Raw genomic sequence first — 1,149,368 nt, 5'->3', positions numbered from 1 at the left:
CTGTGTTTTGGGATTATCTAAGTGTGGCAGAGATAATGCACAGGAATATGCCTTTCAGAGCCTGCCCTGATGGCCTCCCTGGGTTTCTCCAGTCCTGCTCACTCACCAGGAGTTTTCCTCTTCTGCAGAAGTGCTCACACACCCACCACAGCCCCAAAATGCAGCTCCTCGGGGGCTGTGAAATTCCTTCTGGGGTAGCAGAGGGCTCTGCTTGGAGCGGTTTCCAACTGTCCAGGACAGGCCCTGACATGGAGCAGCCCCTCCTCTACCTCCTGGTGGAGCCACCACACTGCCCAGCCATCCCCCGAGCTCCTGTGGCCTCTGGGCAGCAGTGTGCAGCTCTGGGGCCAGAGAGGCCGCCGTGGTGTTGGCATTGCCAGAGCAAACCAAGGCTGATGCTGGTGTAAAATTCAAGGTGGTGAGTTACATCCAAACCATGCCTAGATCAGAGAAGCACAATGTCGAGAAGAGTGTGGGGAGGCCAGCAAACTGAGCAAGGATGAAGAGGACACTCCCCTCAAATGCCCAGCATACCACAGAATGACAAAAAGGATTTGTTATGCGAGGCTTTTTCCTCTTTCACGTCCCTCCTGCTCATTAGGTGTGAGCAGGGAAGGGAAGTCGTCATCTGGCATGCACACATGGAGTGTCCCTCCGTGCTGAGCCATCCATCCCAGTGGGATGCGTTTGTGTGTGGAAGCTGAACTCCAAGTCAGCCAGGCTGTAAGCTGGGGGACAGCACAGTCATCCAGAGCACGGCACTCTGCAGGGAATCGGCAGCTCTGTGGATGCTGGATCCCTCTGCCTGCATCTAAAATAGCCAAAGGAATGGGCGCTGCCACAGGAGTCCTGCACAGGCCAGGGCTTTTTTTACCAGTGACCTTTCAGCTTCCAGGCTGGTGACCAGCATGAGCAAGAAGCAGCCCCTGAAGCGACTCTGCTCCCACCTCCAGCGATGGCAGAAGTGCATCGAGTCTTCAGGCAGCGTCAGGCAGCTGGCCAACACTATTGCACCCGCCGGGTGTCTTTATAGGGATTCTTTCCTTCAGGGAGCTGCCTGCCATCCCAGAACAGGGTGTGGGTTTCTCTGACCTGTTGGTGCAGGCCTGGGACCAGGTAGGTGTTGGCAAAGCTGGTGGCCCACGTGCGATGTGCCTTGCACACTGACACTTCTTCTGCATAAGGTCCTCTTCAACAGGCTCCGTGCTAGTTCAGTGCTGGTCAGGACAGGACAGTAGGCAACAACAGAAAGGAAAAATTATTTCAAAAGTGGAAGAATCCAGGATTCTGTGATGCCTTCCTCTGCCACTTGAATAATAAACCAGCAGACCACAGTGTTTGTAACTAGAGTCTTCACTGTATTTTTAGCAACTGATCTATGAGATCATTTTGCTATTTTGAGTTGTTTGTGACTTGGGACTTTTCTGCTGGGAACATGCTGAGTGAGGAGGAGAGCATACCCTGAGCTCCCAGTGAGGGTCTGAACAGTACCCAAAAGACTGGACTGGTTTTCTGAGCTGTTTACATCTCCAGAGCATCAGCAAGCCAGAACACGAACAATAGTTTTGGAAATGCCCTCAAGGTTGCTCCTCCAAGACACAGGATAATAAGCACACACCCAGGGAAAGTCCAGACAGTCTTCATTAAACTGAACTGATCGCTCCCTCACACAGGCAGAGTCTGTTTGTCCATCTGGATGCCATCTCTTGTGCCCTGTTCGCAAGCAAGCAGCTTCTTGCTTAAAGCAAGGAATGCAGTTCCCACATAGGCTGTCGTTTGGTGATGCATGGGTTTCAGTGTGAAGTGTCCCATGTGCTATATATTTTACATGAATCCGAGTGTTAACAAAATGCTCGATGCAGCACCACACACTCCTGCCTGCTGCTTTAGGCACAGCCTTGGCTGCTTGCTCTGGTGGCTTCCAAAATGCAGAGACCTCCACCTGGGCTCCGGGCACCAGAAAGTGCCAGACCTCTCAGCCTCAACAATTCAGTATTGTCAAAGCTTCAGGATCCCCAGCTCAGCTACCAAAGTTTTAAGCTACTTAATTACTTTTTTCTACAGTATTTCAAATTATAAAGTGCCTATAGAAGGCCAAAATGGCATTTTACTACCGTGAATGTTTATCTGTTTTTATTTCCAGATAGAGGAGAGTAGAAGAAAATAAGAACTTTCTTTCTCCAAGAAAACAAACTGACCTTTTGACTGTTATGAAAGCCTTTATACAATAACTTCAGCAAAGAGAGCTGGAATTCCTTCTGTGAAGCATATTTTTCCTTTAAAAATGCCAGTTTGTTAAAACCAGAACTGTTGGCAGAAAGGCTTGGTTTCAATAACTCTGCCCATTTGATGCATAGCAAAGTTTGGAGACAGCTGCTGAAATGCTGAGTTTGTCAGCAAAACTTTTCAAATATTAAGTTTACCTACAGTTTGAGTTAAATAATAGAATGAGTCAAAGAAATAAATAGAACTGAAATAAAAAATGTTTGCATTGTTTAAAACAAAGATGTTTAAACTGACCTAAGCAAAAAGATGTTGTGATCATCAATTCATAACAGTTTTTTAATTTAAATTTTTGGGGAGCAGGAAAGTCCACCCCCCAAGGAAGAGCTTTGTAACCAGCCCCAGGAGGAAAGTGGCGCCTGTGGGGCTGCGGCTGCACACCTGTGGTCTCCAATAAGCTGCCAAAAGTTACAGCATTACTTTCCGGTACACTGATGCAAAAATAAAAGAAATAGGGCAGCCCCTTCTGCCTCATTTCCCCTGCCCCTGCAGCCAGAAGGTGGGACACAACCACTGGAAGGTTTGTCTGAGCCAATACATGGCACAGGGAGGACAGGTGAGATGTTGGCTTGTCCTTGTTTGTCCATGTTTCACTGATCTGCTATTTGACGGTTTTGTTTTAATTTGTTTCTTCCAAATAGCGCAGCTTCAAAGCAACAGAGGAAGCATTTCTGGCTTTCTCCCTTTTTACCAAAGGAGTCTAATGAAAAAAAAAGAAATAAACTTTAGACTAAAGGCATGTCTTGCTTCTCTAAAATAGCTAGAAGACTTAGTACTGTTTTGCTGCTGATTTTTATCCCAGAAAGGATATATTCTTGGCTCAAATTACTGTGAGGCGTCTTTAGAGAAAGATAAAGGTCCGGTCAAAACCCTGTCCTCTGCTAAAGATATTCTTTTCCAGAAAATACGGCGGGTAGGGGAAACCAAAGGAAATAATTACAGATAGGTAAGTAAATGCCTTTCCATTTTTTGTTTGTTGTTTTTTTTTTTTTTCCCTACTTCGCACACCAGAGAAAGATTTGAGAAAGCACATAAAGCCAATTACGTTCACTCTAATTTTGGAAAAAAAGTGGCTTTTTTTTCAATGGCCAAAAAAAAAAAAGAAAAAAAAAAAGAAAAAAAAAATCTTCATCCTGGAATGACACTCTCCAGATCCTGCACTGGCAAGGTGCTAAATGCACTTCCCAGCTGGATGAAATGACACCGCCTTTGGCCTTACGCCCCATGGCACACCAAAGCCATGAAACAACGGCTCCTTGCGGATACCTTTTATTGTGGCTCAGGGCCAAAAAGTCGATGCTAATGACTTATATTTGCACAGTGCGTTTCATAATCCACCGGGGCTGCAGCAGAGCAGGTTGTGTGCAGCTGTGCCCTTCTTATTCAAATTCCTAACAAATTAACGTGCAGGTTCGTGGTTGTTAGAGAAGACACTAAGTGCCCTATCTTTCCCCCTTGTTGCTTGATAACACATTCTGCTGCAATTCTTCCTGAGAGCTGCTGCCGTTGATTTTTATCCTCCAGGGGCTGAAATGACATTTTAATACCAGTCAGTGTATAATCAGTGCAAGCCTGCCTTTGCTTAGGTCCCCAGCTGGAGCAAGAGATGTATTTATTTGAAACCAAGAAGGACAAAACCATTCGCTCTCTCAGATGATCATTTCCAAAGTGCTCTCCCTGACAGCTGTACATGAGGAACCTTCATCTGGAATTAGTGTCTTCTCTTCAAAAAATCATTCATCATTTATTTTTTGCCCACTTGCAGCTTAGCCAGACACTTTCCTGAATAGCCAGGGATAAAATGGCATCATGGTTGTCTTTAAAGTTCACAGCACTGAATCTGATTAAAAATATCCAAGAATTGAACATATCAGGCTTAAACATATCTAATAAATATAATAAAGAGAGAGATACGGAGACTTTTCTACATCTGAAACAGGTAATTCAAGTGTCATAAAAAATCCCAGCCATAAAGAAAGTCCCCAGAGTTCTTGCAGTAAATCAAGTCTGAACCCCGGAGGCTTGACCTCATCCTGCAGGAGCCACAAAACTCCCAAGGCAGTCGAACTGCTATAAAAACACCTCCACAACTCCAGACCTAACCCAGCAGCTTTGGGACTGATCTGCTTTAGTTTTATCATCTTGGAGTTGCTCAGCTGTGACAGGTGCCATGTCTCACACTTGGCTTTGCCTTGCCATTGCAAAGCCTCCTGAACTATGGTTATGACCCTTTTCTGCTTGTTTTTGTTGTTGTTTTGGTTTGGTTTGTGAGCTTTCTGTTATTTTGTAACCCATAAAAGTCAACCATTCTCCAGATGATATGGTGAAGATAAGGACCACTCGGTGGGTAAGGAATTGGCTGGATGATGTTACTCAAAGGGCTGTGGTCAAAAGCTCGATGTTCAGGTGGAGACCAGTGACAGGTGGCATTCCTCAGGGGTTGGTACTGGGACCAGCACTGTTTAACGCTGACACTCTGGAGGGAAGGGATGGCATCCAGAGGGACCTGGACAGGCCTGAGAGGTGGGGCCTGTGCGAATCTCGTGAGATTCAACAAGGCCAAGGGCAAGGTCCTGCAGCTGGGCCGGGGCAATCCCAAGCACAAACACAGGCTGGGTGGAGAATGGACTGAGAGCAGCCCTGAGGAGAAGGCCCTGGGGGTGTTGGTGGATGAGAAGCTCAACGTGAGCCAGCAATGTGTGCTTGCAGCCCAGAAAGCCAACCGTGTCCTGGGCTGCATCAACAGAAGCGTGGCCAGCAGGGGAGGGAGGGGATTGTGCCCCTCTGCTCTGCTCTCATGAGACCTCACCTGGAGCTCCGGCATTCAGCTCTGGGGCCCCAGCACATGAATGACATGGACGTATTGGAATGAGTACAGAGGATGATCAGAGGGCTGGAGCACCTCTCCTATGAAGACAGGCTGAGGGAGTTGGGGTTGTTCAGCCTGGAGAAGAGAAGGCTCCAGAGAGACCTTACAGGGGCCTTGAAGTACCTAAACGGGGCCTGCAGGAAAGCTGAGGAGGGGCTCTTTGTCAGGGGTGTAGTGATAGGACAAGGGGGAATGGCTTTAGACTAAAAAAGGGGAGATTTAGATTAGATATAAGGAAGAAATTCTTTACTGTGAGGTTGGTGAGGCCCTGGCACAGGCTGCCCAGAGAAGCTGTGGCTGCCCCATCCCTGGAGGTGCTCAAGGCCAGGCTGGATGGGGCTTTGGGCAGCCTGGTCTGGTGGGAGGTGTCCCTGCCCATGGCAGGGGGGTGGAACTGGGTGATCTTTAATGTCCCTTCCAACCTGAACCATTTTGTGATTCTATCTTTCTTCAAGGTAAAGTGGTCCGAAGAGCCCCTGCAGCCGGGCTGACTGAGGTTTGCCACAAGAATAGCAAGAGCTCAGGTGAGAGGAGAGTCCTTGGAGGGTGGGAATGACAGAGCAGCTCTTCAGAAATTGGGATGCTGGTCTGATCAAGATGGGACAGAAGAGAACATGCTGATATCACGGCATGAGGACCTTTGAAGGACCTAGTGGCAAACCAGACTGTTTCTGATACATGCAATAGGGCTGGGCTGTTTTGAAATCATTTCATTTTGAAGAATGCACTTCCCATATGAAAAACCTCCTGCTTTATAGCAAACTGTCTGTCGTTGGCTTGCTGCTCACGCCCATATTGCTAAATAAAAGAGGCCGGGGATGGCTGCCTCGCTTCGAGGTGCTGGCTCTGGCCCCTGTTCAGGGACTTGTGTGTGGTGGAGGCTGCAACACAACAGCCATTGCCACGGGCATCACAGGCTGGCATTTCAGGCTGCTGCATGTATTAGAATAGACAGAGCCTTTCTCCCCCCCTTCCTCTCTCTTTTTATTGCCTTTGGCCCCAAATCTTTCAAATAAATGCTTTGTGAAAACAAGTACATTTAGGCACAAATATTTGGCCCACGTATAGCTATGAAAATTATAACAAACCTTGCCTGATTTCGCATCAGAATCAGAAATTAGATAGAAAGCTACATAGGAACCCCGCAGTTAGGATCTAGACATGCATTTTGCCCTGAGCCAGGGTTGACATCTCCTGGAGCAAAAGACTTGGTTTGTCCTTCTCACAGGACACCACAGTACAAAGATTTGTGCCACCCAGTGCTGCCTTCTGCAGCAAACCCCACGCCAGTGATGGGTTCGTTCAGGCTGGCGTGGACTCTCAGAGGCTGGCATCTGTCGGATTAATCCCATGCACACAACAGCACATCTATGTCTTTCGACACGTAGGCGACAACCAAATGCCTTCACGGCTGGGTTGAGCAGTATGTTGGAGCTAGGTCACTTGTCTGACTCAGCACTGCGGGATGGGATCATGCACTGTGGAAAAGGCTGGTGTCTTGGACAGCACGATCTGAGTGCTGGTAGCTCCAGCCTCAATTACATGAAGGGCCACGTCATTCTGTGAGCACATCCCACGTCCCAGCGTGGCCCAAGCAGGTTCCTCGACTGCCTCCTCACACCCATTCTGCGGGTGTTTGAGGAAGGCAGGGCAGGAAAGGTGTCTCCTTCCCGCTGTGTTCCCAGCACTGGGTACCCCAACCCCAGCTGACAGCCAGCTGGTGGGGACACTGCCACCACCACCTCACCGTGGGGTTTCCGTGTGCGTGGACACAGAAGTGCCTGCACAGCAAGCACACAGTGCAGTCTCCGCGTTGCACAAGTCACCACATCATTCATCCCCGCTGCTGCAGCATGACCGCTGTGCTCTCACTGATCTCATTTCTTTTTAATGAAAGTAGGTGGACTTTAAAGCCCTGGAGGGGTGACTCCAGGCAGGGAAAGGCTGACATCTGGCTCAGTCTAGCTGGGAAACTCCAGACAGCAGCAGCTGAGCTGAATTTGACAGCAGTTAGTCAGAGCTGGGTAGGGACACACCAGGACAGGTCTGAAGGTCATGGCATGCTCCTGGAAAACAACAAAAAAAAACAAACATGATGGCCACTGCCCACAAGATCAACGAGGACACTGTTCCGTGGAGCAGGACAAACAGCAGGTGAGGCTGGGAGGGAACCAAGGAAAGGAGAAGGAGATGCCATGCAGGTAGACAGGCACAAGTAGGTTTCTTTTCAAGGAAAGAGCTAGTACTTAAGCAAGAATAGGGAACCCTAGAGGAGGTGGGGATGCTGCTGATGCTTCATGCTTTGTTTCCATGAGCAAGACAGGGAGGGAACTGCACCGTCCTGGCTCCAGGGCATGAGGCAGGGGAGCCCAAGCATGGGTCCCACACCAGCCCATAATAAATAATAATAATAACAATAATAACAATAATAATAACAATAATAATAACAATAATAATAATAATAATGTTTTGCTTAATCCACATTGATTTTAAATTACACGTGATTTGAGTTGGTACAGCTTCTCAATGGGGAGCCCTACATAAGAGATCACAAAATCACCAAATGGTTGGGGCTGGAAGGCTGAAGCTGAGCTCCTGCTCCAACCAGGGTCCGTGGAGATCAGGGCAGGGTGCCCGGTGCGTTGTCCTCTTGGGCCTTAAAACCTCTGGGGTGGCTGTGCCCAGCCCCAGTCTCCTACAGATCCCTGTACATCAGATACAGGTCCCTTTGAGTCATTAGATGCATGTTGCTGCAGCCTCCTGTACGTCATTTCACAAAATCCCCAGTTCCTTGGTGCAGGTCTCTGTTTCTGCACATTTTAAAGAAGGTGGACTGACCTAAGCCTGCTCATATGCCAACCAAGCTGAAATGTTTGCAGGTGAAACAGAGACTCAGGTTAATGACGACAACTGGAAAAGTTACTAGGGCAAAACATAGCATCTTGGAAACGAAACTGCTGCGGGTGCACACGAGGCTATTGAGCTGTTTTGATGGGGAGCATTGATTTTCCTCTGCAGTCAATTGCTGCCACACAACTCACAAATACTCCCTACTCCAACTTTGTTCAAAAGTTCAAATTTGCCTGTGGTGCTGGGAGAGGGCTGATGAAACAATAGCTCTTTTTGACTTGTCTTTTCTCGGCAACACAGTGAGAACAAATTGCAAGGGAAAAAAGAAACAAGAAGAGGTTGGTCCTTTTTGCTGATGATAGGCTGAGCAGGGAGCATAGCATCTTCTCAGAGGAAGCACAGAGGCTGCAGAAAACCACAGCAGAGCCAGGAAATCCTAGGTTCTCCCTCATGAAGTGACCTGAGAAGGTCTTTTGGTCACTGAAGACTGTTATCCTCTTCCCCAAGGCAGCACAGGAGTTAAGAGTGCAAGCAGCTGCCATTGAGTGACAGGACAATAAATCTCTGTCTCAAGGGCAATGGGAATGAAACTGCCTCAAGTATTATTGGAAAAACCCTCCTCGTTTCTTACTGTGTTCAACCAAACAGAATTAAATCACTATTTGTTCCCTTCTCAGAGCTGTGCATCTTGTAGATAAAGGAAGACAAATGTATAACTGTCCACCTCTGGCAGCTTGCGTGGTTGATGCTCTGTGCACAGGGCCTGTAGAAAATCACCTTTCAGGGAAGGTGACGGCTTGTCCTTACAGGAATCAGGCCCTGTTTTGGTAAACTTGCTTTTTTCTTTTAACTAGGGAAGATCCAATATCAACATTGCTGCCATAGCAGCAGCACAAGGAAATAAGTGATTTCCTGTCTGAGCGTGTTCCACCACTCTGCGTTTTATTTTTGTGCTAAACCACAGCCATGCATATCACCCCACCCTGCACTGGGACACTTCACCCCATTCCCTGCCATGGGGAAAACATCACAGAGGCAAAATATGCCCCAAAATGCTCACTCTGTACTTGCTCCAAATGCCTCCCCCAGAAATTCACTGCCACGGCAGAGTCTTCTGGGGCCTTGGAGTAGCCAAGGGCCCATCTTGCAGTACGTGCCCCTCCATTTTGGAGTGGTCCATGAAAATGGGGCCAAGAAATCCAACCTTTGGCACAATCTTCACCCAGAAATTGCTCCAGAATCCATAAGATAAAGAAACCCTCTATCTGGCTGTGCAAATCATGGAGAAAAACAAAACAAAACAAAACCAAACGCCAGCAATCCTTCTTCTTGCTTTTTCTTTCCTTAATAATAATAACAACAACAACAACAAGACAAAAGAACTAACATATCCCAAGAGAAGTAGGATCTGCTTGGGTATGGTGCTGCTGATATCCATGGCTATTGGCAAGGGTGTTCAGGGGTCTTACCATAACACAGAAATACAGAAAACATACTGCTGGCTGACTGCAAATCTCACAGTCATCACCTGCTCCCTCACAAGCTTTTGCACAAGCTCTGGCTCCAAGCAATGTGCCCTTGCACCGGCTGGAGCAGGAAGCGGCGGCTGGGTGCAATGTGACCGTCTCTGCCCAACGCAGCTCTCACAGCAACAAAGTCATTATCGGCTTTGCCGCAGCGTGGGGCAGCTCTGGGAGCTCTGCTGCTTCCAGCCCTGGCTCCCTGGAGACACCTGGACAATCTTCTCCATTGTCAGAGTGTCGGAGATGAGTCCCAGGCTCAGGATTGATTTTCTTAATAGAGCAGTCGCAATAAAGAACATTTTATTTACACACAGTTGAAATATTGTGCTGGATCCAAAATACTATACTTTGTGTCTGTTTAACTTTTATTCTATTCTCATTATCAAATTGTGAAAGTTTCAGAATAGAGCCTGCCTTCAAAATGAAAAATGACAACATTTTAATTGAAAATGTGTAAAAATGAAATCTTTTTATTTCTATATATGTATGTAACACACATGTAACGCACTAATCAAAACTTTCCATCTCTCATTCCCTCTCTTGTATATGTTGTGCCATTACCTTTGTCCAAAAGTTACTTTCTGAATTAGAAACAACTTTTTGGGCAACACAAGAGAGATTTGGGTGTAATAAGATATCTATCAATCTATATAAGACATCTCTATATATCTATATAAAAGGAGGCCCAAATCCCAAGCCTTTTTCTAGTTCTGAGATTTTGCATCTACTCACTTTTGCAACCACCAGCAGAGCTGTTGGCTCTTCTAAATGCACTTTGAGTGAAATTCAATCCAGTGTTGAGGTCACCATGAAAATCAGCCTAGCCAAGGTGTAGAGGTCCTACTTGAGAGGTACGTGATCTATTGGCTTGTGATGGTTCATCACGCAGGGCTGAATGTGACCTTTAGATCCCTCCTTCTGCTCATCTGCCACCTTGTACATTATCTTTGGGACATTAATCACAGCAGGATGAGCTCTCCAGGGAAATGCTGCAGTGTTGCCAACATGCTGATTGCTGGTCCCATGGTACACAATGTACTTCTTAAGTCCCCAGCTTCTGTAGTCATATGATTAAGTGAGGATCTCAGCTTTCACAATAAAAAGTAAGTTTCTAGCCATTGAGACTGCAGAGAAAAGCTGGAGAATGTCACCTCCTAAAGGTAAAGGATCAGAAGACAAATGGAAAGGAATCTCAGCTGTATTAAGAACCTGAGTTTTAAGTCAACTGCATGGCTTGAAAGCTGCATGGTTTTGAGGGCTAACTAGTGACTATTCAATACTTTGAATAAGAAATGTTATGAAATTCTTGAAGAGACAAAAAATTGCTCGTTACTTTCTCCTCCTTCTCTCCCTGCCTTTCTTCCTTCTTTTCTACGGCTCTAGCCTGTTGCTCACTCTCCTTGATGCTTCTCAGTCTGGGGATACCATTTGAGGAGGATGCTCTTAGCAGTCGGACAGAGTGTGAGTGCTGGGGATTTTCCAGGGTTACAAAATGTTTTCCTTGCATCTGCCAAAGCTAACGGCAGCCGTCGCTGAACACGTGCCACTGGAAAATCACAAGCAGGCTGGCTGCCAACTATGCAGAGCTCTTTGGACGGAGGCATGTCAGGGTCTTGTGAGTGAAAGGACGCTGCTGTGCCTGAGCTGGCCAGGCAGTGCTGCGGGCTGGCCACAGGCACATGACAGCCCACGGCTGCATTTCCAGGCAGCAGGGCTGGGGCTGAGCCAGGCACTGCCTGCAGATCCCTGCTGCCAGCCCTTGGGCTCTGTGCTGAAGCGATCCTGGTGTGATGACGGCCCGCTTGCTGTCAGATGAGCAAGCTCGGTTGTTAATGGAGGGCTCTACGTGGAAGCGAAGTGCTCAGCCTGGGACAAACAAAATGGCAGCTAACGGCTTGCTGACATTCAGTCACAGTTCAGCGGGTACACCTGCAACACGCCTGGAATCCTGTGCCAAGCCATTAAAACCCTCTCGCATGGCAATGGGCATTTGTCAAAAAGAGGTTAAAAGAAAGCTGCTGAGGAATTAGTCTACTGTGAGCATGTGAAGAGAAATGTGGGGAATTTTACATTTACACTTCCCATATAAGACGTGGGCAGAAATCAATCAGACACATCAGAACAATATCCATACTAGATCATTCCTGGGGCCTGTCTGACCCCACAGTCTGTTCTCTTGTACTGGCCAAAACCAGGGGAAAAACATCTAACACTATGGAAGGGTTTCTCCCAACCTCAAATGAGTTGTGACACATGGGATACTGTGCATAGTTTGGGGCACCACAGCATAAAGACATAAAACTATTAGAGAGTGTCCAAAGGAAGACTACAAATATGGTGAAGGGCCTAGAGGGCAAGAATGTGTGGAGCAGCAGAGGTCCCTTGGTTTGTTCAGCCCAGAGCAGAGCAGGCTGAGGGGAGGCCTCATGGCAGCTCCCTCACGAGGGGAGCGGAGGGGCAGGCGCTGAGCTCTGCTCTCTGGGGACAGCGACAGGACCCGAGGGAACGGCATGGAGCTGGGACAGGGGAGGGTCAGGCTGGGGGTTAGGGAAAGGTTCTGCACCCAGAGGGTGGTCGGGCACTGGGACAGGCTCCCCAGGGCAGTGGGCACAGCACCGAGCTGCTGGAGTTCAAGGAGCATTTGGACAACACTCTCAGACACACGGTCTGATTTTTGGGTGGTCCTGTGTGGTGCCAGGAGTTGGACTGAATGATCCTTGTGGGTCTCTTCCAACTCAAGATATCCTGTGATTCTATGACTCTATGAATTTGGTGGGGACCTCCATTTGCTAGGGGTCCTTGCAGCCACTAAACAGGCAAAAAAGAAGCTCTTTTGTACATCCAAATGAATCCATCATTGTCACAATGTATGATCCAGAGAAAAGCTGGCAGGAAAGGTTGAATCCATGTAATTGCAGATCATAATTTTGGGGAGTATAGGTGAGACTCTTGTGTAACACATATAGAAAAGAGCAGGATATTCCCACAGGCACACGCACCTCTGTATACATCCGCATGTTAGGTTGATTCTACATTCATGCTTTTGCATTGAACCCAAATTCTTCAACTAAAGCTCTATATTTCCATGGAAGATGCTCAACAGGACCATTTTTTTTAGAATATGACTTCCAGGGAGTTATTCTTGATTTATACGAGCTTAATGAAATAACAAATGAAGCTCCATTTCGCAGAAAGTTCTGTCAAAACACTCAGGTCCTAAATTCTGTCTTCCCTTAACAATATGCATTTTAATCAGGTACTTGAAATTTACAGCTTAATGTAAATTATGTCTAAACATGTTATGTGCCAAGCCTATATATACCTGTTTGAGGGAGCGCCAAAAAAAATCTCTCTTGGATGTTAACAGGAAAGTGTAGAGAAGGTAAAATTATTAGGTACTATGTATAGCCCAGAATTCGGTGTGTGCTCAGTGCAGAAGGGATGAAGAGAGGAAATAACAGTGGATTTATGCCTTTGCAGCAGCAGCCAAGCTGGGACAGCCTCGCAGTGTGCTGCCTGTGACCCTCTGAGGTTTCTCCAGCTTTATGTTGGAGTAATACACGCTGCTGAAATGCTGCCTGGGGCCAACAGGCCAGCAGCAAGACTGATTAAACCAGCTACTGAAAAACTCCCCAGCAAGCTAGTCAAAACATAGCACTTCCCAGCACTGAAACAGGACTCCTGGGTTTGGTTGTTTAAATTTTATGCACACAAACACATGCCTGTACAGCAGACCATGACGGTGAGGTGACAGCACACCAGGCATTGCCTGCGGCACGTCAGAGCCAGAGGTTTAAAGTGCTGTACACAGGTAAGGCACATGTTACTGTCTGTGCTCTAGTGACATGCAGATATTTGCTGAAAGACATATTGCAGAGACAGTGGCACCAGGACACCCCAGAGCTACCACGTAATTAGGCAACCTAGACTTCCCTTCCAGGCTTTCTATTCTTCTACAAAATATTCTCAGAGCAAAGGGCTCATTTGTGAATATGATGAATGGCTAACTAAAATGCCTTGTACAGCAGGATGCTTACAGTGAAATGGGCTGGGAGCAGGCACAGCAGCATTATTATTGCCCTGCCCACCCGGCTTCTTGCCAGCCTCTTGCTGCCTTCCATCTCCTGTCTCCTGGAAAATTCCCCCAGGACTGATTAGCGTGAGATATCCCAGAAAAAACAGAGGCAGAAAGAAAGGCAGGTGATGGCTGAAGGGAAGAATCAGCCCTATGAGGACCCACACAAGCACCTAAGTGCCTGGCAAGGTGCGAGAGTAATGCAAGTCACAGGAGCAGGGAAGAAGAAGGAAATACCAGGCAACCTCTTGCTCTGTGGCATGCTGGTGCCCCAGCCCTCCCACAAAAATGATGTTCTGTTTGGAAAAATTCAAAAGTTGCAAGGAGAGCTGCCTGCCCTTAAGCACTCTTGCTCATCTTCTGTGATTCTGTGATCCCAGCAAACCAGTGAAGCACTGGAATTTCGATACATGGACTTGCTCCCACATATTTTCCAGGCATATTTCAGGACTGACGGTGGTCAAGGGACAGTTCCCACCAAGTCACACAGCCACCATGGTTTGGCGGCTAAGACTGGAGGGTCCCTGGCCATGCTTAATTTACCATAGCTGAAGCACTTCAGGATGCTAAGGTTTTCTTCCATATTTTATGTTGTGTTTGTACTGCCACTCATCATGATACTGATCAGGCTCCAAAAAGATAAGATTTTTTTTTTTAATTACACTGGAAAGATTGCCAAAGCAAATCTGAGACCTGATTTTTATGACCTTACTCTGAGGGTCAGTTTGTTTTTTTTTTTTCACAGCCCAAGTATTTGAAGGTCTGGACCCTTCAGCTAGCCTATAGGAAGATAGGCTTTTTCTTAAGATTTCTCTGCAATACCGTTCTAGGATAATTTGGCAACATTACAACATCTTTCTCAACTGGTATCCTCATTTGCTCCACTTTCTGCCAAAATTGTGCTTCTGTTTCAGGCGGGCAGGTATTGGCAGTGTCTGAATGCATTCCCTGGCTCTGGAGGCAGCAAGAGAAGGGCAGGGGTCACCATGCGCCTACTCAGTTTGTTTCTGTGGAATGTCAAGTGCTGAAGCAGCCTTGGAGGGAAGATGTTAAAAATGCAGCTACCAAATTGCAGTGCCAAGAGTACAGTTTGCTTTTCTACATGAAGCTGGACTTTGCCAAACTCTTGGCTTGCATGAAAAAGAGAGCTCAGCCCTGCATTTTGCGGGCTGTGAACTTTTGCAGTAAGGATTTATGAACTATTTTCGCTAAGCAGCACTTGCATTAATGACATTGAGAGAGGCTTTTATATTTATACAGGGTTCTTGAGACTTGTTTGTTTTGTGTTTTGGTTTCTAAAAAATTTAATCCAGTCAAATGATAACTGAATTAACTACATAGCAACCCTGTAATTTCATTATGCCTTCTATTTCATTTTTTCCTTTATTTCTCACTGCTGTTTGCATTTTATTTAATCCATATGTATATTTGCAATTTGTGAACTAAAACACACAACCTACCCAGTGCGTTTCATTGCTTCCAAATTCTTAACAGACTCTTTAAGAGTATCTATTGTGTCTCATTTGGCAGACAAATAATACCTGTTGGCCATCTGTATTTGTATACAGTTGTTCCACCCAAGACTTCCTTTCTCACAGTTTAGAATGAGAAATATTTGTACTGTTGAATAGATTAATTTTTATTTTGTGGCCTCACATCCATGACCCGGATTTGAGTTATAAACCTGTCATGTGTCAGGGCTCATTATCCACTGATTTCATAAGCTATTGTTACTAGGATAAATTTAGAATTAATCTGAAATTCACAACTAATAATTTCAGCAGCTCTAAAAATAAGGTCAGCCAACATCTACTGTCTTTAAGTTCACATAAATTTAAGTTTGCTGACAAAATGACTTGAGTTTTATCTGACTTTGTTTTATAATCCAAAATATCTCATTCCAAATTCATATTACTTTCTATAGTTTTCTCACTAACTTGTGTATCAGCATGTCTTTTAAAGACTAGCGTATACTAAATATGTGCACTGACAATAAAATACTAAGATCTGAAATAAATACTCTTTATAACCTTCTGTTGTTTTTTCAAAAAATATTATTTTATACTTAGATATTGTTTCAAGATGATTAAGCTGAGTCCTAAAATGTTTGTCTTAAAATGTTTTTTTTTTTCAAGTTCAATAATGCTTCAGGACTATTTCCATCTGGTAGTAATAGCTCTGTTTACTCTGGAACATCTTGGTTTCTATTATGCCTGTGTGTCACAAAATCTATTGAAATCATGCAAAACACCGATGTCTCTGCCAAAGTCAATAGAATTACTACTTGCTGAAGAAAACAGTAAACAACAGAACTTCATAATGATGACATTAACACATCCTTTGTCAACAGTTGGAAAATCTGGAACCTTAAAAAAAATAAAGCAAAGTAATGTGTTCAGCTTGCTTGTATAATTAATTATACAAAAACTTCTAATGAGATTTGGTTAGAAAGGCAAACAATTTTTGTAACAGCACTAGCTGCACAGCAGCATAGCAGTGCTCATTCAGGATGTAGAGTGGATGATGCATTTTATTCATCCATCAGATAAATGGGAAAGTTCTAAAGCTGCTGCTAAAGCGTCACAGACTCGGTATGCTACAACAGGCCCTTTGAAACTTAAAACTGGTTTATAGATCTGAGCTGACCTTGACACCCATTTGGGACGGTGCAGTACATTTGGGAACTCCCTAGGGAGTTTCTCCTATCCCTGTGTTTTCAGCCGGGAGCCCAATTCTCCTGCTCTTTGTGTTCTGAACACTCCTAGGATACTGTTCTGAAACGGAAATATCTTCTGGTTTTGTTGTTGCAGTGGGACACCTGATGTCTCCTGTGGCAGGCAGGTTGGTTTTTTATCACTTAGTCTTTGGCTAAGGAGAAATTCCCAAAACAAGGTAGCTGAGAAGAAGGTATTTCCTGCCCCCAGCTGCATGTTCCTCCCCAAAAACTGCCCCTTCCTTTGTGCCAGCACAAGCTTTTGTGCATCTGTTTGGCACAAAAATAAATAGGACATTAAAATACAATACAATACAATACAATACAATATTAAATTCATGGGTTTATCTTTTGTCCCGATCAGTTCAAATGTGTGACAGTGCAAACTTCTGCAGACAGCCATGAGTGGAGATTTTTTTTTTCTTTTTTACCAGCACTGCCAAAAGTGAACATACTAGGTTAGTTCTCAGAGACTGGTGTGAGAAAATGAAGGAGGGGAAAGGGAAGGGGTTCTCTGATTTTCAGATTCATCAAAAAGTAAATTATTAGTAGCACTAGAGGGGTGTGCTTTGGCATAAGATACAGATCATATGTATTTGTGGTAGTTTTACTTGGGTGGGCAGCCAAGATCCACCATGGCTGCTCTCTCACTCTCCCTCCTCAAAGGGAAAGGGGGAGAAAATACGATGCAAAGGGCTCAGGGGTTGAGATAAGGATGGGGAGATCGCTCAACAATTATCGTGATGGGCAAAACAGACTCAGAGTAGGGAGACAGTAAGATTTATTTCCTATTACTAACATGCTGGAGAAGTGAGAAACAAAGGAAAGAAACCAAAAACACCTTCCCCCCAACCGCCCTCTTCCCCCTCCTCCTCCCGAGTGGCACAGGGTAACGGGGGAATGGGGTTATGGTCAATCTATAGCGCTGCTTCTCCACCACTCCTTCTCGGTCACTCTCATCCCCTGTGCTGTGGGGTCCCTCCCACAGGATGCAGTCCTTGCCAAACTGATCTGGTGTGGGCTTCCCACAGGCAGCAGCTCTTCAAGAACTGCTCCCACACAGCTCCGTACCACGGGGTCCGTCCCCCAGGAGCAAACTGCTCCAGCACGGGTCCCCCACGGGCGGCAGCTCTCCCCAGACCCCCTGCTCCTGCGTGGGCTCCTCTCCACAGGCTGCAGCTCCGGCCCGGGGCCTGCTCCTGCGGGGGCTCTCCATGGGCCGCAGCCTCCTCCAGGCCACATCCACCTGCTCCACCGGGGGCTCCTCCACGGGCTGCAGCGTGGAGATCTGCTCCGTGTGGGACCCATGGGCTGCAGGGGGACAGCCTGCTCCACCAGGGGCCTCTCCACAGGCCGCAGGGGACTTCTGCTCCTCCGGCGCCTGGAGCACCTCCTGCCCTCCTGCTGCACTGACCTTGGCGCCTGCAAGGCTGTTTTTCACTCCTCTCACTCTCCTTGTTTTTTTTTTTTTTTTCCCCACCTTTCTTAAATCTGCTCTCACAGAGGTGCAAACAACATCACTTATTGGTTTGGCTCTGGTCAGCAGCAGGGCCCTTACCTAACATGGGGCAGCTTCTAGACTCTTCTCACAGAAGCCACCCCTATGGCCCCCTGCTACCAAAACCTTGCCAGGTAAACCCACTACAGTATTGAGTCTTAGGCTTTAGCGAGAGTAATGTATATCAAGCGAAGCTTCTGATGCCCACACCAAGCTTATCTGGCTGACCACACTGGTCTGCATGAAGCAGAATATGTTCTACCTCCTTTTTTCCACGCTTTCTGCTTTAAATCAGCACCTATGGCATTCCTAATATCGTCCCTTCACCCAAGAAATTCACAGTAAACTCCTTTCTATTGGGTTTCACAAGTAATTTTCATAATTAAAAGTTTCAAAAGTTTAATTTTAACAATTAAGAAATTCACAATTTTAATTCTAATCATTAAAAAATAAACATATCAACGATAACTGTTTCATTCAGAGGAAGGGCAATTCAGAGGAAGGGGTTGAGGCTGTTACATTCTGATGTGGTGTTTCCTGTGATATCTGTGGCAGGGTTCAGAAAGGAGCTGTATTGCGTTTCCGTGGCAAGGTTTTGGTAGCAGGGGGCTGCCGGGGTGGCCTCTGTGAGAAGAGTCCAGAAGCTGCCCCATGTTAGATAAGGGCCAGTTCCAGCTGGCTCCAAAGAGACCCGCTGCTGGCCAGAGTCAAGCCATCAGCAATGCTGGTTGGACCTCTGGGAGAGCAGATTGAAGAAAGAAAAAAATAAAATGAAAAAAAATAAAAAAAAATAAAAAAATAAAAAATAAAACATAAAAAATAAAATATAAAACATATAAAAATAAAAATAAAAATAAAAATAAAAAAAATAAAAATAAAAATCCTGCTGGGCAACAGCAGCTGGGAGAGTGAGGAGTGGTAAACTGCCCTGCAGTCACCAAGGTCAGTGAATAAGGAGGGGGAGAATCCATCAATCCATTTCTTGGGGGGCGTGGTCTGCACCAACTTTGTTGGTGGGCGTCTGCCCAAGTCCTGGATGTTGTTCTCCTCAGCCGAGCCCCCGATGGTCTGCTCCCATGTTTTCAGTGGGTTCCCAACCATCGTTTCCCCATCATCCATCTATGGACACCTTCTGGGGGGTTGACCGTTGAGGGCATCTATTTCTTGGGTGGATTTCCTCTTTGTCCCTAGTAGCACAATTTCATCCATCTTCTGACACTTTACAGGGTGATTGGCCACGGAGGTCATCCACTTCTTGGGTGGACTCCCTCTTCCTCCTGAGCCACACCATTTCATCCAGCCTTGGATGCCTACAGGGGGGTTGGCCGTCGAGGTCATCCATTTCTTGTGTGGATTTCCTCTTCTGTCCCAGACGGATCGTTACATCCATCCTTTGGCCTTTGCAGCGCACCACCCAAAGGCTGGCAGTCCCTGCCTGATTTCCCTGCACCCTGTCTACTCCAAGTCTCCTTGAATTCCAGGCACTAGGAACTTGGCAAGAGGTTGCCAGCTACAGGGAAGCCCTTTTTATGGGGCGGGTGCCAGCATACACTGAGGTGGCACGAGAGTAGGTGGCAGCTGACATCACAGGAGGCCCCTTCGTGGCAGAGGAGGCAGATACTGAGTCCACCCAGCATCGTTTTGCTCATCCTTACCACAGATCTTAGAAACAGTCTTCCCCATTCCATCTCTTCCATTTGCTCCTTCTGTTGCTCTTGAAGGAACCGAGCGGATTCTGACAGAGCTGAAATTGGTTGTGCTACTGTTGTATTTGCTCCATTCTGCTCCTGCCTTTCACCTTGCCTGACGGCTGCAGATGGGTCCCTCCTGTTTCAAGGGGGGAAACAGATCCTAGCCCAGGAGCTGGCAGGACTCATTGAGAGGGCTTTAAACTAGGTATGAAGGGGGATGGGGATGAAATGAGGCTCAATAGAGATGATCCTGGAGTACATGGAAAACAGCTTCCTGACTCAGCTGGTTTGCTGAGAAGGACTACCTACCAGAGAAGGACTGGTGGGAGATGTGCTGGTCGGGAGCTACCTTGGTCAGAGTGACCACAAAATGGTGGAGTTCTCTGTTCTTGGTGAAGTCAGGAGGGGCGCGTCAGTTAAACTGCTACCCTGGACTTCCGGAGGGCAGACTTTGAGCTGTGCAGGACACTGGTAGGAAGGGTCCCTTGGGAGTCAGTGCTGAAGGGCAGAGGGGTCCAGGAAGGCTGGATGCTGCTCAGGAAGGAAGTCTTAAAAGCGCAGGAGCAGGCTGTCCCTGTGTGCTGTAAATGAGCTGGCGGGGAAGAAGACCAGCGTGGCTGAACAGGGAAATTTTGCTGAGTGTCCAGGAGAAAAAGAGAGCTTACGTCTGGTGGGAGAAGGGACAGGCAACTCGGGGAGAGTACAAGGGAGTTGCCAGCATACGCAGAGAAAAAAATCAGGAAGGCTAAAGCCGAGCACGAGCTCAGCCTGGCCCATGGCTTGGACAGGTACACTCTTTGCTGGGTTAAAAACTGGCTGGATGGCCGGGCCCAGTGAGTGGTGGTGAACGGAGTGAAATCCAGCTGGCGACCGGTCATGAGTGCTGTTCCCCAGGGGTCGGTGTTGGGGCCCATCCTCTTTAATATCTTTGTTGATGATTTGGATGAGGGAATTGTGTGCACCCTCAGAATGTTTGCAGATGACACCAATTTGGGGGGAAGTATTGATCTGCCGGAAGGGATGAAGGCCCTGCAGAGGGACCTAGACAGGTTGGATCGATGGGCAGAGGCCAGTGGGATGAGGTTCAACATGGCTAAGTGCTGGGTCCTGCGCTTTGGTCACCACAACCCCATGCAATGCTACAGGCTACAAGTAATTTTACGTACAAGTAATTTCAATAATTAAAAGTTTCACAAGTTTAATTTTAACAATTGTGAAATTCACAATTTTAATTCTAATCATTAAAAAATAAACATATCAACAATAAGTGCTTCATTCAGAGGAAGGGCAATTTCCACAGTGTGCGCTATCCCAGCAGGCCACTAGATGGTACGACAGGATTCTGTCTGCACGACGGCAGCCACCCAGCGCTCCCCGGCAAAATCCTCCAGTCAGCAGCTAACATTCTTCTGGCTGAAGATTTGTAACCCTGCAATGAAATTTAGAAATTTTAATACATGTGCATTCATCAACATTTTTGTCGTTTACAGTTAATTGCTATGTTCCAGAGCTCCATCTTCAGCGGTGACTTTCTGAGGTGCGTTCACAGAACGCTTCACATAGCAGCATACTGCACAGACTGTCTCACAGCTGCCTGCCTAACACCTACAAAATGATGAGCTATGAAAACTAAGCTACAGGATTCACGTGTAGATTGTGATCCCACGTGGAAATCGCAGTGCCTGAGAGTCAAGAGCAGCTATGAGAAACTTCTGCTCTGGAGCATCCTCCCGAGAAGCCACCACATCTCTGGGCCTTCCTTGCCCTATGGAAACGTACAGAGAAATGTGGGGGGTAGGTTCTTTTTCTGTAGTGGACTTTTTCATTGCTTTTCAACAGTTTTACGGTTTACCTGCTTAAATTCATCCTTGCAGAGATTTGATTCAGAATTGGTTTCAGCTTATGAAATTAGCCTTATGGAAGCACCACCTATATTTAATATGTTTGATACCACTTTGGAATGCAAACCACTAGCAAAAATGTTCCAAAATACTTTTAACCCCAGTGGAGAGATAAGTTATATGGAGTGAAAAATTAAGAGCCTTTTACAATTTTGAATTAATGAGCCCATAGCTAGAACACTCTATACAGTTCAGAGTACTTCCATAGCTGGTATGTGACACCTGAAAATACTTTGGGAAAAAAATCAGTTAGGAGCTGAGAGCATTTCTGAAGAATGCTTTAAAAAATGCAATACTTTTAACCAACTGACAAGCAGAAAAGGAGAGGAATCAGACAAATGCCTATATGTATTTTTATGGAGATGCATTGCTTGCAGGGATTAAGTAGAAGATGGGGAAGAAAGAAGACAGACACACACAAATTCAAATACTGAGATACATTGGATGTGGATGGGAGGATTGCTTGGTTCATTTAGACTGAAAAAAGGCTTTAAATGCCACTTTACATACGGAACAGTTTTTCTTGAACATGTAGGATGCAGTGGAGAAAATGACCAAATAGATCTTCCATTTTTATCTTGACCTGTCCCTTTTCTTCTATTCTTCGTTAACTAGTTAAAGGAACTGGCTATTCAAGGCAGCAAGGCCTATTAGGGTGGCTTGAACCTTCAGCAATACTTTTTTAGATTTGTTGGGAGGTTTTTGTTGGTATGCTTTGGTGGGATTCACGTACTATAAAGACAGTAGGGATCATAGAGAGTCTCCCATCGGGCATGTTTTCCTGGTTCAGCCGCTACTCATTTAACTCAGGGAAAACAGCACTGAACTGTGACAGATGCTTACAGGATGTGAGGGCATTATGCCGGCTGTGTTAAAAATACCACTGTGAAACACAGAAAAAATAGTGTCAGCTCCACAGAGACTGGCCCACTGGAGTCCAATCCTACCAGACCTTCACAGCCCAAACCAAAGTGCATTTTAGTTGTGCCATTGCAATATCCCTGTGAGAGAGACCCTAGGAGACTTGCACAGCTCTGCTGTGGTCTTGTGCCATAATTTGCACCCACCGTTCAACTCCATTGACTGTAACAGGGATTGATTTCAGCACCAGAACCACAAATTACTGTCATTCCTTTGCAACATCAGTCAATAAAATACCTTATCAAGTCAAGCTGTACATTCTAATTAATTCCGTAATTCTGACTGTAAATTCTAACTAACGAAGTAACAAATTTTATTGTTTTAGACCTTACATTTGAGGTTCTCAGATAGCCTGGGGGCTCAGCGCAGGACAGGAAAGGAGGGCTCAAACAACACTTGAAAGTTCACTGGTCTTGTATGGGTGGCAAGCGAAAGGCAAGCAGGGGCCAGCTGCACTAATGTACCTACACTTCCTACCTGTGGTTAAGTCCACAGTCATTCCCCTCAACTCCAACACGGCTGAACACCATCCTTCTCAGGCTGTCCCTTGATGGTCTGCCCCCATTTTCTTTTATTAGTGGGCGTCTGTTCATGACCTGGACATGAATCATCTTATTTCGCACCTCGATGGTCCTCACTGACGTTGTTGGTGGGCATCTGTCAGTGGCCTGGACATTGCTCTTCTCAGGCTCAACTCTGATGCCTTGCGCCAGCGCCGTTGGTGGGTGTCTGCACCAAATTGCCACCATTTTGTTAACGTCAACCCACGCCCTGATGGTCCGCAAAAACTTTGTCAGTGGGTCCAGATTCATTTGTGCATCATCCACCTTCTGACGCTTATTGGAGGGTTGGCTGTCGAGGTCATCCATTTCTGCTGTGTATTTCCTTTTCCTCCCCAGCCGCACCATTTCTTCCAGCCTTGGACGCTTTCTGGGGGGCTGGCCATCAAGGTCATCCATTTCTTCCGGGTATTTCCTCTTCCTTTTCAGCCGCTCCATCTCATCCAGCCTGGGACGCTTATGAGGGGGTTGGTTGTTGAGGTCTTTCATTTTTTCTGTGTATTTCCTCTTCCGTCCCAGACGGATCATTGGATTCATCCTTTGGGCTCTGCAGCGCACTGCCCAAAGCCACCAAAGGCTGGCAGTCCGTGCCTGATTGCCCTGCATAGGTCACTGTGCAAATGCCCTTCGAGTCTCTCTGTGGCACTCCAGGTGCAGGAAGCTTCTGGACTAGTTGCTGGCACTTTGGCAGCCCCTTTATTAAGGTGGGGGCGAGATGACCTCATAGAGAGGTGACATGACATTTAAAGAGGCTTCCCCTCTTTCCTCACACCTCATTAAAATGGTTGCCCTGGTGCTGGCAATTACTCGCCGAGCTTCTCGCTCCCCGAGTGCCAGGGAGACACTTGAAGGGCCCAGCTTCATGGGAGCCACTGCACAGGGCTGTTGCGTGAGCCCACCACAGGGACGCCAAGGCCAGGGCGGCCTGTGGGACTGGGTCTGCGGTCAGAGGCCAAGATGACTGATGGGCCCTTGCTGTCTTCAGCTCCTCCTGTCTTCAGTGATCGGAGGCACGGCTGAAGGCAGAGGCAGCTCCACCACCACTGCCCCTTTCTGCTGCTCAGAGAAGAATGTGAGGCCCAGGAGAGAAGCGGAGAGAGACCGCTTGGGCTCGGTCCCTCAGTGCTCCCTCAGGAGGCCTCATCAGGCCCATCCTGTTCTGTGCTAATTAGATATCTCCGTTTGGTGATAAAACCAGACCTGGCAGAATTTGGGAACTTAATTAGCTTTTGTCAAACATTTAGGTAATAATAGGCCTATGAACAGTTGGAAACCTGGGCTTACAATGCACAAGTCTTGCGATCTTGTTTACTTTTAAGCGGTTATGCTTAAAATCAGTGGATGTATGAGCAATACACGCAACGTATTTTGATTTCAAGAACTTCACGTAATACGTTCTGGATTTCTGCAACTAAAAAGTAGTTTGAATGATCTTTATTAGGAAGTTCATGGCATAACATGAAAATAAACACATGCCCTAATGAATCAAAATGGATTAAGTTATGGAGAAGTTTGCACAGGATTTTATTAGACCCAGTTTCATTGAATATTTTCAATGAAAATAGAAAAGATTAGAAGTGCAATTCCCCCGCTCTGCTTTTTGATGTGGAGAACCAGGGTTGAGGCTGTTACATTCTGATGTGGTGTTTCCTGTGATATCTGTGGCAGGGTTCAGAAAGGAGCTGTATTGCGTTTCCGTGGCAAGGTTTTGGTAGCAGGGGGCTGCCGGGGTGGCCTCTGTGAGAAGAGTCCAGAAGCTGCCCCATGTTAGATAAGGGCCAGTTCCAGCTGGCTCCAAAGAGACCCGCTGCTGGCCAGAGTCAAGCCATGAGCAATGCTGGTTGGACCTCTGGGAGAGCAGATTGAAGAAAGAAAAAAATAAAATGAAAAATAAAAATAAAAATAAAAAAATAAAAATAAAAATACAATTAAAAATAAAAATAAAAATATAAATAAAAATAAAAATAAAAATAAAAATAAAAATAAAAATAAAAATAAAAATAAAAATAAAAATAAAAATAAAAATAAAAATAAAAATAAAAATAAAAATAAAAATAAAAATAAAAAACCTGCTGGGCAACAGCAGCTGGGAGAGTGAGGAGTGGTAAACTGCCCTGCAGTCACCAAGGTCAGTGAATAAGGAGGGGGAGAATCCATCAATCCATTTCTTGGGGGGCGTGGTCTGCACCAACTTTGTTGGTGGGCGTCTGCCCAAGTCCTGGATGTTGTTCTCCTCAGCCGAGCCTCCGATGGTCTGCTCCCGTGTTTTCAGTGGGTTCCCAACCATCGTTTCCCCATCATCCATCTATGGACACCTTCTGGGGGGTTGACCGTTGAGGGCATCTATTTCTTGGGTGGATTTCCTCTTTGTCCCTAGTAGCACAATTTCATCCATCTTCTGACACTTTACAGGGTGATTGGCCATGGAGGTCATCCACTTCTTGGGTGGACTCCCTCTTCCTCCTGAGCCACACCATTTCATCCAGCCTTGGATGCTTACAGGGGGTTTGGCCGTCGAGGTCATCCATTTCTTGTGTGGATTTCCTCTTCTGTCCCAGACGGATCGTTACATCCATCCTTTGGCCTTTGCAGCGCACCACCCAAAGGCTGGCAGTCCCTGCCTGATTTCCCTGCACCCTGTCTACTCCAAGTCTCCTTGAATTCCAGGCACTAGGACCTTGGCAAGAGGTTGCCAGCTACAGGGCAGCCCTTTTTATGGGGCGGGTGCCAGCATACACTCAGGTGGCACGAGAGTAGGTGGCAGCTGACATCACAGGAGGCCCCTTCGTGGCAGAGGAGGCAGATACTGAGTCCACCCAGCATCGTTTTGCTCATCCTTACCACAGATCTTAGAAACAGTCTTCCCCATTCCATCTCTTCCATTTGCTCCTTCTGTTGCTCTTGAAGGAACCGAGCGGATTCTGACAGAGCTGAAATTGGTTGTGCTACTGTTGTATTTGCTCCATTCTGCTCCTGCCTTTCACCTTGCCTGACGGCTGCAGATGGGTCCCTCCTGTTTCAAGGGGGGAAACAGATCCTAGCCCAGGAGCTGGCAGGACTCACTGAGAGGGCATTAAACTAGGTATGAAGGGGGATGGGGATGAAATGAGGCTCAATAGGGATGATCCTGGAGTACATGGAAAACAGCTTCCTGACTCAGCTGGTTTGCTGAGAAGGACTACCTACCAGAGAAGGACTGGTGGGAGATGTGCTGGTCGGGAGCTACCTTGGTCAGAGTGACCACAAAATGGTGGAGTTCTCTGTTCTTGGTGAAGTCAGGAGGGGCGCGTCAGTTAAACTGCTACCCTGGACTTCCGGAGGGCAGACTTTGAGCTGTGCAGGACACTGGTAGGAAGGGTCCCTTGGGAGTCAGTGCTGAAGGGCAGAGGGGTCCAGGAGGGCTGGATGCTGCTCAGGAAGGAAGTCTTAAAAGCGCAGGAGCAGGCTGTCCCTGTGTGCTGTAAATGAGCTGGCGGGGAAGAAGACCAGCGTGGCTGAACAGGGAAATTTTGCTGAGTGTCCAGGAGAAAAAGAGAGTTTACGTCTGGTGGAAGAAGGGACAGGCAACTCGGGGAGAGTACAAGGGAGTTGCCAGCATACGCAGAGAAAAAAATCAGGAAGGCTAAAGCCGAGCACGAGCTCAGCCTGGCCCACGGCTTGGACAGGTACACTCTTTGCTGGGTTAAAAACTGGCTGGATGGCCGGGCCCAGTGAGTGGTGGTGAACGGAGTGAAATCCAGCTGGCGACCGGTCATGAGTGCTGTTCCCCAGGGGTCGGTGTTGGGGCCCATCCTCTTTAATATCTTTGTTGATGATTTGGATGAGGGAATTGCGTGCACCCTCAGAATGTTTGCAGATGACACCAATTGGGGGGGAAGTATTGATCTGCCGGAAGGGGTGAAGGCCCTGCAGAGGGACCTAGACAGGTTGGATCGATGGGCAGAGGCCAATGGGATGAGGTTCAACATGGCTAAGTGCTGGGTCCTGCGCTTTGGTCACCACAACCCCATGCAACGCTACAGGCTACAAGTAATTTTACGCTACAAGTAATTTTAATAATTAAAAGTTTCACAAGTTTAGTTTTAACAATTAAGAAATTCACAATTTTAATTCTAATCATTAAAAAATAAACATATCAACAGTAACTGCTTCATTCAGATGAAGGGCAATTTCCACAGTGTGCGCTATCCCAGCAGGCCACTAGATGGTACGACAGGATTCTGTCTGCACGACGGCAGCCACCCAGCGCTCCCAGGCAAAATCCTCCAGTCAGCAGCTAACATTCTTCTGGCTGAAGATTTGTAACCCTGCAATGAAATTTAGAAATTTTAATACATGTGCATTCATCAACATTTTTGTCGTTTACAGTTAATTGCTATGTTCCAGAGCTCCATCTTCAGCGGTGACTTTCTGAGGTGCGTTCACAGAACGCTTCACATAGCAGCATACTGCACAGACTGTCTCACAGCTGCCTGCCTAACACCTACAAAATGATGAGCTATGAAAATTAAGCTACAGGATTCACGTGTAGATTGTGATCCCACGTGGAAATCGCAGTGCCTGAGAGTCAAGAGCAGCTATGAGAAACTTCTGCTCTGGAGCATCCTCCCGAGAAGCCACCACATCTCTGGGCCTTCCTTGCCCTATGGAAACGTACAGAGAAATGTGGGGGGTAGGTTCTTTTTCTGTAGTGGACTTTTTCATTGCTTTTCAACAGTTTTACGGTTTACCTGCTTAAATTCATCCTTGCAGAGATTTGATTCAGAATTGGTTTCAGCTTATGAAATTAGCCTTATGGAAGCACCACCTATATTTAATATGTTTGATACCACTTTGGAATGCAAACCACTAGCAAAAATGTTCCAAAATACTTTTAACCCCAGTGGAGAGATAAGTTATATGGAGTGAAAAATTAAGAGCCTTTTACAATTTTGAATTAATGAGCCCATAGCTAGAACACTCTATACAGTTCAGAGTACTTCCATAGCTGGTATGTGACACCTGAAAATACTTTGGGAAAAAAATCAGTTAGGAGCTGAGAGCATTTCTGAAGAATGCTTTAAAAAATGCAATACTTTTAACCAACTGACAAGCAGAAAAGGAGAGGAATCAGACAAATGCCTATATGTATTTTTATGGAGATGCATTGCTTGCAGGGATTAAGTAGAAGATGGGGAAGAAAGAAGACAGACACACAAATTCAAATACTGAGATACATTGGATGTGGATGGGAGGATTTCTTGGTTCATTTAGACTGAAAAAAGGCTTTAAATGCCACTTTACATATGGAACAGTTTTTCTTGAACGTGTAGGATGCAGAGGAGAAAATGACCAAATAGATCTTCCATTTTTATCTTGACCTGTCCCTTTTCTTCTATTCTTTGTTAACTAGTTAAAGGAACTGGCTATTCAAGGCAGCAAAGCCTATTAGGGTGGCTTGAACCCTCAGCAATACTTTTTTAGATTTGTTGGGAGGTTTTTGTTGGTATGCTTTGGTGGGATTCACGTACTATAAAGACAGTAGGGATCATAGAGAGTCTCCCATCGGGTATGTTTTCCTGGTTCAGCCGCTACTCATTTAACTCCGGGAAAACAGCACTGAACTGTGACAGATGCTTACAGGATGTGAGGGCATTACGCCGGCTGTGTTAAAAATACCACTGTGAAACACAGAAAAAATAGTGTCAGCTCCACAGAGACTGGCCCACTGGAGTCCAGTCCTACCAGACCTTCACAGCCCAAACCAAAGTGCATTTTAGTTGTGCCATTGCAATATGCCTGTGAGAGAGACCCTAGGAGACTTGCACAGCTCTGCTGTGGTCTTGTGCCATAATTTGCACCCACCGTTCAACTCCATTGACTTTAACAGGGATTGATTTCAGCACCAGAACCACAAATTACTGTCATTCCTTTGCAACATCAGTCAATAAAATACCTTATCAAGTCAAGCTGTACATTCTAATTAATTCCGTAATTCTAACTGTAAATTCTAACTAACGAAGTAACAAATTTTATTCTTTTAAACCTTACATTTGAGGTTCTCAGATAGCCTGGGGGCTCAGCGCAGGACAGGAAAGGAGGGCTCAAACAACACTTGAAAGTTCACTGGTCTTGTATGGGTGGCAAGCAAAAGGCAAGCAGGGGCCAGCTGCACTAATGTACCTACACTTCCTACCTGTGGTTAAGTCCACAGTCATTCCCCTCAACTCCAACACGGCTGAACACCATCCTTCTCAGGCTGTCCCTTGATGGTCTGCCCCCATTTTCTTTTATTAGTGGGCGTCTGTTCATGACCTGGACATGAATCATCTTATTTCGCACCTCGATGGTCCTCACTGACGTTGTTGGTGGGCATCTGTCAGTGGCCTGGACATTGCTCTTCTCAGGCTCAGCTCTGATGCCTTGCGCCAGCGCCGTTGGTGGGTGTCTGCACCAAATTGCCACCATTTTGTTAACGTCAACCCACGCCCTGATGGTCCGCAAAAACTTTGTCAGTGGGTCCAGATTCATTTGTGCATCATCCACCTTCTGACGCTTATTGCAGGGTTGGCCATCAAGGTCGTCCATTTCTTCTGTGTATTTCCTCTTCCTTTTCAGCCGCTCCATCTCATCCAGCCTTGGACGCTTTTTGGGGGGCTGGTCATCAAGGTCATCCATTTCTTCCGGGTATTTCCTCTTCCTTTTCAGCCGCTCCATCTCATCCAGCCTGGGACGCTTATGAGGGGGTTGGTTGTTGAGGTCTTTCATTTTTTCTGTGTATTTCCTCTTCCGTCCCAGACGGATCATTGGATTCATCCTTTGGGCTCTGCAGCGCACTGCCCAAAGCCACCAAAGGCTGGCAGTCCGTGCCTGATTGCTCTGCATAGGTCACTGTGCAAATGCCCTTCGAGTCTCTCTGTGGCACTCCAGGTGCAGGAAGCTTCTGGACTAGTTGCTGGCACTTTGGCAGCCCCTTTATTAAGGTGGGGGCAAGATGACCTCATAGAGAGGTGACATGACGTTTAAAGAGGCTTCCCCTCTTTCCTCACACCTCATTAAAATGGTTGCCCTGGTGCTGGCAATTACTCGCCGAGCTTCCCGCTCCCCGAGTGCCAGGGAGACACTTGAAGGGCCCAGCTTCATGGGAGCCACTGCACAGGGCTGTTGCGTGAGCCCACCACAGGGACGCCAAGGCCAGGGCGGCCTGTGGGACTGGGTCTGCGGTCAGAGGCCAAGATGACTGATGGGCCCTTGCTGTCTTCAGCTCCTCCTGTCTTCAGTGATCGGAGGCACGGCTGAAGGCAGAGGCAGCTCCACCACCACTGCCCCTTTCTGCTGCTCGGAGAAGAATGTGAGGCCCAGGAGAGAAGCGGAGAGGGACCGCTTGGGCTCGGTCCCGCAGTGCTCCCTCAGGAGGCCTCATCAGGCCCATCCTGTTCTGTGCTAATTAGATATCTCCGTTTGGTGATAAAACCAGACCTGGCAGAATTTGGGAACTTAATTAGCTTTTGTCAAACATTTAGGTAATAATAGGCCTATGAACAGTTGGAAACCTGGGCTTACAATGCACAAGTCTTGCGATCTTGTTTACTTTTAGGTGGTTATGCTTAAAATCAGTGGATGTATGAGCAATACACGCAACGTATTTTGATTTCAAGAACTTCACGCAATACGTTCTGGATTTCTGCAATTAAAAAGTAGTTTGAATGATCTTTATTAGGAAGTTCATGGCATAACATGAAAATAAACACATGCCCTAATGAATCAAAATGGATTAAGTTATGGAGAAGTTTGCACAGGATTTTATTAGACCCAGTTTCATTGAATATTTTCAATGAAAATAGAAAAAGATTAGAAGGGCAATTGCCCCGCTCTGCTTTTTGATGTGGAGAACCAGGGTTGAGGCTGTTACATTCTGATGTGGTGTTTCCTGTGATATCTGTGGCAGGGTTCAGAAAGGAGCTGTATTCGTTTCCGTGGCAAGGTTTTGGTAGCAGGGGGCTGCCGGGGTGGCCTCTGTGAGAAGAGTCCAGAAGCTGCCCCATGTTAGATAAGGGCCAGTTCCAGCTGGCTCCAAAGAGACCCGCTGCTGGCCAGAGTCAAGCCATGAGCAATGCTGGTTGGATCTCTGGGAGAGCAGATTTAAGAAAGAAAAAAATAAAAACAAAAATCAAAAATAAAAAAATAAAAAATAAACAAAAATAAAAACAAAAACAAAAACAAAAACAAAAACAAAAACAAAAACAAAAACAAAAACAAAAACAAAAACAAAAATAAAAATAAAAATAAAAATAAAAATAAAAATAAAAATAAAAATAAAAATAAAAATAAAAATAAAAATAAAAATAAAAATAAAAATAAAAATAAAAATAAAAATAAAAATAAAAATAAAAAACCTGCTGGGCAACAGCAGCTGGGAGAGTAAAGAGTGGTAAACTGCCCTGCAGTCACCAAGGTCAGTGAATAAGGAGGGGGAGAATCCATCAATCCATTTCTTGGGGGGCGTGGTCTGCACCAACTTTGTTGGTGGGCGTCTGCCCAAGTCCTGGATGTTGTTCTCCTCAGCCGAGCCCCCGATGGTCTGCTCCCATGTTTTCAGTGGGTTCCCAACCATCGTTTCCCCATCATCCATCTATGGACACCTTCTGGGGGGTTGACCGTTGAGGGCATCTATTTCTTGGGTGGATTTCCTCTTTGTCCCTAGTAGCACAATTTCATCCATCTTCTGACACTTTACAGGGTGATTGGCCACGGAGGTCATCCACTTCTTGGGTGGACTCCCTCTTCCTCCTGAGCCACACCATTTCATCCAGCCTTGGATGCTTACAGGGGGGTTGGCCGTCGAGGTCATCCATTTCTTGTGTGGATTTCCTCTTCTGTCCCAGACGGATCGTTACATCCATCCTTTGGCCTTTGCAGCGCACCACCCAAAGGCTGGCAGTCCCTGCCTGATTTCCCTGCACCCTGTCTACTCCAAGTCTCCTTGAATTCCAGGCACTAGGAACTTGGCAAGAGGTTGCCAGCTACAGGGCAGCCCTTTTTATGGGGCGGGTGCCAGCATACACTCAGGTGGCACGAGAGTAGGTGGCAGCTGACATCACAGGAGGCCCCTTCGTGGCAGAGGAGGCAGATACTGAGTCCACCCAGCATCGTTTTGCTCATCCTTACCACAGATCTTAGAAACAGTCTTCCCCATTTCATCTCTTCCATTTGCTCCTTCTGTTGCTCTTGAAGGAACCGAGCGGATTCTGACAGAGCTGAAATTGGTTGTGCTACTGTTGTATTTGCTCCATTCTGCTCCTGCCTTTCACCTTGCCTGACGGCTGCAGATGGGTCCCTCCTGTTTCAAGGGGGGAAACAGATCCTAGCCCAGGAGCTGGCAGGACTCACTGAGAGGGCATTAAACTAGGTATGAAGGGGGATGGGGATGAAATGAGGCTCAATAGAGATGATCCTGGAGTACATGGAAAACAGCTTCCTGACTCAGCTGGTTTGCTGAGAAGGACTACCTACCAGAGAAGGACTGGTGGGAGATGTGCTGGTCGGGAGCTACCTTGGTCAGAGTGACCACAAAATGGTGGAGTTCTCTGTTCTTGGTGAAGTCAGGAGGGGCGCGTCAGTTAAACTGCTACCCTGGACTTCCGGAGGGCAGACTTTGAGCTGTGCAGGACACTGGTAGGAAGGGTCCCTTGGGAGTCAGTGCTGAAGGGCAGAGGGGTCCAGGAGGGCTGGATGCTGCTCAGGAAGGAAGTCTTAAAAGCGCAGGAGCAGGCTGTCCCTGTGTGCTGTAAATGAGCTGGCGGGGAAGAAGACCAGCGTGGCTGAAGACGGAAATTTTGCTGAGTGTCCAGGAGAAAAAGAGAGCTTACGTCTGGTGGAAGAAGGGACAGGCAACTCGGGGAGAGTACAAGGGAGTTGCCAGCATACGCAGAGAAAAAAATCAGGAAGGCTAAAGCCGAGCACGAGCTCAGCCTGGCCCACGGCTTGGACAGGTACACTCTTTGCTGGGTTAAAAACTGGCTGGATGGCCGGGCCCAGTGAGTGGTGGTGAACGGAGTGAAATCCAGCTGGCGACCGGTCATGAGTGCTGTTCCCCAGGGGTCGGTGTTGGGGCCCATCCTCTTTAATATCTTTGTTGATGATTTGGATGAGGGAATTGCGTGCACCCTCAGAATGTTTGCAGATGACACCAATTGGGGGGGAAGTATTGATCTGCCGGAAGGGATGAAGGCCCTGCAGAGGGACCTAGACAGGTTGGATCGATGGGCAGATGCCAATGGGATGAGGTTCAACATGGCTAAGTGCTGGGTCCTGCGCTTTGGTCACCACAACCCCATGCAACGCTACAGGCTACAAGTAATTTTACGCTACAAGTAATTTTAATAATTAAAAGTTTCACAAGTTTAGTTTTAACAATTAAGAAATTCACAATTTTAATTCTAATCATTAAAAAATAAACATATCAACAGTAACTGCTTCATTCAGATGAAGGGCAATTTCCACAGTGTGCGCTATCCCAGCAGGCCACTAGATGGTACGACAGGATTCTGTCTGCACGACGGCAGCCACCCAGCGCTCCCAGGCAAAATCCTCCAGTCAGCAGCTAACATTCTTCTGGCTGAAGATTTGTAACCCTGCAATGAAATTTAGAAATTTTAATACATGTGCATTCATCAACATTTTTGTCGTTTACAGTTAATTGCTATGTTCCAGAGCTCCATCTTCAGCGGTGACTTTCTGAGGTGCGTTCACAGAATGCTTCACATAGCAGCATACTGCACAGACTGTCTCACAGCTGCCTGCCTAACACCTACAAAATGATGAGCTATGAAAATTAAGCTACAGGATTCACGTGTAGATTGTGATCCCACGTGGAAATCGCAGTGCCTGAGAGTCAAGAGCAGCTATGAGAAACTTCTGCTCTGGAGCATCCTCCCGAGAAGCCACCACATCTCTGGGCCTTCCTTGCCCTATGGAAACGTACAGAGAAATTTGGGGGCTAGGTTCTTTTTCTGTAGTGGACTTTTTCATTGCTTTTCAACAGTTTTACGGTTTACCTGCTTAAATTCATCCTTGCAGAGATTTGATTCAGAATTGGTTTCAGCTTATGAAATTAGCCTTATGGAAGCACCACCTATATTTAATATGTTTGATACCACTTTGGAATGCAAACCACTAGCAAAAATGTTCCAAAATACTTTTAACCCCAGTGGAGAGCTAAGTTATATGGAGTGAAAAATTAAGAGCCTTTTACAGTTTTGAATTAATGAGCCCATAGCTAGAACACTCTATACAGTTCAGAGTACTTCCATAGCTGGTATGTGACACCTGAAAATACTTTGGGAAAAAAATCAGTTAGGAGCTGAGAGCATTTCTGAAGAATGCTTTAAAAAATGCAATACTTTTAACCAACTGACAAGCAGAAAAGGAGAGGAAGCAGACAAATGCCTATATGTATTTTTATGGAGATGCATTGCTTGCAGGGATTAAGTAGAAGATGGGGAAGAAAGAAGACAGACACACAAATTCAAATACTGAGATACATTGGATGTGGATGGGAGGATTGCTTGGTTCATCTAGACTGAAAAAAGTCTTTAAATGCCACTTTACATATGGAACAGTTTTTCTTGAACGTGTAGGATGCAGAGGAGAAAATGACCAAATAGATCTTCCATTTTTATCTTGACCTGTCCCTTTTCTTCTATTCTTTGTTAACTAGTTAAAGGAACTGGCTATTCAAGGCAGCAAAGCCTATTAGGGTGGCTTGAACCCTCAGCAATACTTTTTTAGATTTGTTGGGAGGTTTTTGTTGGTATGCTTTGGTGGGATTCACGTACTATAAAGACAGTAGGGATCATAGAGAGTCTCCCATCGGGTATGTTTTCCTGGTTCAGCCGCTACTCATTTAACTCCGGGAAAACAGCACTGAACTGTGACAGATGCTTACAGGATGTGAGGGCATTACGCCGGCTGTGTTAAAAATACCACTGTGAAACACAGAAAAAATAGTGTCAGCTCCACAGAGACTGGCCCACTGGAGTCCAGTCCTACCAGACCTTCACAGCCCAAACCAAAGTGCATTTTAGTTGTGCCATTGCAATATGCCTGTGAGAGAGACCCTAGGAGACTTGCACAGCTCTGCTGTGGTCTTGTGCCATAATTTGCACCCACCGTTCAACTCCATTGACTTTAACAGGGATTGATTTCAGCACCAGAACCACAAATTACTGTCATTCCTTTGCAACATCAGTCAATAAAATACCTTATCAAGTCAAGCTGTACACTCTAATTAATTACGTAATTCTGACTGTAAAATCTAACTAACGAAGTAACAAATTTTATTGTCTTAGACCTTACATTTGAGGTTCTCAGATAGCCTGGGGGCTCAGCGCAGGACAGGAAAGGAGGGCTCAAACAACACTTGAAAGTTCACTGGTCTTGTATGGGTGGCAAGCAAAAGGCAAGCAGGGGCCAGCTGCACTAATGTACCTACACTTCCTACCTGTGGTTAAGTCCACAGTCATTCCCCTCAACTCCAACACGGCTGAACACCATCCTTCTCAGGCTGTCCCTTGATGGTCTGCCCCCATTTTCTTTTATTAGTGGGCGTCTGTTCATGACCTGGACATGAATCATCTTATTTCGCACCTCGATGGTCCTCACTGACGTTGTTGGTGGGCATCTGTCAGTGGCCTGGACATTGCTCTTCTCAGGTTCAACTCTGATGCCTTGCGCCAGCGCCGTTGGTGGGTGTCTGCACCAAATTGCCACCATTTTGTTAACGTCAACCCACGCCCTGATGGTCCGCAAAAACTTTGTCAGTGGGTCCAGATTCATTTGTGCATCATCCACCTTCTGACGCTTATTGCAGGGTTGGCCATCAAGGTCGTCCATTTCTTCTGTGTATTTCCTCTTCCTTTTCAGCCGCTCCATCTCATCCAGCCTTGGACGCTTTTTGGGGGGCTGGTCATCAAGGTCATCCATTTCTTCCGGGTATTTCCTCTTCCTTTTCAGCCGCTCCATCTCATCCAGCCTGGGACGCTTATGAGGGGGTTGGTTGTTGAGGTCTTTCATTTTTTCTGTGTATTTCCTCTTCCGTCCCAGACGGATCATTGGATTCATCCTTTGGGCTCTGCAGCGCACTGCCCAAAGCCACCAAAGGCTGGCAGTCCGTGCCTGATTGCTCTGCATAGGTCACTGTGCAAATGCCCTTCGAGTCTCTCTGTGGCACTCCAGGTGCAGGAAGCTTCTGGACTAGTTGCTGGCACTTTGGCAGCCCCTTTATTAAGGTGGGGGCAAGATGACCTCATAGAGAGGTGACATGACGTTTAAAGAGGCTTCCCCTCTTTCCTCACACCTCATTAAAATGGTTGCCCTGGTGCTGGCAATTACTCGCCGAGCTTCCCGCTCCCCGAGTGCCAGGGAGACACTTGAAGGGCCCAGCTTCATGGGAGCCACTGCACAGGGCTGTTGCGTGAGCCCACCACAGGGACGCCAAGGCCAGGGCGGCCTGTGGGACTGGGTCTGCGGTCAGAGGCCAAGATGACTGATGGGCCCTTGCTGTCTTCAGCTCCTCCTGTCTTCAGTGATCGGAGGCACGGCTGAAGGCAGAGGCAGCTCCACCACCACTGCCCCTTTCTGCTGCTCGGAGAAGAATGTGAGGCCCAGGAGAGAAGCGGAGAGAGACCGCTTGGGCTCGGTCCCTCAGTGCTCCCTCAGGAGGCCTCATCAGGCCCATCCTGTTCTGTGCTAATTAGATATCTCCGTTTGGTGATAAAACCAGACCTGGCAGAATTTGGGAACTTAATTAGCTTTTGTCAAACATTTAGGTAATAATAGGCCTATGAACAGTTGGAAACCTGGGCTTACAATGCACAAGTCTTGCGATCTTGTTTACTTTTAGGCGGTTATGCTTAAAATCAGTGGATGTATGAGCAATACTCGCAACGTATTTTGATTTCAAGAACTTCACGCAATACGTTCTGGATTTCTGCAATTAAAAAATAGTTTGAATGATCTTTATTAGGAAGTTCATGGCATAACATGAAAATAAACACATGCCCTAATGAATCAAAATGGATTAAGTTATGGAGAAGTTTGCACAGGATTTTATTAGACCCAGTTTCATTGAATATTTTCAATGAAAATAGAAAAACATTAGAAGGGCAATTCCCCTGCTCTACTTTTTGATGTGGAGAACCAGGGTTGAGGCTGTTACATTCTGATGTGGTGTTTCCTGTGATATCTGTGGCAGGGTTCAGAAAGGAGCTGTAGTGCGTTTCCGTGGCGAGGTTTTGGTAGCGGGGGCTGCCGGGGTGGCCTCTGTGAGAAGAGTCCAGAAGCTGCCCCGTGTTAGATAAGGGCCAGTTCCAGCTGGCTCCAAAGAGACCCGCTGCTGGCCAGAGTCAAGCCATGAGCAATGCTGGTTGGACCTCTGGGAGAGCAGATTGAAGAAAGAAAAAAATAAAAAAATAAAAAATAAAAATAAAACAAAAAAAATAAAAATTAAGAAATAAAAATAAAAATACAATTAAAAATAAAAATAAAAAACCTGCTGGGCAACAGCAGCTGGGAGAGTAAAGGGTGGTAAACTGCCCTGCAGTCACCAAGGTCAGTGAATAAGGAGGGGGAGAATCCATCAATCCATTTCTTGGGGGGCGTGGTCTGCACCAACTTTGTTGGTGGGCGTCTGCCCAAGTCCTGGATGTTGTTCTCCTCAGCCGAGCCCCCGATGGTCTGCTCCCATGTTTTCAGTGGGTTCCCAACCATCGTTTCCCCATCATCCATCTATGGACACCTTCTGGGGGGTTGACCGTTGAGGGCATCTATTTCTTGGGTGGATTTCCTCTTTGTCCCTAGTAGCACAATTTCATCCATCTTCTGACACTTTACAGGGTGATTGGCCACGGAGGTCATCCACTTCTTGGGTGGACTCCCTCTTCCTCCTGAGCCACACCATTTCATCCAGCCTTGGATGCCTACAGGTGGGTTGGCCGTCGAGGTCATCCATTTCTTGTGTGGATTTCCTCTTCTGTCCCAGATGGATCGTTACATCCATCCTTTGGCCTTTGCAGCGCACCACCCAAAGGCTGGCAGTCCCTGCCTGATTTCCCTGCACCCTGTCTACTCCAAGTCTCCTTGAATTCCAGGCACTAGGAACTTGGCAAGAGGTTGCCAGCTACAGGGCAGCCCTATTTATGGGGCGGGTGCCAGCATACACTGAGGTGGCACGAGAGTAGGTGGCAGCTGACATCACAGGAGGCCCCTTCGTGGCAGAGGAGGCAGATACTGAGTCCACCCAGCATCGTTTTGCTCATCCTTACCACAGATCTTAGAAACAGTCTTCCCCATTTCATCTCTTCCATTTGCTCCTTCTGTTGCTCTTGAAGGAACCGAGCGGATTCTGACAGAGCTGAAATTGGTTGTGCTACTGTTGTATTTGCTCCATTCTGCTCCTGCCTTTCACCTTGCCTGACGGCTGCAGATGGGTCCCTCCTGTTTCAAGGGGGGAAACAGATCCTAGCCCAGGAGCTGGCAGGACTCATTGAGAGGGCTTTAAACTAGGTATGAAGGGGGATGGGGATGAAATGAGGCTCAATAGAGATGATCCTGGAGTACATGGAAAACAGCTTCCTGACTCAGCTGGTTTGCTGAGAAGGACTACCTACCAGAGAAGGACTGGTGGGAGATGTGCTGGTCGGGAGCTACCTTGGTCAGAGTGACCACAAAATGGTGGAGTTCTCTGTTCTTGGTGAAGTCAGGAGGGGCGCGTCAGTTAAACTGCTACCCTGGACTTCCGGAGGGCAGACTTTGAGCTGTGCAGGACACTGGTAGGAAGGGTCCCTTGGGAGTCAGTGCTGAAGGGCAGAGGGGTCCAGGAAGGCTGGATGCTGCTCAGGAAGGAAGTCTTAAAAGCGCAGGAGCAGGCTGTCCCTGTGTGCTGTAAATGAGCTGGCGGGGAAGAAGACCAGCGTGGCTGAACAGGGAAATTTTGCTGAGTGTCCAGGAGAGACACAAGAGAGTTTATGTGTGGTGGAAGAAGTGACAGGCAACTCGGGGAGAGTACAAGGGAGTTGCCAGCATACGCAGAGAAAAAAATCAGGAAGGCTAAAGCCGAGCACGAGCTCAGCCTGGCCCATGGCTTGGACAGGTACACTCTTTGCTGGGTTAAAAACTGGCTGGATGGCCGGGCCCAGTGAGTGGTGGTGAACGGAGTGAAATCCAGCTGGCGACCGGTCATGAGTGCTGTTCCCCAGGGGTCGGTGTTGGGGCCCATCCTCTTTAATATCTTTGTTGATGATTTGGATGAGGGAATTGCGTGCACCCTCAGAATGTTTGCAGATGACACCAATTGGGGGGGAAGTATTGATCTGCCGGAAGGGATGAAGGCCCTGCAGAGGGACCTAGACAGGTTGGATCGATGGGCAGAGGCCAATGGGATGAGGTTCAACATGGCTAAGTGCTGGGTCCTGCGCTTTGGTCACCACAACCCCATGCAACGCTACAGGCTACAAGTAATTTTATGCTACAAGTAATTTTAATAATTAAAATTTTCACAAGTTTAGTTTTAACAATTAAGAAATTCACAATTTTAATTCTAATCATTAAAAAATAAACATATCAACAGTAACTGCTTCATTCAGAGGAAGGGCAATTTCCACAGTGTGCGCTATCCCAGCAGGCCACTAGATGGTACGACAGGATTCTGTCTGCACGACTGCAGCCACCCAGCGCTCCCAGGCAAAATCCTCCAGTCAGCAGCTAACATTCTTCTGGCTGAAGATTTGTAACCCTGCAATGAAATTTAGAAATTTTAATACATGTGCAGTCATCAACATTTTTGTCGTTTACAGTTAATTGCTATGTTCCAGAGCTCCATCTTCAGCGGTGACTTTCTGAGGTGCGTTCACAGAACGCTTCACATAGCAGCATACTGCACAGACTGTCTCACAGCTGCCTGCCTAACACCTACAAAATGATGAGCTATGAAAACTAAGCTACAGGATTCACGTGTAGATTGTGATCCCACGTGGAAATCGCAGTGCCTGAGAGTCAAGAGCAGCTATGAGAAACTTCTGCTCTGGAGCATCCTCCAGAGGAGCCACCACATCTCTGGGCCTTCCTTGCCCTTTGCAAACGTACAGAGAAATGTGGGGGGTAGGTTCTTTTTCTGTAGTGGACTTTTTCATTGCTTTTCAACAGTTTTACGGTTTACCTGCTTAAATTCATCCTTGCAGAGATTTGATTCAGAATTGGTTTCAGCTTATGAAATTAGCCTTATGGAAGCACCACCTATATTTAATATGTTTGATACCACTTTGGAATGCAAACCACTAGCAAAAATGTTCCAAAATACTTTTAACCCCAGTGGAGAGATAAGTTATATGGAGTGAAAAATTAAGAGCCTTTTACAGTTTTGAATTAATGAGCCCATAGCTAGAACACTCTATACAGTTCAGAGTACTTCCATAGCTGGTATGTGACACCTGAAAATACTTTGGGAAAAAAATCAGTTAGGAGCTGAGAGCATTTCTGAAGAATGCTTTAAAAAATGCAATACTTTTAACCAACTGACAAGCAGAAAAGGAGAGGAATCAGACAAATGCCTATATGTATTTTTATGGAGATGCATTGCTTGCAGGGATTAAGTAGAAGATGGGGAAGAAAGAAGACAGACACACAAATTCAAATACTGAGATACATTGGATGTGGATGGGAGGATGGCTTGGTTCATTTAGACTGAAAAAAGGCTTTAAATGCCACTTTACATATGGAACAGTTTTTCTTGAACATGTAGGATGCAGTGGAGAAAATGACCAAATAGGTCTTCCATTTTTATCTTGACCTGTCCCTTTTCTTCTATTCTTCGTTAACTAGTTAAAGGAACTGGCTATTCAAGGCAGCAAGGCCTATTAGGGTGGCTTGAACCCTCAGCAATACTTTTTCGGATTTGTTGGGAGGTTTTTGTTGGTATGCTTTGGTGGGATTCACGTACTATAAAGACAGTAGGGATCATAGAGAGTCTCCCATCGGGTATGTTTTCCTGGTTCAGCCGCTACTCATTTAACTCAGGGAAAACAGCACTGAACTGTGACAGATGCTTACAGGATGTGAGGGCATTATGCTGGCTGTGTTAAAAATACCACTGTGAAACACAGAAAAAATCGTGTCAGCTCCACAGAGACTGGCCCACTGGAGTCCAATCCTACCAGACCTTCACAGCCCAAACCAAAGTGCATTTTAGTTGTGCCATTGCAATATCCCTGTGAGAGAGACCCTAGGAGGCTTGCACAGCTCTGCTGTGGTCTTGTGCCATAATTTGCACCCACCGTTCAACTCCATTGACTGTAACAGGGATTGATTTCAGCACCAGAACCACAAGTTACTGTCATTCCTTTGCAACATCAGTCAATAAAATACCTTATCAAGTCAAGCTGTACATTCTAATTAATTCCGTAATTCTAACTGTAAATTCTAACTAACGAAGTAACAAATTTTATTGTCTTAGACCTTACATTTGAGGTTCTCAGATAGCCTGGGGGCTCAGCGCAGGACAGGAAAGGAGGGCTCAAACAACACTTGAAAGTTCACAGGTCTTGTATGGGTGGCAAGCGAAAGGCAAGCAGGGGCCAGCTGCACTAATGTACCTACACTTCCTACCTGTGGTTAAGTCCACAGTCATTCCCCTCAACTCCAACACGGCTGAACACCATCCTTCTCAGGCTGTCCCTTGATGGTCTGCCCCCATTTTCTTTTATTAGTGGGCGTCTGTTCATGACCTGGACATGAATCATCTTATTTCGCACCTCGATGGTCCTCACTGACGTTGTTGGTGGGCATCTGTCAGTGGCCTGGACATTGCTCTTCTCAGGCTCAGCTCTGATGCCTTGCGCCAGCGCCGTTGGTGGCTGTCTGTACCAAATTGCCACCATTTTGTTAACGTCAACCCATGCCCTGATGGTCCGCAAAAACTTTGTCAGTGGGTCCAGTTTCATTTGTGCATCATCCACCTTCTGACGCTTATTGGAGGGTTGGTTGTCGAGGTCATCCATTTCTTCTGTGTATTTCCTTTTCCTCCCCGGCCGCACTGTTTTGTCCAGCCTTGGACGCTTTCTGGGGGGTTGGCCATCAAGGTCATCCATTTCTTCCGGGTATTTCCTCTTCCTTTTCAGCCGCTCCATCTCATCCAGCCTGGGACGCTTACGAGGGGGTTGGTTGTTGAGGTCTTTCATTTTTTCCGTGTATTTCCTCTTCCGTCCCAGACGGATCATTGGATTCATCCTTTGGGCTCTGCAGCGCACTGCCCAAAGCCACCAAAGGCTGGCAGTCCGTGCCTGATTGCTCTGCATAGGTCACTGTGCAAATGCCCTTCGAGTCTCTCCGTGCACTCCAGGTGCAGGAAGCTTCTGGACTAGTTGCTGGCACTTTGGCAGCCCCTTTATTAAGGTGGGGGCGAGATGACCTCATAGAGAGGTGACATGACGTTTAAAGAGGCTTCCCCTCTTTCCTCACACCTCATTAAAATGGTTGCCCTGGTGCTGGCAATTACTCGCCGAGCTTCTCGCTCCCCGAGTGCCAGGGAGACACTTGAAGGGCCCAGCTTCATGGGAGCCACTGCACAGGGCTGTTGCGTGAGCCCACCACAGGGACGCCAAGGCCAGGGCGGCCTGTGGGACTGGGTCTGCGGTCAGAGGCCAAGATGACTGATGGGCCCTTGCTGTCTTCAGCTCCTCCTGTCTTCAGTGATCGGAGGCACGGCTGAAGGCAGAGGCAGCTCCACCACCACTGCCCCTTTCTGCTGCTCAGAGAAGAATGTGAGGCCCAGGAGAGAAGCGGAGAGAGACCGCTTGGGCTCGGTCCCGCAGTGCTCCCTCAGGAGGCCTCATCAGGCCCATCCTGTTCTGTGCTAATTAGATATCTCCGTTTGGTGATAAAACCAGACCTGGCAGAATTTGGGAACTAAATTAGCTTTTGTCAAACATTTAGGTAATAATAGGCCCATGAACAGTCGGAAACCTGGGCTTACAATGCACAAGTCTTGCGATCTTGTTTACTTTTAAGCGGTTATGCTTAAAATCAGTGGATGTATGAGCAATACTCGCAACGTATTTTGATTTCAAGAACTTCATGCAATACGTTCTGGATTTCTGCAATTAAAAAGAAGTTTGAATGATCTTTATTAGGAAGTTCATGGCATAACATGAAAATAAACACATGCCCTAATGAATCAAAATGGATTAAGTTATGGAGAAGTTTGCACAGGATTTTATTAGACCCAGTTTCATTGAATATTTTCAATGAAAATAGAAAAACATTAGAAGGGCAATTTCCCCGCTCTGCTTTTTGATGTGGAGCACCAGGGTTGGGGCTGTTACATTCTGATGTGGTGTTTCCTGTGATATCTGTGGCAGGGTTCAGAAAGGAGCTGTATTGCGTTTCCGTGGCAAGGTTTTGGTAGCAGGGGGCTGCCGGGGTGGCCTCTGTGAGAAGAGTCCAGAAGCTGCCCCATGTTAGATAAGGGCCAGTTCCAGCTGGCTCCAAAGAGACCCGCTGCTGGCCAGAGTCAAGGATGAGCAATGCTGGTTGGACCTCTGGGAGAGCAGATTGAAGAAAGAAAAAAATAAAATGAAAAATAAAATAAAAAATAAAAAATAAAAAAATATAAAATAAAAAATAAAACAAAAAAATAAAAATTAAGAAATAAAAATAAAACTACAATTAAAAATAAAAATAAAAAACCTGCTGGGCAACAGCAGCTGGGAGAGTGAGGAGTGGTAAACTGCCCTGCAGTCACCAAGGTCAGTGAATAAGGAGGGGGAGAATCCATCAATCCATTTCTTGGGGGGCGTGGTCTGCACCAACTTTGTTGGTGGGCGTCTGCCCAAGTCCTGGATGTTGTTCTCCTCAGCCGAGCCTCCGATGGTCTGCTCCCGTGTTTTCAGTGGGTTCCCAACCATCGTTTCCCCATCATCCATCTATGGACACCTTCTGGGGGGTTGACCGTTGAGGGCATCTATTTCTTGGGTGGATTTCCTCTTTGTCCCTAGTAGCACAATTTCATCCATCTTTTGACACTTTACAGGGTGATTGGCCATGGAGGTCATCCACTTCTTGGGTGGACTCCCTCTTCCTCCTGAGCCACACCATTTCATCCAGCCTTGGATGCTTACAGGGGGGTTGGCCGTCGAGGTCATCCATTTCTTGTGTGGATTTCCTCTTCTGTCCCAGACGGATCGTTACATCCATCCTTTGGCCTTTGCAGCGCACCACCCAAAGGCTGGCAGTCCCTGCCTGATTTCCCTGCACCCTGTCTACTCCAAGTCTCCTTGAATTCCAGGCACTAGGAACTTGGCAAGAGGTTGCCAGCTACAGGGCAGCCCTTTTTATGGGGCGGGTGCCAGCATACACTGAGGTGGCACGAGAGTAGGTGGCAGCTGACATCACAGGAGGCCCCTTCGTGGCAGAGGAGGCAGATACTGAGTCCACCCAGCATCGTTTTGCTCATCCTTACCACAGATCTTAGAAACAGTCTTCCCCATTCCATCTCTTCCATTTGCTCCTTCTGTTGCTCTTGAAGGAACCGAGCGGATTCTGACAGAGCTGAAATTGGTTGTGCTACTGTTGTGTTTGCTCCATTCTGCTCCTGCCTTTCACCTTGCCTGACGGCTGCAGATGGGTCCCTCCTGTTTCAAGGGGGGAAACAGATCCTAGCCCAGGAGCTGGCAGGACTCACTGAGAGGGCTTTAAACTAGGTATGAAGGGGGATGGGGATGAAATGAGGCTCAATAGAGATGATCCTGGAGTACATGGAAAACAGCTTCCTGACTCAGCTGGTTTGCTGAGAAGGACTACCTACCAGAGAAGGACTGGTGGGAGATGTGCTGGTCGGGAGCTACCTTGGTCAGAGTGACCACAAAATGGTGGAGTTCTCTGTTCTTGGTGAAGTCAGGAGGGGCGCGTCAGTTAAACTGCTACCCTGGACTTCCAGAGGGCAGACTTTGAGCTGTGCAGGACACTGGTAGGAAGGGTCCCTTGGGAGTCAGTGCTGAAGGGCAGAGGGGTCCAGGAGGGCTGGATGCTGCTCAGGAAGGAAGTCTTAAAAGTGCAGGAGCAGGCTGTCCCTGTGTGCTGTAAATGAGCTGGCGGGGAAGAAGACCAGCGTGGCTGAAGACGGAAATTTTGCTGAGTGTCCAGGAGAAAAAGAGAGTTTACGTCTGGTGGAAGAAGGGACAGGCAGCTCGGGGAGAGTACAAGGGAGTTGCCAGCATACGCAGAGAAAAAAATCAGGAAGGCTAAAGCCGAGCACGAGCTCAGCCTGGCCCATGGCTTGGACAGGTACACTCTTTGCTGGGTTAAAAACTGGCTGGATGGCCGGGCCCAGTGAGTGGTGGTGAACGGAGTGAAATCCAGCTGGCGACCGGTCATGAGTGCTGTTCCCCAGGGGTTGGTGTTGGGGCCCATCCTCTTTAGTCTCTTTGTTGATGATTTGGATGAGGGAATTGCGTGCACCCTCAGAATGTTTGCAGATGACACCAATTTGGGGGGAAGTATTGATCTGCCGGAAGGGATGAAGGCCCTGCAGAGGGACCTAGACAGGTTGGATCGATGGGCAGAGGCCAGTGGGATGAGGTTCAACATGGCTAAGTGCTGGGTCCTGCGCTTTGGTCACCACAACCCCATGCAACGCTACAGGCTACAAGTAATTTTACGTAGAAGTAATTTCAATAATTAAAAGTTTCACAAGTTTAATTTTAACAATTAAGAAATTCACAATTTTAATTCTAATCATTAAAAAATAAACATATCAACAATAACTGCTTCATTCAGAGGAAGGGCAATTTCCACAGTGTGCGCTATCCCAGCAGGCCACTAGATGGTACGACAGGATTCTGTCTGCACGACGGCAGCCACCCAGCGCTCCCAGGCAAAATCCTCCAGTCAGCAGCTAACATTCTTCTGGCTGAAGATTTGTAACCCTGCAATGAAATTTAGAAATTTTAATACATGTGCAGTCATCAACATTTTTGTCGTTTACAGTTAATTGCTATGTTCCAGAGCTCCATCTTCAGCGGTGACTTTCTGAGGTGCGTTCACAGAACGCTTCACATAGCAGCATACTGCACAGACTGTCTCACAGCTGCCTGCCTAACACCTACAAAATGATGAGCTATGAAAATTAAGCTACAGGATTCATGTGTAGATTGTGATCCCACGTGGAAATCGCAGTGCCTGAGAGTCAAGAGCAGCTATGAGAAACTTCTGCTCTGGAGCATCCTCCCGAGAAGCCACCACATCTCTGGGCCTTCCTTGCCCTATGGAAACGTACAGAGAAATGTGGGGGGTAGGTTCTTTTTCTGTAGTGGACTTTTTCATTGCTTTTCAACAGTTTTACGGTTTACCTGCTCAAATTCATCCTTGCAGAGATTTGATTCAGAATTGGTTTCAGCTTATGAAATTAGCCTTATGGAAGCACCACCTATATTTAATATGTTTGATACCACTTTGGAATGCAAACCACTAGCAAAAATGTTCCAAAACACTTTTAACCCCAGTGGAGAGATAAGTTATATGGAGTGAAAAATTAAGAGCCTTTTACAATTTTGAATTAATGAGCCCATAGCTAGAACACTCTATACAGTTCAGAGTACTTCCATAGCTGGTATGTGACACCTGAAAATACTTTGGGAAAAAAATCAGTTAGGAGCTGAGAGCATTTCTGAAGAATGCTTTAAAAAATGCAATACTTTTAACCAACTGACAAGCAGAAAAGGAGAGGAATCAGACAAATGCCTATATGTATTTTTATGGAGATGCATTGCTTGCAGGGATTAAGTAGAAGATGGGGAAGAAAGAAGACAGACACACAAATTCAAATACTGAGATACATTGGATGTGGATGGGAGGATGGCTTGGTTCATTTAGACTGAAAAAAGGCTTTAAATGCCACTTTACATATGGAACAGTTTTTCTTGAACATGTAGGATGCAGTGGAGAAAATGACCAAATAGATCTTCCATTTTTATCTTGACCTGTCCCTTTTCTTCTATTCTTCGTTAACTAGTTAAAGGAACTGGCTATTCAAGGCAGCAAGGCCTATTAGGGTGGCTTGAACCCTCAGCAATACATTTTTAGATTTGTTGGGAGGTTTTTGTTGGTATGTTTTGGTGGGATTCACGTACTATAAAGACAGTAGGGATCATAGAGAGTCTCCCATCGGGTATGTTTTCCTGGTTCAGCCGCTACTCATTTAACTCAGGGAAAACAGCACTGAACTGTGACAGATGCTTACAGGATGTGAGGGCATTACGCTGGCTGTGTTAAAAATACCACTGTGAAACACAGAAAAAATAGTGTCAGCTCCACAGAGACTGGCCCACTGGAGTCCAATCCTACCAGACCTTCACAGCCCAAACCAAAGTGCATTTTAGTTGTGCCATTGCAATATCCCTGTGAGAGAGACCCTAGGAGACTTGCACAGCTCTGCTGTGGTCTTGTGCCATAATTTGCACCCACCGTTCAACTCCATTGACTTTAACAGGGATTGATTTCAGCACCAGAACCACAAATTACTGTCATTCCTTTGCAACATCAGTCAATAAAATACCTTATCAAGTCAAGCTGTACATTCTAATTAATTCCGTAATTCTGACTGTAAATTCTAACTAACGAAGTAACAAATTTTATTCTTTTAATCCTTACATTTGAGGTTCTCAGATAGCCTGGGGGCTCAGCGCAGGACAGGAAAGGAGGGCTCAAACAACACTTGAAAGTTCACTGGTCTTGTATGGGTGGCAAGCAAAAGGCAAGCAGGGGCCAGCTGCACTAATGTACCTACACTTCCTACCTGTGGTTAAGTCCACAATCATTCCTCTCAACTCCAACACGGCTGAACACCATCCTTCTCAGGCTGTCCCTTGATGGTCTGCCCCCATTTTCTTTTATTAGTGGGCGTCTGTTCATGACCTGGACATGAATCATCTTATTTCGCACCTCGATGGTCCTCACTGACGTTGTTGGTGGGCATCTGTCAGTGGCCTGGACATTGCTCTTCTCAGGCTCAACTCTGATGCCTTGCGCCAGTGCCGTTGGTGGGTGTCTGTACCAAACTGCCACCATTTTGTTAACGTCAACCCACGCCCTGATGGTCCGCAAAAACTTTGTCAGTGGGTCCAGATTCATTTGTGCATCATCCACCTTTTGATGCTTATTGGAGGGTTGGTTGTCAAGGTCATCCGTTTCTGCTGTGTATTTCCTTTTCCTTTTCAGCCGCACCATTTCTTCCAGCCTTGGACGCTTTCTGGGGGGTTGGCCATCAAGGTCATCCATTTCTTCCGGGTATTTCCTCTTCCTTTTCAGCCGCTCCATCTCATCCAGCCTGGGACGCTTACGAGGGGGTTGGTTATTGAGGTCTTTCATTTTTTCTGTGTATTTCCTCTTCCGTCCCAGACGGATCATTGGATTCATCCTTTGGGCTCTGCAGCGCACTGCCCAAAGCCACCAAAGGCTGGCAGTCCCTGCCTGATTGCCCTGCATAGGTCACTGTCCAAATGCCCTTCGAGTCTCTCCGTGCACTCCAGGTGCAGGAAGCTTCTGGACTAGTTGCTGGCACTTTGGCAGCCCCTTTATTAAGGTGGGGGCAAGATGACCTCATAGAGAGGTGACATGACGTTTAAAGAGGCTTCCCCTCTTTCCTCACACCTCATTAAAATGGTTGCCCTGGTGCTGGCAATTACTCGCCGAGCTTCTCGCTCCCCGAGTGCCAGGGAGACACTTGAAGGGCCCAGCTTCATGGGAGCCACTGCACAGGGCTGTTGCGTGAGCCCACCACAGGGACGCCAAGGCCAGGGCGGCCTGTGGGACTGGGTCTGCGGTCAGAGGCCAAGATGACTGATGGGCCCTTGCTGTCTTCAGCTCCTCCTGTCTTCAGTGATCGGAGGCACGGCTGAAGGCAGAGGCAGCTCCACCACCACTGCCCCTTTCTGCTGCTCGGAGAAGAATGTGAGGCCCAGGAGAGAAGCGGAGAGAGACCGCTTGGGCTCGGTCCCTCAGTGCTCCCTCAGGAGGCCTCATCAGGCCCATCCTGTTCTGTGCTAATTAGATATCTCCGTTTGGTGATAAAACCAGACCTGGCAGAATTTGGGAACTTAATTAGCTTTTGTCAAACATTTAGGTAATAATAGGCCTATGAACAGTTGGAAACCTGGGCTTACAACGCACGAGTCTTGCGATCTTGTTTACTTTTAAGCGGTTATGCTTAAAATCAGTGGATGTATGAGCAATACTCGCAACGTATTTTGATTTCAAGAACTTCATGCAATACGTTCTGGATTTCTGCAATTAAAAAGTAGTTTGAATGATCTTTATTAGGAAGTTCATGGCATAACATGAAAATAAACACATGCCCTAATGAATCAAAATGGATTAAGTTATGGAGAAGTTTGCACAGGATTTTATTAGACCCAGTTTCATTGAATATTTTCAATGAAAATAGAAAAAGATTAGAAGGGCAATTTCCCCGCTCTACTTTTTGATGTGGAGAACCAGGGTTGGGGCTGTTACATTCTGATGTGGTGTTTCCTGTGATATCTGTGGCAGGGTTCAGAAAGGAGCTGTATTGCGTTTCCGTGGCAAGGTTTTGGTAGCAGGGGGCTGCCGGGGTGGCCTCTGTGAGAAGAGTCCAGAAGCTGCCCCGTGTTAGATAAGGGCCAGTTCCAGCTGGCTCCAAAGAGACCCGCTGCTGGCCAGAGTCAAGCCATGAGCAATGCTGGTTGGACCTCTGGGAGAGCAGATTGAAGAAAGAAAAAAATAAAATGAAAAATAAAAAATAAAAAATAAAAATAAAAAAAATAAAAAATAAAACATAAAAAATAAAAAATAAAACAAAAAAATAAAAATTAAGAAATAAAAATAAAAATACAATTAAAAATAAAAATAAAAATCCTGCTGGGCAACAGCAGCTGGGAGAGTGAAGAGTGGTAAACTGCCCTGCAGTCACCAAGGTCAGTGAATAAGGAGGGGGAGAATCCATCAATCCATTTCTTGGGGGGCATGGTCTGCACCAACTTTGTTGGTGGGCGTCTGCCCAAGTCCTGGATGTTGTTCTCCTCAGCCGAGCCCCCGATGGTCTGCTCCCATGTTTTCAGTGGGTTCCCAACCATCGTTTCCCCATCATCCATCTATGGACACCTTCTGGGGGGTTGACCGTTGAGGGCATCTATTTCTTGGGTGGATTTCCTCTTTGTCCCTAGTAGCACAATTTCATCCATCTTCTGACACTTTAAAGGGTGATTGACCTCGGAGGTCATCCACTTCTTGGGTGGACTCCCTCTTCCTCCTGAGCCACACCATTTCATCCAGCCTTGGATGCTTACAGTGGGGTTGGCCGTCGAGGTCATCCATTTCTTGTGTGGATTTCCTCTTCTGTCCCAGACGGATCGTTACATCCATCCTTTGGCCTTTGCAGCGCACCACCCAAAGGCTGGCAGTCCCTGCCTGATTTCCCTGCACCCTGTCTACTCCAAGTCTCCTTGAATTCCAGGCACTAGGAACTTGGCAAGAGGTTGCCAGCTACAGGGCAGCCCTTTTTATGGGGCGGGTGCCAGCATACACTGAGGTGGCACGAGAGTAGGTGGCAGCTGACATCACAGGAGGCCCCTTCGTGGCAGAGGAGGCAGATACTGAGTCCACCCAGCATCGTTTTGCTCATCCTTACCACAGATCTTAGAAACAGTCTTCCCCATTTCATCTCTTCCATTTGCTCCTTCTGTTGCTCTTGAAGGAACCGAGCGGATTCTGACAGAGCTGAAATTGGTTGTGCTACTGTTGTATTTGCTCCATTCTGCTCCTGCCTTTCACCTTGCCTGACGGCTGCAGATGGGTCCCTCCTGTTTCAAGGGGGGAAACAGATCCTAGCCCAGGAGCTGGCAGGACTCATTGAGAGGGCTTTAAACTAGGTATGAAGGGGGATGGGGATGAAATGAGGCTCAATAGAGATGATCCTGGAGTATATGGAAAACAGCTTCCTGACTCAGCTGGTTTGCTGAGAAGGACTACCTACCAGAGAAGGACTGGTGGGAGATGTGCTGGTCGGGAGCTACCTTGGTCAGAGTGACCACAAAATGGTGGAGTTCTCTGTTCTTGGTGAAGTCAGGAGGGGCGCGTCAGTTAAACTGCTACCCTGGACTTCCGGAGGGCAGACTTTGAGCTGTGCAGGACACTGGTAGGAAGGGTCCCTTGGGAGTCAGTGCTGAAGGGCAGAGGGGTCCAGGAAGGCTGGATGCTGCTCAGGAAGGAAGTCTTAAAAGCGCAGGAGCAGGCTGTCCCTGTGTGCTGTAAATGAGCTGGCGGGGAAGAAGACCAGCGTGGCTGAACAGGGAAATTTTGCTGAGTGTCCAGGAGAAAAAGAGAGCTTACGTCTGGTGGAAGAAGGGACAGGCAACTCGGGGAGAGTACAAGGAAGTTGCCAGCATACGCAGAGAAAAAAATCAGGAAGGCTAAAGCCGAGCACGAGCTCAGCCTGGCCCATGGCTTGGACAGGTACACTCTTTGCTGGGTTAAAAACTGGCTGGATGGCCGGGCCCAGTGAGTGGTGGTGAACGGAGTGAAATCCAGCTGGCGACCGGTCATGAGTGCTGTTCCCCAGGGGTCGGTGTTGGGGCCCATCCTCTTTAATATCTTTGTTGATGATTTGGATGAGGGAATTGCGTGCACCCTCAGAATGTTTGCAGATGACACCAATTTGGGGGGAAGTATTGATCTGCCGGAAGGGATGAAGGCCCTGCAGAGGGACCTAGACAGGTTGGATCGATGGGCAGAGGCCAATGGGATGAGGTTCAACATGGCTAAGTGCTGGGTCCTGCGCTTTGGTCACCACAACCCCATGCAACGCTACAGGCTACAAGTAATTTTATGCTGCAAGTAATTTTAATAATTAAAAGTTTCACAAGTTTAGTTTTAACAATTAAGAAATTCACAATTTTAATTCTAATCATTAAAAAATAAACATATCAACAATAAGTGCTTCATTCAGAGGAAGGGCAATTTGCACCGTGTGCGCTATCCCAGCAGGCCACTAGATGGTACGACAGGATTCTGTCTGCACGACGGCAGCCACCCAGCGCTCCCAGGCAAAATCCTCCAGTCAGCAGCTAACATTCTTCTGGCTGAAGATTTGTAACTCTGCAATGAAATTTAGAAATTTTAATACATGTGCAGTCATCAACATTTTTGTCGTTTACAGTTAATTGCTATGTTCCAGAGCTCCATCTTCAGCGGTGACTTTCTGAGGTGCGTTCACAGAACGCTTCACATAGCAGCATACTGCACAGACTGTCTCACAGCTGCCTGCTTAACACCTACAAAATGATGAGCTATGAAAACTAAGCTACAGGATTCACGTGTAGATTGTGATCCCACGTGGAAATCGCAGTGCCTGAGAGTCAAGAGCAGCTATGAGAAACTTCTGCTCTGGAGCATCCTCCCGAGAAGCCACCACATCTCTGGGCCTTCCTTGCCCTATGGAAACGTACAGAGAAATGTGGGGGGTAGGTTCTTTTTCTGTAGTGGACTTTTTCATTGCTTTTCAACAGTTTTACGGTTTACCTGCTCAAATTCATCCTTGCAGAGATTTGATTCAGAATTGGTTTCAGCTTATGAAATTAGCCTTATGGAAGCACCACCTATATTTAATATGTTTGATACCACTTTGGAATGCAAACCACTAGCAAAAATGTTCCAAAATACTTTTAACCCCAGTGGAGAGATAAGTTATATGGAGTGAAAAATTAAGAGCCTTTTACAATTTTGAATTAATGAGCCCATAGCTAGAACACTCTATACAGTTCAGAGTACTTCCATAGCTGGTATGTGACACCTGAAAATACTTTGGGAAAAAAATCAGTTAGGAGCTGAGAGCATTTCTGAAGAATGCTTTAAAAAATGCAATACTTTTAACCAACTGACAAGCAGAAAAGGAGAGGAATCAGACAAATGCCTATATGTATTTTTATGGAGATGCATTGCTTGCAGGGATTAAGTAGAAGATGGGGAAGAAAGAAGACAGACACACAAATTCAAATACTGAGATACATTGGATGTGGATGGGAGGATTTCTTGGTTCATTTAGACTGAAAAAAGGCTTTAAATGCCACTTTACATATGGAACAGTTTTTCTTGAACATGTAGGATGCAGTGGAGAAAATGACCAAATAGATCTTCCATTTTTATCTTGACCTGTCCCTTTTCTTCTATTCTTCGTTAACTAGTTAAAGGAACTGGCTATTCAAGGCAGCAAGGCCTATTAGGGTGGCTTGAACCCTCAGCAATACATTTTTAGATTTGTTGGGAGGTTTTTGTTGGTATGTTTTGGTGGGATTCACGTACTATAAAGACAGTAGGGATCATAGAGAGTCTCCCATCGGGTATGTTTTCCTGGTTCAGCCGCTACTCATTTAACTCAGGGAAAACAGCACTGAACTGTGACAGATGCTTACAGGATGTGAGGGCATTACGCTGGCTGTGTTAAAAATACCACTGTGAAACACAGAAAAAATAGTGTCAGCTCCACAGAGACTGGCCCACTGGAGTCCAATCCTACCAGACCTTCACAGCCCAAACCAAAGTGCATTTTAGTTGTGCCATTGCAATATCCCTGTGAGAGAGACCCTAGGAGACTTGCACAGCTCTGCTGTGGTCTTGTGCCATAATTTGCACCCACCGTTCAACTCCATTGACTTTAACAGGGATTGATTTCAGCACCAGAACCACAAATTACTGTCATTCCTTTGCAACATCAGTCAATAAAATACCTTATCAAGTCAAGCTGTACATTCTAATTAATTACGTAATTCTAACTGTAAATTCTAACTAACGAAGTAACAAATTTTATTCTTTTAATCCTTACATTTGAGGTTCTCAGATAGCCTGGGGGCTCAGCGCAGGACAGGAAAGGAGGGCTCAAACAACACTTGAAAGTTCACTGGTCTTGTATGGGTGGCAAGCAAAAGGCAAGCAGGGGCCAGCTGCACTAATGTACCTACACTTCCTACCTGTGGTTAAGTCCACAGTCATTCCCCTCAACTCCAACACGGCTGAACACCATCCTTCTCAGGCTGTCCCTTGATGGTCTGCCCCCATTTTCTTTTATTAGTGGGCGTCTGTTCATGACCTGGACATGAATCATCTTATTTCGCACCTCGATGGTCCTCACTGACGTTGTTGGTGGGCATCTGTCAGTGGCCTGGACATTGCTCTTCTCAGGCTCAACTCTGATGCCTTGCGCCAGTGCCGTTGGTGGGTGTCTGTACCAAATTGCCACCATTTTGTTAACGTCAACCCACGCCCTGATGGTCCGCAAAAACTTTGTCAGTGGGTCCAGATTCATTTGTGCATCATCCACCTTTTGATGCTTATTGGAGGGTTGGTTGTCAAGGTCATCCATTTCTGCTGTGTATTTCCTTTTCCTCCCCAGCCGCACCATTTCTTCCAGCCTTGGATGCTTTCTGGGGGGCTGGCCATCAAGGTCATCCATTTCTTCCGGGTATTTCCTCTTCCTTTTCAGCCGCTCCATCTCATCCAGCCTGGGACGCTTACGAGGGGGTTGGTTGTTGAGGTCTTTCATTTTTTCCGTGTATTTCCTCTTCCTTCCCAGACGGATCATTGGATTCATCCTTTGGGCTCTGCAGCGCACTGCCCAAAGCCACCAAAGGCTGGCAGTCCCTGCCTGATTGCCCTGCATAGGTCACTGTCCAAATGCCCTTCGAGTCTCTCTGTGGCACTCCAGGTGCAGGAAGCTTCTGGACTAGTTGCTGGCACTTTGGCAGCCCCTTTATTAAGGTGGGGGCAAGATGACCTCATAGAGAGGTGACATGACGTTTAAAGAGGCTTCCCCTCTTTCCTCACACCTCATTAAAATGGTTGCCCTGGTGCTGGCAATTACTCGCCGAGCTTCCCGCTCCCCGAGTGCCAGGGAGACACTTGAAGGGCCCAGCTTCATGGGAGCCACTGCACAGGGCTGTTGCGTGAGCCCACCACAGGGACGCCAAGGCCAGGGCGGCCTGTGGGACTGGGTCTGCGGTCAGAGGCCAAGATGACTGATGGGCCCTTGCTGTCTTCAGCTCCTCCTGTCTTCAGTGATCGGAGGCACGGCTGAAGGCAGAGGCAGCTCCACCACCACTGCCCCTTTCTGCTGCTCGGAGAAGAATGTGAGGCCCAGGAGAGAAGCGGAGAGGGACCGCTTGGGCTCGGTCCCTCAGTGCTCCCTCAGGAGGCCTCATCAGGCCCATCCTGCTCTGTGCTAATTAGATATCTCCGTTTGGTGATAAAACCAGACCTGGCAGAATTTGGGAACTTAATTAGCTTTTGTCAAACATTTAGGTAATAATAGGCCTATGAACAGTCGGAAACCTGGGCTTACAATGCACAAGTCTTGCGATCTTGTTTACTTTTAAGCGGTTATGCTTAAAATCAGTGGATGTATGAGCAATACTCGCAACGTATTTTGATTTCAAGAACTTCACGCAATACGTTCTGGATTTCTGCAATTAAAAAGTAGTTTGAATGATCTTTATTAGGAAGTTCATGGCATAACATGAAAATAAACACATGCCCTAATGAATCAAAATGGATTAAGTTATGGAGAAGTTTGCACAGGATTTTATTAGACCCAGTTTCATTGAATATTTTCAATGAAAATAGAAAAAGATTAGAAGGGCAATTCCCCCGCTCTGCTTTTTGATGTGGAGAACCAGGGTTGAGGCTGTTACATTCTGATGTGGTGTTTCCTGTGATATCTGTGGCAGGGCTCAGAAAGGAGCTGTATTGCGTTTCCGTGGCAAGGTTTTGGTAGCAGGGGGCTGCCGGGGTGGCCTCTGTGAGAAGAGTCCAGAAGCTGCCCCATGTTAGATAAGGGCCAGTTCCAGCTGGCTCCAAAGAGACCCGCTGCTGGCCAGAGTCAAGCCATGAGCAATGCTGGTTGGACCTCTGGGAGAGCAGATTTAAGAAAGAAAAAAATAAAATGAAAAATAAAAAATAAAAAATAAAAAATAAAAATAAAAAAATAAAAAATAAAACATAAAAAATAAAAAATAAAACATAAATAAAAATAAAAATTAAGAAATAAAAATAAAAATACAATTAAAAATAAAAATAAAAAACCTGCTGGGCAACAGCAGCTGGGAGAGTGAAGAGTGGTAAACTGCCCTGCAGTCACCAAGGTCAGTGAATAAGGAGGGGGAGAATCCATCAATCCATTTCTTGGGGGGCGTGGTCTGCACCAACTTTGTTGGTGGGCGTCTGCCCAAGTCCTGGATGTTGTTCTCCTCAGCCGAGCCCCCGATGGTCTGCTCCCATGTTTTCAGTGGGTTCCCAACCATCGTTTCCCCATCATCCATCTATGGACACCTTCTGGGGGGTTGACCGTTGAGGGCATCTATTTCTTGGGTGGATTTCCTCTTTGTCCCTAGTAGCACAATTTCATCCATCTTCTGACACTTTACAGGGTGATTGGCCACGGAGGTCATCCACTTCTTGGGTGGACTCCCTCTTCCTCCTGAGCCACACCATTTCATCCAGCCTTGGATGCCTACAGGGGGGTTGGCCGTCGAGGTCATCCATTTCTTGTGTGGATTTCCTCTTCTGTCCCAGACGGATCGTTACATCCATCCTTTGGCCTTTGCAGCGCACCACCCAAAGGCTGGCAGTCCCTGCCTGATTTCCCTGCACCCTGTCTACTCCAAGTCTCCTTGAATTCCAGGCACTAGGAACTTGGCAAGAGGTTGCCAGCTACAGGGCAGCCCTTTTTATGGGGCGGGTGCCAGCATACACTGAGGTGGCACGAGAGTAGGTGGCAGCTGACATCACAGGAGGCCCCTTCGTGGCAGAGGAGGCAGATACTGAGTCCACCCAGCATCGTTTTGCTCATCCTTACCACAGATCTTAGAAACAGTCTTCCCCATTTCATCTCTTCCATTTGCTCCTTCTGTTGCTCTTGAAGGAACCGAGCGGATTCTGACAGAGCTGAAATTGGTTGTGCTACTGTTGTATTTGCTCCATTCTGCTCCTGCCTTTCACCTTGCCTGACGGCTGCAGATGGGTCCCTCCTGTTTCAAGGGGGGAAACAGATCCTAGCCCAGGAGCTGGCAGGACTCATTGAGAGGGCTTTAAACTAGGTATGAAGGGGGATGGGGATGAAATGAGGCTCAATAGAGATGATCCTGGAGTATATGGAAAACAGCTTCCTGACTCAGCTGGTTTGCTGAGAAGGACTACCTACCAGAGAAGGACTGGTGGGAGATGTGCTGGTCGGGAGCTACCTTGGTCAGAGTGACCACAAAATGGTGGAGTTCTCTGTTCTTGGTGAAGTCAGGAGGGGCGCGTCAGTTAAACTGCTACCCTGGACTTCCAGAGGGCAGACTTTGAGCTGTGCAGGACACTGGTAGGAAGGGTCCCTTGGGAGTCAGTGCTGAAGGGCAGAGGGGTCCAGGAAGGCTGGATGCTGCTCAGGAAGGAAGTCTTAAAAGCGCAGGAGCAGGCTGTCCCTGTGTGCTGTAAATGAGCTGGCGGGGAAGAATACCAGCCTGGCTGAACAGGGAAATTTTGCTGAGTGTCCAGGAGAAAAAGAGAGCTTACGTCTGGTGGAAGAAGGGACAGGCAACTCGGGGAGAGTACAAGGAAGTTGCCAGCATACGCAGAGAAAAAAATCAGGAAGGCTAAAGCCGAGCACGAGCTCAGCCTGGCCCATGGCTTGGACAGGTACACTCTTTGCTGGGTTAAAAACTGGCTGGATGGCCGGGCCCAGTGAGTGGTGGTGAACGGAGTGAAATCCAGCTGGCGACCGGTCATGAGTGCTGTTCCCCAGGGGTCGGTGTTGGGGCCCATCCTCTTTAATATCTTTGTTGATGATTTGGATGAGGGAATTGCGTGCACCCTCAGAATGTTTGCAGATGACACCAATTTGGGGGGAAGTATTGATCTGCCGGAAGGGATGAAGGCCCTGCAGAGGGACCTAGACAGGTTGGATCGATGGGCAGAGGCCAATGGGATGAGGTTCAACATGGCTAAGTGCTGGGTCCTGCGCTTTGGTCACCACAACCCCATGCAACGCTACAGGCTACAAGTAATTTTATGCTGCAAGTAATTTTAATAATTAAAAGTTTCACAAGTTTAGTTTTAACAATTAAGAAATTCACAATTTTAATTCTAATCATTAAAAAATAAACATATCAACAATAAGTGCTTCATTCAGAGGAAGGGCAATTTGCACAGTGTGCGCTATCCCAGCAGGCCACTAGATGGTACGACAGGATTCTGTCTGCACGACGGCAGCCACCCAGCGCTCCCAGGCAAAATCCTCCAGTCAGCAGCTAACATTCTTCTGGCTGAAGATTTGTAACTCTGCAATGAAATTTAGAAATTTTAATACATGTGCAGTCATCACCATTTTTGTCGTTTACAGTTAATTGCTATGTTCCAGAGCTCCATCTTCAGCGGTGACTTTCTGAGGTGCGTTCACAGAACGCTTCACATAGCAGCATACTGCACAGACTGTCTCACAGCTGCCTGCTTAACACCTACAAAATGATGAGCTATGAAAACTAAGCTACAGGATTCACGTGTAGATTGTGATCCCACGTGGAAATCGCAGTGCCTGAGAGTCAAGAGCAGCTATGAGAAACTTCTGCTCTGGAGCATCCTCCCGAGAAGCCACCACATCTCTGGGCCTTCCTTGCCCTATGGAAACGTACAGAGAAATGTGGGGGGTAGGTTCTTTTTCTGTAGTGGACTTTTTCATTGCTTTTCAACAGTTTTACGGTTTACCTGCTCAAATTCATCCTTGCAGAGATTTGATTCAGAATTGGTTTCAGCTTATGAAATTAGCCTTATGGAAGCACCACCTATATTTAATATGTTTGATACCACTTTGGAATGCAAACCACTAGCAAAAATGTTCCAAAATACTTTTAACCCCAGTGGAGAGATAAGTTATATGGAGTGAAAAATTAAGAGCCTTTTACAATTTTGAATTAATGAGCCCATAGCTAGAACACTCTATACAGTTCAGAGTACTTCCATAGCTGGTATGTGACACCTGAAAATACTTTGGGAAAAAAATCAGTTAGGAGCTGAGAGCATTTCTGAAGAATGCTTTAAAAAATGCAATACTTTTAACCAACTGACAAGCAGAAAAGGAGAGGAATCAGACAAATGCCTATATGTATTTTTATGGAGATGCATTGCTTGCAGGGATTAAGTAGAAGATGGGGAAGAAAGAAGACAGACACACAAATTCAAATACTGAGATACATTGGATGTGGATGGGAGGATTTCTTGGTTCATTTAGACTGAAAAAAGGCTTTAAATGCCACTTTACATATGGAACAGTTTTTCTTGAACATGTAGGATGCAGTGGAGAAAATGACCAAATAGATCTTCCATTTTTATCTTGACCTGTCCCTTTTCTTCTATTCTTCGTTAACTAGTTAAAGGAACTGGCTATTCAAGGCAGCAAGGCCTATTAGGGTGGCTTGAACCCTCAGCAATACATTTTTAGATTTGTTGGGAGGTTTTTGTTGGTATGTTTTGGTGGGATTCACGTACTATAAAGACAGTAGGGATCATAGAGAGTCTCCCATCGGGTATGTTTTCCTGGTTCAGCCGCTACTCATTTAACTCAGGGAAAACAGCACTGAACTGTGACAGATGCTTACAGGATGTGAGGGCATTACGCTGGCTGTGTTAAAAATACCACTGTGAAACACAGAAAAAATAGTGTCAGCTCCACAGAGACTGGCCCACTGGAGTCCAATCCTACCAGACCTTCACAGCCCAAACCAAAGTGCATTTTAGTTGTGCCATTGCAATATCCCTGTGAGAGAGACCCTAGGAGACTTGCACAGCTCTGCTGTGGTCTTGTGCCATAATTTGCACCCACCGTTCAACTCCATTGACTTTAACAGGGATTGATTTCAGCACCAGAACCACAAATTACTGTCATTCCTTTGCAACATCAGTCAATAAAATACCTTATCAAGTCAAGCTGTACATTCTAATTAATTACGTAATTCTGACTGTAAAATCTAACTAACGAAGTAACAAATTTTATTGTCTTAGACCTTACATTTGAGGTTCTCAGATAGCCTGGGGGCTCAGCGCAGGACAGGAAAGGAGGGCTCAAACAACACTTGAAAGTTCACAGGTCTTGTATGGGTGGCAAGCAAAAGGCAAGCAGGGGCCAGCTGCACTAATGTACCTACACTTCCTACCTGTGGTTAAGTCCACAGTCATTCCCCTCAGCTCCAACACGGCTGAACACCATCCTTCTCAGGCTGTCCCTTGATGGTCTGCCCCCATTTTCTTTTATTAGTGGGCGTCTGTTCATGACCTGGACATGAATCATCTTATTTCGCACCTCGATGGTCCTCACTGACGTTGTTGGTGGGCATCTGTCAGTGGCCTGGACATTGCTCTTCTCAGGCTCAACTCTGATGCCTTGCGCCAGTGCCGTTGGTGGGTGTCTGTACCAAATTGCCACCATTTTGTTAACGTCAACCCACGCCCTGATGGTCCGCAAAAACTTTGTCAGTGGGTCCAGATTCATTTGTGCATCATCCACCTTTTGATGCTTATTGGAGGGTTGGTTGTCAAGGTCATCCATTTCTGCTGTGTATTTCCTTTTCCTCCCCAGCCGCACCATTTCTTCCAGCCTTGGATGCTTTCTGGGGGGCTGGCCATCAAGGTCATCCATTTCTTCCGGGTATTTCCTCTTCCTTTTCAGCCGCTCCATCTCATCCAGCCTGGGACGCTTACGAGGGGGTTGGTTGTTGAGGTCTTTCATTTTTTCCGTGTATTTCCTCTTCCGTCCCAGACGGATCATTGGATTCATCCTTTGGGCTCTGCAGCGCACTGCCCAAAGCCACCAAAGGCTGGCAGTCCCTGCCTGATTGCCCTGCATAGGTCACTGTCCAAATGCCCTTCGAGTCTCTCTGTGGCACTCCAGGTGCAGGAAGCTTCTGGACTAGTTGCTGGCACTTTGGCAGCCCCTTTATTAAGGTGGGGGCAAGATGACCTCATAGAGAGGTGACATGACGTTTAAAGAGGCTTCCCCTCTTTCCTCACACCTCATTAAAATGGTTGCCCTGGTGCTGGCAATTACTCGCCGAGCTTCCCGCTCCCCGAGTGCCAGGGAGACACTTGAAGGGCCCAGCTTCATGGGAGCCACTGCACAGGGCTGTTGCGTGAGCCCACCACAGGGACGCCAAGGCCAGGGCGGCCTGTGGGACTGGGTCTGCGGTCAGAGGCCAAGATGACTGATGGGCCCTTGCTGTCTTCAGCTCCTCCTGTCTTCAGTGATCGGAGGCACGGCTGAAGGCAGAGGCAGCTCCACCACCACTGCCCCTTTCTGCTGCTCGGAGAAGAATGTGAGGCCCAGGAGAGAAGCGGAGAGGGACCGCTTGGGCTCGGTCCCTCAGTGCTCCCTCAGGAGGCCTCATCAGGCCCATCCTGCTCTGTGCTAATTAGATATCTCCGTTTGGTGATAAAACCAGACCTGGCAGAATTTGGGAACTTAATTAGCTTTTGTCAAACATTTAGGTAATAATAGGCCTATGAACAGTCGGAAACCTGGGCTTACAATGCACAAGTCTTGCGATCTTGTTTACTTTTAAGCGGTTATGCTTAAAATCAGTGGATGTATGAGCAATACTCGCAACGTATTTTGATTTCAAGAACTTCACGCAATACGTTCTGGATTTCTGCAATTAAAAAGTAGTTTGAATGATTTTTATTAGGAAGTTCATGGCATAACATGAAAATAAACACATGCCCTAATGAATCAAAATGGATTAAGTTATGGAGAAGTTTGCACAGGATTTTATTAGACCCAGTTTCATTGAATATTTTCAATGAAAATAGAAAAAGATTAGAAGGGCAATTCCCCCGCTCTGCTTTTTGATGTGGAGAACCAGGGTTGAGGCTGTTACATTCTGATGTGGTGTTTCCTGTGGTATCTGTGGCAGGGCTCAGAAAGGAGCTGTATTGCGTTTCCGTGGCAAGGTTTTGGTAGCAGGGGGCTGCCGGGGTGGCCTCTGTGAGAAGAGTCCAGAAGCTGCCCCATGTTAGATAAGGGCCAGTTCCAGCTGGCTCCAAAGAGACCCGCTGCTGGCCAGAGTCAAGCCATGAGCAATGCTGGTTGGACCTCTGGGAGAGCAGATTTAAGAAAGAAAAAAATAAAATGAAAAATAAAAAATAAAAAATAAAAATAAAAAAATAAAAAATAAAACATAAAAAATAAAAAATAAAACATAAATAAAAATAAAAATTAAAAAATAAAAATAAAAATACAATTAAAAATAAAAATAAAAAACCTGCTGGGCAACAGCAGCTGGGAGAGTGAAGAGTGGTAAACTGCCCTGCAGTCACCAAGGTCAGTGAATAAGGAGGGGGAGAATCCATCAATCCATTTCTTGGGGGGCGTGGTCTGCACCAACTTTGTTGGTGGGCGTCTGCCCAAGTCCTGGATGTTGTTCTCCTCAGCCGAGCCCCCGATGGTCTGCTCCCATGTTTTCAGTGGGTTCCCAACCATCGTTTCCCCATCATCCATCTATGGACACCTTCTGGGGGGTTGACCGTTGAGGGCATCTATTTCTTGGGTGGATTTCCTCTTTGTCCCTAGTAGCACAATTTCATCCATCTTCTGACACTTTACAGGGTGATTGGCCACGGAGGTCATCCACTTCTTGGGTGGACTCCCTCTTCCTCCTGAGCCACACCATTTCATCCAGCCTTGGATGCCTACAGGGGGGTTGGCCGTCGAGGTCATCCATTTCTTGTGTGGATTTCCTCTTCTGTCCCAGACGGATCGTTACATCCATCCTTTGGCCTTTGCAGCGCACCACCCAAAGGCTGGCAGTCCCTGCCTGATTTCCCTGCACCCTGTCTACTCCAAGTCTCCTTGAATTCCAGGCACTAGGACCTTGGCAAGAGGTTGCCAGCTACAGGGCAGCCCTTTTTATGGGGCGGGTGCCAGCATACACTGAGGTGGCACGAGAGTAGGTGGCAGCTGACATCACAGGAGGCCCCTTCGTGGCAGAGGAGGCAGATACTGAGTCCACCCAGCATCGTTTTGCTCATCCTTACCACAGATCTTAGAAACAGTCTTCCCCATTTCATCTCTTCCATTTGCTCCTTCTGTTGCTCTTGAAGGAACCGAGCGGATTCTGACAGAGCTGAAATTGGTTGTGCTACTGTTGTATTTGCTCCATTCTGCTCCTGCCTTTCACCTTGCCTGACGGCTGCAGATGGGTCCCTCCTGTTTCAAGGGGGGAAACAGATCCTAGCCCAGGAGCTGGCAGGACTCATTGAGAGGGCTTTAAACTAGGTATGAAGGGGGATGGGGATGAAATGAGGCTGTCCCTGTGTGCTGTAAATGAGCTGGCGGGGAAGAAGACCAGCGTGGCTGAACAGGGAAATTTTGCTGAGTGTCCAGGAGAAAAAGAGAGCTTACGTCTGGTGGAAGAAGGGACAGGCAACTCGGGGAGAGTACAAGGGAGTTGCCAGCATACGCAGAGAAAAAAATCAGGAAGGCTAAAGCCGAGCACGAGCTCAGCCTGGCCCATGGCTTGGACAGGTACACTCTTTGCTGGGTTAAAAACTGGCTGGATGGCCGGGCCCAGTGAGTGGTGGTGAACGGAGTGAAATCCAGCTGGCGACCGGTCATGAGTGCTGTTCCCCAGGGGTCGGTGTTGGGGCCCATCCTCTTTAATATCTTTGTTGATGATTTGGATGAGGGAATTGCGTGCACCCTCAGAATGTTTGCAGATGACACCAATTGGGGGGGAAGTATTGATCTGCCGGAAGGGGTGAAGGCCCTGCAGAGGGACCTAGACAGGTTGGATCGATGGGCAGAGGCCAATGGGATGAGGTTCAACATGGCTAAGTGCTGGGTCCTGCGCTTTGGTCACCACAACCCCATGCAACGCTACAGGCTACAAGTAATTTTACGCTACAAGTAATTTTAATAATTAAAAGTTTCACAACTTTAATTTTAACAATTGAGAAAATCACAATTTTAATTCTAATCATTAAAAAATAAACATATCAACAGTAACTGCTTCATTCAGAGGAAGGGCAATTTCCACAGTGTGCGCTATCCCAGCAGGCCACTAGATGGTACGACAGGATTCTGTCTGCACGACGGCAGCCACCCAGCGCTCCCAGGCAAAATCCTCCAGTCAGCAGCTAACATTCTTCTGGCTGAAGATTTGTAACCCTGAAATGAAATTTAGAAATTTTAATACATGTGCATTCATCAACATTTTTGTCGTTTACAGTTAATTGCTATGTTCCAGAGCTCCATCTTCAGCGGTGACTTTCTGAGGTGCGTTCACAGAACGCTTCACATAGCAGCATACTGCACAGACTGTCTCACAGCTGCCTGCTTAACACCTACAAAATGATGAGCTATGAAAACTAAGCTACAGGATTCACGTGTAGATTGTGATCCCACGTGGAAATCGCAGTGCCTGAGAGTCAAGAGCAGCTATGAGAAACTTCTGCTCTGGAGCATCCTCCAGAGGAGCCACCACATCTCTGGGCCTTCCTTGCCCTTTGGAAACGTACAGAGAAATGTGGGGGGTGGGTAGGTTCTTTTTCTGTAGTGGACTTTTTCATTGCTTTTCAACAGTTTTACGGTTTACCTGCTTAAATTCATCCTTGCAGAGATTTGATTCAGAGTTTGTTTCAGCTTATGAAATTAGCCTTATGGAAGCACCACCTATATTTAATATGTTTGATACCACTTTGGAATGCAAACCACTAGCAAAAATGTTCCAAAATACTTTTAACCCCAGTGGAGAGATAAGTTATATGGAGTGAAAAATTAAGAGCCTTTTACAATTTTGAATTAATGAGCCCATAGCTAGAACACTCTATACAGTTCAGAGTACTTCCATAGCTGGTATGTGACACCTGAAAATACTTTGGGAAAAAAATCAGTTAGGAGCTGAGAGCATTTCTGAAGAATGCTTTAAAAAATGCAATACTTTTAACCAACTGACAAGCAGAAAAGGAGAGGAATCAGACAAATGCCTATATGTATTTTTATGGAGATGCATTGCTTGCAGGGATTAAGTAGAAGATGGGGAAGAAAGAAGACAGACACACAAATTCAAATACTGAGATACATAGGATGTGGATGGGAGGATGGCTTGGTTCATTTAGACTGAAAAAAGGCTTTCAATGCCACTTTACATATGGAACAGTTTTTCTTGAACATGTAGGATGCAGTGGAGAAAATGACCAAATAGATCTTCCATTTTTATCTTGACCTGTCCCTTTTCTTCTATTCTTCGTTAACAAGTTAAAGGAACTGGCTATTCAAGGCAGCAAGGCCTATTAGGGTGGCTTGAACCTTCAGCAATACTTTTTTAGATTTGTTGGGAGGTTTTTGTTGGTATGCTTTGGTGGGATTCTTGTACTATAAAGACAGTAGGGATCATAGAGAGTCTCCCATCGGGTATGTTTTCCTGGTTCAGCCGCTACTCATTTAACTCAGGGAAAACAGCACTGAACTGTGACAGATGCTTACAGGATGTGAGGGCATTACGCTGGCTGTGTTAAAAATACCACTGTGAAACACAGAAAAAATAGTGTCAGCTCCACAGAGACTGGCCCACTGGAGTCCAATCCTACCAGACCTTCACAGCCCAAACCAAAGTGCATTTTAGTTGTGCCATTGCAATATCCCTGTGAGAGAGACCCTAGGAGACTTGCACAGCTCTGCTGTGGTCTTGTGCCATAATTTGCACCCACCGTTCAACTCCATTGACTTTAACAGGGATTGATTTCAGCACCAGAACCACAAATTACTGTCATTCCTTTGCAACATCAGTCAATAAAATACCTTATCAAGTCAAGCTGTACATTCTAATTAATTACGTAATTCTGACTGTAAAATCTAACTAACGAAGTAACAAATTTTATTGTCTTAGACCTTACATTTGAGGTTCTCAGATAGCCTGGGGGCTCAGCGCAGGACAGGAAAGGAGGGCTCAAACAACACTTGAAAGTTCACAGGTCTTGTATGGGTGGCAAGCAAAAGGCAAGCAGGGGCCAGCTGCACTAATGTACCTACACTTCCTACCTGTGGTTAAGTCCACAGTCATTCCCCTCAGCTCCAACACGGCTGAACACCATCCTTCTCAGGCTGTCCCTTGATGGTCTGCCCCCATTTTCTTTTATTAGTGGGCGTCTGTTCATGACCTGGACATGAATCATCTTATTTCGCACCTCGATGGTCCTCACTGACGTTGTTGGTGGGCATCTGTCAGTGGCCTGGACATTGCTCTTCTCAGGCTCAACTCTGATGCCTTGCGCCAGTGCCGTTGGTGGGTGTCTGTACCAAATTGCCACCATTTTGTTAACGTCAACCCACGCCCTGATGGTCCGCAAAAACTTTGTCAGTGGGTCCAGATTCATTTGTGCATCATCCACCTTTTGATGCTTATTGGAGGGTTGGTTGTCAAGGTCATCCATTTCTGCTGTGTATTTCCTTTTCCTCCCCAGCCGCACCATTTCTTCCAGCCTTGGATGCTTTCTGGGGGGCTGGCCATCAAGGTCATCCATTTCTTCCGGGTATTTCCTCTTCCTTTTCAGCCGCTCCATCTCATCCAGCCTGGGACGCTTACGAGGGGGTTGGTTGTTGAGGTCTTTCATTTTTTCCGTGTATTTCCTCTTCCGTCCCAGACGGATCATTGGATTCATCCTTTGGGCTCTGCAGCGCACTGCCCAAAGCCACCAAAGGCTGGCAGTCCCTGCCTGATTGCCCTGCATAGGTCACTGTCCAAATGCCCTTCGAGTCTCTCTGTGGCACTCCAGGTGCAGGAAGCTTCTGGACTAGTTGCTGGCACTTTGGCAGCCCCTTTATTAAGGTGGGGGCAAGATGACCTCATAGAGAGGTGACATGACGTTTAAAGAGGCTTCCCCTCTTTCCTCACACCTCATTAAAATGGTTGCCCTGGTGCTGGCAATTACTCGCCGAGCTTCCCGCTCCCCGAGTGCCAGGGAGACACTTGAAGGGCCCAGCTTCATGGGAGCCACTGCACAGGGCTGTTGCGTGAGCCCACCACAGGGACGCCAAGGCCAGGGCGGCCTGTGGGACTGGGTCTGCGGTCAGAGGCCAAGATGACTGATGGGCCCTTGCTGTCTTCAGCTCCTCCTGTCTTCAGTGATCGGAGGCACGGCTGAAGGCAGAGGCAGCTCCACCACCACTGCCCCTTTCTGCTGCTCGGAGAAGAATGTGAGGCCCAGGAGAGAAGCGGAGAGGGACCGCTTGGGCTCGGTCCCTCAGTGCTCCCTCAGGAGGCCTCATCAGGCCCATCCTGCTCTGTGCTAATTAGATATCTCCGTTTGGTGATAAAACCAGACCTGGCAGAATTTGGGAACTTAATTAGCTTTTGTCAAACATTTAGGTAATAATAGGCCTATGAACAGTCGGAAACCTGGGCTTACAATGCACAAGTCTTGCGATCTTGTTTACTTTTAAGCGGTTATGCTTAAAATCAGTGGATGTATGAGCAATACTCGCAACGTATTTTGATTTCAAGAACTTCACGCAATACGTTCTGGATTTCTGCAATTAAAAAGTAGTTTGAATGATCTTTATTAGGAAGTTCATGGCATAACATGAAAATAAACACATGCCCTAATGAATCAAAATGGATTAAGTTATGGAGAAGTTTGCACAGGATTTTATTAGACCCAGTTTCATTGAATATTTTCAATGAAAATAGAAAAAGATTAGAAGGGCAATTCCCCCGCTCTGCTTTTTGATGTGGAGAACCAGGGTTGAGGCTGTTACATTCTGATGTGGTGTTTCCTGTGGTATCTGTGGCAGGGCTCAGAAAGGAGCTGTATTGCGTTTCCGTGGCAAGGTTTTGGTAGCAGGGGGCTGCCGGGGTGGCCTCTGTGAGAAGAGTCCAGAAGCTGCCCCATGTTAGATAAGGGCCAGTTCCAGCTGGCTCCAAAGAGACCCGCTGCTGGCCAGAGTCAAGCCATGAGCAATGCTGGTTGGACCTCTGGGAGAGCAGATTTAAGAAAGAAAAAAATAAAATGAAAAATAAAAAATAAAAAATAAAAAATAAAAATAAAAAAATAAAAAATAAAACATAAAAAATAAAAAATAAAACATAAATAAAAATAAAAATTAAAAAATAAAAATAAAAATACAATTAAAAATAAAAATAAAAAACCTGCTGGGCAACAGCAGCTGGGAGAGTGAAGAGTGGTAAACTGCCCTGCAGTCACCAAGGTCAGTGAATAAGGAGGGGGAGAATCCATCAATCCATTTCTTGGGGGGCGTGGTCTGCACCAACTTTGTTGGTGGGCGTCTGCCCAAGTCCTGGATGTTGTTCTCCTCAGCCGAGCCCCCGATGGTCTGCTCCCATGTTTTCAGTGGGTTCCCAACCATCGTTTCCCCATCATCCATCTATGGACACCTTCTGGGGGGTTGACCGTTGAGGGCATCTATTTCTTGGGTGGATTTCCTCTTTGTCCCTAGTAGCACAATTTCATCCATCTTCTGACACTTTACAGGGTGATTGGCCACGGAGGTCATCCACTTCTTGGGTGGACTCCCTCTTCCTCCTGAGCCACACCATTTCATCCAGCCTTGGATGCCTACAGGGGGGTTGGCCGTCGAGGTCATCCATTTCTTGTGTGGATTTCCTCTTCTGTCCCAGACGGATCGTTACATCCATCCTTTGGCCTTTGCAGCGCACCACCCAAAGGCTGGCAGTCCCTGCCTGATTTCCCTGCACCCTGTCTACTCCAAGTCTCCTTGAATTCCAGGCACTAGGACCTTGGCAAGAGGTTGCCAGCTACAGGGCAGCCCTTTTTATGGGGCGGGTGCCAGCATACACTGAGGTGGCACGAGAGTAGGTGGCAGCTGACATCACAGGAGGCCCCTTCGTGGCAGAGGAGGCAGATACTGAGTCCACCCAGCATCGTTTTGCTCATCCTTACCACAGATCTTAGAAACAGTCTTCCCCATTTCATCTCTTCCATTTGCTCCTTCTGTTGCTCTTGAAGGAACCGAGCGGATTCTGACAGAGCTGAAATTGGTTGTGCTACTGTTGTATTTGCTCCATTCTGCTCCTGCCTTTCACCTTGCCTGACGGCTGCAGATGGGTCCCTCCTGTTTCAAGGGGGGAAACAGATCCTAGCCCAGGAGCTGGCAGGACTCATTGAGAGGGCTTTAAACTAGGTATGAAGGGGGATGGGGATGAAATGAGGCTGTCCCTGTGTGCTGTAAATGAGCTGGCGGGGAAGAAGACCAGCGTGGCTGAACAGGGAAATTTTGCTGAGTGTCCAGGAGAAAAAGAGAGCTTACGTCTGGTGGAAGAAGGGACAGGCAACTCGGGGAGAGTACAAGGGAGTTGCCAGCATACGCAGAGAAAAAAATCAGGAAGGCTAAAGCCGAGCACGAGCTCAGCCTGGCCCATGGCTTGGACAGGTACACTCTTTGCTGGGTTAAAAACTGGCTGGATGGCCGGGCCCAGTGAGTGGTGGTGAACGGAGTGAAATCCAGCTGGCAACCGGTCATGAGTGCTGTTCCCCAGGGGTCGGTGTTGGGGCCCATCCTCTTTAATATCTTTGTTGATGATTTGGATGAGGGAATTGCGTGCACCCTCAGAATGTTTGCAGATGACACCAATTTGGGGGGAAGTATTGATCTGCCGGAAGGGATGAAGGCCCTGCAGAGGGACCTAGACAGGTTGGATCGATGGGCAGAGGCCAATGGGATGAGGTTCAACATGGCTAAGTGCTGGGTCCTGCGCTTTGGTCACCACAACCCCATGCAACGCTACAGGCTACAAGTAATTTTACGCTACAAGTAATTTTAATAATTAAAAGTTTCACAACTTTAATTTTAACAATTGAGAAAATCACAATTTTAATTCTAATCATTAAAAAATAAACATATCAACAGTAACTGCTTCATTCAGAGGAAGGGCAATTTCCACAGTGTGCGCTATCCCAGCAGGCCACTAGATGGTACGACAGGATTCTGTCTGCACGACGGCAGCCACCCAGCGCTCCCAGGCAAAATCCTCCAGTCAGCAGCTAACATTCTTCTGGCTGAAGATTTGTAACCCTGAAATGAAATTTAGAAATTTTAATACATGTGCATTCATCAACATTTTTGTCGTTTACAGTTAATTGCTATGTTCCAGAGCTCCATCTTCAGCGGTGACTTTCTGAGGTGCGTTCACAGAACGCTTCACATAGCAGCATACTGCACAGACTGTCTCACAGCTGCCTGCTTAACACCTACAAAATGATGAGCTATGAAAACTAAGCTACAGGATTCACGTGTAGATTGTGATCCCACGTGGAAATCGCAGTGCCTGAGAGTCAAGAGCAGCTATGAGAAACTTCTGCTCTGGAGCATCCTCCAGAGGAGCCACCACATCTCTGGGCCTTCCTTGCCCTTTGGAAACGTACAGAGAAATGTGGGGGGTGGGTAGGTTCTTTTTCTGTAGTGGACTTTTTCATTGCTTTTCAACAGTTTTACGGTTTACCTGCTTAAATTCATCCTTGCAGAGATTTGATTCAGAGTTTGTTTCAGCTTATGAAATTAGCCTTATGGAAGCACCACCTATATTTAATATGTTTGATACCACTTTGGAATGCAAACCACTAGCAAAAATGTTCCAAAATACTTTTAACCCCAGTGGAGAGATAAGTTATATGGAGTGAAAAATTAAGAGCCTTTTACAATTTTGAATTAATGAGCCCATAGCTAGAACACTCTATACAGTTCAGAGTACTTCCATAGCTGGTATGTGACACCTGAAAATACTTTGGGAAAAAAATCAGTTAAGAGCTGAGAGCATTTTTGAAGAATGCTTTAAAAAATGCAATACTTTTAACCAACTGACAAGCAGAAAAGGAGAGGAATCAGACAAACGCCTATATGTATTTTTATGGAGATGCATTGCTTGCAGGGATTAAGTAGAAGATGGGGAAGAAAGAAGACAGACACACAAATTCAAATACTGAGATACATAGGATGTGGATGGGAGGATGGCTTGGTTCATTTAGACTGAAAAAAGGCTTTAAATGCCACTTTACATATGGAACAGTTTTCCTTTAACATGTAGGATGCAGTGGAGAAAATGACCAAATAGATCTTCCATTTTTATCTTGACCTGTCCCTTTTCTTCTGTTCTTCTTTAACTAGTTAAAGAAACTGGCTATGCAAGGCAGCAAGGCCTATTAGGGTGGCTTGAACCCTCAGCAATACTTTTTTAGATTTGTTGGGAGGTTTTTGTTGGTATGTTTTGGTGGGATTCACATTCTATAAAGACAGTAGGGATCATAGAGAGTCTCCCATCGGGTATGTTTTCCTGGTTCAGCCGCTACTCATTTAACTCAGGGAAAACAGCACTGAACTGTGACAGATGCTTACAGGATGTGAGGGCATTACGCTGGCTGTGTTAAAAATACCACTGTGAAACACAGAAAAAATAGTGTCAGCTCCACAGAGACTGGCCCACTGGAGTCCAATCCTACCAGACCTTCACAGCCCAAACCAAAGTGCATTTTAGTTGTGCCATTGCAATATCCCTGTGAGAGAGACCCTAGGAGACTTGCACAGCTCTGCTGTGGTCTTGTGCCATAATTTGCACCCACCGTTCAACTCCATTGACTTTAACAGGGATTGATTTCAGCACCAGAACCACAAATTACTGTCATTCCTTTGCAACATCAGTCAATAAAATACCTTATCAAGTCAAGCTGTACACTCTAATTAATTCCGTAATTCTAACTGTAAATTCTAACTAACGAAGTAACAAATTTTATTGTCTTAGACCTTACATTTGAGGTTCTCAGATAGCCTCGGGGCTCAGCGCAGGACAGGAAAGGAGGGCTCAAACAACACTTGAAAGTTCACTGGTCTTGTATGGGTGGCAAGCGAAAGGCAAGCAGGGGCCAGCTGCACTAATGTACCTACACTTCCTACCTGTGGTTAAGTCCACAGTCATTCCCCTCAACTCCAACACGGCTGAACACCATCCTTCTCAGGCTGTCCCTTGATGGTCTGCCCCCATTTTCTTTTATTAGTGGGCGTCTGTTCATGACCTGGACATGAATCATCTTATTTCGCACCTCGATGGTCCTCACTGACGTTGTTGGTGGGCATCTGTCAGTGGCCTGGACATTGCTCTTCTCAGGCTCAACTCTGATGCCTTGCGCCAGCGCCGTTGGTGGGTGTCTGCACCAAATTGCCACCATTTTGTTAACGTCAACCCACGCCCTGATGGTCCGCAAAAACTTTGTCAGTGGGTCCAGTTTCATTTGTGCATCATCCACCTTCTGACGCTTATTGCAGGGTTGGTTGTCAAGGTCATCCATTTCTGCTGTGTATTTCCTTTTCCTCCCCAGCCGCACCATTTCTTCCAGCCTTGGACGCTTTCTGGGGGGTTGGCCATCAAGGTCATCCATTTCTTCCGGGTATTTCCTCTTCCTTTTCATCCGCTCCATCTCATCCAGCCTGGGACGCTTATGAGGGGGTTGGTTGTTGAGGTCTTTCATTTTTTCTGTGTATTTCCTCTTCCGTCCCAGACGGATCATTGGATTCATCCTTTGGGCTCTGCAGCGCACTGCCCAAAGCCACCAAAGGCTGGCAGTCCGTGCCTGATTGCTCTGCATAGGTCACTGTGCAAATGCCCTTCGAGTCTCTCCGTGCACTCCAGGTGCAGGAAGCTTCTGGACTAGTTGCTGGCACTTTGGCAGCCCCTTTATTAAGGTGGGGGCAAGATGACCTCATAGAGAGGTGACATGACGTTTAAAGAGGCTTCCCCTCTTTCCTCACACCTCATTAAAATGGTTGCCCTGGTGCTGGCAATTACTCGCCGAGCTTCTCGCTCCCCGAGTGCCAGGGAGACACTTGAAGGGCCCAGCTTCATGGGAGCCACTGCACAGGGCTGTTGCGTGAGCCCACCACAGGGACGCCAAGGCCAGGGCGGCCTGTGGGACTGGGTCTGCGGTCAGAGGCCAAGATGACTGATGGGCCCTTGCTGTCTTCAGCTCCTCCTGTCTTCAGTGATCGGAGGCACGGCTGAAGGCAGAGGCAGCTCCACCACCACTGCCCCTTTCTGCTGCTCGGAGAAGAATGTGAGGCCCAGGAGAGAAGCGGAGAGAGACCGCTTGGGCTCGGTCCCTCAGTGCTCCCTCAGGAGGCCTCATCAGGCCCATCCTGTTCTGTGCTAATTAGATATCTCCGTTTGGTGATAAAACCAGACCTGGCAGAATTTGGGAACTTAATTAATTTTTGTCAAACATTTAGGTAATAATAGGCCCATGAACAGTCGGAAACCTGGGCTTACAATGCACAATTCTTGCGATCTTGTTTACTTTTAAGCGGTTATGCTTAAAATCAGTGGATGTATGAGCAATACTCGCAACGTATTTTGATTTCAAGAACTTCACGCAATACGTTCTGGATTTCTGCAATTAAAAAGTAGTTTGAGTGATCTTTATTAGGAAGTTCATGGCATAACATGAAAATAAACACATGCCCTAATGAATCAAAATGGATTAAGTTATGGAGAAGTTTGCACAGGATTTTATTAGACCCAGTTTCATTGAATATTTTCAATGAAAATAGAAAAAGATTAGAAGGGCAATTCCCCAGCTCTACTTTTTGATGTGGAGAACCAGGGTTGAGGCTGTTACATTCTGATGTGGTGTTTCCTGTGATATCTGTGGCAGGGTTCAGAAAGGAGCTGTATTCGTTTCCGTGGCAAGGTTTTGGTAGCAGGGGGCTGCCGGGGTGGCCTCTGTGAGAAGAGTCCAGAAGCTGTCCCATGTTAGATAAGGGCCAGTTCCAGCTGGCTCCAAAGAGACCCGCTGCTGGCCAGAGTCAAGCCATGAGCAATGCTGGTTGGACCTCTGGGAGAGCAGATTTAAGAAAGAAAAAAATAAAATAAAAAATAAAAAATAAAAAATAAAAAATAAAAAATAAAACAAATAAAAATAAAAATTAAAAAATAAAAATACAATTAAAAATAAAAATAAAAAACCTGCTGGGCAACAGCAGCTGGGAAAGTGAAGAGTGGTAAACTGCCCTGCAGTCACCAAGGTCAGTGAATAAGGAGGGGGAGAATCCATCAATCCATTTCTTGGGGGGGCGTGGTCTGCACCAACTTTGTTGGTGGGCGTCTGCCCAAGTCCTGGATGTTGTTCTCCTCAGCCGAGCCCCCGATGGTCTGCTCCCATGTTTTCAGTGGGTTCCCAACCATCGTTTGGACCCCATCATCCATCTATGGACACTTTCTGGAGGGGGGGACTCCCTCTTCCTTGACCGTTGAGGGCATCTATTTCTTGTGTGGATTTCCTCTTCTGTCCCAGACGGATCGTTACATCCATCCTTTGGCCTTTGCAGCGCACCACCCAAAGGCTGGCAGTCCCTGCCTGATTTCCCTGCACCCTGTCTACTCCAAGTCTCCTTGAATTCCAGGCACTAGGACCTTGGCAAGAGGTTGCCAGCTACAGGGCAGCCCTTTTTATGGGGCGGGTGCCAGCATACACTGAGGTGGCACGAGAGTAGGTGGCAGCTGACATCACAGGAGGCCCCTTCGTGGCAGAGGAGGCAGATACTGAGTCCACCCAGCATCGTTTTGCTCATCCTTACCACAGATCTTAGAAACAGTCTTCCCCATTTCATCTCTTCCATTTGCTCCTTCTGTTGCTCTTGAAGGAACCGAGCGGATTCTGACAGAGCTGAAATTGGTTGTGCTACTGTTGTATTTGCTCCATTCTGCTCCTGCCTTTCACCTTGCCTGACGGCTGCAGATGGGTCCCTCCTGTTTCAAGGGGGGAAACAGATCCTAGCCCAGGAGCTGGCAGGACTCATTGAGAGGGCTTTAAACTAGGTATGAAGGGGGATGGGGATGAAATGAGGCTCAATAGAGATGATCCTGGAGTACATGGAAAACAGCTTCCTGACTCAGCTGGTTTGCTGAGAAGGACTACCTACCAGAGAAGGACTGGTGGGAGATGTGCTGGTCGGGGGCTGCCTTGGTCAGAGTGACCACAAAATGGTGGAGTTCTCTGTTCTTGGTGAAGTCAGGAGGGGCGCGTCAGTTAAACTGCTACCCTGGACCTCCGGAGGGCAGACTTTGAGCTGTGCAGGACACTGGTAGGAAGGGTCCCTTGGGAGTCAGTGCTGAAGGGCAGAGGGGTCCAGGAAGGCTGGATGCTGCTCAGGAAGGAAGTCTTAAAAGCGCAGGAGCAGGCAGTCCCTGTGTGCTGTAAATGAGCTGGCGGGGAAGAAGACCAGCGTGGCTGAAGAGGGAAATTTTGCTGAGTGTCCAGGAGAAAAAGAGAGCTTACGTCTGGTGGAAGAAGGGACAGGCAACTCGGGGAGAGTACAAGGGAGTTGCCAGCATACGCAGAGAAAAAATTCAGGAAGGCTAAAGCCGAGCACGAGCTCAGCCTGGCCCACGGCTTAGACAGGTACACTCTTTGCTGGGTTAAAAACTGGCTGGATGGCCGGGCCCAGTGAGTGGTGGTGAACGGAGTGAAATCCAGCTGGCGACCGGTCATGAGTGCTGTTCCCCAGGGGTCGGTGTTGGGGCCCATCCTCTTTAATATCTTTGTTGATGATTTGGATGAGGGAATTGCGTGCACCCTCAGAATGTTTGCAGATGACACCAATTGGGGGGGAAGTATTGATCTGCCGGAAGGGATGAAGGCCCTGCAGAGGGACCTAGACAGGTTGGATCGATGGGCAGAGGCCAATGGGATGAGGTTCAACATGGCTAAGTGCTGGGTCCTGCGCTTTGGTCACCACAACCCCATGCAACGCTACAGGCTACAAGTAATTTTATGCTACAAGTAATTTTAATAATTAAAAGTTTCACAAGTTTAGTTTTAACAATTAAGAAATTCACAATTTTAATTCTAATCATTAAAAAATAAACATATCAACAGTAACTGCTTCATTCAGAGGAAGGGCAATTTCCACAGTGTGCGCTATCCCAGCAGGCCACTAGATGGTACGACAGGATTCTGTCTGCACGACGGCAGCCACCCAGCGCTCCCAGGCAAAATCCTCCAGTCAGCAGCTAACATTCTTCTGGCTGAAGATTTGTAACTCTGCAATGAAATTTAGAAATTTTAATACATGTGCAGTCATCAACATTTTTGTCGTTTACAGTTAATTGCTATGTTCCAGAGCTCCATCTTCAGCGGTGACTTTCTGAGGTGCGTTCACAGAACGCTTCACATAGCAGCATACTGCACAGACTGTCTCACAGCTGCCTGCCTAACACCTACAAAATGATGAGCTATGAAAACTAAGCTACAGGATTCACGTGTAGATTGTGATCCCACGTGGAAATCGCAGTGCCTGAGAGTCAAGAGCAGCTATGAGAAACTTCTGCTCTGGAGCATCCTCCAGAGGAGCCACCACATCTCTGGGCCTTCCTTGCCCTTTGGAAACGTACAGAGAAATGTGGGGGGTAGGTTCTTTTTCTGTAGTGGACTTTTTCATTGCTTTTCAACAGTTTTACGGTTTACCTGCTTAAATTCATCCTTGCAGAGATTTGATTCAGAATTGGTTTCAGCTTATGAAATTAGCCTTATGGAAGCACCACCTATATTTAATATGTTTGATACCACTTTGGAATGCAAACCACTAGCAAAAATGTTCCAAAATACTTTTAACCCCAGTGGAGAGATAAGTTATATGGAGTGAAAAATTAAGAGCCTTTTACAATTTTGAATTAATGAGCCCATAGCTAGAACACTCTATACAGTTCAGAGTACTTCCATAGCTGGTATGTGACACCTGAAAATACTTTGGGAAAAAAATCAGTTAGGAGCTGAGAGCATTTCTGAAGAATGCTTTAAAAAATGCAATACTTTTAACCAACTGACAAGCAGAAAAGGAGAGGAATCAGACAAATGCCTATATGTATTTTTATGGAGATGCATTGCTTGCAGGGATTAAGTAGAAGATGGGGAAGAAAGAAGACAGACACACAAATTCAAATACTGAGATACATTGGATGTGGATGGGAGGATGGCTTGGTTCATTTAGACTGAAAAAAGGCTTTAAATGCCACTTTACATATGGAACAGTTTTTCTTGAACATGTAGGATGCAGTGGAGAAAATGACCAAATAGATCTTCCATTTTTATCTTGACCTGTCCCTTTTCTTCTATTCTTCGTTAACTAGTTAAAGGAACTGGCTATTCAAGGCAGCAAGGCCTATTAGGGTGGCTTGAACCCTCAGCAATACTTTTTTAGATTTGTTGGGAGGTTTTTGTTGGTATGTTTTGGTGGGATTCACGTACTATAAAGACAGTAGGGATCATAGAGAGTCTCCCATCGGGTATGTTTTCCTGGTTCAGCCGCTACTCATTTAACTCAGGGAAAACAGCACTGAACTGTGACAGATGCTTACAGGATGTGAGGGCATTACGCTGGCTGTGTTAAAAATACCACTGTGAAACACAGAAAAAATAGTGTCAGCTCCACAGAGACTGGCCCACTGGAGTCCAATCCTACCAGACCTTCACAGCCCAAACCAAAGTGCATTTTAGTTGTGCCATTGCAATATCCCTGTGAGAGAGACCCTAGGAGACTTGCACAGCTCTGCTGTGGTCTTGTGCCATAATTTGCACCCACCGTTCAACTCCATTGACTTTAACAGGGATTGATTTCAGCACCAGAACCACAAATTACTGTCATTCCTTTGCAACATCAGTCAATAAAATACCTTATCAAGTCAAGCTGTACATTCTAATTAATTCCGTAATTCTAACTGTAAATTCTAACTAACGAAGTAACAAATTTTATTGTTTTAGACCTTACATTTGAGGTTCTCAGATAGCCTGGGGGCTCAGCGCAGGACAGGAAAGGAGGGCTCAAACAACACTTGAAAGTTCACTGGTCTTGTATGGGTGGCAAGCAAAAGGCAAGCAGGGGCCAGCTGCACTAATGTACCTACACTTCCTACCTGTGGTTAAGTCCACAGTCATTCCCCTCAACTCCAACACGGCTGAACACCATCCTTCTCAGGCTGTCCCTTGATGGTCTGCCCCCATTTTCTTTTATTAGTGGGCGTCTGTTCATGACCTGGACATGAATCATCTTATTTCGCACCTCGATGGTCCTCACTGACGTTGTTGGTGGGCATCTGTCAGTGGCCTGGACATTGCTCTTCTCAGGCTCAACTCTGATGCCTTGCGCCAGTGCCGTTGGTGGGTGTCTGTACCAAACTGCCACCATTTTGTTAACGTCAACCCACGCCCTGATGGTCCGCAAAAACTTTGTCAGTGGGTCCAGATTCATTTGTGCATCATCCACCTTTTGATGCTTATTGGAGGGTTGGTTGTCAAGGTCATCCGTTTCTGCTGTGTATTTCCTTTTCCTTTTCAGCCGCACCATTTCTTCCAGCCTTGGACGCTTTCTGGGGGGTTGGCCATCAAGGTCATCCATTTCTTCCGGGTATTTCCTCTTCCTTTTCAGCCGCTCCATCTCATCCAGCCTGGGACGCTTACGAGGGGGTTGGTTATTGAGGTCTTTCATTTTTTCTGTGTATTTCCTCTTCCGTCCCAGACGGATCATTGGATTCATCCTTTGGGCTCTGCAGCGCACTGCCCAAAGCCACCAAAGGCTGGCAGTCCCTGCCTGATTGCCCTGCATAGGTCACTGTCCAAATGCCCTTCGAGTCTCTCCGTGCACTCCAGGTGCAGGAAGCTTCTGGACTAGTTGCTGGCACTTTGGCAGCCCCTTTATTAAGGTGGGGGCAAGATGACCTCATAGAGAGGTGACATGACGTTTAAAGAGGCTTCCCCTCTTTCCTCACACCTCATTAAAATGGTTGCCCTGGTGCTGGCAATTACTCGCCGAGCTTCTCGCTCCCCGAGTGCCAGGGAGACACTTGAAGGGCCCAGCTTCATGGGAGCCACTGCACAGGGCTGTTGCGTGAGCCCACCACAGGGACGCCAAGGCCAGGGCGGCCTGTGGGACTGGGTCTGCGGTCAGAGGCCAAGATGACTGATGGGCCCTTGCTGTCTTCAGCTCCTCCTGTCTTCAGTGATCGGAGGCACGGCTGAAGGCAGAGGCAGCTCCACCACCACTGCCCCTTTCTGCTGCTCGGAGAAGAATGTGAGGCCCAGGAGAGAAGCGGAGAGAGACCGCTTGGGCTCGGTCCCGCAGTGCTCCCTCAGGAGGCCTCATCAGGCCCATCCTGTTCTGTGCTAATTAGATATCTCCGTTTGGTGATAAAACCAGACCTGGCAGAATTTGGGAACTTAATTAGCTTTTGTCAAACATTTAGGTAATAATAGGCCTATGAACAGTTGGAAACCTGGGCTTACAACGCACGAGTCTTGCGATCTTGTTTACTTTTAAGCGGTTATGCTTAAAATCAGTGGATGTATGAGCAATACTCGCAACGTATTTTGATTTCAAGAACTTCATGCAATACGTTCTGGATTTCTGCAATTAAAAAGTAGTTTGAATGATCTTTATTAGGAAGTTCATGGCATAACATGAAAATAAACACATGCCCTAATGAATCAAAATGGATTAAGTTATGGAGAAGTTTGCACAGGATTTTATTAGACCCAGTTTCATTGAATATTTTCAATGAAAATAGAAAAAGATTAGAAGGGCAATTTCCCCGCTCTGCTTTTTGATGTGGAGAACCAGGGTTGGGGCTGTTACATTCTGATGTGGTGTTTCCTGTGATATCTGTGGCAGGGTTCAGAAAGGAGCTGTATTGCGTTTCCGTGGCAAGGTTTTGGTAGCAGGGGGCTGCCGGGGTGGCCTCTGTGAGAAGAGTCCAGAAGCTGCCCCATGTTAGATAAGGGCCAGTTCCAGCTGGCTCCAAAGAGACCCGCTGCTGGCCAGAGTCAAGCCATGAGCAATGCTGGTTGGACCTCTGGGAGAGCAGATTTAAGAAAGAAAAAAATTAAATGAAAAATAAAAAATAAAAAATAAAAATAAAAAAAATAAAAAATAAAACATAAAAAATAAAAAATAAAACATAAATAAAAATAAAAATTAAGAAATAAAAATAAAAATACAATTAAAAATAAAAATAAAAAACCTGCTGGGCAACAGCAGCTGGGAGAGTGAAGAGTGGTAAACTGCCCTGCAGTCACCAAGGTCAGTGAATAAGGAGGGGGAGAATCCATCAATCCATTTCTTGGGGGGCGTGGTCTGCACCAACTTTGTTGGTGGGCGTCTGCCCAAGTCCTGGATGTTGTTCTCCTCAGCCGAGCCCCCGATGGTCTGCTCCCATGTTTTCAGTGGGTTCCCAACCATCGTTTCCCCATCATCCATCTATGGACACCTTCTGGGGGGTTGACCGTTGAGGGCATCTATTTCTTGGGTGGATTTCCTCTTTGTCCCTAGTAGCACAATTTCATCCATCTTCTGACACTTTACAGGGTGATTGGCCATGGAGGTCATCCACTTCTTGGGTGGACTCCCTCTTCCTCCTGAGCCACACCATTTCATCCAGCCTTGGATGCTTACAGGGGGGTTGGCCGTCGAGGTCATCCATTTCTTGTGTGGATTTCCTCTTCTGTCCCAGACGGATCGTTACATCCATCCTTTGGCCTTTGCAGCGCACCACCCAAAGGCTGGCAGTCCCTGCCTGATTTCCCTGCACCCTGTCTACTCCAAGTCTCCTTGAATTCCAGGCACTAGGAACTTGGCAAGAGGTTGCCAGCTACAGGGCAGCCCTTTTTATGGGGCGGGTGCCAGCATACACTGAGGTGGCACGAGAGTAGGTGGCAGCTGACATCACAGGAGGCCCCTTCGTGGCAGAGGAGGCAGATACTGAGTCCACCCAGCATCGTTTTGCTCATCCTTACCACAGATCTTAGAAACAGTCTTCCCCATTCCATCTCTTCCATTTGCTCCTTCTGTTGCTCTTGAAGGAACCGAGCGGATTCTGACAGAGCTGAAATTGGTTGTGCTACTGTTGTGTTTGCTCCATTCTGCTCCTGCCTTTCACCTTGCCTGACGGCTGCAGATGGGTCCCTCCTGTTTCAAGGGGGGAAACAGATCCTAGCCCAGGAGCTGGCAGGACTCACTGAGAGGGCTTTAAACTAGGTATGAAGGGGGATGGGGATGAAATGAGGCTCAATAGAGATGATCCTGGAGTACATGGAAAACAGCTTCCTGACTCAGCTGGTTTGCTGAGAAGGACTACCTACCAGAGAAGGACTGGTGGGAGATGTGCTGGTCGGGAGCTACCTTGGTCAGAGTGACCACAAAATGGTGGAGTTCTCTGTTCTTGGTGAAGTCAGGAGGGGCGCGTCAGTTAAACTGCTACCCTGGACTTCCGGAGGGCAGACTTTGAGCTGTGCAGGACACTGGTAGGAAGGGTCCCTTGGGAGTCAGTGCTGAAGGGCAGAGGGGTCCAGGAAGGCTGGATGCTGCTCAGGAAGGAAGTCTTAAAAGCGCAGGAGCAGGCTGTCCCTGTGTGCTGTAAATGAGCTGGCGGGGAAGAAGACCAGCGTGGCTGAACAGGGAAATTTTGCTGAGTGTCCAGGAGAAAAAGAGAGCTTACGTCTGGTGGAAGAAGGGACAGGCAACTCGGGGAGAGTACAAGGGAGTTGCCAGCATACGCAGAGAAAAAAATCAGGAAGGCTAAAGCCGAGCACGAGCTCAGCCTGGCCCACGGCTTGGACAGGTACACTCTTTGCTGGGTTAAAAACTGGCTGGATGGCCGGGCCCAGTGAGTGGTGGTGAACGGAGTGAAATCCAGCTGGCGACCGGTCATGAGTGCTGTTCCCCAGGGGTCGGTGTTGGGGCCCATCCTCTTTAATATCTTTGTTGATGATTTGGATGAGGGAATTGCGTGCACCCTCAGAATGTTTGCAGATGACACCAATTTGGGGGGAAGTATTGATCTGCCGGAAGGGATGAAGGCCCTGCAGAGGGACCTAGACAGGTTGGATCGATGGGCAGAGGCCAATGGGATGAGGTTCAACATGGCTAAGTGCTGGGTCCTGCGCTTTGGTCACCACAACCCCATGCAACGCTACAGGCTACAAGTAATTTTATGCTACAAGTAATTTTAATAATTAAAAGTTTCACAAGTTTAGTTTTAACAATTAAGAAATTCACAATTTTAATTCTAATCATTAAAAAATAAACATATCAACAATAACTGCTTCATTCAGAGGAAGGGCAATTTCCACAGTGTGCGCTATCCCAGCAGGCCACTAGATGGTACGACAGGATTCTGTCTGCACGACGGCAGCCACCCAGCGCTCCCAGGCAAAATCCTCCAGTCAGCAGCTAACATTCTTCTGGCTGAAGATTTGTAACTCTGCAATGAAATTTAGAAATTTTAATACATGTGCAGTCATCAACATTTTTGTCGTTTACAGTTAATTGCTATGTTCCAGAGCTCCATCTTCAGCGGTGACTTTCTGAGGTGCGTTCACAGAACGCTTCACATAGCAGCATACTGCACAGACTGTCTCACAGCTGCCTGCCTAACACCTACAAAATGATGAGCTATGAAAACTAAGCTACAGGATTCACGTGTAGATTGTGATCCCACGTGGAAATCGCAGTGCCTGAGAGTCAAGAGCAGCTATGAGAAACTTCTGCTCTGGAGCATCCTCCAGAGAAGCCACCACATCTCTGGGCCTTCCTTGCCCTTTGGAAACGTACAGAGAAATGTGGGGGGTAGGTTCTTTTTCTGTAGTGGACTTTTTCATTGCTTTTCAACAGTTTTACGGTTTACCTGCTTAAATTCATCCTTGCAGAGATTTGATTCAGAATTTGTTTCAGCTTATGAAATTAGCCTTATGGAAGCACCACCTATATTTAATATGTTTGATACCACTTTGGAATGCAAACCACTAGCAAAAATGTTCCAAAACACTTTTAACCCCAGTGGAGAGATAAGTTATATGGAGTGAAAAATTAAGAGCCTTTTACAATTTTGAATTAATGAGCCCATAGCTAGAACACTCTATACAGTTCAGAGTACTTCCATAGCTGGTATGTGACACCTGAAAATACTTTGGGAAAAAAATCAGTTAGGAGCTGAGAGCATTTCTGAAGAATGCTTTAAAAAATGCAATACTTTTAACCAACTGACAAGCAGAAAAGGAGAGGAATCAGACAAATGCCTATATGTATTTTTATGGAGATGCATTGCTTGCAGGGATTAAGTAGAAGATGGGGAAGAAAGAAGACAGACACACAAATTCAAATACTGAGATACATTGGATGTGGATGGGAGGATTGCTTGGTTCATTTAGACTGAAAAAAGGCTTTAAATGCCACTTTACATATGGAACAGTTTTTCTTGAACATGTAGGATGCAGTGGAGAAAATGACCAAATAGATCTTCCATTTTTATCTTGACCTGTCCCTTTTCTTCTATTCTTCGTTAACTAGTTAAAGGAACTGGCTATTCAAGGCAGCAAGGCCTATTAGGGTGGCTTGAACCCTCAGCAATACTTTTTTAGATTTGTTGGGAGGTTTTTGTTGGTATGCTTTGGTGGGATTCACGTACTATAAAGACAGTAGGGATCATAGAGAGTCTCCCATCGGGTATGTTTTCCTGGTTCAGCCGCTACTCATTTAACTCAGGGAAAACAGCACTGAACTGTGACAGATGCTTACAGGATGTGAGGGCATTACGCTGGCTGTGTTAAAAATACCACTGTGAAACACAGAAAAAATAGTGTCAGCTCCACAGAGACTGGCCCACTGGAGTCCAATCCTACCAGACCTTCACAGCCCAAACCAAAGTGCATTTTAGTTGTGCCATTGCAATATCCCTGTGAGAGAGACCCTAGGAGACTTGCACAGCTCTGCTGTGGTCTTGTGCCATAATTTGCACCCACCGTTCAACTCCATTGACTTTAACAGGGATTGATTTCAGCACCAGAACCACAAATTACTGTCATTCCTTTGCAACATCAGTCAATAAAATACCTTATCAAGTCAAGCTGTACATTCTAATTAATTCCGTAATTCTAACTGTAAATTCTAACTAACGAAGTAACAAATTTTATTCTTTTAATCCTTACATTTGAGGTTCTCAGATAGCCTGGGGGCTCAGCGCAGGACAGGAAAGGAGGGCTCAAACAACACTTGAAAGTTCACTGGTCTTGTATGGGTGGCAAGCAAAAGGCAAGCAGGGGCCAGCTGCACTAATGTACCTACACTTCCTACCTGTGGTTAAGTCCACAATCATTCCTCTCAACTCCAACACGGCTGAACACCATCCTTCTCAGGCTGTCCCTTGATGGTCTGCCCCCATTTTCTTTTATTAGTGGGCGTCTGTTCATGACCTGGACATGAATCATCTTATTTCGCACCTCGATGGTCCTCACTGACGTTGTTGGTGGGCATCTGTCAGTGGCCTGGACATTGCTCTTCTCAGGCTCAACTCTGATGCCTTGCGCCAGTGCCGTTGGTGGGTGTCTGTACCAAACTGCCACCATTTTGTTAACGTCAACCCACGCCCTGATGGTCCGCAAAAACTTTGTCAGTGGGTCCAGATTCATTTGTGCATCATCCACCTTTTGATGCTTATTGGAGGGTTGGTTGTCAAGGTCATCCGTTTCTGCTGTGTATTTCCTTTTCCTTTTCAGCCGCACCATTTCTTCCAGCCTTGGACGCTTTCTGGGGGGTTGGCCATCAAGGTCATCCATTTCTTCCGGGTATTTCCTCTTCCTTTTCAGCCGCTCCATCTCATCCAGCCTGGGACGCTTACGAGGGGGTTGGTTATTGAGGTCTTTCATTTTTTCCGTGTATTTCCTCTTCCGTCCCAGACGGATCATTGGATTCATCCTTTGGGCTCTGCAGCGCACTGCCCAAAGCCACCAAAGGCTGGCAGTCCCTGCCTGATTGCCCTGCATAGGTCACTGTCCAAATGCCCTTCGAGTCTCTCCGTGCACTCCAGGTGCAGGAAGCTTCTGGACTAGTTGCTGGCACTTTGGCAGCCCCTTTATTAAGGTGGGGGCAAGATGACCTCATAGAGAGGTGACATGACGTTTAAAGAGGCTTCCCCTCTTTCCTCACACCTCATTAAAATGGTTGCCCTGGTGCTGGCAATTACTCGCCGAGCTTCTCGCTCCCCGAGTGCCAGGGAGACACTTGAAGGGCCCAGCTTCATGGGAGCCACTGCACAGGGCTGTTGCGTGAGCCCACCACAGGGACGCCAAGGCCAGGGCGGCCTGTGGGACTGGGTCTGCGGTCAGAGGCCAAGATGACTGATGGGCCCTTGCTGTCTTCAGCTCCTCCTGTCTTCAGTGATCGGAGGCACGGCTGAAGGCAGAGGCAGCTCCACCACCACTGCCCCTTTCTGCTGCTCGGAGAAGAATGTGAGGCCCAGGAGAGAAGCGGAGAGAGACCGCTTGGGCTCGGTCCCGCAGTGCTCCCTCAGGAGGCCTCATCAGGCCCATCCTGTTCTGTGCTAATTAGATATCTCCGTTTGGTGATAAAACCAGACCTGGCAGAATTTGGGAACTTAATTAGCTTTTGTCAAACATTTAGGTAATAATAGGCCTATGAACAGTTGGAAACCTGGGCTTACAACGCACGAGTCTTGCGATCTTGTTTACTTTTAAGCGGTTATGCTTAAAATCAGTGGATGTATGAGCAATACTCGCAACGTATTTTGATTTCAAGAACTTCACGCAATACGTTCTGGATTTCTGCAATTAAAAAGTAGTTTGAATGATCTTTATTAGGAAGTTCATGGCATAACATGAAAATAAACACATGCCCTAATGAATCAAAATGGATTAAGTTATGGAGAAGTTTGCACAGGATTTTATTAGACCCAGTTTCATTGAATATTTTCAATGAAAATAGAAAAAGATTAGAAGGGCAATTCCCCCGCTCTACTTTTTGATGTGGAGAACCAGGGTTGAGGCTGTTACATTCTGATGTGGTGTTTCCTGTGATATCTGTGGCAGGGTTCAGAAAGGAGCTGTATTGCGTTTCCGTGGCAAGGTTTTGGTAGCAGGGGGCTGCCGGGGTGGCCTCTGTGAGAAGAGTCCAGAAGCTGCCCCATGTTAGATAAGGGCCAGTTCCAGCTGGCTCCAAAGAGACCCGCTGCTGGCCAGAGTCAAGCCATCAGCAATGCTGGTTGGACCTCTGGGAGAGCAGATTAAGAAAGAAAAAAATTAAATGAAAAATAAAAAATAAAAAATAAAAATAAAAAAAATAAAAAATAAAACATAAAAAATAAAAAATAAAACAAAAAAATAAAAATTAAGAAATAAAAATAAAAATACAATTAAAAATAAAAATAAAAAACCTGCTGGGCAACAGCAGCTGGGAGAGTGAAGAGTGGTAAACTGCCCTGCAGTCACCAAGGTCAGTGAATAAGGAGGGGGAGAATCCATCAATCCATTTCTTGGGGGGCGTGGTCTGCACCAACTTTGTTGGTGGGCGTCTGCCCAAGTCCTGGATGTTGTTCTCCTCAGCCGAGCCCCCGATGGTCTGCTCCCATGTTTTCAGTGGGTTCCCAACCATCGTTTCCCCATCATCCATCTATGGACACCTTCTGGGGGGTTGACCGTTGAGGGCATCTATTTCTTGGGTGGATTTCCTCTTTGTCCCTAGTAGCACAATTTCATCCATCTTCTGACACTTTACAGGGTGATTGGCCATGGAGGTCATCCACTTCTTGGGTGGACTCCCTCTTCCTCCTGAGCCACACCATTTCATCCAGCCTTGGATGCTTACAGGGGGGTTGGCCGTCGAGGTCATCCATTTCTTGTGTGGATTTCCTCTTCTGTCCCAGACGGATCGTTACATCCATCCTTTGGCCTTTGCAGCGCACCACCCAAAGGCTGGCAGTCCCTGCCTGATTTCCCTGCACCCTGTCTACTCCAAGTCTCCTTGAATTCCAGGCACTAGGAACTTGGCAAGAGGTTGCCAGCTACAGGGCAGCCCTTTTTATGGGGCGGGTGCCAGCATACACTGAGGTGGCACGAGAGTAGGTGGCAGCTGACATCACAGGAGGCCCCTTCGTGGCAGAGGAGGCAGATACTGAGTCCACCCAGCATCGTTTTGCTCATCCTTACCACAGATCTTAGAAACAGTCTTCCCCATTTCATCTCTTCCATTTGCTCCTTCTGTTGCTCTTGAAGGAACCGAGCGGATTCTGACAGAGCTGAAATTGGTTGTGCTACTGTTGTATTTGCTCCATTCTGCTCCTGCCTTTCACCTTGCCTGACGGCTGCAGATGGGTCCCTCCTGTTTCAAGGGGGGAAACAGATCCTAGCCCAGGAGCTGGCAGGACTCATTGAGAGGGCTTTAAACTAGGTATGAAGGGGGATGGGGATGAAATGAGGCTCAATAGGGATGATCCTGGAGTACATGGAAAACAGCTTCCTGACTCAGCTGGTTTGCTGAGAAGGACTACCTACCAGAGAAGGACTGGTGGGAGATGTGCTGGTCGGGAGCTACCTTGGTCAGAGTGACCACAAAATGGTGGAGTTCTCTGTTCTTGGTGAAGTCAGGAGGGGCGCGTCAGTTAAACTGCTACCCTGGACTTCCGGAGGGCAGACTTTGAGCTGTGCAGGACACTGGTAGGAAGGGTCCCTTGGGAGTCAGTGCTGAAGGGCAGAGGGGTCCAGGAAGGCTGGATGCTGCTCAGGAAGGAAGTCTTAAAAGCGCAGGAGCAGGCTGTCCCTGTGTGCTGTAAATGAGCTGGCGGGGAAGAAGACCAGCGTGGCTGAAGAGGGAAATTTTGCTGAGTGTCCAGGAGAAAAAGAGAGCTTACGTCTGGTGGAAGAAGGGACAGGCAACTCGGGGAGAGTACAAGGAAGTTGCCAGCATACGCAGAGAAAAAAATCAGGAAGGCTAAAGCCGAGCACGAGCTCAGCCTGGCCCATGGCTTGGACAGGTACACTCTTTGCTGGGTTAAAAACTGGCTGGATGGCCGGGCCCAGTGAGTGGTGGTGAACGGAGTGAAATCCAGCTGGCGACCGGTCATGAGTGCTGTTCCCCAGGGGTCGGTGTTGGGGCCCATCCTCTTTAATATCTTTGTTGATGATTTGGATGAGGGAATTGCGTGCACCCTCAGAATGTTTGCAGATGACACCAATTTGGGGGGAAGTATTGATCTGCCGGAAGGGATGAAGGCCCTGCAGAGGGACCTAGACAGGTTGGATCGATGGGCAGAGGCCAGTGGGATGAGGTTCAACATGGCTAAGTGCTGGGTCCTGCGCTTTGGTCACCACAACCCCATGCAACGCTACAGGCTACAAGTAATTTTATGCTACAAGTAATTTTAATAATTAAAAGTTTCACAAGTTTAGTTTTAACAATTAAGAAATTCACAATTTTAATTCTAATCATTAAAAAATAAACATATCAACAATAACTGCTTCATTCAGAGGAAGGGCAATTTCCACAGTGTGCGCTATCCCAGCAGGCCACTAGATGGTACGACAGGATTCTGTCTGCACGACGGCAGCCACCCAGCGCTCCCAGGCAAAATCCTCCAGTCAGCAGCTAACATTCTTCTGGCTGAAGATTTGTAACTCTGCAATGAAATTTAGAAATTTTAATACATGTGCAGTCATCAACATTTTTGTCGTTTACAGTTAATTGCTATGTTCCAGAGCTCCATCTTCAGCGGTGACTTTCTGAGGTGCGTTCACAGAACGCTTCACATAGCAGCATACTGCACAGACTGTCTCACAGCTGCCTGCCTAACACCTACAAAATGATGAGCTATGAAAACTAAGCTACAGGATTCACGTGTAGATTGTGATCCCACGTGGAAATCGCAGTGCCTGAGAGTCAAGAGCAGCTATGAGAAACTTCTGCTCTGGAGCATCCTCCAGAGAAGCCACCACATCTCTGGGCCTTCCTTGCCCTTTGGAAACGTACAGAGAAATGTGGGGGGTAGGTTCTTTTTCTGTAGTGGACTTTTTCATTGCTTTTCAACAGTTTTACGGTTTACCTGCTTAAATTCATCCTTGCAGAGATTTGATTCAGAGTTTGTTTCAGCTTATGAAATTAGCCTTATGGAAGCACCACCTATATTTAATATGTTTGATACCACTTTGGAATGCAAACCACTAGCAAAAATGTTCCAAAACACTTTTAACCCCAGTGGAGAGATAAGTTATATGGAGTGAAAAATTAAGAGCCTTTTACAATTTTGAATTAATGAGCCCATAGCTAGAACACTCTATACAGTTCAGAGTACTTCCATAGCTGGTATGTGACACCTGAAAATACTTTGGGAAAAAAATCAGTTAGGAGCTGAGAGCATTTCTGAAGAATGCTTTAAAAAATGCAATACTTTTAACCAACTGACAAGCAGAAAAGGAGAGGAATCAGACAAATGCCTATATGTATTTTTATGGAGATGCATTGCTTGCAGGGATTAAGTAGAAGATGGGGAAGAAAGAAGACAGACACACAAATTCAAATACTGAGATACATTGGATGTGGATGGGAGGATTGCTTGGTTCATTTAGACTGAAAAAAGGCTTTAAATGCCACTTTACATATGGAACAGTTTTTCTTGAACATGTAGGATGCAGTGGAGAAAATGACCAAATAGGTCTTCCATTTTTATCTTGACCTGTCCCTTTTCTTCTATTCTTCGTTAACTAGTTAAAGGAACTGGCTATTCAAGGCAGCAAGGCCTATTAGGGTGGCTTGAACCTTCAGCAATACTTTTTTAGATTTGTTGGGAGGTTTTTGTTGGTATGCTTTGGTGGGATTCACGTACTATAAAGACAGTAGGGATCATAGAGAGTCTCCCATCGGGTATGTTTTCCTGGTTCAGCCGCTACTCATTTAACTCAGGGAAAACAGCACTGAACTGTGACAGATGCTTACAGGATGTGAGGGCATTATGCTGGCTGTGTTAAAAATACCACTGTGAAACACAGAAAAAATAGTGTCAGCTCCACAGAGACTGGCCCACTGGAGTCCAGTCCTACAAGACCTTCACAGCCCAAACCAAAGTGCATTTTAGTTGTGCCATTGCAATATCCCTGTGAGAGAGACCCTAGGAGACTTGCACAGCTCTGCTGTGGTCTTGTGCCATAATTTGCACCCACCGTTCAACTCCATTGACTGTAACAGGGATTGATTTCAGCACCAGAACCACAAGTTACTGTCATTCCTTTGCAACATCAGTCAATAAAATACCTTATCAAGTCAAGCTGTACATTCTAATTAATTCCGTAATTCTGACTGTAAATTCTAACTAACGAAGTAACAAATTTTATTGTCTTAGACCTTACATTTGAGGTTCTCAGATAGCCTGGGTGCTCAGCGCAGGACAGGAACGGAGGGCTCAAACAACACTTGAAAGTTCACAGGTCTTGTATGGGTGGCAAGCAAAAGGCAAGCAGGGGCCAGCTGCACTAATGTACCTACACTTCCTACCTGTGGTTAAGTCCACAGTCATTCCCCTCAACTCCAACACGGCTGAACACCATCCTTCTCAGGCTGTCCCTTGATGGTCTGCCCCCATTTTCTTTTATTAGTGGGCGTCTGTTCATGACCTGGACATGAATCATCTTATTTCGCACCTCGATGGTCCTCACTGACGTTGTTGGTGGGCATCTGTCAGTGGCCTGGACATTGCTCTTCTCAGGCTCAACTCTGATGCCTTGCGCCAGTGCCATTGGTGGGTGTCTGTACCAAATTGCCACCATTTTGTTAACGTCAACCCACGCCCTGATGGTCCGCAAAAACTTTGTCAGTGGGTCCAGATTCATTTGTGCATCATCCACCTTCTGACGCTTATTGGAGGGTTGGCTGTCGAGGTCATCCATTTCTGCTGTGTATTTCCTTTTCCTCCCCAGCCGCACCATTTCATCCAGTCTTGGACGCTTTCTGGGGGGCTGGCCATCAAGGTCATCCATTTCTTCCGGGTATTTCCTCTTCCTTTTCAGCCGCTCCATCTCATCCAGCCTGGGACGCTTATGAGGGGGTTGGTTCTTGAGGTCTTTCATTTTTTCCGTGTATTTCCTCTTCCGTCCCAGACGGATCATTGGATTCATCCTTTGGGCTCTGCAGCGCACTGCCCAAAGCCACCAAAGGCTGGCAGTCCCTGCCTGATTGCCCTGCATAGGTCACTGTCCAAATGCCCTTCGAGTCTCTCCGTGCACTCCAGGTGCAGGAAGCTTCTGGACTAGTTGCTGGCACTTTGGCAGCCCCTTTATTAAGGTGGGGGCGAGATGACCTCATAGAGAGGTGACATGACGTTTAAAGAGGCTTCCCCTCTTTCCTCACACCTCATTAAAATGGTTGCCCTGGTGCTGGCAATTACTCGCCGAGCTTCTCGCTCCCCGAGTGCCAGGGAGACACTTGAAGGGCCCAGCTTCATGGGAGCCACTGCACAGGGCTGTTGCGTGAGCCCACCACAGGGACGCCAAGGCCAGGGCGGCCTGTGGGACTGGGTCTGCGGTCAGAGGCCAAGATGACTGATGGGCCCTTGCTGTCTTCAGCTCCTCCTGTCTTCAGTGATCGGAGGCACGGCTGAAGGCAGAGGCAGCTCCACCACCACTGCCCCTTTCTGCTGCTCAGAGAAGAATGTGAGGCCCAGGAGAGAAGCGGAGAGAGACCGCTTGGGCTCGGTCCCGCAGTGCTCCCTCAGGAGGCCTCATCAGGCCCATCCTGTTCTGTGCTAATTAGATATCTCCGTTTGGTGATAAAACCAGACCTGGCAGAATTTGGGAACTTAATTAGCTTTTGTCAAACATTTAGGTAATAATAGGCCTATGAACAGTCGGAAACCTGGGCTTACAATGCACAAGTCTTGCGATCTTGTTTACTTTTAAGCGGTTATGCTTAAAATCAGTGGATGTATGAGCAATACACGCAACGTATTTTGATTTCAAGAACTTCACGCAATACGTTCTGGATTTCTGCAATTAAAAAGTAGTTTGAATGATCTTTATTAGGAAGTTCATGGCATAACATGAAAATAAACACATGCCCTAATGAATCAAAATGGATTAAGTTATGGAGAAGTTTGCACAGGATTTTATTAGACCCAGTTTCATTGAATATTTTCAATGAAAATAGAAAAAGATTAGAAGGGCAATTCCCCCGCTCTACTTTTTGATGTGGAGAACCAGGGTTGAGGCTGTTACATTCTGATGTGGTGTTTCCTGTGATATCTGTGGCAGGGTTCAGAAAGGAGCTGTATTGCGTTTCCGTGGCAAGGTTTTGGTAGCAGGGGGCTGCCGGGGTGGCCTCTGTGAGAAGAGTCCAGAAGCTGCCCCATGTTAGATAAGGGCCAGTTCCAGCTGGCTCCAAAGAGACCCGCTGCTGGCCAGAGTCAAGCCATCAGCAATGCTGGTTGGACCTCTGGGAGAGCAGATTGAAGAAAGAAAAAAATAAAATGAAAAATAAAAATAAAAATAAAAATAAAAAAATAAAAATAAAAATACAATTAAAAATAAAAATAAAAAACCTGCTGGGCAACAGCAGCTGGGAGAGTGAGGAGTGGTAAACTGCCCTGCAGTCACCAAGGTCAGTGAATAAGGAGGGGGAGAATCCATCAATCCATTTCTTGGGGGGCATGGTCTGCACCAACTTTGTTGGTGGGCGTCTGCCCAAGTCCTGGATGTTGTTCTCCTCAGCCGAGCCCCCGATGGTCTGCTCCCGTGTTTTCAGTGGGTTCCCAACCATCGTTTCCCCATCATCCATCTATGGACACCTTCTGGGGGGTTGACCGTTGAGGGCATCTATTTCTTGGGTGGATTTCCTCTTTGTCCCTAGTAGCACAATTTCATCCATCTTTTGACACTTTACAGGGTGATTGGCCATGGAGGTCATCCACTTCTTGGGTGGACTCCCTCTTCCTCCTGAGCCACACCATTTCATCCAGCCTTGGATGCTTACAGGGGGGTTGGCCGTCGAGGTCATCCATTTCTTGTGTGGATTTCCTCTTCTGTCCCAGACGGATCGTTACATCCATCCTTTGGCCTTTGCAGCGCACCACCCAAAGGCTGGCAGTCCCTGCCTGATTTCCCTGCACCCTGTCTACTCCAAGTCTCCTTGAATTCCAGGCACTAGGAACTTGGCAAGAGGTTGCCAGCTACAGGGCAGCCCTTTTTATGGGGCGGGTGCCAGCATACACTGAGGTGGCACGAGAGTAGGTGGCAGCTGACATCACAGGAGGCCCCTTCGTGGCAGAGGAGGCAGATACTGAGTCCACCCAGCATCGTTTTGCTCATCCTTACCACAGATCTTAGAAACAGTCTTCCCCATTCCATCTCTTCCATTTGCTCCTTCTGTTGCTCTTGAAGGAACCGAGCGGATTCTGACAGAGCTGAAATTGGTTGTGCTACTGTTGTGTTTGCTCCATTCTGCTCCTGCCTTTCACCTTGCCTGACGGCTGCAGATGGGTCCCTCCTGTTTCAAGGGGGGAAACAGATCCTAGCCCAGGAGCTGGCAGGACTCACTGAGAGGGCTTTAAACTAGGTATGAAGGGGGATGGGGATGAAATGAGGCTCAATAGAGATGATCCTGGAGTACATGGAAAACAGCTTCCTGACTCAGCTGGTTTGCTGAGAAGGACTACCTACCAGAGAAGGACTGGTGGGAGATGTGCTGGTCGGGAGCTACCTTGGTCAGAGTGACCACAAAATGGTGGAGTTCTCTGTTCTTGGTGAAGTCAGGAGGGGCGCGTCAGTTAAACTGCTACCCTGGACTTCCAGAGGGCAGACTTTGAGCTGTGCAGGACACTGGTAGGAAGGGTCCCTTGGGAGTCAGTGCTGAAGGGCAGAGGGGTCCAGGAGGGCTGGATGCTGCTCAGGAAGGAAGTCTTAAAAGCGCAGGAGCAGGCTGTCCCTGTGTGCTGTAAATGAGCTGGCGGGGAAGAAGACCAGCGTGGCTGAAGACGGAAATTTTGCTGAGTGTCCAGGAGAAAAAGAGAGTTTACGTCTGGTGGAAGAAGGGACAGGCAGCTCGGGGAGAGTACAAGGGAGTTGCCAGCATACGCAGAGAAAAAAATCAGGAAGGCTAAAGCCGAGCACGAGCTCAGCCTGGCCCATGGCTTGGACAGGTACACTCTTTGCTGGGTTAAAAACTGGCTGGATGGCCGGGCCCAGTGAGTGGTGGTGAACGGAGTGAAATCCAGCTGGCGACCGGTCATGAGTGGTGTTCCCCAGGGGTTGGTGTTGGGGCCCATCCTCTTTAGTCTCTTTGTTGATGATTTGGATGAGGGAATTGCGTGCACCCTCAGAATGTTTGCAGATGACACCAATTTGGGGGGAAGTATTGATCTGCCGGAAGGGATGAAGGCCCTGCAGAGGGACCTAGACAGGTTGGATCGATGGGCAGAGGCCAGTGGGATGAGGTTCAACATGGCTAAGTGCTGGGTCCTGCGCTTTGGTCACCACAACCCCATGCAACGCTACAGGCTACAAGTAATTTTATGCTACAAGTAATTTTAATAATTAAAAGTTTCACAAGTTTAGTTTTAACAATTAAGAAATTCACAATTTTAATTCTAATCATTAAAAAATAAACATATCAACAATAACTGCTTCATTCAGAGGAAGGGCAATTTCCACAGTGTGCGCTATCCCAGCAGGCCACTAGATGGTACGACAGGATTCTGTCTGCACGACGGCAGCCACCCAGCGCTCCCAGGCAAAATCCTCCAGTCAGCAGCTAACATTCTTCTGGCTGAAGATTTGTAACTCTGCAATGAAATTTAGAAATTTTAATACATGTGCAGTCATCAACATTTTTGTCGTTTACAGTTAATTGCTATGTTCCAGAGCTCCATCTTCAGCGGTGACTTTCTGAGGTGCGTTCACAGAACGCTTCACATAGCAGCATACTGCACAGACTGTCTCACAGCTGCCTGCCTAACACCTACAAAATGATGAGCTATGAAAATTAAGCTACAGGATTCACGTGTAGATTGTGATCCCACGTGGAAATCGCAGTGCCTGAGAGTCAAGAGCAGCTATGAGAAACTTCTGCTCTGGAGCATCCTCCCGAGAAGCCACCACATCTCTGGGCCTTCCTTGCCCTATGGAAACGTACAGAGAAATGTGGGGGGTAGGTTCTTTTTCTGTAGTGGACTTTTTCATTGCTTTTCAACAGTTTTACGGTTTACCTGCTCAAATTCATCCTTGCAGAGATTTGATTCAGAATTGGTTTCAGCTTATGAAATTAGCCTTATGGAAGCACCACCTATATTTAATATGTTTGATACCACTTTGGAATGCAAACCACTAGCAAAAATGTTCCAAAACACTTTTAACCCCAGTGGAGAGATAAGTTATATGGAGTGAAAAATTAAGAGCCTTTTACAATTTTGAATTAATGAGCCCATAGCTAGAACACTCTATACAGTTCAGAGTACTTCCATAGCTGGTATGTGACACCTGAAAATACTTTGGGAAAAAAATCAGTTAGGAGCTGAGAGCATTTCTGAAGAATGCTTTAAAAAATGCAATACTTTTAACCAACTGACAAGCAGAAAAGGAGAGGAATCAGACAAATGCCTATATGTATTTTTATGGAGATGCATTGCTTGCAGGGATTAAGTAGAAGATGGGGAAGAAAGAAGACAGACACACAAATTCAAATACTGAGATACATTGGATGTGGATGGGAGGATTTCTTGGTTCATTTAGACTGAAAAAAGGCTTTAAATGCCACTTTACATATGGAACAGTTTTTCTTGAACATGTAGGATGCAGTGGAGAAAATGACCAAATAGATCTTCCATTTTTATCTTGACCTGTCCCTTTTCTTCTATTCTTCGTTAACTAGTTAAAGGAACTGGCTATTCAAGGCAGCAAGGCCTATTAGGGTGGCTTGAACCCTCAGCAATACATTTTTAGATTTGTTGGGAGGTTTTTGTTGGTATGTTTTGGTGGGATTCACGTACTATAAAGACAGTAGGGATCATAGAGAGTCTCCCATCGGGTATGTTTTCCTGGTTCAGCCGCTACTCATTTAACTCAGGGAAAACAGCACTGAACTGTGACAGATGCTTACAGGATGTGAGGGCATTACGCTGGCTGTGTTAAAAATACCACTGTGAAACACAGAAAAAATAGTGTCAGCTCCACAGAGACTGGCCCACTGGAGTCCAATCCTACCAGACCTTCACAGCCCAAACCAAAGTGCATTTTAGTTGTGCCATTGCAATATCCCTGTGAGAGAGACCCTAGGAGACTTGCACAGCTCTGCTGTGGTCTTGTGCCATAATTTGCACCCACCGTTCAACTCCATTGACTTTAACAGGGATTGATTTCAGCACCAGAACCACAAATTACTGTCATTCCTTTGCAACATCAGTCAATAAAATACCTTATCAAGTCAAGCTGTACATTCTAATTAATTCCGTAATTCTAACTGTAAATTCTAACTAACGAAGTAACAAATTTTATTCTTTTAATCCTTACATTTGAGGTTCTCAGATAGCCTGGGGGCTCAGCGCAGGACAGGAAAGGAGGGCTCAAACAACACTTGAAAGTTCACTGGTCTTGTATGGGTGGCAAGCAAAAGGCAAGCAGGGGCCAGCTGCACTAATGTACCTACACTTCCTACCTGTGGTTAAGTCCACAATCATTCCTCTCAACTCCAACACGGCTGAACACCATCCTTCTCAGGCTGTCCCTTGATGGTCTGCCCCCATTTTCTTTTATTAGTGGGCGTCTGTTCATGACCTGGACATGAATCATCTTATTTCGCACCTCGATGGTCCTCACTGACGTTGTTGGTGGGCATCTGTCAGTGGCCTGGACATTGCTCTTCTCAGGCTCAACTCTGATGCCTTGCGCCAGTGCCGTTGGTGGGTGTCTGTACCAAACTGCCACCATTTTGTTAACGTCAACCCACGCCCTGATGGTCCGCAAAAACTTTGTCAGTGGGTCCAGATTCATTTGTGCATCATCCACCTTTTGATGCTTATTGGAGGGTTGGTTGTCAAGGTCATCCGTTTCTGCTGTGTATTTCCTTTTCCTTTTCAGCCGCACCATTTCTTCCAGCCTTGGACGCTTTCTGGGGGGTTGGCCATCAAGGTCATCCATTTCTTCCGGGTATTTCCTCTTCCTTTTCAGCCGCTCCATCTCATCCAGCCTGGGACGCTTACGAGGGGGTTGGTTATTGAGGTCTTTCATTTTTTCTGTGTATTTCCTCTTCCGTCCCAGACGGATCATTGGATTCATCCTTTGGGCTCTGCAGCGCACTGCCCAAAGCCACCAAAGGCTGGCAGTCCCTGCCTGATTGCCCTGCATAGGTCACTGTCCAAATGCCCTTCGAGTCTCTCCGTGCACTCCAGGTGCAGGAAGCTTCTGGACTAGTTGCTGGCACTTTGGCAGCCCCTTTATTAAGGTGGGGGCAAGATGACCTCATAGAGAGGTGACATGACGTTTAAAGAGGCTTCCCCTCTTTCCTCACACCTCATTAAAATGGTTGCCCTGGTGCTGGCAATTACTCGCCGAGCTTCTCGCTCCCCGAGTGCCAGGGAGACACTTGAAGGGCCCAGCTTCATGGGAGCCACTGCACAGGGCTGTTGCGTGAGCCCACCACAGGGACGCCAAGGCCAGGGCGGCCTGTGGGACTGGGTCTGCGGTCAGAGGCCAAGATGACTGATGGGCCCTTGCTGTCTTCAGCTCCTCCTGTCTTCAGTGATCGGAGGCACGGCTGAAGGCAGAGGCAGCTCCACCACCACTGCCCCTTTCTGCTGCTCGGAGAAGAATGTGAGGCCCAGGAGAGAAGCGGAGAGAGACCGCTTGGGCTCGGTCCCGCAGTGCTCCCTCAGGAGGCCTCATCAGGCCCATCCTGTTCTGTGCTAATTAGATATCTCCGTTTGGTGATAAAACCAGACCTGGCAGAATTTGGGAACTTAATTAGCTTTTGTCAAACATTTAGGTAATAATAGGCCTATGAACAGTTGGAAACCTGGGCTTACAACGCACGAGTCTTGCGATCTTGTTTACTTTTAAGCGGTTATGCTTAAAATCAGTGGATGTATGAGCAATACTCGCAACGTATTTTGATTTCAAGAACTTCATGCAATACGTTCTGGATTTCTGCAATTAAAAAGTAGTTTGAATGATCTTTATTAGGAAGTTCATGGCATAACATGAAAATAAACACATGCCCTAATGAATCAAAATGGATTAAGTTATGGAGAAGTTTGCACAGGATTTTATTAGACCCAGTTTCATTGAATATTTTCAATGAAAATAGAAAAAGATTAGAAGGGCAATTTCCCCGCTCTGCTTTTTGATGTGGAGAACCAGGGTTGGGGCTGTTACATTCTGATGTGGTGTTTCCTGTGATATCTGTGGCAGGGTTCAGAAAGGAGCTGTATTGCGTTTCCGTGGCAAGGTTTTGGTAGCAGGGGGCTGCCGGGGTGGCCTCTGTGAGAAGAGTCCAGAAGCTGCCCCATGTTAGATAAGGGCCAGTTCCAGCTGGCTCCAAAGAGACCCGCTGCTGGCCAGAGTCAAGCCATCAGCAATGCTGGTTGGACCTCTGGGAGAGCAGATTTAAGAAAGAAAAAAATTAAATGAAAAATAAAAAATAAAAAATAAAAATAAAAAAAATAAAAAATAAAACATAAAAAATAAAAAATAAAACAAAAAAATAAAAATTAAGAAATAAAAATAAAAATACAATTAAAAATAAAAATAAAAAACCTGCTGGGCAACAGCAGCTGGGAGAGTGAAGAGTGGTAAACTGCCCTGCAGTCACCAAGGTCAGTGAATAAGGAGGGGGAGAATCCATCAATCCATTTCTTGGGGGGCATGGTCTGCACCAACTTTGTTGGTGGGCGTCTGCCCAAGTCCTGGATGTTGTTCTCCTCAGCCGAGCCCCCGATGGTCTGCTCCCATGTTTTCAGTGGGTTCCCAACCATCGTTTCCCCATCATCCATCTATGGACACCTTCTGGGGGGTTGACCGTTGAGGGCATCTATTTCTTGGGTGGATTTCCTCTTTGTCCCTAGTAGCACAATTTCATCCATCTTCTGACACTTTACAGGGTGATTGGCCATGGAGGTCATCCACTTCTTGGGTGGACTCCCTCTTCCTCCTGAGCCACACCATTTCATCCAGCCTTGGATGCTTACAGGGGGGTTGGCCGTCGAGGTCATCCATTTCTTGTGTGGATTTCCTCTTCTGTCCCAGACGGATCGTTACATCCATCCTTTGGCCTTTGCAGCGCACCACCCAAAGGCTGGCAGTCCCTGCCTGATTTCCCTGCACCCTGTCTACTCCAAGTCTCCTTGAATTCCAGGCACTAGGAACTTGGCAAGAGGTTGCCAGCTACAGGGCAGCCCTTTTTATGGGGCGGGTGCCAGCATACACTGAGGTGGCACGAGAGTAGGTGGCAGCTGACATCACAGGAGGCCCCTTCGTGGCAGAGGAGGCAGATACTGAGTCCACCCAGCATCGTTTTGCTCATCCTTACCACAGATCTTAGAAACAGTCTTCCCCATTTCATCTCTTCCATTTGCTCCTTCTGTTGCTCTTGAAGGAACCGAGCGGATTCTGACAGAGCTGAAATTGGTTGTGCTACTGTTGTATTTGCTCCATTCTGCTCCTGCCTTTCACCTTGCCTGACGGCTGCAGATGGGTCCCTCCTGTTTCAAGGGGGGAAACAGATCCTAGCCCAGGAGCTGGCAGGACTCATTGAGAGGGCTTTAAACTAGGTATGAAGGGGGATGGGGATGAAATGAGGCTCAATAGAGATGATCCTGGAGTACATGGAAAACAGCTTCCTGACTCAGCTGGTTTGCTGAGAAGGACTACCTACCAGAGAAGGACTGGTGGGAGATGTGCTGGTCGGGAGCTACCTTGGTCAGAGTGACCACAAAATGGTGGAGTTCTCTGTTCTTGGTGAAGTCAGGAGGGGCGCGTCAGTTAAACTGCTACCCTGGACTTCCGGAGGGCAGACTTTGAGCTGTGCAGGACACTGGTAGGAAGGGTCCCTTGGGAGTCAGTGCTGAAGGGCAGAGGGGTCCAGGAAGGCTGGATGCTGCTCAGGAAGGAAGTCTTAAAAGCGCAGGAGCAGGCTGTCCCTGTGTGCTGTAAATGAGCTGGCGGGGAAGAAGACCAGCGTGGCTGAAGACGGAAATTTTGCTGAGTGTCCAGGAGAAAAAGAGAGCTTACGTCTGGTGGAAGAAGGGACAGGCAACTCGGGGAGAGTACAAGGGAGTTGCCAGCATACGCAGAGAAAAAAATCAGGAAGGCTAAAGCCGAGCACGAGCTCAGCCTGGCCCATGGCTTGGACAGGTACACTCTTTGCTGGGTTAAAAACTGGCTGGATGGCCGGGCCCAGTGAGTGGTGGTGAACGGAGTGAAATCCAGCTGGCGACCGGTCATGAGTGCTGTTCCCCAGGGGTCGGTGTTGGGGCCCATCCTCTTTAATATCTTTGTTGATGATTTGGATGAGGGAATTGCGTGCACCCTCAGAATGTTTGCAGATGACACCAATTTGGGGGGAAGTATTGATCTGCCGGAAGGGATGAAGGCCCTGCAGAGGGACCTAGACAGGTTGGATCGATGGGCAGAGGCCAGTGGGATGAGGTTCAACATGGCTAAGTGCTGGGTCCTGCGCTTTGGTCACCACAACCCCATGCAACGCTACAGGCTACAAGTAATTTTATGCTACAAGTAATTTTAATAATTAAAAGTTTCACAAGTTTAGTTTTAACAATTAAGAAATTCACAATTTTAATTCTAATCATTAAAAAATAAACATATCAACAATAACTGCTTCATTCAGAGGAAGGGCAATTTCCACAGTGTGCGCTATCCCAGCAGGCCACTAGATGGTACGACAGGATTCTGTCTGCACGACGGCAGCCACCCAGCGCTCCCAGGCAAAATCCTCCAGTCAGCAGCTAACATTCTTCTGGCTGAAGATTTGTAACTCTGCAATGAAATTTAGAAATTTTAATACATGTGCAGTCATCAACATTTTTGTCGTTTACAGTTAATTGCTATGTTCCAGAGCTCCATCTTCAGCGGTGACTTTCTGAGGTGCGTTCACAGAACGCTTCACATAGCAGCATACTGCACAGACTGTCTCACAGCTGCCTGCCTAACACCTACAAAATGATGAGCTATGAAAATTAAGCTACAGGATTCACGTGTAGATTGTGATCCCACGTGGAAATCGCAGTGCCTGAGAGTCAAGAGCAGCTATGAGAAACTTCTGCTCTGGAGCATCCTCCAGAGAAGCCACCACATCTCTGGGCCTTCCTTGCCCTTTGGAAACGTACAGAGAAATGTGGGGGGTAGGTTCTTTTTCTGTAGTGGACTTTTTCATTGCTTTTCAACAGTTTTACGGTTTACCTGCTCAAATTCATCCTTGCAGAGATTTGATTCAGAATTGGTTTCAGCTTATGAAATTAGCCTTATGGAAGCACCACCTATATTTAATATGTTTGATACCACTTTGGAATGCAAACCACTAGCAAAAATGTTCCAAAACACTTTTAACCCCAGTGGAGAGATAAGTTATATGGAGTGAAAAATTAAGAGCCTTTTACAATTTTGAATTAATGAGCCCATAGCTAGAACACTCTATACAGTTCAGAGTACTTCCATAGCTGGTATGTGACACCTGAAAATACTTTGGGAAAAAAATCAGTTAGGAGCTGAGAGCATTTCTGAAGAATGCTTTAAAAAATGCAATACTTTTAACCAACTGACAAGCAGAAAAGGAGAGGAATCAGACAAATGCCTATATGTATTTTTATGGAGATGCATTGCTTGCAGGGATTAAGTAGAAGATGGGGAAGAAAGAAGACAGACACACAAATTCAAATACTGAGATACATTGGATGTGGATGGGAGGATTTCTTGGTTCATTTAGACTGAAAAAAGGCTTTAAATGCCACTTTACATATGGAACAGTTTTTCTTGAACATGTAGGATGCAGTGGAGAAAATGACCAAATAGATCTTCCATTTTTATCTTGACCTGTCCCTTTTCTTCTATTCTTCGTTAACTAGTTAAAGGAACTGGCTATTCAAGGCAGCAAGGCCTATTAGGGTGGCTTGAACCCTCAGCAATACATTTTTAGATTTGTTGGGAGGTTTTTGTTGGTATGTTTTGGTGGGATTCACGTACTATAAAGACAGTAGGGATCATAGAGAGTCTCCCATCGGGTATGTTTTCCTGGTTCAGCCGCTACTCATTTAACTCAGGGAAAACAGCACTGAACTGTGACAGATGCTTACAGGATGTGAGGGCATTACGCTGGCTGTGTTAAAAATACCACTGTGAAACACAGAAAAAATAGTGTCAGCTCCACAGAGACTGGCCCACTGGAGTCCAATCCTACCAGACCTTCACAGCCCAAACCAAAGTGCATTTTAGTTGTGCCATTGCAATATCCCTGTGAGAGAGACCCTAGGAGACTTGCACAGCTCTGCTGTGGTCTTGTGCCATAATTTGCACCCACCGTTCAACTCCATTGACTTTAACAGGGATTGATTTCAGCACCAGAACCACAAATTACTGTCATTCCTTTGCAACATCAGTCAATAAAATACCTTATCAAGTCAAGCTGTACATTCTAATTAATTCCGTAATTCTAACTGTAAATTCTAACTAACGAAGTAACAAATTTTATTCTTTTAATCCTTACATTTGAGGTTCTCAGATAGCCTGGGGGCTCAGCGCAGGACAGGAAAGGAGGGCTCAAACAACACTTGAAAGTTCACTGGTCTTGTATGGGTGGCAAGCAAAAGGCAAGCAGGGGCCAGCTGCACTAATGTACCTACACTTCCTACCTGTGGTTAAGTCCACAATCATTCCTCTCAACTCCAACACGGCTGAACACCATCCTTCTCAGGCTGTCCCTTGATGGTCTGCCCCCATTTTCTTTTATTAGTGGGCGTCTGTTCATGACCTGGACATGAATCATCTTATTTCGCACCTCGATGGTCCTCACTGACGTTGTTGGTGGGCATCTGTCAGTGGCCTGGACATTGCTCTTCTCAGGCTCAACTCTGATGCCTTGCGCCAGTGCCGTTGGTGGGTGTCTGTACCAAACTGCCACCATTTTGTTAACGTCAACCCACGCCCTGATGGTCCGCAAAAACTTTGTCAGTGGGTCCAGATTCATTTGTGCATCATCCACCTTTTGATGCTTATTGGAGGGTTGGTTGTCAAGGTCATCCGTTTCTGCTGTGTATTTCCTTTTCCTTTTCAGCCGCACCATTTCTTCCAGCCTTGGACGCTTTCTGGGGGGTTGGCCATCAAGGTCATCCATTTCTTCCGGGTATTTCCTCTTCCTTTTCAGCCGCTCCATCTCATCCAGCCTGGGACGCTTACGAGGGGGTTGGTTATTGAGGTCTTTCATTTTTTCTGTGTATTTCCTCTTCCGTCCCAGACGGATCATTGGATTCATCCTTTGGGCTCTGCAGCGCACTGCCCAAAGCCACCAAAGGCTGGCAGTCCCTGCCTGATTGCCCTGCATAGGTCACTGTCCAAATGCCCTTCGAGTCTCTCCGTGCACTCCAGGTGCAGGAAGCTTCTGGACTAGTTGCTGGCACTTTGGCAGCCCCTTTATTAAGGTGGGGGCAAGATGACCTCATAGAGAGGTGACATGACGTTTAAAGAGGCTTCCCCTCTTTCCTCACACCTCATTAAAATGGTTGCCCTGGTGCTGGCAATTACTCGCCGAGCTTCTCGCTCCCCGAGTGCCAGGGAGACACTTGAAGGGCCCAGCTTCATGGGAGCCACTGCACAGGGCTGTTGCGTGAGCCCACCACAGGGACGCCAAGGCCAGGGCGGCCTGTGGGACTGGGTCTGCGGTCAGAGGCCAAGATGACTGATGGGCCCTTGCTGTCTTCAGCTCCTCCTGTCTTCAGTGATCGGAGGCACGGCTGAAGGCAGAGGCAGCTCCACCACCACTGCCCCTTTCTGCTGCTCGGAGAAGAATGTGAGGCCCAGGAGAGAAGCGGAGAGAGACCGCTTGGGCTCGGTCCCTCAGTGCTCCCTCAGGAGGCCTCATCAGGCCCATCCTGTTCTGTGCTAATTAGATATCTCCGTTTGGTGATAAAACCAGACCTGGCAGAATTTGGGAACTTAATTAGCTTTTGTCAAACATTTAGGTAATAATAGGCCTATGAACAGTTGGAAACCTGGGCTTACAACGCACGAGTCTTGCGATCTTGTTTACTTTTAAGCGGTTATGCTTAAAATCAGTGGATGTATGAGCAATACTCGCAACGTATTTTGATTTCAAGAACTTCATGCAATACGTTCTGGATTTCTGCAATTAAAAAGTAGTTTGAATGATCTTTATTAGGAAGTTCATGGCATAACATGAAAATAAACACATGCCCTAATGAATCAAAATGGATTAAGTTATGGAGAAGTTTGCACAGGATTTTATTAGACCCAGTTTCATTGAATATTTTCAATGAAAATAGAAAAAGATTAGAAGGGCAATTTCCCCGCTCTGCTTTTTGATGTGGAGAACCAGGGTTGGGGCTGTTACATTCTGATGTGGTGTTTCCTGTGATATCTGTGGCAGGGTTCAGAAAGGAGCTGTATTGCGTTTCCGTGGCAAGGTTTTGGTAGCAGGGGGCTGCCGGGGTGGCCTCTGTGAGAAGAGTCCAGAAGCTGCCCCATGTTAGATAAGGGCCAGTTCCAGCTGGCTCCAAAGAGACCCGCTGCTGGCCAGAGTCAAGCCATCAGCAATGCTGGTTGGACCTCTGGGAGAGCAGATTTAAGAAAGAAAAAAATTAAATGAAAAATAAAAAATAAAAAATAAAAATAAAAAAAATAAAAAATAAAACATAAAAAATAAAAAATAAAACAAAAAAAATAAAAATTAAGAAATAAAAATAAAAATACAATTAAAAATAAAAATAAAAATCCTGCTGGGCAACAGCAGCTGGGAGAGTGAAGAGTGGTAAACTGCCCTGCAGTCACCAAGGTCAGTGAATAAGGAGGGGGAGAATCCATCAATCCATTTCTTGGGGGGCATGGTCTGCACCAACTTTGTTGGTGGGCGTCTGCCCAAGTCCTGGATGTTGTTCTCCTCAGCCGAGCCCCCGATGGTCTGCTCCCATGTTTTCAGTGGGTTCCCAACCATCGTTTCCCCATCATCCATCTATGGACACCTTCTGGGGGGTTGACCGTTGAGGGCATCTATTTCTTGGGTGGATTTCCTCTTTGTCCCTAGTAGCACAATTTCATCCATCTTCTGACACTTTACAGGGTGATTGGCCATGGAGGTCATCCACTTCTTGGGTGGACTCCCTCTTCCTCCTGAGCCACACCATTTCATCCAGCCTTGGATGCTTACAGGGGGGTTGGCCGTCGAGGTCATCCATTTCTTGTGTGGATTTCCTCTTCTGTCCCAGACGGATCGTTACATCCATCCTTTGGCCTTTGCAGCGCACCACCCAAAGGCTGGCAGTCCCTGCCTGATTTCCCTGCACCCTGTCTACTCCAAGTCTCCTTGAATTCCAGGCACTAGGAACTTGGCAAGAGGTTGCCAGCTACAGGGCAGCCCTTTTTATGGGGCGGGTGCCAGCATACACTGAGGTGGCACGAGAGTAGGTGGCAGCTGACATCACAGGAGGCCCCTTCGTGGCAGAGGAGGCAGATACTGAGTCCACCCAGCATCGTTTTGCTCATCCTTACCACAGATCTTAGAAACAGTCTTCCCCATTTCATCTCTTCCATTTGCTCCTTCTGTTGCTCTTGAAGGAACCGAGCGGATTCTGACAGAGCTGAAATTGGTTGTGCTACTGTTGTATTTGCTCCATTCTGCTCCTGCCTTTCACCTTGCCTGACGGCTGCAGATGGGTCCCTCCTGTTTCAAGGGGGGAAACAGATCCTAGCCCAGGAGCTGGCAGGACTCATTGAGAGGGCTTTAAACTAGGTATGAAGGGGGATGGGGATGAAATGAGGCTCAATAGAGATGATCCTGGAGTACATGGAAAACAGCTTCCTGACTCAGCTGGTTTGCTGAGAAGGACTACCTACCAGAGAAGGACTGGTGGGAGATGTGCTGGTCGGGAGCTACCTTGGTCAGAGTGACCACAAAATGGTGGAGTTCTCTGTTCTTGGTGAAGTCAGGAGGGGCGCGTCAGTTAAACTGCTACCCTGGACTTCCGGAGGGCAGACTTTGAGCTGTGCAGGACACTGGTAGGAAGGGTCCCTTGGGAGTCAGTGCTGAAGGGCAGAGGGGTCCAGGAAGGCTGGATGCTGCTCAGGAAGGAAGTCTTAAAAGCGCAGGAGCAGGCTGTCCCTGTGTGCTGTAAATGAGCTGGCGGGGAAGAAGACCAGCGTGGCTGAAGAGGGAAATTTTGCTGAGTGTCCAGGAGAAAAAGAGAGCTTACGTCTGGTGGAAGAAGGGACAGGCAACTCGGGGAGAGTACAAGGGAGTTGCCAGCATACGCAGAGAAAAAAATCAGGAAGGCTAAAGCCGAGCACGAGCTCAGCCTGGCCCACGGCTTGGACAGGTACACTCTTTGCTGGGTTAAAAACTGGCTGGATGGCCGGGCCCAGTGAGTGGTGGTGAACAGAGTGAAATCCAGCTGGCGACCGGTCATGAGTGCTGTTCCCCAGGGGTCGGTGTTGGGGCCCATCCTCTTTAATATCTTTGTTGATGATTTGGATGAGGGAATTGCGTGCACCCTCAGAATGTTTGCAGATGACACCAATTTGGGGGGAAGTATTGATCTGCCGGAAGGGATGAAGGCCCTGCAGAGGGACCTAGACAGGTTGGATCGATGGGCAGAGGCCAATGGGATGAGGTTCAACATGGCTAAGTGCTGGGTCCTGCGCTTTGGTCACCACAACCCCATGCAACGCTACAGGCTACAAGTAATTTTACGCTACAAGTAATTTTAATAATTAAAAGTTTCACAACTTTAATTTTAACAATTGAGAAAATCACAATTTTAATTCTAATCATTAAAAAATAAACATATCAACAGTAACTGCTTCATTCAGAGGAAGGGCAATTTCCACAGTGTGCGCTATCCCAGCAGGCCACTAGATGGTACGACAGGATTCTGTCTGCACGACGGCAGCCACCCAGCGCTCCCAGGCAAAATCCTCCAGTCAGCAGCTAACATTCTTCTGGCTGAAGATTTGTAACCCTGCAATGAAATTTAGAAATTTTAATACATGTGCAGTCATCAACATTTTTGTCGTTTACAGTTAATTGCTATGTTCCAGAGCTCCATCTTCAGCGGTGACTTTCTGAGGTGCGTTCACAGAACGCTTCACATAGCAGCATACTGCACAGACTGTCTCACAGCTGCCTGCTTAACACCTACAAAATGATGAGCTATGAAAACTAAGCTACAGGATTCACGTGTAGATTGTGATCCCACGTGGAAATCGCAGTGCCTGAGAGTCAAGAGCAGCTATGAGAAACTTCTGCTCTGGAGCATCCTCCAGAGGAGCCACCACATCTCTGGGCCTTCCTTGCCCTTTGGAAACGTACAGAGAAATGTGGGGGGTGGGTAGGTTCTTTTTCTGTAGTGGACTTTTTCATTGCTTTTCAACAGTTTTACGGTTTACCTGCTCAAATTCATCCTTGCAGAGATTTGATTCAGAATTGGTTTCAGCTTATGAAATTAGCCTTATGGAAGCACCACCTATATTTAATATGTTTGATACCACTTTGGAATGCAAACCACTAGCAAAAATGTTCCAAAATACTTTTAACCCCAGTGGAGAGATAAGTTATATGGAGTGAAAAATTAAGAGCCTTTTACAATTTTGAATTAATGAGCCCATAGCTAGAACACTCTATACAGTTCAGAGTACTTCCATAGCTGGTATGTGACACCTGAAAATACTTTGGGAAAAAAATCAGTTAGGAGCTGAGAGCATTTCTGAAGAATGCTTTAAAAAATGCAATACTTTTAACCAACTGACAAGCAGAAAAGGAGAGGAATCAGACAAATGCCTATATGTATTTTTATGGAGATGCATTGCTTGCAGGGATTAAGTAGAAGATGGGGAAGAAAGAAGACAGACACACAAATTCAAATACTGAGATACATTGGATGTGGATGGGAGGATGGCTTGGTTCATTTAGACTGAAAAAAGGCTTTAAATGCCACTTTACATACGGAACAGTTTTTCTTGAACATGTAGGATGCAGTGGAGAAAATGACCAAATAGATCTTCCATTTTTATCTTGACCTGTCCCTTTTCTTCTATTCTTCGTTAACTAGTTAAAGGAACTGGCTATTCAAGGCAGCAAGGCCTATTAGGGTGGCTTGAACCTTCAGCAATACTTTTTTAGATTTGTTGGGAGGTTTTTGTTGGTATGCTTTGGTGGGATTCTCGTACTATAAAGACAGTAGGGATCATAGAGAGTCTCCCATCGGGTATGTTTTCCTGGTTCAGCCGCTACTCATTTAACTCAGGGAAAACAGCACTGAACTGTGACAGATGCTTACAGGATGTGAGGGCATTACGCTGGCTGTGTTAAAAATACCACTGTGAAACACAGAAAAAATAGTGTCAGCTCCACAGAGACTGGCCCACTGGAGTCCAGTCCTACAAGACCTTCACAGCCCAAACCAAAGTGCATTTTAGTTGTGCCATTGCAATATCCCTGTGAGAGAGACCCTAGGAGACTTGCACAGCTCTGCTGTGGTCTTGTGCCATAATTTGCACCCACCGTTCAACTCCATTGACTTTAACAGGGATTGATTTCAGCACCAGAACCACAAATTACTGTCATTCCTTTGCAACATCAGTCAATAAAATACCTTATCAAGTCAAGCTGTACATTCTAATTAATTCCGTAATTCTGACTGTAAATTCTAACTAACGAAGTAACAAATTTTATTGTCTTAGACCTTACATTTGAGGTTCTCAGATAGCCTGGGGGCTCAGCGCAGGACAGGAAAGGAGGGCTCAAACAACACTTGAAAGTTCACAGGTCTTGTATGGGTGGCAAGCAAAAGGCAAGCAGGGGCCAGCTGCACTAATGTACCTACACTTCCTACCTGTGGTTAAGTCCACAGTCATTCCCCTCAACTCCAACACGGCTGAACACCATCCTTCTCAGGCTGTCCCTTGATGGTCTGCCCCCATTTTCTTTTATTAGTGGGCGTCTGTTCATGACCTGGACATGAATCATCTTATTTCGCACCTCGATGGTCCTCACTGACGTTGTTGGTGGGCATCTGTCAGTGGCCTGGACATTGCTCTTCTCAGGCTCAACTCTGATGCCTTGCGCCAGTGCCGTTGGTGGGTGTCTGTACCAAATTGCCACCATTTTGTTAACGTCAACCCACGCCCTGATGGTCCGCAAAAACTTTGTCAGTGGGTCCAGTTTCATTTGTGCATCATCCACCTTCTGACGCTTATTGGAGGGTTGGTTGTCAAGGTCATCCATTTCTGCTGTGTATTTCCTTTTCCTCCCCAGCCGCACCATTTCTTCCAGCCTTGGATGCTTTCTGGGGGGCTGGCCATCAAGGTCATCCATTTCTTCCGGGTATTTCCTCTTCCTTTTCAGCCGCTCCATCTCATCCAGCCTGGGACGCTTACGAGGGGGTTGGTTGTTGAGGTCTTTCATTTTTTCCGTGTATTTCCTCTTCCGTCCCAGACGGATCATTGGATTCATCCTTTGGGCTCTGCAGCGCACTGCCCAAAGCCACCAAAGGCTGGCAGTCCCTGCCTGATTGCCCTGCATAGGTCACTGTCCAAATGCCCTTCGAGTCTCTCTGTGGCACTCCAGGTGCAGGAAGCTTCTGGACTAGTTGCTGGCACTTTGGCAGCCCCTTTATTAAGGTGGGGGCAAGATGACCTCATAGAGAGGTGACATGACGTTTAAAGAGGCTCCCCCTCTTTCCTCACACCTCATTAAAATGGTTGCCCTGGTGCTGGCAATTACTCGCCGAGCTTCTCGCTCCCCGAGTGCCAGGGAGACACTTGAAGGGCCCAGCTTCATGGGAGCCACTGCACAGGGCTGTTGCGTGAGCCCACCACAGGGACGCCAAGGCCAGGGCGGCCTGTGGGACTGGGTCTGCGGTCAGAGGCCAAGATGACTGATGGGCCCTTGCTGTCTTCAGCTCCTCCTGTCTTCAGTGATCGGAGGCACGGCTGAAGGCAGAGGCAGCTCCACCACCACTGCCCCTTTCTGCTGCTCAGAGAAGAATGTGAGGCCCAGGAGAGAAGCGGAGAGAGACCGCTTGGGCTCGGTCCCTCAGTGCTCCCTCAGGAGGCCTCATCAGGCCCATCCTGTTCTGTGCTAATTAGATATCTCCGTTTGGTGATAAAACCAGACCTGGCAGAATTTGGGAACTTAATTAGCTTTTGTCAAACATTTAGGTAATAATAGGCCCATGAACAGTCGGAAACCTGGGCTTACAATGCACAAGTCTTGCGATCTTGTTTACTTTTAAGCGGTTATGCTTAAAATCAGTGGATGTATGAGCAATACTCGCAACGTATTTTGATTTCAAGAACTTCATGCAATACGTTCTGGATTTCTGCAATTAAAAAATAGTTTGAATGATCTTTATTAGGAAGTTCATGGCATAACATGAAAATAAACACATGCCCTAATGAATCAAAATGGATTAAGTTATGGAGAAGTTTGCACAGGATTTTATTAGACCCAGTTTCATTGAATATTTTCAATGAAAATAGAAAAAGATTAGAAGGGCAATTCCCCCGCTCTGCTTTTTGATGTGGAGAACCAGGGTTGAGGCTGTTACATTCTGATGTGGTGTTTCCTGTGATATCTGTGGCAGGGTTCAGAAAGGAGCTGTATTGCGTTTCCGTGGCAAGGTTTTGGTAGCAGGGGGCTGCCGGGGTGGCCTCTGTGAGAAGAGTCCAGAAGCTGCCCCATGTTAGATAAGGGCCAGTTCCAGCTGGCTCCAAAGAGACCCGCTGCTGGCCAGAGTCAAGCCATGAGCAATGCTGGTTGGACCTCTGGGAGAGCAGATTTAAGAAAGAAAAAAATAAAATGAAAAATAAAAATAAAAAATAAAAATAAAAAAATAAAAAATAAAACATAAAAAATAAAAAATAAAACATAAATAAAAATAAAAATTAAAAAATAAAAATAAAAATACAATTAAAAATAAAAATAAAAAACCTGCTGGGCAACAGCAGCTGGGAGAGTGAAGAGTGGTAAACTGCCCTGCAGTCACCAAGGTCAGTGAATAAGGAGGGGGAGAATCCATCAATCCATTTCTTGGGGGGCGTGGTCTGCACCAACTTTGTTGGTGGGCGTCTGCCCAAGTCCTGGATGTTGTTCTCCTCAGCCGAGCCCCCGATGGTCTGCTCCCATGTTTTCAGTGGGTTCCCAACCATCGTTTCCCCATCATCCATCTATGGACACCTTCTGGGGGGTTGACCGTTGAGGGCATCTATTTCTTGGGTGGATTTCCTCTTTGTCCCTAGTAGCACAATTTCATCCATCTTCTGACACTTTACAGGGTGATTGGCCACGGAGGTCATCCACTTCTTGGGTGGACTCCCTCTTCCTCCTGAGCCACACCATTTCATCCAGCCTTGGATGCCTACAGGGGGGTTGGCCGTCGAGGTCATCCATTTCTTGTGTGGATTTCCTCTTCTGTCCCAGACGGATCGTTACATCCATCCTTTGGCCTTTGCAGCGCACCACCCAAAGGCTGGCAGTCCCTGCCTGATTTCCCTGCACCCTGTCTACTCCAAGTCTCCTTGAATTCCAGGCACTAGGACCTTGGCAAGAGGTTGCCAGCTACAGGGCAGCCCTTTTTATGGGGCGGGTGCCAGCATACACTGAGGTGGCACGAGAGTAGGTGGCAGCTGACATCACAGGAGGCCCCTTCGTGGCAGAGGAGGCAGATACTGAGTCCACCCAGCATCGTTTTGCTCATCCTTACCACAGATCTTAGAAACAGTCTTCCCCATTTCATCTCTTCCATTTGCTCCTTCTGTTGCTCTTGAAGGAACCGAGCGGATTCTAACAGAGCTGAAATTGGTTGTGCTACTGTTGTATTTGCTCCATTCTGCTCCTGCCTTTCACCTTGCCTGACGGCTGCAGATGGGTCCCTCCTGTTTCAAGGGGGGAAACAGATCCTAGCCCAGGAGCTGGCAGGACTCATTGAGAGGGCTTTAAACTAGGTATGAAGGGGGATGGGGATGAAATGAGGCTGTCCCTGTGTGCTGTAAATGATCTGGCGGGGAAGAAGACCAGCGTGGCTGAACAGGGAAATTTTGCTGAGTGTCCAGGAGAAAAAGAGAGCTTACGTCTGGTGGAAGAAGGGACAGGCAACTCGGGGAGAGTACAAGGGAGTTGCCAGCATACGCAGAGAAAAAAATCAGGAAGGCTAAAGCCGAGCACGAGCTCAGCCTGGCCCACGGCTTGGACAGGTACACTCTTTGCTGGGTTAAAAACTGGCTGGATGGCCGGGCCCAGTGAGTGGTGGTGAACGGAGTGAAATCCAGCTGGCGACCGGTCATGAGTGCTGTTCCCCAGGGGTCGGTGTTGGGGCCCATCCTCTTTAATATCTTTGTTGATGATTTGGATGAGGGAATTGCGTGCACCCTCAGAATGTTTGCAGATGACACCAATTGGGGGGGAAGTATTGATCTGCCGGAAGGGGTGAAGGCCCTGCAGAGGGATCTAGACAGGTTGGATCGATGGGCAGAGGCCAGTGGGATGAGGTTCAACATGGCTAAGTGCTGGGTCCTGCGCTTTGGTCACCACAACCCCATGCAACGCTACAGGCTACAAGTAATTTTACGCTACAAGTAATTTTAATAATTAAAAGTTTCACAAGTTTAGTTTTAACAATTAAGAAATTCACAATTTTAATTCTAATCATTAAAAAATAAACATATCAACAGTAACTGCTTCATTCAGAGGAAGGGCAATTTCCACAGTGTGCGCTATCCCAGCAGGCCACTAGATGGTACGACAGGATTCTGTCTGCACGACGGCAGCCACCCAGCGCTCCCAGGCAAAATCCTCCAGTCAGCAGCTAACATTCTTCTGGCTGAAGATTTGTAACTCTGCAATGAAATTTAGAAATTTTAATACATGTGCAGTCATCAACATTTTTGTCGTTTACAGTTAATTGCTATGTTCCAGAGCTCCATCTTCAGCGGTGACTTTCTGAGGTGCGTTCACAGAACGCTTCACATAGCAGCATACTGCACAGACTGTCTCACAGCTGCCTGCTTAACACCTACAAAATGATGAGCTATGAAAATTAAGCTACAGGATTCACGTGTAGATTGTGATCCCACGTGGAAATCGCAGTGCCTGAGAGTCAAGAGCAGCTATGAGAAACTTCTGCTCTGGAGCATCCTCCAGAGGAGCCACCACATCTCTGGGCCTTCCTTGCCCTATGGAAACGTACAGAGAAATGTGGGGGGTAGGTTCTTTTTCTGTAGTGGACTTTTTCATTGCTTTTCAACAGTTTTACGGTTTACCTGCTCAAATTCATCCTTGCAGAGATTTGATTCAGAATTGGTTTCAGCTTATGAAATTAGCCTTATGGAAGCACCACCTATATTTAATATGTTTGATACCACTTTGGAATGCAAACCACTAGCAAAAATGTTCCAAAATACTTTTAACCCCAGTGGAGAGATAAGTTATATGGAGTGAAAAATTAAGAGCCTTTTACAATTTTGAATTAATGAGCCCATAGCTAGAACACTCTATACAGTTCAGAGTACTTCCATAGCTGGTATGTGACACCTGAAAATACTTTGGGAAAAAAATCAGTTAGGAGCTGAGAGCATTTCTGAAGAATGCTTTAAAAAATGCAATACTTTTAACCAACTGACAAGCAGAAAAGGAGAGGAATCAGACAAATGCCTATATGTATTTTTATGGAGATGCATTGCTTGCAGGGATTAAGTAGAAGATGGGGAAGAAAGAAGACAGACACACAAATTCAAATACTGAGATACATTGGATGTGGATGGGAGGATGGCTTGGTTCATTTAGACTGAAAAAAGGCTTTAAATGCCACTTTACATATGGAACAGTTTTTCTTGAACATGTAGGATGCAGTGGAGAAAATGACCAAATAGATCTTCCATTTTTATCTTGACCTGTCCCTTTTCTTCTATTCTTCGTTAACTAGTTAAAGGAACTGGCTATTCAAGGCAGCAAGGCCTATTAGGGTGGCTTGAACCCTCAGCAATACATTTTTAGATTTGTTGGGAGGTTTTTGTTGGTATGCTTTGGTGGGATTCACGTACTATAAAGACAGTAGGGATCATAGAGAGTCTCCCATCGGGTATGTTTTCCTGGTTCAGCCGCTACTCATTTAACTCAGGGAAAACAGCACTGAACTGTGACAGATGCTTACAGGATGTGAGGGCATTACGCTGGCTGTGTTAAAAATACCACTGTGAAACACAGAAAAAATAGTGTCAGCTCCACAGAGACTGGCCCACTGGAGTCCAATCCTACCAGACCTTCACAGCCCAAACCAAAGTGCATTTTAGTTGTGCCATTGCAATATCCCTGTGAGAGAGACCCTAGGAGACTTGCACAGCTCTGCTGTGGTCTTGTGCCATAATTTGCACCCACCGTTCAACTCCATTGACTTTAACAGGGATTGATTTCAGCACCAGAACCACAAATTACTGTCATTCCTTTGCAACATCAGTCAATAAAATACCTTATCAAGTCAAGCTGTACATTCTAATTAATTCCGTAATTCTGACTGTAAATTCTAACTAACGAAGTAACAAATTTTATTGTCTTAGACCTTACATTTGAGGTTCTCAGATAGCCTGGGGGCTCAGCGCAGGACAGGAAAGGAGGGCTCAAACAACACTTGAAAGTTCACAGGTCTTGTATGGGTGGCAAGCAAAAGGCAAGCAGGGGCCAGCTGCACTAATGTACCTACACTTCCTACCTGTGGTTAAGTCCACAGTCATTCCCCTCAACTCCAACACGGCTGAACACCATCCTTCTCAGGCTGTCCCTTGATGGTCTGCCCCCATTTTCTTTTATTAGTGGGCGTCTGTTCATGACCTGGACATGAATCATCTTATTTCGCACCTCGATGGTCCTCACTGACGTTGTTGGTGGGCATCTGTCAGTGGCCTGGACATTGCTCTTCTCAGGCTCAACTCTGATGCCTTGCGCCAGTGCCATTGGTGGGTGTCTGTACCAAATTGCCACCATTTTGTTAACGTCAACCCACGCCCTGATGGTCCGCAAAAACTTTGTCAGTGGGTCCAGATTCATTTGTGCATCATCCACCTTTTGATGCTTATTGGAGGGTTGGTTGTCAAGGTCATCCATTTCTGCTGTGTATTTCCTTTTCCTCCCCAGCCGCACCATTTCTTCCAGCCTTGGATGCTTTCTGGGGGGCTGGCCATCAAGGTCATCCATTTCTTCCGGGTATTTCCTCTTCCTTTTCAGCCGCTCCATCTCATCCAGCCTGGGACGCTTACGAGGGGGTTGGTTGTTGAGGTCTTTCATTTTTTCCGTGTATTTCCTCTTCCGTCCCAGACGGATCATTGGATTCATCCTTTGGGCTCTGCAGCGCACTGCCCAAAGCCACCAAAGGCTGGCAGTCCCTGCCTGATTGCCCTGCATAGGTCACTGTCCAAATGCCCTTCGAGTCTCTCTGTGGCACTCCAGGTGCAGGAAGCTTCTGGACTAGTTGCTGGCACTTTGGCAGCCCCTTTATTAAGGTGGGGGCAAGATGACCTCATAGAGAGGTGACATGACGTTTAAAGAGGCTTCCCCTCTTTCCTCACACCTCATTAAAATGGTTGCCCTGGTGCTGGCAATTACTCGCCGAGCTTCGCGCTCCCCGAGTGCCAGGGAGACACTTGAAGGGCCCAGCTTCATGGGAGCCACTGCACAGGGCTGTTGCGTGAGCCCACCACAGGGACGCCAAGGCCAGGGCGGCCTGTGGGACTGGGTCTGCGGTCAGAGGCCAAGATGACTGATGGGCCCTTGCTGTCTTCAGCTCCTCCTGTCTTCAGTGATCGGAGGCACGGCTGAAGGCAGAGGCAGCTCCACCACCACTGCCCCTTTCTGCTGCTCAGAGAAGAATGTGAGGCCCAGGAGAGAAGCGGAGAGAGACCGCTTGGGCTCGGTCCCTCAGTGCTCCCTCAGGAGGCCTCATCAGGCCCATCCTGTTCTGTGCTAATTAGATATCTCCGTTTGGTGATAAAACCAGACCTGGCAGAATTTGGGAACTTAATTAGCTTTTGTCAAACATTTAGGTAATAATAGGCCCATGAACAGTTGGAAACCTGGGCTTACAATGCACAAGTCTTGCGATCTTGTTTACTTTTAAGCGGTTATGCTTAAAATCAGTGGATGTATGAGCAATACACGCAACGTATTTTGATTTCAAGAACTTCACGCAATACGTTCTGGATTTCTGCAATTAAAAAGTAGTTTGAATGATCTTTATTAGGAAGTTCATGGCATAACATGAAAATAAACACATGCCCTAATGAATCAAAATGGATTAAGTTATGGAGAAGTTTGCACAGGATTTTATTAGACCCAGTTTCATTGAATATTTTCAATGAAAATAGAAAAAGATTAGAAGGGCAATTCCCCCGCTCTGCTTTTTGATGTGGAGAACCAGGGTTGAGGCTGTTACATTCTGATGTGGTGTTTCCTGTGATATCTGTGGCAGGGTTCAGAAAGGAGCTGTATTCGTTTCCGTGGCAAGGTTTTGGTAGCAGGGGGCTGCCGGGGTGGCCTCTGTGAGAAGAGTCCAGAAGCTGCCCCATGTTAGATAAGGGCCAGTTCCAGCTGGCTCCAAAGAGACCCGCTGCTGGCCAGAGTCAAGCCATGAGCAATGCTGGTTGGACCTCTGGGAGAGCAGATTTAAGAAAGAAAAAAATAAAATGAAAAATAAAAAATAAAAAATAAAAAAAAAAAATAAAAAATAAAAAATAAAAAATAAAAAATAAAAAATAAAACAAATAAAAATAAAAATTAAAAAATAAAAATACAATTAAAAATAAAAATAAAAAACCTGCTGGGCAACAGCAGCTGGGAGAGTGAAGAGTGGTAAACTGCCCTGCAGTCACCAAGGTCAGTGAATAAGGAGGGGGAGAATCCATCAATCCATTTCTTGGGGGGGCGTGGTCTGCACCAACTTTGTTGGTGGGCGTCTGCCCAAGTCCTGGATGTTGTTCTCCTCAGCCGAGCCCCCGATGGTCTGCTCCCATGTTTTCAGTGGGTTCCCAACCATCGTTTCCCCATCATCCATCTATGGACACCTTCTGGGGGGTTGACCGTTGAGGGCATCTATTTCTTGTGTGGATTTCCTCTTCTGTCCCAGACGGATCGTTACATCCATCCTTTGGCCTTTGCAGCGCACCACCCAAAGGCTGGCAGTCCCTGCCTGATTTCCCTGCACCCTGTCTACTCCAAGTCTCCTTGAATTCCAGGCACTAGGAACTTGGCAAGAGGTTGCCAGCTACAGGGCAGCCCTTTTTATGGGGCGGGTGCCAGCATACACTGAGGTGGCACGAGAGTAGGTGGCAGCTGACATCACAGGAGGCCCCTTCGTGGCAGAGGAGGCAGATACTGAGTCCACCCAGCATCGTTTTGCTCATCCTTACCACAGATCTTAGAAACAGTCTTCCCCATTTCATCTCTTCCATTTGCTCCTTCTGTTGCTCTTGAAGGAACCGAGCGGATTCTGACAGAGCTGAAATTGGTTGTGCTACTGTTGTATTTGCTCCATTCTGCTCCTGCCTTTCACCTTGCCTGACGGCTGCAGATGGGTCCCTCCTGTTTCAAGGGGGGAAACAGATCCTAGCCCAGGAGCTGGCAGGACTCATTGAGAGGGCTTTAAACTAGGTATGAAGGGGGATGGGGATGAAATGAGGCTCAATAGAGATGATCCTGGAGTACATGGAAAACAGCTTCCTGACTCAGCTGGTTTGCTGAGAAGGACTACCTACCAGAGAAGGACTGGTGGGAGATGTGCTGGTCGGGAGCTGCCTTGGTCAGAGTGACCACAAAATGGTGGAGTTCTCTGTTCTTGGTGAAGTCAGGAGGGGCGCGTCAGTTAAACTGCTACCCTGGACTTCCGGAGGGCAGACTTTGAGCTGTGCAGGACACTGGTAGGAAGGGTCCCTTGGGAGTCAGTGCTGAAGGGCAGAGGGGTCCAGGAAGGCTGGATGCTGCTCAGGAAGGAAGTCTTAAAAGCGCAGGAGCAGGCAGTCCCTGTGTGCTGTAAATGAGCTGGCGGGGAAGAAGACCAGCGTGGCTGAAGAGGGAAATTTTGCTGAGTGTCCAGGAGAAAAAGAGAGCTTACGTCTGGTGGAAGAAGGGACAGGCAACTCGGGGAGAGTACAAGGGAGTTGCCAGCATACGCAGAGAAAAAAATCAGGAAGGCTAAAGCCGAGCACGAGCTCAGCCTGGCCCACGGCTTGGACAGGTACACTCTTTGCTGGGTTAAAAACTGGCTGGATGGCCGGGCCCAGTGAGTGGTGGTGAACGGAGTGAAATCCAGCTGGCGACCGGTCATGAGTGCTGTTCCCCAGGGGTCGGTGTTGGGGCCCATCCTCTTTAATATCTTTGTTGATGATTTGGATGAGGGAATTGCGTGCACCCTCAGAATGTTTGCAGATGACACCAATTGGGGGGGAAGTATTGATCTGCCGGAAGGGGTGAAGGCCCTGCAGAGGGACCTAGACAGGTTGGATCGATGGGCAGAGGCCAATGGGATGAGGTTCAACATGGCTAAGTGCTGGGTCCTGCGCTTTGGTCACCACAACCCCATGCAACGCTACAGGCTACAAGTTATTTTACGCTACAAGTAATTTTAATAATTAAAAGTTTCACAAGTTTAGTTTTAACAATTAAGAAATTCACAATTTTAATTCTAATCATTAAAAAATAAACATATCAACAGTAACTGCTTCATTCAGAGGAAGGGCAATTTCCACAGTGTGCGCTATCCCAGCAGGCCACTAGATGGTACGACAGGATTCTGTCTGCACGACGGCAGCCACCCAGCGCTCCCAGGCAAAATCCTCCAGTCAGCAGCTAACATTCTTCTGGCTGAAGATTTGTAACTCTGCAATGAAATTTAGAAATTTTAATACATGTGCATTCATCAACATTTTTGTCGTTTACAGTTAATTGCTATGTTCCAGAGCTCCATCTTCAGCGGTGACTTTCTGAGGTGCGTTCACAGAACGCTTCACATAGCAGCATACTGCACAGACTGTCTCACAGCTGCCTGCTTAACACCTACAAAATGATGAGCTATGAAAACTAAGCTACAGGATTCACGTGTAGATTGTGATCCCACGTGGAAATCGCAGTGCCTGAGAGTCAAGAGCAGCTATGAGAAACTTCTGCTCTGGAGCATCCTCCAGAGGAGCCACCACATCTCTGGGCCTTCCTTGCCCTTTGGAAACGTACAGAGAAATGTGGGGGGTAGGTTCTTTTTCTGTAGTGGACTTTTTCATTGCTTTTCAACAGTTTTACGGTTTACCTGCTTAAATTCATCCTTGCAGAGATTTGATTCAGAATTGGTTTCAGCTTATGAAATTAGCCTTATGGAAGCACCACCTATATTTAATATGTTTGATACCACTTTGGAATGCAAACCACTAGCAAAAATGTTCCAAAATACTTTTAACCCCAGTGGAGAGATAAGTTATATGGAGTGAAAAATTAAGAGCCTTTTACAATTTTGAATTAATGAGCCCATAGCTAGAACACTCTATACAGTTCAGAGTACTTCCATAGCTGGTATGTGACACCTGAAAATACTTTGGGAAAAAAATCAGTTAGGAGCTGAGAGCATTTCTGAAGAATGCTTTAAAAAATGCAATACTTTTAACCAACTGACAAGCAGAAAAGGAGAGGAATCAGACAAATGCCTATATGTATTTTTATGGAGATGCATTGCTTGCAGGGATTAAGTAGAAGATGGGGAAGAAAGAAGACAGACACACAAATTCAAATACTGAGATACATTGGATGTGGATGGGAGGATGGCTTGGTTCATATAGACTGAAAAAAGGCTTTCAATGCCACTTTACATATGGAACAGTTTTCCTTTAACATGTAGGATGCAGTGGAGAAAATGACCAAATAGATCTTCCATTTTTATCTTGACCCGTCCCTTTTCTTCTGTTCTTCTTTAACTAGTTAAAGGAACTGGCTATGCAAGGCAGCAAGGCCTATTAGGGTGGCTTGAACCCTCAGCAATACTTTTTCAGATTTGTTGGGAGGTTTTTGTTGGTATGCTTTGGTGGGATTCACGTACTATAAAGACAGTAGGGATCATAGAGAGTCTCCCATCGGGTATGTTTTCCTGGTTCAGCCGCTACTCATTTAACTCAGGGAAAACAGCACTGAACTGTGACAGATGCTTACAGGATGTGAGGGCATTACGCTGGCTGTGTTAAAAATACCACTGTGAAACACAGAAAAAATAGTGTCAGCTCCACAGAGACTGGCCCACTGGAGTCCAATCCTACCAGACCTTCACAGCCCAAACCAAAGTGCATTTTAGTTGTGCCATTGCAATATCCCTGTGAGAGAGACCCTAGGAGACTTGCACAGCTCTGCTGTGGTCTTGTGCCATAATTTGCACCCACCGTTCAACTCCATTGACTTTAACAGGGATTGATTTCAGCACCAGAACCACAAATTACTGTCATTCCTTTGCAACATCAGTCAATAAAATACCTTATCAAGTCAAGCTGTACATTCTAATTAATTCCGTAATTCTAACTGTAAATTCTAACGAACGAAGTAACAAATTTTATTGTCTTAGACCTTACATTTGAGGTTCTCAGATAGCCTGGGGGCTCAGCGCAGGTCAGGAAAGGAGGGCTCAAACAACACTTGAAAGTTCACAGGTCTTGTATGGGTGGCAAGCAAAAGGCAAGCAGGGGCCAGCTGCACTAATGTACCTACACTTCCTACCTGTGGTTAAGTCCACAGTCATTCCCCTCAACTCCAACACGGCTGAACACCATCCTTCTCAGGCTGTCCCTTGATGGTCTGCCCCCATTTTCTTTTATTAGTGGGCGTCTGTTCATGACCTGGACATGAATCATCTTATTTCGCACCTCGATGGTCCTCACTGATGTTGTTGGTGGGCATCTGTCAGTGGCCTGGACATTGCTCTTCTCAGGCTCAACTCTGATGCCTTGCGCCAGTGCTGTTGGTGGGTGTCTGTACCAAATTGCCACCATTTTGTTAACGTCAACCCACGCCCTGATGGTCCGCAAAAACTTTGTCAGTGGGTCCAGATTCATTTGTGCATCATCCACCTTCTGACGCTTATTGGAGGGTTGGTTGTCAAGGTCATCCATTTCTGCTGTGTATTTCCTTTTCCTCCCCAGCCGCACCATTTTATCCAGCCTTGGACGCTTTCTGGGGGGTTGGCCATCAAGGTCATCCATTTCTTCCGGGTATTTCCTCTTCCTTTTCAGCCGCTCCATCTCATCCAGCCTGGGACGCTTATGAGGGGGTTGGTTGTTGAGGTCTTTCATTTTTTCTGTGTATTTCCTCTTCCGTCCCAGACGGATCATTGGATTCATCCTTTGGGCTCTGCAGCGCACTGCCCAAAGCCACCAAAGGCTGGCAGTCCCTGCCTGATTGCCCTGCATAGGTCACTGTGCAAATGCCCTTCGAGTCTCTCCGTGCACTCCAGGTGCAGGAAGCTTCTGGACTGGTTGCTGGCACTTTGGCAGCCCCTTTATTAAGGTGGGGGCAAGATGACCTCATAGAGAGGTGACATGACGTTTAAAGAGGCTTCCCCTCTTTCCTCACACCTCATTAAAATGGTTGCCCTGGTGCTGGCAATTACTCGCCGAGCTTCTCGCTCCCCGAGTGCCAGGGAGACACTTGAAGGGCCCAGCTTCATGGGAGCCACTGCACAGGGCTGTTGCGTGAGCCCACCACAGGGACGCCAAGGCCAGGGCGGCCTGTGGGACTGGGTCTGCGGTCAGAGGCCAAGATGACTGATGGGCCCTTGCTGTCTTCAGCTCCTCCTGTCTTCAGTGATCGGAGGCACGGCTGAAGGCAGAGGCAGCTCCACCACCACTGCCCCTTTCTGCTGCTCGGAGAAGAATGTGAGGCCCAGGAGAGAAGCGGAGAGAGACCGCTTGGGCTCGGTCCCTCAGTGCTCCCTCAGGAGGCCTCATCAGGCCCATCCTGTTCTGTGCTAATTAGATATCTCCGTTTGGTGATAAAACCAGACCTGGCAGAATTTGGGAACTTAATTAGCTTTTGTCAAACATTTAGGTAATAATAGGCCTATGAACAGTCGGAAACCTGGGCTTACAATGCACAAGTCTTGCGATCTTGTTTACTTTTAAGCGGTTATGCTTAAAATCAGTGGAAGTATGAGCAATACTCGCAACGTATTTTGATTTCAAGAACTTCATGCAATACGTTCTGGATTTCTGCAATTAAAAAGTAGTTTGAATGATCTTTATTAGGAAGTTCATGGCATAACATGAAAATAAACACATGCCCTAATGAATCAAAATGGATTAAGTTATGGAGAAGTTTGCACAGGATTTTATTAGACCCAGTTTCATTGAATATTTTCAATGAAAATAGAAAAAGATTAGAAGGGCAATTCCCCCGCTCTACTTTTTGATGTGGAGAACCAGGGTTGAGGCTGTTACATTCTGATGTGGTGTTTCCTGTGATATCTGTGGCAGGGCTCAGAAAGGAGCTGTATTCGTTTCCGTGGCAAGGTTTTGGTAGCAGGGGGCTGCCGGGGTGGCCTCTGTGAGAAGAGTCCAGAAGCTGCCCCATGTTAGATAAGGGCCAGTTCCAGCTGGCTCCAAAGAGACCCGCTGCTGGCCAGAGTCAAGCCATCAGCAATGCTGGTTGGACCTCTGGGAGAGCAGATTGAAGAAAGAAAAAAATATAAAATAAAAAATAAAAAAAAAAATAAACTAAAAATTAAGAAATAAAAATAAAAATACAATTAAAAATAAAAATAAAAAACCTGCTGGGCAACAGCAGCTGGGAGAGTGAAGAGTGGTAAACTGCCCTGCAGTCACCAAGGTCAGTGAATAAGGAGGGGGAGAATCCATCAATCCATTTCTTGGGGGGCGTGGTCTGCACCAACTTTGTTGGTGGGCGTCTGCCCAAGTCCTGGATGTTGTTCTCCTCAGCCGAGCCCCCGATGGTCTGCTCCCATGTTTTCAGTGGGTTCCCAACCATCGTTTCCCCATCATCCATCTATGGACACCTTCTGGGGGGTTGACCGTTGAGGGCATCTATTTCTTGGGTGGATTTCCTCTTTGTCCCTAGTAGCACAATTTCATCCATCTTCTGACACTTTACAGGGTGATTGGCCATGGAGGTCATCCACTTCTTGGGTGGACTCCCTCTTCCTCCTGAGCCACACCATTTCATCCAGCCTTGGATGCTTACAGGGGGGTTGGCCGTCGAGGTCATCCATTTCTTGTGTGGATTTCCTCTTCTGTCCCAGACGGATCGTTACATCCATCCTTTGGCCTTTGCAGCGCACCACCCAAAGGCTGGCAGTCCCTGCCTGATTTCCCTGCACCCTGTCTACTCCAAGTCTCCTTGAATTCCAGGCACTAGGACCTTGGCAAGAGGTTGCCAGCTACAGGGCAGCCCTTTTTATGGGGCGGATGCCAGCATACACTGAGGTGGCACGAGAGTAGGTGGCAGCTGACATCACAGGAGGCCCCTTCGTGGCAGAGGAGGCAGATACTGAGTCCACCCAGCATCGTTTTGCTCATCCTTACCACAGATCTTAGAAACAGTCTTCCCCATTTCATCTCTTCCATTTGCTCCTTCTGTTGCTCTTGAAGGAACCGAGCGGATTCTGACAGAGCTGAAATTGGTTGTGCTACTGTTGTATTTGCTCCATTCTGCTCCTGCCTTTCACCTTGCCTGACGGCTGCAGATGGGTCCCTCCTGTTTCAAGGGGGGAAACAGATCCTAGCCCAGGAGCTGGCAGGACTCATTGAGAGGGCTTTAAACTAGGTATGAAGAGGGATGGGGATGAAATGAGGCTCAATAGAGATGATCCTGGAGTACATGGAAAACAGCTTCCTGACTCAGCTGGTTTGCTGAGAAGGACTACCTACCAGAGAAGGACTGGTGGGAGATGTGCTGGTCGGGAGCTGCCTTGGTCAGAGTGACCACAAAATGGTGGAGTTCTCTGTTCTTGGTGAAGTCAGGAGGGGCGCGTCAGTTAAACTGCTACCCTGGACTTCCGGAGGGCAGACTTTGAGCTGTGCAGGACACTGGTAGGAAGGGTCCCTTGGGAGTCAGTGCTGAAGGGCAGAGGGGTCCAGGAAGGCTGGATGCTGCTCAGGAAGGAAGTCTTAAAAGCGCAGGAGCAGGCTGTCCCTGTGTGCTGTAAATGAGCTGGCGGGGAAGAAGACCAGCGTGGCTGAACAGGGAAATTTTGCTGAGTGTCCAGGAGAAAAAGAGAGCTTACGTCTGGTGGAAGAAGGGACAGGCAACTCGGGGAGAGTACAAGGGAGTTGCCAGCATACGCAGAGAAAAAAATCAGGAAGGCTAAAGCCGAGCACGAGCTCAGCCTGGCCCACGGCTTGGACAGGTACACTCTTTGCTGGGTTAAAAACTGGCTGGATGGCCGGGCCCAGTGAGTGGTGGTGAACGGAGTGAAATCCAGCTGGCGACCGGTCATGAGTGCTGTTCCCCAGGGGTCGGTGTTGGGGCCCATCCTCTTTAATATCTTTGTTGATGATTTGGATGAGGGAATTGCGTGCACCCTCAGAATGTTTGCAGATGACACCAATTGGGGGGGAAGTATTGATCTGCCGGAAGGGATGAAGGCCCTGCAGAGGGACCTAGACAGGTTGGATCGATGGGCAGAGGCCAATGGGATGAGGTTCAACATGGCTAAGTGCTGGGTCCTGCGCTTTGGTCACCACAACCCCATGCAACGCTACAGGCTACAAGTAATTTTACGCTACAAGTGATTTTAATAATTAAAAGTTTCACAAGTTTAGTTTTAACAATTAAGAAATTCACAATTTTAATTCTAATCATTAAAAAATAAACATATCAACAATAAGTGCTTCATTCAGAGGAAGGGCAATTTCCACAGTGTGCGCTATCCCAGCAGGCCACTAGATGGTACGACAGGATTCTGTCTGCACGACGGCAGCCACCCAGCGCTCCCAGGCAAAATCCTCCAGTCAGCAGCTAACATTCTTCTGGCTGAAGATTTGTAACTCTGCAATGAAATTTAGAAATTTTAATACATGTGCAGTCATCAACATTTTTGTCGTTTACAGTTAATTGCTATGTTCCAGAGCTCCATCTTCAGCGGTGACTTTCTGAGGTGCGTTCACAGAACGCTTCACATAGCAGCATACTGCACAGACTGTCTCACAGCTGCCTGCTTAACACCTACAAAATGATGAGCTATGAAAACTAAGCTACAGGATTCACGTGTAGATTGTGATCCCACGTGGAAATCGCAGTGCCTGAGAGTCAAGAGCAGCTATGAGAAACTTCTGCTCTGGAGCATCCTCCAGAGGAGCCACCACATCTCTGGGCCTTCCTTGCCCTTTGGAAACGTACAGAGAAATGTGGGGGGTAGGTTCTTTTTCTGTAGTGGACTTTTTCATTGCTTTTCAACAGTTTTACGGTTTACCTGCTTAAATTCATCCTTGCAGAGATTTGATTCAGAATTGGTTTCAGCTTATGAAATTAGCCTTATGGAAGCACCACCTATATTTAATATGTTTGATACCACTTTGGAATGCAAACCACTAGCAAAAATGTTCCAAAATACTTTTAACCCCAGTGGAGAGATAAGTTATATGGAGTGAAAAATTAAGAGCCTTTTACAATTTTGAATTAATGAGCCCATAGCTAGAACACTCTATACAGTTCAGAGTACTTCCATAGCTGGTATGTGACACCTGAAAATACTTTGGGAAAAAAATCAGTTAGGAGCTGAGAGCATTTCTGAAGAATGCTTTAAAAAATGCAATACTTTTAACCAACTGACAAGCAGAAAAGGAGAGGAATCAGACAAATGCCTATATGTATTTTTATGGAGATGCATTGCTTGCAGGGATTAAGTAGAAGATGGGGAAGAAAGAAGACAGACACACAAATTCAAATACTGAGATACATTGGATGTGGATGGGAGGATGGCTTGGTTCATATAGACTGAAAAAAGGCTTTCAATGCCACTTTACATATGGAACAGTTTTCCTTTAACATGTAGGATGCAGTGGAGAAAATGACCAAATAGATCTTCCACTTTTATCTTGACCCGTCCCTTTTCTTCTGTTCTTCTTTAACTAGTTAAAGGAACTGGCTATGCAAGGCAGCAAGGCCTATTAGGGTGGCTTGAACCCTCAGCAATACTTTTTCAGATTTGTTGGGAGGTTTTTGTTGGTATGCTTTGGTGGGATTCACGTACTATAAAGACAGTAGGGATCATAGAGAGTCTCCCATCGGGTATGTTTTCCTGGTTCAGCCGCTACTCATTTAACTCAGGGAAAACAGCACTGAACTGTGACAGATGCTTACAGGATGTGAGGGCATTACGCTGGCTGTGTTAAAAATACCACTGTGAAACACAGAAAAAATCGTGTCAGCTCCACAGAGACTGGCCCACTGGAGTCCAATCCTACCAGACCTTCACAGCACAAACCAAAGTGCATTTTAGTTGTGCCATTGCAATATCCCTGTGAGAGAGACCCTAGGAGACTTGCACAGCTCTGCTGTGGTCTTGTGCCATAATTTGCACCCACCGTTCAACTCCATTGACTTTAACAGGGATTGATTTCAGCACCAGAACCACAAATTACTGTCATTCCTTTGCAACATCAGTCAATAAAATACCTTATCAAGTCAAGCTGTACATTCTAATTAATTCCGTAATTCTAACTGTAAATTCTGACGAACGAAGTAACAAATTTTATTGTCTTAGACCTTACATTTGAGGTTCTCAGATAGCCTGGGGGCTCAGCGCAGGTCAGGAAAGGAGGGCTCAAACAACACTTGAAAGTTCACTGGTCTTGTATGGGTGGCAAGCAAAAGGCAAGCAGGGGCCAGCTGCACTAATGTACCTACACTTCCTACCTGTGGTTAAGTCCACAGTCATTCCCCTCAACTCCAACACGGCTGAACACCATCCTTCTCAGGCTGTCCCTTGATGGTCTGCCCCCATTTTCTTTTATTAGTGGGCGTCTGTTCATGACCTGGACATGAATCATCTTATTTCGCACCTCGATGGTCCTCACTGATGTTGTTGGTGGGCATCTGTCAGTGGCCTGGACATTGCTCTTCTCAGGCTCAACTCTGATGCCTTGCGCCAGTGCTGTTGGTGGGTGTCTGTACCAAATTGCCACCATTTTGTTAACGTCAACCCACGCCCTGATGGTCCGCAAAAACTTTGTCAGTGGGTCCAGATTCATTTGTGCATCATCCACCTTCTGACGCTTATTGGAGGGTTGGTTGTCAAGGTCATCCATTTCTGCTGTGTATTTCCTTTTCCTCCCCAGCCGCACCGTTTTATCCAGCCTTGGACGCTTTCTGGGGGGTTGGCCATCAAGGTCGTCCATTTCTTCTGTACATTTCCTCTTCCTTTTCAGCCGCTCCATCTCATCCAGCCTGGGACGCTTATGAGGGGGTTGGTTGTTGAGGTCTTTCATTTTTTCTGTGTATTTCCTCTTCCGTCCCAGACGGATCATTGGATTCATCCTTTGGGCTCTGCAGCGCACTGCCCAAAGCCACCAAAGGCTGGCAGTCCCTGCCTGATTGCCCTGCATAGGTCACTGTCCAAATGCCCTTCGAGTCTCTCCGTGCACTCCAGGTGCAGGAAGCTTCTGGACTGGTTGCTGGCACTTTGGCAGCCCCTTTATTAAGGTGGGGGCAAGATGACCTCATAGAGAGGTGACATGACGTTTAAAGAGGCTTCCCCTCTTTCCTCACACCTCATTAAAATGGTTGCCCTGGTGCTGGCAATTACTCGCCGAGCTTCTCGCTCCCCGAGTGCCAGGGAGACACTTGAAGGGCCCAGCTTCATGGGAGCCACTGCACAGGGCTGTTGCGTGAGCCCACCACAGGGACGCCAAGGCCAGGGCGGCCTGTGGGACTGGGTCTGCGGTCAGAGGCCAAGATGACTGATGGGCCCTTGCTGTCTTCAGCTCCTCCTGTCTTCAGTGATCGGAGGCACGGCCGAAGGCAGAGGCAGCTCCACCACCACTGCCCCTTTCTGCTGCTCGGAGAAGAATGTGAGGCCCAGGAGAGAAGCGGAGAGAGACCGCTTGGGCTCGGTCCCTCAGTGCTCCCTCAGGAGGCCTCATCAGGCCCATCCTGTTCTGTGCTAATTAGATATCTCCGTTTGGTGATAAAACCAGACCTGGCAGAATTTGGGAACTTAATTAGCTTTTGTCAAACATTTAGGTAATAATAGGCCTATGAACAGTCGGAAACCTGGGCTTACAATGCACAAGTCTTGCGATCTTGTTTACTTTTAAGCGGTTATGCTTAAAATCAGTGGATGTATGAGCAATACTCGCAACGTATTTTGATTTCAAGAACTTCACGCAATACGTTCTGGATTTCTGCAATTAAAAAATAGTTTGAATGATCTTTATTAGGAAGTTCATGGCATAACATGAAAATAAACACATGCCCTAATGAATCAAAATGGATTAAGTTATGGAGAAGTTTGCACAGGATTTTATTAGACCCAGTTTCATTGAATATTTTCAATGAAAATAGAAAAAGATTAGAAGGGCAATTCCCCCGCTCTACTTTTTGATGTGGAGAACCAGGGTTGAGGCTGTTACATTCTGATGTGGTGTTTCCTGTGATATCTGTGGCAGGGTTCAGAAAGGAGCTGTATTGCGTTTCCGTGGCAAGGTTTTGGTAGCAGGGGGCTGCCGGGGTGGCCTCTGTGAGAAGAGTCCAGAAGCTGCCCCATGTTAGATAAGGGCTAGTTCCAGCTGGCTCCAAAGAGACCCGCTGCTGGCCAGAGTCAAGCCATGAGCAATGCTGGTTGGACCTCTGGGAGAGCAGATTTAAGAAAGAAAAAAATAAAATGAAAAATAAAAAATAAAAAATAAAAAATAAAAATATAAAAAATAAAAAATAAAAAATAAAAAATAAAACATAAATAAAAATAAAAATTAAAAAATAAAAATAAAAATACAATTAAAAATAAAAATAAAAAACCTGCTGGGCAACAGCAGCTGGGAGAGTGATGAGTGGTAAACTGCCCTGCAGTCACCAAGGTCAGTGAATAAGGAGGGGGAGAATCCATCAATCCATTTCTTGGGGGGCGTGGTCTGCACCAACTTTGTTGGTGGGCGTCTGCCCAAGTCCTGGATGTTGTTCTCCTCAGCCGAGCCCCCGATGGTCTGCTCCCATGTTTTCAGTGGGTTCCCAACCATCGTTTCCCCATCATCCATCTATGGACACCTTCTGGGGGGTTGACCGTTGAGGGCATCTATTTCTTGGATGGATTTCCTCTTTGTCCCTAGTAGCACAATTTCATCCATCTTCTGACACTTTACAGGGTGATTGGCCATGGAGGTCATCCACTTCTTGGGTGGACTCCCTCTTCCTCCTGAGCCACACCATTTCATCCAGCCTTGGATGCCTACAGGGGGGTTGGCCGTCGAGGTCATCCATTTCTTGTGTGGATTTCCTCTTCTGTCCCAGACGGATCGTTACATCCATCCTTTGGCCTTTGCAGCGCACCACCCAAAGGCTGGCAGTCCCTGCCTGATTTCCCTGCACCCTGTCTACTCCAAGTCTCCTTGAATTCCAGGCACTAGGAACTTGGCAAGAGGTTGCCAGCTACAGGGCAGCCCTTTTTATGGGGCGGGTGCCAGCATACACTGAGGTGGCACGAGAGTAGGTGGCAGCTGACATCACAGGAGGCCCCTTCGTGGCAGAGGAGGCAGATACTGAGTCCACCCAGCATCGTTTTGCTCATCCTTACCACAGATCTTAGAAACAGTCTTCCCCATTCCATCTCTTCCATTTGCTCCTTCTGTTGCTCTTGAAGGAACCGAGCGGATTCTGACAGAGCTGAAATTGGTTGTGCTACTGTTGTATTTGCTCCATTCTGCTCCTGCCTTTCACCTTGCCTGACGGCTGCAGATGGGTCCCTCCTGTTTCAAGGGGGGAAACAGATCCTAGCCCAGGAGCTGGCAGGACTCATTGAGAGGGCTTTAAACTAGGTATGAAGGGGGATGGGGATGAAATGAGGCTGTCCCTGTGTGCTGTAAATGATCTGGCGGGGAAGAAGACCAGCGTGGCTGAAGAGGGAAATTTTGCTGAGTGTCCAGGAGAAAAAGAGAGCTTACGTCTGGTGGAAGAAGGGACAGGCAACTCGGGGAGAGTACAAGGGAGTTGCCAGCATACGCAGAGAAAAAAATCAGGAAGGCTAAAGCCGAGCACGAGCTCAGCCTGGCCCATGGCTTGGACAGGTACACTCTTTGCTGGGTTAAAAACTGGCTGGATGGCCGGGCCCAGTGAGTGGTGGTGAACGGAGTGAAATCCAGCTGGCGACCGGTCATGAGTGCTGTTCCCCAGGGGTCGGTGTTGGGGCCCATCCTCTTTAATATCTTTGTTGATGATTTGGATGAGGGAATTGCGTGCACCCTCAGAATGTTTGCAGATGACACCAATTGGGGGGGAAGTATTGATCTGCCGGAAGGGGTGAAGGCCCTGCAGAGGGACCTAGACAGGTTGGATCGATGGGCAGAGGCCAGTGGGATGAGGTTCAACATGGCTAAGTGCTGGGTCCTGCGCTTTGGTCACCACAACCCCATGCAACGCTACAGGCTACAAGTAATTTTACGCTACAAGTAATTTTAATAATTAAAAGTTTCACAACTTTAATTTTAACAATTGAGAAAATCACAATTTTAATTCTAATCATTAAAAAATAAACATATCAACAGTAACTGCTTCATTCAGAGGAAGGGCAATTTCCACAGTGTGCGCTATCCCAGCAGGCCACTAGATGGTACGACAGGATTCTGTCTGCACGACGGCAGCCACCCAGCGCTCCCAGGCAAAATCCTCCAGTCAGCAGCTAACATTCTTCTGGCTGAAGATTTGTAACTCTGCAATGAAATTTAGAAATTTTAATACATGTGCATTCATCAACATTTTTGTCGTTTACAGTTAATTGCTATGTTCCAGAGCTCCATCTTCAGCGGTGACTTTCTGAGGTGCGTTCACAGAACGCTTCACATAGCAGCATACTGCACAGACTGTCTCACAGCTGCCTGCTTAACACCTACAAAATGATGAGCTATGAAAACTAAGCTACAGGATTCACGTGTAGATTGTGATCCCACGTGGAAATCGCAGTGCCTGAGAGTCAAGAGCAGCTATGAGAAACTTCTGCTCTGGAGCATCCTCCAGAGGAGCCACCACATCTCTGGGCCTTCCTTGCCCTTTGGAAACGTACAGAGAAATGTGGGGGGGGGTAGGTTCTTTTTCTGTAGTGGACTTTTTCATTGCTTTTCAACAGTTTTACGGTTTACCTGCTTAAATTCATCCTTGCAGAGATTTGATTCAGAATTGGTTTCAGCTTATGAAATTAGCCTTATGGAAGCACCACCTATATTTAATATGTTTGATACCACTTTGGAATGCAAACCACTAGCAAAAATGTTCCAAAATACTTTTAACCCCAGTGGAGAGATAAGTTATATGGAGTGAAAAATTAAGAGCCTTTTACAATTTTGAATTAATGAGCCCATAGCTAGAACACTCTATACAGTTCAGAGTACTTCCATAGCTGGTATGTGACACCTGAAAATACTTTGGGAAAAAAATCAGTTAAGAGCTGAGAGCATTTCTGAAGAATGCTTTAAAAAATGCAATACTTTTAACCAACTGACAAGCAGAAAAGGAGAGGAATCAGACAAACGCCTATATGTATTTTTATGGAGATGCATTGCTTGCAGGGATTAAGTAGAAGATGGGGAAGAAAGAAGACAGACACACAAATTCAAATACTGAGATACATAGGATGTGGATGGGAGGATGGCTTGGTTCATTTAGACTGAAAAAAGGCTTTAAATGCCACTTTACATATGGAACAGTTTTTCTTGAACATGTAGGATGCAGTGGAGAAAATGACCAAATAGATCTTCCATTTTTATCTTGACCTGTCCCTTTTCTTCTGTTCTTCTTTAACTAGTTAAAGGAACTGGCTATTCAAGGCAGCAAGGCCTATTAGGGTGGCTTGAACCCTCAGCAATACTTTTTCAGATTTGTTGGGAGGTTTTTGTTGGTATGCTTTGGTGGGATTCACATTCTATAAAGACAGTAGGGATCATAGAGAGTCTCCCATCGGGTATGTTTTCCTGGTTCAGCCGCTACTCATTTAACTCAGGGAAAACAGCACTGAACTGTGACAGATGCTTACAGGATGTGAGGGCATTATGCTGGCTGTGTTAAAAATACCACTGTGAAACACAGAAAAAATCGTGTCAGCTCCACAGAGACTGGCCCACTGGAGTCCAATCCTACAAGACCTTCACAGCCCAAACCAAAGTGCATTTTAGTTGTGCCATTGCAATATCCCTGTGAGAGAGACCCTAGGAGACTTGCACAGCTCTGCTGTGGTCTTGTGCCATAATTTGCACCCACCGTTCAACTCCATTGACTTTAACAGGGATTGATTTCAGCACCAGAACCACAAATTACTGTCATTCCTTTGCAACATCAGTCAATAAAATACCTTATCAAGTCAAGCTGTACATTCTAATTAATTCCGTAATTCTGACTGTAAATTCTAACTAACGAAGTAACAAATTTTATTGTCTTAGACCTTACATTTGAGGTTCTCAGATAGCCTCGGGGCTCAGCGCAGGACAGGAAAGGAGGGCTCAAACAACACTTGAAAGTTCACAGGTCTTGTATGGGTGGCAAGCAAAAGGCAAGCAGGGGCCAGCTGCACTAATGTACCTACACTTCCTACCTGTGGTTAAGTCCACAGTCATTCCCCTCAACTCCAACACGGCTGAACACCATCCTTCTCAGGCTGTCCCTTGATGGTCTGCCCCCATTTTCTTTTATTAGTGGGCGTCTGTTCATGACCTGGACATGAATCATCTTATTTCGCACCTCGATGGTCCTCACTGATGTTGTTGGTGGGCATCTGTCAGTGGCCTGGACATTGCTCTTCTCAGGCTCAACTCTGATGCCTTGCGCCAGTGCTGTTGGTGGGTGTCTGTACCAAATTGCCACCATTTTGTTAACGTCAACCCACGCCCTGATGGTCCGCAAAAACTTTGTCAGTGGGTCCAGATTCATTTGTGCATCATCCACCTTCTGACGCTTATTGGAGGGTTGGTTGTCAAGGTCATCCATTTCTGCTGTGTATTTCCTTTTCCTCCCCAGCCGCACCGTTTTATCCAGCCTTGGACGCTTTCTGGGGGGTTGGCCATCAAGGTCGTCCATTTCTTCTGTACATTTCCTCTTCCTTTTCAGCCGCTCCATCTCATCCAGCCTGGGACGCTTATGAGGGGGTTGGTTGTTGAGGTCTTTCATTTTTTCTGTGTATTTCCTCTTCCGTCCCAGACGGATCATTGGATTCATCCTTTGGGCTCTGCAGCGCACTGCCCAAAGCCACCAAAGGCTGGCAGTCCCTGCCTGATTGCCCTGCATAGGTCACTGTGCAAATGCCCTTCGAGTCTCTCCGTGCACTCCAGGTGCAGGAAGCTTCTGGACTGGTTGCTGGCACTTTGGCAGCCCCTTTATTAAGGTGGGGGCAAGATGACCTCATAGAGAGGTGACATGACGTTTAAAGAGGCTTCCCCTCTTTCCTCACACCTCATTAAAATGGTTGCCCTGGTGCTGGCAATTACTCGCCGAGCTTCTCGCTCCCCGAGTGCCAGGGAGACACTTGAAGGGCCCAGCTTCATGGGAGCCACTGCACAGGGCTGTTGCGTGAGCCCACCACAGGGACGCCAAGGCCAGGGCGGCCTGTGGGACTGGGTCTGCGGTCAGAGGCCAAGATGACTGATGGGCCCTTGCTGTCTTCAGCTCCTCCTGTCTTCAGTGATCGGAGGCACGGCTGAAGGCAGAGGCAGCTCCACCACCACTGCCCCTTTCTGCTGCTCGGAGAAGAATGTGAGACCCAGGAGAGAAGCGGAGAGAGACCGCTTGGGCTCGGTCCCTCAGTGCTCCCTCAGGAGGCCTCATCAGGCCCATCCTGTTCTGTGCTAATTAGATATCTCCGTTTGGTGATAAAACCAGACCTGGCAGAATTTGGGAACTTAATTAGCTTTTGTCAAACATTTAGGTAATAATAGGCCTATGAACAGTCGGAAACCTGGGCTTACAATGCACAAGTCTTGCGATCTTGTTTACTTTTAAGCGGTTATGCTTAAAATCAGTGGATGTATGAGCAATACTCGCAACGTATTTTGATTTCAAGAACTTCACGCAATACGTTCTGGATTTCTGCAATTAAAAAAGTAGTTTGAATGATCTTTATTAGGAAGTTCATGGCATAACATGAAAATAAACACATGCCCTAATGAATCAAAATGGATTAAGTTATGGAGAAGTTTGCACAGGATTTTATTAGACCCAGTTTCATTGAATATTTTCAATGAAAATAGAAAAAGATTAGAAGGGCAATTGCCCCGCTCTACTTTTTGATGTGGAGAACCAGGGTTGAGGCTGTTACATTCTGATGTGGTGTTTCCTGTGATATCTGTGGCAGGGTTCAGAAAGGAGCTGTATTGCGTTTCCGTGGCAAGGTTTTGGTAGCAGGGGGCTGCCGGGGTGGCCTCTGTGAGAAGAGTCCAGAAGCTGCCCCATGTTAGATAAGGGCTAGTTCCAGCTGGCTCCAAAGAGACCCGCTGCTGGCCAGAGTCAAGCCATGAGCAATGCTGGTTGGACCTCTGGGAGAGCAGATTTAAGAAAGAAAAAAATAAAATGAAAAATAAAAAATAAAAAAAAAAATAAAAATAAAAAAATAAAAAATAAAAAATAAAAAATAAAACAAAATAAAAAAAAAATTAAAAAATAAAAATAAAAATACAATTAAAAATAAAAATAAAAAACCTGCTGGGCAACAGCAGCTGGGAGAGTGAAGAGTGGTAAACTGCCCTGCAGTCACCAAGGTCAGTGAATAAGGAGGGGGAGAATCCATCAATCCATTTCTTGGGGGGCGTGGTCTGCACCAACTTTGTTGGTGGGCGTCTGCCCAAGTCCTGGATGTTGTTCTCCTCAGCCGAGCCCCCGATGGTCTGCTCCCATGTTTTCAGTGGGTTCCCAACCATCGTTTCCCCATCATCCATCTATGGACACCTTCTGGGGGGTTGACCGTTGAGGGCATCTATTTCTTGGATGGATTTCCTCTTTGTCCCTAGTAGCACAATTTCATCCATCTTCTGACACTTTACAGGGTGATTGGCCATGGAGGTCATCCACTTCTTGGGTGGACTCCCTCTTCCTCCTGAGCCACACCATTTCATCCAGCCTTGGATGCTTACAGGGGGGTTGGCCGTCGAGGTCATCCATTTCTTGTGTGGATTTCCTCTTCTGTCCCAGACGGATCGTTACATCCATCCTTTGGCCTTTGCAGCGCACCACCCAAAGGCTGGCAGTCCCTGCCTGATTTCCCTGCACCCTGTCTACTCCAAGTCTCCTTGAATTCCAGGCACTAGGAACTTGGCAAGAGGTTGCCAGCTACAGGGCAGCCCTTTTTATGGGGCGGATGCCAGCATACACTGAGGTGGCACGAGAGTAGGTGGCAGCTGACATCACAGGAGGCCCCTTCGTGGCAGAGGAGGCAGATACTGAGTCCACCCAGCATCGTTTTGCTCATCCTTACCACAGATCTTAGAAACAGTCTTCCCCATTTCATCTCTTCCATTTGCTCCTTCTGTTGCTCTTGAAGGAACCGAGCGGATTCTGACAGAGCTGAAATTGGTTGTGCTACTGTTGTATTTGCTCCATTCTGCTCCTGCCTTTCACCTTGCCTGACGGCTGCAGATGGGTCCCTCCTGTTTCAAGGGGGGAAACAGATCCTAGCCCAGGAGCTGGCAGGACTCATTGAGAGGGCTTTAAACTAGGTATGAAGGGGGATGGGGATGAAATGAGGCTCAATAGAGATGATCCTGGAGTACATGGAAAACAGCTTCCTGACTCAGCTGGTTTGCTGAGAAGGACTACCTACCAGAGAAGGACTGGTGGGAGATGTGCTGGTCGGGAGCTACCTTGGTCAGAGTGACCACAAAATGGTGGAGTTCTCTGTTCTTGGTGAAGTCAGGAGGGGCGCGTCAGTTAAACTGCTACCCTGGACTTCCGGAGGGCAGACTTTGAGCTGTGCAGGACACTGGTAGGAAGGGTCCCTTGGGAGTCAGTGCTGAAGGGCAGAGGGGTCCAGGAGGGCTGGATGCTGCTCAGGAAGGAAGTCTTAAAAGCGCAGGAGCAGGCTGTCCCTGTGTGCTGTAAATGATCTGGCGGGGAAGAAGACCAGCGTGGCTGAACAGGGAAATTTTGCTGAGTGTCCAGGAGAAAAAGAGAGCTTACGTCTGGTGGAAGAAGGGACAGGCAACTCGGGGAGAGTACAAGGGAGTTGCCAGCATACGCAGAGAAAAAAATCAGGAAGGCTAAAGCCGAGCACGAGCTCAGCCTGGCCCATGGCTTGGACAGGTACACTCTTTGCTGGGTTAAAAACTGGCTGGATGGCCGGGCCCAGTGAGTGGTGGTGAACGGAGTGAAATCCAGCTGGCGACCGGTCATGAGTGCTGTTCCCTAGGGGTCGGTGTTGGGGCCCATCCTCTTTAATATCTTTGTTGATGATTTGGATGAGGGAATTGCGTGCACCCTCAGAATGTTTGCAGATGACACCAATTGGGGGGGAAGTATTGATCTGCCGGAAGGGATGAAGGCCCTGCAGAGGGACCTAGACAGGTTGGATCGATGGGCAGAGGCCAGCGGGATGAGGTTCAACATGGCTAAGTGCTGGGTCCTGCGCTTTGGTCACCACAACCCCATGCAACGCTACAGGCTACAAGTAATTTTACGCTACAAGTAATTTTAATAATTAAAAGTTTCACAACTTTAATTTTAACAATTGAGAAAATCACAATTTTAATTCTAATCATTAAAAAATAAACATAACAACAGTAACTGCTTCATTCAGAGGAAGGGCAATTTCCACAGTGTGCGCTATCCCAGCAGGCCACTAGATGGTACGACAGGATTCTGTCTGCACGACGGCAGCCACCCAGCGCTCCCAGGCAAAATCCTCCAGTCAGCAGCTAACATTCTTCTGGCTGAAGATTTGTAACCCTGCAATGAAATTTAGAAATTTTAATACATGTGCATTCATCAACTTTTTTGTCGTTTACAGTTAATTGCTATGTTCCAGAGCTCCATCTTCAGCGGTGACTTTCTGAGGTGCGTTCACAGAACGCTTCACATAGCAGCATACTGCACAGACTGTCTCACAGCTGCCTGCCTAACACCTACAAAATGATGAGCTATGAAAACTAAGCTACAGGATTCACGTGTAGATTGTGATCCCACGTGGAAATCGCAGTGCCTGAGAGTCAAGAGCAGCTATGAGAAACTTCTGCTCTGGAGCATCCTCCAGAGGAGCCACCACATCTCTGGGCCTTCCTTGCCCTTTGGAAACGTACAGAGAAATGTGGGGGGTAGGTTCTTTTTCTGTAGTGGACTTTTTCATTGCTTTTCAACAGTTTTACGGTTTACCTGCTTAAATTCATCCTTGCAGAGATTTGATTCAGAATTGGTTTCAGCTTATGAAATTAGCCTTATGGAAGCACCACCTATATTTAATATGTTTGATACCACTTTGGAATGCAAACCACTAGCAAAAATGTTCCAAAATACTTTTAACCCCAGTGGAGAGATAAGTTATATGGAGTGAAAAATTAAGAGCCTTTTACAATTTTGAATTAATGAGCCCATAGCTAGAACACTCTATACAGTTCAGAGTACTTCCATAGTTGGTATGTGACACCTGAAAATACTTTGGGAAAAAAATCAGTTAAGAGCTGAGAGCATTTTTGAAGAATGCTTTAAAAAATGCAATACTTTTAACCAACTGACAAGCAGAAAAGGAGAGGAATCAGACAAACGCCTATATGTATTTTTATGGAGATGCATTGCTTGCAGGGATTAAGTAGAAGATGGGGAAGAAAGAAGACAGACACACAAATTCAAATACTGAGATACATAGGATGTGGATGGGAGGATTGCTTGGTTCATTTAGACTGAAAAAAGGCTTTAAATGCCACTTTACATATGGAACAGTTTTTCTTGAACATGTAGGATGCAGTGGAGAAAATGACCAAATAGATCTTCCATTTTTATCTTGACCTGTCCCTTTTCTTCTATTCTTCGTTAACTAGTTAAAGGAACTGGTTATTCAAGGCAGCAAGGCCTATTAGGGTGGCTTGAACCCTCAGCAATACTTTTTTAGATTTGTTGGGAGGTTTTTGTTGGTATGCTTTGGTGGGATTCACATTCTATAAAGACAGTAGGGATCATAGAGAGTCTCCCATCGGGTATGTTTTCCTGGTTCAGCCGCTACTCATTTAACTCAGGGAAAACAGCACTGAACTGTGACAGATGCTTACAGGATGTGAGGGCATTACGCTGGCTGTGTTAAAAATACCACTGTGAAACACAGAAAAAATCGTGTCAGCTCCACAGAGACTGGCCCACTGGAGTCCAATCCTACCAGACCTTCACAGCCCAAACCAAAGTGCATTTTAGTTGTGCCATTGCAATATCCCTGTGAGAGAGACCCTAGGAGACTTGCACAGCTCTGCTGTGGTCTTGTGCCATAATTTGCACCCACCGTTCAACTCCATTGACTTTAACAGGGATTGATTTCAGCACCAGAACCACAAATTACTGTCATTCCTTTGCAACATCAGTCAATAAAATACCTTATCAAGTCAAGCTGTACATTCTAATTAATTCCGTAATTCTGACTGTAAAATCTAACTAACGAAGTAACAAATTTTATTGTCTTAGACCTTACATTTGAGGTTCTCAGATAGCCTAGGGGCTCAGCGCAGGACAGGAAAGGAGGGCTCAAACAACACTTGAAAGTTCACAGGTCTTGTATGGGTGGCAAGCAAAAGGCAAGCAGGGGCCAGCTGCACTAATGTACCTACACTTCCTACCTGTGGTTAAGTCCACAGTCATTCCCCTCAACTCCAACACGGCTGAACACCATCCTTCTCAGGCTGTCCCTTGATGGTCTGCCCCCATTTTCTTTTATTAGTGGGCGTCTGTTCATGACCTGGACATGAATCATCTTATTTCGCACCTCGATGGTCCTCACTGACGTTGTTGGTGGGCATCTGTCAGTGGCCTGGACATTGCTCTTCTCAGGCTCAACTCTGATGCCTTGCGCCAGTGCCATTGGTGGGTGTCTGTACCAAATTGCCACCATTTTGTTAACGTCAACCCACGCCCTGATGGTCCGCAAAAACTTTGTCAGTGGGTCCAGATTCATTTGTGCATCATCCACCTTTTGATGCTTATTGGAGGGTTGGTTGTCAAGGTCATCCATTTCTGCTGTGTATTTCCTTTTCCTCCCCAGCCGCACCATTTCTTCCAGCCTTGGATGCTTTCTGGGGGGCTGGCCATCAAGGTCATCCATTTCTTCCGGGTATTTCCTCTTCCTTTTCAGCCGCTCCATCTCATCCAGCCTGGGACGCTTACGAGGGGGTTGGTTGTTGAGGTCTTTCATTTTTTCCGTGTATTTCCTCTTCCGTCCCAGACGGATCATTGGATTCATCCTTTGGGCTCTGCAGCGCACTGCCCAAAGCCACCAAAGGCTGGCAGTCCCTGCCTGATTGCCCTGCATAGGTCACTGTCCAAATGCCCTTCGAGTCTCTCTGTGGCACTCCAGGTGCAGGAAGCTTCTGGACTAGTTGCTGGCACTTTGGCAGCCCCTTTATTAAGGTGGGGGCAAGATGACCTCATAGAGAGGTGACATGACGTTTAAAGAGGCTTCCCCTCTTTCCTCACACCTCATTAAAATGGTTGCCCTGGTGCTGGCAATTACTCGCCGAGCTTCGCGCTCCCCGAGTGCCAGGGAGACACTTGAAGGGCCCAGCTTCATGGGAGCCACTGCACAGGGCTGTTGCGTGAGCCCACCACAGGGACGCCAAGGCCAGGGCGGCCTGTGGGACTGGGTCTGCGGTCAGAGGCCAAGATGACTGATGGGCCCTTGCTGTCTTCAGCTCCTCCTGTCTTCAGTGATCGGAGGCACGGCTGAAGGCAGAGGCAGCTCCACCACCACTGCCCCTTTCTGCTGCTCAGAGAAGAATGTGAGGCCCAGGAGAGAAGCGGAGAGAGACCGCTTGGGCTCGGTCCCTCAGTGCTCCCTCAGGAGGCCTCATCAGGCCCATCCTGTTCTGTGCTAATTAGATATCTCCGTTTGGTGATAAAACCAGACCTGGCAGAATTTGGGAACTTAATTAGCTTTTGTCAAACATTTAGGTAATAATAGGCCTATGAACAGTCGGAAACCTGGGCTTACAATGCACAAGTCTTGCGATCTTGTTTACTTTTAAGCGGTTATGCTTAAAATCAGTGGATGTATGAGCAATACTCGCAACGTATTTTGATTTCAAGAACTTCACGCAATACGTTCTGGATTTCTGCAATTAAAAAATAGTTTGAATGATCTTTATTAGGAAGTTCATGGCATAACATGAAAATAAACACATGCCCTAATGAATCAAAATGGATTAAGTTATGGAGAAGTTTGCACAGGATTTTATTAGACCCAGTTTCATTGAATATTTTCAATGAAAATAGAAAAAGATTAGAAGGGCAATTGCCCCGCTCTACTTTTTGATGTGGAGAACCAGGGTTGAGGCTGTTACATTCTGATGTGGTGTTTCCTGTGATATCTGTGGCAGGGTTCAGAAAGGAGCTGTATTGCGTTTCCGTGGCAAGGTTTTGGTAGCAGGGGGCTGCCGGGGTGGCCTCTGTGAGAAGAGTCCAGAAGCTGCCCCATGTTAGATAAGGGCTAGTTCCAGCTGGCTCCAAAGAGACCCGCTGCTGGCCAGAGTCAAGCCATGAGCAATGCTGGTTGGACCTCTGGGAGAGCAGATTTAAGAAAGAAAAAAATAAAATGAAAAATAAAAAATAAAAAATAAAAAATAAAAATAAAAAAATAAAAAATAAAAAATAAAAAATAAAACATAAATAAAAATAAAAATTAAAAAATAAAAATAAAAATACAATTGAAAATAAAAATAAAAAACCTGCTGGGCAACAGCAGCTGGGAGAGTGAAGAGTGGTAAACTGCCCTGCAGTCACCAAGGTCAGTGAATAAGGAGGGGGAGAATCCATCAATCCATTTCTTGGGGGGCGTGGTCTGCACCAACTTTGTTGGTGGGCGTCTGCCCAAGTCCTGGATGTTGTTCTCCTCAGCCGAGCCCCCGATGGTCTGCTCCCATGTTTTCAGTGGGTTCCCAACCATCGTTTCCCCATCATCCATCTATGGACACCTTCTGGGGGGTTGACCGTTGAGGGCATCTATTTCTTGGATGGATTTCCTCTTTGTCCCTAGTAGCACAATTTCATCCATCTTCTGACACTTTACAGGGTGATTGGCCATGGAGGTCATCCACTTCTTGGGTGGACTCCCTCTTCCTCCTGAGCCACACCATTTCATCCAGCCTTGGATGCCTACAGGGGGGTTGGCCGTCGAGGTCATCCATTTCTTGTGTGGATTTCCTCTTCTGTCCCAGACGGATCGTTACATCCATCCTTTGGCCTTTGCAGCGCACCACCCAAAGGCTGGCAGTCCCTGCCTGATTTCCCTGCACCCTGTCTACTCCAAGTCTCCTTGAATTCCAGGCACTAGGACCTTGGCAAGAGGTTGCCAGCTACAGGGCAGCCCTTTTTATGGGGCGGGTGCCAGCATACACTGAGGTGGCACGAGAGTAGGTGGCAGCTGACATCACAGGAGGCCCCTTCGTGGCAGAGGAGGCAGATACTGAGTCCACCCAGCATCGTTTTGCTCATCCTTACCACAGATCTTAGAAACAGTCTTCCCCATTTCATCTCTTCCATTTGCTCCTTCTGTTGCTCTTGAAGGAACCGAGCGGATTCTAACAGAGCTGAAATTGGTTGTGCTACTGTTGTATTTGCTCCATTCTGCTCCTGCCTTTCACCTTGCCTGACGGCTGCAGATGGGTCCCTCCTGTTTCAAGGGGGGAAACAGATCCTAGCCCAGGAGCTGGCAGGACTCATTGAGAGGGCTTTAAACTAGGTATGAAGGGGGATGGGGATGAAATGAGGCTGTCCCTGTGTGCTGTAAATGATCTGGCGGGGAAGAAGACCAGCGTGGCTGAACAGGGAAATTTTGCTGAGTGTCCAGGAGAAAAAGAGAGCTTACGTCTGGTGGAAGAAGGGACAGGCAACTCGGGGAGAGTACAAGGGAGTTGCCAGCATACGCAGAGAAAAAAATCAGGAAGGCTAAAGCCGAGCACGAGCTCAGCCTGGCCCATGGCTTGGACAGGTACACTCTTTGCTGGGTTAAAAACTGGCTGGATGGCCGGGCCCAGTGAGTGGTGGTGAACGGAGTGAAATCCAGCTGGCGACCGGTCATGAGTGCTGTTCCCCAGGGGTCGGTGTTGGGGCCCATCCTCTTTAATATCTTTGTTGATGATTTGGATGAGGGAATTGCGTGCACCCTCAGAATGTTTGCAGATGACACCAATTGGGGGGGAAGTATTGATCTGCCGGAAGGGGTGAAGGCCCTGCAGAGGGACCTAGACAGGTTGGATCGATGGGCAGAGGCCAGTGGGATGAGGTTCAACATGGCTAAGTGCTGGGTCCTGCGCTTTGGTCACCACAACCCCATGCAACGCTACAGGCTACAAGTAATTTTACGCTACAAGTAATTTTAATAATTAAAAGTTTCACAACTTTAATTTTAACAATTGAGAAAATCACAATTTTAATTCTAATCATTAAAAAATAAACATATCAACAGTAACTGCTTCATTCAGAGGAAGGGCAATTTCCACAGTGTGCGCTATCCCAGCAGGCCACTAGATGGTACGACAGGATTCTGTCTGCACGACGGCAGCCACCCAGCGCTCCCAGGCAAAATCCTCCAGTCAGCAGCTAACATTCTTCTGGCTGAAGATTTGTAACCCTGCAATGAAATTTAGAAATTTTAATACATGTGCATTCATCAACATTTTTGTCGTTTACAGTTAATTGCTATGTTCCAGAGCTCCATCTTCAGCGGTGAATTTCTGAGGTGCGTTCACAGAACGCTTCACATAGCAGCATACTGCACAGACTGTCTCACAGCTGCCTGCTTAACACCTACAAAATGATGAGCTATGAAAACTAAGCTACAGGATTCACGTGTAGATTGTGATCCCACGTGGAAATCGCAGTGCCTGAGAGTCAAGAGCAGCTATGAGAAACTTCTGCTCTGGAGCATCCTCCAGAGGAGCCACCACATCTCTGGGCCTTCCTTGCCCTTTGGAAACGTACAGAGAAATGTGGGGGGTAGGTTCTTTTTCTGTAGTGGACTTTTTCATTGCTTTTCAACAGTTTTACGGTTTACCTGCTTAAATTCATCCTTGCAGAGATTTGATTCAGAATTGGTTTCAGCTTATGAAATTAGCCTTATGGAAGCACCACCTATATTTAATATGTTTGATACCACTTTGGAATGCAAACCACTAGCAAAAATGTTCCAAAATACTTTTAACCCCAGTGGAGAGATAAGTTATATGGAGTGAAAAATTAAGAGCCTTTTACAATTTTGAATTAATGAGCCCATAGCTAGAACACTCTATACAGTTCAGAGTACTTCCATAGCTGGTATGTGACACCTGAAAATACTTTGGGAAAAAAATCAGTTAAGAGCTGAGAGCATTTTTGAAGAATGCTTTAAAAAATGCAATACTTTTAACCAACTGACAAGCAGAAAAGGAGAGGAATCAGACAAACGCCTATATGTATTTTTATGGAGATGCATTGCTTGCAGGGATTAAGTAGAAGATGGGGAAGAAAGAAGACAGACACACAAATTCAAATACTGAGATACATAGGATGTGGATGGGAGGATGGCTTGGTTCATTTAGACTGAAAAAAGGCTTTAAATGCCACTTTACATATGGAACAGTTTTTCTTGAACATGTAGGATGCAGTGGAGAAAATGACCAAATAGATCTTCCATTTTTATCTTGACCTGTCCCTTTTCTTCTATTCTTCGTTAACTAGTTAAAGGAACTGGCTATTCAAGGCAGCAAGGCCTATTAGGGTGGCTTGAACCCTCAGCAATACTTTTTTAGATTTGTTGGGAGGTTTTTGTTGGTATGCTTTGGTGGGATTCACATTCTATAAAGACAGTAGGGATCATAGAGAGTCTCCCATCGGGTATGTTTTCCTGGTTCAGCCGCTACTCATTTAACTCAGGGAAAACAGCACTGAACTGTGACAGATGCTTACAGGATGTGAGGGCATTACGCTGGCTGTGTTAAAAATACCACTGTGAAACACAGAAAAAATAGTGTCAGCTCCACAGAGACTGGCCCACTGGAGTCCAATCCTACCAGACCTTCACAGCCCAAACCAAAGTGCATTTTAGTTGTGCCATTGCAATATCCCTGTGAGAGAGACCCTAGGAGACTTGCACAGCTCTGCTGTGGTCTTGTGCCATAATTTGCACCCACCGTTCAACTCCATTGACTTTAACAGGGATTGATTTCAGCACCAGAACCACAAATTACTGTCATTCCTTTGCAACATCAGTCAATAAAATACCTTATCAAGTCAAGCTGTACATTCTAATTAATTCCGTAATTCTGACTGTAAAATCTAACTAACGAAGTAACAAATTTTATTGTCTTAGACCTTACATTTGAGGTTCTCAGATAGCCTGGGGGCTCAGCGCAGGACAGGAAAGGAGGGCTCAAACAACACTTGAAAGTTCACAGGCCTTGTATGGGTGGCAAGCAAAAGGCAAGCAGGGGCCAGCTGCACTAATGTACCTACACTTCCTACCTGTGGTTAAGTCCACAGTCATTCCCCTCAACTCCAACACGGCTGAACACCATCCTTCTCAGGCTGTCCCTTGATGGTCTGCCCCCATTTTCTTTTATTAGTGGGCGTCTGTTCATGACCTGGACATGAATCATCTTATTTCGCACCTCGATGGTCCTCACTGACGTTGTTGGTGGGCATCTGTCAGTGGCCTGGACATTGCTCTTCTCAGGCTCAACTCTGATGCCTTGCGCCAGTGCCGTTGGTGGGTGTCTGTACCAAATTGCCACCATTTTGTTAACGTCAACCCACGCCCTGATGGTCCGCAAAAACTTTGTCAGTGGGTCCAGATTCATTTGTGCATCATCCACCTTTTGATGCTTATTGGAGGGTTGGTTGTCAAGGTCATCCATTTCTGCTGTGTATTTCCTTTTCCTCCCCAGCCGCACCATTTCTTCCAGCCTTGGATGCTTTCTGGGGGGCTGGCCATCAAGGTCATCCATTTCTTCCGGGTATTTCCTCTTCCTTTTCAGCCGCTCCATCTCATCCAGCCTGGGACGCTTACGAGGGGGTTGGTTGTTGAGGTCTTTCATTTTTTCCGTGTATTTCCTCTTCCGTCCCAGACGGATCATTGGATTCATCCTTTGGGCTCTGCAGCGCACTGCCCAAAGCCACCAAAGGCTGGCAGTCCCTGCCTGATTGCCCTGCATAGGTCACTGTCCAAATGCCCTTCGAGTCTCTCCGTGCACTCCAGGTGCAGGAAGCTTCTGGACTAGTTGCTGGCACTTTGGCAGCCCCTTTATTAAGGTGGGGGCAAGATGACCTCATAGAGAGGTGACATGACGTTTAAAGAGGCTTCCCCTCTTTCCTCACACCTCATTAAAATGGTTGCCCTGGTGCTGGCAATTACTCGCCGAGCTTCGCGCTCCCCGAGTGCCAGGGAGACACTTGAAGGGCCCAGCTTCATGGGAGCCACTGCACAGGGCTGTTGCGTGAGCCCACCACAGGGACGCCAAGGCCAGGGCGGCCTGTGGGACTGGGTCTGCGGTCAGAGGCCAAGATGACTGATGGGCCCTTGCTGTCTTCAGCTCCTCCTGTCTTCAGTGATCGGAGGCACGGCTGAAGGCAGAGGCAGCTCCACCACCACTGCCCCTTTCTGCTGCTCGGAGAAGAATGTGAGGCCCAGGAGAGAAGCGGAGAGAGACCGCTTGGGCTCGGTCCCGCAGTGCTCCCTCAGGAGGCCTCATCAGGCCCATCCTGTTCTGTGCTAATTAGATATCTCCGTTTGGTGATAAAACCAGACCTGGCAGAATTTGGGAACTTAATTAGCTTTTGTCAAACATTTAGGTAATAATAGGCCCATGAACAGTCGGAAACCTGGGCTTACAATGCACAAGTCTTGCGATCTTGTTTACTTTTAAGCGGTTATGCTTAAAATCAGTGGATGTATGAGCAATACACGCAACGTATTTTGATTTCAAGAACTTCATGCAATACGTTCTGGATTTCTGCAATTAAAAAGTAGTTTGAATGATCTTTATTAGGAAGTTCATGGCATAACATGAAAATAAACACATGCCCTAATGAATCAAAATGGATTAAGTTATGGAGAAGTTTGCACAGGATTTTATTAGACCCAGTTTCATTGAATATTTTCAATGAAAATAGAAAAAGATTAGAAGGGCAATTGCCCCGCTCTACTTTTTGATGTGGAGAACCAGGGTTGAGGCTGTTACATTCTGATGTGGTGTTTCCTGTGATATCTGTGGCAGGGTTCAGAAAGGAGCTGTATTGCGTTTCCGTGGCAAGGTTTTGGTAGCAGGGGGCTGCCAGGGTGGCCTCTGTGAGAAGAGTCCAGAAGCTGCCCCATGTTAGATAAGGGCCAGTTCCAGCTGGCTCCAAAGAGACCCGCTGCTGGCCAGAGTCAAGCCATCAGCAATGCTGGTTGGACCTCTGGGAGAGCAGATTGAAGAAAGAAAAAAATAAAATGAAAAATAAAAATAAAAATAAAAATAAAAAAATAAAAATAAAAATACAATTAAAAATAAAAATAAAAAACCTGCTGGGCAACAGCAGCTGGGAGAGTGAGGAGTGGTAAACTGCCCTGCAGTCACCAAGGTCAGTGAATAAGGAGGGGGAGAATCCATCAATCCATTTCTTGGGGGGCGTGGTCTGCACCAACTTTGTTGGTGGGCGTCTGCCCAAGTCCTGGATGTTGTTCTCCTCAGCCGAGCCCCCGATGGTCTGCTCCCATGTTTTCAGTGGGTTCCCAACCATCGTTTCCCCATCATCCATCTATGGACACCTTCTGGGGGGTTGACCGTTGAGGGCATCTATTTCTTGGGTGGATTTCCTCTTTGTCCCTAGTAGCACAATTTCATCCATCTTCTGACACTTTACAGGGTGATTGGCCATGGAGGTCATCCACTTCTTGGGTGGACTCCCTCTTCCTCCTGAGCCACACCATTTCATCCAGCCTTGGATGCTTACAGGGGGGTTGGCCGTCGAGGTCATCCATTTCTTGTGTGGATTTCCTCTTCTGTCCCAGACGGATCGTTACATCCATCCTTTGGCCTTTGCAGCGCACCACCCAAAGGCTGGCAGTCCCTGCCTGATTTCCCTGCACCCTGTCTACTCCAAGTCTCCTTGAATTCCAGGCACTAGGAACTTGGCAAGAGGTTGCCAGCTACAGGGCAGCCCTTTTTATGGGGCGGGTGCCAGCATACACTGAGGTGGCACGAGAGTAGGTGGCAGCTGACATCACAGGAGGCCCCTTCGTGGCAGAGGAGGCAGATACTGAGTCCACCCAGCATCGTTTTGCTCATCCTTACCACAGATCTTAGAAACAGTCTTCCCCATTTCATCTCTTCCATTTGCTCCTTCTGTTGCTCTTGAAGGAACCGAGCGGATTCTGACAGAGCTGAAATTGGTTGTGCTACTGTTGTATTTGCTCCATTCTGCTCCTGCCTTTCACCTTGCCTGACGGCTGCAGATGGGTCCCTCCTGTTTCAAGGGGGGAAACAGATCCTAGCCCAGGAGCTGGCAGGACTCACTGACAGGGCTTTAAACTAGGTATGAAGGGGGATGGGGATGAAATGAGGCTCAATAGAGATGATCCTGGAGTACATGGAAAACAGCTTCCTGACTCAGCTGGTTTGCTGAGAAGGACTACCTACCAGAGAAGGACTGGTGGGAGATGTGCTGGTCGGGAGCTACCTTGGTCAGAGTGACCACAAAATGGTGGAGTTCTCTGTTCTTGGTGAAGTCAGGAGGGGCGCGTCAGTTAAACTGCTACCCTGGACTTCCGGAGGGCAGACTTTGAGCTGTGCAGGACACTGGTAGGAAGGGTCCCTTGGGAGTCAGTGCTGAAGGGCAGAGGGGTCCAGGAGGGCTGGATGCTGCTCAGGAAGGAAGTCTTAAAAGCGCAGGAGCAGGCTGTCCCTGTGTGCTGTAAATGAGCTGGCGGGGAAGAAGACCAGCGTGGCTGAAGACGGAAATTTTGCTGAGTGTCCAGGAGAAAAAGAGAGCTTACGTCTGGTGGAAGAAGGGACAGGCAACTCGGGGAGAGTACAAGGGAGTTGCCAGCATACGCAGAGAAAAAAATCAGGAAGGCTAAAGCCGAGCACGAGCTCAGCCTGGCCCACGGCTTGGACAGGTACACTCCTTGCTGGGTTAAAAACTGGCTGGATGGCCGGGCCCAGTGAGTGGTGGTGAACGGAGTGAAATCCAGCTGGCGACCGGTCATGAGTGGTGTTCCCTAGGGTCGGTGATGGGGCCCATCCTCTTTAGTATCTTTGTTGATAATTTGGATGAGGGTATTGCGTGCACCCTCAGAATGTTTGCAGATGACACCAATTTGGGGGGAAGTATTGATCTGCCGGAAGGGATGAAGGCCCTGCAGAGGGACCTAGACAGGTTGGATCGATGGGCAGAGGCCAATGAGATGAGGTTCAACATGGCTAAGTGCTGGGTCCTGCGCTTTGGTCACCACAACCCCATGCAACGCTACAGGCTACAAGTAATTTTATGCTACAAGTAATTTTAATAATTAAAAGTTTCACAAGTTTAGTTTTAACAATTAAGAAATTCACAATTTTAATTCTAATCATTAAAAAATAAACATAACAACAGTAACTGCTTCATTCAGAGGAAGGGCAATTTCCACAGTGTGCGCTATCCCAGCAGGCCACTAGATGGTACGACAGGATTCTGTCTGCACGACGGCAGCCACCCAGCGCTCCCAGGCAAAATCCTCCAGTCAGCAGCTAACATTCTTCTGGCTGAAGATTTGTAACTCTGCAATGAAATTTAGAAATTTTAATACATGTGCAGTCATCAACATTTTTGTCGTTTACAGTTAATTGCTATGTTCCAGAGCTCCATCTTCAGCGGTGACTTTCTGAGGTGCGTTCACAGAACGCTTCACATAGCAGCATACTGCACAGACTGTCTCACAGCTGCCTGCCTAACACCTACAAAATGATGAGCTATGAAAACTAAGCTACAGGATTCACGTGTAGATTGTGATCCCACGTGGAAATCGCAGTGCCTGAGAGTCAAGAGCAGCTATGAGAAACTTCTGCTCTGGAGCATCCTCCAGAGGAGCCACCACATCTCTGGGCCTTCCTTGCCCTTTGGAAACGTACAGAGAAATGTGGGGGGTAGGTTCTTTTTCTGTAGTGGACTTTTTCATTGCTTTTCAACAGTTTTACGGTTTACCTGCTTAAATTCATCCTTGCAGAGATTTGATTCAGAGTTTGTTTCAGCTTATGAAATTAGCCTTATGGAAGCACCACCTATATTTAATATGTTTGATACCACTTTGGAATGCAAACCACTAGCAAAAATGTTCCAAAATACTTTTAACCCCAGTGGAGAGATAAGTTATATGGAGTGAAAAATTAAGAGCCTTTTACAATTTTGAATTACTGAGCCCACAGCTAGAACACACTATACAGTTCAGAGTACTTCCATAGCTGGTATGTGACACCTGAAAATACTTTGGGAAAAAAATCAGTTAGGAGCTGAGAGCATTTCTGAAGAATGCTTTAAAAAATGCAATACTTTTAACCAACTGACAAGCAGAAAAGGAGAGGAATCAGACAAATGCCTATATGTATTTTTATGGAGATGCATTGCTTGCAGGGATTAAGTAGAAGATGGGGAAGAAAGAAGACAGACACACAAATTCAAATACTGAGATACATTGGATGTGGATGGGAGGATGGCTTGGTTCATTTAGACTGAAAAAAGGCTTTAAATGCCACTTTACATATGGAACAGTTTTTCTTGAACATGTAGGATGCAGTGGAGAAAATGACCAAATAGGTCTTCCATTTTTATCTTGACCTGTCCCTTTTCTTCTATTCTTCGTTAACTAGTTAAAGGAACTGGCTATTCAAGGCAGCAAGGCCTATTAGGGTGGCTTGAACCTTCAGCAATACTTTTTTAGATTTGTTGGGAGGTTTTTGTTGGTATGCTTTGGTGGGATTCACGTACTATAAAGACAGTAGGGATCATAGAGAGTCTCCCATCGGGTATGTTTTCCTGGTTCAGCCGCTACTCATTTAACTCAGGGAAAACAGCACTGAACTGTGACAGATGCTTACAGGATGTGAGGGCATTATGCTGGCTGTGTTAAAAATACCACTGTGAAACACAGAAAAAATAGTGTCAGCTCCACAGAGACTGGCCCACTGGAGTCCAGTCCTACCAGACCTTCACAGCACAAACCAAAGTGCATTTTAGTTGTGCCATTGCAATATCCCTGTGAGAGAGACCCTAGGAGACTTGCACAGCTCTGCTGTGGTCTTGTGCCATAATTTGCACCCACCGTTCAACTCCATTGACTGTAACAGGGATTGATTTCAGCACCAGAACCACAAGTTACTGTCATTCCTTTGCAACATCAGTCAATAAAATACCTTATCAAGTCAAGCTGTACATTCTAATTAATTCCGTAATTCTAACTGTAAATTCTAACTAACGAAGTAACAAATTTTATTGTCTTAGACCTTACATTTGAGGTTCTCAGATAGCCTGGGGGCTCAGCGCAGGACAGGAAAGGAGGGCTCAAACAACACTTGAAAGTTCACAGGTCTTGTATGGGTGGCAAGCAAAAGGCAAGCAGGGGCCAGCTGCACTAATGTACCTACACTTCCTACCTGTGGTTAAGTCCACAGTCATTCCCCTCAACTCCAACACGGCTGAACACCATCCTTCTCAGGCTGTCCCTTGATGGTCTGCCCCCATTTTCTTTTATTAGTGGGCGTCTGTTCATGACCTGGACATGAATCATCTTATTTCGCACCTCGATGGTCCTCACTGACGTTGTTGGTGGGCATCTGTCAGTGGCCTGGACATTGCTCTTCTCAGGCTCAACTCTGATGCCTTGCGCCAGTGCCGTTGGTGGGTGTCTGTACCAAACTGCCACCATTTTGTTAACGTCAACCCACGCCCTGATGGTCCGCAAAAACTTTGTCAGTGGGTCCAGATTCATTTGTGCATCATCCACCTTTTGATGCTTATTGGAGGGTTGGCTGTCGAGGTCATCCATTTCTGCTGTGTATTTCCTTTTCCTCCCCAGCCGCACCATTTCTTCCAGCCTTGGACGCTTTCTGGGGGGCTGGCCATCAAGGTCATCCATTTCTTCCGGGTATTTCCTCTTCCTTTTCAGCCGCTCCATCTCATCCAGCCTGGGACGCTTACGAGGGGGTTGGTTGTTGAGGTCTTTCATTTTTTCCGTGTATTTCCTCTTCCGTCCCAGACGGATCATTGGATTCATCCTTTGGGCTCTGCAGCGCACTGCCCAAAGCCACCAAAGGCTGGCAGTCCCTGCCTGATTGCCCTGCATAGGTCACTGTCCAAATGCCCTTCGAGTCTCTCTGTGGCACTCCAGGTGCAGGAAGCTTCTGGACTAGTTGCTGGCACTTTGGCAGCCCCTTTATTAAGGTGGGGGCAAGATGACCGCATAGAGAGGTGACATGACGTTTAAAGAGGCTTCCCCTCTTTCCTCACACCTCATTAAAATGGTTGCCCTGGTGCTGGCAATTACTCGCCGAGCTTCGCGCTCCCCGAGTGCCAGGGAGACACTTGAAGGGCCCAGCTTCATGGGAGCCACTGCACAGGGCTGTTGCGTGAGCCCACCACAGGGACGCCAAGGCCAGGGCGGCCTGTGGGACTGGGTCTGCGGTCAGAGGCCAAGATGACTGATGGGCCCTTGCTGTCTTCAGCTCCTCCTGTCTTCAGTGATCGGAGGCACGGCTGAAGGCAGAGGCAGCTCCACCACCACTGCCCCTTTCTGCTGCTCAGAGAAGAATGTGAGGCCCAGGAGAGAAGCGGAGAGAGACCGCTTGGGCTCGGTCCCTCAGTGCTCCCTCAGGAGGCCTCATCAGGCCCATCCTGTTCTGTGCTAATTAGATATCTCCGTTTGGTGATAAAACCAGACCTGGCAGAATTTGGGAACTTAATTAGCTTTTGTCAAACATTTAGGTAATAATAGGCCCATGAACAGTCGGAAACCTGGGCTTACAATGCACAAGTCTTGCGATCTTGTTTACTTTTAAGCGGTTATGCTTAAAATCAGTGGATGTATGAGCAATACACGCAACGTATTTTGATTTCAAGAACTTCATGCAATACGTTCTGGATTTCTGCAATTAAAAAGTAGTTTGAATGATCTTTATTAGGAAGTTCATGGCATAACATGAAAATAAACACATGCCCTAATGAATCAAAATGGATTAAGTTATGGAGAAGTTTGCACAGGATTTTATTAGACCCAGTTTCATTGAATATTTTCAATGAAAATAGAAAAAGATTAGAAGGGCAATTGCCCCGCTCTACTTTTTGATGTGGAGAACCAGGGTTGAGGCTGTTACATTCTGATGTGGTGTTTCCTGTGATATCTGTGGCAGGGTTCAGAAAGGAGCTGTATTGCGTTTCCGTGGCAAGGTTTTGGTAGCAGGGGGCTGCCAGGGTGGCCTCTGTGAGAAGAGTCCAGAAGCTGCCCCATGTTAGATAAGGGCCAGTTCCAGCTGGCTCCAAAGAGACCCGCTGCTGGCCAGAGTCAAGCCATGAGCAATGCTGGTTGGACCTCTGGGAGAGCAGATTGAAGAAAGAAAAAAATAAAAGGAAAATTAAAAAATAAAAAAATAAAAATAAACAAATAAAAAATAAAACATAAAAAATAAAACATAAAACATAAATAAAAATAAAAATTAAAAAATAAAAATAAAAATACAATTAAAAATAAAAATAAAAAACCTGCTGGGCAACAGCAGCTGGGAGAGTGAAGAGTGGTAAACTGCCCTGCAGTCACCAAGGTCAGTGAATAAGGAGGGGGAGAATCCATCAATCCATTTCTTGGGGGGCGTGGTCTGCACCAACTTTGTTGGTGGGCGTCTGCCCAAGTCCTGGATGTTGTTCTCCTCAGCCGAGCCCCCGATGGTCTGCTCCCATGTTTTCAGTGGGTTCCCAACCATCGTTTCCCCATCATCCATCTATGGACACCTTCTGGGGGGTTGACCGTTGAGGGCATCTATTTCTTGGGTGGATTTCCTCTTTGTCCCTAGTAGCACAATTTCATCCATCTTTTGACACTTTACAGGGTGATTGGCCATGGAGGTCATCCACTTCTTGGGTGGACTCCCTCTTCCTCCTGAGCCACACCATTTCATCCAGCCTTGGATGCTTACAGGGGGGTTGGCCGTCGAGGTCATCCATTTCTTGTGTGGATTTCCTCTTCTGTCCCAGACGGATCGTTACATCCATCCTTTGGCCTTTGCAGCGCACCACCCAAAGGCTGGCAGTCCCTGCCTGATTTCCCTGCACCCTGTCTACTCCAAGTCTCCTTGAATTCCAGGCACTAGGAACTTGGCAAGAGGTTGCCAGCTACAGGGCAGCCCTTTTTATGGGGCGGGTGCCAGCATACACTGAGGTGGCACGAGAGTAGGTGGCAGCTGACATCACAGGAGGCCCCTTCGTGGCAGAGGAGGCAGATACTGAGTCCACCCAGCATCGTTTTGCTCATCCTTACCACAGATCTTAGAAACAGTCTTCCCCATTCCATCTCTTCCATTTGCTCCTTCTGTTGCTCTTGAAGGAACCGAGCGGATTCTGACAGAGCTGAAATTGGTTGTGCTACTGTTGTATTTGCTCCATTCTGCTCCTGCCTTTCACCTTGCCTGACGGCTGCAGATGGGTCCCTCCTGTTTCAAGGGGGGAAACAGATCCTAGCCCAGGAGCTGGCAGGACTCACTGACAGGGCTTTAAACTAGGTATGAAGGGGGATGGGGATGAAATGAGGCTCAATAGAGATGATCCTGGAGTACATGGAAAACAGCTTCCTGACTCAGCTGGTTTGCTGAGAAGGACTACCTACCAGAGAAGGACTGGTGGGAGATGTGCTGGTCGGGAGCTACCTTGGTCAGAGTGACCACAAAATGGTGGAGTTCTCTGTTCTTGGTGAAGTCAGGAGGGGCGCGTCAGTTAAACTGCTACCCTGGACTTCCGGAGGGCAGACTTTGAGCTGTGCAGGACACTGGTAGGAAGGGTCCCTTGGGAGTCAGTGCTGAAGGGCAGAGGGGTCCAGGAAGGCTGGATGCTGCTCAGGAAGGAAGTCTTAAAAGCGCAGGAGCAGGCTGTCCCTGTGTGCTGTAAATGAGCTGGCGGGGAAGAAGGCCAGCGTGGCTGAAGAGGGAAATTTTGCTGAGTGTCCAGGAGAAAAAGAGAGCTTACGTCTGGTGGAAGAAGGGACAGGCAACTCGGGGAGAGTACAAGGGAGTTGCCAGCATACGCAGAGAAAAAAATCAGGAAGGCTAAAGCCGAGCACGAGCTCAGCCTGGCCCACGGCTTGGACAGGTACACTCTTTGCTGGGTTAAAAACTGGCTGGATGGCCGGGCCCAGTGAGTGGTGGTGAACGGAGTGAAATCCAGCTGGCGACCGGTCATGAGTGCTGTTCCCCAGGGGTCGGTGTTGGGGCCCATCCTCTTTAATATCTTTGTTGATGATTTGGATGAGGGAATTGCGTGCACCCTCAGAATGTTTGCAGATGACACCAATTTGGGGGGAAGTATTGATCTGCCGGAAGGGATGAAGGCCCTGCAGAGGGACCTAGACAGGTTGGATCGATGGGCAGAGGCCAGTGGGATGAGGTTCAACATGGCTAAGTGCTGGGTCCTGCGCTTTGGTCACCACAACCCCATGCAACGCTACAGGCTACAAGTAATTTTACGCTACAAGTATTTTTAATAATTAAAAGTTTCACAACTTTAATTTTAACAATTGAGAAAATCACAATTTTAATTCTAATCATTAAAAAATAAACATATCAACAATAACTGCTTCATTCAGAGGAAGGGCAATTTCCACAGTGTGCGCTATCCCAGCAGGCCACTAGATGGTACGACAGGATTCTGTCTGCACGACGGCAGCCACCCAGCGCTCCCAGGCAAAATCCTCCAGTCAGCAGCTAACATTCTTCTGGCTGAAGATTTGTAACTCTGCAATGAAATTTAGAAATTTTAATACATGTGCATTCATCAACATTTTTGTCGTTTACAGTTAATTGCTATGTTCCAGAGCTCCATCTTCAGCGGTGACTTTCTGAGGTGCGTTCACAGAACGCTTCACATAGCAGCATACTGCACAGACTGTCTCACAGCTGCCTGCCTAACACCTACAAAATGATGAGCTATGAAAACTAAGCTACAGGATTCACGTGTAGATTGTGATCCCACGTGGAAATCGCAGTGCCTGAGAGTCAAGAGCAGCTATGAGAAACTTCTGCTCTGGAGCATCCTCCCGAGAAGCCACCACATCTCTGGGCCTTCCTTGCCCTTTGGAAACGTACAGAGAAATGTGGGGGGTAGGTTCTTTTTCTGTAGTGGACTTTTTCATTGCTTTTCAACAGTTTTACGGTTTACCTGCTTAAATTCATCCTTGCAGAGATTTGATTCAGAGTTTGTTTCAGCTTATGAAATTAGCCTTATGGAAGCACCACCTATATTTAATATGTTTGATACCACTTTGGAATGCAAACCACTAGCAAAAATGTTCCAAAACACTTTTAACCCCAGTGGAGAGATAAGTTATATGGAGTGAAAAATTAAGAGCCTTTTACAATTTTGAATTATTGAGCCCATAGCTAGAACACTCTATACAGTTCAGAGTACTTCCATAGCTGGTATGTGACACCTGAAAATACTTTGGGAAAAAAATCAGTTAGGAGCTGAGAGCATTTCTGAAGAATGCTTTAAAAAATGCAATACTTTTAACCAACTGACAAGCAGAAAAGGAGAGGAATCAGACAAATGCCTATATGTATTTTTATGGAGATGCATTGCTTGCAGGGATTAAGTAGAAGATGGGGAAGAAAGAAGACAGACACACAAATTCAAATACTGAGATACATTGGATGTGGATGGGAGGATTGCTTGGTTCATTTAGACTGAAAAAAGGCTTTAAATGCCACTTTACATATGGAACAGTTTTTCTTGAACATGTAGGATGCAGTGGAGAAAATGACCAAATAGGTCTTCCATTTTTATCTTGACCTGTCCCTTTTCTTCTATTCTTCGTTAACTAGTTAAAGGAACTGGCTATTCAAGGCAGCAAGGCCTATTAGGGTGGCTTGAACCTTCAGCAATACTTTTTTAGATTTGTTGGGAGGTTTTTGTTGGTATGCTTTGGTGGGATTCACGTACTATAAAGACAGTAGGGATCATAGAGAGTCTCCCATCGGGTATGTTTTCCTGGTTCAGCCGCTACTCATTTAACTCAGGGAAAACAGCACTGAACTGTGACAGATGCTTACAGGATGTGAGGGCATTATGCTGGCTGTGTTAAAAATACCACTGTGAAACACAGAAAAAATAGTGTCAGCTCCACAGAGACTGGCCCACTGGAGTCCAGTCCTACAAGACCTTCACAGCCCAAACCAAAGTGCATTTTAGTTGTGCCATTGCAATATCCCTGTGAGAGAGACCCTAGGAGACTTGCACAGCTCTGCTGTGGTCTTGTGCCATAATTTGCACCCACCGTTCAACTCCATTGACTGTAACAGGGATTGATTTCAGCACCAGAACCACAAGTTACTGTCATTCCTTTGCAACATCAGTCAATAAAATACCTTATCAAGTCAAGCTGTACATTCTAATTAATTCCGTAATTCTGACTGTAAATTCTAACTAACGAAGTAACAAATTTTATTGTCTTAGACCTTACATTTGAGGTTCTCAGATAGCCTGGGTGCTCAGCGCAGGACAGGAAAGGAGGGCTCAAACAACACTTGAAAGTTCACTGGTCTTGTATGGGTGGCAAGCAAAAGGCAAGCAGGGGCCAGCTGCACTAATGTACCTACACTTCCTACCTGTGGTTAAGTCCACAATCATTCCTCTCAACTCCAACACGGCTGAACACCATCCTTCTCAGGCTGTCCCTTGATGGTCTGCCCCCATTTTCTTTTATTAGTGGGCGTCTGTTCATGACCTGGACATGAATCATCTTATTTCGCACCTCGATGGTCCTCACTGACGTTGTTGGTGGGCATCTGTCAGTGGCCTGGACATTGCTCTTCTCAGGCTCAACTCTGATGCCTTGCGCCAGTGCCATTGGTGGGTGTCTGTACCAAATTGCCACCATTTTGTTAACGTCAACCCACGCCCTGATGGTCCGCAAAAACTTTGTCAGTGGGTCCAGATTCATTTGTGCATCATCCACCTTCTGACGCTTATTGGAGGGTTGGCTGTCGAGGTCATCCATTTCTGCTGTGTATTTCCTTTTCCTCCCCAGCCGCACCATTTCATCCAGTCTTGGACGCTTTCTGGGGGGCTGGCCATCAAGGTCATCCATTTCTTCCAGGTATTTCCTCTTCCTTTTCAGCCGCTCCATCTCATCCAGCCTGGGACGCTTATGAGGGGGTTGGTTCTTGAGGTCTTTCATTTTTTCCGTGTATTTCCTCTTCCGTCCCAGACGGATCATTGGATTCATCCTTTGGGCTCTGCAGCGCACTGCCCAAAGCCACCAAAGGCTGGCAGTCCCTGCCTGATTGCCCTGCATAGGTCACTGTCCAAATGCCCTTCGAGTCTCTCCGTGCACTCCAGGTGCAGGAAGCTTCTGGACTAGCTGCTGGCACTTTGGCAGCCCCTTTATTAAGGTGGGGGCGAGATGACCTCATAGAGAGGTGACATGACGTTTAAAGAGGCTTCCCCTCTTTCCTCACACCTCATTAAAATGGTTGCCTTGGTGCTGGCAATTACTCGCCGAGCTTCTCGCTCCCCGAGTGCCAGGGAGAAACCTGAAGGGCCCAGCTTCATGGGAGCCACTGCACAGGGCTGTTGCGTGAGCCCACCACAGGGACGCCAAGGCCAGGGCGGCCTGTGGGACTGGGTCTGCGGTCAGAGGCCAAGATGACTGATGGGCCCTTGCTGTCTTCAGCTCCTCCTGTCTTCAGTGATCGGAGGCACGGCCGAAGGCAGAGGCAGCTCCACCACCACTGCCCCTTTCTGCTGCTCAGAGAAGAATGTGAGGCCCAGGAGAGAAGCGGAGAGAGACCGCTTGGGCTCGGTCCCGCAGTGCTCCCTCAGGAGGCCTCATCAGGCCCATCCTGTTCTGTGCTAATTAGATATCTCCGTTTGGTGATAAAACCAGACCTGGCAGAATTTGGGAACTTAATTAGCTTTTGTCAAACATTTAGGTAATAATAGGCCTATGAACAGTCGGAAACCTGGGCTTACAATGCACAAGTCTTGCGATCTTGTTTACTTTTAAGCGGTTATGCTTAAAATCAGTGGATGTATGAGCAATACTCGCAACGTATTTTGATTTCAAGAACTTCACGCAATACGTTCTGGATTTCTGCAATTAAAAAGTAGTTTGAATGATCTTTATTAGGAAGTTCATGGCATAACATGAAAATAAACACATGCCCTAATGAATCAAAATGGATTAAGTTATGGAGAAGTTTGCACAGGATTTTATTAGACCCAGTTTCATTGAATATTTTCAATGAAAATAGAAAAAGATTAGAAGGGCAATTCCCCCGCTCTGCTTTTTGATGTGGAGAACCAGGGTTGAGGCTGTTACATTCTGATGTGGTGTTTCCTGTGATATCTGTGGCAGGGTTCAGAAAGGAGCTGTATTGCGTTTCCGTGGCAAGGTTTTGGTAGCAGGGGGCTGCCGGGGTGGCCTCTGTGAGAAGAGTCCAGAAGCTGCCCCATGTTAGATAAGGGCCAGTTCCAGCTGGCTCCAAAGAGACCCGCTGCTGGCCAGAGTCAAGCCATCAGCAATGCTGGTTGGACCTCTGGGAGAGCAGATTGAAGAAAGAAAAAAATAAAATGAAAAATAAAAAATAAAAAATAAAAATAAAAAAAATAAAAAATAAAACATAAAAAATAAAAAATAAAACAAAAAAATAAAAATTAAGAAATAAAAATAAAAATACAATTAAAAATAAAAATAAAAATCCTGCTGGGCAACAGCAGCTGGGAGAGTGAAGAGTGGTAAACTGCCCTGCAGTCACCAAGGTCAGTGAATAAGGAGGGGGAGAATCCATCAATCCATTTCTTGGGGGGCATGGTCTGCACCAACTTTGTTGGTGGGCGTCTGCCCAAGTCCTGGATGTTGTTCTCCTCAGCCGAGCCCCCGATGGTCTGCTCCCATGTTTTCAGTGGGTTCCCAACCATCGTTTCCCCATCATCCATCTATGGACACCTTCTGGGGGGTTGACCGTTGAGGGCATCTATTTCTTGGGTGGATTTCCTCTTTGTCCCTAGTAGCACAATTTCATCCATCTTCTGACACTTTACAGGGTGATTGGCCATGGAGGTCATCCACTTCTTGGGTGGACTCCCTCTTCCTCCTGAGCCACACCATTTCATCCAGCCTTGGATGCTTACAGGGGGGTTGGCCGTCGAGGTCATCCATTTCTTGTGTGGATTTCCTCTTCTGTCCCAGACGGATCGTTACATCCATCCTTTGGCCTTTGCAGCGCACCACCCAAAGGCTGGCAGTCCCTGCCTGATTTCCCTGCACCCTGTCTACTCCAAGTCTCCTTGAATTCCAGGCACTAGGAACTTGGCAAGAGGTTGCCAGCTACAGGGCAGCCCTTTTTATGGGGCGGGTGCCAGCATACACTGAGGTGGCACGAGAGTAGGTGGCAGCTGACATCACAGGAGGCCCCTTCGTGGCAGAGGAGGCAGATACTGAGTCCACCCAGCATCGTTTTGCTCATCCTTACCACAGATCTTAGAAACAGTCTTCCCCATTCCATCTCTTCCATTTGCTCCTTCTGTTGCTCTTGAAGGAACCGAGCGGATTCTGACAGAGCTGAAATTGGTTGTGCTACTGTTGTGTTTGCTCCATTCTGCTCCTGCCTTTCACCTTGCCTGACGGCTGCAGATGGGTCCCTCCTGTTTCAAGGGGGGAAACAGATCCTAGCCCAGGAGCTGGCAGGACTCATTGAGAGGGCTTTAAACTAGGTATGAAGGGGGATGGGGATGAAATGAGGCTCAATAGAGATGATCCTGGAGTACATGGAAAACAGCTTCCTGACTCAGCTGGTTTGCTGAGAAGGACTACCTACCAGAGAAGGACTGGTGGGAGATGTGCTGGTCGGGAGCTACCTTGGTCAGAGTGACCACAAAATGGTGGAGTTCTCTGTTCTTGGTGAAGTCAGGAGGGGCGCGTCAGTTAAACTGCTACCCTGGACTTCCAGAGGGCAGACTTTGAGCTGTGCAGGACACTGGTAGGAAGGGTCCCTTGGGAGTCAGTGCTGAAGGGCAGAGGGGTCCAGGAGGGCTGGATGCTGCTCAGGAAGGAAGTCTTAAAAGCGCAGGAGCAGGCTGTCCCTGTGTGCTGTAAATGAGCTGGCGGGGAAGAAGACCAGCGTGGCTGAAGACGGAAATTTTGCTGAGTGTCCAGGAGAAAAAGAGAGTTTACGTCTGGTGGAAGAAGGGACAGGCAGCTCGGGGAGAGTACAAGGGAGTTGCCAGCATACGCAGAGAAAAAAATCAGGAAGGCTAAAGCCGAGCACGAGCTCAGCCTGGCCCATGGCTTGGACAGGTACACTCTTTGCTGGGTTAAAAACTGGCTGGATGGCCGGGCCCAGTGAGTGGTGGTGAACGGAGTGAAATCCAGCTGGCGACCGGTCATGAGTGGTGTTCCCCAGGGGTTGGTGTTGGGGCCCATCCTCTTTAGTCTCTTTGTTGATGATTTGGATGAGGGAATTGCGTGCACCCTCAGAATGTTTGCAGATGACACCAATTTGGGGGGAAGTATTGATCTGCCGGAAGGGATGAAGGCCCTGCAGAGGGACCTAGACAGGTTGGATCGATGGGCAGAGGCCAATGGGATGAGGTTCAACATGGCTAAGTGCTGGGTCCTGCGCTTTGGTCACCACAACCCCATGCAACGCTACAGGCTACAAGTAATTTTATGCTACAAGTAATTTTAATAATTAAAAGTTTCACAAGTTTAGTTTTAACAATTAAGAAATTCACAATTTTAATTCTAATCATTAAAAAATAAACATATCAACAATAAGTGCTTCATTCAGAGGAAGGGCAATTTCCACAGTGTGCGCTATCCCAGCAGGCCACTAGATGGTACGACAGGATTCTGTCTGCACGACGGCAGCCACCCAGCGCTCCCAGGCAAAATCCTCCAGTCAGCAGCTAACATTCTTCTGGCTGAAGATTTGTAACCCTGCAATGAAATTTAGAAATTTTAATACATGTGCAGTCATCAACATTTTTGTCGTTTACAGTTAATTGCTATGTTCCAGAGCTCCATCTTCAGCGGTGACTTTCTGAGGTGCGTTCACAGAACGCTTCACATAGCAGCATACTGCACAGACTGTCTCACAGCTGCCTGCCTAACACCTACAAAATGATGAGCTATGAAAATTAAGCTACAGGATTCACGTGTAGATTGTGATCCCACGTGGAAATCGCAGTGCCTGAGAGTCAAGAGCAGCTATGAGAAACTTCTGCTCTGGAGCATCCTCCCGAGAAGCCACCACATCTCTGGGCCTTCCTTGCCCTATGGAAACGTACAGAGAAATGTGGGGGGTAGGTTCTTTTTCTGTAGTGGACTTTTTCATTGCTTTTCAACAGTTTTACGGTTTACCTGCTCAAATTCATCCTTGCAGAGATTTGATTCAGAATTGGTTTCAGCTTATGAAATTAGCCTTATGGAAGCACCACCTATATTTAATATGTTTGATACCACTTTGGAATGCAAACCACTAGCAAAAATGTTCCAAAACACTTTTAACCCCAGTGGAGAGATAAGTTATATGGAGTGAAAAATTAAGAGCCTTTTACAATTTTGAATTAATGAGCCCATAGCTAGAACACTCTATACAGTTCAGAGTACTTCCATAGCTGGTATGTGACACCTGAAAATACTTTGGGAAAAAAATCAGTTAGGAGCTGAGAGCATTTCTGAAGAATGCTTTAAAAAATGCAATACTTTTAACCAACTGACAAGCAGAAAAGGAGAGGAATCAGACAAATGCCTATATGTATTTTTATGGAGATGCATTGCTTGCAGGGATTAAGTAGAAGATGGGGAAGAAAGAAGACAGACACACAAATTCAAATACTGAGATACATTGGATGTGGATGGGAGGATTTCTTGGTTCATTTAGACTGAAAAAAGGCTTTAAATGCCACTTTACATATGGAACAGTTTTTCTTGAACATGTAGGATGCAGTGGAGAAAATGACCAAATAGATCTTCCATTTTTATCTTGACCTGTCCCTTTTCTTCTATTCTTCGTTAACTAGTTAAAGGAACTGGCTATTCAAGGCAGCAAGGCCTATTAGGGTGGCTTGAACCCTCAGCAATACATTTTTAGATTTGTTGGGAGGTTTTTGTTGGTATGTTTTGGTGGGATTCACATTCTATAAAGACAGTAGGGATCATAGAGAGTCTCCCATCGGGTATGTTTTCCTGGTTCAGCCGCTACTCATTTAACTCAGGGAAAACAGCACTGAACTGTGACAGATGCTTACAGGATGTGAGGGCATTACGCTGGCTGTGTTAAAAATACCACTGTGAAACACAGAAAAAATAGTGTCAGCTCCACAGAGACTGGCCCACTGGAGTCCAATCCTACCAGACCTTCACAGCCCAAACCAAAGTGCATTTTAGTTGTGCCATTGCAATATCCCTGTGAGAGAGACCCTAGGAGACTTGCACAGCTCTGCTGTGGTCTTGTGCCATAATTTGCACCCACCGTTCAACTCCATTGACTTTAACAGGGATTGATTTCAGCACCAGAACCACAAATTACTGTCATTCCTTTGCAACATCAGTCAATAAAATACCTTATCAAGTCAAGCTGTACATTCTAATTAATTCCGTAATTCTAACTGTAAATTCTAACTAACGAAGTAACAAATTTTATTCTTTTAATCCTTACATTTGAGGTTCTCAGATAGCCTGGGGGCTCAGCGCAGGACAGGAAAGGAGGGCTCAAACAACACTTGAAAGTTCACTGGTCTTGTATGGGTGGCAAGCAAAAGGCAAGCAGGGGCCAGCTGCACTAATGTACCTACACTTCCTACCTGTGGTTAAGTCCACAATCATTCCTCTCAACTCCAACACGGCTGAACACCATCCTTCTCAGGCTGTCCCTTGATGGTCTGCCCCCATTTTCTTTTATTAGTGGGCGTCTGTTCATGACCTGGACATGAATCATCTTATTTCGCACCTCGATGGTCCTCACTGACGTTGTTGGTGGGCATCTGTCAGTGGCCTGGACATTGCTCTTCTCAGGCTCAACTCTGATGCCTTGCGCCAGTGCCGTTGGTGGGTGTCTGTACCAAACTGCCACCATTTTGTTAACGTCAACCCACGCCCTGATGGTCCGCAAAAACTTTGTCAGTGGGTCCAGATTCATTTGTGCATCATCCACCTTTTGATGCTTATTGGAGGGTTGGTTGTCAAGGTCATCCGTTTCTGCTGTGTATTTCCTTTTCCTCCCCAGCCGCACCATTTCTTCCAGCCTTGGACGCTTTCTGGGGGGTTGGCCATCAAGGTCATCCATTTCTTCCGGGTATTTCCTCTTCCTTTTCAGCCGCTCCATCTCATCCAGCCTGGGACGCTTACGAGGGGGTTGGTTATTGAGGTCTTTCATTTTTTCTGTGTATTTCCTCTTCCGTCCCAGACGGATCATTGGATTCATCCTTTGGGCTCTGCAGCGCACTGCCCAAAGCCACCAAAGGCTGGCAGTCCCTGCCTGATTGCCCTGCATAGGTCACTGTCCAAATGCCCTTCGAGTCTCTCCGTGCACTCCAGGTGCAGGAAGCTTCTGGACTAGTTGCTGGCACTTTGGCAGCCCCTTTATTAAGGTGGGGGCAAGATGACCTCATAGAGAGGTGACATGACGTTTAAAGAGGCTTCCCTTCTTTCCTCACACCTCATTAAAATGGTTGCCCTGGTGCTGGCAATTACTCGCCGAGCTTCTCGCTCCCCGAGTGCCAGGGAGACACTTGAAGGGCCCAGCTTCATGGGAGCCACTGCACAGGGCTGTTGCGTGAGCCCACCACAGGGACGCCAAGGCCAGGGCGGCCTGTGGGACTGGGTCTGCGGTCAGAGGCCAAGATGACTGATGGGCCCTTGCTGTCTTCAGCTCCTCCTGTCTTCAGTGATCGGAGGCACGGCTGAAGGCAGAGGCAGCTCCACCACCACTGCCCCTTTCTGCTGCTCGGAGAAGAATGTGAGGCCCAGGAGAGAAGCGGAGAGAGACCGCTTGGGCTCGGTCCCGCAGTGCTCCCTCAGGAGGCCTCATCAGGCCCATCCTGTTCTGTGCTAATTAGATATCTCCGTTTGGTGATAAAACCAGACCTGGCAGAATTTGGGAACTTAATTAGCTTTTGTCAAACATTTAGGTAATAATAGGCCTATGAACAGTCGGAAACCTGGGCTTACAACGCACGAGTCTTGCGATCTTGTTTACTTTTAAGCGGTTATGCTTAAAATCAGTGGATGTATGAGCAATACTCGCAACGTATTTTGATTTCAAGAACTTCATGCAATACGTTCTGGATTTCTGCAATTAAAAAGTAGTTTGAATGATCTTTATTAGGAAGTTCATGGCATAACATGAAAATAAACACATGCCCTAATGAATCAAAATGGATTAAGTTATGGAGAAGTTTGCACAGGATTTTATTAGACCCAGTTTCATTGAATATTTTCAATGAAAATAGAAAAAGATTAGAAGGGCAATTTCCCCGCTCTGCTTGTTGATGTGGAGAACCAGGGTTGAGGCTGTTACATTCTGATGTGGTGTTTCCTGTGATATCTGTGGCAGGGTTCAGAAAGGAGCTGTATTGCGTTTCCGTGGCAAGGTTTTGGTAGCAGGGGGCTGCCGGGGTGGCCTCTGTGAGAAGAGTCCAGAAGCTGCCCCATGTTAGATAAGGGCCAGTTCCAGCTGGCTCCAAAGAGACCCGCTGCTGGCCAGAGTCAAGCCATCAGCAATGCTGGTTGGACCTCTGGGAGAGCAGATTTAAGAAAGAAAAAAATTAAATGAAAAATAAAAAATAAAAAATAAAAATAAAAAAAAATAAAAAATAAAACATAAAAAATAAAAAATAAAACAAAAAAATAAAAATTAAGAAATAAAAATAAAAATACAATTAAAAATAAAAATAAAAATCCTGCTGGGCAACAGCAGCTGGGAGAGTGAAGAGTGGTAAACTGCCCTGCAGTCACCAAGGTCAGTGAATAAGGAGGGGGAGAATCCATCAATCCATTTCTTGGGGGGCATGGTCTGCACCAACTTTGTTGGTGGGCGTCTGCCCAAGTCCTGGATGTTGTTCTCCTCAGCCGAGCCCCCGATGGTCTGCTCCCATGTTTTCAGTGGGTTCCCAACCATCGTTTCCCCATCATCCATCTATGGACACCTTCTGGGGGGTTGACCGTTGAGGGCATCTATTTCTTGGGTGGATTTCCTCTTTGTCCCTAGTAGCACAATTTCATCCATCTTCTGACACTTTACAGGGTGATTGGCCATGGAGGTCATCCACTTCTTGGGTGGACTCCCTCTTCCTCCTGAGCCACACCATTTCATCCAGCCTTGGATGCTTACAGGGGGGTTGGCCGTCGAGGTCATCCATTTCTTGTGTGGATTTCCTCTTCTGTCCCAGACGGATCGTTACATCCATCCTTTGGCCTTTGCAGCGCACCACCCAAAGGCTGGCAGTCCCTGCCTGATTTCCCTGCACCCTGTCTACTCCAAGTCTCCTTGAATTCCAGGCACTAGGAACTTGGCAAGAGGTTGCCAGCTACAGGGCAGCCCTTTTTATGGGGCGGGTGCCAGCATACACTGAGGTGGCACGAGAGTAGGTGGCAGCTGACATCACAGGAGGCCCCTTCGTGGCAGAGGAGGCAGATACTGAGTCCACCCAGCATCGTTTTGCTCATCCTTACCACAGATCTTAGAAACAGTCTTCCCCATTTCATCTCTTCCATTTGCTCCTTCTGTTGCTCTTGAAGGAACCGAGCGGATTCTGACAGAGCTGAAATTGGTTGTGCTACTGTTGCATTTGCTCCATTCTGCTCCTGCCTTTCACCTTGCCTGACGGCTGCAGATGGGTCCCTCCTGTTTCAAGGGGGGAAACAGATCCTAGCCCAGGAGCTGGCAGGACTCATTGAGAGGGCTTTAAACTAGGTATGAAGGGGGATGGGGATGAAATGAGGCTCAATAGGGATGATCCTGGAGTACATGGAAAACAGCTTCCTGACTCAGCTGGTTTGCTGAGAAGGACTACCTACCAGAGAAGGACTGGTGGGAGATGTGCTGGTCGGGAGCTACCTTGGTCAGAGTGACCACAAAATGGTGGAGTTCTCTGTTCTTGGTGAAGTCAGGAGGGGCGCGTCAGTTAAACTGCTACCCTGGACTTCCGGAGGGCAGACTTTGAGCTGTGCAGGACACTGGTAGGAAGGGTCCCTTGGGAGTCAGTGCTGAAGGGCAGAGGGGTCCAGGAAGGCTGGATGCTGCTCAGGAAGGAAGTCTTAAAAGCGCAGGAGCAGGCTGTCCCTGTGTGCTGTAAATGAGCTGGCGGGGAAGAAGACCAGCGTGGCTGAAGAGGGAAATTTTGCTGAGTGTCCAGGAGAAAAAGAGAGCTTACGTCTGGTGGAAGAAGGGACAGGCAACTCGGGGAGAGTACAAGGATGTTGCCAGCATACGCAGAGAAAAAAATCAGGAAGGCTAAAGCCGAGCACGAGCTCAGCCTGGCCCATGGCTTGCACAGGTACACTCTTTGCTGGGTTAAAAACTGGCTGGATGGCCGGGCCCAGTGAGTGGTGGTGAACGGAGTGAAATCCAGCTGGCGACCGGTCATGAGTGCTGTTCCCCAGGGGTCGGTGTTGGGGCCCATCCTCTTTAATATCTTTGTTGATGATTTGGATGAGGGAATTGCGTGCACCCTCAGAATGTTTGCAGATGACACCAATTTGGGGGGAAGTATTGATCTGCCGGAAGGGATGAAGGCCCTGCAGAGGGACCTAGACAGGTTGGATCGATGGGCAGAGGCCAATGGGATGAGGTTCAACATGGCTAAGTGCTGGGTCCTGCGCTTTGGTCACCACAACCCCATGCAACGCTACAGGCTACAAGTAATTTTATGCTGCAAGTAATTTTAATAATTAAAAGTTTCACAAGTTTAGTTTTAACAATTAAGAAATTCACAATTTTAATTCTAATCATTAAAAAATAAACATATCAACAATAAGTGCTTCATTCAGAGGAAGGGCAATTTGCACAGTGTGCGCTATCCCAGCAGGCCACTAGATGGTACGACAGGATTCTGTCTGCACGACGGCAGCCACCCAGCGCTCCCAGGCAAAATCCTCCAGTCAGCAGCTAACATTCTTCTGGCTGAAGATTTGTAACTCTGCAATGAAATTTAGAAATTTTAATACATGTGCAGTCATCAACATTTTTGTCGTTTACAGTTAATTGCTATGTTCCAGAGCTCCATCTTCAGCGGTGACTTTCTGAGGTGCGTTCACAGAACGCTTCACATAGCAGCATACTGCACAGACTGTCTCACAGCTGCCTGCCTAACACCTACAAAATGATGAGCTATGAAAATTAAGCTACAGGATTCACGTGTAGATTGTGATCCCACGTGGAAATCGCAGTGCCTGAGAGTCAAGAGCAGCTATGAGAAACTTCTGCTCTGGAGCATCCTCCCGAGAAGCCACCACATCTCTGGGCCTTCCTTGCCCTATGGAAACGTACAGAGAAATGTGGGGGGTAGGTTCTTTTTCTGTAGTGGACTTTTTCATTGCTTTTCAACAGTTTTACGGTTTACCTGCTCAAATTCATCCTTGCAGAGATTTGATTCAGAATTGGTTTCAGCTTATGAAATTAGCCTTATGGAAGCACCACCTATATTTAATATGTTTGATACCACTTTGGAATGCAAACCACTAGCAAAAATGTTCCAAAATACTTTTAACCCCAGTGGAGAGATAAGTTATATGGAGTGAAAAATTAAGAGCCTTTTACAATTTTGAATTAATGAGCCCATAGCTAGAACACTCTATACAGTTCAGAGTACTTCCATAGTTGGTATGTGACACCTGAAAATACTTTGGGAAAAAAATCAGTTAGGAGCTGAGAGCATTTCTGAAGAATGCTTTAAAAAATGCAATACTTTTAACCAACTGACAAGCAGAAAAGGAGAGGAATCAGACAAATGCCTATATGTATTTTTATGGAGATGCATTGCTTGCAGGGATTAAGTAGAAGATGGGGAAGAAAGAAGACAGACACACAAATTCAAATACTGAGATACATTGGATGTGGATGGGAGGATTTCTTGGTTCATTTAGACTGAAAAAAGGCTTTAAATGCCACTTTACATATGGAACAGTTTTTCTTGAACATGTAGGATGCAGTGGAGAAAATGACCAAATAGATCTTCCATTTTTATCTTGACCTGTCCCTTTTCTTCTATTCTTCGTTAACTAGTTAAAGGAACTGGTTATTCAAGGCAGCAAGGCCTATTAGGGTGGCTTGAACCCTCAGCAATACATTTTTAGATTTGTTGGGAGGTTTTTGTTGGTATGTTTTGGTGGGATTCACGTACTATAAAGACAGTAGGGATCATAGAGAGTCTCCCATCGGGTATGTTTTCCTGGTTCAGCCGCTACTCATTTAACTCAGGGAAAACAGCACTGAACTGTGACAGATGCTTACAGGATGTGAGGGCATTACGCTGGCTGTGTTAAAAATACCACTGTGAAACACAGAAAAAATCGTGTCAGCTCCACAGAGACTGGCCCACTGGAGTCCAATCCTACCAGACCTTCACAGCCCAAACCAAAGTGCATTTTAGTTGTGCCATTGCAATATCCCTGTGAGAGAGACCCTAGGAGACTTGCACAGCTCTGCTGTGGTCTTGTGCCATAATTTGCACCCACCGTTCAACTCCATTGACTTTAACAGGGATTGATTTCAGCACCAGAACCACAAATTACTGTCATTCCTTTGCAACATCAGTCAATAAAATACCTTATCAAGTCAAGCTGTACATTCTAATTAATTCCGTAATTCTAACTGTAAATTCTAACTAACGAAGTAACAAATTTTATTCTTTTAATCCTTACATTTGAGGTTCTCAGATAGCCTGGGGGCTCAGCGCAGGACAGGAAAGGAGGGCTCAAACAACACTTGAAAGTTCACTGGTCTTGTATGGGTGGCAAGCAAAAGGCAAGCAGGGGCCAGCTGCACTAATGTACCTACACTTCCTACCTGTGGTTAAGTCCACAATCATTCCTCTCAACTCCAACACGGCTGAACACCATCCTTCTCAGGCTGTCCCTTGATGGTCTGCCCCCATTTTCTTTTATTAGTGGGCGTCTGTTCATGACCTGGACATGAATCATCTTATTTCGCACCTCGATGGTCCTCACTGACGTTGTTGGTGGGCATCTGTCAGTGGCCTGGACATTGCTCTTCTCAGGCTCAACTCTGATGCCTTGCGCCAGTGCCGTTGGTGGGTGTCTGTACCAAACTGCCACCATTTTGTTAACGTCAACCCACGCCCTGATGGTCCGCAAAAACTTTGTCAGTGGGTCCAGATTCATTTGTGCATCATCCACCTTTTGATGCTTATTGGAGGGTTGGTTGTCAAGGTCATCCGTTTCTGCTGTGTATTTCCTTTTCCTCCCCAGCCGCACCATTTCTTCCAGCCTTGGATGCTTTCTGGGGGGCTGGCCATCAAGGTCATCCATTTCTTCCGGGTATTTCCTCTTCCTTTTCAGCCGCTCCATCTCATCCAGCCTGGGACGCTTACGAGGGGGTTGGTAGTTGAGGTCTTTCATTTTTTCCGTGTATTTCCTCTTCCGTCCCAGACGGATCATTGGATTCATCCTTTGGGCTCTGCAGCGCACTGCCCAAAGCCACCAAAGGCTGGCAGTCCCTGCCTGATTGCCCTGCATAGGTCACTGTCCAAATGCCCTTCGAGTCTCTCTGTGGCACTCCAGGTGCAGGAAGCTTCTGGACTGGTTGCTGGCACTTTGGCAGCCCCTTTATTAAGGTGGGGGCAAGATGACCTCATAGAGAGGTGACATGACGTTTAAAGAGGCTTCCCCTCTTTCCTCACACCTCATTAAAATGGTTGCCCTGGTGCTGGCAATTACTCGCCGAGCTTCTCGCTCCCCGAGTGCCAGGGAGACACTTGAAGGGCCCAGCTTCATGGGAGCCACTGCACAGGGCTGTTGCGTGAGCCCACCACAGGGACGCCAAGGCCAGGGCGGCCTGTGGGACTGGGTCTGCGGTCAGAGGCCAAGATGACTGATGGGCCCTTGCTGTCTTCAGCTCCTCCTGTCTTCAGTGATCGGAGGCACGGCTGAAGGCAGAGGCAGCTCCACCACCACTGCCCCTTTCTGCTGCTCGGAGAAGAATGTGAGGCCCAGGAGAGAAGCGGAGAGAGACCGCTTGGGCTCGGTCCCTCAGTGCTCCCTCAGGAGGCCTCATCAGGCCCATCCTGTTCTGTGCTAATTAGATATCTCCGTTTGGTGATAAAACCAGACCTGGCAGAATTTGGGAACTTAATTAGCTTTTGTCAAACATTTAGGTAATAATAGGCCCATGAACAGTCGGAAACCTGGGCTTACAATGCACAAGTCTTGCGATCTTGTTTACTTTTAAGCGGTTATGCTTAAAATCAGTGGATGTATGAGCAATACTCGCAACGTATTTTGATTTCAAGAACTTCACGCAATACGTTCTGGATTTCTGCAATTAAAAAATAGTTTGAATGATCTTTATTAGGAAGTTCATGGCATAACATGAAAATAAACACATGCCCTAATGAATCAAAATGGATTAAGTTATGGAGAAGTTTGCACAGGATTTTATTAGACCCAGTTTCATTGAATATTTTCAATGAAAATAGAAAAAGATTAGAAGGGCAATTCCCCCGCTCTGCTTTTTGATGTGGAGAACCAGGGTTGAGGCTGTTACATTCTGATGTGGTGTTTCCTGTGATATCTGTGGCAGGGTTCAGAAAGGAGCTGTATTGCGTTTCCGTGGCAAGGTTTTGGTAGCAGGGGGCTGCCGGGGTGGCCTCTGTGAGAAGAGTCCAGAAGCTGCCCCATGTTAGATAAGGGCTAGTTCCAGCTGGCTCCAAAGAGACCCGCTGCTGGCCAGAGTCAAGCCATGAGCAATGCTGGTTGGACCTCTGGGAGAGCAGATTTAAGAAAGAAAAAAATAAAATGAAAAATAAAAATAAAAAATAAAAATAAAAAAATAAAAAATAAAACATAAAAAATAAAAAATAAAACATAAATAAAAATAAAAATTAAAAAATAAAAATAAAAATACAATTAAAAATAAAAATAAAAAACCTGCTGGGCAACAGCAGCTGGGAGAGTGAAGAGTGGTAAACTGCCCTGCAGTCACCAAGGTCAGTGAATAAGGAGGGGGAGAATCCATCAATCCATTTCTTGGGGGGCGTGGTCTGCACCAACTTTGTTGGTGGGCGTCTGCCCAAGTCCTGGATGTTGTTCTCCTCAGCCGAGCCCCCGATGGTCTGCTCCCATGTTTTCAGTGGGTTCCCAACCATCGTTTCCCCATCATCCATCTATGGACACCTTCTGGGGGGTTGACCGTTGAGGGCATCTATTTCTTGGGTGGATTTCCTCTTTGTCCCTAGTAGCACAATTTCATCCATCTTCTGACACTTTACAGGGTGATTGGCCACGGAGGTCATCCACTTCTTGGGTGGACTCCCTCTTCCTCCTGAGCCACACCATTTCATCCAGCCTTGGATGCCTACAGGGGGGTTGGCCGTCGAGGTCATCCATTTCTTGTGTGGATTTCCTCTTCTGTCCCAGACGGATCGTTACATCCATCCTTTGGCCTTTGCAGCGCACCACCCAAAGGCTGGCAGTCCCTGCCTGATTTCCCTGCACCCTGTCTACTCCAAGTCTCCTTGAATTCCAGGCACTAGGAACTTGGCAAGAGGTTGCCAGCTACAGGGCAGCCCTTTTTATGGGGCGGGTGCCAGCATACACTGAGGTGGCACGAGAGTAGGTGGCAGCTGACATCACAGGAGGCCCCTTCGTGGCAGAGGAGGCAGATACTGAGTCCACCCAGCATCGTTTTGCTCATCCTTACCACAGATCTTAGAAACAGTCTTCCCCATTTCATCTCTTCCATTTGCTCCTTCTGTTGCTCTTGAAGGAACCGAGCGGATTCTGACAGAGCTGAAATTGGTTGTGCTACTGTTGCATTTGCTCCATTCTGCTCCTGCCTTTCACCTTGCCTGACGGCTGCAGATGGGTCCCTCCTGTTTCAATGGGGGAAACAGATCCTAGCCCAGGAGCTGGCAGGACTCATTGAGAGGGCTTTAAACTAGGTATGAAGGGGGATGGGGATGAAATGAGGCTGTCCCTGTGTGCTGTAAATGATCTGGCGGGGAAGAAGACCAGCGTGGCTGAAGAGGGAAATTTTGCTGAGTGTCCAGGAGAAAAAGAGAGCTTACGTCTGGTGGAAGAAGGGACAGGCAACTCGGGGAGAGTACAAGGGAGTTGCCAGCATACGCAGAGAAAAAAATCAGGAAGGCTAAAGCCGAGCACGAGCTCAGCCTGGCCCACGGCTTGGACAGGTACACTCTTTGCTGGGTTAAAAACTGGCTGGATGGCCGGGCCCAGTGAGTGGTGGTGAACGGAGTGAAATCCAGCTGGCGACCGGTCATGAGTGCTGTTCCCCAGGGGTCGGTGTTGGGGCCCATCCTCTTTAATATCTTTGTTGATGATTTGGATGAGGGAATTGCGTGCACCCTCAGAATGTTTGCAGATGACACCAATTTGGGGGGAAGTATTGATCTGCCAGAAGGGGTGAAGGCCCTGCAGAGGGACCTAGACAGGTTGGATCGATGGGCAGAGGCCAATGGGATGAGGTTCAACATGGCTAAGTGCTGGGTCCTGCGCTTTGGTCACCACAACCCCATGCAACGCTACAGGCTACAAGTAATTTTACGCTACAAGTAATTTTAATAATTAAAAGTTTCACAACTTTAATTTTAACAATTGAGAAAATCACAATTTTAATTCTAATCATTAAAAAATAAACATATCAACAGTAACTGCTTCATTCAGAGGAAGGGCAATTTCCACAGTGTGCGCTATCCCAGCAGGCCACTAGATGGTACGACAGGATTCTGTCTGCACGACGGCAGCCACCCAGCGCTCCCAGGCAAAATCCTCCAGTCAGCAGCTAACATTCTTCTGGCTGAAGATTTGTAACCCTGCAATGAAATTTAGAAATTTTAATACATGTGCATTCATCAACATTTTTGTCGTTTACAGTTAATTGCTATGTTCCAGAGCTCCATCTTCAGCGGTGACTTTCTGAGGTGCGTTCACAGAACGCTTCACATAGCAGCATACTGCACAGACTGTCTCACAGCTGCCTGCTTAACACCTACAAAATGATGAGCTATGAAAACTAAGCTACAGGATTCACGTGTAGATTGTGATCCCACGTGGAAATCGCAGTGCCTGACAGTCAAGAGCAGCTATGAGAAACTTCTGCTCTGGAGCATCCTCCAGAGGAGCCACCACATCTCTGGGCCTTCCTTGCCCTTTGGAAACGTACAGAGAAATGTGGGGGGTGGGTAGGTTCTTTTTCTGTAGTGGACTTTTTCATTGCTTTTCAACAGTTTTACGGTTTACCTGCTTAAATTCATCCTTGCAGAGATTTGATTCAGAATTGGTTTCAGCTTATGAAATTAGCCTTATGGAAGCACCACCTATATTTAATATGTTTGATACCACTTTGGAATGCAAACCACTAGCAAAAATGTTCCAAAATACTTTTAACCCCAGTGGAGAGATAAGTTATATGGAGTGAAAAATTAAGAGCCTTTTACAATTTTGAATTAATGAGCCCATAGCTAGAACACTCTATACAGTTCAGAGTACTTCCATAGCTGGTATGTGACACCTGAAAATACTTTGGGAAAAAAATCAGTTAGGAGCTGAGAGCATTTCTGAAGAATGCTTTAAAAAATGCAATACTTTTAACCAACTGACAAGCAGAAAAGGAGAGGAATCAGACAAATGCCTATATGTATTTTTATGGAGATGCATTGCTTGCAGGGATTAAGTAGAAGATGGGGAAGAAAGAAGACAGACACACAAATTCAAATACTGAGATACATTGGATGTGGATGGGAGGATTTCTTGGTTCATTTAGACTGAAAAAAGGCTTTAAATGCCACTTTACATACGGAACAGTTTTTCTTGAACATGTAGGATGCAGTGGAGAAAATGACCAAATAGATCTTCCATTTTTATCTTGACCTGTCCCTTTTCTTCTATTCTTCGTTAACTAGTTAAAGGAACTGGCTATTCAAGGCAGCAAGGCCTATTAGGGTGGCTTGAACCTTCAGCAATACTTTTTTAGATTTGTTGGGAGGTTTTTGTTGGTATGCTTTGGTGGGATTCTCGTACTATAAAGACAGTAGGGATCATAGAGAGTCTCCCATCGGGTATGTTTTCCTGGTTCAGCCGCTACTCATTTAACTCAGGGAAAACAGCACTGAACTGTGACAGATGCTTACAGGATGTGAGGGCATTACGCTGGCTGTGTTAAAAATACCACTGTGAAACACAGAAAAAATAGTGTCAGCTCCACAGAGACTGGCCCACTGGAGTCCAGTCCTACAAGACCTTCACAGCCCAAACCAAAGTGCATTTTAGTTGTGCCATTGCAATATCCCTGTGAGAGAGACCCTAGGAGACTTGCACAGCTCTGCTGTGGTCTTGTGCCATAATTTGCACCCACCGTTCAACTCCATTGACTTTAACAGGGATTGATTTCAGCACCAGAACCACAAATTACTGTCATTCCTTTGCAACATCAGTCAATAAAATACCTTATCAAGTCAAGCTGTACATTCTAATTAATTCCGTAATTCTGACTGTAAATTCTAACTAACGAAGTAACAAATTTTATTGTCTTAGACCTTACATTTGAGGTTCTCAGATAGCCTGGGGGCTCAGCGCAGGACAGGAAAGGAGGGCTCAAACAACACTTGAAAGTTCACAGGTCTTGTATGGGTGGCAAGCAAAAGGCAAGCAGGGGCCAGCTGCACTAATGTACCTACACTTCCTACCTGTGGTTAAGTCCACAGTCATTCCCCTCAACTCCAACACGGCTGAACACCATCCTTCTCAGGCTGTCCCTTGATGGTCTGCCCCCATTTTCTTTTATTAGTGGGCGTCTGTTCATGACCTGGACATGAATCATCTTATTTCGCACCTCGATGGTCCTCACTGACGTTGTTGGTGGGCATCTGTCAGTGGCCTGGACATTGCTCTTCTCAGGCTCAACTCTGATGCCTTGCGCCAGTGCCGTTGGTGGGTGTCTGTACCAAATTGCCACCATTTTGTTAACGTCAACCCACGCCCTGATGGTCCGCAAAAACTTTGTCAGTGGGTCCAGTTTCATTTGTGCATCATCCACCTTCTGACGCTTATTGGAGGGTTGGTTGTCAAGGTCATCCATTTCTGCTGTGTATTTCCTTTTCCTCCCCAGCCGCACCATTTCTTCCAGCCTTGGATGCTTTCTGGGGGGCTGGCCATCAAGGTCATCCATTTCTTCCGGGTATTTCCTCTTCCTTTTCAGCCGCTCCATCTCATCCAGCCTGGGACGCTTACGAGGGGGTTGGTTGTTGAGGTCTTTCATTTTTTCCGTGTATTTCCTCTTCCGTCCCAGACGGATCATTGGATTCATCCTTTGGGCTCTGCAGCGCACTGCCCAAAGCCACCAAAGGCTGGCAGTCCCTGCCTGATTGCCCTGCATAGGTCACTGTCCAAATGCCCTTCGAGTCTCTCTGTGGCACTCCAGGTGCAGGAAGCTTCTGGACTGGTTGCTGGCACTTTGGCAGCCCCTTTATTAAGGTGGGGGCAAGATGACCTCATAGAGAGGTGACATGACGTTTAAAGAGGCTTCCCCTCTTTCCTCACACCTCATTAAAATGGTTGCCCTGGTGCTGGCAATTACTCGCCGAGCTTCTCGCTCCCCGAGTGCCAGGGAGACACTTGAAGGGCCCAGCTTCATGGGAGCCACTGCACAGGGCTGTTGCGTGAGCCCACCACAGGGACGCCAAGGCCAGGGCGGCCTGTGGGACTGGGTCTGCGGTCAGAGGCCAAGATGACTGATGGGCCCTTGCTGTCTTCAGCTCCTCCTGTCTTCAGTGATCGGAGGCACGGCTGAAGGCAGAGGCAGCTCCACCACCACTGCCCCTTTCTGCTGCTCGGAGAAGAATGTGAGGCCCAGGAGAGAAGCGGAGAGAGACCGCTTGGGCTCGGTCCCGCAGTGCTCCCTCAGGAGGCCTCATCAGGCCCATCCTGTTCTGTGCTAATTAGATATCTCCGTTTGGTGATAAAACCAGACCTGGCAGAATTTGGGAACTTAATTAGCTTTTGTCAAACATTTAGGTAATAATAGGCCTATGAACAGTCGGAAACCTGGGCTTACAATGCACAAGTCTTGCGATCTTGTTTACTTTTAAGCGGTTATGCTTAAAATCAGTGGATGTATGAGCAATACTCGCAACGTATTTTGATTTCAAGAACTTCACGCAATACGTTCTGGATTTCTGCAATTAAAAAATAGTTTGAATGATCTTTATTAGGAAGTTCATGGCATAACATGAAAATAAACACATGCCCTAATGAATCAAAATGGATTAAGTTATGGAGAAGTTTGCACAGGATTTTATTAGACCCAGTTTCATTGAATATTTTCAATGAAAATAGAAAAAGATTAGAAGGGCAATTCCCCCGCTCTGCTTTTTGATGTGGAGAACCAGGGTTGAGGCTGTTACATTCTGATGTGGTGTTTCCTGTGATATCTGTGGCAGGGTTCAGAAAGGAGCTGTATTGCGTTTCCGTGGCAAGGTTTTGGTAGCAGGGGGCTGCCGGGGTGGCCTCTGTGAGAAGAGTCCAGAAGCTGCCCCATGTTAGATAAGGGCTAGTTCCAGCTGGCTCCAAAGAGACCCGCTGCTGGCCAGAGTCAAGCCATGAGCAATGCTGGTTGGACCTCTGGGAGAGCAGATTTAAGAAAGAAAAAAATAAAATGAAAAATAAAAATAAAAAATAAAAATAAAAAAATAAAAAATAAAACATAAAAAATAAAAAATAAAACATAAATAAAAATAAAAATTAAGAAATAAAAATAAAAATACAATTAAAAATAAAAATAAAAAACCTGCTGGGCAACAGCAGCTGGGAGAGTGAAGAGTGGTAAACTGCCCTGCAGTCACCAAGGTCAGTGAATAAGGAGGGGGAGAATCCATCAATCCATTTCTTGGGGGGCGTGGTCTGCACCAACTTTGTTGGTGGGCGTCTGCCCAAGTCCTGGATGTTGTTCTCCTCAGCCGAGCCCCCGATGGTCTGCTCCCATGTTTTCAGTGGGTTCCCAACCATCGTTTCCCCATCATCCATCTATGGACACCTTCTGGGGGGTTGACCGTTGAGGGCATCTATTTCTTGGGTGGATTTCCTCTTTGTCCCTAGTAGCACAATTTCATCCATCTTCTGACACTTTACAGGGTGATTGGCCATGGAGGTCATCCACTTCTTGGGTGGACTCCCTCTTCCTCCTGAGCCACACCATTTCATCCAGCCTTGGATGCCTACAGGGGGGTTGGCCGTCGAGGTCATCCATTTCTTGTGTGGATTTCCTCTTCTGTCCCAGACGGATCGTTACATCCATCCTTTGGCCTTTGCAGCGCACCACCCAAAGGCTGGCAGTCCCTGCCTGATTTCCCTGCACCCTGTCTACTCCAAGTCTCCTTGAATTCCAGGCACTAGGACCTTGGCAAGAGGTTGCCAGCTACAGGGCAGCCCTTTTTATGGGGCGGGTGCCAGCATACACTGAGGTGGCACGAGAGTAGGTGGCAGCTGACATCACAGGAGGCCCCTTCGTGGCAGAGGAGGCAGATACTGAGTCCACCCAGCATCGTTTTGCTCATCCTTACCACAGATCTTAGAAACAGTCTTCCCCATTTCATCTCTTCCATTTGCTCCTTCTGTTGCTCTTGAAGGAACCGAGCGGATTCTGACAGAGCTGAAATTGGTTGTGCTACTGTTGCATTTGCTCCATTCTGCTCCTGCCTTTCACCTTGCCTGACGGCTGCAGATGGGTCCCTCCTGTTTCAATGGGGGAAAGAGATCCTAGCCCAGGAGCTGGCAGGACTCATTGAGAGGGCTTTAAACTAGGTATGAAGGGGGATGGGGATGAAATGAGGCTGTCCCTGTGTGCTGTAAATGATCTGGCGGGGAAGAAGACCAGCGTGGCTGAAGAGGGAAATTTTGCTGAGTGTCCAGGAGAAAAAGAGAGCTTACGTCTGGTGGAAGAAGGGACAGGCAACTCGGGGAGAGTACAAGGGAGTTGCCAGCATACGCAGAGAAAAAAATCAGGAAGGCTAAAGCCGAGCACGAGCTCAGCCTGGCCCACGGCTTGGACAGGTACACTCTTTGCTGGGTTAAAAACTGGCTGGATGGCCGGGCCCAGTGAGTGGTGGTGAACGGAGTGAAATCCAGCTGGCGACCGGTCATGAGTGCTGTTCCCCAGGGGTCGGTGTTGGGGCCCATCCTCTTTAATATCTTTGTTGATGATTTGGATGAGGGAATTGCGTGCACCCTCAGAATGTTTGCAGATGACACCAATTTGGGGGGAAGTATTGATCTGCCGGAAGGGATGAAGGCCCTGCAGAGGGACCTAGACAGGTTGGATCGATGGGCAGAGGCCAATGGGATGAGGTTCAACATGGCTAAGTGCTGGGTCCTGCGCTTTGGTCACCACAACCCCATGCAACGCTACAGGCTACAAGTTATTTTACGCTACAAGTAATTTTAATAATTAAAAGTTTCACAAGTTTAGTTTTAACAATTAAGAAATTCACAATTTTAATTCTAATCATTAAAAAATAAACATATCAACAGTAACTGCTTCATTCAGAGGAAGGGCAATTTCCACAGTGTGCGCTATCCCAGCAGGCCACTAGATGGTACGACAGGATTCTGTCTGCACGACGGCAGCCACCCAGCGCTCCCAGGCAAAATCCTCCAGTCAGCAGCTAACATTCTTCTGGCTGAAGATTTGTAACTCTGCAATGAAATTTAGAAATTTTAATACATGTGCATTCATCAACATTTTTGTCGTTTACAGTTAATTGCTATGTTCCAGAGCTCCATCTTCAGCGGTGACTTTCTGAGGTGCGTTCACAGAACGCTTCACATAGCAGCATACTGCACAGACTGTCTCACAGCTGCCTGCTTAACACCTACAAAATGATGAGCTATGAAAACTAAGCTACAGGATTCACGTGTAGATTGTGATCCCACGTGGAAATCGCAGTGCCTGAGAGTCAAGAGCAGCTATGAGAAACTTCTGCTCTGGAGCATCCTCCAGAGGAGCCACCACATCTCTGGGCCTTCCTTGCCCTTTGGAAACGTACAGAGAAATGTGGGGGGTAGGTTCTTTTTCTGTAGTGGACTTTTTCATTGCTTTTCAACAGTTTTACGGTTTACCTGCTTAAATTCATCCTTGCAGAGATTTGATTCAGAATTGGTTTCAGCTTATGAAATTAGCCTTATGGAAGCACCACCTATATTTAATATGTTTGATACCACTTTGGAATGCAAACCACTAGCAAAAATGTTCCAAAATACTTTTAACCCCAGTGGAGAGATAAGTTATATGGAGTGAAAAATTAAGAGCCTTTTACAATTTTGAATTAATGAGCCCATAGCTAGAACACTCTATACAGTTCAGAGTACTTCCATAGCTGGTATGTGACACCTGAAAATACTTTGGGAAAAAAATCAGTTAGGAGCTGAGAGCATTTCTGAAGAATGCTTTAAAAAATGCAATACTTTTAACCAACTGACAAGCAGAAAAGGAGAGGAATCAGACAAATGCCTATATGTATTTTTATGGAGATGCATTGCTTGCAGGGATTAAGTAGAAGATGGGGAAGAAAGAAGACAGACACACAAATTCAAATACTGAGATACATTGGATGTGGATGGGAGGATGGCTTGGTTCATATAGACTGAAAAAAGGCTTTCAATGCCACTTTACATATGGAACAGTTTTCCTTTAACATGTAGGATGCAGTGGAGAAAATGACCAAATAGATCTTCCATTTTTATCTTGACCCGTCCCTTTTCTTCTGTTCTTCTTTAACTAGTTAAAGAAACTGGCTATGCAAGGCAGCAAGGCCTATTAGGGTGGCTTGAACCCTCAGCAATACTTTTTCAGATTTGTTGGGAGGTTTTTGTTGGTATGCTTTGGTGGGATTCACGTACTATAAAGACAGTAGGGATCATAGAGAGTCTCCCATCGGGTATGTTTTCCTGGTTCAGCCGCTACTCATTTAACTCAGGGAAAACAGCACTGAACTGTGACAGATGCTTACAGGATGTGAGGGCATTACGCTGGCTGTGTTAAAAATACCACTGTGAAACACAGAAAAAATCGTGTCAGGTCCACAGAGACTGGCCCACTGGAGTCCAATCCTACCAGACCTTCACAGCCCAAACCAAAGTGCATTTTAGTTGTGCCATTGCAATATCCCTGTGAGAGAGACCCTAGGAGACTTGCACAGCTCTGCTGTGGTCTTGTGCCATAATTTGCACCCACCGTTCAACTCCATTGACTTTAACAGGGATTGATTTCAGCACCAGAACCACAAATTACTGTCATTCCTTTGCAACATCAGTCAATAAAATACCTTATCAAGTCAAGCTGTACATTCTAATTAATTCCGTAATTCTAACTGTAAATTCTGACGAACGAAGTAACAAATTTTATTGTCTTAGACCTTACATTTGAGGTTCTCAGATAGCCTCGGGGCTCAGCGCAGGTCAGGAAAGGAGGGCTCAAACAACACTTGAAAGTTCACTGGTCTTGTATGGGTGGCAAGCAAAAGGCAAGCAGGGGCCAGCTGCACTAATATACCTACACTTCCTACCTGTGGTTAAGTCCACAGTCATTCCCCTCAACTCCAACACGGCTGAACACCATCCTTCTCAGGCTGTCCCTTGATGGTCTGCCCCCATTTTCTTTTATTAGTGGGCGTCTGTTCATGACCTGGACATGAATCATCTTATTTCGCACCTTGATGGTCCTCACTGATGTTGTTGGTGGGCATCTGTCAGTGGCCTGGACATTGCTCTTCTCAGGCTCAACTCTGATGCCTTGCGCCAGTGCTGTTGGTGGGTGTCTGTACCAAATTGCCACCATTTTGTTAACGTCAACCCACGCCCTGATGGTCCGCAAAAACTTTGTCAGTGGGTCCAGATTCATTTGTGCATCATCCACCTTCTGACGCTTATTGGAGGGTTGGTTGTCAAGGTCATCCATTTCTTCTGTGTATTTCCTTTTCCTCCCCAGCCGCACCGTTTTGTCCAGCCTTGGACGCTTTCTGGGGGGTTGGCCATCAAGGTCGTCCATTTCTTCTGTACATTTCCTCTTCCTTTTCAGCCGCTCCATCTCATCCAGCCTGGGACGCTTATGAGGGGGTTGGTTCTTGAGGTCTTTCATTTTTTCCGTGTATTTCCTCTTCCGTCCCAGACGGATCATTGGATTCATCCTTTGGGCTCTGCAGCGCACTGCCCAAAGCCACCAAAGGCTGGCAGTCCCTGCCTGATTGCCCTGCATAGGTCACTGTGCAAATGCCCTTCGAGTCTCTCCGTGCACTCCAGGTGCAGGAAGCTTCTGGACTGGTTGCTGGCACTTTGGCAGCCCCTTTATTAAGGTGGGGGCAAGATGACCTCATAGAGAGGTGACATGACGTTTAAAGAGGCTTCCCCTCTTTCCTCACACCTCATTAAAATGGTTGCCCTGGTGCTGGCAATTACTCGCCGAGCTTCTCGCTCCCCGAGTGCCAGGGAGACACTTGAAGGGCCCAGCTTCATGGGAGCCACTGCACAGGGCTGTTGCGTGAGCCCACCACAGGGACGCCAAGGCCAGGGCGGCCTGTGGGACTGGGTCTGCGGTCAGAGGCCAAGATGACTGATGGGCCCTTGCTGTCTTCAGCTCCTCCTGTCTTCAGTGATCGGAGGCACGGCTGAAGGCAGAGGCAGCTCCACCACCACTGCCCCTTTCTGCTGCTCGGAGAAGAATGTGAGGCCCAGGAGAGAAGCGGAGAGAGACCGCTTGGGCTCGGTCCCTCAGTGCTCCCTCAGGAGGCCTCATCAGGCCCATCCTGTTCTGTGCTAATTAGATATCTCCGTTTGGTGATAAAACCAGACCTGGCAGAATTTGGGAACTTAATTAGCTTTTGTCAAACATTTAGGTAATAATAGGCCTATGAACAGTCGGAAACCTGGGCTTACAATGCACAAGTCTTGCGATCTTGTTTACTTTTAAGCGGTTATGCTTAAAATCAGTGGATGTATGAGCAATACTCGCAACGTATTTTGATTTCAAGAACTTCACGCAATACGTTCTGGATTTCTGCAATTAAAAAATAGTTTGAATGATCTTTATTAGGAAGTTCATGGCATAACATGAAAATAAACACATGCCCTAATGAATCAAAATGGATTAAGTTATGGAGAAGTTTGCACAGGATTTTATTAGACCCAGTTTCATTGAATATTTTCAATGAAAATAGAAAAAGATTAGAAGGGCAATTGCCCCGCTCTACTTTTTGATGTGGAGAACCAGGGTTGAGGCTGTTACATTCTGATGTGGTGTTTCCTGTGATATCTGTGGCAGGGTTCAGAAAGGAGCTGTATTGCGTTTCCGTGGCAAGGTTTTGGTAGCAGGGGGCTGCCGGGGTGGCCTCTGTGAGAAGAGTCCAGAAGCTGCCCCATGTTAGATAAGGGCCAGTTCCAGCTGGCTCCAAAGAGACCCGCTGCTGGCCAGAGTCAAGCCATGAGCAATGCTGGTTGGACCTCTGGGAGAGCAGATTTAAGAAAGAAAAAAATAAAATGAAAAATAAAAAATAAAAAATAAAAAATAAAAATAAAAAAATAAAAAATAAAACATAAATAAAAATAAAAATTAAAAAATAAAAATAAAAATACAATTAAAAATAAAAATAAAAAACCTGCTGGGCAACAGCAGCTGGGAGAGTGAAGAGTGGTAAACTGCCCTGCAGTCACCAAGGTCAGTGAATAAGGAGGGGGAGAATCCATCAATCCATTTCTTGGGGGGCGTGGTCTGCACCAACTTTGTTGGTGGGCGTCTGCCCAAGTCCTGGATGTTGTTCTCCTCAGCCGAGCCCCCGATGGTCTGCTCCCATGTTTTCAGTGGGTTCCCAACCATCGTTTCCCCATCATCCATCTATGGACACCTTCTGGGGGGTTGACCGTTGAGGGCATCTATTTCTTGGATGGATTTCCTCTTTGTCCCTAGTAGCACAATTTCATCCATCTTCTGACACTTTACAGGGTGATTGGCCATGGAGGTCATCCACTTCTTGGGTGGACTCCCTCTTCCTCCTGAGCCACACCATTTCATCCAGCCTTGGATGCCTACAGGGGGGTTGGCCGTCGAGGTCATCCATTTCTTGTGTGGATTTCCTCTTCTGTCCCAGACGGATCGTTACATCCATCCTTTGGCCTTTGCAGCGCACCACCCAAAGGCTGGCAGTCCCTGCCTGATTTCCCTGCACCCTGTCTACTCCAAGTCTCCTTGAATTCCAGGCACTAGGACCTTGGCAAGAGGTTGCCAGCTACAGGGCAGCCCTTTTTATGGGGCGGGTGCCAGCATACACTGAGGTGGCACGAGAGTAGGTGGCAGCTGACATCACAGGAGGCCCCTTCGTGGCAGAGGAGGCAGATACTGAGTCCACCCAGCATCGTTTTGCTCATCCTTACCACAGATCTTAGAAACAGTCTTCCCCATTTCATCTCTTCCATTTGCTCCTTCTGTTGCTCTTGAAGGAACCGAGCGGATTCTAACAGAGCTGAAATTGGTTGTGCTACTGTTGTATTTGCTCCATTCTGCTCCTGCCTTTCACCTTGCCTGACGGCTGCAGATGGGTCCCTCCTGTTTCAAGGGGGGAAACAGATCCTAGCCCAGGAGCTGGCAGGACTCATTGAGAGGGCTTTAAACTAGGTATGAAGGGGGATGGGGATGAAATGAGGCTGTCCCTGTGTGCTGTAAATGATCTGGCGGGGAAGAAGACCAGCGTGGCTGAAGAGGGAAATTTTGCTGAGTGTCCAGGAGAAAAAGAGAGCTTACGTCTGGTGGAAGAAGGGACAGGCAACTCGGGGAGAGTACAAGGGAGTTGCCAGCATACGCAGAGAAAAAAATCAGGAAGGCTAAAGCCGAGCACGAGCTCAGCCTGGCCCATGGCTTGGACAGGTACACTCTTTGCTGGGTTAAAAACTGGCTGGATGGCCGGGCCCAGTGAGTGGTGGTGAACGGAGTGAAATCCAGCTGGCGACCGGTCATGAGTGGTGTTCCCCAGGGGTCGGTGTTGGGGCCCATCCTCTTTAATATCTTTGTTGATGATTTGGATGAGGGAATTGCGTGCACCCTCAGAATGTTTGCAGATGGCACCAATTTGGGGGGAAGTATTGATCTGCCGGAAGGGGTGAAGGCCCTGCAGAGGGACCTAGACAGGTTGGATCGATGGGCAGAGGCCAGTGGGATGAGGTTCAACATGGCTAAGTGCTGGGTCCTGCGCTTTGGTCACCACAACCCCATGCAACGCTACAGGCTACAAGTAATTTTACGCTACAAGTAATTTTAATAATTAAAAGTTTCACAACTTTAATTTTAACAATTGAGAAAATCACAATTTTAATTCTAATCATTAAAAAATAAACATATCAACAGTAACTGCTTCATTCAGAGGAAGGGCAATTTCCACAGTGTGCGCTATCCCAGCAGGCCACTAGATGGTACGACAGGATTCTGTCTGCACGACGGCAGCCACCCAGCGCTCCCAGGCAAAATCCTCCAGTCAGCAGCTAACATTCTTCTGGCTGAAGATTTGTAACCCTGCAATGAAATTTAGAAATTTTAATACATGTGCATTCATCAACATTTTTGTCGTTTACAGTTAATTGCTATGTTCCAGAGCTCCATCTTCAGCGGTGACTTTCTGAGGTGCGTTCACAGAACGCTTCACATAGCAGCATACTGCACAGACTGTCTCACAGCTGCCTGCTTAACACCTACAAAATGATGAGCTATGAAAACTAAGCTACAGGATTCACGTGTAGATTGTGATCCCACGTGGAAATCGCAGTGCCTGAGAGTCAAGAGCAGCTATGAGAAACTTCTGCTCTGGAGCACCCTCCAGAGGAGCCACCACATCTCTGGGCCTTCCTTGCCCTTTGGAAACGTACAGAGAAATGTGGGGGGTAGGTTCTTTTTCTGTAGTGGACTTTTTCATTGCTTTTCAACAGTTTTACGGTTTACCTGCTTAAATTCATCCTTGCAGAGATTTGATTCAGAATTGGTTTCAGCTTATGAAATTAGCCTTATGGAAGCACCACCTATATTTAATATGTTTGATACCACTTTGGAATGCAAACCACTAGCAAAAATGTTCCAAAATACTTTTAACCCCAGTGGAGAGATAAGTTATATGGAGTGAAAAATTAAGAGCCTTTTACAATTTTGAATTAATGAGCCCATAGCTAGAACACTCTATACAGTTCAGAGTACTTCCATAGCTGGTATGTGACACCTGAAAATACTTTGGGAAAAAAATCAGTTAAGAGCTGAGAGCATTTTTGAAGAATGCTTTAAAAAATGCAATACTTTTAACCAACTGACAAGCAGAAAAGGAGAGGAATCAGACAAACGCCTATATGTATTTTTATGGAGATGCATTGCTTGCAGGGATTAAGTAGAAGATGGGGAAGAAAGAAGACAGACACACAAATTCAAATACTGAGATACATAGGATGTGGATGGGAGGATGGCTTGGTTCATTTAGACTGAAAAAAGGCTTTAAATGCCACTTTACATATGGAACAGTTTTCCTTTAACATGTAGGATGCAGTGGAGAAAATGACCAAATAGATCTTCCATTTTTATCTTGACCTGTCCCTTTTCTTCTATTCTTCGTTAACTAGTTAAAGGAACTGGCTATTCAAGGCAGCAAGGCCTATTAGGGTGGCTTGAACCCTCAGCAATACTTTTTTAGATTTGTTGGGAGGTTTTTGTTGGTATGCTTTGGTGGGATTCACATTCTATAAAGACAGTAGGGATCATAGAGAGTCTCCCATCGGGTATGTTTTCCTGGTTCAGCCGCTACTCATTTAACTCAGGGAAAACAGCACTGAACTGTGACAGATGCTTACAGGATGTGAGGGCATTACGCTGGCTGTGTTAAAAATACCACTGTGAAACACAGAAAAAATAGTGTCAGCTCCACAGAGACTGGCCCACTGGAGTCCAATCCTACCAGACCTTCACAGCCCAAACCAAAGTGCATTTTAGTTGTGCCATTGCAATATCCCTGTGAGAGAGACCCTAGGAGACTTGCACAGCTCTGCTGTGGTCTTGTGCCATAATTTGCACCCACCGTTCAACTCCATTGACTTTAACAGGGATTGATTTCAGCACCAGAACCACAAATTACTGTCATTCCTTTGCAACATCAGTCAATAAAATACCTTATCAAGTCAAGCTGTACATTCTAATTAATTCCGTAATTCTGACTGTAAAATCTAACTAACGAAGTAACAAATTTTATTGTCTTAGACCTTACATTTGAGGTTCTCAGATAGCCTCGGGGCTCAGCGCAGGACAGGAAAGGAGGGCTCAAACAACACTTGAAAGTTCACAGGTCTTGTATGGGTGGCAAGCAAAAGGCAAGCAGGGGCCAGCTGCACTAATGTACCTACACTTCCTACCTGTGGTTAAGTCCACAGTCATTCCCCTCAACTCCAACACGGCTGAACACCATCCTTCTCAGGCTGTCCCTTGATGGTCTGCCCCCATTTTCTTTTATTAGTGGGCGTCTGTTCATGACCTGGACATGAATCATCTTATTTCGCACCTCGATGGTCCTCACTGACGTTGTTGGTGGGCATCTGTCAGTGGCCTGGACATTGCTCTTCTCAGGCTCAACTCTGATGCCTTGCGCCAGTGCCATTGGTGGGTGTCTGTACCAAATTGCCACCATTTTGTTAACGTCAACCCACGCCCTGATGGTCCGCAAAAACTTTGTCAGTGGGTCCAGATTCATTTGTGCATCATCCACCTTTTGATGCTTATTGGAGGGTTGGTTGTCAAGGTCATCCATTTCTGCTGTGTATTTCCTTTTCCTCCCCAGCCGCACCATTTCTTCCAGCCTTGGATGCTTTCTGGGGGGCTGGCCATCAAGGTCATCCATTTCTTCCGGGTATTTCCTCTTCCTTTTCAGCCGCTCCATCTCATCCAGCCTGGGACGCTTACGAGGGGGTTGGTTGTTGAGGTCTTTCATTTTTTCCGTGTATTTCCTCTTCCGTCCCAGACGGATCATTGGATTCATCCTTTGGGCTCTGCAGCGCACTGCCCAAAGCCACCAAAGGCTGGCAGTCCCTGCCTGATTGCCCTGCATAGGTCACTGTGCAAATGCCCTTCGAGTCTCTCTGTGGCACTCCAGGTGCAGGAAGCTTCTGGACTAGTTGCTGGCACTTTGGCAGCCCCTTTATTAAGGTGGGGGCAAGATGACCTCATAGAGAGGTGACATGACGTTTAAAGAGGCTTCCCCTCTTTCCTCACACCTCATTAAAATGGTTGCCCTGGTGCTGGCAATTACTCGCCGAGCTTCCCGCTCCCCGAGTGCCAGGGAGACACTTGAAGGGCCCAGCTTCATGGGAGCCACTGCACAGGGCTGTTGCGTGAGCCCACCACAGGGACGCCAAGGCCAGGGCGGCCTGTGGGACTGGGTCTGCGGTCAGAGGCCAAGATGACTGATGGGCCCTTGCTGTCTTCAGCTCCTCCTGTCTTCAGTGATCGGAGGCACGGCTGAAGGCAGAGGCAGCTCCACCACCACTGCCCCTTTCTGCTGCTCGGAGAAGAATGTGAGGCCCAGGAGAGAAGCGGAGAGAGACCGCTTGGGCTCGGTCCCTCAGTGCTCCCTCAGGAGGCCTCATCAGGCCCATCCTGTTCTGTGCTAATTAGATATCTCCGTTTGGTGATAAAACCAGACCTGGCAGAATTTGGGAACTTAATTAGCTTTTGTCAAACATTTAGGTAATAATAGGCCTATGAACAGTCGGAAACCTGGGCTTACAATGCACAAGTCTTGCGATCTTGTTTACTTTTAAGCGGTTATGCTTAAAATCAGTGGATGTATGAGCAATACTCGCAACGTATTTTGATTTCAAGAACTTCACGCAATACGTTCTGGATTTCTGCAATTAAAAAATAGTTTGAATGATCTTTATTAGGAAGTTCATGGCATAACATGAAAATAAACACATGCCCTAATGAATCAAAATGGATTAAGTTATGGAGAAGTTTGCACAGGATTTTATTAGACCCAGTTTCATTGAATATTTTCAATGAAAATAGAAAAAGATTAGAAGGGCAATTGCCCCGCTCTACTTTTTGATGTGGAGAACCAGGGTTGAGGCTGTTACATTCTGATGTGGTGTTTCCTGTGATATCTGTGGCAGGGTTCAGAAAGGAGCTGTATTGCGTTTCCGTGGCAAGGTTTTGGTAGCAGGGGGCTGCCGGGGTGGCCTCTGTGAGAAGAGTCCAGAAGCTGCCCCATGTTAGATAAGGGCCAGTTCCAGCTGGCTCCAAAGAGACCCGCTGCTGGCCAGAGTCAAGCCATGAGCAATGCTGGTTGGACCTCTGGGAGAGCAGATTTAAGAAAGAAAAAAATAAAATGAAAAATAAAAAATAAAAAATAAAAAATAAAAATAAAAAAATAAAAAATAAAACATAAATAAAAATAAAAATTAAAAAATAAAAATAAAAATACAATTAAAAATAAAAATAAAAAACCTGCTGGGCAACAGCAGCTGGGAGAGTGAAGAGTGGTAAACTGCCCTGCAGTCACCAAGGTCAGTGAATAAGGAGGGGGAGAATCCATCAATCCATTTCTTGGGGGGCGTGGTCTGCACCAACTTTGTTGGTGGGCGTCTGCCCAAGTCCTGGATGTTGTTCTCCTCAGCCGAGCCCCCGATGGTCTGCTCCCATGTTTTCAGTGGGTTCCCAACCATCGTTTCCCCATCATCCATCTATGGACACCTTCTGGGGGGTTGACCGTTGAGGGCATCTATTTCTTGGATGGATTTCCTCTTTGTCCCTAGTAGCACAATTTCATCCATCTTCTGACACTTTACAGGGTGATTGGCCATGGAGGTCATCCACTTCTTGGGTGGACTCCCTCTTCCTCCTGAGCCACACCATTTCATCCAGCCTTGGATGCCTACAGGGGGGTTGGCCGTCGAGGTCATCCATTTCTTGTGTGGATTTCCTCTTCTGTCCCAGACGGATCGTTACATCCATCCTTTGGCCTTTGCAGCGCACCACCCAAAGGCTGGCAGTCCCTGCCTGATTTCCCTGCACCCTGTCTACTCCAAGTCTCCTTGAATTCCAGGCACTAGGACCTTGGCAAGAGGTTGCCAGCTACAGGGCAGCCCTTTTTATGGGGCGGGTGCCAGCATACACTGAGGTGGCACGAGAGTAGGTGGCAGCTGACATCACAGGAGGCCCCTTCGTGGCAGAGGAGGCAGATACTGAGTCCACCCAGCATCGTTTTGCTCATCCTTACCACAGATCTTAGAAACAGTCTTCCCCATTTCATCTCTTCCATTTGCTCCTTCTGTTGCTCTTGAAGGAACCGAGCGGATTCTAACAGAGCTGAAATTGGTTGTGCTACTGTTGTATTTGCTCCATTCTGCTCCTGCCTTTCACCTTGCCTGACGGCTGCAGATGGGTCCCTCCTGTTTCAAGGGGGGAAACAGATCCTAGTCCAGGAGCTGGCAGGACTCATTGAGAGGGCTTTAAACTAGGTATGAAGGGGGATGGGGATGAAATGAGGCTGTCCCTGTGTGCTGTAAATGATCTGGCGGGGAAGAAGACCAGCGTGGCTGAAGAGGGAAATTTTGCTGAGTGTCCAGGAGAAAAAGAGAGCTTACGTCTGGTGGAAGAAGGGACAGGCAACTCGGGGAGAGTACAAGGGAGTTGCCAGCATACGCAGAGAAAAAAATCAGGAAGGCTAAAGCCGAGCACGAGCTCAGCCTGGCCCATGGCTTGGACAGGTACACTCTTTGCTGGGTTAAAAACTGGCTGGATGGCCGGGCCCAGTGAGTGGTGGTGAACGGAGTGAAATCCAGCTGGCGACCGGTCATGAGTGCTGTTCCCCAGGGGTCGGTGTTGGGGCCCATCCTCTTTAATATCTTTGTTGATGATTTGGATGAGGGAATTGCGTGCACCCTCAGAATGTTTGCAGATGGCACCAATTTGGGGGGAAGTATTGATCTGCCGGAAGGGGTGAAGGCCCTGCAGAGGGACCTAGACAGGTTGGATCGATGGGCAGAGGCCAGTGGGATGAGGTTCAACATGGCTAAGTGCTGGGTCCTGCGCTTTGGTCACCACAACCCCATGCAACGCTACAGGCTACAAGTAATTTTACGCTACAAGTAATTTTAATAATTAAAAGTTTCACAACTTTAATTTTAACAATTGAGAAAATCACAATTTTAATTCTAATCATTAAAAAATAAACATATCAACAGTAACTGCTTCATTCAGAGGAAGGGCAATTTCCACAGTGTGCGCTATCCCAGCAGGCCACTAGATGGTACGACAGGATTCTGTCTGCACGACGGCAGCCACCCAGCGCTCCCAGGCAAAATCCTCCAGTCAGCAGCTAACATTCTTCTGGCTGAAGATTTGTAACCCTGCAATGAAATTTAGAAATTTTAATACATGTGCATTCATCAACATTTTTGTCGTTTACAGTTAATTGCTATGTTCCAGAGCTCCATCTTCAGCGGTGACTTTCTGAGGTGCGTTCACAGAACGCTTCACATAGCAGCATACTGCACAGACTGTCTCACAGCTGCCTGCTTAACACCTACAAAATGATGAGCTATGAAAACTAAGCTACAGGATTCACGTGTAGATTGTGATCCCACGTGGAAATCGCAGTGCCTGAGAGTCAAGAGCAGCTATGAGAAACTTCTGCTCTGGAGCACCCTCCAGAGGAGCCACCACATCTCTGGGCCTTCCTTGCCCTTTGGAAACGTACAGAGAAATGTGGGGGGTAGGTTCTTTTTCTGTAGTGGACTTTTTCATTGCTTTTCAACAGTTTTACGGTTTACCTGCTTAAATTCATCCTTGCAGAGATTTGATTCAGAATTGGTTTCAGCTTATGAAATTAGCCTTATGGAAGCACCACCTATATTTAATATGTTTGATACCACTTTGGAATGCAAACCACTAGCAAAAATGTTCCAAAATACTTTTAACCCCAGTGGAGAGATAAGTTATATGGAGTGAAAAATTAAGAGCCTTTTACAATTTTGAATTAATGAGCCCATAGCTAGAACACTCTATACAGTTCAGAGTACTTCCATAGCTGGTATGTGACACCTGAAAATACTTTGGGAAAAAAATCAGTTAAGAGCTGAGAGCATTTTTGAAGAATGCTTTAAAAAATGCAATACTTTTAACCAACTGACAAGCAGAAAAGGAGAGGAATCAGACAAACGCCTATATGTATTTTTATGGAGATGCATTGCTTGCAGGGATTAAGTAGAAGATGGGGAAGAAAGAAGACAGACACACAAATTCAAATACTGAGATACATTGGATGTGGATGGGAGGATTGCTTGGTTCATTTAGACTGAAAAAAGGCTTTAAATGCCACTTTACATATGGAACAGTTTTTCTTGAACATGTAGGATGCAGTGGAGAAAATGACCAAATAGATCTTCCATTTTTATCTTGACCTGTCCCTTTTCTTCTATTCTTCGTTAACTAGTTAAAGGAACTGGCTATTCAAGGCAGCAAGGCCTATTAGGGTGGCTTGAACCCTCAGCAATACTTTTTTAGATTTGTTGGGAGGTTTTTGTTGGTATGCTTTGGTGGGATTCACATTCTATAAAGACAGTAGGGATCATAGAGAGTCTCCCATCGGGTATGTTTTCCTGGTTCAGCCGCTACTCATTTAACTCAGGGAAAACAGCACTGAACTGTGACAGATGCTTACAGGATGTGAGGGCATTACGCTGGCTGTGTTAAAAATACCACTGTGAAACACAGAAAAAATAGTGTCAGCTCCACAGAGACTGGCCCACTGGAGTCCAATCCTACCAGACCTTCACAGCCCAAACCAAAGTGCATTTTAGTTGTGCCATTGCAATATCCCTGTGAGAGAGACCCTAGGAGACTTGCACAGCTCTGCTGTGGTCTTGTGCCATAATTTGCACCCACCGTTCAACTCCATTGACTTTAACAGGGATTGATTTCAGCACCAGAACCACAAATTACTGTCATTCCTTTGCAACATCAGTCAATAAAATACCTTATCAAGTCAAGCTGTACATTCTAATTAATTCCGTAATTCTGACTGTAAAATCTAACTAACGAAGTAACAAATTTTATTGTCTTAGACCTTACATTTGAGGTTCTCAGATAGCCTCGGGGCTCAGCGCAGGACAGGAAAGGAGGGCTCAAACAACACTTGAAAGTTCACAGGTCTTGTATGGGTGGCAAGCAAAAGGCAAGCAGGGGCCAGCTGCACTAATGTACCTACACTTCCTACCTGTGGTTAAGTCCACAGTCATTCCCCTCAACTCCAACACGGCTGAACACCATCCTTCTCAGGCTGTCCCTTGATGGTCTGCCCCCATTTTCTTTTATTAGTGGGCGTCTGTTCATGACCTGGACATGAATCATCTTATTTCGCACCTCGATGGTCCTCACTGACGTTGTTGGTGGGCATCTGTCAGTGGCCTGGACATTGCTCTTCTCAGGCTCAACTCTGATGCCTTGCGCCAGTGCCGTTGGTGGGTGTCTGTACCAAATTGCCACCATTTTGTTAACGTCAACCCACGCCCTGATGGTCCGCAAAAACTTTGTCAGTGGGTCCAGATTCATTTGTGCATCATCCACCTTTTGATGCTTATTGGAGGGTTGGTTGTCAAGGTCATCCATTTCTGCTGTGTATTTCCTTTTCTTCCCCAGCCGCACCATTTCTTCCAGCCTTGGATGCTTTCTGGGGGGCTGGCCATCAAAGTCATCCATTTCTTCCGGGTATTTCCTCTTCCTTTTCAGCCGCTCCATCTCATCCAGCCTGGGACGCTTACGAGGGGGTTGGTTGTTGAGGTCTTTCATTTTTTCCGTGTATTTCCTCTTCCGTCCCAGACGGATCATTGGATTCATCCTTTGGGCTCTGCAGCGCACTGCCCAAAGCCACCAAAGGCTGGCAGTCCCTGCCTGATTGCCCTGCATAGGTCACTGTGCAAATGCCCTTCGAGTCTCTCCGTGCACTCCAGGTGCAGGAAGCTTCTGGACTAGTTGCTGGCACTTTGGCAGCCCCTTTATTAAGGTGGGGGCAAGATGACCTCATAGAGAGGTGACATGACGTTTAAAGAGGCTTCCCCTCTTTCCTCACACCTCATTAAAATGGTTGCCCTGGTGCTGGCAATTACTCGCCGAGCTTCCCGCTCCCCGAGTGCCAGGGAGACACTTGAAGGGCCCAGCTTCATGGGAGCCACTGCACAGGGCTGTTGCGTGAGCCCACCACAGGGACGCCAAGGCCAGGGCGGCCTGTGGGACTGGGTCTGCGGTCAGAGGCCAAGATGACTGATGGGCCCTTGCTGTCTTCAGCTCCTCCTGTCTTCAGTGATCGGAGGCACGGCTGAAGGCAGAGGCAGCTCCACCACCACTGCCCCTTTCTGCTGCTCGGAGAAGAATGTGAGGCCCAGGAGAGAAGCGGAGAGAGACCGCTTGGGCTCGGTCCCTCAGTGCTCCCTCAGGAGGCCTCATCAGGCCCATCCTGTTCTGTGCTAATTAGATATCTCCGTTTGGTGATAAAACCAGACCTGGCAGAATTTGGGAACTTAATTAGCTTTTGTCAAACATTTAGGTAATAATAGGCCTATGAACAGTCGGAAACCTGGGCTTACAATGCACAAGTCTTGCGATCTTGTTTACTTTTAAGCGGTTATGCTTAAAATCAGTGGATGTATGAGCAATACACGCAACGTATTTTGATTTCAAGAACTTCACGCAATACGTTCTGGATTTCTGCAATTAAAAAATAGTTTGAATGATCTTTATTAGGAAGTTCATGGCATAACATGAAAATAAACACATGCCCTAATGAATCAAAATGGATTAAGTTATGGAGAAGTTTGCACAGGATTTTATTAGACCCAGTTTCATTGAATATTTTCAATGAAAATAGAAAAAGATTAGAAGGGCAATTGCCCCGCTCTACTTTTTGATGTGGAGAACCAGGGTTGAGGCTGTTACATTCTGATGTGGTGTTTCCTGTGATATCTGTGGCAGGGTTCAGAAAGGAGCTGTATTGCGTTTCCGTGGCAAGGTTTTGGTAGCAGGGGGCTGCCGGGGTGGCCTCTGTGAGAAGAGTCCAGAAGCTGCCCCATGTTAGATAAGGGCTAGTTCCAGCTGGCTCCAAAGAGACCCGCTGCTGGCCAGAGTCAAGCCATGAGCAATGCTGGTTGGACCTCTGGGAGAGCAGATTTAAGAAAGAAAAAAATAAAATGAAAAATAAAAAATAAAAAATAAAAAATAAAAATAAAAAAATAAAAAATAAAACATAAAAAATAAAACATAAATAAAAATAAAATTAAAAAATAAAAATAAAAATACAATTAAAAATAAAAATAAAAAACCTGCTGGGCAACAGCAGCTGGGAGAGTGAAGAGTGGTAAACTGCCCTGCAGTCACCAAGGTCAGTGAATAAGGAGGGGGAGAATCCATCAATCCATTTCTTGGGGGGCGTGGTCTGCACCAACTTTGTTGGTGGGCGTCTGCCCAAGTCCTGGATGTTGTTCTCCTCAGCCGAGCCCCCGATGGTCTGCTCCCATGTTTTCAGTGGGTTCCCAACCATCGTTTCCCCATCATCCATCTATGGACACCTTCTGGGGGGTTGACCGTTGAGGGCATCTATTTCTTGGATGGATTTCCTCTTTGTCCCTAGTAGCACAATTTCATCCATCTTCTGACACTTTACAGGGTGATTGGCCATGGAGGTCATCCACTTCTTGGGTGGACTCCCTCTTCCTCCTGAGCCACACCATTTCATCCAGCCTTGGATGCCTACAGGGGGGTTGGCCGTCGAGGTCATCCATTTCTTGTGTGGATTTCCTCTTCTGTCCCAGACGGATCGTTACATCCATCCTTTGGCCTTTGCAGCGCACCACCCAAAGGCTGGCAGTCCCTGCCGGATTTCCCTGCACCCTGTCTACTCCAAGTCTCCTTGAATTCCAGGCACTAGGAACTTGGCAAGAGGTTGCCAGCTACAGGGCAGCCCTTTTTATGGGGCGGGTGCCAGCATACTCTGAGGTGGCACGAGAGTAGGTGGCAGCTGACATCACAGGAGGCCCCTTCGTGGCAGAGGAGGCAGATACTGAGTCCACCCAGCATCGTTTTGCTCATCCTTACAACAGATCTTAGAAACAGTCTTCCCCATTTCATCTCTTCCATTTGCTCCTTCTGTTGCTCTTGAAGGAACCGAGCGGATTCTAACAGAGCTGAAATTGGTTGTGCTACTGTTGTATTTGCTCCATTCTGCTCCTGCCTTTCACCTTGCCTGACGGCTGCAGATGGGTCCCTCCTGTTTCAAGGGGGGAAACAGATCCTAGCCCAGGAGCTGGCAGGACTCATTGAGAGGGCTTTAAACTAGGTATGAAGGGGGATGGGGATGAAATGAGGCTGTCCCTGTGTGCTGTAAATGATCTGGCGGGGAAGAAGACCAGCGTGGCTGAACAGGGAAATTTTGCTGAGTGTCCAGGAGAAAAAGAGAGCTTACGTCTGGTGGAAGAAGGGACAGGCAACTCGGGGAGAGTACAAGGGAGTTGCCAGCATACGCAGAGAAAAAAATCAGGAAGGCTAAAGCCGAGCACGAGCTCAGCCTGGCTCACGGCTTGGACAGGTACACTCTTTGCTGGGTTAAAAACTGGCTGGATGGCCGGGCCCAGTGAGTGGTGGTGAACGGAGTGAAATCCAGCTGGCGACCGGTCATGAGTGCTGTTCCCCAGGGGTCGGTGTTGGGGCCCATCCTCTTTAATATCTTTGTTGATGATTTGGATGAGGGAATTGCGTGCACCCTCAGAATGTTTGCAGATGGCACCAATTTGGGGGGAAGTATTGATCTGCCGGAAGGGGTGAAGGCCCTGCAGAGGGACCTAGACAGGTTGGATCGATGGGCAGAGGCCAGTGGGATGAGGTTCAACATGGCTAAGTGCTGGGTCCTGCGCTTTGGTCACCACAACCCCATGCAACGCTACAGGCTACAAGTAATTTTACGCTACAAGTAATTTTAATAATTAAAAGTTTCACAACTTTAATTTTAACAATTGAGAAAATCACAATTTTAATTCTAATCATTAAAAAATAAACATATCAACAGTAACTGCTTCATTCAGAGGAAGGGCAATTTCCACAGTGTGCGCTATCCCAGCAGGCCACTAGATGGTACGACAGGATTCTGTCTGCACGACGGCAGCCACCCAGCGCTCCCAGGCAAAATCCTCCAGTTAACATTCTTCTGGCTGAAGATTTGTAACCCTGAAATGAAATTTAGAAATTTTAATACATGTGCATTCATCAACATTTTTGTCGTTTACAGTTAATTGCTATGTTCCAGAGCTCCATCTTCAGCGGTGACTTTCTGAGGTGCGTTCACAGAACGCTTCACATAGCAGCATACTGCACAGACTGTCTCACAGCTGCCTGCTTAACACCTACAAAATGATGAGCTATGAAAATTAAGCTACAGGATTCACGTGTAGATTGTGATCCCACGTGGAAATCGCAGTGCCTGAGAGTCAAGAGCAGCTATGAGAAACTTCTGCTCTGGAGCATCCTCCAGAGGAGCCACCACAACTCTGGGCCTTCCTTGCCCTTTGGAAACGTACAGAGAAATGTGGGGGGTAGGTTCTTTTTCTGTAGTGGACTTTTTCATTGCTTTTCAACAGTTTTACGGTTTACCTGCTTAAATTCATCCTTGCAGAGATTTGATTCAGAATTGGTTTCAGCTTATGAAATTAGCCTTATGGAAGCACCACCTATATTTAATATGTTTGATACCACTTTGGAATGCAAACCACTAGCAAAAATGTTCCAAAATACTTTTAACCCCAGTGGAGAGATAAGTTATATGGAGTGAAAAATTAAGAGCCTTTTACAGTTTTGAATTAATGAGCCCATAGCTAGAACACTCTATACAGTTCAGAGTACTTCCATAGCTGGTATGTGACACCTGAAAATACTTTGGGAAAAAAATCAGTTAAGAGCTGAGAGCATTTTTGAAGAATGCTTTAAAAAATGCAATACTTTTAACCAACTGACAAGCAGAAAAGGAGAGGAATCAGACAAACGCCTATATGTATTTTTATGGAGATGCATTGCTTGCAGGGATTAAGTAGAAGATGGGGAAGAAAGAAGACAGACACACAAATTCAAATACTGAGATACATTGGATGTGGATGGGAGGATGGCTTGGTTCATTTAGACTGAAAAAAGGCTTTCAATGCCACTTTACATATGGAACAGTTTTTCTTGAACATGTAGGATGCAGTGGAGAAAATGACCAAATAGATCTTCCATTTTTATCTTGACCTGTCCCTTTTCTTCTATTCTTCGTTAACAAGTTAAAGGAACTGGCTATTCAAGGCAGCAAGGCCTATTAGGGTGGCTTGAACCTTCAGCAATACTTTTTTAGATTTGTTGGGAGGTTTTTGTTGGTATGCTTTGGTGGGATTCTCGTACTATAAAGACAGTAGGGATCATAGAGAGTCTCCCATCGGGTATGTTTTCCTGGTTCAGCCGCTACTCATTTAACTCAGGGAAAACAGCACTGAACTGTGACAGATGCTTACAGGATGTGAGGGCATTACGCCGGCTGTGTTAAAAATACCACTGTGAAACACAGAAAAAATCGTGTCAGCTCCACAGAGACTGGCCCACTGGAGTCCAATCCTACCAGACCTTCACAGCCCAAACCAAAGTGCATTTTAGTTGTGCCATTGCAATATCCCTGTGAGAGAGACCCTAGGAGACTTGCACAGCTCTGCTGTGGTCTTGTGCCATAATTTGCACCCACCGTTCAACTCCATTGACTTTAACAGGGATTGATTTCAGCACCAGAACCACAAATTACTGTCATTCCTTTGCAACATCAGTCAATAAAATACCTTATCAAGTCAAGCTGTACACTCTAATTAATTCCGTAATTCTAACTGTAAATTCTAACTAACGAAGTAACAAATTTTATTGTCTTAGACCTTACATTTGAGGTTCTCAGATAGCCTCGGGGCTCAGCGCAGGACAGGAAAGGAGGGCTCAAACAACACTTGAAAGTTCACTGGTCTTGTATGGGTGGCAAGCGAAAGGCAAGCAGGGGCCAGCTGCACTAATGTACCTACACTTCCTACCTGTGGTTAAGTCCACAGTCATTCCCCTCAACTCCAACACGGCTGAACACCATCCTTCTCAGGCTGTCCCTTGATGGTCTGCCCCCATTTTCTTTTATTAGTGGGCGTCTGTTCATGACCTGGACATGAATCATCTTATTTCGCACCTCGATGGTCCTCACTGACGTTGTTGGTGGGCATCTGTCAGTGGCCTGGACATTGCTCTTCTCAGGCTCAACTCTGATGCCTTGCGCCAGCGCCGTTGGTGGGTGTCTGCACCAAATTGCCACCATTTTGTTAACGTCAACCCACGCCCTGATGGTCCGCAAAAACTTTGTCAGTGGGTCCAGATTCATTTGTGCATCATCCACCTTCTGACGCTTATTGCAGGGTTGGTTGTCAAGGTCATCCATTTCTGCTGTGTATTTCCTTTTCCTCCCCAGCCGCACCATTTCTTCCAGCCTTGGACGCTTTCTGGGGGGTTGGCCATCAAGGTCATCCATTTCTTCCGGGTATTTCCTCTTCCTTTTCATCCGCTCCATCTCATCCAGCCTGGGACGCTTATGAGGGGGTTGGTTGTTGAGGTCTTTCATTTTTTCTGTGTATTTCCTCTTCCGTCCCAGACGGATCATTGGATTCATCCTTTGGGCTCTGCAGCGCACTGCCCAAAGCTACCAAAGGCTGGCAGTCCGTGCCTGATTGCTCTGCATAGGTCACTGTGCAAATGCCCTTCGAGTCTCTCCGTGCACTCCAGGTGCAGGAAGCTTCTGGACTAGTTGCTGGCACTTTGGCAGCCCCTTTATTAAGGTGGGGGCAAGATGACCTCATAGAGAGGTGACATGACGTTTAAAGAGGCTTCCCCTCTTTCCTCACACCTCATTAAAATGGTTGCCCTGGTGCTGGCAATTACTCGCCGAGCTTCTCGCTCCCCGAGTGCCAGGGAGACACTTGAAGGGCCCAGCTTCATGGGAGCCACTGCACAGGGCTGTTGCGTGAGCCCACCACAGGGACGCCAAGGCCAGGGCGGCCTGTGGGACTGGGTCTGCGGTCAGAGGCCAAGATGACTGATGGGCCCTTGCTGTCTTCAGCTCCTCCTGTCTTCAGTGATCGGAGGCACGGCTGAAGGCAGAGGCAGCTCCACCACCACTGCCCCTTTCTGCTGCTCGGAGAAGAATGTGAGGCCCAGGAGAGAAGCGGAGAGAGACCGCTTGGGCTCGGTCCCTCAGTGCTCCCTCAGGAGGCCTCATCAGGCCCATCCTGTTCTGTGCTAATTAGATATCTCCGTTTGGTGATAAAACCAGACCTGGCAGAATTTGGGAACTTAATTAATTTTTGTCAAACATTTAGGTAATAATAGGCCTATGAACAGTCGGAAACCTGGGCTTACAATGCACAATTCTTGCGATCTTGTTTACTTTTAAGCGGTTATGCTTAAAATCAGTGGATGTATGAGCAATACTCGCAACGTATTTTGATTTCAAGAACTTCACGCAATACGTTCTGGATTTCTGCAATTAAAAAGTAGTTTGAATGATCTTTATTAGGAAGTTCATGGCATAACATGAAAATAAACACATGCCCTAATGAATCAAAATGGATTAAGTTATGGAGAAGTTTGCACAGGATTTTATTAGACCCAGTTTCATTGAATATTTTCAATGAAAATAGAAAAAGATTAGAAGGGCAATTCCCCAGCTCTACTTTTTGATGTGGAGAACCAGGGTTGAGGCTGTTACATTCTGATGTGGTGTTTCCTGTGATATCTGTGGCAGGGTTCAGAAAGGAGCTGTATTGCGTTTCCGTGGCAAGGTTTTGGTAGCAGGGGGCTGCCGGGGTGGCCTCTGTGAGAAGAGTCCAGAAGCTGCCCCATGTTAGATAAGGGCCAGTTCCAGCTGGCTCCAAAGAGACCCGCTGCTGGCCAGAGTCAAGCCATGAGCAATGCTGGTTGGACCTCTGGGAGAGCAGATTTAAGAAAGAAAAAAATAAAATGAAAAATAAAAAATAAAAATAAAAAATAAAAAATAAAAAATAAAACATAAAAAATAAAAAATAAAAATAAAAATAAAAATTAAGAAATAAAAATAAAAATACAATTAAAAATAAAAATAAAAAACCTGCTGGGCAACAGCAGCTGGGAGAGTGAAGAGTGGTAAACTGCCCTGCAGTCACCAAGGTCAGTGAATAAGGAGGGGGAGAATCCATCAATCCATTTCTTGGGGGGCGTGGTCTGCACCAACTTTGTTGGTGGGCGTCTGCCCAAGTCCTGGATGTTGTTCTCCTCAGCCGAGCCCCCGATGGTCTGCTCCCATGTTTTCAGTGGGTTCCCAACCATCGTTTCCCCATCATCCATCTATGGACACCTTCTGGGGGGTTGACCGTTGAGGGCATCTATTTCTTGGGTGGATTTCCTCTTTGTCCCTAGTAGCACAATTTCATCCATCTTCTGACACTTTAAAGGGTGATTGACCTCGGAGGTCATCCACTTCTTGGGTGGACTCCCTCTTCCTCCTGAGCCACACCATTTCATCCAGCCTTGGATGCTTACAGGGGGGTTGGCCGTCGAGGTCATCCATTTCTTGTGTGGATTTCCTCTTCTGTCCCAGACGGATCGTTACATCCATCCTTTGGCCTTTGCAGCGCACCACCCAAAGGCTGGCAGTCCCTGCCTGATTTCCCTGCACCCTGTCTACTCCAAGTCTCCTTGAATTCCAGGCACTAGGACCTTGGCAAGAGGTTGCCAGCTACAGGGCAGCCCTTTTTATGGGGCGGGTGCCAGCATACACTGAGGTGGCACGAGAGTAGGTGGCAGCTGACATCACAGGAGGCCCCTTCGTGGCAGAGGAGGCAGATACTGAGTCCACCCAGCATCGTTTTGCTCATCCTTACCACAGATCTTAGAAACAGTCTTCCCCATTTCATCTCTTCCATTTGCTCCTTCTGTTGCTCTTGAAGGAACCGAGCGGATTCTGACAGAGCTGAAATTGGTTGTGCTACTGTTGCATTTGCTCCATTCTGCTCCTGCCTTTCACCTTGCCTGACGGCTGCAGATGGGTCCCTCCTGTTTCAAGGGGGGAAACAGATCCTAGCCCAGGAGCTGGCAGGACTCATTGAGAGGGCTTTAAACTAGGTATGAAGGGGGATGGGGATGAAATGAGGCTGTCCCTGTGTGCTGTAAATGAGCTGGCGGGGAAGAAGACCAGCGTGGCTGAAGAGGGAAATTTTGCTGAGTGTCCAGGAGAAAAAGAGAGCTTACGTCTGGTGGAAGAAGGGACAGGCAACTCGGGGAGAGTACAAGGGAGTTGCCAGCATACGCAGAGAAAAAAATCAGGAAGGCTAAAGCCGAGCACGAGCTCAGCCTGGCCCACGGCTTGGACAGGTACACTCTTTGCTGGGTTAAAAACTGGCTGGATGGCCGGGCCCAGTGAGTGGTGGTGAACGGAGTGAAATCCAGCTGGCGACCGGTCATGAGTGCTGTTCCCCAGGGGTCGGTGTTGGGGCCCATCCTCTTTAATATCTTTGTTGATGATTTGGATGAGGGAATTGCGTGCACCCTCAGAATGTTTGCAGATGACACCAATTTGGGGGGAAGTATTGATCTGCCGGAAGGGATGAAGGCCCTGCAGAGGGACCTAGACAGGTTGGATCGATGGGCAGAGGCCAATGGGATGAGGTTCAACATGGCTAAGTGCTGGGTCCTGCGCTTTGGTCACCACAACCCCATGCAACGCTACAGGCTACAAGTTATTTTACGCTACAAGTAATTTTAATAATTAAAAGTTTCACAAGTTTAGTTTTAACAATTAAGAAATTCACAATTTTAATTCTAATCATTAAAAAATAAACATATCAACAGTAACTGCTTCATTCAGAGGAAGGGCAATTTCCACAGTGTGCGCTATCCCAGCAGGCCACTAGATGGTACGACAGGATTCTGTCTGCACGACGGCAGCCACCCAGCGCTCCCAGGCAAAATCCTCCAGTCAGCAGCTAACATTCTTCTGGCTGAAGATTTGTAACTCTGCAATGAAATTTAGAAATTTTAATACATGTGCATTCATCAACATTTTTGTCGTTTACAGTTAATTGCTATGTTCCAGAGCTCCATCTTCAGCGGTGACTTTCTGAGGTGCGTTCACAGAACGCTTCACATAGCAGCATACTGCACAGACTGTCTCACAGCTGCCTGCTTAACACCTACAAAATGATGAGCTATGAAAACTAAGCTACAGGATTCACGTGTAGATTGTGATCCCACGTGGAAATCGCAGTGCCTGAGAGTCAAGAGCAGCTATGAGAAACTTCTGCTCTGGAGCATCCTCCAGAGGAGCCACCACATCTCTGGGCCTTCCTTGCCCTTTGGAAACGTACAGAGAAATGTGGGGGGTAGGTTCTTTTTCTGTAGTGGACTTTTTCATTGCTTTTCAACAGTTTTACGGTTTACCTGCTTAAATTCATCCTTGCAGAGATTTGATTCAGAATTGGTTTCAGCTTATGAAATTAGCCTTATGGAAGCACCACCTATATTTAATATGTTTGATACCACTTTGGAATGCAAACCACTAGCAAAAATGTTCCAAAATACTTTTAACCCCAGTGGAGAGATAAGTTATATGGAGTGAAAAATTAAGAGCCTTTTACAATTTTGAATTAATGAGCCCATAGCTAGAACACTCTATACAGTTCAGAGTACTTCCATAGCTGGTATGTGACACCTGAAAATACTTTGGGAAAAAAATCAGTTAGGAGCTGAGAGCATTTCTGAAGAATGCTTTAAAAAATGCAATACTTTTAACCAACTGACAAGCAGAAAAGGAGAGGAATCAGACAAATGCCTATATGTATTTTTATGGAGATGCATTGCTTGCAGGGATTAAGTAGAAGATGGGGAAGAAAGAAGACAGACACACAAATTCAAATACTGAGATACATTGGATGTGGATGGGAGGATGGCTTGGTTCATATAGACTGAAAAAAGGCTTTCAATGCCACTTTACATATGGAACAGTTTTCCTTTAACATGTAGGATGCAGTGGAGAAAATGACCAAATAGATCTTCCATTTTTATCTTGACCCGTCCCTTTTCTTCTGTTCTTCTTTAACTAGTTAAAGAAACTGGCTATGCAAGGCAGCAAGGCCTATTAGGGTGGCTTGAACCCTCAGCAATACTTTTTCAGATTTGTTGGGAGGTTTTTGTTGGTATGCTTTGGTGGGATTCACGTACTATAAAGACAGTAGGGATCATAGAGAGTCTCCCATCGGGTATGTTTTCCTGGTTCAGCCGCTACTCATTTAACTCAGGGAAAACAGCACTGAACTGTGACAGATGCTTACAGGATGTGAGGGCATTACGCTGGCTGTGTTAAAAATACCACTGTGAAACACAGAAAAAATCGTGTCAGCTCCACAGAGACTGGCCCACTGGAGTCCAATCCTACCAGACCTTCACAGCCCAAACCAAAGTGCATTTTAGTTGTGCCATTGCAATATCCCTGTGAGAGAGACCCTAGGAGACTTGCACAGCTCTGCTGTGGTCTTGTGCCATAATTTGCACCCACCGTTCAACTCCATTGACTTTAACAGGGATTGATTTCAGCACCAGAACCACAAATTACTGTCATTCCTTTGCAACATCAGTCAATAAAATACCTTATCAAGTCAAGCTGTACATTCTAATTAATTCCGTAATTCTAACTGTAAATTCTGACGAACGAAGTAACAAATTTTATTGTCTTAGACCTTACATTTGAGGTTCTCAGATAGCCTCGGGGCTCAGCGCAGGTCAGGAAAGGAGGGCTCAAACAACACTTGAAAGTTCACTGGTCTTGTATGGGTGGCAAGCAAAAGGCAAGCAGGGGCCAGCTGCACTAATGTACCTACACTTCCTACCTGTGGTTAAGTCCACAGTCATTCCCCTCAACTCCAACACGGCTGAACACCATCCTTCTCAGGCTGTCCCTTGATGGTCTGCCCCCATTTTCTTTTATTAGTGGGCGTCTGTTCATGACCTGGACATGAATCATCTTATTTCGCACCTCGATGGTCCTCACTGATGTTGTTGGTGGGCATCTGTCAGTGGCCTGGACATTGCTCTTCTCAGGCTCAACTCTGATGCCTTGCGCCAGTGCTGTTGGTGGGTGTCTGTACCAAATTGCCACCATTTTGTTAACGTCAACCCACGCCCTGATGGTCCGCAAAAACTTTGTCAGTGGGTCCAGATTCATTTGTGCATCATCCACCTTCTGACGCTTATTGGAGGGTTGGTTGTCAAGGTCATCCATTTCTTCTGTGTATTTCCTTTTCCTCCCCAGCCGCACCGTTTTGTCCAGCCTTGGACGCTTTCTGGGGGGTTGGCCATCAAGGTCGTCCATTTCTTCTGTACATTTCCTCTTCCTTTTCAGCCGCTCCATCTCATCCAGCCTGGGACGCTTATGAGGGGGTTGGTTCTTGAGGTCTTTCATTTTTTCTGTGTATTTCCTCTTCCGTCCCAGACGGATCATTGGATTCATCCTTTGGGCTCTGCAGCGCACTGCCCAAAGCCACCAAAGGCTGGCAGTCCCTGCCTGATTGCCCTGCATAGGTCACTGTGCAAATGCCCTTCGAGTCTCTCCGTGCACTCCAGGTGCAGGAAGCTTCTGGACTGGTTGCTGGCACTTTGGCAGCCCCTTTATTAAGGTGGGGGCAAGATGACCTCATAGAGAGGTGACATGACGTTTAAAGAGGCTTCCCCTCTTTCCTCACACCTCATTAAAATGGTTGCCCTGGTGCTGGCAATTACTCGCCGAGCTTCTCGCTCCCCGAGTGCCAGGGAGACACTTGAAGGGCCCAGCTTCATGGGAGCCACTGCACAGGGCTGTTGCGTGAGCCCACCACAGGGACGCCAAGGCCAGGGCGGCCTGTGGGACTGGGTCTGCGGTCAGAGGCCAAGATGACTGATGGGCCCTTGCTGTCTTCAGCTCCTCCTGTCTTCAGTGATCGGAGGCACGGCTGAAGGCAGAGGCAGCTCCACCACCACTGCCCCTTTCTGCTGCTCGGAGAAGAATGTGAGGCCCAGGAGAGAAGCGGAGAGAGACCGCTTGGGCTCGGTCCCTCAGTGCTCCCTCAGGAGGCCTCATCAGGCCCATCCTGTTCTGTGCTAATTAGATATCTCCGTTTGGTGATAAAACCAGACCTGGCAGAATTTGGGAACTTAATTAGCTTTTGTCAAACATTTAGGTAATAATAGGCCTATGAACAGTCGGAAACCTGGGCTTACAATGCACAAGTCTTGCGATCTTGTTTACTTTTAAGCGGTTATGCTTAAAATCAGTGGATGTATGAGCAATACTCGCAACGTATTTTGATTTCAAGAACTTCACGCAATACGTTCTGGATTTCTGCAATTAAAAAATAGTTTGAATGATCTTTATTAGGAAGTTCATGGCATAACATGAAAATAAACACATGCCCTAATGAATCAAAATGGATTAAGTTATGGAGAAGTTTGCACAGGATTTTATTAGACCCAGTTTCATTGAATATTTTCAATGAAAATAGAAAAAGATTAGAAGGGCAATTGCCCCGCTCTACTTTTTGATGTGGAGAACCAGGGTTGAGGCTGTTACATTCTGATGTGGTGTTTCCTGTGATATCTGTGGCAGGGTTCAGAAAGGAGCTGTATTGCGTTTCCGTGGCAAGGTTTTGGTAGCAGGGGGCTGCCGGGGTGGCCTCTGTGAGAAGAGTCCAGAAGCTGCCCCATGTTAGATAAGGGCTAGTTCCAGCTGGCTCCAAAGAGACCCGCTGCTGGCCAGAGTCAAGCCATGAGCAATGCTGGTTGGACCTCTGGGAGAGCAGATTTAAGAAAGAAAAAAATAAAATGAAAAATAAAAAATAAAAAATAAAAAATAAAAATAAAAAAATAAAAAAAAAACATAAAAAATAAAACATAAATAAAAATAAAAATTAAAAAATAAAAATAAAAATACAATTAAAAATAAAAATAAAAAACCTGCTGGGCAACAGCAGCTGGGAGAGTGAAGAGTGGTAAACTGCCCTGCAGTCACCAAGGTCAGTGAATAAGGAGGGGGAGAATCCATCAATCCATTTCTTGGGGGGCGTGGTCTGCACCAACTTTGTTGGTGGGCGTCTGCCCAAGTCCTGGATGTTGTTCTCCTCAGCCGAGCCCCCGATGGTCTGCTCCCATGTTTTCAGTGGGTTCCCAACCATCGTTTCCCCATCATCCATCTATGGACACCTTCTGGGGGGTTGACCGTTGAGGGCATCTATTTCTTGGATGGATTTCCTCTTTGTCCCTAGTAGCACAATTTCATCCATCTTCTGACACTTTACAGGGTGATTGGCCATGGAGGTCATCCACTTCTTGGGTGGACTCCCTCTTCCTCCTGAGCCACACCATTTCATCCAGCCTTGGATGCCTACAGGGGGGTTGGCCGTCGAGGTCATCCATTTCTTGTGTGGATTTCCTCTTCTGTCCCAGACGGATCGTTACATCCATCCTTTGGCCTTTGCAGCGCACCACCCAAAGGCTGGCAGTCCCTGCCTGATTTCCCTGCACCCTGTCTACTCCAAGTCTCCTTGAATTCCAGGCACTAGGACCTTGGCAAGAGGTTGCCAGCTACAGGGCAGCCCTTTTTATGGGGCGGATGCCAGCATACACTGAGGTGGCACGAGAGTAGGTGGCAGCTGACATCACAGGAGGCCCCTTCGTGGCAGAGGAGGCAGATACTGAGTCCACCCAGCATCGTTTTGCTCATCCTTACCACAGATCTTAGAAACAGTCTTCCCCATTTCATCTCTTCCATTTGCTCCTTCTGTTGCTCTTGAAGGAACCGAGCGGATTCTAACAGAGCTGAAATTGGTTGTGCTACTGTTGTATTTGCTCCATTCTGCTCCTGCCTTTCACCTTGCCTGACGGCTGCAGATGGGTCCCTCCTGTTTCAAGGGGGGAAACAGATCCTAGCCCAGGAGCTGGCAGGACTCATTGAGAGGGCTTTAAACTAGGTATGAAGGGGGATGGGGATGAAATGAGGCTGTCCCTGTGTGCTGTAAATGATCTGGCGGGGAAGAAGACCAGCGTGGCTGAAGAGGGAAATTTTGCTGAGTGTCCAGGAGAAAAAGAGAGCTTACGTCTGGTGGAAGAAGGGACAGGCAACTCGGGGAGAGTACAAGGGAGTTGCCAGCATACGCAGAGAAAAAAATCAGGAAGGCTAAAGCCGAGCACGAGCTCAGCCTGGCCCATGGCTTGGACAGGTACACTCTTTGCTGGGTTAAAAACTGGCTGGATGGCCGGGCCCAGTGAGTGGTGGTGAACGGAGTGAAATCCAGCTGGCGACCGGTCATGAGTGCTGTTCCCCAGGGGTCGGTGTTGGGGCCCATCCTCTTTAATATCTTTGTTGATGATTTGGATGAGGGAATTGCGTGCACCCTCAGAATGTTTGCAGATGACACCAATTTGGGGGGAAGTATTGATCTGCCGGAAGGGGTGAAGGCCCTGCAGAGGGACCTAGACAGGTTGGATCGATGGGCAGAGGCCAGTGGGATGAGGTTCAACATGGCTAAGTGCTGGGTCCTGCGCTTTGGTCACCACAACCCCATGCAACGCTACAGGCTACAAGTAATTTTACGCTACAAGTAATTTTAATAATTAAAAGTTTCACAACTTTAATTTTAACAATTGAGAAAATCACAATTTTAATTCTAATCATTAAAAAATAAACATATCAACAGTAACTGCTTCATTCAGAGGAAGGGCAATTTCCACAGTGTGCGCTATCCCAGCAGGCCACTAGATGGTACGACAGGATTCTGTCTGCACGACGGCAGCCACCCAGCGCTCCCAGGCAAAATCCTCCAGTCAGCAGCTAACATTCTTCTGGCTGAAGATTTGTAACTCTGCAATGAAATTTAGAAATTTTAATACATGTGCATTCATCAACATTTTTGTCGTTTACAGTTAATTGCTATGTTCCAGAGCTCCATCTTCAGCGGTGACTTTCTGAGGTGCGTTCACAGAACGCTTCACATAGCAGCATACTGCACAGACTGTCTCACAGCTGCCTGCTTAACACCTACAAAATGATGAGCTATGAAAACTAAGCTACAGGATTCACGTGTAGATTGTGATCCCACGTGGAAATCGCAGTGCCTGAGAGTCAAGAGCAGCTATGAGAAACTTCTGCTCTGGAGCATCCTCCAGAGGAGCCACCACATCTCTGGGCCTTCCTTGCCCTTTGGAAACGTACAGAGAAATGTGGGGGGTAGGTTCTTTTTCTGTAGTGGACTTTTTCATTGCTTTTCAACAGTTTTACGGTTTACCTGCTTAAATTCATCCTTGCAGAGATTTGATTCAGAATTGGTTTCAGCTTATGAAATTAGCCTTATGGAAGCACCACCTATATTTAATATGTTTGATACCACTTTGGAATGCAAACCACTAGCAAAAATGTTCCAAAATACTTTTAACCCCAGTGGAGAGATAAGTTATATGGAGTGAAAAATTAAGAGCCTTTTACAATTTTGAATTAATGAGCCCATAGCTAGAACACTCTATACAGTTCAGAGTACTTCCATAGTTGGTATGTGACACCTGAAAATACTTTGGGAAAAAAATCAGTTAAGAGCTGAGAGCATTTTTGAAGAATGCTTTAAAAAATGCAATACTTTTAACCAACTGACAAGCAGAAAAGGAGAGGAATCAGACAAACGCCTATATGTATTTTTATGGAGATGCATTGCTTGCAGGGATTAAGTAGAAGATGGGGAAGAAAGAAGACAGACACACAAATTCAAATACTGAGATACATAGGATGTGGATGGGAGGATTGCTTGGTTCATTTAGACTGAAAAAAGGCTTTAAATGCCACTTTACATATGGAACAGTTTTTCTTGAACATGTAGGATGCAGTGGAGAAAATGACCAAATAGATCTTCCATTTTTATCTTGACCTGTCCCTTTTCTTCTATTCTTCGTTAACTAGTTAAAGGAACTGGTTATTCAAGGCAGCAAGGCCTATTAGGGTGGCTTGAACCCTCAGCAATACTTTTTTAGATTTGTTGGGAGGTTTTTGTTGGTATGCTTTGGTGGGATTCACATTCTATAAAGACAGTAGGGATCATAGAGAGTCTCCCATCGGGTATGTTTTCCTGGTTCAGCCGCTACTCATTTAACTCAGGGAAAACAGCACTGAACTGTGACAGATGCTTACAGGATGTGAGGGCATTACGCTGGCTGTGTTAAAAATACCACTGTGAAACACAGAAAAAATAGTGTCAGCTCCACAGAGACTGGCCCACTGGAGTCCAATCCTACCAGACCTTCACAGCCCAAACCAAAGTGCATTTTAGTTGTGCCATTGCAATATCCCTGTGAGAGAGACCCTAGGAGACTTGCACAGCTCTGCTGTGGTCTTGTGCCATAATTTGCACCCACCGTTCAACTCCATTGACTTTAACAGGGATTGATTTCAGCACCAGAACCACAAATTACTGTCATTCCTTTGCAACATCAGTCAATAAAATACCTTATCAAGTCAAGCTGTACATTCTAATTAATTCCGTAATTCTGACTGTAAAATCTAACTAACGAAGTAACAAATTTTATTGTCTTAGACCTTACATTTGAGGTTCTCAGATAGCCTAGGGGCTCAGCGCAGGACAGGAAAGGAGGGCTCAAACAACACTTGAAAGTTCACAGGTCTTGTATGGGTGGCAAGCAAAAGGCAAGCAGGGGCCAGCTGCACTAATGTACCTACACTTCCTACCTGTGGTTAAGTCCACAGTCATTCCCCTCAACTCCAACACGGCTGAACACCATCCTTCTCAGGCTGTCCCTTGATGGTCTGCCCCCATTTTCTTTTATTAGTGGGCGTCTGTTCATGACCTGGACATGAATCATCTTATTTCGCACCTCGATGGTCCTCACTGACGTTGTTGGTGGGCATCTGTCAGTGGCCTGGACATTGCTCTTCTCAGGCTCAACTCTGATGCCTTGCGCCAGTGCCGTTGGTGGGTGTCTGTACCAAATTGCCACCATTTTGTTAACGTCAACCCACGCCCTGATGGTCCGCAAAAACTTTGTCAGTGGGTCCAGATTCATTTGTGCATCATCCACCTTCTGACGCTTATTGGAGGGTTGGTTGTCAAGGTCATCCATTTCTTCTGTGTATTTCCTTTTCCTCCCCAGCCGCACCGTTTTGTCCAGCCTTGGACGCTTTCTGGGGGGTTGGCCATCAAGGTCGTCCATTTCTTCTGTACATTTCCTCTTCCTTTTCAGCCGCTCCATCTCATCCAGCCTGGGACGCTTATGAGGGGGTTGGTTCTTGAGGTCTTTCATTTTTTCTGTGTATTTCCTCTTCCGTCCCAGACGGATCATTGGATTCATCCTTTGGGCTCTGCAGCGCACTGCCCAAAGCCACCAAAGGCTGGCAGTCCCTGCCTGATTGCCCTGCATAGGTCACTGTGCAAATGCCCTTCGAGTCTCTCCGTGCACTCCAGGTGCAGGAAGCTTCTGGACTGGTTGCTGGCACTTTGGCAGCCCCTTTATTAAGGTGGGGGCAAGATGACCTCATAGAGAGGTGACATGACGTTTAAAGAGGCTTCCCCTCTTTCCTCACACCTCATTAAAATGGTTGCCCTGGTGCTGGCAATTACTCGCCGAGCTTCTCGCTCCCCGAGTGCCAGGGAGACACTTGAAGGGCCCAGCTTCATGGGAGCCACTGCACAGGGCTGTTGCGTGAGCCCACCACAGGGACGCCAAGGCCAGGGCGGCCTGTGGGACTGGGTCTGCGGTCAGAGGCCAAGATGACTGATGGGCCCTTGCTGTCTTCAGCTCCTCCTGTCTTCAGTGATCGGAGGCACGGCTGAAGGCAGAGGCAGCTCCACCACCACTGCCCCTTTCTGCTGCTCGGAGAAGAATGTGAGGCCCAGGAGAGAAGCGGAGAGAGACCGCTTGGGCTCGGTCCCTCAGTGCTCCCTCAGGAGGCCTCATCAGGCCCATCCTGTTCTGTGCTAATTAGATATCTCCGTTTGGTGATAAAACCAGACCTGGCAGAATTTGGGAACTTAATTAGCTTTTGTCAAACATTTAGGTAATAATAGGCCTATGAACAGTCGGAAACCTGGGCTTACAATGCACAAGTCTTGCGATCTTGTTTACTTTTAAGCGGTTATGCTTAAAATCAGTGGATGTATGAGCAATACTCGCAACGTATTTTGATTTCAAGAACTTCATGCAATACGTTCTGGATTTCTGCAATTAAAAAGTAGTTTGAATGATCTTTATTAGGAAGTTCATGGCATAACATGAAAATAAACACATGCCCTAATGAATCAAAATGGATTAAGTTATGGAGAAGTTTGCACAGGATTTTATTAGACCCAGTTTCATTGAATATTTTCAATGAAAATAGAAAAAGATTAGAAGGGCAATTGCCCCGCTCTGCTTTTTGATGTGGAGAACCAGGGTTGGGGCTGTTACATTCTGATGTGGTGTTTCCTGTGATATCTGTGGCAGGGTTCAGAAAGGAGCTGTATTGCGTTTCCGTGGCAAGGTTTTGGTAGCAGGGGGCTGCCGGGGTGGCCTCTGTGAGAAGAGTCCAGAAGCTGCCCCATGTTAGATAAGGGCTAGTTCCAGCTGGCTCCAAAGAGACCCGCTGCTGGCCAGAGTCAAGCCATGAGCAATGCTGGTTGGACCTCTGGGAGAGCAGATTTAAGAAAGAAAAAAATTAAATGAAAAATAAAAAATAAAAAATAAAAAATAAAAATAAAAAAATAAAAAATAAAACATAAAAAATAAAACATAAATAAAAATAAAAATTAAAAAATAAAAATAAAAATACAATTAAAAATAAAAATAAAAAACCTGCTGGGCAACAGCAGCTGGGAGAGTGGAGAGTGGTAAACTGCCCTGCAGTCACCAAGGTCAGTGAATAAGGAGGGGGAGAATCCATCAATCCATTTCTTGGGGGGCGTGGTCTGCACCAACTTTGTTGGTGGGCGTCTGCCCAAGTCCTGGATGTTGTTCTCCTCAGCCGAGCCCCCGATGGTCTGCTCCCATGTTTTCAGTGGGTTCCCAACCATCGTTTCCCCATCATCCATCTATGGACACCTTCTGGGGGGTTGACCGTTGAGGGCATCTATTTCTTGGATGGATTTCCTCTTTGTCCCTAGTAGCACAATTTCATCCATCTTCTGACACTTTACAGGGTGATTGGCCATGGAGGTCATCCACTTCTTGGGTGGACTCCCTCTTCCTCCTGAGCCACACCATTTCATCCAGCCTTGGATGCCTACAGGGGGGTTGGCCGTCGAGGTCATCCATTTCTTGTGTGGATTTCCTCTTCTGTCCCAGACGGATCGTTACATCCATCCTTTGGCCTTTGCAGCGCACCACCCAAAGGCTGGCAGTCCCTGCCTGATTTCCCTGCACCCTGTCTACTCCAAGTCTCCTTGAATTCCAGGCACTAGGACCTTGGCAAGAGGTTGCCAGCTACAGGGCAGCCCTTTTTATGGGGCGGATGCCAGCATACACTGAGGTGGCACGAGAGTAGGTGGCAGCTGACATCACAGGAGGCCCCTTCGTGGCAGAGGAGGCAGATACTGAGTCCACCCAGCATCGTTTTGCTCATCCTTACCACAGATCTTAGAAACAGTCTTCCCCATTTCATCTCTTCCATTTGCTCCTTCTGTTGCTCTTGAAGGAACCGAGCGGATTCTAACAGAGCTGAAATTGGTTGTGCTACTGTTGTATTTGCTCCATTCTGCTCCTGCCTTTCACCTTGCCTGACGGCTGCAGATGGGTCCCTCCTGTTTCAAGGGGGGAAACAGATCCTAGCCCAGGAGCTGGCAGGACTCATTGAGAGGGCTTTAAACTAGGTATGAAGGGGGATGGGGATGAAATGAGGCTGTCCCTGTGTGCTGTAAATGATCTGGCGGGGAAGAAGACCAGCGTGGCTGAAGAGGGAAATTTTGCTGAGTGTCCAGGAGAAAAAGAGAGCTTACGTCTGGTGGAAGAAGGGACAGGCAACTCGGGGAGAGTACAAGGGAGTTGCCAGCATACGCAGAGAAAAAAATCAGGAAGGCTAAAGCCGAGCACGAGCTCAGCCTGGCCCATGGCTTGGACAGGTACACTCTTTGCTGGGTTAAAAACTGGCTGGATGGCCGGGCCCAGTGAGTGGTGGTGAACGGAGTGAAATCCAGCTGGCGACCGGTCATGAGTGCTGTTCCCCAGGGGTCGGTGTTGGGGCCCATCCTCTTTAATATCTTTGTTGATGATTTGGATGAGGGAATTGCGTGCACCCTCAGAATGTTTGCAGATGGCACCAATTTGGGGGGAAGTATTGATCTGCCGGAAGGGGTGAAGGCCCTGCAGAGGGACCTAGACAGGTTGGATCGATGGGCAGAGGCCAGTGGGATGAGGTTCAACATGGCTAAGTGCTGGGTCCTGCGCTTTGGTCACCACAACCCCATGCAACGCTACAGGCTACAAGTAATTTTACGCTACAAGTAATTTTAATAATTAAAAGTTTCACAACTTTAATTTTAACAATTGAGAAAATCACAATTTTAATTCTAATCATTAAAAAATAAACATATCAACAGTAACTGCTTCATTCAGAGGAAGGGCAATTTCCACAGTGTGCGCTATCCCAGCAGGCCACTAGATGGTACGACAGGATTCTGTCTGCACGACGGCAGCCACCCAGCGCTCCCAGGCAAAATCCTCCAGTCAGCAGCTAACATTCTTCTGGCTGAAGATTTGTAACCCTGCAATGAAATTTAGAAATTTTAATACATGTGCATTCATCAACATTTTTGTCGTTTACAGTTAATTGCTATGTTCCAGAGCTCCATCTTCAGCGGTGACTTTCTGAGGTGCGTTCACAGAACGCTTCACATAGCAGCATACTGCACAGACTGTCTCACAGCTGCCTGCTTAACACCTACAAAATGATGAGCTATGAAAACTAAGCTACAGGATTCACGTGTAGATTGTGATCCCACGTGGAAATCGCAGTGCCTGAGAGTCAAGAGCAGCTATGAGAAACTTCTGCTCTGGAGCACCCTCCAGAGGAGCCACCACATCTCTGGGCCTTCCTTGCCCTTTGGAAACGTACAGAGAAATGTGGGGGGTAGGTTCTTTTTCTGTAGTGGACTTTTTCATTGCTTTTCAACAGTTTTACGGTTTACCTGCTTAAATTCATCCTTGCAGAGATTTGATTCAGAATTGGTTTCAGCTTATGAAATTAGCCTTATGGAAGCACCACCTATATTTAATATGTTTGATACCACTTTGGAATGCAAACCACTAGCAAAAATGTTCCAAAATACTTTTAACCCCAGTGGAGAGATAAGTTATATGGAGTGAAAAATTAAGAGCCTTTTACAATTTTGAATTAATGAGCCCATAGCTAGAACACTCTATACAGTTCAGAGTACTTCCATAGCTGGTATGTGACACCTGAAAATACTTTGGGAAAAAAATCAGTTAAGAGCTGAGAGCATTTTTGAAGAATGCTTTAAAAAATGCAATACTTTTAACCAACTGACAAGCAGAAAAGGAGAGGAATCAGACAAACGCCTATATGTATTTTTATGGAGATGCATTGCTTGCAGGGATTAAGTAGAAGATGGGGAAGAAAGAAGACAGACACACAAATTCAAATACTGAGATACATAGGATGTGGATGGGAGGATGGCTTGGTTCATTTAGACTGAAAAAAGGCTTTAAATGCCACTTTACATATGGAACAGTTTTTCTTGAACATGTAGGATGCAGTGGAGAAAATGACCAAATAGATCTTCCATTTTTATCTTGACCTGTCCCTTTTCTTCTATTCTTCGTTAACTAGTTAAAGGAACTGGCTATTCAAGGCAGCAAGGCCTATTAGGGTGGCTTGAACCCTCAGCAATACTTTTTTAGATTTGTTGGGAGGTTTTTGTTGGTATGCTTTGGTGGGATTCACATTCTATAAAGACAGTAGGGATCATAGAGAGTCTCCCATCGGGTATGTTTTCCTGGTTCAGCCGCTACTCATTTAACTCAGGGAAAACAGCACTGAACTGTGACAGATGCTTACAGGATGTGAGGGCATTACGCTGGCTGTGTTAAAAATACCACTGTGAAACACAGAAAAAATAGTGTCAGCTCCACAGAGACTGGCCCACTGGAGTCCAATCCTACCAGACCTTCACAGCCCAAACCAAAGTGCATTTTAGTTGTGCCATTGCAATATCCCTGTGAGAGAGACCCTAGGAGACTTGCACAGCTCTGCTGTGGTCTTGTGCCATAATTTGCACCCACCGTTCAACTCCATTGACTTTAACAGGGATTGATTTCAGCACCAGAACCACAAATTACTGTCATTCCTTTGCAACATCAGTCAATAAAATACCTTATCAAGTCAAGCTGTACATTCTAATTAATTCCGTAATTCTGACTGTAAAATCTAACTAACAAAGTAACAAATTTTATTGTCTTAGACCTTACATTTGAGGTTCTCAGATAGCCTAGGGGCTCAGCGCAGGACAGGAAAGGAGGGCTCAAACAACACTTGAAAGTTCACAGGTCTTGTATGGGTGGCAAGCAAAAGGCAAGCAGGGGCCAGCTGCACTAATGTACCTACACTTCCTACCTGTGGTTAAGTCCACAGTCATTCCCCTCAACTCCAACACGGCTGAACACCATCCTTCTCAGGCTGTCCCTTGATGGTCTGCCCCCATTTTCTTTTATTAGTGGGCGTCTGTTCATGACCTGGACATGAATCATCTTATTTCGCACCTCGATGGTCCTCACTGACGTTGTTGGTGGGCATCTGTCAGTGGCCTGGACATTGCTCTTCTCAGGCTCAACTCTGATGCCTTGCGCCAGTGCCGTTGGTGGGTGTCTGTACCAAATTGCCACCATTTTGTTAACGTCAACCCACGCCCTGATGGTCCGCAAAAACTTTGTCAGTGGGTCCAGATTCATTTGTGCATCATCCACCTTTTGATGCTTATTGGAGGGTTGGTTGTCAAGGTCATCCATTTCTGCTGTGTATTTCCTTTTCCTCCCCAGCCGCACCATTTCTTCCAGCCTTGGATGCTTTCTGGGGGGCTGGCCATCAAGGTCATCCATTTCTTCCGGGTATTTCCTCTTCCTTTTCAGCCGCTCCATCTCATCCAGCCTGGGACGCTTACGAGGGGGTTGGTTGTTGAGGTCTTTCATTTTTTCCGTGTATTTCCTCTTCCGTCCCAGACGGATCATTGGATTCATCCTTTGGGCTCTGCAGCGCACTGCCCAAAGCCACCAAAGGCTGGCAGTCCCTGCCTGATTGCCCTGCATAGGTCACTGTCCAAATGCCCTTCGAGTCTCTCTGTGGCACTCCAGGTGCAGGAAGCTTCTGGACTAGTTGCTGGCACTTTGGCAGCCCCTTTATTAAGGTGGGGGCAAGATGACCTCATAGAGAGGTGACATGACGTTTAAAGAGGCTTCCCCTCTTTCCTCACACCTCATTAAAATGGTTGCCCTGGTGCTGGCAATTACTCGCCGAGCTTCCCGCTCCCCGAGTGCCAGGGAGACACTTGAAGGGCCCAGCTTCATGGGAGCCACTGCACAGGGCTGTTGCGTGAGCCCACCACAGGGACGCCAAGGCCAGGGCGGCCTGTGGGACTGGGTCTGCGGTCAGAGGCCAAGATGACTGATGGGCCCTTGCTGTCTTCAGCTCCTCCTGTCTTCAGTGATCGGAGGCACGGCTGAAGGCAGAGGCAGCTCCACCACCACTGCCCCTTTCTGCTGCTCGGAGAAGAATGTGAGGCCCAGGAGAGAAGCGGAGAGAGACCGCTTGGGCTCGGTCCCTCAGTGCTCCCTCAGGAGGCCTCATCAGGCCCATCCTGTTCTGTGCTAATTAGATATCTCCGTTTGGTGATAAAACCAGACCTGGCAGAATTTGGGAACTTAATTAGCTTTTGTCAAACATTTAGGTAATAATAGGCCTATGAACAGTCGGAAACCTGGGCTTACAATGCACAAGTCTTGCGATCTTGTTTACTTTTAAGCGGTTATGCTTAAAATCAGTGGATGTATGAGCAATACACGCAACGTATTTTGATTTCAAGAACTTCACGCAATACGTTCTGGATTTCTGCAATTAAAAAATAGTTTGAATGATCTTTATTAGGAAGTTCATGGCATAACATGAAAATAAACACATGCCCTAATGAATCAAAATGGATTAAGTTATGGAGAAGTTTGCACAGGATTTTATTAGACCCAGTTTCATTGAATATTTTCAATGAAAATAGAAAAAGATTAGAAGGGCAATTGCCCCGCTCTACTTTTTGATGTGGAGAACCAGGGTTGAGGCTGTTACATTCTGATGTGGTGTTTCCTGTGATATCTGTGGCAGGGTTCAGAAAGGAGCTGTATTGCGTTTCCGTGGCAAGGTTTTGGTAGCAGGGGGCTGCCGGGGTGGCCTCTGTGAGAAGAGTCCAGAAGCTGCCCCATGTTAGATAAGGGCTAGTTCCAGCTGGCTCCAAAGAGACCCGCTGCTGGCCAGAGTCAAGCCATGAGCAATGCTGGTTGGACCTCTGGGAGAGCAGATTTAAGAAAGAAAAAAATAAAATGAAAAATAAAAAATAAAAAATAAAAAATAAAAATAAAAAAATAAAAAATAAAAAATAAAACATAAATAAAAATAAAAATTAAAAAATAAAAATAAAAATACAATTAAAAATAAAAATAAAAAACCTGCTGGGCAACAGCAGCTGGGAGAGTGAAGAGTGGTAAACTGCCCTGCAGTCACCAAGGTCAGTGAATAAGGAGGGGGAGAATCCATCAATCCATTTCTTGGGGGGCGTGGTCTGCACCAACTTTGTTGGTGGGCGTCTGCCCAAGTCCTGGATGTTGTTCTCCTCAGCCGAGCCCCCGATGGTCTGCTCCCATGTTTTCAGTGGGTTCCCAACCATCGTTTCCCCATCATCCATCTATGGACACCTTCTGGGGGGTTGACCGTTGAGGGCATCTATTTCTTGGATGGATTTCCTCTTTGTCCCTAGTAGCACAATTTCATCCATCTTCTGACACTTTACAGGGTGATTGACCTCGGAGGTCATCCACTTCTTGGGTGGACTCCCTCTTCCTCCTGAGCCACACCATTTCATCCAGCCTTGGATGCCTACAGGGGGGTTGGCCGTCGAGGTCATCCATTTCTTGTGTGGATTTCCTCTTCTGTCCCAGACGGATCGTTACATCCATCCTTTGGCCTTTGCAGCGCACCACCCAAAGGCTGGCAGTCCCTGCCTGATTTCCCTGCACCCTGTCTACTCCAAGTCTCCTTGAATTCCAGGCACTAGGACCTTGGCAAGAGGTTGCCAGCTACAGGGCAGCCCTTTTTATGGGGCGGGTGCCAGCATACACTGAGGTGGCACGAGAGTAGGTGGCAGCTGACATCACAGGAGGCCCCTTCGTGGCAGAGGAGGCAGATACTGAGTCCACCCTGCATCGTTTTGCTCATCCTTACCACAGATCTTAGAAACAGTCTTCCCCATTTCATCTCTTCCATTTGCTCCTTCTGTTGCTCTTGAAGGAACCGAGCGGATTCTAACAGAGCTGAAATTGGTTGTGCTACTGTTGTATTTGCTCCATTCTGCTCCTGCCTTTCACCTTGCCTGACGGCTGCAGATGGGTCCCTCCTGTTTCAAGGGGGGAAACAGATCCTAGCCCAGGAGCTGGCAGGACTCATTGAGAGGGCTTTAAACTAGGTATGAAGGGGGATGGGGATGAAATGAGGCTGTCCCTGTGTGCTGTAAATGATCTGGCGGGGAAGAAGACCAGCGTGGCTGAAGAGGGAAATTTTGCTGAGTGTCCAGGAGAAAAAGAGAGCTTACGTCTGGTGGAAGAAGGGACAGGCAACTCGGGGAGAGTACAAGGGAGTTGCCAGCATACGCAGAGAAAAAAATCAGGAAGGCTAAAGCCGAGCACGAGCTCAGCCTGGCCCACGGCTTGGACAGGTACACTCTTTGCTGGGTTAAAAACTGGCTGGATGGCCGGGCCCAGTGAGTGGTGGTGAACAGAGTGAAATCCAGCTGGCGACCGGTCATGAGTGCTGTTCCCCAGGGGTCGGTGTTGGGGCCCATCCTCTTTAATATCTTTGTTGATGATTTGGATGAGGGAATTGCGTGCACCCTCAGAATGTTTGCAGATGACACCAATTTGGGGGGAAGTATTGATCTGCCGGAAGGGATGAAAGCCCTGCAGAGGGACCTAGACAGGTTGGATCAATGGGCAGAGGCCAGTGGGATGAGGTTCAACATGGCTAAGTGCTGGGTCCTGCGCTTTGGTCACCACAACCCCATGCAACACTACAGGCTTGGGGTAGAGTGGCTGGAAAGCTGTGCAGAGGAAAAGGATCTGGGAGTGCTGATTGATGCTCACCTGAACCTGAGCCAGCAATGTGCCCAGGTGGCCAAGAAGGCCAACGGCATCCTGGCTTGTGTCAGGAATAGTGTAGCCAGCAGGACCAGGGAGGTGATTGTCCCCCTGTACTCTGCTCTGGTGAGGCCGCACCTCGAGTGCTGTGCTCAGTTTTGAGCCCCTCACTGCAAGAAAGACAGTGCAAGAAGGCCCTGGAGCGTGTCTGGAGAAGGGCTACAAAGCTGGTGAAGGGCCTGGAGCACAAGTCCTATGAGAAGCGGCTGAGGGCACTGGGGTTGTTGTGTCTGGAGAAGAGGAGGCGCAGGGGAGACCTTACTGCTCTCTACAACTACCTGAAAGGAAGCTGTGGGGAGCTGGGGGTCGGCCTCTTCTCACAGATAACTAGCGATAGGACTAGAAGGAATGGCCTCAAGTTGCACCAGGGGAGGTTTAGGTTAGAAATTAGGAGACATTTCTTCTCAGAGGGAGTAGTCAGGCATTGGAACGGGTTGCCCAAGGAGATGGTGGAGTCACCGTCCCTGGCGGTGTTCAAGGAGAGGTTGGACGTGGTGCTTAGGGACATGGTTTAGTGAGTGATGGTGGTGGTAGGGAGGTGGTTGGACCAGATGATCTTGAAGGTCTTTTCTAACCTTAATGATTCTGTGATTCTAAACATATCTAAACTACCCCTAAAGCTGTGGGATGAAGGCCCAGGAAGACAGCTCCGGCCCTGAGCTGCTAGGGGTCTGATGCTGGGCTGAGCAACATATTTGCAAGAGATGGAGTATTCTCAAGGCTCCATGTGTTCAAAACCACGCCAGAGCACACATAGACAGTCCAATCTCCTTTGTCAACTTGTCACCTTCATTTGGAAATGCAAGGTGCAGTTCTGCAGACTCGTGGTTTTGTTCCCTGCTGTGCTGGGGACTCCCACTCCTGTGATACCTTGCTGTCATTTTTAATTGTACAGAGTGTTTTAGTAGCCTGCTCCACAGAGCAGCTGATCACTTATGTGCTTTCAAGGCATACACAGACAGAAAAAGACAATACTACATTTCAAAAATGAATTCTAGCATGTGCTTGATGATGCCTGCACACTGCTGGAGTGCTGAGAGGTTTGGCACCTTATCCCATCTGAGTGCTTGCAGAACAGCCTCGCTCCTCCAAGGAAAGCTCCACAAGTGGCATCTGCTATGCACATGCTCTCACCCTTCAGCACACTGCACCATTTGTGTTTTGTATCCACAGATGCATATTCTTGGAGATTTCCAATACAAAAGCCAACTAGTCATTACTTGTAACTAGTAACTAATTTGTAAGTTGATCTTAACAGCAAGATCACACATTAGTAACTACGTTAATATTAAGGCTGGCAAGCGTAGAGCTACATCAGATTTAAAAGCAGTTTACAGATACTGGTATAAATAGAATCAGTGACACTAATTCATTGAATTTTGAGGTATCAACAACATCATTTCCCTGTAATAAAGGAGCCTCTTCTATTCATTTTAAGAGTTTATATAACCCTCAGGGACGGGCACATCAAAATTTGACAGCTGGGGATTGACTGTATTTCATCTGTGCAGTTCATCTAATGCTCACAAGCACAAATGAGAACAAAGCAGAAGCCACCAGCCAGGGAGGAGGCTGCCAGGCTGGGCAGCAGCTGTATTTGTAATGCAGCAGTGAAAGAAAAGAATGAACCATCCTTTTCACAGCTTTAAATTTGGACTGCCTCCAGGAGCCCAAAGCAGCAGGCTGATCTCAGTACCTCTCCTGCTCGCCACGCAGGAAACTGGGGTAGAAAATTCTCCTTGAATGAAGAAGCAAACTGTGTGAGAATGTCATACCCTGCTGCCAATGCCTCGCAGCAGAGCAACCCCAGGCTAGTTGAAAGCCCGACTCTTTGCTACTGTTCTCAGAAGTACTACCCAGCCTGGCAGCTTCGTATGAATTACCACCCTTGGCCAGCTTCCCACAACTTATTCACAGTAGTAACATCTGTTGCAGATTTAATTCAGGAAAGTCTAATTATTACAGTTGCTCAGCACTGGGGATCACCAAAGGTCTGTGACATGTAGCGAGGAGGCTGTGAAGGTTAACCAGAACTGCAGGTAAATTCTGACTGGGATTTGCAGAGCCCACTTGTCCCACAAGCTGAGACCAGCTTTCTCTGGGCATGGTACCTGCACAGCACTGCTCTACCTTTGTGTGACCCTGAAAGTAATTTGACTGGCAAGCCCACGGCGGAATTTCACCTGCTCTTCTTCCCAGAGAGCTGGCAGTGCAGCAGTTCTGACTCACAGGGCACACATGTGGGAGCTCCTCTTCCTTTCACTGGAGGCTGAGCTAGCTCTGATCACCTCCCATTTTCTGGGGGGTGACAGATGCATAGTTCGTGGTGAGCAGGCTGCTCAGTCTCTCCTCTCTGCATATTCGTACTGGGTAGGAAGAGAGATGAACCACATTGCCTAAGACTCAGTGTGATGGTCTGTTCTGAGACATTAGTGACTGTAATGCAAATGCAGAGCTGTACAACTAACAGGAATATTTTATAAGGACTCGACAAGGAAAAAAGAGGGTTTTATTCTTTATGGTAAACAATTAAAAAGAAACAACAGCTGTTCCTATTCGGGCATATGAAAGACCATCCAGGAGGGCACTTGACACCCAGCAACACCTATTTGGGCCAACACATGATGTGAGACTGCATATGTGCAGGCCACGACTGATCCAGTAGCACCTCTCTCCAGGTGCCTCTGCAACCCTGCTCAGCCACTGGCAGTGAAGTCTAACAGCCACATCTTATTCTGTATAGTACCCCCCAGCTACATTTCCTTGCTATTCCTGGTTTGCTTTGCTGCCATTTCTTTCCTACTTCACTGGATCAGCAACTCCTGGAAGTGTTTGACACTTTATTTCACGAGGAAAAAAGAGTGTGTGGCACTGCAAGGACAGAAAGCAGCACAGGCAAGAAGGGGAGGGAATACAGAAACCAGGAAAGTCCATTAGGAGATTCACCACTGATGTCTAGGCTTCTGTGCATTTGTAAGAAATCAGTGGTATTTTGTTGCAATTATTATTCATAACTGAGAACTTCCTGCACAACAAAAGCTGATGTTTTCAATATTTCTTGTCAAAATATTCAAAATGCCTGCCATCTCCTGGTGCTCACAAAAGGACAGCAAATGCAGGGAACAATCACGTGGAATGGGAAAAAAAAATAAAAAATATAAAATAAAATAAAAAAGTGGACAGTATTTTGTGTGCAGTTTGACTTCTCTTGCGTGGGGTACGCTGTGAAAGAGGACAGTGCACGTCAGGCCTGTCTGACTTGGAGAATCAGAGTCACTCAGGTTGGCAGGGACCTCTGGAGATCACCTCACCCAGTCCCCTGCCCAAAGCACGGCTGACTACTCTAATAAGATCTAATAAGATCAGTAAGTCCCAAATCCAGGTATGGCACACAGGGCGCTCTGAAGCATGCTTGTCCTTTGGCCACTACCCGTTGTTCCTAATGCATGGCTTGGCCACGAGGACACACAGCCCTGACACCACAGCACTCAGGGCCTCACTGTGGTTTCACCAAACTTCAGCTGAGCACATCCCCCTCGGCCTCCTGGTGTAGTCACTGCCGCCGTATTTCACAAAATGGCCGAAGCTGTTCCTTCCTGTGTCTCTTACTGCACTGCTTCCCCAAGCAGGATCCCCACCTGGAGACAAGGCCCTCCATGGCAGCAGCGACCACCCCACACAGCTGAACTTTCCCTCTAATTTGAGGCTGATGGACCCCAGTGTGACGTAACAAGGGGCAGGGCCATCCCAGTATGAGGTAACTGGATGGGGCTACCTCCAGTGTGACATAATTGGCGGGGTAGGGTGGGGTGGAGCAGGGCCACTGGCTCTATAAAGGAGTGCCTTGGGGAAGGTGGTCCTGGTGTGGGTTTCTGTGGTTGTTGCAGGCTGTTCTGCTGTCTTTCAGGATGTTTGGTTTGCGGGTGGACATTGGCATGCTGCTGGAGCCCCTGGTCTTCATAAAGGTCCTTCAGTGGGTGAGTGGGGCTGGGAAGACCCTGGGGGAGGCCTTGTTTCCTTCATGAGGCTGTTTCTCCTTCTGGCCTGGGCCTCGCTTTGCTCCCATGCCTAAGTGGGGCAGGCCTGATGAGGTGTGTGTTAGCAGGCTGCTGGCTCCCTGATTTGTCTTGCTGCTGGTGGCTGCTCAACAAAGCTGCTCTTCAGCCAGCTCCTCTGGCTGGGAGGGAAGAAAGCAGTTCTGTAGATTAATAGGATTATGTGTTAATTACAAATATTATAGTAACTTGTGCTGCCCAGTGTTGGAATCTTGTGTTCTCCTCATTAGAGGGTTGAGGCTTTGCTAGTGAACAAAGGGAAAGCAAGAGCTAGAGATGCTCTTGAGTGTGCAGCTTCCAGCTGCTTTAATGTACAGCTGTGGGTGTCTGAGACTCTTAAAAATGCTTATTAACTGAGAGGTGGTGTGCTGGCTTTTCCCTGTAAGCATTCAAATTTTAAAAGGTACTTCTGCTATAAAGCTGAGAAAAATGCAAACAAACTTTCAAATTGCCTTACTAATTATGTTGCTCTCTCTTCTTGGTTATAGAAACTCAATGTTTCCATTCCCTCTTGACATCACATAATGCTTTCCCATCACTAGCTTCATCCTTTGCTTACTCTTTCACTAGCTATTTTTGCCAAAAGTTTGGATTTGTTTCCTCTGAGCTCTGGTGATGTATACTAATATGGCTGTGTGTGAACTTCTGTAGATTTTTTCCTTTTTTGCTTTTGCAACCTGCGGAGGCTTTCATGGTGAAATTACCCTTTTAGTTTCCTGCAAGGGTGTGGTGAACAAAACTGTAACAGCTGCTTTTGCATATCCATTCAGGTGAGTGTTATCTCTTCAGTTGTTACTCATTATATGCTGATTATCTTTACTTTGCTTTCATCTGTCTTTTTCTTCATGATTGCTTACACTGTTAATTCAGATACTTAAAGTAAGCCCCCCTGACTTTCTCTGTGGTAGCTAAAAAAGTGAATATTTAGTTATAACTGCTCAAAGCATTGTGATTGTCAGTGCCCTACAAAAACAAGTAGTTAGAGCGGACAATTGGTTCTGTTATTGCTTTAAATTGCTCTACCTTAAACTATATCCTAGCAGAGTGTAAAAGCTGCAAAAATGATTTAATCAGCAAAACAACAGTCTTAACAGTCTTTCTTCATCAGTTTGTAGTTTGGAGGCATGACTGTGATGTTTTTGCTGTATAGCAAGCTCTAACCACATGAAGTATCATCTTTTCTAGGCTGAATACTGTTGCTTTTAATGCACCAGATCCAAAACGCTGTGGTGGTACTTGGACTGACAGCTATCTCGTGGGCAACTTCTCCTCTTCTGCGCAGTTCTTTGTTACACTTGCAGTGTTGGTATTACTCTACTGCATTGCTGCCCTTGTTGTATACGTTGGATATAAGGATGTGTATCAACACAATAGCAAGTTTCCACTAACTGTAAGTAATACTACGATATTTTAATGCCTTGCCTTCTAAAAATATAAAGAGATGGGAAATAGTGCTAACACAAGAGTACCTGAATTAATTTATGAATATTCAGTATTTCCAAAAGATAGGTGGAGCTTGAACCGAATGTCTTGCATCAGTAGCTACAGCACTCTAGCAGAAAATGGAAATCTATGGCATGTTATCCTGTTACTGAGTCAGAGACTGGAATGAAGTTCATTCTTAAGTGAACAGTGTCTTCACGCCTTCTTCGTTATCCTGTATTTGAATATGCGTTTGGTCTGTAGGGGGAGCCTCTTCTGTTAGTCACTAGGAATTTGCCATCTGTAGAGCACCTGCTGTGCAGATGTGAGTAGCAGAGGGAAATTGCTATCTTGTGAATTTTACTCACCTTAAATACTAAATCCTTGATCCTCAGGATGAGACATTCCAGAGCATGCCAAAAAATGGATCTTGTGACCTTTCAAGCCAAGTCTTCACATATCAGCAACCTAGTCTTAAATTATCTGCTTTCTTCTCCCTGCTGGTACCCTAGCTTTGTGAAACTTCAACTTTTATAAACAAGTGTCAGGCGTCTGATTTAGAAACTAATTTCTTCCAAAGGATCAGATTGCCTTTTGTATTTATCAAGCATAAGCATACACAGTTCTGCAGTTGATAATCAACAGATTATAACTTGTGTTGTAATTACAGTAGTGTTAATGTCTAAATGTGCTTGGGCTCGTTAGTACTGATGTGGTTATTCTGATATAACTGATATAGTCTCTGCCTTATTTTCTTGTGTACATTCATGCAATTTTTTAAAGCCTTATAATGAATGCTTTTCTTCTGTAGGACTTATTTGTCACTGTCATAATAAGCTTTCTGTGGCTAGTCAGTACTTTTGCTTGGTCAAAGGCACTTGCTGACATCAAAATATCCACGGGGGCCAGTATTATTTCACAAACTGACTCTTGCAAAGCACCAGGAACAACTTGTCACTTTGTTTCTGTGACCAGAATGGGAACTCTGAATGTGTCTGTGGTATGTATTTCTTGCACTGTATGGTGTACAATAAATGTTACAGAATTAGTCAGTAGTACCTGAGAATCCTATTCTACTGATTATGTGTTGCTTCAACTTAAGATTGCTTTATGGGATATCAGTCATTCAGACCTATTAATACAGTGGTAAACATTGACTGGTATTCCTTTTTCCTTATTTTTAAAGGAAACTTCTTTCTTCAAGGAAATAAACAGAAATAACTTGCAGGGTCTGTCTTTTAGAATTACTAGATATGATAGTTCCATACACACTTAAGTTGCCGTACTATTTCTGTCTCTAGCCTAGAGCACCTTCATATGTTGCTCAGCCACCCAAATGGCTTGCTGACTTATGTAAGTATGGAGGGAACACTATGCTTCCTGCTCTCCATTTGGTGCTGAGCGTAGCTTTTTTTTCTTAAGCGCGTGAACTTTTGCGAACTTTCACACATCAGAGGTTCCTTTATAAGACAATGATTGGTATGGAGTGCTCATAGTCATAGGCAGTACTCTTCCTCACAGCAGGGCAAATGAGGCTCATTGTATGATTCTCCTAGTAAATTCTGCTTTTTAGAACTGTTATAATTTGTTGGCCCAATAATCAATCATGTGCTCTGCATATGCAGAGGTACTGAGGGACTGAAGAAAACTTGTAGAACTGTCCTTTGTATGGAATAAGTTGACTATCTGACTTTTTTCAAAGTCTATTTAAAATACCCTGTAATATTTGAAAGCATGTGCCAGTGTCTCCTCCCAATTAGAGGTTCCAGAGATAGCTATTGTTTCTGGCTTGTTTTGAAGTCATATTCTGTGTTCTTGATGTGTGGGAGTTCTTTTAAGCCTAAACTCACCTTTTTTCTCTTAACTTGCAGGTATTTGGCTTACTTAATATTGTTTTGTGGGGAGGAAATACTTCGTTTGTATACAAGGACACCAACTTGCGCAACCAGTCAAACAAAATTTCTCAAGTTGCAGGAATATATCCAGCTCAAAGAATATGAAAATGAGATGATACCTTGAAGTGCTTCTACCTTCACATCACATTGCCAAGAGCATGGAGCTATTAGGATTTCTTTCAGTAATAACTGATAGTACAAAATGGAAGTCTGTGCAGACTATTAGCTTGACATAAGGTCTTTGAAATTTCAACTGAAATGTTATCCTGAAATATATTATACCTTAACAAAAAGCTGCACAGCTTTGTACAATCTTTGAAGAGCAAAATGTTGAGGTTACTGATGCTCTGGGGAGAGTTCTTATGTTACCCTCATAGGAGGCATGGGTAAGGAGCAACTGTATTTGGGTTATGACTGCAACCTATTTACTTCTAATAAGCCTTTAATGAAAGTGAAATGTAAATGCAACTAGGGTGTGTGAAATTCCAATGCAAATGTAGTTCAGCTGCCTCCTCTGATTGGTACCTTGCAAAAACCATAGGCGTAAAACTTGTAGCTGCGTCATAGTTGTAGGCATCATACATGGGTTTGCAGATAGTCCAGATTACTGTATCAAATCTGTCAACCAGTCTTACTGGAAGGGTGTTATTTCTGTGTTTAATATGTCACTATTAAATGGCTTGGGACAAGAAGACAGCTGAGTTTCAATAGAAGATCATTTCTCAAAGATGACGTATGTGCAATAGCTGACTTAAACATTAAAACAAAGTATGGTTCAATACTTTCACAAATACTTTAGACACCCAAGCTACTGTGTTCTAATAGCTAATGGTGGGGTTTCTATGAATAAAGAAACTCATTGTGTGGGCAGTCTTTGTATCTAAAAGAACAGGAATACAGTTATCTGAATATGACCTAGTCCTTGATACTGTTCAGTTTATTTACACTTACTTGGAGCATTACTTGAGCCTTCTTGTGGACAGCCATGTTGTGGTGGTTTTACATGGGTGGGCAGCTGAGCATCGCCCTAGTTGCTCTCTCACTTCCCTTCCTCAAAAGGAAAGGGGGAGAAAATACAATGATAAGGACTCAAGGGTTGAGATAAAGATGGGGAGATCACTCAACACTTATTGTGATGGTCAAAGCAGACTCAGAGTAGGGAGATAGCTTGTTAGTAATAGGCAATAAACTTTAGTAAAGAAGTGAGAAACCAGGGAAAGAAACCAGAAACACAGAACACCTTCCCCTCCCCATCCACCCTCTTCCACCTCCTTTCCCCGAGCAGTGTGGGGGAATAGGGTTTGTGGTCAGTTTATAGCACTTTGTCTCCACCACTCTTCTCGGTCACTCTCATCCCCTGTGCTGTGGGGTCCCTCCCACAGGATGCAGTTCTTGCCAAACTGATGTGGCGTGGGCTTCCCACAGGCAGCAGCTCTTCAACAACTGCTCCAGATATGGGTCCATACCATGGGGTCCATCCCACAGGAGCGAACTGCTCCAGCACGGGTCCCCCATGGGCGGCAGCTCTCCCCAGACCCCTGCTCCTGCGTGGGCTCCTCTCCACGGGCTGCAGCTCCGGCCCGGGGCCTGCTCCTGCGGGGGCTCTCCATGGGCCGCAGCCTCCTCCAGGCCACATCCACCTGCTCCACCGGGGGCTCCTCCACGGGCTGCAGCGTGGAGATCTGCTCCATGTGGGACCCATGGGCTGCAGGGGGACAGCCTGCTCCACCAGGGGCCTCTCCACGGGCTGCAGGGGAACTTGTGCTGCCTGCCTGGAGCACCTCCTGCCCTCCTTCTACACTGACCTTGGGAGCTGCAGGGCTGCTTCTCACTCCTTGCTCTCCCAGCTGCTGTTCCACAGAAGTTTTTTTTCCCTTTCTTAAATCTGCTCTCACAGAGGCGCAAAAAACATCGCTTATTGGCCCGGCTCTGGCCAGCGGCAGGGCCCTTACCTGACGTGGGACAGCTGCTGGATTCTTCTCGTAGAAGCGACTCCTATGGCCCCCTGCTACCAAAACCTTGCCATGTAAACCCACTACACATGTGAAGATATCTGACTTCGTGAATTTCCCAGAAAGAATGTTTGTTTTGATTAATCTAATAAACTCCTGTTCAATCTCTCTGATTCCTTTAAACTGTGTCATCAAATAAGCATATGCAAGCTATGGTGTGTGTAACACAAATCTTAATTGTTCAGTATGCTACAGCTACAGCATTTCTGATAATACACTTTCACGCTGAAGATTCTAATAAAAATAGTATGACAAATGTGCCTTCAATCCTTACTGCTGTGATAGATGCGAATGCACTAGGTTTTCAGCTTTTGGGACATGGCTTTAGCTATTGCTGATTGTGCTAGCTGAATGAGTTAACTGTGCTGCAGAGGAGTTCTTACGCTGATGCCTTCAGTTGTTTTTCTGGTGGGTTTGTTGTTTTGCAGACTATTTGTTACTCTTGCAGACTACAACTGCCTGCTGCTGCCCATTTTGTCACTTACTGTGGGCATTCCTTAGAACCATCCAGCACAAACTGTGCTCTGCAGACGCTTTCATCTAAAGGACAGATGAAACCACCAAAACCTCGTTCTTTGGCAATGATGTTTGTGTTAACTTCACACTCAAAGGTCTTCAAGCAGTTGGTGATTGGTGTTAACACATTGATTGACCGAACTATCTCCACAAACTTCCTTGGGCCTATTTTATATGCAAATCAGCCACGATGTGTATGCTCTGCTCGTAGTCCTATGTTCCTGGCACTTCCTTTGCATTAAATGATCAGAAGATGACACCTGGCTGGGTTACTGTTCTGTCATTTTAGTAATTTTAATTGGGTCTTGAAGCTTCACTGGAATTATTGATGTTAAAAGATGAGCCTGATCTTCTCTTTAATCTCTGCTACTAGGTCATACGCAGCAGAATTGCATCGAGCTATAAATACAGTGTGAATCTTCTGGAAAGGCTGCATGTATAGTAATTACAATGCTTAGGTGTTAACTAATGCAGAACATGAAGCTTTTATCAAGATTGAAAGTACTGAGCCAGACAGTTGTTTATAAATACAAGGAAGCATTGTTTAGAAATGGTCTTACATTAGCTGTTCTCCTGTCTTTCATAACTCCTGCCAAAAAAATGACTTGTGATGTCCTTTCTGACCTCTTCTCTTGTATCAATTCCATGTTCCAAGTTCTAACTTTAAGCCTCAAATCCTCATTCCTCCTTGAAGAGATTTCATTTATTATCTAGCACTGCCCTGAGCTGACAGTTGTCACTGATGGCTTCTTTTGTAACAGTATGTTTATATTGCTATGTATAGTTGGGAAGAGAGAAACAAAGAAGAGCTAGTGAAAAAAAAAAAAACCTGTAGTTGCTGCACATAGGGCTGTTTTTTGTGTGTGTGTGTGTGGTTTTGTTTGTTTGGTTTTTCTTTTTCTCTCTCTCTTTTTTTTTTATGGTTAAGTCAAAACAATTGAGCCTCCTCAGCTGTTGTTTTCTTATCAGAATTATAGACACCTGAGATACAAAAGCCATGTGCTATTTCATCATGATGAACTAAGACAGCCTTATACAAGTGACTCTATCAGGAAGATAATATTTAGAAGGTTTAGTAATTCCATTGCTGTATTTTTAATTCCAAAGCTAAACCTGGAGCCCATTAGTGTTTGTCACCTGATCAAAGTTAGCACTGCTTTGACCAAGGTTGAACCAAGTTTTTTTTTTCCAGAGGTCTCTTCTTTGTAATGTTCTTTTTTTTTCTAACATCTGATGCATCGTTTGCTTTTGTCCCTTGTTTGTTTGTTTTGTGTTGTTTGTTTTTTTTAAATTTTCAACCAGAGACTCCCTGCTTGCATTATGCTTATTTAAAGTATGTATTTCATCCTAAAATCTAAAACTTCTATGAGTTTTCTTACTGCACAAGGAAAAAAACCCTGCTAGTTATAGACTAATTAAGCTTTTCAATCTCATAATTCTTTGATATAAAATATAAAATATATCAAATATAAATTGATGAATTTATATAATTCATCACATGTAAATCTATATATGGTACATATAAAACTGTTTTTTAACCTTTAATATTATTTTTAACAAAAGCACGTTCCCGTCTATTTATCTACCACCTGCAGCTCCGGTGCCGTGACAAACTGACTGTGTCCCAAACAGCGCTGTTGGAGACATTCGAGCAGCTTAGTTATAAACTGGTAATTGTGTGTATTTTTGCACATGAGAGCAGGAATGGATTAGGTCGGTGTATGCCTCGTTGGCTAAGGTCCAGCCAGCAGCTGAAGCCAAAAGAGAGCTGGAATGCTTTTGTTTCAACCAAAACTTAAATTTAATGTGCACTCGGTCTGTTTTTATGAAGGTTTTTTATGAAGAGGCATTTCTGTCCTCAGTAGGGCTGAAACTTTCTCCTGCACTTTTTGTAGATGAAACAAGTGCATCTCATCTCCGGAGTGCTTCCCTTAGAAGGCAGAGAGATAAAATACAGCAGACAGGACTACAACTGGTAAAATACACGCCAAAAGATACAGCGTTATGTTGTGAAGAAATTCAAGCTGATGACTGCACGCGTGGCGTGCTCTGCACAGATAAATGTTAGCAGTGTCCTGGCTCTGCAGGCTGAGGTGGATGTGCTGTGTAGTCCTCAGCCAGCAAGATTTCAAAAAGAAACAACAGGCACGTGTCCCCTTCTGGTTCATTAGGATAAGGCTTGTTCTGCTTTGTGCAGGGGAGGGACTGGTGCAGAGCACCGCTTGCTTTGATGTCTGCTAGAGTCCTGCCACTGGGATGAAATGGAAAGCGTCGTGCAGCAGGAGCAAGCAGCTGCTCTCAGTTACACTGGACACCCACAAAGGGCTGAGAAGCCTTTGCCTTTGAATTGACATCACGTTCACGCTGGCAGCGCCGAGATGCTCGGTGTCTTATTTACTCATGAGAGCGGGGAAAGAAAAAAAAAAAAAAGAAAGACTGCTGAGTGATTTACCAGCTTTATCTCGACTGCACAAGAATCACTGTTGCTAACAGGAGCTGCAGTGTGCTTGATCCCTCTGTACAGAGGGAACAAAGGGCCTGGAAATCTGCCAGATCTCGAAAGGTGTCCTCAGCTGGCAGCAATCTCTCTTGCAGCCATCAGTGGAGCAAGCTCATAAAAATCCTCTCAGACTGCCTGTATCCTTCTGGTAGCAAGCTATGGTTATGCAGCCCTGGCAGGTGAACTGAGGTGCGATACACGGTGCGATCGTGAGGCACCGTGATCGGAAACCCATGGCAGGAACAAAGGCTGGATGGTGGCGGTGCAGGAAAATGGAGCTGGGGGGTCAGTGTGGGATACCAGCAGGGAACTTCACGGCCAAGAACAGAATCCTGCCAGCATTTTGGGATGCCTAAGGATGGGTTCCCTCTTCTCCTTTGACACCAGTGTTAATTGCAAATAGTGGAGGTGTATTTGGGTTGCCACATCTCATAATTCATCCTCCGCTGAAGGAACCTAGCTCAGTGTTGCTGCTGCCAGGAGAACTGCAGCTACCTCTGCCCCATCAGCAGTGAGTGGTTTGTACTCGACACTACATCCTGCCAAAATCCGAGCAATCCCTCATTTATTCATAAAATGCACTCTATCTTTTCTTGGCTTATGAATTTATGTTAGTGCTGCCAGCTGCATTTCCTTCTTACCTGTCTGCTGGGCAATTTGACTTAATGCAGTCATCAAGGAGGCTCTGTACTGATCCCTTCAGGCCTGATTCTCAGGCTAAGGAAAAGCTGGTGCAGCACAAGCGCTAACAAATTTACACACTTCATTTCAATTTGATCCAAAATTTGATGTAGTTTTTCTAGAAGTAGCGCTCTCCAGTCCTCAGCTTTGCTTTTTCCCTGTGGCCCAAGATCCTCAGCTGTCTGTCCCAAATCCCCTGGGTCATTTCTTGCATTGTGAAGCAACCACAGTTTTACCTGCTGCACCTCCCCGCCTCTGGATGGTGTGCAATCAGTTGTTACACATGCCGCTGTTCCCAGCTCCTTTTTCTTTTACCATTTATGCATATCATCCCCTAAATCATTTTCCTCTGCTGACTTCAAATCTAATTCTCCGCCACTTTCTGCAGATACAGCAGCTATTTTTAATTTTTGCATCCTGATCTGCTTTTGCAAGCATCTAATTTTAGCTTCGCATTTAATATGATCAGGTTCCCTTGGAGCTCTCCGTTGCTCTAGGGCGAGTCGCTGCACTATGCATGTTAATCCTTCTGCTGGAATCTGTCATTTTCTGCTTCTGCAGGTTTATTTTTCCCCTTTTCAGCACTGAAAATACCATATTTCACTATTACCTTTTTGAGCCGCTAGACGGTACTCCTTTTCAGGTTTCTTAGGATTTTCTTTTAAAACACAGTTTTCAGATCAAAGCAGTCATTTTCTGCTTTTACACTAGCTCTATCAGCACAAAATGTTGTAGTTGCTTCCCACAGCAGTCACAGTAATATGGGAATTGTGTTCTCAAGTTTCACTTCATGGTTTCCACAATAACTGGAGAACACTTACTCTGCATCACCCTTGTCCTACAGGCTGAGATGGCATGCACCTTCTTCCACAGATGGGTCCCTGTGGCCCAGAAGGTCTTGGGGCTTTTGTTTATTTGATTGTTTGTTTATTCTCTTACATCGCTCCAATCTTCAGCTGGATCAGTTGGCATCATTTGGGTGGCATTAGTGGCCTGTTGAGGTCTCTGCCTGCAGGGGAAGACCTAATGTTTGGTGTCCAGCAAAGGGAAAAAAGACTGGGCAAACCGTGACGGGCACACACTGGCTAGCTGACGAAACCCATTTTTTTTTTTTCTGGTGCCATGCAACGCCCTAGTGTGAACTCAACAAGAGGAGGCTGTGATGCCATCAGATCCAAACCGTGCTATTCTTTAACAAGACGTCATGGAACAGTGCACCTTGGAAGCTGCCCCCCGTTCAAGGACCCAGCACTGCCCCCAAGCTCCTTACTGACACGGTGTGCTCATAGCATGCCTAGAACAAGCCATGTTTATGCCTCGGAAACAGCCTGCAATTAAACTGAGCACTTCACACTGATGTTTGGTGAACTGGCCAGCAAAGAAGAGATTCCAAATCAGAAGAAGAGGGAAAAAGGAAGCAATATGCTAATAATGGGTCCAAAGCAGAAAACAAAAAAAAAAAAAAAGAAAACAAAAAAAAGAAAAAAAAAGTTTTGTAGTCCATCGAGCTGTAAAAGCTCAGGGCTGAACTTCTCTTGGCTTTCAGACGTTCCCAGCAGTGGCATACAAGGCATCTTCAATACAGAGTCCCAGCAATGACCCCAGGCACAGCACCAGCAGCAGGGTAGGTGCTGGTGCTGGGTAGGACTCAGAGGCTGCAGAAATAGGCATGGGATTGGTAGGGTCTCTTCCCAGAATATCATGAATGCAGGTAGATCAAGCAGTTATGGTTAGAGAAGAATAGCATGCATGCCAGTAGAGGAGATAAGGGTGATTATTTTTAGCTTTAGTTTCCACAGAGACTGTGCATCAAAAGTAATGAGAAAGGACTGGCAGGCACTGGCACCTGTGAGGCTTGCACTCACCTCCATGAAGAGCATCTCTAGGATGAAGCTAGACCAGGATGTAAATCTGAGAAATGCATTGCTAAATCAAAGAAGCCAAAGGGCACATATTCTAATCTTGTCCTGAGGCCCTGGGAGCTCTTAATCAAGGAAACAATAATTTCGTTTTGATCTTTCTTGACCGACTGTTTTTACATGTGGCTGATGTGTGCGCTGCACAACCCTGCTGGAAATAGAGGAGGGCTGCTGGAAACCCCCAGAATTTCTGCTTTCTTCTTCAAGAGACCGTGAACCTATTCTTCCAGGTGCAGCACAGTTATTTGTATGGATCTACAGCAAGTGCAGCAGGCCTTCGGCCTGGAGTGACAGAGCTTTGTATCTGCCATGCGTCAGCACTGGTGCCTCCAAACGGGCAGGACTTTGAAGGGTTGGGGCTGCCTGTTGCTTAATTTTGCTAAGAGGGTAAACTCATGCTGCTTCCAGGTCAGTGATGGGGCAGGACCTCTGCAGGAACACCTAACGGTATGACACTGATTCAACCCTGGCTGTGCATGAGGAAATCCCTGGGACCATCCACCTTTGTCCCGACTTACCTGTCAGAACAGCACCGAAATGTTGATCTGAAACATCTGTCGCTTTGGTTCATCATCAATCTTCTGAGCTGGCTCCCTCACACCAAGCACAGCAGTGATGGGGAGAGGGGGTGAGAAGGAAAAAGGTACCAGCTGCAGCCTTGCTGGTCCTGTGTACGGGCTGAAGCAGGATTGTTCCAGAAATGATCCAGCCTGCTCCACTGTAACATGATCCTGTAATGGGATCATTCCTTACTTGATAAATCTACATCGCTATGGTGTCCTACAACCCTTTTTCTCACTCTTTCGGATGTTTTTAATATTTTTTTTTTCTCAAATTTACTTGTTCTTTCTGCCTTTCTTCTGCAACCTCCTTCTCCTCTCTCTTGGCCGGCAGCCTTTTGGCGTCGGTGCTGCACTGCACCCACCTGCTATATATATTTATGTGTGTGTGTCTGTGTGGATATATATAAAAATATATACACAGATAGATATATTAAAGGGAAAGTCGAATTTCCCCGCGTCGCAGGCCGCCCTGGCCCTGTTCCCAGCCCCGCAGGCAGCCGAGCCGCTGGGGGTCAGTGTTGCTCCGCTAAAGCTGCGCTTTAGGGCCCAGGCTCCACACAGCAGCCCCTAAACAAAAAGCCATGGGGAGAAGGTTCCTGGAAATTCAGGAGCAGTGCGAGGCTGCAGCAGGAAGAAATATTGGGGAAAGCCCTGGGGGAAGGGGAGGGATGGAGCCCGCTCTCCAGAGGTGTGTTTCGGGGTGTTGCAGGGGCCCAGTGTGGGTGCTCGGGGCCTGGTCCCGCACCGGTCACAGCGATGCTGTGGGAGCACGAAGGTCAGGCTGTCACTGGGAGTACTGGGGGTACTGGGACCTCCCCAGCTCCCTGGAGCAGCCTTCACAAGCTGGGGTGCTGGTGGGCCGGCTCATTTTCACCTGGATACGCGCAGTCCCTCTGGCAAGGCGATCAGATATCATGGGGTGCCATGAGGTGCCGCAGGGTGCTGAGGGGTACCAGGGGGTGCTGCGTGGTGCTGGACACCCAGGCAGGGCAGGCTGCGCTGGACAGGCAGGGCTGAGCCAGGCAGATCCTGCACAAACACAGCCCTACTGCCCTGTTGGAATATCCCCCACCAGTAACCACGGGATGGAACAGGAGATCAGGCACGACTGCAAGACTGGGCCGAGTTTGGTGCCGGAGAACTGCAACACAATGGCATCCTTGAATAACACCCAGAGTAAGGTCTGTTTTGTTTTCAAGTGTGAAAACAACACGATATGGAGCTTGCTGCAGAAACTCACTGAAGCTTGTGTTTGTCATCTTTGATCTCCTGGCCAGGCCCATGCTCTTCTACCTGGCTGCTCAGAAGCACATCTCACGCATCATTCCAGATGCAGAATGACCCCAAAGGCAGGTCCCAGGAAGCAGCCTGCAGACTGCAGAGCACCGGCAGAGGTGCCTGTTCTCCTCCTGGGATCTGAGCAAGCAGCAGCAGAGCCGAGCTGACCTCCACACTCTGCTTGCTGCTGATCTGCAGCTTCCTCAGGTGCGGGTGCAGCAGCACAGACCCACCCTGAACACCCTGGGCTGAGGCTCTGCTGATCTGACTCGGTGTGTCTGGCGTGTAGGCATCGATATCTGATCTAGGCAGCCAGAGAGAGCTGCTCTTAGGGTGCAGCTCATCTGATCGATTCCAGACAGACGACTGATTTGCAATGAGATAAATAACCCCCAAAGTGCCTTTGTCTCCCCGGTGACTACACGGGGAGCTTGCAGCAACTAGCTCAGACCAAGCACGTCCCAGATGCTGGCACGTCTCAGCTGGAGCCTTGCAAAGGGCCTGCTCTGCTTGCAGATCTCAGGCAAGCGATAAACACAGCAGACCTGGGACACATGCAAAGTGCAGTTGTGGTCGCTTGCGTATTTCCATTATGGTGTTGCAATCTGGGTCTCATCAAATAACCCAGCAGCTAGATACTTTGCTCAAGAGGAGGATTGTCCCCCCATGTCTGACCACCACCTTGTCTGAGGGGGTCCCAGCCCCATCTGCTCCTAACGAGCAGTCACAGAGTGGCAGCCGCCTGGGCAGACATTCTCCATCTCTGCAGCTGAAACTGTTCTGTGTAGGTCCATGAACAAATACAGTATCACCACTTTTTTATTCCTTGATAAAAGTGAAGTTACATGTCCAGAAGCTGAGACTTACAATGTTTACTGCAAGTGCTAATTGGTATTGCTAGCAACATGAAAGCAGAGCATTTATGCATTAGAAGTGTATTTGCTTTGGAGAAAAGAACCAAAAACACAGCAATATGTTCACACAAACTGCGGGGGGGGGGAACTAGACCCAGTGAGGAAGAGTGACCCGTGCTCTTTCGTAATCCTTCTTGAAACTTCCGTAGCAACTTTAATACAAAGCTACCGTGTGGAGACACAACAATCAAACACTGCCACAGAACTCACACTGCTTTGTGTAGACTTTGGATAAAATTAATGTGTGATGTGTAACAAGCAGCTGGAGGTCAGGAACTGGTGCCCTCAGCCACCCTGCTTGAACCATCAGACATTTTTCTTTCTCTTAGAGTCTCAGCTTATCAATGCCATTACTATAAAATACATGGCACCAAAATTCACACCTTGTAAACTATATGCACAGAGACTAGTAGAGCTATTGAAGACTAGAGAAGCTGTTCGCATCATCTAGTCTGGCCTTCTCCAGCACACAGAAGCTGGTTTTGACTTCTGAAGTATTCAAATGGTGGAAAAGTCCCACAGTCTTAGCTAATTGTTCCAATAATTAAATGCTTTTATTGTTTAGAGCCTACTCTAATCCTTGCTCTCAGTCCATCTAGTGGCAGTTTTCAACACTGAATCTGTGTTCTCAAAGACACTTCTGAATGAAAAAAAGAACAAAAGCTGGTTTAACAATAAGATGAGGTTTCTAATATTTAAAGCTGTACTGCACAGCATAAGTATCTGTCACATATTCATACAAATAATAAGTGTACATCTAGGTCAGTCAGTACTATCTTCTCTGCTTTTGCTCTACAAAAGAGACTAAAATGAATTGCTGGGCTTCAGCTTGGTGTGACGTGAGGCTGTTCTTGATTCCTTCAGTGGGAAAAAAGTCAATAGCACTAGGGGCAGCTGATGGGAAAATTATGCTGCTTTTCCGTAAAGCTGATGCTCAAATAACGTCATGTTCTTTGATTTTGTAGATTCTGAGCAAGGAGTACCTGGAAGTAGTTTTGGCACGGGCAAAATAAGGTGAAGATCAGGATGAAGAATTAGATGAAGCTGGAGGTCAGCATTGCACCTATCAAACTAACTGTGAGTCAGGAAGCATGTAATAGGGTCGGCACGTTGTTTCCCCATGCAGCAAATTGTGTGGAATTTGTGAGAGGACATATTTTGTAGGAACCTGTCCCACAAAAGGCTGAATGCACCAGCTAGGCTCACCTCCACTGGATGGAGGCATCCTGGGCAGTATTAGCTCTTAGATCTTGCAGCTCGCAGATCAGTGGTGCCTCTTTGTAGCTGTCTGTTGCTCAGAAGCTAGAGTATGCAAGCACCACCACCAGGGTATCTGCTTCTCACCCAGATGTTGGCCAGCTGTGGGAGACTGCGGCACCAGCAGTGTTGGCCGTGACAATGAGTCTGCTTACATGAATGTTCACAGCATGCTGTGATACCATGTTACGCTGTTGTTGGCTTTTTTTTTTTTTTTTCCTGAGAAGGAAGGAAGGAAGTTTGCGTAGTTCAGCAGCAGGAACAGCAGTAAACAAAGATGAGTTTTTATCCATCTCCTTCCAAGTTTCCTGGCTGAAATGACAGCCTGTTTCTGCCTCCTCTTTAAAAAGGGGTAATTATCTCTTAATCACAAAAGTGGAATGAGAGAAATTGAGGGAGATTTCATCTAGCTTCCCTAGAGAAATGCCAGGAAAATAAACTTTAAAAAAAAAAATCATGAAAACGATGCAGTTAACTTCTTCAGGTAACGAAGATTTAACGTGTGTAGGTGCCAACTGTGCCTGTGGGTACCTTTATGTCGCAGTGACAAAGAGATTAGAGTTACAACAGAGCTACCTGTTACTGCAGAACTTCTCTAAGTGACTGGAGAACCACCTACTCAGAGGTTAAATATATCATATGAACAGGGCATGGCATGGCAGCTCACATGGGAGGGCACCTCGTCAAAGGAAGGCTCGGTGACCACCGAGTGCAGCTAGCAGAGGCAGCCAGCAGACCCAGCAGCAGGCGCAGGAGGGCACAAGATGGCCGCTTCACCTCCCATCTTAGCAGTGCACGCTCCCTCAGCAACCATGTCATGGTTTGACACGCCGTAGAGCTCATTCCCCCATAGCTGTTGGAGTTGCTGTGCCCACCGTGTCGGAGGCTGCCACCCACCCAGACCTTCTGGCAGCGGGTGCAGCGCCGCAGCCTCAGGTTGCAGCGAGTGCCTGGGGCCTCTCCGTGGAGCAGAGGGTGACGGTCACCTCTTCTGCAGAAGGTGTGTTGTTGTTGATGAGTTTTGTCCTTACCAACATGGTAAGGAGAGCTTTAAACCAGGAAAGATGGGGGAAGGGGAGAGTTACAGTGAACTCAGAGGCTTCATGGCGATTCCTCCAGCAAGTGCATGCAGCCAAGGAAGTGCCTATAACTGTGAAGAAAGACCTGGGGGTCCTGGGGGACAACAAGTTGACCATGAGCCAGCAAACACTGAATCATAGAATCATTAAGGTTGGAAAAGACCTCCAAGATCATCTGGTCCAACCAAAATGTGCCCTTGTGGCCAAGAAGGCCAATGGTGTCCTGGGGTGCATTAGGAAGAGCACTGCCAGAAGGTCGAGGAAGGTGGTCCTTCCCTTCTCCTCAGCCCTGGTGAGGCCTCACCTAGAATATTGTGTCCAGCTCTGGGCTCCCCAGTACAAGAGAGACATGAGGTTCCTGGAGTGAGTCTGGAGAAGGGCTACTAAAACAAGTGAATGGACTGGAGCATCTCTCACATGAGGAAAGGCTGAAGGAGCTGGGCCTGTTCAGCCTAGAGAAGAGAAGGCTCAGGGGGATTCTAATCAATTTGTATAAGGATGTGAAGGGAGGGGGTCAAAAGGATGGAGCCAAACTCTTCTCAGTGGTGCCTAGCAATAGGATGAGAGGAAACAAGCACAAACACAGGAAGTTCTGTCTGAACATGAGCAAAAACTTTACTGCGAGGGTGACTGAGCACTGGTACAGGTTTCCCAGAGAGGTTGGGGAGTCTCCTTCCCCAGAGTTGTTCAGAAGCCATCTGGACACAGTCCTGGGTAATATGCTCCAGGGGAGGTTGGACTAGATGATCTCCAGAGGTCCCTCCCAACCTCAGCCATTCCACGATTCTGCGATTCTGTGGTTTACAGCAAATGAATGCAAACAATGGTGGGTTGGAGCTCTGAATATGTGACAAGCCCTGTGAGTACTGGAAGGTCAAACAACGCTATAACAACCACCACAGCCACAGTAAACTGATAACATGTCCAGAGACCATAAATCACTCTTTCCTATCTCTATCATTGTGTTCATGACACGCTGGGTTTCTGATTGCTCAATGAAATGTCATTTGACTCAAGATGTTTGGTGCGTGTAAGGAAAGCTGTTCCCGAGCCAAACCACTCCTTTAGGCTGCAGACAAGGGTTGCAGCACTGTGAAGAGTGGTTTTGTAAAGTGTAGGATCCTTAGTGAAATTACCCTGGGCCTCCCCACCTAGGTCCTCTGTTGTATGACAAAAAACAATATGCGTGACAGAATCTTAACTTACTGTCTCTGCTGAATTTAAACCAAGTATTTTCTTTTGCCACCTAGCTGAGATCAGTCCCTTGATGCCAAAACACCTTTTTCTCATCAGAAAAGAAAAGAAGCCAAGCCACTGAGTATTCAGTCATCATTTATAATTAATTTTCTTACAATTAAAATAATTTTCTGAAATCTTGCAGAGTTTGCTTGTTTTATATCAGGTTTTTAGACAGCACTTACATTATACATGATCACACTTGGAAAAGATTATTTCACCACATGTGTTTGCTGTAATTATTCTTTTGAGTGTGTTCCACTTGATTCTGTAAAACTCTGAATATGCCAGAGGAAATACCAAAGGTGAAGATACTGAATGCCACTAGTGTTACAAAAGATAAATAAGCTAAAAATGTTGACATGACAGCCTGAGATACCATGACAAGTTGTGGGTTGTCTCCACTCCAAAACTGCTTTCAAGCTCTGTTCTTTCCTACAGCAAGACAGGATGGGGAGGAAGGGATGAAATAAAATACTGAATGAAAAGAAAATATTTTTAGCTGTTACCAGCAAACTTTTCAACTCTAATCTGCTTTTCACCCCTTCTGCTGTTCAGACTCAGCAGGGACAGGAGAAGCAATCCACCGCACACTCCATGCAGCTGCGCTCCTGGCCCCACTCAGCAGGTCCATGTGTGTGCTGCCCTCCCTGAAGAGGACCTGGCCATGATGGCCTGGGGGCAGAGAGCTCTTCCAGGAGGAAGCTGCCAGCAGCTACAGCCCAGGGAGCAGCAGGTGCTTCTGTCCATGACAGTGCTCTCATTTTTGATTCCTGCCCTTTCATGTCCACCCCTTCTCAAGAAGTAAGCAATTCCTCTGCAACATCCAGAGTCTGGTTTTGCACTTGGAGAAGCAAGGTCTGCATTTACCCTAGCTCCTAGACCATGATCATTGCCCCAGTTGTCACTGCACCTTCCCTTCTCTCCCAGTCTTACCGGCACATGCCAAAATAAGTCCAGCTTCATCCTGCCTTTGAGTCCACAGCAGTGGCCACCCGATGTTTTGCAGCTGAGACAGAGAGCTTTAAGGCTGGTGTAACAAAAATGCAGCATTCATTGTGGAGAAGAGGTCAGCATCTGCCTTTGGGGGCTGGTGAGGGTAACCCCCTGTCTGCAGATTCCTATTTCTGCTTTTGTACTTTCACCCCATCCTGGCCTGGTGTTTGTGATGGCCCTGCTGAGGGCTTGGCAGCTGTGGTTGGTTCCTTCCTCTTTGTCTCTGCGGTTGGCTCTTTCCTCTTCTCTGAAGTCTCTTTTTTGCTCGGTGCCTCTGCTCTGCCTGTGTCATGGCCACCGCTGTCTGTGGCACTTGACGTTACCTGCATGGCCGGAGTGGGCTGAAGGGGCTCATTGCTCTTCTTCCACCTCCGGGCCCCCGACCATGTATTGAATTCATAGATTTTGCCGGTGACTTGCAAGGGAGAAAAGACAAGGAATTAAAATCATGACTACTTTAGCAGATTAAGACATGACAGCTCTCCTCACGATAAGGCTGAAAAGGAAAATGTGAAAAACCTGGAAAACCAGATGAGTTGGGGAAGGTAGCCCTGAGAAGGAAATCTTCATTTCTGCAATGAAGTGCGGTGCCCTGGAAGTCATGGAGGCCACTCAGCGGGGATGCTTTTCCATTAATACAAAAACTGGCTCTGCACTTCAGAGAATAGGAATATTCAAAACAGGACCTTGTTATCATCCTAACCCTCTATCCAAATTACAACTGCTGTGGGTTATTGTGGTCAGTGTAACAAACCCATATATAGCCCGTAGTTGTTATGACTTACTCTCCCCAGATTTGTGCCTGTGGCTATGCTGGGAAAGGCCACTGTGTATGTGTGTGCCTATTTTTTCAAGAGGAGTTGCTTACTTGGTATAGCAAAACCTGCTAGGATCACAATATACTGCGTATGTCTTCCAGACCATGTCAGGTCATCTAGGGTGACACGAGGTTCAGAGATCTGGGATTCCCCATGGGTTTTAGCTGTACGCATTGTGTCACAATTTTAACAAACTGATTTCCTCCCGGCCTGCTGTGAATACAGTGAAATAAAATGTATTTTCTGGTTGTGCATGGATATGCCTTCCTCAGATATACACGATGTTGTTAAGTTTGGTTTGTTTAGCACACATTGCTACCTTTCCTTACTACAAAGATTTTTGGCCCTCTTCAGGTTTTATGAGTGATTTCTACTTGGACACAAAGCAAGTCTCTCCTCCTTCAGTTCATTCACTATCCAGAGGTAGGTGGAAAAATGCCCATCCATCCAGTGTGATTGCCTCATGGTCTAAATTACTGTCTCTTGCTAAACAGACAGAGAATCAGGAGCTGTGGTGGCACTGCTTGTAATTAAACACCATTAATATGAGACAAAAAAGACTATTGAGGCCTGGAAAGAAACAGTGGTTACGTGTTACTACACGTTATAGTTTGTATCAGAATTATGGTTTCTGACACATGAACACAATTTGAGCAATTAAAGATGAAACTGGATCTCTTCACGTGGTATTTTTTTCTGAGTGCTTACAAGGCAGGCATGTTAAAGCAGCCTAGATTGGGCAGCAGTCCCTGACCAGCCGTCCTAATCGCATTCAACAGATGAAATACCACATTTCATCTTTGAACTGCCAGCACTCGACCCTCTATGGTTTGGGATGAGCCATGGAGGGGAGAGGGAGGAGTGAGGAGCCCACGCTCCTCTGCTGACACCAGAAAGCCGTGTTACATCTTAGGGCTTGTGGAAGGCACGACACAGGTGCTGTGGCTCTGGGGGGCAGTCTGGGTGGGCTCAGCTGGCCATAAGCATGGTGTGGTCGGGTCTGCTGAGGAAGGGAACCACCAGGTGCCCAGCTCTTGCAGTGGCCTGGAGAACATCCATGTTTAACATCTGACAAACCCAGTTACACAGGCGAAAAGCAGGGACTTCTGGACGTCCCTCCAGAATCTCTTTATAAATAGCAGGTGGGCTTGGACTTGGCCCAATCCATCCTCAAGCAGCCTTGTGGATGAACTTCATTGCACAGTAGGGGCCCATTTGTTCACCCAAATTCTACTGAAGTCCCTGTGCCTAGTGTTTCCTATTAGCTCACAGCCTCTAACAGCCCAGAGACAGCTAATAAGAAACACGAGGTACAGACACTTGGGTGGAAATTTGGCTAGATGAATCCAAGCCTCAAAACAAGCCTGCCTTTTTTTTTTTTTTCTGGATAATTTGAGACCTATTGTTTTGGACCTATTTTCAGACGTATTTGTTGAAGACCTATTTTGACCGGGTGTTCCACATTCTGTCAACCCTTCCTCTCCATTACTGGGGCCCTCAACCACCGCGACTGTATCTAAAAGCAGAATGGTCTTCTCTGTCCTCCCCAGCAAGAGATACTCAGGCCTCAGATAAATAGCAGCGATGTGCTGTTCCTACCTGGAGGAGGTTTGTGCAGGTGCCAGTAGCTCACCCACCCACCCTGCATCCAGGGAGAGGTTTCGGAGACAGAATCAGCCCACCTGCAGCTACATTAACCCGCTGGCCATTTCCCATGCATGGGGAGGTGAAACCACGTAGCCGTGACAGCACTAGGGCAGGAGGCCGGGAGCAAATTCCTCCTTCTCTCTCACCTCCTAGTACCAGCTCCTTACACTCAGTGTTAGCAGAGCAGCAGTGAATAATCTGACCGTTGGATGTGAGTGTATTCTACCATTAGAAATGTTACTAGGGCACTGTCTTGATTTTCACTATCTGTGAAGCATAGCTTCCGTTCCCCTTGGAAACAGCAAATCTGAAATACGAAAAGCAAATGTCAAACCATATTTAAGTCAACTAATCCAGTTTGTTTCCGGCCAAATATTCATATTCACTGTTAATTGCTTTTTATTACCTGGGTCTCTGGCTTCTCCATCAAAGACAGTGTTTAGCCTTGTCATTTTCTGTGAAGAGAGACAAAGTGGAACAAACCCTGTGAATTAGTTAAGCAAGAAGGAGAAGCAGTGACTTGGAAATGCTGACCTACATGGATGGAGGCGGATTTGTATGACCTGTATAGTGCATTCCTGTAGGCTGAGTTTAATCAAAACTGGCAACAAAGGCCATTTGTGGTGTAGGGTGTTGCTGCTAGATGTTCAAAGGAGAATTAATAAGGTCTAACATGCAAAATACCCCCACGTGTGCAAACCACAAGAGCTTCACCTCCACCCAGAGGAGGCTTGGGAATCCCCTCTCCAAAGAACTTGGGAAGGGAGAGTGCATACTGCAGCCTTTATGCCTTTATGGCTATGGAAAAGGAAGGAGCCCCTAGATGTGGTATCTGGGAGGAAAAAAAAATAATAATAATAAAAAACATCTATTACAATGGAAATACCTATGATCATACCACATGATGGGGGTCAAAACTAAACTTTTGTTTTGCTCTGAGGCCGGCAGTACTCACCAAAACCACTTCTTTCTTAGGTTTCTTCTTTCCTACAAGAAAGAAAATGCACATTGTAAAGAATTAGATTTTTTTCTGACATTAACTATAGATATTAAAGTCATGTTTTCCAGAAACAAATAGAGATCCTTAGTTCTCAGCTTCTCAGACATCTCAAATGAGTCTTACTTCTTTTCAAAGGGTGATCCCTAACACTATTTGAAAAGCAAACATCTTCATAGTGTTTTGGAGTGAGGATTCACAGTTGCCAATGACAAATTAAAAGTTGAGCCTTGAAAAGTTTTATTCCTTCAGTCACGAATAAATAACAATGGTTTCTTAAACAAAACTTCCTTCATAAATGATATGAACTGATATAGAAATTCAAATGTGCTCATTATTTAAACTTATTCACACATCTGTTCAGTGAATAATTCATTTTATGCATGCCACTGCACTCCACACTGTCACAAGCAGAGTTTTTTCAGGGGTGAGATGCCCCCACCCAGGCACCTGGCCAGCACAGGTCTGTGCACCACATACCACCTCTTCAAGGCGTATTTTGAGGACTTGGGTGTTGTAGGGACCTTGGACTGGCTATCTACCAGCAAGTGAATTTCACTTTGGGGAATATTTGAATTACAAACGTAGATTTTTTCCCATGAATGTTTGTACTTACTAAGCTTGTGCGCTCAAACATGCGTTTGGAGACAAAACAGGGAAGTGCTGCAGATCCAGTCAAGTCATATTCAGATTGAAGAACAGTTTGGTTATGTGTGAATTTACCACACTATTAACTCATCCCACATGCAAACAAACACAGCAGCAGTGCCACAGGCATCTCGACAGCATGGATTTGTGGATGATACCCAACTAGTTGCTATGATTTCTTCTTGTTCACTCCTTGCTGGTTTGTTTAATGTCCTTCCTTTGGAGGAAGCCACCAAAGGAGTTTATGGCCAAGCATGCAATGCTCTGAAATGTTGCAGATGGGCCTGAACCTGAGCATCAATGGGAAACCTGTTCTGTCCGGCCTTTGCTGCCCAGCATTTGGGAACCAGTTTTTCAGAAAGCACCAAGCACCCATTTTTTTGGAAACTGGCCAACGCTGAAATGTCTCAAATTGGGCAACCAAGAGAACAGCTAGTTTTGTCGGGGTTTGTTAGTCATGTGTTGTTGTTTTTTTCTTTCAAGCTGGGCAATACTGATCGAGGAAAGGCATGCCATGCTTGTCAGGGGAATGCTAATGGGATTAAAAGGAAGACTGCTTAAAGAACACCTGGTTTTGTGTATGTAACTTACGCCCCTGCTAAGTTATACAAACACCTTTACAAGCACCAATACTTGAAAACAAATCTTAAAGCGTTTGTGATGAAGTCAGGGGAGCAAATGAAAGGGAACAGAGAACAGGGAATTAGAGTGGAGAGGACTCTTGAAGGGGCTTTGGCACGATAAGATTTTTTTTAACAGATAGCATATGAAATGCATGTGAAAAATACTGTAATTCTTTAGCATCCACACCAGAATACCAGGCTATTCTGAACTTGGGTTTACCTAGTAGTTAATAGATCTGAAGACCAAAAGGACCGTCTCATAGGCTGGCATCCTATTATCAGCCACGGTGTTTGATCAGAGTACTTCTGTACTGGGCCAAATGTATTTGTCTAGAAATGGATTTACAAATTTTACACAGAACAGTAAACACAGTGTTGTTGAGAGGTATTATAATATAGAAAAGAGGTACACACCTGGGTCATTTATCCTGTAATGAAAGAAAAAAAAAAGATTAAGAGGTGTAGTTAGCAAATGTCATGCTTATGCCTACATAAAAGTGTCATGCGTCACTCTCTTCCACTTGGCAAGAAGAATGAGTTTCCCTGACTTCTGGGATTTGCTTGATTTGTTTGTTTTATGCTTTTCTTTCACTAAATGCCTGCATCATATAACACTGCTCCCAAACAGGAAAACAGTCCTGAGCATTGTGCTAACACATCTCCAAGAAGGGATGATAGTAAAAAGATACAGACTTATTGATGATAGCATTATGGATTTATGTAATCTGGAAAAATGTATTTTCAGACATTCTCATCTTGTTCCATCCTTGGAGGAAGGTCAATTTTTTTGATCTGCTATGCTCAGATAATACTTTTTAAAATATGTGAAAGATTGTAAATGTATTTGAAAATATAAAAATTGCTTTTTAATGGAAGAGCCTGCTCCCAATGAATCACTTGCCCTATTAATAAATAATAACAATGGCCAAGCTATATGCTTCTAGATTCATTTGTCATTTTTATCACAAATTGCTAAACTCCTTGCACACACTATTTGAATTATAATCACAGTCATATATTACTTCTTTACATTTTCTATAATTTCTAAATTTAACTTCAAATCCTGAGAATACTTACAGAAATCCTTTTTAAAGCCCAGTCTACTGACAGAGCTGCTTATCTTTGCTTTTGTGAAAATGCCAGTTTATAGGCACTCGGACTCCCAGCAGAGATCTCTTCCCACACTGAACCAGAGCTGTTCCCAGGTGCTTCCATGGCTTTTGCCAAAAAAGAGCTCTCAGAGGTGCCATGAGGCTTTATGGGCCAGAGCCTTGCAACAGGCCTGGGTAAGACTGCAGGAAATCTGCAGAAGCATTGCCAGAACACAGAATTTGGCATTAGTGCCAACATTTGGAAAGAACTCGGAGCTCCTAGGCTGAGAGGGAGGAATATGCAAGTGGTACCTGCCTGGATGGGAGTGCCCTTGCAGTGGGCATCGGGTACATTTGTATTTTTGCTCAGCACAGTCAGGCACAAACTCCAACAGGGCTTTACAAGATTAGCTGCCTTTAGAGGTCATGACTGTTAATTCCACTCTGACGTTTAGCTAATGCTAAAGTATTAGCAAATCCGTGAAAAAAATCCATGGACATTTTTCCTTCATTTCTTGACACGAAATATTGCTGTAGCCAGTAATTGCATTTACTACAGCAGAGGGCATACCACCATAAAGCATTCAAAGCACAGATTTTGTTATGGATGAAAAGGCTGAGCTCTCTCTGCCCGTGCCAGGGGCTCCCTGGCATGACACCCAGGAGGACTCACAGAGGAGCGCCGTCTGCTTTGTGCACCGGAGGGCAGCGGGTGCGGAGCCACGTGGCCAGCAGGAGCCCCAGGTACCCCAGCAGTCCCAGGAGCAGCAGACCGCCGAGGGTGATGATGAAGGGCACGTACCACGCCGAGTCAGAGTAGAGATTTTCCTTCTTCGTCACCAGAGTAAAGCCAGGCTTTTAAAACAAGATAGGAAACGTTTCTCAATGCTGCATTCTTGTAAGGTTACCGACACCAACGGCACCGTTCATCTGGCTGAACTTCTGCACCCAGGCACCTGGCCCAAGCTTGCCCCAGGGCTCTGCAGATGATCAGCAGAGGAAGATTGCGTCTGCTGGAGAAGTGATTCACCCCACGTACCTCTCTGCCGGCTGCCGAGGCAGCTCAGATGGCTGAGATGGGCCACCGAGATCCTGGGAAACCAAAGGCAGGTGAAACGGAGCCCACCCACAATGCAAAAGCTGGTTCCAGATGGTGTTTCAATGTCTAATATTAAAATAGGCATGCCATGGTGGGGTTGAAAAGCCTCAGATCGCCTGAGAAGCTGTGAGCGCACTGTTGGAGGGTTTGGAAGTTCAGGGAATACTGCCATTACCGAGATAATGGTTTCTTGTTACCTAAGGCAAAACTGGAAGTAGGTCATCTGCACTGCAGCGATCATTCGACCCCCTTCATAAAAGCAGTTGAACCCTGAGGAATTACGTTATTGTATAAAATAAATGAAACTCTTATTTTTTTTGCCCTGTGACTTGCTCCAGAAGGGAAAACCACACTTCCTGAGCAGTCGTGATCTTCCACATCTTCTGTGTGCCAGGAGACACAGCTCTGAGCTGGCAGGTCACTAGCAGCTCATTCATTAGGGTCCTGTCATGAAACTGTCTTTATATGGATTAGAAATTGTTTGCCCTACCTGGGTCAATCATGGTGTGGTTCTATTCATTTTGATCATCTACCAAAGGTTTTATTAAATTTTCTGTAAGACATTTGTAATCACATTGTGTATGAAATTCAGTAGGGTATCTATTTTGTTTTCCATCTAGGGACACTTCTCAAATAACTTATTTAGCCTTGCAAAAATTGACAGGTAGCTGAAGTGGGTAATATCAGTCACTATTAAAAGGAGACGTTTAAAGTGAAGAGCTGTCAGTGTCCATTGCCAGTCAGTTGTGCTGGGCACATCAAATCCTTACACAAAGGCTAAAATAATCTAAAGATCACCACCACTCCATCCTCATTGGGACTGAAGTCACAAGTGGCTTTTTGGAACGGGGTTTCCTGTCACTGCACTACCAGCATTACAGCATCCTAGTCATCAGGTTGCTACACTGAACCCAGGTAACGAGCAGTGATGGGAGAAGGTGCTGAAATGGAAGTGCTCTTCTGGAGAACAGTCTGAAAATGGGAGGCTGATATCTCTGGGCAGGCAGATTGAACACTGTGGTATGTGGTCTGTACTGTCTGTGGTTGTAGTAAAGCATGGGAAAAGAAACAGGGAATAGGTCTCGTTATTCAGCTTAACTTTTCATTTCTTCATCAAGTAGGGGGGAGGAGAAGGCTGTGAAAAAGCCATTTATTCCTTCCAAACAGAGCATTAGATGATAATTGGGTTATTAATCAGTCTGCAAGTCTGGATTTAAGCACTTTCATAGCAAAGCTTCCAGACTTGCACGTGCTGTTTGGAGGATCCCCTGACTCTGGCTCAGTTACTGGCCTACCCTGGCACATTTGGGCAGTTTTACAATAAATAACTCTTTTACCCCTTCAGTGTCCTAATATTTTCATTCCTGCATGCAGTGGAAAAAGGCTAATGCCATCTGCAGGCAGGCAGAACATGTATGGACTCTGGATGATGGAGAGATGATGAGACGAGGGATGAAGGCAGCGATCAGCACAAGGATGGAGGCAGGCTGTTCTGCACCCAACAGGCTGTGCTGCTTCAGCAGGCAGGAGGAAAGCAAAGCTCTGCTCGTGTCCTGCACTACCCTGAAGGAAACTGGCTCCAGAGCAAAACCATTGAGCCAGAGCTTGCCTGGGATGGACGTGCCAAGGAGCTGGCTGTATCACTGGGATGCAGGTGCACAGCTACACAGGCTGATCAGGGTGCGAGGCCAGGTCCCAGACTGGCTGCCAAAAGCTTTGCAGGCTTCCCCCCGCTCAGCTATGGACCACCATGTGGACAGGGAGATCAGGAAATACCCATCCTACCCATCTGGCCTTGCCTGTTTGAAACCCGCTGAGAACTCAGAACATGCTCAGGATGTGCACAACTGCTTCAGTTCCTGACAGGCAGCTTGAACTTTTACATGAGGGTGACCTAGGAATGGAAGAATGGCCCTTGCAAATGATAACGATTTCTTGTTGTCACTGTTATTGCCTATTTTGACTTTGGTAGGCACAGAGTAATTCATCCCACTGCAAAAGAAGCAAACAGAAGTGCAAGGACAATGGAGTAGTGAAAAGCAAAAATATATAAATAAATAAATAAATAAATAAAAGAAAAAAGACGCTGAGCAAAATGCATGAAGTAATTTTAAGGTTCCAGGCAAAGGTTAACCCCTACACTTTCCTTATTAATAAAGCTGCCAAAATCCTGAACTTTCCAGTTACATGGTAATGGCAGAGTGCCTGGTCCTTGGATACTCACCCTTTTCATTTTAGAAACTAAAATACAAAACAGATGTTACAAACCTTTACCAAGAATCCTTCCTGACACCAAGCATATCAGCAACCAGTGGCTTCAATGTAAGAACACAAGGCTCAACACTTCCCAAAACTGGACCCACTGTCGGTGTTTGCTTTCCTTTTGCATATATCTACCCTATTTTCTTCATTCCCATGGCGATTAGCCCATAAAAGAACCGCAGAATTGAGCATAAATTTCAGTGAACTTACCGTGGTGGTAATGGCAGTTGTTGGGTTTGGGATAACCCTGATGCTTAAAGACACTGTACCAGTTTTAACTAGGTGTGTAGCTTTGTCCCTGGCAGACAGTAAATTGTCATCTGTTATACAGACACGCAGCCTGTAAATCCAGCTTTTATCAAGTCCGCTCTCATAGTTAAACCTAGATGCAAGAATCAGCCGAGATGTGTTGGAGCCAGCGCTTGGTGAAAAGGTGAAATGATTGTTCACATTGCCTGCAAGTGATAACAATGAATAAATAAATAAATGAAAACAACAAAAAAGGAATAAAAGTGATAAACAATCCCACATTAAAATAAATGCACAAAGCAAACAAAAAGAGCAGTTTCTGTTGACAACTTTTTATGAATCAATTTACACCTGTGTGGTGGAATATCTTTCACAAGAATGGCTCTTCAATCTTATTGATACCATATACAATCTCATAAAATAATACAATCATAAAATGTTTAAAATACAGAATAAGACCCTCTATGGGGACACAACTGAGACAAGGTTGCCTCATTGGGCACACAAGAGGAAGCTCTCACATCACGTGAGTGACCTGTTCTTACAACCCGGAGCGCACTCAGCAGCAGCAACACGCAGCCAGGGCGAGGACCCTAAGGTGCTTAGTGATATGGTTTAGTGGAGGACTTGTTAGTGTTAGGTCAGAGGTTGGACTAGGTGATCTTGGAGGTCTCTTCCAACCTAGACGATTCTGTGGTTGTGATTCTGTGCTGCAGGATTCCTCCCGCTGCTGGGGTGACCCTGCTGTGGCCCTTAGGCCATATGGGCACCAACAGCATCTCCAGAGGCTCCTCCAGCCCTTTCCACGGCTTCTCCCTCTGCCCAGAGCACACTCCCATTGTATAGCTTTTGAATGGATCCCCCAGATGACAGCTAATGACTCAGGGGGCTTAATTGCCTCCAGGGCTTCATCTGCACTGTCAGCTGCAAGGGGGAGGGCAGAGAAGGGAGTTCCATGTGTCTGGCCCCCAGTCTCCTCATTTTCTGTTCATGTTACTGGAGATCTGCTAGTGGCCTGGGCAGCAGGGAGGCCAGCCCTGGTTGTTAGGCTTTGGACAGACTACAGATAAAAGAGTTCAAAGTCAGGGAAAAGCACCAGAATTACTTTGTTTTTGCTTTTGTTGCCCTGTAGAGCTCCAGAGTTGAGGTGACCTTGAAGGCCATGTCTACCATACAACATATAAGGGGCCATGGGCTGCTCTCTGGCTCAAAGGCCCACTGCATGGCACAAATCACATTTGTGTAGCCAAACCTCTAAGTGTTCACTCCACAGGGCCCATACACAGTGCACTGGGCAAGGTCCTGGCTTCCTCAGCAATGCCCAGATCTCTCTGGAAATGTACTGTTGGTACAGACCAAAATTATGCCAGCAACCACACTTAAAGTTTCAGCAGTGTGTCAATAACCTCAGCAACACCAACAACAAATGAAATTCCCCCAAGAGAGAGTGTTTCCTTTTTTGTGAAGCTAAATGTCAGTCCATACTGTAACAGTTCTCCAGATGCAGTTGATTATTAGGTTTGAGCATACATTTTTATAATGTGGTTTTAATGCATAATGCATGGAATTAGGACATGCAGGTTTGCTCAGTTACTTACCATCATCTGATTATCATCACCTAAGGGTGAGGCATGAAGAGTAACAGAAGCCGCCACAGTTTCTTAAGATTCACTCAACTATAATTGGAAGTTAAATTTGACCATGCAGATCTTTCCAGCTCATTCTACTAAAGTCCTTGTCAATTATGCAATTCGCTAATTCGTTGCCAATTAATTAATGTGGTAGGCAATCCAAACTTGCAAGGGCATCATTCTAGGTGGCAGAATCCACAGCCAACTTATAGAAACATCTCTTTTGATAAGCAGCAAAATAATGACATGTGAAACTTGGGGATCACAATTAGCTCTCCATGAGAAGTAGCACATAAACTGTGCTAGACTTCTATTTACAAATCAAATTGAACCATGTGTGTTTAAGAATTTTTGCACTGCTCCCAGCTCATATGCTATGACGCGGTACCTTCTTTAATGAAGTAACGGAAAGACCTGGGATCAGAATCACGATCTTGACATTGAATCCTGAAGCCATTTACATTGGTCCCAGCTGCTAAACTGACTGTGATTTGAGATGAGTAGAAATTGGGTGAACAAACTGGTTCTTCATCATTTACGTCTAAAACATTCACAGTTACCTGAAAGAAAAGAGTAATAGCTAGCTGAAGTTCCTCTACTGTGCTGAAGCAGAATTTTGTTAACTTCAGAAATGATTTCACTTTGCCCCTTTTGCGCTTCTGATCAACAGCAGTTGAAGAGCAATGACCCTCCCTTCCACACTGGGTTCTACCAGAAAATGTCTGTGATCATTTGACCTTCACTTCTTGTGACTGGCAATCTTTTGGAACAGTTTCCTTAACTTGAAGCACGTTCCAAAACCACAGGGATTTCGATCTGATGTGGCTGATCATTTGAATTACCTGAAGTGTGTCATAGTAAGAATGAGAAATAATAATAGTACCAGACATTCATTAAACTTCTTTTCAAATGTCTCAAATTGCTTCACAGACATTAGTTAGGCTTCTTAGCATAGTTAATAATAATTCAGAGTATGATCCATGAAAGGAAGGAAGACTCCTTATAGACTGACCATGCCAGTATGAGAGAAATGATGGTAATGGCCTTTCTAAACCCCCTCTGACTCACCCCATAAAAACACAACTCTGATGGACTGCAACACAATTCTCATGTTACGTTGAGCATTTTGCAGTGAAAAAAGGTCACATATAAGATCATAAATATGTTTGAGCACCATAGGGGCACTACCTGAAGTCCAAAAAAGACTCGGTACTAGGCATGGATGTGGCTGTGCTACTTGGCCTCAAGACTCATTCCTTTTTCTGTTTTCTGGTACATATGTAGCCATAAGTAATACCTTAATTTGGCTAGGGCACAGAAAACAATTTTACTTATCTGTAAGATAAGGAAGAAAGACTGAAAAAAATATTTAAAAATATAAAAATATTACTTTAATCCGTTTTGTAAGAAACGAATCAAGACAGTAAGCACCATCTCTTTCACCTGACTAATCTACAGTCCTGTGCAGAACTTGCATTTTACAGACCACAAGTGGTTTGCCCAACGTCTTACTGCTCTTGTCAGGAAGAAGAGAGAAAAATGTAGATAAAGGGGGAGTAGACTGGATTTACTCACAGATGCTGTTGCAGTCTTCTCTTGGTCTGAGGCCTGCACTGTGAAAAGGTGTTTCTGAGTTGTTTCATAGTCTAATCTAGCCAAAATCTTCACATCTCCATTAGTTGGGCTGATCCAGAATACATTTGTGTAATCCTTGGTGCCTCCTCCAGCTACAATGGAATAAGTGATGACACTGGGCGGCCAGTCTGCATCTCTGGCATGCACTTTTCCAATTCTGGATCCAACTAAGAGGAAGAAAATTCATATTTCACTAACATTTTAAACCTAGAGGAAAAGGAAGTACAGACGGCTTGTTCCTACAGAAGCTTGATGAAACCGTAACTACACATTTGTTTTAGAGTATTTTTCACCCCAAAGAAGTAAAGCATAATTGTAAGAAATACCAGTTTACCATGTTGTGTTATGGCTCCCCTGTGTATAGGCTTGCCTACTAGCAATAAATACCACAATGCAAAGAGCCTGTAGAGAACCACAGCAGAAGTGCTCTGGTGGCAAGGGCCACCCCAGAGCCCTGTACTGACACACAAATTACTGCCTTGCAGCAGCCCAAGCACTAGCTGTAGGAACAAGACTCTTTGTCCTCCTTCAGAAATAATCACTGCTCCTCCTTCTGGGGTGTCTAAAGGGTGGTTTGAATCATCTTTGCATGGAGCATTTATGAAGCAAGCTACATATGACAGTGCTGTAAGCTGTGGGAACTACATCGGGATTGTGCACACCCATCTCTGCAGACTTGATTCAGACCTGATTCAGTGCTCAATGCCTCCGTATGACCTGGGGGCAATACGGGGTGAATAGGCTACATGCACAGAGTAAGGCTGAAGGAGGATGTAAATGAAGGGTTGGCATATTATTTTTTTTTCCTGACCCTGTGAACTCCAGTCCCGCTGCAAATTCTTGATTCCTGTTTGGTATGGCAATAGCAAGCACCCTGTTAACGTCAGCTCAGCCCAAAACCTGAGCTGGGCTCGGGTTTTGTCTGCTCAGCCCAAGTGCTGAGTGACCACTGTGTGTCTCCTGGTCCTCCCGTAGCCCTCCTTGTTTTCCTGTTTTACAGGAGCCAGTGCTGTCAGTGTCCCTCTGCCAGGCAGACCTCCCCTGGGAGGTGGTCACCCTCAGCCTCCCCAGTGTCCCCAGCTCCGTTCCCCAGGCCACGCATCCCCACACCAGCTGTCCACCATATTCTTCAGCGACCAGCGACGGCTCTCCACAGGGCATACAGGAGTGATTTGTGCAGGCCTGCAGACCCTTAGCAGGATCTCCCGGACCAGGGGAGGAAGAAAACATTGCTAAGGGTTAGGGCTGGAGATTTGTGCCTGCTCCTTGGCCCATGACAAGGGAGAAGAGGATGTGGACAGGACAGCAGGGCTGATTGAAACATGCTTTTTCCTGTCCCCCCAGAGCACATAAACACCACAGAGCCCTACAGATCTGCTGACCACAGGCACAGCTGCCTTCACCTGTGCTGGCCATAATCACTTGGTGTGTTCAAGCAGATACTAGGTTATCTGCCTGCTATGTGATGCAGTTGCACATCTTTTTGTGCCCCTGTACTCGGCTCTGGTGAGGCCGCACCTCGAGTACTGTGTTCAGTTTTGGGCCCCTCGCTACAGGAAGGACATGGACGTGCTCGAGCGAGTCCAGAGAAGGGCAACGAAGCTGGTGAGGGGTCTGGAGAACAAGTCTTACGAGGAGCGGCTGAGGGAGCTGGGCTTGTTCAGCCTGGAGAAGAGGAGGCTCAGGGGCGACCTCATCGCTCTCTACAGTTACCTGAAAGGAGGCTGTAGAGAGGTGGGGGTTGGTCTATTCTCCCACGTGCCTAGTGACAGGACGAGGGGGAATGGGCTAAAGTTGCGACAGGGGAGTTTTAGGTTGGATGTTAGGAAGTACTTCTTTACCGAAAGGGTTATTAAGCATTGGAACGGGCTGCCCAGGGAGGTGGTGGAGTCACCATCCCTGGAGGTCTTTAAAAGACGTTTAGATGTAGAGCTTAGGGATATGGTTTAGTGGAGTACTTAGTGTTAGGTCGGAGGTTGGACTCGATGATCTTGAGGTCTCTTCCAACCTAGAGAAATCTGTGAATCTGTGAATCTGTGAATCTTCCTTGTTGGTTGGCCACTGGGATAGGTTTCTGAGTAATACCAGCCTGGGGCAGTGGTGGACGTGCTGCTGTTCAGAAGGGCCTGGCAGGTTGGAGCAACAGGTCAACAGGACTTACGGAGCTCAGCACAGACAAATGTAAATCCTGCTCCTGGACCAAAACAAGCCCATGCTCCAACACAGGCTGGGACTGACCAAGCAGGACCCCAGGCCCAGGTGGACAAGTTAAACATGAGCCACCAGGGTGCCCTTGGGGGAATAGAGACCACATGCTGGGCTGCATTAATGAGTGTGTTACCAGTATGTGGTGAAAAGTGACCACTCCTGTCTCCTCAGCACTCATAAAGCCACAGCTGGGGACCTGAGACCTGTTTGGGGCCCCAGGTAAAAGAGAGACACTATCAAACTGCAGTAAGGCCAGGGGGGCATTAAGACAGCATGGAGCAGAGCCCAGGAGGCAGGAGGAGAGGCTGGTGGTGCTGGGGTTGTGCAGGCCAGAGGAGGGATGGCGAAGGGGGGATTTATTCGCTGTACCCCACTACCTCAAAAGTCAAGAACAGAGAAGATTGAAATTCACCGTTCTCATGAGGGAACCATGAAAGAACAGGGAATGGACACAGATGGCAACATGGGAAATTCCAACTATATACAAAGAAAAATTATCTGGAATGAAAGTTGCTCAGCTGAAGCAAGGGCTTAGAGAGGCTGTGATGTCTCCACTGTTGGAAATTTTCAAAACTCGACTGGATGAGGCCCTGAGCAACATGACCTAATTTTGAAACTAGCCCCACTTTGAGCAGGAGTTGGACTTGAGACCTCCAGAGGTCCTTTCCAACTTCAGTTTTTCTGCTACCCTAGAAAGTGCAGAATGAGGATCAAGATTTATCCAGCATACATCCAACACACCTCAGATTTTATTCTCAGCCAACAGAGGAAAGCCGGTGCATCAGGTCATATGAGGGAGAGGATGAAGCTGGGGAAGATGCCATTCCTGTGCTGACTGCTCTACATGCCAAGCAGCACAGCACAGAGTAGGTTGATGGTCACATCTGGCACATGAGGACTACCAAGAAGGAAAGATGCCATGGTGCTGCCCCACAAACTCTTAAAATGCAGGGCTCATCAGGGGACAGGAAGGGCACTGAGGTGGGAGTCAAGCTCATGAACCTTTTCAAATTCAGTTGCAACAGATTTAAGACCACATTTACACCAGTTGGTCCTGGGCTGTTGTAGGAATGGAAAGGACCTTGTCTCCAACACAAGGAGCTGCACTGGCTGGTGGAGCACGTGCTCCTCATCCAAGCATCCCTATCCCACCCCACCTCCAGGACGCCTGCTGCACCTGAGGTGAGCTGGGTCTGAAGGGACAGTGGAGTGACAGTCTCACACCATCCCTGGGACAAGGCTCTCTTATCTGTGCCATGGTCTACGGTGTTGTTGGTTTTTTTTTTATACCATCATGATCCCTCCAAAAGGCTAATTTAGCAAGAGCAGAAAGACGGTCTAAAACAAGAAATCTGAGTTCAGTTCCTGGCTCTGTCACAGATTTCTTGTGCAATTGCTGAATTTGTCTGTGTCTCAGTTTCCATCTGTACAATTGGAGTTCTTGCCAGTTTTGTCTATTTAGGGTTACTAGGTGGTGTACTGTGAGACCCCAGTCAAAGTGGAACTTTGAGGCATTCTCCTTATTCAAAGAAATGAAAATAGACTTGGAGCAAACATATATTTGTCAACATGACAGCACTATTTCGATCATGTAGGTGCTACTTACTGTACCTTTAGTAGTTTCTCGAACATTAAATTCATATGATAAACTATCGAAGACTGGAAAAAAATCATTCACTGGCTTTATCCTGATGTAAATGTAAATGATGTCTGGAAATATAACAGAAGATTAAATCATAGTTAAGTATGGCTGTGAAATTTTCTCATGCATATATTCAAAATACATATGGTATTCCTCTCTCCATGCTGTTACAGCACAGGAAAATATCAAAAAAGTGTAAAAGGGATACTTGCTTGAATAGTTAGGAGAGGCAATATCTCGCACTCTGACAGTCAAAGAATAAACTTCAACTCCTAGATTAGCTGGGTTTTCTAAATCAATACTTCCAGTCATCTAAATTAAAAAGAAACACAACTGTATTTACACTTTACACATAAAGTCACAATACACATGATGGCAATTAGTTTTTTCAGCATTCTGTAAGTGTGGTCTCTCTCTTGACTATATAGAATTGACCTGTAGGAGTAATATAGGCTATAAATCAATCACAGGATTGAAAGTCAGGCTTTTTCCTTACATTCACGCTTCAGTGTCTCTTGGCAATTCAAAACTCTTTCCTTCTGCCAACAAAATATCTTCCTCTTAAGTGGAGGAAGTTGTATCGTTTGAAGGATAAGGTCTTGGCCTTTCACCTAGTTAGTTCAAAGTGTATCTAATGAGCTGGCTATTTGTTGTGCCCTTTGTTGGCTCAGTAAGAATCTGTGATTGCTAAATAGCAATAGTTACTCCTTGAGCTCATGCCTGCAGACCTGTAATATAGGTATCAGGTTCAGCTACAACTGTTTGTCCAGGAACCTAGTAGCTACTAAACAGTGGCTCACACAGAGATTTAAATCCTAATCTCCTGAGCTCTGTCTCTCTGCAGGAGCCTCATAAACTCTCGGGCAGCAGCACTAAAGCACAGGCATCCACTGTTTATTGTCTGTAGGGAAACTCCTGGAGGGATGGGACACTTCAGATAGCCCTTTAAGTTACACAAACGTGGTAATCGAAAGGCTGACAACAATCATGTCCTGTGCAGCAGAGTAAACTCTTTTTTTGTGTTGGTAGATGAAGCAGATAAGGACAATGGTTATCAACCTTTATACTTCAGATTAGAAATCAAAGTAAACCATACAAAATTATTTTACTGCTCCTGTAGCACCGTTGTCTTTTAGGCAGAATGCCTTTGTACTCGCTAATTTTTGTGATGCCTCCTTTTTTCTGTATTTGTCTGTGGTTCTTTTTAAAGCAACAAAACAACCACCACCGCACTTGTCCAGCAACTGCTGGGGGTTCTGGCAAATGCAAATATTACAGCAGCTATTAGCATAAGGAAGCCATGTTTTGACACACAAAATCACGCAAGTGCAAATACCACCACACTTTGGTGAATATTTATCACCCGAAGTAGTTTTACAATTCTGACCAATGAAGCTGGGAAGCAGTTACTATGTTTGGGATTTCTCAAGTATTTCAATTATTCTTGCTGACGAGCAAGGGTCTTCAATGGTCTGTCATGAATAAATAGGTACAAAACAACACCAGATTTCTGTGCTTATCTGTATCAAAGTTGGTGCCTCATATCCTCCCACCCCCAAATATTTTTTTTCAGTCATATCTAGCACCTTGATTTAAAATGGGAGAAGACAATTTTCTGTTCACCAAATTCTGTAGGATCTGTAGAAAGCATCCTACCAAATGGTATGTAGCTCACATCTAGTCAAAACAGCCATTCTCCCCATCTCACCCCACTGTGACATGAATTACAGTAATTCTTTTTTCTTTTGCAGACAACAAAGAAATGACTTAGTGATATTTCATAAGTTGCCTTCTGAAATGAGACAATCTAACATAAAGCCACAAATGACTGACCACAAGTCTTCCGGACCCAGTAGACTCCAGAGCAAAGTTATTGCTTCCAAAACCAGATAATCTGGTGAAATTAAATAGATTGTTTGGTACATCAGCATCAATATCTTTACAGTAATTTCGGAGATCAAGAAGAAATGTTCCAGCAGTCGTATTTTCATTTATCTCTTTCCTGTTTAAAAGAAGCATGTTTCCCATCAGAGCTCCTTATATTTCTCCCCTTGAACTCTTCATATTTACATGCCAAAACATTGACTTCCATTTATTTTCTAAGCGAAATCCTAGATCTAAATAGACAACAGCTGATGAAGCAACCTAGAATCTGAACCATATGCTGTGGTGGATAGCAGCCCTGTGTGATGGGCAGGCCACAAACATTTAGCCAGACCCAAACCTAAAACTTGGAACTCCGCTTCACTTCAGAAGCTGCCATGAGATCTTAACGTTCAAGATTACTAATTAGTATTAGTAATTAGTTCAATTACTAATTAGTATTTTAAAACGTCTTTACAACACTCATTTCTTCAGTGTGTTATAATGTTTTTCTGAAGAGAAACTCATTCTTTTCTCCTTAACCAATACCTGGACCATTCTGCTGCTTTGTGAAGCTAGCGTTTCTGTCCCTGCTGTTGGCAGTGAGGGTCCCTGTGATGCACATGATGGAATTGGGAACAGGAGGTGTTCATTTCATTTTTTTAATCAAAAGGATTAAATACAAAAAAAAACATGAAGAACTAACTAAATGCCATTAAAACCTGATGGTTTGCTCCTTGTGCAGAACTGTAGTTCTTTAGTTGATCTCATTTTCTCCCCCAAAAACTTTTTCCTCATTCAGATCAAAGTTTGAGCTCAGTGGATAACAATGAGACTGTTCTGTTATTGTCATGGATGTTGTAACCAAGCAGTGCTCTGAAGAATTCAGTTCTCTTCCTGCCAGTCCACAAAACTACGTGATTTAAATGCAAGACATTTATATTAGCTAGTGAGCAAGCAATTTAAACAGATACCCACTAACCAGGAATCTCTGTTTAAAAGAAACATGTCTTGGCTTGAGGCACTGGATTTTTACCTGCAGAACAAACTACCATGTGTGCACTTGAAGTATCTGAGAACTGCACTATGCAGTGTGGTGTACCCTGAAAAATTGCAGCAAGGGCACATCAGACACTTCAGATGGACAATTTCTGTTGCTCAGTTTTGACCTCAGTATTTCTATAAAATGAAGATAATGTCATATCCTCATCTACAAACATAAACCAGCTGATCATCACAAGGGTCTCAGAGAGTTCAGATCCACAGCAAAAGTCCATGACTAAGTTACTATGCACAGAGGACACAAGACAAGAGGTGATCTGGACTCTGAAGACCTTACAGACTGCATGAGACAAAAACTATGGAGGCCGCTAGAAAGAGATTCAGAAGAGAAGCTTAGGAATTTTAAAATAAAATTCCAGAACTGCCTGGCAAGCTTTCCCTGGCAAATGATTCCCCACAGTTTAACATAAAGTAAAAATGGAGGAGCCTGGATCTGTATGGGTCAGAAAAGTAATTCTGTAAAACACATGGCTCTGATAGCCTAATGAATTTGGTATCTGAGAGAAAGATAAATACAGTATCTGACCATACAGAGATATTTTTAGCCCAAATTTCAGTTTGCACAAGTCATAAAAGTGAACTTTGTGCCCTAAGGCACTTAGAGTGAATACTAACCTTCAAAGGCTAATGATAAATATGCACTTGAACCTCTAGCTGTAGGTCTGAGGACCCTAAGTGATGTGCCCTAGACATGTCACTGGGCTGGGGCAATGAGGTGGCACTCAGGCAACAAGAACCTCGATACCTGAAGGTAGATGGAATGCATTCTGGTGGGTTGTCGTTGATATCTTCAATAGTGATGATGATCTCCATTTCACTGGCGTGGCCACCACTGGGACTGTCCTCCACCCGCACTATCACTGAGATGTTAGGGTGGAGCTGCAGGGGAAGGACATCTCTGTCGATTCTCCTGGTCACCTGTAGCACTCCAGTTGCTGGGCAGAAAGCAGACAGAAGTTAGATGCTCACCCTCAGGGAGATGGCAAAACTCATGGTGTGCATGCGGAAGGACAGGAGAGCTCAGCAGACAAGTGGCAGACTAAAAATTCTTCTCTTCTGTGGAAATCATTGCTGGTTTAGTTATTTTTTAAAACAGTACGCAATGGCCTGAAAGTTCTGTGTAAGACTTTCATAGGTAAATACCCACTGCTCAAAAATATACCAGTGGTGGCCTCAGCCACCAGAGGCCTTAGATTTCCCTTACACTCTCAAAGAGCTAGCGCAAGTCAGAGTTGAGTGCACTTGCAGACCATCAAAGACAGTGAGCTGCTAATGCCTTTTTCTCTATCTAGTAAAATGGCTTCACTTTCTGCTGTTGTCATTCAAGCATCCTTCAGCACCTCTAAATCTACTCATACATCAACAGATCTGCTCTCAGCTTCTGCCAAGTGTTCTGGTCAGCCATGCAATTAATTTATTGGTTTGTTGGTTTTTGTTTTTTTTTTTTTTCACTTCTGTAAGCCTCTGTCCAAAAAAGAAAAGGTTGTTCTGGCAGAGCACAATACTATTCCCAGAGTACTGAGGAGGTGAAGAACAGTTTGTATATCCTCTGCCTTTTGGGGTGCAATTGAGGGGGGCGGTAGCAACACATGGCCAAAGGGCATAGGGAATCCAAAGCATAGAAAGATCATCTTGATCCCCCATAGCACTGTGCTGCATAGCACCTCTTACAGCTGTGATAAGCAGCTCTAAAACAATATAAGATGAGGGACAGAGCAGTCACTGAATGCCAGCCCTAGAAGCAAAATCTTCAGGTCAGCGGTGTGTGCACCCCAGAGAACATAGAAACAGCACAAGAGAAGTAACTCTTTTTAATGGTCTTGCCTGGGGAGGGGCATACATAGAGCCATGAAGCTGAAGTGCAGATTTGCTGTGCATCTCAGCGCTAGAGCAGATTTCAGGTAGGAGAGAGCAAATTGTGGTCTAACTACTTGCAGCTGTTGCAAGAGCCCCAGAAGGACCACAGAGATTAAAATCCTCAGAGATTAAAAAGAAGGCAGCTGATCTCACTTCCACACAAGGGATCATCAACCTCCAGCCATCAGTCAGTATTTGTCAGTAAGTCACCTTTGGTCTACTTTCTTTAAGATATCTTATTTAACCCTGTTCAGCTGATGGAAGAACTTGACCCTAAAAACCTACCGAGAAACTCAGGCAAAATCAGTTTTTGCTGTGTGGCGGGGGGCGTATAAGAAGATATGTTTTTGTTTGTCTTACATGGATTTATGGAGAAATATGTGTCAGAAGACTGGATGCTGTAGAAAAGTCTGCTAGCAGAGTCTTCATCATCAGGATCTTTAGCTGTTATATTGGCAACCACAGTCCCTGGGCTTTGTTCCTCTGGAATCCTGTAGATCCTTTGTTTCCTACAAGAGAAAGCAAAATTCAGCAAAGGGCATGTCTGTGTTTGCAGGAGCAGCTGATCACAGGCTTAGCTGAGCAGCCAATTGTAGCAGCCGAGCCATGGCCACACTGGGCTCAGAGATGTCAGGGTAAATATCCCAGTCACTGGTTCTGCCAGCTGGACCTGTAGTAGTAGCTGAACTGGAATGTGGGCATAAAGCATGACAAAGCCACACAACCAAGTGTGGGAAGTCCTTCCCTTCCCCTGCAACTTGTCACAGCAAAAGCAATTTGACTTTCACAGAACTGTGGAAGCTGAAAATGGAAAGGGCTGTTAAGTCATGCAGTGTGTCTCCCTGTAAAGCCACCAGCCTGTAAAGCCACTTGCTCGAATGCTGTCATTCTGCAAGACAAAAACAAAAATAGAAGCAATAATGTAATTAATCGTATTTTGGAATGAATGCTGGAGGCATCTGGGGGACAACAGTATTACTGAAAAGCTTGAGCTGGCCCTGCAGTAGGTAGAGGCAAGAGAGAGCCCTCCTGTGGGTGTCCCCCAGATGTCCCCATGATGTTCCTTCAAATTCTCAGCAACATCTGTCTGATTCAGTTTACATGGTGAAAATGGTTCTTTACTGCTGCTGTTTGATATGCCAGTGCTCCCAGATTTCCCATGAAGTGAGTGAATTTTATGGCCCAGGTACGGTCTGGCAGGCAGTTGTGCAGGATTGCTTGTAGTGGTTGCAGTTGCATGTTCACATGGGTACTCAGGTATGCAGTTATGGTACTTGAACCACATGTAAAAGCAGGCGTAGGCAAGCACACAAAAACCCTGCAAGGACTTTATGAGGGCTGATTTATTCCACTGAAACACACAAACACACAAAACATCTGTTAACAAAAGTCAAAGGGAGTTGAAGGTGCTCAACAGTTCAGAAAAGCATTAGGAGTATGTTTCAAGACCGAACCAATTTTGTGCACTTTAAACTTTCTAAGCCACCACTTAGCTAATTGACTAGTCTATAGTTCCTACGATAGGAAAACATGAGCCCTTTGTTTTCCTCTGAAACCCAGCGTTATGGGGCATTTAGCAACTGGAGCAGAGAATTGCAGAGACAGAGTAGAAGATCTGATGCCTCCAGGTCTGCACTTGCAATTTTAAGAATGGCTAAGAAGACATAGTACTTCAGCTGTTCTGTCAGCTGATGTTAAAAGAGGAAAGCATACAGCAGGCAAATCGCATAGAGTTTTCTCAGCATAAACACCTAACTTTCAGCCAGAAACAAACAAAAAGGTGTTTGTGAAGGCTGTGGAGCCTGTGTCCTTATTAAGGTTCTGTTCCACTCTTGGTGTTGGATCACTTCCTTGTTCTCCCATTGCTCAGGAGTTACTCAGAAAGAAAACAAACAGCACCAGATCTCCATCACTGCTACCAAAAATGCCACCTGAAAACAACTCTGATCACTGGGGAATATGGGAGGGACAGTTCTCACTGGTTTTGGTGAGACAGACAAAACTACCAGCCCCGCACGGACCCTTCTCTTGTCCCCACCAGATCTCTCAGGACGAAGTGGGACATTTTCAAGCACATATCCCCATTGCACAGAGTGCTTGTGCAGCTGGCCAGGAGCTGGGGCCTCTTCTGCGCAGCTGCGTCTGGGCTGTGTCCTGCTGTTGATCTACCTGCCACCTGCCCGTGGTATTTTACAGTATGGTTCAAGCAGACCTTTTGGACACTGCAGTATAATCGTGAAGGAAGCATATGTTTGTTTTCTTGTCTCCTCCTTTGTTTTCCTCGCTCCATGAGTTTTCCATTGATTTTAACATCCCGAATTTCAAAAGGCTGAAATGCTGATGGAGTGTTGTGAACACCAAAAACAGATGTGCCTACATATACTGTGAGAACAATTAAAAAGACTCTTTGAAACTCTGTTCTTGACAGCTTTGATCAGGAGAAAATAAAGAAGGTTTGCTAACTTGTCAAGTTTCCTCAGCTTCCATCCCAGCACTAATTATTATAGTGTCAGAAAATACATAGTCCCAGCATGTAGCTCACATTTTAGCAGGGGAGAGGGCATGCATGTGCACAGTGAGGACAGCTCATGAAGTGCAATTTAATCTCAAGCTCTTTACAAACTGAGCTTCTATTTTTGGTCTGTAGTGTCAATCTAAAGCGGAAAAGATTCAAACAAATACCAAGCTTTTTTTGTGCCATACAACATCTGAGTCTTAGACATTAGGTGTTATGGATACTCCAGTCACTGAAACTTTCGTTATCTTGAACAAATAGATAAATATTTAAAAGAGCTCCTTCAGCATTCCAGACATAAGGATAAATAAACAGAAATGGCAACATTTGGAGAAAATAGTCTAGAACAAACCATGCAGGCTTTGGCCCTGGGAGGTGGATTCCTCCTGCTTGTAGCAGTATAGTAATGTGGAGAGAGCTGTTAACCTTATTGATTACTGCATGCATGAGTTCGAGGTTATAAATAAGTAACAACAACAACAAAGTCCATGTCTGTTTCTAATATTTTATTCTTCCACTTCTTCAGATTCTCCACCCCTTTACCCAGCACTGTCCGGATCCTTGGCCTCAGCCCAGGAGCTGTGCATTGCTCAGGCTCCACAAGGCAGCCAGAAGATTGCTCCAAACAAGTGGCTGGAGATCTCTTGGCATGCCCAGGTGCTGCACTGTCTTCTCCCTCTTTGCATTGATATCAGGAGAGAACCCACCATAAATATTCTTGGCGGGGACCTTGTAAAGCCTCAGTATCAGGAGAGGTAAAGAGAGTGTCTAGAATCCAGTTAGTGTCTCATGCAAAATGACGAAGATAAATCAAGAACAGAATCAGACCAACCCTGTATTTGTCAGGCTCCAATTTCAGAAACAATCATCCATTGTACTTTCCACCACACAACAGCCTTCTAGTAGCATATGGATATTCCCTCCCGTTTTGCAAATTTTCAACAATACTCCTGCTTCCAGCTAGAGCTCCATTAATTTTCGAAAGCTATTTCTGACTTGTGTGTTATGACACAACAATTTCCTGCTTATGACACAGTAAGCGATGGCAATGTTTCAAACAGCACTGGGATCATTTACAAGTGTAAGTGTTTGGGAAGAAGAGGAAAAGACAGATCAAAAGTGAGACCTTTTTATGTCTAGACATTTCTGCATGAATAAACATCATTATGGTGAAATGCACATCTGCATGAAGGGTAAACTCTGTATGATCGTATTCACACAGAGTAAAACTCATGTCTTTGTCTGAACTTGTCCACAGGTCTTTGCATAGCTTTAACCTCTCTAAATGCTTACAAGTACAACAAGCTTGTTTGGTTGCTTTTAGCACGAGAACTTAAAACTGTTAAAAATATAAATAAGAATAAAAAAGGGAAATGAGAGCAAATCTCAGTAAAACAACAGGATTCATAACAAAATGAAAATACTGTTTTCAGTAGTACTTTGTTGTTATATTAGCTTGCCCTGTATTACACCCTCCCATTGGTGCCAAGGCAGTAAAGCTGGGAAAACATCTACATTTTCATTACAATGGAAGTTTTTCACTCACATGGTAAAGTAAGGTCTTTCATCATTGATGTTAATTATATTTATATTCAGTGTTCTAGTAGAGTTGAGTCCTTCTGGATCTGTCACTGTTATATTTAAAAAGTACCTGTTAAATAAGAAAACGAAACAAGAATCACTCTGTGGCTACGTAGGAAAACATTGCCTACAGTAAGCTAATAAAAACAGCACATGAGTTAAATAAATTCTCACCAATATGGATCTTTCTCATAATCAAATTCTTTTTTGGAAGAAATGGTTCCACTTTCTGAGACCAGGAATGGCACTGATGCAGGGAGTGAGGAATACTGAAACAAAGAGCACAATGCATTAGTTTTTGTATCCTTTTGTTAAAGCATCCTTCTGTTCTTGCCTTGCCTTGTAGAAGGGGCCAAGGTACAGTGTCTCCTACTATCCCAGACCTGCAATGGGAATTTAACATAGAGGTCAGAGCCACAACACAGCTGGCAAAATCATTTTTGTGGTGGCAGCAGAGTACCTCCACGTAGGAGGAGAGAGAAGAAAGGCTGGGGCTGGATTTGGGAGACTAAAGAAGAGCTGTGCAGGAGGTAACAAAGTCTGGGGGCCAGGCAAGGGGAGAGGCTGGGGAGGGGCGAGTGGACTTTCATGGGGTCCTTGAGGGAGTGCGAGCTTGGTGTTCACACAGTGGTCAGCACCTGCACATAGCTGCAGATGCTTTGTGCATTGCACAACACAAATGGGTACAGTAACAGTACCAGTGCACAAGATAAATCCCCTCGCCTCTGCTTCCCTCCTCACCAGCCCACAGGGGCTTGGTAGTTTGGCTGGATAAAGCCTGAGGATGGATGTCAAGGTAATTGCTTTCCTGAATAATGCTACATGTGGAATTAACATCTTCAGGTTCTGTTCTTGTACATGCTGTCTTTTATAATACAAAAGTCAACAGAGCAAAGCTACAAAATGGTTCTTAGGTTAGTGCAGAGTTACTTTTTTCCTTTCTGCAAACAAAGTTATCACTGTCCAGGAATTTTGCTGATATCAAGAGTATTTTCAGATCTGCTAATCCATTTTCTTAACTGGGGGGTCACGGTTTGCCCTAGGATTGTCACAAAAATGAGATTCAGTTGCCTTGTAAGCAGTTTCCTTACCACCTCATTTGAAAGAATTTTCATTGTGACACAATATTAAAAACTTTACTTACACTTAATCATTCTCATCTACTGAAAATGTTTTGCAAGCCAGTTTTTAAAAAAGAGACATGATTTCTACTGTATCTCTGATTAACTGTATCAAACTCTGCCTTCAATACCCCTTAATTTTGGAGTGCTGAGAAATCAAAATACAATTTGAGCCCAAATGTTGAGGCTAGTTTTTCTCAATTTATTATTGAAAATGGTTCTTTTTCCTGACAAAACCTTTTCCCATGTTCCTGATGACGAAGTGCATTGTTGAAAGATGCTAGCAATTAGCATTTCAGAAACAGTGGATAATATAACCTCTGGGGTTTTTTCAACTTACTTTGAGTCCACCATTTTCAGGATCAGCTGCACGAACTTGGTAAATTTGTTCAGGAGGTGTACCTTCCAAGATGTAGATCGTTACAGCTGCACAGATATAAGTGTACTAAGTGTTAATTGGATAAGAATAAAGGACACAACAGCAAACATACTGATAAATTGAAGCTGTCCAGGCATATTACTGACTAATGTGTGTTCTCACTTCACCGATGTAATTCCAAAATCATCACAGGAAAGAACACACACACTCGAAAGATTAAAAGGAAAAATGCTTATCTGTAAACAGAAAACCATCACTGATAGATGCAATCTGAATTATGCCTTAGGGAGGCTGATCTATACTATACATCAGATCTTCCTTGAGCTGCTCCATGGGGTATGGAGTACACATGTGTCTACCTTTACCATGCAGATAGGCAGAACATAGCTCCATGCTAGGTTCCCATCCCCTCTACATCCACCCTTGTCCCCTGCCAGGACACCTCAGAGCTTTTCCTCTTCTTTTCTGCTCTTTCTTTACATCTGTGAGGTAAATAAATAGCGGATGGTCTGCGCTTATTACTCTTGCCTTATTAAGGGTGTTAATTCTGTACAAGTATTGTGAGCGCTCCTTTGCATGTCAGGAGCTCTCAAACTGGGCTATCCCATACTGGGCCACAGGCAACAGGCTTAGCTCTCCTTGGCCAGAGTGATTAGCAAAACAACAGATCTTTAGATCCCATTATTTGCTTTCTGCCCTTTTGTGTCTGCTGGCCCTGGCGTTTCTGGACTATTAATTTCCACTGTGACCCCTGCTGACTGCTGCTTCTCATCAGAGCAGTGGGAATCCCAGAGCAGTGTAATGAGTTGTTCCCAGAGGACAACAATATGAATATAAAGTTTAATGAGAGGGAGATGCTTTTTAATAACCAACGAATGTGCAATTAGCGTCTAATTGTGGCTGGTACTGTTAACTAAAGCCACGCAGTTAGACAGATCAGACATCTGTGCTCACCAATTTATGGCAGCTCTAGCTGAGAGTTAAGCTGATGCACTTATTTGTAACAAGCTCCCACGTAGAGTGTGCTTCATGCTGTGCCGATCCCTGAAGTGTCACGTTTAATTATTATTAGATTCCAGCAGCACCCATGATATGCAAGACACCCTTGACACCAAGAAGATGACGCGGCCTTTTCCCTCAGGGAAGCTAATTTGCTTTACAAACTAAGTATTGTGTGGAAGTGGGAATGTCAACGTGCTCGGGAGGCATTAGTGAGCGGGCTGATTTGAGCATGGCTGCGTTGAACTCGTCCCTGCAGACAAGCCCTGCCCTTTGCAGCACTGGATGGCTAGGCTGCAGCCACACTGCCCTGCTGATCGTTCCCGGGGCTGCAAGCCACCAGCCTAAATAACAGCACTGCTTTCCAGATCTAGGGAACCCCGCTTACAAATATGTACCATGAACAGACCACAGCTTGCTATTCTCAGATAGAAAAAAAAAATGTTGAGTATTGAATTACTGAATGTTCTTGCCTAGGTGCTGTTATGAGTTCAGACACCCCAGCCTCTTTACTAACGCTATTGCAGACTTCTCCCTGTTGCACCTTTGCCTGTGGTCTGAAAGAAAACCTGGTTTCAGGTAAGCCTGAAAAGTAGCCAGGCTTACTGTCATCTGCCACAGGCAGAAGACAATTTTTTGCCTTTTTCCATTTACACCACCATAAATCACAATCTAGGAGATCTCATTCTTCAGAATGATTTTCCAGTTAATTTTCACATGCAGGTGCAAATGTGATATACAGGTATAAAACACTGGCAGGTTGCTGTCTTTGTTTTTCTCCCTGAGAAACTCTTGCATATACACAACATACATTTATTTAAATTTATCTTGCTTCTCCAAATCAGTCCAGTTTCAACAAACTACTGAAACATCGACCCACAGTATACTGGCTACATCCCCACCAAACTTCATGTTTCCAATATATACCTCTATGTCACTTCACATTAAAAATAGTATATGTATCTAATGATATAAATAAGTTTGCTTTTATACATATGTGTGTGTGTATGCTTTATATATATATAAATATTCTTCAAATGTTTTTAAATGGTTCCATCACTTTTGGTCAAAACTTCAAGAAAACAGAAGGGCATCTCCAGAGATTAAGTATACCAAATATTTGTGCAAAATAAAGCTTTGATAAAAACATCACCCTGTTCTTCCCTTGTTTTTCTAATGGAAAACATTTGGACCACTTTAACAACTGGCACTGTATGCAGTTCTGTTTTGTATATGATGTCAGCTTTTTGAGTATTGTTCTTTTCAAATGCCACCACTATCTTACTTTGAATTGCCATATTTCCTCGAAATACAGGAGGTTCATTTTTATCTACTACTTGGACAGTCAGTGTATTAAGGTCAGTTCTCCCACTTGTATCTTCAACAAAAATCTGTAAATCAAGGCGCTTTGGCATCGTTTCATAATCTAGGACAGGGTTTCCAGTGGTAACAACCTGAAAATAGAAAAAAAAAATATTATTAGCACATTATGAAATAGATGTAATTTACATTCTATAGGAAAGAATACCAGTAACAGGTCATTTTCCATCAGTAAGCAGTGAGTATTTTAGATCATATTCTGATTGCTGGCACAACCCTTGCCACTGGCTGAAATGTGAGTAAAAGGAGAATGGAAAGACCAAAATGTTGTGGCCTCACAGAGCAACTCAAGGACCTCTTGTATGAGGGACAGTTTGGGGAGGAGAAAGCCTGGAAGGAGCTATCCCACCTTGTGTCAATCAATGAGCTGCAGACACCTGGGCTCATGGTCTTACTCCCCTCAGATTTTCTCCCAGTAACATCAGCAAAGAGAAATAGAAAAGTGCTGTTGTATAAGTTCTGTGAAAACCTGAACTTCCTTGGAAACTTCCAGAAAAGTGGATTCAAAAGTGCTCTTGAGTGTCATTGTTCAGGCTCAGACATACAAGTGAGTTGCAATGGGATGACAAGTTATGCATCTGAACACTCGTTGCCAGTGACAAATGTGAGGTAATACTTGCTAATTTATCCAGCAATAAAAACTAGCCTGAAACAACCAAAATTACTTTGCATTTTCCACAGGACAAGAGTACGCAATAGATAGAAATAGATTACAGATGTGTGGAAGTGTGATAACTTCATACCTCAAGGTAACTTCCTCATATATCACAGCCCTCATTCCAAGTTAAACTTGGCTTTGATCTGACTCAGCTTACTCTGTTTTGGAAGTGAGTCAAATTCATTTTAATTCGAGGTGAGAGTGTCCAAGTAAGAGCTGCATGTGGTTTAAATAATCCACTTTAAATTCACAGTGACTTCATATTAATTAAGTTGAAAAACTATGGATAAATCCTCAAAACAGAATCAGGTCCTACATGTCCTTCTTCACCTCAGACTTTCTAGAAAATCATGTTTTCTATCACAGAATAAACAGAATTATTGTGATAAGCAGTTTTTGCCTAGATGCAATTAAAATCGTAATCACTATTGCTACTCATTTGTCATATCTATCACAGCATGTCCAAATAGTACAGCGGTCTGCATTTGCAGCTCTTCTCTGATTAAAAGATGAGTCACTGTGCTCTGTCAGTTCTCAGTAATCCAGGAAACATCAGCCTACAGGACTGAGCATTGCTCAAGCTAAATGTAAAACTCACCCTGTATACAAGATCTCCCATGGATTCAATATCAAATGCTTCTGTAAGTGGATTTGAATTTACTATGGTAGGATGTATTGCAACACCTTCAGAAGACAATGCAGAAAGAGTTACATTAAAGGTATGAACGCAAACACCAGCTGGAGAATTTTCTTCAACAGTCCTTGTTGCAGGTAAGCCCCTAAGCAACTGGATTCTTCTTCCTGCAAGATGAAAATGAATGAAAAATTACTTCTGGGAGTCTTAGGCTAGCAGGAGCACACAGCTGATGCCAGGAGATGCCATTAATGAGCACAAAACGGCCCGATTCTCTTTTTGCTTATGAATGGTGGCATTGCACTGTAGTAAATCCAGTGCTAATGGCAAAAGAAGGAATCTCTTCTCTAATTCAGCACTATACTACTGTCAGTTAGGGTGGCTGATGTTTAAGTAGTGTTGTTACTGTGTTGTTTGCCTACATATATGCCTTTATATAGTAGGAAAGAAACAGTGTTTGTTTCTATTATTTCATTTCACCCTTTGTGCTAGCTAACTGCTGCCTCTGTGCACTAACTGCACCAAAAAGCACCTTGAACCGCACAGGCCAGGATGCTAAAGAAGCAATCTTCATTGTGAATTACACCGCCTGCAGCGCCCACTTCCTCCATTTTCCCTTTTCTTAATCTCTCTGGCACAGCTATGTGCAGGCCCGGCTCACAAGTTGTGTAAGCAGCAGCTCTGGGGGTTGTGCTGTTTTGTCTTCTGCTCCGAGCACGGAAGAGCAGCCATCCATTCCCCAGGGCAGACGTGGGCCCACAAAGGCACCCTGTGGTTCACAACTGCCTGGCTGCAGCATGGCGCTGTGGTATCCCATGGCCTCGGGTGAACTCCCTGCTGACTCCGTCAGGCCTCCCGACTCCCCAAGACAAAATCTGTGCTTGCTCTGATGTTTATCACGGGTATTTTTGTGTTATTTTAACAGGGGCCTGTGGTGCTTTATCTCCTGAAGAGTGTGTAGAAAATATAAATCAGGTCAGCTTTTAGGGCATGCCCTGAAACAACATCTTAGTACCCTCATATCCCTCAACTGGCCTCAACAGGAGACCACAGCAGGACTGAATGTTGCTTGGGGGGCTTTGCTGGCTTGTCCAAAACACTTGCCAAGGGAGCTAGCTGCCTTCAGTAAAACTTTCCACACAGCGTGTGCCAAGATGGTGGGAGATACTCTTCACTCGAGGGCCAGGCTGCTCATACCACAGCATTTACTGTAGCAAAGCTTCACAAAGCCTTTATTTTTGCTGGGCAGCTGCAAGGTAAAAAGCTGCTAGAGAAACTATTCTGAGGTCATTAGGGCTGCAGCACAGTCACACTTGGATGCTCAGGTTCCGAATGGAGTTCAAGGGAAATGCCCTAGGAATGGAGCCAAAGGGAAGTGGGCTCCTTTGCACTACACTACTTACATCCTACACTGGTAGGATGGAACCACTTCCCTCTTTCCCCTTCTCATGTGGCTGGGGAAGGATGGCCCACATCAGCTCCCAAAGAGGCACTAAAATTGCCACACCTCCAAGAGCAGCAGGATCTTTAATCTGGAAGGAGAGAGTTCAGCTCCAGTGATTTCAATGACTTTAGAAGAAGCCTTGGTGACTTTTGCGCCAAACTATCCAAAATCTTGTTTCTTTGATTCACTAGCAACATTTTGGAGCATTTTAGGGACAGATCACAAATGATCTGTCTTTGCGTGTTAGACATTGCTCCTCTTACTGGACTCTCAAATAATGTTCCCCATAGGATCAAAGACAGGATATTAGTGTCTTTGCTTCATAACAAGCAAAAGTAATAGCAGTAGATGAGCCCCTGAGACAAAGCATGGGGTCCTATGTTTCCCCTTCTTCACAAGTCCCAGTGAAGGACTAAGCGTTTATCAATGTTCTTAAAGATTCTGGAAAACATCATCAACAGAAATCGACCATGCAAAAGAGAATGAGCTGAGAGGGCCTTCTGGGGATACATTTCCACAAGTGGAGCTGAACATTGAACTTGCTACTGACAGCAAGCCAGAGTTCATTAATGGAAACCATTTATAAAATCAATGAAATCATTTTCAGGATTCAGAAATGAAGAAAGAAGATAGTTGCTATTTTCATATTATCTCTAAAGATTTCCTTGGCAGTTTATTCATGATTTGTCTTTCTAAATCATAAGCTCTTGCTTTTTGCTTTTTATTTTTTTTAACTGAAATTTTCCATCATGTATCTAAATGGCGTCTTCTTCTTCCAGTTGATTTTACAAAAGCCTTCCTTTTGTATTCACAAGTCCTTGGTTACCTCTTTACTTCAGAGGACGAACCATGCCTGAAGAAATTTAATACATTATCTAACTGAATTACCAGCCCCAAACATTAACAAGTTGTGAGCCCAAGATAAAGCAATCATGAAATTGGCTTTGAGATGTATATGTATATTCAAGTCTTATTTATGTGTGATTTGTTAGCCTTTACAGTGTGCCTGAGTCATGTCGTCAAGCTTTTCTTTCTCTGCAACCATGCACATTAAAAAAACACTGTTCTTCAAGAAACATTGAGATTCACATGCAGTGTCCTGATTACAGTTTTGGGGTCATAAAGGTAAAACACCGAATACTGACAAGTTTCTGAGGACTGGAAGAATTCATTTCCTTGAAAGCAAAGTGATCCTACCTGAGCAGATAGCTTGCTACAAACAACTCTGTCAGCCACACAGATTAACGTTTGAAGATCTACTTTAAGTTGCTACTTTAAGTTGCTAACATGTACGTATTCATATTGGCAAAACCTCCATGTTTTTATCATGGGCAAAAACACTGATACCCTGCTAATAACCTCTACAAGTATTTTTCTGTTTGGTTGCTTATTTTAGTTGATTAGATACAAGTGTTATCAATATTTGAAAGGAGAATAATGGAGTATTGTTAATAGATATTGTCTCTTGCAGAACTGACCTCCTTTCCCATTCCAACACTTTCTTACTGAGCAGTGGTTATTACAAGCTGAAGTGCCTCTTCCAGCCAAGTGTCTTACTGAGGGGTCATATTCTCTTCATTATACTGCTGTAACCACAGAGCTCAATCTATTTCAGTAGAAAAATAATTGTTACTTGATTTTTTCCATCCGTGTCTGATCCTTAAATATGTATTATAAAGCTCCCAAGAGAAAGTACAACAGCCAACAGTGTTCTAATTTTAGCAGCGTAATGAAATCATGTTCTTACCAGATACTACTCCCAGCAAAATGAAGAGAAGGAGTGTGCTCTTCATCGTCTTTATGACCCTGTCCTTCATGTCCCCAGGATGCCAACTGAAGGAAGATCATGGTATGTTTTCCCTCCTTTATAATCAGCTCCACCTAAATTCTTCCTCTTTGTCATGTTGTGGAGTGAGAAATTAAACAAAGGACCCGTGTCTCTAAGGGAGTTTCTAAACACTGCCAGCATGTTTGCTTGTCAGAGAACTGCTCCTTGCTGACACTCCATCCACAGACCTGGGCCACACTTGAGAAAACAGACATGAATAATCCTTTCACTGCAATCATCTTATTTATTGAAGCATTATGAAAAGAAACTAGCAAGTTCTAAATGTGGAAGTACTGTGCTGCTTTCATACCTCTGGCAAATGAGGTGCTCTTTTCACAGACCAGGATCAAATACTCATGCTTTCTTACACCAAGAACCTGAAGTTTTCTCCTTTCTCTGGGTATCGGAGAATTACTCAGACCACACACACCGCATACCTGGAGGTGAAATTGCAGCATATGTACATGACAAAGTCAGTTTTGCTGTAGCTGTCTCAGGAACAGCATGAACCACCACTGGCTCCCTTGGATTAGGCATTTAGAGAGCTAGCCCCACAATACACCCATGCAATTTTTTCTCTTTGATCTAAGGGCAGTCCTAGCACTTTTTGGCGGGTGTATTATAGAGGTAGCACTGTTACTGGGACTGGATGCAATATAGGTGCATCAGCATCAACTCATATAATAATTTAGGTTGGAAGGGACCTCTGGAGGTCACCTGGTCAAACACCCATCTCAAAGCAGGCCTAATTAGATCAGGTTACTCAGGGATTTGTCCAGTTAATTCTTAAACGCCTCCATACAAACTTATCAGCTCTACCATGAGGCAGGACTTAGTGATTCATGTTTAACACCACTCTGGAGAAACCACCTGAGTTGTGAGCTAAACTAGTATCTCTAGATGGTTCTCCGTGACACTCTGTGGCTGTCCCAGTGAAAGCTGACACTAGTTCAGATAGCTCTATCCTGTGCTCCTGTGTTTTGTATAGTATGAGAATATTAATTGGACATGCTGAACATCAACAGCTAGCATAACACTGGGAAGGGCATTGGCTGTGCTTGTATGCACACCTTAAACTACAGGACGGCTGTAGCTGGGAGGAATCTGCTGCTATGACCCTGGAAAAGATGCATCAGTAAAACCTACTGATCGGAGCTGAGCCATACCCACATATCTGATACTGCTTTGGGGAATTACAAGAAATGTTCATTTGATGGTTGATCTGCATCTATTTTAAAGTGCTTCTAGTTCTTGCCAAGTCCAGATGCAGCCTTGGTCTACATGTAAATGTGGCCACACCATATCATCCTGTGAGCACACACTGCATTGGTCTGTAGTACTGAGGAAACTAATCTTCCATTGCCCCTAGGAGAAGTGTGCCTAGGTATTATGTTAGAAAAAATATATGGAGAACTTCACCCTCAAATGACTTAGTTACGATGATATGATACTAATGTAAATGTATTTATATTGGAAAAAAAATCTAGCCTGGCCCTTTACATACCAGGTCATTGCCCATCCCTTCACATGCATTTTCGGGATCCACAAAGAAGCTTTTGATGTGAATGGATACCTCACAAAGATGAGGCCTGTGTGTGCAGACATGAACCAGGCCTGGACAATAAGCTCATGATCTTTTAATCATTACCAGCACAGTGTAAAACTGTTGGTAGATTTTTTACCTCCTTTTAGTTGTAGTGTCTAATCTATCCCATTGTACTGCTGTTTCTTGTACTCTTGAAGAAACTAGAGAAATATCTGGGCTAAGTTTTAAAGTATTTCAGATACATGTTTACATTTGTTTAATATCTAGCTTGATGGACTGTTCCCATCTGACACTCTGAATAGCCAAGCTTTCCCCAGAACTCAGAGGTCACCATTTTTTGTCCTTTATTTTCTTTTCTTATTTCTTAATCTGTTTTTATTTTATTTTATTTTAATTTTATTTTATTTTAATTTTTTAATTTAATTTTATGTTGTTGTTTGTTTGTTTTTTTCCCTATAAATACATATTCTTATTTCTTTGTTTTCTCCTTCCTTCATATCAGAACCCACACAGATCTAGTTTCAGCAGGAGTTCAGTGTCCATATACATAAATCAGATTTTCCTCTGTACATCTTGTGCTAAAGACACCATAGAGGGATATGGGAGACATGTATAGTGAAGGCATTTGGAAAACATATGTGATTAAAATGCCAGCCTTTCCCCAGCTCCCCCTGGAAGTGCAATGGTTTTCAGGTGCTATGTGAAGACCCATGGAGCAGTTAATATCTGTTTTCTCTCTAAATATGTCTCCAGGGCTTTCAAGTAGTCACTGATAAGCCTCAAGGTTCAAGTATGTTGTGAGAAAAGACCATGAAGGTGACCAGGGAGACGGGGGGAGAGCCCAGTGCAGCACACAGTGAGGGAGGAGAGAGCAGATAAAGGGCAGCTCACACAGGAGGAGCGCCTATGAGCAGAAAGGGCTCTGGCTTTTTCTTCTTCAGTCACTGCCAGTATCTCTCAATACCTTCCTTGGTCCCTCTTTTTTTATACTCCTCTGCTGAGAGGATTTCTGTGGTTCTCTGGTCCGTGCTGCCAGGTTGTGAGGAATGAGGTGAGAAAGATGCCAGAGTTAGAAGGGAGCCTTGAAGAGGGAGAAAATCAAGTAGTAATAAGTATATTCAGATTGGCAAGTATAGAGCTGGTGAGGAAAAGGTGAGCAAGGTAGAAGTTTGCTGGTGATGCTGGCAGCACCTCTGCCACTGCAGGAAGGGCAGGAATGAGATTCCTGGGGATATAAAGCAGCTAGACAAAAAGAGGTCAAGGCAGTGCAAGCAAGAATATAACCAGGGAGTTTGTAGGCAAAACAGAGGGAGGAAAATATTAATTGGAGCACATGAAAAGGTCAAAGAACAAGCTGGGTTTTTAATCACTAGTTGTTTTTCAAGATGATTTGAAACCTGGGCATTTTAGAGCACTGTCGAAATAAATGCATTTCTAGAAAAAATGTCTTCTGGGGGGTCAGGTAAGATAGAGAGTGTGAGAGGAAGGTGCTACACCTTTCATGAAATTAAGGGGTCTTGGTTCCAGGGGAAAGACCAACAGACAGTGTGAGAGACTGCTCCAGTGTTAGGTTGGGATGCAGAAATAAAGCATATGGGAAGTGAGGGATATCAAGTGGAAAAGAACAGAATTAGATGTGCAAAATTTCAATTGCTTGTCCTCAGGAAAGCTGGGGATTTTAACAGAGGCCAGCCTCAGAGACATAGTCTACTTGCATAACAACATGTGCAGGTTCAGGACATCAATCTTTTTCCTGCACATTTAATTCTCAACTGACTTCCAGTCTGTCAACGGGAAGGAAAAGTTCTCTCACTTTTCAAATGCATCAGAGGTTCAAGACATAATTTTCTCATTAATGGCTGCTTCAGCCAGAGTAGTGGCTCTCTTTTGCTTAGCCAACTCACAGGAAGAGACATTTTGCTCTTACTGTGATAAATACCCGCCAAAAATTGAGCAGCCTGAGGAGAATTTTCCCACACCTGATCCAACTTCAGTTCAAGAGTATTTATTGTTATTTCCCCAATTAAATTGCCCAGACTGTCAGTTTTATTTTCATCTCCTTTCTCTTTAAACAGTACAGCTACTCCATCTGCTGCCTTGGTAACCTTTCCTAAAATATTAAAACAGTACCTCAGCATCCTACACCAAAAACTTATGCACCATTTCATTTGATTTCTCAGCTAAAAGCTTCCTCTGTACCATTTGTGAGTAACAAGAGCAAACTAAAAGCCATGAGTAGTATCCAGGCTACCTTAATCTCACCTAAAGCCATCCCAGCTTAGTAAATTTAGTAACTAATCCCACACAATTATGTAAAAAAAGTCCCAGACAGATATCCAGGCCATCTATTTTCTAGCATTTACTTGTTGACACATAAACCTGCTAGTCATAATTAACTTGAGGTGTCTGCAAATAATAAGTACTTCCATCATGTCAAGAGCTTTTTGGGGATCCAGATTTAAGTAAAGGACAGCCTAAAATCTGGGCAAGTACACACCAAAACCTGAAAACGTACCTATTGTCAAGAGGGAAAACAAGTTCTCCCATTGCTCCAGCAGTTATACACTCTATGGATGAGAGCATTTGCAAAAGAAAAACGAATCGCAGGAGTCTGGCTTTTGCCACTTATTTCATAACCTGAGAATTTGAGCACTCACTTTAGGAGGACCAGGGGCACCAAGGCATTAAGATTGTTCTGATCCTTCCCATTCCCTCCGCTCTGTCTTGCCTGATCAGCCTCTGCCTTCCTTCGTGTTGCTGTAATGACAAATGTGGATGGAGGCAGACAGACGATTACAAGGACAGAAGTTTAGGAAAGCTCCAGACACAGAGTTCTCCCTACAGAGGGGTCAAGTGACTTCTGCAGGGCCACACAGGAAAACCCAAAGAGCTGAACTTCTTCCACCGAAGCTCAGTGGTGCCAATTGAAAGGTACCATGACTTTAAACAGTGCATTATTGCCAAACGTTTTTCCCTTTAAAAAGTTCTTGCACTGCTTAAAAATACTATTTTTTCTGCATCAACGTAACATTAAAGTTGGTGAAACGCATTATTCATTCACCTGAGCAAAAGTAAATGTTACCAGCAACTACTTTGTGTCTTGAGCTTCAAGATCAAAAATGTGTGATGGTGTAGAACATTCAGTACTTGCAAGAATTGCTGTCTTTTGTCCATGCCAACCACGTACATCACTTGAATTTTAATTGAGTGATTTGTCTTTAAATTCCAGCGCAAGTAAAGAATCGGTGAAAAATGTGTTGAGGCCAATGAAGTCTCCTGAGCACTGGATATTGGATCAGGGCCTGAGCCCATGTGGCAATACCTTGTACCTCATAATACAGTATTTACTGCACATTACAAGTTTGTCTGTTACTGTAATTGCCTGGCCACCTAAGCTGATTAGTAAATACATGAACAAGGACTCGAAGTAGCAAATAATGCAAATGCAACAAGAAAGAATGCTCTGGGCAAATATGGGTACAGAAACTCTGGGGTTTCTATGTACACAACGTGATGAACTTCACTTAGTCATATACTTCAATATACCACCGAGAATTACTTAAACAGGCCTTTGCATCACAAAACACACTGTATTTTGTCTATTTTACTCAGCAAAAGGGATTTGATGATATTTAGCAAAAGTGACTTTGCATCTTAGCACAAATAAAATATTTTTATGATCCCTATTTTGAGAAAGAGTACGGAATGAATAGAAATATGACTTGGCACAGGGCTGGGGCTCAGATGGTAGAGTTTCACTTGGAGTTGGACAGGTTTTTACACTTAAGTTCCTCCATCCCTTTAACAGGAGGACTGAGAACAATTCACTGCTTCACAACAAACTTTGTTTATTTTTTCAGGAACTTCGAGATCTTCAGCTGGGCTCTGCAGCTCTCCGGGGGAGCAGTGGAGGGATGTGTGATGAGTGAAGGGCATGCGGCCCTGGAGACATCCCGGTTTCGCTTGGGCTGCCATGGCCGTGGTGGGGATGGGCCTGTGCCAGGGCCCTGAGGTACCGCAGGGTATCAGCCATCTTTGTTCACTTCCTGCCACTCTCAGTGGCTGTTTCCACAGAGACACTGGTCAGAAGTAGCTCTACATTTTCCAGTGGGCTTCTTTAATCTTTAAATCAGATGTAGTACAAAACAACAGCAATTGTCTACCTCAGCTGCTTGCTTTACACTTGATTTTTGCTTTTCCCTGATCCTCATCCTTTTCTGTCTCATTGCTCCAGGGCTCTGATGGGCTCTGTCTCAAGGCCCCAAGGACAGATAACTGATTCATTTCTCCTAGGCAGGCTGTAGGCCAACAACAGCCTACAGCTGTAAGAGGACATTCTCCTCCGTGGAGAATTGCATGGCGAAGCCAGCGAGGAAATGATAAGTATTGTATGCGTCTTCTCGCATAGGCTTCCCCTGGGGAAAATGTCATCTGACCTCCTTAGCAGCTGCACCTAGCGTCCAGAAGACAGGTAAGGGAGTAAGCAAAGACTTACCACTTTCTTCCCATTTGATTCACAGCGCAGCATAAGCTGCAGGCTGGCTTTTGGAAGTATCTGGAAGAGGACAATTCTCTTTTATGAGGCGCCTGAAGCAACTGCAGCGTGACTTACTCAGGGCTCTGTGCTTCTGGTTCTCCTGCCAGCTTCTCTCCCCATCAGACTACTGCACATCAGCTGGCTGAAAGTCACTGCAGTCATTGCCATGGTCAGATGACATGCAGCAGCATAATACCACCTGAGGATCTGGTGTACACTTTTGTTTCTGCTCCATTCTCTTGCTCAGCAAGACCAAAACAGTAGCACCATTATTTTCTCAGCTATGTGACATGAGGACACGAGGACAGAGACTTATGCAGAGTTTTAAGCTGGGTTTCTCACTTACTTGATGGTGAAGGGAAATGGTGGAGAAAGTTCAGTCTCTGCTGGGAAAGTTGAGGAGTGGAAGAAAGAAGAAGGTGGGACATGTGAAGCTGTGTCCAGATCTGAGGGCATGGAGATGTGCCAAAAGAGGACAAGGGAGGCAGTGGACATGGTTTGGGGACCTTGGCTCTAAAAAGTATGTAGCAGAACAGCTGTCACAGCATGAAAGTGGGTTTATGAGCTAAGAAGAAGGTTGTGTGGTGGGGGAGACGTGAAAAGCCATTTCAATAGATCTGGGTCTGAATAAAGTGCCCTGAAGGCAAACACTATCTTAGTGACACAAAGGAGATAGATGCAATATTCTTAACTAGCTCTGTTCCTTGCTACCTGTAGTTTCAGTGATCAGAAAAAAAGAAAGAAAAAAAAAGAAAAAAAAACTTTAGAAATATCACGCAGGGATAGGTCCAAATTTATCTGGGTACAGATACAGGAGCACGTTTTTACAGTTATGAGTGTATTATTTTATTCACTTATTTTATCTGACAGCAAATATGAGTGAAAAAATGAGCCACCTGTGAGTGACATGAGGCAACGCTATATCTGAGTAATGACTTGACTCAGTCTACCATCACATGAATAGGCAAAAGGCAGCAGGAAAGTAGTGCACTGCTCTGGATGTAGACGCTTCTTGCCTGTGGATTTGAGCACAAACATCATGGAACAGCCTGAGACCACAAAACCTTTCTTAATGAAACAGAAGACCGCATGCAGTAAACATACTTGTCCAACAAATGTTTTGACAGAGAACTGTGAAGCTGTAAAGGTAGGTGGGTGAATGTATACAGGGAGAAAAATATGTCTGCAGCTCAGACTGTCCTCAGTTATGTAAAACCTAGCTCTTATGATCTACATGGGTGATAACAAGGAAACAAGGTCAGAATATGTCCCTTTGCTGTGCACTGCTACCCTGACCGTTGCTGGAGCTGAGGGAATATTGCCATCTAGTGCCACACAGAAATCCAGCTGTCTAAACAGAAAGCCATTTAGTTTGTGTGGGCAATGGTTACAAAGCATATTAAAAACATTCCAGGGACATCATCTTGGTCAGTGTCTTTGCCAAGCTTGTTATTGAAAATGGTAAATTCTCTCCTTTAAACAAATGAGTGTGTTGTGGGAACTGACTCATAACGCTTTGGAGGAGAGACTATGATCTGCAGTTCAGAGGTTGTGAAAAACTGCAAAAGTTCTCACACAATGTTTTAGAAACTAACAGTCAGAACGATGAGATGTCATTTAGGATGGGTTTTACCTCACCCACTTTGATATAACTAAAACATAGACTTGTATATGTGCTATATACAAGTATATAGCACATATATATACATATATATAGCACATATATATAGCACATATATATACAAGCTATATATGTAATGCTATATAGTCACCCTAGACTTCTTCCAGAAACAGAGGCACTACCAGGGCAAAACCAATGTGAACATCTCTAGCCCTCTCCTTTAGGATGGGATGTGCTCTATTTTCCCATTGACTACAGTGAAAACAAGCACTGGCCTATCCCATATTGCATTCCCTGATAGGCAGACACACTGGACTATCGTATATTTTACAAACACCACTGTGGGCATATAGCAATAGAAACTTCCTCCCATTGTCATGCCAGAAAGAGCCCTGAGGGGTGAAAGGGCAGTGCAGCTCCCCTCAGCCAAGCCCCTGCTGAGATAGTGATGAGAGTTTTTTAATCAGCGCATACGTCTGAGGTACTTTTAATGAGGCCAACAACTCATTTATCTATGCTACCAAATACATGCCAGATTATAACAATTTCCAGTCATTGCCCATCTGGAGCAGATTCAAACCAGTGGTTGATTTTCAAAAGCAATTTGAAAATCAAAATCAATTAAACAATCTAATCTTTCAGCTGCAAACAATGTCCAGATTTTCAAGCCAGCGATGTAATGTTTATGTATGTCGACTTAAAATTACTTAAATGTCCCATCAGTACCTTTGAGTTAATTGGTATGTTATTGCTTGTAGCTGTGACTTTCCCACTATGTCTACCCACTAAGCATGTAAAGAAAAGGATTAAATCACAGAGGTAATCAGAGTCAATAGTGTAAAAGAATAATACTTTTCAGCCTGAGAAGAGCTAGATATTTGAGACAGCCATGGCTCCATTTTCTTTTACGTAGCACAAATCCCAATTAAGCAAGAAGCTAACTTCATTTGCTTATATTTCATAAATTCATTATTTCACACTATCAAGTAAAAATCCTTATGGGGGATTTTTTCCTCTTACATGCTGATGTTTTATATGCTGCAAAAAAAAGTGCGTATCACAGATTGCCCCAAATAAAAAATTATTTAGGTACTAAAATGCCTCACAATAATACTACCCTATAGAGTTACTGATGTCAAACCCTGCCAGGATTTTTAGGAGTATCTTCTTTGCTTTAGAGGGAAGGCCATTCAGTAAAGTCCTTACATGTGGTATTAGAAAAGAAGTAGAATATCTGCCCTGCCCTGAGTGTCCATAAAAACTATTGAGTTAAAATTCCATCTAAAAAGAACTTAAAAAGCAAGAATGGCAGATTTATAAATATATTTTAAAGCACCTATAAATGTTATGTTCTAAAAACCCTCACTCTTATCATCTCACTTCTCCATGACCAAGATTAACTAAAATATCTAAGCTAACAGCTTCCAGAAATAAATACCAAGAAGCTGGCTGCAGATTCTGGAATTCCCCTATACCTCTTGGTCCATGGGGACACAGAGTGACCTTTCAGATGCAACACAAAACCATCTGATTTCCTTGGGCTTTTGTGTGAGATGAAGGCTAGCTCAAACAACTTGGGTATTGTAAGTAGGCAGGGAAGGACTACTAACATTAGCCCAATATCTTAATTGCTGTACTTAAGTGGCTGTGTATATGCCTAGAGCTGGCTACAGCACAGTGAGAAAGCTCTCACTGACTTCATTGGGATCTGGATCAGCCTTTTAGGTTTGAAGGAGCTGGGGAAGTGGCAGGAATATTGGATATCTTCCTTGGATATCTTCCTTGCTGCTGTTGTGGCTCTATTGACATTTACACCAGCTGAGCCTTTGCCCTGGGATATGCACAGCTTTATGAAAGCTATGACAGAAAATAAAATCACAACATATTTTCCCATCCTAAGGGGTAGCAGCGAGGTGAATTGCCAAATCTCTATTAGAATCAAGAAGTTGATACCCAGAAATGTTCTATACCAGGCAGTCCAGTTGGCTCAACAGTCTTAATGTAAAGAAAAGTAATGCAAATATATGTTTAACAACATTTATATATCCTTTGTTTCAGTTGACACTAATGGTAGACTTTTTTTTTTTTAATCCATTCAGCTCTACTGAGATCCAGGGAGCTGGATTTATTAATTAATTCTGGAAAAGAACTGAGGACGACATGGCCAAGAATGAATGGCAGGACATAGGGTGCCTGGGCAAGAAAGCGCCTGTGGAATCACAGCCTAAAACTCTTCCTTCATTTGTGTCCAGAGGATGTGGATTAATGCTGGTCTAATTTGTGGGATAACACTATAAATGGGTTTTACCAGACCTTGAAACCTCTAACATTGTTGCTGATTTGTGAATACAGAAACTTAGCCTTGCTTCTGTTAAAAAAAAAAAAAAAAGGAAAAAGAATTGTGCTAAACATTGTATTTTTACTTGTTTTCTGTTGAAATGAATTAAATGCTTTGTGAAGTATAAGAGGGGCAGCCACCATGTCCCAGCTAAATGGCTTGTTTTTAGCAAATTACTTTCAATTCTTACGCAAAAAAAGAATTTAATCAAGTGTCAGAAACAAACTACATCTTGACAGATTAGCAGGGTTGCTGCTGTTAAAACAAATTTGTTGCCAGATTTGTTTACAAAACTTCTCTTTCAGGGATGGGTGAACTTCCTGAAATTTGCCAATCTTTTGAATAAATATTGTGGAGGATTTGTAAAATGAGAATTAATTAAATTTTTCCTCTGAGTGTAAATCAGGTTTTTCACTCCGTGTAAAAAATTGCTTTTAGGCAAAGAGAAATCTTTTTTGGGTTGTGTGGAGGGGCAAAGAAATCTGAGCACTTTCTTTTCCCTTCCAAACAAAAATCAGGGTCTAGTAACTATTACTAATTCAGGAATAGCAATTTATTCATTAAATTTGATATATCCCTCTAAGTTCCTTCATAATTATGAATTGAGCTCAATACATTCGACTTCAGTTTTCCAATCCCTCAGAAGTTTGTGCATTTTTTAAATGAGTCTTTTTGTTTTGGCTGCCTCTGTACAATATATGGCAGATACATTCATTTCTGGAAGTAGGGCTTTTTGATCCTGACTTCTGTATATGACGTGTTGCTCTACTGAAGGCTTTTGAGTGTTAGTTTCGATGGGTGGTGTCACCACCTCAGACAAAGAGATAAGCATATTGGCATCATCCTTTCATTCTGCTGGGATATCTGAAAGGATCAGATGGTGAAATGCTCATTCTAGGGAGGGAGCAAACAAGGATAAGTATTTACATTCCACCTTTTCCTTCACTGCAAGTTGTTTTTTGCATGATTTGGTTTTGTTGTTGTTTGTTTTGTTTAAGAGATCTATAGGAAAATGTGCTTCATTTGTGAAACAGCAAACCTGTCTGTATAAAGTCAAGCAAGAGTCACTAATTATCCAGTCTGTGAAAATTATTTTGTTACAGCTCCATAGTTCCTTGGAGAGGAACTCCAAAGATGGTAACTCTTCTAATAAAGAGACAATGAAGTGTTTTTATTTTTGTCAAATGCCACAAACCTGAGATACTCATCCTTGACAGAAGTCTTCCACTGCTACCATTAGGAAGATACTGATGTCGGTCTGGCAACTGACAGTCTGCCAACATCAGCAACAACCTGAGGGACACCAACATCACTGTCCAGGTAAACTAACCACACGTGCTGTCGGCAAGTCCTTTAGATAACTTACCAAAAAGTTCCTGTGTGACTTCACAGAAGACGCAGGTTTAAAAATGAAGCATGATGCATTCAGGCAAACAGTCTTTCTTTGATTCTTTAGGTGTCAAATCAGGAGGACTGATTCTTCCCAGTTACCTTTCCATAAAGAAAAAAAAAAAAGAAAAAAAAAAGTCCAGCTTTTGAGACTATCAAGACTGTCTCTTCTTAAAAGTTTGATCAGTTAGAGCTACCACATGCTGCTGCTGTCCTAATTAAATTAAATTCCGCTGGGGCCATCCTTCCAAAGCCTTGCTGGGTGCATTTGAGCAGTGTTTCCCACAGTCTTATGTATGAAGCCGCACACTGGCAGGACGGACAAGCATCTCCGTTTTAAAGACAGCCTCAAGCTTTTGCTTAAAGAGGCTAACACTGCCACTAACAACTAGGAAATCCTGGCAGATAGTCCACAGGAATATCTCTTTCTATATTTGCACAATGTCAAACACACTATCAGCACTGAATAAATAATAATCATAGAAACCTGGAGTCAGCCAGGAAATAGCTGTGAATGAGACATTCATATTTTAAAACCTGAAACTACAAAATTATCTTCTCGTGATTCTGGGAAAACTGTTCCTTTCCTTTTTCTCCATTGTTTTCTTTTTCTAAATAAGAAGAAGAGGTGATGATGATGATGAAGATACAAAAAAAAAAAAACAACTTTATTTGGTCCTGTATTACATCATTTAAGACAACATCTACATCTGAAGTGTCTTGCCTGCTTAATACATAAAATCCCTTCAAGGAGCAAAATAAAGAACACTTCTGGTTTTATCCAAAGAATACATTTCTAACTTCAGAAAAAAATATATTAGAAATGGAATATAAATATACTATATAGGAGAAAGAGGGAGAGCCATTGAAAAGCAATTTCACCAGACAGTCTTGCTCCTAATAATGTCTGGACAAAGTCAATTTTTTTCTAAATATGGTTAAATCTCCACATGAAACAGATTTATTTGAGCCATAAATCTTTAAAACAATGAACAAAATTCATGGGGAATTGAGTCTTCAGCTCTATAGAAATAATAGTAAAGGGCAATTCCCTTCAGTAAAACAAGTTCAATTTGGTAACTCTCATTCAATTCAGACTCTTGACAAACATTCAGGGTGGCTCTTTCTTCACAAAAGAATCAATTACGTCTCCTTGTCTGTTGATGTGTAGTGCTCTGATAGAATACACGGGGTATTTCAAGACTCTGTTTTTTAAGGTTACAGATAAGAAGAAACAGATTCTTCAAGTACTTTAAAATCTGCTTTTATAATTGCTGCCAAGGATACATGTACAAACATATTTTTTTTCATTTATCGGTCATCTTTAATGGAAATAGAAAAGATCCAAGAAATCACTCAGTATAATCAAATCGCAATTAAGTTAGTCCAGGAGCATTTTCCAAAAGATATAATGGCAAGGATTATAAAGGAAAAGAATAAACTGAAAACACAGAATGCCAAAAATCACCATCTGCTGAGATGATGGAGTATCATGCTCAAAGCTGTTAAGGTGTTACTAGAGCTGTTGTATGTTACAACATTAAACAGTTAATTGCAGTTCATGGGTTTGAAGTAAAAGGACTGGGGCCTGCTTTTTGCCATAGCAACCACGAAAAAGGAAATTTCTTAAAGCATGTATTCAATGTACACCAGAAAAAAAAGAAATATATATATATATATATATACGTATTTGAGATTCAGCATTTAAATTGTAATTATTTGGAGAAATTCTTCTCTCCAAATTTACATTCAAAGTATCCTGGAGAGACTAAGACATTTATTCAAAAATTACCAATGGTCTTTCCTGAGGGACAAGAAGATGTATTAGATTCTGTATCTTATCTCACTACCAACTGTTAAGACGACTCCTGCTGCTTAGGTAAACAGAGCAGGGAAGTGAATGGATAGAAAAGAAAGGAAAACTTCTCTCTCGTTGACGTGTGGCCAATTGTGCTGCAGGCAGGATACGGGTATAAATGAATCAGTCAAGATCACGTGTACTATTGTTCACCTTTTGCTACTCCAACCATTTCTTGCGTTCGCTGAGGTCAGCCTATTAGTGAAGGCGAAGTAAGTTATGAGGACAATGTTTCTTATTGTTTAATCCCAGGTCAGCTTGAGTTTGAAAGAAGGACAAGAGAAAAGGAAAGTAAAACGACAGTGAATTCATGAGGGTTTGATACTGATGGAACTTCTTACCCATGTGCCCTTTTGAAATAAAATGCTGGTGACTTCAACCACCTTGCAAGAAGTGGTCCAGTTTTAATGAATACACCGAGGGCTGGAGACAATAGGAGGGACTGCATTTCACCAGCCCTGAACTAATTGAAGGTTTGAATAAGGAAATGTTTTTAAAACATCTGTTCTAACTGCTGAAAACAATTATGTCTATGGTATCTGCCAACTCTCATAATCTTCTGCTGTTGTTTTAAAAGTGTGCATGGGAAATTTTACAAAATCTAGGACCAATAATCCCGTGGCCAACACAGCATGCTCTTAGACTCTTACACCACAAATGCAGTGTAAGAACTGCACAGAACAGTTGGCTACGTTACGATTCAGATTGACAAGGACAGACTGAGGGGGGTTTGCCAACTGATGTATAAATTTCCATAGGCAAAAATATGAAACCCTGAATAAATGGAGGAATTCACCCACATATGAGCCCCTTCACAACCTAGAGATGCCCTTCAAGTTTTCCCTCTGCAAATCCAGGGGGCACATGGTCATGGCACAGTGCATCCATTAAGTTCTCCAAAAAGACCACTTCTAAACTCTCCGAACTTATTTATCCATTTCTAGGAATTCATATTGTATTCCTATTAAATGTTGTGTTAATCAAGCGACTGTTGTTAGGTCTGTTCACCACCATAGTTCTCTCTGTTTACATACAACCTCTAACATCCTATTTGTATTTGTTTATAACAGCATGACACACGTTTTGCTTCACTGGTTAAGAACAGCTTGAGAAATATTTAAAAGTGCCCAGCTACACTGTGACAGGAACACAGAATTCAATAAAATTCCACTGCTTATGCTACTAACAGATTTGACAGAGTTGTATCAATTGTGCTAATTTTGATGATGTGTGAGGGCATGGAAAGAAAGGCTCCATTGTTCTCGTAACCAGAAGAGTAGACACCTCTTGCCACAAAGGACTGACAGTCCATTTATGCTTAAACAGATAATATTCTGCACAAGTTTTCATCCCAGTATACGTCAAGCCTTCTAATTTTGGTAGCCTTCCCTATATCACAGGCCACAATTGCAATAGTATTTTGAAGGCATTAGTTGCTGTAATGCCAAGAGAAAAATAATGTTCATAATACAGCAGGAAAAACTGGCATTCTATTATCAGCTTATTACACGGTCCTTGAATGTAAATATGAATGCAAGTAAAAATGTAAGAGCTCAAATTTAGTATATACAGAATAAGACTTCAATTCCCCATAAGGAAGAAGAGGAGTTTGTGTTTAAGAACCGCTTTGAATTTGAATATTTTTAATTGATCTTATATAATAATAAAACAGCAGAATTAAGCACAGAGGGAAGTTACAGATGTCCACTGTCCCTTAAAAGAAAAGCATTTTTTTTAATCTGCCAATGAAAAGATTCAGAAAACAAAAGCCAGTTCTACCTATAAACTCACATCAAATAAATGGGTATTTAAGCTACAAAATACCCAAATACTAGTTTTATATTGATGTTTAGTTAACTTTTTTCCTAAATCGATATTGCTCACTTTTCATTAGTCTTGTAACTTTTGCATGTATGAGATGTCTCATTCTCAGTACCTAGAAAACAAGACATAACTCAATGCCCAGAGCTGCACCACTGGAGGTTATTAGCTAGTTAAATATTTGATAGCTATAGATCTACAAAGATTTTCTTAAGCTGAGCCTGGAAATTTGGCTAACAATCTTAGCTCCTATGCATTTCAGAACTGTGCAACCTTCAGAGGCAGCGCTGAATATTTTTATTAATGTATTTACTTTTGTCTTCTTGACTAGCTATGTTGTATTTAACTCCATGTATCATTAGATCTGTTTGCTTACACTTTGTCTGCTTGAAGGAAATAGTGGCTACTCATCAGACCATGGTTTTCCAATAAACAGACCATCAACGGATGACCTATTTTTATCATTATGAGGATTTAATTACAACATTCATTAGATCTGTGAGACCGTAACTGAGGTCCATGCATATCTGGTCTCTGCAACCTTAGTGTCTGTGTAAAATGTCTGCTGAAGAACTTGACACAAGTGCAGGCTGGCCTGTGAGACAATTTGAAGAATGATGCTTTCAAAAAAACTGTGGAAAAAAAAAAACACATTGCATGTAAGCTGCTGCTTAAATATCAAATACATTTTTTACTTTAGTTGCACTAGTTGCCAGGCATGTCACTCACTGGACCCAAATTCCCGCTCTGGCCTTTGGGATCCATTTGGACTGTAACGAATTTCCAGATGCTGTACGTGAAGATGCTATCTTTGGCTCTCCTAGTTTGTGGTTGGAATCTCGTAAGGACAAAGCTCCTTGAACAGTTAGCATGTCAATGCAAGGAGCTACAGGAGACTTCTCTGTACAATAGATCAGACACAATTGATTTCTGGCACTCCACTTCCAGCCTCAGCCAGAAATACAAGAAGAACAGGCTTGCGTTCTTCTGTGATTTCAACGTCTGCTTCCTGTACAAGCTGGAAATAGGACATACCATAACAACTGCCAAAACATTTCAGAACCTCAAGCAAGGTTTGATTTGAGCTGGCTCCCTTTGAGCAAGGGCCCGGGGAGCCAATGTAAGCAGGTTTGGCCTCCTCTGCTATCAACTGATTTAGGGCCCAAACGTGACCACTACCAAAGGCATCACCGCTCGGCCCCCGCTGAAACCTCTCATCTGGCTGGCCTCAAACATTCAGAGCTGGGCTGAAGTAAACTCAAACGGCTTCTGAAGGCCAAGGGACAGCCTGCACAGGCTGCAATTCGGGTGCCTTTATCTTAAGCACCCTGCCTGGCCCTGTTGGCCTCCCCACCCTGCTGGCCACTGCCCTCGGGTGGCTGGGGCTCCAGTCTACCTGGGAGGGCTGAGGATGAGTCCCCATTTGCAGTGAACATCAGCAAGCTGCTGGGAGGGTGGAACACCCCAGAATTTGTGGAAAATAGTAGATGAGGGAGAAGGCCCCTGCACCAGGGGACAGAGGCCTCCAGCCAGGGCGAGCACAAGGCCGTGGAGGGCTTCCCAAGGAGAGACAGAGGAGAGCTGGCTGCTGAAAGGAAAGGAGAAGGCAAGGTGGTTTCTCCACAGGTGAGGAAGCATTTTGATAGAAGAAACTCCAAACAGTTTTCTGAAGAGAGAGGCAGCTCGCTGGCAGGAGGCGGAGAGAGTCATCAGGGCTGGGAGAGACATAAGGGAGAGACCTGTCTTCTGGTGAGGGAGGCAGGAGGAAGGCAGGCTCCGAACTGCAAGGCAGGGGATAAAAAGCAGGGCAGGGAGTATTAAAAGACGTGGTGGTGTGTAGCGAGGCAGCTGGGCCCACGTGGGAGGATGGTCAGTGAGAGGCTGGGCGCAAGAAACAGAACCCAGGACAGCACTTCACAAGAGTGACCTGGTGGGAGATGAAAACCCACCCTGCAGTGCTTTGGCTAAATGTTACAGAGAAAAAGGAACAGAATTCAGAAAATGTAAGTCTGAGAGAAAGAGGGATACAAACAGAAGCAATACGGCATCTATGCTGAGAAGGAACAAAAGGAAATTGATTATGACCCATTGAGAGAGATGCAGGAAGTTGCTGTGGTGTTGTGTGCTGCCTACGCAGTGCTCAGGTAGCACGCACGAGTGTGTGGGGTGAATGGAAAGGGATAATATGCATTATTCAACAGGGCGAGCTTAATTTTTAATGTCAGTTTATTTCTATACCTACATCATGGGAAATGTGTGAAAATCTTCGGGGACCTGCATTTTGTGGGTTTTGTTATTCACACGAGCATTTTGAGGGAGCCAAGTCTAGGAAAGGACCGAGCTGTCTGAATGCAGACTTAATACTGAGGCGAGGTAACTTTCTCCATCCCCAAGTATCGTGCAAAATCTAAACAACTTTGTCATGTCTTTCAAAAATGCAAGGAACTCCTACAAGTTTCACGTTTTCTGTCCTGACTGGATGGTTAAGAGCCTACTTTGGATATGGCCATCAAAAATATTTGTATTGCCGTTACTTACCAAGAAACTGTTCCAAATAAAACAAACCAGATAAATATTTAATAGGTAAAATACAAGCGATTTTTGCTGCACCAATACTAGATATGCTTAATAATTTTAAGAAGCACTATGAAACATGCACTGCTTATTTTGCTTATGCACTTATTTTGAAACAATTCAACTGTGGTCTATTCTGGGTGCCTGTCAATACAGGGAAATTGAATTTTAGCCTGTGAAGTACTCTTTGACCTTTTTGACTCTTTGATTCATGTCTCCCATCTTCCCAAATAGTCACATTGTTAAGTATCTAGCTCTCAATCTTCTGCTACCAGTGCACTCCCCAGATCTGGGCTAACCCAAAGTTTCTTGTCATAATTTTGTCTATGGAGTGTTAGATAAGGGACCCTGGGTAGTGTGTTTTAAGAAGTGACTTTGAGATCGCTGTTTGATATGGGTTGTACCGTATCGTTGAGACCAGATGTTCAGGTGTCTGGTGGAGGCCAGGACATGGGGAACGTTCTTCAGTGAGTTTAAGTATTGGTAAGGAAGATGGGTCTGAATGAACTCTCAGAGGCTCCTGGCTGAAACCTGAAACCCTTACAGAAAAAAATGAAACACTTCGCTTTGCTTCCTACAAGCAATTGGCAAGTTCCTGTGTCCAGTGAAGATGCATGTCTGCACTGTACAAAAAACTCCTCTCTAGAAATACAATGATAATTAGTGTTACTAGCTTTGATAGCAGAGGCACGCCAGCTCTGGTAATACAGTAGGTAAGATAAATTATTCTCTTGAAGAGCAGGATAAATTAGCTGCTGTACAGTGCTGTGTTAATGCACTTAAGACTACAACCAATATGTGAACAAAATTGTTTAGAACAGGCTTTTAGACGCTGGAACAGAAGGATGTGCAATTTATTTTTTCACACTGCTTGCGTAACTCTCTTGGGTTTGAAATGCGTAGTTAAGTGTTGATTTCCACCTCTAGCTCATGGCCATTTTTTGGTAGTATTTTTCTTCAAATTTTCCAGAGTTCACTGTAATAAGATAATGTACTGTGCATTTTCTGTGCATAGTTCTGTGCAACATACCTTTCTTTAGATTTTCTGTTTCATCTGATTAGTGCTGCTGTAGTGTTTCAAGCACTGTTTTTTGTTTGGGGTGAAGCAATTTGAAACGCTTGTTTGAGAAACATGTTTTGCTGAGATACAAGAGCGGTGGCATGTACAAAAAATTATACTGCCACTTAGAATTTCTTTTTCAGTTCTCCATTTCTCTGACTGTTTCTTTTTTTAAGTGCTGGCTTCTTTGGCTAAGATGGAACCAAAAGCTTAATTTAGACTTTTTTTTCTTGTGCTATTTCAGGGGACATTAAAATAGATTTCTCTGCTATAAGTGTCTATTTAATCCAGTTTTCTAGCCAAAGGCTTTTATGATGGCATTCGCATAGTGTTTGAGACACCTTCTGAGATCATGAAGCGATCAGAAACAGCACAGGGACTGAACTTCTGCCAGGAACGTGGCTGTAGGGAGTGGGTCAAAGTGGTTTTTACATTTGGCTTGCTAGGTGCTGAGCTGTTTTAATGGCAATCCTGTATGCATCCGCTTGCAGAAACCTCAATGTAGGATTTTTTAGGTGTCCATTTTGCTTAACTAATTTAGCTACTGTAATTATCACACAGCAGACTAGGATGCTACACTGTAGAAAAGAAAAAGTTTCAAAATCAGTTTCACCACAGAAAGGCAGGACTATTTGTGGGTTTCGCACTTTCTCAGTCCCAGCTTCTCTGGTATCATTTCCCCTAAGATGCAGATTTCGCAATAAGGAGAAATTTCATTTATCCACGGTGGAAAGAGAGACTAACTACAGACAGATAACTTACAGGTTAAAACAGCCAGCTAGTTTGCTGGGGCTTTTCTTAAGCAAACTGCATCGCTGACTGTCTTTAAGAAAGTCCTGTGATTCATTTACTGTTTCATTCCCACCAAAGTGGATACCTGGGTTCATAAAACTGTCTGCTATGTAATAATTTCTGCTATATAAGATAAAACCACGATTGTGGAAAATCCATTGTAAAATAGGATTCTGAAAAGTACTAATGAATCTTGCCAAGCTGCTTAAATCATAATGATTTTGTCACAAGAACATCATATGTTTATAATCTTGTTATGATACTGAAACCTTATCCAGCTGTTTTTTGTAATACTTTTGTAGCTAGTTTAAAGCCATCTGGTACACTTATTGTCAGGTATACATGATTTAAAGCAGAGGTTCACAAATTGTTGTTGTTGTTGTTGTGACTGCACATGCAGCTTCAGCGACCTCACGGTATTTTCTCAGTATATGACAGTGGAGTTGAAACGCAATCATGTCATTATTTATTTGTACACGGTGATTACATGTGATGTTCCTGACAGCCACATGTGAGAACTGCTGTTTCGTTTTGTTATCTCTCAGCATTTAGACCCTGAAAATTATAGAAATGTTGAATTGATCTCCACACAAACCAAAGACCAGGACACAACTTTGTATTTCTTCTAAATGCTGTAACTTTCCCTGTGATTTTGCGAAGCACAAGTCTTTAATTCTAGTAAGTGTATATAGGAACATATGATTTTTATCTCTTGCTTGCTTACTGGAAAGCTTACATTTGGAGATTGTCTTATTAAAGACCAGTGATATATGGATTAAAAAGATTAGAGTTAGGTTTCATCCGTATTTTGCTGCTTATTACTTAAACGCCTTAATTTGCTTATAGTTTTCTTTTTTAATTCCATGTAATGATTAGATCAGTGTATTATTTAGAAGCTACTACCAAGATCAAGGTTGCGTTATATTGAATTCTGAAAAACACATAGTAAGAGGAAGCCCCTACTTTGCATTTGAAACAAACAAAAAAAATCCAGAGGGACTGGGGAAGGAAAGAAGCACCTTTCCTGACTGACTGAACTATTTTGCTGTGGCAGAGTGACTTGTTCAAGGTCATAAAAGAATTAAACTTTTGTGTGTGCAGGTGGAAAAGAAACATAAAGGATGTTTCGTCTGCACTTTCATGTGCATTTTCTTTACTCATTTCCTGTGGAAGTAAGTCTTCCGTGATTATTATGTTTGTGCCTTTCCCTCCCTTTTTTCCTCTCCATCTATAACTTTTGGATCCCTTTGACTGATACCAGCAAATTTGAAAGAGGAGTAAAAGTCTTAAATAACATTGTTCTTCTACAAATGTTGTGAAAGCAGATGCCGGGAAGAAGAAACCATCTGAATGCCCCTTTTGCTGTAAAGCTGCAGCCTGAGTTCAAATTCACCATAGCAGAAGCTTCTAAACAGCCAGGCTGCCCACCTTCTTGCCTCACTGTAGGGCTCTGGAGCAAAACATACAGCCGTCCATGCTACACGCACTGGTTTGGCTCCAATCTGGAGTGAAACGGCATTGAGGAGGAACCCCGCTGCAGAAGAGAGGCTGCTTTTCTGCGGCTTCGGGTCTTGCACCCTACAAGCCGATGGGATGAGGTTCATTCCTTGGTGCAGATCACAAAGGTAGCGAGGACATAATCAAAGCAGAGCTTGCACTTTTCAAAGAAAAGCTGGTGATCACTGGAAAGTTGAGCACATCCGTTCTGATGGTTGTGGAACCATTTGTTTAATGATAATGTTGCTCTTGAATACATATGGTAGGGAGGAGGAAGAATTCCTTTGGGAGGGCTTTGGAAACGTTTCTCTCAAACTGTAAGTCACTGGATTGTTTCTTTTTAGGAAGGAATTGGTACATCTTGCATCTTTGATTTTATGCTAATTTTCTTTCATATGGTCTGTTTCTGTTAGAGCCTAGACTGTAGATCTGCAGTGTGTCATGGTAAGCAGCATGTAGATTAGTGCCATGTGTTAAAGTTGGAAAGTTTCTTCACTTTTTTGCTTGTTTTGTGGCAGCTTGTATTAAATAGTTTCCCCCTCCCCCCTCCCCTTTTTCTCAGTTGTGTGGTTAGGAATTGCTTTATTGCTTGTGTATCCTGTGGCAGTGTTTAATATTAGTTAGATGTTTGGCCATATGTACTTCCCTGAAATCTTATGTTGGTTTTCACTGATGGGGATTTCCTGGGTGCTCGCGTCTTCCTCTTGAATCTTCTCTCCAGATACATTATCTTCGGTAATCACAGAAGCATTATGGCATAAGGCTGTGCAGTGCAACTTCTTTAATTACGAGACTATTTGGCTGTTGTCAAGGCTTTTTGCTCAACTATCTTGCAGGCAGTTTGAGCACAAATGCCAAACATGGTTGACCATTAACTTCATGACATTTACTATTCCTCTTAAGGAATTCCATCTCGCTATTCCTGACTAAAGTTTTATTTGTACTGAGCATGGTTTAAGGTTTTTTGTTTGTTGTAATACGCTATTGAAATCAGGAGTGTGAGGTATTTCATTTTGAAATACGTGCTTGTTTTCATTGCCAGGAACAGAAATAGCGGGGGCTTTGAAAGTATTAAGAAAAAAAAATCAGGAAATATTTTAGTATTGTAATGATGGTTTAATGAAAATTGAAACATAGCATTATTTTTATTCTGAGTTGTCAAGTCCAGTCTCCCGTTTTTGCACGCAGCTATTATATAGTTCATTCATTACCGGAAACCTTCTAATTTTCAACCTCAGCATAAGCAATTTATGTCTATTTGTTCTTTATTTTTTTCTTCCCCATTGATGATTATGTCTTCTCATAATTAAAAACATCAATCATATCAATTTCCAGCTAAATTTTGCTAGACTAAGTCAAGCTCTTCTCATACTGTAGACTTCTAATTCCTCTGATCTCTCTGATAACCCTTTCTGCCCTGTTTTATAGGAAGATTAATTTAAACTGTTGACTAGAATTGTACTTAATATTCAAGGTAAGTCTCGCCAGGGCTTTGTATCATAGCAAGACTGCTCTTCCTGCTTCTGGAAGTTGCACGTGTGGTATATCTAAGGCTACACATCCTGTGGCTGCTTCACGTTGGTTGCTAACAAGCCTGCCGCGATTGACTGATTTTCTTTTGAGGCGTACTTTGGCGAGCTTTCTGCTGCTTTGATTGTTTTAATTGTGTTCCTGTAGTTTCTTGTAGCTAGTGTTACATGACTGGAGGCACTCTGGCCAGGCCATATGGTATGAAAGATTTTAGGCTTGCCTCCAGATATTAAAGATGGGGCTTGTATATTCCAGCTACTTTTTGGAAGAGGTGGAGTGTGAATGCTGTCTGTATTTAATACAGCATCTGTTGACAGTGTATACGAGGCAAAGGGTGTTTGTCCTTTACCCCAAGTATTTATCCACTTTGGTGCTGCAAAGAGCCCGTTCTCCACGAAATTGTAAGAGATTCACTTAAATCCATTTTAGGCTGCAGTGTTGTGGGCCCATCTCCAGCTTGCTTTGCTGACTTGAGATAGTCTTGTTGTTCACCTTTGGGCTCTGCTCCAACCCTTAGGCTGGCCCTAGGTGTTATTTTATTTTTTAGCCTAAATTAATTGCGTGCAGTGTCCCACAGGGGGTTGGGGCAGCAAAAAGCGTGCGGTGACAAAGGGCCTTGAAGGAGTGGCTGGGAGGAGAGGCAGGACGGGGAAGGGACCCCCGGAGGGCCACACCACCATCCTGAGAGGCGTCTGCTGAGCTGGAGGCTTGGCTCTTCGGCACCGAGCAGCTGAATAAAGGACGCCGTGTGTGGAGTCGTGGGGCTGCCTGCATGCAGCCAGGTGCTTCACCAGTGTGCGTGTGCGGCTTTATGGGCAATAGGTTTATGCCGCAACTCCTTACCTGAGCGAGATACACCGAGTTAAAGAGTTCTCACGGTGTTCGCTGCCCTTACCTCAACGAAGCGGCGACACCGAAGTGCCGCAGCCCCAGCGCTGAGCGCAGACCCCGTCCGTCCGCAGGCGGCTCGCCGTGAGGTGAAGCCCCCCGCCGTTCCGCCGGGGCTCGCCGCGGACCCCCTCCTCCTCCGCACGCCGCTCGGACAACAAAATGGCTGTGGCGAGCGGCGAGCCGCGGCGGCGCAGCAGGAGGACGCCGGCCCCGACGCCCCGGGGTCTGTGCGTGGAGGGGAGGGGGGAGGTTGGAAGGGGGGGGGGGGGCCGGGCTCCCGAAATCGCGTCCCGGGGACTTACTGCGGGGCGAAGCGGGGGCCGGCGGCAGGGCCCCGGTGGCGGCGGCGGCGGCTGCGGGGAGCGGAGCGCAGGCGCGGGGGGGCCGCGGGCATGCGCGCTGTGCGGCGGGGAGCCCGATCTGATAGGGAGCAGGGGCTGACACTACCCCCGTGTGGGCGGCGGAACGTCCCGAGGATGACGTGCGGCGTTCTCGAATCCCGTGTCTCGCTCGTTCGCTCGCCGCCGCCGCCGCCGCCGCCGCCGAAGGAAACGGGAAAAGCAACAAGGAGGGCAGGAGCAGGCGCGGCGCCATGGCGGCCCTGGAGCGGCCCGTGCCCAGTCCCGAGGCGTTCCTGGGCCAGCCCTGGGCCGCCTGGGTGCGGGAGGCCGCCCCCCCGCACGCTCACGGCGCCGCCCCCCCGCACAGTAAGGGCAGGGACCGGCCCCGCGGCTCCGCGCACGCCGCTCCCCTCCCCCGGCGGCGGGGCAGGGGCCGGGGGGGCCGGGGGAGGGGGCCGGCAGGGCCGACACCACCCCCCCCCCCCCTTTCCTTCCTCCTCCTTCCTCCTCCTCCTCCTCGCCTCCCGGGCCGGGCCGGGCCGTGCTGCGGGAGGTGCCGCCCCCCCGGGCGCTCAGCTGACGCGCCGAGCCCCCGGTGCCATGTGTGCGGGAGGCGCTGGCGTGCTCCGTGCCCTGCCGCTTAACCCCCCCCCCCCCCCCGGGAATTTTTTTGGGGGAGATAAAGGGGGAGGAGGATGCCCCGAGGGGGGGTGGTTCGGGGGGCCGGGTGCCCCCGTGGTGGTGGCGGTGCGGGGAGAATCGCCCCGCAAGATCCTCGCCCCCCCCCCCCCCCCCCCTTCGCCACCGCCTCCCCCCCGCCGAACAATAACTGCACACCTCGGGCCTGCCTGACTCTGCTTCTCTTCTGCAGGTGTAGAGCTAGAAGAGGCTGGAAAGGAGGGTGGAAAGAGCAGGGAGGTTATGAGGCTTAATAAAGAAGGTAAGTGGATAGTGCTGGCACACCTCTCTACCTGTCTGTCGGCTCTCAGTGGCTGTGGTTTGGCCTTGGCAGGGCAGGCTGGTGGCACGCGGAGCGCTCTGCCCTGGATGTTTCGGGGCTGGGTGCACGCAGGTGACTGTCACCGTGTCAACTTCTCTCCAAATGCGAGCATAACAGGTGTATCCATACGGCTGGCAAGCGTGCTAAGAGATAAGGCAATTTTAAGTCAAAAGGCAACCACACGTCAGTGGCCATATTGGATTTTTTTTGAGGACTCTGGCCCTTCTTGGCGCAACGATCCACTTGCATCTCTCTGAAGATGAGCATATAAACCTGGGTATCAACTTTAAGCCTTATATTATCATCGCTGGCTCTTGCAAAAAACGTTTTTATTCATTGAAATAGTCTCTCGCGATCTTTGAGTTCATTCACTTTAGGTTAAATCACGTTTTATTCTTTCGTTCTCACTGCCGAATGTGATTTACAGTCAACTGAAGCGGCCAACATCTAATACTACCTTATGCCAGGCTAAGTCATGCGTATTATGCAAAAACAAATATAAAAGGTCATTTGGGTCATAAGGTTTTCTGGTACCATAAATACGAACAGGCAAATTCCAGGCTAATGGTATTTGCTAATATGCCATACTTGACATAGTTCTGTCAGTTGCTGAAGGAGAAACTTCACTGGTGAGCGTAGGCAAACCCATTTGACACATTTTGTTTGTGATGTGTGTCCTCAACACGGTACTGGAGTAACACCTAATGCAGCTAGTGAAATGGTTTGGGACATATTGTCATATAGCTTTCTATTTGTTTTTGTTCTGCTAAGGACAGTGTTATGCACTTCTAACCTTCCCATAGCGAGTAATACTTGTTGTGAAATCGGTTCATAACAAGTGATCCCATCATAGTGAAACTTCTCTGTGACTTACGGTTGCTGAGAGAAATCCCACTATTACCTGTAATGTCATAATACATATTCTGAAATGATGTTAAGCTTCTCATCATATTATTGTTGTCATTACAGGCGTGTTTAATTTTGAGCATCTTGGCAGCTCGAATATTATGTCTTATAAACAAGATCTTGAAAAAAGAATGAATTAATCAGTAACATAAATTTGTGTGATAAACTACAAGATTGGAGTGGAGCTCACGTTAAATAAAAATATATTAAAAGTAGCATAAAACCTCCACTTTTAAAGACCTCCATAGAGACGTCAAGCTTGGTTGTGTTCCCATCTTGACTCTTACATGCCTGAACTCTATTTTGCGGCCCAAAAATAAGTTAGAGACAGAACTGGGATTCTAACATAGTTTATTTATAGGTAAACGCTCAAGGCTGCACCAGTCTGTGAGTCTGTCCGTAGCATTGAGCATACACTTGATTCAAAAGCAATTGAACAAAAATCTTGCTACTAGAGCTTGGCCTTCATAAGGAGAGTAATTTGTTGAGGTTAAATATTTTGTGCCTAGAAGTCCTTGAGCACAAATTCTCATTGTGAAGTTATTTGAGACATAAAGATTGAAGAGCATCACTACTCCTTAGTCATACCTAATATGCAAATCGTTTCCTAGAACGAATCAGTATAGGCTGTGAGCTGTAGTCTCTCCTTGTTTGTTTTTGGGGAGTTTAGAGACTCCATCAAGGTAGATCTATTTAAACGTGCTCTCCATAAAAATTATTTCCAAACAAAGCGTAACGTCGTTACTGCCATTGGTTGTGACAGGTGTGAACTGCTTATTAGCTTTTATAGTGCTTGCATTGCAGTACAGTTTAAAAGAAAAACAAGAAACAAACAAAAATGACTGTCGTATTTAGAAAACAAAAAGCTTTAGGAACTGTTTTGTTTCCAAGTGGTAACTTGCTTGGGATCACTTAGAAAGAACTTCCACAAAGTTTGAATAAATTAGCGTGTGTTGAAATATTTCTACTGTATTCACTTAAGCAGTCTGTTAATACAGGTGCTTTCACCACACCCACCCACGTGTCTGAACTCCCACTGTAAATCTTCCTTGAGCCTTGCTATCCTTAAGAGTAAAGGTGGGGAAAAATTTGAAGGGTTGGATTGGTTTACAGAAAACATTGCTGACATACTTGCAGAGACGCTTGTGCTCTTACTCGGATCTTGCACACATCTGTTGCGTGAGATGTTGACTTTTTTTATTTGCTTTGTTAATAGACAAGGATTGGAGTTGTGGTAGGTCTTAATACCAAACCCAACTCATTTTTGCTTCGCAGTCTTAGGTAATTGTGTAGGGATTCTTATGCCATTTGCAGTGCCGGGGATTGTAAGCGATGTCTTACAAAAATCAGGCTTTATGTGCATAAGGTAGCTGCGGTTACAGATGGGCAGGACTGTGAGTATTAAAAATTACAGCCCTGTTCAGTAAAGACAGTGGAAAATCTGATCTTGTCACTTGCTTCCTGTAATATTTGTCTGGGTTTTGTCAGCTTTGGTCAATATGACCAGATTTGCCTGGCCTTTCCCTTATAAGCAGCTAGGCAAGGGGTGCGTTTGGATGAGTGAAGCTGTTCATAGGGAGGATGGTGTGGGGAAGGCCGTGGTCTCCTCCGTATTACGATGAAGGGGCTCGTTTGGCTTTGGTAGAACCAGGTGTCAAAAAGTGCTTCCATCCAGCTTCATCCCTGTGTTGCTGCCTCCTTTCTGGTCGCGTCCTACGTGTGCTTAGAGTGACGGGCTGCTCTTCCTCCTCCTGGCAGCCCAGGTGGGACTCAGGAGATGGTGTTCTCCGGTGGCAGCAGGGAAATGGGATCCCAAACCCTCCTGACAATGTGATGGGTACCTCTTAGCATGTCCCTGGGCCAGGGGGTCGCAGTCCGGCCGTGCTGTTCCTTTCTGTAACTCAAGAGATGCCTGAGGCCGCGTGTACCCCGTGCCCCATCTGTAGGGAAGGAGTAATGCCATAGAAAGACTGCTCGCTGCTTTCTTTTATTCTACAGTGTGTGTATATAGGCAGCACAGAGGGAGAGAAATTTCCTGAACGTTTGTTCAGTTTTGTAGACAGAATTGCTTTTTGCATGCTAATACTTACTTTATGTTTTCCTTTAGTGATGCAGTTTGTCCATGGTTGACTTTTACTGGCACGTAGATTTGTGGAGAGGGGATTACGAAGTTGCAAGTGTTCACAGAAAATGAAAAATTTTATGCATAAATGTGTGTGCCAGAAAAAAAAAAAAAAACAAACTTTATCTGCTTATCTAATCAGGAAGCTGAAACAGTATTGTGTAACTTATCTGAGAAATCACTACCAACCAACCAGCTTAGCTCGAAGAGGGGTTATCAGAATAGGAGAAGCATTTGGAATTTATATTGAATTTTAAAAAGTTGAATGGCATATTTGAAGAATTGAAGATTTTCTTATCGATAGCGTGCATAACAAAATGCGTCTATGTTTATTTGACAATTTGTGTCCTGTGAAAAGTCACCGTAACTGCATGCTTGGAATAGATAGTGTGGCATTTTATTGCCAGTAATAACCTGCAACTGATTTTAGATGAATTTTGGAGGCATATGGTTGACTTTATACAACATTTAAGAAAATAGAAGAATGTGTGTTTTTTCTTACCTACAGAACTCTTGTTTATTTGTATATAAAGTCAGTTTAGCAAATGCGCAGGGATTAAGTGCTGGGAGTATTTCTAGGCAGACACGGGCTGTTAAGGAGCAAGAGATATCCTGCGTATCTTTCCTAACTACAGCAGGGTTAAATATGACCTGTGGGATTTAGATCTAAATCTGGGTACTTGGTGTCATAGTCAACTTCAGTTTCTCAGTTCAGTGGGTTTGCATTATTGAGGTTTCAGTCTGATGATGTGTGTGTTTTGTCTTAGATAATCTTGTCAGTAACCAGACTGTTTCATTATTGTTTAGCATTAAGCGTGTTACATAAAATACTCTGTTCTGTTTTTCTGATGTTGCGTTAAAATTTGAGATTTTCCGTACGATAGTTGTCCAGCCCTAAATGTGACCATTTTACTTGAAGATTGTACGTGCAAACTAGAGGGTTTTTTTATCTATTGGATGATTGTTTCCAGTATTTTTCCTGTTTTGACTTCCCACGTAAATATCTGATGGAAAGTTTTCTGTTAAATGCCCTGGTAACATCAGAACAAAATTAAAAGGATGCTGATTAGCTCTGCTTTCAGTATTTTTTTTCTTCAGAAAAGTATCTTGATGATTTTATCGTTCCTCATGGAGAAATAAGAAGTTAAGGAGGATGGGAGATGATAGGGAACACTTCTATAGGGGAGGAAAAGAAAGATGTAGCATACAGCATTGTACTGTATGAAAAACAAGGAAGAGAACTAAAATTATTTATGAGAAGATTGTGAAAGAAGAGAAGGCAAACAGCTGGTTAATGTAAGCATAGGGAGTTGATTTGATTTCTTTAATTTTTTGTTTGCCAGTGGTTTGTGGATGGTGATGTCTGTCTCCTTTAAAAACGTATCAAAGAAAAACTTAAGAATAAGCCGTAATTTTTTTTTTAGTTGCCTTCATCTTTCACCTTTTTGTGGTGGTGGGGAATGTTGGGAAGGGCTGAGAGGGAAAGAAAATGGTAATGGCATGCCCCAAAAGGAAGAGGTGAAGAGGTCAGTGGATTTAGGTCACCTTACCTTAGTTGGTGATTTAGGTTCTTTTTGTTTGGTTTTGGTTTTGTAGTGGGCGAAAGAGAGGGATGGATACTGTAAAATTTTCTTTCTCTTCCCTGTAGGCTAATAAGGTCTTCCAGAGATACTGGTTCTTAAGCAGATGTAATATTCAGGTAGAGCTTGGTGGGTGAACAGCCTGAGAATTTGCAGGATACGAAAATGTGTCTGTCCTAAAGAGAAACTTTTCCTCACCGTTCTTATCTTTACGCTGAGAATAAGAGTAAAGAGCAAAGGTCCCAAGGGGGTTTTCTTCAGGATGAGAAATGGCAGTGGGTTTGAATCATTTGGGCTCTGGTATTCCTGATCAGATGTGATACCTGACTCCATCTATTTTTCCGTGGATAGCAAGGGGAGCAGAGTGGCTCCTGGTTGTGGCCTCAGACAATGCGTCTTAAGGACCGGTGGTGGAGGAAGAATGAAACCTTGTGTATGATTGTGCCCAGAAATTTAGCGAGAACTGTAGGTCAGCTTTCAGAAAACAAATGTGCAACTGTGAGGCTAGAGTCTATGTCCTTTAGTTCATCAACCCACACTCTGGGTAACAAAAGCAGAGCAATGGGAGTGCTCTCTGGTCAGACATTCTATGGTTTGGATCGGGATTTTGAGGTTTTTGGAGGATCTGGCTCTGACATTCCTTCTACTTGTTGTAACTTATCTGAGGGAAATGACGTGTCTACGACAGTGTACCCCAAGTCCTGTTGTCAAGGCTGAAAGTGAAATAACGTGTGTCTAATTCTGATTGAGATACAGAAACACATGTGCTTCCTTGTTGATCTGCCTCTGCATGTGGATTAGAGTTTATAGATGAAATACAGGTTTCCATGCTTAAAGAAGGACTACACGAGTTGCCACTGAGAAATGGAGTAATTTCCAAGAAATGGGCCTTCTGTTCCTAGGTAACTAAAAACTAGGGCATTATCAGCTTCCGTTTCACCTTTGCGGCAAAAGATGTTGACCATTTAGCCAGGGCTGAGGTATATGAGATGGGAACAGTGGAAAATCCTATAGGAAACATGGTTAAAATACATTTTGTTTAAGTTATGGATCACTAGAGCGATCCATTCTACCTGTTGGCAGAAAGCTTAAATTTCTGGTGGTTCTAGTGAAAGTTAGATGTCTAACACTACGTGCATCACTAGGAAAGATCACTTGCAGTAAAAGTAGTGTATAGATATGAGTATTTCTTAGAGTTAACTCCACCATAAGGTTATACGAGCGCCATGACAACTTGTTATTAAGAGTAATTTTAGAGTAACTAACAAAAAAGATTGTCAGTTTCTATTGGGTATGGATTAATGTCAAGTTACTGAACGTCTCTTGTCTTCCAGGTTCAGCTTGGTGGAGAATCTCTTTGGCTTGTCCTTGAAGGAGCTGATTCAGGAGTTTGTGGTGCAGGGTGCCAGGTGAAGCTAGTAATTCACATGCCAAAAGACCTGTGGCTAATGCTGTAGTGAAGCAGTAAGGGTGTTTGACAGATCTCTCAGCAAGTCTGTAGCGAGAAGTCTTTGATGGTTCTCTTTCTGGGTGAGAGAGAGACCCTGTGTGGGTAACGTGATCCAATTTCTATCGCAGTGCTGTGCATCTGTCTGAGCTGACGCAGACTGGAGATGGAATCCTGCAGTTACTTAAGACAGATATGGGGCAGAGGAAAACCAGCTAGTGCATGCGTCATTTCTCTTATTTTTTTTTCTCTGTCCACTCTCTGAGATTGATTGTTGATGATTTTAAGGGATTGATTCTGTTGTAACTTGTTGTGTGGCTTATTAGAAGTTGTGCATGAAAGCCACTGATGTTGTTGTTGAAGTGAGCTTTCTGATTGCTTGTGGTCTTATACTAAAGAGAAATAGAGATGTCTTCCTTACTTGTGAAATGCCACGATTATTGTTCAGCAATTTCCTTTCGTGTTTCACCACGTTATATTAATAATACAGCCCAACGTATCTTCCTCCTTGCATTCTTGACAGCAATAAGACTTTAGAATTGTTTGGTCTTACTGATTGTTGGCGTTGGTGAGCGTGTGTATATAAATTGTGTGGTGTCTGGGGAAGAAAAGATGTGGTTTTCCCAGATCCCAAGGAGTGTCAGCCAGAAGGAGCAAAGAACTCCAAGGCAGAAGTTCTAGGTTCTGTACGGCTACTGGTACCGATTTATTTCTAGTGCAGTTTCGCGTAGTCCCCAGGCTCCTCCTGAATCGTCTGCAAAACGGAAGCAGTTGTATTGTGACAGAGCCGCGTACAGCACACAAGGGGTTTAGGCTTGCTTCCCTTTCCGTTCGCTTGGAGCAGGTGTTCAGCAGAAGAGAGAGAAGAATGTCTGGTGAAGAAACATCGAGATGTAAGAATGACTGGCAAAGGACGAGCGTTTGTGGGGTTTGAGTCTGCGAGGGGATCTTTGCTGTGCTCTTTTCTTTCTTTTGTTTATATGTATATATATTTTTTCCTAATACACAGTCTTTGATGTTTTCTGTCCAGTCATTCTTCCTCTTCCTTCTACTGTGGGGCTAGACACAGGAGGGGCAGAGACTCTGGGATTTTGAAGTTTTATTTGGATTGGACAGCGCTAACATCATGGAAGCAATAGTTGTTGACAAGTTTCTCGAATCTTGTCTACCAAGACAAAACAGGATGGACTGAAACGCCCCTGTGGTAGCAGAAGGTGGCTTTAGCTTGTCATTCTTGTGGGTTGAAATGGTCAGAATGGAGGAAGTGGGGATTTACAGAAGTGTAAATCATCACGTGCGTTCATCCTTCAATCTCTGATGGGTATTCTCTCCTTTAGGAGAGGCCACCTTTAGGCTGGCCGCTTGTGCAGGCCAGGTCGGTTACCAGGTGATAGTTAACCTCTCCAGCAGTTTTTTAAGCTGCTCTTAGTTATGCCCCTTAGAGATAGGACGCTACTGATGATTTAGATCAGAAAAGTTTGTTGGGGCCACGCCACCAACAGCAAGCATTGACAGAGCCAAAACTTGTTTGTTTGGGGCTGATAGCAGAGTCAGCTGGAGGACAGTGAGCTGGACGAATGTAAGTAATTCATGTGTTACTGCCCTCATTAGGAAGGGAGTGTTGTTGTTTGCAGGATCCGAACGTGTAGGAGCCCCACCAAGGACTAGACACTGCTGTGCAGGGTATGGGCACAGGGGAGAGGGGTGTGTGCACGTGTGTGTGTGTTGTCAAATCATTGTGCCACAGAGAACTATTTTTTTTAAATACATGTCAAAGCAAGAGTTTTAATATTGACAAACAAAAAAGCACAGTTGCTCAGCATGATAGATGATAGACTTTGTATGCTAGTAGCATGGTTTTCTTAAAATGGTGCAAGAAAAGCTTTCAGGTGATGTTCAGAGAGCAGTGAAGTAGTGCTGCAAGTGCTTAGAAGGTGTCCTTACTCAAGAGGGTGGAAGCTGGCCTGAATGCAAATACGGACTGGTTGTTAGAAGCTTAGTAAATAATACTGACATCACGAACCATCTAGAAAGGTGAGCAAATGATGTGAGAGCAAGTAGGATGTAGATAGTATAGCTTAGCTAAAACGCAGGAACCTGAACAGCAAAGAAGGATGTAGAGAGAGTAATGACAGATCATTCTGGCAAAATAGAAAAAATAACTTTTGAAACAAGGTGAATAAGCAGGATAGTGTTTGTCGTGACAAAAAATGTTAGTGACTACTGTGAGACAAAGGACAGACCTTTAGCTCTGGAGATCTTGAGCGAAGACTGTCCTAAGGATACAAGACAGGAAGAATCATTTAGATACAGATGTAGCCTGAGTAAATGGATCGGGAGAAAAGTCATTGTCAAAGATGACAAAGTATTTCATATCTGAATGATGGGCGAGATGCTGCTGCTGTCCACAGCGATCAAGAAAGAAAGTGGAGACAAGAGGGTGGGAGAGGTGAAATCTAAGTTCTGTTCTAGCCATGCGGAGCTGAGGCTGACAGCTACTCGGTGACGAGAGGTGTCAGAAAGATAGGCTGAGAGTTTGGTTTAGACATAAATCTACTCTGTTTGAGACCTGTGTCCGAAGGAGCTGAGTGTGTGATTCAGGGGATTCCCAGACAGAAGGGAAGGGCAAAAGTTGTAGCTCAATGGAGCCCGAACAGAAGGTGAAGTTGCAAAAAGGAGGCTTTCAGTGACCTGTGAAAGAGTTGATACAGGGAGGAAGGGAAGCAGGAGAGGACAATCAGAGAAATCAGAAAAGGAAAATGCTTCAAAAGGAGAAACATTTTTTTTTATGAAAGACACACGAGGGTTATGGAGGATAGATTTGGTGACGTTGCAATACTAAGAGATTTTTAGACATTTGAATGAAAGTAGTTGCTTTGGATTGCAAAGGAAACCTGAAGAGAGTTCAGGCTGGGGCTGGAGACAAATTGCAAGTGTAATTTGTCATAAAACAGCTCATAATGAGTTTAAAGGTGAAAGAAGGATAGAAAGAGAAGCAGTGTAGTTAAGAGAAACAAGAGATCAAAGGTAGGCTTCCAAACGGGGGAAATACTGGTTGGCTGTCAGAGCAAGAGGAGAAAGAAGTTGAGAGTAAAAACAGGAAAGGAGATGTGAGGAATGGGGTGATAAGAGGATTTGGACAGATGTTCTGTGTTGTTCTTTTTTTCTGGCCTTTTCATGGAATGACTTTTCGTGTTCTACTATGGAGAAAGAAATGGACATGAGAAGAGGCTCGAGGAGTGAGTCAAAAGTAGGAGGAAAAAAGGCTGAAGTTGCAGGTGTGGGTTCAGCTCAACTGGAGGAATGGCACGGCTTAATAAGCAGCACGGAAAGAGAGAGAGGGGAAAAAAAGTGCAGTAACCTCATTTCCAGACTGGTTTCCTTTTCCACTGCAAATTCTAGGACAGGCAAGGATAAAGCAGCAGAAATGGTATTTAAAATGAGAATATCATTAAAATGAGCATGGGTTCAGGATCCGTGGAGTCAGACCTAGTCATAACAAGGAGAAGCAAAAAAAAAAAAAAAACACATCAAAGGTAGAAACAAAAAGGGCAAAAATATGTAGTAAGTGTGAAAGAGGGCGGAGTGCTGGGTATCGGGAATAATGGGCTGGCAATAACAGGCGGTGCTGAGAGAGTGAATTGATGCCACTCAGAATATGCTGGGTCAGCCTTTGGGTCAGGTTCCCAGATGAAAGATTATTTTGGAGATGACTGGAGAGAGGACTGCTGGCTGTTTGCCCTCCCCGCCTGCCCCACGTTTGAATCCATAACGTGCCTTTGAGAAGGTTCAAAGCCTTGAAGAAGAAGAAGAGCAATCAAGAGGCTCTCACCTTTCTCCAAGGAGAGCGATGATTGTGTAGACCATGGTTTTGGCAGTAGAAGGCTCCTGTGCTTTGTTCACTGGTTATATCTAACACATCCCGTGCTGGAGATCAAAGTGCTTTGCTAGCTCAGTGGTTCTGTGCTTCACAGTGCATCAGGAGCAGATGTATGCCTACATGAGCCCTCACTTACTGATACTGACTTGTGCTTCTTGCTCTGAGAGCTAAGGCAAGGCCATACGATTGCATTTTCATGGACTGGGCCCAGGCTAATAAGTCATAATGTGCAGGGTGTAGCCTCAGAGCTCTGGTAAACACGAACTTTTGCTTGTCTTGCATGGCAGAGTGAGCTTGGTGCTGTCTACCTACTACAGACAGGCATGTTTTGATACAGCACTTTTTTTTTTTTCTTCAGAGGAAGCAGGACTTAATGATTTTCGAGGTGTTACATGGGAGTGGCTGTTCCTGATACAGGCTACTCAGTGCCTAAATTAATCTCAGGTTTTCACACTTCTTCAGTACATCTAAACATCTGTGTAAGGAAAGAAACAGGAAGAGAAGAATGCAAGGAGAAAGAGTTGTCTGCTCGCACACAGAGGATGACTGAGCTGATCTCTTGGCTTGGAAGGTTTTATTCATTACCTTACCTTTCTTTCCCAAACAGCTTTCTGCCTGTCTCCCTGCCTATTGTCAGCGTTCAGTCATCCCACTAGTTCATAAACATCTCCCAGTTACTGAGAGTGAATTAATGTTTGTAAAAAGTCTTCAAATTTTCTCTTCAAGGTCTCTTTAAGTCCACAGTTGTGTCCTGTGTTTCATGTTTTCGTTTTGTTTTTTGGCTTTCTAGAAGACTTAGAGAATCCTGAGCAAGTGTACTAAGCATGGCAATTCAAAAACATAAGGAGAAACTGGAGAAAAGGTGTTTAAGCTCTTGGAATTATGGTGAGCTGCACGTAGCTGTATTTTTTTTATAGACTTTTTGTACATTCTGTGCTTGGTGTAAGTTTTCTCCAGCTAATATCAAAACCTACGGCACATTGGGTGTGCGTGTTACCCAGCTTTGTGTAGGTATTCAGGCTCTGAAAGTTGTAATGCAGCTTTACGTATTTTGGGGTTTCTTGTTCATCAGAAAAAAAAAAACAGTCTTCTTGACTGCATCTCTGAACGGAGGTAATGCTGCAAGTTTTATTTTGCAGCTTTTATTATTTTTTCCAACTTTCAAGATACCTGTCACTACCCCGACTGTTTTCCAAGTTTTTTGACAAAACAAAGCTATGGTAAAGCTTTCTTGCTTTCCTGGCAGTTTATTCTGAATGTGGGGCTTCTTGGTTTTTTTTTTTGTTTGTTTGTTTGTTTGTTTGTTTGTTTTTTAATGCCATTTTAGTAAGTATATATTCGAAAAAAAACTCTGAAGAGGTGTATAACTTATATGTTTAAATGGTAGAGAATGCATGAAAGTGGTAGCTCTAAAATGATAAGAGGTGGTCTATATTTTAGGGACCTTCAAATGTACTTCAGACAAAGCTATGAGCAGTGTGTGTTGTGAAGACAAAAGTCTGTCTGAATGTTGAAAAATGGCGTGCTGACAGCTATTTTAAGGAGGAATTTGAAGGAGGTAGAGAATGATTAGTTGATGTGGAGGAAGGAGGCATCAAAGCTGATAGTAGAGCATACAGGAAAGATGTGTATAAAACAGTTTTCTAGTGAAAGCAGTTCATTTAAAAAAAAAAAAAGAGGCCAAAAAAAAAGTTCTTTGTGTTTTGTTAATATTATCTTAGTGTCTTGGAGCTGGAAAGTGAAAATAATTGTAATTGTTGAACTGCAAAAATGACACGCATACTGAAAGATAAATCTTATTCTTCCTTAAATAAGTTTCCTAAACATGCTCTCTGTTCTCTAAATACTTAAACATTCCCTTCTTTATTAGGCTTCAGCCTCATCTGTTCTCTTGAAACCTGCCCTAGTTTTGATATTAGCCCGAAACTGAAGAGAAACAAACACAATGTGTACACACCAGCATTTGTCATTCTTTCATACTCTCCTTCTTCACTAGCTCTTTTATGTCCATTTATTTGTATGCTATGGGATTAGAGGCTAAATGGGATACAAAATTCTAAGCAGCTTTGACTCTTGCTATGGACTTTCATCCTTAGAGTGAATCTGTTGTGACCAAAGCCCTCAGAAGTTTGAATTTGTTTCAGGAGAACCCCTCCAAGGTGGGCTTTTTGTGGCAGGTTTTGGAAGTACCGCGTGCAAGCAAAGAGTGCTATGAGAACAACACACAGAACGTGCTTTTGGAAGCTTCTTCATTTTAATACTGTGAGGTTTTGAGAAGGACTTCCCTGCGTTCAGAATCATGTGTTAAAACTGCTTTTAGTAATAATCAAGATGGTGTGTGTATATCTAGAGGAAGGATATGAAATGTGATTCGTGTCTGCAGCACACCTATTGCTGCGATGAGAGGAAGTGAATGAATGGGAAGAAATCATGAGAATAAACAAGTTGACGGCCGATAATTCTCATGTATCACCTTTCCTTGGGAAAAAGCCCAAGGTGTTCTACAGCTATGCGCAGAAATCAATCCATTTGTCACTGAAACAGGGGATTTTGAATGCAAATATGGCTGCTGTTGGCAGCCTAATCCTACCTGCACTGGAATTAAATGAAAGAATGCTGAAAACCTTCTGTGTACTGATAGGGTGTAATCCAGTCCCCCCTGAAATATTTTATTGCGTAATGATTTGAAAAGGAAAGGAACAATACCTCATTTCTAGATTACAGTGTGAATGCAGGTACCCAAAATGTATTTATTTAAAACAAACAAAAACACAACATTTTTTTGACTAGAGCACATCACCTTTGCCTGTGAGAGGTCGTAGAATACTTAACAGACTACTTCTGTGCTTACAAATTTCCAAAAGATGCTCCCATTGGCACCAAATTTTGCTCGTTAAAATTAAGCAGTGATCAAAGACTGCCATCTTTTGAAATAAAGTGTCGGGGCTAATCTTTCCCCCAAAGAATAGTTACCTGAACCAAGCTTAAGAGAACAGGCCAGTTGTTGTAACAGGAGAAAAAGAAAAAGGTACTTCACTGTATTTTAGCAAGTCACCATAAATACTAATGTATTGTACACAGTCACCATAAATATTAATGTATAATACTAGTGTTTTTCTCTCATTTAAACTTACTTGAAAGTAAAACTTGATGTTGCTTCTCCAAAACCTAGTTTGCTTGCTTCTTTCCTGTGCAAATGTCACTAGCGTTATCTTCTTTCCTGCACCTGCTGTGCCAGTGAGGGCCGTGGATACCAGGAAAGGATATGATCTTACTTTTTTATTTTTTTTAATTTTGATTATCTTAGCTACTTTGTGACCATAGGTGGGTTATGTTTCTATCCAGGACAGAAGGGGAAACTAGCTGGTGATCCAGCTGATCACCAATCCGATTGAAGATTATAGCTGGCAATAAATTTTTACTACGTGGGATGATTTATTACATTAGTAAATCCTCCACGGCTAGCCTACAGCTCTGCCCTTTCACTGCCTCTAGCCTGAAGCAACCTTCCTTTGTGCCCGCTTGATTTTGCTTAAAATAAATTCTGCTGTGTCCACCCAGTACCTCAAGAGGTGAATGTACAAGGGAGCATCAGTATGCCATGGTGCAAAATAGACGGTGAGCGGTGAGATGATTGAAGGAAATAGCAGTTGAAGGAGGTACCTTTAAATTTGGTAACTATTACATGATTGCAACGTCATCTTTTGCTCTGCAGTTTTTCCTTTGTGAAGTGTAGGCATTGAATTCGTATGTTCCATTAGATGTAGAGCTTGTACAATTGGGATTAAAAAAAAAAAATCTGTATAACAAATCAACAAATTTGGTCATGATCCGTTCTGAATTTGTTGTGTTAGAAGGAGCTTTCGTCTAGAATATAAGTAGAGAAGGAAGGTTTACTCCAGAGGGCTGATAAATTTAACCATACTCCTGTGCAAAGCAGTCTTGAAAAAGGCTGAAAGCGCACGACAGGGAAATAGAGCAGGAGGGAGGTGAATACTACTACTTTCTCTCCAGCTTTACAGGAATACTACGTCTCAGTTCTGATGTGTGCGCTCAAAACGGTGTTGGAAAAAACTAGAAGGAGTTCAGAAAAAAATCTACATTAATTTGAGGTCTGGATAATCAGCTTTAGAATGGAAGATTTAAGCAGCTCAATCTATTTAGTTTATCAACAGACGGTAGAGGCTACCTGATAAGTCCGTAAGTACTTAGACAGGGCGAAGGTATCTGTCAGTTCGATGGCTCTTTGTCAGCAAGATTAAGGGGATTCTCATGGCTGAAAGCTGAAGCTAGATCAGTTCAGGCTAGAAGTAAGTTGCAGTTTTCTAACGATACAATTAAATAGGAACAGCTTATGAAGGGATGTAGTAGACTCCCTATTGCACAAAATCCTTGTGGAAGGCCCTGGTGCTTCCCAGCAAGGATGCTTTAACAAACCAAAAAGCTTGGCTGTGAAGCTAGAGGAGCGTGGTGGATTTCTATGGCCAGATTTAACGTAGACATTCAGTCCAGATCATAAGCAAGCTTTTTGTTCTTAATTCTTCCCACTGTAAAACTGCATAGATGCTAAATGCTGCTTTTGTTAAAAGAAACGTTAATGTGAAAGATGAGGTGGTCAAAGCAAAAAGCCAGCTTGCTAGCAGGATGGGTGAGAGGGGACTGTCCCTTAGTAACAGACAAAAGAGGAAGTAACGCTTTCCATTCTCCCTTTTTATTTTACCAGTAATCAAACCCACAAATCTCTCTCCATTTACTAATTCTAAGAATAACTTAATCTTTTACGGAATAATTGTTAGCCGCCTTAGAAGTATTGCAGGTAGGTTTTGTGCCTTCTCACCCTAGTTCATGTAACTGACAGCTGGGCCCAAAGATCTTCTTTGGCTTTGCTTTGTTTGCAGAGGAAAACAACTTTTGTGACTGTGTTGGTTTTTTTTTCTGGTGCTGCCCTCTTGCCCCTGGATTTATGAGGGCATGGCAGGTCAATCTTTATGGTAAGTAAGAGGCTCTGTAATTTCTAATGAACTGTGTGAGAACTCCGTGTCCTGGTTTTTCAAAAGAGATAGTAGAAATTTTTTGAAGGACTATAGCATTTAAATCATTTAGTTTCCCTCTTTGCTATACAATCAGGGGATAGCCAGTCTGAGTGTCCCCTCTTCTCTTGGTTATATCCACAGCAGGGCTGATTTAAGGTACTCCTCTACTTAGATGAGAGAGGTTGTGTATGTGGGCTTAAAGGAAGCACCTAACCTACTTGTAGTGCAGACACACCGAGGTTTCCCCAACCTCAGTGGTTCTGTAACTCCTGTAAGCATTGTACACAAAAATAGGGGGAAGGCAAATGTGCTACATCTAACGTTTATAAATTCTCCTCCCTCCTCCCCTTACCAGTATTGCTACCTCCAAAAACTTGTAAAATAAGGCCGCATGAATTGACGCTCTAAAAAAGAAAATACTCGATATTGGATTTCTTTGTATGAACTGCTAGATTTCTGGGCCTGCACATCCAACAAAAAATAAAGAATTTCAGGACTGCAGAGTAGATTTAGGCTTTGAGGGTTTTTTTTTGTTTTGTTTTCTGCAGTTGGAAACAACTTGTGAATTGAAAAATGAGATTTGCTCCAAACGTGTCAGTGCGCGTTCTGTTCCAGGGCCACATGAATTCTCTGCACAAGCTCCAGCTGTTTGTGGTCAGGAATGTCAAGGCCATACCTGGCCTGAGCTACCTGGTAGTAGTACCGTGGTGGAGGGTCTAAACTTCCAGTGAGGCTGATTCTTCCTCAGTTCCTTTTTGGTGCTGGGAACACGGTGACGTAGCTTGGCAGGTGGCTGATCTATCTGCTCTTAGTTGGAAATAGAGAATATTTACATGTGCAGTGAGCTAACCTGTATGTTTGGATGGAATATCACCACCGTAATCCCCTCACCATATAGGTCCCTCTATCCCCAATTTCGCAAACCCTGGATTAAGCCAGGATCTGCTCTGAAGAATGCTTACAACCATGCTTAAGTTCATGCAGATACGTGGTCTGCTTAACCTTCCCAGCAGTGTTTAATCCATACCTGTGTTAAGATAAACTGCATTTGAGACTCTGCAAATACAAAAGATGATACTTGCTTTGACATAAAGTGCCACAAAGTTTAATTTCTAATCTGAAAGCTTGAGTTCAAGAAGGAGGCTGATATCCTGCTGTAGGGGCAGCTTCGTGGCAGCTGGAGGAAGCAGTCAGTTATTTTATCTGCGCAGGGTAACCAGCCAAGGCAGTGGTTTGATGGGCTGTGTATTAGGCAGGTCTAGCTTACTGTCGCTGTCAGATACAGATCTGTAAATGTATGGAAACTATTGTATTGTAGAAAGCTCAAGACAAGGCTTCACCTTCCTGTGAGGTGGCGTTTTTCATCACTCTTAATCAAGCTGGAAGGTAACCACCCCAAAGTTCTTACTTCTCATTTGCCTTCTACAGGAACAAGGCAAATGTTTAAAAAAATAATTAAAGTCAACGCTCTGGATTGTCATACAGCAGTCTCAAAGTCTAAATTGACCTGGACTGTCATCTTCCAAAAGCTGTACTTGCTGTAGGAGAAACAAGCTGGTGAACTTTAGAACCTCGTGTAGCTCATGATGGCTTAGAATAGTCAGGGCATCTAGAACCACGAGTTTTACCTGATGTCTGTTGATCACAAAGAAGGCCTTCCTCTCTTCTCCACTCCCCTTATCAAAATGTCAAGATATGCTTCTGCAGGAGACAAATGACACCAGAACCAGAAGAGTTCCTGTCCCGAAAGGCAGCTGTGTGAAGGAGCCCGTTAACTCTGCTAACAGTACGTACTTGGCATGGCACGTAGGTCAGGTGCCAGCTCCCGGAGAGGAGCACTTTGCTCTCTGTACATCTGATTAAACTGAAACCCTGATTTCTTACTTCCCGTCACCTGCTGAGAGAGAGCCACACCTGTGAGGAAGAAAAAAAAAAGGTTACTTTTAGTGTACAGTGATTCTTCAGGATGCTGTAGGCACGGCAGGTTTTGCAGCATGGGCATTGAACTGAAAACACCTTGTGCTGCTGTGGGAGCCTGAGGATGCAGAGGGTTAGTGCACAGTCCTGACAGTCGAATCGGGCCATCTTGTAAATGGTGTGCTGGCCGAACCTGCCTGGCCTCGCGCAGCCTGTGAACTTTTTCATCACCTTTTCTCCCCCTGTCCTGCTTGGGGGGTAGTGAGGTAGCAGCTGTGTGGTGCTCGGCTACCTACCGGCGTTAAGCCACAGCAGCAGCGTAGTACAAACACCCGTTTGCAGGCTGGAAAAGATCTGAAGTGCACAGAAAGGTTAGCAAGAACAAGATGAAGGATGGCACTGCAGCGTTAGCGTTTCTACATGCTGAATTCCTACAGGTGGATTGCAACAGATATCCTAAAAATACACGTGTGTGTGTGTGTATAAAAATATATATACATTTACATACATATATTTAGAAAATTCTCTGCAATCATGTTTTGGGTTTTGAGATTTTTCTTAAGTGTCTGGTGATACAAAATGACATTCTTTTCAGGCATCAGTTACAGTCTCTCATCTGGTTTTATAACTTCGACAGTGTGTGCTGGGGGTCTTTTGCCAAAATGAAAGCTGCTTTTCATCTGTGACATGTTGGAGAATATTAATCTCTTTGGGCTAATCATGTTTTAATAATTTGAAAAAAATGCAAGGAAATTAACGTACTGTTGTTACCAGTCTCTCATTTTGATTTCTTATTTTTTTTTTCAGCTGTTGCTTAAAGTAGGTGGCTTTAGCTATAAAAAGTAGATATTATGTACTCTAAGTGTAACTAGTGTATGAGGGTTTGGTCAATATGTGTCTGTACCATATAGTTGGTATTTTTAAATGACCCTTGTCCATTGTCAGTACGTTAGGTGTGCTGTCTCTCTTGCCAAGAGTGGCTTTGAGAATTGGTGGCGTCATCGTCCCTGGGGGCGTTCAAGGAGAGGTTGGACGTGGTGCTTGGGGACATGGTTTAGTGGGTGACGTTGGTGGTAGGGGGTGGTTGGACCAGGTGATCTTGGAGGGCTTTTCCAGCCTTAATGATTCTATGAATCTGTGATTCTAATACTGAAGCTAGCACAACTTTTGTTTTTTTTTTTAAAAAAAAAAAGGGCAAATGACTTAAGGCTGGTTTTGTATAGGTATAAAACTTTTATGTGGATACTGCTTTGAAAGAAGTCTAGCTCTTGAGTATTGTTCACTACCAGTATCTAGTCTATTGTGTTTTGCAGGTGTTGGGAGCAGCTTGCCCTTGTCTGTATTAGCATCCAGGCGCTTTTCTGCCGCGCTCAGCCAACCTGTAGTTGACATTTGCTGTCAATTAGGGATTGCTGATGGGTCTCCCTGTGCAGAGGTCTTTCCCCTGTGGCCTGGAGGCAGTGAGTCTGACTGGGCATGTGTCACTTTCATTTGGCATTACTGTTTTGTTTTTCCCTGCTTATCACCTCCTCCAAGAGTGTAACAGTAAATGGAGAGAAAGGAGGGTTCAGGATGTCCTGCTGTAATAAAACACTTAAAGTCTGGAGGTGTTTTTTCCTATAAAGGCAAATAAGACAAACATGACACTTCTGCATTCAAATAGCGTGGCCTTCCTTGAAGGATATTGTTGTTTTTATTTTGATTTGACTAGCGCTTTACCCTTTCAGAACCAATGAACACAATTTTAATGCTTTAGTAACACACTTGTCTAAAGCACTTGGCAGCCTGTTAATAAATTAAGCCTCTCAAGCTTTCTGCGACACTTCACAGATGGAGGAACAGAAACAGAGAGAGGCCAAATGACTTGCTCCAAACATGTAAAAGAAATCTCCAGTTCTGTTGCTGGAGTGCTTTGGCTGTGCCTTCACTGGGAGATTGTATGGGAGTGGAGTGAGGGAGAAAAAATAAGAATTGCTGCTGGTAATGGCAGCATGTAGCACGTTTTCAATGACATTCCCAATAGATCTATATCCTGTTCTTTACCCAGTGTAGGTAGCTGTATCTGCACGGAGCCTACATCCCACTTTGCCTCGCTTTGAGTAGCTGCTGATGCTTTCCTGGAGGGCAAGGTAGTGGAAGGTGGGATGGGGGACCTGGGGGCTGAGGCCAGCCACAGCTTTACACCATCTGCTGCTGGAGAGTTAAGTTCTAACTCTTTTTTTGTTTAAGGAGAGAGAAAAACTTTTTCTGAATCTTTCTAGAAAGTGGGACATCTTATGGAAGAGGTTTTGTCTTCAGAATCGTTATGCTTTGTGTTGTGTTCATGCTGTACTTGCAGTCCAACACAGCTAGGTACTTAGCAAAATCCAGGCAACGCTGGCAAACTGTACTTTGGATTGTATTATTTATACAGGAATATGGGCTGCACTCTACTGTAGGTGTCTAACCTGTGTATTGAAGCCTCAGATGCTTTAAAATCGTGTGGGTTTTTTTTTTTTGTTTGTTTGTTTGTTTTTCCCTCAGTTTCCTTCTAGCTCCAAGCAGATGGCAGAGTAGCAGTTTGATGTCATGGTGCTCAGTAGCCTGAAGGAGGCTTTGGTTCACTTTGGGGAGTATCAGTTTGCTCTCGTAACGAGAATAAATAACAAACTGTCCCGGAGCACTCCTATGGAGTTGGTTGATTGAGGGAGCCATTTTGCAGCAAGGAACCTAGCGTTGTATGGGATGCCTTCTTTGACTTGGTTTTGAGTTTCTCCCACCGTTTTCTGCCATAGCATTGCTTTTAATCAGAGAGGTTTGGACAGGTGAAAGGGGACAGAGGGCTCGAGGTGAGAGGAAATTACCTGGAGGAGGGTAGGGAAGAGGAGGAGGGGGAGACTTTATGTTTTGGGAGCAAATCTTCTGAAGCTGCTGGGAATGCGTCCTGGCTGCTAGCTTGCCCTCTCGCCCAATTTGCTGGATGTGCAAGTGCTTCAGGTACGCCTGGCGGGAATCCTCCAGGAGCCTGCAAGTTGTCAGAATCTGTTTGAAGGAATCGAGAAGCGTGGTAAATGATTAAGTTTCTGTTTGCTTAGAGTGTCCCAAGTTTTGAGCGTGTCTGGGCTACCGCTGGCTTACAGTTCCCTTGGAATGTGTGCTCAGCACTCTGCCCGACCAAACAGAGGGCAAAGTTTTCATGAACAGCAGGATAGCTCCCACCGTGAGTGATCCTGGTCACCTCATGTGTCCAGGAGCCTTTAAAAGTTCAGATTTTTGACTGTTTTGATAACGATGGCGTTTCTTTCTCATTTATGTTTGGGGGTTTTGAAATCTAGAAGTCTTCTGCATGTATACGAGAGGCATGTGGACAAATCGACGTATGTCACTGAGGAGCTCTCCATATCCTTGTAGACATGTCACGATGATGATACAAAAATCCAGTCATTAAAATAAAGTTTAGGCCTTTGTGCATTTTATTCTGTAACTTCAATAAAGTGAAATATAATTCCAGCCTGCGAAATAACAGCCGATGACAGAGCTGGAAAAAATAGTCCTGTATTATTTATGTAAATTTTAAGAATACTTTTTGCAAAGAAGTATTCATTTGGGAGTAATGCTTTAATTATTTTTTGTGTGATGTATCTTCTTTTGGTGGAATTTCAGGGATTATTTTATTCACAATTTCATCAACAGTTTTGCAACAAGTTTGACGTTTTGTAATACTCTGTTTCCACAGAGGAATAAAAGTCCTTGTAAGGTTATTGAAACATGCAGTTGTAAAGTGCTTGTGAATTATCTTGGAATGTAAACAGTGATTCGAAGCTAGCTACAAGTACGTTATTTCAGCAAGAATCGGGGCACGTTTGATAATTAACTGGGCGTGAATGATTACTGGTGATTTTTAATGTATTATGATTTCTTTTTCACAATTAATCTCTATTTTCCTTTTTCTTTGACAAGGGGAGATTTCATCAGTTAATTTCTGGTAGCTGCCCTGTTGATACTGAACCAAAATAAATTAATTTTGAATGTAATATGGGCCAAGTGGCTAGCTTCTGAACTGTAGCTGGTAGGTGGTTGCAACACTCTCCTTGCTGTAAAATATAACTCTTAGATGGAAGTAGATCCTCTCACCTTATGTATGCACAGTTAGAGGCCAAGATTTTGAATCTGAGGATGGATCTTAGTTATGCCCATGTTTTCTATTGAAATTGTGAGTGTATTGTAGTTGAATTTAGTAGCTGATAACTTTGATAGTGTTACCCATAAAATTCAGTTGGTGCATGAAATGACAACTGCTGCCACTTAAAGGATAAAGAAACAGAATTGTGATTAGCAAGTTCTTATCTGTGTTTATGATGAGTTTAGGATTATTTAGCCAGAAGAAACATTTTTTGTTGTTGTTACTCACTAATGTAAAACTGAGATAAGGTCAAACTGTGATGAGAAAATGGAGTAATATTACAGCATTTTTAATAGTTGAAGTGATGTTGCAAGTATTCTTCAAACAAGTATTGCAAATGTAGGAAATGAGTGATAAAGTTATTAGTTTAGACATTAAAGAAATTCATTAAATCAGCAAGGAAACTTATAGTCAAAGTCTCCAGACTGCCTTGACTTTATTGTATAGTCATGCAGCAATTATGCATCCTGGTAACTTACTTCAGAGTATTTGCTTCCACATAGTTAGTGATTTTTACAGCTCTTAGTGGCTTTTTTCATTGCAGAAACATGTTGTTTTAATCAAAATAAAGAGTTCGGTTTTATAAACTTACAAAGATTCTTGGTTCTTTAATGCTCACAATTAAATGAAAGACAAGTTTTAAAATGTGGCCGTTTGACTCTGTTTATGTTTCAAATGATGTACTCCACTTGAACTTGGAGACTTAAAATAACAAATGCACTTTGAGGTACAAAGCTGGTTTAGGATTCTTCTGCCCATGACAGAAGCTTTGAAGATGCTTTGTATTTTGCCATTGTAGGCAACGTATTCTGGCTTCAAGAGATTTCCTTAGGCAGAGACTTTTCTATCGTGAACGCCTGAAAAAAATAAATGCACTATTGAACGTTTCTGCTCTGATAACTATAGAATATCCTTTCCAGATCTTAGTTGTTAGGAAGACTGTTTGCAATAATTTCAGAACCAGGACAGTATTTAATCACAGAATAGTTAGATCATTTGCAGGAGCTTCATTAGGAGGGATCTTACGTTCTCAAGCGGTGTCTCATGCCATTCACATACCGAGTTCAGCAGAACACCCACATCTGTCAAACGGGAGACTCAGAATGAAGGTGTACATTGGTGACCTGAGGCTGAGTGATACTCCAAATAAGCACACCACAGATGCATCTGGTCTTTCCTTGCACTGTGCTGAGTAGGGCGTTAGTGCATACTGGGCTGCTTCTGTTCTCAGGCATTTTGCGTCCTTAACAGAAAGAATTTCACAGCCTGTTCTGGTTAGAATAATGGTCCTGTCTGACATTATATTCATTTACCCTTCATTAAAGCCACGGACCACATCAATCTCACCCAGCTGCTGCCAGCATCCCTGAGACAAGCAGCTCCCACAGGTCTGGTGCTGCAGCAGCAGCAGCCAGGGCACAGTCCTGCATTGGGATCCATCACATCCCTCAGGACACGTACGTACCTCCTTCACTCTGAAAAACAGCCTCAGCTCACATAAGCAGCACCAGAGTTTGCTTCAGATCCTCAGAGTAGTTGTGCTTGAAGAATGTGCAAACAGTCTCAGTGGACAGATGTTCACTTGCATGGCTGTTATACCATATGTAGGCTATTTGCTGTTTTTTTTGTTTGTTTGTTTGTTTGTTTTTCAAACTGAATTTTGTTGGGCTTGGTCTTTTGGGAAAAATAGTAATACCAGGGATTTTTTTTATCTAGATGGAATGTTGGGACAGGAATTAGCCCTCACTTACGCTGTTATAATTATCACATAAACTTGCAGATAAGGTGTTAACATGTATTAAAACGTGTATGTTACTTGTTTTCTTGTGTGATGCTTTTCATCAGTAAGTTTTAAAATGTTTAATTAGGAGTTACAACGTACATAACTCCTCCTGATGTACAGGGAAAGCAACACTTAAGAATTCAAGAAATTTGGCTAAAGGTTTTCCCAGTGGGCTGGTGAAAGAATGCAGGGCTTGGCTCCTCTGTCCACTGTCCTGTCTGCTGGATTGCATGGTAATTAGTAACAGTCCTCTGAGGACCCGTGCTGTTATATAAATGGGGGGTTAGGTTTGTTCCTTGTAATAGTTTGGAAGATGTTTTTATTTAGTGGGATTGGTAGAAAGGTCTCACGTGATCTCTGTCCATGGATCTCGCTGACTTTTTGTTGCTTTATGATGCTGGAGTATATCTCAAACGCAGGAGAGGAGGTGGTGCATTTTTCTTCTGTCTCCTTTCTCTTCATCTAGCTAAGGTGCTGTTGCTGCTGAGGCTGCATGTGCACCAGAGAACTGAGTGTCTGTGAAAAGCTGCATCTTGGACTGTATCTAGGAGACCTCTTGTACCAATATCCCTACAATTAAATAAATTGTGGAGTACCAGGAGGCACGGCAGTCTTGAAGAAAAGCTGAATAAACGTGGATCCTATCTTTAAATAGAACTGTTTTGTTGATTTATTTTTTTAATTAACTTTTTAATTGTTGCAGAGCTAGCACGATGCTCTAATATTGGATTAAGTAAATGAATAACCTCTTTGCTACACGCAGTCGTTAGAAGAGCATAATGCTGGAAGAGAGATTCCTTCTTATGCTGCAGTTTGATGCCTGACAACTTTTCCTAGAAGTATTGAGTGGTCCGTTCATTTCACTGAGCTGGTAGGTGGGTGAGGTGAGTCTGGGAGCTGGCAAAAGCATAGCTTCTGGGACCAGGGCATGTCAGCAAATGTCGCTGACCTTTCACGTGTTAGCACTGAGAACCTGAGACTGTCACTGAGCAGACCCGTTCTCGGCAGCTTGCTTTAATCTTGGGGCAGGTTTCTTTGTGCGTGTTCCCAGGATGGTCTTGGCTCCCCAGCAGAAACAGCTGAGCCTTTTATATCCCAGCCTCATTCAGGTGTCAGCAGCTGTGCAGCTGCTGCTGCGTACCTGCTCTGAGGAAACCTGTCCCAGGAGGTTGCCTTGAGAGGCTCGCTCTTGCCATGGTGGTCAAATGGCTGTAAAACCTCCTTGCTTTTTAGGTCAGTGTACATCACGAGACTGAATCGGCATGCTGATTCTCCACTGCGTGCAGTGGTCTTTCTTCAAACAGAAAGGCTTCTCAGCCTTCAGAAACCCTTCCTTGTGATATTTGTGTTACACCCTGAAGTCCTAGTAAGTTATTGCTGCCAAATAGTGGAAAATGAAGTAATGTTGTGAAAAAGTGGGCTGGAAGGTTCCTTGTAGTAATATATTTAAGATAAAGGAAAGAAAAACAATTATCTTCCCTTATTTTAAGGAGTTCATGCCCCAAAAGCCATCTTTTTTTACCTGACCAGGAGAAGAAAGGAGAAAAAAAAAAAGGAAAAAAGAACAACTCCAAAGTTCTAAGTTTCAGAGTCTTCTTTTGCTATTGTGAAAATGAAATTATTGCATGATTTTGTGTTTTAAATGGCATAGTGAGAATTACATAAGTGAACATCAGAATACGATTTCTACAATATTCAATGGGTGGCTGAAATTGAAATAGCACAATAAAAATTGAAATAGCACAATAATGTGTTTGGACTAATAAACTACTTCTTTCCCTCATTAAAAGGAAAGAGCCCTATTTTTAGCTTTTATTATATTAGTGTATGCGCATTTAAGTGGCAATATTAAACTGATGATTTGTAGTATTAGTATGTACTGTGCAGCATAAGAAGTGGAGATGATCTTTTTTGATATATACAAATAACACGTGCTTCTTCCATTGCTTTTTCATTTCCTCTTTTTGCTGTTTCAGTACTACTAGATTTGCAGGTTTCTTTAAATTTGCTCTTTGAATTTTTTGAAAGCCTTCAGAACTGAAATAGCATAGTATTTCAGAGGGGGAAATACTTATGGTTTCTTTAATTCATTCTTTAGTTGGTAAAAGCTCTTCAAGTTTTTAAAGACCTATTTTGCCTGATGTAGCAAGAACAAAAATATATAATTTTTCATAGATAATTTTTCTTTTACCTAGGCAGTGAATCTTATTAGTGTGTCTTGGTACTGGGGTTTGGTCCTTTATAGGATGATGGCTTTAACCACAGAACTTTATTTTGAGGCTTTACATTGTCATTGATCTTCTACCTGTACCAAATTATAACTTTATTGGAAGTACCCCTGAAGGAAGGAGGGGAATACATATGAATGCAGTGTGTACGTATGTTTTAGGGTGCTCAGATCAAAGCCTTGATTGATGTTCTTGTGCCACGTGGGCTTGTGCTGGCCCTTGTGCCATTCATGGCCAAGTTCTCTGTAAGGGTTGTGTGAGGTAAGAACTCCTCAAGGTGTGCAGCAGGCTTTTAGCATGGCCCTGGTTAGTCTAGCAAAGGTGCTTATATCTCCTGGTCTTCCATGCGAAGGAACTTCTTCACGGTGAGGGTGACGGAGCACTGGGACAGGCTGCCCAGGGAGGTTGTGGAGTCTCCTTCTCTGGAGATATTCAAGGCCCGTCTGGACGCCTACCTGGGCAACCTGCTCTAGGGAACCTGCTTTGGCAGGGGGGTTGGACCCGATGATCTCTGGAGGTCCCTTCCAACCCCTACAGTTCTGTGATTCTGTGATTCTTTAGTGAATGGGGAAGAGGCCACTGTACCAGTACCACGTGCTGCGTTGCCAGTCTAGTTTATCTATACTTAATGTGTACCAGCAGTAGCATATTCTTATTCTGGAGATGTTTGTGGTCTGCATGTAACTGTACTATATGAATCTCAGTGTAAGAACTGATTACATATGTATGCTTTTTTGAGAGAGGAAAACGTTTGACTGATCGTACTTGCAAGGATAATTATTCCCTTGAGAGCGGAATTTTTAAACGAGCGCTGTTTTCTGGAGTTGTGTGTTAGTGGAACTAAAGACTGCTCTTTAATCTGCTAGAAATATATCTCCTGTTTCAACTGTTTTGTCTGAGTGGCCTTGAGGTAGAGTTTTTGTACATTTGAACTTTGATTAAGAAGTTTCTCATTCATATTTCCACATCTTGTTATCCATTAATGACCTTTCTCTCACATATTTTTCTTCGGCATAAAACCCTCTCACTGAAATAAAAGCCCAAATGGGTGCTTAAGTGGTACCTCAATCTACACATCAACAAGGATGAGAATAAAGTCCGTGTCATTTGGAGATGTGTGAAGGGAAAAGAAAAGGAGGGATGGCTCCAGGCTTAACCTCCTAGCTGCTATCTTCTAGACTTTTGCAGTATTGACTACAAAAATTCTTCACATGTGCTATATTTTGTGAAATAGACTATGAAAACATCTGCAACTGTGAGTTCATATAGCATTTTGTGAGCAAATTCTGAGATTTGTATTTAGAAGTCCCTTTCTGGGGTATAGAGATTGGTACATGTACAAGGCGTTGTAAGATGGGGACCTTTGCCCTCCCTGTTTGTTGCCAGTTTTTGAATGAGATGAACAAAATGAGGTGGCTGGATGTTTTCAGGATGCTTACGCTTTCCGGGTCTTTTGGAAATACAATGTAAAATTCATCATTACAGGAAAGAGAGAAGGAGATATAACACGATTTTGTTGAAAATCTGTCTGAAAGTAACTTCTCAGAGAGGCATAAGAATTATTGTGTACTTCTAAAGTAGTAGTACAATAGAGTTTCATGTAATATCCAGCTATCAATTAGAAACGAGCAGGCACCTTGAATCTTCAGTAAGAGGAGAGTTCTTATAAGATGCTCTTAGCCCTTGCTCTTTTTTTTAAGAGAGACTTGGAGTAACAAAACAGAATGATTGGTGATGAACTTGGAGACTGGGAGAAGAACTGGTGTGCGTGGCTGCATAGAAAGTGCCCTCTTGAATTCATTCAGTCAACTTTGTCTGGTTGGAAAACTTATTCAGAACAAAGTTATTTATAGAGTAGACACCAAATGTTTGATGGACAATGCTAATCATTAGTCATTTACTTTAAAGTAGCAACCTGGCAGTAAAAGATGGTATTTGCCAAACTTGCACTTCACTACTGGATATCACATCTTAGGTGTACTAAAGCAACAGTGGTTTTCTGTATTTGTCATAAAGAAATAATGACTTCAAAATGCGTAGAATGCTTTGGGAGAGAAGGAACTAAATCTGAATTTTCTGTGAGTTTTCTGATGGCTGAGTTGTTGTGTGTAAAGAAGCACTGACTTTCCTCAGCAGCAAATGATACTTTGAGAGCAGTAACAAAACAAAAAAAGGCATCTATAACAACAGTTGATGAAATGGGAACAGCATATGAATTCAGTCTTCCTATATATGTACAAACATCACGATGTTTCATGTTTTCTAAACAACGTAGATAAGGAATTTTATTTTTCTTGGTGTTTTTTACTCATCGTTTTCCTTGCTAGAAAAAGTAGAAGAGTATAGTCAGTAGTCAGTCTGAGAAATACCTTCCTGATGGTACAGTCTGTGATTGTTGTTACAGAATCATAGAAACACAAGGTTGGAAAGGACCTACAAGATCATCTAGTCCAACCGTCCTCCTATCACCAATACTACCCACTAAGCTATTAAATCATATCTCGTATACTTATCATATCTCATTATTATTTAAAAGTTTGTTGGTAAGAGGTTAGGCTAGAAAGCCATGAAAACTTAATGTTTATTGTTTCTTTTAAACCTTTAGCATAGGTTCTTACTCAAAAAGTGTGACTTCTGTAAAGAATACGTAATAGTTTTCTATAATGTCGACAAAGAAGAATATTTTTTCTGTAACGGTGTGTGCCAGTTGGGTCTGAAAATGCTCCTGTAGAGATTATGAAGACTTCTTTAAGTCTTCGCAATAGCATCGCAACTGTCACAGAGCAGTTCTAAAACATACCAAGAGTTATTTTATTCATTGCCCATTCTGTAGTAACAGAGGAGTCCCAGCCAAAAAGAAGGGCCCCACTGTGGCTGCAGTGTATGGACAAATAGTAAGAGAATACAGAAAGGCTGCAATCTAAACAGGCAAGGCAGACAAAGAGCATATTATCCTGATTTTAGAGATGGGATACTGAGGCACAGAAAAATCTAATCAGGGTCATACAAGAATGTTGTTCTGGAGCCAGGAACTAAGCCAGCTCTCCTCCGGTCCAGTTGTACTGCCTTAAACCAGAGTTGCTCTTCTGCAGAAGATAATACAGCTTCCCAGGCCCCCGCATCGGTGCCAGTTGTGTCTTGCAGGGTGTTTATGATGAAAATGCCAGTTGGAGGATTAAGGTCTGTTCCATGGCAGTCTGCACAGAAGAAATAGGAGTGAAGGGTTTGTTTTTTTTTTTTTCACTTGTGGGGTTTTCTCCTGAGGACTGATTATGGAGTGAACGTGTTTTTGTTGGTGTGTATTGTCAAGGAAATAAGCAAACCTGCAATCCTTGTAGGATTTCATTACTAGCACTCCAGATGATGGATTTACTAAAATAATTTATTACAAATTAATTGTATCTAAAACATTTTTTTTCTCCATACTCAGGAACCCCTAACATAGATGTATTCAACATTTCTTTAATAAATAAAAAAAAAAGGAGGGGGAAGAGATAAAACGTTAATAAATATCAGATACATTACTTCCTTTTCAAATTTTATTTTTTCAGATCACTCAGTCTTGTGTTCAAGTGCTAAGTTATTATTAAGCTGTTGTTTTAGCAAATGGGGAAGAATAAGGAAAAAAACACTTTAAAATTCACCGTGACCTGTGACCTACTGCAAAGATGATCTGTAGTACATTGGTTGTGTAATTTGGAGAAGGGTTATTAATTTCTTTTGATTTCAGGTATTTATTTTGACTCGCATAACAAAATACTTGAAATCTTTGCACTAAATCCATGTAGAAAGCCTGCTGGTTTGAAACGAAGTAATAAAGTATCTATGTCATTAGTAAATATTTATTGCTTATAGTGAACCCTTAGAATTATTGTGCTGTAGTGAAGAGCAGTAGTTGACAATAATTAATGTTGTCTTCTCACCTCTTTGTCTAGCCACAATGAGAAGCGGCATTTCTGGTGAACAAGAACTAAAAAAATATCTCTGGTCACTCTGGCTGTTTCTCAGCTATTCTAATAACCTCACAATAGCTCATTGTGTTCCTTGAGGTAGTCAGCTAGCAATTGTCGAGTAAATTTGAACATTAAAAGGTATTTGCAAGATTTGCTTTGAAGTAGAGAAAGACCTGCATTTTCTCCAGAATAAAAATGCATTATTATTTTTTTTCCTCTTATAAAAAGGCTTTTTTTTTTTTTTTTTTTGCTGGTGACCTGTAGGGAGGAAATACCTTATGCAGATGGAACAGGTTCTTGGCATCAGTGTTGCTGTTGGTCCCACTGCTGTGGTACATACCGGTCGTAGGGGTGACCGAGTATTTTCGACAGTATGTACAAAGTCGGGAGTTGGTGAATATCCTGTTTGTTACTTAGCTCAAGTTAAGCATGTGCATCCTCAAACCTTTTTCCTTTATCTTTTGCTTCAACTGCTGTGATCCAATGGCCGCCCTCTGGACTAAGCCTTGCTGCTCATAACAGTCTAGCTCCAAGTGGGATCACACCAAATGCTGACCGAGAAGCTCAGACAGAAAGAAGACGTCAGTCTGATAAAGAAAGTGATAGGGAGGCTGTATAACAACCCACTTCAAATTCTGCGTGTTTCACTTCCAAGGAACTGGGAAAACTTTTTTTTTCCACTCCCCAAGCACTGTTTGCTTTGTTGGCTGGCTTGGTGCCTATCTTGGCAATCCTGGAAATCACCTGTGTTTGGATGGATGGCTGTACAGGAATAGAGAAGACACTTCATTACTGATAAAAGAGAAACCTCCTTCACCGTTAGCAACCTTAGCCAAACTCCTGGTGCCAAACTATCAAAAAGAGGTAGGCCTACGTAGAGGGGCATCTGAATGTCTCACCTTTTCAGAAAAAGATTCCCTGATTGTCACTGATACTGTTTTCACCTTTGGCTCTAGACAGACTGATTCATTTAGCTTGTCAAGACTCTACTGACTTGCGGAAGTCCAATATGCTTTCTAAAACCTGTTAGGCTCAGGCTCCAGCAAGGGTTGCCCACTCCTCTCATGAAGGATGGTGATACCAACTCGTTGCCCTGTAGTAATCATCAGCTGTTGTAATGCCAAAAGTGAAAGCTGAGAAGAGGTTCCACGTACCTTCTTCATAGTTTGAGTACTTCTGTACCTTAGAAATGTTAGAAATACTGAGGAAAACATTAAAAAGGCACCAAACATTCCAGCTGGCTCTTAGTATCTCTAGATATTCACCCTGCTACTTCTGCAGTACCAGTATGTTCAGGTCGTTTTCTTGCCTTTTCCGTGTATTTGGTGTATCAGAAAGCTTAGGCATTTTGTGGCAGAAAATCAGAAACTGAAACACTGTATTTCAGTCAGTTATTGTAGCTAACTGGCAGACATGAGATCTCTTCTTGTTTTTTTTTTTTTTTTTCAGTGTCAAGGTGTGCTGTCCCAGCAGAAAAGCTGGCAGAGCCCACCTGCTGTGGAGGTCTCTGAGAAAGTCTGTATGTGGTGAAACCCTGTATCTGTTGCTAAAGGTCAGACGTCTAATTCTGGAGAGCCATACATCAATCTGAACTGAAATTCAGCCCCATCATCCATGATGGATACCACTTGTGCTGACAAGTCTCATTTGCAACGAGCCTTCTCTTGATGCATGTTCAAGGGAGAAAGAATTGTTCTCTTGCTACGTAGTGGTTCCTGGAGGCTATAGTAAAAGTGTGTGATAGTGACTTTGAATTATGAGGGAAACGAAGATGCTTTCTAGCCTTTCCTCCCTTTAGGCCCGGCTGTGGGAACTGCAGAAATCAGAAGGCTAATGCATAGACAGACAGTTCCTGCATATTCTCTCCCGTGCATGCACACCTGTGTGTGGACATGTTCACTTCACTGGTTTTCATGGTGATATACATGAGCATCTAAAGGAAAGCTACTGCTTTTGCAGGGTAAGAAGGTCTCCTGAGCAGGGCTTCTTCACCGTATTCTCCATACGCAGAAGGTTAGGAGTAGCTGTTCTGTGTGTTCTACAAATGTGATCCCTGCTTCTGGATATGGACTGCATCGTCTGGGTCTTTACAGTTAATATCCTTAAGATAATTTCCCTGAAGTGTAATCTAATCATTAAAGAAAAACTTAAGAACAGTCACAATTTTGTAGACTATGTTTTTATGTAACTGGAGTTGTTACAGTGCTGCGTGTTCATACATTATGATTATACTTTACGCTGTACTTAATTTTAAATAGTAAATTGAGATAAATAGAATTCATAAGCCTTAACTCTACAGTCCATCTCTAGGCAATGTTTCTGATCCCTTAGCATGGGTTTTATTGCCTGTCACCCTGCTGAACTCTCTTTTGCCTTTGCTTTTCAGCCTTGTCTTGCTCTCCAAATTCATGCATGCAGACTCGGAAGAGAACGGGCAATGCGGGGGAAGGTCTGTCTCAGCTCTAGCTGCTCCTTCGCAGGACCACCTCCCTCCTCTCCAGTCCTGAGCTGCAGTGGCCAAATGCAAACATTCGCTAGACTTAGTTAATATATTTTAGCAGCTTTATTAATGCTTGTATTTGCCCTGTGGTAGGAAATCTCATTATAAAGAATTAATAATGAAGCGTTAACAGAAATTCACGTAACCATCCAAACAGACCCCAGTGACATGTGGCCCCCTCTGAACATGCTCTGGTTTCTTAGCGTTATTGCCAACACCCTTCGCATCAGAAAGAGAGGAGGCTTGGTAATTGAAGGACAGGCAGGAGAGCCAGTGTGTTCAGGAACTGAAAAGGTAAAAAAAAATTAACCTGTCTGGTTACATTGCAGAAAATAATTGAGAAGTTAAATGGTAAAGTGGGAACTTGGTTTTAAAGATCAATTTCGTAATCTGAAGTGTTAGAAATGTGTAAAGAACTGTATAAAAGCAGATGATGTGCTTCAGAATGATTTTACAGTACAAATTAATCCATTTGGTTTCTGCCATCTTTAACTTTATTTTTACAAAGCTACTTTTTGAGCTTAGTGCCCTCCTTTAACACTGCACAGATACCTGTGTGAGAGGTTCCAGAGCAAGCTGGTAAGGCTCAGCTGCTCGGCTGCAGTTTTACCTGCTATGGGTCCTCCTGCTCTCCAGTTCTGGGCTGTGCATTTCCTTCCCCTCCCTTGTGCTGTTAGCAGTGGTCATCAGGCTTTGCAGTGGGACAGCTCAGAGAATTAAACTGCCAGAAAACTTTTTCCTGTTTTGTTTTGTCCTTCCTCTTGCTACTTTGCTCCTAGTTCAGAGTTTTCTGAATGTGACTCCTTGTGTCATCAGACAATTGATGGCAGAAGGGAGTACCAGTGCCCAACTTTGATCAGTCTAAATTCTTTTGGAAGCCTGATTTGCAAGTGAAACAGAAGATTGCAAAATAACATGTTTTGAGTGTCATATAATGTTACGTAAATAAGATTGTTACAGAAGAAATCAACTGCCTTTGCAAATACAAGAGCAGCTGGGCACTTTACTGGTTTATTCTGTGTTGGAGGCTGTGTTTTGTCTTAGTTGTATAGAGAGGGAAATAAAGACTCCTTAGGCAGGTGAGCTGAGCTGTCTTCTGCCTGCCCCAGGAGGTATGGGGCATCTGCCTTCCTATCAGCAAGTTTTTAAGAAATTAGTTTTTCAAGGAGGAAGTACTTGCATTAGCTAACTTCTTACACTCTAGGTATTTTAAGGTGTGGAAAGCTGAGGTTTCTTGGTGTTACAGGTATGCAGCGTACTTTCTGATATGCAAGTTTTGCGTTTTCTCTTCCAATATTCTCATGATGCATTAGTCTGATAGTCCAGGCAATTCTGATCCTGTGTTGCCAAAATATTCTGGGCTGGAATTGCGAATAGCCTGTGTATATTTCATCAAGGGCTTCAGGATTCTGGAAGAAGAGCTTTTTCTTGCTCTTATTTTGGTTATTTTGTCATTTTCCCATGTTTCTTTGCTCTTGATGCATAGTGTCCTGTCCGAAATAGCAATGTCAGCATAGGGCACTTTCTAATCTCTACAAGCAGTTTGTTCTGAAAAGTCCACAGATACTATAAATCCACTACATTTGTTTAGATCTCTAATTTCCCAATTCTGCATGTTTTTTTCATTTGTTATCCGTCTTTGGGAACGGAAGGCACCACTTCCATATTCGACGCAATTTCAAAATGCCTACCTTATGTGGTGTAGCGCAAAATCTTTCAAAGTCATTGGGGGTGGTATTTCCTGTACAAACTGTAATTAATGGAAAATTGCCAATGTTCTTTAGGATTGCCAGCATCCTCATGATTGCTCTGACCTGGGAGACCTGGGAGGCAGCATGCCATTCAACGCTACTGGTCTGGTTTAAAGGTGTCACCAGCTAGACCTCTTACCACTCTGACTCTTGTCTATTCTATTTGCTGTTTCTTTTTTCCCTGCATTTTTTCTATCTTGGTCACGGTTTTGTTTCATTTATTATTGTTGAAAAGTCCAATATTTCTGTATTCTTCTCATTAATGACTTGTGTTTTTATCATACACAGTCTTTGGTTCCTTATATTAACACCCAAAGCACATCACTCAGGACTTATGACAGTTGTGTTTGGCTCTATGTTAGTTGTGTCCTGAATATTTAATTTTGCTTTTCCCTCATTTTCATGGTTACTTCAGCCATGACCTGCCTTTTTTCATCAGAAAAGAAATCAGCTTGATCATTACTTTGTCGCTCTGACCCTGAAGTTAGCCATGATTTGAGCAAGGGCTTTGACTAATGACATCCAGAGGTTCCTCAGCTTAAATAATTCTGTGGTTAATTGCATCTCTGACTTCGGCATGTTCAGGAGTAAAATGCAGTTGATACAGGATAAAAAATTACTGAACAATTTACCATTTTTTCCATGAAAAGTAGAAAACAAAGGAAAATCATACTTGGTGGAGAAGAAAGCTGATGCAAGGAGTGTGACACTTATTTCTGAGATAAGGCTATCCTGTCTATGCAAGCACGTTTAACTGCTCTCTGAGTAATACCCTGAATATATTGTTTCAGTTTCAAGTTTCAAGTCAACATTCAAATTACTTATTTTTTTAAGAAAGCTCAAATGTGAAAGTAATGTAATACACTGAAAGATTCTTTGTTTTCCCACGTTTTTGAATGATGCATGGATTTTTCACTTCTGTGGAACAAGAGGGAAATACTGAGCAAGTTTCTAGACACAGAATTTGAAAGTTTATGTCTGCACATGGATTTGTGTTTTTTTTTCCCATTACAATTCTCTGCATTGCCTTTTCTAAGTTTTTCTTTGTTAGTTTTAAAGCAGTGTGACTTGAATATTCTTTCTCTCTCCATCTCTCCTCCTTCCTCCCGCCCTTCTTTCACATATGCATCACTAATATTTTTAAAAGCAGGCTTTATGTGAATACTTAGTGAAGCAGCTGATATATAAGAGAATGTTTAAAGTGTGTATAATTTATAGCAAAAGATCATCATTAAAAATTTAATTTCCTACACAATATTATGAGATCTTGCTGTTCAACAACCTTAATTCTGCAGTGGAAGAATGTTTTAGATTATTTCTAGCTTGTGTTTTATTGTATGGTTGGATGTAAGTGATTATGAATTATATAATATCAGAGAAGAAACTTCATATAAGTCATCTGGCTTTGATTGTTACTAAAAATAATTCCTTTGTGTGTGTTGTTTTAGAAGATAAAAAGTCGTATTTGACACCTGCATTTTTATGTTCCTGCCACAGTTTGCAGAAGCAACATTTTCTTTTGTTTCTATGGTACTTGTGTTTTTAATGCACATTTTACCAAGCTGATGTCTCACAAAACTGTGTCATGTGGCTACAGCTGTCTTTTTATTTGCAAATGTTAGTGATAAAACTACAAGCAGAAGTTGCATTTGTTTCCCAAGCACCAAGGCAAAGTATACACACAGTAATATTTGGTTTAAGATTTTAATCTAGGAAAGTCAGGTTTCCTACAGTCAGCGTTCACTGTCTCTGATTTTCACGTATCTTGCATATTTTTCACATGATATGGGACACTCCGCATCCTGTTAGTCAAATAGCTCATTTTCAAGCAAGGCTGTTGTCAGTGTTTGCTATCATGGACATGGCTGGCCAAAAGATGCAATTTTGAGGGGACGGTGATTCGGTACTGCGAGGAGAGGTGTATGTAGAGATAGGCCTTCCACAAAGCCCGTGGGGACTGGAAAATAAGTTACCTGTTCGTTCTTCCCATCAAGACCATACTCCCAGTCTGCTGAAAGCATCTTCCGGTAAAATGAGGTAACTGACGGGGGCCATGGACAGCCTTTACTCTTCAGAAGCAGTGGGCAGCTGCTCTTCTGCCTTGGACTTGTAGCTGTCTGTATTTGCAGGTAGGGAACGAGTGGGTCACAGGCTCTGGCAGCGATCACCGTGCCAGTCTGGGATGGGCAATGCCGACCTCGGTCTCCTTGTTTCCCCTGGGGGGTGGCCCAGTGTTGGTAGGAAATACACTCTTCACAATCCTTCTTCTCTCTTCTGTTCTTCCTGTGCTTTCTGTTCTTTCTCCCTGCCTGTTCTTTCTGTGCTTTGATAATGGTTTCAGTATTATTTGGTAGGTGCTCACCTTATTCATGGATTATCTGCCGTCTTCTCCTGTGTTCTTACCTTCTCTCCTGAAGAGGTTTTTCCTGAGTTAACTTTGGAAAGAGCTGTTTTCTGTTTTCTTCTCCACAGTTAACCTTTCCTGAGAAGCTTATCACTGTTGCTTCCAGCTTAGCAGCCAAGGAGGTGTGATGGTTGCCTCGAGAAGATAAATCTTTGTCTGGAGAGGCTGTTGTCTTTTTTGCTGCACATAAAAAGATCTAGATTGTCAAACGGCTATAATCAGATCTGAGAACAAATTCATTGTCCAAAACCACCCTTTAGTCCTGGCTGCTTTGAGTAGGACATGCTAGCATTGGACTGTTCTTATTAAAAACAAGAAAACATCTATAAAAAGATATGTTTGTTTATTTTCTGCTTCCTTTATCATTTTGTACTTTCCTTGTTTTCTTCGTTCTAAATTCTCTGTGGTATGGATTGCATTTGTAATACTGTCACACCTAATAAAGTGAGTCCCTGATTGGAATTTCTGGTGAGACAATACTAATGCTTGGTACAGTTTTTAATTAAAACATAATGTATATATACTGTGTGCTTGCTTGCGGATCATGAGTTTAATCGTGAAGACTGATTTGTGCCAATCTTGTTAGCATTGATGGAACTACTAGGGTTAGTTGAACCTGTTTGGACATGATGAATTTTCCCTCTTACAAATTCCTGCATAATGAGTTTTTAAGGAATCCAGTCTGAATGATAGTGTTCGGTTTGTTTTGTAGCTACTGTGATTGAATAGTAACAATTTATTTGTGTAGTCTTTCTGCTTCTGATTTCCACTTGAGGTCTTCAGTCCTTGCAATTCATGGATTAGTTGAAGTGGACTTTGACAGGTAGCTAGTAAATCAACTTAGTATCAGAAGGCCCACGTTTACAGTAGAGGTTTGCACCTCCACTGGACTATTTCTAAGAATCTGCAAACTGAAAAAACCTTTCGAGGCGCTGCCTTTCAGAATGTCTCGTACACTGCATCTGCGCTGCTCTTTGATGCTGTGCTTCTCAGGGCACCCTTTGGGTGTGATCTCTCATGCATCTGTGCGGTTTCTTTGCACTTCAGCTTCTGCCACCTTGGTATCTCCAACACCTGAATGTTCCCTGTTTGCCAGGGTTGTGCAGTGAGCTCGCAGGTACCAGAACCTGTCCTGTACTGCTCTGTCTCCTTGACCACGTCTGGTGGAAAAAGCAGATGATTCAGTGATGCTGTGAACTAACCTGATTTCTTACTCTATGACCTGGGATAGATTTCTGCAGTATTACTACCTTATGTGTCTTTATGAGTCGCTCCCTGCAGCCAGACTTCATAAAACTCAGACTCAGACCCAGCCAGACTTCATATGCTTCAGGGCTAGGCATATTTTATAGTCTAGCATACAGAGCTGTGAAGGCTAAATGGACTTACAGAATTTAAAATGGAAAAAAAGTTGCAAGTTTAAGCATCTTTTGTGTTTTCAAAGGGCAAGTTCTGTATGTTTTCATAGCGAGATTGTCACTGGGCTATTCAAGCAGAAGGAACAAAAGTTTTGAGTTTTTGAGAAGTTTTAACTGTTCTTGAAATATTTTGGAAGTGTAATAAAATGGTTGCTTTTGAGCTGAGAATTTTCATCAAATTATGCTTTGGAGAAATACTCTTTTCTGTGGAGTTTGTCAGTCTGTTGGTGGGAATCTATATGTTACAATTGGATATGAGATTTTGCCAACGTAAGAATTGCTGATGTAAAGTGATCTTTAAGACCACGAGCTTATCACATGAAAAACAAGAAACAAAACAGGCCTGCTGTTGGCATCATCAATACTAGCACTAATGGCCCAAAAAAATGACTGGAGTAGTTACACATAACTACTGCAGTTCATTAAGCTTCACCCTGGATGTGCTGGTTGCTGCCTTCTGTTTGTGGTACATTTAAAGCTTTGGGTAGTCCAAGACCAGCACTGCGAAGGGGTCACAATTAATAAGCCTTTCACCGGGATTTCATAGCCTGGTAAGAGCAGTAACATAGAAAGAGGCTTTTGGTTTTCAGGGGATAACGAACAATTCGCATCGTGTCAGACCAAGGAATATCTGTGGGTCGGGAGTGCTGGTTCGTGCCCAAGGATGTGTCAGTCAGCCTGTTTGCATCTGCCTGTGGTGCTGCCTAAATTAACATGAGAGCAGTTGTCCTGGTCCCTGTGGGTTTCTCGTGGCCTGGAGACACTTTCCACTTCATGGCTGCCAGCACTGCCATCACAGGCAACTGCGCAGCAGGGATGGCCAGGGCAGAATTACTTAAAATAGTGCTAGGCCCAAAATGCTTGCTTTTGTTAAGAACTGATGAAATAATGTACTTGCTGAAGTAGCTTTTTGAGATAAATAGCTATTTTTAAAGAAAAGTATGACTTGCACATCGAAAACTTATTGCAGAAGTAAGATTTCATCACTGATGGTTATCGCTCAGCTGCTGTTGTGCGTGTTTGTCCTCACTGAGGACCTTCCCGTTTTTCTTCCTGTCAGAGAAGCGCCTGCTTGAAAGGTGCCAGGGTGGTGTTTCGGTCTGAGTCAGAAGTCGCGCTTGCAGGTTCTCTAATAGATTTCGGAGGCTGCTGAATAACACTGGAATGCCATTTTGTGTCATCCTTAAACAAAGAGGTGACGTCCTCAAGTAAATGACTGCAAGCGAAGATGTCGCGGCCCTGTTCGGGGAGCAGCGCGATCTGCACGGCTGGCGCCAGGCACGCGGTCACAAAGGCAGCAGCACCTTCGTTAGCACCGCTGGGTGTGGTAACACGGTCACAGGAACAGAAGTGACCGTAGTGACTGCCCTAGAAGCTGAAAATTGGCAGATGAGTCCACACACTTGTTCTTAAGTTGCAGCAACGCAGCGTGAAACGCACTAACTCACTGCTGATGTCAGAGCTGGGAGACCTTCGGTAGTAATTGAAGCCCACTTTACTCGGTGCCTGTAATGGCTTAAGAATGCGTGCGTTGCAGTCTGTGTTTCAGCTGGGAGGGACAAGTGCCTGTCATCGTTTGCCTGCCCCATCATTTGATCTCATGCAATTCCTCGTGCTGTCACTGGGAAATACCTCATTAACCGTCTTTGGCTTGTTAGGGAACCAAACGGGAGGGCATTTGAACAAGGAGGGATGTTGGCAAAGGATTGGGAATTTCACATCGTGACATCTGGTTCAAAACAGAGATGGTGTTCCTGACTGGTTTAAGCTGACCTTGGTTACTCTAACCAGCTTTTAAGCAGGAGACTTTCTCCAGCAATCTGTAGTCAAGCTCGTAATGTTGTAACACGGAGCCTAACTCAGGCATCCTGTTTTCTAAAATAATCCTTAGGAAGAGGTGCTAAAAGACATGTTCTTCTGCTGTTTCTGTGGCTGACCGGTACAGAAACGTTCAGTCCACTTGTTGGCAGCGAGCATTGTTCTGACTCAGACGGAGGGGATGCGGCTGCAGCTTTAGCATAGCTCCTTGAAATTCAGAAGAGGAAAAAATGTCGCTTTAACATAGTAAGAAACCCTAATCGAGCAGTGTATAAATTTGTTTTGTATAAGTTAATATAACAGTAACGGCCCTACGGTATTTTCAATTTTTTTTCTTAATATCTATTTAAAGCATAATTTCTAATTCTTGTATATATTTTTAACTTTCCCACAGATATGCACTTATTTGGCCATTATCCAGCTCATGATGATTTCTATCTTGTAGTGTGCAATATCTGCAATCAGGTAGTCAAGCCACAGGTTTTCCAGTCACACTGCGGTAAGTGAATGTTTTCTTTCCTGAATTACAGTGCCAAACCAGCATATGGTTCTCTTAAGAATCCTTGCATACAATCGTGACAGAGGCATTGCAGATACTTTTCCAGTTATCTTGTGTTCTTTCCACAGAAAATATCAGGAATGCCTTCAAATAGGCATGTTTCCTGTAAAGAAGGAAGTTAAATTAGTTATTCTAGAAGCTGGGCTTTTCAAGTTGAACTTGTTATACTAAATTAACCTATTACAATAAATAAATCCTGTTAGATACTAGCTAGCCTAAAACTGTTTTAATATTGGGTTGTCTTTTATCGAAGTGGCACAGTGAGTGATACTGATTGATGTTAACTAGAACTTGGATGTTATGATGGATTGTTTTCTAATGGAATTTATACATAGGAAGTTACAGGATTTGTTTTTATATTTCTTATATGGTTTAATTTTTGAAATAATTGGCATGTTGCATCACATTAGTTAAGATTCTCTTGAAAGCTGTTCATTTGAGAACCTGCAGAAATGTGCAGATATTTATTTCTCAATTAGTATGACAATTAGATAATTTTTATTTTGTTTATTTGTAAGCAAAACTGCTTTAATTAGAAATTTTTGTTATTGATTAACAAACTACTCTCAAATATTCTCTGAAAAACTTCATCTCAAGGTCTGATTTATTTATTATTTATCTGGTGGTTTATTTGCTATTTGTCCAGTGTTTTGTTCCTGGCTTTTGTTTTTTAAAGGATTGCAAAATGTGATTGGAATGACCAGATTTGCATGAAGTTTTAAAGTTTTTTCTTCTTAAAATTCAGTTTAATCAAATTGATTCGAAGATGATTGCAAAATAATGAATGGGAGGTAGTACTGAGGATGGTATCGGTGAAATACATTGGGGGGGGGAAAAAAAAGAACCAGCAAGGTTTGCCTTGACTACGTACAACAAATAGATTTAATAAATCCTGTGTCCCTTTCAGTCTTCCTGACAGCAAAGCAACTCAGTAAGTGGAAAATGTAAAAGTGTGTTTACTTTGAAGGAGAGATTAACAAAGTATTACCTTGGGTTTGTATGGATGGACTGCTGACAACCAACCAGGAGCAAGTGCATTCATGTTCAAAGGCAGATGTACGACTCGCTGGTACCTTTGGCCCAGACTGAAACGATTGTGAAAAAACACTAATAAGGGAATATAGCTTTCAGCATCTACCGAATAACAAATGATCCGAAAGTATTAGTATACTGTGAGAAAGATGTTTTAAACTAATTGGAGGGGTAGGAGAATAATTCCAGGGTTTTGACAAGCAGTCCTGTGTGCGTTTTTTATTTGTTTTTTGTTTCCAAAATTTTCTTCTTGATGATATATGGTTTCTTTTTGTTTAGCTTCTGGTATCTTATGGTTCTTTCAGTGACAGCAGAAAAGCTTCTCTGTGTGTGCTGATAGGTACAGTGGGTACCATAAGCATTGGTGCATTATACAGTGGTATATGACAGAACAGAAAATACGTGCTGCTGAATTTCTGACTCATGGCTATTGACAATGCTGTGCTGTAGCCTTCAGTAGTTGTGCTGTTTCCTGAATGTGACCACCGGGTCTGGGGAGTGGTACGAAAGCTGGTCCTGTTTTCACATAGGAGCCATGTACAACTCCTGCAAGAAGTGTAAAGTGAGATGCTGGATCAGTGTTTTGAATTCTTTATCTTAATGTCCAAGTTTGGTACAGGATAGCATAGCCAAAACAACCATTCTGTGAACTCTGCCAGAAAGAGCAGAGGTGGAAGAAGTTGCTGGTGGTACGTCCTTTAAATGAGATTGAGGATACTGAAGAGCTGTAAAAGGATATTGTAAAACTAAGCAGCTGGACAAAATGGTATTTTTTATAGATGAAAGTGAAGTAATCCGTGTTGGAAGGAACTTTTTGAGCTCGCTGGAATTAACCAATTAAAGTCAGCATTAGTGTGTTGCCTGTGAACTGCAGAGATCCTGTGAGTCACTGTCCTTTTTTTCTTTTTTTCTCTTTTCTCCGTTATTCCATTATTTATGCAATCCCTTTTACTTCATCACAATCGTGTTACACTGAACAACTGAGAGTTAAATTCTGAACTGCTTGATTTAAGAACCTAAGGTTAATAAAGACTTTCAGAAAGTCTGCATTAAAAGAAATGAAGAATACTGAAAATAATTGACCAGAGGTGTTGCCCCTTGAAGATTGTACTTAAGTCTGCCTACATTAAGTTAAGTATATTATTTCAGGGAAGGTATTCTACAATATTGCTGAAAGGCCTGTAGAAGAGCTTTAAATACGCATTATATATGTATATATGTGTGTGTGTGTATATATATATATATATACACATTGTTTTAAAGAAGGAACAGAAAAGGTGATGTACTAAACCTGTATAAAAGAAGTTTTAGAAGAGAGAAGTGTTCTTGGAGGTCTTAGTAATTATTGCAAAACAATGATTTTTTTCCCCAAAAAAATTGATTGCTGAAAGTACTACAGGTTGTGTAACTGGCAATATACAAATACAAAATACAATCATTTTGATACGAAATGAGTAAGATTTAAAGAAGAGTTAGACATGTATCAATCAAATTTTGTTTAATTAATTAGGCCATGCAGCAGTATACCTGTGAATTCAGTGACAGAGAAGACCTTAGTCAATAGACTTTGAGGTTATTTTAGACTGCCCTATTTACTGTAAAATGCATTATTTTACATGTCTTGAATTGCAGCTTTAAAGTTGAAACGAAGACAATGAAATGAGGCAGAGTTAGAAGCCAGCATTGGGGTTTTTTTTGGCTCTTGAAGGCTGCATCATGGGGAGCCTTTATTGCTATTGACAAGGACTAGTAGAGATTTATCCCAGAATCTCCTGCAAAGTGTGGTTTGTTACTAATATCCCTGGTAAGATCCAGTGCATATTCTCTCAGTAAGGATTCAGATCCATGCCAGGCATGTGCTTTATGTCTCTAGGTTCCCTGCATTGTAACTTGAAGGTCTTGGCTTTGGAGCAGCACTGGAATGCTTAGTTTAGTGAACATTTGTGCTGTGGTACACTTCTCTTGAGTCCTTGATGGCATTTGCCTTTCTCCAGAGCGTAAGTCGACCCAGTGGTTCATTTGTGTCTAATTTCAGACATGTGGCAGCCATCCTTGATGGCACTGGGAAGTTGTGAAGATTGTAGAAGCAGATGTTGTTGTTTAACTTTTAAGGGTTTGCTTCCTGGACTATCGAGCAGAAAAAGACAAAAATCTGCTTGTGGTTCAGGCTTTTAAAATGAGAAGCGGTGCATCGTACAGCCTTAAACAAGCAGAAATCAGAAAGGTAAAATAAGAGATCTGGCTAATTAGAGGACTGACTTGTTGGTCTTGACAGTCTTTGTAATGAACCCAGCATAAAGCTTGGCATTGCAAAGTAATAGATCTCTCCAAGCCTCTAAGGGAAGTACTGAACTATTAAGAGCAGTTTCAGGTCCTTACATCTGTGGGATAAACATTTGCATCCATTTATAAGGATTAAACCGTTCATGTTCGTATGGTGTAAGTCCAACTGAAAGAGCTACTTGCTGTTATAGGCTGCTGGATAGAATATATAAATCAAATAATTTCTGGAGGTCGTTCAGTACTATTGTACACTCTGAAAATAATATATCATCATGTCATCGACAATAGGATTGAAATGGTGTTGTTTGCTTCTGAATCCAGTTCTTTTCAGTAACTTGTTGCAGTGTAACAATATCTTAGGTTTCTGTTTGTTTGTTTAATATGTGAACATGCAGTTGTTTTGTTTCTCCATAAACTACTTTGAAATGAGGCATCAGCCTAGTTAGATGGCTCGCAGCATGTCTAAGTATACTGGCATGTGGGGAATTTTTGTTTTGAGACTGTTTGTTCTCAAATGCTGACCTCAATGAAGATGTAGAGCACTTTTCGGGACACTGAAAGTGTAGTGTTTTAGTATCCATGAAGTACCACGGTGTCCTTGGTATTCGTTTTTTGTTTGTTTTCTCCAATATATCTGTTTTCTAGAAGATTTTTAGGGTAGCAGCCTGTGCTATCTGACATAGACTATCACAGAGCTTGAGTTAAGAGAAGACATATCTGTTATTTGTTAAGATGGGACCCTTACCATTTCCCAGGAGATGTTTCTATTTTCTGTTAGTTCCACTCGGAGCAAAACTTGATATTCTTATTCTGCATTACCCTTTACCAGAATAAAGAGCATCAGATACAGTTCTGGTTATTTTTTCAGAAATGTTCCATATAATCGCAGGCTTGTTAACTTCGGTCTTTTCCTGTTGAAAGGAAAATCTCTTGCAAAAGGTAGCTCTGGAGCAGCAGAGAGCTTGTCAAAACATCTTGAGTTCCTCTTTTAATACGAGGAAACAAATTAATGTGTTTAAAAAGTGTTAAAAGTAAAGAGGGGGGTGGGCATGAATTAGCCAAGCTAAATAATGAAGCTTGGTTTAAACAATCACTGCAGTATAATCATCAAGGAAAGTTTCCAAACATACTCTGGAGCAATTTCCAAAAAATGTGGAGGGTATTTTAATGAACCGAATAGCTAAGACCCCTATTTGATGAAGTAGTAGCATATAGAGGAGAACGAGTTTGTTTTGTCAAGGAAAAATGAATGTGAAGATCTCTTCCTCTGTTCACTTCTCTGTTGCAGGTTCATTGCTGTCTTTCCTTCTTGTCTCTAAGGTTGTTCTAATGTAGGCTTCTAATTAAGAAATAGAAATTCTTATCCCTTAAAAAAGAAAAAAGCTGCCCTTAATTTTCATTACTTCTGTGTTATAAATCCTTGGGTCGACTTATTCATGTCCTCATGAAAGGAGGAAAAGGATATTTCCTTTTTATCCTTCTATTGGGCTGTTTAAGCACCATTTAAAAGACAAACAAGCTAGCAAGTACTGGAGTACAGGAGAATATAAATAAATTATTTTCCCTTCCAGATCATAATTATTTTCTAAGAGAGGTTATATACTCTGAATTACTCAGACTAGCTATTTACATTGTAATAGCTGTGTGTTACAATTTAATGAACCACGATTAAAGAAAAGGCTGAGCTTCCAGTGTGAATGGTTTGCTTTCTTACCACGAACTGGAACATTACTAGCTGGCATCTTTTTTTGCATAAGGATTTTGATATGGGTATCACTGTCACGTTTGATGGATTACTCTCAGCTTTGATATTATTTCAATTATTCAATGGCTTGCTTTTTACAAAATACGCCTGTTTGGGGTTTTGTAATTGTTAATATTTTATCCATTGCATTTGACCTTTTATCAGGGGAGCGTTCTTGTGCCCTTCAAGGACAATGGCATTTTCAGTAATTCTCCTTCTGTTGCTGGGATTTTCTTTTTTCACGGCCTTGTCAAAACTTGTTATATGGTACTGCTGCTCATCAAATAACTTTGGAGCTGTCACACGGTTAGGTTTCACTGCAGAAGAGAACTACAATAATGAAAATTACCCTCATCCCCCCTGCTTTTTGTTAAATATGGCAACAGTTGTTTAATGTTAGCAGCTGGACTGGCAAGAATCCAATTTTTTTTTTCTTTGGGGGGATGGGAGAGAAGAAATTGAGTATTTTGTGTGTACTGTTTGTACGTTTAACTTGACTTGTGCAATTGCCTAGGATACACACATTTTGTCTGTATCTCTCATTTCTGTTACTTTATGTTGGAACCCCCGGTAGCTACGAGCATACAAAAATTCTCTCTAGCTTTACAGTCTTTCTATCAGAAATCTTTTCTCAAGACCAAATTGCAGCCAGTGACTTAACTCTGTTTCCTGTCCATGGTGAAAATATTAGCTGTAGTTTCTGCAATGGTACTTGCAGGTGATGTGGATTGGTCCTGACTCCATCATTGCAAGTTCTGTGGGCCCAGCGTAGCGGCAGTCTCTGAAATTGAGGCCACGAGCCATTTTCTGCACCATTCCTGCAGAATTTAAATAGCACATCGTTGCCTGGACAATCCAGATAGGGTGGATGTTACCCTTGCAGAAGCAAAACTGAAACAGCACTCTTCTGAATTCAGCTCTTTCCCTACATACCCTTGGAGTGCTGTATTTTTAGACTGTCAGAGCAATTCTTGGGATTCTGAATAGGTGCAGAAATGGAAAATCTGTCTTGGAGAGAACAGCTCTGTATCCTAACTGCTGATAGACTCTGGCCAGATTCAGAGAAGTACTTTGGTGCGTAAAAGGTAAAATGAAATTTTAACATGTAATTCAAATCAAGCAGTAAATGAAAATCCTTCTTAGCTGCTTGTATGCATGAGAGTGTTGGTCACCTCAGTATTGGCTCCTGTGCTTGGCCAGAACTGCAGACAGCTTGGGTTGGGCTTTTTTTGGATGTACCGTAGAGAGAGCTCAATGAAGGATGCATTGGCAAGGCCATGTTCATTCAAGAAAAACAAAACAAAACAAAACCCTGCCTTCTCTGTAATAACTTGGCCAGGAAGCAAGAGATTTGGATTTAGTAGCCTTATCACCTAGGAGCTATTCTCTCATCTTCCACCTCTTAGGAGAAGAGAATGCCCTAACCAGCAAATGCATCGTAAGCCAGACTCTAAAGCAAGACCAGCAAATGCTTTTTGTGTTGGAGATGTATCACACAAAGTAAATCTGAATGCAGAAAGAAACACACAGATCCAAGGGACGGACTGTGGCAGGGACTGAAAGATGCACAGCTGATGCTCAGAGCAACAGCAAATGTAGCATCTTCACTTTGCAGGTTGCTGAGATCTGCTGGAGGCTGGAAGGAGTTTGCCATGTTTTCTTCTCTTAGTCTAGCTTGCGAATTTAAAGTGGAGCTGTGTTCAGACTTGCTGACTTGCTCGCTTAGAAACAAGTAGCACAGTATTTTGGGGAGTTAACTTTTTTTTTTAATATATTTTCTACTATCATCCCACTGCTTAAACTGCTGTCTTGTTTGTTGTTACTAATTCATGATCAGTGACAGAGCCTAAAACAGCCCATAGATATATGGATACCTATCTATATATCTATCTAAACTCTGTTTCTGATATATATCTATATACAAATAGATATATAGATATAACATATAGAGAGATAAGGTCAATGAGTAGCGTAAGTGGGAAGCTCACAACTGCCCATAGAAAATATACGCACTTCAAAAATTCACCCTAGGTCGATGTGTCAATAATTGACAATTCCTTCATTCAAAAGATTCTTTGAATGAGATAGCAGGAACGTTTTGGCAGGGTTGAACTCTCAAGGGATTGTACTTTGGGGAGCAGGATGTATTCAACAGAAGACATTGAGCAGTGAGCAGAATGCTATGCATGTATACAGTTGTTATTTAGCATAGTAATCTTTCCCCTCCACCCCTTACCTGCGTATGAAATTGAAAAATCTGAGGCTAAAACATCAATCAGTCATTTTTTTCCCTAACTTTCTCTGTTCTGCCTTTACACTGCTTTGATTGTGCTGTAATTTTACAGTGCTGATCTTAAATAAGTCTACAGAGGAAGTAGATTGACAGAGTAATAATGACGCTGGGCTTTTCAGTGCACTGAAAGTGTATTGTTCTAGTTTACACCTAGGCTAACTTATAACAATAGAAATTCTATTTTGCATAGCGTATTCATTGGTAATATTTGTTTAGTGAGCCCTTACATATTTTTTTAACCTGCAAGCAAATGGTGCTAAATGATATAGTGCATACTTGAACCGGGTGGTGTTGTCATGGCATTGATGGGAGATGTGTATCGCTTGTAATTTCTTTCAGTCGAGATTTTAATAGAGATGTAGTTTTAAATAGTAACCAATAAGGATTTCTTTTAAGGAGTGTCCATTTATAGAGCTCAGCTGTTGAAGGTTGACTGTAGCATTAGGCTTAAGTTTAATCTCCTACATACTATAATTTACAGGGCTGAGTTTAGGGCCTCTTCCTTCCAACTGCCTCACTGGTGGAAGGCTGGGGCTGTGGTAGTGAGGCAGAGGGAAAAGGTACGGTGAAAAATTTCTGTCACAACCTGTAAAAACCTGACAAAATTAAAAATAGGACTGTTTGTGCTAGAATTTTCCATAGCATGCCTTCCCTGGGCTGAATTAGGTAGATGTCTTCCATCTTAGAGAAAGAATGCGGTGTTGGTGTTTTACGAGCTTTTAGAATTCGCTGCTTGGAAGCATTTTGCTGAGTAAAAGATAAGCAAGAACAAATCCTTTTTTATATCAAATTGTGATGTACTGTGCAGAAGGTACATTTGATGTGGAATGCAAGTTTGCCAAAAGCCCAAATACAGAGTCATTGCTTCTTTGCTGTATTCAAAAGTACAGAAGTTTCAAGAGCAGCTCTCTTGCCTCTGTTATCTCTCTACTTATCCTGGTTGTGATCAGGCGAGAAAAATGTGGTGGGGTTTTTTGGGTGTGGTTGTTTTTTTGGTAGTAGTACGTTCAGATGCGTTTTACTCAGTGTGTCTCACAGAAGATAATTAACATTGGGATTAGTCACTACCCAATACTTTAAGTCCCATTTCAGTCCTGTTGAAGTCATTCCTGCGTATAGGCCTGCCCATCGACAATGACTTTTCACAGTTGCCTAAACATTTTAGGTATAGTTAATTTTCTAACCGTTCTATGAATTTCTAGTATGTTACTTTTAACAATTTCTCGCAAAGCGTAGATTTAGCGACTTCTTGCTCTCCATCTACTAAAACTTGTACCAGAAAGCTGCCTCAAAAAACTGATTCTTTTGTCCATTGCTTCTTCCCAAAGGAAACAGCAGCAGTTTTGGGGCAGCGCCCTCTCTAGCAGCCAACCACCTCCTGTGCCCCGACCTGCGTGAGGTGGGAGGCAGCAGGGCCCGGAGGTCAGTGCCGGAGAGCGGGGCTGGGAGGAGGCCGGAGCACCTGGAGGCCAGCCTGCTCCAGCCCACACAGCTGCCCCAGTTGGGCTGCCGTGGTGAGCAGAAAGCAAGCAGGAACATCAGTCTCTTACTTTTCCAGAAATACCACTTCTGATGGTCCAAAACACCACTTTCTGCTGCCACTTCCATGACCTCTTCTAACACCTACAGGCCGCCTGGGGTGCAGCGTGCAAGACCAAAGTCCTTCGGCATGCCGGAGGGCGATAGGATAGACCCTGTCCTTTTGCAGAAAGGTGAAACAAAGAGCAATTGAAATAAGTATGGAGCTGAGGTTCAAGAGCTTTTGTTGTTGTTTGCTTTTTGTTGGTTTTTTTTTTTTAAGTTGGAAGTAGTTACGCTAAATGCCTTTCATGAAGAAATGAATTTATACGGTATTTTAAAAAAAATCTTATTTTTTAGTAGAGGAAAATTTCAGCTATGATAAACTAGCTAGTACAAGGCTTGCAAATCTACTTTAGGTACTTTTTCCACAATGCTCAGTAATAATATTTATCCCAGATAAATTCTTCTGAATTCTTAAAATATTTTTCTTCTTTATTTGAACATGATTTTTATTTTCCTCCAGTGTGCAAGCATGTTTATCACAGCTGCATGTTTAAAATCCAAATGTTCTGATCATTTCACTGTGTACTAGTAGTATACAACGTTTTGGTACCTGACTAGTGCCAAATCTATTCAAAACATTTTGTTTCCATGCATAAAATACTGTACTTAAAATTCTCATCGTTTCAACTATAGTTGAAGCTCTTCTGTGTGTTTCCCATTTGACAATCCTGTAGTGATTCATATAATTATCTTAATAGCTTAATGCTATTCTATTTAACTAGTGGTATTAATGTAATAATTGTCATATTAGAATCTAAAAATATTGAATTAGACCTTCTTCTAAAATATACTTTATCACTAAGGATAGGTTAGAAGCACTGTAAGATTCTGGTTTTAAAATAAAATTGTTATCCATCTAGATAGTTCTCTCATTGTGTCTCATAGAACAATTAATTAGTCTGTTTAAAATACATTAGGCAAATGATGAGGGGCAACTTGTTCACCTCACTAGGTGTGTAGTTTGATTTGGATTTGATTTTAAATGCTTGATTTAGCTTCCTGCACCAAAAGCTACCTATTGTTAAGATGCGTAAATAAAATTTAGGAAATCTGCCTCGTTAGCTATTTGCATTTGTGAGACTAGTGTTGCTGTTAACCAGGAACGTTTCCTTGACTAGTATTCTGGGAAATAACAGATTTTTCCCCCTTTTTTTTTTTTTGGACAGACTTCTCGTATCCGAGAAAATAATCTTTTATCATGCTTAGCATCTGCTCTGCATCTAGTGAAGTATAACTAATACCATACTTCCATAAAATATCAAGCACTGCATATGAGAAATACGTTTAACGCTAGTGCTAATCTATCATTATTTTATACTTCTGCTTCCATTTTATTTCCTATGAATAAATTGTGTTGTGTGAGGTTATTCTTTCCTTGAGTATATCATTGGTGTTGTGGTTTACTAATTACATAACTAGAAAACTGTTATTTTTTTTAATCTTGTTTTTAGGCTTGAGATTGCTGACTGAAAAATTGCTTCATTTTAAAATTCAGTTTGCTGGGAGAAGGATTGGCAGGGAGGAGTCTCATTTTTTGGTGCAGCTTTTACCTCAAAATACTGAAGCAGGAATACATCTGTGCAAGCTGAAACATGGGCCAGGAATTGGCCAACAATACAGAAAAGGTTTATGTAGATTATACTTGTTCAGATAGATTTAGTTTGTGTTTGCTGATCGGGTTGCACGAAGCGTGCAGTCCAGCGCATCCTCGCGTGTACTTCCAGCTTTCTCACCCTGGCAGTACTACCCGGGGATGTCCAGATGAGTCTGGAGACAAGTGTTTCTCGTTCTGTGACTCTAGGTAGATGACTATCAGTAAAAATGGTGCTTTTGAATTTGGCTAGGACGACAAAGGATTAGTTTGCAGTGTAAGTAAACCTTTTCATTGCTGTCTAACACCAGATGCATTCAGAGGGAATGCTGAATTGAGCAGTAAAGCTTTTCAGCATTTTCACATGGGCAGGAAAGGCGTAGTCAGACCCAGACACTGCTGCAGAGAACAGCACGGTGCAGAACAGCATGTTTTCAGTAGCAGACTTGTGAGGTTTTTTTGCTGTCCATTAACTAAAAACGTGTGTGAAGCCATTACAGCCTTGATGCGGGAACTAGCTGTAATAGAAGAGTTTGTACTCAACCGAAAATAGTTCTGTAGAAGTTGAAACCCTACAGTTTTGTATCAGTGTAGATAGTTTGGGTCTGAATCACTGAAGAACAGGATAGCCTTTCATTCAGCAACCTGGCATGCAGCATACCTTCCCGTCAGATGGAAACACAGTAAGATGAGGAGAGAAATTCTGTAGCGAAAGAATTGAACTTTGCAAAGACCGGTGTCTGTCACTGTGCTGCCAAACAATTTTGTTGACCCATTGCTTTTTCAACTTAATGGAAACTTAACAGCTAGGGTCCTGTGGAAAGGATTCTCAACACTTGGCTGTACACTGTGTGAAGTACCTCCCTTTTTTTTGTTTTGAACTTGTTGTCCGACAACGAACAGTCATTTCCTGTCCACCTTCATAATGAGTGTGTATCATAACCCTCCGCTGTCATCGCTTTTCTAGTTTGACAAGTCTGCATCTGTTTAATTGTCACTCGTGTAGAGACTGTCCCTCTCTTTGATATGTGTTTTTGTATCTTACCCTGCTCTTTTAAACCATTTTTGAACGGGAAGCAGTGGTGTCTTCCTGTGTTCCTTGCCTAACATTTGACCACCGCAGATCATTGAGATTAATTTCTGTTGCAAGACCAGTACCTCATTATTCTGTAATAATAATTCAGAGACCGTCATTTTGTATATAAGAATTGTTTTTTTTCTTCTATATTCTTTCACTTTAGATGTCTCTACATTGAATCTCATTTACTATTTTATTACTCCGTTCAGCAACATTAGGTCTTTCTGCAATCTGCTGATTTTCATCTTTAGTCCTCTGAGTAATTAAATACCAAAGATCTTGCTTGCTGGCTAACCACCTTCTCTGAATATGTTGAGTATGTCTGGCCTTAATACAGACCCTTGTTGCATGCCACTGGTGAAATTCTTGCCTAGAAAACTGACCGTTTTCACCCCCTTCTCTTTGCCTTGTAGGTAGTTATCTAGCCTTCAGGTGGAGGGGTTGAATGTTCCTTCCAGTCCCACGACAGCTACCTTTCCTCTAGGAAACGCAAATACGTGGTTTCATTTAACTTAGAAATTTAAATAGACAGTGTTAATTGGATTTCTCCTATCCACACTTTCATTTATGCCTTCCAGTACGTTTGTGACTCATAACTCTAACAAACTCCATTGGCTTTTCCCCAGTATATCATACTTATCTGTATGTGTGCTAATTTGGTTCATTATAGTTTCTACCACTCTGACCTGAACACTTTTCAGACCTGCTGCTGTTGGCTTATTTGTGCCCTGCCAAGCATTGATGGTACCTTCTGATCTTCAGGTGCAAGGTGGTTTTCAGCGAGAGGTTCTGCTTGTGGGTTAATAACTCAAAAACTGCCTCCGCGGGTTCTGGAGAGCTCCTGGGTGACTACAGACGGCCTGGCTCTGCCAACCTGCTCTGCAGCCAGCTTGCCCATCCTTCAGCTGGAGATGGGATCTCAGTCCTTCGTTTTATTCCATAAAACAAAACCTTCTGAAAAAAAAAAATCTGGAATAAATACTAGGGAGCAGTTTATTGCCACTTAATGGGTAGACACATTTGGGGAAAAAAAGCTTTTTTTCTCCAGCTTGCTGAAGAAGAAAACATACAGGTTTTTTGTATTAATAAGACGGCTTGAGTATAACTAATTTTTCTCTCATTTTCATAACAAAATAAATGTCCTGCTGATAGAGGCAAAGTGTTCCACTTGGCCTGAGTTGAAATCGCTTTTAGGAGACTGAAGTAAAAACAGAGGAAATAAAGGACTACCTTTGCAAAATGATTTCTGTTCCTTTACCCACTAGTTTGGAGATCAGAACGGTTACGTGCGATGTGGGACATCCTATTTACCCTATTCTTCCCTAATCTGGGGGGACTTGAATCAAGAGCATCTTAAGCAGGCCACCTAGTGTCGGTGGGAGTTTGCAATCACTCACACAGACTGTGTTCTCCTCTGGAGAAAGAAATGCCGATGGGAACTGGATTTATCTCATCTCCCAGGGAGTGCCCTAACCACCGTGCTTGAAAGCCTTTGCCTGTTTCACTGATTGTGTGTTTCATATGGAAAAGAAATGGAAGGAAATGAGGGAGACTCTGAATTACCTGCTCTCTGAGGGACCAAGTCCCTCTGGTGCTGGAAGGCACAAGGTCAGGACCATGCTGATTTCTTCTGTCCTATCAAAGTTTTTATTTTGAATAAAACTACCAAATAGCTGTTGAACAGAGCAAGGAAGAGCCATTCCGTAGCTTTGACAAATAAGATACTCGCTTGGGATCCAGTGTATGGTTCGGGAAGCGTGTTTACAAAAAGTGAAATAATTTCATCAGGAGGATGGGACAGCAAATATCTTGCCCCCTTGGCACTAGTTTGTCCTCATAGTCAGAGCACTCTTCTGCAGAGCGAAATATTTGGGTTCAAATTCATTCTGGTAGAAAGGGGAGTGCTTTAATTAGAGACCCCTCTAACTGGGGTTTGTTACCTTCCTGACGTTTAGAGCCATTTAAATGGCCTTTTAATTTAAAAAAATAAAAAATAAAAACATAGTTGGAAATATTTTGATCAGTCAGAATTTTAAAAACAAAGCACTCTCTGAACCAACCCAAAATTGCTGGTCTTTAAGAAAAATAAAGCCAGTCAGAGAATTGTAAATTAATGTTTGAGAAGGGGAAAAAAATCCATAGTAGTATCAACACCTGCATGTATTGGATCAGTGATAACTACTGACGTGTCCTGCATATAAAATAACATTGGGGGCGGTGAGGATGCTCAGACAGCAGTTATCAGGCTTTGGTTGGCTGACAAAGGCTCAGCGTTCCCTTGCGGTGCAGTCTGTGCCACCGCTGAGCCCCGGTCTGCTGGGTGTGGAGATCTATGGCTATATGTACACCGGGGTAAATATTCTCTAGTGCATGATGCGATAATACCCCCGTTGCCCTGTAACGTTTGCCCTGTCCAAGGGCAGGTGTTTTTCTTGCAAAGGAAAAGGGGGAAGAAAAAATAAATATAAAAAAGTAAATAAAATAGTGTTTTCCCCCAAGAGCAGAGGAAGGACATACCAAAGAACATAACGCACAACCCCAGAGGTGATGTTCACATTTCCTCGCGTGGAGTCCTGAAATTCACAAGAACCTCACCTATGTCTGTTTGTCAGACTTGGGAAGATCTGCAATGCTTTGGGTTTTCTGCTGCTGCTCCGTAAGCTTTACCTGGCACGCTGGGAATCAGTCAGGTCAAAACTAGCCCGCCTTGCAATTGGAAAGGGGCAAGACCAAAAGGTCAACAGAAATGCTGAAGCAAGGAACAGAGCTTTTTGCTCTGTTTTGTTTTGTTTTGTTTTAGGGAACTAGGAAGAGAAGCCACTCGGGATGTTTTTGTATCCAGTCCATGTTGTGTTCACAGCTTCACTTGTACCGAACATTATTTTCACAAACTCGAGAAAGAACTGCGTAAACGCTAGGCTGCAGCGTCCCACAGACATTGCTAGTTTGGGTATCTCCCAGTTACGGAGATCTTGGAAAAAGAAATTCCCCAAAGCTTTTATCTCTCAATTAGCATGGGCCAAGTGAAGATCCTGCCTGTGCGCACTCTCAGGTCGTTCCTCCAGGCCACAAAGTGCCAGCTTTATCCACGTGCTCTCCTGCCTCCCGTTGTCGCTCTGCCTGAGCCCTCACGGCACGCCGCTGCGAGCAGGCGTGGGGGAACTGAGCCGACCCGGTGCTTGTGCCCTAGCTTAAGGATGCCCGGTCATCTTCATCCTGTGAGTGGCTCTTTTGCTCTTCCTATGATGAAAAGTCAGAAGGTGAAAGCAGATTTTGGAAGCGTGGGCAGAAGGTGAAATCCCTTCCTTCCATGCGTTTCTGAGGTCAGTGTCAGTGAAACCTGGCGAGGTTGGCTCCAGTCTCTGCTGCTGCTTCGCTCTCATCCGCAGCGAGGGATTCAAGTTACTCGGTAGTGCGTGTGCTAGGTCAGTTTTATTTCCAGTTGCTTATCATGTGATGCAGTTATATGAAGAAATTATGAAGTTGTTGCCAGCATTTGCACCAGAAGCAAAGTTTAAGCAGACAACGTATTTTTTTTGTTGGTGGTGGTTTGTGTTTTTGTTTTTGTTTTTTAACTCACAGACATGGATGTGGCAATTTTAGCTAGATGGTATCAATGAGATAAAGCAAAGTTCAGAAAATAGAAACCTTGAGTGTAAATTATAATGGTTTCATAAGAGAGCTATAGAAACAAATATGTTCTGCTGAACACTTAACAGTTCAGCTTGCTGAATGCAAGACTTCATTTTAACCATTAATTACTCACTGAGTAATGTATGCCTCCTTATTTTTACTTCTGCTCAGTTCCTGGGTTTTTGTTCCATACATAGTTCTGATTTAAAAAATATAGATTTTCAGTTTTTAAACTGAATCTTAGTTCAATGTCAGTTTAGCAGAATTGCCTCGTGTCTTGTTTTTGGTTTTTACGTTTCATATTTAGTGTAGGATTAGATTGAGTTTATTTTTTCAAAAAATGTATAAAGCACAAAAATGAAAACAATGCAAAGTTCTTTAGCAGAGGAATTAGAATATTTATTGGAAAGTTTTGTTTAGTGTCACAAGAATATGCTTACAACAGCTAACTCTGCAGTCAGTTGCACAATTATCAATTGAAAAGCAAGTAAAACAGGTGACACTTTAACCTGTTTATCACCTAACAAAGCTGTCATCTCTGCTGCTTCATCATGTCACACCTTTACTTTGCAAAATTCCTCTCTTAGCTTTGGCAAATGCAAACTTTACTGCACTCCAGTCAACCCAAGCATGATTTTGAGGAGTTCACCACTATCTTTGTAGTAGTTTTTCTTTTGATTTATGAGAAAATATTTCTGAAAATGTATTACAGCCTCCTTTTAGGTTCAATAAACATAATCACCTGAAACTTTTTTGTGTGTCTGTGCCATACTCAGCTAGCTGAATGTCTGACCTGGGCATTTTATGTCCGTAAAGGGAATCAATACAGAAAGCTTTGTCGAACTCGGTTTTGTAAAGCGGACTTTTGGAGTTACATGAGATGCAAAATAGTATTTCCTTTTTCTTTCATTTTTTTGTGAATTTTAGAGCAGTAGCTTTGCATTCTTATGTGGCTGTACAGCATTTCCTTAAAAAAAAAAAAAGCTTAAGCTCATTATAAACTATTTTATTGCGAGTCATTTCAGCGGGCAGTCCGGACAGCCAAAAGCTGAGTGGCTCCTTCGGATGTTTTGCATCTCCTCCGGCAGTGGATGCAGCCCCAGCGCGGTGCCCGTGCAGGCTGTGCGCGTCGCTGCGGCAGCGGGTGCGCGAAGGAAACGCAGGAGTTGTGACACAGGAAGGGCTCGGAGCCTTGCTTCACTCGCAGAGGAAGCTGCTCGCTCCCCGGTGTTTGTGTTGCAGACCGTGCTGGGCTTTTCAAGGCTGGATTTCACCCTGCCTGGCCCTCCTCTTTTTTTTATTTTCCTTTTATTTTTTCTCTTTAAGCTAGGGTTGTTTTTCTTAGTGTATTTCACATAAGACGTTTACGTCGGACGAGGCAGCAGCAGTATTGACCTACGCTGGTTTTACTGGTTAAGCTTTGCCATTCTCCTTTTTATCCTAAACTTTGCTTTAAAGCTTGATTTCAGCTGCACCGCACCAGTTGGTCTTTAAAACGTTCCAGTTACCTGTTAGTTGGGGACAGGTCTGCTTTTCCTTAAATATGTCCATCCCCGATACAGACCCCGCCAGGATGGAGGGGGACCGCGGATACAGCACTGCCACCTTACGTTTTGGAAATCCCTACAGCTGGCTCCTCTGAGGCACCCTGCAGGTGTACCGGTTTGGTTTGGGAGAAATGGGGAGGGGGTTCAGAGTCTGAAAGGTTTCTGCCAAGAATTTCCATGCAAGTTTCTTTTAAAATTTGATCGAGTTGAGCAGCCACAATGCTGGGCCAACACTGCTCCTTTCGTGCTCGGGGTAAAGCGTGGTCCGCGTGGTGCTGGGTGTCCCATTAGCACACCCTCAGCAACTGCACTCACTCTGCTTCAGGTCGCCTAGAGAAGGAATCATTCTGGAAGTTTTGAAACATTGCATATTTTGGTGGTTTAAAAAATAAAGTGTACCTATTTACAAAATCTAACCTGTGCTTTTTATTAAGAGCAAGAATTTGATCATCTAGAAATATGCATAGGAAGTGTTGCTGGGTGAATTTCTAGTAATTAATAACTTGTTTAATTTGATGACAGTTACATTAAGTATTTAATTTGGAACTGTGCTGTCAGTTAAAATACCTTTTTTTCTGTTGATTTCTCTGTAAAAGTAAGATTTTGTCACCTGGCTTTCCACATCCTATCATGCAGCATTGATGTAGAGATTTAGGTAGTTGCTCACAGTTAATTTTGTAAAGATTATTTTGTAATACATCATCGCAGCAGTACTTTCTTGTAAGTATGGACCAAGTCTTGGGTACTGAAGCACAAACAGCTTTACGTGGAATCAAAAGATACTGCAAATAAATCATTATTTCCTTTATTTGACTTTTGCCGTTCAAACACAGATTCCATTCATGTGTTAGGGAAACTTCTGAAGGCATATGCAGAATTGTAATTTTCCTCATTTTTTTTTTGGAACTTAACGTAGTTAACTTCCAGCAATGTCTGCAGCTGGCTGCCTAATAAAAATAACTTGCATTCCTAGAAACATTAGGTTGTACTGAGGGCAAAAATGACTAAACAGTTTTTAAAATGCAACCCGCATTGTTACATTTAAATGTTTTGTCTTAGTATTAATCTAAACTAAAAGCTTAACTGCAGTGATATCTAGTAGTGTTTTTAATAATGTGGATTATCCATCTACAGAAAAGTTCTCCTGGTATTGTATCAGTTTGCTTTTGTATCTTTGGATGTACTCCATCTATTATTTTGAACCTATTGAAAGGCTTCCTGATTTCTGTTGCTTTAGTGATTTGTCTTTCCTTAATGCATGGAATACTCATGTGCGGTTGCCAGAAATACAATAACCAATATTCTTGTGGTGCAAACGGACAGTGACGTTTTTATGCCTAAGAGTGTTACACGGTCTTTCATACCAGTTTTTCTTTTAACAGGCAACTTCTGTTTTATTTATTGCACTCTGACTTCCTGATGTTAATGTAGTGAAACTTTGTTATAATGTAGAATTTGTTTTAATGTAATGATATTTTTTGAGCTCCCAGTTGAACTAAAAATACAGCTTTTAGTTAACTAAGAGATAAAATAGTGCAGCAATATATTTCTAGTTTTAAAACTTGGGGGCAAATTAAAAATGCAGAATGTGTCATTGTTGCTTGAAGTTCAGGTTCTGGAGAGTTTTCAGCGGCAGGGCTAGATTTTTTTGTAATGAAATTGATGAGTCTCTCAAGCAAGGTAGGAATATTATGGTGGTTTGCGTTGCGAGTCTAGCAAGGTGCCCTGAGTATGGAAGTGCTGTAGCAAATCCCTGTTGCATGACTTCTGCAACAGGCTTTTCCTAGGTACGCCAGGTCGCCGATGAAGCAGGTCTGCCACATAAAGTAAGCTCCACAACCCTCGTTTTGGTCTCGCAAGTGAAGAAGGCAGGTTCTTGGTGGTGTATACAGACAGTGAATAAACAGCTTTTCTCCTTTTTTATCCAGTTCTTTACAGACCCATTTGGTTTCTCATAATATTAGTGTGGAGAGTTGCCTGTCCTTGCCGCATGTGTCACGGCCTCCTTACCATGTGCAGCTCTGAGTGAAGACCTTGTGGTTAGCTGCAGCCAGGAGCTGCATGGCACAACGTATGGGGTGGCTGAGGCCAGACTGTTAGCTGTTGTTTTCCAAAATAACATTCTTATAAACAGGGCAGTGCTCACTGACGCTTTGCGGGAATAAACTGTTCAGCCATGATAACTTTTCATAGATTGGAAGAAGAAAATACCGGTTTGAGGCTCAGCTGTGAGAGGAACTTGCTTCAGCAGCAACAAAGCTTCTGTCAGCTTTAAAACCTCGTCATCTCTCCAGGATGCTTCCTCTGCTGGTGACATCAGTGTCCCTTTTACTGCTCTGCTGGCTGCCACTGGCCAGGTTGCTGCTTGCTGGGCACCTGATGGGGATGTGAATTGCCCCGGTGGCACGCTGCTGCCAAGGGGCAGTACCCGCTCCTGTCATCATCTTCCTCACCCACTTCTGTGGCTCTTCTCACCCTTTAGTGAGGCTATAAATAATACAAGAAAGCTATGTGCTTTGATTTGGGTAGGTTTGGGCTGTTGTTTTTTTTTTTGTGGTTTCACACTTTTCCCCCCTTTGTTTTGGTAGCTTTCAGCTGGCTTAGCAACCTAAGCTTGCGCGTCGGGGCAGCAGGTGAATACCAGGGGCAGTGCAAAGAAAAAGCTGGGAGAGTGCACGGTTCAGGGGGAGCAGCAGCGGCAATTAATTATTAAATCGGCTCAGCCTGTCTTATCTAAACTACAATCTTAAAAGCGTATCTTTTGGAAAGGGCATCTGACCTTGAAGATGAAAGATCTGCTGTTTGAATTAACCTAAAAGTGATATTTTTCTGGGCTATGCCTGTTCAGATTTGAGTGTTTTTCTTGGTAGTTGGTATCCACAGACTGATGATATGTCTAAGATTTAGTGGCAGTGTGTTATTTTTTTCCCCCAAAAAGGCATGCTCATCTCTAACAGGAATTCAGAACCCTAAAAGGGGATGTGGTAGGGAGAAAGTTTTAATGTATGGTGTGAGCCTGCTCATATTATCAAAAAACACAGAAACTCTGTCAGGGACAACTTCATAACTAAAATTCCATATGTAGTGTAGAAAATGAGAATTAAATGAAAACAAAAAGTGGTGGGGCCTGCTGGGCTGCGTATCCAGAACATTGGCTTCTGCAGCACTGCATTCAGCAGGGAAGAGGTAGCAGATTGAGCACAAGTTTCTGCAACAACTTTGTGAATTTACCTCAGGATGAATTTTATTGTACGTTACCTGAGCACATGTATTTAGTGAGGATGCACCGATGTTACAGTTTTTTCAGACTGGAGATCAGAACAAAAGAAGTAAGGAACTTGGTATGTTTGAAACATTTTCACTCTTTTTTAATCTTAGAATTTGGGGGGAGGGAGAGAATCTGTAAGTCTGAGGGTGGTACATGTGGTCTCAGAACAAGTAATGGAGAAAATCAATGTGTAAATTAGGAATAAACAAATGTAGGAATAATACCTGTATTTCTCCTATGTGTGCAGGTGACCTTTAAGACATATTTTCTGAGTGTACTTTTTATGTACAAAAGGTACAAGTATATGTCTTTATGCTTAGATAAATACTCTCTGGACTATTTTCCAAAGGTATATATTGAAGTTCAAGTCCACAAGCAATTAAATACTGGTTTGACAGTTTCAATCAACTTCTGTGCAATTTAGAGTACATTCTTGCAATACTGTCAAAATGTGTATACCCACACTACATGAAAATAATTGTGTGAATATCATTTAAATTTAAGTCACTAATTCTAATGCACTACTAGCAGACTGACTGAACCAAAACCTTTATTATTAGTTTTAATTAAGTCAGTAAGAGATATCGATATTACTTGGAATTACTGAGGAATCTGAAGCTCAGGCTAAGAAATACAAGTTTGGGGCGCTCATTAAGATTTTTATAGCATTGCACTGATCAAGCACCAAAGCTGATCTTGTTTGCTCTAAGTAGTTAACGTTTGAGACCTTTGCCATCTAACCCCTTAAGGAAGCAATGTGCATATGAGGACTAAAGCAATAAGCTTTAAACTCTACAATGTACAGCAGCATTGCTGCTGTAAGAAATTGTATTTTTGTGAATTTTTACTTGTGCATTAACTCTTCGTGTATCATTTAACACGAATCCTTTGCATCTAAATATTCTCTAAAAATATTCAGAAGCTTTTGGAGTCCTAGAGCAGTGGAAAAGGTTGTACAAGAGAAGTAATGAAGGATCTGTCGTCTTCCTGAGCTTGCTCTAAGAATTGCATATCTGAGTGTTGGAGGAGGAATGTTTATTCCTCTTTGGGTTAGTTTCATCTGTTTCCCTAGACGCATGTAAGCCCGATGCTGCACCCAGAGTGATACTGCTGAGCTTGATGGCACTGGGGAGGTGCCCAAGTGTTCAGATCATCTTTTACAAGTAATTGAGAACAAGGTCTGGTTTTTACATGATTGTACACTATTAGCTGTAGCTACGTTCTGGGAAGACAGACACCTCTTGGTATTTCAGCTTGCTTAGACAATTCGTGTTAGAAGTTTTACACCAAGAAACTCGTGTTCAACTCCAAAAATAAATAGTTTTCATTTTTGTTGTTATAATACTTTATTTTTAATGAGAGAAACTTATGTCTAAGGATTCCCTAGGGATCATGGCCAAGAAAGAGGAACCCATTAAATACGAACTTTCTGAAAAGGTGACGTTTTTCCTAAGAAAGTAGATAGTGGGTTGTCCTTTCCTATGCTGTTAAGGTACTCAAAGCGGTTTTTAAAATGTCACTTGAATGTCTGTTGACATCCAAATGGGCAACAGCTTCTTGGCCTGGATACAGATTGAAAAGGAAGAGATCTGTATTTGTCATATATCTCTCACCAGGCAGGATGGGGCAAACATCTTGCAAGTGGAATCAAGTGAAGGGACTGAAATGGCTATTCCCTGCCTGAAATACGGGCAAATCTCAGATGTGCAGACAGAAAAAATGGAAGTGGGTGTATCTCAGGCCTTCTAGGATTTCCCCAAAATAATAGAATAATTTATGGGTTTTAGGAATGAACTGTTCAGGACTAATGTATGCCTCAGTTAAACCTGTGTTCCTCACTTTCCAGCCTTCTTGTTTCCAGGAGGTTAAAAAAGAAGGCAGAATGCCATGGCCTTTCTGGAGGAGCAGCTCTGAAAATTTGGGACTGCTGAGGCATCAGTCTGATGTGCAGGAGAACATAAGCATAACTTGAATGTCTGTCAAGCACCACTTGTTAGTCAAGGATTTGTACTTTTCCTCCGTACAATAATAGTTGTTTGATTTGTTTATGAAGATCTGTGATGCTTCAAGAGTAGCAGGAGTGTTTTATAGGCTGCAGACATAGCTTCATAGAGTGTATTTCTGAAAATAGATCAGACACTTGATCTACTGGAGTTGTCAAGTCAGGATACTGGGAATTCATAGAAATCTGTTTGCTGCTAAATATTGTTTAGATAAGACACCTGCCAGTAACTTTTACTAGCAGTCTGCAGAAATGATCAGCTAGAGCTTGAGGGATTCTTCTGAGATGACCTCTGCAGACAAAAGCAGTAGGATTTTGGCTTTCCCAAATGTTCTGACCTGTACTGCTCTAAAAATCCTCTTCTGTCCACTGGTGCTGAGATATCCATGGCACTGAAACACTAGGAAACTGATTTGCGCTCAGAGTGAGATTAATATACAATTACAGAAAAACCTGAAACACTTAGCACGGCTGCTGCTCAAATACCTGAGCTGGTATTTCATTTCTGTGGCGGGTTAATTTTTTTGCCTGAAGTCTGCTCTGTTGTTTTTGCCAGTGTTGAACTGCTGAAGCTGTAGCCTTGTTTCTAGGTGGAAAAAAAGCCTGCGTGTTGACCTACCTAGCACTACGAGGAAACAAAATTAATTTTGTCACTATTTTAGGCCCACACGACTTTAGCAAGAAACACCTATACTCCCAACAGATTGGACTCTTCTTTCTGCATCTTAAAGTTTTAGTCACAGAACACGTTGCAGACTCGGCAGTTTCCATGTACTTACTACGTGCTAAGAAATGTCCCCAGGTTCAAATAGCTTAAAATGTGAAAGCTCTCAGGTAATAACAGTGTCCATCAGGAAAGCACTGACTTTTTAGATTTGAAGCCTTCTCTTGAAAATTCCTTAGGAATATTCTTTTGTTGCACAGCACCAAAAAAGTTTCTCTAAAGTGATGCTGGCATGTTGTCCTTTCTTAGCTGGGACAAGCCCAGCTCCTTCTATCCAAAGCTTGCTACAGAGGTGAGAGGTTTTCTTTTCAAATTAGTCTTAAAAACACCCTGATAACATCTTCTTGCTGACATCAGGTGTGTTAACGTCTAATTCTAGGCACTGGTAAATAGGCAGTCTCCTTAATATTTTTATGTAGTAGTATTATTACCTGAGCCACATTTATAGACTCAGAAAAGCAGGCTGTAAAGGAATCACTTTTGGCTGCTCCATATTTCTTAACCTAGTTAAAGCCTCTGTGATGAACAAACAGAATGATCCTTTATTAAAAAAAAAAAAAAAAGTTTTATTTTCTGTATTATCCGCAGTGATATTGTATTTCTCACCCTTGGCTTGTTTTGTTCTCAACATTTTTTTTTTTTTTTAAGATTCTGTAGTTAAAACTTCCATATCAGAATTGCAGAGGTAGAAAAACAATTACTTGCAATGCTTTCTGCATATGATTGAGTGCACAACTTGTCTGTCATTAGCACAAGCTGTCTCTGTTAGTAGGGCATTTTCTAAAGCTATTTACTGGAAGTTAATCTATAAGGAAAATGTTTGTGGTCTTCATCTCTACTGAAGAAGACCTCTTAAATTTAAATAAGAGTTTTGATATTGTTGATGAATTCCCCTTTTTAGTTTGAAAACGAAAGCACTGCTTATGGCTTCCTGAAACACTGGCTCAGGCAATCTATTGATGGATCACTTGAGACACCTGATATTAAGATATGGAAAGTTGACAAACCTCCTGGATGTATCTTGATCAAAAGCTAATATTAGCCTTGCTTTTCAAATAGTGAAATTTTATTTTCCAGAGAGTGAAAGCACTGTTGTAAAATTATATTTGCTAGGCTGTTTGCATGGTTGCTATGTTCCCCTCCAACCCACCCCCCCAAAAAATAGTGTATTGTTTTGTTTTTACATGGAAGTTAACCCTTCCTTAATGTTACCCTCTGTTATAATTTAACCATTCAGAACCACACTGGGACTTCATGCCATTCAAGGACTGGGAGGCAAACTTTGCCAACCCGAAGTTCCTTTAAGCTTTTAATTTGTCAGCTTTTTATAAGCATATCTGTAAGCATTTTTACTTAACTGTTTGTTCTGTTATTTATTTACACATTGATATTACCTACTACTTCTGTACTTATTACTTGATTACTTTCTCCTTTGTTTTTTTTATTGTTTCATTATTCCTTAGCTTCTGTGATTACCTCTTCTGTGAGGAAAGTGTACCTACAGTGAATGCTTTCCCACTCAGAAATCCCAGACGCATTTTAGTATTATTTTGCTTAGGTAGATTCATACCCCAAATATACAACATACTTTTTGGTTTTGGTCTTGTTTTTTGGGCTGTGTTTTGTCTTGTTATTCTGTGTTTGTTTCTTTTTACTTCAAGCCCCACATTGAAATTAAATGGGAAAAAAGCAATAACAATAATAATAATCATTAAAAAAACAGGTTCTGTACCTTCAAAGATCTGTTGGCTCCATTAGTGGTCTGCCTGGGCTCCATTTCGGGTCCAGCAGGTCGGGATGTCTTGAATCCAGTTCTGTCTTCTGCCCTATGGAAACCGCTGCCAGGAGGACCCGAAGTGCCCCCTGAAGAGCTTACTTACCGTGACTAATCTCTGAGAGTGCTGCTTCTGTATTTTCACACTCCCCAACCGCTTTCTCTCTCCTTCCAGGGCCTCAGGCAGAGGATTCTGTGATTAAGAAAGAGACTCGGATAAATTGGGGCCATTTCCTCGCCTGCCCCCTGGGATCCCTGCAGAGGCAGGGAGGGTGAGCAGCTGGGGAGCACAGTGCTCCAGGGAACAGCTTTGAGCTTAATTTCCTGGGGACTGGGGCTCCATGCGTGTGTGCAAATATATACAAGTTAAATCTTAAGACATTTGTAAGTGCCTCATGATGTGGGCTTGCATTTGTCAGAGTGTTTTATGTTGGACTCAGCTGTGAGAATAAATTTGCATTCAGCTGGGGTCCCATGCTAGTCTGCTGCAAGTGGACATTTTTGGCTTTCTGTACAGTCCGACAACTTCTCTGCTACAGGTGGAGCGGCCTCTGCTGAGGGGCTGCACTCATGGGCTGTGCTCTTCGCCCCTAATGAATAAGTCGGGAGACTTATGCCCAAGGAAGTATTTCCAGATAACGGGCAACCTAGCATTTCCAGCAGTGGTCAGCTGGATGCAGGCTTGCCCGAGAGGTGCTGCGGCACGTGGAGCTCCGCTGCAGCAAAGCCCAGCTTGTTCACAGAGCCCTTAACTTCTGGTAGGGGCTGTGCAGGGCTGGCTGACTGTGGGGACAGGAGGGGGCTTGGGGGTAATGCAGTGCTCATGCAGCAGTGCCCTGCATAAGAGCCTTCGCCCCGCATCCGCTTGGATGTGGCTGTATAAAAATCAAAGATAGTAAGACCTCAGAAGCGTAATTTTTTTAATATTTTAAAGAATACATTGTTAATTTGATAATTTCTTTACTGCGAGAGTGACAGAGCGCTGGAACAGTTTGCCCAGAGAGGGGTTGGAGTCTCCTTCTGTGGAGATACTCGAAACCCACCTGGATGCCATCCTGCGCTACGTGCTCTAGGTGAGCCTGCTCGGCAGGGGGGCTGGACTTGATGATCTTCAGAGGTCCCTGCCAACCTCGGCCATTATTATATCTGTAATTATATATATCTGTGTGATTCAAATTAATTACTGTGTATTATTCTGTGGAGTTTAGCCAGTGCTACAGCCTCAGAGAGACGAAGAGAGCGCATAACCTGACTGGAGAGGGCAGGTGTTGTGGTAGCTGGCAGGGCATGTTTCTCTGGGTTTTCCTAAACTTGAGGTAGGAATTTGACAACTTCTCAGAAGAGCTTGGGTTTCCTGGGCCGTTCTGCGAGCGAGCCTGTCCCCTTTTGGGCTTTCCCTGGTCAGGGCGCAGAGGTAAGAAACAAATAAGTCAATAAACACCGAATAAAGCAGCCCCGGCAGCCCGCCCCCCGGCCCGCCAGGGGGAGCCCGCGGCCCCGCGCAGGGCAGCGCAGCGCAGGGCGGCCCCGGGGGCAGGATGGCGGCCGGGGCCCGGCGGGCTCGGCCGGAGGAAGCGCTGCCGGCCGCGGCCCCGCTGCGGGGGAGCCGGGCGAGGCCTCGGGCCGCAGCCGGTGCTGGAGGGCTCGGGCAGGCGGCGGCGAGGCGGCGGCAGGTACCCGGGGCTGGGGCAGGTACCCGGGGCTGGCGGCCGCGCTCCGGGGGCGCCTCACGGCGGGAGGACGGAGCGGGCTTGGGCCGGCGCCTCGCGCCCCTCTGAGGAGGCGCCTCAGGAGAGCGCGGGACTTTGACCCCTTCCCTTATCTGTGTTTTTTTTTATGTGTGATTCTTTTTTTTTTTCCAGCTGTATCAGCGTACTGTTGTGCAAGTATCGATCGCTCGCGTTGCCTGCTGTCTCGGGGGCTAATGTCTTCTGCGATTTTTATGCTTGCACAAACCCGCATGAATTACACCCAGGATTTCAGCTTGGGAGCAGACGCTGAATGCCGTTCGCAGCCGGCATTGCTGTCCCTTCAGAAAGGCTCAGGAAACATAGAAAAGCTTTAGGTAGACCCATATATGCAGAGAAGTTATCATGACTTCTCCCTTTTTCATAGTATTTATTTGTACGTTCTCTGCTTGCACCGTCACATCTATTTCACGTGTCGTGGAGTGGCAAAAAAACAGTGCAAGCTATATCTGACTATGTTGGTACTAGGTAGTGTTTCAGAAATACATAATTCCTACCTTTTTTTTTTCTTTACTTGATTAATAACATGACAGTGGTACCAAAGCAGTTTAAACACAATCTGCCACTGTAATGGGAAATTGCTGACTCTTGAATTAGCAGCTGTCAACTTTTTAATGGACTCCTTTATATAAATTCCATAGAGCTTTTTAAATAAAGAACAAGGGAATTACCGAACGTTTGCTTTTGGAGGCTTCAATAGGGTCTGAATTGTGTAAATTTAAATTAAAAGAAAGTGAGTACTGTCATAATAAATTATTCTCTAAATATATCTGATTTCTCCCAATTTGGAGTTGTTGAAAAGATGAGGATTGCCTGCAAGCTCTAAGGGCTGTTTACTATCAGCTGTAACATTGGCATTACCATTTTACCTCTGCTATGCCGTAGTATGAATTATAGCTCAGTTACTTTCTGTATGCAGCAATTACAGCCTTCCTCTATTTGTACTAAAAAAAAATGGAAGGAGAAAACTGTTACATTGTTAACAAACATTATCACCGTTACATTGTTATTAAATGGTTATAAGTAACTTACCCTAGAAAACTTTTACGGATTTTCCAGGGGCAGAAGAAAACCTGCTTGTTTACCTGAAACCTGTGAGCTGTTGGAGGTGTTACCTGTAAATCTGTGAAAGTTTGTGGCTGCTAAATGAGCTTTATCTATCGAGCTAAGGATGTTCTGAGGTATCTGACCAGTATCGCTCTATATTAATTAAAATACAAAACCAGCATAGCATAATTTGTTTACAATTTGCCACACAAAGATTTTGACAGGTAATTTTAAAGGGGAAAGCAGAAGTCTTACAAAAGTAGCCCATTTCACCACGGTCTGTTGCCCATTACTACAAGAAGGAGATTAAGGTGCTGGAGCATCTCCAGAGAAGGGCAGTGAAGTTGGTGAGGGGTCTGGAGAACAAGTCTTTGAGGAGCATCTGAGGGAGTTGGGGTTGTTTGGCCTGGAGAAAAGGAGGCTCAGGGGAGACCTCATCGTGCTGTACAATTACTTTGATGGAAGCTATAGCGAGGTGGTGATTGGGCTCTTCTCCCAAGCACCAAGTGATAAGACGAGGGGAAACTGCCTCAAGTTGTACCTGGGAAGATTTAGTTTGGATATTAGGGGAAATTGCTTTACTGAAAGAGTTGTGCGGCATTGAACAGGCTGCCCAGGGAAGTGGTTGAGTCACCGTCCCTGGAGGTCTTCAAGAAACGTGTAGATGTAGAACTTAGCGTGGTTTAGTGGTGGACTTCAGTACTAGGTTAAAGGTTGGACTAGATGATCTCAGAGGTCTTTTCCAACCTGAATGATTATGTGATTCTATATAATAATTTAGTTGTTATAGGTTAGGAATTGCTTGTAAGATTTGTAATTGGCGTATGATGATCAAAGAGAAAGAGGTCGGTCCCTGATGCAGGGTGAATTTAGGCACCTTGTGAAAGCGGGTCCCATTTCAGAGCAGCGAGTCTGCGAGCCCATGCCTCAGGACAGCCTGCCCGAGGAAGCAATTGCTGAAGGACTTGAGGTGACCTTATTACAATTTGCCCCTCTCTGATCCTACACCACGAGGCAGCCCTGTATTAATACAAGGTTGGAGGCAAAGGTGAACCAGGAATGTTCTGAAAGGGAGGCGGAGCAGATATAGAAATCGCATCTCTGATCGCGGTACAACTGTGGCAGTCACACGTGAGGCCCAGTGCTGGCCTCCACGCTTTGCCCCGGGGCCTTCAGGCTGTAAAATTTCACTGTCCTTCAGTAAGTGTCACCTCTGAAGTTCTGTGAAAGCGTTACACAGCCTGTTGCTAATCATGTTCCTGGCTAGAGCTGATATCTTGTGGCAGGGGGGAGCAGTAATGGAGCAGAAAGTTTATTTAAGCACAGCTCACATGTGTGTACTTGACAGATACGCTGCCAGTTTACCTGGAAGCTACAGGCTGAAATTTGCTGTGGCAGTAGCCCACGTGAAGGGGAAATACCTTGGGTGTATTTCCTCAAACCCTACAACAGTTGAGACTCTCAGCACAGTGTTTCACGTCGTGTGTTTTGCATTTCTGGTCTTTCCTAGTTTGGTGGCATTTGGCGAGGGGGAGGAGGGGAGCGTTGGCCTGTACCTTGTTACAGTAAATAAGAGGCGAAAACTTTTAAACCTTCTGCTGATATGAGTTGGCAAACATTCAGCAAAGTCTTTTGGCTCCCGGTTGTTTATCAGTAATCGAGTCTGCTCCCTTCTAGTGCTTGTGATGCTCCATCATTAGTAAGTACTCAAAAAAAAAAAAAAAAAAGTACACAAGATGCGCAGATACTGTACAGCAGTAGACGTCTTTTCCATTTTTGTTGGCTGAACGTTATACCACCCAAAATATATTAATTCCTAATAATGAGAATAAACTTAATGTCCGAAGATAAAATAGCAAAGACAATAAATCCTCTGTAGCTTCCAGTGCTATCAGCTTTTAGGTGTTAGGCATTTGAAATCTAAGCAGATAAAACAACTGGAACTGCCAGAATTCTCTGATAAGTAGTATTGTGCTGAACTTTAGTTTTGAACTTTTTTTTTCTTGAATTATTTCTTTTTCAGACTTTAAGCAACGTGGAAGTCAAGGCATTTAGGACTAGGGAGAAGGAAAGGAGGGGTTTAAAGGTTGTCGATTTAGGACGTGCAGATTCCTGCAAGTGTTACAGTGATGTTCTTCTGGGATAGATAGCTGCTTTCTCTACCTCGTGTTCTCTACCATGACCTTTGGTTTTTGCTATCATTTGAAACTACTTTAAGCAGTTCCGTGCTATACATTGCTGTCTTCAGTGTAAATAAATATTTTCCTTTCAGTATTTAGAAACAAGGTCAGTTGCTCAGGCATGGTTAATTTTGGTTCGCTTGTTAGCCATTGCTGGTTAAATCTACTGTACTGTCTAGCTACCAATTTGCAGACTCAGCAATAAGCTTTAGAAAAGACTTGCTCTGTGATCAATTTGCCAAATACAGAGTGTAGTTCCTCCTCTGTAATCAAGTTGGAGTCAGCTGATTATAGCTGAGATTTTTCATGGCAGCATCCTGCATGTTGTCCTCCGTCTGCCTCTTCGGTCAAGTTACTCCCAGAGCTGAAAAAGAAAAGAATTCCAAACTCCTCCAATGTAGAAATATCTCTTATTATCTCTAAATAGTAGGATTTCTTTCAGCTATAGCAGCCTCGATTTGATGAGGAGAGACAACTTCCAGAAGGGTCTAAAGAGCATAAAGTCTCTTCTGGAGTTTGCTGTCTCCTGATAGATGGGAGAAAGGATTCAGCCCTGCAGCATGAACACAGATAGCTTGATTCAGAGGAAGCAATTGGCAGGTAGGAAGTCATGTTGCTCTTTTTTTCCATTTCCTTCCCTGTGTACCTTTTTATTTCACTGCTAATTACAGGGAAATTTTGGCTTTGTGGCCAGGAAAACAGCTTCAGTCTGAACTAGTATTGTCTGTTGCTTTGTTTTTCTTACAGTTAGGAAAACGCTTGCATTTTAAGTTTTCCCTTACTTGAAGTATCTGGCTTAAATGACCTGGCTGTAAATCATAATCTCAAGTGATCTCACAGCTCAGGCCCTCAGCACGGAGGCCATCCCAGCTGTATTTGGGTTTTTATTAGCGTTTGCCATGCTGGCTGGTGCTGGCTCCTGCGCTGTCACAAGTATCCTGCTCTGGTCGGCAGCGAGCTCCCCAGCTCCCTGGAGTCCAGGCGGAGGACAGCCCTGACGCAGCAGGGCAGGAATGCACGCAGCCAGCTCTGCCTGAGTTTTCTCGGGACCTGGGGCGCGGGGCTAATGCTGCAAGGCAGTGCCTTCATCTGGACTCCGGGCCCTTTTACCCAGTGTTCTTGTCTTTGGAAATGTCATACGGAGACAACCAAAGTGCCTCAGTTTAGATCAAAAAGGACTTCAGCCTTATGCTGGAAAGAAGTTGTTGCATTATTTCCAGACCCACGCCAGCCCTAGAAGTGTAGGAACATTTGCACTGAGCTGCATGTAGGCTAATGAGCCCAGCTGGAGCTCATTTGTTTCTGCATCTCTGGTACAGATAATCTGACCATGGATAATTGAGTGTTGACTCTATAAATAACCGTCTGTACACTTTGCAATCCTACCCTTAAAACTGTTTTCTCCTTCCTGTTAGCTCCCAAGCTTACTCCCGTTGTAATGATTTCTTGACTGTCAGAGGTTGCTCTCGACTCTTGACAAAAGGTTGTGCTGTTCATTCTTCCCACCTGAAGTGACATTACACCTGGCAGGGATGACACCAGCTCAGCCCCGATGGTAAATAATCATCCTAAAATGTTTTACCTGTGCCGTAAGTGACTCAGGTGGTTTAAATCAAAACCAACTGATACATGTCAAACATGATACCTTGGAAAGTTGTTTAGTGCATGCTTGTTCTCATAGTTAAATATCTTCAGGCAAAACTGATTCCTTCATGTGGACTTGCTTACAAGTTGGACTTGCAATGATCTTGGTTTGTTTGTTTACAAATCAAGCTTGTCCGTGCTGAAACTTGCAGGAATTATTTTGAGTTGAGTTATGCCTGAGAAGTGATTTTTTTTCCCCACTGAACTTGTGCAATTAATTACAGTAAAGTAATTAGAGTGCCTCATAGCAAAAATAACCCCTGTCGTCAGCGGGTGAGTTTCTACATACTCATTTTGTCCTAAAAGTTCTTCTAAAATACACCATGTGTGTGCTTCTGCGAAGATGCACAGAAAGTTGAAGCCACCTGAACTGAATGGCATTGGAAGTGGCAGGAGGGAAAGCTGCCTTGCACAGACGTGCTGTCACAGCCTTGTCATGTTGCAGAGATCACACACGCAGCTCGGTAGGTAGTCGTAATGGGAATCATCTGCATCTTTCCCCCGTGCCACTCCTGCCACACTAATATGTGACGGGGGCAACGTGAGTGGATGAATAAGTTTGGAATGCCTTAAATTCAGATCCTCGCTCTAATTGCTGCATGGCCTTGGAAAATATCTTTGTTCACACATCTGAAACGGTGGTCATGCTTCAAAAATTGTGGAAGTCTGGATTTCTTAGTGATTATATAGTAGCAGGAGAAAAAAGAGTAAAGGCCGGTTTATCTGAAATAAACCATTTATATATAGGGTAGAACCGACATATAACATCTTTGACATGTATCATTCTCTCCCATTCAGGGCAATGATGGAAAAACTATTGGTGTTACGGACAGGTACAGGTTTATCCATAGCAAGGCTTCTGTAATACATGAAGTTACTTGCAGTGACAAATGGGTAAGACGCATTCAGAGGTAGAATACAAAGTGCATTTCATTTGGATTCTCTTAAGCCGATTTACATCTATGTCGTTTATGTGCAGTTAGGGCTGAGTTTCTTACTGTGCGCTAAATGACGCAAGTTACATTAGAAACCGTCTTTCTGGATCTTAAGTTGCAAATAAATGTGGAACTAAAGAAATTATGAAGAGAAAGGAACAGCTAACAAAATGCCTTTACAGGTAGGCTTTTCAGCATGGTTTGCTCGCAGTTTTCTTCTGTAGAAGGTTGAGGGTTTGGGGTTTTTCTGTTTGTAAGTGCTGTTTTATTAGTGAGAGAAACACGAATATGACCTCTTCAGGAACTATTTTGGACGTTCACTTTGGATGCTGCGATTTAGGGAGTTATAACCTGTGGGTATTCTTGCAGTGTGCTAAATAATAGGTTTTATTATTTGTGGCAAATAAGGTGCCTGAAGAACATGGAAGCTGATTTATCTAAAACATTGGGAATGAGAAAATACACTGGCGCTTATGCTGCTTTTATAGCAGGTTTGATAATACGGATTAAAACTTAAATATAAGCTCATTCAGTTTTCAGAACAAAACAGTAGTCCTCGCTTGGGCAGATCTGTTTGGTTAACTTGATTTTCAAACGACATCAGAATATTACAAGGGGATTAATTTGAGGCCAGGGAATATCCATGAGGAGTAACAAATACACAAAAGCAGGTAAAAAATACCATATAAAATTTTCAAATTGAGTTTTCCAGAAAATAATACTAATAAGGCTCATGTGATTACAGTGATTTTTGCCGAAGAATTTTTAACTCCATGCCAATTTGGCTTCAAAGAGGCAAAGTTTTTCAGCAATTTTGTGAAAATCAGCAACTGTGAAGGGACACCTTACTGTGCCCCCAGGGAACAGTGTTCCTTGTTGCAGCAGCACACTTGTACTGATAGTTGTCATGTGTGTACCTCTAGACCTTGCTTGGGGGACGTTGGTGGGATGGGGGACAAAAAGACTCTGGATATGGGATGAAATTGTAAGGGTACTGTGGGGCAGAAAAGCTCAGCGTAACTGAGATGGATCAAATTTAGGGATCAAACCCATGGATTTTCAGAAAAATATTTTGCATTATTTTTTTGTTTATGGCACATCTGGTTGTTAATATAGAAAAAAGAAACACGTTGTTTCACCAGATGCTGGGTTTGGATCCCAAATAACAGAGCTGAAAAAGCCAGAGGTTTGAAATAGTAGGTTACATGCAAGTACTACAGAGCTATTATTCTGGGCCAATTTCAGTAAGTTACAGCATTGTTTTTGATGGAGTCATGAAATACGGGTATTTTGCTTAAACAAGGCTCATCTTGCTATTACGTTTGTTTTATTCTTTTGCCTGTAGAGGCATTTTTAACTTGTGGAAGTATGACTGACTTCTAATGGTATGCGTAATATGGCTAGCACCGTTAGCTCAATTACCTGAAAAACCTTAGTGATCACGTTCATTTTTGCAGGAGGAGCTGAACACCGCTCGTCTGATTAGTTTGGGTCTGAGTATGGAGAAAATACATCGCACCTAACCCTGAGCTCGTTGTGGGGACTTGCCAGAGCACCTCGGCTGTCCTTCCTTACTCTTCTGTGGCTATCTTATCTGCCAAAAGAAGTATTGTTTTATCTCTGCTTAGATTAAGTAAAACATTAAAGAAGTAGAAGTACTAATTTTCTATAGTAGTCTTATGATAGAAGGGGAAAACATCTGATGAGTTCCTAAAACATTAATTTATGTAAATTATTTATATTTTAAATATCATTGAAGGTGGAGATAGGTAAAATATTCCAGGATACCTCTGAAAAATACAAGTAAATAAGTAAAAATCTGTATCTGCAGATGACCTTGAATGAGAAAGATCTGCCCTAGGGCTGATAAAGGGGTCTGCTACACGATATGAAGCATGAGGGAACAGCGATACCAAATTTTCCTCTTTTTGCAGCAGTCTGTCTGCAGTAAGATTATTCCCCAGATTCTTTGGGGAGTGAATAGATGAGTTGTTTTTAAATTTTTATTTCTCATAAACTAGTGTGCTGTTCCCAATGTTTTATTTCGGTATTAAATAAAACATTTAGTTACATCCAACAAATAGCCTAATTAAAGATTTCTCTTCACATACACAGATCACCCACAAGATTCTTATTTTTCTGTGGTGCTGCCTTTACCTGAAATGGAAGCACTGTTGCTTGATTGCTTGAAAACTTTGTAGGTTAGGGCTGGGAGTATATTTCCTTGATCTGAGAACAGAAATACTGGAAATACTATTACCACTGGTCAGCAGGTAAAAAAAAATATCAATTCAGAGGAACTTGTGCAAGAGGGTGGTGAGGTCTGTCCTTATGGCATAAGCACATGGCACAAGGTGTAAGATATACTCACCCCACACCCTCCCAGGGAGTTCGGGGTGTCTCACAGATTTCATGTTGGGCCACCAGAGCATCTCTTCCAGCAGAACTGGAAATTTCCATGCCTAAGCCCTCCTTGCTTTTCTTTCGTAGAGTGTCACGCAAAAAAACAAAGTGTGCCCGTGATTCACTTGCTCTGTTATGTCTTTTTTGCCCAGGGATTTTTGGTCTTGCTGACCTGAGGAAAGCGTGTAAGTTGTGATAGAAAACCAGGTGGTTTTCCTGCAGTGGCACTGTCAGGTTGCACATAGAGAATTGTGTCTCCAAAATCTCCAACTTCTTTTTTTTAAGCAAGTTAATATCTTAAATCATTAGTATCCTTTTAGAGCTAAGAAATAGGCCTTGGCACCGGCGTTAAATCTAGGTCTTCTAATTGCATGACGTGAGGAGTGACATTGTCACCAGGACGAGGTATTCGCTCTTCCATCCTTTTCCTGGCTCTCTAATACACCAGCAGTGCCTTGGAGCTTCATCTTTAGATCTCAAAATACTCGCAAAAAGAAGCGAGCAAGTAGCCAGCAGCTTCGTTTTATATTTAGCGTAATTAATCCCGCCATTTGAAGCTTTTTTATGCCATGGTGGAGGTCTGTTCGACCCTTCCTGTTTGTTTTTTTTCTATGCTTTATTCCAAAAAGAAATAAGCGTTCTGGGAAATGCTGAGTGTTTTTTATGGAATTTGGCCGTTTTTAAGAAATTTAGCCACTTTGGAGTAATTTAGTGTTATTCTAGAGATTAATCCTGCTGTCTCACCTATAACTGCCCTTGGAAAAACTCAGGGTATTCTTCCATAAATAAAAGATGTTTCAGCAAAACAGCAGGTTTGCCCCAGTCCCTTAGACATAAACACCCTCGTCCTTTCCTGAATCAAGAAAGAGAAAAAAAGAAGTGTCTTCTGATAAAAGGCTGTGTTTCTTGTCGCTTTTAATTTTGCACTTTGGTTCACTTCTGCAGTTCCTTGGGCTGGATCAACAATTCAGAAGAAAAAAAAAAAAAAAAAGCACGCAGCCGCTTTCAGGGCTTGTTGTCCTTGGCACGGGATCAGCTCTGGTGTCCAACTGGTAGGACCTGAAACTTGGTGCTTAACAAGTGCCTGTAGTCAAAACAGGCGGTGTGCGCGCGAGCACCGATCCGGTATTCGCTGCGGCAGGTCATCTGCCTGCTTTTTACCGTGTGCAGAATGCCTGGTCACGTTGCTGCGTTCCTCTGACGGCATCTGTGGCAATGTGAATCATTTCACGTTCCAAAAGTACATGTTTACAGTCGTCGTAGAATCAGATTAAGTTGGCAGCCTGCTCCTCGCTGTAAGTGGCTCAGTTTACATTTCTTCTTCTCGCAGGATGTTTTGCATAATTTTGCTGATCCTACTCAGTTGTAGGCTTTTGGGAAATGGAGAACCGTTTTCGTGGGTTTATGTCAGAAAGCGACGCTCGTGTTTATTGTAAATAAACACGAGCGGAACGGTGGTTATTTTAGCACTTGATAATTTCCCAATTATGTCATTTGACCTGGAATGAAGCTTGCAATTGTCGAGCTGCGTTTTGTACAGCGGATCAGTTCTGGGGTTTGAGTTGGCAGTTTATTTCCTTTGTCAGTTTACAAGAAGTATCAAAATGAAACTGACTGTGCCGTTTCCTTTACAGTGCACGGTGCAAGAAGGGAGGAACGGTTTGCGGATATAATTTCCAAACTTTTTCAGCTGGACTCAGAATAGTATTTTGTCCAAAAAGCTGGTAAAGTCGTCCTTCAGTCTTGCAATGTTAAGCTGTAGTTTGTTAGCGTCAAATCTGAGTTTATTTTTAGTTAACCTCACGTACTGGCTTTTGTTAGGTTTTTTTTTTAGACTGTGGCTGCAAAATGAAAGTGCTTACAAGGTGTTTATGAACTCTTGTTATGAACCAGCTGCCAGTTACTGCAGGATGACACATTTCTGCAAGTAGTCTACTTGTTCAATTTTCTGGTGGCTGATCGTAGCTTTTCGGGCATGTGTGTGTGTTTTTTTTTTTCTGTTTGGGTTTTATTAGAATTAATGCCAAGTGCATTTTTAAACTTTGAACTGGGATAAGTACAAGGTGGAAAGTTTCACTTTACTGTTTGCTGAAATTGTAAGTATACATTGCTCAACTGTGCACGGCGAAGGGCTGTGTAACAAAGCACCTCAGGATAGACTGTAAATAGAAAAACTGCAACTCGTGCATAGGTGGTGTCTGCTGTTACCATAAGTAACACGGTCATCAACAAGATGGGTGTATTGCTGGAACACAATCACGCTTTGGATTAGATACTAAATTTCATTAACATCTGCTTATTGTAAATAGGGAACAATAAATGGTATTCGTGTTGTGTTAAGGGCAGTCAGATTTGTTAGTTTATGCTATTTTAAATACTACAGACTAGAGTGTTGTGATGAACATAAGCTTTTAAGGAGTTTTATTTAAACTAAATCTGTTTATTAACAGCAAATAACTTTTACGTTTCTCGGTGTCAGCAATTATGTTTTGCTTGTTTTTTCCAAATGTGGTACCAAGCTGTAATCCCTAACACCAGGTCACTGAGTTACTCATGGGTCAACTTAAAACTGATTTTGCCGTAGGCCTCCTGTATGCAGGAAGTAGGATCGTGCTGAACGAGAATTGTGTTTCGAAATGACTGTTGCTGACAAAGTTCTAGTGTGCTCTTCTGTCAACGTTAGAGGGATTTTTTTTGAACTACCTGCAAAAAATACTGAAAGACCAAAGGCGTATCTGTCTCTGCGCTTAAGCTGTCTCATGACTTTTTTCCTTTGCAGTCTTCTAAGTCTCCCCAGCGGATGAGACGCATACTGTGGGCAAAACCTGTTCACTTGATTTGATGAATTTTGAGTAGAGCATGTTGGGTAAGAATGGATTTAGGTGGAATATACTGTGAATGGTATTTGTTCGTAGTCCAAATTGGAGAAATCTGTGGTTTCAGTATCATATAAAGGTCTTTTCTGGGTGCAATACTGCTGCAGTGCACCTAGAAACATGTGGTTGGCATAATTTACTAGCAATGTATTTAATGTTGTGTTGTTGTATTTAAGGTTTGCTGAGAGCTAAGGGGGTGATTTATCTTACATAAGGAATAGTCGAGGCAAAAATTAAAGAAAATACATTCTACTTCAAAATGTGTTTTGCCTCTTTTCCCACACGCTATTTGTAGATCTGGAGATCATGTTGCCTTTCTATTGCTTTGCTTTTTTGCTTATGATTAGAAGGAGATGTGGCGTTTCCTGCAAAACAGCTGCTAGTATTCCCTGGTGACCAGTCAAAGAGGATCCAGTGGAATTACAGATTCAAAGACAGACCTAGAGGACTTTGGCAGCTGCAGCAAAGGTTTTGGGGAAAGGTAGGGGACTGCGTTCCATGGGATGCAGGAAGAAGGAGTTGAAATTGAGTGCAAGGGCAGGGGAGAGAAGCTCTGGAGATTCAGGGACTGTTAAGTCTCCAACAACATAAGGACTTCACATCTAGCAAACAATTCAGATTTGGCTGAGAAAGTTGGACTGCATCCATGTTTCCATAGGACATGGAGAATCTCCTGGAAAAGTTTAAGATCGTTCGCAGTGCTACTGATGCAGAGTTCGTAACGCGCGTCAGGACAATCTGTAGCGTTGAGCTTTCAGATACTAACCAGAAAAAACGACAAGTATCGATCTGCGATTGATTCTTCAGAAAGCGCTGTTAATTCGGGGCGAGCGTGTTAAACTTCTCTCGGAGATTACTGTCATTAATACATTAACTGTTTGACAGCACGAGTCACATGTTGCTTGTCAGTTGCTGCAGTGGCTGCTCTGAGACAGCTGAGAGGTTGCAGAAGGATTAATGGGGTAAAGAGGATTGTAACTTTGTGCTCTCTCTGTTCTTTGGATTTGACAGCAACTGGTATTTGGGAAGAAAACAGAATGTGTGTTGTTATTTTTGAGGAGCGCAAGCATATTTGGAAATATTGAGATTAACTGGAAAAGTTGGGGGCATTCTTCATATATTAAACTTGAACACGCATTCATAGCATTGGAAACTTCTGCAGAAACTGAAATGGATGTAAAATTTAGATTAGTATTTTATGAGTGGTGATGGGATTTCTAGTTGTCTTGCAGGATTTTATTATTTTTAGGGGCAAAAACTTTCATCCTACTTTCTGTTCATGTATAACCAGTGACTCTGCCATTTGTTCATGTAAACAGGGACAGATATGTCCACAGCTGTGTGTGTATGAGTTCATCTGCCCTGCTAGATCTAATTTGTCTATGTATAAACCTGCAGATGAGTGTAGAAGCTTCTACATGGATGGCTAGTTATGTTCTGGATGTGCTAGCACGTGAATATTTGATTTGATAATATCTATCTGATGTGCAAATGTCTTTTATTCACCTATTAATTTACTAATAAGGCTGGATAACAGCAGATTAATAATGTAATAAGTAAAATATTAATAGACAAATTAGTAGAAATTTTTAAAGAACAGATGTGACTGGGAAATTTAGTTTGATAAGGAAGCACAGCACAGAGGCAGGAGCTCTTACAATAATAGCTCTTATCCTAACAGCTCTTGTGAAGAAATCTATCAGTATTTAGCTATGATTTATGCCCCCACCATCAGGATTTTCTATGAGGTTTCACACCTTTGGCAAGCCCAGCCTCCTGCCGCAGTGCCTGCCCAGCTTAAAGAATTGCTTTCTGCCGCCTTTCAAGGAGTTACTCTTCCAGCACTCCTCTGCAGCCCTCCTCGTAAGGTGTTGCTGCCATCCTCTCCTGCTCACACTGAAGTGATGTTACCTTGCATGAGTAAACTTGTCAATTTTTCTCCTCATAACGGTGTCCGACACTGTCAACAGTTGTGCGGCCCTGGCTATTTATGTTCTTCCTGCTGTGTGACTTTCTAGGGGTCACAATTTCCATTTTGCATATAGGAAATTTCAAGAGAAGCTGAGTAACACTGGTAATTCTCAAAGTATCAGAAGCTCTCTGAAGCGTGGAGGGCTTTCTGTAGTTGTGCTTTGGGGGAAGAATGGAGCTGGAGGAGATGAAAGGAAGCACCAAATGTAGCAGTCAGTTCTGATCACAACACTGACCACCAATCTGGCACACTGAGATAAAATATATAATCTTCTAATCCTTTCCTTCCCTATCTTACAGGTAAACATTTATTTAAAATAGCGGGATGCACTTACTATATTTTCATATTACTGCTATACCTCTTCTACTATTTTAGATGTTATATCGTTTAAAAAAAAAAAAGTTAATGTAGTGTTTGGCTCTTGGGAATTAATGAACTGTAAAAATCATCTTGGAAAGAACACCGAATGTTCAGCTTTGGTGTTTTTTAAAAATCCAGTGTAAGGTGACTCTTAGAAAATAACCTGCTATGGCATGTGATACTTAGATGACTTTTAAATATAATTTTAGATGGTCAGTATCTTGAATGTCTGTCTTTCCGGAAGATTAATTTTAATAACAGAGTAGTGTATTTCACTTCCAAATATATCCTTAGGGATGATATCAAAGATATGGTTTACTCAAGGGCAGTCAGTCTGGAGAAAACCAAAAGCTATGGTGAAGATTTGAGTAGTGATAAATCCAGAATTTATAGAATTTGGATCTGAAGAGCGTGTTTTTTTTTTTTCCAAAGTTTCACTTGTGGCTTGGTTTTCTTGGTTACACAGCAGTTCTTTTTCATCAGCCCTCAAGTAATTAACGGTAAAATTGCAAATTTTTATTAATCTAATTTAAACTGATTAAATAGTTGCTGTGAAGGCTGGTAAATCTTAACACAGCAGCTATTATTTAACTAAATAAATATTCTGTGAATAGAACTGCACTTCAGAGACAGATGCGTAGCTTTACATGGCTGTTAACACAAATGTGGAGTGAAATGAATGTAAATTAATTACATCCTGCCGAGGACTTCTGGAGGCAGGGACTGTATACTGACCTATGTGGCCGGGTGAAAACCAGCAAATGATGGTTGGCATTTGGGGCTGAGGTGAACTACTTCTTGCATTGAAGATAATTATGGAAGTTTTGTTCTTCGATTACAGGAGAATCTTGAGGGAATTTCAGCGTTTGTAGTTAAAGCTGTGAATATATGGAGATAGGGAGGTGCTGGGCTTTAATAGAAAATCCTTTGTTTAGTCACTGGAGATGTAGTAAAACAGTTTGAAATACTCTTCGTAGATTTTTTTCAAGCATTTCTCTTTGTTCTTGAGGTATTCGCCTATTGCAAATTAATCATGGATGAATCCCTCTGCTACTGGCAAGTTTTTACTTGCGGACATGCCTGACAAATTGTCATGTTTTGATTCTCTGTGGGAAAATTTTTCTTCGTTATCCTTGAAATATCAAACCAGCGAGCACCCGGTTTGGGATGTGAACACAAAACCTCTCCTTCGGAGCAGCAGGTTGCCGTTGCTTCCCCAACCCGCTCCTAGTTGGCGGGGCAAGCTCGGAGAGCAGCACCCAGCACTCCTCAGTCTCAGTGCTGAAGGCTTTAGACTAGGAAAAAATTATGTGTATTGAGGGGGAGAGACTCGCCTTGGCAAGGTTCTGGGTCTGTTGTTAGGCCGTACTGCTGTGCCTGGTGGCTGTGCCCATAGTGGGGCAGAGGCCTAGCGCTGTGCGGGCCTGGTCGGCCGCTGACTGGAAACCACTTCTCCCCATGAAACATCTTTACTTTGAAGCAAATGGCTATAATATCAGGGATAGATCACGTAGATTGTAATATTAGTAATACTAGTGACTAAACCCAAACAATTTCTCTGACGGCTGCCTGTCCTGAAGCCTGTTGCCCTGCTGTGGGGCCAGCACGGCCAGGAGGCCCCTTGCGCTGGCGCGGACGACACTTGTCCAGTGCTCGGCCTCCGGACGCAGTGTTTGTAAATGATCATAAACTTCCTGCTCTTCGGCACTTGCCATTAGCTCTGTGTGGCTTAAAAAAAAAAAAAAAAGGAAAAAAGGTTTTACTTTGATTGGAGCTTGGAGATAACCTCCCAGCTATTAACCGGGCAGAGCCTGCCTCTTTGGGAGGGACGGAGCAGCAGGCCTTTAGCTACTGCTCAGTCTTCCGCATGTTGTCCTTAGAGCTTCCCATTGAACTGGAGCAAGGTAGTCCTGAGGTAAACTGCCCAGTAACCGGGTCACATGGATCTGATATGAACCCGGATAGAAGCAGTCTTCTGTCTATCAGGGTGTATTTCACTGAGTCACCTGGGCTGTTGCTACATATCTGCGAAGGAGCTGGGACACCCAGCGTAGCTCACACAGGTGCTGGTGGGTACCTGGTGCTTGACCAATGGTTTGAGATTTCGTAGTGAAATTTTCTGGCAGATATGTGTTGCTAGTTAGCGTTTGTTGTGCTCTGTTTACATTTTTCAGAGCACTTTACAGAGTTGATTTTGTTTAATTATCTTTTGGCATGATTACATTCACTACAGTAATGAACTGGTAATCATTCTTTGGATTGATAAAATCATTGTAACTAGAATAAAGAGGAACAATTTCCTCTTCCCTGACTTTTTTTTTTTTTAATCTTAGGCTATGAAATGTTGTAAAGTATATTATTTTTCCATTACAGAACGAAGACACGGTTCAATGTGTAAACCTTCCCCTTCTCCAGCTTCTCCAGCCTGTAATTCCAGGACATCCCTAGTACAGATGAAACCGAAATCCTGTATCAGCGGCCATAACCCTGTCAGCAGCAACTCAAAGCCATTCAAAACGCCCAAAGACAATCTACTTACCTCCAGTAGCAAACAGCACACAGTCTTTCCTTCAAAAGTATCAAGGGATAAACCATGGTAAGTACCAAAAGAACAGTTAGTTAGCTAACTTAGTTGAGCTGTTGGTGTTCAAAAAATAAGTATCTATATATACATTTCACAATTGAAAAAAAAAAAAGTCTATTCTTATCTTTTCTAAGTTTACCTTTTAAACCCCTACATTTCTTAAGGGAGGAAATTGGGAAGTCTTTTAAATATATATATATACATATATATAAGTTATTTTAAATATATATACATATATATAAACCATTTTTATATATGTATATATATATATGTAAACAGGAAAAAGGACTGATATACTCTTCTGATGTTCCATCAAATGTCTGCTTTTCTGAGATGCATATAGTAAGTGAGATATTAAGTCAGTTTACTATCTTCGAGGTCCATCTGCCTTTACAGTATCAGCCCTTAAAAGTGATGCTTTTAAACAGTCAGATAATTTTTGTAAAGTTCTTAACATTGCTTTAGCTCATGTTCATGAAAACTTACTGGTTATAGTCATTTATCTTCAACGGCAGCTGCTGTTGGAGCTCATTCTGCATTTTGATAATGTGTGCTGCTTTATAAGAAGACAGAAAAATATTCCAGCTGCAAAAATCACTTTTTTTTTTGGAGTCTTGCATCATGTACTGTGATAGATAAACACATGTAGGCTTGAGACTGGCAGGTTCATCCTCCCATGACTGTGATGATAGCAGCAGAGTTGCAAAGACATAGAAGAGCAGAACTGGGTCACTGTTATCCCTTAAGAAACTGTTACTTAGTTATCTACAGAAAAGATGCTTTGTGATTAGGTTACTAGGTTGGTGACTCAGGAGATTTGGGTTCAGTTCCTGCTTCTACACAGGCTACTGTTACAATTCAGTTTCCTCAGCTTCAGTTCCGTTTCTGTGAATGTGAGATAAAAGGACTTCCTTTTTCTTTTCCTCAAGTTTTATCTACTTATTATATAAGTATCCTTCCCATTTATATGCAGTATCTAGCATAAGAGGGTCATGATTTTAGGTAGCATTTCTTGACACAGCTGCCTTAAAGCAGTAAATAAACCATTCACCAGTGAGACAAAGCGTAAACTCCTAGTATGTTAAAATAGTAGCTGGTGTTTTCTGCCTGAAACATACACTCCTTGGCATGATTTCAAAGGCAGCAGCATCTGCCTAGCCATAGAATTTACCTTGCACTGGAACAAACCTAGTCAATATCTAATTTTCCTGTAAGTCAGAACCCACCATTTCTATAAACACGATGAATGTTGTGGACAATTATGGTATATAATTCTGAAAATACAAATTTTGGATGTTTAGATTACACAGATGAGATACAGGCTATTTTAGTTAACATCTAAGTGCCTTCTTTACTATTAAAAAAAAAAACAACTCTTGCTTGAATAGTGGCCTTTTATTTTGAATATTAAAAAGAGGAATTTTATACAAGAGAGCATTTTTATTTTAAGTCTAATTAAAAGAAATTCAGAAAGGTCTTCATAGTATTAATTCTATTGACTACAAACCTGTTACCTATTTTTAAAGACAGCAATTTCCATGTCTACGTTTCAGCTTGCTAACTGAATCTAAACAATATCCTCCATTTTGGCAACAGATGGCTTTCTGTCAGTCAGTAAAAGCTGAAAGGGAACAAAATATCCATTTTCACCAATCCCTTTTCCCATTATTGGGACCATCCCAAACATTTACTGATGATTAATAAGTTAGATTTAGTTGTTTAAAACTGTTGTACTGACTTGTTAATTATTTGGCAATTAATATGTCAGTAGTTTTACTTGTGAATTACCAAATTCTTGTAGCTCTGCGAGGAGATAACACTGTGGTTCTGTTTACCAAGGGGAAAGTGAGGCATATACTGGTTAAAGATACTGTAATCATCACACAACAGATCACTAACAGTCTGAATTGGGGATTGGTAAACTTGTCTTTCAAAGTTTAGTGTCAAGTGCCTTAGATTGCATGATTTCTTAGAGAGTAAAATCAGTCTGATAATCATCACAGTTTATAGTGAGCTGTTAACAAAGAGTTTGTTCCAATTCCATTAGTGGATTGTCATATTTATTTAGAATTCTAGGAATTATTCAGTAGATCTGATTTTCTTAAAGGAGAAATTATTCATAAATGTAATTCTTTTTTAAGAGAAGATTATATTTTCCATTCACCGATCTGTACAAGCCATAGAACTTCACCCACTTATCTTTTAGAAAGACATACTGAATTGACACACAAATTTGTCTCAAAAAATACGCACAGAATTCATCACATATCCATGCGTTACAGCTTATCATCCTCTGAAGCTTCCAGTTATTCAGTGCTTTTGTCCATTACATTGCAGTAATTATGAGATACCACAAATAACATAGGTTAGCTTCATTCAGGAGCTGTATCACTTGTAATGATTGCTTTCCAGACCTGCAGTAACCTTTGTTGCACTTCCCTGATTCTTTCACATTTTTTTCAGCATCTCTTTTAATTTTTAGATGCTATATTTATAGCAGTAGTTCAGCAATGGCCTCTGCGACAGCATGGCCCAGTAGATCTCTGTCATGCCTGCCTGCATGTAGGCCCAGCTCTTCTGTTAATTCACTATTGATTTGCTTGAGTCATCATCTTAAGCATTGACCCAGCAGCTCGTTCTCTTCTTCACATCCCATGTTCTGAGATGCGCTGCAGTGGTTCAGAGGGCTCCTCAGCTAATGCTTTAAAAGGCGTGATCAGAATGCTCAGGTGAAAGAGAGCTGGAATTGTTGCATTTTTGTCTCTGCTGTTTGTCTCCTTGCCTTCTTGTAGCTGCAATGTGAGAGATTACTGTGAATACATCATCCAGAAATACCTCTCAGCTCTGATTTTTTTCCTGTCTCTCTCTAACATCGTTGCTATTAATACAGCAGTGCACAGAGACTGGAGCGGTGCTGGAGCACGACTGCCCTGTGCACAAATAAACGTGAACCAGGGTTTTCTGGAGCTTGCAGCTGAGATTGTAAGAGGTACAGCAAACAGGTAGAAAATAGAAAAAGGCAACAAATAAGTTAATTGTTAGTGATAACAATAATAATGAACATGAGATGATGATCAATAAAAACAGCCCAGACACTGTTTGTAAAAAGCATTCTGGTGCCAAGGAGGCAACAGTTGACTCATCTCCACTTGAGCTGATCCTGTCTCTGTTAACCCCTCCTCGCCTCACGACGCAGTTTGCTCCCCTCTCCTCAGAGGAGCTGCAGCTCTGGGGCCCGTGGGCTCCACTGCAGGGGCCAGGTGCTCCTGGCTCCTCCCTGGATGCCGCTTCACCTTCCCAGCACTGCCCTGATGCTGCGGGACGTTCATTTCCCTGCACCGTGCTCCTGAGGCAGTGTAAAACCGGGGCAAAGCGTTAAAGCCAGCTAGCCCTGTGATCCCAGCTGAAGCAAGTCTCCTTGACCTCCCTCCGTGAGGATTAGCTGCTGCCTGCCAGAAATTCTGAAAGTAAAGGAAATGAAACAGAAATTTTGTAGTTCTCATCGACAGGTAGGGAATTCATGGTCTTTTTGTAGTAAGATCACAAAGGTATACCTGTGGGTAACCATTTACAGTTTGTAATGTCACTTACATGGATCTTTTAATCATCTTTTAGTCTTTATTTCTTTGTGGTTAGGAAATACCATTATACGTAGAAAAGATGAGAAAGGGAAGCTTGTCAAGAAATTCTAATGCAACATGGAATTGGGAACAAAATTCAGAGGAGTTAACTTGTGCCATATATTCTAACCACTACATCAAAAATACTTTCTTACACCTAGAGGCAATCCCAGAAATGAAAAATAGAACAGTGTTTTACATTTGTAAGTGGTTTTGAGTTATATTTTCTATGAATTCAAAAAAAAAAAAAAAAAGTTGAACAGGTGGCATAGATATGGCTATGAATGACCAAAAAAAAAAAAACAGCAAAATTATACAATAGCGAGGAAAAAAAAAAGTGTTTAATAAAGCCTGAAGAATGTAGGTAATAAAGAGACATGAGTACCAGTATTGTGACGTACTATGTCTATTTTTCTTGCTTGGGAATGGCTTGACAAGTAATGGCTTGGAACTGAAAGAAATTATCACAAGTTGCTGAGGAGGGAAATACAGTCTTGTTTCAGGGGTTTGTCACAGGCTCTGCTGAAAGAGTTGCTATTTACTGCGTATTTAAGAACGTGAGAAAACAGAAGGAAATCAGTTAACTTATCTAAAAAATAGAATGAGCCTTTGAAGTCTGTGATGATAAAGCGCTTTCTGTAGCCCTCAGATACATTCGTAGGCTTTTCTGGTTCCTTTCTAATTCATCAACATCAGTATTGAACGCTGGTCAACAAAACTGGAAGACATACTCTAGTATAACTGAGGACATGTGAAAAGTAAATCCGCACCTTAATCTTGTTTGCTATATCCTTTTCTTTTAATGTCAGCACAACAATACAATAAAAGCTTGCATTGTTCATCCACTGACCACTAAGTATTTTTGTCCTTATTTTCCAGTGTGTTTTTTCCCCACATTTTACTGTAGACTGAATAGCTTGTTTCTTCATGTATAACTTTACATTTGATTATATTTTTTGAATGAATGCATTTCACCAAACATCCCATGCTAATTTTTATAACTTCCTTTGTCTCTCGCGGTTTCCCTCAATCCTGATTCCATCAGCAAATGTCACCAACAGGAATCTGGTGTTTATTTCTAAACGCCGGTGAACTTTTCAGTCGTGTCAGACTGGGTAATGATGGCTAAAATGTCCTACTAGCGAACACCCTCATTGGAATCTCTAAAAACTGGTTTTTGATTTTTGGTTGTTTAACATGTGCTTTTCAAGTGTTTTTATTTTATAATGCATTCCAAAAGTTGGAATTTTCACAGTTATCTTTTTCAGCTTAACTGGTAACCTCACCAGAAAGTGAAAACAGATTTCTTTTGCTTTTCAGTACAACCATATGAACAAATTGTTTATCAGTTTGTTATTGTTAGCTTTTCCATCATTCCTTCCAAGACCTTCTAGTGTGGGTTTTCAGTGTGGATACAACATCAGCACTAGGCTGTCTTCTCTAAGTTGCTAGATATTCCAAGATGCAGTTAGAAATTAATGTGGAGAGACCGGATATCTCTTCAGCTCTTTTGGAACTCATGGCCATGTTGTCCAGCTTTGCTTATTTAAAAAAATATATTTATGATTTTTCAGCTAGCATTTTACAGTTACTGAAGGAATCAAAAAACATCTTTTTGTGATCGAGGTGCATTATCCTGCTTCATTCTTAGTATAGAAAAAATACTGAACATTTTTGCTATTTTGCATGCTAATAACTATTTTACTGACCGTTAGGTAAATACTGCTGTTATTGTTAGAATTTCCTTTGTAAAAAGGAGAACAACTTGTCTTTAATGAATACAAATTTTTCTTCGCATATCTTTGGCGATCTTCTGCGCCCCCGATTCTCTCATTTTCACTGATTGCCATGTGCCCTTCCTCTCTTTTCATGTTTGTTGCATGTCCGTTTTCGAATTGTACCTTTCAGCCACTGTCTTTATTAAATTTGAGTAGACTCTTTATGCAAAAAATTGTTTTTTTAAATATAGTAAATAGATTAAGGAGATTTAAAAAAAAAAAAGTCTAATGAACTTGTTGAAGAAATCCTTAATTTTCAATCAAAAACATGGCTTGGAAAAAGAACTCTCTTGAGCCATCGAATACAAATATGGGCGTTTGATTTATTTAGCTTTTTAGTCCTTAGCAGTTAATCACAGTTGTTGGTCCTATGCAGCTTCCAGATTGCAGTTCAGTTATCAATTCATCTTTATTTGTTATGCTGACATTAAATTAGAGTTCCTTAATGTTGAGTGTAGTACCCACTTACATTGAGAGAAATGATCATTTGTAATTTCTAAAATCTCAAAAAATTTACAGTAGACTACCAGGAGTCGTACAGAATGTCCATCTTAAAATATGAGAATATTTTCATTTTCATCAACATTGCAGTGAAATGCGTAATGACTAATTACACCTATTCTCAAGGTTGACTTGTTGGTCTGTAAAAAAAAAAAAAAAAAAAAAAGGAAGCAAAACCCAAAGCCTCCCTTTGGCTTTGTTCATTTTCACAGTGAGCACCCACATGTACTCTAGGACTTCCAGTTCTGCACACTGCGAAGTAGATAAACTTTTTTCATTTTACCTGTATTTAGCTGCTAGACCAGAGAATAAACTTGAGTCTATCACAGTGTAATCAGTACTTTGAATTAAGACAAACCTTATAAATGGCTTGAACATTTGTTCAGCTCTAATATATATGTATATATATATAGTTTCTATGTAGTAAAACTAATTAATCTAGAGTAAAGAAGTTCTCTTATTTTCAGCAAATTTAATTGCCAGCAGTTTAAAAGCAAAAAAATAAATCCTCACCCTAAGATGTTATAATTTATATCTGTCATTTAACTTAGTAAATTCAGAGCAAGTTAAAAAAAAATTACCAGAGGATCAAGTGCTCTTATCATAGCTCCATGATTGCTTTTTTATTGAAGTACTTATGCAATTCTGGTTTTATGAGTAACTTGAGTTGTTTTCCCTACTGGCCAGCACTGTGCATCTTACTGTAGTTGGTTCTGTATTCTGACCACCTGATATGTATGTTTATGATACCACAGGATATGGAAGTTTCATATAAGTTAATTCCAGCTGCAGAATGTGTCTTGGTGCCTGCATCTTGTTTTTAATTTTATATACCTATTGTTTGTCATTGTTGATACATTTTTCTTTATTACAATATCCTTAGACCAAAACTAAACAACTTTACACTCTAGGAGAGTCCAGTCCAGCCACGCACGCTGCACTTTCGGATTAGCATCTTCAGCAGCCAACAAGAAACAGGTTTTGTAGTATCCCGTGAAGGTCAGAACTTGAGTGATTTTAGCCCCTGCTTCCAGTGTTTCTGTAGGGAGTCCGGTGGAAGATGTCCTGCCAAAGCCATCTTTTTCTGATCATAGCAACTTCCTACCTGCTAACCGTTCCTCCCATAGCAAGATGATGTTTTTCGGACACAAAGGACTGGGATTATGTGAAATTTGTGAGTGGGGAGAAACCCTAAACGGTAGCATGATGTTCAGACAGGCAGCTGCTGCCTGTCTTTGGGGCACTGACAACAGTGTGTACTTTGACAAGAAGCTCCACTTAGCTGAGCTGCAACGTGCCAGTTGACAGGGATGCTGTTAAGATGGTCATGCTTCTAGATGAGGAATTTCTTTTACCTCATAAACATCACCATTGCATTTGTAGTTAAGAAAACTTAGGTTTCTTTTGTTCGTTTACGTGGAATGATACCTGAAAATTGTCCTTTTCGGCATGATCAGCTTGCAAGGCAACTGGTCAAAAAATTGTGAAAAGCAACTCTTCAGACAGTGTGTCGGAAGAACAGGAATAAGTGTGGTGTTTTCATTTGCAGCCTCCAGTGAAACCATGGCTTAAAACTCTAAGCATTTAGGTTTTTAAATTAAATACGTATTTTTAAATTAATGTTTTCTTTCTGGGTTTGTTTCAGTAAGGAGGGGTAATTAGAATTTTAATTGGTAGGCTCAACACATCCAGTTTTGGGGGTTGCTTGGAAGATTGAAAGCAGTGACTACTGTTGAATATTTTCACATGCAGATATGACTCAGAAATATTGTTATAATTTTGGATTTTAAAATTACTCATGTTAATCTTTTTTGATATCAAATTGAGAATGTATCTTTTGTTAGCATCACAAATATGCTGTTGCAGTAGTTAAGTTAGATGAAGTTAGTTACTGCGGAGTTTATTCTTGAAAAGGGCCAACCAAGGTAATAATTATACTGGGGATTTTCATTCATAAGTTCACAAGATTTTATTAAAAATAATGCTCAATTCATCAAGTATGGTAATACTTTTAAAGGGATTGCTGTTACGATTGCTATGCTCAAAATCTCTTTTCTCCTTGTTCCCAGAATTTATATGTCATTTAGACACTTTCGAGCAAATGAATTCTTTTTGCATTTGTTTAAACTGCTAATATTGTTAGCACACTGCTTCAGTATCATGGTGAGTTTAGCATGGCATACACACATCTGATACGTGTTTGTGTTAATGACATGAGACCGTGTATGTAAGGGGACGTGTTTTGCTTGGCACCAAGGAATTATTTTGTTTATGAATAGTAGGGAAATGTATCTTTAAAAAACAAAAATCTTTATTTGCGTAATTCTTTACATTACCAGGCTTTACAGATGGCTGCTTTTGTAAAGATCTGATTGAACAAAAGTAGTCAATAACTGTAGTAAGTTTTCCATTTTGGTCTGAAGATGTTCTTTCACTTGTATCAAAATCTTTTTATCTGTGGAAGGGAGTTAATGAACTGTGAATCTGTGATACAGAAAACGCAACTTGAAGATTTTTCTTGGTTTTGCAGTGTTCCTGTTCCAGTAGTCAGTCTAGAGAAAATTCCTAATCTAGTGAAGGCAGATGGTGCCAACGTTAAAATGAATTCTGCAACCACTACCACCATCACCTCCTCCTCAGCCTCTTCATCCACCATACCTGCTCCAACCTTGGTCAAATCTGGTTTGACGTCTAAATCAGTGCCGCCGTCACCAGAAAAGATTCTGAACGGCAAAGGAATTATAGCTCCTTCAATAGACAAGAAACACCAAAATGGCACTAAAAGCAGTAACAAGCCTTACAAAAGACTTTCAGGTGAGTAGTGTCGTGGTTCGTTTTTTAATGTAGTCCATCTTTCTTCATTAATCCCTCTGTGGCTCAGAAGTAAGGTACCAATAAACTGCTGTAGCCTGTTTTTGTTTTGATTTTTCTGCTGTAAGATGCCTGTTTACATATATGAGAAAGAAAGCTTTCAAACTCCTAGCACGTGTAAACAAACTATTTTCAAAATGCATGTTCCATTTAGCTTAAATGTAGAGTGTTTTAGTGTATTGACCAACAAGTCAAATGTAAAATTTTAAGGAAGAAAATTCATTAAAATGGAAAGGCAGAAAGCTTTTTCAATCTATTATATAATATCAGTTTGTCTACAGCAAAAGATAATATGCCTGGGTTGAGTGACTATACTATGGTCATGACCACATTGCGCAGTTGAGGTTTAGGACATTGTATTACCCACCAGGTCATAATTTTATTTAACAGTGATTTTTCTTGATAGTGAACACTGGAAAATTCCGGGAATGTATGGGAAATGCTGGGGGAATCATAAATGTCATAATTTTCCTCCTCCACTTCTACCTCTGTGATTCACATGTGAGTGAAGTAGGAAGATGGTAACACGGGGATCTTGATCTTTTTGAGGAAGATAGAGCAGTGAGGCTGAGGGACTGGCACCAAAAATGGAAGTGCTCTTGCTGGCCTCAGGCTGTACGGCACTGAGGAGATCCTTGTGCAGATTTACCACTGAAGCACAGAACAGCCCAGCGTGGGAGGGCAGGGGGGCAGGTAGGAAGGTTGCCCTCTGCTGGAAGATTATTTTTTTTTTCCATGGAGCTCCCCAGAGGCGACCCGTGCCAGCTGTTGGGCAGCGTGTAGGTAATTTGTCCTCTGAAGCCAAAAACGTATTTTTGTTCCCAATAAAAGGGCGGAAAGAAAGTGTTTTGAGGGACATACCATTTAAAGCAAAAGCAACTGATTCAATTTGACTGCTTTAGAAGCTGTGCAGGGTGTATTCATCTGCTGGCAGTGCTTTGTGATTTGGGCAGGAACTCCTTGTGTGTACTGAAAGGCTAATTCTGCTAATGGCAGTGTGATCCGCGTTAGATCGTCTGCTTGACAGAGTTGGTTCATACGATTTCCAAGTGTGCACAAGTTCTGAATCAAGTATAAGTGTACAAGAAAAATGCTTTCATTTCCAGTTAATGAGTGTGTCCTATTTTTGACAGAATATCAGTTTTATTTTTTCCATTTTCTCCAATTTGGCAGTTAGCTCTTTGGTACTGCATCCATGGCTTGGTTCCAGACCAGTGAGAGGTGTTTGCTAGGGCTGTGTGTGGTATGGAAGAATGCCATCGCCTTCAAGGATTCAGCACACTGATTGCTTTCTTAACTAGTTAAAGGTGGCAAGTAAGAAAATGGAGCAGTTGCTCATGACAGCATTAAAAAAATGGCAAAAGTAGCTGATTCTGCTTTTATTACTTACTTTTTACTTGCTAAGATCCAATTTGTTGTTTCTTTTAAACCATTATTTCATTTAACGCTCTATAGGCTTAATTTAGCCGATCAATTCAGATTGATTCTTACTTGGGTAGTTGAAATTGATACTTATTTTCTTCATGTCACCACGTACCGCTGCAGCACTGTAGGAGATACTTGTACCTTTTTTGTGCAAGTGCTTGCTGAAATATGTTCATAAAGGAGAATCATTTCTGTAGAGCCTTCCTTCGGCATGCTTACCGTGTTGTGTGGAGGTGACTCTCCATCATTATTCTGTCTCTAAGCTATCACTCATGATTTCTTCCAGGATAGGGAAAGTTTCAGTGGTGGAAATTTCCAAATAGGCAGGGATTCCGTGCAGGACTATTTGGGCACTCTGATAGGCATTAGTTTACTTTTATATGGTTAACAAATACGCAAAACTGATACTTGTAGTAAAGTTTCTCTATCACCATCAGATTTAAAATCCATTAAATCTTGCTTGTGCTGCCCCATGTGTTCATGCAGCAAGGCAATAAATCAGCGGTGATGCAAAGAACAGAAGTTCTGTGAGCCCTGCAAATGAATTGTCTGTAGATTGTGTGTCACTCTGATGGATCCCGCTCCACTAACCATACTGAAGGGCACAAAGCCTGAGAAAAAGAACTTGGAAGGTCAAGAAGATGATTGTTTTAGTTATACCATAAATTTTATTCGTTATACATTAAAAGGAGAAGCTGCCTGGGTTTAGGTTTCCCTGTCCTCTGCCATGCAAGTGTACAGCTGTTAATTTTTGAAGACTCTTTATAGGTCTGGCTGCTTTACATCTGTTTTCCTTCCTTTCTAGCAACCTCCACTTTCTCTCATACCATTTCCCTTCCTGTGGCTGAAGGTTTATTTTTGTTTGGTTGGTGTTTTTTGTTTTGTTTTTTTACTTTGCTGAGAGCTGGTGGTTGTTTGGGTGATGAATGAACCTGCCCTCTTTTCAGGAGCACTGTTGGTGAGCGAGAGGAGTCAGCTCATGGACCCACAAAAGGCAGTCTGTAGCTGCCCAGCACAAGTGGATCAGTGTTCCCTAGTAGCAAACTGGGAAAAAACAACCCCACATATTTAAATTTTCTTTAGTTCTTGTTCTCTTTGGGGTAAAACTAAAAAATACAGATGCCCAGTTTAAACTTTATTTAAGAATATCTGTGGTGTTTCAAACAGCAGTGTGACCTTCCTTCTGTAGGTGAAGCTACAATGCTCATTGCTCTGGCCACCAAAACCTAGGAAGTGAAATCCATTCTGGAGAAACGGCTTTCTCAAGCAGGGCATGTGCTCAGGAATCTACAGAATCCCTAATACAAAAGTAGCCAGAAGCTGTATTTAATCACTGACAAGAAGGCGAAAATCTTCATTTAAAGTGTTGCCCAAACCAGGCGTATCTGTAACTAGGTTTCATGTTCATGAATCCTCGGGAGCAGCCACATAAGCTTCAGCCAGGGGAAGTGGTTTCCTGTTTAATATTTTCTATTCTTCAGAGAAAGCACGTTATTTTGCTGATCAGTAGGTGGCAGAGGCTTCCACTTCTTCTGCTTGTAGTTCATTATAAGCTTAGCTTTTACCTCTGTATGGTTTCCTGAAAGCTGTCTTTCCTACGTTCAATCCCAAAAGTCTTGCTTGGTCAGGACACAAATTGCAGTCTGGCTGTTCCCAAAACGCTTGATTTTTGCAGTATGTTTCCATGTTGGTCCAAAACAGCCCAATTTTGTGTCTTTCAGAATACCTTGCACAGGCCTGTCACTGCCTTCAGGACTGATTTTTCAGTAGAAGGCATGTTTATAAATCCGTATAGTTTGTTTAGGGTTTTTGTCTGTTTTCTGGGATTTTGGCAGGTGATTCAGATAAGACCTCATACACTTGAAAACCAGGAGTAATTAACTCCTTCAGCCCCTGAACGTGCATTTTTATCCATTAAATAGGAAAAAATGTTTATCATATTTAGTCATATACAGATCACTTTACTGTTTCTGTTGAGCTGTAGAAGCCACAGACATGCACAACTGCATGTGACAGATTTCAGACCCTTTGTAGGTTTCACCAGAAAATAGTACCAGCTATTTTTTTCAAGCTCAGTTTTTGGTATATCTCTGCTAGTAGGCCAATAACATAACCTTTTATTTGATGTTTGCTTGATCAGTTGTAAGTCCATACATATTAGAATACACATGACTGCTAGTAATTTTGCTATTGGAAGACAAGAATGATCTTCTATAGGCTACTTGGCCTCAAATTTCTTCTTCCAGCTGTTCTGCTTGCTGTATGCTGTCATAACATTATAACATAGCTGGGAATTGCTTTCTTCATCTTAGCTCTGATTTTGTTTGTTTATTTATAAGGAACATTTAAGTACTTGGATTAATTGTTGCATTTAAGCATAGGATATTAATTTTTATCTGAATATAACACAGCTGTATATTTAAAAATGATTTTGACAAATAGTTTATATCCCAGTATCAAATAAAAGCAAACCAGCCTGCCAATTAAAACACACCATGTCTAGGAATGTAAAGATAATTGTAGTTTTTTTGTTGGCATAAAATAAAAATTCTATATCTGTAGTTTTGTTACAGCTCTGTAGTGCAAAACATAAAATTATATTAATACAACTTAACGGAGGTGATGCTATCTGTGGTCTATAAATACTAAAATTTTAATGACAACGAAATATGCAAATATAGCACATTAAATATTAAATGCATGTCTTGTGTTAATCATCAGTAGAACTCAAATGATACTTCTTTTTTCATAATCTCTGCAAACTTTAAGCTCCATTCCTCCATTGACTTAGGGAAATAAGAACTAACATATGCTTTTTTTTTTTTTTACACTTCCTGAAAATGAGACAGATTTAGATAAATTTTGTTTTTAAAATGTCACCAGTAATCTTGTGTTTACATTTTAGACAGCGCTGGTTGTTTTTCAGGCTTTCTGAGTATGTCAAAGTAATGTGTAAAGCACTTACGGTATTTAGTCTGTATGTGTCTGAAGAGTGTGTCGGAGTCAATCTCAAAGGCTAGATTTGGAAGTGCTATATTTCGTGGCCTCACAGGCAGCCAGTGTTAGAGAGGGAACTGAACTCACCAGTATTTGGCTTGGTCCCGGGTTTAGACCGCTCTGTTGAGTAGAGCTTTGTAAGCAGACTTACTCCTGTGAAGTCTGTGATTGAAATCCAGCAAATATGGTTGCTCTGGTTAAAATTCCTGAAATAATCTGCTTTTTTCTCCTTTTTTCCTCCACCCTCATCAAACAGAAAGAGAATTTGACCCAAATAAACACTGTGGAGTACTGGATCCTGAAACAAAGAAACCTTGCACAAGATCGCTCACCTGCAAGGTATTTTTCTTAGAAGATAAAATATCAGATGCTTTGTTATAGTTTAAATCCTACCACAGTAGTTTGAGAGGTCATACCTGCTCCTGTCTTACAGACAATGGGTATGGTATTCAGACGCTGTTTTCAGGTAATTCTTTTGAGTAATTCTGTTTCTTTGAATCAGAGCATCTGCATTATTCCACTGATGTTTCTAGAAAGATGTTTGTTTTTTTTTTCCTTGTCATCTCGTTATGAAAAAAGCATTAATGTTTCATGTAGGAGCACAAGAGTTATTTTAAATACTCCTTTTCTTAGTTCATGTATGCAAAAATGTTGAAGTATAGTCACTTTTTAGTGAAAATATAACGTGATTTTCATATAATAAATTACACGGAGGCTGACTTCTGGTAATAATAAGTCTCGTTAAAAACTAGCAACAAAGTAGAATGTTGATAATGAACATTTGTATGTGTATATGCTGCCTGTTGGTAGAGACAATCAATTAAATTTGCTTAATGTATTCACATTTTTCAATCCAATGAAATCAGTTTTTCATTGTAAGTTAAGAGCTGCGGTGACGTTACTTGTTAATATTTTACAATTATTGGAATTATGCTTTCTGTGCTCGAAAGGGGAAGTCAATAAGAGTCTATTACGAAGATTGTTGCAGGAGTAGTTTTAGCCTTTACGTGGCATTTCTTAAGAATTGCTTCATAATTTATCAAAGATAATGTGGAATAACAGCTTTATTTCCATAACTGTGGCTAAAGGTGTTTGAAGTAGATTTTTATCTTGTAGAGAGTTGTGGTGTATCGGAAGTATAGAGGACTCATAAACAATGTCATGCACACACAAATGCTTTTTAACCACCCTATTTTTAGACTCATTCACTTAATCATCGACGAGCAGTTCCAGGCCGTAAAAAACAGTTTGACATCCTTCTAGCTGAACACAAAGCTCGATCCAGGGAAAAAGAAGTTGCAAAAGACAAAGAGCATCCACCGTCTGCAAGGGAAAGCTATCAGAGCCAGCCCACACCAGCACAAGACTCTCTGTCAGGATCCTCAGTGAACTCTGGGCAAGAATCTAAAGTCACATCTCCTGCAAAATCTAGACCACCAAATTCTGTACTTCCGAGGTAAGCAATTCTCCAGTGTGAAGTGCTGCATTCTGAAGTTGCTGTTAGAAATGTACTAGTCTTCTATATGGTTTATTTTATAAATATTTGGTATTTGGGCTATTGAATGATAAAACATACGTTAATTGTAAGAATTTCCCTTAGCAGTAAAAAAAAAAAAGTAGAGTATGCTTATATTATCCCAATCTGCCCACGGCAGCCTGTTGTCTGGTTGGGCACGGGGTAAGGAGTGGTGTCCATCCTCTGCTCTGGATCTTGGACTAGCAGCATTTTTTGTATAAAATGGCCAGTAATAATCAGGACAGTTTCTGACATGTTTGGAAATAAAAATATATTTAGATGTATTGGGGTACTGCGGGCAAAATTCTACACATTTACATAGAAATTTTCTTGGCAAATAGTTCACCAATTACATCAATGGAATGTCTTTTAAAGAAAGGTATGATTTCACGTAAATGACGGTGTAAGCACCTAATTCTTAAAACTTGAGATTTGAAACTGCCTGTAGCACCTCTTTCCTCATTCTGAAGATTTTGTCATATAAAGGACAAAAACAGGCTTCAGAAAGACAGTGTAAACTTTAAAAAACGTCCTGTTAGAAAAACTACTGTGAGGTATTGGAGCTACTGAATTCTCCTTACCCTCTGGCAAACTTGCCCATGTGCTTTGGTTGGCTGCTTGTTTTTGGAGAGTTTTTTTGGTACTCATTTTGGCTGGGATAGGCGGAGCTAAGATCGTTGGTTTTGTTTCATATTTCATATTTTGTTTATTTTGTTTCATATTTCATTTCTTTGCAGAAGCCTTGGTCAGGATTGGGTGCCCGTTTTGGGGCTTTTGTACAAAGTCCGTATTTCCAAGTGATATTTAGTCGTACTTGCTATCTTGAGTTTTAAAAACAGACATTTCCTATATTTTCTCTGCGTTCATCATGCCATAATGAAATCTTGTTCCTACAGTGACATAGGTGGGTCTGACAGGGCTTTGAGTGAATGAAAGAATACACATAGGTAAATTGGTGAGAACTCTGCATAATTTCTGTTGAAAGAGTGACCTTACACCATCCGCACGTGAAGAGGAGCACAGAGGGACAGGCAGACAGTTTTTCAGTAGGTGTTTCAGAAACAAAACTGGGATGTGATTCAGTGAGAGTCAGCTGAAGAAACTGCAAAGAAAGGTAGTGGTACAGGAGGAGAAGGATTTTAGCAGTCACGCATTGTGTTTGTACAATTTATACTTCTGTTTCTGCTACAGCTTCTCTGTTGTGTCATCTTTTCTGTTTTTGCAAGCAGCTGTGCCAGGGAAAAGCCTTGCTACCTCTCCGCTGGGAGTCAGCAAGCCTGCTGCTCTGGTGCTGGCAAGGGTTACGTGAGTGCTGCCTCCTCTGCTGAGGCAAAATTTTCTGGTTTCACTGAAAGTGACTTGGCTTGACGTGGCCAGCTTTTCCCGAAGGCTAAAGAGCACTCGCACAACGAATTCCATGCAACAGTAACTGCAGCAGCAGTTTCCTCCTGATGGACATTGTAAAGCAAACCCTGCTCGGTTCAGAAGGGAGCGCCTGTCCGCAGTTTTAGTGGCTGACAGCATAAATTCAATAGGTTGAAGAAGGCTGGCTGGATAGCTTGCTTTTCTTCTGATTTTGCTCACTGTGAACATCTCTTCCAGCCTCAGAGTTACACACACACACACACACACACACACAGAGGGAAGATGATGTTGTGCCCTGTGGTGTAAACGCTTTCCCACTTTGTTTTCCTGGATTTTAGACAGAGGTAAAGAAAACCTCCATGATGTAAGAGGTCCTCCCAGTTACTGCACTTACTAAACCAGCTGTGCAGGGAGTAAGCTAAACACTCGTGTTTATATTTAGTATGCTAATTTCAGCATAACTGGACACTTGGGATTAATCAAATAGTAGAGTTACGGTGTTGTGTAAGAAGATTTCACACATCTGGTTTTGTTTGCATATTTAATACACTTTGGCTCCCTCAGGATCTTAAACTCAACTTCACGGCAAATTTAAAATTTCAGGCAACACATAGGTGCTTCTGTTAATGGTAACCTGGTGATAACCCCTGATATAATTCTGACAAGGCCAAGCGTCAGGTATTCTTTATCTTTTACTGTCCTTCTTTACGTGATTGTTTCAGGTATAATTTACTTGGAAGCGTTACTCTGGCAGGTGGGTTTCTGGAGCTGTTGAACACTGATGATTTAAATGTCTGTTCTCCTTCTAGACCATCATCTGCAAATAGCATAAACAGCAACAGTTCTTCAAACCACAGTGGGTACGTACCAGAACTGCCACTGCCTTCCATGGGAGGAGATCTAACCAGTAGATTGTCCAGTGATGAAGGAGAAGCAGATGGAGCTGAAGAATCTGAGAAATTAGACTGTCATTTTTCTGGACACCATCCCAGACCTCTTGGGGTATGTGTCTCTCTATGGCATGCCTTGCTGTTATTCGTAAGTTGTTAAAGAGGGGAGAAAAAGATGTACTTCAGTAAAAATGTAAGGAATGAGAGAATTACATTGCAAAGTCTGCATTCTAAAGAGAACAAATACATTTGGCAGAAAACTGGTCAGAATGGGAAAAGGTAGGAGGAGAAGACTGCTTGTTGCATGTGACAAACATTGTTAGGTTGCAGGACAGGACGAGCAGTAGAAAGTAAGAAGTTCTGGGTTTAGATATTCTCAGTAGTCTGTAAATCAGGTATAGTTCTGCTAAACTGTAGAGAAAAGCTGCAGTGTTTTAAATGTGACATGAAAAGATAATTTGCCTTTGTTGTCATAGTTCTTATGAAACTCCCTTGCAGTTGGTTATAGCTCTGCAAATCATGTGGCAGCAAGGTGCTATTACAGTGCTCGTTGATCTTTGTAGTCTGCTATGAAGCAGTAATTAAATATCATTTATGTGAGAGTGTACGTGGACATCGAAGCTATTGCTTCATTCATCTAAAAATGGAAAGTAGAGCACAGCATACCCCATCAGCTCTGGCAGGGGCTGAAGAATGTTCTCTGGCAGCTGTTTTTGTCTTTCTCCCATGCTAGTGACAAATTTTATTGTAAGTAGTAAAGTGCAACCTTGTGTCATTAGATTTGCAGTGTGAATTTGTTTACATTGTAGAAACTGAGAAACAGGGGGAAAACTCTTGAACTTGTGAGCAGTTGGTTCTCATAAAGATCTAGCCAAGGAATAAAATTAGCAAAGACTCCATTTATATGTTTTCCACGTGATACGCAGAATAAAATTAACACTGGGATAACTATAGGATTGTCTATGGTCCTTAGAGCAAAGGAGAACTTTCTAATGTCAGACCACCTGTATTACCAGCCAGAATTACTTCCTTAGCAGTACCTCAGCATTTATATTCTTCCCCTGTTCTTTACCTGATAGTAAACTGAATTGTTAGTGGAGTATGAAGTGTACTTTACACTAAGCTGAAAAGTCAGACGCAAATTTCATACATCATGCTAAATAATATTTATGGTGCAGATAGTGAGAAATACCCTTTTAAAGGTATTCATGATACAAATTACAAAGATGTTACTTGATGTTAAAATGATCATTCTTTCATAATGTAGAAACATTTTTCTATAAACAACATTGAAATACCTTTTCTTGCAGTTTTGTTCATATGGTAGTCGCTTAATGGGAAGAGGGTACTACGTCTTTGACAGAAGATGGGACCATTTTCGATTCGCACTAAACTCCATGGTAGAAAAACACTTGAATTCACAGATGTGGAAGTAAGTGGGAGTTTTACACTTGGTGGGTAGTTCAACATTTGTAATTCTGTACAACTACTAAATCAAACTCTCCACTGGGAATTGTTTTTAAAATTACTTCTGCATTAAGTCGTGTCAGTAATATGCCCATGCCAGTAAAAATTTTCTCTTCTTTAAGGAATATGCAGCACAACAGAACAATCTCCTATTCTGATGTGAATTTCTCCCAAATTTAGGACTTTTCTTTAGTCCCTCCAAATCTGGGGAGGAATAATTCACTAGTTCTGTTAACGTTTAAGTGCATTAAAGCTCAGTGTTTTCTGGGTTTGGAGATGCATCTTGATATCACGCAGTTTTGTAACACAGGTTAGACTTGGCCTAGATTGTTATATTTGTGTCACACAACTATATCACCATTCACACTTTGCTCTGTGAGACGCGGATCGCGTAATAAGGAATTCAGTACCCATTTGCTAACATGTAAGCTGGAATATAGAAATTTTCAGTCCATAGTGCCCTTTAAACTCACTGGCTTTGAGGTCTTAATTTTCTCTTTATGACAGTACTGAAGCACCTCTGTGCCATGTATCAAGGTTCCAATCACTATAAGCTTAGGTTGTGCAAAAACATTAAAATAGACTGCACTTAAAAAAAAACCAAACAAACAATTTTTTAAAACAATATATACAGCTTTATTTGAAAGACTCAAGGGATCTGCAGATATGATATTTTTTTAATTCTGCTATGGAACATGCATTCTGCTTCCAATATAATGACACTAAGGTGCAGTGTTTCATGTCACTGTTTATTATCAGGACTGTGTTATATTCATTGGATGCCAGCCATTAGATAAACAAGGTTTGATTTTTATTTACATATATTTTTGAAGCACTAAAGCTTGGCTCGTCTGACTAACCTGGTAACTCAGTGATAACAATGCTGGGAGGCATAGTTTGGAGATGGGTGGGTTTGCCATGAAAGGGCCAGTGTCATCTCTGTTCAGAGACAGGTCACGCTTGATCTACAACGGGTTCCTCTCTTCTACTTTGCAAATTTGGCAGTTAACTAGTGTCTGTCACCTTCCACAAATAAAACTAACTCGGTTTCTATAAATAGGAAAATTAAAACCCATTATCTATTGGCTTTGTTTGTCAGGTGAAAAGACATTCAGGCATGTGAGGAAATGTTGCTAGTATCACTCCTTTAATGAAAAACTAAAATAACTTCTGTTACAGTTCTGTGATACAAGGAATAAACAGGCCTCATCCTGCTCCCATTAAATCCAATTGTAAATGTTTTCTCAAATTCCAGCTGTGTATGTAATCTCTAATATTTTCATGTATTATATCCATACTTACTTGTCTGTATAACACAGGAAGCTCACAGTGCTTCATCTCTGTTGTATTCTTCTGTTGTCCTCAGTCCTCTGGACTGATCTTTTCCTGTCTTTGCCAAGCAGGGGTATGTGTAAAGCTGTGATTTTATAGCTGATGCTGGTTCAGCTCTAGCTGTGGCTCATCCAGCTGAGACAAAAGGTAAAAGGGATGCAAGGCCATATTTTGAGAACAATAACAACATCTACAAAGTGCATTTTATCCTAGTTCTCAAAGTATTTTACAAAGGTGGGTACGAATTACTGGCTCTTCTTAAAAATACACCAAGGAACAGACCTGATAAGCAGCTTTGTTCAAAGTCACATAGCAAGTCACAGGCAGTAGGACTTGCTCGTTTCTGGTTGCATAGTCTGTATGTAATCTCTTACGTATTTGTACCATAAATGATGTTCTGTCTGAGAGTCTCCATGAGAAGAATACCATGAGAGGACACTAGTAATTAGGATTTGGTTTTTGGTAGAGCAGCAGAGGATGTGTTTTATCGTAAGCAGTACCCTGCGCTGTTTTATCAACACCCTGTGCTGCTTTATCATGCTTCTTTGAGGGCAGGACTAAGTCTCTACAAATTGAAAAGGTGTCAGTAGTGAGGATAACAAGGGTAGAATTATGGTGCGCTGTAGGTTCTAATGATAAAAATAGGATTAAACCAATAATTAAATTTTAGTCCAAATAATGAGAAAAGCTCATATGATAATCTTCCAAGACACCATTATGGAAGCCTGTTTCTTTGTTAACACTGGACTAGGTAAAGTAATAGAAGGTGTGCTATCAGTGGCTGAATAGAAAGGAAGTTGAACACATTCTACTAATTTCACAGGTAATATTATATTTTATACTTTGAATAGTATCCAGCTAGTTAGAGAGCTTATCAAGCATTGTTTAATACTCTGTCAGTTTTTCAGTATCAGTGCAATTAATAAATTAACTAGTTAATCCTGTCTAACCTGCTCCCGGATGAGCTGTTGGGAATAGTACTGCATTGAGAAAGGGATGAGCCAAATGACCTGATTGCTCCTTTTCCTCTTTCTGCTCAGTGATAAGTAAATCTCAACTGCCCCCCAAACTGACTCATGTACTGCCCTCATCAAATCTGACCTGTGAGTTCAGGTTAATTTTGAAACTGTTCTATAACTTGGACTTTCAGGCAAAACACAGGCAGTGAATGAAACACAGTGTCTAGCATGTTTATAGGTACCATCATCAGGCATTTTATTTGCATTTTTTATTTTTTCTAGTAAAGTGAAGAAAAAAGGAAATGAAATTTTTAAGAAAGTGGTTAAGTGTAACGTCATACCTGTAACTGCTACGTTGCAGAAGTGAAGCTCAGTTTTGGTTTAACAGAGGAGTTGCACAGTTTCAAAGTTGTATGCCATGGCAGAATTTTGTATGGAAAGTTACACTGCGTAATTCTTTACCTTGCCCTAGTTCAACTTTGAACTTCTGTCAGGCTACATCTAATCTTCTTCTGCTAGGTCTCCTCTGCATTCATAGAATTAATGTGTCCTGTTTGAAAATTCATTTCAGATGAAAATACACTTCACAATCCAGTTTTCCTGAATCCTTACAATATTAAAACACACATGCTTTGTGGTAGGTTTTTGCTGTTTTATTAAATCACACATAACTTAATAAGAGAACCTTAAAATGGAATTTTATGTTTAAAAAGAAAAAACAGTAGAAGTAAAAGCGTTTTTAAGCTGTTGTAGAACGTAGAACTTATTTTGAACTGTGAATATTAAAATGTGTCTGATGGTAGAACAGGAATCAAAACTAAAATGCCTTTTTAAATAAGATTTTCCTTCCCAGGAGTCATTTCCTACCTGCATTGCTCAGATGGAATTATTTGTATGTATCTAAATCTCCTTTTCTGTTCTATTTAGGAAAATTCCTCCTGCGGCAGACAGCCCCATGCCTTCTCCAGCAGCACACGTCTCCACTCCTTTTCCCGCATCAGTCTTACAACCTTTCAGCAACCCCAGCGCCGTGTATATTCCTTCAACACCTATCAGTTCAAGAATCACTTCTTCTTACATAATGACATCAGCCATGTTATCAAACGCAGCCTTTGTGACGACATCAGATACGAATTCCATTATGTCACACACTACAGCTTTTCCTCATGTGGCTGCGAGCCTAAGTATCATGGACTCAACCTTTAAGGCGCCATCAGCTGTGTCACCAGTGCCAGCAGTCATCCCTTCCCCATCCCACAAGCCATCCAAAACAAAAACCAGCAAATCCTCAAAAGTAAAAGACCTGTCATCTCGTAGCGATGAGTCTTCAAGTAACAAAAAGAAGAAGCCGCAGTCGTCGTCGTCATCATCGTCCTCATTATCTTTGCAGACATCTTCCTCGTCTTCATTTTCAGGGTCCCACAAAAAGAACTGTGTCCTGAACCCCAGTTCAACTTTGAACTCCTATCAGGCTACATCTTCCTATAACAGCATGTCTGTGCACAATACAAATAACGGAACAAGCCCACTCAGTGCCAAATCGGAGCCCTCAGGACGGACTTCATTATCAAGTAGTTCAACAGACTCAGTGAAACATATGAGCATGGTAGTAAGCAGTATTGACTCTTCTAATCTGTCTGTATCTTCTCTTGTGCACCACTCAGGGGACCACTCCCTGGGAGCACACAATGCAGTGTCTTCTCTACCCCTTTCTTTCGACAAATCAGAAGGAAAAAAACGTAAAAACTCTAGTTCTAGTAGCAAAGCCTGTAAAATCACTAAAATGCCTGGTATGAATAGTGTTCATAGAAAGAGCACTGCCAACCTTATTTCTGCGGTGCCAGATCCTACAAGCAGCTCCATCTCTCGACAGGTAAGGGACTCTTCCAGTTTTTTTTTTGAAGGTCGTGGTTGACTTACTTGAAATATGCCATGCATTACGAAAAAGAAAATAAACGTGCACTTCAGATCGTTTTCCATCGAACAGTGTGTTTTCTAGGTTAATACAGAACTGTATTTGTATTTGGTTTGTACCAATCACAGAAACATGCTGGTGGGGGGAAGTTGTTGTGTTTGTGGTTTTTTTTTACTTTTTAAGGTATTTTAATCAGGATTTTTATTCAATCACTGAAGTAGCTATTTGTATTTTTGAAGTAAAACTGAATGTCCAGAACAGATAAATAAGTTTTAGGCACCAATTTCTGATCTTAATTCTCATCTCTCTGAAATAAATCGTATCTCATTTAAAGCAGGAAGATAAGAGTCAGCATTTCAGCTTTTCATTTTCCTGAACTTGTTGCTGACTCATCTTTTAACGTTAATGTGAGTCACCTCATTTGTTTTATGCAAAATGCTTACATCTACCTTTTCCTGTGGGGGAAATCTGAGACGCGTGACCTCAGATGCTGTTTCCTGTTTGAAACTGGGAGAATTAAGAAATTAAGCTCTTAACCAGATGACCTTTAATGGACATTTAGTTATCTTTTTTAGTGTGTGCGTGTTCAGAATATGGAAGTCAGTACAACAGATAAGGGTACAAACTCAGCCTTCGTTGTCACTAACAGTAGAGCTTTGACTTTTCTTTCATTGATGCTGTATAAGGATGGAATTATATGAATTAAATTTTGCTGGAAAAGCTGCCAATACTATCTTTAAAATGATGTACTGTTTAATTTTGCTATTACATGCAATGCTGTGCAGTGCACAGAAAACAAAGCTCAGTCCTGGCCTCTGAAAGACAGAAACAGAGAACAGAATACCTGAGAAATAGCGGATGAGGTACCTTAGGACAATTTTTGGTTGGTTTGTTTCTGAACTGTTGTGAAGCTCATTTCCTGAAGATGTTGTACGTAAAGTGGAACTCAGAACCGGAGCGGGTAACATCTTGGGCAAGGCAATTCACAGGTAATAGCAGACAGAAATGGGTGTGCAAGAAGGGAATGAGCAAACATCATTTGAGTAGTTCAGTAGTTCATGAAAAACTGCTATAGCAGACAGAATGAGGGTGTCAAAGAGATTAAATTGCCCCAAGATAGAGTATCTCAAATGGGAAGACAAAGTAAGTACAGATTGTTAGCTTGGTACAACTGTTGGTAATAGGAAATGGATTGTATCAACTTCTCATGTTACATAAACATATCTGTAGCTGCTGTGGTCTGAAGAAGCCCTACAGATACATGCAATATAAAGAGATATAAGGAGGTCCCAAGTTCAAATTCTGATTCTCTTAGTGATTGCATCTGTTCCTGTGGGACATTCCTGTTCCAGTGTGTGATGTGTTTCAGCACGTTGCATAGTAATGGAAGCAAATGAACCAGAAAGAATCAATCAGAGGTCTTCTCTGAATACATGTTAATGTGTGAGTAATTCACACTAATAACTTTTCCTTAAGGAAATGTTAAATATATGTAATGAGTGTGATGATATGCAGATTTTTAAACAGAATGTTTTTGCATACATATGGATATGTGCATACACATACAGATGTATAGATGTGTGTGTGTATATATATGTAGAAACCATCCCTTTCCTCTCATACTGCTGTCTTTGGAGCTACACCAGCAATCAAATATAGGAGGTAAAGTGAAGTTGATTGTGTTTTAGATGCCTGGCTCACAGCTGGTGACTTTGTGAGAAGGATACTGAATTGTGCTCTATACAAAATGGATTCTTCCTACTGATTATTTGTGCTATAAACAAATGACACTTGTATCCGCTTAAGTACATGCGTCTCATAATATCATGTCCTCTACGTGTGAATATTAAAACTCTAGAGAATACAATACTTGAAATCCCTTTTAAGCTCTGCTGTTTTGACTTGCTGTGTTCCAGAAATGCAGTCACAGTAAAAATTCCACAAAAAAAACCACAGTATTACTTAAAATCATACCCTGTTATAATAAGGCAAACCAAATTAAGAGAGTAAGAACACAGGAAGAAGCTCAAACGACTGGTGGTAGGGTCTGGATTTTTTTTTTGTATTCAAGTCTGGCCCAGACAGGCGGTAACTGAAAGCGTTAACTGTTTGGTTCTGCAGTGTACTGATAAAGAAAAAAAGAATCTGACTCCTGGCCTGACCCTAATGCTTTCAAAATGTTCCCATCGTTAAAGACCCAACACAATTGGCAATCTTTCTTTATTTTCACCGAGTGTTGTAGCTGTTCCGCCTGTCTGCATCACCCTTCAGTTGCGGAGCGCTGCCTTTCCAGCTCCGAGTTCAGAGGCGATGGTGAGGCAGCTCGACACAGACTGCAGGGCTGCAGCTGTGCTGCTCCTCGCCTTGCGTTGTGCCGGCAGTCAATCCAATAGTTGTAGGAGCACGGAATGAAGGAAAGCCTGAGAGGCGCGTTGTGCTCCCTCTCGTGATTCTAGGATCCCAGCAAGTCGATTTCTCAGTGGCTATTTTTGTCATTCAGAAGATGGAGATATATTTGCATTTTGTTGTGCAAGAGTTTCATGAATGTTGCCATGGTGGATGTAGAGGAGAAAGGTTTGCAGGTTTGCCACGGCGTTCTGAATGGCTCAGAAAGATTTTACAAGGCTCTGCGTATCTTTGTCCAAGATTTGCATATTGAAGAAAAGCTTGATACAGCACAGTGCTGCCTGGAGAAGAACAGCTGTGACATGCAAAACAACAATCTGAGAGGGAGCAGGGTAGGCAGAGGCCTGCTCTTTTAATGTTTGTGTGCCATGGGAACTGCCTTCGGAACTGGCTGTAAATAAAAACATTAAACATTTATTCTGGATAGGATGTGAATAGAGAAAACTGAGAGTCTCTGTGAGAAAGGGCAGATATGTATACAGAGACAAAGGCTACTTTGCAGTATATACATGAAGTGGCAAAATAAGAAATGGTGTTGCAGAAGGGAAGGAGAAAACGCTGATGCCGGTGAAAGCCCTGCCAGCCATTGTCTGAGTCCCACGTATCCAGTAGGAAACTCGCCGCTTCATTTCTCATTGCATTTAGAAGACAGGTCCTTGCTGCTTCTCCATCAGCCGGTTAGAGCTGATGTTACCTGAAGTCCCTTGATCATGTGGGTAACTGTTCAGATCCAGTCCTCTGCCATTTTGTAACCAGGGGTCCGTGGTTAATTGTTACCAGCCTTGTAACCTGTGGAGAGTTGCTCCTTTGATCCAACAGCTCTCCCCTTTTGTATTGCAGCGATATCTGCCATATGTTTATGGGGCACTGCAGAAAACCTAAGGCAGACTGCTCTTACAGAGTGCCGTAACCTTTCGAGGATTGAAATACACAGATTGCATATCACAGTGTTTTAATGCAGTACTTTTAAAATCAATGTACACATACTGTTAAATGTGTACTCGTTCCCAAAGACATTCTCTGACCCAGTAAATATATACAACTGGAAAATTAAACCTCCAGAGGTTGATTCTACTGGTTAGTATTTGCTTTATGGAGCAGTGATAAATGAAGACTCTCTATGGAAAAAAATGGAATAGCTTAGGGCATGCTACGGTGCTTGGCCAGTTGCATTAAACCTGAGAACCCCAAGCAGTGGGCAAGGTCCCAAGGGCAAGGGAGGAGTGACCCTGAGTGCTCTGTGCACTGGCTGAGCTGCACCAAGCGAGTTCAGTCACAGACGAGTGCTCCAGTCTAGAGAGGTGGGGTTTTACAACCTAAATTCCACCAGAAGCCATTTCTTACTGTTGTTTTCCTACCTGTAGTAGTATTTATGTGCCTTTTAAAATGTGCTTGTTTAAAATACAGTCTCTGAAAGGTAATTACAATTCTATCTGAAATTGTTGGGTTTTTTACAATAGCAAAATACCTGCGTTCCAAATGCAAAGCAATTAGTGCCACTTTATTCAGGAAAAGGAAGGCCATTACCAGCATCTGCGTTCCACTGACAAATACTCTCAATGCTGCTCAATTAATGTCTTTCAGATTGGAAAAAATAGCAGTGTAGCTTTGTCACAGTCCAGTCCTTCGAGTACATCAAACCCAGTACACAACAGACAAGTAAGTTGCTTTTAAAAAATTACACTTAAATAGTCTATAAATGGTTTTTGAAATATTTAATATTGTAAAACCTTAAAATACAATTTCTTCGTAAATACAGTTCTTTATGGAAGCTTTCTTTCAGTGAACTAATAGATTTTTTTCCTCTCATTTAGGATGTTTTCCTCTGAGATTTATGAATAACAAGTTTTCTGCTTGTTTTTCACCACCTATGCTGTGGTTCAGGTTGGCTTATGCGATGCCCACTGGCTGTTGCTCTGGTGATACAAACTCAGCAGCAGCAGAATCTCTGTCTCCATGGGATCCAGCTAAGCCAACGTGTCTTTTCTATCCAACTTCCGCTGCTGAGCGAGGTGGCATTGCACAGTCCCCAAACTGGCACAGAAGAGCGAGCATTTAAAAATAGGCAAAAACTGAAAGCAGCAAGGGAAGGACAGAAACAGGACAGAGAAGACAGAAGGCTCGGCTGTTCAGAGAAAGTAATCTGAAAGCATAATCTGAATTCCTCCTAGAGTGTATGAAATCCTCAACACTCACGCCATGCCTGTTTATCACAGAGACTGCTGGTCAGATAATGGTAAATTCTGTAATTCGGCCCCTTTGTGAGTACAGGTGTTGGACCTGTCACCCAGCCCTCACCTGGCCAGAGGACTGATAGACTAATTAATTTTTTCATTGTGGCCCGTACTGTTTGACTCTCCAAGCTGGGTAATTTCTCAAGAATTCATTATCAAGATCCTTGGTGTGAAAAAGGTTTCCACCTCACCAAGTTGTAGTCACAAGTAAACAAAAATTCCAGCAGATCTTTGTGTGACCAGTCAGTATTAGAATCCCGTTACGTGGTCTGGCACAGTAGTTACTCCAAATGGCTGTGCTACTTAGTTTTCTGCTATGTAGATGCAGCCAAAGAATTGTGGCTATTGTAGTGAAGAAAACCCACAACTATCTCATCATTAAAGCATATTCTGAGTCACTCGCATCCCGAAATGAACTGTCAAATGGTAAAACAACCCCCTTGGTACTGAATGCAAAGAAGTGTACGTAGGCCAGAACTACGCTGAAGGGAAATAAGTGGAAAGTTTCTTCGTAGCGAAGCACTTGTAGGGGCTGGCATTTTGCTGTGTCAGACACTGCCATCCGACTGCCAGTGACAAACGTGATAAGGCTCTTCTGAAGTGTAAAACTTGCTGCTTTAACCTCCTCCTCCTGTCTGACATAAAATGCACGCTACCAGAGGAGCAAAGCTTGTTGGGATCTGTTGCCTAGATCCCATGGGGAAAACCTAGCAGGACAAGACATCAATTTTGTGGCAGCCGTATATAAATAGAGGCTATTGCTGAGCTTTTCAGCTGCCTGTTTCCATGACTTTATCAAAACCAGAAGTGTTTGCTTGTTCTAAGCCCCACAGACTCTTGATTGTTAAAAATACATTTCTGTCAATTTAGTAACTGAGTATGGAGTTCAGGATAGAAATACAAAAGAAAATGAAGATGTATATTAAGCTTTATGGAACATTTTGTTGCTTGTTTGTAGGTTTTTTTGTGTGTTAACTCTGACACGGGATTTTAGTGTTTGGAACCATGAATAATGACTACCTAGCTAAGATATGCTTGCCACTGTCAAAATCAATCTGAGATGCTTTGCTGACAGCTTTCATCTCCAGTCTGGCAACTGAATAGTCTCTAAACAAACTCTTAGTCCTAAGACGTGCTGTAATATCCCTTTATAAAGGTGTTATTAATTAGGTATCAATAAGTGGATCTCCAAGTGTATGCCGTGGCAGTCAGGTTATTACTGGGGGATCCTGAGCTCTCTTGCTCTTAATATTAGTATTGTTATAACCGTGAGAGGGAGTCCAAGGCAAGGCTCTAGGCAGAGGTGATGTATGTTACCACTCTGGGTTTTACAGTTGGAAAAAACAGGCAAGTTTTCATGAATACAAGCCTGAAAAGCAGAATTGGAACAATTCAGTTTGAAATAGAATTGCAGCCATCAAGCTAAATACGAGTATAGAGCAGCTCCTCTGGACTTCCTCCACTGCGTTAATTGGTCAGGCAATTTGTCAGAGTTGTCTGCTGGAGCAGAGCGGGGAGTTAGGAGGGAGGAAGGCTGCTGTTTCTCAAGAGAAGGGAGAGTGACTATGTGAAAATGAAGCGTTCAGAAAATTGCAGCAGGCCCTAAAACCAGTCTCCTTTGAACCTGTGATTGCCGGTGTGCCGTCATGCTAGGAAAATTGGCTTCCTCGCTCAGCTTCTGGAGGTGTCCAGTCAAAGCTGAGAGGACGTGGTAGTGCTGTGAAAGCCAGCTGCCACCAGTAACCAGGGCTTTTCCATTACTGCTGAGATGTTGTTGCAGGCTAACGCCGGTGGGCAGCTCAGCCCCGTGCAGCCACTTGCCTGCTCTCCCTCAGTGGCGTGGGGGAGAGAATTGGAAGGGTAAGAAGTGAGAAAACTTGGGGGTTGATATTAAGACAGTTGAATAGGTAAACCAAAAGCTGCACACACAAGCAAAGCAAGATAAGAATTCATTCCCTGCATCCCATCAGCAGAGGGATGCCCAGCCATTCCCAGGAAGGCAGCCCTCATCATGCATAACAATTGCTTGGGAAGACAAGTGCCATAATAAGTGTCCTGCCGTCCTCCTCCTCCCGGGTTTTATTGCCGCTCGTGACGCCACATGGTGTGGCATAAGCCTGCGGTTGGTCAGGGGCAGCTGGCCTGGCTGGGTCCCCTGCCACGTTCTTGTGCACCCCCAAGCTATGTGCTGGCCAGGCAGCGTGGGAAGCAGGAAGGGCTCTGCTGTGTGAGCGCTGCTCGGTGACAGCTGGAACATCGCTGTGTTGTCAGCACTGCTTTCCTTACAAATCCAAAGCACAGCACTGTACAAGCCAGTATGAGGAAAGTGAGCTCTTTCCTGGGCAAAACCAGTATGGAGAGAAAGGTGCCCGTGGTTCTTCTGATTTCACAAGAGGAGTTTGTTTTGGTCATTTACTCCGTTTGCTGAGGCACATTATATTCTCAGGTGTTCCTGCCTAGGACTGGCAGACTGTGATGATAACTGTGGTGGGCCACTTCGCTGTCCCCCTTGACGTTAAACTCAACTTAAACTCAGACAAGTTGCTCTCAATTCACATCCAATGTGAACCTTGCTACATCTATTTGAGACCTGAGCAAGGGCCTGTATACATAAAAGCATGTCTGTTTTTCCAACTGTTGTTGCTTTAATTAAAAAACACACTACTTTTCATTACAAAATCTACTTGTGTATTAAAAAGCATTAATGGAACGATAGTTTTACAATCAAATGTTGTGCCTGTTTATGCAAACTATGTATCAAAAGCTTGTTTTCTCCAGACTTTAAACCTTGTTTAAACCTTGCTGTAGGTTGATAACTAATCAAATGTTTTTTTCTTCGTAGTGCTTTTAGGTGCCTTCATGTGTTAATACTTCGAGACCTCAGTATGCGGTGGTTTTTAAATACTGAGTAACTAGATCTTTTTATTAAGGGAAGGTGACAACATGTGTGCTGTATGGGGTTTCATCATGCATGAAAACACGCTGTGCAGGGAAAAAGATCCTTCAAAGTTGTTGTTTAATTGCTGCTCTCTATTTCTAATGCTAAATTCAATCAATGAACATAAGGTTCACCAAAGCTTAGTAAAATCAGATAGTCCCAAAAGGAAATAGTGAGTTTATTCAAAGCAGGTCCTTTTCTTAAAGGTCTTAATGTAATCAGTAAGTAGGGACGGACTTGAAATAGATTCATGGTTTGAGTTCTCTCTCAGATGCAGACGTTGTTAAAGTATTATGGACTGAAAGACATTTTCTGATTCTGAACCTGGCTCTGGTTTTTCTTTTAGAAGACATCAAACCGGACTGGTAGAATAAGGACTCTTCCATAACAAGGAAAAGGAACCAGCCTATAATCTCTAGCTCTCAGCAGCCCTACTCCACAGGGTTTTTCTTTTCTATGTCCTGCAGATGGATTTAACCTTTTATGAATTTGTGGTTTTAAAGAGAATCAAATTTACAGAAAACTGTAATAGTGATTTGTTTAGTTTTTCACTTGTATTTGCCACTGATCTGTGCGTTCTGCTTGGTTATGTTTCATGCCTTTTGAAGCTGTTGGCGTTGCAATGCTCCCTTTGTTTCCTTACCAGAATACAGTGGACATTCCAAAAAAAAAAAAGGAAAAAAAAAAACAGATCATGATCTGAATTTATTTAAAGGACCTCCAAATTTTTTCATTCAATAAAAATTACAGTAATTCTGTATTTAAGCTTGTCCTATGGATAAATATTGAGTGCATTTCTTAGTAATTTGCAAACAGCTGGGGCACTGCAACTTTAGGGACTAATCCTGACTGGTGCTCTTCTACCTACAGCATTTAATGATTTCAGTGGGAATTCCGAGTGTTCAGCATCTTCCAGGATCAGGCTCTTAAGGAATCTATACTTCAATCAATGCATAGAGGATTTTTGCACCAAACTGTGGTTAATGTTATCCGAGGCTCAACACGCGAAACCCCCCTGTCGTGGTGGAGTTCTCGACCCTTAAGATCCCAGTACTTGATAACTTCGGTAAACAGTTTGGCTTTGCAAGGACGGGCGTTGAGCAGATTGGCTTGCATTAATAGAATTGCACTGACAGTGTTTCTTATAGGATTACTGAATAATTTTTTAATAAAATATAGATTTTATAATCAGGAAGCCAATACTAGGTACTGGAACAATAGTACAGAGGAGTTAATTTTTATTTCTACAGTGTTAAAAGTGCACTTATATGCTGGTTTATTTACATCTGGGGGAAAGGCGAGAGACTGCAAATAGGGAGATTATTACTACTTTCTTTTTTAAAAAAAGAAGGCTTAAGGCAAATTTTAAGACTAAAATGTTTAAGCAATTATAAGCAAGGCTAGACCCTTTGAAAAAAGTTTAGAAATATTCTTAAAATAAATTTTTATAGTGTTAATTTTGTAATAATTTATGTTTTGCTATACTTCAGAGCTAACTGACCGTATAGTTTCAGAAACAGTATGAAACTTAGGAAAGTTTAAGCAATGTTTATATTTTTGAAATGTTCTTTGAATTATGTTTTTATTGTACATTTCTTCAGACTGAAAAATGTGTACATATCTTTGTTATTTTTGCACAATTTTTGTCTTGTTCAGTTTTAGGAGCAGTACTATGTTGATTTTTTTAATTTATTTTGAGTTTTAAAACTGCAGGAGTTTAAAAATCTCAGTAACAAAGTCATCCTCTGTAATCGACGAAATGCTATTTCTAGTTGTTGAGGGAAAACGGTGGTTGTGAGATTCAGTGGTTGCTTCTGAGAACTAATGCTAATCAGTGACTGAAGGAGCGATTTCGTAGTTTTAGGAAGCTTTAGCTCTTTCCATGCATCTTTTAATTGGAAAGCTGGAATATGGAGCCTGTCCTTTGAATGCTGCTTTATTTTTTTGTGTCAACTGGCTTACACCTGACAGCATTTCAGGAACGTTCAGCACCAAGTAAAATCCCACAGCCTTTCATCATCAAAGAATCATTATTTAATTACAAGTGTCAAAAAATTCAGCCTGAAAAGCGAAATGGAAGTAAACATTTGAATAAATGGATATAAACTGGACCAGCCTATAATGCATTATTAGTGTAGCATTCACTCGGTAGTTCTTTTTCTTCCCCATTTGCCTGAAAATCTTGTGATTTGTTTCCAGCAATAGAGGCTCAGAAGCTTTGGTTGTTACACATACGCAATGCATAGGCCCGTCAGCCATAAAAAGCGACTTGGATAACTTGTATGCCTTCTTTTGTATCGATGTAACAATTGTAAATAGTGCTGATCGACCTTTGTAGAGAATAGTTTATACAGCATATTCTATTATTGCTGATTCTCAGTGAACTATTGTTTTAAAAAAAAAGAAGAAAAAAAGAAATTTTTCTATTTACACCTTATATTTTGTTATGCTGTTGACCCATGGCACTTTAACAAAACTCTGTGGGTTTTGCATAGCTGGTCAGTCATGGGGTATATTAAATAACTGTTGTTGCACAGAAATGAATTTGCACCTGCTATATTGTGCTTTCCTACTACAGATTTTAGAACCTTTTCCAGAAGACTTTTGAAGAAAGCATGTCCAATCATTCTAAGAAAAAAAAATGCCATACTTGTACAGCCAATTTCTTTTCTACAATCCATATTTTGTAACACTAAGTATTTTCATTCTTTGTCCTGCACCTTTATGTATTAGCAGTATCAAATAGAATTCATTCCATGCTTGTGATAATTGTAAGCAGAATAAATGTCTAAAGTAGGTGTAAATAGTAAATTCTATGGCTTACAGTTTAAAAAAGGAAAAACAGAACAAACATGTATCTGATTGATACTGCCATGGTTCAACACCGGGCCTGGAGATATTCTCTAGTGAGCGATTGTATTTTTTTTTTGCTTTATTATTATTATTTTTTTTTTGTAACATGGCTTTGTAAATAAAATAATTTATATGTTTGTAAGAAACAAATGGGTTTTGTCATTATTTATCTTGGCAAAGCGAAAGGGGTATGTATTGCAAGACTGCCCTTTTTCTTCCCAGAGACTGAAACAGCGTGTGCAGCAGCCAGCTCTGAGAATTCCTAGTTCACAAGGTCTGCCCAGTCCCCTGTACAGGGCTGAATTGCTCTAGGATTGGTTTTGGCATTCGTGTCTAAAATACCTCTGTATGTGTGATGATCAGCCACTGAGGTCTTTGTTCTGATCAATCGTTTTAAAATTCCTTTGCTTAGCTGATTGCATTTTCTTACTCTTTATCAGTGTAAGAACTTTGCCAGAGCTGCTAGATGTGGGATTCGGACTTCAATGGGCAGTGTAAAAATAAAACCAGTCTTTTTGTTTTTATCATTGTTAATTCTAAAAATGCAACTTTTATCTCTAGGCATTAAGATTCTTGTTCTGTGTAAAAGCCCATTCCAATTACAGATCAGATATGACTGAAATTGTTAATTGACTTGTCAGCTCTGCAGAGAGAGAGCATTGCAGGTTTTTCTCTCAAAGCAAACCTCTTCTGCAGGTCTGGAGAAGATGTACGCTTTATGTTTCTTTTATGAAGTACCTGGAAACTCAGTCTTGGAGGTACTGTAGGGAAGAGACACAATTATGGATGATCTTTAAAGCAAGAAATTGAACTGCAAAATGTTTTGGGTTTGGGGGGGTGGAGGGGGGCATGTGTTATGCATACACTCAGAGGAGATAGAAAGCTGTCCTGCAGTACAGGAAACAGAAATAGGAAGAAAATTTTACCTTCTAGGTGAACAGCTTTTTCTGTAATGTATTGCATGATCTTGCATGTGGCAAAAGCTGATTTTAAACTTCCTTTTAGCTGCCCCCAGTGTGTGTCTGAGCTGCTCGTATTTTGATTTTTTTTGAATTTATCATTTTCGGTACGCTGTAGAGAAACCAGGCATCATTTAGTAACAGTAGATACTGAAGTTTCATCTGACAGGGAGTGGTCCCCACGCTGGAGAGACGCGTTCTGTTCACAAGATGATTTGATATTTCTTGCAGCCATTAGAAATGAAGGCTATAACCGAGCAAATGCAATATTGCAGCCGTTAGTTACTAGTTGCTCACCATCATCATCCATGGCCAGCAGTGGTCAAGGACCACTAAAATTATTTCCCAAACGTGACCGAGTCGTTTATTAGCACTTGCAGCTTTGTTGCACTGGCTCACAAGCTGTTCTCTGTTTGGAGTTGGTTCCCCACACCCCTTTTTTGGTTATGCAACAAGTGTTTTGCTTGCAGCAGCACTCTCTTGTATTATCTAACGTGCTTTAAATGCCACCAGTTTCAGAGGTAAGCAGATCACTGAATAAGTTTTGTTACTCATTGCACTCCAGTTCTTATGCTTCTGTTTTTACCAGAGAAATATTGATTTTAGAAGACAGTCATTGCTGTCTGCTAACTGGTATCTGTTTTACTCATCCAAATCTGTCAGAATTCACAATCGGAAGCCAAGCCAAGTACCGATTCCAGAAATACTTGGAGGCGATTCATACAACACAGACTTTTTGAACACAGTGTTTGTTTCATGCAATTTTTAATGCTGTGTTTCCTCTCGAATACCTCTTGAAAGCTACTACTCCAAACAGGTACAGACCTCTTTTAAAACCTAATTTCCTAAGCTGAAGATAAACTGATACCTTAGCAGCGGGTCCTCGTTTGCCCTTCAACCATAGAAGCCGTGGTAGATGGTGAGCGTGCTCTCGTTTCAGTTTAAAATCCGTCACCAGTGACATGGGCTGGATTGCTTTGTGCGTGAGTGTTTTTGTTTATTCTGCTGGCCTGCAGAAATACGAACATCGAGTCTGCATTCAGCTGTCCCCACAGAAGGGAAGCTTTCAGGAAACATCTCCTTTTTAAGGGAAGCTTGCCAGAAATGGATCAGGAGAGATTGACTTTGAGGGTAAAGACAACAGGAGGGATTCCAGGTGGTGCAGAATGTTCAGCAGCCCCTTTGCCGTTTCCCCAGACCTGAAAGATTTGGCTCTGAAGTTCAAGCTAGGTTTGGTTAATGTGGAGCACTTAACAAGGTTAATGTGACATCACATGAGACCAGTTTTTCTGAGAAGCTGCTTGGCATGAACAAAGTATATTTACAGAACTCTACAGGTAAAAAAAACTGTTGGTGTAAATATAATAAATGGCCTGAGGACTAACCCTGCAAGTCCCAGGGCTGTAGCACTCTGTTTCCAGCCTGGCCTCTACCAAGCCAGAGGAAGGAATGGTGACAAAGCATCGCTGCAGAAGAGAAACCATCATCCTTCCCAGTGTTTTGGTGTGCTGTGTCACAATGGAGAGCTCACAGGTCGCTTGAAAAGGATTGCTCAGGCTCAGCTCTTCAGCCTTCCCTGCCACCGATGCAGAATGTATAGGCCCATAGTCATCGGTCTTAGGAACCTCTCAGCATTTGCACAAAACTTGCCCTTCGGGTCAGCTCCACCCTTAAATTGCAGCTATTTGCTTTCACTTTCCTTCAGTTCTCTTATTTTGACCCATAGTCAATTGTTTGGTTGTTTTGTTGTTATTTTTGTTTTGCTTTTTTTGTTTGTTTGTTTGTGACCTTGCCTAGAGTTACTCCTTCCTTGTTAATCAATTTAGGGTTTGTATTTGGACCTTACAGCCTGAGCAGTAACACCAACGCACCAGGCTTCCTTCTTCGTTATTGAGGAGACACCAAGAAGATGCAGAGAGCTGGTTTTCACTTGTGTTGTTTTGCAGAGTGCATCCAAGGCCCGTACAGCTTCACGCTCTGAGCATAGACACTTCCCAAGGGAAATGCTGCATCGGAGCAGGATGCTGGGCTACAGCCCTCCTGTCCTGTGATCCAAATGTGAAGGAAGCGATGGTGGTGATCCACCTCCTCTCTCAGGGACTCACCAAGTAGGGTCATTTTTGAAGAAATGCACCACAGGACCTCCTTAGGGCATTTTCCTAATACCAAACCCTCTTCATTGCCTGGTCTGTGTTATTCATTAACCAACTTTTTCTCCCACTCAGAGCTGGTAACACCCAAGGCCATCTCATTCTACTTTTCACGCTAATAATATATCTTTCTTGGGTAAATATTCCATTAGATTTTTTTTTTTTCTCCTAAGCCTCTCCCTAGAGACATATTGTAGCGTTTCAATAAATTTACCTGCTTTGTACCTGGGACAGCATAGGGTAAGGCAGAGAAATTATTGTCTACGCTAACCAGTCTGAACATCTTTACTCAAAAGGTTGCTAATTGTGTAACAAACCAGAAGGCATTATTTTATAAAACTACCATCCCACTACTAAGGAAGGTGTGGAGAGCTGGGGGTCTGCCTATTCTCACAGGTAACCAGTGACAGGACTAGAGGGAATGGCCTCAAATCACACTGGGAAGGTTCAGGTTGGAAATGAGGAGACATTTCTTCTCAGAAAGAGCAGTCAGGCACTGGGACGGGTTGCCCAGGGAGGTGGTGGAGTCACCGTCCCTGGGGGTGTTCAAGGAGAGGTTGGACGTGGTGCTTAGGGACAGGGTTTAGTGGGTGACCTTGGTGGTAGGGGGGTGGTTGGACCAGATGATCTTGGAGGGCTTTCCCAACCTTAATGATTCTGTGATTCTTCCAAGCAAGCTGCAGATTTGAATGCCATGAGTGAACTGTGAGGTGGGTGGAAAAATCAGCCGGACTGCAGGGCTCGGGGAGGAGGTCCAGCCGGGGGTTGTTAAGAGTAGCGTGCTGCTCTCACAGAAACCCTGTTATGTTCGACGAAGACAAAGGCAGGGTCCTACAGCTGGGTGGGAGACGTAACCCCAAGTCATTGGTCAAGCTGGGTGCCAGCTGGCAAAAAGGCAGCTTTGCAGAAAAAAAAGTGGACAAGCTCAACGCAAGTCAGTAATGGGCCCCAGCAGTGCTGAAAGCCAACCCCACACCGGGCCACATGAGTGAGAATGCGGGCAGGGGGTTGGGAACAGAGTGTCTCCTGCTACGGCACTCGTGAGACTCCGTCTGCAGAGCTGCCTCCAGGTTGGGCCGCCACAGCACAAAATGCAGTGTGCGTGCCGAGGTGAGCCCAGTGGAGCGCTACCAAGATGATCAGTAGCTGGAGCATGTGACGGAGATGCTGAAAAATGATTTGTTCAGTTCTAAGGTAAGATTAAGAGGGGGAGAGTTAAACTGCTTCTTCAGCTACATAAAGGGTGAGTGCCAAGAAGATGGAGCCAGACTCTTCATGGTGGTGCACAACAAAAGAAGCAATAAGCATAAGGTACAGCAATGGGAATTAAACGCAAGGGAAAAAAAAAAAAAGGCCTTTGCAGCATAGACAAACAGTATAAGAGGGACCAATAGGTGTTGTGGAATCATCTCAGAGACTGTAAGAACGACTAGACAAGGAGGTGAATGACCTGATCTCAGCTTTGAAGTTAGTCCCAGGTTTGTTTGGTTTTTGTTTGTTTGGGGGGGGGGGAGGAGTTGGGGTGAGTTTTTCTGGGGGGAGGAGGTGACCCAACGATCTCCAGAGGGCCATTCCAACCTAAATTATTCTGCCACTCTATACAGTAAAAATAATAACAATAATGATAATAATAATGATGATGATGATAATAATCAATACATAAAATTATCAAATAAATGAGTTCTGGCTCTTGAGATTATTAATACCCAGAAACTTAGCATTTCTGCTATTAAGCACTTTCCTCTGTAAATGTAGTGTCCTCTGAAGAGGCATTCACTGGGATCTTGGAAGTCCTTGAAGAAGAGCAGAGGAAAACACTGCATGCAATGAAAGGGTAGAGTGGAGCTTTTCCAGAGCATCTACAGGAACAGCACAGCCCGTTCACTACAGCTCCCCCTGTGCTTGCTGATGCCCCTGGTGAGAAGGAGCAGCGGCAGGTGAAGCACCCAGCGTTAACAAGCTCTTGCTCGGTGTGGCCACAGAAAGCACATGGTACACCTGGGCATCTTTCCCAGCCCCTTTCTTATTGCTCCTGTCTCATTCCACAGCCCTAGACTTCTGTCTTCTACAACCTGATTTGGAAAAACGTGTCCATCACTTTGTTTCCTCAGCAAGCCAAATACTTCTGCAACCAGCTTCATGTCTGACCTGCAGTCCCCGTTCCTCTTCATTAAATCTTTAATATTCTTGGGAGTCTATCTAGTCCTTTGCAGTTAGGTAGGTTTAATTTATTAGTCATGTTTTGCAAAAGGCTCACCTTCTGTTACAGCAGATATTAAATCTTTTAACCAAATTCAGTTTTAAATAACCAGGACATTTTAAACACACAAAAATAGATGTGAGCCTTGCAGTTGTGATTAAAACTTAATTAGCGGTGTTGCTATAATGGAACCAGAAAACTTTCAGATGTTTTGTCAAATCCTGTTGTTCTTAGTCACCAGAAATTTAATTCGGCATACAATAGTCCATATGAACTTCTTGGATATTATCCTAAATTATCACACATTTAGAACCCTCATTTAGCAGATAATATCACATGAACTGTGGATAATAAATCCCCTACATGATGTATTATCGGAACATTTTTCAAGGAAATAAATTGTGCTTTCTTAACAGTGAAATGAATTTTAAAAATACATACATTCCTAGTAATAAATCTAATTGTGGTTTGCTCTTAGTGATTTTTGGAACCAGTCCTCATAGAAACACACTTCAGCCTGTCATTCCTGTGTGTTTATGCTTAAAATGTTAGCCTTCAGCACGTGTTTCATACTGGTTATCTTTGTTGACCACTGAAGGAGAACTTTGCCAAATGCAGTTTCCCTGCCCCAAACACTGTCTTACCTACCTTTCTCTCCAGGTCTTCAGTTGTTCCTTCCTGTCGAGTCAATCATCTTCTTATGTTATCATTTTCAATAGAAGATTTTCCGTGTCATTATTTCTCCCCTGCTGGCCAGCTCAGACACTTGTTTGTACTCCTCTGCATCTCAAAATACTCTTTCTCCCACCACTCTTCTTTAGGGGAAAAGAACAACAAACAAACAACCCCAACTTTGCTAGTTCTTTGCAAAATCTTCTGAAAGGAATTAGAAAAGTCAAATTCAGGAATGGTTTCAGTAACTATAAACTGTATACTTTTTTTTTTTAGTGGGACATTCTGCTTGATTATCTTTCTCCTCACATGGGTAGTACAATAAAAAGGGTACTTGATGTCTCATCTCTGTTTGCACGGACTGTGCTGCAAAGCGAAGTAAAACTGTTTAAATCTTTCTCGCTCTCAGCTGCTACTCATTGATTTTGCAGGTAGGAGGGGGACTTTTCTGTGGGATCTTGTAAAACCCTGTTGGAAACGGAGCGTGTCTGGGATGCCGCGGTTACATGCGCTGAGGGGTTTGCCTTCTGCGGCACCATTTCTCTTAACAAACATCACGCAGAGCTGTACCGCAGTTTACCAAGCGCAGCAGACAGACAACAAACCCGTTTTCCCGTAGTTTTGCTGTGTAATTTTGGGATGTTCTCGCTGGAAGGCCGCCACTTTCAGCCCTCCGCCCTGAGGCGGCGCCGTCCTCCCGCCTTCACCGCGGCTGACTGAACCCGCCCGGGGGCCCCGGCGGCGGGCAACGGAGGGCAAGAAAACCCCAAAGTTGGCGGCTGGGTGACCACACACGGGCTGGAACCGGCAAGGCAGCGGTGTTAGCGGCGTGTAAGGCGCTGTCCCCGTGAATTTATGCCGCTGGGGTACGGACTAGTAACTTGGAAGCGACGCTCTTCTGCTCCAACGCTGACAGGATCCAGGCGAAGCTCCCCCCGGTGACCACGCTCCGTCCCGCAGCCGCTCTGCCTCCTCCCGCCGCCCTCCTCAGGCCCCAGGGCTCCGGTTGCGGCTTCTTTCTCGAAGCTTCTCCCCCTCAGGGCCAACGGTTTTAACGGGCGGCGGGTGCGAGGCCTCCCCTGGCAACGGCGAGATGGCGGCGGGCGAGCGGGGGGGCCGCGACTACCTGGAGCGCCACGGGATCCCCGAGCTGCTCCGCCGCCTCAGCGCCCTGCTGCTCTACCACCAGCCCGGTGCGGATCCCCCGCGGTGGTAGGGTGGGATTGGGGGGAAAAAGGAGAGATTTGGGGTCTTTAAGGTGGTGGCTGGAAAGAGAGACGCAGCCCGGGGACCGGGCGGGGGTGCTGAGGGAGGGGAGGTGGCAGGAGCCGGGAGAGGGTCGGGTGGCGCTGGTGACTTGGTTCCCTTAAAGAAAAAGAGCTCGGTGGCTTGGTTCCGTTGCAGAAAGACCTCGCCAGTTCCTCATCCAAGTGCTGGAAACAGTGAAGGCCGGCAGGCAAGGAGAGGGAGGGTACCCGTGCCTGATGGACGAGTCCAACCTGGTTGCCATGTTCCAGATGCTGGATGTTGCAGACCTGGGCTACATCACGCCTGTGCAGTACCGAGAAGGTCAGTCCAACCCGAACAGCAATCAGCTTCCTCCTAGCTGTTTGAACAGTTTTGTTAAAGTAGTTTCAAAAGCATTGTATCAAAACAGTTTCGACCCCATCTGTATGTATACATTAAAAGCATCGGCACTTCTGGCCACACAGCCTGGACCTTGGAAAGTTAAAAGAAGTTACGTATGTTTATTTTTTGTTTATTACATCTAGGCCACTTTCAGGTGTTAAATTATTTTTTTCAGATTTATATAGGAAATTCTGTTTCCTTAACTTTAGCTCTTAAAACTTTGGGACTGAGCACAGACAACCTGCACATTGGTGATGATGTGAACGTCACACTGGACACATTCAAGGAAGAAGTGTAAGTATAATTGAAAGGGTATGCGCAGAGTTGCTATGCACAGATCTTTTGCTGTGGCTTATGTTTTATTTACAGAAGCATGTCATTAAAGGACTTACTGGTTTACGCTTACTCACTTTGCATTGAAAGATTTAAACGGATGCTATTGCTCTAGCTTGATGGGTTTGCTCAGCACTTTCCTCAGCCACCTCACATTAGGACCCACACAAAGCAGGTCTATCAGATTTCCTTCCCTACAAGCAGTCATCAGGTAGCCCAGGACTGAGAGCGCTGGTCCAGAAATGCGAAGTATTTGAGATACATTGTTGTTTCTGCCTGATATAGAAGAGCTAGTAATACATAGCTGAAACAAGCTTAAATTTTTTCAGTAATTTCTCATAGTTAGAGTATGGTTCTAGGGAGGATATTTTGGCAGCTGTTACAATGAGTGAAAGAAAACTAAAACTAGATATCCCAACTTACCTAACTGGACGTTTTTATTTTTTCCTAGGAAGAAAAGGTTGCTGGAGATCTGGGCTGCGTATTAGATGGAACAGTGGTATGCTTAATATATTAAAAATAGGCATTTTGCTCTATTCTTTTGCTGCTGTGTCAGCTGTGAACAACTGATTTTAAACAGTGCTCTCTTCTCTTTTTTTCCCCTCTCTTCCCTGTAGTAGCGATCAGCTGAAAACGACAAATGACAAAAATTTGTTTACACTTACCAGGAACTAGAAGGGTATCTTTTGAAAACTACCTTATTAAAAATAAGTAGAAACCTCTTAAAAAAAAAAAAAAAAGTGTTTTGGAGTCTCCTCCTTCAGCTAGTAGCTTACTTTGTTAATCATCGGTAATGAGACAGCAAATAAAGTTAATTTTAAGAGTTGTGGCTTAAGACTTTTTTTTAAACCCCCTTTTATATATATAAAAAAAAAATCAGTTTCAGCAACAAATGTTCATGGTTGAAAGACAGCAGTGCCAAGTAACATAGCATTTATTAAGTTTTAAAATAGGCTCAAAAACAAAGGAGGTCTTATTAAAAAAAATGGGAGAGACTTGGGGACAGCAAAAAAAAAAGAATATAAATACAGGAAACAAACTGACAAATCCCTTCATTCCATCCCAGGTCCTGCATATGAGTATTTTAAATACAGAACACCTGTTACCTGGGATTTAGAGGTGTAAAAACGTGTTTAAGAGAGAGTGTGCCAGTTCAAGTAACATAGTCATTAGTAATGAAGATTGTTAGCTTCTAAATGTAATGACAAGGTGGTTATGTTAAAGTAAGATCTGTGCAGTTAAAAGCCAGGTCAAGTTTCAAATAATTTAAAAGCGTATATATAATAAATGGTAAGATTAGATCAAACCAATTACACAGCATACGGTGTTGGAAAAAAAAAATAACTATGCTGTAACTTATTTGTTTTGATTTTGTTTGAAATAAGTAATCTAGATCAAGTCATTAACCAATTTTGAAGTCTTTATTTTCCTGTATTTGGCCAAATAGCTCTCAAATTGAGAAGAATCTCAACATCCCTTTGAGCTAATTTGTAAACGCCAAGTTCATTTAATGCTGCTGTTGCAGATGGCTGGTTTGGCTTTAGTGATGCGTCATTTTCTGAGGCTGACTGTAGCACATCCTTCAGCAGCAAGGCAGAACCAACATTCAGATTCAGGATAATGCAGGCTTCTTTTATGCTATGGAAGGGAAAAAAAGTTACAATTAAAAAGATTCTTTGTAAATATATAAAATAAAATTTCATAATTAAATTAAATAATTAAATAATTAAGTAATTTAATGAAATTCATAAAATTATTTATAAAAAGAATAATTATATGAATTACTAAAAGAATCACACATAAGATACACTTGATTTTGTATGCATAGTGACTAACAAAAAAGGTTCCATGGACTTCTGAAAAGGATCGAAGTACTGAACTGAAAAGTGCTGCCTAGCCAAAGACAAGCAGCATACTTGGTCTTGCCATCTTAGCACTTTGTGTTACAAGCACCAACATTTTGCCATGCTTGTCTTGGCTTTTACTTCCTAATTTTTCCACTAGTTTAAAAAATACAGAAGAGAAGTTACCATATAATTATGTTTAGCTTCCCCAAACTGCATTTTCTGTTGATAATTAGAAACCTTATTTGGTATATTTTAAAAACATAACTTTACAGAAAGCTGCTAGAGTCTGAATATTCACTCTTATTAATCTCATTAGAGAGCAAACAGATACCCTGCCGCGTTGTTTCTAGTACAAAAAATAGCCATGTACCCACTATACATTACTTTTTACTGTTCCTTTCTGCATCTATTTTTTTAAGCTATGAATACTACATAGGTATCTATTACCTTTGTGAAGGTAATGTGCTCAAAAAAAGTAAGATGCTGCTACGGGAATATTCCAATTAAAAATGCCAATATAACCTTCATCTTCAAGTGTTCAAGACTGAATGCCACGTTCCATGTTGATTTTTAGGTGTGTAGTAAGACTTCTGTCCCAATTAGCCTCGGAGTTTAACGTTTGACTCTGTATAAGACTGTGGGCTATTTAAAGCTACTAAGCACCAGGAAGGTAGCTTCTCACCAGTGAAAGCAACTAGACTGCTATGCAGGGCAATTCTAAGCAGGAACATAGTTTAAAGTAGCCTAAGGATACAGAAAATATGTTGTGCTGTAACTAAATCTTTGAGTAGTTTCTTTTGCCCCAGTTTTGGAATTCTGCTTACATTCCCTAAGTTCATCTATCCGTGTGCAGTAGACATCCTCGCTGCGCTAAATGCTCCAGAACATACATCACAGTCAGTTGCTATCTGAATACGTGCTGCAGGATCGAAACGTTCCCCGTCGTAAACACTGAAAGATGATCCACATAGTTCAAGTATTTCTTATCCACTCAAAACTGTGAAAAAATGTTGGTGATATACAAAACATTCATCTGGATGTTCTATTCTGAAATACTAATGGATCAGAAGTTTGCCTACTTACTGCTTGAAGTAGTTTTCTGGCCTCTTACAGTAGTGTGAAAATAAAGGGAAAAGATTTCTGCTCATGTCAAACTGAAGTTGTGCTGCTCCTCCTTCATTGAAATGATTCGCCATGATTATCTGCAAACACAAAGGGGTGCATCTTCTGTTTAGGCCAGTCACTAACACCTGCGCAGTACTGCACACACTTCGTAGATACCTACCTCCTGATAGATGAATGTATCCACTTTCTCTGCGAGCATTTGCCAGAACACTTTGAATAGGGAGTGACAGAGCTGCTGTTCCAGCTGTAGCAAGCGGTCTCTTAGGGTCAACAACATGGGGCAAGCTGTGCTTGACAGAGACATTACTGCTTGCTCTGCTTGAGATGGTAAAGATAGCCACCTGAAAAAAATTCCATTATTATGACTTCGATGTGATAATTAGTCACATTACAATAACTGAAGTTAAAATTATCCTTTAAGAAAATCTTAGCCAGTTACAATGGTTCAGAGTTTTCAAACCCATTTCAAACCTAAAGGTAATCACAGTCTAATGCTTTATTTAAATGTCCTTTAATGTTAAGCTGATGCTTTAGTTATAAATCTGAACATGCTATTTTTTTTAAAAGCTAATCTGTAAAATCATCAAGCTGTTGTGTTCATTTTGTGAAGTACTACAGAAACTCAACCGCAAACATTCAAGAAACCCTGTGTTTCTGTGAGGATAGAAGCAGTTGTTACAGGCCATTTTTAATACCACTTTGAAGAAAGTAACTCTCATCTGAACTAGAGTGACCCAGCATTCTTCCTAGGGTTTTTAAGACAACATGCCCACCCCACTGCAGAACTACTTCAGCAAGCATAACATAAAATAGGCTTGAAGTAAGGATAAAGAAAATCTTCCAATACTTACTACCCTGTGCCTTTCCCATTCAGGAAAATGATTTTTCTTATTAGCTATTCTTGCCTTTATTTGCCTCAATGTTTTTAACAGAAAATAATATTGGAATATGAGAAGAGTAAACAAAATCACCTCTCTTTTTTGTACAGCTTTGCAGCATCTGTGACCTCTTTGAAGACATGATGTACTTGACGACTCAACATATCTTGTTTCAGGCGCTCCAGGAGGTTAATCATTTCATCAAAGACAGAGCTCTCCATTGAAGCCAGCTGCCCCAGCTGTAGCTGGCTGACAGTGCTACTTTCTGCACAAACCTCCAGCTCAGCCTGCTGTAGCTGCAGGAAGAACTAGAGGAACAGAAGCAGACATAAGTACTAGCAAAAATCATCTTATTATTTGAACTCTACATTTGTACTTTAACAGACAGGGTTCTACAAAACGCGCTCTTGACACATTTATAAACTTAGTCTTAAAACGCTGTCCTGATTCACTAGAATTAATGCACTGTTTTAATCCTTGTAATGCAACTGATGTGGGTCCCAAATACAACAGCAGATACGTAATGCATGTTTGCTGGTCTGACAATAGCAAGAAATGGTCTGAGTTGAATGTGACAGAGCAGTAATGAAGTTGGTTTTGCTTTTAAGCACGCCAAGACACTTTCGTAGATGCAGCTGTACAACACAAAAGCTGCTCTCCTATCAAGTCAAGATCATCCTCTGCTAGAGACAGTTTCCTGTCAAGACAAAAACAATTTGGAGGCTGCCCATCTCACACAAAATGCTTATCTCTTCAATAACCATAGAAAAGCTGACGTACTACAGAATAGATATGGTGCCACTGGGCTCTTACTGAAAATAACTGTACCCAGCACGCTGTTATCAAAGAGTGACTTTGCCAAACACCACCTGAACCAAGCTGTAATGCAGGCACCCACACCAAATCCATTTAAACTGACTTGGCATAGGGGCAATTCAAAAAGCAGGCACATGCTACTGCAACATGTACGCTTCAGCAGCAATACTATTAGTACTATTAGTTCTATTTTTTCCAGAATTAATTCTTCTAAATACATCTACATAAATAGTGCTGAAAATACAACGTTTGATTATGAAACAAACAGAACTAGTCCATTTAAAATAAAAAATTACTTACTACGTTGTCAGCCCAGTCTGCCAACACTGTTGCAATATAGTTAACGGCGTTAAGGATCGCACAGTATCGGAAGCCTAAAGAAGCTCTGCTCTCTTCCTTCATTACTTGAGTTAATCGTATCCTGAAATCATCAACTAGCTCCTTCTGTAGCCCCAGGAACTGCAGTTTTCTGGAAGCTGTTGGAAGATTCTTATACCTGTCTAGAAAGACATTGTTAAAATATTTAACATTTTCCAGCACTGAAGAAAAGGTTTTGAACAAGAAACATAGTCATCTTTTTACATGATCTTACTCCTACAAAGACATCATATAGTATTTAATTTTACAAAAGCTTATTTTTAGCAACCTCAGGAAACTACTCAATGCAAAAGCTAAATATGTAAAGAAACAACACATCTGAGATCCCCTCCCCCTCACGAATCCACTAGCATATTGTATCCTAATACTTTAAGTGATATGTTATCATACCACACCATCTAGTGATATTATGTGGTCCCTAAAGCCATTCACAGAGTAAGATAAAGCTTTTGTAAGAATAAAATACATAAAGTATTCGAATATACAAATAAGCACCTCCTGAAAAGGTACATCCCGCAGATTCAACAGGAATGGTAGGATATTTTTATTATTGCTTTGTAACAAATTATTTTCTCTCCATTATTAATGAGTTTGAATGTGCTAGGTTACGAATTATCAAATTTTAAATAACGCATTTGAAAGCATGTCACTACTAGCTCAAGATTATTTGTGCTAGATAATGTCCAAAATACAGGATAAGCAGGAAAACTTATTAAATTGCAAGTATCACAACTTTGCAAAGTTGTTATTTGCTGACTATTGTTGACACAACAGGTATCTAATAAAGAAATCTATTAGCTGCAGTTTTTCTACTAGTCATTATGAACAAGAGCAATGTCCACAGATTGGTAGTTACCAGTTATAACTAACAACAGAGTCATAAAAGTTTCGGCACAGTCTGGGACTTTCATTTCATCTACGTCGGTGATATCTTTGTATTGTGATATCCACGCAGCCTCGGATGAAAGCATGGAGTCCATTTTCTGAAGAGCAACTGAGCACAGAAATTGTAAATTGTTTTAGTATTTAATAATGAAAAAAACTTCTAACGAAAAAATCCTCTAAAACCAAACAATATATAAAAATAAAATCTTTATCCCTAATGAGTTAAAATTTACATTTTCAGATCAGAAAAAACTACTGATGACTGGTTTCATTCAGTACCAATTCCAATAACAGCATCACAAATGCAGATACAAGAATTATGTCAAGGCTATCTTTTTTTTTTTTTTTTTAAATAGTTGGCTTGTTCTGTTTCAATATATTTCTTCTCTGACTCTCAAAAATTAATTCTTCTCCCCATTTCAATTTAAAGTCTATCCTTGTCTGCACACTCAAATACACCTCTGTCTAAAAATAAGCCTGCTAGGTCCCATACAGCTCAGGGACAACAGTCCTATAAACTTCAGAAGCACTACTAGAATCAAACGATTTTTTATTCAAAATAACTGAAGAGTATAAAAATATCACAGAATCACAGACCTGCTTAAACAGGGCTGGACCCAGCATTAACCCCTGGGCACTCCTCTCATTACCGACCTCAAAAATACATCTTATGGAGTAGCCCTGTCCAAGTGACTTCTACTTGAGAAGACTATTTGTATTCTGCACCATCAGAAAGAAAATGTGTCAAGGCCAACAAAATCCATCGCAAGTCTTACATTTTTTTTCCACTGTTAGCCACCTCTGGAAGCAGGACTCTTCTGAAAGAATATGCATGCAACTGGGAAAGGTGCTGAGGTAACCATGAACGCTGTAAAGCTCTCTCTCAAACTGAAGTACCTCATCCACAAGGTGACAAAAGAGGGCATCATCGTATAACAGGAATGGAATATCAGCAGCCAGCTTCTCCAAAATCAGCATTACCAGAGCACGAGAGAATTCAAGCTTTTAAAAGAAAAAAGTGAGTAAAATATCAGAGATACATACATATATGTATGATCTTAAAACTGTTACTAGGCTGAGTTAAGTCTCACCACAAGTTTAGTGAACTCAGTAGAAGAATGCTTGTACAAATTGACTGTATATATATTTACACATAAAACACACAGATGTGCTTACCCCAGCATTCACTGAAGATCCTGCCTTGTCCAATATTGGCTGGATTTTGTCATCAAGGAACTTTGAGTGATTTCCAATCCACATAAGCACTTGTGTTAAATACCATTCAGGCTTATTTAAAAAAAAAAAAAAAAAGAATAGAAAATTAATAAATCCCCTAATATACTTAATACTATTAAAATGCACTGTATTAGCAACTGTAAGAGCGCAAATGTATTTACATTTACTCAAGACTGTCAACACAGAGACTTGTGCAACTACAGTGTTAAAAACCAGCTCTCCAAGCCTGCTGCAGATGCATTACCGTAGCATTAATATTTACTCGTAGGAAACCTGCTTCAGTGACAATTCTCGGGTAAAATACTCAGTCTTTGAAGATAACTCATACAAAAAGCAGGTCAGTTTCCAACTGGTAAAGTGCACATCTCTCTGGCCCAGAGAAAATGTTTATGCCTCTGGAAGATCTCCACGTGTTACCTTGGCATCTGTCCCCACTAAGGGAGACACAAATACTGCATAATTTAAGAATCTTAATTTCAGAGAAGAAAGTGTCCAAGCTATACAATTTAAATACAGTAATGTATCTGTTGTTAAATAAATAAATAAATAAATCAAACCACTTTCTTCCATACCTTGCTTAAGACATTTGTTGGTTTATTTCCAGTGAAATGATACTTGAATCTTTTCTGCAGAGGATTCAGCATGATCTGGATTGGAAGGATAATAGGTGGTGAAGGGGGTAAGGAATACTTTTCTGGAAGCTGTTTAGGTTTGGTTAACAGTTCATCTCTAAGTTTCACAGTTAAGGACAAATTTAAGTGTTGATTCCTCCAACGGTAAAATTTCAATAAAATGTGTTTACAGAACTGAACGCTTTAGCTCTACCTTGTTGGCTAAAGGCAGTATTACACAAGGTATACAAGTCCTCAAATATGAGCAACACTCAAAATGTTTCCGTCTTATAAGATATTTAACGTAACTCTGGCTGCTAAGGATAATTTATTCAGTGACAGTACAAGTCACTGAAGTCAGTTTGATTTAGGAAACCAGTATCATTTAAAAAAAGAAAAAGGGAAGAAAAAACACCATCATCACTACCAAACCCAGGGGCTATCCAAGAGACACACATATTCATGTTTCTTAAAGAAATATCAGATTCATGAGATTAATAAATGCAGTACATGATTTCCCACTTCGAAGCAACCAATTTAAGCAGCCCAGCCTCACTGACCAAAATAGTTACTGGCTCCAGGTTGCCTAGAATGACCTTGTTTCTTCCCAGTCCAGTACTGCTGATTTAAACAACAACAAAAAGCTACAACAACCCCAGGAAAAAAAAATGAACAAAAATGGTTGTTTGAACTTCAGCTGTGCTTGATTTCACCCACAAACAAAAGGAACAGGACGAGCAGCAGTGCCTTCTGACTTACCTCAGAGACAAGTTATTGCTGCTCAGTTAAAATTGTTCCATTTTTTTAAATTCCTTTCTGAGACGTACATCTTGAGCTTTCTCTCTCTTCTTTCTGGGACTGCATATATTAAAGTGATTAACACAGATTTCAAGTAACGTTAGGAAAGTAAAAGCATTAACTACGCCCAATTAAAAAAAATTTCATCATCATTTGTATTAATATAGGTAATCTTGCTGAAAGTATATAATGTAAGGTGTGCACATTGTGAAGCCTGAACTGCAAGTCACCATGAGATCATTGGATCTGATGACTTGGAGTTATGATCCTGCTACTGCCAAAAAGAATAACTTGAATTTTAATTGAAAACAAGTTTTAAATTCTTGCTCTGGTCACCTAGCATTTTCTATACAAGAAGTACCTTATAATGTTAATATAAAGTAATATAAATTTAATTTCTGACTTTCGAGAGCTCTGACAATTATTATCCTCACTAAAACACGCCACAACTATTTAAAAGGATACGAGGTTTGCAATTTCAGAAGCTGACAGAACAGCGTCTCCAAATTGTTGTATACGTCAGGGGCACTGGCTGGAGCAGCAAGGCCAAATGCCTGAGACTGTGGTGGCCCCACAAACGGCCAGCGAAGCTGGGCTAGTACCTCTTCAAAGTCACTGCAACATAAAACATGCACTTTAGCACAAACCTGCAGTACAACATAAAGATGAGGCAGTGACAGTGCATCCCTTACCTTGACAACTTGTCCTTAAGAATTTTATGCCAGAATTTAACGGTGGACCTCACAAAAGCAAGAAGATGAGAACAAGATGACTCCTGAAGTTTAATATCCAGTTCTGCCATAAAAGCTAGAGTACTGGCTGCCTCTGGAACATTGTTGGTCATCAGATACTGCTGAATGTTATCACTATAAAATTCAAGAAAAGTTGAGGTCAAACATTCACCAAGAATCATTTGTGCACTGAAAAATTGAGATAAAACAATCTAAAATATTTTAATGAGACAAACACTGTTACCACTCTCATCGCGTATATGCAGTGCTCAGCCCTGAAAAGTCTGTGTGAAAACATTAGTAACAATATTCTTAAAGTATATAAGATTTTAAAGTACACCAACTTTACCTTAACTCTTCTATTCGTGAAATCCATTTAAGATAGGACAGGTGCCGTTCAATCTCCTCTACTTGACTAATCAGCACACCAAGCTCCTCCATCCATGGCTCAGCTTTCAGTAAGTGGCTATCGATTGAATCAGATAGAAGAGCTTCTTCCTCTAGAAGCCGATTCAGAGATTTTTTAGAATCTTCTGCGTTCTTCAAGGCCTTTTGAATTCTTTTAGGGACTTCAGATGAAACTGTAAGTACCTACATTTATAGAAAGGTATTAAAACTCACATAAAAACACTGCATTATGTAGAGTGGTATCTTCAGAAATATCAATACACTGCTTCAATTAAGTTCGGTCTTTCGACTGATTTTACTACTTAATCAGTCATGTTTACTACTTAAATCAGTCATATATTCAGCATATTAAAATAAAAAAGGAAATGTGCTTACCTGTTCTTCTAACTGCTTTTTATTTTCAGACAGCTTATCGATAAGGCTGCCCAGCTTCCTCAGAGAATCATAGTCGTTTCCAACTTCTCTTTCCACAAATTCAGAAACATAGTACGGGATATCGCAATGGTCTAGATCTCTAGTGACTTCTTTCTTTGTAACGTTAAGAGCTGCCATGTTTTCTTTATCTGCAATGCTAATCATATAACTTCAGTTACTCACCGCTAAGACAGCACTACCAGCTAGAGACCTCCCGAGGATACAAAGCTCCATGAAAAACAGGGCAGTTCAACTTAAACTGAAGTTCAAATAACACATGTAATAGCAATCCTGCATTAAGTGAGACAACTTGCTAGCCTAGGTCTTAGCTGAAAAATCTTATTTATATACATTTCTCTGGTGGTTTATTATATGTTAACTAATGACATGGAACATGCGTGCTACTTGAAAGAGTCCTCCCTTCCCCAAAAGCATAATTTAATAATTGTTGCAAATAGTTCAGCACATAGGTAGTTTCTACACAGGTAAGTTAGAAAACATGGAAAAATACAAATAATAATTTTGTGAAGTAGAAAGAGAAACCACAATCCCCCTCTTTACCTGTTCACAGAAGCAAGTGGTGAAGGACTCACTACTAGCCAAGGATTCACTCAGGTCTTACGTTACAAATCATTGCTTGTTCTTCAAGAGTGACAGGGCAATACTCGTAAGGAAGCCCCGGCAGGGAGGCAGCAGAAGAGGCACTTGCCTGTTTCAGCATTTGGCAGAGAAAACCGGACCTGCAATTGAGACGGCGATCACACAGACGGAAAGCAAAACGGCTGCGAGGAGCTGCGCTTGGACAGCTCAGCTCTCTGCTTTTTAACATCGCTGTCAGAACAGCGTTTAAAAACGAAGTTTAAACGCTTGCACGTCGTCGCTACAGGTTTTAATTAAATTAAAAACCCCGCTAAGCGGACAACGGGAACGAGAAAACGGCGCAAACGAGGAGACAAAATCGGGAGACCAGGAGAGGAAGGCGCAGACCACTGCCTTGAGGAGCTCCACAAGGCCCTGGGCGAGCCCACAACGCAGCCCCACAGCCGGGGAGCCCCGGCCCGGCCCCACAGCCGGGGTGCGGACACCAGGCGACCGCCACCACCGCGTCCCCGCCGCCGCCCTCAGCCACCGGGGCCGGAGCCCTCAGCGTCCCCGTCCCCCCCCCCCCCCCAGCCCCTGTGAGAGAAACGCGCGCGCCCACCTGCACCCTCACGCCCCGCCCCGCCCCTGCCGCGTCAGCGCCTCGCTGCGCAGCCCCGGGGCGGAGCCGGAGGCGCGCACTGCGCACGCGCGGCCGCTCCCTTCCCGCCCACCCGCCGTCGCCTGAGGGAAGGGGCGGGAGGGGAGGGTGCTGATCATGTCCCCTGTGTGTCCCCCAAGGGCGGCTGAGCCCCTTCCGAGGGACACAGCGAGGTGGTACCGATACGAGGCTTTTCAGCGCGTTTATTCCCACTACCTGTTCTTGGTACAGGTATTGGCAAAGCAGGAAAATAGGCACAAATATTTTCCCGAGATTAAAGCAGCTCTACATCGTTACAGCCTTGCTGACAGAATCGTTAACCGCACCAGCGCAAACTTCTTTGAATATTATATTAACATCGCAATTCAGTTTCCTAATCTGTGATTTAATGTATCTTCAAAATTCGCAAAAACATTCACTGCTTACTGAAAAAAGCAAGCTAAACATTCTTCCAAGTCTGAAATTATTCTAAACCCGCTTTTTAAAGATGCAGCCCTGTTAAAGCTCAAGCAACACGTTTATTTGTTCATTTAAAAGCACCAGTCACTAAAACCTATATTATATTACACCATCTTGTAAATGACTACTGAAGTGAAATGCTTGCACTAATAAAAACTTAAAAAAATACAAATCTCTTACTAGCAATCTTTAAGATTTGTACAGAACATGTAAATAGGAAAACGCTTTATACATGTTAAAAGCTAAGCCGTTTTAGCAGCTCATTCAGCGTAACCAGGTAGTATTCAGTTGTGTCTGGTTTTTTATGCTTGTGTCCATTTTCAAAACTTCTCGAATCGCCATAGTAGCGTAGGTGGATGGGGGAAGGGAGAACTCCATCTTCAGTGCCCTGAACTTACCATCTATTGTGAAAGAAGACACAAAGCAAAAAGAGTTAAGAGCATAAGTAATGCTTATCCTGGATGTCATCTTCAGTGGACCCCGGTTTTCCACCACCACCCCTAAATCCATAGAACAGCCATTACCACCACACTCAAATGTACAATCCACAGTGTAACGTAGAATTTCATAAAACAACTTTATTTAAAGTTTTCTCGCAGTACGAAGTGATGTCTTAAGTATTTATTGGTAATGACAGTTAATTTTGTTACGAATGGGGTTTTCCTTGGTTTGTGTTGCTTTAAAAAACAAACAACAACAACAAACAGGCTTTTGTTCTTTCAAGATTCCTAGCCCCTCTTCCTTCCCCCCCCCCCCCCCCCCCCCGAAAGTAGTGCCAAAAGACTTTGTAACCAAAGTTATTTTAAAAATTCAAAGATCAGCAAGAACACTAACTTACCTGTAGGAAGAACTGGTAATGGTTTTCCTTCCAACTTATCCAAATCCGTAGTAAATAATGGGATTTTAGGATCATCATATGCAACAACTTCCCTTTATAACATACATAAGATTTATTATTATTATTACTATTATTCAAATTTGCCAGGTATAATCATACAACTGAGATGGAATGATTTTCTAATGAAATTATTATGAAATTTATCTTGCAATAACTGGTAAAGCTTTATATAGAAAACTTGCCTCTGTTTGATGAGGATTATCACAAAATAATGAACTAGTGAGAAATGTCTTTGCATAATTAATCTCATTCCTCCCATGGCATATCAGGATTTCCAGCTATACAAGAAGTACAGTTTATGAAATTAGGGGAAGAATGGTGTAAACTCTAAGAATACTTGGAAAGAAAATAAAAAAAATAAAAAGCATTCACTTTGAAGAAAACCCTCTAAACTTCTTTGAAAAGGCTTATATGCATATTTATGTATTCAGATAATAGAAATCATCCCATATGTAGTGACTAGGCTGAAAGAAGTAAGTGGGAGGTAGATAAGCTTTAAATATCAATAGTATTTAAAATAAAATGTAAATATGAGGTTTTTGACTCCCTCCTAAACCCTCTATATTTTGTCTATTTATGAAGTCTTTCTGCACATTTGTGTGGTTACCTCTTTAAAAGGTATTTATTTGGTTGCTGTGTGACAACTAGGTTGTCTCTCTAATACGGTAATTTAGTATATTGAAGTGATATAGATCTTTCTGATTGACACGCAGTTAATTGGAGACCCAACTTTCTCATAGCAAGATTGCAGCAAATAACTATTTTGAATATTATCTATCATGGCTTCAACATGAATAATTATCTATTAAGTGTTTAGGCAAGCCCTTGCAAGGAGAGTAACAACCAGATAGATGGTTTGACACTAATGCATCCAAAAAACAGAGGACGACTGCAGAAATAAGGCTATGGTTCAGTTTCAGCTGTATAAGCAACATAAGGAAAATGCACAGAGATTTCTCCCTACCCATGTTTCAGTCTATATGCACACACCATGGGTCAATCTAATACTTCTAACTTAGTCATCCCACATACACTCTATGCTGCCAACTCACAAGTTTGTTTATCCTCCTACTTACCAATTGACATTCTGAGGTCGAATAATAACCTTTCTGTATGCTCCAGAAAGTGAATAATCTCTGATCTTATGCCTCATGTTGTTGATATCAAGATTGTCAGCTACAAGCATTTCCTTGTAGGCCTCACCAACTGCAAGAGAGAAAAAAATATTTAATCAGAGTGTAGCACAGCTGATTGAAACAGACAGCTTTCATAGAGCATTCCATCCTTTGTATTTTAAGTTTTCAGCACATATGGTTATGTATGGGTTAAACGTTAGACAAAAGTTTAAAATTATATATTGCAAATCTTACTACCTACAACGTTTGCTTATACAACCTGATTAATAAAGGCAAGTAACCAAGAAAGAATCTTTTTTAGCGAATCAAAATTCCAGCTGAAAACAAAACTTACAACTTACAAAATACTTCAGGTAAGTGGAAAATGTATGTAAGATGTCAGTGAAATGTCAACCATCTTCAGAAGACTAACCTCAGGTATATGGATTTCAAAAAAGGGGGAGGGGAGGGGCAAGACTACCCCTTGTTCTATTTTTGAAAAAGCAGAGACTGAAACGAGTAAAGAAAGCCCTTTGAGAAACTTAGCTGATAGGTACCTGTAAGTAGCTCTGACACTGCCGAAAGGAGTAATTATTTTTTTTTACAGTCTTGCATCCCTAAGTAAGGGTGTGTACCTGTACGCCAGGGGAAGACATGGAAGGCAATGGACACACAAGAATATCCAGCAGCTAAAATGCTGTCTGATGCTGCTAGCCTGCACTGCAATTGTCAGCATTACTTCCATGCAATTGGGAAGTTTGAACAGGAATAAATTAGACTTTCCATGGGAAAATTCCATTAAAAATACAATGAATACAAAAAAAATTTCAGGTTTTCTTTCCAATCTTTGAATTCAATGTGGTTTAGTGCCATACATTGTAAATAGATCTTTGCTTTCCAAATGTTTGGAAATGAATGGGATCCAGCTCTGAGACTCGGTTCTGACAGCCAAAGAAAATCAAGAGAACTGACCAGTCTTTTAGGGGCAGCAAAGCACAAGAGCAGTTTAACCAAATATTGGAAGATTGGCATGGTTAAGTAGGGAATTTGTGACTAAGTTCATATCTAAGGACATATACAGTAGGTGAAAGCTAGGAAAGCCTTCAAACAAAGGATATACGAGCGCTGCTTAGGCACACAGAGATGGCATTAAGAAAGCCAAAGCCCAGTGAGAGCCTTCTATAATGAAATTATTACATTTGAGGAGGAGTGGAGAGCAGTGAATGTTGCTGGTCTTGCCTTTAGCGAGGCTTTCAACGTGTTCATGCAGCATCCTTATATCCAAGGTTAGAACATTACAGTAGGTAATGCTAGATGGGTAAAGAGCTGTCAGGCTCATGGTCCCAGTGGACAGTCACCACTGGTTTGTCCTCTGCCTAGAAGCTTGTTAACAGCACGGCTCCTCACGGAACTGGGACATGACATGTTAAATAACTTTGCAGCTCCTCCTCCATTAAGTTTGTGGAGGAAACGAAACTGAGGGAACAGTCAATACGCTTAAGGGCAGGACTACCATTCAGAGAGACATAGGCAGAGGCTAGAAGAATAGGCCAAGAGCACGAAATTTGTTAAGAACAAGTCCTGTACCCAAGAATGATTAACTCCTTGTAATGGTAAAGGCTACAGAGCACCTCTGCTGTCAGTTACTTGAGAATCCCGGGGGAAAGGAAACTTAACAGAGCAAGCTGGCAGCAACAAAAGCTAACAGCATGCTGGACTCTGTCAATGGGAGCGTAGCCAGTAGCTACGCCAGTAACAATTACTGCCCCTTGCTGGGCACTCATTAGATTGCACTTGGAATAAATCAGGTGTCCAGGTACAGGCACCCCAGTACGAAATATATGATGATAAACTTTAATGAATCTAATGGAGGGCCACCCCAATGGCAAGGGGTTGTAGCACATACTTTGTGAGGAGAATCTGAGACAAATGGGCTTCTTTAGCTTAGAGAAGACTCAGAGAAGACATTAGAGACTATTTGTCCTTGGAACTCTCACACCTGACAGGACAAAGCTGGCCTTGCTTTGACCAAAAGTTTGGACCAGGTGGCCTCCTGAGTCTCCTTCCAACTGAAGTGATTATACAACTCTGTCCCTTAATAATAACATAGTGCTCCATGCAAATAGTTATGGATTGCCAAACCTATTCCATAAAAACAATTTAAATCCAATATATCTTATATACAACAGATGAAATACATGCATTTTAACATTTGTATTTCTTAACATTTAATTAAACCAGATCTGGTTCTTTTTCCTAACATCAAAATTTTGGGTTATGTATTCTGTAAGTTTAGCTCGTTTTCTAATTTAAAAAAATCAAGTGCATATACTTTTTAAATGAACCTTTCACCATTTTCCCCCTTGTGCCAAGATAAATCATTTTGCTTCATTAGAAGTTTTCTGGAAAAGCTATTTGCTAAAAAGAAATACAAAACAGATTTATGTTAAATTATAAAAATTATAGTGAACTCTAGTATCATAATGGGAGAGGTTGACAGTAGCATGCCTACTACTAGAGCACAGCTCTGAAATAGCTGATTTTTAATGGTCAGGAAGGTTGGACAGATCTCATCTTCCTTTAAGAGCAGATCTACAGTTTCAGAGTCACTATGTAAGTCAATAGTCAGACTTACTTTTATGCTTTGGATAAATAACGTCAAATCCCGGCAAGGGCATCACAACGTCATGGATGGTGTAGTTATGAACATCTCCTTCTTCAATGTGAACAGCTGTGGCTACAATCAGGACAGAAAAGTAAAGAGTTACCAGTATGGATGCCTGTGACAGTTAACATTAGCCAAATTTAAAATGAGTCATTTGACTGAAACAACCCTACTTAGAGGGGGCTAACTACTCTGTTTTATCTCCACTGGAATAGACAACATTTCCAAGAAAAGAAATAATAGTCTTCAAGGCTGCCAGTTACCAGCAGACTCACAGCCTGGTTTCCAGAGACTTTTAAAGCCGAATGAAGTTAAGGACTGCTAGATGAGCAATCAATCCCCTTACCACATATCAGGCATACATGAAGGAGAAATATCATGGACAATCCCACCACAGCTAAATGCAAATCCAAGTGAAGAGAGTTTTGACTGAGTGCAGTTGCTGCTTTGCTAGATACTAATGTAAACAAAAATTCCTGTGGCTAAAGCTTTCATAAACCTTTCTTCCATAGTTCTCCATAGCTCAACAAGGTTTGGGTTTTTGGGTTAATTCTTGAGATCAATCAGTCCTTCACAGTCCCCCTTCCCTACCCAACTGCCTAACTGGAAAAACGAGTGAACCAACAGCTCAGGGATGTGTAATTCCTCACTCCTGATTCCTTGCAAAATGTGCCTAAAACTGGCCAAGGGATTCAGAAGACACTGGACCAAAATGGGTCACAAGGAGAGAAAGCAGATCTGTTTGTGATAGTGGATATTTGCACCTTGTTTTCTACCAATTTGTACTACAAAGCATCACCAGCCCTTTTTGTTTGTTTGTTTGATTTTACCTCCTTTAAGTGTGAGATCTCCTGGTACAGCTTTAAGCCCATATTCTTCTATTCTCTTGCTCACCATATTATTCCAGACGTAACTCTGGTAGCTATGAATGTACATTAAACGATTGTTTCTTGGTATCTGGAGGTTAAAAAAAAAAAGAAAAATTAGAAATACGTATTTTTAGTTTTTTCTTTTACTCATAAGCCAAAAATGTATATATTTGAAATGTCACCTTCTCCAGCACCAGGACTAACAAAACAACTTGATATACAGACTTGTGTCTTTTATTTGTGATTTGGGAAAAAGGTATGTGAAGAAATAATGATTTTATACATTTGAAATCCACACACAAAAAAACACTGTGGTTAAATTAAAAATGAGATAAACTTTTTGGGTTTTTTTGTTCAACAGCTCAAACACGTGGGGCTGTTAAAAGAAACACTGAATTCATCATATTCAACCTTCTGAAATCTTATGTAAACTTTGCAGATATTAAGGCATAGCATTATTCTAATTGTGTTCTTCATAAACAAGAAATTATTCCCAGCTTGTATGCTGGGCCCAATAATTGCTGGTTATGAGCTATCTCCTCCAAAGATTTCAACGTAATTACAGAACTTGAAAGTGACAGTGAATCCACCACCCATACAAAGCTGGTTCATTAGCATATTATCAGTTTGATTTATACTTTTAAAGCAACGGGAAGAACTCTGATACTGAATTTCTACACAATCCTCAGGTCTGTATTACAAACGGTTACTAAGTGTAGCTGTATTGCTTCCAACTTAAAGAGATCGTTGTTAAAGAGATCGTTGTATAAATTGGAGAGCTCATTATACATTGATTACAGATGTCATATGTTACCATCAGCAGTACTTCAAGCAAAAATGTAGGATAAAGATTTTACACTTAGACCGAGAGATGCCTGATGAGAGTATTTCTAATTCATCATGATACCATGAAAATGTTTATTCAAGTAAGTAGCCCACAGCACTTTTACACTCACTATGCCAAATGCAGAGATTATGTTCTTCATTCCATACTTTAAGAGTCCGCGTAGAAGCTGTCCTTCCACGCACCTTTTTACAGGTAGTTTCTTGAGGGCTGCTGCTGGATCTTTAGTCTTTGCCCATTCTTCTCTGCATTTTACTAAGTATCCCTTTTCAGCTAGAACAAGAATGCAGAATACAAATATTTTACCTACATGCCGAAAAAACATTAATTTCACCTTTTGTTAAAACAGTTGAGTTTTGTTAAAACACTTCACTCATGACAAATTACACAGGTTAACAGAATCACAGAATAGTTGAGGTTGGAACCTTACCTCCTGGTCGTGGTTTTAATATCAAATCCATTACTTCATTCCAATTGTTCTGTAGAATAGCTCTAAGATTCAAACAGGAATGTTGATTACGAACTTACTAAATATATTTTAAGATTGAGCAAACTTATTCGAAATAAGAAGTATTGTTTGTGTTTATGCAGTATTAGAAGTAGTGGCATTATGCAAGGTACCTCCTGAAGTTCTTTCAGAAACAAGGCCTTCCTTGAATCTAAAATTAAAACCGGTACATACAATAGGACAGAAAAGCCTTTAAGATATATAGGGTTTAAACAAATAAAGAGTGATGAAAACAACACATACCTGCCAATTTGGTATGTAGGAACAGCTGTAGTTCCAAATCTTTGCATTCCATAGTAATTAATGAATCCAATTTCCCTGAGAGAGTTCATTGCTTGTTCTATCTGGTCATCAGTTCCTGTTATATTTCTAGCATTAAAAAAAATAAACATGTCATGGACATGGACAGATTATTGAGGGCTTACACGATTTCATAATCCCCAAAATATTACAGCTCAACATTATACAGTGCTTAATAAATTCAGTAGCCTCCTGCCAATTGGATTTTTCTTTTTTGCAACATAAGATACACTGACATCCCTTCCCTGTTTGAGGGTGGTGGTGGGAAATCTAACAGAACTGTCTAAATACACGCTAACAATATTACCTGAGAACAACAGTGAAATGGTTCCCTTGCAGCTCTCCTAATTTCAGTGGATGGTTCTTGTAACTGAAATTTCCTAATTTAAAGTTCATCAAGCATTTATTCAGATGAGCAAGTCTTTGTGCAGTGATTCTAAAAAGAAACAGACCAACAGTGACCACACTATGCTTAGAAAAGCAGGTAAGTTCAATAAATATAGAAATGCCATCATTTTGAAACAAAAAAGCAATGACAGTCTAGTTAAAGAAAGAAGAGAGATTCTGAAAAGAAGAGAACATTCTTAAGGCCTACTTATTCAAGAGAAAACATGCACTTTGACAAAGTGTTAATACTGTCTTTTCACATCTATGTTAGCACATGCATTCAAAAAAAAACAAACCACACACACACAAAAAAACCCAAGCTTTTAATATTGAAGTACAGTGGTACTCCACACCACAAGCCTAACTCTCCTTTATTTGAGTAAATACACCGTGAAAGCACTGTGGTTAACTCCAAGACTGTGCTATGTAACTAGCCGCTGTGTGAGCTCAGTGGAAGTGAAGGAATATGAAACTGTCGCTGATTTCTGTTATTTTTGTTGCTAGGTCTTTCAGAAGTATGTCCTGTTCTTTGCATCGCAGAGCTTGCTCCTTGACACTTCTGCTAAAATTTATACCAGGAGAGACAAGTTTATCAAACAGCATGGCCAGCATAATCAGCTCAGAGGGGGCTGATAATAGGTTACCTCTCCTTCCCCACAACATCTGTCTCCAGTGATCTACAGCAGAGTTTGGTGCTGTGACACTACTGAACGTGCACCAGAATCGGAAGGTTCCTCCTGGGGAAGCTGGCAATGCTTACAACACACTGAAGCTCTTGGATGCAATGTTAAATGTGACCGTATTAAAAGTAAACAGAACAGCACCTGAGATGGTTACACCACAAGTTCAGTGAATTGCCATCGATGGGTAAACTTGTTTTCAGTAACGAGAATCTGGGCTCCTCACATAGTTCACAAATTAATTCCTTTTATATGCACAAATGTATGCGCATGCAAACCACAGGAAGGAAAATTATGAACAATTAAGTAGTGAATGCCCTCCTCTTAACAAGAACTTGAAAAATTACTGGCTCTCAAACCTCAGAATTCCTCCACTTGAGGACTGTGGTTTTGAAAGTGCTGTAAGTATCAGTACAGGCAGAATATTCCAGCCAGCTAAACAGATATTGTAATACACAACTGTGAGGCATCCATCATCCTCTGTTACTAATGTAGCACTAATTTCAAGTGCCTAGGAACCATGTAATTATCTTGAAGTATGCCAAAATAAGTTTTATTATGGGAGTAGGTTAAGGCAAGAAAAATTCCTTGTCTTTTCTTCCCCTTCTGGCTACTCACAGATGAGCAAAGGCAGTGGTTAGCCTTCTCTGGAGCTGTTCAGAGTTCAGTGAGAAAGGAAATAGGATTCCAGCTGGAGGAAGGGGGAAACAAAAGTCAGGAAGGAAACGCGACAGGATTTTCACCGTGTCATTCTGCTTATCTGCTGTTGCACGAGGGCCATGCAGTGCAAGAGCACACAGGCAATTTGGCCCACTGCTTCAGCCAAATATTAGCTGCATTTACATGTACCTAGCCTATGACTCAGAGCACCACTGCCTGAAAGTGTTAGCAGTCTCCATGGAATAAAAAAAGATTATGGTTTATTCATTAACACATGCTCAAGCACGTAACAAGATCAGGACATGAATTTGCTGTTCATGTTACGTGCATAACGAGTCTTAGCTTTTTAGTGAGGTAGCCAAGCCATCGTGCTAGGAGTGCAAACACTCCAGGGTATTTTCACTTACCTAAGAACAGCAATTTCTTGAACTGTTATAGCCCTTTTATCTTTAGTTCCCATGTAGGAAAATATGTTTGGCTTCACTCTTAAAGGCAATGGTGAAAGATATAAAAACTGTTAAAGTAGCCACAGATTGAACACAATTTTCAGTATAATTACCCAGAATTATTAATTTATCTTTTATGTGGAAAATACATACTTTCTATTTGAAATAGAACATACATTTATATAGGTAGACTTATATTCTTCCTCAGAAGTAGGCTGCAGTTCGACACTCCTAAATATGTGTGACATTTCCTAAGCTCATCTGTAAGTAAATAAAACTCAAACTTCCCTGTTTTAATTTTATGCAAACAGAACCACAACTGTGCTTTCAAAATATGAGCTTTGAAGTACTTCTCTCTATATATCCACTCAATTCATGAATATGTAGCCATCATTATAAAAAAAAAATTCACAGCAGGTCCATTTCTTCCTTAAATTTCAAATAGCATATGCATGCATGGTATTCAAATTGACACGACATGAGAATATGTGAAGTTAACTTAAAATTTGTTCCTTTTCTTCCCTCAAAAAGGAAATTTCCTTTCCACTTTGTGTACTACAGCCCGTGTTACACAGGAAATACATCCCGTTATTCCAGCTATGGGCAGCAGGTGGTAGCAGGATTACCACTAGGTATGTATTTCCACCAAACTACATACCTAATAGTCTCTTCTCAAATGCAAATATTAGTATTGTATTGTACTGGTTACTGTCTGAAGCGCAGATATTTATTTTTGAATAGGAACACTGAAGGGGGTGGAAAAGCAGGGAATAGATCACTGAATTGACCCTATTTAAAAAGAATTCTTTGTCTGTAATTCATTGTGTTCCCATTGTGCCTTTCACGAATCTGTTGTTGCATTTCGTGGGGTAAAAGAAGTTAAGGCTGTGTTTGTACTGGAGAAATTAATACATGGAATGACAGTTTATCAATTAGTACTTAGCAACCAATTAGCATATTATCACAACAGTATCTGACACAGATTCATAACATACCTGCATAAAACACACACATTCACCCACTTGAATAAAACTGGCTTTTAATTCATGTTATTCACATTGAGCCTATGAGCTGCCTAGCCCTTCTCCATATGGCCAATTTGAATTGTGTAGCTTTTTTCCACTGAAGGAATAGGGTACAGCCTTTAAAAATCACTTGGGATCACTTTGTACTTTCCTTCTGAAACATAGTTTCAAATTCAGTCTTTTTTTTAAAAAACCAAAAGGCTAAAAATTAGGCAATAGTAACCACTTGTATTGCTCTTACATAACCCTGAGGCTTAACATTCGCAGTAACATGAAATACACAGTGGGAAGACAGTGTGCTAGACAAGTTGACAGGAACAACAGCCTTACCTTAAAAATTTTGATAGGACGTTAATGGCATCCATAGTATCCTTGTTCTCCTTGTACAGTACAAAATGGCAGTAGCTTCCCCTAGATTTTGGCCAAGAGTGTTTTCTTGGATCTTTAAAAATAAAAAGGTCAAAATTTTAGAAGTGTCACTTTCTTATTTCAATGAATGTGGTTGCCATTGCAGTTCCATTTAAAACAAATACGTAAATTCAATTTCTGATAACCTCCATCTGCTTTAAAAATAAATAGATACATACTGACAGCAAAAGCTGCAAAGCACATTGAAAAGTACCTTCTCTCCTTCCACTGGCTGTAAATTTCTGTTTAATCAATCCTGGCACCTAAAAAAGCTTCAGTGAAATGGTGACAGTTCCTTTGTCATGAAACTACATAAAAATATCCCCTAGTCACTTAACTGCCACATTGCCGGATTAAACTCCTCAAAAACATTATCATTATACTTACTTTTAGCCAGTACAGTAAAAGCCACTCCACTTTTCACCTGGTGCCTTCTCTAATTGATAGATTTGGACCATTGGAGCACTGTTTGTAAGATGACTACAGTAATATTTACAGTACTAATATGTTATTTATTTTTGTAGGATTTTCTTCTGTATGTAATGAGAAAACATGGGTTGTATATCTATAAAAACTTTTAAAAGTTTATTATTAAAATATTAAGGTGAATTAGGAATTGGACTCAACAGTCCTTGTGGGTCCCTTCCAACTCAGGATATTCTATGGATATTTTTTTAAGTCATGTGGGAAAGAAAAATCTGGCACCATTACAACATTAACAAGTAATTCAAGCCAGATACTGTGCCATGTTTAGAGAGCACCAGAGGGAGCTCAGAACTTCAGCTCCTGCAGACTACCAACTGATTTACAGTTCTGTACAATTATTTGGAGATTGCTGGAGAGGGAAGCAAAACCGTCAATATATTTGTCAAGCTTCTGTTACACATAAAAGCTTCCAGGGATAACGCTTTCCTCTGACCATCATCCACTGCTGATGACATTACTGAGAATGAAGGTTCATTCAACAAGCTTTAGCAACCTATTTTGAGGTGCTTTGTTTATCAATTATTTCTTTTACAAGAACAAAATTAAGGATTTGTTTTTAAATAAGAAGCACCTTATCTCTTGGTAGCCACCAAATGGACATTCATTGTTTGGTACAAAAAGAGCTTTTCTTTCCTAAAAATAAAAGCTATCTAAAAAAGCCAGTCCTATTCCAGTATATAAACGTCAACACCGAAAGGAAGGTCTTGGAAAACACTGCTGGTTTTGTTCACATTTGTTTAATAAACCTCAGATATCCCATGCAGACAGTGAATATGTTTAAGCTTCATTAAACTTTTCGCTAAAGGACAACTCTTCTTGCCTTTCTTGAGAAAGCGCCATCCACACAAACACTTCTGTCAAAACAATTTCTCATGCTACAGTTTGAAATACTATATGTGTAGTTTTTAATCACTAAAAAATCATTCCAGTGATTGTCTTGTACCATTGGTTCCTAAGCAAAGTCCTCCCACAAAAACAATATAAAGTTTCCTAGGATCTAAACTGAGTAGCATGATCAAAAATCTGTTAAGAGACCTCATGATGCTACTGGTCACTGTTCTGAGCCACCATTTTTCTTAAGCACACTCAATGAAATACTGCATTCAGTTTGAAGAACAAGAAACCTTCATGAAAAACTCATTAATTAAAAGAGAAGTGGGGAAAACAGCGAGTGATTCACAGGGAAGGTCTTCTCCAGCTGAAACAGTTCTTCAAATTTAACTAATTCATCTTGCAGTTGTTTTGACACCCTCCTAAAAGAGAGCTCTAATCAAGGCAAGACTAAAAGGACTCTGCACGATATGCCCACAGGCTTCTCACCTCTGGGCATCACAGCCACATCCCTATCCCCAGCACTAAGTCCTAGAAGACTACAGCTATAATCCCAAGATTTATCCATTCCTGACCCAACACATTGAAGTACTCAATTGGGTAGATGGACTGAAAGGGCAGCCTGCATTCCTTATTGCTGTTTTTTCAGTCTCATTACTTATTTCACAGTAAAATCGTATTCCAAGTTTTTTTTTCCAAATCTTTTGCTGCAACTTGAGGGCTAGAAGCTCTCTGTTAAGATCACGACGTATGATACATACTTTTAAAGTTGTATACACCTGGAGAATGGGTTTTGAAATATAAGGCTGAAGGGTAAAGTTTTGGCTTAATGAAATCAAAGGGAAATTTACCATAGATAGGGTATGTAGATAGATAAGTATAGTCAACCCCAATAATTCACATCACTTATTACTGGCAGACTCTCTGCACCAAATGACTACTGCCTATACTGCACTAGTGAAAAAGAGATAGCACAAGCCTAATTCTTAGCTGTTTCTGGGAACTGTAATCATTATTTGTGTGTAGATTGTTTTTTTTTGTTTTGTTGTGTTTGTTTTGTTTTGTTTTAAATTAATTGTTACTACTTTGGCCAGTCTCGTCACAATTTAGGAGGTCGTAATGGTTGGCATTTCATTTTGTTAGCATGAAATGTCAACATCTCTTACCTGTTGCAGTTCTGACCTCTGTCCCAATGCATAGCGTAAAGAGCACAAAAGAGTAGCATTTAATTTTTAGACTGTCAAAGGGTTTTTAGAGGTGAACATGCAGGTTTATGGTTATGGGATTGTTTATGCTGTAGAGAACATCCAACAGTTAGGTGGTGGATGACAGCAATTTAGACAGTTATGCAATGGAATCGTGCAGAGGCAAACAGTGAACATATGGAAAGCTTCAATCGGAGATGCAACGAACTTCATTTGTGGACAATGATGAAACAGCAATTAACTGACAATTTAGTAAGGCAGTATTTTAAGTATTTGGGGTGCGAACTTACTATAAACAGACATCAGCTTTTAATTTTAAAATTTTAGGAAACTGTTTTTGGCAACGTTTATATTATAAACAAAAGTAATCAGATAGCTAGTTAGTGAGTATTACACACTTCTGAAATGTTTCTTGCCTGGGGAACCTGCTCAGGACTAAGATGTGTTAGTGGCTGTATAAGCATGAAGGACACGTAATCCTGACTAATAGGAACTTGCACTCAAACCCCACATCCATTAGCACTTACACACACCCATTGAAACTGTACACATCTCCACCAACTCTCCCAGGTGTTTGTAGCATTGCAACTTAAGAGTTCAGCTTTAGATGATGCTCCTCTGCATAACAAAACACTGCTCCAGAAAATGTTCTAATCCTAGAGATACATCATTAAATTCTCTTCAGTGTATTCCAAATACTTCAATCTTTTTATACAGTATTTGTTAAATCAAACTAGAAGCACAGGTAAATTTCCTCAGGCCAGGATGATTATTTTTTACCATAAAATTATAAATCAGACTGGTCAGCTTAATAACAACCACTTGACTGTAACAATGGTTAAAGAATATGTGCAAGCAAAGGGAAAGGTGGAGGTAAAACCATTACAAACCAACAGAGAACAAAACTGGTTGAGGAGAATTTTGTGCTGGTAAGTATACATACTCCATGCATAAAGCATGCAAACATACAGAGTTTCTAAACAATCAAACAAAATATATAACACGTTATAACTTGTACCAATAAAATACAACATTCCCATACTTGCCTAAAAAAATTTCAGAAGTAATAACTACATTGAATGTGGAGATGGTCTTCTTTCAAATTTTAAATTATCTTATTTCCTTTTATTTTCCTTTCTCCATCTCCTTTATCTTTAAAATGGAAAGGGCTAGCCTTACATACTACACCACTTGCAGTAGGTTGAAATGAAATTGGAATAAATCAGTTCAAAACAAACTTTAAAACCTTTAGTTAAGCACACAAATTTTTCATTTAGACAATCCTCTCAACTTGCAGAAGGATCAAAGTAAAATTAAAATACATGTAAATTAAAAAATAAAACACATTAAATGATGTAGAACATATGAATTTATCCCCTGTAACCAAAAACAAGATTTGGTAAGAGTATGTATAATACTGCATTTTGAAAATCTTTCACTACTGTAATTATTCCAAAATAGTAACCACAACATAATCAGTATGGACAATCTTTTGCAAATAAAACACGGCCACTTCTGCTTTCAAAACTAACGACTGAAACTATCTTAAAGACCACAGTAAATATATTATGTTTATATAAAACTATAAGAAAACAAATAGGTCCTATCTCAATTCAAGTCATGAAGAATTTTATCATGATTTTTCAAGACAGTCAAGACATGCCGAGTGCGTTTCAACTACAAACACAGCACACGCTTGCGGATCCAGGCAAGTCCATGAAAGCTACGTTGAAACAATACATATAATAAAGCCCCTGTTTTGCCTGTTCCCCTTGTAATACCAAAAGGTCCTCTCACTTCTAACATAAATATACTCGATTAATGATTCGGAAAGAAAAGTGAGTAAAAATTTAAATGTGAGATACCGTTTGCGTTCCTAGTTACTTTAGATGCATGACATCAGCACAGACAAAAAGAGAAAAGCCAGATTACATTTTAGGATGTACAATCCATGTGAAGTACTTTCTAATGTTTTGTTTTGTTTTTTAATTTTCAGGTTAGTTTTAGCATATACTTTACCCAACTGTTGTGATACTGAAACTCACTTGCCAGTGCTTTTTTCCCAGCAGCATGATAGGCAATAATGTATTTTTTTCCATCTCGATCTTCTGTTTTAGTCTCCAGTCCAGGAAACAAGGACTTAACAGCTTGATGGATGACTGTTCGTTTCTCTTTACTGTCTTCAATTACCTGTGGTAAAACATATGCGTACATAAAACACATAAGATAACACAAAAGGAGAAGGACTCTCTCAGAGTTGAAGTTTTGTGTGCTTAAAAAAACCTATTGAATCACACTAAACTGAATAGGTACACTTTAAAAAGTCTGGCCTAGTCATTAGTTTGAAAAACAGTTAGAAACTGATACAAAGTCTCAACACTCAAAACCAAAAATTTTCAAGACTAATTCCCCTCTTTTGTACTTAATAAAATTCCCTCTTCTAATGATAACTCTGGCAAAACTAAGTTTTTCTACATGAATTAAAGGAAAAAAAATAAATCACTAGTTAAGATTCATGGGATTGCTTATTTGAAATTACCAGACCTAATCTTACTCATTTCTCTAAACCAAATGTAGCTCAAGAGTTGTTCTTCAAATATATGGAATATTTGACTTTTCAAAAATATGATTTTTTTGTTTTAAACCTTTTTAATTTCTTGTGACAGAAGACCATATTTATCCTCTTTTCTATTAAATCACTAAGCGTTGCCCTTGGAAATAGTCTTTTTATCAGGATGGATTTTATTTAACCCTTCTCACATAAATATCCTATAAAACACTTCTAGACAGAGAACCAAAATATTGCAATAAAATTTTAACACCACAGAAATTAAGACATGCATTTGAGTTCATGTGCATAGTCCCACTGAGATCTTAACTACTCACATGCATGAATTTGAGTACATCCGTACGTAATGCTTTACAGAATTGCATCTAAATTAGCAACGGTTCCTTATTACCTGCTGCTACAGCACGTTCAAGCTGCTCTTATGCTACGCATACATTAGAAAGCACATACGTTCTAGTCACTCACTCTTATCCCCTCCCCCCCAAATTTTATCCCATTTATTAATTTTACCTCGATGGCAACACTAGTTTCTTTATTCTTAAGAAGCTGGAGCTCCTCTAAACGCTGCTTGTCTTCCTCTGACAAAACTGTAAATGTTTCTTCCGATGGGTCCTGACACGCATTTAAGGGGGGGAGGAAAAACAAACATCCAATAACCCATGTAAAACAGTTTTCAGTCTCTTAATGTTCTTGCTTAATGAGTTTAGCCATTACCTTTACCTCAGAATTTACCTCATCATCCACTGGGACAGAAAAGTCATCTAAATGGCTCACACGTCCATCTTTGCCTATTTCATGAACAACAAAGTCCGAGTATCTGATGGGAAGAAGCATGCATTAAAACTGTAATTTAAAAAACAAAAATATCCCACATCACAAAGTCCTCTCCTAAGAAGCTATTTGCTCACAGAATTCATTCAAGGGAGTGCAAAAGAAACTTCAGCCATGGGAAAGCTGTACCTATTCCCACCCCTCAGAAAGATACCAAGAAAACATTGCAGAAAGTCTAGCGTATCTAAATCAAGTAGACTTCTTTGCAGATAACCAAGCACCTGCTGTAGTTATTCAGTCATTTTCCCACTAATTTGGGGAGATCAGTAATTTATGTCCTTAATTGTCACTACCAACAATTAAGACTACTACGTCACCCAACAATTAAGACTACTACGTCACCACAAGTTCAACACAAATGCACTGTCACTTCAAACAACCTGCAGGATAAAGCACGTGTTAGTCATTCTCTAAGGAAAGCAAGACAAGTTCAGCTCTGTTACATATATTCAGTTACAGAGAACATCTTCCAACAAAAACTATTCTGTACCCTCTGTGACAGCAACATAAAATTTCACTGTGACATTTTAGATTGAGTTGCTACACCCAATGAGAAAAACATCCTAAGGTTAGAGTAGAAACAGTCTATGCTGCAATTGCTAAATTGTTTTAAAGTAGCAACAGCCTGTAAAGAGGGGGGGAAAAAAAGTCATCAGCTTATGAATGTTGAAAGATCAATAAAAAGCTTGAGCACTGGAATGTTTCTATAGTATCCCCCCAAGCCTACGTTTGCCGTACATCTTACTGGTGGAATTCCTTCCTAAGGAAGAGTGTTTTACGTCCGCTCTTATTATCTGTAGCTGTCTAGACATGCTAGTGACGGTTACCATAAAAATGTTAGGATTAAATTAATTATAGGTGTTATAAACTGGGATCAAAGTCAAACCGTGAGTCCACAAACATTTCTAGCACACAGCTACATCTGGCCACCTCAGTTTGAAGACTGGCAAATTTCCCAGCAGGAGGTTCAGCACAGACTGCGTTCACCAGTGAAGGATTATGCTAGCTGTTTAATGCTGCTTGTAAAGGTTAAATACAGAACACGTACATATCGTTTTATTATATAAGATGTTCTATATACGAAGCTAGTATTTAAAAACAAGGACTTTTTGGTGCGTAAAACAAAACTGATTTCTGCTTCAGAGTTTTTGTATGTGCACTCAGAGTTTTATTCAACTATCTTTTTTAATTAAAAAACTCTAGAAGATTCATGAAAAAATAAAAGCTACTATAAGCCAATTGTCTTATTAAGTTTATAATGCAAGATTCCACACCCTGAGTTATAAAATTCCCTTTTATGTTTTGTAAATGACATTATGGCTGATCACAGTGTAAGTTAAACTCTAGTGGACTACCTGCCAATATACATGCTTAACTACTGTAGCACTAACAAGCCAGGGAAATGCAAGAAAGAGCTTAGCTGGAGAGGGATGGCTTCAATACTGTTATCAGTGCCTCCTGAATCAGCACTGAAGAGCTGTACAGAAGGTAGCTATATTGCACAAGGTTTTATGCTGCATGCTGCTGCCACAGATAAAGATAAATGGCAAAGCTTAGCGTAGTCATCTATTTCTATCCACACAGAGCTTCCCTCTCCAGAGTTCCATTTGACAGGAACAAAAAACAAATAAAAGAGAAAAACAACCAAGAAAAATGCCAAATTAAACCTTTCTTTCAATCTCAGCATTAGCAACAGAAAGCGATGAACCTCCCAAATGGCCGCACATAATCCAACTGCATCCTGTGAGTCAGAAAAGGAAAATGGAAAACAACAGCTGCTAACACAAGGAATTAACGTACATATATATATAACAAGACAAAGAGTTACCTCTCTTTTAAGATTCCAGAAAACCCTTTATGAGAGCTAACAAATTTAGTTATGCCAACATCACTTTCTGTCAGTCCATGCTTCATCATGTCTGCAAAGCTCTCTGGATCTCCATCTTCATCACTGTCCTCTAGTTCCTCATCTTCTTGCTCCTCACCTTCCTCATTGGGGATTATTTCATTTTTCGTGTCCTCAAGCAGAGATTTGTCAGGTTGTTCTTTTACAGTCTCAACGCTCTGCCCAGAGTTGTTCCCTGTCTGAGACTTCTCTGAGATCTTCTGTCTTTTAATTTCGTCTGCATTAGCCACATCATCCTCAGAATGAGGACGTTTCAAGGATATGCTATTCATTTCTACAGTTTCCATGTTTAAGGCACAGTGTAGGATAGAAAGCCCTGAGGAGCAAGAAGAATGGCTTATTTCCTGGCTGCTCAAGAGCAATATCAATACATAGTCTCTTCACTCCAAGGACTGCACTCTGCAACAGTTTGGGAAAACCATAAAACTTTCTGCATTTAAGTTAAACATCAAGTAAAGTTGTGGGGTTTTGTTTTCTTTTTTACAGCTAGAAACAATACGTACTTGAGAAGAGAGAAGGGAGATATTAAAGGGACTTAATACCCATCTGAGGCAGCAAGGATATAAAGCTATAGAAGAGCAGAACTCGATGTTACACAGTGCATTTACAACCACTGTCACCCTTGCAAACTCTTACACAGCTGCATCGAGCCCTGTCCATGCAGATCCTGCTGTCAATAGTAATTTAGTGCCTAACAAACTTTCTGGTCCCAAGTCTCTGTTAGACATTACTGCTCTCAATTATTCCTTGTTCTACCAAATTTTGATCTTGCAAGGATTGAGAGAAGATGGCTTGATTCCCCCTAAACCTGAAATCTCACCTTCTCCTTTTCTGTGTGCATCTCTTCTAACACACACAATCCCACATGGAACTCAAGATGGCAGGAATTCAGACCAAAAGATAATAGGGAAGGGGTAACACATTTTTTGAATGAGTGGGACAAATGAAACAATAAGCAAGTGAAATGATTTCTGAGAATATGACTACTCACAATGGTGGAGCAGGGATCTGACTCTTCACTGGCAACTTTAGCTGCCGCCCTTCTGTCAGCAGAACCAGAACCTAGAGATCTGAAAAACAAAGGAAAAATATCTATTTGAGAAAGTCTGGGGAAAAAAAATAACCATAAGTTTGCAAGGATGCCCTCAACTGCCCTGTGCGCATCATGGTCACTTCCAGCTGGCTCCACAACGGAGGAAACCCACCACATGCCAAAACTCTACTCAAAAAAGGCGCACACAGTGCCTCTACTCGGGCATACTTAAAAAAGACAGGAGCTGCTGGTGGCAGAGAGCACAACGGGAGGCAAAGGAGGACGTGTGTGAGGACATACTAAAAAAGACCTGTGGGGAGGAATGTGGAAGGGAACACTGCAGGGGACGTGTGCTCCATGCCAGACCAAGGACACCTCTCAGGAGACCATGGCCTCCCACCAGGGAGCAACATCCATCACTCTGTATTTCTCTAATGTTCTATTTAAATTTAAAGGGTATGTTTTTAAAGGAGGACACATGACTAATCATCACATGCTGAGTTGTTAACTACTTGTTACCAGTTTAGCTGTTAGCCACTACGGATTTAATTGTTGGGACTTTCAGCTCTAAGGTCACATAAGTTTAGGGTAAATAGGCAGGAAAGCCTGTTTTAGGAACATCTGAAACGTTTTGCTCAAATGAAGGACTGAAAACAGAAGCTAGAAAGGAAAAGAAATAAAAGGAAATAAGTAGACTTATAAAAATGCACATGCGATACCTGAAAATGGTGACAAAACACACGCAGAAGAAAGCAAAACACTACACAAACCAGTATACCTACTAGCAGAAAACATCAATGTCAGTTTGTCCTCAAATAATAGAATATAAAATCCTCCTTTAAAAATATCATACCCAAGAGAAGCAATTCACCAGCATTTCCAGATTCTTCTTGTATCTTCCCAAATTCATGGGGTGCTGGCAATAAAGCACTGGTGAGGAAAAGGCCTCTAGATGGCTTCTGAGTCTCCTCGCATGGCGAATGAATCCACATGGAGCACGCTGAAATCTTCTGGAACACCTGCTGAAGGAGGTAGCAAGACAAATCTCATGTTTCTAAAAGAAATATGTAATGCTGAGTTACTAAATCACGCAAATGGTTAAAAGAACTCAATGTTGGCCCCAGAGGCTCTGAAGTTAGCAGGCACGGCCCGGTCACGCTGGAGCGCTGCCTGGTGCCGAATGGCGACCACCACCAGGGCAGCCAGTGGCGGGAGCTGCAGTGTGGGGGCACACAGAGCAGGGTGTTTCAGAGAAAGGCCCTTTATCTTCCTGACAGCTGTTGAAGTGCCTCAGCCCTCTGCCCCGCTAACAGGTGCTTCTGCAGAAGCCAGGCTTCGCACGCAGCGCGGCTCTGCAGCAGGGACCTCGTCCTGACAGAGCCACCGACTTTCCTGCCGCACCAAGCGGTCACTGGGGCTTCATTCCTCTCCCAGACGGGCACGGGACCTGTCACGGAACAAAACGCGACCGCAGCAGGGCGCGATGATGATGATGATGATACGAGCTCGGCAGGCGGCCGGGAGCCGAGCCGAGCCCGGCCCTACCTCAGCGGCGCCCCCGCGGGCTTTCGAGCCCGGGGAAGCGGCTCGGGGAGCGGGGCGGCAGCGCCAGGCCCCGGAAGAGGCGGGCAGGGAGGGCCCGGGGGCCCGGTTACGGTCCCGGTAGCTCCAGCCGCCTCCTGCCGGGGGCTGGGGTGGGCGGGACGGGGAGGAAAGGCCTGCGGCCCCGGGGAGGGCTCCGGGAGCTGGGGACGGGGGTGCCGCTTACCCGCACGCCGGCTCGGGAGGACGGGCCAGGAGGAGGAGGAGGAAGAGGAGGAGAGGAGGAGGAGGAGGAGGAGGAGGAGGAGAAGGAGGAGGAGGAGGGCCCAGCTCGGCTCCACGCCGCGTGTACGGGGGCGGGCTCCGGCCAGAGCTCCCGGCTGCGCCCCTGCGGGCGGGCGGCGGCGGCTGCCTCAGCCCCGGGCTGCGGGGAGAGCCGGGGAGTCACAGGATCGTTAAGGCTGGAAAATCCCTCCAAGATCACCTGGTCCAACCACCCCCCTACCACCAGTGTCACCCACTAAACCCTGTCCCTAAGCACCACGTCCAACCTCTCCTTGAACACCCCCAGGGATGGTGACACCACCACCTCCCTGGGCAACCCGTCCCAGTGCCTGACTGCTCTTTCTGAGAAGAAATGTCTCCTCATTTCCAACCTCAACCTCCCCTGGTACAACTTGAGGCCATTCCCTCTAGTCCTGTCACTAGTTATCTGTGAGAAGAGGCCGACCCCCAGCTCCCCACACCTTCATTTCAGGCAGTTGTAGAGAGCAATAAGGTCTGCCCTGAGCCTCCTCTTCTCCAGACACAACAACCCCAGGTCCCTCAGCAGCTCCTCACAGGACTTGTGCTCCAGGCAGGGCATTCAGGGCTGCCTCTAGAGCCAAAAGGAAGGAGCTGCTCTTGCAGGGAGGTGTAATTAGCAGGATAATTAAAAGAGTTCCTGGCCGGGGCAGCCCTGGGAAGGCGGCAGTGCCCATGGCAGGCTGCTCTGCACACCCTTCCTTCACCTCTGGCCTGCTGAAGTTTTCCTTTGCAACTAAAAAACTATACTTCGAAGCACCTAGGGGAAGCAGGCAAGAATGTACTATAAACTCCTCAAAAGAACAACAGCAGTACAGAAAAGCATAATTTTCCCCAGTCAACTAGAGTCAGTGGCAGTGAGTCACGCCTGTGAGGCAGTCAGTGGCCTTCCTGAACTCTCCTACTGTGCAGCAGATTGTGCTAATTGAACATCAGTTCCCCGGGCACGGACGTGTCTGAGTGCCATTTCAGAACCTGCACCATGCAAATCACGCCACCATTTTAAAACCAAATAAAAACAGAGTGGATCTGTACTACGAGCATTCTCTGACCTGGTCAGAATGTCGGCTTCCACCCTCCTTTCTATTGTAAGCAGCAGTGCAAGAACGTCTTCACCATTAACTTCAACACATAGGATTTGTCTCTACTTTCAAGACTCTTTGTAGCATATCATAATACTAGCCAACCTCATATCTCCTCTTTGTCAAGCTATTAATGCCACTTTTTAGTTTCTTATACTTCTTATTCTCTAGTCATACTCTGTTCATCACACGTGCATGTGATGAGACTTACAGCACTGCATGTATATGAGTGATTTTCTCATCCCTGGTACTTACTTTCTTACTCTGCTCCAAGAGGGGAGGCAACAAAGTGGAGCACTTTGGTTTGGATTTTAAAAATCCCAGGTACACATGCATTGCTGTGTGACTAGCTTACAAAGGACCATATTAAAGAAACACGTTGCACTTAGAAAGGAAGGAGCAAAGATCTGTGGCTATTCTTGGGAGGGAGGTGGATCCACAGAGATTTATTTTGCCAAGTTGATTTGTGCTAGAGGATCAAAGCTGTGTCTTTATCACTGGCCCTCAGTGGGCCAGTGAACTCCCTGACTGCCCTTCTCACTCGGTATTTAAATAACCTACTAGAAACCAGTAGAGGTAGATGGGTTTTGCGTGCCCCTGCGGACAGGTCAATGGTGGACTGGACACAGTGATAGACATGGCAGAGTACAGCATTGCTGAGGAATCCAGAGCTGTGACTACTGTTGTTCAACTCCCAGGCTGTCTTTGAAATAGAGGAAATGTAAAAAAGAGCCATGTGTTGTTTGAACATTGCTGTCATCTCACCAATTACTATAGCTTCTGTACATAGGTGTTGAAAGGTTGCCCTTCGCTCCTCCCCAGGTGAAGACATGATGTTATCTGGCTGAAAATATCTGCTGGGAGGATCCTTCAGCAAGACTTCTCCCATGCATCAGTCCAACTTTTTTCTCATGTAGCTTTTTTCTTTCATCTTGTGCAAGAAAAGTTCCCTAAAACTCTTATTTTTCCTCCTCCAGATTCCTGCATTAAGTACCTCTCCGTCTACAAAATCCTTGTCAGTAATTAAGTAGCTTGTACATTACAACCTCTGCTTGGTATGGTAATTACCCTACTGTTAGTTCTCCCTGTTGACTGTGTTCATCTACCATCCACTACCATTAGCTTGGATTGAATAGAATTTGGAGTGACATGAAGTGCTTCATACAGTGAAGAACCAGCATTTTGAAGGACCTGCAGGTGCCACCACAAGGTAAATAGCTAATAATATCATTACTATGTATTTCTCAAGTTTTCTAATATATTCAGCAAAGTTCATTACTCCTTTCTCAATAACAGTAGTAATCTTCAACATATCAAAGAACTCTTTGTCTATATTTGATAATCTACGGACAAAATCCTTGAGACTGGCCTTCCTACAGCTCAGGGGCAGGAAGGAGGGAATATCTAGTTCTGTTTCTGAAATAAAATGGAGCCATTCTGACAAGCAGAGAGCATCAGACCTTAAAAATTGTATACTCAGTCATGTTCTGCTATGATCTGCCCCCAGCATGGTTTCTATGTGCAGGCTGGCAAAGGGCATCTGTGTAGTCATCACCACTTTCTCTTTCCCTTAGTCAAATGCCCTTTTTTACATACAAAACTGTAAGAAAATAATGATATGACTGCAGCTTCAGCTTGATTTTTCCCCCTGGTCGGTTTAACAACTAAAAATATTCTATTATGAATGGTTTTAATATACCAGCCAGGTGGTATTATTAAAATAATATTTTAATTATATTATATTAAAATAAAAATAAAATAAAATATTAAAATAATATTTTAATCTCAATTAAAATGTGAATATTGTTATGTTTCCATAGAAACTTAAATATTGCAACCTAAAGGAAATTTTTTTCATTGAAAAACATAATGACCAATGATAGTTACGGCCTGTAATAAGTTCACGTTTATAATGGCTTCCTATGCTCAGGCTCCCCAGGAGGAGATATCAGGAAAGCACATATTGGCAGGTGGGAGCATAACTCTAGCTAGGAAGAGAACACAAGTAAAAAGCATATTGAGCCAATCTCCTACAAGCATGCTCCTTGAAAACCCGAAGGTACAAAGTTGAGCTGTTCCCAATTCATGGAAAAAAACTAATAAAAGAGAGCATCAATAACTGCACTCACTCTTCAGTTTTAAGTCTCCCAGGGGCACAGACAATCAGGCTGATAAGTTGTAATTTTACACTCTTTACACTTAACTGGTCTGATTTTTACCTATGTCACTAACAGCACCACAGAGAATTAAAATGAAAGAACTTTTAAAAGCCTAATGTATTTTTCATATGTAGGTTGTTTGCATTGCTAATGCTTATTTTGAAGCCGTGCATGAAGAAAAAAGTGGAGGTGATAATTCATTAGCATGCAAAATCTACAGTATTACGAGAAAAACTGTTTTGGGAGGGTGATAGAGAACTTAGTGCTCAAGGTAAGCAATTTCAATTAGAAGTTTCTGTTAAGTATGTTGAAAACAGTCCAAAAACAATCATACAGATTTGCAAAATAAAGGCAAAACTGGTTTTCAGAGAACACACTACAGAGGCATACAGAGCTTTAATAGGTCATCACCTTTAAGTTCATACTTCCCCTCTTCCCTACCCCCATTCTGTTTTAAAAATGAAAAGCTGCTTATTTTTCATGTTCATCTCTTCAAATCCCTTGGTCAATTAGTCTGCAACAGAAGAAAGGTAGAAAAACATCTTTTCTAGAGATACTATGGAAATTTTAGGCAGAGGTGATTTTTGATCAAGTTCCTCACTAAAAATGTAATTATATAAAAAGAGCTGTAAACAAAGTCATCAGGTACTGTGCTGTACAGGGTGGTTTTAAGTTCAGAATGTACGTGACTGGAATATTAAGTAAAAACTTTCCATTGAATGTGGGGGGTAATCGTGAAATACATTTTCTTTTTGTACCTTTTTCTTCTCTGTTAGAAGTTTGATTCAGCGATGGCCTAAAGCTTTGCAGCACTGCAGACAAAACAGGATGTTATTGCCCACGGATCAGATGTCTTTGATTGGCAGCGTTCAATTTTTGCGAAGACGGTGAAGAGCAAGTGTTGCAGCTACTAGGAATCTGAACTGGGGGAATAATTACATATTTCTGCCCCCACCCATAATTGTATCAGGAGGCCTTTCTCCTCCAAGGGCTGAAAGGCCTTTACTGCGTACCTGGGCTAGTGCTGTGTGGATGGGAAGAGGAAAACAGCCGAGACAGGGCACAGAGCCTGAAGCGTTACCTGCCAGCAGGGCTGGCTGTTCCTGCTGCTCTCACAAGGGCCACAAAACAGTGAGGGAACCGAGCGGTGCTCGGTGGGATCATCTCCTGCAGCACAGCTGCTGCCTCACACGCAGGAGGAAAAGCAGAAGACTGCAAAGTGGAGCGAGAAAATGAGCTATGCTGCTGAAGTGCTGCCCTGCTGGGTAGCAGAATGTGCTCTTTATGTGCTTGTCTGCCCTGTCTATGCCTGCTGTCACACTTGTTTTTCCATGACATTTCTTTGACTGTCTTTGATCACTGTTATTGGTGTGAAATTTTGTACACCATTAAGCTACCAGCAAAATGACCATTGTCCTTTGCACAACTGGTTCTGGCCACTAAAAACACTCTCTGAATCACAGTATCAATGTCAAAGGTTGACAGATGTAAAACTAAAATAGATTATGGTGATACCTGTGGTATGTTTTTAATCATAGCTGTGAATTACTTTAAAATCTCATTCCCCATCATCCATACAGAAAATCACAATACCTGCATTGGACTAACTTCTGGGCTGTAGTGGCATCATAGCATTCCTTGTCTAATTCTTCCCATAGTTTGCAGACAATAAGATCCAGAACAGAGGCAATCCTTCACCCTTGTATCACCCTCCTCTTCCCTGCTATCTGGAGATACTGTTGATCCTTCTTTCTCTTGCGGATTTGTCCAAACTGATTAGCACTGGCAGAAGCAATCCTTGTGTCCTCCTGGCTGCTTGCCAAAAGGAGCACAGCTGACTTCTCCCCACTGCCCAGAAGGAGTACAGTCAGCACTCATGATTTCAGATATGGTAATAGGAACGTATTCCACCACAATGCCATTTCCCAGCGGCTCGGCTAGCTGGGCATTCACTGGGACAGCACATCACCACTGTGAGCATGCAAATAAGCTCTCCTGTGCAGCTGAGGATGGGGACCAGAAGCCTGAAAATAGCCCAGCAAAGTGTGCCTGTTGTATGGAATGAGAGGTACTTGCCAATTTTTAATCACTGAGCTTAGTGACTGGCATGACAACATTTTTCTGACGGGGAAATTATTTACAGACAGTTGGAAAGTCAGGAGGCTGGCTGAAACAGTGGCAAAATTCGAGTAAGCCTTTCAGTGAACCAGGTCTCTCAGGTACCTGCTTGGGGGGTCCATTGGGAACATGCAGTATATTCTAAGTTCAGCCACCTTTCTGTATGTTTCAGCGTTCAAAATTACCTTATAATTATGAAGTGCAATGGTAGGAAGGATTTTGCTTTGAGTCTAAGCTGGGCTGTGGGAGATGGAGCAAGCCGTTTTGTGGCCTGTTACAGTGGTTTGCTTGATTCTGTTTTTTTTTTTTTTTTTTTTTTTTCAACAGACACTTGCCAATACTGCTATTAAAAGCAGGAAAAAAATCAGACAAATCCCTAAGCAATGAATTAGATTATTAGTTTAGTATTCCTGCTGCCAGATAGCCATGCAGTCCCTGGAGTTACTGCACAAGGTTTAAAATGTTGAGAGAGGAAGAGGAATTCCAAATATGTTTTTTTCATATTCAGATTACCTTTGAATCTAAGCTCTAATAAAGCTTTTCACCAAAATTAGATGTTAATTACTCAACACTTTCTTCAGACTCTTTTGTTAAACATTTACTTCTGCAGGAAGGCACCCAAAACTGGACTATTTTTTGCTACGCTGTTTCTGTGGAAACTGTGTGTTGGAGTGGAATAGGAAAAACAGGGGGGAGAAGGAGAACGGTAGTGCTTCTGGCTGAAGTCCTGTTGGCCAGTCGCAATTTCAGCTGGGATAAGTCAGACAAGCAAGCCCTCAATGCTAAAGCCCAGCCAGTTCTCTTCCTCCTCCCCCTAACTGGTGCCGAGGGAGGAGTCTGGCTCACAGGCACCATTCAAAAAGTGCTCGCTAAAGCAATTTATCTGTGTTTTCCCCTGCTTTTTGCTCACACTAAACAGACTGTATTTACAGAGTTTTCAGGCAACAAGGATTTGAGTCAGTCAGTAATGTTAGTCAATAGCTACCTGAAGTGGTGGAGCAAGCTTTGCTCTGAAAAGAGCCTTCCATTGACAGACACGTTGCACAGTCACTGGTCTTCTAAAAAGCACCACTGTATCCTTGGAAAGACACTCTCCTCTTCCAAGACTGAAAAGACACATTTTTTTTTTCTTTCATTCAGGGGTTTCCAAAATACGCGTGTTTTTGATGAATTGCCAAGAAAGACAGACAGCCTTGACTAATAAACTCAGCTCTTTATTTTCTCTTCCCTGATAGCTGTTTCACTGACAGTCATATTGCTTTCTCCTGGAGTAAGATGTCTTTTTTAAAGCTAATATGTGAATTAGCAAAATAATATATTGTGAGGTTTTTTTCTGTTGTTACCGTAATCACTACTTGCCTTCTACCTGTGGATGTAGGCCAGGGTAAAAAATATACAGTGACAAAGCTGTGATTTATGGTTTTATACTCTAGAAGTAGGTGGGAGGGAAGTCTATTTCTACTGCTTACACCCAGAAAATGACTGGTCTGTCCTTGCAGTCTGAGGTCCAGGTTGGAGGGCCAGGACATTTTGCTGTCTAGCCTCAGTGCCCGCATGATGCCACGAAGGACCAAAAGGAAATGCGCAGCAAACCTTACATCCAACATTCAGCAGAAACTTCTAAATTGCTGCAAGAAAAGGAGAGGGAACAGAGAAAGCAGCTTGAAAGAATAGAGATTATGGAGGAAAAGCATCTAAGGAAATGGCATTATCTTTTCAAATTCAGGTATAAGTGTGACCCAAGAATTTCAACAGTTTCTTACAGGTAGAAGCTGAAGGGAAGAGCCAAAACCATAGTGATGTTAGCCAGGCACATTCATGCCTCTGTATGGAGTGATGAACACCTGCTTCTTGCTCTGCTGCTGCTTCAGCTTCTTGGGAAGACATTGAAATCTCTTCAAGCTTTTCTGTAATCTCTTCTGTGCACTGTGTTGGCAGTCACACGCGGAGAAAGCTAACCAGAACAATTCAGGGAACCCTGCAGCCCTTCCCCATTGTATGCCTGTAGCGTGTTGTGCTATGCATGGAAGAAGCAGGAAGGGAAAAGAGAGAAAAGCAGAAAAGCAGACAGCTGACATCAGGCACTGGTGCTGCCTTCGTTCTTTTGTGTATTAATATTTTCAGGAACTACAGCTGAGTTGCAGTTGAACCTAACTTTTAAGGTTTGTTTGGTTTGTAAGCCGCTCTACATTTTTAGAAGTGCTTCTTGTTTCCAGTTGGCAGGCCTGGCTGCACTCCTCCTTAGGTTATTCAGGCTTCAGGGTTGACAGCTTAAGAAATATCTATTTGTTGAAGGGCTTACTGCTGCTCACCCGTTTGTAATGAATAGGAAGTGCAGGCCACACAAAGACATTATTGATACTGACAGAACATGTGAGAAACACAATGCACTGAAACAACACTCTATTAACCCAAGTTACCTAGCGCAGAAAATGATCACATTTATATCAATATATGCTTTAGGAGACAAATTAGCCTTGTATTCACTGTAATCCATAAAATTCATCAGGCACAAAACAGAAGGCATTAATCAGCAGCTATTTGGCTCTACACTCCTCCCTACAATAGGGTCTGGAACTGCCGTTTACAAATTGAGAAAATGTGAAAAAAATCTCTCCAGCACTGCATGAAAGTCCCACTCTTTGACAGTCATGATACCCATACTAAGTAAACAACCTCCACAGCAACACTGTGGCTCACCACTGAACTGCAACATCACACAGGGGCCATAGTGGCCAGTTTCCATGCAGTGACTTTCCTATGCCCAGCACACTCTTTGATGGGTAGACTGTTCTTCGAATAGGTCCATTAAGTTTTGGAACCATTGTTAGCCATCACTAGTCTGTATACAACAGTTCTACTCATCTTCTTGCTCTTAGTTTTCCTGCTACAGAAGCACAGTTGAGGATAGAGCATCAATTACAACCTGATTCTCTTGGATAAATGCGTTGCATCTCCAAGTAACACTTTCTCTCTCACTCATAACCATATAGTCTAATAAACCACAAAGGCTTCTTCCTGTATCTTAAAGCCTCCTTCTACGCAGCTGCTCAATCACATACTCACTTAGGATACAATCAGAAGAAAAGGAAAATTCCATATGAAGTCTGTATTTCCATAAAATGAACTTACCAGTGTATGGGCAACAGCTGCCTCCCCTAGCAGCTTACAGTAATTGCCATTGATATGATACTGAGAAAAAACAAATACTCTACAACACACTGCAGACAGATTTTTAGAAGTGCTCTGCTTTGGGTAGTTCAAGGAAAACTCCATCAGTTCCAGGGAGGTTAAGGGAACCAGCTCACAGTGCTGCATAGAAGGTAGCAGAACTTTTGTGCTGATGATGGGATTTCTTGTAACTTTTACCAAAACTGCAGGCATGACAAGGGCAAGCCACATGACTTGGGCTCCAACATATCAACATGCTCAATAACAGCTTATTAGCAAAGGCATGCACGGTTCTTCCCAGCAAGGCTTGCCATGTAAGTGCACACTAAGCAAGCAGGCAACTTGACTGACTGCATGGCTGCCATTGAAACAATGCGCCCTAAGCAAAGTTGCAGCTCGGACTAACAAAACCATGGTTGGTTTTAAAGAATGAGACAACAAACTGTGAATTTCTGCTGTGACACCAGACAGGTGGCATAGAGACAGTTTTACTTCAAGAATACTTGAAGTACTTTAAGAATACCCACAAAGACTTGTCATTATTTGACTTCAAAGGCACATTGGCAAAAATGTGAACACTGAGGCACATTGGCAAAAATGTGAACAGAATTTAGACATTGGGAAGAGTGCAGGCCAACTAGTCTGCAAAAAACTAACTGGGAAGAATTGAATTGGTGCAAATGAGAAAGTATTATCCTACAGTCATTACCCTGTAATTTCTCTTGCATCCCTCAATAAGAATAAAAGTTTAAGATTTAATACTCATTTAAAAAATATTTCTATTTATAAATCATGATATGATCATAAGCTGAAAATAAATCTGATAACAACTGTACAAGCTTCTTTCTGATTACTCGATTTATCAAATTTGGAAACCCAGAACTCCTGATTTGCAAACCGTAATTTTCTGAAGTTTGAAAAGATATAGAAATCCCAAGGCGGTGTACAGATTACACGGTCATGTATACCAGCCTCTTCTAATTCTAAATATTGGCTCATGTGCAATGGGTACATTTTTAAGAAAAGACTTAGAAACCCCTGTCTGATGTTCCATTTTGAAAGGATTTGGCAATTAAGGTACAGACAGGTTCCATTCAAAAGGGCTAAGCAAGTGCTGGCCTATCAAACCACTGCTTTGTTTCACAAGTAGAAAAATTAAAGAAAGTTGCTTTTTGTTAAACCAATATCCTATGTCCATGACACTTTCCTACTGTTATGCCACCAAAGTATTCTCCCAGTCTTCTTCCTTGCCTCCCGCACTTCCTGCCAATACCTTCAGCTTTCTTCTGTATTTCAAATGCCCCACCACAATCCTGCAATATTCCAAGCTCATTTGTACGTCCTTCTAGACACAAGCTTTGCCCTCTGCTTACCCTTTTTCAACTTGTTGCCTGGACCACAGTAGCAGAATGGGCTTCAGTCACTGGTGAGGATGAAGCAGCTCCTGCCAAATAGGCTCCCGTGTTCTCCTTCCTTTCCTGTTATGGGAACATTACTAGTGTCTAATCTCAGTATCTTCGTAGAAACTTTGAAAATTCTAACCTTCTCCAGATTCATTTGAAACTGGGCGAGGAGGTCAAAAATTATCAGATGGAAACTAACCCTTCTTACAAATGTTGTTTTCTTAGAAAAAACAAAGGTAAGAAAAGATTCATGCAATCCTATGGGGGAAAAATAAAAGGAGTAAAATAGTAATTAGAGTAGCTTTTGGGATGACTCACATATTTTAAGTAGTTTAGAGTATTAGACTTCTTGCACTCAGTACAAATAAATAATTTTCCACTTCAGAAAAAAACACCACATAAGATTATAATTTAGAAAGAGGTTAAATGAGTTATGAAATGAATAAGTTATTCAGAGTTAAAACTTTAAGTACTTATCTTCAAATATGTGACATTTGCAAAAGTTCTGGTGCTAGCATTTGCTGGCATTTCAAAATGACTGTGTTGTGAGCTGTAGTACGCATGCAGGGGAGAGCAATCGGCCATATCCTTCTGTTTAGGTTCAACATCTTTGGGCATACAAAAGGATGATTCTCCAATCTAATTAAATTCTGTTTGAATAAAAAACTGTGGCTAACTGAGTGCCTGAGTTAGCTAACTGAGGAAATCAATGATACGCTGCTTCAAGAAAAACAGGGAAAGAGGCTGAAATATCTGTGCTGGGGAGGCATGATTAAGCAGTGTGGTTAAACTAGGAGAAAATCATATTTTACGCACACAGTAAACAACTAATTATTTGTCTAATGTAATCTAAACGTTCTCGAGTACTGCCTAAAGTGCAGAACAGTTGTGCTGCATAATATACCCCGCCCCTGGTCCTGTAGTTCTTCGGGTGGGAGCTGGGACCAGAGCGTGGTACAGCTGCTTCCTGGCCTCACGCCTGCTGCTCTTTCTACCCATCAAAACCAGGTGGTGAAGGCTCAGCATGGCTGGATTGCATTTCACTGTAGCTGTGGGACCTTGGTCCTGGATTTCAGATCTAATCGGTGGTCTGCTGAACAGTGAATCTGCAGTGTGCTGCTGCATGGAGGACTGCATGGGCACAGAAATAGTGTACTGCTCTGCAAGTCCTCTGTAACTGCAGCTTGTGCTAACAAATTTAAGCTAACTAACTAGCTAGCTTGGGTTTCTCCAGCACTGTATCCTGATAATTTTCTAGTTTACTAACTCTTTAATTCAATAATTTAGCCCACAGTAGCCACAGGTCACCAGTAACAGGCTGCTGCTATGAGCCAAGCTGGCTCACTTGAAGCTACCAAAAACCTGCTTACGCAGCTTGTACCTGTATCTTTGTCTGCAGTGGGCATCTCAAAAATTATATTTGGGAACTCATGTTTGACCCTGACAACAGAAAAGTAAAATTACTAGGCTATGATGAAAAGCTGGACCATTTCTTCTGTGTTATGAAAGTTAAGAATTACACAAGGCTCCTGATGTACAAAAATAGGACGGAAAAGGAAATGTGAACTACACTTTCATACCTTGTGGTCTCTTCCCGGAAAAGTCAAGTTAGGAAATGTTCTTGCAGTCCTCTGAGTCTAGTCCTATCTGCATAGCCAAGGGGATAAATTAAAGGCAAAGTTTGCCCACTTGATACCCATCCCACCTATTTTGCAATGTGAACATGAATTACGGCACGTGCACTCAGGTATTACTCCAGGGACCCACACAATTCAAGACAAGCTCTATTTTTACCTGTCTACTTCATTTTCCATTTACCTCCTTAATATGAGGGACCATACAGAAGTGTAAGTCCCTGTCTTCACATGAGTTTCTCAGTTTCTGTACAGCTATTTCAATCAAGCAATGCAAAAATATGCTCTTGGGGACAGCTGTGTTCCAGCACAGTGAGCTAACTGGAGACTTGCACAACCTTCCAGTAGTCCTCTGGGGTGAGCACAGCAAAGCAGGTAATTTGGGATGGCACACACTTACAAGTGATTACTTGTAAATTTGAGGAGGAAAAGATCAAGCAGGGAGTAATTTAGTTCCAGGACAAGAAAATTAGAAGCTGCAAATGCATCTGCTGGCACAATCACACTGGACAGCTTTTGAGGCAGAACAGTTTGTCTTGGGGGCAATTTTAGATTGGGGCAAAAAGGGCTGTACTGCAGGAAAGGCCAGCAGCAGAGGTAGCAAAGTGGTAACCTCAAAACGACCAAATGGACAGAGAATCTGTGCTGTGACCATGGATTTATCAAAGGATGGACCCAAGCTGAAACGGAACTGATGACAGAGCCACCAGGTAAAAGGTTTGTTCTTTTTTATGGGTAGAAAAAAGCATAGCCAATGAAGGTATTATTGTTGGGGGTGACAGAAGTTGGTATAGTATGGTCTTCCTTTCATCAAGGACAGAAGTGGCATCACTTCCCTCTCTCCTTTTCCCCTTTGGCCCCTTATTCTATGTGGGTATGTGCACATAAATTCCAGCTGGGGAAAATTTACCTATGCAATTAACGATTTACTCTAGCCAGGGTTTAACTGATAACTATTAAACTTATTCAAAGCTGGGATTAGAAGGCTTAGCAAGAACCAAGGGCATATCTTTTTTATCTGTAACAACTGAATTCTGTGAGCAGAGCATTACACTGGTACTAGCATTGAAGCACTGTTCCAGGGAGCAGGCATGGCAAGTCCCACGTGTATTAAGTGAAGAAGGCATTTTGTGCTTGCTGTGCTTGGTCTCCTGTCACTTTTAGTTCACAGCACGCTTTCCAGCCAAAAAGATAAGAAGCACATTTATTTTTAGCTAGCCTTGGCATCCCAGTTCAGTATCCTGTTAATGTTCACCTGCATGTTTTCCCTGTTGATGAGTCTTACAAATGATTAAAATATGAGAAAATCATGGTGGTCAGCAAAATTGCTGGAGAGAGCTCTCTTCCAGTGTGTGCTCTACAGCTTATTAGTTCTCTCCATTCAGTGCTTTGCTAATTGGGCACCAGATTATAATAGTCTTCTACCAGATGCTGGGAAAAATTGTTCCTTCTTCCAGTCTGGGACCTCCAGCTGATTAATATATTCTCATGGCACAGCTGCTTGAAACCGTAACTGGTAAGCATCCCTTTTATCCCTTGCTGAGGGACTGGGACCATCCTCCTAACCATCACAATTTCTGTGTAAGAATACATTAATATGAAATACTGCTCTGTAGACTGGCAGCATGGAGTAGAACTGTTTCTAAGCAGAAGAGAGAGATGAAATGAAGGCATACTAAGCACATAAAATATTAATTTAAGGCTTAGTATGATACAAATCATAACAAGGGTGGGTTTTTGTTTTGTTTTGTTTTTTTCTTTCCTTCTTTCTCTGGGAAAAATCAGATATGTATTTGGTGAAAAGGACCCTGATCCAGAAAAGACACTTAACAAACAATCAAACAAACAAAACCAAGAAAATAATGATTCAGGGATAACCTGCTGCAAAAAAGCTTTTTATACAGGTCTAACATGAATTTAAGTTCCACCAAAAGAGGAACTGGGAAGAAGGAAAAAATGGTTGCCAATAATTTAAAGAACAACTGGGAAGCTTGAGAACACAAGTTACAAAATCAAGTATTGTTCTTTGAGTTGTTCTTTTCCCTCATGCCCAATAAGCTGCAGAGCAGATGTTTACCAGACTGTATGTAATATACAAGGGACACACATTTCACATCAGCAGTATCCTGGGCTGCATTAGGCAAAGTATTGCCAGCAGTTCAAGGGAGGTGATCCTTGGAGCGCTGTGTCCTGTTCTGGGCCCCCAAGAGCAGGAGAGATGTGGGCATAGTGGAAAGAGCCCAATGGAGGGCTACCAAGGTGGTGGAACTGGAGCACCTCTCCTGTGAGGAGAGGCTGCGGGGGCTGGGACTGCTCAGCCTGCAGAAGCTCAGGGGATCTCAGCAGCGTCTATAAATGTAGTCCTGTAGGCTGTGGGGTCTCCTCCTTGGAGACCTTCAGAAGCTGCCTGGACGTGGTCCTGGGCAGCCTGCTCTGGGTGTCCCTGCTTGGGCAGGGGTTGGAGCAGCTGGCCTCCAGAGGGCCCTGCCCGCCTCACCTTTCTGTGATTCTGTGATCTTCAGCTGCCTAAGGAATTTCAGAGTTTAAAGAGTGATAGCCCTCCACAAATTCCTGAAGTGAAGACCACTCGGACAGATGTACTTTTTTTACATGAGGACCAGGCTGGCTCTAGAAAAAAGGGGAATGCTATGTTGGCAATGCAGATTTCCATTGCCATTTAGATTACTGTTAATTTCACCACAAATAGGATTCTTGCATATTTTTCTTATTTGCAGGTAGATTCCCAATACCATGTCACACAGTACTTTAGTTTATAACTGAGTTCTTCATCTTGAACTACGTATTATTTGGGGAAAGAAAGAAGAGCCAGGGAGCCTTATTCAAAGTTGTGAACAGGTCAGACAAAGATGATATAACCGGAAGAGTTAAAAGCAGTGTGTGGACAAAACCATCAAGAACGTCACATTTCTGCATGGGTTCCAAACTACAGTTCAAAGGAAGAGACAGAAAAGGCACCCTTGGTTCTCCGAGAAATCCAGGAGGCATGCTTTGAGCATATGCACTGGACTTAGCAATGTATTGAATTCACAGTAGCATTTTTGTACCTAGTGTTTATGGGGAATAAACCCCCTTATTTTCAAAACAGGTTGAAGTCAAGTATCTGAACAAAGAAGAAATCATTGACCTACACTGGATTCTTTCCTCAGTGGGAATTAAAATAGGCATAGTCCTTTAATTTTGTTCATAGTTTTGCGCATTTTGTGCATATCTCCCAGAGCTGCTCTCTATCAGGGCAGCCCACTTATTAAAGTAGTGAGTGCTTGTGAATGTGGGTAAAAATCCTGGTACTGAGAAGTTACTTTAGACGGATGGACATATTGTGGGAATGCAGTTTTACAGTGTAGTGATTTTAAAGGCCTGGCTTGAGTAAATACTGCAATTAATGCATACTCTTTAGTGACAATATTTACATTCTTAATGTTTACTATAAAATTTTGCAGCTCTGAAGGCACAAACATGAATATTTCCCACCACAGTCATTTATGTGACTACAATGAACAGCAAAGTGGGTTTAAAACGTGATTAAATCAAAACCGAAAAATCAAGCCCACTGAATTCATTTCTAACAATGCACAAGCCACATTGTAGTGGATTAGTTTTCTGTGCTTTGAATGAAAACATAGCTGACTGCTTAGAATATTTTCACTGTTATTTGATGTTATGCATCTTATAGTAGGAGCACGGGGAATTTCGAGTGCCTAGAGGTGGATAATCAGTCTTTATTCAGTTCTTTGTAACGAACAAAGTTTATTCATGAGTGTCCTTTGTGAAGGCTGGAAAGAAATACTGCTTAGCTAACAAGCTGAGCCAGTTCTATTTTAATGATTAGCCGTGACATTTTCTACTTTAAAAAATTCATGTTGCTGTTTTATATGGTAGAGATATGGCACAGGCGTATCCAGATAGAATGAAACTGCATGGTTAGTTCACAGATGTTACGAACCAGGCTGTTAATGCTAACGACTATTGAAGCAGGCTGACATTTCACTTTGTAAGATCCAGTTACTGTTAACTTTGTAAAATTTTAATCATATGGGATGAAATATCCCATACTGAGTAATGAAATAATTCATACATTTTAAAGAGGGATATTTTGATCATACTAAAAGAATCCTGAGATATCTCTTTGAAATGCCCCTCTAGGACAGTAGTTCCTTGACTACTTTATATGTAATCAAGCCTAATTAAGCAAAAGCAGCACTATTCTGTGCTTTAACGGTAAACAGTAGCGTACTGTAGCCACTGATGCATGTTGCCTGTGTAACTGAGACATCATTTACCAAATGGTTGCTTCCTACAAAACAGGACAAGTTTATTGTGCCGTCTGGATGAAGTTCTCAAACCGTGCCCAGATAAACCAGTTTGGCCAGTGCTTCTTTACTGGCCATTCCACTAAAGGGAGTCTATTTCAGAATGCACAGAAACCTGGAAGATCATAAAGGAGCCCTGGTCCTTGCTGAGATGCAGCACAGCAGGGCAGTGGTTAATTCATCGCACAGAGAGGTGTCGGTAAGGGCACTGGAGCTATGTCACACTGAAGGAATTGTTGAGGAAAGGACATCTGGGGCACTGCTGACATAACGTGGCATCATCATGGCACCATCCTACTGGTGTCTGATCTTTTGAAGGCTGTGAAAACATCCTATATCAAGTAAAAGTACAGAGGAGGTTGTGGGGAAGAAAGAGGCTTTATTCTTCAAGAAAAAATGAGTCAATTGCTTCCTCTTACACTGAGCTCACAGTCTCTGCCTTGTTGTTTCCATTGTGACTATTGTTTGTGTAGTCCAAGCCAACAGAAGAGGAAACTGGGTAAGCCCACATCTGATTTCTAATGGATTCTTGTCCCACTGGTTGTCAATCCCTAACTTTGAGTAGGGAGATTTCTTAGCTGAGATTTCTTAGAAGAAGGCCTTAATATCAAAGATGTGACTTTCCAAAAACTAGTGAAAATCTCCTCAAACGTGGCCAGATTATGAGACTTTGTAGAATGGCATTCTGCACATGTTGGATAGTGACATGTTAGACTTTAATACTTAAATCTCAGAGTATTCCATGCTCACATAGCAGATAAATCTCTCACAGGCATGAGCAGACTGCATAGCTGCCATTCAGAGTGAAAAAGTAGGCATGAGCTCAAACCGCAGCTGCATCACTGTTGAGGAACTTTCCCTGTAATTGCTTGTGATGTGTTTGGTCAGGAATTTGGGAGCAGTCACTCATCTTCTGGTGATCCTCTCGTCCCTTGCTGACACTTAATCGGCATGAAGGAAGAAACCAACTGATTTAAACAGAGACAAAAAAGGTAATAGATTGGAACAAGAAGATGAGAGAGGTTGAGATGAGAAGGGCAAGCTGGGTAAAGGGCTGGGAAACAGGAGGAGAGGGGGATAATGATGACATTTAAGACAGGACACAGGAGGAAGTTTTACTGAAAGAGTGTACAGGAGCCTGCTGGAAGTAAAGGAGAAAGGAAAGACTCGGTGAGTGATTCCAGAAATCTGGGTACTTTGACACTACATTGACTAAACACAGAAGAAATGTTATCATAAAAACATTGCCCCAGTCTATTTTAATCCTCTTTCAGGTCTGAGTTAAGTCATGCCAGTTCATGCCCTATTTTACACTAGTACAATGCATATCTGGGTTGATGCAGCTATTTCTGGGCACAGGTAAGTTTTTAATTTGATGTCAAATCGGTGTTAAGCCAGTCTGCTTTGAACTTGGTATCTTTCTTCTTTTATTATTAATCCCAATGTACTTGATAAACAAGATTTCTCTACCAATGTTAACTCTGTGCTGCTGGCATATACTATACCATTTTGTAGATGAAAATGAAATCAGATGAGTCATCTAATTTGCTTTAGGAAGAACACAATGAATCAGTGAATGAGCCAGGAATGTGAATTCAGGAATTTCTGACCTTCTGGTTTGTTTTGTTTTCTGGAATTTCCAACACTTGCTTCCTGCTATATTTTCCTCCAGTTACATTTCCAAGATAACAGTTCTGCTTTTCTTGTTTAATGTGTTCATTGCTCCTCTTGTTAACTGAAGTTATACTCAAGCTGTGATGAGCCAACAGTCCTCCTGCCTTTAAAAACAAACACACTTTATTAGTTGCTGTTGGTAAATACTTCCTATCTTTGTCTCTGTTGCTCAAAACCAAGCAGAGAATTGTTCTCTTTGCTTTGTTTAAATCCTTGAGGGGAAAAAAAAAAGTGCGTTGGCAGCCAGAAAATTCTTTAAGTGAACAAGAGGACGGACTCATTGTTAGTATGCACACACTAGTGCATCATACTTAAAGAAATGTGGAATGGGGGTGGGAACTGACGGAACAAGAGACAAACATGAAAGGCGAGAGGATGAGAAGGCTGGACTTGCATATTAATAAGAACTCTCCACCACTCAACGTTTTTTTTCTCCCTTTGCCTTATGTGATATTTCTTGTCTGTTCCATTCCGTGCAAAAGCAGCATGCAATTAGCTAATATCCTAATTTCTGAGAAAGTGCAATTCAGAGAGCACACTATCACACACTGGGAAACATAAAGCTGAAAGGAATTGGTACAGAAATTAGGGCAAAAGCTTCCAACATCCCTCTGCTCAGGGAAGAGTTGTGAATTATTCTCAGAAAGCAGACTATCATACTTACAGGATTGCTGCTAGATTGCTTTTTATTCTGTACAAATGTATTCCATTCATGCCTGAAAAGTTAATGTCTTCTTGTGTAAGTGGGATATTTCGAAGCTGGGTGGAAAGAAACCAAACATCTGTGGGGTTTCAGATGTTTGGTCCGAACAACATTATAAAGAAGTAAAATATCATTCCATAATGTTATTTTCTCCTTTCCCTCCCCTGATGTTTGCACCCGAGATCACCTAAATCTGACGTTCCTCCTTTTTGTGAAGGTCATATTACCTAAATCTCATGGTGCCCTTCCCCACTGTGAATGAGGTCTGCGGTAATCCTTGTAATAGAACAGGCACCTGTTCCGGTATTATGTTCAAAGAGAGGCAGCCAGAAACAGTTGCATTCTGACCTAGTCCACTGTTCTTCATGTTGTTTATTGATTTTACAAACATCTTCTTTTGATTTCCGGTCTTCTCTCTTTACTCATCATTTATTTTTGTAAAAGATAAGTTGCATACAATAAGACATATTGAAATGAAGATGGAGAATTTCACTGAAATGAGTGGATTCAAACAGACATAATCTGGGCAATCCATGTGCCATGAATTATTTCTGCATTTTTTTTAATTTTTTATTTTTAAATTTTCACTTACAGCTTGGGTTCTCATGGAGTTAGATTCTCAAGAGTCCGAGAAATATATATTTTTTTCTGAAATATGTTTAGCCTCTAGTTACCTTAATTTACTCTTCAGTTTAGTTAATTGTACATGGTAATCCTCTCTATACACACATGCAGAGTCTCAGTGGACTTTTTTCACTTCTGCGTGAGCATTATCCAAGCAGCTTTTCAGGAAAAAAAAAAATCACAACAAAAATCAGGAAGAATACAGTCAAAAAATATGTGCTCATTGAAAGAAAGACACTGACTGGGTGGAGTACACTCACCTGGTACTAACATAATTCCTTCTCTGTTCACTAACAAATTGTTCCCAAGCCCTGATTATGTTGCTGACATTATACTCATGAGGAAAACTCCTTCCTGACTCCAGATTTGGTGAATTTGTAACCCTGCTGATGTAAGCAAAGCTCACTGCAGTTATCTAAGACCCAATTCTCCAATCAGTTCTACATATAAATCTCCCACTGAAGTAAATAGAATTGCACATGAGTAGCTGAAAAGATGATTGGGACCCTAATATGATTTCTGCTTTACAGACAAACCCAAAAGACAACTTTAAGCCAGCTCTGCCACTGAAAATAAATAAAGTCTCACCATTTCTCCATCATCAGCTGCTAGTTTCTACCATTGTCTGTACAGGCACAAGTATTCATGCAAGGGCACAACTGAACCAATGAAATTAAAATTAGCCTAAAAACAAAGGGTAGATATGTAATTTTCTTTCTTACATTCAACTATTTTTAATTTTCATGCATCTATACTTTCTAGGCAGAAAGACTTCAAAACTCCAGTCCAGCCAGATGAGTAACATACCAACATGGAAATGTGGGGTGTGTTTTTTTTTTTTTTCCATGGAGGATGGAAAACAGAAAATGTGTTGATTTAGAAATGCAGCTGTGGTGCCTCATGTTGGCAGAGGAGAGTTGGAGTTTAGAAACTTCGTGGTCCTATTGTTTTCTGTTCACCAGGCTCCCTAGCCAGATGAAAATGTATTACACATTGTGGTATGTCCTCTCTGAGTTGTCTAGCTTTGTATTTCTGTTCCTGTCCCATTTCCAAGCTGAACTAACCACAACTACGGATTCAGTTTTCTGTCTAGTTGAAATCTCTATGATCCAATTCCTTACGACTAGTGATTATTGCTTCCCTTCACTCTCACAAGACCTTGACCACAGCTCCTTCTAGATCTTCATCCTTGTGGATTCTTTGGCTTGCCATTTAGGGAGGCAGGTCTGTCTTGAAATTTAGTGACCATCCGCTGTTATCTTTTGTTATTATGCCTTTGAATTCCAGTCCCACGCAAAGATAAAAGAGAGGCGAGACAAGCCTCACGCTCATACTGGAGTTCTCAGTCTGACCCAGATCATGTTCTGCATCGAGCATAATTAGAAATTGTGACTACACAAAATTTCAAAGTCATAACAAGTGTCAAAAATTGAGGCATGCTATGCACAGCAGAAATAGATGACAGCTTTCAACAGGTCAGAACTAGGCCATACCCAAACAGGACCTGGCTTCGTGGCCACCGTGACACCACGTTACTATCATGGTCTGCGGGAAGAAAAAAAACTTGTACAGAATTGTCAGTTGTGGCAAATAACTTAGTGAGAATCACAATTAAGGAAATCTAATTTCCCTGGATTTGTGTCATGAGGTTAATTGCTTCTGGCACCTGACCCCGCAGTTCCCGGTAAGCTGAGGCTGACCTAGCCCCGGGCAGCTGCTGGGGAAGCAGAAGGGTGCTTCCAGGGCCGCTGGGCTCCTCTCATCCTTCCCTTGCCATGACCCCGAGCACGGAGCAGCAAAGGGACGATGAGAGTGGTGTTTGGGTGGCTTCACTTGGCTCCCCAAGCTGAACAAACCCCCTCAGGGACACCCAAGGGTGGGCCCCTGGAGGTGGCTGCTGGTGGAGGGCAGAGCTGCCTCTTTCTGGGCTCAGGGAGCCCCGCACGTTGCCTGCCTCTGCCGTCCCTTCCCTGAAATCCCTCAGAACCGCGTGCATGGCGATCTGTGGAATGAGCACCAGATTTCACACAAATACTTAGGTGGTGCTTAGGGACGTGGTTTAACGGGTGATACTGGTGGTAGGGGCGGTTGCACCAGACGATATTGGAGGTCTTTATTAATGATTCTACGAAATAATTCTTTATTAGAATAAACTGCCACAAAGTTTACAGCGTCACAGTGCGGGGCGCACCCCTCAATAACAATAATAATTAATAAACAACAAGCAAAGCGGAGCCCAACAGGCTGCCACCGAGGGGCCGAGCGGGCAGCAGGCACCGACCCCTCGCCTCGCCTCAGGTGCGCTCCCGCCGCCACCTGCCGCCGCCCCGCCCCCGCCTTTCCGGCCCCGGCCCCGCCGCCAGCGCCTGCGCCTGCGCACTGGGTGTCGGCGCGGAGCGGGGCGGGGCGGGGGTGCCGCTGCTGCCGGCCGGTGCCCGGTGCGGGGACGCGGCAGGGGCAGGGCAGGGCAGGGCAAGGCAGGGCGCGGCGGAGCGGTGAGGACCCGGGTTCGAGTCCGGCCGGAGCGTGCGGCGCGGGGCGATGAACTCGCGCAAAGGTACCGCAGCGGGAGATGGGTTTTTTTTTGGGGGGGGGGGGGGGGGAGAGGGGGGTGGCAGGGCAGCCGCTGCTAACGCCGTGTCCCGGTTGTTCTTCTCTCCTCCCCGCAGTGCTGGCCCTGCAGGCCCGCAGGCGGCGGCCCAAGCAGCCGGCGGCGGCGGGCAGGAGGGACAAGCCGCCCCACAAGAAGTGAGTACGGGGACCCCCCGTTCCCTGCCTCCTCCCACCGTTCGGCTGCGCCCCGTAACGGCCATCGCGGCGCCGCCCCGTCCCCTCAGCCCCGTCCCCAACCCCTCCGCGGCTCCGGGCCCGGCCTGCCCTTGTCGCCCGGCCCTCCGGGGGCCGAGCCCTCCCGGGGCACCGCCGCCGCCGCCTGGCTCTCTCCGAGCCCCCCCCGGCGGTGCCCTTCCTCCTGCCGTGCCTTGTGTTCCGCCATCTGCCCCGCACCGCCCGGCTGCGAGCAGCCCCCTGCCTGCCCCTGCCGCCTCCTCACGGCCCCTTCCCTCGCCCCAGCCGGGTCCAGCCGCCGTGGGCTGTCCGTGTTTTATTTAATTTAAGTGCCTGTTGCGGGTACTGACAGAAATCGTCGTGTTTTGCCCTCCTGTCTTCGCGTTCTCCGTCCGTTCTCGCTGTCCGATACCTGTTTTTAAGCTTACGCACGTCTCTGTCGTGCTCCCGCTCTCGGGCACCTCTTTCCTAGGAGCCCTTCCTGGGATAAGGCAGCTTTGGAGTTTTCCCTGCTTTAGTTTTGCTCCTCACAGCGTTACGTGCTTCTTGCGTTAACTCGAACTGCGTTTGGTTCAGTGAGACCTTACTGGTGGCTGAGGAAGCGTGACCTAGCCTCTCGGCTTTGTGTTTGTCCCTTGGGGGTCCTACTTTGTTCCGACGGGCAAACACGCGTCCCGATGCCCCGCGCTCCCCTCTTGTCCTGATTGCCCCGTCTTTAGACCAGGGGAGCTGGGTGTAACTGATGAGCACGTGTAAGTGATGGGATAAAGGTATGGCTACATGTTACAGAAGATAACGTAGCTAGGTGTAATCGATAAGCATGTGTATGTGATGGCGTAAAGGTATGGCTACGTGTTATAGAAAGTAATTCAAGGGGAAGGTCCTTTTCTTTTTGATTTCTATAGGAAGACACAAAAGCCTCCACCTGATCCTGGTATTAATTTACTTTTTTTAGTTACCATAAGTGAGCTTCCTTTCTCCTTGTGAGACAGGTGGAACCAGCGCAGGATGAAATTCTGTGGCAGTGGTCGTCAGGCTCTAACAGTTAAATGTCGTCTGCACCCTGTTCTGCTACTGCTCTTTTCTCCAGTGTTGTACAGATGCCACGTTACGCTTGTGGTTGCATGAAGTTGGAATTATTGCAATGGAAATAAATCTTGGGCACAATATATACAATATGATTGGGTTGGTTCTATTGTTTCCCGAAACCTCTCTGAAAGTCAGTTTGTAACGTTACGTGGTTTTATTTTACCACTTTGAAAACAGAAACGTGTCAAATTTTACAGAAACTCTAGGTTCCTATAAAAACCTCTAGTTTTTTGTAGCTTTCGTAGAGTCTTAACCAGCAAATTATTAATAACTTTTTGTTCTAGTTAGATCACAGTGTTTAATGATTACTATTACATTTTTTTTTTTAAACCAGGGCTGCAGTGGGATGTCTTGCTGAATGAGTCTGTCAAAAGTTTCCTTTCACAGACACTCTCAGTAAGCACAGAGCTGGTACTCTTTTTATGTTTGAAGAAACTGGCCACCGTTAAGTCAGGGTGCGCAGTCAGGAGCTGGCCATTTGCCATACTGAGTCGGCATTTCCAGATGCAGTGGCCCAATCTGTTCAGTTGCCTCGGGAAACGGTGGTTTTGCTGTGGTAGACATCGGAGCCGTCATTTCTTTTCTGCTGTGTTTGCTTTCTTTTCTCTTCAAACCACATGTGTGGTATTGAGACCTCCTACTCCATTTTATGCTTCTTGGGAAACTCTTTGCAAGATTTAAAGTCTCCCTGTATAGAGTGAAATACGTGGTTTAGGCCCCCAATGTAAAGCGAATGGTGAGCGTTATTTCAGAAAAGAAATCTCATCAGAAGTGTCTATTTTTTCCAGTTCTTAGCCTTTCTTTTAGTCCAGCTGTTACAGCACATACCAGTGTGTTAGAGCTGTACGGTGTCTGTGGCGCGCATCATGTGAATGAAAATGTTGATATCTGGGGGGCAGAAATTCTGTAACGTAACTTCCAAGTAGTGAATTACTTAATTGTGACTCAATTTTGAATCCAAAGCTGCCTTTTTTCTTTTTTTTTTTAACACTCTTCTCTGTTGGGTTGTAGCTTTATAGAGCAACTTCCATTGTTGCTGGTAACAATGTGCTTCAAAGGAACTGCAGGATTCCTCTTCTAGAATTGGCTGGGAGAGCTACATCGCATTGTAACTTACTTGCAGGCTTTTGTTTGAATAGTATTAGGATGATGACACAAGAAGAAGAAGAAGAAATTACAGTGCTCATTGACGCTGAATAGCTTTTTGTCTGTTATGACCTTGATTGCCATGGAAGACTGCGAGATCAATCCTGGGACTGCTCAGCATTGACCCCCTTAAGTCAGTGGTGAGAACTGGTGGAGGTGAATCCGGATTACTTTGGTAATAGATGGGAAAAACAAGAAAGTAGAAGGTAAATGACTCACATTCTGAAGCGAAAACACTTTGTCTTGGATCAAGACTATATCTAAAATTGTATGTAATAATAAAATATAGTTGGTATGACTTCACTTCGCATTCAGTCACCCACACTACTGAAAAAGAATAATATTTCGCTATTTAAAAATAATGGTTAGCATTTGCTTTTGGTAATAATAGATGGACTCTCATGCAGCGTGTACAAGCCATTTATGTATTTTCTGAATCAGGCAGAAGATTAATCAAAATGGTTAGTTCCGGTCCTCTGTGAATTATTTCTCCTTAAAAGTGAGACCTGCGTTGAGAGAGGTCTGTGAAGTAGCATTTTCAACAAATGCCCATGTTCAGAGGTAAACTCACTTACAGATAGGCAAGCTTGTTTATTGTCCTTTATTTAGCACTGGTAGAGCCCAGTTCAGTAAGAGGTGCCCTGAGGTATGGCTAAGTTTTGCATTCAGCTGAATGATAAGCTCTTCGTTTTAGTCAGACTAGTATTGGCTTCAGCTAGAACAAATCTCTGTCTTAAAGCTGAGCAAAATAAAAACAAGGCATGTGTAAATGAATATGACAGAAGCCATATGCAATAAGATGTTTTTGTATTAAACATTTACTCTAAATTTCTACCCAAAGTTAAAGGATAGAGTTTTGCATGTAAAAGATCCAGATGATAACATGTGGCTTATGGATGTATGGAGAGAGGATCGATTAATGTGTTGAATGCTTCAGTGCAAATCACAGAATCTTTTAGGTTGGAAAAGACCTTTAAGATTACCAAGTCCAACCATCAAATGCCTAAGTCCAGAGACTAAGATCACCTTTTCAGTTTCCTTGTAGAGTGAGTTTTTGGTTTTGTCTTTAATCAGTACTTCTGAACAGGTCATGATGACCATGTGATACTTCTTTAAAGTGGTGAGGAATACGTATCTTAGATAACTTGGGAAGTGCCAGATTTCTCTACTGCGCAATTCTTTATAACTAGCTTCTTGGGGCCATTAGGTGTTGCACAGCTGTCAAGTTTTTTTGAATATGACATCGTTGTTGTACCTTAGTGCCTGAAAATGATCCACTGCTTTTGCTTGTCAATGTTTCTCTAGCACGGTGCTTTTCAACCTTCTCTTAATGAGAGTCGCTCTTTGAGGAGAAAATACCCGTCTTGCACAGTGTTATGGTGACTGTCATTGGCTTAATTTATTTTTTGCCTGCAGAACTTTTGAAAACCCTCTAACCTTATTCTTTTTTTTTTTTTCTCAAGGGTATGTATATGGGAAATGTGTTTTGTTTATTTGCTTTTTTTCTATTTATATATCCTAGATATCTATCCTGTCCTAGGGTGGATCAATTTAAGAAGTCCACTCTCAGTATCGGATTGGGGTATTTACTCAAAATGTGATGTTGATGGGATTGCTACTCTTGCCTCCTTTCTCAATAACCTTTTGTCTTCTTGCTAAGAATATTTTAGTCAGAGCTTTATTTTCCTATTTCTGTCAATTTTTCTTAAGATTTCATTAAGCTGTGTGTACCACAAGGCTACAGCTGTCTATCTTGGTTATTTGCTCACTCAGTGTAGGTAGGCTTCAGGTGCTTAACATTGTACCCTCTTAAAGAGTACAACATAGGGAAGGATTCAGCTGAGAGAAACATAGTTGATTTTAGTAGTATAGAGATAATACTAACAATTCTTTTGTAAAGAAGTAAATAATTGCATGTATTGATTACAGAAATTTAAGTAGGAGTTGTGACATGCTTGAGCTTAAATGCCTGAGTCAGACTAATGTTCACCTTTGTAATGTCATAATAAAACAGCTAGCAAAGACTTCTGTGGAATCCAAGAGAATCTGAAGTAAATTTCAGTGTAAAGTAGCATGTGTGTATTACTAGGTGTGTTCATTCATTTTGACGTATGGCAGCTCCTGGTGTCATATAGTAAGAAAATATCACATAGCTCTAAATCAACCTAATTTCTGAAATGGAAATGGCTCTAGAATTTCTAATATGCTGCTAAGGTCTCCTTGCAGATTTGTGTACTGACAGTAGTTATTGTCTGTGAACCTGTAGATATTTTTCCTGAGCCCCTAGGTGAAGGCTGGGGGGAGCAGAGTCCCTCCCACTTTAAGTGAAGAGCGGGTTTAAGACCACCTGATGAAACTGAACAGGTACAAGTCTATGGGGCCTGGTGCACTGCATCCAGGGGCCTGAGGGAACTTGCTGATGGAGCTGCCAAGCCTCTGTCCATCATACTTAAAAAGTCCTGGCAGTCAGGTGAAGTCCCTGGTGACAGGAAAAGGGGAAACATCACTCCCATTTTAAAAAGGGTACAAAAGAGGACCCGGGGAACTGCAGACTGGTGAGCCTCACCTCTGTGCCTGGAAAGATCCTAGAACAGATCCTCCTGGAAGCAATGCAAGGCACATACAGGACAAGGGGGTGACCTGAGACAGCCAGCACGGCTTCACCAAGGGCAAATCCTGCCTGACCAGTCTGGTGGCCTGGTGACCAGTCTGATGGAGTGACCGCATCAGTTGATGAGGGAAGACCATTTACCTAGACCAGTGTCATCTACCTGGACTTCTGCGAGGCCTTTGACACAGTCCCACAGGACATCCTGATCGCCAAAATGGAGAGGGATGGATTAGAAGGGTGGAACATCTGGTGGATAAGGAATTGGCTTGAAGGTTGCATCCAGAGAATGGTGGTCAATGGCTCTGTGTCCAGGTGGAGGCTGGTAACGAGCTTTGTCCCTCAGGGGTCTGTCCTGAGGCCAGTGCTGTTTGGTATCTTTGTCAACGATGTAGACAGTCATATCGAGTGCAACCTCAGCAAGTTTTCAGATGACAGCAAGCTGAGTGGTGCAGTCGATACCCCAGAAGGAAGGGATGCCATCCAGAGGGAACTGGGCAAGCTTGAGAAGTGGGTCTACATGAACCTAATGAGGTTCAACAAGTCCAAGTGCAAGGTGCTGCACCTGGGTCGGGGCAGTCTCAGGCATGAGCACAGACTGGGAGAAGAACTCACTGAGAGCAGCCCTGCAGAGAAGGACTCGGGGGTTCTGGTGGATGAAAGGCTCAGCATGAGCCAGCAGTGCGTGCCTGCAGCCCAGAAGGCCAACTGCGTCCTGGGCTGCACCAACAGAGGGGTGGCCAGCAGGGGAGGGAGGGAATCGTGCCCCTCTGCTCTGCCCTTGTGAGGCCCTGCCTGGAGCCCTGTGTTCAGGTCTGGGGCCCACAGGACAAGAAGGATGTGGGGCTGTTAGAGTGGGTCCAGAGGAGGGCCACAAAGATGATCAGAGGGCTGGAGCACCTCTCCTGTGAAGAAAAACTGAAAGCTGGGGATGTTCAGCCTGAAGAGAAGGCTCTGGGGAGACCTCATTGCACCTTTTCAATACTTAAAGGAGACTTATAAAAAAGATGGAGAGCAACTTTTTGATCAATGAAATAATGACAGGACAAGGGGGAATGGTTTTAAACTAAATGAAAGGAGGTTTAGATGAGAGGTTAGGAGGAAATTCTTCACTCTGAGGGTGGTGAGGCCCTGGCACAGGCTGCCCAGAGAAGCTGTGGCTGCCCCATCCCTGGAGGTGTTCAAGGCCAGGCTGGATGGGGCTTTGGGCAGCCTGGTCTGGTGGGAGGTGTCCCTGCCCATGGCAGGGGGGTGGAACTGGGTGGTCTGTAAGGTCCCTTCCAGCCCAACCCATTCTGTGATTGTCATATAAGCACATCTATTATCAAAGAATTACCTGATCATAAAGATCTGTCAAGAGTCATGCCTTTCTGAAGAGGCAATGACTACAGAAACCATCCTGGCACTTTAACCTCATTTGTAGTAATTCTATTTGATGAAATAACATTGTATAACAGTCTTCTTATAGAAAAATGAAGTTCAGCGCAACACTATTGAACAAGAGCGCCTTGGCTGGGGAGGGAAAATGACTGCATTTTGTGTTTCAGATCATATTGAGATGAGCTATTGGGCTGTTATTTCATGATAAAGGACAGGGCCGCTTGTTCTGCAGTGCATTTTTGTTTTGTTTAACTTGTTCTTCTCTAACTACGGAGCAGGGTGGTAATAAATTTTGTGGACGAGGCCTGGGTGTGGAATTTGAAATATAAACATGTCTCTCTTCCTTTCGTTATCAAAATAAGGACAGACTGGAAGTTATTGGCTTTTTTTTTATTTTTTTTTTTAAACTACAATTTGAAGATATATATTGGAAATATTTACTGAATAAATGAGAATGTCAGACTGTATAATAAATTTGATTTGGTTTGACAAAAATAATGTGATTTGGTCCAGTGTTTAGTTTTGGATAACCTGATTGAATTCACACGTGTTAACATGAAAGAAAGAATTCCTTTATTACTTAGCTTCTTGATCGTGTCCTAAATATCCTTTTTGACCATTATGAAGATTTAGTGTGTGGGGAGGGAAAAAAGACTGGAGGGTGCACAAACGATTCTTTTTGGTAGCTGTAGATTATCAAGACAAAGGACAGAAGTAAAACCTGGAAAGAAACCCATTCTCACAGCTGTGCTAGATATCCTACTTCTTTGTTGCTGTCTTATAGTGTGACTTTTCTCAGGTAAAGCTAGTGTTCAGTCTCAAACATTGTCTGTAGTATTTTGTGATGTAGAAGTAAACGTGTCTAGCAAAGCTAGGAATTCCATGAAAGCAGTAGAAGTGTGGGATGATGAGAGCATTATATCAAAGCATTGCATTAGATTGAACTATCTCTGTTTCCTCATGTAGAGAAGAACTGCTGGTCCTGCAGAGGAACAGACACAATACCTTGTGAACTTTATTAGTTATCCTGAAGAGACTTAAGATTTCGTATTTAAAAACTGATTTTTGCTTTAAATTCCATTCCTGTTTTTCAAGGGTTGGAGTCTTCAGTATTGCCATCTTTCCATGGGAGAAGCTAGAGGCAGCACGGACGACTTCTCCGTTAACTAATGAACTGTAGGGCAGTAGTGGAAGCCGCACACGGCTATTCTGAGGGTGTTCACAGAGTGCCGATCTGTTTTTTATTACGGACCATAAGAAGACAGAGTAAAGCCATATCTCTACTGAAAATGAAAACGGTTTGGTCTCTGGCTTTAATTGCTTAAGATGGACAATGAGCTTTAGGCAGTAAACCTTATCTAGCTTCCTTTTCCTGCTTTGTCTTGTGAAAATACTACTAGATTTTAAAATCATCTACTGTATGGTGTGTGTGTGTATGTTCACACACCCACACCCATATATATGTACACATAACTTCTACATTCTATATGCGTTATTATTTTAATCCTTTGAACGAAGCCTGGATCTAAATATGTGATGAAGACTAGAAAGTTGATGTGTTAGGATATTACAGAAGTATTTTAATGCTTCCTCGTGCATTTGTTATGCTTAAACAAAATGAATCATTTTGTACTATGGCCACTGTGACAGCTAAGTTGTATTTTTAAGAGCAGCCTCTATCAGGGAGTTCCCATGCACGTAGGTGTTGGCTGGGTGGATTCTGTTAGCTGATCAAAGGCTACCTGGATACCTCTAAGGCTTCCTATAGAGAATGACCTTGCACCTGCAAAGTTTGAGGTAGTCCTGTATCTGCCCATCAATCGTGACGAGTTCGGGGACTGTAAGAGAATGTAAATGCTAACTTAAAACTTACTGTCAGGTGCCCCTTTGCTTGTTGGCATAGGCCTGCGCAAGAAAAGCTCTTGCAAGAAAAGCTCTTACAAGAAAACTTTGCCCTTGAAGGACACTTCTGTGCAGTACCTCCTCATTTTTGTAATGCTCTCAAGCTTTCTCAGATTCTTCACTGTTCAGAAATAAAGAGTGAGTCCAGTCTATTGATAGAGGTGTCTTCTTCAACAGGATTGGGGGGGATCATCTGAAATACAATTTTGTGCTTTTCTTAACCATTGTGTATAGCTGTGAGATCATGAAAAGTCGTTGTTTTTCCATATCTAACATAATTCATAATTCTGACACTAGGTTGAGACAGACTTTTACGTGACATGTCACATTGTATTGAGAGAAATGCTGTGGAAAAGAGCTGGTCAATTAAAATTGTTCTGTTTGGTTTTGTACAGCTTTGAGGGCAGTTGCTTTCTGTCCTGGATGGTGTGATATGAAACAAAGATAATAATTTGAATTCAGAATTTAAGAACTGTATCAAAAGCGTCAGCATGCTTTTTTTTTTTTTTGTCTTGGAATGATTCACTGAAGACTGTCAGAAAAGGTTGTGTTAATTTTTAATAGCTTTTAAAAAGGGCTAGGAAAGATTCAGAAGGATAGTACCCCAAGTTATGCCAGTATCTAAGGAAAGCAAGTGAGGTGGTCTCAGTCCTGTACAGAAAAAAGGGATGGGATGGTTAATGAAAGTATTGTTATACAGCAGTTAGATTTGTAATCATTTCCTTTTTTGATTACCCTTGTTGTAATTGTGCCCAGCTCTTATCTTTGTAATCTAGCCTGTATTCTAATAATCAATAACTAATTCTATTCTAATTTACTACTGGGACTTTGGGATTGGGGCCCTATTTTGTTAGACTTTTTAAAAACATTTTAAAAGATACTGAGATTTGAAGCAACAAAAAAATTGCCTTTCCACCTGTCTTTACAGTTCCCAGTATTCAGACCTTTAAAATAATGTTGGCTTTCATATATTTAAAGTGATAACCCTTGCTTCCTGGTTTTCCTGTCTGTACTCTTTTTTTCATGACCCTTACCCTTGCTTTCTCATTTCTCCCTTTTAATCTGTTCAGCAGTCGTGTTACAGCACGCTGTAAGAGGGGTGGTGCTGTTTAAAGGCGGCAGAGCTTTGGGAGTATTCTTCCTCCTGTGCCCCCTTCTCTACCCCAGTAGTAGCTCCCCTTTTAGGACGAGCTCCCTTTGTGGGACTATTGGATTTGAGTGGACTTCTGATCATATGCAGAATATACGTGGAGAAATGGCTGGAAAGAAGCATGGTGTAATAAAGCACAAGTTACAGAGCATAACTGCAGCAATTTCTATCTGCTGGAGCAGATAGAAAAAGCCTCTGTGTTTAATGGAAGACATTGCATAAGCTTTTGGGCTGAAAAAAGATGGTCTATTAAGTTTCAAAGTGAACTTCTGTGAATACAGAAACTTTTTTGACTTGTGTGTACTGTTTTAAATTCAGGCTACGTATTTGGAAATCCTATGATGAAAGCAGTGCATAAAGTTAAATACCACACGTTTTGGTTTTGTTCACCAAACCAGCTGGCATATTTTTGGCTTTGATCTCAGAGTCCCGCGTAATGAAGTCATGTTCTGGGCAGTCTCTTTGAGTGTTAATGCTAAAGACGACCTATCTTGAACCTTTTGGTTAAAGACAAACCGCAGAACAGACCTCTGTGAGATACTGTTTCTTGATAGTATTGGTGCCTTGCTGTTTTTCCTCAGCTAAGGTTGATCAATTAAAAGTCAGTAATTTAAATGGAGGAGTCAGTCTCCTCCATTCCTCCATGAAGCATCAAGGGCTTCAATTGCCTTGAGCTATTGTCAATGCTTTGTTTGCAGGTTTTGCAAAATGGAAGGGAGAGCTCCATAGTTAAAGGTCAATTATATTTTCCTAGCCCTGAGGAAAAAGGTTTAATATCTCTGTTGTTGTAGCGATAAGAGCCAGAACTAAGTACAATACCTCTATCTTAAATTCTGATATTGAAATCAGTTGTTTACTAATTTTCAAATTGTTCTACAATGATATTTTTCTTGTATTCATGGGTCTAAAGAAAATTCTCTCTTGGGGCTCTTTTTCTTAATTGATCTGTTTCTTCGATTTCTCTTCCCTCACCACAGTAATTCTCCTGTTTGATTGTTCGCTTGTCTGCTTGCTGCCTTCCGCTGCTGCTCACCTCTACGTGTTGTTGTTCTGTCTTCATAGGCTGAGCTGCACACAGGGGTTTGTACCAAGCACTTACAGAAGAGCTTCCTAGGTAGTTGCTCTGAGCTTGCAGATGCATGTGACTGCATTCTGTGACCGGCTGCCTGCGAGCTTGCGGTAAGAGGAGGAAATGCATAATTGAGCTGTGCTTTCAAGGGGGTGCATGCAGTCCGGAGAGCAGGATGGGTCCTTCCGCTTCCAGCAGGCTTAAGAAAGAAACAGCTATTTGCTGTACAGAGCTGCTTTTGATTCAGGACTTCCCCGCCTAGACATTTGTGAAAGCAAAATTCAGACTGGTGTAAAATTCTGAATTCCTTCTGAGCGACTTCAGAAGCTTAGGCTTTGGTCTGGATTTGTCCTGCTGAACTGTGGGCAGGGAGCCAGGCTGGGCCCGGGCTGTCATTCAGCAGGGGACTGTGAAAGTGCCCTAAGACTGCAGGTTTTATTTCTCCCTCCTACCAGAGTAGGAGTAGCCAGCGGTCACTTACTGGCTTTGGCATGAGACGTTCGGACAGTTTGAGGTCATGCATCTTGCAGAAAGAGAACTGAATCCGTGAAGAAAATAAGGCAAAATAAGCAAAATAATTTACTACAGTCCAGGTAGAAAGTAATTGAAAGAATGCCAGTTAAGTGCAGCTAAGGCTGTAGATAAGTAAGGTACACAGCAAAACAACTTTATTTATGCAAGACAAATGAAACAAAATACTATATGCTAACATGAATGAACTTGTATTTATTTCTGCTTGAAAGGAGGCTAGTGATGCAGGACCTCGTAACTGTGATGAACAGAAGGTGATTTTGTTGTAGGGAGCGAGCTGTATGCTGGTGACGGAGTGGTGGAGTAGCTGGAGAAGTGATCATTATCACAGTCGAACATGTTAAGCATTAGCGGCCTCAAAAGATTATTTGTCTTTGTGGATTGCAATTCCATGGTACTTGGAAGGAGCATTGTGTTAGAGTTTTTACTGACTTGACCGACTGTGCGGGGAGCTTTAGTCACAGCTGAGAAGGAAAAGTATGTGGGTGGAAGAATTCTGCAAATTAAGTATAACAAGGTGTAATTCTGAATGATTGTTAAACTCTACAGAGGAGGGCTGTTTCTGGGAACACAGACAGACACTGCAAGAAGAGAAACAATTCTTAATCCTGAACAGAGCAAAATGTCTGGTTCACGATATAACTGTTGAAAAGCACTAATGTGAGAGGAGGCTGATTTAAAAATAAACGGGTAAAAATGGTGGAGACATTTAGGAACAATTTAAATATTCATACTAAGAAAACCCCTGAGTGGATGAGCTTGGCACAGCTTGTTTTTTGGCACAGCCATTGAAATGTTTGAGAGCTAATCATAAATCTAAAATTATGCTACTATGTAAATAGTTCTTTATATTTGTGCTCATGTTACATGAGTTCTCATCTTACCATCTCAAAAATGATGTTGTAGAACAAGAAATTGCTCGAAGGAGGAGACACTAAAGGAGATCAGGGATATTGGACAGCTTCATTTATGACTAGTGCTTTTCAGACCTGTAAAGATGGTTAAGCAATATCTTGTAGATGTGCCTGAAATATCATAACTGGTACAGAAAGTGAATAATGAATAACTTGCCATTTTTCATTACAAAACAATGGTACACAGAGATGACTTTAATGAAAAAATATTTTTTTATGCAGTACAAACAGCAGAATGTGTCTGCCATACGTTGTAGAGGCCAAATTATAAGTGAAATTAAGAAGGATAAGGCTGGATATTAGAACCATCAGTAGTTTTTAAGGGTATTATAGCATAGGTGCAGTTTGACTTCCCAAGAGTTTGCTGAAACACAGCCATGTAATTTTTCCCTAATATAGAGTGATCCACTTTTATACTTATCTCTAAACATATGTTTGTCACCTAGTGGTATGATACTGGCCTAGATAGGTATTTGATCTGAATTAGTGTGGCAGCTCTTAGATTTTTAAGACCTCCTCGGAAGACAACTTGTAACATCTGCCAGTACCTGTAAGCCTGACCTCTGTCCATAAACCTAGACCCAGAAGAGGCTGGAGTGACCTAACGCATGCTGCTCAGTTTTGCAACTCCTTCCTGCTTACAGGAAGTTAGCTAAATCATACTCTACATTGAATGAGTAGAATGTGTTTGAGAAGAGCATTTGTAAACCCAGGTACACAAAGGTAAAGAAGAAGGGGCTGGCAGGCATGCCTTAGCCAAGGAGTACAAAATACTGAAGGACTGGGACTGCCCGAAATGCCGCTTTTGCCATACAATCAATGCCAACTGCAGCTCTGAGTTTGATGCCAAGGTGAGATTGGGAGCTAAAATCATCAACATCAAGTGTTTGGGTTTTTGCCTCTTGCTGTGAACAACTAGCTCTGTTTTAAAGCTTTGGTTCTCCTGCTTATGTAGCAGCTCAGTAATTCACTCACCTGTGAAATAAGAGTTAAGATGCCTGAGGAATTTCAATCTTGTTATTTCAGCCTGCCTTGTGCAAATGTCAATCACAGGATTATAGGCTGTGCTAGGCTTTGGTCTCAGGGAAGGACAATAGCTTTATATCTTTTCTGCTGAATAATCAAGAGCAAAAGACCGATGGAGTTAGAGGACAAGTGATTAAAAGGGAAGCTTTGCTCTCAAGTTTGTCTAATATGCAGGTATCAACTTGCTGGTTGACTGAGGCCATGCAACTCTGAGTTACAAAACAGAGGCGGTGATTTGGTCAGACTGAGGCTGTTTAGATTATTAAAATGATTTTTTTCTTCTTAGCTGCACAGTCACACAATTAAGCATTTTCATGAAACAGGGAGCCCTGAGGAAATCAGAAATGTAAACTTCTTTCAAGTTCCCTTTCCTGGTGTCACAAAGCACAGTATGACAGACCTCCAATTGCCAGAATCTCTTCTCAGGTGAATGCTTTAAAATCGTAGCAGTGTCAGGGAAACTTGAAAAAGAGCAGAAGCTTCACAATACTATTATGAGATCTAGGTCAAAAGAATAGGAATCATCTTTACAGATAATAGTATCTAAAAACATCTTACTCTTGTGCTCTTGTTTTTTTAAGACAGTCTGTTGCTTGGGGCTACCTGTCTTGCATATTAGTAGCACAGTGTTCCAGCACATGTTGTTTTCCAAGTCTCATGATACAGATTGTGGGTATTTAATCAAATTCCAGTTGAATGCTATTACAGCTTTACTTCTATTTTTTAATGTAAATTAGAGATTTTCACATACTTGGGGTTTCACAGAAATGCTTGCTATATATCAACTTGTAAGTCATGAATCGTGTCAACAATTTTGACAAGATAACACACAGCAATTTTAGTAGATGCTTCCAGCACTATGCATTTTATAGAGTCACTCTTTAATCAGGGACTAGCAGTCATGGGAATTGCAAGCTTTGTGATGAACTCAGTGTTGCTGTTGTGGGTAGATGTAATCTGGGTGTGCTCACAGTCAAGGCTGGATGTGAAAACGCAATGTGTGAATATTCAGTTGACTTAAAATGTGAGATAGAGCTCTAAAGAACAAGGCCAACATTACCAATTCCTTTTAATTCACCAGATACCTGTTAGATAACTACCTTGGTGTTCAATAGGGAATAGTTACTTTTAAGTATTGCAGTGTCACTGCTAAACCAAGTTGTGTCATTGTTCAGCATATCCAGCATCTAGAAACTAGGTTAAAAACTATTCAGGAGACAATCCTTGATTTTCCTCAATTGTCTAAAACAGGTATTGTTGAGAATTGATTAGTTTATCATAAAATGTTCAACAAAGCTAGCAAAAGTTCTGCATGTTCCACAGGAAACACAGTGCAGAAAATCAAATGATTTGTCATGTTACTAATACTGAGGAATAGAAGTAGTGTTTTCTTTAGGTTTTATTTTTGAGGCCAGAAAAGCCTGTTCTGTGTAATGAGAATGTTTGTTTGAGGAATGAAGATCGTGAGATAAACTAAAAGTAGACCAGCTTCCCTTCCCCTGCCCTTGCACCTTCTCTGGGATTGCTGCTGATCTTAACCCTTGCCCTGTGCTTTGCAAGGCTGGTGAGAACAGAGTATTTTTTAATAGCTGCAGTTAAAAGGAGCATTAAAATAAACCACAGCTTAATATGTATATTGAAAGAAAACAGCTTTACTCTTGGACCTTTCCTGTTTTCATTGTAGTTTTTCCATATGGCAGTGTATGGTGTGTGGTACTCATGTTACAGGCCACTGGTATTAAATGGGAATGTGGTTTGGATAGTAGAATTGAAAAGAATTACCAGGCTAAATGTATTCTGGGGATATTCAACCAAATGCTTTGTGTTAGTTTTGATTTGTCGTTTGAAATAAACATCCTTTTATGGAAAGCTTCATCTATCTTGGGAGGTGTCGTAGGAGAATACATGGCAATCTAAGACGGATCAGGTGTGGTGGGACATCCAGTTTTAAAGACACACAGTGCTGGCCATTATGGCCAAAGGTGTCGAGTTAGAGACGAAGTATGAGTTGACACTACTGGTGAATTTAATAGAGAAGTTTTGGTTGTTAATTTTGATTCACCATTCTTTTTGGTAAACCGGGGGGTTCTTTCTCCCTGCTAGTCTGTGGGAACGTGTGACCAACAGTCCCACAGCTGGCTTGTGGGCTTTGCTACTTCTCCTTTGCTTCTGTTTCAGTGTCACAATCCCCAGATGTTACTCACTTCCCTTGGAAGAAAGCCTTGAGCTTTCCGATTCATTTTGGTGCTTGCTGTGTGTGGACTGGTCTGTGCCTGCTGCCAGCTTCTCTGTCCTCAGGTTAGCCACCACTTGTGGCCATCCCACTAACTTGGTGGAGAGCCTGAAGATGTGTGCCTGAGCTGTCACAGGTTGCAGGAGAAACAAAGAAAATGAATGCTGGAAATGAACAACACACAAAATCAAAGTTCATGCTTTGGAGTCAATACATATGCTGTTTTGGAGCAATTTAAAAAATGACAACTTTTTTTTTTATAAAAGTGTAAGTTAGTTCTCTGATAGTTCTTGTTTTTTAGGACAGCTTGCTAAATACTAACGTGGTGTGACTGATCGTAGGAAACATGTAAATTAAATACCTTCTGATGTTGTAACTAAGTTCATTAACACCACAGCAAACCAAATGTTTAAAGTTGTTTTTTTTTTTTTTTTAGACTCTACCTCTTGCAAGAGCTTAAGAAAAAAAGGCAGAACCAGAACAGATAGGACGTTTGGTTGTTCTGCCATAGTATCAAGACCTGATGGAGAAAATGCAAAAAACGCTTGTGCTGTTAGTTTACTCAGAGTGTTTTTAAGACAGCACTATGCAAGGGCAATGGAACTGAATGTGTGCCAGCTTCTTCCTAATTAGAGTTCACACCCCTGAGGTATTGACTTGAATTGAAACTGCACATGGTTTAAATTAGTGTCTTAAACTCTGAACTGTGGTGCATCAGGAGCTGGCACATCTGATTTAGCAATGATCGCTGTGGAGCGGGAAGATGAGTTGATAACGAATTCTGAGAGGCTGCTTCTCAAAGCTCCTACTCAGATTTTGTTCCACAGCAATGTTTGTGTCAGTGCCATGAATTTTATATCAGTAATAAAGCAGCTGTTTGAAAATAGCAGGAATGAAGTGTGTGATCTTGGTGTTTCAGGAACTGTAGAGAAATTGGTCCTCTCAGTTTTTTGCCTAATAATATCACCTTTTTTTGTGGGTTAGCTTCCTGGGGTGTGCTCATCAAAGCATGACAATGTTATAAGCAAGTGAAGTATAAAGAAGCAAGCTGCCTTGTTTCTGTTTAAGATGATAGTAATTTCCTTCAAACTGCATTACCATAGATAATGTGGAATTAAAACTTAATCAGGAATTAGAAGCACCTTCACCCCGTTTCCTGAAATAGAATTTAATTTCTGCTTTTTATCAGCAGCAATGGAGAACAGGAAAGCCCAGATTTACTGAAAATACATTTATGCCTAGAATATCAGAATAACAAGTGAATGCGTTTATAATGACATTTCCCTATCTAAGCAGCTCTACATCGATATGGTTGGGGCATTTGGAAGAAGGAAATAGAAGAGGCTGAGTGAGGGGACCAGTACTGTAGCAGAAAAGTGTGATTTGCAATGTAGTATTTCGGTAACGGAGAAGAAATGCGTACACTCCAATTGCTGTGAGCAAACACCCCAAAGGTTGAAACATTTTTGTGAAAATTGGATACTGGGAATTAGTGAGGTGAAGAGAGCATGCCTGCGTGTGTGTGTATGTAAACAAAATTGCTTGCTATCCCCTTTCCTAGTAATACATTGTCCATCTTATTTAGGGGACGGTAAATGAACTTTATTCTGAACTCGGTCTTTATGGAGTTTTATGGAGTCTGTGAGGGAGCAAACCCAGTTGGGGCTCCCATATGTCAGCTATGTTCTTTTCAGCCTGAAGTTCTTCCATGTTCATCTCCCATGTTTGCAGCATGGTCCTCACCCACCAGCTGCTGAGGTTCTGTAGCTCTGTAGCAGCTACGTGTCTCCCCTCAGAGAAAATAGCTACTAGTGCATCCATCTATATCCCCTCGCCTTCCAAATCTCAGAGCCTCTTCTCACCTCTTCATTGCATCCAGGTTTCAAGTGGGTTGCTTGAATTTGTTACACTTCGGATTTTATTATGAACAGAAGGAATGATCACTGTTTGCGGGGTCAGGAGTTTGTTCTCAGTCTGGTGAAAGACTTACAAGTGCAATCAAAGAATTATTAGTGGTCAAATTACAGTGATAGTAATTTGTATGTTTTGTGTACAGTCAAAATAGTAAATGTGCAAATAGTAAATGTGCAGTCTCTGCTCTCTCTCTACCCACCCTTCCGAGGTGGGTGGCTATATCTGTCAGGAGGGAAGGATATGGCCAGTCACCAGCATCCTGAGCCCTCCACTGGCATCATCAGGGTGATGCTGATGTTCGTAGTTTCTTCCTCTTCACTCTACTTGGGTCATTTTTGTGTGTTTGCCAATGCATTCTACAATTTGGTCTTTCTTCACTGTCTTGCAAATCCATGTTACAATCCATGTTAATCCATCCAGATTTACTCTATAGTGGTGTGTAGTACAGCAGGTGAGTTGTTGGTAGCTCTGGGCCTCCATCATCGTGTGTCTTTCTGGTCCTCTGCAGTTGTTCCATGTCTTTACCCCCTTATGCTGCTTTTTATTCCAGCATATTAAGTAGTTCATTTAACACAAAATAACTGCTATTTATTGCTGTGTTAGTTACAGATACACATATAACAATAACTGTTGTACTGCATGATTGTACAAGGCTAAGCTACAGCTGAAATGTAGCAGGTAGAAGTCATTTGATCAGTAGACCGTTGCTGCTGAATACTAAAACAAATCTCCAGGCAGGCCAAGGCAAGTGCAGACAAATCCTGGTAAGTCCTGATGCCTGCGTTTGGAGCTGAACTCAAAGCCAGTGGCCCAGTACAAAGACAGCACCATGTTTACTGGGCTATGCTGGCTTGCTTTGTGTGGTTTGTAGTGAGGAGTAATCACTGCTCTTTGTTCAGCTAACCTCAATGCAAATTTACTGAATTCATAAAACTGCTGCCACGCTCTGACCCTTGCTGCAGCTCAGGTGATCTCAAAGCTTGCAAAAGGCAGCCAGGAAGTGACAAGGCATAAATTTCGTGCTAATCTGGTGATGCCTAAATAAAATGACATCCTGGATCTTTTTCCAGGGGAATGGATGTCCTTGGAATTCAAAAGATGGTGCTTACATCAGCACGTCTGAGGGAATATTTTCAAGTAGCGCTCCTACTATAAGCAGCAACAGTATCAGAGAAGGGGGTTCTCTCTGTGCATTTGAAAAATGTTAAGGGGACCTGTTTTGAGTTAAAATTCAAATACAAACTTTTTTTTTTATTATTTACAGAAAGCCTATAGGCCTTTAACAATTTCATTAATATCTTAAAAATGATTTCAGTGCTAGAAATTGCAGTAGTAGATAGTGGGAAAGTTCTCATTTGCAAATTGGCTCTGTAAAGATCTCTTAAGGCTAAATCTTGTTAAAGTAGCATCTTAATGTTGGTGGTTTGCAGAGCTGCTTTTGGTTTTGTTTGTTTAACATGTTTATTCAAGATTTCATTAGAAAAATTGTTATTTCTTCTCAAAAGAACTCTTGCCTGCCATCGTAAAGGAAGCTCAAGAGGCTTTTATGTTTAAATAGACAAAGCTATGTAGCATTGCATATTGAATAGAAATTTTATCTGAAATAGTTGAAAAGGCTTGAAAGCGTTTGCAAGGCCTGATCTTTCTCCATTATAGAAATACTGTCTGTGTTCTAAAGTAGATTAAAAAAATATGCCAGGAAATAATGGAGAGACCTTACGAGTATTTTAGAGTGTTTTTGCTTAAAACATCTGGTCTATATATCAATTCAAGGTTTGAGGGGGAAAAAAGAATTATTTTTTCTTTCCTGACAATGACATCAGTAGTGTTTTTGTATGAAATGTATTAAAAGTATAATAATTCTAGTCTTTGTATTCCATATATTTGTGTGCAAATATATATATAAAGGATATATATGAGACATGCTGTAATAACACCAATTAGTTAAAGGTTAAAGCAGGTAATACAGATGAAGGACAGTGACTGTGAAGTGGATAATTAAGTGTTATCACACATTTCAGAGGGCTGCACAGATTAGAGGAGTTATACGAAATGCTTTGGTTCTACATGCACTTTCATCCCATACCATGTGTATCTCTCCACCACAGTAGCCTTGGCTCTCTTTTGCATTTGCTGTGGTTATGCCTCTCTACTCACCATCACAAATCCCAGGTCTGTTCAGTTCTCTTCCCATAATACCTACCAAAATAATTCCCATAATACCTCCCATAATTCCCACTCATACCTTAATACCTTTGCTCTCTCCTCTTCTTCAGTGGGCCCTCTTCAATAAACATGGGTGTTCCTTGTCTCTTAAGCGTACCTAGTGCGATCCTGAACCACCCTTGCTGAAGTTGATGGCCACCTGCATGAAGATCCGAGCTTCCCCTGTAGCTACGACCTGAGTCTGTGTGATGTGCCAGCTGGGCAGGAAGAGCAGCGCTCGTGGGGACTGGCTTGGCGTTTGACCTGGGCTGCTTGCCCAGCTAGTGCCTGGCCCTCAGCAGCTGGACAAGCTGGGCTCTCCCTGACTTCCCCTCTGTGAGGTACTGGTGGGGATTTTTTTTCTTCCCTGCTTTTTCATAAAACTTGTAGAAACTTAGTAGCTCTGACGATTCCATGCAGTTCTTAAAATGTTTGAACTAGTGATTATGATTTAGAGGAGGAAAGAAAAGGTGTGGGGGGGGAGGGTTGGATAGACATGTGAGAATTACATAGGCATTGATACTCTTTTAATCATGGAATCACAGAATATCCCAGTTGGTACCCACAAGGATCATTAAGTCCAACCTCTGGCTGCACACAGGACCACCCCAAAATCAGTCCATGTGTCTGAGAGCACTGTCCAAATGCTCCTTGAACTCCAGCAGCTCGGTGCTGTGCCCACTGCCCTGGGGAGCCTGTCCCAGTGCCCGAGCACCCTCTGGGTGCAGAACCTTTCCCTAACCCCCAGCCTGACCCTCCCCTGTCCCAGCTCCATGCCGTTCCCTCAGGTCCTGTCGCTGTCCCCAGAGAGCAGAGCTCAGCGCCTGCCCCTCCGCTCCCCTCGTGAGGGAGCTGCAGGCCGCCATGAGGCCTCCCCTCAGCCTGCTCTGCTCTGGGCTGAACAAACCCAGGGACCTCAGCCATCCTCATACATCCTGCCATCTAGGCCCTTCACCATCTTTGTAGCCCTCCCTTGGACACTCTCTAATAGTTTTATGTCCTTACACTGTGGCACCCCAAACTGCACACAGTGCTGGAGGTGAGGCCTCACCATTGCAGAGCAGGACAATCCCTTCCCTCACCCAGCTGGCAGTGCTGTGCCTGATGCTCCCCAGGGTACAGTTGGCCCTTTTGGCTCTTGTTTAAGTGACAAGATTAAAAAAAATGGGGGAAAAAATAGTGATTTTAAAAGCAAACTATTGGTTGAAAAATAATTGTTTGTTCAAATTCAATATCTCAATGTCCAAGCGGAGATCAGTGATGAGTGGCATTTCTCATGGATCAGTATTGTGACTGGTGCTGTTCAGCATCTTTGTCAGCAGCACGGGCAGTGGGATCGAGTGCACCCTCACCAAGTTTGCCGATGACACCAAGCTGTGTGGTGCGGCCGACACGCAGGAGGGAAGGGATGCCATCCAGAGGGACCTGGACAGGCCTGAGAGGTGGGCCTGTGCTACCTCATGAGGTTCAACAAGGCCAAGTGCAAGGTCCTGCAGCTGGGCCAGGGCAATCCCAAGCACAAACACAGGCTGGGTGGAGAATGGATTGAGAGCAGCCCTGAGGAGAAGGCCCTGGGAGTGCTGGCGGATGAGAAGCTCAACGTGAGCCGGCAATGTGCGCTTGCAGCCCAGAAAGCCAACCGTGTCCTGGGCTGCATCAACAGAAGCGTGGCCAGCAGGGTGAGGGAAGTGATTGTCCCCCTCTGCTCTTGTGAGACCCCACCTGGAGCCCTGCTTTCAGCTCTGGGGCCCCAGCACAAGAAGGACATGGATGTATTAGAATGAGTCCAGAGGAGAGCCATGAGGATGATCAGAGAGCTGGAGCACCTCTTCTGCAAAGACAGGCTGAGAGAATTGGGGTTGTTCAGCCTGGAGAAGGCTCTGGAGAGACCTTCCAGTGGCCTTCCAGTGCCTAAAAAAGCTGGGAGGGACTCATTGTCAGGGGGTGTAGGGATAGGAGAAGGGGGAATAGAAGATATCTAAGGATATCTTCCTTATATATAAGGAAGAAATCCTTTATTGTGAGGCTGGTAAGGCAGTGGAACAGGTTGGATGGGGCTTTGAGCAACCTGGTCTGGTGGGAGGTGTCCCTGCCCATAGCAGAGGGGGTTGGAACTGCGTGATCTTTAAGGTTCCTTCCAACCTAAACCATTCTATGATTATAATTTATTTTTTCCTGTATGCTGGCTTTATTTGCAAGAATACTAAAATAACAACCACTAAACAGTTTGGAAACAATATTGCAAATTTTTGATTGGAATGTAATTCATACTTTTTTTTGTCTATTAGCCTCTAGAAATAAGTACAAACGAGCAGAAGGGATTAAAGTGACATATGGTCTTGTCAATCAGCTGTTCCTAGTGCTGCATAATAAGCATCTGGGTTTCCAATAGATACTGAAGGGGATGTAATCTGACCAAAGAACAGAGCTGTCTCTAACTGTAGGACTCTCTTATGTGTGTATGTTGGTTTGGATCAGAATGAAATAGCAATGGAAAAGCTGCATAAATACTAGAAACTTCTTTTTTCTTTAACTACTAAGCCAAACTTGCTATCAGAAATGTTTTGAAAGTAGTTTTCTCTTATATTAGATAAAACAGGGCTTGTTCTGCATTTTATTTCCTACATTTAGGGTACTTAGCTTTGCTGTTACAGCAAGAAGATCTATAGTAAACCGAAGACAGGATCGATGGGAAGTATGTTCCTGTTCTCTTTTTTGTATTCAAGAAATTGAAAGGAATAACTTCTAAAAATAGATGTAGTAACTGTATTTTTTCCTTGAAATCATGTGTTTGGAACGGGTTTGGGAAATTGCTCAACATTGGGTTATTACATAATGTAAACCAAATTATTTGATGATGTCTTATTCTGCCCATGGAAATAATTTTATTTTAAGAAGAATTTACTATCTTAGGCTTAATTATATAAGTAGTCCTTGTCCATTTCCTTTGTTTTGGATAGAGAGGAATATTAGATTTTTCTATACTGGGGAAAAAAAAATACTTGATTGGTTTTCACAAGCTTGCTCTATATGTAGATGTTTTCATGCTGGCTTTTGTGATTATTCAGTACTGTTGAAACAAACCACTAGGTGGCAATATCAATTTAAAAGATTCCAAAAAGTGCAATTAAAGTTTTCATCAAAAATAGAACACCAAGCAGTAGGTTTCATTCAAGTGAAAACATTAAACTTTCTTGCATGTAAAATAGTCCTGATCTAGAAAGGAGCTGTTCTGCACAAACTGGCCTGGGTGAGACTTGATGGAGAACAGTTCTGTGGAGTTGCTTGGCTGCAGAGGAAGCATTGTTTTCACTTTCATGTTTGCAATACATATTGCACATTTGAAAAATGGAGTTACTACCATACTACTTTCTGATGCAACTTATTTTAGCCTGACAGTTAGAATTTATTGGTGTTTTCAGTGCTACTTGAAAAATAAGTTGTTACTGCTATGATTGTAATGCTGATTTGAAACTAGTCGGTGTAAAATGAGTATGGATTTACTGACTGGCTGTGGATGAACTTACCAAATATTGAATGTGTCTGGTATAAATAGGCACTTGTTAGTGGATGTGCTGATAATATCTTTGGTTTAGGTGCTACTGGATCTGTAACATAGTATGTTTTTTTATGTGAGATAAAGACTCGAGGCTTGTCATTGCACAGCTTGCAAATGCAGTCTCTTTCTGCACAGCATCACACATACAGAAACCATATCCTTATGTCATAGGACCTGTCTTATCAGGGGTATCTCGTCCCTTTATTTAGGCATGTATATTTAGCACATTTATTGAAGATGCTGTTGTTAACGTTGCTGTGTGGTAGCTGTGTAAGTTTATATCACAGTCCTGCTTGGGTTGTTACTTTGGGACTGCATGTAGTAAAATTGCTGATGTGCAGACAGTGACATTTCCACTTGAGTGCCATTCTGCTGCCCTCCTACCTGCCTGCTCCGTTCTGCCTGTACCATTCCACGTGGAGTTTTCCAGCAGCTATGTAGGATGCTGTTCTCTTCTTTACATTTAACTTGTGTGATAGCCTGTCCCTCTTCATGGTATCTCTATTTCTTTGGGATTTATTCCAAATGCTTGTGCTATCACCAATGGGTAAGTTGCTTGCCGTGTTGCGGTTCTCAGGTATTTTTGAAAAGGTAGTGTTTTCTCTTGCTTTAAATCTTGGCCTTTATTTGGTTAGGTTTTATCATCACTTTATCAGGCAGTGGCCAGAGGAACTAATTTATCTTGGAGTGATTTGTATTTTGACTTGCTGTGTATTTTTTTTTCACAGAAGAAACTTTGCCCTGTTTGCTGGGTGTTAGTGTGTTGCAGTGACTTTGCTTATCAGTCCTTATGTCGTGAACCTTCTGCAGAAGTATTTCTGGTATGGATGATGCATTCCCGTGAAGTACTATTTTTCAAGTGCTGCTGGAAATGCCTACTTTGATGCTGTGTCCAGTTGACTCTACCATAAATTGGTTGTTGGAGAAATGGAGTGCTGCTTCTTAAAATAAGTGGTAGTGTTCCCATAAGTTCCAATGTTTAGGTACGTGAGGTTTAGGCAAGTATACATCATGCTTTTTTTCCCTGTTATCATTTTTACAGGTTTGATTAACTTCAGATCCTTCATGTTTTTTTTAATAAGTGATTATATCATACATGGTGTTACTGTCAATATAGCTTGATTCCGTGCATGCACTTACCTCTGTACATGTAGGTAGTTTAACCTTGCAATATTGCCATAGATGTTTAAGCACTACTGGAACAGGAGGGGATATTTCCAAAACTTTATTCTGTAGTAAAATCTACTTCTGTAGAGTCCACTGCTGTTTAGAGTGTTTATTGTTTACTAAATCATAATTTATATATGAAACCCTCAGAGGACATGCAGAAAATACTTCATGGGTGTGGGCTGTCTTGGGCATAAGGAGCAGTAGAGCCACATCAATTCTGTATCTAGGGTAATCGAGCAGGGAATGTGAACATGAAAATTCACTTAGGTGGGGGCATGAGCCAAAATGTGTTGGGAAATGCTGTTAAGGGTTTTAGTCCTGTGCTGACCCAGAGTCCAATGCTGTCTTTGTTTTTCTCTTCCTTGTATTCACTGTTGTGTTTTCCTACAGGTGATGTATCTGCGTATGTCTGAGATGGTTTGAGATGTTAGTGCAAGGCAGAAACTTAGATGTAGTTTCAGTCATTGTGCCAGTTTTGAGTTCTGGTGGTATTTCTTCTCTATGAATGTCTGTAAAAGGTGTCCTTTTTCTCAGGGTGTATTGTAGCCAAAAATAATGCTGTGTCATTTCTGCTTAACGGCTTTTCTTCCAGGTGCAGCACGTACTTTGCACAGCGTGTGTCCATGCCCTCGTGGCATTCCTGTTCTGAATGCTGTGCTTTGTGTGCATCTATCTTTCGGAGCACTGGAAGGTTCGTGCTATGAATATCACGGTGGCTGCATTACCACGGGCTTACTGTGTTTGAGCCTGTCCAAATGCTTCTCCTTTAACGCTTTTCTGTAATTTGTACCTTGCTGTTTTTCCCCTTACCTCTTCAGGCAGTTGCTGCCCAGCTGTGTATGCAACACTATAGAAAGATATGACCACAGACTAAACGTGGTTTGCTTGTTCTTTTTTTTTTCCTGATGCTTAAATGGTCCTTCAGTTTTCATTTGCTTCTGAGGGACCCCATTAAGGCTCAATCCTGAATGCCCTTGTTCCTGTAAAAGTAAGGTCTTCTGTTAATGACTTCAGCTGGGTTATTCACTAAACAGGTCTCTGGTCACAATTGTCTGTGAAAGCATTTTTTTCTTTGAAAAGGAGAATCCTTATAGGTAAAAGCAAAACAAACCCAACCAGACAAAAAAAAAAAAAAAAAAAAAAAAAAAACCAGCCACAGACAGACTGCTTAAACTGCCAGCCTCAGGAAGTATCCTGTCAGGATTGGTGCTCTGTGGATACCCCTGTGTTTTTGTCCAAAGCACATCAGAAAGTGGGAGGTTTTGTGGGATGTCTATTTACTTGTCTGCCTCACGTCCTGCAAACACTAGCTTTGTTAGCTTCTTCCATTTTATCTGACTTAATTATTTTTTTCCAGTACTTTGCAGTTTAAAGCCTGTAGGCTGGCCACGTTTAATATCTTTTTCCATGAAAATAGCAAGTTTATTTTCCCTTCTGTTTCTTGAGAACATAATGAGTTCTGTTGGATGTGCCCTGGGTTTCTGGCTCCCACTGCTCCAGAAGAACAGTACCCGGTTTAGTGTCTACTAGCAGTGCAGCCTGGGGAGCAGGGGCTGCAGGCTGCTTTTATGGTAAGGGAACTGGGGGTTTCTGAAGAGGGGAAAACCTCATGGAGGCAATCCCCTACAGCAGGAGAGGTTTAACATTCGATATGCGCTGTCTCTAACCAGAAGTGCTTAGAATAGTTAACAGCTTCTTCCTGTAACTTACTTTTTGTCTTCAGGAAGTGCAACCAGTATGTGTTTGTAAACCCTGGAAAATAAAAAGTCCTTGTGAATGAATCAGTATGTTCCCGTGGTTCCTTCAGTGCGATCTGACAGACTGTGAAAAATGATTTGCAGGGAGTTGCAGAACTACGAGAAGCAAGGAGTTTACAGTAAGTGCTGGTGGTGGTCTGAGAAACTCGGAGGGATGACAGGAGTCTCGGCTCCAAAATCTTCAGTCCGTCATGACCTGTATGGATTTCAGCTCTTCTTCAGTACTGCATGCTTTTGAGAAACAGGATCAACAAAGCTGGACTATATTTTTGGTAGCTGCAGTACAAAAACATTCCTTTGTGTGTAGTAGAGCTATTTTCCTTACTCGCTTTTCCTTTGTAAAAGAACAGCAAATGCAGTGCAGTTTGGCTGCAGGGAATTATATGACTCATTTAGTAAGTACTGAACACAAAGAAAAATAGTCTTTCTATTGTATTACAGTTTTTTCTTGTATGTTTCTATTGTCTCAGATTTTAATAGGGAAATTAGCCAAGTAGCCTAGGCCCGAAATGTTGTTTTGAAAGATAACTGAGTCATACACTACAAAATCTGGGTGCTCCCATTAAATTCAAACCTCTTTCCATTTGTGTTCAAGTGTGTGTTTGTGTTTACAGAGTAAGTGTTGAATTTCACTCGTTTCTATTGCAACAAAATGTGACTACTCCGTCAGATGTGATCGAAGTTTGAGGCTAAGGGGCTATATAAATGATAGACAATGTCTACAGGGTTAAAAATGAAATTTTAACTGTTGAGACGGTCAGTTACCTGTGCTATGAATAAGTTGAGCATATCGACAAATTCAAATGGTGAAGAAGAGTCAGTTCCTCCCGCCCGAAAACTTTTTCGTATGTTACTCTTTAGTGCATTTTTTAAAATCATGAATTGGTTGGTGTTTAAGCTTCCCACAAGTGTCTGGGATTCCTGTGGGAAGAAGCACGGCACTGCCCATCAGTTTGTGTTACCTCTCAACTGGAAGCTTGCGTTGACTTTTTCCTACTTCTGTTTGTATTCCATGATCAGTAAAAAAAAAAAAAAAAAAAAAAAGAGAGAGAGAGAAATTAAAATGTTCCCTTTTAAAATGCTTTATGGAAATAGGTATTTAGTCGCTTGTTATTAAGATCATGTGGAGAATAATAAAAATGTGGCAGTCTTTGCAACTGCCATGATTTTGGAACCAGCAGTGTTTTTCCCGCTTGAAGAGTGGAAAATACTGTTCTAATTTGCTTTAAACTATATCAACTAATGAAACTCATCTCCTTGATAGCCACCAAATACTGCAAGTGTTGCCAAAAAAGGTGCTACTTAGCTCTCTTGTTTTTTCAGTAGCCTCAGGACCTTCCAGGAACCTAACCAGGCATTGCAAGTGAATTTCTTAATTTTACTTATTTAATTTTTGCCCGTGAGTCCTTAAACCAAATCAGAAGGAGATACGAGTCTGAGCCAAACATGGATGACAAAGGCGTGGGAGATGCTGGCTGCGCCGGGGGAGCCTTGGGCTGGGTGCCGAGGCTGTGGTGTCAGGTACTGGGGCAGGCTGCGGTGACCGGAGGAAGAGGGCAGTGGGGAAAAAAGGTTTAAACCCTAGGAAAAGAGAATTAAGAAATTAAGAAATTCTCTTTGATGACAGCTTTCTTGCAATTGCTTCTTTGCGTGAATATTTCTACCCATTTGCATATCAATTTATTTTGTGAACATATGTGAAATCTTAAGAGTTGTCAAATTTAATTGAAACTGATTACGTTGCCTTAATAAATACTTCCTAACTGTGAAAAGTAATGTGGGAAGGAAAGGGAAATGGGTATTTGTTTCCTTATTTTTAATGGTGGGCATGGTTAAATAAAAACTTATCCTAAAAAATAAAAAAAAAAAAATAACAGAATTGTGTTTAAGAAAGAAGTACTCCTGGCTGACATTATCGTCACTTTTCCTGCCTGCTGACAGTGGGCTTTGTACGTAGGACATTGTGCTTCCTTATTCTTCAGAGTGAATGAGGAAAGTGGTGGAATTGTGTTTTGTAGGAAGATGAAGTTTAGGAAGATCAATTTCCCTGTATTGCAGTGCTCTTCATAGATCTGGTATTTATTTATTTTTGTTTTATTGAGGAGGTGTGGAAGCTATTTCATGGTGTAAACATGTGGTGTGACTACTTGGCTGAGTTTCCTTAGAATTTGAGACTTTTGTGGCCGTCATTTTCATTTAAGTGTGAAGATGGCGGTGCCCAGGTTTTTGTTTAGGAGAAGTGCTTTGTGCTTGGCTGATGTGACCTCAGTTAGTGCTGTCTGGAGAAATTCTCAGGCTTCTTTATTCAGTTCTAAACCTAATGGGAATTGAAGTGGTGGCTCTGTTGGGCTGCAAGACTTGCTAAAATTAGGATTGACTTGTTAGACCTGAGATACAGCCATAAATGTAGGCATTATGGAATGCTATTCCATAAACGGAAGCATTTTTTGGTAATATATCCATAATATTCAATCTTATTATGGATAATTTGAATTGAACTTCTACAAAACCCTGGAGAAGAGCTGGTTTTCATCAACAACAGAAGATCTGCTTGTAGAAGTATTCCTGCTCGATGAAATTTTGACCTGGACTTTTGCTGTCTGCTTGCAGTATGGCTTTGACCTGACCGTGCTGTAGGCTTGCCTGGCACTCAAAAGGCAACTGCGCTGCTGCGACGATCGTTCTCATGCTGCACTCGAGATGCATGGCTTTGGAAAAGATGCTCGAGCTTTCTTCAAATGTGGAACTTCCGTCGAGAGGGAGCTGCAGTTGTGACTCACCGCCGGGCTATAGTGGGAGGGCTGCGGAAGGAAAAGCTGAAGGAAGCTCTCACCACTGTCTTACATGACTAAAATGTCAAGCAAGTATTAGTCGTTCCTATGCTGCCTTATTTTTGGCTTATTTTTGGTATCAGGAGCATGGCTTTGGCTTTACAGGTGTTTCACGTCTGCTCCACATACTTCTTGACCCGCCGGGGTTATCACTTTCAAGAGGTAACCACGGGTATCAATTTCAGGCTGTTTTTTAGCTTGTGTGGTATTATTTAACAGTCCATAAAAAGAAGAAGAGGGCAAGTGAAGCTAATCCTGTATTATCTCAGTTTTTGACAACCATTAGGATGATGCCATTGCCTTAGATGTGCTGTTTTGCACTTGCACTGAGGCAAAAAGTACAAGGGGTTCAGAGGGTCCTACCTCAGTCCTGTGAGCAGAGCAGTCAAAGCGACAGCCTTGCCATATCATAGGAAAACACCAAAGAGTACAATGGGACACAGCTTATTTTTAATATCAGCAGACCAGGGAGAGAAAGCTAATTTTAATTTAAATAAATTAGATCACTGAGAAGGCTGCTTGGGAATTATTTTTAAAAAGCAATAATAAGAAATGGCATATTAAATTTTTCTGGGTCAGGTTTGGGGAATGAAGTCTTAAAACAGACATTAGGGCTTTTATTCATATTATTTGTGAACACTTCCATGAAGATATAAAAACAAAGCAACTAGGAATACTTAGCTACTTATTTAGGCAATGATGGGGAAAAATATCTCAGACTTGTAAAGAAAAACCTTACAGTAGCTTATCGTGGGCTGAAGCATGCATAATTAAACTATTAAGTCACAGTGGATTATTCCAGCACGAGTCTACTTCTGAATTTCCTTCGTTATTTGATTATGATGCTGCTGGTGATGAACTGAAATCAAGACCTTTGATAATTTAATAAATCCAGTACGAGAAGATGAGTATGATTAGACTTGGAATCGAAATGTTATTGTACTGATTTTTAGGTACTTACAGTAACGCATATATTTGAATCAAGTGTTCTTGAGTCACTATTTTAAAGGCATCAGTAAATCAGACTTATTTTGCATGAGACCTACATTTAATTTTGTTTTGGACATTTCAGGTTGCTCATTTTTTCTGTTACTTGTAGCACATGATATTCTAAATGGAACAAACCAGTTTTTGGTAATAACTTATGCTAGGTAAATTCAAAGCCTTCAGCAAAGGTCGCATCCTGACTGAGCAAATGGGGATATAACTTCATCTTATGGAAAGCTTTAGGCTCCTCTTTCCTATTTAAGTGGCATGTCAAAGGTCGCCTAGGAAAGCATCTTTTTGGTAGACAAAGGGGACCTTTTGTTCCCATCTCAGACATCAGCTGGTGGGGCTCACGGAACAAATTCTTCATTTTTGTGCATCTAATTTGCAGTGATTAAATTATGAAATGAAAATTAAAGGCCATGTTGGGCAGTCAGAGTATTTGTACAGTGAGATTCTCTGTCAGAGCAGGAATTACTTGTCAGATCTAAACCAGATGAAAAATGAGGAGGGTGGACTTAACACTCATGATGTTTTAAACAGGAAAAATACTTTTTTATCCCTTTGAGTGATGTATTTCTAAATAATTTCTAATTATTTAGAATTATTAGAATTATTAATTAGATTAATATTAATTAGAATATTTAGAATTCTAATTATTTAGAATTTAGAATTTCTAAAAGTAGGCTGGTTTTGGACTCATTTGTGGACTTAGAAATCTTTTGTATTCCTGTTTTAGAAATTATTTGCCTGTTTTTCTTGCTTGATACTTGTATTAGAGGTGACTGCAGATGTTAGAAGTTATCTATAATGCAATATCCTTATCTTAACAGTATAGTTGTAAACCTGCAGCCCAATTATATCATAAATGAAAACAGGCTTTTCCAGTGCTTCTGTAAGGAAATGATTAGTTAAATGAAAGCCTATCAGCAAAGGGAAAGATAAAGTCCTGTAAACGTTCTTGAGACGTTTAAAGTTCAGGGAGTATTTGGTTTTTACCATTTCTCTTTTAAGAGAAATAAATCTGTTTTGAGCCTCATTGCTTCCAAGTTTTGATCTGAAAGATTTTTCCTGCTGTCAGGACAAGCTGACTTCAGCTTTCAGAACAGTGGCCACAGGTGCTGCAAGGCAGACTCAGTTGTGCAAGGACTGTATGGTGTTAACACGTGCACCTGAAATTGCTTCAGCAGATGATTCTGGTAGGTTTTACAGCAGCTTAGTCTGCAAAGGCCAAAAAAAAAAAAAAGCTCTATCTGCATCAGTAGTTTGCAGTTCAAAGTCACATGGCCACATGCACTGCTAGAAATTCTTCATCCTATTTGCAGTTATATTCTAAATCGTTCACACCATGACGCTAATAAATGGGATCTGCAGAATGATTTTAGACTCGGCACATCCTCGGCGCAGTCACAGTGATTTGGCCTGGGAACGTTAGAGACTCAGCGTCTTGCCTAGGAGGCTAGTTCCTAGCTCCTTCAAAACCTGTGTTGTCATCTTTTTTTAAAAAAAATAATAAAATAAAACGTTGCCACTTAAAAGGCATTTTAAGCTTATTGCATTGTGTATTGTATGTGTGTTCTTTTTTTTGCTTTGAGGGTGATGCCGTTTTTTGTTGTTCTTTCCCCTGTACGTGCATTTCCTTTTGCAGAAGTTTATACCTGATGTAGCGACTTATCTTTTAGATCATAAGCTCCGTAATTGTTTTCTGTAAATAATACTGAACATTGTGGTAGCTCACCATCTGCCAGCTCTCCAACAGAGAAAAATACTTTGTATTCTCATAAATTACCCTCTTCGTAGGTTTTATATTCTTTCATTTGCCTCCTCCTAGAAAGTAATTTCAAGCCGAGGGCTCTGGAGGCCCTGTCTGGACATTCCTCAGGCTCATGAATTCCCTCATCAGTAACAAGGGCTCTGAATTTTGAGATCTGTCTTTCCCATGTGGAAAAATAGCTCAAGCACAAACCCGAGTCTGATGATCGGTTGTGACGTCTCTTCTTAGAAGAGAATTATAAGTAATTCTATGTTATTGTATACTTTGGTTGTAATGAATAAAAGTACAGCTGTCCACATACTGTTAAGTAATTGCAATAGGTATTGCTTTGAAAATTAATGCCCTTTGGTGTATCTCTGCGTTATTATCCTACAAATAAGCATTATCCTATTAAACTTTGTCCCATTAGGTGCCAGAAGTTATATTTCTGCCTTTTTAGTTACCTTCTCTGTATGTAAAAGGACGTAATTTAAATGTACCACATTAATCACCAAAGGGGTAAGTAAGACATTCTACAATTCAGGCTTACATCCAGACTGCACATGAAGATAAAGCCAACAGAGTCTACCTAAACTTTCTGAAATAAATCCTGCCTGGAGTACAGATGTCCATAAAACTTGGAAATCAGTGACAGTCACGCTTAAAACTCGATAGTTTAAATAATTCCCTTCTACGTTATTTTTCTCACTTCTAGATTTAGTTTCATGGAATTTATTTAATTGATTGCCTTGATGCTAGAAAAGCAAGGAAATTGCACTGTCGTCCTGATGCTAAGGAGAGCGAGAGCTGGAGCCGAGTGTAAGTGTGTTGATGATTATTGCCATTTGAACTCTTCAGAGACTCTCCTCAACGAGCAGGTAGTGATTACAATGGTGATAATGCAGTGAGATCGTTACACTTCAATTAAAATAATTTGACTTAAAATAGGGCTTTCTTTTCGAGAATGAGAAGCAATTGATAGACAAAGAGCTTTTGGTCTCTGTTGGTTATTAGCTGGTATTTGTTTATAGAAAATCATTAGGTATACACTTAATGAATTTTATATACATAAAAAGCTGTTGTTTAACCTTTGTCTCGCATGAATCAGCAGGCCACACGCAGTTAGAAATTCTGCATGCTAAGTTCTGTCCTTGAAGTAAGTGGTGCTTAGAGCCCTCTTCTCTTAGGTGGAGGAGTTTGTTATAATACTGGATGTTGAGAGAAGATTTAGAGTGAAAGCTGTAGTGGGTGAAGGCTACTTTCGTTTCTCTAGTGTCATCAAAGAATTGAGCAAAGAGACCCTGGCCCTCTTTTTGAGGGTTAGTTGAGTATCTTTTGAGGTTTGGGGTCAACTGTAGAAAGGAAACGTTGACTGATCGTGTGACATTGCTGATAATTGCTATCAGTTGGTAACACTGTGCAGTTACTGATTTCCTGGAGCAGAAATGTGTGAATCTAGAAAGACACAAGCAGATAAAGATACTGCAGCAGTCTCTATATTGCTGCATACTTAAAGGCAAAAAGCAGATACAGATAACATCGAATGTATGCACCAGTGTTTTTAAGGTAAACAGTATTACCAAGGTATTGTTAGTAACCTTACTACTAAGCATATAACTCAGTAAATACAAAATTCAGCTGAGATTTAGAAGAAATATAGATTTAATTGAGAAAGGTGTAGTTTTGTTATCCTAATTAGGTCATGCAACACTTAAGAGGAAGGTATTTTAAAGTATTTGGTTGCAGAGTAATGTTTAAAGACATGGTCGTTTGTCCTGTGAGGCATCACTGCAAGGAGATTACCAAGCCCTTCTTCAGGATTCTGTGTTTTGCATGCTATTAGTCCATTATGTTAACGAACACTGTGCTGCTAAAGATAACATCTTGCAAATGAAGTCGTGTTAGACTATCAGCTTGTTTTATGTGAAGTTAGTATGGAATCATGAAAACCCTAGCTTTTTTTTTTTTTTAAAGAGTGCTTGATGTTATGGCTATCACTTAAGTTATGAAATGCAGGAGAGAATCTTAATTGAGGCTGGGAGCAATAATACATATTTACATTCTAGGTGGCTTCTCAAGCGGGAAGATACAAATTGAGAGAGGGAAAATGTGTATGCCTGCCTCATTCACCAACGTGATTACTACAGGATCATCCCTTCTAGTCCTTCCAAGGCACATACGAAATGTATTCTATTTCTTATTTTGACCAAATCATCCTTTTAAAATTTCTTCATCAACATTCCCTGTTACGCTGATCCAGCTCTTTTTTTCCTTATCTGCACCTGCCCACCGTGTCCCTCCTTCATGTGCAAATCTCCCTGCTCGTCTGGCTCTTCGTATCTGTCAAAGTGTAAGCCTTGCCCACTCGTTCCTTATCTCCTATAAATGCTCTATTCTTCCTCCCATGATGTTCCTTTTCCTAAAAATACCCTCCAAGACTAACATTTTAGCTGCTGCACTTTTTCAACCTTCTTAGCCCTTTCTGCTCTCATACCCACGAGGAGTTGAGGGGATGATGGATATGGTTGGCAATTGCATTACTCTAATAATAAACATTGCGTGTGTAGATGCATTTATAAGTGCTTTTATCTCCCCATGCCTGCCTTCTCTCCCCCCGGTGTATTCCTTGCATTCTTAGACTGTAAACTCTTCAGGGAAGCAGTCTTGTCGTGGTGTTTTTATATGGAACAGTATGTTCTAACCCTAACGGAGGCTAATGTAATGTAAACACGGTGCGAGAATACTTCGTTATTATGTAAGATGTTCTGGCTGGTGTATGGGGGAGCCTCAGCAATGGCTGTGAAGTCTGCACCTGATGGCGGTGTTAGAGCTTAAAATATGGAAAATTGGACTCTGAAGGAGGCTTTGAGGTCTGTCAGAAACGCTCCGTGCCTATAATGCTGAAGGAGGAAAAGATAAGGGCTTAACATGAAAGTGCAGCTTAAAACAGCTGGAATACCCTAACGCTGTGTGTATGTACAGCATCCTTAACCTAGCGTTTCTTTGTAGGTATTTTTGGTGCCTTTACAGACACGCGAAAGAGAGAACCTAAGTGATTTTAATGGAAAGACAATATAACAATCCTCAAAAAGGGAGAATTGTCATCTTGGGCTCTCCCTGACAGTTGGCACTCTTCCACAGCACTGGAAAAATACATTTTGTGTTTTGAATGAGCTTTTGCTCCAATACTTTGACAATAAAACAAATGTATCCTGATCCTTACAGGGCATGAGAGTAGTTTTTTGAGGAATTGCATATAGTACAGCTGTCTCTGTACAGATGAGAGGAAGGCTGTGCTTCAACAGCACCATCAGTGACAAGGGTTTTATAATGTTTTTCCTACAAAGATACAAAAGGCAGTGTTATAATCACTCTGCCTTGAGAAATGCCAATGGAAAAAAGGTAATTAATGATTTTTTTTAAACATGAAAGCAAAATGTTAAACAAGAAGGATTACCAAAGGGATTTAGTGTTAAGCAGGGGCCAGTTCTCCACTCCACCGTACTCCTGAAAGTTTTCATTGAGAGTTTAACGTTTACTTCGTCAAAATATGTCTTACGGGGCAGAACTTCTGTCAGTGGTATATCTCTTACTCATTCAGAGAGCTGGTTTAGCTCTGCTGGTACAGAAAAGCTAAAGGGATCCTTGTCTCAGTGTCAGAAACTTGTGATGAAGCCTGCTGTCAGGTCCTGGAGCTTGGAAAACACCGAGCTGACCGGTAGGGTCGCAGGAATTGAATTTTTGTGGAAAATACTTAATAAGAAACAACCTGTTCAGGTAACTGCAGGGTATATAGCTTTGTGTTTTAAAATGGAAGGCACAGCTATTTACCATGCTTCTTTTCCTAGTCACTACATAACAGTTTATATATGGTTTTTCAATTACAGCAGAAGGTTGCTGTTCTTTGAGCCATCCTGACAATGCTGCAGTGTAACAAAGCTATTTGAGAAAATGAGCTCAGCTTGATAAGTTGCCATCTGAATAGATAATATTTGCTTTGTTTTCAATCCATATTTATGATTTATCTTCAGACTTCTACTGTAGGCTTGATCTTCATCTCCAGTGTTCATCTATTCAGATTTTGGCTGAAGTGCCTCTCTAATTTCATACTGCTGTCACTACATAATCTGTGCCATCTTTGAGGAAGGAAAACATCGTTTTAAAATTCTTGTATTAATTGTGTTCCTGCACAGTATAAGGGCAACCAGTAGTCCAAAACACATTTTCTCTGAAGGGATCTCAGAAGAGGGTAATAAGTAGCTTAAAACATACAGATGATTTGTTCAGTATACGAAAATGGTCTGAGAACAAGGCAGAAAAAAATAAAATTTTAAAAGCCTTGACGTGATTTAAGAACGTACTTAAAATTGAGTAAGGAAAGGTTGGTGAAGGCCTGCCAGGGGGCTGACTAATAGCACAGCATGTAAATAATATATGCATGTCACAGGCTTGTTTAGGAATGTGTTAGCAGGTAACGATATGCAGGGTTTATCTATTCTTTTGTGGCCAGTGCATCATTTTAGTCTCGTAATTGTGTCAATTTTAGCCTAGCCAAAAGATTCTTAACTGACAAAGAGGACCAAATCTTGGCTGCAAACTTTCAAACCCCGGTTAAGGCCAGGTTTGTTAAATTAGCAGTGACTGAGAGTATTTGGTTTTGGTGAGTGCTCCAAGCACAATGGCGAGGAGGAGAGGCCTTTATAAAAGCACGCTAATGGGAAGCGTGACGGGCAGTATTGAAAATACAGTTTTATCTAAAAGCTCTTGCTTGAGGAGAGGCCTTAAGAACTAAAATGTAACTCTAAGATGGTACAGAAAACTCACCAATATTGCAGGACTTTGAAACAAAGTGATTGATAAAGGCCAAGGTATGCTCTGCCTGCCTTGCTTGCACCCTGAAACTCTGCAAGCAGGGCCAGATGGTCAAGGCTAATACAGAAAGGTCAAACTTTAAAGTATGTTGCACTTTGTATATTTGTAACCTTGGAATGCCCAAGAGTCTCACACCTGCCTGGTACTCTGCGATTGCAAGCAGTTTGGTGGAACAGAGATTCCCCATCTCTGGTGCTTTTCAAAACTGGGAATCTAATGAGAATGAATGAAGGAAATAGAGCTGAAGTTTCCGTTTGTGCTTGTTTCTCCATCTGGATTGTTAGTAACTATTTTTTCAGCTGACATGTGTTCTTCTTTCAGTATTTTTTTTGTCTTTATAAGTGCTTACCAATCTCTTCTGGTACCCTCCCTGATTTGTAGTGTTTTTTTTCAGAGTTTCTTTGAGCTTTGTCATATCCAGGTTCTTTTCTTTTTCCAAGGAAGAATAAATATGATTTGAGGCTTGCCTCTACAGAGGGGGATTTAGGTATTAGTGTAGTTATATTAGTACAGGTACCTGTTACTAACGTTCATCATACATGTATTGCAATGAATAATAACAGTTTTAAGAAAGTTTTGAGCACCTAAGTGACTTCACAGTAAAACAGACAAAAAAAGAAATCAAACCCATAGCCTTCCCTGTTTCCTACTTTAAGGAAGGAAAGCGAGGTGATATAATCAACATACAAGGAAGAGTGACATTAAATGATATTTTCATCCCAGGTTAAATCATTACAGGAATTGTTACCTAAATAGGTGAAGATTGTAAGCCTTGATACAGCTGCCTGAAACCCTGCAATAAAGATAGGATTCGTTTGACCTGGTGTGGATGTCTATGGTGTGTGTGTCTGATTTGGGTATCCAGACTTACTGGTGGAGGGAAAGTGGCACTTGGGTGATTCATCTTGTTTGGAATTAGGTTAACCAACTAGATGAGATGAACTCTGTCCTGAACGTCTCCTTTCCCTGTCTGTGGCAAAAGGAGCCTACAGTAAGTCAGGTAGAAACTAAAAGGCAGAATTCATTTCACCTCGTTTACGCAGTCTAAAAGTGATCTAAAATTGTCATCATGCCTTTTCAGTTAGCGGACCAAGTTACCATAGGAAGGCAATTCCCTCTCCTTTTAAAAATAATGCTTATATCCTTAATATATCTCCATACTGCTCTAGGGATTTATACGCTACAGATGCCCTAGTGGCCAGAGTTCCCTGTAGACAGAGCCTTAGACTTATTTCTCTATTAGTAGAGCAGCTTTAAGTAGAACTCTGGCATGGTCAGATGAGCTTTGATATGTATAATGAGCGCAATTTGAGTTATTACTATCTGAGCTCTCTGTTTTGCTATAACAGAGCAGTCAGATTGGGCCATGTGCCTCAGGGTCAGCTGGCTTTTTGTGAGCAGCCTTTGCTCAGTAATCAGGCAGACTATTTTTATGTTCTTTGGAGGTCAGTAATTCTGGTAGAGGGCACAACGAATTGCTGGGTTTGGTAGCTTTTGAAACCATTCTAGCTAGATTTCTGAAAGGACGTTTGGACATAGCTAAGTGTAATGCAGAATAACTTAGTCTACGCTTTCTTGCGTATTTCTTCTGGATCTTGATCCTTGTCTTCATCTAGTCATCTGAAATGCATTCTTGAGCCAATTAGCAAAGGAAAAGGTAAGGACTTCGTTTCCTGGGGGGTAAAGCAGGGCTGAATGTTTTCTCTCTGTCGCTTTTCCTGTTTATATTTCTAAGTGAAAATAGACCAGGGCAATGTTAAGTCTTGCTGCCTTTTTGTTCTTGTTGGAGGTGATTTGGTGACTCATGTCGATTGGGAGTTTTTCCAACTTTAGCATAGCAATTGGAGGTGTTGCATTTTTTTTTTGTTTTTAAAAAGCGAATTCTTCTCACTAGCCTTGTAGTAAAACAAGCATGAAAAATAACAGCAAAATTACACAAATATCTGAAAAGTCCTATTTTTGAGCTCATTATTTTGCTCTTTGTGATGTCCTTCTACTGCCTTGTTTACAATTTTTTATAGGTAAAAGCTGAATTTCTAATGTAAAAAAGCAGATGCAACAGGTTCTCTCACTTTTTAAGAGTGCAAGATATCACATTTTCCACTATATAAGAATATCCAGAATGTGGTGTTAAGTGTAAGGTGCTGCCTACAACTCACAGACTGGCCCTTTCTTGCTGTTGTCCTCGCTTGGCTGCTTGTTGGAGGAGGAGGAGCAATGCAGTGGCTGGGGGAGCAGTCAGGTCCCTGTTTTGGAAGGAAAGGAAGGATGTTGTATTTCCGGTACGTATTCCTATGTATCTTGCAGACAGAGCACAAGTTAATCTTCCTTCAAATACTTAGAGTGCTCTTGTCTGTCTTCTCCAAATCAAGCACACATTGGCTCCGTTAAGTTGAGCACATTTGCTACATTCAATGTCTTCCCTTGCAAGGCTTAGTCCTTGTCTTTTTTTAGTTTACTTTTCTTCCTACACTCTCCTGAGCTTTTATATCCTTCTTTGCCTACTATCTTCAGCTCTCTCTTTGCCTTGGCAACATACCTTTTCTCCTCAATATTCTTCTCTTGTCCTCTCCCAGAATTTTTGCTGTTTTTCTCCTGGTTGATTTTTCTCTGCACTGAGTAATTTCTGCTGATTTTATTTTGCTCCCTGTCTCCCAATAGTCTCTGTACTCTCTCTCGTCTTTTTCATAATCTAGCTTTTAATTAATATTTGAAAGTAAATTGTTGACTCTTATGACTTAACAAGATAATGTTGTTTAAAATTGGCTTGTAAGGGTTGGTTCTTTCTGATAATGCTTATTACTTCTTTTTTTTCCCCATTTTCATGCATATATAAAAAATATCTCATTACAGGTTTTAAACACTAGGAGCAAATAATGATTATATAAATCTATATTTAAAAAAATCTATATTTAAAATTTCCTTTAAACAGGGAGAAATAGTAGTTGTATTTGCAAATACGTAAAATCTTTGAAGTATGTTTCCTTTGCAGCAAGGGGAGCCAGGATGATCATCGGTAGGCTTTGTCTAGGCTAGACTTGCCAGTCCTGTTGTAACTTGAATTGTCTGATTTTTCAAGCTTGCATCTTCTATGACTGTAAGCTTGGATACTTTAGGGAATGGTAAATAGGATAGTGAAACTGGAAGAGAATTTAGATGATTTAACTTTCAATGCTTTTTCATGAGGTCTTAATTTTATTTAACATTGTTGCTTGTTTCTAATGAAAGAAAACTGGAAGTATAGTATCAGAGGACACTTTTTCTCTGAGTTTTCTCTGAACCCTCAATGATACCTAATGTAATAGGTAGAGGATTACCTGCAAATCTGCTTTTTCTTCCTGTTTTCTTTTTCTTTTTGAGCTCTTTAGAACTCTGTGTTAGTCTAGTTTTTAAATAAAGTTTCCTTTAGTTCCAGTAGGGTTTTTTTGTTTGTTTGTTTTGTGAAGGATGTAACTGACCATGATGGCAGTCTGTTCAACATTGTGCATTGTTTCAAGTGGTGCTCTACCAGCTGCCAAAATTAGGACTATGTTGTTAAAAATCTTGATTTTTGGAGGCCAATGGTGAAATCAAGGCATTTCGCTCTGCCTATCTGTGCAGCAGAGGACCGAATGGAGACCGAAAGCTCCAACGTGATGGTTTGGAGAAGAGGCTGGGTGTGCCTGGACAAGTGACAGCATTGCTGACTCAGTAGCTGCTAGCCGCCGGTGCTGAGAGGAGCTGGTAGGGTCAGAAGACAGGAGGAGGCTGACTGACGTGGTCCTACACTTTTAGTGGCATCACTCAACAAAACCCGCTTCGTGCCACGTAGGAGATGGAAGATGATGAAGGCCGGCATGATTAGCTACTGGGGGGTGTCACCACACGGTTGCGGAGTGGATGGTGATGACTTACCACCTACATCATCGTGTCTTCAGTGCCAAAGAAACTATTTGTAGCCAGCTTTTAGACAAGGCATTGCCAGGTGTCTCATGTGATTGCTCAATAAGTGATGGGGAAGTCAGATGGAGGAGGGGAGAGGGTGTAAGAAGAAAAAACGTAGAGCTAACTTGCAGGCCAGCAAAGCATGCACTGGATTTTTCATCAGCAGTAGCTGATTAGGATACGATTTAGATGAGACTTGGGGAGGGAAAAAAAAAAAAGCAGTGGAGATGTAAATTGCCTTACTGATTGCAAGATCAGATCTCATGTCTGGACAGACCTCTCTGCTTTCTGTAAATTCCTCCATTATTGTGGTTACTTTGAACTCCTTTCTTTCCTACGTAAATATTTTGTGTCTAGCTGCCAAATTTTTTTCTGATAAGATTTTTTTCATTTCTTCTACTTAGTCCTTTTCTCAAATCTTGCAGTGAAAGTTTGTAGGTATTTCTGAAGACTCCCTTCCGATCATTTGTTGTCATTGCAAATGTATAACGTGGCGTGTTGTTTTTAAATCAACATCCTGTTTCTCCAAAGAACAGAGCAAACGGAAAGCAAGGGGCTACTTTGGCATGTATTTGTATGTTTGTGTTGCATGTTTTATGTATAAGATTAAAACTATTCCTGTTGGAAGTAATTCAGGACTAGAAGGCTTTCACAGCACTCCCTTAATTGAAAACAACCCATTTTTTTTCTATTTTTGAATGTAGCATGTTCTTCTATTTATAATATACAGCGATAGATAATCGAGATGCATGCTGTAACTTCATTCAGACTTTAGAAAGACAGACATTTGAAGTTGTTTCTGTTCCTCGCAGTAAAGAAAGCATACACAGAAGAACTTGAAGATTTTGGCTGATGTCCAGACTAACCTGGTTAAGGGTGTATTTGCAACACTTCAAATAAATATCTGCTTGTGTTACTGCTATATCCATTCAGAGTGTAGGGAGAAAAAAAGAAAAACTTCCTTGTGTCTTTTCATGCAGCTGTGTAAAGCCAGAGCACTGGCAATTAATGATTGAAAATAGTATTTGTTTGTATTGGCCACCAGTTGCCTTTTGTACGAGAGATTAGCTGGAAAGCATGTGCTGAAGGATGCCCAAGTCTTCGGATATGGAATTTCAAGGTTTGTTGTAATGCTGTGAAGGTTGCTCTGAGGCAAAGCCTCAATATTTCACATGGTGGTGCCAGCGACTCCCAGAATCTAGTCTATGCAGTTGACATGGGCACGGACAGGATCATTTGTACGTTAGCTGTACGGTTGAGGAAGTGTAGGAAAACCCTGGAGGGTTTGGGTGTGACTGGATGTGTGGGGCCTGTGTCAGGCCTTTGGGCCTTCTCATGGCTGCTCTGGACACCTCGTCCTTGGCCCTCATTCCTTCTCTGTGTAAAAACGCCTCATGTTTCTCTCCCTTTCTCCTTGGTTCCTCTTGTGTAAACAACAAGGGACATGCTTGACTGACGTTTGACAGACTGCTGTTTAACCACCCTGATGAGTTGTGTTTCAGGTAAGATCATCAACGTGGCCCCGTGTCCTGCTGGGGCGAGAGGGCTGCAGGAACTTGCTGCTGAAGCGGAGAGGGTTTTGGCTCCGTTTGTGCTCAGGATGGCACGTTACTTTTTTGAAGGAGCTTTTTATTAGAACTGATTGAGTCCAGAAAAGGTGAAACAAGTCCCATCTTGTTTTCTGCAGGAACAGAGCTGAGACATCCTCTTTACAGTAGAGAATTCCATACAAAAAAAATCCAGTAAAACTATCTACTGGCTAAGAAATACGAAAATCTTGCAAGAATATTTGGAAAAGCTGCTTATATAGATACTTTGGTGATGAGCACGATATAAAAACATTGACAGAACATACTGAAAAACATCCTGTGAATATCCTGTCAAAATACCTCTGTTTAAAAATATTTCTACCGTAGGGATTTTTAACTGGGAAATTTGTAACAAGTAAAAACATAAAGCTCTTTAGAACACTGAATAATAATAATTAGTAATGCAAAGGAGATACTCTAACCTGGAGTTTAAGATTATAACATGGATTTAATAATTGTGACCCAATTTAATCCTTTTGGGTACGTAGTGTAGCTTAATCTCCTATGGGAGGCAGATGTCAGACTGCATGCATGATTTTTGAGTCATTCTGTTAGTCCTTAGAAGGTAACATATGCTTTACTCAGTTTGGATGAATAGAAAACTGTTTTATCTTAAGACTGGAATTTAGTTTGTCATTCTACAAGGTTGGATCAGGTTTTTTTTTTTGAGTCTTAGAGAATAATAGTATAAAAATAAAATAGTATAAAAAAAATAATAGTATTTGAAAATGTGACTAGAAGGCATTTAGACAAATTGCAGACCTGAGGGAAAATGCTGTTGTCAGAAGAATCCTAACACAGTAATGATTGTACACGAGATCACAAAAGGAATAAATTAGAAATATATTTAGACTAGAAATCAGAAATTATCCATTCTGTTTAATTATGTAAGTAGCAAAGATATTAGTGATCTAGTTTGAGGGTGCAAAAAACCACTCCATTATTATGTTGGATGTTGAACTTTGAGCTTTGTCAGAGAAGCTGACCCTGCATACTCAGCAAACCATTTGCCTCTCTTTAGACAAGGTCTGGAAAATACTGCTAGTCATTTGTTGTCTTTTGACTAACACTAATACTTAAATCATTCTGTCTCTAGCTAAATAATTTACAACTGTTTCTATATGAAGATGCTTTTTTCGCTAGTAACAGGGAGCAACTGACAACTGACTGTAAAGGACAGGAGGATATATTTTTTAAGATATTTAGGGACTGTTTAGCTGTGGTAGTTTTTTGTTCTTTTTTTTTTTTTCCCCCAAGGGAATGGATATACTTGCAGGAACAAGCTTTCCATTTTCCAGTACCTCTAAGATATGTTCTTAACTCTGTCCCCTCTAAACATAACCCTCCTCATAAGGACAGATAAATACATACAAATAATGAGATAACAAAAATAAGCACAGCCATATTTGGGGTTAATAATGTTTTCCTTGATGTGCTTTACTAGCATTTAATCTGACTAGTAGTTATGCAAAAATATATTTAAATTTTAACTGTTTTTTCCTTTGAAGAATGGCTTTCTATACAACCTCAGGTTTTCAAACATTGGGCAGAGTGGTTATTGGGTCTTCTTTTTTTCCCCATTCACACTTAGATTTCTTAGCTAATGAGCACTGCGCAAGAACTGGGCACAAAGAACGTCAGATTTGCTGGTATGGAGGGAGGAAGGGAAAAACAACGGTTTGGTCTTGGGACCAAAGAATGTTGCCAGCCCAAGGAGAACTAGAAGAATGATGAATTCCTTTTAAAGTCGTCTTTGTGTTTCAGTAAGCATTTTAATGAACAAATACTACAGCCTGGCAAAAGATCAAATGGCAGATTTTGTCAACAAGACTTAGGTTAAAATTATGTGGGTGACTTAAAAGAAATTCAAATTCATAGTTACGTTCAACTGTAATGCTGCTTCACTGGGTTTATAATGGGTCATTCTTAGAGTAATTGTAGCACATCCTTAATGCTTTTTTTCTTAGATACCCAAGGCTTTCTCAAGTTTATCTGCAAACTTCAAAAATTTCCATGTACAAACATAAAAAAGAAATTCAAGAATTTGAATGTATTTAAAATTCTTCAGAGGTATTAAGCATGAGATTTAGGCTGTATGTTTGTGTATTTGGAAACAGAATATTTAAACAAGTAAAAGGCAAATTCATCTCTATTTTATATGCTTTTTTTTCCCCTTTTATAGAAGCAAAACCAAACTTAGCAGGATGGTTGGTGTTCTCAAGCTTCTGGTTTTCCACCTGAGATCTCCTGCAGCACATCTTTCCTTCCTATCACATACCACTGCTCTCTGCATCCCTTGCTTTTGCCCGTTTTCCTTGTTGTGAAGGTTCAATGAAATTAAGTTTTAAAACGGTAGTAGTGTCACTGTGGCTTGTGAATAAAATATCATTGGTGAATTCTCAGTAAATGATCTTCCATTTACCTCTGTAGAAGTGAGGCAAAGGCTGCCATTAGAGGTCTGTACTGTCTTTCAAATCATCCCCGCCATTCCTTGGTGTTAATGGGAACAAAGTTGAACTACTAGCAGCATCATGCTGACGACAGATGTCCATCTTTAAGAGTTAGCTTAGCTTGTCATTGGGTATGAACAGGTGGTGGCAGCTGTTTCGAAAGAAGAGAGGTTTTTCTTTGGAATTTTATTGATAAAAGTATTATTTTTCAACCTCAGCTGAAACTCGGAAAACTCATTTTAGAAGGATCACTGATATTACTATGAAATATTATTTAAAAATATCAGCGCAGATGATTCCTGCGGACTTCTGAGTATATAGGAGATGTGAAAAATCAGTGTTTCTGTATCTGAGATCACTAGGGAGTGATCTGAATAGGAGTAAAACTGAAAATATTAGTGTAATCTCCCTAGGAGGGGTATTTTTCAGTGTTAAATTAATATGACAGCTGCTCTTTCTGCTAACAAAAGTAGACAACACTGGAGACTGTTTGGGATGCTTGGGCACCCCTTGTATTCTTCTCAGCCTGCCTCTTCTAGGTATCTTGGAATCAAACCCCATGAACGTCTGCAGACCTGATGACATGGATAAAACTTTGACACAGTTGCTAGACTTAAGCCAAGTGGGAAACTGGCAGAAACAAGGGGAAAAATTACCTGTTACAGAGAGACCTTCAATTTTCCTTATAAGAGAAGGTCAGAAAACGCAGACCAAAAATTCCCTGAAGACTGCATTGACTTTACACCATTAAGAAAGTAACAAGCAAACTTAGTATTAGCTTCTCAAAGTCTGCTGGATGACAATATTGACATTTGGCTTCAGTCCCGTTGTATTCACTGCCACTTCTGACAGCCTTTTACGTTTCTAAGGACTCGTAGGAATTTCAAGTCAGCTCTGTTGTAATCTTGAAATTCCACGTGAAGTAATCTTTCTAGGCTTATTAAAGAGGTCTCATTTTATGCAAAAGGGAAAGATGCCTGCTTTGTACTTATTGAGTTTCGTTCTGTCGTAGTAGGACTAAACCATTTAGGCCAGCCCTCTGGTTCTTTCTGGTCATGTAAAGCAGTTGGAAGACAAGACGTTTTATCACAGAGAAGCACCACCAGAGGTCTGATTTCCATTAATAATGGACTGCTGAACTTCTCTTCCTGAGCATCAAATAACACAAAGTTGGGACACAAGCACTGTTTTCTTCAGAAGCTTAGCAACACCTGGAAGAAGGATTTGTCCTGGGGTAATCATAATCTTTGTGCTTCCACACTACCCCATTTTCTAGTTATTTCATGTTCACATTTTGATCGAATTTAAGCTTGCTATGTGTTGTCTTCTAAAGAAACCCCTGTTTTCTATTTCTTATTTTAAAAGTACGTTATCTAAAAGAGATCAAGGAGTGAATCTCTCAAGTTGTTTGACCATGGCTGCCTAATTTTGTCCTGTTAACTGATGCCTTGGCAGGATAATTTTAATTTATTGGCTTCGTGTGTGGTGCTTAATGTATTATTTGCACAACAACTGTCCACAGCTCAAAACAAGGATCTGTCCAGATAAAATCAAGTTATTAATATTAAAGTTCCTAGTTCTTGAAACCATTTCATTGGTTTCAAGACTGAAAACTTGCTAAGAATGTGTTATTTGGTTGATTCGCTCTGCGTAATATTTTCAGGTCTGTCTTTATGGTATTTGGGAATCAGGATTGTTATTTTAGCACTGACGTTGGGAATACAGTCAGTTTATAGAAGGATGAGAGTTTTCATAGTCAAAATGTAAGATTCAAGCTGCTGTAGTACTGTCATGACTTAAAAAAGGAAAAGACAATAGGGAGTAGATTAGGATGGGCATTGGTGGTAAAGGAGATGTTTAAAGGTACCTTAGGAGAAAGGCTAAAAGCATCTTTGCCTTGTGTCCTAACATATATACTGTTCAGAAACAGAAAGAAAAGCATTGAACTTGCTGTTTTATGATCAGGATAGATTAAGAAAATGTATTAGTATTACTTAAAAACTGAGTGTATTTCTGTTGCTTCTGGTTTTTTTTTTTTTTTTTCCTCCTCCTTTCACATTATTTAAATAATAACTTTTCTTTGGCCGGTCTGGAGGGTTTCTTCCCTTTCTCTTTCTGATGTTGTTCAAGATTCATTGTGGAAACTTTTTTTTAGGTTTCTCTCTTCATTCTTGGAGCCTTTGGCATGATGCTTTCCTGCAAATCCCTTCTGTTTAAAAACTCTGCCAGCATTTCTTTGTAGGGCTCTCCTTGCCATTTTTCCAAGCCTCTGGTCTCCTGTTTGTCTGGCAAAGCAAATGATCTCTCTCAGAAAGGAAATCCCTTCCCATTTTAACTTTATCTGACGCCTGTCTAATGCACAACCTACACCCGAATGTCTCAGAGGAGGTAAAAAAAAAAAAAAGGTTGTGCACAGCTTCCTCTAAATGGTTAGCCTCTGCTTTGCTTAGGTTAATAACAAAGCCAAACAATAATAAAAAATGATTATGAAGCCGTTCGGGGCAGTGCAGAGGCTTTCTGAGCTTCTTTTTTTTTTTGTTTTCATTCAAGTGCAGGTTGAATAATGTGGCTTTAGAGGCTTAGTGTATCTGCTTTGCTCAGGTCTTGGATGGGAGCCTACGGTCCAACACTAGATCTCTATACAACGTAAAGTTACTCAAAGTGGGCTGATAAAGTGTATGGAACAACCGAGGAGTTGGTGGCTTCCCTTCCTTGAATTTGCTATTTTTAGCTTGGGAACTTCACTCTATTACCTGCTGCTTTTGGATTTGCAGGCACTAATTTTCACTTACTTTCATCTTTTTTCAGCCAGGCTATTACGATCTGTTCTTCTGGATGTGGCGCTACTTACAGTGCCATCTTTTTGTTACCTCTGAAATTAGGACAGTCCAGAAATGGTCAGTGAGAACACTTGTGCTTGCTCATTAAGCACAGGTACTGGCAGAGTCTTCGCTGTACGTCTGTGTGCTGGTCAATACAGTTATCTAATTAACTCATAAAAGCCATTTAAAATGATGCTTTCTCAATCTAACTGATGTTAGTCCTGAATAGCCCAGCGTTTGCCTCTCTCTTTGTGCCACAGCAGTTGAGGTTAACCAAAAGTTGAGCTGATAGTTCTGTGTCAAGTTGGAAAGTCTCTGGAGGGTGGAAACCAAGAGACTTTCAGGAAGAGCTGCTCAGATGTAGAACTCTTCCTCTTTCTTTTTCTTTACTTCTTTTTTTAACTTGGAATTTACAAATATTACTGTAACTTACATTATTTTGAGCTGTTAAGGCTGTTTGAGTGGGTGGTAGGGTAACCACCATTTGGAGCTTTGTTTTTTTTATTTGGTCTTGGGATACAAATTGTATGTTCTAATACATTCTGTAGAAGAGCCCAGATTTCTGGATATGTGATTTATAAATATTCAGAATAAACAAGTGATAACATTGCTGTTACTGCAGCCATCTTTCCATCGTGGTCTGAAAGGCACTTAGTGTAAAACTCAAATAGGTTTCCATCTGTCTAATCTTGGTGGTGATATTTCCGTGATCAGCTTTCTGTCTAGAGTGATAGCTGTGTTATCAGCGTCATCTCACGGGTGTGGTGTGGATGTATAAAGGTACGGATTTTCTTCTAAAAATGGGAGAAGTGGGTTCTCTTAGGAAATGAAAAAAAAAATCTCAAATAGCAGAGATAAAGAATAGGTAAATCCCAAATAAGGGAATATCTCAAATTGACAGGAGAGGGAGAGAGAAAAGGAGATGACTTCCCCCCCCAAATTTAAATAATGTTGTGATGGAAATTTTATTAACTTGTGAATGGGACCCCTCATTAATAATGCCAGAAATTATTCTTACTGTGAGGTCTCATCTCAGTTAAATTGTCCTTATCACTGTATTAAACAAATTTGTTACCACTGAATAAAGGTGAAGTTAAAATGATGCGCTGGAATAGCCATAAAAGAAAAATGTTCTTGAGTAACTTGTAGAGCATCCAGGCACTTGAAGTTTGCAGCAAAGTAGCTTGGATTTTATTTTTAACATCTTGTAGACTGGTGTTTGCAGTATGACGTAAGTATAATAATCTCTAGGCATCCATTTTATATCAAGGTAATATGAAAAGCCTGTCTGGAAGCTTGCTTATGGAGTGCATCAGTTGATCACTTTATTCCAAGCTCTTTGGATTTTGTTTTGCTATAAAATCCTAGCCTTCTCGATATCTGTTTATTCAAAAGGAATGAAAAGTCATGTTGGATTGTAAGAGTGAGATACGTTTTCAGTCAGTGTCCAGGGTCTGTGGGAGGAGAAATGAGGTTCAGTTTGCACCACCAAACTGTTGGGTTTGTCTCTGTCCAGAAGCACGGGTGAGAAGCTGAAGAGCTTCTTTCAATGTGCAAAGCCCTCAAGAGCTTATTCAGCCAAAAAAATAAAAATAATATATATATATATATGTATAGTGTACTAAAGGGATATTTATTTATTTTAAGCCATATTGGAGCAGCAAAGCTCTCCAAACTTGTAGACTTCCCCATCCCACAAAAATGTCTTTGCTGTAGCCGTTAGCTTTCAGTGCTGACAACACAACTCTTACCAAGATGTGTAATGAAGCATCCTGTTCTTGTTGAACTGTATTGGAGGGTGTGAAGAGAGAATCAGGAAGGAATTGCGGGTGTGCTGGTCCTCAAGAAAATTAAGTCTGAAGCTGAAGATACCGCCTGTGTGGATCAAAGTCATAGCGAAATGCAATGTAGATCTCCAAGCTTTGATGTTCCCTGTCTTAGAAATCAAGACTGGAAGAAAGGAAACAAAATTCACTCTCTGCATGCAGGCAGGCTTTCATGGTTGTGCTTGACCATGTCCAGGAGAAAGGATTTCTGGCCTATGGCATGCCCAGAGGAGAGGGGACACAGAGGAGAGAGGTGTAGCTGCCTTTTGTGCAACAAGCGTGAGTGGCTTTGCCGTTGTGCCTTTTACAGCAGCACACCTCTGTCATGTCAAGTTGTTGTATATAGACACTTGTCAAAGCCACTTTTCTCTGTTATCTAAATTTGCTTCAAAGGCAGTTCTGTTCAATTTTTAAAGCTGAAATTCAGTGGAGTAACTTGGTGTCTGTTTATGCTACGTTTTGTATTTAAAATAGAAATATTTTTGCACAGAAATACTTTTGCAGTGAATTTGAGCCCTGTAGTAAATGTTTTTGACTGCACCCTGAGCCAGTTGTTTGATCTTTTACGCTGCCTTCGTGCAATTCCAACATGAAGGTGTTGGAAAATCCTGTGTTAGGATAGCCCTAAGCTTATAGGGTCAGCCTTCCTCTGCTGCTTTAAAATGATCTTTAAATTAAGGAACAATGTAACCTGCATATTGCATAATTTCTATATCAGCACCGATGTCCTAAGTAGCACTAAAGATCTGTTTTAAAACACGTCTGGTTGTATAGCTGGAAGTTAGGTGGTGTTAAAGCTGTTTGTGGGCCTGTATGCAGTACAACCTAGCTCTTAATGACACGGCAGTTATTTGACTGTAACGTGGCTGGTTCTTTCAGTGCATGGGTGGGTACTCAGTATTTCCAGATCTTACTCTGCAGCTCTAAGTCTTATTTCATAGCCATTTTCCAAACTGCACCGAGTACCAAATTAAGTAATTCTTTGTGTGTGTGCTCACCGATGTTTTACCATAGGTTATTTTTATTTTATTTTTAAAAAAAACATACCCTGTGGAGTCCAGTGGATGCTGTCATCCCCGTCTGATACCAGGAGAGCTGAGGCATGGAGCGAGGGATGCAGGCGGCCTAAATCAGAACCGCTCTGGCCTTTGGTGCTGAGGTGCAAGAGGCTGGCCCAGCCGGCTCCTTCTCCGTGTACGGGGGTTGTCTCTCAGTGGCGAGCCAGCTGGGGATACGGAAATTTCCAAGCGTCTTGAAAGCTGTGAGAAGCATTTGCTTTGGATGTGAGAACTAAGACCATTTTTGGAGGCTTCTCTGGCCTGTGTTTTGGGAAGAACCAGTGGCATGTGCTTAGATGAGGCCATGATCGCTGCTACCTTGCAACCCTGCCACCGGAGCATGAGGATGCTAAACTTTAGTGCTAAGTAATAAGTATTAGATGTTTTTTATATATATATATTATATATATATATATATATATACACACACACACCAGTTTCTCTTTTCTGTTTCAGAGATTTCTGAGACTTTGTGTTTGCAATATATGTAAAGAAAGAAAAAAAAATTCCAGGTTGAAGCTCTCCCATCGCAGAATGGTTAATCCCAAATTCCAGAAGTTCACTTCAGTTTTATAAACCACTGCACCTCGTCTTAACACTGCGCAGGATTTACCTGTATTTCTATAGGTGGCACCACTATCTCCGGCTATGATAGGATCTTAAAACAATGCTCACGTTTGTGACATTATTCTGTGGGTTTTTCTGATCACAAACACCTTAGCCACATACATAGCTCCTGGTAATTCGTTTTTCAGCTGTCCCTGTATTTTGCTGGGAGATGAGCTTGTGAAGCAAGCCACAGATGGCACAAGAGCACGTCTGCCCCCCATGACGAGGGGTCTGTTAGGAAAAGCTGATCTGTTCCTGGTGGTTCTGTGCTGGGGCCTGTCAGCAAGCAGTTTTCTTACAGTAATATAATGTCAGCCCGGGTTTTGCTAGCGGGTGTTTCCCTCTAGCTGTTGTGAGTGCTAGATGGGTAATTAATATCTGTATTTAAAAAAATAAGGACTTCTAAATACTACTTTTCAAAGTGTATTTGAAGGAAATGAAATGCAGAGCGCTAGAAAAAATGAATCCCGGTACGTGTAGCGTGTCCCGTTTCTGATTCCTACCCATGTATTAAAGTACAGATTTAATACTTCATTCTTTGTGACAAAAATGATTCAAAGAGCCATATTTTTCAGGGCTTTTGAACTGAGGGTTTCCGAGGGTGTCAAACAACGTTTAGGTAATTAAACAGAGAGCTGCTCCGTGCCATAAATCATCGGTTTCCCTCTTTTCCCCCAGAAACTGCAATTCGTGCCTCAATTTGTAAGCGTTACGATAAGAATCGCCTGGTGCATGTGTCAGCCTCGCCTGGAGAAAGGCACCACCCCTCTGCCTAAAAGAAATGGTTCCTCCTGCTTTCATAAACAGTCATGTGCAGAGTTCAGCAGGGCCTGATGCCTCCGGAGCTTTTTCCTTCCCAGCCCGATTGAATCAGTCTTCACAGAAGTACTGTGAATCTTGTGGCCTCCTTTGAAACAAAAGGGATTAGGAAAAACTCGCTTGGTTATAAGACTTTGGAAAGCAAGGGCAGGCAATCTCGGTTGTGAATATTTTCTGATTTTTCCAGAAATCAAGCAGAAGATTGAGCTGCTGATGTCAGTTAACTCTGAGAAGTCGTCCTCTTCAGAAAGGTACAGCTACATCTTTTGCATGAACAATTAATGGTGTAGCATTGCAAAGAAGCAGCGCAGGGCTTTTTTTTTTTCCTTTTCTTTCCCCCCTTGTCGAGTTTGCTAATATCGTTTCTGTATTGCATGCTGGTTATTGTAATGTATTAATTGAACCCCCTGTTTTTGGTTAAGCTTTGTGCGTTTTTGCAAAGATTTATTGATTTCCTTTTTAATGAAGTCTACTCGGCTGCAGCATGCAAATCATAATCAAGCAGATCAAGCAGGCTGCTGGCTTGTGTGTACTGTTGTTGCAGACCTCGTTTTTTTTTTTTTTTTTTACTTCTGTGCAAACAGCATCTCGATTTCTAAATTCATTTTTAAAGATTTAGTGTTTTTGTTGTGTTACAGGAAACCGTTCTACACTTACAAGGGGTTCTTTTGAATTAAGATTAACAGAAAATATAACTTGGTGAAGCATTTAATGTCCTGTTATGTGGAAAGGGAGTGTCCTTTGCAAAGTAGCTCAGGAATCGCAAATCCCCAAATTAGTCACATTCTGTAAGATAGATGTGATCCTTGTTCAAGTCTGTGCTAGGAAATGGAGCAGTCACTGCATGCAGTAATGGTTCATGCCTGCAGGTAAGGACAAAATGACTCATAAGTGTTTTTAAAGCAATTATTTTATCTGTCAATCAGATTATTACAATTTTAAGTAGCTGTTTCATTTTAAAGAAATATTTTGAGGCATTAAATGCACGTTAAGTTTTCTGACATGAAATGACCTCCTTGTGATTATTTTGTTGTTTTTATGTGATCCAGCCTGTTCACTTCTGTTTTGCTTGCCACTGAATTTTAAGAGAAATTTTTATTTTGAAAGTTGCTTAAATCTGGAGCAGTATAATATTAATTTTATCTCATTACTTACAATAATCATGTCAGCTGTGTGCAAAAGACCAACCGGATGTTATATTTTGCCATTTTAATATTGGGCATTGGCAAAAAAAAAAAAGATTATGAATTTTATGCACTCAAACTATGTGTTTAGCTGAAATTATTATCTAAAGTACATTTTATTGAACAGTTCAGCATAGAAAGAAATGATAATGTACTGAAAGCTGTCTTAAGGAAACAGGGTGAAAGACAAATCTTCCAAAATCAGTGAGTGCTGTGTGGAATGCATGGTTTAAAAAACAAAACAAAAAAAATCAAAAAGAGCAGCTTAGTTTGATTTATAAGTGTATTTGTGTAAGATGTGTAGAAGCAAATTGTATTGCCTTTCACTAGCTGTAATATAACAAAATACCAGCAATGAGAGATACAGAAAATGGTGGGGGGGAGTGGGTTGTTAAGTCACCTTTCCAAAATGGAGAGATACGAGAACAGCTTTGAGATACATTTTATTGATTTATTCAAAATTACTCATCATGAAAGAAAATGATGTTTATTTGTTTGCCTCTGTCCCACTGTGATGTCTAAAATTTTTAAATACAAGACTAATAAAATGGTGGTGATAACAGAGAGGATGATGGGGTGAAAGCAGTAGAGGAAACAGGTGTTAACTTGATTTTTGGAAAGGCTTTTCTATAGATTCGGCATTGCTGAGGAGGATTATGGTATATAATGTATGTATACATCTAGAAATATGAATTTTATGCAGCACCCTAAAACAGAACAGTCTGGTTTTGAGCAAAACATGCTCATAATTGAACCAAGGCTAGTCCTAGATGGAATGGTTCCTGTAAAGGATTATTACACATAATTAGAAATGGATACATCTGAAATTAATTTAAATGCCATTCATTAAAAAGTAAGATTTTGTAACAGCACGATGCATAATTTTGCAATAAAGATTCAAATGTGGATGTTGTGTACACACACGGGCTTCGCTCTTTTGAGGATTTAATTATGTGGTACCGTTCACCTGGAGAGTGATTCGGCACATCAGCTGCACAATTTACATGGTCGGTGATAAATTAAAAACAACAAAAAAACAAACCCAGAAACCTTTATGTATTATCTGAGATTTTTTTAAACATAACCACATTCTTTTCATGCATCTAAAAATAGACTGAATTCTTTTTGCGAGCTGTTATGAAACAGTACTGTCTGTCCTATTAGCTTCCAGTTCCTTTCAAGGCCCTTTGCAAAATTACTGTGTTTTGAAGAAAAAAAGAGAGTAGTGATGAATGTCTGAACTGCAAAACTGTCCTCAGACTGCTGTGTAGTGAGCCTGCAGTGTGTGTTTATAGCTCACATGCATAAAAACGTGCATGTTTTTGACAAAGTGAATTCACAATTGAATATTTTTTTCATTAATTTTTGCTCTTGCTTATAGTGGTTGGACTTCTTGAGAAGCTTGAGTTGTCCGAAATGCCAGGTGGGAGATCTAAAGGAGCCCATGGCTTGTTTCTTGTTTTCCACACAAGCAGGCTGCCAGACAGTGCTCGCATGTCAGGAGGGGAAGGGAGAGGAGGTGCTTTGTGCGTGCACAGAGACCGATGAAATAGGAACGGAGAGAGAAGCCCATCACTTGCCTTCTGGTTTGTTTGGTTTGTGTTTTTACAGGAGAGTTTGGCATTTGTAGCTTTTCCAGCTTGCTCGGCAAGTTCAGTATGTTATCCTGTCCTAGAGGGAAGAAACAACAACAACAAAATGGTCAGAAGGAAGCTGGAAAATAATGGCTGGTTTGGCTGCTGTGGAAGCTCCAAGTGTTAGAAATCCTGCAGCGTTCTCTCGGGATACCTGGTTGTTAGGTTTTTAAGAGGCTTTTAGGAGACATTAGGAAGAAAGTGAGATGAACCTTTGTGGTGAGGATCCTCTGAGATGTTAAAGATATTATAGCCTTGGAAAGTAAATGAATGCAAGCCTGAGCTGTTTTTCTTAATGAGATTCCTCCTTCCTTTCCCCTCACCTCCTGCCTAGAAAAACTTTCATTTGGAGGGGGATGAGACGGGGGGATGCGAGACCTGTGTGTTGCTGTTCTGGGGGGTGTTTGGTTGGGCAGATAAAACGAGATAGCACCTTGATGTCCTGAAATGCTGGGTGTTAGTGCCATGCTCATCCGTGTTAGCAGCCTGTGGCAGCCCTCCCCCTGTGCTGGTGGGCAGCTGGAGGAGAGGCTGCCTGTGGACGTTTCAGGGCTCAGGTGGCCTGCACTAACTTGTTACGCCAACAGGGCTTGCTTGCATATCTGGGCTCTTGGAAATACAGGAGCCAATAGCAGGAGATGGGCAGAGGAGGCTGGTCTTGCAAGAACCCTCAAAGAAAGCAAAAACACTTTTATTTCTACTATCTCTGTTATGCACTCTTTCCTTCTCCTCTTGAGTTGTAGACATTCCTTTTGCCTTTCCAAGGGCTTTGTAGAACTTCTTGTGAGTTTCTGTGCCATTTGGGGAAAAGTCATTCTTCCACCTGCATCATTTTCTAATGCTTAGACTGTTCTCTGACAAACCTAATGCATGTAGTATTTTTCATACTTCAGGGCAAAAAGCTTGGTGTTTTTTTGTTGTCATTTTTTTAAGCTCTGATTCCAGATTCTACATATGTCATCTTAGTGATGGACCTTTATCACAAGAAGTTACTGGTAAAGGCTGTTAGCAAGGCCGATACATCTGACATATTTGGTTCTTCTGCTGCCTCTCTGCAAAGGCTTCATATACATGTTGCTTTAAAATGAATTTATGCTTCAGTGTTCTTCCAGAAAATTGTAGAAATAACATCAAAAACAAATGATGGCAGCCAAACACTCATGAGCAGTCCTAAAGTAGATAGCCATTGTGTATATAATTCAATTTTCACCGTTCTGAGGGGTTCCATAAATAGCAGAAAAGGGAAAACACTTTCAAATGTGACAGTAGGACAGTGAAGTTCTTGTTCAGTGTGCAGAAGTATTTGGGGTGGGGTGGTGCAGGCAAGGTTTAAGGACAACTGTTCTTTGTTTTTATTTTTGTTTGGTTTTATTTAGCCGTGAGCTATCTATACCCCTCCGTCTTTGTCATTTATCTTTGCAGAGCAAGTTAAATGCATGTCTTAATGCTTTTACATGGTTTGTTCATCAGGTCATCTCAAGAATGCAGTCAGGGATAAAGTAAAGGAAGAAGAAACCTAAAATAATGGTGGGGAAGAAAAAAGATGGAGACCGAGTATACTTTTTTTCTTTTTTAAGAAGAGATCTAATGTTAGTTGATTTAAGAGGCATTGTGAAACTCTGATGTTGAAAGATTCCTTGGGGTGTAGGAACACGTGGTTATTTTTTTTGTTTGTTTTGTTTCCTTAATTTAATTGTGGATGCACTGATTCTCCTAAGGCAGAAGTGTCATTTGTAATGAATTATAGAAATAAAACACGTTTAGAAGTGGAAGAACCATCAGCTCACAACATTCAGTATGACCCGGCAGTGCTGTGTGTCAGATGAATGTTTTGGAATAATTACTGGATAACAGGGCGTTGTAAGATGATAATTGTATTGTTATTTGTGAAACTAACATTGAAACAAAAAATAATTATCAGAATAATGTGACTAAGTGTTAGTGTAACTGATTGAATAAAGATAGTTTTAAATGTATTTTTATCTTCCCTCTTTACATTTTTTATAATATAAAAGAAATACTGTTTAACTTCCATTACAGGTGGTTCAAGTTATTTTCAGTAGTTGTCTGACTTTAATTTTTTGGTTTTGCTTAAAATAATGCTTGATAACAGTGAACAATGTGTATTAGTTCCCTGTTTTCAAAATTGCAAGCTAATCCTGCTATTTGTTGTACTTTATCTTAGAAGTAGGGAGGAAATTATCCTATCTTCATGTGGGATGGAAGCTGTTTATCCAGGGAGGCATTTTCTTTGCTGGAGAACTAAATGTGTTCAATAACAGTGTGTCTGTGTAACTATATTAGACCAGATACTTAATTTCAGATTACTAAAATTGGACTGAAACAAATGCTGCCATTTGTGTATTTTTCATATTAAAGGTTTCACATACTAATTGTTTTATTGTGACAGACTTAAGTGAAGTATGAAAGGATGCAGAGACTAGGGATGCTGCAGCTTGCCACTGTGCACGTTAGGAAAGAAAAACAGAAATAACATGAAGAAGCTACTTGCAGAGCAGCTTTTTCATTGAAGGTGATATTTTTAGGGTGCACTTTGTACTTTTTTTTTTTTTTTAGAGCTGATGGTGCCTGTATCAGCTCATCAATAAGGTTTAAAAAGGTTTAGAATTTGGAGTGTATTTTATTTTTCCATGACAGGATTTTTTTTATTCCTGTTTCTGTCTGGAATTCCTGCTATATGTTAAGAAAATCACATATTTTGATATTTAATCACAAGTAAAATGTATCATTAGTGTCCCTATTTTTCAGATTATTTTCTATTCACTACTTAATATTTCTATTTTTTATTTTTAGGAGCTTTTCATCATGCAGGCATCTGAGATATTTATTACAGGGAGGTTTCTCATACCTTCTGAAAACACAAATCTCGATTGTTGGCACTTACTGTTGGAACTAAGATGAGAGATCTTGGGGAAAGGGAGAGATTGAAGGTGCTGGGGAGCTGTATGAGATTCTCCTGTGTGAGAACTGTCCTTCGCTGGAAACTAATTCAAGCAAGCCAGTGATGATTATAACAGTTAATGGCTAAAAAAAGCATGAAAAAGATTGAAAACATACGCTTTGAACAATGTACTTTCTCTTTCCAAGCTAAATGTATGTATCCAATTCTACTTTGGCATAAAAGGTCAGAGAAAAAGTAGTGTTTAATTTTAAGCAAATCCTTTCCTGTTCCGAATTTAGTCCAGTTTCATGACTTGAGACTTTTTTGCCTAATCACTGTCTTAATCATGACTTCAGTAAAATTCCCACCGCAGGCCCTAGACAAGTGGTCTGGGAACACTGTCTGACAGATTGCACAAAACGCTATGTACCTATACCAGATTAATGCTTTTCTGTTGTCAGTGTGCTGTTACAGAACAAACTAATTTGAGGTTTTCTGCATGTTCTCATTCTGTACTTACAAATGAATAATGAAATGTTCAGATGTTTGTGTAATTTCATAAATTTACTATGATGTTTTTGCGCATTTTCATTGATACGCAATTGATGCAGTTGTCATGAGGTGCTAAGCAACAAGTTAAGCAAATTTGTGCCCATTTAAGCATTCTATTTTCTTACACACTTTATCTATTATAAGCATATTATCAGGATAATTGTAATATCTCAGCTCTGAGTTGCTGTGAGTCTTGCCATACAGCTTAGAGGATATCAATCCAGTCTTTGCATGATTGAAGAATACCTCTTCTCTCCAAAGGTTTTGTGACCAGAAGGTGTCTTACTAGAAGTTCTTAGGAATTTTACACTCCTTACCCAGTTTCTAACCCAGATGCTTCTTATTTTCTTCAAGACTTACCCTTAGGATTGGGTAAGCTCTCTGCCAAAATCCAGTCAGTATTACTTTAAAAAAATATATGTGAAAGACATCTCGCCTGGGATGCCTACCAAACTCATGCTGCCAGTGGTGACTAGGTGGAAGGTGAATTATTTCCCTTTCTTTTGCCTCTCTCTTCCTCTTTTTTTATTCTTTAAAGCTCCGATTACAAAACAAACATATGGAGCTCCAAGTTCTGCCTGTGTTATATATGTTACAGCTGAAGGAGTGCCAGTTCTTCACCAGGTTCATCTACACAACTCTCCTCATCTGCTTATGGCTGTAGGTCCGTCAGGCTGGTTGATCGCTTCTCTTCTGTGACTGGACAGTGCTCAAGGCCAGAAGCACATCCCCAGCAGATGTTCTGTTTGTGTGAAATTTTGGCCACTCTGTTTAACAGGATGTTCAGAGGGCACTTTAAATAACCTTTCTGTACTGAGTAATGTGTCCTAATTCTAGCTTTATCTTGCTGGTTTCCAAAGCAATAAATTACTGTAGATTGGTGATACCCACATTTAATAAAAGATCATATTTGTGCACTTGAAAGCTTGTGAAACACTTGTATATCAGTGTTCTGCTGGCTAATCTTTACAGACTTTTTTTTCTCCCACAACCCAGAGCAATGTAATTACATGGAAGGAAGAAGTTTTTAGAGCTACTTAGTTTGGCAAAGTGACATTGGAGTAACGTCAGATATTTTTAAAGTTTGGTGCTTCGTTTTTGTGAAGCAACTTCTTGGGCCCCAAATCTATCCTTCCTTCTGTTGTTCAGTGCTACTGTGCATGGGGATAGTGTATATCTTTTGGGGGGACAAGGGAGCGTGTCCAGAGAAGGGCTACGGAGCTGGTGAAGGGCCTGGAGCACAAGTCCTGTGAGGAGCGGCTGAGGGAGCTGGGGTTGTTGTGTCTGGGGAAGAGGAGGCTCAGGGGAGACCTTGTTACGCTCTGCAATAAGAAAGGAAGGCGTGGGGAGCTGGGGGTCGGCCTCTTCTCACAGGTAACTAGTGATAGGACTAGAGGGAATGGCCTCAAGTTGCACCAGGGGAGGTTGAGGTTGGAAATGAGACATTTCTTCTCAGAAAGAGCAGTCAGGCACTGGGACGGGTTGCCCAGGGAGGTGGTGGAGTCACCGTCCCTGGGGGTGTTCAAGGAGAGGTTGGACGTGGTGCTTAGGGACAGGGTTTAGTGGGTGACATTGGTGGTAGGGGGGTGGTTGGACCAGGTGATCTTGGAGGGCTTTTCCAACCTTAATGATTCTGTGATTCTAACGCCATACTGGTGTAGAAGCTATTCTTAAGCTATGGTGTTTTTTTTCTGTGGTGTCAAAGCTTAAATATTAGCAGTAGTTTTGGCAGAAGCTGAGAGAATCATTTTTGTCCTTGTTATAAAGAGGCAGTATTTTATTTTTAACCGTTACTACAGGTAGAGGATCAAAATATCCAACAAAGTTTTTTTTTTTTTGTTGAAGTGGAAAGGTGCTCTGAAATTCATGATGTTTTCAGTGTGCAGCCATTTTGTTACTTTCTATCCAGCATCATGACCACAGATTCTCATTGTCTTTTTTCCTTCAGCTGCTCTAGCCACTGCCCAGAAGCATTCACTTCCTGCCATGCCCCCATATGAAATGGACAGATCACCCTCTGTTTATTCCGTGCCATAAACTAGAATTGGAGATGTTTGGAATTAGCTGTTTTTTATGAATCCTTCTATAATAAGGGTTACCTTACCCATTGGAGACTGTGCGGAGGTATTCTCAGAGTGGTGCTTTGTCATCTCCAGTTTGCCAGTGTAAAGCCCTTCTGATGGGTCCTGCTGCTTATGTGACAAAAATCAGGAGTTTCCTCTGCTGCCTGGTATCTTAGCTGTGAGAGGTGTCTGCTTCTGGGAAAACTAATACTGCTTTGGATCAAGACTTCCCTAAGAGATATGAAAAAGATGATTGACTGCAGTGATTCTGAAGTAAATTTTATCAATTAAAACATTTCTAATATAAGTAAGAGTCCAAAGTCTTTGTATACGTGGTTTGAAGTCTCACTTGGCTCCATCCCTGGTAATTCATGTGTCAGAGTATCGGTCTGGATGGCCAAATAAGAAAAAGATGGTCTTCCTCAGTATGCTTGTATTTCACAGCAAAAGCGAAAACACAGAGCTTACAAGGCAACAAAACCAAAAGTGAACAAAAAAATATCTTCCCTATCTTACATTTGCTATCTGTGGGTAGATTTCTGAGGCCATAAATTAGTGTTGACTCTATTCCTTTGGCACTGTGGCTGCAGTATGCATGTTTTTTTGTGCACACCACTAGTATTTAGAGGGGCAGGCAAACCTGTTAAATATGTTTGTGTAATTTAATTTACATCTGCTTTGTTTTATCTGTGTTTTTGCTTCATTTGTGTTACTCTGCCATTATAGTGGTGTACAATTGAGTCCTGACTTCAAAAGAAAACACATAAAGACCCAGTAAAGATTCCTTTCAAACGTGGAATTTCAAGGGCTATTAAAAGAACCAGAGGACGTCCAATTGCAGTAGAAGGGTGCCTGAGAATGCTCATACATTTTTTTTCTGCGGTCGTTTAAATACCGAATTGTTTACAAAATGTCGTAGCAGAACAGAATTGAGTGAGTTCCAGCAAATGCCAGGACACCGTAAACAGGCACAGGACTTTTCTCCTGAACTCAAATCAAGGGTGGATTTATACTCGTCTCCTTCCAAGTGTTACTGATAGCTTTGCTAAGAAACTTGTGTCCTTTCAGCCATGCCAGGTGTTAGAGGTAGCCAAAGCTGGAGGGCTCTGGGTCCCATGGGCATATCTTCCATCCTGCCTAAAGAGATAAGTGCAAGGCTGCTGCAGATCCTGAGTCCCCAGGGCCAGCCCCTAATGAGGCTGAGCGCTTATTCCCAGTAGGTGTGCGTGCGTGCACGCACACACAAAATGCACACGCAGCTGGCCACGTGGACCAGCATAGAGACAAAACAATGCTTTTATTGGTACCCACGTAAGCATACACAGAGCACTCTTGACAGGGTCTGCGCAGGTTGCCCAGTCCTGTTCCTCCTTCCAACAGCTCAGGGTTGCAAGTCCCCCTCGTAGCTGTTTCAAACTGGTCTAGTAGCTGACACCAAGGCCCAGTGGTCTTCCCTCATTGTTGGCCCCTAGACTCTTGAGTCCCCAAGGTTTGTTCATGCTCCAGTTGCTGGTAGGTAAGAGGTCTCTTATACCTACTTGCTGGCTAGTCTGGCTGGAAATTTGCTGAAGTTCACACACTCAGGATGAAAAGTGCACCCACAAGGAAGATAGAAATAGGATTTAATGGCAACATGAGAGACTGTCATAATCAACTGGAAAGCTCAGACAAACGTACTTACCAGCCATCCATCTGCACTGCCCCATTTATCCTCTTCTGCTGCTGTTTTTCCATGCTTGTTTCTCCCTTATCTACCTTTGTCCCTGTCTTTCTCCACCTCTAGTGCCTTTCCCTAATTATTTCATAATGTCTTCTGTATTCCCACGATCTCATAGTAAGTTTTACACAATCCCAAAGTGTTTTTTCTCCCTGCATCCCATAAATCTTGTACCCCTTAAGGCAATAACCTTTAGCTTTTACGGTGTTTCTGGGGAGAGAATTTCCTCCTTGACTCTTTTTGGTGGGTTTCTCACTGGGGGACAATGGTCTAATTGGTGGTCTTGGGAGTAGCTGATTCAGGTGCTCCATTTTCACTGATTAGCTTGCTAGGATTTCTCTGCCTGTTGTTTTTCCACTGATCCTTGCTGGCTCTGCTTTTATTGTGATTACCCTTTAATCAGATAACCTAACACTAGTCTCCCAGTCGCACCTGTCAAAACTGGTTTTCGGGCTGTTTGAATTTCTGGCAATCTGACACGGACATCCAAAAGATTACAATCAGCTGAGGATACAAAATCCTCGATTCCTTCGCTGCTACTACTCAGTCTTGAAATTTCAAGTTGGAGAGTTTTGGCTACTTAACTCGTTTGTAGACTTGCATTTCTGGAAAGGAAAACTGAGGTGTCTTCTTACAGTGTGTTAAATATATACTCTGTGCTTCAGATTTACACCTGCTGGAGTCGTTAGCCTCATACATCTAATGAAGACAAAGCTCAGCAATGACCACAAGCAAGTAGTGCTACTTACTCCACCAAACTTGTCTTCTGTGCTTGTTGCAAAACCCACTTGAGGTAAGGTAGTGCAGAGTTATATAATAATAGGTAAGGTGTTCTGGGGCATAATCCAGCTCAGACTGGCCATCCTGCCTCTGCTCCTCCTGGTCCAGAAAAGAAAAGAGCTATCTGATAGTAACAATTAAAAATTATTTCTTGTGCCAGCTGAAAAACAAACAAACGCATATCCTTGTTTAGAAGAGGAGTGGTGTCTCTAAGGTGGACAGGAAGGCTATTGTTAATTTGACCTGCAAGACCTGCAGATTGCCCAATTCCATTACAGGGTAGCTGAACAGGCAAAAAAAAAAAACCAAAAAACCAACAAAAACAGACCCACACCACACATTAGCCAATATTTGGCTATCTGACATCTGTATTCAGAAAACCTGGCATGTATTTTTTCTAATATAAGAGCCCAAAAGCTAGCTAGTACTTGAGGCTTTGCCAAGTTGCTTCTCTCAGGAAGAAAAATAGATTATGTGATTTGAGGGTTGTGAGATTTTTGTGTGTGCACAGCCCTGTTTATTTACAAAGAATGTAAACAGAGCTCTGTTTGCTTGAGCAGAGTAGAAACAAAGTGCAACAGGCAGCTATTTTGCTGATGTTTTCAAGTCTGCCTGTCTAGCAAGTGCTGTACTTGGGGGGGGGGGGGGGGGGGGAAAAAAAGAAATACTAAATGAAAAAACCACACGACTCTCCTTCCTGAGATCACACAGGCAGAGTATTTTTACTGTGTTTTTTTCTGCCTGCTACACAGAGGCATCTGTAACTGCGAGCAGTTTTTCCCAACTCCTTTAATTTCATAATTGATATTTAGAAAATTCTTTAATGCACACACCTTACAGTCTGCCTGGATGTGATGCGTCAGTGCTTTGGACGGTGTTTTTCAGTTTATTTACAGCTGTTACATAAAAGAGCTGATGTTGCTTTTCTACTTGGACCAAAAAGAAAGGTATTCAGCCCAACCTTCCGCCCTGATCGCAGCCAAGTGCAGAATTATTTAGAGCGTAGCGTGATCACAGCCATCAATTTTTTCGGATAACAATGGCAGACTTAAAATATAACTTTCCAAAGAAGCCTCTATGCAGCCTGTAATACCATTATTTGCTCGCTGGACTCTGCGGTTTCCTCACAGGTCACGTTGCATGGCATCTCAAGACTCCTGCCCTTTACTGCAAATAGCTCTGCCCAGGCCTTTCCCGTGGACAGGTGGGAGCTGCTTTAGGATCTCTGTTTGCCACTTCCCAGGCTTCTGCCAGCTCTTCCCTGGGCTTCTCCGGAGCAAGATTCTTTAGATCTAACCCATTCTGTGCGCGTTTGTTTGTTTTTCTTCTAAATCACCGCTTTTTCTTGTACAGGCAGGCTGGCTGTAGGTTACCACATGATGCTTGGGCAGCCTGCTCGGTTGGACCAAGCCTTTGTGAGTCGGCTGGATCTGACTGACACGCAGGCATGCATTTCCTTCCTTGGCTCCTGGAGGCTTCTGTGACTCGCACAGCTTCCTGCCTCCCTCAGCCTCTTCTAAGACATAGCTGTTTTGTCCATGACCAGCAGTTCATGCGTATGTCGTTGCCTGTAAGAAGAAATCTGAGATTCGTTTGCAGTGGAGTTTTATCTCAGAGCTTTCCCTTCGCTCCCTGCCTCAGGCCTTGTTCTTGTTGTCCACTCCTTGTATTCAGATACCATCTGCTCCCAGTCCTCTGCAGGCTGTTTGCTTTGTTATCCCGTGTTTGATTTTGTGCTTTTTTAAAGTTTATTTCTAAGTACCGATACATCGAAGGAGATAGGGATTATGTGAAGTGAAAGTTACAGACGTGAAAATACGGTAATACTTCATGTACTTCTGTATATATGTTTTTTTTTCTTTGACAAAGGTTTTATAATAATCTAGGTATGTTAGCTTATAACAGAGTTAACAAGTGGAATAATAGGATTTATTCAGACATAGGAAAAAAAATGGTCCAATTGGAAAGACGGAAATGTTAGGGGCTTAAATTGTATTTAACAATGATAAAACACTACTGGTGTCTCTTGTTTATCTTGGCATTTGCTAGACTTGTGATACCGTTTGCCATAACATCCTGATAGACAAACTGATGAAGTATGGGCCAGGTGAGGAGGAGTGAGATCTGGCTGAACTGTTGGGCTTACAGGGCTGTGAGCAGTGTCACGGTGTCCAGCTGGAGGCCAGTCACCACCCAGTACTCCAGCGGTCGCCCTTTCCTGGGGCCAGGACTGTTTAACATCTTTGTTGGTGACCAGGGTGATGGAACAAAGTGCACCCGCAGTGAGTTTGCAGACAAAACAACTCCGGGAGCAGTGCCTGGTGCCCCGGCTGGCTGTGCTGCCTGGAGAAATGTACCTCGTGCAGTTCAACCCAGGGAAAGGCCGAGTCCTGCACCTGGGTGGGAACAGCCCTAGGCACCGGTAAAGGCTGGGGGCCCACCAGCTGGAAAGCAGCTTGGCAGAAAAGGACCTGACGGACAGCAAGCTGAACGGGAGCCAGCAATGAGGCCGAGCGCTGCCAGCAGGCCAAGGGAGGTGATTCTTCCCCTCTCTGCCGTCCTGGTGAGACATGTGGGAGGGAGAAAGAGAGGGATGAACTGGAGCAGGTCCAGTAAAAGGCCGCAAAAGATGATGAAGGACTCGCAGACAGCTTCCCCTGTCATATGAGGAGAGGCCTGGAGTGATGGGGTTGTTGAGCCGTGAGAAGAGACGTCTCAGGGAGATCAGCGTGTACGAACTGATCCTGATGGAGGCAATAAGGCGGACAGACCTGTCAGTGCTGCCCAGCGACAGGACAAGAGGCAGAAGGCACAAACTGAAATGCAGTCAACTCCGTACAGACGTAAGGAAAACGGTGTTTGTTATATCGAGGGTGGTTGAACACAGGGCGCAGGTTGCCCCGAGAGGTGAGGAATCACCATCCGTGGAGATGTTCAGCACCCAGCTGGACATGGTGCTGAGCAGCCTGCTCCAGGTGAGCCTCCTCCGAGCCACCAGGTTGGACCTGGTGACCTCCAGAGGCCCCTTCCAACCTCAGCTGTCCTGCTGCTCTGCGAAAACAGTATTTGGACAAAGGTTGCTTTCTGAAATTCAGCTAACACTTCAATAGGAAACACGCATACTAGATTTCTTAAAAGCTATTAATTTTTGATTGAGAATAAAGCCTTCTTATATTAGGAGTTTGTTTTTCAGGCTTCTGTACTTCAACTGTAATCATAAGATTGGGCACTTTTAGCTGGTTATCTTTTTCTGTTGAAAGCACCTTTGCAGTAGCCAAGTAATTCACAAGAGAGCACACAGCTTTGTTTTGTATTGCTCTTCATATTCTTGTTTGTTGGCCATAGTGAAACCCAGCTTGAAAAGAAAAGCCAGTCCCAAAGATGTCCATCTGGTCCAGTTCTTGCACTCTTGTTTTGTCTACGGCAGTAACAAGGGCTTCGCTAGGCTTACAACGCTTCTTTCTTTCTTTTTTTTCCTCTGGCTGTTTTTTAGGATTCACTTTAGTGCTCAGTGTGTTTGCAGTTTTTCCATCTAGGGAAGGGATTGGGGTCTCAGACCTCCAGGCAGAAGTTTTACAGTGGACTTGGAGCAGACGAGGATACTCAGTAAGGGAGGCATTTGCTTGCTGTTGATCATCAGCATCATGTATTTCAGAAACCCAGACTGTTATTGCTTCTTATTTTCTGCTGGTCTGAGTTATTCATAGCTAATTATGCTTTTCACCTAGTAAATGTTCAGCAGATTCTAAAATAAGGTTTTCTTTTTTTTTTTGCTTCATGATAAATTCATATCCATAATTGTTACGGAGAAAGCTTTTAACTGAATTAATTAACTTAATTAACAATGTGATAATTTAACTCCTTCAAGACATTTGACCGATTTACTTGTCATAAGCCAAACAATACTGAACCTTTCCTGTTCTTGGGCAATTTCATCTTAATTCACCAGTGACAAAGGTGTTTAAATATTATTTTAGTTTCTGTAGAAACTGTTGTGAGGCAGTAACTGGGCAAACTGCAACAGTTTCTTCATAATGAAACACCTAGAAAGTTATTTTTGCCCGTGATTTGTATCTCAGTAATAGAAAGTAAACTGCAGATACTCAAAATTAAAAAATAAAAAAAAGAAAAAAAAGAAAAAAAAAGAAAAAAGAAAAAAAGGAACACTGTTCACTGCATATGCTTAGGATTGAAATTTGGTAATGATCATTTTTGGTAGAAAAAGAAGATTTGGAATACATAACTTATTTAGTGTTTTATCCTTAATTGAAATTAGAACAATTGTATTTCAATATAAATAAGGCTAAAACCTGCTAATTCTGAGTGTAATGCAGCTAAATGCCAGCGTGGGTACTGGTGCACAGGGATTTACTTGCAAAATCCATTGCACTGCATTGGTGTTAGGATAGGCCTGTTGTGATAATAAGTGGGCTACTGCTATTTTTGCTCAAATGTGAACTTGAACGATTTACATTGCAGCAGATAAAAGGAAGGAGACAACATTCCAGTTGGTGTTAAGTCCCACCTGCGTCTGTTTTGTGTCCTCTGTTTTGTTCCTTGCACTGCTTGGATAGGACAACAAGTTGCGATGTAGCTTTTCAAGTAGTGCTGGTGAACCTGCTAAACACTGAAGAAGAAGTAGGCAATCGAGAAAGAAAATAATTCCTGCTCAATGAGAGTGAATTTTTGGAAGCAGGGTTATGTGGTGTTCATAGGGGAAAATGACAAGAGTTTCATACTCGGTCTACTGGTCTACAGAATTCAATCACAGACTGCTTTGGGTGATCACACAAACCGTTTCCTATTTTCACTGTAATAAAATTTATGTTGTTTAAAGAGTTTTGAGATGGTGAACTTAGAATTAGATTCTGTAGAATCCCTTTGCTCTGAGATTTTTTTTTTTTTAAAGTTGTGTGTATATGGGCAATGATGAGTGGCTTAATTTGTTTAAATTGATTTAGGGAGGAAGGGATTGGTGTATATAGTGTTGTTTTATTTCTTCCAGTAATCTAGTCCTTTTTTAATCAAGTCGTCTTGAGTTAGAAATCAAAGTTTTGTAATATAAAATGTAAGTGAGGTTTGAAAATCTTGAAGTTTCTTCTGGTTACTTTTCGGCATGTTTGTTAGTGCTGTTAGCATTCAATCCTATAATTTCATAGTAATGCAGAAGTCTGCTCTCAATCACAATTTTGTTTCACTGCATGCATTAGAAATTGCTGGATCTCCATCAAAATACAGAACAGGGTTCTCTTGGGCCAGACTGGAGGCTTTAAATTGCTGTTGTGTGGAGTTGTGTCAGCAAGTACCGGAGGAGATGATGTGTTCTGAGTGAGTCACTAACTGCGTGGTGAGATGGAAGCTGAAGAGTTCGTAAGTTTTTTCATTATCGTTTGGTTTGTTGATATGACTTCAAAATGAAAGTCTTAAGGGAAGAAGCAATTACTAGAAATTACAAAATGTGCTATTTATGTTAAAGTTAAGGAGCAAAAAGTGTTTTGAAATATGAGGAAGGGGCAGTAACATTTATACTGTAGAAATAACTACATCCTTTCTCAGTATCTTTTTTCCTAGTTTTATGGGCTTCATGCAACTTAATTTGGGCAGATATGTCTAGTTATTGCTACTTACTGCTCCAGTGTTGCTGACATGGCTAGTTTATTTTTTGCAAAATCAGTTAAATATACTGTGTTTTGCTTAAGGCATATCATGTATTCTTTAAGGTTTCTTGTTTGGTGTTTTTTTAACAGTTTGAGTCAATTGTACCTCGTTGTCTTGGCATACTTCAGAACAGCGCTTGCTGATGTTGAACTGGAATCCGTAAACATAATTAAGACGGTGGTGGTGTTATGATGTAATTAGGTTCAGTAACGATATAAACACAAAAGGGAAATCTATTATCCACAAGAGATGCTAACCTCTCTTTCGTTGTCTGTCTGATTGTGGTTTGTCTGTTTGCAAGTTTTCTTGTAAGTGACTTGTTTTTTTTAAAGATGGGGGTTCTCGTTGTGAAAGATGCAAGTGTATGCTTCTTCCAAATAAAGTGACTAGCGAAAGACATGGTATGAGTACTCTGAATGATATTTCTACAGTAGACGTTTTTTAGAATGAGACTTCAGTTTTGAGGAATTCTATTTAATGGCTTCCAGCAAAGTGCATAGGTATAACGGCACATATAAATGTAGTATGTCTTTAGAAGTTTGTTGCATATAGCAGTAGTAACATATAACATTTAACTTAGCTGAGTATTGCTATTTTTTTTTTAATTTATTATTTTTTTTAACTAACGGGATGCTGAATTTTAAAATTCACCTAGGGTTCTCTTGCACTTGTTTGAGGTTGGTCTTAACACTTCAGTGCTCTTTTGTGGATGTTTTTTATTGCAGTCCTCACTGCTGTTACATGTGCAGTTTGCAAACTCGAAGCTAAATCGAAGCTTTAGCTAGAAGAAACAGCTGCTGACTGAGTAAAACTCTGGTTTTGATGAGCTGCATCAGTTTGTACCTACATGGACTGGTAACACCTATCTTCATCTCCTGTCTCTATCTTATTTTTATCCAGGCTGATGGTTATACCAGCCTTGCCCAAGGAAAGCTTGCTGCATCTCCCTCTAGGACTCATCAGTGCTGTGTTGGAGTTGTCCTCTGGGTTTTGAGGAGAGCAGCAGCAGTTGTCGCTTTCCCTCAGGATCTGACTGTGCTGCGTCTGAAAAGACCCGAGCCTGTGGCAGGCAAAATGAAAGGCCGGGGTCATCACCAACCTCTTTTGCATTCATACATCTTTGACTTCTAGGGCATTTTGTTAATTCCTGAAACTGGTGTCAGTTTCATTTCCCCGTGTTGTGCATGAGGTTACGGCTCAGAGATGAGCGGAGGTTTAGTTGGGATCATTCTTTACTTTTTTCACGTACTCTGGTTTACCTTTGAATGTCGCTTGTGCTCTCCTGGAATTCTTTGATGTTACAAAGGGAAACGGGAGTTGCTGTCAACCTTTGGCACGTGCTCGCTGTGCCCCAGCCTAGCACAGAGCGGTGCCGCAGGGAGTAATCGGCTGCCTGTAGCTGCTCGGGGCTGCTGGGGGAATCGGTCTTTGGTAGGACCTGGGTTAATGTGGAGAACGCTGGGGGTAGTGCTGGTGGAGCATGTCTCTTCTGTTTGCTTTCCTGCAGGAAGGTTTATCCCTGGCACAGAACCAAGTATCTAGAGAGCTAGCGATACCTTACGCTGTCCCAGCTGTCTTCTAGGTGGATGTTTCCTGGATTTCCGCTTGGCAAATCCTCTGACAGGATTTTGGTACTGGTCACGCTACAAGCTTACCCACATCACTCCCACATCCCACCGAACTACATAAAGTTTTGTATGAGGTTCCAACAGAAGGGCTGACCTCTACCTAACAGTTTTGTGACTGAAAGGAATGATCCTGCCCCTGGCACAGCTTTTTCACCTTGTGCTAAGTGTCCTGTCCTCTCTGCCCCCCGAGCTCACCACCAGTTTGCTGGCGCATCAGGTAAATGCTAGAGCCTGCATGATGGGAGTGAGGAGAGAGCACATGAGAGGGCAGTAATTGCATATTCCTTGACCTGCCAAGTGTTTTTTTTTCCTTTTTTTGTAGCAGTAACAATAACATTAACGTTTAGGTTTTAAAAACTTGCATAGGATTCTCTTGCACTTGTTCTAAGTCAGTCTTAACACTTCAGCATTGTTTTGTGGATTGTTTTTGTTTGTAGTCCTCACTATGATTATAACTGCAGTTTGCAAACCTTAGCACGTAGCTTAAAAGGAAATGTTGCAAATCACCGTCTGTGATTCAGCAGAAATTCTGACAAAAAAAAAAGAGAACATGTTAATCTAAATGGATACTTGTTTGTTTGTATGGAAAGAATGTGGCATATTTTTCAATATATTTAATGACCAAATGTCTTAATAGGATTTTTGCACAACTCTACATACTGAGATCCGTCCTAGTAAGGATTGAAAGTAAACCCAATCCTAGTAAGGACTGTGACTCTCCTCTGTCAGTAATTCTTCTAATGTCTACCTTCTCCATAGGCAGGCATTTCTTTCATCTTAATAAATGATTAGATAGTGAGATTTTCAGACTAGTGTACTGCTTAGATTTTGGGGATTTAATGCATATTAAAATAAGAACAGTAAGAAAAAATCATCAGGTATTCTTGGGTATGTGGTTCCCCTTCAAAAATTACCCAGTCAGCCACCACTTGAGTGCCAGCATAGAAGAGCTCAACTGCAGAGCACAGGATCTTTTGCCCTTGTAGAACCTTGTCAGTAAACTCCTTCCAGTTAGGGGGGATGAAAGTTAAGACTTGCATTTTCTTTTTGCTGGATCCTGGACATAAAATGTCCTGCTCTTCAGGAGAAGAAATGATTTTCCAATCAACTCTTTCCAAAAATGGCTGGGATAGCTGGCTAACCCAGCATTGTAACAGTTTCTGCTTTTTCAGTCTCTCTGCAGCATTAATTAATCCAGTATCTGTCTTATCTCCTATTTCACACATCAACAGCAACTATTAATCTGTGTAGTTAAGGCATTTAACTTACTGTCTCAGGAGTTCTTACTAGCAGCCGCGACCCTGTTAAGCTTTGTTAAACCATTTCCATTTTGTTTGACAAAGGTTCGAGAGTAGAGGCATTGATTTAAAAACAAGAATAAAAACAAACAAAAACTGGAAAGGCTCAAGGGGGCCATCAGTTCAGCATGTGTCTGGGGAACAATAATTATAATCCTCCAGAATAGGGGCTTCTTTCTTGAAAAGGGAAGAGAGGAAGGCTGGTGCTAACAACATCGATGGGCCCATGTTGGCTATGGAAGTCAAGTGAGGTTTCCATTAGTAGTTTAGCTGTAGGTTTATAACTAGTGTAGTATTTTTACCTGTGAACTTTGCACATATGGCACACCTTCTGTGATGCATTGCCAGTGTATTTCTAAGAATGAAAACATTGCTAAGGCAAGGCATTGGCCATCCGTTTAGAATGCGTATCAAGTAGTGATGTGCTCCCAGTGTAACGTCCTCCTTGGTTTATCATGCATGGCAACAAACAGTTACTTGTGGAGTGAGAAAAGGGGTTCTCATCTGTAATCAATGCCAAAGGTTTGTTTTAGACAAATCTTGGGGTGGAAAATTCTTCTAAATACTAACATAGTTCAAAAATAACATTAAAAATAGCCTTAAAAAGCTATATGGATTGAAAGAAAAAAACAACAAAGAAGCCCTAGAAAATAATCTTTGGAGGATCTTTGTCCATTTCAGTGATCTGGGTACACCAGCTGGGAGCTAGAGATCTAAATGCCATCAAAGGCTCATTTGAAAAATGAAAGCACCCATTATAGATCAAAACAGCTGTTTTAAGTTCACTGTGCCCAAAATCTGTTATGTTTTTGTTACAACAAAGATGCTTAAGCTTTAAAGTTAGGACAGTACATAACTGGATCATGCTAGTATGAAAAGACATCTGATCGTAGGCTTTGTAACCCCAGGAGACAGGGTTGCCTTGTTGATAGTCCTGTTGGGAGGCAGGAAAAGCATATTTGCAATTCAGCAAGCCTTTGACAAGGTGAGTTGGTGAGGGTGCTGGCATCTGATCTCCCTGGAGTGCTTTAAAAGAAAGAGGGACCTGAGAAATCAGGGTTCAGATATCAGGGACTAAAAATATTGCACGATTCCGTTCTTTTTTGAGAAGAAAGGCAACACCTGGCAAGGGAAGAGCTTTTTACCTTTGGCAGGCCGTTTCAACTCAAAATGGAGCCAATACCCATCTTTATAAACTTTTCACTGGTAGGTTCTCTACGTTATTAAAGCCAACAGCTGTTCAAAAACACTTCGTTGCCTCTTTATGATAATTTACAGTGCAGAATGTCTAATTAATCAGTTCAGTGTAGCTTGGTTAAGTTGACACTGAAGCCAAAGGAGAAGGCTGATGGTTTTCCAACAAGGCCATCCATACTGAATGGAGTATGAGAAGGTGCTGGGGTGTGTGTGGTTGTTTTGGTGTCATGGCAGGAGAAACGTAAGGGCCAGTACCCTGCGTTTGTTGTAATATGAGTTTTGTTCTTCATGAGAAGTCAGTAACGAACCACGTGTATTTACCCTTTAATTCATTAGTGCTGTGTGTGTTACTGCGTAGTTGTTGAGATGCTGTGTAAAAGTCAGTGGAGGAGATGCTTCCAAAGAGTGTAGTTTCACAGTTGGCCCCAGTCCACGTTTCAAGTCTCACCTTATCCTCAGCACTTACTCTTCCTGCTCATCGCTAGTGCTGGCACCAGTGTGCTTGATGCGCTCAGTTGGCTCGGGGTTTGATCAACCTGAAAATCGCTGCAGAGGAGCGGGGCGAGGGAGCGACAAGAGCACAGCTGCGGGCAGAAGGGATGCCTGGAAGTCTGTCAGACGTGAGCAGATGGCAGGGCAGTCCCTTGTGCTGGAAGCATCGACCTGGTCAGTTAAAAACAATTGTGAAGCTTTATTCTGACAGTTTCTTAAGAGATAATTCTAATAAATATCAGCATTATTATCAGTATTGGAGGAGTACTAGATCTACTGAGGTCATAGCTCAGTGCTGTAATAGGACCACAAGTAGAAGGTTGGGGATTATCAGGGAAGGAATAGTGAGCAGTGTGTAAATATATAGCGTCCCCAGTCTTGAATATTTCACTCTGTTCTGTTCTTTCCATCTCAGAATATAATTGAGATAAGTGATTGAGAGAAGTCACGTGGTTGATGGAGGGTGTGAAACAACTTCTGCACGTGGAATGGTAAGGCAGGCTAGGGATCTTCACGTTGGAATGGGAGTATCAATGGGGAGGTAAAATAAACCTTTATAAAATTGTGAGTGACACAAAAAGAGTAAATAAGAAATAATTTTTCACTGTTTCTTCCAATACAGGAAACTTGCAGGCAGTTTCTGAATAAACAAAAGGAAATAGTTCTTCAAATGTGGGTAGTTTAGTGTGTGGAAGGCCTTGCAACAGGATGTTAGTGTTAAATTTTCATCAGTGCAAGAGGTGACGGTCCGAGGTCTTCAATGTATAGAGAACTACCTCACTGAAGACTGTTAAATACCATCTGTGGTCCAAAAAGTCCCTATGGCAAATTACTGCGCATTGGGCAAGTAGTTGGCTACTGTCACATTTCCCTCATTGGGAGGATGGACATTTTAGCCACCGTCAGGAATAAGATAATGGTTTAGATGCAGCTTTGTTCTGACCCAGTGCAGCTGTTCTTCTGCTAGCTTTGTGTACTGTCAGGATACGTTTGATTTTTTTGATAAGCTTGAGTTGTAACATGAAAATGCCACAAGTAAATCTAGATATTCTTTTGCGGAGAACTAATGGACCATACTTGGCGCTTTATCACTTTTGAACTCTTCAGGCAAGAAAAGTATTTTTAGGATAAAATGTGTAACTATTGATTATTCTTCCTCTACTGGTAGGATAACAGTTCTGCTGTTTTGGAGTTGCATTGCAAGGCTAAATCATGTATCTAACTACGGAGCCTTGCAATTTCATTGGAATTTTTTTAAGAGCTTAGGCGGTGGAGATCACTCAATAAAGCCTAAGGTCTCGAGACAAGACAAAATGAGTGTGTGTTGGTTTTGGAAGTGATCAGACTATATAGTAAAATTAAAATAACAAACCTGATGTTCTTGTTCTAGCAAATAGTTCTGTAATAGTCCTTTATTGTTAAGAACATTTTGAAATGGTGAATGATAAGTTGTTGAAGCCATTTCGTGTGTTAAGCAAAAAGCCATAACTATTTTCTCCCTATTTATTATTATTTTGAAAATGCCATGTACAGAACAGAGAAGAAATAAACTTGTACCTTATTTTTGAAATGTATACAGAAGTTATGAAGGTGTTCTGAACTCTTCCCCTCCTACTCTCCAAAACGTTTTTGATTCTCTCATCCAGCTTTTTTCATGTTTTAAATAGAATTTCAAGTCTGGTATCTCCTCTGTTTTGCTGGAGGTTTTTCTGGATGAGTCAGATGTGCATTAGTAGTTCTCACTGTTTTAATTAAAGTGGCAGAGTTGCTGAATCCTTAACAAGCCAGACTGAGGTGGAGGGGACAACACAGAAAAAAACCCTCACATCTCATCTCGATTCTTAGGTTAATCATCCAGAGTGTCTTTAAAGTCATAATCACATAATTCTTTTAACCACCTACAGAATCTTCTAATGTAGACAGTAGTCTAATGTCTAAAGTAAGAACAAGCAAGAAAAACATTTAAATTTCATAATGATAATTTACAGGTTTTCAAACATTATAAAGAACATATAAAAGGGAGGGTGTATATTCTACACTTTTATGTTTTTAGGATATTAGGCAATAATCTGGTAAGCAGGTACAGGATAATTTTTGGTGTCGGTAACAAGGTAATCACAGTATACGTGAGGTAGATGCAAGATCATGGGGTTCACGCAGAACTGGACAAACCTTTTTCAGTACTTGCCTGTTTTTCAGGTTGATTTATGTGTGCATGGCATGCATTTTATATGTATTTTCGTAGAAATAGAAGAACTGGAACTGACACACAGGATCAGCGAAGTCAGTATATTATTTTGGGGTCCTTTTTTAATGCGAAGATAACCAAAACCAGAACTTTGTGTTGTTAAAAGAATGATAGGTCTTGGAAATTTTCAGTTCTGTTGTCCTCCGAATTTGACCAATTAACATTAACATCATTATATTAATGGCTTTAGGTTGCAATCCTGATTGTGAGTTGTTCTTAAAAATATATATATATAAAAATTTAATGATCCAGCAGGTCTTTTCTATTCTTTATTCAGTCTTTTGCTTCTGTACTAGTTGAGAAGTTTTAAGCTACCATATAACTTATTTCTACAGAAAAACAAGGCTCCATTTTTTATTTAGATAGATTCAACTGCTGCTTTCCTGTTTACTTAACTGGTATGTAAATTCCATTCTCTGGTGCTTACATATGGTAGCTGGCATCACATCTGCCTTGTCATGTGTGTGTTTTGGATCTTCTTGATGATTTTCCATCCTAGTTTCCACCTCTCACAGCTATTTGGCTTGAATTTTGCAACTTAGCTTCAGTCTTTGTTTGCCTTAGTACTGCCGTGAGATCTTTAGTTGCACCCATGTGCTTATTTGTTTGCTGTACCTTTGGCTGTAAGAACTTTATAGGTAATGTATTGTGCAGAAATACAGCAATCTTGTTCTTATATTAAATTACAGGATTTAGGTGATATATGAGCCTAGGTTCAATCAGAATATCAACAAATCATTAAAAAAGTGCTATTGATTTTTAAAAGGAAATGCTGGAAGCTACTAGCCATGTTCAGTGATACTCTATCTACAGAGAGGTCTAGAGCTTTAGCAATGTTTTAAAATGCTGAAAATCATCTTTGTTTAAAAATAAGTTATAAGTCCTTTTTTGTAGCAAAATTAGAAGGCACTTTTATATGGTTAGTAGTGAAATTTTGACACCATTCAGATTAGTGAAAAATTATATTTTCCACAGAAAATGCTGGTTTATTCAACTTACTCATCTTGTCTGGAACTGGTCAGTTTTTTCTTTACAAAGCAGAGGTGATTGCTGTAAACTTAAGGAAATCAAAGATTCCTTAAAAACTTCTGGACAAGTTTTTAATACTTTTGATACATCTTCTCGGTTTTTTTTTGTTTGTTTGTTTTGTTTTGTTTTTAAAGTAGACAACCCATTTTGGGGTCTGTAAAGGCCAAAAAAAATCTCAAAAGCTTATAAAATTGTAATTTCATTAATACTTTCTTGAACCTAGGTTTGTTTGGCAAGCTGGGTTTAAAAGATGTATAAACTAGATGTAGTATATATAAGTAAAAGAAGGTTGTGGAGGAACCACCATGCACAGTTTTTCTGTGTGGGATATCTGTGACTTCTGGAATTCTGTGAATGCCAGCTATGCCTCTACTTTTTCTCCACGCTTAATAGAAAAACAGATTATGTGCTTTCTTTGTTAACTCCCCTCTTGGAAAGCGAAGTAAAAGCATAGTGAAAGTGCGAAAATCTGTTGTAATTAGAAACTAGAAATAAATATTAAGGCAAACTTAGACTTGAATGTCACTTCGGGTTTTCTTGAGTCTGGCTTTTTTTAGATGCTCTTTAGGTGAACAGTTCCTTGTGGTCTGCTAAGGAGAGTTTTTGTTCACCACTGTGTAACTGCAGCAACTGCTGCGCCTTGAATATAACACCCACTGGTCTATTTTTTTATTATTTTTAAGTCTGAATGGCAGTTCATGAACAGTGCTGAAGAGTAAGGTTGCACTCAGCTGGACCAATCTGCAATTTCAGAGACAGGTGGTTTGACTTTGGGTTTAGGGTATTGTGCAAGTTATTTAAGTCTGAACTGCAGCTTTTCCCTTCTGTCAGAAGGGAGAAAAAAATCTTCATAAAAATATCTTTTAATTCATTGTGTTTCATTAGACACTTTCTCACAAAATTCAAAGTTATTTTTAACTGTTTTTCCACAGAGTGTTCTACAGCATTGTTATACAGAACCTCCTCTCTGCTAGCTGTCAGGCCCTGCCAGTGATGCTTTATTTTAACAAGAACCCTTTTGATTCTGGAGAGAGTACGATATATTGGCAAGTGACTTGAGCTCTAGGCTTTGTTTGGTATTACTGTACAGACATTCAGTAACTCTATCCGTGTCTAGAGAATGCAATGATCCTCTTTCTTATGAGAAAATTTTTGTCCGAGTACAAAATGAAAGTCTAAATTGGATGCTTTCACATTATATTTGAGTAATTTTCTTTGTGCCTTGCTACAGTAGTTTCCCTCCCTTCATTTCATAATTTAAGAAAGGATCCATAGCACAAGGAATAGGTCCTTCAGAAGGACCCATCAGCTTTTTACATTCAAAGGTGGCATCTCTGTTTTTCAGCTAAAGCTCCCTGGTTGTATTGAGAAGGCTCCAAATACCCGTAGTGCTTTGACCTTACCATGCAGGTGGAGATGTTATGAGAAGAATTCTTTCAAAAGCGCCCCTGACGGTGTTTCTGGTGTGTAGCCCAGGCAGGCTGTATCATCACACCCAGGAATATCTGAGCCTAGAGCTGGCAGTACCATCAGTACGTATCAGCTCAGGCACTCTCACATACACCGCACTCTTCAGAAATTCCTGGGGCCCTGTGCTGGCCAGGAGTGGGGAGACCTCAGGCCCTGGAGGAGCTGGTGCAGCTGTGCTGAGTGGAGAATAGTGGACAAAAGAGGACAGTGCTGAGAATATGGTTGCAAGAAATATTTTAATAAAAGGTTGATTCTGTTCTTGGTAAGACTTATTTCCATGTATCTTTGGGCCTTTATTACTTTAACAACTCTATGGTGCACTGGTCATTGTAGACTTAAGTCCTGTAATAAGTGCTGGGTGAATGTTTTGCATTTTGAGGTTTGACCATCTATTTAAAGTTTCCATAAAATGGTTCTTCATCCTGCCAGAGTAACCTGGCCTGTTCTAATTATCTGATTATTTGCTGTGTTTCCAAAGTATTGTAAATTATTTGGAAACAGTAATGCAGATAAAAGGTTAACAGCTGTTTGTATTATGTTTTAGACTTGAGCCTTTTTGAAGGATGGCCTACTATGGCCTTTCAAGTTGAGTTGGGAGAGGAGTATGCCTACATCTATCAGCTTCTGGTGTGGATTAGATCCTGTGTTCAGATGTGTTTTGATGTAACTATGCTCCCTGTCCTGGAAGGATCGAGGGCACGTTCTGCTGGTTTGGAAGCAGACTTGCAAAACTGTCACTTACTGTTCTATTCATACCCTCTTGCAGAAGTAATTTTTAAAATTTACTGCCCTTTTTGCATGCTTATTTTAGGAGGGTAGTTTTGCAAAACATGGCCTTCTTTGTTTTGGACTGGTGATTGATGTGTAAAAATGGGATCTGCAGAGCATATTTTTACGGGAAAAAAAATGGTTGCAATTTTGTTTTTTATTTTTTTGATATTCTTCCAAAGACCTACATTCCAGATTTCAATCTCTTGATTTAGAAGGAAAATACAGAAGAACACTTTGTTTGTTGGCATGTTCTTTCTTTTTGACCTTAAGCATTTAACTTCGTGCAGAGGCATTTGTCCAGTCTTAACAGTCATTTATGCAGCAGTATATTTAATGACACAATTATTAGGTGTCCTTTTCATTTCCATTATGGTGATTTTTAGCTTGCACAAGCGGGAAGCAGTAGTCTGACTTAAGATCATGCAAGTGTACAGTTTAAAAAAATATATTAAAAATTTGAATTTCTATATTTAGCTAATTTATGTGGGTTACCTGGTGTGTAGTTCCTCATCATTATTTGATCTTAGATAGAAGAAAGAAATTAACAGAAGGACTGTTATTTTATTTTCAGCTGTAGTCTAAATAAAACTACAGAATAATTAAATAGAAGATGTGTTTCTACTACCTGCAAATTTTTATGTAGTGTGCTTGGCAAATCTGGGGTCTTTTTGCAAGAGTTTTAACAGGTTAGGCAGCCTGTTCATTTTTAGAACTGATCCTTCCCATGAGAGAATTACGTCCCATGAGTACATTTCTTCTAGTCTCTTTCAAAGTGCAGAGTAATTTAACTGGGGAAAAAAAAAAAAAGCATCTGAGCATTGCAGGCATTGTAGGGATTTCTAAGTCTATATCCATAAACCTTTTTTAGGCATGGAATCATATGCTCAGTTATTTAGCCTTGCAGAACTGTCACAAGCTGGGAAAATAATACAAAAAATCCAGAAACTCATTTCATGTATGTTGCTACGGCAATATTCTTCTGCATAAAGAAAAATATGGCTTTACAGGTCTTATCCATTGCCTTGTTTTCTGTCATGCTCCCTTCATCGCTGCAAATTCAGCCAGAGCAGCCTGTACCTGCCTTTCAGGTGGGACCTCTGCTGTGGTATGGGTAGGAGAACGCTTCGAGTTTGATCTCCTGCTTTCTTGATATGTAGCATCATACATCTAGGTTCTGATTTTCTTGAAAGAATTAACAAATTGACGTATGCAAAACTGCAGTTAGTTGAGCATGGGGAGTAACAGAGTGCAACAAGCAAGTTATTTTTTCCACTGTTTCCAGGTTTTCCAAAGGAGCCATTCCTTTACAAGCCTAACTGCTGCGAGTTTTAAATTAGCAGGAAAATCCCTCCTAAGCCAGAATGTGCTTGTTATTTGTATAACAAGTATGCTGAAGAAAATTGAAAGCTTTGCATTTCCCTCAGACTTGCTTTAAGATATTTTTGTGTTTCTTAGAGGACATCTAGAGTAATTTCTCACCCTACGTAAGCCTTTCATACATATATGAAAGGCCTATGACTGAGGGCCTTTTCCCCAGCATTTGTGTGACCCTAATATCCTAGATTTGTTTTGTAAAGAACAAATAATAGGTTTTTTTTTTTTTTTTTTTAATTTCAATATGAAGTCTATAGAATCCTAGAATGGTTTAGGTTGTAAGGGACCTTAAAGATCATCTTATTCCAACCCCCCTGGAGTGGGCTTGACACCTCCCACCAGACCAGGTTGCCCAAAGTCCTATCCAACCTGTTCCACTGCCTCACCACCCTCACAGTAAAGGATTTCTTCCTTATCTAATCTAAATCTACCCTCTTTGAGTTTAAAGCCATTCCCCCTTGCCCTATCACTACACCCCCTGACAAAGAGTCCCTCCCCAGCTTTCCTGTAGGCCCCCTTTAGGCACTGGCAGGCCGCTGTAAGATCTCCTCGGAGCCTTCTCTTCTCCAGGCTGAACAACCGCAACTCCCTCAGCCTGTCCTCACAGAAGAGGTGCTCCAACCCCTTGATCATCCTTGTGGCCCTCCCCTGGACTTGCTCCAACAGGTCCATGTCTTTTTTTATGTTTGGGCCCCAGAGCTGAATGTGTCTCAGGATGGTGTCTCATGAGGGCAGAGCAGAGGGGCACAATCCCCTCCCTCACCCTGCTGGTCACACTTCTGTTGATGCAGCCCAGGACACGGTTGGCTTTCTGGGCTGCAAGTGCGCATTGCTGGGTCATACTGACCTCATCAACCAACAACCCCAGGCCCTTCTCCTCAGGGCTGCTATCAGTTAATTCTCCTCCTGGTGCAGGACCTTGCCCTTGGCCTTGTTGAACCTCATGAGGTAGCACAGGCCCACCTCTCAGGCCTGCCCAGGTCCCTCTGGATGGCATCCCTTCCCTCCTGCATGTCGGCTGCACCACACAGCTTGGTGTCATCAGCAGACTTGGTGAGGGTGCGCTCGATCCCACTGTCCATGTCACCGGCAAAGGTGTTAAACAACGCCAGTCCCAGTACCCTCTGAGGAACTTCATTTGTCACTGGTCTCCACCTGGATGTTGTGCTGTTGACTGCAACTCTTTGAGTACCACCATCCAGCCAATTCCTTACCCACCGAGTGGTCCATCCATCAAATCCCTGTCTCTCCAGTTTAGAAACAAGGATATCATAGGGGACAGTGCCAAATGCTTTGCACAAGTCCAGGTAGATGACTTCAGTTGCTCTTCCGTTATCCAGCAATACTGTAATCCCATCATACGAGGCCACAAAATTTGTCAGGCACTATCTTCATGTGTTTTGCATTGCACCATGCAAATTACTGCCGTAGTTCTGTAAAGTTCATGGGGCAGACTTGCTTTCTGGTTCCTGAGAACTCCCTTGAACTGAATAAAATTCTGTTATAAAATCTAAGGATGCTTATGTCATCTACAAAATGAATTGGATTATTTTTTACTTTCAGCATATCTAAGGGACGGAGCTGTGCTACAGTTCTTAAGCCCAGAAATGTTTAGGTGTCTGTGTCTCAAATCTGCTTTTTGAAAAGGAAAAAGATGCGTGTTTAAGATAGTCTGTTACTATCTTGTGTGTGTGTGCTCCATTGCTTCTGTATGTGTGCGTTCTCATATTTTTGTTTCATTACAGTACTCAGAATGATACTGTATTCTGGTCCTTACTTTACATGCTACCAATGAAGCTTTTAGAAACTGTTTTGTCAGTTTTTCTTCCATAGACTGTTGTTTCATTGGCTGTAATAGATGTTGGAAAAATTTCGGAAGTGTTTCCTGAAACATTTTATCCCTGTTTAGAGTCTCCTAATTTGTCATACAAAGTACTTTGAATTTAATGTGCTATTTACTGTTTTTATTTTTTTCATTTTCATGCAAGGGCCATCTCTACAAAGGTGTTTAACTTAAGTAATAAGGCATTAACTTAAGCAAAAGAAAAGTAGAAGATAAGAGTACAACAAAGTGAAGGTGCCTTGGCTGTCTTAAGAGCCAGAAAGTCCATTCTCTACCTATTAAATAGCAGGGTCACACTAAAGCTACGTGGAGAATCCTTAGCACTGTGGAGGATGTCAGAGGAGAACCTCTGCTGACAGAGATTTTGGTTGCTCTTCTGTGGTTCTGCTCACAATCATCACGTCGCACCCTCACTGCTGCCATTTCATGCGACTTGGAGCAGCCGCATCATGGCTGCAGAAATGTCAAACTCATAGTTGCGTGTAATTCTGCAAGAGCAAGGATTTTGTATGCAAAATAACACCATTCAGCAAACTGAATGCTTGTGACTTAACCAGCCTGTTCCTCGCAAAAGGGAAACTTTTGTCTACCCTTGACACTTCCATTTTTAGGAAGATTGTGATTATCTTCAACAGGGATAATATACTGCATAACGAAGTATTAAACACTTGCCATAGAAAAATGCTCGAAATAAATGGCAAAAAAAAAGAGGAACACAGTCTGAAGGGGCAAACCAATGTAGCTTTTTTTGTCTTAGTTGAGGCAAAATCTTTGGACTTGTTAACTCCATTGTTTTTACTTTTTTAAACTCCATTTATTTTGATCTCCATGCTTTAACCAAAAGCCTGTCTTCAGCTCAAAACCTGGCAAGAAAACATGAGCTGTCATATTTCTGATGTCTCTGTTTTCCTTTAATTGATATAAATACTTCTTCTTAGCAGAGTCAGAAAATACACAGGAAATAAATGAATGTATCTTCCTGTTTATGTCTTATGACTGTTGTCTGTTCTCATTGGGATAGGTCATCTGAAGGCTATGTGCTGGGAGGCTAAAGTTGGCAGCGAGCAGAACCTTGAAGATGCACAGGAAAGTTTTCCTGTAAGCTAAATTTCTTCTGGCTTAGAAGAAATTACGTTTTACTTATGTTTTACTTTGTGGATTGAAAAAAAAGAAAAGGAGCTTAAAAAGTACTTTAAACCCACATTATTATAATAATTTTGCTTCTAGTCATTGAAACTCTGATTATTAGGCAGTAGCTTTGGGATCCATTTCAACTCCATGTAGTTCAGCAAATGCTAGCATATAAGGTAGTATGGTGCTGTTTCCAGTGGGACCTGACAGTAGGAAAAATACCTTTAAGGCAAAGTCAGAGCAAACTGCCTGAGGTTTCCTGTGAAATTTAAGTGCCAACTGGCATTTTATATTAAAAAAGTTTGTACTTTAAGGATTAATTCCCATTCATTTTGTTATTTTTTGTATATATTACAGTCGTCTTACACTTTCACCTAGTTGATCTTAAACTTCTTCATACTGTTGACATGAATGCAATGCATAAAATATATGCATCCTCCACATGTGGAGGAAGATACGTTTTTTGTGGAAGATATTCTGAGCCCCGTTGTACTACCTTTCTGAACAAAGATCAATATAACACTAGAGTTCTTGTTTGCTAAAATGAGCAGCTGCTTTCAAACTAAAACTGTTACATATTCATTTTAGAGATCTCAAGCATTCATAAAAATATTTTGCTTATTTTTTATTTAATGGTATGCAGTTAAAATAGCAGGCACCTCTATGAATAACAATTTGTACAGAAACAGATGAAGGGAAAGTGTTTTTTTTTTTTAAATGTTACTCTGTTGAATTGCAGCCTTCTACTATTTTGTTGGGTCTTTATTTGAATATATTCTTATCAGTTGAGTAACACTAAATAAATACAATGACAAAGGCCGGGTCTCCTATGCAATCATAATAATGAAATGAAACATTACTCTGTAAAATTCAATAAATATTTAAATATATTGTCCTGCTACAAACATATGGATGAGTTTTATTAATTTATAAATTGCTTGAAGCAGCTACTGTTTTCTCTAGACTGCTTAGTCAAAATCTGCTGTAAGCTCTGAGCTGTGTGTCCTGTGCTGGCTGAGATGATTCTATAGTTTTACAAATAGATAACAATGCAGCCTGTGCAGTTGTTATTAAAATTATTCTCATCTACCTTTACATTTCATCACTGTACTATCTTTTAGTGCCACTTTTACCAGAGAAGGATTGTTTTCCTGGTCAAAGCTTAATTCTGTAAAATGTTCAGTTCATTTTAGTCATGTTCTGGGAATATAACCTTTTAGTTATCACTGAAATTTACAGTTGTGTGATGGGACTATTTAATTTTGTCCCCAACTAATAAAAAGCATAATTATTTTAATATAACATTCATCATTCATCTGAAATTAAATACCTGTCTTACTACTTACCCAGTGTTTAATTGCCCCTTTTCCTCTGTCATGGTAGAGGGAGTTTAGGACAACTAGATTTCTAGTGGTCTCCTTACATTACTGTATTAGGTAAGGGACATTTTATCTTTCTGACGTATGGCTTCAAATGTGTAATGATGAGCACTATTCCCCTCTTTCAGTTTAATCTTTAGTATCTAAGATTTTCATGCCAATGTTTTCTTCCTGTTTTGGCAATGACAATTACTTCTTCTTTATACATGAATTTCTGTGGATATGATAACTACCTTAAAGTCACTGGTTGTATTGATAAATTGTCTATGTTCTTTTCAAGCTAGATGGAACCCTGGGTAGTATCTCTGAGGCAAAGATAAGATTATCTTGAAGAGCGTGTCTTATTTGCATTATTTTTCAACGTGTGTGTTTTGTGATGCTGTCTGATGCTAACTAAAGCAGAGCAAGAGTCTATGTATTATTTTGGTAAATATTTTTAATTTCAGATCTCTTTACAGTAAAATCTCATTTATTTAAACTTTGAGATACATAATTATTTTTATATAAAACGATATTTTAAAAGGAAATGTCATTTCCTTTTAGAACTACTGATTAATCTACTTCTATTCAAAGAAGTAATAACTCATACCATAATCACACTCTCATTAGAAAATAATTAGGCAGTTCTGGAGAGCCCCAGTCTTGTGAGCTAGTCATAGACTTAGGATGTCAAAAACAAGCAAAAACCTGCAATCAAAACTAGTTTCTTGTTTTCCTGAAAATATGAAAAAGCTTATTTTTTTTGTTATCTGGTGGAAGCGTATGCATTTCTTATTTCCCTTTTCAGTATGATGGTTCTTCGTTTAAAAAGCTCCTTCAAGCTTAGTTCATTACGTTCCTATCAGCGTTTTGCCTTTTCAGCCTGATGGTTCTTGGTCAAAAAGCTCCCTCAAGCATAGTTCAGTATGTTCACACCAACATTTAGTATGGCAAAGTGTCAAATGAGATTCAGTGTTAGTGATACATATTGAAAAGTAATCCTAACTTTTCATATAAAATAATGGATTCTGAGGTGATATTTATTTAGGGAACTGACACTGAAGCAGGTGTTTCATGAAAGAATCAGCCTTATGTTCAATAACAGTTTAAAGAAGCAAAACCATGATAAGGAACAAAGAAGGAGATGACAAAGAACAAAATATCATTATGCCAGAATAAGCCCATCACGCATTGCCTGTACGGCATACAAAGGGTATGGCACGACAAGGTTTGGGAAGAGTGGAGGGGAGGATCTTGAATTATGGAGCAGCTTTCCTGTAAGGAACGACAGAACTGAGTAGGACTTTTCAAGACTGAAAAACAGATGGCAGAGGGGGATACAGTAGATGTCTATTAAATTGTGAGCCAGGGAGAGGGTGACTGCAGAATGACTGTTCAGACACTTTCAGTGCAAGAATCAAGGGATGTCAACTGAAGCTATGAGATGGCAGCTGCAGAGCAAACAAAACAAGGTGATTCTTTGGAAAAGGTGTAATTATGCTCTGGAATTTCATGTCATGCGGATGCTGTAAGCTTCCACGTGCTCAAGGGGGAATTGGGTAGACTTGTGCAATAAATGTGAGTTGGGAGATACTAAATATATAGCGGTCCCATCTGGCGGTCTCAGAGGTGCTGTTTGTTGGAGACCAGGAGACTGCCTGGGGGAAGAAGGAACTTTGTACTCAGCTTTTCCCATGGACATCTGCACAGGGCTGTTTCTCAGATAAAGGATACTGGTGTTATGTAGATCTTTGATATGTCCTACCAGAGCCCTTCTGATACCATTGCACTCAAGTTCTTGGGTCTACTCCTTTTCCATAGGATTTCTGTTTCAGGAAGGATAATTTGTTCTAGCTAATGTTTGCAACTTAAATATTTTATCTGGAAAAAAAAAGCTATATAGGTGAGAGAGACAGTAAGATTTAACTCTAGCAATAGGCTTTGAGTATTGACTTATGATATAGGCTAGAACAACATATTTGAAGTAAAATTTATATCTCAGATCGTTCAGATTAGGGATTTGAACCTGGCTTTGAAACTCTTTCCCAGGCTGAGTGGAGTGTGTCTATGCTAGTTGGTCTCCCACTCTCATATGTCTAGTCAGAAATTCTTCTAGACAAAAGAAATACTCGATTTAAGTACTTTTCCAAACATGCTACCTATGAAAAAGTGTGCTGAGAAAGTCTAACACAGGTGAGGGAAATGAGACTGCTGTTTTTTTCTTCTATGTTTAAGACTCTCCACAGCATTTTCCACCTCCCACCCCCTTTAAATAGACCCAAAGGGTAATTTCCATTCTAACTGGTGTTTACAGTAAGCTGTCTAATTAAGTTGCTTTGGTATTGAAAGCATTTCTGGGGCATTAACCATTCATTGGGTTGTTTGGTCTTTGGAAGTTTGAAGGTGTCTCTTGATCTCATGCCTGGTGTTAAAAGCTGAGCTCTGAGCACCGGCACGGGCTGCCCAGGGATGCTGTGGATTCTTCTCCTTGGGGATCTTCAGAAGCCGCCTGGACGTGGTCCTGGGCAAGTGGCTCTGGGTGTCCCTGCTTGGGCAGGGGTGGGAGCAGCTGGCCTCCAGAGGGCCCTGCCCGCCTCAGCCATGCTATGAAAGGTGACTGTGTGCATGTACACAGCTGTCACGGATGAAATTATATACTTCACTCAGAAGACAGAAGCGGCAATATATTTATTGATATAACGTAGTGATCTAACAAAGCTTGATTGTAAATAAGACAGTGACTTAACAAGATTCGAGATGGCAAGGTACACTTGATTATTTACTGCACAGAGGACAGGGTAAGTCAGACGTGTCAGGGAGTAGTCAGAAGAATGTGTCAGCTTCTAGTCAGGAAAAAGAGAATCGCCGAATTCCTGCAGTAAATTCTTTGAAAAATTCTTTGAAAGAAGGGGGTGGCGGGGGGGGAAGAGAAGAAACACATGTCACTTATTAAAGTAAGGGAAATAATGAAGGTTAGGTTGGCCTTCTTTTGTTTCAAAATCAGTCTGCTACCAAAAGAACTCTTTGTTAGTCGTCTATTATGGCTTTTTGGGAATAAGATGTAGGGGTAGTCTCACTTTAAGGAAGAAATCAAATTCTATTTTTTTCACAGTACATACATTCAAGAACACATGATTTTATTTACTTACAAAGTATGGAGCCCGCCTGTCTCTTTGATCGAAAATGAGGAAAAAAAGAAGATAGTGAATTCCACTTTCGTATATATTCCCTGTGGTATGATTTTTGAGCCTAGCAATATAAATAAACTTTGAATGTCTGAATGAAACAATCCACGGATTCTTGAAGCCACTTCAACCAGTCTGCAGGCCTCCCATAAAATCATAAAACTTGTATATACGGTCTCTGCTGCGTATTACATAAATATTATTTAAGCTCTTTTCCTGCTCACACGGAGCCGGTGCTGGCAGCAGAAAGCAGGGCCAGTTTCCATGGCAACCCCGAGGCACTGTGAGGAGGGCTGACACGGGCCTGTGGTTGGTATTTTTGTGCAAGGGAAGAGGTGCAGACCTACATTTTTAGCTAGGAAATGTTTCAAACCACAAAAAAAAAAAAAAACACATTTAACAACGATTATGAATCTGTTGTAAGAGGTGGATCTGTGTAACAGTGGAAATGGAAACCTCTTGTTTGCTCTTTGCAATAGGAAATTAATTTTCATTGCGTTTCTCTAACGTTACAGAAAAGCACCATTAAATACACTATTATTGCTGATATATTTGCATGGAAATAGCAAGGACTTTTCTGTACTGAAAGCAAGGGGAGCTTAGCACTGATGCAAAACAGGGACAAAACGAAAATCAGTCTGTCTTAGTCCTAGCCTTTTCAGGCTAGTTTTCACCTCTCCGCTCTTTTAAAATTATTTTCACAAAGGTCTGTGAGGACTTCCAGATAAATCTCATTCTTTTTTGTGGCAATCCTATCTCTCTGTTTTTCATTTTCTGTGGGTTTTCAAAAGATAATCCTCTCTTGTTTGTTCTTTCAACCTCCTGTTACCTTTCAGTGGGACTTACTATGTCTTTTTCTATTTTTAGCATCATAAGGATGAGGAGACCTCTTACGTTGACTCCTTTTATTTTTCCCCTTGGCACGGCGAATGATTAGGAAACCAGGCTCTCATGCCCCTTACTTGCTGAAGACTGTTCAGTAGCTTAACACCATTGCTTCTCCATTTTTATTTTATTTTTTTGCTTACCATGTGTTTATTAAGTGTTAATGTTTGTTCAAGAAATGGTTGTAGCTGATACGCAGAACCCTAAGGGGAAGTCAGATGAAACTGGAAGAATTAGAGACATCCATTTTATGAAGTGTCTTCTATATACTTGTGAAAATTCGGATAGGGATCGACTGGGACATCACTCAGAGGTAAAGAAGGTGAAGTTTGTGCTTAAAATAAACAAAAAATTGGCTGTTTCTTATGCTTCCCTAAAAGTTATATTTCTGGAGAATTAAGTCTTTGTTGATGAGATCTTCAGGTAGTTCTTTTCCGTTGTTATTAATGAAAAGTTAGGAGTGAGGAAGGCATGATTTAAAGGTATCCGGTAGCTTCCTAGAAATGCTGCATTTTCATTTGGGTACCAGGAGTCACAAAGGGAAGGGAGTTCTGAAGCCTGCACTTTGTCTTTCATGTTTGAGTGGACTAGGGTGAGACATCGCTCATCTGTCTCTTTGCATTTCTCTATGCCTCCTACACCATAAAGTACTTACTCTACCTTGGAGAAGTGGGCTGTTCTGGGAAGTCAGAACCCTCTGAGAAGACGAACCTGGCTGGAAGCAGAATTCCTCAGAAGCGTGAAAGGCTCCGTGCATCTCAGTGAATCATCCCCACCCCTAGCACTACACGGCTAATCTGTATCTGGTGTTGCCTAGCAGGAATTCGTCAAATATCTAAAGGAAGCTGATTTATCCTAACTGGAACTCTTGTAGAAATTCAAGTAGATAAAATGCTCACAGAAGAGTATTAGCCTCTTCTGTATGTCTGGCACCCTCACTATCAATCAAGATTAAGCTCAAAAGCATTTTACAGCTGTCCAAGGCTTGGCTGCCTGGTCATGCTAATGATTTAAAGACGTCTTGCTTTATAACAGAGTATCTCCATCCCATCTTGCTATCAGCTTGTGTTTTGGCTATCACCTTTTTAGAGGTTTAGCAATTTAAAATTCTGCTTTTAAGCGATAACCCATGTGTGCACTCACTGCATCTACCTCTTCGTTCAGGAGTAGAAAAACTTATTTATCTCTGTAGTAACTATAGGTACATAAGGTGAGATGAGCCCACAATGCTCAGTTCCTCTCTTGAAATAGTGTTCAGCTCAGAGTTTTCTTCAGCTCTTTTCCATCCATTACTGCTGATAGTCTACATAGCTTCTTGAAGACTTCACTGAGGCTTGTCAGATAACTGAGCCGATGCCAGAGTAGACTTTAGCCAGCTTTGGCACTGACTCAGCTTAGTGAAAGTCAAGGCAATACATCGCAAACATATGTAGCATATCTTAGTTTTAGCACCAGTCAGATCAGAAGCTGTGCCACCACCATAAAACTCAGTATTTCCATTTTTGTCAGCAGTAAACTTTGCAAAGTTCCTTTGACCTTGGTTTCTGCTTTGTGTAGGCTATATCTTTGAAGCTATGTCACCATCCTTTAACTGTCATTAGGAGTCAGCGTCAGCGTGTTTCTGTCTTGTACTGTGCTGTGCCAATTATCCTTGACCTCTGGCTTTTGAAACCTGGAATCTGAAAATTCTTCAGTTTTTCTAACAGCTCTAGCTAATGTTCAGGACACCATTGGCCTTCTGAGAAACCCTGAGATGGGATTATTTGTGTGAAAGAGGTGAAATGGAGTATTACTCCCAGCAGTAATAATTGCTGTCCTCTTCGTATTGTTAACTGGGTTCAGAAGCTACCCTTGCAAGATGAGCTGCCTTTCCTGAGGCTTGTAGGTGGCTGACATGGTGCAGGATGCGTTCTGGTATCAAGGCATGGGATATGGAAGGATCTTATTCCAGGAGGCAGGCTCATCCTCACACTTAAGTCTTCTCTACGAGAGCAAATGTCCGGCTGGGATTCCACGACAGCTGGGATTCCTTGATTTTTTTTTTCACCATGGATCAGAATTGCAATTATTGTTAGAAATAGGAATATTCCTATAAGTGAGTCATCCAGCATCCATGCTGTGAGGTAAAGCACGCCAAGGCTGGGATGAATCAGATGGTTGGATAACCCTTACTCTCAGACTTGCTGACACAGAAGAGGTTCTGAAAACCTCATCACAGTTTTCGGTAACCAAAACTGCCTCATCCAAGCCAGTTGAACAGGCTGGACAGGGCTTTAAAATACTGAGGTGACTTCCCTGGTTCTCCTGAGGCAACCACCACTTGGAGAAGGTCCAACCAAGGGAACAGACCTTAAGCTGCAAACTTCAAACAAAATGGAGAGCTCCAAAACGAGCCCTACAGCCCACGAGAGAGGTGGTTGATGGGAATAAGGGGTTGAAAGGTATTTTTCCCTGGGAATGTTGAATGAGCAGCACTAGGAAGAATAACGACCTGTGCACTGAGGGAATGTGTCACAGGAGAGGACGCTGGATGCAGCTGCTTTGGGAAGCATATGGCATTGCATTTACGTCAAATAAATAGAAGATGCCATATTCTGTAAGAGGCGCAGATGGTTGTTGGGCAAGAGATCAGTTCTAACTTTGCATGAAAGAGTATAAAAAATAAGGTGAAAAATTCATTCTGAGAACTAGGCACTTTAAAAGAAGATTTATTTTTCCTAGAAACTGAAGCTATTGTTTTTCTTCTAGATCAATTTATCAAGCAATTATCCAAATAAAATTGTTCCCAGGTGTCTGAACAGTAATAATTGCTACCACCTCTACGAAGACAAAAAGACAGAAGCACCAAGTAAAGAGTTACAAATGGCATGGTATGCCACCCGAGAAGAAAATGAAGAAGGCCTCATCGAGTCAGCCTTGCTGCGGTGCGAAAGTCCACATACCAGAGATGAAAAGTCAGTCTCTAAATTTAACAGCCAGAATCATGGTCGCTGGTGTCACCGTTCTGGATTGTAATTCAGAGCTAAAGGTTGGTCACATTTCTGTGTCCAGAAGAGGTTGCCAGCTGCCTGTTTTCACCACTGTTGAAATTTTTGCTGCAAAAACTCTTTCAGGTGCAGGAAAGCTCAGAGAAGACAGTGTGCAGACCTGCGCAGATGCCATGGTTGTGCCTACTGGCTGCTCATTTCTTGGTCCTAGCTTATGCATGGTCATTCAGCATCCAGGTTCCTAAATTATTTCATTGCTTATAATAATATCAGCTATTGAAGAATGGATGCTAACAATTTTTCACCTCCAAGCACAGGTGCAGCCCTTAAGGTTTTGAGGCTGTATTTAAAACCAGCTGCTTGCTGTTTGTCTGTATTTGGATGAGAATGAGTTTTCTTAAAACACATTCATCTGTAACTTTTTACCTTTTTCTTACTTCTGACTGCTTCTGAACTTTGCAATCTATTTACTTCTTTTATAGATTTATGTTATGATATAGGTTTCTGTTATGAAAGCGGATACTTAAATTAATGTGGTGAGCAATATGTAGAGAGAAACTGAAAGCAGATGTTTTCATATATTGTATTTATGCCCACATATATTATACCCCAAATGGAAGAATTTTAACAGCTTAACAGAATTTTAACCTGACAGTTTTTTCAATGATAGACGTATTTGTAATGTACATCCAATACTTAAGGTAAAAAGGTTTTAATTGCTCTTATTTAGCTTGTTTTTATTATTGCAATATAAATAATGCAAGCATAGGTACTTTCATAAAATTAAATGTTAGCGGAAGTTGAGAAGAACTTGGTTAAAATTCTTGTAAAGTTACATGGAGGAGTAGTTAATAGCACTTGGAAGTTTAGGAGTGTGTTGTATGTTTTTAGAAAGGTTGAGATCAATCCCTCATGTTGAAAGAAAGTGGTCTGTTGGAGAAAAGGAGTTATGATAGCTTTTTATAAAGAATCCATGTTGTTCTGGCCTCTGGAGAGCAAGGTGAACAAGGTGGAGTTTGGTATCAATGGAGTTCAAACTGGCTTTCAGAATTTATCACTGCTGCAATGCTTTATATTTGCTGCAGATGAAGAGGTTCGTCCGGCTGCTGTGTAACCTTAAGTGTGACCTTACCCCTTCAGGCTGTTGTTATTTTCCCCCTGGCGGTTACATTCCCCAGTGTTTGTCCAATCCAAAACATTTGTCTGTTTACCCATGTGTCATTCATTGCCCTATAGAACTAGGTTCCCAAACATGAAGTAAGCGAGGGGATGAAAAATAATGTTTGTTTTTTTTTTTTTTGCATTGGGATGATCACCTGAGGTCAGGATTGCATTAAACAAGTGAAAAGGGGTGCGAAATGCTGTGTTTATTGACTTATTTCTGCTCGGTTTGATTATCACAATTGTATTTGTTTAATTTATAACACATGGAATGTATATTTACTCATGGTGCACCTGTGTTTATATTAACTCTATGGAAGTTGTCAGCTTGTATTGTTGGGTTGTTGATGTGAGGGGTTTTGATGCCAATTCTGTTAAATCTACTTGTTTCCACAGGGTCAAAAAGCGCTTTTGGAGAGCGGAGGATGCTTCTCCTTCCTCCCCTTCACAACTTGCAAATTTGTTGCTAGTAGCAACTGTAAGATACCGAAACTACAAGCAGCGTGCTTTCTGATCATATCTTATTAATAGAAAGACTAGAAACACTATAATTTAATGAGACACAGAAAGTAAAAAGCTAAATACTACAATGTAACATGCCAAAAAGAGAGTCAGAAAATAATTTCCATTTATACATGTGTGAGTCGTTCTGTTAAAAGTAACCCATCACAGAGCTTAACCACAGTAATATGGAAAAAGAAGCCAAAGAAATAGTGGCTGTGTCCTTCGCTGCATGCCGGTGTCTCCTGTAAGGTCTTCTAGATGGTCAGAGATGGAAGCACCTTCTTAAAGGAGAATTTGGAGAAGGTGAAGCTTCATATGGAGATATGAGACTGGTTTGTTTTTTAACTAGGCTTTTATCATTTTGTTGGAGCGAGCTGCCTTGTCTGACTTCAGGTGGAGGTTTCATTTTGCCATCTGTTAGAATGCGCATACAAGAAACTCTTTATTCTCTGCTGATCGGTACGTCTCCCACGTAGCTAGGACAGCAGGATTTCTCCTCTTTGTCTTTTAGGGATTTGGTGCAAATTTTTTAAAATAACTTTCTCAACCTTTACAACACTTCACCAGAGGCTAGAAATATGGGCAGTGTGTAAGCTGCTGAGTATACTGCTAGGTATTTTCTCTTTGTGTCACCAGGCGAGTCTTTTTTTCTTTCTTGAATGTTGATATTATTTTTTCCCCTCTGCAAGTCTGTAATGGAGAAAGGGTCTGGAAGGCAGAACTCTGCAAGAAACCAGTATGTGAGAAGAAAACATGATAAATACAGCTAAGATCGAAGCTTCCTGGATAGGTTTAACTTATGATTTGCTGCCCTGAGAATATTTTAACAGAATTGCAGCTTTTTGAGAACAAAACTGGGGGGAGGACTGACTTTCAGAGCTTGACACCATTTGGTTCTGGGACCTTGGTGTAGCTGTCCCAGAGAAAGCCCAAAAGAGCCAGTTCCTCTTTTGTCCACCAGGCAGGCAGACCTTACTGCTTTGTGTTAGATGCAGTGTGTTATAATCGTAGGCTGTGACTGGTTCCCCTCAACGCTGCCCTTGGCGGTGGGCTCCTTCTGCTCGCCTTGCCTTGGATCTGCCGATGGCGTGGGCATACAGCGAGAAGCTCAGCTCGTGGGTTCATCATCCCTCGTGGCTGTGTAATTTCCTGCAAGGAAAAGGAGAGACTCCATGGTCAGGAGCAGAAAAAGAAAAGAATGTCTCACAGCAGCAGTACTCTGCTGCTAGGCTGGGGTGGAGGCATGAGAAGGCTGCTTGAAATGGTGTTTATTTATAGTACCTGTTGTTTTGAAAGGAAGAAGGCAGACTTCCTTGGCATTTTACTTTGCCTTCAGTGTACGCTGAAGCCCAGGGTTGCCTCCAAAAGGATAGCACGCAAAAAGGGAACGAAAAATTAAATCTCTGTCTTGGTGTTTGTCTGAGGTTACAGAAGCCACTGTGTCTCAGCCTCCCCTGCTCCAGGAGGGGTTTCCACAAGCAGTGGTGGATGCTGTAAGTTATAATGCTGTCTTTGAAAGGAATGTTAACAGTCCCTGGAGGAATGATAATTTTGTTGGATAATGACCAGATGTGGAAACTGCTTCATGCTTGGGACACACCAGCAGTCTCTCTTTATGCATGGATATTCTAGAATTGGAAAGTCTATTCTTGGTCTGCACTGATATAAGAACCCAAGTAGAGCTTTTCACTTAAAGCTAGGCTTTAGGTCTCAGGAAGTTCACTTGAACAATTTCTTGGAGTTAGTTAAAACATGTCTCTTTATAACCTGTTTCCTTCTAAATTTATAGTCTTTGATTCTAAAAACAGTAAAATAATCTCTGGCATAATTACAAAGTAGTATAATATAAAATTACAAGCACTGTATAACTGTTAAAATTTTAAATTATTCATAATTACAACAACAAATTTAAAACTCTTACATCTTAAATGATTTTCTTCCTTGAAGAAGAACTTAGGGGTTGTTTTGATTTCTTTCTTATGTTTTTGTTGCTTCATGCATGCATGCCTTTATTTAGAAAACCTTCATTTAAGGCTGTCTTAGGTTCACAGAGCTCACTGTTAGCAGGCGTGTGTCTAATTAAACTAAATCTGCATTTGGGAAAAAGAATAGGCAGGAGTTCAACTAGAAAAGCAGGCACCATTTGGACATTAGAGAAAGATTTTTAATAAATGAGTCCTTAAGCAGTTAATAGCAGCTGGAAGAGACTTGTGTGCAGAGATTTCAGCCTGTAAGCTCTGCAGCACCTGAGAGTCCTGCCCTGAATGATTTTGCCTTCTGGATCTGGAGGGAAGCATTGCTGGAGCTCCTTCCAGATGGACCCACACCCACTCACAGCTCTCTGAAAGCTCACATCTCAGCGTTAGGAGGCTTACAGCACATTTCTTCTGATGGTTACCCTCCCCCTGCCTCCTTGTTTTCTCTTCAATTTGAAATTCCCCAAAGAGCCTCAGTGGACATGGCAGGAGATTCATAACATTGTTAGAACACAGTTGTTTCCAAGTTTTATTTTATTAAATATATGAAGGAGTCATTTACCTTCCTTTTAATTGCATTTTCTATTAGTAAATAAATTTCTCTGGATATATTCATCTGTAAATCTTAAGGAAAGTTTCGTCTTCCCCTTAGGCTGAGGTAGCTTTAGCCTAGCCGTATCATCTCATCTATTTCTGTCTCCCCACAGTAGTTCTTCATTTAACTTGGTCTGTTTTCCTTCTGAGACAATGCTCTTCTAAAGGCAGGAGAATCAGGTTTTAGCTGCATTCAGGCTAAAGTTCTGCTACCCAAAAGGTAGTCTTTAAATGAAAAAATTGAGTAGTTCATCATGCCTACAGTGTTCACAGAGAAGGTCTCCTCCTGGGTTATGCCTGTCCCCCGTGGAGAGCACCATGCTGGTTTCTTCAAGTAATCTTACAGCGTAGCAATCTTGCCTGCAATGCATTCTTATTCACTGCTTGATAGTAACAACAAAAACATGATTTTTCTCCTGATGAGGGTTTTGGATGAAGAGGCCTGAAGCCTGTTCTGTGCTTTAGCCATGACAGCGACTCATTTGGTGAGGAACAGGCAGGAGTGTCTGGAGATGAAATGGCCGCTCCAGGTCAGGCCCGAGGTGCGGCTGCGGCCCTCTGGCCGGGAGCAGACGCCTCAGGAGGAGCATAGGGCAGGGCCCTGATGTGCTGAACACTCTCCAAAATCCATCCATCTCATGCTTCCCAAGTCAAAGGTGGCTTTCTTCGAGCCATCAGGAGATCTTTCTTCCAGGAGTTTTACCGATCCCTACTTGGGCATAGGTAAGCTTCTCTCACCCATGCTATCCGGGGAAAAAAAGTGGCTTTAGCTTTTAACGCCGTGTCACAGAAGTAAATTTTTTTTTTTAATTTAGTGTTTTTTTCCAAACTTGGCTCAATTTGTGTGGGGTGAGGCAGTGAACAGTCATTTCCTATTCACTTTCTCTGTTCTTCTCAAGATTTTATAGATCTCTGCTGTCTGTTTTCCTGACTGAAGAGCTCTGGTATGTTCAGATGCTTCCCATATGGAAGGCATTTCGTGTTTTTAATCACCCTCGCTGCTCTTGTTTTACCTTTTCCGAAACAGAGGAATAGCAAAGCAACCCGCCACAACAAAGCTGGACACCTCTTCCCGAACTTGTCATGGTACAATTTTCTCAACATCTCCAGGTTTTAATGTTACGCTGATTGCTTTTACTGTTGGCTGTTCCCCAGCTGGACCATGAAGCAATGTGTCCATGAGGGAGAAGTAAAATTCAGATGTCAGTAATTTTATGGTTCTTGAAGAGGGCAACTGCTTTGCTGTAAAGACCCCAGTTAGCATTTCGGCATATATTCCTTTGTGTTCGTTGTAGAGGAGAAATGCTTCAGCTTTTCTTTTGTCTTTTATTAAGCATTCCCTCTAAAAGTAGGTTAAAAATAGGATTTCATTGTATTTTGATCAGCCTGTGCCGTGTTTAGAAATGAGTAAATAAAAGATAAAAACATCCTGAGTAGTGTTTGTTAATTGTTTGTATTGCTTATTTTTATATGATAGTAAGGTTTGTCATTGTAGCCTGTGGAGACGGTCAGTTCTCTGCATGCCCACTGTCAGAATACTGTGAGTCTAGAAATAGTGTGTCATCTTCTTTTAATTAAGTGTTTGTGCTTGGATGGTGATGAATAACCTAGTAGTGGTAGACCACAGAGTACCAAGTGATTACTGCAGAAAGAAGAAAAATAGATTTAGTGTATGCCTCTGCATGGGTGTGTTACATAATGCACGTCATTGCATAAAACATGTTAGGATATTAAGAAGAGAAATCATTTGAAATAAGGCAACTGTTGCATAGCTTATGTTATGATAGTTTCGGACAACTATGTTTCTTAAAAGGAAATGGAGGTTAGCATGTTTATTACAGCTTTCTTAATGTCTGAATTGTTCATGTCAAAGATGTTTTGAAGCCCACTTCAATGAGAAATTAGTTCACGTTTTAACAAGTTTGCAGTTCTATACTATAAAATTCTATACTAAAAAAAATCCCCAGTGTAAGCTGAATGAATTGTGTATTTGTCATACATCATAAAGGAAGATATCTAAATCTAAACTGAAAAGGAGTAAATTTAGATTAGACATAAAGAAGAAGCTCTTTCCCGTGAGTGTGGTGAGGCCCTGGCACATTTTGCCCAGAGAAGCTGTGGCTGCCCCATCCCTGGAGGTGTTCAAGGCCAGGCTGGATGGGGCTTTGGGCAACCTGATCTGGTGGGAGGTGTCCCTGCCCATGGCAGGGGGGTTGGAACTGGGTGGTTTTTAAGGTCCCTTCCAACCCAAACCATTCTGTGATTCTGTGGATGTTGGAACATTCATAGTATCTTACATTTCCAATTCAATAACAGGGCTACTAAGAAACAGCAAAACTGGAGTTCTCTCACAGACTGATGTCATAACTCACTATTGTCAAGTTGTGTATTGGCAGAAGAGCAAGCATCGGTGATGCTAGTCTGAGCTACTGAACTTGTAGGCAGAACTTAAGCGGCCAAGTCAAGTGCTGAAGACTTGATCTGTATGTACAGCTCAGAAATGTAACAGTGAATAAAACCAAACAACAATGTCCCTTGCTGAGAATCCCAAGCTAAAGCAAGCAGATGGAAAAAGAAGGCAGTAATACAGAATTAGCAGGCAGGCTGGTGTAACGTAGCGGCATTTCTTTCCCTCACCCTTCTCCACATTGTAACATTCAATTGCTTCCAAAGGTGCAAGCAAAGCTAAAAGAGCAAATCAAAGATCTTTCTCAGTTTAAATCAGTGTTTGTTACTGGCAGATAAAATCATAAATCACCCCAGAAGGAAATGAATTCCCCCCTTCCTTCCTGATGTCCACAAAGGAGAATAAGAAAACGCTTCTGAATGCCAGGGTACCGAATGCAGCAAGGATTGTAGACAGGAAAAAATAACCCTTTGCAAACCGAAGTCAAATATAGTAGCTTGAGAAAGACTCAGAAGAAGCTCTGTTTTGTTAATCAATTTCCCTAGAAATAAATTCCTTCTTCTGCTCTCTTGGAAGGAGATTCTTGGTATTCCTTGACAGTTATTTCAAAATGAGTGACAAAGTGTGTGAATCTCAATTCCAGAAATGCTTTTATCATGTGAAGAAATAGATCTAGTAGTTGTTTGCTTAAAAGACAAAATCAGCACAACTCCAATGGATTTTTGAAATTATGACCGGTACCACATTGCTCTAATCTGCTAGATTTTTGCCATGTTTGTATCATTTTATGTGACCAAAATAATGAAATTGAAATGTGCTCAGAATGAGGTAGAATGATGGTAGCTTGCTTGACATAACTTAAGCCATTGTATTCCAATAATAAACTAGTTCCAAATATCCTTTTAAAATCTGACCGTTTACTGAAATCGTAGAAGAATGGTATTTTCTGAAAGAAGTATCAGGCAGATAAATTTGGTATGCGTGCAACTTCCAGTAATGTCCTTTAAAGCAAAGGCATAATAGCAGCTGCTGTGCAGGCGGTGCATCTTGCCAATGGAATTTATTTCTGACCAACTGTGTACTTGTCTACTCCAAATGCTGTCTTTCTTGAACAATTGCAGTGTGTAAAAAGTAAAAAAAAAAAAAAGAAAAAGAAAAAGAAAAAGAAAAAAAGTGGTGGGGATTATGAGAAGGATGAATATAGGAGCAGGATAAACATAGTTTTTATTCATGATCAAGGAAGCATTTGAATCTGAGTTTTGGGAGATGAAAAACTAACAAGTTACCATATTTTTTCAGTTGTGGTTATTTGAATGATAAAATATGACATTTTTGAGACAGCTTAGATCTGAGGTAGATATACATGCAAATTATAGCAGCTTTTGGCGGCATGCATGCTTTAAGTTATTTTGCAAGTGTATTTTGCAAGTATATCATTTTACAAATACGTATTTTTTATTTGTATGAAGTATGAATACAAAAAAATAACAGCATAAACCTGTTTGGAGGTTTTCTTGGTTGTTACACAAACAGATAGGCTTCCGCTCTGGATTTCATTTTTTATGTGTGCTGAAAACACTCAGAATTTCAAAATGTCAGTAATTTGTAGGTGTTTAGAAATACCAAGTATAATTTTTCTCATAAAAAGCTATAGAACACTTTGAGTAACAAAATATTTCTTTTTCCTGGTTGTTTTTTTGTTTTGTTTTGTTTTGTTTTGTTTTGTTTTGTTTTGTGAGCTGAAGAAGTAAGACAGAATACCATCTCTTGCTTGGTGGTGGCTTTTTCACCCAGTCACTGCATATTCAAGAATGCTGTGTGTGCACATGGGCTAGCCAGGAAGATTAATTTCTCTCTCCTTCTTACTAATAGCTGTTTTCAGTATCTTGTGTGCTGATACATTTTTCCATAGTCCTGGCAGCAGCTACAGATGAGAAGTGTTTTAAGTCGTCTGCTTTGTGCTGGCGTCACTAGAAGATTGCTTCTTGCCGGGTGTTAATGAGATCTTTCTTCATTCAGCTAGAGGGCGAGAGCTTTTGAATGACTCGATTACCTTGATGTCCTCTGAAAAACATTTCTTCTCAGTTATGCTCAAGAACATGGGTCTAACACCTCAACTGTTCAGCAGGGATTGAACAAGCCGGTCCATATCTATTATGTACTTTCTGTATGTTTTGCAAGCTGTTCCAGTGAACGAGTCCAAATTCACTTGAAACTTGTTTTTGGCCCGGTGAGGCGCATCTCTGTCCGTGCCTCCCTGGGGCATCGCAAGGCGATAGAAAAGATAACAAAAGATGTGCTTCACTCGCATTTCCCAAAGCATCTTTCCTCCCCTCTCAACAATCGGATTGCCGCTGACCGAGCTCTTCATGAAGTGTCCTCTCTCTTTCATCTCCAGGCCAGAGCCTCAGCAGAAAGCCCCCTCTGCACCTCCACCACCACCGCCGCCCCCGCCGCCACCCCTGCCGGAGCCCGCCCCGCCAGAGCCAGAGGAGGAGATCCTAGGGTCTGACGATGAGGAGCAAGAGGATCCCGCAGATTACTGCAAAGGTGCGTGCAGTTCAGCAGTGCCCTTGCGGGTGAATGGCATCCTGCAAGTCTTCAGCCAGGTTCTCGTGAGGTTTTTGAAGGATCAGCCATTCATTATGGGGTTTGTTTATACAAAAGTTATCAATGACTGTCTGTTTCAGGTCCAAATGTGCTACTGTCTTCAGCTCAACTCTCCCTTATGTCTTAGCTTATGTATGCATTTTTCAATTAAAAGTGTACAAATATTGTATGTCTATTTTTTTCCCAGTTATAAGAATAAAAGAAGAAACTTTACTTGATATGTAGTAGCTGTAAGAGAAACAAACATCCTAACCAAAACAAACTCCCCCTCTATGCATTCTCAACTGCTTTCATTCATTTGATGTCAACTAAATACATTTGGGTCTGTATCTTTTCTTTCTCCTTCTCATACCTGCACAAGCCTATGATACATGCTTCTTTTTTGCACGTTGCCTTTCACGGACCTCAGCACAGTCTGAGGTTCTTCACATCTTTATTTTAGTTTCTGAATTCCTTAGTTTTTGTAGTTACTTATATTATTTTAAACAGTGTTTTTTTTTTTTCCAGAAGAGCAAGTGGCTGCAGATAGGATTGTTTTTTTTGTATAAAAATCTATAAGTGCAGTGCAACAGTGTCAATACTAAAGTTTGTTTCAAAGATACTCCTAATGTTCCACGTCTATTCCCATTAGTGTACACTGTACTTGCATGAAAAATCATAGGTAACATGTCTAGCAACTCAGGGGTATGAATGTAATTTAGGAAACATCAAAGTTTTATCGTCTTGAATTGATTTAATTCTTATTTTCCATTTTTAGTACAGCCCCAGACCACTCCACTGTACATACATTTACTATATCTGGTACTCCATGTTCCTCAAATCAATAAATATTTTGTCAAATATGAAGCTGTCTTAATCAGAAATTTCTGTGTAAGCCTGCCAGTGTGCCCTTTTAAGAATCCCTTTTCCCAGCCCTGGAGTGAGTTGTTGTGTATTTGCAGATTTAACAAGTGGAAATGACATTTTCATTTCACTGTAAGAAGTTTTATTAATATGTGATATTTCAAATGTTGAATGGCTTACAAATACCAGTGGTGAAAACCAAATGGTAAACTCAAACTAAATTTTACAGTCTGCAGCAGGGAAAACCCATAGCTAAAGCATCTTTGTATTTTTTTAATTCTTTTTTTTTTTTTTTCCAATTTCTTTTGTTACACACTAGTTTCTTAACATAACTCTTTTGGTATCTGTAACATCTTCCATCGGTGAGTAAGGATGGATTTGCTGTTTAAACATCTGTTTACTTGTAAACATCTGTATCTACTTGAGATTAAGCATTGCTAGGCCCCCACTTAATTCTTCCCTGAAGTAAGGGCTGCATTTAATTTCAAACAATCCATTGTTGTCTATGTTCCAGTATCTTTTGCAAAATGTCACCATCTGGAGTATCCAGATCATAAAAAATATAAATCTAAGTTTGCAGCTTGCTTGTAAGTCACCTGTTTAAGTAGAGTCTGTGACTGTAATAGGTCATGAGTGAGATCTGTTTGCTTTTAAAATGAACTACATGTTACACCAATACTTGAAGATTCTGGAAAAATTAAAGGCAGCTTCTGTATACTGAAAGGTGGTTCTGTGTTCTTGAAATCTTGAATCTGTAAACTGTTGGAAGTATACTAAAAATTGGTTCGAGCTTTGGTTTGTTTGGATGTCATAATCATTTGTTTCTGTGAGAACAGTGCTTTTGTTGCTCCACTAGATAATTTGTCTATTTTTTAACCATAATATCCTGTCAGAGTGATCAGTACGCTTCCTTTTTTTTTTTTTTTTTCCCACTTGCTGTGGTTGAACATGACAGGAAGGTCAGTGTTGTATATGCATCTGAATCAAATGGCAAGGCTGGGAAGATCTGGAGCCATTTAGACTTTATTTTATATTCAGTCTGGGGAATGAATAAGTTATTTGGTAAAGAATTGCAGGGATGGCTTCTAGATGTAATATTTCCAGATTTTTGGGGAGATTTTATTAGCTTTAATATGTTTTCCTCTTTTGGGATATCTGTGGAGCAGAAGATAAATATTTGGAAATTACCGTGTTTTACTGGAGTGTCTCTTTTTTTCCTAATTTGACCTCCAAAGTGGCAATCCCTCAGGATTTTTGAGTGAGACTTAGAGCGTACTTCATCCATTCTCAGCCCCAGTCTGAAATTTCATAGGAGGGCAGTTTTGATGAGGGAGTATATAATATATAAATATATTTAACGAATTGAACATTTTACGCATTAACTTTATTTACCATTGCATGGGGAATTTTGTTACAGTCTTTTTAAGAATGTTACTATGAGCTGGGCTCACATCTTCACCACATTACATAGTGGTTAGTAAATAGTTGCCACTCATAATAGTATTTTTAATCAGGAAATTGGATTAGTATGAATTGACACCTGATATGAAGGAGAGAACTAACAGCCACTTGTGTAAAGCAGACTAACCTTTATTCCCCTGGGCCTTCTTCCAGAGCCTGGTTAAATTGTGAAATGACTTCTGTCGATGCCACTGAATTTAGATTGAATGCTTTTCAAGTGTTTATTTGTTTAAGAAATGGAAATATCAAAACTCCAACTACATGATTTTTCAAGGGGTACTTTAACAATGAAGCTATTTTTTCTTCTTTTCTGAAATGCCTTGAAACACTTGGAGACTTTTTTTCAAGAGTCTGTCATGTCATAGATGTAATTGGAATTCTTTGCTTCTCTGATCATCTTCTTTGCCCCCTGGAGATGTCTCCCATTCATCCAGTTCACAAAGGGAATAATTCCCTATACAAACATAGAACTAGCCAGCTACAATTACCAATACATTCAGGAGACATTTAGGAATAATGATCTCATTTTTTTCTGACCCTCTTTCTTGAGTGCTTGTAGCTAGCTAGCAGTGTGAGAGACTGTGTGTGTGCTGTAGTGAATAGCACAACAGACTTTTTGTTACGTTATCAGCACTACCACTTACACATTATATATTTTCAAATACCAATATTGTTTTTCCAAAATTACATAATTTTTCTCAAAACTCTTAATTTTGCATAGATACTTTCTTGTTGTTACTATTTGGAAGTACCTTCTGTACCATGAAGAACTTAAATGATTACATTCATCATAGGATGACACCGATTTTTAAAATACGTTTAACTGTGTTGTTGTCCACAACCTGTAAATGAATACATTGCTGACCTAGCAGCGGGAATAGGGAATAACACACATAGGAATAGTAACTGATTATTTCCAAAACTGCTCCTGGTGTTACCTAGGAGGGTAGAAAATACCTTATGAAGGGTATATTTACTCAGTGGATACACGTGTTGTTGTAGTGCTGTAATTAGTTATGAATGCTGTAGTGACCAAAGTAACACAGCTTTTACATATACAGTGTCATTGTCCTTGCACTACATAGGTTTTACCTAAATAACTTGTCAACGTGTTTATTGACTTAACTTCAGTGTCTTTGATTTCTTCTGTAGGGGGTTCTCTTTCCTGTCTGTGCTGGGAAGAAAGTATCACAAGTTCTTGATTGTTTTTGACCCTTTGAAGCACAAATATGCCAAAAGAAGTCTTCAGACAGGCAGACTTGCAAGGCAGTTTTTAAACTACATTGTTCTTAGAAACACATATTTACCTGTGCTTGAATTCTTTGTAGTTGAGAGTTAATGCTGTTACCACGTCGAAAAAAAAAAGGCAAATATTTTGTTTAGTGGGAAAAAAAAAAGACTTGACCATTGTTCTATGTGTTTGAAGGCCCAGAGTTACACCCTTCTTGCAGCGCAAAAGGCTGCATAAGTTGTGTGTGATTTCAAACGCTTCTGAAGCCATGTAACTGTGTTCAGGAATGATTTCCTAGGACTAGGCATTTAAGAAGATTGTAAAATATTTCAGAAAATGTTATATTGTTTAATTTAAAATCTGTTTTGCAAAACATAGATAGGTGTTAAAACTAGGCATTGCATACTTTTCAGGTTTTCTAACTATATCTGCTTGCAAAAGGAATAATGACTATACAGCTTCATACATCTCACTGTTTTCTTGCAGTGATATATGCAGGACAAAAATAATAAAAAATGATACCGTGACACTGAATTTACGTGAAGCGTTTTAAGCAATCCTTGCTGTCAGGTCAGCAGGCTTCATGTGTTTCACAAATGCAAGCCTTTTCAGTACCAGAAAGGTAGAATTGCTGCATTTGTTCTCTTAACCTTCCTCTCATATCTATCACTTGATCATCCTGGGTAGAGTTTTACAGAAAGAATTTACCGAAGAACAGGTTGGGTTTTTTTGATTGTTTGTTTTAAAACAGTAACTGTCTCAGTATGATTACATTCATCCAGTTTTCTTAATATTTTCATCCTCAGCTGTTACTGCAGGGATGGTTAAATACACAAATTAGTGCTTTAGTTTTTTTTTACTGTTATTTCCTATCAGTATGAATTTGTATGTGTGACTTTATTCAGTGAATTTCTGTAACAATGTAAACCCAAGAGGCTTAGGTTTCAGTTGTACCCAGTACTGTTTCTTTTCCCAAACGAAGTGGAAAGCACAGTAGTCAACATTTACTCTAAATAAGCCTGGACATCCCGTTTCCTGGGGCGTAAATCTGGGCTGGCATTCCAAAAGGGATCTGCTTTTTTGTTTGAAAAGAGAGCAATTCCCACACGGGCGCGTTGCACGTTCTTACTAAGCTGGCACAATCCGGCGGTGGAAACAAAGGTATTTTTTACATTGCTAGGTGAGTTGTTCTGGAAGCTTTTTGCAAACATTTCCTTCCCAGGGAGAGCAGGGAGGTCTTCCCTGCGTGTCACTGTGCTGTCACTCGATCCGGACCAGCCCTGGCCCAAACGAGTGCCTGGTTGGGCTGCTCCCCAGGTGCTGCGGCCGTGCTTGAGGTGGTGCCAGCGGCGTGGAGGTGCCAGAGCCCGGCGGCTGGGTCGGGGCCAGGCGGGCCAGCTCTTGGCTGGTGCTCTGGGCAAGCTTTGCCAGGAGCCAGTTCAGCCTGGAGATGCACCTCACCGTACAGATCCCAAAGCTGTGTTTTGGAGTTTGTTTGGACATAGTGACATTTAAATCAATATTTTATTTAAGCATCATAGTTGTGTTAAATATGTAATCGTTACAGTTCTGCCATAAAATTCTAATAAATTTGTTCATCTGCTCTGGAAATCCTTGTGACAAGCTCATAAATAAACTCCTGAACTTCTGTTAAGGCAAAAAAAAAATGTTATTAGCATAGAAAGGATATAAATATATCCGGATTTGTTGCTGCTGTTCCACAGATACGCAAGAGATAAGAGCCAACTCCCCGTTCTAAATCCAAGGAATTAAGTAATAAATTGGCGTTGTTGTTTTAACTGGGCACCAGTTCTAACAAGATTTGCAGCGTATTTCAAAACAAATACAGCAACTTAAAGGAAGTATTCTTAAGTTCTTCCAAATTTGAAGTGGAATAATCAGTAAGTGAGGGTTCTTCCAAAGGCCAGTTGGGCGTGACATGACGAAGGACCAGCAAGAGCCGAGGAGCTAATCCCTTGACAGCTGACAGATGGGTGACATCCTGGAGAGCTGCAGCTGTATTATTCCTTTGGAGTTTAGGCAAAATTGTGAATGTTTATTTAGCGTGTTAAGATCTGAATAATAATCTTTTGTGATCATTCTCTGTCTGGCGTTTAAGAATGCCTCTTAAAATACAAAGGAAATAAAAAGCTTCACGGCGGAGCAATAAACATCAGCACTGCCTCTTGCAACCTCTTCCCGCTGTGCTGAAACCTGAGCTCCAGCCTGCTGTCAGGTTGGCCGGCCTGCCAGCGGGGCTTTGGAGAAGGTGTGTGGGGGCACAAGTCAGGACTGCAGCAGGGAGAACGGGTAGGTAGCCTGCAGCCTTGGGTTAAAACGCAGCTTAGACAAAGCCTGTAGCTACCTGCTCCCTCTGCTTCCTCACTATAGAACCCTCAGGCTTGGGAAAACGCACTGCTGCTGTGGGTCGGGAGCCAAGCAGAACAGCATCGATAAATTTGACGTTGTTCGTAACGTTTTTCTCAGGAAGTATTTTATCGCTGCCTTTATTAGTAGAAAGCAAATGGGAATTAAAATGATCTCTGTTGAGATTCTACATTCATCCAAAAATACGTTGACTGGAGAAAATTCAAATATGATAAAGAAATAACGTAGATCTTTCCTGTGCCCTGAACAGATGGTATTACCACAGATGAAAGCCGTAACAGAGAAGGGCAGATAAACTCTACAGTACGTACAGGGCATGAGTATTTTCCCTCCAGGCCAAGTAAGGCAGTATTTTTAACATTAGAGTAAAATTTTTTTTAGACTTCCTATTTATAGTACGGGACAATTTGAAAGGGAAAATTTATACTACAAGAATTAATTGAAGAACTGAAAAAGTATTGTTTGTTTTCTGAATATTCTTTTTTCTACTTTTTATTTTCATGAAAGGAGGCTATCATCCAGTGAAAATTGGTGATCTTTTCAACGGCAGATATCATGTTATTAGAAAGCTAGGATGGGGACACTTCTCCACAGTCTGGCTGTGCTGGGATATGCAGTAAGTAAACTATTTATATCCATTTTTTATTCTGTTTACAGTAACTTTTATTTGAATGCATGATAAAGCTATGTAAATTTGTGCTGTCCTTCTCATAATGCAGAAAAACGTCTGCATTATTTTTTTGCCTTTGGTTAAGTCCATAGTTTATAAAACCTCTCAGAAATATGTGTAACTGTTTTCTTTGACAAATTAGCTTTGCTTATTGAATTTACATGTTGTCTTGAATGTGTGAGAGTAAGCTAATGTTTTTATTTCTGTGGTGTCATTAATGAAAAAATATAACTCTTCTAAAGACATTAGCATGAAGGAGATAAAATATTCAATAAATGAGGTCATTAACACAATGTTGTTAAAAGCTGCTTTTCAGTGCTTTATAGTTTTCTGTCAGAATGCATGAAATTATGAAATACTCTATTTAACGTTTCCAAATCTTCAAAATGTGTCTATTTTAGCTCGGAGCATATGTTGAAAGTGTGTTTTTTTTTTTTCAAGGGGAAAAAGGTTTGTTGCAATGAAAGTCGTAAAAAGTGCCCAGCATTACACAGAGACAGCCTTGGATGAAATAAAGTTACTCAAATGTGTAAGTACCACTCATGCGGTAGTGTTCAGTACTAATCATGATAGTAATAACAAATTAAAAAAAATGTAGTGGGATATTGTTTTTAAACTTTCTACGTCTTTTTTCTAAATAGCTAATTTATTATGTTATCATGATTTCTGAAGCTCCAAAATATTGTTTCATATTGAAAGCTAACTAATTAGTATTTTAATGTGAATTCTTTCCTAAAATATCAGTGTTTGCACTGTTGGTTTAGGTTCGTGAAAGTGACCCTAATGATCCCAACAAAGATATGGTTGTACAGCTAATTGATGACTTCAAAATTTCTGGAATGAACGGAATACGTATCCTTTTGAAAATGTTGCACCTTCATTAAAGATGGTCTAATGAGATAAGTAATCTCTTAGTTCTGGCTATTTTTAATTAGTCTTAGTTTAAAATTGTTGTGTAGAAACATCAGCATATGTGTAGATACAAAGAGTAGTCCAGCGTTTAGTGCACTCACTGGAGTGAAATAGATTACATTTTTTAAATAGAGTGCAATATTTAAAAAAAAAAAAAAAAGAGAGAGAGAGAGAGAGAGAAAAGACAACCCTGTCATGATCTGCCAGAACTGGAGAATGTAAGTTTTAGAAATCTACTGAAAAGATTTGTAGTAGGTGAGGCTCACAGTAAATATGTTTTGCCCTTGAGTAGTAAGGAGAAAGCAACCAGCTTCTTCATGACACTGACTCTATTTTCTTGTGAGAACTGTGAGGGCATGGAGCATCACTTTTTGGTTTACGTGATCCTTTTTTGGCCACGTGACCTCTATTTTTTGGCAGAGGTTTTAAAGGCTTTTCTTCCTATGCTTTGAGAGAGGGAGATAAATAGAGAAAGTAATATATATGTTTGAATATTGTTCTTAGGGAAAATCTGGGGTCTATGAATACGTTTGACTTCTTAGTTGAACTAAAGGGAGTTGTCTTTGCTAATTGTATTAGGTGTTTTAGCAGCTTATTATATTACTGTCCTTTCATTTATTGTTACAACTGGTATTTATTTGCATGCTTGTGTCTCGGAGGCCTAATAACAGACTTCATTATTCAATGTATCATACTACTGAACAGAGACAGTTGTTGCTCTAGAGAGCTTACGACTAAGTTGATTTTGGTGATGTGCCTTCAGTCTTTAGCAAATTAGGTGAAGATGCTCTTCACTAGCTCTAGTCCTTTAGGAGAGGAATCTAGGAGGCGACCTCCAGTGAATTTGAAAGCCCATTGGAAAGAATCCTTCCAGGGAGAAGTGTGCAGACGGTTTTCATCCTACCCATCTGTTTCTTGACATCAGTTAGCCTTTGGATTTGTAATAAGTGAGAAAAGTGAGTATAGGGACAAGTATTCTCATGTGCAGAATGGGATTTTAACAGCTTCCCCTTCCTTCCATTTTACTTTGTTCCCTGTTGCTTCTTCGGTCAGCTACCTTGGTAGAAAACTACTTAAGTGTAGGTGAAGTCAGCACAGTCTGCTTTTTTTTGTGGGTTTTGTCTTATCATCACATTAATGTGAATTAAAAGAAACTATACAGTTGCTAACAGTCATTTCAAGTTGACTATAAACGATCTGTGATCAAAGAAGTTGTTTAACACAACAAGGCAAGGAACCCTGGTTGGGATTTCTCAGTGCTCCTGGGCTACATAAAATAGGTTTTCATCTATGAGCTGAAATGCTTGCTGAGAAATACTGCATAAATATCTCTATCGTCTAACTGTGTTCATTAAAAAATAATGTCACCAAAGCACTTCAGCTCTTCAGTTGACAACTGTGCTATTGAAGAATAATTAAAGTTATTTTTAGAAATCAGAGATTTTGACTTACTGTTTTCATTGTAAAACACTAATATGAAATGGGGAATAAGAAAATGTATTCATACCTATGTGAGGAAGTAATCCTTACCTGTTTAAGAGAGCAGTTTCTCACTAACATTCTTATGTTACTGATGAGATTCACAGGTAAGTAAACATCTGTATTAAAGATAAAAGCTGTTTCTGAGTATGAAGAGTAAAGTTTGTTAGTGATAGTATATAAAAGCATATCCAAACTTTTTTGGAGATACAGCATGTAAGTTGACGAAGCCAAAAGAGGTCATGTATTAGTGAAACATATGGGCTCAGATAGCTTCGTATTAGTGGATTAAAACTGGATAGCGGACACTGATTTATTCTGTTTCAGTTTTACCTTAGTAGATCCTTGACTAGGTCTGTCGAAGTCCTAGTCACCAGTGAAAATATGATAGCAAATATCTTCAGCTTTGAGATTTCCTGTAAACAGTTTGTGCATCCTGAATCACATTGCTCATTTGATCAGAATTTGGTTGTATTGGTTATTTGATCAAGTCCTTTTTTTTTTTCTAGGGAAAAAAGTCTTTGGTGTATGCTCTTTCAGGAGAGAGGGATCAATAACTTTTTTTTAACATTCTGCTGCTAGTGGTTTCCATTAAAAAAAAAAAAGCCGTTTTAGTGCTGCAGTAGTGTTACTGAGTTGAACAGTTTGAGAGAGAGTAACTTGAGAATTTTTCCTGCTGATTTGTTTCTGGCGTTCTTTGGGCAAGTCACTAAATATCTGTTCCTTGACTGTAAATTAAAACAACATATGCTTCATAGAGATTTGATTATTGATTATGAAATACTTTTAAAAGTTAAAGTAAGACAAAGGAGAGGTAGATGGATCCTTTAGATGGCCAATACCACAAAATGTTGTGGAGCTTCCAAGTAGGGGAGCTTGTCAAGAACCGTGTAGCACCAGGCTGTGAGTTTACAGAGCCACTGCCGTGGCTGTGTGTCTGAAAACAATCATCCTTCTCCTAGGAGCTGTGAGAAGTGTTTATATACATGTAGATTTTAGCAATGTGTGCTATGCTACACTAGGCTGATAGGTTTTTTTAGCTACTTCTACATTTTAAAAAGACTGCAATTATGATTTTTTTGAGGAAATAACAGAATTCCTGAACTTGGGCACTGTTGTATTTTCAGTAAGTGTAGATTGTTACGTTTATCTGCACTGAATACCTATTAGAGCCTTAATAAATGATTGAGGGAAGCATTTTTTAATAAGAAACTCAGATAATCACATAATGAAACAAGTGCTTGGAGATACAAGTGAGAAAATAAAGAAGGAAACATTCCTGACATGACCATGTATTACAATAATTGTATTAAATTTATCTTCAAAGAATATACAGCATTAATTGAATGCCACAGGGCCTAAATGCTGCCAACCCAGAAGCTACTGAGATGCATCCAGATATGCTCTGTGTTGGTACCAGAGCTTTATGTTATTTAGTTTAGCTAGTCTTTAAACCTCATCAGATTTCTAAATATTCCTGTACTGTTTGTAGATAAATAGGTAGTTACATGCACAATTCTAGTCAAGAAAGAACAGTTTTAAGTACTTAAGGCTTTCAGCTGATATATGTTTGTTATCTCTCACTTTCACTACTCTGCTAAGTTTCCCCCTTTCAGATATTCTCCAGACTCCCTTCAAAGAGCATTTCATAAGAGACATGTATGCAGCATGGGCTTCAGGTTTCTTTTTTTCTGAAGGACTTTTTGGACACACTCATCTGTCAGGCACTTGGTGCTGTGGGATGATCCTGGGGCTTGCAAGGCTGGCTTCCTGATAATTAATGCACAGCTTTCCCCATGCTTTTCTTTGTGGACATGCTGGCTTGCAGTTAACGTGCTTCAGGTCACAATAGTGAATCAGACAACTGTCACATTTTGACATATCTTCTCCAAATACTGAGCCTCCTGCTTGTCTTTTCCCCTGCCCACTTGCCTCCCCACTACTGAGCTTGGGTTTGTCAGAGTCCTCCTGGTGAAATGCTGCAATCTTTTCCAGGTATACCTCACTCCTCTTTCTTGTGGCTCTCCCTTTCTTTGTCTACCTCTGCCATTGCTCCTTGCATCTTCCTTCTCTGTGTCCTTCCCTTTCTTGCCTCTCAGCTATTCACTTCCCCACATCCCTTCCTCTTCTGGTTACTGGCAAGGCATAGCAGTCCAGTAAAAACAAGGAATGGCAGGAATGTGCATTGGAGAGTCTGCAGCAGCAGTGGTCTGAAGGACTGTGGGCGGGTGTCCTAAATTTCATTTAACACTGCAGAGTCTTGCCTTTCAGAAATGTGTGTTGCTGTCTTTCTGTAGCATTGCAACTTCCATGCGTGGGCTCAGTTAATAAGCCCTGTAGTGCTAACGTTCTCTGCTCATCCTCTCTGATTCCTGTGTGCTTTATTAGTGACTTCTTGTCGTCGGATGCTTGTATGGTAAAATAACCCAAACTGTTTCCTCTTCTGAACGGAACAGAGTTTTATAATATGCTGAGTAGGCTGATTAATATGATTGGGAAATGACTATTCATGATCTCTTCTAATACAGGAGTTGAGGAACATCAAGTGAGAAGAATATGTAGCAGCAATCAAAGTGAATCACAATTCTTCGCAAAGTACAAAGATCAGTCTTGAGGGATTTTATCTTTCAGTCTAACTCCATCTTCGGGATGGAGATTTTAAAATTTCACATAGCTTTATTCATATGGGTTAGGTGCTTGAAAAGGATGTAAATGATAGACCCATAGGCAAGGTAAGTATCATTTTTACTCAAGTTAAGACATTAAGCTCATCACCACGACATTGGTTAATAAAACATTGATAAGTTAGGTAAGATTTCTCCCCTAACAGTATGCTTCCCTGTGAATGGTCTCTGAGAAAGAGAGAATCTAATTTCCGTCCATTGAGATCTTCCTGCAGAATCCATCAGTTATTTCATTTTCTGCTATTTGTATTGCATTATTCTGTGCAAGGTTATAGTGTCATGTAGTTCAGATTTTAACATTCTTTACATTTTCCAGCGATGGTAAGGTTATTCCCAATTTGTGTCTGAGGGTTAAGTCAGTATTGTCAAATTGTATAATTTCGTGCTGGAATGTTATGGATGCTAAAACCTGCAATTAACTTGAATATTAGAATATTTTCGTAATAGAAAAATAACTTACCCAGGTGTATTAGGTGTAGAAGCTCTAACTTACAGATCCCTGAACCACAAATCACTGGAAATTTATACATCTTGCTCTGTTCCAATACTCTTCCCTGATTATCTGCTATTGGCAGATAAGGTCGTGGGTCAGTGAAACTTTCTGGCATTCTTTTTTTTTTTTTTTTTCCATATTGCTGCTTCTGAATTACAAGTTGTCTTTGTTCCTAAATTCTTTGATTGTCGTTATCCTCTGTAGTTAAAACTGTAGGTGGTAAGACATCCATTCTCTTCCTACTTTAAGTCTTCGTTATCAAGTGTTTTTCAATTGAGCCTAATCAGAAAGATATTTAGTGTGGTTCATTTTTAAAACACTGTTGCTGCAGTCTTCTGTTGTTAAAACGTTCTATTCATATCACTTAAAAATTATTAGAAACTAGATGTAGTAGGACAAATTAGTACTTTGAATTGTTTCAAAGAAAACAAAAATGATTTTTTTTTTTTGCACATAGCCATTTCAATGTTCACCCTAATGCTGTTGTTACATTTAGAAATAACAGACAAGAATTGCATCATTAGAATGTTTTAATTTGGGCACTGTTCTTGTAACTGTTCATATACAATTGCAGTGTAGTACCAAAGCATATACCATTTTTTGCTCAGTTAAGGGGGAACTTTTTTCTTACAGAATGATGATTGCTTTAGTCAATATGCAAACAAATGTTTGTGGTTCATCTTATTAACAAGTTTATTTGGAGATTATCCTTAATCAAATCCCAGATGTCTGTATGGTCTTCGAAGTACTTGGACATCATCTCCTAAAGTGGATAATCAAGTCCAATTATCAAGGCCTTCCCATCCGTTGTGTAAAAAGTATAATTCGACAGGTAAGATTTGCTAATGTTTTAATTAACTTCTTCCACCATTGTTAACAGTTTGAAGGTTAGAATGGTGATATTTCAAACGAATTCTTACCAATGGTATCTGAGATAAGATAATTTTATTGGTAAGGTTTGTAAGAGCCTTTTCCTTGGTAGCCTGCGTTTCTCCTTTCTGTATTATTTTTACCAAGATATCCCACTGATAAGGGAGTTTCCTGAGATGTTATAGAAAATAAAAAGCTGAAACAATGAGTCTTTTTCATAGATGTAAGAGGATTCATATTCAATTGCAGTTTTGGTTAACAAAATCATCAGTATGTCATGCTTCTTAATAAGCTGTTCTGGAAAATAAAACATCAGAACATTGGGAAATAATATATTGTTATAAAACTGAACAAAACATTTATCTCTGAAAAATCAGTTCTAAAAGAAACTGTTTTTTGAAAATTAACTACATATATTTAAATTCTTGTAGAGTCAAAGGCCTAACCAGATGAAACAGTTCAGAACATTTCACTGGGAGATATTCTTTCAAAATATGTTCCCTTGCTGTAGCTGTGAAAACCAAATTGCTGAGAGGTGATCTTAAGGAGAAATAGTGTCTCAACAAGGAAAAATCATACATCTCTGCGATTTATATATACTGTTAATCCATGTGTAGTTAATACCTACCAATGATCAAAGAAATATTTTCAGTTTGTCACTTAAGTAATTTGTATTGCCTTTCATCAGCATTACCTCTATTTTGTTAATAAGCTGCCTATGGAAGTAGTTATTTTCTTTGAAATTTTTATTATATGTCATCTGGTGAATATCAGCCTCTCAGCTCTTTAATCAGAATTAGCCAAATACCCTGCCTGACAAAGCTGTTAGGATGGAGCTGAAATTGTAGGTCCCTTAATTTCTGTACAACCAGGAGGCTCGGGTGCTAGAAATAAGGAGCTGTACTCATGCAGTGCTGAACTGAGCTGCGTGCTAAGGAACAGGACTGTGTATTTGCATTAATATGTGCGTATAAATATTCCCTGCTTCTGGTAAACTTTGTAATTTTTTTTTGTTCGGAATGTTTTCAGTTTGGTTGCTCCATTGTCGTGGAGTTTGGCCAAAACGTGGGAATTTACAATGTACTTTCTTTATGCACTGGCTTTAGCAGTAAAGCCGGATTTAGGAGCTCCCTCCTGCAGTTTACTTTTACCTCTGTTACAATGCCTGTTTGCAGAAACAGGAATGGATCCAAGCTGATTCCTTTTTGACCCAGCTTCACAGCATCTTTGTTACCAGGCTCCTGTAACCTAGCAGAGGAGGACTTTCAGGTGGGGTCTTCAGGGACGGTGACCAGAACCCAGTGAGAAGGGAGATCAGCAAGGGATGGATTTATGGAGGAGGCTCTCAGTTTTTCCTCAAATTGTCAGACTGGGGACCTGTCTCGAGTGGCATTTTACAAACGCATAAAGCACGGGAAAAAAATGAGCTGGAATTAGAAATCCACGTGCAGTTGCAGAGCCATTGGGAGCACAGAGGAATAGTGGGACAGCTCAGACACCTGGAGTGCAGCAACAGGCAGGTAAAGATGCTTCCAAAAGGATGGGCAGGGATGAGTGGTTGAGCTCATATGCACCCACATTAGTACGGGTGTAGGCAGCAGAACTGGGGCTCTGTTTTTAGCCCCTCAGGATTCTGTACAGTTTGGGGCTCCAAGTGCAAGATGTTGGCTCACTGAAGTGAGTCCGGTGGAAGGCCACCAAGAGGATTAGGGAGCTGCAGCGTATCATGTATGGGAGGAGTTGGGAGAACTGGTTTGTTTAGTTTTAAGAAAAGGCTAAGAAAGGTGAAAACTTTCTGCTGTCTTTGGCAAAGAGAGAGAAAATGGAGCCAGACTCCTCTGGGCAGTACCCAGAGATAGGACAAAAGGCAGTGCAGGTGAGTTGCAAGAAGAGAAATTCTTGTTACGTATGAGGAAGAAATTCTTTGCAGTGAGGGTGGTCAGACACTGGAATAGGTCATGGTATGCAGCCTGCATTCTGGGAGATAGTCAAAAGTGAACTGGATCGGATCTGATTTTGAAATTAGATTCAGCTTTGAAGCAGGTATGACTTAGATGGAGAGGGTTTCAACAACATGATCTCCTTCCAACTGAAATTGTAAAACTTGTGCCATGCATGTTTTAAAAACTTGTTTATGAAACTTGAATATGAAAAATCAGTTATTGCACTGGTGTTCAGGAATAAGCCATTTCATTTCAAAAACTATTATAGTTCCATGCTATAATGAAAAAGAAATTTTGTATGCTACGAATCGGAAAATATTTTTGTTCTTTTTTGAGTACTTTTGAGTACTCAGTTGGGACAAAATTAAGGTTTATTTTAAAATGCAGCTGGGAGCTGAGTTTCTTAGTAAGAAATTTCATTTCAATTTTAAGCAGCTTTTTTTTTTTTTCCCCTGGGGCAGAGTTATATGAAATGTCATCCAAGAGATGACCCTATAGAATTGAAAAAGGGCTGGCTGCCACACTTCCTTTTTTGCAGTGAAGATGGTTGGCAGTGCAGATTTAATTCTGGAATCCTTATTTTGGGATGTAAAATATATAGCATCAGTCTATTTTAAAAGGATCGTGTTCTGAAACAGAAGCTAAGACCAGCATCATGTAACTGATCAATGAAATTTTTCTCTTTTGCTTCGCATCTACAATATAGTAAAGAATCTGTTTAATGTGTTAATATGATGTGGCTCCCTGAATGAAAAAGAAAGAGAAGAAAAATGAATCTTAAATAGACACTGTGGATGATGACAAAGAGTTTCTTGATGTGAAACTAACCATGTGACATTTACCAGGGAAAATACACAGTTTTGTAATTCACGTTTGTAATTGTAATAACAGGAATTGTCCTGTCTTTTCAGAGTCACACTTGTAGTATACATTTCTTTACTGGTTTAGTGGTATAATACACTTCCAGTTTTTGTGATAAAGCAGTCTCATCCACTTTTTAAGATAGCTAAGAGCATTCTTTCTAATTATAAAATTCTAGCGGTATGGTCGTTATGGTAAGTCAAAGAATTGATTGTATAAGAATTGATTTTAAAAAATAATGTTTTCTGTTTTACTAAAAAGGAATCTTCAGCCAAAATGAAAGAAAAAGCTGGACCCCTAGCACATGAGAGGGGGAAAGGCTATCTTTATAAAGCGGGTAACAGCAAATCTATTTTCACATAAATTCAGTTTGTGCACATCGCAGTGGAACAGATACTTTTTCTTCTGAATGTTTATGGCTTTTCATGTACTGCAGAATTTTGTCCTCAGATATTTGATGGTAATTTCTGAGATGCTCTGTACCATAGCGATGGAGGGAAAAGACTATTGTAATCAAACTTTATGTTGCTGTTGCTGCTGATGTCTTTTCTAAAGATTGCAGTCACTTAGCCACTAACTACCTTCTTAGAATAAGCCGATCTTTCTTTAACATTTCTCACTTTGAGATGTACTGCATGTTCTTTTGATTGCTTTGGCAAACACTCAGGCATAGTTTGGATTTGCAGGGGAAAAAAAACAGGTTGTTAAGAAAGCAGCAGTTTCTAGGTATACCTTTGGCAGCGATGCTGAGTCTTGCTCATGTGAACATGCAGTTTTTATATATAAAGAGCATGACGGAAAGCTTTTCAGAAAGGTTGCTATTCCAAGCCAGCTCCGGAACAGGAGAAAGCAGAGCCAAGCACTTCGAGGTGTTTCTGGGTGTAAGCATCATACGCATGCAACTGTTTTTCTCTTACCCGAGCTACCTGGTGTGCTGTCTGGACATACCTGTCTGGAACTAGCTCAGGACTGGGTGGTAGACTCATGCCTTTGTATTCTGTTACTGCTATTTTGAACCAACACACTTCGCTTTGAAAGGTCACCCTAGCGAGTTTGGTCTTAAGGGATCCTGAGAGCAGGGAGGTTAGCATGTGCTGGTTTATTTATACAATATCTGGAATGGCAGGCTGTTCCTGTAGCTGAGGCTGGAGGTCTATTTCCTGCTGCAGAACATTCTTTAAAAATTCAAAGAATTCTTTTAAGTGGGGTCAGTTAGGTTTCTGGGTTTTTCTTTCTTGCCTTTTTTTTTATTTATTTACAATATTTATGTAGACTATTTTAGCAATAGCTTGGTTTACCCTCTTATCTTATCCTGTACTGATTAATTGCAGTAATTGACTTGTGAAAGTAATTGTGAAAGTCAATTACTTTTTTCAAGTCTTTTATATTATGCCTAGGTCTCATCTAAAATACTTTTAAAACCACATGAGCTGTTGTATTTCTGTGCTAGTCAGAATCAGAGACAGCTTCTTCATTGTGTAAAAATTCTTTTTATTTTAGTCCCAGACGACATTTTTAAGACTTTGGATATGCAGGTTTGATATGATTGAGCAGAATTTGCCTCCAGAGAATAGGAGAGACTAGTGGAAAAATTCATGTAACAAATGCAGGTAGACAAATCCTTACGTGACATATTGATCACATTAAAAGCACTATTGCAATTCTAAGGAAAATTATAGTTAACATTTCATCCAAACATTTCCCTTCTTGCTTTTTACAATAATCAGTTGTTATTTATTAAGTCCGGGTTATTCACAAAGCAGATTTCAGTTATAGTATGTAGGACTTCCGGTGGGTTTTTTGAATAATAATCTTTTAAACAATGAACCAGAGAGAATCAGTCTTTCTGACTGAGCAGCCTGAATTCTTTTCCAAAGGAAGACCTATCAAGCTTTTTTTTTTTACATGTGTGCTGATCACCAGAAGAGCTCTTGGGAAATAGAAGTCTGAGAGCAGCTTGTTGTCATCAAGACCATTCAGCCAGCCAATATCTAACTTATGGACGTCTCTGGAACCGGGTTTATGAGCTAAATAAATTATCCTGGCAGGCCACACATGGACTGCTGGCAATAGTTTGAACATCTCTGTACTAACACTAAATACATGTAGCTTGCTCTGGCTAATAAAAGTAAGTTTCAAAAAATTCCTTTTGCAATTAGGTACTTCAAGGTTTAGATTATCTCCACAGCAAGTGCAAGATCATTCATACAGATATTAAGCCAGAAAACATTCTGATGTGCGTGGATGATGCCTATGTTCGTAGAATGGCTGCTGAAGCTACCGAGTGGCAGAAAGCTGGTGCTCCTCCTCCTTCTGGCTCAGCAGGTATGATAGTATGTTTAAATGCAATTCAGTAAATTGGTCTCTATGAATTAATGCTAACAGTTTTATTTAATGAATATTAACATTGTAAAGAATTGCATCTGAAAATGTACATCTAGTTCATTCTTACTGATGCTCTGGAAAGCTAAAAAGGAATGCTTTTTTCTCAGTTTTGCACATTCAAGTTTTTGGAGTCCCTGATTTATCAGAACAAAGACTCACTCTGCAAGCTTTAATGAGGTTTATCTGCAGTGAAGCCTTGCATCTTTAATATTGACAATAATTAATAATCTTATCTAACTTAAGTGTCTAGTTCTGTTAGAATTTCATCAGTGTACATTTGAAATTCTCTACCTTCTCGTTGGTTATAACTTATGCTCAGAATGCAATGACAGCTATTATGGCCCATAGTTTTTCATTCTTGAAAACAGAATTTATTGCACCTGACTGAATTTGTGATAAGTTCTTATTCCTAGCTCTGAATGTGAAATACTTTGTTAAACTTGCCAAGAATGGTGATGGGAACAGTATGTTACGTTTAGCTAGGAGAAACCAAAATAAAGGACCTCACAGCCATTGGTAAAGACAAGCAAAAAGGCAATGTGGCTTTTCTAGTGATCTTTAGTAGCATGCTTGCCATTTATTTGGTAATCCAGCACATCAGCTGCAGGCAGTGGAGAAATAATATTTAAAGACCTTTGTAAAGACCTTTTCCTTTTGTTGGAAAATACATTATAGATTAAAATCATTGAGATATAGTAAAAATACCTTCTATATCAGGAACTATTGTGGTCAAACCCATAATTTTTTCCACTGTAGCCAGTTATTTTCAGACTTTTAAGATTTCCTAAAGCACTTTCTTTTCAACATCATTTTTTAGACTCCGTCTTTGATTGAATGTGATTTTTTTGTCAAGCTAAAAATGATTGTGCTGTTTCACAGTATTATATATGTTAGATATGTTGACATGCAAAAATATATCATTAATATATTGTATTGAATTTTACATACTGTGTGATCATATAGCTAAAGGCTGTATGTTACTTGTGTGGGAAGTAACTTGGTTTTCTTCATGTAGCCCTGATACTGCTTCCTGGCATTAAAATAAACATTATGTTAAGGAATACATTGATGGAATTCTTATCACAGTTTGTTCTTGGCAAATTGCAATTAAATGTATGACTTTCCACACAGGAGCTGAAGATATGTTTTCTTTACAGCATTTCAAGTATAGGTTCTGCATAATTGCACTTTTCAGAGAAGTGATGATACTCAAGTGTAAGAATTTTTTGAAAACATTGCTCTTTCAGGGATGTACAAGCGTTGGTTTTTTTTCCCCTGAACTTAGCAGCAGGAGCAGAATCTATTAGAGAACTCTCAACTGTCTCAATTTTTCACTTTGCATTTGTTAATTGCCATATGCCTGTGAGTCTGAAGAAGTTTGTGAGTGGTTCTCCTCCCCCGTTCAGTTCCACTTTCTCACTTTTACTTTGCTCCTGTTTCCCCTATTAGGTTATTTTTCTTTTTTCAATTGTTTTTTTTTGTGTGTGTGTGGCTTGTATTCTTTGTGCATTTTTGCAGTCGTTACTGTAATCACATCAGACCTAGTCATGAATGGTATCCACCTGAGACATGCTTAGGAAGAGGTACATGCTGGAGATGCTTTTTCTGTGGTGTAGAGCTTTTTGCCACAGGCACTTATTCATACTTAAAATCCTATCAGAGTACTCCGCTTCAAAAGGCAGGAAATGTGGATATTTGACTTTCCTGTTCAGTGTGACACAGTGGTCATCTGTGTTGAGTCTCCCTGGACTATTTAAAAGCTATCTACACCTGATCAATCAACTGACTGCAAACGTTTCATCAGTGACTGCTATACAGTCAACTAATGCTTTCTGACCACTACTGTTTCAGACTTCCCTTTTGGACTTTTGTTAACTTCTATTAACCAGCCACAAAAGAGTGAACAGAAATTAAAGCTAGCTCCTTCCAATGCCAGATGCTCTAATGGCGACATCAAATGATTTCAGGCAGGAGGCACTTATAAAGAGCATAGGAAAAAAAAAGGATATAAATAAGATTTTTAATCATTGCTCTATAATTTCGTTCTGAATGTTTTCACATAATTTCTACAACTTTCTGCTGTTACAGAGTTGTTCTTGTAAAAATGTATATTGAAAATTGTTTTGTTTTCTTTCTAGTGAGTACAGCTCCACAACAAAAGCCTGTAAGTATTGGTATATAATTTGAATTAACTATATTATTTTCTGTGTTTGTGGCAGTAACTATTAGACTGTTGGTAGTGTCTACCCTTTTTAAAAGCTTCCTTTGAATAAAGCTTTTATGTTTCAGAAAACATTTTTCTTTTAATGTCTTTGGCCTTACCAGTTTTCAGCACATGTCTCTGATGGAAATTCTCATAGACTTACAATTCTGTAGCCGTGTCAAAGGAAGTTAAGCATTGCCATTTTCATCTCTCATGGGATAATCCATTCAGTTCAAATCCTGACAGCAGTGCATGCATGCACTAAATATCAGGCACTGCAGATAGCTTAAGGACTTCAAGGCCTTAATCAGCCAGATCTTAAAAAAGAGTTTTTTTCGTGAGGTTTGAAAAATCTTTTTGCCATCTGCGTATAGCAAGGAACCACTGATAATACAGCTGCTTAGTATACCTAAGGTCAAACCTGCTTTCTACATCTGTGTGTACAAAACCTGTATATAATTTAAATAAGCATACAACATGTATGAAAGTTAGTAGGATTATCAAATTAACTGTCTGATTTTGACTGTCATGTAGTTTGTTTTGAAGATAACAGAATTTATAAATAAACCTTTAAGAAAAGGATATTTCTCTGTGTTCCCTGTACTTCATTTTTGACTTGTATGAGGATTTCTTAGTGGTATCTGAATGATGAATGGAAATTGGATAGAGCTAATTTATCAAGGAGTAAAATTAGAAGTCAGGATTCAATTAAAATATAATAAATTGTTTCAGTCTTAGCTCAGATCTCTTGATATTTTTTTTCTTTGTTGTTATACCTGGGGTTGTTAGTCCTTATGTTATATAAAATGTGAAACTTTTCATGATGGCCATCTGTTGTTTGTGATTCATATGTTTTGGACCAGAAAGGAATAATAAAGCTGCTTTTTACAGGGGAAAACCTGAACAGCACAGTGTTTATTTAAAATTCTTTACCATTTTCAATCTCTTTGGGTTTCTCGTATAATTTTTCTCTGCATACTTTCGCTGAGCATTTTACCTGCATTGTACAGAGAGAGAGATCATGTATATAGCTTATATCAGATAAGCATATAAGATATAGCAGATGTGATAGCAGAATATCTTCCACGTACAATCATATTATCTGTTGATCTAGATTAAAGTTTAAAATTATTGTGCTAGTTGAGATTAGAGGAATTTTAGTGTCATCTTAGATGTATTTTGCTCTTGTGTCTGGTAAACAACCATGTAAAAATATATGTATAGCTATGTAAGATTTTGATAGTTGTTTTTTTTTTTTACTTCATATAACCCTGGTTATACGAAGGTTTTTCCATATATAAAATGGAAAAAAAAAACCACAACACAGTATATTTACGATATTAATTGACATCCAGTATTTTCAAATAAAAAGTAGTTGTACTGCATGTTTTTGGTCTAAGATGTCTTGAGGGGAATTGTTCAGTTTTGATTTTCTTTGTGTTGTTTTTTTTTAATTTTATTTTGGTTTTATTAATACTTCAGGTTGGAAAAATATCCAAAAACAAAAAGAAAAAACTGAAGAAAAAACAGAAGAGGCAAGCAGAGCTGTTAGAAAAACGCCTGCAGGAAATAGAAGAACTAGAGCGAGAAGCTGAAAGGAAAAAAATAGAAGAAAATGTAACCTCAGCTGTACCATCAAATGAGCAAGAAGATGAGTACCACCCAGAGGTGAAACTAAAAACAGCTGATCTAGAAGAGGTAGTAGATGAAGAACCTGGAAATGATGATGGTTGGTGTCATCTGCTTTTATTGACCTAGAATTTACTGTTTCAGAGGCGAAAGTAATTACGGTATTGCATCTAACACATTGAACAAAGTTGCCAAACAAAAATTCTTGTTTAATGTCTGTGGTTTGGAGCATAATTGTTAAGGTTTAATTCCTTTCTAGCTCCTATGTTTTTCGTCAACTCTTTACAGTTCTGACAGAGATGTAATACTGTCTTTTTTTTGGTTCTGTTTATACTGTGAATTTTCTTGCCTCTGTGATGAATCCCTGTTTGACGTTGACAGAGTTGTAGATTTGTAGTGCTTGCTTTTAAAATCACTAATCTTCCATTCATAACATTCTTCTCTTCTGAAATGTTCCCTCAGTTATACTATCCTGAACCACTTCACATTGTTCTTTTTTGTTTGTTTTCCAACAGCCCTATTAGATCCTTCTCTTGCCTTTAATTTAGATTTTAAAGTCTTTGCGTGTTCCAGTGATATTCAGAATTGCCTTGTGTGCTGTGTTGGAAGTCAAGTACTTCCTGAAGAGTTAAAAGTTAGGAATGCCTAATTTCAAAATGATGTGTTGATATGTGATCTAATATGTTGCTCATTAAAAAATTTTCAGGGGAGGCAGAAGATCAGGATGAAAAAGAAGACACAGAGAAAGAAAACACTGAGAAAGATGACGATGTCGAGCAGGAACTTGTCAACAATGACCCTACAGACCCTAAGTGGATAGAATCCCCCAAAACAAATGGCCATATTGTCAATGGCCCCTTCCTATTGGAACAACAAATTGAAGATGAAGACGAGGAAGAGGAAGAATGTCCAAATCCAGAGGAGTATAATCTTGATGAGCCAAATGCAAAAAGTGATTACTCTTATAGCAGCTCCTATGAACAGTTTAATGGTGAATTGCCAAATGGACGTCATAAAATTCCTGAGTCACAGTTCTCTGAATTTTCAGCTTCAGTGTTCTCTGGGGCTCTAGAGTCTGTAGCTTGTGGTTCTGCTGTTTCTGAAGGATCAACTGTAACTGAAAGAGAGGAGAGCAGCCCATCTCATGACAGGAGCAGAACAGTTTCAGCTTCAAGCACTGGAGATCTGCCTAAAAGTAAGCATTCCTCTTGGTGGCATATACATGGCCTGAAGTCTTTTGGAGCTGTAGGTGATGTCTGATTGTAGAATGCGTAATGGAAATGGAAAAAAAAAAAACCCTTATGTAAATGTTTTATCTCTGTTCAGTGAAGTTTGTATGCAAAATTTTACCTTTTTTTTTTTTTAAGTGAAAATTCAGCACCACATTTTATGGGTAGAGCATCACATCTTTCAGCAGTGTGAAAGCACCTTTCAGTAACAAGGGGAGGACTCTGTCACACCATTTCCCTTGCTTTAATTGAACAGTAGATCTGGAACTTCTCTGTGATGTTGTCTTTTCTTTACCTGTAGCTGAAGTGTTTTAAATGTTTTTAGTTTCTGGGTTAGTGCCAAACCTACTAATGTCCTGGCCTGCTCCCTGCTTGACTCTGAGGAGTGCCCATTGAGAAGATGGTGCCCATGTTGCCAGCCTCTGCAGTCAGAAGTGTGTGCAGGCTGCTCCCAAATACTCGCTTTCCTAGACACTGCCCAGACCTGGGCAGAAAGTGGGATATGGGGTCAGATCAGCCATAGCTAGGACTGGATCATAGCTGCAGCACACTACTGGGAAACCTTTTTCCATTGCCAACTAATTTAATCTTCTTGGCTTTGTCTAACTCTGAACATTCTGGTCATTGAATATTACATCATGTGAATGCCCAGTCCAAATTATCATTATTTTAAATTTAGAGCTTCATCTTAGAAGACATCTGGCAAAAAAGGCAGTGCTGATGTCTAGAAATGAAGACGAGACTTTTAAGTTATTTTGGTCCCAAAGCATTTTGGTGAATTTTGACCTCCTGAGACCAAGATTCAAGGAAAAGAAAATATATTAATTTTGAATGACTTTAAGAAATAATAATAATAATAAAAAACTTTGGTTGGAAATTGATGCATCTTTTGCCTAGTACCATGGGCTTTGATTAAAGGGCGGGGGGGAGGCAAATGTGTGGCATAGAAAGGCAGTGATTAAATTACAAAAAATCTGTAAGTCTCCTCAAAGGCAGTGGCTCAGCTAAGCATACTTTACGTAAATTGGATGCTGTTTTGTGCATTCTGATCTGGGATTTTGATAGATGCAGCCTGGAACACAGCACAAAAGCATTCTTGATCAATTTAAATAAATCTGTCATCTTAAATTTTAAGAGGAAAGCAAAACTGATTTTTTTTTTTCTGCTGTAGAACTTGTTCTTAAGGGTTGTAGATCAGTTACTGTAGGTGAATTATGTGCATTGAGCAGTAGGAAAGAGAGAAGGAAGATGATGTTTGCCAGTGAGCATTATTCACACAGCTTAAGGCCAGAGGTGATCGTGAGATCATTTAACCTGGCTCCTTTTTTAATAACAAGGCAATAACGCACCTATCTAGTAAGCTCAGAAAGCTTTGTTTGGCAAAAACTAAACAACAACAACTACTATTGATTTGGACAAATTAAAAGATGGAAAACAAAGAAGTATGTTTGAAGTTTTAGAAGAACTGTAACTAGTTTGGATTTGTCTACTTGCGGCTTCTAGCTTCTTGTTATATCTTTTCTCAGTCATATTCAAAAGTTCTTTAAGACACACTATTTTCATTCGTTAGTAGTTCTTTTCAGTTTAGGACAGTTCTTCTCTCAAGCTTTTTGGTAAATCTAAACAAGATGATTTTTTTTTGTCTCTGTAAGCCATGTTGCCAACCCTCAACTCATGATGGCTTTTCTGTATTCAGCTTGGGTTTGGACATTTACATTTTGGCCACCAAAACTGCTCAAATCCAAAACTTTTGTCTATAAATCCTGTTTATAGAAGATGTGGAAGGTGAAATCTTGGTTTCTGTGCAAAGAGCTGGATTTTTGCCATTGAATTAAATGGCTCCGGAGTATGACCCATAGGCTTTATCCATAGTGTCAGTGACTAAATGATAAATATATGGGTTTCAACTTCAATAAAGAAAAACCGAGAGGCTAAATCTGTAAGCGGATAGAAGAAAATGAGATAGCTCGGGAGAAGATTGCCAAGCCTGCGTGAACATTGTCCCAGATGAAGTTACTAAATTTAAACAGAGCTGTATTCAGAAGTACAGTAGAGTGTATTTCCTCATTTAAGACTTTAGAAGAGCATTTCCTGCAGTTTATTTTACAGTCTGACTAAATCAGGTAACCTGTCGGTAGGTAAGAAACGTGAAATGAAATGCAAATGAGTAGAGCTGTATTTCTGCAGGAGGTCAAGACTCAGGCTAATAAATCCTCCAGTCTGTCTCCTTATGCCCCGCTCCCCCTAAAGGCTCCTAGATGCTCGGTAGCCTCTTTGTGTTGCTGGCAGTGGATGGGCAGGAAGCCTCTACTGCAGTTTTCCTGGGGTGACGTGTAAAATCCTCCTGCTTCCCCAAAGTAAAGCTGCTGTTGTCATCACAGGAGCAGCTTATCTCCCCAGCTGGAGAACCAAACCTACTTCATTCCTCCGTCATCTTATCTCATCAGGAGCGGTTTACGGGCCTGGTGAGCAAGGGAAGTAGAAATCAGTAAATACAGCCATAGCTCACTTCTTCCTCAGAAGGAGGAAAAGCTTGGAGTCATTAATCTTAACAGCACCAGTCATGGCTTTAAACAGTAATAAAAATGATTAACGTAGGTAAGGAAGAAGAAAGGTATGACACTTTGCAGGCCATTCAGGCTTTCTAAAAAGTGCTGCTTTTTCACTATGTCTTTAGTACCCTTTTCTTGTATGGACACAGACTATTTGCTCCTCTCCATGTAGTTATTGCTATACATTCTTAAGTAGCGTGGTCTCATCTTAATTTCTTCAGGATACTTGCTTCATTCAGCGCAGACAGATTTGCGTTCAGTGGCTGAGCAACTATTTTTTTCAAGTTTCTATCTTTTTTCATCTTTTTTTTTTTTTTTTTTAAGTTTACACTGTGTGACCAAATGCTCTTAGGACAAATTTATCAGTTTCCTCATGACTTCCCTCCTTGTTCCAGTGCTTGAATGTTTACTAAGTATATTGTCGTGGTGTGACTGTGAGAAGAGGAGGTGATATTTTCAGCCTTACGGAACTAGGACACACAGAAGTGAAAATTAGAAATGCTCACGAAGTTTGCACTCAGGTTGAGCTCCATAGGACGCTTTTTGAGAGTACTTGCTAAGAAGTACGCTCCTTTTGACTTCAGTCAGCTATGAATGATCAGCATTTATCAAAATCAGAATGCAAGGTCTCATTCATCACTCACAAAATACGGGACACAAACTCACTGAGTTCAGGAGAAAAACATGAATGTGTAGGCACTTGGCTGTTACCTTTTCCAAGTTTCTCTGTTAAGGGAGGTTGAAGAATGCTCTTTCCTAATGTCATACTCAGATATCTTACTAATGAGGCATTTTTTTCCCTTTATTCTCCTGCTTTACTTACTGCAACACTTCACCTTCAGTAAGATGTATGGGAAGGATTTACTCAGCGATATCTTCTTTTTCTCCAGGGCTACCGAGCTGAGAAAGGTCTTGTTAGTTGTTGAATAATGCATGTGATTGTGTTTAAAAAAAACATACTGCTATGCAGCATGCTCTTAAGGGAAGACTTCAAGTTAAGATTACTAATTCCTGACTTTTAAGTGCTGGAATGCAGCCTTAATATTCTCTCAGTGTATATTACTCTTATGCCCTATGTTGGTGCTTTTTTTTGCACCAGAGTCTTGGACTCCATTCCAGCTATTTTAGAGGACTGTTTTCTTGACATCACTGCCCCTTCTACCATTTAGTCCTGCCATCTTCTTTTCCATCCAGACATTATTATCATCCCTGATTGCCCATTCAGATTTTTTGTCCCAGTAGCTCAAGATCTTCATCTGATTTCAGTCACACCTAACTCACCCTGTTAGACTTCCTCTCTTTTTTCTCCTTGTCCCACTTACAGTGTATTTTCTTTTTCCAATTCCTATGCCAGTTTAACTGATCATTATACTGGATCCCCAGATCCCTTTCTTATCTAGTATCTTACCACCCTTTCAGTTATCTTCATATCTTACCACCAGTTTCTTGTTTAGTTTTTGTAGCTTTTGATGAAGCAGCTGAGATGATTCCTCTGCTGCTGTCACATTTGTGATACCTGTTTTTTTCTTCCCCATTCAAATCAACCTGCTTTCTTTCCCAAGCAATTTAGGAGCTAGTGGGTGGTGGTCTGTCAAAACAAAAAAGCAGCAGTCCTGCACTGTCAGGACCCTAACGTGTGTTAGGGTCTCCAGTGTCCCAGGAGCCTATAAAGATTGCAGGATTAATTGATTACAGTTCTGCCATTTCACTTTGAATCATGTTCAATGCAAACAGATCCTTCAGAGAACTTTGATTCAGTGCTGAATGATCTGTGAAATGGATAACTGTACGCTAGGCTCTGAAATTATACAGGTTTTAGTAACTCTTTTTCCCAATGGGGCAAAATAAAACAAACAAAAGTAGGCAGACAGTATATGCCTTAGTCAAGAATGGAAGTGCTGGATTTATTTTCTTAACCAAACTGTTCTAAGAATGTATCTTTCCTGTGGAGTTCTTGGAGTTTGAGATTTAACATTTCTGTTATGGAAACACATGCACTATTTTTGCTTAGGAGCTCCTTCAGGTATTTTAATAATGGTCATATGGCAATTTGTTAATAACGCAAACAATTTGCACTTGAAATGTGTAAGGATATTTAGAAATCAAGGTAAGAAATACTGTTTACGTTGCTTTAATTTCTCATAACATTCCGCAAATGATTGTGATGTCTTCAAGGTATTACAAAACTGGATCAAGGCAAAATTGCTTATGGAGAATGAAAAGTATGTTCTAAATACTAACTGTTTTGCATTTTGCTTGTGTTAGCAAAAACTCGTGCTGCTGACTTACTGGTGAATCCACTGGACCCAAGAAATGCAGATAAAATTAGAGTTAAAATTGCTGACCTGGGGAATGCCTGCTGGGTGGTAAGTATCAGGTCAGCTATACAGCCTTCCTACTTAGAACAGTCCTTTTTATTTCTCATTTTTCCTGTTAACGTGGTTCTTTCTGTTTTAGCATAAACACTTCACAGAGGACATCCAGACAAGACAATATAGATCCATAGAAGTTTTAATAGGAGCAGGTTACAGTACACCTGCTGATATCTGGAGTACTGCGTGTATGGTAAGAACAATACAATATGTATTCTAAAACCTCCTAAAAAAACTGTCGTTTATTTACTGAGGGATCCTGATGAGGATGGTTCTGACATTTTGACACAAATATAATACTATAAATTACGTACTCTCAGATAGCTACTGATGATTGTTCTCTTTTATTTCAATATTTTAAGCACCCTTAATCAACAGGAAATACTTTGGAGGAAGTTTCTAATTTTCATTTGATGCATTTTAAACCTGCAGTCTAAAATATGCAAGTTCGAAGGAAAATATAGGTATATTTTAAATGTCAAAATCTAATTGAAATCGTACGACTGCATGTTTCCTTCCTGTCTTAGAATCTGTGCAACTCTTTGCTGTGTTTCCATTCCTTTTTATTACATAAAGTAGCAAAATACTGAAATACTTTAAATTCTTGCCACCTTCAGTGAAAACATTCATCAGATTTGGTTTGCAAATCACAGCTTTAGATTCTAAACTTGAAGAGATGGAATTTAATTTATTAGTAAAATATGTGGTAATGTTCTGTAGAATTAGTTTTAACACACAGTAAAACTGAAATGATATATTTTTATAGAGTAGGAAAAATGAAAATAACTTTTTGAAACATTGATTCTGTTTGCAATCTTGCTTTGAGGACAAGCTACATGCATTTTCTCATTAAAGATAGTTTTGGAAATACATTTAGAAGTACCTTTGTCTATTTTAAAAGTGAAAACTTATTCAAATCTTTATATTTTACAAATACATGTCTGAAAAGAGTAAGTGTGTGAGGAGGAGGAGAACACTTAAATACTAGACGCAGTTTGCAGGCGTGGGTGATGAGAAGAATTGCAGAACTGAGAGGGAGAGGAGGAGGATTGAAAGGAACATAAAATCCTACAGATATTATAAGCTCAGCAAGCCATGTGTTGGAAGTAACTAACCCATAAGTAAATTTGCAAGTATGTTTTCTCTGGAGTTTAATACTAGCTTTTGCTTTAGTACACAGAAAAGAACATCCATTTCTAAATTTACTCTTCAATTTTGAGGCAAAATGTAGAATTTTTCTATTACATTGAAAATGAAACATAGAGAATTTTCCACAGTTTTGATCCTGAATTCTGTGAACTCTTTAATGAGTCTTCTCTTTGTCTTCTCGTAGCTATCTATAATATTACTATAGGGACTTATCATTCCTTTTACCTGATACTCTGTTAACCTTAATTCAACCCAATACCTTTTTATGGTGTTGAATACTCTGTATTCTTCCTTTAAGGTTGTACTGATTCAACCTGCATCCTGCTAATTGGTACTTGGTGTGAGTTGTAAATGACTTTCTTGTTCCTTTTAAATAGAAAAGATATCTTTGGAAGGGCACTAGCTACTGACAGGATGTATGAGTTCTTATCACATATTGTAAGAACTTTTATGTGATTTTTAAATAGTTGTAGTGACTGGATGAGTTTTGAAAAACTGTATTGTACAAGAGGAGATGAACATACAAGCAAATATTGGGCTGTTTCACTCTGTGACAGTCATCCTGGCCCTTACACTCGAATTCTTTTTCATGTTATATAGGCTGTATTGCTTTCTTCGTGCAAGTCCTTTCTTAAACTCACAAAAACAAAACCTAAAGAATCTCTGCCACTTGGGGTATCTTAGTTCAGATTCACAATTATGTATGGAATTTCATTATTTTCGTAAGAAAAATATAATTCTGCTTTTTTCATATATAAGCTTTAAAGATAGTAAAGCATTTGAGGTAGGAACACTAGAATTCTCTTCCATCTTCTGCCACAGATTTTGTATTTTTGCTCTTAAAAATACTGCAGAAACTTTACAGTCTTACAGCACTGACATACGATAGTTGAATTCAGTTATCTTCACTGTACAAGTGCAGTCATGTAGAAGATAGAGATCAGTGCCTTAAGCTCACCCCAGAAATTCATAGTTTCAAAACTCCTTGGGATCTGCTTTCATTCCGGAGTGGTTAGGAAGTGGGTCAGAGCAGTGTAAGTGCTCGTCCTGAATCAGAGGGAATACAGCTCGGAGGTAGGTACTAACCGAACACCTTAACTGTCTTTCTGCAGGACTTTTAATGTGCTGAAATATTAAAACATGCAGAAACGTGACTGATGCAGAACTGCAAACTCCCAATTAACTTATTTAGGCCATTTTTGGAAATCATGATTTGATTATCTCCAGTTGCTGTAGTATCTAAGAACAGTGAAGTTCTGGAGCATTTTAATCCCATGAGAGTCCCACTTGCTTCCTCAAGTCTGGATTCTCTGTTGTACCTAAGTGTGCTTCACAAAATGTCCTCCTTGGTTACTTTGCTCTTGTTGCCTTATTTAATTCTGGAGTGTTTACTTTTAGCTGTATTGTCAAAGGGACTGTCTGCTGGAGCTGAAGGTGGTATTTATTTTGATCTGACTGGCTGAAAATGTGGCTTAGGTATTCTGTTAGCCATGCTGTCTAAGACTTCAAATTCAATGGAGAGGAAGGTGATTCTCCACCTCTTTGAAATGTTGCTTTGCTTATATGACAGGTCCAATGTCATTAAGGACATTTCGGAAGCTTTGCTGTGCAAAATGAGTGGTCCAGCAGCATTGCCATTACTTTTTTCTGCACGATATTCCATGCCTCCTTACCTTGCCCAGTGTGATACCACCGGGCACACAGGGTGTCCTACCAGCTCACCCCTGTGCTACCTGCATATGGTATTCCTCATTCACTGCCTGAAAAATAAATAAATAAATAAAATGGGTTGTCTATATCTTAATAAGTGACTGTAAATCTGAGGTTGTGTTCAGGGTAAGTAATTCACCTGATCATTTCACTGTTAGAGATGTTTGTGACTAGTATTGAGCACCTGTTCTGGAAAGGTGAGTTTGGCTTTGCTCTGGGAGCTGTGACATAATTACAGGTTCTGTCTTTCCTTCTGATAATGATTTTGAGTTCGGCTAAGCTTTCTTGTCTCAATTTATCTACTGAAAGATGGTGCACATCCATTTAAAAAAATAAAAACGGGCCTTTCTTTGAATTAATTTAGGGTCCTTAGAGTTTCTGTGTCAGTAGCTGACATCTGTATATGTTCATACAGCACCTCGATCTTTTTGTGTCTCTTGGTTTGTAGGTTTCGTGGAGGACTACTGGAGTGCATAGGGTCAGGCTTCACCTGGCATCTTGGTCTTGTGCTTTATCACTCTCCATTTGAGCCTAAGGCCTTTTTCATTGCCTGTTGCTTGCTAATAAAATAATCTTGCTCAGTGGGAATAGCATTGGCAAGTAGCAGAGCTGCTGGCTCTTGCATTGGTTTGTGTTTGTGGCATTAAGCGTTGCTGTCAGGCATAGAGGTTGTGGTGTATCACAACAGTAGCAAACGCTTTTTTCACAACGCCATTCATCAGCAGTTTTAATTGACCTTTAGTATTGACAGTGGAGATGGTGGCGATGTTTTTTACAAAGCAAACGATGGTGCATTGTGCAGGCAAAGCGTCTGTGTCCATGTGTGCACAGCAACTTGCAGAGCACTCCCCTTATGAACCTGGCTTTTAGGACATGCTGTGTTGTGTCTGCGCAGAGTGCTCGCATTAGGTGGGCTGTGCCAGTGCGGGTTGGCTGCATCTAGCCACCAGCCCTGTGTGTTTGATGCAGCTTCCTAGGAGAGAACAGTCACGTTGTATTTAGATTATACTCAGTACGAAGTAGTCAGAGATTCTGATCAGGATTAATTGTGCTGGAAGTCTACACAAACAGAGTCATGTAAGGACTCTACCCAAATAGCTTATAATGTAACTGAAGCCGGGTAAAAGAGGGAGAAGTAACTCGGTGCTAAAAACCTTACAGCTCCTTTTCTTATGGTGTTATGTCAGTGAATAAGTAGCATTGTAAGCCAGGAGCCTGTGGGCTGAATCTTCTAATTTTAGATGATTCAGCATGGCTCAGTTCTTGTGCCCCAAACAGGGTAAGTACCTCTTTGAATCAGATTTGAAGGATGAAAGGGGGTATTCTCAGGCCAGTACCAGTCCTCTGCTCAGGTAATCTGAATTTTAGGGTCTTAAAGGGGGCAGGGGAAGATAGCAAGGAGAAAACAGGATGAAACATCTTTGGAGGCTTATGCATGCATGATGTGCTGTGAAGCTGATGAAAGAAATTAAATGCCAGTGGGGTTTTCAAGACTATGACAGAGGAGTTTGCTTGTTCTCTGATGAGCAAAGAAAACAACAAAGTGTAACTTCATTTTTTTCCAGACTTTTAGGGACCTTAGCATGAGTAATTGTTGCAATCACTTGCTGCACAGTTACATATTTTGCTAAGGAACTTGCACCGTGCCTTTTTTTTTTTTCTTTCAACAATGTGGCCAGTTTAAGTGGGATTATCAACTGCTCTCATGCAAAGCTGACACTGGAAATCTCTCTTCACAGTTAGTGTAGTCTAGAAAATACTATGTTCCCTTGCTGTACTAAACCCTACTTTAATTATGCCAACAGGGAGGTACATTTCTAGTTTTTTTTTTCATTTTCACCCAAAAAAGAAGCAGATCTGGATCCAGCAGTGCCTTTGACAGGACTGAAACCACCCTTGATCACTTGACTTTATCAGGCTGAATTTCCTCATTTGCAGTACTGAGAGAGTCTCTTTCTGCAGAGCACAAACTGAGCAGGCACCGAATGATTTAACATCTCCTAAATCTCCAAACCCACGGAACACAGTGCCCCACTGCTGCTGCCAGGAAGTGCTGGCGAGATAAGGGAGTTAGCACTGGTCGAGGGCATCCCTTTGTGCTGCTCCTGGAAATGTCTGCAAGCACCATGATTCCACCGCTTTTCCTTCATGCTCTTTGGATTGGAGACAGGAAAAGCACCTGAAACGATGAGTCTCATCAGCTGATCGTGTTGTTCATTAGGTACAGTCTTGTTTTAGCTGCGGGGAGGAGATGACTCTATCACAAGCTAGGACATTAACAAGACAATATTTTTTAGCACGTATCTGAGGTGGCTTTTGTGGTGAGCTGTGATTCCTGAAATATCTTCTTTTTGTAATGAGAACTCGCTAATACATCATAGCTGTAGACCGTCAGGAAGTCCGAGAAGGAGAAATTGTACTTGATGCTTTTTCTACCCGAAGAGAATAGGAACGATTAAGGAAATATCACCTTTGTATTGGTGATATTGGGTGAGAGGAAAAAGGAGGCAAGCAAACAGCTTTCATAGTAAGGGGGAATGCTATTACAGCTTATGGGACCAGGCAAGCAAGCTTACAGTGATGTTTGTTTTCTTTTTTATTAAGAATAAGCGGAGTGTAGTAACTTCTACACACATTTAACGTAAGTGCTTGTTGTTCAGCCCCCAATTTAATTCTTTGCATAATGTCCTCTAACGAGGAGCGGGGAGGTGACTCTCCTTAACTACTCTTTGTGTTGTCAGTGGGAGAAAACAGCCGTGTCCCCATAGGATCATGAGTATCATCGTGCTGGTGCGTGCGAGTGGCACTCCACCGAAGGCGTGATGGCCAGCCTCGGTCTGCAGAGAAGCAGCGTTTTGAGGAAAAATGGAAAATCAAAAATCTGGTTGGGAGAGAAGAAAAACTTCAAGTTGCACATATTTTTCAGTAGGCAGATACAGTACAAAATGCTGTTATTAATCACTGTGCACCCTTTTGCTTTGAAGGTGGTGGGTGGACAACCTGAAACATTCAGAAGTAAATGATTTTCCAAAGATATTGACTTTTCAAGGCAATGCTCAGCATTTGCATGATTCTGAGCTCGGAATGTAGCAAATAATATAAAGCTGTTTCCTTTTCAAGCATCCCATGTATGTCTGACCTTTCTTTCCAAGCAGCAACCGTGCAAAATCCCTTTTATATTCCTTCCATTGCCTGGATCATTAGAGTAAGATGTTCATGGGAGAACAACCTGTTATCTGGTGTGCTTCTCTCAGAAAGCTTTTTGCTCTTCTTTTCATGCTCCCACTTACCTGTGGAACAGTGTGCTTAAAACCAAGTCTATTTTTAAAGCAGTTACAATTTTCTCATTCACAGCTCTTCATTTCAGCTGGGGTGGAGAAACTCTGGCCAAGAGCTGGATCTCGTCTGTCAAAATAATAATTCTGGCCTCTAGCTTGTTGTCCTTTTTCAGCTGGGGCTTCGTAAGAGGAATTCAGGGAGCCTGATGAAGGCCAAGTGAATTATTCTTCCCGTCCTCTCCCAGACATCTCTCTAGGCATGCAGCCATTTTCAATCACCAGATTGAGTACACAGCTGTCATACAGTGAAAATGTAGCTATTTCCAATTGTGTGATTAGACATGGATCCATAATATGTGGTAGCAGTGCCAACAGTTCCGTATTGTGGTAGGTTCATGCACAGCCACATGGCAGGGAAGGAATTGTAGCCTCTCCAGAGCCTGCAAAAGCAGCAGGGTGACCATTTATCTGCAATGTTCTCCATCTGTAGATGGTGAAAAACAGTCTAGACTGTTTTTCTGTGATAGCCTTAGAGAAGTGATAAGTAGTGATTGCCAATACAGTCAGTAAGGATGGATGATTGCCTTGGGCTTCTGTGCCATATGTTAAGCGTGCTGTATCTCGTTTGTTATCTCCATATAATAATTGGAACGCTGATTCCTGTGGAGGTAAATGTCAACATTAAGAAAAATAAGACGATAATTCAGAGTTTCGTTCAAAAAAAAGTAGTTTAAAAAAAAAGAGAATATTTTCAAAGGGAAAGAAATTGCATAAATATGACTAACCTGTATGTGCAGCGCTGTAGAAATAACAGACATATTTTGGCTGGAAGGCATCTGTAGAGGTCCTGTAGTCTTGTCTACATCCTGCTTGTACCAGGGTTGACGTCAAGGCTGGATCAGGCAGCTCAGAGCCTCACCCAGCTGAGCATTACACATACCTCTCAAGATGGCATTAACACGGCCTTTCTGAGAAGCCTGTCCTGGTGCTCAGCCTGTCTTTCTGAAGGATTTTTTCCCCGTACCTGGTTTGAATTTCCCATGTTGTGTCCATTCCCTGTTGTCCTTTCATGGTTCCCTCCTGAGAACGGTGAATCTCGGTGTTCTCTGTTCCTGCCTTTTAGGCAGTGGGGCACAGCAACTAAATCCGCCCTTCTCCATTCCTCCTCTGGCCTGCACAACCCCATCGCCCCCAGCCTCTCCTCCTGCCTCCTGGGCTCTGCTCCATGCCCTCCTAGGGCTCCTCCATGGTCTTTGCCCAGTTTACCAGGGACTCTCTTGTACTGGCGGCCCCAGACCGGTCACAGGCCTCCAGATGCGGGTGTGAGTGCTGAGGAGAGGGCAGTCATCACCTCCCTGTTTGTTACTTTATAGTAAAAGCGTAGGTCAGGGATTTATCGTTTGTTAAATGAAGCTGGTTAAAGCCATTTGTCCCGCGGTAGGTAGCCAGTACCGTGCAGGTATCTGGGATCCCATTGCCAGGTTTCTACAGATGAATCCATGAGGTGTTTTCCTGCACGACTGCTGAGAGCATTCAGGGTATTTATTGCAGCACCCAAAGGGCAAGGCTGTCTCTGGGCTGTCCTGTGCGCATCTGAGTCAGGAGGTTTTGTGGGGCTGGTGCAGAGGCCTAGGGGGAGTCACGGGCTGAAATGTCTGAGATGCTGCGGTTCCAGGAGTCTAGGCTATACAAAAGGGGAAAAAGGGAAGCAGCATCATAATTTTGAAAAGCTTTAGTTTCTCTTCAGCAAAAGGGTGGCGTAAATACCCTAAATCTGTGGGGGAGTGCAGCTCCTATTAAATACAGTCTGATCTAAAATCCTGTGCCCCGCTCTGGTGTGCTTGCTTCCTGTGCTTCTCTGTGAGCTGTTGTTAAGAGTTTTTCCAATTTAATCTTTTTAACTCCACACAGACGTTTTGAGCTATTAATACTTCATTTTTGGGAGGGGCAGAAGCTCTGTTCTTCTGCAGTTTACCTTTGTGGCTAAATTCAACTCTCCATTTCCTTTGTTCTTCAGGAATCTGTGTTAAATAGAGATGAGTTCCTTAATGTCAGGAATCAGCCCCTTCGGCAAGTGCTCTCCGAAGACAGCTGACCCAGCTTTTTCAATGAATATATTCCCATTAGATAAGGAGGGGACTCTTGTGGCTTCTCAGTCTCCTCTCAAGAGAACAACAACACTCTCTGGGTTGCGTTCTCCATGGGTAGCTTCTGGCTACCCTAACATTTTCTTCAGTTTAAATACCTGGTAATGATTTATGAAGTCCCTCAGATTTTTTTAAGCTGTAAAAAGTCTCAAACTCAGAGTAGAAGAAGAAGAAAGGTAAACAACTGTGTATGAGTGCTTGGTGACTTCAGAAATGCCCACTTGTAGGATCAACAAAGATGCCAGCAAAGGGCGTTCTGGCTTTGTCAGCTGCTGTGTGACTGGAGCGAGTTGGTCTGGCGATAGCCCGCTTGGACCACTCTGCAGTTCCCAGCTTGAAGAAGTCAAGTGCCCATAAACAGGTTAAAGTTGCAGGTGATTGAACAGCTCCACGGTACAAATTGGAATGGAAAAGTGTGTGTTTATATTCTATAAATATTGTAATATTTGCAATATTTTATAGTAAATGTTCTGACAGTGAAATTCCTTCCCTGTGCCAGCAAGCTCTGCCTGATTTTTGGAATGAATTTGTGGCTCAGATGCTTTTCCCTGCTCTTGGAGATGGAAAGCAGTTTGATGCTTATACCACCTGGAAAAAATTAGGTTCCTGTGGCTGCTTGGGTAATGGGTGATCCAGAGCATGAAGAGAATTGGTTAGCAAGTCAGGCTGGATGAGTCCGTGCTCCTACCTGGGTATGGGCTCCCATAATTATTTCAGTGCTTGAGGCTTTCAGTACAAATTACAGCTGTAAGGAGAAACTGCCCATAGGTTTTGTCTTGACCCAGTGTAGGGTTAGCATCCCGTGGAAGCGTTGCAATAACCTGAAGGGATCAATCATCATCCTTCTGCCTGATCTGATTTCCTTCATCAATGGGAGTCTCAGTGTTTTACCCCATGACTGCAGTATTACTTTGACTTTGGGTTCAACAGAAAGACCTTTTGAAAAACTTCCAGATTTAGTCATCAAGGAAGTTTACCCTGTTTGGTAATTTCAAGTGATTAATTACAGTTATAAAGGGATTTTACTTCTGATTCAGACTTTACTTCAGTCCCCAGTGTTTGATCTCTGACCGATAATTAGCCTTCAGGTACGAGTGTAGCTCTTTACTACATATTCAGAAATCTCTCAGCTTCACCAACACACACATTTAACGCGGTTTAAGGCATTAGTCTATTAAATGTGTAACCTCAGCTCACGCTGGTGCCCCCCTTACATCCCTGCGCCACGCCGTTAGCCGTGCCTCCTGCCCCAGGGGTCGGTGCCGTGGCTTTGGATGCGACACAAAGAACCCGGTGGTCAGCTGGCGAGGGGTTTCAGCACTGCTGGTTTTCAGGGCCGTGCTCCCACACACCCCTTCCCATCTCCTCAGACCCCCCCGGCCGTGGAGGCAGAAACGCCCGGGGTTCAGGCCCGAGGTTGTGCGGGCCTGTTGGCTTCCAGGTGAGTAGCCTCAGGTGCCACCGGAGGCCTTTGGCTTGGTGTGCTGGCTCCCTCGTGGCTCCAACATAATTGTGATGTTTTGCTGACGTTTTAAGATGAAAAGCCTTCTCTCTGAAATACCCATCAGTATGTCTGTTGTGTTATAGGCGTTTGAGCTAGCAACTGGAGATTACTTGTTTGAACCACATTCTGGTGAAGACTATTCCAGGGATGAAGGTATGAACCTTTGAGTTATTCCATGAGTTTCTGTGTATTTTCACATTCTTCTCAAATTTCTAGTGAGCTTACAGTGGGCTTAATTTTTGTTTTTTTGAGTGAACTGTTCATACACATTGTTTTCAGAACATAAATGCACTTTTTTTCTTTTTAGTTTTAAGTTCCATCACTAGCAGTGGGTGGGCAAAAACTCCCTTCTGCAGATACTCATCTACTTAACAACTGCCTGAAGGAATTAAACTGCCCTTCTTGTAAGATTGCATATGTGTGGAAACCTGATTGAGAATAACAACGTTTTAGTTTAGAAAAGAAACCTCAATTTTGAATTTCGTAGTATTTTCTCTTCATAAGATTGACACTGGAATAATGTTTACGTTGTGTATTTTTATTTGAATTAGGCAATTACTAATTTATTTATTTTTTTTAAAGAGAATTAACTCCTGCTTCCATCTGTATACCTGTCCATTTTCATGCTTGTTTGCTTGTAAATGCCCTTTGCAGTGGTAATGTGGGCATCATTCATTGTTCCTAAGTGCTACTAATGATGCCAGAGCTCTGCTGATCCTGGAAACCTCTGCATGGACTTGCTGCAAACATTGTTGATTTGAAACTATTTCAGATTTTTTACTAATTCCAGTTTCTTTCCTCTTCTTTTTTATCCCATCCTTTCCCTGCCCCTTCCACTCCCGTATCCTTTTTTTCTCTCCCTCATAGACCACATAGCACACATCATAGAGCTGCTAGGCAATATCCCAAGGCACTTTGCTCTATCTGGAAAATATTCTCGGGAATTCTTCAATCGCAGAGGTAGTACCTCTTCTTTTTGAAAGGTGCCGTGATGCAGACAGAAGTGGAATTGCTGTTGCTGGTTGTAGCATGTCCCGCTGAGGAGCGTTTTCTGAAATCACGCAACAAAAATTTATTTTTGAAAAACAAAGTGCACAAGAATCTGTGACAAACTAATTTTATTTATTTTTTAACCTAAACTTCCTGAAAAATAACTATTTGGTACGTTTTAAAGTACGTAGCCAAACTTGTTTGTAGCGGCTGATACCCAGAGGTTGTTTTGAGAAGGAAGTTTTGCTGAAAGCATCTTTCCAAATTAGCCACGGTGCATGTGTCTTTTTCACCAGGATCAATCTATTTCTGTCTGTACCGGGCCAGTGTTAGTGTGTGCATGCAATGTACTGATTAAACTGTTGTATGTTTCTGTTTTGCTGGCAATGTTCTCCAATGCAGACCACATAGCATTGATCATTGAACTGCTGGGAAAAATCCCTCGAAAATACGCTATGTTGGGGAAATATTCCAAGGAGTTTTTCACCAAAAAAGGTAACGGTATTTATGCACCACTAATTTAAAGCATAATACTATCCAAAAGGAGAGTATGTTCGTTTATGGGTACTGAAGAAATATATCCATTTAAACGGAGAGCTCTTATTAAAGAAGAATTTCGGTGTAAACTTGGCTTTCTGAGGAAAGCAAAAATTTGCAGTATTCATTTCAGTATTTCATTTAGAATTCGTTTTGGGATGTACTCAGCAAAGTGTGAACGTTAACAAATGTCTGTGTGAATCTGTTGTCAAATGTTCGTGTAAATGTAAGCAATCAAGGAATGCGGAGCTTGTAACTTGGTGGAAAATGAGCTGTCCGTGTACACAGTGGTCTGGCAGACCTGGTAAGCAGTAAACAGGGTGGAAAAGGAATGCCCGGGCAGCAGACACGCAGGAGTCCTCGGGCTCTGAACCTTCCTGAGGAGGAAGGATGGCTTTGTGCCAGAGCGCTGGAGAAAGCCGCTCTCCCGTGCGCCGTGCTGTCTCGCTCCAAACGCTGCTGGCTGCTGTGGTGCCGTGGGTCACACCCAGCCCTGCGTGGCCTCGCGCAGCAACAGAACCCCCCTAAAATCAGCCCCTCGTGTAGCACGGCCAGTTGCTACAAGCGAACGAATCTCAACGCTGACCTTTCTGACCTTTTTGTACTTGGTCTTCGCTCAGGCTGGTCTTTAAGACGGGATTTAACACGGGGGGCACCCCGGGGATGCTTCAAGCCTCTCTCGTCTCCCTGCTTACGAGACAGCACCGTGCAGCCTCGGGTGACGGGGCACGTCGGGAGCGTCCCGCTCCGTACCGGGGCCGAGGACTGCGGCTGGCGAGCGGCTTTCCCACAGGGCAGTGCCACGGCTTCCCTCGCGCCCGCGACTCCACGTGCCCGGCAGGCGGCTTGTCGGCAGGGCCAGCGCCGACCAGCCGCAGCGGGCACCTGGGGGCGCGGCGGGGCCGAGGCTCTGGCGCTGCGCTGCGAGCGCGTAGGGACCTCCGCCTGGCCTCGTGTCCTTCCCGAGGAGGTCACCGGGCTGGACAAGGTGCAGGAGGGCAGGAGCCGTGAGTGGCTGCCTTACGGGGGGGGGGGGACCGAAAAGCCTGGGACTTCAGTTTGGAGGAGAGAAGGCTTCGTGCGGGGGGAGTGTGATTGGCAAAGTAGCAAAGGCAGTGAAAGGCTGAAAACAGAGCTGCTGTTCGCCAGCACGCCATAGCAGAGTGAGGGGACAGCCAGTGAAACTTGCAGCGATGGGTTCAACACAGCTACTTCCTCACACGCAGGTGGGAGCCTGTGGAGCTTGCAGTGTCAGCAGGCTCAAAACCAAGCTCATGTTAGCTGAGATGAACAGACTCAAGGACAACAGGTCCCTAAGTGTATAAACCAGTAGAGGGTTGGGGCAGGAATTTACCCTCTGGCATCCCCAGTGCAGAACTGAAGCATTAATATAACTCTTGGACCACACAGATAATTTTTACTGAATCCCATCTTCTTTTTTCACATTTTTACGGTCTTCACAGAATTTCTTGTGGAGAACCTCCAGCCTTTAGTGCTAAAATAGCGTTTTTCTGCTGAGGAACAAACTACAGCATGCTGTGCTGCTCAGGGCATGCTGGTCTTAGCTTGGATATTTCCAATTTGAGCTCCACTTTACAAAATAAGTAAGAAGTGTGCAAACAGTGTGAACTCAGGTTCCACAGTGACGGCCACCGAACCCCAGGATCCTCAGTTTGCAGTTGTGTGCACTTCATACCACCTGAGGGTGGAAAGAAGAAAATGCAAGCGTTTGGGTGAAAAGACGTGCAATCGATTCTGCTACAAATGCATTTTATTCAGAAAATGGATGATGACTTTGGATTTCCAGACCTTGCGAAATGTTTGGGTTTTTCATGGAGAATATAATAATGCCCCAGGCTACCTAATTTAAATACAAAGGTGAAGGCTGATGCAACACCCCCCTCCCCACCCCATGCTGATAAGTGATTGTGGCAACCCTGGCAATGGCTGCTGCAATCCAGAGAAGTTACAGACCCAGCCTGTTTTTCTTAGCCTTTTGTTTTGCTTGCAGTCAATAACAAGACACTACTTTCTGTTGCTTTTTGGCAGAGAGATTGCTTGTTGCACAATACTGGAGTTTATACACTTAGAAAATACACTACCCGTTTTTGTAAATAGTCAAACATTTTTTCAGCCCTTCAATTGGAGGGTTGTATGGGGATTTTAAAGGGCTGAGAGTAAGCCTGGAAGTGAACAAACTTCTCCAAGATGTCTTCTGCTTTGTACATTAGTACTGTGGGTCTGTATAGACCTAAACTGGAGCCTTTTTGCCTTATTTTTTTTGTTGTTGCTTGACTCAGCAGTACTCATGGGCTGCACTTGTGCTGGAAATGTACAAGCACAGACTGGCCGAAGACAGGCAGCCTCTGCTCTCGCTCCCCTTTATCTCAGTGCCCTCCTACCCGGAGAGATGGAAGGGAAGGAGGGAAGTGGGCGAGCCATGGGCAGCACACCTCGGCTCGCTGTTAGCAGCGGGTCTCTCCTTTCCCTTGCCAGTGGCTGGCTGTTTGCAGGGTTACTCTGTTGGGGTCCTTACGGTGGTGGCTGCAGAGCTGCTGCCAACTGGCAGTTGGCCGTGTGCAGTATTGGAGGGGCTCCAGTCCTGCAGTTCTGCCACTGCTGGCAGTGGGCAGCAGCAGCAGCAGCAGGCGCTTCCTCCCCAGGAAGAAGTCAGCCCAAGCCTGGCTGCACTCACCTGGGAGATGGAGCAGAACCCGTGAGGGCAAACCCTTTGTGCTGGGCTTGGTTTGCAAACGGTTGTGGCATTGTCAGCAAATGGTGCATAGTGAGGCAGAATGACCTGTTACTGAGAGCTGTGCCTTAAGGTTGGAGCGGTTTTTGTAAGATTTAGGGTTCTTGACAGATGAATGAGTGAAGGCCTGCGGTGTTCTTGTGGACAGCGTGAGCATGAGAGCGAGTGCCTTCGTGTAAGGGGCACAGGATGAAGGCCTCATGGCGGCCTGCAGCTCCCTCACGAGGGGAGCGGAGGGGCAGGCGCTGAGCTCTGCTCTCTGGGGACAGCGACAGGACCCGAGGGAACGGCATGGAGCTGGGACAGGGGAGGGTCAGGCTGGGGGTTAGGGAAAGGTTCTGCACCCAGAGGGTGGTCGGGCACTGGGACAGGCTCCCCAGGGCAGTGGGCACAGCACTGAGCTGCTGGAGTTCAAGAAGCGTTTGGACAGTGCTCTCAGACACATGGTCTGATTTTGGGGTGGTCCTGTGTGGAGCCAGGAGTTGGACTTGGTGATCCCTGTGGGTCCCTTCTACCTCAGGATATTCTGTGACTGTGATTCTAAGACAACAGGAGAAACTTTGTTTACAGTGGAGTCCAGGCGTAACACAGTTTGCTTTAGGAATGATTTGACATTGGCCATGCTCATTTTCTTTGTTTGAGGACCTCAAGCAAGCTTGCAATGTGCAGACCTTCCTAAGTGATGATTCTCAGCCTGATGAGTTGTTGTTTTTTTTTTTTTCTTTTTTAGAGGAAAACTAATCAGGGATTAGTCACTATCAGGGCTGAAGAGGTATTTCTCTAATACTGGCAATGTTTCTGTTTACAGGAGAACTCCGACACATTACCAAGCTGAAACCTTGGAGTCTTTTTGACGTGCTTGTGGAGAAGTATGGTTGGCCTCACGAAGATGCTGCACAGTTTACAGATTTCCTGATCCCCATGCTAGAAATGGTCCCAGAGAAACGTGCTTCAGCTGGAGAATGCCTTAGGCATCCATGGCTGAATTCTTAGCAGAATCTCCCAGCTGTAGAAGTAAGCCAGCAACCACTTTCCAATGCATCGGACCTAAATGGTGACTGTCACAAATTCTTTAGCAGGATCACACGTGAGCTGGCTTCAATCCTCAGACCTTTATTTTGCTTGAGGTACTGTTTGACATTTTGCTTTTTGTGCACTGTGTTCTTGGGGAAGGGTAGTCTTTTTGTCTTCAGCTAGTAGTTTACTCACCCACTTTCTTCAGAAAACACTTTAACGTGTCTTTAAGCATTGTTTCTTGTGTTGTGTGGCATTCAGATGTCAGATTTTTGAACAAAAGAAACTTCCCCCCATGTGTTTTGGCAAGTTTTGTAACTATTTATGAAAAAAATATTTTAGCTGATGCATATTATATAATTTACAAGCGTAAGAAATTTATCAAGTCAGAACTGAGTTACGGCAAGGAATTGTACAATTTTATCTTCCGGCAAAGGGACGTCATTCTTGTATTATAGTGTATGTAAATGCACCCTGTAAATGTTTATTTCCATTTAAATATGGGACTGGGGACTCAATTTCAGAGTAAAGCTACTAAGTTTTAGAGAGCTTTATAGCAAACCAATTGCATGTAGTGGACTTTAAACTGCTTTAAGGAATTGTGTAAACTTTCTATTCTGTAGCAGTTCCCGTTCATTGGATTTTAAACAAAGTGGCTCTGGTTTACAGGATTTCATTCCCCAAATGGCACTTTAAAGGAAGGCTAGACTTCTTTCTAATAAAGTATGCATTATCATTTAGCACTCCCTTTTAGAACTTTTGCCTATTTTAAGTGCTTTTAAGAAAAGAAAATAGCAATTTCCCTTACAATGTGATAGTGAAGACATGGTACCATATGGTGTTGCCTTTTTATAAGCACTGTAAGTTGTACTATACCTTAAGAAAAAAAAATTAAAAGTTGAGCATGAGAACCACTCTCTGTGTAGAATTGCTGATCTTTTATAATAAAAGTGTGTGCTTGGAATCAGTTAAGGAAGGATAGCTGCAAATAATTTACAGTGCAGTGGGTAAAATGCAAGAAGCAAGATCATGCTCATTCCATTCATAGCTTTACATGTTTCTAAAACAAATTGCACTAGCTTTATTTTTTTCCCATAACCAGACATACGATTATTCTTTGTAAGTTGCACGCAAGAATTACGTGTTTCCTAGGAAAAAAAGCTACATAGACTGAAGCTTATAGGCAATACAGATTTTAGAATGTAAAATACAGAGGTGTGTTTTGGCCTCTTTTAGAAGTCAGTGGGATGAATGTAAGCTTACTTCTGATTTTCATGTAACTATGGTGCCACTTTTTCTTGACTTTGTCCATATGAAATTTATTCACATGCCTTTGCAATAACTAGATTGTGAGAAGATAGCCCCATGCTGTAACAATAACCAGTTGTTTGAGGTGCTTGCAGTTGTCTAATTAAAGTGTTTTGTTTTTTCAGACAGTGTGCTGGTCATTGGAATCTTTGCTAGCTGTAAATCCAACTCTTTGCTAGAATTACATGTGGTGGTGGGGGTGGGTGGGGGTTAGCCTGGCTGTAATTACTGCGTTCTGTATGATGGGGTTAGTTACAAAATAGCATCACCTGTACAAACCAAAGCATACTGAAGGCTAACGAGGAATGATGTGCTGTATCTGAGAGGGCGCTAGATGAAACAAGACAAAACCGAGCCATTTCATAGGAGGTGTTTAACTTTTTATAGACAAGCAGCCATTTATCCCCCATCCCTGATGCGCCTGGGTAGCCGCTCATCCAAAAAGAAATGGGAGAGCCACACGAATGCGCTAGGCAGGAGACACTCCTGTGCATGCTGAGGCCCTGCCAGCAGCTGGACCTCAGACCTGAGGGCCTTTGACCATCCACTTCCCTCTTCACATGGGAACAGCTTTTAAAGGCCTCAAGGATGACACTGCTGAGAAGAAAAAAAAAAAATAATGCTACAGTGAAATCCAGAGATAAGAGGTAAAAATGCTTCCTTTCACCCTGCACCTTGCTGCAACTAATTAGCGGTTTGTTCCTGACTACATAGACAATCCTAGCATTGGCAACATCAGTTTAACTGCAAGGCAAGCACGGGACTAGCCTTATGTGTGTTGAGACAGCAAAACTTGACTAATGCCAGTCGTGGTCTGCTGCCCCCTTTGGCAACACTTCACATGGCTGCTAAGAGGTAACAAATCACCGCAGATAAATGGCAGAGGGTCAGGTCAACAGCTTTGAGCTGTGGAGGCTGATGCAGATGTCTCAAATGTGAGCAGTAGCATAAGGTGCATTGGGTTGTTTTTGGTTTTTCTCCCTGCTGTTGTTGATGGCCTAACTGGGTTCTACTTCACACTAAGTACAAATAGAGGCGCTCAGACCTTGCACGTGTTTTGTATAGCCAACAGTTGTCCAGGAAAGCATTTTTTTTTGTGTACTATTTTTTCCAGTACTTACGAGCAAATTACAGTTTTACATAGCCCCAATACTTTCTATGTGCTAAAAGGAATTACCACTTTTCAGTGAGCAGGAATTGCCGCTTCCACTCCTGTCCCCTTTCAGGTTTTGTAGTGGCCAGAGCAGAGGAAGCTGCACGCTGGTTTTCTCCTCTGGGTTCTGAAAGAGAGCCATCAAGCATTCGTTCTGTTACCTGAGCAGAATTCAAGAGCGTTCACTAATGAGCTCTAAGGACAGGCATACACCATAACTATGGTATAAGGGGCTCACTTCCTACATTACTGCACTAACAGGAGGTCTTGGAGAGCCAACGGGAGAAAACAGGGATGTGCTGAAGTGGACAGGTGTTACTGTAGTTTGTAACCAAGAACAGACAGAGTAACATCTGCCTTTAGTGCACAACTGCACTGCTATGGTACATACACAGTGCACATTAATATTAAATAACCTGAGCCCATACCCTGCTCTCCTTGAAGTAAGTTTTCCCCAGTTGTAGACTCAGCCAGGGAAGATAAATCCCCTCCTGCAGTCTGTGCCATAAACCCACACCTGGAAACCGCATGGAGGTAAAGAGCCCCACAGTGACAGAAGGCCTACGGCCCCTTCCTTTAACACACAGCACCCTTTGAGGACAAGTGGTTAAAACTGACATAATTGTGATTTATTAACATGAATTAAAATGCCCAACCAGTGCTGCAATGTGACAGTATATTAAAAAATTAAAGATCATATACTGTACTACTTTCACAAAGATCACACTTTTTTTTTGCAAAAGAGACTTATTATGTACAATACTATATCAAATGAAAGAAGCTTTAAGCAATTTTACAAGCAAAAGAAATACAGTATTTACAGCACTCGTCAGAGACATTAGAAACGGTCTATACATTAAATTACATTTTCTGCAAATAACTGATGAAACAAAAAGCCATGTCCACACCAAAACTATAAAAATTTGTATTGCATTGTCTTCTATCTCTATGCACACAAAGAACTGTTGACAGAAGAAAATGAAAAAAAAAATTGTTAGTGCCATCACTTAGCCTGTGTACTTATTTAATTACATATGTATAAAAGTAATATAGAAAACATTCACTAAATGAATTTAACTGCAACAATAAAATTTTAAAGATTATGCAGCATCAAACCTACTGCCAGAAAAACAGCTGGAATGTTCACTTACAAAATAAAAAGAAATACCTAATACTGGCTTAACAGCACATTTTTCAGGAATTTTAAAAAGCAAAAAATGGAAAGATACAATGAAAGAGCACTGGTGTTTGCTTTTATACAAAGTATCATGTACAAGCTTTAAAAAGTACCTTGAATAGGTACATATGAAATATACACAGTTTATATTACAGAACATTTTAAAAATGTTTAGAATTAAAGGGCTCCATTTTAATGCCACCCTGAACCATGGTAATTGTTTTGAAAAGTCGGCGGCACCTGTGCTCTGTGAATGGGAATCTGTCCAGGCACGGGTGACGCCTGCTGCGGTCCTTGCACTCCGTGGGGAAGGGTTACTGAGCCGGGGTGGGGGCAGAACCCTGAAGCAGTGGGCGTTGCAATACTGTTTGGTCCTTGAGGTTGGATGTGAGGACCCTGACCGGGGAGTGGACAATGAGGTCCTGTTCCAGCAGGCTGATGTTGAGGTCCAGGTCCTAACGTTGTGTGATGGGGGGCTTGTGAGGAGTAGGAGGAGACGCCCGTATGGGCGTTTGAAGGGAAATGGGGGGGTCCTTGGTGCGACGGGTGGTGCAACCCTTGTGCTGATGCTGGGTGGTGCCCCGAGCCCATAACGTTGGACGGTGGGGGCGGAGGGGGCGGAGGTGCGGAGTTGACAACATGCTGGTGTTGTGCTTGCAAACCTTGGTGTCCCGTGGGAGGATGAGGAGGTTGGTGGTGGGGGATAGGACCTGGCGGCGGAGGGGGCGGTGGCAAATGATGGCCAGCAGCCTGAGAGTGAAGGTGTGATCCAGGAGCTACTGCCACAGCGTGAACCGGACCAACCACGTGTGCTACAGAATGCTGCTGATGAGTACTTTGCTGCTGTACAAGGTGAGGTCCCGGGGCAGGCGGGGGCGGAGGAGGAGGTGGGGCAGCAGAGGCCGAAGCCTGGTGATGAATACTGGGGTTCTGAGAGGGCAAAAAATGCCCCGCGGTGACGTGGTGTCCTGGCACTGTCTGCTGACCCGCAGAGCCAGGAAGTGCTTGGTTTGGTCCAGATGAAAACACAGTCTGTTGGGGTATGCTGCCCTTCAGCTGACTGTAACTCTGAAAGTTTCCAGAGGGCTGCTGGTTTTGATAGTAAGTAGAAGAGGGGGGTGGAGGGGGAGGGGGAGGTGGTGCATTGCTGTTCAAATTTTGTTGGTTAAATTGGCTGTAAGAAGCTGAAGATTGTCCTGAAGTTGTCTGAGTAAACAGCGGTCCGCTGGGCTGCTGCTGATTCCCAGGCTGAAGGGGTGGTGCTGCTGGATAAAAGTTCCGGTGCGTTTCCCTCTGGGGCGTTCCGACTTGAGGTGACTGGGGGTGATGAGGTCTGTACGGAGAGCCCAGCTGCTGCGAGTGAGGCTTTGGTGAAAGGTAACCATGCTGCACGGGCGCGTGAGGCGTAGATGACTTGGGAGGATTTTCTACGTGAGGTGAGGGGGGACAATGAAGCTTCAAAGGTGCAGAAGGCAACTTCTGTGAGTGTGGAAGTTGCTCAGCAGAACTGCGCAGATGTGACTGAGATGGATGATTTTTTGAAAGTGCTTGGACATTATTTGTCAGCTGTTTTTGTTGCAGCTCAGGTTTTGGGTGATTCGCACACTCGGCCTCTGGTGCATTTGCTGCAGTTTCCCAGTGCGAATCTGGTTTTGCCGGCGTTTTCCCAAGTGACTGTGTTGAAACTACAGGACTTGGTGAAGAGGGCTAGAACAGAAAGAAATTCAGTCAGTGCGAGACGTTCCGAACATTCAATGATGCAGGCATTAAAACTAAATCTTCTCAGGTCAGTGCTCTCTTTCTCCAATGATGGATGAAAAGCATTAAGACACAGGAGAGATTTGGTATATGAAAAACAGTGACCATAGGAAGCTTAAACTTAGCACAGGCACTGTTTCTAGCAAGTACACATGAATTGTTCTTTAAAGTCGAAGCCTAGCAAGTGCACCTGAGAATACTAATAGGAATATGACCATCAAGGCAAAGTCAGAATCTCCTATATGTTAAAGCTTCAGATTTCTGAGTCTGAAAGGAGTAATTCCAAATGACTACTTACAAAACCGAAGTATTTTTTTTGAGAGTGGTATAACGCAAGCAGACTGGACATTATAACCTGAATTACTGCATTTAATATCATACAGGAAGTTCCTAAACAAGTTTCTGCATATCACTGCCTCTACTGCCAAACAGTACCAAATCCTGACATGGCAAGAGCCACTCCTGTTAAGGTAAGAAGTACTTAAATCATTTTACTTCTGTCAGTTCTGACTGTCAGTCCTTTGGCATTCAACCTGCAGAACTGTGGCAATACTGAGACCACTGATACATCTGATACCACATTCTGTGGACACTGAAGAGCTTGTAAGTAGATACGGCTACTGAAAGAACAGAACACAAACCCACTTGGATGGAACTTCTACATGTTGGACCTACTACAAATATTCTTACAGATATTTACCTACATTAAATTATTGAACAGAATTACTACACACGTTCAACTCAGTGGAAAATCATGATGGTAACATTTAAAAAATCTCAATAGAAAATCAAGATGGTAACATTTTAAAAATAAATTGAGACCTGTACATATGCTTGATACACGCAAACACATGCACCTGCACACACACCTTGCTTGCTTTTGAAGGACTCTTACAAGTCTTCTGTGAAGTATCTGGGGACGGACATTCAGAAGTAGGCTCTGGATTTTCAGTATCAGGTTCTAGAAACAAAAATAAGAAGTAAATATAACAGTGGGGGAAAAGGTCTTTTGCCAAGATCACTAAGCACTTTGTATTTGACTTTAAAGAGCTACTTAACGTTGTTGTAAGAGACTATTCAATAAGTGTCATACAAGGTCATCTGCTTACTGACCTTCCATACATTCAGTGAAAGAATGGACCTTAAGCTGCAACTGGGAAATGAGATTTGAATGAGATGAAGGTGGAGACTGAACATGAGACGGTGAGCAGGGGCTACAGGGTGATTCTCCCCCTACAGATGAAGCAGACCCAAACATAACATTAGAATGATTAAGGACTACCTAAGGAATTGGTTAGATGTATCTACCTTTGCCACGATAAATCAACTCACCATTGTCCTTGTCTTTCCTATGATCACTGAGAAGTAACGCTCTCTGATAACTTCGTTCTCTCACTTGTTCCACAGAGGTTGATGCAGTCCTGGAAGAGGGAAGTGTATGTTAAAGTAAGGCGATATACTCCCAGGGACCAAATTTAGGACACTGTACATGCAAATACTAGGCCAGAGAATTTACAGTGTTGATTGCTTGTAAGAGCCAAATAACTGGTCCTACTTAAGGAATGCCGTTTGGCTAGGTATTTTAGATCTGTTTTCTCACACTTTAAATATACCAATCTCCTGCAACCTTCTTACATTATGAGAACTGACAATTCCTCTCAATATGAAAAAGATTATCTGTAGATCTGTGGAGGTCTTTTTATTCTTAATATCTGACAGATCAAGAACTACAGGTTGTGAGTACTGCTTCACAGTTTCAATTTGTAGAAAGCCTTCTTGAAAAGATTGAAATAGTCATTTATTTATTAAAAAAGAGCTTGCTCTTCAATAGCAGATCCATAGTTGTAAATACTGCACAACTCCGGATGTATGGGAGTTAAGCTTTTAGATTTCATTCACCAGATATCAGGTGAAGTGACAGTCATGTCTTCTGTCTTATAATCGATTACATTCTCACAATCTGAACATAAAGAACAGTAATGGCAGCACTCTACAAAACTCAGTTTTATTTCAGGCAAGAGCATATTGCAATACTCTACAGTGCTGTTGTTTTAAAAGTTTGGAGGTTGTCTGCAGGAGTACTGCAAAAGAGTTACTAGCAAATTCTTCCCAGTTCGGCCTATTTCCCACATTCTTTGCTTACAATACAGTACACTACATTCTGCATTATGAACTTACAGCCACTTCTCAGTGAAGTTTTGAAGACTGCACTTATGTTCTCCCTTCAGTTGGCTCTACAAAATCCTTCTATTCTGGAATAGTTGGAGCATCTGAGCAGAGAGGTATTCAACTCCTCAGCCCATGTTCATCTGCAACACTGTCAGTCCTCCTCTATAGCATAAAGAACTTCTGCAGTGTTTATTTTGTGCTAGTAACATTCTGGAGACAGAGTCAACACAGTTGACCATCTATCTTAAGGCTACCAAAAACCACAGTGGAAAACGTTGCAAAACATTTACACGAACCGAAGTCATTCTGTGTCATCCCCCTTCACACCGAACCTCTCCCCAGGATCTGAAGGCTGCCGGAGTATCTGGCAGGGAGTACAACCCAGCATATGGCTTGCACGCAGGGGAGCCAGCCAGCCATCATAAGCAACTATGCAAGTATCTCCACGTGCTGTCTACCTGAGCAGAAGGAACTGTCAGGCAGACTGCATGCATCTCTGCATGTTGCATTTAAGTGACAGCAAACACAAAGCACACATTCCAACTCGATCACTGAAAAACAGACTCCTCAGAGTCTTCTAGAAGCTTTTGTTGATCAATACTAATTATTCCGTTATTCCACCCCTCTTTCCTACAGTGGTTTTGGAAAGGTTTTGAGGTTTAAAATGAAGAGTATTATCTTCAGCCCATAGACAAAGCAGTGACAATGCAAGGACATTAAATGCAGAGCCAAGGCCATACTGAGTCTGATTTTCAGCATCTCCCAAAGCCACTGTAACATCCTCCATCCGAACGTAGCTCCCTCCACCACACACCTTGGCAAGCACACACAGCGTGACTCGTGCAGCTCTGGAAGGAGCATGCCATGCGTACTCCACGCCATTTTCTAAATATTCACAACTGCACTTATACAATTTTACAGGCTACAGAACTAGTTGATCTCTCTTGTTCTAGCTATTTTTGCTCTTGAAAAATAAAGTACTAAAGCAGAATGAAAATAAGCTGACCAGTATTTTATGGATAATTTTCCATATTCTCATCTTCATATTCTCATCTCCATATTCTCATCTTCTCATCCACACCTTGAGTACTGTGTTCAGTTTTGGGCCCCTCGCTACAAGAAGGACATGGACGTGCTCGAGAGAGTCCAGAGAAGGGCAACGAAGCTGGTGAGGGGTCTGGAGAACAAGTCTTACGAGGAGCGGCTGAGGGAGCTGGGCTTGTTCAGCCTGGAGAAGAGGAGACTCAGGGGCGACCTTATCGCTCTCTACAGGTACCTTAAAGGAGGCTGTAGCGAGGTGGGGGTTGGTCTGTTCTCCCATGTGCCTGGTGACAGGACGAGGAGGAATGGGCTAAAGCTGTGCCAGGGAAGGTTTAGGTTGGATGTTAGGAAGAACTTCTTTACTGAAAGGGTTGTTAGGCATTGGAATGGGCTGCCCAGGGAAGTGGTTGAGTCACCATCCCTGGAGGTCTTTAAAAGACATTTAGATGTAGCCCTTAGTGATATGGTTTAGTGGAGGACTTGTTAGTGTTAGGTCAGAGGTTGGACTAGGTGATCTTGGAGGGCTCTTCCAACCTAGACGATTCTGTGATTCTGTGATCTTCAGGAGGTGTCTACTATATTTCTGAGGTAAGAGGTACGACAACTGTTTACTAGTTTGAAAGAAGGGCTTCTTTCAAATAATCCATAAAAAAGTAATCCATAACTGCACGCTTATTAACAGAAGATTTCAAATAGAAGACTTAGAATTAAGTAAATAATTCACCAGAACTTTTGTCCTACAGTTTTGTAACTTACCACTGAACCTCTGGCTCACTCTTCTCACTTGACGTCTCCTTAATTGCACAGTTGTTACCAGCGTCTTCTGGAGCTGCATTATAAACAGTAGTTGGCAGTGGTACAGGTAGGCTCGCAGCATTATCAGTTTGCTCCCCATTTTCACCACTGTTGTTATACCCATCGTTAGCACCGTTGTTACTACTTATATTTCCTCCACCAGCTGCATGAGGAGATACGGTAACAAGGGGAAAGTTTTCTGTCTTTGAGCCACTTTTTCTAGCTTCTCGTTGTCTCTTACGGTATTCTAGTAAGGATACCTACGGAAAAAAAGATTAGAAGAAAGTTTGTTTCCTTCTTGCCATTTTCAGTTAAATATATTCCTTTAGTAAGACATACCATTTACTTGGCTCTAAAAGACGGGCATAGTTGAAGGTATCTCACCACACCTGCAGTGAATTTACAGATCTAGTAATGGCTATCAAAGAAGACGCAAAGAAAGGCTTCTGCCGAGAGGAGGTATGTACTTTGCCTCTGAAGAGGCAGAAGTTTACGGAACAGCAAAAGGTTCACTGCTGAAGCCCTTCTGCTGGTTGAAGCGACAAGGGACTTCACAGCCCCTCCTGGAACCGCAGTGTTACTAAGAGGACAGCAATATCGTAATGCTAATTTTAAGAGACTTGAGTCACTCTCACTCTGCCTACCTCATGTGAAAAACAGACCAAAATTTTGCTTCACTTCACTGCATAGATCAAAAGATACTGAGCTTTTCATATTTTTTTCTTAATATAAAAGATCTGTGACTTAGAATGACATTCGTTTTGCAACTTGTTTTAAATTAGTATCTTTACCGCACTCTGAGATACTGATTCAGAGTGTATTTCAATGATAAAATTCAAGTAAAAATGTTTATTTGCAAAACCAATGACACAGGACGGGACATGTGGTTCTACTTTATATATACATATGTGTATATTTTATTCTTTTTTGTGTGCATACATATACACACGATTTTATATAAAAATTAGTGCATAGACACTACTATAGAATATTACTTTCACTAAGAAAAACAGATTATCAAATACTTTCATATGTCTATTTACAATTTGAATGCCGAAATACTGACCCCTTCAGACCTGCTTTGTTTAGTAAGAGAATTAGTTTTGCGGAAATTGTTTTATGACTTTATTCCCTTCCTTCCACTTATCAGCGATCTACTCTGAACCCTCTTTATAACACAAAACAATAAACTGAAGTGCAATAACAACAAAAAATTAAATGGTTTATATTCTCAGTAAAAGCAGACATCCATTTCTACTCAGAGACAGAAACCAAGAAGTCCTGGTTTGTTAGCAGTCCTAGGTGGTGGTTTTCTATCTATTAAAAACTCATCTGTATGCCAGGGTATGAAGAGTCAAAACACTATTAAGAGAACGTCTAGGCTAAGAACTATCTTGTTTTGAAACAATTCACGTTATTTCCACATCACTGGGATCCCTTGAAGAAGACTGCTTTAAGCAAAGCTTCAATGTTAAGAATGGACAAGTTTTACGAAACATGGCCAGGACGTACAATATTGAAACAGGATGAACTTGTATAATGCTGAGAGAAACTAAAGGAAGCAATGCCCATCGAAACACTGCGATATGGGGTGTCCTCTTCTAACAACTGTGTAAGAACATGCACGTCTTACCAGATCTTAGCACAAGGCTTCTAATTATTATTCTCCTACAGAAATCCTGAGTTCTCCCCTCACCTTAAATGAGAATTGTTTTCCCTCTTTTTAGACTGCAAAGTGTAATTAAATTTGTGTGTCTGTCCCTGGAAAACCTTAAAATCATTCTTTCAGGGGTACAGACCAAATTATTTCTGGCTATTGCCTTCAACTGAGACCTTTACACGTGAATTCTAAGGGGACTGGGGAGGGAGGGGGGAGGCAGAGGGAGAACCTCTCACACAACTCAGGACCAGGTAAGAACACTGCTACGGCCTTATTTCAGTTATATCTCAGTATAAAGAGAGATAAACACAAAATCCAGTTCTGATGGCAAACTTCTGAGGGTCATGAGCATTCCCTCGCAGGATGTCCCAGAGCACAGCAGAAGGGGCAAGTGCAAGGGGGCAGGATGGGACCAAAAAAATCAAAACCCCATCGTGCATGCACGTTATGTACACGTGTATACACACAAATAATACACCTCTAGTCCCCTGACCATTACTTTCACGAAGAAAATAAATCACATTAATTTCTACTGTCTGTTTATGAGACAGAACTGCATAAGCTGCTGCACTGGGAACTATTGCCAAGGAGCAGAGGGAGTTTAACCTGGCAGCACGGTCAAGACATTTATGCAGGTTAACCTCCAGTTTTGGTTCCAGCTGACCATGACCGAAGAACTTACCTACAGGGGCTGTTTGAGAAGAGTAGCAAGTTTATACTGTGCTTATCTTCCAAAAAAAGAAATCAAGCCAAAAAAAAGATTTCTTGTAACTATGGATTTGTGTAGTCAATAACAGCAAAACCAAGGTACCTTAAGTACTTCAAAATTGGAATTTTCAAGTGTTAGTATCATAAACCCTAGTGCAACCTCCTGTAGTAACTCATAAGAGATGTTCCCAGTATACGATTAAATTGGTAGTATTCTAACAGAATGGAATATTTTAATACTTGGTGGCACAAGCAACTATTTTCAAACCTGAAAAGCAGTTATTTATTGAGCATTTCATTTAAGACTCATAAGAAATAACATTAAAATAGAAAAAAGTGAATTTGTATATATAGTTTTTAAAAATTAAATTTACTAATGGATGTACGCAACATTACTCTTTGCTCTTCGTGAGTTCTCCTGAATAATGCCTACAGTGTAGTAAATAAAGTTTAGCTGACAATTGTTTTTTGTTGTTGTTGTTGTTATTTTTAGTATGCTTCTTTCTGTTAGAGAAATATCGTTACCAGACTATGTAAGAAAAACCAAACGATTCTTAAAATTATAACCTTTTTCTTTTGTGGAGGATTCTGGGGTGTGCAATTTCCATCCATCAAGTTGTCGTTATTGACAGTCCTTCCAAAGCCAGATGCAATTCCATCTTCTGAAGTACAAAAAACAGATGCTTCCATGAACATGCCTCTAGCATCGTCTTGAATCAGGCACTTTGACTCGCTTATTCTGAATCCACCTCCTACCTCCAACTGATGTGAAGGGGTCAAGTCCCTCAAATTAGAATTCATTGAGAAATTTACACCTGTCCTGTCGGGACTTTTTACCCAGGAAGAATAAATTGTGCCCCGTCCACAATGAGCAGTTTCTAATTGGCTGTTTGAATCAGTCCTATCATGTGTGGGGGCTTCCAGGTTTTTATGCAGTGCACTTTGCTCAATAACTTCGAGTCCCAGCTGGAGGTCTGACACAGATTCCATTTCGCCAGTGCACTGCCGAGTGACATCAGTCCTATTCCTTGGACTGGAATATCCAATAGTCTTTATTTCTTGCAGACCCATTTCTGTCAGGTTGGAATTTCTGAAAGAATTCAGTGCTAGAATCGATGCTCTGTCATATCCCTGCACGAAGAAAGAACAAGTCAGCTCTTTTTCCATGCTGCAACATGATTACAACTATTCTGACGTTCATCTATGCCTTTAAATGGCATTAAAACCTTGCAGTACCATGAGTTTAAGAAACAGCTGTGTAGCCAGACACTTATTTCCACTACTGCCATTAAAAGCATTTTAATGAAATATGTACAAACCAAAGTCAAAATAAACTTTTAATACCAGGTTTGACTTATGACTGGCAGAGGAAGAAGAGGAGCTTCAACAGGAACAAGTCCCTAGTTACAAAGGCCTTGCTTAACTTAAGCATAAAAGGGATCCTTAGTGTCAACACATTTACTTCAAGAAAAAATGTTGGTGGGGTAATGGTGGAAGCTTTTCTGAACACTTTACAATTTTAACACCATTATCAAAAATCAGTATTCTGTAGAGGTAAAAATTGAGAAGTTACAGAAACTGACTTCTGTACTCCTTGAAACTCTGTTAACCATGAAAAATCCAGCACAGAAGTATGGCTAGAAGTATCTCTTCTAAATTAACCTGTTTTGAGGCGTTCATGAATCCTTTTAAAATCATTTGCAATATAATGCAAAGTTATTAAGTAAAACTCTTCTTTTTAAGTCAGATAAACACTCATATTCAATGACACTAGTTTAGAAGTAATTAGTAAATTCAATCAACAGCTATGATCACATGAAAAACTGTGTATTTCAACATTTAACATTTTGACCTAAAAATAAGTAAGCTTTATATATACATCCACACTTGGCCCAAAGGAAAGAATATTTAGACCATTCATTTGCAAGATCAACCAAAAGTGAATTTCTCCAGAAATCAACAGTTGATTTTTTTATTGCTAATTACTTCTACCTATTCCTTTTAGGCACTATAAATTTTATGGTTCAACATATTTATGCTTATTTTGTAGGTATCACACAATTCAAATTCCATATTGTTGTAGAACTTGGTCACTCCTTTTGGATGCAGATATTCCTGTGGAAGTTCTCATATCTATGAATCACGTTGCCCTCTAGTGGTTCAACCACACAGCTTGATCCTCTACATTGGAATATATCCTTATCTGGGAATACTCTGGGCCCATCCCAGCAGCACCTGCTGTAGCTCAAATAATCCACTTGAAACACATTTGTTACATTTCTTCTGTACTCTCCCACTCTAACCTTAATTAGGTTCAACCAAAACATTTAAGAGATGCTGGTAACAAGAAGACATGTTAATGTAAACCTAAATACAGCCTGAAAAGCACAAGTGCTGTTTTTCTGTAAGTTGCAGTGGTTATTGCTCATCCGCAACAACCAATACGATTTTTAAGTGACAAAAAAAATGGAGAAAAGCACCAGTTTAAGATAGAGGAAAAGTGGAAACATACAATAATAGACAAATAAAACCTGTAAGGAAGACAAATTCCACAAAACTTGCAATGGCGGTGAAAAGTATTTACCGAAAGTCTTGTTTCTTGATAAAATCAAGAAACCTTTTGCAGTTTTTTGGAAACATCCTTACCTCTTGACTGTAAGCTCGCCTTTTTATTTCTGGGGAACTGTCAGGTGAGGAAATATTCTAAACGAAGAAGAAATTGCACGTTAACTGTTAGCCTAGAGAAACAGCACACTCCCTTGTAATAGGAGCACAAATGTTGATTTACCAAGAATGATAAAAATCTAAGCACACCAAAATCCATTATAAATCTCACCTCAAAGTGCATGGTATTCCCATGGATACATGGAGTTACAGGAGTAACTGGCGAATAAATGGGTTTGTAACCATTTCTACAGGTTTCATCTTCTGTTTTTACCCTAGGAGGAGTAGCAAACAGCGATGGCTCTGAGGCAGTGATGTCAGCATGAGTTGGTGTGGCATATGGAGAAGGAGTAGGTGTGGACGTTTCTGAGAATGCAGACTCCAACAGCTGATACAGTCTTCGTTTTTTTAGTGGTGTTGTTAGATCTGCATTAAAATTTTAAAAAGGTAGAGGAGATCTAGATATAGTAATCACAGTTAAATGCTTGATGCAATAAAATTATGAATTCCACATGAAAAATTTTGAATGAAAAATCCACATTCCACATGTCAGCTTACTAAGCTGACAGATCTCCCTTAGGGGCAGACTTCCTGAAAAATAAACTTAACAGCGTACAGAGATCAGTAAGTGTTGTTCCCCTTCCCCCACCCCAAAGGAGGGTGGAAAGAACTGCCTACATTTCCAAAAAACGTCTCCTTCTATGCATCTTTAACACTATTCAGCTAAGAAGTGGAAGTTCAAGTTCTGTACACAAGGATCATCTAATATGCTCCATATTCTCACAGAAGCATGGTTTCTAGCATGTTCCCATTTTGTATTATTCCTGACAGATTACACAACTTTTCACCTGGGTGCAACAGGGCCACTGAATTTAACAGTATGAATATACAGAACAACATCTAACCTCTTTATGTTTATATTCAAAAACATTAATCTTTTGTTAACTGTGACTGTCTGTACAGATTCACTACGAGAAATGGTTGTTACTTATTTTGTATCAATCATACTTTAAAGAAAAGGGGAAAATTAGAACAACTACTATGCAACTAAGCCTTTCTTTCCAACAACCACCAAAGATAAACTATCAGGAAACAGTGTAAGTGCCCCTGGGATTTTCATTAACTCATCGCTTTAACAACTTTTATGTACTGTATTAGTAAAAGCATCACCTGTTAAGGAACAGCTGTCATTCAGTAATAAAGGGCTTTTATTTTCACCATTGATGGCTGGACTTCTAGATCTCTCCTGTGATGGCGAATTAAATCTATCAATCACTGATGAGTTTTCTTCTTCCAAAGCTTGCTTCAACCAACGCTTTAATAAAACAAATTGAAATCAGTGATATAGCAGTTTAAAGATACATACTTCGAAAATGTATTACACATCAGTTGCCAAGCATCTTTTTTCTGCCTGAATTCATGCTACGAAATAAAGATTTATTTTTAAGTAATATGGCATGGGAAACCATAATGAAGGGAAGCATTACCTTCTTACAAGAGCCAGTAATGTTTTCCACGGGTTCTTTTTTCCTCCTCTTTTCTGAAAGGAATGGTGAAGTAAAACGAATATAGTGCTTTGGAGTAGAATATACATGTGGGCTGTATGTGAGACCTGGTAGAGAATTCAGCTGAGTAGCCAGAACTTCAGGGTCGGTGGTTATGCGCAGAGGCCTTTCTGAAACACTGTCTGCAGGCTTCCCCGTCTTGTCGCTTTTCTCACTTAACCATTCATTGACCAAGTGCTAAACAAAGAGGAAAAAAACTGTTTTATGAGTGTTTTCTATTAATGGCTTTCAGAAAGTTTTTAGTCTTATTACTCATCTAGTCATCTGTTACACAAATCAGAAGACAGCTGGGCAAGAATATGAAGACAGTTTGGTGAAATAACTGGGAGAATGAAAGGGAGCAGTATACATTTTCTCTACATAACGAAGCTTTGGTTGTTTTTCTGTAAACTAAGAACATTTAGTTCTTTTACATTTAACTTTCACTGAACATACTTCCAAGACACTTAAAATTGAGCCTGAGCACCTAAAGTCATGGAAAATTTTGTCATGCTAATTAGACAAAGTTAAGTAAATTCCTTATCAGACTTCCATGCTGTCAGGACTCTGCTTCAGTCAACATGTCAGGCAGTTGCCTTGAACATTCTTCCTTATTGTAGCTAAATTATAGCACATTTACCAAAAAGGGTATTTTTTTTTCCCCATCTGGTTCAGTGTTTTTGAAAAACATGCAAGTGGATTTTAGTTCCTGTTAACAGGGAACCAGAAATAAAACAATTGAACTCTAGTAAGTATAAAGGTCTTTGAATTAAATACTTAAGAGATTCAGACCCAAATTCTTTGTTTCAAAATATGCAGCTTTAATCATCCACTGCAATGTACAGTATAGAATAAGGCTACCTTTAGTTGCAAGCTAGTTCTCAGCTTTTTTTGAGCATTACTAGAAGATGAAGATGCTTCTTATGAAAGATTTACACAAGAAATAAAAATACCAGCATTCACTGCACTGTAGCAGCTTGAAAAAAAATTCAGTGTAGAATGCAACATCTTGTTTTGCTTGAATATTTCATCCACTTTATATTTTTAATCTTTTACACAGAACTAAATTCCCAAATTTTATAGAAGTAAGCAAAGCTAAGGACATGTGAAAATAGCACATTAAATATTCATATAGTGTTAAGGCTTTGACAGATTATCATAGCATCTTTTTTTTTTTTTTAAACAAGCCTATTTAGTTTCAAACCAGGACTTTCTCCTTACTTTAGGATGTACTGGGTAAAATACAACCAGATATTTACCCTTAAACATATCAAACAGGAAAAAACTATAGTAAAATTCAGACTTCTCAGGTGTCTTCATTCTGCTTTTTTGCAACATAAATAAAGAGGAGGAGGAGATTCTAGGCTCCCCTCTGACAAGAAGTAGTAGCGATGCAATTAATAGGATGACTCTTGTACCCTTTAAGATATATAGACAGATACATGCTACGTTTATATGTGGATTTAATTAAAATCACCTAGCAATTGTTACTGTTCATCAACAAGAAGTTTCAGTCTGTTACTTCGTCCTCTGCTTCCCCTGCCCCCATTTTCTCCCCAGTAAAACATTCAGAATAACTTGTGAAGCATGCCGAAGAAAAACAGAAATTTTTAAATGCCGTCTGCAGATTTTTAAAGCAGAGTGTTTTACTGCTTTATTCACTCCTGCAGGTTTCAAATTTTTGGAGGGCCTTTAAATACTGCAACATTTCTTCAAACTGCATGCAATGCACTGCAATAAAAGAAATTTGAAAGGAAGCACTGAAGAGTTATGAATGCTTCCTTCCCAGATATCTACGTAAACTTTTGAGTATTTAAATCCACTCACTTCAGAACAGATGTTTCAAAAGTACTGGAAACTAATTATTTTCAGATATTTAGTTCACTGCCATTGAAACACGTTCTAAAGACTGCGATGAATAAAGGAAGGAAAGCTAATTCCACCCACCCCACCTGCAATTAACAGTTTTAATTACGTTTCAGTTATATATATACAATTTCAGTCTATCTAGAAAGTACTTTCCCCAGAAAACATTTGTTCCAAAATTGTTCTGTAAGCTGTATTTTGGAAGTGTCTTAAAAATCTAAAGTAACACCTCCTAATAGATGTAACTCAACTTTAAAAGCTTGATTTATTACCAGTGAGTGTCCAGGTAATGGTAATTTTTAAAGAAGAAAGGCATTTTTTTTTATCCATACATAGCTAAGATATAAATGCAGCTGTCTACGCTTTTTATAAACCTCTGTTCAAAGTCCATCCTCTCCTCCCCACCCTCCAGAGACTTACCTTCTTCGTTTTAGGATACTTAGTAGGACATTTATTAAGTGCTGGAGCTTCTGTTTCAGTAACCATTTCTGTAACAACAGTTTCTGTTTCGGGCTCCGCTACCAGTGCGGCACTCTCAGTTTCATTATGCTGTGAAGTTACTTCCACATCAGGAGAAGACGGCTGGATATCTGAACACATGCTCACAGTTCTGTGTCGTCTACGCTGTTGTCCAATATGAGTTCTACTCCGAGAGAAGCTTTTTCTCTGTTTAGCTCTATTAACCTTGGCTGGGGTGGGCTTGGTGGCAGTTTCTTCTTTTGCTGGTTCCTGGTGCAAAACAGAAAATTAGTAGATGGATCTCATACACACGTAAACCTACATCTCTTTCTTAAAATAAACTGTTATCAGTTCCTCCTTCTTTATACGTCAAAAAAAGCCTCTCATTTCTGTTTTTAGAGCTAAAACACTTTAAAGTTACTATTTCTACTCTACTTCAAGGCAGACTACCATGCTTCCCATACTTTCCTCGCAAGCATCACTGGGAGAGCATTCACACAGACCAGTCACCTGTCAGATCACTGCAGGTTTGTACAGGAACTCCTATACCACATTCATTCATCTATAGGCTAGAAATCATCTGCTTACACTATTATGTCTTTCAGTTCAATATCCTTTCTGTAACTTACAGTTTGCTGAGTGTTTAGAATTGCCATAAGGGACTTAACAGCAAGCTGACAGATACTATCCATGGAAACAACCCAAACTGAGAATCTGTGGGATTATTTGCAAAGGAGAACTAGTATCCAGCAACAATAGACTGAAAAATTGTTTATTATGTATTAAGGATGGCCTGCAAGAAGGATTCAGAACAAACTAAGCCTTAATAATTCCTTTGAAAGAAAAGACTACAACCTCTTCTGAATAACCCACTGGAAGAACAAGCCTTTCTCTACTGGTTATGGAGGGTGCCTGAAGAAAACCAACTCCTGTGCATAAAATGAGCATCAGTAAACACCTCCCACCTTGAACTTCAAAGACAGACCGAATTATATAGTAGCTCTGTGTGTACGCACTCTCACATAAACTAATGTAACTGAAATTCCTTGTTAAATTTTATTAACATTTACCTGAGGGGTGGGGTGGGGTCAACAGAAAACATGACGTCAAAGTCCTATCCAGATTTTGGTAAAATATATTTGAGTTCAGGTAATAAAAAGTTTCATACATCTTAAAGTGCAGATCAACATCCAAACTGATCAACATCGCCTTTTAAAAAGCCAGCTTTAAAATAAAAGTTCCAGGTAAATACCTGAATAAACTCAGTGTCATTGAGAATCTGTGCTTCCTTGCATTCTGATTTAACTTCAGTTTTTGCTGTGCTGATCCTTTCCAAAGCCTGTTCTCTTCTTTTTTCTCTTTTTTCTAGTCTGGCAAAAGCTTGCAGGATAGCTTCCATCTTCCGTTCTTCTCTTGTCTGATGGATTTAATAACAATCATCATCAAATTTCAGTCAATCTTTCGCATCTGTAAATACTGTGATTTTTTAAGTGCTTCAGAACATGTACAGTGTATGTTGACATGCAGATCACTTTCAGCAAAGCTCAGAGGAGAGGGAGATGTTAGAATGACTGCAATTATTGCAGACTTTTGAAGAAAGGCTTGCATTCTCATCAACCGTGACAAACAAGAGAGGGTCCTGCTTTAGATTAAAGAACTTACTAAACAGACATTTACTAGTATACCACTGGCATACAAACATAATAACACACATCGCTGGGTTACTTACAACCACGTGTAATATTTAAAACGCAATGAAATGCTCATGACCAAAACCATGAAATTTTACTATACACACAGTAGTACCACAACAAAAAGCTTCACTACTCTCTGACTCGATTTTCCAAAGTGCCATAAAGTATATCAAAATATGCAACCAGCATCCAAGAATCACTAATTCAAAGAAAGATAACTTTGGGTCACCCACAGAAGTTACATTTTCTGTCAATCAGTAATTAAAGTCTAGTCCTATTAAAGAGGTAGCTCCCTATCTGCACAGAGCTCTGCTTAAGACAGCACAGATGCTGCAGAATCGAGGGCTCTATTACAAGTTTTATTTATTTTCAATGCCTGCAGCTCAGCAAGAGTACATAGATAGCAACAGCGTGTTTGCATCAAAGAGAATGCCTGTAAGTATATTGCTCTTTTGAGTGAATGAGGAACCCAGTTTTGCTTTTGCCACTGAGCCTGCCTTTGTTTGAATGGTAAAACACATGCAAACTTCCATTATTTGCAACCTTCGTGATGGAGACGGAATAATAATTACATCTGTAACTACTACAGCAACCACGCTGTAACGTAGTTCCATATGGTTTTACTTCAGTAAGAATACCAAACCAAAGTAAAGCACCCAAAAACAAACAGAAAAGTGCCAGTATGTCATTTGGACCAAGAGCAGCATATCCAACAGTGCCCACTGAGCATCACAAGACACTGCAGTATGTTAAAACCAGAGCTCATGCTGTCATTCTTCAGATTTCATATTAAAATGCAATTTATTAACATGAAGAGATTTTACTTTCTGATGTCAAGTAGAGTTAAAAATACAAGTCTTACTAATTTTGCTACTGACATTTCTAGAAATACTGACCAAAAGGAAAGTAAATCCCTCCCCCTTAACTTCTGTAAGGCCTGGGCAGATGCAGTTTTGGTGCGCCACCTTCAAATTAATTTATAAAGTTCGGTTTAATCTGATCTGTTATCCTAATCAAATACAATTTTGTTTCCATAGGTCACAATGCAAGTATACTGTTTGACAGGCTTCTCAAGTTAGATTCCTTTTTCTAAAACATTGCATTGACCAAATTATCATCACCCCACCTTAAGGAAAAACAACAAACAGTATATAATTATCTGAGGAAAGGAGAGCATCAGTGGAGCTGTCACACCCAGAAAATATAAATAAAGAAGAAATGAAACAGTAATTTAAAGAACATATCTGCAATTTTAGGGAAAAAAAAGTTTCACTACTGAAAAAAAAACTGATAACATCTGAACGCAGTTTTCATAAATTAGTAAATTATTAGTTAATAGTGGTTTGCTACAATTCCCCAAAATTAAAAATAATATCAGGCTTATTTTTAACATAGTACTCATCCTCCTTTCAGGTTAATAAAATTGTGGTGAATGATTCTGAGTTAGGGATGTCACAGAATTACAAAATGGTTTGGGTTGGAAGGGACCTTAAAGACCACCCAGTTCCAACCCCCTGCCATGGCAGGGACACCTCCCACCAGACCAGGCTGCCCAAAGCCCCATCCAGCCTGGCCTTGAACACCTCCAGGGATGGGGCATCCACAGCTTCTCTGGGCAGCCTGTGCCAGGGCCTCACCGCCCTCAGAGTGAAGAATTTTTCTGATGTCTATTCCTCTTTCAGTTTAAAGCCATTCCCCCTTGTCCTATCGCTGCACCCCTGACAAGGAGTCCCTCCCCAGCTTTCCTGCAGGCCCCCTTTAGGCACTGGAAGGCCGCTGTAAGGTCTCCCTGCGGCCTTCTCTACTCCAGGCTGAACAACCCCAACTCCCTCAACCTGTCTTCATGGGAGAGCTGCTCCAGCCCTCTGGTCATCCTCATGGCCTCCTCTGGACTCATTCTAATACCTCCATGTCCTTCTTGTGCTGAAGGCCCCAGAGCTGAACACAGGGCCTCAGGAGGAGCCTCATGAGAGCAGAGCAGAGGGGCACAATCCCCTCCCTCGCCCTGCCGGCCACGCTTCTGTTGATGCAGCCCAGGACACAGTTGGCTTTCTGGGCTGCAAGCGCACATTGCTGGGTCATGTTGAGCTTCTCATCCACCAGCACTCCCAGGGCCTCCTCTTCAGGGCTGCTCTCAATAAAGTCACCCTACTAACAGAAGGTAAATATGCTGAAGCAGCCTGAAGTTTGCTTAAGAAGGCAACAAAAACCAAGTGATTACTGCTCGCTTTCCACAGGCACTTATGTGCTATTTGTCGTGTGCTATATTGTAGTCCAAAGATTCCACTGCAGTTTTTGACAGTTTCATGAAGGGACCTTCAAAATTTATCAAGTCCAACTGCCCGACCACTGCAGAGCTAGTTATTACTTAAAGAAAATATTAAGCGTGTTACCCCAATGTCACTTCAACACTGACAGACATGGGGCATCAGCCACCTCTGTAAAAAACCTGTTCCGGTGTTTGGTCACTCTCACAACGAAGAAATTTTTCCTGACGTCCAGTCTGAAGCTCCCCTGGTGCAGCTCTGTGCCATTCCCCTGCATCCTGTCATCGGTTACTGGGAGCAGAGACCGGCACCTCCCCCTGCACGTCTCCTCCTCAGGAGGCTGCACAGAGCAGTGAGGCCGCCCCTCAGCCTCCTGTTCTGGGTGTCCTCAGCCCCTCCTCACAGGACCTGCCTTCCTGCCCTTGTACAAGCTTTGCTGCCCTCCTCTAGAGGCTTTCAAGGACTTTAATGTCCTTTTTCTATCGTGTAGCCCAGAACCACATCAAATATTCAAGGTGAGGCTGCACCAACCATAAATGTAGCAGGAGAATCACTGGCTGCCTGTGCTTTTAATGCACCCCAACCCCTTGGCTGCTGGGGCATGCTGTCACCAGCACCCCCCCAAACCCCTTCCTGCAGAGCTGCTCTCCAGCCACTCGTCTCCCCATCTGCCTGTGCCTGCCATTACCCCCTTCTGCGTAAGTACTGCACGCATTCACAGCTAACAGCTGAGAGGGCAAAGTAAAATGTCATGGAAACAAAGCAGAAGCTTTTATGCAACACTGATACGAATTATTCAGAAGATCCAGAGGATGCTTTCATGAAGAAAAAGAACTAAGTTGCAGAATTCATACGCATTCAAGAGACAAACCCAGTAATGGCAAAAATCTGTAAACAGGTCACGGAACAGCAGGAGCGTAAAGCCTTCTAAAGCGAGAATTCAAGGCCAAAACTAGCTGCCTCATGCTAATGCTAATTATCAGTAATTCCTCTCTAGTGCGAATAATTCATTTTCTCACCATCTACTTTCTCACTTCACCAAAAAAATCATCTAATTGCACTCTAGCAGAACCTGGTTAGATTTGAAAAAGACTGCAGTTACCTGCAGTGCCATTAGATAAAGCAGATGAGCTACCTACCACTTGGATGGCACATCATCCAATTACACTGATGAAAAAGCAGGTGCAATGGTCAACCGTCATAAAAACTTTAGAGAAAAGCTTTAAAATAACGTTGACAGTTCAGCAAATGGAACAAAACTCTCACTGTCATTTTGAATCTTAAAACAATGCCAAAGAAATAATTAGCCTAATAACTTTCAGATATCAGAATCAAAGATGGATGTCTACAGACTTGATGAAACATCCTTTTGAATATACCAAGTAATTAACAGGACATTAAGATGAACACTTGTCCTAAATGTGTTGAAAGGACATCTGGTATGAGCAACATTGAATAATGTCAGACAACTGAAATGCTGATCTTGTGATTGTACCAAGAGGAAAGATGCCACAGCAGCAATTGCCTTAAGCTGCAGACAAGAAGTACTTTAAATGTCATTTCAAGTCTTTATGCACAAAATAGCTCTTGGCAGGTAATCATACGCTAAATCCAGGAGAGAATAAAAAGCAAACACTAATTCAATGACAAAACAGTGTTGTACTACACACAGCATGATATAAATACAATAGAGATAAAGGAATTACATAATGGCATATAGTCTCTGGATCAAACTGAATACTATTCAATTTAAAATTCACCAACAGAGAACACACTGGAACGAAGAAGTTGAAAAAGTGAAAAAAAGTGTCAGTAAGATAAAGAAGAGGTAGAAGGTCTAATGACTTACTTTTCAGTTCTTAAGTATATGGAAACAAAAACAAGACTAACTTCAAGGAAAGCGAAAGGATAATAATCCTTATCGCACACTGTGTGTAGCATAAATAACCTGTTAGGGAAGATGGGGGAGGTGGGGGAGTAAGGCAGCAGGCAGCATGGCCAACCTTATATTGAAGGCCAACTTCCCTTTGTTTTAATATAACATTTCCTAGACTGTTGATTCAACAGCAGAAAGATGTTAAATGTTCATCTTTGTTTCCACATTCCTCCCCCACCAACCTCCAACTCACCATGTACAACATCCATTCACTACACCTCTGAATTACTCTCTCCTCCCTAAAACCAGTTCCCTTTCTTGTTTATCCTTTTGTGCTACTATATGGTGTTTAGCTTCAAGTCAGAAAAGATTAAAAAAAAGAGATCATTATTTAACGTACATTCGTATAACAAATGACAACAAGAAAAAATGTTGACAATGTTTCCTCTCTGAAATTTTTAGCTCTCCTGACATGCCTAATCATCACCGAAGTCCGTGCAATTCAGGTACAACTGTATCAAAAATAGCAGGACAGCAAGCGAGAATTGTGAAAGGTCTAGAAAGAACAGCAACTCATCTAAGTCTATGTACTTAATTGCAAGTGGTTTTCCATATTAACGCATATCTAAGCACAGGCACACACAGTTACACAAAAACACGAGAATATGATGCTTTCCTTTTAATACAGGGTAACAGTATTACCACTACAAACACCCAGTTCTTAAACAGAATACAAAGGCACGTTTCTTTATATTTTACCATCAGAACACAGCCCCAGAGTTGGCTGTTTGTTTGTTTTGGTAGGGTGGGGAGGGAAGTATCAGAATTGTCTTTTTACATTTGGTGGATTTAGCAATAAATTCTTGCCGAACTTGTGCTCAATCATTGCTGTTTGTAGTCTTTGACTTGGGTTGACAGCTTCATAGAAGGCAAGCCTACCAACACTAGTCTATAAGACACCAACTCAGATCTGAATTGCTACATAAACAGTTAACTATTAATGGAAGTTAAGTTAAAATGAAATATACAGAAAGAGAACTTGCAAATAAGATAACCTACCTGAGACATGCGAAGTAGCATTTAGAATTGAATCAGTGTGCAATATTCAGAAAGTGATAGATCGTCTTTACAACAAACTCATGGCCAAGAAAATAGTTGGTTTTGACACTCGAACAGGTGCAAGTTAGAAGTCTTGAACCATACTTCTGAAAGACTTCATCTCTCTCCCTACTAAGTTAATGCATGTGCAAAAGCTGCACATATCTAGATATGCTCTTGTACAAAGAAGCAAAATAAGTCTGTTCAGAAGAGTGGTTACAAGTAGAACACTTTAAAGTCATGAGCAGTGAAGTGTTAGAAGAAAGAGGTTTTCCAAATAAAAACTGTATACAAAAAGTGAGCATAGGCAAAATGATAGCATTTAGAATGTTCCAAATACTAGTATTGCATTATGCATCTTGGTCAAGATTTTGATTTAATCTATTTGAAGCATCTCACATTTTGAATGCCCAACACAAAAGCACATTTTATAATACCAGTGTTCATAACACTGTTCTATACCAACCTCTGAAAATTAAGGATTTCTGAGGCTTTTTAAGTTGGGAACTCAAAAAAAATTAGTACCATCTATAAAACAGCCATTAAAAATAATGTGCAATAATAAGAAGTGAAGAAAATCAATTCTACTTGATTTCTACAGACTTTTTTTTTTAAAGCAATAGGAAGTTATATACATTTGAAGATAAAAGCAGATTTTTGTCAGAAAGCAATGATCAAGCCAGATGAAATGCTCTCACTCAAATAGCAAGCCTTGCATTTGAAGTTGAAGATCATATAAGGATCTGACTTCATATATACTCAGATTCTAAACGCCTACAGAAAGGCAGCAATTAGCATGGGAAGAGCAGGTGTCACTAAGCCTTAGTGACAACTTTAGGCAGCTACTTGCTTCCCAACTTACCATCTTCCTTTTCCTTTCTGCAATCTGCTCCTCTGATTCCATTTCTACTTCATTGCTAATGGGAGTTTTTTCTTCTATATCATCAATAAAATCTGGCTCCTGAAAGATGGAAATGACTGCTTTACAGAAGCTCCACTACTCCTGCAAACTAGGGAATACTAAAAGCTACACAGAACCAAGAATCCTCAGATCACTACTTCAAAAGTAACCAAGCCAATATATCAAGATAAAATGTAAAAAAGCTGACATCCACTTGTACCTTTGCATAAACCTGTAAATATAACCACTTGACTAGATCTTTTTCAATCTGAGCTTAGACACATCTGTATCTTTTTCTTAAGCATACTGATCTTACTGAAATTTTGGTGTCCCATCCCCAGCCACCCACCCACCCCCAACCCCCCAGATTATTAGAATTAAACCTGCAGTCCAACAGAAACTTTTGGGCACTAACACTGGCCACTGATCCAGCCACTTCTTAACGAGTTAAAGAATTAGGAGCTTACATTATACATCCGTTGGAAAAAAAAGGCATTATAATGATGTACAATGAATGTTGTCATGTCAAAGGGAGAAGTTAACATACTATTATATGGAATTTCTTCTCAGCTCCAGAGTGTATTTCATTGAAGTGACATTTTCCATTTACAATCTCACTATAGTTTAATAACAGTGCCATGCCACAGAGAAACAAAATTTAGCTAACTAATAATGGTTATTTGGTTTGAGAAAAGAACACAGAAGAGTAGCTTTAAGGGTTAAGTTTGTTAGCCCTACATGCAATTTTACCTTTTGATTAGGTGACTAGACAGAACTCCTTAGCTAGACTCCTTGACTAGACAGAACTCCTGTGTCTTTAAAGCACATTTGCCTATATCCTTTCTTTTACCTTAATGTTATGTATTTCGTCACAGGAAAGAAGGTATCAATTGACTGACTGGGCCTCTATATTTATATACACAGTTTAACAGCTTTATTATCCTCACAATTCTTATTGTTTTAATTCTTTAATTCTTATTGTTAAGTTCAGTTTGGAAAAAACATTGAGTTCTCCTGTGACTGCTCTGTCAAAGCACTATATGCTGTGCTAAAAGCCCAGGAGAAGGTTCCAAATACCAGTTAAAAAGCAACAAAAAAGTCACGTAAAATTGGAAAGTTTAAATATTGCCTCTGCAGATCACTTTTAACAGTCACACGCCATGCCTTCTGGACTTCCAAGCATTTTAAAGCAACGTAGCTACTAAAACTCAGAACAATGTGATTGTCTTATGAAAACTGGGGGGGAAGGGTGTCAAACATGCTCATTTTCACTGTATTTCCTTTGCTCCTAGTGACACTGAAAGATGAGAAACTTGAAAATCTCTCCTCCCAGAACAAAAACTCTCTCCCTCTCCCCTTAAATCATCATCACAAGCCACCACATTCAAAGAAAGTTTAAATTGCATTTTCTCTACAACAACAAAGATAGTTACCAAGGCAACAATCCTCTCATGCGAAATACTTCTTTAACAGCTGCTCTGCAAAGCTAAGTTAATAATTAATTTCATGGATCTCTCTCTCATTAGTTCCTTCATACTGACATTAAAAAAGACAGATCTAACAATTGACTACCATGGTATTACCAAGTAGCTTTACCACACTAACTTCAAAACGTATCCTCTTCCTCCCATCTCTCTAAACTCTATTTAAATTCCTTATCAAGTTACAAGACAGCTGCAGCCAACGCTCAATATGCTGGGCTGAAGTTTTATTTGTTAGAGGAGCAGTATTATTTATTGTTATGTTTTAATATATTACACTTCTGAGTAACGTGGCTTTTTGGTTATCTACATTTCATGATGGCCTGGGAGCTCCTGAAAGCATGACATGAGGCTTTTGCATCAGAGATCCACAAAGAAATTTGGAGGAAAAAAATGTCTAGTTAAAACTGGTAAGGGAACCAAAATATTTAAATCCAATCAAACATTAAGTAAAACTGGGAATAATATAAAAGACCTAAACAGCTTATTCATCATTTTGTTTTTCTTGATAAATCCACATATCCCTTTTTCACTGACTTATTAAAATTATTTTAGTGACTACACAAGAGTTTTAGAATATTTGTGTTTAAAAGCTTTGCTTCCTAATCATTTCCGTGTCAATACCTGATTATTAGAAATGGAGAGCCTGAGGGGAGAAAGTTTCCTCTGCTTATTATCGGTGATTTTCATTTTGGTGGCTCCTCCTTCACAGTCCAATGTGATATTCTGATTTTGAGTCTCCTTTTCTCTTGAAACATCTTTCTCTTTCTTTCCCTTTTTCCTTCTGGTTTCATATCCAGTATTGATGTTTTCGGTAGGCTCAGAACGTCTGAGGACTGGACATTCAGGATTTTCTTTGAGGCAAGCACAGTCCACTTTGTATTTACTACAAGTAAATAAATCCAAGAAAGCATATTTTGATTAGGCTGTACAGCAAAGATTTTTTTTAAAACTGTAACTAACACATAAGCTGATAATTTTCTCGTATAGAATTATACTCTTCAGTGCTTCAGTTTTCGAAGCTGGTGTCAGCTGAGATGTTCCTGCACAATGTACCAGTGCTCTAGAACACTTCCTACTAGCCAAGAGAAATCATTACAAGATGACACACCTTACTTTATAATAAGGTCTACACGGGTCTCAAAAGCCTTATTTTGCCATCACATTTCAAAGAGATGACTAAATAACAGATCTTTTGTACGTAAGCAGAACTTAAGTGATAGTTTCCTTTATCATTTCAAAGGAATTTTTACAAATAATGGCAGTTTACTACAGTTTTCCCCAGATCATAAAAGGAGCAGCAGTTATATTCAGAAAAACGTTTATTATGTTACAGAATTTAAGGCACTAAGCATTCAGTATTTTTCAATGTTCTTAATCCCCTATTTGTAGCTAAATTCCAGACACCATCTTCCCAACGTTATACTACAGAGCCACTCCGAAACAGGGCATTACTGTGTAGTTCCAGATTTTTTCTGCTCTCCCCACATTATGGGGCACCTATATACAGAGAAGTTTTCATAGTCCATGTTTATTCATATTCACCCAAGTTTGCCTGTTATCTGCATTACTAATAGGTAACTACAATATTGCTAGAATTAGCAACAGATATTCCGTAATAAAAATATAGAAGAAACCCTGCCTAAACATACACTATTCACTGCAAAAATAAGTACTCAAGGAGCATGGCATTATTAATGCACACAAAGTAGTAAATGATACAAAAATCAAGGTCACCCTGAATGCATCACAACTTAACAGGCATTAAATGTTATTGAATGAACAGTGTGCTCAAATACTTACCAATTTCCATAATCAAAATCAAATGCTATTGTAATCTCTGCTCCCTTTGGAATGTTATGGATGGAGTAAATATAAAGATGAATCGTTCCATCTTCAATTACATGCCTCACCTATGTAAAAGAGAACATTATTTTACTGCAATGAAGTTTTACTGTTGTTGTTGTATAGAAATTGTAAAAAGTGCTCAAATTATCAGTTGGAAAAAATTAAGGGAAAGGGGACATTAAACGTAAATAAGCTTAATTTAACTTCATGTATATGCTCACCTCTGCATTTGGTGTACATGAACGCCTGATGAATCGAGCTTCATTTCCAAAAGTCCTTGCATCAACACACATTTCTAGCCCATGGAATTTGGAATAAAACAAAACAAATGGGTATGGCCTGAAAAACAGACAAGAAAAACCAGAGCTTTTTTAAAAATTCTAAATACAGCCTGTTTGATACAAAATTAACTAATGTGAAATAGTGTTGGCAAGATATGCTGAATTTGCGGGCTAATCTGAGAATGACCCATTTGTATTTGAAGCTTCATGTTTTCCAAATATATTTTCAGATTACCAAAAGTTTGAGTCACAGCCCTAAATGCAATTCTTCTGCATGGGATTGAAAGGGAGGAACAAACGCTAAACATGGAAGAGGCAAGGTAAAGAATCTACATCTTTCTTAAGCTTTTCTTGTAACAGGTTCTAAAATGAAACTCCAGTAGAAATGTAGGTGCCTCACAGAATCACCTCAAAAAATAAAAACAACCACTTCACCCTGTCTAGATCTTGCGATACCATTAACACCCAGCCTTCTTGAAGGAATTGGGCATCTAAACACTCTGCCAAGACATACTTTAAGTTCTGCTACTACAGGCGCTGGGAACCCTCCTGTCCTCCTGTCTTTACTGAGCAAAAGCTCTACGCTCGCTTCCACCAGCAAGCCTCTTGCAATGTCCCAAGTGCCTGTGTCCCTGCAGTTAACGGCAGCACTGACAACGATCTGCAGGAAGAAGGAAGTAGCCATGCATTACTCTGTAACCTACCAACTCGAGAACCATGGCAGTTAAAAAGCCCATGTTGACTTGCGTTCAATTCTGTTCTTACCCTGATAGAATTAAAATCTCTCTCTCAAAAAAAGTCTTTACCACTACTTTCCTGTTTATTTTACGATGGCAGGACCCGTCAATCCCTGGGTTAAGGTGCATATCTACATAATTGAGAACGCAGGAATCCTTTAGCCAGGTAAGAACAAAGAAAGAAGAAACTATTTCCTGAAGAGAGCTATAATGATATCCACGAGAGAGTGGAGGACACCAGATACCAGCTGCAATTATTTTTAATCAGACAACAAGTAAATGAAAGGCACCACCGGTAATCAAGACCCACTTGTATCTTAGGCACAAGTTTGGCAAAAGAGCATTTAGTAGTTACCTTATTACAACGTATTTGAAATAAACAAACCTTTTAAAGAAATATCCATTAGCTTCAAATTGTTCTCTGAGCATGAACTTTCCTCTGTATTCAATAATAAGTGCATCAGGAGGCAAGTCTTTGGCAGCTTTTAAAATTTTCTTGTTTTTTTGCACGTAACTCTATAAAGACAGAAGTTAATTTATGAAATAATGGCAAAAATGGGTGGAAAGTTATTAACAGCAGATCATACTTTCACAACCACTGAACACCGCTATATGAACTGAAAATTTTGTTGTAATTAAACCTCCAGACTAATTTGATCAAACCGCCCTGTTCCCATGCCAATGCAACTAGTTACAAACTTAGATTCAAAAAATGCCTTAGCCCTGCATTCCTAGTACAGCTAAATCACAGCATACAGATGTTCTCACAATTCAAGTATTACATCCCACAGTACATTTAACTGTCAGCACACGTTGACTGCTGCATTCATTTGCATAATGCTTTCAAAAGGCTTCAATTCCTTCAAACAAAACAGAACATGCAAACATACAAGGACATCCATGATTCATTCAAGGAAAAAACAGAACAGGAAAATATCAAAATAATAAAAAAGAAACCTGAGAAAGTTTGCAAATTTCTCATTTCCGTATCTTTAGATGGAAGGATGTCTTTTAATTAAAAACCAATACATACCCTGACAATTAGTGAACTCTCAAAACTGTCACCGTCAATCAAAAAGGAAGTAGCCTCTATGTAGGCAAAAGGCTCTGTAAGCAGGGATATTCCTCTAAGGAGGCTGTCCCATATGCCATGATGGTCTTTGAGGAAAAGAAGCAAAGATGCTTCTATTAATCTGCTACAGTAACTACTCCTTGAGATTTCTGCTACAAAATGCTAAGGTCTGTTATATGGCTCTGATTTTAAGCTCATCATTAACTGATGTCAAAGACAGAAAGACATTGCACAATTTCTTCATAAACTAGAAATTACAGGATCACAAGAGTACAGAGTCAAACATCAGTACTGGGATACCACCTACCATCAGCAACATCCTTCATGATGAAAATGAAATTCTATTCTATCTGAATATCTAAAAATCCAGAACAGACTTACCACATCTCAAAAAAACACATGCAATTAACATGTTGATACACATAGTAGAAAAAATATCAAATTTTGATGCTTCTTTCTACTCTAACCATTCCTGATATTCCTTACACATCAGACAAACGGTAACAAGGAAGTTTACTGTGTTATTCCCTCCACAGCAAACATTTTAAAGGACAATTCAGGTTTCAGGCTTAGTATAGCATTTTAACTATTTTATGAAAATTGGTACGTAAGTTTGATTATAATCAGGAGCGATATAGCATGTATGAATATCAATTAGAAACTCTGAAAAAGCTGTTGTAACTCTGATGCTTAGATCTGGTGAGACAAGATAGAGGAAATGAATGTGAACTTATTTACTTGTTTATTTTTAAGGCATCTAAATGGTTATCTTTGTCATGGTATAAACACACAACAAACAATGACACAATGTGGCACAGCTCCTTACCTCTACTGGAGGTTTGAAAATCAGATTGCTGGTGCTGACTTCTTTTTTGTCATTTCCATTGCCTAATCTCAGAGCTATTTTTTGTGCCTCCCTCTGAACACCCTCACTGTACTGGTTGTTATTTGCTTCTTCATAACGATCCATCCATGCCTTGATTTTAGTTTCCCATCCAAAGTTCGAACTGTCAGCAGGATCAATCTCTGGAGCCGAGCCCTATAAATTAGAGTAAGCAACTAGTTATTATAAGGTTAAGATTTTACTTATTTATTAATTGAAAGAAAGGTTCCCACTAGTAAGCTAGAAACTCAGAATATGTCTACAACATGCTACAAAATAAAAGGCAAGAGTATGCCATTGATTTAAATTTATGTATAACAACTATGATAATTGAGTTCTGTCATAACAATACTTTGCATGCACTTTTCCCTCTGCTACAGGAAGGGAAAGTTCACTCTATGGGAAGTACAGTTTAAATTTCTGTATTATTTAAGAGCACTCCACTGAATTCAATAGCATTACATTTGTCCTTTTATAAACAGCATCATCTCATAAACATTGACCAATGTTCAGGAATACACTCCTTTTCAACAGGGATTCTGGCTTTTAGCAGGATGAGGATGGAGACTGACATTGTCTCCTCCCAAAACTGCCCTGCATCAGGAATCTAACAGTGCAGGAATTGGAGGTCAAATCTCCCTTTCTACTCAACTTTATGAACATATACAAATATAAAGAACTCCAGCTTCCATTCAATTACACACAGATTTGATATACCACTTTCAACTTCAAGGGCTATGCTACATTTTCCTGCTTCACATCTTATAAAGCTTTACGAATCCTTCTACTACAATAAGGTGCAAAGGCTGCAAACTCAAACATTACAGGCTTTGCACACAGCATTTTTCTCCCCTTGCCTGTTCCTCACTAAACAATTTTCTTCTGCAGTGCTTCGGGTCCTTTCACTTTCAAAGAAAGTACCATTGTACCTCCAGACCTCACAAACAGCAGCCAGGCTGCAGCCAACCAGTGCTCCTTATGGACAGCAGCAGCCAACGCTCCCTTTTCTATCCACCTGAGCAGAGACACTATTAAACATTCATAAAACAGCAAGTAGTTCAGTACTTTAATTTACCTGTTACTAATAACATTTATTTTGTGCATTGAGGGAACCATACATACAAACAGTGTAACAAAGTGATGCAGTTTAAAAAAAGAAACAGAACCACACAAACACCAAATTCATAAAGACAAAATTGAGATTTTATTCTCTGATTTCCTTATTTTGTCTTCATACTTGCAAGTCCCAGTCATATCTGGTACATCTTAAGCCTAAGTTGTGTCCTACTTGTATTTATTTCAAGCATGAATAAACTATGGGAACTATCTAGCTTTCACACCATGAATATATCTCTCCCACAGAAAATTTGAAGACTGCTATAACATTTCAGTCTTAGAATGCAGACATCCCAACACCATTCCTTACACGATGCCAGCATTTGATCATTACAGAGACTATGCCAGCACTAGCAAACAGAGTCCCACCAGATGAATACATCTGTGTATGACAAAGCAGAAATGCTAGCTTAGCTCTCAAGTGCAACACAGTCGCTTCATTCTTTTGCTGCTTACAGTTATTGATAAGTTGGAGTTACTAAGCTCAGATGAAGCATGTGGGAACTTTGTTCCCTTGCATAGCACAGAAGTGCCCCAATTCCTCCACTGGCTCTTGAGTATCAAGTATTCTTAAGAAAAAAAGTTCACATTATGCTATTTTGGTTAACTTTGCAGAACAAAAACATGCTTTTTATACCTATAAAATTATTATGATAACTACATAATTCATTATTAAGAGTATTTTAGTACTTTAATATGAAGCATCAGTGTATTTGGGACTATGCATTCAGTAACATACAATTAAGATGTATAACAAAAACAAAGCACTGAATCACACTACCTTTACTCTTGAAGATTTCCTGGATCCTTCTCGAAATGCCTGAAACAAAATTATGTTTATTTTTTAGGAGGAAATACAGAATCTCTTACGCAATTCAAAACCTATTAACAATTACCTCCTCTTTAGTGGACCATTCTCAACACGCAAGAAGAAAACAGACAAGCTACTCAAATCTCAAGGCAGTGGGTTATCCCACAAAATATATTAAAAAAATAAAATCAGCATTTCAAACTAAGTGCACATTGGATTTCAGTGCTAGTAGTCCATGTACCCCTGCCTTTCTCCCACATTACAACATGACTCTAGAATTTCAGAATGCAACAAGGAGTAACTCAACAGTTACTTAGGGAACACCCTTTACTTAGCAGGTTAAGTCTGTGAATAGCCCATATCCTTTACTGCAGTAATTATCGAAAGAGGGTAGGGGGGAAGCAGGTGACAGAGAACCTGTGAAATTCACTTGCATTCTGAAATCTCATTCTTTAAGTTATGTTATGGTAGAAGACAAAAACCAGTAGAATACAATGTAGTAAAATTTATATTCAGAACCTTTCATTCAAAAGGCAATATTTACTTAGTTACTGGTATCTTTTGGAAATATTATTTCTCACTCCTACATTTAAAGGACAAAATTCTCATTCAAGCCAGTGAAACTTAATCACAGAAAGCAACTCATTAGTTTAGGAAATCCCACATACTTCATTTCTTAACATAGAAAGTATGTTGCTCACAACCAGACAGTATTATCACAACACCCTCTTCACCAAATTATTTTAGTAGCTAACTTTCTGACAGCACACTTTCATACAATTTCAACTCAAATAAATAAACGTAAAATCATATCAGGACATAGGGCAGCAACCCAACTGGCACAGGTTGCCCAGAGAAGCTGTGGATGCCCTATCCCTGGGAGTGCTTGAGGCCAGATTGGATGGGACTTTGGGCAAGCTGGTCTGGTGGGAGGTATCTCTGCCCACAGCATGGGGCTGGAACTAGACAATCTTTAGGGTCCTTCAAATCCAAACCATTCTGTGATTCTATAACCACTTCTGAACTTAAACCACAACTGAAGAGACAATTCTTCTTTGGTTATCCGAAGCCTGCTTTGACTCACCTCTACCTGTATTAAGCAGTTTGGCAAAATATAATTCCTCCTTACAAATTTTATCTCAATTATAAAATTGATCTGTCACGGCTACTACATCTTATTTTATGAGAGTGGAAAAAGGCAGGAAGATGGTACCATGTACTGCAACAGAATATTACATTTTAATCTAAACCCAGGTAGTAAAATACTAGTAACCATAACCTGGATTTTAAAACCAGTGTCTCTTGGTAAGAGACGTCACACAGCTATAATTTGTAACAGAAAAACAGAAACTACATTCACTTACTTTTTTACATTTTGCTATGTTCTGCTCTTTCTCCCCACTTTTTTTCCTTTTCTTATCATTGACCTTTGTAACTCTTGTAGCAGTTAACGTAATTGTGGTTGGTGTATGTTGAAAAGCAGTATATAGTTCCACAGGAACCTCGTCACCACTCTCTGTTGCGCTGGTATCCCCATCTTTAAAAGAAAGAACATTTTGTAAGCAATGACATAACATAGAAAGAACATTCACTAGCTACTCTACGCCTGCCTTTGAAAGCCCAAAATGTATACTGCCAAATGTTTCAATAACTCATACACAAAATTCACCAACAGTTTTAACAGCATGAAAATGAATGATCTGTGAAAAGCTAGTAATTAGCAGATGTTTGCAATGCCAGGTAAGAAAAAGATACCAGACTAACTCATTTTTTTAAATGGAATTATTTTATAGCATTCCATTATAAGCAAAAGTAGAATCAAAATCAAAAATGGTAAAAAAAAAAAAAAGAATTACTAGTCAACTCATCACCTACATAAGGCCTTTACTTGTAATACAGCTTTGGGATTCTCTGATGACGATATTCTAGAGAGGATTAAAATTAATGACTGTCCAGCATTTCTTTTGAAAGCCTATTAATCAGTCATGTGCAAGTTGTAATCAACTACTTCAGCTGAAATTTTTAGTGTCAAGTTCCTTTTTCAGGGCAAATATGTCAATGTTGCTCAAAAAAAAAAATCCCCTAAAGATAACACTCTGCTACTCCCAAGGAAGAGAAAAGTGGAAGTCTATTTCCCTTGTTAAAACAAGATCATACACAAACTGTTATTTTTGTTTTCTGTTGTGACACGAAGACCTAAAGCCAAAGTCTGAAGTTTAGCATACATCAGCATTTATGTCAGACAAATACATTTCCTGACCTGAAACAGGATTACCCTAGTTCTGTCAAGATGAAAGGCTGTCAAGTGTGGGGAGGATTTGAAGAGAGATGGTACAAATAGATAGGAGACTGCTCTTCATGTATGCTTAGTACAGGCTTCTCACATTTTAGCAGCTTCTCCAAATATTCTGCCTTCAGAGCATTTCACACTAAGCGTGACTTTTTGAAACCACACAGGGGAAGGCTTTACGAATACTTACGATGAGAGCAGAGAAAACATTCCTTCTGAGCTCAAAAGGACGTTGCCTTTATCAGTGCACTCAACAGTACTATCTATTCTTGAAAACTTCTCTAAATAAAGAGATCCAGCTACTGGTTAGTCTGGATTTTTCTTGCTCACAGCATTCCTTAAACAGGATTCCTCTGTGAACAGTAAACAATCCAGTTTTACTATCTTGGTTCTTCTTTCTAAGCTTGTTAGACAAAGCTATACTTTACCTATCTTAAGTTGATGTGGGGATATTTATGCACGTATTATATATATAGGTGATCTTAATTTGTCTGCATCTCTACTGGGACTATTTTATGAACTATCACTAAAAAACACGAAGAAATGTCTAATCAAAAACTAATTTTAACGAACAGCCGAACAATCAACAATTGAGAAATGAAAACCCAAAGAATCATCTCCCTTAAAATCATCAATGTTATATTCCATACACTATTGCCTACAGCATCATTACACATCATGTCACAGGTAAAACCAACCAACCAAAAAAAAAAAACCAACCTGAAAGCCCCCACAGAACACCATCTTCCTCAGGGAAACACCATTTCAATATTGTTGTCTATCTACACTGTGCTCTAGCTTACTGTAAAAGAGTAATTACCTCAATCAAACATATAATTACACCGAGTTGTTTTGAAACACTCCTTCCTAACCTACATAACCTGCTTTCACTTTGAAGAGCCTTAGCAAAGCACACTAAGCGAAGGTTTTGCATCTTGGAAGGCAAGGTACAAAGTTTCCAAAAGTTTCACAAAAAATTACAAGCCCAGACTTTCTTCTCGGTAAGCAGCAAATGGTTGCATCAGCACCTATTTCAAGACCAGACCACTTGGAGCAACATCCTTGAACAAGTAACACATCTGGCTACTGTATCTTTAAATAAAATCATCCTTGAAAAATTTAGGTGCTTAACGAAGGTAGCGCACTGAACCATAGCAAGCAACCTAATCCACAGAGAGCAACATTATACAATCGCGGGCCCCAGAACAATAGACTAGGAATGTTGCAAGGAAGAAAATCCATGTGGTTATGCACACAAGACACTCGCCCACTTTCACATCATGGGACACATTTCCCTAAAGGCTCTTTTCTTGAGGTAAAACAACTGATCTATTACTTGCTGCCCACTTTTTAGCTCCGGATGCAATGCGGCTAATAGCAGCAACACTTCACAAGTCTTTTTAAAATGAAAACCATTACACGGTAAAGTATTCTCACATCTAAATGAAAAGCCCTATTATATATAAGCCTCTGAACCTCTGTATACAGATTTAGTCAGAGAACACAGATCAGGCTATCTTGCCTCTAAAAACCTGAAATTTAATACCAAAAAAAATAAAAAAAATTGAAAGCACCAGAATGTTACTGAATTAACAGTAACTGAATGTTACTGTAATTAACAGGTCCATTGGAATCAAAGCCTTTTTTTGCTCTTTCTGCTTGACACCATCTATTGAAACTGCCTGTTTTTACTAGTGTCTCATGGCATATGAACATACCTAGAATTACTGTAAGCCTGACTGAACCACGTCACATCAACCAACACACAAAAAGTGCATTTAGCCAAGCAAGTGTATTAGCTGAATGAAAATTAACCAGAGAGCATGTTAACATGAGAACATGTTAATTTCTAATTACTGTGACTTTTAGTACTTAATCAACAGTGCACTAAGTCACAGCTTAAACTGGATAGTTGTTTGTTTTTTTAAAACTGTTTTCATACTTAAGGTTTACCATTTGTCATTTCTTTTCCTATTGACTACACAGAGCAGATTTAAAAGACTACTCAAAATTAAGGATTAAGCTGAACACTAAGAAGGTTCTCTCTCTTCAGCTTCTATGTAAAATTTTGGCTACTTTTCTTTCCTTAAGTTTATAGTAAATGATCAAATAGCATGACTACAAATCCTAAGAGATGACTTAAATAGCTCAGAACACTGACTTTCTGTGTACTGTATGTAAATTCAAATTTAGCCTCAAAATATCATTCCACTTAATGAGTTATAACATAATAGAACAAGTATATTTATTGGAATCAGCAAAAATTATTTTTGAATTCTAAATTCATCTAGCAGGTCAACCAAAACTTTATGAAGTAGGTTTGGTTTTGTTAAAATGAAAGCAGACAAAAACAGAAATTATTATGGTGTTCTAAATAAGTCGTTAATGTCTAATTGACTAAAGCAGCTTGCACAAACCCCCAGCACTTCAGAGACAGAATTTGAAAGTAAAACATGTTAAGTTCTAGACGGTCTTCTATGTTATGACTTTTGCAACAGAGCTTTAAAGTTATCACCTGTTAACAAAACCCATGACACATTTTGACAATGGCTTGACAGAACTCCTGACAAATTAATGTCAGTTGAGCTTTGACATTCTGTAAATGGTAGTAGAGCTCATCTCATAAAATATAAAGACTAAAAAGCTTCTTGCTTCATTAGGTTATCAAAGAGTTGTTATTAATTTTTGTGGTTGACAAAAATACCAATGTACATACACAAATCTAGAACCAACAAATTAGAGTTAGGACTACCCCTCAAAACTGTGTTACATTGTTTTAAAGCTCATTTAATTATGTAGTTCTTCATCAGAGACAGCAGTATCACCAGTAATGGAATAGTTTTAAGATGATAGTATTAGGATAGAAGTAGTCTATCTACACTGTCAAGGAAGAAGTGACAGAAACATGAAGTCATTTTTTCCGCAAAAGAAAGTGGACTTAGCAACCCTCTCATCCCAGAAGTAGTCTCAAACTTTCCCATCTATCTTTAGTAGCTTACTCAAAGTATTCTTGTTACTGTAAAAGCTACATTCATTCTTAAGAAACTTTAACAATGTTCAGAATGAATTATTCCCCAACAATTAAACTGGTGGTGACATCTTTTAAGAAAAGACTTGGAACTTCAACTATTCTGATATAAAGCTCTTATTAACAATAGTCACGCAGCAGGTATTGATTTACTGAACTTTATATGCTGAAGGCTATCAAAATTACAAAGAACTGTGTATATGTCCTTACATCTATGCAGTTGATAATTTATTTTATAACCTTTACTGAAGAAAAAATCTTTTAAAAGCTTTACCCACCTGACATATTTTCCCTTTTCCTTTGCTGTAACAGCACTGCCCTTTCTTTATCCAAATTCCTGAAATTAAAAAAAATAAGTTTCACACTTACACGTTAATATATCCAAGTATTTAAACAGAACTTCACTGTAATACAAGGCACGTGTGGGTATTCAAATCACTTCAAAACATAGTAAAAATATAGGTAGCTCAGAAGAAAGACTGACAGTTGGCCCATGGATTACAACTGAACAGGCATTAAACCATTCTTCTGCAGATTCCATAAAACAATCATCACAATATAATAACAAAGATCCTAAGACAGTATGGTTCAAGCAATTTCCCAGAAGAAAAATATAATTTATTTGTAATTAAATGTTTTCTGAACACACGTCTTTTATTCATTGTTTAACTGACAATGTGCAACATAACTAACCGACAGCATTTTATGCTCTGTATCCCAGAACAATTATTATTAAAGGCAGGTATAATCCACCTACTACATGGAACTAAATACCCTCCTTGTCATGTCATAGGACTTCAGGTTTGAGAGGGAGCATAAAAATACCCATTCCAGAGCAAGAAGTCCTTGGAGGTGAACACTGTAGCATACTGGAATGGGGCCATAAAAATGAAAGATGAGAAATACTGGTGGAGCAGTTGATCTGGAAGCACTGCTGTTACGGGTTCTCCACATCTGATAGCCGTGAAACAAAAGAGAATGAATTGTCTGTATATTGTCCAGCCTGAGAAAGGATCCACGACTCATTGCTATGACAGTAAGTGTTTCAATTGCTTAACCCTATCATCTAGTGAGGTAAAACAATGACAACTGAACAAGAGAATGCAGACTGGTAAGGTCATCTGCATCAGAAACATAGCTTCTTCATCTAAAATTCTCAAGATTATGTCACATGGTCTGCATTTTTAACTGTTGGTTGTTCCAGGACTACTTTGTTTTGTTTTGAAATATTCTCTACTCGTTCTAGTTGTTTTAGAGTTCAAAATTATCTGAACTACTCACCTTGGTTGACAACGTTCACACAGATATATGTCAGGAATATGCTGCCGGTCAATTCCCATGCAGTCAATGTGCTGCCAGACACTACAAAAAAAACACCCCACCTTTTGGTTATTTTACGTATGACTTTACAGACTCTGTGTGTGTAAATACACACACACTTTTTTTTTATATATATATAAATATATATATATATATATATTTCCCCTCCTGTCATGATCTTGACTCAGATTAAACACTACCTAAAACTACTTACTGAATTACTATCTTCATCAGCCCTCTGCTAGCCTTCTGACTTCCTATTCTGCTGATCACTCTGCAATTCCAATCTTCAGGCTGCCTCCCAATGCCTCTGCTTCCTTAGCCATTTTTTTTTTGGTAGGAATTTTTATTTTAATATGAAAAGGGAATTCGTTTTCTCTCTCTCTCTCTATATATATATATTCCTGAAGCATTTCTGCAAAGCCACTGCATGCCAACATGACACCCACACCACATATTCCTTTGCTTGACTGCAAAGTCCTGTGTAGGAGCAGAAGTCACAAGACTGGCACGACTGTTGTACAACCCAGGAAGAGCTTTAACTGCTTCCCACAGTCAAGGAAGAAAGGCTGCTTGCTAGACTGAAGGCTAGAAGTACATGGGACACAGAAATCACTTGAGAATTTCTTACAGTTCACCCAGCACCTTACAGAAAATCTCCTCTTCAAAGCTAGCAGACTGCCTAACCGGTGACAATCTACAGTTCCCCTGCTGAAGGAACATCTCTATTTCAAACTAAGAGAAAAGGTTACCAGAATCAAGGACCACTGAAAATGAACAAGCTTGTTATGTAAGCAGCCAGAGGAGTAAGACCTGAATTAATATTTTAATTAGCTGTAGCAATCATTTTAGAAATATAATCTAGTAAATTCAGCAACATCAATTAGCTCATTATATGTATTGAATGAGAATGTATAGGCTAACACTGAATAATTCCAGAAATATGAGATTTGTCTTCTCCTGCTAAGTGTCCCACCTCTAAAAATTTCAAAGCTCCATTTTCCAAAATGCAATTGTTTAATAGCATCTGCTTATATAAGTAGCTACTTGATCATACTAAAACATGAACACAAGTTTAAATATTTTAACTCTGGTTTCCCAAATAAGAATCTGTTAGCTTTAAGAATTTCAATAACTATCGAAAGACCAAGTCTTTTGAAGATGAAGAGTTCTTATCAGAAAGATCGCACACACAAAAAAGCCTGTGATTTGAGAGGCTTATGTCATATTACTTTGCTTCCTGCAAGTTACTTGGTTTACATGTACATACTTTCCCAAAACACTTTTATTACTTGGTACCTTCAGATTTTTATTTCACCATAATGACAAATAACTTGCAGAAAATAAATATCCTTTTTAGAAAGAAAAGGCGAAGATATCCTTACTAGAGCAACGATACATAAGTAAAGGTATGAACAAATTGACATGAATAGTTAAGACAGACTAGAATAAAGTGTGAAATACTCGTTACTCTTAAACTACTCTGCCTTTTAAAAAGCCTTCAACCTTCAAACATTGTTTTGATTATGGAAGTTTCCTCTATCTTATGAATCAAGACTGTTAAAACACCATTTAATTGCACTCAACTTGTCAATGCAGCTTTAAGTCATTTTTACTTTTTCAATACATTTAATATTCATTACCTGCATTTGTCACAACAGATCATATATCCATCATCATGTGTAAAACCACAAATGCATCTGGTAATATCAGTTCCGTAGCTTCCATCCTCTGACGTACTGATGGTAGTAGCACTGGAGGTTTCATCAAAGTTGGGAGTGGTAAATATGCCTACTTCATTCTTGCTTATAAGCACTGACGGAGGAGGAGAAGCTGGAGGCGTTGGAGGAGGCCGAGCACCATAGTTATGGTCCTAGATTTTTTTTGAAAGGTAAGTTACAGCTCTTAAGTGTCAGACATTCTGATGATTATTTAAGCCAAAGTATAAGAATTAACTTTATAAGTTTCTGAAGTTCTGTGCATTTTTAAAGTAAGTTTAAACTTGTTTCTGTCATTGCTCATTCTTGGTGTGTTGTTTTTTTTAACCTTCTTGACTATGTTTTACATAAAATTCACTATGTTCTGTATTCAGCTTTCTAATCAACCATTTTTAGGCTTTTTACCCAGCTCCCAGTAAAATACGAAACTATAAGCATGAATCAGGAGTTTTTCCTATTTAAGAACATCAGATTTTACCACACTTAGCATGAAACTTACTGCATAGGGCAAACCAATGTAACTGTGTGAATGCGAGCTGCTGGTATACAACTGGTGCGGATAACTGTTCGATTTTTCAACTACCACAGGGCTAGCTTCTACAGATTCTGGTCTGCAAAACAAAAACAGAAGAATAATAAATAGTTATACTAATGCATATATGTAATTTATTAATGTTATGTCAATATACTTGTTAGTTACGATAACTGTTTCACAACTGCTAAGTAATTACCTGCTGTTCCTGTTAAAAAGAAGCATACAAAAAGGTTCAGGAATACAACAACTATCACCACCAAAACCACTTTTGCCCCCACAACTGCCCATTTAAAAGAAGAAAAAAAAAAAATCACTTTTCTTTCATCTAAAAGGAAGCTTCCAGAGCGACAGAGAACTTACACCTCTGTAGCTACAAAACTTTACTCAAAGAAAAAAAAAAGAGTACATGCTAAATCGTTTCACATAACCTGCAAATCTGGACATAAAAAAAACACGTTACACACTTTGTCAGGAACTCATCAGTCAGTATGCACAGGTCTATCGAGTTGCAATAAAAGCTAAAGAAAGGACTTCAGCTTAATTAAGACAAAAGACAGAGGCAACAATACACACAACTGCAACCCGTTGTGGACACAGCCCCAGTACTAGCACTGACACTATGAAATTCTGCAGAGACATCTAGTGGTAGCATCAGCACATGACTCTCAACGTCTTCATGAACCAGCACCCACGGCGGCAGAGAACTGTTTCTACAAACAGAAACCTTAAGTAGGGCAAATCTAAAAAAAGGCACTTATCGATTTATTTTTTACCTTGAAAGAAAAAGAAGTGAACCATTTTCTAGATAAACCTTGGTAGAGAAAGGCAGTGTCACCTCTAATAGAGGAACTATGGTTTACATGTACTAAATCACAACGCAAAAGTTGAGAAAGGTAAAGGAATATTAAAACAGGAAGAGCTTTTTGAATCCAAGAAATTGCACCTTTTCTCAGCTCGCGTGTCACTAACTTGTCGATTTTGCACTGCACCACAGAATCCAATCAAACCAGTACAAACTTCAAATTAATGCAGTTACCTAGCTGCATTTTTTAATTATTATTATTTTTTAAACACTGAGAGGCAGGGCAAAGTATCAGCATCTTTTAAACTGAAATGGCTTTTGACTAGCATCACATATTGAGCCCAAGTGGGTAGTTTTCTAATTTTAGTTTTGTTGTGCATCAAATCTTTTTCCCCACAAAGATTCAGTAATTCCTTGAGCTGATGTTTTAAAATTGGTCATTCTGAATCCTAAGTTAAAACAGAAATTCACGTGTTTTTCTCAGACATCAAGATATAAACGTAAGCTTTTTTAATATGCCATGAAGTGAAGCTAGCTTGATTTTAGAAGACACCAGCAACTCAAACTTTCTGCTAACATGTCTGTAAGAATATAATTCTTCTTCCTGCGAAGAACATACAGAACTGGAAGTGTCCCACTAATATCTTTAGCAGCTAATTTCTTCTCATTAGCTTTTCCCTTTGTGATCTTACTGTGTAGAAAGAATCGCTAGTTAAAAATGCTATCATCAGGTGAAGACATTAGTCACAGAATTTCGGGGGGGGAAAATCTTTTAAAAAATACTCATGTTTCTAACAGTCACCATGCCAGGTGGGGGGATGTACGGATCACACAAAGTACTAGCAGATAAGAAACAGAGCTTGTAATTACAGTAGCATGAGGGGAAAACCAACAACTCTGAAGTCACTTGCCCTTATTTATCTCAAGCCCAGAAAAATTCTCATTTCTTTTCTTACACTGCTTCTCAGCTGGGAAGTACTTTTATCAGAGTTTGTTGGAATTACATCCTGGAAGCAAACGGGTTCATCAAGCCCAATTAAAAAAAGATAATCAAAAGGACACTAGTTGGAAAAGCTTTGTCTTTCCCACAGATTTGCCTTTATCTGCATTTGGGCAGTTATCAACACCATTAACGTCACCTAGTTAATCCTTCTTGGATCTTGCCAGTCCAAATGCCGATTAATCAAGAGCCAACTATCCATCCAATAAGCAAATCAATCAATCTTTACATGCCCTCAATACCCACTACTTCACTAAGTGAGCATTCAATGAAAGGTACAAGAATGGAAACATATGTCCTAAAAAGGGAGGTCATACATATTTCATCAACTGACTACAAAATTAAAAGGCACTCTTGCAAAATATGAAGCTAGACAAAAGACCCTACTCCTTAAAATGTATTTCTACCTACACTAGATGTTTACAAACCACTTAAGAGAAGCACTTTAAAATTTAGAAACTTAGAGGCATAACTCTTGTGGGAAGCTGAAGCTTCTAAAAAGGAAATGCAGAAATAAATACAATCCATTTTCCCTAATTATTTTAATACTTGTAGAACACAAGAGTGGAGGGTTAAAACCAAAAAGGCACAACATTCATCTGAGCAAGAAAAAACAAAAATGGGCTGGGAGAAAACTGGGTGAGAAGCAAAGACAACTAAGCCTTCACATTAAAAAAAAAAAAAGTTTAACAAGCAGCATATAAGCAGAATCAGCTTTCAGTAAAGCTTTTTTCCCCATCCAAATACTCGGGGGCACACCTCTTAGTAAAATTCCTAATTGCACAACCAAATAAAGCATTAGATGCCATTTTCAATTATTATTTTTTTAAAACTGTTGTTCCTTATCCCAAAAATCTAGTCTTCAGGACTCAATCTTTCTACCACTTACATGTCTGATCAACTTCTAAAACCCAGAACACAGCTTTGGAGCTAGCATCTAAGTACTTGATTTAGAAGACCATGCTTGGTTGCAGAGAAACCTATTCTCTACACTGACTATTAAAAATGCAGGAGAAGACAACACAGGGAAAGCAGATGAAGGAAAAAAATCTTACTATACAAGGCTAAAGATTGCAAGTATACATCCTGGATAGTTCAGTTCCAGTTATATCCTAAATAAATGCTTGCATTCCTTTCAAAAAAAAAAAACAAAAAAAAACCACCAAAAACACCCACCACCCCCAATCTTTCCACTGGCATTATTACAGGCATCCCGAAAAGCAAGTTTTCGGGAAGAAAGCAAGCCTTGAGATCTGAAAGAAGGCTCTGATATTTTCCTTGCTCGTTTCTTTAACCTTAAACCAGCTCTGTACCAAACTGAAATACCAAGCTTGGCACTCTTCTGAGCATGCCGCATTTTTCAGCCTTACCTCAGACAGCTGGACCCTTACTATGGGGAGAAGGTACGGTATTTTCAGTTTTCATCGAAACCCTCTTAGAACATGGTATACTTGGAGTTACACCCAAATCCTAAACATATGCTCTGAAACAAACAAGTATTACCATGACATGCTGACCATGACATTTTGCTAAAGTGCAATTTCTTAGGTGTTATGGTCAGCAATTCAAAACCATGCTAAATACTCAGAAGTAGCACAACAGAAAGGACCATTAAAAAAAAAGATACTCTTATGTTCCTATAATGGAAAGATACTCACACGTTCCCAGTTTGCAATGACTTTAAACATTCTTGTAACTTGAAAACAAGTTAAAAAAGCAAAGATACTATGTTTTCTTATAAGAACCACTCAAATTTCAGCTGCAGTTGAAAACTCTCACGTTCTGGGTTATTTCCTAGAGGTTATATTTAACAGTACAATGTAAACTGAAAAATATTCTGCACATTGCCAGCAGATGGCATTAGTGAAAAATTAAATAGGCTACACATGAAGTCAGTTCACAAAAAAAGTCAGTCCCTATAAGCTTCTAGCTCACCTGTATTAAGGGAATAAACTACAAAACATTCTAAGCCAATGGTAATTTTTTCTTTAAAAATGTCCCCCTGCCCCCATCCCATTGCTCTCAAATACCATTTTGTTTCTGCCTGAGCGATAATTACAGAAAAGGTGGTAGTTTTTGACTACCAAAATTAAATTAGTCCTTGGAATCTGGGGCCCTCAACCTCTTCTGTAAGACTCTTGGTATTCAAATGAAAAATAATCTCATTAAAACTAAAATTGTCATACTGTAAAGCTTACCTTAGGAAGATTAGCTAACACTACTTCCCAAAAGCACCTTTAAAACTCCAAATTAAACTTCTTGCTTCCAAGTATGCTTCAGCAACAGCAGCCTGCCATACACCAGGTTTGATCGGTCTAATCAGAGAGTCTGGGTTTGCTTTTCCTCTGTACCAGCACACCTGAGCATTATCTGGCTGAAGGTCAACTCAGATAAAGGAATATAATTTATTTTGTATGAAAAGCAGATAACATTTTCTATTTCAACACACTTCACCTAGCCAAACACATCAGATGGCCTTACCTACCCAGAGAACAGAAAACTGAGCACTACTTCTCTACCACCAACTGCTACCTAAACATCCTATACCAGGCCCTACAGGTACAGGCTGGTCTGATACCATTTATCAGCAACCTATCCATTCTCCTATAACACTTCAGAAAAAAATAATCCCTGTTTCAACACCAGCTAATGGGTTAAGTTTGTATTGATTTTTATTTAATACCGTAACATTCATAACCTTTTCTCCTGGATATTGAGCTTGATACAATGATCCATACATAGTGGGTTTTGAGTTCAGAGTACATTCATACATTATATGGGCCTTTTCTCTAGAAAGCATATACAGATATTAAAAAAGTAGAATAGTACTATTGATGGTGTACCTTATACACTGAGCTACACTAACAATCTCTTAAATCAGGAAGCACATTTTGAACTTTCCAAAACGGCTGGCTCTGTATACTACTAAAAGGTCTTTAATGATAAGAGGGATTCTCTTAAAAAGTCACTGGTATTCATCTTTAGACAGTCTTTTACAAATTTTACACCTGCACTGAATCAACGTGGTGAAATACTGTAACACAGAATCACAAACGGTGAGGCTAGAGGCTGGCTGTTCCAACCCCTGCCCAAGCAGGGACACCCAGAGCAGGCTGCCCAGGACCACGTCCAGGTGGCTTCTGAAGGTCTCCAAGGAGGAGACCCCACAGCCTCCCTGGGCAGCCCGTGCCAGTGCTCTGTCACCCACACAGCATAGAAGTGCTTCCTCACCACGTCCCTCTGGATGGCAGCACAGCCCTCTGGTGAATGAGCCCCTCCCCACAGTTCTGTGTTATCTGCAAGCTTACTGAGGGTGCACCGTACCCCAGTGTACAGATCATTAATGAAGATTTTAAACTGGACTGGTCCCAGTATTGACCCCTGGGGCCCTCCAGTAGTTACTGGCCTCGTTAGAAGTATGTAACAGATAAACTACCCACCATTAAAGAAACCACCACACTAATCCCTTAGTTTAAAGCGTGTTTTATCCTTCAGGGCTCCTTCTCCTACGTAATTAGGTTTGTCATTCCCCCTCACTCTTGTGTTTGCTCACGCTTCAGCAACTGATGAAGCAACATCAGACCTGTCAGTCACTGTGAAGAAAGTCCAACTCCTCCCACCTGGGAAAACCCCAGAACCTGCTCAAAGGTCTATCTATAATCACTATCAATACTATCTATGCCCAACATATCCTTGGAAGAAGACATAAAAAGTACACTTAAAGCAGATAAACACTGATAAAAAAGGTTACCTGAATTGCTTATGCAGTTATTAAGTACACAGTTTTGTGTCACACTTTTTTAGATACAGACATGGCTTTTAGATAAATTAATCGTGCAACTAGCTATTTTTCAGCAATGATATTCTCGGAGATTATATTAACGAATCTAACTGCTAACAGTCACCTAACATCTGAAGAGAAGCAGCACCTAACTGGGTCTCCATGCCACAGTATCAAGCAAATAACACAGTGAACTACTTTGTTTATACTGACAACTATATTTATTTATCCTAATTTCAGCATGGCTTGCTGAGTCTGCAAGTAATGTTAGTAACCTCGGGAACTGTGACCTCCTCGAAACATGAAAATCCACAGGAAAAGATAATGGAAAGAGCTGTGAATGATTCACACTGAATTATTTAACACAGAGTTAAAATCATTTTCTGTACCAAGGAAAGCAGCGTTCATGGTTATGAAATAGAGATCAACAAAGCAATTTTAAAGACTTTAATGCAACCAAGTTTCAAATAAAGGATTTTTAGTTTTCTTTAGATAAAGAGTTCTAGTAACCTAGATTAGTAAAATAACCTCATATACAACTGAAAAAAAAAACACAGGAAACAAACATCCCTTTAAAAAGCTGTTTGAGTTCTTAAGCGTGTGACAAATTTCCTTCAGTATTTGCAAGAAAAGATATCTTACACTGAATAATGTTACTATCTTAGCACACACTCTCAAGCAAAGATTTTATGCACACTACTTTTATTGATAGTGGTTATTCAATGCACCTGTTAAATGAAGGACCACTTTGTGAAGTTTATTTAAAATCTCTCCATAAAACAAATAAGTCTAAACCATTGCTTCAATATCTAAAGCAAACAGACATTCATGTGTTAACCAGAAAAAGTAAGTGGCTTAAATTATTACTAAAGACTGCCTGTACTCAGAGGAAAGTAAGGAGTAACAGCATCTCAAATAGTTAATATAAATGACGTATTTAACAGTTTTTGCTCTAAGAAATGAACTGTTCTTTTCCCCCCCTCTGTTTATGCAAGGAAGTGTACAAAACGTAGTGTGGCTTACACAAACTCTCTTGATCTTTAACATCACCTTTACTGTCTTGACACCCACTTTTTCACAACTCATCTGTCACGTTTTACTAACGCAAAAGCCACAGAGGAAACAGGAAAAAAAATCCAGATACTGCTCTGAAGTACACAGAGCTAAATGGGATGATGTCCTATATAAACAGGTAGAAATAACAACATCTTGGTCTTTTACTTCTCATGTTGATCAAAATATTATTTCTTCTCTCATAACGTTCAAGAGCCAGGTAGATGCTACACACGTGGGAAGATGTTCACCCGAAAGGAAAAATCTCCACTCAGAGCCCAACGACACCTCAAATCTAATTCATCTATACTCTGCAGACTCAGGCGCCAGCAGGAAAAACATAAAATTAAAAAAACACTATGCTTATCTCATGCAAAGCTTCTTGAATTAAGGATTTTTTTGCAACCTTTCATAAATGGCTATCCAATTTTGTGCTAATTGAAAGAGCAATTGCCCTATTATTTTCTACTGATTTTCAATATAAAATACCTTTGTGAAAACATAGCGTTAGACAATTAAGACAGGCCTTTAACTTTCAAAAATAAAGGCACCCTTATAATTATTACTGCTCTTCTGCAATTTACCATACCAGAAGATTTTCCCACCCCAACATGTGAAGTTGATTTTTTTTTTTATTTTTAAAACACAGGTTAAGAAAACTTAACTAGTAAAATATTTTAAATGTGAAAAGTGAATCAGGCAGCATCTGCATTTCTCAGTCTGATAAGGAAGAAAAACATGCATCTGTAGAACAGTTTACCTTTTCTCCTTTACTCTCCTTAAAGAGAAAGAAATTGACTTAGAAGTTATTGTTTTAAGTTATTACAAACACAGTATAACTAGAGACTGATAAGTCTTCTCCAACTGTATTAAAAAGCCTCAGCATGAGAAAATAGGTAATTAAAAACAGAAAACTTACTCTTTATGTTAACATACTTACTCTGAGCCTGCAGCCATTTCCAAATAAGAAGTATCTGCTGTGTCAACCCCCAATGGGATCACTATGCTCATGACGTTCGTTTCTGATAAATTCGATTACTACAGAGTCCTATGCATTGGTATCCAAAACACTGGGGCATGCCAGCCACAGTGCTCATTGCAAACATCTAAGTGCATCCACAAACCCTGTTAAAAAAAAATATAAAATAAGAGGACTGAGTTGGATCATTTCAAAACAAGCAATTTACATCACATACTTAAAATTACCATTAGTAACAGTCATTTCAATAGTTTTATTTTATACAAGCAAAAGGAAGATAAAGCGTTCTATTTTCTTTAAGAGTCGTTAATATCAAATACACTTTCTGATGATCTCAAGGCTTATTAAAGCATTACAAACTAATTAACATGCTATTGTTTAAATTGATGATCACAAAAATGCATTCATTACATTCAGTGAAGCGACAAAGACTCGGTTTAGAGGTAGCATACCAAACATGTTCAGACCAGGTGTTCAAGACCAGGCTGGATGAGGCCCTGGGCAACCTGGATCCGGTGGGTGGCATCCCTGCCCTTGGCAAGGGGTTGGAACTGGGTGATCTTTAAGGTCCCTTCCAACCCAAAGCATTCTACGATTCTGCGATAAACATCAGGTACACTTGTTTACTGGTCTATTTCATCAGAGCCCAGCTGCTAACTTTCAACAGAAATCTGATCAAATAATTTTTCAGGTATTTCTCAGAGAGCATTCTTCACATATAAAAAACACAAAAACTTTCAGTGTTCACAACACAACCTAAACATTACATAAGGAACAGTCCCAGAACTTCCATTCTTTTCAAACCAAAATAATTCTAATGATTCACAAATAATGATATGAAATGACAGTTTCAATCTCATTTTAACAGATCACCATCAAAAGATACTATACGCATAGGGGGCCAAAGTAACAAATGAAAAAGAATCAGGAGTAGTTTTTAGCTGTAGAGCAATAACGCAATCTACTTTGACTCAGGCAAGTAAAGAAAACAATCCCACCTAGATGGCAGTTATTGCCAGTCTCCCACTTCTCTTTTTGGGAAGGGCAGAACAGCGGACAGCACAGAAGAGGTACGAACCTAGTTCTATAGTTCTAGTTCTAGAACGCTCTAGTTGAGCGCCTCATCTGTCCCCACTCAGAGATTAGAGAACTATGTATTTTTTATACCCCAACACAGACGAGGTTTTCCACATGTAGCCAGGTAATTGAAGCATAATGCCCCCACCTTCACTACCTGCATAATGAAGTATTACAAAGTCCTTCATGTGTGTCAGAATTGCCAGAACAGAGACCACCCAGCAATAAGCATACAATGACTTAACAAATACACTTCTTCCATCTGACAAAGCGTTCCATCCTAGCTGAAGTCTATAAAAGCCCGACAGCTTTGAGATCAACATATTTTAACACTTCTCCTTGCCAAACACACTACATCGCCAAGAAAAGCTAACTGACCTCAACTGGAAAATGGTGTGCTTCTAACAAGGATTCTTCAGAAAAGCGCTGCAGACTTAAACCTGAATTTGCTCCTTTTGTTGATCAAGGCAGTATCTCCAGAATGCTGAAGTAGCATCTACAATGTTAACCATCCCCAAGGGATGAACGACAAACATCTCTACGGGATGAACTGCCATCAGGTCTTTATCTAACTTAAATTTTAACTCACTACTGAAGTCTGGCAGTTAGTATCAAACACCCTGGCATGCTCAGTGTCTAAACCTACAGTTCATTATTCCTCAAGACAGCAGCAGTTGTGTTTTGGTCCTATTAAATGAGTCACCAAATGAACTAGAAAGCAATTGGGCCAACCAGCCATTGGGGTATCTTGCTTCCCTCAAGTTACCACTGAGCATTTCCTCACCAAGTATCACAAACATCAAACCGTATCGCTAGGCTATGCATAAAATTCAAGACTAAAACATACTGGTTTCAAGACTAAGCAGCAAGAAAAACCTGCTAAACCAAAAGCAGATATAGAGTGGTAGCAGGCATATAAAAAAAATCCAAATCCTTCTCACCATTTAAGTGAGTGCTCATCCTGTTGCCACACGGTTTACTCATAGGGTAGGAACCTTAAACTGAAGGCTTAAAGAAAGCCTTACGAACAATTTATATCAAAATTCGTTTTCCACTTAGTTCCCTTCTGAAAAAGGGAAAAAGTTATATTAATTCCTATTCGTGAGCTGAAACGAAGCTATGAACTTGTTTAATCCATGTAAAGCACATGTTAAGACAACAAGGTCGATGCCCCGTCATCTGCAGTTTCACCCATGCTAACAAATCCTTACCATAATAGGGCTTTTTGTTTTACGCCTGTCATTAGGACATTCCAAAAAATATTTTTACTGTGTCATAAAGTAGGTCTAAAAGACATGCTGGACACCACAGCCTAGGATGAAGATCCTCATCTACCCTGAGGTTTCTCATACTCAAAACAGCTTTTGGTGGTGGTGTTGTTTGTTTGTTTTTTTTTTGTTTTTTTTTTTTTAAACTAGATTTTCTTTAAACACTTCTGACCAGGAAGAATAACAACTGGAAATTAACAGAGCCAAAAATGCCTGGGATACTGGTGGAAGTGATGAACCAACCTAAACCAGCTGCCTTGTATGCTATGACATCTACAAACTTGCATAAAGCTGAGGTTACCCAATCATCATCATATATTCAAACTACCTTCACGTCAACAACATAAAGAGATGTGATTACCAAATGTGAGATTAAAATGAACTTTTAAAAGAAGTAACAGAAAAAAAGGGCAGATTTTAAAGCTATGTACAGAGAAAAAAACTCACTGCTAACATGTGGTCCAATTACGATTAATGTTTTGATCTCTGACCAAGTACAACATCGCTCTTGTAAGGAGAAGAAAAAGGGGGTGGGGAAAGGGTGGAAGCAGAGCTATTTGAGATACATCTGTTGCAAGCTCTTGACATCTTTAAGCCTTAGTCAGAATTCATTCAAAAATCCTAAGACACTAACTGACACCAAATAAAATTAAATACCTGATCGACTCAAATTCATTCTGCCGAACAGCATTATAACAGAACTTGGTTCATTTAAGAGGAAACGGAACAAGACTGTGAGGCTACCTCACGATTTTTCACTACCTTAAGATTTCAGATCTTCACCACACACATGCACAGAGCCCTCCAAAGCTTTTCTTCTGCCTGTAGCTAAGACCAGAAGAATTAAAGTCACCAGATCATGATACCTACACAGCCAAGGTAATTCAAACAAACATAGCTCATCCTCAACAAATTCCCATAAGAGCAAAAAAAGCGAAAGGATAAATTAGGTTACACCTATTAATGTGATCCTATAGACTACTGAATGAGGAACAACACTGATATCAGATTTCAGATGAAGGAAAAGAATTATTTTCTGTCATGTCAGAACTAGAATATTGTCATGACACTAAAATATTCCCAGTATTTTTACTAGAGTATATTTGGACAGTTCAGAACATAAATTAATTTAATCATTGGGGAACCTTCCCTATCCATCCTAAAAGTGACTGTTTATCCTTTGAAGCTTGGTATTTTAGATAATTAATAAAATACTACCTGGTATAATGCAGTACTTCCCAATTTCAGCACCTATTTTACATCTACTTACTGTGTTCAGCTCTGGGGCCCCCAGCACAAGACGGACATGGACAGATTGGAACAAGTCCAGAGGAAGGCCACGATGATTATCAGAGGGCTGGACCCCTCTCTCATGAGGACAGGCTGAGTGAGTTTGGGGCATTCAGCCTGGAGAAGAGAAGGCTCTGGGCAGACCTTACAGTGGCCTTCCAGGGCCTAAATGGGGCCTGCAGGAAAGCTGGGGAGGGACTCTTGGTCAGCGAGTGTAGGGATAGGACAAGGGGGAATGGCTTTAAACTAAAAGAGGGGAGATTTAGATTAGATATACGGAAGAAATTCTTCACTCAGAGGGCGGTGAGGCCCTGGCACAGGCTGCCCAGAGAAGCTGTGGCTGCCCCATCCCTGGAGGTGTTCAAGGCCAGGCTGGATGGGGCTTTGGGCAGCCTGGGCTGGTGGGAGGTGTCCCTGCCATGGCAGGGGGTTGGAACTGGGTGGTCTTTAAGGTCCCTTCCAGCCCAACCCATTCTGTGATTCTATGAGGTCACTCTTCCAGAACTCTGAGAATCTGTTACCTGGGGCCTTCAAAAACAAACCAAAACACTGTTTTCATAGGTGCATTTCATTAAAAAAAATTGGCAGAGGAGAGTGGAAAGAAGGGTGCTAGAGAAGACAGCATCCTACAGCCCAAACAGAATATACACAAACTTTGTGTTTAACAAAGTCTTTCTTCAAGTAGCACATTAATTTGGAAGTCTGAAAGACGAAATTGGTTTGTCAAGTTAATTTCAGGTCCAGATATTTAAAAAGGTACTATACAAAAACTTCATTTATTAGCTCTTCACTGGGTGAATTAGTTCGTCTACTCATTAAACTCAACAGTAGACTATTTCCAATTTTGTTGGGGCCCTCTTTACTCTTCCAGTGGTATTACTCTGTAACCATTGAAAGAATGTTGGTAACTTCTGATACTTCTTTCATTATCACCCTAATAGCACAACTTCATTACATGAAAACACCTTCCTTATTTGAGAAAACCTTGCTCTTATTTAATTGCAGCTAATAAGTCTAAATTGTCCTAGTAATATGATTTTCTTAAGATTTTTTGTTTAATCTGGTTAAAACGTCACTTGTGCAAGACCAAAGGCCTGCAAGAAACTTACCACCCTTTACTATTTTCACTTTATCTCACTGGGTTTACATCTCCTTTGGCAGTTCTTTTTCTCACTACAGAGCTCTAATGACTCTGTTGCCTTAACTGCCTTATCGAGTATAAAATCTTTGAAGCTTCATCCCTACTTCTCATGATTTACTTTGCTTACGGTCCCAGAACTGGTCTTTTTAAATGACCTGTCCTTTACTAGCGGAAGTATAAGAGCACAATACAGGCCAAATTATTTCATCTGTGTGGCTTTGTACAAAGAACATCATTTATGCACTTAACAACAGAAAATAAGTTACATATTATCCCTGAGGTATTCCACTTACACAACATTATTATGTGGTTTAACAAAGACCACATGTTTCCTTTCTGCCTTGTCCTTCTAAGATCAATTATGTGACAGCAGAGGAAAACACGTAACTTTTTCACTGGTACATGGAGGAGAAGAGAAAGAACTAACAGAAGTATAGAGGGCCCAACTCTTGAATCAGAAGTTAAACAGGTAATCTCCTGAAGTTACGTTGGTATTTTTGGACCTAACTCTACAAGATCCAGTTCTGATCAGATGTCAGCTGCCTACCAACCGCAGGCCTACTTTATCAGCCTCCCACCACACTTGTTTCTTGGGGGACCATCAAAAGCTCCAGAGAATGGCTTCAGGCAACAAGCAGATGACAGATCACCTAAACAGAAAGCACACTTGAAAAATAAGAACCCGAAATCTAGCCAAACTGTCCAGATGACTCCAAAAAGGTTTCATAATCCCAGCTATCAATCATCCTTTAAGTGTCGAGTCCAGACAATTTCTTCCATGGCATTTTCCATGTAAGGTTTTTTTGTTTTGGTTTGGTTTTTTGGAGAGGAGGGTGTGGGGGGAGGAGTAGGAAAACATATTTGTTCATTTTTACCCACTTTTACTTGCATTTACTTTCATAGGTTCAGAAGCTGAATTCCCAGTACTTCTATTCTACAAGAAAGCAACAATATAAATCTAAGAAAGCTCTGACTTATGTGTATTTTATTTTTTATTAATAACACAGCATGTTTTAAGTGAGAGGAAACCATACAGTACTTGCTATACTGGGAAAGGCACAGCTCACATTGGTATCTGCTAACTTTAGTAGCCTACCTCTGCACATTTCACCTTTTTTTGAGAAGGAAGAGGAAACAGTAGTACTAAAAAGCCTGCTAGAACCTATGCTGTGTGTACAAGTACGCTACAGCTCTTATTTGGGTGCGCAGATGCAAAACGTTTATGCAAAAAGTTAAAGGTAAGAGTTGGTGGCAGCACCAGAACATCAAGACAATCTCATATACTTATTGCAAGTTGTTTTTTTTTTAAATCCACATTCAGCCCTAACACTGCAATAGCCAAATGAGGGGCTGGAGAGAAATCTGCTTTTACCATTCTAGTTACTGTATTTGAGTGTTTTGTTTTGTTTTTTTTTAAGATACAATGTCATTTTTTCTCGTGTTTCCTTCCCCATAAATCAGTTTCCATATCCTGTTACCATGTGATAAATAACAAGGACAAACATTTTTAAGTAAAAAACACATTTATAAACTTTAGTAATAAAATTCAAAGAAAGGTGCAATACAACATTTATTTTCCAATTTATAAAGGGACATCAGTGAAATTATAAATTAAACAAGCAATTATTTTTTAGCTCAAGATTGAAGAATTTTCAACATACACAAGAAGACTGCACAAAACTTTTAAGTCTTTTTTTATTATTATTATTTTTCTCCATGTTTTCATTGGGCTGTTTGTATGACTTCTTCATACACTTGAAGTTCTTCAATACATTTTTCTAGCAATAGCATCTATCAGTCAGCATCTACCAACAGACTATTACAAGATGGAAAAAAATAAAGTAATTACACAGTTTAGGTGTTTCAATACTCGGAGATTTCACAGAATGCGTCTGCAGGAGACAATTATCAGGGAATTATCAGGGCCTCCGTACATGCTGAGCTGAAGTTTAAGGATGAAAAAATCTAATCATAATTTTGGCTATTTCAAGAGAGGAAACAGCACTGGTTTAAGATAAATAATTTAGATCTAACACTGATGCATGCAACTTTACCCCAAAATCCTGACCTAATGTCACTGCAAAGATTAATATGCTAACCTAATTACCACCTCTATACTGTGTCTGCTCTGCATTTTCACAAGGTCATATACAAAATATACGTAACTGGGGAGGGGAAAAAATAAATCAAAACCTTCTAACCTTTGTAGATATACCAATTATCTTTCCTTAGAAGCGATACAACTTTAAGTACATATTACAAAATATGAAAAAAAACGTCAGTCATAATTTACCTCTACTTAATAAAGTGAGTAACTGAAAGACCTGAGAATTGCCACTCTTGAATATCTGAAAAGTTACAGCCTGCATTAGTTCACCCCATGTTTTAGCAGCACTTATCTCCTCTGAGCAGAACTACAGGAGAGGCTCTCATTTGCTGAACTAAAAGTTCAGGTAAGCACCTTGCCTCTCACCCTTTAACTACAAGCAAAACATTAAGAACAGTTTCCTGGAGCAGCATGTAAGTATCAGAATACAGACAGTACACGTATTAAGATTCTTCAAGGGGTGTGTACAGATCTGAGGGAATTAAACTGAAGCTTACTGGAGCAAACAAATGAAATTGCTGAGACAAAGTTATTTATCTGCTCAGTCGATTTTGTACCCTTGTATGGACCAAGGAAGAAGAGTAAGGGTGGAGAATAATTATCAGATTTACAGATAAAACTAATTCAAACATAAAATACACAAAGTAGTTGCATGACAGTCTTCAGTCAAGCAAGACCTTTCAGCTCAACCAGCACACAATGCTCATCTGGTTATAACTTCAAGTCCATTTGAATGTAAAAAAACTAACTGTATTCATCCGGCACTAAGCTCAAACCAAAATTCCAACTTCTGCTCCCAGGAGAAAAAACTCATCATGCCACCAGTCCAGCTTGGCTCCACACAGTAGCAGAGAAGCGCTCTGAAACTAACTCCGGGTTTCCACATCAACAGGGTCTTGGGAGCAAGACAAAGAGCCGCAAGACAGTACTGCTTTCAGACCTCTGACTTTTCTTTACAGAAGTCATCTCATGCACCAGAGACAGAAGACAAAAAGTAGTGGTCTTTGATTTTCTTACCACACCAGAAAAACTTGTCTATATGGTATACTGGTGCCTTCTTTCCCCTTAAAAATGCTCTAAGGGGAAGCGGTTAAAAACATTTTTGAAGTGCTGGTACTCAATATAACACACAGGAACTCAGTTATCTTAAAATTGATATTATTACATGTACTGCAAAAAGGGAAATAAACAGAACCGAGGACAGCATGTAAAAATAATTCTCTACATGTAACTTGCCTTTTATTGAGTATGCAACGCAAACGTTTTCCTTCCCCCTCTCCTCAATTACATCATATGTATATACACGTTTTGCAATCATTAACAAAAGCAATTCTTGTCATGCCTGCCTTCAGATTTACAGACCAACAATTTTAACCTGCAATCATGGGAACCACCCTTCCCACAAAGAAAATGCACAAGAATGAATCTAAGAAGAGTCAATATATGTATGCTTTAGCACAACCTATACAGGAGAAATTGCAAAGTAACAATGCACCTATCATTAAAGTGTGTCACAGTCCACGAAGCCAGAGTGAAGACTTCTGTCCTGAACTGTCACAGCCAACAACTCAACTAGAGCTTTCCTACTCTGCTTCCCTGCCTGCAAACTATTTTAAAAAATTTCATACATTTTAATTGGAGGGGAAGGGGGGGAGGTTACACAGAGAAGAGAGAAAATAAGAAAATTTTACTAAAAAAGTTCTATGTTTGACTAAATTTCTACTTTCTATCACTGCTCTGGGCACTGAAGCCTTCCCTATACAATAATGTTATCTGGAAAACTAGTGATAGAAACTGACATTTTAATGGAATATGCCAGGTAGGATTCAAATAGTTAACTACTCTGTGTATATATATTTATGAATGTGTCTACACACGCAAAATAATCTGGAACAAATACACGTAGCAAACGTATGATATATGTATTTACGCTATGCAAAGTAATCTGAATATTTATTTGTTGCTGGATGTTTCTAAGGAGATAACACATCTTTAATCAGACCTAGAAGCAGAATACATGAATAAATGACTAATCTTGCCCACAAGGAAGTTCCTTCTGTTTCCCCCCAACACACTTCCCCATAGTATAGATTTTACTAAGAGATTAGGAGGGATATCCAGCTCCCAAGCGATCCATCACTGAAGTTGCAGCATGCAGGCTCAGAAACAACTATGACTCCAAATTCAGACCTTTGCTGACTGTTTGCTGCTCTCTATGGTAACCTAACAGAGAAGTTAGCAGTCTATTTCAAATCTGGGCTGAGACAAGAAGACAATTAAGAAAGAAGGTAAAAAAAAAAAAAGACAGTAGCCATAACTCAGATACCATATACACCGTAGGACCCATTAATGACCAAGTCCTGTATACCGCACAGAAGAAACATTTTGTTCTGAAAGTAATCTATTTCCTATGCACTTGTAGTTTGTGTCCATTAACATTCTCACAAGCCTCATGTTCTCTGTATCTCTCTCATAGCAATGTCCTTCTCATAAATAACGTTAACTGGTGCTGGCCTCACCCACAAGCCCCTCAATCCCCTCCTGTGCCAGCCACAGACCTGTGTGCCGTCAGTAGTCAGGTCCAGCTCTGCTGCTTCTCGCATGCTGTCATGCAGCCAAAAAAAAACAAAAGTACCTCTACGGCTGGTTTGAAGTTACACACGAGAGTTGTCAGGACACACACCGAATAATGGCTAACATCATTATGCTGCTTCTCCCTGACTCTCCGAGGGCAATGCTCATAGCTGCATCCATCCCCTTTCGGATTTTCATTAAACTCTGGGGATTTCAAAGGCACTAAGTTCCTAACTGTTTAAAATTTTGTTTTAAAGCTATTTGTTGGTCTAATGACCACTGGGTCTTTGTCAGTACAACTTATTTAAGGATCAAGGCCATTACAGATGAACTACCACAGAGCAAGGCTGCTTTTCCTCCTACTCTGCTTTTAATCCAGTCCCCAATATACAGTCAGAATGAAACGGGTGAAGCAAAAAGATTATTAGCATACTTATGAGCACCCTGATACAATAAACACAAAACTTTACAATCAACAACGACCCCAGTCACGTTTAGAATGACAACCCAACTTCATGAAGTGGTCTTGAGTTTGGGGTATGGAACAAAAAATTCTGCTTCTTCCATGGTGTTCAAGATTCGTATATTAAAAATTTCAGTCTCTGTCATTCAAGCATTGATTCTTCAAGTCATTACTTACACTGCACTAACTACTCAGTGGAAATAAAACTGTGAACCCAGAATCTGCCAGTCAACATTTCTGCCATACAGAAGAACTGGTTTCCACTGGCTTTAGGCTATCTCCCCTTTGCTACCTCATCCAAGAGCACTGCTCCTGCATGTTCCTGAAATGGTGGTACTTATGCCAGCCCATTAAAACATATGGAAGACTCCCCCTTACCTCTTCTCTCTCTTCACTCCTCCTTTTCTTCTCTCAGTGGAAGTTAAACAAAATATGGGACTAGGAAGAGAAAAAGAATGAGTGGTAGAGGGGAAATAAAGGTAGACACACTTATAGAGTAAGTTAAAGAGTAGAAACTGGTTTATTGAACAGAAGTGGCAACAGAAGAGGCATACAGAAAATACCATGCTTTTTCTATTTACAGAAACCAACCCCCAAACTGAAAATTAGCTGCCAATCATCTAACCTCCCTACCATGCTTCTTAAAGTAGACTCCGCACAAAAAGACCTACCCATTCAAACATTCACAGATACTTGAAGGGGAGAATCAAGGAGCTGTGAAATACAAGTACATCCTATGAATGAGTATAAAAGACAAAGACCACTTTTTGACAGCAGTACTGCTCGTTGCTTGGAGAACGATACACTAGACTCTCAGCTATCTAACATCTTGCACTATACCATCATGAGATGTAAAACTCAAAGATTAAGAAAACTAATAAATAGTTTTCTCAGTAAAGATATCTTTAAGCCATTATTTGCATCAGCTGTTTCCTAGCAAACATTTTTCTCTATCTACTGTGAAGCAGTAAATAACCGTTGATTAAACATGCAGGCATTTGTATATGTGACTTACCAATTATTCTCCAAGAAACACCATTTACACCTGTTACTGTAAGCTATTATTCTTAACAAACATTTCAAAGTATAGTGTTTCTGCACGCACACAATGTTCCATAAGCATACGCTGTAACATCTGTAAGTGTAAGAGCCAAGGATATTTTTCAATAAATATAACGATACACTGAACAGTGAGTCAATCACTGGAAGGTCTAAACTCTAAGGCCCGGTATTCCTTCCAAGAAGGAAGTATGGCTTTGGGGGTGGAAGGGGAACGTGTGGTTGCAAATACATATTTGCAATACTTAATGGTTTCAACAACCTATTTGGCTGACTTTATGACATCAAGTAAAATTATTAATTTATGTTTCTATGCACCTTAATAAGACTTGGAAGCCTACTTCTACATATTAGATGTCTACTATACAAGTAGTAAATTGTTTAGACTTGCACAATGTTTGACATTTCAGCTAAACTAATTTCTACTTTGACATGTTTTCACAGAACCATAGAATCATTCAGGTTGGAAAAGACCTCTAAGGTCATCTAGTCCAACCTTTCATTTTGGCAGATTTCAAAACCAGTTCTCCTGTCTTATCAATGGCATTTGACTTGCGTGAATAGCACAACAGTGCTTCCATTTCTAATTCTGTAAATATTTTGTAAATGTTCACCTGATTGTTACTCTCGTGCTTAGGAATCCAGACACAAGACAGGTCAGAAATTTGCACTTCTTCACACAAACCTTCATTCTTCTAGCAGTTAGATCTTTTACACAATTCTAAGCACAAGTTAACCTGGACTATATTCTTGGTAACAACATGGCAGTATTGCAAAGCTCTTTACTAAGGTTTTGGGAGAGAGAGGTCAATGGAACAGACTGAGCAGGCTGCTCAAAGGCAGCCACAGAAAACACAGAAGTCTGATATCAAAAGATGTTTCCTACTTAAAGGGAACAGAAAACATTTCGTTTTCAATTGCAATTATCTTGTATATTGACTGATTTGTGTTAAGAAATTCAGAGATTTTCTGCAACTTTATACACTTGTGTTTTCAAATATGATCTCAGTGTGTATTCTTAATTGTAGTAACAAAGATAAGAAATACGTCATCTCAGAATAAACACAGCAAAGAAACTCTGCCCAGCCACAGAAGCACAAAATACAGCTTTCATCTTTGAATACTACTGCCAAACAGAGAAAAAAGTAGATGCAAAGTTTATCTTTTATTGCATCTATGACAGAAGATTTAAGTGACTGCAAAGCAAGAGACGAAGAATGCACATATGAATGTTACACAGGGCTTTTTTGTTTGTTTTTAATCAATGACAGTAACAACTTTTTATTTACATATATATATATATATTAAGTGAACACTAAAAAAAATCCCATCAAATATTTCGACTACGCAAAAAGAGTATGAACCAACAGTATTACTACTTGGTAAGGCATCTGAGGGAGTAACTTCATCCTTACAGACAGTAAGGTAAGGACTGTATTTTTAAATCAGTTACGGATAAAGTTATTAACGTTTCCCTCGCAGTTCTAGAATTATACCTTCAGAAACCAACTGAGAGGAGTAATCTCTCCATTCCCTCCCCAAAAAGCTTCAAGTAAGCTGTTGTAATTCTCAGGCCTTCACCTTCAGTTTAAGTAGTAGTGACTAAAAACACTCAAAAAGTTTATTGAAACCAACAGTTAAGACAGGATTAACTGTCTAGACTTGGAATATCAGCTGTCTTGTGATATAAAAACAGTCTCATTATACCCATTGCTAATTAGGAGGTAGCTCTTTTGTCTACTCAAGGCAAAATAAGAGCATCACCCACTGTGAAAGAAAAAAGTTATCTCTAGACCTAGAGAAATTAGAACAGTTAAAAGTAATGAACACTGAACCAATTTAAATATCCCGAGCTCCTCAGGCTAAAGATCCAAACTACCATCCCGTGTACATTTTCAATTCTCACTTTGTAAATATAGGATACACATGTAATCATTTTCTATATAACCTGTTCATGAAAAGCACAAAAAAAAAAATCAACTGTAAACAGACTATAGGTCCTTCTTTGTAAGTTGTAACCTAAGCTACAATAATGTCATTAAAATCTACTCACGCATCTTCTTTGAACTTGACGGCTTTTTTTTTTTGATAAGGATATAAAAGTGAATGATTACCTAGACTATGATAGCATAAAGCAATACATAAAACAACTAGAAATGCGATTTTTTTTTTTAAAAAAAGCTTGTCTAAACCTCAACTTCCATTGGGGCATTTCAATATGTATATCTTTCAAAAATGTTAACCTAAAACTACATTTTTAAACTAGAATCAATATTATTTTGGCATTCCCATACTTGGCCTGATTTGCAAAACTGCTGGGCCCATGCAAGTGTCATATAAGTTTTACAACACCACATCTCAATCTAGGCAGCGTATAAACTATCACATGAAAGGAATGATAGTGCTCTTTCAATAAAATATGCAAAATTAGCACACATTTTACCTACACAGTACACAGCCTGCATGCTACTTAAATCTACTTTTTATTTGTACTTTTGCAGCACACAACTTGCGTGGACACCGATTTACCATAATCCTTACTAAATTCATTAATTACTAAAAAAAACATATGAAAACCATTTAAGCCAGAGATGTTAAAAAACACACTTTGTATGACAAAACTCTCTTCAAAGGCTTGCAGACAACCTTAATTATTAAGATTTTCTAACAACCTGCAGAGCTTAAAACCTTGCCAGTTTCATTAACACCACATTAATATATTAAGATTTGTAAGAGGAAATAAAAATTATCTCAGTATCTGCTAGCAAGTATACGAAACCTTGACAAGGTTTCTTTTAAATAAGCTGTTTGTTATGCCTTAAAGGTAACAACAGTTTTGTCTTTGAACGTGATTATAGCAGGGTTTTTTGTCGTATGAAGGTCATGAGCAGAATTTTGGATCCTGAAAGTGATTAGGTTAACTTTTATGGGTAAGCTTTTTTTTTTTCTAAGTAGAAGACTCTGTGAACAGTGGTAGTTAGGCACATTCACCTCACACCCTTCAAAAGCCCAACGCAATTAACATTGTAAATAATCCAGAACTCGAAAGAACAAAAAGTAATCCACTTTCTACATGAGCTGAAACAAGTAAGGCATCTCTGTACAGAAATACTAAGCTTCATTCTTAGCGATAAATCAAAACTACTATTTGCACAGTGGAAACATTTGAACATAGCACCTACTCCAGAAACACTGTCCAACAAAATTTGAGAGATTCACAAATGATCGTTTGTATGGAAGTCACAAGACCAGTAACATAGCTGGATTTCCTTAAGATCTCTCCAGAAGCCTGATTTGGCTTTCATTTTGTATCTACATCCCCCAACTCAATTTTGTTAGAATTTTACATGAAAACAGCAAAAATACTTTTGCTAGACCTTCATTTACAGATTCATCTATTTAAAATGACTGCATAATTCTTCAGTTACATACAACACTCCTTAACTAAAACCCACAAGGAGTCTTACTAAAACCAGCATGAGCACAAAATTAAGGCTGTCCTTAAATCAAACTGGGATCAGCCTTCAGTGCGATGCTGTTTTCTGTATTTCATTCCAACAGATTAACCCAGTTGTGTGTTGAAACCAAACCAGAGATATGAGGTAATGCAACTCCTAACAGTAATCTGAATATTGGTACTAAATGAAACTTTCCCTAGATACATACAGCTTAAAAAGTCGGTATTTTTTCCTCTCTGAAACTTCCCAGATGGCAAAAAAGCTTACCCAAAATGCATAGTTATGACAGTTGAGCAGATTTTTCCTTCAGATATGAAAAGCTTGAAGATAGCGCTAAAACCATGTGCGTAACATCCATATTACTTTAACATTTGCAAAATTGTATTTGTAACAAAACGTTTGTAAATCAGAAATCTTTTCAAAAATTCAGATTTCAAACCTCTCTTTCAAGAACTTTTGTTAGTAGGCTGGGGGAACATTACATTTTTAATGAATATATTTTAACAAACCAACATCAGTGGAATTCAGAAATAAAGCTAGAATTTCCTTTGTAACGTTGTCTCCTTAAACAAGTCTGTTTTCAGATCACAGATCTGTTTTACAAATGGAGAAACTGAGTCACAAAGTGACTCACTAGAACACACAGGAAAACTGGAAGATCTCAAAATTCCCAAAAGGGCCTTAATGCATAAGATTTGTGATCTGTGAGATAAGTTGTAAAAATTGAGTTGGGGTATTCCAATTTTTGGATCTCAATTTTTCCGCAGCGACACTTTCTGTAAACTGTACAAAATTGTTTCTTCTAATGTTAATCTTGAATTGGACATCTGCCCGACAACATGACTGAGGCCATGAAGTAGAGCAGTGTAGCCCTCTAAGTTGTAACATTAAAAAATAAGAGAGGCTTTAAACCTAGAAAGAGAAAAGAAAAAGGCAAGAGTTTTCTAAAAATGCTCATACAAAGTCTTTAAAACTGTATCATTTTTAATAAGCAGAGAGTAAGACATGGTTTATTTAAAAAAAATCAAGTCCATATAATATGAGGAGGGTATGATGGGAGCATGCATTGTTGGACCATTAATGCATCACTTGGTGGTTGAAATCACTCAGCCTTTGGCCTCAAAACACATGAAAAGCATGCATTAGCACCGCTGAAAGTCTTACCATCTTGCTGTGGAACTTCAGGTATACCTTAAACCACACATCAGTGCTGCTCTATATATGAACGGTATCTAAATTAGAATTCTTCAGAGACTGAAGACAGTTTTGCCATTTCAGTACTTTATTTTTGATTGTTTAAATCCAGAAGGTTCCAAAGCTATACTAGAATATGAACTCACACCTCATTAAACCAACGACAAGATTAAAGACAAGCATACAAAAACCAAAGCGACAAATATGAATTTCTTTCTTGTTGCTTTCGTTTGAACATATAGCTCACAGTCTGCATAGTTTGTATCAGAGTACACTACACCAACTACGGAATAACAAATCCTTGTGACTTCCCTTCCCCCCACCCAAACATATTTATAGTGGTGATACTAAAAGGTTCATATTTCATTTCAGAAAAAAATTAGAGGTTTGGAACCGCACTTTCACTTAATTATTTGTACGTATATTACCATTCCCGTTTTATACAGCAATATGCAATATAAATGAAAGAAAAGGTCTAATACTAAGATTACAGTGGCAGAAGAAATTCTGCATCTTAATAGAGTAACAGGTTATAATCTTGCATGCATTATTTCAGTCCGTATTAAGTTCTTTTCGTATTCTCGAACTACGAATATATGGAATTACGACCCCAACGTCCAGCAGAGGTATTTCTTGGAAGATGACCATGACGTTCACAAATGCGATTCCACAAAGAATTTAGCTGACTGTTTCAGTGATCTTAATCTCCTCTTTAGTTTGAAAAATATTATCACTTTTAGGTTGATAATGCGATGGACGGATACACAGCCCCTACCACAAACGCCGGAGCTTTTCCAAATTATTCGACGACGCGCGTATTACCTTAGAGAAATCTATACACACCCCTCAAAGAAGCTGCCTGAGTCTGCTGCCTCTTTCCACCCCCCTTTTCCCCGACAAGAGTGGTCTCGTTCACTTGCCTTTCACACACATAACCAATAAAATTAATCAGCTGGAACACAGCATTTTTAAATCGCAGTAAAGCCAAGAGACATTTTGTACATTATTTGAAGGGAACGGTCTTTTCATTTACATGGAATAAGACTCTAATATGCTGCAGACAAACGCACTGCATGGGGTGTGGAGGACCCGAGCTGATTAGATTACCACAACATCAGCCTGAGGCCGCCATTTTTAGAATCTCTAAAGGACAAAAGAGGGAAATTAAAAAATTTGCTCCACATTTTTTGAAAAGTAACTTTAAAAGTATCGTGATTATAATCAATCAATTCTGCATTATAAGTACAGCCGTGGATATATCGTTGTTTTCTCCGATCTGAGCCCTGAATAACTGGAACGTTTCATTATTATTCCTTTAAGATACTGTAAATAAACAGAGTAAAATACTCCTAAATCTAGATGCAGCACTAAGCTTCTGCTTTCAACGACACGTAGTATATACCATGTTAGGGACCTCAGGGCTTTTAGCCACCGCACGTTCCCTAATGGCTGAGTATGGGGGAATACAGGACCTTTATAATCAGACTATATTATGTTTCTCTAGCCTATTTAGTACTACACAGTGAACCGTTTGTTTCTCCTCCCCTACGTCTGCAGCGATAGGGTCTACTCCACCACTCTTTATTTCCTGAAGATTAAAACATGCCAGCCAAGGAACACGAATGCTGGCTACAGAAACCAAAGCAAGAAAGGGATGCACCAGTATAACTACTTACAACCTCAAGAAAGGGGGTGGAGAGAATGATCCCCTTTTAAATTGGCACAGAAACTCTTTAGGACAGCTTTCCGTTCGTCCAGGTTACACCACGAAGCTGAGATATTAGCAGGGAGGCAGAGAAGGAGGCGGGGGTGTGGAAGTCAGAGAGATTAGGCCTATAACGAGCCATTTTAGTATCACAAAGCCAAAATATACAGGATGGAGGAAGAGAATAGGTTTCCCTAAGCTTCATAAAACTCAATACGCAGTGCCAATAACACACAAACCCGTTCTTAAAAACCACCAGTCTAAGGAAGCGTACGTTGTCACATAATAACCCCTCCTGGCTCTTTTTCCAAGCATAATGCATAAATCTGGCAGAACTGCCAAAAAATTCTCCTCAGCTCCTCCAGTTACAGTAACCCGCCATATTCACAAGATATAGCGACAGCCTGCCATTTTCAAGCCAAACCCCACAAAAGGAAAAGCGAATTTAAGACAACTTCAGGAGAATTTCAGCACGTTTTGGGGGCAAGGCAGTCAGTCACCCCGGGGGCAACGAGGCGTCCCCGTCGCATTCCGCTCCCCCCCCCCCCCTTTTTTTTTTTTTTACCACCCCCCCCCCTCCCCGAGGCACCCCTGGCAGAATCCCTTAGAAATAACCCAAGACTCACCTGTAATGGTGACACAGGCCAGGCAGCAGGACCCCTCAGCCGAGCCCCTTTCCTATCCCGACCAAAACAATGCCGCTGCCCCACTGCGGATGTCCCTACCCTGGGCAGGACTCACCCCCTCAGCAGACTCGGGTGAAAGAAAAGAAAAGGGAAGGAAAGGAAGAGGAGGGCCCCCCCTCCCCCCAGGAACCAGCTCGGCGCACGGAACCCTACGGGGACCAGCTGGGGAGCGCCTTTTGCCTCAGGACCTGCGTACAAACCCCGCTGCCGCCGCCGCTGCTCCCGTGTCTCCCTCCTCGCAGCCTCCTACGCTCCCCTCTATGTCACTGCCTCTCGGGGAAAATGGCGTCCGCTCTCCCCTCCCTCCCCCTGCACGGGGCTCACCCGCCCCGCCTGGCAGGGGCAGGGTTACCAAGGCGAAGCCAAACAGCCGCCATTTTGCTTGTGGGCTGCTGCGCGCTCGGCGCCCGCCGAGCCCTCAGTGTCCATTTTACAAACAGCCTCACGGCTGGGCGCGGCCGAGGGAGCGGAGCGAGGGTCGGGGGTGGGCGATAATGGGGGGGGGGGGGGGGGTGAAGGGAGAAGGTGTTCGGGGAAGTAGGGCGGCGGTGGTGGAGGAGGGGAGCAGCCCGGGCTGCTCTTGGGGGCGATCCGTGAGGCGCGGGCGGGGAGGGGCAGCGGCTGTGGTGGCAGCGAACGGCAGCGGGAGGATGTCTGACTCACAGCTGCATCCTCTGGGGCAGGATCGCTAGAACTCCGTCCTCGGCTGCTTCTTCCCCCCCCCCCCTCCACCTCCGCCTCGGCTTCCTCCTCACGTCCGGCATGCCGCTCGGCCGTACCTATCCTTGGCGGATCTCAACCCGAGGGGTGCGTTTTCGCCATTAAAAAAAAAAAATAGTATATGAAAAAGCCCCGGGGGTCTCGGACATGCAGGGGAGCTTAACCGGAGGGGCGGGGAAGGAGGGGGGCGACGTGAAAGGGGAGGGAGCGGGAGGTTTTGACTGGGCCCGTTTGGAGGTGGCATGGAGGCTTTTGGCCGCGGCTCTCCCGTTGTAGGCACTCGAGGCTGAGATCTCCCCCGAGGCGTGTGAGGCGAGCGGGAGCGAGCTGCTTTGCTCGAAGCGAGCGGGGCCGCGCTAGGTGAAGGCGTTTCTCTCCGCCGGGGAACGGGACGAGCAGTGGCCGGGGCTGGTTCTCCCCCGTAGGGAACGGCACTCGGAGAGCAGGTACGGTCTGCTTTGGTCCGGACCGGGGAGCCCAGGAGAGCTCCTGCCGAGCCCCCCGCTCCCTCCGCCACGTCCCTGCCCGGCTTCAGCCCCTCCAGCGCCGCGGCTGAGCGAGGGAGGGGAGGCGGCGGCTGGGGTTTCATTCGACGCCCACCAGGGGCTGAGCGAGCCTCCTTCAGTGCGCAAACTCGGGGCACCAGATAAAAGCTGGGCTGGCAGCCCTTACCCTGCCTCGATGGAGCCGCCACAAGCGGGTGACTGGAGAAGCAGTTAGCAGCAGCGCCATAGCCTAGCGTCCCCCCACACCTTGGGCAGAGAGAGTTTGGGGCTCTAAACAGCTGCTGCTGCGGCAGGAGGGAGCCGAGGTGAAGGGATCTGCTAGCTGGTTGGACGCAGAGGAGGCGGCTGTAACGGGGCGTTGAGCCTGAGGGAGGAGGGGGGCGATTAAACGTCTTGTGATCATGGCGGAGTCTATGGGTATTTTTTCCTGTCTAACTCTCCTGTGCGTGTGTCTCTGTTTTCTCTCTTTTTCTCTCTCTCCTTAGGGCGCTATGGCCGGGGCTGCTCGCTCGGGTTCTGCCTGTTGTTGCGCGAAATGGCGGCCGGCGTCTTGGTGGGTTTGGTTGTCGGTTTTTTTGTGTAGGTTTTTTTTTTTTTTTCTTCCCCTCCTATTCCCCTCCCCTCCCCCCCCCACTCCTGCCTTGGCCGCGTCTCCGCAGCGAACCGCGGCGGAGCCGGGAGTCAGGAGGGGGGGCGGGAGCTGCGCGGCAGCCAATGGGCGGCCCGGGCCGGGTGCCCCGGCGCGCGCTGATTGGCTGGCGCTGACATCATCCTGCAGCAAGGGGGCGGCCGCAGCTGGGCAGGGTCGGGAGCCGCCGGGGGAGGCTGGGGCGAGGGGAGAAAACGGGCGCCATGATCGCGGCGTGAGGGCGGGCGGGGAGCCCTGAAAACGGGGGTGAAAAGAGGGGAAAGCGGGGAAAAGCGGGCTCGGTGTCTCCTTCCCGAGCAGCTCCGGGGCCGCGAGGAGAGGAGCGGCGGGCGCGGAGTGAGGGAGGGCGGCTCGGCGGTGCTTTTGTAACTGCGTCAGCCCAAGATGGCGCCGGGCCTCCCTGGCGAGGGCAGGGCGGCGCACGTCCGCCGGAGGTCACGTGACCGCGCCGCATTCCTGTGGGGCTTGGCCGCGGCCCAGCCCGCCTCAGGCGGCGGCGGTGGCGGCTGCCCGGGGAGCCCGCGCCTCCCCTGCCTCCCCTCCCTCCCCTCCCGGCCCCCTTCCCCGCCTCCCCTCCCCTTCCTCCCCCGCCGCCCTCGCGAGCCGGGGTGTAGCCGAGGAAGCTTCTCGCTTCCCTCCCTGCCCGCCGCGGCCTTGGTGGGAGGCCCCTCCGCGCTGCCCCCAAGGGGAAGTTCCCCGTGGGCCCCCTCAGCCGCAGCCTGGGCTCGCGTAAATCCCCTCTCTCTGCTCCCCCGTCCTCCCTAGGTGCCAGTTGGCATCGCTGGGATCTGCCTCAGTGCTGTCTAACCGGCCTTGCTAAAGCCAATGTGCAAGCTGCGTGGAGTTGTGCTGCTAGGAGCTCGCTGTGGCTCTGCTAGGTGCACAGGGAGGCTGAGGAGAAAGCTCTTAACGCCTCTGGTTCTGTTAGAACGGCGCTTGGACGTGTCAATATGACTTCATTTGCGTCTTGGTGGTTCCTCTTCGAGCAGTGTTTTCATAAGGCGACGTGGCGTCTGTTCGGGAGTTAGGCCGCGGGTGGCCCGCGTCTGTAACGCGGGGATTGAAGCATGCGCTGAGTGGAAATGGAAAGCCATGGTGTGCAAATACGGGGAGGGTGGCCCTCGTCCTGCCTCCTGAGGTTCATGGACTTGGCACGCCAGTCTGGGTGGGATTAGGAGTTTGGCAAATACATTTTCTGGATCTGTGTTTTATTTCAGGATTTGGGGTGGGGGTGAAAAACGTATGTTTTCCAATCATAACGCTCTTTTCTTTCCTTTTTTTAAAGGAGTGCAACTCATTTTACTGTTTGGGTGGGGTTTTTGTGCTTTCAGAGAAATTCACTGTCAGTTCCCACGTATTGTTCTTGTATAGTACAATGTAAACTTAGCCTCTGCAGCTAACCCAACGAACGAATTAACAGTTAAAATTGCTGATGCTTTAAATGTGGTCATTTGTTCCACTTAGAAATGCTTTATAGCACTTTTCCTGTTCTCAGTATGTTTGCAGAGGTGCGATTTCTCTCTTCTCTGCAGCAGCGACCTGATAGGGAATGAAGCTCGAATTCTTGGTGAATGCGTTGTGTGAGAACTGCTGGAATGAAAGTTGTTGGGTATATGACTAATGTAGAAGAATCCTGTATAATAGACGCTGCTTAATGTGTTACATAAGTAACGTGGTGAGGTGGAGCCTAGTTGCATAAGAAGCGACTGGGGACTGGGAGCTACTGTAAGTAGTCGGTATTAGTTGCAGATAGAGCCTGCAGGGCATGTGTGTGCTGAGGGAGGGGCGGGAGGCCGGGGCTGGAAGCATCTAATAGTGCTACATTTTTTCCTTTGGAGGTTATATAAAGGATGCCAGGAAAGAAATGGAGACAGTAATTAAGGATGACAGTGTGAAGCTTTTTAAAGTTTGGAGTCTCATCTGAGCTTAACTTGTATGCTCTGTTTTCTAGAAGAAACTGTTTCGAGTGTCAGATGGGTGGCTGTCAGCTGAGCCTTGCAGCATCCCGTTTTGTGTAGGCTGCTACAAAGAGCAGGATTCTTGAGTCCTAGAGGTTGTGAGGCTGTTTAAAAACAAACAAAAATAAAAAACCTTACTGGAAATGGTATTAAGAGGAGGCAGTTGGTTTGTTAACCAAACATCTAAGTGACTGGATTATTGATCCTTTCTGTATAGGCATAGTGTAGCACAAGGTAAATACTCCCTTTGTAATGGAAGCTTCCAGAGAAGCTTTCAGTGTGCAGTGAGCCTTCTGATGTAGAGCAGATTTATTTGGGACCTGAAATGAATATTTTCTTGCATATGTATTAAGTGAGGAACATTCGTGTGCGCTGAAGATGTGGAAAAACGCATTTCTACGTTATTAGTACTTGCGTTTAGGCATGTATCCCATGATTATGGAATAGGGAACAATTCCCTACCTCGCTGTAAGGGAGCAGTCTGAATACTTAGTATTCTATAAGCTACTTTAGAATATCAAATCGAAAGCTTCTCTGTGGTAGAAAGCTTTAATCTGTAAAGCAACCTTTTAGGTAGCTCACATTAATAACCAGGTTGTGCTTGGGAGCTGAGAAATGAACTATTTTAAAAGTTTTGTATAGCTGGTAGCTTGTTGTAGCAGCATTTGAACTGAGGAGTCTTTACGTTCTTAAACTACAGAAATGAAGGCAAATTCTAATAGTATAGTATTTTGGTTTGTTTCTGTGCTGTCTTACTAGCTGTCCTCAGGGAAGCACTATCATTTTGGGAAGCGGTAACTTCAGTGGTGATGCAGTGAAGCTTCAAAATGATGTCTGTGATGCATTCTGAATTGTTCCTTCTGCTGCAGGAGACGAATAAACAGCACCTGCATGTACTACTTCAAGACAGAAACCTCAGGGAAGGGGATCTGCCCCAAAGCCAGTCTGTAACGCCTTTAACTAGGAAGATGAGGGAAAGGAAGGGAGCTGTAAGAGGGGGAGATAATTTTTAAAATAGTTTGTGTTTATGGTAGCCTACCAGAGAGAGACAGTTTCTACTGAACTACAATTCTTTCCTTTTAAGAAGGATATTTCAATTGGCTGGGTGTTCTCCAGCAGTTAGGCTTGCGGTTGTGACTTGCCATGGTATCCTGTCTGTGCATGTATGTGGTCTGCGCCTTTGCTAGGACCTGTTATTTAAACAGCACTGTTTACCTTTGTCTTACAAAGAGACTGACAAGAGTTCAAGGGTATGTAGGGGAGAAGGGAATATGAGGTGTAATGGATCTGAGTATGCATTAATGCCATAGCTGAAACAGTCGAAGTGGTGCTCATGCTGAAAGATGATCCTGTACCTTTTCCCAGCTGTTCGTTCTTGCTTCTGCACCACCCCTTTTTTTGATGGCATGAGTGTCTGTGTGAGAAGTGGAACAGGAGAACAGATTTAGCGTAAGCCTAATTGTAATGGATGGTTTTCTGATGTGAGTGTGCACTGCATGGCGTCATAATGCTCCTGCTTGGACGGGAGTAGGAAGAAGCAGCTGTAAGGAGAAAAAATGGACGTGTGCAAGTTTGAATTGTTAATGAAATCAGGTGTGTTTTTACTAAAAATACATTTTTTAAGGAATTTGAGGGGCAGCTCCTATAGGCACTTGGCCAGTGGAGCCAGAATCACTCTAACCCTTGCTTTAGGGCTAGCAGCACCCGACTCCTGCAGTTAAGGGTGGCGGGGTCACTTCAGATTCACTGAAATGGCGGACTATAAAAATAACTAGGCCAGAGTTGGAAAGGAGCAGGATTCTGGTTAAGCGTTCACAGATTTTGGACTTAATGAGCTTATCTTGTTGGAGCAGGGTAAAACTTGGAATAGGCTTTCGTGTTCCAGAAGTGAGTGATAATCCAATAGCTGGGCTGTTTGAAGAGTTACTCTTACTGGAAGAGTTGTGAACTAATCTTTAAAAAGCTTGTGATCTCTGTGGGTCACAACGGTCACTAGTCAGATGAATATGTATTACTTGCATGGAGTAGAGCATGTCCAGTGACCTTCAGCCGATTGGAAATGATCGGTTTCAACAGATCTTTCCACCTGGATGTGGAAGGAGTGCTCAAGGCCTGAACAGCAGCAGGGCAGGTACATCCTTTGCATGCCACTTAAGGGTTTGTGCTAGGATAAGCTTTCCTGAAAGAGTCGAGACCTTTTCAGAAAGATCAGTGGAGATTTTTCTAGGGAAGGAAGACCAGTCATTGGCTGTTTGTATCTTTAAAAATGAAAAATAGTCTCTCACTGAGAGGAGCAGGCTGACAGGTGTTACATGCCCAGCTGATCTCAGGTCTCATAGGAGTTTGCACCAAGTCCATCGCACTGTTGGGACCTTCCTAAGAAGTGGAGCCGTATTCTCACTTGATTGTAACATACCTCTAGCCTTGGAGGCCTGTCAGTAATGGTTCTTTGAAGATGCTGGAGATAATTAACAAACAGATGGTTCCTCAGTGTTAAGGTGCAATCAGTGTAAGCAAAACAGTGGTTCTTCGAGGTCTCTGGGAAGAAAATGAGGTAAGCACTGCTGCTTGCTGAGAGTTGGGCTGTGCTAGAGCGAGGAAATTACTGAGCTGTGGGTTCTAGCGTTCCAGAACTGCAACTCAGGGTGGTCCTCTTACAGCAAGAGCAAGTGTTTGTCTTGTAAGCTTAGAAGCCAAGCAAGACTTGGCTTCTGTGTTTCTGTGGTTATTAAGTGCTGGACGAAAGGGGTTCCTTATCTCTGCTGAAACTTCTTAGTGTGACTTGTATGAAATGAGCATTCTTAAAAGGGGTAGGGAAAAACCATAGGAAGTCAATCTCCTGCACTCTTATGGTCAAGTATGAGAGTGCTGTTTGGTAGCTCGTTAATGATACACAGACATGCAGTGTTTCTTTTTCAGAAGGGAAATGCAGCTTGAGTGCAGCAGTGCTTCACGTCTCTTCAAAGGACTAGCTTCAGAAGACTGCTTTAGTCCTGGTCGGTGTGGCCTACTGCGACTTGAACTGCTCCAGAAGAACAGAAATTTGGTGGAATGGTATATTCGGGATGGGTGGCTTTCTGACTGGTTGTAATCGGGGGCTTGCAAACCTCCGCAGGTTGGCAACTCGTGAGGCTTTGTACTAGTGGAGTTCCTAGTGCGTCACAGCTGATGTACAGGAACTAGTAGGTATACTTCCCTCTAGCTGGTTGTCACGCGTACGGGTTTGAGAGCTGCTTGATGTGGTGGTAGTGCAGTTGCTGTACACCAACCAAATACAAGTGCAAAGCTACCTTGTGTGGCAGATCTGGGGTGCGTCAGAACTGGGGGGGGTGCAGGAAGAACTTGAGCTGAAGCACTGTCTGGAGAACAAAGGTAGTTCAGCAGAGGAACTAAATGTAAGCACATCTTCCTTGCCTCCCATGTTCCTGCCTGCCCTTACCGTTTAGGTCACTGCCTTGTGGTTCCCCAAATTGAAGTGAAGTGAGAAGTGAACTGGAGGTGCAGAGCTGTGCTGCTTTTAGGGTAGCCTAAGCAACCCCTTGAAGAGACTGTGAGTGAAACTGGCTGATCCATGAGGTTGAGATGGGCTATAGCATATCTCGTCTCTTACCAGCATCATTCTCCTTTGAGTGCTAAACTGCTGCAGCTTCGTTTTGGGCAACAATGACGGTACTACTGTTGCTTGATGTAGTCTGATTCGAGATGGGATAAGTCGTCCATCCAGAAAAACTACGGGCATTCTAATTACGCTTTACAAGAGCGTGTTATTTAAAAGAGCATTCTCACAGCTGTCCTGATTTAGAAGACTGCACTTTTAATGAAATTAAACTATTGCTTTTATCAGGGTAGTACTACACTTGGATTTCACGTCCAGTGCTTTGCTCTATCATCCCATTATTCGTATGCTGGAGCAAGCTTGTAAGCTTATAAAGGTATGCTGGGCAGTTGTGAGATCCTATTTTTAAACCGCTTCTGAGAAACACTTGTCTCCTATCTCTGCACAAGCATAGGAAAGGATATACTTCATGTAGGAGCCACGGTGTCTGGGCTCAGCTAACAGCGAGTTTTGAACTTGGAGTGTCTTCTCCGTAGAAGAGATAATAGATTTGAAACTGCGCTGACTTCTGCTGGGGAAGAGAAATGACCATAACTAGGAAATCGTAGCAGTGGGCTGATAACTTCTTGTAGTAAGAGACAGATCTATGGTACGTTGCAGACTAGCCAAACATTAAGAGAAAGAAATCTGATTGTCAAATCACCTGCTTTGCTCTACTTAAAGAGTGCAAGAAGAGTTAATGGCAGGAATGTTTTTAATGGTACATCTTGTGATGAATCTTAAATATGGCAGGTGTACTTAACCTACTGCTGATTTGCAGCAGCTCAATTTACTCTAATTGTGCAATTACCACTATGTAACACCTCTAACATTTCCATTGACTTTGGGAAATTGCCTAAAAATGCAACTAGGTTTTGTATGCAAGTAGGCTAGCATCTTAGGGTTTTTCATCTGTATGTCCCTGATCATCTAATTAAGACTAAGCATGAAATACAAACACTGAATGTGGGTGTTGGTATTCTTGCTATAGGAATGAGGGAATCCTAAAATTGAAGGACCTTTTCAGGGAAAGTATAGTATCTAGTTTGGGGCAAAAATAGAGGCTGCTAAGGCAGCATTTAGACTTGGTTTTCTTTGTCTTATAAAATTGGCAGGCAGGAGTATTTCAAATGAGGCTAACTACTGTGAACAGAAAGAAAAATCGTGCTGCTGGAAGATGGATTATACACAGCAAATTCAATGTACTGAATTTTACACGTCTTAGAGCTCTTTCATCCAGTGACTATGGTTGCTAGTGCAGATGTAATTGCTGAGAGGGAGTGGTTGTCACAAAGTAAAATTATTAGGACTGTTTCCTGAAAGCTGAAGTTAAGCCTGCGCTGTTTCTGAGAGTTGGCAGTTACAGGGTCTTACTCTTCTGTTCTTTTTTTCTGGAACAGCCAAGCTGCTCCTTCAGTTTTCCCCCAGATTGTGTGCTACAAATATTATTGGCCTTGGAAGTGCAGCTGTTAGCTAAATTGGTTTGGTTTGTCGTCTGTTTCAGTGGTATAACTCCTGAATACTGTTCCCATTCAAGTAAATTGGAGTAGCTAGCTGTTCTCCTTGGTATTGGTTATCCAAATTTTGCCTTGTAGGCCAAACGCTAGTGCTCATCTGGAAGAAAACATCACTGTTGTAACATCATCTACAGCTGGCAAAGCAAGGTAGTCTGTCTGAGGGCACTTCTGTGCTTTATCTCCCACTTAAGTCAGCTTACCTAAGGATATCCTTCAGTTTCAATAATGTAATGATACTGCAACACTGTTCTAGAACAGTTTCCTTTCAAAAAAGAACAACTGGACTCGGTTTAGTAACCTGCTGAGAATATTCATGCCCCATTCAGGTCTGGTTGTGTTCATTTTACTGGCTCTGCCTTACCTAGTCTGGTTAGACCTAAGGCCTGTGTCTCAAAATTCTCACGTGACTGATCCTTGCCTCCTTTTAATGTATCTTGTAAATAGCACAGCACCAGTAAGCAGAGGTTGAGCTGTCTACAAATGCTCCTTCTGTCTGGAAGTGACTTGTTGGAAGGTGCCCATGCCTGTCTGTAGATATTGCATGAAGTGTGGATTTTTCCAGTAGCCTGTGTATTTGTCAGGAAGTTTCTTGCTCCGGGTGCCTCTCCTTTTTGCTTGAATAGCATTGAGCAACAATTATATACTGATTGCTCTCATTACAAGTAAACTCTACATCCTGTTTAGAATAGGATGTACATATTAACAAGTGTAAAACATCTGTTGCATCTTCCTAGAAATAGCATCTTGCAGACTTAGATATTTCAGCTTCACAGCTGTTCAGAAGCCATCACATATTTAAAATCCAAGGCTTTTAAGGGGTGTTGGAAGTAACGGTTTAAAATAGGTAGCTAGAGCATGATGCAAAATTGAATTTTGGTTTGGAGTTTTTAGTCTTTACCCTTCTGAATTGTCAGTCCTCTCAATGGCCTTCCTCACCTTATTAATAACTATCAGAGAGCAAAAAAGTGGACCAGAGGTTCAAAATGTAGGTCTAGTAGATCTTTTTGCACGAAGACTCCTGGTTGAATCTGAATTTTGAATGTCTCCAGTTGGTCCTGGAGTGAAGGAGGCTTTGTTACTGCTCAGAAACACTTCTACTGTAGCTCTTAAGCTGAAATCTTGTTCTACTTGTCATATGATAAATAAAGAGATGCCTCATTGAACTCTCAGTTGTTCTTCCCTTACATCAGTCTAACACGTGAGCACTGGGTTTTTTAATAACTTTTTCTGACACTTCCATTCAGCAAGAGTATGTTGGTCTTGTGATAGATACCCTTCTGAAGTGCCTTAGTGTAGGAAGTGTTCCCTGCTCAAAGGGGACTCCCGGCCTTCTTGACTGCTGCAGGAAAAAAAAAGATGAAACAAGCTTTCTTGTAAGCAAGCTCTACAAATGCTGGAGATCCATTTAGTCTGGTTAAAATAACTGTTCTGCAGTACATAACAGGTGAAACAGTCACAGCCTCTTACATACTGATATCTGTGAATACCTGTGCTTACAAATCATTTCAGACTACCAAAGGGAGGATGATGAAGGCCTCTAGAAGTAAATGCAGCTCTCTAGTGGAAGAGATAAAAAGGTGGATGGGCTAAAAGAGTGAGTATATTCCTCCTGGTAGCTGTGGAGAAGTTACTGAAAGAGTATTCTTGTCAACATTTGTGGGTTTAAGATGTTCACCCAAAAAAAAGGGAAGGGGTGGATGGGACAAAACACTGAGTCCCTCGTTATTTGGGGTCCTGCAGCAAAAGGTGAGTTGTAAGAACAAAACCTGAGTGAAATCTGGCTGTCTTGGCTAGAAAAAGAGCAGGCCAAACCTGTAGTTCTTGAGCAGCACACAGCTTTTAAGTAGCTCCAGGCTATGATTAGAGTAGGTTGTCGAATTGATCAAAACAGGCACTGTATGCAACTGCAGAATTCTGAAAGACCAGTTTAGAGTGGGATCTGCATATGAAAAACATTCCTATTTCAAACACTTGTGCTGCATCGTACATCACATGACTGCTAGCTGTTGTGTAACAGGAAAGCCTTTATTTTTTTCCCCGTTCATCTTGGGGAGGGAAACACAGATTGGACTTGTATTTAGCTATAACTTCCTTCCTTTTGGGAACCCATCTGAACTGTTAGGGAGTTCAAGCACTTAATCTGCCATGTGGAATGCTTTGGTTTCCTGCCCACATGTGAAATTGGAGAGAGCTTTGGAGTCTCCGGGGGGGGGTAGAGGGTAACTGGGAGCCATCTTCCCATGGGATCAGAAGATCATTCCTCGATTGTCTCCTTGCCCAGCTTCCTGAGTGGGTACAGCAAGGGGTGCTTTGGTATACCATGGTTGGCTAGTCTATAGCACAAAATATCAATTTAAGGTTTTTTATTCTCAAATTTAAGAACTGTTAATTTCAAAACTTAAGATAGTTTTGCTGTGACCTGAATGACAACCTAAGCTATTTCTAAATGTCAAAGGAAAGTGATTGGGCTGGAGGCTAAGTTCATCAAAGAATTGCAGTTTTATGCCTGAATACCCACCTGCCTTCCAGACTTCTCCAAAATCAGCTTGCAGGTTTTCTATGCTACAAATGAAGATTGTGAAGTACATAAGCTGTAGAAACTAGCTGAACGGAGAGAGGAGGTTTGGCCAAGAGTGAATGCAGAAGAGGGAGGTGCTTATTTTTAATTAGATGTGGCTTTTACTTTTAGTCATGTTTTGAAACTAGACGTTTGTGCCCATCTCCACTTTCTGTAGCTTTCTGAAGTGTCAGCTGTTCTAACCACCAGATCGGTGGCCTTGTTAAACACAGGTTTCATGGTTCCATCCCACCTGCAAGTATGCCTCCAAAATATTGCACATGCTCTGTATCAATCACTTGTTCTTTACTAGTCCCTGTTTGTAGGGATCGAGCTTGTGTTTATGGATAGAAGTAGAAAGAACACGACTTAACGCACTTCTCATTTCATGTTGTCATGGAAAATCTGCTCAGTGGCAGCTGGCTGCGTGTGTTATTTTTGTCTTTCTACTCATACGGTTTGTATTAGTGTTTTCTCCAGAACACGGTACCCGGCTTAAATATAAAGGTGTTCATTTTCTTTATCTCTTAATGTGAAAGACTCTGCTAGACCTCCTGATTTTTCACTTCAGTGCCAGAGGTGCTTGAAGGGGGGAAGTTGGTTCTTAAGCTCTCAAGTCTGAGTCCTGTCGCTTGTCGTTGCTGCTTAACTGACTTCTAAGATATGGACAGAAAAACACAACTAGCAACAGGCTCATCTCTGCCCTCTTAAAGTAAACTCTCCTGTGACAACCTCCTGATCTGTTTGGGTAATGATAAAAAGATACTTGGCAAAAAGCAAGAGTTCTGTGACTGTTTGCCCAGAATATAAATATTTCATGCTGCTTTGAATGCTTGTGTGGCTTAAATATTGCAGCAATAGCGTCTCACTTATTTTTAGCTTTGGGGAGCAGGAAGAGTGCTAGTTTCCTGCATTCCCCTTCCCAAAAACCTTGGCTACATTAAGGGGGAGAGATGTAGCAACCCAGAGCTGGTTTATCAGTTCCAACTAAAGACTGGCAGTGTGAGCCCTGACCTTCATTGTGCAAGGGATAGGGCAGCACTGAGTTAGACTGCAGCCCTTTCTCAGTGTTCTTCCTTCTGAAACAGGCATCAAGCCTCTCAGAATGAGTGCAACTTTTTTGCTGGTTGTATACGGGTAGTCCCCAAATGTGGCTGTTGCAGCTCCCGACTAATCTACTCCTCTGGCTGCTGTCACTGGAACTGTGATGCTATTGCACAGGCATGGCTAACATGAGAAATCAGTGAAACTGGATGCTGCAGCACCACTTAGTATAACGCTTAGGTAATCGCCACTGTCTTCACATCAGCTGCTGCTACTTATCCGTGGCTACAAATTACTCCTGCTTGGAAGTTTAGGTATATATCCTATTTCTGTGCTTTACAGCATAGATAGCTCAAACTAGACAGGCACTGTTGCCAAGTTATGTCAAACTGCTTCCATTTAAAACAAAAAAACTGAATGTCCAACTTGAGCCATAGAAGTATAAGGAGATCCGTAGTAGTCTGTTGGATTTTCCTCGAGAGGAACGCAAAAAATTCATATGGCCCTAGTTGTAGGTACTGTTTAAAAAAAATAACAATTTTCTTGTTGTGTGAGTTACGTGGCAGTGGTACACAGGTGTCAAAATTTGGATGAAGCTTTTGGGGTGTTGTGTGGGTATCGTTAGCAGGAAACGTGCATGTACCTTTAGTATAAATCTTTCTTCCTGTCAAATCAGCCGGCAGCAATCCACTTAAAGTATGGAGCTTCTTGGCACTGCAGAGCGTGTGCAGAACAGGCCTGCAATCACTTGGGCAAGAGGCAGATAAATACTAGCTTTGGCATGCAGAAGTGTCCTCGTGTGGAGCAAAGATAGAAGCAGTAAGCTTGTCCCAGCATGTTCCTCTAGCAGCTACACAGAATGTCCCTGGTGTGTATAAATGCTCTTTGATTCTAGTGGTATGTGTATTTTCCACTATGTATTTTCCACTTACGTCGCAGTGCTCGTCATGCTCTGTTTGGGGGTGTTGATTTTGAGTTTGGTCTGAGTTTTTGTTTCATTTAAGCTTAGGATTTTTAAAAACTGAACAGATCGCAGCTGGTGACTGTGATTCTTCCTGCTGAAGTAAAAATTTAATGCTGGTATTAGCTGCTTTAGAAAACTAGCTATGTACAAAAGAATCCAGTTTAAGAAAATCTAAGGGACTCTAGAAAAAGTGTCCGGTTACAGAAAGACTTACAACCTCTTGCATCATGACTTAGGCGCAGACAGTAAAACCTTAATCCTCCGTCTGAATCACGCTAATGCCATGTTAAAGAGACATGGCACCGTGGTCGCTTGACTAGGGAGAAAGCCGAGCAGTTCCACTTGTCCTCAGATACGTTTTTAAATTGCAGATGAGTGTCAATGATTTTGTTGCTAGTTACACAGTATTTCTACAGGCTGCTTGTGCATTTAGTCCGCTTTGCAGCTCCTGCCAGAATGTAGTTTTCATTTCTGTGATAGTTCAGTATGAATGTAGTAATAACCTAACAACTGTGTGAGCACTTAACAAGTGTGGCACTGGCGGTAACTACCCCTATCAAAAAATGAAAAGGAAACGTTAAGTGGTGCACAAGCTAAAGCAATAAACCACATAAAAGGCAGGGGCTTAAGTCAACATATGTTCCTTTTAAGCTGTAGGGTCTGCTACCCTACCCGAGTCCACTGTGGGTATTGAAAGGTCTGAATGTACGCGGGGCTGGTAGCACCACCTATTGTTCTCGGTCTGTTTTCTTAGCTTCCCTAAATCCTAATGATAAAGTTCTAGGCGCTGGTTTGTTTGTGAAAGCCATAAAATCAGGAGTGGGGGAATTGTGCTCCTGTTCTTGTTGTGCTTTAGAATAAAAGGCTCTTCTTGCTCATGAGAACTAAACAACATCTTCTCCAAGCTGTGATCCTTTCGTGGGAAAAGTGTATCTAAGTAGTGGGTGGGGTTTAAGAAGCTTTTGTTTCAAAATGAGCCTTTCACAACTCCTGATGCTGGTCAGATTATGCATACCTCAGTCACATCTGTGATTTAGCCGTGTGTAATGAACCTCTTCACACATCTCTGGCAGGCTGAGAGTAGCATTAGCTGGATCTAGAAGAGACTTAAGTGAATTCTTCATATAATGGTCACTCAAGTCTGCTGTAAGCAGAGTATATGAGCACGTGCTGCTGTTGATCACTTCTAATTACACTAACATATGGCAGAAAACAAGCCACTTGATTCAAAGCATATTTTGATGAAAGATTGATAATAAACAGGAAGCTAAGTGGTAGGTTGGCATAGTCATAACAAATACGGGTGAAGGACTTCATTTAGGGGAGGAGTTGGTGCGATGAAGGTTCTGAACAGAGCAGTATCTTGAGGCAAACCAAAAGTAGGAGAAGCTCTGACGGTGAAGAGCTCCCTTCAGCAGCAGTGAACAAAAAGGGGGTCTTATGTGGGCACCTGCTCAAAATTAATGGTTGCTGCTTAATGGCAGCTGTCATCAGCAAGTCCATGTGGAGCTTCGCTGGGCCTGGAAGTGTGGGATGGACAAAACCAGCCCTAAGATGGTTGATGGGGTTGTTGGCCCGGACTTGGGGCTGGAGGGGTTGTGGAGATGACGTTGCTCCTTGGAGGAAAGAACTACTTAGCAGTACAACAAAGAGTGATAGCAGAAGGACCAGGCTGATGGTGACTGAGAAAGGTTGGCTCTGTATTAGGACACTGCCAGCTCTCTTGATGAGCCCTCCCTAGGAAATGGGGTGTCAGGGCCTGCTGTGGATGTGGGAGGCAAAACTGGCTCAAGGTGTTACCTCTGGCTGCTCTTCACCACTCCTGGGGTTATTGTTCGGACATCAAAGCACGGTGCTCCATCACCTCACCCATGCTGATCGCTTGTGAGAATAGGCTGTGAACTAGGGACTATTTCTTCAGTAAGTAGATCAGTCTCCCACCCCCTTGGTTTCCTTTTTTTTTTTTTTTCCCCTTGGGGGGTTGGGGGGAGGAGAGGCAGTGTAGATCTGCTGCCTTCCTTCAAAACGGAAGGGAGCTGCTGGGTGATGTGGAACACAATCCATCCTTCCAAGCTTGTGTTGCTGCAGAAACACTTTTTTCTCTTTCCACATCTATTTCAACAAAATGAATCGGTGCCTCATGTCAAGGCCTTAGGTAACTAGAAATTAATCACTAATTATTAATGAAAAATGTGGCTCTAGGAATTTTGTAATGTAGGAAAACTAAGGCAGAGAGAGGGGACAAAATATCCTCAGAGGCATATTGTTTAATATTTAACTAGGAGATGCTCTTAGCTGTAGTTTCATTAGCTTGTCACAATTTAACAAAACTGTTTTTGCAGTGAACGAAGCAGGGTTTGGATTTTGGTTATAACATGACAAGGAATAAATTAGGCAACAGTGAGGCCTGTAATTACCAGCTTTATAAAAACGAGGGGTCAGTTGCCCAAGCAGCCTGTTCTGACGCTTTTCGTTTTCCTCCGGTTTGATACCATAGTGTTACAAAACGCAACAGACGAGTTGATTTCTGCAAGTGTTTCTTCTCAGCATCAAACATTTTTCTCACTTTCATTTCATGGCTTAAAACAATGCAGTTAAAACAATGAGCTTAATGACAGAGCAAGGCTTCATCCCCCACTCCTTTCCATGGTAACTCCAGTACCTCATGAGTTACTAGTAATGCTGGCAGGGAGACTGATGTTTACAACTGTCTGACGTTTTCTGAATACATTCTTCAGTCTTCTCCAGCAAATTAAAACCAGATGGGAACTGTAGGGAGCAGAATGGAATCTAATTGTTCTGTGGCTTGTGATGTTAACAAAACTCTTTGGGTATTTTCATTGTTATTTGGCAAGAAAATGGCTTGTAATTCCTCTGGTCCAATCACTATAATATGCAGTCTTCTTCCAGCATGTCAGGGTAACTACTGTAAGCCTTCACTGAGATGTTTTGCTTTACTTCTTCCAGAGTGATAGGCTACAGTGTGAGCATATTATGCTGGTAATTTTTTTTCAGCTAAAGGAATCAAAAACCAACGAAGAGAGCCAGAAAAGTTTGCTGCTCGTCTGGCAGTGCTGATTCTGAGGCGAAATACAGTTGTTTCGCAGCATGTCTTTCTCTTTTCTCTCTTTCTGTCTTCTACTACCCTAACCAAAAGTACATAAAGTAGTAAAGGGATATACAGTGGAGTTAGATGAGGGAGATGGGACTGTTTCAGTTTTGAGTGGCTGAGCTCAAGATCTTTAATGTAGACAGGAAAAGCACTCTCATGTAGTTAGTGCCGTGCTGCTTGCACTGGCTGGTGTGCACTTGGAGGAAAAGAAGTAACCTGTTGAATCACAGAAATGGGGTTTCCTGTTAGGGCTTGGAATTTCCTTGCAGCTTTCCCCTCTGTAGCTACAGGGGCTGGTTTTGTGTAGTACGTGTGCCCAGACAAGAACTTGCTGGAGATGAAGACAGAAGCCAAACAGTTATGCATAGACTGTAATGGTTTCTGACTCAAATGGTGTGATAACTGCCAAAATATTGTGGGGTGTGGTAGGAACTGCTGCATCTAATACTGCTGAATCTCTGTCCCTTCATAATTGGTCTAAAAGAGCACAACATGCTAATCCCAGTTAACATGAAGCTTGGGAGCAGATTTCTTGCTGTCTTCTACCCATTTGGAACCTGCTAGCATGCAAGAATAAGTTTCGATATACTGGAGTTTTGTTGGTTTTCTTCCAGTTGCTCAATCTTCAGTCACATTACTCTTGATTTCCTACAGAAAGAGAAGCTGCTTGCAGAAGAGAAAGTTGTAGCTTCTTAAAGATTACTCCAAAAACAGTGAGCATTGGAAACAATGATGAAGACTCCAATTACTATCTTGTTTTGCTTGGAGTTGACAATATATAAGTGTATGTTAAAATAGTCTGTATGTATTTACTGTTATGGAATACGTAGTTGTTCTTATACTTGCTTTAGTCTTACTATAGAAGCATGTCTAACAGTTTGGTATAGCAGTCTATTTTAGTGTCAAATATAAGGTCTGTGCTTTTACCATGAATGTGGACTTTAAGAGAATTTATATAAAACTATACCTTCTTAAGTAGTTGTTCCTAATAAACCAGGTTTTACAACTTCAAGAGGTGGACAGACAGGAAAGGGGGTGGTCGTATTTTCAGACAAGTGACATTTAGAATAGACATTAGAAATGGAAAAAAAAAAGGTAGCTGTTGCTTGTTCTGTTTTCATGGTGATCACTCCAATTAAATCTCGGGCTTCTGTAATGCCACGGCTTGCTCGCTAGTGCTTAGGAAATACCAGCCCGCTGCTTTCTGGGAAGCATATTCCTCTGAGGCTTAGTTCAAGGCCCAGTCTAAAGACTCTTAATGCCTTTATTGTGCTGTCTCTGCTATACAACATAGGCATTTGTGATGGAAGTATTTATGTGGTCAAGTGGAAGTTCTTCCCTTTTTTTTTCCAGGCAGTGTATTACATAAATGGGAATGCTTCTTCAGCTTTCTGAGTACGGAATAATGTGAAACAATGTATTTACTCCTGTATGCCTTTTTTGTTCCTTCTGATCTGCTGTCTCTTTTTACCTCAGTATCTTACAGTCAGCCTCCAGAAGAGCCTGCTTCATAGAGTGAAACCCACTTGGGTTATCCTAAGTCCTTCCCAGGGTGATGGATCAAAATGTTGCTAGTCCCTTGAGTTTTTATTTCTGTCCTAGGTGATCCTAGGACACGAGCTAGCACGTAAAGCTGTTCCAGTGATGCAACTCCTCTCTCCAATTTCAATAAGTGGAAGTGATGCTTGCATCCCTAAATAAAGCTCTTGCTGGGATAAAAGGGCTATATATATATATTAATTAGATCCAAGTAAGGTCCATAAACCTCATTGGAGAAATTCAGATTCTTTTCCAAGTATTCTTCAACTGAAAACTTTTCTTAATGGTGAATAACAGCCATGTAAACTAACGTTAGACTGTGTGACTGTTTGTTAAAGGAAAAGCATGTTCTCAGTGTGGTTTTTGGACTTCCAGACTGATTACACAAGCTTGAAGGCCCACCCTACATCCTGTGTAGAAAACCAGCTCACAGAAATGCCCATTGTTCTTCAGGATTATAAGTGCCTGTGTTTTCTGCCTGCCCTCTTCTTCAAAGTACTGTATGGAAAATAGTAATGCAAAGGAGCCCCAGCAGCTTAACAAGTGCTTGGCCCTGCCAGGTACTGAGCGCTCCCCTCCTGCTCAAGTGGGAGAGGGAGGTGGGAGGGCGAGCTGACACGCTGGGCTCCCTGCTGAGAGAGCAAAGGTGGTGTGTTGGTGAAAGTAGCTGAGAATGGCGGAGTTAGTTCTGTGATTTAATTGATAATTGACGGACTTGGAGCCTGAAAGTTGTAGCCCCGTGGGTATTTACTGCCTTCGGGGAGGGGGAGGTCGCAAGGAATGCGGTTTGTTGCCAGCCTGGTGAATTGTGCTTGATGTTGCTTCATCCCTCCTGGTCGTTCATGTAAAAAGAGAATGGGGGCATCTGGATTTCATACCCAACTGAAGAGAGGGTACTTCGTGTTCTTGTATCTCTGCTCTCGCTGCTGAGATGTGTGCCGTTCTGCCTACAAGTTAACTCGACCTATCCCCAAGGAAGGGACCTATCAAGTCAAAAATAGTGGAATTTTCTCACTCCACCTTTTTTCTTCTTTCACCTACGTTATCATCTTGGACAATATTTTTTTTTTTTTAAGATGAGGTGCTATTTGTAATGTTAAATTTTCAGACAGGAAAACGTTTCAAAGTGAACTCTAAAACCCTCATATTACAGTTTTCTCTTTTTTTAAAAACCAAACAAGCCCTTATATTGCTTGGTAGAATTCAGTAACTGTTTAAGACCAAAATATTAGTTAAGATAATGCTGCTAAGTTGAGCACAGGGCTGCTGTGAGAGTGTTCAAGGCTGTGCTGTGCTTTTCAGGAGCCCTCTGAAAGGAGCTGCCTCGCTTCAGTTGCTGCCTGTCTCCTGACTGCTCAGCATTCCCCAAACATGTGGCCCATAAAATGGGATTATAGGGAAGGCATTCAAGTAAACACAAGCTCCCTCAGGATGAGATTTGCTTTTTCGTGTGGAGCTGCTGCGTGCTCCAGCTGGGGACGGAGGGACAGACAGACAGCTTCTCTGGGTGACCCCAGCCCCAAGACCTCACGCAGCTGGGGGCAGGTGGGAGTGGGCTTTGCTTGCGGAGGGTGCAGAGCATGTCCCCATCCCCGTGTTTTGGGGAATGAGCTCCTCCTGGGCCGGCTGGCCCACTGGAGTCCCCCCTCGCTGTGTTTTTGGAAGGGCACACCCATTACAAGAGAGGGGAGCTCACCCTTTCTGCGTCTCTTCAGTGTTTGCACGCGGTAATAAACGACTGGTCCCGTGATGCGGGTGTAGCTGCCAAGAATCCGCAGTGAGCTCCATCCATCAGTAACTGTACAGCACTGCTTCTGCGGCCCGGCATGTTCCTGAAGGGAATTCAAGGAGAAGTGGCTGTCTTTTTACCTTGGCTGTCTTCTTACCTCCGTGCTTCTATGAACAGCACCGTTATATGGGTTGGTAATAATGTGTTTCTATGGCTGGGTAGTCCTGGGCAGCCTTATCTGTTGGAAGTACACAACTTTGGATGGGTTCAGTCTGTAGTTTGAACGCTTTTGGGTTCTTTGTTGAGTCAAAATATTACATCAGCCTCAGCAACAAGCTTCCTGTCCTGCTCCCTCGTGGTCTGCATCCGGTCCTGGCCTTGGTAATTCAGCCTGCGGTTGCTGCTCAGCAGGATTACACAGTGTGGCATATCGGGGCACAAAACCTTCGGGCTCAGTTCCTTTCACAGTATCTCTTCGTGTTTTTTTAAGCACTAATCTCAGGTGCAGTTTACTCTTCCCGTCCAGCGGATGTTGGTCACTACAGTAATGGTTGTGATAGTAGTGATCCCCTTACAGCCGTTGTGAGACTTCAGAAGTTGATGGCCCTGCATCAGCTTCTAGAGATACTTTGTACCACAGCACAGAGGCTTTCCAGGGGAAGCTACGATCTTAAATACTTTCCTTAAAACAATAGGAGTTCATAGGTTCACGAGTATGTGTTCCAGACTGGCCGGCATCCTGTTGCTGATGTGCTCCTGCTGTTAGTGGAGGGAGGAGTGTGATACCAGGGTCTGCACAGGGCAGAACACAGACCCGTGCCTCTGAGGTGCAGCATCGTTACACATTTTTTCCATCCTCTTTCTTTAGAGGTGACTCTGAAGAGAAACTGTTAGACCTCTTGCCGTTGGGCTTCACGTGAAGCTTTGAACAAATTCAGCAGTAAGGATTTTCCATTTTCTTCAGAAACCTAGGCCAGAAACCCTCCTTTCTTGTTTCTGCACCTGTTAGAAAGAAGTTGAGAGAACAGCCCTGGGAACAGAGAAGCCAACCCAGTTTCTGCAGCACTCAGAAGCAGTAAAGTTGTTCGCTTGCCTACACCCTGTAGTAATAATGTAAAGAATTACTTGCTGTGGGTTATAAATCAATGGAACCTACCCCATTCTTCCAGCAAGGGAAACATAATTTATTTTCAAAATACTTACAATGGGAAGTGCATTTACAAAACCAAGGTAGCCGAATTCAGGGCCTGTAGCTCATACCCCAGATGGCTGCAGAGCTGACAGGAGTGACTGCACTCAGGTGTAATGTCACTGTCACAGATGTACACAGCTTTCGTGTCTGGAGGGTCCCATTATCAGCCCTGGCATATAGTGAGGCATAAATGAGAGAGGCTGCCTTGGTTTGGCAGTCCCAAGTAACTACTGGCTATTCTAGGACTTTACTTCAGTTTATGGCTGGAAGTTTTTTGGAAGGCCTGAGGCTTCTGAGTGTATTTTGTACAGAACTCTGTTTAAAAGCTGAGAGCAGAATTAATCTCACTGTATTTTCTGTATCAAACAGCCATATATTCATCATACTTCAAATAGGAGGGTTAAAAATAGAGAGGATCGTTAGATCAGATTTTCCGAAGTTTAAGGAGATTAATTATATTTAATATCTCCAGGTTTATAGGATCTGCTGAATTATGAGGGGAAGTAATGACATGATTACTGTATTTTCCAAACATTAGGTAGAATATATAGATACAGCAGCGGGGAACTGAAAATGTCTTGTGAATAACAACAGCAGCACCTGCTTGTATTTCATTTCGTAATTTCTGTGTGGGGTCGCTTATGTTGTAGAAAATGGCATTTTCGGAACAAGCTTTGGAGAGGAATGAGATGTTGGTAAGGCTGTAATGTTTTATATTATGCTGTACGGTGGTGTTGCTGCCTGAACCAAAGTCAGGTAGGGGACACAGACGTGACTTTGTGCTCTAAGATCTGTATAGAAAGTTCTAGGATGGATAAAGAGAAGTCTTACCGATAAAGTGTGGTTCAGATGACCCTGTTTCTGTGTTCACGTTGATAAGAGATGGCATAGGTGGCTTTTGTGCGACTGTAAAGAAGTCCAGACTTGGTTTGGACAGCTGCATTTAGGCAAACAAGCCATCCTGAAGGAGACTGAACATCTCACTGTGGTTTTTCTGGAAAACAGAGAAGGGAATTGCATAGTAAAAAGCCAAATGCAAGCATGGTTAGGTAAGATCATTGGCAGTAAACTCGTGTAACTCGGTGTGCAAATCCCAGTCAGCTGACAAAAATCATCAGACTAGTGTTAAAGTAGTGAGCTCAGTTTGTAGACAGGTAAGACATTATCTTGGGGGAAAAAAAATAATTTTCCTTGTAAAGTCGAAAGGCCCTGAACACCACCTATCTGAGGACTGCTAGGAGTGACACCAGAGATTACTAAACCTGGAAGAAGTTAGATGAACCAAACTCTTTTCATTTTCTATGTAGCGTGGTCGTTAGCGTTCTTCGCAGTGTTTCTGATACGTTCAGTTTTGGTGGGTTTTACGCTTGGTTGCGCTTCCTGCCTTATGTCTTAGCGTAACGATGTCGCTGGTGGGGGAGCATGGCTGTGTGCTCTGCCTGAACCTGCTAGGAAGGCTTCACTGCTCTCCTGTAAGAAGACTTCGATTTTGCCCTGTTAAAAATCCAAATGGAGGGACCCATCTTTGTGAGCGTCCGTATGGGAGCGTTGAGCAGAGCAGGAGGAACAGGCAGCAGCAGGAGCATCTCGGGTCATCTTCTGCAGGAGGGACTTGCAGGACCGTCTGTCTTCACCTCGTGTCGGTGAGCAACTGGAGCCTGTGGTGCTGTGGAGAGGCAGGAATAGACAGGGAGGGCACTTACCCCTGAAGCAAAGCGGGAGCAGGAGCCTTAACTGTGCCCCTGCTCCTCTGGCTGGGCACTGCTGATCCTAGGAGGGAAGCACCGAGGAGGTCCCTCTCCCCTGAGCACCAGGAGAGCTTCAGGCCCTGATGGGGCGTGCAGGGCTTGTTCCTCCGGGAGGCTCTCCCAGCGTCGCTGCCTCCTCAGGACACGCAGGAATGGTTTGGCTTCTCCGTGGGGAGATGGCTGTGGGAGAGGGAGGAGTGTGCCGCCGGGAGGCAGCAGGCAGGCCCTGGCACATCTGGGGAGGGTCCGCTTGGGTCTGCTGCTCTTCTGCCTCCTAAGAACACCCAGCCTGGGCTGTGCTGTGGAAGTAGCAATTAGAGAGCTCGAAGTGATAGAAATCTATATTAAAATGAGCTGGGAAAAACTTCGGGAAGACTTTGTCCTGTTGAAGCTGGCTGGAAGGGGCTCTTCCAGCATGAGTCATCTGCAGCTGGAGAGGACCCTGGGCAGAGCCTTCCTCCCCTCTGCTGAATGGAGCTGTCACGGTGCCCAGGGCCAGGGGAGGGAGAAAAATGCCTTGATTCATTTCCTAACCAGATACGCATGGGAGGACTCCCCGCAGGGCCGCCGCCAGGGGGGTTGTGGCTTTGTTTTTCCAGTCGCTCAGCTCCACATCAGCAGCGCTGTGCAGCTTCAAACTCCCACCCGGAGGCCTGAACTACCCCGCAGCCCGGCCCCAGCCAGCACACAGTGGTGGTGATACGCCTGGTGCTGCAGAGGAAGTGGCTTCTGTTACAACCAGCCAGCAATCTGCGAAAGTCCACAGGCTGGGTGCCTGCCAGATTCAAGTTGACAAAAATGTTTAACGTCTTTGGCTTTCGTCTTACTATTTTTCTAAAGATTTCTTTCCTACCATTAAAATATCACCTATGCCAGTGTTACTATTTTTTTTTACAAAAAAATACATGCTTTTATTTCTTTTTCTTTTTCCGAAAAAAAAAATGAAAGTCTTTAGATCATAAAAATATTCTCAAATGCCCTCAATACTGTAGCAAAACCCAGGCTAGACCGTCTGCAGCCGAAGGTGTTGCTCAGGGCCTTTTTGTGCTCTCCCATCCCTGCAATACGACATACTAGAGACGGTGTGGGAAAGACTTGGGCTATTTGAGGTATCCGGCGCCCCCTTGTGCTCTTTCTTTTTGTGTGTTGCGATGCCAGGAGCTACCGAGGGCTCCAGGCACACACGTAGGGACGGCGGAGCTTCATCCTCATCTTCAGCTTGCTTGGAGATGGGGCTGCCCCCCGGCACAAGTCTGCGGAGTTAACCCCAGCCATGCAGTGTGCATATTCAAAATGCAGCCACAAAACTGATTTATATATTCCCAAAGACAAAAATAACTCTCTACATTCATTTAAAGGTAGCAGCGTTTGCTAGGTATAAAGTTCCTCTGCTGGATGTAATTTTAAGTTGGGTTTCGAACTTCCCTGGCTGCTCAGAATATGATGCAAGTTTAGATTTCTTCCAGCCTACTCCATACTATGTGATTACGCGTTTTTAATTATTCACTTCTTTGCTCTGTACAGAATGTGTTGCTGCTCTCTAGAAACCACACTTGAGGGTTAGATTGATTAACTCCCTTAAAAATAGTTTTTCAAGTTGCCCACTGCAAATGCCTGAAAGGACTTAATTTCTGCAAATGAGGTGCAAATTCCAGAGTAAAAGAGGTAAATTATCTTACAGAGCTAGCTAAATAACTACTACACCTCCGAAAACACGGCCTCTTAGTGGTATGCTCTCTTAAAAAAAATACATGTACTGTCTTTTCTATGTATCCACTGCTAGCAGTGGAAGCTTGAAGTTGTTCTAAGGACACAGATACATTATTTTTCTGGCCTGATGCAAAGTCCCAAACTTAGCGACACCTTTAATGCAAAAGCAATCGGGTGTGGTGTGTGCAGCGTGCCCTTCCAATTGCTGGCCCCTCAGGGATTAAAGGTGTTGCTTATTTCAGGTTTATTGACCCACAGTGGTTTTCGTCTGGGCTAGCTGCTGTTCTGTGGTGACATTTCCAGCTAAATTGCAGTTTCTATCACTGTACCCCTCCTGAGGATTACAATTGTTCTGTACAGCAATAACTGGGATATAAAGCAAGAGTGGCCATGCCAGGCTTGGCCAAGGTCCATCTGCCTCAGTGCCCTGTCTCCAGCAGACACTGTAAGTGCCTGCATAAAAGCCTAAGAACAGGTCAAATATAAAAGCTTCTTTCTTTACTCGTAGCCTCCAACTGTTTTTTGCATCCCAAGCTGATTCAAGGTTTTGTGTATTTAGCAAATCTTGAACAGATTTAATTTCCAAATTGTAGGGTCTTCCACTGAACTAATACTCCACTTCAGTGTTCACAACATCCTTTAATGAGGAGTTCAGGAAATCACCTGTTCCCAGGTGATAAGCCACCTTTTTTCCTTTGTGTTGAACTTTATACTACCTTCTTGGGCATTAATTCATCCTTATTTTGGAAGGAAAGCGAACAGTTGCCATCCAAGATGCTCTGGATTTTACAGACCTCTATAACATCCTTTCAGTTTTCTCTTTTTCAGCCTGAAGAGTCCTGTCTTATTTAATCATTCTCAATATGAAAATTGTACCACAGTTGTGATTAAAAAAAGAAAATCTTAGTGGTTGTTTGGATTTTTGAATCTCTGTTGAGCACTGAACCTGATACTTTTTGGAAACTTCCTATCACAACTTCAGTGTATTACTTCTGAGTGCTGGTGGTCAGCTGAGTACATACATGAACATGTGTATGTGAAGTTAGAGTTGCTTTTTTGCCTGTACATCATTTTACACTTATTTGTATTGTACCTATTTGCTATTTTCTTGTCGAATAACACTTGTTCAGTTTGTCACCTGTCATTCACACCACCCTGAATAACCTGTATCATCAGTAAACTCTGTCGTGTTTTTGTCCACCCCCTTTTCCAGGTATGCTGAGGTCCGTCACAAATCTCTGAGGTTCTAAACTGATGAACTTTGTCTATTCTGAGCACTGACCACCTTGTCTTCTGTTTCTGATCTTTTACCCCTGCAAGGACCTTCCCTCTGAAACCATAGCAGCTTGGTTTCTTTAAAAGCCTTGTTGAGGAACACGGTTGAAAGCTTACTGGAAACACACATATTCTTACCAACCCAACCATCCGCATCCATGGCATTGCTGAGCCCTTCAAAGAAGCCTGAAAAGTGCTTCCAAAGTGTCCCCGGGTTTCTGTTTAACAATTCTGTTCCTTGTTACAGTGCGTACTACTTGCTTACAGGTGAAGTCACCAGAGATGAAGAAATAGTATTTTTGAATAGTTAGACCTCCTGCAAAGTACTGAGTGAAGGTCTTCAAAAGGCAGCGCAACTTCCCTCGTGTGGTTTGCATAGCTGAAGTAGCTAATGTGGATGAATTCAGAGACAAATCTCCTTAGCAAAATCAGCTCTTCCCAAACACAGGATGTTGTCATTAATAATTCGAGCAAAATGTGTGGTCGTCGTTGTTCTTTCATTAAACCTACCTACTTGAATATATCAACAAAAGGCTCCTTGTGGCTGCACAGCTTAACTTCAGTGTTTGCAAACCTGATGGTGCCAGGTCTGATGCAGCTGCTGGTTAAAGATTGTTTGCAGATATATTCCTAAATTTGCCAGTGAAAGAAAACAAAATTGGAGGAGGAGAAAAAATTGTCAAACAAATCCAGCACATTGGAAGTGTGGTAGCGCTTCCAGTTACCAAGCATCTGAACCACTGCTCAGTGAATAATGCAGTGACAGTTGCAGAAGACTGGCAGATGCTTTGATAAAACACAGAAATGCACGTATTAACATAGGCCTGTTAGCTCTGTGGATGCACCGAGCTTGTGTAAGAACTCACATTGTTGAGGTACAAGGGCAACACGTAGTTTGTAAAAGGCTGAATTCACATGGGATGCATCACATCTCATTCATCGGTGGTTTTACTGTGCCTGTGTGTGTGTAGGCTCTTCCCTGTGGTACCCGATAGTAAGCATAACACAATGAAAAGAAGTATATCTTGTGTTTACAGGAAGAAGGAAGGGGGCAGTTAAGAGTGTGTGCGTAGATATTCTCTGCAGAGCTGCTGGTTTGTGGTAACTAGCTTGTACATCAGTCCTTACTCCGCATTGCAGTGGTTAACTCTTGCCTTTTTAAAAAATGTATTGTTTAAATCCATATAAAATACTTCCCTAGACGCGTCTAGGGGCCGACTCTGAGCTCTGACTATTGCCGCATTGTGCTGTTGCGTGCAAGATTATCTTCCCAGATAAGCATGAATAGAGTTCAAATGAATCTATCAATAATCAGTGGAAAGGATGTCATAATGTAAAGTCTGATACTGTAAAAAATGTACAAGTCCTCAAAAACGTGTTTGGAAAGGAACCGCTTTATTCTTAACATAGCTGCAGGTCTGGCAGCAACAGCTTGTGAAGAGGTGTGGGAATTAGCTGAGTAGACTCCCTGCTGGCAAGGAGAGCTAGGAGGCTGCCTGCTACCAATACGAGCCTGACTTCTCCTTTTTAAATCCCTTTGGGTAAAGGAAGGTAAATTGTTTTTCTTTGCTAGTGAAACATTGTGAGGCAATGCTGCATTCGAGAAGAAAAAGATAACCACTTGCTGGAAATAAAATTTCTTTAAAATCGAATGGAGTATGGTGTCATTTGTGATTTCTTTTAGTTTATCTCAATCTCCTAGATTTGTCACAATAAATACAACTGAGAGTGAAAGCCACATGAGCTGGGAGATTGAGGAAGGAAGAGATGCTGAAGATAAAACGCACATTTTTAATTACTCACTTCTCTGATTTGGATCTGTTTATAATTAAACTGTTTTCAGTGGAGTTTTTCTTTGTAGCATTTGCTGCAATGCAGTGTGTGTGGTACAGTGCTGAGCCTAAGCAAGAGGCAGTCGGAACTGCTCACCTCATTTTCCATGAATGCCACAGTCCCTGTGATTGTTAACGGGGTAATGGGCACAAACTGAAAAGCTGGAAAGTCTGCTCAAAACCAAGAAAACCATTTTCCTCTGAGATCTCTGTCCTTGGAGGTACTAAAAGCCAACTACACTGAGCTGTGAGCTGCTGTAGCTGCCCCTGCTCTAGGGGGAAGGTTGCTAGCAGGGAGGTTGGACTAGATGCTCTCCAGACGTCCTGTCCAGCTCCAGTGATTGTGTCGAGTTTTCATCTTGCTTCTGTTTTGAAGTTTAGTGTAATCACAACAGAAATACTTTGATACAGAAATAAAATTCTGCCCATTGCTAACATACTTAGGAGCTTCACACATCCTTGCAGCTCTCCTTTCAACAAATAGCTGGCGTAGGAATGAGCTCGCCTCCTTTCACATACACATGCACGCTTGTACGTTAGTCAATGTTATCAAATATCTTGTACTTTTAGCTAAGGAGAAATTATATATAAAAAAAAAAAAGTTGGGCTCAAATGTCTCATTTTGCACTTTTTAAAATGTTTTGGATAATGAAAAATTACATGCAATACAATGTGAGGAAACGATGCATGAAAACAAATAATGTGACCAACGTAATCATTTTGCCACAGAATAAATTTTCCCCAAATTCTACTTTCTTTGAGCATCACTTAAATGGTGCTTATAAAACTATCTATAATGGTGCCCTCTGGTGACTCCAGAATTTTTTACACTTGAGTGAAATCAAAAACAAGGCAGAATTTGGCCTGGTAATCTGAAAGTATCCTAGTCGGTTGTATTCATTGGAGATTCATGAATAAATTAAAGCTGCCTGAGTTCAACCAGGCAGTATATGCAAAGCACAGACGTACAGTAGTCCTGGACTAACTAGGAGTAAAGGTGTAATGAGTAAGGCAGTCTCACACCCTGCTGTACAAATAATCTCTCATACATTAATGGTGAAAAAAAAAACTTAACTTTTGACACTGAAAAATGATAATTTATTTTCTTGTGCCTAGACAAATGAAAATCAAAAGATGAAACGACAAAATCTCTGACTGAGTTTGGCTGGTTGATGCAGGGCATGTGGAAGATGTTGATTGATTATTTGAAATCTCAGAAATAAACCAGCTGTGAAAAGGAATGTCTTTTGTGTATTCTATAGTTAGTGTGGCTTCTACAGAGTCTCTGGAAAGCTGCTTTCTTCGGTGCTCTGTTTTCTCTCCTGGATATTGCTTTTTATATGTACAATCTGTGCAGCATCTATTGTCTTTACTGCACATCATTCCCCACCTCACTGGCATGCATGATCTTCATTGCACTGACTCTAGTGTTCGTATGGATGTTACTCTGTTCTGGTTGAAAATTAACCTTTTATTTGCAGTGTCGTGTTATTTTTCAGCCAGATCCATGGTCATATAAATACTAGTGCAGGCAGGAGGAAGCAAGTAAGTATGTTTGGCTGGGGATGGATAGAATAGGCGTGGGCACCCCTTTCAGCATCATTTCTGTTTTAAATCTTGACTGTGAAGACACGTCCTAATCAATGATGACATGCAACATAGGTGATGCAATGAGAGTATCACACTCTGTGGCAATTAGCCCAACAGAAAATTATCCATGAGCAGATACAAGCAAGATAGGAGGTAAAAGAAAAAAGAATAAAATTTGTGTTAATGACTTTGTGTGAAGTATGAATAATTATCTAAGAATTTAATCATTATTTACTGAAATTCCAGATTAGATACATACTCCCAATAACTATCAGGCTAAATAACTCCTGTTTATTAGCATTATTCTGCCATGCCATGTTTAATAGAGGATGCATCTCCTCCCATTCAAGTCTTTTGCAAAACAGCCCCTTAGGCACAGTGTAGATCAACTAGCTTTTATGCATATATTCTCTAAGGAAAACTAAAGGAGTAAACAAAATATCTGTTTTGACAAGATGCCTACTTTGATCATAAATGTTAAGGTCAGGAGATGCTAGTATGATTTTATTCTCACTTCCTGAATAATACAATCTGTAGAATCTCCTCCAGTAATTTCTTCATTAAGTCAGCAATTTCCCTTTGAACTGAAGTCTGTATTTTAGGAAGATACCTTGTCTTGATTTTACAGGGCCATTTTTATCCACAGATAAGTTTGTGTTATCATGTTGAGGTATTATTATACATAAGGGAAGGATGGCTTTTCTGTACTAGCATTTGCAGCATTTCAGTGTATGTATCTTGTGCTCACAGTGCTTCCTCCTGGCCTGAACACTTGGGTGGTTCCTTCTAGGAGGAGCATAAATCCACAGATAAATTCACACATCTTTAGTGCAGCTCTGTATCTCTGAACTTTGTGAGAACACACAAAATGAGAGCTTTTCTCAGTGACCGTGCCTGACCTTGCATTTCTGGCTGGGCTGATGTTTCCTCTCCTGGTTGCAGTTAGAGCTGCTTGCTTTCTGTCTGCTGGACTACTGATTTTTTTTTTTTTCCCCACAAAGGCATGTACAGCTCAGCCAGTTGCATCCCAGCTCCTGCTACCCGTGCACACCTTTGTCCCACCTGGTGTACCTGGGCAGTGAGTCCACTTGTGATGCGTCCTGCCATTTTCCTGCATACAGGAACTTAATTGCTCTTCTACTTAGCCTGAATGAAGGGTGGCTGTCAGGCTTGCTGCCCTGTGCTTCATCAGCCTGTGACTGATCAAAGACATGTTTAATGTCTTGTGTTTCCCACGGTCTGACAGCCTCTGGGATTTATAAAAACTGCAGTGGAAGGAGACATGATTTTTCATATGGTTGCATGACTGGTTGTAGAATACTGTCCATTCATACGCGTCTTCTAAGCTGCACAAGAGATCTGTACATCGTCTACTATCACCACACAAAGAATGTATAAAGCAGAACTGGTATGATTATCGTGCCCATTAAATGGTCCTTGCTTTCATTTTTCCACCTTTCTCTCTCTGTGATAGCTACAATCTCTTAATGGTTTGCTGCTGCACAATGGGGTGCAGAACAGGCTCTAAAAAATAATGATCAAGCAAGAAAATAAAGAGAAGCATACCCTGCACCTGTAAGTTACTGCACGGCTGGCATGTTACTCTTGCTTAGTACCTGAAGTAACACCTAGGAAACAAGCATATATTCTACAGAGACTGGGGGGGGGGGGGGGGGGTAGCTCTGAAGCTCTTAGCATTTGGATATAAGCATGCTTCTTGCATACTTCTGTACTTATCCTGTGCAAAGAGAACTAAAACACAGCATTTTCAGGATTAGGCCTTCGGGAAAACTAGCGTAGGACCTTCTGTTATGCAGATAGCTCCTCAGCAGGGGCTGAAGGGAGGTTTCTGTCTGTTATCAATCTCATAATTTGCCCTCTTACCTCTCCTGAAAACTGCCCAAGTTTTCTTTTCATTATGTCAGTCTCCCCTCTACTATTACTTGCCTGCTTTACTTGTGGTTTTGGCTTGTATTTTTTGTAATTGCTCACAGCACAGTTAGGTCAGTTTTCAAAGCAGTTTCCACTACAGCATACAGCACAGAAGGAGATTTTTCCACCAGTGAAATGGCTGCAGATCATCATCCTGGGCAAGAGCAGCAGGAACTTATCCTAGGACAGGATATGAAAACACTGCAGTTAGCTGGAATTGCTGAGAAAATCAGGTTAACACAGCACACTTCTCCCTGTACCTCCTTGTGAGATACCTAGAAACTTTTGAAAAGTTATGGGCTACAGTTTAGAGGGCCGAGAAGTCCAGAGAACCGTGCAGAGCTAAAAAGAAATGTAACACCCCGAGTAGATGAAGAATTATCACTACATCTCATTGATGAAAGGGAGTCTCCCATCAGGCAGCTCCTCCACTGACATGTTGGGACAGGTGACTCAGCTCAGCAATGGAGAAAAATGTCCCCAGTGCAGCTTTCCTGGAAGCACCTTCTCCTGCAGGTTTCTCATTCAAGACAATTTGCTTATGAAAACTGATCAGTTCACAGATCCTGGGGTGGCAAAGCTGCAGGCAGATTTCACTCTCACTGATGAGGATGCAAAGCTGCAAGCAAGCTTAATAAGGCCTCTGATGAGTTTTTCAGTGTAACTACACCAGTAATTGTCAAGATCTATTAAGTAAATAAAGGTTGGTTGTTCTCCGTCCTGACTTACTGTTGCACAAGGTTGTAATCATCCTATCTTATCGGGAATGAAATGCATGAGGCATATTAAAGGAGGCAGTGTTTGCTATTCACTGGTGATTTGTTACAAATAAAAGCTTTCAGAAATAGCACAAGAGAGGTCTGGCAGCAGTCAACTGATCTGTAATTCGAAGATTGAGGCAATATTTAGAGAAAGGAAGCAGAGCATAGCAGAACAGAGCCTGGTAATTCCCTTGAGCTTAACTGGAACTTGAGCCTACTATCACATATGCAGCTGAGACCCCGAGAATCTCCCACAAACAGTGCAGGTTTGTACTGAATTTCATCCTTCTGGGAAAAGAAGAGATGTGTATTTCCAACAGAGCAGTTTTATAAGCAGCATTTTTCCTTCCATTAAAATATACCAACCTTATCAATAGCCCAAGGTCTCCTTATTGTCTATAGATATTCTTTCAGCTTTTCTATTATTATTGTATTAAGGGCAATCTAGCTAGAGAAATCAGTTGTTGCAGGGAGTGGCTCAGTTATTGAGATACTGGGGCCACATGCTTAACACCTGTAAGGAAATTTTGCCCAATTCTAGCAGCACAAACCAGTTTGAAGCCTGGTTTGAAATGACTAGCGTTTCTAGAAGTCATCTGATCGCATGTGGCAGGGAGCTGAAAGAAGGCACATCCTACCAGGTACCTGCTAGAATGAACCCAGCTGGCAGCCACGGTGTAGGAGAAGCTGTCTGGATTCAGCACCTGAATGCTGGCTCCCCCTGTGGAACAGGAAATTGTTGAGCATCTGGAGTATCTGCTTTATTCCTTGTCAGCTTTTCAATCTCCTGAAGAAGATAAAACAAAGGCAGTGACACAACAGGTTCGTGGGTCCCTACGCTGGCAGTGTGAGCACTGTTCTGCATGTGGGAGGGTGGAGTAGCAGCGTGATTAAAGTGTCCCACCGTGCTGCCAGATGTGCAAGTTTATGTTTTAATTTGTTATTAGCCCCTGACCAACCCAGGTGAAAGACGTCTTTTGGGACTAGTGAAGTCTCCAGTTAAATCCAAGGAATCCAGATGGTATATTAACCTCTTCCTGCTAGGATGTGGTTAACTGCAGAAGTGGAAGTGTCTTAGCCACGTTCACCTGATGACTACTGAGAACTAACAAACCTCTGAACTGTTCTGCCTGGATTCACTCAAACATCTGCGTTGGTACAGAAAAATAGGTCTGACCCCACGTATCATTAGGACGTTGCTTAACTTCCCAGGACTCTTACATTAAAACTATGAACATGTCAACAGCTCCAGAGTGAGGCACAAACCAGGGTGATTTGCTAGTTGTGTGACTGCGAAGGCCCATTCTCACTTCCTGGCTGTGACACATATACCTTGGGGAGTATCGGATTTATGCGCATGGTAAGATATCAGCATGCATTGATTAAGTATATTTACGTTTTTGACTCCTATTGCCTAAGAGAAATTTCAGCCTGTCCTTTTGAAATTTCTTGGCACTGCTTGGATGCAAGAATTATTTATTAGGGAGACTTTAAAGTAGAATAAAATAAGAAATCCTATGAGAAAAAGTTCTGTTTGTTTCTTACATTTTCTCCACCCTTCCCTCATGCTGGACTGTTCCATGTGCTTAAAAGGAAAATCTTTTCCAAACCCTTTCAGTCTAAAATACCATCAAATGGAGCAAAAGGAAAGCAGAACTTGCCCACCCTGGGCAGAAGCGTTCCCACCCTGGAATGTTTTAGATGCTCCAGCCCCAGAGCTTTGGCTACAGAGAAAGTCTGAGCAGTAAGATGTCCATGCTGTCTGTGGAGGGGTGGATCAGAGAGCATCCCATGCCTCGGGCACTGCAGGGAACTATCTAGCAGAGCAGAACTCATCCTGCAATGTGATGATGTGGGGACTCGTGTTCCAATACCAGCTCACAGACTTCTTTCTTATTCTCTGTCCCTGCTTACCCATTTCCATCCCGTGGGGCACCATACTTGTGGCTGGGTGAATGCAATTCTCTACAGACTGCACTGAAGCCTAGAACATTTTTGGGGGCAGGGTGGGGTTGTCCTTCAAAGCCAGAAAAACCCAACACTGATCTTATTTACAGCATAACCCCACAAGTTGTTGCATGCAGGTGACTGACTTCACCCATCTATGGTGAGCTTGCCTGGTGTGCTGAAGAAGTTCCTGGAGCTGAGACTCCAAGCACGCCACCAAAGACTCTGCTCTGGCTGCAGTTCCTAAATAACTGGTGCACTGCGGGTCAAAGCAAGGGGGGCTGTGATCCCTTCAGCCAGTATTGCTGCTTGAGCCCTGTATTATCAAATCACAACCCGAGACTGAATGAAGATGACCTGGGGCACATTGTTTGCTCTGAGTCATTACTGCACACTGCAGGGCTTGAGGCAAGATCAGGAGAGGGAGGAACATCCAGCTTTGAAGTGTGTTGGGTCTTAACTGCAGTTCAGTGCTCACAAGACTAAGGAGATGTATTAGGATTCCTGGAAAATTTAATATCAGCAAATGTAGTGTCTCTGTGCTCCAGAGCAACTAAGGGCGCTTAGGGGTGTTTTAGATTTAGGTGATAAGTTGTTGTCCAAGCTCCAGCAAAGCTGCTCAGTGGATGTACTATGTCACCTCTTCTCTTGGGATAACGCTGTCTCAACATTGTGTGTAGTAATGGGACTTTGAGGAAAGTTTAAATTCAACAACATAAATATATTCTACTAAACAGCCCTACCTTTCTCTTGTACTTGAAAAGGCAGGACACGACGCATTTCAGTTACACGAGACTCGTTAAGATAAAACTATTTCAAGTTTTGTAACTCAAGTCTGGATTTTACAGTTTGCTAAAAAAAAGAAGTTAGGCTATTTTTTCTCTAACAAGTCAACTGTGAGGAAAAGCAATTACCCAAATGCTTATTTTTCTATGACATTTATCATTAAAAAGAAAATGAGAGAAACTGCATGCCAACATTTGTTATAATTTCATTAGGATCCAGGTAGATCTAATTTATATGGGGAGTCTGTTTCCAAGATGAGGAGCAAATGAATCTCATCTGACAGACAATTGAGTTATAAAGGCCTCACATTCAAACTCTTCTCCAACAAAATGTAAACAAGACACATCGTTTAATAAGATCAGACAGATAATGAGGGGCTAAATTATGGCAGGACTCATCAGTCAGCAACACATACAGCTAGACCTTCTCACATGATGCAAGTCAACATTCAGTGAAGCTAAAGGCTTAAGTCTACCCTAATATCCCAGCCTCTCTGGGCAGCGGAAATAGGAGTTGGAGAAAGTTTATAAACGATAACAATAATACAACTTGGGCAGCATGTTAGAAAAACTTCAAAGTCTCCCAAGACTCACACATCATTTCCCTGCAGTTTTAGAATACCACTGTAATTATAAAATCTTGCATGAAAAACACAGAGAAAAGTACTATAGCATCGACTAACATCTGAGACTTAAAAAAGACTGACTGAAACTGCACAAGCAGAATATTCATGTAGCAAAATGGTGAAAGGGCATCCCTGGTAAATGCCTCATGGAAAGTGCTAAGCAAACTGGAACGTTTCCAAAATACGTAGGTGGGATTGCTTTTCACAATGCTGGGATTTACTCCATTATTGTCAGAGTGACTCAGCTGAAATTGTCCACAATATACTAGACATATTTTATTGTCAATATATTTTTGCCTAGCCTTTCCTTTCAATGGCTTCGTGCCCTTAATTCCCCTACATTTCTAAACCAGTTGGGCCAAGTGGTTCTGATAACGCACTGTCCCTATCTAAATATGATATAGACTCATCTGTATATTCAGGAGGGCAGCGTGCCATCGGCTTGTATCAATGTTTTCTTGGTTAATCTGCTGCCAAGAGAAATATACTGCCCTCCCTGCTATTGCACTGAGCTCTTTGTCTTCTCCTATGTGTGACACTGACAGTTGTTAAATGACCTTGAAGCACAGAAAAGCAACTATTGGAAGCCACCATAGTTAATTAAATCAATCAATCAATGAATCCTGTTTGCCCCTGTGTGGTAGAGCAAATGGACCTTTCTCATGCTAAGATGGATTAGTGTTAAATGGGTTTTGTGCAGATAAAAATGCAAGGTTTCAACATGTATCTGGAATATCTATCTGTCAGGATGATGTTCCCTGATCCTGTAGTCCACCACTCTTTTTGACAAAAAGCAGTCTAAGTTTCCTGCCTTTTCATCTAGAATATTGCTTGCCTTAGATATCAGATCAGGATTTGTTCTACATATCCACTGGAGTTCCTGTAATCTGGATGGAGATTGAAGTCCAACCCAACATATGGAATTGCAATACCTTGCTTTAGAGCAGTCAGTACTGTAGTACTGGCTATTTTAGAAGAAGGTTGAAGATCCTTAGGGGACAAATATGAAATATAATATAATCTTGAATTCTGCCTCCATGCCATTTAGTGAGGGACTGGGCTCTAAAGCATAGTGGTTTATACCTCCAGTACTTTTTAATTCTTGCCTAAAATATGTCAAACATCCTCATTACCTGGATACCTGGATCCTAAACTCCACAATAACAATTGACAAGGAGTTGTAGGTTAACTGAAGGTGTCACCCTCCTCTGCTCTTCCACACCTGCCACTTGCAATTGGCTTGCTTTCAATTTCACATTTTTTCACAGAACTGTCATATTCTGTCCTAAGCACCTTCCAGCTTCCAGTTCTGGTTTCTTATCCCAGCCATGAATGAGATGCATGTGTGCAAAATGTCCCCCCTTCCTCTCTCCTTGCTCCCCAGGAAGGGAAATCCAGGCACATTGGCCAAAAGCGAGATGCTTTGGCCAGGTACCGTGCAGATCAGTTTTCACCGTTTTTCGCCAGGTACTGTGCAGACAGGTCATTTTCACCCATTTTCTGTAAGTCTAGGCACAGCTCTGGTATCCCTTCTGTGTAGATATAATTCTTTGTATGACTATGCATTTTAACATGTAACATTATTTTCCTGTATTTATCTCCATTTTAACTCATTCATTCTCATATAAATAGCTTACTATTCTCTTTAAGATGAAACAAAACATACCAATGCTCTTTATTAAGTCTTCTTGGGTATCCTGGATATCTTAGAGTGTCAAAACAGCTGCTTGCTATTTTATGTTGAAAGAGGGGCATAGATTCAAAAAGTTATGTAAGCACTTAATTCCTTTAAAAAATCAGTGGGATTTAGGCATAAAAATAGCTCCTGAAGTTCTTGACCACTTTTATAAACACAGGCCCAAATGTTTCCTTGTCAAAGGAAGTGTCTTGAAACTTGGTTCTTCAGTTGTGGATTTGCAAGACAAAACATGAGATTCCAGTTCCTACCACCCTGCTCAAGGATAAGAAGGAGAGGCACTCCCTGGAGCAAGTAGTCAGAAAGAGACAGGACAGAACAGCTAATGCAGAAAGAAACATACAAATTGAACTCCACTTTTGCTAGCAAGCCAAATTATAGGGACTATGGGGATTATGTGGGGTGCAGGAGAAAAATGAGTGACTGAATTTTGAGTTATGGAAGGAAATAAAATTATTGAAGATTTATAGGACATTGAATGGCACAAGAGAACTATTGGACCCCAGGCTAACACATTTCAAACTACTCATCTACTGACAGCATGTCATAACCAGACACGAACAAAACTATAAATAACAGTAGGAAACCTAGGTACATCATGCCAAGACAGTGAGTCAGTGTTAGTCATTTGGTGCTTTTCTTAATAATTGAGGGTTTTGCCCAAATCCTTCTGAAAATCACTCCTCTCCCCCTCTGTAATACCAGGGGGTATTTGGTTTATGTGTATTTTCTTAGATTTCATGCCATCAGTTGGCCTGCCCATAGCATTTAACAAACCTCTTAACATCCTTATTAAAAATTAAATCTGTTTATTAAAACAACTTCCCTCAGAAGTTTTTCAGCAAAACGTCTCAGCCCTATGTAAAATGCAGTTAGTGTACAGGATGGAAGGCTGCATGGGGACAAGGGAGAACTTTTGATGTTTCAGTGACCTTAACTCTCTTTGTCTTTATACCTGTGAAATCACTAGTATACAGGAGGATGTTTAATACTGATATGGCAGCATATTTTAGAATCAAAAGTATGCCGTATACAAGGCAGTGAAGACTCAGTCCTTCTTATATTCTGTGACTATTTTTTAAGTTCAAGTTTTTAAAGCACTCCTTTGAAAACTCATATTAACTGATTAAATAGCTATCAATATGATTAATAATTTAACCCATAATTATTAAAAGAAGTTTAAGCATTCAATTTTCTCAGCATTCAGTGCTTCAAGCGTATGTACTTCTGTTAGAAGCAAAGTAGAAATAGCTTGTTTACAGGACTTTGCTAGAAGACCTATCTACCAATATTTCTGCCTTATTTCAAAGGACGAATCGTGCCTCAGCTGGAAACAGACTTTCCTAATGGCTAACTGCTTTCTGCAGGGTTGACGCTCCCTCTTCTGAAAGCAGAGTCACATGCACAGAGAACTGCTAGAGGGACTGAGCAGTGCCCAGAAAGAACACACGGCTAGATGGACCACTTTCTGATCTGCTGTGGCAGGTCTGCATTCTCAGGCACGTGTTTCTGGAGAAACAAAACAAAGTGTATGTCAATAACATACTTTCTATGCCAGCTGTCCAGATGGGATATTTTATGTTATGTATAGAACAGTATCTTGTGGCATGGTAAATTTGATCACACTGATAGATTAAATTGGATTTTTTAAACTCAAGTTCATCTCAGAAATCCACAAATAATTTACCTCCATGGGAATGTTTTCTCTGTGTTAGGGACAATGAATTAACAGGTGTGTGTCGTGTGTGTCCGTGTGTCCGTGTGTGTGTGTGTGTCCCCAATTCAGGGTGAAATCTCACTTCTGTTGGCTTCATAGTCCAGTAGGGAAGTAAATTTGAGTGGACAAATGTCCTGTGTTAACACTAGTAAACTAAACAGCATCAGGGAGCTTTCTTGAGTAGTAGAACGAAATCATCTTTACCAGCACAGTAGCTCCTGGCCTGGTTTTGGCCTGAGGCAAACATGATCTCCCAAATGATGCTCAGGTATGATTTGGGAATTAAAACGTGCCAGGCCCCATTCCCAGTGGGCAGCCTGGTGAAGCCACACTGCTTTGGAGGCTGAGACTTCAATAGTAAGGGTGTGGGGCATTCTGTGCCAGAGAATGGTCTCAGACAGGTTTAATTTACTTTAATAAGTTAATTTTAATTTGTATACACAGAGCTATGGAGTGTGGGTAAAACCTCTGAGGGGCAGGGCATGCAGCTAGCTCAGCGCTCCTCCTGCCTCAGAGGGATGCAGTTCTTCTGGCCTCAGTTCTTTAACTCTCTGCTGCTGCACAGGAGTGTCTCAAGCATCCAAATACCCCTCTGTGTCCTAGTCACGTAGGCATAACAAGGCAGCAAAGGAGAAGGTTTGAAGGAGGATGACCACTGCAGGAGTCCCATCAATAGTAAGATTTAAAGACTATCATTATTACCCTGCACTGCTGGGCTTCCCAAGGAAGTCGCTCCTACCAAACAGCTCTTGGAGGGAAGGAAAACCTTTCAGAAAGGAGCAGGGCCTCATGGAGAGACCTGCTGTCCTGTTTCCATCTGCCGGTGGGGACAAGCTGGAAGCCAGGCAACAACGACTGATGAAAGCCACTTATTAAGCGTGTTTCTGTGTTATGAGCAGGCAACTGGGTGGGTTGTGTTTCAGTTTTTTCTCTGTGTTGATAAACCAGTCAGCACTGACTTGCACACACTGACATGATGGAAAAGATGGCGGCAAGGCCTAGGTAAGCACACAAACTATTTGCCAAGGGCAAAACCCCACTCACCGCCCTCGACTGCAGACTTGCAGTGGCTGTTTTGAGGCAGGACTGAGAAGTCTGTTGAGGACTGGTGTTTCTTGTGTAAACACCCTCTCACAGGCAGGTACTGGGGCTCTGTCAAAAAAACAAGATAATTGAAAAGATAAGGAGCTCGCGTGGTCTTGAAAGAGCTGGGTTTGCGAAGAATGCACAGCTTCATTAAGGAGATTTTGCGGGTTAAAGCATGTTTAAGCTGGTAAAATTAAAAAGAGGGGTGAGCCCTGATGCCCAGGCAAACACCTGAACTCATTGCACTCCTAAGGCAAGATCTCGGAGCTGACAGAGTTTCTGCTGCGGAAAGCGGTAGAACAGCAAGCTGTGTGCAAAATGCTTTAATTAAACCACAGAGGGGAGCGAGGGAAGGCAGATGTTTCTTGGGAAGGAGAGCATCTCGCCGTGGTTTCTCGCAGGACCTGTCTGAGGCATTTCAGAGGGCAGCGGTTCCTTCAGCCGGGAGCTCTCACCGAGTGCCAGCCCTCAGCACCTTCCTTCAAAGGAGAAATAAAAATGCAAAAGTGTTACCAAAAAAAAACCCAACAAAAAGCACCGTATTTAAAACGTGGGGCCCTCGGGCGGAAAGCCCCAGCGAGCAGCTGAGGCTCCCGGGACGCTTTGAAGGTCAGGAGGGAGCGTGATGTGGGCCTCCCGCCCTGGCGGCCTGCCACGGCCCGCCTCAGCGGGCCCCGCTCCTGCCGGGGCGGGGAGCCCAGCCCGCCTGGCTTGGATGTCCCCGCCGCCTCTGTCGAGCCGGTTTTATATATCTTCATTTTTGTTCTTTTAAGTGTTAAATCGACTTAAAGTGAACGTCAAGGAGGCACAGAACGAGAATGAGTTCTCGGCAGAAAGCCTGAGAGTTGCCGCTCAGCTGCGTGGCAGTTTCTAGCTGTTCCCTGCAAAAGGGGCGCCAGGGGATGCAAGAGGGAGAATTTTGAAGCTAATTATTTACTGGTTTATGGACTTGTGGGTGTTTCAGCCTGGCAGGTTTGATAAGGAAACCTGGAGGTTCAGTGAAAACAATTAGCACAACTTCTGTGATGTGTTACTGAGTGACTGTGCCATTATTTATTTCCTGTAAAGCGATGGACGACTAAAAAGGGTTTTGTGTTTTCTGTTTGTAGGTGATCTGTATCAGGGTGGATGAAGTCACCAGGAGGATGGCAAGCAGGTGTGGGATCACTACAAAGCCTTTCCCTACGACATTAGGATGACTTGCACTTCTCCCCATCTTGTTCACTGTCCAGTACATTGCCTTTTGCTTTTATTCTGTGGTTATTAATCATGGTGATAATCCTTGGAGCCAGGTTTGTATTGGTGCTAGCCCTTGTCCCAGGAGAGGGCAAAGCATGCCCTGGGTTGAAAGCATGACAGGCTGGATAGGCAAAGGTACAGACCCCATGGGGTGGACTTGTGCGTCAGCCCTAGCAGGCTGACAGGCAGGTGGAGGTGTCCACGCTCTTATCTATTGAAGAAGACAGTGGAAGAAGTAGCAAGGTTGCCTTTGCCTCCACTGGGAGGTTTCCTTTGCAGCTTATATTGCTTTCTGCCAGGCATGAAATCAAACCCCTTTGTATGCAGGAATAATTCAGTCCACCTCAAACCAATTCCAGTCCACTCTGCAAACGAAACATGAGAACCACTAAAAATAATCAGCGACAGGGCAATAAATAAATAATCAGCCACTTTGTCCAGCAAGAAATACTTTCTGACTTGGTCATCCGAAAGTAATTGTCCTTGCTGAAACTGGCTAAGAGGTTATCATATCTACAGCACATAGCTGATCCTCTCTTTGGAAAATAGTGGGCTGGATACTTTTTGAGGTCCTTTCCAGATATGATTGTAATGATAATGCTATAGAAATTACTTGAGAACCCTCTCCTTTGAACAGGGAATGTTTGATAATTTTGCCTTTTTTCTGGAATTCATGAACACTTCAGAAGTTTTCAAGGCCAGTGTTGAATTGTTACAAGTCTTGGAAGTATTGTGAAAGAAAAAAGACCAAAGAGCAGAGGATGAACAGAAAGCTTATTTTCTAAAATGCTTTAGTCTGCACAAATATTTAAAATCTGTGAGTACCATTACATCCAGAAAATGTAGTAGAAAGGAAAATTTTACACACATAATGCTGTTTAGATTGATATTGGGACAACTGGTGTACTTGCGAAGGAGCAAAACCATCTGAAATAAACAGGTTATTCCTCTGAAAGAATACCTATAGTCTTCTGTAAGGGAAAAAAAGACACTTTTAAGTCTTGAGAAATTATTTAAATTAATGTGAAAAACCAAAGATATTCCAATGACCTCTGGATGGCAGGAAAAAATAAAACTGTGATGTCTCAGGACACTATTAACCAGGAAAAATCTACATGGGTAAAAACAAGATTGCCACAGACAGCACTGACCCTAAAGTCAATTTCAACACTTATTCTCAGGGCTTTAATTCAAGAGTTTACTGAAGCTCGAGTGGACTGAATAATAAAAAAGGAAATAATAATAAAAAAAAAGTTGTCTCTGCACTGTTTCAAAATGTGACTGAACCTCAGCTGGGCTAATTCTTTGCAGCTGCCCAAGCAGAAAGCCAGAACTTTCAGGTGTCAAGTTATGGGCAGAACAGGAGGAGTTCTGGCATCCTCACAAACAGGAAGCTTCTGGGCAAGGGAGAGCCCAGAAAATGTCGAAGTGCCCAGTACTGCTCTCCGACATGGGCTTTGTAAGCACCAGGATAAGAAGCATACAGCAGGAAGGTAGACCACAGCGAGGGGATTCCAACAACCAGTCCATGGGAAGGCCTGGTAAAAGATGTGGCCTGACTTTACTCTGCTCACCCAGGATTCAATTTTAGCTGTTTTAGATAGGAACAGAAAGTAGGGGCCTTTGATGCACATGCACAGTAAAAGGTTAGAGGTTAGAGTAAAAGAGGTTAAAAACCTCTTCTGCTGCATAGTCCTGCCAATGTACGTCATTCCTCCCTCTGCCCTCCCTCCCTCATGCTGACTAATCCTCTAATCCTTTGCCGTTTGAGCTCTCGGTAATTTTATTTTACTTTTTTTCTGTTTGAAAATACTTGGAGCCCTTCTGATTTCTTTGCTTTATTGTATTTCCCTTCAAACAAATGCTCTCTGATAGAGTCAGTCTTTGACACAGCACCTTCCCTTCCCCTAACATGGTCTGTCTTCCAGCGGGATAGACCCTCTACTTCTGCACATCTGCCTGGGTGTCTGAGCTCACATGAAACCTGACACATTAGAAAACTTCTTGTCCATGCTGTTCATGCTTGCATATCAAGAAATCTTTGTTCATGAACACAATATATATATGTAAGTGAATTAACTTTTCTGAATGCCATCTTTAGTTTTGTTCCCCAAAACTGTAGAGGGTGCAATCAATCAGATAGGATGAATTCAGATTATTAGAGAATGTTTGGGGCACTCAAGTGAAAAAAACAAGCAAACAATAATGTCATCCTTAAAAGCCAGGGCTCTTCCCCAAGAGGCTGTATCTAAAAATATCCCAAACTGAGACATTATGTCTACTCTGTGCTGTCATGAGTCACATAAAATCTCCAGGAAATCTGAACAGGTATGTGAAATGTAGAGGGTTTATATAAATCAGCTTGAACAGAAAAGCATGATCCATCTCAGCTGCCACAGAGCTGCTCTCCTGCTGCAGTTTCCTGGGATTCTGCTGAGATAATCTGCCTCCCAATCTTTTCCTTCACTTTGACGGCAACAGGTGAGTAACACTAGCTCAGACGGGGAATGCCCGGCAGCCCTAGCGCTGGCCCATGCCCAAAGCCAGCCCTGGAGAAGGCAAGTTCCCTGCGCGGGAGGGTGGGGTTGTAGGAAGGAGCTGTTATTTCCTGTTCGCTTAGCTGGTTGTTGTTCAGTTTGGAGTGTGAGGCTGAAAAGGGAGAGATTGGGAAAGCAAAGGCTGTTTAGAAATTTCAAGTGCCTTCATGCTCTCATTGCTTATAAAGGAATGAGCTGGATACTGGTGAGTACCAGCATGAGCAATCCAGGCTTGCCCGTGCCGTGATGAAGTGTGTGACATGGGAGGTGTGGGGAAAAGGTCAGTGAGCCCTCAGGGATCTGCTGGGGGAACAAAAATCCCTGGCAGAAGAAATATTCAGTTGGGAAAAAGGCATCACTTAGTTAAGAAAAGGACATCAAGTCAAATGTGCCTGCTGGTGGCTGTGGGAAGAGGTTGTCATTTGTTACTGTGAGCAGAGTCCCTCCTCTCTTCTGAGGGACAGCTGAGACAGAAGCAAATTATATCCCTTCTCGAGCTTGTAGCCTTTCATAGTTTGCCCTTGTCATGCAGGTGACCTGGAGATTTGCACCATCTAATATGGCCTGTCACCAGGCAAGGTCTGTGTTTTATTTCTTAAATGAAAGCAAAACCCTCTCCGTCTTCTCCAGAAAGAACGAACAGTCCCTCCTCCTCCCAGCAGCATGCCTGAATCCACCAGTCTGACACGGCTGTGCTCGGCTCCAGGGAGGCAATGTCTTCAGGCTGTGGCCTAGGGCCCCAGTTGGGAAAGGACCTCGCTGAAAACTGTCCTGCCGAAATCTGGTGCAATTCCGATAAAATGGCCCAACCCATCCTGTAAAGATTTCTACTAAATAAAAATCTTGAAATATTCACAGGGGAAATGACAGGAACTCAGGCCTCCCTTCCCACCCAGGCGAGACACTCCCTGTCTCTTTTTCCCTCCAGCCCACTAAACATGCAAGTATCCCATGGAAGCAGCAGGAAATCTGAGCCAGAGCCAGAGCAAGGACAGGCTGAGATGGGAGCCTACCCCTGTGCCAGTCTCAAGGGAGGAGAGCACCCCGCTGCTGAGGTGGGATTGCAGCAATGTGTTATACTCCGCGCTAAACTCGTTGTGGGAGTATGGAAATGTAGGGTCAAGTTCAGAGATTGCAGTGGCAGAAAAAGGAGGAACAGAGCAATTCCTTTGGCCTGAGTGACATTTCACTTATATATGCTAGCTGTAAATCTTATCTGGAATCTTGAGAGGCTTTAATGTGGTTTTTCTCATTTACATTTAAGAGCATATCCAATTAACAGAAACAGCAGCTGAAATGCATGTTTTATAAGGGGGCAGGGCTGAGCAGGTTAAAAATGTATAGGATTTCGGATTATATTAGTCCCTCTACAGCTCTGCTGTCCCAAGCCGTGTATCTCTTCTCTGATCAGTGGATGAGATATAAAGAAACCACTCTGTTTTTATCAAGAAGGCGAAGCTGTCATGTTTGATTTTTACCTCGTGGTTTGTAACACATCAGTTCCTGGTCAGACGCAGTCTGCATCCGGCTTTTGTTTGATGCCTTTGCAAACTGCTGAACATCACAAGAAGGTAATAAGGCGTGTGCTGTACAGGCTCTACATGCTCTGTATGCACACAGAGCAGTAATCTGCATGTAGATGACAGACTGGGGAAGCGAAGGTCTTGGGAATTGTGTTTCTAACTCCCTTAGATTCACCTGGGAAACAAAATCCCTTTAATTTGTGGAATTGTACAGACCTGTGGCAGCAGGATGCAAGCAGCAAGTCTGAGAAAACGAGGTGCCCTGAGCAGAGATGTGGCAAGACGTGGTGGCTGGTACATCTCCCCCCCTCCGCCGGGGTTCCTTCTGGACATCGCTGCCACCACCTCCCGCTTTGTCGGTTTCGCAGGCCGTCGCCCCCTGTCCTGGGTGGTGGCAGCAGCCAGCAGGGTTGTGCAAGCTCCCTATACCTTTTGCATAGCTCTGAGATTCATAAAGACGTTCCAGACTCCAAAGAAAGTACGGAAAGCCTGTTCAGCCTGTATGGAGGAGCCGATGTTGCCACAAGGCAGGGAAGGGGCCTAAGAGCTGCCGAGTGATCTGGCCAGTCATGGGAAAAATCGTGGAAAGAAAGAAGGGAGCAGGCTTTGCTCTGGTCTCTGGGAATCTGCAGTCACTCTTGAGCTGTAAACTACTTGTGGCAGGAACTGTCATCCCTTATGAGACACAGTGGGTGGCGTAGGCCACATAAAATACATCTAAATCCCAGTTCAGTCCAGAATGTAAAACTGGCTTAAAGTGAAAACAGATTCAGACTCGGGGAAGGGAAGAACTTCTTAGACTGCACACAGTCATCATCTTTGGGGTTTAGCAACTCCCTCGGGGCCTCTGTCAGCGGGTCGTCCTCGCTGCCTTGCCGGAGCCTTCTGCGTGCTCCGACCCGGTGACGCAGCACCCCGCTTTTATTCCTCTGGGCACTGGCCGGGGGCAGTGACAGGCAGCTGCAGCTGGGCTGGGAATGGAAACCTGCTGCTGGCACTGCCCCGCGCCGAGTGCCGCTCTGTCTGCGGCATTTTCGGTCGGTGCCCGATGAAGACGTTACCCCCTCTCAGCTGTTCGTCGCTGCTCCGATGCCAGGGCTGCCCTCAGATCTGCTGTCAGATCAGGGCAGGCTCTGCGGGAACTCGCTAATCCCCTTCAGGAAAGTTCCCGTGGCTTATTTCAAATGCGGGGTTTAAACTGGTTAATCTGACCTGGTCGGTCTGGCTGGCGGGGCCGGCAGGGCCCTGACACACGCGCTGCCACGGGTGAAGGTCGGCTTCTGCTCAAGGGCGGTAACGAAGAGCAGCTGGTTCTGCTGCTTCCCGGTGAGACATCTGCTTGCAGCCTTAAAATCATTCAGCCCAAATCCCGTGCAATTCTGGGTTGTTTCCTGTGCAGCTTTCAGTGCTTTTTGTCCTTCCTTAGGTTAAAACAGGACTTCTATTGTTTCTCTGGTGAGGCTAGTAAAAGCTAGGAGGACATTCGTCTTAAATTGCCCCTTTATATCTAATTATACACCTGGGTAACAAAGTAATTTATCCTAAAGAAGCAGATGGGGGTGAAAATGCGACTGTTTTGGAGTTCTGCAGCACAACTAACAGATGCCATTTTAACCATGAGCTGTTTTTTTGCTGTAGCACAGTTTATCTTGCTCAGGAGAAATTTCAGGAAGTTGTGCAGAGCAAAAGGGTGCAGCTTGGCTGTTCATTGTTTTCATTTCTCCTCCTCTTATATTACACAGGAAAACAAGGGAAAATATCCTCTCTCTGGGACCCATTCCCATGTTTCTCATGAATGTTCCTGTTCCTGAAATCAAACATCTATAAAATAAAAACTGAGGGAATAAAGAATACGTTGGGCTAAGACCACGTTCAGTGCAGTGCACATATTTCACACTGGGCTGAAGTTTATTTCTGCTAATTCTGTAGCATTTAAATAATGTCTCTAATATCTATACATGAATAACTTTCCATGATGAACAATATCAACCTTGAATCTGAAACTCATTTGCGCTCAGGAAGATTCAGCTAAAACTGTGTCTGTTTTCATATAAAACTAATTACACTTGGGAATACTTTTTTTCAGCCATGTAATGGTAATTATCCTACACTCACACAACACATTTTATGTCAGCTGAAAGCCAGACCACTTTGTGAACCATTTGAGGGCACTTGTAAATGCACTCTCATTAGTCCCCTGCCTTTGTTTTAAGTTACTTCTCTCCAGCTGTGACTCCTCTCTTCCATCCTAGCTCCTCTACTGAAGTTTACATGCTCACAGGAATCATTAGACTGAACCCTCTGTGCCAGGTCCTGGGTATACTCGTTTTAATTGACAGTTTATGACAATTCAAGACATTTTGTATGTTAGTGGCAAACTCCTTTCTGCAAGCCCCGTGATAGGCTTGGCAACCCCTGGCAGTGAGGCGGAGAGAACAGCTAGGGGCAAGCACTCCTTACACACAGCAGGAAGCTTTGCTGAAGCCTGTCAGGGCTGCCTGGATTTTACGTGTGGTGATACACAGTCTCTGCACACAAACCATTTTACACAGAAATGCCTTGATCAAGGCCAAACATTGCTTCACTGAAAAAGATACTCAGATCTTCATTTGAATTCTGAAATGGAGGCAGCCCCCCAAGTAAAAACAATGGATGACCCTCCTACTTAAACATTTTTGTCATATGTCTCTCTGTATTGCTTCAACTTCCAAATGTATGGAAGGGTTTGTTGTCAGATTAAGAATCTCCATAGTTAAAGTTATCTCCCTTCCCTTCCATGGATAGCATTTGCAGCTGACTCGCCTGCACATGACTCACCTGATGCAATAACCCTCTGCTTTCAGGACCATCCTGAGTATACAGGGAGGTAAAGGTAGGAAATCTGGGATGTTGCAGACAGAAGGATGGGTGCAGTTGTTGTTGCCCTAGATAGATCTGACCTACCCTCAGATAAATGAGCAATACTGCTATGTAGGGAGCATTGGGCACATTCAGTGTGTGCTGTCTAGGTGGCCAGAGTTGTCCATTGCCACCCGTGCATGTTAGGTAAAATTAGTGGTCACACAGAGATGGACTTCAGATCATGTGCCCTTCAAATCTGATACACCTGGGGTGCTTTGGATCTACAGTGCAAGCACTGGGAGGGTTCTTCAGACTGTGCACAAAAAGTGTCATCATGGGGCTGAGAAGCACCAGATTTACTTTGCACACACAGTTGTGGTGTGGGTTTCCTGAACTAAATATGCCAAGCTACTGCAGGCTGCCCTTTCAGTCCCCTTATTGGCACCCCGCAGCACATTTTGGTACTGGTAATCATGTGGCCTTAGAGCGGGTTGAATCAGCTGGCTGGTGCAGCTGACTGCGCAGATACATAAACGCTAGTGCTGACATAGGGGAGCTGATGGGAGCAGGGCAGTAGCAGTAGCACATGCCTAGATCAGCAAAAGCCAACTGTGACACTGCGCCCTCAGTGATTTATCTGGGATTTTAGCATCTCAGACGCCCCAGGCAAAATTATGGCTGGGGCTTATTGCTTGATGAAGCTGCTGGAGATCTGACACCGCAGTGGACAAACTCCTCTGCTTCTGTCTGGTAAAGGGGACATAACTGGGATCCTGGGACAAGTGGTAGTTCTGGATGGAGCTGGCCTGCCCTCATGGTGGACTAATCCCCGCATACCACAAGAGCCAGGATCACTGAGACCACATGGATGGGGATACAAGGAGACAGAACTTACACCTGGTTTGAATAATTGAGCTGCTTATCTTTTAGGTGAAAGTACTGACCAGTCCCAAGAAAAGGATTATATTGATCTCTGATAGCTGTAGCATACCAAGTAACCACATTTTTCTAGTAACACATATGCCACAGTTCTCCTTACCTCAGGCAGTGAAGTCCTGGGTCTTGGTGCCTAATCCCTATTGATTCTCTGTCAGTTCCTTCTGTGATGACCCCCAAATCTTGACAAACTATAGCAGATCAGTGATTTTGAGCCTTCACTTGCCATTGACTCCCCTGGGGGGTTTGGTGGTATCACTGGGCTTCTCATCTAGCTGCCAAAACCTGCTAACAATTAGTGTTGGTCTGGGGCTTTCTCTACAGGGGCTCTGGTCTACTGTGTCTTCAGAAATACTTCTCCTCCTTTAACCTTTTGGAATGATCATTCAGTTGCTAAAGTTTCCCTTTGCTTCCTGTTTTATTCTATAAATTCCTTCGCTTAAAAGTCTCTTGTTGACACTAGCCATCTGTCATCTGGGGGAGAGGAGAAGACACGGGAAAGACAAGTTAAGTGCTGGATTGCCGGTCAGAAGTCTCCTCTGTAAAATCCTCGCAGAAGCATGCTGAAAAGGGAGAGAACAGGAGTAAGGACTCGGGAAACTTCTGCTTCAGGCTTTTGTTTCCTGGCTCGGTGCCCAGCAGGCACTGCATCAGGCAGCTCAGCCCGACAGCTTGTTTTCGCTTCTGCATGCTACTTCATTTTCTGGCCTGGGACGACATCTGGCTGGCGTGTTCTTTCCCACACCCCAGGAAGAGTGCTCTTTTTAGCTTGTTACTGCAGTCTTCGGCTTTAAAATCTAGTGAATCAAGGTGTAAAATAACACGAGACTGGTTTAAAACGAATGAGATTTAAGTACAGTTGAGCTTTGATTTCGTTTGTCTTACGGCTTAGAAACTTTTAGTATACATATTAAGTATTTTCCTGCTTTCCGCCATGATTCTGAGTGCTTGGAACTCACTTTAAAAATAAAACAAACAAAAAACACCCCTCCCACCACCCACACAAAAACAACAAAAGCAACAAAACAAACAGAACAGACCCCTAGATAGGTTGGGTGAGCTTAAATGAAATACATCCTCTCCAAGAACAGCAAGTATATAACTCAATGTCAGTGACAAGTTAGCACTATGAATATATTAATTTTTGACCTCTATGCACACGTCTAAGAGTTAAAAGCATACTGTAAGGATATTGGAATGGTTTCCCTTGAGAGCAGAGCCACACAAATATCAGCTTATCCTGGTCGATATTTACTTCATTATTGACTCATTTATGCATCTAATTAAGCATTGGAGCTCAGAAGCACTGTGTACTCTTCACCACGGGCGTTTATGAGACCAGACTGGATAGAGGCCTGCCCCCAGAGGTGATCCTGCTTGGAGAAGGGGGTCAGACAAGATGCCTCCAAGGCTGTGACTCCAGGCATCTTAGACAGAATCATAGAATCATAGAAACACAAGGTTGGAAAGGACCTACAAGATGATCTATTCCAACTGTCCTCCTATCACCAATACTACCCACTAAGCTATTAAATCATACTTCGTAGCTCCTCGTCCAGGTGCCTCTTGAATACCACGAGGGATGGTGACTCCACCACCCCCCTGGGCAGGCTGTTCCAGCGCCTGATCACTCTTTGAGAGAAAAAGTTTTTCCTGATGTCTAATCTAAATCTCCCCAGGTGCAACTTGTGGCCATTTACTTGAGTCCTATCATTAGCTATCTGAGAGAAGAGGCCGACCCCTCCTCATCACAACCTCCCTTCAGGAAGTTGTGGAGTGCAATGAGGTCTGCCCAAGCTTCCTCTTCTCCAGACTAAACAACCCCAGTTCCCTCAGCCGCTCTTCATAGGACTTGTGCTCCAGACCCCTCACCAGTTTTGTTGCCCCTCTCTGGACATGCTCCAGGGGCTCAATGTCTTTTTTTGTATTGAAGGGCCCAAAACTAAACACATTACTTGAGCTGTGGCTTCACCAAAGCTGAGTACAGCTTTGAGCTGAGTACATGGATCTAAATATATGAGATTTTTTTACCTGCATCCCACACAGCACACTTTTGCTCATGGTTGATGTATGAATGGCCTCCTGAGTTCCTGCTTTGTTCCTCTAGGAGCAGGGAATTTAGCCTCCAGCCTAACAATCTATAATCTCATCAGATTTTACCATGTTTGGTGAAAAGGCCGTCCAAGATGGCCTAAATCCATCCTGTTCCTTTAGGGTCGATCACTTTCATGTTCTGTCACCTTTGAAGATGCTCATGAGTCTCCTATTGCACCACCAGTTACTTCACGTTAAGCTGTGTGATCCACGTAGACTGTCTCTTTCCTCTGACTAAGCTTAAAGTATTATATTTTCTGGGTATGGGATTCAACGGGTTGAACAAAACGCTACTAGGGAAATAATAATAAAAAGGGAAGGATACAGAAGAAAAGAGTGACAGTTAACAACTCTTGAGAAAGGGAGTTTAGGAGTGAACTGAATCCCCAAAGGAGTATTTCTGGAACAGTGATTTTCAGTCTGAGATGCACAGAAGACTTTCAGGAGATCTTCAAAAGATCACTTGTTGAATACAAGTCCTTGTATCCTACAAGGTCACGTGTTTATGAAATTTAGAAAGATCTGGAAAATTTTTAGGGATCTGCAAACTAGAAAGAATAGAAATCCACTAAAAATGTTCTAATAAAGAGAAGAGATTGGAGTGAACACAGGGAGAGGCTGTATATACCATCACTGAGTGCACTTCAAAGCCCGGGCTGAAGCCATATGCCAAGAGAGAAATGTCATCATCACCCACTTGGTCCCTGAGAAGGTACGAAAGGAATTAGTGTCTGTCCCAACTGGGAAGTGCAGCAGCCTGTCCCTGGGGAGCACTGCACTGGAAAATGCTTTTCAAATGTTAGGCAAACTTCTCATCCACGTTTACCAAGATGTGGCTTGTTCTCTTTAGTCTTTAGAAATTCAGATGAAAAGTTGTCAAACGTGATAGCTCTCCAGTGTAAGCTAATAGACCAGCGGTTCAGCCTCTTGATTTTTCCCCGTTTCCGAGAGGCGCAGGAGGTTACCTATGCACTGTTTTTCTTACCTTGATCTCCATAAATGCAAATGCAAAGCTGCACTTGCCAGCAAGCGCCGGCAATAACCCCGAAAAGGCCGGCCGTTAGATGGCAGCACAGATATGCTCAATATCCCTTACTCCCAGGTGCTGCTCCAGGAAAGCCCCTCCATTGCTTTCAGCATCCCCAAGGTACCTCGTGCCTGAAGAATTTTGAGATTACTGAATGCAAAAACAATTAAGGAATGTAAATGAGGAATTTCGTATTATATTACAACAGACAAAATAATAAAGTGGTAGCACATATTAACCTGGAACCTCTTTCAGAATTCCTGAGTGACTTTATTCCCTATCCTGAAGCACACAGGGAGTTCAGCTATACAGAATAAACCAGCTCCTTTCTTGATGATGTGTGTAGCAGCTGATAGCCTAAAAGCTCTTCCAGAAAACTCCATCAATTTGATGCCCCCAATCTTCTCATCTCATTGCCTGAGAATCTTACTATTTCACATTCTTTTCTACTGCCATTTGAGAAACACAATAAATACAGTTAGACACTTAACTGAGCCTCAGAATACTCCAGTGACATTCCAACTAAATTCATCTAATTAGTGGGAAAAATGAGGCAAATGGAGAGGAGAGCTAGCTTTCCTTTCAAACTTAAATGTCGTCCACCTAGCTCAGTGCTAATTTTGCATTGTGTTGGCATAATGTCAGATAAAAGAGAATCGGGGTGCTAATTACATTCCCTGAAGCCTGACATTTGTGCTGACATCCTGGTGCTTCACCTTGTATCTTGTGAGAAGGCTGTGTTTGAGAATCGATGAATCGTCGATGTAACGAGGTGCCTGGCCCTCTCTGGGACAGCCTTTCTTTCTGCACACATCGAAACCAGAACAAAGCTCCTGCCTTTCTCCACTAAGACCCCATGGGAAAATCCTGATTCTGTGTAACTAAAAATGTAACTGATATTCTAGATCATTTTCTGCTGTAAAAATGGGGAAATATATATTTTTAAAAAAAATCGGTAATCATATCAAAGAGACTTCACTCTAGTATATCGGATTTTGACAATCTTGATTTTCTGTTTTGTCCTAATAATAGCAATTCAATAGACTATAATTATTAATACATAATTATAGTACATATTTGTTAATTATTAATACATCAATCATATTCATTATTAATAATTCTTACAGCTATATTAGGCTAATGTAAAACTAACTTGCACTTGACAGAATCAGGAGTAGTATCCCACATTGTTATGCTAATTTAAAACCAGTTTGTAGAGGCAATGTCAGGCCTCACTCCCAGATTTTCAGTCTCTTTTCTTCCAGACTGCCTTCCCAGGTGACTGAGCTGATGTCCAGCCTTGGAGGCAGGTCCTGCACCCCTGGTTTCAGTGAGTGGTTTGTGGCCACTATAGGAACCACTCCAAAAGCAGAGGAGCTTTGTGGTGTCTCATTGCTCAATGTAAATGGAGAGCATGATTTTTTAGACTAAATATTCTACTTTGAAGAATTTTGGTTCTTCTGTGAAAGTCTCGTATTAAAATTCTAATAGAGTCCAATGAGGATGGCTGGTCAGTGTATTGTTGGCTGCAAATACGGCTCGATGGCAAACGCGTGCAGGTATTGCCAGCTACTGCAGCAACAGGCAAAGCTGGTCCCTGCTGCACAGAGCTCCCTGGGAAGGAGAAATGGGTAAAGCTATTGACTTCAGTGCAGATTTTTTTTTTTTCCCGTCTAGTTCTTATTTCTTTTTAAATCCTCAGAGATTGGGAATAATTCAATCCCAGTCACAATGATTTCTAGATCATCCCTGAACACAGACACCACTGCATCAGCATCATGGAGGCAGATCCAGTATCCACTTGACACCAAAGTACCTACCTCTTGCCGGTGTAGGTTCTGGGTTGATGTACGTCTGTGACAGCTCTTGATGGCCCCAGGAATTTTGCCTTCAGTGGAATTTCATGGAGTGAAATTAGGGGGAATCAGTTTCTGAGCTTTACTGTGTACTCCAAATCACTTTCTGAAGGTTTTCAATATATTTTGGAATAACCGAAATGCATTGCCTGTTAGAATGAACAGGACTCCAACAACCTACACACCTGGCAGGTCTCTGTTTAACCAAAACTAACTTCTAAATAATTTACAATCTTCTTCCTCTTATTGTAAAGCTTTATGCCAAAGTAACCAGGAGCTTTATGTTGCCCAGATGTGTATAGTCGGGTACCAAAGGATGCAGACGACTTACCACCAAGGTTCTTAGCCTGTAAATTTGATGCATGCACACAAATCCCTGTCCATATGAAGGGACTGGATTTTGCTCAGACTTTGCATACCTTAGGAATCTGTGCAAGCACAGGCATGTAGGAAATGGCTGGGCTTGTGTTTATGAGGGGGACAGCGATTCCAACAAGAGTAGCCGTTACCAGAGATGAGCTGGAGAAAAGCACTATCACACTTTATTTTAGTATGCTACAAAATTCATTGTTGAACTTTATTAGGTACTTTAATACCAAGCATACTTTAAAGTAACAAAAATTATTGTTATTACTTTTTACAGAAAATCAGGTATTTCAACAGTTTTCTTTACAGTCTTTGTTGACTTAAAAAAAAATTACAGTTGACAAGTTACAATGGAGTGGAATGAGAAAGTAGTAACATTTTAAAAGGTAAAACATACTATTCATACTGAATCAACACTTAGTGATATACGTCCTTGTAAGTCTTTCCTTCTGTTTAGGTACAAATGGTACATTTTCACTGACCTGGCAGGGTTGCAAGGTCTTGTGATGACACTTTTTTGCAACATTTGTTTGTGTTTAGAAAGGACTTGTGCGTTACACAGTCACCATGATGCCAAACATAGTAGTCCATAACAAAATAATATACTACAGAGAAACCCTGTTTTGGTGATTTCTGTCGCAGCTAAAGTGCCACGACTGCAATAATTTGGGATAGACGTAAACCTAAAGACCAAAAGAAGTTGATGATACAATGGCACATCCAGATAGCAAAGCTTTTCATGGGGTGATAACGTGTGTGTTAACCAACAGGAGCCGTGAATGAAGACAGGTTTGCTGAGACACCATTCACAGGAACTCCTGGGTGCCCGGCTTTTTAGGATGTGTGTTTTCCAGCTGACACTGGTTGGGCTAAGCACAGATTTAAAAACCTGTTTGAAGTGGGACTTTAATGACTTCATGCATCCCCATGTGTAAATTACCTGGTTTTCCGCCCACTTCAGTTCAGTAGCAGGTGCTGGGAATACGCTTATGGTGGCTGATTGATTTGGGTGGGATTTTTTTTACCAGCTCTAATGCTGGTCCTGTAGAAGTCAAGGGAGTCTCCTACACACAGTTACAAGAACAGATTTAGATTAAAACAGTTTTATTTTAAATGCTACCCAGCTTCACATATACGTTTACTTGGCAGACATCCACATCAATGTTCAGTTTCTAAAACAAGTAGAGCCACAGTGGTACCTTGGTAATTAGATAAAAGAGTTGCCTAATTCCTTTATTTATTTATTGACAGTTTGCTTGAAGATAATTTTTCAACCAAAGATGAAATTTGTTTTCTGAGATTCACGCACCAAATCCTTGAATACTTTGTGTTGTGCAGTGAATAGTTAAAACCAGCTTTGACCCATGCTTTACTCATGTCCTCAGTGTATCATGGTATTTAGGATCAGCAATAACAATGAATGATTATTTTAGCCGTTTCCCTTGAAAGCCAGAAAATGATGTGACAGGCTTAAAAAATTTGCAGAAACTTGCACTGCAGTGTTTGTTTGGGGCTGGACTTGGCTGTGATGCACAGGAGGGGGCAGGAGAAGTGCTGGGATCTGCCCGGTCCTGTCCCAGGGGGAGATGTATGCCATGCAGGGTGCATTGGAGAGGAGCAGAGAGGGGGCTTCTGCCTCCCTCTTTCTCCCTGTGCCTGGTGCATCCAGGTCTGTCTCCATACCCTGTGTCTCACCCAAAGCTCAGTGGCTTTGGAAAGGAGGGGAGCTGCTGGGGAGCTGGCTGAGCCCAGGCTGAGCTCCTGTGTGAGCTGCTGGCAGCGTGCGTGCGCTCCTGCTCCCTTCAGTTACCTGTGGAGCTGAAGGCCAGAAGGGATCACTCGATCACCTAGCCCGAATGGCGTAGCAGAGGCCAGAGGTGTCCCTTAGTGGTTATGTGGCAGAACAAGGAAAAGAACAGAAATGCCCTCACAGCCAGCAGCTGCTTTAACACATTTAAGGGGTAAATTACTTTTTCCTATGAAAAAGAAATCAAGTGCTTTTGTTTTGTTGCTTTAAATGCAAACAATTCTATGTTGCTTGGGAAATTATAGTATCATGATATTCAGTCAGACATATCTTATAGTATATATGCTTCATAGAACTAGAATATAGGTCAGAAGTAATTTTCCAGTCTTAAGTTTGTTACAGACATAGATTAATTGGAACACATACGCAGTAAAAATTGAGAAGCTTTACAGTTTTAGTCAACGTATTATACACTGAAGTAAATGAGGTGCAGAAATATAGCATTAAAAGTTATGCTTTTTCCACTAGGAGATGGAAACATTCAGAGAGTCTATTTATAAATGTTAATTTAAGAGAGATGTCCTATCAACTTCTTGGCTACTGGGATAGGAATAGTCTGGAGTTAACTGCCTCTCTACTGTGAAAGGTTTTAAAGCTTTTTGCTTTCCGTCTGAATAAAAAAAATGACATTTACAAACCTCTTCAATGCATATATATTACATATGTTTATCTAGCAACAACTACACCCCTTTTAATTTATTCCCCAAATGTGACTTTTCATGCATGTCTTCTGGATGCTGTATTCAGCAACAGTTTCTAATGAGCTGGTGTGTAATCCATGATTGCATTTCTCTTCCGAAAATCACTTCCACGTCTGGCTGATCTATGTTTAGAAGGTAGCGCTTACCAATCAGGCATTTTGCTCTCGTCAGCGTTCTTCTCTCTCGGAGGCCCTTTCCCAAGCTTCTTCCCATTTAATGTTGATGTACAAAAGCTGTTATTCGGTTTGTTTTGTGCTCATTCTAGTGAGGATTGGCTTAGAAGGACTGTGCAAAACAGAGAGAAGAGAGAAGCTGGTTTACTGCCAGCAAACATAAAGCTGTTCATACTGTACTTGGCTCAGGCTGAGTGTCTGATCAATATTCAAATACACTTCGTTATTTGTATTTCCATATATCAGGGAAAACGGCAAGTTTAATCTTCAGCTATGACAATGATTTGTAATCTGGAATTCTTAAAAATCATCTTTCATCAGTGAATCAACATGTGAAGTCAAAATTATCAGATTGCTTCATTTAAAGTTTGAACAATATGAAAATAAAGATACAGTGCTTACAGGGCAGGAATCACATTCGCTGGAGGAATATCATGAATCAAGATACAATCCTGACGTTCCTGTTCCACGTCAATAATTTTTCACTCCCCTGAGCACACAATCCACACTTGTAAACAAGATAAAACAGTGTATGGTGATAAATTTCAAAGGAACAGACCCCAGTGAGGGCTGAGGTGTTTTCAAACCAATGCCTGCCATAAAAACTAAAGCTCCCCCATCCAGTTTCTCTGTACCATACACAGAGCTGTGTGTGCAGGACAGCCAGTGCTGGCTGTAGTTACACTGCGAGCAGGGTGAGGAAGGCTCCCCCAGCCTTGCTGGAGGTGACTGCCCATAAATCGGCACTGGAGGGGACAGCTCATGGGAACAGCAGTGTAATGAGAAGGTCTGTTTACAGGCACCCATGTACCTGTGCGTGCTCTCACCATCTTTTCTGTCCGGGCACTCAGCATGGGATGGTTGTGCTCTAACAACCTCTGCCAAGAACACGGGAGCTGTGCTGTTTTGCAGGTGCATGTACGTGTGCCAGCAAATGCAAAAATGTGACTACTCTGGGGCTTGGCTTTCACCAAAATGAGCTCTTCAGATCAAAATGAGCTCTGCAAATACACCGTTAGCTAAATTCTCCCGGATGGCTTGTGCCAAGCTATGCAGTCCTTCTGCAGGCAGCCTCCTCGTTGTCTCCTGTGGTCAGAGCTCCTGCAAGCCCACAGCCTGCGGGAGAGGATGACCACCTTCATCACAACCCTCATCGTAACACAGGGGCCTCTGTGGGACACTGCTGGGATTCAGGACTCGGGGAAATCACAATGTTTGTAAAAATAAAATAATAAGAAAGGATTTAACTCTGAAATGGCAATGAAATACGAGTTTCAGAACTAGAAACTCTTAAACACATTAGAGACAAATGTTTTATTCTCTCTGAAGTTATATAGACCAGCCATCTTCTCCCATCCCCACCAATTCCTTGGATTTCTTGGCCTGCTCCCAATTCTACCACAGACACCGGGGAGCATTAAGCCCCGGAGCAAGGCTTTGGTGATGCCATGGACCTGGGAATCCAATGGTGGCTAACCCAGAGGCGTCCTGCTTCGGGCCCTGGGCACCTGCTTCCCCCATCAACTTCCAACAAATTGATGTTTTTCAAGCAAAGTTGGTTTTGGCAGGAAAATTCTGACTCGTTATAGCCCACACGTGCTCAGCAATTATCTGTAGTCCAGATGTATTTCACAAAGAAAACATTTTTAATTGATACTGCTGACACTAGAAACTAGGAAATAAATTATCCGAGAAGCACAAGCTGAGCTTAAGGAGGGCCCTGCCGAAGATGAATGGATCTGTTTTCCTTTTGTCAGAAAATGAATATGCAATATAGTGTTCACTGTGGTAAAAACATTCTTATGAAGTGAATATATAATGGGACCAAAAATTTCCAGTTTTGAAAGAAAAAACACCATTGATAGCTCCAGGAGTTTCCTTTGTCCCTTTAAAACGTGGCAAAAAGGAAGGACAAAGAATGAATGAGAAATGCACATATTTGTGATAAATAAAATGTATTAAAATAGCCTAAGTTGGGAATTTCAGTGTATTTTACTAATATGGTTATTAATGTAATTAGTAGGGTAATTATTAATATAGTCAAGTAGCACAGCTAAATATAAGAAAAAGAAAGTACCTGAACCTCTAACCTATTTATTTGCTGAGTGAGGGATCGTTTTTTGAGACTTTCAAACAGCACGCCTGTGTTATTCAAATCCTTAAGAGTGCTCATTGGATTTCCAGCAGTGTTTGAGTTGTAACAGTACTGGGGTTGCTCAAACCTTTATTAGTTCTTTTGACCAATTTTGTGCACAGGTGTTATAGACATGGAAATGAAGGTTAATAAATACCAGAGGTGCCTCGCTGATAAGGCAGAAATAAGTCATTCACATCCAGCTTCCCTCAGTCTGGTTTGTATCACATCATAGGCTCTTGACTTCTTGAAGTTTCTTTTTTTTAGAGCTACTCACAAGCCTTTTCTAGCGCTGTTGCCTAGAAATCAGTTAATGGAAGCAGTCTTTGTGAAAGCCGTAATGCCCAAACCACCTAGGTACTATGCTGTTAAATTCTCTATTTAAAGTCTTGGAAGGCTGCCTGTGAGGCTGACAACCTGACAATGCATTTTTTATTCGTGTTTGAGCCATTCAATTAGGGAAGTCACTTCTGTTGATGGCTGGGGTGCAGTCACCTTGTGAAAGATTTACAGCATTTTAATGTTTATGTACATTTTCAGAGAGGCCACCAATATGTCTTTGTTTTGAAGATAAAAACACATACTAAGATTTCAAAGTTGTTTCCTGCCAAGGTATAAAACACCTGCTGAGTTTCAGGTAGTCCCCTACATGCTGTTACTGTAAAGGCAGTTAGATGGATAGCAAATACACAGAGAAAGGCACAACTTCCAGGTCTGAATGTATTTTCTCTCCAACAGACTTAACACTTTATCCCACTAATTGTCACCAGACATATTTGTACAATCTTCTTTGCTGATTGTTTGACTGGTAGTCTAGAAAATAACACCCTTCCAAGAGCTAATCTTATATTGCTGGCTCCAAACACACACAATTGCTGCGGTTGCCTGAGCTAAAGAGCAACTGGCATTCATGGTCACACCAAAACCAGTGCTGTTCCAAAATCACACCAGCTGTCAGGAGCCCATGGGTGATGAAGCACCAGAGTTCGGCTCCCAGCATCTCCCCTGTATTCCTCTAACCTAGGGAGCAGCATTATAGCTCTGGAAGACTGGCACCGTGTTTGGTGCGTGGCAGGAAATGAAGGAGGAGAGAAACATTGCTGTTGAAGGTCTGCAGCTGAAAATAAATATGCTGAGGCACCCTGGATGAAACAGCTGCCCAGGCAGTAGGCCAACGAAAAGGGGTTTTAATGAGGTGCTTCGAGTTCCTGCCTTTCTGCTTGTGATCTGGGTCAGCTCCTTGTAACCACAGGTAGGTGGTTTTGTTGTTCACATCACGGTTGGTGCAATGCTAAGCATGTTAAAACTCCACTTGTAGCTACTGCACTCCAAAATTCAAACAGCAATGTGCAGTCAGGTCCTGGGCAACAGCCAGATGTGTATAATTAAAAGGCATGACAGGCAGGCAGATGCCCAGCAGCAGGGGGCAGATGGTGTTCTGCCTCCTCTCCTTTCTTTGAAGATATTCCCTTTAAAGCACGTAACAAAAACTATTTGGGTTGCCTGAGAGAAAGATTTTGTTTTCCTTGTGATGAGAGAGGAATAGGGGGTTCTTTAAATGAGTGTTCTCCTTTGCTTACCTGCTGCGGGTGCCTTTTCCTGCCTGATGCATCCTTTGCCCTGGCCTTTTTGGGTGTTGTTATGTATTCACAGAATCACAGAATCATTAAGGTTGGAAAATCCCTCCAAGATCACCTGGTCCGACCACCCCCCTACCACCAATGTCACCCACTAAACCCTGTCCCTAAGCACCACGTCCAACCTCTCCTTGAACACCCCCAGGGACGGTGACTCCACCACCTCCCTGGGCAACCCGTCCCAGTGCCTGACTGCTCTTTCTGAGAAGAAATGTCTCCTCATTTCCAGCCTGAACCTCCCCTGGCACAATGCCCTGACAGCCACCCTGGGACAAATATCATGCTCTCAGTAAACAGGCAGGCAGCATCTCAGGTCCTCTCTTAACACATAAGAGTCCTGGTGATCAAAGCTGAAACCCTAGCATGTGTTTTTGGAGATGCTTCCCATAGACAGTCCTGGAAGTAGCTGTGTGGTCAAGAGATGAGCGAGCCGTGCCTACTGCTGCACTGCAATGTAGACAGAGAAAGGAAGGATCGAGTCTCCCCTGTTGAAACGGAAGGAAGAACAGACACAAATTCCTGATCTATTTTGCTAGCAGCTCCCTTCCTGGTGTTTTACCATTCAGCATCTTCGAACAAAATGTGATAAATGAGCTGTCCACACCGGAGCTACCTGAGCATGTTTCCTCCTCACCTTGGCAAGCCAGCAGGCAGAAGCTGGCAGCTGCGGCTCTGCAGCCCCTCACAGTGCCTGGGAGCACAGGGGTAATGAGACTGTGAGAGCACACAGCAAACCTCGAGGAGTTGCTAAAAGTTTTACAAAACTTTGGGATTGAAAGTGGGATGTTTTTGTCCATGCAGCTTAAGAGAAGCTCATCTGGACAGAAGGGCATGTGAGCTGGCTCTTCTGCTGAAGCACTTCCTGGCAATAAAATAGAACCAAATAGCATAAATAATATCAAGTTTTTTTTTAACCTATTCAGCATGCAAACCCCGTGAAACCAGATCTGAGAGGGATGATAGAGCCTATTTGACCTGCTGGATGGTATCTTGTGCATCTTGTTAGTGGCAGCAGCTGAACTCCAGGGACACAGGCTGTAGGAAATGCTTGTTTCCAGGGCTGTACAAAATGGTGGGAGCACTCAAGAATTTTCTAAACATCCAGTGAAAGGATGCCCAAGCTGTTTTGCACACAGAAGGCTCAGTTCATGGCTGCACACGGGCATTTCTAGTATCTGAGAGGACTATTTCAGGGTCACAAGGAAGCTAATGGTTGGAATTAACCACTGACCACAAGAATACCATCTTAGTAGACACTCTTTTCCGACAAGAGACAGAAAAATGGCTGAAGGATCCAGACAGAACAATTTTGCCAACCTACTGGTATCCGTGTACTACTTACAGGCATAAACAACTCATGTACTGTCAGTCACAAGAATAAACCCAGAGCATTGCAGGCAAACTGCAGACCTCAGGCCGCCCTCCTTGCGCCCTCGGTGCTCCGACTGACTGCCCTGCTGGTCACATCCTGCCCTTCCCTGCCAGACCCTGGCCACTTCTTGTAGTTTTAAAATCCAATCTCTTCTTACATTTTTTTTTTCTTTTCCTTTTCTTGTTGCTGTATGTAAAGGCTGACACAGGGCAGGAGGAAAAGTCTGTCAGTTCAGAGAGGCTGGTTGCAGCCAGTGTGCTATGGGGGGGGAGAAGAGTGGCACAACAGGGATACATTATTTTCTGAGTTGTTTTCTTTTATTTCTCCAGGCAGAGTGTGTTTTGAAGCTGTTATGACAATAAGAAAAGGTCTCCAGAGAAAATTGTAGTTATTAAAACAAATTAATTAAAAAAATAAAAGGATCAAGCAATTAAGTCTGATGACCTTGTGCCAGCGTATGAAAGGAGAGATATATTGGGAAATTAGGTCTGGAGCCAGGGTGCAACATGACAGTTTCCCTCTTTGTTTTCTTGGTTTCTTCAAGTGCATTTTCTTCTCCAGATGAAAACTTTGAGGAAGGTGTGGAGCTTTTTTGGGAGTAGAGAGGAGATAGAAGACGAGCTTGGAGATGCATCGCACATAACATCAGCTCTCCAGGAGTCAGGCATCGAGTATGAGGCTCTGGGCAGGGACAGGAGACTCATTTCATCCAGGGATGGTTCCTAGTACAAGTGAGCACCCGTTGGCTCCTGCAGGACTGTAGACACTGAAGGACACTGGAGACCCGAGTCTGAGATGGACAGAGTGAGATGTGTGAATCCTGGACAATGGGATTTATAATTGTCCTGCACAGAGCGATTAACAGCATGAATAGGAACATAAAGAGAGAAGCTACTGCCCACACAGAGAGATGATCTTCAGCCTGAAATATCAAAATATTAGGCTGTTGTGGATTAGTTGCTTGTAGCAGGTTGACAGAGAGCTTGTTGAGCACAGCTTGAGGGCTGGTAATTTTAGTCCTGTTACTTATCAAGCAACTGCACGCCCCAACTGCCTTTATGGAGGGGTGAATGGCTTTACAGGAGGTGAGTCTGAAGCTTCAGCTCCATCCGAGGAGGGCTGAACACCCAGGAAGATGAGATCCACAGCATACAGGCTGGTGTGCCTGGTGCAGGGATGCAAGGAGCCAGCCAACCTGCTGGGAAGCGTGAGCCAAGCTGCGTATCACAGCCAGCTCAGCTGCTCTTGTCAGCGAGATCTTACACCAGGGGCAGGTGCATTGTGACTACAAATGTTGAGAACTGGGGCTAGAGCAGCTTCAAGAAGGCACCTCATCACAGCCTGACAATTTTCCTTCAACAGGATCCTCCTTCAAATGCACCTAAATATAACCAGATGGCAGTGACAGGCTCTGAAACCCCGAATCTGGGCTGGCTTCAAGCTCCCCCTGCCACCCTGCCTAGTGCATGGCTTGGGTGGCCTTCTGGTTTGAATGTGGCTCCAAGAATATAGCATATGCGTGTGCATTGGTGAGAAAGGCAGGAGGAGAGTGACAAGCAGAGGGAAGAGAGACCTATCCACGGGTAGGGTAAAGTCATAGCTGTCATCCTGTCATCTGTCAGCAACAGCCTGTGCTGATGGGAGCGGGGCTGCCTTGGGCGACAGCTCCACTGCCTTGCTACCAGCAGCTCTTGGGTTCCTCAGCTGGACGGCTTGGTGCCAGCACCACGGGACCTTCTGAGCCACCACAACTGCTCCTGTGCCACACAGAGCGTGCTGAACAAGGGAGGAGGCTGTGCCTCTGCTTGAGGAGGGCACCGAGACACTGCCATGTAGTGACCAGATCCAGCGGATCAGCGGGGAGCATTTTCTTCCATTTCAATATTTGCTCTGTGCCTATCGAGAAAAAGAAGATTTTTCATCACAGTGAATAAACAGAGCAAAAAGCCTCCCATTCTTTCTCCAAAAGAGCTTTCTTTTACTGCGGAACAGAAATTCAGGAGGCATCAGAGAGCTGCTCCTTCCTGCGGTGGTTCCCTTCCAGAAGGCTCATCAATTTGTCTTTTGTACTTGCTGGTGTTTCTGGGGCGTTTGGGATGGCAGTCACGTCTCAAGACAGGTTTGCTGGCATGGGGGATCTAGTATGTTGTTAGAAGGACTGGAGAGAGGCTGAAATGCCTTCATCAATAACGTCTTTTACGTGAAGTAGCTTCCTGCTCCGCGGAGTTGTAGGCTCAAGTCAAGCAGAATCAGTTCCTTGTTGTTCATCTATTTTTATTTCCTCCGTGTGCTTTGCTGAAGTCTTTCTTTACCCAGATGGTCAAATAAATTGCTGTCACTGAACAGTAGTCCCCGAACTGTGATTCCCAAACCCTTCCTGTTCCTTAGCTGTTGAATGAGGAAATGTTTTACTTCCTTCATATTCCACACATTTGCTGGCATTGCTTTTTAATTTCTTTCTTGGAACCCAGAGGATCTGTAGGTATTTTTGTTTGTTTCATGAGCCTTCAGGCTGCGTGATCAGACTGCTCAGAAAGCTCTGCATCATCTTTATTTAAAAACTATTAGGAACTTTGATCTCTACTTGTTTCCTGACAGCCCTGCTGAGGACAAGGCCGTGTCGGTGTAGGCACCCAGACAGAGTCCTGAGCAGAAAGGCCAGAAAATGTTTGGATTGTCAGCTTATATTTTTATGTTTTCTTCATTTTGTTAATAATAACAGTTTTATATCTAGTGTTACTAGCTTTGTATCCTCCAGGAGCTTTCTGGTGCTGTTCTGCATGATGTTAGAAGCTGACATCGGCGTACCTTTGGTCTGGGAAAACAAATCTTGCTGACATTGATGCAAAGCACTACTTTTCTACTTTTGGCTAAGTAGTCAGAAAGAAGCCAAAAACTATCCTGGGGTGCCAAGGACTGTCAGCAAGGCTGAGCTGGGGGAGAGCCAGTCACCAGCTCCCATGCGTTGCTCAGGCTCTGTGTTGGTTTGAGCCTGCCCGTGTGTGCGGCGGGGGAGAGGAGTTCGGCCCAGGGAGAGAGCCAGGATGCTGGAGAAGAGCCATGAAGCTGCCAGCCAGGATCTCTGAACAAGGAAACCACTACGATGTGGCTCATTTTGCTGTGGTGAAAGAAACGGAGGTTGGCTCTTTTTTTTCAAGAGATTGGATTTCTCCAGACAATTTCCTGATCCATGTAATGAGTTTTTCCTCCCAGCAGAAAGAAGCAGGGCCATGACAATTTTCTGGCCATTCTTCCATGCTAAAAGGAAATTTTCCGTGAATCAAACTTCCTGAAATGATTCGCTGATTTTCAAATGCTGTACTTCATTAAAACAACTCGAAGAAATTTGGTTTCAGTATCTCAGAAAACATAGTAAAAATATCAGTGCTAGCAAATCTTAAATGCTGCAGAACAATAAAAGCTTTTAAACTGTCTTTTCTTTGTGTCAAATTCATCTCCCTCTTATTTGGCTAGCGTCCAAACTGCGTGGCCTGGGAGGACTATGCAAACCCGACCCAATCTGGGCAGGATTTGTGCTGCAGCCCCTGGCCAGCACGGGCAGGAAGGGAACACGGTGGCTGTGTTATCAGGGGCCGTCCCTGCCCTAACACCAGCTCTCTTTGTTTCGTCTCCTGATGCTTATCAACTGCTGGGATGGATGTTTCAGTGAGGATGAATGTTTTGGCGAATGCTTATTCATTTTGAAGCATTAAGAGTTCATCTGCTTCTGCCTGGTGCTGGGAGAGCCTCTGACTGCAGTCAAGATTTACATGAAACAAATAAGCGAGGCCTGACCATCAAGGGACTGCATTCCCATGAGGAGTCATCACTACTCACAGCCTTCCCCAAAGCTTGCCCAAGAAAACTCCTGCCTATTGCAGTGGAGAAAATAAACACTGAAATGTCGCAATGTGGGGGGAAAAGCACAGATGACCATGGGTGGGTGCTGGGCTGGAGGTGAAGGAGAAGGGTTCCACAGCCCCAGGGCTTCCTCCTGAGCACCTCAGGGCTGGGGCTCACTGACCCAAGGCTGCAGAAACCTGGGCTCTCCATCCAAACCCGCTAATGAGCTGCCAGCATCGATCCCCTTCTAGCCTCTGCGAGACGCAGTTGCCAAGTTACGTGCTTGTGGGAACAGAACGATAACGATCTGGGGAAGCTTTAGTCTGAGGCTTCAAAACTGCAGCTTAATGATTAGCTAATGGCTTACCTGAGCATGGAGATGTTAATTAGCTATCTATATACTCTCTGGGTAAATTGGAAATATCTGGTGCCACGCATAAAACCAATCATAATTTCCAAAGCTATGAAATTACACGTAAAACTCCTCCTTACTAGAAAATACCCTAAAGGACTCCCCATGGGGTTCAGTGAAATTTAGCTGGGTTTAGGAGATGGCCAACACCACAGTCTAAAGAGAGGGAGAGGCTTTTGGTGACCACCATCCGTCACGGAGAGCTGTTTGGCAGGCAGCAAGGAGCATGTGGACCTCTCATGGTCCCGAGGGAGCTCATGACAGCATCCCTTCAGTCATCTTCCCTTTCGCACTGCCCTGCAGGATTGCTGCAGAACTGATGTGCACAGGCTTTGGACAATATATCAGGGTTTATGACTGCTATTATTTTATATTACTCCCTTAAACACTTTTTTTCTGAGTTGCTTTAGGAGTGTTAAGTGTATTCTTGCAAAAGAAAAAGAGGAGATTCCCTCCCCAAAGCGCTTTCAGCACAGAGGGAGGGCAGTGTGCAGCAGTGCAGAGCCAGAAATCCTTCACAGAGAAAGGAGAGGAGGACTCACAGCCGAAGAGCGTGCAGGAGGGCAGCCTGCTTTGCAGTGACCCTGAATCACAGCTGTGGCAGCGCACAGGCTGTGCTCCTTCTCCTTTGGCTCAGAAGCAGGGAGGTGACAACTCAGCACATCCAGCAAGCTCTGCAGTTTTAGGCACGTGAGGCTTAGCGAGACGTGGAGTGGAGGTGGCTATGGAAAGAGCATCATTCCTAGAGCTGCCTTTCTCCTTCCCCTGGGAGCTGGTTGTTGGAGGGAACTGTGGTGCACCTCGCAGCTGGTAAAGGGCGGCTCTACCTACGAGCTTCTGCTCTCCCATGGAGGCTTCTCTAACCCTCAGACGGGGCATCCCACACACACGTGGTGGTGTAAATAACTCACCTTATTCCCTCCTCTGAGGTTATACCTCATACAGCATAGGCTTGGCTCTAGGGAAATCTTGGTGGCTTCTTTCCCTCTTCCTCCCTATGCCTGATTCCCACATGCACCTGGACAATTTTCCATGATTTTGGTCTTTCCCACCAAGGACTGTAAGATAATTTTCAAATGTCACTTACCTTTCTAAATAAGGATGTGGTTGCCATTGTAATATCAAAAGACAGCGGGGAGGTCTCAAAAAGCCACCAGCCTAACTGGAAAAAGTAATGTGGAGTGGAAAAAACACACCCCACAACCTCAAACCAACACCTAGTTTGGATTCCTTAAAGCTCATTGATCAGTCACCCTTCCTCAAAGATAATAATAGTTCAGCACAACCCATTAGATAAAGATGACACTCAGAAACGATAGATTTGCTCAGAAATGAAAGTAATCAGTAAAAGAGGGGGGGATTTAGGGCAAAGAAAAAATGAGTCTGGCCTGTGCTGTTGCATCCTCAGCTGCAGGTCCCAAGGAGCTGTGAAATGGTGTTGAGTCCTCAGTACAGGTGCTACTGTATTATCCTGCTGTGTAGCTCCCATAAAGAATTTGTGAAGGCTTTCTGCCCCGAATAAATGTTTTTTTTGGTCCAACATTCCCTCTCATTTTCCCCCATCTGGGTATGGCTCTGTGCTGAGTGCTGTGGGCCAGGTGAGCAGTGGTGGTACCAGGGACCTCTGCTGCTCGGGGACCTGTCCTTTGGCACTGCCGAGATTATTCTGTGCCAACTTCCCAGTGCAGGTGCTTCCTGCATCAGGAATCTGGTCTCCACCAGGACACCTCACTGGTGCTTAAATCCTAATGATGGATTTCTGCTCTGGAGTGACGGCTAGCGTTGTGCGGCTGGGTTAATACATGTCAGCTGTCATCGTCCTTGTCAGCTGCTGCCGTCTGCGAGCAGCGGGTGAGTAAATGAATGTGATGATCTGCGATGATGAATATCCCAGAGAGGGCAGGGATTAAATATTTCATCGCTTCAGACACTGAAACTTCTCCTCGTTTGGAATCCTTTTCTTACGTCCTCTAAGATCACCCTGGCCCCAGAGAAGAACAAAGGCTGTGTGGGTCTCCTGAGCTTCAACCATGGTTGCAGTCAGCTGAGTGTGGTTGTCTCAAGGTGTTTCCCAAAGTGACGGGTCACCCAGCCCTGGAGACGGGCTTGGTGTTTGGCCCTATGACCCCTGCAGCACCTTGTATCCCTCCTCCTTCTCTGAAGTGTCTCTCAAAACCCACCACTAGCAAATTATCACATTATTGATTGCTTGGGAGACAGAAAAAAAATGCAATTATTCAGATTTTCAGTCTCCCAGGCTTTCCTGGTGTTGCCCACAGGAACGTTATATTAAAGGGATTTTCAGTGCAAAATACCAATTTGTTGAGAATGAAGCTTTCTCGGGTGCTTTTCTTTAATCACATCAAAAACGTTATTCTGGGGGGATGTCAAAAATGAAAGGAAACGCTCTGATAAACAAGGTCTTGGCTACTTTGGGAACTAGCTCTTTTCCCCTATCTATAGAACAAAATAAAAATGAAAACATCTTTTTTGTTCCATGCCAGATGAGAGAGGAGAGCCCTCCTGTCATTGCTCATGAGATGAAGTCCTTGTTTTCCAGAAAGCCTTAATGAGACACAAACCTTCACAAACCAGGGAGACGTACAAACAGGAGCTGAAAACTCTGATTTATTTCTTATTTACCTCATGTTTCTTGAGGGCAAAGGGTTTTCTTTGCAATTACGAGGAATAGAAGGGTGGTTTTTTTTTTGAAAGCTGACATTCAAGTGCAAGATGAGATCCAAAGGTGGAACGTGAAAAAAATACCTTGAGCAGTCGTGACATTTCTAAACTTGTAGGTAACTGCACAGTCATTTCCTCTTCAACCTTTCCTCCTCTTTATATAAGCTCATCTCCTTCCTTTGCTGTGCTTTTTTATCTGGACAACAAACAAGCAGTATTTTCCATATGGGCACATTCCTATATGTCTGTGGTGCCACTGACTCTGGTATTTGAGGACTCGGCTAGACCTCAGCAGAGGAGGGGTACTATGGACTTGCAGGTGGATCTTGCTGCTTCCCCATTATGTAAAACACCAAAATCAGTATTCATCTGTGCATTGCAAAGTAGCAGTATTTTTTTTCCCAAGCAGGGAAAGTATAGTTTGTGCTGTCTTATATAAAAATAGCAAATCTTATGAGAAGCTTTTCCCTCAGGCCCCACGGAAGAGAATTGGTTCCTTAATAACAGACCAATGTGTTTTAATTGCTTACTGTAGACTATTACCCTTTAAATTTAGCTGAAAATGTGACACCAGCAAAAGAAACTTCTTTTCTGTTTTGCTTCCTTCTACTTTTGAACTGTCAAATAACTTCAACATGTAAGGATAAAACATGACGGATGACTCAAATATGTGACAGGTCATAAAATATTGATTCTTAATGTTATCTCCTAATGAAACACGTCACTGTGGGTACATCTTCTTTAATTAGGATTCCTGAATTCTGATTATTATGAACCTGCTTTAGGCAGCAGTCTGGAATTAAGAAGTGTTGGGTTTGGTTCCAGGGAATTGGAAAGCTGTAAATAAGGACTCAGTTTTGCTTTTCTTAAACCAGTACTTCAAATCTAGACTCCCAGCCATATTTTTCTGTTACAGTTTGTCTTCTGTAAACCCTTCTGGACCTTTTTGGTCCTTTTGGAATCAGTAGAGTCAACCCAACTCTTAGGACCATCTGATAATAAGAAACACTGTAGCTCTATCAAGGATCCCCTCCGGGACTTTCTCCCTAAGATAAGTACCTTCTCTTGATTATGTAAGAAATATATAAATCATAGTTGCTAGAATATTTTTCAGGGCTTTGGAATTTCCCTGATAAACCTTATGATTTTCAGGCTTTTTAGATTATTTTCTTTCAGCAAAGATTCAGAGTGGTCTTTCTCCTCTGTTCCTCCATGAAAAGAGGGTCTTTCAGGCCAAATGAAGGCTATGTTTGTTGGCTAGACCTCAGTACGTAAAATGTTGGGGCAGCTAAAAAGAGATGCTGCCCTACTTGAACCTGCCTTTAAGCAAAATTCTGGAAAATGATATTCAAAATAAGATTCCTAATCTCTTTTTGAGCAGGTTTTGTGCAAGTCTGGGGGCCAGAAAAAAATGCAGTGCTTGTGCAGTGAAGTGGCAGCAGCTGCTTGTCTCCTGACCTGAGCCTGCACAAGAAGACCCGTGTCACATCTGCACTTCTAAGCTCTTCACAGCTCATAACTGAGAACTTCTGACAGGAAAGTTAACATCATCCCTCCTAAAAGGAAGCCTTTATAACACAGTGAGCACCCTTTCTAACAGCACAACCATGTGCTTTTAATGCAAATTATCCAGGGTCATAAGATCCCGAATGCAAGGACCTGCTGGGGACTGGCAGACATTCAGCTCTGAAAAAAGAAGTCTTGGAGTCCGCCATGGTCTTTGCTGCTGTTGAGGAGGAGATTCCTGCTCTTCACAATCCCACATCTGGGAAACCCACCAGACCATGGAGGCTGAACTGGAGCCCTGCTCCAGGCGGGATGGATGGTGCAGAAAAGCACGGAGTGACAAGGAAATGCACTTTAGGCTGCTTTACTGGAAGCTGAAGGACATATCTCCTGTGTGACTTGGGAGGGACATTCATGATGTACCAAGAAACTATTCTCAGGGCAGATCCAACCCTAGGAGTGATGGAACTGTGGAATAGCACGTGCAAGGCAGTGCTGACATGGCCAGGGTTGGCAGCAGGACTCACACACAGCTTTGCAGCTGGGCTTCTTCTGGGCATCATTTGCCACATCTGGGTGATTTTGATGGTGCAGCTAGATATTGTGGGTATGTATCTGTGGTTTTATGTCATCCTTGTGTAGCCAGAGAATCACAGAATCATAGAATCATAGAATATCCCGAGTTGGAAGGGACCCATAAGGATCATCAAGCCCAACTCCTGGCACCGCACAGGTCTGCCCAAAAGTTCAGACCATGTGACTAAGTGCACAGTCCAACCTCCTCTTAAACTCAGACAGGTTTGGTGCAGTGACTGCTTCACTGGGGAGCCTGTTCCAGTGTGCAACCACCCTTTCGGTGAAGAACCTCTTCCTGATGTCTAGCCTAAACTTCCCCTGCCTCAGCTTAACACCGTTCCCGTGGGTCCTGTCACTGGTGATAACGGAGAACAGGTCACCTGCCTCTCCACTCCCCCTCGCGAGGAAGTTGTAGACTGCGATGAGGTCCCCCCTCAGCCTCCTCTTCTCCAGGCTGAACAGGCCCAGTGACCTCAGCCGCTCCTCATATGTCTTCCCCTCTAGGCCCTTCACCATCTTTGTCGCCCTCCTCTGCACACTCTCCAACAGTTTAATGTCCTTTTTGTACTGTGGTGCCCAGAACTGCACACAGTACTCGAGGTGAGGCAGCACCAGCGCAGAGTAGAGCGGGACAATCACTTCCCTCGACTGACTAGCGATGCCGTGCTTGATGCACCCCAGGATACGGTTGGCCTTACTGGCTGCCAGGGCACACTGTTGGCTCATATTCAGCTTGCTGTCAACCACAACCCCAGATCCCTCTCTGCGGGGCTGCTCTCCAGCGTCTCATCGCACAGTATAGGCAGGGTTGCCCCGTCCCAGGTGCAGGACCCGGCACTTGCTTTTGTTAAACTTCATGTGGTTGGTGATCGCCCAGCTCTCCAACTGACAGAACTGACATTTTCACAGTACTTCACCTGGGAATTAAAACAGGGAGAGAAGACCAGGCCTTGTATCTCATCAGCCCCACCAATGATGGGTGGAAAGAAAAGAGGCTATTGAAAGGGTAAAAGAAATGTTAGATAAACTGTCTGATGATGCATGTGTGTGCTTGGAAGGTTATCTATTTTCCATTTACATAAGCCAGTCTACTAAGTGACTTGAACCATCTCTTCAAGTCTTGTCTCTGGTGTTCACCAGGGGGGCTACAATATGAGAAGTGTTTGCACAGCATTTAGGAAACACTGTTCAGATAAACTGCTGTGAAAATAAATGCAAAACTTGTTGGTAAAGCATATTCTTAAAGTGGTTATCAGTAGTTTGCTCTCTGGCTGAAAGACTGCATTTGTTAGTTTCATGCAAGCCCATCTTAGGTTTGATATGGTTAAAATATTTTCATTAACCACTTGGATAATGGAATAGTGGATCTCCTCTTCCATTTGCAGGCTGTGGTTATCTAAGAAGGGCTGCCAGTGTGTTGTAGGACAGAATTAGTATCTAACATTCAAAATGAATTAGAGAAATGGCCTAAAAAATAGGACACAGGTCAATAATGATATGTGCATGGGCAGAAGAAGGAATGGTAGAAAATATAAGGTAGGGATCAACTGACTGCGTGAGTCCATGGCGGTCTTCTGTTGTGAAAAGAGGCAAACACCCTACCAGGCTGTGTAAGCAGGAGTATCAGCTGCAAGATGTTCAAAGTGGCTCTACCAGGATGCTCAGCGAGGCCTCGGCTGTACAGTTGCCTTTTGGGCACTGTCCCTGTCTTACACCCGCTGACCCCATGGAAGATGTGACAGCCCCTTGGGGACGCTGGACCACTGAGGCTGTTTGTAAGCCACGTGACAAGTGGGGACTCGAGGAGATGCCGTTTGCAGTTTTCCCAGCTGGAGGAACTATCTTTCATTGGGGCATCATGCTTTCTCCCCAGATAGCTTACAGCGAGGGCATTTCCACTGCACAGGGTAAGAAAGATTCCCCAGCCCTCATTTCTGTGCCAACTGTACTGTCTATTTTTAACGGCAGGCTCCCATTAGCATTTGTTTGCTAAAAATAAACATATTTCAAATACAATTCATTATAAAGCATGTTAGGGTAAAGGCAATTTATGCTTCAGCCAGGAAGAAGTATTTTTAAGAGACAAATTGACTCATGCATATATCTGTGGCTTGCTCTCGGTGCATGTGGTGCCAGCTGAGATGATGCTCTGACTTCAGCAGATTGATGGGATGGGTCACAAAATTCAGGAAGCTGTTGAAGAGCTCGGTGCAACATCCTCCTCTAACTCAATTTAAACCATGACCATAATTACATAAGAGAAAAACAAAAAAGGGATGAGGCAGGTGGATGGGTAGAAACATTCCTCCCTTACAGCTGCATCACAGCACAATTTTAACAAATGGGTGGATGAGTGTTGGTTTTCTTTTTTTTTTTTTTTTTTTGGGGGGGGGGGGGGAGAGAGGGGAGAGGGTGTTTTTATTATATTGAACATAATGGCTTCCTACAACCTCTAGTCTCCACATCGCTGCTCCTCGCTTGCAGAACAAGGGGATATTACAAGGGTGCAATTTTGAATCAGAAAAATGCCAATGCATAAGGATTTTGAAGTGGGTTTAGATGACCTGCTGAGCCAGGAGTTGCAGCTGGAAGGTAACGTCTGGTGGACCTGACCTTCATGAATTGCCTAGCCTCCTTTTGATCAAAAATAAAATAAATAAATAAATAAATAAATAAAAATCCAGTCTTCCAAAGTCTTCCAAAGGCTTTAGTGGAATTAAAGCATTTTAAGCAAAACTTGCTATTGCTGATGGCACTTTTAGCAGGAGGATTTATAGGGCATGTAGAGAATCACTGCTCTGAACTGAGATTCATGAGTAGGAACTGAACCCAAGCCTCACACACCCCTCTTAAGTGCCCCTCTCTCCTCCCTGTTATAATTCACAACTAAAATAACATTCCATAAATTGCTCACAAACCATCAAAAGATAACAACAATTCTGAGTCTTCAGGATGTTTGGGGATAAAAGCAAAGCTTTCATTTACAGCTGGTGCTAATGAGCAGGATGCATGGGTCCTGAAAAATCGGGCTGGTCCGATTTTACCCACTAGAGGGGAGTGCTGTACCTAAAGTTACCAGCTCCCTCACAGATAGTGAGGGAAATACTTGTAATTTCAAAATAAGTGGTATTATTAAGAAAATTAATTAATGTTACTTGTAATTTAATTCAAAATGATATAAAATTGGAATGTGCAAGAAAACGTTATTAAGTGTTCAAAATCCCAAAATAATAACTTTGCAGATTTAGGATCCTTCATTAAATGATATTTTGGAGTTACCAGACTTTTCTTCTTTTAGAAAAAAAAATAAAAATTACTGTTTTATCTGAAAAATGTCTTTTTTTTTCCTATAATTTCACAATTCACAGATGAAATAGCTTATATTAAAACACAGTTTGTTTAACCTCAGATACTGTATACGTAAAATGCTCCTGATGATTCACAGTCGTTAGTGTTAAATGTGCAAAACTCAACGCCCCAGAATAGCAAGGTGCCAGGATCCTCAGCTAATCACCAACACCTGAAACAAAATGCAAAGGGGGAGGCAAGAGCCCAGGTGTGCTTCCCACCTTAGATGTGCTGCTGGGGAAAGGCCCCAGCTGGTGGGACAAAAAAGGCCCTGAAGGTGGGGGCAGAGAAATCTCTCACCACTGCACCTCTGTGGCTGCTCCAGCGCACTCTTCCGTACTGGTCTTGTATCGCAAATCCTTAAATGAAGATTCATATTTTGCATCTGCCAGGTCCCTGCTGTTCTCTTGTCTCACAAAACACCTGAGGCCAGTCAGCACCTCTGGGCCTATCTACTCCAACCCTCTTGCTCAGAGCAGGGTCAGCTGCTGCAGGCTGCTCAGGGTGGTGTTCCACCAGCTTTTTCAGCATCTCCAAGGACAGAGACTCCTTCCCCGACAAGCTGTTTCCAGCTGGGCAGCCCCCAGCCTGTCCTGGTGCCCGGGGTTGCTCCTTCCCGGGTGCAGGACTTGGCATTTCCCCTTGGAGAACATCATGAGGCTCCCGTCCACCCATTCCTCCAGCCTGTCAAGGTCTCCCTGAATAGCAGGACAAACCTCTAGTGCACCAACCACTCCTCCCAGTTTTATACCTGCCCCATCATCCAGGTCACTAATGCAGATGTTAAACAGTATTTATGGACCCCATTATCAACTCCTGGGGTACTCTGGTAGTGACTGGCCTCCAGCTAACACCATGCCACTGATCTCAGCCCTTTAAGCCCAGCAGTTCAGCCAGATCTCAAACCACCTCACTGTCCCCTTACCTGGCCTGTACTTCATCAGTTTGTCCAGCAGGATGTAAAGGCAAGCCATGTCAAAATCCCTGCTGAAGTCAAGATAAACAACATCTACTGATTTCCCTGTGTGCACTGAGCCAGTCATGTCATTGTATGAGGTTTTCAGGTTTGTCAGGCATGATTTACCCTTTGTAAGTCCACGCTGACTCCTCCCGATCACCTTCCTGCCCTTTGTGTTTGGAAACAGATCCAGGATTATTAAGATCACCTCCCAGTGACTGAGACAGCTCTGCTATGCCTATAGCTCCTCATGCCCTCCTCTTTGCCCTTCCTGAAGACAGGAGTCACACTAAATGTTTTGTTCCTGGTATGCCTAAAATGGCTTTTTTTTCATTATTATTATTTTTAATGGAAAATAATTTCCACGCTCAACTTCTTAGTACTGGAATGGCAATCTTTTCAGGTGCCCTCAAAAGCAAGGTTTTTTTTCTTAAAAAACACCTTTTCTTCTTTGCTTTGCTTTCCCTCCTGGCATGTAATTGATTCTGAGTCCTGAAGACACTCCTGTGGGCCCAAAAAATGTCTTTGCTCAGGCAGGACCCTGTCTGACAGAGGCAAGTGTTGACGTCTGGAGGACGGTCATCTGGAGGATGTCCCTGCTGGGACAGGGGAGGATCAAAGGTCGTTTTCTTCCTTCTCCTTCCCACACTTCAGCTCAGCCACCCCAGTTGTCAGAGGATGTTTGGGAGCCCCTCCTTCCTCCATTTCCCCCCTTGCTTGCTGTGCTCCCTCCACAGGTGACAGGCACTTTTCTCTCCTTATTAAGGTTTTCCCTTCCTATGTCCATCACAAGTTTCAAGCTGCTCTCTCCTCTTCTGCTTTTCATTCTCTTTTTTATTCCAAGATGAAAAAAGCAGGGAGCACTGGCATCCCAATTATTTATATGTAAATATTTTCTCTATGTTTGCCCTGATTTAGCAAAATTTGGAGTCCTGCAGGAGCCGACAACAGAGCCTCTTGTATTCCCATCAGACATCCCTGCAGCTTCATTCCTGGCTAGCAAAGCAGTTTACAAGAGCGACGGAGAACTGACATTCTTTTATCCCTGCTGCAAAACTTGTTTCGTAATTCCCATTTTAAAATGTATATGCAGTCTTAATCCCCCTAATATGTAGGGTTTAATATGTATAAAAAGCCTGCTATGTACATCTTCTCAGCACAGAATTTCAATTGCTAGAAAGGCTGAGACTGAATTAAAAAGGAAGCACTGTGCATGGCAATGAGCTCATTTTGACGGGCTGAATTAATTTTAAATAATAAGGAAGTAATTTCCATCTCACTAAATGCCTGCATTTCTTCTGCAAAAATAAAACAGTATAGTCAGGAAGATACTCTTGAGAAATGATACTCATAGAGATAAGTAAACCAGATAGCAATTAAAAAAGTAAATAAGTCATAATTACAATTGTAAAAGGTAGTATTAAGTATTAATGCACTTCAAGCCCAGCTGCTTTGATTGAGATCTGCTTTATCTCATTAGCTTTATAATCAGAAAAATATCATCATTTGAAGATCCAAAGATTTAAGCACAGACAAACACCTACAGCAGCCAGATATGCTGTGAGGAGGCAGCCACAACTGGCTGATGCAAAAGAGAAGACCATGAGAAAAAGGGATGGGAAGAGGCAGAGGAACAGATTCCAATGCACTCCAAGGCTTGGAGGCTTGAAAATGCAATTTTTCTCTGGATAGTCACACGTGGGACAAGACTTTCTGTTTTTGAAGCATGACCAGAAGAAATGAGGGTGCTTCCTGTGAGAATCAAGACATTGCAATCCTCATCCTGGCAGCTGAGACGGCAATGTCCTGTCCTCTCCCCTAGAAGGGAGTATTCACGCCTATTCCCAGCAGGCTGGGAACACCCACCACATCTCTCCTTGAATACAGAATTATTTTCTGCACAGCATCAGTGGTGGGGTCTAAGTCATGGGTGCCTGTATTTGTGTGTGCTCTCCTACCCTCTAGCACAGCTGGGGCGTATCGCCCCCGTATATTTCTGGGGATTTGGACAAAACAACCCACTTTTTATCCAGCATCATGGTGGTTTTAACATCCACCAGGAGCTGGGAGATCCTAGTTCAGCTCTAATCCTTGCCCTAGCTGCTCAACTGCAAAGCCCATAAAGTTCTGTAAAATGCAGCTTTCCCTGTCCCGTAAGTGAAACTTGGAGAAAGGGAATAAAAAAGTGAGATCAAGGATGACATTGTAGCCTGGTGACAGGGGCACTAAGCTGTTGAAAAGGTGATCTGACTTCCACTCTCTGCTCCCATTAATATTTAATAGTCATTAAATTAAAAGTCAGGGATGTGTAGGATTAACTGCAGGTCAGCATCCTCATACTTATATCTGAATGAGTGAGATAGTGTTCGTATGGATGGAAATAAGCTATTAGCAATGAGCACGGCCAGGATGTCAGTACCAGGCATAAATTTAAATGATTTAAGCACTGTCCCTGAGACAAGGAAAACAATGAAATGGCCGCTCCAGGACACAGGCTCACACAAACCCTGAACCAGTGCCTAAACCTGCTCCAGAACACACGAGATCCGAAACCATTTGGCAAAAACCAGCCCTTTTTCTCTGTGGATGCACTCAAGGGAATGGGACTGACACTGCCAATCACTGAGAAAACAGCCGTAAGCAGCTTTCCATGCACTCAGGAGCAGTGACTGCCGAGCAGCAAGCCTTCCAAGGACGCTGCAGCCATCCCCCATGCCATCAGAGGGAGGACACCCGGCTGTGCCCACTCCTAGCCACTGGGCTCGCTTCTGGCTCGCAGGCTGGATTGGCTCGTGGTCGTGCCGTGCTGTGCCGTGCCGTGCCACCGACGCGCAGGAGGAGCCTCAGCCTGGCCTGCAGGGTTTGACCAGACAGCTCACATCTCAGGTGGCTTCTTTTCCCAGGGTTGCTAAGAAACCCAAGCAGATGCCTCAGATGCTGAAACAACTGTTTAGCGATTCCTCCCTGCCTTCTGATTCCGGGTAGCAGCAGCTTTAAGCCCCTCTGGACTTTCCCTGTGCTCCTCGTGGTGAGGAGCTGGGCAAGCAAGGAGGAGAATCTGTCCTCAGCAGTTTTTTGGGAGGGATCTGATGGCACAGGTTGTTTCTGCGTGTGGCCATCAGGACATGCCCTACACTGTACTGTCTGCAGGGCTCTCAGAGGCACTACTTATTCACCGGTGTTCCTCAGGACCTGTTCCAGCAGCCCCTAACATCCTCTACCTGAATTTCTGGAGCTGTTGCTCCAGATATGAGTCTGGTGAACCCCCCTGTCCAACTCCTACCTTACAGCAGTGGTTCAAGCGAAAGTCCTCCATTTATCCCACTGCCTGACATCTGTCCCATCTGTAGGGTGCCTGGGAGCAGGGGCAGTGTCCACCACTCTGCAGGATTGGGACTGTGCTTGCTGGAGCACCTTCAGGGAATAGAGTGGATGGTGTCCCCACAGCTGGAGCCAGGCAGCCTGGGGGCCAGTGAGGAACAGCAGCCCCAGATGAGCTTGTACCTGCAGGGACCATCACCCAGGATAAAAAAAATCCCAGCCACACTTAGCTGCAGTGACTGAAATGGGTGAGAAAATGGACTCGGGCAAAGAGCAGGGAGCTGATCCCCCATCAAGGCAAAGGTAGGTCTCCAGATCCATTTTGTGCAGTAGCAGCACAAGGCTTTGGTCTCTGGCTGGACGGACTGGAAGGCTGATAAAAAGCCTCAGGGAATAACCTTCTGCATAAATGACTCTGGGAACCTCGCTTCTTTATTTCTCCATCATGCAAAGATTTTTCGAAGTTCAGCTGCTTGTTCACAATTAATAATAGGTCCAACTCAGCGGAGACTTGTAATGTCTTGGAAATGTCATCTATCGAGATACACAAATGAATCTAAAACAGCCTCAAAATGTTAACTATTGTGTGTGTTTGCTAACTGTGCTGTGCTGACTGCCAGGGCTGGATTGTCTTTTCCAGCACAACGCCTGTAAATCCTGCTGGTTCCCCGTGGGCCCAGGTTGGTTTTATTAAGTGGTTACGTGTCGTGCTTCGAAACGTCCTGCTTTCTGATGGAGCTGTGGCTGAGATAGAAACTTACAGCCTTTCCTCCCGTAGCCTTGACGGAGACTGTTTGTTGTATCGCCTCATATATTTCCTCACTCCGGCAAAAGACAGAAATAAATCTGGCTGTTGTGTACATCCGTAAAACAGATCTCTGCTGCACAGGCCAGACCTGACACAGTGCTGGAAGCAGGAGTGGCCTGGGCTGGGCGTTTGAACTAAGGCTGTTCTGATGAACCAGTGCTCCTGTGGGCTCCAGCTCCCTGCTGGGATGTCCGTGGTGGGTGTTAGTGAGATGATATGAGCGGTGGGTCAGTGGGAGCATGCGGGCATGTGAGGGGCCAAGGCAGAAGGAGAGCAGCCACAGCCAGCACTGCTCCCTGGGGAGTGGGCGTTCGCTGGGCAGCTGGGAAAAAAGTTTTCCCGTTTTACATCTGAGGTCAGGTCAGAGGCCCTGCCCGTACCTTTTTATTCTGGCAGTGGCCAGCAGCGGATGCCTAGGGCAGAGCAGAGGAACAGGGAAATCTCTGGGGATGGTTCCACAGAATATTGTGCCATATAACTGCTTGCCCCTTGGACTTGTGGAGACACCTCGAAGTCGTTGAATGGAAGAAATCTGCTTGGATTTCTTCCATGAATATATTCAGTTTTTTTGTGAACCCTTTTTGCACATACAGTCTCAGAGGGGGAAATATGGGACAGTGAAGTCCAGGTTGAACAGGGTGTTGCTGCCTGCCTGGCCTCAACCCACAGCCCAAGGCCTGGTGTCAACCACCAAACCACCTTCCTCTCCTGAGGGCGGATTAGCATTGACTGAACTTCTTACTCCTCAGCAGGAACCATTCACCCAGTCAGTCATTAATTTTTCAAGTGCTGCATGCGGTTTCAGATTAAAAAAAATGAAATAAAAAAGTCTGGCCCCTCAATCCCAACAGCATGATTTACAGAGTTTTTGTGTGAGCCCCAGGCTAAAGCAGAAAGGGAGATGTTTCTGCAGGTCATGGAAACAGTTATGGCAAGCACAATTTCTGCACCTTCTGGTAATATCGCTGGTGGTGAGGAAAAATAAGAACATGAGGATTTCTGATTAGCTAGTTAAATGGCTAAGTTAACTGATTGGATTCCTCCAGACAGATGCTATCCTTAGTAAGAAACATGACTATACTATTCTATAATGGCACAGTGCTTAGCAAATCCTGCCAAAAGAATATATGAACCCTGTTTATTTTTTTTATTCCTGTCCGCAAAATATTGATTTATTTTTTTTTCCAGGATGTGTCTATCAGACAAAAAAAATCAACCCATATTTGACTGACTGAGCTTCCTGCTTCTGAAAAGAAGCTGGAATAAGTCTTTGGGATGCTCTAATGGAGCTCCTATCCCAACAGGTAGTAAGAAGAGACTGTCACGCTCCAAGCATTACTAGGGTGAAGTGTGTTTAGCCAAACTGGATGATTTTCCACTAGAGAAGTGACATCGCCCATTTACTGTGTTAATATAAATCCCCAGGCCAGCACTGGCAAGAATTACTGCCTGGTTCTTAGGGTTTTCAAGGAAGCCTGAATGGCCTGTGCTTTGCTCTTGTGGGTAGTCTATAAATACTGCCTGTTGCCTTTCACACAATGTGCTTTTCAAAGGTTATGGGAAGGGGGCAGTCTTTGTGGGACTCAATAAACTTTACCACTGTCAGTGATAGAGTTGTCTTTAAAGCTGATGAAAAGCTGTGCACTTTTATAAGTCTCTGGATCAAGACTATGGAGAGAGATTTATTATTAGGGGCATGTAAACTACAAATTAATTGAATTCTAAGCATGTGAATGGAGCATCATAATATTTTATACAAGCTATAGTTAATTAGACTTAGAATGTACAAGCATTGCTGTTAAGTTATGACTTGCACATATTTGGCAACATTGAAAACCTATTACAAATGATTTGACAGTTTTTGCTGCAGGACATAATGTCCATCACGGCTGATATTGGCCAAACGGGATTAGCCTGTTCAAACACTCCAATTTTGGATGTAGTTTCTGCAATATCTTCATCATTGAGGAAACATGAATAAATAAATAAATAAATAAAGTCTACATATCCCGGCTCTAAAAACTTAACCCTTCAAGTCTTGCAGTCTTATGCAAGGTGCACAAAATTGCCAGCCACCTGCAATAATCATTGTGGGGCATAGACTTGAATAAATTACTCTTGTTCATGTTTCCTTAAGTCATCAGTATAAAATAGGTGTACTCTTTTTTGTTTATTAATTTTGATATGTAATTGTGAAATCTAATCTCTACAGCGATCCATTTAATCACAATTAATTCTTGTTACTTAGAAATCTTTGTGGCATCTCTGATCTTTCTAATCTGTCATGAACACTGTCTTTAAGGAGTCTGAAAATTTACTTCGTAATATAAAGTATGTCAGAGGCAGCTGCCATCAGGCAATTTTTTTTTTTTTTAGTAAATCACAGAGCTGAAACAAGATGCTCAGGTAAAATGATGTAGCTTACAGAAAATATTTTTAAGCTTCATATTCCAGCTCAAACACCATATACAAGGTGGAGATACTTATAGAGTGAATGTCCTCTAGATGGTGGGTAGTATGTAGAGCTCTCTGACAGAGTCTACTCAGATAGTATCGTATGGTTACACTGTCACTTTCCTTTTTAATTCCCCCAGGAAAAAAAAACAAAACAAGTTCTGGACATAGACATTCTGACACATTTTTCTGTTTAAAATGTCATTCATAAATTCATTTTCATTTTCCAGAGGGTTTTTTTCCCTTATTATAATATATAATATAATATAATATAATATAATATAATATAATATAATATAATATAAATATAAATATAATACCAGGTATTTTATAGGCATTTAAAATACCCTCCATTCCTAATAATTTATAATGGAGGCAGGAACCATGCTGCGGCTGGGTGTCTCCCAAAAAAAGGAGGTTTTCAACTCAGGATAAGCTTAGGTCTTCTGCTACAGAAACTAGTGGCAGATGAAGATCGACTCTGGCTTACTTTGAAGTAAACTCAATGCTAACTTGGGCAGGAGCAAGGCAGTGATTTCTCCTCCTGCCACCCCAGACATATGTTGCCTCCATGGAAGACTACAGAGCCAGAGAGCTATTGCATGTGTCTCATCAGAAGGCTACACCTCAATGCAAGAGGCGGGAGAAAGTGGAAGACAAAAGAATGACTTAAAAATGACATAGATAAGTGTGATTTCCTGAACATGGCTCACACCTGTGGAAAACTTGAAGATTGGTATGGTTTGAAGGTCACTGAAGGTGGCACTGGGGGAGGATGTTCTGTGTTGCAGTAGGCCTCAGGTGGGAGTAGGAGGCACCCTGCAGAGGAAGGAGAAATGGGTGGCCTGGAGTAAAGGAGGAGTCACCCAGCAAACCCACAAGAGTGGTTTTATGGAAACTTTGACAGATTGGAACATGAACTTGACAAAGAGGATGAAGGTGAAGAAATGGAAGGATTTAGCGTGGTTTGTTGGGGAACTGAAGCAAGGAATCAATTTTAGCTGTGACATTTTGAGGGAAGACAAGGTGAACATCAAGAGGGCCAGAACAGAGAAGGTCACAGAGACTGAGGATGAAGCTACCAGGGCCTTACTGAGGGAACAAATAATAACGGATATTTTTGTGTGACACCGCAGAGGGAATTTCATCAGGATTAAATGACAGCATCGGTCTGGAGAGGAGATGGTGATAATGCTGGAAATTGTGCTGCGGTCCTGTGCTGCCTGGATGCAGAAGATGATAGTTTTCCCAACTACAATCAAACAGGATAGGCATGTGAGGTAAGATAAGGGGGTCAGTTTTAGTTACAGCTGCATAATTAAATAAAAACATTTGACACAAAGGCTGTGGACGTGGTCTACCTTGACCTCAGTAAGGCTTTTGACACCGTTCCCCACAACATTCTCCTCAAGAAACTGGCTGCTCGGGGCTTGGACTGGCGTACGCTTCGCTGGGTTAGAAACTGGCTGGATGGCCGGGCCCAGAGAGTTGTGGTGAATGGAGTCAAATCTGGTTGGAGGCCGGTCACTAGTGGAGTCCCCCAGGGCTCGGTACTGGGGCCGGTCCTCTTTAATATCTTTATCGATGATCTGGATGAGGGCGTCCAGTGCACCCTCAGTAAGTTTGCAGATGACACCAAACTAAGTGCGTGTGTCGATCTGCTCGAGGGCAGGAAGGCTCTGCAGGAAGATCTGGATAGGCTGGAGCGATGGGCTGAGGTCAACTGCATGAAGTTCAACAAGGCCAAGTGCCGGGTCCTGCACCTGGGCTGCAACAACCCCAAGCAGAGCTACAGGCTGGGAGATGAGTGGTTGGAAAGCTGCCTGGCAGAGAAGGACCTGGGAGTACTGGTTGATAGTCGGCTGAATATGAGCCAGCAGTGTGCTCAGGTGGCCAAGAAGGCCAACGGCATCCTGGCCTGTATAAGAAGCAGTGTGGCCAGCAGGTCGAGGGAAGTGATTGTGCCCCTGTACTCGGCTCTGGTGAGGCCGCACCTCGAGTACTGTGTTCAGTTTTGGGCCCCTCGCTACAGGAAGGACATGGACGTGCTCGAGCGAGTCCAGAGAAGGGCGACCAAGCTGGTGAGGGGTCTGGAGAACAAGTCTTACGAGGAGCGGCTGAGGGAGCTGGGCTTGTTCAGCCTGGAGAAGAGGAGGCTCAGGGGCGACCTCATCGCTCTCTACAGTTACCTGAAAGGAGGCTGTAGAGAGGTGGGGGTTGGTCTATTCTCCCACGTGCCTAGTGACAGGACGAGGGGGAATGGGCTAAAGTTGCGACAGGGGAGTTTTAGGTTGGATGTTAGGAAGTACTTCTTTACCGAAAGGGTTATTAAGCATTGGAACGGGCTGCCCAGGGAGGTGGTGGAGTCACCATCCCTGGAGGTCTTTAAAAGACGTTTAGATGTAGAGCTTAGGGATATGGTTTAGTGGAGTACTTAGTGTTAGGTCGGAGGTTGGACTCGATGATCTTGAGGTCTCTTCCAACCTAGAGAAATCTGTGAATCTGTGAATCTGTGACTTAATGGTCCTGGAGGGTGAGGGGGCGGGGGGGAGGTATTTTTAAAAAAGAAACACAGAAGACTCTGTGGGACTCAAGGAATTGTCCAGAAGTTGACATTGCTAAGGCAGAGGATTTAGGAAGATGGTGGACAACAGCTGCATCAAAAGAGGTGAAGGAAGAAGAGCACAAAATAGACTTTGACGGCATGAAAGACAGAAATGGGGTGTACAGGGAGAAGTCAGGCTGGAAGATTTTTTAGTGGTATCTCTGAAAAGCTATCCAACATCCACATTTTTAACCCGCTGTAGCCCCGCCATGTACATGTACTCTTTCTCTGTTCAGAAATGTTGACTCAGCAGCATTTGAGGATTTTGGATGTTTGCCCCAAAAGTTTAGCAGGTCAGAGGTGCACCTGTGCAGATCCATGCACCATGTGAAGTGTACTCACTTGGTCCATCCTGCAGTGCTCACCAATCCCATGAGCACGTGCCTAGGACGAGTCAGAGTTGGACATTGCAGGGCCCATGAGCATGCACGTAAACAGGGGACCCACATCCTTTCTCTGCTCTCTTAGCAAGTGCTACTTTCTCATGTGTCTGGGCAGAAGCAAATTTTACAGACTGAAGGGATTATGTGCTGGATATTGCACATACCATTGATTGTACACATTGTGCGCGTCTTCTCTCTACCAGGGACCATCTGACCCACTGATTTTTGGATGGTTGGGTTTATCATGGCCTGAAGTCAGGCCTCTCAGGTTTGTCCTACAGAGATCATATAAAATATTCAGCCAGGGGTGAGTGCACTCCCTACAGAGATGTGCTATTGATAGGGAGATGTAATGACTTAGATGAAATCATTACTTATCCTTCCTGTAAGTCATGTCCTGATTTAGTAACAAATTCCATTTGTAGATCATATTGTCTCCAGTGAGTCTGCTTTACAACAGCAGTGCAAACAAATTAAGCAAAGTTTTGATATGCTTTTATCAAAGATTTGTCTCTAGTGTCCTTTGATTTACTTGTTGAGATCTCCTCTGGCACGAACTGGATGGAAGCAATATTTTCTCCCCCTCAAAGCTGATCTGAGCTCAAGCACCTCTGAGAATATATGAGCTCTGCTTTCAGAGCTGGCTTCAGGCATTCTGGAGAACGACTGCACTCCCCTTAATATATAACAGGCTGAAGATAGTTGTATGTCTTCATTTCAGTGAAATTACTTTTTTCTGCATTTCTTTGGCATCCAGATGGTGGTGCTCTGTGTGTCCGGTGCCAATATCAAAATGAAAAAAAAATAAAAGTGCTGCCTTTTCTCACTGGTTGATGAAGGGAGGAGCTACAGAGGTATATCTTCTCCTTGCCTTCATCCACGTTTCCACCTAGCGAGGACCAAATTCACCGACAGATCTCATCGAGCAGGGAATATTCTTGCATTCTGCGATTTTTGTAGATGCATCACAGAGGTTAGAGGTGGGAATAACCCTTTAATTACAATTTACACCACTCCAAGTCTGCTGAAGATGGTTCTCGACAGCAGAAAGTATGGTTTCCAGTGAACATTTTGATATGGAAGAGAAGTCTGGAAAGGGAAAAGAACACCCTGTTCCATCGGCAGCAGTATAGAGTTTCTGTTTCTAGTCTTTCAGAGGATCATTTTCTTCTAAAAGTGCTGTGATTAAGAAGAGGAGCACTTCAGGTCTCATGGTGCTAGCATGATTGCCATTAAGGCATTAAGGAAATATATATTTTAAGATTAAAAAAATACTCTTAAAGATGAGCCCACAGGACAGCTAGGAAATTCAAAATAGCCATTTGTCAGGAAGACAGGTAAAACAGTGTGTACAACAGTATTATCCACTTGTAGCTTACCTCATGTATAATAACTTGCCAGGTTAATATATTGCCAGCTTGATAAGATGCTAATGCTCTGTCAAGGTTTCTTTGCCTCTTGCCTGTCAAATTCTTTGGGTAGTCCCAATGCAGAGAGGGGACATCACTCACTATTAGGAAGGAGGGGTTTTCAGGCCAACGATACACAGCAAATGCAACGCCTGTGACAGCAGATAACTTCTGTCATCTGGCCACATATGGTGAGTGTTTCAGCCCTGGTTCCCATCAACCATGGTTCCAGCAGGACTGGCAGTGTCCACCTGACATAGGAGACCCCGTGGCAAGACAGACACTAGCACAGACAGACCATGTTGGGTTGACCAGCCAAGCTTCTTCCATGGTGAGTGTGGGACAGGGCCCTGCCCCTGTCTATGAACTACACCAAGATCTTTGCCCTGCTTCAGATCATAATGGTCTGTCTTGTGGCCATTGGCCATAGGAAAAGGTTGGTATTTTGGGGATTAATGATGCAGAAAGGTTGGGCAGACCTAATTATAGATTTGCTCTGCTGTGGGAAGGAAGGTTTGAGGTCAGCTGAGCTTTACACCGTCATTGATAAAGACCCTGCAATGTACACACATCAGGAAGCAGGATAAGCCTTTGGGCAAGGGAGGTGTTGGTATTCCACTGGGCAGATTTTGCTTTCCCAGCTGTCCCATGGGCTTTTGGGAGCAAGCTGGTCTGTGGCGCTCAGCCAGCAAACCACTTAGATGGGAGCACAGCTCTCAGCCCATGGATCATCCTGCTGAATTCGCTAGGGCTCCTTACGCCCTTCCAGGAAAGAATGTGCTTTGCTGGGCTGCGTCCAGCCTTTCTCTCATCCCCATTTATGTAAAGCTCTTTCAGGTCCCTTGAAGCCATATTAATATGCTACAGGCACTGTCCAGGACTGCGCTGCTTGCTTTACGCGCAACAGCTTTCAAAAACGAATGCGTAGAGCCTAGTTTTGCTTCCTCTTAAAGAGCAGCATTCTTTTAAATTGTGAGGAATATGAGCATCAGAAAAAGGGGAGCTGTGCCTGTGCACTGTTCCAGCAGTACTCATGTACTCTTGTTTACTCCCTGAGTAACAAGACTTTGAGCTCATACAAAACTAGCAATGCTGGAGGGTGCAGCACATGGCTGAAAAAGGCAGATCAGGGCATGGTGTGTTACTTTTTGTTTCGTTTTGGTTTGTTTTTGTTTTTGTGGATGGATCCCAGAGCTCCAAAGGTGGCATGGCAGCAGCAGCTTGAGTGAACATGACAGGATGGGTCAAGTGGAAATTTTGGGACAGAAGACTTTGTGGGGACAGGAGACCTTGCTGGCAGCGACCAGCATAAATATCAACTAGGAAAGGACTGCCAGGGTTAGGGCATGACACAAGAAATAACCTGCTTGGGGCAAGCCTAGCTCCATGCTGCAGAGAATATCTAAGCACATGGAACAGAGGAAACCAAGCAGTAGGAAGAGAGCAGGGCAGCCTCATCATTTTGGAGAGCACTGGCTATTGCTTAGTGTTGCTGTTGGGGAAGGCAGCAGTGGTGTTGACAGATTCACTGCGAGGAGATGTGACCCTGCCTGGGAAGCCTGGGAAGTGTTGTGGGAAATCCCAAGACATGTGTTAGTGTTACTGAAAGACTGTGGAGAGAAGCCACATGGGGGGGGATGCTGAAAACCAGACATGGTCCTAACCTGACATGGTCAGAGCTGCCTATGGCCAAAGGTTGAATGAAATCGTGTGGGGCCATTCTGATCGATGATGGCAGTCTGGGAATGACTTTTTGAGGAGCTAGCCTTCACGTGAGGGGTAAAACTGTGCTGTAGGCAATAAAGAAAATCTACTCCTGTCATTTGCTCAGGATGATATAACTGGAGAAGGTGGCTGTGTTGAGCACTTGGTGAAGGATGGACGCTCTGGTGCTTGAAGAGGAAACCAGCCAAGACAACCAGGTTTGCAGAGAGCACAACCCAGTGGGACTTGGGGATTCTAAGCTGAAAACACCAAAAAAAGGGAGATACACTGGTCACTACAAGCCTGATTACCACAAGGTTTTCACCCAGGCACTATGTGCAGATAGCTTATACTCCTTGTTCTCAAGAACAGTAATTAACAAATTAATGACTTTGCACAAAGGCTCAGCAGATGGCCTTTGGACATGACGGCTGGCTCTGTGGAAACTGCTGAAGCTGGCTGGCTACGTGGCATTGTCCTTTTTTCATGCTGAGAGGCAGAAGCAGTGTGTGGTGGACTTGCACCCACGTGTGAATGCACGCAGGTGAGACGGTGACATCCAACAGCCTGCGGCGGTTCTGCAGGTCCGCCCTCTCCTACTGATGAATTTGTGTCCTGGAGTCAGGCACTTAATGTGCACACCATTTAAAATGGTGATTAAATTTTGTGGCTGCAGTTGTTAACATCATTTAAAATAACAGGATCATGCAAAAACGCAGCAGGAGAGGACTTAAGGAGGTCACGCAGACTGCTCCTTGTCCCAAGGCAGTCTAATTGCACTAATGTCACCTCTGCCAAGTTTGACTGATTTGTCCTAAAGTCTCCCCAACAGTGGTAGCTCACAGTACCTTTAGGGAATTGTTTCTGTGCTTAGCTCTCAGAGCTGAGAGGAGGGAGGTGGCAACCGGGGGGAATTAGCCCAGTTTGGGTAATCTGAGTTTTGGACCAAGAATAGATTAGAGAAGAAAATGAGAGCAAAGATGCTTAACTAGGTGCTTTAAGGAGGATGGACTATTTCCTGTCATTGTGGCACAGTGCAGCAAGACTTGAAGAACTGAAGAAGGAGCACGGTGACTTTTTGGCAGGTAGTAACAAGGGTCTACAGCGCTCCTGCCTCGGGGCCTCGGCTGAGTCTCAGAGACTCTGACTGCTTGCAGGAGCTCACCTGGGAGAGGGAGGTGCTGAAATCACAAAACTGCTATTGATTCCTTGCTTTTCTGCAACCCATCCCCAGCATTAACCGTATTTGAAAATACAGCTTCCAGGCTTCTTTTGCAATGGTTTCAAAAAATAATTTTACCTCTGTAGAGTCTTAATTTGCCTGCTCTATTTTCCCGTAGCTTTTAGTTCACCACTGATGTTAATTAGGACTTCCTTAGCCTTGTTAGCCTGGTGTTTTCCTTTGTTACTGACAATAGAGAAGGTGACCTTGCTCACCAGGTGGATTTTCTCAGCTCTGGCATTAATCATTAGTGTCTTAAAGAACAGAGGTAGGGATCTTACATGGCAAAATTGAGAAAAACTGTAAAAACATCACGTAGACAGCTGTCAGTGTCAGTTGGCATAGCTCCAATAACTTGCAAGTAGATATGCTTCTGATAAGTCATTCTGCTCCTACGCAACAGCTGCTGTAACTCCATACATATTACATGTATAGCGTACAACAAAGTGATGTTTTTGTGGCATGATAAGAAAACACAACAAATATTTTTACGTGTAGCTTGGTTGCAAGTATCTGAAGTGGTTATACTGAGAGTAAAAACTAGCATTTTATTATTCAGAAAAGTGGAACAGTGACTGGTGCATTGACCTCTGGTGATCTGTCTTCAAATGATAACTTAAAGCACAGTGAAAATTATTTGGTAGCTTTACTCTACTCTTCACCAACGCAGTCATGCAATTGTAGAATCATTGAAAAATTTAAGTAGGAAAGGACTTCTGGAGGACAATCCAGTCCAATCTCCTGTTCAAAGAAGATCCAACTAGAGCAGGTTGCTCAGGGCCACGTCCAGTCAAGTTCTGAGAATCTCCAGGAGTGAGATGACACTACCTTGTGGGGCAACCTGGTCAATATTCGATCGTGATAAAAAAATACAGTGCACTTAAAACACGAGTGGCAATCCCAGGCAAACAGAACCCAGGCAGGGAATAACTGAGCTCTTCCTCTCAATATCAGACAGCACCAGGACACCCGTGTGGATAAATATGTTTCAAGATACTACGATTGGTGTCACCTTCATAAATGTTATAAACAGTAAGATTAAATAAATACGTAAACACAGGATCATATCATCTTTAGAATCACAGAATCACAGCGTGGTTTGGGTTGGAAGGGACCTTAAAGACCACCCAGTTCCAACCGCCAGCCATGGGCAGGGACACCTCCCACCAGAGCAGGCTGCCCAAAGCCCCATCCAGCCTGGCCTCGAGCACTTCCAGGGATAGGGCACCCATAATTTCTCTCTGTTCATAGTAGTCTTTTTTTAACAGAGTACTGTGAAAACATAGCATTTTTAATTCCAACGTGGCATCTGTCACATGAAGTAAGATGTTGTACAACAGAAGAGTGGTGAAAAGGCATTCACATGGCGAAGGCCCAGATGTGCATAGCAGAGCTGTACGCAGCAGCCAGATGCACAAGTATCAGGCTTAAATTTTGGAAAAGACAAACGGGGAGCTGCTGCTTTTTAGCAACAAGCACAGGAGAAGTGTTGATACTGTTTCTGATCCATTTGAATTTCAGACAAATAATTCTACAGCAGGTTTCTGAGGAGCCATATCCAACGCAGCCCTGATCCTTGTAGGGGCTTCTTAACGCTACTCAAAATAACATACACAGCTTGCAGATTTGCCACTAAGCAGTTGCCACAAGCTACTGAAAAAGGCAAATTATTAAGACTGTACAAAACGAAAGCTGGGAATATAAAAATCAAATGGAACACTTACATGTTGCTGAACATGCTGCCTAACATCAGAAACACAAGACAACAGCAGAAAGCCATGCAATGTATTTTGGCAGAAGCGCGCAAACACTTCACAGCTTGTCCCCTGGATGCCATGCTCACACTTACATTAGTCTGTGTCACACTACCTTAACTTGTTTTAAGCATTTCCATCATCTGTGAGGTAGGGAGGGAAAAACAGAATAGTTAAGGTATAATCAAATGAGATTTCACACATTGTAGTATAATTTATAATAAATCTCATTATTTGCTACAGTGTAGAGAGTGTGAATTGTTTGGATTTCTGTCTCAGTTTATCCAGACAGGGAACCTTCTGAAAGCCAGGAGTGATTCAGTAGGTTATTAAGGAGGTGGATGAAAAAACTAGGATTAACAGAGAACAAATAGTGACAGAACATAAACAAATACATAAAAAAAGCAAAGTAATCTAAAAAAGTCTTGCCTTTTTTTTTTTTTTTTAAATCTGTCATTACAGAATCAAAAATCTTGGTAACATCTTTTGATCAGTGGACAACTTTAAGCACTACGTTAACCCTGCTTCTTCAAAAAAAGTTGAATAAAAGTGTAAAATAATAATAAAAATGCACAAATTAGAACAATGATTTAGATTAAAAATAAAACCATGTTAGTTACCATCTCAGTAAATAAAGATCTACAGAAGTATTTCTTCTAGATGAGATATAAGAGTAATAAAATACTATATCCGAATCTTGGTGATACATTGCTCATGATTTTTGATCATACTTCCAAAAACATTGGTACCATCTGAAAGAACCCAGGCTACCAAATGCTTATATGCACAAGACGTCCTAATTGCTTAGATCTGAAGGGCGGCTGTGGTTTATGTTTTTAATTATGCACCCATGGAAGTCTGCTCCAGTGAGATCCTATACCTTTGGTGCCCCAAGGAAGCCCAGGGGAACCTGAAGGTACTTCAGACCTCAGAAGACTGTATCTTCTATCACCTACTCACACAATTTATTGTGAGTTTATGGTACTTTACGTAAGTGCATAAACCTCCTGTGTCTGATCAGGAAAGGTACAAAAGGTCACCCAGAAGCTGAAGGATTTATATCAAGAGAAAAATGTGTGTTTGCACATCTAAATATGACACTGTTGAACAGCTAAAAATCTCTAACAACCATGGAAGAAGGAGAAGAGTCTCTCCTGTGGGAGCGGCAGAGCAATCAATTGGGCTAAATTTCTGCTGCTGAAGGGAAGCCTCCAAGGAGATGCTAAAATAGAATTTGTATCTTAAAGCAATCATTTCTTAACTAAGAATACAGATCAATGGTTCCACTATCACCTAAAAACTGTTTGGAAAATAATTTAAGAATTCAGAAGTGAAGTTGATGTATAAACCACAAGTAGCCAAAATAGCATCAGATGTATTTTCTTGCTGGGACTAATGTAGAAGAAATGTAAAATGCACCAGTAAAATTAGACACAGTAGCTGGAAGTATCTAAATGCATTGATTAAACTACTGACATGTTCCTGGTGAAACCAATCAAAATATTAACTTTTCTAAAGCTTCACAGTAAGCGGTAAGATTAAAAAAAAAATTAAAAAAAATTGCTGTATTTCTATCTTTCTTGGAAGCTGTGACTACACGTGCACTGGCACTGGACAGTCTCCTAAAAGAAGGAACTGGCTTGCCTCCTACCTTTATTTAGGCAACGAAAGATGGAACAGAGATGTTGAAGGACATGCACATTGGCTGAGTACTGATGTATAAAGCAAAGCAGCTATCTTCTCTATAATGCTGGGAAAACAAAAGTGAGGTAAAATACCTTGGCCAATAAGTGATATTGACAGCAATTTAGTTTTCCCCCTATTTTAGTTTGCGCCTTCTGCATTTCAAGAGCAACTGTTAGGCATTTGTAGGGATGTAATTGCACTTGGCTGCCTGCCTCCCTCTGGCACATCCCGGTCAGGTGGAGCCAGGGCTGTTTGGTGCAGACTGGGGGGCAGTCGTTACAAGTCAGCAGCATTACAACAATTTGGCACACCTCGGAGAAGTCCTAGGAAAACCAAAGACCCTGTTCAAGCATGCACTGATGAAAACTTCTCTCCTCCCCATACTCTGCCTTGCCTCAGACACACGAGCTTTCCCCAGGGTACCTGGGGACATTCCTGCTCCTGTTCCTGCCCCCGGGACACGCTGGCTGTGCAGCCACCAAGGGACGTGCAATCCCACCCCCAAGATGCTGTGAAGAAGGCCCAGGGGATCTCAGGCACTTATTGCCTGTCCCATGAGCCTTGGTTGAGGATCGCCATCCCTGTGGAGATGAAGGCTTAGTTATCACCCAGTTAGAGCAAAACATATGCAAGTGGAGCCAGTTTCCCCCTTCAAGTCTCCTGGGGGACTCCCAGCCCCAGACAACTTCTCTCAGCAGGAGATGCTCCTGACAACCTTTTAATTAGGACTGTTTCCCTTCCACGTATACATAAGCATCACCTAGCCATAGGAAGAATCATTTCTGGTCCTTCACTGCTTAATAATGTTTTTCTTTGCTCAGATGTAGAACTCTTGTCCTCCCTTTGGTGCCTTCTTGGCATCTTTCAGCGAGGCATGTACCTCTCACTGAGCCTTACTTTCTGCATCAGTCTGCACCCCAAAATACACGTAGAGTACAGGCTTTTAAGCAGGTTAAGTGTATACAGCTGCTGACTATCTCCTGAGCAAGTCCAGTCATGGGAACAACCCGCCAGTTGGTGGTGAACTGGGAATACTGGTCCCCAACTGCTTTTCCTAGGTAAGCCATTGCAACACACACGCAATACTGCTGGGCTCGGGGCCACCCAGGGATGTGCCTGCACTCATGTTTTGGCTGGGATCAGGAGAACATTTCTGAGGTGAATTTCCCATTGACTGTGCTTGTTCCAGCCAATAATTGGCAGCCATGGGGCCAGGCAGGAGCTCAGCTGAAATAACGACCTCCCTGTACCACGCCGCCGGTGCGGGCTCTGGGCCCCGAGCACAGGCTGCTTCGCCCTGCAGCGCCGCTCCTCCTGCTAACGCAGACATCGCCTGGGAGAATCCTGCTGACTTGATTGATCCTATTTAAATCAATGCAGTTGTTTGTGTGAATAAAGTAGCCAGATCTGGCCCTAAGTGGCATTTATTCTACCCTATTATTTGGCATATAAATCAGCAGTTTGTGGCAGTGGTGAATGTTTTGTTACTATTGTGAATTTAGGAAAAATCTATTAAAGTCACCAAAGAAAGTCCATATTTACAGTGGCATAACTGATGTTAGCACTTGACTTTTTATTTGAAAGTGTGTAAAGCAGTCTTGCTCTAGAGCAAACCTAAAGAGAATCATTTGTCTTTTGGGATCCTTGAGTTTAGAGCTGGAGGAAGAAATAATCAATTTTGTTATAATCTCCTTCTTCTCAAATATCATATACACGGGTAAGTTTTGCATTTGGTTATGCAGTTGTAAACCTGGGTATTGCTGTTTGTATCCAGTGAAAATATTCTTCTTACTTTGTTAATGGTTACAGTAAAATTCTCCATGATGTGCATCACAGGTAATAATTTGCATCTAGAAATACTGATGATGTCTTGCCTATGGCAATGAACAGGTTTTAATACGACAGTAAAACTTGCCCTGATATGTCTTCTTAATTAGTCTCCATTAATTAAGCATGCTGATTATTTACAAAAAGCCTAACCCAACTGAAAGGAAGAATAACTAATGCAATGGTTGTATTCTCAGGATCACATGCAATTCATCTTTACTAAGCTGGCTGAGCCTCTATAATCTCAAAGCATTTATGAAATAATAGGGAGAAAGCTTTAGGTTAAGCATATTTGGTATAAAAAGTATTTGTTTAATTTGTTTCTTGAGATGAAATTCTGTTATTGATGGAAAAGGAAAGATTTGAGTGAGTTAAAGCCACAGACATCTTGCAGTAAGACATTAGAAGCCTTGTTGGATCACTAATGGAGGCAATCTTTATGAGGCTGAGATTTCATTGCTAATAATTAAATATCACAGTTCAGCCACTGAAACCTGTACCATCCTCGCATGCCCTATTTTACACATAACAGCAATTAGAGAAGCGCATAGTGTATATTTAGACAAAGACTTTATGTCAGGAGCTGGTGATGTGGTGACTCAGCAAGGCATCATCAGAAGGCATTAGCTAGTGCTAAGGCTTTGTAGACCTCTGTGGGGGCCAGACCTGTCAGATTAATACAAGGGGCTATTTTTGTAACATCCAGCAAGTTTCTGCCATACATCAAACCGCACTAGCTGCTTATTTTAGATGACAGCAATTCACACATTTTTCTTGAACAATAAAGTCTTCAGCACTTTTTGGTTATGCACATTTCCTACGATGAATCTTCCCTTTGAAGCATTTTGCAGAGGACAGGTTTCCAAATGGAGATCATCAGAGTCATTTTTACCAACCTACCAGTGAATTACCAGCCCACGTACCACAGGCAGGTAGCAGTCGTGGTGTCAGGCTGCCTGGGTATCAGGGAGTACTCTGGGCGCGTAATTTGGGAATTAGTGCCCTGCTCTATTTGGCTCAGCCCTGCGTGGTGCTGAGTGTCAGGCTTTTCAGCTGATCTCAAAAGAAGCTCACATCATCTGGCAGTGGGATGAGGCCCTTTGGTCCTAACGGAATAATACTACTTGTTCATAGCTTCAGATTTGATCAACAGCCTTATTTTTTATACTCTCTCATTTCTTTTCTTGATAATTATCATGAATTCTTTTAATTTCCATAAACATCTTCCCTTTAAATTCAGCTTTAAGAACAGTCACAGCCATTATATATTCTGTAATTTCAGAAAAATGAAATCTTGCCCCTTTTTCCTTCGTCACCTCCCTCTGTCTCCCGTGAAACATTTCCTTTCCCACACACAGCCCTCTCCCCGGCACCTCTCTGACTGAGCCCAGCTCTCCTCCCTCTCCACTTCCCCATTCCAACAGAGGCATTGTCCTCTCATCTCTTCCTCTTGCACCTCCTCCACCGTGATCTTTCCACAGTTGGAAACAGGTTGTTGTTTATCCTGTTGATTTTTTTTCTCATCCTCCTTCCCATCCATGCTGTTGTCTTTATTCTTTAAAACAACTTGCCCCAAAGCTGGCATTTTTGCTGTGGGTGTTGTTGATGTTGGGTCACATGAATGTGATGTGCAGCCTGCTGCTAGTTGAAGAGCTGTGCTTTGTCTTGGCTGCCCATAAATCTTCTTGTGATGTTTGGAGGGTTAATCTAAGCCCGTGTGCTGAGCATTTCACCCTCACTCACATCTCCTTTCACATCCTTTCCCCGGTGGGGCAGATCCCGACTGTCAACATGTGAAGCATTGGAAGACACCAGGGAGTTCCTAGTTGTGCTTCCAATGTCAGAAATGAGGACTTCAAACAGCTTTGGGAGAGATAATGGACATTACTACAAAAACCAGGTAATTTCACCGAAGTTCATTAATGCTCGGCTTCCACAATGTGCTCTTTGGGTAAATCTCAGGGAGGCATTGTTAAGGGGGTCACTGTTATTAACTCTGTTCTAATGGCACACAGAAGTGAAGTCACATGGAGAAAGTGCCACTGGAGCCATCAAAAGCACTGAAATAGAAGCGTTTTTTTTGGAGTCACAGGCTGACTCTCAGCCCTCTTAGCCCCCTCTGCCTCAATGCCACTGGATGCTTGTCTCCCCTTCCCTGCTGCCCTTCTGTAGTCCCATATCAGCTGCCCATCCTTGCTCACCGAAGCACTTACCATTATGCCTTAATTGGAATATGCTCCTGGGTCACACTTGACAAAATTTAGCTGTGTCTGCACTTCACTAAATGGGAATGGATTAATCACATGTTTAAAAGCTTTGCTGGATGGAGACCTGCACTCTAAAGCCAGGCCAAGCTTCATTGCTGGAGCCTGGAGAGAGGAGAAGGCATTTTTTTCCTCACATACTGCTTGGCAGAGGGATGGACAGAAAGAGCCCTGACTTGGTTTCTGCATCAGAGCAGGCAGCACGTAGCTGTCAGCAAAGCAGGAACCGGAGTGTGAGGCTCTGAGTGCCTGCCGGCATCCTGGAGCTACCCCGGGGAGGCCTCTAGCAAGGCTGAGTGGCAAGGGTAATAGTAGTTCTGCCATGTTTTTAACATAAAAATTTGAAGAAAAGGTTTCTCTATTGACTTTGGAAAAAAACCAAACCACACCTAAAAAAAACCCAAACATTTTTCATGCAGGTATTCATGAATAGCAGTAGTAATATAACTTGTATACTAGGATAATTAGGAATAATGATAATTGCCTGCCTAAAAAGCTGCTTTAAAAAAAAAAAAAAGAGTCGGGCATTAGTAATACTTTTGTTTAAGCAGCTCTTTAATAGTTGTGTTTAAACACAACTTCACTTTTCATCCCTTTGTGTTGCTATAGTCATAGTATGATTTTTTAAAAATCTGTTCTTGAAGATCTTTCCCCCATCAAATGTTTTGGTTTTGCTTCTGAGGCACATGTTTTATCCTTACGTAGTAAACTCACCTGTGATATTAAGGACAAAGATCTCTTTGCTGAATCACTACAGTCAACAGGAATTTCAATATTTATCTCTATGGCAGTTGGGCCAGGTCCCTTTTAGTTTCTTTCCCTTTCAAGTTGTTGCTTTTGTCTCAGGTCTCCCCAGACTCCCCGTATCACTCACTGCAGCGTGAGTGCAGGATCTCTCTGCTGGAACTGTAGCAGCCATTGATTTTATTTTTGGTTCAGCAGCAGAACCAGGAAAAAAGGGAAGCTTTCTGTCAACTTTCTGAAATGAAATACTAAAAATTTCAGATCAGCTAAATACAAGACTTGAGGGACGAGTTATAAAAGTATAGGAAAAAAGCCTGGCACAACGAAGCAGAAGAGTCAGAAGGCAGCCTTTCTTTCCTGACCTGGTCCTCAAAGGAAAGGACATTCACTGAGGTCAAAACCACACTCTGCCAGGCGCGTGGATTTGAGGCAAAGCTTTCTTTTACCAGCGATTTCTCCAAATCCATCCAGAGGTCACCTGGAATAAGATGTTCTCCAGCTCTCCTGCGGTGGCTATTTCACTTTTTATGCCAACTGTGCAAATGTGCAGCAGTCACGAGGGAAGGTGCACGTACGGGAGTGTCTCTACAGCCTGCTGCAGCCTCCGGTTGGGTACAGCACTGCTGGGTTTGTGCCTGTTGGCAATGACCGCTGAGGCCCTTTACACCATATTAAAACACATTAAAAGAAGAAATTTCAGGCACTTTCCCCCATATTTCCTGGCAGCATGATGGACGAGCTGTGGCTCTCCTATAGGTTGGGCAGTGGTGGCTCCTCTCTTCTGGGGATGGGGCAGGCTGGAGCCACACATCCTGCACCATCACCAGTACACCTGGCAGGGAAGAGGAAATCAACCACAGAGGTTGAAACTATTTCTCAGATACAACTATTGCTGAATTTGACCCAAATACATAAATAATTGTGTTATGAACCCCAGTGATGCTTTTAATTAATAAAAGTAAATATTAGAACTGCTGATGCTGCTAAACGCTGTTCAATGCCTCTAAACACAACGTGCATCTAAACCACCACTTTCTGTGACATCCCATGCCCAAGAGCTATACCTGCACACACAGGAGGGCTGCTGGTGAGTATTTCAGCTCCACAAGCACAGTGGTCAAGACATCATGGTCTCAACTGTATTCCCATGATCTTTACCACTCTGCGAGCCAGCCCAAACCTGAAGGATCTGCACGTAGATGCCATGTTACAAATCTCACCATTTTTAGGTTGGAAAGTTCCAAAGCTGTATGGCAGCTCTCTTGCACACATTATTATTTTTGTATCTAAATCTTCTTTAAATATTGGGTAGACTCTTTTCATAGCTGAGCAGTCATTTCAGCAAGTGTGGAGGTTGATTTACAGTTTTTACTTTGTACGCTTTCTGTAGCAGAGCATAAAATTGAAAGGCTTATGTCAAATTCATTCATACATGGACACATTCAAGAACAAATTAATTTTAAAGCACTTACAGGGTATATAATGATTCTATGCCATGCCTTACAAATCTATAAAGTAATTTCTAACATAAAGTCTGCTTTAGAAGAGATGTAGTAGAACAGATAGTAGGGCAATTTAGATCTGAAATATCCTGGTGCTATATTCCCCCAGATATCTGCAATTCAGATCTGATAGGAATCATGAGTAATCAGTTTCTGAAGCAAAATTATTATACAGGGAACAGCTCTCATTACAATGTCCACTTGCAAAACCAGGCTATTCTAGGACAAATTACTGTGCAGCACACTAGATAAGGGTTGAGATTCAGGTCTCGGACCGGTATAAATCAGGAATAACAGTTATGCAGAACTAGAATAAAATCATTTAGATAAGTATTGGATAAATGCCATGTGTAAGTTTAATAGTAGAGCCATTGTAATTAAGTTCAAGAGAGTTTCCACCCTGTCCATAAGAAAAGATGTCCTCCAGCTGATGCTACCGCTGTAGTCATTCTCCTCTGACCTGCACAGCCAACGGAGGGCACTGCTGCAGATGATGAGCACTTTCTTTCAACCATCTGAGCATGGGTCTCTTGGTGTCCCATCCAAAGCCTTGTGTTTCTGGGGACTACCGTCTCCCTCCTGCTTTCTTCAGCAGCTGCTGGGAACCGCCAGCACTACTCAGCCCCAGCCACTCGCAGCAATATCGTGCCTGAAAATTCCCCCCACGTTGAGCATTTATCATTAGCAAACGTGGTAGGCAATCATTAAAAATGTTCAAAGATAAGTGGCGACCTAAATTCAACCCTGGGATGAGCAGCTATGCTCGCCTGAAATTGCAGGCTGGCGCAGGCAGGAATGAGTGCTGAGCCTGATGAGCTGGCAGCCAGCTGGTGTCACAGCTCCCCTGCTCCTGCCTGGCACCCTTGCACCTGCATTTTTCAGGGGCAGTCTCTGCAAGCAGCAATTTCATGTACTGCCGCTGCAAGGAGTAAAATATACAGCAATGGCTGAGAACTGCCTCTGTGCTCCTCTTCCCCACCACTCATCCAGCTTGGCTTGCATGTGGCACAGGGGTGGCCAACCCTGCAATTCGGGCACAGTTAGTGCAGTCCCTCATCTCCTCAGGAGAAAAAGAGGCCTAATTAGATTGAGGTGACTTCTAAAAGGTGCATGTGTCAAAGGCAAAACTGTAATATAAAACATTCAGAGAAACCATAACCAAAGTATCATCTGTGTTTATAAGATGGAAGGAAAATGTCATTCTTCACACAGACAGTGGCTGCACACCAAAGGGCCTAATTCAAAGCAGCCATTCCTGCTCCTCACATCAGAGGGAGAAAGGCCTAGTTTAAGTTCGCCCCATGCAGTGAATTTTGAGTTATTTATAAAAAGTGGAACATCGGAGTGCAATAAAGGTCATCCCAGCCCAGCTGGGCAGGCAAAAAGACAGACACACTGGCCCCAGGGGCTGCCTTGGCTCTTTGTGGATGCTCATGAAGGACTGAAGAGCTACTCCTTGCCCCTGTCCACCACTGAACGCTGAGGCCAGGCTTCTGAAATGTAACTATAGATATTGGGTGCTTTGAGATTGGAATTGGTTCTGTTGGATGTTCTCTTTCTGAAAGCCAGTTCGAACTGGGTCCCCAAAAGCCAAAAGTCCTTAGGAAAAGGTTGACCACCGCCAGCCTTCTTGCAGCCCACAGCAACCACGCCACCGGTAGATGTGAAGGGAGAAAAGCCCTTGCTTCAGCCGGAAAGGGTGAAGAAGAAAGAGTTGATAGTCTGAAGCGCTGCAATAAAACAGGAGACAGATTTCAAAGGAACCCAGAAAACCTGGCATCCAGCCCAGCAGGAATGCCATAGGTACACACTTCACTTATTTCTGCGCAGAAAGCCAGCTAGCGCTGCAGCCTGCACCACTGCTTTCAATAGAGGGACTCCTAAAAGGTGCTTTATCATCAGGAGGTGTTGGCCTGTAGCTGGGAAGCAGGAAGAAGCAGTGGGGCACAGGAGGAGCCCCACACTGCTCCTCCCAGCCTCTGCCCCACGGCAGCTCTACAAGGTGCTGTGCTGCTTGCCTTGTGCCTAGCTGAGCATTTTGCATGCTTGTTTGCAGTTGCTTATACATACCCGCAATGTTAATCATCTAGGTTGGAGTTTTCTGTGACTTCTTCCTGCCTGTGGTTGCATTTTTTTTCTTCTTTAAAGTTTCAGCATAACTGTTCAGCAGTTTTTGAGAATCTGTATGATAGCCTAAGGAGTTCCTGACTCTGAGAGAAGACAAAATTCATCAGTTTTCCTGAAAACTGTCACAGTAGCACTCAAATATTCAATAAAGGATATTTGGATGGAGCCTTTCTGATTTGCGATTGTGAAAACAGTCATAAAGATCTTAATAACTAAATGTCAATGTAGACATAACATGCCATTGCACTACTGTAGTGGTCCAGAGTGCTCTGAGTCTGTTCATACCTTTGAGCCCTCTTAGGGTTAGATTCACAAGGTGGTCCTAGTGTCATGCCATGATTTTGTAGCACCCACTTTTCAGGGATCTACGCTGCCCGACCAAGTATTCATAGGCAGCTTGCAGTGTGAGGGGAAATGGTTTCTGGGTGGTGAGGCCCTGGCACAGGCTGCCCAGAGAAGCTGTGGATGCCCCATCCCTGGAGGTGTTCAAGGCCAGGCTGGATGGGGCTTTGGGCAGCCTGGTCTGGTGAGAGGTGTCCCTGCCCATGGCAGGGGGTTGGAACTAGGTGATCCTTAATGACCCTTCCAACCCAAACCAGTCTATGATTCTATGTACGATCATATGGAGAAGACGAGGGTACAAGCTGCACTGGGAGAAGTTTTGTCTTGATATAAGATTTATTTATTTATTTATTTTTACAGTGAGAACAATCAGTGACTGGAACAACCTCCCCAGGGACATGGTAGAGTTCCCATCACTGGTGGTTTTCAAGAAGTGATTGGACATGGTGCAAGATAATCTCACCTAACATCCCTTTTCCCATTAAAGGTTGGACCTGATGATCTTCTGAGATTCTGACCAACCTGGGCTGTCCTGTGATTCTATGATGACCTCCCTGTCTGCCGCACTTGTTCCTAGCCAAAGCTTTCTCCTTTTGCCATGAGGATCTTCAGGTTTGCAGTGTGCTGTCTGTAATTTCAGGTAGGAGTGAACGCTCCTTAGAGATTGCCAAGTATCCCTTCCATGTCAAAATAAAAATCTCCTATAGGTAGATCCTCCCTGCATGTGGATAAGGGAGTCATCACCAAGCAAATGCCTATGCTTGCACAGAAATATGCTTATTAACAAATTACATTTGTTTCTCAGTGTTAGCACTGTCATAACTTTCTTGGTGAATTGATGTGGAGGAGTTTCTCTGTTGAAATGGCTCTTTAATTGCACTGCTAATGAGGTAGGTAGGATGCCAGGGTAAATAAGCACATGCAGTGCTTGCTACTATTATGGCTGGAGATTGCCTCCAGATGCTGAACTAACACAACAATAACGAAGCCTGCAATGTAGACAAATATTTTCCTACTGCCCCACCTTTCAAGTTTACTTATAAAAATTTTTGACTTATGCAATTAAAAAAGACTTTAAAAGGTGTTTGACTTGATATTGCAGGGTATAACATTACCACTAAGTAGGTTTAATAAAGCACATATAAAACAAAGATTATGAACTGTTTAAAACTGTGTTCTTTGAGTACAATTTGACAACAAGCCACCATCATTAAATAGGGGTGTGACTAGTAGGGGGGTGCAGAGGTTATTCCTAGGCCTAAAACTGTTTGTCATCGTCAGATGCCACATTAGATCTTGCTGATAAAATCTGGAGCTTACACAAGAATTGATGCCATATAAAATGGTGAAGAGAAGGACACTGTTGCTTGGCCAGCTGGGTCTGCTGTTCCTAAAAACAGTAAAACACAGAGTTAAACTCCAAGAAAGAAGAAATAATGGCTGCTCTTGTTAGGTGCTATTTTTCGTGGAAGGATTTAGAGGCCAAATAATAAGAAGATGAAACCTCAAGCCCTGTTATATTTGAGAAGGCTAATGAGACCTTGGGTGGATAAACACGGGATGCTGGCCAGAGGCAGGAGCTGACTTTCCTCTCTGGCACTGCTGAGGCTGATGTGCACGTGCTGTGTGCAGTCGTATCCATGTTTCACCAAGGATGCTGAAAAACTGGGAAAGGCACAGAGAACTGCAAAAGTGGGGCAAGGACTGGAGAAGGCACGTAACGGCGAGAGAGATTTAGAAAGTACAATTTGTCTAGCTTATCAAAAAGAAGATTGAAAGGTCTTGATTACAGTGAATAACTATCTTCACAGGGAGAAAAGAGCCCTTTAATCTAGTGGGGAAGGATGAATGGTTGAAAGCTGAAACCAGATATATCTGAAGAGGAAATTAGGCAAAACACATTAATACTGAGGGCTGGAAACAAGCTGCTCAGGGAAGGGAAGGCGTCTGCAGTGCTTGAGGAAGATGGCATGATACTTTTTAAAGTGGGATAATTTGCATATACATGTGCTAAGCCTCAGCCCACCCCAAGATGGGCACAACTGGGTGAGATTTAAAGGGTGGTGACAAAATCCAGCTCCAAGCCATGCAGCCCTGTTCAAGCCATCCGGACTTGTGCAGGGGCTGGTGCACCAACTGGGGCTGTGTGGGGAGAAGGGGCCCCTGTTTTCCTCCTCCCCCTCCAGCAGGATGGTCACACCAGGATTTCCCAGGAAAAGTCTGGCTGGCCGTGCCTCGGGCCCGTTTCCAAAATGCACAGCAGCACAGAAAACCCTTTGTTCATTTTTCTATCTGAAACTCAATACTTTTTCTGAATTGAAATACATTTCCTCCCCCCACGTCTCTCTCTCCATCTCACCACGTTCCACAGACATAAACAATTATTTCTTTCCCCAGTGGAACAACAACATCCTTCACATGCCTATTAGAGAGCTTCACCCTCACTTAGGTGGCGAGCTCAGCTGTGCTTGCTCTTCCCATGAGCCAGTGCTCGCAGCCAGACCAGCCGTGCTGTGCTGCGGCCGTGCCCTTGCATCTGGCAAATGGTTTCTAATACAATCACACTGTTTTCAATCTGCAACAGGATTGAACTCAATGGGGCTAAAAAGCTCGAAATAAGATGGGTATGACGCCACCTGCAGCAAAACAAGAATCCCCACCTTCTTTGAAGCTGGGTGTAGTTATTTTATTTATTTATTTACTTATTTTTTCAAGTTGTCAGTCTTATGGCAAAAAGCTAGCAAAAATTAACTCCCACACTTGGCTCTGCAAAAGGAAAGTGACTGCATCATGGAACGATGTTTCAAGCTTTAATAATATTCTTTGACAAAATGCATCTCTTTAGTGAGAGCTGAGCCCGGCTGGGAATAAACAAGAGAATTCTAATATCCTAGCGTGTTTCCTCTAGACTTTTTTGTGGCGGTGATTCCCTTACTCAAAGTTCAAAAAAATGGTCAAAATCTCCATATGCTTGCTATAGAAGGAAGAGTGAAAATCTGAACAGTGCAATGGTGTGTGGCTGGAAAAACCCTTGGAGAAGACAGGGATGTGGCCTATAGTTCAAATTGCAGTGCCTCGCATTATCCCCAAATGCATTTCTGGGATCCTTCAGGATCTCAGCCCTCGTGGAGATAAACTTTCCTCCAGGTCATGAGTGGTTCCCAGCAATCTCTGCTGGTAATCTGCAGATCACCCATGGATGCTCAGCAGGTAATTGTCTGGTCTCGTAATGATATTGCAAGAAATCCAAAATTCCCCTCTCCTCCCCAGCTCACATTCCTTCCCCCAGGACCCCTCATGTATTTTTTTTCTCTTACTTTCCAGAGAAAGTAGCTGCTCCTGGGATGCAAGGGCACAGGTAGCTGAGTTATAAAGGAGAAAGCTGTTCCTTGAGCAATGCCACTCACTGGTGGTTAAGCTCAGAAATATTCCCTGATTTATTTTTTTAAGGAAGTAGAGAAGGCTAACAGACAATAAGACTAATGATTCTGTGAGGCATTTTCAAAAGGATGGAGAATGAGTTATTTGACTGAAAATTGAAAGGCTTGATTGCAGTCTCTAGTGAGCCTATATCAGTTTGGCCATGGTATAATCCATTGACTTTCCTATAATAGTCCTAATTAAACAATCAGAAATGAAGGGCAAATTATACCCTAACTGTACATTTCTGGGCAATTAAAACCATAGCATTCTAGCTGGTAGAGATGAACATTTAATCAGCTGATTTAACAACAATTAAACAAAACCGTGCTAACCTGTAAAATAAAGAAATCAATAGAAAGATCAGGATAAAATACCTGGGACTGCCAAAGAGAAACAGAGAAGTGGAAATTAATGACAATTAAAAAAAAAAAAAGTTTTCATAGCAAAGAGCCTTCTAGGACAACTACTCCACAGTGAAGAAGGGGAAAGCAAAACTTATGAAGACATTAATCAAGGTAAAAGTGAAAAGAAAATGAGATGCTTTGGGGCATAGAGATGACAGAAAGTGTATCTGTGGCAATAAAGGATGATGGAAATCGTACGGAGGGGAATAAAACAAAGGCTACACGTGGAAAAGCATGCAAGAGCTGCAGAACGCCTACTCTGACAATATAGTCTCTTGCTATTGCTAAAAGAGAAAATCAATAAACTCTGTGTAAGAAGAAAAGCTTATTAAATGATTGACAGTCCAACTGGATACTCCTGTTGGCAAATACATTGCTCTGTGTGATAGATGGACACCAGGGTCAAGAGGCCATCCACTGAAATGATCAGGCTTCATAAAACGTAGATTTGCAAGCAGCAGAGGCAGCAGGGACCCGGTGAAGTTACTGCTTTCAGTTTATTTCTTTGAGCGGACACCAGCTGCAGCACGGCGAGCTCATTTACTGCACAGTGGAAGGGTTTCCATCAGTGGGAGCCTGCTCGTAGCTCCGGCGTGGGGCACAGCGAGCCTACCTGCCTGGGTGGCCACCACCACCACCTGCTTGGTTCTCCAGCCTGAGGGGCTCACTCCCCGCCAGGCAGGGACCCCGTCAGGCCAAGTGTCATGATACATCCCCTCCCCATCTTGATACACCTGGACCTCCAGCCCTGACACGTCTCCCACTTGTAAGAGGGGAGTAGACATGATTTGGTCCTCACCAAGCGCTGCCTGGTCCTTGGCCTGCCCTCCCTGTTGGCTGATACTGGCAGGTCCATGGTCCCTCAAAGAAGTTTCAAAGCAGCCTCTTGGCAAGGCTGGAACCCAGGATGCACATTTTAGACTGATGGGGAACCAGGCTTCGAGGCCATCTGTAAGTCCCCAGCTCCCAAATGCCTTAAGTTTACTTACTGTGGATTGGGATCTACCCAATTTGACCTCAACGAGAAAGATGATTTTCTGCTTTTTCAGAGTTTTAAGTTGGAGAAAGCACATAGAGTTTTCTTTTTTTCTTGGAATACAAAGTGTTGTATCAGGCTTATGAACACTTGGGGCGACTTTTGCATCACTTCAGTCTGAGGAATGACAGGGGATCAAACTGAGCATTGGCTCTTTGGTTACAAAAAATTTATTTAGAGATGGTTTCTCCTTCCCAAATTAATGTCAAGAAAATTTTGTTGTTTCTTGCTTGTGACTTGAGGAGGATTTTTACATTCCAGTGCATTTCTCCTGAATGCTAGCAGATTAGAAAAAAAAAACAACAAACAAACAACAAAATGATTATGTACATTAATAATAGAATATAGCCATTAAGATAACCTTGAGGTTTCTAAATTTGATCCCTATTTCTCTAGATTGCTATTAGCTTTTGAATGCAGGCGGATTAAAAACAAGAAAAATATTGAAAACTAAATTAAAAAAAATTGTCCAAAAAAGAAAAGTTGATTTGTAATCAGTCCTTGTTTTCCACTATCAAAAATAATCACTCTATCTGCAAAGAATGCATTCCTAACCTTAAATAGCTGATAATATTCAAAATGGTTATAACTTAGCAAAACTCCCTTTCTTCCTCAAGTCATAAATTATTTGTTTTTCTAATAGAAAGTAAAGCTTGACTGTATTTTTCTGTGCCCACACAGCATCACCCCCTTGATATTATGCTTATTTAGAAAGAGAAAATAAAACTTTTTCTTTTGTTTCTTCTGGAAAAATGTATTTGCTCATATTAAGGTTGGCAGGAGTCCCAACAGGGAAAAAATGTCTCCACTTATTATCATTATTATTTTCTTCCCCTGCATTTTCAGTTGTGTTTAGAAGCAATACTATCTATGGTCTGTGCATATGACACACTTGTTGAACCATGAAAAGCAGCGAAAACAGAAAGGTCAGCCGTGGTCTGTCTTCTGTGTCAGCCAGCCGGGCTGATGTGTGCTTTGCGATTTAATGATCTGCTTGCTCAAGTACCAAATTTCCTTAGGAGCATTCAACCATTTGGAGGTTTCTACAAAAATACTGAGAAATCACATCACATGCAGCGGAGCGGCTAAAAACCTTGCTGGAGGTAACCTGTCAAAACCAATGACAGGAAACCAAGAGCCAGAAATGTAGTTTGAGGAACTTATTTTCCAAATTTAGTTACCTAGTAGGATTGTACAAAATTTAGCGACAAATTACTCTGGTAACAGAACCTTTCAAATTATTTGCCTACTCACACATGTTAAATCAATTTGGTTGTATTAAATGTCCTTAGTTAATAGGTCAAACGTATCACTGGGGCAATTTTTCCAGGATTTGATGGACATGATGCCAGGGAGGCACTTTACCTCTTAAAGTTACAACTGTTCAGCTTGCTCTCTGGTCTAGATGCTAAATAGAATGGAATATTTAGCAAATGGCACAATCTAACCATTGAAGAAATTGTATTGTGACACTCAGAAGCTAAAATGGGTGAAAGCCCGGTTTTAATGAACTTTGTGCAGTCCAAAGAAGGCCTGGACAGACCTGGTCCAGCCTTAGCCTGGTGTAGTCACTGACATCCATATGGAACAGAGGTGTAAAATAAGACAGTGGAGAAAGAATTTATTCAGATGTTTTCTCTGCAGCGTAACTGTATGAAAATAGTTTGAGTTATCACTTTCAGTATGACAGATTAATCTAATTTTGGGGGAAAAGCAGAACTGACACTGATGGATGACCAGGCTGGAGGAGGACCTGAGAGAACCACAGGGCAGGTGTTAATGCCAGTGCTGCATCTGAACTGAGAGACCTCCTGGTCCAGCACTGATGACTCATCAGGGGCAGATATTTAAGGATGGGTCCTGCTCTGTGTATTCAAAAATTGGCTCTTGTAATTCTTTTTGTGTGAGGGTATGCCTGCAAGGTGCTGTGAGCTCCCCTGCCACCATTCCTGTCCCCTAGAGAAGCCACATAGCAAACAGGGATTACCAAACTAATTGGCACATCTCTCATTTGAAAAAACTGCCACTTGAGATCTTTCATTTTTCAATTTTCTTTGTAACCATATGTTATCAGATGTATTTGATGCCTAATTTAACTTGGTTTCCACATGTCATTATGTTTATGAAAGGTTTTTGTATTTCAGTGAGGCAGATGTAACCACAAATTTTTTTCACCTTTTTTTTTTTTTTTTTCTAAATCTGGGCCAGCCTGCTAGACATACTTAATTTACAGGTTTCTATGCCCATTGCCCTTGTCCAAAAGGCTGGCCTGGCAGCCCTGCAGAAGGAAAAAACTCTGAAAACTGCCAAGGTCAAGAGAAAGACCAGGTTAAGGTTTATGTTGTCTTGTTCCTTAAGTAAAGAAAGGTAAGTTCCAGTAAGAGCGATGGTTTTAGGCCATAGGCAGTGTGTATTTACTGTGGTGATGTAGGGCCAGGCTGGGAATCTTCTGTTCACATTGCTGGGAGGGACTGAGCAGGAGCTACATGAGAGCTTGTGGAGGGTGATTTACCAGTGCATGCTGGAGCGGGGAATGAAACAGCAGAAAAAACAGGAAAACCCCAGCAGCACAGAGTGCTGCAATGTAGGAAGGATTTACATAGCTTGCCAGAGCAGATCTTCAAGCTAGGACGCAGGGTTTTGTCTGTACCAGTGAATGAAAACCAGACAAGTCCTGCTTTCTAGTCCTGAGGGTGAGCGGCACAGAACAGCACCCATCTGTCCTCGACTCCCCCAGCCCTGCCTCCCTCAAAATCCTCTCCACCCAAAATGATCTCGCTGACACCTAATGGCGCTGGCTCTTGTCACCTCCAAAACCATCTCCTAGAAACTGATAGCAAGAATGGGTCAAAACGGGACCAGGGAAAGAGCCAACAGCACACTAACCATCTGTACAACTGGGGACAGTGCTTCAGCCCCTTCCATGCCCATGTTTATTATTAATATAGTTGCTACTAATGTAGCCAGACAGTCCAAACTAGATGTAGATAAAGTGCACTCCAGCAGATTTCAGTTGGTCCTTCTCTGATGGAAGAGCTGGATGTGCTTTTGTACTTCAGTTTCATTTACACTGGGAGGAAGGTTGCAGTGTTCGTTAATTGCTTAAAGACCAGAAATCCGATCAAAGCTAACCCTCTAGGGCCCTTTAAAAGCCAGTGGGTGAAAATAGGTATATCCAGACGGTAGGTCATTCCCAAACTGCTGTGTGGATATTTCACATCCACTTGGAAATCTCAGATGGCACTGGACACTTCAATGCGGGCACCTGAAGTGCACCTCTCCATTGCCAAGTGCTGACTAGCTCTCCCTTGATGATGTGAGAGCTTAGGTACCTCACACATGTACACATCTACATACTGGTGGCTTCTTTGGAGCTGAATCCCACTTGAACTGTGGTAGAGGGTGTATTGCCATTGGCCATGCTATTGCAGTAGAGACATACCAGGGATGCAAGACAGAACCAAATGAAGGTATTCCTACATTGCAGCTATCTGGTAATGGGATCACAGCTTGTAGTCATGGATAAACGATGGTAGCCTGTGGCCCATCCTCTATTTAGTAAGACTTACAGCAGTGTTGGTGCAACAATGTAAGCATCATTCACAAATATTAATCAGCACGGATTTATGCACCCTTTTGTTTAGCCTGTGCTGCTGGTTCTCTGTTGCTAGCTACTCTGGCCCTTCTGTGTGGAACATGCTAACATCCCTGAACTGTGGTGGAAATGGAGGTTTGAAGCCCCCAGATGAGCTGAAGAACTAGGCACCAACCCTAATTCAGATCTTGGTAACTCGATATTTCTGCTCAGCTCAGACAGGAGAAGAAGCAGAGTTGACCCTGCTGGCCATGTGACGTGTTGACCAAGAAAGATACAGCTGTCATAAGCTCCCTGGTACAATATGCTTGAAACCAGCATATAAACTCCATCATCTGCTTGCTGCATTAGGAAATACCAAAGACAGGGAAAGCAACCTATATCATGCCAGGTACTGGAGGCTGAGCCTTGCCTGAACTTACAGGGGATGCACCTTAGTCCCTGCCAGCAAAATACAGGGATATCTTCTGAAGTTTATGAGAACATGATTGAACTGTGAGAAATGAAGAGGAAAAAGAAACAGCTTCTTGAACAGAGAAGCCCTGCTGTTCAGGAAAGTAAAAGTAAAGAATGGAGTAGGAGATATATACGGGGAGACACTGATACAGATATTTCAAAATAACCATATGGAGTGAATGGAGAATGAAACTGCAAAATGAACTGTAAACAGAACAAATTTACATGAGACTGAACAAAATGAGGGAAGTTATACTCACTATCTTTATCTTGTGTGAAGGTTTTATTGTGCCTTCAGGATAAAAAGGAGCTTGAAAGGGTTATACATCTCATGAAACACATCTGCTGAGCTTCTAATGGTTATGCTGCAGGTAGAAGACATTGCTTATCAAAGCCTAAATAATCTCACTTTCACATGTAAAGACAAACTGTAAAGTCTGTGAGTGGGATTCCCCAAAGCAGGCTCACACTAGAAAAATACCCATTCATTGACTGCTGGCCGGGCTGGGAGCCTACAACTAACTCTGCATCAATTAGGCTACTGATCTGCTGTTAATCCATGCACAAGTCTTGTGGGTACATTAATATCCCTCAGTGCTTAAACAGAAATAAAGCAAGATAAAGACCAAAACAATAAATTATTGTTTCCTATGCATTGTCTATGCTGGTGATCATAATGAGACTGCAGCTTGGCAAGGTGTGGAATAAATGAGCCAGTCATGTTCCCTCTCACTCTGGAAATGTCTTAGGGATTAGAATTTTCTCAGCTGAGTTTAATGCTTACAGAAAAATATTACATTGACAGCCCTGAAAAATTAAGCCTTTGTTTCCAGACAGCAAAAGCATGCTCAGTAGAAAGATGATTTCTCCGCAATTTCCCATCAATAGGCTGCCAGATGTTCTCTGGAAAATGGGATTTTCTGTGTGAGAAACTCAGCTCCCGTGCCTCTTGCTAACAGCAGAATGGCCATCCTCCTGTCTTCTGCAGACCCTCCTTGGTGGTGCGACGTGGCAGCTGTGCTCCTTGCTGCAGGGCACCCAGATGTTGTGTATCCAAGAAAAGCTATGTACATGTATGTCTCTGTGCTCTACAAGCTGGATGATGGCCTCCAGCATCTTCCCTTGGAAAACGTGATTGCAACACGGCTGCTGCCAGCACCCAACCCAGCCTCCTCTCCATCTTCCCCATCTTCCCTGGTGGCACCAAGCCCTACAGGCTGTCTGATTTCTGTCCGGATCTCTTGATATAGTCCTGTTCTGTAATTTTCCTGCCCTTTTTATGTCTTCACAACTCTTCTATTTGTATCAACTCCCCAAAAGATAACGATGGATTCAATCCAGTCAATCAGCATCCAGGTGACACACCTTCTCCAGGTTCTCAAGACACAGGCACTAACTCTTGCCTATGAACCTTTTGCTATTGTGCAACCATGCTAGAAAGTGTTACAAAATTGTGCTTCACTATATGGAGCCCAGAATGGTTCTTTTCAACATTTACCTTTGACTTTCTACCTTCCCATTCATTTGACAGTAAAACAGCGCCAAGAAATATGGAGCAACATTTCTCTTGTAGGATACAATGGGGTACCATACTAAGAATTTTGCAGATTTGCCTGCTCCCCCTTGATATATATTTTTAAGTGCCTCGATGGGTTTAAACATATTTTAATTGATTCAAAAACATTCACATAATTTCTGTAATGGTTTTTAATTGTGCAATTAGTGTAAAGACATAATCATGTAATTAGGCTGTGTAATTACAATGTGTAATAATATTGTAGTGCTGTTATATGCATTCTTTTTAAACAGAAAGAAGGCATGTGTATAACTCTGAAACCATAACCTGTGAGCCCCAAAGTGCCTGTAAATATTTCCTTCTGTATATCCCACCTTTCCTTGTGTGATCATGGAAGTTTGAATATAGGTTTAAAATTGTTGGGGTGACACCAAGTATTTTTAGGAATCAGCTGCACTAAATTGTGTGGTACCAATATGGAATGGTTGCGTTCAGGTGGGGCATGCTTAAAAGCAGATTCTGAGGAAAGTTGAGGGAAATTAAGTGAAGGTGTGATTATAGAGCACATTAACTCCTGCCTGCACTGAAAATGTAATGGTGTCTTTATAATGTGGCTGAACTCTCAATTTCTTACAGTGGAATTTGATGCTGGCCAGATCCAGCTCTCCTTGAGGTCAATGAAGAAGCTCTTGCTGGCTTCAGCAGGGTAGGATCACACTCCCCACCAGGTTGATTCCCCTCCATGAAGGACTTTGAGTTTCCTTCTACCTGCAGAAAATTGATGCCTTATTCTGCATCCCCTCTGCCCCTGCTGTGGTAAAGTCACTGAGGTTTCAGGTGCAATGTTCTTGGATTCATGTACCTTTCTGAGACAGGATGATGTGTCTCAGAAAGAAAGAGTTATTGCTGATGAGTTTTATCAGCTCCCAAGTGGATCAGACGATCTATTTCATAACGCTGAAAAGTGTTTCACAACTCACAAAATTAATCTAAAATGGGATTAATAGCTATAATTACCGACTTGTTTTGAAGAGTTCAGGTGACTGTCTCCAACATTCATCTACACTTCACTTATTTTAAGGAAAGGGTGGTAAATCCCCAAACCAGACATATGTTGTAGGTTTGCATATGAGACATCCTTCACCCCCAGCTGTGGAAATGGCATTGTAACTGTCACTGTTTTTGTACAGAATTAATGAACAGTTTGCAAAATGTATCACGACCTTGCTAGCTGATGGATGTGTTAATAATGCCTTATTTAGATTTTGCAGAAACATGACCTAGTTTCATTCACACATTGGCATCGCAGTTAACTACAGTGAATGGAGTTTTCAAGCAAGCAGGTGCAAATGCTGGAAGCAGTCTGTGCAGCTACCTGGGTGGAGGTCTAATGCTCCTCCAAACAGTGCCTCAAATGAGATAGCACAGCTGGGTAATACCTTCTATGCAATACGTAATCACATAGTCATAGAACATCCTGAGTTGGAAGGGAACCACAAGGATCATGGAGTTCAGCTCCTGGCTCCACGCAGGACCACCCAAAAATCAGACCATGTGTCTGAGAGCACTGTCCAAATGCTCCTTGAACTCCAGCAGCTCGGTGCTGTGCCCACTGCCCTGGGGAGCCTGTCCCAGTGCCCGACCACCCTCTGGGTGCAGAACCTTTCCCTAACCCCAGCCTGACCCTCCCCTGTCCCAGCTCCATGCCGTTCCCTCGGGTCCTGTCGCTGTCCCCAGAGAGCAGAGCTCAGCGCCTGCCCCTCCGCTCCCCTCGTGAGGGAGCTGCAGGCCGCCATGAGGCCTCCCCTCAGCCTGCTCTGCTCGGGGCTGAACAAACCAAGGGACCTCAGCCATCCTCATACATCCTGCTGTCTAGGCCCTTCACCATCTTTGTAGCCCTCCCTTGGACACTCTCTAATAGTTTTATGTCTTTCTTACACTGTGGCACCCAAACCTCCACACAGTACTGGAGGTGAGGCCGCACAGCACAGAGCAGAGCAGAGCAGGACAATCCCTTCCCTTGCCCAGCTGGCAGTGCTGTGCCTGATGCTCCCCAGGGTATGGCTGGCCCTTTTGGCTGCCAGGGTACACTGCTGGCTCATGTTCAACTTGTTGTTGACCAGACAATAATTACTTCAGGATGTGCCAGTCTATCCAAAAGGTCTGGTACACTTTTAAGGCATCTTATGTCATTGGCCAGCAAGCAGCCTTGCCAATCTAACAGCTTGTCACCAAGAGGACATTTGACTCTCATTTCCTCCTGTCCCTTCAGAGCCTGCAGACCATGTGTTGTGCAACCACAGTCGGGTGCTGCTGGAGATGGCGTGACCTTTCTGTGAGCTGACCTGATTGCTAACACAACTGGAATGTATTCACTTTTTCTGGTCTGTAAATTCCAACATGCAGCACAGCAGCCACCAAGGCAGGAGGATGGAGCTTGTATGTAGGGGCAGAGGGGTGAGGTAGGGCAGGCAATGGGACTACCTTAATTTGGTGGTAATGAGCTGTTAGACCAGCTCCTGTACAATGGACGTGATTAGTAGGACTATCCAGAACAGCATCCAAAGCACCCTACTGTGCCACAACAGATTATTTGCTAATGGAGGATATATATCCTAAGAGACTAAAAGCATGTATACAAAAGATAAATGGACTTGCAATCTAATATCTTGATTTTATGTTCCTTCACCAGAACCAAAATCTTACTTTTGTATTGCTGCTGTCTTAGGAAAAAGCTGCTTCGCCTCTCCCCAGAGTGAAAATAATAGTGGTTCAGACGAAAAGCTATATTTCCTTGCACTGGAAATGATTGGTTTCAAACCAATTCATACCTTCTTGTTACTTAAAAAAAATATGGATGGAATGATATGTATTATAATACTCAGGCTGTTCAAGCTTGAGGTTTCAAGTGCTACTAAAACATTACCCATGCACACAGCCTGCAGTAAAATCCAGATGAATACATCTGGGGGGAACTTTATTAGTAAGATACATGTATCCACCTGCTGATGGAGAACAGTAATGACCAGGGGCTGGAGACACCTCCTGGTGGACAGGGCAGTGCCTTTTTCGGAACACACCTTCACATTGTCCATTCATCCCCTTTACTGTGACATTCCTATAGTCATGGCATGACCTATACTCTGAAGCAGAACTGAGAGAGTGAGGAACCCTCTGAATGAATGTGTTACTCAGTGAATTTATCTCCCTGTTTTCTCTTGGTGATTTCGGTGGTGACAGGGTTTGATTTCTGCACATTTACTGATTACAGTCTAATCTGCTTCTACCACTGCTCTGATCTGCTCCATCTTCTGCTTGCTGTTCCCATTTGTTTTGGGAGGGTGGTCCCTAACTTCACGTGGCATTTTTCTTTTTCCTGATCAAATACCTGAAACTTTCAGAGAAGGGAGAAAAGTAAAAGATTTCCGTCTAACAAGGTGAAGCCACAGAGAGAAAACCTTTATACAAACTGATCTTTGTAACATGTTTTGCTGGACTTTCTTGAAGTCTGCTGTAAGAGAGCTCATTGCTGACATGAATGCATCAAACAAAGACCGAGCTATCAGAGCGACTGCACAAGTTTTATTTGTACACATCTTGGTGAATACTTCTTGCCACATTTCTCAAGTAACTCAGCCAAAACTGTTGCAACAGCAGCTGGAGTTTCTCAACATGCACAAGTCCTGCTGAAGCTGCTGATCAGTAATGTGTGGAGTTTTTTTCACAGTACAGTAGAGATTCTGGGGCTGCTGCTTGCATAAGTGAAAAAGCAAAAGTGCAGAGCAGACTGGAGCACAGAGTCTGGCGCCTTCACTAAAACAGCACTTCCCTTCAACTTTCTCAATTTGACAGATGTTTCATGAGAGTTATTTTTAGTAAATTGTTTTTCATGGTAATATGCACTTTTATCATATCTTCTTCACGAGGAGCTCCAACTGTTTCAGTAGTGTTAATTGAAAAACCCTTGCAGAAGATGCTGGAGGCAAGCAAAGAGTGCTGGAGCCTCTGAAGGACAGGGAAACTGAGGCACAGTTATGTGCTTTGACAAAGTAACATAGAATTGGGAATAGTCTTTCCACTCCCCAGTTCTCTGGTCTGGCCTCGAGGTGGGGACTGCTTCCAATTTCCCCTCTTTGCTTTTGTGGTGGCTTGAGCAAAATCAGTGCTATGCTGCATTTGTTTTGAATGAAGGTGATGGTAGTTATGCTGGAAATGAGTTGCTTCTCCCTTTCCTGTACCCAACAGCTTTTCTTTCAGTTGCAGAGGACTGGGCAGAGTGGCAACCAGAGGGCCCAGGGGTTTCTGCATCACACAAGGTGACACAGCCCAGAGGACCCTGCAGAGATGCCTGCATCTGAAAAGACAGGTAAGCCTGCAAATCCTGCACATCAGCAGGGTTTATTAGATCTGACTGCACTGCAATAATGCACCTGTGTAGCTGCAAACACCTGTGTCGTGTGTCTGTGTCCTGTTTTGATTTAGGAGACCTATGCATCATGCTCTGTTATGAGATATACACACATAAAATACTCCTTGCCAGATGGAAACAGCATCTCAGTAACATCTGGAGGAGGGAAACAACACCCAGAAACTGAAAGGCAAAGACCAGAGCTCATTGACTTGGCACAAGGTGCTGTTTAGACATTAGATGAGGATTAAAACCAACATGGCCTTGTCAGCTTGACCCTGTGCTGAAGCTCCTTGTCGCCAGGCTTGCTTCTGGGATGCAATCATGATGGTCCAGCTGCCCTCACACCTGAACCACTCATGGCTCTTCATGGGCCAGAATTTCCAACCCTCCCCATGCTGTCACCATGGCCTTCCCTCCAAAGCTTGGGGGGAATACAATGCCACAGGCTAAGGTCTGACATATCTAACATACTCCTAAACTGCCATAGCATGTAAAGTAATGGAATTATTTTTTTTTGTTTTGTTTTCTGTTTTTCTCAGTGCAAATTTGCATCCTGCCCATTTTTTCTAGATGCTTTGAACTGGGAATTACCATCAGGCTGGAGATCAATCTCTAGGGTTCATCAGCTGAAGAGACAATAACAAGATTTTTATTTCGGGAGGACAAAACTGTCTCCACGTTGTCAGTGGGCACAAGATGACAGGACTTGATGCTGTTCTTGCTCACACTGCTGAAGGGGCTACGGTACTTTGCTGCAGTCAGCAGAGATCAGACGATGGGGGGTTTTCCTGGACACTCCTGCCCCATGCTCTCTGTGGGAGGCGCTGTGCACAGGCTCAGTCTCAAAGGTGGCCAAATCCTGAGCAGAGCAGCTGAGCACAGCACAGCCCTGGCATGCTGGTGCAGAGCTGCTTGGCTGAATGCTAATGGCACTTGCCTTCATCCCACCTTTTCCTTGGTTGTGACAAAAGAAATGCTGCATCCTCAAAATGCTGAATTTCCTAGACCAGCTCTCTCTATCTTTCTGTTTTTGAAAGGAAATTGCTGCAAAGTGTTGATTGACAGGATTTGTGGATACAGATTTTTGCTTATCTACAAACCATTTATACTGTGGGTGCTACTTGCCTACTGCTCATTAGGAAGAGTTAATATCAGTTTTCTGGAAGATAGAAGTTCCCCAGGCGTGGCCCATACCCCACTGAGTTTGTCAGCTGCAGTAAGCATCACATCTTCAATCAGTATTGTGGACTTCTTCTCATGAACCCAGTTCATAAACCCTAGCAGCATTTGGCACATGCAAAATGTAATCTGGAGATGAGAATCAGTTATTTCGTATGCACTGACCTTCAGGAAAGTTTTGTACAGTTGGTTGCTGAAAAGATAGTATCTCCTAGGAAGATTGCCATCTGCAGAGGCACGTAGCTTGGTTCTACCTTGTTTATCTTCAGCCAAACAAGGAAACAAATTCTCTGAGGAGCAGCCTGAGATCCTATCGGCCAGAACTTAATAGGAAGTTCTAGTCCCTTGGCATATTTTGGGAGCTGTACCCACAGCTAAGCTTGTAGCGGAAGGTATTGGCCATGCCTGTGTTGCAGATATTTTTAAATACAACTGTTAGGTAAATAACCATTTTTTCACTTTATTGGCTGAAAAAATAGTTTGGGTCTGAACCAAAACAGAATTTTACTTTTTTTTTTTTTTTAAAAAAAATGGTGTCTCCACCACTTCCTATTGTATTATTTTATTTACAGTTAAACCAAAATGTTTCATGAGATACATTTTGAATTGTTTAGATGCTTGAATAGTCTTTTTATTGGTCAGCTTTAAATGAGCCTGATGTTGCAAAAGCAGTTACAATAAACTAATGAAGCCTGGCTTTCAGTGAACAGCATGTCCTCCTTCTACGTGTCCTGAGCATGACCCAATTCCTTTACCATGGCCCAATGACCCTTCCATGTCAACAACTTGCTTCCTCTTACACCCAGGTATTTTCTACCTAAGACACCTATCTTCCTCATGAATTAGTACTCCCTCACGAGTACTTCCAGCTCCCCTTGCATCCCCAAAACTTTCCATACTCCCAGGCCCCAAATGTCCCTTACAGACTCTTTCCCACAGACCCTTGGCTTTATTCCACTTTCCCTACATTTTTATACACATACACTGAGAAATACTTGCAATGTTTTCATATACTCAACCTAACTTGATCTTGACAGACAATAATGACACAGCAGGCAGTGCAGCATATTTGAAATGAGATTTGTGCTGAGTTGGCCATCCAAGTGCTGTTAAGCGTTGGATCTCCTGGCTTTCCCTTAGTGTGATTGCTAATTAATGCTCTCCCTTTTATCCAGCCATTGATCTTCAGAACACTTCTGGGAGTAATGTTAAACTTTTGACAAATTTTGTTGAAATTACATGATGGATTTAAAAGTTATTAAGGAAAAGGATTACTAAACAGGTGGGCAGATAAGCAGCGTCATTCCATAAGGAAATTGTTTTGAGGGAAAAATCAGAAATTTTTGCTTTAAGATATCAAAATGAAATGAGCTAGCATAAAAAATAATTGGAATAAAGCAAAATATTAAATTCAACATCCATCCATTAAAAGGCTTTGTATCTTGAAATACTATTGCTCTTTTAATGTGCAGTTTGTCAGAAAAGGTTCTATAATAGGGTTTTTCTTGTTCTGAGATCCAGATGGTACCCGTTGCACTACAAGGAATCAAGAAGACATTATTGAATTAAAGTCAAAATTCTGACTTTGTTGATTATTTTAAGAACCAGTCTCTGAAAACTCCTATTTCAGTGACTTTTTTTTGCCTCAGTCTTCACTGGCAAGAGGTCTAGCCACATAGCCCAAGACCCAGAAGCAAAGGCAGAGAATGGTAGAATGATGAACCACCCACAGTATGAGAAGGTCAGGTAGGATACAATCTAAGGAATATAAAGGTGCACAAGTCCATAGGACCTGATGGGATGCATCTGTGGGTCCTGAGGGAAGTAGCAAATGTAGTTGCTAAGCCACTATCCATGAGAAGTTGTGCCAGTCTGGTGAAGTTCCCACTGACCGGAAGAGAGGAAACATAAACCCCATTTTTAAAAAGGAAAAAAAAGAAGACCCGGTTCCTACTGGGCTGTAGTTCCTACTAGTAGTTCCTACTGTAGTTCCTACAGCCCAGTCAGTCTCACCTCTGTGCCTGGCAAGATCATGGAGAAGATCCTCCTGGAAACTATGATAAGTACACAGGAAATATGGAAGTAATTGGTGACAGCCAACATGGCTTCACTAAGGGCAGATCATGCCTGACAAATCTGGTGGCCTTCTATGACAGGGTTACAGCATTGGTGGATAGGGGAAGAGTGACTTAAATCATCTACCTGGACTTGTGCAAAGCATTTGGCACTGTCCCACATGATATCCTTGTCTCTAAACTGGAGAGACATGGATTTGATGGATGGACCACTCAGTGGGTAAGGAATTGGCTGGATGGTTGCATTCAAAGTGTTGCAGTCAATGGCTCAATGTCCAGGTGGCAATCAGTAACGAGTGGTGTTCCTCAGGGGTCAGTATTGGGACCAGTGCTGTTTAACATCTTTGTCAGCGACATGGACAGTGGGATCAAGTGCTCCCTCACCAAGTCTGCCGATGACACCAAGCTGTGTGGTGTGGCCAACACGCAGGAGGGAAGGGATGCCACCCAGAGGGACCTGGTCAGGCCTGAGAGGTGGGCCTGTGCTACCTCATGAGGTTCAACAAGGCCAAGTGCAAGGTCCTGCACCTGGGCCGGGGCAATCCCAAGCACAAACACAGGCTGGGTGGAGAATGAATTGAGAGCAGCCCTGAGGAGAAGGCCCTGGGGGTGCTGGTGGATGAGAAGCTCACCATGACCCAGCAATGTGCGCTTGCAGCCCAGAAAGCCAACTGTGTCCTGGGCTGCATCAACAGAAGCGTGGGTAGCAGGACGAGGGAGGTGATTGTTCCCTTCTGCTCTGCCCTCATGAGACCCCACCTGGCGCCTGTGTTCAGCTCCAGGGCCACAGCACAAGAAGGACATGGACATATTGGAACAAGTCCAGAGGAGGGCCACAAGGATGATCAAAAGGCTGGAACTCCTCTCCTATGAAGACAGGCTGAGGGTGTTGGGGTTGCTCAGTCTAGAGAAGGCTCTGGGAAGATCTTACAGTGGCCTTCCAGTGCCTAAATCATAATCACTGTAGACTAAATTTATTGGAAACTTTAGAGAAAGAAGTGTCACATACTAGGTTAATTCACTTTACTAATTCAACAGGTTTTAAATGCTGAGATGGAGTGGGAGTGCAGAGACTGCTGTACTGTCCAAGGCATTGGTACAAGCCATTGAAAGTTAATTGTTGGCTCTACTGCTTAGCTCTCCAAAAATGTATCAGCTGTCTCATAATATATTCACATCACACCCATCTCCATCACATGCCTGATCTACAAAGTCAGTCTTGTCAAGAACAAGCAGTTACTGTCCTTCAGAAGAGACCTCAAGTTGACTCACTTTTTGGGTGTATGATATTCCATATTGACAACCAGATTTTCAGAGATTTGAGTGACATATCTAGGTGTATTCTGGAAATAGGTATTAGATATCTGAAGTTAGGAGGCTAAAGATGAAGGCATTCAAAGGTAGATATGTTCTCCATTCATTTCTGAGTCTTCCTAGTGGGATTGTTTAGACTGTTCGTTAGTACAGGTTTAAGATATATGGATTTTTCTGTTATTGGCATTTGTCTGCTAACAGGTGAGCAGAACCCAACTTTTTGTAGTTGCTGTTATTTGTTTGTTTGTTTTAGATTTTTCAGCTATTAGTCATCATCTAGATTCAATTTTTGGCAATTCTCATCAAATATGTGCTGTACTATAATTTATGATTTAGAAATGAAAAGTACCAAGTGTCTCAAACTGTCAAAACTAGCCTGTTCACAAATTCAACACTTAGAAAAATAGCACAATACATTAACTAGACTGGACAAGTGTTGAATTGCTGCATTCTTTCCTTGTTGAAAAAAGTAATAATAATTGGTCAATGCAGAGGGTTTTGATCTGAGTGATAGCTATAACAACCCATGTATACTTATTACATGATAACATTCACCTCTTCCCAAGCAGGCTAAGAATTATAATACCATTTATAATGTTTCTACTGTTAGAGTTTAGAAAGTCATACAAGATATACACTAAAATAAGAAACAAACAACAAAAAACCCACAACACACCACCACCACCAAACAGAAAATTTCCCATTTGCTTCTATATTTTGTCTGCTTAACTGATGATATAATCATTTCTTCTATTATTAGGTATATATAAATTGAGAAAACACCTAGTTGTGGCATTATGAAAGTTGAAGACTAGAAATAAAAATGAAATAAAGAGATTTGCTAAGCAACTGGGATACAAATGCATACTGTATGAAAGCATAGGGGAGAAAGAAAAGAAAGAAAGGAGAAGCAAGGTGGAATGGAGGCACAGCCCAGGATATCTGCGGAGAAGAGAAAATTGAACAATGGACATTATTTATCATAATTGCCGAGTTTGAAAGAGATTAGTGCTTTATCTCTCTGCAAGTTTTTTTGAGGAGGACCTCAATTAATGCTTGAAACTAAATATAGGTCTAGACAAACACAGGCTGACCTCAATGCTATGCAGAGTTTAAGAGGATATTCTGAAGAATTATTGGAGAAAATGTAATGCAGGTTTAGTAGATGCTGTACAGTGCTGGACTAACATGACTGGTTTCAGGTGGAACTCAACAATATTAAAAAATAATCTAAGTAGCATATAGTGTACCATAATGGGCACTGACGTCACCAGCCTCCAGGTCCTCTTTCCATGTCAACACGAAGAAGGTGACTTCTTTGTAAATTTTTTGGGATCATAGGATTAGGATCTGATATACAAATTATTTTGAAATATGAAATCCAATCATTTCATGCTGTAATCTACAGCACTTAGCAGTTTTACAACATTTTTGTACCTATATTAGTGCCTGAGTACAATTTTATTGTCTCTAACCTTTTTGAGAACTGGTTGATAGATGAGCAGACACAGCCTCAAATGCCAGCTGCTCACTAGTGTATAAATGATTGATCAGTGTATAAATCTGATGATCTTCTGGCATCTTTGCAAACATACAACTTCTAATCATTTCACAGAGCTCTTTCAGGGATTTATTTAAGATAAGCTTGTCAGTCCTCTTCAGGAAAATTGTTGGACTGATAGTTATATGGGAAGATTTATTGTACTTAATAATATGTCATCTTTGGCCATATTCAATAGGAATTAGCATCTACAGAGCAGCAGGGAGAATATTTATAAAATTTAGGCAGAACATTAGAGGGTAGTTTTGCTCTTTAGATAGTTACCGCCTCTGCTTGGAAGTGCTGAGGCCACATGCCAGTGAATTCTAAGAGGTTTTCAGCTATCATTTTAAATTCTACAATTAGATGCTGCAGACTCATTCTGAAAGGGCATAGAGATGCAGCCTTTAAAGCTGATACAATTTTTTATTTTCCCAAGGAAAGATTCTCCTTAACCGTTTGGCACTATGTTGCCAAATCCAGTGTTTCCATTAAGGATGCAAGTCCTATGTTTTTGTGGCTGTTCTTCTATGTACAACACCTTCATACTTTGCCCACATGGCTTCTGTACCCAATTTCCCATTAACACTTTAACAATATTTTTTCTTCTTCACATTTGAAACACACTGAATGATTTCTAATGCACTGACACTTTCCCTAGTAGACCAGTATTTGTCTCTGTAGGATATATGATGTCTGAACTTCATTGTTTTATCAGTTTTATTTGTAAGGGATCAGCCAATTGTTATTGTCAGAGTGTTACGATAGTTCTTGAAAGGAAACGTGGTACTGTTTGATACACATCAACCATTAAAACATCTGAAATATGTTGTTTGAAACACTCTATGCCCAAGGATTAATATAGGTAAGATTCATGACTATTTAAAATGTGCATGAATTGCTCTAATGGATTCAGTTTGCTCCCACCCTCTAAAATTCTTATTGATTTTCCAGGATGAAGGAAACCACTGCATAATCATGTCCAACATGCCCAGTGGAAAAGCTTTGAGGATTTTGGTTCAATAATCTACTTAAAAATAAAAAGAATTGTAGTAAATATTTTGTTTAAAATGAGTCCATTTTAGCTATGCCAATCTAATTTGGTTTCTGAATTTACTTTCTTTGAAGTAACCATTAAATAACTGAACTATTGTATTCTGCACAGATTTCAGATGCACCCATTTTAGCAGGCATTTACATAACACTGCTATTTTTCTCAATACTTATCCAATGTGCACTTATCATTCACATGTATTATTATGGTAGAAATGGAAAAAATACAACTAAACTATTGCTTCCGTGTTCAGGAAGCAAGCAATTATCTCCCTTTACATTTTGTTACTGGTAGCAATGCTGGTGGATTTACTCAGTATTTCAAGATGGTTGTCCACTTATTAGACCATACAGTGGGAATTCAGGGTCTTCAGCTATACCAAACAATAGGCACTGTTCATCCTATAAAGATCCACCTTTATGACTGAACTCTCCATGTGGATTGAGAGTTTATGAAACCCTTGGAAGAGTGGGGAAGGAAAACAAACAAAGACATAGGGATGCAAGGGATGCACAAAGTGCCCCTACACTATTAGTCCAGACAACAGTGCATGTGTATCTGAATCCAGTGCACGTGTAGAAAAGGAAGAAGTTTGCTCCTAGTCTCCTCTTCTTCAGATCTTTACCTCTCCTTCTAGTGAGAAAGAGAGAGACCTACAACATCCAGATGTTCTCCAGTCTGCCGGGAGCCAGTGGCAATGTCCATTGACTATCTCTGAGCTGCTGCGGTGAAGAAGACCAAAGAAGTCTTTGTTTGTGTTAGCAAATGACTTATAAGTGTGGCCTGATGCAGAATGATACATCATGGTGCAAGAAACAGCCACACATTGACAGAGAACATGTGGGATATGGCAGAGGTAGAAACCTAGGGGTATGGCAGAGTTAGAAACACTCCTGGAAGAGTGTCCGGCTCTGATTCCACAATTTAAGCAATGCTGACAAGCTGGAGGGGATTCAGACCGTCCTACAGCTTGTGTGATATTGGAGAGTAGCTTAAACGACCATGCTGATATTTTCAGCCTCTATCAGACACGGAGTTATACAAAGAGCAGAGAGCTTTGGTTTTAGTGTGCATGGACTAGACACGAACAATTCACTCAGTGATTAGGAGAGAATTGGTTGGGAACATCAGAGGGCAGGGACTGAGGGAAATGGCCTACAGGAACCAAAGCAATGGTCTGTCTGGTGTCAGACGCTGCCGCCTAGAAGGGTGTAGTACTTTGAGATTAAAGACTGCTCTGAGATGAATGACTATGCAATGACATCTTCATGCCAGCTCATTATGATCCTGAAAATTTTTAGATTTACTAAACTAAGGTGAAGGTGGTTTGTAAAATCAAACGTGCAGGGGTGTTGTAAATACATTTAGTCAAATGAGATTGCAAGAAAATGACTATTTTCAGTCTTACCATGTCTGTAGAACACATTTTATACCAAATGCTCTTGAAGTAAGTGCATAAAAATATTTCTGACAGCTGGAGTGCTTGCATGCCAAATGGCTGAAAGACTAAACTTAATAACATGGTCCAAGTGCTATGAACAAAGTCATTGATATAATTTAAATATATGAATTAAGAAAAAACAGATAGAAAAGGTATGCAAAACCTTGATTGACTCTCTCTGGATTGCAATTTCACTTTTTATCTATTATGCTCCTTTCTGGCAAATGAAGTTAGCATACACCTACTGAAATCTTGAGTGCAATGTCACTCATGAATATCATGTTTCTGTTTCCACTTCCATTGCTATTGTCTGGTGTTGTATCAAGTAAATCTGTACAGACATGGCAAAGTCAACAGAGAAAGATCTTGGCAGCCAAGAACAGAACATTAACTTTCAGCCCCAGCAAACATGTGCCTGGTAGGGTCACTCCAGAGCCAAGGAACAACAATATATGCGTGCCCTAGTCTGGGCTTGTCTTCCCAGGCATCTTGGGTTTGGCTTCCCAGGCATCCAGAAGAGGTCAATGGGAATGACAGTCTACCAAGCTTGTCATTCAGAAGAAGACGAGGGATTCAACAGAAAGTGCAGAACAACTCTGGAAGTGGTCCAGAAATAATACAAAGAGTTTCAAGGTTCTAGAATAAGGCAATATAAAAATAACTGGCTAAATAGAGAAAAACTACACTGCCAGCACCAAGCTGATCAATTTTTGCTTGTAGTAAGCTGTCTTGGACATTACCTGTGACAGAAACCAGAAAGAGACAGATATCTCAAATATCTCATTAGGTATGACTTACATGTCTCATTGAGTGTAACTTTGGAAAACAAGGCTGTTTGCCTTGCTTTCATTTGGAATTTTTGATAGATCTTTCATTCTAAAGCTACTGACAACATCCTTTGTTTCTATTGACATTATGCTCAGAAAGGGGGACATTACCTGATTTTTTTTTTCAGATGCCTTTTTTGCAGATAGAAAATGATGTTCGCTTTATGCAACTACTGAAGAAGAGTCAAAACAAATTCACAGTAGAAATGTGATAATGCAACTAATGACTTTTTAAATAATGAGAAAGATTTCCATGAAAATTACTGGAACTTGCTTCAACAGGGAACAATTACAGCTCAGTTCTACAGGCTTCATCTGTATGCAAGAACAAGCCATTAGGACTGTTGTGAACATATGGACAGCCCAGGCAGTTCGCTGAATTTGCAAGTTGGACTGGACAGCAAAATGTCCTTGTAGATCAGCTTTTCCTCCTAAGTCTAGATTATTGGCACAAACCTGTCTTCATTATTTAGTCTGTGTTAACATGTTGATCAAAACCACTTATGCAAGAATGGTTGAGTCATGAGCTTTCCTGTTCTCTGCTGTTTCTTCTAAAAATGTGTCTCCTGCCAATAGGGATGAGAGCATGGATGGTGTAGGGTATGATACTCTTTGTGAGTGACTAGCTCTACCTGGAATGAAGTATGTGCCAGCTACTTCCCTTTTGTACATCTTTGTATTATGAAATATCTCTGATTTTTGTCCAGACTTCAAAACATTTCTAATGCAACTACCAGCGACGGCGCAGTCAGACATGTTGCCTTCTATCTCAGTAAATACTGTCCTGCTTGTAACAGGCCATACACAACAGGCTTTATGTTAAGTTAAAAATACAGGTCTCCAGATCTGTCAGGCTTTGTCTGAACTTGTCTAGGCCAGAGTTTTGTTTTAGCTTGTAACAGCACTTCGTAATGACCTAATCACCCACTGCTATGCATCATGTCACTAAGTTTTTTAATGTTCAACTCCTCTGTGGCTTGCTGCCCTACAGAATTTGTAAGCAGAGCACAGAGCCCATACAACACATCGAGTTCCCCATAGCATTTAAGAAGTATTTTTTTAGGCTGGGTATCTTTTTGTGACCAGCATACCTTGAAGTCCTGCTACTTGGTCCTTCATATCATGAGCTCATTAAATGGAGAGATAATTTCTTTAACTGAGCTGTTGTATGAGATTCCTTTCAGAGTGTAACAGCAAGTGGGACCCATCTTTCTAAGAGACAGAAAGCAGTTCACCATGTTCTTCCTTCATTAATCAGTGGGGAACTACAACTCTTTATTCATGGTCTCCAGCTTCTTCAGTTAAGTAATTAATGCGTATACTTAGGACTAATTTTACTTTCTCATTATAGAAAGTAGAGTTGGAAAGGAACTGTTGGATCAGCTGATATATCAATCAGCACCACTGCAAGATTGACCTTTATTTAATAAGGTATTTTAATCAACTTTCGACTTTTAGTTTTGATGTCTCATTTGCCTCCCCTTAAGAGTATCACCATTTAATGCAGTGGTAAAGTACATCCCTGATGAAACACTTTATTTGAAGCTTAGTCTCAGTATACATACTTTCAGTAATAATACCACTATTCAGCTTTCCTAATTCACCTTCTGTTGATGAAACACAACATACCCAATCAAAGTCAGTCTAATTTGCCCTATTTAAAAGATGGAGAAATGGAGAAATCAAATGATAGATCCAAGCTTGGTAAGAGAACCAGGAATCAAACTCATCTATTCTGAATACCGCTCCAGGGTTTTTCTCTTACTGCCACTTAGTGCAAATAGAAAAGTCTAAGTAATTTCTCACATGTGCATCTCACACACTCGTAAACACAAAAGTAGACATTTTGAAGTGGAAGAGTTTTTTTTTTTTTTTCTGGGAGTGGGAGTGTTTTCTAAGTCCATAGTGAAGCACCTTGACTTCTGATCTTGCTCCCTATCTTCCTCCCCTGAGTTTCTACTGAAACCTCCAAAATACTTTGATTTTCTGCCTGCCTTGGTTTGAGGACGTTCTTTTCTGATGTTGGAGGTTCTCAGTCCTCCAGTTCTGATCTCCAGCAACAGTGTCCTACACAATATGTTGTAGACTGCGGTGGAGGAGCCAGAAATCCTGTGGCTGGAGCTGTTCTGCTTCATGTGATAGAATTCAGTATACACTGGACAAGAGAGCACAGGACATTAGGGCACTGAAAAGGAAAGTCCAGGATTTGGATCTAATGGCTGTTCATACAGTCCTTGGATGAAAGTTTATATCTTGGGCATAGACCCTACAGCAGTGATATGAGAATCTTATGCCAGGAGAGATGAAGTTCCCTCTGATGTTGATCACAATGAAATATCCATGTTTACCTTTATATTTTCTCTATTTCATATTATTTACATAGTTGAAATCACAGGCAAATGGTTGCCATTCTCTAAGGATAGAAATTTTGAGAAAAAAAATCTTTATAAAATAATGTTTGGCTTCTAGTTGCAGCCTTCTAGGTGAAATGCTGGTACTATTTGCCTACTGCTCTGTACTCAGAGTTCCTTCTAACTCACGGAGGTGATACCCAAAGAAAAACAGGTTGCCACTGGACAAAGAAATATACAACTGGAGTTAATTGCAGTGGTAGATAAGCCACTTGTTGGTTGAAGCTGAAAGAGAACATAAGAGATCATCACAGCTGTGACAAAGCTTTGTTCTTGGCTGACATGGCAGAGAATCATGTTTTGAAACGAGAAATGAGGGCCAGTAATTCCCAACCTGGAATCTATGTCTGTGGACTTCAAATAATAACTTGATTCTACCTTTGAAAACCGGGGCGCCTAAATCCTTCTCCTTTGAGGCAAGATTATAAACTTTTTGACGTAGTTCCAGCTTCCTCTGGCCAGCTGCAGTCTAGAGAGCACATGTGGTGGGCTGTCTACAGCAATCCATCACAGATCACTCTGCAGCGACTTTCTTCCACATTTCCCTTCTCAAATGGAAATTTAAGTGGCCAAGTTGGTTCTGAGTTCAAAGACACCTTAAGTGCTTTGAATGCTGAGCCACGCCAAAGCAGGAAGAGACTGAAGTGGAGTCCAGTGGATCACTCTTGAACTTCAGAAAAAAATGATGGGAGGAGACAAGCAGACATGAAGAGAAATAGGGAACAGAGTTAACAGATGTGCTGCATCTTGCTTTTGAAAGAAAAGTGTATTTTAACTGAAATGAAAATGTGCATATAGCTGGAGAAGTCAAGGGGTACAGAATTTTACAAAAAGGAACTATATGATTTTATCAGACGGAAAACATGGATATACAGGGCTGTAAATGTTGTTCTGGCTGGATTTGTAGTCTTTATTATTAACAAGAGCTGTTGGCAACTCTTTTATGTATTGCAACTATATCAGATATCAAAATTCATATGTTTATTCACCCAATTTTGAACAACTTAACTTGAATGTTTGCAAATGTATGCCATGAGAACTACATGCCGATAAGCAGGGCTTTGCCATTTTGCAGCATTTTGCAGAAAGTGCTGTGTCCTGAGCTATTTTCCTTTCGAGGAATGACAGCTGGTGTGCACTCTGTTATACAGTACCTCAATGGGACAAGCACACTGCTGGCCTCTTGTCGCTCAGCTTCAGATAGCAGGACTTCTGCAGACAGTTTTCTGTTGCAGCTGAAATCATGTGGACAGAATATTCTTGTTTACAAAGATAACTCTTGCCAGAGGTGCAGAGATCTCGATGCAAGCTTTTTTTTTCTCTTTTTTTTCTTTTTTTTCTTTTTTTTTTTCCAGAAAACTGCTTTGTCACCAAGAAGCTACTTCCCCTGAGTTTCTTTCTTCAAGTGTGTATAGTCTGCAGTTTCTGAAGCTCGTGCAGATGTACGGAGCCAGCCTTCAACAAACTCCATCAGGCACTGACAGCACCAGTATAGAGAATAATGAGGGTGCAAATGCCAACAAACTGTTAAATACCCACTTGGGCATCCTGCACAGAGCTCTATGCCCAGCTCTCCCCAGCGTGGCTGCTGGGAGCTGCTTGGTGTAGCTTGAATCTGTCTGCGTGAGTTGCAATCACTGCAAGGTAGATGAATGCTTCAGATCTCCCATCTAGCTGCCTGGTCCTTTTATCTATTTCAGCCCTGGGCTTGCAACTCTGGGAAATCTCTAGTGCAAATTGCCTATGACCAGATGGGCCCCAAAGGTAAGTCAAATGTTAAACTTAAACACTTTGTGAAGCTGCTCCATCCATCAGAAAAGGCACAGCTGTCCACAAAGTGCATTACCCACTTGGCCTGACTGATATTACTTAAAAGGATAGTTTCTTCTGAATGCTCATCTATTTATCACTCATAATACAGACCAAATTACCACTTTCTACCATAAAAGTAATTGCTTTGCACCCTCAATTTATTTTGGAAACATCTTATTTTGTCTCTGCACCCTTTGGGCAGAACTTTAATTTTATGTCATTAAAACATTACAGTTGAAAATGTTAAATTCTGCCATTATACAACACATCGAGTTTTTTTTTCTTCCCCTGATGTTGATGGTGTTGATGAAGCTTAAAGCTAAGATGAATTCTGGCTATTTTTGTTATCACCCAGAATGTCATTAGCTTAATAACATGCAGACCTTTAAGTCATTACCATTTTTTCCTATAAATTAAAACAAACCATGTAACACTGCTCTCCTCTCTTTTTGCTAATGGCATAAACATAATGTAGAAGTCTTTTTAGAAGTGTCTTTTTTTCTTCAAAAGGCAGTTTTTAAAATGAGAAAGGTATGGATTGTTGTGTAAAATTTGCATGATTAGGAAAATGCATTAAGTACATCGTACCCCAAAAAAAATCTGCTAAGCTTCAGTTTCAGATATGAAGCTCACATGGTAGTCTACTCTCAAACCTAAGCAAAGAAGAAATAAGCACGCACTATTTTTGTCATGTAGTGACAAAGGAAACTTTCTTGTATGGCAAAAACAAAAAGAAAAAGAAGCAAGCAACCAACCAAAAAACAAAACAGCTGTCTTCTCCTGTGAGTAATTTTAGAAGTCATATTCCTTACATATGAGCATTCATTAACCTATGTAAATACACAGCACTGTAGTAACCAAAAGCATACAGCAGGTGGTAATTCAGCGTGATAAGTCTACAGACAAGTACAGCTTGCTCTTTTTCTGTCTTTTTCTCATCTTTTCACCATCCTGTTACATACTGTATACTTCTAAATGTTTACTCGTCACCAATACTCAGAAACAGCTGTGGTCCTGGGTACTCACAGGAGCTCTAACAGCCATGGCAAGCTCTTATTGATGACACTGTGGGAGCAGATCTGCAGCAAGTCCTCGAGACCTGATTAAGGAAACAGCTGCCCAGCTGCCTGATCATTGCTTCATAATTCATTGTTCTTGAGGATTTTTCCACAAATGAAAACTGTTGTGACTCTCACACTTAATTTATAGTTTCTTCCCCTCTGTTGAGCTACTACATAATGCTGACATGCATGGGGCAAAGCCCTAGCAGCAGATGACTAGTGACAGGACAAGAGGGAATGGCCTCAAGTTGTGCCAGGGGAGGTTCAGGCTGGAAATGAGGAGACATTTCTTCTCAGAAAGAGCAGTCAGGCACTGGGACGGGTTGCCCAGGGAGGTGGTGGAGTCACCGTCCCTGGGGGTGTTCAAGGAGAGGTTGGACTTGGTGCTTAGGGACACGGTTTAGTGGATGACATTAGTGGTAGGGGAATGGTTGGACCAGATGATCTTGGAGGGATTTTCCAACCTTAAGGATTCTATGATTCTACGAAGAGTTGAGAGGGTAAGCGGAGGTTCCTCTTGGGTGCAGTCAGCGTTGGTTTCTCCCCAGGTTCATTCTTCTGAAAAAAAACCACTGTGAAGCTACAAGGTTTCCCTTCAAGGGGAAGCCTTGCTTATCATGGGCTACAGGATGTTCAGCCCTGTGACAGAGAACATCATCACCACCAAGGGGAAGGAGTTCTGGGACACCTAGACAGTCAACAGCCCCTCACCAGCACTCCTTGACAGTCTGGCCACATCTTTTCCTCTTGGAGGACAGCATCAGCCTAGGGACTCCTCCTTGAGAAAAGGATGCTCCTGATCCCGGTGTGCTAATCAGAAACAGAAGCCAGTACAAGCCTGGAGACTGGCACCATTTGGGTGAAGGGGGAAGAAGAGATGAGTGGCAGTGTTTAGCGTTCAGGGCTGCTTGTTGTGAGGACTTCACATTGTAAGAGTAGCTGAGGAGACTGAAGGTGGGATTGCTTATATCCATAGTTTTATTTTCATGTCTATATGGGAAGCACTTTAGTACATTTGCATATTTCAGTATTTTCCCTGACCATTTCCAAGAGATGCATGTGTACTTTGCATGTGGACTAATGCTGGTAAGTATTTCCCCAGCGTCTTAACCCAAAAGAGACCAACGGGACATAGTTTATGGAGTAAGTGTCAAAGCCCTCAGGCGTGTGCACTGCATGCCAGGGGTACAGGCAGGAGGTTGTTTGGTGCCCAATCAAGGACAAGCATTGGCTCTAATCTTCTACTAGCGTCTTCATTACAGTGTAAGTAGTTAATACCCCCTCTTAGCACAGACCACTGCCCCAGACAGACCACCTGAGCCTGCATCCAATGACTTCCAGGATAACAAAATCTGCCTCACAACCCTGGCTATACAGACCCAGAATCTTCCTCCTAAACACTGCGGCATCCATAGCTAACTGGCTGCTAGCTGCAAAAATGCATGAGCGCTACCTATACATCCCAGTGCCTGCTTTGGGGTACAGCCTTTTGGGCAGAAACCACTCCCTGGTGGTTTCTGGGCCCCAAAGCTCCATCTGCACAGCGTGGGGAAGAGAAGATCAGAGATCACAAGAGGGAATTAAGTGTTCTTGCCTTCTTGTCTCAGCGGGATATTTGCTCAGGCTTTCCTGGCATCCAGAAGGCCAGAAGAAGGATGGATCTCTGGCCAGGAATGCCAGGAAGCCGCAGACACCATGGGCTGTGTTGGCCCTGTCCCCAGGTGAAGGTGCCAGCCCTGCAGCCCCACCAGCCCTGCCAGGAGCTGGCACCTGCAGGGACATTGGCAGCAGCAAAGCAGAGAGACCGTGCCAGACTAGTGCCTGCCTTGTCCCCCTGTGGGAGACGATGTTGTTTGGTGGAAGCTTTTTGTGAAGAGGGAGGAGATGATGTCCTTTTTAGAAGGCAGGTTGTCTTTTTTTCTTTTCATCTGAAGGACAGTTTAAAATGTGGTGGTTATTAGGCTTGACTGTGAAGGACAAAGTGAGGCGGGTCCCATTTTGTTGAGTTCTGGTTTGTGTAGAGCCTGATGCTTTGTTACATTTCTGTGCTTATTCCAAGGAAAATGAGCTGCTGAATGATTTTGTCCGACATGCTGAGGATCAAATGTTCTGGCACAAGCTCGTGCCAGCGATGTGAGAGGTGATGAGTCTCCAGAAGCTGTTTTCTGCTCACAAGGTGCCAAAACAAATGAGGCCCTTTGATACAAGCTGTTGTTGGGTTCATGAGCTTTGTATGGCATAGACAAATTAAACACAAAGCTGATGGCAAAAGCGCTTGTGGCATAGCTGTGAATACCCTTCTTATAAACCTTTTAATTTTCAAATATGGATGAATGTTATCCTTTCAGAAAAGGGCCACAGGGACAGCCCTTGAAACAAGTGCCCTCAGTTTACCTGCAGAATAGATGTACACAGACAGTTGCAAGCAACACACACTTTCCTTAACCCCCAAATCAGTAGGCTCTAACTAGGTCTGGAATTATATGTGAAATTCAATCTTCAGGTCCATTTATCTTAGGGCTGAGTGTGCTGACTGTCTGCAAGTCAGCAAGCTGGGACCCAGTGCTTTCAGATATATGGATAATGGTCTTTCCAGAGCAGGGCTGAGACCAGCTATTTTTGTACAACACAGACTGCCAAACAGCTCTTGATTTCCAATCCAGCATGGAAGGTCTCCCAATATCTCTGCTATTATTAGAAGCAACCCACAAAATTGCAAAGGTGGTAGATGAGCTGAATGCAGAATCCTCCATTGGTAGATCTAGGGGGCACTCGGTGAAATTAGTAGGGGATCAATTTGAAACAGACAAAGAAAGTACTTCTTTAGCAGTCAGTAGTGAGCTTTGGGAACTTGTGGCCATGTAGTGTTGAAGCAGCTGACAGTATTAGAAGGTTCAGAAGGAATTAGGCAAATCCAGGGAAAACAGGTCTGCTAAAAGGAGTAGGCAGGGACATGAGCTCCTTTCGTTTTCATTCCTGGCTCTGATTCTTGCTCTAAGTCTACTGGTGCCCCCTGGCATAGGCGGTCCCATTATGTGGCTGGGTACAAATCTCCCAAGCCAACCACTCCCTCCTCACTGCCTGCTCTGCTAACACATAAAGTGCAACCTTATATTACAGACATCCAAATTACAATGCAAAATTCTAAAGGAACCAAATGAACAAATCTTGTATGGGGTATAGAAAAAGATGGAGATAGTGAAACTTAAATGCTCATGAAACACTGTACAAACTGGGAACACAAACACATCCCATCTGCAGTTCTAGAAAATGGTAAGGATAAGTCATGCATAGTACAGCAGTTATGGCAATTTCAAACTTTCTTATGTTTTGGAGGCTGAAAAGTAAAACTTCCACTGCTCTTTGTATTTCCTCTTCCCCAGCAACTTAGGAAGTAAGCCAGTATGTTAACTTTTACATATAGAACAAAATGAAACAGATAGTTGTTTTTAAGCAATTGCCTCAAGGCCACCCAACGATAGTGTTTCTAAAGCAGTCCTACCTTTGTTTTCCAACTTGAGCTCCTCTGCTAGCAAGCTGTCTTGTCTGTTGCCAAGCACAAATGCCAGAAATGAGAGGATCAGGGCATCCAAGATTCCAATAATAGCCAGGATATATGCCCAGCGGACTGAACAAGCCCCCAGCGTGTACTTGTCTGTCTTTTCACCACACATCCGTTTTACCTCATCTGAATCCCAGCCATCAGGAAAAATCATACAACCCAGGACGAGACAGGCAGCTTGGAGAAAAAAGAAAAGGAGAACAATGGGATAATGAGACCAAACTTTCATTTTGACGAGAACCTACACAGTTATCATTAAAGCAACATGCCTTTTCATGCTGAGCTTCAAAGCTAGTTTACTTAAAAACAAATCACACAATAATGTGCTGTGATTAACTATTTAACACAAAAACCTAAGACACAACATCAACTTGGCACCTTGCTTATTTATTTTTTTAAATGTTACATCATGAATTCCTAGACAGTTTTGTACCAGTACAATCACATTTTCACAGTGAGACTGATTTCTTTATTGTAATATGAAGGGATCCTACAAAATAAAAGGGAAAAATGATTATTAAGGTGGATATTCAAAGGAAACATTGGATTACCATCAAATGGTTGGGCAAACAAACGAGAAAAAAACAGAGAAAAAAGCATATCTCTTGTTCATCTTGATCATCTAATTGCTTGCAACACACATAGGTAATAGCAAGGATTTTTTTTTCTATGTAAGTTGGCAGTACCCCTTTAACTGAAATATGTTTTATGCATAAGGTTTGTACTCCTCAAAAACACAAGTTATGACATTGGTCTGCAAGGAAAAATAAGCTGTCAACATTGCTGCGAACTTCTGAGCTGGTTTACCTGAGGAATCAATGCATGACATCTTGAACATGAAAAAGTCCCGATCCTTTTAACACTGATAAAAAGTATGGAAAGCCTCTACCCTTATGGAGAGCTAGCTGACATCGACTGCCAGCCACTCCTGGTGGGGTCAGCTGTGCTGTGGTGGGGACAGAGGCAAAGGATGGGTGTTTGAGTGCTCCTTCATCAGCCTGGGTGACCACTAAAAGGGGTCCATAACACAGGGCAGAGCAGATGGGAACTTGCAGCAAATTTCCTAACACAGCAATGTGTTTGAATAGTGCTCTGATATGCCCCCCTTCCTTGGAATACCATGGAATATCCCGAGCTGGAAGGGACCCACAAGGTTCATAGAGCCCAACTCCCTTAGCATGGTTGATGAGATTCACTGGATCCTAAACAATCTTAGAATCATTAAGGTTGGAAAAGACCTTCAAGATAATCTGGTTCAACCATCACCCAACTACCAATGTCACCCACTAAAACATTTATAACTCTTAACATTATACTGGTACATATATTGCACACACACACATATATTTGTGCACATAGAACATACTTGCAGGTATATGTGCTGATGGAAAAGAACACATTGTGCAGCCTTCAGCCTTTTAAATATTTGATGAACTCTCCCTCAGTCTGAAAACTGTGGGTCAGACACGAGTAGCTTGTGCAACCAATGGCTGCTTTTTGTTTGGGAACTGCAACAATTTCTTGTCTTTTCTGGACAAGCATAACCACTGGCATTTTACACACCTTTAATGCCCACAAAGAAAAAATACACCTGCACTGAATCGATGTGATGAAATACTGTAACACAGAATCACACAGAATCACAGCACTGCTGAGGCGGGCAGGGCCCTCTGGAGGCCGGCTGCTCCCACCCCTGCCCAAGCAGGGACACCCAGAGCAGGCTGCCCAGGGCCACGTCCAGGTGGCTTCTGAAGGTCTCCAAGGAGACCCCACAGCCTCTCTGGGCAGCCTGTGCCAGTGCTCAGTCACCTGCACAGATGTGAAAACAGGGCTCAAGAATGATATTTTCCTTTCTATAGCTACCCGATTGCTGTAGAAAAAGCCTCAAAAACACATCTGTGGAAAGCATCTGATGTAGACCTGCACCTAGTATACCTGATAAATTCTTTCTGAGCAGAAAATGTAACACCTTATAATACTTTCAAGGACAATTAAGCATAGAAGCAAGGACAATTAGATAAGGACTGATTTACTCAGCATATGCAGGTTAGACAAACTGTAAGTTGCCTTTTGCCTTGCCTGAACTCATTAATGCAATTTCAAAAGACCTTCCAAAGCTTTTTGAGATAAACTGTACAATAATTTTCTTTCTTGAACTGGTTACACAAACTTCCAAAAGATGATTTCTTGCAGTCAACACATAAGCATTGCCCTCAGTTGTGAGGTACTTCTTTGAAATGATACATAAGAAAGGCTGAGAGAGCTGGGGATGTGCAGCCTGAAGAAGAGAAGGCATCCTTGAGACCTCATTGCAGCTTTTCAGTACTTAAAGGGGGCTTATAAATAAGATGGAGAGCAAGTTTTTGCTCAGGCAGATAATGATAGGACAAGAGGGAATGGTTTTAAACTAAAAGGGGAAATTTAGATTAGATGTTAGGAGGAAATTCTTCACTGTTAGGACGATGGTGATGCCCTGGCACAGGCTGCCCAGAGAAGCTGTGGCTGCCCCATCCCTGGAGGTGTTCAAGGCCAGGCTGGATGGGGCTTTGGGCAGCCTGGTCTGGTGGGAGGTGTCCCTGCCCATGGCAGGGGGTTGGAACTTTAAGGTCCCAACCCAACTGTTCTATAATTATTATGATAAAATGTTTATACTTCTGGTGTTCATAAAAATGTCCGCTTTTACCCAGGTGACTGTGACAAATGTTTGCTATAAAGTAGCAACTACCAAAAGTAGTTTACTTTTACCTCAAAATGTGACAAAGCTTAGTGAAAGTTTAGATTTTTTTTCTGTTAAGTGCATAAGAATAATTAAGATATACTGACATCTGTGTTTTTCTTTTATTACATACCACATTAGACATATGTCCCCAGTACTTCCTAAAAATTATTAAAGTTTGTTCTTTTCCACCCAGGCAATCAAAAATATAGACCCCAATCTCAGGAATTCAGTACACAGCTTCCCAGCTGATTTCCTCAGATTTCCGATAAACTCATCTTTCCTGAATTTGGTACCTGGACATGTAGATGTAGTCCCTGAACTTCCCGGAGTTATTCTGTTGGCTGCTGTTGGACTTCTCTTGGTAATAGGGCACAAAGTCCAACCATTATGGTGGTCAGACTGGTTCTCTTTGCATGAAGGCAGACATCGAAGAGGGGATATTATTATCTCCTCTGCCTATACTGATGCCTTCTGCTAGATAGCTGCTTGGTCAACACTTCAGACACAGGAATCATACCTCACCTGGAAAGGTTAACATAAGTAGGATTAGTCAACCTCAAGTCTTCAGTTGCTGAGGGAACATTTTGCTCTGAATGCCTTTAAGAATGCATACTTGCTCAATAGTATGAAACAGGTAATGATTCATTTATCAGCTACAAGGCTGAAAAGACAGGTATAAAATCCACCTACAGATCTACTTTGTATTGCAAGAAATTTTTTACATTTTAATCCTTCTAAAGAGGATTAGGAGATTTTCTCTAGAAGGAAATTACTTTCAGTTTTCTAAAAATTTAAAAAATGGAAGCCACTTTAAGTTGCAATTGCAGTGAAACTGCTAACAGATGATTTTATAACACAGACATGGGTCCCGTATCTTTGTCTAAACTTCCACTGTCACTAATGGCAATGTGACTGAAATAGAAATATGAAAAATATGAGAGGATACACTGCTACAGTTATACTTTTATCCACTTCTAATAAATTCAGAAACTTTCAGATTTGGAAAGCTCACCTATTGAATGAAAAGACTTAAATCATTGGTTCTTGCAGATGATTTGATTCAAGTAAGGAAAAAGTTAAATAGTTAAATCTATGTTAGTTGAAGACAGACTTCTGTGTGCGAGCTGAATGCACCGAATTAGCATTGGCTTCCTGAGCCGGCCGACAGACCGCTCCAGTAGCTCTGTAGCTAATCAGAGCTTGTATAAGAAGCAGCCGGGGGAAATTGATAACAGAGACTGATTAGTGTCACTGACACTGTTCAGAGCTATTTGGGCAATTGTAAAACTTACGAGAATGATATCGATGTTGTTTTCCCTTTGTTTGCTTGAGAAAGCTTTTTGCAGGGATGGTGCCTTTGTAATGATGACCCTGGACTTTCTCCAGTCCCTTCTCTAATTTTCTTACAAGAAGTGGGCTAACAATTTTTTTCACCTACATATTGGAGGTGGGTGAAACTTTTCAAGTTTTTAAAAAATAATTTCTAAATTCTACTCAAACCTGTCCGATATGTATTTACTTCTCTCTGTAAAATCTTTTTTCCCGTATGAACAGGAGCTGCAACATGGTTTTCCTTTAGGGCTCTGAGTGACAAGAGAAATCATTCATTTTAAGAGGGAGAGTCCGGGATTTTGCCTCCTGGGATGTAAAGATGCAGATATGACACTTTCAGAGACTGGAAACAGACCCTAAACGGGGTCTGACACTGACGTGGCACATGTCAGCTGGCTCTGACATGCTTGTGATTCTGACCAAGCTAATATTATCACAGCCTGTGCTCTGTGCGTTAGTTCAAATGGTAATTAGCAAGAAAGTGTTTCACGATCCCATGTTTGTGCCAAAGATGGTGACATTAATATTACATTATTGCATGGAATGAGGTTATATTTATAAAAAAGCTGACTGTTATACAGGAAACCACTGCTAAGAGATTCCTGCTGGCAGACTCCTCTCTCATCTTCATTCTTTTCCTGATAACCTACCCAATTTGCTCGTATGTAGAGTACGATGGTAGATTTCCTGATAAAATAATCAAAAAAAACTGGAATTGGAATTACATTGACCAACTATTTTCTTTCCATACCCACCTATGCAATAGCCTCCATGGTTCCAAAAACAGAGAGATTCTTTTTTTTTTTTTTTTAATTTTATAAATGGTATTTACAAAAACAATTGCCCATTAAACTTCAATAAATTGAACATATATAATGTGGACTTTTGGTCCAGGAGACCAGACTAATTCTAATCTGAAGTAAAATCCTAGAACCAATTATAACAAAGCTTTAGCTCTAATTGTTTTAATCCATTGATTCTTTCATTTTGCATCATCTTACTTGCTAATGTAGACAAGCCTGAATCTCTCCACTGGATTAAGATCATTTGCAGACAATGTTAAAGGTAAGAAAAAGGATTTAAATCCCTGTGATAATATAAAAGACAACACAAATTATGGCCACCTAACTTATTAGGACACTGACTTCTTGATGACAAATCTGATAGGAAGATCAAGCAATATGTATATTTTCCACACTGATTTGAATATATAGAAGAAGGAAAAAAGAACACCAAATATTAAGTGACTGGACAGCAAAGAGAAAGAAAATGATGTTGTGGAAAGCAGTAGTGAATTAGACGCTACAGTCAAGGAGAGAAGACTCACCATAGCCTAGCTGGGTTGACAAAGAGATCACTGGCTTTTTTTGATGCCCACTGAATGCACTTATACAACAAAATGGAAGAATTTGATCAGCTGTTGCAAGATGTGACACTGGATAACTGAAATATGGTTGACCAACAGCCATTCCCAACAACAGGCACTAAAGAGAATGAGTTGTTCAGAAAAGTGGAAAAAATGGAGTAATGTTATATGTGAAGAATGTGTTAAACTGTCAATATGTAAGAAGGAATGGCAAAGAAACAGTGCAATCTACTTCAGTTAGGAACACATAGGGGATGAACTGTAAGAAATTTTACTGTACTAAGGGGGGCTGTTTCAGACCTTGAGTACTGGATTCATGTATGGATAGAGATTTCTTTGATATTACAGAGACAGAAATTCTGTGAGGGGTGGTATCATCATGGGAGCATTTAACTTCCAAGTTCTGATCATTAGCCATGATAATTAAGCTTTGAGATTAATGCAGATCTATGAATAATTTAGTTAGTACAACAGCTATCTTAGCTTAAGCATAAAGATAATATAAGAATATCTCAGGTTTTTATGAGCGTATGGCAGGTGACTCACAAGGAGTATCCCAATGACTCCATGTGAAAGACCATGATTCTGGTGTTCCAACCACAGACACATATAATTCATATTTATAATATCTTGTCTAGAAAATAAATGGAAACTGGGGACTATTAATGGATATGGGCCTAGTCACCATGTAGGCAAAAATTCCCTAGAAATGTCATGACAACGGATTGCTAACAGCTATAGCAGAGGTAGATGACTAACTGATGAAAAATGGTTAAACTGAAGTTATATAAGAGAAATTATAAAAATATTTCTTTACAGTGAAGCAGTTATGGAATACAGATACCACCAGGTATATGATACAGATACCACCAGGTATGGTGGTATACCTAGAAGGCTAGAAGCCCATAGGAAGGTACATGTCAAAAGTTACATTTATGCTGTGTCACCCTCTGTGGTGTGCACTGGCCCCAAGATCTAGTAATGACTTTTTCTGATTTTTCCATTTAAAGTGTCTAAAATAACATGAAGACTGTGTCATAGCCCACCAGAGTTTTTCTAACATGTCTTTACGGCACAGGAGGTATGTATTATGAGCTCAGTGTGTCCACTGAAGGTTCACACCTAGAGAGATCATGGGAATGAAAAAGGTTCTTTGCAAATGTGTGTGATCAGAGAGGGTCATAGCCTGGCAGTCAGCTGTCATGAAGCCAGGTTCGCTGATGACGTGGGGGCATCCAAAAGCCCCATTTCTTGCGTGCTAGTCTCCTAAAAAAAGAAAAGTATATCTAATAAAGGAACCAGTTGTTTGCATTGCTTCTTTCTTTTTCTCTACTTTTTAATTTATTATTTATTTATTTTTGTTAGATCACAGCTGTCATGCACTTTTGGTTTGGCTTTACTTGGTAAGAAAATTTACTATTAAAAGTGTTTATTTTGAACACTGTCACAGTGAAGTGTTACAGCTTTCTAATTTAATGTTAACTTCTCTTTGTAGAACCTGGTCTTTAGCCAAATCATGTCAAACCAAAGCATACTGACTTGTGCTAGATTTAATAAATGAATCAACTCAATATAAAAACAGTGTGGGCTATGGCAGACAGACTGGAGAATAGGTGCTATTATGAATGGCATAGGCTAGACATCCCTTGATATTTATACAACTGATGCTTCTTCACAAGTTACTGATACAAGTAGTTTAGTTATTTTAAACTTGGTTTTGGTAAAGAGGAGGAAAAACTGAAAGCAATCTAGCTCTCAGTGATCAGGAGTTCAATTTAAATAAAATGATAACACGAATAAAAATATTTCTGAAACTATGTTTTAAAAAATGCATATTTCAGAGGGACAAACTTTGATAGGAACTGGCTAAAAAGTTAACCAGACTGAAGAGGTCCATACTTAATTGTGGGGAATGTCTTGAATTTCATTCAGCCAAGAATTTCTAAAGTATCTTGAGATGAACAAAGTTTCAGGAGTACTTTTATCTCTACCCAAATTATTAGAATACTCTATTTCCTTCTATGCTCACTACGCATGGAAAAGTGACCAGTTAGCATTTTTGGAGGTTAGATAATGAAAGCCTAAAAGATAGTTTGCCACAAATAAGCTGTACTAAATCTTTCAAGAGAAATTGAAACAAAAAATAAAATAGTCTTAAATTATGTGAACACAGACATAAAAAGAAAAGCAGAAATGGACTAAGGTTGGAACCAGGAACTAAATCTTTGCCTCATTTTTGAGTAAAGAGGAAGATAACAGGAGGGCAATCCCCTTACAGCTGATGGGCATAAGCATTTGGAAATGGAAACTTCTGCCTCCAAGCCCATAGCAAAACTAAGATGATTATAAAATGCTCAAGATAGAGGAATAGACCATCCAATCCCAAACAGTGAAATATCCAACACATTGAACTGCAGAGCTGCTAGCAAGTTTTTAAAGCAAATTTATTGTTGAGATAATTGGGAACAGCATACGTGCTACCTTATTTTTAGAAAAAAAATCAAATCGAGAATTGAAAAGTAATTGGAGCAAACACTCATCCATTAGTCTGATCTCAGGTCTTTGAACAATTATTGAAGTAGAGAGTAATTAAAGCCATGGAGATAAATACAATGTGAGGTGACATCAAGATGGATTTATCTGATAACTAGAAAGAATCACAGAATCATAGAATATCCCAAGTTGAAAGGGAGCCACAAGGAGTTGGACTCATCGAGTCCAACTTCTGGCTCCACACAGGACCACCCAAAAACCAGACCATGTGCCTAAGAGCATTGTCCAAACACTTCTTGAATTCCACCAGACTTAGTGACGTGATGTTATAAAAGAAAGCTAAGTAATGTGATCTTCACAAAACATTTGATACTGTGTCAAAGAGAAACATTTATTAACCTGGAGAAGGCAGAGATTAGCATGAGAATTGAAGGTGGTTATCTGACTTGCTTTTGGAGGGCTGATGTTTTGTGCTTCAAGGGAAAGTCTTGAGCTTTTGTGAGGATATATGGATTTGAGGATGTATGGCATCTCAAGGATCAGTCTGGGAATCAGTCATTAATATTTTCATTTGGCAAGGGTAGGGCTCTGGCATTAAACCCTACTTATGGGAGGTACCATCAGTGCAGAAGACTATTGGAATAAATGGTGAAGAAGAGAAAACCTATGAGTATGTTGACCAGTCATTGGAGGACTATGACCTACCAGTCAAATGCACCCATTTTTTTTATCTTTTTACACAATGGCAACCATTGGCATACTACCAATGGCAAGTGTTAGTAGTACTAGGGAAAGTCTTTTCAGCAAAATGGAAGCACTGGAACTATCTGGCACTGCACTGGTGGGGTCTGGTCTGCACTGCTGGTCACAAATGTTCAAGAAAGATGAATTCAGCTGGAAAAGATGCCAGACAGGGCTAGCAGGATTTCTGGGCATAGGAGGAGTTTATTATTCAGAAGGGGATTAAGGGAATTTGCTATATTTAGCCCTATAAGACAAAGGCTCTTGTTGGTAGTGGAATAAGATTGTTCCCTACACATGTAGAGGAAAGTAAACTTCGGGGTAGTAAACTTCAGGGGCGGCCAAAGCTATGTAAGTTAAAGAGAAAAGCTGACACTAAAATAGTAAGTATAAACTGCCCACAAGTGAATGTAGGTTGCAAATTAGAGGATTTCTAATTGTTAGAAGATTGATGTTTGGAACAGCCATTTCATTAGAGCAAGATTGTTTTAAGATGTAACATGGCATTTCGGGAAGGGTATTGCATGATTCTGTAATTGCCTATGATAAAGGAACCAGGTTTGATGATTTAGTAGTTTTCCTCCAGGCCTCTGTTTTTATGAGGTTGAGGATAAACACCTTTAAAATTAATACAGAAGAAGGATGTCTAGAACAAATAGCAGACAGACAATGAGTAGCTAGATAGAACTACATAAAGCTAAGATCAAAAATAATGATGTCTATATCAAACTGAGAAGAAAATCTAGTAGGATAAATAGAGGTAAGAGGCAAAGAAGGAGGTCACCATTGGGCTCTCCCTGTGGTCTTTATAGAATAATTTTCCTTCCCCTTTCATTACTAAAGGTTTGCAGAAGTGATGGCAAAGAAATAAGAGTGGCATAAAGTGATTTTTCTTTGTGTTCCAGTCCTCATCAAGCTGTCCTGACATCCCTGCCAAACATCAAGCGACTACAGCAGCCTGGTTTTGTACTTGGGCAGTGCATGCCTCTGGCTTGATTCTGGAGCTACTGCAATAGGAAGCAAATCTCAATATGCTGGTGAGTGGCAAGTCAGAGAGTGCACCAGCCAACGTTTTCAGGATAAACAGCACAGTCCTGATGTGCAAACAAGATTCAGAAGCAAGGGAAATTCATACAAAAAAGGAATTTATACAATAAAGTCTATTAATAATGTCTTAATAAATGTCCATTGTTTCAGTCTTTTGCTCCTTCTGAAGACTAAGAAGTTTGCAACCAGTAAGTACTTAATTACAACAATAGAAATGAACAAACAACAACAACAAAAAAGGGTGAAAACCTCTAAAAAACCTATGTATTGTTGCCTAGAGAACAGATCTGCATGCCTTACGGTGTTAGTGCACTGAAGAATATTATGACTACTCTGCATAAACACAAGAGAATGGATCCCAGAGAGGGGGAAGAGCTATTTAACTGGAAGGGAATTTTGGCGCCTGAACAAATGGATGTAAACTGTCCAGGAATACATTTAGGCTGCAAAGTAGAAGGCAATTTTGAATAGTCAGGGGAGAAGTTTTGGCACATGCTCTCTGTAGCTGCAATCAGGCCAAAAAGTTTAAGGTGTCCAAGCTGATGCGGTTAAATAGTTATTAAAGATGGAGTTTGATCAGTATATTAACAAATTATTAGGATAAATTTCTCTGTGAGGCTAAACTCAGCTACCTTGGACCTTTAAGATATATAAAGTAAGAACTTTAAGGACTACATTTCTCAGTCTTACACCAGGTATCTTCAGATGTCAGAAGCCTGGGATCATCACTTATCTCAGCATATGGAGACTGCAGTAGCTGCAGAGCTGGACACAAGGATGTGCCCAGCAATGCAGACAGCACCTGCTCAAGCCTTAGGGCAGGCACAGTGTTGAAGGCAAACTCCAAGTTTGAACAGTATGGGTATTTTACTGCAAAGCTTCAGATTTATTTTCCTTTGACCACAAGTTTAGCAAAACTCTCTACCTGGAAAAATCCTGCACTATATTGCAGCAAAGAAAGCCTCTTGCTGGCTTTTTTTCTGCCTACATGAAACCAGCTCAGCTTATGCTGTAAAATCAATGAGTTCACAACCAGCAAGGCTTCCCTACGTTGTTATTGCTGCAGCCCTCAACTGCAGGGGGTTGCTTGCATCCCACCTGGTACATGCCACGGAGCACACTAACAGCAGCGATGTATTAGTAATGCATTAAAGAATCAGCCCACGCAGACTGCTGCTTGAGAGAAACATCTAGTATGACATCCTGCTAATGTTCACAGTTTCATTTCCATGACCACTTAAGGGTATTAGACAGTCATGATTGGAAATGATTGGAAAACAGGGTAACTCATCCATCCAGTACATGAAATAGCACGGGTCAGCGGTCAACAGCTGACCGAGTGAGTGATTTCAAAATATCTGCTGAGAACCCAACCAATTGTTATCCAATCTCTGCTTCGCTGGCTCTCATGCCAGGAAAGAAACAAGAATGGTGAAAACACATGCAAGAGGAAACAAAATAAAATGAGAGGGGGGAAAAAGGTTTTCTTAAATGTGCTGAGCCTCTCCTCTCTTTTTCCTAGGTTCCCTGATGGTGCTGGTGCAGAACCCTGCAAGCCAGATGAAGAAATGTGAGCAGTACAGGCAGCTGCCAGACAGATGTGTGTGCCTGCTCTTGGTCAGTGGCCAGCTGGAGAAACCTCTCCGATGGAAGCTGGTTGGGAGATTCAAGAAGTTGTGTGGTGGTGGGTAAGATAAATAGTCACTGGCAAGATTTCCCTGCAGTAAGCCAAGGTAGGAGTTCATGGCTGCTGCTACGTTCTCAGCCAAAAGCAGGGCTATGATTCCCAGAATATAATGCATCATGATAAGTAAATGTGATCTCATTCTGAAATGAAAAGTGAGTTTTGAAATCTGCAATTTACAAGCATCCATCTCCGTGTTTGTGGGCATGATGGTCACATTCTCTTTGCCCTCACTTCGGTATGTTCATTCTCTGTGTATTTTTGTGGGCAAAATGAAGTTTCTGAGGAAGCAACTGAAGGCAAGTAAAAAGATGATGTGATGCACAAGGAAATATTCCATCAGGAGCAAGGGAAAATGAGCAAGGGAAAATGAGTGCAATGAGGGAGAAAGGCAAAGGTTCTTGTCCCTCTTTTTTTTAATTTATTTTTTATTTTTTTGTAAAGCATTAATGTTTTGCTAGAAGTTACCTGCTGTTGACTACAGGCCATGTTTTCTCGACAAGCAGGAACTATGCTCACCCTTTCTGAGATACTGGTTCCTCCTCCAAGTGTTCAAATCTGTTCAGGGTTCACCCATTTCCTTGGGGCTGGGGGACCCCTGCAGTGTGCTCTGCCAGAGTGGAGATCTGGCAGAAGGACTCCAGCTCTTTCTGAAAGAACCAGCTCCAAACTGTTTTCATTCCCTCTCTTTAAAATCAGCAGCCTTCCCGAAGACAGCCTGCACCCCACTCCCTATCTCCTGTGAGGGAGGGGACCCACGCCCATACCTCAGAGAGGTTTGTGGTGCAGGAAAAAAAAGGAGCACAGGTTTTGAGGCACCTTCATGCTGCAGGCGATGCAAAGCTAAAGACCTGCCGAGGAAAGGAACTCGGTGTGTGGAGGAGGAGGCAGCTGGAAGGCAGCAAGGAGGGGCAGTCCCATCGGCAAAGAGAGAAGGGCAGGCAGCAGAAGGCAGCCTCGCTCTTGAGATGTGAACGTTAAGGTTTGACTAAAGACATTACAATCATTTAAATCTGATTTCCAAAGCAGGACTAGCTGCTATCGCAAATGGTCTGGCACAGATGCAAGACAAGCTCTAATGGATGATAAAGGCATCGACTTTTGTATAGCTCCTTCCAACGTCCCCGAGGCACACGTACACGTCTTTGTGCCTGCACAGCTTGTCATGTGCTGTTCTTCACTTATCTCTGCTACAGCTCTTCCTGATCTCCTACCAGCTTTGCTCGGGAGGAAAGAGAAATGGACAATAGGCCCTGAGACCGCTCAGCTGCATTGCTTCTTCATTAAAGCTGACATTTGGCAATGGCACCTTCCTGCCTCTCAAGAGCTGATATTTCATTGAAGGCAGCAGCAGCAGAGGCATTGGGGTGACAATGTCTGTTCCATGGAGCACATGAGCTTTAGATGGTGGCAGAGAGCCCTGGAGGAGACCAGTAAGAATGGTGATGTTTTTCTCTCTTGCCTTTTTCCTGGTAAGGCAAGGATACCCTTTTACCCAGGGATGAGCCTATGACACTGCTGAGCCTCCTCAACTCATTGTTTTTGACAAGCCAGAGCTGAGAAAGTTTAACACCTTTGAAAAAACATGGAAGAAATCTAAATTAATTTTGTGAATATTTTATTGCTGTGTATCTATATTGGCAAGCATATCTCATTTTCCACTTGCTACCAAGTCTGTCTAATCAAGTAACGTGTCCTGTTTTGATCTGTATGACTGCAACCTTTCTTGCTTGGTGCTCTGGTAATCCCGATTCCCCTATCAGCTCCTAAGTGGGAGGGTTAATTCTGGAACTTCTTTTCACTTCTACAGAGGTACATTTCTATCCCTTTATTTTTTTCAGTCTTGCCAGTTAGCCCCAAGATTTGCACTATGCAGCAAAGTATACCAGTTTAGCTGTCAGCAAATCCTGGTGTGCATGCACATGAAGTTTCAAGTCCTGTCTAGGTTTATGATATCAAGCTCTAATACCTTTTTGAACATTTCTGTAAGTCCAGCACGTGTACTGTTCTAGTGCTGCACTGCCTTGAGCTAAAGCAATCCTCAGTACTTCCAACACAGCAAACAACCATCCTGGTGCTGATTTTCAGCACTGATGCCCAGAAGTCACAGAAACTAGGTCTGCCTCCATTTAAAATTTCCGGTGTATGCCTATTAACACATCACTGCTGGTGATTTCTGTCTTAGAAATTAAGATGTCTGTTCAGACATTGCAAGGACTGGGACGATGTGAGAGGCTAGGTGGCAATGCAAGGCATATCTGACAGTCCTACCAAAGGCCAAAGAGATGGACACAGGTTGCCTGAAAAGCTGGGCACCTGCAAGCCTGGGTACAAAGCTCGAGGGCTTGCTAGGTGACCTGAGAAAGCCCCGAAGTGCGTGCTGCTCACCAGCTCATTAAAAGGATGAACCAGGAGGTGCAGTGTTTCCAAAGGGAGTAAGCTGGCTCTGGCCCAGCCGAATCCAGAGATGGAGTCAGAGGAAAGGAGAGTGTAACTGGGATTGTAATTATGTTGTCATCTTTAAAAATTTTTGAAAAGAGTGAAGCCCCACGTCCTTTACCCAGTTCTCTTTTTCTTCTCAGAACAGTATCTGAATACACGTACAATACAATTGTTTTGTGAAGTAGTTGGTTTAGTTTAACTAACAGATTGACACCAGCAAAAAAAAGAGATGGAATGCCGTAAGCAACTTAAAATACGCTTGAATGCATCATGCAGCAAGCATTTCTATCAATATATTGCAAGCAGTTGAAATACGATGTAAAGAGATACTTGAGCATTCCAATAAATGCTTAGAAAATGTAATGTTGCCCTTGCAAGCAATCTAGTGTCTTGCCATTCAAAATACATGATTCTTTTAAATGAAAAGTTCAGAGGAAACATAAACTTCAGGATCTCAGACCATCAGAACCAGCTGTAGTAAGCCAGTGGTCTGTAATGCAGTATTCCTACACCTATTGCTGGTGACACCTGTGAATTCATTTCTGTCTCCCAGGGACTATTTGCTTTGGAAAATGTTACTACAAAGTGACGGGGCTGAGAGCATCTAACCTATTCTGAACAAGTGTTTTGGAAGTAAATCCAATTTAATTCAGATTTCATGACAGTTTCTTTGGAAAACGTTGGTTTGGGGAGGCACCTTCTTTAATCTGCTGACAAACACCCTGACCATGACGGTGAAGATATGGATGCATGCAAAATGGGTCCTGTTATTTTTCCAAAAGTCCAGGTTCAGACTCCATGAAGGAAAGAAGAAACTGCAGTGCCTGGTTCAGTGGAAACAGAGGGGCTCCAGAAATGCACAGGAAGGTGCTCCAAGATACTGCACAAGTCCTGAGAACCAGAGACTGTAAAATCTGTGCATCAGACTTCCTTAAAACCTGTATAGCAGCAGTCCTTCTGCATGGACTTTGTATTTTTGGCATTCGAGACAATACCATGTCACAACTGCTTCTCATTAAGCCCAAGGGAAAAATAAAGATTGCAGAGGCGACCTGTAATTCACATAAGAACATCAGCTAACGCTTTACACTTTAATTTTGCATGGCTAAAGATGTTGTATAAAGTTTGTCTTCGAAAATTGGCATTCAACATCTCAAGGCCCCTAAATAAATCTATCACATTCATAAAAACGTGCTAGCAGTTTGCTTACAATACCCAGGTGTCGAGAGGAACGGGTTAAAAGCAGAAGATTGACGAGGAGGATGGGGTGAGAATGGTGAGGAGGACTGTAAATATGCTCAAGTGACCTTGCAGCTGGGAATGAATAAAGTCTGGAGAGTAGTAACGTAGGAAAACACATAAATCGTACCTACTGCTGTTTATCCTCTGTGTGTCTGGCAAGAAGCATATCTGTGTGTAAATAACACAGGTGTTTGGTAGACTTGGAGGCACACATCCTACACACTTGAGCTCATGGTGCTTTGGGGATCCCCCGGTGGGAGAGGCAATAAAAATATATTTACTCTTTGTGTTTCAGCCATGGGGCTGTGGCTGTTGCTGCTGCCTGGCTGTGCTGTCTCACCCACCAGGTGAGGCAGGTATGGTCTTGTCAGGATCAGCACCAATTGACTCAATGTGTATGGAGAGGGCTGCTGGTGAGGCACCCAGCTGCTCAGCCGTCAGCTTCCTTGGTGCTGAGCCACTCAAAATCAGTGGTGAATCATGAATCCTCTTAGCTTTTCTGCTATGAGAATAACATTTCCCAACTTGGTTCACTCCTACAGCACAAAGATATACCATAGAGCCTTAATAACATAAATATTTGACTCACATTCATCCAGCCATGACCGCCTCAATGTGTCTTCAGCCTACTGAGAACCACATTTAAGATTCATCCATGCAACTGCTCAAACAACAGTGAACCTTATTCTTGGTGAAGTCTGAGAGGCAAAGAGCATCTCAGGCTCCTTGAAGCACAGCTGGTGCTGCTAACCCACCTCTGCCCGTGCTGCTGTCAAGGAGCATCTCACTTGCAATGCTGCATTTTTAAAAATGAATTTATCCTGAACTCTCTGTATTCTTGCCTATGTAACATCCTTGCTGGTTCACAAATTAATCTGTTAGCATCTAAATCTACTTCTAACACATCTGTGCATGAGGAGTGTAATCCCAGTTTGGATCACACCTGATGACATGCTACAAATCAAGAAATCCACTGGAGCAAGACTCGGCTCTGCTCAGATGGGACTCCTTCCAGGTTTGCAGAAACCCAAGACCAGAGAAATGTACATCTAGTAACACCCGGATGAAAATGTACTCAGCTGTGGGGCTAAGTTACACTGACCTTGCCCAGTGGTTAAACTGAGTGTGGTGGTTTTACTCAGGTGGGCGGCCGAGCTCCACCACAACCGCTGTCTCACTCCCCCTCCTCAAAGAGGAACAGGGAGAAAATATGATGAAAAGGGCTCAAGGGTTGAGATAAGGACGAGGAGATTGCACAGTAGTTATCGTGATGGGCAAAACAGACTCAGCATAGGGAGATAGTAAGATTTATTACCTATTACTAACAAGCTAGAGAAGTGAGAAACAAAGAAAAGAAACCAAAAGCACCTTCCCCCCCACCCACCCTCTTCCACCTCCTCCCCCTGAGCGGCGCAGGGGAACGGGGGAATGGGGGTTGTGGTCAGTCTGCAGCGCTTCTCCTCTGCCGCTCCTTCTTGGTCACTCTCGTCCCCTGTGCTGTGGGGTCCCTCCCACGGGATGCAGTCCTTGCTGAACTGATCCGGCGTGGGCTGCCCACAGGCAGCAGCTCTTCAAGAACTGCTCCAGATATGGGTCCGTACCACGGGTCCATCCCTCAGGAGCAAACTGCTCCAACCTGGATCCCCCACGGGCAGCAGCTCCTGCCAGGTCACCTGCTCCTGCGTGGGCTCCTCTCCACGGGCTACAGGTCCGGCCCGGAATCTGCTCCGGCAGGGGTCTTCCACAGGCCGCAGTCTCTGTCAGTGCAGGTCTACCTGCTCCACCGGGGGCTCCTCCACGGGCTGCAGCGTGGAACCCTGCTCCGCCGTGGTACTCCATGGGCTGCAGGGGGACAGCCTGCTTCACCATGGTCCTCGCCACAGGCCGCAGGGGACTTCTGCTCCGGCGCCTGGAGCACCTCTCCCCCTCCTTCTTCACTGACCTTGGTGCCTGCAAGGCTGTTCCTCATTCCTCTCACTCTCCCAGCTGCTATGTGTGGTGCAGCATTTTTTTTTCTTTCTTTTTTTTCCCCGTCTTAAATATGCTCTCACAGAGGCGCAAAACAACATCACTTGTTGCTCAGCTCTGGTCAGCAGTGGGGCCCTTACCTAACATGGGGCAGCTTCTAGATTCTTCTCACAGAAGCCACCCCTATGGCCCCCTGCTACCAAAACCTTGCCATGTAAACCCACTACACTGAGCAATAACAACAAAGTGTTTTTGTTTGGGCTCATTGCTAGAATTATTTTTGCTTAGCCAGAAGGTGCCATGTTAAATTGTACTAGTCGTGTAACTGTGGGAACAAGATAATAAAGTCCTGATATAAACTTGGTGGAAGTCATTTGTGTATTCAAGAATTATGCTATCATGTATTACTTATCTACTTCTGAAAATGAATGTTTGGGTTATTTAAATGGCAAGATTAAAGCTGGTTCTTTGGAGCTTTCCCCTGGGTGATGCTGGGACTCCCATGATGTTCCTGTACCAGCACAGCACCTTGCTTCTGCCTTGTAGGGCTATGAAAAGCAGGCTAAATAATTATTTTTATTTTGCCAACTAAAAAATGTACTCTTTCCTTTCTGCTTAAGAAAACCATGTGTTTTTTTTTTGTTTTTGTGTTTTTTTGGTAATAATTTCCTTGTGTCTAGGCAAAAACAAACCTACAAAATGTAATCTTTTAAATTAGATCCCATTCAGTCTGACCAACACGATCTGACAGTAAACAAGTCATTCCAGTAGATCCTCCACAAAGCACAGCCTTGTGCAGAAAAACCCACTAATGGCCTCCCTTAATTGGATTTCAGTCTCTCTCACTATAGATTTGCTGCCCCTGCATCCCTTGCCAGCCAGGACTCTTAACAGTGTCAAAGTCCCTCTCATTTTGCCAGCACTGAGTGAAATATTTCATCTGAAATACTTTTGCCAGTAAAGACAGCAGCAGGTTAATGGGAACATTTCGGGTATTCAGGTTAATCACTGTGAACTCTACCAACTGAAGACGAACCAAAAACATTTCGGAGAAAAATTGGAAGCTCTCCATTTTTATTGAGAATCCCTCAAAATTTGCATTCACTTTCATCAGAGGTAGAAAAGATGTAGTTTGAGGTTTATCCACAATTGACTTTTCTTGCCAAGATTTCCAGAGCTGACAGTAAACTGACAGGGAGCTTCTCTGCACGGTGCCAGTGTGGGTGCTGGAACAAGAGACAGGCACAGTGCACGGCTCTAGAAATAATATTTTTTTTCACCCACAAATGTGCTGTAGCCCCCCCCGAGTCTTCCGGCTGTGTCTCCTGGCCTGATCCCACCTGCTGAGGTTTGGTTCCTAAACACACGCTCACTCCAGGAGCTGCAGCTAAGAAGCAAATTTGCCCCTAGCAAGCTGGCAATATCCATGCTCTCCGTCTTCTACATCTACCTGTTCTCTCCACTGCATAAGCAGATGCTGTACCAGCTGTAAGAGCCACGTAAAACAGATCATCTGACCCACATATATAAGAAAGAGGAGTGCCCAGCTGATGAAATTGCAGAGATTTAAGCTAATCAGTAGCTTAAATGGTTTCACAGGGTGCTGATGGAGCAGTGGGAGTTTTGCTGGGATAGCTTCTTGTGTAAAAATAACATCAGAGGTGACAGCTGTTGTTTTTCCCCACCTTACTACACATCAATGCTTCGGGATGTACTTCTGAGCTCTCTTCCCTGTCTTTCACTCTATTTTTAAAAAAGTTTTTCTCTTTAAATGTTACCTGTCTAATCTCTCTGCTAAGAATTGCCCCACTTCTCAGTCTCAGTTTCCACGTGCTTCCTGCAGGTGTTTCTCTGAACTCTTCCTCCCTGAACTCTTCAGCAACATTTCCAGACTGATTGCTCCCTTGGCTCCATCAGTCACTCAGATTCCTGCTTTCCCTTTCTAGTAAGCTGCAGCTGTATATGGTTTTGAAAAACTCAGATTTTCCTATTGGGACCTGGGATTAGTTGTCTTTATTTAGTGCGCTATTTAGGGCACTTTATTTAGGACAGTTATGCAGGGTTTTACACTTATCTGAATGCTTACCATGCCCGTATGTTTGGAGTCCAGAACCCCTAATTATCCTTCATTCCTATTACTAATGCATCCAAATCCTCACAAACCAGCAGCAAATATAAGTGCTAAAGACTTTTCTGAAGGTTTCTGTTAGCACTGCATTTCTGTTCTTTTTATTTCAAGGCCATAGCGCACCAGCAAGCAGGCATCTTGCTGGCTGGCTTGCCTGGGTGGCGTGTCAGTGGGGACGGCTCTCCTCCTGCACCAGCTCAGAAGTGTTGCTTTGTCACTGCCCCGTCACTTACAATAAAGCGTCCAGCCTCTGCAAAACAACAGCCCTTTACTCATCTGTATCTTCGTAGTGGTAGACTCTATATCATTTGGAGATACGGTCTGTAAGCTTCAATTTGAATAAATGCCACTGCTGGTGCTGTTTTTCTAAAATAAAAGAACTTCTTTTGACAGTAAATGAGTATATATTGTTTAGGTGCCTAGCATTATACGACCGTTTTAGCTCCTTTGAAAACCAGCTGGAATCGTTAACCCAAATACCTTTACTGACCTAGTCCTCCACCCACCTGTCTGTGGATAACGGGGGCAGATAGTGCAATCAAAAAGTTCAGAAGAACATAAAAATACAAGAACATGTACCAGGCAGTTCAGCTCTTTTTCCCTGTATAAATATCCTCATTCCCATTTCCCCATGTCCTGTATCCAGCAGCTGGCAGCAGAAGAGAGTAAGCATAAGGCAAACATGCAACAGCATTTCCCCAGGTTGTTCTGCCAGTCTCTAACAATTTGCAGCTCACAGAGTAGTAGAGATATCTTTATACTTAGTGGGATTTCATGATTTTTTCCTTCCTCATTTAATGTGTCCAGCTAAGTTTTGTATCCTTGTAAACTGTCAGTGTCCACAACATCCAAAGAGTTTTACAGTTCAGTTATCCATTAGTTGAAAAAAATAAAATGTTTCAGATTTTTCATTTGCTAGCTTCATTTAACAGTTCTTAAGTCCTGTACTGGAAAATACAATGGACAGTATTGTTACACCAGATTTAGTCATGTACCTCTTATTTTTATGGAGCATTGTCCTATCTCAGCTGAATTATGTCCTTTGTAAGGATGGGAAGTCCTGGTCTCTTCAGTCTGTCCTTGTACAGAAGAGGTTCTCTGTCTCTGCTCATCTCTGTTGCTCCAGTCTGAGCCTTTTCTGTTTCTAAAATCCACGTTGACTACTCTGAATATTTATGTCATATTTTCTGATGTAGCCGTTAATTCAAAATTTCTACCAACCTGCCCAGTATAGATATCAACCTTATTGTTCTGCAGTTCCTTCACTCTCCTTTGAAAACTGATATCAAATTAACTCTCTGCCAGTTCTCTGGTGTCAAGGCAATTTTCAACATAAAGTTAGACTCTACCGCTGAAATGTCAAATACTTCATCCTTGATTTCCTTTAGTGCTCTTTGGCATATCTATTCCTGTTGATCTTTCTGATATGTTATCCTTCATTTTCTCTATTTATTCCATGAACTTTTCTATCTCCATTTAAATTTGAAAAAAGAACATTCGATAAGTCTCCCTAAAGGTTGATTTCCAGTGTGAGAACCTCCCCAAACTCCTCCAAAGTAACTTTGTGTACAGAATATATATATATATTTTTTTTTTTCCCCCTTGAATATCCCTGTCTTCTCTGAGACTTTTATCAGAGATGCTCAGAGACTGTATACTTTGATCATCTTTCTGGACTTCTGGCAGATTTCCTCCAGATTTTTTTTTTTTCCAGAAGGATTAGCAGTTTTTTATGCCTTTTACTAGCTGCTTCTCAAATCTTTTTTTTTCTCTCTCTCTCTCTTTTTTTTTTTTTTTCTGCCTCATTATGCTTTAATTCAAAGTCAAATTGCCAGGGTTTAAAGTCTTCTTTTTCTCCCTAGCTCTAGTGTTCACAGATTACAGTTGTAGGCTGAATTCTAAAAGAAATATTTGAATTTGGTAGGGACACAATACTCCATTTGCTCTTGAGAAAAGTCATAGTAAAGGTTTGCAAACTCAGATGTTGTTGAGCATTTGCATTTCCCAAGGTATATGGAAAAGAAAAATTAGTAGATTTTCTATCCTGTTACAGGAAATGCAGTATTTTAGTCCATTATTGCTGCTTTTTATCTCTGCTGACTCAGTAGTTGTACATTCAGTGAGTCACATTAAGAAGTGAAATGCTTATCTTAGAACATGAGGGAAGCTATATATTTGTTCCTCCTGGAGAAAATCACAGTATCTTCAAATGTCACCTCTGGTTGACCACCCCGAATGTTCGGGAATGTTGTCCAGGAACACTTCAGGGTCTGATAATGATCTTCATTTCAAGCATGCAACATATCAGTGTTGTCAGATGTCATGATTTGATTGTGACTCTCACAATGTTTTGAAATGGCTACCTCAATGTGAAAATTTTTGTTTCCCTAAAAAGAAGTCTTTGAAAGTGTACCTGAAAGGTGATATGCAGACAGAGTAATTGAAAGTAAATAATAATAATAAAAAAATCCTTCAAGGATACTACTTCTTTAAAATTAAAGTTTTTTTGAATTTAAGCTGAACTGATAGCAAGGTGTTTAGTTTCTATGACACTTAATCCCACTGACCACCGTAAGAACATTTGGTGATGCTACAGCCTTTCCCCCACCAGACACAAAACTAAAAGGATCCTTTTGTATTCCTGGACTTGTAACCAGCCCTTTCCAGTGGGTAAACTCACACCCATTCCTTTGAGATGTACCACGAAAACCTTACACAAGTGAGAAACTGGATATTTTCAAGTCACTTGCCTTTTTCTCCCATAAAATTTAGTTCCTTCCCAGTTACCTTTCCTGTGCACTTTATATCTCCATCCCAATACCTCTCACAAAGATTTTAAGGCCAGGCCATTCAGGGATTGTCCAAAACTTAATAAAATTTCATTCACTTAATGTGCCCCTAACAATTAGTTGGATCTGACTACGACTGAGTAGATAGGTAGCTGCTTGCAAGGTGGGAAACTGAGAAGGGCACTTGAGGTGCAGTTCATGCAGCTGTTTGCTCGGTCACTGCAGCCCACCAAGGCAGTTCCTACATGCTTGTCCCTCTGCTATAGCACTAGGTCAGGACACCTACTGCCACACACCGCTATGTCTGCAGGCAAGTCAGCCTACGTGGACAAATTTACCCACATGTAGCGGAATAAACACACTGATGTTTTCATTAGCAGGAGCTCTGTTCCACTGAAGAAAAACGTTTATGCACTCCCAGGCTTTATCAGCACATGCTGCTATCCACACGATGCTCTACAGGACACTCAGAGTTTGAGTGTGGTGTGGTCTGGCTCATCAAAATAACTTATTTTTGTAAGATTAATCAGTAGATTGAGGGCTGAGAAGTATCATGAAGCTTATGAGAGGCTTCCTCATATCATAAACCTTTCATGAAGGCTAATGAAAAAGAGAAAGACCATGTTTGCTTGGTCTTTTGCACCAGCCACTTAGCTCTCTTATCACATGAGAAGTGATTCTTCTTTATCCTGTTCTGCAGAAGGGAGCACCACCACTTTGGTCTTCCACTGGGACCTGCACTGGGGGCAATGCACACAGGAACCTGCACCTTGCCTGGACTCCAGCAGCCACAGAGAACTGGATGTTCAACCTAGATGCTCACTGCTACCTGGAGAGCACTTCTGACACTCTTAGCTTCACTCTTTCTTCAGACAGTAGGACCTGGCACTCACACTGTAGGATCTGCTATATGTACTACATCTCCTTCCTAAATCAAATCCTGCTGTTGTTTAGAAAGGGAAACCTTCAAGGCACTCTGTTTTTGCTCCCCAAACTCTGATACTTATGGTACAAAACTTTCTGGATCCAGCACAGATGCATCATCTCAAGGCTGCTCTTCTGCCCAGCCTTGGGAAAAAGAGCCTGGGAGGTGGGCAGCCTCTTCTTGGGGTGGGCAGAGCCTCCTTCCAGCACCACAGTGACCTGTTGGTGCAAACATATTGGTGCCAGAACAGGTAGGGCTGGCTTCTGGATGTAGCATGGGAGAGGAATTAAGTACAGCACTATCAAAGCCTCGCTTTCAAAAGCATGACATTCACTCGCTGTTCTTTTAAAACACACCAGACCTGAGCAGACTAATTTCAGGCCCCCAGACTAATTTCAGGCCCAATATATAACACTACTTCTAAAGCTTTTATGTAACTAGAAATGTTTGAACACATGCCTTTTTCCTCACTGCAATGTTAACCAGCCTTCTGCTGTCAAACTTCTAATTTGACATATTTAAACACCCTGATAGGTTAATAATAGCGTCTAAGATCTCAGTGCTTGTAACAGCTTCAAACTCCAGGCAACACTTTTAGATGTATCAGTACATTTTACAGACTATGTAGATAATATTGCATAATTTGTTCATGAAAGATTTATATTATGGCCAACTGAAGAAATACATGCAAGATATCTAATATTTATAAATACATATGCACAGGAGCTGAAAAGCTGCAAGCACAAACATCATCATAGCATTTTCCCCCTATGCACTCCACATAATGTTAACTGCTGAGACTACGCTTCACAGTGTGCCACTCAGAGCTTCAGTACATTTGGCTGGGAAGGCAATTTACTAAGTAAAGGCACCTACAAACATTTTCCTCAGCATCAAAGACTGCAGCTGAGATTTTTCCAAGTAAATGCATAGTAGAGAAAGGCAACATGCATAAGCCAGCCTAAAGTACAGAGAATACTGTCTATCAAAATACAGAAATAAGGAGTTCCTTTTAAATAGGATGTTCACTGCACTGAAAAGTACCTGAAATTACACTGAAAAGGTGTAATTTCCCCTGGATGTGCATGCACTGTGGGTCCATTTTTGCTTCTACTGAAGTCAAGTGCAAGATCCCCTTTGATTAAATGGCACCAGGGTCAGTCCCTCTGCACACATTATGAAGAAATAGGGAGTTTATTTCATGAATTTAGTACAGATATTGTTACAAGATACTATGTTTCTTAGATCCCTTGACTCAGAAATATTCAAAGTGAACAGTTATTCATGAGGACATGTAAGACATCTTTTGGTATTTCAACATCCAGATTCAAGCTCCAGAAACGCAATTCTTATCCCAAACACTGAAGCTTCAGAGGCTCTGATGCAAGTGTAGCCATCCTCATGGCCTTCCCAAAACAACGCAGGGAGATTAAAAACTTCTGAGATGCATTTGTTTTGTAATTGGAAGGTTGGCTATAGCCATGACCTAGAGTGGATCCTGCATTTAGTAGCATTTAGGGGTGTGACTAGAGGGAACAAGGCCTTTAGCTTCTCTGGTAAATCTTCCCTTTATCTACTAGTAATCAGCAGAGACTGAATGCAGATGATCATTACAGTCCCTTAACTCCTTAAAAATGTAGCAGTCATGGGAAAATAGCTATGGAAAGATGAAAAATCATGACTGTTGATTTTAAGCACCTTAGTCTTTGGTTATTACAAACACACAGGCAGATCTGGTTAAGCAGCCAAACTCCATAGCTACATAAGAAGTTCTTGCTCATAATGTTACCAAATAGCATTAACATAATTCATTATTACCATTATTATTTTTTAAGATCCATTCAGTAATTCATTCTGACATGAGTAAGAACAACCAGCACTTATGTTGGCAATGTACACAGAGGTTAAGACAGCTAAATTGAACTGTTTACGCTCCAACTGTAGTCAATAGAGATGTAGTCAATACAGCCAGTGGTGTCTAGGTGGCAATTCACTCATCATTTTAGTGTTTGCTTCCAGGTGAGATGAATAGCTCTCTGGGTTCCACTGGCCGTACATCTCCAGTAGCTAGACACTAGCACTGGACACCAATATATTGCACACCAGTATACTGGACACCAATGTTACTGGGCACTCAGTGCACAGGTAGCCCCGCATATATGGCTATGGAAATCAAAGTATTAATTTGCAAGCTGAATCCTACCCTATGCATTTCCACCCTATGCACCGGTTTTAGTAACATTGGCATTTGAGCAACTGAAGGAATAACGCAGCTCTGATTGCGTCTGGGACAGAATTAAATTTTGGTCAAGAAAAAGATGATCAACTGGAACATATTTCTGTGTATTATCTGAAACATGTCACAAGTGATTTTTGATTGGAGACACTTTTCAAAGTACTATACACACGACAGTGCTTTGGAAAATACTTACAGATTCTTCCAGGATATATTTCTACTTTACTTCTGAACCAGTGTTTCTGAAGTATTTCTTCTGGCCCATCAAACAAAATGTCTCTGTAGTGTAAATCCAAACTGCATGAAGTGCCATGAAAAAAGACACAAAATGCTATCTGTAGGCGAGGAAGGCCAGAGTAACCACGCACTACCAACAGCTCTGACTTTAATTAGATATTTATTCATCACTCTATGAGATTTTTCCATGCCTCCTTTCTGTCTCCCGCTCCACATCTAGGGATTTATTTTCCTTTTGCTCTATAAATAATAAACCAGGAACCAAGGTAGACATTTACTACTGTAAAAGAAAAGACATACTTTAGTCCAGCTGTATTATGTATGTTAATGCTATTCTGGTAAACTGCGTATAGATGAGCAGGGGGTTGGATGCTGTTATGTTATTGATACACTATTGATAGATCATGAACATTCTACTTTGTAACTATAATCATATTAGAAGTGATTCTGGCCGTATTTCACTTGTAGTTCTTACCTTATAGCATTGTCTTTTTTGATGGTTTACCATTTCTGAATGAGTTCAGCATGTCTATTTTTTTTTTACATATTAAAAATAAAGACTACTTCAGCCTTCTTAAACACAACTCTCATTGTATCTTTAGAGTTCTCAGTTCCCTCAGCTATTTCCTAAGTATCTATACACCAAGCACAGACAAATTCTGATGTCACACTGGGTAGTTAAAATGCAGTTAGTCTCATTTTTTAAATAGAATAATGAATGTGCAATAAATTTACTGTAATGTTAACAGAGTCCAGGCCAGAGAAAAATGATCTGGCTGAAAGGAATTACAAGATAGATAGCTTTAGAGACAGAAGACAGCACTTCATCTTATTCAGCCAAAGAATATTTCAGATACTTTTACTCAAAAAATTGTTTTTCTTTTTCTGGTCAGGGTGTTCTTCTGCTACAGGTAGATGCCTCAAAGGGATTTAGGCCATATCCAGCTTTCCATCACAAAGTGCATGATCATCCGCTGTATAATAATCTGCATGCTTAAACTCACAAGTTAGAAAGGTTTACATGTTGTGCTCAAGGAAAGCAATATAAATTTAACCAGATTTTAATATTTGATTTGGTTAAGCCAACACACCCTTCCACATCCCCCCACCCTGCCACCCTGTGTCATTTATATGTTTTCTCTTTAATTAGTACCAAAACGTCATGGCATTTCACACAAATCACATGCAAATATTGAAGCAAATTTAAACAATAAAGCACAATACACCAAAACTGCAAGGGAGATAAGTCACAACAGATGAGGAGACCATAACAAATTTCCTTACGCTTTTGAAGTTTAAATTCTCAGAAAGCGTAACTTTCCCCTGATAAGCATTTTGCTTCCTTTGAATGGAAAATTATGACTAGAAAATGATTTTTATCTGTGAGCAATGCCCAGGTAACCTCCAGAGCAGGACCTAAACAATGAGAAGCACAGAAATGCTGATCTGAACAGATGTTCCCCCTGCTGAGAGTAGTTTGGGAAATCATTTTTTAAAATCTAATTGTACGCTCCTTACATCAGAGCCACTTTCCCACTGAAAGAAACATTTTCCATACACAATTCTTTTAGATTATGAGTGAATTTCTGTTTTCCAGTTGGAAGAAATTATTTATCTCAGCAACAAAGCAACAATTTATTTCATTCAGTTTGTCAAACTGATGTTAGTTATTAACTACAACGATATGATTTTGACTCTAAATTCAGAACTAGAAAACTGAAGATGGGATTCCAGCAACAACCGTAACATGCTGAGATGTTAAACTACTAAAGGCAGGATACTAAAGACAGTGTTTTGCCTGTAGCACACGTATACATGCACACACATACCTCTGCCTGTGATATATGTGTGATGTATGTTTACTGAAATGGTAATGTTACCCTGCAGATTTAAGGATTTAGTGTACTTCAGGTAAAAATGTTGTTTAGTGGGATATTACTGGCACAATCCTGTTGTTACAGCTTAACATATAGAAGTACATCCTAATGTAGTCGATATATCAATCTGGTGAATTACTCTTCAAGACATCCTAGTCTGATAATGTGAGATTATGAGAAGTCTGCACAAATGGAAGAGCTGTGTATTCTTTACAAATGATTTGAAATATTTTCATAGAGATGTTTTGGTTAATGTTGAAATTGAAATAAACTGTTATATAGTGAGTTTTCAGGGGATGGTATGTGTTTCCAATTTGTGACATCTAATGGGAATAACAGATGGACTCAGCTTCAGAAGTCACTCCTCAGCTGCTCACATTAGTTCTTTTCAGATAGACGTTTGCCACAGTCTTCTACAACTCATAAAGTTTACGGAGTTACAGACACTTTCTCAAGCACTCATTTAACTACCTCCAGGTACATTTTTTTTTTTTTTTTTGAATACAAAAAACCTGCCAAATCTGCTCTTTGACTAAAAGATAAAAACGAATTCCCATGTCCACTGTGCTGCATGGCTAGCTTTCCTCCCAGCTGACAAGGAAAATGAAAATCAGTCTCCGGCCCAACAAGGGTAGATACAGAATGAGCTTTGTCCTTGAATTCCAGATAGCTGCCTCCCTGTGCAGTGTGCTGCTAAGATGAAACGTGATGGCTGTTTGCTGCCTGTTATTAAGCTGTTGATTAGAATGCAGGAATTGACAACTGAAAATTGTACATAAGTCAGTTCAAATGAGCTAAGCATCACTTGATTAAACAGCAAAATCTAAACACACTGTGTGGGGAATAGAAAAATAGTGGTTTTCCCTGGTGTTGATTCATCAAATTCAGCACTTGTGAAATATGTGGTAGTTAGCAGTATGGAATATATTCTCACTTACTTTACTTGTCATTGAACATTGAAACTGAAAGATATTTTTGCTGATCCAAAGACCTTGCTGCCAAGGGTTGCATGTAGCTTACTACACAAGGCGAGACAGATGGTAAAAGGGAAAGCCTCAAGGGTAGCAAGAAGATGAAGGGATAGTTAGTGGGGCATGAAGATAGTTTCATATCTGTTTGCTTAAATTTCTCTCTTTCTTTTACTTTAGGAAGGCAAGGTGATAGAGATGAATGCTCAGATGGGTTCTGAGTGGATTGCTGAAAAAAAGACTAAACTTGGTAGAATGGGAAAGAGGAAGAACAGGTAGCTCCTTTAATGAAGGAGGCTCTGCTGGAGAGAGTATGGGTAAAAGAAATGTAAAGTATAGCCAGAGACACAGAAGACATTTGGGAAGAAAGAAAATAAAATAAGTACTATGCCAATGAGAGGTTACTCCTTAAGAACAGCAATAGATAAGTACAGTAATGGGAATATCCTGACAATATAATGGCTCATTTTTTAAGTCAATGAGAAATCCCACTTCAGACCGAACAGCAAAATAATGGTGTTTTCTGGAAGCCAGCTCACTGTTTGGCATTTTCCATAGTTCTGCTCTATTAGCCTGTATTTAACCCATGTATTATCATTTCTGTCCAGGCGGTTCCATCATTTATTTTTTCATGCTGCCTCATTCTTTTTATTTTCACAGTTACAAAATTAAAATGATAACTGTTTGTTTAAGATAATTAAAAATATACTCTGTAAATCATGTAGACGTTCAACCATTTCAAACTTTCAAGATATTATTAACATTCAAGTTTTACTGACAAATTGGTATAAGGGAAGTACTTCATGCAATAGTGTCCTGGAAGGATTTTGAATTCAGAGAATTCAACACAAATGATGTGCATAGAGATATGTGAGAGAATAATTTAAGAATCCTTTAAGAACAGCTATGAAGATTCATAATATTTTGTATCAGTTGTAAGTGTTGTAAAGTGAAAATGCTGGCTAGTATTTAATCCAGTGGCATTAAAAATACAGGCTAGAAAGTTTTTCTGGGAACAGCAGAACTAGGAAATCTTTTTATGGTTTGGTGTCCAACCTCACTAGGTCTTGGATGCAACATCTTAGTATCTCCAAGTCTCTTATATCTTCCCTTCATATTCTCCAAGCATAAAGATATCGTCTTAATCCCTTATCACCTAACTGCTGACCAGAAAAAAAGCAGCAGATTCTGTAATTGGCTCTCAGCTTCATGCATGTTAACTCATCCTCACCAACCTACCGCTAGGGCAAAGTGAGCAGATAGATAACAACTGAGCTCATCGTCATTTTTCATCCAATGAATATACTAATTTCATTCATTTGTTAATCTAGTTGGTGATTTTCTTTAATATCTTGGGACATTACTGCCTTTGGGTTCCTTCTCCTGTATTAAATCTGACAGAAGTACGCCCAAGGATAAAAAAAAAATCTGACAAGGACCTGACAGACAGGAAGACTGCATGGCTGCATATGCCTCATTTCCAGGGGAAACCAGGCTAAAAATCTTGTTATACAGAGGAGTCCACAGGGTATTTTTGTTAAGTATCACACAAAGCTAAACTGAAAGCTCTGCGTATCTCTTGCTTTATGTAGCATGTCTAACTGATTTTCATGTGTTTCTCACAGGGTCAGATCATGTTGACAAGCAGAATGCAACAGCCTAGCTGGGCAGTTGTCAGAGCCCCAGCTGCTGTTGAAATTGTGTTGAAATTTCAACATGAGGAGGATAAGAGCATATAAACCAGTAAGGGAGTATGTTATAGTTTCAGTGCTCAGGAATATCCATCGGAGAGCCCTAGAGATCAGGGTTTTCTGCTTAGAAAGCATAAGACATCCAGAGGACGAGTCATCCATCTACAGATAGGTGTCTATGACAGGCCAAATGAATCACCCTGCAGATGTTGTCTCTCTCTGGTAATTACTGGAGGAGAAATACCTTCTAGACAGCTACAGATAGGTAAAAGGAATCTCATCCAAACTGTCTCGTGACAGAATTTTAAATAATTTGAAAGTGTCCTTTAATGTACAGAAGGCTGTGTAAGTGTTAAGAATGAAACTACATTACCCACCATTTTTTGGTGCAATCTTTGGTTGTATTTTTTCTAAGGCTATTTTTACCAGTAAGGCTCTGATCCTGCCAGCTAGGTGTGTACAACTCACTGGATGCCTCTTGAAGACTACGGGTTACTGACAGGAGAGATTGCATTTGTTTCTACCATTGCCTGTTCGTTCCTCCCATTCCATCCAGCTCTCCAGCTGCAGCTTCCTCTTAACATGAGAGCTAGAAGATGGAAAGAAGTTTTCAACATTTAATATTTCTCAGTGTGCTCTTTCTCTCCAAACCTTTCTTTTTCTTTCTTTATAAAGAAAAAACTACCTATCCAGGCAAAGAGGTATACTTATAATAAGTAAATTATCTCCATTGAGTCAAAATGATTAATAATCAAACAGGAAATTCATGATGTGAACCGTCCCCATCTCTTTATGACATTTCTAGAAAGAATCTGAAATCATAGAGGAATTATTCCTAAGAACCATGTATACAGTGAGAGGTAACCCCAGCAAGTGCATTCAGCCTGACCGACTCCACATAAACTGGGTAACATCTGAAAGCAAATTCAACCCAGCATGGCTGGGCATACACAATTTAACAAATTCCACTGTGCAAAATGCACTGGGGAGGGAAACAGTTTTAATCGGTGGCATACTTCTTATACTGGGCTGGTCAGGGACATTGTGTATCTATGTTCCTGCTTACTTGTCAGGAAGCCCCTCTGCAGTTCTCCCAAGGTATGTGCAGGTACGTCTGTAATGTGCACTTCAGGAAAGTGCAGTTTCCCAAAATAATGCTGACATAGCAAGCTCTGAGAGTAGAAGCAACTCAGCTTGCCAGTGTGGACCCATGCTCAGGGTAATTTGCAGTGCTGAGGAACAGAAATGATGAGCTTGGTCATAGCAATGGTACTAATGTGGCTAGAACTTCAGGAGCCAGCCGCCACCTTTGTGCAGCACTGTGCTCTGCTGTACAGGTGAGCTTGCTTGGAATTACCTTCAGTGTCTGTGAGTTGCAACTGCTTTGTACAACACATACATACCCTTTGACAAGGACAATATGCTGTGACTGCCTGGGGATTCACTCTAAGTGCTAACACAGGAGTTGACATATCACTGTGATATCTTCTGGGAAAATTTCCCTTTGCTTAGGAGAGAGGAGCTATCTGTTGTTGAAAGATTTTCAACTCCTGAACCAATCACGTAGAATTTTTTCCTATTACTGGATGGAACATATTTATTTAAGCCTAGAAATAATCAATCATTAGTCAACAACCCCGTGCCATGCCTGGATCCTGGAAAACCAGAAATGTTGCCTATTCCAGAAAGCTCAACAAAACAAAACAAAACAAAAAAATATTATTTATCCTTTCAAGACCTATTCATCTTAATATATATTTTTCTGCACCCAGCTCTCAAAGACAGGATATGATACACAAGAAAATCATGATCTGATCTAAAATGGCAGTTGCTGTGCTTCTATAATAGCCATATAATCAGATAGAACATGCTAGGTAATGTTGGTGTAAGAACAGCATATATTAGTTGATAAAATTGAAGAGATTAATTTCTGTCTTTCATGGAATTAATTAATTTAGTTGGGTAAAGCTCATTACCAACTACCTTTTCCCTTTTACACAGCAGGAATATTTATAGAATAAGGAAGTTTGCAATGTTTACATACAAAAAAGTTGCTAGCCAAGGATAATAGAAAGAACCACACAGTGCAAACTGTTAAGGATGCTTATTTCCAACTGCTGTCAAAACTCACTGCATAATTAATTTTCATTGTTCAAGTGGACATAGTTAAACCAACATGAGTGGGAAGAAGTAATGAGATCTGCAAAATTTTCAGCTGTAAAACAGGATGGCTCTTAACACAGGATTGTCCAAATGGCAGCCAGTGGGCAAGAGAAATCGTTGCATCCACACCAGCACTGGAAGAGACAGTGGGGTCGAAGTATAAATACAAGTGCTTGCACCTACAAGTTGCCCCCTTTGGTTTCTCATAGTGGGCAAAGGGGAGTCTGAATCTGTTACCTAGCCATCCCAACCTACAGGTAAGAAATCTGCCACCATTCATCCATTGCTGAACCTGAAGAACCAATACAAAATGTACCTTATGACCACCAAAAGTAAAATTTTCCTACATATTCAAAACTTCCAATTGCACTTGCTTAAGGTCATAAAGATGTAAATCACATATTCAACAAATTTTATACACAAAAAATGTACCTTTGGTAACCAAACACAATAATGTTTTCTGACCTTCACTGCTCTGTTGATTAAGAAGTACTCCTCTAATTGTTTAAAAAATACGAACATGTACATAGTGCAAGTGCTACTAGTTTTAGATAAGTTAATACAAATTTATTTTTACTCAGACAAAAGATCACCCATCCCCTCTAACCTTTACCAGAGAACAAAAGCAATAAGATACTGTGTTTAACATCAGAAATCCACACCTGAATAACAGAAAGTCACTGTAACCAGGGAAACTGAGCAGTGGCATGGACAGATTTTTCATTTAAGCTTAGATGGGGGAGAATTAATATGATTATTGCAGAATATTGGCTTTTGAACAATATCAGTGCATTGCAACTTCAACATTATTTTTGTGGTGATAAAGAATTCTGTGTGTAGGGAGAAATCTTTAAAGGCAAGGACAGAACAGAGTTTCTAAACTGATCAGATTTGCTCTTTGTCACAGATTGTGATAGATAACGTGCTCTTGTCTGGCAAGTGTGTGGAGATGGTGCTTACAGCAGTCTCCTGCTAACAGAAACATGAGCTGGGCTATGGGGATGATTACCACCACGAGCCATCTTCCTTCCTTTCTGTAATCCTCAGCTGTGACTGAATTGTGTGAATATATAAATCTGCAATTTCTACACACCAGCAATGAAGGGAAGGACTGGTGCCATGCTCTGGTGGCGGTTTTGAGAGCACAGTCCGTTACTAGCAGTATTTTCCTGTGTCAAGTTATTCACACAGGCAACAACCCTGGCAGCAACATTACAAGCAGAAAAGCAGGATTAGAAAAAATGGCAAATACTGTTTGAATATTATTTCAGTCTTTTCTTGTCAAGCAAAGCAGGTTCTCCCCAAGCGATCTGCCAGGATGTGGTGGTTTTACTCAGGTGGGCAGCTGAGTTCCACCACAGCCACTCTCTCACTCCCCCTCCTCAGAGGGAAAGAGGGAGAAAATACGATGCAAAGGGCCAAAGGGTTGAGATTAGGACAGGGAGGTCACTCAACAATTATTGTCATTGGCAAAGCACACTCAAAGTAGGGAGACAGTAAAATTTATTGTCTATTAATAACAAGCTAGAGAAGCGTGAAACAAAGAAAACAAACTAAAAACACCTTCTCCCCATTCACCCTCTTCCATCTCCTCTCCCCGAGCAGCACAGGGTAACAGGGAATGGGGGCTGCGGTCAGCTTTTCCTCCGCGGCTCCTTCTTGGTCACTCCCTGCCCCTGCTCCCCGTGGGGTCCCTCCCACGGGATGCCGTCCTTCCCGAACTGAGCCTGCGGGGGCTGCCCACAGGCAGCAGCTCTTCAAGAACTGCTCCCTCATGGCTCCGTACCACGGGGTCCATCCCTCAGGAGCAAACTGCTCCAGCACGGGTCCCCCACGGGCGGCAGCTCCCCCCAGACCCCCTGCTCCTGCGTGGGCTCCTCTCCACGGGCTGCAGCTCCGGCCCGGGGCCTGCTCCTGCGGGGGCTCTCCATGGGCCGCAGCCTCCTCCAGGCCACATCCACCTGCTCCACCGGGGGCTCCTCCACGGGCTGCAGCGTGGAGATCTGCTCCGTGTGGGACCCATGGGCTGCAGGGGGACAGCCTGCTCCACCAGGGGCCTCTCCACAGGCCGCGGGGGAACTTCTGCACCGTGCCTGGAGCACCTCCTGCCCTCCTGCTGCACTGACCTTGGGGGCTGCAGGGTTGGTTCTCGTTCGCACTCTCCCAGCTGCTGTTGCACAGCAGGTGTTTTTTTTTTTTTTTTTTTTTTTTTTCCCTTTCTTAAATAAGCTCTCACAGAGGTGCAAACAACGTTGCTTATTGGCTCGGCTCTGGCCAGCAGTGGGTCCCTTTGGAGCTGGCTGAAACTGTCCCTTATCTAACATGGGGCAGCTGCTGGGCTCTTCTTACAGAAGCCACCCCTGCAGCCCTCCACTACCAAAACCTTGCCACATAAGCCCACTACATAGGATGAGGAGACAGACCCATCCCAGCAGTTTCTGCCTTTCTGAGGGCTGACCAGTAGGTCCATGTCTGCTCTCCTCACAGCACAAGCTGCTACTCATTTCACACTTCCCAGCTGTTAGCTTTCTGAGGACTTGTGGAATGCACCTGAGCCTGGGCATGATGACCCTGTGTGTTTCTGGGGCTCAGCAGTAGCTTTTTGCCACTAACCGATGCTGCTCAGCAGGAAATGGAGTTATTGTGTGGTCCTTGGTACAATGGAGAACTCCAGCAAGAAGTAACCTCTTCATTGGTGTCTGTCCTGCTTCACATGAAGCTTTCAGGAGCAGAGCTTCTCACCTAAGCCCATTGTGTGAGACTTGATGAAAACAAAGAAGCAAATCTGACTAGCAACTCATCTCACATAGCTCAGACAATAACTTCAGCATGGCAAGCCTTGTTCCTTAGAGGTACAGACCTCTACTCTCCCCATTAACTGTTGAGGTAGCCTAGAAAACCAACTTATTCTAGGTTAGCTTTCTGAAAGCAAGTCCAGGGAGATGGCTGTAAACCTTCGCTTTCCACAGATCAAAATACTAACTGCTCAATCCACACTGAAATACCCAGTATTTACAAGACTATACAGAGGGCTCTCGCAGCCTTCTCATTACACTTGCACTTTTGAGACACTTTATTCCTGAAAGCTGCTCTTTGAGCAAGGCTGGTCAGCTTGGAGGTCTGAGGAAGCTGACAGTCTATAATTTAGTAACCCTTTTTAAGATTAAAATATTTATTCTGAAGCCTTTCTACTTCATATTACTCTTTATTAGATGGGAGAATGGCAGCTGTATGTCTATCTGTCAGTACATGATCATAATATTTATATCACCTCTGAGGACCTTGCCTGTACACAGCTGAAAAGCAAATGCTTCCTAGACAAAACAGGCATTCCTCGTTTTCTGTGAAGGCACCTGAACGTTGAAATTTGAAGGGCAAGAATTTTCCAAAGAAATCAAATATTTGCATCAACACAAAAAATGCAGAAAGAGGTACATGGATAGAGGAAGTTCTGAACAGGGCATAGGAAGAAAGACACTTGGATTTTTTTTAATCATCTGTGACCTTTTTCAAATGTGGGGCCAGAGAGGGGAGTAAGAATTACATAGGAAAGGCAGAGACCCTGGCCTTATAAAGGAAGCCATGAATTACAAGATAGGGTCTTGGACATCTTGGACATCCCAAGAAATGTTGATGTTTGATAGAAAGCTGAGTTCACACTATGCGACCTGGTAGCTCATTGTATTTGCTTAGATTAAGCTTATTTTATTCTGTCTGAAAAGGAGTTGAGATGGAAACCAGTACAACAGGCCTACCAGGGAGCTTTCACTATTTTCTATTCTGGCACTGATGGGGCCACAGTGGAACAAGCTATGGAAGGGGACGCTTGAGGAGGGTCTATATCTATATCTATATCTATATCTAGCATCAGGACTCAGAAATTTGAGCTACAAGGTCTCAGCCCTCTCAGAAGGATGCCCGAGGAGTTTCTGGTCCCTCAGGAGGGCCCAGAACCCAGACGTCATCCCTGTAACCTGCTCAGGCTTGTGGAGAATTACACAGATGGGAGCTGAGACTGAATACAGCATGGCTGGGGACTGGGGAGCAGGAAGGTGAGGGAGCTCCCGACCAGGGTAAGGAAAGTCAGAGAAATCACCTAGGATAACTGCTCTGTGAGGTGCAAAGCTGCTTCTGCTTCAGACAGGTGTGGTTAAAAAATGATTTTCTGCACGTGTTTACCCACATCACTGCAGAAAAATGGAGATGGCAGGAGTTTTTTGTGCTCAAGTCACAGTTATCATTTTCAGGGTGTTTGTACAGGGTTTCTGTCCTCTCCTGAATGTCAACAAGGCACTAATGTAATGTCCTCCAAGCTCTGTGCTTCAGTCCATAGCAGCTACAGCTTCCTTATGCCCAGCTACTGCTGGTTTTGTTTTGAGACCTGACTCTTGGACACTGGAAATTTCTACTCATGCAAACTGGCTCCATGGGATTCCAGTCCCAGCAAGGGCCTTTAACTGCTGTTTGAAAGCGAGCGACTTCACTAAATTCACTTGCTGTGAACATCCATGTATGTAAAACTTCACCACTCAAACGTTTATGAAAAGCATGCAATGGGTGCAAGTAAGCCTAAACTGAATGAGTTATTTGAAAGTACACATTGGCCAGAAAGATTTTTTCTGTAATGTTTGATTATTTCCTATTAACTAGAGAAAGCCTAAACCTCCCTCAGGAAAGGTAAATTCCCAGTATGTCTTTCCCTATCCAATTTCTGTAAGGGTAACATTACCCAAATCTGGAAATATCTCCTTGGAAATAAGAAAAGTTTGTTTTTTAGTCCTTCATACGTTTAGGTAAATTACTTATTTTTAGCTTCCTGTGTTCTACAAGCAATAAAAAAACATTTTTTTCTTTCCCTTGTGAACTGCTAACAGGGATAGTCTTTGCTAGCAATTCCCCTTGAAATAATTTGTAGAGGTAATTAGAGGAAAAGGTCTCTGAAGACTTAGATTCAATGTTCTTCAGATTTTCAACAACTAAAAATTTGAAAGCATCCACCTTTATTACCAAGTTGTTCATCTTTTTCTATCAAAATGTCCTGAAAGCAAAGTAATAGCTGTGCAATTTGCCACTGAAAAGGTTTTCCTTCTAAATTAGTTATTTTTCCTTCATTGCTTCATTGTCCTTGAGTCTGCCAACTATGCCTACAAAATCCAGCAACTGATAAGATCTACTAAGTCCTTGGAGGTAGTTGCGTGACATTTGTAGACCTTCCATCAGACCTCATGATGAAATTTACTGATTCAGTATCTGTTAATTGCTGACCATTGAGCCAAACCTTTTAGACTGATACGTCCCTAGGAGAATTTAATGTATGTATTCATCCACCCAGGCCACCAATCAACCTGTGGTTATTTTCTATTCACAGTTCATGTACGAAATTGCACCTCACACTTTTAGATGTCTGCATTTGAAAAAGAGAAATTCAGACAATGTTTGTATGGACCAAAACTGTAGTACCCTCCTAATGAAATACTGGATCAGAGCTGCAGTATCGCCACACTTAATTATCTCTGTGCTGTTGCTCATATCACACAGCTTTTATGATGTCTCCACATTTTCTTCAGCAAATTGTCGCATATTTAACTTCAGCAGAGAAAAACCAACCAACCGAAAAGTAAAAGAAAAAAACAAAAAAAACCCACAACATTCAGGGGCAACAAGATTTTTACAGGAGCCAGAGCACCAGTAGATCTGTTGTGGATGGAAATATCTCTCATACTCAGGAAGTAAAGTAAAGGAGCCTTCTAAAAGCAAATTCTCATTCTTGCTGGTGGAAGCATATCACACTTCAGTGTCACTCCAATCACACAGCTAAGTGGAGAGAATTTAGAAGATGATTTAAGAGGGGGAAAAAAGGATCTGAAGTAACAGCTCTATGGGGGAGCTTGACATGTGTGTTGATCTGTTTTCTGATACCACAGGAATAACAAGAATATAGTTTGGGTTGCAGGTAACTGTGCTTCCTAGTCATCATGCAGTGTCACTGCTCTAGCATCAGGAGAAGCCTGGTGACTCACAATGTACAGAACATGCAGTATATACAGTACAACACGTGGTTTAAAGACAAGCAGGACGCAGGGCACTGAAAGTCTTCTTCCTAGCACCTTTAGTCAAGAACATAGTGTAATTGGGAGGGTTTATGTCCAGATTCCTATTTGTTTAAGTGATAAATTCAATCAATATATGGTTTGCTAAATATGCAAGGTAATTCAAAATGCAAACTTCTCACCTTGTGTAATCAGATTGAATGCAGCCTAACTAGACAGCAAGTATATTGCCAGAGATTTCAATCATCACCTTCCTAGCCCTTCCATAACACCTGGAATTACACTAGGAAGTACGGAACAAGTCCATCCATGGGTGCTGGACTCCACAGCTGGAATTCACTAAGACCCCAATCAGAAGACGGCATATATCAGTGAAAAGATTTCCCTACCAAGCAGGGTCACAGAGGACCACCCAGGTGGCAGAAAAGCATAAAAAACAAAATCAACAAGAGTTGAGATTTCATAGTGAAAATCTACCCTTCCAGCTTCTCCTGCATGGCAAATGCTGAGTGTGCTCTGGGCTTCACTCCCCAGCAGAAAACTAGGGAGAGAGCTTAAGGTATTCAGAGATACCTGTGATAGGAGTTTTCCTGATAATCATATACACAAAACAGGAAATTGTGCTTCTTCTAGTCAAAACAAAGCACAGCTTTTCATTCTGTGATCACCACTTAGAATTGTGAGCCTACTCTTTTTTCTCACACACCATCCCATTAACTTGAACAGTACTATTTCTGTCTTGGTTAGGATTACTAGTATGAGTAAGAGTTGCTGGATTGGGCTGTGTGTTTGGAGTGTGATTTTTATTTTAGGTGCGTGGGAGCAGAGCCCTGAGTTTGCACGGAGCGATGCTGGTGTGAAATGCTGGGGAAAGAGCATCCAAGGAGCTCTGTGAAAAGCAGATAAAGAAGTAAGTGAGAGAGAGGGAGGATGAATGGGCTGAATGATAAAATAGTCTCAAAACAAGCCCCAGACATTTGAATATTTATTTTGATTTATTCAGGTTGTGATAGCCCCAAAGAGCACTTTTAAGTGCTTAATTTGCTTTGCTCCATTGATCTTAATTAATCTTGCCCTAGGCTTTCAAACTTGATGAACATGGAGAATTTAGGGGTAAAAAAAAAAAAAGGGGGAAAAAGCCTTTTTCTTCACCTTGTGACATGCTTTAACCTCCTCGCAGCAGCAGCAGGCACAGTGGGGATGTGCCAGCACGCACCAAGCAAGGGGAAAGCCCCACAGAAGGGTCTGTAGGGAGCCCCTTCCCTGGTAGAGATGCTCAGGTGTTTGTGTGGGGTGCTAAATTCATCTGCTGAATTTAAAGCAGAAGACAAGTATCTAACACTGAAGGCATCCCTACGGACAGATCAGATCCAGTTTTTCCTGCAGCCAACAAAATGCCAAGTACCTGTCTGCAAGCTCTGTCACAGAGGTAGGAGGCAACGAGATGTCCAACATCATGGGCAGCTTTGTCAGCGGTGGCTGTATCCAACGACTACTGCTGCTCGATCATTTGGCTGAGGGAAGCAGCAGACCACCCTGCACTGTGAAGAAATAGTAATTCTTTCCATATCTGAGTCTCCACAATGTCCCAGAGCTGTACTGGATACACAAGCATCACACGTCTGTATTGTGAAAGGCTCCAGGAAGCACAGAGACACGTTGATGGAGGCAAGCTTAAAAAGAAATGAGAGAACTGCAGGAGGATATGCCTTGCTGGAAATAATGGACCCAAGGTAGCCCTTTTAGCAACACATCTCCCAGGATCTGTTAATAATGAATGATGATGACTGCAGCTTAGTGAGAGAGGTACTGACAGAGGTAGTCTACCTAATAAAGATAGATTTAACTAATGCCAAATAGTTGAGTGGTGTTTAATCGTTTAAGCAGCAGGGAGATTCAAAGATCTTCCTCCTTTACACAAGTCCCCAGAAGCTCCCAGTTCTTCTGCACCACCTCAGTGGGTAAGGTTTTTGAGTCCTGGGGGGATGCAGGGATGTCACCCCCTGGGCAGCACCAGGCAGTGGCGAGGAGCCCTGTCCCATCACGCAGCAGGGCGGTAAGGTCAGTCATCACCTGGGATTTACACCTTGTCCTCCTAAAGGGCAAGACACTGACCAGCATTAACTAATCAGTGATTAAACTCCTACTCAGAAGCCATAATTTGACATTCGTGACTTCTCTAATTACTACTGCCTCATTCTGCATCGTGCCTTCCTGGGGAAAGTTATTAGAAGGTCATATGTTTTGGATAATAATTAGTTGAATCTCATGCCTATGAATAAGCAACCTCATATTCCTAACATCTGTAATTCTGAATGAGGCTATCTGGATAAACAGTCCTAAAAAAGAGAGGAAAAATAATTTGCTTTAGCAAATGAAGGTATTGTATACCCACAGGAGAATTAGCAAGAAACCCACAGATAGATTAAAGTAATTAATTAAGAACATTAATCAGTTTCGGACTATCACACACTGTAGTAATCAATCATTCTAATTAAAAGGAACCGTGCATTCTCTCACTGTCTTTTACCTCAGCCCATCCTTCCCCAAACAGATGATTAAAGACATCATATTTCAAAGATGCTGAATGCAGTCTTGATAATCTTTGTTAGAGGATTTCACAAAGCAGCAGCAGCCTCTGTTTGTATTCAGATGCCTGCCTGTGCAGGGAAGCTTGCTCAGGAGGAAAGGTTCACCAGCTCCAGTTCCCGTGCTTTCTTGAACAAACAACTCTAACGCCCTCTCATATTTCTGGGGAATATTAGCAACTACCTAAAAAAGAAGAGAAGGAGAAACAAAATCCAAGGCACTTCCTTTTTGGGGTCTCCAATGAAAGATTCCTTCTGCCCAGTCTTTTCTTCAACAGTTGCCAATAGCAGATACCAAGGAAAAGAAGGAAAGACTATACAAACAGAGAAAATATATAGGGATATTTCCAGTATGTTGCAGGTCAGGGGCTTCTTAAGCCAGAGGCAGGGTTTAATGGCTTCAATGGATTTTTTCATGCCATGCATTTATTCAGTCCCTTTTTGAATCATTTAATGAGAAGAGGCATATTCTTTCTTTGGAATATAAGCTGCTTTGTTCTGTAATTTACAAGGCAATCTAATAATAAAATGTTGGGAAATAATAAAACACTTTTGCTTTTATTATAAGTAAGGAAACAGCTTTGCTATACTCATCAATGTGTTGCAGTCTTCTAAGATCAAAGAGTGCTGCAACTTTTCTTTTAGGAACACAGGGGAGAATAAAATAATGGAAAATGCATTTGTAAAGTAGCTATATCCACCCTTCTAAATGGTTCCTCCTAAAATTGATCCTGGTATTTTAATACCTGCTGATTAGCTGCTATCTGCCTCTGTCTATCAGCATGAAGTTTCAAAGGATGTCTGGCTTCGGTGATGTCTAATGTTGATTTAATTTAAGATAAAGAATGACAAGGCTGTAAAAGTAAGAATCAGCCAACAAGAAAGGCATAAGTCAACTGCTGCAGCAGGAAAGATATTTTTTCAACTGTCCTTTTATTGAGTAGGAGGAACAAAAGGCAAATGGATTGGTCACAACAGAGATTCTCGCACTCTCTCTTAAACTGTTGCTGTGACAGAGGGATTCAGAGGGATTGTTTCATTTTTCACCACCCTAGAAGGCAGTGGATGAAAACAGATCCAGCTGATATAATTCAGTAGTACTTTCAAAAAGCTACTGGCAAAGTTCTGTACAAGACAATAAGTAAATCATCGTAAGAAAGATAAGCAGTGATGCGACCTGCAAACACTGTAGGATCAGATGCATCAATAAAGGGTTGCTTTTCAGTATAATTGAAGGTTGCACTCCAGTGTGCTGAAGTCCCAGACTGAAACTAGTAGTACTAATTATACTTAGATATGAGAGATTTAAAAAAAAAATCTTTAGATTAATCAAAATGAAAAAGAACCACAGGGAACTCTTCAAGTGAGTCCCAATGAAGCTACGTGACAGGGCTGCCTGAAGACTATGACACAGAAAATCTGAAGGAAATGGTTTGAACTACTCCTCCATATTACTTGCTTGGAAATTTAACACTGCCACAAAGGAAAAAGACCCCTGTTTGTACTCAGCATGAACTCCTGCTTACAGAAACGGTCAAAATATTGAGATGCATAGGGTGAACAGAACATTTTTTATTGATAATATTCTAAGGTAAATGAAATGCTCACCCTTGTGTTTAACTGTGCATTTGTTCTGAGCTTCCTATCTCAAAAGAATATAGTTTAAATAGAAATATATCAGAAAGGGATAGCACGAATACTAATGGAAATAGGGTAATAAAGGTAGAAAATAATTTCCGCATTAGTGAGAAACTAAAAAGCCTGTGACTGTTTAGAGAGTAAGTGAACAAAACAGGACATACCAAAGGTAATAAAGAATTAATTGTATAAAGGTCTTTCTGCTCTCTGCCCTTTCATAAGTCAAAATCAAAGTACCATCTCAAACATTTGGAAGGCCACATTTATCTGACACTGAGACAGGGGAATGTTCTCTTCTTAATTTGAAAACAAAATGGTTAAATAAGCCATGGATGTCATTATTTCAAGGAATCGTTGCAGCCAAAATCTAATAGACGTAACAAGAGAATAAAACATTACTAAAACTAATAATACTCACTGAATTTAGGTAGAATAAAATAAGTAGATATATAAACCTTCTGTCTTTCTAAGTCAGCTATTAGCTTGACCACTATCGGATTTTCATGATTCAGGGACCACCAGGAACATGTGCCACAAATTGGTGGATGATGGCAACATGCCTGAATTAGCAGAGACTTGAGCTTGTGTAGTGCAGCACAGTGCTTCCTGGACTACATTCACCATCTCTGGTGTAGGTGTAGTCCAGTCACACAGTGTTTTTTCTAGATGAAAGAGTGCCAGTGCTGACTTCACGTGGCCATGCTGAACGTGATACCAAAGCTCCCCAAGCACTGCTCTACAGCCCTCTCCATAACTGCTCTGCTGGGCTCCACTGCACTGTAGGCACATGCACTCAGGGATATCTAATGGACCAGGTGGACTTCCAGTCTTATTTTATATATTGCCTCCTGTGTTTCCAAATGGAAATCAACACCACGTCTACACTAACCCTAACACTGGAGAAAGAGAGAGCAGGCTGAGACTGTATTAAGGAAACAATTAGAACAAGTCCAACTCCCCAGCTCCATTCTTCTATTCTATCACTTTATTGTTTATTCTCCTAATCAAAACTAAACAGCACTCCTCATTGCTGCAATCCTCATTGTAATACAGCCAAAATACTTTGCAATTCAATTCTGTGCTCTAAAAATGTGCTTACTTCAAATGATCACACTTGGGGCTTCCTCTAGTGAAACACACAGAGCACTTACAGACTGCAGAAACCAGCTCGTCTCTGGGCAACCTCAAACGCTCATAAGATGGGAATTCAAGTGAAAGGAAGAATTACTGTAAGAAAACAAATGGGGAAGACTGACAGCTGTTTCATTATTTTGACAGAAATACCTTGTGGATGACCCAAACATTTGTTTTGGACCACGGGATTGGCTTGAGAATAAGTGAATTATTTTGGAAAGAGCTCTTACAGAAACTTTTAATCCATCTTTTATTTTTAAAGGAAACATGATTGCCAATCTTCATTTAAATAGATTTGAGACATGGCTGCCCTATGTGGAAATGGCCAGGCTCACTTGAAGATACTTTCCATTAAATCTACCATCCATTAATATTTATGAGACTGTTCTCAAGTTTGCTAAAATGCAAGTACATAGAATCATAGAATATCCCAAGTTGGAAGGGACCCATAAGGATCATCAAGCCCAACTCCTGGCACCGCACAGGTCTGCCCAAAAGTTCAGACCATGTGACTAAGTGCACAGTCCAACCTCCTCTTAAATTCAGACAGGCTTGGTGCAGTGACTGCTTCACTGGGGAGCCTGTTCCAGTGTGCAACCACCGTTTCGGTGAAGAACCTCTTCCTGATGTCTAGCCTAAACTTCCCCTGCCTCAGCTTAACACCGTTCCCGTGGGTCCTGTCACTGGCGATAACGGAGAACAGGTCACCTGCCTCTCCACTCCCCCTCGCGAGGAAGTTGTAGACTGAGATGAGGTCTCCCCTCAGCTTCCTCTTCTCCAGGCTGAACAGGCCCAGTGACCTCAGCCGCTCCTCATATGTCTTCCCCTCTAGGCCCTTCACCATCTTCGTTGCCCTCCTCTGGACACTCTCCAACAGTTTAATGTCCTTTTTGTACTGTGGTGCCCAGAACTGTACACAGTACTCGAGGTGAGGCCGCACCAGCGCAGAGTATAGCGGGACAATCACTTCCCTTGACCGACTAGCGATGCCGTGCTTGATGCACCCCAGGATACGGTTGGCCCTCCTGGCTGCCAGGACACACTGCTGGCTCATATTCAGCTTGCTGTCAACCACAACCCCCAGATCCCTCTCTTCGGGGCTGCTCTCCAGCATCTCGTCGCCCCATCTGTACGTATAGGCAGGGTTGCCCCATCCCAGGTGCAGGACCCGGCACTTGCTTTTGTTAAACTTCATGTGGTTGGTGATCGCCCAGCTCTCCAATCTGTCCAGATCTCTCTGCAAGGCCTTTCCTCCCTCATCAGAGTCCACAACTCCTCCAAGTTTGGTGTCGTCGGCAAATTTGCTCAAAACACCTTCTAGTCCTACATCCAAATCATTTATAAAAACATTGAAGAGGACTGGCCCTAAAATGGAGCCTTGAGGGACCCCACTAGTGACCATCAGCCAGCCAGATGTGGCCCCATTTACCACAGCCCTTTGAGCCCTGCCCGTCAGCCAATTGCTCACCCATCGTATGATGTTTTTGTTTAGCTGTATGCTGGACATTTTGTCCAGTAGGATCCTATGGGAAACCGTGTCAAAAGCTTTGCTGAAGTCCAAAAAGATCACGTCAGCTGGTTTCCCTTGATCGACTAGATGGTGATCTTATCATAAAAAGAAATCAAATTTGTTAGGCAGGACCTACCCCTCATGAACCTGTGTTAGCTGGGACCAATGACTGCATTGTCCCCCAGGTGTGCTTCAATAACTTCAAGGATCATCCTCTCTATAATTTTACCGGGCACTGACGTGAGACTGACAGGCCTGTAATTGCTAGGGTCTTCTTTCTTACCCTTCTTGAAAATTGGCACAACATTTGCCAGCTTCCGGTCCAATGGCACCTCTCCAGATTCCCAAGATCATTGAAAAATAATTGAGAAAGGTCCCGCGATGACGTCAGCCAGCTCTTTAAGAACCCTGGGATGAATCCCATCTGGACCCATGGACTTGTATGGATCCAGGTGGAGCAGCAAATCCAGCACATGTTCAGGGTCAGTTGGGAGTTTGTCATGCACACCATCATGGTCCTCCAGCTCAGGGTACCCTGGGTCCCGAAGCCCATCATCAGTATTGAAGAGAGAGGCAAAGAAGGTATTAAATGTCTCTGCTTTGCCTATGTCATTGCGAGGAGACCCTCCCCATCTAGTAGCGGACCTATGTTTTCTTTGGTTCTCCTTTTTCTGTTCACATATCTAAAAAAAAAAACTTTTTTATTGTCTCCCGCAGACATGGCCAGCTTCAACTCTAGTTGGGCTTTGGCCACACGAATTTTCTCCCTACAAACACGAACAGCATCCCTGTATTCCTTCCTCGTTGCCTGACCCTCCTTCCAGCAGCCGTACACTTTCTTTTTTCGCCTAAGCTCCAGTAGAAGATCCCTGGTCAGCCAGGCCGGCCTTCTGCCCTGCTTGCCTGACTTCCGATATTTTGGAATTGCCTGATCTTGTGCTTTTAGGAGGCAGTGCTTACAGACTGACCAGCACTGATGGACGCCAATGCCTTCAAAAGCAGTTTCCCAGGGGACCTTGCTGACTAGTTCCCTGAGCAGCCTGAAGTCTGCTTTCCCCACATATCCAGGGCTGAAGTTTTGGTGGCAGTTTTCCCTCTGTCACCATAAATTCTAAACTCAACCACTTCATGGTCACTATGACTGAGACGGCCGCCAATTGCCACGTCTCCCACAAGACCCTCTCTGTTCTCCAGCAACAGATCTAGGAGGGCACCTTTCCTAGTTGGCTCTCTTAGCACTTGCACCAAGATGTTATCATCTAGGTGCTTTATGAACCTCCTGGACTTGCTCGTGTCAGCCGTGTGGTGATACCAGTTGATGTCTGGCAAGTTGAAATCCCCCATTAGGACAAGGGGAGTTGATCTCGACGCATCTCTAAGTTCTGCAAAGAATAACTCATTGGCGTTGTCGTCCTGGCCAGGTGGTCTGTAATAGACTCCCACAACAACATCCCCTTTATTTGTTCATCCCTTAATCCTTACCCAGAGGCTCTCAACTTTGCCATCGCCAACTTGAAGTTCCACACAGTCCAGCCCATGCTTCACATATATTGCCACCCTGCCACCTCGCCTACCCTGCCTGTCCTTCTTGAAGAGCCTGTAACATCTATCTATTGCAACACACCAGCCACAGGACTCATCCCACCAGGTTTCGCTTCATGGGTCTGATCTCCTTCATCTCCTTTCATTTCATGAGTCACAATATTTAGAGTTAGTTAAAAATAGTTTATTCGCACTAACTCTAATGTGACCAAACTGTTTTAAAACAACCCAGCCAGGGAAATCTCTGAAAAGTATCTCAGCCTCTCCTATGGCAATAGCTTGCCCAGCCCTGCAGCACACACACGTGAAAGCCTGCTCAGTGCTCTTACAAGTCAGAACATTTCAGCTGCCTATTGAAGGTTGCTCTGTTTGAACCTAGGAAATCTCAGATACAGTCTCACTCTTTAATTCTTTCTTCTGCTGTTTCTTTGTTTGCAAATGCAATAATTACTAAGATTGATGATAAAAAAAGTAGTCTGCAAACCTTGAAAAATGACACATTTTGTGGATGAAGCTCGCCTATTGACAACTTATATGCAGAGCTTTACTGGATCTGTGCAACAAAAATAATAGCATAGGTACAGTTCCTGCCCTTTTCCAGTATACTTTATTTTTCTTTAATTTCTTTTCTGGCTCTCTGTGTATCCACACACTATTTTTGCCTTGGCAGTTAGCCAAAGGCACACAAGAATGAATTGCACTGTTGTGTCATTTAAATTATATCAATGCTGAAATGCAGAATAGAGTCTTTTTCTATTTTATCTCTAAATTGAATGCTTTCAGAGAGAGGCACTGTTATCTGCATTACAATTTGAGAGCTACATTAGTAAATCTTGAACGCTCTGAATTAGAGTATTCAACTTTTTAGATGGATGGTTGAGCTCACCACAAAAATGTATTAAGATGGAGATATGGCTTCATTTAGAATGAACATAAATTTTGAAGAACATCTGTGATTCAGAAACTAGCCTAAATTTCTCAGGGTACCCACATCCAGATGCATGTTAACCACTTACTTTTCAAATTAAATCTTTTTAGATTTTCCTGTCTAAAAAAATATGCCTCCAGAGTGATTCTCCAGGCACTGTATCCCTGTCAGACAGGAAATTATGTAAATTCCCAGCTTTACATAGTTGTTTGAGCTGCCTGAAATGCTGGCTGGGAGTGGAGAATTTTCCCAATTCTTTTTCCACATTATAAGTGCATCAGTGATGCTGCAAGCGCACTGATGTCGTGGAACTTCTACATTATTTGGGTGTGGAGATATGAGTTCAGTCTTCTGAGTACCTCGAAGGCTTTATCCTTAGCACTGCGGTGATACAACAACCCCTTGGTGCCTTACCATCACCCTCGTTCCTTCTGGCCTTCAACCGGTCTGGAAGGTTTTAGGTTTCTGAGTTGCTGGGGCTGCATGTGTGCCAACCTACATGCATCTCTAGATCTCAGCAAAGGGGGAACATGCCTGGCAGTGCAGTGGTTGTGGGAGCAGCAAGGAAAACGTCCTCTGCTTTCAGAAAACAAGCAGAAGAATCAAATGCATTGAAAAGCTGTGCCTGTGGGATATGCAAAGATACTGATGATCAAGCTGTGCAATTCCCCTGTGATAACTGAGGCCTGCTGTTGGGAAACACACATGCTGAAGAGTGGTTGGTGTGCATGACCCAACTGGCAGTGCGAAAGAAAGGTGTTCCTTCGGTTAATAAGATAATGTCAGGAAATGGGTATCCCAAAGAAGGCCTTTGCCACTAAAATTGTTTCACTCAGGAAACTGATAAGAAGTTATCTGACTGGTGCAATATGTGTGTCCAGTACCAGAATTATTGCTTACAGGGATAAAGCTGACCCAGAAACCTCTCTGTGTGCTAGAAAGTCAAAGAAGCTTTGTTCAAAGGAGTTAGAAAAAGACTGAAGGAATCTGGCGAGGAAAACCAAGAAAAGCTGACAACCTACATACATAAATTTGACAGGAACCCCAGAGAGATCTGACTGCAGCTGGAAAGGGACTGAAGCCACCCGCGGTGGAAGGAGCCAGCTCTCACGCTGCCGAAAAGGGGTCAGGGCTGGGGCTGGAGCCCACCTGGGCTGGGCTGAGGACAGCAGCAACCTGGTGCTGCACCAGCTCCACTGCCCCATCCAGCCCCACAGGCAGCAGTGGCAAGGGGCTCGGTCTGTACTTTTAGCCCTTTCCTCTGTTTTGTTGTTGTGTGTCCATGGCTGATTTTCTTCTCGGAGGCTCCTTGCACCAGAGATGCTCTGGTGCCACAGCTTCCCACCAGCACCATGTGTGGAGAGAGCAGACGTGGTGCTCCTGCCATCATGGGCCCCAGCAGCACACTTCAAAACCAGCCTCTGCAGCTCACCCAGGCCTCCCCATCCTGAAATTAGATATATTCACCAGAGTACAAGGCAGTGTCAGATACTGAAGTTCAAAACATCCTTTTTTGGACCTGTTAAGAACATAGAAATACAGAACCTTTCCCCCTTTGCTTGAAAAATATGTATCACCTGGAAGGGTTCACAATTGCTTTTCAGTTTAATGAAGAATCTTTATTTATTTATTTATTTATTGAATTCTGTCTGCTTGTGATGCCCATTAGGGAACCTGTTAGATATTTTAGGTGAAGACTTGATCCATTTGATCCTGACTCCTCGGAGTGAGGAACAGGTGATATTACTCTGATCTGAAGGAGACAGTGTATGATCACGTTCATACACTGCCTGATTTTCCTGTGACCAGAAACATTGTCTGCATTTTTTCTGCACCACCAGATACAGCTTTCTTTCTCTGTGGAGCCATCCCAAGCAGAAAGAGGAGGCCCTCTCAGGGCAGAGCTGCAAGTGGTACTATGTCTCTGAGAGTCTCACTTCTCCCTTCACACGTTCAAGCCAGCAGTTACAGACCAGTATTTTCACTTGCTTATATCAGTCATGCAGGAGCCAGAGTGAGAACCTGCTTGTCTGATGGGTCACTGTACTTGTACGCTCATTTTATGTATGTTTACCAGGCACAAAAAGCACAGCTTTCCTCAATGCATCCCCAGTGTAACTGGGTAGTAGTAGTAACCCCCCAGTAGTAACATCCCCAGTAGTAACTGAGTTTAATCTCCAGAAGCATTTTTTTTTAATATTTCTTGGGATCCACCTCACCAAAAATCATCATCACAGTCACAGTTGGTTTGGCCAAATCCTGTTTTCTCCCTTCCCTTAACAGCCTCATAGAAGACAACGAGTTTTCTTGGATTGCTGCAGAGAGCGTGACTTCCTTTTAAATTCATCAATTACATTACACAGCACCCTGCTTTCTAAACAGTACTAATGAAATGCTTTCAAATCTGTGAAATGTGTAACTTCCATTCAAATTCATTTTATCAAACGTGAATCCTTTTTGGTTGATTATTGCTCAATAAATTAATGTTTGTAAAATTAAGAAGCCAGTTTCTACCTCAGTCATCTCCCTGCCATGCTTCCTGATGGTTTGATTTGCTCATGCCACAGGTGCCTGCTGTGCATACACTTACCTGTATCAGACTGAACCTCACCCCTGGTGTGCATCTGCCCTACTGTAGGCAAATCCAGGTAGCTTAAACTGGCTACCATGAATATTTGGTTCACATCTAGGCAAACCCTGCTCAAAATGCTCAAGGCTGCACTATCTTTTTGTGCTCCTACAGCTACCCTGCCAGCGATACCCAAGCTGGTGGATTAGATTTAGCTCAGGAGTGCCTGAATGTGCTCCACCTGCAGCTGGGACAATAGGAAAAATGTACCTGAATAAAAAGGATGTCAGAGAAAAAATCCTGAGCTGCTAGGAAGGAAATGCATTGCATAAGCCTGGCAACTTAGGGGAATGCCTTTTATTGTTTATCTATTTTTGTCTCTTTTATTCTTAAAATAGAACTGTACTGCTTTGTTTAGTAGCTTTATGAAAACACACACATATTCACATATAGCACACAACCATTTTCCCACAAAAGTCACTAGTTTCCTCATGGGTTACTTTGATTTCAAATGAAATCTCTTCTCTTTGTTTAGAGAATCACAAAGACAGAACTTTTTGCAGTGTATCTGACACTTATTTTACAGTTCAGAGCCGAGAAACCAGGAAGAGACTAAAATGTATTCAGATTGAAGTATCAGGAGGTATCTGTCTTTGATCTTATTTTGGCTAGGATCAAGGGTACCCACCAGCTTAATGACACCTGTGGCATTTACGAAGCGGGAGTACTAGAGAGTCTTTTGCCTCCAGCACTTCTCTCTGATGCTATAAAATTTATAAGCTGTGTATGCTACCTGGACCAGAAGGTCTCTGCTCTTGCAGTGTTTACAAGCTTTACAGAAGTGCCAGGCAGGGAGTGAGGGTGTCTGAAATCTTCCAGAAACCATTGAAATGTACCAGAGATGTAGACCAACAAATCTGCAACTCTCACACCCTTCTTTGCACAGGAAATAAACATCCATCAATCAGGATTTATTGGGTGCTTCCTGTGGGAATACCTAAGAGAAATTAGCCCAACCATTTTGTTCTAAAATGGTAAAAGGCTCTAGTCTGAGGTAATGCAATAAACTGTAGCTGTTAGGTGCAGCGAGCTTTGAGACAGGATTTCTGCCTCCTTTCCTCTAGCTGTTAGTAGCAAGGTAGAAAGAGAAAGGTTTATAATGCTTTTTGCAAAGGTGGAAAACTCAGGTATGTTAGGGATCGTATATGATGAAAACCAATACTGAGTTGCCCTGATGTTGCTCCCCAGCTTCCTCTACTAGGAGAAAAGATTACGATGTATTTATATAATTTTGATATATGTTCAGGTAGATTTGCCATAACTGGCATGAAAACAAAAAAACTTATTATAATTTTAACTGGGATTTTTTTTTTTTTGTCTTTATGCAGCTAGGTTGTTGAAACACAGTCATAAAGAGAACCTTAAAAAGCAACACACAGTTCAGTTATTATCCTGCATACACCATATGATTTATTGTCAGAGACAATACTGAAGTAATGGCAGACATAATTCTGAAACCCATCCTAACTGTGAAACCTGAGAGCTGATGGATGTCCAGTAGAGAAAAATAAATTAAAATCTAAACTGCTAATAAAATTCTCAGTTCACTACAAGCAGGCTCTTGAAGAAGATTCAAAGCTTACACTGAATATTCCCTTAAATAATGTTTTAAAATGTCTCAATTTTTAAAATTTCATTTAATATTACATGGGTCATCTTATGTGATGCAGAGGGAGAAAGACCTTGACTACATTAGGGGAAAAAAGCCTTCAGATGAATAAAGTTGTACCTCCTCAGTTAGGAGCTGTGGGAGTGCTGGGGCAGCCAGGCTCACACTGAGAAAAGAAGCAAGACAGATTAATCTCAAGGTAGAGCTTATCTGCAGAATCATCTTCTCTGACGTTAAGGAATTGATGCAGGAGCAAAGACACATCTGGCAGGTGAGCTGAGGTGCTAATTGTACAAGACATCAGCAGATTCATAAGATCGAGAGGCACATTCAAAGTCCTCAGCTTGGAAAACGGTGATGAGGGATAGAAAACATTTAAAGATAAGAAGAAAGGGTGAGGAAAGAGCTGCTTCCTATCATTCATCTCCTACATGCTATGAAAACATCTAGAGGAACAGCTTCCAATGGGTCTGGCTGCAAATCACTTAAAAATTCAGATGAGTCTCCCCCAGGCATCACCCCCCAGATCAGCAGCCTCTGGAGGTCTACGGGAATTAGGAGGGCTGGGTTCAGCTGGAGCTGCATAGCTCTGCCCTGAGAGACTCTGTAAAATGTCCCATGGCATCTTAAGTGATGCTGAATATCTCATTTATATATTTCCACTTTCTGGCAGACCTGGGAAATAGTCCTTCTGGAGACCAGCTCCTGGTTATTCTCACATCATTCAGGAGTGCATTGAAAAGCATACCTACATGGTCCCTCATCTTTCCCAGGTCATGCCTCCTGGGCTGCTGCTAATAACTTCCCAGTTCATTGGCCAGTTTCAGCTGTACTGGACGAAACAGAGAAAGTCTCAAAGACAAAATCCTACAGACTCCATAGAAAGCTGCAGCCTACACAGAGGAGAGACTGAGGCTCGGATACTCACAGTCTTACCCCAATCACTTTTGAGTCTCTTGGCTGAGATGTGCAGTCAGATGGTTGCCTGCATGTTGCCATCAAATTACTCTGCAGGAGAAGATTGTACACGTATGCAGAGATAACAGAAAATCTCACTATAACTCAGTCATAAAGCCAGTCAAGCAAGCAACATAAATCTGTAGGAAACTAGGTTTTGTAAGAATAGGTGCTTGCAAAACTGCTTGTTAGCAAATTAAGTTTTCTAGCCATTCTCTACGTGCTGTTAATAGTCTCTGTGTGAATGTTTATTTTCTGCCCAAGTCTGCAGACCACAACACTAACTCAAAATGCTTAGGATTAAGTGATAACATCAGCACTGCAAGTTCCTCCTGATGGTGTATTGAAGACTGAATTCTCTACTCAGGGTATGCTGACTGATTTTTCTTCCTCTACTGCCTCAGATGAGAGTTTCATCTACACAAGATTTAATGGTTAATGACAGCAAAAGAAGTGATCATGTGCAACGTGCTCTGGGTGTCCCTGCTTGGGCAGGGGTTGGAGCAGATGGCCTCCAGAGGGCCCTGCCAGCCTCAGCAGTGCTGTGATTCCGTGATTCTGAGAAGTGGTGGCACTGCAACTCTGCCCAGCACTTTAGTCCTGTGCTAAAATGATCAAAATCCACGAACATGTTCTTAAGTGTGCGCTTAAGAGTCTTGCTAAACTAGGTTATAATCCTGAATTATAGCCTAAAAAGATTGTAATTCAAATAAAGAAAGAACAGAGATTTACTTAAGTTGTTGGGAGTTTTGCCTGAATTAAGTCAAGTATTAGGCACGGTACGACATAAAAATATGCAACTTGTATTACTTACCACTGAGTTTGGACCTATCTGAAATGACATTTCATTCTAGTGAAAGCACTTAACTCAGTTGGGAACAAATCCTAATACACGAATGCAGACAAAACTCCTGTTGACTTCCAAAAGCCAACATTTTTAAACGCTTTATGTCAATACTCAATGATTTTGCTGTTGATCACTGGCTGACTACGGATGCTTCCAGAAAGGTCAGAAATTAAAGCTTTCGTGTTCACAAACAGTTTGTGGAGAGACAGGAAGACTTTTAGGTAAATTAGGAGAGGTTTATTGCAAAATCAGAAGGAAAAATTATGAGGGTGTGATTTGAAGGTCATTTTGAAGGTCAAAAGTGGGGAAACTAAAATGTCAGACAGCCTCTTCTTTAGACTGGGGAGACCAGCTCCTTGTGTAGTCTCATGCAGCTCAGTAGGAGTAAACCTGTCACAAGGTGGTATTTCCCTCAGCTGAGAGTATCATAATCACAGTTATTAGTCAGAGATGAAGTTATGTAAAAAGAACAGGTATTTTCCCTTCCCACTAATTTTGAAAAAAAAAACCCAACAACAAAGAAAGCTGTTGAAAGGTATTTTCATCTGTCCATTAGCTCCCATCACAACCCAATTAAATCAAATTACAGGTACAGATTTATTTATTTATTTATTTTATGTGTGTGTGTGTGACTACATTAAAATAAGAATCCAGTGTGATAACTTGAAAACAAACTGTGAAAATGTAGGATGGTACATAATGTACAGTTTTACATAAAAAGCAAATATTCAAATTATGCACATGCTCTATTAAAGCTGCTTAGGATACAGTTTAGGATCTTGCTAGTTCCTGTCTTCTTCCAAAGTCAAAGAATTTAAACTCCTTACATTCTCTATGATTTAAATGGGAATTTTTAACAGCCTGAAACTAAAATACTTCATTGTTAGCGTATCAGTTGCAGACAGTGGAATGAAAGGATTTGCTTCTGCATCACAAGACTTACTCTGAGCTCCAGTGCAAAGCTTTATGTTTTGGAAACTGCATCTCAAGACCTGAAGGTCAGATGCTCTCCAGTATTTCACCGCATTTCAGGCGGGTGTGCTTTGCCGTTTTGAAATGCAAGATTAGAATCACTGTCAATTGGAAACCCAAACTTCAAAAACCGTGAAGGAAAAAATCTCATAATCTGATGTCCTAAAAGGCATTCATTATACAGGTAACATCTCTACCAAAAACCTTCACTGTTTTCTCAACAAAGATTACATTTCTGTGCTTGAAAAAGTACGATAATCACAAACGAGGTGAATAAATAACACAGAATGTCCATATCTTCTGGAAGTGCTCAAAACCAGTCATTAACTTCTTTCTAAAATAATAATGTGCCATTAAATATGTGCTAGATATGCAAAAGAGACATCATAGCTAAAAAAAGATCTAACTATAGAAATGAATTTTTGTTTTGCTATTGCTCTGTTAAAGATTCCAGCTGTGCTTTTTTTCAATAATGGACCCAAAAGTTGACAGAAATGCATTAGACACAACAGAAACACATCCTTATATAAAAACCTGGGGAAGGGAGATATGACAAATTACATGGGCTAATTCTAAATAGCCTGGAGTCCCAATGGATCCTGTGAAAAATGAGGCGTGTGAATTGGCGATACGGGCAGCAGAATATGTCTTTCCAGAAATGAAGATTCGATCTAACTTTGAATCATTTTTCTGTAAAGGAGGAGCATCCTACTGAGGCCGACAGTTGTGTAAAAATCAGTGGAAAGGAGATCAGAATTAGGGGGCTGACTCTCTTGCCCTTCAGGAGAAATTCTGAGACCACAAATGTAAAGAAGAGAAGCTCGTTTCTTCTCTGGTATAGCAAAAACAAGGCAAGGAAAGATGGAACAGCTTACTCAAGATGAAACAGGGCACATAGCATGTCAGGTTGTTGGGGAAGGGCAGCTTTCTCCTTAATCCCTCGTTCTACTGCTTTTGGCATAGATAGTCACAAGTTTATTCCCCGACAGTTTTTGTTGTGAGATCCTCTACATTGAAGTGGAGCTAGAGTAGGGAGCAACAGGAAAGACATGCTCATACTCTAGAGCAGCCTAGACACAAATGCAAACTAATAAAAACGATGATGATGTTAATAATAAGATGGTATGTGAAATAACTGCAGCTGACATATGATCTATTGATTAAAGTCTTTCATATGACAGGATGTCAGCCAGCAGAAATAGGAAATCAATACCTCATTTAACAGCAAAGAACATATCAACCTTCTCCAGGCCAAAGAGAGACTGGGATGTTTGAACAGAGATGATATGAATTTATTTGATCTATTTTTGTGAAAGAGAAAGGATTAGTTATACTAAATAATGTGTTTCCCTGAATTCAGCAGGGAGGTGGGTTTGTCAGGTAGCTTACAAGCAATTAGTCAGTCCAGCCAAGTAACAGCTGTGTTCATGCATTTCAATGTATGTTTCTGGGATGTCAGGATTTTCAGATAAACCAATGTATTCCAACAACTGCAGATGCCAGCAAACATGGATTTAATACATAAAGCAAAGGCACGAAAGGTGGTGTTTTGGGGGCTTGGATATTATTCATAAATTGGCTGCAAAATGCAGATTCTATCAAGAAAGCTGGATGTTTGCCTGTGAGGCCCCAACAGAGTGACGCTCTTCCAACCGTATGCAAATGCACCCCTCTGGGGAGCAGGTGGGCATGTTGGTTGTACCTCCTCGTCTCCTCAGTCACAACAACTTTCTGATCCAGGCTACTGAATCCATCCAGGCTAACAAGTACTGCACAGAACAGAGAGAGAAAAGGAGAGCACTCACTGCAGGATCTAGGCAGACAATGATGAGTTGTTTGCCACACCTCACTTTTTTGAGGCATGTATTTTAGTTCCATTTTTTTTTTCCCCCCTAAGAAGATGTCTTCACTCATGAACACCAGTTTTTGGTGAAAACAGAACTAGGAATAATGCATTTGTAATAATCTCTATTTGTAATGAGGAGAGGATTTTAACACAGGAACACATGATCAGTGTATGTGGTAGACTATTGTATGACATTTTTATAACAGGATTGCATACAAAAAATATACTGCTTTGTGAGTCCAAAGTTACTGGGATACAGGAAGAACCCAAAGGGAGAGAATTCTCTGAATTACTGACTGTGATTTGTGGGCAGCTTATAAGGACTCATACTTGCCTTAATTCTCTTTCTAAGACGAGAATAAAGAGAAAAAAAAGAATACAACAAAGCAATTTGTAAAACTATGTGAGAAAGCTCCTCACTACAGCGGAAATATTGCATTTTCATGCATACAGCCCGCAAATGATCTGTAGAGAAAACAGATTCTCCACAGTTTCATAGAGGACAGGGGTTACACCTGCAGAGTCACAAGAGCGGGTTTACCATCAGCACTCTCTCCACCCAGTATTTCCACCACATTTTTCCTGCTCCTTCACAGTATGTCGCTCCTTGTCGGTCCTGAAGGCAGAGACCCTTTAGAGGCACGCTGATCTCCTGAGACAGATGGACATAAAAACGAGACCCTCAGCAGTACTGATGTCCGGGCACTCGTCCCTGGAGGGGAACGGCGATTACCTTGCTTAAATTCATTATTCTATCTTTACCCTAATAGCACTAAACCTCCCCACAGTGTAGCTATTGCCTGTGCTTCATTTGAGTTGTCAGGCTGGGGGCCCTCTGGCTGCCGATCAACAAGAAGGAGCTCAAGGAGGGACTGAAGTATTGCCACCGTGTTTCTCCTTGTCTGTGCACATCTCTGCTCTGACAGATGGGGCCCAGAGCAAAGCCAATTTCCAGTTCTTTCTTTTCAAGAATCGGAATTAAAGTTTTATATTTCTCTTTTCTTTACTCTGAAATATATTCTATAGCTTGTTTTAGCAAGTATACCGAGTATTTGAGAATTTATATTCAGATGGATTTTGTTTAAGATTATGATTTACTACCGACACAACGATCCTCTGACAACACATGGACATAACTGATGTTTTCCTGCAGCCTTGTTGACAATCTTAGCGAAGAGCCAAAGATCGAAAGAGCACGAATGCTAAATAACTCTTCAATCAAAAATACTGGAGCTAAAATTCATTGCCAATATATTTTGGGGAAATCCACACATTCATTGCTAATCCCTGCCCCTTCTCTGCTTTAAAAAGGCTTCAGTCTCCAGAGCAATAAATTGTTCACAAAAATAAATTAAAAAAATAACAGACTATGGAGAATTAATTAATCCATAATTTCAGTATAGAGAGATGAGGATAAAAGCATAGTATTATGCAAGCATGCAATTTTATTATGCTGATTTTTGTGGCATACCCAACTAAGAGCTAAATTATTCCTGATTTAATCAATAAAATATATAAATTTGAGCTCACATTCCTGAATTGACTTTAAAGTTTTCCTACTAATACTATTGTTTTCTATGACTAGCACCACCAAGCTCCACACCCAAAGTATCCTACAGTCTCAGTACTTGGTGCAGCTAATTAAACCCTACCACACACCCTTAGGAAAAGCAATAACCCAACCCTGTAGTAGGCTCACTAGCTATACGGAAAACAGGAAGTCTGAGACCTGGAAAAGGCCCCAATATCTAACTTGCCTTTTCTTAGCAAGCATATAATTAGCTGGCAAAAATGGTGGTCTCGAGGAGTCCCGTTATCTCAGCCCCATGCCCAGCCCAGCCAAACGCACATGGATGATCTGCCAGAGCAAACGTTGCGGCGTGCCACGACCTCCTGCAGTGCCAGCCTCGGGGGCAGAAAGGATCAAGCCTGAAGGCAGCCTTGGAGCAACATTGCCTGTAAAACCACACTTTCGCTTGGCATTTTATAGTACAGTATCACAGAACCACAGAATCAGAGAATTGCAGAATGGCTGAGGGTGGCGGGGCCCTCTGGAGGCCGGCTGCTCCCACCCCTGCCCAAGCAGGGACACCCAGAGCAGGCTGCTCAGGACCACGTCCAGGCGGCTTCTGAAGGTCTCCAAGAAGGAGGCTATCCACTTCTGGGCAGCCTGTGCCAGTGCTCTGTTACCCACACAGTAAAGAAGTGCTTTCAGTAGCACAACATTGCACAGAACAAAATTTTTTTGGGTCTAATACAGGCAAGTCTACTGCTTCCAAACAAAGATGACAAGTACTACTTTTGTATAGAGGTATACAGAGGTGGGAATGCACATGTTCAAAAGTGTGGTGATGTTACCTCTTTTAAGAAATAAAGCACAGGTTGGTTTTAGTTTTACCTGCACAGTTCAAGAGAATCAGTGCCGACGTGAAGGGATGGGGCAGCAGCCAATGCAGCTGAGGCTGGGATGTCCCATACAGGGACCTGCCCTAAGGGTGGTGCTGGGTCTGTGCCCAGGATGAAAAACATTGCACTTTGTGGGACTAGGGATGAAAATTAAAAAAAAAAAAAAAAAAAAAGAAAAATTTCCAAAGGCCTGATGACTGTGAGCTGGCTGCTGATGCTGGGAGCAGACACTGGTCTGGATACTGACAGACACTGCAAAGCCATAAATACAGAGGACTTCCTCACCACAAATTCTCCCTGCAGTGATGTAAATAAGGCACAACCCAAGGACATTAAGACATGTAAAGCTGTACTTTGCATAATTCCATGGTACTGTCTATTCAAGGATTTTCTGTAATAGTCTGCAGCATTCTTTTTAGACATCTGACAGCCCACATGAGGGAGATGCTCTCCTCCTGAGAACCTGAGGCAGACGTTCAACCCCGCACTGTGTTTCACTTGGGGCTCTCCAGTCTGTCTCCCCTGAGAACTTCCTGCAGCTCCTTGTGTGCTCCTTGGAAGTGCACAAGAGCAATAGTTGGGCAAGTGCTGTAACACCTGAAAGCCCACCACCACCACCACACACTGCCTCGAAGACATCCCTGATGGCATCCGGGCAGAGGTGGAAGATCCTCTCACCAGAGCTTTGACTGACGCAGAAGCACTCGTCCTCAGCCAGCACTGGGCTTTCCCCATGCTTAGGTCCCCAGATTTGGTCTCTCAGGTCTCCATGGCTGGTGGAGTCCAGCCATAACATCAGTACAGAATTACAGTCTTCTTCACACTGCAGAAATTGGGACATAAAGTGAAATACAGCACAGCCCAGTTAACAGCTGTCTTGCTATTAGGGCTCTGAGACCTTCAACGATTGCACCTGTAATTATATAATGTAAATATTTCAGACTGGGCCATGCAGTAGTGCAGCACAGTAGCTGACATCTCAGGAGGAATTTTATGAACTGGTATACATTAATTATCTCTTTTATCCACAGATGATTTCTTCGGCAGACCTGGACAATTTGTTCACTAAGTAGTGGCTAAAAATGACTTAATTTTTCACTTCAAAACTTTTTTTTTCAGTTAATATTGGGTATGAACAAGTGCTCTTTATTATTATTGTTCAATAAACCAAATATTCATTAAGATTCCTTGAAGCTTGACTCTCAAACACCAAAACTAGATATGAATACTTGATGGTTGTTTTGGATATAAGCCTCATGTAGCACAAGAAACTGAGAGGCACAGGGAAGCTGATGTGTTCTGTTAGCTGTATGTTTTTAAGAAAGACTGATGCCAGAGGGTAGATGTGTTGTATGTGACAAAACCTTCTCATTTATTTACCAGATGCCTTCCTGGATTCAGCGAAGAGAAAGAAAGGAGAATCGGCTGCTCCTTGGCTGCAGATGGCACTGGAGCAGTGCAGGGCTGGGATCAAACCCTTGCTGAAACTGAGAAATAGCAAGGTACAAAGTGTATGGGGTTTGCTTTCATTTCAGGCCCAGCCCTGAGCAAGGCTGACGTGTACTGGTAAGTGTTAAAATAACTTGCATCATGTTATACAAAGTGCTCATGCTGTTATGGCCATGCACAAGTCAGAAATGAAACTGAGAAACTAATAAATCTGAGTGTACCTGCACTATGTCTGAAGGTATTGGAGAAAGCCCTTCAGGGCCCTACCAGCACAGCAGACTTCAATAACCTTGTGATTCTCTTTCACACCCTTTTCCAGCCGCAGCTTCAACTCTCTACTGTGCTAGAAATCTCCTAGATAGCCATTAAACTCCACTGAGGTTGGGGCTGGCCAAATTTCCTCTGGACAGATGTAACTGTCCTTTTCCGGGCCCAGGTCAAGGGGGAATTAGTTGAGTCCTCCCCAGAGATTTCTGAGCCCCGGGGCATGCTGCTTACGTGGACCTGTGTTGGCTACCAGGACTGACTTTTGACACCTTCAATGCACTCTGGTTACAAATTGACTCTCCCCTGTGAGATGGAGAGGGTATCAGCAAGAAATATGTGGCCTGAGGCATCTCTAACGAGGACGTCTCTTCTTGATCACAGTGGGCCTTGCACAAGACTTAAGCCTTTCAGGACATAACAGTTTAGGATTAGCTAAGGGGAAAGTAATGGGAAAGGTATAAACACCACCATGGTTTAGGATTAAGTTAAATCCTGCTTGGCTGCTCATTAACTTTGTGTTTTCTAAAAAAAAAAACCCTAATGTAATGTCAGGACTTAAAGCTGTAAAGCAATCTCACAAAGCTTTGCTCATCTATTACCACATCAGTAACATCTTTTTCCGAGGAGGAAGTAAATTAATGTTAGTTTTCTTCTTTCCTGTGGTGAGAACAAAAGGCTGTTGAGCAGAATTTGTGTGTGGGCTGGTGAACTTCCTTGGCAAAAGTAAAAGGCTGACTTCAATGTGTTACTATCACAAACAGTGGGGAATGAAAGGCGTTATGTTGAAGGCATTTATGAAAGAACACTGAAATCTGAAACCTACTTTAAAGCCGGTAAATTGATTCTATGGCACAGATAATGAAATGGGAGAAATCTCCTGGTGACGTGTTGCTCCAATGCCACCAGAGATGTGAAGAGAGCTTCTCAGGGTGGCTTGCTCCAGGAAAAGCCCTGACTGGGCAGCAGGAAATAAAAACGGGAGCTTTCTGCCCGGACCTGATTTCTCAATGGTCGGTACTGTTGATATGACATAAGACGCTGGTATTCTGGCATCTCATGCTCTGTGATAACTTCTAGACCAGAACACCAGACCAGTCGGCACCTACACTACAGCACAACCTCCTCCAGTGCCTAACTGCTGCAAACAGGGCCAGGGAGGAGGTGATGGGAGGCCTTGTCTGGGTGTCTCCTACCTGGTGTGAAGTATCTCAAGAGAAGAAGCATCACAAGTCTAGATTTGATTTTCATTTTTACCTAAAACTTTTTCCACTCTCAGTTTTGAAAAGAAATCTTTATGTTGTCTGCAGAAAACAGCCACTTTTCTCCAGAGTGTAAGTCTAGGTAATAAGCTACTGGGAAATGGTATGAAGGAAGCTCTTGACCAGCATTACTGAGAGTCCTTCAGAGCAAACCCTTAGATTTGATAGCTGCAACAACAGAATTCTTATTTAGTAAATCTTATTGTATCTTCCAGATGAAATCACTATGTAAGATGGATTTAAGCTCTACTCATGTAACCTATATCTCACACAAAACACTAAAATATATTTTTAAAGCAACTACCTACCCAAGCTGAAAATGCTGTGTAGTCAGAGGACTTCCAAGAGTACTTGCACACTTTTTCTTTTTGCAAATGTCAAGATCATGAAGAGATTAACTATAACATTTTATAATTACATCATTTTTGCTTCTCAGTAGTTCAGAAAAAATCATTACACCACCAGAATTTTACTTTTTTTTTTTTTTTGCCGAGATTACTATATCAAACACAGCCAAACCAATTATCTACAATTCTCAAATGATTCAAACAAAAATATTTGCAGCAAAGCAATAAAAGTGCCAAATTCCTTTGTAAGGCAACAGAAAAACAAGGGTAGCAATAGTTTTAAGTGCTTTAACTCTCAATGGGGCAATACATCAGGTGTTATTGCAAGGTCGGCTCAGCTGAATGAAGCTGAATTGCACTCAGCCTCTGATTTTGCAGCAATATATGTCCTTATGTCACTACCTGAGGCTAATGCAGCACGAAGCCAGAGTATGACGTGCTCAATTTGACCTTTGGTTGCTTTGCTAATCGAAACTATGAGATTTACAGAAGAGTTGGGTGAAGCTCCTGGGATTCATTTTGGGAATATGTTTGGACAAAGCCAGCAGCAGAAGAGTGGTTCTCCAGGAAGGCAGGTGGACACTAAAGCAGCCTCAAGTTGCTTGAGTTGCTGCACTGGCACATCATCACACGTTGATGTGGCTTCATGACTGCAGTGAAGGATCCACCCATGGTTATCCGATGTCTCTGGAAGTCTCCAATGTCAATGCAATTCCCTGCCTGCTGTGAGTTGAGTACCGTTGACCTAAAGAGCACGATATATAGTTATGCAGAAACATAATTTACACCCTCACAGTCCGATTGCATAATCACATTGCTATGTAAACAGGCTCTCTGCGGGGGGCTCGGCTGGCACATTTGATAATCCCTTCATACATGCAAACTAAGAGTCTCAAATGCTGACGGGCAGTGATGCTTGAAATGTGAAAACAGCACATGGGAAGTTCAATATGCAATTAACCATAAAAGCAGCATTGCTTCACTTTTTGGGAACATTTACAATATGATGCCTGAACTGATTTAATAGCACGGAAAAGACAGCAACTGACAACTTCTCTCAGGGGAACAGAATAAACGCAGGAATATTTAAGTCACATACGTGTGATGAAAATGGCAAACTGGAAATAAATGTGGGCAGCTGGTTATGATTTGGCTATACAGCTGCTGCTGCAGATGAAGATTAAAAAAACAAAAACAAAAACAACAAAAAAAACTGAGTATAATTTTGGAGGTATTTGGGGTAATCGAAACCTGTCTTTCAGAATACACAGACACTGATGCCTTCCTATGAAAGTAAAGTCACCGTGTGGTTTCTCCTATAGGGCACCCAGGAATTGTGACATCCCCACCTGATAGCAATTTTTAATGCCAGTCACCAGGAGAAATAGCTTCTCAGAAGGCAAAGATCTCTGCTCACACTGCCTCCCAGCTTCAGGCGGGATGGACACAAACTGCTCTTTGGCCCACTGCTGCGAGACCTGAGTGCGACCCAAACTTACCCACCTTGAAATGTATGGCTGTGAAACTAAGGGATGTGGTTCAGTGACGGGACCTCGTATGTCAGATTGATTGTTGGTCTTGGTGATCTTGAAGGTTTTTTCCAACCTAGATGATTCTATGATTCTATGAACTGAGGCATGATTTATTATTTTTTAAGAAAGTTTTTCATGATTGTTCCATTTAGAGAAAGAACTATAAACTGCATGGGAAAAGCCAGCTAAAACTGCCCTCACCAAGTAATTGATCATTTCTAAAACTGTGAAAAAATGCGCATGCAGAAAAGAGAAAATCAAAAAAGTGAGAGAGCCTCAGGGTGAAAGAAAATTGGGGAAAAGCTTCTGTCCTTGAGTCATGATAGAAAGACCGAGAGTTCAAATCTTTGTGAGATAATCCCGGTTAATCCCTGTTCATCTTCTCTCCTCGTTTTCTTTATGTCCTTCGCCTCTCTCAACCTGCTGCCTGCTCTCTAGCAGATCTCAAGCCTCAAAATCATCCTTTGCTTCAAATTCTTAGACATGCAAGTTTATTTCACTCTTCTGAATGGAAGCAAATGAATTTTATTTTCATGGCTCACTCTCCCAATGTCTTCTGCATGGTCTGATACATTAATTCAGATTATCATTCTGTGCACTTTTTGCATTAATTCTCAACTGACTGACCCTCTTCATCTGTAATTATTACCATGAAGGTTTTGAATATCATTAAGCTCTTCTCACCGACTGCATTAACTTTAAAAGGTAATTTGATTAATTCTGCAAGCCACTGGTAGATGGAGATTTAACGCCTCATGGAATTTCTGCATTATCAGTATTTTGCAGCAACTAGATCTGAAAGATAAACGAAATCCTTGGAGACCAGATGAAAAAGGTTGGTTGTTTTTGTGAAAGATTTTAAGTAATTTCGTTAAGCTTTAAAAACAGTGTTCTAAATTGTTTTTCCCAGAATTACAAACAGATCATTCCTCTGCATTCCCCTGCAGTACTGATTTAATAACTTTTCATTTCTGTGAAACGCATATATTTCCAGAGCTCAGCCAAAGGTTCTTCACTTGGGAAAACACAATGACTGTGAGGCAGCAAAAGTTATCAACTGATAAATTGTAGAACAATATAGCCTGCCAAAATAGTCAACATGTAAAGACTTCACATAACTTCAGAACTTCTTGGAGACCAAAGAAGCATGCTAATGCAGTTTTCTGTGACTGGTGTCACCTACATCTGATGCAGTCATGTTTAAATAAAAGTGCTTGGGGATGGTAATGGTGTAGAAGACAGTGCATAGTGTTACTGAGCAGCAATGTGTTGCATTAATGACGTAGTGTAAGGAACTGCAGATAATAATTCTCTAGAAGAAATTCCCAACTTCTTTTCCTCTGTAGGCATGACTGCTGTACTGGCAAACAGTGCTTTTCTGCATGTGTTACTTCAACGGTAGTAGAAAGCAACATTCATTAAAATTTCATAAAAGTTAATAAAGGCACAAATTAAAAAGATTACAGCAGGGAATTAGGGCTACCTGTTTTCTTGCATGGCATATATTGAAGGGCACTGAAGATACGAATACTGCAAGGAGCAGGTGTAAAGGGAGAGGCAGCATCTATAGAAGCTGTCCTGACCCATGCCAGAGCACATCAGCCCCAAAGACAAACTGCTAACCTAGTGAGGCTGAGCTGCTGGAGATCAGGTGAGGTGAGGGGACAACTGCTCTACAGGGAGGTACAAATTTATCACAGTTTCCATTGCATAGGCGAGAAAAAAGCATTCTCTACTGTGACACATGCTAATGAGGACACTTCCAAAGAGGGTGAGATGGCATTGGGCAGTGGCAGTTGCCTGTACAAGAGCAGAAGTGTCTGGTCAGCCTCTAGAAAAGACTCCCAAACTGCAAACACTTAGAAGGATTTCTGCAAGAGCTGGAATGTTCTCCCTTGCTGGGGTCCCATCCCATCCCTCATCACCCTTTCTTCCAGCAGGTTGGCACAGAGCAAACGGCTGAATAGGTAAAGGCTATAGATATTTCTTGGCATGCAGTTGGTTATGGAGGTTTTTTTTTTGTTGTTGTTGTTATTTTGTTGTTGTTGTTGTTTTGCTCTATAGTGTCCTTTAGAATTCAAGTTTGTTTTTTACAGTTGTAGATTGTACAGGTATAAATACGCTCTTCAGTCTGTGAGCTGGCTGTAACAAGCACATGGCAGCAGGCTGGAACCCAATTCTCTGAGGAGAGTGCTATTGTCATGTTTATTTCATGTGAAGTCTCTAGCTACTAATTGCAATGATCTCAAATAATCCTTTAAACTGAAACATCTAATTAATGTGAATCAAGGAAACAATACTTTGATCTATGTCAATGCAAGAACCGAACAGTGCTGGGACATGGGCCCTGGCCTGTTACTGTCTGTAGCTCACTGTTAGTTCAGTTCCTGGCATGGTTTTGGCAGGATCGTCCATTTTTCTCCCTTACAATGCTCGGAAATGGCTCAGGACTTAGCATGCCAATGACAGTTCAAATAGGTTGTTGGATGTTGCTTCTTTTCAGCTGATAGGACTAATTAGCTATGTCTATAAGTCATGTCCAACCCGTTGGCCACAGTGCTATAGAATGGTCCTTGGCTCATTTTAGTTACTGAGACAGACACAATGATTGGAGGGTGCAAAAAGAGGAAAAGGTGGTAACATTTGGATGGACAGTAACTTCAGGATTGTCCCAGTCTCATCATTCTGCAGTCTGGTACCAACGGATGAAAGCTTTTTGTCTGTCTCTGGAAGAACACCACTGCTTTCCTTCTCCTCAAGACACGCTCCTTTGGCCTAGCAGAATTTGTGGTTTTGTAAGTAAACTGCAGTATAGACTATAATTTTTTATAGTCTATATTTTGCAAGTAAACTGCAGTATGCTTTGAAGAATTAAAGTCCTAAGAGAGAATTTTGGGCAGCTCTACCTACCACATTTCTAATTGTGTTTCAACCACATGCTGAAAACCCCAGCCAGGACCAAAGAGAAAATATGAAGTAAAAAAAGAAGACCTGGAGAAGCGAAGTGGTTTGCTTGAGGTCTAGTAATAACTATATATTTGCGTCTTTCATGGACTACATAACAGAAAAGTATCACAATACTATCTAGTGCTGTGATACTATTAAACATACATAACATTGAGGATGAAGAATGCTGTAGCTGAGGTGGCCTTCCTCTCTCCCATCGTCAAGGCCCTGAGGGCATTCCCTTATCCCGAGGGGTTTTGTTGTTCAGGCTCAACGCCAGCTTAGACAGGTTGTCCAGCCTCAAAGAGAGCTGCAGGAATCCTTAGTCCAGGTCCCTCAGGAGCTGCATTTAAGCTGAGTCTCCCACCCTTGCTCCTTGGCTGAGCGATGTATGCAGCAGGAAAGGCCACGTCTAGTCTCACAGCTCCTCAGTGCTGACCCTGAGTGGCTGGCTTGGCTCCTAGGCTTCATCGCAGACATGCCTCAGCACTACAGACTTCTCCAGTGATCTGGACTCTTTGGTGGATGCTGGTCACCTTGCTGTGATGTGTGGCTCCTACCTCACCTGCCCTGCGAGGTCATGGACCTTGAGAACTCATCCAAAACCATAGAGAGCTCACCCAATACCAGTTCGGCCAGTGCTGTTCTGAAGAAACAGCTCACTCTGTATCCAGGTGTGCACGTACAGAAACTTCACGTGGTGGAGTCTACTCAGCACGTGGAGGACCTTCTGGGTCCTCCCACCTTACTCAGGATCTTCTAGGTCACAGGAGACTGGCGTGGAGACAAAACCTGCTGATCTGTCTGTCTTCTGCTAGGCTAGGTAAAACAGTGGGAACGCTCCTGTGCTGCTGAGATGGATGACAATATAGCCCCAAAGGACGTGAAAAAGGTGCATAGGGAATATTTTTTTGCTGTTTCTAATAGCACAAAAACTATGAAGAATATAGTAAAATCATCAGGCAGGAGGTTTATAACAAATAAAAGGAATGATTTTTTTTCCCCAAAGAATGAGTAATTGAATTGTGAGCACCGCACTGCAGGATGCTATGGAGTAAAAAATAAATAAATGAATTAGAAAAGAGGCTAGACAAATCAATTTAAGGGGATAAATTCAAAAAGATATTCTTACAATTTTTCTTCTGCTATAAAATAGGGGGCAATGTCAGGCAAAAATTTAGTTGTCATATTTGTGTTGAACAATTATTCAGTAATAACAGTGATCCATGGAAAGAATTTATCACTTTGGCTTTTGGGGATAATGAGTATAATTTGTTCCTCCAAAACTAGCACTCTCGCATATGACATTGTCTGCTGCTGTGGTTTGTCTAGGAAAATGTACTGTAGGAATGAGTGCTGATCATGTGCTGGAGCAGAGTGTAAGGGGGCTGATAATGGTGTGAGGGTCCCACACCAGCAAATGGGACTCACACTAAAAGCTTTGATGATGAAAGTTCAACAATGCTCAGAGCTCTCTGTGCACTTGCTGGTCAGCCACTAGAAACAGCTCCATCCTTAGTTACCATCTGCATATGTTCAAACTGCTTGTATGATTGCTATCTCTGCAAGTCATAGAGCCAATTAAAAGTCTATTAATGAGCCCTATTGTTATATCAATGCAGAGAAGTTGATCTACATAAATAAGTCAGAATTTCTAACCAGGAAACCTGGCTTTGTTCTCAGTGCAGGAGAAGACAGCATATATTTGTTCTGCCATATTCCGAAAAGGAGAACCTTCTTCAAACCTTTCTCACTACTTAAATCCAAAATGTGTTAATCATAATATAACTGTGTGTTCTGGAGTACAGCCTACTCAAGACATGCAGAGAAATTCACAAATGTGAACTGATTTAATCCTACTCAGAAAGATAAGAAATATCTTAAATTAAAAAATACAACCATTGAAAAAACAGTGAGTAAGTGGTTTAGTAGAGGCTGTTCAGGTAGTTCATGTCCTGGCTTTAAGGCTTGTCTCATACCTGATGCCCCCAGACCTCATGGCTAAATGACAGCTCCATCTTCCAGCTTTGGTACCTTTAGAACTTAGTGCATTAGTTGTGTTTGTTTTGTAATGTAACAAAGGAGTAAGATGAACTCAAATCAATTCCCAGGATTTTCACCACCTCCACGCTAAAAATGAGTAAAAAAGGTCCTAGAGTCAGATACAAAGAACAAATAAAATCTTCCCGAAGACAAATAATCCAGAGTTTTGAAATCTAGTGCAAGACAATGCAGTAACACCCAGAGCAGTAAAAATGCAACAACAAAAATTAGAAATACAAACACAGGCCCAAGTCCGGTGTAACTAATATATACATCTGATTTGCACATGGACAGGAACTGTATTTAGCCGCACCAGTTGTTTGCAGTGAGGAAGCAATGAGCTCCTCCTGAAGACGATGCCCAGGTTTTCTCTAAAATCACTACGGGGAGTGAGGCAGCACTGGCAGTGTGTGGCAATGATGCAAAATGAAAGGCAGGTCTCTGCTGAGGGTGCAGGGGACTTATGGAAAATGTAGGTATCATCATGCTCTGAAGATCAAGGATGAGCAAGAGGGCAATATCATCACCGTGCCATTGGAGCCCAGTAACTGAGCAGCTTTCCAGAGGTCTGGCTTTGCCTCCAACCCCACGCCTTCCTCTCCTGGTGACAGCACCCGGCTTTCCTCTTGTTGAAGGCTGGCAACCACTGAGTCAGAAATAATGGTGTGAGAAGAAGAAAGCAGGGAGAGGATCTGCCCTTCACCCAGCACCGTGCTCCTGGTGTGTGTGTGCATCTGCTTGCTGGAGATCCAGGAACCAGAAAATTGGCAGGAGCTTGGGACCGCGGTGCAGAACCAGCCGCGTGCTCTCAGGGTCAATACAATTACTGGTGGTTTTCCTCCTGTTCCTTGCAGCGTGACTTTCAGCACACATTCATGACCCCAGGGTCTCTTTCATGCTGTTTTCTATTGCTGTAAAAGCTGATAATAAAATAGGTGGCTTTTTTGTTGCTTTTGTTTTGTTGTCGTTTAGTTTTGTTTGGTTTTAAAAGATAATTAACCTGTCTGGAGGTGCCTCACCATTAACAGCGTGAGCAGATATGTTGCCGTTTAAGCTGCCAGCTTCTCTCCTGTATCTTTTTGCCCTGATCCTGCAGAAAGCAGCAGCTCCTGCCTCCCTCTGCCTTGGCTGGGGCTGGCCACGAGCACCCTCTCACCCAGTGTCACCAAGCCGGTGGCCAGGGATGGAGGCATGGTGCCCTGCTGCCCAGCCTGGAGAAGTGATGCTCTGAACAGGGTAAGTTTCTTTTCATGCACTGTCAGAGGCCAGTTACTGCAGCCTGGGGTATGTCCCTGCCACGAAAGACCTACAGGCAATTCAGGTTGCCCTTCTTCAACACAGACAGACTCCAGACAGTGTCTCCAACCCCTGGATGTGATCTCTGAACTCTGGCACTGTCCCCTGCAGAATGGTGCCCCTGGGTTCAGCTGTGTACCCTTCAACTCTCCCCAGCTTATTAACACGCTTCCCAGAGGGTAGGTATCCATCCTCTGATCTATTGCTTCATGTGACCCTTGAAGGATACTACAAAGATTTTTCAGAGAGATTTCTACCCCCAAGACATTTTGCTCGTTCTCAGGTAGCTCATAAGAGAAACATCGAGAAGTCAAAATGAAGAATAATGGTGCACCAAACCCTGCCTCCATTTCCTCTGAACTTTTGAGCACTTACAGATTAAATCTGTGCTTTTATAGCTCCTGGATTCCCTCAGCACATTCTCTTTTTTCATTTCTCCTATGCTGGTGAGTAATCAAACCACTGAGAACAGTCTTTGCGTATTCAGAGCTACTGCCTTCCTCAGGACATGGTAATCCTGTCCTCAAGGCATCCGTACATGGTTCGTGTTCTTGCTCACATAAACATTCCTCTGGATATTACATTATTATTACATATTTATGCTATCACATGTTATCATGTTACTGCGTGTTACGTACAGCAACTCAATGCCTACATTAGAAGAGCTATACAACATCTAACCCATTGTATGGGTGTGGGGTTGGGAAAAGTCACGCAGTGCTTATGATCCTTAATTTTTTTGGCATTGTTTGTGGAATTGCATCCTCAGGTGAGGCCATGTGGATCATGAAAACCTTTTAATCAAACTGATGCTCACAAAACTAAACTGTGTTTTTTCTTTGGTTGAAACACACACAATGTCTGCGCAGAGAGAGTACACGGGGTTATGTCACCTGTTGTAGCTAATAGTGCTTTAACCATTTTAAACACATAATCATACTTCTCTTACTGTGTGTACCTCACTGTCTAAGCCACACGGCATTATTTCTGCTTCCTGAGTGGATCAGATAAAATAGTGAAATCATAGATAATGGGCAAAAAGCTCCAGAGACAAATATTTTGATAAACAATATTGTTTCGTTTGATAAAACACACTTTTAATTAAGATGTTTTGGATCATTAATTTTGTGTGTCAGTGCAGTGAAATGGACCTAATTCTTTTCTAGGCCTGCATTTCTATTATTTTATAACATATTCCCGCATCAGCCAAGTCCTGGAAATAGTGACATGTCAGACATTTACAGACAAAAATATGTACGTCACATTTTTACAAATAAGACATCATTGTCCTTAAACTTCCATGTTGTTTGAAATTCCTGATTTTTAAAAAGGTACATGCTGTGAGCTTTGTAAAATTCCTACCTGATTATGCAGAGATGTGATGCTTTTGAGTTGTCCTCAAAAAATTCTCTGAATGATATTCATAAGATCTGGTTTATCAATAAATATATTCAAGAGAGGAAACAATAAGCTCTTATTTCTAGCCCCAATCTCCTTTTTTGCCAATTCAACTGCATATACATATATATATACTTTTTTTTTTTTTCTTTGTAAGCTTCAGCTGCAATGGCACTCAATTACAGTAAAATGATGATTTCCCCTGAACCTGGAGTGAAAGAAAATGTATGAAGTTCAAAATTAAGCAGCAAAATGCTGGTTCCAATATACATTGCATAACAGTTGATATTACGACTAGGCTGGAACGTGACGGCTGGAAGACAGAGCACAGCAGCCACTTGCAGCAGATGCATTGTCATGGGCTGGTGGGACCCATGGCAAGACTGCAGAGCCCACCCTGCAGCTCTTCTCTCACACCACGTACCCCCTTCATTATATTTCCTTTTCAGTAAATCCGAAGAGGGACATTTCAGTTCACCTGCTATTACTTTCTGCATTTTTTGAAGACCTTACTACTCGCTAGGTTACCTCACTGCATGTTACATAAATTACCCATACATCAGCTTCCCTACTGCCGCCATATGGTGCTGGTTAGAAAAGGCGCTTCATAATTCTCTCCACAGTCTTGGCATCACCAACAGGCAATGAATCCTTACCTTAAAATGTCTTTGAATATACATGTATATGTACAATATATATAACACATATATATTATACACATTATATATATGTATTAGTGTTGCATTGTGAGTTATTGGCATTGCAATACTGTTTTTATACAACTTTAAAACATTTGAATATGAAATTCATAACAGATGGCTTTTTGTAATGGAAGATAAAAGAACAAGGCCTGATTTTAATATTACTTGTCAAAAGTACGTAGGGGAAGGACTGGGCAATGGTAATATCACACAACCCATAATGTTTTGTAATGTGTTTTGTGACTACTTTGCAGACAACAACAAAATCCAAGCTAACGTATACTTCGGGGATGCAAAACAGACAATAAAAAGCCTTTCAGAAATTTGTGACCAGATGGGAGAGGAAAATAAACTGGGTTCCTGAGATGCGATACTCTCCCTAATCTGCCTTAGAGCGGAAGCAATCTCATCTAAAGTATCTGAGTATTTTTCAGTGGCTTTGAATACGAAGGAGACGCATGTAACTGCTGGAGTGCCAGAACCAGGGAAAAGGGCAAAATGTTAGTAATGACGTGTTTGTGCAGCAGCTGCATCGTACTGTGAAACCAGCACAGGTCTTAATTAACACAGTATTCTTCATACATGAACAACACTTTGAAATGTGCAAGATTGTTTACAAATAACTGAAATATTCAGACTATGCTGTTATCTCAGTCTGTGTTTTGTATTGTTGGCTTTGAAAGCTTTTCTACTCTAAGAGGCAAGGAGATATTTGTTGTACTTCACTACAAGAGTAGAGGAAACTAAGGTGCTATGGATACAAATACGTTGAGCTTTAGGCATTCAGAAAACAAGAGAGATTCAAGTCATCTTTTTAAGAGAGACAGGGAGTCACTGGCACAGAGTGTACCCACAGATATTTCCATCACTGACTTAATTCATACACAAACCCATCGGAAATAAATGCAGCACGTTGCCTCAGGTAAGAGTTTGGCCACATTAAGGGATGTCTGGATTTAGACATCGTCTTATGTAAAACATAACTGGCCCCATTTACCTGTGCCTGTATGGCTGATTTTCTCAGTTCCACTCCAATGCTCATAAGCTGTTTCATTTTAACTAGATTTTGGTAGATTTTGAGAGACAAAACTGCTCCAACAATCCATGAAAGCTCTTAATCTACACCATAGTAAAGAATGCTATTAAGCTTAGCCTGTCTTTTCTGAACATGATGTAAACACAAACTGGCATAAATACAAAAGGCAATGAAGAAAAGAGGATGACCTTGGGAAAGCTTGTTCCAAACATAACCCAGGTAATAGAAAATGAGGGCCTGAAGGTGATGGAGAAGATCTATAGAGTGGGATAGGTAGACGTGGGTGTCACACCGTTACATTTATCTATTTATTTTTATTTATTTTTATTTATTTTTTGCTTTGAATGACACAGTGCTTCACCAAATAGGGCACTTCATCTCAAGACCAAGATTTTTTTCCAGAAACTTAAGAAAAGGTATACTATTTGTGTTCTGCATCTTGTAGTTACAGGTAGGATATTGTTATTTCTTAATCCAATAACTAAATGTAATAACTGTTGTCCCTTTGTGCTTAATTAGAAGCAGGATAGCAAAGGTGCAAAACCCTGATTTCAGATATTTCGATCTCAGAGGAAAAAAATCTGTAACTTTTCAAAGATAAATGAAATCACCTTTGTCAATATTTTGCCAGCTTTTTCAATGCCCTTTCACTAAACTTATTTTCTTTAGAGAAGTTTTTGCCAGGATGGAAATCAGTATTCAGTGCTAACAAAAGCATAACAACAACAGCTTGCTGAATCTCCTGATAGAAGTAATATTTTTATTTCTCGTATCTTTCCTACAAAATTTTAATACACAAGTGAGAGCCCAATATAAATAAGCATTTATTACTAACACAATAAAATACTTTCAGCACAGAAAAGTCATTGAAAAATGTAGAAAATATCTGAAGCTTCAATATCATAGAGCTTGTAAATTAATATATAAATTAAAAATTATGCCTGATTTTAAATGCATTCTTAATTTAAATGTTCTGTCCCTTTTAAATAATTTTAAAAAGTTAATTGAAAACATAGAATATTTTAATAATTAAAAAAGGCCCCTGATTAATTTATAGGATTTATCTCCTTTCATTTTTTCTTTAAACTTTCTTGCACAGGTGGGCTGCTCCATGAATGAGGTCATAAGGAAGGAAACAAGGCAGAGAACAGCTCTTTCCTCTAGACAGTAGGTTATTTTAGACTGCTCACAAATGTTTTCTTGGTTGGCAAAGTTTGGCAATGCAAAAGATTGAATGGAGGATACCTTTATCAGATAAAGCCACCTGTGTTAAAAGTCATGTAATCAGGTATCTCAGATATTTAAACAAAAGTTAGCTAAAGGAATTTATCACAAGACCTTCTGGAAACGCTGAAAGTCGGATAGGGAAGGGGAGTAGGCAGGGGTGCTGGAGGACTACAAGGCAGTGGCTGGAGAAGATGGCCAGACTCATGTGCTCTCCCCAGACCCTTTTGCCATGGCACAATGTGCAGTATGGGTTGACACGGACCACCTTCTGGCCTAGCACAGCATTTCTTATGTTTGTATTTACACACTTGAGATGCCAAAGCAAAATGCCACTGAGCAGAAAAAATCACATGCTAACAAGGATGGGCTCCTGCCAGGAAAAAGGACAGCTCTGCCTCACCCTTGGCTGCAGGTAGGTGCCCCAGCCCGCATCCATCAGGCACAGGCTGATGGCAGTGCCTGGCTAGGTCACTCATGGGTTTCCCCATTGCTTATTGAATCTTCTCCTCTTGCTCTGTGCAAGCTGTCCTCAGAAAATGGTGGAAAACCTCCTGGAAGAGGGAATCAATGGTACCCTTGAAGAGCAATGCCTGTCCTACTCCTGTTGGCCTCCATGGCTTCAGCTGCCTCCTCAGCATGATGGAGAACAGCTCTATCTGCAGGGTGGGTAGACTTCTAGCTATTAACGTAAAGCTAATATTAGCAGCATATATCCACTGAGGAGAGAATGCTGTCAACACTGTTTATCATGCACAGGACCTTCACTGGGAATGGCATTTTGATGAGATTTAAATAATGCTTTATACTCTCAATACTACCTATTCAGAAAGAATGACTGTAATCTGAATTGTCTTCCTGACTGACCTCCTAAACAGCTTCCACTAGTTTGCTGAAGCAGCCCAGGTGGGACTTGAACATTTTGAAGGCTTTTGAAAGCACCTTGCCCCAATACTATGGGAAAGCACCACCAGGGAGTGGTGCACGGCTGAGCAAAGCCCCAGGAGAGGTCAGGGGATTGTTCCACACGCTGTCTCCTGATGGCAATGGAATTGGTGTCTGCATTCAGCTGAGAACAGAAAAAGCTGGCAGGACATCTATGGCAAGCACTGCATCTGGGGGTTGGACAGCTGCGGAGAGCAAACATTTTGTAACGTAAGAAGCTTGTGGCTTTTCAATGGTCTTTGAGGGATAAAAGCCAAGAACCATCATTTTTTTCTGCATACAATGCCTGTTTTAAGGAGAATAATGCAGCAATCTTTCTTTGCTTTCAGCTCTGAGCTAATTATTCCCCCTCTTCTCCTCTTTACAAGGTTCTTTTGCTGTGTATTTCATTAGGAGCCTGTTAAAATGAAGACATCCATCCATCAAGTGTGCTCAGGAGTCAGTCCTGCGGTGTCAGTGGGGAGTTTATGACCATATCTTTGGGAATTCCACAGAAAGAGGAACTTCAGGGAAACTGAAATCATCCCGTGACTTCTGCACTGTGACCGACACCAAGACGACCCTTGTGCCCAGGAGACGGGAAGGGTGACAGGTCAGACCACCGTGATTCAGTGAACTCAGGCAGGGGTGCTCCAGAGCACAGGTAGCCTACCTGTTATCCAGAGCACAGAAGTGCATGAGCTCCTTCAGAGAGATTTGCTTCAGGCAGAAAGCACGAAGCCCCTCCTTTGCACATCCTTTCTCATGATTTCCTTCTGCATGGCTGTCTCTAACCCTTACAAGAAATCCAGGAATGGGAGCAGTTGGGAAGGCAGCCTGTCCCCCTGTCCTCCCCTGTACCCACCAGCATGGCAGGCAGCCCCACCCCGCTCTCTCTCCTTCACAGTTGGTTTCCAGCTTCTTAGAAAACAAACCATTACTCATCTGAGAAAAAAATATTCATACTTTAACTGTTAGCATACAGCAGAGCTCATAGAGAAGGCAGGATGGATGCAAAATCTTCTCTGGACAGCTTCAGGAGAGTATCACAGACCAATGTGACTGCATGGCATGACAGCCAACATGTGCTGGGGGTGCTGATACCAGCCGGGGCCCGGGGCTACATTGGTGCTCTGCATTTTTTCCATCGGTCATGACATCAGCTTTTAACTTCAGCCAGGAATTAAACCTGGTGAACTGTCTCAGGTCCCAAGACAGAGTCTCTTTGAGGAGAGAGGCCTCTCCAGTGCATGACCCATCCCGAGCAGTTCGGACAGCAGCCAGAGAAAGGGAGCGATCAGCCTTTGGCTCATGTCTCTCCATGGATTACAGGGGGCTGGTGACTGGTGGGACGTACACAGCTATATCCAGTTCAGCCCAAGCCAGGCAAGGCAATTCTTTCCTTTACCAGGATATTACAAAAAACCTACCTTGACAGCAGTAAGGCATTTGATGAACTATATCATCCTCCTGCTTTTTGTACTCCTCTGGGTACATTCATCCCCTGTGTTCTCTTACACCTGCATTACACCCGACAGCCTTCATGCTCTGTGTCTGTGCAGCACCCAGCCTTGCAGTGTAGGGCTCCTTTCAACAAGAGCAAAGCCCATAAATAATAACAAGATGTGGCAGAAACACGGTGTTTTACCAAGGTACAAATTACTGGTTGCTGGGAGGATTTCTTTAGGTATGTTACAGAACTGAGCTCCCTGCAGGCTGTGGGTGAGCCTATATTAAGTATCAAGCTCCCTGTAGCCGACTTGTGCCCTTCCAAGAAGTATGGCCTGATTATTCTCTGCAGACAGCTCAAAGACCTTAAAACCACCTTTGAAAAGCTCCAAGGGAAACATTTCAAGCAGGACAGAATGAGCCTTGCTCACCTGGGCTATTACTTTGCTAGAAAATCTCCATAGGAAGTAATGCCGACCCAAAGAATTAAGGGGTTTTCCAAGGAGATGAAAGCAGCTTAATCATTATCAGCCCCCTTTCCCTGGGCTCTCTGATGGGCTCCCAGGAAGCACGGATTAATAGTGCCAGGCCAAGAGCCTTGCACTGTTAAAATAACCCAAAATATGGTCCTCTGCAACACGCAGGCTATGTAGCTGGCACGCACAGCCTGCATCTCACGTGAGTCCTGTGCCCTCAGCTCGCTCCTGCAATACATACAAATGGGACAGATTTTGCTGTTAGAGCACATCCATGGGGGCTCTGCTTGGCTGCTCCCACGGTCATGACCCCCCTGGCACCCTCAGCATCTCTGCAGGGCTGAAGAACACAAAAAGGTTTTGATGTTTCTCTTTACAGCTTGAATTTCCGTCAGCATTGAGGAGTCCCAGGCCAGTTTAAAGCTTTTCTTGTGATTTAAGATGCTGTAATATACTTATTATCCTGCTAGCTTAAATGCATTTCTGAAGTTATGCAACTGATCTTTACATTTCTGAAGTCAACCGGGAGCTAAAATCTTTGGAAGCAAGCAACATTCATTTGTATTAAAGAGACATTATGTATGCTTTCAAGCCCACCTTTTGTTAGAGCAGAATTTATCAGTTGGCCACATCTGTACTATTCATTTTTCTAGAGAGATAAGCCTCATTTTTTACTTCAAGAACATGCCATTATTTTTTTCTGTACTAACTCAACATCAGTTAGCAAGGTGGGTGATACTGGAAAGCTGAACATCACTTAAGACTCGGAATAGCCCTGTAAAGTGCTTTCTTCTTGGAAAAATGCTTCAGCATTGAAGTCTGTGGTCAGAGGTATAGTCACAGGCTAGAGTGAAATGAAACCTAAAAAAAAGTGAAAACCAGGGTTCTGGTAAGGAACCCTATATATCAAGCTATGAGCATAAGTCCCAGGAATGGGGGGACAGATGGAAAAAAAAAGCCTAACAGAAGCCTTGAAAATGACAATGTTTTCTTTCCATTTCCAACCTGCACAAATCAATTTATATACAGCAGACTTGTTCAAGGGTTAAATTTGGCCTGGAACCTTTCTGACCTGGCTGGGCTGCCATTAAAACTGTCTTTTTGTCCCAGTCCTGCAGCGAGAACATACACATGGATTCAAACAGATTCTTCATGTTTCAGAAATACAAGACAAACTTCAAAAAACAAGACTTGAGACTACTGGTAAGCCGTGGACTCCCTCATCTAGACCTTAGCATCAACTCTATACTCTACCGTAAATTCCACCACTATTTTACGAGCACCAACTTGCTTATTTTGTTGGACCTCACTTTTTGCCTCCCCATGGCAACCAGTGCCCATCAGGTTTGTGCAGTGGGATGAGACCCAGCCAGGTGGGTTAAATAATTCTGCAGTAAAGTACAACAGTCATTGTTAAGCATAAAAAGCTAAATTTCTCCAAAATATTGCAGATTGTGCTTCAGGTGTTGGGATGCTCTGCCCACTTAGAAAGGTTAGCCACCAAGTTCCAGGGTTTTCATATTTCTCCTCCTGGAAAAGCCAGCCCAGGCCACTTCCAGGCAGAAATGCTATGGCTGATGGAGTGGCTATAGGAAACATCCAGAAACTCTCTGCAAGGATCAAATGATCCCTGAAGTCTGAAGAACATTACATTATGGGCACTCAGCAAGATGGAAATCAGAGGAAAGTTTCGTCTAAGTCTCATCATAATTCAGTGATGTGGAACTTAAGTGTGCCAACAAAAGTGACTTTGTACCTTTGCCTTTGCAAGGTCCTTCTTCAATTTACCCAGTTCCCCTTATTTTCTTAACATTTTCCTTTGTTGCTGTGTCCTTTTCTTACACTTTCATTTTCTTCCTGACTTCTATGTGCCTCTCCTCACAGTCCTACAGGAACTTGGGTTTCTATTCACTTTGAAGAAATACACATTTCAGACTGATTTTGAAGGGATACATTCTGAACTGATTGAGACTCTTGGTAAACTGCATAAAAGTAAAAATGTTTCTTAAGAAATAGAGGGAGTAGGTACCAATTATGATCCTCTGCCCTGTGAGCACTGATTATATCTGCCAGAATTCCCTCATCCTTCTGCACAAATTTGCCTTCACTTGTTAAATTGGATCTGAATGTAAGGCGACTCTTTGTGTAGAGACTTAATAGAGCAAAGTCTCTGCAAAGAAGTTGGCAAAGGACAAGGACATTACATGGAAATTTGATGGCAGTACCCGATACTATGAATGAAAAATTGGTTTCTCCATAAATATGGTGCTGAACTTGAGGGAAAGTAATGTTCTCTTTCCTGCTTTCAACCTGTTACAGAGAAATTGTTCTCTATTGCATACTATGTCCTCTCATCCTCTTCTCTTTAGAGCAAAGCCAGTCCTAGTTTAACCCAAATAAATCTTCCATGATTTCCACAGAGATGTGACCCTTTGGGATAGCTGAAATATGCTTAGAGTTGGTACAGTGTTGACCATGTCTGTATCTCCTTGTGTCTCCTGTCTTTGCAAGGCATTGCAGAGGAACTGGAGATAGATAACTCAGGGTTTTGGACCCTATTCTCAGCATCAGGCACCCTAAATGCTAGGTACTGCAGCACTTGTAGGTGTCTCCTTCTTTTTTCTGGATCTGGTCCAAATCCTTCATTACACTAGCTTCTTTAATTATTGGAAAAGTTTCTTTTAAGATTAAAATTTATCACTTGCAAAAGTTCAGCCTTTACAGACTGATGATGTGTATTACTCTAAAGCTGTATGCTTTTTTTTTTTTTTTCATTGCAAGAGTAATTCATGAGTGGCAGGCCTCAGAGTTTTGGCAAACAATCTAGAAAATTTCAAAGATGAATTATGCACATGTGCAAAAGGTGAGAGACTGAATTTTATGTTATCAGTCCTGTAAATAATATGCTTTCACTGTGCCAAAAATACCCAATTAAAAACTTAAATATAGATTTTAAAATAAGTGTTTGGTCTTCCCACGGGTCAGTGCTGATGCTATTTCAAAAGAGTAGAAGATTTGCCTTAAACTTCTCCTGGAGTTTAGGATGTCTTTCTGCATGCACAGCCTGAGGACTTCAGGTTGGTTACAAGAAGGCTTTGTGGTGTTTGCTCAGAGCATCCTCATGCTCCCTGTGCTGAGGAGCAGGGAAATGTGGGTTTAAAGCTTTGAAAGTGACAACCATGAGCAGCTCTCAGCTGTCTATGATCTGGTTCATAAAACGCATCAGGGCTGCAGAGATCTGACTTGCATCCAGTGCCTACTTCAAGAATAGGTGGGATGGGGGAGAGAATCAGGAAGGTAAAAGTGCGAGAACTCATGGGTTGAGATAAAGACAGTTCACTAGGTAAAGCAAACGCCAAATGCACATGCAAAGCAAAACAAGGAATTCATTTGGTATTTCCCATCAGCAGGCTGGAGTTCAGTGACTTCCAAGGCTCATCACGCGTAATGGTTTCTTGGGGAGACAAATGTCATCACTCGCAATGTCCCTCCCTTCGTCCTTCTTTACCCCAGCTTTTATTGCTGAGCATGACACCACATGGTATGGGACCTCCCTTTGGCCAGCCTGGGTCACCTGTCCTGGTTCTGTCCCTTTCCAGCTCCTTGTGCACCTCCAGGGCAGCATGAGCAGCAGAAAAGTCCTTGGCTCTGTGTAAGCCCTGCTCTGTAACAACTAAAAACACTGGTATATTATCACCCCTATTTTCATCAAAAATTTGAAACACAGCATCATACAACCCTCTACAAAGAAAATTAACTCTATCCCAGACAAAACCTTGACAGTACGTCAGGTAAAATTGGTTTTGCTCATCCTCAGAAATATCCCCCTCTTCCACATTTGCCAAAGATGCAAAACATAATACAAAGATCAGAATACCTTTCCCAATAAATGCTTGTTCTGTCTCTACCATGGTTTTGAAGTTGTCTGCAAACATCATTTCTGTTATGGCTCCCTTCAGCTATTTCTGAGCACAGTGCAGCTTGTCAAGTTGGTATGGCTATACCGGTACAAAACATTTTAAAAGAAAACTAGACTGATTAAAGTCTCTGGCTTATCTTTATTCAGGATTTGTTGGTTGTTATTTTGTTGTTGTTGTTGCCTATAACTTTGGCCAGCCAAACTGATTTGCATGGGGAACTTGAAACTGAAAATGAAATTGTGTGTGTAAGACCAAATACTTATTGGACCTCATTCTCCTCATATGAGTTGCCATATTATTTCACGCTATTGCCTACTTCATCTTAATTTTGTTGCCAATAATGCTAAATACCAGATGTTTAGGGATGATATACAAGAAGGCCTGATGTTAAACAGTTATGAGGTGATCTTTCTCCAGGGAAACCTTCCTCCCTCTACTGAAAACAAGTGCTGAAATATGAGGATCTACAGTTTCCCAAGAAGTTTGTTGTTTTGCCTTAACTTGTAAAGGCCTACTAGTTCAAATTTTACCTGTGTAAATATACAGTTTAGTTTTGGATCCTACTAAAATATCTTAGAATATCATAGGATATCATGAGTTGGAAGGGACCCGCAAGGATCATCGAGTCCAACTTCTGGCTCCACACAGGACCACCCAAAAATCAGACCATGTGTCTGAACTCCAGCAGCTCGGTGCTGTGCCCACTGCCCTGGGGAGCCTGTCCCAGTGCCCGACCACCCTCTGGGTGCAGAACCTTTCCCTAACCCCCAGCCTGACCCTCCCCTGTCCCAGCTCCATGCCGTTCCCTCGGGTCCTGTCGCTGTCCCCAGAGAGCAGAGCCCAGCGCCTGCCCCTCCGCTCCCCTCGTGAGGGAGCTGCAGGCCGCCATGAGGCCTCCCCTCGGCCTGCTCTGCTCTGGGCTGAACAAACCAAGGCACCTCAGCCGCTCCTCATAGGGCTCCTCTCTAGGCCCTTCACCATCTTCATAGCCCTCCTTTGGTTTTATGTCTTTCTTACACTGTGGCACCCAAACTGCACACAGTACTGGAGGTGAGGCTGCACCAGGGCACAGCAGAACAGGACAATCCCTTCCCTTGACCGGCTAGCAATGCTGTGCTTGAAGCACCCCAGGGCATGGTTGGCCTTCCTGGCTGCCAGGGCTCATCTTGGCTTCAGAGATATTTAGGGGCATGAGAATGTCAATTCTCACTACTTATAATGCAATTAAGCGTTTCTCTTTTGAATCCCCTACTTTCAGGTTTATTGACCCTCTTACTTGTTTCAATTCCTTGATATCACTCCTATTTTATGTCTTTTTATTTTGACTCTCATTCTCAAAGTAATTACCCATATAATTTTAATGCCTTCATATGAGCTTTTCCTCCAATTGTTTTTGACAAGCAGAAGTCTGAAAGGTTGTTAAGGACAACTACTGGAGTCACTGGGACATGCAGTGAACACCCAAAGGTCTGGCAAGGTGGACCATCATCTCTTTTAGATTTTATTCCCCAGACCCACAGATCATTTGCTGAACATGCAGCATACTTGTATTCACTAAGAATGGAGGCAGATCCACAGTTTGGGGCTGAAATAATCAGAGCACTATCTTGCCACTTCACATGCTCCCTGGAGCAATAATGTAACTTCAGAGTGATTCTTCGTAGAAAAGCAAACCCCAGTACACGGTAGCTAGCTCCGTTTCTGTATATTATATACAATCAGCTATGACTGGTAGTGTGTTACCAAATGATGTCCCTAGTCAGTAATGCAAAAAGTATGAAAAGATCTTTCCTCATATAAAAGCCAGTGGAAACCATTGGTAGATCTTAAGTGTTATCTGTTGTTTTCAGTTTGTTTGTTGGTCTTTTTTGTTGTTGTTGTTTTAATTTTAAATAAGAGAAGGACATTTCTGGAAGTACTTTTACCAATTTTCATCATTTTTATTCCCAACAGCATTAATGTCACGCTACGCTGATTCTTTGAAGAATACAGAAGGGTAGGAAAATAAGAATGAGGACAGTGCGTCCAGATGTCAGATATAATTTCAGCTTCACAAGCAATAACCCTGTTTAAATTTTTGTAAGACTGGTAATTACACTCTAAACAATCTACTGCTGAATCTAGCATCAAATCTTTTTACTTGGCAATAACTGCTACAAAACGTGTCAAGAATGGGTGAATAGCATAACTAGAACTTGGGGATAAAGAGCTTCAAATATATGTTTTCCTCTGACACATTTCTACATAAACTCTAACTTTCTCAGAATGACTTTGCTGGTACCTGTTTCTTCAACTCAGCTTTATCTAATATGCATTTGCACAGAACAAACTGCAGTTTCTTCTATATCAGCTATCATTTGTAACACCTGGAATTTCACTGCTGGGATGAATGTGAATTAGTTGCTCTAACAAAAAGCTGAGGATTTCTGAATTCTTTCAGAACAAATCATTTGAACTTTCTCCCTCAATGGTATTTCTTCAAGACTTGCATTGTTCTCTACATTTTCTGGTACCTCTTGAGGTCCAGTTGCTCTTGACCTTTACAAATTTCTTTGTGCCTTTCCTTTAGTGTACTCTTTCCTACAACATCTTAATTACTCTTCTGGTCTAAACCAGGATTACCGAGGAGCCTGGGAAGGAGCAGGTTTTAGCTGAATCTGACTGCTTATCAAAATACTCAGTAATCCTTGCTAGGCTTACTTTCTGCAGTGTTTCCTTGCTGCTAAATGAGAAACAAATAAAATCTGCTATTTCCATATGGCATGAAATGTTCTTTTACTTTAATAGGGAATGTTTGACAAAAATACCAAAAGGTTAATCCCAGTGAGGAAGTAGCTTTTTGAAGAACAAGGGTAAAGGTAAATCAGGTTCATGGTGAGCTTAATCCTGGACCCCTAAGAGTCTCTAGCAGGAGTACCAGAACGGGTTTAACTCTGTCAAATCTGCTTTACAGAGATTTTTTTCAGATCTTGAAGCAGGAATGTGTCTTTGAGGTGGTCAGAATAAGCTCTCCAATTTCTGCATGCTGGGAATCACAGTCCCCACAAGCTGAATGCCAGAAGAAATGTCAGAAAAGGCAAAGAACACTCAAAACAGCTAAAGAGATTAAGAAAGGCAGCCCAGGATGGATGTTTTGGGTGAAATTTTCATACTGTAGCAGACAATCACTCCACTGGGGAAGGCTGGAGGGTAAAATCAGGGATTCATCAGTGGAAGCAGAGTTTCAGTAAACAGCTGTGTTTGTTTGTTTGTTTGTTTTTATACTGAAAAGCAAGTCCAGACATAGAGAACAGTACTAATGTAATGATGCCTTATTGAAGTGTGGGGTTAATTCCCCCCATAAAAACACCTGAATAACCACTTGTGACCAGACATGCTGACCTTCTAGAAACCAAACTCTGGATGAAGAGGGGCACACCAAGATTTATGCCTGAAAACACTTCACAAGATTCAGAAGAGCTTATAAAAACACCACTATAATTTAATTTCAAACAAGTGCTGTCAGGAAGACCTGTTGACTTCCTTGTTTTTCTGATCACTTGTAACTGTGATAGATACAATGCAGAAATCCAAATACTTCTCTTCTGTAATCACATACAGAATTTCTTCTCAGCGACTTTTATCTACCAGAATGTTATAGATGCATTTTCAAAGGCATTTTTCATCTGTTTTGATTTAGAGACTTTTTACTATTAATAATTTTGTAAGATTTCAGACTGAATTTGTATGTATTCCTGGATTATTTTACAGCTGGTTAATCTGAAGAACACTGTAAGATGACATGCTGTATCTAGATAATTCACATCAGATCTCTTAAATTTGAATCCAAAGTATTTGTATCTTTAGAACACCCAGCAGTGTCTGTGAACTTCTCTGACTACTGCTTGCTTGGGTCAGGCTTCCTCCTAACCCTTCTAATAGCCACAACATAATGAGAGAAAATAATTCATTCCAGAAACCTACCCATACTCAGAAGTGATCTTGGTTCCTAAACCAGGAAATCAATGGAGGAAAAGTATTTCTTCTACAAATTCTGGTGGTATATTGACAATGAACAGAGGTAAGGCTGAGGTGCCTTTTTTTGCCTCAGTTTCCACCAATAAGATCTTCCAGGTCTTGTTGTAGTGTAAGTGTTCAAGGAAGAGAGTACTGCCAGCAGCAGGTGAGGGTCAAGATCAAGATGGCTTCATAAAACTTGACCCATACAATTCCATCGGACTTGATGGGTTGCACCTGAGGAAGCTCAAAGCTGGCTGATACCATTGTAAGGCTGCTACCTATAATACTTGAAATGCAGTAGAGATCAGCAGAGCTTCCCAGAAACAGGGGAAAAGCAAATTGTGCACATTTTCAAAAAAGACAAAAGGCCACAGTGGGGAACTACAGGCCTGTCAGCCTCAACAGAAAATCATGAAGCAAGTACTCTGTGAACACATTTTTGTGGATATAAAGGAGAAGATGGTACCTGGGAACAGCCAGAATGTATTAGCCTGTGTAAATCATGCCTGACCAACCTTCTGTGATAAAGTAACTGGGCTTGTGGAGAAAGGGAGAGCTGTGCATGCCATTTACCTTGACTTCAGAAAGGTCTTCAATACAATTTTCCACAGTACTCCTGTATTCAAGCTAGGACATCGCAGGCTGGATGGATGAACAACTATATAGGTAAATAACTGGTTAGGTGGTGTGGCTAAGAGGGTAATGGTTAATGGGCTGCACTCTACCTGAATGCCTGTGACAAGTGGGGTACCACAGGGTTCTGTCCTGGAACACAACCTGTTTGACATCTTTACCGATGACGTGAAGGAGGCAACAGAGTGTCCTTTGGTCAGGTTTGCAGAAGACCATTGCCATGCAGAGGGACCCAAACAGGCTGGAGGAAGGTACTAAGATGAATCTTATCAAATTCATCATGGACAAATAAAAATCCTGTACCTGGGAAGGAAGAAAACCTTGCAATGATACAAGCTGAGGACTGAATGGCTGGGGAGCAGCTCTCTGGGAAAGGCCCTGGGGTCCTGGAAGACAGCAAGCTGCACATGAGCCACTGGCAGCAGAGAAGGCCAGCTGCACCCTGGACTGAATTAACAGGAGCACAGCTAGACGAACAAGTGATTACACCCCTCTGCTCAGCACTTATCAGACCACATCTGCAGCATGACATCCAGTTTGGGGGCCCCCAAAACAAGGCATAGAAAAACTGGAGTTCAGGACGACAAGATGGTTGGGCCTGGAGTATGGGCTCTGTGAGGAGAGGCTAAGGACCTGGGGCATGTTCAGCATGGAGAAAACATAGCATCAGGGGACGTGACAACTGCCCCCCATGTCTATGAGGAGGTCATCATGAAGACAGAGTCAGACTTCACACAGTGGAGCATGGACAAGAGATAAAGGGCAAAAGCTGAAGTGTTAGAGGTTCAGGCTGGGTATAAAGAGAAATATCTCCCCATGAGGATGTCAAGAGTGGAGCAGGCTGCTCAGGGAGATCATGCAGGCTGTGTCCTCACACTTTTTCAAGACCTGACTGGATAAAGCTCTGAGCAACCTGGTTTGGCCCCACAATCTTGTTTTGAGCAGGAGATTGGACAAGACTTCTTGAGATCCCTTTCAGCCTGAATGAACTTAGGATTCATCCTCTGGGATGAACTGCTACTGAACATAGTATCTCTGCGTCTCTGCATGAACCATTAATAAGTGATTGGAAAGACTGAAACGTGTGGTTTGGATGGAGCAGGAATGTGTCAAGAACAGCAAGTGTGTTAGGACCAACTTTGCCAGGACTGCTGGGTGATTCTTAGGCATGGAAACACAGGACGCTTTGCACCTGAACTACAGCCAGGAAAGTGAGTGAAAAGTTTACGCCAGCTGCAGTTTGTTTGTCCCCAGCCTTCCCTATATGCATTGTAGGAATAAGCTCTGACAAGGTTACCCAGGGTTCACAGAATCAGTGAATTGGCTTAGATGGTTGCCACTGTGGATCTAAGAATATCTGCCCTAAATTTTTTTAGCACTACAAATACTACAAACACTCAGCCCAATTGCTTTCCAAGGGAATTATTTTTCGCCATTGAAAAGCAGCCAGCTCCACAAAGCTGCCTGAACTCAGTTATAGCCTGAGCCAAGTTGATTTTTAACATTAAATAATGTTTCTAAATTGCTTTGGGATCCATGGATGACAGTTCTTATGAATTTGCAAAGAAGGGTTTAGCTCTGCAAAGACCCAAGTCATACAAGCAGTTCTTATTCAGTGATATCTTCTCTAATTTTCAATGGGACCAAGGATTTGTGTGTGCGTGTGTGTACATGAAGTATCAGATTAACAGCACGCCAACTGAAAAAATTGCAAAACATGAGTAAGTCCCATGAAAAATAATAATGTCAACTTGAAAATTACAAGATTTGAAGATTCTTTTCACATGCTATTTTTCCATTGATAATCAGTCTCAGGTATATTTAAGAATATTCCTAACAGGCAGATATCTTTGACTTGGTCTTAGGATTGTTCAGTGATGGATATACTATAATCTTCCTCAGAAATATACTCCAGAGCTTCAGTATTTTAAAATAAAAACACTAATTCTCCGTGTCTTTCCATTTAAGCACACTGCTTCTTATCTAACTTAAAGGGGATACAGAGAATCTTAGTCCTGGGAGAGGGAGCAGAAAAAGGGACAGGAGAATTTTGGTGTTGATACATGATGTCCGTCAGCCTTCTCTTCTCTGGACTAAACAGTTTACTCTCAAGCTTTCCTATTAGGCCACTCTTGCTCAATCACTGATTAGTCCTATTGTTTGAATTTGTTTGTATTCCAGTAAAGTTCACTTGTTTCTGGCAATGCAGTGCCCAAATCTGCACTGACTACTCCAGCGAAGGTTTCACTAGTTCTCATTGAAACATTTTGTTCATTATTTATTTGATGGCTTATCATGGCTCTGCATCCCACAGTGGTGGTTAGGTTTTTGTGGTTTATTTATTTATTTATTTGTTTGTTTTTGAGAACAATGACACTGCTGATTCATGTTTGTCTTGAGATCCACTGCATCTCTTACATCATTTTCTCTGGGTCTGCTGCCCAGAGTACTCCACTGCTGCATTATGGACTATTTGTGTAATGAAGTCACAGTTAAAGCAGAATCCTACCTATGCTCAGTGCTTTGCAAGAGCTGCTGCTGCTGTGTACAGCAATGCTACGGAGCTTGAAAAATATGCAGACCAGTTACTGTCGTAATGCACTGGAGCAGGAGGGAAATTGCAAATGCAGCTGATGAGCAGCTAGATGGTGTACTGACAAGCCAGATGTGTGTAGCTTGCAAAAAGACAGATAGTGTGGATACTGGTACAAGACTGTATGCATAGTGTGTAAACAATTGTTACCCACTTGGAATGTGCATGGGAGGAATGCATGAGATGCCATCTATGGAACTAATTCCATGTACAGGAAGGGAAGCTGTGGCTTGGACAGGTTTTGCTTCAGACTGCTGAACATTTGGTCTCAGCATGTTCTGCTCAGACTCCTGTAGAGAGTCAAGCTCACCACTTGCCACACCGTCTGGATAAAGAAAGCTAAGTGATGAGTCCAGTCAAGTCGCAAGTTGTGAGTAGACAGGTCTGCTACCTGTAAGAACTGGAATTACAAACAGGATCTGGAGCAGACAATGGTGCCTAGAGGGTGAGCACCTCCTTTTTCCCCAATCTGAGTTTGAAACCCGTCCTCTGGCTTCTTTTAGTCTTTGTCACAAGTAAATTTAATAAGTACCCTCTTTAGTCCTCAACTCATACCACTGCTGTAAAGACTAAACAGTTTTAGGTTCAGGACAGCACCTTGTGGAGCTGCCTGTTGGAAATTAAACAATTGATTTCATTCTGTGAGCATGGTTATGAAGCCAGTGCCCACCTATTCTAGCACAATTTCATCTAGACAACACTTTCCTTCCCAGCTAGTTTCAGAAAACACCGTGTGAGACACGCTGAAAGCCTTGCAAAAGGTGCGTGATAATGCCTCTTGCTTTCCCTCTGTCCACAGCATCTCTTGCCTTAGTTCTAGGAGAGAATTGTTTTGTTCCGACATGATTTGTTCTTGACAAACTGATGTTGTCTCTTTCTTGTCATTGTACTATTCCAAATACATGAAAGCACTTTATAAAAACATAAATGAATTAACTAAATATTTCCTACCTAATCTTTAATGCAATCTACTCAGTTCATAAAAATATTTATACAGAGACACATTATTAACTTTGTGTTTTTCCAACCCTTTCCATGTAACTGCTTAACATAGCTGCTCCCTGCACAAATAAGTTAATTCCCTGTAAATGAAGTAAAAAGCTAAGCCTTAATTTGTGAGGCCAGTCACTCACAGAAAATCCTGGAACAGTCTTTTCCAATGGCTGAGAACGTTTTTGGCTCCAAAAATTATAACTCTGGTATTGCCCTACAACTCATTTGAACATTTATTCAAGAGTGGAAAAATATTTTAAATAATAACATCAAGTAGTATATTACACATCATATCTTTTTGGTGGACCTCAGGAGTTTCATGAGCCAATTTGAAAAGTACATAGGAAATATTTAATTATTATTTTAAACCATTAATTTATTCATAAAGCATTTTAAAGGGTCATAGATAGTTTATGGGCATGTAATAAAGAGATAAGTAAGTGTTAAAGTAGATTTATCAAATCTACCTAATCTCAAAAGAGAAAGTTTAATTAGCATTTCTACAAAAATCTCCTGCCCTCTCTACCATCACATCGTAAATGTTATGGTTTTCAGCAAGGCTGGGATAAAATGTGGTATTCTTTCTTGAGCATTTATAATACAGCAATAATTCATAGTTTGGATGCCAGGGCGCTGGGACTTTGATTAATATAACAACATATTTTATGGTATCCCTAGCAGAACCTATGAGAGATTACAATTCATTCTGAAAACTGAAGTCAGAATTCTCATTCAGAGCAGAAGGTTTCAAGACAAATGACACACTACCCCATGGGTTTCTCGCAATGGTTATTGATTGTATTTTATTAGGGAGTGGCGTAACTTGACCTTAAGAAATACTGCGTACATTCAAGAAGCAATTTATTAGGTGGTTTATGTATCAAAGGAAAAAAAAAAAACCTCTTGCCCACATTTAGATTTTAAAATACTGCACACAAACCACAGCTGATAAACACTGTCCCCCATGGATATTGGTTGTATGGAAATGGGAACAGAGAGAGGAGGCCCAGACCCAAGACAGGTACGGAGATACTGCTCTGGAGAAGCACATAAGAGCACACACCGTGTAGAAAGGCCAAAATCACCTTCCTTTTGCTGAAATGAGCCCGTTACAAAGCTATTCTTTGCCCTCTTTCCAGTTCTTAAAAATGCATTGTTGCAGGGACAATCACTTGCAGAGGACTTCAGGCAGGCACACACACCGGGTTGGGCTGAGGGGCCCATGCTTCCCACCCCATGGGGAGGAAGCAATGTGCAAAAAGGGAGTTTTCCATCAACCTGCCCTAAGGTCTGAGGAAATGTAACCAGATCTCCCCAAAGACCTCAGATGCTGCATGAAGGTGAGGATCTGTTCTCCAGCCCCTACATAACCACCGGCCTCCAGGAGAGCTTGTCTGTCACAGCCTCCCAGGTTTGAAAGCCACCAATGCCCCATCCTGCAATGTTTTCGTAGGAGCAGACTTTTGTTCTGCCTCTGACATAGACTTTCAAACCAAAATAAACTCCAGGCCTCCCTCCAACTTTCAAAGCCTTATTTTCTTAAACACAGGAAGTATTTTTGCCTCACATAATAACACAGATGATAATTATGTAGTCTTTTTAGCAAAAGCAACTGAACAGCATTATGCCACTGCCAAAGAGCTGGACAGTCAATGAAAACCAGTACTGAGTATCATAAATTATTGTTTATTGCTAGACAAATAAACAACTGTCTTTGAAAATGGACCTACTTGTATAGCTGAAGTTTAAAACAGTGTTTATGGTAGCAATTTAAGCTCTTAAAATATACCCTTTAAAAATAAAAAGACCCAGTGTAATGTCTCTCAGCTGCACTTCTGCAGAATAGTCTTAAATCACTCCAATTACTTAATGCAGCCTGTAATTCATCAGCCCAAATAAGTTAGGCTTGTCAACCACAGACTCAGATATATGTAATTGTTAAATTACGTAAACTTCATGTATGTTATGAACTCTTAATATATCAAATGGCTGCCTTTAAAATTAATAAGTGGTTTGGGGTGTAATGTATCTGAATTTATGTAATGTATCTGATTTTTTCTTAGGCCTACGTAGTTTTGCAGTCTGGGAATGTGAGTGACAAAAACAGGGTTTGGAGTCAATTTGTAAACAGGGGGGAGAGGAAAGAAAAAAATGGATGAACCTGTCGTGCTGTGTCAGATCACACATTAAAAGCTTGCACATGTATGAGGTGAATGTCCAGAACTTCCAATGAAGTCAGAAGTGGTTGTGTATCTGAGTCATCACTTTGGCCAGTGCATATAGTCTCTGCACACACAGGCACCTTGCAACATTATACACCTCCCAGGACCTTGGTAACATAAATAATACTATTTAGAACTTGATTAGTATTTTCATGTTTGCATTTCTTTACAGGTTAATTAACTAATTAACCTGTAAACCTATTTCATTAACTCACTCACCAGATCAAATGAGTATTATAAACTCTGTTAATCTGACAGGTAGTTACCAGTGATAATCCATTGATACTACAGAAGAGGCAAGAGGCAGAACTGGAAGATCTCATTGGGATCCAGAGTGCTCTCAAACACGTGTGAGGGTGTCAGACTGCCACAGGGCAACTCTGGAGACTCAGATCTCAGGGGTGACTGTGCCTGTCTGCTGTCAATGACAGATACTGGTGGTGGTGCCAAAGCCCTTGGCACTACCCATTTGACCAGCATCAGTCTAGGCATGAGGTGGGCATGAGGATGGGAGCCAGGTGTGTGTCTCCTGCATGAAACATGATAATCTCTGCATGGATCACTCCTTTGCCAACCTGACAGTGTTGCTATACATTGCCTGTATGACAGAAAAGGTTTCTAAGTGGGCGATAGGAAGTAACACTGAAATTCAACCTATGTGGAAACTATTTTGCTCTTTTTAATGTTTATCAGTGGCTCCCTACCAGTTATTGCCAGCAAGGCAGCATGGAACTGACTGTCCCAAATGGTACTAACATGGTTCACCAGACTAGCTGTCATCACCTGATATGACCTGTACAATTTGGGAACCTGGAGGCTACCACATGGACCCATCTCAAGCCTTTGCAGAGCAGTGATATAGAATGGCTGTGCCATGACCTGGTTTCAACCAACTCCACTTGCCTCACAACAGCAAGGGTGTTAGGGTGGAGCAGTAGCAAGGGCTATGAACGCTGGAGAACGCTTCTGGCTCACCTCTCCTGTCCATATTCACATGGGCCAGAGTCCACTCTACTGGCCAAGAATCTGCTTGCCTTGCGCAAAGCAATCACTGAACTTGTTCATACTGCTGAGATATTCAGGTCAAAAATGGCTTTAGAAGACCTAGAAAGACAAATGCCTATACCTTTTTTTTTTTTTTTTTTTTTTTCCCCCACAGGATTTATGAGCAACTACCATAAGGAAGTCTGAAACTCCATTTCACCTTTTTCTCCACATTGCACTTCCTCTTTTTCTTGAATGCTCAAAATCGTTATGCATACAGGCTTTTTTCCAGGTTTCATGTTATAATATTTGAATTCCAGATTTCATTGAAGAAGAGAACAAATTTCCACTCGGTACTATGAAATACAATAGAACAAATAATTTCTGTTGTAATAATGAGTTCTTACCAAAGTTTCCTTTGTGCATAAAATGTATTACAGAATTTTAAGAAACATTTAATTTGATTAACAGTTTTCTACATTAATCCTTTGCTCAGTCACTCTCAACAGCAGCACTAATTTAACAGAGGCTTTGCCAGGCTGTCTGCATGGACACGGATCAATATCCCAAAAGGCAACGATGCATAAGCTTTGATTTGTGACTTTATGATCAAGTAAGGAAGTCTATCCAGTATGAATACTAATTGCAATACCCAAACCATTATGCTTACTTTTCTAGATTACAATATTTAAAACTGAGCTACCAGCAGAGCCTGAAAACTCATATTACACTTTTGATATTGCTTCTGACTATGAATTTGTTCAAAAGTATTTTAAAATTTGGATAGTGTCCCACGTTCTAGGCAATACAGATCCACTCAATCCTGGATGCCTTTATGGGTTTTCTAGTACACACAACAATATTGCACAGCCATACTCTGTTGTAATAAATAAATAATTACATAAATACATAAAAATGCATCACCATAAAGCCAGCACTGCTCTTTACGTTGCTGGGGAAAGTAGTGGCGATATGATCCTCTCTCTTCCAAGATCCCTGTTGAACACTTCCCCAAGAAGTAGAGGCAGACATGCAATCACGTAAGGCCAAACCAAATAACCTTTATTTTTTTCTCAGTGAATTGATGAACTGCTGGGCAGTCAGTAATTTTCCTTCCTCAAAACTAATCTTTTCCGCACAAACAAACAGAAATGTATATTCACATAGCCAAACTGACATTACTGGGGCTGCAGGGTCTGTAATTGTTAAAATTAAACCTGAAAGCCCATGATAAAGAGAGTTCAAAACAACACTGCTAAGGTTAAGCACATATTTAGGAGAGAAAAAATAGATGGTGGTTATAAGAATAGTAGGGAAAATGAAGGAAGAAATTAAAGAAGACCTGATGTTTGCAGAAGAGCATTTAACTTCTTTACTGAAAAGGGCCTTGGGGAATATTTGCAAAACACAGATTAGCATTACTGCCTCCATGCGTGGGATTTTATTATTCAAGGTAACCTCTCTATAACCAACATCTATTTAGTATTAAACTGTATTTCTCTGATGTATTTAATGGCTGACAAAGGGAAAGTTATTACTTTCAAAATTTTCTGTTAGAGGCTGGAAAACCTGGAAGGGAAAGGAATAGGGAGTGGGAGCATGGACTTACTGTGTCTCAATTCAATTCTTGGAGTCTTCCCCTGAAAATTTTCCACTTTTTTGTTACTCTAACACACAGACAGGAACTTAAGATGAAGCACAGTGGAGGTTTTAACATAGTGTTTCAAAATGAAAATGTTCAAATTAACATGTTTTTTGAAAGATTGCTTTCACACTACAAACTGTCAGTCCCACTGCACTTCTGGACAGCACAAATGGATTCAGTATCATAGCAGAACCATGAGGAGGGTTTAAGGACAAGATCATTCGTTGCTGGATTTAAATCATGTTTAAATCAGGCTACTAAAATTGATGCAAATCCTCATGTAAGAATATTACCCTGGTTTGCATCAGTTGCTTTGTTACGTGTGAAGCAATTTAGAACATTAATTAGGTGAAGCTTAGGCTTTCAACCGGGCTACAGTTTTCTTCTGTGCAACTAGAATTGCTTTTCTGTTTCTCTTCTCCATCTTTACTTTGTGATTTTGACTGTCTTGCAGTGGTTCTATCTTTTTTTTTTCTTTCCCCTTCCCACTGTCATTTTTGGATTAAAAACTTCAATTCCATTTTTCATCATTCGTTCTGTTGCCCTTGCCAGTTTTTATTTTCCCCTGTGCTTTTCTCTGAGCCAGGCACTTTCTCTCTGACTGGCCAATGTCAATCTTCTGCAGTTTTCTTTCATTGCTTTCTGAAGGTGAATTTTGCCTTCATGTTAAATCTCTTTGTCCCATCTGCGTACATTCTTTCCCTCGGCTTACTGAGTGATAGGCAATTGATAGTTAATCAGTGCCATTTATCTCAGCTGTCTCATTTGCTTCCAGTTGACCTCCAGATCAGCAGATCTGCTCCTGTACTTGGGCAGACAGGTCTGGATGGATAGGTAGGGAGGAAAATGGTCAATAAGTGGAGCTTCGTGGACCAGGCTCAGCCAAGTAGCTTCATGCCACTTATGGCAGAAGAAAAACATACTTGTAGTACAGAAGAAGAGAAGGAGAATGGTGTGTGGAAGGATTTGCAGGCCACTGGGCTTTTATGATGAGCTTTCTCATAATGTGCTCTAGAAAAATGAAAATTTAAGTCTGTAAAGCTCTTAAACTATTTGACTCCACATTTCAGTCAACTGCCTTTTTAGACTGCTCTATTTCTAGCTCTCTGAGCATGTACAACTTTTTATGGTGGAATAGATAATTCGATCCATTAAGTTTTATTAGTAGATTTGGCTGAATGCCACTAAGCTCAGGAATAAACCTAGCTTAAAGATTGGCATGTAGATCTGATAGACAGCATGGAAATTTCATAAAGTTTGCTTCCTAAATCATAACTCAAACACTACAACTTTCCAGTAGTGCTTTCTAATGCAACTTGACCCCCCATGGAGAAGAGTCATATTTTCCTCTATGTTGTCAGGTAAAAAGTTCTGGGATCTACTGGAAAACAATGCTACTATATCATGCTGTTTCTTATCCCAGAAGGGGATTGCTCTACACACGATCCTCTGTTGACCTGCTGTAAAAACCACACAAACAGCTAGTGGAGATGACTGCTACCTCTTATGTTTGCAATGTGGGTCAACAGAAAAGAAGCTCAAGTGTCTGGGGCTCCACAGTTCCTTTGCTTAAATCCAGTTTGTAGGGAGACTGTGAAGGAGCTTTGGATGGAGGTGCCCTTCAGACTGATCTAGCTGCTGGTGCTGGGTTACCAGCTGTAACCAAGTACCTGCTCATGCTGAGATGGGCAGGAAAGCACCAATGGAAGCCTCCTACTTCTAGATGCCTGGAACTTTATAAAGGGGAGACAATCTGACAAGGACCCCAAACCAACCCTAAAATAAAGTGACTCAGTTCAAATACATGTGGTGTTCTGCTGGCATGAAGAGTAGCTGTAGGAGTAAAAACTATTTGCAGTGTGTAGAGAAAGCCTGCTGGTGTTAGTGGCCACTCAGGCTTGATTCCCCAGTTCTGCTAGCTCCGTCATCACTGTATTTTATTTTTTTTTTAACATGGTATAAGAAACCCCCAAATGAACCAAAGATTCCTGAAGGAATTAAAGCCAACATGTAGAAAGTTCATCCAGAGAAAGAATAAGGTTTGGACTAGGTTAGCTCTTTTGGAGAGCCTCCATAAACCCAGTAGGAAACACTTTGCACAGAGCCAAAGAAACAGATCCTGTAGAACTGATCCATGCCGTCTACTATTCAGCATGGAGAATACCATGTCATGAATCATGTCTTCAGAGCAGTAATCAAACACAAGAGCCTGTTGGGGTGTTGGGCTGGATATTTAAATTCTGAAGAAACTCCATACCTTCTTTTGACATCTAACATTCTTTTGTGACATCATAAAAAAAAGGGTACCTGGGATCACCCACCCAGGTATAGGTGGGTTGAAGCACAACAAAGTACTGTAAGCTTTTAAAACCTAAGTGAAACATAACATGGAAGTGTTGTATGAGCTTTCCATCCACTGTGATGGGAGCAAGGGGTGTGGACAAGTACCCAAATGAGCGAGTGATGCTGAAGGAGCAATGCAGCATCCCACCAGGTCAGCAAAACCCTTCTCAGATCTTTGGGCTTATCAAGCACTATCTAGAGTATTAAGACATGTAAAAAAGGAAATTTTCCATGGGGTAGGCTGGATTGACAGTAATGGGTATTTTCGGAAAACAGCTTATTGAAACAACTTACACATGTTTAGGTTTGGAAATCAACTACGGAGCCTGCACATTGTGAAATACAATGGGTGTTCATACCAACTGTAATTGTCTATTTATTTGTATGCCACTGAGTATCATCAGACACTTACACAGCTAGCAGTGCAAGGCTGAGAAGACAATAATACAATGTCAAAACCAAGTCAAACCATGTCAGCATAAATGATACATTGCAAACCAAAATAAATTGATCATGAGGTCTTAAAGCAGCAGGGAGGGTGAGCTTAGAGAACACACAAAATCAAGGAGCTTTTGTGATATTTCTAATTATTATAAGAAATTACACTTTAAGAACACATTTGTTCATCCATGCTTCAGCTCATTCTCAGCAGGTGTGCATGGCAGGCAATCAATGTGATCAATGCAAGCAGAACACCTGCTAGCTCCTGTATTGGTTACATTGGGTCAATGCCATCTAGGAAGAGACAAACACCACTGAAACTAATGCCTCCATCAACTGGATTAGCACATTATTGAGTAGCTTCCTCAGAGATTTTAAAGCTAGTGATGGTCCTGCTCATTCCGTTTTAGGCTCTGAGAACGAGGAGAAAATAACCCAGCAGTAGACCTAATACCCAAACTACTAGAGCCCTGTTCAGCCTCTTACCAGGTGAGCCTATGGTGCAACTCCTTGCACAAGAACTGCTGTAACTGATGGAGCTCCCTCTCCAAAGCTACCGGAGCCATGCTGCAGTGTAGGCTACCTTCCCTTTAAAACAAAAACACCTGTCACTGTCTCTATCTTGCAGGGAGAATAAATGTTTTCAGCAGGAAATTTCATGTATTTGGTTTCAGACCTCAGGGCAGTATTTTTTTCCTAAACATCTGAACTTCAGATGTTTTAGCTATTTTTTGCTGGGAGAAAGACATTTGTTTAATGCTGGAAAAAAAATATTTTCACAACCTTTTGAAAGGGAACAGCTGTAAAGCTTGGGGTGGGAAATCAAATTCTTCTAGAGAACAAAGTACATTCTTCAATTCAGTTAAAAATACCAATTAATCCTCTTTCCTTTTTTGTACGAGAGCCAGCCTCTTTAAATGTTTTGTAAGTGAAATCAGTAAATTGACAATACATTTTTCACCCAGACATGTTTTGCTAATTGTGATGGTGAATGATTCAGCTGCATTTATTCATAAGTCTTTAAAGATTATTTTTTTTCTAGTAATCAATTTATTCATCATCTATCACTATCTTAAATATTTTAGTTGCATTGTTCACCCTTTACATTAGAAGTTCTCTAAAGGATGTTTATTTTTTCTCTTAAAAAAAAAGTTCATTTTAGCACTTTCATGGTAATTGTTTTATGAAGTGAATCAACATTCATGGTGTTGTTACCAGGATTATTACTATTATGGAATTTGCAGCAGCTGTTGCAATATCCTCCCACTTTTCTGCTGGATAACAGACTTATTTCATTGTTTTCAGGCCCATGAGCAAAACCTGGGGAAATACCAACATTTTCACAGGAAACTTGTAGCAGGGATCCAAGCAGGGAAGAAACACAGCATGCAAAACCCTGAAATGTTCACTGGGGAATTGTCGTTGCACTTGCTTAATCATGTGAAAGTGCTACAGACTGTGGCCATGCACGTTTCTGCTCTGCTGCTAGGTGCCTGGTGCTTTGCTTGTTGTTTTCCTTTGTTGTAAAAGTGTTTCTGTCTGTATACTTTTGGAATAATGAGAGAAGCAGCCTTTCCAAATGATTAAAAAAACCCCTAACACTAAAGGGAAGTCTGCAAAATGTCATACTGGGAGGAGGTTCCTAAATAGATAAATAAGTAAATTAAACTTCATTGCTGGACCAGCTACAGGGTACTAAGCTGCCTCATTTTCTTCTTCTTATCAGTTCTCACCATTATTATTTTTCATTAATATTGGACTCATGGAGTCTCATTACTCCATAAAATTCAGCTTCTTCCATTTTAAAGTTTATTTACCTCTGAGAGGAAGGAAAAGTAAATATCAGTTCAAAAGGAAAGAGTAATCTATTTACTTTTTAAAGTTTTTACAAGTTTGCTATTATAAATCTAATCTCATTACTCTAAACAATGTAATAATTCTAAATTCACCCATACTTCCTCAGGGTTGGGCTTAGCAGTCCCATGAATAAAGGAATTTATTGGAAAATAAATTATTTATTGGTGTATGATTCATCAAGGCATTAATTTTTTGAATGCTCATAAAAATAAATCCCTAGAACCATTCAATACTGGAGTGTTTTTATAGTAAGTGGTTTTGTTCAACAATAAATGTAGTTAGCTACCTAAGTGCCATCAAGGGAAAGATAGATGATAGCTCACGTTACTGTCATAACTTCGGTTTGGTCCCTAAAATTCACCCAAGTGTGTTGTGTAGCTGGAAATAGAAACCACTGCAGTAGTAGGGCCCATGCTGTTTCTTCTGGGACATGACTGTGCAGGGAAAATAGGATTGTATATAAGGAGAAAGAAGGGGATGGGGGGGTGGGAGCAGCAATGGTACTTTTTTCCCCCCCCTTTTTTTTCTTTTTCAAAAAGCATTTTGCAGTAATGTAACATCTTGGGTTGAATTCAGAGCTCTCAAGGACCTAAAAAGGTTTTGGTTGTGCACAGAGCATCATATCTGATCTGTCATGGATGAGGCCAACTTGCTCTGGCTGGAGACGTCATCATAGCAGAACCAATTCCTGGATTTTTTTTTTTTCAGTACTATTTCATACTCGTATTTCCTCCAAAGCTGTTTGCTTCTTTAAATAACCTGAAACAAATTCCAGCTCTAACTCTGACTTCAGCCTTCTCCTCCATGGGGCCTCTAGGCTGAGGCTGATTTCCTGGGGTGCTGAGCCCCATCACCTTTGGGTAACTGCCAGAAGTGCCCCCTTCTCCTTCTGCAGGCGAACAGTCAAAGCTGGCTGCTGAGGATGAGGGGCTGAGCTGCACACTGTGTTACTGCTGTATTTGGTGCATATTGCACATTAATTGTAATACAGAACCACCATGTTGGCAACATATCAGTGAATTTCCCTACCACAGGCCCCTGAGATAACCTGACAACATCCACAAAGATGATGAAATGCCCAGTTTGGGTAAAAAAAAAGATGTATGCTAGATTATTTCATAATTATTAAATATCATAAGGAAATCATGCTTAGATTTGTTTGATCTTCTCTCTCTACACTGGCTTCTAACAGACATACCAGAACAGCACCTAATACACATTTATTCCACTGTATGCTAACTGCCTGTGACTTTGTCTTTTAATCACTGTGAAATAAGTTTTTTTTTTTTTGAAAAAACTTTTCTTATTGCTTAGGGAACCAGATGCTCCACTTCCAGCAAACACAAGCCCAGTAATATGCATTTTGGGGGTGAAATTACATCTTCCATGTTCTGCAGTTACTATGGTTACCATTCTACAGCATCCCTGCATGCACCGCTAAAAGAAACAGTGCAAAAATAAATGTGCATGTTAAAACAAAAGAAGAATGCTGACCTACTAAAAATAACCAGAGATTTATTTTCCACAATGATAAAGGATGAGGAACTTACCTGTGGTCTTGTTTATAAACTCATTTGCTTAGGCTTTAATTGTTGGAGTGGGTTTTTGCTCCATCTGAATTAGGAAGATGGATGAAACACGGCCCATCCCCATGCTCCAGAAATTACCTACCATCAGAGGAGGCCTGGGAATGGGAGGACAGCTGTTGTCACATCGTCAGTAGGCAAGTAACTCGCCACAACAGTATTCAGGCTTCTACTGCCAAGCTGGGCAGCCTGCCTTCCTCACAAGGGCTGGTGGGATGTCAGGGGTTACAGTGAGACCTGGAAGCTCCAGTCCTGTGAGGGATCAGGTCCACTGAACTAAAGGACTGGGTGGCTACAATCAATTTTGGTTGAAGTTACATGCCTCAGCCCATGGATGCAATACTTAAGATCAGGCCAAACCCTGCGAGGAACCTGAATCTGGAGTTGTCCTGCATAGTAAGTGCTCTTCAGGCAGATTTGCACAGCTTGGTGCGTTTTTTTGGCCAGGACCATCAGCCAGATGCTCACATACCAGCGCTGGGAGGGAATGGGTGCAAGCAGCTTCTCTGGATGCACCCAACCACCCTACCAGGAGTACCTGAATGGCACAGAGGTGTCCAGACACCTCCTTCACAAACGTGTCTGAAGTTGGTGGGGACAGGGACATCCCTGACCTTTTCTGCATGCTGAAATATCACAGGGATGACATGACAACACTAGTCCTGGCTACAGAGGGTTTGGAAGATCCACCTGCATGGGTGATGGCGATCAAATCCTTGGCTTTTCCCTCCTGAGTAGGCAGGAGGCTGCTCTGCCCTGTGGGATACTCTGATAGTTGGCAGGACATAACTGGAGAGTAATTGGAGCAGAGAGGGAGAGCAAAATGAAACCCATCTCTCTGATTAAAACGCTTGTCTAGGAGAAGGAGACCCGAATTCTCACCTGTCCACCAGGGCTAAGGCTCTATATGACTGTAATCACACTGGAGGAGGTGGGAAGCTTTCCTGGGAAGTGAGAAATGTGAGTTTGATCGCCCCACAGGTCGGCTGGATCTCTAGGCAAACTGGATACCTACAATACTCACACCTACAAACCCTTTCTTAGACGAATGTGTACATAATACTTTTAAGCAAGGACACCACTAACTGAAAGCCCCGGTGGCTGGGATTTGAAGAAAGAACCTAGAATCAAATACTTTTGTTTCAACAATTCAGCAACTAAAAAAAAATAGGGGGGGAAACAAACAAATAAGCAGAGTTAAGGCTTACAAAATTGTTACTGTTAAAAAGTCACCCATGTTGAACTTTGACCAGCCATATACCCTAGGGAATATATTGAGGTAATGGTTACTCTTGCCTTCCCTGTATCAGCATCATTGTGCCATGATTTTTAGTGTTATCACCAGAAAAAAAATGTAAACTGAATATTACAGCCTTACAATATTGAAAAACTTACCTAATTATTTTCTTCTATGTTTATTTGCAACTGCAAAGACAAGAAGGTCACTGCATTTCAGGGTCACCTTCTTTTTGTATCTTATCTACGAAGGCTGATTGAAAGCACAGCAACAACTGAATGGTAAGCTCTTCCTCCGGTATGTACCTTTGAAATCAGGTACAATTTCAAGAACAAACGACAACAAGAAAAGTTCTGGATGTGTCAGATTCATTGTCCCTGTTCTTCATTAAGAAATGATTGGCATAGGGTGGTGTGAAATGTGAGGGAATAAAATAGAACAAAAGTGTGAAATGCATCCTATATTTCCCTGAGCTTCCTTTGCTGTGTCCTTAGGGCATTTCAAGTCCTACCTTGGAAAAAGACTTTGCATAATAATCACTGCTATGATTAGGTAGGTGTTTCACATTATATAATGTGTACAATTCACCTGATAAGCATTGCAAGAAGAATTACTTGCAATTAAAGATTCAAAATGCTTCAGATTCTAGGACTTCTCCCTCCCAGCTAACAATGCAGCCCCGTTAGTTTTCTCAGAAGACCCACACTAAAACTCACTTAAAAGTAAGAACATTCTTCTAAATTCCTTCCAGATACTTACAAATTCATAACCACAATGATACCAGCAGCCCCAGGGCTATAAACACCTCACCAATGGTCAATTGCTCATCATCAAAGAACTGCAGCCCTGAGAGGGGGGTAAAACCACTTTTAGGAGTAACAAGAAGCATAAGGACAAAGTATCCAACATACATAAGAGACAGGGTAAATTTGGGTGTAACGTGAACTTGCAAGCCAGTGCAGAAACAAGAAGTTGCAGTACACATTAGCAAACAAAAAAATGATCACAAGCACATCCCAGAGGGAGGAGGAAGAAGAAATCATCAACACTGTGGGATTCAGGATGCTGATAATGCTCTGTACCCCAAGACTGAAGCCATCAACCACAGGACCCAGCAGAACGATGGAAAGATGGGCATAACAACAGAGAAATGGATGGGTGTTGGAAAGTTTTGTGTTCATATAATTTTAATGGTTTGAACCTGTTATTGTAACTAGAGTCATGTTTTTTTCATCAGGCCTTCTGACCTGCAGTAGACCAAATGTTTTGTTTTACATCTAATGTACTTGCCTTTTGCACCCAGCAAGATTTAGAGTGTACCAAACCGGCAGGACTTCAGGCAATGCGTTCTGTAGCTTGCATGCAGCAAACTGGTAATAGTCATCCTGAGGCACAGCGAAACATGCACCTCGAACCCCAGAGCTATGGTCTCCTGGGGAAAGGCAGGCATTACTTTTCATGAATTCAGGCTCCCAAGCTGCAGATGGACATGGACAAATGTAGAATCAGGGTACTAAGAAAACAAACACCTGAAATAAAAACAGCTAAGAATATGGGGCTTCTTTTTATATATAGGAAGCAGGGAAAAGCAATGAGATATAATTTAGGGTCCCCCTCTTCTCTCTCTTGCTGATTTATATTTAGGTGAATTGTATTTACAATTATTTATGTTCCATATATACTTCTTCATGAAAAATAAGTATGTCCTTTGAGTACTAAATCAACTTCAAATACTATGGCAGACTTAATCATAAAGTATAGCTTTGCAAAACCTCCGCCATGTATGGAACTTGAATGATTTTCTTCCTTTTTAGCAGCATTTATTCTACTAATTTAAAAGCTATTAAGCAAGATAAAGTATTCATGGGCAGTAAACTGTAATTCTTAAGTCATTAGGGAATAGTTAGTGCTCAATACAAATGCTAATGCAGTTTAAACTTGATATAACCTTCCTAGACTTGAAGTCATCGGCAAATAAAATGTTAATAAAAACTTCCGGACTGTATCTAGATTACTTTTTTGCATTAGTAAGCTAGCTATTACAGAATAAAAAATAACCAAAATCTATCTTCTTAAAGAACAGTTTCCAGTATAGCAAATACCAGTAAGGGAAAAATGATGAGAAATCATTATTCATATGAATAATGAATCACAGAATCATAGAGTGGTTTGGGTTGGAAGGGACCTTAAAGACCACCCAGTTCCAACCCCCTGCCATGGGCAGGGACACCTCCCACCAGACCAGGCTGCCCAAAGCCCCATCCAGCCTGGCCTTGAACACCTCCAGGGATGGGGCAGCCACAGCTTCTCTGGGCAGCCTGTGCCAGGGCCTCACCACTCTCAGAGTAAAGAATTTCCTCCTTATATCTAATCCGACCCTACCTTTTTTTAGTTTAAATCCATTACTCCTTGTCCTATCACTACACTCCTGACAAAGAGTCCCTCCCCAGCTTTTCTGTAGGCCCCCTTTAGGTACTGGAAGGCCGCTGTAAGCCTCCTCGGAGCCTTCTCTTCTTCGGGTTGAACAACCCCAACTCCCTCAGTCCCTCTGATCATCCTTGTGTCCCTCCTCTGGACTCATTCTAATACATCCATGTCCTTCTTGTGCTGGGGCCCCAGAGCTGAACGTAGAGCTCCAGGTGGTGTCTCACAAGAGCAGAGCAGAGGGAACAATCACCTCCCTCGTCCTGCTACCCACGCTTCTGTTGATGCAGCCCAGGACACGGTTGGCTTTCTGGGCTGCAAGCGCACATTGCCGGCTCATGGTGAGCTTCTCATCCACCAACACCCCCAGGGCCTTCTCCTCAGGGCTGCTCTCAATCCATTCTCCACCCAGCCTATGTTTGTGCTTGGGATTGCCCTGACCCAGCTGCAGGACCTTGCCCTTGGCCTTGTTGAACCTCATGAGGTAGCACAGGCCCACCTCTCAGGCCTGCCCAGGTCCCTCTGGATGGCATCCCTTCCCTCCTGCGTGTTGGCCGCACCACACAGCTTAGTGTCATCAGCAGACTTGGTGAGGGTGCACTCAATCCATGTTACTGGCAAAGATGTTAAATAGTGCCGGTCCCAATACTGACCCCTGAGGAACACCACTCATTACTGATCACCACCTGGACATTGAGCTGTTTCCCACAACACTTTGAATGCAACCGTCCAGACAAGTCCTTGCCCACTGAGTGGTCCATCTGTGAAATCCATCTCTCTCCAATTTAAAGACAAGGATATCATGTGGGACAGTGCCAAATGCTTTGCACAAGTCCAGGTAAATGACATCAGTTGCTCTTCCCCTATCCACCAATGCTGTAACCCTGTCGTAGAAGGCCACCAGATTTGTCAGGCATGATCTGCCCTTAGTGAAGCCATGTTGGCTGTCACCAATCACCTCCATATTTCCTGTGTGCCTTATCATAGTTTCAGGAGGATCTGCTCCATGATCTTGCAGGGCACAGAGGTGAGACTGACTAGGCTGTAATTCCCCAGGTGTTCCTTTTTTCCCTTTTTAAAAATGGGGGTTATGTTTCCCCTCTTCCAGCCAGCAGGAACTTCACTGGACTGTCACAGCTTCTCAAATATGATGGACAGTAGCTCAGCAACTACATCTGTTAGTTCCTTCAGGACCCGCAGATGTATTTCATCAGGTCGCACGGACTTGTGGACCTCCAGGTTCCTTAGGTGGTCTTGAAAGTGATCTTCTCCTAAACTGGGTGGTTCATCATTCTCCCAGTCCCTGCCTTTGCCTTCTGGGGCCTGGACTATGTGGCTGAAGCCCTTGTGGGTAAAGACTAAGGCAAAATAGACATTGAGTACCTCAGCCTTCTCCATATCCCGGGTGACCAAGTCTCCCTTTTCCTTCTGAAGAGGGCTCACAATTTTCCTAGTTTTCCTTTTATAACATAAAAAAAAAGAAAAAAAAGAAAAAAAAAGACACTGCATTTCTGAGAAAAAAAAATCAGTAGAAAAATGATATTAAATACTGTATATATGTTGAGAAATCCACAATTATGAAATCAAAGCAAATTTGGCTGTAAGTAATATATCTGTCAATGACTGACACCTTCCCTTCAGATTTATAACTACTTGTAACAATTGGTAGCAAATCCAATCTCAAGCAAAAGCATTACATTGCATAAGCAACTTCCATGTTTAATCTTTATTGCCCTTGTTTTGTTTTATTTTTCAAGGTAGAGTGACAAAAAGTACTTGCATGGAGAACAAAAACCACAGTACCAAATACAATACACAGTTTGGCAAGCAAACTTATTTTGAGCTGAGTGGAAAGACTCTCTGCAGCTTTACCAGAGGCTGCAGCGGAGCACTGCCAATAGCCTGAGGTGAGGGAAACCCATCTAGTTCTATGTCTGCTCATATTATTACAAAAGCAGGCTGAAATGTGCAATGTTTTATGACATAAAATGTTCATGAATCTACAAGCCGGCAAAACCATAAACACTTCCTAAAGCACTTTACAGCCAGATGTGCTGTGTTGTTGTAGTCCCAGCCCACCGCCCACCTCCTCCACAGGGCAGCTGTCCCAGGAATAGGGCTGGGTTTGGTGGGACCTGCCAGCGAGCTGTTGGCTGGGGACACTCTTACCAAGCTGGCCCAGGAATGAGAGCCTCAGGAACTGCAACTTCAGCTTGGTAGATAGAGCATGGTGAGTGGGAGGTGACAGAGACCAACACAGACCCAAGAAAGATATGCTCCAAGAACCTATATATATAGATACATTTATATGTATATATATATATATATATATATTATTCCAATAGGAAGCAGCTTCCCTGTCTGGAGGGCCTTGTGCTCATTTTGGTGTCATCAGCTGCAAAGACACCTTCTGGTGGTAGTGGGGCCATTCCTCCCGGTGGAGTCCAGGCCTGCTGATGGAGGCACCATGTATGAATCAGCCCAGAGCTGAGCAGCGAGCTTTCGTCTCCAGATGGTGCTGGCACCGCTTCCTCCACTGCCAACCGATGAGGGAGGGGCTGTTGTCCACTTCTGGAAGTTCAGAGATGGGTCCAGTTATGGCAATGGTGATATTGGACGCTGTCAGTTATGGCAATACCGACACTGGTCACGGTTTCTAGGTACAACATTAGGTAGCGCTTTTTGTTACTTCTGAATGGAAAAATTTGGGCATTTTGAACCAAAAGCATCCCAAACTGTCACACAGCAGGAAGGCACATGAGGCTCAGCCCACACCTAATCTCCTCGCTGGCAGCAGCAGTCTCCATGTGGATGGACAGGGGCTGTGGAGGGCATCTCCAAATTACTCCAGGCTGCCCTCGCCTGCTCCCTGACAGACCTCAGACACAAGTGCTTCACTCGCTGTGGCTCCAGTCTATAGAAACATGTCTGTGCTGTGAGGTTTAATTACATAACTGTAGAAATATTTTTGCCTTGTCAATTGAAAATCACTATCGCCTTTAGTGTGTTCTGTAAGTGAAAAAGCCTGACCTATAGGAGCTGTGGCCCCAGTGTATCAATACTGATTTATATTCACACAGTCTGCCTATTCCTTGTCATATTATGAGCCTAATCCCAGGATATTTTGTTTGCTTTGGTGAACAGATACAGACTTACATTTCTGATATTTTTTTATGATAAATCAAACAGGTGTAATTCTTCCTGCAGGCCCAGCAAAAATCCTCTCAGATACTTTCAGTGAGGAATCTGTATCCACAAAAACAAGCAAGCAAACAAACTAACAAACAAACAAACAAAAAAAAACCCACAAAACCCCTCAACTAACCATGTCACAGAGTCAGAATAAAAGTCCCAAAGAATAGACATGGGGCAGTAAAGCGAAGTGGGTCATGAGGGACTTTCTTTGGGAGTCTGGTGCTACATCACAGAGGAGCAGGTCGAGCCACTGGCTCTGCAACACCTGGGTGATTGCACCTGAGGAGAAATGGTCAGCTCAGTGCAAGGACGGAAGTATGGGGAACAACATCAGAGGATCAATAAAATCTCCTTCCACCTCCCACACAGTGAATCACCTGCAGTGCTACACAAAACCACCGAGATCAATTTCTCAGGTTTAGTATTGGCTGCTGAAAACCGGGAGACACGCTGAGTTTCTGCTCATCAAATCAGGTAATGTAATTAATAGAGCAATAGGAATAAGAATAAAATCTGAAAAAATCAAATTGTATACTATCTACACAGAATTTTAAATGGGCATTTGTTATTGCTAAATTATTCTTGCAGTAGCACTCCTAGGGCTCCAGCCTGCCAAGGACTGTGCCAGCAGCACTGGGTGGGGAGTGACAGAAGAGACAAAAGGTTGTCTTCCTTCTCAATTAGCTCAATTAGACAACCATGCTAAATCCTTAGAGCAAAACCATTCTGCCAGTCAGGACTCTACTTGCTAAGTAAGTATTAGGAATCAATTATGAACATGATTTCTTATATATTTTTTAAATTCTGAAGATGATGACAGAGATGACAGTTTTTATTGTCATAAAGGGAAACTTCACACACCGAACAGCAGCACTAACAGTCGGGAAGAAGTCAGGATGCCCCCATGAGGAAGTATTTTCCCCTAAAACACTCCATTTAATTGTGCCCACAACTGTGAAAAACAGATTAGTGTGCTTTCATTTTGCAGCATTTATTAGTATAATTCTGAGCCATTTGTCTGAAAACAGTACTCCATTTCACTGCTTCTTGTTCAACAAATATATTTGATTAGCGAGAACTATGTTGCTCTTGTGAAACTTAAAACTGTATTTGGAATTAGGACCTTTTTTATTAGTATGCATTAAAATCTGTTATTGATCTCCTAGAGGTGCTAATATAAGTGTCTCTTGTAATGCAAAAACAAATTAGATTCTGATCAGGTTCAAAGTGTTCAATCAAGGACTACCTAGCAGCATTTTTAAATGAAATACAGTTTGTGTTTGGCATTTCAGATCAGCTATTTGATTGAAAATCAGGAAGAATTCCCAGCAATGTAGCATCTCTCTTCCTTCACTGGGCATCTAATATGCATCTAGCATTCAGAGGCTGCATAACGTTGACATATTGTTTTGTTCGGTCCAGAGCACTTCGATACTTAATGTATGCTATGTTGGCTAACTTCAAAGGGAGCACTGCAGTACATTAGCTTAAAAAAACATTTGCTAAACATTTTAAACCTAACTTCTTTATGGCTAAAGACTGTCATGTTCATTAACAGAATGCAAATGTGCAATATATCACTTGTGGTATTGATCCTTTTATGATAATATTAGCCCTTGTAGAGAAGTGACAAAATAGATGTAGCTGTAACACAGTGAGAGGGGGGCACCTTTTGAGACCTTAAAAAACCTCAGGGACTCACTGTGAAAGACGCTGTACATGGGGCTCTAAGAGATGGGCTCTGTTCTGAAAGGCTTATAATTTGTACTTTAAAAGCAAGATGTAAGGCAGATGCAATATTTCTATCATATCCACAATGCCATTACAAAACAGGGATGTTTTCATCGCACCTAACTCACAGAATCACAGAACGGTTGGGGTTGGAAGGCACCTCTGGGGATCATCTGGTCCAACCCCGCAGCCAAGCAGGGTCACCTAGCACATACTCCATGCCTGAGTAAATCATACTAGGCCTAAAACAGTCAACGGAGAGAAAGACATTTTGAGGATGCAGTTTATCTGATCTCTGCTTTAGCAAAAAGCTGTCCTGTTTACCAGAAAACACAGAGCCAGCTACTTTTGCCAACCCCAGCACAACCTCCTGTCTTCCCAGATGAGATGAGGGGCTTGCCATCCTCCGCCCACACAGGCTCCACTCAGGAGCATCTCAGACATGGTCACCTGTCTCCTCTGTGCTAGAGGAAATCAGGGGGCTTACTCTGGGCTGGAAGCCAGAGCCCAGAGAGTGGGGCTGTTGAACAGCGGGATATTGTGAAACCGCATGGAGACAGCAGAGACCAGAACCCACCCCTTTGGGACATTCTGCATTTAAACCAGTGAGATTTTAAACAGTTCGGTTTTGCAATAGATCTGCTTAACAGCATAGCACAAAGCCTCCAGGCTCAACACTGCAACTCTGACGTGTGGCTATGGCACGCAGCGATTACTGCAGCCAAATGATGCTCTCAGTGGTTTCGTCTGTTTATTCAGATTTAGACTAACTCAACCAAAAAAAAAATGCCTATGTTCTATTACAGCTAAAACAAAATTAGACAGAACTGGCGCAACATACCGCCTCAAAATACTAGCAATTAACCTCCTGGTCAAGCAAGAACTCCAGCCCCTGTGCACACCAGGTCCTCTCCTACAAAGCCAGCTGATACCTATGGGGCCGTCTCCTGCATGGCAGCATGCAGCCCCTGAGTCAGCAAGGAGGCTCAGGCTACTGTTTTTGATTCACCTGGATACCTTGTGGTGCCAGCCTTTGCTCAGATTTTTCTGCCCTTTTACAGTAAGTGGCAATGAAAGGTGGGGGTTTGTGACCCATAGACTGAACTCTGACCCATAGACCCAGACCAAGCCCACGTGAAGACAAGACCAGGCATGGGGAACTACGACTTGGAAGCTGAACGAGAAGGAAAGGGTGTCTCGTGTGCTGGCTGCTGAAGTGGCCGCGTCAACACATCCCAACTGAGGAAGTAGGAAGGAGGGACATGTAAGAAAATACAGCTTCACAACCAGTGAGTAACATTTTTTCTCTGTCACCCTCTAATTTAACAGGTGCAGAAGTCAAAAAAGTGATCGCTGTAACTGCCCCATCACAACCAACAACCTCTTTGTACCCCCTTTCAGCAACACCTTTTTGAAGGTTCCAGGATGATGGGAAAACTGAAGGGCAATGATTGCTGCAAGTCCCACCGAAAGGTCTAAGCAGTAAAAGCTTTTCCTTATGGGTGAAATCCTCTGCCTGCACCACACCGATAGGTGCGCAGGTTCTGGTGGGGCCACACGTTGCATTCAGTGCAGCTAGACAGAAACAGCCCCCTTCTCCAAGGCCACATCACCCTGCCCATTTGCGGGGCAGATGCCTCCCACAGCTGCAAAACCCCTCATTTCCCACTGGCTGGGAAGTTCATTAAATTCAACATTTTCCTTCAGGCTCCCCCATGGTGGCCAATTTAGTGTCCATGCTCAAGAGCATTATGAAACTTGAGCAGGTGAGACAGGAAGGGATAAGAAGCTGACAAAAATGCTCCTGACCTTCTGATGTACACATCCCCAAGAAGGGGAAGGGGAAATGGGGGTGACACACGGGGGGGGGGGGGGTGTCAACATGTGTCACCAGCAAGCACCCAGCTTGGCTAAGACTTCTCTGCTGCAGCACCAACAGGGCTTGGCACTGCTGTATTTAACACTGGGTGCTGGGTGCCACCAAGCAGCACTGATGCTCTCCGTCCCTTCCCCAATCCATGTTCCCAGCTGTGCCCACACCTCCTCATTGCCAACACCACCAGCTGCATCTGCACCTCCCGGTGCCTCCACCATGCGCACACATCCACCAGCCCGGAGCCTTACATCAGCTGGTGGTGTCGGCTCGGCTCCTGCCAAAACCAGATGACAATTTTAGCAACCCTTCTGTGGGAACAGCATCAGGCTTGGTGCTCCCGGCAGAAGTGCGGCACTGGGATCCAAACACAAGATGATGCACCCAGGTGTCTCCTTTGTGCGCTCACACCAGCAGGTGAGGTGCCACCGCACATGGGTGGCACTCGAGCTGGGGCTGCCAGGGAAGCCGGTGTCCTGAGCTCCAAGCATGGCAGCAAACCAGCAACGGGAAAGCCCTGCACTTCCTGGCAAAGCACTTAATGGGGCTTGTTCCAAGCCTAATCAAATCATTATTTCCAAATAATGAAATTGTTTCACATGCACCAATTTCATTCATATTTTTTATTAACCAAAAGTCAATCATTCGCTGCCCGGTAATAGAATTCATTATTGCGCAAAAGCACATGGCGTGTTGTGTCGTGCTGAAAGTACTCTCTGTATATAAGGAGAATGCTGAAAACCACCCTTAAGCTAACTTCCTCAAAACCAGTTAATCCAGGATCGAGCTTTACCCAATTACAGACTTAGGTCCTACTTTCTGAGGATGGTATCAATCCTATGGTGCTTATATGGTGCCTATAATTTGTGTGAGCACCGTTATTTAGGTAATAAATGGTGCTCACATGAAAATTACTCACATAAAAAACTCGTGTGCTTACATGAAAAGTACTGGAAAAACTATTTTTTTTTAATTTACTGCAGAAGCGTTCTAGCCTGCCTCCGAATGGAACCTGCAAACTGCTAAAGTTGTGACAATTGAACATTTTCAATTAGTTGACACACCAGTAATTTGCTTGGTACCATCTTAAATAATAATACATATTGTGACTGAATTAATTTGGCAAGCGGCCAATAACTAATTAGAAAAAAAGTTAATTATGTACTTGTCATGAAATGCACTCTATTTGTGGCAAAATGTGTTGACTTTAAGTCAATCTTGATATTTACAGTGCATTAAAGTTACGACAGAGTGTAAGTGTTTATATTAAGGATGAATCTTCTGGAGGAGCAAACAGGAACGGGAAGGAGGTGCTAGTAGCGCCTGGCTGGGGAAGGATGGGCTGGGGTGCAGAATCCTATTGCAATCCTCAAAATCATCTACACAGACTTGCTTTGCAGACTGCCAACACGGTGTAGAAGGAGCCAAGGAGGGGCAGCTGGTCTTCATCAGGCACTGCCACAAACGGGCAGGCAACGTCTGAAAAGAGTCTGATAAGTTCTGGCAGACACCAGTTATGTCTTTGCAATGAGACCGGAGAGCAAACCTAAGCACACTATGCGAGGTGCCCAGCTCTTGTGCTTTCTACACTGACTTTTTAGACCAACCACAGCCCCAAACACAGCCCAAAGCTGTGTTTGGGAACAGGTAAAAGACCTGCTAGCAGCCAGGGATGTACTGCATACAGAAACTGCATGGGTAAAACCCTAAGGCCATATAAAGGCCTTTTCTTGGGCGTCTCTGTGCTAGAAAGCTCCATAGCTTGTCCCAGGCCAACGTCACAGTGAGCACTCGTGGACAAGCAGCACATACAGAGGTGTGTGTAGGCACTGAGCAGGCAGTTCAGACTATCGACACCTCCGGCAGGAATCCCTGAGGTCTCTGTGGCATGGAAGGGCGTTCTTCAACCATGGAGGCCAGGCCCAGAGGAGCCAGGCCCAAACAGACCAGAGGTGGCCAGTGCTTTGAAGGACATTTCTATTCCTCAGCAGCCATGAGGCCTATGTGGTAGCATGCTCCTAACACAAAAGTAAAAACAGCTTTTGTAACACATTCTCAGTTAAGATTCCGTAAGTAAGACAAATTTGTGCTAGAAAGACAGTTACTGCACTGGAGAAGGGTTACCAGAGGATTTCCTCAAAGATTAATTTTTGGGATCAATCTCATTTAAGACTGTAACCAAAAGAAGGACTGCGGTAATAATTTGCTGATGATACTTAGTTAGGAGGAGCTGTCAATTCATCAGAAGAGAACTGGGATTACACACAGCAATAACCAGATGACCTTGAGGTCTGAACTAATAGAAATGGGTGGAAATCAATTGTGCAAAGTGCAAGGGCCTACATCTAGGGACTCATAATGAGCATTTCTGGTATAAGCAGAGAGCTCACCATTTGGAAATGTGTAGAAGACAGACAGCCTGCTATCTAGACAGACACTTCTAGATATCCAGAAGCACTGGCTGATCACAAAATCAGTGCAAACCAACATTATGAGGTAGGAATTGTAAATAGTATCCTAGAATGTGCCAGAAATATTTCCACAGGGGAAGCATTAAGAGCCTTACACAAAGAAATGGTGAGACCTCCCCACGATACTGTGTGTGAAAATACGCCATACTTACATGTTTAAGAAAGGTGATTTCAAAGAGGAACAAGAACAGAGATAATAGAGACAGGATTGTTAGGGTTGGAAAAGACCTCCAAGATCATCTGGTCCAACCATCACCCTACTATCAATGTCACCCACTAAACCATGTCCCTAAGCACCAAGCCCAACTTTTTATGATGATATGGAAGATTAACCAACATGAAGAGACAAAAAGAACATGGTTTGTTGGGTTAAAAACAGAGAGCAGAGATCAGATATGACAATTCAGTTTAAATACACCAGTGAAGTAAGAATGTGCGTATTTACTATCAGGAAGGAAAAATAGCTGGTTAAGCTAGAGGACACTAAGAAAACAAAGAGGTATAGGTGGATTGCTAACTCATTTATACCAAAAATAGTAGTGAGGCCACTAAACTAAGTACTTTTAAGACAGAAGGATGTACAGGTATGGAAGAAGTTGCATGTGACAACTGCCTGCAACCTGGGGACTGAAGACCCTTCAGAGCATCTCTTTGGTGCCTGAACTCCACTGAGGACTTGAGCAGAAAGTCCCGATATTTGGTGGGACTTTTCCATCTGACCCTCTTGCAGATTCAACTTGCAGCTAAAAAAATCCCATGACTCCATATAAAGAAGTTTTTATTGTTGTTGTGTTTTGTTTTCTGAAGGATCAAAATCCCTAGCTTTCTGGTGAAAGAAATTTAGTTATCTCAGTTTGGTCATTTCTTCCCTATGCCAAATGCAGCAAGCTAGCTGGTTCTGCTTCACACCCAAGTGACCTAAGTGGAACAAATTGTCTCTAATTAATCTATAGAAAGGATTGTTAGCATTCATTCTATAAATATTTGCAACAATGGAATCCCAAAATGGAGAGTATTCAAACATCCTGGAGATGGCAAAACTTTAGTATAGCTCTTCAACTTTTATCTTTGATTTCATAACCCTGAAAATTCTCTACTGTCCATTAACTAGGCACTATTCCACAGTGACAAAAAAGTAGCTTTATTTGAAATTTTCCAAACTTGATACCAGAAAAGTGTAATTTATAGACCGTTATTATTATTGCTATTACTAAAATAAAGCATGGTTCATTTTCACATGGTTATATGAAACAAGCTTTTCAACCTTAACTTCAATATATATATCAGGTACATGTCTTCCTGTCCATATTGCCTTCAAAATGAGAACTAAAATAACATAATCGGTATTAAATCATCAAATCAAAAAAATGCATCAGCATCTTGTGTTGTTATGAGAGGTACTATACAGTACAATTTACAAGGTAATAGGCCTATTCATCATCAGCACATCATTTATTCTGATTTCTCTGCTCAGGTGATGCAGGGCAGGAATTTTGATAGACTATTTGTCCTTGCTTTCATTAAGAATAAAACAGGCCTGGAAAATAAGAAACTTTGCCTGCCATTCTGCATCTCTGAAATATAATTCTTGTGTTAGTAGCATGGACCAGAAGTACTAAATATGGTGATCACAGAATTATGAAATCAAAGGTTGTACCCAAATCCTATCTTTTCCAAATTCACTGCATCAAACTGAGATAAGGATCACAAAGAAGTCCATTTGTCTTTGCATTTCTAAACTGCCCTGCTTGGGCAGCAAGATAACCCAGGAGTTAATCCTGGACTCAGTGTTCCTGGATTCAATTCCCTGCTGTGGCTCAATCCCATCTGACCTTAGAGAGGTCTCTTATGCTACAGAGAATGATGCATCTAAATACCTTCAGCAATATCCCTCGTAGACTTACTGACTACATCTACACCGAACCTGTTCTGCTGTTTTTCATAACGAACAGAGATTGTGAGGCACGTGGATATTATGGAAATGAGGCTATAAAAAGCTTGGCAATAATTTTTACTGCAGTGGCAAAAGCATACCTTGCTCCTTGACATTACAGGTTGGCCTTTGCGTGGCTCTCGCTGGAAGGAAATACTCTTGCCGTAGATGTGCTCTAGTAGAGATTTTGCTCCCACCTCTTTCTAATTTTTCCAGAGTGCGCTTTTAATTGTGATGCACAAAATAACTGAGGCCGTAGGGATCCCACAAGAAGAGAAGAACTTTCAGAAGTCTTTTTTTAATGAAGATCTTACCTAGTTACTCTCATTCCAACAGCAGATGTGCTAAAGGCAGCTGGAGTGCAAGGGTGTAAGATGTTCTCTTCACCTTAGCTCGCTAACTGAACAAAAAACCACACTGTATGCACACCTAGAGCCAACTGTAAGCAGGTATGAAGACTGAAATCCTGCTGAACCCCCCAGCGCTCGCCTCTCCGTGTGAGCCAATGCACCAGGCAGTCCTCCGTTAACCTGCTGGCTCCCAACCCTGCTTCTGGGCCCACCATCGCCGCCTTTCCACCAGCCTTCTCAGTGTTTCCTGAATAATCAAAAGAAGAAAGCATTGCAATGCTCCCCTTCTTGCACGATGAAACACTCAGAGGTTTCTTTTTCAGTGGCACAGGCAACAATGCCTTTGCCAGCTGGAGGAGCAGAGGAGTGCTTGTGGTCTCTGCAGGTGTCCAGCTGCAGGACCTAGGAAGACTGCAGCATGATCCCTAGGCTGCACACTATCCAATGCACAATTCTGTCCTGAAATACCATTTGGAATTTTCATTTCATGGTCCGGAGCATTTCAAGTTTTTCTTCCCACATTAAATATGCTTGTTTCACAAGTACAAAAGCAAACCTCCTTTCATAATCCTGTACCTTGGAAACTCACACTGCAGCCTGAGAATTGATCTGAACCCGCTCTCATGAACTGTCATCTAAAACGTTTTAAAGGACAAGATGAGCTCTTTCCCCCTTTGCCTCTCTTTGATTAGCCTGGCACCAGGTCACTGTGCACTCCCTCAGTATCTCCATCACAGCCCCAGCTGGCCTGAGAGCACTAAGTAAGCTTGAGAAGGCACGTCTGCAACGCCAAACCCTCTGCAAACACCCTCTGCGTCCAACATCCCTCTTCCTCCCGATAAACAGAACTAACCCAATCCTTTCTTTCAAAACAATAAATGACTTGCCTTTTGTAAAGGAAATGTCACTGCCATACTCCAAGCTGGAGAAGGCCACTTTGGTAATCCTCGTTGTACGAGGGGCACCCGCACCCCTGCTGCCGCTTTGGAGGCCTTTCAGTGCCTGTGTTGTACACATCGCCTTTCAAATCCTTTCCAGCTCAATCACAAACATTCGTTGCAGGCTTAAAACTGGCATATATGATTGCCAGAGACAATCCAATTTTTTAAAACTATTTTTCAGGATAATTTGTACTCTTTCAGTACAGTGACTACAAGACAATAGAAGCCTAATGTGTTATAGCTCCTATTACGGAATGATCTTGGAGCTGTGAGGAAGAGCCCTTGCTGTAAATCATCATTACTTCAAGCGCTTGCCACAGACAGACAGCAGGTAGGACTTGATGAGGCGCAGTTTGCTTGTGGATGCCAGTGCCTCAGCACTGATGTGAATGAGGGCAGATTCGGATGCAGACATTGTTTTCACAGTCACGGGCAAGTAAGTGCCTGGAGGAGGGAAAGGCACAAATGCTTTTTGGTTTTGTTTCAGGCTGGGATTGGCATATGCTGACAAGAAGCAGGAGGACTGTCATATGGAAGGACTGTAATATAGCCAGGCATGTTTGTAAGCTCAGGGACAGGCAGGACGGTTGCAGAGTGCAAATGGGTTGTTCTATCAAGAGCGATGGCATACTGCTAAAGTAACAAGTGGTCTTTGCATGTGCATCTCCTGAAGGCCTGCTGTCCCTCGTGCACCCCGTTTTGCCATCAGTACAGGCAGCGGTTTGAAGTCACAAGCTGGCTGGATGATAGCAAATTTACTCCCTGCTGTGGTCCGACAAGAAATGTCAGTCCATTAGATAAATAACCCACATTTCTCAAAAGATGCGCCTAAATAAATGCTTATTTGATGATTGCTTCTGAAGAGCGTTTTGCATTATCAGCTAAATAGTAGTACATGTTTGCAAAACAGGGTAATTATGGAGCCATCGTATTTATTATTTTATGAGCCTGCCACTGAACAAGACAGACCTGCTGCAAGATTAAAAACTAGAATTTGCTCATAAAATACTGGTATCTCCATCTATGTATTCAGAACCATTTCAGTGGAACACAGAAAGGAAAACTGCAAGAGGACGGACTGATAATATTTCTCCTTAATTACGATTTGATCTTTTGTACATTAGAGGGATGAAAACAAGCACAGATACTTACACCCCTACTCATTCCGTAATTCTAAACAATGTGGAATTAAAAGCAAAGAGGTGAATCCCTCACTTGATAGGCATACAAAATTCCCATTAAAGGTAGTGGCTATTTTGCTGTTACCAGCATGTGTTTTGAATGTTTAATGTCCATCGCAGGTTTCTATTCAATTAGATCTATTGGCAGCAAGACTTAAACACTAAGGAGGAAGGTGAAACAGAGGTTAAAAAAATACCCTAATTGCTTCTGCAGTGTTTTTCAGAGCTGGAACATCTACATCTGGTCACAAACCCATATCTCTCCAACCTTTTCTCTTCCAGCACTCAGTCCCCCGCAGGGCAGCCGGTGTAAAATGTGTGCAGCCTCATACTTGTGATGGCAACCACAGAAATGAAGAGAGTTTTGTAGCAAGAGAGAGCAAACTGGATGCAGGGCTATTTGCTGTCAGGACTTGGAGGTCAGAATGAGCAGCCTGCTTCACCATCCAGACAAGGATGTCTACACAGATGAGAGCCCCTCTGCTGCAGAGCCCTGCACCTCCGAGCAGCTCTGCAGCGTGTCCCCAGCGTTGTGGCACAGAGCCTCCCTGGCTGGGATCCCTTTGAGCCACCCATTTACATGCATTACATGTGGGGTGGGGTCAGCAGGTGGGGTCAGCACTCCAGTGACGGTCTGGACTGTACCCAAAAAGTGTCATCCTGCGCTGGGTGATGGGATGGTAGCAACAATAGGAGGAGATGAATTTTACTGCAATTTCTCATATTTATGAAGTCTACTGGAAGTATACATCACCTTATTTGCTCCATCAGCCATTCTGTATCACATCCCATTGGTGCAATGACAAACACACCAAGGAAGAGCACCTGACACGTGCCTCCACTGGTAAATCTGATCCCTCGTGGCGCTGTAACCCTGAGCAAATTAGCACTAGCAGGGCTTCAGGAGAATCTGCCTGCTCTGCAGGGCTGCTGGGGAGAAGTCATCCTGCTCTGCAAAACTGGTTTTCCCAAAATAACTAAGCATGAATGAAAGCCTGGTGTGGTGCTACCCTGCATTATGATAATGGTCTGGTGTTCATTTTTTCACTTTATTTTTCATATTTTATGAAGACAACTTAGAAATCAAACATATTTTCCCAACCATAACATTCTTTCTCATTTGAGGAGTATTGGATTATGGTCCTGATAGACCTAACACCACCCTGCTTCCTTTTGTAGCCTTCTCCTAGCCCCTAAAACCAGGTACTATCATCAGAAGTATGCCTGTCTGGGAGCTCTGAACTTCACATCCTTTCCTAGTAAAATCAAAAACAGCTTTTCAAGATCTGGCCTGCATGGAAATGTTTTCTCGCTTCCAACAGAAGTTGATAAGAAAGTGAAAATTAATTCACTCATTTGACCTCACAATGCATTAACTTTGTCGGATATCTTTGTAAAAAACTACGGGCTTTCTAAGAAGAATTACTTTGAGAAAGCTATGAGCCCAGTTTCCAGACCAGCGAGCGTGAAGACAGAGGAGTCACTGCTCTGATTTCATCTGTGTGAAGAGGCACTTACACGCATGAAGGCAAGACACATCCACCTGGCCCCGCAGATCTGCTGCCAGACCTCACAGCCCTGCAGCACTCGGCGTAGGGCCACCGACTGCCCCCCGTACCGCCACCGCTGCCCTGCGTGGCAAGGAGGCAGCTCCCGGGCACTGAACAGCACGTTGTTTGCTCTGCAGTACATGTCAGAGGGAAGGGGCAGATGGAAATTACCCTTGGTTATCATATTGTGGTGGCTCTTCCTGGTATTTAGGGCCAGGTCCCACCCTTCATGTCCTACTGTTTCGGCAGGTAACCTCACTGGAGTCGTTGCAGGAAGTGCTCAGTAAAATGGACTGGATTTGGATCCAGAGAGCAGTTTCTAAATCAGATAACCATTTTCACAGGCAACTAAAACAAATCACTCAACATTTGATTTTCTTTCATTAGAACAGTGATCAGTCCCGGTATCAAACATAATATACTCTAAACATTTCTCTGCAACAAACTGAAACGGTGGCTTTTGTAAGCATTTTGTAGGATTACACGATCACCGCAGCATAAATCAGCAGAAAGATCTGATAAGACCAGAAATTAGATAGGGAAATTATGCAGAAGAAAACTTCTGTAAAAGATTCCTTTGTACACCCTGTACATTTTGATGGCTTGACAAACAATTTCAGAGACAAGGAGTTTCCCTCTGCTTTTGAATATTTATGGAGAGAAAGAAATACTGGCTCAAAACCCAACAGGGAATCAGGGTGTGAAAAGCAGCATCACTCCCTTCTTCCTTTATCTCTGGTAAATTCTGGATGTGCAGGACTGGCTCCTTCAACAATGAAGGTCTGTAAGCAAATGGAGAACATGGGATACAAGGAGTGGCACTAGAAATCCAAACCAAAAGCGGATTTCCAAAGCTGTTGAATTAGGATCTTAATATAGTATTTTGCATGAGCACAAACTTGACTTGAAATGCACAAGCAAAAATGCTGTGTTTGGATATAACCACACAGAATCTGTCCCATTCTGAGAATATCCTACTTCACAAGCACAAGCAGTTTGTGCATTTTGTGGTGTATACAAATAAATGTTAAGTGGGTGTCCTGGTTCCAGTTAGGACAGAGTTAAGTAGCTCATAGTAGCTGGTAGGGTGCTATGTTTTGGATTAGGATGAGAAGAGCGCTGATAACATGCTGATGTTTTAATTGTTGCAGAGCAGTGTTTACACCAGGCCAAGGACTTTTCGGCTTCTTGCTCTGTCCTGCCAGCGAGCAGGCTGGGGGTGCAGCAGGAGCTGGGAGGGGACAGACCCAGGACAGCTGACCCAAACTGGCCAAAGGGGTATTCCATACCATCTGACGTCATGCTAAACAATATATAGGGGTGGCTGGCCGGGGTGGGGGGGCGGCTGCTCGGGAATAGGCTGGGCATCGGTCAGCGGGTGGTGAGCAATTGCATTGTGCATCACTTGTTTCTTACACATTATTATTGTTAATACTATTATCATTATCACTATTATTATTATTATTGTTATTATTATTTTCCTGTCTTAATAAACTGTCTTTATCTCAACTCACCGGCTTCACTTTCCCGTTTCTCTCCCCCCATCCCAGAGAGGGAGGGGGGAGGGTGAGCGAACGGCTGTGTGGTGTTTAGCTGCCAGCCGGGTTAAACCACAACAGTCTTTTTGGCGCCCAACGTGGGGCCCGAAGGGTTGAGATATCGACAAATCTGACCAGAGTGTGTTAAACTAAAATTGGTATAAGTATTGGACCTGCTTAATAGTTGCTAGTCACGATGTTGATTGCCTTAATCTCCAGTCTGCTGTACCTGTATTCCAAATTGAGTTTTATGGTGCGTTACTTTCTGTATGTGCTCCCTGTTGCACTGTTTATCCTTTCCGGGCCCTGGTTTAAGATTGTTATGGTACTGTGCGGTGTAACAATGGCTTATGAAATGATGAAATATCTGGTCACGACTTTAACCTGGTATTTGTACTCAGCACTGACGTCGACTCTATACTTTGGAACCCATATCTCGGAAACTATTAGCAATTACACTTATTGCCTGTTTTCGTTAGGGAGCCAATCTGTGAAGGGGACAGGGGAAGACATGTTTCCCTACCTGTTCACTCTCCCTTTCTCCTTCACCACCACCCTCTTATCCCCCGAGTTAGTTACGGTGGTTCTCCGAGATGTTGAATATCCTTGGGATACTCAGACCAGCCTGCTCTTGTTGTTATGTCTCCTGAATGCGCTTCAGATTTTGTGGAGGGTTAAACAACTACTTAGGAATCTCATCCGGAGATCTGTCTTGAGGCGGGGTAGTTGCGAGTGGCAGGGAGTGTGGGAGGATATGGGCAGGTTTCTAGAGCAGTGGTCACCTCCAGTGTTTTGGACATTCACCCCTGAACAACTGCAAAATCCTAAAAAGCTGGCAGAATGCTTGAAAAAAAGGTGTCATGACTCTGGCAGTTCCAAAGTGACACAAATCACTGTAGCGTGCTGGGGTCTGGCTTGTGCCTATCGAGCTGCAATTGATGTTATTAGCAACCTAGCTCCAGCTCCTGCAGCCGCTCCAGCTGCAGCTCCTGCAGCCGCTCCAGTTCCAGCTCCTGCAGCTACTCCAGCTCCAGCTCCTGCAGCCGCTCCAGTTCCAGCTCCTGCAGCTACTCCAGCTCCAGCTCCTGCAGCCGCTCCAGCTCCAGCTCCAGCTCCTGCAGCCGCTCCAGTTCCAGCTCCTGCAGCTACTCCAGCTCCAGCTCCTGCAGCCGCTCCAGCTCCTGCAGCCGCTCCAGTTCCAGCTCCTGCAGCTACTCCAGCTCCAGCTCCTGCAGCCGTTCCAGTTCCAGCTCCTGCAGCCGCTCCAGCTCCTGCAGCCGCTCCAGTTCCAGCTCCTGCAGCTACTCCAGCTCCAGCTCCTGCAGCCGCTCCAGCTCCTGCAGCCGCTCCAGTTCCAGCTCCTGCAGCTACTCCAGCTCCAGCTCCTGCAGCCGTTCCAGTTCCAGCTCCTGCAGCCGCTCCAGCTCCTGCAGCCGCTCCAGCTCCAGCTCCTGCAGCCGCTCCAGCTCCTGCAGCCGCTCCAGCTCCAGCCCCTGCAGCCGCTCCAGCTCCTGCAGCTGCCCCAGCTCCTGCAGCTGCCCCAGCTCGTGCAGCTGCTCCCACTCCTGTGGCTGGGTCAGAGAAACGAGCTGTAGCAGTGCAAGTTGACCCCGCAGAGGGTATCCCAACCCCTGTGGCAGACCCTGTGTCTGGGTCAGAGAAACGAGCTGTAGCAGTGCAAGTTGACCCCGCAGAGCGTATTCCAAGCCCTGTGGCAGACCCTGTGTCTGGGTCAGAGAAACGAGCTGTAGCAGTGCAAGTTGACTCCGCAGAGGGTATTCCAACCCCTGTGGCAGACCCTGTGGCTGGGTCAGAGAAACGAGCTGTAGCAGTGCAAGTTGCCCCTGTAGACAAGGTGAAAAAATGGTATAGAGGCTCAGGTCGTTTAAAACGCAGACAGTCTTCTGCTAAGTCTGGGCGAAGTGAAGACGAGGCTGGGCCATCAAAGGTGCAGGAGACTGAAGATGAGGATGAGGATGGCGAAAAATCAACAGTAACTACCCGGACTCCATACCAGCCATCAAAGGTGCAGGAGACTGAAGATGAGGATGAGGATGTCGGAAAATCAACAGTAACTACCCGGACTCTACACCGGCCATCAAAGGTGCAGAAGACTGAAGATGAGGATGAGGATGTCGAAAAATCAACAGTAATTACCCGGACTCTATACCAGCGTGAGCTACGAGATGTGCGAAAAGATTTTGGTCGCTGTATAGGCGAGCAGCTTGTCACCTGGCTGCTCCGGTGCTGGGACACGGGAGCCAATTATGTGGAATTGGAGGGCAAGGAAGCCAGGCGGCTGGGATCCCTTGCTAGGGACGCATGCATTGACAAAGCAATTGGAGATGGAGCACAATCTCGCAGCCTCTGGAGGCGTCTCCTGTCAGCTGTGAAGGAAAGGTATCTCTTCAAGGAAGAACTTGTATGTTTACCAAGCAAATGGACCACCATGGAGAAGGGAATTCAGTACCTGAGGGAATTGGCCGTACGGGAAGTAATTTATAAGGACCTAGATGACGCACAAACATCCGCAGATCCAGATGCAGTCCAGTGTACACCACCCATGTGGCGGAAGTTTGTACGGAGTGCCCCATCATCATATGCCAACTCATTGGCAATACTAGCCTGGAAAACGGAGGAGAATCCCACAGTGAATGAAGTGACTAAAATACTCCGGCAGTACGAAGGAAATCTCTCCTCTTCCCTAAAGGCCTGTGTCTCAGCTGTGGAGAAACTCTCTGAAGAGGTCCACCAACTTAAAGAGAATTTATCTTCCCCTCCACCTGAACGAACCAGTGTCCACCAGCTAAAAGAGAATGCTTTAGAGAAACTTTCTGAAAAGATCCACCAACTTGAAGAAAGATTATCTTCCCCTTCACCTGAACGAACCAGTGTCCACCAGCTAAAAGAGAATGCTTTGGAGAAACTTTCTGAAAAGATCCACCAACTTGAAGAAAGATTATCTTCCCCTTCACCTGAACGAACCAGTGTCCACCAGCTAAAAGAGAATGCTTTGGAGAAACTTTCTGAAAAGATCCACCAACTTGAAGAAAGATTATCTTCCCCTTCACCTGAACGAACTAGTGTCCACCAGCTAAAAGAGAATACCTTGGAGAAACTTTCTGAAGAGATCCACCAACTTAAAGAGAGTTTATTTTCCTCCCCACCTGTACAAACCAGTGTCTCAGCTATTAGGGGTAAACGTTCATCTATGCAAGGAAGACAATATGGTGGGCACACACACCGCGCCACCCTGTGGTTTTACCTACGTGACCATGGAGAGGACATGAGAAAATGGGATGGAAAATCTACTGCGACCCTAGAGGCACGGGTACGTGAATTGCAAAGGAAAACAATTGGGAAAAAGGAGTTCTCTGAAAGGTTTGCTGCTCCAACTTCCAGCAGGCAGTCCTTTAAACACAGAAATGAAGATTCTGACCAGGACTAGAGGGGCCCTGCCTCCAGCCAGGGGGAGGAAAGGGACAATCGAGTTTATTGGACTGTGTGGATTCGATGGCCTGGCACGTCAGACGCACAGAAGTATAAGGCTTTGGTAGACACCGGTGCACAATGTACTCTAATGCCATCAAGCTATAAAGGGCCAGAGCCCATCTGTATTTATGGTGTGACGGGGGGATCCCAGCAGTTAACTGTATTGGAGGCTGAAGTGAGTCTAACCGGTAATGAGTGGCAAAAGCACCGTATTGTGACTGGCCCAGATGCGCCGTGCATCCTTGGCATAGACTATCTTAGAAGAGGATATTTCAAGGACCCAAAAGGGTTCCGCTGGGCTTTTGGCATAGCTGCTTTGGAGACAGAGGACATTAAACAGTTGTCTACCTTGCCTGGTCTCTCAGAGGACCCTTCTGTTGTGGGGTTGCTGAGGGTTGAAGAACAGCAAGTGCCGATCGCTACCACAACTGTGCACCGGCGGCAATATCGCACCAACCGAGACTCCCTGAGTCCCATCCATAAGCTAATTCGTCAACTGGAGAGCCAAGGAGTGATCAGCAAGACTCATTCACCTTTTAATAGTCCCATATGGCCAGTGCGAAAGTCTAATGGTGAGTGGAGACTAACAGTGGACTATCGTGGCCTGAACGAAGTCACGCCACCACTGAGTGCTGCAGTGCCGGACATGCTAGAACTCCAGTATGAACTGGAATCAAAGGCAGCCAAGTGGTATGCCACAATTGATATCGCTAATGCATTTTTCTCCATCCCTCTAGCAGCACAGTGCAGGCCACAGTTTGCTTTCACTTGGAGGGGAGTCCAATATACTTGGAATCGGCTGCCCCAGGGTGGAAACACAGCCCTACCATTTGCCATGGACTGATCCAGTCTGCGCTGGAGCAGGGGGAAGCTCCTGAACACCTGCAGTACATCGATGACATCATTGTGTGGGGTGACACTGCAGAAGAAGTTTTCGAGAAAGGGAAGAAAATAGTCCAAATCCTTCTGAAGGCCGGTTTTGCCATAAAACAGAATAAAGTTAAAGGACCTGCACGAGAGATCCAGTTTTTAGGAATAAAATGGCAAGATGGACGCCGTCAAATCCCAATGGATGTGATCAACAAAATAACAGCTATGTCTCCACCAACTAGCAAAAAAGAAACACAAACTTTCCTAGGTGTCGTGGGGTTTTGGAGAATGCATATTCCAAATTACAGTCTGATTGTAAACCCGCTCTACCAAGTAACCCGTAAGAAGAATGCTTTTGAATGGGGCCCTGAGCAACGACAAGCCTTTGAACAAATTAAGCAGGAAATAGTTCATGCAGTAGCCCTCGGGCCAGTCCGAACAGGACCAGATGTAAAGAATGTGCTCTACACCGCAGCCGGAGAGAATGGTCCCACCTGGAGCCTCTGGCAGAAAGAACCTGGGGAAACTCGAGGTCGACCCCTGGGGTTTTGGAGTCGGGGATACAGAGGATCTGAAGCCCGCTATACTCCAACTGAAAAGGAGATATTGGCAGCATATGAAGGAGTTCGATCTGCTTCGGAAGTGGTCGGTACTGAAGCGCAGCTCCTCCTGGCACCCCGACTGCCGGTACTAGGCTGGATGTTCAAAGGAAGGGTCCCCTCTACGCATCATGCAACTGATGCTACATGGAGCAAGTGGGTTGCACTGATTACTCAGCGGGCTCGAATAGGAAACCCCAGTCGCCCAGGAATCTTGGAGGTGATTATGGACTGGCCAGAAGGCAAATACTTTGGGATATCACCAGAGGAGGAGGTGGTTCGTGCTGAAGAAGCCCCCCTGTACAACAAGCTACCGGAAAATGAGAAGAAATATGCCTTGTTCACTGACGGGTCCTGTCGTATTGTGGGAAAGCATCGGAGATGGAAAGCTGCTGTATGGAGTCCTACACGACGAGTTGCAGAAGCTGCTGAGGGAGAAGGTGAATCGAGTCAGTTTGCAGAAGTAAAAGCCATTCAGCTGGCTTTAGATATTGCTGAACGAGAAAAGTGGCCAGTTCTCTATCTCTATACTGATTCATGGATGGTAGCAAATGCCCTGTGGGGGTGGTTACAGCAATGGAAGCAGAACAACTGGCAGCGCAGGGGCAAGCCCATCTGGGCTGCGGCATTGTGGCAAGATATTGCTGCCCGGGTAGAGAACCTAGTTGTAAAGGTACGCCATGTAGATGCTCATGTGCCCAAGAATCGGGCTACTGAAGAACACCAAAACAACCAGCAGGTGGATCAGGCTGCTAAGATTGAAGTGGCTCAGGTGGACCTGGACTGGCAACATAAAGGTGAATTATTTATAGCCCGATGGGCCCATGACACCTCAGGCCATCAAGGTAGAGATGCAACCTACAGATGGGCTCGTGATCGAGGGGTGGACCTGACCATGGACACTATAGCACAGGTTATTCATGACTGTGAAACATGTGCTGCAATCAAGCAAGCCAAACGGTCAAAACCTCTTTGGTATGGAGGACGATGGCTGAAATATAAATATGGAGAGGCCTGGCAGATTGATTACATCACACTCCCTCAAACCCGCAACGGCAAGCGCCACGTACTTACAATGGTGGAAGCAACCACCGGATGGCTGGAAACATATCCTGTGCCCCATGCCACCGCCCGGAACACTATCCTGGGCCTTGAAAAGCAAGTCTTATGGCGACATGGCACCCCAGAGAGAATTGAGTCAGACAACGGGACTCATTTCCGAAACAACCTTATAGACACTTGGGCCAAAGAACATGGTATTGAGTGGGTGTATCACATCCCCTATCATGCACCAGCCTCTGGAAAAGTTGAACGATACAATGGACTGTTGAAGACTACACTGAAAGCAATGGGTGCTGGGACATTCAAAAATTGGGATACACATTTGGCAAAGGCCACCTGGTTAGTCAATACCAGGGGATCTGCCAACCGAGCTGGACCTGCCCAATCAAACCTGTTACGCACTGTAGAAGGGGATAAAGTTCCTGTAGTGCACGTAAGAAACATGCTGGGTAAAACAGTCTGGGCTACTCCTGCCTCAGGAAAAGGCAAACCCATTCGTGGAATTGCTTTTGCTCAGGGACCTGGATGCACTTGGTGGGTAATGCAAAAGAATGGGGAGGTCCGGTGTGTACCTCAAGGGGATTTGATACTGGGTGAGAATAGCCCATGAGTTGAATTGTAGTATGTTAATTATTATATAATAATGTATGTCATCACTACCATGATTGCTATATATCATAGATGAAAATGGTGATTAATTAGAATGTATTGGACAGAGTGTAACCTGAGCATGACATAAATGGTATGGAATAAGGGGTGGATATCTGTCCTGGTTCCAGTTAGGACAGAGTTAAGTAGCTCATAGTAGCTGGTAGGGTGCTATGTTTTGGATTAGGATGAGAAGAGCGCTGATAACATGCTGATGTTTTAATTGTTGCAGAGCAGTGTTTACACCAGGCCAAGGACTTTTCGGCTTCTTGCTCTGTCCTGCCAGCGAGCAGGCTGGGGGTGCAGCAGGAGCTGGGAGGGGACAGACCCAGGACAGCTGACCCAAACTGGCCAAAGGGGTATTCCATACCATCTGACGTCATGCTAAACAATATATAGGGGTGGCTGGCCGGGGTGGGGGGGCGGCTGCTCGGGAATAGGCTGGGCATCGGTCAGCGGGTGGTGAGCAATTGCATTGTGCATCACTTGTTTCTTACACATTATTATTGTTAATACTATTATCATTATCACTATTATTATTATTATTGTTATTATTATTTTCCTGTCTTAATAAACTGTCTTTATCTCAACTCACCGGCTTCACTTTCCCGTTTCTCTCCCCCCATCCCAGAGAGGGAGGGGGGAGGGTGAGCGAACGGCTGTGTGGTGTTTAGCTGCCAGCCGGGTTAAACCACAACAGTGGGTAACCTAAATCCCCAAATGACATAAGCAATAAATCTAATTTAAAGAGTGCTGAGTATAATAATAAACTTTACAGTATTCCAATGTCACTGTATGTGACCAGCCATGCTAAAATGTTGCTACCTCTGGATTTCAAAACTGAAAGTGAACTATTATGGGCAACAGCATACCAGGCTGGTACAAAGCCCATTACGATATACCATCTGTGCAAACGTCTGTCCAGGAGCACACTTTATTTATGAAATAAAAATAATGGGCAGGATGTAAAAGGTGTGAGAAAACCTCAGAACTAATTAGGAATTAAAACTTGGTTTTATATAGGAATGAACATTCTAAAATAAAGGTGCCTAAAAATATACGTTTGTCTATGTTTAGTACAAGGAAAAGCACAGCAATCTCGCACTGTAAATCAGCATCACCAAGATAAAACCTCTTCCTAAGCAAGAAGGATTCTTCAATGTCATGGTTAAGTAATAGCGGCTGCAAGGGAGAAGCAGTGATACAGGCCAGGAAGCAGCAACAAGAACCTCTACCTCAAAGATAACAGCATGTCGGGAAGCAAAGATAGGACTTTTAATATATGATTTTTGAGAGTTTTTTTTCCCCTCTGACTTTGACCAACTGTTCCTTCACACAGCAGCTAATACAGGCCAGGGTGACATTGCAGTCTGCTCACGTCAACTATAAGGTCAACACCAAGGACTGAAGTTCTAAAATTACAGCTTTTTAGGAAGTATGTGATAAAATTCAGGTTTTAGTAACCTGAGAGTAAAAAATGCCACTCCTTGTTTGTTAAAGCTCAGTGCTTCATTACTGGTATGGATCAAATAATGAATATTTTCATGTTTGTAAGTGCCAGAGCACTGAGGTAATTTCATCATACAATTGATCCATTAATTAACACTATTCTGCTCCAATGCTTTGTCTGAGTCATTTTTTTTCCTGCTACCCCCAAGTATTTGGCTCTTGCACAGCAGAGTAGCACAAACCAGTCTTGTCACCCAGAACAAGGGCAACATGATTCCCCCAAGGATTTTGGGGTGTCTGCTCTTGGGTGGGAGCACACATTCCTCCCCATCCCTCTGCAATGGCTCCATGGCCACGAAGCGTGCCCAGGAATCAGCCCACTGGCAGCAATCTGCAGAGTTTAAAACCTTCCCATCCCCAGACAATCAGTATTACGGAAGCACTGCATTAATTGCAGCGGTTGGTACTGTAGAAGGTGGAACAGTCTCAGAAAACCAGCTTCCTTTCCGCCATCTGTTTTCTGATTGCTCTGCATCCCCAGAGAAGTGGACGGGTGAGGAGGTGCTGCTGTATGGACATTCTCTCACACAGGTTGGGCTTCCAGATGTGACAGCAACAGTACTGTCCCCAGGGAAATTTTAAACACAACTTGGTAATTATTTTATCAGCATTCGCATTCCTTTGGAAATGCATCAAGACCAAGATAAACTCCTCTATCTGCAAAAGAAAGTGTGCAGAGATAGCAAAAGGACAGAAGATGCCCTCACACAGTTCTGCTTCTGCATTTCCTCCCCATCAGTGAAGCACAGTTTGCTTCCCATTGTATGGCTTCAGGTCCCTGCTCATGGATGGACAGAATTCACCAAAGACTGAAAAAAGCCCAACTATTTCCTACTTTGGCTCTGTTCCGACCTCACCTCTGTGCTGTCTGAGCACTGAAGGTTGCTGCAGTTCTGCCCCATGCCAGACACTTCCATGGAGGTCCCCGGTAAGTGCCTACACAGCTGAGGGAGAACTGTAGAGTTTTTTCACCTTTTTAACCTAATTTCTGTGGGTCTGCAAAAAGAGCAACACACATCCCTCAAGGTCCTGCTCTTGTTCTTCTGATTTTTCTTCTAGTTTCAGAGTTTCCAGCAAAGCAGGAAAGCTCCTTGCTCTGAGCTGACATCCATTCAGATGAAGTAACTGCTACACCGTGCTGTTCTGGACCTGCTTACTGTCCACTGTCACTGTCAGAGAAAAACAGTGTAAGCATAGGCGAAATTGTGGGATGCTGGCCTTTGAAGCCCTTCACAACCCTGGTGCCTGCTGTTGAACGCCCTTGTCAAACAGCTGGGCTAACAATGTGCCACTAATGAGGATGCTGCGGCCAGGAGAATGGGAAGGAAAGAAAGTGGGACCTCTCTTTGAGGACGCTGGGTTTGGAACTCTTTATCTATTAATCTGGAATAAACATAATAAAACCTCCATTTTTTACGTCTATCAGAGACCACAAAAGAGCTCTAATTTGGAGCAAGAGCTTGGTATTTATGAAGTGGAATACGTAAGCAAGGACTTGTAGTAAAGTTTCTCAGGCTCAGAACTTCAGCAATTTTCCAATTTGTTTATACTTTTGATGATTGACTGAGAAAAAATATTGTTTGACAGGCCCAAAGATAAGTAGAGAAATGTTCAGAAAATAATAATTTATAAATGTTACCTTTATGTCCCCACTTATCAAGTCTCTCATATTTCCAGATGATAGAGGTAATATTAAAATCCTTTGCAATCAGAAAATTGTTTTTCATACAAGCCACATGCTATCTTTCTGCCTGCTGACATCTCTTAATTATTTTTACTTGCTCATAAAATGTGAAGTTTGCTATGTATTTTGGTTATCCTCTAAAGATATCCCATAAATAACAAAGCTGTATGTTCTCATTTTTTTCATCATTTTCAATAATGTGTTCCATAGGCAACCAAGAATTTCAAAAGAGATGCTTGTGCCATTAATACTCTTCTTCGTATGTGAGGATGTAAGCTTGCAGACAACTACAACAAAACTCCTGTTGTGCCAGTGTTTTCAGTAGGTCGTATTCAGACAGCTCAGGTAATTAAAGGCTTGTCAGTCTGACAGTGATCCCAGAGAAAATAATGAAATGGCTGAGAGGGACTTGATTAATAAGGAAATAAAGATGGCTAATATAATTACCGCCAATCAACATGGGCTTACAGCAAGCAGATTTTGTCAAACTAATTTGATTTTTTATGGGGCTTCAAGTTGCTAAAAGTAACAATGATGGTATAATAGACTTCTAAAAGCTACTTTAGATGATGCTTACTACATGATGTTTTGATTAACTTGAATGATATAAAAATCAACATGACATAAAATTAAAAGGATTAAAGTCTGAGTAATTGATCAACCATTAGGGATTTGTCCTTGAATATGTGTTTCCAGTGGGAACCTAAAGCCATTAGTTCTTAGCCCTACTCTTCTTTACGTTTTATCTCCAATCTGCAAGAAAACATAAAATCATTACTTCTGAAGTTAGCAGATGGGACAGAGATTGGAGGAGTGGCTAAATAATGGAGACACAGAGTCAGCAGTATAGAGCAAGTTGGATTGCTTTGGGAAACTCGCACAAAAAAACATCAACTCTGGCAAGGACAGATGGAGACCATGCTGTTAAGAAAAAGGGCTTGCTTCTCAGGAAGAGCAAATATGAAAAGAGCTTGGGGATACCACAGGGTTTTCAGCTAAACATGCATTTGAGTAAGATGCTCTGCTAAATGAATGAATGTGATCTGTGTATGTGGAAATATTGAATGGGCTAACGGGTGTTTACCTTAGTGTTTGGTCCTGAAATGCTGTGTCCAGCTTTGATGCCACAGTTAAAGACAGATCTTGAAGAGACAGAATGAATTTGGAAAAGAGCCAAAAGAATGATGAAGGAGTTGGAAAACACGGTTCACGAGATAATAGTACAAGGTATTCAAGATATTTAAGAACAAAAAGATATTTGCCCATAGCCCAAGACCCAATGTGTCAAACACAAATTTAATTCAGAAGGGTTGTTCTGTCTGGCAAACAGACCCAAGAACAGGAAACTGAATCTGGACAGTCAGTTCAGATACGTGTATACTTTATACAGAGAGGATGATTTACCCTTGGAACAACTTTCCAGTTCTGTGATAAATATCATGTTGCTAGAAATGAAAAACTTCACAGGATCCTTCTCTAAAAGGTATGGCCTGTGTTACCCAGGGGTTTGGGTTACTTGATTATAGCATGTTCTTGGAGCCTGAAAACTCTATGCATTTGTCTTGTTATCAGGCAAAAATGCAACAGTCCTGCAAACTTCCATTGGAAAAAAGGGTCCTTTTTCCTGTTTTTCTACTGGAAAACTTTCCTTTTCCAGTCGAAAATCTTTTTCATGTAACATCTTTCTTTTTCACCCACTCCCAGAGTTTTAAGAGGTCAGTTCTAGACCAATGATTCTGAATTGCAATGTCCAAAAGACTGCAAAGTCCTGACGAAAATGGAGACTTTTTCACAGCGAGAAAGCTAAGATAGAAACTGTAGACAAGAGACCTCAGTTCTGACCCCTGCTCCCAAGCTGTTTGAAAAAAGACTATTCTCCTAAACAACGCTGGATAGGCTGACAAATGGTCATCCTAAAGCTTTAAGTTATTACAGTGCTTGGCTGGATTCATATTGATAAACTACAGATGAAATGCTTTGTAATCAATACCCTTTCAACTTGCCCTCTAACTAAACTATGCTTTTTCTGCATGTGTATATCTATAGCAAACTCACACTTTAAATGATCTTTGGCAGCTGAAATAATTACCCCAAAACATTGTATTACTAGAGAAATCAGTGAACTGGAAAAAAATCACTAAACTTTGCTACATAACCTGCAGAAATTGAGCAGAATAACAGATGGCTCACAGTATTCTTTCTCCAATTAATGGCTAAAGAGAAATAGCTTACTTGGGGGAAAATGACACTTTCCATTTAAATTTGAGGCATTTAAAGGTAATAATTTAGGGAAAAATCCAGAAGGCAATCAGCAACTGTTATGACCTTTCGTATTTCAGGACTTGATCCTTACAGGGGCCAAACCCCTATAACCCTGGACTGCCTCTCAGGATCACATCTTTATTTTATGCCAAGTCTTGTTTCTTGCTCCCATTAAAGTCACTCCAAACCCAAAATCATGAGATAAAAAGGTGGCGGGAACAGATATAAATAATATGTGCAGTGCAGAATAAATTCACATCTAAATTGCAGGCCAAGAGAAAAAACAGCTTCTGCAGAAGACTCATCACATTCACTGCCTTCCTTTTCATATCTATTTTCTTCCTTCATTCCCAGACTATTTACTGTTTAATAACTCATTCAAGGTCTTGCTTGAACGCTTTGATGCTTCTTGCTTGAATAGATTTTCTTTGGACCATACTCCCTGAGCTGTATGTGTTACATTTGCTATGAAACATTTTTGCCCAATATATTCTCCTTAAAAAAAAAAAATCAACAAAGTTTTTCAAGACCATCCCTGATTTCCTCATACCAAAATTTATCAAAATGTTCATTGCAGGGGTGAAGGGAAATTCCTAGCAAGATATCTCTGGTATATTTTCATTTATGCTACTGAGCTGCATTTTACACCCAGGCTTCTAGATGTTCCTTACTCTGCATTAGTAAGAACACTCCAAGAGTATCCAGCAGAATTGTGCAGTTCTCATGCAAACAAATTTCTCAGTAAAAATAAGAATTTTATCCATGGAGTGACAGTGAAATCAGAGCATAGGAATGATTTATTTGTGACATTGTTACTGGTGTCTTTGTCTTATCAAGCATGACTCCTACTGTGATTAAAGTTTTGTTTCTGCTGTTTACAATGCAAGGAGATTTTATCCACCTTAATTATTCCTAAAGATTTTCCTTTTCACCACATTGAATTTCTCAGCATTCAATGGCTGTCTCCTTTTTTCTGATTCATTTCTCAAAGACACTTGAAAGTGCATTTTTCTAAGGTTTTTTATTTTATTTTATTTTATTTTTCAGTCCTTTCTGGATGTTGTAAATATTTTTCTTCCCTATTGATTTTTGTCCTTTTTTCCTTCAACAAATGCTAATTATTTTACTAGAGTTAACTGAAACTGACTCATCTATTTTTGTTTAGCAGTTTCAATGCATATATTGCTATTATGCTTCCATAACCTTTCCCACCAGCATTATTAGTGCTAATACAGATGGAGGAAAAGTCTGGATTAGGTGAATTGTTATTTTAATTAAAGATAATAGTTTTTGTTGAATTCTTTATTCTCGTGTATTCCCTTATGAACTATAATGCTAATTACTCCAAGGTATAAATAACACATGTAAAAAGCTACATTAAAAGAAGTCTAGGGTTGCAAAGTCAAGTAACCAATAGATAGGAAATGACAAAACTAACATAGGCATACATGCCCAATTTGAGCTTCTCAGCATCATTTAATACAAATAATGACAGTAATTAAACATAAGGATGTATTAAACATCCAACAACAGCATAATGTATTCGGCAACAGTCCTTAATCTAACTGTATGGATTACTATCAAGTATTCCTCATAAAAAGGGTTATTAATCTCACCTGAAATTGCGGCTCAGGGTATTGCCAGGCTCCCACTGAGGCCAGTGGGGACTCGCGCCCCTGGGTCGAGGCAGTGGGCGCGTAGGGGCAGGTGACCGCGTCCTACCCACAGAAGGCAGGCTGGGAAGAAGCTGAGCACGCTCCCCTCCTTCGGAGCTCAGCATGAACTGAAATCACTCAATTTATCACAAACTTCAGTCTCTAAAGAGTAAAGGCGAGAATTGCTGTATGCTCTTCCAGTGGCTTCAGAGAGAGATGAGCAAAGTAATACCTCTATGCCAACAGACGTATATAGCAAGTTTTATTAAGCTAAGTACATAACTAAATGTTATACAGTGTTAATCAGAATAGAAGAATAAGTTGTGCAACTGCACAAAGATTTTGTCTAAGATCTTCTGTTTTGTTTTGGCTTTTTGGCTGCAACTGATCTGGGGAGCCAGAAAATCGACTGAAATAGAGTGGTCACACCGTACTTTGTGGCTGAACACTTCTCACCAGGATTCAAACTGACGTTTTTCCCAGAGTGCTTTACTAGCTGTGAGGAACACATTTAGAAAACTGGAAGGAGTGAGTTGGTAATAAACCAAAGCGATCCGTGAAGCCCTGCTGCAAAGCAGACAGACCACACAGCAAAGCCAGGGTTTGGCTCCACAGCATGGTCAGACACCAAACCAGGAAACCTCCGCCTGAAGCAAATTCAACTAAGAGGCTTTAAAAGCTTAAGCCTCTTGATTTTTCAGAATAAAATCTCAAGCCCAGTTAGAAATAAACCCTACTTATTCTGGACCTTGACCAAAATCATCCACAGGAAATCCACGAGAGCAGTGCAGAACTGAAAACCTCACACCTCACTAGGTGTCTCCATGTACTTTTTAATTCAGGGCACCTCATGTTCTGTGGCAGCCACCATACGGGAGGGCCTTAGGCCTCACCATAAGCACATCCATTTTGTTTCTTAACACAGGAGCCCAGGCAAAATTTTTCCCATCTAGTCAAACACAATGTCTAAGCAGATTGTTACAGCATATGCCTGTACTACAGAACACAAATATGAGCTCAGTAAACCACAGCATTATCTCCTTTAGCCAAAGAAGAATATGAATACCATAATTTATATCACCATTTACTTCAAACAAAGGCTGTGACATATCAATCACTCCTATTATACTGCCATCTAGCCTGTCATTTTGCAACCCAACCTGTATAAGCCAAATATGGGGGTAAAACATGGACTAAAAAAGTTGTTTTACAAACACTGAGGTGCCACATTGGGGAGGTTTGAAAACTTTTACCGCCACCATCCAAACAGCTGCCTACTCTCCTCCTCAGTCATTGTATTTTCTTTTTCCTTAAATGATTATCTTCCTTAAATGAGTGCTATTATTCAGCCTAAATTCAGTTTGCAGTCTCTCAATGCTTCTCACAACCACCTTTTCTATTTTCCAGGTAGAAGTCTTGGAAGTGTAAAAACCACATGAAAAAACTTATGAAAAACAAGGCAGACAATCCATAAATAGAGTATTTTATTTGCCTTGCCAATGAATATTTTATTCTAATAGTAGGCTTTCCCTTCCGTGATCACTTCAGAAAAGTAGAAATGCTCAGTAATTAGTCTGTTAGATGAAGTACATATGTACTTAGAAAATCATTTTTGTAGTGGCTTATGTGGAATGAGATGAAACTTCTGAGCTTTGACTTTCTGCCTTCATCAATATAAGCAATAACATTTCTAAGAAATATCTACTTTATAGCTCAATACTTGGCTAAAATTAAAATTGTCCCAGAGAGGAGATACAACTTACGTAAAATGAAGTAAAATGTCATCTAAGTATAAGGTCATTTTGTGTTGCACTTCAATTTCATATCATTTAGCAGACACACAAGATCTCTTTTTTTTCAGCTAGTTGCTCTATTAACTAGGCAAATAAAAGCTTTTTAAAGTCCATCTTTACTCCTTTTCCCTTTAAGGCAGACCTTTGCTTGAAAATTAGATTACAGGCTGCGTATAAAACATTTAGTTATTGTCACACCAGGAGCCACACACAGAAAAAATGGAAGTTAAAAACCAGCCGTGGAACTAAGACAAAGGCCCTCTCTGTATCAAGAGAACATGGCAAAAGATAATCTATTTGTTCCGATCTGGTTATAAGGTTGCAGGTCAATATGGATTGTATATTATCTGAAAAGTGGCTCCAAGGAATAAATATGTTTGCAGTCTAAAGTATATGGAGGGCGATCCACCCAAGCAAATGTAGGTTTCAGTATGGTGAATAGGTATGTCTGAGCTTGTGGCATAGACTTTGCATAAAAGCAATACCAAAATGAGGCAATTTGAAAAATCAGACATTTCTGAGATACAATTTCTCTCAACAAAAATAGGACAAAGTGACTGTTGCCTCTCACATAGCCATGTAAGAAGCTTCAGCTGGAGATGGTTTAAGACTTAAGCTGTCTGGTTACAAGACAGGTAGCCCCTCTATTCAGCATACGGTCATCATTTTTCTTCTTACTTTTGAGACAGTGGTAATTAAAAAAATTATATATGGAATTACTTTCCTGTGAGTTATCTAACAGTAAGTTAGTGCATGCTGCTACAGAAGTATCTTTGTCAGAACTTTAACAAAGACATGGTGTAACTAGGGAATATAGTCTCTCAATATTTTACAGATTTTTTTTTCTACTGTATAGAGATGGTGTCCTGGGCTTTTCCCAGATTTTAAACTGCTTACAACCCTTTTGGTCTCTGTTTAAGGCTACTGACTTCTCTAATGTAATTGCAACTTTCTGGAGTTCGATAAAATTCAGAACTTTACTTTTTAAATTCTACAGTATAATTTCCATTTCATAATACATACACATTTTTGAGGCACCCTGAAAAGCAGATTTAAATAGATCTGGAATGTCTTATCACAGTCTCTTCAGTTATTATTTAAAAAGTTTCTTCCTCATGATTTCTCCTTCCAGGTAGATAAGCTAGAATTTTATCAGCTTCGATACTCTCTTCACAAAATGTGGCTCAGACCATTTCATTTACCATACTTTTCACTCAGTATAAATCAAGTTTTTCCTTTACATTTATGTGAATTTAACTGCTTTTGACTCCTGCGAAGAATCTTCTATCTTTGTGTTTCTAAAGATGTAATTATTTTCATCTGATTTTTCCTCCTTCCTACATTACCAAATATATCAAGAGGTACTTTCCCTCAGTTACTACTTTGGAGCCTTCTCTTGAGCATACTTTCTATCTTCAGAAGCTAAGGACCATTGAAAACTGAGTATTTTCTTTATTTTTATTCCCTTGGGACTTGCAAGAAAGCCAACAAATGGATACAATACAATCAAATAATAATATTATTATTATTACTATTACCCTTCTAGATACTTGTGATCTAGAAATATAAAAGGTATCCTGGAATACAAATATTACTGATTCAAACAACGTGCAGTCTTTTGTTCAGGATAGATCTGTATGCTTTGTAAATATTTCTGGTTTTTGTTGTGCTCTACAATTAAGGAGAAATAAGAACCATCAGAATAAAATTTGCCTTATTTTCTGTAATTTTTTGAAGAAAAGTGAGAGGCAAAGATACTGTATATTCATCCAACCAAGCATTTTACTGATCTCCAGTGATGAAAAGAAAACAAAATGTAGGGTTATTCTCTTCATTTCTCATCTTTTTATTTCTCCTTGCTTTGACCAGAAATCCTGTCTTGCTTCTGAGAAATCTTCAAGCAATAAAAGATCCACTAGAAATGCCAACAAGCTCCGCTCAATTACTTTTTTAGTTGTCTGTGCTTTTTTCTCTTGGCTGTAAGCACAATACTTCTGACTATCTATGGATGCAGTATTTGCCACATTATAGGGGAAAACAGCACATATTTATCAAATGTATGTAATGATCTTATGTTTCTTTGCTACTCTACCTTTACTTTATAAGAAGCATGTACAATAATAAATACTATTGGACGTATGAATCCTGCAACAGATTATTATTTTGCTGAATTTCAAAATCTATTCAATGTAAATTTTCTACTTGGTAAACATACAGTACCTACGTTATTCCCTCTCTTCCCGGATGCATGAGGTGCAAGCACTAGGTTCTGTGTTTTTCTATGCTTAGAATGAAGTTGTTGGTGTGTTTTACAAACTAGAATTTATCTTCTAGATATAAGTAGTTTACCTCTCTTTATTTCATGACAGTTTTGATTTAACATCTTCAAGATGTTTATCAGCAGACTGTCATCTGAACCTGTCTATTTTGTACTCTTATCAACGATCTTTTTAAAAGTAATACTAATAAGTACATATTGACTTTTGCTGAGATGAGTATCAAGGTTTATTGACCTCAGGGTAAATATTTACCAAAGCAACCTCCAGTCAATAATTTCCAAGTGGAACAGTAACTCTTGATGTTCACAGAAATATGGAGACAATGCTGAGTATGTACATTAAAATCTCTCTAACCTACATTGTAAGAGACTATAAACCTACCCCAAAAGTAAATTTCCAGGTTGCTCTATCACAAGTTCTGTACACAACAGTACAATACTTAGTTCTCCTTTAATTGAAAAGGAACCTTAATCAACAGAAAAGGATTAAGGAAAAGGTAAAGAGACTTCATGAAGGGCCGTTCTGTTCCCACTTCTGTAACAGGATCTTTCCAGTGAACACAGAAAAATGAATATTGTGTTAATGCAGAAAATAACTCTTACTTCCACTCATGCTGTGCATAGCCACACTTCAAACACAAACTTAAACATACAAATCAGGATCTCACATAATTTACTCTGTCTTTTGCTGATTCCCAGTTTCTCTGGTAATTAAAAATATCATCCCTCATGGAAGCTGAAATTTTTCAGCACAATATTCGAAACAACACAATTCCCAATGATTGATTCTTTGTGTAATAAAATTTTGCAAAAGAAAAGAAGAAAGATGGCAAAGAATTTTGAAGAACAGTATTTTTTAAATAGCACGTCCTACAGGGTAAATCACGCTTAAGGGGAAAAAAAACACACAACACAACAAAACAAACAACAACAACAATAGCAAACACTTTTCCCAGTCTCTGATTTAGACAAACACTTCTATGGAGCTCAGGGGGACCAACTGGGGGGTGCTAATTTGCCTTTGCAAACAGATGCTGCACATCTCTGTGTTAATGAACTTGGACATAGCAAACAGTAACTTACTGACTCACGGCTGGAATGTTTACAGCCATTAGTGTAAGCCAGAAAATGTATGATGATGTTTAGATAAATTATCTCCTCCTCAGTTAAAACAGACTCTTCTGAACTGCTTCCATTGCCACCTGAAATATCCCCGTCTAGTATGAACCCTTCAGCTGCTATGATGAAGCCTCTACAGATTGTTCATATAGAGTCTAATTATAATTTTTTTCAGCTTTGTGTTACTGCAGCTTTTCTAATTTCATCTTGGTATCTCCACTTTTACACCAGGCTGAGCAAGACTCCAGTCTGTGGCTTGTACCCATCACTAAACCCAAGAGCTCATTTACATTTTTGTTCTTTATGTCTCTCAACTCTCCAGACTAAAAGAACAAAACACATTACCTTCATCAGCAAAAAGTTTCCTCTTCTTACATCTTGTCATTTACTGTGCTTCTCATTTATATTCAAACCTTCTCATTTATATCCTGATACACAACTGACTTTTCCTCTGCATTTTAAAACAAATCTATCTACCCACTTCTTTATATTCATCATCTTTGAATCAGTAGACAAGCCATTGCTTTGCTTTGCTTCCAGAAAAAATATCTTCAGAGTCTACTGTCTCTAGACACCTTTACCTCTCCTTTCTCCACCTTCCCAGTATATTCTACCACTTCTACTGCAACTCTCTATGTAAAATACTTCTTCCTTTTAACTTGGGGAGGGCATGTTTTGATCACCTGTCAACCCACGCTTGGGCTTTAAACATGGCTGTCCAAACAGAGCAGCTGGTTGTGCCACTTTTCAGAATGTGGTTTGACACTCTCAAGTTAATTAAAGAGAGTATTTTCAACTGCATTAACTTTATTTAAATTAGTAGGGTTAGCTACCACCATTCACATAATTAAAGATGACAGAGACACACACGTTTCTAGTCAAAATCTAGGCACATTGCAGAGTACGAACTCAAAGATTCTGAAAGAAAAAAACCAATCCTGAGTATTTCGGGGGGCAGGGATATATGGGTCTGTGGTTGGCTGTACGTATGTGGGACTGCACAGCCACGCATGTTTCAGGGAAACCATATAGGAGAAGAAACAGGAAGATATTCCACAGAAACAACCGCAGGGCATGGCTGCATTGGATAACACGAGTAAGAACAGAGCTCTGGTATCTCTGTGCTAACAGAGATGAGCTACAGCAAGGATAGTAGAAAACACATCATGAACATCAGTTCTGGTAAGATATTATAAGATATTAAATGATACGCAAGGGAGAGGAGTGGACAGGAGCCACTGGATGCCCATTTGGGCCAGTCAAAGGATTTATGCTTTAGGAAGAGCCTGAGTGATGTGGATTGGGATCCTGCTCTTTGTATCCATTATCATAGAATCAAAGAATGGTTTGGGTTGCAAGGGACCTTGAAGACCATCTAGTTCCAACCCCCCTGCCATGGGAAGGAACGCTTTCCACTGGAATAGGTTGATCGAAGCCCCATCTAACCTGGCCTAGCTCATTCCCATATGTGAAAGGAAGAGGACCAGCCAGCCAGATTGAAGTACAGGATAAAAAACACTTTACATCAGAACTGGCTAGGGAGAACTAAGAACAAAGAGAAGTTGCCCAGTATCACTGAGAATTTACTGGATGAAGTGTCAGTGAAGTGGCGTGGACTTTCTCAGCTGGGCTTGGACTTGCTGATATCAGGAAACGGAGGCCTCTGAGAGGACTTATGATTTGCCAAGGAATTTCAATCTTTCCTCGTAATAGCATCCCATAATAGGAAGCAGGCACTGCTGGGAAAGACAAACTGCCACCAGCCCTGTAAGCACAGCTCTGTATTTAATATGTATGAAGTTAAAGAAAGATTTGTGATATTTAGTAGACAAAAATGAAGCTAAAAGTGGTTTATGAAGCAATGGGAATGAGGATCTAGTAGAAAAATTACGGGATCTCATTTAACTCATGCCTGCACAGTAGAAAAAAAAACGCCAGGAAAAAAAAAAAAAAAAAGAATAGTTTAAACATCAGAAAATAGCCTTATAAAATAGCCTTGTTTATGACCAAAGTCTGTATTCTGTTCAGGAAGCAGATGGTTAAGAGGAGGAAGATAGAGCAGCAAAGTTGAGATACTTGAGGACAAGCTTGATAGTTTATGCTTTGTTTTATGAAAAGAGAGAAAAATGAAAGGAGAAATGTAGGTCAGATGAGACAAATTATATACAACTGGAGGGCAGAAAACATTGTTTTTCATTCTATGGGGAATAAATTGATGAACCTTAAGCTGCAAGAGAGTTTATGACTGAACTTTTACCACATTGTGTACATGTGATACCCAAAGATCCTGCCCACCGGTTTTCAAGATAAGGGGCCTGACTAGTGCATTTGTCTTATGTGCCAGTGTTTCTCTCCCTAGGAAAAAAAGACTTCTAAGTCCTACCCCAGTATGGGATCAAGAACTGGTCAGGCAAAGAGAGCTAAGAGCTCTTGCTCTGTGTCATTTAAGACACAGAGGACTTGTTCCAGCACAGAGATCCAAGATGTTTCTGGTTAATAGCCAGGACTCCTTCTCCCAGTACTAATTCAGTTTGCCTGCAGAAGGGCAGCATGAGAATGGCACAGGAGGAAAGCAAACCAACCCACCCTCACTTTGCCCTAGAGCAGTAGATGAGCAGCCAGTCTCTAAGCTCATACAGAGCTTTGGCTAAGAAAAAATGTGGTAGAACACAGATCAGATGTGGGGAAAATTAAAAGATTCTGAAATTATTCATGTCCATTATTACGTAAAGGAATATAACCTGTAGTAGGTCCAACCCAGTGAGATATAAAAATAGGTCCTGGCAATTTGAAGCAAACAGAAAGGATGGAGGAAAATTGTTTTCACAGACGGATAGAGACTGTGTTTGTGTACAGTGACACTCCTGGTTTGGGCAGTGTAATTGCCAGATCTGACAGTCTTACAGAGGAATCTATCCTTACAGTCTGTCTCTCTCAGCTCCTATATTATCTGCAAATGATAACCTAAGGCCAGCTAAAAAAAATCTCTGCAAGAACTGAAATATTTAAAATAATCCTGAGATAAACTGGCAACTGCTAATCTGAAACTAGAGCCAAAGAGGCGAGGGTTGTTACAAAAGCCAGGATGTTTATTGGAGGCATGTTATCAGTGAAACAGAAATTTCCATCAGCCTAACGAAAGGAGGCTGAGCACTGAACTGCCACGAGGATTGAGTGCACCCTCACCAAGTTTGCCGATGACACCAAGCTGTGTGGTGTGGCCCACACGCAGGAGGGAAGGGATGCCATCCAGAGGGACCTGGACAGGCCTGAGAGGTGGGCCTGTGCTACCTCATGAGGTTCAACAAGGCCAAGTGCAAGGTCCTGCACCTGGGTCGGGGCAATCCCAAGCACAAACACAGGCTGGGCGGAGAATGGATTGAGAGCAGCCCTGAGGAGAAGGCCCTGGGGGTGTTGGTGGATGAGAAGCTCACCATGAGCCGGCAATGTGCGCTTGCAGCCCAGAAAGCCAACCGTGTCCTGGGCTGCATCAACAGAAGCGTGGCCAGCAGGAAAAGGGAGGGGATTGTGCCCCTCTGCTCTGCTCTTGTGAGACCCCACCTGGAGCCTGCGTTCAGTTCTGGGGCCTTCTGAGGGCCCCAGAAGAAGGACATGGATGTATTAGAATGAGTCCAGAGAAGGGACACAAGGATGATCAGAGGGCTGGAGCAGCTCTCCCATGAAGACAGGCTGAGGGAGTTGGGGTTGTTCAGCCTGGAGAAGCGAAGGCCACAGGGAGGCCTTACAGGGGCCTTCAGTACCTAATGGGGCCTACAGGAAAACTGGGGAGGGACTCTTTGTCAGGGGGTGTAGTGATAGGACAAGGAGTAATGGGTTTAAACTAGAAAAAGGTAGGGTCAGATTAGATATTAGGAAGAAATTCTTTATTCCGAGGGTGGTGAGGTACTGGCACATTTTACCCAGAGAAGCTGTGGATGCCCCATCCCTGGAGGCGTTCAAGGCCAGGCTGGATGGGGCTTTGGGCAACCTGGTCTGGTGGGAGGTGTCCCTGCCCATGGCAGGGGGTTGGAACTGGGTGGTCTTTTTTGTTCCTTCCATCCCAAGCCGTTCTATGATTGTATTATAGAAATTTAGCTTATTGCATAAATTGTTACTATTGCAAAACTCTCTGTGGTTTGGGTGAGAAAGATTCTGCATCAGCAGACTGTGATTTGCCATTTTCAGAATTACAAAGACCCTTGTGATTGTTCCTGTCATGGCTTATGTATTTCCTACTCCTTTTCATACTGGACAGAATAAACAAGTCATAGTTTGGGAATTAGCAAGAATTTGGAAAAGTACCGATGCAGGAATATGATGAATTGAAGTGGATGGTAATTGATTAGAAGAGAGCAATTCTTGAGAGGAAAATCAATGTACAGCCTGAAATGAACCCTGACACAGGTTACAGTCACAGACCACAGCTTGAACTGTAGAGGAGGCAGTTTCTGCTCAAGACCAAGCATCCAGCCCAAAAATGCCTCTAATAGATTCTGTAAGCCTGAGGAGTAATTTGCTACATAGCTGGAAAAACTGTGCCACTAGGATTGTGCAAATTCACCCAGGTACAAGAAAGTGCCTTGTCACAAACGCCTTGTTGAAGTGATAGATTGCAAACACTGCCCCAAGTAGGAAACCAAAAACTGATTTCTCAAAGGAGCAAGCATACTGAGGAAAAAAAAAAAAAAGAAAAAAGAAAAAGGCTCTCTTCTCTCATCCTGTAAACCGCAGAAAGGGAAATGTTGCTGATTTATCTCATGGCAATGAAGTGCGACTGGAAGAATGGATGTCAGAGCAGCTAGATGCTTCCTACACACAGGGGCTCCAATTTCAGAACTGCATATGAAATAAAAATTACAAGTGCAACCCCTTCCTCTCTTCTCACAGCACTATGAATGTTTTCTGCTATGAACAAAAAAATACCACCATTTATGTGAAGGTATTACCTGGGTTAGGTTAACCTTAGACTTGTTAGAACTCAAAAGCAATTTAGTTTTATTTATACTTAAAATTTGAATTCCTAAACAAAATACCTTATGTCTACCTCTTTGAAAAATAAATTAAAAATAGATTTAACTACACAAAAATGCAAGGATCCAGTCCTCCTCTGCTGTACAGTTCCCATCAATAGGCCTTGTTCCTGGATTCACTTCAAACAAATGAAGAACAGTATCTTAGAGAAACAGTGGGAAGGAATTACACCTTGTAATGCAATTGGCTCTTCACTGATCCTTGGGTTGGCCTGTTCTTTTTGAGACCTCACCTGTCACAACTGCAATTCTCTTGAACAATAAGAACAAAATTCCTGTTCCGCATAGCCACTCTTTATAGTAGTCCTAATCAATTGTATTTGTCACATCCCTAAAGGTAAGTTCTCAGCAATGACAGTCAGGGTTATTTTCTAAGTGTACAATTCTAGGTTAGCATTCCTAGTTTCTGCCTACTCAGACAGCTAGACCTTTTCACTAAAATGACAGAAACTGTATTCACAATCATGATCAAATCCACTGTGAAATATGTATCCACAAACTGAACAGTTTCATCTTCCTGACCAGCGTGTACCTTGAGATAGGCATCAGCTCTGATGAATTTCAGCAAACGTGCTCCAGAGATAAAGCAACTAAAAGTTCTTTTGGTGTGAGTAACAGCCAGTACACAGAGCACTTGGGAAACAATTACATTTTCCCCAAAACACCAGCAAGAGTTTGAAGGTTATACAAGTCTTTTCAACAAAAAGCAGCAGCAGTCACAAGTAACCAATTTCCCTTTTGTTCCCTGTAGAACTCAGGGTGGTGCACCTGGCCACAGCCTCCCCCAGGGATGGGGAACACCTGTGAATATCACCCGAGCAGCAGCCTCCAGGGCCAGGCACACAGAGAGCTGCCCTGCTGTGATGGGGGCACATGGAGGGACCGGTGGGAGTTTGGAAGAGGAAAGCAGGGTGACTAAATCCCAGGCCTCTCCTCTTGGTCCTTCCAGGGCAATGCTGCAGGGAGGGGAGCACCTGGCCATGTGCCACGCTGACCCTCACTCATGGACTTGCCTGCCTGACCTTGGAGCTGCCTCCTCACCATGGTGGCCAAGCCTGGTCATCCTCACTTGACTCTTTGCACAGGTTCTGCTGGTCCAGGTTGAGATCTGCTATGTCACCAGAAGAAGCTGAACAGCCCTCCCGACCTGCACAACTGCTAGTTTTACTTTAAACAATTTTTTTTTTAATACCCTGCTCTTTTGTCTATAAAATATTTAATTTTAGGGTAATTAATAGAATTTTATTGGAGACCAATCCTTGTTGACATTCAGTTTGCGAGGTGTTTCAAAATCTCTAGAAATAAATTGCATTTGACAACTGTAAAAAGGGAATTAGCAATGTGGCAAACTGCATGATGTCTTCATGGACCATTCTGCTGAGCAGAAGAACGCAGGAGAGGAATAATTTCTTCATCCAAACATTTTACTCAAACAGCAGAGTGCGAATGCATCCAGAGGTGGTAAATCCTGGAGGCATTATATGCACTTTCAATCAATTGTGCCGCTTAGAATTATGTTCAGATTTAAAATAACAGAAATTCATTATCTAAAACACTCATTGATATGTTTAATGTCTTACAGATAATTCTAGTTATTCTTAAAATATTCATGCCTGTCTGCGTATACACTTTTTGTAGAAAACTACCTATGTCATGAATTTGCATATAATTAAGTTTTCTCACCCCAGCAACATAAAGTTATTTGGTCCTAGCAGCAGAAATTATGGTTGCTATTTTAAAGGTTGTAATAAAGTATTAGAATGGTCTTTTCCCTTCTAACATTTGATGAAACCAGATATCTCAAAAGCAGCAAGTAATTAGACTGTGGCTTCCTTTATTAGATAACTTATTTTAAGGTGGTCAGCAAATCACACTACCACTAGCTCTGTGGCTCAAAAACCTTTTGACAAAGTGTTAGGGACTGACCGCAGCCCCCATTCCACATTCCCCTGCGCCACTCAGGGGGAGGAGGTAGAAGAGAATAGATAGGGGGAAGGTGCTTTTAGTTTGCTTTTAGTTTTTCACTGCTCTAGTCTGCTAGTGAAAGGCAATAAATTATATTAATCTCCCTATGCTGAGTCTGTTTTGCCCATGATGATAATTGGTGGGTGATCTCCCTGTCTTTATCTCAGTCCCTGAGCCTTTTCCATCATATTTTCTCCCCCTTTCCCTTTGAGGAGGGAGGATGAGAGAGCAGTTGTGGTGGAGTTCAGCTGCCCGGCTGGGTAAAACCATCACAGAAAGACAACTACCACTGTATTACTTGTCTGTAGTTGAAGAGCTAATCTCCTTTCCTCCTACACTCAGATCTAGCATTCATTAGAGTCAATCTGGGACACACCCAAATGCATGTTTATCAGCACGCTTCTCCCATTGCCTGTAGGGTTGTGTGGCTGTCCTCCAGTGGGCTCACTGCACTCCCTTCTGACTAGTGGGCTCCTTGCTTCACTGACTTGATCACTGCAGTCACCAACACTTCGAACAGCAGTTTGGCTATGCTATGGCTGATGTCACCAAGTCTGCTTCCCGATTCCTTGCCCTGGACATGCGTTAGGCATGAAATCAAACATACCTGTTTGTACAGGCAACTTCGTCGCCTACATTTCTAGGGGGTAGAGATTTTCCTTTCCAACTGACTTCCAACCTCTTTGTTCCCAAAGAGCCTGTTCCAAGTGTTCTTCACTGAATTTTCCTGCTTCTGAATCCTTTTTTTTTTAATCCAGAATTTTGCTGTCACCTCAAATTTATCTTGCTAAATACTTTTGCTTTCAATTCTAAGACTCCCACTCACCACCACTTACAGGTAGAAAAGATGAATTCAGATGAGTAATAAACATATACCGCATGCACCTTCTGAGCTCTTTACTGTTTGCAGAAATGTTTATTTGCCACAAAGACTGACAGTCTATCAGCCAACACAATATACAGAAAACTCATCAGTTACATTTGAATTGGTAAAAAAATCAAATGTTAAATGCAGATTTTTCACACAAAGAGAGCTGGATATATTAAAATGTCCCCTTTAATCACTATTCAACTTTAAAATGACTCTGTATGGAAGTGACAGAAATTAGCTGTATTCAGTAAAAGCAGTAGGGAAGGGTTAAACAATGATACCTCTTGTTCACTTTGGCCTCTCATTTCCTGACTCGAGCTCATGCTACCTACCACTACTTGGGTTCTCAGGTCAAGGGATAAAGCAGGCAATCATGTAAATGACTGCAATGCAGACCTTTTCTCCCATCTGCCTGCAAACAGAGAAAAAGAGAAATCAAGCTAAAAGCAATCACTGTTATTTCAGCCATCTAATTTATCTGGAGCTTCTCACATCTCACCATGGTATCAGTGATCTTACCTACTTCAAATATAGTCTCCAAAAAAAAAAAAAAACAGGGAGTGAAATAAGCTCCAAGGACTGTCAATAAGCACAGGAAGTTGCTTTGTCCTTTCATAAGTGAGCCTTGATGAAGATGTTAGTTTGTAAGTAGCATGACATTCCAAGAGAAAAATAAAGCTACAAGGCTTTTAAAACACTTTTTGCAGCTCAACAAAGACATCCACAAATGCCTATCATTACACTACACATCTTGCAACAGAAATAGATTCAAATTGTTTTGATATAAAAAGATAGAAATAATTAAAAGGAGGAAAGAACAGTTATGAGCAGGGAAGTGCAAAGTTGCAGCATTTGCAACAGAAATGTACACAATAATAAACTGGTGCATTTTGGCTTTTTATGGTCACATACATGACATTCAGAAGTCCCCGTTCAGACTTTGGTCTCATAAACTGAGACGTTGCTTAAAGAAAAAGAAGCCAATGGACACAAGGCCTGGAGAAGATAGAAAAGGGCAAGAGAAAAGGGAAGGCTTGGGGAGGCAGTGTTCCTTATCAACAGTCAGCAATAGCTCATCAGCAAAGCCAGGACAAGCATCCTTCACCTATGTGCTCTCAGCAGTCCATTGTAGCAGATGCCACACAGGCAAACAGCAGAGAGCCAGATCCAGAAAGACAGCCAGATCCAAAACTGGTCAAAGATTTCAACGCTTGTAAAAGTTGTAAAAGTTTTGCAATAGACTGTGGCCAAGACAGAATGCAGAACACTGGAAAGCTGAGCTCAGTCTGGCGTTACCAGTTTTGCAGTCAGTGAGGTCTCCCCTTAAATGGGACAGTTCCCTCAAGAAGCAAAGGCTCACAATGGTTACAGTCACCAGAAGAGCTGGATTTAGGGTTCCCTATACACATATGAATTCAGATCCCATCACTTCTCACTGCAGTCACTATTTCTCTTGATGAATGTAGAATAAGAACAAGACAATGAGGAAATCACAAATTTCCCAAGCCAGCCCTGAGGCCTGAGTCCCATCCTGCACACGAAGGCCCATGGACAGATTGTTGGGCCTGGACCAGCCCTAGCAAAGCGACTTGCAAAAGTAAACTTCTGTGATTCGTTTTTACAACATGATTATTGCTGTCATGCCTAGCCCTTTCTAAGACAATACAAGTGGCTTAGAGGTCTGCTGCAATAAGTTTTTAATGAAAGTTAAAAATAATCCTAAGTACAATGTTTGTGATTGAGGCAGCATCCTTTGGCTATGTAGCAGATTATCTGCAGGCTCTGTAAGGGATGATTTCCTCTTTAATAACACCCTAAGACTCATTTCTACACTGATATATACAAGAACCATAGTCAAGAAATGATGCTGAAATAAAGAAACTATTGAAGTTTTTTTTTTTAAAGCCACCTTTGAAAATATATTCTATCCGCCTCCTCTACCTGTTGCCTGATGATTTAAGAAAGTAAACTATGTGGGGTAGGTACTGCTCGTACAGTACCCAGCACCCTGCTGATGTTACTGAAACAACAGAAATGAATCACCCAGGCTGGGCTTTGTAACATTGCCTCATGCCAAACCTTGCCAGGTCTAGGGTACAATCCAACAGGTTGGTCACTAGTCCGCTAAATTTATGAACTGCATTGAAAGAAGAACCTCAGGACCTCCATTCATAGGACGGACAGTGATGTGCTATAGTTCTCACTTGAGTGGCATCAAGGTTAGCTTAATATGTGGGCCACATAATCAAGTCAACATTTATAGGAACATCAAATCCATCACATTTTCAAATCATGTGGGAAATGGGAGAGTATTCCAATTAAACTTCTGATATCTGTATTCAGCCAAACAGGATGATCTGAAATGCAAAGGATTGTTAGGCTCCTGTACATCTTCTACAGCCTTTCATCTGATCTGTTTATCAAGCTAGTGCAGTAATAATAAAAGAACAAAATGGAAAATTTCAAAAAATACCCAACCCATAGTTCCTCATGTACCAATGGGTAACAGTCACTTCTGAGTTCCCTAGAGCCACCCTTAGTGCATCTATTATGTCAGCAAATACATTATATTATTCTTATTTGGAATATAACAGATATTAATGTAAATGGAAAAGCACCAACTGAAACCAAAAATACTACTTAAACAAGTTAGAGTAGTAATGACTGAATAAATTACTGAAAAACGCAGCAAAACATGCTAATAATGTGGATGTGACCTTGTAAGTACACTCATCAGCCACGAAAGGATAAAGTACATTTCTCTTTAATGTTAATCTAACACGGTCTACATTGCCGTCTATGTTTTGATACAGAAAAGCTCCCCAAAATGGCTAAAGGCTGTAGCTTTTAGTCATATAATTACAGGTAACGTTACTCTCTCCCAGCGATCAAGGAAATTAATTTTCGGTGAAGAAAGTACTCACATTACACTTTTTTTCCTTCAGAAGGAGACAGTAATGAGATTTTAGACAGACACAATACGGATTATAGCAAGCTTTCATTATTATCCTCATACAGAAATAGGCAGTGCAATACAACACAATAATACCCCTAGAAATACTTTGAATTCTTACAGAGGCAAGGAAGGACAGATATTAAATTTGGGAAAGTGCATGGGAATGCTTGGTCTTTAATAAGGACTTATTCATTTATTAATGAGAACTGGTACTAGAGGGCTTCCTGTACCTTACAAGGCAGGAGGGAATAGGATCCAAATACGATTAAAGAGCAGCCATTGATACACTGCCTTTGGCCTTTTTCATTTATTTATTTGGCCTATTTATTACCTCTGTAAGGGGCAAGCACAACAATAGCCTTCAGACCTGATGCTGCCAAGCTGCACAGCAGGGAAGTGCATGCAAGGAAATTTCTCCTCCTTTCCCGAGTTAGCCGTGAGCGACGGGCAGGACTGCTGCCGGCTGCAGGAGCCCTGCCAGCGGCGTTGGTGTAGTGGGTTTACGTGGCAAGGTTTTGGTAGCAGGGGACCATAGGGGTGGCTTCTGTGAGAAGGATCTAGAAGCTGCCCCATGTTAGGTAAGGGCCCCACTGCTGACCAGAGCTGAGCAAATAAGTGATGTTGTTTTGCGCCTCTGTGAGAGCATATTTAAGACAGGGAAAAAAAACGCTGCGCCACACACAGCAGCTGGGAGAGAGGAGTGAGGAACAGCCTTGCAGGCGCCAAGGTCAGTGAAGAAGGAGGGCAGGAGGTGCTCCAGGCGCCGGAGGAGCAGAAGTCCCCTGTGGCCTGTGGTGAGGACCATGGTGGAGCAGGCTGTCCCCCTGCAGCCCATGGAGTACCACGGTGGAGCAGGGTTCCACCCTGCAGCCCGTGGAGGAGCCCCCGGTGGAGCAGGTGGACCTGCAGTGACAGAGGCTGCGGCCTGTGGAAGACCCCTGCCGGAGCAGATTCCGGGCCGGACCTGTAGCCCGTGGAGAGGAGACCACGCAGCAGCAGGTGACCTGGCAGGAGCTGCTGCCCGTGGGGGATCCAGGTTGGAGCAGTTCGCTCCTGAGGGATGGACCCCGTGGTACGGACCCATATCTGGAGCAGTTCTTGAAGAGCTGCTGCCTGTGGGCAGCCCACGCCGGATCAGTTCAGCAAGGACTGCATCCTGTGAGAGGGACCCCACAGCACAGGGGACGAGAGTGACCAAGAAAGAGCGGCAGAGAAGCAGCGCTATAGACTGACCATAACCCCCATTCCCTCGTTCCACTGCGCTGCTCAGGGGGAGGAGGTGGAAGAGGGTGGGTGGGGGGGAAGGTGCTTTTGGTTTCTTTCCTTTGTTTCTCGCTTCTCTAGCTTGTTAGTAATAGGTAATAAATCTTACTATCTCCCTATATGCTGAGTCTGTTTTGCCCGTCACAATAACTACTGTGCGATCTCCTTGTCCTTATCTCAACCCTTGAGCCCTTTTCATCATATTTTCTCCGTGTTCCTCTTTGAGGAAGGGGAGTGAGAGAGCAGTCGTGGTGGAGCTCGGCCGCCCACCTGAGTAAAACCACCACAGAGGGGCAGAGCGCGGGCACAGCACGGGCTGCAGCTCATATAGGGACATCTAAGGGACTCGTGGGCTGCCTCTAGTGACTCTGAAGACATGCTACCTGCTTCAAACTGCACGGGCTAGGGTGCAAGCAGTTTTTTTTACACTGCTGTTTAACACTAGAGGATGGTCTCATGTGTGTGCTGTTAGAGGAGGGAATGACTTCTGCACAACTTAGAAGCTGCCCGCTCCTCATCGTGATGCAACTGAAACGTTTCAGAAGTTTTTTGTATGAGATGCATCCTGGAACAGCCAATACACTGTCAGGGCATCCTCCTGGGTAAGAAGAAATTTCTAAGCTTCAAGGATCTCTGTTTTCCACTTCAAGGGAAAGATTCGATAGCGGGTGTTTGGCATTCCAGACAGCAGGCTACCCTGGAGTATTCCCCTAGGTAACTCCTACCCTGAATGGGAGATGCCTTTCCCATTACCCTTCAGCTTTGCTGAAACTGGCACGGTGCTACACATGGTTTTGATTATTGCAAATCAGAATTTTCCAATGAGAAATCTCTTTGTTAAAATTTCCTGCTATATGGATTACCCTGGAAGCACTCCACGAGGTTAGCTCAGAAAACATCCAGTTTCTCCCGGGATGTTTCCTCTGATGAATTTGGAAACGCCTTTGCATACATTACTTTTGAACGAATGTTGCCGCTAAATCCTACAAACAGACACTGGAAATGTCTCCTTACTGCTGTTCATCATTGGATAAAGCAATTGCAAACCTTTTACAACATGAATTGGTAGTAGCCAAAGCCAGAATGCAAATGATTCATGTAAATCAACAACTCCCAGCCATATCATTATGGATTAGGGATGTGAGACCCAGCATTACCAGCAAGCATCTAGGAAATGCAGAAAAGCTGAAAAGCTTCACCTCCTACAGAGTCCCCCATCAAATAGCAGGACAGATGCCCTAACATCTCGTCTACTCAAGCGGAGAGGACACTGCAGAGCACCATTAATGGGCAGGTCTGTATGACTGGGTAACACTTGTCTGTTTGTTAGTTCAGATGAATGCAGCATGCATTATTTATTTAGTTGTGCTACATGGGAATTAGTCGTGGAGACTGAAAAGCTCAGTTATTTAAGAGGTTAGACGTGCTCTGTCACAATACTGCTAACCCCCAGCCATCTGCCCCAAGGTGTCAGTGCCATTTGCAAGTGCTCTGTTATCTGCTGCAGCAAAGTGGGGTAGCCATGAGCCTGTATGTGTTTTTGTTTGGATTTTTTTGTTTTGTTTGTTTTTTAATATTCTTGTTCTTTAAAAAGACATCTAAAATTTAACAGAAAGAAAAAAAAATATGCACATCCTAACATAAATAATCTCTGGCCTTTCTAACATGACCTTCCATCACTTCACGGATTTGCAGTAAACAAATACATTGGAAGTGGAGTCAGGAAAAACAACCAATTTTTGATTTAGAAATCAGGTCTTCCTTTGAAGCCAGCATTTTTTGCACCAACTTTACATGCTGTTAACTGCAGAAAAACTCTTACTTCCTGAACAGTAAGATTTTTTAATAGAACACCAGAAATTAACATTGGACTCAGTCTCTGGTGTCTCATCTGGATAGACTTGACAGCTAGGTAGCTCACTGACCACAGTGGATCGCTGAATGAAGACATGGATCATCATCACTGAAAGAGGGCTGGATCAGGTAGATACGTGGGCAGGCGAGAGAGAGGCTTGGCACCAGAATGGTGACAGGAGAGTTTTGGCAGCTGAATGTGGTAAGGAGAAAGGCTGGATCCTTACAATATGTTGAAGCATAAGAGGAACAAAGTTCATTACAGCTGATACAACAGAACAGGAGCTCCAGCCTCCTTGAATTTGTGAAAATTTTGGTTTGCACTCCCCTTTCCTGCTGAAAGCACATATCAGTGGGAAAATACAATCCCATCTATAGCAGCTAAGTATGTTAATGTTGCAAACAACATACAGATGTTGATATACTTACCATAGACAGCTATCTCACACAGCACCGGGACTACACTGACTTTTGTACAGTCTGATCCTTGCTGCTTCTTGTTAAGAGAAATCCCCTGCTCTCAGCAGCCAAGCCAAGCCAGGCGTCTTGACCTCATGCTTGAGGCTGGAGTGCTGCCCTGCCCCTGAATGGCTGCTGAGTCATGTTCCCCTGAGAAGAAGGGATGGAAAACAGCAGAAATGGGAGGAAGACCTCTGATTTTGCACAGTCTAGCTGCTGTTGGCTCATTCATCCTATACAGTGACATGGCAGAAGCTGCAGACAGGTTCTGAGGTCAATGAGCTTTGGGTTTTCTAGTTTGAAGCCCAACAGGTACTGCACCACAAAGTATCTTTTTCCTGGCCCATCTCATCTGTTGGCCAGCTTCAAAACTTACCAGTTTTGAAGATGAGAAGTTACATATTGCTTCCTTCATTACCTTCAGGTTTTGGGATGGAAATTCAGCTCACCTCCCTCAGAGCACACCTTCTCTCTTCCTTCTCACAGGCCTTAGCTCCCAGGCTGTTGTGCAGTGGTTTTGCTCCCTTACACTCTCTCAGCTACACAACAGCAATGCAAACTATATTCTTCCCATCCTTTCTCAATCCCCCAGTGTTTCTTCAATGAGTCCTTCCATACAGACCCATGCAAAGCCTTTGACAGGAATGGAAAAAACACACACTGCACTGTTCTCCAACCCAGACCTGATCTAGAAAGAAACTGGAAAAGAAATAGTAACTACAGTAGAAGTAGTATGATAAAAAGTTTTGAAATACAAGTTGGTTAGGAATCTGATGGACTGGTGGACTGGCAGGAGAAACCTGTTTCTTTCTTTTTTTTTTTTTTTCTTTTTTCTTTAATTCACAGCAGAATTAATTCAGGGAAGCCCTGTAGGACGCGTTAACCAGAAGGTCAGACTAGATTTTCAAAGTGGTCCCCTTTGGCCTTATAATCGGTGAAAATCAAGGAATATGATTTTTTTTTTGGATGAAAGAAAAGGCACTTCACTCTCCAGAACAGATTCTAGCAAAGACCAGCTTGAAGATCAGTGCCCAACATCTTAGCCAAAGCAAAAGGACTTCTCACTTCTTAATGCAATTTTGCACTATTCTCCAAGCTCCTGCTCTCCTAAGGTAAGGCACCTCATCCTTCTGGCATTATACATAGACAGCCTGCTCCTCTTTTAGCCACTGTGCATCAGCCTCTTACAGACCAGACTACACAGGGGTCCCTGCATGTACAAGAGAGAGGGCTGCCATTTGAGAGATTTCACAGTAATAGGCTCTCCATTATATGGCTTAACTGGAAGGTTATCATCAGCTGCACCACAGCACTGTGACCTTAGACAAACCTGGATTCATTACCACTTACAAGTCATGGAAAGAAAGTGATGGAAAAGGTCATTCAGTACTAAATAATATCTCCTCAAAAATACAGCATTAAATTTTTTGTTAATCTAGGCTGAATATTCCTCCTAGGGTCACTGGCTGTGCTCTGGTTGATATAGATCTCTCCAGGTCCAGGTCTAGGTCTAGGTGCAGGCAGTTTATAATGCTGCACCACAGCTCCATTTAGAGGAGCATTAGGCAGTCATTGCAGGGGTGAGCTGGTTATTCAGAGACTACAGCAGTAGGCTACAGACCTGGACATGTCACATCTTTCCCAGGCGACCCTGACCCAATCTCAGAAAACCAGTATCTTCAGACTTGTATTCTTGAGTCTAAACTGTTGGTGTTAAGTTTCTTCAAACCTCAATTTTCCCCTGGTTAAGTAGCAGCACTGCTGCTGGGGTGAAGAAGCTCATCTCGTGGATGTTCACAAAGTGCTGCCCCACTCTCAGATCAGCCAGCAAAGCAGCAGTGAGAAACCTTTTTCTTCCTGAGGACCAAATAGGTTTTTAGCTGGTTGGTTACACGTTAACCTCTTGTTCTCCCACAATAATTTCCAAGGAAATGCAACCGATATGGCTGTGATCTATATGAAATGAAGTTATGGGTTATATCCAAACATACCTGGAGCACAGCATGATTTACTAAGCACTTGTAGGAACATTAACTATCACGTTTCATGTTAGTCAGGTGAAGTCCCTTGTGACTGGAAAAAGGGAAATATCACTCCCGTTTTTAAAAAGGGTAGAAAGCAGGATCTGGGGAACTACAGACTGCTGAGCCTCACCTCTGTGCCTGGCAACATCATGGAATGGACCCCCCTGGAGCTGATGCGAGGCACATGAAAGACAAGGATGTGATCTGAGACAGCCAGCACGGCTTCATCAAGGGCAAATCCTGCCTGACCAGTCTGGTGGCCTTCTATGATGGAGTGACTGCATCAGTTGTCAAGGGAAGGACGACCAATATCATCTACTGGGACTTCTGAAAGGCTTTTGACACAGTCCCACACAACATCCTAATCTCTAAATTGGAAAGATATGGATTTGAAGGGTTGAACATCCAGTGGATAAGGAAGGAATTGGCTGGATGGCCACACCCAGAGAGTAGTGGTCAATGGCTCTATGGCTGGGTGGAGGCTGGCGATGAGCGGCGTCCCTCAGGGGTCTGTCTTGGGACTGGTGCTTTTCAATATTTTCATCTATGACATAGATGAATGGATTGAATGCACCCCCAGCAGGTTTGCAGATGGCACCAAGCTGAGTGGTACAGTTGATACCAAAGAAAGAAGGGAAGCCATCCAAAGGGACCTGGACAGGCTGGAGAAGTGGGCCCATGTGAACTGCACGAGGTTCAACAAGCCTAAGTGCAGGGTGCTGCACCTGGGTTGGGGCAATCCCAGACATGAGCACAGACTGGGAGAAGAACTCACTGAGAGCAGCCTTGCAGAGAGAGACTTGGGGGTTCTGGTGGATGAAAGGCTCTACATGAGCCAGCAGTGCGTGCCTGCAGCCCAGAAAGTGAACTACATCCTGGGCTGCATCAACAGAGGAGTGGGCAGCAGGTGGAGGGAGGGGATTGTGCCCTTCTGCTCTGCCCTTGTGAGGCCCCACCTGGAATGCTGCATCCAGGTCTGGGGTCCCCAGCACAAGAAGGATGTGGGGCTGTTAGAGTGGTCCAGAGGAGGGCCACAAAGATGATCAGAGGGCTGGAGCACCTCTCCTGTGAAGAAAGGCTGAGAGCTGGGCCTGTTCAGCCTGGAGAAGAGAAGGCTCTGGGGAGACTTCATTGTGGCCTTTCAGTACTTAAAGGGGTCTTACAAAAAGGATGGAGAACAACTCTTTACAAAGATGGATAATGATAGGACACGGGTGAATGATTTTAAACTAAAAGAAGATAGATTTAGATTAGACATTTGGAAGAAATTCTTCACTGTAAGGGCAGTGAGGCCCTGGCACAGGCTGCCCAGAGAAGCTGTGGATGCCCCATCCCTGGAGGTGTTCAAGGCCAGGTTGGACGGGGACTTGGCCAACCTGCTCTAGTGGGTAGCATCCCTGCCCATGGCAGGGGGGTTGGAACTGGGTGATCTTTAAGGTCCCTTCCAACCCAAGCCATTCTATGATTCTGTGTTTCTAGAGCAGACCTAGGTAGTAAGTAATCTGCATACTTAACTTAAGGAATGAGAAACTGTGTGATGTGCCCAAGGCCCCACTGAGCTTCTAAAATACCAAAATTATGGTTCTAAACTGGGAAATCCTGACTTTTACCCACTGTTTGATCTGAGAGTAGGTGGCCTTCCACTTAGAGATGAAACTCCACACGCAAGCGATTTTCCATTCCTACTCAAATTGCTTTAGCTATTTTTAGGTCAGATGAGAAGAATAAATATCATTAGGGATTTTCCAGGCATTTTTAGAATTGCTTTCTAACCAAAAAAAAAAAAAAAAAAGAGATCCTTTCACAAAAGTATATTCTCTAGTCATTCATCCATAAAGGCACTAAGACCTTTTGATATCGTTATAATCAAATAATGAAAAAATACAAGTTAACCAGATTAGGAAAGATGATGCTGTATATTTATGGAAGCTATTCAGTATAAAAACTTTTAGTGGGCACAAGTACAGCATACCAGGGATGGACTGGACCCAGAGCCATGCTGTGCCACACTGAAGTCGAGAAAGAGACCAAGCAATTATAAGTGAGAACCGCGGAGTATGTAATGAGCACAAGTATCTCTCAACGAAGTTTGGTAGAACATTCTCTAAAAATGTCTCACTTCAGTCCACGGAAATTCATAGAAACAGCCCTCGCAGCAGCTGTTGGGCAGCAGAACTCAGTGGCTGGGACTGGAGTATAGGTCCTGAGATGGAGGCTGTGATCCTGGCCCTGCTGGGGCTCCACACTGAAGTCCCCCCTTTCCTGTGCCACTGCATTCCTGTTGTCTTGTCTTTCTGGAACATGAACTTTTCAGAACACGGTCATCTCTTTGTACCTCCTTCTGTACACCGCTCAGCACAATGTGGTTAACATCCCAGCTGGACTCCTTACATGCTGCCAACACAGCTGACTTTCAGTTGTCCAGATGTGGCTTAGGCACACCATGGGTATCCCAGAAAAGGAACAGTGCAGCTGCACTTTGTCCTGGTTTTGGCTAGACCACAACACACTCATACACCCCATGTGCTGTGTACTTACCTCTGGATTGCTTGGGACTGCTTCACCATGCAACCAACAACACTGTGGGCCTCTTTTTCCTCCCTGCTGCATTTCCAGCCCTACTGCCTTACCTACATGTCTGGTATGATCTATATTTTTGCTTTATCCAGGTTATCCCAACACCCGCTCCACTACCAGTTTACTGGAACAACATCCTCTTCTGCTTAGCTGACTGCAAGAAATAAAATTCACAGTGTTACTTGCCTACAGTCACAGGAGGAGAGCATGCAGATGCAGACCTACAACTGAAAGCTTCCCTGACCTTTGCCATCACCAAAGGAATATCCTTCCCCTCAGGAAACATTCTTTATCTCGACAGGCAATAAGTTCCTGTAACTACTGCTGACTTCAATAAGACCTACCCTCTCGGGCATTTGCCACAAATCCTTTTGGTCAATTGGTAGAACAGTGTCAAAAGAGAGAAAAGACTTTTTGGAAAGGATTATACAGAGAAATAAAAATGACAGGAGAGATCTAGAGAACACAAGAAGAGTTCATGGAGGAAGCAGGATACAAGATACTGTCCTCTCTGTATCTCTGACACCTAGGCTTAGGCTGGAATGGATAATGCCATTGCTTCCAGCTCCCCAAGCACCAGCACTAGAGCCTCGTGGCCACTGCATCTAAAACACAGCACAGAGTGGCCAAGGAGCTCTCCCAGGCTCCAGGTTGCACCTCCTCCGCTGTCAGCTGTCGTTAGCTGTCTGTAACGAGCACAAGGCTCGTATGGTAATAGAGACAGGCTGGACAGGCTGTGGAGACAGGAGAATTTAGTGAGTAATTAAATGTTCAGATCAGAGTTTCCCTTGCAGTATTACTCCTAGTGCCCAAAGAAAAGGATGTGCTCATCAGAAACCAGGAAAGAGTCACTGCTCTAAGGAGCTTGCAAGCCTGAGTGCAAGCAAGTTGGGCAATAAGAAAAAAAGAATGCAAATCCCTTGGTCACTCAGCAAGGCATATTTTTATACATATATTGATAGTTCAATTAACTGAGACATATCCTCCTGCTGCTTAAGAATGCCCTTCACAGTGGCAGGGCACTGGAATTCAGCACCGTGCAGCACGATGCATCAGCAAATGCCCAACAGCACCTCAGGAAATGAAGGTGGAGCCCAAGTTGACCCCCAAAATACTCTTCCTAGGAATCAAAAAGAAGCAAAGAGACAACTCTATCTTCACCTCTCTAGTTAACCTGAAGCTCAGATGTGCATGATGCACAGAGCTATTTGACATCTGTATTTTTACCCCTTTTATAAAAATGGAACACAGCTTTCCAGCTTGGGCAGGGTGGTTGGCTGGTTCACACACACAAAAACTCTCTGGTCTTGAAACCGTATAGCCATTTCATCCATTTGTCCAGTGAATCTCCTTCAACATATACCAGTGTGAAGAGTAATCCCCAGCAAATGCTGGTTGCAGCAAGGGATTTTCTGCTCCACTACTTCTGAACATCTCCAAGCAAACACTGGACAAATTGCATGAGTAAGGGGTCAGTGCCATCGTGAATATTTCATCTAGACAGCACAACAAAATTCAGCTTAGAGAATAGAAAGGGAGAAAAATCACTTATCAATTATTCTTTTACTCAATACCACTTGTTCTTCAATAAAACACTGTGAAGTGATTTCTCTTGCAATCAGGAGGAGAAAAAAACTCTGCTCTTGGCAAACTATTTTTGGAAGCTGAAAATCTCATTCTGCTTTTTTTTTTTTTTAATTCCTGCTTAGAGGAATTTTATGATAAGGATGTAAGCCTTGCTGCTTATTAAAAATTATACAATTAAGATTTATTTTAAAAACCTACGAGAGCTGATTTTTTTCTACTAAACTTCACTTTTACAGGCAATCATTGCATAGCCAAATTTATCTCTTTTAGGCAGGTATTTTTTTCCAATTTGTAACACTTTCCTACATACTAGCACTTAACTGTCATGAATTTTCTTGTAGACACATTTACCCTTTCTGTCATTTTTCTGTCCTCCATATAAAATCTTTTTTTTAGATAGAATTATCAACCCTGTCATTTTACCTACATTTCAAAATTACTCTCCAATTAACAGGTTTTCCCCCTTAAGTTAAAAACTACCCATGCCTTCCCCCCCTTCACCCTAAAGGACATTTGCAATTGTTCACCACTGAAGCTCAGGTTGCAGTTTCTGGGGCTATGTCTTGTTAATTGTCATTTTGTCCCCGGTGTTTCTCACACGGAGAATTTTACCAAGTGTCTCAGACATTTGGCAATTAATCAAAGAAACAGCTTCTGGAGACCTATGTCTAAGCACGAATGTCAGGTTAACCTTCAGAGTAGTAGACCAAACTCTGGAAATGAGAATTAATATGACTCCAAATGGCAATTATTCCTTACCAAATGTATTCGTTTTTTATAACATTATATTTTTATGCACACTTTTGATTCTCAAGGGTCTTGACTCATGACTGCTCATGTCTAGTTGACTCACAGTTAGTGAAAATCAGATTTAAGAATTCACCTACCATCAACAGCTGCATCTGAGTTCGTATTGCTGCCAGTTCTGCTTCCAGCTATATAACATACCTTCAGCCCTCGTGACCGCCACATGTTCCACTCCCACCTTTGACTTCTCATCCTCACAACCTCAATCCCATCACCTCCTTGGGACTGCAGGGACAGCAGCTGCGTTTCAGAGGTGCCTATCAGCTGTGGCAGTAGGAGTCATTGAAGCTATGATCCTGCACTCCTTCCAGCTCTTCCACTTGCAGGACCACTGGCCCTTTAAAAGCCTGTGCCTGAATCATAGCAGTTTGGTCAGACCCAGAGGACAAAAGAGTAAAGGAAGGGGATGGATTCTATTCTGGGCTCTGCTACTCATGTACAACACGAGACTGGGCAGTCAGCAAAGCCTTTTGTCCTCAGCTGCTGAGACTGAAAAAAAACAGGATGGTGATAACCAACCCTATCCTTACATATAAAGCATTTTGAAACAGTTGGTTGAGAGGCACTATATAAATGCTAAGTATTATTAGACACTGCTCCGATTTTAGGGCACTTTTCCACAGAATCACAGAATCGTCTAGGTTGGAAGAGACCTCCAAGATCACCTAGTCCAACCTCTGACCTAACACAAACAAGTCCTCCACTAAACCATATCACTAAGTTCAACATCTAAATGTCTCTTAAAGACCTCCAGGGATGGTGACTCAACCACTTCCCTGGGCAGCCCATTCCAATGCCTAACAACCCTTTCAGTAAAGAAGTTCTTCCTAATATCCAACCTAAACCTCCCCTGGCGCAACTTTAGCCCATTCCCCCTCGTCCTGTCACCAGGCACGTGGGAGAACAGACCAACCCCCACCTCGCTACAGCCTCCTTTAAGGTACCTGTAGAGAGCGATAAGGTCGCCCCTGAGCCTCCTCTTCTCCAGGCTGAACAAGCCCAGCTCCCTCAGCCGCTCCTCGTAAGACTTGTTCTCCAGACCCCTCACCAGCTTTGTTGCCCTTCTCTGGACTTTCTCGAGCACCTCCATGTCCTTCTTGTAGTGAGGGGCCCAAAACTGATCACAGTACTTGAGGTGCGGCCTCACCAGAGCCGAGTACAGGGGGACAATCACTTCCCTAGACCTGCTGGCCACACTGCTTCTTATACAGGCCAGGATGCTGTTGGTCTTCTTGGCCACCTGGGCACACTGCTGGCACACACACTGAGCACACCGCATTCAGCTGACTATCAACCAGTACTCCCAGGTCCTGCTCTGCCAGGCAGCTTTCCAACCACTCATCTCCCAGCCTGTAGCTCTGCTTGGGGTTGTTACGCCCCAGATGCAGGACCCGGCACTTGGCCTTGTTGAACTTCATACAGTTGACCTCAGCCCATCGCTCCAGCCTATCCAGATCCTCCTGCAGTGCCTTCCTACCCTCGAGCAGATCGACACACGCACCTAACTTGGTGTCATCTGCAAACTTACTGAGGGTGCACTCGATCCCCTCATCCAGATCATCGATAAAGATATTAAAGAGGACTGGCCACAGTACTGAGCCCTGGGGGACTCCACTAGTGACCGGCCTCCAACTGGATTTGACTCCATTCACCACAACTCTCTGGGCCCGGCTATCCAGCCAGTTTTTAACCCAACGAAGCGTACGCCAGTCCAAGCCACGAGCAGCCAGTTTCTTGAGGAGAATGTTGTGGGAAACGGTATCAAAAGCCTTACTGAAGTCAAGGTAGACCACATCCACAGCCTTTCCCTCATCCACTAAGCGTGTCACTTTGTCATAGAAGGAGATCAGGTTTGTCAAGCAGGACCTGCCTTTCATAAACCCATGCTGACTGGGCCTGATCGCCTGGTTGCCCTGTAAGTGCCGCGTGATGTCCATTCACAGATGTTACGCACAAGCCACTTACTAAATGAGCCACAACTATATTTTTGAAATCATAGGATACCTGGAGGAGGTAAACTCAGTAGCCATCTCCTGGGAAGCGAAAAGAATGATCCTGACTGGCAGCAAACACTCACTGCATCTTTATTACAGCAGAGCAAAGGAACAAACATTAGCATACCCGGGCTCTGTACAGCAATAGCTTGGTAAAACTCTGTGGTGTGTGCTACCCAGTAAAGCTGACTAATGAACCTGTCCAGCCTTAAAGTCTATAGATCTGTGAGCTCATTTTAGGAAGAGAAAAAGTCTCCCTAAGCACTTTCAGGATAGCATGATGATTCAAACCAAGATGTGAATGTTCAGGCAAACCTCTGGCAGGCACTTTCTGCTGGAATAGGCCGCGGCACAAAGGAGGAACAAATAATCTGTTAAACCTACCTGCAAATGAGCAACTAATACACAAGCACTTATATACGTGGTGAGACTAAAGGTTCACCTAGCCTGCAGTGACTTTCCCGACAGCAGACAGTATCAGACACTCAGAAATACTCAGTGGTTTTTGCCCCACCATGCCCTCCTTACTCCCACCGATCTGCTTCTCGGTGGGTGAGTCGGTGACAACAACAGCCATCGCTGGATCTCTGCTCTCTTATTCATCTAATTGGCTTCTGAAGTAACCTGTGCTTTGGCTTTCCACATCCTGTGGCTACAAACTGGAGCCACCACCCTGTACCTGTCTCTGAGATCACAGCGCTGTGCTCCACGCTCTGCGGAGAGAGCAAAAGGGACCAGGCTGGCTCCTGATGCTGGCACTTCGTGTCCTACACTACAAGCAGCACATCCAAACCACAATCTGGGAGAATTTTCTGCTGTTCATTTCTCTGACCTAGAACACAAGCAAACAACCAAGAACACTGTGCTGAAGAGCTGAGGAGCTTTCCAAGAGGCAAAACAAGAAGATGTCTTCCTTCCTTTTCCAGTGAGCTGTCCTCTCTGTTGGACACAGATACCTTCACTTCCCAGCCTCACGGGAAAACTCAGAGAAGCCAAGATCAAGTCATCTGGGGGTGAAATGAAGGCTGACAGAGGGCTGTAACAGTCCCAAGCATCTTCAGAGGACTGGTACAACCCTGTAGCCAGGAAGAGCATTCCTCTCTGTGCTTTTTCATGGATACTCCTACAGACTTCTCTTCCTCCTGTCACTTGTCAGCAAACAAATATGTTTGCATAACCTGAGTTAGATGCTACAGTCATCCCTGTTACTCCTTGCTTAAGAGTGCCTACCCTGTACAGCCACCACGGCTCAATGTATTAGGGGAGCACCCTGTAACAAACCCTCACGCGTTCCCCTGTACACGAACACTTTATTCACACACATTTTAGGCCATAAATTGGAGATGACAGCCAAGTAATCAGGAGAGTATCATACTGTGCCTCCCAATTCTCCTGGGCCTCCACTGATTATACAGGAGAAATCCAAGCAGACATGGAATTAAATCACTTCCCTCATGTTGGACTAGCAGAAGCTGTTCCTTAAATGACAGATTGCTAACAGCTCCCTTAATGACATCACCCAATATGTCATAAAATTTGCTGCCAACTCTATGGACTCTTTTTTTACCCAGCCAGAAGCATTCTTGGGCTGTGGAGCAGAAGTTTCATTGACAAAATGTGGCTCAAGAAATAACCTTTAAAGGGTTCTCAGCGCATAAGGCAAGTACCACCCAAAAACTCATTGAAGAGTAAAATTATACTTCTTGGCGCAGCTTTCCTGGAACAGAGCCCCACGTCAGATTTCTCTGTAACTGAAATTATCCTTCCACCATCTCTGCAGGTAGCACGAAAACTCACAGCTCAGGAATAGTATCCAGATCTTTGCCAGATTACTACCCTTGGGTGAAAACTGTTATTTCTTACCACTTTTGTGCCTTTTGGAAGGAAACTCTTCCCAGATGGGTATTAGCATTAGAGAAGAAACAGATATACTTGTAGTACAATTGCAAGGATTATTTACCTGGAGTTTCACTATTATCCCTTTACTCCCAGGCTCGCATCAGTTTTTCTGTCAGAAACACAAGTCAAGTGACAACCAGAGCACACATAGGATGAACAGCCTTTCAGAATTTTTAAGAGACAATTTGCGGGTTTTTCTCTACTCCTCAGACACCAGGGATCTACCCTGCAGCAATGCACCACAAATAACTCTATGTTTGCTTTTAAAACGTTACAGTGGAACCCACTTAGGCAGCCACCGACCATGACCGCACAAACGGTGCTTAATTATGCATTCCTCTGATTCTGAGCTACCTGCATTTTCTCACAAACATCTATGTCGTGCTTTATGCAAGAATCAGCTCAGAATTGCATGGGCTCAAGAATTGCATGGGCTGTTTTCAAAAGGGCAAATACTTTTCTAAGAAAAATACTTCAGTATTTAGAGCCAATAATGAAGAAGGAAAGTCTTCCCTCTTTATTTAGACTTAAACCAAATTCTGATTTATACTAGAGAGCATTGAAAGTCCCTGAGATTTGGTCCTTTTGATCAAGGTGAGGTTGCTCCTCTCCATTTATTTGCAGAAAAATCAACGTTGGCTGCTGTTCCTCTAAGTCACTCTGTAAATAGATCCTCTTCCCTGTGTACGCTGCCTTTCTTGCATGCTACCATCAAAGCAGTCATAGTTGAACAACCAGAGGTTGTATAGGAAGAAGGAAACAGTGCAATGCTAAATTTTGTGGGAACATAAAGCTAGTGCATTCAGCTGAGTGGTCCCAAGATGTGGCTTGAATATCTTTGGTAACTCCTTGGGTATCAACAGTACTTCTGTTCCCTGCAGCAATCCTTGCCAACAGAAAACCCTACAGCATGCCAGTATGCTGGGGATGCTGAAACCAGTGGTCTGAACAATCTGTCACTCATGTAAGTTCAAAAGAGAATCACTGCGGTGGCACTCACTGGCACTGTGAGCAAATGAGCCGTGAGCTATATTTCTGGATTTGATACAGTTCTTTTTTTTTGAAAGAAAAAGCAAGTCAAAAAGGAACTGTAGCACTCTGCTGAATGCTGAAGTGACCAAATAAATAGAATCAACTAAACCTTGGTTATCTATCAGTCATTCTTCCCCGTGTGACAGCATCCCTTTCAAGTCTGCCCATGATGACCATGGCCCCAGTACTTGGGTTCCTGAGTTGATTCATTTCAACCAATGTCATCTGCTTATGTTACCAAGTCACTTTTGCCCTGCCATCCAAGGAAAAAGCCTGGTTTGGCGCAACGTGCTACATCACACGTATTTCCAGTGCACAGAGTGAAAGGCTGAAATACTGCCCATGGATTTTGTTCTCCGATTCAGCACTGCACTGCCATGATTGCAAAGTGACAGATGTCAAAACTGAGCGGAGTACCTCATTAACACAGAGATAAACACACAGAATATGTTGTTTGGAATGACGACCCAGTGTGTTTATATATGTATGCTACTATTTATCGTCCTACAGATGGCTGCTCACAGCGAGGTACGTCCACAAATATGTTTAATTTTGCTTTCTCCTATTCTAGGCAGTTACCATGTCTCCTTGTTTACACTCACTGCTACTAAGAGGGCCTAGAGATCCCTGAGCTTTTGTAAGGGTGAAGGGTTATGTTGCACAAAGCAAACCCACGACCTGTGTGCCATCAGTTCCTTGCAGTAGTAATAACCAACACCTGCAGAGCGCTTTTAAAGGAATTACCTCACTCTCATTTTACAGATGGGAAGGCTCAGAAACGGGAAAGGACTTAGCCGAAGTCATCCAGCAGGCTCTGCTCAGTACACAGTTATTATCGTTGCATATTGGCTAGCTCAACATGCTCATGCTACTCACACCAGTCAAAATTCAAACAATTATTATTATTTTACTGCAATTTGCGCTGCAGTCAGGACTGGAGGCTACAACCAGGATTCAGCTATGTTGGGCACTGTTCAAACATACAATCAAGCACACAGTCCCTGCTCCAGTTGTCTCGTAGGGACCCAATTCTGTGGGAACACAAAACACAGCAGGAAGGGAGGAAGGGACAGGGAATGGGAACATGAATGTAAGGTTTCACATTGTTCACGGTAACTGCAAAGTATGGAAGCTTATTATTATTTAAATAATTTAGGCGGGTAAGAAATATAAGCACGCTCCTGACAGCCACCTGTCTAGCTATTTACATAGCAGTTTATCTTCATAATCGTATTTGCTCAGATACTTTACTTTCACTCCTTGGGTCTTTGCTTACATTGACAGATAGAAACCGGATCCTACAACCAAATCTTTGGGGAACTGGCTCACCCTGTACTAACCCCAGAGGTGCATTACACTGTACCTTCAATGGGGCACATTATAGTTAATTCTACAGCTCCTCCCTGATCTGCTGCAAGGGCAATTCATGCTGAAGACCTTCTTTATGTGATATCTGCTTATGCATTGTAGCACGTGACAATTCAGTATACTAGCTATAGGCTAATGAAATCATTCCACTCGTGCTAATTTGTATTAAAATCTGAAGTAGCATAAAATGTATTAAGTCCCAACCTACTGTCTGTCCTAATGTGGCTATACATTAGCAATGTTATGTACCAAAAGGCCACATAGCCATTCCTCTTTAGAAGACTTAACTGGGTATAAAATTGGTTGCACAAGGATCCCGTTATGTTTACATCATAAAGACAAATTTTCTCTTCTTGTGGAGTCACACTGGGTTTCATCTGATCGTGCAGCAGGATATTGAACATTACAAGTGTGCAGCAACATCTTGCTATAATGTCATACAATATAAGAATTAATAGTTCCTCTAATGCTGAATGGCACAGACACAATGGGATTATTTGCAAGAGTAAGGTTGCTCAGTACCAAGTCAGGATTGCTGAATGGTCTTTAGAAGTTAACCCGTTATCTTTCTGGCATGGATCTGCTACTTGATTATTTATTATAATGTATGCATTTGTGTAAATCATGAAAAAGGGTACCAAGCACATAGAGGAAATATGGGATGCTTGACATCCATAATCTCAGATGGGTGGGTATTTTTCCTGCATTTCAATTAAGCCAAGCATTTAAAACATCTTTCCAACTCATCAAAGCCAGGAGTTAAGCATGTGCTTAAACTCTTTGCTCAGCTGATGTTGTCCATTGCAATAAATGGGCATCTTTCCATTGACTCTTAACAAGTTCTAGATCAGCACAATAATACCATCACGTACTCTAGAAAAGCCTGAGAAATCACAATTTAAATACATTATTTTAGAGAACAAAAGAATAAGCACTTCCTTGCTCCTATTCTCTACTGGCCAAATCCATATACAAATTAATGACCTATCACAATGCCAGTAGAGGATACAGCATCAAAAACAATGGCATTACAGAACTTACATAAAAATACTTACACAATTTCATTTAAGACTATTACAGCTTTTCTGAAAATGATGTGACGTATGCATCGCTACCTGCATTTATTCCTGTCTGACAGATATCACTGAAGCTCACCAGAACTGAGATATTTACTTAAATGATTAGGATCTGACTTTTAGTCCTATGATAAATGGAAGCAATAAATAACAACAATTGTGTTTAGCAATTGTCAATATCTATTTTGCACCTCTTTATACAATATCCACTAATCTTCAGCATCAGGTAATTCAAATTCCTTATCGTATTTCTGATACTGGCATTTATAACACTGGCTTTATTTTAATCCCAGGTAAAAATACATTAAGAAGGAACTATGATCGATAGTATACTGTTAATTTAGAATAAAATACTTTTAATTATCCCTAAACTCAGCTTACAAATCCAAGACACAGGCAAGCCTAATTTAATAAAATTCAATATGTGAAAGCATAGCCTACGTCTACATTACCAAGTTGTCTATCACAACAGAGTGGATCTGAAAAACAGAATAGATAGCACTTAGGACCTAATATCCACAACATGTGTTTCAGAGGTTTCACTTTGGACCAGCTCTAGTTTGATCCCATGGACTGCACACACATTAGCGGTGTAAGTCCATCAGTTGTACTCCTAGAGGACATCTGCTTGTTTAGTTTGCTTAAGAAGAAATCCAGTTTGCATACCCCAAGTCTGCTCTACAATGTGAAACAATGTGTAGTAGGCATGGACAGCGGGGAGATTCACTTTAAAAAGGCACTTCTGACCCAAACTAAAACACAGTTTTTCTCACTCCCATGGATGGTCCTTTTGCAGACCATGGGCAGTTTTAGTTGGCTACAGAGCCATTCAGACAACTCTAGGATTTCTGAAGGCTTATCCAGAACACTTATCAGCCATGCCACTGATGCGTGGTGGCTCTGCTCAGAGCAGCTCACATCCAGGGCTTATTAGGTGCCTGGGACCAGGCTGGCTTCACAGTCACAGAAGGTGGGATTTGGCTCCTGTTTGAGAAACCTGCAAGAAAGTCTCTTACAGAGAAGCTAAGAGTATAAGCTAGGGCTTGATTCACTTGCTGGTACCTAATGCCACCAGGCCTGTTCTTCAGTTTGTGGGACATCCCTGTGCAGATGGGAGGTATGGCAGAGAACCTGTGGAAGACTTGCATCCTTCTGGAAAAGTAGCCAGAGGTCAGACGGGATCCTTGAGGCATTTTAGGCACAGACACTTGGATGCAGGCAACTGCTTGATGGCTTGGCTTCCACAGACTGAGTATATCTCCATTGGCCAGAATGAGGACTTAAGAGACTTGTGATCAAACGCCTGCACTGAGATGCTTCATCTCAGATTGACCTCTACGCACCCAGCAGACTCTGTACTGCAGTTGTCAGATCTCTGGTCTCCCAGAATGATTATTTCCGGTTTATTACAGCATGACAGTAAGCAAACACTGAGAGAGCTTAGCTCTGACATTGTATCTTAACTAAGACCCTGAGCCCTACTGAATTTGCTGCAGAAACACTTGAGTGGCCTTGCAAGAGCCCGTTTAGGTCTGCCAAGACCTGTGAGACCATGCTACTGCAGTCCGACAGGCTAAGCCAGACCTGTGCAGTCAGTGCACATCCTCTGGCACATCCCCTGTATTGTACCTATGCTTACCTAGTATCTGATGTAGCACAACTCCTCTGTTCCCCCATAAAATGGAGCTGTCCGTAAAATCATGCTTTGCATTTGGTTCAGACTTGATTTTGGAAAAGGCAGTCCCAAGGAATAAAGAAATTACACCTCTTGGGAAGAGACAAAAGTGCAGTTATAATTTCCCAGACAATCTCACTTTTGCCTTGGCACAATTCCCACAGCATACCACATAATTAAAACTAAATGAAATGTTGCCTTATGTGTTTAACACTCAGCGATTAAACATACCATCTTAGGTTAATATAGAGACTCGACAAATTCAGTGAGGCTAAATTTCAACTCAGATACTTGTGTCTGCAGAACTGTCCCTGAGGGAGTAAAATCCTGATTAGGCATTTTTACGTACGCATACTGCATCCAAAAGCTTCACAGAATCACGGATTCATTACGGTTGGAAGAAACCTTCAAGATCATTTGGTCCAACCATCACCCTACCACCAGTGTCACCCACTAAACCATGTCCCTAAGCACCACGTCCAACCTTTCCTTAAACACCCCCAGGGACATTTCTTTCATAGAAACGAACACGATTAAAAGTGTTTGCACTGAAGCTCAGGGTGTGCCCTCTTTCCACGGAGTTCATATACAGTTTGATGCACTGAACACTTGTTTATCCCAATGATGAAGTGCTCCCTCCCCTCTCTCCCTCTCAGATGGTCTCAGGAAGCAGAAAAGGAGGCAGAAACGAGGGGACAAGGAATAGCACTGCTCCCCTTCCCATCCTGCACCCACGAAGACTGCCCAATGAGCTCGTTCTTTCTGCAATACGCAGTGCATTTGACACAAACCTATTCTCACCAGAAATGAAGCTCCCAGTAAAATAACCATATGAAGAGATTTTACCTCTTATCTCAGCTATTGAGGAAGATCACTTAGGTAGCAGCATGATATCACAAAATAATGACATGATGAACAGAGTGATAACAAGGGGTAACTTCTGTAAGAAACCTTTTTAGCCAAACTACATCTCAGGTTAGCCATACAATTGATGATTTGTAAACTGTTCTGTCTGAAAACTTGATATTGCAGAATATTTTAAAGATTGGTTTTTCAACTGCTTTCCCTTTTAAACATCATTGAAAGTATTACATTCTCCTAAAGGAAATTAAATATCCAAGTCACATGAAAATGTTGAATACAAAAGGAAGATGAAGCACATTACTCCAGCAGCTGTTGAGGTTGTTTTGCTGGGAATTTAAGGAAAATCCTGGCTTCTTTGGTCAGAATGCCAGGCAGGAATGGAGACGTCTATTTTTAATTCTAGAAGAAACTGAGATAGGAGTGGTTCTGTTTTTGAAAAAACAGAACAAATGAGACTAGAATAGTAAAGACCATTCACCCAGATAAATTAGTTCCGAGAAATGGGAAACTGAGGAAGAAGGCACGCTGCTACAAACATCTCATCCTGTAAGCTCTTCCACACACTCATCTGTTTCCAGGGTACAGCTCAGTATTCTGCCAAATCTACTCCCTTAAGAAAGTTGTTGCAGAACCTTGCTGCTCTACTAATTAGAGACTTCCTTTTAATTTCCAGGCTGGAGTGATTTATAACCAAGTTATATCCATTTGTTCTTGTCCCACCGTTAGCCACAGGTTTAAAATCATTAGTTTTCAATCTACGGTCCATGGACTCAGGAGGGGTACATAAACTACTTCTAAGAGATTTTTAAAATGTAGTGGTAATGAAGCAAAGCGGACCTAACAGGATGTAATTTGTTCTGACAATGCTACAGGGTATGCAGTATTATCTTTGGAAAAAGTTTAGAAATCCACAAATCAAATCAAACTGAAAAACACTGGCTTAAACTGTCCTTTTCTCTTCCTCTTGTTTATTAGCTCTCTGATATATTTTCAGACAGGAGACATGGCATCTTCTCAACATTTCTCCTTCTACAATAAACGCACCAAGCTTTCCTAGCTTTCTCCTTGCAAGAAACGTCACTGTTCTCCTAACCATCCTGCTCTCCTTGTAGCAGCTCTTGCCATTTCAAACAGAATTGGACACAGGTGACCGGAATCCCACAAGCAGTATCACGGTGCATCACACAGTTATGCTAACATTGCCCTAAATCAGCTGGAAATACAGGATAAAATCCATCCCAGGATCACATATGGCCTCTTCACAGCTGTGTTACGCTGACACCTCACTGTCATCCTTTGGTGTACTGATATACTCAGATCCTCTCTTCACTCATTTTTATTCATCCCCAGCTGCATGGCCTGTCCTCTGCATTTGTGTGCCCATGCCACTACTGTCTCCTCATTCCTCAAGGCTGGCAAATTCCTTCCGCGTGGTATTCCAGCCTGCCCTTGCACAGAACCACGAGGGCATGTGCTGAATAAGGGGCGAAGCATCAACTTGGAAACCTCTATCGGTAAGCCAGCTGATGGTGCCACACTGACTGAAGAAGCTGATCACACACAAAATGCCTGACATGCATTAAATGCAAGTGATTGTGGTTGGTAAATCATCAGCATATTTGGACTGATATTAAAAGGGGGCATTTCAGAAGATGAGATGTGTTATTTTGAAGCCAGATAGTCATCAGTAGCCAGGTTTCTAAAAGCGTTCAGCTCCCATTTAGGCAACTGAATAAGGTGCAGCACTGCTATGCTGCACAATGCCACTACCTAGGCAAAAGCAAAAAAAGAAAAGATGGCTTTAGTTAGAAACAGGGCATAGAGCATTTTTGAACAGTCCAGGTTATACAGTTTTTATTAACTAACGAAATGCGCCTAACTAGCCCAAAAATCATTATACCCAAGTAAAAAGTCATGGTTTGATTTCTCCTCCAATTTTATCTTCGTATTCTCTACCCGTACACAGAGGAAGTCAGATCTAGAGCAAAACTTCTAGATGCCTAACACCAAAACCAAAACCACCACCAACAAAAACCAACCACCATATTTTTCTTGTATAATGACCATGAATTGCAATTTCAAGATTTTTTTTTTTACTAATGTTATCATATTACTGCACCGGTAATAGGAAGGCTAAATACAAAGACGCAGCAACCAAGTGATAATTAACTTTCTGCAGAGGAACATAAAGCTACAAGGATGAATAATTTTATTGTCATGGAAAGGCTAATACTTCTCTCATGGAATTAATCTTAAAACTTTGAATCATCTGTTTGGGAAGCTGCATTGAACATCTCTCAAGGAAAGACTCGATGGGTAACAGTTTTACCATATGATGTTCAAAGAGGTATTAACCAAGCTGAAGATACCTGGGGAAAATCTGATTTTGAAGAATAGGGTATATACATCAGAAAGAAGATCCATTGATAGGTTTTATGCTCATGGGCCACATTTTCCCACTATCTGTCGGTCAAACACTTTTGTGGCTTGTTCTACAACATTTTTAATAGCTTTTTCCTCCTACAAAGCTTATACACATCTTTCTTTTTCAGGGACGTTATTAAGTCTAGTTTCAAAGCTAACTAGACTTCATGCAAATTTTTCATCCACAGATTTTTATTATTAATTTAAACAATAAAAATCACAAATGAATACTACAGCACTGAGCTGCAGGTACAAATTGACTTAAATTGAAGGAATAAATCCCATGCCACCTTAAGTTTCCTGCACAGATAATTCTTGAGATCCTCATTTTGCGGCTCTGCTGCATACTGGTTATGTTTATACAGATAAATTAAGCGGTGCCAGGGAACATTCTCAGGCATCAAAACTCAATTGTCTATGGTATTAAATTGTTAGAATTGTCCCACAGCATGTGCCACAGGAACAATTTTAGTCTGTTCCAACTACCACTCTTCCAAAAAATTGCCAGGGCACAGTTTGCAAGGTAGAACGTGCCAAGAACGGTTCCCAAGAGGCAGTTTCAGTTGGGTGACCCAGTTTTAGAAGGGAAAAAAAGGTAATACATGGACATTGTGCCAGCTGACGCTGCAGCAGGGGCTGGTTCTGGACTCAGTTCACTTGTGGGTATGGGCACAGCCACCGTGTCCCTCTGTAGGGCTCCATCGAGCAGAGGAGATGCCTTGATACCAAACCTGAGCTTAGCTTTGAAGCCTGCTAATCTCCAAGAGGCCAGCAAGAGCACGTGTAGCTGCTTCACGCTCATGCTGTCATCCGGGCTGCTGCAAAACAACCCTCTCCAAGCTTCCTCTTGCCCACATCAGGGGACTTTTGCGTTACAAAAGGAGCTCAGGACACGCTCGCTTTGCTGCAGGCACTCCAGGTGCCTCTTACTGCAGAGGAAGAGGCAGGAGGTCAGACAGGAGGAAAATATGCTGCTGCCAGCCCGCCCTCCTCCCTTCCTGCTGAAATCTTCCTGATCCTGAGACCTTGCTCGATTTTGTTCACCCTTCTGCACACAAAGCTCATCGTGACAAAGTACCAAGGCTGCAGAGACAGTGTAGCCCGGCAATACAAGGCACGCTCTGGCGGTGTTACTCCCCGAGATTACTGGCCCTATTCAGTGAACTTCTGCAAGTAAGGCACGTGGCTTTTGACTTTTAACGGGAAACAAAAAATCTCCCAAGGTTTCACGAGTAGCATCTTCTCAACATTTCACCTCGGAATATTTGTATTTGACCTTACAAGTACAGCATGTCTATCTTTCTTCCCTATAAACTTTTACTTTCTGAAAGATAACCATGAAAATAAGGAAAGGGGAATGGATGTGTGACATCTCATCAAGGGTTTGTAATACTTTATTTTAAACCGTTTATTCTGTAGCTCTCTCCTTCTGATGAAGTTTCAATTACTTGATTGAATAATATTCTCTGAAACAGCACATGATGTGCTTGTGTCAAAGAGGCTCTCCACAGAGGCCATCAGCTACCTTTTAAAATCAATGACATTCATGAATTTGCATCTGGCTTCTCAAGGAGAAAATAAAGGAACCTCTTCCCCTGGTACGTCTGACCTTCTCATTCTAAGGCCAGCTTGTTTCGAGTCTTCTGCAACTCTGAACTCTGACGTGAAGATGGATAATATCATTCTTGGAGGAGATAGATCTTAAAGTCTATTATATTCCCCTTCTTAAGGATTCCAGCCATAATTCTCTCTTAGTAATTGGGATTTGCTCACTGCTCCACACAGTAATGCATATTCTAGCTATCCACTCTGTCATGCTGCCACTGCGTTTTTAACAATGCTGATAGCAACTGATATTATCGAATTCTGCAGACTTTTCAGGCTCTAGGCTTGTTCGTCTCTTTTTTTCATTTCACCATTTCTGAGCAAAAATGTTTTTATTTTTTACTCTGTGATGCCTCACTGCTGTGACCCTGCCATTCCTCACAGCTGGATCTTGTTAGTTTTCAAATATTGAGTCCACACTGCCTGATCACGCCACAGACTTTCCGTCCTGATACGTTTGCTGTCTTTATGTTTGCAAGATCAAAGCTAATGCTGTTTATACCACAGTGCTAGAAAGGTTCACTTCTCAAAAGGTAAAATAACCTCAGTGTTTGAAAATCTAGCATTATTTTTATACCATGTCTTCTACTACTGATAATATCTGTGTTTCTCCTCGTCCTTGCTTCGTTGTTCTATATAGCAATTTTCTTCATTAAACTTCTAGAAGGAATTTTGGAGAGAACTGGGCAGCAGCCCCATGCCAGTGAAGCCCCTTGGGTTGCAAGGAAGTAGAGCTGGGCCAGCGCCAGCTGCTTTCTAAAACTCCTCTTCCATTTGTGTTTCTCAACAGTATTCAAGTTCTCTGCTCACCAGATTCTCCTCTTTTAAATTCTCCCCCAGTTTCTTTCTCCCCTCCTACACATTTTTTTTTTTCCCAATGAAATGGAATTTGTCCTCAAACTGCCTGGCTAACTTCATGCATTTCCTTTTATATCTTACTATTCTGTTATCTTAGTGTTTCTCAAACAGTGGACCGCAACCCCCAGGATATTCATAAAAGGCAATTGGGAGAGTTATAAGACGCTGAAATTTTTATTACACTGTAAAACAAAAAACATCTCCTCTCCAATCCCAAAACACCTTTATCCTTCAAAATCAAGTTTTGCTATCAAATTCTCAAATCCCTCATACAAATAAATGATATACACTTCTTAGATGATACATTTTACTCAGGTTCCCTGTAGGATCAAGGCTGTGTGATTTTCAGCCCGATGACCACATTTGACTGATGGCAGGTATCTCCAAGATACTAAACTTCTGCAAGTTTTGTGACAAAGCTGGTATGAGGACAGAGCAGAAAGGATCCCAAATTCCCACCAGCAGAAAGACGGGGAGATTTTAACAAAACCAGGTGGCAACTTGAGGGCACGAAAGCAACACACAAACAGCTTTCAGCCAGCTGTAACACCACCGTGTCCTTGTAAAGTACAGAGATAAAGAGCCCTTGAGGAGTCTGCAGGTTCAACTACCGAAAGGGAACTGATGCTGTCCGAGGCAGGGATTTAGGAGAGAACTGGTGATGCTGTGGATACAGGGTATTTGGGGAAAGAAAGGTCTATTTGGGATGCAGAGGGGACACTGAGGTAGAGCACTTCTCCCTCAGTTCCCCCATTCACAGAACACACCTTTTACCTCAATTTTTATAGCCAAAACATAGAATATGTGAAAATGCTTCCATGTAATGAAACTGGGATGGCTGCACAGCCACATCTCTCATCTCACCCACAATTTCCCAATCTGACCTTCAGTTCTTCATCTTCAGCCCTCTGTATCTTCTGCCAGAATTTTCTGCCGAAGGTCAGACACCCACTGCTGCTCACACACCACTGAATAACCTCAGCTCACCTGGTGGGTCAGCACCGGTGCTGAAACCCAGATCAGAACTTGCCTGGTGCTCCTGGACTTGCTTTCCTCTCCCTTAGGCTTTCTGCGCACGTCTCCCCTTTGCAGGAGGGGAATACCACAGGGGCAAGCGTGGGCAGGAATGGTGGTTAAGGACCACTGATTAGCCTGGGATGTAGAATAATCCCAAATGAACATTGAGAAGACCTCAGTGCTCTGCCTCACAAAGTCCTTTGCTTCTGGTAGGTTAGGCCATATCTCTTAGAAAAATGACTTAATGACTTAAGTGGCAAAGAAACCACTGTAAAGGTAATTAACAAATGAAACTTTAAGTTACAAAGGTATATACCTCATGGCTAATGCAAATTTGCTTGACTTCAGCTTCCAAACAAAGCATTTGTGAAGTTAAGGAACACTGCACTGCTTGAAATCTCCCCCTGTAGGCCTCCATACACCATAATCTGTCAATTTTTAATCTTCTTTTGAATAGCAAGAAAATTCATCCCTTTAGCTCTTCTTCTTTCATTCACTTAAATCAGTCCTGAAACCTTTTCAGCCTTACACTTGAAAGGGAATCTTGACAGGTGTTAGAACTGGACAGAGTGTGCATGGGCACCACTGTGGGCAACCGAAATCCCTTTTTTCTGGCATACATATTTAGGAACTACATTGGATTTCTTAAGTGCAGCACTGCAGTGAGAGTCCCCACTCAGAGGGCCATCTATCACAGCCCCTAATTTATCTTCTAGATAACTGTTTTCTATAATATGGTCTCCTATCAATTGGCTGCCTCCCACATTTTGAAGAAATCTTACACTGCATGTGGCATATTAAAAAAAATGGGTTGTTCAAGCAAGCCCTGTTTATTGTGACATCAAAACCAGTCTACAGAATTATCTGCCCTTACTACAATTTATTAAACAAATAATTTTTGTGTGTCACCTGCAAATTTCAGTGGCAATTAATATGTGTTGCTCTTGTAACTAATTGGTAAGGATAGCGAGGAACACTGGGCTGCAAACAAGATCCTTGTCTGACTCCACCAGACACCCTGCTCGTGTGCTGGCATGAGACTGGATTTTTCTAGTCTTCCACAATTCACCTCTATACCAAGATCCAACAAAGAGCAGTAACAAAGGCTCAGGGAGCATCAAGGTCAAGCCTTTTAAGACTCTTATATAAAAGTCACCTGGTCCTGCAGACTTCTTTCAAGTATGAAGGCAAACAACAACACAGCTGCAGTGAAGAATTTCACCTTTTCATTCTGAAACAACGCCGTGTTTTAGAGGAACTTTTAACTGTGGCATGTAACCTCTCTCTTACGGCTGCTTTGGCTCCAAAGAACTGGAAATCGGGTAATGTGAAACCAGTTTCTGAAAGATTTCCAGGGAAAATCTGGGGAAGCATGGAAAGCAAGGAAGGTAGGACCAACACAGCTATTTTAAGTCACGTTTCACAAAACAACTAGAGTGCTCTGAAGAAGTCAAAAATATGCATACTGTGGAAACGTGGTTAATGAAGTCCGCTTGGATTTCAATAAATCTGTCATTCTCAGGTCTTAAAAAAATGAAACTCCCAGAGGACAAAAATAAATGTCCTTGCAAGGAGAAATAATTAGAAACAGATGGTAGGAGAATACTGTCAATTTTCAGAGTGGAGAGAGGTCAATGGTGGAGTCCTGCAGGGATCTGTGCTGGAACTTGGGAGCTGTTCACTTATTTATAAATGAGCTGGAAAACAGGGTAAATAGTAAGGTGACAAAATTTGCTGCTGATATTCATTCAGGGTGGCTATGATAAGGGCTGACTCTGAAGAAAGACTTTCCAATACTGAGTGACTAGGCAAGAAAAAGGCAAATTAAATTCCGTGTAGATAAACAAATACGAGGTTATTTCTTTGAGGGGAAAATACCTAACCACACAAAATGATGTGCTCCAAGGTGACTATTACCACTTCAGGAATGAGATCTTGGGGTTATAATAGGTAGTTCTGTGAAAACATCAGCCCACTGCTCGCTAGCAGTGCAAAAGTGAGAATTAGGAATTACTGGGAAAGGAACAGAGAACGAAAGAGAGAATATTATTATGGCATTGTATAAATGGATGGTTTGTCTGTCTTGAATGCTGCATGTATTCTGGTCCCACCACCTCCAAAAGGATACAGCAGACTGGAAATGGTTCAGGCAAGGGCAACAAAGACAATCAAAGGCATAATACAACCTAAGGACTAAGGAATGACAAAGTAGCTAAAGACTCTCCAGGTCTCACAAACAGGTAAGGGAGGGGAGACAACACAGGTCTGATCAGGACCAGCACTGGGAAGGTGTTTGGGGATCCACTGTTCGCAGCCTCTTCCAGTACATGAGCTGGGGGGTTGCATAGGTTCAGAAAGGGACTAGATGAAGTCATAATACAGAAATTCCACCGAGAGCTTTCAGATGCAAGGACTCTGGCTTGGGAAACCCCTGAACCCATGTGCTGGAGGCCAGGAGAGTACCATGGGCCAAAGTGAGCTTCCTCTGAGCTGGCACTTTTTTGGGCACATTACAGGCGGCTGTGTAGACAAGACACGGGACTGGGCAGGCCTGAGGTTTGGCACAGTATGGTTGTTTTGTCCAATTGTCCTCTTACTGCACACATGGACTCAGGTACCTACTGAAAAGCACACAGGTTGGCTTTATCTTACTTGTCCAGGGAACATTTCTATGCCTTTCTTTAGCTTTGCATGGTTTTATCTTCTCTGTAACTTGCAACATCACAGTAAAGGAAAAAGTAACGACAAATATCTAATAACAAAACAAATCACAGCAAAACTGAAGTGTAATTTATTTAACTTATCTAGGAGTAGGTCTCAATAAAAGTCTTTATTTGTGAGGTTCCTTGCAAACTTTAAATGCAGCGTATTAAAGAGCAATAACACCTCATCTCTAATGCATTCACTAAGTGGTTTTGTTCGTACAGCTGCTCAAATCAGCTAAGTGTACGTGCCAGCATTCATACGTATAATTTTGAAACTGCAGGGGAGGCTAGAGGCTGGAGAATGAGGCTTTCAACACTGGCTCTCAATATATGAAGCACACCCTGACAGCAATAAGTACATGGAGCAAAACAAAACAATATAAGCAATGGCAAAAGCATACAGGAGCCTAACGTATGATGTACTCACATACACACAGAAAATACCTTTTGTTCTACAATTTTTCTGTTTAATTGTGTTTATTGACATGATTAGATAGAGACACTGATTCAAAATGCATGTGCTTAAGATATTGCTTACCTTTTCCTTATTTAAAAGCACCTCTTCAAAACAAGAGCTATATCATGCTGACGAGTTATAATGACTCATGCGGTTGAGAATGGGATCAAAATGTTTCTTTTAAAGAACTGAGATCCTGAGCTATTATTTGCAATCCTAAATCAAGCATGACCCCATGTTGAAAACGAACTTCCAAGGACATTTAAATTACATGAAGTATTATTGTATGATCTAACGATACTCACATTACTAAGGTCCATAATAAGCAAAATCAAAGCTACACTCACATACTTGTTTATTTTACTACTTCAGGTTCAATTTTGCTCCTGTACTATGCAGAAGTACATGCATATGTGGTTGACTTTACTATATTGTTACCTGGGAGATAAGCATCTTAAGCTTGTTATTGCTCATCACTTATACTCTCAAAACAATAAAATAGTAACGGAAGCAGATCATATAACTTACAGGAAAACTATCAGAACTCATTAAAACTCTCTTGTCCTGCACATTTTGCTCTACATTACACTTCTGTCCCATCACCATAGCTTTCTTCTTCAAAGGATGCAACCCAAACCAACACAGATTTTCTGATAGCTTTCTCTCCTTTTGAGGAAACTTTTTTGAGGTAACACAGAAACGTACAGTCAGGTAAATGCTAAATTATGTTACAACATTCATCAAACAACAAAATCAGCCTCTTGCAATAGCCAATATTGTTACAGTTCTTTAGGGGCATTTGGGTACAAGCTGGGAATGATGGCCACTAATCACCTGCTATAGAATTATTCCCCTATTGTTCTAATTTTGGAGTTAAGCAGCTGAAAATTGGTTCTGCTACTGATGTAAAACTCATTTTGTTAACTTTTAATGCCAACAGCACATTGACTAGCTTCAGAGATGATAATTCCATGTTATTTTGTCTGAAAACATATCTCTAATGTCATGCCTGCACATGTGCAGGATGCTGTACCCTGGTTGGGCTCCTGTGGGTCAGCTGCATGCACTGGTTTCTAAACATTATTATTCACCTGAGCAGAAATGCAGCAAAGGAGGCAGATTCATTTTTATCTACCTTCTAGTGGCATAAAACAGTAGAACCATATGAATAAAACACTGTTATCCCTGATGTCAGTAAGTATAAGAGATTTGGAAATTGCGCTGTCCTGCTGCATATGGGGCACAAACAAAACAGGCTGAGGATGCACCAAACTGGTAAATATTCATGCCACCCTTCAGCAGCGGAGCAGTAAGGAGAGGAGACAGCTGAAAGCAAAAGTCCTTAATGGAGCAGAGGAGACGTCAGTGGTGCAAAGATGAAACAGTTTGCTCTGCCTGGAGCCAAGTGACATGACTATGTACAATTAACAACACCGTATCAGAATGCGTGTTATTGAACAGAAAAAGTAGCTACCAACGTCAAATAGGAATCCCAATGCAGAGAAAATGAACCCTGTCCTAGTCCCGCTGGGACTGAGGGGAAATCTACCAATCTCAAGCGACTGCAGATCAGTCCCCAAGTGATAATGAAAGAAACTGCACAGAAACATAAGTAACAGAAACAGCATAAAATACACAGAACACGCATATAAACGGCATCTCACGGAGAAATGGATAAAGCTGTTTCACCCAAACCAGAAATTTCCAGTAAGCCTCATGGACAAGGTGGCAAATTGAACAATGCTGAAGCTGCTTGGCAAAGAACTCGGAAGAATTATTGCTCATGAACTGCAATGAATGTAGGTCAATTTGGGGGACTGAAAAAGTGCCCGTGAGCCCATTTTGGAGACATCTGGCTCTGCTTCCCTAACAGCAAACCCCAAACTTCTCAATTTCAGGGTCCGATCGGGAAGACGAGCAGAAGGTATGCTTTGACTTCAGACTTTTTTCCCCCAGAATTATTTGAGGTTTGATCTTTTCTACCTTACTGAAACTGGTTTTATTCCTGTCTCAACTCCAGAGCCCATTCTTTACTCCCCCTCTGCCTGCCCGCTGCCCACAGCTGGCCAGATCTCCATAACTCAGGAGAGATGTGCTGGAAATGCACAAGGGGTGTCCTGGTGTTCTCCCTCCTTCTCATCATGCGCTTTCCTCGGGGAGACTCGGGATGCGATGGGGAAAGTCAAATGAAGTCGGGAGCCCTCCTGAGCCAAAACCAGTGCCTGAGACGGCATTTTTTTTTTTTGCGCTCCTAACCCACGGAGGAACAGAAGCCTTGAGCACGGCAGGAGAAGACCCAGACCCCAAGCCCAGCTCTCGAACCCCGATGACCTCGGCTGCCCTTCCAGCCGGCCGGCAGCATCCCTCGCCGACCTCCCTCGCCCCTCAGCTGCCCGAGGCGCCCCCACGCCTCCATCTCCTCCCCACCACAAGCCCCAAGGGACGGAGGAGGGGACCGGGGAGGGGGGGGGGGTCTCCTGCTGCCCCCCGCCGAGCCCCCCCCCCCCCGGGCCGGGGCCGCTGCCCGCACTCACCCGAGGTGAGCTGCATCCAGGCGCAGATCTTGTAGACGGTGGCCGTGTTGCAGAAGAAGAAGAGGATGAAGCAGACGATGCAGGCGATGATGAGCATCATCGAGAGCCCGATGAAGAAGGAGGCAGCTTTGAAGGCTCCCGAGGGCAGGCTGGAGAAGTCCGTGAAGCTGCCCCGGCAGGTGAGTTCCCGGCTGAAGCCGTTGCCGATGCAGTAGTGGAAGAGCCCGAAGTAGCCCGCCTGCGGGGTGTCCACGCCGTCCCCGATCCAGTAGGGCTGGATGAAGCACACCACGTTGACGATGGCAAAGCAGATGGTGAAGATGGCCCAGAGCACGCCGATGGCCCGCGAGTTCCGCACGTAGTTGGTGTGGTAGATCTTGGCCGCCTCCTGAGCCGGGAGCATCCCCGCTGCTGCCGCTCCTGCCGAGCCCGCTCCCGTCGCCGCCGTCCCTGCAGCCGCTCCGGGCATCCTCGCCGAGAAGATCCCCCCTCCCCTTCCTCCTCCTCCTCCTCCTCCTCCTCCTCCTCCTCCTCCTCCTCCTCCTTCTCCTCCTCCTCCTCCTCCTCCTCCCCGCTCACTCCTCTCGACGCGACGCGCCCCTCCGCCGGGCTTCAGGCCAGCGGCAGCTCCAACATGGCCCGCCGCCGCCTGCCGGGGCTCCGCGCTGCCGCCCGCCGCCCTGCCCGCCGCGGGGCCGCCGGCGCCCCGCCGCCCTGCGCAACCGCGGCCCGCGGCGGAGGGGAGGGTGGCGGCGGTGTGTGGGGTGGGGGCGGAGCGGGACACGCCTGAGGCGGCGGCGGGGCCCTCGGAGCCCTCACGTCCCGGGGAAAGGGGCGCCCAGAGCGGGAGAGCCCCGCGGAGGCGCTGAGGTGGCGGCCGCCGTGGGGCGCGGGCGGGCTGAGGGGAGCCGCCATCCCCTCAGGGGCTCGTTGCCCGGCTGGGGGTGCCTGGTCGGGTGGCATATCCCAGGGGAGGCGTTCAGGCAACATTTTAAAGTTTAACCGCCCCCCCCTCCCCCCCCCAACACACACACACACCCCTTTGGGTTTTGGTTTATTTCTTTTAAACCTGTGTTAGCTGTTCCTTTGCCAGCCGTGGAGCTGTAAGTGCTCCTCTAGCTGCGGTGGGGCGAGCAGTGCCCTCCTGCGGAGCGCAGGTGCTCCCCTCTTCCCCACACCAAACCCCTGCCAGGCTGAGGTAAAAGCCGCCAAAGGCAGGGAATCGTCTGGGCTCGCTTCCCTCCTCATGGGGTGGGGAGGCAGCAGCGGGCTCCGGAGAAGACCATCGCTGTGCAAACAGGCCAGAATCGCCCCAAAACAGCAGCGGTGCCGAGGCCGCTGCTCCTGGAGGGGTTCGGTGCGGAGCAGGAGGTGACACCAGCGCGGAAAAGCCGCTCAGCTCCAGTCAAGCGACGTCGGCCTGGCACGCTGCACCTTGAACGTTTTGGCATGCAGCAGTAATGAGCATATATTAATGAGCAATTAGCATCTGGTAATAATCATTCATATGCCAGTGACACTTGGATTCACAGTCCCCGACCTGTGCATTGAGCCTGAGTTAATAATAATAATTGATGGTGCATATATAGAGCTCTTTGAAGATTGTTCTCCCCTGAGAGGCGCCTCAGCCGGAGCGGTGGGGACGTGTGGGGAAGTGGCTGTGCGGACCCAGAGCCGGCAGAGGGCCGCATGCGATGAAATATTAGTGATGATCAGCCCCCGGCAGGAGAGACGCATGTGGGAATCCTCCCTGTCATCTGTTACAGCTTTTCAGACGCTTCAGACAAAGTTTGATTTCTCAGACAACTGGCAAAAAGTACGGGCTGTTCGAAAAAAAACGCACATCATTTTTTTACACCTCACTCCGCCTCATCTTGCTCCTAGGATGTGTGACCAGACTGCTCATCTGCTGCCTTCGGAGGGTAGCTGAAGGAGGAAGGATGGTCTTGCCCTTCAGTGCTTGTTCCTCTTGTCTCCAGGCTGGGATTAGCTGGACAGGTCCCATAGGATGCCTGACATCCCGGTGCTCTAAGGGGCCATCACGCACAGAGATAGAAAGGATTAGGGCCAAGCCTGAAGGCATCCAGGACAAACAATTCAGGGATGGAGGTCAGAGTGGGAGTTGGGTGAGGAGTTCTGAGAGCTCAGAAAGGAGGTAGTGGGGGTGTGGGTTGAATGAGAGGGTTGGGGATAGTTGGCCTGAGCATGTGCACACAAAGAAGGTGAAACCTGGAACCAGGGTGACAGGAGGAAGAGGTACAGACCTTGGAAGGAGACAGGAGAGTAGAAAAGAGGTGCTCTGCAGAACAGGTGGGCCAAGGGAACTGGGGAGGTGGAAATCCTGAGACTGGAGGAGGAGCTGGGGAAGAAGAGTCAGACTCAGGTGGGGAGGGCAACATGGGAGCCAGACTGGACAAGAAAGGGAGAGGACAGAAACAGGGGAAGGGACTAGGACTGTGTCCACAAGCTGAGTGAAAGAGTGTGGGAAAGGAGATAGGAATCCTGTATCTGGTTTGTGGCCGCTCTGGTTGTCCTAGGATGCCTCTCTTGCTTCCAGCATCAAAAAGGCAGAGATTTCACATCAACTCTAAACAATACCCACTAGCCCTTCAGTTTAGCACACCTGAAATGGTAAAGTGGTACTAGGTATCTATTTTTTGGGGGGCACCTGAGTCACTCCAAATGTGTCCCTCACTAGAACTTTGAATCCTCAGAATCAGAAATTTCTGTGAAATTCAATCCCATCTTCTTCTAGTCCCATCTCCTTCTAGTGTTAATCTCTAGAGGATAATAAATTGTGAATCCTTGATCTATTACTCCAGGAGTTCAAATGGCAAACCCTTCTATGTTGGATTCAAAAGTTCCTTCCAATGTAATTAACCCAGTGGTATCAATATTCTGTCACACGAAGAAATAGCACTGGTGTTTTTGTAAATGATGAATGGAAACATAAGCAAAAATGCAGAAGAGCTTGATTAAGATTCAAAATCAAAAAAAAAAAAGACAAGATAAAGGTTATCTGTGCAATCCTTAATTGGTTCTTTTGTATTTGTTTACTATGATATATTTTCTAATAACATAATCACTTACTTTTCTACAGGCATCCTTGCTCATTTGATTTACAGCACTGGCAGTTGCTACTTGATGAGAAGCTTCTCCAGAGTTTGTTTTTCTCTCCCTGCTCAATGTGCAGCCCAGATTTGCTTTACTGCACTTTGTATTTGCCACTGAAGACAGGCTTAGGATGCTTTTTTATGCTTCTTATCACAATTATATGGGTGCTTCACAGTCTTGGAAAACATCATGTCTCTATGAGATAGGAGGCTGGTATATTCTGGACAGAACAGTTAAGGTAAAAGACAGCTGGGACTTCATTTCTCAAAGCAGAGCTCCCATGGATTTTGTTTGCAGCACTTCTCCAAACGAGGCCTTAGTAGGAGCCACACTGAGTTGCTGTTCATCTATAAAGGTTTTAAACATCTTGCCTGCCATCACACAAAAAGTCTGTGGTGGAAGCAGGGATAGTCTCAAACTCTTCAGGACGGCATTCATCATCTTAATCTTCAGAAGATTATCCTTTCTCTCCAACAATCCTCTTCATACCTTCACTATTTTTTTCTCCTTGGAAATTAACTGAGTCCCAGCTATGTGGCTGCCATCTAGTTTCATCTAAAAAAGTACACATCTTAAACTACTTACGCCAGGCTTTTCCCCAAAAGCTTCTTCAAAAGATGAGGCAGGATTCTCATCATCATGATCTTTCTTGACAGCAGACACAGTCTCACGCACCTGGTAAGGCAGGATCCTGTTTACAAATTAGCAAGGAAGTATGCAACACACAATAAAGGAGATGCAAGTCATGTGCTATGGACAGCTCTTTTTTTTTGGCACATCCTATTGAATACTGGATTTTACAGGAATAATGTTATTTTTAGAAACATTTTTGTGTGCGTGTGTGGTTATAAAATGGGCAAGTTTAAAATGAATTTATATAATCCTTAAAAGGATTAACTAAGGATATATAAGGATATTCAAGTAAGGATATAATCCTTACTTATTGATCAGTTTATCAGATCACAATGTCCTCATTTTTTATGTGTATAGATCATTACACAAAGCATAAAATAAAGGATGCTGCTTGGTTTATGTCTCCAATAACCTACTCTCTTTGGAACTAATCAAGCTTTTGCTGTGGTGGAGCAGCTTAAGCAGTTTGTCTGTCTGGAGTGCTTAGGGGAAGGGCTGTACGCTGTGGCAGGCAAACCTTCCCATACTGTGGGTGAGAAGTACAGATGGATGCAGTCTCTGGGCCATGGGCCATGTCTGGGAAGAGATGCACATCTTGGTGTGATTAGTTTCACCGCACTTGAAATTAAGAGAAAGGTAATGGAGAGGAGGAGTGAAAGCATAGCTGGAGAAGCATTAGCAAGAAAGAGAACTTAGCACAGAAAAGAAAGAAGCTTATGAGGAAGGTGTGTGGTAGTAGGCTATTATGTGTTAATGAATAAATAGCAATAAAGGCATCTGACAGTAAATGATCTGTTTTGGTGGGGCTGGACGCTGTCAGCATGGCAGCTGAGGGAACTGGAAAAAAACTGCTGAGCATGTGAGAAGGTGCCCACACGGACACATGCAGACTCCCATGGGAGGGAGATGTCCCTGGACAACTCTGCAAACAGTGTCCCCCATCTGGCCCTCTTAAAAAGCAGCTTTGCCTTAGAGGTTCATTTTTTGTTTCATGGCTGAGTCTAGCTGCTGGGTAGCTTTTAATACCTGTAGCTGCACGTAAGAGTACATGAACTGCTCCACTTCTTTGGGACTTCCCTCCCGAGTTTCTGCGATATCACTGGCTTACCCGATGCCTATCCACAATTGGTAATTTCACTCTGAGCCCACTTAAATAGCTACATGCAACTATTGTAACCTATTAACACAATCAATGTGGACATTTCCAAAGAACACAGTCATCTAGTTTGGACTGGCCTAAATCTCGAGGTGGGAAGAGGAGAAATGCAAGCCATGGGAGTCTTGAGGCTACACCAGCTTGCCTCCAGCCCTGTGCAAGGATACGTGGGGCACCCAAAGCAGAAGCTGGAAAAGCCTGAAGTCTCTGCTCTGCTCCCTCCTTTCCTATGCTCACCGTGAGCTGAAGGTGGGACAACCCTTGAGCCCAAGCAGGAATATCTGCGCCACATCGTTACCGACCGAGATAACCTCAGCATGTTTGGGGCTCGATTACCCTTGAGTGGGTGCCAGCGCTGGTAGCATCTCAAAACGCACGTCCCACGCTGTCTGAGGAGCAGAACCGGCTGCAGCTGGCGGCTGGCGACCACCCAGAGCAGCGAGGCTTCCCGTTAAGCCTGGGAGCAGCGATGCTGTGGAGGGGAGCGCCGAGAGCAGCGGCAGCCCCAGCGTGCGGCCCCGTCGCCGTGGCAACCCGCAGCCTCGCCACTGATGAGCCTTTGCTGTCGATCAAGAAGCATTAACTTCTACATTATGTCTTTTTTATTACCGTTTCTGCACATTTTGGCTTCCATCCCCCCGGGGGCCTGGCTGCGCTGGTGAAATGTTCCTTCTCGGGGCGTGGGGATCGACATGTCTTCTATTTCTGTAGTGTTTACGGCTGTGGGAGAGACACAGCAAAGGGCTGGCTGGAATTACTGTTATCGGTGTCAGTGAAACTGCCGTTGCCATCACAGTTTCAGTCAGAAACAGTCCAATATAGGTCTACCTTAAAAATTCGAGAGCACTTAATTTAGAAGATTTACCCCACTTCTCTTGAATCTAATCCTGCTCATCTTATGTTGGTGATAACAGAGGGGGATCCTGTCGGGCACCCATAAAACAGGGCAGAGCCAGGAAGCACAACGTGGCCATGCCGGAGGTGCATCCCTTCAGGCTGCAGGACCAGATTTCCCCCAAACCGGGTATGGGGTGCAATTGTCAGGGAAAAGTCACATATCCCAAAGTCTGCCCTATAGCAAGATAATTGGGTACAAATGAAAGAAATCCGCTTTGGTGGGCAGAGAGGGGCTGGCAGGAGGGTGGTGGTCAGGCAGGGAGCAATGGCTGCAGTGATGCGAAAGGACATGAGGAAGGTGAGAAGTACCTAGGTTGCATGTGGAAGCAAGGACTGAAAAGAAGAAAACATCCCAGCAGCTTTCAAAAGAAAGACAAAACTGGGAAAGGGGTTAAGTAGCAGGGCTCCCAGTGGCAGCAGACGATAGGTTTCCATAACCCAGGAGAGATTCAGTTCAAGGTTCCTGTGAAGAAGCAGGATGAACAATGGCTGTTGAAGGGGAAGGCAGATGGGGAGTACAAATGAATGTGATGAAGTAAGTACAGAGAAAGTGGGACCATAAATAATTGAGATCCAGAGGGAAGAAGAAAAGCAGCACTGTTTGGCACAGCTCAGCTTCCTTCTCTCGGCCCATGTAACTTGGAGAAGTTGCAAAACTACTCTGAAATTTCTTATGACTAATATAATACACTGTATCTACCCCAAAACTATTGGGATCTAAACTTTCCTGTCCCTGCCCACCAAGAAATGCTTCCTGTCTGGTCCTGCTAAGCTGTCTTACAATGCCAAGGACGTTCTGCACTGCCCAGTGCAGTGTCTTGCTCTCTAGGGCTTCTCTGAGCAGGTCAGGTCAGTCCTATCAGCAACCACACAGTGCATTTCTCAGCCTTGCTAGCACATCCTGCTCGTCAGTGCCGCTAATTAACTCAGACAGAGCTTTCAGGTGTCTTGCTGTGTTGTGCCGTTCACAGACATCTTCAGAGACTCCTCCTGCAATGCTGGAAATTTTGGCTCCCTTGCTGTGGCAGCTGTTTGCCAGAGGGTCAGTAGATTCAACACTAAAGGCGCTGTGAAATGCCATGCTGCAGGCTATATCCTGTACATCTTCAAAGATAGCTGTGCAGTGAAGGCTGGTGTCTAGACATGTTTTTCCTACGATAAAAGTTTAGTTAAGATATGTCTCCTAGGCTGGAATTCACATGGAGAAAGCCTTATATTTCTCTGGACCAGCCTGGTTTAAGATAAGCACATAAACTTTTCTGCAAACAGGATGCATTTTAGGTTTTCTTTCCAGACCCCCAAGCAACATGGAGGTGGCTGCAATGGTATTACCAGGAGCCATGTAATTGAAGACTATACAATGCTAAACATTAAGGAAGCTTTCAAGAATTACACCTGGTAGTGCTGAAGTACCCTCTCAGCCCTTACCAAGACAATATTAGTGCAATCAGGATGTGACTTATGATGTTCTCAGGTAATTTTCTGCAAGGCAGAGAAGAATGACTAAACATATTCTAATTCACACCGGTTAAAAACCATGTTTTAATTAAGTTAACGTTCTAATCCATTCAAATGTATATTACATATATTTCCAAATATTTCTTCTTGGGAGGTTAAACACCAGATCAATCAGGATGTAGCAAAGGACCTTCTGATCTCCAGATTTTAAACTCCAGTAAGTCAGAAGCTGGCCAATTACTTCACCCGCATGACAAGCCAGTTAGGATTCTGCATAGCGTTTCTGCTTGTTCCTAATTTATACAGCAGTGAGGTACAAGTAGGTGATATTAACTTCTCTGGCATCGATCTGCTAGAATCACGGTATGCCTGCAATCTAATATATTTTCAGGAAAAACAAGAAAATTACCACTCTTCTAGTCAAGGTATCAGGGACGGTGCAGACCTTTCCGATGCATAGGTCATGATCAATACTTGGTTAGAGGAATCTGCAAGGGAAGCTTGGGAGCCTCAGAGAGTGCTTTTCATGCTGCGCGAGATGATATTCTAGCCTAGAGCGAGCATTCACCCTGTCATTACACAACATGGTACAACTAAGTCCACTGTGTTTCCAGATGGATTTATGGTAAAATAGTTAAACAGACCTAAGTGACCTGCCAGTAAATCAGCACTGTGACCTGGACCAGACTGGGGAAGGAGATTAAATGGAAAAAGCGTGGAATTTCTCTTTTACAGAGTATCTCTATGGCATAATGCAGTGCCATTCAGGGATATCGCAGCTACCGCAAGCAATGTAGCCACATTAGCAAGATGTTAATGTGCTTAATTAGCCCTGATGACAAGCAGGTTGTACAAACCTGGGCACAGCATCATGCTTATGTACTTAGCTGCTTAAGTCTCCAGAGTGCTTGCAGCTCACTTAGGTTAATATAATCTAACGAATTAATAAGCATATAACCTATTTCGTTGTTCAAGCCATTTATAACAATATTGACTAATACCAAACCCAAGGCAGACTCTCGTGGAACTGCTGAAGATGCTTTCAGCATATCAGTGAGCTAAGAGTAGCCACTGGTTTAAGTGATCCTTGTCACCTACCTATGTGTTCACCTTCCAGCAGCTTCACCTAAACCACCTTACCTCACTTGGTTATGAAAATATTACATAAGAAGGTATTAAAAGCCTTAGAAGAGACAAGTTATAGGACACCTGTATCTTTGTATTTATCCAGAATAAATTAAATCTAACAAGATTGTTCGTCAATAAATCCATGTTATGTGTTACTCATCCCTGTCTTATCTTCCATATATTCATAAACAACAAAACAAAAAAATATTTCCATATTTTCCTAGGAATTAAAGTTTGGCAGACTGATCTGTAACTCTTTCAGTTCTATTCTCCATGTTCATATTCTTCCCTCATCCTTTTCTAAACATAGACACCGTATTTGTCTTTTTCTAATCTTTCTAATCTTCTAAAACTTCTTATCCCCCATGGACACCATGATATTGCCTCAGATTTTTTGCCTGAAAGAGTTTTAATTCCCTCAGTAATTTCCATGGAGTCCCCTGATCAGCAAACACATCTAAGGGGTATCCAACCTGTTCCTATTCCATACCTGGATTCTTATCTCATTATAATAATGTTAATGGTGTTAATAGTATAACCAAATTTGACATTCACGGTGAAGAAAAACAAAAATTACGATTTTCAGTCCTGGTGTCAACTGTTATAATTTTCCCTTTCCTCTGAGAAATGAAACACCACTTCCTGCAGTCCCTTGGTCTTTCTCCTGCTGCTAACAGGCTTCGGGAATTTTAACTCATTTTTAGCTCCAGGATGTCATTTGAATAAATGTTTACTTCATGTGTACTGCTGAAATAATCTTTCACTCAAAAACGTCTCTAAACCTGTTCTCCATTTTAATGGTTGCACTGAGGAAAAGAGCTGTTGAGTAGAGCCAACACTTCAATAGCTCTGAAAAAAGTATCAAGAGTTTCACGGTGGGACATTGGCAATACTACACACTCTTTGCATAAACTAGGTGTGCATAATGGAGAAAATGGATGGAGATAACCACTAAAATGAACAGGCTAATGAAACCGATGATCAGTAAACAATAGGAGTTAACAGAGTGCAAGTTTTACCCAACATACAGTTTTTTTCCAGTGACGGGGCAGTATGAGGGAAGGGGGGCTGCGTTCTGATTTCTTTGAAAGACTTGCTCAAAATATTCCAAGTGGCTTGGCTGGCCTTAGTACCATGCATTCTGAAAACCTTTGGAAAGACAACAAATATGATAAAAAACAATATTTAACCATGTTGAAGCAATATTTATTCACATACCCAGTGGGTCCTTGTTAGATACAATTTTAATTAATAGCTTCATTATCTGAAGGAGGCAATAAACATCATGTTAATGAAACTTGCAGTAGAGGCTAACTAGTTGCAATCACAACTAACAGTAGAAAAAATGAAGGGGAACTTAATGTGAATGAAACTATAAGAAGATAGCATCTGGGGAGAACCACAAATTACTATATCTGGCAAAAGCAAGTTTCCATAACAGAGCAGAAGGCTGTGGAGAGCAGTGTGTTGGAAGAGAGGCACTTATTTATAGTGAATTGAGTTGTGAGAATAATAGATTTTTCTGTTTGGTGGCCAAAGTGAAAATAAATTAGGGAAAACTAATATCCAATCAGATATATTATTCCATTTTCACATATTTTTGCCATTTATTAAAATGAAACAGATCAATTTTAGAAAGAAACAGTATTAGATAAGAAAACCAAGACCATTTCATTTTGAAAATATTGGAACAGAGCAGTTCTGGTTTGTTTTTTATTCCCCTTGTACTATTCCTCAAAATGAATTTCTCAGCATGTGAATTGATTTTTGATTCATAATGTAACTTTTTAGAGAACTCAATGTAATAGACTCTTCGGCAAAACACAGGTCATATCAAGTCACCCAGAACTTCCTGCCTCCACACCAAAAACATGTGTTTGGTCTCCAACACGTGTATTTAGGAAAACATCTGACAGATTTGAGGCTTTTTCTGTCAAGCAACAAATCCCTTTTTGTCTCACCAAAGTCCTGTAGAAGTCGTCATGGGTCAGAGCACCCATTTGATAGCACTGGCTTGGTCCTCACCAGCCACCAGGGGCTGAGCACCTGCGACAAAGCTGTTGAGGTCCACCAGCAGCACCCAGGGTTTGCCTGATGTACCAGTGAGGTTATTAGTGCAGGGCCCTGCGGGCTGTCTATCTGCAGAAGCCCATGATGGGCAGAGGCCAGAGGCACCCAGGAACCTCTGTCCTTGCTACCATCATGGGAAATGCCCTGGCCAAGGAGTAGTGAAGGGTTCATAGAATCATAGAATCATTCAGGTTGGAAAAGACCTCTAAGATCATCTAGTCCAACCTTAATTGAGCCAAATGCGGGTTTTCCTTCTGGAAATCAAGCGGTGACACTCAGATCTCTCTGTGCAGCTTCTTCATCCACTGCTGAATTGAATAACATACCCAACCATTGGTACTAGTGGAAAATTAGGACATGGGAGACATCCTCAGTCTGTCCTGATGTCTTCTTTTGGGAAGATCAGATGTAGTTTTTGATCTTTTCTCTGGCTCAACTGATTTGGGATGGAGGGCAGTGGGACAGGCTCTCTGCTGGTAGGTAGAGTAGCAGTTCTGCAAATATTTCTCAGACTCAGTGACTCAGAATGGTCCCTGCAAGTCCCATGTCTCAAACAGCTGAGTAGTCCCTTACTGGTCTCAGGCACAAATCCTACAGTTGACATGCCTGGGCTCAGGGTGACCTGGCAGAGGGAAGCTGCCTTCAGGCTTTGCAAGTTTCAAATGCTGCAACTCATAAAGGAAAACTATTCTGAGTAAAAAAATACTGTGGTTATTTCCTTTGTAGTGTTCCTTGCTGTGCCTTGCCTGGGGACCCTAGAGCTGAGGACAGTAACTCATCAGAAGCTAAATGTGGGCTAAAAAATCTACATGCTAGACTGGAATATTAGATCTGTTTTGCAGATCTACTTGACTAAGAAAGTGTCTAGGGACAGTCTGTGACAAGATTTAAGATACTAAATAATGATAATTGTTTGTCTAGGTTCAGCTTCCAGGTATTACATTTTGTTATACCTTTGCCTTATAGATGACAGAGCTGTAATGTAGCAGATGCTTTCTGCTTCCCACGTACATACCTAAAGACCTTGATTGAGTTATTTCTTACTCTTTCAAAAAGCCAAGCTGCCAGAGATCCCTAATCACCATAATATGCACTTCCCAGATTGTGGCTTACTCTCCTCTCTTGTTTCTGAACCTTTGCCAATTTATCAACAATCTTTTGACTTTTGAGATGGAAGAAATGTTTAGGCAGTGCCCACAGCTTTATTAACTAGGAAGTACAGAATAAATGACAAGGTAACACGGTGCATGTAAGCTGACCTGCTCAGGCCAAGGACTCCAGCTTTAGTGAAGCTAAAATTTTTTTGCTTCTGTAGTGGATTTACGTGGCAAGGTTTTGGTAGCAGGGGGCCATAGGGGTGGCTTCCGTGAGAAGGATCTAGAAGCTGCCCCATGTTTGGTAAGGGCCCCACTGCTGACCAGAGCTGAGCCAATAACTGATGTTGTTTTGCGCCTCTGTGAGAGCATATTTAAGACAGGGAAAAAAAACACTGCGCCACAGATAGCAGCTGGGAGAGAGGAGTGAGGAACAGCCTTGCAGATGCCAAGGTCAGTGAAGAAGGAGGGGGAGAGGTGCTCCAGGCGCCGGAGGAGCAGAAGTCCCCTGTGGCCAGTGGTGAGGACCATGGTGAAGCAGGCTGTCCCCCTGCAGCCCATGGAGTACAATTGTGGAGCAGGGTTCCACGCTGCAGCCCGTGGAGAGGAGACCACGCAGGAGCAGGGGGTCTGGGAGGAGCTGCTGCCCGTGGGGGATCCGGGTTGGAGCAGTTTGCTCCTGAGGGATGGACCCCGTGGTACGGACCCATATCTGGAGCAGTTCTTGAAGAGCTGCTGCCTGTGGGAAGCCCACGCCGGATCAGTTCAGCAAGGACTGCATCCCGTGGGAGGGACCCCACAGCACAGGGGACGAGAGTGACCAAGAAGGAGCGGTGGAGAAGAAGCGCTGCAGACTGACCACAACCCCCATTCCCCCGTTCCCCTGCGCCGCTCAGGGGGAGGAGGTGGAAGAGGGTGGATGGGGGGGAAGGTGCTTTTGGTTTCTTTCCTTTGTTTCTCACTTCTCTAGCTTGTTAGTAATAGGTAATAAATCTTACTGTCTCCCTATATGCTGAGTCTGTTTTGCCCATCACGATAACTACTGTGCAATCTCCTTGTCCTTATCTCAACCCTTGAGCCCTTTTCATCATATTTTCTTCCTGTTCCTCTTTGAGGAGGGGGAGTGAGAGAGCGGTTGTGGTGGAGCTCGGCCGCCCACCCGAGTAAAACCACCACAGCTTCCCAGTACAGCCTTGCAGTGGCAGCGCTATCACGAGTGCTTATGGTCAGCTGATTTCATCTGTCATGACCCATAAATATTTTCAGTCCTGTTTATCCTAATGTAAGGGTCCAGTCTTCACAGGCAGAACTGCAATCTGTGCTCATGGATATGTTAACTTTTGTCAGATGTTGTTAAACAAGTAATGTGAAGCCCCATCCCCATCTCTGTAGTAAGAATCTTGTCATTGCCTGCAGTAGGACATTTTCTATGCTTGTCGTTGTTGCTGTTTTGTTTTTCCTTCAATGTGTTCAGTTTATAAAGCAGTTCAGAATCACTTTGTGTAAGTCCTCATCATCATTTGCCATTCTGCTTGTGTGTGAATTTTGGCAAGCTTTATTAGCCAGTTCCTATTTTATTAAAAAGGAAAAAAAAAAAAGCAAAAAAAAAAAGCACTGGGCCAGGAACTCATTACTGCAGATCGTTTCAGAAACACCTTCTTCCATTAAGCATTCTCTTTCAGAAATAACCCATAAAACATATCAGTTACTTTTTAATCCACTTAGTACCTGCAATATTGATATTGGATAGCATTAACTGTTAAATCAAAATGTCACACAATAGGAGGTTAAACGCTGTATGGAAATCTCCCTATGACACACTAATCTGACAAAAAAAAAAAAAAAAAAGCATTTTCCATTATTTTACTGGGAATCACTGTAACATTGACTGACCTACAATTTGCTGGCCATCCATTTAGCACGATTAAAAAATGCCACAAGTTTCAAACAGAAGTTCAATTTTTCCAAGATGTATAAAGAAAAATTAACATTAGTGGTTTGCAGAATTTCTGCTTTAAACACATGCCCAGTAATCTCAATAATGCTGGGAAAGTTTTGCCACAAGTATAATTAAATCCTGACTCTTCTAACAAGTTGACAGACTTGGAATTAAAGACTGTATTACAAACCACTTTCAATTATTTGTAGACAGTTTGTTTTGCACAAAGCTCACTTGGATTTTCATCTGCTTCAGCCTTCTCCTGAGGATGTTGGATGCATGAAAGGAATCAGAAGCTGTGAAATCCCACCATAACATCTTCTCCTGACCTTACCATGTTCTCTACTCCCCGGGTCACACTGTGCATGCACAGTGTCCCCCACTGCAAAGGTCAATATTGACGATGGATTTTTGTGCCTAGTGGTAACAAAAATGAAAATTCTGGAATCACAGAAGAATTCAGGTCATAAGTGCTGATATGACATTGTCAATCCGCCTTGTTTTCACAAAATGAAATAAGAAAAGTAGTAAACAAACCTCTAAATATATCAAGAGCAAAGGTAATTACAAGGAATTAAATGTAAGATTCCATTTCATCCTTGAATTTATAGGAATTTTCCTTTCAAATATAATTGATGTAATCTTTTAAAACAGCACAATTGCATTTCTAACAGAAAACTGCTCCTAAATTTTTAAATCTTTTGCTGTACTTTCTGCAAATTATAATCATATGTTGTTGTTGTTAAAAGTAACTGAAGAAACATTACAGTGTCTAGGATCCCGATCTTCTCTGCAGGAGGTTAAATGTAACCATTTGTCCACTTCTCTTGGAGTTTGAAAATGGATGTTTATTAACCTGCGAGTTACAAATCCTTAGCAAATCACGTCAGCTGCATAAAAGATTGAATAAGGTGTGCCTGCCTTTCTCACAAAACATTTATGAATAAATTATGCTTCTTAAATTGGCTGAAGATGTTTATCTAACACATACGGACACCTATGAGCTGGCTCAAAAGGCAGCGATGCTGAGTGCTGCAGTGCTCAGCGCCCTGTCCCTACCTGGGAGGCTGGCGGGTGGCATTGGCAGCAGCAGTTTGCCTTCCAGAGCTGGCTACCAGAGACGTCCACAGCTACAGGCAGACTGTTAGATGTCTTCACAGGCAGAGATGCGGCCACTTGTCTCCTGATCCCTCTTTGCGCTAGGAGAGGGAAGTAAAGGAGCACAAAGCACACATGGGAATTAGGGCTGAAGATGCACCTTGCTTCTGTTCTTTTCCATAAAGAATAGAATGAAATTACCTAAAAAACAGACTTAAGGATGGGAGGTGCAGGGCAGTCCCTGTGGCCGAGGGGTAGCCTTTATCTCTGGCAAGCCAAATGGCCCAGGGGAGCCAGCCCCAGAAAAGGGACCCTCAGCCCCCCCAACCCTCCTCTTTGTCCATGTGAGGGCATCCCAACACAGCCACCTTTGGCCACGCGTGGGCCACTCCATCACAGAGACTTGCTGAGGTCGCAGTGGCCACCACTGCCCCGCCATGGCTGCAGGCCCTATAAAACAGGCCCCCTGCAGCTGGCCCGCCATTCGCTGAGCATCTAGGCCCTCTGACTGCCAGCTTGCGTGGCAGGAAGCAGACTAGAAGAGCAAGGCGAGCAGCAGGCCTCTTGGTGTGCGAGGACAGCGATGCAGTCCGGTGAAGCACCAAGAAGGAATGCACCTGAGCAGAAGGAGATGTGTCGTGGGCGGAGGGATAGCGCCGGTGGCACAAGAGACACCAGTGCCCAAGGGACCTCTGGCACCCAGACCACAGACAGATACAGGTGATATCATTGGCACTGCAACAATGTGGGGAACAGGCCGGCCCTTCAAACACCCAGCGACAGGGGGCCTGGGCCTTACCACAGGAGCAATGGTGATTTGGGGCGAAGGTGGGAGTATCAGGCAGAGGGCCGCGGGGAGCAGAGGCGTGCCCGTAGTCCGGAACACAGTGCAGGACCCAGTAATGGCTGTGAACTAGACAGCACCATTGGACCCATGCATGAAAATCAAGCCAACAGTGGCATGGGACCGAGGTGTGGAATTGGACGACCCCGTGGTTCGGCACCCTGGCCTGAGAACATTCCAGATGGAAGGCATCCCGTTTGGGCAGTCCCAGGCAAGGACTGGCTTAGCCTTCTGCCCAGCACCACGGAGCCCATGGAGCTGGATCCACAAGATGTGGAGGAACGGATGGAAGTGGATCCACCTCTGCCAGAACAGACCTGGGACTACCGCTGCATTTCTTTGTGCTCTGCCATCCAAGAGCACCAACAGCATCGCAGGAGTGCCCGGCGAGCCCCCTACCCATTGCTCAGGCTCCATCGCAAGCATTAGCTTGGAGCCACCAAACACCACGGACATCCCGCAGGCTTATCTGCAAGATGTCCTGGCAATAAACAGCTCTTGCCGATTCTCAGGGGTTGTGTGAGTGCTTCTTTTTTGGGGGGAATGGGCTAAAGTTGCGCCAGGGGAGGTTTAGGTTGGATACTAGGAAAAACTTCTTTACCAAAAGGGTTGTTAGGCATTGGAATAGGCTGCCCAGGGAAGTGGTTCAGTCACCATCCCTGGAGGTCTTTAAAAGACATTTAGATGTAGAGTTTAGTGATACGGTTTAATGGAGGACTCGTTAGTGTTAGGTCAGAGGTTGGACTCTGTGATCTTGGAGATCTCTTCCAACCTAGGTGATTCTGTGATTCTGTGAAATGTTTTGTTGTTGTAGGTAACCACATTACTTCTGTTTGGCAAACCTGACCCAGCTGAGGGCTTCGCTGCATGCTTCTGCTCCCTCTTCTGTATTCTTTTTTTTTTTTTTAATTATTATTTAGATTGGTATCCTTGTCTGCACCTTTGTTTTTCCTTATTCTCGGGTATTTTTACTCTTTTCCAGGTCTGCACTTTCTGCTCCATATCCTTTTCCTGCTATCAAACTTCCTCTCAGCCATCTGGATGCTCAAAAAAACTGTCCCCTAAGACAGAGCTGGTCTCAACAAGCACCTTGGTGACTTCCCACCCTGTGTCTCATCGGTGCATCCTGTGCTGCTTCTGACAACCAGTAAGTGATGGTGGCACCAACCTGGGAAAGAGCAGTCCAGCAGACACAGGGGAAGGACCAGGCTGTGCCTCTGAACCCACTGTTCAATACTTACATGTCACATCTTCTTTGCCACCTGCAGAACTGCCTGGTTCCCTTCTGTCTCTCACACATTTTGCTTAGGAATCTGTACCCGTTGCTGCCTGCACAGGCTGCTAGGGCAAGCAGAATGAAGGATGCTCATGAGACCATTTTCCCAGCAGTGCTGAACCAGAACAGCCACTGTGCCCCAAGCAGAGCCATGCCCAAAGCCCCGGTCATTTCCAGCTTGCAGAACCATAACAATTTCCCAGGGAAGGTACAGAGCTGGTGTAACAACTTCTGAAAGACCAACAACAGACTTACCTTTTACTGAAACTTCAGAAACAGTCCAGTGGTTATCAGCAGACCACAGTCCAACCTCACTGGGTTATGATTTACCTAGCATTTATGTTCCAGGAGCAAGCAGAAATCCCAGCTTCCAGTGGTGGACCCCAATCTACAGCACACTAAACATCCTATCTACACCTTGTAAGAGACAGTTGTGTGCCTCACCTGAAAGCTTGTGGCTGATTCGGTGGTTCATGTTGGTGGAGTTCTGGTGGCTTCAGAACTCAGCAGCTTACATGTTGTCAGCTCCAGGAACATGGCTTAGGTAGACAGAACAGAAAAAGAATCACAGAGTCACAGAATATTGTGAGTTGGAAGGGAGCCACAAGGATCATTAAGTCCAACTCCTGGCTCCACACAGGACCACCCAAAAATCAGACCATGTGTCTGAGAGCACTGTCCAAACGCTCCTTGAACTCCAGCAGCTCGGTGCTGTGCCCACTGCCCTGGGCAGCCTGTCCCAGTGCCCGACCACCCCTGGGTGCAGAACCTTTCCCTAACCCCCAGCCTGACCCTCCCCTGTCCCAGCTCCATGCCGTTCCCTCGGGTCCTGTCGCTGTCCCCAGAGAGCAGAGCTCAGCGCCTGCCCCTCCGCTCCCCTCGTGAGGGAGCTGCAGGCCGCCATGAGGCCTCCCCTCAGCCTGCTCTGCTCTGGGCTGAACAAACCAAGGCACCTCAGCCGCTCCTCATACGTCTTTCTGTCTAGGCCCTTCACCATCTTTGTAGCCCTCCTTTGGATGGTCTCTAATAGTTTTATGTCTGTCTTATACTGTGGCACCCAAACCTGCACACGGTACTCAAGGTGAGGCCATACCAGTGCAGGGCGGAGAAAGAAAATCCCTGCCCTCTACCGACTAGCAATGCCATGCTTGATGCTCCCCAGGGTATGGGTTGGCCCTTTTGGCTGCCAGGGCACACTGCTGGCTCATGTTCAACTCTCTGTCAATCAAAATCCCCAGAGTCCTTTCCATAGGGCTGCCCTCCGGCCTTTCATCCTCCAGTCTGTACATACAGCCAGGGCTGCCCTGTCCCAGGTGCACAGTCCAGCACTTGCTCTTGTTAAACTTTATATTGTTGGTGATTGCCCACCCCTCTAATTTGTCAAAATCTTTCTGCAAGGCCTCCCTACCTCTGAGGGAGTCAGCACTTCCTCCTAATTTAGTGTCATCTGCAAAATGACTGGAAAAGGAAATTGTTTACCAGGTTTAATACTGCCCACAGAAGTTGTGTTTAGCAGCACACAGATCCACAGATCTGCTGAGCTGGCTTTCTAACAGATGAATCACTGAATCCAGGAAAAATTTAGCTGATCAAAAAGTTTTCTTCCCTCCAACTTGTTTGTTGTTGTTGTACAGAGGAACAGAGCAGGGAAGTTCATGAAGAAATCTTCCTGCAGAGAAATTTTCTTAAAGTCTTTTTGTCAACTCTTTTGCATGGATGGTGCGTGATATTACTTGGTCCTCAAGCAGAGGTATAAATGCTTCCTGCAGGAATGCAGTGGATAGATCCACTTTTCTCATCGTGTATGCCCTTGTTCTCAGAATGATGTGATGTTTAAATATTTCCTCTTACAAGAGAAGGTCACTGAACCTCCTCTTGTTGCTCCTGCTTTTTGTGCAGTCCCCAATAAAGCAAAACTGTTGCCACTTTTTAAAATTTTGTTTTGAAATAAATATATCCTATACCAAAACAAGGTAAAATGCTGAAAAACCCTCCTTTGTAACTTTCCCAAAAAGAGAAAATACTTGTTGTGACAGCTCAAACATTTGTTTAGACAAATGGCAGAAAAAGATAATGTTGTTAGTTTCTGCATATCATACAAAAGCAAAACATGCTAATATTTGCTCATCAGAGGTAAATTCTAGAGTGTAGCAAACATAGACTGAAAGAACTTTTATATCTCTATATTATTATTTTTAATTGAAGCATTTGTTTCTGATTGGAGAGAAAGGTACTAAAATGACTGTGGACATTAGACCAGGCTCTTAGTGCCATCTAGGCACAACATTCCCAGTGACTTCCTTGAACTTTGAAAAGTTTGATTGGGCTCGGCTAGAAGTTTTAAAAGACTGATCAATACAAAAAGAGTTAGCAGCTCCCAAGCAGAGGTACATTTCACTCTCTGCAGCCTTCTCAGTTGTGCATGACCAGCTCAATTTCACCTGCTTTTCCAGTGCTCCATGCATGGGAAGCTGGTGTAATTCTGCTTCTCATTGAGTGGCTGTCTAGATGCCTCACTTGAATGTCTGCAGGCACTATTTGCCTGTGAGGGTGCAGATAAGCAGTGAGATGAGTGTGGGGCTGTGAACACCTCACCATGAGTGGTTATTCTTCCAGGACAGTGGGGAGAGGAGCTATGTCACTACCATCACTACCACCAACAGGGCTACATCTCCTTCCTGAAGGACTTGCACATTCAGTCCCGCCCACCTGCTTTTCACAATCTCAATGTCATGCTGCATCACTAAACAGGCTAATAGCTGTTCTGTATAATAATTACAAGTCCCTTAAATACTACTGAAAGTGTCCAACCAATGCATTTTTACAGGCTGAATCCATCTCCAGACATTTCATCTTCCTGCATAGGAAATCTACAAAGAAGGGTTACTATTTTAATTTTGCATTTTGAATGGGATCGATGTTTTGAGCTGTTCCAATCATAACTGCTTTAAATGATGAGCATTTGACTCCTGACTGTTCTTGTCATATGCCTCAACAACAAAAACAACAATTAAACGAGAAGTATTTCACTCCCATAGATGCCATAAAACTTTTTATCTGTCCTGACAAATAAAACATGAGCATCTTCTATTTTTTACATATACAAAATACCATCCCTAGGAAAACTGAATAAAAACCTTAAGGGCACTAAAATATGAATGATGAAGAGTAACGTCACTACATTGGATTTGTAGGGCTAGCATCATTAACTGCATTATGCCAGCAAAAGAAACAGTAATTCTCCATAAAATCATTTTCCTAGGATCACTTCCAGAGATCAATTTTACAGAGACTATAGTCTCTGAAAGTCCCTCTCAAAGAACTATACATTATAATAATGTAGTGTTTAGATAGTGAGACAGACAAAGCATTAAGTCCAGATAACAATTTCTTGTGGGATCTGAATCAACCTTCATTACACATCCAAAAAAAAATTAAAAAAAAAACTTACAGAGGCATCTTTGCTTTTAAAGGAAGTACTGTGTACTTACACAATACCACTTGGATTTCCATGTGTTATTAAATTTAGTACTGCATAGCATTTCATTTTGCAAATTGAATTTATAAATAATCTACATTACATATGAATGATGGAGAGCATCTCTAATAGATGTGATTTTGTGATGCACATGCAGAAGAAAATCAAGCTGGAGCATCTGGCAGTGGTACAACTAGTATGTGTAATGCTGGAACCCCAGCTAATGAAGGTATTGATTAATTACAAATTGTTCAGAGAAAGGTCATTACAGCAGTGAAAGGAGAAGACATGCTTTAACCTGAAAGACCCACATCCCAAATCTGTCTGATTAGCAAAGGTAAGGATACAAGAGGACTTGATCAATCCATGCATATATTCAGAAGAGAAACTTGGTAATAGATGTCTTCTTACCATAAGACAAAAGCAAATGATGATTCAACTGGCTAGAAATTGAAGTCAGATAAATTCCAGCTAGATATAGACTCTTAAAAGCAGTGTCAGAATCTGAAAATTGTTGATTCCCATGTCCCAGGAACCCTGTAAGTAATGAATAGAGGTCTTTCTAGGCAAATATTCTCTCCAATGCAATTCATTAATTCATTCTGGCCTGAACTATGCAGATCAGGCTACTTTCACACTGTTTTATAATGTAGAAAACTCTGGCTTGGCATTCACATGGTGTCTCTCAAAGAATGAAGACACCTTCAAACACATTTTAATTTTTAATGCACACTTACATGGAAATAAGCATTTGAAATAATATTTTTATATTTATTTTTATTAAATAATAATAATTTGCATTAAATTTATTTGTATTAAATAAGTTGTACGAAGTCCAAGACCAGTGTGCTTTGTACACATTCCCCATCTCTGTATTGCATAAAGTTCATTTCAGCCTGTTCTTTAAAAAGCACAGGACTGCAACAACAACCTCTGATTGACTCTTTCCTATCTTCATAAAACATTTTGAAAGATCAAGAAAAAAAAAAAAAGAAGAAGAAAAGAGCAAAAAAATATTTCAAACAATTGAAGAATCAGTTTAGCGGGATTACTGAAGCCCAGCCCTGTTCAATAAGATAAACTGAACTCAAGCACAGAAAGGAAAGAGAAAACCAAAAGGAAAATAGATGGTTCAAAGAAAGATAGAAAAATTACTCCCAGCTTCATTGTCTCTCTTTATTGCTTGTTTTCTAATTCTCAAAACATAATCACACAACAAAAATTCTCATTCTACATATCCAGACCCTTTGCTGCCTGGCTGATGCTGAGGGACATGGGGTGACACCGTGCCCTGGTTCTCACTCCTCTTCCTCCCCGGTAGTTCCTGGCCAGGGCCCATTCTGTCCTTCTCGTGGCACAAAATGCTGCAACCCCCCAGGCCCAAATTTTCCAGATAGTGAGCAAAACACCCCGTTTACTGCAAACCCATCCAGCAGGTGCCTGCAAGCCCCGATCTCTTTGAATTCATGGCCTCAGAGTTAATGCATGCGCTACAGGTTCACCTCAGCTTCAGCAGCTCGTCGAGTTTAGCTATGAAACAAGACAAATGGAAAAGCAAAGGTTAAACTCCTGATCACAAACCACGTTCTGGAAGGGAAGCAACAAACAACAAAACCAACTCCCAGTGTACTTGTCATTGTAAGCTATCTCTGGGGCACAGAAGCCAAGGTGACAAATCAGCAGTACTCTGCTCCTTCAGTGGTATCTTAAGGATTCAGGATCTCTCTTGCGCTCCAGTCCCTCCTGTGACAGTGACAGTTGTAGGGTTGCCTCTTGAGTGCAAATGAAGTATCAAATGATTTCCTGGGGACTTTACTTCCCCTTCCTCCTTATCTTCTAATTTAGGGGAACTTAACCGTGTCACAGCTTTGATTAGCTCTTCTTCTCTGTGAGAATGCAAACATCGCCAGGCTCGTCTGGGACCAGGATGTGTTCTCTCTGCAGAACCTCTACGCAACATCAATTTCTTATCTGTGCTTTACCCTCCCAGACAGTCGGATGTGCAATGGAAATCTTTTTGCTCATTTAAAAATATCTTACAAATCATAGCTGATAAATAAGTATTAATTGTGCAGTGCCCTAGATAGTCTGACAGTATGTGAAACTTCACTAGCTTTTTGCAAAAATAACACCTGACATGTTCATTGCAGAAAGAACAAATTTGCTGTTCAGAACGTCTTCTCCACACTGCTTTGTCATTTGCATCCCCACATACTATTAGGGAAGGCTTTAGAAAATACATTGATGCTATATGCAGGGGCTCTCTTCAGTTCCCCACCCCTAGGTAACAGCCTAGAGAATATCATTTCACTTCCAGCTGCCATCTCAGAAAGTTCTCCCTTCATATGTCTCTACTAGTGCTTATCCCCGTCTTTCAGTTGCCCTAGGGTATTTCACAACATATTTTCTGGAAACCAAATACAGACCCCTTAATTTCCATTACTGCAGAAGAAACCAAAGCAGGTACCTGTTTTCGAAGATACATGGAAATCCACATACATTTCATACCCACCCCCCAAAAACAATGTTACGGTAGGCGTCTTCTAAAGACATGAGTACTTCCAGTGACTCCTTTATCTGAGCAGAGAAGTATTCATGTAGCAAGAAAAAGTACTTTTCCTACTCAACTGATTTGCAAATTTATTCAAGACCCTAAGGATTGATGTGTTCACTGGAACTGCCTCTGCAGAAGTAACAGTCATGATGAGAAGCTGTGTTAGCTCCTAGAAACTAACCTTCAACATCAGTTGCTGTTTATTTCTGTTTAATGTAGAGCTGTACATTAACATATATATATATTCTGATCCTTAGCAGTTATTTACTGCTTCACAGACATTACTGTTCAGCAGCTCTGAGTTAGTTTTAAGGACCCTGATTTGTATACTTAACAATTTCATGTCAAAATAAAATATATGTATATATTTAAAAACAAGGGCTTGATTTTACAAGATTCTTTACAACTTGAAGATAGCATAAATTTTCCCTTAAGTCATTCTTGGTAGGAGAAATCGTTGGTAACATGTAGGCACCAAGTGGGCTTTTGTGTTATCCCCTCTCTTCTGGCACCATTCAAAGCTTGGCTAAGAAACGTCGATCCTTGTGTTTTTGTTGAATCCATTGACTCGAGCAATTTTAGCAATGTGGATCAATGGTGCCTACTCTCATTTCAGAGGACTTTCAGGCTGCTCTGACTTGTGCTAGCAGATGATGTTAATACCTCTAGAGATAACCTTATCTAACATCTGCTTAAAGTTGTGCTGTCACTGCCCCCAGCAGCAGCCAAGAACTGGAGCCAAGTTCTCAATCTACAGAGTAAATGATGGTAAAGTCAGAAGCAGTGCAAATAATGAGGAATAATGCAATCTGCTTCCAGAGGACATGGATCATTAGGTTGATTAGACCGGCAGATGGTAAAGGAAATTCATTGTAGAATTCTGTAAAATAATTAGTCCAAGATCGAGGAAACAGCCCAAGAAATAGGTGCTGAGTGGAACCATCAAATGAGACCGGGAGCTTGTATGGAGGCAGTAATTGGGATTTTCATTTCCACAAATACCTCAGAAAGCAAAATACACCTAATGTTGTATCAGTAGAAGACAAACTACAAAAAGGTGATGCTTTTTCTGCATAAGACACTTGTCAAGCACTATTTCAAATACTGCACTACATCAGTCACTGCACACATCGATAGGTTATTATTACATTGGAGCGGGTACAGACTAGGTCAACAGAGATTGCACTAGCTCTGCAAAAGGGGCTGTAAAGAAAAGTTAAAGGAGCAGTCTTTTTATTAAAGAGTCCTCAAGGGGCTATAGCAGAACTTCTTTCAGGTTATGAACTAAATCGATACAGTCAACGTGGATGATGCTTCTAAACCAGTATGGGTAGGAATGAAACAGGAACATGTCACTAAAATGGTAATGTACAAAATGAGTTATAGGATAGGCCTGCTGGCATCTGAACTGTAACATCACTATACCCAAACAAGGGAGAATTAGTTATCTGGTCTTCTGAATAATAAATAGTTTATGAAAAAACAACCAGGAGAGGTCTTTTTTGCTTCTCAGAATATGCAAAAGTCCATCCAGTAGTTAATGATATTATTAACTGTTATTACACTACTTACCCTGAAGAATCCAAAATCCATAGGTGTGGAACAGAAATCACAATTACTGGGAGCCTGTTCCTGATTTGCACAAACTGGGTGAGTTCATAAAATTGAGTATGAAGCACCTCAGCTTCTTTGGCTCTTAACTCAGCTTTCCAAAGTGCTTTGAGATAACTAACTAAAAGGCACTAAAAGAATGCAATTGTTAATTGTTTTTCTTGCTGGGTCTCTTGCTAGTGAAATAGAGAGCTACTAATTTCTCTTTTAGATTTTTTTTCTTAATTTACTACCGGGTAAAATAGGACTGTCATTAATACATGATGTGCAGCATCAAGACTCCAATTGTGCATACCAGCACCTCCCCAGGCGCTGCCCCAGGACAAGTATCTTTCATATTAAGCTCTACACATTGCATTCTGGAGCTTCAGCTTTCCTGCCTGCTCTGAATTGCTGGAGATTGGCTGCAATAGCGAGCAACTGCGTTAGATCATCTCACTGTCAAGTTCCCAGTCCAAATCTTAACTAGGGACAAATACGGCATGTGCAAGTGTAGGAAGGAGTACAAGGACTGCATGAGACCAACAGCCACTGAAGCTTTAGGACAGAAATTAAGAGAACTAGAGGCAGCGCTTGGTAGGATCTGGTCTACAGCTGGTCCTGGTTTAAAGACTATCAGTAAGAGATGGCCAGAAATACATGGGGTGTACTTGCACTCATCTGGTGCTCAGTAGGTGTATGAAAGAAAGCGTCTCACATGCTGGAAGGATAGAATAATGCTGCATAGGTGGAAATCTAGCAGGAGAATGTGCTTAATAAAGCCATCCCTTTGTAGCTTCACTGCAATGACATGAAGCGTTCTGGAGCATGAATTCATGCCTGGCAAAGGCAGGCAAGAGCAGTTCAGCTGAAGGCAGCTGGGATCAAGGGGTGATGAAAAGGGGAAGTGTCATGTGAATTCTTTTCCCTTGAAGCAGCTGATCATGATCTTGTCCTCATTTTACAAATCTGGAATCCTGTTGAGGTTGTTGGATGCTTTGCGATGCCACTCAGACAAGACACTTTTCAAAGTATTCTCAGCTGAGACACAAGCCAGGCACAGCTGGGTTTCTGATCCTGTGGGCTGATCTGCTCTGGATTTGACTTGATTAAAAATATCATGATGTAATTTATTCAAGATATTGATAGGCACAGGGTTTAATTAAACTAACTTTAAGCCAGTTCTGAATTCCCTGTTAGCACCTGCATGGCACACAGGCACTGATTCAGGAACAGGGAGAATTTGCAGCACTGATGGTGTAAACACTCACCCTGGTAATATTTCAATAGAGTTCCCTTCCTTCCCCTCTTCTTTGTACTTACTTCTCACAATATTCATTCCTGGAAGCCCCATTATTTAATAGGGAGCCCAGAGCCAAGAGGTGGCTTCATGTGCACACAATGCAAGTGTGTAAGTGGCTCTCCAAGGTTTCTCTTCCTCTTGTCTGCTTCAATTTGCAGGTCAAGGTAAAGCAGGTTTTACCACTTTGTTCTTTAAGTAGTTTTTGCCACCCTCAGTTCTCCTTGGTATTAGCTTTGAAGTCTTGAAGTTATGGAAATCAATTTGATAAAAGCAGTATTACCAAAATTAAATGGAAGACTTGAGGTCTGTTCAGAGGGAAGTCCTTTCCATTTCTGTGGCATTTCTAATACTATCTGTATGCCCTCACTTGTGTTATTTGCAGCAGGCTTATCACTGAAGACTGCAGAGGTTTAGGTAAAGAAATGACCTGCACAGAGAAATAAATCACTTTATGCACACTTCTGAGAAAAACAGTGAAATCTTGTGGTAGCAGAGTTTGAATTTCTCTTGTTCAGTTTTTGCTTCTGTTGTGGGCTCCATGGCTGTGAGATTTAATCCACTAAGACTTTTATACGACTTTGCTTTGCATAAGCGTATTTCATTTTATATTATATGGACCAAATTCAGCTGTGGTGTGCTATGTGCTGTTCCTTTTGAAGTCATTGGGCTATTAGCTCCCAGAAAGTGAGCTGTAAAACTGACTTTTATCTCTCAGAATGGGCTCTCTGCACTGAAGAAAATAAATAATAAAGCCCACAAAATAAATAATGAAATCATGTAAGCAATTCACATTCTTTGATTTTTTTCCATGGACGTTAAAAGAGTCTAAACTCTGGTTCTGGTGGCTCAGGTTTTCACAGTCTCATTAATGAAGCTTTGTGCACATTCAGTGGAATTTGCATCTTAAAGGTTCTGAATGAAAATGCAGATAGAGATTTTCTCCAGCTACTTGGATAATGGTCTTGTGATCCCCAGAAGTAAATTATTTGTTTACCCTTATACAGAAGATTTAATAGTAAAAATATCCTCTAGTAATAAACCATCTCTTGTATTTCATATGGATTTAGGAGAGCTGATAATGAGAAGTAAAATGTATTCCATAACATTACTGACCGTAACCTTCTTCCCATCACAGCTGCAGTCACCCTCCAGCTGAGGAAGAGCCCATGGGTCCTTACCTGTCGTTTTCCCAAAGCCCAAAGAGAACTATTTATGTGTCCTCTCCTCTGCTGAGTGCTGTCTGAAGTGCTCACTGCTCCACAAAGGAAAGGGGATGGGGTGGGGGAGGAAGAGAGGATTTCACCTCCTGGCTTCCCAGATCCCCAGCTGAACACAAATGGTCCAAATCTCTGAGAGCACCACACCTTTTTCACGTTGAATGAAGTCCCCTGTACCTGTGGATCAATCTTCCCTTCTTAATTTCCAAAACTCTACACTGCTCCCAAAATAGCTAAGTAGAGGAAGTAGAAGGAAATATAAAACTTACAGGAATAGTATTTCTAATAATATTTCTTATATAGGAAAAACTAGAATGAAATATAAAACTTACAGGAGTAGTATTTCTAATAATATTTCTTATCTGGGAAACACTAAATTTTACTAAATTCATACTCTTAAATAAATACTCTTGAATTAAAGTAACAGCAACATTTTACTGAACTAAATAGAATAATTAAATAATACAAGGAATCGTCCCTACTCATATTGAATACAATCCTGTATTAATCCTTTTAATTCACCTGAAGCTGTTGAAATTGTCTTTGTCACAGAGTTCATCTTTTTTTTTTTTTTCCTTTCTGCCCAGTTTGGCTTTGGTGTGCTACAGCCTCTCTGAAGGCAGACAATGGAAGGAATAAAAGATGAAGTGATTTTCCAATCAGCCATGCGTCATAATTACTTTTAGTACTGCCATCTTCTGTAATTAACACAAACCGCAAATGACGTCGTGCACAATTCCTGCTGTGAGGGAGGAAGCAACACCAAAATAATGCTTCCTGGAAGGATTACATTATGAGGAACTGATGGGGAAAAATATCATAAATAATTAGTTTTTCAAGAAACAAAATGCTCTAAGCTTTATAGTAAAATTGTGTACTGTTTTTGTTATTAACTATCTTCATACTGTCCTGCACTTTTTCGTAACTCTCCCATGAAATCTATTTTTACGTGTTTTGAGATCGTCTTCTGTGAATCACTGAGGAATAATTGCTCTGGGATGTTTCAAAAACGGTTTTTAAGCGACGGATGCAAATTTACTTTCTAATGGAGATGCCATGAATCTAGCTGACATTCTACTACGTTTCCTAAAAGGCACGTGAGGCTGGTGAAGCATTTAATAAATACCCATGCAGAGAAAGGTCACGCATATCTGTGGGATGTGAGCCAGGTAAAAATGCCTTTGAAAAATAACTGAAGATTCACTGGCTTCCCCAAAGTTTTGTCCCTGATTTATTACTAGGACATTTTTTTAAAACGACTAGCTTTGATAAAGTGACACAAGCTGAAGGGAAATATATACAAAACAATTTTATTCCTAACTTTAATCTCCATATGTCAGGGAAAATGCTTGAAGAAATATTTTGATCTTTCTGCCTTCGAGCAAAGTGTCATCTCTTTTAGGCTCGATGAGTTCTGACCTAGTGCTGGTGCCTTCGCCACTCCCCTTTCCTCAAACAAATGAATTGTTTTCCCTGTGGCTAGAAACGGTAAAAAATAAAAAATAAAATCACACACACAAAAAAAACAGAAGTTCAATTTATTTTCATAAGGCATCCTGCATACCAAAGCTAGGGATGCTCAATAATTGCAGCAAGGAAAAACATTGTAAAATGTAGCAGTATAAAATCAGAGGAGATATGGGGCCGTAAGTGAGGGAAAGCTTTGGTAAGAGTGAGGCAGACTGTGGGGCACAGCCTGCAAGGCTATAAACAAAATGACTTCAGCGCTTCTGAGCTGTAATTTTGAAAGAGATGATGTGTTAATAAAGGAGTTGTATAATAGATTATACATAATAATCATGTTTGCAGCTGGTGTGAGAGCAGCACTGAACCCTCTAATGGGAAAGAAGGTCCAAGGTTACAGCTCTGGCTGGTCTTTGGTCTAAGGTGAGCCACGACACTGGGGTCAGTGGGAGCAAGCATAGCAGTGTGCACAGATACCATCCATTAGGCCCATTAAGGGACACTGGGATCATTAGAGTATTTTTGTAGATGATAGGAAGCCAAGAGAGGTCTTCCAACTGAGGAGTATAGATTGGAGAATATTCCAATCGTCTGGGCAGCAAGTACAGGCATGTGAAAATAAGCAGCAGAAAACTTGAAGATGTGGTTTATTCTGTGGCAGATTCATGGTAAATTGTGCAAAATGCAGCAACCAGCAGGATAAAGGCCAGTTCCCAGGTGTGGGTGACTCCAAAATTGTAGGCTTTTCTGACGAATTGGGAAGACATCATCTCTAAAGGTGATGGATGAGACAATGGGCATTTCCCTTGCCAAATGCGATATTTTTTTCTGGATGCTCAGCTTCAGGAAACGAACCCCATCCAGCTCACAGAAAAGTTAGTGTGGGAAAGGGAACAGGCTTATCTGAAGAAGGTTTCAAATTGGCTAGTGTCAGCAAGTGGTAATGAGAAGTGGAGGTGATAATAGATAAAATAATAAGCAATCTGTCCAGGTGGGGGGAGATGAGAAAAAGACATTAGGACACAGACTAAATTTTCTGTCCTAACACAGCCATACCATGCCATACCATGCTAATGCAAATGAAACAGAGAAATAAATCTCCACTGCATGAAGCAGTCACTTTCAGAGGAAAGCCAAAATTACCTGAGAGACAAAAGTATGATGCTAGAATCACCAGTATGGACGTCAGAGTAATGAGAGCATAATCCTATTACTGTATAAATGATGAAAAATGATGTGCCTCTGTCTGGAGTATTGTATAGAGCCAGGAAGGCCTGTTAGCACGTGCAAGTGCCCTTTGACCAGCCTTATAGTGAAGTTCTTGTACACAGAATAGGATGGATTGGGATGAGGTGCTACACTGGGAAGTACCTCTCAGTGCTCTTTTCTTCTGTGTTTGGCAGCCGGTGACAGTATGCAAAGAGAGGTGAACTGGTCCCTCACCCCTTGAAACAGTGGAGGCAGAGCGCACAGGCAGTGTCAACGTGCTTCTACAGACAGCACTTGTGTTCCTGCTGCAGTCCCTCTATCATCTGATAACAGCAGACCTCCCCTTGGCAGCATTCACTGAGCCTAACTGCCCCATGAAACATTTCCACCCCCCTTTAGCTGAAGTGTTGTGGGCAGCTTTGGCAGTTCCACTCCTTCTTTTGACTTGGAGAAGATTGCAACCAGACAAACCCAAAGCCCATTCCAGCACTGAAACACGGTGTATCTGAGCTGCGGGTGGCAGGTTTATGTATCGCACACTGCAGCTATAGCTGCAGCAAGGAGCTCCCTCGGAGCTGCCATAAACATAACATAATGATGTCAGTACCCACTGCAAAATGGGGAGATCTGGGTCTGCATTCCTCTTCTGTGGACCCTGATTTTCGTTCTGCTTGCACGTGTCCCTTCGTACCCAGCGTGCGCATTTGTTAGAGAGCCAGGTGCCACTGCCATTTCAAAATCGGATTTTCTCCTGAATTGAGGAGACATATGGGCTCTCACTTCTGCGAGTGAAAGCTGGAGAGATTTCAGAGACACGGTGTTCGTCCCTGGGGATTCCCTGCACGCGCTGGTCGCAGCCAGCCAGGCTGCCACGGCCGCTATCCGGGGAGGCGGCTCTCCGGGTGGATTAGCCCTGCGGACGTCAGCAGCATGATTGGATTAGGTGAGCTGTCTGCACACCTGCTCATTTCGGTAACCAGCTCCTGGCATTAAATGACCCAGACGTGTCCAAAGATATTTTTCCTCCCCGTCAGGCCCAGGTGCCAACCTGTGTTCCCAGGCGGAGAGGGCAGAGGGACCTGCAGCCCGCAGGGCAGCAGTCAGCAGGGGGGACGTGGGGACAGGCGGCTGGGACCCAAACCCTGGCATTCGGGAGCAAAATGCATAGGCTCTAGGTCAAGAATGGCATCCAAAATATGCACACCCCTTTTCTCAAGGAGGATGAGCAATCTGTTTGTAAACAATTAACTGAAGAGTGTGTTACTGGAGACAAACTGGCCAGTACTTCTTTTGCTTCTCTTCCGGAGCTTTTCCCCTTTCTTCCACACTGTTTCCCAAAATGTTCACGTTACAGAAAATCTAAAGCTCTCCTTTAATAGGAACTCCACGTCTAATAGAGATGGTGCCACTTTTTTTTTTTTTTTTCTGGATTGCTTTTTTCCCCCACAAACACTTCTGCCCCACTGCTTCCCATTTTTGTCAGATTTTTGCAAGCTTTATTGTTATCTCTTTCTTGGGGCATATGTTTCTTTCTCCAGAAGGAAGATGTAACAAGGTTGCTAATTTATCTTTTGTTCCACAAAATATTATGTATTCTCATCCCACTTGTACTCTTCTCTTTTTCTCTTCCTGACCTCTACATCTCTGTTAATTCTTCCTCCAACACCTAACCTCAATGCACTTTGAACCTAGCAGACTGGCTTTTTGTTTTGTCTTCCTTCTTATTTTATTTCTCCTTCATTCTGTTTCCTCCATTCCCATCTTCCTTCACTATCTATTAATAAGAGTTCTGGAAACACAGGGAAGACCATTCCGTCCTTTTCAGCAGCCAACCTAGTGCCCATATATTCATATTGAATAGAGACATTGCAGTGTAAGAGAGAATCATGGTGCTGGAAGCGAAGAAATATTAAACATGTCATTAACTACACTGATAAATCTATAATATCAGTAATAAAATTAGATGTTAAAAGTTGGAAGACAATGTGAAAATTTACGCAGATTATATACTGAATAAGCCATTTACATCCAGCTAGAGTGTACCTGGCAATTGTAAGAAGACATGAATATTAACTGTGTTCAGCTGGAACTTTTAGATCAAATATTCAGACAACAGCAGTATTGGCATCTTCTCAGAACTACCACACCGACTGGTAAGAAGCCCATGTGGATTTGGAAAAGGACTTTCTCCAAAGTGATACTAGCAGAGTGGTTGAGCCAGAATGGTGGGAATCCACAAAAAAAAAAAAAAATTGTCTATCGGCAAAAGGTAGACAGAAAGTTATTAGAAAAGAGCAAAGGCAGAAGCTGGATGGAAGGTCAAGCTTTGCTTAAATTGGGGTGATTTTGGGGGAATGGTAGGGAAGAGGTAGAAGATGAATCCGCAGCTTGTCACCGACCCTACTGAAATTGTCTTATATGTTTATGGTATTTGTTCTGGACTGTAAATACAAAACCAGCCAGAGTGGGCTACCACAGACGCTATGGTAAATACATACTCTTTTCAAATCAAATGTGAAATTAGAAAAAAAATTCATCTGAAAGTGATGCTAAGACAGCAGGTTGTGGCTGCAACAGGGTTAACCTGATGGTTTCAAAATGTCAGATTCTCCAAAACTGGCTGGACATGGTCCTGGGCAGCCTGCCCTGGGTGTCCCTACTTGGGCAGGGGTTGGAGCAGCTGGCCTCCAGAGGTGACTTCACATCTCAGCCATGCTGTGATTCTGTGATTCCGATTCTGTTTCATGCCTGTGACTTAATGCAACAGCCCAGGTAAAGCAGCTGATGTCTTGGGTGAGACCAAGAGTCTTCCAGCATCAGGCATCTGCTGTCTGAACCCAGCCAACTTGGAAGCAAATTCAGATGTTCAGAAACCAAGCGCCTGCTACAGCTTCCCTATGAGACGTCATCACGTCGCAGATTCAGAAGGCAGATGGCACCATGTACTGGCAATATGAAGAGCGTCAGAAGAGGAATCTCTTTTCTTCCAGTGTTCATAAGCTGGGCCCAAACCAGTGCGGCTGAATCTTCTGCCAAGGCAGCCCCCTGTAGCCAGAGGTGTGTATCAGAGCCTAGACTTGACGCGATGCTGCTCTGTGAGACCTGAAGGCACCCGTCCCACTGGAGAAACATGGAAAACTCCCACACCCCACTCACACCAAGGCTCTGCTGGCCTCAGCTGCATGCAGCCAACTCTCAGCAAAGCGACCCAGGCCCCCAGCGCTGTCGCGTTTGAGTGCCTACAATTTCCAAACCACAAAAAGCTAATAACAGGCCTTCTGTTTCCTGCTTTCAGGTTTGTAGGTGAAACAGCTTGACACATTTGTGAAGGCTTTGAGGGAAAGCCAAAGCAGACTAACTACCTGTTAATAGCGGTCTTAAAAGGGGGAAAAAAAAAGTGTTATTTTTACCAATTTGAATGTTTCCCACTGCTACCGAGAAGTACTGTATCACTGACGTCAATTGTAGCCTGTCTTTTCTTCAACTTTCACTATGTCCCTGTCAAGAACCATCTAAAAATGTCTGACTTTTGATCTTACCCATGGGAAGCAACATGATTAGGGCCGGCTCTTTCACTGCCTCAATACCTCTAATTGTGTGAAAAATTACTTCAGCATAAGAAAAACTGATCAAATATCCAAATGCAACAATTCGAGATCAGACATCGGGTTGTGATGAAAGAGCACTCTGAGGTTTATGTGAATATGTCCCATAGTGGATGTCAAAAATGGTTTATAAATCTAACTTGAACAGTGCATCCAGGGCCGCAGTGCCCCAAAGCACATTCATCTTCTGATTCAGGCTCTCACAACTCTCAGATTCCCAGCAGACTCATGGGCTGCGTTCGGAAGAGTGTTGCCAGCAGGTCAATGTGATCCTCCCCCACTGCTCAGCGCTGGTGAGATACACTGGGAGTGCTGGGTCCACCTCTGGGCTACACGGCCCAAGAGAGTCACGGACGTACTGGAGAGTCCAGTGAGGGGCCTCCAAGGTGATGAAGGGACTGGAGCCCCTCTCCTGTGAGGGGGGCTGAGGGAGATGGGGCTGCTCAGCCTCAGAAGAGGAGGCTCAGGGATCTCGTCAGTGTCCATAAATACCTGAAGGGAGAGCGCAAAGAGAATGGAGCCAGGCCCTTTTCAGTGGTGCCCAGTGACACAACAGGCACAAACAGAAACATGGGATATTACATTTAAGCATTAAAAAACACATTTTTTTTTTTTTTTACTATGAGTGTGACTGAGCACTGGCACAGGTTGCCCAGAGAGGTTGTGGAGTCTCCCTCCCTGAAGAGCTTCAAAACCCAGCTGGACACAGCCCTACACAGCTGCTTTAGGTGGCCCTGCTCCGAGCACTGGAGTGGATGATCTCCAGAGGTTGTTGCCCACCTCAGCTCTTCAGTGATTCTGTGACTCCACCATTCTGCAGTTCGCTGTTGAGGTTCTGTTGTTGGTTTTTTGTTGTCATTTTGTTTGGTGTGCGTTTTTGGTAGCCTAGGTCAGAAAAAAAAAATGTATCATAAATGTCAGTAAAATACTGCAACTGTTTGGCAAAGGAAAAAAAAAACCACGGTATTTTTAGAGACAAAATTATTCTGCCAGCTGCATTTGGCATTAGAAAGGGCCATGTTACCTGGGCTTCATCATTTCATGGTTCTTTCTCAAAAGAACAGAAATAATTCCAACTCAAACTTCCATCTGGAAAACTGGGGAGTTGGATTTCCCTGTCTGAGGGCTGCTTTTAAACTGATTTTATACAAGCAGGACTTCAAGAAAGGAGGAGCACAACAGCAATTTTACAAAGCCAACTAACAAAATAATAATGCTTAATCAAGCCTTCATCTCAGTGCATTGTACTTCAAGTCAGCCCTGAATCCCCTGATGCCGGCTGTGAGCAGCCTCCTGCTGCCCCCGTGGGTGTCCCCTCACACAGCTCAAGGACACGTCTTCCCTACCCTCTGCTGGTGACAGCAGTGCCTTCTGACCCTCTGGGACTCCAGACCCTGTAGTAAGCAGCTTTTCCTGAAATCCCTCAGGTAAATTGACCTTTTGCTGCTTCAGGAATTCGTGTCATTGCACACACTTGCCACATCATCCACTTTGGTGGGGAGCTCTGGTTTTCAGCAGAAACCTGCCATTTTATCAGCGGCCTGCCCATTCTCAGGTACCAACCAGCCACCTGGAAATCCTGGGTGAATCAACACTGCTCACAGAAAATGGGCATCCGAGGCACAAAGGGGGCTTCTCCCCAGACCCACAGTCAATGTTTGTGAGAGGGTTAGTAATTATTATTTTACAGCTGAACTGGCTCCAGCTCCCACCCAAATCCGCAGCGTGCAAAGGGGAACACACGAGTTGTTTTGTTGTTAGATGCAATAAGCCCCTGGCTGCTCTTCTTCTGGAGGTCATGCACTGTCTGCATCATTCAACAGGTTGTGTACAACAAGTCAATATGGGCATAATATATTTCTATATGTGCATAATATACTTTTATTTCTTTCTGTATACATAATGAATCAAAACTTAAGGCAGCACTTGAGCCCTCTCTACATTGGCCCCTACTAACCGATTCCATATTTCTCATCATTTATGTTTAATTTTGTGCAACAGGCTGTGCCATCTAGTTGTCTCTGTTTTCTGTGGGCTGTCGATGCCACAAGGTGACACTGTGATGGATGTGAGCTATCGGTAAGCAAAGTGCAAGCATTGATTTGCGTGCAGATGAATGAGCTGTGCAGGGAGGGGAGGGCTGGCGGTGTGTCTGTAGGCAGTGCAGACACCTTCCTCTGACAGGTTTCTGGGTCCTTGGTGTGTGCGGTAATGCAGATCCTGTCCAGAGAAAACTGCGAGACTTACCTGGCTGCAGCATTCCCCCTTGTGGTCAGCAGGGCACCGCCTCCTCTTTTTTCCTCTTTGCCTCTTCAGATGACCCAATTTGAGGTGAAACCAACTAACCTTTCTGCTACATTATGCTAAGGTCCCACATCCCCAGCATACAAAAGTCTAAATAGAGGGTCCAGTCTACATGCACACACACAAACAATCTCTGCTACCCTTTCTGGACACTCTCTTAATCAGGCTTCCATCTCTGTATGGTCTATGCAGGTTTTGCTTGCCAAGTTCTTCCAAATCAGCTTCAAGATGACAAACTCTGGCAGCCAAAGATGCAGCTGTGTCCTGTGAGGACAGCCTCCCCACAGCGAGGGTCTCGTGGAGATGCCTTCACGTTGTTGTGTTTTTTGAGGACCACCAGATCTCATGCATGCTGACATCCCATAGTAAGTCCTTTTAGCAAGAGTCCCCTTTTGTTTGCATAGCACCATGGAGAGATGTTCTTCTGTTGAAAACCTTAGTGTGCTCTGCAGCAGGGGCAATTGCTTCATCATTCACCTGGCTTAGAAGGGGCTGATTCTTGGGGATTCACCCACCCCTGCCATCACTGTCTCATCACCGACTGGCCTTTGTGTGCCTTTTGGATAGTGGTTAACCAGATATCCCTACAGTATTAGCTGTGGCTCATCACCTCACGCAATTTCAGGCTTCCTGACCGTGCTTAAAACACCGAATTGTTAGCTCCCATCATAGCCCAGTGCTGAAGAAAGCCAACTAGGTTCACCAGCAGAAATATACTGATGTGAACAAGAAAGTGGCCTAAGCTCAGATATTGAGCCTCTAGTTGGCGTGTATGTCACAAACATTTGGATGCCTGAAGCTGTTTTCCCCTCTGTGCTTTGAAGATCTTGTCGAAGGTCTCATGGTCTTCCCTATCCCTCTGTTCCCTGGTGCCAAGTGGCTCCGCTGTAAGACAACCTCTTCTTTCTGAGAAGCGATTCAGTGCAGTAATCAATGTTGCATGCTAAAGAGATCCCTGAAGCTGTAACACTGAAATTTTGGTCAATATCAAAAAGTTTGCAAAATCACATAATTGTGGATTTTGCTAAGAGTTGTCGCTATACCCAGGCAGAACAGCCAGTCAGTGCAGCCACACAGCAAGAAATGCCTGTGCTGGCCAGCACACAGCACCAGTTAGCATTGAGTTCCTGCTGGCAGAATGTCTCAAGACTAACTCCTCATGCTTAACCTCATCAGAGACCTCCAGAAACATCACAAATCCTTGCTTATCCATACAGGCTGGATATACAAGCAGCATAGTGAGCTGGAAATTGACGCTGTCAGCTGCTCATGGAAAGACCCTCTCAAAGGATCTTTTCACCACTGACTCTGACTGGTGTTTTTGCTTTCAAATAGAACCCATAAAACATTTATTTCCAGGAAACCTGGAGGTATATGTCTGAATTTTACTGATCCAGGAAAAACATGTTTATTTCATGGAATGGTGTCACATGAAATGGCCAGAATTTGCTGTTGTCACCAACTTTTCCTTGTTTTTCTTTGCTTTTGGAATAGTCAGCAGAATGAATGTCAGTGTCCAAACTGTAGTCATTTACATCTGAGCAAATGGCTCCGGAGTCCTTTTATTGTCAATAGAAACTTAGTCAATAAAGTCATGATTATGTAAAGCATGTGACACTGTCCCCCATGATATCCTTGTCTCTAAATTGGAAAGACATGGATCTGATGGATGGACCACTTGGTGGGTAAGGAATTGGCTGGATGGTCACATTTAAAGAGCTGGAGTCAACAGTTCAAAGTCCAAGTGGAAATCAGTAACGTGTGGTGTTCCTCAGGAGTCAATACTGGGACAGGCCCCATTTAACATCTTTGCCAGCAACAGGACAGTGGGATCGAGCGCACCCTCACCACGTTTGCCGATGACACCAGGCTGTGTGGTACGGCTAACATGCAGGAGGGAAGGGATGCCATCCAGAGGGACCTGGACAGGCCTGAGAGGTGGGCCTGTGCGAACGTCATGAGGTTCAACAAGGCCAAGTGCAAGGTCCTGCAGCTGGGCCGGGGCAATCCCAAGCACAAACACAGGCTGGGCGGAGAATGGATTGAGAGCAGCCCTGAGGAGAAGGCCCTGGGAGTGCTGGTGGATGAGAAGCTCAACGTGAGCCAGCAATGTGTGCTTGCAGCCCAGAAAGCCAACTGTGTCCTGGGCTGCATCAACAGAAGCGTGGCCAGCAGGGGAGGGAGGGGATTGTGCCCCTCTGCTCTGCTCTTGTGAGACCCCGCCTGCAGCCCTGCATTCTGCTCTGGGGCCCCCAGCACAAGAAGATCATGGATGAATTAGAATGAGTCCAGAGAAGGGCCATGAAGATGATCAGAGGGCTGGAGCACCTCTCCTGTGAAGACAGGCTGAGGGAGTTGGGGTTGTTCAGCCTGGAGAAGAGAAGGTTCTGGGGAGATCTTACAGCAGCCTTCCAGTATCTAAAGGGGCCTGCAGGGAAGCTGTGGAGGGACTCTTTGACAGGGGGTGTAGTGATAGGACAAGGGGCAATGCTTTTAAACTAAAAGAGGGAAGATTTAGATTAGATATCAGGAAGAAATTCTTTACTGTGAGGGTGGTGAGGCCCTGGCACAAGCTGCCCAGAGAAGCTGTGGCTGCCGCATCCCTGGAGGTGTTCAAGGCCAGGCTGGATGGAGCTTTGGACAACCTGGTCTGGCGGGAGGTGTCCCTGCCCACGGCAGGGGGTTGGAACTGGGTGGCCTGTAAGTTCCATTCCAACCCAAACTTCTCTATAATTCTATGATTGTATGATTGGTCCCATCCTAAAGTAGAAGCTTACATATTAATTGCTCACCTACATTAATTGCTACTGACTACACTGACTAGAGCACAGTTGTATCTTGTGGGACCATAGACAATTAGCTATATGTGGACACACAGATGCCCTCTTGGAGATTTCCCGATTTTCTTTGTAGGCTTTTATTGGCCGCGCCACCAAAATTCACAGCAGAGTATCTGCTTGCAATGCACACCATCTCTTGTCTTTCCCTCACTTTGAAACCATCTTCCCTTCACAGCAGTTTGGCCTGCTGCCCACAGGACTGGGCTGTCCTGGGCTTGGCAAAGATAGACCTCATTGTCTTGTCCATTGTGTAGGACAAGACAAGGCCTGCTGTAGTCTCTGAACCATATTCTCTTTCTGCTGTTTTCTTCAGCTCTGAACGAGCTTCATGCTTCTTCTTCATGCTTCTTCCTTCAGCCTGACTCCAGTCTCTGGGTTTTTGAGAGTTAACGTGGCAGTCTGTGTTACACTGTTTGGGTACTACTACTTTGTACATGCGGTGCTGGCAAATACGGAGCCATACATTCACCTATAATGCTGAGCACCAAGGAATCAGGCAAGAGCTCATTTTTCTCTTCTGGCCATTTCATACCCAGTCCTCCACTTCCCAGCAGTCATGCTTTTTCTTCTGACCATATCTGATCACTCTTTAAATGCAGTTTCCTGTTTGATTTTATTTTACAGAAACATGTGTAACCTGACATCATAGATAACTACGACGATCCCAACTGTATGTGTACTGATTTTTCTGTCTCTGAACTTGTGAACTGTATTAAAAATTCAGGATTTATTGCAGTTGTTTCGAGAATTTCTGACAGACAGGTGAACATTATTTCAGAGGAAATAATTCCTCTATAGTCAGCCTTTCCTGTATTCCCTTCGGCACTCCTTGGGATTGAGGATACTAAAAGTGAAAGAGAAATGGTGAACGGTTAAGGAGAATTAATGAGACTGTGTGTCCTTAGCATGCATAGAAACCACACTCAATTGAGTAGTATTTTCTCATCACTGATAAGCAAATTTATTTCGAGATTATTTCTCTTGGAGGAACTATGTGAATTCCCTGTATACCACCACAGACAACCTCCTAAACCTATCAAGGCCTTTCACTACTTACTACCTGCTCTCAGGGTACGGGTGGACAGCTTTGCAATTACTTCGAGTTGCCTCCAAAGCGTGTGATGCGGCGGGGGGGTGTCTGTACCAAACTGCAAACTCCGGTAATCCTGCATGCTGAACTCACACCTGAAGCTGTCCCCAGCAGGCTGCTGTGTGGCCTTGCAGACAGCTCCTCAGCCAGGGAAGATGGCTGGTGACTCCCATTTAGGTGTCCTTCAGAAGGTCAGGGAGGACCACGCTCTCTCCTCTCCTGGCCTGTGCCTATGGGACACACCAGTCTTTCCCCTAGCCTTGCAGAGAGTGTCAGGAGAGCATCTCAGGGCTTTTACAGGGGTTCTTCTCTCTCCTAAATTTCACTGGCAGGACTGGCAGCATCCCATTCCCAAACTTGCCTTCTTGCCTTGCCAGTGACTAAGGTAAGGTAGGAGAACCAAAATCCAGCCAGAGCTCTGAGAGAGCACACATACGTGTCCATAGGCTGTGCTTGGGACGTTTTGGATGCTGACCTGGGGTCTTGGGCTGGTTACTTGACAGAGCCTCCTGCAAGGGCTCTGCTTGTATGGATGTGCCCCATCTGCATCCAGACAGTAACAGACCGAGCAGCGAGTGCTCCTGCTGCCTCGTGGTCCTTTGCTGAGGTCAGGGAAGGAACATGCATTTTTAGGGCAATTCCAAAGGAAGAGTTTGGTGCCTGCTCTCTCCTGGTGATGATTTAGGAATGGAGAGCACTTCTTCTCAAGTATTTTCTTCTGATGAGCCTAAATTAATCCTCTCTGAGCTCTCTGCTGCTATCACAGGAGTGACAGAGCTAGCTCCAAACCTGGATCAAGCTTGATTTCATTAAATTACAGGGAGAGGGAGGGAAGAGATGAACTGCACAGTTACACTACATTGCATAGTAACTTACCTCAACGTGCTGCATTTATGGGTGTCCCATCAACTGCACAATTCCCTCTACTCCTTCTGGTCCAGCGTCAACACGAACATTTCAGTGCTAATCATGACTTCAGCGACTGCAGTGGAGGCAGTCCCCGGGTCTGGCTGTGCTGATGTGGCAGCACTGAAGCACACGGTTAGGTTGGATCTCTGCTGCTCTTGGCACGGGAATTGCCAAGGGAATGCTCTGCAGTTTTGTCAACAACAACAAAAAAAGATGGAGTTTACTCAAATGAATTTATTTCATCAATTTTGGAAATATCCGAAATAACTATTTTGATCAGAAAAATTATCATCAATCAAAGCCATGTCTAATTTCTTTATGCAGTTTGTATCAAGTGCTTGAAAAAGGATTACTTTTGGACTGTAAATTAATTTGAGGCACATGATATATTTGAAACAGTGATTAGTGCAAAGGTGGCAGGTGCCTCTTCTCTCTGGCTGTATACTGCTCTGTTAACCCCAATGATTCAGTTTTTCTGCTGTTTCCACAGACTGAATTAATGCTCTCTCACCCACAGAGGCAGGACTTTCTGGAGAAAGGAGTGTGGAGAGAAGAAACCATCTTGGGATTTCTTATCGAAATACAATATTTCTCATTAGAATAGAGGAGGGTGTTTTAACCTCTAAGCAGCACCCCGTCTCACTCCGTGAAACACTATCGTATTTCTGCTGGCAGGTAAATGGCACAAAACCATTCAAATCTTCACTTCTTCAACATCACACAGCGCTATGGATTACTTGAGTACCGATGGTTAATATAGATTAACCTGTTTTGTTTAATGATCAGAGCTGTGGATGCTTTATCAGCTTTTGTTTAGATTTGCTTTTAATCATGAGATATCTTGTCTGGCAGGGTCCCAGGGGCTGTGCATGGCATGCTTGAGCTTTCTGTGTTAAAGAAGAACAAAGACAGAAAAGAAACAAGCAGTAAGGAGCCCGTGATGGGGCGGAGGTGCCAGCAATTGTACGAGGCCATACTCTAAGGAGCCACAAGAGAAGAAAGCGGGTCCCTGGATACAGCAATCACAAAGAGTTGAGCAAGGCCCATGTCAGGAGACATTTGCTGAATGTGACTGCCGCCCTGCCATTCACCTTGGCTTGCACTTTTTAATCCATCTCCAGGAGGTAAGCTTTTGTATTGTTGTAAGTCTGATCAACAGATAAGTGTGCATTGTGCTGCCAGGCCATCCCTGCACTGCCTATGAAACACCACCAGGCTGAGTCCCTTCCTAGGAGAGGAGGATTTTGAATTGGTTTGACTTCAGGGCTGGATTATTGCAATTCTTTGTTTGCAGGAGTTACCGACCACATTATCTCCTGAACACAGCAGATATGGGATGCAGCAGCTCACAATCTTTTCGTTCTCAGTGGCTTCAATACAATATTCCCATTTTAAAGTCTCTGTGCTTGCTTTTGGTGAGATTTTGTGTCAAGTTCAAAGTCCTGCTACTAATATAGAATATGTCAGATTCCCTTTGCTTCCCTTTGCTGTCCGGTGCCATGTTCCTAATTATTATTGCAAGGGTGAGTGGAAGGAGAGAGCATCTGCTGCCTGAGGGCACCTGGTCAAGAACCTTTCCAGTGCAAATGGGGATAACAAGAAGAGAAGGAAGCCAGAACATACAGAGACACAAACCTGACAGGGAGGCAGTGATGAGAACCATCAGGAGGGGGACTGTGAGCACAGAGTGTGTGCCAGCAGCTGGCATGCAAGCAGTTGTATCTTCCCCAAACCAGGCATGTGTATCCCCTAGTAAACCTCAAGCAAGGACAGATGGAGAACTGAAGTAAGGGGAGAGGGGTGCTGGGTGGACAGGGAGGCTGTGTTGTTTTTAGGGCATCCCCTAGTACCCTTGGGACATGTGCTGGTGAGCCTGGAGATGTCATGTGTGTGCCTGAACCAGCGATCTTCCATCTCTGCCAGCCCAAGAGGAGGAGGGGACTGGGCTCTCTGAGCTTATGGCTTATGTGAGTGCTATATCGAGGTGCTGCTAAAGGCAGCAGCACGTCTGGCAGTCTGTGTAGCTGGCTGTGTCTGCGCGACAGTGTGTCTCTGGGGTATGTGCTCAGCTTTGCTCCTGGCTCAGCCTGCAAACAGGAAATCAACAGCTGCATCCCTCTTCTGCTGGGTACGCTGTAAATTGGGGTTATGCCTGTAAGAGCTGGAGCAGCTCCCTTACGGAGGCACCGCTTGATGATATACCTCCATAAAGTGCATGCTCCAACTCGAGCAAAATACTCCCTCGCATCCTGGCTGCTCAACTCTCTGCCAGCTGCAGAGTGTCAAAGGATGGCAGGCTGAGCTGTTGAGATGCACAAATCCCGGAGCAGAAGGCTTCAGATGTGCAGAAAAGTAGGTGCAGCAGGGAGCTGTGTGGTAGGGAGGGTGCCGTGGGGATGCAGGGGGATCTATTGGCCCCCTGGGTCAAGCATGTCAAGGATGTCAGGGGTGGTGGTTAGGTAGGAAGACCCAACGGAGAGATAAGAAGTGGGCAAAAGCCTCTTGGGACAGGGAACTGAGGGCCCAAAGAGGAGTGAATAAGAACAGAGCTCTCATTGGTATGGGAAATAACTGGTTATCTGGGGACCTGGGAGAAAGCCTGGTGGGCTCAGTGTGCTGGGAACTCATGGGGATGTGGCAGCAGTTTGTGAAGGAAGGATCTGGAGGGAACCGACCTGTTTATGAAAGCGGGGAGATGAATGTGCCCGTGGAGCTAGTGGGTAAGCTGGTGACATCAGGGTGAAAACATCCTGAGGGAGAAGTGGAGGCCTGCCGGATCTGCAGCACAAACTCTGTCCCCTTCAGCTGTAGCTGAGTGCTGAGCATGGAGCTAGCAGGTTGATGCGGAGCAAGGAGGGGGCAGCCAGGATCGGACTTTCCAGCCTCTTCTGGGCACTCCTGTGGGCTCCTCTCCGCAGGTCCCCAGAGCCCTGTGACAGCAAGGACCGGGCAGGGACACCAGGCACTGCCCAGGGAATAGGCAGACAAAATGCCTGCCTGTCCTTCTGCTTGGGCACTGTGTTAGTGTCCCTGGCCTGTCCCCTCCACTCCTTGTGTTTGGTGCCGTCTGTGCTGCTAAAACTGTGCCATCTGGATGGAGTACCACAGGGGCACTTGCCCTCTTCTGTCCCCAGATACCTCAGGATGTCTCAGCTTGCTCTTTCCGTCTTTACTCTGCTTTATTTTTGGCTCCCTGTTGGTACTGTTTTGCTACTTCAACATATCAGGAACAGCTCCTCTCAGATCTTATGTCCAAAATCAAGAGTTATCAAAAGATAGCACTGAAAGACACATTTAGAAGGGAAGGGTCAAAATGACTGCCCTCTCTTCCCCACCTCTCTCAGGAGTTAACTCTGCCTCTGTAGTGTGCTGCCTGCTTTTGCCATGGATCTTGCATTTGTGCCCTTGGGACCTAACATTTGCTAGAAATGACACAGGCCCGTGACATTTAGCTGCTGACTTAAGCCCAAATTGGATGCATTCAACCAAGTATGGTGGAGGCTGAGACCCCATGGAAAGCTGGGAAGGACTTGCTCAGAGCAGTTTTTGAGATTTTCCATGCATGAAATACCTTTCTATTGAACAGACCACCATATCCCCATCTCCCAGACCCTATCAAAATAGCTGCAAATATCAAAGCAAATGGAAGGTGACCCGTGTGCTCTGGGGAAACCGTCCTCCCTCTCCTTCAGCATGCAGAGCTGATGAAATGGAAACTGGGCCTTTTCTCTCTAAATTACATCTCCCTGTCCCTTCTCTTTTCAGAGGCCTGGTCAGAAGGAGGAAAGAGAAGGGTGAAGGACACCGATGTGTGGGAGGACAGGAAGAGCTGAATGCCATCTATTGCCTTAAAACTGCTCCATACTTTTATGTGTCAAAGATATCTTCCGATGATTCTTAATGCCCAGCAAATGCCTTATCTCCCACTCCTAGGGACACAGTCACCGACATCTTTGCTGCAGTTGTCTGAATTTGGTCATGGATGATTATGCATTGTATTTAAAGCTGTTTGGCTCCATGTCCTAGCCAGAACAGAAACCTTTATTCTGCATTTGAATGCGTATTGCTTGTGCAAGAGATAATAACGTTAGCAGCAAAAAGGTGCAAAATTATGTAAATTGCCTGAGATAAGAAGAATAGCTTATATATAGTGCATTAAAACCTAACTGAACCAGTGGTGGCACTGCTTTTCTGAACGCCCTGCTAAAAACTAGAAATTTGGCTTTGGATTCCTAAACCTTATGGAAATGCAAAGTTCTGCCCTGTGTTGCACAGCTGGGGGCTGTGCGGGGCAGGGACTCCTTGCCCCAACCTTGTACCCTTCTCCCCAAATCCCTCAGCCTCTCTACCCTCCCTGTCTCTCTCAGTCTGCTTCTTTGCAGAACCTCTGCCCTAATTTATGTTACAAGAGAGGTGGGATTACCTCCTGTGAGATCCAGAGCAGGGAGCAGGGCTAGACGCCTTGCCAGGAGACAGCTTTTTGTGAACCACAGCTGAGTCCCGTGCCAGAGAACTTGTACGGGTCACTAATACAGGAGCCCAGACCAGACCACTCAGCAGTCTCCTCTCAATGCTCTGCATTTCCTCTTTTTCTCCTCACATCCTATTTTTTTTTTTTAATATATATTCCTCTAGGTTATTTTTCCAAAGGTAACTTTCTCCATGTAGCTTGGGCTGCTTGCAGACATCCTCTCTCTGTTTTCTGCTGTTGCTTTACCGTCTCTTGCTTTCTTCCCTGAGGATGCAAGGAGGAATTGAAAAGAAAGGCTTTGAAATGTTTTCATTCAGCTTTTAGTTGCATATTTACGCTTTTGCCAGATACAAGAGTTTAGCTCCTAAAATAGCGTTCTTCTTTATAGTTAGTGGAATTGCACTGTGTTCTGTAATCATATACATGTTAGAGATCATTTGCCAAATAAACACAGATGACATACTTCAAATGTGCACTGTTACCCAATCCAGCCAGCCCTATAATAAGAGGAGAAAGTATTTCTCACTTCATGGATGTGTATCCTATAGCCTCAGGGCTGGAAACAATCCAGAGCTGTTACCCTCAGAGCAGCAGCATCCCTTGGCCAGGTAAAGAAATCAGAACAAAGAGCAGGGCAGAAATGGGAAGTGGAAATGCCCTCTAAAAAAAAAAAAAAAAATGTATCTATTTCTCAGGCCTTGCCAAAACTAGAGATTCACAAGCTATTATCTGTATTGACTTAGGTACAGAAATACCATCCTCTTCATGGGGAAACCATTTTCAGTATCATCAGGGGAATAAAGGTTCTGCAGAACAGACACTCACACCTTCAGGATATGCAGCTACAGTGGGTTTCTAGTGATAAAACTGCATCAGTTCAAAAGAAAATCCTGCTGGTCCAGTTCTGAGTCTTTCTGATGTAATTGCTTTGGGAACTGAAGGCAATGAAAGACAAACTATGCTCTAAATATTTTCTGACAGCAGAGGTTTCTAATCATTCAGGAGAAGCGACAGGCATCACCGTCTCAGATTATGCAGTTTCCGAGTAATCACAACAACCCACCAGGGAAGAGAAGTCATTTCCCTCAGAAAGACACCTGAGCATCTTTTCATCATTTAGCACGTATCGCTACATTTCCAAATTTATCTGGTGAAGAATACTGATGAACTTCCTGGAATATTTGTACCTATCACTCTGAAAACTGTGGCTTTTTTTTTTTTTTAAATATTAAGTGATGATGTGGCATATTAATTCATAATTTCTGCAGGAACACCTCTAAAAGGATCATAGTCCGACTGCAAGAGATGCTATGATGAGATGCTAGAAGCAAAAATTCCCCATTCCAATCTGCTTAAAACCTGAAGTGACCAACGGAAAGGAGACGTGGAGGTCCCTCGTGAAGCATCCCCTCTCCACGAGCTCCATGCGGGCAGATGCACACTGATGGGTGCCTGGAGCTGGTGCTGAGCCTCAACAGGTGCCTCTGGCTCTTGGGCAGGATGTAACCCCACGTTAACTGCGGCACTGTGGATCCTGCTTGGCACAGGACAATGTGGCCAGCAAAATTCACACTTATTCAGGAGACAAAGCCACCGAGTAGCAGATGAGGAACGGAACCCGACTGCTCCTCCCTGGGTTCATGCTCTAGCAGATAACCCTGCCACTTCTTCAACACGGCCTTTGTCACGCTGAGAAAAATAATGAAAATCTCTGGGTTTTATTGTGTTGGCTGTAGAGGAAGGACAGTTTGCTTTGATACTGAGGCGCATTATCCTTCAAGTAGAAATTGTCTACAGGGAGGAAACCCGAGTATGGAGAAACATATCATTATTTAGAGCTTTCCACAACAATCAGACTCAGACAGTGAGAAGAGTTTACAGAAGAAAATCAACTTAGAGATGCTAGCAATTCCACATCAGAGCTGACAGGGAGAGATGATGTTTGTTACCTATAGAGACAAGGCTTGTATGGAGAGGTTACCTCTCCTTTGGATTACCTGATGCATCTGGAAACAGAAGAGCTTTCAGGCATGAAAGCTCTTCAGGTAAGATAAAAAGCACATCCTTTTTACCCAACTTTCCACGGCTGTAATAAGACGTTGCCTTCCCCTCAAAGCCCCACCTTGCTTATATTCTCAAATCATCGCAGACACCACTTCTATTTCAAAAATCCTTTTTTTGAACATTTTACATCAAAGTCTATTGAACCCATGTGAGGCTTTCTTAAGTCTCAAACAATGGACTTCTCACAAATAAGTAGATTCACTCAGTAGCAGGTCTTAGCATTGAAGAAAGACTGAACAGCATTTTTTTTTCTTTTCCAGACAGAGAAAACAGCAACTGTTAGTTCTGAATATCCCAGACTGGTTACAGGGGAGCTTCCACATCTCATATTCTGGCCTACTATCAAAGATGGGAAGCGAGGGCAAAAAACTCCAGAAGGTCTTTTTTAAGGGTGATCCTCCCTTCCTGCTTGACAAGCAAGCCATATGAGTGTGAACAAGAGTGCTATATGAATCAGAGCCAGAAAAAGCCATGCAGACGTGGATGTGATGGCTTTCACTAGAGAGAAAGTTCAATAACGTGAAACTCAACAGGGGAAGTACTGATTTTCTCCCACATCCTTCAGTGGGAAACTAAGGTGAGGCTCAAAACATCCAATTGCAGAGTTTCTGGACAAACAGCCGTAGGTTTAAATGCAATTGCTTCAGGTGCACAAATGACCAAGGGTGCAGAAACCTCAGCCAGCTGGCTGTACAGCTCTAAGACTGTATTAGGATCGACTTTGTTCAAGTATCTCTTGAACATTTTTGCCAGTCAACAAGCCCTTCCATACGCTTGCAGCTAGTGAATCATATTGGGCATTTCACATTGCTATTACTGCTCTCTTCAGATTACAATGAAACAAAGTCAGCTCATATCTTTGTTCAGAGGCATTTTGACCTTCTTTTGTTCTGACCCAAGATGCAAACACTGAACATTTGCGTAACTGAAGCGTAGCTGGAACTTACATCGAAAACATGGGAATACTGATGATCTAAGAGCTATTTTGTTTCTGTATTCCTCTGGAGATTAAGATAAAACAATATTTGGGTGATTTACATAAATACATCTTCTGATGCACATATAAAAAATATGTCTGCAGGTAGGACTGCAGTTACTGCCTTAGCAAAGAAGTTTCCAAAACACCTAATGTAAGAAATAAGTGTAAGACAATAGCCAAGTTCTTTAGAAATGTTCAAATTTCTTCACAGTTAAATAGTAAATGATGAGCATTCCCTTGTAGCTGCTTCTTATATGTGCTGCAGCTTTAAGTTATCAAATCTGAAGCAGCAATGATCAACAGCTTCCTCCATAATAACATTTTAATGCACTGCTCTCGGAGAGTTTTAGGAACGAGTGGCTACTGTGCATCTGGCCGCGTAGGCAGTGTGTACTCAGTGGGCCTGACGCATCTGTGATGTGCCAAAAATTCGGTGCACGGAGATGTGGAAGACCTAACTGCACGCTGCTGTCTCATGGCATGCAGCTGTGCCACCCACACTTCGTCTGAACGTCGTCTCCGTTGCTCGTGAGCAGTGCTATCTGTGCTTGGCTAGGAACCGAGCCTAAAGGGAGATGGCTAACACAGGGAACAAAATGTCTGCAGCATGTACAAAATACCCTGAAATTCACCAGGCTTCCCACCACGTCTTCTCCTCAAAACTCTTAACATAAAGCTTCAGTGAAGCCCTTTAAATTTAGGACACTGCTGCCTTTTTGGAGATTAGGGACCACCGGCCTTCAAGCTGATCCAGTGCTCTATCAGTGACCGGTCCACCTGAAAACACTGCCTTCCACGTATCCTTGTGCAGGAACATGATGAGAAATGCTGCACTTCTGTAGGTCCTGAGTGATCAGATGTGCCAAAATCCTAATAAAGACTGGGCACCGCCAGAGCTTGTTGCAAGTATATAGAAAAGTGGGTTTGGCTCCCCTGATCTGCAAGTGCTTCCAGCTGGAGCTCCTGGGCTAAGGTGTGTTTGACTGGATTTTGCACTGAGACAGGGAAATTTGGAAATCCCTTTGATTTCCAAACTTAACCCTGCAGAAGCTTTGCTAGGGTTTTTATGTTTAGCTTAAAAGAGACTGAAGAAGGAGTGAGATACTATTTATTGTTACAGGAGCCGAAATGCCAGGAGTTAAGACAAAAGGGAAGGCAGCCTCGAGTAAACATTAATTCCTTGTGCTCAGAGAAACTTTACTCACAGGTGGTATGGACATAAAAAGCAACATAAAAAAGCTTACAGTATGTAAGCATTCTGGAAGCATCCCTGCTACTCATTGGGAACTTGAATAGCTCGAGGGCTGTGTGAAATTTTCTGAAGATTTCTTCAGATTTTTGAGACTTTTTAAAATCTAAGTGTGTTGGGGCCTCTCCAGCAGTGTTCAATAACTTACAGATGTTGAGAGAAACAAGAATTTGTATCGTGGACTTTGTAAATCCATGTATAGAGGTTGGGTTAAAGAGGACTTTAAATGAGCATTAAACGTCCTCGTCATACTCAGGTGTTTTAGTCTCTGTTCGTGTTCTCTGCGCTTTTTGCTCTGTGATGCTCACAGTAGGTTGAAAGAACAGGCTACTGCTGCTTTGTGACTGTTGCAGGGATCAGTGAATGATATGCTGCTGAGTGTTGCATTTTGTGTGTGTGTGTGTGATTTTTTTTTTTATTTTTTTTTCTGGGAGTAGAGTGGAAAACGATCCAGCTTCTGTTACAGAGATGTTCTTGATAACATGGTCTTTGCAAAAAAAATGCTGAAGATGTACGCCTTATTCCTGTGGTGACAAGCAAGCATGTCTACTCTCAGGTTCACTTGCTTTTCTTGGGCTTGCAGAGACCTTCTCAGCTGGGACTGGGAGGCCAGGCTCCTCCTCAGAGGCTGCAGCAGGGGAAGAACAGCCTCTGAGCAAGCAAGCACATGAGCTGGAATGCCTGCACTCAAGAGGAGGGCAGCAAAGCTTGTACAAGGGCAGGAAGGCACGTCCTGTGAGGAGGGGCTGAGGACACCCAGAACAGGAGGCTGAGGGGCGGCCTCACTGCTCTGTGCAGCCTCCTGAGGAGGGGACATGCAGGGGGAGGTGCCGGTCTCTGCTCCCAGTAACTGGGAAGTTCAGACTGGACATTAGGAACATTTTCTTTGCTTTTATGGTGGTCAAATACTGGAACGGGCTTCCTAGCAAGGTGGCTGATGCCCCATGCCTGTCAGTGTCCAAGAGGCATTCAGACAATGCCCTCAATAACATGCTTTAACTTTTGATTAGCCCTGAAGAGGTCAGGCAGTTGGACTGGATGATCTTTGAAGGTACGTCCAACTGAACTATTCTATTCTATTCTATTCTGTTCTATTCTATTCTATACTGAGAAATTAGAAAGCTGTAATAAGGATGTGTAAGGATGTGTACGTCTGGCTAGAAAGCTTATCTAGAAAGTACAGAATAACTCAATTATTTTACTTGCATTTCCATCTGATTCTTTTTATTTATTTACTTACTTATTTTGTGAAGCAACCTTACACCGCTATTGACTTAGCAGACTGCTTTACAGAAGAAATCCTCCCTCCTTCAATTGTTTCAGCATGTGCAGCCTTCAGGGGAACTTCCTGCTTTTGAGAGTATGGAACCAGATTTGGGAAAAATGATTTAGCGGATGAGTCCTGCTGTCATACATAGAAGCCCAGCGGAGTCGGTTCATGCTGGGATTTGAGCCCAGCTTGCTCCTGAGCTGTAGGAAGCTGCAGGAAAGCAGGAATCTGCGGCAGGCAGGCTATGGGGTCACAGCGCCAGGACCCCTGCTCCTTCAGGGACATGCAGTGCATGGGAAGAGCAGGCTCCCAGCAAACAGAGGTCATTAAAGCTCTGTACTTGGTGCCAGTGGGTGTTAGGGGTGCTGGTGCCTCTTTGTTTTAATTACAGCACATTCTTAAGGCAGACTCAGTAAATTTTGCTGTCCAGTGTGAACTAAGCCTTGCATACAGCTTTCCCTTTGCTGTGCCTGGTAAGAGGTGTGCCCACGTAGTGGAGGAAAGGGGCACAGGAGGTGCTGAAAGAAGCATGGCGTTAAATCAGGATGGTCAGTCTTGCCTCTTGCCTTTCACACTTCAGTTCATTTTAATTGTGTTTGATGCTCAGCGCTCTGCGTTTCTCCAGAGGCTGGAGTAGATGTGCTGACATACAATGGACAACAAAACCCGGAGCTAAAGGAGCGTGGCTGGGAAATCCCTAAGAAGATGGAGAAAAATGGAAGTATTTTGTCATAAAATGAATGCTTTGCACTGTTAATTACACTGTGTTCTCTGGTGCACCCAGTCCAAATCTGTGGGGATGGATGAGTAAACCCAGACAACAGTGTGGGATTTTGGCACACAGTACATTGTTCTTAACGACATAAATGGTATCATTTTCAAAGATCCTTCTTATATTAATGCTAAACCAACATCTTATGAATATAGTTCCCTCTCCTTCTAAGCCACTGTAAAATAAATGCAAAACAAAGGTGGGCAGGAGCCCTGAGTGGCCTCCAGCCTAAGCTCACCCAGAGATGGGGAATCCCATCTGAATGGAAGGAGAGGGGATGGCACTGATGCTAACGAATGTTTTTAGCCTCTTGCAGAGCACATACTACAGAAAAAAAAAAAAAAAAAAAAAAGATAGTTAATTATTTTAAAGGACAGTTTTAACACTTAATGGAAACAGCAGCACAAGCTCTGGTGAATTTGGAAAGACAGTGAGAAGCAGCCCACATCTGTCTGTCTGCCCCAGGACCCACTGCCCCCCTCCATGTTGATTTCAATTCTAATAAAGACCTGCATTTGTAAGGAAGACAGGCTTGAACACAAATTTAGGGCTCCTATTTTTGCCATCAGGAAGGAGCTTTATGAGCTTTTATCGGAGCCCTTACCTTTGCAGTAATGTCTGGTGTTAGTTACAGCCTAAGCGATGCAGTGGGAGCGCAAACATTAGTCTTTCTTACACTGGACGTACTTCTTGCTGGCTTCCTTCACACAGGGTTTAGCAACTGATACAGTACATTACAAAATCAGGTGTTTTTTCCTGAGGCTGTCACATGCAGTAATTAAGTCAAACATGCTTAAGTGTTACACAGCAGGTTTGTTAATGCATTTGAAACTACTGTGGTTCAAATACAGGGTGATGCACATCAGTATAGGCTAATTTTTATTTATTTATTTATTTATTTATTTATTTTCCTGTAGAGGTTTGTTTCACTGCAGTTTGCTCAATTCTGCAAAGATTTAGGCATCCCGATGGCATTTAAGCATATGCTTTGCACTAACTATGTGAATAGATCTTGTTCGTTTCAGCGTGATGCCCATTCACTGAAAATGAAGCACGTGCTTGCTCAGTTGCTTCTCTGTAGCCAGCTTTCCTGGGACGAAGCCCTAGGACAAGGAGGAGGGAAGAAGAAGGAGCGGTTACTCCCCTTGAACAGGCTGAGCAGAACCCAGACCTGCCGCAGGCTGCTACCCCTGTGCTCAGCTAGAGCTCCTGCCAGCAGAGCGGTGCCACTGGAGGGTGATGGGTGCTGAATTTTGTAGAAAGAGAATAAGCAGCAGCCGAGACCCTGGAGCAATCTGGGCTGAGTCAGTTTTCTTCCATTCCAGCTAATGCGAGCTGAGCTAAGTGCTGCAGAGCTGGGTGTGAGCAGGGCTCTGGGCATCACTAAATGCCGTGGCACGCCGCCTCCTGTCCTGTCTGGGTTTGTTAACGGTGACTTAGTGCAAGCCTGGAAATACCAAACGGTTGCTAAGTGGGCTATCAAGAGCCTGATTGCAATGTAAGTGATATAAAAGCAAATAAATAAATAAATAAATACACCAAGCAAACAGAAGAAAAAAATCCACACCAAAAACAAACAAACAAACAAAAAACCAACAAACCACAAAATATTGGAAAGGTTCTTTTCTCTCCCTGCATAAACACAGCTTTGGAGAAATATTATTTTTCAATACCAACTTGCAAATATCTTTCTACTTCAATATAATGCTCTCAAGGTGAAACATGGCTTTGGGGTAACGAGAGCTCCCGAACTAATTTAATAGCAAAGCAATATATCTGAGTTTTGTTTTAAAGATGAAGTAAAAAGCAAAGTGCTTTCTTGAAAGAAAGCCTAGTTGTGTGATAAAATTCATCTTTATTTAGGACAACACTAATAAAGGCTGAGCAAAGTTCCCTCAGTTTTTCTGAGCTGGAGCTGTAGATATGGATTCCTCACATTAGGAAGTTTCAGAATTTATCTGCTCTATGACTAAGGAATAGATTCCACCCGCTCCAGCCCCTGGCTAACAACTTCAGTCCTACCTCCTGATCTACACTAACATATACCAGGGCTCGCGGGCACAAACAGGGCTTCTTCTTTCCAACTCTCTTCTGGCTTCTGGGAATATGCAGCCACTTATAGACCTGCAGATGTTCTGAGGAGGTTTTCTTGCAGCAAGTGTTCATCTTCCATCAGTAACTTTGTATACAGAGTGCGTAGGATCATCCCCACAATCTGTATCAAGTGTAAAGCCCTTGTTTCCTTATTTCTTGGTCTGTCTCTGTGAAGGACGGTAGAAAGCTCTGACTTCCCAGCACAGTTGCCCATGGAGACAGAGTCCAAGCAGCTTCATTTTCCAATTCCAGATGGGGCTGCAACACAAGCTGCTTTCCCTTTCATCGTGTGCTCAGGTAGGAAGGCAAAAAAAAAAAAAAAAAAAAAAAAAAAAAAAAAAAAAAAAAGGCAGTTCCTGGACTCACAAGCTGCTTTTTATACAACAGTTGCATTACAGATGATGAAACCAGGTAGCATTATGTGGCTGCGAGCATCTAATTTGTGCAGGGTTATGAAACCTGTTTATTTACAGCTAACTGTCTGCATGCTCTTCGCATTTAACATGGATTTCTCAGTGCTGTGAGATAAATCTTTGTTTTAAAATCAGCTTTTGAATAAAGAGGCTAGTAGGAAATTGACTGATTGGTATATTAAGAGAGGCATCTGCATCTCATTGCTTCCCAGCTGTCTCTTCAGTTGCCCATTGCTTGAGGGAACGCCTCAGCATGCAGTTTTATCATGTAAGTAATACATAAAGCAGCTATTTAAAACATAAGCAGCAGAGAAGCAGCTCTTCTGATAGGTAAAGTGTGTCAGACACACCCTTCAAGTATTCTTAAATGCTGGGTTGAAGTCAGAAATTCTGCAAAAAATCAAGTGATAATTCACATTTTACAGAAATGGTCCAGTGGTATGAGATGATTTGGGGTGCTTAACTCCTACAGAGCCAAATGCAAAACATTTAAGGCACCTGGTGAGTGTTAAGGCATTTCTGAGAATTCAGTTCTTCTAGGATGTCAGAGAGGTGCCACGAATACATTTAAATCTCTCCCTCTTTTTTTCTTTTTTAATCTACACCTCAGTGCTGATTATATGGTGATAACAAAGCACACAGTAATTTAGCACAACCGAGTTTGTTTCTCCCCTCAATCAAAGCAATACAGCAACAGTACTGACATACAAGATTAGCAAATTGCCACAGCATTCTTCCAAATTGCATTTTCATAGAGAAAATATAAAACTCGTACAGCAAAATTTAAGCTCATGCCTGTGTGGTTAGACCATGTTCTCTTATAGGATTATCATCATGTGTAATGCCACAGCAATAACCATGAAGGACTAAAGAATTTGAAGGACCATAAACAGAGAGGGGTGAGCAAGCCTGAAGATAAATTGTATGATAAAAACCACTAAAACTCTATTAATCAAGATCATGTACCTATAGTAAGCACATACTTACTGGAAGCTATTTATAGCTGATTCTCAGAACACCTAAAAGAAGTGGCTAAGAAAATCCAAGGTTTCTTCCATATTTTGCTTTTGTTGCTGTTGTGAGAACCCAGTGCTTGAAATCAAAGGTGCTGTATAAATAAATGTAATGAAATGCAGAAAATGGGATCTTGTAAATTCTAATACAACCAAAATCACATAATTGACCATGTGATCAAGTCTCACTCACTGGAGGCTAGAAAAAGCAATTGAATATGATTTGGTTATCATTAAACTTGTAAATCTATTCTTAGAAATTCTGCAATGTGCTGGTATGCGTTAGTCGCATCAAACTGTCAACACAATTAACTAAATGTTTGAAGACAGCTCTCAAACTCTAAAAGAATTCATCAGAAATATAAGGTAACAATTCATTAAGCCACAGCTTTTTAGGTTACTTCTTAGATGGGTGAGCTGGACTTATTCATAAGCTGAACAGATAGTTATTGTGATGTAAATGTGAAAAACATGAAGCTTTTTCAAAATAGCTTTGGCGTATTTCATGTCCTGGTGGCCTGAAGGTGCAATACCATGGAAATCTGTTTTAGGGAGCCCAGAAAGTGACCTTTCTGGCATTAGATGATGTACAAAGGCTTTGGTAAATAAGTTCTGCGGCAAGGGTTTAACTCTTGCCACTCCTCAGAGGCATCAGTGCTCACCGTGTTCAGAAATGCCCGGCACTTGGCACAAGAGTGACCTGGGGCCAAATCTTTTTGCTGCCCTTGAGCTGGGGAATGCAAATCGCTGGCCAACAGGCGAAGCCTGGCATACAGGCAAGACAGGCAGCCCTTGCCCCACTGTTACCCCTTTCAGAAAGATGATATATTACAGCTTTCTGCTGTGAAAATGACTGAGATGTCTCTTATTGAATCTGTCTGAATCCCACTTGCACCTCTTGTTTGACTATTGTGGAATTAATATTTTTTTTAGGTCAAGGCTTTTTCACTGCCACTATGTGAGCTGTCACCAAAATGAGTTATATCTGCAATTATAGAAACACATGGGATATCGCACCTTTTGTTCATACTTGTCTCTGAAGTCATGGAAACGTTGTCGAGATTTAGTCTGTTCTCACATGTCATTATTTCACCCTGAATTCCAGCAGAAAAACAAGATACTTCATAATATAGTAACAGCACTTTGCCGGATGCTTTGCCACTCCTTTGCTCTAGAGCAGGCACTCCTGTTTCTGGGAGATATTTTTGTTAAGGAGTGTTACGAAATGTTTCACTAGATGTCAAGCTATGACAAGCTATGTACCTCCTGAAGCAAAAGGCTAACTACATTTTATGCCACCTAAGAGTCTCCATGGCAAAGAAAAACTTTTAGGTATAGCTGTCATCTATGGCCCAACTGGTACACGAAGCATCACTTGGCAAAGAGCCGTGTTCCACCGTGCCCTTCGGCGTGCTGTGATACCCTCTGCGAGTTATTTCACCCCGACCACTGAAACTCCTAATCTGTAAGATGAAGGATTTGAGATTTGTTCTTCAAAACAGCTCTTAGAAAGGCTGTCTTGTGTGAAATTGACTTTTTTTCTATCATTAAAAAAAAAAAAAAAAAGTAAAATGTGATAAAATTTTCAGAATGTGCAAATTTGGACCAAATTAGGAAGAAATTAGTTTTTGGCAGGTTAGAAGATTTTTTGGGGGGTGATTTCTCTAAGAAATAATGCCTTCCAGCAGCTCAAAGAACAGCCCCTTCAAGTATCTCAGTAAGTTGATTTGTGCAGCTTTTTATTTTCTTTTTTTTATTTTTTATTTTTTTTTTTATTTTTTATTTTTTGGCACCGACTACCATGACCCTCAAAAGGAATAATTGCTGTGAGTGCTGGGCTCATTTTAAGGTACTGCTGTCAGTACAGGAGAAATGAATTTATATTTTCTGTTTCAATCCCTTCCCCCTAACAAAGTCTCTATTACTTGTGTCTTGTATGTAACACTATATCTTTTGCCCTTCCTATTTTTAGTGTTGTGATATCTGTCTGGACAGCTATATAAACTGCATTTTCTAGACTATGTACATTAAGCATAACATATATTTCTGTAATGGAGCCAGCCTGTTCCTTCAGGGATGGGTTATATTTCTCTTGATTGACACAGGGACCATAATGCTACCAATGCTGGTCAGCCCCAAGCAAATCCCATTGCCAGAGGGTAGGTACCCATACCTATCTCAGCAACTACTGCACGCTCTTATTGCTCATTTGATGCTCACACCTCCAAACTCTCCGTCACAGCCCTGTTTCGCTGCCCTCTGCCCAGCACTCACACTCACTGAGCCACCACTTTCTGCCTCGGAATATTCTTTTCTGCTGCTCCCCAGAGTCCCTTGGGTCTCCTCTTTCATGGCCCATTGCTGTCATGCATGCTCTTCCCCCCCGGGCCGTTGTGCTATTCCTAATTCAGCCAGTAATTTGCACATTAGAATATATGTAGCAGGCTCAGCAGAGCGTAGAAAGTCTGCCACTGCTATACATCTTTTGCAGGCGGGTGGGGAAGGGAAAAACAGCAAAGATAGCTCTAATTGCTAACTTCCACTGGAAGTAATAAAACCATGCCAAGCAAGTGTGTGAAGTATATGAGGCTTCTGGAGTATTCTTGAACATATGACACCATGAGGTTATATGACATACATGTTTCTTTCATGTCTAGATCCATGAATCACTGATATGCCTGGGTTTTATTTGCCATAGCAGCCTCAATAACCATGAGAACTGAAAAATGAACAACTTTGACATTTTGGTTTGTGAATTAAGTTGGGCTAGAGTAGAGGTCAGCATCTCCTTTGGAATTATAGTGGTATTTTGATCAAGACACGTTCAGTATTGTGACTGGATTCATAAATAATTGATGTGGGTGTTACACCATTTTGACTTTGATCTTGCCAGAACGAAACAGAATTCAGAGCACGCAGTGTCTTGATACGTGTAAACAAACACAACTGAGATATCAGCAGGTTACATATTGACACAAAGGCACGCTTTGGCAGCTTCACTAATTTCATAGAGAAAACAATGACTGTACTCTTAATGTTTGAAATCACCGGTTGAAATGTCTTCAGATGAAAACTGGTTTTACTCATAGTTGAGGAAATTCTTCTTGATAAAGTATCAACAGACATCTTTTCTTTTAAATCTTCTCGTCTTCTCTGGTGAATACAAATACAGCTCCTATCTCTGGCCTAGCTCAGTAATAATAACCCTCTCTCTTCCAGTCAGCCCGTTTTGTATGAAATTAAAATTCACAGGCTCTCTCTGTGATCATTCCTCAGAGACTAAATGTAACGTCGACCTAAAAGGGTCTAAACCAGAGTTCTTAACCTTCATGAACTCTTTCTTTCTTTCTTGACTTTCTGCGGGCAACATCTCCATCCTGCTGGTCACTTGTAACCCAAGCACCATCTTGGATCCCTTTACTCTGATTTATATCTATTTTCAGCAAATGATTTTTTTTTTTTTTGCATACACAGCCCATCACCATACACATCTCCTCACTCTTTAATGGGAAATGTTGCTGCATCTTCGATCAGCTTGTGGTGTCACCCAACATTGTCCTTCCAATCAACACCCTCCACCCTTCAACAGGGAATTATATTTGGGAACATATCTTCGTAAATACTGGCAGAGCTATCTCTTTCCAGTCCTTCCTTAACACTGCCTTTTGCTATGCTATGTATCAAAGAACAGGAAAAATGGCGATAATTAGGCTTCTGCTATGCTATGATTACAGCTTGTTCTGAAATGCAGTCAAATACTGCATGTGGTTTCAGAGCTGCTTTTGAAATACTCAGTATACCTGACTGTGGGAGCGTACTGGTGAGTAAAGAGAAGAAAAAACATTGCTAAGTGCAGAAATTCTCAAAGGCAGCACAGATTTTTCTTTAGATGGAAGAGGAGTATAGGTTGTGTAGGTTAAGTGCTAGGATGCTTTGCGAAAAATGACAATTGTTATAAATATTGACAAAGCAGCTGAAAGACACGAACAAGAAAGAGGTCAATTCTAAATGGTCATTTACAGCTACCCAAAGGGTACTGCAAGGAAAAAAAAAATCCTCATCTACCAAGGTTTCTACAGCTTTTATCCCCAAATCATGTATTATGTGTTCTAGTTGAAAGAAACCACAACATACTAGCGATAAATGCAATGAAAGGTCTACTTCCTAAAACCATCTTGCATTCCTTTCTTTGATTTACCACTTAACTAAACAGAGACCTTTTTATTAATGTGGTAAATTAGAAATGAGAGATTATTACATTATTGCTGTTAGTCTTACCGGTTAATCACTTTCATTTTACAAGTAAATTATTTCAGCTCAGTACAAACACCAAATCAATTTTTTGCTTACTGTCATTAGCACTAATCAATAATTAATTAGGATTATTAAAAATTGTTATCGCAGACTTTTTCTCCTCTGCATTTAGTTAAATACCAAATTTACTTTGCTAAGAGGCTGGCATAAGACTGAGACATCTGTATGCCCATGGAAAATAAGCTGAGGAAAAAGTTCAAGCTGAGAAGTAGATAGGATTTTTCGTTTGTCTCAGTAAGCAGTCTATCTGTCAGGGTAAAATTTAGCTGCTTTTTTTTTTTTACTTTTATAGATTAAAATGGTGATATTAAGGTTTAGTTCACAAATGTGATGACTCAGTTGCTACTTCCTCCTGCAGCGTATATGCTTAGTTGATTTTCTATTTAAAGATTAAAATCATTTTCAGTTTTACATTGACAAAAATGTGTTGGGATCTGCCTCATAATTTACTGGAAACTAGCAAAAAAAAAAAAACAGGAATGAAGTCGAGCATGATACAACTGTGACTATGAAACAGCAACCGACTCAACTGCTTTTTAAAGAAATACCAGGTCCAGGTGAAAGAACACAGGCTCTCAATGAATGGTTCAGCAATTACGTGCCCCATTTAAGGAACCACAATCTTTCCCAACAGATTACACTCCTTGGGAATGTTAAACCTATAACACAGACTATGTCACGGTAGAACCACCACAAAACCAAAAACCACTCTTTACAATTTCTCAGGGCCTTACAAGTCTGCAGAAATGGCCTTCTGACATCATGTCCCCGTGCAGAATGCTTCACGACGGCTGCCAGTCCCTGCTGTCACTCGTCTCTGCTCAAGGGTCCCTCAGGGAACGCAGAGATAAATGCCGTGTGAGTATTTCTTGGCGCTAGGGGAAGTTTAATATAAACGAAAACAAGTTCAAGCTTACTTTAATTTACACTGGGATCTAGAAAGCTCCTGTGTAACCCTAAAATCGAAGGAGTGTGTTTAAAGTGGGATCAATTATGGAATTAATCAAAGAATTAAGGGGTCTCTACCAAACCACCTGTGCAAAGTGCCCGTGGTGGTACGAGGGTTAAACCCACGAGTCAGTCCATGCAGCTGGGCAGCCCTTACCTAGCCCCAGCACAGCTGAATGGGACTGTGGATTTGAGCAGTAAGAACCTGATGCCACAGTTTTGGTTCAGAAGACCCATGAGAAATTCGGATTATGGATTTTGCATATCAGAAAAGCGTATTGAGTAATACTAGCCATTAGCTACTCTCCCAGCTGGGATCTACATGTTTAGTTTTGGTTAATTTCTCGCTAATCCAGGTGCCTTACCCTGCTGTCAATGCATGTAATAGCCACATATTTTTCTATGTCATATCTTAGAAGTGAAAGAAGGGTAATTCCTTTTTGAAGCAAAACGTTTTTAGCAAGCATGTTTTTTAGAAGTGTCAGTGCTGCATTTTAATACCCTGCACTATCACAAGCAGTAACTGGCAGAAATGTTCCTTCCGAACAGACTCATAACACAGAGACACACACATATACATACACACACATGTATATATTTGTATGCTCATGGCATAGCTGTGAGCAACACAATAAACACCTTTGATTAACATATGAAACAGTGCTACATTGGGTTGAATGGCAGGGAGAATCAAAACACTGGCCTACCGCTGAAAAATAGTTTTTCACTGTTAAAGAACACACCCTTTGGCTTTACACAGGGCCCCACCAAGCAGTTTACAGCCTAGGTCCTTGTGTCTAGCCCAACACTGGTGTTTCTCCTGTTCCAGGACCCTCGCAGACCAGGCACTAGTCCATCACCCTCAGCACACGGCGACCGGCTGCTTCTCTCGTGTAGAGACCGAGAGAAGGGAAGAAGCCAGGGTGCTGCCCTGACTCTCAAAAGGTGCATTTGCTAGCAGCAGACCAATACCACAAGCCCTCCAAATTGGCGTGAGCTGGGCTGCAATGCATCGCATTGACTGGCTGCATCATTCCATAGACATGGATGACATGGATATATCGAAAATAACCTCACACGATGCTCTGATTCCATCTCTGCCATGTGGTTCGGCTTTCACATATCACATTTCTAGTGGCTCTAGACATTAAAACAGTGTGGGAAACCATCCTTATCAATTGTGAATGGATGATTTTCCTGTACAGTGATGTGGTACCTTGTTAATATTTCTACTGCCAGATTAATAGGAAGAGAATGTGCGTTGAACCATGTTCTGCACCATGGCAGGTTTGGATGCCACAATATAACGACATAAAACTATCAGAGAGTGTCCAAAGGAGGGCATACGTTAGGGTTTCACCCAGCAGGCAGCTCGGCACCACAGCTATTCACTCACTCCCCCTCAGTGGGATGGGAAAGAGAATTGAAAAAAAAAAAAAAAAGGTAAAACTCATGTGTTGAGATATAGACAGTTTAGTAGGGCAGAAAAGGAAGGGAAAATAATAATAATGATAATGATAGTAATGTATATATACAAAGTTAATGGTGCACAATGCAATTGCCACTCTACCCCCTGGCCAACCCTCCCAGGTTTATTGCTCCACACGATGCCATATGGTATGGCATTTGGTCAGCTTGGGCCAGTTGTCCTCATTGTGTCCCCTCCCAACTTCTTGTGCACCCTCAGCTGGTGTGGAGCTGGGACAGGGGAGGGTCAGGCTGGGTGTTAGGGAAAGGTTCTGCACCCAGAGGGTGGTCGGGCACTGGGACAGGCTCCCCAGGGCAGTGGGCACAGCACCGAGCTGCTGGAGTTCAAGGAGCGTTTGGACAGTGCTCTCAGACACACGGTCTGACTTTTGGGTGGTTCTGTGTGGAGCCAGGAGTTGGACTCGATGATCTTTGTGGCTCCCTTCCAACTTGGGGCATTCTATGATTCTGTGATTCTTGTCTGCGTTGACTGTTTTTAGAGAAACCTGGCAAACATTGCTGCATTTCGCAGCCTATCGGTGCGCTACATAGACCAAGCAGGCCTGAAGACTCAGGTTACTCAGAGAAGTTCTGCCACAGAACAAAAAGTATTGCAGAATCATGAGAGGGGAACTCTCTCTGAACACAGAAAACTGCTCAGGTACAGTTTTACTTTGTGGCTTCTCTGGTGAGTGAGGAGGTTCAAACTCAGAGGAGCATTTCCTTTGCCTAGGGCATTCCTAAAATTTCCCTCCTGTGAGGACTCTCTCATTCCTAATAGTAATAACTTGCTGCGGGCTCAGTAGTTAATAGGAAGATTGCTTTCCTAATGGCTGCTTATTTTCCATAATCTGCTACATAGCTTGTACCACAGATACAGAAATTCTCCTACAGATATATTTGAAATTGGGAAGCAGATACAAAAACAAAGTTGGCAGGAATGTCTGGACTGATGGAGACACTCATGCATGTACACAACATAAAACAGGATCGTAAGCCTAGCTGCTTTAGAAAACTGTATTGCCTATCTGTGACACCAAACTGCGGAGCGATACCCTCACCTCTCATTTCACTGATGGGCACATCACTGAGTGCACTAATACAGATGTTGGAGCACTGATTGTTCCCTGGGTAGTCGCATGTTCTGGTATTTAGGAATTAAAAAAAAAAAAAAGACATGACACATAATGTCATGGAATGGAACATCCTTTTAACTTAATGGAAATAGGAAAGCAAGAGGATTCACTTCCAGCATCACAGGTTACATGAGACAAACATGTATGTCCATTTTTGATTTACAGATACTGTATGTAGGAAGCCAAATCACTGCTTAGTTATGGACACAGAAGAGCAAAAGTCCTTTCAGCTAATGGCGACTAGATTTTTTTCAATGCTTTCCCTCTGAGTGTGTCACTATCCCATGAAAAAAGCAGATAACATTGTTTGGAAATTCCATCCAGCTCTGACCTTCTGCAGGCTTCTGTAGGGACAAGAAACAAAGTTACATATGCAATTTCATTTTCAGTTTGACTCCTGAATAAAATAATTTTGCATATTGAAATGTGTAAATAAAAGGTTGGTTCACCTAAAAATAAATAAGAGTATAAGATTTTTCTAGCACAACTTGAGAAATATTTAGAATACATAGAGAAATATCTAGGTGCTTTGATGATTTGCTTAAATTTTGCATACCCTAAAACCTATGCTTTTCACTGAATTCTGAAAGAGGGTTGCTAAGTCACTGACACGTTAGGTACAGTATCACAAACAAAACTTCATTTTTCTGCAGTGCAAAGATAAAGGCCAGTTCTGGAAAGCCAATGAGTTTAAACTCAGGTGCCCAATTCTTTTAGCCTATGTCCAGGCATCCAGCCAAGTAAAACAAGAATTTCCAGGTAGAACTAAGTCCAGCTAGAAGTGGTACCACTTTGTTATAACTTTCAGAACCTGAGTATCTAATGATAAATAAAAGGTTTTGGATAAGTATGCATAAAGACACACATCTCTTTTGGTCCTCTTCCTTTATAAAGAGTAAACATACAAAAACTCAGTAATTTCATAGCAAAAAAGATATGCTCTTGGTAAAGCATTCTCTATGAGTATGTACATTACTGCAAGCTGCTACATATATCCTTGTAGAAATACACACATTAATTAATACACTAATTTATTTGGGGAGTTTGGTGCTAGGTCATCGTTTTCCCAGTAAAAGAAATTGGAAAACAAACAGTTTTTGAACAGTGCCTAGAATTAATGAAAACATAACTAAAAATAAAACTACTGAATTGACTTTGTTTATTGGCAGTTTGAAGAAAAACATCCATTTTCTCTCAATCACCTTTAACAGATTGTTTCCCTTGGGGCCTAAAGTCTAAGTAAATTGTTATGATACTGTGCAGCTGATTTCTGTCTCAGCAACCAGCTGAAATTTTAGCAGTATTTGGCTATGAAAATGTATTTATCAAATCTCTTTTGGAGAACTGAAACTCTAGATGGTTCATCATACATTTCTGCCTGCAAAATACTTTCCCTTAGATACTGTGGGAGTATTTCATCCATAGAATTACTGTTTTTCATATTAATGAGTTATAAATGAGAGCTTAATTACTACTAATTGCTTGAAAATCCACTGTCAGTGATTATAATCACTAACGATTAGATTGTTAAACATTCATCTTTGTCTATCTTTAGCAAACTTAATGAGAAATTATGGATCGGATCCTCAGCTGCTAAGTACCAGTGCAAGAGAACCTCTGCTGGCTCTGAGCACTGCCGTGTCACCATCAGCATTCCCCCCGGCACAGCCACAGGGGCTAAGAGCGAGGCAGGAAAAGATATGAAGGAGACATATTGCATTCTTCTAATCCACAGAACTGTCTCCAGGGACTACTTCTCCTGGTGTAACTCAAAGCCCTTTGGTCCAAATCTTCTATTTCAGACAGGCCGAGAAGCATAATGATGCCTCATCTTCCTAGTTTTGGTATCAGCAGAACGAGGAGGTGAGCTGATACCCTGAAGGGACCTAATAGCTTCTTGTGGTTATAAGTGAGGTGCGGGCTTGTGCATGGATTTACCTACCTCTGCATAATTTCATTTGACAATAAATAGTAAATAAAATAATACAAAAATAAAATAAAATGTTATAATAAAATACAAATAAATAAACTATAATATATTAAAATATATTATATGTAATTTATAAAAATAAAAGAAAATATTATGATAAAATATTAAAATAAAATAATAAAATATAAAATGAAATAATAGATTGTTAGGCTTCTGGTGGGCACTTAAAATGTGCATGACCACCTTCTTTGTACAGCTGGAGCATACAGCCCCACTTTCCCTAGAATGGAGTGTGTGTGCTTTCAAAGTTGTCTGGTCTGACATACTTCTGCCCTTCATACATTCTTTAAAGATGCATTAGAGATGCATTAAAGATGCATTTGGTTATGCATTTTTTTAAATAACATGCGTGTAAAACTATACTAAGTGGAATGGTAGGTTTCCATCCAGCTAAAATTAAGGAGTTTGCTTTTACTTTAAGGAGTTTGCTTTTACTAGTGTATTTCACTGTGATCCTTCTTATTGCAGCACTGTACTTACAAGATTGCTCTGATGTTGTTTAAAACAGTGAAGAGTATCAATTCAGGGGCATTTCTATATTTAGCAAGACTTCTACAAATTCTGATGGCAGCCACCCAACATCTCTCTCATTTTGTGGCAGCTTGTTCCTATGAATGAAGGAAATTTCAGTCACTGAACCCTTCTTTCTGCTCCACAAACAAGGTTCATAACCCCTTTCTTATATAACTGACGGCAACTCAGCATTAGTTTTCTTGCTCCTGTTATTGGGAAAGTTGTTTGAGAATTTCCTAATTTTAATGGTTAGAAACTATTCGATAATTTCCATACAGACCCCTGTTACAACATTGTCCTATAACTGAAGCAGCTCTTCTCCCCTCTTTGGTGTCTATTCTTCATCAAGCTCAAATCCTATCCTTCTTTAGGATGCGTCATACATCCTTTAGCAGATTAAGCTGAAATCATTTCAGAAGCTACTGTAGAGACCTTTTCTCTTTCATTATTTAAGGTTAGTTCCTCTACCACACTGTGCACAATGAACCACTTGAGAACCCTTCATCACTGAGTTTATATTTCAAATACCGTCTGTCTGGGAATTTAAGTCAAATGGATGACTTATGTAGAGGTGGTTGATGACACTGTCCTTTCCACTGGCTTGGCTGAGGGAGCTGTAACAACGTCTAGCAAAGCAGGGAACATGTGGTTGCAATAATTCCTTATACCACCTTAACTATGCTTTCAAGAGAACATCTTTCCAGGGCAATAATTTCTTATCTCCCCACTCTTCACTGGAGACCCTTTCTGCACCTCTACCAGCTTGAATTGATTTTTCTGGATAGAAAGAGACTGCTAAGTAATAATCCAAATATAGTGTCAATAGCATAAGGCACAATGGCATCTCTGGTCAAATATATCCTGGAAAGACTGAAAGAAATAAAGAATGAAATTCTACACATAGTCTATATGCATAACACTCTCTGTATAGTTCTACATAGATATAGAGCCTACATAAAATGTGTATGATTTTGTGTATATAAGTTAAAGAACCTAATCCTATAATGCACTTAAGCATGTTTATAAATTCAAGGAATATGGATACTAGCAATTTGAATGAAATCAGGGAATAGTTTTTATTTTTATTTTTCCTGAACTGGACAGATTAAGAAATAAAATAAAGAAATACTTCTACTACTTGTACTGTATATCAGTTTGACAGACAAAACAGAATGTAAAATGTCTGACCATGAATGCAATGAGAAAAGATTCTCTTCTGCTGTTAGACAGTTTGCTGTTTCAAACCTCAGTTTACTGTTTGCATTCTCTTTTAGAATACATTTTACACAAAAGCAACTCATTGTCAGAATAAGATAAAATGGCATGTGACAACTTAGTATAAATTAAGAAAATATTTAAAGCTCTGCAGAAATGCATATTCAGCAACATCAATGAAAAATATAGCTGATGGAAGATGTAAGCTGAAAACAAATTATGTCACACATAACCAGCTAGATACTTAGACATGAATCCTACCTCTAGCAACAGCTACTTATGAGTTTTGAACTTCTAGTTTTGACTATGTTATGAGTTCTTGACCTTTTTATTTTATTTATTTATAGCGATCTCTGCTTGCAAAGTGACACTGGAACAGACCCCAAAGCTCAGAATCACATAGCACTTTGTGTTGGAAGGGACCTTAAATATCACCCAGTTCCACCCCCCTGCCATGGGCAGGGACACCTCCCACCAGCCCAGGTTGCCCAAAGCCCCATCCAGCCTGGCCTTGAACACCTCCAGGGATGGGGCAGCCACAGCTTCTCTGGGCAGCCTGTGCCAGGGCCTCACCACCCTCACAGTGAAGAATTTATTCCAAATATCTAATCTAAATCTTCCCTCTTTTAGTTTTAAGCCCTTACTCACTACTTGTCCTACCCCTACACCCCCTGACAAGGAGTCCCTCACCAGCTTTCCTGCAGGCCCCCTTTAAGCACTGGCAGGCCGCTCTGAGGTCCCCCTGGAGCCTTTTCTTCTCCAGGCTGAACAACCACAACTCCCTCAGCCTGTCTTTGTAGGAGAGGTGCTCCAACCCTCTGGTCATGCTCACAGCCCTCCTCTGAGCTCATTCTAATACGTCCACATCCTTCTTGTGCTGGGGGCCCCAGAGATGAACTCCAGCAGTACTCAAGGTGTGGCCTCACCAGAGCCGAGTACAGGGGGACAATCACCTCCCCGGTCCTGCTGGCCACACTATTCCTGATACAAGCCAGGATACCATTGCCCTTCTTGGCCACCTGAGCACACACTGCTGGCTCATATCCAGCCAAAAGTCCACCAACACCCCCAGCTCCCTTTTCAACTGGCAGCTTTCCAGCCAACCCACTCCTTTAAGCTGTGCTTAAACATACATAAGTTACATGCACAACCTCATGCTTGTTTTTACGCTCTTCTCTATTGGCAACATTTATTCTCCACCTGCGCGGGAAAGGCAAACACGACACCTGTGACAGCCCCAGAGCCTTAACACAAAGGACCTCAAAGCTGGGAATAACAGAGACTTGTCTGTCAGAAAGAGAGGCTGACACAGTTCAAGAAGCAGCCCTCTCACAAAGCACTCGGACGCAGCCATGCCTTCCCTCACACTTTATTTCACAGCCCCATCCCTTCTCCTCCTCCTTCCCGCCCTTTCCCTCTCTGCCAGTCCCACAATGAGGGCAGCCAGCCTCACTCCGCTACTGCGCATGCGCCGGCGGCGCGGCGCGCATGGGCGGGAGGCGACGGCGGGAGCTGGCGGGCGGCGGGGCGGGCTGAGGAGAGGGGGCTGCAGCCGGCCGGGCTGCGGGGGGGCGGCGTGAGGTGAGGGGCTCCTGCCGCCGGTCCGAGCCCAGCTCGCCCTCAGCTAGGGCTTCGCTGCGAGGCGGTATCCCCTCAGGGGGAACGCGGGGCTTGAGGGGAAGCCGGGCGCTGCGAGCCTCCTCACGGCTTTCTCCTTTTTTTTTTTTTTTCCGCGATAAAGCGGCGGGAGCCGTGCCGGGCGTCGGTGGTCCAGCACCGGGGGGCTGAGGGGCGTCCTCCCGAAGCGTCGGATCCAGCCGAGACGCCTGGCTTGTGCCCGACGTGTGCTGCTTGTGCCTGCCGGGGAAGTAAGTGGGTGCTGCTCCGGGCTGCTCCGAGTCCGGCCTCCACACAGCCTCTAAACAGCTTCCTAACTGTCTCCACACAGCCTCCAGACAGCCTCCCGACTGTCTCCACGCAGCCTCCTAACTGCCTCCCAGCAGTTTTCCAGCCCTGCTCAGGAGCATCCTGGTTGCAGCCTGGGCTGCTGCTAGGCCGTTTATCGTTGTGCCAACGTAGCTGTTTAATCAAAAGTAATTGTTTCTTGAAAATATCGCCCTAAACACCCTTTTTCTAGGATGGTATCCTGCTGGAGAGCAAGGCACGTACATGCAGTCAGTAGTGATGTAAGGTTTTCATTCAGCGGCTTAAATGCGTTTGGTGGAGGTTAGCCTGGCTGAGAAACATCTTCACAGGGCTGGCAGGTACAGTGTGATCAGCAGGAGATCCGTGCTTTTCTGGAGTTGCTTAAGCAGCAGGATAGAGGGGCCGAGACACCTAATGTGGCTTTAGGTGTGCTCGGGGTGCTGTGTCAAGCCCTAGAGAGTGCAGCCAGTGGAGCAAGAGAGCTGTCCTTAAATCCATGTGAGCCTTTCAGCTGTTTCTGAAACTTTCTGACTTTGCTTGTTCCCTGTTTTGGAGGCTGTCTGCATATTTTCCTTCCATCCTTGATAATTTTTCGTAGTTAATTTACAGAGAGAAACTGTAAGGTATCAATTTTTTTAAAATTTTCATTACATTTTTGAAGATACTTGAATAGGTACTGTTTCCCATAGTATTTTTAATCCCCTTTTGCTAACCTAATAATTTCTCATATGGCATTGTATTTATGCCCAGCAAGGCATTTGTAAATACAGTGGAGCGTGGAGTGCTTTATTTACTGTCTTGATAACTTGCAGATACACTTGTCTGCTGATGAAGTATCTATTGTACTACCAAAACTTCCAAATTTACTTTCTGGTTGTATTAGGTTTGACAAAGTCAGATTCTAGCTCTTGAGGTTATTTTAGTTCTTTTGCTACAAACAAATGTACCATCTTTACAGCGATTTTAGAAGGTTGAGGCAAAGCGTTATCTTTAACTGAGGTGCTTCTCTGTGTTTTGTAACTAAAATCCAGTCTTTCTAGTGAGTGGACAATCAAACTATGGTGAGGCCCTGGCACAGGCTGCCCAGAGAAGCTGTGGATGCCCCATCCCTGGAGGTGTTCAAGGCCAGGCTGGATGGGGCTTTGGGCAGCCTGGTCTGGTGGGAGGTGTCCCTGCCCATGGCAGGGGGTTGGGACTGGGTGATATTTAAGGTCCCTTCTAACCTAAACCATTCTGTGATGAACCTTTAGTCTTTCATGAATAGTCCTAGTCTAAAATTATACTGTAATTTTATGTTACAGCTTTACCTAACTGGTCTGGTAATTGGGCTCCTACTATTTTTGAGCAGTATTTCTGGACTTCATCATCAGCTGGATTTTCTTCAAATGTCTCTGCTGCTTTAAATTTAGGTTTTTATGCTGTTGTATTAACATACAAAGAGCTATTATTTTGTGTTCCTCATCTTTCCTTATGCCCCACCTGTTTGCTGTTATATGTAAATCCTAATTTATTGGTTGTCTAGGGAGGAGATGATCTGTGACTAATCTGCTTTCCTCATGTTATTCCCTTGCTACTTCTAAATGTATATGAAAGCAGACCAAAATATATGTTTCTCCAGTTGACTAAACTGTGACAATTCTTTGGCATATTCATTTGCTGATACGCTGTATGCCTTCCCCTGTTTATTTTTGTTTTTGAATTCTGCCTGGTGTGAAAACATCTGTATAATGCCATATGTAGTAAAGGCCTATTTCGATGTGGTCTTTAACTCTAGCATAATAATACTGTTATCCCAAGCTAGAATGTCTCTTTAGATTTTACGTCAATTCTTGCTGCCGCTTCTTTATGTATATGGCAAGAGATGATAATTAAAATCTTTGTTTTCCAGATCGCTTGATTTCTCGTCTCCACACCTCAAGAGGGACGTGCATGTTTACATCGCTAACTGCAGGAACATCAAAATGCCTAATCTTGAACATTCGGCGTATCCAGCAGCTACGCTGCTTCGCTTGGAAAGTTTGGTGCCTTGTCGAGAATCCCAAGTGTCCATGTTGCTGTCCATATTTGGAGAGGTAGTGCTTTCTATATTGCATGTTTGAGTAGAACAAAGATGCTTTATTATCTCAGAGTGAGCAGTAGAAGTTGTGTAAGCTTTTGTGATGTCTTTTTTTTTTTTTTTGTTACCCATCTTTAACATCAGTGTTTGGCTGATAGATTCTAGTAAGTTCTGGGTAAATTATTTTTCAGTGGCACTGTAGAAATTCTGTTTGTATTTTTACCTGTAAATCTATTACCTGTGTGAATGAACTCTAGGTACCTGAAGTTGATGTAGTTGGTAGTTCTGTTGCAGGCCATAAGGTTTTGAAATCGCTGGGTTATTAACTGATTCTGCTAGTGGTTGGCAAAGCTGTAGTAAAAAAAGCAATGGAGGTTTTTATCTGCAAACTTAAAAGCAGCTGATCTATTCATTTACATTCCATTAACGAAATGGAAATTAGTATCTGCTTCTACCTTTAATTGTAGATAATAAGTATGTAAAACTTAAACGCTGTATTTATTACAAGCGTAGTGGCAACAAGCCTTCTAAAAAAAATCTTAAATTCTTGTTAAATATGCAGGTCAGATTATCCTCATATCTTGCACAAGAATGCATTCATCTTGGGTTAATTGATTATCATTGTTATTCATAAATAATGTTTGTCAAATTTATTTTTTCTTCAGTTTTTAAGTCAGTGTACAAGATTCTTCAAAATGACAACACAAGAATAAATGCTTGTTCAGAACGAAATAAAGTAATAGGTTAATTTCCTTGTATTGTAAAAAATAGATGGAATGTACTGCATCAGTACCATTAATTAAATAGTGATGTTATATCGAATATTTCTTCACGAGGGAAGAGCAAACTTCTTTACCATCTCCTCAACTCATTTAATTCTTTTCTGTGTAGTGCTGATGAAATGAAAAGCAGCTTTGTAGTATTTGTAGAAGTTAGAACATTGAAAAATTTTCCAATTTGCCCTTGCCAGGATTTTGATTGTTAGATAACTAATTTGAATTAAGAGCCAACTGTTTTTCTTATTTCTTGAGACTTTTAACTTTTTTTAGTGAAAAAATGTCTCCTCGCGTAGCAGTTTCACTGGTGGCTTCATGTGAAACTCGATTCTTGGGACTGATTTTCCCAACGTTTCAATGGTCACAGTATCAATGTGATCAAATTTTGTGTTTCGTCTTTTTTGGCATGTTTTATATTTAATGCCTCGATTTTAAAGGTAACTTTTCTTTTGGAGGAAAACTTCATTGATAAATCCTCTATCTGATGAACAAAATAGAAGAGCTATTGAAACAGCAATAACTTTCCTGATTATTTTTTTTTTGTTCCCTCTCTCCTCCTCCTCACGTAGCGTCAGCAGTTTAGTTTTCCATCCATCTTTATCTACGGACATACATCCAGTGGAAAGACCTATGTGATGCAAACTCTTCTAAACACATTACAGGTAAGTTTGTTTGCAATCAATACTGAATTTAGAACTGTGTAATGGAGGGGTGATAAAAATATATTCCCTCAGACTAGCTTCTGCTTTGCCAGAATGGTTTGTTTCCTGAGCTGTTTCTGCCTTCTTGATTCTTTTCCTCTAATTACTGTGTAGTGAACACGATCATAGTTTCTGCTCACTAGTACGTTTAGGATAATATGAAATAGTGCATGGTAAGATATATTTCATCATAACCTTTCCAGGAAACGATTAAAATGAAAATAGTAGCCAAATTTTGTTCAGTCCCTATAAAAGGGACTTAGCCTCCAGTGACAAGCGAGTACTTTTACGATGGTTCCAGTTCAGTCTAAAAGTCACCTGTAGTGTACCTTTTTCTCTTGTAATTCTCCTTTAAAATTTTATTTGGATATGAAAAAAATACCTATGAAAGTTTCATGAATAGAATTTTGGTGATACAAATGTCCCAGTAATGTTTAACATGTGTTGTAAAGATCTGTACAGAGTAAAGGGAATCTTAACACGCTTAGCTTGTTACTAGCTTAAAATAATAGGGGCCAAATGCAGGAGCAGTTGCGAGAGAAGATGAATAACAGCGAGGAGAGTTTGCCAAAGTGGAATTTTATTTATGTATTTATTTTGTCAACAAACTAATTTGAATTACATTCAGTTGGGTGTATATAATCTCCTTTAAATATAATCCTAAAAGCTTGAATTTAGTAAAGTCATTAAAAGCATTCTAAGCAAACATGCAAGCAATGTGTTTGCTGAAAATTAAAAACAAACAAAACCACCCACAAAAAAAGTGAGTCAGTGAAATGATGAAAGTCACTGGCTGGATACAAGGCTACTGCCACTTGTTCCAATACTTTTGCAGATTCAAGGAGAACATTGTATTCATTGTAACATGTTTAGTTAGTTCCAGTCAGCACGCTTGTAGACACAGAAAAATCTTTTTTACTTTGAAGAATATTTAACACTCAAGATCTAAGATCTTGAAGCAGTGTTGCATAGGATGAGTTATTTTAGTTCAAACAATAAATGGTTATTCTTTTGCATAACGAATCAGTTCTAAATGGAAAAAATGTAACAAAAAATAGTTTTCAGTACATTTTCAGAGTCTTTTTGATAATATGAAATTTTTCACTTTATTTTTTTCTAGATCATCCAAATACAGCTTGATGTGCATCCTATGTTAAAAATCCCAGTAAAACAGTATGCCACTTGCTGTTTGTAATGTAATAAAATCACTTATTTAAATTTTTTTCAAAATTTTTGAGCTATTGAGTGCCTTGAATAAATATTTGTAGATAGTGTTGTAGCTAGATGGTTAGCAACAAGTGAATTGTATCAACTAATTGGAATCAAGGATTTGTTGGGATAAGGAAAATATAAATGTGAAACAAAATATACATCAAGGATTCCTGCTTTCAGTAAAAGTAAAATCATCTTGATTTTAAGTCAGTTCATGCCATACGGATAATCACAGAAAATAAATATACGCACATTTTTCAGACTAAGAAATTTCAAAAGAACATCTAAATTATTTTTTTATATTACGTACGTCAACTTTGAATTTAACTTTTTAACATTAACATTTTGTCTACCCTGTAGACTTCTCTTCTTCCTTCTGTTTTAGCTAGATGTATCCATTTCATAGTTATGGTTTTTATTGTATTAGTAATGTGCTTAAAAGGTCTGGGACATCCTATTCAGAGCTTTGGCTTAAGTATGTCCAAAATCCAAACAGTATATTTGTTATGATGTATAGAATACATTTTCAGAATTCAGTCCCCGGTAGGCCAGGTGTGAGAAAAATCTCAATTTTCTCAGACAGGATCTTCTGTGAAGCTATTTTATTTGTGATTGCAATGGCGGGCGTCCTGCAAGCAGGAGTGCACAGTAAAAGTTTATCATAACCTTGTATTCTCTATTACCCGACACCTGATTTCTCCCGTTTCCTCGCTGGCTGGGTACTACAGGTTCACAACCTACTCGATGCCTTTCTATACGATATATGTACAATTTTATTTGACCAACTGTCAATTTCTCCTTTTCCTTTTTTTTCCTTTTTCTCTAGTGACTAGAGGGCCTGTAATTTTTGTTTTTACTGACTTCGCATTGCTCATCCTGTTTTTCTTAGCTATCCTCCTTATTTTGGGACAGTGGGACCTTCTCCTTTTCTTCTTAACATACTCCACCCTGCTAGGCTACTGTCATGCCTGCACAATGACTTTTGAATATGCAAGGTTAGTGGAATTTTCCACTGCAAAAACACCTTCTATTGCAAAAACACAACTTTGTTTCTCACGCGGGAAAGATGCATGCATTCTTCACGTGTGTTTCTGTTTTTACTAAGCTTGGTACTGCCAGACCTTTTGCTGGTGGGACAGGTCTTATTCTCTCATGCCAGTACTGTTGCTGTTTCCTCCTGAATGAGCATCACTTTGAGAAATGTTAGCACTGTATGTCCTTCTTCAGCTTTGCCATCCAGCATAAACTTCCGTTGGATTCCTGCTCTTAAACAACAGTGTGGGGGTAAGTATGAAGTAGGTCAAAGCAGGACTGAGAAGGCATGTTCTTGGAATGTATGAAATGGATACTACTGTGGATTTAACGTGCTGTTCTGAATTTGGGGTCTTATAATCCTAGCAACAGGGACTACAAGCTCTCTTTTCCTCAGTTGTTAAGGAAGAAAACCAAAGCTGTCCACTGGGAGATGAATTATATCCCTGATCGCTTGTACTGGAGTTCCTGTGTGTTACTAACCAGAAGAACTTTGTCAGGAATGGAATTATTTCAGTTTCAAGGACTGTAGGCAGAGAAACCTACTCATTAAGTGTCGTGTGCTGTTATCTCTGAAGATCTGAACTCCATAGTAGTGGGTCATTGTGGCTGAATGTGTGCTTCTCACGAAAATACTTGTTTGAAACATGTAGAGAGGTATGGCCTTAAGTCCACTTCAGTCCCTATCTGGTCAGTGCTGTCAGATTTCTAAGTACTCAGTCCTTGCCACTTCTGTGGCCCTTCTTTTTCTTTTAGCACATGTATATATGTTGTTTTACTCGTTCTTCTAATCTTTCCCAAAATAAGTTTCAAAGTCCTCCCAAGTTGAAGGGTGTTATCACAGAAATTTCCTAAACCTGTTAGTGCCTATGCTTTTATCAATCAAGTTCTTCAGGGATTTAAATCCAATGACCTCATGTCCAAACCGTATCTGAGTTCATAAATTTCTTCTTATCTGTTCTCATAGTCATGATGTTTCAGGCTTGTTTAGAGTGTACACACATCACAGATCTGCAGGACTGTTTTTTCTTTGTCTGCAAAACAGTGTTCTTGTCTCTGTCATTAAAAACTGTAGAGAATTTTTCTACACAGAAAAGTGGGAGACAATGGCCACAATCTTCTTTTGTATAGTTTCTAACGCTGTGCCAGCCAGTTGCAACGTAATCAGAGACAGCCAGGTACTGGAAGGAGTAGGATTTAAGCAGCAACTCATTCTATGGAACTTGCTGTTGCCAAGTATAGGTATCTGGTGAAGGCTTTTCTGGTGGTGAAGGCTTTCCTTCTGCTGTGGAGGTACAGCATGTTGAATAAGTGATTTTAATGACATAGCCCCGTTCCTTTAATAGTGATAAAAATGGTAAGAATGCTATTTATATGTCGTTTGAGTGGCTTGCCAGCACATACTCACACTTCCCCACATCTGTTGAATCATATGCCGTATATTGTACTTTAAGTAGAAAGACTGGAATAAAGTACCTATATATATGTCTTCATACACACACCCGTGCTAGGAGTTTAATTTTGCAAGCAATGCGTATATATCCCAGTGACTAATGCTTCCCAGAGGTTTTGATGTTCAGTGTAAAAGCAGTGTATGCTTTACTGAAGAGTATGGAACTGTAAAATTATCTATTTTCTAAAACCTGAGTTGCTGGAAAATTGCCTGTTTTCCTTATATATGCTTGAATACTACTACTGTTAGAATCATAGAATATCGGAGCTGGAAGGGACCCGCAAGGATCATTGAGTCCAACTCCTGGCTCCACACAGGACCACCCAAAAATCAGACCGTGTGTCTGAGAGTGTTGTCCAAACGCTTCTTGAACTCTGGAAGGCTCAATGCTGTTCCTTCTGCCCTGAGGAGCCTGTCCCAGTGCCCGACCACCCTCTGGGTGCAGAACCTTTCCCTAACCCACAGCCTGACCCTCCCCTGTCCCAGCTCCATGCCGTTCCCTCGGGTCCTGTCGCTGTCCCCAGAGAGCAGAGCTCAGCGCCTGCCCCTCCGCTCCCCTCGTGAGGGAGCTGCAGGCCGCCATGAGGCCTCCCCTCAGCCTGCTCTGCTCTGGGCTGAACAAACCAAGGCACCTCAGCCACTCCTCACATGTCTTGCCCTCTAGGCCCTTCACCATCTTCATAGCCCTCCTTTGGACACTAACAGTTTTATACCTTTCTTATACTGTGGCACCCAAACCTGCACACAGTACTGGAGGTGAGGCTGCAGCAGAGCAGAGCGGGACAATCCCTTCCCACTACTGACTAGTACTGCCATGTTTAATGCACCCCATGGTACAGCTGGCTCTCCTGGCTGCCAGTGCTCACTGCTGGCTCATGTTCAGCTCGCTGTTGATCAAAACCCCCAGATTCCTTTCTGCAAGGCTGTGTTGTTCTGTAGTCCTTAGCGTCTTCTATTTCTAGCCAAATGACCATAAGTTTTCAATATTAGTGAATCGGTGCTTACAAGTACATTTTATGAAATGTATGTCATACTCTTTATTTTCACATACTCTTTGCTCTGAAAAGATCTGGTTTTCTGAAAATGTTCTGCACTAGCAGGCTGATCACGTGTCTGATATAGAAGCTTACACTTCATCTTGGGGTCATTTATATGGAATGAATGCCAAAAACATTCAGAGCGATTTTGAAGTGTGTACTCCTGGATCATTTTCTTTGTAATATGTTTGAGAAATCCGTGTTATCCAGACACCGTAATTTGTAATTGATTATTTTATGAGATTGTAGTGTGTTATGGTAGTTTAGCTTTTCTTTGATCAAAATGCTATTTGGCTTTCTTTCCGTGTATTGCTCTCAAAAGAGAATTTTTAAAACACAATTAGAAGATACACTACGTGTTTCATGTGAGGATTTGTCAGTTCTCTTCACGTTGTGGTATGTAATATTTTGACTAGATATATATGTAGTCATTCTTCTTTGGCAGGGTTTTGGTTTATGCTCTCTATTCTATTGGCAGGGTCTGGTTTCTTTCAGTGTTTCATCTAGAAGGAAGAGTTGATTTGGTAGTATTTATACATAAAAAAGCACTGTAAATACAGCATAGCACTAAAATTGTATTTTCTGTTCTTTTCAGCTTCCTCATGTGTTTGTGAACTGTGTGGAACACTTTACTTCACGGCTTCTCTTAGAAGAAATTCTCATCCAGTTGCAAAACCGTTCTTCTGAAACAAAACAGGCTGCTCATGTGCCTTGTGATACTTTCAATGACTTTGTACGTCTGTTTAAGCAAGCCGTTGTGAGTCAAGATCTTCAGGATCAAACGATATATGTTGTAAGTAATTTAATTTTAGTGTGCAGGTTTCATCTCAGTTACGAGGGTGTGACTAACTGCCAATAATTTGTATGTGAAATTTATGTACTAGATCGGTTTTCACAGAATTCCTATGTGGACTTCGTTGAGAATCTGTTGATACCGATTAGATTTTTTTTTCCAGTTGGTTTGCTGCCTTTAGATGAGCCAGTTAAGGGTCTATATTTTCCCTGAGTTTAGTTTTTTTTTTTTTATACACAACCTGTATAACTAGTAATGACCATAAATTATACTATATAGTTAATTTCAGTTTGTAATAAGGTCTGTTTAAATATGTTTATATTTAAATAAACATATTTAATAAGGCCTGTCTAAATATGTTTATATTTCCATTAAAAATACCTAATATGAGGTTCTTTAACTTAGTAGCTATGTTTAGGGAAAACAGTACTATCTCATAGTTTCCTACAGCTCATGAAGTTAGTAAAATTTACTCTTTGAAAATTGGAAAAAGAAAAAATGAACCAATACTTTCAATATATAATAAGCTATTCACAGATAATTCAATTTAATGTACAATCACAAAAGTGGTGTTGGCATCCTTCAACAATTCCACGAGAACAAAATTTAGCACTAAAATAAGTAGAAGGAAATTTCGCAAAATACTTAATATAGTACATTTTTTTTGACTTTAAGTGAATATTTGAAATAAGAAAACTGTTCTACATCAGTAAAGAATGCTTCAAGTGTATTAAAATGAGCATTGCTCAGAAAGTTCTTGAAAGATGGTTGTAGAAAGCAAAGCATTAAATATCTAGAAAGGTTCAATTGCATCAGGTAGATAGTTGCTGAATCAGAACAATTAAGTATTAAATTAGTACCTCAGTTCTGTTCTGCATGGGAACAGACAGGAATGGAAGAAATCGATTCATGTATATTAACCTGTGTCATCTGGATTTATGTTAAAGTGCTTTAAATTGAGACTGATGGAAGACCAGCATGCTGGTAACATAAACTGGCAAAACTGATTTATTCTGTTTCATTTTGGTGCTAAATAATGTAATATCTCAGCCGAATTAATTCAGAGTAAATGAAGATAAATGTTTACTCTCAAGCAAAGGATTCTAAATGTTTCTCTTAACCCAAGCATGGATGCTGAATGCTTGTGATTACTTGCAAAAAATGAATTTATTCATTCCAACTACCTGAAAAACTGGAGCAGATAAAACTTTTATTCATTTGTACATCTACAATATTTAGCACTTTACAGAAGTAAGAAGCTGCTATTTTTAATGTTACTTAGCAGTCGGTTGTACGAGGTACTTTTTTAACAAAAATAGCTTAAGCATGACATTAAGGTAAAACTAAATAATAAGGTGGGTGTGGATTTATAGGTCTGTGTGTAGGCTGTTCCTCTGAACCACTTGACATATTGCACAAGCCACTGTCATGTATATTTTATATGCTGTAAATATAAACTCAACTTTCTTTCCCGCATAAGTGAAAAGATCTACTTAGGTTAAGACCTTAAAGCCTGGTGTACAGTAGCTGCACATTACCGGATCTTTATAATCAGTATCTTGTTAATAAAAATACGTAGACTCTATTTTCAAGCAATTCAGGGCAAACCTGGTCAGTAGCACAAAACTGAAGATGATGAAGGGACTGGAGCACCTCTCCTGTGAGGGAAGCTGAGGGAGCTGGGGCTGCTCAGCCTACAGCAGAGGAGGCTCCGGGGTCCCATCAACGTCCATCGGTGGCTGCAGGGAAGGTGCAGAGCGGAGGCAGCCAGACTCAGGGCGGTAGCGTGGCCGAGCGGTCTAAGGCGCTGGATTAAGGCTCCAGTCTCTTCGGGGGCGTGGGTTCGAATCCCACCGCTGCCAGCAGCTCCTTTTAGGGAGCAGTCATCTTGAATGTAATCCCACAGCACCTGCCGGACCACGGGGAATTGTCAGCATGGGCTCAAAACTGTGCAGAGGAAAAGGCTCTGGGGGTGCCAATTGATGCTCGCCTGAACATGGGCCGGCAGTGTGCCCAGGGGCCAAGAAGGCCAAGGGCAATCCTGGCTTGTATGAGCAGTAGCATAGACAGCAGGAACCAGGGAGGTGATTGTACTCTGCTCTGGTGAGGCAGCACCTCGAGTCCTGTGTTCAGCTTTGGGCCCCTCAGTACCAGAAGGACATGGAGGCCCTGGAGTGTGTCCAGAGAAGGGCTACGAAGCTGGTGAAGGGCCTGGAGCACAACTCCTATGAGGAACGGCTGAGGGAGCTGGGGTTGTCTGGTCTGGAGAAGAGGAGGCTCAGAGCTCTAGACCTTAATATGCTCTCTACAACTACCTGAAAGGAAGGTGTGGGGAGCTGGGGGTCAGCCTCTTCTCACAGATAACTAGTGACAGGACTAGAGGGAATGGGCTAAAGTTGTGCCAGGAGAGGTTCAGATTGTAAATGAGGAGACATTTCTTCTCAGAAAGAGGAGTCAGGCACTGGGACTGGTTGCCCAGGGAGGTGGTGGAGTCACCGTCCCTGGGGGTGTTCAAGGAGAGGTTGGACGTGGTGCTTAGGGACAGGGTTTAGTGGGTGATGGTGGTAGGGAGATGGTTGGACCAGAAGATCTTGGGGGACGTCTCCAACCGTAATGATTCTCTGATTCTATCTGAAATTGACTGTTACATGAACCAAACACAAATGTCAATGTAGAACTATATGTTTTATGCAGTTTTAAGTAAATCCCAAGAAGCTTGAACTATTATCTCAGAGATAATACTCTTTCTTTTTTTCTGTTTAGTATGCTTTTGAAATATCCTTTTCATAATATGTTCCTGGGTTGTCCCCATCAAATTATTTTTCTTACTGTGAACAACAGAAATGATAGATGTCTTAATATTTTGGTGTGGTAAGAGGATAGGCATATAATTTTCTAGGGACCTATAGTTTGTCTTTCAACAGCAGTAATTCAAAAAAAGTAATGGAGTTCAAAATTTAGATTTATATTGTAAGCAGTGAATAAAATACAATGAAATACAAAGAAATGTTTCTCTTACTTTTTGCACTCCTGTCAAGATTCTAAGTGTACTGGGAATAATGTGTGGGTTTTTTTTTTTTTTGTCAAAGGATGGACATTAATGTTTTTATGCTCCTGATTTTTCCTGTAGGCTTAAATGTTCAGTTTGGTGTTCCTTGTGTAAACTGTATGTATGCAACATATCTGTTAATATGACACAAAGCTTGCATAAAATACAATAAATTCTGTAAACTTCTGGGCTGCAAACTATGGCAAGAAATGTTTCTCTCAGAATTGAGTTGTATGAATTACAGGTGGTAGTTAATTGTTTGAAGATATTAAGTTGTACCTCTTAATTATTTCTGAGACATAATTTCATAGTGGGGAAAAGACAGCTTTCCTACAGTAGGCAAGTTGATATAGTGTTATAGTAATAACTTTTAATAGAAGAATAATTTTGGACAAAATTGAAGTTTCAGTGGTTGTAAATGATATTACAGTTTTCTCATTAAGATTCTTGACTGTATTTACTTTTAATCCTTACTGCCATAGAGCATAAGAATGTAGCTTTTCTGAGGATTGTATCTTTTTGTTTTTGGATATCAGAGCTGCTTGGACTTTCTGGAAGCACCTCTGAAGCAATAATCTCTCTGATGTTGCTTATTTATGGTGACTTGCTGCTGAGATAGCTCTCAGAATAGGAAACTATCTGTGAGATGTGTCTACAGCAGCTAAGAATTTGTTTCAAGTCCACATAAGAATGCTAGTTAATATTATCTATATTATTTCGTTAAAAGGTACTGGATCGAGCAGAGCAGCTGAGGGAAATGGAAGCAAACATCTTGCCAGCATTTCTTAGGCTTCAAGAATTGGTAAGTATCTGAGGAAAAAAAAATAGCGTGTGTTTCCTGCACACTGAAGGTAACTGAACGTGAGATATCTGTCCAGGCTCGCTTACCATGAAATGTAACTCTTTAGATGAGAAGACGTTGCTTTTTTTTTTTTTTATTTTTCTGGAAATTAAGCAACTGGCAGTGGTGTCAAAACCAGAAAAACAACAACAACAACACAATTTAAATGTTGACGTTTTTCTTACATTCTTCCTTTTCTTTAAAATACATTTTTAGTTCTGCTTAATAACATCTTGTTTTAGCACATCTGATTGTTTATAGATATTTTTTTTTGAGGCTGATGGTCAGATATATAGCTGTATTTTCTAGAATATTTTCAAGAAGAACGTGAAATTTTTCTACGCTTCTGCTGTAATTCCACCATAGTATGTTTCTGCTTTGGAGTTAAACACTGTCTTGTCCTCTCTCACTTCTGAAGTGTGTAGGCTTATGCCTTGGAAGAAGTAAAAATGGTTTGTTCTCTGAAAATACATGGAAAACAAAACCAGAAGATGGTGGCACTTTGGAATGTCTGAACAACTAAATAGAGGAAATTAATTTTTGTACCTCAGGACTTGTGTGTGGTAGTCAGTAATTTCGTGGTGACACTGATACTACTATTTAGTGGATGAAGACTGGTTCACAGCTGTGTTCTTAATCCTGGCAGCTGATGCGTTTTCCAGTCCCTTTTTGTCTGTTGTGCCCATGTTGTGGAGTTTGCTGCCTCTGAAGCAGTAACGTCTGTCTGAGACTTAAATGTGCTAAAGCAGCCTCCTCAAGTTCAAAAGCAATCTACGAATAAGCTTGTCAGCTTTCCTCAGTGCTGAGGTTCCAGTGGTTTAAATTCTGGATTCTGAAGCGCTGTAAAACTTGTGCAGCTGATGTTGCAGAGGAATGAACGTCGTAGGGGCGCATCTACTGCGTTGCTTACTTTCATGCCCAGGAGATGAGAAATTTCACTAGTGATTTGGGGGGAGGGAGGAGGGAGCACAATAGACATTTTTCTCATTGGTGTTATAACATGCAATGTTTCCTTCTGTTCATGTGTTAAACTTTTTTTTCCCTCCTTGTAGACTGACAGAAATGTGACAGTTGTCTTGCTCAGTGAAATAGTATGGGAACTGTTCCGTCCCAATACTGGATGCTTCGAGCCATTCACCTTGTATTTTCCTGATTACAGCATAGGTAATCTAATTCTTTAATTTGCTTTCTGGAGATTAAATAATACTTTCTTTTAAAGAAACATGCATTTTTTTGCCATGTTTACCATTATGCCTTTTACAGAATCCGAAATAAGTAATAGCTGCTGGAATGTAGAAATCTGTATTCACACAAAGTTTAAAACACTCATCTTTCTTCTCTTGCCAAAACATCTAAAAATAACATTTCAGTTCCATTATACTTTCTAGTTCTTTCCATCAGTGTGATTTTTTTTGATAATTTGTTTTCTTAGTGAAAATTATTTTTCCGCTTGTAAAATGTGTTCAGTTTATTAAATTAGTTTTAGATAAGCAAAACTTACTTATGTTTGAACAGGACACCTGCAGAAGATCTTGTGTCAGAATCATCCCCCAGAATATTCTGCGGATTTCTATGCTGCATATATCAATATTTTGCTTGGTGTCTTCTACATGGTCTGTAGGGACCTGAAAGAACTTCAGCATCTGGTGAGATCCTTTTAAGTTTTTTTTGTTGGTATTCCAGACAAGCTATGAGAAATCTAGTTTTATTGTTGAATATGGACAAAGAGAAAATGTGTTAGCTCAAAAGTCAGTTTTTCTAAAGACCCATGACAAAGGTTGCAATTGTTCTGGTGGCTGTAAAGGGTTTCCTGTGCTACATAGTGCTCCAGTCAGGGAGGCAATAAAAGCTGCACTAAGGAGATATCAGTCTGTATATGATTCATTCAGCTTGGAAATTCTCTTGGTGTGTGGGTTTTTTGTTGTTATTTTGTGGGGTTTTTCTTTTTTTTCTTTTTTTTTTTTTTTGCTCAAGCCATTCCACAGTATCAGAGACCGAGAGGACTAGAATAAATGTTTTCCCCTATTGAGATAAGAGGATAAATCTGATAAAACTCTTTATGGCTACTGTAAGTATAGCAGAAGCAATTGTTGCGACCGCAGCAGTTTTTGAAGAGCAGCTCCATTACAGACTCGGTTAGTAGGGTGTTTTTTAGTAACAGTTATAATTTTACTGTTTCAAGGAATGGTAGCTCTCACTGTGCTTTTTTACTCTTCAGATTCTTTTTGTACATCGTTACGTAGATTTGCACTTCGCACACCTACTTGCTTTTTCAGACTTCTGTAACACCTAATAGACTCTTGCATTTGTTTCCTGGACTATTCAGTAGAACAGCAGACAGCTGCTTTCAATATGTGAAGGAATAACTTCAAGTAAATGGTTTTAGATGCCCGTTACTTGTCCAACCACAAGCTTTATGGTTTCCTATGTTTATTAAATGTAACTTGCCACCCAATGTTCTTTATACTTCAACATTATGGGAAATTTAACTTGAAATTTGAAACAATTTCCTATATCATTTAGCAGCGTAAAATTTCCCCTTGATGTGCTTCCTACAGAGGATTTCAAGGTACCCAAGCTACTGAGTCAGAGCAGCAACAACAAGCCAGAGCTGTTACACAATTTTAAAGAAACTTAGCATATTAATTTGAATAAAGGTCTAGAGAAGTTAGGATTAGCAGGAATATTTTCATCATTGTTCTGTTGGAATTAAAAATAGGTAAGTCAAATGGTCTTGCAAAACAGGAATGCTTGAGGGAACAAAATTATGTTGAAGATATTTGGTAAAAGTTGTTTTAGCCAGATATCAGTTGAAGAAAGCGATAGCAAACAAACAGTTAAAAAAAAAATAAAAATTAAACACACACTTTGGTGACCTTTGTGTAGGAAAAGTTGAAGAGCAGTGCCAGGTATTAGCTCAGGTGATTGTTTAAATAAATTTAAGTGCAACATACTTATATAATTATAATATACAGTACTTGTATAATTACATTATAAGTGCATAATTACATAAGTACAATGAAATTTTTCTCATGGGGAGAACGTGATGGAATTTTTAACCACTGCCAACTGTACAGTTTTATGACCAATGAACAAGTTGTGCCAATGAGTTGATCTGAACGTTCTGCCTGCATTTCCAGCAGGAAAACATGTCTAAACTTCAGCTGAACTTATGTATCAAGTACAAAGGCTTTATAATTAGGTGAGATTAGCTTCTGTTTGTCTCTCCTTGAGCACAGACGCAGCTCTGGCAAGGCCAGCAGCAGCGCCGCTGGTGTAGTGGTATCATGCAAGACTCCCATTCTTGCGACCCGGGTTCAATTCCCGGGCGGCGCAGGAAGCTTTTTCCCTTGAGGGAAGCATGGATTCACCAAGGGGAAGTCTAATTGTCATATTGTTTTCCCAGGCTTCAGTAAGGCCTTTTATACTGTCCCCCACGAGACCCTCATAGACGAGGTGTGGGATGTGTTGCCTGGATGAGCAGACAGTGAGGTGGATCAAAAAACGGCAGAGTGGCCGGGTATGGAGTGTGGGGGAATAGGTGGTGCAAAGTCTTGTTGGAGGCACCCAGGCATCAATACAGGGTCCAGCCCCGTTTTACATCTTCATTAATGGTCAAGATGATGGGGCAGAGATTGCTGTCAGCAAGCTTGCAGGTGACCCAAAGTTGGGGAGGACTGGCTGATTTCACCAGAGGGTTGTGCTGCAGAGGGACCTGGATAGGCTGGAGAGATGGACTGGCAGGAACCTCACAAAGTTCAGCAAGGAGAAGTGCAGAGTCTTGCACCTGTGAAGGAACAACGCCATGCACCAGTACATGCTGGGGGCTGCCCAGCTGGAAAACAGGTCTGTAGAAAAGGAGATGGAGGTCCTGGTAGACACCGAGCTGAACAAGAGTCAGCAATGTCATTGCTGCTCTGAAGACAAAGAGTATCCTGGGCTGCATGAGGCAAAGTATTGGTAGTGGGTTGAGAAGGGTGATCCTTTCCCTCTACTCAGTGTTGGTGAGGTCTCACCTGAAGTGCTGTGTCTAGTTCTGGGCCTCCCCAGAGAGACCTGAAGCTACTGGAGAGAAGCCTAACCAAGGGCCATGAAGATGATGAAGGGACTGGAGCACCTCTCCTGTGAGGGAAGCTGAGGGAGCTGGGGGCTGCTCAGCCTACAGCAGAGGAGGCTCCAGGGTCCCATCAACGTCCATCGGTGGCTGCAGGGAAGGTGCAGAGCGGAGGGAGCCAGCCTCAGGGCGGTAGCGTGGCCGAGCGGTCTAAGGCGCTGGATTAAGGCTCCAGTCTCTTCGGGGGCGTGGGTTCGAATCCCACCGCTGCCAGCAGCTCCTTTTAGGGAGCAGTCATCTTGAATGTAATCCCACAGCATCTGCCGGACCACGGGGAGATCAGGCCTAGTCAGCATGGGCTCAAAACTGTGCAGAGGAAAAGGCTCTGGGGGTGCTGATTGATACTCACCTGAATGGTAGCCAAGAAGGCCAACAGCATCCTGGCTTGTGTCAGGAATAGTTTGGCCGGCAGGAGCAGGGAGGAGGTGATCACCCCCTGCACTTTGCTCTGGTGAGGCAGCACCTCAAGTACTGTGTTCAGCTTTGGGCCCCTCGCTACAAGGAGGACATCGAGGTGCTGGAGCATGTCCAGAGAAGGGCTCCGAAGCTGGTGAGGGGTCTGGAGCACAAGCAGCTGAGGGCACTGGGGTTGTTGTGTCTGGAGCAGAGGAGGCTCAGGGCAGACCTCATTGCTCTGTGCAACTACCTGAAAGGAGAAGGTGTGGGGAGCTGGGGGTCGGCCTCTTCTCACAGATAGCGATAGGACTAGAGGGAATGGCCTCAAGTTGCACCAGGGGAGGTTCAGGTTGGAAATGAGGAGACATTTCTTCTCAGAAAGAGCAGTCAGGCACTGGGACGGGTTGCCCAGGGAGGTGGTGGAGTCACCGTCCCTGGGGGTGTTCAAGGAAAGGTTGGACGTGGTGCTTAGGGACAGGGTGATGATTATTTTCAGTGCCAGGACAAGAGGCAGTTGGCACAAACTGGAACACAGGAGGTGCTGCCTGAACGCAAGGCAGGACTTCTTCATTGTGCAGGTGACTGAGCACTGGCACCGGCTGCCCACAGAGGCTGTGGGGTCTTCTCCTTGGAGACCTTCAGAAGCCACCTGGTCATAGTCCTGGGCAGCCTGCTCTGGGTGTCCCTGCTTGGGCAGGGGTTGGGGCAGCTGGCCTCCAGAGCGCCCTGCCAGCCTCAGCCGCTCTGGTATTCTGTAGACATACACTTGAGTTGCTCAGCTTATCAGAATAATTTCTTTGCTTCAGGTGTATTGTTCATGTGTAATACTAAAGTTATGAAAAGATTTGTGTAATTGGACCCTAAATTCTTTTTGTGCATGACAAGTGTTTTCTGCAGAGCACAATGGCAGGCAAATACAAGTATCTTAGGAATGACTCCGTAGTGCCTAATACAAACCTTAAGTGTGTGTGTTGTTATGCATGATTAATAGTACATTAAGAAATTAGATTAAATTTATCTGTGGAAGTTACTGTCTTGAGTCTTCTCTATGATACCGCAGAGATTTAATAAGATGCGGTAGGACAAAAGGAGAATGAATCGTGAGGATTGTTATTTTACAGTATTCTGTGTATTCTTTACTTAACTGTTAAAGAAAAGATCTAGATTAAATCATTGTCAAAGATCCCGCAATCTTGTTTTAGGCAAAAAGAGTTGGTTTGAATATGGAATGTGTTAGGGTTTTTATATATCATTCCTTTTAGTTTCTTTTAACTACATGTTGCTTATTTCTGAACACGCTGAACTACTGTAATCTGAAAATGGGTGGTTGAAGGAAGTGTAAAAAAGAAAACCACAAAACTGCTTTTTATTCCATTTATGTTTAATTATTATTAAAAAAATATATATAAAATTATAGCCCTTGAGGACAGTAAACAGATTTTGCTGCCGTCCAAGCTGAGTAACCTAGGATAGATTACTTCTGTTTATATTTAACCTACAGGAATGTTGTGGCATTTAGGAGTAGAATGTTTGGAATTAAAACACTGTAATTATTGACTGAAAAAAAATCATCAGTTTTGTAAACCAGTGAATTATGCTGTGTGCTTATTCTTGTAGCTAGATCAAATGTGTAGTACTGTCTTAATATGTTGTACTTTGTATTTTCTGTAGGCAGCACTCAATTTTTCAAAATACTGTGAACCAGTGGTCAGAGGAGAAGGTAAGCTGCTGTCCTTAATTTGAGCAGTTGTATAAAAGTGCAGGTGCCCTCCTGTTGGCTTAGTGAAAGACTTTGCTTTGATCCTCGTTTTGTTCACTTGTTCTGGTTACAACAGCATCGCTTCTGCCAGTTGCACCAAGTAGACAGCATTTGCAGTAGAAAGCAGGGGAAAGTTTTTGGTGGTGGTGTTTTAAGGAAACAAGAAGGAAGTACTGTGAAAACTTGCTTCTCCCGTAAAATTTCTCCTCACTCAAGCACCAGTACTTCCGCAGAGTAGTGAGATAAGTCATTTCTCTGTCAAGGCTAAGAGGTGAAAATGAGAGCAGAAGGTCTATCAAACTGTCCCAGGGTATCTCAGAACAACCACAGAGAACCAGCAGTTTGTGCATGCAAATGCATGATGCTGCTGCATAATTGTAATACAGCATTTTAGAGTCAGGGTGTTAGACATTTAACAGAGTTGATTTTTGCTTGGTGCAGCAAACGAACGTGATACCCGCAAACTCTGGAAAAATATTGAACCTCATTTGAAGAAGGCAATGCAGACAGTTTACCTCCGGGAAATATCCAGGTAACTTTCTGTGGTTTCTCTTGTTGTTTTTGATTTTAGCAAGATCCCTCCCTAAATATTTACTATGTCTCAATTATATTTCATGGGTAGTGTTTCTTTTGCTCTTTAACATTCATTTCTTTTTTGGCACATAATGTTATAAATAAGATCTCTCAGGAGGAAGCTTTTAAGTAAAACAGTATTTGTAGCATATAAAATACATAGTAAATAAACAAGTAGAAAAGGGGTTGTGGGTTTTCTTTTCACTGGTGGTAATGGAAACAGATCAGTTTTATCATGGGTGGAGAACTGTCAAGCATGGGAATCCATCACCAGAAATTACAGTCACAATTACTGGTATTTATCTTTAACACTGGTGTTTTTTAGCTTTGTGTACTAATCGGGTTTGTATGATTGCTGTGCTTTCAGACCCTTGTTTTTTTTTGTCCAAGGGCAAAATTCTCCTTCTATGGAATTACCCCTTCTGACAGCATTAAAAGTCAGAGTACTGCTAATGGACTGAACTTCTGCTGGCTCTGGATTCCTTTGTTTACTTTTTAATTTGCCGGAGTGCTAGGAAAAGGATGGCGCTGTTCATTTTTAAATGACAGCTGTTAGCTCAGATTTAATATCTTCTCTGTGCTTCAGATTTGTGATTCTGATGTTATACCATGGAAGTAGAGAAATTCAGTGGTGCTTGACTTCTTTATACCGATACAAACATAATTTCTTCATGTCGCTGAGGCCATGGAGTATTCTGGTAACTGAACCTGGATGAGTAGTAGAAGGCTTTGCTAAATGTCCTGGAAAAGTGATCGTTCCTTCAAAAAGAGAATTGGTTTTCCCCCACATAAGCTAGACTTAGCTGCACAATGAGGCGTTATTCTGTTTGCCTCAAATGTGTATTTGTACTCAATATTGGTGTTTGTTATACAGTCAGCTCAGGATCTTCCCAACTTTTTATATTCTGTGATTGTCTAATCTAATGATAATGTAATGTAACACTAAGATATAGCTTATGAATTGCTTCCAAATAACTAGTTTTCCCTCTTTACTGTTTTCTTTGATTATTTTTGAGCTTTACCATTTTTTTTATTGTAGCTTTCAGCTTTTTTGCATAATAGTTCTAGGATTTACTTCTGTGTATCTGTAAATGCTTGAGGAATTAAAATAACCATATTAATTTGTCTGGCTAAAGAACTATAATTACTCTGGGGGTTTCTTTTAGTTTTAAGTTATGGAAGTATAACTGTTATAGCTTCTTTTCTGCCTGAACCAAGATGAAAACGAAACTTTTTTCTACCTATGAGGTAGACAGTGGATGAAATACTGGGTTAATAATTTGATTGAACATTCATTCAATTTGGGTGTTACATCAGCTCTCATTAAACTGTTTTCATAAGTTTTATGGTTTATGGATGGTAAACCTGAATATGTGATAAGTAAATCAGAGACAGGATTTCAGCTGAGGGACTGTTCATGAAGATCTTTAAAAATCAGTGGTGCTTTAAAAAAAAGTATTTGTATTAAACTAAGTGATAATCTAAAATCATGACATTTCTAATGATGTTGTTCTTTAGGGGAAGTTTTAAAGTGAAAATCTTTGCTATTTAGCAAAACACCAAACTACTTATAGTTCTTTTTCACTGACAAAATGTTCATCTTGATTTCACCAAAGCTATTCAGTGAAGAATAAATACCGCTTTCTTTTTTACGTAGACTTCAAAATTCCATTATGAAGTAATTGCAATATTGTTCTCATTAGGATAGACACAGTTAATACAAAAAAAAAAATCAAAGTTATCAGCATTTTTACTTTTACTTGAAATGTTATTGGTAGTTGGATGGAAATGAATTGATAATTAGGTTGTACTCAGTTTTAGTTTTATGCCTTAATATAGCATTATTTTCTGTATTTTTCATTATTGAAACATGCAATATGGTGAGACTTGATATTTTTAATTATTCTTACTATATCCTAGTCAGAGTCATGAAGTTAAAACACCTGTTTGCTATATGTTTATTTTGCACCAAAGGAGGGTTTTACATGGGAGTAATAAATACTTCTTTATATACTTCCACTATCTGTCTTTTAGCTCACAGTGGGAGCGCTTACAGCGTGATGAAGGAGAAGCCGGGCAGTTGAAAGGTAACTTACAACTAACCACATACAGTAACTCTGCAGAGGCTTGTAATGTAAAATGTATACTGCTACTTGTATACTGCTACTATTGATTTGGTAACTGTTACTTGATAATACGTGAAAGGAATTAATGTGGACAAGGATACCTAGTATTCACTTACAGTTCAGGGATATTATGTTTTTTTTGTTTTGTTTTGTTTTTTTGTTTTTTTTTTGAGAAGGCCTTCTAGAAAAGACTGCTACTATTTTTTTTTTCTGTGGCAAATATCCTAGGAGTAATCTTTACTAAGGTCCTTTGGGGGTAAAATCAAGTTTCATTTCTCCATGTAACAATGGATGAGGAACGGGCTGATCCCTGACCCAAACCTCTGTGTTCCAACTGGCAGAATTGTCTGTGGGAGCAAGTCAATATTATACCTGTGGTGTTTTGTTTTGCTTCTTATTATTCAAATGGTTTACCTCATTCCTAAACAAAATAGGTGTCTATGCCCTTATTTCTTGATAAAGAGAAATATCAGGATTACAAATTTTCTTTCCTGTTCTTTCCTTGCAGGAGTACAGTTTTGTGGATTTTATACTTTGCAAGGGGCTAAAAGTCTAATTTTAATATTTGTTAGTGTTCATTTACGGTTTAGGAAGAAATACTAAAACATTTTCCTGGTGATATCAGTTGGTCATGGTCTTCTGATCAGTTCTTAGTCTGGGGACACTTCCATATTATCCCTCATGACAAATAATTTCTTCTTTAGGTTGAAATAAAATAGCCAGTTTTTAAAGTTATCTGTAATATAATTGCAATCATCAGACTGTTTCCTATATTTGCTTTATAATCGGTATTTTTTCTACATTGTTGACCAAAGGAGTTTGATTCAAAGTGTTCTTACTGAATTCCTCTTTCCATGCCCAGATGGCCATGAAATACTTTTGCACTTGACAAACCCAGAAAAGGGGACTTTATTCAAAACACATTTTTGGTGAACTTTATGCATATGTAGTAGAAAAATAGATTGTTGATAAACAGCATTTGATAATAACATGCTTAAAAATAAATCAAATGAATTTTGCCGTGGATGTAATTAAGCAAATAGATCAGTGCATGATGCAATGGTGACAGATCAGAAGTAGAAACATGCGTCTGTATTAAGCTGAATCGTCTGTATGTAATTTTTTTATTTGGTGTTCCATTATATAATTAACATGCAATACAAAACAATCTCATGAGTGTGAATTAGAGCTAAAACTGCTTTCCTTTTGTGACTACCTGAAAGGAAATTATTACTAGCTATTACGCAGGGTGCTTCTCATCACACTGAGGGCTCTGAATCTTAACTTTTAAACATCTTTAATTCCTTGATCTTTATTTGCTGATGTTTGTGGATTAAAGCGTAGAGGTACTAGCACTTTACAGAACAAGAAACAATTGAAGTGAAAACTTGTAAGAGAAGAGGGCACGAGAGAGATCCTTTAGTTGTTTCCATAGTTAGACAACTCATGAAGTAATGTGGTTTGATCATCCTGCATGAGCTGGGTGAAAGAAACAACTATGGTGATAAGGGTGGGGTAGGTAAAGGAAAAATTACAAAGTGAATTAAAACAAGGGAAGGGCAGTAGACTGTATAGTACTGTGCTTGTAACACGTGAGATTTTTATATTAGTGAAATATAGATGTAGCACACTAGTTCAGCTGGATCAAGTTTGAAACTGTAAGAACATTTTCCTTTTTGTAGGAAATGAAACAGTGGCTAGAAACTGTAGGATGCTGAACTGTTGCTTAGAAATGCGGCACTGGTTTGTTCTCCGTCATGAAAGCCGGGGTCCTTGCTGAGCTGTGTCTGGCAGTCTGGAACAGTCTTGGTAAAAGGCTTTGCAATTGTATTTAGATATGTCTATTCATCTGCCCTGCTTGCTGTTAAAGTTACCTTAAATGAAAGTATCCTAGAGATTTTTTTAGGGAGATGGCACTTCAGTGGTTTTTGAATTGCTGATCCTTAGATACAGCTTCTGGGAAAGGTCCATAAGGAGTTAAGAATGTGCATTGTGTTTAGTGTCATGCCACCACTCCTTGCCCTTCACTGACTTTTATCTCTGGTAACAAGTTTGTCCGAAGAAGCTGTACTCATGAGTGTGAGTACTCATACAGGAGTAGAGCTGGAGGGAAGGAAGAGAACGTAGAGTCTGCATTATTGAAACAGGAGAATATAAACCAGTATAATTTGAAGTCTGTAGAGGTTTATGCGGGGCTAAAACTTGCTCTTGATTGTTTATTTTGTAGGACTTTCTGCACATGCCCATGTGGAACTTCCTTATTACTCCAAATTTCTTCTAATCGCTGCTTACCTTGCCTCCTACAATCCTGTTAGGACAGATAAGAGGTTCTTTCTTAAGGTAATGGATTTTTTTTCAGTGCTGTATATTGGATTCCTTTGTAGAGGTTCTCCTGGTTTAAAATTCTTTAACTGTTCATTTTGAGCTATCTTTCTGTGTGTGGTTCATCAAAAGTTTTTTGGTGGATCACATCATTGTTGGTAACGATCACTTAGTCACTAATAACGCTTTAAGGACAAGCTTCCTCTTTATCGCAAAGCATGTGTAACACCGACACAGCACAAGTGTTGTGCTTTGTGTTTGTAAGCTGATACAGCTCATGGGCCAAACCTCATTTTCTGTTAATAAATAAAGAAATAAAAATTGCCGTTTGACAAAACACAGGCAGGAAGATGTATCTCAGAAAAGTGAGCAGTTGCGGTTTTTATGCATTTTTACCAACTGCAAGGTTTTTGGCATTATTACAGCATATATCAGTACGTGTTTAAATATAAATATATGGTATTCATGGCAAATGGGGTGAGTGAATAAATTTTTTTTAAGGATATGCTTTTTTTCTCTCTTGAAGAAAACTTGTAAATACATGTTTTGAAGTTTACTGCAGTTCCTAGTGATGGTATACTAGTACATTATTAGTTTAAATAAATTTCATGTTTCTGGTCTGATCGTACAGTGAAAGCTGTAGGTGTTTCACTTTTCTGTCTGGTCCTTCCTCTAGAAGGGCGGAGGATTACTTGTAATAAGTGCTGATTGACAAATTTTCTTTATGGGAAACTTTTGTTCTTCTTACCAAGAAACTGCTTGGTAAGAAGAACAAGAAATTTCTTTGCTAAACAAATGGTTTTGGCCAGATTTTTCCGCATCAGTCTTGGAACTCAAACAGGAAAGCCTACAAGTTAAGTAAAGCATGTTATCAAAAGTGCTACATCTTGCTTGCTTGTGTTCACTGAACAACATTCTCAGTTTAATTTGTTTCCCATCTCCTTTTTTAGCATCTCTGAAGTTGGTTTCCACTCTTGCAAATGAACGCTCCTGAACTTATGTACATTTGTGTACAGCAAATGCAACATGAACTTTTAGTTTTTGAAGTGGGGACTGTGTAGGCATTTCAATCACTGATACTAAGTATTTTTTCCCAAGAATTGGTAAAACAGGAGAAGTGACCGTTCCTGCCACATGTATCATCTGATAGCAATTAGCACTTCATCAGGTGCTGAGGCAAAGTTCAGAAATAGCTGCATCTCAAAGTGCAACAAATAACACTTCAGGGGAAGTCTTCAAGTTGAGTGTTCTTGAGTCATGCAGGCTGTGAAAATAGAATAGGGTTTTGTGTCAGGGTTGTAATGAGATTGCAAGTAGATTACAGAAACATATCTTCTGGAGTAGTTAATTAAGGACTGCCAGAAAGCAAAAGGGATGCAAACAAAACGATGGTCATTGAGCTGCTAACCTGCTCTGCTTGTATAGGTGCTAGGGTATAGGGCAGCTAAAGACAGAGTTATGATTTGTTGCGGTCTGGAATAATAACAGCCTGATAAAGCAATGAAGTAGTAATTGGCAGTGATGGCATTAGTATTGTGAAGATTCAAAAGCTGTGTGCAGATTAAATGAAAAGTAACTTGTTTTTAAAATATCATTTAAACCAAAAAAAAAAAAAAAAGCAATCTGTACAGATAATTTTATCGATTTAGTAGAAAACAAGACTAAAAATTAACTGAAAATCAGCTCTGAGTTTCATGTTTTGTTGTGCTTGCACAGAAACAGGGTACCTGCTCAGCTGTTTTGAAACACCTGTGGTATAACTTAAGTGCACTGTATGGACATCCCAGCATAACCTTTAAAATGAATGAATAGTATGATGTGATCCGTCGCTAGCATGCCATGTAACCTCAGGCTTGATCACTTTTCTCTCTGACATCTCTCTGTTATCACAGCAGCCCTTTTCAAAGGCGTGATAAAAATTACCCTTTTTTTTATAAGCAAAATGTGGTACGTATTAGCTGGATGAGCCAATATTTTTTCTTGACATGAATGAGTGCTGAGGTCTATAAATACAAAGTACGAGATTTTAAACACTAAAATGGAAAAAAAAAAAAAAAGGTTTTGGAGACATCTTTTCCCTGATTCATTGGGTATTCTAATAAGATACGCTTATTAATATTTATCAAGGTAATAAATAAGACTAGTAGATAAACTTCTCAGGTGATATTTGGGAAATAGTGCTTAAATATGTTAAAGAATACTATATCTGCAAGTCTCCACTAACTTTACAATGTTTATCCATGTCATTCTTTATTGCCCTGTTTCTCTCATTTTTTTACCCATCCATTTATAACATCTTGTTTACTATAATTGTCCTCACTTTGCTCTCACATTTCATCCAAGAATGCTTCGTATTATCTTTGTGCAGCCTTTCCTTTAAGGATGCTCCTTTTAAATTATGTTTTCTGATTCTTTTTTTCCCTCTGTTATGTTTCCTGTTTGTCCTTTTGCTTCTCCGCCTTGAACTCTCCTTGTATTGTATCAATTTACTTCCTGGTTGTCATTCTGCTAGCTTGCATGCCATCTGAATTCTAAAATGGAGGAAATAAAAGATGAAAATTCAAATGAATGTATTTTAAAAATGAAGTGACCAATGAAAAGGCCATCATTTAAACTTTCTTTGAAAGAGAAAAATGAAAAATTTGCCTTTTCATGAGATGATTAAGGGCTGGAGGAGGGAGGTTGCATATAAAGTAACATTAAAAACAAATTTTCACTTCCCCTTCTCACCAGTCCTAGGTTAGATCAGAAAAAAAAAATGCATTTCACCAACAGACATTAGTGTCTTGTTTTTGTACCACCTGGGGACATGATGAAGCAAATTGTAAGGCAAGTGTGATTATTTTTTTTTTTTAGGGCTTCTGGTAAGAAGGATTACTAAGTAACACAAGAGAGGTGTAATACAGAAGCCGAACCAGACTAGCATGCTACCATATGCAGTGCACAATTTTTTGTTTACTCTTTTGATTCTGTCATGGCTGTAGAAGAAGCAGCAAATAATCTGCATATCATATTTGCTCTCTTTTTTTTTTTTACAGCATCATGGGAAAATTAAGAAGACCAACTTTATGAAGAAACACGAAAAGGTATATATCTTATCTATCTATGCTGAGCTTGGGAACAAAGATTTTCTTTCTGCTGTACTGCTGCTTTTATATCTTGCTTTACCTCATATCCTTTACTGTAGGAACAAGTGTTGCATAACATAACTTAGAGGTGCATTTGTTTTATATGATATAAATTTCTGTACAATGCACACGTTTTTATTTCATTGGTATCTACTGGACCATAAATTTGTCCTCCATGGTTTAGTGTGTAACTAAATGTTCTCATAAAGCTATTTAAAGGGCATTATATGTGGAGGAGCCAGGTATCAGAATTGCTCTTGAGGATATTAGAGTAATTGATGATTAGCAGTTTTGAAAATCAAGTTACTTTAATTCCTAGTGATGCAGTAAGACAGAAGGGCTTAAATCTGTGTGTTGAAGCTTGGGGACTTCGCACTCGTGTCTGTTGTTTAGGCAGAAAGAATCAAATGACCAAAGAAGTCATTATCCCTTCAGGCTATTAACTAAACTTTTCTTGTAGTTAATTACTGTACTTAAATCAATGATGTTTAGTTATTTAGTTGAGCTGCACCAGTCTTTACTGAGAGAGCCATGACGTACTAGGAAAGCAAGTACCCGTATGTGTATTTATAAACATAATATAAAAAAGTCAAACTTGAACACTTAAAACATGTTGGTTTTGGACAAACCCCCCAAATCAAGAGCAGTGCAGACAGCACTGAATTGGTGCAGAAGCTATCATTACATCCTTTTCTTCTCTATGCTATGTGGAGTTTGGGTGAAAAATTTCAAACTTTCTTAGCTTAATAATCCCATGTTTCTGAAGCTGCCTGTAGCCTCTTTCTGCCCCTGTGGGAGACCAGAGTCCTTGGCTATCCAAAGACTTTTTTATTTTTAAGTTTTCCCATTTCTGTAGAGGTGCAATTTACACATGTGAAAGCATGAGTTGAAATAAAACTAAACCATTTGTTGCACCTCTGTGTAGATAGTTATGTATATTTAAGAATTCTTAAGTCTTTGAATACCCATCTTGCATGTGTAGACCTCGTGTGTCTTTTCTCTGGCACGTTGACTCCAGAGGACTTTTAGAGCGTTTAATTAGTTTAAGGACTATTATCTTCTTGAAATACAACCACATCTTAATTAGTTGATAAATCACTTTCAGGAGAGGGGTAGGAGGAATAATTACTGTATCTTAGACCAAGATGTTCTTCCTGCAGCCTCTGCAGGGAAAGTGTTTTTTTTATTCTCTCTCAGCAACAGGATTTCTTGGATGCTGAGATGGTAACAACTAGGGAGATGGAGACAGCTAGGAATTCAAAAGAAAGGGGAAAATAGAGTTTTACTGAAGGAATACTGAGGTCATGATCACCTTAACTGTAACGTAGAGCTTGTTCTCTTGTGTATTTGTTTATTAAATGCACCTTAACTGTACTGTAGAGCTTGTTCTCTTGTATAATTGTTTAAATGCACTTGTATCTGAATTTACTTCTTAGCGCTCAGAAGCGCTTGCATTAATGACGAATTGTTTTTCGTTTTAATAATGTTCCTGCAGCATCAGAACATGCAGACACAGTCTGTGCCCTGTAGTCTATTTACATTCTCATGTAAACCTGAGGAAAGAAAGGTAAATGAGGGTAACTGACAGGATCATATAGTTATATAAACAAAATTAAGTCAAAAAGATCAGATAGATTTCAAAGATGGCAGATAATCTAATTCTTGCACCTCTTGTATTTAAAAATTATTATTACTTTGAAGAGAATTATAACTTTGTAATCCCAGTAAATCAAATATACTTAGAAAATATCTGTTGAGTTGACTCTGTTACATTAAACTTAATTAAACTGCATTAATGTGCAAGAAACAGGAATGTGTCGTAGGGATTAACCAACAGGACAGAACTTGGTGGCATTTCAAGAGGACTTGGAGAGCACTGGTTCTGTTTGTGTCTCTTTGTAGTTGACAGGTAAGGACCCTTTCACCATAACAGTTGATGGTAGAAAATGTAACTAGGTCAGAGGACAGTCTGGTTTTGAAAAATTTTGAGACATTGTACCTGTGATAGTGGAGAACAGGATTGCAGGTCCCACAGGGATCTTCTAGACCTATGTTCCTTTTACTGCCCTTTAACTTTTATAAATATTGGACGGAGACACAGTCACACAGATGTGTAATCTTGTATATTTTGGTACTATGACTTTGCAGTGAAGGAAATTGAAATGCATGGATAAAGAATTACAGATGCAGTGCTACAAGTAAATGCTCATTTGCTTGTATCTGTCACACCAGCTGTGTGTGCTTACAGACTTTTGCTCAGATAAACTTGTCTAAAGTCAGGTTTACAGATTAAATTCACCGAACTCCAGGTGGGTGCTGCACCTAAGCTATCCCTCCATAGACAGTGCAGGGCAAGTCGATGTGGGCAGTGGAGTGTAGGTGTGATTCGTCTCATGCTAAAGTGGGTTCTATGTTCAGTCAGATGAATGGCACCATAAACTATATTGATTAGATTTCTACCGGTTATAGTAGGAGCTTAGGAAACTAGTTTGGCTGTACATATGTACTTGTCAGGAAGCTAACATTAAATGAAATAAATCCTTCATTAAAAGTTTATGTACAGCCAGACTGAAAATCTTTCTTGATTCTTAACTCTTTGTTCAGTCTAGAGGCCGTACTTTCTGATTAGAAAAAGTAAATCTTGTGAATTCCCCACGAGGGGAAAAAATACCTTTCCCTTGTTGCAGATAACAGCAGATTTTTATTTTATTTTTTTCAATGACTGGTATGTAACAATGGTTTTCCAGTTTAGTGACAGGTGAGAGATCTTCCTGTTGAAGCTACTTCTGCAGGACTATGCTTTTACAGATGTCAGTCTGGCAGATCAGATGTATTGGTGTTTTTTCTGTTGTCAAAGAATTTGTCTGTTGTCTATCTACCTTAACTTTAAACTAGAATTTGTTTTTTTTATCAGAATTTCTAGCTTACAACCTAAGATACTTGTATAACTTGTATTTTACGTATATAATATATATAAAATCATATATAATTCAGAAATACTTCCTGCAGAAAAGTGAGAAGTATAGTTCCGTTTTTAAGTACATGATAAAAAGGTAGAAAATCCAGCCAATTGAGGTTAAGGACTTTCACCTTTCTGTGCAGACAATTTAGTTTGGGTTAAGCTTTTACTTTTTAGGGAATACTTTTGATTCTCGTTCTTGTTCATGATATTTTGGAATATGAATATGTGGCTTGGAGTTGTAGATCTGTGAAAGGCTTAGTTCAGTTAAACAGTGGGAGCATGAAACTTCACAAGCACACAATGGTGGAATCTATGGGAAAGTCTTTTTAAACAACTAGGCAACTGTATTGCCAAAGATGAAAAGAAGAGAGGGCAAACAGAACTGATCAGATTTCATTGCTATAAAACTTCTTGGAGAGCTTTTCTGAACGTGGAAAGTATCTTTGCTGTGAAATGATACAAGGGTTCCCTTGGATTTTTGTAAGTACTAATTTATGCAGTAATTTATCTTAGCTCCTTGCAGAAGATTTTCACAAATCTAATCCTTCACTATGTTCTGTTTGGAGGAATTTCTGAACCATTCCTAATCTTACAGGAATTTGTTGCTGCCAAAGAATTCTAATGAAGTGTAACTTCTAGAAGAAACTTCTAATGAAGTGTAACTTCTAGAATTTTTATCTAACTCTGACTTTTCCAGAAGAAAGTTTCTTAAATCTGAAAATTCAAAAGATAATTGTGTCAAAGCAGAGAGCTGATAATGCTAAGAGCAAAAGTAACTGTATACAAAATGCAACTTCAGGAATTACTGCATGCTGATTGTGCTTGCTAGCTACTTGAAGAAGCGTACTCATTTTAATTATTGTATGTTTGACTTTTTCTTGTTGATATTGGAGAATATGTTTAGAAGCATAAGGGGAGGGGATTGTGCAGTTTGTAACTTCAACCATGCCTGCGTTCTGACTCTGGGTGCTGTGTTCAAGTGAATTGGTTTTATCTGTCTACATGGTTTCAAGTAAAGTTTTGGTGGTTTGTCTTACTGCTTTCTTTGTTAGCCCAGAGATAGCTTTGGGGACACCTCCTGGATTTTAAAAGCTAAAACATGTATCAGAGGTGCTTTTTTTTTGTTTTGTTGAAGCAATGGGTGGCTGTGTTTTCCTGATAACTAATGCCTTGGAAGTGCTGGTGGTGTATTTGAGGTGTCCTTTTCTAGAAGCAGATTTAAGCAAGCTATCGTTTGAAATTCCTCTTTAATCTTGGCTGCTTTGCCAGTAAGAATAAATCACCGCACACAACAAGAATGGAAGCTGAATGGCAAAGTGAAGAGAGTGAAAATGGCAGAGTGGAGAGAGGTGGATATACTCTGGGCACTCGCACTTAGCACTGTGTGGGCCACATCTAAAATTCTCTGTCCAGTTTTGCCCCCTCCAGTACAAGACACAAACTGGAGCAAGTTCAGGGCCTGGAGCATCCTCTCTGTGAGGAGAGGCTGAGGAAAGTACAGTTGTTCAAGTTGGAGAAGGGGGCTTGAAAAGTTGGAAAAGGGGACTTGAAAACAGCCTGCAAAATCATCCAGAAAATACAACGCAGCAGTGAATGGTGAGGGAGTGAGAAATATTTGGCATAACCTGAAAAAAGGGGTTTGTACTAGGTATAAGGAAAACATTTTTCTGTATGAGGACAGAATAAAATTCCCAAAATCACAGAAGAACTGAGGTGTACTGGCCCCTCGGTTCTATTCCAGCCTTTCTGCTCCAGCACGGTCACGTAGCACAGGTTGCTCGGGACCACGTTGAGTTGTTTGTAATATCCCCAAGGAAGGAGACTCCATGACCTGGTGGGCAACCTGTTGCGGTGCTTAACTCCCCTCAGGTTTTCCCCCGCTCCATTTAAATGTGATTTCCTGTATGTCAGTTTGTGCCATTTGGGGCTCTGCTTTATATTTTTACATGGTTTGCCATTATTCTTTGCCAGAAATCTGATGGTAGACTCCACTTGAGTTTAGAAAGCTAGTTCTCTAGGACTCTAGCAGTAGTAGAGACTTACCTAGGCAATTCATATAAAATCGTATAAATCCTGTTGAATTGTCTGTGCTGGGGCTTTGGACCAGATAACCACCACAGCTGCCTTCCAGCCTCAACCATTCTGTGATTCTGTAGATGAGTATGAATGGAGTGGAACTAAAGAAGAAATTCTTTATTCTGTATTTTCTCAGCACTGCTGCATGGTCTGTTGGTATAGATTAAAAGAAGTATCCCATGTGGCACAGAGAAAAAGCAAAACCAAGTTTTAAAACTTAGCCATTTTTTCTTTCGTGTAGATCCTGAATAATTTAATTAGGGTCTAGTAACATTTCTGTAAGAATTTGTGGTTGGTCCCATATGTGTTTACTTGGTCACTGACTCTTTTCAAAGCAGATTTTAAAATGAGTAAATATTTATGCTAAACTCTGCCCTCTGGCAGCAGAATGCCCCTGTCTGTTCCTTTAAGCAATGAGGTTTCTTTTCTTTACATCCCTGCACATACTTGCTATCAACACTGTTATTGTACTGACATGATTCTGAATCCATTAGGTTAAAAATCTGTGACTATTATTGATTTTTAGATAGGTTCTTACTTTTAGGAAATCTTAAATAACTTCAGTCTTCTGCCACTTCTTCTAGAGCAGAAGTTTACCAATGATTTCAGCATAGTATTCAGAGGAACAAGTGTATTTCCTGATCCTGCAGCTAATCTCACTCCCTTTAGAAGGAGCAGGCTTTAGGTGGTACATAGGGCAAGCAATTACCATGCCCTTGTGACTACACATTACTTTTCTTTACTGGAAGGAACTAAAGTAGAAGCTATGATTCAAACCCATGAAAATGAGATCGGACTTGATAGTGGAAAATCAGGTGAGCTCTGTTAAATTGGAAAAGACCTAATCTGTCAAGTACTGTATGTACTGTTCTAGACAACAAGTCTGTCTATCAGAGAAGCTTAATATGGCATTCAAGACGAGGAACTCTTGTTCTGCACTTGCTGCTTTTTCTGTAAAGTCATTTAACCAACGTTTCTTCGTTTTCTTTTTGACAAAACTATGATAATTAGTAGTAAAGCACCTCACGTACTATTATGCGTGATGTCAAATTAATGTAAAGTGTTCTATTTTGTTTTATAGCATGAGATTTTCTGATTTCCAGCTAGAGTTTATAAGAACCTTGTATAACTACCATCAAAACACAGAGAAACTAGTCTTTTCCTATCTCTTCAGCTAAAATGAGTCAAAGCGGATCAGGTGATTCTTCAGCAGAATATTTTCATTATATGGTTTTTCAAAATGCAAATGCTAGTAAAACATTTGTCTTCTGTAGAGAAAACACACAAGAACATACTTAAAAGATGTTTGGTTTTAGTTTTAGAATTTGCTGTTATGTACAGTTCTTTGTAGATGATTGTGTATTATAGACTCTAGGCAATAGAATAAACTTAAAGTATTACATTTTTTTCACTAGCTAGAAATTGTGAGCTTTTAAGAAGTCTTAGCACGTATTCCTGTTGATAAACTGAAGAAAATTTGCACCTTGAGAGTGCCGTAAAATCTAGTCTTTCCTCTTTAATCCTTAAATTGGACAAGGTAATTTAGTAGGACGAGTAAACCTATAAATCCAATGACAAGAAATTTGGCATCAGATCCTCTGGTAAAGCTCAAGAATGTTCCAATTTATTGTGCAGTTTGAACTCTTGCCATGTTAAATAGAGCCCTATGTCTGTATATTTATATTGATTGATAAACATATATTCAGTGTTTTCCATAATACATACAAAGACTCCTGTGAATTATAGTGCCTACCCAGAGACTGAAAAGATGTAGGAATAACATCTTGTGGTACTCCAGGAAGGATCTATTGGATTAAAAAATCTTGTTTATTTTGCAGACTAGCAATCACCTCCTTGGACCAAAGCCATTTCCTCTGGACAGATTGTTAGCGATATTGTATAGTATCGTGGACAACAGAGTTGCTCCAACCGCAAATATATTTTCCCAGGTGAGTACGTACATACTTGCTTTTATTTCCTTTATATGGTGTGGAATTTTGGAAGAGGTTTTGCGTTGGTGTGTGGAGGGTTTTTTTTTTTTTTTGAAGTCACCATTCTAATGAAATGCAATGAGAAAACATCATTATGTTGTAAAAGGCTGAGAGTAATACTTATCGGTATTAGTAGCTGTGAATATGAGGATTTTATCTGTGTAATGGTCTGAAACCTTCAAATAGCTAACATTTTTCTTGATCATGGAATATGATCTGTGTTGATTAGTTTGTTGGATTCTCATTGAAGTCTCTTAACGTACTTAACGTTATGTTTCAATTTAAGTATATAAATATTCACTCTCCTATGGACAGAATTAGTCACCTAATGCATGTTACAGAAGTGTAGTAGTCAAGAAAGAGCAGAGGGATGAGTAGGGTATTTGAAGGTGAAAGGTATTTGCTGTGATATACATATCTTCAGGGTGATATTTCTTTATTTGGACCAACTTCAACCCTCTTGCAGAGGAGAGCTGGTATCACATTTCACTAGATGGCAGTGTAACTATAGTGTTGAGTGAAATGAGGTAAAAACCTAGGGTTCTCTTTAATGCTCTAGGTTTATCAAGTGCGAGTACCAGTTCGGTATAAATAAAGATAGTTTCCTACTGTCAACTTGATTCTTAGATCTTTTGTGTCTGTTTTAGATCTCCCTTTCTATTGCTTTCTTGCTTTCCATTTGTGGTTAACTTTTATTTATAGAAATATTTTCTACCTCTGCTTGTTAAGCCTCAAATTTAACTAAGTATTACTTAAATCTGATGTCTGTTTTCATGTAAAATTCTGGGAAATATGTTCAAGATATCTAAATAAGTTTGCTACTATTTTAATCGTCAGTATTCACACACATTTAAGTTGGCAAAATTCATCTCCCATATTTGTATAATCAAGAAATACACGACCTAGTAAAGTATAGTACTGTATTTAAATAGTCAGTAGTATGTGAGTATCTGTTGTTAATAGGACTTAGGTGATGCAGTAGGCAGCTACATTTTCATGTAATGTTTTCTCTCACTCCTTTAGTTAAAGGTTATTAATGATCTAAGCCCTGCAAAGTTATTAGACATCAACCTCAAAATCTGTTAGTAAAAACATTTACTTTTCAGTTTCAAGGAGCGAATTTCAGTTTGGGTGCATGGTTTATGCAGGGAATGTGAAAGGAAACGATAACGACTGGGAACAATAAATAGTAAAATTTACATGCAGGATATTACCTGTAAGTTATCTCATTTTTGGCTGTCAAAACCATCTGAACGTGTTAGTGTTATTTTATGGTATATTTTCAAAATTAATATGTCTGTATATTTAACATGCAATCCGAATGAGAAAAGAAATGTCATTATTCTAACGCACAGTTAAACACTACAGGAGATGTGCAGTTTGTACATGGCGTGTAATTCCCTCTCCTGCCCCTGTACACATAATTGCAGAATGAAAATTTAAAATAAATGCTTCACGCTGACTTAGAGTGTACGCTAGATGGCAGTGTTATCAAAGAATAATTGTACGTCTTTATTCTTCTGGATATATGCAGATTAAACTGTGAAGATGTAATAGAAAGGTTGTATTAAACTGTAGCCAGGTTAGGGCAAACAAGTTGAAATTAAGTTTGTTTCTATCATAATAAAATATTATAGATTACTTGTTTTTTCTGTTCTAAAACCATTTTTTTGTGCTAAATTAATTAAAAATTCATAATGTCTAATGTCAAACAACATAGAGTAGAGTTTGAAATAGATTTCAGAAGTAGCTTAATGTAAGCATAATATTTAACAGCACTTTCTCGCATATTTGAAAACAATTTATTTTCCACTGATTTTTGCTGCTATTCTGTAAATATTTTCCAAATAATTTAAATATTTGAGTTGTATTATCCTTCCAGTAGCTATATATTTTGCTGTTATATACAAGATTTTCTTTTCTTGTTTCTGTATCAAATATGGAAATCATTCTTGAAATTGTACAGAAGTTTAAAATGTAAATCAAAAATTAGGCTTTTTAACTGATTCAGCTCTTTTTTGTGCTCTTTTTTGGAAACTAAAAGGCTGCACATAAACTAAATACTTACTAATTCTCCTCATGTACTGTCGGAAAATAGCATGCCTCGGCTTTTAAAGTTGATTTGCCATCTCAGTCAAGATTCAAGAAGGACTGGCAGCTGCTTTAAGATCTGCCGTGCTCCTAATTTCTTGACGTTTCTTAATCCTTCTTGTTTTTACATAATTTCTATTCATACAAAAATTCTGGTTATTAGCGTTTCAAAATGAAGCTTTCCTGCTAATAAGCAGTAAAAAAAAAAAAGTAATGCTAGGTTTTATTAAAAATGAAACATTTTTACTAAACAATTTCAACAGAAAATTTGAATCTTAATCTAACTTTTGCCTTTTAATGTTAATTAGTTGTTAAAACGGACTCATGCTTTTTTCAAAAAAAAGTTAAAGCATGGCTTAGGTTCGTTATCTTTGCAGTTGATATAAATATTTCCTGCTATAATTGGGTTATATAAGAAAAAATTTGACTTGCTCATTTTTTCCCCTCACTAATTAGTACAGGAGAAGCAGCACCAGGAAAAAAAATGCAAATTTCCACTTCTGCAAATAAAAATTGTTTGTTGCCACTTTAAAAATGGAAAATTCTTCAACTTTTTGTGCTATTTTTTTTAGATAACATTTTCACACATCTAGTGAGGAATTGTTAAGGTGAGATTTTTAGACTATTGATGTCAGTACATATGTGAATATAGGTCTCTATATTCACTTCAAATTTTCAGTGTTCCTTCTCCTCCAAATTATTCATTGTTTCATTCGTGTTTTCATTCATGAATTTGTCGCAATTCTGTTTTTAACATGTTGTGTGTTACTGTTGGATGTCATGAAATTTATTTGAATTTGCTTGTTTTCTAACCAAGAAATAAGGGAAGTGAAATCGCTATTGATTTCTGCAGTTGTTTCAGAGAATATCTTCTAAGGTTTTTCTTCAGATGCATTTTTGTGTAACAATTTAACAGATTGAAGATGATATTATGCACATCAGGTGTGCATGGGACAGAACTTGCTGATGCTCCTGTTGAATGTATGGGTAGGTCAAGCATGTAGTTGAAATATTAAAAAAGACTAAATATTGAAAAAAAAAAAGTGAAAATGTACTTTCACACAGTGTTAAAAACCATGCAACTACATGGTATGTAGTTTGCATCCTACAACAGCAGTAGCAAAGTCAGGGCTTTCTTACCAAGGTACAGCAGCTGACATTTCCTAGCAGCTTGCTTTTTCAACCCTAGGGAGCAACCAGGAGTATGATTTGTGTCTCCACACATACCCACTGTGCAGATTATTGTGTGCTGTGTCCAAGTGCAATTGCTACAGAATGGATGGATACAGGGAAACTTTAAAATAGCTAATGCAAGTGCACATTGCAAAGGTTCTGAGAGTCTGTTCAGTTCTGGTCTGTAGAAGGGTAGTGTTTCATTTTAGGTGTCTCCCATTTAGACAGAAATACAATATTATTGTCTTTATAGAAATGGACCTTAGTATATAGGACAGAAACAAATATATGCACAGAACATCATGTGGGAATTTATCGGCATTGATTTATGTTAAATGAGCTCATTTTACACTGAAGTGGGCAAGTGCTGTTCATTTATTACCACAACCGGTAGGCGAGCAGACATTTTTGTTCTGATGGCTTACGTTGTGGTTTGCAAGCCCAAATCCACCAATACTTTTTCCACTACCAAAATGATTTTTCAACTGCTTCTTCATATTTAAGTTCTGATTATTTTTCATATGTCCTGTTTTCTAGACCTTTTATTTTGCTTCTGCTCTCCTGTGAAGTATGCTTTTCATAAAGAGGGTTGCCTAGAACTAGTTACATTTGAGCTATGGTGTTACCTCTATTAGGTAAAATGGAATTATCTCCTTTGTTTTTCCATAGTTCATACCTGTTAGTACATCCCAGAATGTACTAACTTTCAAGAGACTTATGCAGGGAGGTGTGAACTTATTTCAGAATATACTAATAGCTGAAACTTGCTGAATAGGTAACTAAATAGGTAACTTCAGTTCTGTCTGTATTTTTATTACGATGCATTGAAGTTAGACTGTTAGCTTATTTCAAAATAGGTTATGTTTATATATGAAAATAAAAACTATATAATAACGAGTATAGAGAAATATGTATCATATATATTATTTCCTTATATATACGTAGTTAAGATTAATTTCTGATTATAGTGCACTTGGAAAATGAAATTTCCACAAAGGCTATTTGTAGATACACAGTGCAGTAGCAGTTATCTTATACATTATAGCCTGTATCTCATTTAGTAGGCATTTCTGTTCTGTTTAATATGGGATCAAAGAAAATTTCTGAATTTCTGCAGGAAAACTACAAATGGCTAAAAGTAATGTAGTTATAAATGTGTAAGAATTTGGAAGAAAGGTTAAATATTAAAATTTTCTAATCTGTCAAACTGAAACTCTACTCCAAGTGATGTTGGCTACAAAGCAAGAGCTTTTTATCTGAAGGTAGAATACGTCTACAGCTATAAGATTTCGAGTAGCGTGTTAAGATCCAATATGATACAGGGCTATTAGAAATACATGAAACCCCTGATGTATGTAGCAGGCTTCCAGCTGGAGGGAGCCAGAGGAATATAATTTCCTTTGATTAAAAAAGCCCTTTCCTGGAACATAAAAAGCTGACAGGTTTGTTTCCCCCCCCCCCCACCTACCTTGATTTCTTGTTTGCCTCACGTGGGCTAGGTTAAGGAATATCTAATGTTATATAGGTAAACTGGAACAGTGTGTGGCAATCTACGTGCAAGATTTTTGTCCGTCTTTTGTTAGAAGCATATTTTATCTTGCTTTTTCAGATGAGAATTTGCTATTTAATCTACCTTTTTTCAAATTACCTACTATGGTAAAATTCAGATTGCAGGATTGGAAAGAAGTCTGCTTTTCTTATCAACTTTTTTTGATGGGGAGTTTGCTTTTATTATGGCATAGCCTGTCTGAGAAACCAGGTACCCCTATCCCAATCGTAGTGCTAACTCTGTTAACGCATTATGTTGGATATTCTTGATGAAGCAACTTTGATAAAGAGTACTGTCAACTTGTTTTCTACTTGAAAAAAAAAAATGTAATTGTTTCTACGAGCTCAGATTGTGTTAATGTTTGAAAATACTCTGTTTCCCATTCTGCTCTTGACAACTCTTGGCAGAAGCAGAATTACTCTTTTCTGCTCAGTCAGCTGTTACTGTGCTGTGTTCCAGCTTTCCTCGCTCTTATGGGGACTGTTCCTATGAAACTAATGTGAGTGACTAAAGTATTTACCACTAATACAAAAAATCAGTTGAAAAGGGAGCAAATAGGTGGGTTTCCAGACAAAAAAGGTCTGGCTAAAAATGCATGTTGTGTGAAGATGTGCCTAAGGAGGCCTTATTGTGAAGCAGAATGAGGAGGTAAGAGGAGAGGTGTTCTTATTTTAGAGGGTGTGAAAAATACAGAATGTGCTCTTGCACTAGTTATATGACCAGAAGTATATCATTTTTTGTCAATAGTCTCTCTGAAAACAAGCAAAATACTGAAAAAATAAGGTTCCTGCTGATTCTGCTTTTTCTTCTCCAAAACTACTTACTTTCGCTGGCCCTTTACTTTGAAGGTCAAAACCACTGTACTTGTCTTTTTTTCTGGATAACCAGGCAGAGTTGGTGCTAAAATTTTACCCGAGATAATTGAAAATTTTGTAGCAAATGTTAGCTAAGTAAAGGCGTGGTACTTCATTCTTGGTGGAATGTATTTGTCGTCTTCTCAGGTGAGCTGAGCGTCCAAAACTTCATGATTGATGTTTCTGTTGTGGAGAGATTTCTTGTTTTCTTGTTCAATAATTAAAAGTTTTTAATCTCATGATATTGCAAGCTGATTGAAGACTTAATTACAGTATATCATGCATCTGAATTTGGAGGGTGCCTTATTGTGCTTTCTATGCCTGTTAGGTAATAGTAGACAGTAGTACCTCAGAATTAGGTAGTAATTGTAATAGTTGTCTATATAATGTGGATATATTTGAGGAATAAATTTATATGTTGTTGAAATGGTTAACTGTCATTGAAAATTAAGTAGTGAACATTCAGAAGTGAGAAGATTGTGAAAGTTAACATGGCTCTTGGAGTTGATTAATTGTGTGGGGGGGTTGGCTTTTTTAATTTTGTTTCTGGGATGTAAACAAGCATGCTGTCGTGTATTTCCCTATTTTTATCACTTCTGAAATTGCAAGAGAGGATATCATCAGCCTCTGTGTGTGCCATATTGATTTAATCTACAAATTTCACTGTTGTCCTCTTGTTTCAGAGGAAAGTAAATAGAAGTACACATCTTAATCCAGTCTGGCCACGGGCATTGGCTTGCCCAGGATGGTCCTGCTAGAATTTCATGCAGGGTGCAGGGAGAAGCATTTATGTTTACAAAACAAACAAACAAAAAACAGAAGTAGGTGGAAAAGGTCTTAAGGTTTTTGTTTATTTAGTTTTTTTTGCTGTTGTTCTCGTGAGAATTACCAGGATTTATGGTACACCCACCTGTCTCATCAGTAAGAAGACCTTTGCTTGCTAACCTCCCAAAGAAAGGGTGATCAAACATAAACCGTAGACTCTGGGGTAATTCTCGTTACTGAACAAATAAACTTCCCTTCCTCTTTCAGTGCTTGTGAAGGTACACAACCATTTTTACAGCTCAAAATATTGGTCCTACATAATGTCATATACAGCATTCATGTACAATAAGTCTCATGTAATTTGTACATCCCCTTCAGTTATCCTGCCCATATGGGGCTGTATTGTAGCCTTTTGATCCAGTGACTTGATGGATTCCTGTACCTAATAGACCTTTTAGATTGTTAGAACAGCTTGCTTGGCTGTTGGCAAATTTGTAGCTATGTTTCCTCTAACTTTATGATGTTACAGTTGCATTTGATCCTACCACATATATTCTTCTACAGGTGCATTATGCATCACATGCTTTATTTTGCTAGATCTGCCTGTTGGTTAGAAAGTGTAGTAATCTGTTGATCAGCACTCTGTTAATTTTTAGTAGGTTTGGGAAGATGGTGACAAGAGGTAAATAACTCAGTTTTCTCTTTTCATTTTCTGTTACTGGTCACTGAAGTAATCTGACAAATTTATGAGCTGCGGTAGGAACTTAATGTGATGCACAGCATGGGAATATAGGTTAGCACTTTAGCACTGACTGTGGCAGCTCGAGAGAGCTGCTTTTATGCAGAAGAAAGGGAGAAAACATTACTTACGTTTTACCAAACAGCTGACTATATTTTAAGTCTCAGCATGGCTTTGAATAAAAATAAAAGTATTCCTAGTTCTGAGTTTAGGTATTATTTGGTAATTAAAATTGTGGAGGGAGAGAGAAGCAGAAGAATATGCTCAATTCCTTCAAGTTTTAGTTGATACAGAAAAGATCTTCTAGAAAAACTTACGTTTGAGCTATGCTATGTTGTTTGACTTACTTAAACCTTGTTTGATTTTGGGGTCATATATTAATACAACTTTACAGTCTTGTTAGAAGCTTTCGTAATGTAAAAGTATTTTCTTAACCAAATTCTGCTCTATTTGAATTCTCTCAATTTTCTCTTTTCAGTAATTCAGGTATTCTTCATTTTTCTCCATTGTTCTTACTTCTCCAAGGAGCTTCAAGTAACAGTGCTCATCTTGGCACTTAGGTTATTTTTGAGGCACAGATTAATGTATTTAAAAAGGCAAATTGTTGTGGATCATTGAAGAGTTTTATAGAAGAAATTTTTCGGGGGGGAGAGGACTTCAGATATGGGTAAGTTTGAGAAAGATGAAGGGAATTTATAAATTTGTTCATCAAGGCTTTCAGCTAGAAAAAAAATGACTAATTTAAAAAACTTTCTTGCTATCTTCCTTCTTTTATTATTTTAGCAAATTCTTAGACGTTACCTACTCTCATAAGCCAGTAAATAGCTATATGCTACTGCTTTTTAAAATTGGTTTACAATCAGTTTGTACTTTTCAAATATAATCAAATAAAATGTGATTTTTGAGGTAGATATACAAGGTTGCTAGAACAGTGATGAAGAATTTTATATTCTTTGTGATTCTGTTAACGACGTTCACAAACAGTTCTTGTGGCCTTGTGATCTTTATATATTCCTGTGTGCCCTGACATCTTATATTGTATGGTGTATCCCATAGGGATTTGTTGCATCTACCAATGGTTTCTTTAACTTCTGCTCTCTATGTTATTTGTAAACGGTATTTGAAGCTTCAAATTTCAACTTATCTCTGAAAATGTATTAGTGTATAAGAGAAGGAAATATGACTACATGTAAGACAAAACAGTTCTGCTCCTCCCAAGCTCTGTCCTTGCCATCTCTTTCTTTACATGCTTATTTAGAAATTGGTTTCATGTACTTAATGGAAGGAACATCATTTAATACTCCAGGAACAAATTCACACTGTGTTTACATCAAGCAGTTGCAGCTGAAGCTTGTTAGTGATTGCCTCCCAGATTAAAAAAAATATCTTCACTGTGGTACATGAACTCCTATTGTTTGGAGATAAATAATCGGCTCATCCCCTCTTTAGGGAAGAACAAAGAACATAATAGTACATCTGGTTCATCTGTTAAGACAGCAAAGATTAATTAAGCAAGTACTGCACAACCTCTCTTGATAATGTATATATCTAAAAACAGCCTGTATATGATAAGTTTTTTAATTGCTTTCCTTTAACTATTTAGTGTGTGCACACAATCCATTCCAGCATTGCCAGCTCTTCATCAAGATGAGTAGGATACAATATTAAGATAAAGTAAATTGGAGAGTTAGGGTAGAGTTTTTTACTACTTTTGCAAATCCCTTGTATGGTATAAGACTAGAAGGAACCTGTTGAGCACCCAGGTGACATCATTAACACAGTTTATAAATTTTACCATTCTCCTAAAAACAACTTAAATGGTTTTTCTGACAACTTGGATCACAAACTGTTTGGGGAAAGAAACCATCTCTTTACTGAGAATCTGTGTAGGACCTGGTTCAAAGAAATAGTTTCAACCCTAGAACTGGGTGCTGGTCAGACAGTCATATTGAATGTCCCAGTTTCTCCACTGCCTTGGTAACTAGCATGAATTTCTAATCCAGGTTTAAGATTACTCAAGGCCAATTTTACCTCTTTTACCTTGTGTTGCCATTGTCTTTTAGCCTAAATAGCCTCATTTCCCCCTCGGCATTTACCTCAGCAGAGTTGTGAGCACACAGATACCCTGACAATGTCTTCATTTTTCAAGCCTTCACTTACAAATGGGGTTTGTACTTTCCTGCACATACAGTAATGAATATAATTGCCGCTGCAATAATGGCATGAAAAATGATTCACAGCCGCTAGTGGAAGAGTTGGCTATAATCATTTTGCTGACACCTTCCTTAGAATAGGATAAGGTCTCTGTCCTCCTCTCCCTGCCTAACATGCTATTACATCTCCCTGTCTAGACTATGTTCTTTTTAGGTGCTTAACCCCCATTTTTAATTTCAATACAGATTTTGTTGTATCACATGTGAAATAAGTCTGTAGCATTGTGTCTGTACCAGGAGACCCCTTATGGTTTTTGAAGGGCTGGGAAAGTACCAAGGCTGTATCCGTGTACCATTGTACATGTTAGAGTACAAGTTAGCAAAATGGTGCATTAAAGAATATGTTGGATCACTTCAGTGAATACTTGTACTGTTTCTGCCCTGCCAACTGCAGTCACTTCGAGCCACTGACTTTCTACTTGACATCCCTCCTCCCCCAAAGACCCTCTGCTGCTTTCTATTCATCTGATAGGGAATAGCAGGGCTTGCCACAGCATCTTGGACAAAAGAAGCAGCTGCATTACAGTTAATTTGAAAGGCAGGATTTCAAAATATGAAGCTTGTTGACAAAAGAATGCCTCTTGATAGATGAGGAATAGTTAAGAATTGACATAATCTCTCTCCTCCATCTATGGAAATGAAAATTGGCACATATCGGGGGGGGGCAATGTGGAAGACTGACAGCAGGGTACGTGTAAATATGAAAAAAATTAAATTTAAAAGTTTATATTCCTAGTAAACATTACAAATACTACTTATTTTAAATATTGAAGAGTGATTGAATAAGAAGCTAAAATGAAACATACCATAGATCAGGCTTGGAAAAGCTTGATTTATACAAGTTTGGTTTTTAGAAAAAATCATTGTGATTTGGCTAATCAACAGGTGAATCTGCTATGAAAATTATTTATTATTATATAAGCTGATAATGGTGCTGAGTTTCAAAAGGTATATTAGGTACCGCACAAGGTCTCTGTCCTTGCTACCTTATGATTTCATTTCTCGCATGAGATGAAGGAGGGCAAAAGACAGAAGGAAAAATGAGCTTATTTTCAATAGGATGTGTCTTGGCTGTACTTTTACTGTGCTTACACATATATCTAAGCTAGTCAGTAGTGTGTTTTTGTAGTTAATGGAGAGAGAAGCATGCGGAGAACATCATCCCATGCACCCTGGTGTAGATATGATCATCTGAAACTATTGTTTATGACAAGTTTCTACATCTCTATTAGGTTGCAGTGACACACGTTCTGAAAGTACCTATATTACTTTATTTGCTTTAACTAGAAATGGATTCAAGACACAGCCTTGAATACAAATACCTTTAAACAGCTACAGTGTAAGTATTCCACTGGTGAGGACTAAGAAGTCTTCTGCATATTGACTAAAAGGTGCTTTCTCTGTAATTATCCTGAATTGCATCTAAAACAATGAAGAATCCTGCCAACAAATACACCTTCTTGGTTGCCGTGTTCCCTGTCAAAACTTTTGCAGAGCAGGGCAAGCGGTTGGTTTATATAGCCTACCTCTCATTCCGTCACTGCTGTGGATTAAGTTGACCAGTTATACTATACTTGGCTGGCAAGCTAGCGTCAACCTTCCCTCTGTGCAGGACTGGTTTTGATTTATTGCAGAGAACAAGTGCTGAAACTGTCTTTTCAATAACAGGGGTTTCCTGGTAGACATTTATTCTACAGAATTTTGTGATGGTAATCTGGCATTTTACATCCTTGAAATTGTAGTGTAAACCATACACCTTTGAACAACATTTTAGTAACAGCAACTATGGAACAGCTTAGTGTCTTTTGTGGAAAACATTGAGGAAGATCTTTTTTTTTTCATGTGAGAATGCAAAATACAACAAGAAAGTTAAGATCTGCTTTCATTTTAAAATATGAAGAGGCTAGGTATAACATCTACATGTGGAACTCAGAAAAATTACAAAAAAAAAAAGTCCACTCAGTTATTAGAGGTTCAGAAAGTGTTTGAGGTAAAATTTCAAAACGTGACTTAGCTTATTCATTATTTTGGGCACAGCTTAATAGCTGAAATTAAAATTGAAATATTTGAAGACATCTATTTCGGATTAGCAGAATGAAGTGTGTGTCAGCAAGTGTGTGTCACTAACATTTGACTGGGCAACTGTAACTTTGGTCAGATGAACTTGCATTACCCTGTTGTTAGCCATGCAGAGAAAGAAAGAAAAAGATAACAGTACAAAAAACTTTGTATTTTAATCTTCCAATTATTATGTCTTATTTCATAACTAATATTTAATTCTGAATACGATTATAAACTTGTGTTTCCATTTCTAGCAGGACATGAACTTAGTTCTTCATAACAATTCATGTAGAACATTGGCAGGTATCTTTCATTATGTTTTACATATGTATTTTTTCCTACCTGTTCACCTTCCGTAAGTGTTTCTTGAATTATAATACAAAAGAAGTGTGGGAAATTCATCATACCTTTGAGAACATATTAAAACCAGGAGGAGCAGAATACACAGATGGAACATCTGTGCTTTCTGAAAGGTTCTGAATTCAAAAACTTAGTACTAACCAGAGATTTTTTAAATATTTTTTTTAAAGAATAGGAGGGGTGGTAGCTGGAGTATTTATTAAAAGGCATAGAAAGAGAAGATGGAGACCCAAATTGATCTAGTTTAATAATTGAGGAGGGCTGGATATGTCGTATACCATCTGTGACCTACATAGAGTAGACAAAAGGGCACTCCACGTTCTAGATATCTAGGCAAGAAATATGAAAGAGAAAGTCAAAAGATGAACTGATTAATAATATACACAAAAAAAAATTTGCAATACTTGATACAGAGAATAAACAGATTGACTTAAGGAATTACCACAGAGACATGAGAAGAAAACTGAAGATTGTTGATACAAAATGATCTTTTCCAGCCTTTTTTATTTATTACTAGCATATGGCCTAGGAAGTCTTTTTGCAACAGATATTTTCTAGCCTGGAGTGGCCTCTAATGGATGTATAACACTGATGGTGTAGAGAGAAGCTTTTTAATAATTTGTGTGACTGTAGTGCTTGTGAAAGATGCTAGACTGACAGTCAAGAAGACTGGGAGACTGAAGTAATCTGTTCTGATTCACTGAGCAGGTATAGCTGTGGCATCAGCACTGTAATCTCTCTGTACTGCTTTTTAATTGTAACCTGAAAATATTTTTTTCTTCGTTGACTCACTCTTAGCAGTGACAGAAGGGTTGCCGTTCATCTTCATCCTGGATGAAGCTCGTAGCTCTTATAAGCTTTTGACGTAGCTAAGCTTTTTGTTTATATCAATCTGTATCACAAAATGCATTGGGCAACCAACAGGAGTAGTGAAGAGGGAAGGATGCAAGCACGACGTGGCTGACTGGGGCTGTTGCATGGTTGGCTGCTCTGTTGGTCAACACATCCTTAACCTGATTTTTTCCTTTCCTCCTAGACAAAGCAAAAAGCATTGAGACCTCAGCGGTTTTAGCCTTATTGTAGGCATTTCAAGGGACTAGCCTGTGAACTGCTATTTCACCACTTGATTTAGCGTATTTACTGTGTGGCCATGACCAGGCTTGGACTATATCTTAATGACTGGGAACAATAAAGAGGTACTGGTGGAGAGTTACACGGCAGCTTCTCTTTAGGAGAAAAGCAGTCTTATTTTCTTTTCTATCATTAGCTTAACACACATTCAAACCAATATCTTATTCTCATCACTGATATAAAAAAAAATCCTAAATTTTAAGTTCCACTCAGTGGCTGGCATTTACTTCATTGAGGCAGACTTCAGCCAGATGAGAGCGCATCTCTCTGAGTCAGGTGAACCCCCTGTAACTTGTGTTGTGCTCACACACTGGGGATATGACTCAGTGTTTGGAGTGGTCATGAAGAAAGATAGGAAACATGTTAAAATTTGCAAATATAATAGGAGATAAAAGAAATAGTCCTTGAAGTCTTTAGTTAGTTTTCTTTTTAGCTAAAGTGTCATGCAGATACTAAGAGGCAAATGCAAAGAAAAAAACTTCAATTATCTATACTCCAAAACCTAAAGGCGTTTCAGAACAATTACCCACAGTTGGTGGTGCCTAAAACATATGAAAGTGAAGCCTGGAAAATAAGATGCAAAGACAAAAGTGAGTAATGTAAACAATTTGAATTTATAAGGCACTTATAATATTTTTATAAGCTAAAATGCTAGCCTTTAGTGCGGGTAATTTTATTTTTTTTTCTGTGGTTGCATGATGCGAACAGAGAAATTTGAGCATGATGTTTTATTTTTAAAAAAACAAAAACACAACACACCTACATGCATCAGTGAAAAAAAGTCAGGATAAACTGGTAAACTCAAGCGAGTATGCATAAGTGGAAATGACCCGATATAAAGATGTTCAGAGAAAGGAAAATAATTGGAAGTAGTAACACTTAAAAGAAAATGTAGGCATGAAGAGTGGTAAAAATTAAAGGCTAGAAGGGAATGACTTGTGAGGAAAGATTAAAGGAAGTGAACATGTGTAATTATTACTTATTCTTATCTGTGTGCTTGGTGATGTTCAGATGAAGAGAGATGATCCCTATACTAATTTGGCTAAATAGCTACCGGGGAATGATGAAAATGTCTGAAAGTATTTATAGCTTTCAAGTACCACGAAAGGATTCATTTCGGAGTCCAAAGGAGGTCTAAGTAAGAGTAATGAAATAAGATGAGGGGAATCTCAGCTCTGAGTACCATAAAAAGCCACCCTATGTACTGGAGATTTTAAAGTGCGTAATAGTCTATCCTGAAGTTTTAATGCAATGCCACTGCTTGAGCTATTTGAAATGACAGTGAACAAAGCACTCGGAAATAAACTTGAGGAAAGAATTCTGTGTTGGAGGGAGGAGAGAGGAAGATGGCTTAATAGATATTTTCTATCTCTAATTTCTATGATCTCACATGTTATAAATTGACAAAATAAGCCTCCTAGTATACTGGTGGAACATAATTTATGTAAATACTCGTTAGAATAGGCATTAACCTTCATCCTTGCTTCAATTCTGCATTAAGTCTTGCCTTTGATACAGAAATCTAATTAAAACTGAATATTTCATGATTTAACTCCCTCCGCATCATAAGCGGAACAATACTCTTATCTGCATTACCTGTAAAAGCGCTGTCTGTATAAAGGATCTATTTCATCGGTTGGTAGATTTGCTTAAGGTCATATTCATATGAATAAAAATACCGAAACTCCGGGCTTTAATTTGTTTTAAATTAATCAACTCTTATTTTACAGCCAAATATTAAAAAGCTAGTTTAACAACTTTTCTTCAAGTTCTATTAGGAAATGTTATACTAATAAGTACTATACTGGGGGGGGGGGGAGGAGGAACACCAAAAAAAAACCCCACACCATTGCATAAATGAGAAAAATAAGATAGTTGGAGATGTGATGTGTCAAGTGTGTCATCACGCAACTGTCAGTCCAATGCAACTGTCAGTCATCTCCATAGTACTTTTAACTGGATTTGCTTAGGTAGTAAGAGAAAAACTGCTCATCTTGCTGATAAATCCTAATATGTTTTAAATAGGAGAGAGTAGGAATCGGAAACAATGGGCATAATAAAATTGTGCTCATGTATTCTTCATCTATTTCTTTTTGTTGTTTTTGTTGTTGTGCTTTTTATTATTTCTGTTGTAGTGAGCACTGTTCTAGAGAAATACTGGCAGTAGCCCCAGACTCCAAACATGTGCTCACACACATACATCCAAGACGTATCCTTAGTACAGGGGCACTCTGTAGCTGTAGTCACTGATAAATGTATAGGCACCTTTAGATTGACCACAACTCCTAAGTGGAGACACTTGAAAAATAACATTTTCCCATTTTTGGGATGTGCAAATGCGCAATGATTTGTCTTAGTTTTTATAATGCTTTGCAACAGAAAGGATATTTTTATCTTTAGGCTGGTTACTGAATGATCATGGTTGAGTATATTTTATAAAATTACACAATCATCAACCTGATCAACTGCATAAACCTCTGATGTGCCAGGAAACTTTGATCACTGTAGGAATATATATATAATATATATATAAGGCTCAAGAAAAGAGTATGTGATATTAAGTCACAATACTTAGAAAAAACTATACAACTCAGTATTAAAATATAGAAGGCAATCAAGTATCCATCTGGAAAATCATTTAGTTTGTTTTGAATATGCCATCATTTTCTGAAATTATTTAATTCCATGTTGAAGTTAAGGTGACAGACTGTATGTTTCACATGAAACTACAGCAATGATAAATTCTAACATCTGGATTACATCTTTATGAGTAGCTGACTTTAGATTAGTGATAGTATACACTGGTGTTGCTCGAATCTTTGGATATGTCAAGGATTTGAGTGACCCAATATTGGTCATGTTGTCAATGTTTTTCTTGTAAACATAATTCTAACCTTTTGATTAAGTATAAGATTTGTCTGTCATTCTCATCAGTACTTGAGTTTTTATTTTCCTTTGTCTCAGTTTTTTCTTTGTCAGATCTAAATGCTCAGTTGCAGTTGTGGCAATCTGGACATCCTTAAGCATACCGTATTGTTACTTGCTTCTCATTCTGAGCACAAGAAATGTAGCAGTGTGTATTTACTGAGAATAATGGTGATATATTTGCAAAGGTAAAAATATATATTTTGAGTCGTGCCCACTTATGTGTCCTATTACATTAATCCTATTACGTTATTGGATTTTCCAGTTACAGAGAACCTGGGCAGTGAGTTCTGGGAGCTGAATACATGTATCTGTTGGAGGAAAAATCAGAACGTGAATAGTTAATAACACTGTGTTACTGCTCAAGTTCTGCCACTAGATCTTTACAGGAAAATGGTAACACCTGGTCTCACTGAAAGAAAAGAAAACTGTTTCACAGCACCACTTTCATGCAGTGTGCCCCTCTCTTTTGTGATATATCCAAGGGCATGTGGAGCAGTTGGGGTGAACGGGGGAATTACGGATGCTATATGCGGCTCTAGCTCGGAGGATATCATGTGGCTGGTTCCAGGGAGCCCTAAGGGTTAAATTCAGCTAAGCCTTTCCATAGCTTTCTGGGAACCTGGCAGTGGCTTTCTTTCAGTTGCTTTGTGATGGGAGGAACAATACCTGAATTCAGCCTTGGGTTGCGGTGGAGAGGGGGAAGGCACCAGGTTATGGTGTCAGCCGCAGCAGTGCAGTGGGCAGTGCCCAGGGAGTGCTTCGTTCACTCCGTGTCTGAAAAAAGTGGAATGTTAACAAGGCAAGTCTGAGATAAGACCATATGTATGTAGGGTTTTGTTGTTCTTTAATCCAGCTCTCTCTGCTTGTGGCTTTCTTTTTGGTTAAATTAATCGTGCTGCTTTGAATAGGCTGCATTCTGCCACTGGAAGCCGTGGCTCAGGCTGTGCTTGGGGATGGGCCAGCCTCCGCGCAGGGGATTCCCCTCGGGCAGTGCCACGCTCCCGTGGCTTGCCACTTAGAGCCATTAGAGACTGAATCCAAGCCCCGAAACCAGATAATGATTATAACCTAGCCTCTGAAAAAGTCTTACAGTCAGGTATTATTTCATTAGCTAACTGAATGGAAAATATGCTTCTGAATGAGTAACTAACGGTTAATTTGTGAAGCAGACGATGCCACATCCATTAGCAGCTCTTGCCCGTGTGTCATCCGTGATTCCTTCAACAAGCCACTCTTGTAAAGACCACCAGGAAGGCGGGTTGGAGGAGGCTGCTCGAGAATCTCGTACTTGTTTGTTTTCTAGATTTTCTTTTTTTTTCTTTTAAAGAAGGATTTGGTTTATGTCTGAATTTGTTTATTAAATAAAGAGTAGACATGTTTAGTTAGTGAGTTTCTATGCTTCCATTTCCAACAGTTTTTGTTTTCTCTGGAGCACTGAAGTACTTCCCAAGTTGTTAGATGAACTCTGACCAGGCTTCCCTTTCCACCCTCACCCCATGTCCTTCGTATGTTTGAGTGTGGTTATCATTTGCACGTGGCATATGTGGCACTGTATCTGCTTTTCAAAGGGCTACTTCATTTCCTGAGCATCTTCCAGCCTGGTTCCCTAAAGAGAGAGTCCATTGCACGTCTGTCGGGTCTTTCACCTTATGCGCATCCTCAGTGTGTTTTTTAGCTTATCCAGTTCTTGCTGAAATTGACAGAAAGGCAAAAGCTTCAAAGTATTAAAATCTTAAGCATTTAATGAGGGTTGATGTCAACTTTCATCCCCTCTGTTAAGCGGTTTTCCAGTTTGGCCTGGTGCTGGCTGTTGGACCAAGGAGCTAACCCGGACAGGGTGTGGAGCACCCTTCCCTGTGTGCAGCTGGGGGAGCAGGAGGAGCAGGTGTGTGGTGTGTCCAGGGGTGTAACGAGAAACTGGAAGGAGTTACGGGGGGATAGAGGTAGCTGAGGTTGTAAGAGACATGGGCAGAGAGGGATGTGTGAGTGTTTTGCACTGGTAAAGATTTATGGATGTAAGTTTTTTCTTCACAAAAGTTTTTCATTTAATTCATACTGCTGCTGTATTGTTAGGTAGCAATGTTTTAACTTCTAATGGCAGTAGTTTATTATGAAGTAACAGCTTCATCATCGGTTGCAAGCAAAAAGTGTGGATATTATTCCTTTCTTCGAGGATACAGTCACCACTGCATCTATGTGAATTATTCTTGAACTGGAAAATAAGTGTGTCCTATGTCTGTGTGAGTGTGCATACTTAAATTGTTTCTAGCAGTTGAAGAGATCTACTACAGAAGAGCCAAAATTAGTTGTATTCTTTGTTGTTGAAGTTGGATGAGAGTAGTTTTTGTTTCTGCTCTGTTAAGTTGGTTGGGTAGGTAAATAAACCAAAAAAAAAATGAGGAAGGTATGTGGCAAACAAGATCATCATTTTAAACAGCACTTTCAAGTCTTCTTTACAGTGACGTTTAAAAACCTAAGTTTTATATATCCAAAACACTTCGATTTGGCTACCCTCTAACTGTGAGCACAAGATTAAATTAATTCCTGAACATTTTGTATCAGACAGGCAGATCCGCTGCAAATGAAATCAAAAGATCAAAACTGGAGGTAAAGTAAGAATAATTTATCCAACTCATGCATACATGTGATTAATTTTATCTCACAGACTGCAGGATAATACTGTTATTTTTGGTAAAGTCGAGTTTGGTGGGAATCATTGCTTGCTTTGCTAGGACTGTGGTTTTCTTGACAGTCACATAAATATTTGTTGATGTCTGTATGTATCTGCATGCTATTTTATTCCTCTTTTGAGGAAAAGTGAGTTTTGTATAATACATTCACTCCTTGTAAAACCTCCCCCACTGTTTCCAAAATGTCAAAGCCAAGCCTAGGGATTTAGCCATACAACTTCTATTGAGATTAATTGGATTTGTATGGCTAAATCCATGCAGTTCTTCTGAAAATATTAAGGTCCCTTATATATAAGATAGAACAATATGTTCACAAACATACTGTCACAAAGAATATTTGGAGGAACAGCAAAATCAGGTTTAATTTATGTTTGGAGATGAATAACTTTCAGTTTACTATAAATGTAAGGGTTCTTGTTTCAGTATACTGAGTGAATACTAAGTATGTGCTGTGCTTGCCTTAGGGCTTCATTTTTTCTTAAATGCGTGAAGCATTTACATAGGAGTCTTCTGTACTTAACTCAGGAGGGGGAAGAGCATTTCTGATTCATTAATCCCTTTTTCTTTTTGTAAGTAACCGGGTCCTTCACATTATGCACTCAAGAGGTGTAAAATATACAAAGAAGTGGGAGGGACAAGCAAAATGGTGTGTGGCTTACTATAATGTACAAATTCAAAATCTATCTCTGCAAGAGGAAAAAGAGCAAGGGCGAAAAGGGCAGCACTAAATTTACTGCATGTGCTTGCATGACGTGCAGGTTTGGGATAATTATTTTCTCTCTTGTTCAATAAAGTGAGTTGTTACCATGGCAGCATTCATATTGCACAATTTCTCTGTTATAAAATAAATTGAGAACAGTTTTAGAGACAGAAAAGTCGTCTTTGTATGAACACTCATTCTGTTCTTATTTTTTAGTGCAAAACTGTCTTAGAAATGCAGTTCCTGAGGTTAGTATCTGTAACATTATTCTTGAGATGAGGAAGTCTTAGTACACTTCCCAGATAAAATCAGTCAAGTTTTAACAATGTGTGGTGCTTCTGCAGGACCAAATATGCAAGGACGGATATTTTGGGGGGTGTAGTTTTGATCACTTGTTAACTTGGAGTTCTCCACTTCTCAGAGTGTTGCTTCAGGTAGTAAAATTAAGTACAGCCATTAAGAGGGAGGGTGCAGGTTGACAGACGTAGAAGTAATAGTCTGGGCATCCTGCTCCAGTAACTGACTCCTGGCAGTAATCACCTTGCCTACGGTTTGGTTTTAGTGTGTCTTCTTGGACAAGATGTGTCAAGAGCTTCTTGAAAAAGTCATCTGGATTTTCAGTGACAGAGAGGGAAAGGTCTCCGGGACAGGTGTTTTCAAGCCTAGAAAACATTTTTGTCTCTGCTGCTTTAGTTTCTCCTACTGAGGAGCAGCAGACTGATACCAATACTTCCTCATCCATTGATTCTTTGATAACATTTTTGTTATAAGCATTTAACAAATACAATGCAGATTCTGGTATGGATAGGTTAAAATGTGCTTGAGGAATAGTTCTGTTTCTGCTTACTAGAGAGATTCCAGACGATAGTCTTGGGACCTGTTTACCCATTATGTGAAGCTTATGTGAAAGGCCTCCCAGGAGATGGAAAAGTGTCCGGGATGTAGCACAGTCAATTGGAATGACAAGTAGCGTTTCATCAGGCCCTAACAGTGTCTTTTCCATATCATAACTGCTTCCCCTCTGCTTCTTCAGTTTCATTTTTTTTCCTGTTTTATCACTACAGCAGTCATGATAGAGGAAGGGTGACTATCTTTCATCCATAAGATTGGGAAAAAATTGATTGCTTGATTCTTTCCTGCCTTTTTTTTTTGCATCTTTTCATTGATCTCTTGTATGGATTTTTCAGTCTGGTGATCTATGTAGTATTTCCTGGGGGATTAAGCCTTTTTATGGTGATTTAATAAATTTGATTTTTCCGAATGTTAAAATCATCACTAAATATTACAGAAAAGTCTCAACAGAGTGATTATTAAAAGTACAGTGGGTAGCACAGCCATCAAGTGCAAAACGATGTATGTTAATTAGTCATGGAAACCTGAGATTTATTTCTTGATTATGTTGTATTCCTCTGAAACTAAAATAGGACATCTGCTGTTGGTTCTTTTATGCTTTTAATCCATTCCTGGCCTACCTATAGAAATTGCGTTGTGCAGCACATCGCTGTTTTAGAGCCTATTGCTCCATAAATGATTTGTGGTGATGTAGAAGCCATATAGTCAATGTTTACTAACTACACAAATTTTAATTCAATCTATATAGCAAGGTGTTTTTAAGAGTCTATGGGGGCTGTGTCTCTGAGTGTTTCTATTAGTCTAAATAGTATTATCCTTGTGTGCTGTAAGGCCAGGACAAGGTCTGATGAGCTGCATACTGTTCATACACAATACTTTCCTTTTGCAGGAATTTAAATGGAACACATGCATAGTCACTGCTCCAAAGACTACGTCAATCCCAATAGATTGCTTGATGTGTAATAGCACTTAATACAAAATTTTTCTTCCCCTACTCCAACCTGGACATTCCCTTCCTATGCATTACTTATCTGCAGATAAAACAGTGAAATTCATTGGCCTGTGAAGTTGACAGGTATGACAGCACACTGGTTCACTAGTTCATTGGTTGTCTTAGATGACTGTGAATTCTTCTACCCAACATGTGCGCTTGCCAAATGCGTTAGAAAGTGCTTTTTTTCCCCCATATTAGGAAAGCTAGGTGATACACGGTATAGCTAACAGAATTTAACAGTTGTGTTAAATGGTGACAGAAAATGCATACAAAAGCAGTGTTGTGTTTGAAGAATGGGGCTTATTCCATTCAAATTAATTGCTGACAGATGATGTTTCATGTTCTTTATCAGATAAAACTAAGTATAACTGAATAAAAGACGGAAAGCTGGTAGTTATGATTTTTCCAGGATCATCTATGCAAGAGATTTATAGATACAGCTATATTTTGTAATTGTATCTAACGTATTTAATGGGTCACTGAAGTTAAATTTTTAATATTTCATGACTTATCAATTCATGGATGACTGAAAGCTTTACTTTCTGTAGAATGACTAATATGGATGGATATTACAAATTTATAGTCTCTATTGAAGTGTACCTAAACTTGAAGTATAGTTATAGATACCATTTTTAAAAGAAAAACAAAATTTCTTATTGTTGGCTGCAGCCATCAGTTTCTGTGCTGTTACAGTAAGATTTCATTGTTTTTCAAGCAACTAGAGATGTGGATTGAGAGATGGTCTTCATCCTAGTGTACACAACCTCATAATAAATTTATTTTGCCATGTGTTGATAGGTGTATTAACTTCCCAATTTAACATTTTTTTAGCTCCAGTTTTACAATGCAAGAACAAAATGAAAGGTCGTATTTCAATAGGTCAGATCTGTTTGTGTGAACAATTTAATACCTAATTGTTTAAGTCACTGAAATGCAGATTACTAGGAGCCAAGTGTGTATGCTGGGGAATTTCTCTTGCTTACAATTTTATTGTACTATTTCCTAAGCATCCATTGCTGCTCCTTTTGAGAGACTGGAGGGATCTTTAGTTTTTACCAGAATGATGTACTTATGTACTTCAGTGATAATAGCTGTTTCTATTTTTGTTTCTCTTACTATCTATTTCTTTTACGGGACCAATAAAATGCGCGCAGTTGTATGTAGTCGCAACGAATGTAGTGATTTGAGTCTTCTGCAGTGCTTCTCTTGAGTAGCTGGGATGCTGTATGTTACTGTGGACGCTGAGCTTTAGCACATGGTAGGTGCTTGAGGGCAGGTTGCAGACCGTGGAAATTTATTAGTGACAAACCATATGAGAAAGAAAACCATAAACTGCAGAAGATTTTTTTAAATGGGAGGGGATACCCAAGGAGAAATATTTTTACCAAAAAGCAGCATATTCAGTTTGATTTAGTAAGTCGAAGATACAAAATAAATGTATCTTTAAAGTGTTATTTTTTAGAGTAAATTCCTACCTCTACTGGTATGTTTTGCCATTTGTCTAACCTCTTGGATAGAATGTCTAACTTTTGTGTTTCAGAAGTATTTAGGTCAAATCTTCCTGGACTGGTTGTTTTAATTAAAAATTCTTAATATCTTGTTTCCTTATATAAGCTTTGGATCAATATTCTTTCAACACTTAATTATCATAATCATCCAAAAATAGACTGCAGTTAACACGCTTTGAAAATCTTTTTCTTTCTTGAGAAAGCAAGGTAATTTAGCTTCAGAAGATACTCCCAAACATCTCATTGTAGGAAATATCCTTTAATTTCACGATTTTTTTCACAGCTTATACAGAGGACTGATTTTTCTCTTCAGGACAGGTTAGAAATCGTAATTGCTTTAGTTATTTTTGAATACAAAATTATATTTGCAAACAACGACCAAAAGAACCACCTTTTTGTAGCAGTAGAAGGTTGGCAATATTCTGTATACAGTTGTATATTTTACTGAGGTAGTATTAAAAGTTTAGGGGCTTTTTATAAACGTATCTAGTTGTGTCATTGTCATGCAGTGTATTTTAAAGTTACTGTTCTCTGTTCTGGATACAACTTATCTTGCAGGATCTAGAAATGCTGCCGTTGTGGGACAGACGTGTTATAAATGAAAGACATTAACTACCAGGTGAAAAGTTTCTAGATTTTGGGATTTAAGTTTATGTTCTTGGTCCATTGCATATCTGCCTTTTTCATTTAGAGGTTTACTTCAGGGAAGCAGTCTTCATTCCAGTTTCTAAACGCTTCTGAAATACACTTGGAACCTGGAACCTCTGCAGAAGTGAATCTGTGACGGTGGGGAGCAGAGGGGGGAAGGATACTTCCCTATTGCCCATGCCTTGGAAAATGGCTGACCTTTGTCTGGTGTCCATGTCGTGAATCTACCTGACTTAACTAATCAAACTAACTCTAAACATCATTCTCTCAAGTGTTTCTTTGACCGTCTGTCTGTGACCATCTTTGGTTGCTCTGATTTTAAAGTATGGTATTGAATGGTGAAGTAGTTTTGAATCCTCCATGTACAATTTGCATCTGAAGTCCATGTGCTTAAGAGTGCTTTTGCCAGGCCATTGTGGAATAATTTAGATGAGTGCATTTCCCGGCAGATTTCAAGTACATTCAACTTTTGTTTTTCAATGTTTTTGAAGATCAAAATAAACTAACCCACCAATTTTAACACCAATTTAACAAATTTCTGAAAAAAAAAATATATATTCAAGTACAGAAGATAATTTGATCTCAAGATATGTTAAGCAAATTTCAGGGTGTACTTTAAGTGAGGGAACTGACTCAGAAATACTGATTTATCCATGTATCACTGTAGAATTTATAACTTTTTTAAAATGACAAGCAGAGTGCAGCAAAGGTTGTTGTGAATTGCCTTTTATGGTTCTTTTTCTCACGTTGAATTAATGCTAAAGTAAATGAGCTGAGAGAATAAAGGGTCTTTCAGTTTGTAGTTTAAATAAAAATAATGGAGGGAGTAAATTTATTTATTATTTGAAAGATTTATGAAATTAAACTTCCAAAATTAATAAATTATCAAACTACTTTTTAGAAGCTATGTTATTGTGACAATTAGAGAGGGCAGGGTTAATGTGTGTACTGTGCAAATGCTTTTGAGATACCTAGAAGTTTTCCAGAGAAGGCTGACAGGGAAATATGAAGTGATAGGATGTAGAAGATGCAGATGATATTTCTTTTTGTTTGTTTAGCCTTTGGTAAATGCATTGTAACAGCCACGTTGTCAGACAATAAGAGGTTTTACCCGTTGTTTTATTTGTTATAAGACAGTAAAATTGTCTGACTTCTACTGATTAATATCAGATATGCAGGCAAAAAAGTATAAGAATGGCAAACACAGGATGAATTTAGTCTGGTTACGTTATAAAGACTGCTAATTGAAGAGAGCTGATTCTAAAAAAAAAAAATATGAATTTTACAGCAAAGTGAGGGCGTGTCTTCTTGAAGGAAGTAAATACCTTTGCTTCACTTGAGAGTGAAGAGAAAAGCCATCAAGGAAGCTGATTACAGGAAAATGTACTAGAAATAGGCAGCTTCTGGTATGCTACAAGGTGTTGTGGGGTCTGAAAGATGATCTGCAGGAAGGGAGGAGGGGAAAAGAAAAAAGCAGAAAATTCACACTTACGCCTTGAACAAGTCTATGAAATTGGCAACACATTTTGTCAATTATTTAGTGTAAATGGGACACAAAGACTGAGTAGAATAAGAAGTGATAAACATTGTTTATACAGTGGGAAAAATGCCATGCGAGAATGACTGTTATGACCTATATAGTAGAAGCTGAAGGAATTTTATAATGTAAAATTCAAGGTTGCATGCCGTGGGCATAGTAAACTTTTCTGCTATGAAAATGTGCATGAAATACAGTGAAGGTGGTGAGTATGATATAACCTGAGAGGCCTTAACAGCATGAAATTCAAGGTCATATACTGAGGGTAAATAAACGTTTCTTCTGAAGCGGAAGGATCATCTTGTAGAAATTCAAGGAAGAGGAGCAAGTTTTTATGCTATGGCATAATGGTTTCAGTATCAAGGAGTGATCTTAATCCAGGAAATTCTTTACTTCAGGCTGAAAGTAGAATGGTAGAGACATTGTGATAAACATCTTAAAATTCTTAAGTGGGTATTAAAATAAAATAGTAATAATAATAAACAGTAAGCCTAAGCAATATCAGTTCTTAAAGGACAATGTATATGTAAGTAGTCAGTTGTTTTCTTCCTGTTGCTGTTGTAATTTCACATTTAGTGAATATAGTGCTGTCATGTTGGGAACTTTCCAACGCATTTGTGTCTTGAAAGTTTGTTCGGGTTAGTAATCAGTGCTAAGTTCTGCTCAACTCCAGCTGAGGAAGTCCTCAGGTAAAGTGTTATCACTGATGAAATGTGCAGAAATTACTTACAATTTATGAGGTGTGGTGTATACAACTATGGATGAAGAAATACAGGGTGCAAGGTCCTGGAGAGTCAATACAAAATAATGAACAGAAATGCAAAAAATAACTAGTACAGGGGAAAAAAATCATCAAACAGATATTCATAGAAAAAAAAAAAGGGCTTGCAAAGTGGACTGGGTCTCTTACTGCATTTGCCCTTCACTGTCACATCTTACAGAGCCACCCAGGTAAGTGAGGAAGAGTTCTGTCTGCGGAGCAGCACCGAGCCCGTGGCTGGATTACCTCTTCCTGCCTGGGCTCTCTGAATGGCGACAACATTTGGACTGCATTCAGAAGACAGTTTAAAAAGAGTAGGAATAATTTAAGCTTAGAGAAAGATAAAATAAACAGCTGAAGCATAGAGTAACGAACACTTTAACTGCACACTTAGAGGCCATAAGCAGTTTGGCAGGGTGTAGGATAAGGCAAGAATGGTATGATATAGTTAAAAATCTTGGAATGCTACTAGCAGATGGAAAAGTTGACCAAAAAAAAAAAAGTCTGAGAAAGGGATTTAGCGTTTAAGACCTGATAAAACGTTGGGTCATATTACCTACTACAGTCTCATCTGTTGTGATTTTTGCATGCATTAAAAACCTTACACAGAACATAATTCAGGATCAAAACCAAGTTCTTAAAATCTAAGTATTCAGAAAAATCTTGATTTAATTTTTATAAAAATCAATTTTGATCAATTGCTGGCTTAAATATGTATAATTATGATTTCTGTTGTTAACTTCCGCTTTATGAGCTTCTCTAACAGGGCTGGCATACTGAGCAGACCCTGGATATAATTTTGATTGAAATAATTTTGAGCAGCTTTTTTTTCTGCTCACGTAATTTGTAGTAGGGTCATTGAATTTAACTCCAGGAGACTAGTTCTGCAGTCATTTTGACTGAAATGTGTTTTCTAAATGGTATCGGGTTTTCAGACTGCCTTGTTGCATATCACTGGGTTTAACACATGCCCAAATTTGACCATGGGCAGCGGTGGGCCTTGAAAAAGTGCAGCAAGTTGCATTTGTGCTCTGAGAGCTACGTGATGAATAAATTTTAATAACTGTGAAAGAATATCATACTATTGTCTGAGTATGTTATAACTTAAATAATGGAAGCTGTTAGTATCTTGGTGGGTTTGAGGTTCAGAATCATAAAACAGGTTAAAGCTGTGGTTTTCCGCAAGTACGCCAGACTTGAGAGTTGCAGTTAACGTTACATCAAGGTAATTGGAAATTACGGGCTGTGGAGATGAAAAATACCTCACAGATCATCTAGCTCGTCTCTGCTGGTTTGAGATTGTTCCTGCTAGTGTCTTTCGTTAGGATTTTGTGGATTGAAGTACACCACTTGGTGATGTTTCAGTCACATCCCTGAGAAAACAGCTTCTTGCTAACAATCAGCATTGCTTGCTCTGCTTGGCTTTTTTTTTTTTCCAGATGTCCCACACGATTTGTCCAGACTTGTTCCTGTGGTAGTCTGTCATTACTTAACCAAACCAAACACCACACGTGTGTGCCCGTGTCCCTGGTGTGAACTCACTTGTGTTCTGCACCTCTGCGAATGGTTTCGGCGCGGCGCTGTGCGCGTGGGAAGAGCCCGGCCTTCCTCTGAGGGCAGCCCTCACTTCTGGACTTCTCCTTGCCCCCTCGCAGCAGTGTGCTGACAAAGCCTGCCTTTGTCTCTGCCAGGGGAATAGTGCAAGGCCCGTCTGTTAGCTCAGGCTGATAGGAAAAAAGCTGCCTTTAAGGATGGCTTGTGGGTTACTTTTTTTTTTTTCCCAGAGGTTTAAATGCCTGTATTTGACAGGGAATCTTCAGAAGCATTTGGAGGGGTCATTGACTGGCAGCAACTCTCAGCCATGCTTTATGATTATTCTCACCTTGCATCCAAGCTTTCAGCAGCAGATTTCTCACATAAATATATTTCAAAGAAAGCTCAGTCCTGGCTTATTTTAAAATGTATCATTGACACCTCTTCCTTCGTGTCTTTCAGTAATTTTTCTTTAGATCCTCTTGTTATTCTTGTAGGAAATTCCATTTACTCATTAGCTTCTGCTGGTGTTAAACCATTACCACATCCAACTTTAATTTTATGAATAGCTTCAGCATATTTCTTCCAACTGTAATTTCTTTTGTTCAGAAGATTCTCAATAAATATTCTCTTTTTTCTGTCCCCCACACAGTTCTTCTGGCTAGTTGCTCTTCAGTTCTTGCCAGATGTTTTCTTCTAGCTTTTGTGACAATAAAATGCAGCCACTGTACCCATGGTATTCATATTTTAAAAAAAAAAAAAAGGCACTTCTTCCCTATGAAGAAAGGCTGAGAGACCTGGGTCTGTTCAGCCTGGAGAAGAGAAGACTGGAAGGGGATCTCATCGATGTGTATAAATACCTGAGGTGTGGGAGAGAGAGGGATTTGGCCAACCTCTTTTCAGTGGTTTGTGGGGACAGGACAAGGGGTAATGGCCACAAGATAGAGCACAGGAAGTTCCACACCAACATGCGAAAGAACTTCTTCTCAGTGAGGGTGACGGAGCACTGGGACAGGCTGCCCAGGGAGGTTGTGGAGTCTCCTCCTCTGGAGATATTCAAGGCCCGTCTGGACGCCTGCCTGGGCAGCCTGCTCCAGGGAACCTGCTTTGGCAGGGGGGTTGGACTTGGACCCGATGATCTCTGGAGGTCCCTTCCAACCCCTACAGTTCTGTGATTCTGTGAAAACTTATTTTTGCTAAGTGTAATTAGTTTGATACTGCATTCTTGTTTTTTTCCAACTGTGCTGACATACCTTCATTTAGGAATAGACTACCTCTGAAGTTATGCAACACCTGAGCTTTTGAAGTGGTGACATTTTTCAGTCCTTACGTCAAAAGTGGCATTGGACATTAAGAGTTAACAGAGCGTGACATTTTATAGTGGCAGGGCTTTTTTATTTAGCTACAAATATGCTGTGTTAAACCCAGTTGATTCCACTTTACCAGGTGAGTGCCCTAACTAGGCAGAGAGATTGTTCATATAAAGGCAGTTTTGTGCAAAATAGCTCAGCTCCAGAAGCAGGTTCCCCATAGCTCTTTCCTTTCTTCCTCCACTGCCCCTGCCAGTTGCCAGATGTTCAGCTAAGAGGTGCTCAAATCCCTCGTGTTAGGAGGGAATTGAACCTAGACGACATCCTAATTATGTGGCGAAGAAAATCATGTTTTCTTATGGTCAGGTCTAGAAAGGTAGCTTCAGCACAAAATGCTCAAGGAACTTAATTCCACATCTAGCAAAACAGAATCTTTTCTTCTGACAAAAAAACTTACTGTAAAAAGTAGGTGTCACCCAATTCCCTGGCTGACCTGTTAGTGGGAGTGTTCTGCAGTATTCATGTAAAGTAGAAAAAATTATAAGTCATTGCTTTGGGATGGCAGAACTCTTGCTGGTTTGGGTTTTTCTTGAACCTGCTGAAGAAGCTGTGCCAACAGAGCTCCAGGCTGCTGCCTGCTCAGCATGCAGGCTCTAGGATTTGTCATCCCGTGATCCTGCCTGTCTGCAGGTATAGGGTAGACATGGAGGATTTCTGAAAGAAATGAGGAAAAAGTTGTCTGCTGAGTAATTAACTCTAATGATCAACGACTTCATACGTAATATTGAGTCTTAAACATTAATGAAACTTCATCTCGAGTCTGACACCATTTCAGGTATATAGTGTCAGCCTTTAGTGAGGAGTTTTACACTGCTGACCTTATGTTGTATATAAGGCATTTGGTGATATCGGAAAAATATCAGTTATGATTTGTTGTTAAAGTGTTGTTCAAACATATGTAATTCAGCAGCAAGGTCACTTTTGCATCCCTCAATGTTGAGATGGGTCCAGCTCCAAGCTAGCTAGGTTTTGCTGTGCTCATCGGAAGCTTTGAGGAGCCTCGTGCAATTTCTTCCTTCACTGGTAATTTCAGAACATGGGGCCAGCAGCAAGTGTATATTGGAGAAGCGATTAGGCAGTAATGGTGCACTGGGGTGTAAAATAGCAACTGCAATAGCAGATTACTCCATAATGCTTCCTTACAAGTTGAATAAATATGTTGGATGAAGAATGTAGAAAAACGCTCTCAAAATCGTGTTTTAAGAAAATAAACACCTTACAAATTTGAGGTTGATTACAATCCAGTGACAAGTTCAAAGTGATTTGATTTAATGAACTGGATTTTGAGTCATTTACCTATACTAAGTTCAGTTTGCTTAAATGCTGTCGACACCAACAATTGCTAAGTCATCTGTATAGAGCTGACTTAAATAAACGGTATTTGTCCTTGTGAGCAGAGGGAGGCCAGTATTCCTTCACCAAGTTTCAAATGCTTTGCAGAATGATGACATCTGTATGATTGTCTAATGCCATGTAAAATAAAGTTAAGCACAGGCTGTTATAAAAATTACCTCATTCTAAGTGATCTTATTTTTTCTATTCTGCTCAACGGGGTGTCTTTTCTTATATATCACGTCCTCTTGAGGAAAAACTATTCCTGCCTCCTGCAAGTGCTGTCACAAACTTGAAGACAAAGTTCACTTTCAGCAAAAGAAGGGTTATTACTGAGGGGTTTTTTAATTGAAAAGAACTTGCTGCTTTTTATAGCAGCATGCTTCCTTGAAGGTTTGAATTGACACACTCTTTATATTTATTCTTCAGATATTCCTCACTATATTATTATCATATTTGCACAAATGTAGGTCATGGTTGGCTGGTTTTGTTTTTTAAAGTAGGGGCTATGGTCGGATACTGGTTCTTCATAGAATATAACCTTGTTGCATTGAATTATCAGTAGCGTTTGTAACAGAGGCCAGAGAAAAAAGAAATGTTTTCTGCTTTTACCTATTTCCTTTCCATGGGTGGAAGTAGGTTGGCAGTAGGTTGGCCGTAGAGTCACCACAGTAATCACTCCTAGCTGAGTCAGGACAGCCTGGTGGCACTCGGTGCTGGCATCCACTGCACTTCAGTGGTACCACACACAGCCATCACTGGGAAGAAGGTGATGACAGTGAGAAATATGCTGGTGCATTGCTATACTTGTAGAATAATCAGCAGCTCTGTCATGACGCTGTTTTGTAGGCAAATCTCTGTCCTTTCAGGCACTGCATGTTTTAAGGACACCATCTTCATTCCTTTTCAACCTTCAAATTCCTTTCTTTTAGTTGGAGTAGTACTATGCGTCTTTTCAAAATGTAGCATGAGCTGACACAAGAAAATCCAACTTCAAGTGTGAAAATTCAAGAGAAGGTCTCAAGATGAAAGAGAAACAGAGTGTGTCCTGACAGTCAGGCAGAGATTTGGAAGATGTTCAGCTCATGCCTGTTATCTATCCCCCCCAACACCTTTCTCGCTCTGATCACAACTCCAGGATAACTCTTGATATGAAGGATAACGGGTTTAGCCTGTGTGCCTCACTGACACTGGTGGAAACATAACAGCGAAGATGTACACACATTCCCGGGTTTGCTAGCTGCAGGACTAGGTGAAAATCAGTGAGCAGCTAGGGGTGATTTTCCACAAAAATACAGGGGTGTTGTAATTTGGGACGATGTGTTGATGACAAGTAGGAAAAAAAAATTGCTCACTGCTATTCTTGTTAACAAAAATGACGTTGCTAATTTTTCTTGTTCATAGATCACCTCTCTTGTGACTCTCCAGCTGCTGTCCATGGTTGGCAATAACGACCAGCTTGATGGACCCCGATACAAATGCACTGTATCACTGGACTTCATCAGAGCTATTGCCCGGTGAGCCTATTAGAAACCATTTGGGGTTATATGTGCTGATTTCAATGCGGCTTCAAAACCTGTATTTTCTCAGTCTTTATTTTGGCTGTATGCAGACCAGAATGGAAATCTGTGGATGTTTTTTAAGAACAAGTAAATGAGTCTTCACTGTAAGAAATGTTGAACTTAGGTTTACTCCAATACTGTTTTGAAAAAAATAATATATCTTACCGTGACAGAGGTAGGTCAAGGAACTGCTTGAGTATGTTACAGTAACAAACTGTCTGTGTACTTAATAGAAGTCAGGGACTTCATGTGAAAATACTGCTCTAAAATGGCAGTCCATTTCCTTACCAAAAGGCACGTTATGATATTGGAATCCAAACTGATATTTAGTTCTTAGTAGTGTTTGTGGTACAGGTGATGTAAAAACTGGATAGGTTATGAGAAGTCTTTCACATAGTTTGTCTTATGCGATCTGTAGTTGATACAAACTAATTCAAAAAAAACAGTGTAGGTACCTCAAAAGTATCAATTACCTGTTCATCCCAAGCCTTCAGTCTGGGAGTCCGAGAGCAGTTCCAGCTACATCAGGAGAGATGGTGATAAATTACAGAAACACATGCAATACATAGGCAACAATCAGAACTGTCTCATTTATGCCAAATCTGAACAGCATTACTTCACGCACGCTGCTGCAGCCAGCTTATTAGCAGATCTTGGATAAAGAGCATGTGGCTAGAGCAGAGCCGAGAAATGACATGTGGCAAAAAGGAGAAACATTGTACAGGCCAGCTCTCCTCTGTAATGTGGAGCTTCAGAGGAATCTGCGTTTCAGACTGTTTCCAGTATCCTCGCTGCACAAGTCGCTCTCCTGAGCTGTTAAATGTCCCCTCGCCCAGTCAGTAAGCGGCACAGACGTGCGAATTTCAATTTGGACAGGCCACAGAGTGAAACTTCATCGGGCTCAGGCCTCGCTGGACCGTACCACCACCATCTCCAGGGCTTTGCTGTGTCAGCTTGCTATTCCCAGCAATAAAGTCACATGTGAATGATGCCTTGTAAAGTCTCCCACTGGTACCAAGTACATCAGACCATCTGTTTAGCAACATGGATCACTGTGTACGGATATCCCCGTGCTCTTGCCTCTGCTCTAACTCTTACCATGAGTACGGAGACCAGTTCTTAAACTCTGTACTGGCTATGAAGTTCCTTGAATTAAGACACTTGACATGATGGCCCTTTGCCTACAATTTCAACATCCTTCGAAGTTTGTGGACTCTGTTAAAATTGCCAGAAGGTAGAGGTGGACAGAAAACAGGACCAAAACTTGTGCTATGCAGCTCACGCTTACCAGAGAAAGTTTTTAGAGCTGTCCCTTCAAACCTCAGTGCACAGTGCAGTGCTTTGGCTTGCCTGCCTTTAGGTCAGATGTGCATACATATATCCCGTCTGACTTTTCCTATGCGTTGTGAAGAAGGCAATTTTTTTTTTCCCCACGTAGTTCGGAAGTGTTTATAGGCTGCACGGATTGGGCCATTTTATCTGACTTTTAAAAATTAACCTGTTTTTTTTCCTGTCCTCCCTTTTTTCTTCTTGTTTGTTTATTTGTTACAATTTTTTTTTCCAACCCACTGTCTGTCAAATCCTGAAGGACATAAATAAGATGCAAAATTTCATGAACCCATTATAAATGGGTTTCCCCCTTGTCTTACTTAGGCTGGCTAAAGGGTGAATGTATGATCACGGGCTAGCTGTGCTACAGCATTGCAGCAGCCTGTAGTTTTTAACCACAAATGAGAGGGGTTATATTTACTGCGGAGAAGGAACTATTTTGGCATTTCAATCATGATACACTTCAAGTAAGCAGACCATCTCCTGATTCTTTAGTCTCCATTCTTGCACTAGTGCTAAAATACGGTTAGGCACCAAAATCCTCAGGTTTCTCAGTCTCACTGCCAGGTGAACTTACTACTGCAGGGCTGGAGAGTGCGAGGAGTAGGACAGGAAAACTCTCCCTCCCTCCCCTCCCCACCCCCATTCAAGCAGTTCAACTTGCTATTTCATTTTCCTTTATTTTTAAATAAAGAATGAAATCTGCATTTTTTTAAAGTGTAAACCAGCTGTTTTTGGAAAAGAGTAGAAAACCTTATGTCTTCCTGGTGGCTTTTAGTGTGGTAACCTCTGCCCATGCCCTGTCTTTCTGTTTATTACCACAGAACTTTCACATCTATCTCTGTTCAGCCTTTGCAGAGATATTTCCATACTTTTCACTATGTAGTTTTTTACTTTCGGTTAAGTTGGTTTAGGTGTTTCTTTTTTAGTAACTTTTAATTTCTGTTAAAAGGATTTCAGACCGAAGTTCATAAATTTTCTCTAGCTGAAGTAGGGATCTCTTAATGTTTGTGGAACGTAATGGATCTTTTCATCTAGGGTCTAATAATGCTAGTTGTTATGGCAGAGCGATTGTGTTTCATTTAGTTGATAAGGTCAGTTTTTGTTAGTGTGGTTTTTGTTTCTATGGAAAGCCTTATAACTAAAGCACTTTTCTTAAGTGACACGATGTAATATGAACCTAACAGTGGCTTTTAATTTCTTCTAATTTTGTCATTGGATTATTAGGTAGCCTCCAACACAGCATTTCTTGTTATGCATCATGGGGATTTCTGAACTTTTTCTCAATTCAACATGATGTTCTATAGAAACTTTTTGGAAAGTGGGTTACAGAAGGAGGCATGAACAGAGAATATTAAATGATTGCAGCCTAACAAATAAGACGTTCAGACAGTTAATCTCACTTAACATTGTGAGCGGTTATTTTTGCATCATTAAATACTTTAAAAAAAAAAACTTTTAATTTTATACTTGTCATTATCTGCAGTAATTTGTGCTATTTATTCAAACAGTAAATCCCGAAGTCTGAGTGTTAGATTGCATAGCAGAATGAGTTCGGAGACAAAAAAAAAAAAATAATTATATGTTTTATTTTACTGCTGTTCATTCTGCCTGCCATTGAAGTACAAAAGTATACATTAAAATCTTCTATCTTATTGAGTGGCATTCTTGGATTCTTCAAATTTAGCTATGAACATGGGTCAACTAGTGTCAAGACTGAAAGAACGCAGACTGCAAATGAGTACAGATGAGGGAGTTACGTAGTACGCGCTAAAACAGGTGGTTTGGAAGATGAACAAAACATTTAATAACATAAAAGATTGCAGTTTTGTATCACCAACTGGAATATCGTGTTTACCATATGAAAATATATCAACTTTTGATGTATTTTTTTTTTACTGCTTAATGTTTGGAATAAGAAACTTTTGATTGTTGCTAGAAATCGGCTTTATTTTTTTCAAATCTTACAAAGTTGAATCAGAAGATAGGAACTTTAAGTTAAATGCAATCAAGAATGAGTTTTTAACTTTCTTTGGGGGATATTTCTTGATTTTTGTTGTGCAGAATGTCCCACGTGTTGTCTCCAAACAGGTTAAAGTCTTAGCACTGTTAGGATGATTGCTCTAATATGCTGTGTTTTTGTTTATAGGACCGTGAACTTCGACATAATAAAGTACTTGTACGATTTCTTGTGAAAACAAGCTTCACAGCCATATGGACACTGTGACAATGACTAAGGCAAGCTGTGTTCATCTCTCTACTTAGCTGGCCAGAAAGAAGAGTATTTTGGCTCTTTTGGATTTGTCCAAACAGGTGCTGGCCCAGCATGGAATCTGATGAAAATACTCTGATTGGTCTGGGTAGATCTGATCAGAGGACTATTTACCAGGGACCCTGGAGTATTTGGAAGCAATGTGTTAATTATAAACAGCAGGGTTTGAGCACAATCTGTTCTACTCTTAATGATGTTATCTTAACACTGAAATTGCCTGAAACCCATTTACTTAGGACTGCGTTTTGCTCTATGAACTCTCCCCAGTGCTTTGAACATGGCAGCAGCCCTTGTTTGTATGCCCAGTCTTTTCACTTCCTCTCCACAGGAATCTTTGCAATTGCCTGCCAAAGCAGCTTTTCCTGAGGCCACCATTTTAGGAGAGTGGAGTAGCAAAATATAATAAATATAAGAACATCTTTAAAATCAAGCTGGTATAAATCCTTCTTTCCGTTCAGTCATATGTATGCAGATTGTCACACTGTTATATGGAGATCATGATAGGAAACTCCTAATTAATCATCATACTGTACTTTTTTTGGATCATTCATAAATGTTAACTGTGAATCTATTTTTATGACACTTTCTTTTAAAAAAATTTCTTGATTCCTGAAATTCTAACCTGATGTTGAACTTGAAAAGCTTTTTATTTCAATGTTTTTATTCCTTTCAAGCTCATCCGTTTCTGTTGAGTGCAAATTATAATGCTGTTTTGAATGAATGTGATTTCAGATATGCACCGTGTGATATTTTTGTAACAGTATCTGTCCTGTAGAGAAGTATGGCACAGCTGCCTTTTCCATCAGAAAGGGGGAGATTCAACAGGTGACAGAGTATTCCTGCAGCAGTTGCCCAAATGAGGCAGAATAGTTTTTGTAGCATAGAGCTTTGACTTTGGAAATGTATATTGGAATGCACTGCAACTGTATTTGTCTCCAGTTTACAAGCAGAGGAGTCCCAACCGCTGCTACCTTTGCAGGGTATTGAAATCACCTTGTGCACTAAAGGATTGTCTTCACAAATTGGAAGTTTTGTCACTCTTGAAAACTCGGGGTCCCACAGCCTGTTACTCAGATGATTTATTTCCGAATGCTGCCCTTTGTTTGACAGTACAAGAAAGTGTTATATGTTGACTGTTAGGGATTTTTAAAATGAAAAATACACCTCTGATACTGGAGGTGGTCAAATACTCTGTGTATAGCTCCTTTATTTTCTCCCAATTGTGTTTGTGTAGCCAGGCTTCTGCTTCTGGATTCAGACCCAAATGAATGAGTTCCAGGTGAGTCTAAGTGACAAAAGCATCTTTCTGGCCAAGCTGTCGTCTCCCTTTTCAGTAGACTCTGAAAGGGCAGAAATGAGTCATCTCCGTGATCCCTTTTCCTTCCGACCGCTGTGCTGCATCAAACCATGCACCTGTCCATGAGGTGGCAACATTTGTCGTGCTTGCTGAAATACTTGGATGCAAATACATGACCTGTTTCAAAATGTTTATTGCTTACTTTTGTTTTTTACTAATAAAAATGTACAGAAGGCATGCTTTGGACTAAACTTTACGGTTTCTTTCCCTTTTGGAGCTCATCAAGAGCTGAGCTCAGCACTTGTGCATCTCCTGTATGACTACTAAGGGCTAAAAATGGGAGAAGAAAGGAGGTTTGAGCTGTTATACGTTAAACTAATCTGTACAAAGCAACAGCAATACATCATAGCTTTTCCAGATACCTGGTCTAGATTAGAATCTGATATATGAAACACAATGGGATTTGCACTAACTTATGAAGTCCTACAACTCTTCAATAAAAAAAAAAAAAATTAAAATTCTGCAGCTTAGCTTGTTTGAAACTTTCAACAGAGCTGGGCCAGGGCTGTACTGCTGGGGAGGGAGAATGCCAGCTTGTGAAGCTCCTGCTCAGTAGTAGTCAGCATGGCTGAAAAGTGTAGCAACTACCAAGCAGAGACTGTATGAAGCTCCTCTTTGGAAAGCTTTACTACCAAGAGCAAGTTTTGAATAATATCACACCAACCTAACCTGCATTAAAAATACACAAGCAGTTCCAGGTAGTTCCAGATATGCACATAAACAGAGTACACGAAGAGCACAGAAAACATCTTATGTGAGTATAAGGATGCACAATAAAATTTGGTCATCATAGAGACAGGCAATGCTTATATCTGATCTTTTATGAGGAAAGAAATGAGTAGGAATTTTACCAGTTGGATTAGTAACTGAAGTATTTCAGGAATGTTTTTAATTCTGTTTATGATGTGTATAGATGAGATGCAAGGTGAAAGATTTCAAACAAAAAAAAAAAAGAACCAAAAACCAATGGTCTTTTGCTCTAGGACAATAGCAAAATGACTCACTCTGTGTTGTATGATTAAATTAATTCTACAATCTTAGTTTTTTCAACAGTATGGATCCATGAGCACACGTAGTCTCTGGAAACAGTACTTAATGAAATGTGCTGTAGTACTTGTTTTAATGTTAAAATTCAACTAGTTATTAGAAATGAGCCCATAAGTATAGATAAGTGATGTTTCTTTTCACTGTTGTCATAGTTTATCATAGCTTTTCTAAAAAGAGATCAAGAACAGAACCAGTTCAAGACTTAATTTCTTACAGCTGCTAGGCAATATACATGAAGAAGACTGAGTATGCTGTATTTCAGAACTCGTGTTTAGTATATGCTGAACATTTGCAGATGTTTGAGTGTAGAACAAAACCAGTCATGTTAAGTTCTGGTTTGGGTTGTAGTTGGAAAGACGTACCTTTTGCATTGCATCAACTGTGTTCAGTTGGTTGGTCCAACCTTTTCCTAACCCCATTAATCCCATACAGCACACCAGACTCTCAAAACTAGCAAGCCCCAGTTTTGGGGTACAGAGAAGACATGAAGTAAGGGTCTAAGAAAATAAGCATTGAGGAAACTTATTGCTGCAGATTTTTTCTTCCCACATAATTCCTTCTCCACTGGCCTGCTGATCGCTTCCACTATAAATCCAAAGGATGAGGCTACAGATCGCTGCGGAACATTATTAATTTGACCAAAATCAGGTTACCTGGAGAAGGAGCAGTTACCGAGGATCCATTGCACAGAACTGCTGTCCTTACATTGAACGCACTTCTGTGACCTTTTTGAAAAACTCCTCTCCGTGATATAAAACTTAAAGCTGAATCAGCAGTGTGAGAATGAGCAAGGTGACTGAGGTGTAGATGATGGATGTAGGCTATAACTATGCTGATGATAGATTGTGGGATTTATTCTGACAAACTCGAAATACTTCCATATATCCATATCAATGAGTTTATAAACTATTGCAGAGTGCCCTACTACATAGCCTAGCAATATTCCATTTTGAGACCTCACTTCTGTGGATGAAATTTAGGGCCCTAGGCTTCCTGCGGTCAGAATTTCACCCGTTCTACAGGTGGTGTTGAGAACTGTGCAAAAAATGCAGAGCAGGAGAAATCTTCCATACTTCAGTGTAGGAGGATGTTTTTTAAACAATTTTTTAAAAATACCAGCTATTTTTTTCATAGTTTCTGCATAAAATATATATATATATACTATAATG

General features: G+C 42.4%; 11 protein-coding genes, 1 long non-coding RNA gene and 3 other non-coding genes across 71 annotated transcripts; 9 read left to right on the top strand and 6 right to left on the bottom strand.

Moving 5' to 3' along the window:
* Nucleotides 1-224,167: 224,167 nt before the first annotated feature.
* SYPL1 (synaptophysin like 1) lies at nucleotides 224,168-228,608 on the top strand. The gene is made up of 5 exons (XM_013192665.3): nucleotides 224,168-224,336; nucleotides 225,066-225,184; nucleotides 225,600-225,804; nucleotides 226,648-226,836; nucleotides 227,708-228,608. Exons 1-5 carry the CDS (start codon nucleotides 224,268-224,270, stop codon nucleotides 227,834-227,836), a joined length of 711 nt encoding a protein of 236 aa, XP_013048119.3. The 5' UTR covers nucleotides 224,168-224,267; the 3' UTR covers nucleotides 227,837-228,608.
* Nucleotides 228,609-241,077: 12,469 nt separating this feature from the next.
* On the bottom strand, nucleotides 241,078-277,764 carry CDHR3 (cadherin related family member 3). The gene is made up of 19 exons (XM_048068568.2): nucleotides 276,473-277,764; nucleotides 273,246-273,448; nucleotides 271,895-272,063; nucleotides 269,572-269,657; nucleotides 268,285-268,379; nucleotides 268,076-268,180; nucleotides 264,375-264,523; nucleotides 262,903-263,092; nucleotides 261,066-261,234; nucleotides 259,445-259,544; nucleotides 259,202-259,300; nucleotides 255,323-255,549; nucleotides 254,136-254,307; nucleotides 252,078-252,322; nucleotides 249,180-249,361; nucleotides 247,830-247,843; nucleotides 246,103-246,134; nucleotides 245,554-245,602; nucleotides 241,078-243,097 (listed from the first exon to the last, which is right to left on the bottom strand). The coding sequence occupies exons 1-19, from the start codon at nucleotides 276,540-276,542 to the stop codon at nucleotides 242,808-242,810; spliced, it is 2,646 nt and encodes an 881-aa protein (XP_047924525.2). The 5' UTR covers nucleotides 276,543-277,764; the 3' UTR covers nucleotides 241,078-242,807.
* A 22,802-nt stretch (nucleotides 277,765-300,566) lies between these two features.
* On the top strand, nucleotides 300,567-420,639 carry ATXN7L1 (ataxin 7 like 1). Of its 9 annotated transcripts, none has more exons than XM_066989059.1 (12): nucleotides 300,567-300,714; nucleotides 301,220-301,288; nucleotides 340,645-340,749; nucleotides 382,901-383,123; nucleotides 391,541-391,824; nucleotides 396,560-396,642; nucleotides 397,503-397,759; nucleotides 399,994-400,186; nucleotides 401,385-401,506; nucleotides 404,760-405,705; nucleotides 409,738-409,812; nucleotides 414,196-420,639. In XM_066989059.1, exons 1-12 carry the CDS (start codon nucleotides 300,600-300,602, stop codon nucleotides 414,253-414,255), a joined length of 2,532 nt encoding a protein of 843 aa, XP_066845160.1. In that variant the 5' UTR covers nucleotides 300,567-300,599; the 3' UTR covers nucleotides 414,256-420,639. The 9 variants fall into 9 exon arrangements, with proteins under 9 accessions (XP_066845160.1, XP_066845199.1, XP_066845244.1 ...); XM_066989098.1 differs by having other exon boundaries at nucleotides 413,672-420,639; XM_066989143.1 differs by having other exon boundaries at nucleotides 410,038-420,639.
* Nucleotides 420,640-421,994: 1,355 nt separating this feature from the next.
* EFCAB10 (EF-hand calcium binding domain 10) lies at nucleotides 421,995-428,220 on the top strand. 3 transcript variants are annotated; one of them, XM_048068599.2, is made up of 5 exons: nucleotides 421,995-423,352; nucleotides 423,564-423,728; nucleotides 423,998-424,082; nucleotides 424,573-424,620; nucleotides 428,082-428,220. In XM_048068599.2, exons 1-4 carry the CDS (start codon nucleotides 423,253-423,255, stop codon nucleotides 424,607-424,609), a joined length of 387 nt encoding a protein of 128 aa, XP_047924556.1. In that variant the 5' UTR covers nucleotides 421,995-423,252; the 3' UTR covers nucleotides 424,610-424,620; nucleotides 428,082-428,220. The 3 variants fall into 3 exon arrangements, with proteins under 3 accessions (XP_047924556.1, XP_013048076.2, XP_047924555.1); XM_048068598.2 differs by lacking the exon at nucleotides 428,082-428,220 and adding an exon at nucleotides 424,739-424,944 and having other exon boundaries at nucleotides 421,998-423,352; XM_013192622.3 differs by lacking the exon at nucleotides 428,082-428,220 and having other exon boundaries at nucleotides 421,997-423,352; nucleotides 424,573-424,944.
* Nucleotides 425,524-435,514, bottom strand: RINT1 (RAD50 interactor 1). Of its 4 annotated transcripts, none has more exons than XM_048068581.2 (15): nucleotides 435,450-435,514; nucleotides 434,810-434,988; nucleotides 434,210-434,405; nucleotides 433,776-434,017; nucleotides 433,388-433,561; nucleotides 433,161-433,310; nucleotides 431,859-432,015; nucleotides 431,227-431,337; nucleotides 430,827-431,052; nucleotides 430,022-430,159; nucleotides 429,088-429,287; nucleotides 428,065-428,279; nucleotides 427,254-427,434; nucleotides 427,052-427,170; nucleotides 425,524-425,759 (listed from the first exon to the last, which is right to left on the bottom strand). In XM_048068581.2, exons 3-15 carry the CDS (start codon nucleotides 434,384-434,386, stop codon nucleotides 425,543-425,545), a joined length of 2,307 nt encoding a protein of 768 aa, XP_047924538.2. In that variant the 5' UTR covers nucleotides 434,387-434,405; nucleotides 434,810-434,988; nucleotides 435,450-435,514; the 3' UTR covers nucleotides 425,524-425,542. The 4 variants fall into 4 exon arrangements, with proteins under 4 accessions (XP_047924538.2, XP_013048108.2, XP_013048107.2 ...); XM_013192654.3 differs by lacking the exon at nucleotides 435,450-435,514 and adding an exon at nucleotides 426,793-426,919 and having other exon boundaries at nucleotides 434,810-435,396; XM_013192653.3 differs by lacking the exon at nucleotides 435,450-435,514 and adding an exon at nucleotides 435,216-435,392.
* Nucleotides 435,515-435,674: 160 nt separating this feature from the next.
* Nucleotides 435,675-457,435, bottom strand: PUS7 (pseudouridine synthase 7). Of its 6 annotated transcripts, none has more exons than XM_066988713.1 (18): nucleotides 457,382-457,435; nucleotides 456,467-456,635; nucleotides 455,572-455,650; nucleotides 454,503-454,896; nucleotides 452,558-452,660; nucleotides 452,354-452,455; nucleotides 451,320-451,464; nucleotides 446,675-446,786; nucleotides 445,281-445,358; nucleotides 443,454-443,582; nucleotides 443,090-443,215; nucleotides 442,769-442,830; nucleotides 442,451-442,611; nucleotides 441,456-441,582; nucleotides 440,596-440,697; nucleotides 437,922-438,051; nucleotides 436,786-436,877; nucleotides 435,675-436,348 (listed from the first exon to the last, which is right to left on the bottom strand). In XM_066988713.1, the coding sequence occupies exons 4-18, from the start codon at nucleotides 454,865-454,867 to the stop codon at nucleotides 436,212-436,214; spliced, it is 1,971 nt and encodes a 656-aa protein (XP_066844814.1). In that variant the 5' UTR covers nucleotides 454,868-454,896; nucleotides 455,572-455,650; nucleotides 456,467-456,635; nucleotides 457,382-457,435; the 3' UTR covers nucleotides 435,675-436,211. The 6 variants fall into 6 exon arrangements, with proteins under 6 accessions (XP_066844814.1, XP_066844900.1, XP_066844860.1 ...); XM_066988799.1 differs by having other exon boundaries at nucleotides 456,467-456,632; nucleotides 457,382-457,403; XM_066988759.1 differs by lacking the exon at nucleotides 457,382-457,435 and adding an exon at nucleotides 457,159-457,337.
* A 21,309-nt stretch (nucleotides 457,436-478,744) lies between these two features.
* SRPK2 (SRSF protein kinase 2) lies at nucleotides 478,745-623,693 on the top strand. Of its 7 annotated transcripts, XM_066987886.1 has the most exons (18): nucleotides 478,763-478,914; nucleotides 479,027-479,105; nucleotides 530,525-530,588; nucleotides 578,764-578,915; nucleotides 585,406-585,514; nucleotides 586,010-586,097; nucleotides 586,333-586,420; nucleotides 591,862-591,968; nucleotides 596,970-597,135; nucleotides 599,334-599,359; nucleotides 600,881-601,127; nucleotides 601,734-602,222; nucleotides 607,074-607,174; nucleotides 607,266-607,373; nucleotides 617,052-617,121; nucleotides 617,836-617,928; nucleotides 618,361-618,453; nucleotides 622,056-623,693. In XM_066987886.1, the coding sequence occupies exons 3-18, from the start codon at nucleotides 530,551-530,553 to the stop codon at nucleotides 622,238-622,240; spliced, it is 2,160 nt and encodes a 719-aa protein (XP_066843987.1). In that variant the 5' UTR covers nucleotides 478,763-478,914; nucleotides 479,027-479,105; nucleotides 530,525-530,550; the 3' UTR covers nucleotides 622,241-623,693. The 7 variants fall into 7 exon arrangements, with proteins under 7 accessions (XP_066843862.1, XP_066844080.1, XP_066844118.1 ...); XM_066987761.1 differs by lacking the exon at nucleotides 530,525-530,588 and having other exon boundaries at nucleotides 478,745-478,914; XM_066987979.1 differs by lacking the exons at nucleotides 530,525-530,588; nucleotides 617,836-617,928 and having other exon boundaries at nucleotides 478,745-478,914.
* A 244-nt stretch (nucleotides 623,694-623,937) lies between these two features.
* On the bottom strand, nucleotides 623,938-691,403 carry KMT2E (lysine methyltransferase 2E (inactive)). Of its 8 annotated transcripts, XM_048068448.2 has the most exons (29): nucleotides 691,097-691,403; nucleotides 683,433-683,492; nucleotides 673,096-673,280; nucleotides 665,484-665,595; nucleotides 664,910-665,139; nucleotides 663,228-663,308; nucleotides 662,225-662,283; nucleotides 657,993-658,165; nucleotides 656,599-656,637; nucleotides 654,645-654,857; nucleotides 653,132-653,262; nucleotides 651,950-652,067; nucleotides 651,684-651,793; nucleotides 650,505-650,766; nucleotides 648,361-648,459; nucleotides 641,816-641,980; nucleotides 640,525-640,833; nucleotides 638,182-638,436; nucleotides 637,865-638,009; nucleotides 636,867-637,120; nucleotides 636,677-636,733; nucleotides 634,598-635,161; nucleotides 631,624-631,922; nucleotides 628,990-629,078; nucleotides 628,771-628,890; nucleotides 628,527-628,618; nucleotides 626,140-627,606; nucleotides 624,747-624,849; nucleotides 623,938-624,166 (listed from the first exon to the last, which is right to left on the bottom strand). In XM_048068448.2, the coding sequence occupies exons 3-29, from the start codon at nucleotides 673,164-673,166 to the stop codon at nucleotides 624,126-624,128; spliced, it is 5,658 nt and encodes a 1,885-aa protein (XP_047924405.2). In that variant the 5' UTR covers nucleotides 673,167-673,280; nucleotides 683,433-683,492; nucleotides 691,097-691,403; the 3' UTR covers nucleotides 623,938-624,125. The 8 variants fall into 8 exon arrangements, with proteins under 8 accessions (XP_047924405.2, XP_047924404.2, XP_066843556.1 ...); XM_048068447.2 differs by lacking the exon at nucleotides 683,433-683,492; XM_066987455.1 differs by lacking the exon at nucleotides 683,433-683,492 and having other exon boundaries at nucleotides 623,938-624,163.
* On the top strand, nucleotides 691,186-841,297 carry LOC125183312 (protein ALEX-like). 21 transcript variants are annotated; one of them, XR_010827674.1, is made up of 9 exons: nucleotides 692,037-692,687; nucleotides 692,868-692,935; nucleotides 732,053-734,924; nucleotides 787,461-787,584; nucleotides 793,151-793,303; nucleotides 807,351-807,459; nucleotides 820,701-821,109; nucleotides 835,337-835,468; nucleotides 837,001-841,297. XR_010827674.1 is itself a non-coding variant. In XM_048068463.2 (5 exons), the coding sequence occupies exons 1-5, from the start codon at nucleotides 691,186-691,188 to the stop codon at nucleotides 714,684-714,686; spliced, it is 945 nt and encodes a 314-aa protein (XP_047924420.2). In that variant the 3' UTR covers nucleotides 714,687-718,625. The 21 variants fall into 21 exon arrangements, 1 of the variants encoding a protein (XP_047924420.2); XR_010827717.1 differs by lacking the exon at nucleotides 820,701-821,109; XR_010827652.1 differs by lacking the exons at nucleotides 835,337-835,468; nucleotides 837,001-841,297 and having other exon boundaries at nucleotides 820,701-821,866.
* On the bottom strand, nucleotides 745,621-1,008,881 carry LHFPL3 (LHFPL tetraspan subfamily member 3). 3 transcript variants are annotated; one of them, XM_048068469.2, is made up of 4 exons: nucleotides 1,008,344-1,008,881; nucleotides 825,721-825,957; nucleotides 782,287-782,314; nucleotides 745,621-748,155 (listed from the first exon to the last, which is right to left on the bottom strand). In XM_048068469.2, the coding sequence occupies exons 1-3, from the start codon at nucleotides 1,008,810-1,008,812 to the stop codon at nucleotides 782,298-782,300; spliced, it is 723 nt and encodes a 240-aa protein (XP_047924426.1). In that variant the 5' UTR covers nucleotides 1,008,813-1,008,881; the 3' UTR covers nucleotides 745,621-748,155; nucleotides 782,287-782,297. The 3 variants fall into 3 exon arrangements, with proteins under 3 accessions (XP_047924426.1, XP_047924425.1, XP_047924424.1); XM_048068468.2 differs by having other exon boundaries at nucleotides 745,625-748,155; nucleotides 782,267-782,314; nucleotides 1,008,344-1,008,879; XM_048068467.2 differs by lacking the exon at nucleotides 782,287-782,314 and having other exon boundaries at nucleotides 745,627-748,155; nucleotides 1,008,344-1,008,878.
* A 1,355-nt stretch (nucleotides 1,008,882-1,010,236) lies between these two features.
* Nucleotides 1,010,237-1,013,874, bottom strand: LOC125183313 (uncharacterized). 2 transcript variants are annotated; one of them, XR_007165129.2, is made up of 3 exons: nucleotides 1,013,583-1,013,874; nucleotides 1,012,043-1,012,148; nucleotides 1,010,237-1,010,371 (listed from the first exon to the last, which is right to left on the bottom strand). It is a non-coding gene; the product is annotated as an uncharacterized lncRNA (long non-coding RNA). The 2 variants fall into 2 exon arrangements; XR_007165128.2 differs by having other exon boundaries at nucleotides 1,012,043-1,012,132.
* A 62,127-nt stretch (nucleotides 1,013,875-1,076,001) lies between these two features.
* ORC5 (origin recognition complex subunit 5) lies at nucleotides 1,076,002-1,147,329 on the top strand. 3 transcript variants are annotated; one of them, XM_048068556.2, is made up of 16 exons: nucleotides 1,076,002-1,076,102; nucleotides 1,076,263-1,076,389; nucleotides 1,078,336-1,078,519; nucleotides 1,079,849-1,079,941; nucleotides 1,085,310-1,085,507; nucleotides 1,089,284-1,089,358; nucleotides 1,090,450-1,090,561; nucleotides 1,090,913-1,091,043; nucleotides 1,095,579-1,095,627; nucleotides 1,096,108-1,096,198; nucleotides 1,098,274-1,098,326; nucleotides 1,100,593-1,100,705; nucleotides 1,103,726-1,103,773; nucleotides 1,110,692-1,110,802; nucleotides 1,142,037-1,142,149; nucleotides 1,145,673-1,147,329. In XM_048068556.2, exons 3-16 carry the CDS (start codon nucleotides 1,078,409-1,078,411, stop codon nucleotides 1,145,716-1,145,718), a joined length of 1,344 nt encoding a protein of 447 aa, XP_047924513.1. In that variant the 5' UTR covers nucleotides 1,076,002-1,076,102; nucleotides 1,076,263-1,076,389; nucleotides 1,078,336-1,078,408; the 3' UTR covers nucleotides 1,145,719-1,147,329. The 3 variants fall into 3 exon arrangements, with proteins under 3 accessions (XP_047924513.1, XP_047924514.1, XP_013035927.1); XM_048068557.2 differs by having other exon boundaries at nucleotides 1,076,068-1,076,389; nucleotides 1,145,673-1,145,761; nucleotides 1,147,030-1,147,329; XM_013180473.3 differs by having other exon boundaries at nucleotides 1,076,069-1,076,389.
* Nucleotides 1,087,288-1,087,369, top strand: TRNAL-AAG (transfer RNA leucine (anticodon AAG)). The gene has a single exon. It is a non-coding gene; the product is annotated as a tRNA-Leu (tRNA).
* Nucleotides 1,092,663-1,092,733, top strand: TRNAG-CCC (transfer RNA glycine (anticodon CCC)). Its single transcript has one exon. It is a non-coding gene; the product is annotated as a tRNA-Gly (tRNA).
* TRNAL-AAG (transfer RNA leucine (anticodon AAG)) lies at nucleotides 1,093,643-1,093,724 on the top strand. The gene has a single exon. It is a non-coding gene; the product is annotated as a tRNA-Leu (tRNA).
* Nucleotides 1,147,330-1,149,368: the final 2,039 nt, after the last annotated feature.

Source organism: Anser cygnoides, chromosome 1 (genome assembly GCF_040182565.1).
Source record: "Anser cygnoides isolate HZ-2024a breed goose chromosome 1, Taihu_goose_T2T_genome, whole genome shotgun sequence".
Taxonomy (NCBI): domain Eukaryota; kingdom Metazoa; phylum Chordata; class Aves; order Anseriformes; family Anatidae; genus Anser; species Anser cygnoides.
Note: the sequence above shows the minus strand (reverse complement) of the source record. Positions and strands in the feature narration are given on the sequence as shown.

Excerpts from the sequence above, each read along its gene's own strand:
- SYPL1 (XM_013192665.3), top strand. The coding sequence starts at position 224,268 with ATGTTTGGTTTGCGGGTGGACATTGGCATGCTGCTGGAGCCCCTGGTC. Across the intron at positions 224,337-225,065 it reads TCATAAAGGTCCTTCAGTGG|ATTTTTTCCTTTTTTGCTTT; the intron begins GTGAGTGGGGCT and ends GAACTTCTGTAG. Across the intron at positions 225,185-225,599 it reads GCTTTTGCATATCCATTCAG|GCTGAATACTGTTGCTTTTA; the intron begins GTGAGTGTTATC and ends CATCTTTTCTAG.
- CDHR3 (XM_048068568.2), bottom strand. The coding sequence starts at position 276,542 with ATGAAGGACAGGGTCATAAAGACGATGAAGAGCACACTCCTTCTCTTC. Across the intron at positions 272,064-273,245 it reads TGGGAGATCTTGTATACAGG|GTTGTTACCACTGGAAACCC; the intron begins GTGAGTTTTACA and ends TTCTATTTTCAG. Across the intron at positions 269,658-271,894 it reads AGGAAATATGGCAATTCAAA|CTGTAACGATCTACATCTTG; the intron begins GTAAGATAGTGG and ends ATATCTGTGCAG.
- ATXN7L1 (XM_066989059.1), top strand. The coding sequence starts at position 300,600 with ATGGCGGCCCTGGAGCGGCCCGTGCCCAGTCCCGAGGCGTTCCTGGGC. Across the intron at positions 301,289-340,644 it reads TATGAGGCTTAATAAAGAAG|ATATGCACTTATTTGGCCAT; the intron begins GTAAGTGGATAG and ends ACTTTCCCACAG. Across the intron at positions 409,813-414,195 it reads ACCCAGTACACAACAGACAA|CATTTAATGATTTCAGTGGG; the intron begins GTAAGTTGCTTT and ends TTCTACCTACAG.
- EFCAB10 (XM_048068599.2), top strand. The coding sequence starts at position 423,253 with ATGGCGGCGGGCGAGCGGGGGGGCCGCGACTACCTGGAGCGCCACGGG. Across the intron at positions 423,353-423,563 it reads GCTGCTCTACCACCAGCCCG|AAAGACCTCGCCAGTTCCTC; the intron begins GTGCGGATCCCC and ends GTTCCGTTGCAG. Across the intron at positions 423,729-423,997 it reads GCCTGTGCAGTACCGAGAAG|CTCTTAAAACTTTGGGACTG; the intron begins GTCAGTCCAACC and ends CCTTAACTTTAG.
- RINT1 (XM_048068581.2), bottom strand. The coding sequence starts at position 434,386 with ATGGCAGCTCTTAACGTTACAAAGAAAGAAGTCACTAGAGATCTAGAC. Across the intron at positions 434,018-434,209 it reads AAAAGCAGTTAGAAGAACAG|GTACTTACAGTTTCATCTGA; the intron begins GTAAGCACATTT and ends CTATAAATGTAG. Across the intron at positions 431,053-431,226 it reads GATCTTCAGTGAATGCTGGG|CTTGAATTCTCTCGTGCTCT; the intron begins GTAAGCACATCT and ends TTCTTTTAAAAG.
- PUS7 (XM_066988713.1), bottom strand. The coding sequence starts at position 454,867 with ATGGAAACTGTAGAAATGAATAGCATATCCTTGAAACGTCCTCATTCT. Across the intron at positions 445,359-446,674 it reads GTCCTATCAAAATTTTTAAG|AGTGAAGCCAAACATATTTT; the intron begins GTAAGGCTGTTG and ends ATTGCCTTTAAG. Across the intron at positions 443,216-443,453 it reads CATTTCACTGTTGTTCTCAG|AAATATAACAGGAACTGATG; the intron begins GTAATATTGTTA and ends TTTTAATGCTAG.
- SRPK2 (XM_066987761.1), top strand. Across the intron at positions 607,374-617,051 it reads TCTGGAGTACTGCGTGTATG|GCGTTTGAGCTAGCAACTGG; the intron begins GTAAGAACAATA and ends GTTGTGTTATAG. Across the intron at positions 617,929-618,360 it reads GGAATTCTTCAATCGCAGAG|ACCACATAGCATTGATCATT; the intron begins GTAGTACCTCTT and ends TCTCCAATGCAG.
- KMT2E (XM_048068448.2), bottom strand. The coding sequence starts at position 673,166 with ATGAGCATAGTGATCCCATTGGGGGTTGACACAGCAGATACTTCTTAT. Across the intron at positions 662,284-663,227 it reads TGTGAACGTTGTCAACCAAG|GAATTTGGATAAAGAAAGGG; the intron begins GTGAGTAGTTCA and ends TTTTAATTTCAG. Across the intron at positions 654,858-656,598 it reads GGAAATCTTCAAGAGTAAAG|GGCTCGGCTCCAGAGATTGA; the intron begins GTAGTGTGATTC and ends TCTAATTTATAG.
- LOC125183312 (XM_048068463.2), top strand. The coding sequence starts at position 691,186 with ATGTCCCTACCCTGGGCAGGACTCACCCCCTCAGCAGACTCGGGTGAA. Across the intron at positions 692,936-713,739 it reads AAATGGCGGCCGGCGTCTTG|AAATCCAAATGGAGGGACCC; the intron begins GTGGGTTTGGTT and ends TTGCCCTGTTAA. Across the intron at positions 713,882-714,523 it reads TCTGTCTTCACCTCGTGTCG|ATACGCATGGGAGGACTCCC; the intron begins GTGAGCAACTGG and ends TTTCCTAACCAG.
- LHFPL3 (XM_048068467.2), bottom strand. The coding sequence starts at position 1,008,812 with ATGCCCGGAGCGGCTGCAGGGACGGCGGCGACGGGAGCGGGCTCGGCA. Across the intron at positions 825,958-1,008,343 it reads CTGGATGCAGCTCACCTCGG|CTGCCTGTCTCGTCCTGGGT; the intron begins GTGAGTGCGGGC and ends TTTTTCTCCAAG. Across the intron at positions 748,156-825,720 it reads GCTCAAGTTGGAAAACAAAG|TCCTTCTAAGCCAATCCTCA; the intron begins GTAGGACTGCTT and ends TGTTTTGCACAG.
- ORC5 (XM_048068556.2), top strand. The coding sequence starts at position 1,078,409 with ATGCCTAATCTTGAACATTCGGCGTATCCAGCAGCTACGCTGCTTCGC. Across the intron at positions 1,085,508-1,089,283 it reads AGGATCAAACGATATATGTT|GTACTGGATCGAGCAGAGCA; the intron begins GTAAGTAATTTA and ends TTTCGTTAAAAG. Across the intron at positions 1,095,628-1,096,107 it reads ACCAGTGGTCAGAGGAGAAG|CAAACGAACGTGATACCCGC; the intron begins GTAAGCTGCTGT and ends TGCTTGGTGCAG.